Source organism: Heterodontus francisci, chromosome 1, assembly GCF_036365525.1.
Source record: "Heterodontus francisci isolate sHetFra1 chromosome 1, sHetFra1.hap1, whole genome shotgun sequence".
Taxonomy (NCBI): Eukaryota; Metazoa; Chordata; class Chondrichthyes; order Heterodontiformes; family Heterodontidae; genus Heterodontus; species Heterodontus francisci.
In genome coordinates, this window is record NC_090371.1 from 169,941,675 (window position 1) to 171,007,527 (window position 1,065,853).

The 1,065,853-nt window shown below is 42.8% G+C and overlaps 7 protein-coding genes across 27 annotated transcripts; 3 read left to right on the top strand and 4 right to left on the bottom strand.

Moving 5' to 3' along the window:
- Positions 1-4,464: 4,464 nt before the first annotated feature.
- On the top strand, positions 4,465-37,856 carry ccni (cyclin I). 2 transcript variants are annotated; one of them, XM_068038312.1, is made up of 7 exons: positions 4,465-4,505; positions 10,814-10,970; positions 22,349-22,483; positions 27,766-27,840; positions 28,735-28,875; positions 34,460-34,690; positions 36,152-37,856. In XM_068038312.1, exons 2-7 carry the CDS (start codon positions 10,857-10,859, stop codon positions 36,602-36,604), a joined length of 1,149 nt encoding a protein of 382 aa, XP_067894413.1. In that variant the 5' UTR covers positions 4,465-4,505; positions 10,814-10,856; the 3' UTR covers positions 36,605-37,856. The 2 variants fall into 2 exon arrangements, with proteins under 2 accessions (XP_067894413.1, XP_067894404.1); XM_068038303.1 differs by lacking the exon at positions 4,465-4,505 and adding an exon at positions 7,376-7,412.
- A 43,939-nt stretch (positions 37,857-81,795) lies between these two features.
- LOC137373455 (septin-11) lies at positions 81,796-175,446 on the bottom strand. 2 transcript variants are annotated; one of them, XM_068038291.1, is made up of 10 exons: positions 175,344-175,446; positions 140,757-140,871; positions 126,934-127,129; positions 126,289-126,475; positions 117,709-117,870; positions 113,247-113,343; positions 108,814-108,982; positions 107,863-107,995; positions 105,108-105,292; positions 81,796-87,223 (listed from the first exon to the last, which is right to left on the bottom strand). In XM_068038291.1, exons 3-10 carry the CDS (start codon positions 127,098-127,100, stop codon positions 87,208-87,210), a joined length of 1,116 nt encoding a protein of 371 aa, XP_067894392.1. In that variant the 5' UTR covers positions 127,101-127,129; positions 140,757-140,871; positions 175,344-175,446; the 3' UTR covers positions 81,796-87,207. The 2 variants fall into 2 exon arrangements, with proteins under 2 accessions (XP_067894392.1, XP_067894383.1); XM_068038282.1 differs by lacking the exon at positions 175,344-175,446 and adding an exon at positions 174,430-174,691.
- Positions 175,447-180,314: 4,868 nt separating this feature from the next.
- LOC137349009 (ankyrin repeat domain-containing protein SOWAHB-like) lies at positions 180,315-184,366 on the top strand. Its single transcript, XM_068014300.1, has one exon. The coding sequence runs from the start codon at positions 180,445-180,447 to the stop codon at positions 182,500-182,502; it is 2,058 nt and encodes a 685-aa protein (XP_067870401.1). The 5' UTR covers positions 180,315-180,444; the 3' UTR covers positions 182,503-184,366.
- Positions 184,367-235,365: 50,999 nt separating this feature from the next.
- On the bottom strand, positions 235,366-715,488 carry shroom3 (shroom family member 3). 12 transcript variants are annotated; one of them, XM_068038322.1, is made up of 11 exons: positions 714,828-715,488; positions 445,255-445,409; positions 271,472-271,603; positions 262,250-265,613; positions 256,670-256,773; positions 253,810-253,893; positions 251,129-251,977; positions 243,023-243,526; positions 240,617-240,773; positions 238,999-239,271; positions 235,366-237,467 (listed from the first exon to the last, which is right to left on the bottom strand). In XM_068038322.1, the coding sequence occupies exons 1-11, from the start codon at positions 714,975-714,977 to the stop codon at positions 237,153-237,155; spliced, it is 6,087 nt and encodes a 2,028-aa protein (XP_067894423.1). In that variant the 5' UTR covers positions 714,978-715,488; the 3' UTR covers positions 235,366-237,152. The 12 variants fall into 12 exon arrangements, with proteins under 12 accessions (XP_067894423.1, XP_067894450.1, XP_067894461.1 ...); XM_068038349.1 differs by lacking the exons at positions 445,255-445,409; positions 714,828-715,488 and adding exons at positions 324,368-324,552; positions 429,955-430,014 and having other exon boundaries at positions 235,367-237,467; XM_068038360.1 differs by lacking the exons at positions 445,255-445,409; positions 714,828-715,488 and adding exons at positions 324,368-324,552; positions 362,047-362,152 and having other exon boundaries at positions 235,367-237,467.
- Positions 715,489-752,545: 37,057 nt separating this feature from the next.
- LOC137373534 (coiled-coil domain-containing protein 158-like) lies at positions 752,546-964,358 on the top strand. Of its 8 annotated transcripts, none has more exons than XM_068038425.1 (25): positions 752,546-753,008; positions 800,118-800,213; positions 815,340-815,385; positions 831,858-832,021; positions 839,440-839,636; positions 843,647-843,756; positions 853,645-853,972; positions 862,701-862,777; positions 877,086-877,196; positions 880,265-880,379; positions 882,036-882,155; positions 887,035-887,232; positions 889,028-889,543; positions 906,731-906,920; positions 915,269-915,421; positions 916,427-916,539; positions 922,215-922,373; positions 925,110-925,202; positions 938,423-938,542; positions 944,462-944,622; positions 947,632-947,688; positions 948,636-948,700; positions 962,814-963,023; positions 963,792-963,893; positions 964,153-964,358. In XM_068038425.1, exons 1-25 carry the CDS (start codon positions 752,885-752,887, stop codon positions 964,227-964,229), a joined length of 3,702 nt encoding a protein of 1,233 aa, XP_067894526.1. In that variant the 5' UTR covers positions 752,546-752,884; the 3' UTR covers positions 964,230-964,358. The 8 variants fall into 8 exon arrangements, with proteins under 8 accessions (XP_067894526.1, XP_067894535.1, XP_067894556.1 ...); XM_068038434.1 differs by having other exon boundaries at positions 962,817-963,023; XM_068038455.1 differs by lacking the exon at positions 938,423-938,542.
- On the bottom strand, positions 964,065-976,666 carry stbd1 (starch binding domain 1). The gene is made up of 2 exons (XM_068038504.1): positions 976,364-976,666; positions 964,065-968,975 (listed from the first exon to the last, which is right to left on the bottom strand). Exons 1-2 carry the CDS (start codon positions 976,611-976,613, stop codon positions 968,032-968,034), a joined length of 1,194 nt encoding a protein of 397 aa, XP_067894605.1. The 5' UTR covers positions 976,614-976,666; the 3' UTR covers positions 964,065-968,031.
- A 32,902-nt stretch (positions 976,667-1,009,568) lies between these two features.
- zgc:158260 (uncharacterized protein LOC571389 homolog) lies at positions 1,009,569-1,044,333 on the bottom strand. The gene is given in 10 exon segments (XM_068038519.1): positions 1,009,569-1,009,960; positions 1,019,621-1,019,698; positions 1,030,272-1,030,430; positions 1,035,641-1,035,733; positions 1,035,736-1,035,828; positions 1,037,656-1,037,706; positions 1,037,709-1,037,817; positions 1,041,596-1,041,741; positions 1,042,843-1,043,221; positions 1,044,064-1,044,333. Coding segments are annotated over 10 exon segments (1,275 nt in total). The 5' UTR covers positions 1,044,150-1,044,333; the 3' UTR covers positions 1,009,569-1,009,879.
- Positions 1,044,334-1,065,853: the final 21,520 nt, after the last annotated feature.

The following is a 1,065,853-nucleotide window of genomic DNA, read 5'->3' on the forward strand; positions in this document are numbered from 1 at the left end:
GTCTTGGTTCTTCAGGATCCCTACCCTGCCAGAAGAAGGTGTAGTCTTGCTCTGTTAGAGATCCACTCGCAGGGAGGCGTGTCTCCTGAAGTGCTGCAATGTCTACATTGAGTCCACTGAGCTCGTTTAGATTAGATTAGATTAGAGATACAGCACTGAAACAGGCCCTTCGGCCCACCGAGTCTGTGCCGACCATCAACCACCCATTTACACTAATCCTACACTAATCCCATATTCCTACCAAACATCCCCACCTGTCCCTATATTTCCCTACCACCTACCTATATTAGTGACAATTTATAATGGCCAATTTACCTACCAACCTGCAAGTCTTTTGGCTTGTGGGAGGAAACCGGAGCACCCGGAGAAAACCCACGCAGACACAGGGAGAACTTGCAAACTCCACACAGGCAGTACCCAGAATCGAACCCAGGTCCCTGCAGCTGTGAGGCTGCAGTGCTAACCACTGCGCCACTGTGCCGCCCCATGTTAATGATGGCGGTCTTCCAACAGGCCAGGACACATAGTTCTGACGTTCCAGCTTGCTAAGCGAAGGGCTGGTACCTTCTTTCCTTTTTTCATGTTGTTTGGTGCGGTGTTGCAGTCCACTTTTCGGGCAATGACCCTGAGCTCCCAGCACCCATTGAAGCAGGTGGACTGTGGCGGGACAGAACCTTATTGACCGGGGGCTACCCGGTTTGAGACGGGCGGTAGCTGTCCAGTGAGGTGCGATGACCTCTCCCACCGACAAAGGCAACCCGTGGCGCCCAATCTCTACACCAATTGAGCTGGACTTATAACCCGTAACTGCTGCCTTCCATGTTTCAGTCGCTGTGAGGCGGCTATGGAGTGACCTCTCCGTGGCGCATGCCTGGGCGAATGTATGGAGGTTGAGAGTTGCCCAAGCGCCAAAACCCCCCTCTTGGCCTTTCTGGTGGGGTCCAAAGGAGTGCAGAGCACTCCTGGCTGCAGGAACTGCCGGAAACATGCCAAAGGTGACACATGACTGCCTACGGGGTTCCGCTCCGGATTTTCTTTTCGGGTTTACTCCCTTAGCCTTGGTCTCTCCCGAGACGCCCACAAGGCAGTGGGGTTGTTAGTGCCCCTACACGGGTAGGAGGATGCTGGTGGGAGGGGTGGAGGGAAGGGGTTGCGAGGGGGAGCTGGGAAGGGGTTGTGAGGGGGGTATGGGGGGGGGGGGGGTGGTGAGCTGAGTGTGTGGAGCTGGGAAGGAGGTGCAGATAATTCAGCTGGAGAGCCTTTAATTCTGTCCTTTTACCATTTTTTTCCCTAGTCTGGCCCTATTTCCTGGTATACTCTTGCGTTTGTATGCTCTGTCCATTCCTGTCACACTCTGGTTATTATTACCCATGTTGCTACCGTACTCTTGTCTTTTCTTGTTGACTTTCTAAATTTCCCTTCACGAGAACACTCCCCACCACCCCCCCCCCCCCCCAAACCCACTATTTAGTTTAAAGCCCTCTCTACAGCCCTAGTTATACGATTTACCAGGGTGCTGGCCCCAGTATGGTTCAAGTGAAGCCCATCCCAAAAGCACAGCTCTCTTTCCCCAGTACCAATGCCCCATGAATCAAAAGCCATTTCTCCCAATCTTTGAGCCATGTATTCAACTCTGATCTTATTTACCTTATGTCAATTTGCTCATAGCTCAGATAGTAATCCAGAGATTATTACCTTTGTGGTTCTTTTTAATTTAACCCCTAGCTGCTCATACTCCCTTAGAGGAACCTCTTTATTGGGTACTAATGACAAGTAGGCCTGTGTTGTTGACACCCATATGGACCACGATAAAGAACAAAGAAAATTACCGCACAGGAACAGGCCCTTCGGCCCTCCAAGCCTACGCCGATCCAGATCCTCTATCTAAACCTGTCGCCTATTTTATAAGGGTCTGTATCTCTTTACTTCCTGCCCATTCATGTATCTGTCTAGATGCATCTTAAAAGACGCTATCGTGCCCGCGTCTACCACCTCCACTGGCAACGCGTTCCAGGCACCCACCACCCTCTGCGTAAAGAACTTTCCACGCATATCCCCCCTAAACTTTTCCCCTTTCACTTTGAACTCGTGTCCCCTAGTAATTGAATCCCCCACTCTGGGAAAAAGCTTCTTGCTATCCAACCTGTCTATACCTGTCATGATTTTGTACACCTCAATCAGGTCCCCCCTCAACCTCCGTCTTTCTAATGAAAATAATCCTAATCTACTCAACCTGTCTGGACCCTTTCTCTCCCACGCCAAGATCCTGTTCAGCCTCGAGGAGATGTCCTTATCCCTGATACCAGGCAGGCAAGAAGGCCTTCGGGACTCGCTCTTGGCTGCAGAGAACAGTATATATCCTCCTAATTATACTGTTCGCTACTACTACCACATTCCTTTTTACCCCACCGGCTTGAATGCACCCCTGTACCATGGTGTTGTGGTCAGTTTGTTCATCTTCCCTGCAACCCCTGCTCTCATCCATGCAGCTGTAAGAACCTTGAACCATTTGGACACGTGCAAGGGCTGAAGCTCCTCCATTGCTCCCTTCTTGATCACCATACCTGCCTCACTTGTAGTCATGTTTTTCTGAGAGTCAGCTATTTACTTGAGCTTATAAAGAATCAAGATTGGAGTAAGAAATTAACATCTTATCCTGTATTGTATCTACCCAATTTATCTGTAGACGCCAAACAATTGGAGCAAAGGGTAATGAGGCTTGGGCACGTTGCCAGCATAAGGCAAGTTTTAATCCCTATCACTGTTAATAGTAATGGAGGAAGAAGGACAGAACCCATTCACATTTGCATGTAGCTGTGCATTTCAAAGCTTACTCATGCAGTTTGGTTGTTGGTTGCTCTGGTGTGGGGGTTCTACCCTGCCATTTAAACAGAGTAGATTCTACATCTACAGCATAGTAGCCTTGGGCATTGTATTGTGATGATGTGATATAAGGAGACAGGCGTGAAACAGGGCTGTGTTCTCGCACCCACACTTTTTTGGATTTTCTTCTCCCTACTGCTTTCACATGCGTTCATGTCCTCGGAAGAAGGAATTTTCCTCCACACAAGATCAGGGGGCAGGTTTTCCAACCTTGCCCGTCTAAGAGCGAAGTCCAAAGTACGGAAAGTCCTCATCAGGGAACTCCTTTTTGCTGACGATGCTGCTTTAACATCTCACACTGAGGAGTGCCTGCAGAGTCTCATCGACAGGTTTGCGGCTGCCTGCAATGAATTTGGACTAACCATCAGCCTCAAGAAAACGAACATCATGGGGCAGGACATCAGAAATGCTCCATCCATCAATATTGGTGACCACGCTCTGGAAGTGGTTCAAGAGTTCACCTACCTAGGCTCAACTATCACCAGTAACCTGTCTCTAGATGCAGAAATCAACAAGTGCATGGGAAAGGCTTCCACTGCTATGTCCAGACTGGCCAAGAGAGTGTGGGAAAATGGCGCACTGATACACTTGGACTTTTGTGCTCCGTATCAGGCCTGTGTCCTCAATACCTTGCTCTATGGCTCTACGTACGTCAGCCAAGAGCGACGTCTCAATTCATTCCATCTTCGCTGCCTCCGGAGAATACTTGGCATCAGGTGGCAGGACCGTATCTCCAACACAGAAGTCCTCGAGGTGGCCAACATCCCCAGCTTATACACACTACTGAGTCAGCGGCGCTTGAGATGGCTTGGCCATGTGAGCTGCATGGAAGATGGCAGGATCCCCAAAGACACATTGTACAGCGAGCTCGCCACTGGTATCAGGCCCATCGGCCGTCCATGTCTCCACTTTAAAGACGTCTGCAAACGCGACATGAAATCCTGTGACATTGATCACAAGTCGTGGGAGTCAGTTGCCAGCGTTCGCCAGAGCTGGCGGACAGCCATAAAGGTGGGGCTAAAGTGTGGCGAGTTGAAGAGACTTGGCAGGAAAAAAGACAGAGGCGCAAGGGAAGAGTCAACTGTGTAACAGCCCCGACAATCAAATTTTTCTGCAGCACCTGTGGAAGAGCCTGTCACTCTAGAATTGGCCTTTATAGCCACTCCAGGCGCTGCTCCACACACCACTGACCACCTCCAGGCGCTTACCCATTGTCTCTCGAGATAAGGAGGCCAAAGACAATGGGTGAAGAAGTTGATTTCCACCTGCTCTCCAGTATGTGTGTAATTTGCCTTGATGAAAGCAAAAATACTTTAAACAAATTGTGGCTATAAAACCATAATATTGCTGGCTTCCCAGTATGTCAACGCAACTGGAGGCTGAAGGCATTTTACCTTTTTGCCTCAGTACACTGAATTTTGGAACAAATCTGCATTAGCTGATATGGACTCAATATTCACTATTAGATAACCGCAGTCCACAAGTTAATGGCTGAAAAGTTCATTCTAAAATACTGATATTTAAAAAAATAAAACTTTGCCTTTAAACTTTGTATGTTTCAGTTCAAGGAACATGATTCGCATTGCATTTTTTATATTCCTTGCCAATTCAACAATAACTCAGTGAGTAAATGTTGTTAAAAGCTATCATCTCTATTGCCTTACCTTTGTACTTGTGCAGTGGTCAACATTTGAAAATACTTGTACCTGAGCTAAGTAGTATTTTAATCTCTGCTGAATTCCATATTTCAATATGGAATGCAATTTACAATTTGGTTTAGTCTGAACTTTTCTGGTTTAAAAAAAAATTTAGATTGAGTAAAATGTACTTTGGACGTACAGTGAAACCTAAATCACCAGACACTCCCAAAAAACAGACATCTGAGTGACCCAAATAACTTCCATGGCAAATATACAAGAAGCACTCTGAAACCATGGACATATGAAAATTATGAATCGCCTTCAGTGCACTAAGCCCTTTTACAAATCAACATACAGAGCACAGCCTGTTGCAGAGCTACTGTTTCTGGAACTTGCACTGATTCGGGACCACTGGCACTTGCCCTGCAGCTTGCATCTTTTCTGTCTCCAAATTCTCATGAGATCTATGTATGCCAGTCAGTGAAAAGCATTAGTGGCTTTTGCAGAATAGGAGCTCTTTATCCAGTATGCACAGTGTTACGAGGGTTTCCATTTTTTTCTCGTTAAAATTTGAGAAATTATATTTTTAAACTGAAAAGGGATTCCATAGATGCTGGAATCTTGAAGCTAAATTTTGTTATTTTTAAAAAGGAAGGCCACTAGAAGGTTTGGACTGAAGTTGAACTGTAAACAGTTCAACTGGAGGGCACATGTTTTCAAAGAGTCCAGCAGGGATTGTTTTTAATTTGGAGAGATATTTGCAAAGGAGCGACAGGCCAAGATTTAACAAAAAAAAAGGCAGTTGCTTCCTGATCTGCCAGGAGAAGACAGCTCATATCTTTCTCTTGAAAATAAACTATTTCCATTGTGGCAGATTCCTATTTCCTTCTGTATTTGAAGAAAGCCTGCACAATTAAAGAACTTGCATGTCAAATGTGTGGAACTGAAAGACTTGACTGAAGCCTTCTGTAGCTGCATCTCTTGGAAACCTACCCAAACTGATGAACAGCACCTGGAATGAACTGGTCTATGAAGATTCCATTGACAGCCGTTGTTGCCTTTGGGACACCTCACTGAAACAAAGGATATCTTTTAGTTTAGTTTGGAGATACAGCACTGAAACAGGCCCTTCGGCCCACCGAGTCTGTGCCGACCATCAACCACCCATTTATACTAATCCTACACTAATTCCATATTCCTACCACATTCCCACCTGTCCCTATATTTCCCTACCACCTACCTATACTAGGGGCAATTTATAATGGCCAATTAACCTATCAACCTGCAAGTCTTTGGCATGTGGGAGGAAACAGGAGCACCCGGAGGAAACCCACGCAGACACCAACTTAATAGAATTCTTTGAGGAAGTGACAAAGTTGATTGATGAGGGAAGGGCTGTAGATATCATATACATGGACTTCAGTAAGGCGTTTGATAAGGTTCCCCATGGTAGGCTGATGGAGAAAGTGAAGTCGCATGGGGTCCAGGGTGTACTAGCTAGATGGATAAGGAACTGGCTGGGCAACAGGAGACAGAGAGCAGTAGTGGAAGGGAGTTTCTCAAAATGGAGACGTGTGACCAGTGGTGTTCCACAGGGATCCGTGCTGGGACCACTGTTGTTTGTGATATACATAAATGATTTGGAAGAAAGTATAGGTGGTCTGATTAGCAAGTTTGCAGACGACACTAAGATTGGTGGAGTAGCAGATAGTGAAGGGGACTGTCAGAGAATACAGCAGAATATAGATAGATTGGAGAGTTGGGCAGAGAAATGGCAGATGGAGTTCAATCAGGGCAAATGCGAGGTGATGCATTTTGGAAGATCCAATTCAAGAGTAAACTATACAATAAATGGAAAAATCCTGGGGAAAATTGATGTACAGAGAGATTTGGGTGTTCAGGTTCATTGTTCATTGAAGGTGGCAACGCAGGTCAATAGAGTGGTCAAGAAGGCTTACGACATGCTTTCCTTCATCGGACGGGGTATTGACTACAAGAGTTGGCAGGTCATGTTACAGTTGTATAAGACTTTGGTTCTGCCACATTTGGAATACTGCGTGCAGTTCTGGTCGCCACATTACCAAAAGGATGTAGATGCTTTGGAGAGGGTGCAGAGGAGGTTCACCAGGATGTTGCCTGGTATGGAGGGTGCTAGCTATGAAGAGAGGTTGAGTAGATTAGGATTATTTTCATTAGAAAGACGGAGGTTGAGGGGGGACCTGATTGAGGTGTACAAAATCATGAGAGGTATAGACAGGGTGGATAGCAAGAAGCTTTTTCCCCAGAGTGGGGGATTCAATTACTAGGGGTCACGAGTTCAAAGTGAGAGGGGAAAAGTTTAGGGGGGATATGCGTGGAAAGTTCTTTACGCAGAGGGTGGTGGGTGCCTGGAATGCGTTGCCAGCGGAGGTGGTAGACGCGGGCACGATAGCGTCTTTTAAGATTTATCTAGACAGATACATGAATGGGCAGGAAGCAAAGAGATACAGACCCTTAGAAAATAGGCGACATGTTTAAATAGAGAATCTGGATCGGCGCAGGCTTGGAGGGCCGAAGGGCCTGTTCCTGTGCTGTAATTTTCTTTGTTCTTTGACGCAAACTCCACACATGCAGTACCCAGAATTGAACCCAGGTCGCTGGAGCTGTGAGGCTGCGGTGCTAACCACTGCGCCACTATTTCTTTATAACAGTTGTAAACAAAAAATCTTTTTTATCCCCCAGTTAACCGGATGTGTGTGAGCGCTGGGATAAATAAGGGGCTTTAATATTTCAAGTTGTGTGTATGTTATACTTCATTACTGATTAAAACTTGGTTTATAATCTGATAATTTTGCTTATTATAGAAACCTCGGTGTGCTTTATTCTGGGGAAAAGAATATGATTGTTTTGGTAAGTGGGAAAATTAAAATATATATGGTGACCAGTGGAGAAATGGGACTGAATTAACAGTGAACTGCCGCCTCGGTCGTAAAAACAGTGCCTGATAAACTGCTCCATTTCTGGGATTGAATGCCCCCCAGGGATAGAGCAGTTTCTCTGCCATGATGGATGCTGAGTAAAGAACTCTCCATTCTACTGAAATTTCTTTTTACAGTAGATGACCATTTTGAAAATGAGGACACCTGCAAAAAAAGGCAACTGATGCCAGTCCCGAAGGTGTATGCAATTTATCAGTTTCGCTATCTACTATAACTTCTCTTTGTGAAGAAAAATATAGAAAAACACTAATACAATGTTCTGCCCTAACCTCCTTTTACTCGAGATGGTGACGTTTCCTGGAATGTTTCCATGACTCTCTACGGTTCTCTGGTACCTTGCCTAAGTGGGCATTTTTCATGTGAACCTAGACTAGGTTTGGTGGCTTATTTGATGATGGAAGCCATTGCAAGTGAATTATTGATCATGTCTTCACTACATCTGCACCTGCATTTTCCAGTAGGGGTCACTGGATGGCAGTTAGGAATAGGAGCCCTACCTGTCTTTCCCTCCCACCACACTCTTGCTGAGTAGTGTTGAGGCCAGCTACCCTGGTGCATACTTAGATAATGCCTTTGCTTTTTATTGACATTTTTGACTTTTGTGAACTAAATGGCTCAGCAGTTTCTAATAAAATGATTCATAATTAAGGAATGTTATATTCTGAGATTACTAGATATTGTTACGACTGAGGCAGGAGGGAGTGCACTATTTATTCTAGTCCCACTTCTCCACAGGCCACAACATATTTGAATTTTCTCACTTACCGAAACAATCTATTTTCCGCAGATAAAAAAGCACACCAACCAGGTTTCTTTAATAAACAACAAAATGTATCATTTTATTATAAACCAAGTCTTAACCAATAATGAAGTAAAACATACACACAAAATTGAAATATTAAAGCCCCGTATTTGTCGTAGCCCTCAGACACATAGAGTTAACTGGGGTATGGTGGTGGGGAGGAAGATTTTTGTTTACAGCTTTTACAAAGAAATAGAAGGAATAATAAAAAAAACTTAGGCTGAAAAGAAGGTATGGAAGATGGCCTTTTGCTTTGGTTAGGTGCCCCAAATGCGTCTAGGCGACAGTCAATGGGATCTCCCGGAACAGTTCTTTCCTGACGATGTTGAAAAATCAGTTTGGGTAGGCTTTCCAAGAGATGCAGCAACAGGAGGTTTCAGTTGGGTCTTGCAGCAGAAACGTAGCAGTCAAGGTTTCTTCAAATATGGGAGGAAATACGAAACACGCTTGATGCAGGATTTCTTTTCAAGAGAAAAAGCTAAGTGAGCTGGATCATTTGTTGCAGGCAACCAACTGTCCTTTAACTGTTCAAATTGAAACCAAAACATGCCAGAAGTCAGCCTCTGGATTACCATAAATCTTGGCTTGTCACTTCTTCGTGAACATCTCTCCAAGTCAGAAACAACCCCTGCTGGGTTTTTATTTGAAAAAAGGTGCCTTCCAGTAACTGATTGCAGTTCAGACTCAGTCCAAACCTTCTGGTGACCTTCCTTTTAAACAAAAAAAACACCCAAAGTTTCAACATCTATGGAATCTTCAGTTTGAAAACACATTCTCACTTTAGCAAAAAAAATGGAAACGTTCGGAACAATATTAATTGAAATGTATCACGTGAGCACTAGAAAAGCCTAGTATAAAAAGTGATTTTCTACAAAGGCTGGGATCACGGGGTCATTGTATTTTGTTTCTCTACCCCATCACTTTATTAACTTGTTTATGATTGCTACTTTACACCTTGTTAACTTGGAGAAAAAAGCTATCCGAGACTTAAGTAGCAAAATGTTTTAACTTCCTGACTTAGAAGGTTGTAAGCTTGAATCTAGGAATATTGGATAGTTTTGTGAATCTTGTTATTGGTTTAATTGAATGAAGTCAGCGCAGTGGCTAGCCTCACAGCTCCAGCGACCCGGGTTCAGTTCTGAGTACTGCCTGTGCGGAGTTTGCAAGTTCTCCCTGTGACCGCATGGGTTTCCTCCGGGTGCTCCCGGTTTCCTCCCACATGCCAAAGACTTGTGCGTTAATAGGTAAATTGGCCATTGTAAAAATTGCCCCTAGGAGAATTGAGGGAAGGTGGGGATGTGAGAGGGAAAAAATGGGATTAATGTAGGATTAGTATAAATGGGTGGTTGATGGTCGGCACGGATTCGTTGGGCTGAAGGGCCTGTTTCGGTGCTGTATATCTCTATGCCTCTATTTAATTGCTGGTAGAAATTCACTAACTAAAGTTGTAACTATTTAGAAATGATTGAAAGGGCTGTCTTGATTGGCAGGTTTGCCCACTGAGTAGGGGAGTGACAGACTAAAGATTACAGGTTCAGTTCCTTATTTCTGTGGAGTTAGCGCATTGCCATCGGGATCATGCTAGAGGTGATGTGCTTGTCCTCATTATCCTTTTGGATCACAATGAGGTACAGGAACTATGGTGAATTTCCCCTCCCCCACTTTAATTCCTGCTGGGAATGGGTGAATATTGGATGGGGAACATATCAGGCTCAGGTATGGTGTTGCACCCCTCCTTCCCCCTCCTCTGCCAACAGTGATCAGATAGGCTCCAGTGCTCCCAGTAGAGGATAATGAGTGATTTGGGAAATGTTCTGCCTACCTGTAGGTCATGCTTCTGTGGCTTCAGACGAGAAGGAAGGGAAGATAATTAAAACCAGCAGAATGTCACTATAAATTATTATTGGGATAAATCTGTCTTGAAACTTTTTAAACTGCTTTACTGTGATGGTGGACCATCATAGAGTTTGTGTATCAGCTGTGGTTCAGTTGGTAACACTCGCCTTGGATTTAGCTGGTTCTGTGTTAGAGTCCCAGTTCAGGACTTGAGCACAATAGTCAAGGCTGCCACTCAGGTGCAGTACTGAGGAAGAGCTACGCTGTTGGAGGTGCCATCTTTCAGATGAGATCCTAAACCGAGTTCCCATCTGCTCTCCTGGGTGGATGTAAAAGATTCCATGGCACTATTTCGAAGAAGAGCAGAGGAGTTATCCCTAGTGTCCTGGCCAATATTTATCCCTCAAACAACATCGCAACAACATGTTATCTGGTCATTATCACATTGCTGTTTGTGGAAGCTTGCTGGGGGCACATTGGTTGCTGGGTTTCCTATCGTACAACAATGACTACAATTCAAAAATACCTCATGGGCTGTAAAGTGTTTTGGGAGTCCTGTGATTTTGAAAGGAGCTATATAAATGCAAGTTTTTTTTTGTTTAGTACAAATCAGTTCTATGCCAGTGCGCAAACTAAATTTTAATCTGGATTCAATTTTTGTTCTTAATTTGCAGGTAGCTGTATCCATTTGGGAGGTTGGTATATCCAAGGGGTATCATGAAGTTTTCAGGATCCTTGGAGAGCCAGAGGCTGTCCGTCCTTTTGGAGAAAGCAGTCTCTAGGGAAGAACAGATGTGGAAGGTGTATGTGCCAAAATACCTAACCAATTCGGTAACTATTTTATTGTATTACACAAATCTAATTGAGCAATGCAATGATAGACTATATGAAGCTCTTGGAAATGTATGCACTTTTCAAACAAAATTCATTGGTGCATTTTAATTGCTGGGATAAAGTGGGAATGAATGTGGATATGTTCTTCAAAGGGTGTGAACAGTTACACTGCTAGTACAAATCCTGCTTGATTATTAAAAAAAAGTTAGCTGGGTTCTCCATGTAAAACCATCTTCTAAAAATATCTTCTCAAATTCTGAAGGGGATCTGTTAACCTTAAAATAGAATGCAGGGTAGGTAGTATTTATAATTAAGGGTTCTAAAGCATATAATTTCCTCATGGTGTTGGTGCACCACAATACTATGTTAATTTATTTTCTTTCATGGGATGTTAGCATCACTGGCAAGGCCAGCATTTGCACATTCCTAATTGTCCTTGACAACATAGTGGCTTGCTTGGCCATTTCAGAGGGCAGTTAAGAGTTAACCACATTGCTGTGGATCTGGAGTCGCATGTAGGCCAGACCAGGTAATGACTGCAGATTTTCTTCCCTAAAAAGGACATTGGTGAACCAATGGAGGGAGGGGAGCTAGCTGATTGAGAGGTGTATACCAGTTTTTTTGTAAATGCTGTCAGTATTTTGGGGGAAAATATGTGGACGATGACTGCAACATCTGAACTGATGTTCAAAAAAAAAATCTACTCTGGGAATTTTTGAAGCATGTCAGACAATGATTGTGTATGTATCTTAAGTGTACTGAGGGAATGCTGCTGTGCATGGATCAAGCAAAATCTGTCTTCAGTGGCAAGCTGCAGTTCTTGGTTGTTTTCTAAAAGTTGTGCAGATGCTTTGTTTCATTATTAAGCATTAGTAAATTTCTCTGAAAAGTTGTACTGAACTTCACACTTTTGGGCTTCAGTCAATGGTAGAAATATTTCTACGTTGAATATTTAAAACATCTATGCATTTTCCATTCATATGCTAGATCTAGTGTATTAATCATGTCCTGTAAATCAGTGCTCAGAGTCTGAAATTAATTGGGCATGGCCAGTTGTGACCTGATAAACTGATCTAATTTATGGGAAAAATAAAATCATTCAACTGCACAGCTAACAAGGTCACTGAACTACAAGTACAACACTAGTTCAAAACATGACCTACTTAGATTGCAAGTTTTAGTTACCATCATATGTAATGCCAAGACCTTGGGTCCAAGATTATAGTTTTGTTTAAGCAATAACATTGATATGTTTGGGGAAAGACGGGTGGGCATGTGAACATACGAATTAGGAGCAGGAGTAGGCCACTCAGCTCCTCAAGCCTGCTCTGCCATTCATGATAATGGCTGATCTGATTTTAACCTCTACTCCACATTCCCACTTACCCCCAATAACCTTTCACCCCCTTGCTTATCAAGAATCTATCTACCTCTGCCTTTAAAAATATTTAAAGACTCTGCTTCCATTGCATTTTGAGGAAGAGAGTTCCAAAGACTCACGACTCTCAGAAAACATTTCTCCTCATCTGTCCTAAATGGGCGACCCCTTATTTTTAATAAGTGACCCCTAGTTCTAGATTCTCCCACAAGGGGAAACATCCTTTTTCACATCCACCCTGTCAAGATCCTGAAGGATCTTATGTTTCAATCAAGTCACCTCTTACTCTTCTAAACTCCAGCAGATACAAGCCTAGCCCAGTCCAACCTTTCCTCATTAGGCAACCTGCGCATTCCGGGTATTAGTCTAGTAAACCTTTTCTGAACTGCTTCAAATGTGTTTACATCCTTCCTTAAATAAATGAGACCAATACTGTACACAGTACTCCAAATGTGGTCTCACCGATGCCCTGTATAACTGAAGAAAACCTCCCCTACTTTTGTATTCCATTCCCCTCATAATAAATGATAACATTCTATTAGCTTCCTACTAACCTTTTGCAATTCATGTACTAGGACACCCAGATCCCTGTGCATCTTCGAGCTCCAGAATCTCTTCCCATTTAGATATGCTTTTATTTTTCTTGCTGAAATGGACAATTTCACATTTTCCCGTATTATAATCCATTTGCCAGATCTTTACCCACTCATTTAACCTATCTATCCCTTTATAGCCTCCTTGTGTCCTCTTCACAACTTATTTTCCTACCAATCTTTGTGTCATCAAATTTAGCAACCATACCTTCTGTGCCTTCATCCAAGTCATTTATATAAATTGTAAAAAGTTGAGGCCCTAGCACTGATCCCTGCGGCACAAGTTACTGCTTCAAAGAGCACCAGTAAATTGGTTAACATGATTTCCCTTCCACAAAACCATGTTGACTCTGCCTGATTACCTTGAATTTTTCTAAGTACCCTGCTATAACATCTTTAATAGCTTCTAACATTTTCCCCAAGACAGATGTTAAGCTAAACAAGAAATGCTGGAACCACTCAGCAGGTCTGGCAGCATCTGTGGAAAGAGAAGCAGAGTTGATGCTTCGGGTCAGTGACCCTTCTTCGGAACGGTTCCTCACTTTCTATAGGACCAGTGCTCAGTAAAAGTTTCTACAGATATTAAAAAATTAACAAACTGTTTCATATTTCTAGCTAGCTTTGTCTCGTACTCTAATTTTTCCCTTATTAATCTGTCATTTTTAAACAAAATATTCCGTCCAATCTTCTGGCCTGCCACACATCTTGGTGCAATTATATGCTTTTTAAGTTTGATACTGTTTATTTTTTTTTTAGTTAACCACGGATGGTGGGTCCTCCCTTGGTATTTTTCTCACTTGTTGAAATGTATCCATTCTGTGTATTCTGAAATATCCCCTTAAATGTCTGCCACTAAATTTCTATTGACCTATCCCTTTTGGATGGATTTTAAAGTGGATAAGTGTGAGGTTATCCATTTTGATCGGAAGAATAGAAAGGCAAATTATTATCTAAATGGAGAGAAACGTCAGAGTGCTTCGGTGCAGAGGGATCTGGGTGTCCTCGTGCATGAATCGCAGAAAACTAGTTTGCAGGTACAGCAGGTGATAAGGAAGGCAAATGGAATTTTGGCATTTATTGCTAAAGGAATAGAGTATAAAAGTAGGAAGTGTTGCTGCAACTGTATAAGGCATTAGCGAGACTGCACCTGGAGTATTGCGTACAGTTTTGGCCCCTTTACTTGAGAAAGGATGTAGTTGCATTGGAGGCAGTTCAGAGGAGGTTCACTAGATTGATTCCAGAGATGAGGGGCTTGTTTTATGATGAGAGATTGAGCAGTTTAGGCCTTTACTCTCTCGAGTTTAGAAGAATGAGAGGAGACCTAATTGAGGTATACAAGATCATTAAGGGGATTGACAACGTAGACATAGAGAGGATGCTTCCACTTGTGGGGCAATCTAGAGCAAGAGGTCTTAGTTTGAGGATAGCAGATTTAAAACAGAGATGAGGAGAAATTACTTCTCTCAAAGGGCCATGAATCTGTGGAATTCACTACCCAAGAGTGCAGTGGATGTCGGGACATTGAGTAAGTTTAAGGAGGAGATAGACAGTTTTTTAATTAGTAATGGGTTGAAGGGTTATGGAGAATGGGCAGGAAAGTGGAGTTGAAGCCAAGATGAGATCAGCCATGCTCTTATTGAATGGTGGAGCAGGCTCGAAGGGCTGAATTGCCTACTCTTGCTCCTAGTTCTTATGTTCTAACATACCATTTGCCTTCCTAATTGCTTATAAACTATGCTGGTAAATTTCAGACGTGCAGTCTCCTCTTCATCACCAAAACAACTGCTTTTCAAGATAAAAGTAAAATACTGCGGATGCTGGAAATCAAATAAAAACAAGAAATGCTGCAAATACTCAGCAGGTCTGGCAGCATCTGTGGAGAGAGAAGCAGAGTTAACGTTTCAGGTCAGTGACCCTTCAGGAGAAGGGTTCTGAAGAGTATCTATAGAGTATAGTCCGTGTAGACCAGCATAGTGTTCACAAAGAATAGCCGATGCCACGGGGTAATGACAAAACTGATTTCATCAAAGAGTTCAGATGATGTTTTTCGGCATGAATAGAGGGATTGAGATTGTTTGTTTGATGCCCAGGATTTGATTGCAACAACTAACATTTAAATAGAGCCATTAACAAAGAGAAACATCCCAAGGCACGACCAAAAGCATGGTGGTATTTGGGGGAAGTAATGACGGTGATTTTGGAAAGGAGGTAGTAACCAAGATGATACTATTTACAATGGGCCCATGAATGGAAGTTGGATGGTCAGCAGTTTAGTGGGAATTGGAGGAAGGGAGTAGGAGGTGAATAATAACGGATAAGACGAGCTTAGAGAGGGCATAAAGGGAAATAGAGAAGCAAGAGAAAGATGCAGGATCGGGGCTAAGACGGGGAACCCTGGAGGGATATTTGGCTTGGTGGGTAAGGGTATAGCGTGGAAGTAGCAGAGGCGCGTGAATGGATTTTTGTATTCATTAATGGGATGTAAGCGTCGCTGGCAAGGCCAGCATTTATTATCCATTCCTATTACCCATCTCCATACGTAAATGGAGGGTCTCGATCTTGCTGACAAAGGAACCTATGAGCTTCTCAAACATTAATGGAGGCGAGAGTGGAGGGGGCACAGGTGAGAGTTTTCAGAAGACTATCATTAGTGGATAGAAGAATCCTTGGGTCATCTTTGTTGTTCTGAATAATCCTGGAGCAGTGGGATGTTTTGGGAGAGGAGAGTGAGGCCCTACAATGCTTGATAATCCATTTAGATCTGGTGATGGCTATTTAACCAATATAAAATTACACCTTATATAATACCCATGTATATGTTAACTAAAAAATTAAAGTGGAGCTCATCATGTTTGATCTGATCTCACATTTGTCTTTTTTGCTTTGGTAGCAGACAGCAATAACCAGTGCACTTCTTGCAACTAAGACTCTGAAGGATAACAAATGATTGTTAATTAATCAACTACTAATCTAGTTAATTATAAAAGAAATAATGCAGTTATCTCAGAATAAGTACAATTAATGTATGGTTTGTTGTTTAGTAATTTACTTTCGGTATCAGTCATGATATCCTAAACGTCTAAATCACACGCTATTATGGACTCTTTACCGATATCAGAGCCTCTTTACAATGTGTAGCAATCACTGCATAATAGTGAAACTTAGAGACATTAGACTGGGTTTATGATGTCTTCAAAAAAATTAACTGAATTGTTATAACTTCTTGTTAGCTGCCTGTTATCCTAGTTCTAACATTGTTTATTAGTCTTAAGGGAAAAAAATCATGTTTGCATGAAGGAAAAGCACATTTTGAGGAAAAACTGAAAAAGGGAAGTACTTGAGTATTTAAAAATGAAAAATAAAAACTTATACTGCATAAGAAGAGAGTGCTGATTGGTTGGCAAATGAACTCTGGTAGAGGCGTTGCATGGTGCATTCCCCATGGCAACCCCTCTACCAGAGTTCACTTGCCAACCAACCAGCACACTCTTATGCAGTATAAGTTGTTGTTCTCCCTTAGATTGGTTATTCTTGCGATTGTCCTGGTGAGTGCAATACGAAAAGCTTCGACAACATGTCTCTATTTTCAGTTACTCAAACAGTATGAAGACATTGTTATTGTAGGTGGTTGTCCCTATCACAAGATAATACATGTCAACAACTCAATTTTGACTCTCACATTTTTACACTCAAATGGTTTCTCCAACCATCCCAGTATAAAAAGAAAATACGTATAATTATTGGTTCAGAGCAAACATGGTCTGGGAGCATCTAAAAAAGAAAATTCCATGTTAATCTCAAAATCAAAAGGCGGCATTTTTCTTTTTGCACTCATTTTACTCCAGGCAGACTCCAAATAAAAAGCAGACTAAAATATACCGAGGATTCCTTTTGGCCCTGGTCCATACATGCTCCTGTAAAATCAAAAGATGGCTAGAGTGTTTTGGGGCAGAAGTAGATAAAATGCTTAGCCTCCATGTTATATTAGACTCTCTTCCCCTGTTTGAAAGCTCCAAGAGATCAAGTTTGTATTTTTCTTCATGACCTGAGTGTGCAGAACTGTTTAAACCTTCCAGGTTTTTTCTGACCAAGTAAGAAAAGTATGTGAAATATTTTACATCTGTGGGGAGAGAGGGGATCGGTTTAATTCCCAAGTACAGGTGACTTGGGGGCAGCTGGAAAGGTAAACCTTTTAAAATCTCAACTGATCCCAACCCGCCCACTTCCGGTTTTAATGGAGGTGGATCGGAGGGCGGGTCACCAATCTGCTGTTAAGAGATGGGTCACTCACAAACTTTTGAAGAAGGTTGCATGCATTTTTATTTTTAACTTGAGGCTGGGATTCCCTGGCCTTGGTAATCCCAGCAAGTAAAAGGAGGTGAGAAAGGCCAGATCTATGAGCTAAATGCCTTTTATTGCACTGCTTGTGGATCAGGAAGGGCAGGAAATTTTGTTTCTTCCAGGCCCAACAAGCTTACCTCCGTGCAATAACAATTGCCCACCAACCAAAGTGATATCCAACTTAACTGACGTCTGCTCCCCAGCTACTTTTCTGTATGACAGACAACCAGCCTGTTAGTCTGGTTGACTGTTACAAGGAAAATGTGCAGAAAAAATTTAAGATGCCCTGCTGTTGATTTCCATAGCATATCTGGGAAACTAGGCTACAGCTATCCTCCTTCCTGTCAATCACGTGGCCAATCTTTGTGTCGTCTGCAAACTTCTTGATCATTCCCCTTACATTTACATTCATAACATTAATATATGCCACAAAAAGCAGGGGACCCATCCAGTCGCAAAAACACCCGTCAGCAATTACCCTTTGTTTCCTGCCACTGAGTCAATTTTGAATCTAACTTGCTACTGCATTCCCTTGGATCCAATGGGCTTTATTTTTAACCAGTCTGCCAGGTGGGACCTTGTCAAAAGCCATGCTAAAATCCACGTAGACCACGTCAACACTACCCTCCCAATCCTCCTCGTTACTTCCTCAACAAATTCAGTCAAGTTAGTCAGACATAACCTTCCCTTAATAAATCCATGTTGACTATCCTTGGTTAATCTGTGCCTTTCTAAGTGACAGTTTATCCCAGGGTTGTGCAATATATACAGCCCGCCGGCCAGGATCAGGCCCACCAAAGATTTCCAACCGGCCTGCAGATGCACTTGAGATGAAAAATTTTCCATTGTCGTCGTCTTTCAGACTGGCTTTCAAAAAAAAATCTGTCAGTTTCAGAGCTGACAGGTGCTGACGCGGGAACTGCGGTTTCCCAACTTGGGGCAGATTTGGGGGTTTTCAGCGGGATCTGACGGTTTAAAAAGCCACCGAACCCTGAATCTGCCCAAAGTTGGGAAACTGCTGCTCCCACCGTCAGCGACTGTCAGCTGTGAAACATACAGCATGATTTTGTTATTAAAAAAACTGACAAATCACAGGAGGGAGAGTGGGGGTGGGGAGCAAGAGAGGGAGAGTGGGGGTGGGGAGCAAGAGAGGGAGAGTGGGGGTGGGGAGCAAGAGAGAGAGAGTGGGGGTGGGGAGCAAGAGAGAGAGAGTGGGGGTGGGGAGCAAGAGAGAGAGAGTGGGGGTGGGGAGCAAGAGAGAGAGAGTGGGGGTGGGGAGCAAGAGAGAGAGAGTGGGGGTGGGGAGCAAGAGAGAGAGAGTGGGGGTGGGGAGCAAGAGAGAGAGAGTGGGGGTGGGGAGCAAGAGAGAGAGAGTGGGGGTGGGGAGCAAGAGAGAGAGAGTGGGGGTGGGGAGCAAGAGAGAGAGAGTGGGGGTGGGGAGCAAGAGAGAGAGAGTGGGGGTGGGGAGCAAGAGAGAGAGAGTGGGGGTGGGGAGCAAGAGAGAGAGAGTGGGGGTGGGGAGCAAGAGAGAGAGAGTGGGGGTGGGGAGCAAGAGAGAGAGAGAGTGGGGGTGGGGAGCAAGAGAGAGAGAGTGGGGGTGGGGAGCAAGAGAGAGAGAGTGGGGGTGGGGAGCGAGAGAGAGAGTGGGGGTGGGGAGCGAGAGAGAGAGTGGGGGTGGGGAGCGAGAGAGAGAGAGTGGGGGTGGGGAGCGAGAGAGAGAGAGTGGGGGTGGGGAGCGAGAGAGAGAGAGTGGGGGTGGGGAGCGAGAGAGAGAGAGTGGGGGTGGGGAGCGAGAGAGAGAGAGTGGGGGTGGGGAGCGAGAGAGAGAGAGTGGGGGTGGGGAGCGAGAGAGAGAGAGAGTGGGGGTGGGGAGCGAGAGAGAGAGAGTGGGGGTGGGGAGCGAGAGAGAGAGAGTGGGGGTGGGGAGCGAGAGAGAGAGAGTGGGGGTGGGGAGCGAGAGAGAGAGAGTGGGGGTGGGGAGCGAGAGAGAGAGAGTGGGGGTGGGGAGCGAGAGAGAGAGTGGGGGTGGGGAGCGAGAGAGAGAGAGTGGGGGTGGGGAGCGAGAGAGAGAGAGTGGGGGTGGGGAGCGAGAGAGAGAGAGTGGGGGTGGGGAGCGAGAGAGAGAGAGTGGGGGTGGGGAGCGAGAGAGAGAGAGTGGGGGTGGGGAGCGAGAGAGAGAGAGTGGGGGTGGGGAGCGAGAGAGAGAGAGTGGGGGTGGGGAGCAAGAGAGAGAGAGTGGGGGTGGGGAGCAAGAGAGAGAGAGTGGGGGTGGGGAGCAAGAGAGAGAGTGGGGGTGGGGAGCAAGAGAGAGAGAGTGGGGGTGGGGAGCAAGAGAGAGAGAGTGGGGGTGGGGAGCAAGAGAGAGAGAGTGGGGGTGGGGAGCAAGAGAGAGAGAGTGGGGGTGGGGAGCAAGAGAGAGAGAGTGGGGGTGGGGAGCAAGAGAGAGAGAGTGGGGGTGGGGAGCAAGAGAGAGAGAGTGGGGGTGGGGAGCAAGAGAGAGAGAGTGGGGGTGGGGAGCAAGAGAGAGAGAGTGGGGGTGGGGAGCAAGAGAGAGAGAGTGGGGGTGGGGAGCAAGAGAGAGAGAGTGGGGGTGGGGAGCAAGAGAGAGAGAGTGGGGGTGGGGAGCAAGAGAGAGAGAGTGGGGGTGGGGAGCAAGAGAGAGAGAGTGGGGTGGGGAGCAAGAGAGAGAGAGTGGGGTGGGGAGCAAGAGAGAGAGAGTGGGGTGGAGAGCAAGAGAGAGAGAGTGGGGTGGAGAGCAAGAGAGAGGGGGAGTGGGGGGGGAGGAGAGAGAGAGGGGGAGTGGGGGGGGAGGAGAGAGAGAGGGGGAGTGGGGGGGGAGGAGAGAGAGAGGGGGAGTGGGGGGGGAGAGGAGAGAGAGAGGGGGAGTGGGGGGGGGGAGGAGAGAGAGAGGGGGAGTGGGGGGGGGGAGGAGAGAGAGAGGGGGAGTGGGGGGGGGGAGGAGAGAGAGAGGGGGAGTGGGGGGGGGGAGGAGAGAGAGAGGGGGAGTGGGGGGGGGGGAGGAGAGAGAGAGGGGGAGTGGGGGGGGGGGAGGAGAGAGAGAGGGGGAGTGGGGGGGGGGGAGGAGAGAGAGAGGGGGAGTGGGGGGGGGGAGGAGAGAGAGAGGGGGAGTGGGGGGGGGGAGGAGAGAGAGAGGGGGAGTGGGGGGGGGGGAGGAGAGAGAGAGGGGGAGTGGGGGGGGGAGGAGAGAGAGAGGGGGAGTGGGGGGGGGGAGGAGAGAGAGAGGGGGAGTGGGGGGGGGGGAGGGTCAGAGTTAGAAGGGGGAATCCACAGAGAGTGGGTGTTGTGTGTGTGGAGAACCACAGAGTCAGGAATTGAAAAAGCAAATAAGAGAAGCAAGGAGAGAGTATGAGAAGAGACTGGCAGTTAATATAAAAGGGAATCACAAAGTATTATTGATGTAAAAATATTTAAAGGATGGTAAAAGGAGGAGTGGGGCTGATTAGGGACCAAAAAGGGGATTTGCACATGGAGGCAGAGGGCATAACTGAGGTATTAAATGAATACTTTGCAACTGTCTTTTCTCAGGAAGAAGATGCAGCCCAGGCAATTGTGAAAGAGATGGTAATTTAGACACTAGAAGGGTTTGAAATTGACGAGGAGGTATTGGATAGGCTATCTGTACTTGAAGTGGCTAAGGCACCAGGGTCGGATGAGATGGATCCAAGGATAGCGAGGGAAGTGAGAGTGGAAATTGCGGAGGCACTGACCATAATTTTTCAGTCTTCATTAGACTTGGGGTTGGTGCCAGAGGACTAGAGAATTGCAAATGTTACACCCTTGTTCAAAAAAGGGTGTAAAGATAAGCCCAGCAACTACAGGCCAGTCAGTTTAACTTCTCCAGTTTAACTGGTGAGGAAATTTCTAGAAAGCATAATTTGGGACAAAATTAATAGTCTCATGGACAAATGTGGATTAATTGAAGAAGACCAGCATGGATTTCTTAAGAGAAAGTTTAACTTGGAGTTTTTTTTTGAAGAGTTTACAGAGAAGGTTGATGAGAGCAGTGCAGTTGATGTGGTGTACATGGACTTCCAAAAGGCATTTGATACAGTGCCACAACAGACTTGTGAGCAAAGTTATAGCTCATGGAATAAACGGGATAGTAGCAACATGGATAAGGAATTGGTTGAGTGACAGGAAACAAAGGCTAGTGGTTAATGGATGTTTTTCGGGCTGGAGGAAAGTTTGTAGTGGAGCTCCCCAGAGGTCAGTGTTGAGACCCTTGCTTTTCCTGATGTATATTAATGACCTAGACCTTGGTGTACAGGGCGCAATTTCAAAGTTTGTGGATGATACAAAACTTGGAAGCATTATGAACTGTGAGGAGGATACTGCCTGAAGAGGTTGTAGAGGGAGGAACCCTCACAACATTTAAGAAGTATTTAGATGAGCACTTGAAACATCATAGCCTACAAGGCTATGGGCCAAGTACAGGGATATGGGATTAGACTAGTTGGGTGCTGAAGGGCCTGTTTCTGTGCTGTATAACTCTGACTCTATGATAGTGTAGAACTTCAGAAGGACATTGAGTGGTCAAGGAGTGGAAATCTCCATTTAGTGGAACAACAATGACCAATATAGATGAAGAAATTGACTTAGTGGTTCAACTGATTTCCTGAAATGCAAGTGCAGGCAGATAAAGCCTTTAAAAAGTATAGTAACAGGGTTTTAGAGTATAGAGTACAAGAGTTAAAGATTACATTTATCCAAAACCGAGTATAGCGTGTGCAGTTTCGGGTCCCCCATTACACAAAGCACATGAAAACCATAGGGAGTAGACAACATTGTTTCACCAGAATGGTGAGAGACTTGAGATACTGGAACTATTTCTGCTGGAGTTGAGGGGATTAAGAGGATGTTAAAATTATGAAGCTCTTTGATAAAGCTTTTAGGGAAAGACAATTTTTCTGTTTGGGCAGTCATTGACCAGGTCGATTTCAGATTACTGCTGAGACTGAGGGAGAAGGTTTGTGAGAAACTTTTTGTAAGCTAGTATCTGTATGGATATCCTCTTAACAACTGGTTTCTGTTTGCCTCTCGAGGATACAGATGTCTCTCCAGCACAGCGGGATGAGGTGATTCAATGGCTGGCTGATTTGAACAGCAAATTTCACTTTTATCCAGAAACACTTTCTCTTGCCGTCACTATTTTGGACAGGTTTTTAGCTCTGGTAAAGGTAAGGACCTTGTGTTGCATCACATTTAACCTGATTTTTTATCTGAACGAATGCTGTGTTCTGCTCTGCTCTTTGGCCATTTTCACTCTTTGTTTCTATAAGGAACACGGCCAAGTTTTTTCAGATATTCTTGTATTCAAATTTTCTTCATGTAACCTAAAAGGTTAGGAACCAAGAGCTGAAAGTGGGATTCAGCTGAATAGCTCTTTTGGCCAGCAGTGGCACAATGGGCCAAATGTCCGCCTCCTATGCCGTAAGTTTCTATGATTCTGTAATAGTTCTATGCTTCTCCCTCCAGCCTATCATGCTGCAATTGTATTGCAAGTCGTGGGGCGAAAAGCACATGTATCTGTATGTAGATCATATAGTTTAGATTTTGCTGGGATCAGTGGATGGAACAATGTGATTTTTGTAAAACACTCAGCTGGGGCTGATAGATGGACTCCTTTGAAATCCAAACACTCCACATTGCCACCTATACCCAAGACTGTTACTGCATGTATTTTTGTACTAGTTTCTACCTGGCTTACTGGTTTTGACTGAGAAACAGAAAGCGCACACAAATTATTAGGGGTGGATATTTGTATGTAAATGCAAATTAGGTTGTTTTTTGATACCATAAGACTGGTATTTGATTTGTCTGAATTTGCAAGTGAATCACACTTCCTTCTTGCACCATAAAAGTACATGTTTTCATGTGAATGATTCCTTTTGAATGAAAGGAACAAATTAGCCAATAATAAAACCCCATGGATGTATGTATATAAACATAGCAAAATTAAAACTAAAAATAATAGCATAACACTAAGTAAACAGACAGCAAAGGAGAAGATGACAAAAGGAAACATTAGGTTAGGAAAGAAGTCAAAACAATTGGAAAGGCAGTGGGAATCTACAAAATTTTATCAAGGAATATAAAACAATGAAATATTCTACAGACACAAATATAACACAAGAAAAAATTGAATAGGGACATGGCTACTAAGGGATGCATAAAATAAACTTGCAGGTAATGACAGTGGCATAGCAGAAATCTCAGTTATTTACTAGGGAAACGAACATTGTGGTAAAAAAGAGATCAAAAAGGGATGTAATTGATAACTAATCAAACTTGGCAAGGATAAAGCCCCTGGTTTGGACAGATTGCATCCGTGCATATCAAAGATGCTTTGGAAGAGATAGCAGAGGCTCTCTTCTTTGGCCTCCTTGTCTCGAGAGACAATGGGTAAGCGCCTGGAGGTGGTCAGTGGTTTGTGAAGCAGCGCCTGGAGTGGTTATAAAGGCCAATATTCGAGTGACCGACTCTTCCACAGGTGCTGCAGAAGAAATTGTTTGTCGGGGCTGTTACACAGTTGGCTCTCCCCTCGCGCTTCTGTCTTTTTTCCTGCCAACTGCTAAGTCTCTTCGACTCGCCACACTTTAGCCCCGCCTTTATGGCTGCCCGCCAGCTCTGGCGATCGCTGGCAACTGACTCCCACAACTTGTGATCAATGTCACAGGACTTCATGTCGCGTTTGCAGACGTCTTTAAAGCGGAGACATGGACGTCCGGTGGGTCTGATGCCAGTGGCGAGCTCGCTGTACAATGTGTCTTTGGGGATCCTGCCATCTTCCATGCGGCTCACATGACCAAGCCATCTCAAGCGCCGCTGACTCAGTAGTGTGTATAAGCTGGGGATGTTGGCCGCCTCAAGGACTTCTGTGTTGGAGATACAGTCCTGCCACCTGATGCCAAGGATTCTCCGGAGGCGGCGAAGATAGAATTAATTGAGACGTCGCTCTTGGCTGACGTACGTTGTCCAGGCCTCGCTGTCATAGAGCAAGGTACTGAGGACACAGGCCTGATACACTCGCACTTTTGTGTTCTGCTTCAGTGCGCCATTTTCCCACACTCTCTTGGCCAGTCTGGACATAGCAGTGGAAGCCTTTCCCATGCGCTTGTTGATTTCAGCATCGAGAGACAGGTTACTGGTGATAGTTGAGCCTAGGTAGGTGAACTCTTGAACCACTTCCAGAGCGTGGTCGCCGATATTGATGGATGGAGCATTTCTGACGTCCTGTCCCACGATGTTCATTTTCTTGAGGATGATGGTTAGGCCAAATTCATTGCAGGCAGCCGCAAACCTGTCGATGAGACTCTGCAGACACTCTTCAGTGTGAGATGTTAAAGCAGCATCGTCAGCAAAGAGGAGTTCCCTGATGAGGACTTTCCGTACTTTGGTCTTTGCTCTTAGACGGGCATGGTTGAACAACCTGCCCCCTGATCTTGTGTGGAGGAAAATTCCTTCTTCTGAAGACTTTGGTGGACATCCGATCTTTTCTAGTAGTCTGAAGAGACCACGTCTGCTGACGAGGTCAGATAGCAAGAAATGGAAGAGATAGCAGAGGTACTGACTATTAAATGTATATTTAAAAAATCACTAGGAAAAGGAACAGTGCCAGAACACTAATGTTATATCGAGATTTAAAAAGGGAGGTAGAACAAGTCTAGGGAACTATAGTTAGTTTAATATCAGTAGTAGGAAAAATAATTGATTCCTTACTGAAAGAAGCAATAGCAAAACATCTGGAAGCTAAAAATATATTCAAGAATAGTCAGTATGGATTTCAAAAGGGGAGGTCATGCTTGATCAACCTTATTGACTTTTTCAAAGAAGTATTGGGGTAATGCAGTAGTTATATATTTGGATTTTCAAAACACCTTCGATAAAGGTACTGCATAACAGACTCATGACTATGGTCAGAGTATGTGGAGCTGGGACAAGTCGTAGAATAGATAGCAAGCTGGCTACATAGAAAACAATAGGAGTTACAGATTGCCACTCAGTATGGCAAAAGGTGGGAAATGGTGTTCTGTAAGGATCGATACAGAGACTACTGCAGTTCACTGTTTACATAAATGATTTGGAGTTAGGAATCGGGAGTACAGTTTAAAAATTTGCAGACCAAACTACATATTGGGAAGACCACTGCAAACTCCATTCCCTAGCCATGAACTCAGTCTCTCTCCCTAGCAACTGTTTGAGGTTGAACCAAACTGTTTGCAACCTTGTATCATATTTGATCCCAAGACGAGCTTCCGACAACATATCCACGGCAACACTAAGACTTCCTCTTTCCACCTCAAACATCGCCTGCCTCAGCTCATCTATTGCTGAAACCCTTATCCATGCCTTTGTTACCTCTAAACTTGGCTGTTCTAGCTGCCATCCCATGTTGTACCCTCTGTTAACTTGAGGTCATCCAAAACTCTGTCCATGCCCTAATTTGCGCCAAGTCCTGTTCACACATCACCCCTGAGCTCGCTGGCCTATATTAGCTCCTGGTTAAGCCCTAAGCTCTGGAATTTTCTTCCTAAACCTTCCCACCTGTCTTTCCTCCTTTTAAGATGCTCCTTAAAACTTACCTATTTGACCAAGTTTTTGGTCATTTGCCCTAATATTTCCCTATGTGGCTTGGTGTCGTATTTTGTTTAATGCTCCTCTGAAGAGCCTTGGAGCATTCAAAATCACTATATAAAAACATGTTTTGTTTTTGTTGATAACATCAAATTGTGGGGTAGATAACACCAACGAAGAATGTGACAAAATACAAGACAACTTTAATATTCTTGAACGGGTGCTGTGACGCACACTTAGTTTCAGTCGCTGCACTTTACAAGAATTCAACCAGAAGAGTTATAAAAATGGACTTTTCTTTTAAAAGAAAGTGGACAATGTGCTTTTAAAAATGGCCGCCGAATGTCCAAAGACCTTGTTTTTGTATATTCAAACTGTCTGGCAAGGACAAAAGAATACATTCAAAGCTAAGAGGTGTCAAGTACACACATCCTGAACCCATCAAGAGATATTTTTGAATTGAATACATTCTTCTGAAGCAAAGAAGATGCAAAGTAGTCACATCCTGGTCACCACGGGGAGGAAAATTTCTGTCTCCCAACAGATGTGAGAGACTTTTAGCTTTAAAGGAGAGAGAGCGCAACCTAGGAACAGGCATCGCCAGAGTTTGTCCAGCTGAAAGCTGGGGGAAAATCCAGCAGGCCAAAAAGGTAGATACCCTGCTGTGAATTCTGCATTTCAATGTGTGCAGCAGAGAATTGGAAGTAAACTCGTCTTCAAACTGAACTTTCAACCATCAGAAAAATCTACAAATACCTAAGGCCTGCAACTAAAGAGAACTTGACTTAAGAGGGAATTCAACAGGTTTACCCTGAAACTTGCCTCTCTTCAAACCCTTACTACTTTTCTTCTCTGTCTTGTGTGTGTGCGCCTGCACGAATGCATGAATGAGTGCAGTTGCGACAATTTCAGGATAAGGCATACTCTCAATAAATAATCTTCTGTTTTAAACCGACAAAAAAAATCTGTTACTGTCTGTTTAATTGACAAATAAAACACAAAGGAGTTAAAAACCCTAATAAAAAAAACACTCGCTGTGGTCAGGTGGGAGTTGAACAGTGGGACCCACCACCCCTCGGTGCGTAATTGAAAAATTAATTTCAATGCAGACAAGTGTGATGTGTGTACATTTTACTTGGAAGAATGAGTCCACATACTTCTTGGATGATGTGTCTAAATGGGGTTGAAAAGCAAAGTGCAGATACATACATCACTAAAAGTAGCAATGCAAGTTAATTAGGCCATTTTTTTAAAAAAAAGCGAAGGGTTTCATTTCTAGAGGAAAAGAATTGTTAAACAGCTAAATTACGTTAAACTTACATCAAACCTTGCTTAGACCTCACTTGCAGTACTGTGCACAATTCTAGTCTCCATATTCTAAAAAGGATATAGAGGGATTGGAAGACGTCCAAAGATGAGTCTCGAGGACGATACCAGAACTGAGAGGTTATATTAGGAAAGACTAAACAGGCTGGTGCTGTTTAGAAAAGGCTGAGAGGTGACCTACTAGCGATCTTTAAAATTATTAAGGAGTTTGACGATATTAAATCATAAAACTTCAGTCATTGCCAGATATGTAATTTCTCACTGAGCCACCCCAGTTTTATTTCTAGTTATCCCTTGTCTCATTTGGCATTCTGGGTTTTCCCTTTAATGCACTAGTAAGCAGTTGAGTACATAATGAGATTCCTGACATAGCTCACATAAACACAATGTTTTGCATTTTGTATGTTCAAAGCCATGAAGAATAATTTGCAACTTTAAGCACAGTGAGAAAAATACACAACTGGCACACTATTTGATTCCTTGGCATTAAGCATTTGAAATATGTACTGCTTAATTTAATACTTCTGAAGAATTAACTTTATTTTTCCTGATTTTTAAGGCCCGTCCAAAGTATCTGCGATGTATAGCCATGAGTTGTTTCTTCCTGGCAGCTAAAACCAATGAAGAAGATGAGGTTGGTAGACTACCCAATTTTTTTTTGTAAATTGGCAAAATGTATTTAATTTCTTTTATTTTCCCCCTCCTATCATTCCCAACTGTTGGAAAGTGGTGTATACATTCGTGAACCCCTTGCTGTTTTTTCCATTTACTGTGGAGCTGGGATTGGGAATTTGCTATTTGCACTGCTGCATGCTACATCGTGCTATTTTGTGGCACAGCACATTGAAATGCCCAAAGCCCACTATGTTATGCATCTTACAACTTTTTAGAATGCTTCAAGTTCATTTTAAGATCAGTATTTAAAGATCGTAATATTGTAGTGCTTTGTTTTCACTTTACCTGTTGGAATACAAGTTAAACTTGTCGTCCCAGACAGATCACTCTACCCTGGTCTTTAGCTGATGCTATCAAGCCAGAGTGTCTTGAAGCTGTGGCTTCCAAATCTAACCCTGAAACTGCTCTGAGATCACTTTCTTTTCTGGAAGACACCCCAGCCTTCTACAACATCAAAGCTAGAGGTTATTGAGTGCTTGTGGTGTAACATTTGTTTCAGAATAATACTGTATGGAATGTTTGTTTTAGTTATGGTTATGTGAACTTGTGAAAATAAGTGTTAGACTGCAAGGTATTCAATAGCATTTATTCATATTTTTGAAACTTGTACCATTGTGACAGCTTACAAGTGTGGAAATGATCTTCATTAGGACTCTTTCAGAGATGCCTCAGATATGTATGTATGTATAAGACAATCCTACAAGCTCAATTAATCGAGCAGTAAAGTGGATTCCTACTGCTTCCAGAGAACTGGAAGATTCAAATCTTGTATCATTTTTGTTTTTCTGTTCATTCTGGTTCGATGTAATACCTGGCATTTATATAGTCACCCACTTGTATTTCTCCTCTACAGATCATTCCATCACTAAAGGACATGGTAAAGAACAGCAATTGTGGTTGTTCATCTGCAGATATTCTAAGAATGGAGAGGATTGTACTGGATAAACTGAACTGGGATCTGCACACAGCAACACCTTTGGATTTCCTTCATATTGTAAATATGTTTTCTTAAAATCACAGAATTGTTACAGCACAGAAGGAGGCTATTCAGCCCATCTTATCTGCCCCAGCTCGCCAAATGAGCAATTCACCTAGTGCCATTCCCCTGTCATTTTCCCTGTAACAGAAAATTTCCCAATACTTTCAGCAAAAGCATTTGAGTAAATTACTCCAAAGCTCCAAATAATTTTTCATGTAAATACTTTGTGCCTTTTAGGTCCAGTAATTTATCTGCAAAAACACTATTTCCTAGTGAGAAGATGGATAGGCAAACTTTTGTTGCTTATTTGTATCCATGGTTAATTAATTAAGAGACATACATAAAATAGGTGTAAATTGATTTAGTGTGCCTGTCTGTTGTCAGGGAAATGTACCCCCTCCATCAAACAGACTTTCAGCACTAAAAATGACTCCAGAACTTGGAAATTGATCTGGTGTGAAGCCATGGTGAACTGTGCATGGTGTAAAATTCTGTGGTGTGAGTTTGTCTTTATATGTCTACTGTGTGTATTTATTTTGAAATATATTTCTTGGAAAACTGCTGCATTGTCCATGGGAATTCAGTCAGTCGTGATCCAGATGGTCTTGTGGTGGTGCTGCAAAATAGTGTGTTATGTACTGCACATTGGCATGTTAGATTGTAGGTTTGTGCTCATGATTTGTTGTCTTTTCACCACCAAACTTCCTCCCTCCCTCCAAATATGGTATGTTCTAAAGTACAGCCTTCCAGATGCAGCTTTGATCAGTGCTAAAGTTACCACTGAGGCAATGCCACAATAACTGCATCTATTTGCATACACAGAAATGGTTGATACTGGATCATAAAGGACTAGCACAATGGTAAAATAAAAGCAAAATACTGCAGATGCTAGAAATCTGAAATAAAAACAAAGTGCTGGAAATACTCATCAGAACTGGCTACGGTTAGAAATGTAATAGGTTTTAAGCAAGTGAAAGGGAGCGGGGAGGGATAAACAAGAAAAGGGAAGGTCTGTGATAGAATTATAGAACCATTACAGCACAGAAAGCAGCCAGTTGACTCATTGTGTCTGTGCTGGCTCTCCTAAATAGCAATTCACGTTCTGCCACTTCACCTTCCCCGCACATCCCTCCCTTTCCAGATGTTTAGAAGATGTAGAAAATTAACGGCACAGAAGGAGGCCACTCTTCCCATGGTGTCTGCACTGACCAAAAAATGAGTCACCCATCTTAATCCAATTTTCCAGCACTTGGTCCATATCCCTGGAGGTTATGGGACTTCAGGTACCCGGACACCTTTTAAATGAGTTGAGGTTTTCTGCCTCTGCTACCCTTTCAGGCAGTGAGTTCCAGCCCCCTCCCACTGAGTGAAAAAAGTTTTCTTCATCTCACCTCTAATCTTTCTACCAATCACTTGAAATCTGTGCCCCCTACCACAGACCCCTCTGCTAAGGGAAATAGGTCCTTCCCATCCACTCTGTCCAGGCCCTCACAACCTTGTACATCTCAATCAAATCTCCCCTCAGCCTCCTCAATTCCAAGGAAAACAACCCCAGCCAACCCAATCTTTCATCATAGCTGCAATTTTCCAGTCCTGGCAACATTCTCATAAATCTCGTCTAGTGCTATTACACCCTTTCTGTAATGTGACCAGAACTGTACACAGTGCTCAAGTTGTGGCCTAGCTAGTGTTTTATATAGCTCCAGCATAACCTCCCTGCACTTATTCTATGCATAGGCTAATAAAGGAAAGGATTCCATATTCCTTCTTAACCACCTTATCGACCTGTCCTGCTACCTTCAGGGATCTGTGGACATGCACTCTAAGGTTCTTCACTTCCACTATACCTCTCCGTATCCTCCCAATTATTGTATATTCCTTTGCTTTGTTTGACCTCCCCAGATGCATTACATCACACTTCTGAGTTGAATTTCATTTGCCACTTTTCTGCCCACCTGAACAGTCCATTGATATCTTCGTGCAGTCTACAACTTCCCTCCTCACAATCAATCACGCAGCCAGTTTTTGTGTCATTTGCGAACTTCTTATACCCCATACGTTTAAGTCCAAATCATTAATATATACCACAAAAAGCAGGGGACCTAGTACTGAGCCCCTCCAAACGCCGACCTTCCAGTCGCAAAAACACCTGTCAGCCATTACCCTTTGTTTCCAGCCACTGAGCCAATTTTGTATCCAGCCTGCTACATTCCCCTAGATTCTTGTTTTTTTTTAACCAGCCTGCCATGTGGTTGTCAAAAGCCTTGCTAAAATCCATGTAGACCACATCAGGTGCACTACCCTCATCAATCCTCCTTGTTACTTACTCAAAAAATTCAATCAAGTTAGTCGGACTCTATTTTCCCTTAACAAATCCATGCAGACTGACCTTGATTACTCCTTACCTTTCTACGTGTTTATCCTGTTGCTCAGAATTGATTCCAGTAATTTTCCCACTGCTGAGGTTAGACTGACTGGTCTGTAATTATTCAGTCTATCCTTCACTCATTTTTTTAAACAAAGCTACAAAGTTAGCGGTCCTCTGGCACTACACCTGCATCCATTGAGGATTGGAAAATGTTGGGCAGACCTTCTGCTATTTCCTCCCTGGCTGCTTTTAACTGCCTGGAGTACATTTCATCCAGTCCTGGTGACTTATCTACTTTCAAGGGTGCTAATCCCTGTAATACTTCTTCCCTCCCTATGTTTCACATCCAATATTTCACACTCCTCTTTAACTACAATGTCTGCATTGTCCCCCTCTTTTGTGAAGACATACGCAAAGTATTTATTAAGAACCATACCTACATCTTCCACTTCTTCATATAGGTTAAGTTTTTTGGTCTTTTATGGGACCTACTCTTTCCTTAGTTATCCTCTTTTTCTTAATGTATTGATAAAACATAGAGTCAGAGTTTTACAGCACAGAAACAGGCCCTTCGGCCCAACGAGCCTATGCTGACCATCAAGCACCTGTCCTAACTAATTCCCATTTCCCCGCACTTGGCCCGTAGCCTTGTATGTTTTGGCGTTTCAAGTGCTCATCTAAATATTTCTGGAACATCTTTGGGTTGTTCTTGATTTTACTTGCCTCTTCATGCCCTCTCTTTGCTTTCTTAATTACCCTTTAGATTTCACCCCTCCACTTTCTATACACCTCTCAGCTTTCTGCAGTATTATTGAGTTCTCAGTGTCTGACATAAACTTTCTTTTTTTGCCTTATCTTACCCTGTATGCCCCTCGACATCCAGGAGGCTCTAGATTTGGCCACCCACCCTTTTTCTTTGTGGGAACATGTTTACTCTGAATCCCCCCCTTTTAATGGTTCCCACTGCTCTAACACTGATTTACTTTCAAGTAGCTGTTTCTAGTCCAGTTTTGCTAAATCACTCCTCAGCTTAGTAAAATTGCCGTACCCCAATTTAGAACTTTAACTCCTGTTCTATCTTTGTCCTTTTCCATAATTATGTTAAAACTAACTGAATTATGATGACTACCCCCAAAATGCTCTCCCACTGCCACCCCTTCCACCTGCCTAACTTAATTTCCTAAAATTAAATTCAGAGCCACGCCCTCTTGTTGTACCTGCTACGTACTGGCCAAAGAAAGATCTCCTGAATGCGCTTCAAGAATTCTGTTCCCCTCCATTCCTTTCACACTAAAACTATCCCAGTTAAAATTGGGGTAGTTTAAAATCCCCTACTACTTTCCTGTTTTTGCACTTCTCAGAGATTAGCCTACATATTTGCTCTTCAGTCTCCCTCTAACTGTTTGGGGGTCTATAGTAGTATTGACTCCCCTTTTTTGGTTCCTTAGCTCAATCCATACGGCCTCATTTGATGAATCTCCTAACATATCATCTCTCCTCACAGTTGTAATTGTTCATTCGACCAATATTGCCGCCTCCCTCCTTTTTTTTTAATCCCCCTCTGGAATCTCATCTGAAAACCCTGTAACCTGGAACGTTGAGCTGCCATTCCTCTTTAAGCCATCTTTTTATAGGGCGGAGGGTGGGAGAGATTAAATAACAAATATGAAATATGTCATGGAACAAAAGGCAAGGGGAATGGTAATAATCTTAGTACCAGACAAAGCATTAGTCCAGAGAGAGTGTTAATGGCAGAATAATGAGCAGCTCTGTCTGAAAGCAAAAACATGAAAAACAAGTTTTAAAAATGTTAAGAATTTAATTTTAATAAGTTTAAAAAAGAAATCAAAATGGGAATCATGCTGTGAAATTGTTGAACTCAATGTTGAGACCAGAAGGCCATAAAGTGCCAAGTCGGTAGATGAGATGCTAATCCTCGAGTTTGTGTTGAGCTTCACTGGAACACTGCAGCAGGCCGAGGCAGAAATGTGGGTGAGAGCAAGGTGGTAAATTAAAATGGCAAACAACCGAAAGCTCAGGGTCATGCTCGCAGACTGAGCGGAGGTGTTCCGCAAAGCAGTCACCCAATCTCGTTTAGTCTCCCCAACAGAGAGGAGACCACATTGTGAGCAACAAATACAGTATATTAAATTGAAAGAAGTACAATAAATCGCTGCTTCACTTGGAAGGAGCATTTGGGGCCTTGGATGGTGAGGAAAGAGGGCAGAGGTTACACCTTCTGCAATTGCATGGGAAGGGGACAAGGTATCGGGGGTGATGGAGGAGTGGACCAGGGTGTCGCAGAGGGAACGGTCCCTTCGGAATGCTGATGGGAGGGGAGAGGAAGATGTGTTTGGTGGCATCACTGGAGGTGGCGGAAATGGCAGAGGATGATAATTTGGATGTGGAGGCTGGTGGGGTAGAAATTAAGGACAAGGCGAACCCTATCATGGTCTGGGAGGGAGGGGAAGGGGTGAGAACAGAAGTGTGGGAAATGGATTGGACATGGTCGAGGGCCCTGTCAAACTCATTGGGGGCGGGGGCCAGGAATCCTTGGTTGAGGAAAAAGGAAGACATATCAGAAGCGCTGTTGTGGAAGGTTGCATCATCAGAACAGATGCGACGGAGTTGGAGAAACTGGGAGAATAGAATGGAGTCCTTACAGGAGGCAGGGTGTGAGGAAGTGTAGTTGAGGTAGCTGTAGGAGTCAGTGGGCTTATATATTAGTAGACAGCCTATCCCCAGAAGTTGAGGAAGGGAAGTGTCGGAGATGGACCATGGGAAGGTAAGAGAAGGGTGGAAATTGGAAGCAAATTGAAGTTTTCTAGTTTCAGATGAGAGCAGAAAATGACACTGATACAGTCATCAATGTACTGGAAAAAGATTTGGGGAAGGGAGCTTGAGTAGGACTGGAACGAGGATTAGTCGACATACCCCACATAAAGACAGGTATAACTAGGACCCATGCAGGTAATTGATCGATTCCACTCCACCCCCACTTCTATGCATTGAAATGGTTAGTTTCCTTTGCTCAAATCTGTGGTGTTGTGTGTGACTGGACGAAATGTCTGCTACTGCTAAGTCCTGCAATTAAAACTCCACTATGCTAATGCTGGTAGTGAGGATGTGTTTGCATCCTAGTTCCACAATGCGTTAAATACTAAGGTTTAAATGTTCTTATGTTGGTGTACAATGTAGGTACAACTCTTGACTCTTTTTATGTTTGTTTAGTTTCATGCGATGATGATGTCCAGCCGTCCCCAGTTACTCAGTAACCTGCCTAAGATGACCCCATCCCAACATATTGCACTCCTTATCAGGCAGCTACAGCAGTGTGTGGCCTTTCACCAGCTTCTACAGTTCAAGGGCTCTACACTTGCACTGGCTATCATCAGTCTCAAGCTGGAAACATCAATTCCTGATTGGCTTGCTCTCACTATTGACCTGCTGAAAAAGGCACAGGTATGACCTGATTGCATTTAATCTTGGTTAGATACCTGCAAAAATGGCCAGTTTAAAAATTGGCATGTATTATGTGTGCATATATGTAGCCTTGTTCTTTATAACAATATGTAAATGGACAATTGGAATAACCACTGATATTCTTGATGGGATTTATAAATTTGGCTCAGTAATTACTGCTTTTTATTTTTGCTGCACATGCCTTTAGCCAAGAACATGGCAGATGGAATACAATGGCAAAGTGTGAAGCTATACAGTTTGTTAGGAAAAATAAAAGAATTTTTTTGAATGTTCAGAGACTGGGAATTATTTGAATTCAAAGGGACCATGTAGATGAATCAGAGAAGGCTAACATGCAGATATAGTAAGCCATTAGGAAGGCAAATGGTATGTTAGCTTTTTGTTACAAAGGATGAGAGTATAAGAGTAAAAGGTTTGACTACAATTATATATACAGGGCATTGGTGAGGCCACACTTGGAGTGCTGTGTGCAGTTTTGGTTTCCTTACTTCCCTTTGAGGGAGTGCAGTGAAGGTTTACGAGACTGGTTCCTGGGGTGAGGGGATAATCCTATGAGGAATGATTGAGTAGAAGAGGCCTGTATTCCCTGGAGTTAAGAACGAGAGGTGATCTATTTGAAACAAACAAAATTTTAAGGGGCTTGACCGGGTAGATGCTGAGAAAATGTTATCCCTGGCTGGGGGAATCTAGTACATGGGGTCAGTGTCTCTGAGTAAGGGGTCTGGCATTTAGGACTGAGATGAGGAGAAATTTCTTCACTACCCTATAGACCTGTGGTTGTTCCTTCGTTAAGTATATGCAAGACTGAGGTTGATAGCTTTTTGGGTATGATGGGATTTGGGGATAGTGTGGGAAGGTGGAGTTGAGGTAGATTTTCAGCCATGATCTTACTGAATGGCAGAGCAGGCTTGAATGGCCAAATGGCCTACTTCAGCTCCCATTTCTCATTAATTCTTATCACTCCTGTGGAAAACAAGAATGGAAACATAATATTACTATTGACTGCAGCTGGTTCACATTTATATTTTAGCACAGCACAGAACATCTAATTGTTGCACAGCACAGTAAGACCAGTACAATTAAGATTGTGACTCACTGAACAGTTCCAGATAAAATCTAACTATGTTTGCTAAAACTAGATGTACTATATTAGAATGCTAAATGTTCTTGGGGATTAAGAGCTTTAAGGTGTGTTCACTGCTGTCTTAAATGCCAAATATCCAAACTGTTGTAACTGCCTGGAAATGGAACTCATTTTTGTGAGGAGGCAGAATACAATGTTTGAGTTTTCAATTATCCAAAACTATTGCAGATTGATTTCATGTGACAGGGCTCAATACATCAATTAATTATGGGTTCCCAGTGTTTGCACCTGGCTTTTGTTTTTACATTGAATCATATTCAAATATTTCGCAAAATAATACTGTATTCATTTTTCAGATCGATAGTTTACAGCTAATTCGCTGTCGAGAGCTTGTGGCTGGACACCTATCCACATTTCAGGCTTCCCTACCACCCAATGCGGTGTACGTCTACAACCCCTGCAAGCAAACAATGGTCCCATGTGGTAGGGGAGCACTTGCATTATATTCCTCCCCTACCACAGAGCCAGAGTTTGTTGTCAAGGACGCTACCAAGAGAATTGGCAGTACAGCAGCACCCTACCGACGCCTGCCTGCTTCCTATCGCTGCAAACAGGCCTCGGCAAAACGTAAAGTAGAGGAGATGGAAGTGGATGACTTCTATGATGGCATAAAGCGTTTGTACAATGAGGATGGCAGTCAAGAAGTTGTGGGGATGGATACTGTAACCTCTAGCTGTGGCACAAATCTACAGATTAAAGAGGGTAGTATCTCCCCATGTCCTCCGCTTCAGCCAGTTACAGTCATCTAACTGACCAAAGTGGCTAAAGTTTGAGGCTTAAGCTACTATTACAACGAAGAAGATGGTGTTTGAAGGGCATACCTTACCAGGCTGAAATGAAGTGAGCCAAACATTTTCATGCTGCTAATTTTAGTCTAACCATTTAAACAAGCACTCATAAAAAGTAAAAAAAAGAATATACTAAAAAAAATTAAAAGACCCAAAAACTGGAACAAAAAAAGTTGTAGCAGTTTTTAAACCGTTTTCTCTCGTGTTGTCAGTATAATTGCATCTTTTTCTAAATCTTAATCTGTTTTTGTGCCATCTGTTCTCTGTTCCAAGTCCACAATTCACTGAGACATTCAATTTTACAGCCTAGTGATTGCTTAATGTCCAATTTCAACCTGTAGTTCCCTTGTGCTTAAATTTGTTTTGTGCATGTTGTCCTACACACATTGACCTTTGCTGAAGAGGATTTTTGGAAAGGAGTGTTTCTGTAACTCTTCAGGATATGTGATGTTAAACAAAAAATGTCAAATAAGCACATTTTCTGGGGTGTCCAAGCTGCTCACAAATTGCCCCAAAAGCTGAAATTGCTAGGTGGTTTTGGTTATGAACAAGAAAAAAAAGATTTTTAACATGGCTGAAATGCTCTGTAAATTTGTTTTATAATGGAAACACCACTTTTGAGTTGTATTTCCTTTAATTTGCAAGATATGCTGTTCTTTGGGGTCTGAGGCAAACGTTGTTTAGTTTCTTTAAGAAGGATATGATTAGTTTTATGTGAATTCTAAGCATCGTTTTGTAAATTAATGCTAGAATCAGTTAACTGAAGTGGTGTACCACTGTTAAAAAGATGCCTATTTATTTGTCCTTTAATTGAGTTGTGCCATTTTTGGGAAACCATGAACTTGCCATAAATGTGCATCAGTTTATTTTACACACAAACCTGAGCTTTGAACTTTTATATGTGGGGGGTGGGGGGCTTCAGTTCACATCACAGTGGGTTTTATTACCAGGAATTCACACAAGATCAAAAATGATTCTAAATGGGTAATTATTTAAATTTAAACTTATTTTAGCTCCACTATGCATTAACTGATCCTGAATGTGAAAAAAATTAATCTTTTTTTTCCCCCTACCTGTTCCTTAAATCATCTAACTTGGTGAGCATAGTGCTCTCTCTACAGTCTGAAAAAGGTACTGCATTCTTTTGGGAAAAAAAGTGTGGTTGTACTGCTGAGGTGCTTCTGGCAGCAATAAAGTTGTCCTTGATTCAGAATTGTGTTTTTTGCTTGCTTTTTACATACAGAATGCAGTTTCTAAATTCTTATGTTTAAAGCTGTTACACAACTACATTTATACTAGCTGATTATTCAGAAATATACCAAGCTGTTAACCCATTCTATAGCAACTGTTAGAATTAGAACATTACAGCGCAGTACAGGCCCTCGATGTTGCGCCGACCTGTGAAACCATCTGACCTACACTATTCCATTTTCATCCATATGTCTATCCAATGACCACTTAAATGCCCTTAAAGTTGGCGAGTCTACTACTGTTGCAGGCAGGGCGTTCCACGCCCCTACTACTCTCTGAGTAAAGAAACTACCTCTGACATCTGTCCTATATCTATCACCCCTCAACTTAAAGCTATGTCCCCTCGTGTTTGCCATCACCATCCGAGGAAAAAGACTCTCACTATCCATCCTATCTAACCCTCTGGTTATCTTATATGTCTCTATTAAGTCACCTCTCCTCCTCCTTCTCTCCAACGAAAACAACCTCAAGTCCCTCAGCCTTTCCTCGTAAGACCTTCCCTCCATACCAGGCAACATCCTAGTAAATCTCCTCTGCACCCCTTTCCATAGCTTCCACATCCTTCCTATAATAACTGTGTTCTGGTATGTCTCCTTTTGGCCTACACTGATGCAGACATCATTCCCTACTCGTTCCAGAAGATAGAAAAACAAAGTGGACTGCAATATACCCCAATTAAACTCTAATCTTTTTAACTTGGTTAGATCATTTTTAAAATCTTGAAACATCAATATTGATCTACCTAGCCAGAGACCCCTGGAATTTGTTCCTGCAAAAATAAATGCTTAATTGATTTTGGGTAAACTCAGCCAAACCAGTGCCAGTCCATTAAGAATTTTTGTTAAAAATATTGGCAAGCTAAAATTCATGTATGTCATGTTTTGTTTGACCATGCTTTCCCTTATTCCTCCCCTGCCTATATGAATGATGCCACCATTTAAGTTGAACCTGAAATGAGCCTAAAAATTGTTGGTGACAAGACAGACAAATGTAACTCTTTTTAAAATGACGGCTTAATCTGTTAATTATTGGGTTAAACAATGACAGGAATATAAGAATGCAACAAACATTTAAACTGATGAACTAATTTATTGGATATAATGGAAATATATTTGTAGTTAACTGTCAATGTTTTCAAACCACAAGTTAATTTTGAAGATGCAGTAACCAATTGTTCGAGTTCATTTTGGAGGCTTTTTCCCCCCAATCTGAAAGGGGGAAAAATAACATTCTTTCTTGACTGCTCAAAGAAATTCAAGTGGGACCAGAGAGGTATGAGCTCCTGTATTCTTCTTGCAGCCAATGGGCAAAGTGAAGGTCAACTTGCAGAATTTTTGGAAGATGAATGGCCCTAAACACACTTTGTACTGATCATGATCAGTAAATCTGCTGTTTGAGTGCATTTCAGTAGTGGCATCACACTTATTCTCTCATGACATTGTGACACAAACATTGCTTTTGTGCAGATGAATTATGCAACCACCTTATAAAAGCAGATATGAAACTAAAGTTGGAAAAGTAATGCAATTAGTTGACTTAATCATGACGTTTGAAGATAGGATAAGATCACCTCAGCTCATGTATGTAAATATATGTGGAAGGAATGCATCAGTCTGAGGGCAACCATACACAATGGCACATTTAACGTAGCTTCATGTGCATGAGTTGAACTGTGCGCATGATGAAGAATGGAGGTTTTTTGCCTAGTTAGCATCATGCTAAACCTCCGCTGCTAAATTGCTATTGGCCATTGTAAATTGCCCCTAGTGTAGGTAGGTGGTAGGGAATATGGGATTAATGTAGGATTAGTATAAATGGGTGGCTGATGGTCGGCACAGACTTGATGGGCCGAAGGGCCTGTTTCAGTGTTGTATCTATGACTTTCAGGGTTAGAGTGATAAATGATCCATATGAAGGTGTGGGTATATCCATCTGTTTTCAACTTATTTCCATCTTTCACTTTTTTGCCATAAGATACAGGAACACTTGGACTGGTTGTGCATAATGGATGTGAAGTAAGGGATCTGGAGTCCATGGCTAGCCATTAAATGAGATGTTTATCAATCTAAGAGGAAGCATGTAGATCAAAGGTTAATCTGTTACTATTAGGTTGTGGTTGGTTTCCACCTGAAGTGTTGGTTTCAGTTCTGGAATCTTCACTCCAGAAAGGATGTAGTCTAGTTGGAAAAGATGCAGAGGAGCTCCAATGAGAATAAAAATGATAGCCTCACAGAACTGAGATTCTTATTGGATAGGAGACACCTGAAGCGCCTATTAATACCTCCATCTAAGGATCAAGGCAATTTGATACAATTTGGAACAATACAACATATCTTTCAAGTAGGACATAAAGCATTAAATCAGGGAGTGGTGATTGGCTTTTACAGTCGCTTATCTAGGAAAGGTGGTGAGGGTAAGTAACTTTGATTTCCTTATGGTCAAATACCTTGAGTAAAGACTTGCCTTTATATAGCACCTTTCACAACCACTGGACCTCTCAAAGCACTTTACAGCCAATGAAGTACTTTTAAAAGTGTTATCGCTGTTGTAATGCAGGCAATGCAGCAGTCAATTACACACAGCAAACTTCCACAAATAGCAATGTGATGATGACCAGAAAAATGTGTTTTTGTGATATTCATTGAGGGATAAATATTGGTCAGAACACTGGGGGGGAATAACTCCTCTGCTCCTTTTTGAAATAGTGCCATGTTATCTTTTACATCCACCAGAGCAGGCAGGTGGGACCTCAGTTTAACATTCTCATCCAACCGATAGAGAAACTCATTGCTTGCTTACACAGGACAGCAAGGTGTATGTGCCAAGATCTTTCTGGCCTGTGTCATGTATAGTGCCCATTGACTAGGATTGTTTTGTCTGATACCAGCTTCCAAGTTTTGCATTGATAGTGTAGCTTTCACAACCTCCCAAAGTCCTTTACAGCCATTGAAGTACAGTTACTGTTGTAATGCAGGAAACATAGCTGCCAATTTGTATACAGCTAAGTCTCACAAAAAGCAAACAAGATGGGCTGTTTGTGAAGTTAGTTGACTGATAGCTATTGACCAGGAACACGGTGGAGAACTTCCCTGTTCTTCACGACACCTGAAGGGCCGATTAATATCTCCATCTTAAGGATCAAGGCTATTTGCTGCAATTCAGAACAATGGAACGTGAGTATAAGATGAGTACTTTCAAGTAGGACATAAAGCATTAAACCAGGGCACACCAAGGTTCCTTTGACAGCACCTTTCCAAACCTAAGACCTCTACCACCTAGAAGGACACGGGCAGAAAATGCATGGGGAACACCACTACCTGCAAGTTCCCCTCCAAGCCACACATCATCCTGACATGGAGCTATATCGCTGTTCCTTCACTGTCGCTGGGTCAAAATCCTGGAACTCCTTGCCTAACAGCACTGTGAGTACCTACACCCCAAGGACTGCAGCTGTTCAAGAAGGCAGCTCACCGCCACCTTCTCAAGGGCATTTTGGGATGGGCAATGAATGCTGGCCGAGCCAACAATGTCTACAGCCCATGATGGAATAATAAAGTGCTATGGGATTTTTATGTCCATCTGAGCAAATGGAACCATTGGGATCCCACTGAGCCACAGCTGCCACCAGTAGCCACTGAAGGGCTTGTGTTACCAATACAGCAAGTTGAAGCCCTGCGTATGCCACTGCTTAGAATTGTAACAAATGATGGTCACTACTTTCCATGTCCGCATGGACTGACCAGTGAGGTGTATGACGGTGTAGAGCGAGAAACTAGTTATAGTTCTCCAGAATAAAAATGTTTGAGAAGACTGGTACTTCAACTACAATTTCCATTCCTAAGGCAAATTTCTAATAACTCTTCTACCCAAGTTTCTGGGATAACTGATATATACGTCTCCCACTGGAGCAGTGGTTGAGGGGGGCGGGGGGTGGGGAATAGACACATTGAACTGCACACTGAGGGCTGAAATTTGTGCGGCCAGAAGGAGCAGGAATGGAGACTTGGGAGGGGGGGTGCAAAAAATTGGACCTCATGTGCCATAACCTGCAGGGAAACAGACCAAATGCTGGAAAGTGGGATTAGGCTGGGTGGCTTGTATTTTGTCTGTCGCAGACACAATGGGCCAAGTGACCTCTTTCTGTATTGTAAACTTTCTATGATTCGTTTGGAAACCTGATGTTGGTTCTGGCTTTTGTCAACCACAGGAAAGGTCAGGCAGCACTGCTGCCCTGACAGCTGTTCTGCTATTTAAATTGCTGAACAGCTAGTTATAATACATTTGCATGGAAGTGATAGCGATTTTATTGGGGGGGTTAAATTTTGGCAACAGGGAACAGGGATCCTATGTCTTCTGCGCTGTGGCTGTTTAAAAGGTGGCTGCGGGAAGGCAGCCATGGGGAGCAGTGGATAAAGGAAAAGAGGAGGAAGCGGAGGTCATTATTGGCCTGTAGTGCTGGGCTCTGCCCAGTCAGGCTATATAGTATTGCAAGGGTCCAGTGGACATATCAGGCTCTCTGCCGAGTTCGGTTATATTTCACGTGCTGGGCTATCTATAAGGGTGGACACCGGGGTATGGGTGCATATTCTGAGGGTAGTAGCAAAGTGAAAGGCGCCAAGGCGAGTTCCTTCGGCAAGGCCAGTGCTCTGGAGGGCTACTGATCAACTGGCATGGGTCTCATGCACCCATCATTCTTGACCCCCCCCATGCAGCAGCTCAGACAGCGGTTGGGCCAGGATGGAGCTGGGCCCATGAAGCTCCAAGAGGAGAGCGGCAACAGCCAGCCACACCAAGAAGGGCCTACCCGTGCCAAAGTGTACCGACTCGCCTCAGCTTCCTCCAAATGGCCGAGCGGCAGTGTTAGGGCCAGGTGAGAAAGAGGTCCAGAGGTCCTTTCAGCCTTCACCTGGTCTTACTGTAACATGGTTACTTTAAACACACTGTTTTTAGCTCCCCCTTAGTGAATCCTGGATGTCCAGCCAACAAAATCAGAACTCAGTGATGCCATTGATTCTCTATAAAAACAAAGGTGACCGCGGTGACTGCAACAACTACCTTGGAATCTCCCTGCTCAGCATAGTGGGGCAAGTCTTCGCTTGAGTCGCTTTTAACAGGCTCCAGAAGCTGGCTGAGCGTGTCTACCCTGAGGCATAGTGTGGCTTTCGAGCAGAGAGATCCGCTATTGACACGCTGTTCTCCCTTCGCCAGCTACAGGAGAAATGCCGCGAACAACAGATGCCCCACTACGTTGCTTTCCTTGATCTCACCAAAGCCTTTAACCTAGTCAGCAGACGTGGTCTCTTCAGACTACTAGAAAAGATCGTATGTCCACCAAAGCTACTAAGTATCATCACCTCATTCCATGACAATATGAAAGGCAAAATTCAGCATAGCGGCGCCTCATCAGACCCCTTTCCTATCCTGAGCGGCGTGAAACAGGGCTGTGTTCTCGCACCTTCACTGTTTGGGATCTTCTCACTGCTGCTCTCACATGCGTTCAAGTCTTCAGAAGAAGGAATTTTCCTCCACACAAGATCAGGCGGCAGGTTGTTCAGCCTTGTCCGTCTAAGAGCGAAGACCAAAGTACGGAAAGTCCTCAATAGGGACCTCCTCTTTGCTGACAATGCTGCATTAACATATGACACTGAAGAGTGTCTGCAGAGACTCATCGACAGGATTGCGGCTGCCTGCAACGAATTTGGCCTAACCATCAGCCTCAAGAAAACAAACATCATGGGACAGGACGTCAGAAATGCTCCATCCATCAATATCGGCGACCACGCTCTGGAAGCGGTTCAAGAGTCCACCTACCTAGGCTCAACTATCACCAGTAACCTGTCTCTCGATGCAGAAATCAACAAGTGCATGGGAAAGCCTTCCACTGCTATGTCCAGGCTGGCCAAGAGAGTGTGGGAAAATGGCGCACTGACACAGAACACAAAAGTCCAAGTGTTTCAGGCCTGTGTCCTCAGTACCTAGCTCTATGACAGCAAGGCCTGGACAACGTATGTCAGCCAAGAGCGATGTCTCAATTCATTCCATCTTCGCTGCCTCCAGAGAATCCTTGGCATCAGGTGGCAGGACCATATCTCCAACATAGAAGTCCTCAAGGCGGCCAACATCCCCAGCATATACACCCTACTGAGCCAGCGGTGCTTGAGATGGCTTGGCCATGTGAGCCGCATGGAAGATGGCAGGATTCCCAAGGACACATTGTACAGCGAGCTCGTCACTGGTATCAGACCCACCGGCTGTCCATGTCTCCACTTTAAAGACATCTGCAAACGCGACATGAAGGCCTGTGACATTGATCACAAGTTGTGGGAGTCAGTTGCCAGTAATCGCCAGAGCTGGCGGGCAGCCATAAAGGTGGGGGTAAAGTGTTGCGAGTCGAAGAGACTTAGCAGTTGGCAGGAAAAAAGACAGAAGGGCAAGGGGAGAGCCAACTGTGTAACAGCCCCGACAACCAATTTTATCTGCAGCACCTGTGGAAAAGTCTGTCACTCTAGAATTGGCCTTTATAGCCACTCCAGGCGCTGCTCCACAAACCACTGACCACCTCCAAGCGCTTACCCATTGTCTCTCGAGACAAGGAGGCCAAAGAAGGTGGTGGTGAATCTGTTCACCACTTTTCAATTACAAGTCAAAGAAACCAGCACAAACAGGATTTCTTAAGTTTAAAGAAGAAAAGTTAAAATTTATTAAACTTAAACTCCAATTCAGTTAATGCCTACAGCTACATGATGCACCCACGCCTACGCGATACACACATGCAAAGAGACACAGAAAAGAGAAGAAAAAAAGTGGAAATGTTTGAGGCAATATCTGAAGAGTTTTGTTTATGGTTCTTCGAGCTCACTATAGAGTCCTTGATTGTAGGTAGACCTTGCTTTTCATTGAGGCCCAGTATTCTTCTTAAACCTTGCTCGCTGTAGGAGACTTTTCTCTCTTGGGATTCACGCGTCTTCAGCGGATTCAAAGGCTTGTGAGAAAGAGATAGGAGCAGACAGGAGAGATCTTCTCAATCCAGGAGCAAACAGACACTCTCTCAGAGTTCAAATTGTTAGTACAATTCAGAAAAACCCAAGTTGCCAAGCAGGTTAGTCATGTGACTAACTGGTCTGACCACGTCTTGGATTACAGCTGTCTCTAGAATGCTCCTCTTACACACAATACCTGGTGATCAGGGTCCATTGTGGGTTGAATGCATCAGGGAATGGTCCTTTGTCCTTCCAATCACCGTCTGGTAATATGCAAATGTCTTTTCCAACCACGGCAGATCTGTTTAACAAGTCCTTTCTTCACTCCAGTAACAGTTTAACATCAATTTTCATGACAAAATTCATTTGCCTCATTCTTGCCAGGTGGGGGCCTAGCATGACAGGCAGTGTCAACCAAGACTGAGGCTCTGCGGGAAGGCCATCACCAACTTATGCGCTATGCTGCAGGATGAGCTGTGACCCATGGGCTTCGGTGGATACCCAATGCCTGTGGCCCTGAAGATCACCACAGCACTGAACTTCTACACCTCTGGCCCTTTCCAAGGATCCACCGGGGACATGTGTGGGGTCTCACAGCAGCAGCCCGCTGCTACATCAAGGAGGTGGCCAATGGCCTGTTCAAGAGGGCAACGACTATGTGCGCTACTGGACCGATTTGGGCAGTCAGGCCGAGAAAGCCATCGGCTTCAGGGCCATCACTGGATTTCCCCAGGTGCAAAATATCATCGACTGCATGCATGTGACCATCAAGGCTCCGATGAACAACCGGTCACCTCCTTCAACAGGAGGGGCTTCCATTCAATCAATGTTTAATTGGTCTGTGGCCACTGAAAGTGTTTCCTGCAGGTGTATGCCTGCTTCCCAGGAAGCAGCCACAACGCTTACACACTTAAGCACTCCCAGGTGTCACAGCCTTTCAGGCAGCCTGCTCACCTCCAGGGATGGATTCTCGGGGACAAGTGCTACCATTGAATACATTGCTACTGACACCCGAGGGGAACCTTCAAACTGCAACAGAGGAGAGGTACAACACTTGACACAGCTCCACCCACCTGACTGACCATTCTGGTGCCTGGAGCGATCCGGTGGAGCCCTGCAGTATGTCCCAGTGAGGGTCTCGCATATTGTGGTAGTCTTCTGTGCTCTGCACAATCTAACACTAGAGAGGGGGGGATGCCTTGCATGAAGAGGACATGATTGATGGCCATTCCTCATCTGACGAGGATATAGTGGAGGCTAATGAGCAGGCACAACTGCATAACGATTCCTTTGCAGCAGAGACCAAGGCCATCGAGAGGCAAGGGAGGCAAGAGACAATTTCTCACATACCCGTTTCTTGCCACCATGATGGACTCTCGAAGTGAACTCAATAAAGGCTCACTTCACTGTATTCCACCTGCGGCCTCTTTTCTATCTCAATTCCATGCTTTGCGCCCAGATTCACCACACCCTCTGACACATCGGAGATGCTAACCAAATGTAGCCTGTGCTACACTAGCAGCCCATTGAGGGAGCAAGGTTGATGGCAGCATTTCCCAATTAAGGCCTGAAAGAATGAGCATTTGACAACAATGAATGTGAACTCTGACAAAAGTGCAGAGAACAATATAAAGAACGTAAGAAATAGGAGCAGGAGTAGGTCATTCAGCCCCTCAAGCCTGCCCCACCCTTCAATAAGACCATGGCTGATCTGTCCTAGGCCTCAATTCCTTTATCGGGCCTGCTCCACATAACCCACGACTCCCCGAGATTTCAAAAATCTATCCACCTCCTCCTTAAATACATTTAGTGACCTAGTCTCCACAATTCTGAGGTAGAGAATTCCAGAGATTCACCACCCTCAGAGAAGAAATTCCTTCGCATCTCAGTTTTAAATGTGTGACCCCTTATTCTGTAACTATGTCCCCTAGTTCAAGATTCCACCACCAGTGGAAACACATTCTTAACATCTACCTTGTCAAGCCCCCTTAGAATCTTATATGTTTCAATAAGATCACCTCTCATTCTTCTAAACTCCAAAGGGCAAATGTAATACACTCCTGAATCCCCAAGTACATCTAGGTGCTCTTCTTAATACGTTAACAAGTTCTTTTACGAGGTGTGACCCCTGCGCCAGCAACTGGGATGGAGGCAGGCTGCTGATCAGACTGCCCCTTTGTCTGGGATGACTTTGGTGGCCATCCTCTGGACTCCTGAGGCTTGGAAGGCCCCAACTGGCCGAGAAGTTGCGGCACAGTGGTCGCGTCTGCTGGAGCTGGGCTCACTGGCGGAGGGGCTGAGGAGCCGCTGTCCATTGTCAGAGTGCCCCAACGGATGCCCCCAGATGTAGAGTCCAGCCTCTCCTCCTCCTTTAATCCTCCCTGCTGACCAGAGAAGAATGAGGACCTGGAGAAGATTCCAGGTGCTTCGTCCTCTTGCCTTGCCACTGCTGAGTTGAGCTCATTGTCAGGGTGATGGTGTGCAAGTCTGCGTGCATTAGTGGAATCTGGCTCTTCATCAGGGTCGCCAGCCTCTCCATTGAGGAAGCCATGCGCCCACATGCCTGAGACATGGTAGCACTCATGGCATGGATGGACTCCTCCATCATTCGCTCATGGCTGCGCATTGCCTCGAGCAGCCCCACCAGATGTTGCCTTACCCCTCTCTGCAACTCCAGCCTGTGCAGTGCTGTCGACACCAGAGGCTTATCATCAGAGGTCTGGCCACCCACATTCCTCCGAATATCAGTGGCCTTGGCTGTCACAGCCTCAGTCAGCTGCTCAGGTGCACGTATCATGGTCTCACCAGCTTGTGACCCCGAATTTAAGCCCGATACCCACCGAGGTAAAAGTATGTGTGTTGGTGGAAGGTGCAGGAGAATGTAACGGTGCATCCTCTGATTGCTCCTCCTCCTCACAGGAGGACAGTTGTCCCACTGTCGCAGCGTCAGCACTAACTTCCTCCGGATGATGACCTGCATGACAGCACAAAAACGTGGGTTTTTTTTATTCATTCAAGGGATGTGGGTATCGCTGGCTAGGGTAGCATTTATTGCCCATCCCTAATTGTCCTTGAGAAAGTGGTTCTGGGATCGCTTCGCTCTGTCTATCGCATGCTGCTTACTCTGTTTCGTACGCAGGTAGTCCTGGCTTGATGGTAATGGTAGAGTGGGGTATTTACTGGGCCATGAGGTTACAGGTTGTGGTTGAGTACAACTCTGCTGCTGCTGGCCAACAGTGCCTCATGGATGCCCAGTTTTGCATTGCTAGATCTGTTCGAAATCTATCCCATTTAGCACGGTGGTAGTGCAACACAACACAATGGAGGGTATCCTCAATGTGAAGATGGGACTTCATCTCCACAAGAACTGTGCGGTGGTCACTCCTACCAATACTGTCATGGACAGATGCATCTGTGCCAGGAAGATTGGTGAGGGAGAGGTCAACTATGTTTTTCCCTCTTGTTGGTTCCCACACCGCTTTCCACAGAACCAGACTAGCAGCTATGTTCTTTAGACCAGCTCGGTCAGTAGTGAGGCTACCAAGCCACTCTTGGTGATGGACATTGAAGTCCCCCACCCAGAGTACATTCTGCACCCTTGCCACCCTCAGTGCTTCCTCCAAGTGGTGTTCAACATGGAGGAGTACTGACTCATCAGCTGAAGGAGAGAGAGGATGGTAGGTGGTAATCAGCAGGAGGTTTTCTTGCCCATGTTTGACCTGATGCCATGAAACTTCATGGGGTCCAGAGTCAATGTTAAAGACTCCCAGGCCAAGTCTCTCCCGACTGTATACCACTGTGTCACCACCTCTGCTGTGTCTGTCCTGCCAGTGGGACAGGACATACCCGAGGATGGTGATTGCGGTGTCTGGGACATTGTAAGACATGATTGGTTGGTATGACTGTCAGTAGTTGCTTGTCTAGTCTGTGGGACAGCTCTCCCAAATTTGGCACAAGCCCCCACATTAGTAAGGAGGACTTTGCATGGTCGACAAGGCTCAGTTTGCCGTTGCCGTTTCCAGTGCCTAGGTCGATGCTGGATGGTCAGTCTGGTTTCATTCCTTATTTACTTTGTAGCAGTTTGATACACGGGTGGGTTGCTAGGCCATTTCAGAGGACATTCAAGAGTCAACCACATTGCTGTGGGTCTGGACAGCAGAGGACATTAGTGAACCTGATGGGTTTTTACGACAATCAACAATGGTTTCATGACCATCAATAGACTAGCTTTTTTAATTTCAGATTTATTAACTGAATTCAATTTTCACCTTCTGCCATGGTGGGATTCAAACCTCTATCCCCAGGGCAATACCCTGGGTCTCTGGGTTAATAGTCCAGCGACAATACTACTATGCCACCATCTCCCCAAAGGTTGCGCAGATCCCCTCATGCCAAGCATGAGTGATGTGGATCTCCAGAAGTGTGGTGGAGAACACATACACACAATCCTCAGTCTCTTGTGCAGAGACTCCTGTCTCATCATTTGCTATTGAACGGCTGTCCTGGGCCCCGATGACCTCCTGTGCCTCCTCCCTAGCTGGCAATAGAGGCTGAAGATCTGGGATGCCTCTGCCAGTCCTCGAGGTCTCCCTCATGTAATGAGCCTGTTTGTCCTGCAAGTAGAAAGAGGGACAATAGTGAGATATTGGCAGAAGAGCAATAGGACATTTACACTGGTAGCAGCCCGTTGTCCCTGGATGCAGTCTCCTAAATAGCTCCTCCCCACGTCCATTCTCAGGACATAATGGGGCTGAGCTGTGAAAGGCAGCAGCCTATCACCAAGAAGCAGCCACGCATCTGCCAGGATGTGGTGATGTCGAAACCCCTTGCCAGTGCTTTTGTGGGAATACTTCTTGCCATGCCTTGGAAAGAGAACCTCCTGCCTTTCCCTTACAGCCTGGAGAATCTCCAGGGAGGCATTGCTAAACTGTGGGGCCACCTGGTGTCTTGCCTCTGACATAGTACCAGGTTGCTCCTGCTCCGTCCGAATGTGCTTGAGTAGGGGGTGGGGGTGAGGGTGTCCAGGTGTTGCAACAACACTTTCGTGGGGTCCACTAGCACTCCAGCTTCACAGTTTCACTAACTGGCAGCAATACATGCAGGGCTGGCAGCACTTTAAATATGGTAACTGCATTGGAGTTATCGGACTCCACAATCACTGCCTCTGAGCCAGCCCAGTTCGTGCAATTGGATGAGCCCCATGCTGCCATTCTGGTAAGTGGCTGCCTGCCACATGGTCACGGTCGGCCAGCCGTACGCATGACATACAGCAACAACACCTGGTTCCAGGTCCGCCGTCAAGACCCACAACGGAGTGACAAAATTCAGCTCCAAGGGAACATCCAGGCCAGTATTCCTCCCAAAACGAGTAACCGAGAGGAAGGCATTTATTCCATTCTCTTCGAACACCACCCACCCTCCCCACCTCACTCCTTGAAATTGAGCGAGGAAGATATCCTTGCAGCAATTTCAACAGATTTGAGGTAACTGGAGATTTATAGGTAAAATTATATAGCTAATCTCTGGCCGAAACAGTGAAGTTTCAGCAATAACCTCAGCCTGTTAACAGATGAAATGAAGCACATCACATACAAGAAGCATCTGTTTAAAAAGGGAATGAGCAAGATTATTCATCAATAAAACTAAAATTTTGCAGCTATATGCTGCTTAAATTAGTGCAAGAAACCTGTTTGGATGCCATCGCTGTTCCTTACTGGGCTATGGTGCATTTGTTTTTCTGAAAAATACAGCTTACCAAGTTTGATTTGACATTTTAAACTTTGCTTTTACTTTTTTTTTTTAATTCAAATTTCATAGCTTAACATAAAATCCAAATTAAAGGCAAAAAAAATGGTCAAACTTTAGCAAGTCACGAGCACAGCAAAAAAAAAAGTTTCATCATGATGAGACTTGCGACCATGAAATTAAGAACCCCTTTTGTATAAATGCTTTGAAATTTTATTTATGTATATGAATATACGAATTAGGAGCAGAAGTAGGCCATTCGGCCCCTCGAGCCTGCTCCACCATTCAATAAGATCATGGCTGATCTGTTTGTGTTTCGAATTCCATACTCCCATCTATTCCCGATAAACTTTGATTCCCTTGTCTAACAAGAATCTATCTACCTCCGCCTTAAAAATATTCAATGACCCCGTCTCCACCACCTTCTGAGGCAGAGAGTTCTAAAGTTGCACAACCCTGAGAGAAAAAATTTCTCCTCATCTCTGTATAAATCCGGGTTTGTTTGAATAAGAGGAGCTGCAAAGAAAAGTTGAAATAATTGAAGTACTATATTAATGCAAAAAGAGTTATTCATTTCAGACTTCACAATTCAACAGGTCAGTAGTAAGAGCTTGAGCAGAGTTGGTAAGCATTTACAAAAGTGACTGAAAAAAATGCCACCTTGACAGGATGTAGTTTATCAGTACAGCTGCTCAAAATTCATAAACAGACACGCTAGAATTTAGGTCATTCCCCAACTGCTAGGAATAGAAGGTCACAGACCTTCATCTCCCCCTTTTTTAAAAAATACTTTTGTCCCAAGTTCCACATTAATTCAGCTTCCCCAATTTAAGTGTAATGAAAATTTAGGTTTACAACTCTGATTTTTTTTTAAAATAGTTAATCCTAGCCCCTGTTCCACAGGCTATGGCTTTATAGAACACATGGGATGTTACACAGGTATTAAATGCTGCTTATTGATTTTCAAGCATATACCAAAGTCATTAACTTGCATTCTACTGCCCTCAGTTCACTAACCAATCCCTCCTCCCTTCTTAAACAGAATCCACTACACATTAAGTAGAGCTTTGGCAAACTGTGGCAGAATCAACATTTAATACTAGTAAAATACTATATACTTATCTTTTTTCAAATGGAGTGGGGGAGGGGAAAATACTTTTGAGCAAAATACTGTTGAATTCAGGAAGCTGCACCTAATGCGATTTATACACAAAACTCTTTCATGTTGTGCATATAAACCAATAAAATAAACCAATCCCTTCAATCCGGACATATCCATTTGCCATAATTACTTTAATCAGCAACATGGCCAATGAAGTCATTTACCTAATGTAAAAGCAAAGTACTGCAAATCTGAAATAAAAACAGAAAATGCTGAAAATAGCAGGTCAGGCAGCATCTGTGGATGAAAAGGTCATCGATCTGAAATATTAACTTTGTTTCTCTCTCCTCAGACGTTGCCTGAGATACAAGAGTGTTTCCAATATTTTTTTTTTTTAATTTCATTTTCTTAACTATTCCCTCCACGAGAGATTCACCACCAGACTCAAAAGATGGACACTAAATAGGAGGAACATTTGTGCATTGAACATGAAAATTGGGAGCTTTGACCCAAAATCAATACCAATATGTTCTGATGTCTTCAATGGCTTTGATACTTTGAGGAAGTTATACAGCATGAATATACGAACATACAAACATACGAATTAGGAGCAGGAGTAGGCAACTCGGCTCTTCGAGCCTGCTCTGCCATTCACTAAGTTCATGACTGAGCCTATCACTCCACATTTCCACCTACCTCCGATAACCTTCCACCCCTTTGCTTATCAAGAATCTATCTATCGCTGCCTTAAAAATATTCAAAGACACTGCCTTTCAAGGAAGAGAATTCCAAAGACTCACGGCCCTCAGATAAAATTTCTCCTCATCTCTGTCTTAAATGGGTGACCCCTTATTTTTAAACAGAGACCCCTAGTTCTAGATTCTCCCACAAGGGGAAACATCCTTTCCACATCCACCCTATCAAGACCCCTCAGGATCTTATATGTCTCAATCAAGTCACCTCTTATTCTTCTAAATTCCAGTGGATATAAGCCTAGTCTGTCCAATCTTTCCTCATAAGACAGCCCGCTCATTCCAGGTATTAGTCTCGTAAACCTTCTCTGTACTGCCTCCAATGCATTTACATCCTTGTCTTGTAATGGAGGCGAATTTTCACAAACCTCCGTTGGAAATAGCTATGGCAGACCTACTCATGAAAGGTAAGCAGCTGCATTGAGAGCTGGGTAAGTAGTTTAAGTGGGAGCTCATTCACTTTGCATAAAAACAGAAAATGCTAGAAATACTGAGCAGGTCAGGCACATCTGTGGCGGGAAAAACAGTTAAGATTTCAGCTCTGTGACCTTTCATCAAAACTGGGAAAAGTTAGAAATAGAATCATAGAAAGTTTAAGGCACAGAAAGAAGCCACTTGGCCCATCGTGTCTGTGCCGGCCAAAAAACGATCCATCTATTCTAATCCCACTTTCCAGCATTTGGTCCGCAGCCCTGCAGCTTACGGCACTTGATGTGCATTTCCAGATGCCTTTTGAATGAGTTGAGGTTTCTGCACAGTGGCGCAGCGGTTAGCACTGCAGCCTCACAGCTCGATTCTGGGTACTGCCTGTGTGGAGTTTGCAAGTTCTCCCTGTGTCTGCGTGGGTTTTCTCCGGGTGCTCCGGTTTCCTCCCACAAGCCAAAAGACTTGCAGGTTGGTAGGTAAATTGGCCATTATAAATTGTCACTAATATAGGTAGGTGGTAGGGAAATATAGGGACAGGTGGGGATGTTTGGTAGGAATATGGGATTAGTTTAGGATTAGTATAAATGGGTGGTTGATGGTCGGCACAGACTCGGTGGGCCGAAGGGCCTGTTTCAGTGCTGTGTCTCTAATCTAATCTACCCTTTCAGGCAGTGAGTTCCAAACCATCACCATCTTCTGGGTGAAAAAGTTTTTCCTCATCTCCCCTCTATTTTTTCTACCTATCATTTTAAATCTATGCCCCCTCGTCAGTGACCTCTCTGCTATGGTGAATAGGCCCTTCACCTCCACTCTACCCTGGCCCCTCAAAATACTGTACATTTCAATCAGATCTCCCCTCAGCCTTCTCTGCTCCAAGGAGAACAACCCCAGCCTATCCAATCTTTCCTCATAGCTGCATTTTTCCAGGCCTGGCCACATGCTCGTAAATCTCCTCTGTACCTTCTCTTGTGCAATTACATCCTTTCTGTAATGAGGTGACCAGAACTGCACACAGTACTCAAGTTGCGGCCTAACCAATGAGTTATATAGTTCCAGCATAACCTCCCTGCTCTTGTATTCTATACCTCGGCTAATAAAGGAAAAGGATTCCATATGCCTTCTTAACCACCTTATCGACCTGTCCTGCTACCTTCAGGGATCTGTGGACATACACTCCAAGGTCCCTCACTTCCTCTACACTTCAGTATTTTCCCATTAATCATTTATTCCTTTGCCTTGTTTGACCTCCCCAAATGCATCACCTAACACTTCTCCAGGTTGAACTCCATTTGCCACTTTTCTGCCCATCTGAACAGACCATCAATATCTTCCTGCAGCCTACAGCTATCCTCCTCGCTGTCTACCACACGGCCAATCTTTGCGTCATCCGCAAACTTCTTGATCATGCACTCTACATTTATTTCTCAATCTTTAATATACACCACAAAAAGCAGGGGACCCAGCACAACGCCACTGGAAACAGACCTCCAGTCGCTAAAACAGCCGTCAACAATTACCCTTTGTTTCCTGCCAATGCGCCAGTTTTGTATCCACTTTGCTGCATTTCCCTGGATCCCATGGGCCTTTTTTTTTTAACCAGTCTGCCATGTGGGACCTTTTCAAAAATGTAATAGGGTTTGAGCAAGTGAAAAGGAGGAGGGTGGGAAGAACAACAAAAGGGAAGGTCTGTGATAGAGCGAAGAACAGGAGAGATTAAATGACAAAAGGTTTCAAGTTGCAAGCCCAAAGGGAGTGGTAATGGGACAAGTAAAAAAACAAAAATTGTGTCTCGAGGTGGTGTGAATGTCAGGATAGCAGCCGTCCGAACAGCAAGTAAAGGAAACGAGAGAGAAATGAGGGGGAGAAAAAACAGACCAACAAAGAAACAACAAAATAAATGGGGGTAGAGGTTATGATCTAAAAATTTTAAAACTCAATGTTGAGTCCAGAAGGCTGTAAACTGCCCAGTCCGAAGATGCTCCTCAAGCTTGCATTGAGCTTCATTGGAACACTGCAGCAGGCCATGACAGAAATGTCAGGAGTGGGAGCAAGGTAAACAATGACAGGCAACTGGGAGCTCGGGGTCACACTTGCATACTGGATGGAGGTGTTCCACAAAGTGGTCACCCAGTCTGCATCTGGTCTCCCCAGTGTACATGAGACCACATTGTGAGCAGCGAATACAGTATACTAAATTGAAAGTAGTACAAGTTGTTATGAAAGTGATTCTTTTTGTTAAAAAATATTTTTAGAAGGAATTTATGGGTTAAGCTGAATAAATGTGGACCAGGTTTTTTTAAAAAAAGGAAGCCATCAAGGGCACTGAGGGAGCCAGATTGGCAACAGTGTTGCTGGTTGTCACATGGCTCAGGTTAGGCTTCAAACAGAAACCCTAGTAAAAGGCAGAAAAGTGACAAGCACTCCTTTGATTGGACGAGCCTAGTAGTAGCAGAGCACTAAAATAAAAGCAAAATACTGCGGATGCTAGAAATCTGAAATAAAAACAAGAAATGCTGGAACCACTCAGCAGGTTTGGCAGCATCTGTGGAAAGAGAAGCAGAGTTAAAGTTTTGGGTCAGTGACCCTTCTTCGGAAGCAGAGCACACCTGGGATGGGCCGGAAAAAACTCATCAAGCTTTCTGGTTGTCAGTCAGTGCGTGTGTGTTACCTTCTGGTAGGAGATCGAGTCAAGTCTGCAAAATTCCAAGGAAGAACAGGAGACTACAACCCAGCTCGCTTTCTCACAATTTCCTAAAAAAATTCTGTGAAGTCCACTTTGTCGATTCATCTTGGTTTTCTGTATTTCAAGAAAGGCTGCTAAATATAATTCTCAACACCGCTTGAACAGAACTGTCCTAAAAATCATGTCTGTGCGCGCTTGGATGTTGGACAATGTGCCAGTTTGGTGCAGCGTGTCTCATCTGCTATTTTATTTATTTATTTGAGATACAGCACTGAAACAGGCCCTTTGGCCCACCAAGTCTGTGCCGACCATCAACCACCCATTTATACTAATCCTACATTAATCCAATATTCCTACCACATCCCCTCAATTCCCCTACCTACACTAGGCCAATTTACCTATCAACCTGCAAGCCTTTGGCTGTGGGAGGAAACCGGAGCACCTGGCGGAAACCCACGCGGTCACAGGGAGAACTTGCAAACTCCGCACAGGCAGTACCCAGAATCGAACCCAGGTCGCTGGAGCTGTGAGGCTGCGGTGCTAACCACTGCGCCACCCTTCTGGGGTGGGCAAATGACCTGCCCAGGTGTGGGTTTTTTGTCTGTAATAGAGCTTTAATCTAAACATCCCTTTTTATATGTGTGTGTGCGTGTGTGCAGGGACTAAGGTAAAAAGGGACCTGAGAATCTGGTTAAGGTAAAAAGGGGACTTGTAAAAATTTAATTTTGGATCTTTAAAAATTTGATCAGTGTGATATTGTTTTTACTTCATTACTAGTTAAAACTTGTTTTGTAATAAACTGTTAATTTTGTTGTTCTGTAAAGAAACCTGGTTATTCAGGGGAGAAATAGTGTATCTGATTGACTGCTTCAGTAAGTGGGAAAATTTTAAAAATATGTTGTGAACTGTGGACTGAATTAACAGTGCACTCCTTCTGCTTTGATCGTAACAAAGTAAATTGCTGTTTCACTTGGAAGGAGTATTTGGGGCCTTGAAAGGCGAGAAGGGAGGAGGTAAAAGGGCAGGCTTGCATTTCCTGCACTTGCATGGAAATGTGCTGTAGGAAGGAGAAGGGGTTTTGGGAGTGACTGAGGAGTGGACCAGGGTGTCAGAAAGAACAGTCCCATTGGAATGCTGAAAGGAAGGGAGGGGAAGATATGTTTGGTGGCAGCATCATACTGGAGGTGGCGGAAATGGCAGAGGATGATCCATTGAATATGGAGGCTGGTGGGGTGGAATGTGAGGACAAGGGGAAATTGATTGTGGTTCTGGGAAGGAGGGGGAAGGGGTGAGAGCAGAAGTACGTGAAATAGAACAGGCACAGTAGAGGACCCCACCAACCATAGGGATGGGGGGAGGAGGGGGGGGGGGTTGGGGGCAGCGGTGGAATCCACGGTTGAGGAAAAAGGGAGACATATCGGAAGCACGAGTATGGAAGTTGCATCATTCAACAGATGTGATGGGGATAAAAAAACTGGGAGAATGAAAGAGAGACCTGACAGGAAGCAGGATGTCAGGAAGTGTAGTCAAGGTCACTGTGGGAGGCAGTGGGTTTATAATAAATATTGGTTGATAGCCTATCCCCAGAAATGGAGACAAAGTCAAGCAAGGAAAGGGAAGAGTTGGAGATGGACCACAAGGTGAGAGAAGGGTGGAAATTGGGAACAAAGTTTATGAAACTTTCCAGTTCAGGGCAAGAGCAAGAAACGGTACTAATACAGTCATCAATGTAGTGGAAAAACCTGAGGGAGGTGCCGGAGTAGGATTGGACTCATTCACTTGGTAATGAATTCCCTCCCATGAGGATTTTTTGCTGAATATTTACTTTATTGTAAACACAGGAGTTAGAAAATGAGAATACAATAAAATCTTCATTGCCTTCCATAGGATACACTTGATGGAACTTATTTTCCCATCAAATGGAACAATTTTAAAGCTGCTTTTGTAGTGGCAGATGTTTAGATCAGATTCTGGGAGGTAGGCATCCATGAGTCAACTCCTGGCATATGGTATGTTTGTCACTTGGTTAAGGAAACATATGCAACTGTATAAAAGTGGCTTAATATAGTGTTTTCCTATCTGTGGCCTGAACTCCAGGAGATAAGCGGCTCAGATTAATAAGCCCTGAAGTTCATGCATCACCTGGAAAAAAAAAGGCAAGGTGATACTTTGTTTACAATCCAAATGCTCACCAAAAGCAGTAAGAGTTTGTTAATACTGTTCCTCCATTTCATCCAGCAACCATTGAAGGTGTGACACAACCTTAATTTATATTGCACCTTTAACAAACTAAATACCCACTTCATAACATCCACGCTACACAAGTGCCAATGACCCTCTCCAACAAGAGAGAATCTAACCATCTCCCCTTGACATTCAATGGTATTACCATCGCTGAATCCCCCACTATCAACATCTTAGCGGCTACCATTGACCAGAAACTGAACTGGAGTAGCCATATAAATACTGTGGCTACAAGAGCAGGTCAGAGGCTAGGAATCCTGTGGCGAGTAACTCAGCTCCTGACTCCCCAAACCCTGTCCACCATCTACAAGGCACAAGTCAAGAGTGTGATGGAATATTCTCCACTTATCTGGATGGGTGCAGCTGCAACAACACGCAAGAAGCTTGACGCCATCCAGGACAAAGCAGACCACTTGATTGGCACCCCATCCACTAACACTCACTCACTCCATTACAGCGGCAGCAGTGTGTACCATCTACAAGATACACTGCAGCAACGCACCAAGGCTCCTTCGACAGCACCTTCCAAACCCGCGACTTCTACCACCTAGAAGGACAAGGGCAGCAAATGCATGGGAACACCACCACCTGCAAGTCCCCCTCCAAGCCACACACCATCCTAACTTGGAACTATATTGCCGTTCCTTCACTGTCGCTGGGTCAAAATCCTGGAACTCCCTTCCTAACAGCACTGTGGGTGTACCTATCCCAAATGGACTGCAGCGGATCAAGGAGGCAGCTCACCACCACCTTCTCAAGGACAATTTGGGATGGGCAATAAATGCTGGCCTGGCCAGCGACCTCCACATCCTATGAATGAATTTTTAAAAAAGGGGATACAATGTTGAGGTGTAGCAGAATTAAGGGAGGTAAATGAAGGAATGGCAGATAGATAGGCTTTGAAGAGGCTTCCAAATGTGGAAAGAGATACGGTAACACGTAGTTTTAGGAAGAGAATTGCAGAGTGTAGGGCCTAGATAATGCCAGGACTTGGCACTTGTTGTGTATTTAGAGTAAAACTAACATGAGGTCTTAACAGGGAGCAGGCACGTTGGAATTTTTATTTACACCTCCCAACAGAAAGGCAGTGTATAAAATATATTACAATATACCAAACTCCCTCCCCACTTAAAGTGTAAAATGGTACATGTACATAATTTCCCAGAATACAACCTGAAATTTATCAGGTTGAGTTGCATTCTTGTTACTGTAATCACAACTAAAACATATATAATCAATATTTCCAGAGTAATTTACATGAAAAACATTTTTTAAACCTTAACACCTGAATGTCTTTAAAATATCATTATTGACAAGAAGTAATGAAAAGAAAAGCTTATTTCTCTTCCTTGCTACATATTTGCAATTACTCTGGCTTCTTCCTCTTTCTGTCCGAATATCTTCTTCCATTTTCATTAGCTTGACTCTGCTCTCCCAACATCTGAGACTGTGTCAACCCTGGACTTTGACTACCAACTCCACTTAATAGTTGGGAATTTGATTGATTCGACTTAATCTTTGTTGTACCGGTGGATTCTGTGATACCAGCAAACTTTCAGGTTCTTTCCGACTTTCACTTGGAACTGTAGGAATTTGGACTATAGGAGGTTTCTCATGCTCTCCCTATGTCAGATTTCCTCTTTCAAGCAAATCATCGAAATTACACTGATGGAGTCTCTCACCAATCTTCACTAGATATGTGAATACACCTAATCTTTTTACAACAACTCCAAACACATACTTCTCCTCATCACCTCGGTGCTTTTTCACCATTACCTCTGACCTGCACTGAAATCTCTTGGTTTCATACCTCAAGAATCATGACTCATCTTTACTCTGTCTTGCTTTTTTCTTACTTTGCTATTGACGTCTGGCTTAAGCAAACTAAACTTATCCTAGCAGCATGTTTAGACACTAATTTATAAACAATCTATTGTATTCTGTAAGAGAACAGAAAATGGTCTAGCCTGTGTTGAAGAGAAACATGGAAATTACTGCCTAGCTTGTCACCTAGCAAATACTTCTGCAAAGACCTCATCACAATCTGTACACTTCTTTTTGCAGCTCCATTTGATGCTGGGTGATACAGAAGTATAAGAGTATGTTTCACTCCATTCTTACTTAGAAATATTTCAAACTCTTGTGACAAACTGTGGACCATTATCTGACACCAATACTTCCGGTAATCCATAAACTGCAAACCAACTTCTCAAAACTTCAATAGCTTTGACACTTGTGGTATTGGGCATAAACTCAACATTTATGCATTTGCTATAGCCATCAACCAAAATTTACCTTCCACTTCAAAGAAATTGACGTACTCGTTCTCACGGGTTTCCTGTGTTTGAACATGGAATAAAAAGGGCCTTTGGTTGGATCACTTCTCTGAGATACATTTCACGACTTTTCACCAACTCTTCAATATCTCTAATCTACTTTTGGATACCAAAAATAGCTTCTTGCTGCTGCTTTCATACAGACTACCCCTGTGTGCTCTTGATGAAGTTCCTCTAACAATTTCTCTCTAAACCTTGGCAGAATAATAGCTCAAACCCCATAGGAGACGGCCTTGATCTGCACTCAGTTCATTTCTACATGTAAAATCCTCCTGCAATTTCTCATCACACACTTTAGACCAGCCATTCATGACATAATTGAGTACTTTACTGAGCATCAGATCCTTGTGAGTTTCTTCAGAAATTTCTCTGGCAGACACTGGCATGTCATTTGTGTATGTAATTTATAGGTAACTCATGGGCTAAAAATGAATTGGTCTTCACTTCCTCAATGCCAGAAGTACTCTTACTGATCCCTAATGTAAACAACTCAGCCCAAGTGGGATTAGCATCCTTGAAAGTTGATAAATCACCAGTGCCAGATGAAATGTACCCAGGCTATTAAATGAAGTACGAGGGGAAATAGCAGAAGGTCTGACCATCATTTTCCAGTCCTCACTAGATACAGGTGTGGTGCCCGAGGATTGGAGGACTGCTAATGTTGCACCTCTGTTTAAAAATGGAGCGAGGGATAGTCCAAATAATTACAGGCCAGTCAGTCTAACCTCAGTAGTGGGCAAATTATTGGAATCAATTCTGAGAGACAGGATAAACTGTCACTTAGAAAGGCACAGGTTAATCAAGGATAGTCAGCATGGATTTGTTAAGGGAAGATCTTATCTGACCAACATGATCAAATTTTTTGAAAACGTAGTAAGGAAGATAGATGAAGGTAGTGCAGTTGATGCGGTCTACCAGGATTTTAAAAAGGCTTTTGACAAGGTCCCACATGGCAGACTGGTTCAAAAATTTAAAATCTCATGGGATCCAGGGAAATGCAGCAAGGTGGATACAAAATTAGCTCAGTGGCAGGAAACAAAGGGCAATTGTTGATGGCTGTTTTAGCGACTGGAGAGCTATTTTCAGTGGTGTTCCGCAGGGCTCAGTACTGGGTCCCCTGCTTTTTGTGGTATATATTAAAAATTTGGATGTAAATGTAGGGGGCATAATCAAGAAGTTTGCAGACGACACAAAGATTGGTCATATTGTAGATAGTGAGGAGGATAGCTGTAAGCTGCAGGAAGATATTGATGGTCTGGTCAGATGGGCAGAAACGTGGCAAATGGAATTCAACTCGGAGAAGTGTTAGGTGTTGCATTTGGGGAGGTCAAACAATGCAAAGGAATACACGATTAATAGAAACATAGAAAATAGAAGCAGGAATAGGCCATTGGGCCCTTCGAGCCTGCTCCACCATTCATGATGATCACGGCTGATCATCCAACTCAGTAACGTTCCCGCTTTCCCCCCATATCCTTTGATCCCTTTTGCCCAAGAACTATATCTAACTCCTTCTTGAAAACATACAATGTTTTGGCCTCAACTGCTTTCCGTGGTAGAGAATTCCACAGGCTCACCACTCTCTGGGTGAAAAAATTTCTCATCTCAGTCCTGAAAGGTTTACCCCGTATCCTTAGACTATGACCCCTGGTTCTGGACTCCCCCACCATTGGGAACATCCTTCCTGCATCTACCCTGTCAAGTCCTGTTAGAATTTTCTAGGTTTCTATGAGATCCCCCCTTACCTCTTCTGAACTCCAGCAAATATAATCCTAACCAACTCAATCTCTCCTCATACGTCAGTCCCGCCATCCCAGGAACCAGGCTGGTAAACCTTTGCTGCACTCCCGCTATAGCAAGAACATCCTTCCTCAGATAAGGAGACCAAAACTGCATACAATATTCCAGGTGTGGCCTCACCAAGGCCTTGTATAATTGCAGCAAGATATCCAGAACCTTGGTGAGGCCACACCTGGAATAGGAGAATACGGAGAGGTGTAGAGGAAGTGAGGGACCTTGGAGTGTATGTCCACAGATCCCTGAAGGTAGCAGGACATTTCGAAAAGGTGGTTAAGAATGCATATGGAATCCTTTCCTTTATTAGCCGAGGTATAACATATAAGAGCAGGGAGCTCATGCCGGAAATGTATAAATCAATGGTTAGGCCACAACGTGAGTTGTGTGTGTAGTTCTGGTCACCTCATTGCAGAAAGGATGTAATTGCACTAGAGTAGAGAGGAGATTTTTGAGGATGTTGCCAGGCCTGGAAAAATGCAGCTATGGAGGAAAGATTGGATAGGCTGGAGTTGTTCTCCTTGGAGCAGAGAAGGCTGAGGGGAGATGTGATTGAAATGTACAAAATTTTGAGGGGCCTGGATAGACTGGAGATGAAGGGTCTATTTACCTTAGCAGAGAGGTCAGTGACGAGGGGGCATAGACTTAAAGCGATTGGTGGAAAAATTAGAGGGGAGGTGAGAAAACAATTTTCACCCAGAGGGTGGTGGGAGTTTGGAACTCACTGCCGGAAAAGGGTAGTTGAGGCAGAAACCCTCAACTCATTCAAAAGGAGTCTGGATATGCACCTCAAGTGCCATAATCTGCAGGACTACGGATCAAATATTGGAAGGTGGAATTAGAATGGGTGGATCGTTTTTGGCCAGCACAGACAAGATGGGCCAAGTGGCCTCTTAGTGTGCCGTAAACGTTCTCAACATATTTCCTTAAACCAATTTCTTCCTATCATGGAAATTTTGTTCCCTCCTACTACTACCAATGGCAAGTAATAGGATGGATCATTGTATTCCACCTTAGCACTCACTTCACCTAATACTGGAATACAGTTATTGGAATAACTAGTCAGTTTTACATAGGGAATGTGACTTGGGGACTTCTGAGGTATTCAAGATCATGAGGGGTCTGGACAGAGTAGATTGGAAGAAACTGTTCCCACTCATGAAAGGATCATGAATGAGAGGGCACATATTTAAAGTAATTGGTAAAAGACGCAGAAATGAAATGAGGAAAATTTTTTTCATGCAGTGAGTGGTTAAGGTCTGGAATGCACTGCCTGAGAGTATGATGGAGGCAGGTTCAACTGAAGCATTCAAGAGGGAATTAGACTGCTGTATGAAAAGGGAGAATGTGCAGGGTAACGGAGAGAAGATGGGGGAGTGTCACTAGGTGAAATGCTCATTAGGAGAGCTGGTGCACAACTGGTGGGTTGAATAGCCTCCTTCTGCGCTGTAACAATTCGGTGATTCTTGTACTCCCCTTTCAAGACAACAGACACGTCTGCAGCAGTATCAATGACAAAGGCAAGTTGCAACTCCCCAATTTTTATTTTTATTGTGGGCGCTGGAAGTATATCTTCTGCCCTTTTTCTCTCAACTGCCATATGCTGTTTTTTTTTTTCTCTGGGTACAATTCTTGATCTTTCTGCTTGATATAATCAACTTCTGTTTCCATATCTACCATATGCACATTTGACGACTTCCAGTAGTCGGAACTGGCTTTAGGTCTACCACAACCACAACCTGGTGCATTGCTGCGACCTGGAGCTTTACCGTGACCTGGAGCATTATGGTTTCCTCTACTCCTGCATGTCTTCTGGATAGGACAGACTCTACCATAGGCATAGCACTTAAACTGGAAATGGGAGCCTTTGGATGGTTGGTGGCTACCCTGGCAACAAGAGCAACTAAATTTCTGACCCTGAGTTTGTGAACTTGGCTGCCCAGTTCCTGCTAAAATCCTGTGGACCTCCCCTGCCAGCTCAGGAAAAGAACTTCTTTGCAATCTGCAGCTATCTCCGCCTGCCATTTCCATGTCTATAGCCTCATTACAGGCCTCCTTCCATGTCAGTTTATTGCCTTTACACAAAAGCTTGGCCTAGATTTTACTGTTCTTTAGACCTCCAACAAATGTGTCTCTAAGGTTAGCTGCTAAGTTGGCACCATAACCACAGTGACGAGACAGTTTCGTTAATTCAAGAGTATAATCTGCAATAGATTCATTTGGCAACTGCTTCCTTCCACAAAATGTAACTGAGAGTGCAATTTCATTCTTAGTTGAGCCATACGGAGTCCAGAATCTCATTTATTTCAGAATAGTCTGAAGTACTGGGGGTCTCGTGGGCAACATAGGTCAACCATCACCTCAAATGCATCCAGCCCCATCATGGTGAGGAAAACATACCATATCCTCATCTAGCACATTATTAGCTTGCAGCCAAATGTGTAATCGTTGTTTGTAATTACACCAGTCCTCTGCGTTAAGGCTGAATTCCCCCAATGTCCCAAAGTACATCTTCAGTGCCATATTTTTAAAGTAATGTACTGAGTTGTAACTGAACACAAATTGAAGACACACCTGGAGCAATCTTTCAAATTGCCCAAACTTCCTTAAAATTGACTTTAGGAATTCCAAAAAGTGCCAGAATGCTCTTTTTTTAAAATTCATTCAGGGATGTGGGCATCGCTGGCTAGGCCAGCATTTATTGCCCATCCCTTTTTGCCCTTGGGGAGGTGGTGGTGAGCTGCCTTCTTGATCCGCTGCAGTCCAATTGGGGTAGGTAGACCCACAGTGCTGTTAGGAAGGGAGTTCCAGGATTTTGACACAGCGACAGTGAAGGAATGGCGGTATAGTTCCAAGTCAGGATGGTGTGTGACTTGGAGGGGAACTTGCACGTGGCGGTGTTCCCATGTATTTGCTGCCCTTGTCCTTCTAGTTGATCGAGGCCGCGGGTTTGGAAGGTGCTGTCTAAGGAGCCTTGGTGTATTGCTGCAGTGCATCTTGTACATGGTACACACTGCTGCCACTGTGCGTCGGTGGTGGAGGGAGTGAATGTTTGTAGATGGGATGCCAATCAAGCGGGCTGCTTTGTCCTGGATGGTGTCGAGCTTCCTGAGTGTTGTTGGAGCTGCACCCATTCAGGCAAGTGGAGAGTATTCCATCACACTCCTGACTTGTGCCTTGTAGATGGTGGACAGGCTTTGGGGAGTCAGTTGGTGAGTTACTCGCCTCAGGATTCCTAGCCTCTGACCTGCTCTTGTAGCCACGGTATTTATATGGCTACTCCAGTTCAGTTTCTGGTCAATGGTAGCCGCTAAGATGTTGATAGTGGGGGATTCAGCGACGGTAATGCCGTTGAATGTCAAGGGGAGATGGTTAGATTCTCTCGTTGGAGATGGTCATTGCCTGGCACGTGTGGCGTGAATGTTACTTGCCACTTATCAGCCCAAGCCTGGATATGATCCAGGTCTTGCTGCATTTCTACACGGACTGCTTCAGTATCTGAGGAGTCACGAATGGTGCTGAACATTGTGCAATCATCAGCGAACATCCCCACTTCTGACCTTATAATTGAAGGTAGGTCATTGATGAAGCAGCTGAAGATGGTTGGACCTAGGACACTACTCTGAGGAACTCCTGCAGTGATGTCCTGGAGCTCAGATGATTGACCTCCAACAACCACAACCATCTTCCTTTGCACTAGGTACGACTCCAGCCAGCAGAGGGTTTTCCCCCCGATTCCCATTGACCTCAGTTTTGCTAGGGCTCCTTGATGCCATACTCGGTCAAATACTGCCTTGATGCCAAGGGCAGTCAATTTCACCTCACCTCGAGTTCAACTCTTTTGTCCATGTTTGAACCAAGGCTGTAACGAGATCAGGAGTTGAGTGGCCCTGGCGGTAATTGGCCAGTTTGGACTTGTCCTGCTTTTTGTGTACAGGACATACCTGGGCAACTTTCCACATTGCAGGGTAGATGCCAGTGTTGTAGCTGTACTGGAACAGCTTGGCTAGGGGCGCATCCCCTACCCTACCCCTGTAATGTCTCAAATAAGAAAGAAAAAAAATCAATCCCATCCTTTCATCGTCCTGTTTCTGTTGTGTATTTACAGAGTAAAACTAATGAGGTCTTAACTGGGAGCAGCCATGTTGGAACTTTTATTTACACCTCCCAACAGAGAGGCAGTATACAAAAAGATATTACAATATACCACAGCACTGATGGTAAAAAGGGAGGGGGAAATTTAAAAAAAATTAAACCTCTTTAACAAAGCACACATCACAACCTCAGAATGTCTAAAAGCAGCTCACAGTTACTCGTGAAGTGTAGTCGTTCTTGATGTGCAGCAACCAATTTGTGCAGAATCAGGTCCTCAAACAGCTGATAAGTGAAGGATAAACGTCACTTCAGGAATACTGGCCAGGTGGGCAGCAGAATGTGAAGGTCAGGATCGGAACAGTAGAGGGCATCCTTGCACACAGGACAGGAAGAGATTACAGGGGTAGGATGGGACCAACACCATATAGGAATGTGCAGATGAGGTCAAGGATATCTAATTCAATGCATTAAGGAATCAAGAGCCAATGAAGATAGGCGAGGACAGGACACAGAAAGAAGGTTCCAGGATATGGATGCAGAAAGGATTTTTGCTTTTTATTTAGGAAAAAAAAATCATCTCAGGACAGCTCAACACTCATGACTAAAACACCAGGTTTCTAAAATCTCCAACCATCAATCTGTTCTGACAAAAGGTCACCGACCTGAAATATTAACTCTGTTCTCTCTCCACAGATGCTGCCTGACCTGCTGAGTTGTTCCAGCATTTTGTTTTTATTTCAGATTTCCAGTATCTGCTTTTGCTCCAACCTCCATAACTCTGTTTGACAGCAGTCTTTATAGACTTTGTTTTCAACACAAGGGGTGAGGAACCGCAGGGGTGGTGGCATGAAAGTATATTCCATTAAGATAGCAGGCCCTTCACTGGCTAACCTTTTGCCAAGTATGTTTTACATCGTAGATGCATTCAATAAATTTCCCCTCATTAAGGAACTACAACAATCAAGATGTATTGGTCATCAATGCATGAGTCATCTCAACCCTTACAATAATTTGCATTTAAATAGTACCCGTAAAGCCTCACAGGAGCGTTATCTACAAAATTTGACACTGAGCCCAATAAGGAGATATTGGGAAAGATGACCAAAAGCTTGGTCAAAGAGGTAAGTTTTAAGGAGCATCTTAAAGGAGGAAAGAGAGATGGAGATGTTTAGGGAGGGAATTCCAGAGCTTAGGGCTGAGGCAACTGAAGGCATGGCCACCAATGGTGCAGCAATTAAAATCTGGGACACACAAAAGGCCAGAATTGGAGGAGTGCAGTTATTTTGGAGGATTGTGGGGCTCGAAGAGGAATAGGGAGGGGCGAGGTGATGGAGGAATTTGAAAACAAATGTTATGACCAGGTGAGGAAGGTGTATTGGGGAAGCAGGGACTGGGTCCTTGGTTCCAACACTGTCTGCTAGTATGCAAAAAAGGTCTTTGTGGCGAGAGGCCTAGCAATTCCTTGTGATAGGCCCTCTTTTCTTCCCAGCAGCAACTTTAAGTTTTAATGTACATGTGGCGAAATAATGTGCGTCTCATTCTTGGCAGGTGGGGGCCTGCATGACACCTCCACACCCAGGGGGATGAAATGTGATTTGAAACAAAAGGGCACATTTCATAACAAGGTTTGAGAAAAATATAAGATATAGAAAGAAAAACCATGCATTTTTCACTCATTTCCATTCATTCGTCAATCTTAAAGCTTATTAAAATAGTCTTTTTTGGTTGCCAGTACTGCTTTAATTTCCCCCTTTTTTTGGCATCCCAGTAGCCATGTGGTTCTTTGGGGAAGCTTTTCTTCAGTTTGCCCTTTGCCATGACTGCCTAGGGTTTTTGTTCCTGTTGAGGTCATGTTTTTTTCTCAGGAGAGTTAACAGTGGGTGGGTCTATCCTAAACTCTGACTCATGCAAAGATTTTTGCCTTCAGGGGATGGGTGGTTCCCTTTTCCTCTGTGGAGGGAGGATTCTTTGTTAATCTCCCCTTTGTTCTCTGGGACGTTACTACCTGCAGGTATTTGTGCAGACTTAACTGCACTCTCCTGTGGCACTTCGACTGGGTGAGGCATTGCCCTCACAGTTTCTGTGCCCCCTAGAGATCTCTCTGTCTCTGCAGGTTCCTGTAAATGCTGTTAGCAACTCTGGTGGGGTGCTTCTAGAGTCTGCATTTACATAGAAGGATGCGGGGTCTAACTTTTCACATTTTTGGGGGTTGGTTGACGGTAGGGATTTTTCATCCAGGATTCCTCCCAGACTTCATTTAAGCTGCCCTCTGGGTCACTTTTCCCCCCTTCTCTTTCTAAACTTTTGCTAGCCGTGTGCCTGCCTGTCTCCTTTTGTTCTCGGCGGGGGCCCCTTACAGTTCACCAACCCTCTGCTGGAGCGTCCTCCTAACACCGGTACAGGACTTAGGGGTACAGGTTTCATTGTAGGTTGGGGTTTCCCCTCAACCTGGCACACGTAGCAACTTCTGCAGTACTCCACCACATCTTTTTGGAGTTTTGGCCAGTCAAACTGCTGTCTTATGCAGGCTTAGGTCTTTCGTATACCAGTATGTACAGCCACCGTAGTCTCGTGGGCCCTTTTTAATCACAGAATAATACAGTGCAGAAGAGGCACTTCGGCCCATCAAGTCTGCACCAATGCATTAAAACACCTGACCTGTCTACCTAATCCCATTTGCCAGCACTTGGCCCATAGCCTTGAATGTTATGACATGCCAAGTGCTCATCCAGGTACTTTTTAAAGGATGCAAGGCAACCCGCCTCTACCACCCTCCCAGGCAGTGCATTCCAGACCATCACCACCCTCTGGGTAATAAAGTTCTTCCTCAAATCCCCCTTAAACCTCCTGCCCCTCACTTTAAACTTGTATCCCCTCGTAACTGACCCTTCAACTAAGGGGAACAGCTGCTCTCTATCCACCCTGTCCATGCCCCTCATAATCTTGTACACCTCGATCAGGTCACCCTTCAGGTCTTCTCTGATCCAGCGAAAACAACCCAAGCCTATCCAACCTCTCTTCAAAGCTTAAATGTTCCATTCCAGGCAACATCCTGGTGAATCACCGCTGCACCCCCTCCAGTGCAATCACATCCTTCCTGTAATGTGGCGACCAGAATTGCACACAGTACTCCAGCTGTGGCCTTACCAAAGTTCAATACAACATCACCCCTATATTTTCTACTTCATACAATTTCATCCCTAACTTATCTCTCGGAATCACAGGTATTCCCAGTACTACTCCAATACTCATAGATCTCGCATTTAAACGCTCCTGACCTTTCCATACCTTAACAAGCTTTTTGAGTTGGCACCTGGTAATTTTATCATTTGTGTGACTAGCTAAGTACTCCAACTGGGTGTCATTTATCCAAACTGGCACCTGTCCAGCATCAGTTTGCCTCAAATTTGCTGGAGTGTGTTCGAAAATCCATGAACCATGTGTCATACAAACACTTTCATTATTTGAAATGACGTGGACCTCCTTTAATAGCATGAACATGGCCTTCCAGTACTCTGACCAGTCCTGTCACTGTGTTTGTCAAATCCTGCCTACTTTAGCTACACCACTCTGTTCCTTTTGTTCCTTTTTCAAAATCTCCTTTACTAGCTGAGAGTTCTAACCTCCTGGTCCACGCTTTCCAAATCTATAGTATTGACGATTGAAGTTCCCGCATTAAAGACTGTGGCTGCATCATTCACTAAACTACGTTTATGCCTCTTTCCCTTTATTATTCCCTCATCACTGAATTCTTGTCCCAGCAATTGTTGTAGTAATACCTTGTACAACTCTCGGGTTTCCTCAGGGCACCAGTCAGGTCGCTGAATATCTGAGATATTCAATACTACTGGTACCAACTCATGCTATATATTATTGTATACAAGTTTATTCGTTTTTATTATCACAAGTCCATTTTCTGGTCCTGCAGTTAAGGCAGGGCCTGGGAGATCACTCACCTGTGGCTGCTGGGTCGTAACCCTACTCGTTGGTAATTCGGATTTTGGGGTAACTGGTGGTTGGTGCTTCTTGTCCATTTAATCTCACAACCTGGAATAGGAACTCCTTTTTTTATTTTTCCCAACACAATAGAGCCAATAGCCCCTATCGTTGTGTGGTTTCACACATATTGATGGGTTTCTACAGTCTTGATCATCGCACTGCCATAGAGCGAAATCGGGGGTGGGGGGGACGCCTGGTGGGTCCCTTAAGGGCATTTGACACATACCCACTGTCCGATAGTAACGTTTACAAGAAAGACCCACTGCAATTCATCCGAGTCTGGGACTTCCATCTTCCTGTACATGTAATCCACATCCTGTCTGCCTAATCCCTTCCTCCACTGTAGGGGAACCGTCAACAAAAATTTTGATTGCTGGTTTCGTTGCTGGCTCCTTCCCTTGAACACCCCTCCAATTTAAGGGGCATGATGAGTAAGTTTGCAGATGACACCAAAATTGGTGGCATAGTGGACAGTGAAGAAGGTTGTCTCAGGTTACAACAGGATATAGATCAACTGGGAAAGTGGGCAAGGGAGTGGCAGATGGAATTTAACGCAGACAAGTGTGAAGTGATGCATTTTGGGAAGTTAAACCAGGGCAGGACATATACAGTGAATGGCAGGGCCCTGGGCAGTGTTGTTGAGCAGAGAGACTTTGGGGTGCAAGTACATAGTTCCCTGAAAGTGGCAACACAGGTAGACAGGGTGGTGAAGGCGGTGTCTGGCATGCTTGCCTTCATCGGCTGAGGCATTGAGTGCAAGAGTTGGGACGTCATGTTACAGTTGTACATAACGTTGGTTAGGCCGCATTTGGAGTACTGTGTGCAGTTCTGGTCGCCGCACTACAAGAAAGATGTGACTAAGCTAGAGAGGGTGCAGAAAAGATTCACAAGGGTGTTGCCTGGTTTGGAGGGCTCGAGTTATAAAGAGAGATCGGATAGGATGGGTCTGTTTTCCCTGGAGCGAAGGAGGCTGAGAGGGGACATGATAGAGGTATATAAAATTATGAGAGGCATAGATAGGGTAGACTAAAACTAGCGGGCATAGATTTAAGGTGAGAAGGAGGTGGTTTAAAGGGGATCAAATGGGTAAATTTTCACACAAAGAATAGTGGGTATCTGGAATGAGCTGCCAGAGGAGGAGGTGGAGGCAGGAACAGTAGCAACATTTAAGAACAAAAGAACAAAGAACAGTACAGCACAGGAACAGGCCATTCGGCCCTCCAAGCCTGCGCCGATCTTGATGCCTGCCGAAACTAACACCTTCTGCACTTCCAGGGCCCATATCCCTCTATTCCCTTCCTATTCATATATTTGTCAAGATGTCTCTTAAAAGTCGCTATCATATCTGCTTCCACCACCTCCCCTGGCAGCAAGTTCCAGGCACTCACCACCCTCTGTGTAAAAAACTTGCCTCGCACATCCCCTCTAAACTTTGCCCCTCGCACCTTAAACCTATGTCCCCTAGTAACTGACTCTTCCACCCTGGGAAAAAGCTTCTGACTATCCAATCTGTCCATACCGCTCATAACTTTGTAAACCTCTATCATGTCGCCCCTCCACCTCCGTCGTTCCAGTGAAAACAATCCGAGTTTTTCCAACCTCTCCTCATAGCTAATGCCCTCCAGACCAGGCAACATCCTGGTAAACCTCCTCTGTACCCTCTCTAAAGCCTCCACGTCCTTCTGGTAGTGTGGCGACCAGAATTGCACGCAATATTCTAAGTGTGGCCTAACTAAGGTTCTGTACAGCTGCAACATGACTTGCCAATTTTTATACTCTATGCCCCGACCAATGAAGGCAAGCATGCTGTATGGCTTTTTGACTACCTTATCCACCTGCATTGCCACTTTCAGTGACCTGTGGACCTGTACGCCCAGATCTCTCTGCCTGTCAATACTCCTAAGGGTTCTGCCATTTACTGTATACCTCCCACCTGCATTAGACCTTCCAAAATGCATTACCTCACATTTGTCCGGATTAAACTCCATCTGCCATTTCTCCGCCCAAATCTCCAACCGATCTATATCCTGCTGTATCCTCTGACAATCCTCATCACTATCCGCAACTCCACCAACCTTTGTGTCGTCCGCAAACTTACTAATCAGACCAGCTACATTTTCCTCCAAATCATTTATATATACTACAAACAGCAAAAGTCCCAGCACTGATCCCTGCGGAACACCACTAGTCACATCCCTCCATTCAGAAAAACACCCATCCACTGTTACCCTCTGTCTTCTGTGACTGAGCCAGTTCTGTATCCATCTTGCCAACTCACCTCTGATCCCGTGTGACTTCACCTTTTGCACCAGTCTGCCATGCGGGACCTTGTCAAAGGCTTTGCTAAAGTCCATATAGACAACATCCACCGCCCTTCCCTCATCAATCATCTTCGTCACTTCCTCAAAAAACTCAATCAAATTAGTAAGACATGACCTCCCCTTCACAAAACCATGCTGTCTCTCGCTAATAAGTTCGTTTGTTTCCAAATGGGAGTAAATCCTGTCCCGAAGAATCCTGTCTAATAGTTTCCCTACCACTGACGTAAGGCTCACCGGCCTATACTTTCCTGGATTATCCTTACCACCCTTCTTAAACAAAGGAACAACATTGGCTATTCTCCAGTCCTCTGGGACCTCACCTGTAGCCAATGAGGATGCAAAGATTTCTGTCAAGGCCCCAGCAATTTCTTCCCTTGCCTCCCTCAGTATTCTAGGGTAGATCCCATCAGGCCCTGGGGACTTATCTACCTTAATGCTTTGCAAGACACCCAACACCTCCTCCTTTTTGATAATGAGATGACTGAGACTATCTGCACTCCCTTCCCTTCTCCTTGGTGAATACTGATGCAAAGTACTCATTTAACACCTCGCCCATTTCCTCTGGCTCCACGCATAGATTCCCATCTCTGTCCTTGAGTGGGCCAACGCTTTCCCTGGTTACCCTCTTGCTCTTTATATATATATATATATAAAAAGCCTTGGGATTTTCCTTAATCCTGTTTGCGAATGACTTTTCATGACCCCTTTTAGCCCTCCTAACTCCTTGCTTAAGTTCCTTCCTACTGTCTTTATATTCCTCAAGTGCTTCATCTGGTCCTAGCCTTCCAGCCCTTACAAATGCTTCCTTTTTCTTTTTGACTAGGCTCACAATATCCCATGTTTTCCAAGCTTCCCGAAACTTGCCAAACTTGTTTTTCTTCCTCACAGGAACATGCTGGTCCTGGATTCTAATCAGCTGACGTTTGAAAGACTCCCACATGTCAGATGTTGATTTACCCTCAAACAGCCGCCCCCAATCTAAATTCTTCAGTTCCTGCCTAATATTGTTATAATTAGCCTTCCCCCAATTTAGCACCTTCACCCGAGGACTACTCTTATCCTTATCCACAAGTACCTTAAAACTTATGGATTATGGTCACTGCTCCCGAAATGCTCCCCCACGGAAACTTCGACCACCTGGCCGGGCTCATTCCCCAATACCAGGTCCAGAATGGCTCCATCCCTAGTTGGACTATCTACATACTGTTTCAAGAAGCCCTCCTGGATGATCCTTACAAATTCTGCCCCATCCAAGCCCCTAGCACTAAGTGAGTCCCAGTCAATATTGGGGAAGTTAAAATCACCCACCACGACAACCCTGTTACCTTTACATCTTTCCAAAATCTGTCTACATATCTGCTCCTCTACCTCCCGCTGGCTGGTGGGAGGCCTGTAGTAAACCCGTTAGGGTGCATCGTGACTGCATCCTTCCTATTCCTGAGCTCCACCCATATTGCCTCGCTGCATGACCCCTCTGAGGTGTCCTCCCGCAGTACAGCTGTGATATTCTCCTTAACCAGTAATGCAACTCCCCCACCCCTTTTACATCCCCCTCTATCCCGCCTGAAGCTTCTAAAGCCTGGAACATTTAGCTGCCAATCCTGCCCTTCCCTCAACCAAGTCTCTGTAATAGCAACAACATCATATTTCCAAGTACTAATCCAAGCTCGAAGTTCATCTGCCTTACCTGTTATACTTCTCGCATTGAAACAAATGCACTTCAGACCACCTGTCCCGCTGTGCTCAGCAACATCTCCCTGCCTGCTCTTCCTCTTAGTCCTACTGGCCTTATTTACTATGTCCTCCTCATTTACTTCACTAGCTGTCCTACTACTCTGGTTCCCACCCCCCTGCCACACTAGTTTAAACCCTCCCGAGTGACGCTAGCAAGCCTTGCAGCCAGGATATTAGTGCCCTTCCAGTTTAGATGCAACCCATCTTCTTGTACAGGTCTCATCTGTCCCTGAAGAGAGCCCAATGGTCCAGATATCTGAAACCCTCCCTTCTACACCAGCTGCTCAGCCACGTGTTTAGCTGCACTATCTTCCTATTTCTAGCCTCACTGGCACTTGGCACAGGGAGTAATCTGGACAGGTACTTGAATGAGCAAGGCATAGAGGGATGTGGAATTAATGCAGGCAGGTGGGATTAGCATAGATAGGCATTATGGTCGGCATGGACAAGGTGGGCCGAAGGGCCTGTTTCTGTGCTGTACGACTCTATGATTATATCTCCATGACCTCCCTGCTTTTGTAATCTATGCCTCGATTGATAAAGGCAAGTATCCCATATGCCTTTTTCACCACCCTATTAACCTGCCCTTCTGCCTTCAGAGATCTGTGGACAAACACGCCAAGGTCCCTCGGAACTTCTCAGTGTCAGGCCATTCATTGAATACTTCCGTGTCTCATTACTCCTTCCAAAGTGCATCACCTCACACTTTTCAGCATTAAATTCCATCTGCCGCTTTTCTGCCCATTTGACCATCCCGTCTATATCTTCCTGTAACCCAAGACACTCAACCTCACTGTTAACCACTCAGCCAACCTTTGTGTCATCCGCGAACTTACTGATCCTACCCCCCACATTGTCATTTATATAAACGACATAGATGACTAACAATAGAGGACCCAGCACAGATCCCTGTGGTACGCCACTGGACACTGGCTTCCAATCACAAACAGCTGTCTGTCATCACTCTCTGTCTTCTACAGCTAGGCCAATTTTGAATCCACCTTATCAAGTTACCCTGTATCCCATGTGCATTTGCTTTCTTGATGAGTCTCCCATGTGGCACCTTGTCAAAGGCTTTGCTGAAATCCATGTAAACTACATCAACTGCAATACCCTCATCGACACACCTGGTCACATGCTCAAAAAATTCAATCAAATTTGTTAGGCATGACATCCCTCTGACAAAGCCATGCTGACTATTCCTAATCAAATTTTGCCTCTCCAAGTGGAGATAGATTCTCTCCTTCAGAATTTTCTCCAATAGTTTCCCTACCACTGACGTGGGACTCACTGGTCTATAGTTCCCTGGCTTATCTCTACAACCTTTCTTAAATAGTGGGACCACATTAGCTGTTCTCCAGTCCTCTGGCACCTCCCCCGTGACCAGAGAGGAATTAAAAATTTGGGTTAGAGACCCTGCAATCTCCACCCTCGCCTCCCACAGCATCCTGGGACATAAATCGTCCAGACTTGGAGATTTGTCCACTTTTAAGCCTGCCAAAACCTCCAATACCTTGTCACTCCCTATGACAATTTGCTCAAAAACCTCACAGTCTCTCTCTCTCCGAGTTCCATATCTACATCCTCATTCCCTTGGGTGAAGACAGATGTGAATTATTCGTTCAACACCCTACCAATGTCCTCTGGCTCCACCCACAGATTTCCTCCTTGGTCCCTAATGGTTCCTACTCTTTCCCTGGTTATCCTCTTCCCATTGATATACTTATAGAATATCTTGGGATTTTCCCTACTTTTACCAGCTAGAGCTTTCTCATATCCCCTCTTTGCTCTCCTAATTGCTTTCTTAAGCTCCATCCTACACTTTCTGTACTCCACTAATGCTTCCATTGATTTGCTCTCCTTGTATTTGCTAAAAGCCTCTCTTTTCCTTCTCATCGTACCCTGAATGTTTCTGGTCATCCATGGTTCTCTGGGCTTGTTGCTCCTACCTATTACCCTACAGGGAACATGTTGGACCTATACTCTCCCCATTTCCTTTTTGAATGCCCCCCACTGCCCTTCTGTAGATTTCCCAACAAGTAACTCTTTCCAGTCTACCTTGGCCAGATCCTGCCTTATTTTACAAAAATTCGCTCTCCATAACAAGCTTAAATTGTACGATGTTGTGGTTGCTATCACCAAAATGCCCCCCCACCAACACATCAACCACCTGTCCGGTTCATTCCCCAGAATTAGGTCCAGCACTGCACCCTCCCTTGTTGGATCCTTTACATATTGAGCTAAAAAGTTCTCCTGTATACATTTTAAGAACTCCACTCCATCTAAGCCCTTAACACGATGACTATCACAATTAATGTTGGGCAAGTTGAAATCATCTAATATAATTACGCTGTTATTATTTTTACACACCTCTGCGAATTGCGCACATATTTGCTCCTCAATTTCCCGTTGACTATCTGGGGGTCTATAATAAACACCTAGCAATATGGCTGTCCCTTTTTTATTCCTAAACTCTACCCATAAAGCTTCATTTGATGCCCCCTCCAAGATATCATCTCTCCTTACTGCAGTAACTGACTCCTTAACTAATACTGCAATGCCCCCTCCTCTGTCTCGCCTGAAGATTCTATATCACGGGATATTAAGCTGCCAATCCTGCCCCTCCCACAACCATGTCTCCGTGATGGCTACTATATCCCAATTCCACATGTCAATCCTTGCCCTCAACTCATCCGTTTTACCTGTAATACTGCTGACATTAGAGGCCAGCCATCCTGGTCTTACTCCCTTTAAACTTACTTCCGCTGTATTCCCTCTAACTTGTTTGCTTTCCTGTGTTTAGCGGTGTCTCTATTCTGCTAGAAGTCTGCGTCCCCTCCTCCTGCCAAATTAGTTTAAACTCCTCCCAACAGCACTAGCAAACCCGCCAGCAAGGATGTTAGTCCCCGTCTGGTTCAGATGTAAATCGTTCAGCTTGTACAGGTCCCACCTTCTGCAGAAACCGTCCCAGTGGTCCAGGAATCTAAAACCCTCCCTCCTGCACCAACTCTTAAGCCACACATCCATCTGTGCTATTCTCCTATTTCTATACTCGCTAGCACGTGACACTGGGAGTAATCCAGAGATTACAACCCGAGAGGTCCTGCTTTTTAGTCTACTGCCTATCTCCCTGAATTCTTGATGCAAGACCTCATCCCTCTTTCTACCTATGTCATTGGTACCAACATGTACCATGACCTCTGCCTCATCACCTTCCCCCTTCAGGATGCCCTGCAGCCGTTCAGTGATATCCCAGACCCTGGCACCAGGGAGGCAACACACCATCCTGGAGTCACGTTGACGGCCACAGTAGCGCCCATCTGTTCCCCTGACTATAGAATCCCCTATTACTATTGCTCTTCCTCTCTTTCCCCCTTCCTGTGCAGACAGGCTGCTTGTGGTGCCAGAAGCTTCGCTCTGTCCGCACTCCCTGGAGGAACCAGCCTCATCAGCCTCCAAAATGGAATACCGATTTGCAAACAGGACCCCAGGGGACTCCTGAACTACCTGCCTGTTTCTCTTGGACTGCCTGGTGGTCACCCATTCCCTTCCTTCAAGTCCCTTCAGCTGCAGTGTGACCTCTCTAAAAGTGCTATCCACAATGCTCTCAGACTCGCAGATGCTCCACAGTGTTCCCAGCCACTGTTCCAGCTCTGAAACCTGAGCTTCCAGGAGCTGCAGCTGGACACACTTCGTGCACACATGCTGGTCCCGGGGACTGGAAATGTTCCCGGATTCCCACATGCAGCAAGAGGAGCAAACCACGACTTTAAGCTCTCCTGCCATGACTAAACCCTTTAAATTAAAAACTTTAGAAGACTATTATAATAAAAAAATAAATCAACTAAGACTTGCTAAAACAATGACTTACAATTCAATCCAGTTTGAAAAATACCCGCCAGGACTTACTCACCAGTCAGCTGTGCTCTTTGGAAACTCTTGGCTCCCTTCACGCTCTTTGAGGACAGGTAGGAAATGAAAGGAGCTCCTCGCTCCCACCTCACCGAACTCCCTCAGTCACAAAACTCCCACTTTAGCACTCTAATGCAGCCCCAAGTCGGCACTCCAGTACAAACGAAGTCAGCACTGTAAGATGGCCCACTTTTATACTGTCTGACTCTAGCCCCTGAAAACTGGTTTAAGCCAGTTATCTAATTAACAAGGTGCAGCTGCAAGCAGAGCCTGAGTGAACTCTGTTTAAAGCTGGTCTAAAACTCACCTTCTCCAACCCAAACAGTTATTGTTAAGTTAATTTGCTGAATAAAAGCCTAGACTTCAGATAAAACTAACCCTTACTTACCCTGTCACAAAACTCCTGCTTTAGCACTCTAACGCAGCCCCAAGTCAGCACTCCAGTGCAAATTATATTTCTCCCCGGTACCTCTGCGGCACCCCTAACTGGTGAATTACTGTCCACTCCTTGCTCTCAGGTCTGTGAGGAGAACTCCATTTCCTCATCAGTACCTCATTCTTTAAATAGTAGCAATCAGTGACTCCCTCTGCTTCACTTTCAGACTGGGCAACCTGTGCTAACTCTCAATACTGGGTTGGCTCGCTGAGCCTCATTAATTCCCTGGGTCTCCTAACGTCTCGGACAGGCAGACCTCATGGTCATCTACCTGCAGTGCCAATTCAGTCTCCTCTGGAGGAGCTGGTTTGATTATGGCCTCATTCAAATCATATTCAGGGACACTGCAGGGGACTGTCTCCTGCCACTACCCTATCTCTCTGACCTCCTGTAGTCTTTCTTGCACTACTGGGTGGGGAAGGGGGGTACCACCTTCACCCCCCCAGATCATTACCTAGGAGGGCAACCCCATCCACAGGCAAACTAGGGACAACTCCTACGGTCACCAGTCCTGAAACTAGGTTGCACTCCAAGTGCACCCGGTGTACAGGTATAGGCATACACTGCCCTCCAATACCATTCATCACCATTTTGGTGTTCACTGCACACTCTGGGGGAAAGGTCAGGCCTTTTCCCAGTAAAAGGGATCTAGTGACCCCTGTGTCCCGGAGAATCACTATGGGCTTGCTTACCCCACTCGAGGGGTATGGGGTTACTTTCCCTTCAGACACAAAATCCTGATAACCTTCAGCAATCCTATTAACTTTTCCTGTACTAGCAGTAGTAAGCTTTCTGGGTTGCACTCTTACTACAGTTAAAGCCACAGCTTGTTCTGCTGTGCTTTGCATCAGGGTCCCGTCTTCAATGAGCATGTGTGCCCTGATTAACCCTACCGGTTTCCCCTTTAGTTTCCAGCAGTCAGCTTTTAAATGACCTGCTTTATTACAATGGAAGCACACAAGTCTCCGGGTCTCACTCTTGCTCACAGCTATTTGGCTGAAGGAGGGCCCCGTGTCTCCTGCTTTCCTTTCTCTCCCAGGACTGCCTAGGCAGAAATCAACTTCCGACCCTTCGTCCTTTTTGGATTTGTGGTGGTGATCAGGAAAGTTTCTCCCCTGGGAAACTGACTTATAGATTAAAGCAAACTCATCAGCTAGAACAGCCGCTTGCCGGGCTCCCTGAACCCGCTGCTCCTCTTCATGGGACTTTATTGAGTGGGAGAGAGATTTTAAATTTCTTTAACAGAATTACTTCTCTGAGAGTCTCATAGCTGAGCTGTACTTTAACAGCCCTCAGCCACTGGTCAAAAGGCAGCTACTTACTTCTTTCAAACTCCAGATAAGTTTGATTAGCTTGCTTCTTGAGGGTTTTAAACTTTTGGCGGTAGGCTTCGGGTTCTAATTCATATGCCGAGGAAAGCATTTTCGATCAGTTCATAATTTGATGAACTCTCATCTGGCAACAAGGAATAAACTTCATGGGCTTTTCCAGTTAGTTTGTTTTGCAATAAGGGAGACCAAGTCTCAGCTGGCCATTTTAGCTGCCTTGCCATTTTCTCAAAAGATACAAAAAACACTTCCACATCTTCTTCATTGGATTTTGGAATTAATTGAGCAGGTTTTAGCAACTTTGGACCCAGCCCTGAATTCTGCTCTTACATATTGGACGTGCTTTCACTGGGGTTACTCTATCGCCCCCTAGGTAACTCAAGCCGCTTCAGCTCTCTCTCTTTGGATTCTTTCTGGAATATTCTTTCTCTTTCCCTCTCCTCCCTCTCTCTTTCTTTCTCTTCACGTTCCTTCTGGAAGGCTCTTTCTTTCTCCCTCTCCTGCCTTTCTGTCTCTCCCTTTCTCTTTGTTTCCCTGTCTTCTAATTCAAGTTTACTTTGTTCCAATTGTATCTTTGCTGGTAGTACCCTGTCTGGGTCTACTTCTAACACTGCTTCTGCTTCTTCAGATTCAAGGGAAAAATGGTTGGTCACTGGCCTTAGGAGTTCACACTTCCTTGCCTTGCCACATAGTGATCCCACACTGCTCAGCCATTTTTCTTAAATCCTCCATAGACAGTGCTTTTAACTTATCCCAAGTTAATTCACCCTGGCTTGGAGAGCTACTAGCTTCAGTTGCAGACATGTTAGTATTCAAGCACAACCACAAGAAAACCTGTATTAATCTTGCTCTTTTTTTTTGATTGGGAACAATCTGGCTTCCCACTTACAATGTCTCTTTTGCCTGTGCGTAAAATACCGGACGCTAGCACCCAAATTTCTGTTACAACCCGGTGAGAAAGGTGTATTGGGGAAGCAGGGACTGGGTCATTTATTCCAACACTGTCTGCTAGTATGCAAGAAAGGTCTTTCCGGCGAGGGGCCTGGCAATTCCTTGTGATAGGCCCTCTTTTTTTCGCTACTATTTAAAGACTGTGTGCCTCATTCTTGGCAGGTGGGGCCTGCATGACACAACGATGAGAATTTTAAAATTGAGGCTAAAAAAGAAATAGGTCCAGAGGGCTCTCACTTCAATCCATCACTAGAAAGATTCTTGTAAGACCCTCTACTTCTCGTCTTTCAGAGACATAACTCTGATGCATGTATGCAGAATGTAATAAATAAGGAAAAAATGCACATTAAAGGGTTCTTTAACATACCACATTTCTCAGTCTACTTTTAATAAACAACCAATTTTGTAGTAATTGTTTTGTGTATAGATTACAGGCCATCACCAAGTGTCTCTTTGCTGTTTTCAATACATATGAAATTTTTAGTTCCTCATGCATTACTTGCAAATGCCTCCAGATAAAGTCAGTCACCTGACAACACCCCTGGTACAGGGAATCGGCAATTACGGACTTACATTTTAAGACTCTTAAAAGGAGCAGTGTTCTCTTCTATATGGTTGGACAATTTGCACACAATAAGGATCCACATATGGTCATAAGGACAACTACTTTGCCTAGAAGTGACAGTAAACAGCATTTTTATCTAGTTTCCGTAATTAGTAAACTTTAGCTCCTGGAATACGGATATGAAGTAGAAAAGTGGCATACAGTAGCTGATCAAAATTCTCAGCGTCTGAATTAGCATCAGCCAGTCAAGAGGACTAGCGCTACATCACAAATAGGTGGAATCAATGTGTTATTTTCCTGTCAATGTGTAACCAGGGCAGGCGTCAAGATCCTGTATCATTGGTTTCAGTAGCACATGTGCACATGTTGTAAGGAGCGATTGCCCCCCAAAGATGAGGGACACAGAGCATTCTGATGTTGCAGATTTAGGGGGGAGGGGGGTTGTAGGGGCAATTGAGGAGGTTCAAAGACGTATCTATTCAGCTATTAATCACCACATAATTTATCCAGCTTTTATTTGAAGTTGAAATAAAATACATCAGAAATTGAACTCTTTAGTCAAACATTCAGTGCAGATGGGGGAAAAAGGCAAAAATACAAACATATACCCTAGAATCAATTTATCACGTTGATAATTAGGGTGAAATTGTGGTTTAAAAATCAGTTTATTTCCTTATAGAACTTCACTTTTCACAGTCTCCAAATCAATGGTTCAAATATATGGTTGGTTACAGGAAAGCATACTCTACTAGATCAACAACATTGCACATCTGAAAAGCCAGTATAATTGTAATGGGACAGTTTTCACCCAAAACCACCTCAGCATTGCAGCATTCTTGCATTTTTCATACACTTATATGGACCTCTACACCAGAATAAATGCTAGTTGTCAGTTCAACTGTTGGTAATTAGTTCACTTTAAATTTTCTTCTTTAAAATATTAATGCAGAAATGCTATTATTTACTGTGTTAAATCTGTAAAGATACGTAATTGCTCCATTGATGCCAAGTCCACAAATGGTGTATTTAGTAGACTGGAGTAAAATCCAGAGACTGTAAAGGTGATACCTTTTGCAAAAACCTACAAACAAGCTTTTCATTGGGTGCACATATTAGTAAAAGTGGTCTTGGTATGATATATTAAAACTTACAAACAAAGATAATAAAATTGTAAGTCGGTCTCTTATAAAAACCTTGGCCTTATTTAGTTACCCACCTTTCAGAAAACTGAGATAAGAATATCAAGCAACAACACTATGACACATTCAAGAGTCAATCAGCCTTTTCCACGCTAATCCAATTTTGTACAGGAGAGTCAGGAGTTATGATTGACTAAAAACACATGCTTTTCAACAGTTGTTTTAAACAGTTTGTTCATTTAGGTTTATTTGCATGTGTGCATTGGAGAAGGGAGAAAAGAAATAGTGCTAAACTAATAAAAATAGACTGAAACAATGTGCTAACAGTGAGAATCAGTGACTCCATGTGAAAGTATAAAATACTGACATATTTAACATGCTACAGTACAAGAAATGTGACCAAGGAAGAGCAGAGGCAGTGATGACCCAAGAAAGAATTCTTCTGCGTGGTGTGTGAATACACTGTAGCTCTTCTAAAGCTTTAGGAATCTCGTCCAGTGGAGAAGGGGACAGGCAGCAGGACAATTAGATAAAGAAGCTACAGAGGAAAGTTAAAGAAAGAATATCGATTAAACAGACAGAAGGTGGAGGGAGAACAAAAAAAAGGAACAGAAGCTAAGGAACGACCAAGTGTACTTCCAGACCCTGGGATGAAACTGGGAAAATAGTGCACAAGTGAAGTTATTGGAATAAGAAATTCAGCAGAATTGTCAACTCACCCTCCTCACGCTGAAGGTCCTTTATAGGTACAGTTCCTGTAGTGTTAGCTACCCTCAATTGTGGGTTTAGACAGTAAGTGCCAGCAGAATATTCATCTGCAGCAGGCATTACAGCAGAGCCCAACCCCATCTGCCAACTGTGCATGCGCACTTTCCAGCAGGAATCACTGGATAGTGATCATGAGCAGGATTATCTGGCTGATATTCCCCTCCCTGACCAACGAAGGATTACTGCAGAACCTCTACTGCTATCCCAACTGAGATCAGCAAATACAGCCTTCAGATTTATGCGGCTTAATTATGCACCAGACAATGGAGTTACCTACTGAACCACTGGGAGTTGACCTTTTTTTGTAAAAAAAAAACCAAACAAGTACAAAAGATTTTATTTCCCCAATAAATTCTTACAACTTTTAAGATCACAAATTGGACTCTGTATGAACATTTTTTCTCCCTGTAAAAGGGACTACCCCTCCCCAACCGCACAGGATACTGTATGAACACCAGTGAAAATGTTGAAAATCATAAATCTCCAACTCCCAGTTTCACAGTCAATAGAATTAGGAGCATGTGCAGGTTTACAGAAACAGTAAATTGACAAGGCAATAAACTTCTTTCAAGCTGCATACAACAAACAATGCACTAATTGAACAAGAAAGGGGAGAGCAGCTTACACTGACAAACAAGATTTCACAATAAAATATTCCAATTTAAAAAAATTATAAAATGCATGTGAACACTATGAATGTACTCAGGATGCAGGCTATTCAGATTCTGGCCCCCTATCATTGGGAGCTGAATACAGTATGTTAAGTGCCGTTGTGGTACAATTATCTTGTGTAATATTTTGGTGGAACAGAAAAACATTTAACACACACCACACACAGGTCATACAAAACAGCCATTTGAATAAAATGTATCAGTGCGGGCACCATTATATTTATATGTGCTCTAGAATATTCACGAGTGTGGATATAACCAATAGCTTAGTATTTTATAATACTACCAGAAAATTAACCATTATTACTTCATGACCACCTTACGGATCCTAACAGCAATAAACAATTAGCTAAAAGCACACAACTTTAAGCGTTTCTTTCGAGATGCAAATGTTTGAACTATATTGAAAGATTTACTAATTCTCCCCCCTCCCACCCCAATATAAATTCACAAATAGGAAGCAGGAAGCACAAAAGGGCATATAAATACATTGTGTTGTACATGTTGCTCACATCTTTAAGTAAGGACTTCATACAAGCAATATAAAAATGACTGGTCAAAGTACACATATGTATGTAATGGTGCATCTTGGAGAAATGGCAACAATCACTTTTAGCAACAAGGTCATTAAGAGGCTGCAATTCATACAAAATGCAAAGAAATCTATATGATCTGAAAAACATCTCGTGTTTACTGCATTAAAGTGGTGGAGCACAGGAAATGCAAAAATAAATGTGGCAACTCAGCGTGCAAACCATTTGGCAGAGCACAAAGCAACGTAGGATACGAATGTGTAAGAGGCAGCTGGTGGAACACTTCACAGTGGTGAAATCAGACAGCAGATTGGTCTAGGACTATTTCTGCCAGTGCTCTGAACCACTCTCTCATCAAAATAGGTCACAATAGAGGTCGGAGCACAGGCAACCAATCTTTTGGGCTATATATTCATTGCCAAGAATACAAAAAGTTCCAACTGCCATACTTACATGCATAGGTGAAAGTATAATCCAACTAGATTTGTGCGATATTAGTTATTCCGTGCAGAGCCAAGGATTACTGTGAAAAAAAGGTAGAAGACATACAAAACAAAATAAAACTGCTGCTAGGGTAGTCAGCTAAACATGGCCCAGGAAAGATGTACAGTTAAAAGCACTTTCTTTTGATTAACAGGTCCTCAACATTACCTATTAAGGACTAATGTTAAAACTTTGCTCACCATTAAGGCATCATTAGAAAAAATTGTACTTATTGAATCCCATTGCTCCTTTCTATAGTTTGTTGGAGGTGGTCAGAAAAAGATGATTGACTTTAATACAACTTGAGAATGATCTCTCAGTCACTTGGAGGGAGAAATCCTTCTGATATTCTTCCTCTCTCCATGCCCCCATAATCTACTCCATTATCGCATGCGATGCCGAGCTAAGAATTGGCACTGGGGTGGCCCTACCCAATTGAGGCAGACTGAAGGACACGTCGTTATTGAATATGAACTGAAGAGCTACTGGGTTAAACAAAAACAGTACTGCTGCTATTCAATAACATACTAACATTGTAAAGCTAGTCAGTATCGAAATTGAGATTCATAGAGAGAAAAATAAAACAGAGCTGAATTTTTCCACCACGGCAGAGGTCCCGCCACTGGGCCCAAAAGCGGGAGCTGACCCTGCACCAGCGGGTGGGAGGACCCTCAGGCAGTATTTTGCCGGCAGCAGCCAATTAACAGGTCATCGCCGGGACTGCTGTCCAATTGAGGACAGTGGGCCGCCTCCCAGAGCTGCTGGTCCAGATTGTAAGGAGCTGGGGAGAGGCAGGCAGGCAGGCCTCAGTAATCAGGGACATGAGGGATGGGGGCGCGGGGGCGTCATCTTCAAGCAACAGCGCCCAGGAACCCGCTGGGAGGTTGCCAGGGTTTATATGGCAGTCTCCCCACATGGTGGTGGGCCCTCCCGACTCCAGTAAAATGCAGGCTGGGGAGGGAACTGGCTCTTAATTAGGCACTTAGATGGCTCAATTGGCCGTGCTGCTGAGGTTCCCACTGCTGGTACTATGCCATGGCGGCGGGAAGACGTCAGGCTCCCCTCCAGACGCCTTCCCCTGCCATATCACCAAACCGGCGCCCCAGGGCTGGGAAAATTCAGCCCACACTAATATCTAATGCTCAGATGAGAATTCAACCCCAAGAGGAAAGATGAATTTCAAGATTACTGAATACCAGTTTAAATGCCAATCCCCAGTAAAGAAATCTTTCAAAATGAGTTGTTTTTCCGGATTTAAAATTCTTATGTACTAAAAGATGACAAGTTTCATTCAATAGGTTAGGTCCAATTTGTAGAGTGGCGAACTTTCACAAGTTTTAATGTGCAAAGTTTTCAAGCAACAGATGTGCGGTTAACTGCACTTGTGATTGAAACACAAATGCTAAAGGTTAAATGTAGGTTGGTGTTAAGACTGCTCGTGCACATGCCAAGATGGATACTGACATCTCTCCTTTCCCAAGCCATGTTTGGTTGGTAAGCAAAATTGAAGCCTGCTATTGAAAGGTTTGAAGCTGTGTAACTCTGCTGTCGTAACAATGATCCTGGTTTTAAAATAGATTGGTATATTCAAAATCAGGGAGAGGCACTACTAAGCCAGAATAGCCACAGAGGACCAAGAGACAACTACATTTTGGAAAGGCATCAAAAGGAGAATCTATCCACGGGTGAATGGCACTAAAGAAAGTGTTAAAAGGAACAGTTTTGACCTGTATAGTTAGCACATTTTAAAAGCAGGGACAGATATTACTTTAAATTCCACCTTATTAATGACAGAAACACATGTCATGGAACTAGGAAATATTAATGATCAGAAATGAACTCTTTCTGCTTCCTAAATAGGCTGCTTCTTATGGTGGCAATAGACAAAGGAAAGTACTATCTATAAACTGGGAAACTGGAAATCATCTCTTTCAGATTTGGCTTCTGCAAGACTTCTAAACGAAAAAAAGAGTTGGGGAGGCAGCTTTGATATGCATCACCTCCCCCCCCAGCTATACAGCTGATCACTCCCTTGTATGTAATAACTATCCTATTATGTTAGCTACAGCTTCTGTTTTCAAAACATTAGGCTTCACCCATTTCTCTCCACTGCCCCCTCAGATACCAGTTTGTTTCAGTTTGAAGTTGCACCCCTTCTCCATTTTATGGAATGCACTTGAAAGGATTTTCCTACATTAAAAGATAATTGTTAATGTTCTCTCAATGTTTTTTTTTAAAATGGGTGGACATTCTGATGGCAGACACGTTACAGCTAAGCAGATGGATAGGGTGACATCCTTGACTTGCCAGTATTGCTTATGTGAAGCTTGCACTGCAATTAAAAAGGGAAAAAAATAAAACACACAATTAGAAATCATACTTCATAAAGAAACTAATCTGTTGCATTCCAATACAGTTTCATAAGCAAAGATTAAAAAACAAAACATTTTAGAAACAGCTGCAAATAAGTAACTCATGCATTATAGCAAATTATATACAAATTTCAAAAAAACAAAGCACAGGCACTCGAGAGATAACTGGTAAATTACACACACAAGATATATTCATGGAAGAATGGAGTCATCAAATAGACAGCCACTCAAAATACCCTCCCCCAAAGTTATATATTGGACCAATTAAAATAGCATCGAGGTTTGGAAATTTAATTTAAAATATCATTATGTTCATGTAGTTTCAAGCTTGTGTTTTACAGGCCCACAATATTTTAAAAATGATTTCTTTATGCAATGAAATACATTGCAAGGTTTTTCCACACTTAAACCACTTCTTTATACAAGTCACAATTTCTCTATTCCCACTATCCCAATCTTTCCTGTGGAGAAATACTATTCCACAGCTTGACCTAACACTGGAAATTCAAAGTATTGGACTGTTTGATTAGGTTTGTATTCCAACTAATTATACACACTCCCTGGCAACTTCAGTTCCTAAAGAGTACAGTACACCACTGAAAAGCAAGTAGTGCATTCTGTGGTAAAAACAAGAAATGCTGGAAATAGTCAGCAGGTCTGGCAGAATCTGTGGAGAGAGAAGCAGAGTTAATGTTTCAGGTCAAAGACCCTTCATCAGAACAGAACAAGTTCTGAAGAAGAGTCACTGACCTGAAACATTAACTCTGCTTCTCTCTCCACAGATTCTGCCAGACCTGTTGACTATTTCCAGCATTTCTTGTTTTTATGTCAGATTTCCAGCATCCGCAGTATTTTGCTTTTATTTTATTCTGTGGTGTTAGCTGTTTGACCGCTATTTTTCTGAGCTGCCCAATTAAAATTTGAATGGTTATACAATTTGTATTATCCATCAAGAGAACCCTGTCCAGGGGGTGGCACAGTGGCGCAGTGTTAGCACCACAGCCTCACAGCTCCAGTGACCCGGGTTCGGTTCTGGGTACTGCCCATGCGGAGTTTGCAAGTTCTCCCTGTGACCGCGTGGGTTTCCGCCAAGTGCTCCTGTTTCCTCCCACAGCCAAAAACTTGCAGGTTGATAGGTAAATTGGCCATTGTAAATTGCCCCTAGTTAAGGTAGGTGGTAAGAGAATTGAGGGAAGGTGGGTATGTGGTAGGGAATATGGGATTAATGTAGGATTAGTATAAATGGGCAGTTAATGGTCAGCACAGCTTCGGTGGGCTGAAGGGCCTGTTTCAGTGCTGTATCTCTCTATGACTCTAGTGCCATGGAGTTGAACTCTTGAGTTTTTAATACTCAGTATAAAAATCCCTCAACTTCTTAGAGGAAAGCAAAGGGTTGAACTTAGAAAGCAAAACAAAGAAATTAAAAATTTGGTCCCAGAGTTGTGTGTGCCTTCGAGTGCACTCATGTCATAAATCAGGAGTGCATTACAATATAGATCAGCCATAAACTAATTGAACGGCAAAACAAGCTTTGGGGGAGCTGAATGACTTACTCTTGTTCGTTTGTTCCTAAGTCAGACACGGATGTTGCAAAATGCTTGAGAGCTATCCAGGTCCTGGTCTCCTCTAAGTTTCCAGGATCCATGTTTACAGATGAACCTCCAACCATCCCACACAAAACCACTCATCAACAAGAAAGCGTGGCCTGGAATTTCGCCTGGACTCTTGATGACGTTGAAATATTTTGAAGATTTTTCCAGGCCCTTTTGGAGGGGCCACTGGGCGCTTATTTTTCCCCTAATTTTTGCAAAGGATATTGGTAGATTTGCAAGCATCTTGCTACCCACCACTTGCCCATCCCTTGTTATGGTGGGTAGACAAGATGGTGCCCATTGGGCATAATTAACTTTGGTAGAATCAGTGGCAGAAGTTCCCAGCTGACACATTCCAGCACATATACGGAGATTTCAGCCTCGTGGAGTTTCAGTCCCTCTAATTTTAAAAAGGAGAAATTCAATAGGGTCTCAATGAGCCAATATAATTTATGGCTCATCATCTTCACAACTGATGCCTGTGTGGTGTGTGCCCAGAAATTAGTCAAATTCTTAACATTTAATAATTAAATGCTTAAGTGATTAACTCCTGATTATTGGAAAATTCTTCACAGAAGCAGCTGGTTATGCAGCTTTTGCTGCCTCTCTTGGACACTGGGGAACAATCACATGGGTGTCTGCTGCCCTACCGCTCTCAGTCAAGTGGCCATTCTTCCTAATATGAAAGTATGGAGAGTGTAGATTAACGACTGGAATAATCTTCACAGTCAAACCTGATTATGTCCTGATCAGACATCTGAATGTGGACTTTCAAACAGGGTTCACAAGACAGCAATCAGGAGTGGCAACCATCTGTCTCTTCAGAGGATGCCGAGGTCAATTGCAGTGCTTTCACTTAAGTCCAGATTAAATCAGTTCACTCAATATAGACTGGGTTTAAAATAGTCAGAATACTTTATTTCCAGCCTCATTTCAAAAATTTTTTCAATAATCCAGAAGTGCTTTTGGAACCCTTCGCAAGAGATGTCAGTCATAGAGTCTTGGAGTCATTTAAGGAACATCTTGGGAATAACTATCACAATGAAAAATGAAAATGAAGTTGGAATGGATAGTCTACAATTTGATTAAAGACTTAAAATTGCTCATTACTTTCCCCATTTTATCTGTGAGGCGTTAAAACATTACACGATGCAACTGGGAGACAGCAGATATCCTGAACAGTTTTTTTCCATCTGTATTCCCTGAAGAAGCTGTCGATATCCTCAGAAGTGAGGTTGATTTTTTTTTTAGGAATGAAGAACAAACAATAAAGAGAACAGTAGTTACTGATGAGGACGTGATGAGAACATTAAAAATAATGAACGAGGGCTGGGTCCCCAGGCTGGATGACCCTGCACACAAGGGTACTTAAAGAAATGACCAATGTTATTGGTCATGTTATGAAAGGGATCTTAAAGGATTCATTAGAATCTGAAGTTGGGGAGAAAGGAATACAACACATATTTTAAAAAGGGCAAAAGGGACTGTCCTGAAAATTACAGGCAAGTGAGCCTGATGTTTGTCGTGGGTAAAATGTTAGAGATTCTACTGAAGAAGGGTATTTTGTACACCAGAGGAGTATGAAGTCATTAGAGCAAGTCGGTGTGGTTTTACAAGAGTAAACACCATGTTCGACAAAACTGTTTGAATTCTCGAAGATATTAGAGCTTATAGATAAAGGGAACGCTATAGAAATTCTTTACCTGGACTTCAGCAAAAGACTTCTGATACAGTACCACATCGGAGCTTAAAACATAGGTGGAAAAGCATGGAATAGTTGAGCAGTTAATGAAGTGATTTGCAACCAGCTGCATCAAAAGGAAACCGAGTAATCATCAACAGTGCTGTGTTGGAGTGGTACCAAGTGAGTAATGTGGTCCCCCTAGGATCAGCTCTGAAACCCCTGCCATTCATGTTGTATATCAATGATCTGGAAGTGGGGATAGCGCCAATATTGTCATAATTTACCAATGGCACTAAGGTGGGGGGAAGTTTCAAACAATCAACAGCAGGTTGATCAGGCACAAAGGGGCCTAGATAGATTGGGCTGAGAAATAAGAAATGAAATTCAAATATCGACAAGAGAAAAGTGATGAGACTAGGGCAGAAGAATAAACATTGCACTATAAACTAATTGATAATAGTCTACAGGATGCAGCACTAGAAAAAGATTTGGTGGACAGATCACTGATGCTATTTATACAGCGTGTAGCAGTGGTAAATAGGATCTTGGTTTGTATAACACATGAAATAGAACACAAATCAAAGGATGAGTCTATATAATAAAATGATTCATCCTGATTCGGAGTATTGTGTGCAGTTCTGGTTTCCATACTATAGGAAGATCATAACATTGAAAAAGGGACTTAACTGATTATATTCACAATAGAGAAGACTGAGAAGGGATCTTCAGGTATACAAAATCCTTAAGGATATTGACAAGTTGAGCTCTGGAAAAACATCTTCCTATGCTCTTAAAAATGACATGGCCTGAAGCCCAGAAGAAAGAAGGTAAAAGTATTTCACACTGAGTGGTGAAGGTTTGCAATGGATTGCCCAGTGAGCCAATTGAGATGGAGATCAGTAATTTTAAAAAGGGAGGACGACAGACATTTCACAAAACAAAAAATTGAGGGATCAGCTCGTGAAACATGCATTCTGCTTTTCAATTCTGAGCTAGCCAGTTGTACCAACATCTTTTTCCCCTATATTTGAGTTCCTATGTTCTTATTAGTCTTATCAGTTTATGGTTAATTGATTCTAACCAGTAGCCAAACACTGATTCTATCCCTAATATGGCACAAAGTTAAATAAATGCTAGAAGCTCCATACGCACATTATAAAAGAGCATAAATGCACTTATTATAAGGCAAACACAAATGGAAACGTGCAACAGATCACATTTGACAAATCTGCTTCATCAATGCATAGTGTAAGCAATGCAATGATAACATAACTTTCAATCACTAATGCTAATAATACAGGCATGCAAATAGTAAAATGACTAAAGCAGCACAAACAATGGAGTAATTGTTAAGTACACACAACACAGAATAATATTGCGGTACGTCAAAGGAGGCAGCTGGAGAACCAACTGTAGATAGCCGCACCCCACAATCTTCATCTGGTAATTATCCCCAGTACACTGGTGATAGGAAACGTGATTTTTCCTGTCACAGACTTTTCCCTAATGTGAGCTCCATGTAAAAGGAATATATTACGTTGCCAAATCTATCAGAGCATATTTGTTCCTGAGAGTGGAAAGTACATGGATTATACTTTATGCCTTAAAGTCACTGGTTATAAACAAACATTCATAAAAGAAGCCATTATGCAGGGAACATGGAAATAATTCAAAACTATTCCTGATCTTCCCACCCCTACAAAATAATGCTTTCGAATATATTCCAGGCCACACACTTGATTCCAGTAGGACAGCAGTAACTCAACTTCAAAAATATGAAATTTTATTAAAGGCATCAGTAAGTAACAATTCCTCCTTCAATTTAATAATTATAGCTGATTGGACTAATGGTGTGTGGTTACTGGTATAATCCATATTCAGTAACTCTTCAATTAACTACTGTTGAGGAATGATCAATACATTTTGTTCTGTTTATGGTTAAGGTCATACGGGAATATTTTGCAATTTAAGAGAGAACTTTTGTTTCTATCACAAACTTTCTTTTTTTGCATAGAGTAGTTAAATAAGTTTCAATGCAGTACTCCACATTATGTCACAAGAGGAGAGGGGAGTGGAGAGGTTGAAGCCAAATCAGAATTGCTGAGTGATTTCCTTTCATTAGTCCTCAAAAAATAATCTGGCATAATGAGGGGTACAACCAAATTATTAGGGGCACCACAGTAATGGAAGAGAGAGAAAAAAAATTAGGAAACAAGGGATTTTCAAAGTAGAAAGACCCAGTAGCATTCACACTTTAAATGGTTAAAATCCCAAATATGCTCCCAGCTGTTTATTTCATTCGCTCTTATGGGAAATAGTTGTTTAAATGAATCATTACTAGTACATTAGCAACCAACAATTAACCAAGAAATTAAATTAAATGTAATTTTAAATATCAACTACACTAGCAAATGGTGTAGTTTTTAAAACTTCAGTTGTAGTTCAATCTTTGTTTGATTTCAAAATTTACAATGCCTTGCTCTCTAGAGCTGGATTAATGTCCTTTGCTACGACTTTACTAGTAATTACTGCAGTAAGGTACTGAATGGCCAGGTTGCTATGAAGGCTAATCAAATCTGATGAACAATATGGAACTTACCTATGCAAAAAACAAAAATTATTTCTGATATCTCCATAACATCCTAATTCACTTTTCCACCAGCCTGAATTTCAGCTATACTTTCCTCACACTTTCCTGTGTAACTGCAGAAAATATCTATTCACCTACTCCCAGATGACCCTCCAGGGTCCCTAAGACTCATTCCCTTTTAGTTCTTACAATCGAGTATAAAGTATTTGTAATGTTATTACATTAGAAAGACCAAATGTAGATTGGGTGACCACTTCGCCAAACATCTTTATTCTGTCTGTAGGGTAACCCCATATTGTGTGCCACTTTAATGCCTCCTCATTCCCACTCTGATATCTCCATCTTTGGTCTGCTAGAGTGTTCCAATGAAGCTCAAGGAACAATATTTCAATTTTCTTCTGGGCACTCTGCAGCTCTCTGGTATGAACACTGGCTTTAATAACTCAGATTTTAGCTATCCTCTCCTTGTCCTTCATAGTGGTGGGTAATTGTGATGTGGAGAGGGTCTATGGAGTCCAGGGGGAGGGGATGCCAGTTGACATTTGGGGTGGAAACCTTTTGTCAGAGCAAAGAACTGGAAAAGGACAAAGCCTGTGGCATGGACCCATTTTGACCCACTGTTTCACTTGCAATTTGTTTTCATTTTGCATCTGCTACATTTGCAGCTTAATTTTTTCCATTCTCTTTCTCTGTTCATTATTTTTTCATGTTCTTTTTGTGCAGACCTCATATCTCCCTTCTAGCCCTTGCATATTATTTTATCTTACTTACACTTATGGGATAGGATGACTGAGCACTTGAACAAACAGGAGCTGATGAGTGAGAAACAACACAGCTTTGTTAATGGTTAAGTCATGTCTGCCTAAAATAGTTGAATTTTTTTGTCACTAATGTGGATGTTATCTACGTAGATTTACAGAAAGCATTCGATAAGATCCCAAATCAAGAGACTATCAGAAAAAAGTGAGAGCACATGAAATTGGAGGCAGCCATTTAATGGGTTCAAAATTGGCTGGGAGGGAAGATAGAATGTGTGGGGACAAAAAGTAGTTAGTCCGATAGGGATGATGTGACATGTGGTGTTCCTCAGGAATCAGTACGAGGGCTTCAATCTTTCATCATTTTTATTAATGACCTGAATGAAGGAAGAGAGAGTTGTATATAAAAGTGTGCAGATAACATGAAGTTGGGAAGCACAGCAAGTAGTGCAGTTGAGAGCAGGAACTTACAAAGGGACATAGGCAGTTTAATTGAGTGGGTAAAACTGGCAAATAGAGCTGAATGTGAGGAAGTGTGATATCATTCACTTGGGATCCAAGATATATGGGAATATTTTCTAAATGGAAGGAAACTACAAATTGTGGAGGAGCAAAAGCATTTAGGTATTAATGTATGCAAATCACTAATGGACAGGTACAAAAAAAATCAGAAAGGCTAATGGAATAGCCGCCTGTATCTCGGGGGCAGGGGAGAAGACTGCTGGAATACAAAAGGAAAGAAAGTTATGGCTCAATCCTAGAGAGCGTTGGGAAGACCCCATATGGAGTATTGGGATCAGATCTGGGCACCACATCTCAGGAAAGATATATTGGCCTTGGAGGGAGATGCAGCATATATTCATCAGAATGTTATTGAAGCTGAAAGGGTTAAGTTGCGTGGACAGAATGCATAAACTAGGCTTGTATTCCCATTAGTACAGAAGACTGAGGAATGATCTAATCAAAAGCGCTTAAAATGATGGCCTGGATTTTGCAATGGCAATGACGGCAAAACGGTCATTAAAATTCCAGCCGATAAAAGGATTCAACAGGATAGATAAAGAAAAATTATTTCCTCTGTTGAGGAAATCCAGAACAAGGGGGCATAATTTTAAAATTAGAGCCAAGCCTTTTAGGGATGAAATTGGTATTTCTTTACACAAAGAGCAATGGAAATCTGGAACGCTCTTCCCCAAAGGCTGTGGATTTTGGGTCAACTGAAACTTTCATGACTAGATTCAAAGATTTTTTGATGGGCAAGGGATATGGAGCAAATGGAGTTAAGATAAAGATTAGCCATGATCTAATTGAATAACAGAACAGGCTCGAGAGTTTGACTGGCCTACTCCTGTTCCGATGAAATATTCCAGATTAGTATCACCCATTGGGAAAAACAACTCCAACACTGGAACAATCCAAATCTGGTTTCAGCAAAATATTCAACATATGCCAGTGGCAAAGTTCTGCCAATTCTCAGCTGAACTAAATGATGATATTTTGCTTCTGTCTTCATTAGAGAATACAAAAAACATTCCAGTAATAGCTATAAATCAGGAGGTGGAAGGAAGAGAGGAATTTGGTGAAATTACAATCATTGGGGAAGCAAACTAATGTAGCTGCAGACGGACAGGTCCCCGGGTCCTGATGGGCTTCATCCCAAGAGGTGGCTAATGAGGTAGTAGATGCGTTGCCGTTAATTTTTCAAATTCGCTAGATTCTGGAAAGTTTCCATCAGCTTGGAAAACAGCAAATCTAACCCCTCTATTCAAGAAAGGGGCGGGGGAAGCAGAAAACAGGTAACTATAGGCCAGTTAGCTTGCCATCGGTCGTGGGGAAGGCATCAGAATCGATCATTAAGGAGGCTATAGCTGGGCGCTTAGAAAAACTCAAGGTAATCGGGAATAGTCAGCATGGTTTTATGAAAAGGAGATCATGCTTAACCAATTTGTTGGAGTTCTCTGAAGGAGTAACATGCGCTGTGGATAAAGGGGAGCCCGTTGATGTACTGTATTTGGATTTCCAGAAGGCATTTGACAAGGTGCTACATAAAAGGTTATTTTGCAAAGTAGGAGCTCATGGGGTAGGGGGTAACATATTAGCATGGATAGAGGTTTGGCTGGCTGTCAGAAAACAGAGTATGCATAAATGGGTCCTTCTCTGATTGGCAGGGTGTGACGAGTGGAGTCCCACAGGGGTGTGTGCTGGGACCTCAACTTTTTACAATTTCTATCAATGACTTAGATGAGGGGAGCAATGGCATGGTAGCTAAATTTGCAGATGACACAAAGATAGGTAGGAAAGTATGTTGCAAAGAGGACATAAGGAGCTTGCAGACTTGATATAGATAGGTTGAGTGAGTGGGCAAAAATCTGGCAGATGTAGTATAATGTGGGAAAATGTGAAATTGTTCACTATGGCAGGAATAAAAAAGCACAGTACTACTTAAATGGAGAACGACTTTAGAATTCCGAGATGCAGGGGGATCTGGGTATTCTAGTGCATGAGTCACAAAAAGTTAGTATGCAGGTACAGCAAGCCATAAAGGCAGCTAATGGAATGCTATCCTTTATTGCCAGAGGATACTGAAAATAAAAGGAAGGATGTTATGCTTCAGTTATACAGGGCATCGGTGAGACCACATCTCGAACAGTGCGCGCAGTTTTGGTCTCCTTATTTAAAGGAACAATGGCGGAACAAGCTCAAGGGACCAAATAGCCTACTCCTGCTCCCATGTTCCTAATGTATAGGAGTCAGTGGTGATCTGAAGTACGAACAGCTCTAGCTGAGGGTGTTTCTTCCTCTCAAAAACCTTCTAATATTAGTTTAATCCATTTTCTTAATTTGTGAACTGGCTTTTGTAATTAGCAAGCAGCACTTTTCCTTCCAAATTGAAAAATAAGGCAGTTTCCCAAAGAATCCAACAAAAGATTCACCTTGAAGTCTGCAACTCAAAGGATGAGTAATTTGCCTCACAAAAATCACAGGTAGGTTTTTAAAATATATATTTCCATTCCCAAAGCTTCCCTGTTTTTTCAGATGGTTGAGCACTGGCCAAGCAGATTTCACTTGAAGCATAAATCTCCAACAACTTTTCAGGCTGATCATTAGCAGTTTTGCAACAAATTGGAAGGTATTTATCCCAAGTTTATCAGCATTCAGTTCAATAATAAACAAAATGCTGGAGGATGGAGCAAATATGGACCTTAAACTACTGGTTTGAAGGTTTTTATATTCTGAGGTGTAGCCAAACATCGTGCAAATGCTTAAGAATGCAGAAACAGTGGCTCAGTTTACTGGTATTCACTGTTGTGAAGGAAACATCAAATTTGATCCTGTGCTAATTTAATGTTTCTCAGACTGAAGTTGTAAACAATGCTGTTGATGGAATAACTAAGCTGCTCACACATCTTGAAGAAGTCCATGATTAAAAAAGGAAAAAAAAAATCTCCCTCCCCCCAATTTATTCTATTCCTCTTCGAAAGATGCTGCAGCACATCAGGTGATTCCACAGGTATTGACCAGTGGTAATATTACTGAACTTGTAATCCAGAGGCCCGGCCTATTGCTCTGAAGACACTGGTTCAAAATCCCACCACTGCAGCTGGGTAATTTAAATTCAATTAATTAAATAATCGAATTTTTAAAAAGCTGGTGTCTGTAATGATCATGAAACTTCCAGATTGTCGTAAAAACCCATCTGGTTCACTAATGTCCTCTAGTGAAGGAAATCTGCCGTTTTTACCCAGTCTGGCCTATGTGTGACTCCAGACCCACAGCAATGCGGTTGACTCTTAACTGCCTTCAGAAATGGCCAAGCAAGCCACTCAGTTGTATCAAAATCACTATAGAAAAGTCTAAGAATAAAACCGAATGGACCACCCGGCATTGACCTAGGCACTAGACACGACAAAGACACACTGCCCAGTCGACTCTGTAACGTCCTCCTCATTTACAGCTGGGGGCTTGTGCCAAAATTGGGAGAGCTGTCCCACAGACTAGTCAAGCAACAGCCTGACACAGTCATACTCTCAGAAGCAAACCTTACAGCCAACATCCCAGACTCCTCCATCAACATCCCTGGGTATGACAGACCCACCAGAGGTGGCAGCACAGGGGTACACAGTTGGGAGGGAGTGGCCCTGAAAGTCCTTAATGTTGGCTCCGGACCCCACCAAGTGTCACTGCATCAGGTCAATCATGGGCCAGGAAACCTCTTGCTGATTACCACCTACCGCCTTCCCTCAGCTGATGAATCAGTACTCCTCCATGTTGAACACCAGTTGGAAGAAGCAGAGGGTAGCAAGGGCGCAGGATGTAGTCTGGGTGGGGGACTTCAATATCCATCACCAAGAGTGGCTCAGTAGCACCACTAGTGAGCGAGCTGGCAGAGTCCTGAAGGACATATCGGCCAGACTGGTTCTCTCGCCACCTACCGCAGAACCAAACAAAGAGAAAAATCTACTTGACCTCGCCCTCACCAGTCTACCTGTGGTAGATGCATCTGTCCATGACAGTATTGGTAGGACTGAACACCACACTGTCCTTGAGGAGACAAAGTCCTGTCTTCACATTGAGGATACCCTCCATCGTCTTGTGTGGCACTATCACCATACTAAATGGGATAGATTCTGGACACATCTAGCAGCTCTAAACTGGATATCCATGAGGCACTGTGGGCCATCAGAGCAGCAGAATTGTACTCCACCACAATTTGTAACCTCAGAGCTCAGCATGTTCCTCAGGTCTACCATTAACAAGTTAAGGGACCAATCCTGGTTCAATGGGGAGTGTAGGAAGGCAAGCCAGGAGCAGCACCAAGCATACCTCAAAATGAAGTGCTAACCTGCTGAAGCTACAACAGAGGCCGACATTAATGCTGAATAGAAGAAGCAGCATGCTATAGACAGAGCTAAGCAATCCAACAACGGATCAGATCAAAATTCTGCAGTCCGGTCACATCCAGTCATGAATGATGGTGGACAATTAAACAACTAATGGGAGGAGGCTGCTCCACGAATATGACCATCCTAAATGATGGTGGAACCCAGCACGTCAGTACAAAAGGCAAGGGAAGAAATTGCTGGAGCCTTGACAGAAATCTTTGCATCTTCATTGGCTACAGGTGAGGTCCCAGAGGATTGGCAAATAGCCAATGTTGTTTCTTTGTTTAAGAAGGGTGGTAAGGATAATCCAGGAAATTATAGGCAGGCGAGCCTTACGTCAGTGGTAGGGAAATTATTAGAGAGGATTCTTCGGGACAGGATTTACTCCCATTTGGAAACAAACGAACTTATTAGCGAGAGACAGCATGGTTTTGTGAAGGGGAGGTCGTGTCATACTAATTTGATTGAGTTTTTTGAGGAAGTGACGAAGATGATTGATGATGGAAGGGCGGTGAATGTTGTCTATATGGACTTTAGTAAAGCCTCTGACAAGGTCCCGCATGGCAGACTAGTGCAAAAGGTGATGTCACACAGGATCAGAGGTGAGCTGGCAAGATGGATACAGAACTGGCTCAGTCACAGAAGACAGAGGGTAACAGTGGATGGGTGTTTTTCTGAATGGAGGGATGTGACTAGTGGTGTTACGCAGGGATCAGTGCTGGGACCTTTGCTGTTTGTAGTATATATAAATGATTTGGAGGAAAATGTAGCTGGTCTGATTAGTAAGTTTGCGGACGACACAAAGGTTGGTGGAGTTGCGGATAATGATGAGGATTGTCAGAGGATACAGCAGGATATAGATCGGTTGGAGACTTGGGCGGAGAAATGGCAGATGGAGTTTAATCCGGACAAATGTGAGGTAATGCATTTTGGAAGGTCTAATGCAGGTGGGAGGTATACAGTAAATGGCAGAACCCTTAGGAGTATTGACAGGCAGAGAGATCTGGGCGTACAGGTCCACAGGTCACTGAAAGTGGCATCGCAGGTGGATAAGGTAGTCAAGAAGGCATACGGCATGCTCACCTTCATCGGTCGGGGCATAGAGTATAAAAATTGGCAAGTCATGTTGCAGCTGTACAGAACCTTAGTTAGGCCACACTTAGAATATTGCGTGCAATTCTGGTCGCCACACTACCAGAAGGACGTGGAGGCTTTGGAGAGGGTACAGAGGAGGTTTACCAGGATGTTGCCTGGTCTGGAGGGCATTAGCTATGAGGAGAGGTTGGAAAAACTCGGATTGTTTTCACTGGAACGACGGAGGTGGAGGGGCGACATGATACAGGTTTACAAAGTTATGAGCGACATGGACAGAGTGGATAGTCAGAAGGTTTTTCCCAGGGTGGAAGAGTCAATTACTCGGGGACATAGGTTTAAGGTGCGAGGGGCAAGGTTTAGAGGGGATGTGCGAGGCAAGTTTTTTCACAGAGGGTGGTAAGTGCCTGGAACTTGCTGCCAGGGGAGGTGGTGGAAGCAGATACGATAGCGACATTTAAGAGACATCTTGACAAATATATGAATAGGAAGGGAATAGAGGGATATGGGCCCCGGAAGTGCAGAAGGTGTTAGTTTCGGCAGGCATCAAGATCGGCGCAAGCTTGGAGGGCCAAATGGCCTGTTCCTGTGCTGTACTGTTCTTTGTTCTTGTTCGAATACGGCTATAGTGATAAAGACCAAAACTAGCTGCACCCCTAGTCAAGCTGTTCCAATACAGCTACAACACTGGCATATACCCGACAATATGGAAAGTTGTCCTGGTATGTTCTGTCCACAAAAGGTAGGACAAATTCAATCTGGTCAATTAGAGTCCCATCAGTTTAGTCTCAATCATCAACAAAGTGATGGAAGGTGTCGTCGACGGTGCTGTCAAGTGGCACTTACTCACCAATAACCTGCTCACTGACCCTCAGCTTAAGTTTTGCCAGGACCACTCAGCTCCTGACCTCATTACAGCCTTGGTCCAAATGTAGACAAAAGAGCTGAACTCCAGAGGTGAGGTGAGAGTGACTGCCCTCGTCATCAAGGCAGCATTTGACTGAATATGGCATCAAGGAGCCCTAGCAAAACTGAAGTCAATGGGAATCAGGGGGAAAACTCTCCACTGGTTGGAGTCATACCTAGCACAAAGGAAGATGGTTGTGGTTGTTGGAGGTCAATCATCTCAGCTCCAGGACATCACTGCAGGAGTTCCTCAGGGTAGTGTCCTAGGCCCAACCATCTTCAGCTGCTTCATCAATGACCTTCCTTCAATCATAAGGTCAGAAGTGGGGATGTTCGCTGATGATTGCACAATGTTTAGCACCATTTGCAATTCCTCAGATACTGAACCAGCCATGTCCATATGCAGCAAGACCTGGACAATATCCTAGGTTGGGCCACTATAGGGCTGGTAAGTGGCAACATTCGTGCCATACAAGTGCCAGGCAATGACCATCTCCAACAAGAGAGAATCTGACCATCTCCCCTTGACATTCAATGACATTACCATTGCTGAATACCCCACTATCAACATCCTGGGTTAACACTGACCGGAAACTGAACTGGACCAGCCATATAAATACTGTAGCTACAAGAGCAGGTCAGAGGCTAGGAATTCTGAGGCGAGTGAGTAACTCACCTCCCATCTCCCCAAAACCTGTCCACCATCTACAAGGCACAAGTCAGAAGTGTGATGGAATACTCTCCACTTGCCTGGATAAGCATAGCTCGAACAACACTCAGGAAGCTCGACACCAACCAGGACAAAGCAGCCCACTTGAATGGCACCCCAACCCCTACCTTGAACATTCACTCCCCCTACCCTCCCCCACCCCCCCACCACCGATGCGCAGTGGCAGCAGTGTGTATGATACACAAGATGCACTGCAGCAACTCACCTTCCACCGCACCTTCCAAACCTGCGACCTCTACCACCTAGAAGGACAAGAGCTACAGACGCATGGGAACACCACCACCTTCAAGTTCCCCTCTAAGTCATTAACCATCCTGACTTGGAACTATATCACTAATTCTTCACCGTCGCCGGGTCAAAATTCTGGAACTCCCTTCCCAACAGCACTGTGGATGGACTGCAGTGGTCCAAGGTGGCAGCTCACCACCACCTTATCAAGGGAAATTAGAGATGGGTAATAAATGCTGGCCTTGCCAGCGATGCCCACATCCCATAAAAAAAATAAAAACACAGGAACACCATCACCTGCAAGTTTCCCTCCAAGCCACACACCATCCTGACTTGTAAATATATCATTCCTTCCCAGCAGCACTGTGAGTGCACCTACACCACATGGACTGCAGCAGTTCAAGAAGGCAGCTCATCACGACTTCTCAAGGTCAAGTAGGGATGGGCAATAAATGCTGCCTTGCCAGTGATGCTCACATTCCATGCAAGAAAAAAAATTACCCCATCCAAGTGGTTATTTCTCTGTGAGAGCCTAGGCCTCCAGTACCAAAAGGCTATTCAATAATAGAATGTCAAGCCTTATCTAGTCCTTCTGTGACATTTACACAAGCTCTCTGTACTATCCTGACGAGACTTGCTAACTTATGATAACATTAAAGGATTGACTGACTAAACTTCTTGGCTCTGTAAGACTGCACTTATTCAGTAAGCCATCAAGGAGCTTTTCATAAGTTTCTAATGAGAAATGTAACAAACCTGAGGAAGAATAGCCTAGTGGTACAGCACAGGTTTGTGTATGAACATAAAGTTCACAATTTAATTCCAATAGCAAGTCAGCCAAGGCCACTCCAGTATACATTCAATACACAGAGACTCTGGAACACTGGAGCAGTATTGTATACTGTCATGTAGAACCGATTCCCCATTCAAATTCTAAATGTTAGCCACAACACTTTGGGTGACACCAAGCAGTGGAAAGATGTGGGACAAGTCTTACCTGGCCATCAAAGTACGTCACCTAGTGGCTAGTACAGAGCAGTTATGGCCGTAGCCAAGATCATTCACTTAACAACTTTGCGCTGGTGAACAGATGGCCCATTTAGAGAAGGGGGAGAAAAAAAGCAGATAAAAGAGTAAATATGTTTTATAATAGAAAATAGTTGTTAAAATATACCAAGCCAAATAATGCTTGATGAATTAAAACCTGTAGAGGTTCAATTGTACTTGCAGGTCATTGTAAAAATCACCAATTTAGGAAATGAGCAAAAAGCATCTCAATGACTGCAGGGCTGCCCACTCCCTGTGCCCACCATTTACTCTATTGGTTTATGACTTCAATTAAATCGCTGTGATCATTTAAATTTTCATTTTCATAACAGTAAAATTTGTCTATTACTGAACACAACGGGCTATACCTTTACTTTGTGCAATATTGCAAAATAGGTGAAAGGAAGTTGACAGCCCATCTTAGAACAGAATTTGAAATCAATAAAAGTAAAAAAAAAAATCAGGCAAGATGTAGAACAGGTTGCCGACTTGTTATCACTGATCTACACTATCGCAAAGTCAAGATCTACCACAGTAGGTCATGTCACGAATACATGCTATGCTGAATGATTTTTTAATCCATTTTAAGAAAGCTGACCGCTAGCAGCTAAAATGGCTACCAAAATTTGCATCAAAATCCCCTACATCCCATTGCATCAAGGTGGAGTCAAATTGTCTGGCCAATCCCCTCCAGAACAATGACCTGGGAAATTTTGAGTGAATCACCTGGCCAGTCTCCATTAACAAGACATTAGAGGGAATCTCTTGGGACATTAAACTGGTGGAGACGAACCACTCAAAGGCAATTACTTAAACAATAGGACCCTGATTGAGAGAAGGGAATTCCTAGACATGAACTAATTGAGCTGCAAGAGGAAATACACATAGCCATCACCTGGCAGGCCCACCATCTGTGTGTTTTAAGCTGTTTTTTCTCTCTCTGCAGCAGACAGGCAACTAGACACTGATCAGAGAAGACCCAAGTGGGGGCCCTCTCTCCCTCTCCAGTCCACCTTGCATGTTTCAAACCCTGCTTGCTGGCCGTCACCACCTAAAGCCTATCACTAAGGCAGACAGAGACCCCGTGAAGGAACTCATCCGCATCACTGTTTCCAGGAGAACCACTGAATCTACTGTACACATCTACAAGCCGGAAGCCTCAGGACCACTGAGTTCAGCCGGAAGTCAACCGAGTAACCAAACTCCACAGACTGTATACCCCTATTTATTGCTCCGGACTCTAAGCCGACCCACCTATCCTTTCCTACTCTGTAACCTATTTGTGTGTGAACCTCGAGTATATGTGTGTGAGAAAGTTGGAGCATAGTTTATTTTACTTAGATCGGTTTAAGTACAATAAAGCTAACCTCTTTCTTTGTTGAACTCAAGAAAACCTGTCCAATAGGTTCTTTTAGGATCATAGCACATAAATAGTGAAATACTCACTAAATTGGCAAGCATGTTCACCTCAAAAAATAAACCCTGTTGCGGTCAAAAAGAGAGGGAAAAGATGGGAGCCCTTCAATCCCTCCTCACCTGATCATAACAGTGGGAACTCAAACATTTATACAACAAACCACTCTTTACTCCTAGTCAGCTTCTCATTTTTGACCTAAAAAGTATTTAAATAATTTTCCTATGATCTAATATTATTGCCAATTGCAGAAAGAATTTGATAAACTGGCAAAAATGATCACACAAAAAGAATGCAAGCTTTTTCTGAAAATGCCCATCAGCACTGAACAGAGGAACACTGTGGAAACCAACCCAAGAAACCATGGAATGCTACAAGACAAACCCTTTAAAATCTCCCACACTATTCACGCAAGGGCACACAAATTAATTCAAGACTAAATTCTACAAACTGCCCAAACTTAATTCTCAGTTATTAAGAGTTGCCTAAACCCCTTAGGTGCAAGGATGCAGAGATCCACAGTTCAATTCCTGCCGTCAGATCACTGACTCTCCAGTTCATGTTACGTTAAGATGCTTTACTTTTACCATTTAGAAACAGACCATTGACGCGGTTATGCAAGAATCAAGTTGAAGCAATCCATACGGGGTCATTTGTGGGTAATTGGGCCTGCTTCTCATCTTACAAGGTATAGTGAAACAACACAAAGCATTTCTCGGATAGCGTGCCTGTGTGTATAGGAGACCTACCTGCTAGCAAGTGTTAACACAAATACCTAATACAAAATCATTACTAATTTAACTTTGCTTTGCTCCCCTTCCTCTTGAACATTAAAATCAGATCAGGAGATCTCTGTAGTAGGATATAAATATATGGAAGAAAAAAAAACAGCATCATAAATACACTGAGAACTGACATACTTCTTCTTATCCTTGTCCTTCTTGGTTGTCTGGGAAGCTTGCTGAGCCTGTGACTGAAGCAGCTGAGTTGCTGCTTTCCTCTTGTTGAATGCATTCATTTCATCCTCTAGATCCTTCTTCTTATCCTCAAGCTTCTTCTTCTCATCTTGGTGAGTCTTCTTCAGATGATCAAACTTCTCATGAAGCTGTGAACACACATTATACCATGCAGTTCAAACACAGGTCTGCCTCACATGCACAATCAAGTGAATGAACATTCATGACAAGGAAATCAGCACGATGCATAAACACAAGAGTATAGTGTAAACTAGTAACCCAGAGGTTGTGAATTCAAATCTCACCATGGCAAGTTGTAAAACCGAAGTCGTCAATAAATCTGCTAATTTGTGGACTATCACAAGAAAAACTGCCACAAAAAACAGAAAATGAAGAAATACTCAGTCAGACCCGTTTTCTCCCTCTCGCTCCTGAAAGTGGCATTTCATACAAAAGTATGATCTCATATGTACCAGCATTCCTCACCCAAGCAGACATCCATTCTGTGTAAACTAGACAGCAAATGCCTACAATTATTTTATGACTTGGGCAAAGAGGCATCACATTTCAAGTATATTTTGTCCACACATGCATTTTCTAGCAGGAGTTACTGGATACGTCACAGAAACAGGAACTTAGTTACAGTAGCCCCACATCCCAGTTAAACTGAGGAACAGCACAGAGCATGTACTTTGCTGACCTTTGCACCAGTTGTTATAAAAACTTAACCAGAAACTGACCAGAAACCCAGCTGGGCCAGCCACATAAATACTGCAGCTACAACAGCTGGTCAGAGGCTGGGAATTCTGCAGCAAGTGACTCACTTCCCGACTCCCCAAAACCTGTCCACCGTCTAGAAGACACACTTCAGTGTGCGATGGAATACTCTCCACTTGCCGGGATGGGTGCAGCTCCAACACTCATGAAGCTTGACACCATCCAGGACAAAGCAACCCTCTTGATTGGCACCCCATCCACCACCTGAAACATTCACTCTCTCCACCACTGACAGTCTCTGCAGTGTGTACCGTATGAAAGATACACTGCAACAACTCACCAAGTCTCCTTCGACAGCACCTTCCAAATCCACTACCTCTACCACCTAGAAGTACAAGGGCAGCAGGCGCATGGGAACACCACCACCTGCAAGTTCCCCTCCAAGTCACACATCATCCTGATTTGGAACTATATCACCATTCCTTCACCGTCACTGGGTTAAAATCCTGGAACTCCCTTCCTAACAGTGTGGGTGTACCTACCCCACATGGACTGCAGTGGTTCAAGGAGGCAGCTCAGCACCACCTTCTCGAGGACAATTACGGAAAGGCAATAAATGCTCGTTTTTCCAGCAACACCACATCCCAAGAATGAATAAGAAATAAATGACCCACACTAAGCCAGATTTTTGCTTAAAATTATTAGAAGTACATTAATAAATTAGTTAAATTATCATTTTGTTGTTTGAGGAAATTGTTAAACATTATTCACCTGGATATCAAACTTCTACACAAACATCTTCCAAACTTTGGCAACACATTAAAAATGCTGAGTATGTCACAACTTTGCATCTCAAAATAAATTGAAAACTCCTATGCTAGGCTTTGTCCATGGAAATACTCATTTTAAAATAAGTTTTCAATGCTACATGTCATGTAACATTACCTGCTATAAGAGTTTATGGCAAAAACCTGTTTGAATCTAGGCTCTCAGCATCACTGTAAAACAGCCCAAATCTCTAGGATTCCACTGCATCACCCATCAGGCATGTATTGTAAAGGAGGAAAGAAAACATGAAAATTTTAATCTTTTAAAAAAATATTTTGTACTCAGGTTTTCTAGACCTCCTGCCCACTGGAGGCCTTTCCCCTTATTCTCCCACATTGGATCATTTGTCTTGCTATCTCCTGAAGCCTCTCCCCACCGTAAACTAACCTACACTTTGTCTTACTATACCTTTGGTTCACTGTGCCCCAGTAGCACCCAATGTCCCTCACCACTTTTCAGAAGCATTGTTGGCTGATGAATGGGCCATCATTCCTCTGACCTTTTCTGCACTGCCAATGGATGAGTGGTTGGGTGTGGCCCGCTCAGATTCTCCATTGTGACATTCAGCTGACATTACCACCCTACTTCCAGGCCAATCCTCTCCCTCTTGACAGCATGTCCCAGCCCAGAGTAAAACTGCAACCCCTTTTCAACTACCATGGCCGAAGTACACAGTGCCAAATCCTACTCCCTCCCCACAGGGCAACAGTTTGTCCTCAGGGATCAGTCCCCACAGAGAAATGTCCTTAGGTACACCTGCCCCACCCTACAACCCTATCGAGCAACATTTTGTTATTTGCCTTCTTCTCAGTTTCCCCCCTTCCTGTACTCTCTTCCCTCTTCCCAATCCACCCTCCTCTCTCATCCCACTTAGTCCTCTGACCGACTCCCGCTTTCCCTCACTCCATCGCCTCTCTTCCCTCAGCCTTCATCCAATTACTCCCCATCCTTTGACACTCAACACTTGATTATGACTCGTGTTTAACACTAAGATCAACTAGTGTCCAATAAAATTCATAGTCTTAAGAAAATATGCCCTCGCTTTTCTAGTTTACATCCATTAGTTATTCCTCTGTGCCTCCTCTTTAGACAAACTCCTGCAGATTGGAGGATGAACCAGAGGCATATGGAATACCCATCAATTGTGCGTTTTTCAGTCAAAGTACAGTTCTACCTCTTTCTCAGCCTCTTTCAGCTCAGACTCCTTCTCCTTCACCCTCATGACAAACATCTGTCTCATCTCTTCCTCCTTCTTCTGCAGCTCAGTCAAGAATTCATTTCTCTTTGCTTCATAGGTCTCCTGCAGACTATAAGGCAAAAAAAACACATGGGATGAAAACAGTCTCAATCGTATTTCTATGTAACATACTCCAAATGTCACATATGTTTTTCAACAAAAATGACAAGAGTTCTGCTTGGCTCTGTCCCATACTGGAGTTAAAACACAGCTTTTATCTATTATGAATATAAAAAGAGCCTGTGCAACAAAATGTAATAATCCATGCCACAACTTTTAAAATAAATTGAAGGACTGTACTCAAATTATTTAAAAAATTCAAATGGATGTTGAAATTATCTCCATCCAATTGAATATAATCCAGAATCTTTTTCTTATTGTAGCTATTTGCAAGACACAATAGGGCCTCACGAGCTTCCATACTTCCTGGTGTTCTGCCTGTTTCCCAAGCACCAAACCCACCTCAACATAAAATTGACCCCATTAAATTAAAATACGTACTTTATAACATTTTTTTCTTGTTTATTTTCAGATTTTTCTCCACTCTCCAGAATATATTGACATGCTGGGACATAGCAACAAAGACACCAACAGCTTGGCAATATTTCAAAGTTCCAGAATGTAAGCTTTAATAGGCTATTTGCAGAGGACACCACTGTTGAATGCGATCCACAAGTACTGGGAGCAAGTGTTACTGGATAGGATCAGAATCAAGAATCACTTGTCCCCTCCTCTCTTGCATGTCCCTAACATGGCACTGTCTGAATTCAGTGAATGCAGCGTAGTCCATAGAGTCAGTCTGGGACTTTCCTGGTCTACACAACTCAACATCGCACCAATATCTAATCAAAGCATCAAACCTCAACAACTTTAAACCTAGTTCTTTACCTGAATGGTTTGCTGTCTGGATCCGTGTCTTTAAATCCCATTTCCTCCAGCTTACACCGTCTGTACAGTTCATAATGACGTGCATGTGTCTGCTCCCTCAGATCCTCCATATTTACACGAATCAACATTTCGCGGAGCTTCACAAAGTCACAGTGGTTTTCATTTTCCACTATAGAATTGTTTATTTTTCCCCCAAAAGGGGCAAAAATGAGAGGAAAATAAGACAGTCAGCAACTGTATTCTTTAAACAAACTCTAAAGCATAGAATTTCAAGTTTCTTAATGCTTCCAATTCCCATTGGCATCTAGGATGCCATTTTTCCAATATATTTGATACATACTACAAAATAATCAAAATACAAAATAAAACTCTCTTCTCATTTAGTTTTTACCAAGTAAATTTAAAAAACTCCTGAGGTTTCACTGTTGCAATTTATCCTGAAAGGAATCAACAATTATTTGCAACCACCACGCACAGTTTTCAGACACAAATATTTTGAGGCCAGTTTATGGAGCTGAAAGGAGGGCAGGGTTGTTTTAGTACAACTACAAAACCACCAGAATCTAAAATTGATTATTTCAGATGTAAATCACCTCCTACATTGTAGAATTATTATACTAACTATTGTACTATAACCTGGTTCAGTACAAACCAGCTCAGTATTACAATCTGCTTCGCTATTATTCAGTTCAGTACTATAATCCATTTTGGTATAAACCAGTCGTTATGAACCCTGAATGAGACAAGCAAAGAGTGGTTTATATACCCTGTTTCACAGACCTTTGAGATGTACTGCTTATGCGAAACATATGTTAAATATAATTGTATTAGTCGTGTGCAGGGTGCACTATATTCTGTTTCAGACTATCTCATGAAATATCAAATCTATTGTTCTGTTGTAGGGGAAGGAGGATAGATATGCTTTGACCACTACTTTGCTTCATTCAAAAAGCTCTCGCAAAAACAAAATCAAGAATCTGATATCTTCATCAAAGGACAGAATTACTCGGCTACTTTATCATGTCCAAATATAAAAGTTTTACTGGAACGGTTTTGGCTCATGAAGAAAAGCTCTTTGCTTCTAGAATTCACTTTTTAAAATAATTTCTCTGGGATATGCCTGACATACTGTTGGGGAACCTGAAGGTTCAGCCTGGTGACATCTCTCCTTGGTGTAGTGAGGCACCATGTCTCAGCCTGCATTCAGCAACAGTGTGGGAAACTGACTGTGATCCCATTAACACAAAATGGTAGTGCTCCAACATGCTGCAACCAACTTCTTCTAATGTTTCTTTTAAAAAGGAATGTAATCATTTTTAAAAGCACAATACATCAACTAAGTCTGTTCAAGTGCTACACATGATTACTGATAGTAAAACAAAATTTAAGAGGTAGAGAATGCTTAGTTCACGGGGAGATGCTGTAGTGTTAATATCACGGAACTAGTAATCCAGAGGCCCAGGCTCATGCCCTGGCAACATGGGTTCAAATCCTACCATAGCAGATGATGAAATTCAAATTCAATTAATTAATTTCTAAAAAATCTGGAATTGAAAGTTACTCTCAGTAATGGTGCCATGAAATTATCGAAAAAACCCATCTGGTTCAAGAATGCCTTTTATGGAAGGAACTTTGCTATTCTTAAATAAAAGCAAAATACTGCAGATGCTGGAAATCTGAAATAAAAACAAGAAATGCTGGAAATACTCAGCAGCTCTGACAGCATCTGTGGAAAGAGAAGCAGAGTTAACATTTCAGGTCAGTGACCCTTCATCAGAGCTGGCAAAGGTTAGAAATGTAATAGGTTTTAAGCAAATAAAGCAGGGGTGGGACAAGAGATAACAAAAGGCAAGGTGTTGATAGGACAGGGTCACAGAGAATAACTGACCAGAAGGTCATGGAGCAAAGGCAAACGGTATGCTGATGGTGTGTTGAAAGACAAAGCGTTAGTGCAGAGAGGGTGTTAATAGACAGAAAAATGAACAGCCCTGGCCCAAAGCACAACCATGAAAACAAACAGTGGGTAGGCATATGGTAAGAAAAATGAATGACGAAACAAACTAAAATAAAAAGAAAAAGACAAAAGTGAAAAGAAAAAGAGGGGTCCAGTCATGCTCTGAAATTTTTGAACTCAATGTTTAGTCCGGCAGGTTGTAGCGTGCCAATCAGTAAATGAGATGTTGTTCCTCGAGCTTGCATTGATGTTCACTGGAACACTGCAGCAAGCCCTGGACAGATATGTGGGCATGAGAGCAGAGGGGGTGTGTTGAAATGGCAAGCAACCAGAAGCTCTGGGTCATGCTTTCGGACTGAGCGGAGGCGTTCCGCAAAGCGGTCACCCAATCTGCGTTTGGTCTCCCCAATGTAGAAGAGACCACATTGTGAGCAGCAAATGCTAAATTGAAAGAAGTACAAGTAAATCGCTGCTTTACCTGAAAGGAGTGTTTGGGGCCATGGATAGTGAGGAGAGGGGAGGTAAAAGTGCAGGTATTACACCTCCCGTGATTGCATGGGAAGGTGCCATGGGAAGGGGACGAGGTGTGGGGGGTAATGGAGGAGTGGACCAGAGTGTCACAGAGGGAACGATCCCTTCAGAATGCTGACAGGGGAGGGGAGGGGAAGATGCATTTGGTAGTAGCACCACACTGGAGGTGGCGGAAATGGCGGAGAATGATCCTTGGAATGTGGAGGCTCGTGGAGTGGAAAGTGAGAACAAGGGAAACCCTGTCGCAGTTCTGGAAGGGAAGGGAAGGGAGGGAGGGTAGAGGTGTGGGAAACGGGCCAAACACAGTGGAGGACCCTGTCAACCACAGTGGGGGGAATCCCTGTTTGAGAAAAAAGACATCAGAAGCACTGTTTTATTTTATTTATTTATTTTATTTAGAGATACAGCACTGAAACAGGCCCTTCGGCCCACCGAGTCTGTGCCGACCAACAACCACCCATTTATACTAACCCTACAGTAATCCCATATTCCCTATCACCTACCTACACTAGGGGCAATTTACAATGGCCAATTTACCTATCACCTGCAAGTCTTTGGCTGTGGGAGGAAACCGGAGCACCCAGGGAAAACCCACACAGACACACGGAGAACTTGCAAACTCCACACAGGCAGTACCCAGAATCGAACCTGGGTCCCTGGAGCTGTGAGGCTGCGGTGCTGGCATCATCAGAGCAGATGTGTCAGAAATGGAGAAACTGGGAGACTGGAATGGAGTCATTACAGGAGGCAGGGTGTGAAGAAGTGTAGTTGAGGTAGCAGTGGGAGTCGGTGGGCTTATAATGAATGTTAGTAGACAGCCTATCCCCCAAGATGGAGACACAGAAGTTGAGGAAGGGAAGGGAAGTGTCGGAGATGGACCATGTAATGGTGAGAGAAGGGTGGAAATTGGAAGCAAAGTTGATCACGTTTTCCAATTTGGGGTGGGAGCAGGAAAACGGCACCAATACATTCATCAATGGACTGGAAAAAGAGTTGGGGGAGGGGGCCTGAGTAGGACTGGAACAAAGACTCACCAACTTTAAGGGAATTTAAGTGGTCATTGGATAGACATATGGATGTAAATGGAATAGTGTAGGTCAGATGATCGGCGCAACATCGAGGGCCGAAGGGCCTGTACTGCGCTGTAATATTCTAATCTAATCTAATCTAAAGAATGTTCGACATATCCCACAAAAAGACAGGCATAACTGGGACCCATGTGAGTACCCATAGCAACCCTTTTTACTTGAACAAAGTGAGTGGAGTTGAAGGAGAAGTTGTTCAATGTGAGAGCAAGTTCAGCCAAGTGGACGAGGGTGGTGGTGGATGGGGACTGGTTGGGCCTCTGCTCAAGGAAGAAGCGGAGAGCCCTCAAACCATCCTGGTGGGGGATGGAAGTGTAGAGAGATTGACGCACATAGTGAAGAGGCGGCGGTTAGGTCCAGGAAACTGGAAATGGACAAAATGACGTAGGGCGTCAGAAGAGTCAAGGATGTAGGTGGGAAGAGAATGGACCAGGGGAGAAAAGATAGAGTCAGGATAGGAAGAAATATGTTATGTGGGGCAGGAACAGGGCGAGACAAATGAGTCTGCCAGGACAGTCCTATTCGTGGATTTTAAGGAGGCAGAAGCGGGCTGTCCGGGATTGCGGGACTATAAGGTCGGAAGCTGTTTGTACCTGGTCTGGCCTAAATATGACTCCAGACCCACAACAATGTGGTTGACTCTTAACTGCCCAGTGAAATGGCCTCGAAGCCACTCAGTTGTCAAGAGCCATGAGAAATGGACAACTAATGCTGGTCTTGTCAGCAATGCCCACATCCCATGAAAGAATTAAAACAATTACCACAAACAAATTTCCTTAGTAATTTCACAATTGTTCCTTCTGCCATCGAACACATGAAACGCGACAAGGGCAGATAAAAAAAAACTTGCTAGTCAAACATACCCTGTACAATTCCCCAGGGATACTGCCGAGCTTTTGCCATTTTATTCCCAATCTTTATTTCTTCAGTGCTGCCAACAACAGCAAATGGAAGATGGCCCTGCAGGGAAAGATAAAAGGAAATTAGTTCTTCCTGAAATCAGTCAGCAACAGAGTGAAAGGTAGCAATACACTCCACTGGAATCACAGAATTGTTACAGCGCAGAAGGAGACCATTCAGCCCATCATGTCCGCACTGGCTCTCTGAAAGAGCAACTCCCTCAGTTCCAATCTCCTGCCTTCTCCCCATAACTCTGCATATTCTTCCTTTTCATATAACTGTCTAATTCCCTTTTGAATACTTCAAATGAACCTGCTTCCACCACGTTCGCAGGCAGCGCATTCCAGACCTTAACCACTTGCTGCGTGAAAAAGTTTTCCTCGTGTCACTTTTGCTTCTCTTACCACATATTTTAAATCTGTGCCCTCTCGTTCTCGATCCTTTCACAAGTGGGAACAGTTTCTCTCTATCTACTCTGTCCTGACCCCTCATGATTTTGAACACCTGATTTTGATTTATAGGTACAGCACTGAAACAGGCCCTTCGGCCCACCGAGTCTGTGCCGACCATTAACCACCCATTTATACTAATCCTACACTAATCCCATATTCCTACCACATACTCACCTGTCCCTATATTCCCCTACCACCTACCTATACTAGGGGCAATTTATAATGGCCAATTTACCTATCAACCTGCAAGTCTTTTGGCTGTGGGAGGAAACCCACGCAGACACAGGGAGAACTTGCAAACTCCACACAAGCAGTACCCAGAATTGAACCCGGGTCGCTGGAGCTGTGAGGCTGCGGTGCTAACCACTGCGCCGCCCTATCAAATCACCTCTCCGCGTTCTCTTCTCCAAGCAAAACAGTCTTAACGTCTCCAATCTATCTTCATAACTGACATTCCTCATCCCTGGAATCATTCTCATGAATCTTTTCTGTACTCTCTCCAATGCCATCATGTCTTTCCTCAAATGTGGTGCCAAGAATTGGATGCAATACTCTAGCTGAGGCTGAAATAGTGTCTTATACAAATTCAACATAACTTCATTGCTCTTGTACTCCATGCTTCTACTAATAAAGCCCAGGATACTGTATGCTTTATTAACCATGCTCTCAACCTGTCCTACCACCTTCAATGACTTTCGCACATATACATCTAGGTCCCTCTGCTGCTGCACGACCTTTAGAATTGTACCCTTTATTCTATATTGTCTCTCCATGTTCTTCCTACCAAAATAAATCACCTCACATTTCTCTGCATTGAACTTCATCTGCCACCTATCTGCCCATTCCACCAACTTGTCTATGTCCTTTTGAAATTCTACACCATCCTCCTCACAGCTCACAATGCTTCCACGTTTCGTATCATCTGCAAACTTTGAAATTGTGCCCTGTATACCAAGGTCTAGGTCATTAATATACAACAGGAAAAGCAAGGGTCCCAACACTGACCCCTGGGGAACTCCACAACAAGCCTTCCTCCAGCACGAAAAACATCCATTAACCACTAAGATAAAAACAAGAAATGCTGGAAATACTCAGCAGGTCTGGCAGCATCTGTGGAGGGAGAAGCAAAGTTAATGTTTCAGATCTGATGAAGGGTCACTGACCTGAAAGGTTAACTCTGCTTTACCCTCCACAGATGCTGCCAGACCTGCTGAGTATTTCCAGCATTTCTTGTTTTTATTTCAGATTTCCAGCATCTGCAGTATTTTGCTTTTATCCATTAACCTCTATTCTTTGTTTCCTGTCACTCAGCCAATTTCATATCCATGTTGCTACTGTCCCTTTTATTCCTGAGCTACAGGTTTGCTCACAAGTCTGTTGTGTGGCACTGTATCAAAGCCTTTTGAAAGTCCATGTACATCACATCAACAGCATTGCCCTCATTAACCCTCTGTTACCTCCCCAAAAAACTCCAGACAGCTAGTTAAACATGATTTTCCCTAAAGAAGTCCATGCTGGCTTTCCTTAATTAACTCACATTTGAAGTTGTGACTATTGATTTTGTCCCTAATTATTTTCTCTAGATATTTTCCCACCACCGAAGTTAAACTGATTGGCCTGTAGTTGCTGGGCTTATCTTTCCACCCTTTTTTGAATAAGGGTGTAGTGTTTACAATTCTCCAGTCCTCTGGCACCACCCCGAGTCTAAGGAAGACTGAAAAATTATGGCCAGTACCTCTGATTTCCACCCTCACTTCCCTCAGTGTCCTTGGATGCATCTCTCCCGACCCTGGTGCTTTATCCACTTTAAGTATAGACAGCCTATCTAATACTTCATCAATTTTAAACCCCTCTAGTGTCTGACTTACCTCCTCTTTCAACATTACCAAGAAGATGCAACCCAGGCAAAGGCAGGTGCAAAGTATTCATTTAATACTTCAGCTATGCTCTCTGCCTCCATGTGTAAATCCCCTTTCTGGTCCCTAATCAGCCCCACTCCTCCTTTCACCACCCTTTTACTATTTATATGACTATAGAAAACTTTGGGATTTCCTTTAATGCTAGCTGCCAGTCTCTTTTCATGCTCTTTTTTTCTTCTCCCATTTGCTTTTTCACTTCCCCTCTAGACCTTCTATATTTAGCCTGGTTCTCAATAATATTTTCTACCTGGCGTCTGTCATAAGCACACTATTTCTTCTTTATCTTAATCTCCATTTCTTTTGTCATCCAGGGAGCTCTGGATTTGTTCGCCTTACTTTTCCCCTTCAAGGGAACACACCTTGACTGTATCCAAACTATCTCTTCTTTGAAGGTAGTCCATTGTTCAGCTAACAGTTTTCCTGCCAGCTTTTGACTCCAATTTATTCGCCCCAGCTCCATTCTTACCCCAATAAAGTTAGCCTTCCCCCAGTTAATTATTCTTACCCTGGATTGCTCTTTGTCCTTTTCCATAGTCAGCCTAAACCTTACGATACAATGATCACTATCCCCTAAATGCTCTCCTACTGATACTTGATCCACTTGGCCCACCTCATTCCCAAGAACCAGGTATAGCAGTGCCTCCTTTCTCATTGGACTAGAAACATACTGCTGTAGAAAATTTTCCTGAACACGCTCTAGGAACTCTTGCCCCTCACACCGCTATATCCCAGTCTATGTTTGGATAATTAAAGTCCCCCATTATAACTACCCTATAATTTTTGCACCTTTCTGTAATCTCCTTGCAAATTTGTTCCTCCATGTCCTTCCCACTAGCTGCTGGCCTACAGACAACACCAAGCAATGTAACCGCACCTTTTTTGTTCCTTAGCTCAAGCCAAATTGATTTTGTCCTTGGCCCATCTGGGACATCCTTTTCTCCAGCACTGCAATGCTCTCCTTAAATCAATACAGTCACACCTCCCCCTTTTATCCATTTCCTACCTTTCCTGAACACCTTGTATTCAGATGTATTTAACTCCCAGTCCTGCCCTCCTTTGAGCCAGGTCTCAGTTATAGCCACATCATATTTCCACATGGCAATCTGTGCCTGTACCTCATCAGTCTTATTAACCACACTCCTTGCATTCACATACATGCACATTAACCCTGATTCAGGCTTTATTACTTTCTCCCTCACTCTGACCCCACCTAATAATGTACTATTCACTACTCTGGTGCTATCGATCTCCAGTATTTTCTGCATCTTGGTATTCTTCTCTAATACTTGCTCCTGGTTCCCACACCCCAGACAAGTTACCAGTTTTGCTTCCCTCCAATCTGAGCTCCCTCTCAGGTTCCCATCCCCCTGACAATTTAGTTTAAACCCTCCCCAACGTCACTAGCAAATCTCCGTGAGGATATTTGACCCAGTCCTGCTAAGATGCAACCCGTCCATCTTGTACAGGACCCACCTGCCCCAGAACCAGTCCCAATGTCTCAGAAATCTAAAACGGAAATGTTTTCTTTGACATAGTGACTGTTTTCAAGTAGAACGAGTGGTTTTGGAAGTATACAATCCCAAAATAATTTAAAATCGACTAAAATGCCTAACTTTGAAATGAAAAATGCATCAGTTTTTGTAACCCAATGTTTCAAGGATATTTGCCAACTGTAAGCAGAAAATGTTTTCTTGTTTAACAGTAGATAGTAGAATCAAGTTATTAGTGCTTGCCCCAAGACAATCTGTCCTAGTAAACTACATCTTCCCACTTAGAAATGACAGTAGCAATATGGCATCACAAGCTTGAAACTGAACACCTTTATTCTAATGAGATTTCAAGAAGGTTTGGTTAAAAAAACAAAGTGCAGTGACATGACTCTCCAATGATGTACAAAATTATCAGAGGGGAAAGATTGTTGAGAAGTAATATCAAGGCAGCAACTTCTAGAAGTCATTCTGCTTCACAAATTAGATGCCAAGAAGTCAATGTAAAAGCAAAAAGTAATTTAAATGTTAAAAAGAAAATATATTCCATAAGTAATTACAACCTACATTCATTGTTGAATTGATCTCGGCAACAGTTTCATCATCTGTTGGGAACTGGTAAATCTGCACGCCGTTACTGACTAATTCACTCATAATTTTGATCTTGAATTTATGTAGTTCGCTCTTGGAGATTGTGTCTGCTTTGGCAATGATGGGGATTATATTCACCTGCAAAAATAAAAATATAATTGGTTCTTGTTTGCTTTGTTTGGCCAAATGCAACTTAGTGGCTACAAATTGAAGTTGAAGAACTAGATTAAAATCAAGTCACATTTTTGATTAGCTTTGACGACAGTAAACCGACCAGTGGCGTAGCTATGGATGGGTCACAAATCACCCACATACTCTCATACATGTTATTAGCACATTACAATGCTTGTATGTAGTTGTCTCGTGGATAGATAAATCAAGGTTTTTGATCTCAGGGACACAAGGGATATGGGGAGCAGATGGGAAAGTGGAGTTGTGGCAGATCAACTATGATTGTATTGAATGGCGGAGCAGGCTCAAGGGACCATATGGTCTACTCCTGCTCCTACCTCTCATGTTCTTAAGGTTACCGGCACCACTACCAACTCCCTCCCATTTCCGCAGTCTCATTGCCACTATGAAAAAGAGGATGTTCCATGCTTGTATGACAACTGCAAAGCCATATGGAATCATTATTTTAAATTAACCAGGTCGGAGATAAACACGATAGGCATAGAAATTAGTTGGTTATGATTGCCGAATTCCAGATTAAGCAGGTCAATGGTCATTTCATTTCATGGCAATTCATGAAAAGATATGATGTGAGAAGGAGAAAGAAAAATGTCAAACATTTCTGATAGATGCAAGATATTAGATCACAATGTACAAAAACAGAATAATGTACATCGTGTCTTTATTTGCAAAGTTTGTTAATTGAATACCCAGTGTTGCATTGTTTTAATTATCATGTAGCTATAAAGTATTAAGCAAGACATATACGGGAGTTCATTCTCAAGCACAGGCTGCAACACGGTTTCTGAAGAGAACTGTCTCCAAATACACAAAATGTCCAACTTATAAAAATGAGGAATTTCCCTATTAATAAGGCAACATCAGGTAATGGGCCTATATTCTCTGGAGTTTAGAAGAGCAAGGTGTGATTTAATTGAAACTTTTTTTTAAAATGAGGACATGCTAAGAGAATGTTTTACCTATCTGGAGAACCTAGAACTAGGGGTTGGCCATTTCGGACTGAGGAAAGGAGAAATGTCTTTATATAGAGGGTTGTAAACGTTTGGAATTCTCTCAGCAAACCGTTCCCCCCCCACCCCCACCACACCCCCCAAGGGCTGTGGTGTTCAGTTGATGACTACATTGAAGACCGAGGTCAATAGACTGTTGAACATTAAGAGAATCAAGAGATATGGGTATAGGGTGGGAAAGTGAAGTTGATGTACAAGTTCAGCCAAGACCGCATTGAATAGCAGAGCAAGCTCGAGGGGCCAAATGGCCTACTCCTGCTCCTATTTCTTACATTCTTATGTTTGAATACAAATAACAGTGAATTCAAAATATTGCACAAGTAGAAAAAATTCTCTATTTTCAATGGAACTGGTATTCATTTCTGAAATTAATTTTTCCTAATTTTTTCTTCCCTTTGCTTTCCAAAATGTTTCACTCCATCTTAATTACTTTTGCCAAATATTTGCAAAAATGGGAACTACCTATTTGGATTTCAGTCTTCTCAAATGCAATTAACTTCAGAGATGAACAACGTCACCTGTTTCGTAATGGGTGAGCAAAGTGCAGAAAATATTAAAGTGTGACTGGAAATAAAAGTGTTAGTATATATTTAATGGTAGATTAAAAATCCAGGTATGAAATGGGATCATTAACGGTGCATGTCTATCCGACCCCTTTGAATTACAGTGCTGTAGTACATGGACTGGAGGGGATTGAGGCATAATATATCTTGAATCCTGATGGAGAGAAGGTTTCAAAGCTGATTTGAATTTTGCAGAGGCAGAACCGAAGTGTCCATGTCACAGAGTTTACAACTGCATGTGGCTAGTGAAGGTTGTGAAGTTGCAGGCGGGCACCCTGCTGCGATATTACTGCCTAACTGCAGTGGGGAATCACCCAAATTTTTATTCCTATCTATGCCACTGAAACTGGCAAAAAAGAAAAGCAATCATTTACTACAGTGTGCAATTTGAAGTTACTGCAGTTCTCTCCAATGTGCTGCTTTCCAATAAAAGAAATAACTTACATTTATATGGCACCTTTGGTCTGAGCACAGTAATTGTTGTGCAGACAAATGCATCAACCAAAATCCCACAAACAGCAATGAAATGAACAACTAGTTAATCTCAAAGTTGTTCAAAACTTGACTGCCTACATCCTGTCCAATATTAAAATGCATTGCCCATCACTCAGTCAGAGATCTACACTGCGTCCCCGACCCCACATCTTCCCCCAATGTCTTGAACCCTTGTCTTTATTTTTGAATTCCTAGACAGCACTTTGCAACCTTGTCCAACCTTTACATCCTCCCTTTGTAACTTTGTCCTTCTGCACATCTGCTTCGTTGCCCCATTTACAGCAGATGGCTTGGCCACAATCTCTGGAATTGACCTCACCACCATCCTCCTTCTTCTCACTCCAACTTTAAAAGTTTGCTCAAGAAAAATATCTTGTTGACCAATCTTTCAATCAGCTATTCAAATGTGGCTCAGTGTCCACTCCTTTTTTTTCCTCTGTAAAACTCTTAAGATCATTTCCCATGTTATATACATTCAAGTTGAGGTTTTTATATCCTGCGAGCGACTTAAGTGGAAGTGCCTTGAGGGATTCAACTGTTTCATTTGCTATTAGTTTATAGTTGAAGCGGTTTCCTTAAAACAGCTGTCACTACGATGCATCAGTGAATAAACCAAAACTTAAAAGAGGAGGAAGGTCCTTTGTTTGATTCCTATTTGGTGTTGAGTTAGCTAACCTCAGCTGGGGCAGTAGCACCCACAATTCACCAGCATGCGTCTATTCATACTTGCTGAAACAGTGCACACACATGGACTACGGATGCCAGACGAGATCAAGATCGCACTCAGCTTTGATTGCAAAATCAAATAATCTTTTAATAGTCACTGCCTAGGCTCCTGAATAATTGCTCTTTGGGTGAAGTAATGGAGACATATTAGCACTTGTGCAACCATACTATGCCTCCTGAGAAAGAAAACGAGGAAGAACTGGAGCCAGAGCGTGAAATTGAAACATTTTATTGGGCACCTGGTGGGAACAATGAGGTATGAAAATACCTACAGCTTGCATGCCCGACGACATTGACGGAGGTAGTCTTTATTTCCACTGGTCAGACTAAGTTTGTAATTTAAAAAACAGGCCTTTATGCAAAATAGGAAATACACCAAAATTTTCAGAACCACAAAAGTCCAAAAACTAGAAGATCACCACAGACAGAAAAGGGCAGCTTTCAGGGCACAAACAAAATTCCAGTATAAATTTCATGTTGTAGTTAGGCAGGAAGGCCTACATTTTATCCAGAGTACAATGCAACCACTGGAATGTCTTCCTAGTGACTCAGTGGCGAAATAAAACTACTACTAAACAGCTACTGTTATACTAATGAGAATGGCATATTCAGTTTGACAGGATATCGAAAGAGTAAAATTTTGATTATTCCAAACGTGAATTCACCATGTTTATAGGTTCAAACAGGAGTCAAATTGCTGGATTTGCCACTTCTTCCCTCTTCCGCCACCCACCCACCACCACCCCCCCCCCTCACCCCCTTCACTGAATTAACTTGAATTTTCACCAAAAGCAAGATATTAAAGCCATTTGTGCTTTCATAAAGCAGTCTTTGTTTTCAAATGTACTTCCAAACCCACACAAACATTTCTCAGAAATTTGTACTTCTATTGTCAGGATTTCAGGGCAAGTCACAAACAGCTAGTGCCCAGATTTAGATACTTTGTTACTTCCAGTCAGCCCAAATTATGGGGAAACCTAGTTTGTGAGCTGCTCCAATTTGTGACATGCAGTGCATAAAGAGTAAATTGCAATCCAAAGCAGGCAGGATAATACATTCGAATCATAATTTGTTTCACACATTTAAAACAATACAAGTTTCCAAGGAAATAATCTTTCATTCTGGACAGATAGGTAAAAATTGCATGAAACAATATACTCATTCAAAACAAATTTTGCTATTTCCTTTTAAATAGCTGTAACAGAAAATACTAGTATCTACATCCTTTTCAACAACACTTGTAAGGAATGAAGAGGAAGGATGTCACAGGAAGTCAATCGAGAATGAGATTTGACACAGGAAATGAATCTCATCACATTGAGCTAGCTCCTTAAAAACTACCTTATTTGAATTTGCAGATCTAGAAAACAACTCTATTTAACAAGTGGAGACCCAAGGGCAGCCCCACCTTGTGATTAATCTTTGAGCACCAGGCTAGCTAGAAATTTAACTTTTTGATTTTTTTCCCCATTCGCAGAACGTTATGTGCAGTTTATTGCATGTTAAATTTCATTTTTCATCTTCATCACATCAGACCAAATAACTGCTGCTTCTGGAGACAGATGAAAGGAGAAAGAAGGAACAAGTAACACTTAAATAGCACTTTCAGCACAGTAAATGCACTTCAACAAATGAGTAAAGTAGGTAATTTAAGGTAATTGAAAAAGATTATACGGTGGCTTTTGAAAGCAGGGAGGGGTACAGGAGCATTAGAAAGAGCATTCCAACAACCAGAACCATGATGGGGCAAAGACTTAGCAAACAGTGGATTAGATTCAGAGCGAGCCTGAGGGGAAACAGTGTCAGAGACCAACAGGTAAAAGCAGCAGACTTGAAGGGAGTTCAGAACTCAGAGACAGCATGAGCATCAGGAAGAGGTGTAAAAGAAAATTAAAATGAAGTCAGCACAAAGGAAAGTGCTGATTGGCAAGTAGCTGGTGAAGATTTTTTAAGTCTTTAGTTTATTTCTGTTAGGTTTAGTTAGTCTAATAAATAGAGGCATGGTGGGGCACCTCAGTCCATGTGGGAACTTCAGGACACTTCTTGTGTCCTGGATAAACAGTGCAGGAGTGGTGCCAGAGGATTGCCAATGTTGTACCATTGTTTAAAAAAAGGGAAAAGGAGATAATCTGAGTAATTGTAGGCCAGTTAGCTTAACTTTGGTCAAATACGAACATACGAGTTAGCAGTAGGCTATTCGGCCCCTCATGCCTGCACCACCATTTAAGATCATGGCTGATCTGATTCCTTTCCTGACTCCCTTGCCAATCAAGAATATATCTAAACCAGCCTTAAAAATATTCAATGAGCCTGCCTCCACTGCTCTCTGTGGAGGAGAATTCCACAGACTAACGGCACTCAGAAAAAAAATTTCTCCTTACCTCCGTCTTAAATGGGAGACCCCTAATATTTAAACTATGTCCCCTAGTTCTAGTCTCTCCCATAAGGGGAAACATCCTCCGTCAAGTCCCCTCAGGATCTTACATGTTTCAATAAGATCACCTCGCATTCTTCTAAACTCCAGTGGATACAGGCCCAACCTTTCCTCATAAGATAATCCCTTCAGTCAAGTGAATCTTCTCTGAACTGCTTCTAAATGCAATTATATCCTTTCTTAAGTAAGCAGACCAAAACTGTATGCAGTACTCCAAATGTGGTCTCACAAACACCCTGTACAACTTTAGCAAAGCTTCCTTACTTTTATATTCCATTCCCCTTGCAATAAATGACAATTTATCTTCCTAATCACTTGCCGTACCAGCATACTAACATTTTGTGATTCATGTATAGGACACCCAGATCCCTCCATACTGCAGAGTTCTATGATCTCTCCCCATTTAAATAGTATACAGCTTTCCTATTCTACACTATTCCTATAGTGGACAAGTTCACATTTTCCCATATTATACCCCATCTGCCAAATTTTTGCCCACTCACTTAACCTATCTATATCCCTTTGCAGACTCTATGCCCTCTTCACAACTTACTCTCCTACGTATTTTTGGGTCATCAGCAAATGTAGCAAACATACATTCTGTCCCTTCATCCAAATCATTGATATAGATTGTGAATAGTTGAGGCCCCAGCACTGATCCCTGTAGCACTCTGCTAATTATAGCTTGCCAACCTGAAAATGCCCCATTTATCCCTACTCTCTGCTTCCGGTAAGCTAACCAATCCTCTATCCGTGCCAACATGTTACCCCCTACACAATGAGCTCTTATTTTGTGTAGTAAACTTTGATGTGGCACCTTATCAAATGCCTTTTAGATATCCAAGGTTGTGGGCAAATTAATGGAATCAATTTTGAGGGACAGTATAAACCTTCCTTTTGAAAGGCATACATTAATCCAGGAAGGACAGTATGGATTTGTTAAGGGAAGGTCATGTCTGACTAACTTGATGAATTTTCTTTTGAGGCGATAGGTAGGGTCGATAAGGGCAGTGCAGTGGATGTGGTCTACATGGATTTTAGCGAGGCTTTTGACAAGGTCCCGCATGACAGGTTGGTCAAAAAAGTAAAAGCTCTTGGGATCCAAGGGAGAGTGGCACTTGGATCCAAAACTGGCTTAGAGGCAGGAAGCAAAGAGTAATGGTTGCAACTGGTATTTTTGCAACTGGAAGGCTGTTTCCAGTGGGGTTCTGCAGTGCTCAGTACTTGGTCCCTTGCTTTTTGTAGTTTATATTAATGATTTAGATTTAAACGTAGGGTCATGATAAAGATGGCTGCAGATGATACAAAAATTGACAGTGAGAAGGAAAGCTTTAGTCTACAGGAGGATATAGATGGTCTGGTCAGTTGGGCAGAAAAGTGGAAAATGGAATTCAATCTGGAGAAGTGCGAGATAATGCATTTTGGGGGGGTGGGGGGGGGGGACAAGGTAAGGGAATACACAAAAAATGGGAGGATGAGGAGTAGTGTGGAGGAACAGAGGGACCGTGGAATGTACGTCCACAGATCCTTAAAGGTAGCAGGACATATCAATAAAGTTATTCAGGCCACATGTTTTCCTTTATTAGCTATGGCATAAAATATAACAGGGAGATTATGGTAGAACTGTATACAAAACTAGTTAAACAGACGGAGTACTGCATAGTTCTGGTCACCACATTACAGGAAAGATGTGATTGTACTGGAGAGGGTGCAGAGGAGATCTGTGAGGATGTTGCCAGGGTTGGAAAATTTTAGCTATGAGGAAAGACTGGATAGGCTGGGGTTGTTTTCCTTGGAACAGAGGAAGCTGAGGGAGTGACTTAATTGAGGTGTATAAAATTATAAAGGGCCTAGATAGAGTAAGTAGACCTTAAGTTTACCTTAACAGAGGGGTCAAAAACCATGGGGCATATATTTACAGTAATTGGTAGAAGGATTAGAGGGGAGATGAGGAAACATTTTTCACCCAAAAAAGTGGTAAGGACCTGGAACTCACTGCCTGAAAGAGTGGTAGAGGCAGAAACTCTCATCACATTTAAAATGCACTTGGATGTCTCCATGAAGAGCCATGTCCTGAAGGGCATGGACCAAGTGCAGAAAGGTGAGATTAGGCTGGGTAACTCTTCGTCAACTGACACAGACATGATGGGCAGCATGGCCTCCTTCTGAGGCAGAAATTTTCCACGAATATACAAACTTATATAACATCTTTAAATGTATTAAAATGTAGCACAGGAGCATTCTCAAACAATTTGACACAGTCACATAATTCCAGAGCTTTGGCGTAGGCAGCTGAAGGCACGGTTGCCAGTGGTGGACTAATTAAATTGGGAATTGCCAACAGACCAGAACTGGAGGAGTGCAGAGGCCTCAGAAGGCTGTAGGAGGTTACAGAGGAAGCGGCGAGGTCACAGAGGGATTTCAAAGCAAAGATGAGAATTTTAAAGTTGAGGCATTGTCGGACCAGATGATGATGTAGGTCAGCAAGCAGGTGCATGAGGGTGAACAGGATTTGGAAGGTAAGATACAGGCAGCAGAGTTTTGGATGAGCTCAGGTTTATGGAGAATAGAATATGGGAAGCCAGCCAGGAGAGCAGTGGAATAGTCAAGGTGAGGAGGTAACTAAGGCAATGGATGAGGGTTTCAACAGCAGATAAGCTGTTGATAACTATTGATAAGTATTTAACATCTGCATACTCTTTATTTATAGGCCAAAATGAACTGAAATGACACTATAGGTTATTAGACCTGCACTGTGAGGTAATTTACATTCCTTCCAATAAATTCAAACAACAGGAGCAAATGGACTCATATTATAATTTTACATTTAGTTATTTTTGTTTGAGGACTCAACCAAATGTATGAATTAAAATGAAGTAGACTACAAAAGGTCATAAGAGCACCCCTTTAGGAGTCAAGCATTTAAAACAAGTGCATTGATGCCCTGTTTCAACAGTATGAAAAACAACAGGAACAAACTAGGAATCAAAGTCACAGAGGTCATTTTAACAAGTGCCTTATAAAATGAAAACAGTAGTAATCAAAACAATCCTTCACACTTTCAAAAATTGATCAACATTTTGTCCAGAGATTTGACAATCCCCATGTAGTTAAGGGGGGAAAAATAGTCAATTACCTTGCTATCTAATTTTTTCATGGTAACAAGATCGAGGGATTTCAGTGAGTGTCCAGTGGGCGCAATGAAGTACAGACAGGCGTGAATTCTTGAGTCATGATAATTGTAGAAGGAACGTCTGATTTTCAATTCTTCCTGGAGGTAGGCTTCAAACTGTGCATCAATGTATTCAACGATAGGCTTATAGCTGGAATGCAAACAATTGGTATATTTAGCAATATAAGAAAACATTTCCCAATTAAAAATATAGAAGTTACCTGGAAACTGTATTAAATTCAAGATACAAACGGGAGGGGGCGGGGGGGGGGGGGAAAGAGAGGAAAGCAAGAACAGGGGAGAAAAAAAAGAGCAAGAGTAGGAGGAAAAGGAGAACAGAGGTTAAAAAATCCAGACAGAGTCCCACTACTGGCTTTATTCCAGATTGCTATCTAGTGACATTTGCTGTAAGTCTAGATATGTGGACATCTGAAAGGACAGGAGTGGACATCACTGTTCCCCAGGCTCAAACTACTTGCTGATACACACTATACAAGTTCACACATAAAGGTAAGGTACTGGAAGAGTGACAGCATCAATAGAAACATCAAACTATAGACACAGAATCTTTAATGCTACATTTTCAATAAAAATCATTTAAAAACTTACCTATCTTCCTTGTTTATCTGGTCTCCAAATCCTACTGTATCTACAATGGTCAACTTTAGCCGTACATTACTCTCTTGTAGTTCATAGCTGCTTGATTTTAACCGGACACCAGGTTCATTGTGGGTTGCTTGTGTATTTTCAAATTTAGTGTTGAATAAAGTGTCCATTAATGTTGATTTACCGATACCAGTTTCACCTAAAAGATTATATAAAAAAATGCCATATAATATGCAAAATTTCTCAGTTAATTCTTCTAGTTTTATTCTTGGTTCTATTATCTGTGAAATAAGATATAAAATGGATTTTTAAAAAACATTTTATACATTAAAGCTCAAGGCGACCGAGCCAGTTGCCAGTCTGCCTCGAGTCATAGCTGATGGTTTATTTAAAACAGAGATAACAGTGCCATAACAGTGGGAACAGAAATGCCTCAGATTAATGCTCGATTCAAGCACTGAATGTCTGTGTTCCAAACATCCTAGTCATTCTACAACATTCTTGAATCAAGCAGAAGGCAAATAAGTATGTAAGAATATAAGAAATAGGAGTAGGCCTTTCAGCTCTTCAAACCTGCTCCAATATTTAATAAGATCATGGCTGATCTTTTATCTCAACTCTACCTCCCCGCAATATTCCCATATCCCTATTTCCCTTAGTATCCAAAAAATTATCAATCTCGGTCTTGAATATATTCAACAACTGAGCATCCACAGCTCTTAAGTGCAGAATTCCAAAGACTCACACCCCTTTGAGTGAAGAAATTTCTCATCTCAGTCCTAAATACCCCTTATTCCAAGACTGTGACCACTGGTTCTAGACTTCCCAGCCAGAGGAAAAGATCCGCCGAGCATCTAATCTATCAAGCCCCTTAAGAATTCTGTATGTTTCAATGAGATCCCCTTTCATTCTTCTAAACTCTGAAGAATTTAAGCCCAGTCTACTAAATTTCTCCCTTCATTCCAAGAATCAGTCTAGTGATCCTTTGTTGCACTCCCAAGGTTATTAAAACCTTCCTCAGATAAGGAGACCAAAACGGTACACAGTACTCTAGGTGTAGGGCTGAATTTTATAAGCCTGCTGATTAAAAAAAGACGGTGGCCCACCCGCACGCCACCGTACCGATCACGTGGAAGGGGTGGGCTGTCCATCCCCGGCAATGGCGCAGCTGCCTGTGCGCAGGCGCTGACGCCATTTTTAAAGGGCTGTCAACACTACCATGAAATTTAAATAAAGGTAAATGGAGTTTTTAAAAAAAAAAACTTTTGCCCCTCTCCCACCCCAATAACAATTAAATTGATCATTTGCCCTTCCTCCACCGACCCCCCCCCCCCCCAACACCACGTAACTTTACCATATGACCTACCCCACCCACAACAAATTGCACAAACTCTGACCTCCAACCCTTCCCACCATCCCCTACACCTATGACACTAATTTGACTCAGTTCTCTCCCTCCCCCCACCCCGATAAACTTACCTCCCCCACCCCCACAAGCGTTCTGCCTTATTTTCCCGGACGGGGATCCGAAGGCACGGCAGTGCCGGCCGCAGGGGTGAAGATTGCGGCGGGACATCAAGATTCGATGTGAAATTAATTAATACAGGTATTTTAATTTAAATATTTAAACTGGGGTCCCATTGCCAAGCGGTGGGGGAGCTGCCGAGGCCTCGCCGCCGCTGGTAATAAATCAGGCCGGGCCCTACCGATGTCAAGGTCCATGGCGGGCCTCATCCGGGGCCATCTTCAGGCCCCAACCCGCTCCCCCCCCCCACCCCAGACGTTGAGGGCTCCTTAAAATCCAGCCGTAGTCTCACCAAAGCCCTGTACAAATGTAGTAAGACTTATTCACTTTTGTACTTCAATCCTTTTGTAATAGAGGTTAACATATTATTTGCTTTCCTAATTGCTTGTTGTACCTGCATATTAACTTACAGATTCATGTACAAGGACACCCAGATCCCTCTGAATGCCAACATTTCTCAGTCACTCACCATTTAAAAAATATTCTACTTTTCTATTTTTCCTTCCGAAGTGGATAATTTCACTTTCCCACATTATATTCCATCTGCAATGGTCTTGCCCACCCACTTAATTTGCCTTTATCCCTTTGCAGCCTCTGTGTCCTCCTCGCAGCCTACTTTCCCACTTTGTATCAGCAGCAAACTTGGATATATTGCACTATGATCCCCGTGGAGACTACCAACAAACCAAAAGAACCAAATCCACCAACTGACCCAGTTTAGGAAACCAAAAACCAAATGGACAAGACTTCACTTTATAAGTTTACTTTAACACTCAAACCAAAACCAACATAAATTAAACATGAACTAACCTTTATTATGGTTGATATAAATATATACATCTCTTAAAGGTTACACATTAATTAGCAGAAGCAAAGATAGTTCTTACTGATCTTCAGAATAGTCTTATCAGCAAGGTGCCGCTGTACAATACTACAGTACAACAAAATCAGCATATTCCTCAGATAGTTTTTCCATAGTTCTGTCCTCCAAGATGCAGATATAGAAGTAATGAGGTCCAGCCGATAGCAAGCGATGCAATCTTCCCTTTACAGTTTGGTTTTGTCACCTCTCGAACAATCTTGACCTTCCCACTACTGTCCTGATGGCATGGTTCCGCTGATAACTTTTCAGTCACCGAAGACAACTGCCGTTAAGTCATTCACTAATGGTCAGCCTTCAGTCCAGACTCTTCTGCCTGCAGTCAAACTGTTCAACTAGATGCTTTGTAGTCTGATTCTTTAGAAGCCCTCAGCCTGTCTGTTTAAAACAATTGGGCTGATTTTCCATCTAGTGCAGAGCCCTTCACAACCCTCAAAAGCCTCTTTTTTTTAAAAAAGTGCCTTTTTGCTGGCTCCCACCTTCTTCAAAAGCCTCCTGGTTAAAACTGAAACCTACACCGCCAGGCGCATGTCCTTGGTTAAAAAAAAAACTTAGTCACACGTCTGTTTGTTTGTCTAACCTTGCTTTAACACCCGCAAAAAAAAACCTTGAAATCTTTTAGTTCCTAATTTGGAATTGAAACCGTCTCAAAACAAAAAAACAAACACAAGCTGTCCTGCATCACAGCACTTGGTCCCCTCATCTTAAGTCATTGATATAGATTCTAACAGCTGTGGCCCAAGCACTGATCCTTGCAATCCCCTACTAACTTGAAAAATGACCTGTTTATTCCTACTGTTTTTCTGTCTGTTAATCAACCTTTAATCCACGGTAAAATATTACCTCCAACCCAATGAGCTCAAATTTTTTGTAATAACCTCATGTGGCATCTCATCAAATACTTCTTGAAAATACTAAGTCCTCATCCAAAAATAATTTTTCTTGTTTTTTTTTCACGGTTAAATGCATCGTGGTATATTACACACTTTTCATTTTTAACATGCATTAGTTTGGCTCCAAATATAATTGCAGAGTGTCCCTTTGACGACCATGGCAACTTCTGCATATGTTTTACTTTCTTTCCCTTTTGTAGAATTCAAAATGTCATTCTTCTACAGATCAGTCTTATTCAATACATTAGTCACGAGCCATTTGTGACTACTTGCATTCCTGATTAACAAAATTGAGCAGTAGACACCTCTTTTGAGCATGTGATCTCAATATTCATTTGCACAGCGCATGCCTATATACTTTATTAACCTTTTTTGTGCGTTTATCAGGAAAATAGTAACACGAAAAGCAGAGTGAGAGAGAGAATTTTTTTTGATCGTTGAGAGTTCCTTGGTTACTGAATGGTGGTAGATGTTAAGTAAATATACATGTGCAGTACCTATATTGTGAGAGTGTATGCAAGCTGTTTTCTATTAATATTAGTGAGGCAGCTAAAACAGTGTTGCCACAGCCACACCTGTGGCTAGTGTTATGGACAGGTGGTAAGGGGTGTGGGTAGTTCCCACGATTCACCTCCCAACTGACCACAATAGTGTTTTATTTAACATGATGAGTTAGCCCGATTGTTTTACTTGCCAAATAAACAGACAATGACAGGTTTTATTGCAGGTTTAAAACAGAAGATTAACTATTTATTGAACAATATTCATGCCCCAAAATATTCGCAACACCACTCACGGACGCATCTGCTCTCACTTGCATTTTGGTGGGAAGATAGACAGAAGCCAAAAGGGCAAGAGTTCAAGGTGTAGTAGGTGTTCACAGTTTACAGTAAACCTGTTGAATCTTCTAAGTAAGACCATCTCTTTTAAAGGTGCAGGTCTGGGTTGTTGGTAGTCTTGAACTTACAGCATCATTGAAATTTATAACACAGGTACTGTAAATTTCTGGCAGTTAAGATTTCAGACTGGAGGTGGTGGTCATTTTCAGTTCTCTGCTGCACCAAGTTGAAGTGTAGAATTAGCAGCAGTGCTTCTTCTAGTTTAGACTGGATCTTTCCATAGCCCCTGGCTGGACCCCTACTGTGAGGTTGCTGTGATCGCTCCTCTCTCTCCAGAGGGTTACCTTTTATTGATCAAAATCCATCAAATTAAGAGTACTATTCTGTTATGATGCGTCTACTTCACACCTTCTTTTGCCAAGAAAATCATTCAATTCAGGAATATCTTGATGTTTGCAGGATGGGCGTAGTCAACACCCCTTGGTCCAGAAAGTACCCTTTTGCCCTTTCAAGACCGTGAGACAGTTTGAATATACAGGCCAGGTCATCTGACCTTTGGCAGTCATCTTGCAGCATATTGTCAAAGTTCATATTTTAAAAGTAGGCATGTGATATGTCTTTACTGGGCATGACACTAGTCAGCAATTTCCACTGGACAACAATGTTGTAGATTGTTTAACTATTTCATCTCTTCTCTCACCATACACATTTCCACTTTGATATTTGTACTCATCTGACATCTATTTCTACTGTTGGCATCTGTCCAAGAATGGGATCAAATTCTGTGGAGCTGGCCTGGTTTCAGCCCCAGTCACCTGAATTTTCAGGCCATTTTTCCACAGTGGCTCCATTCAAATTAGTCAGCTGGGAGGCTCTGCATGTCATTATAGCAGTGAAATGCACTGTCAGGCTGCTGTGTGAAGACAGACTAGGAGCCTATCCATATGCAGATTTACAGGAATTACTATAGGCAACTCCAGTAGCTCCATTTTTGTTTAAATACTTAACAAACTAACACTGAAGTCATGTTACGTGATGCTAGTAAACTTCCTCTACTATATCCAATGGGATAAACTGTTTAAATAAATGGCTTAACCCTCTCATTAAAGTAATGGACAAAAACATTTCAGAAATATTAATAAAAAAATGTTAATTACAGCACAGCACAATATTAGTCTACAAACTATTCAAATATACTACCACAGCTTAATCTAGAGGCAAAAAAAAAGTTTTTGTGCTCACTGAAGTGAGAATTGGAGTTTTGGCAGAGACAACTTTTCCTTTTCAGGCACCCATCATCGAGCATTCCCAAGTTAGAGATTGCAAAACTAAACACAAAATAAAGGCCCGTTTTCTATTCCAATAACATGCCACACCCTCACACTGAAAAGATTGTCCCCAGCTATATCAGTATGACAATTTTATTTCTCACACCAGACTTCCTTACTTTCTCGGATCAAGACTGTAATTTGGTGCTAAGTTAGAGACAGTTATATCTGAGGGACCAGTAGGAACTGAATACAATATCTAAACTTTTTCACAAATGACCAATACAATTCACAGATAAAGGCGGCTTTCAACTGGACATGAATCCAAGTCCCACAGTCCAAAAGGCTAGTGTATTAACCAACTACAGTACCTGATCCCCATGTATTTTTTTTTTTAATTCTTTAATGGGATGTGGGCGTCACTGGCAAAGCCAGCATTTGCTGCTATCCACAACTGCCCTGGACAGCTGAGTGACTTTCTAGGCCATTTCAGAGGGCGGTTAAGAGTCAAGCATATTGCTGTAGGTCTGGAGCCACATGTAGGTTATACCAGGTGAGGATGGCAGATTTCCTTCCCTAAGTGTCATTGGGGAGGGAGAGACAGTGGTGTAGTAGTATTGACCTGAATTTTATCCCCCTCCCCCCAAGAGAGTGGGCTGGTGGCTGGGGAGGGCGTAAAATTGAGTGGAAGGCTCGGGGGGCCCTTCCCCACCCGCTCCTGCCACCAATGTACGTGGGGCAGCGGCAAGAAATGGCCCACTCACCCCAGGCCAACCAACGGCCCGCCACCATGGGGATTTTACCATTGGCAGGCGGGCGGCCTAGGCCCGAGAAAAGCAGCCTGTAAAAAGGCGGCGGCCTTCTGATGGCTGGGTGGGGGTGGTGTTCCTGATCAGGCACCCCCGATGTCCCAACCACCCCCAACACCCCCCCTAATCAACCCCCCTTGCCTCGCCGGGGCCCAACTGATCAACCCCAGCGAGGCCCCAAAAACATACCTCTTTTCTGTGCTCTTTGTCACCTTGAAGCTGGGTTGCAGTCCCAGCAGCGGCCACCGCCCCCCGTTTGCTGCTGGAACTAAGAGCTGCTGGCCCGCTGATTGGCCAGCAGCTCCATTAGGTGGAACTTCCTGTCTCAATGAGGTGGAAGTCCCGCCTCAGACCAATTAAGGGCCTGGGGACTGTAAAATCCGGTCTGGATCCCCAGGCCCGGAGGCGGGATCGCCCCTGACTTTTCGGTCAGTGGACAGCTTCCATCCGACAAGTGAAAAATTCCGTCCAATGTCATTGAACTAGTAATCCAGATGCCCAGGCTTATGCCTTGGGGTCACAGGTTCAAATCCCACCACAGCAGTTGATGGAATTTAAATTTTTTTTAAAAATCTCTGAATTGAAAGCTAGTCTCAGTTATGATGCCATGAAACTATCGATGTCATAAAACCCATGCAGTGCACTCATGTCCTTTATGGAAGGAAATCTGCAGTCCTTACCGGTTCTGGCCTACATGTGACTCCAGACCCACAGCAACGTGCTTGACTCTTGCCTGCCCTCTGAAATGGCCTAGCAAGCCACTCAGTTATCAAGGGTAATTAGAGATGGACAACAAATGCTGGCCTTGCCAGCGATGCCCACATCCCATGAAAGAATAAAAAAAAAAGAACCAGATGGGACTTTACAACAACTGATGATGATACTATGAAAACTATTACCGAGACAAGCTTTCAATTCCAGATTTTTATTAATTGAATTTTTAATTAATTAAATGCAAAGTCCACCCCACGTCCCCAGTACATTAGCCTGGGCCTCTGGATTACTAGTCCTGATGTTACCACTACGCCACCGTCTCAGTTTACAACAAATCTGTAGAAAAACAGATACATCAAGAAAATCAACTGTAATATGCCAAATATTAAATTAAGAGAAATGATTGAAAGTTCAGATGTATCTATCACTTGGTCGACTACCACAATTTCCAGCACCCAAATATTCTTAGTGCAAACAGGGCATTGCATAAGGCAACAGTATCAATGTAAATATTTTAACTCAAAACTCGAGTGCTTGCCTACCTTTTAAAATATTTTACAGTTTAAAAGGTTGCTTCACATTAATTGCTGTTGTAAGCCAGGTTGATTACATATAGACTAATTAGTCTAAAGTCAGTTACGGGCAAACTTTAGAAGCCATAATTCAAAATAAAATAAATAAGCATTTAGAAATGAGTGTGTTAATCAAGGACAGCCAGTGTGCATTGATTGAAGGCAAGTTGTGTTTAACAGAGAAAGTACTGGTGCCTTGAGTCTACGGTTCAATGTTTCCAGTAACTAAGAAACAAGCTCACTGTTCATCACAAGTGCCAGTGGCACCTTGAAACCATCACGGATTATGTGATTCAGTGTGTGGGTAATTGTTCTGATTCACTCTGGAGACAGAAGTGACTGACGGGTTCAGCTGGGCAAAAAAAAAAACAACTCAAACACAAGGAACCCAGGAGGTCGTCATTCGGCCCCTCGTAACTTTGAAAGAGCTATCCCGTTACCCCCATTCTTTCCTCATAGCACTGCAAATATTTCCTTTTCAACTATTTATCCAAACTAATTTGAAAGTATTACGGAATCTGCTTCCACCATCCTCTATGATTTGTTTAAGTAACTGAGTGGTTAGACAGAATACAGTAGATGTGGTGTATATGGATTTTCAGAAGGCATTCAAAAAGGTGCTTAAAGAGGCTTGTTAGAAAAATTCAGATGTATGGCACAAGAGAAAATATAGCAACAGAGTTAGAAAGATAAGGAAACAAAGATTAAGGTAAATGAGTGTTGCTTGGACAGGTTAGAAATGGTGCACTGCCAATGACTTCCACTTTCATTTTCAGTATGTTAGATAATTTGGACATGGGTATAAAATCTCAATCTCAAACTTTGCAGCTGTCAGAAAAGGAGGTGGTTTGATGAACAATGAGGATGGCAAAAGACTTCGGGACTGAGATGAATGAAATGGGCAGGCAAACATGGGATGCAATTTATCTGGTTAAATATAAGGCATGCGAGAGAAAAGAAAACAAGGAGTGGGAGGGACTTAAGGGAAAAATAGTGAAGGTGAACACTTAGGGGTACTGTACATAATTACTAGAAATTGTGCGCACATAAAGACGTAAAAAAGCCAAAATAATTTTGGGTTTTTACAAATAAGGGACTAGAGGACAAGAGTATAAAAAGCAATGATGATTTTATTCAAAATATTGGCTCAGCCACAGTAGAATATTGCATGCAATTTAGGATGCCACATTATAGAAGAGACATTAAAGCTGTAGAGAGTGTACAACATAGATTCACTAGGATGACAGCAGTGATCAAAAACTATAATTACGTGGAGTGACTTTAGAAACTGGGGCTATTATATTGAGTATGTTCAAAGCAGAGATTAACAGATTTCTAAATACTCATGACGAAGGGATATGGGGATAGTGTGGGAAAAAGGCATTGAAGTAGATGATCAACCATGATTGTACTGAATGGTGGAGCAGGTTCGATGGACTGAATGGCCTTACTGCTGCTCCAATGTTCCTATGTTGCCATTTCCAAAGTAGCCAAAAAGCTCAGAGCAAATTTAATGGAAATGTTTCAAATTGTGAAGGGCTTCGATAAATTAAATATGGAAGGAGTATTTCCTCTGGCTGGGAAGTCAGTAATGACGGGCCATCAATGTAAAATCATCAGCAAGAATGAGGTCAGAGATTAGGAGAAACTTCCTTACAGAGGATTGTTGGAGCATGAAATGCTTTGCCACAGGGAATGGTTGAGGCAGTGACCATTGTACCTTTATGAGAAAGTGGATAAATGGATGAAGCAGGGCAAGAGGCAAGATTATGGGGAGAGAGAAGTCAGTAGGATTGCTTTTGACTTGCTCCAGAAAACAGCTGGCACAGAAACAATTGGGAGGGGTGCAAAGAGAAACCATCTAATCTTTCTACAGGAAGGAGTTTAAATGAACTGAATGACCATCCTCATTTTCATCTACTTTGCGATCTTGCAGTAAAACTGACTATTGCCATAACATTTCACCATTTATTTTTATTTAAGAATGTGTTGTTTCCTTTCTATACAATATATTTCAGTCTCCTTTTATTAAATTGTCAAGCATTAAAAAGGGTGAAAATAAACTAACTTCACACAGCGCACTGAATTCAGAGCAATCTCAAGGACTGATGCATAAAGTCATCAAAAATATTGTTAGTCTTCTTATGAGATGCTGCAAGTTTCAATATGAATAGCATTGACAGGAGCCACCAAGCATTTTCCTCTTTATTGTTCTGTTCAATCTTGGAATTTATTTGCACCCCAGCCCAAGGAGAAATACACATTTCTGAATAAAATACAAGATGTCAAGCAATGTTGCCTCTAAGCTGTGCAGCCACCCAAAGCTTCCGTCGGCCACGCACAAGTCAACCTCTAAGTTACTGTGCGTGTGGGGCCGTGCAAAAAAATTTAAAGGGCCAGCACACTACCAAAAAAATTAGAGGGTACATTGATGCCTAGTGAATAATCGAGGTCAACCCATGCACCCTGGACTTCTTTGTGCTGCCAGACCTGCTCCCTGGCCTAAACACAAAGACCATTTTTCTCCCACAAAAGCAACATCTGAAGAAACCTCACAAGCACTACATCAGCACATTGCTGACAAAGTTACCACTGTGTTCATTCCAAGTTCACTGAGCTTGTGATCAAATTGTGGTACAAGACTTCAACGACTTCAACAAAGCTGTTTCCACAGATCACACACTAGACTCACTCCTATTTGTGCAATTTTGCAAAGCAATTCCTACATTCAATTTGTGAATCAACCGATCCAGTGTTCCATGTTCCAAGTGATTTCTAATGCTAAAAAAAATGGACAGAATACAGAATTCTTAATCAATGCATTGATGCAAACAAGACAAAAGTAAAATAGTGTGCATTTCATTTGGGCTTTTAACAGACCACATCCCACTTTGATGCATGTTTAAAAATAAAACAAATAAAGTCTTCTCAAATTTTATACTGGCACTCGATTTACTAGCATTAAGATTATTTTCTTAAACAGTTGATTCTATGGATGGAACAAAAATCCAAAGTCCAAGACAAATTTAAACTTAATTTACCTTGAGTTTTAAAGTGTTATATTCCTAACCATATGCAATTTATATAATTTTAACTGCAGGACATTTATAAGCATTATAAGATGATTACAAACAGTATTAAAAAAACCACCATTACAGTTTCAGAAGAATTGTGCTCTGCAGCTTCAAAGCCAATCTGAAATAAACATTTTTAAATACAAGGATAGTTGATAGCCTTACACCAAATTCTTCAATGTATAGTAGCAGGTTTTACTGTGCACACCAGGGTGGTGAACTGTAAGTTCAGATTTTATATTATTTTTAAGAAAAGCACAAACTAAGACTTATATTTTCTTTGAAAAAACATACATCATTCAGCATAAGTTATTTGGCAGATAGGAAACCATCTTCAGTCGTATATTAGCACAGACCCAATAGCCTTGTCAGATTATTTTACTGGCAGGAAAATATATACTCGTTTGTGTGTTTTTTAAGACAAGTGTAAATCATATACTAAAATTCGGAAGAATATAAACTACAGTTCTATGACAAAATGGAATGCATCACAAGGAATCCCAGCCTGAGAACACGTACTACAAAAACCCTCAAAAAAAGACTCAGATCGACAATATCCATTATGCATTTATCTTCAAAGCAGTGACTGTTCCAAAAATGCTAATTTTAAATGCACATGTTTAATTAAAAATATTTGCTAAAAAGGGTGATATAAATTCCTTGATCCAAATCTTAAATAAAGATCGAAGAACTGATCTTCATCGCAGCATAAGAATAAAACTTGGATCTTTTTTCATGTGCTTTGCTGTTTAACATCCACACAAATTAATCCTTGTTTAAATTGTGGCCAAAAATTTCCACCATGTACAAGTTACGTTCAAGATAAATGCAACAGGGCAGCCACCATTAATCTAAATGTACAGACTATGTTAACGTCTTGATGTGTTATAGAATGATTTATGAATACATCACCATCATTTCAGATGGGCCAGTTACTGTGTTTGGGGAAAGAGGATCATTTTGAAACAGAGGGAAGAATCAACCTGGTCTGCCCTAGAATATATACTGGTTACTGAGCAGCACTGGCAGATGCCAGCCAGCAGATTAGTTGAGCTATGAGATCATTTTTAACTGCTTTTTAAAATCAAGAAAGGAGTTTCATACTTGAATAGTTTTCTTTCATCTGCAGGATTATACTGAAGTTTGATATTTGCTTTAATATAAATGTGCATTGTACATGTGTTATGAATGCTGGACATTGTAGCATTATGTTTTAAAAACTGTGATTTTTAATGTAGTTTAAGATGGAGTCAGAAGTCAGGTGACCTCACATCAACTCTGCTTAAAGACAAGACAGGGATCTTGGTTACCAGGACAACAAAGAACCCAAATCAAAGACCTTTTTGAAAAGCAGAGACTACAGGTGTATAACACCTGAAAAGCAATGGGTTTCACCCTCCCAGAATTTCAGATTGTAAACAAGTTAGTGACTCTGAGAATGTATATGTGAATGGCAGTTCATAACACCTGAAAATAATGGAAAGCCCGAGAGGCTCTGCTGTAGCCAGACTTCTGGACTTTGCATATTGGAAAAGACAATTGGCTATTGACATTTGATTCCAGATAAATTCAACAGATTTTCAGAAAGCAGACAGGCTGTAAGTAAGACCAGCAGCCTCAGAAAGGAGGGAGAGGGAGTTCTCAGAAGATTATTACAGCGAAAGGCTGCAAAGACTTGAACCAGTTTTAAAAGTTGAGGTTTGCAGAGAAGTAAAAGACCATCAGGATCACCAGAGATTGCCTGATTCATGGATGTCTAGGTTGAAGGTGCTGGAAATGAGTGAAGAGGACATTGACAGAGAAAGGTCGGAGAGATCCAACTCATGCAACTGGGAGGAGTTTGGGACTTATAGCTGCAAAGATTTTGCCATCAAGGAGGACTGTGTAAGGTACAAGTGCGGTATGAGAATTTCAAGTGTTTTAATAAGTGTTTTAATAATTACCTTTCTCGTAATTTGGGGTATTTAGTTAAGGTGGACTTCTTTTAGTTTAGTTGTTATAATAAGTCTTCAAACAATGAAATCTTGTGTAAATCTTTAAATTGGTCTGGGGAGTTCATATCTCGTGTTTTAACGTTAATGGTCTCATTGAGGTCATAACAAATGCTAATTAGCAATTTTCACACACGTTTCAAAATGTTTCACACAGAGCCGAACAAGTCACATGGTTGGCTTCAGGCCAGCTTTCACTCTGCTGGACATTCATGATTAAGAATAAACTAAACTCAGTGGGAAGACTGTTTCTTGTAGGCCACCAGGGCCTTTGTGATGTTCAGCAAATCATGCATTACTAATGGACAGAAACAACAGTCCAACAATCAGCGCTCTTTCCAACAGGACATTAGTTATTAACAAAAATCAGATTTACCTACATATGGACTGGATAAAATTGCCTCTGGAACAGCATTAACATATAAACTTATATTCAATTTGTATTCACCAGTTATATGAACTCAATAAAAATCACAAAGTGTGGTATTCAAATATGTAAATTTTCATTTTTTAAAAAATTTTAATCTTTAAACAACCAATTAAATTACAATTAGATGGCACAAATTCTGTGCTGCACAATGAAATATATTAATTATAAAGATGTCGCGCCTACAGAATCCCTCTTCAGGAAGCTACCAAAATTATTTAAAAACTAATGTAGATTTAAATTCTCCATCAATTGATGATTTCCATCAGCAATCAGCCAATCAGAAATCAACAATTAGTTAACAGGTTTGCTACTTTAAAAAACTCACTGCAATTTAATGAGAAAAACAGAAGAAAGGAATATACATGGAATTGTCAAAAGAATGGGAGTCAGCAATATGTGCAGTAAACAGCCATTTATTCTGCTGTTATTTTACTGGGGGGGGGGGGGGAAAGAGGGGAGGGAGGTGCAAAAGATAAAATTGAAAATTAAGCATTTAAAAAAAGATATATTAACTATCCAGCTGTGGTTGGCAATTTGCTAAAATTTGGGAACTCCAGCTGACATTAAGTGAACAGATTGCTTCTTTATTCAGAGTGGCTCTTATGTAAAATAGGTCAATCCTGATGCAATTGCTTCACAGAAAAATTACAGTTGTTATTTGACTATTCCACGTACATTCATTCCTGCCCCCTAATCTTTGTATTGCAATAGTTTTTTATTCATTTTTTTTGTATTTTGCTCTCAATGTGGCCCATGTTTCCAAGGCTACATATAGTGTCCAATCCCGAGTTGTGCTAAATTGGCAGTGGGCTGCTTTCATATTTTACTCACCTACACAAAGAATATTAAAGCAAAACCCTTGGGTTGTTGATTTGTTGACCAGCTGATCTGGAAGGCTGTCAAATCCAACATGACCAGCAAGATTCAAGTTTCGTAGGTCTTCACTCTGCAACAGGGAGAGAAGAGTCACAAAATGTAGTTTCAGTAAAAAGCTGATGCTTATTGCCCACTGCTACGTCAAACTGTTTTGTTGAATGATAATTTTCTTTAATCCATTGAATGGAGATCTGAATTTATTTTCTTTTAAAAAGACATAATCAGCCTTTGACTTTCTGTCCACCGTTTGTGAGCGCTGCTCCTCGTTGAAAGCATGGTTTAGGACCTATTAAGTACTTACCCCCAACTGCCACCTCTGCTTTACCTCATCTTTCAACCTCATATTTCATTATCCAAGTGCACACTGCTAACATTTAACTGCACGTTCGCACTGCTAACATTTAACCGCACACTCGACTAGAGAATGTCCTGCACAGATTAGGTACAACGGTAATCCTGCCTTCCAAATTTGAGGGTTCAACATCCAACCTCTCTCCAACAAGGCTGACACTTCGGTATTGCACTGGAAAAGTCCTGAATTGTCAGAGCGCTATCCTTTGGATAAGATAACTTATGATTACCTAGGTTGCAACACTGTAGCTACATTGCAAAGGACTGTGAAGAGGGAGGCAAAATGGCTGCATTTCCCAGCAAGAACCAAGACCCAGGAAGTTTTAAAGGAACGCTTTGTTCTTTTCAGCAAGCAGAGAAATACTGCTAACTGCTATGTTTGAATCACTGAGTGACTGCCATATGACAAGCCCCTCCCCATCTGTGGCTTTAAGCTGTTTTTCTCTGCAGCAAAGGAGAAGCAACTGGACTCTGACATGACCAGACCCTAAGCGGGGGTACCTCTCTCTCTCTCCATTCCGGGCGAGGGCGCGAGTGCGGGCGAGTGGGCAGGTTGTTTATTACTTCATTAAATCGGTTTAGGTGCAATAAAATTACTTCTTTCTTTGTTAAACTCAAGAAAACCTGTCCAATTGGTTCTTGCTATGATCATAGCAAGTAATCAAACACTGACTGAATTGGCCAGTACATCCACTTTAAAGAAAGAATTAAACCTGTTATGGTCAAACAAGGAGGGAAAAGAGGGAACCCAATCAACCCCTCCTCACTTGACCGTAACACCACTTACAAAAGCCTTTCAGACTACTTCTCATCCTCAGGCCATCGCTTGTGTTTCATCTATGTGAGTGATGAGAGGTGTACCTAGCAATCCTTTCAGTGAGATCTTGAGGCACAATCTGATGCTGCACAGATCAATGTGGAAATCCAGCAAATGCACTGATTTACAAAACAGACAACATTTTTACCCGGTCCAAAATTAAATAAATATATCACAGGTATAGGATTGTGCTTTAATACATACATTAACCTCAATCCTTTCCTACAAACTATTGTATATTAAATTGCCAAGTGGGTAAGAAGATTCTATTTCAAAATGCATTGAAAATTCCCATGTCAGCTTCTATATGGGAAAAAAGCATTGCAAAGCTCTTAACATATACCTGCAACACCATTACACCTGTATGTGGTGCTTAAATGGCCATTTTCCAGCTTAGATATAGGAACCTGGGTGGACCATTCAGCCCCTGGAGTCTGTTAGGTCATGGCTGTTTGGTACCTCAATTCCATATACCCATCTTAACTCCATATCCCTCAATATCTAAAAAAAAAATCTGTCTCAGCCTTGAAAGCTCCAATTGTCCCAACATCCACAGACTGCTGGGGGACAGAATTCCAGATTTCTACTACATCTCCCCGTAACAGTAGCTAGAGAAGCACAAGTTCATTATATAAACTATTTTTGATGAATCCTTCTGAACTTGAACACATTGGCCACTAGATATCTCTACTGTAGATGCTCCTTCCTGCAGCACCTGCTCACAAGCTAAATAACATGCTGCCTCCTCATCCCCAACCTTGCAAAAGCAAGCGAGACATACCAACTAAGTTAAAGACCCTTCTCTCTCCCACATCCCCCACCACTGCAGCTCCCGAGCTTCTCATGCACAAGTGCTGTGTATGGAATTCACTCCTTGAAGCACAACCTTTAGTCTCCATTTTATGAATTCCCCCTTCTACTGAGGATTAGGGCCCAGCCACTTGGTCTAATCACCACCCACCCTCTCACTTTACTTGATCTGAATACAGCACCTGATTGCCCTTCCTGGCGTGCAACATCGCAAGAGATGACTCTAAATACTGAATTCATAGCATCCCTTGAAGCAGAATCAACTCCCAAAAATGGATACATGATCCCTGCAAGCATCACATAATCAATCCACCTTCTACTCTATTTTATCATGCAAAACACCTGTTTACAATGGAATAACTTTAAACAGCATAATTACATACTAACATTCTTGTTATGAATACCTTATACACTGAAAACAGTTAATTTATCAAGACCATCTAAAATACCAAAATGATCCAGGGCTGCAATGCTTGATTGTTATTCAGCATCACCTGTTGACAACAGTACGCATGTGGGTTCGGGGAGGGCAGGATCTACCTTGGCTGTGTTGCTTGCACACTTGGCTAACATGCCAACATTCATAATGCAGGCTGCATGAAGACTAGCCACTCAGACATGGTACCAGAAACAATTCAACAGGAGGGAAAGGGTTTTGGACGTTGGAATTTGGAAACTGCTTTCACGTTGATTTCAGTTGTAGAATGATTAAATTGTATAAAGACACATTTCTCCAAACTACTCATTTTCATATTTAATCTACAGAAAATCTTGATCCAAAATAACATATCTTGGAAAACCAGTTGCTTTTTGTATGACCCAGCTGTACTTCGCTTTGCTTAAAATTATATTCACAATTTATAAGGCACAATTGTTAAGCTTGGCCGACATGTTTATCACTCAGCAGTCTTTACAATGGAGCAGTTGCTCTTTTCCTCTTTGACCACGTAAAATATTCATAAATTTAATTCTTGATCCTTGGAACACTAGGAGGTTGTGATATTAATAACGTTATCCTTTTAGGAGACTTAACTAAACTATGTTTAGGCAGGGTTATTTAATCTTAAATTCTTTTAGCTATTGTGCTTTTATAAAGCCTGCCAATTGTTCTCAAGACAACATAACATCTCACTGTAAATGTTCTGAGATCAAGATAAAAAAAAGGGTAGCAGGGATAAACCAGGTAATTACAGGCCGGTGAGTCTAACATCAGTGGTAGGGAAACTATTGGAAAAAATTCTGAGGGACAGGATTAATCTCCACTTGGAGAGGCAGGGATTAATCAGGGATAGTCAGCATGGTTTTGTCAGGGGGAGATCATGTCTAACAAACTTGACTGAATTTTTCAAGGTGATGACTAGATGTGTAGATGAGGGTAAAGCAGTTGATGTAATCTACATGGACTTCAGTATGGCTTTTGATAAGGTACCACATGGGAGATTGGTTAAGTAGGTAAGAGCCCATGGGATCCAGGGCAATTTGGCAAATTGGATCCAAAACTGGCTTCGTGGCAGGAGGCAAGGGCGATGATCGAGGGTTGTTTTTGCAATTGGAAACCTTTGACCAGTGGTGTACCGCAGGGATCGGTGCTGGGACCCTTTCTGCTTGTAGTGTACATTAATGATTTAGACTTGAATATAGGAGGTATGATCAGTAAGTTTGTAGATGACACAAAAATTGGTGGTGTCGTAAATAGTGAGAAGGAAAACCTTAGATTACAAGATGATACAGATGGGCTGGTAAGATGGGCAGAGCAGTGGCAAATGGAATGTAATCCTGAGAAGTGAGATGAAGAATTTTGGGAGGACTAACAAGGCAAGGGAATACACAATGGATGGTAGGACCCTAGGAAGTACAGAGGGTCAGAGGGGCCTTGGTGTACTTGTCCATAGATCACTGAAGGCAGCAGCACATGTAGATAAGGTGGTTAGGAAGGCATATGGGATACTTGTATTCTATGCCTCGGCTAATAAAGGCAAGAGCAGGGAGATTATGATGGAGCTGTATAAAACACTAGTTAGGCCACAGCTGAAGTACTGTGTACAGTTCTGGTCGTCACACTATAGGATGTGATTGCACTGGAGAGGGTGCAGAGGAGATTCACCAGGATGTTGCCGGGGCGGGAGCATTTCAGCTATGAAGAGAGACTGGATAAGCTAGGGTTGCTTTCCTTAGAGTAGAGAAGGCTGAGGGGGGACCTGATTGAGGTATACAAAATTATGAGGGGCATTAATAGGATAGATAGGAAGAAACATTTCCCCTTAGTGGAGGTGTCAATAACCGGGGGGCATAGATTTAAGGTAAGGGGCAGGAGGTTTAGAGGGGATTTGAGGAAAAAAAATTTCACCCAGAGGGTGGTTGGAATCTGGAATACACTGCCTGAAAGGGTGGTAGAGGCAGGAACCCTCACAACATTTAAGTAGTATTTAGATGAGCACTTGAAGCGCCATAGCATACAAGGCCACAGGCCAAGTGCGAGAAAATGGGATTAGAATAGATAGGTGCTTGATGGCCGGCACGGACACGATGGGCCAAAGGGCCTGTTTCAGTGCTGTATAACTCTGACTCTATGACAAATAAAATGTTGCAAGTACACAGGTCTGTCATTATCTGAAACAAAAAATGGTAGACTAACAAATCAGGTAACACCCTTCTATCTCAGAACAGATGTTTTCACTGTGTTTATTAGCTATAAGTCAAATGTTTATGCAGGGAATAAAACACTTCCAGTGATGGGAGCTCGCAGAGGTGCATTCACTTACTCCCATGAAGACATGATGGGCGAAAACTGCTTTACATCGCCCCAGTTCAAGCAGTGCTACACAGACTTAGGTTGATTCCTAGAGAGCAGACAGCATGCGGGCCGCTATCCACACAGCGTTCCTCATTGACATCACTGCCAAACATGGCGCTGTCTGCCCGAGGATTTAACGCCGTCCGCGTAGTGCCACTTACTCAAACCAATTTTGCTCCTGCTATGTTGGGGGAGCAGGGGTGGGAGAAAGAAAATGGGAAAGTTCAAGGAGAAATCAGAGTCATATAACATACATAAGAGGCCACTTAGCCCATCGAGTCTGTCAGTTCTTTCAAAGAGCTAATCCCACTCCCTCAATCTTTTCCCATATCCTTGTAATTTTTTTCTTCCTTTAAGTAGTTATCCAGTTCCCACCACCCTATCAGGCAGTAAAAAAAAAAAACAATTTTTGGGTGCGTTTATATTGCATTAGTGGCACCGAGCTCTCAGAGCAGATCTCATACAACCAGCTGTAAGCTAAATATAAAGATGCCTGGACTCAATAATAACAGCAGGCAGGAAAACGTACTTCCTGACAACCTGCCTGGAGTAAGTTTTATGTTTGGCTCCCAATAGTTCAACAAGTTTATGTAAGTAGCTAAGCAACACAGAATAAGATGGACCTCGATTATTCCCTGATAATCCAGAGTTTGTGGATCTAAATGGGGTGATGGTAGAGGGACTACAATTAGCTTCAATTACTATAAGGAAATGAAGGAGAGAGGAGGAATCAGTCAATACTTCCGATTATTATCCAGCAATCCCTGTGGGGATGGGGGTGCAGATCTCATTATAGAACTGGACAAGCAAGCCAGAGATCACAAGTTTAAATCCCACTATTGAATGTGAATGCAATAAATATGGTAATTTGTGAGCAAACACCAGAAGAAGTGACCATGACAGTGCTGGATAATCATGCAAACTCAACTGAATTACTACCATACTTCAGTGAGGGTATCCTCCCATCCCTACCCAGTTTGCCTATACTGTGTGACTTACCTTTAGCTAGAGATGGGCAATAAATAATCTTAGCAGTGTCAGCAACATCCCAAGAACAATTTTTTTTTAAATGGCCAGTGCTCTAGACTGCTGTCTGATAAACCCTGTTAGGAAGACAGGGGAGAAAAAATAGCCAGTGCTCTTGCTACTAATTGCTATCTAGCTGAAAGTACAAGTGTCTGGGCATCAGGTGAGGTCATGACTGGAGTTGGTTACAATGCCCTCACACTATCGAGCAGTTTTGCTGATATTTCCTGCCTAGGCTCACATGTGAATAACAGTTAGTGAGGTACCGGGGGTTGTTTACACCTATGAAAGCATTCAGCAAGGCTTAAGAAACCCCAAGTCCTGGCCACCTGGCCCTTGAAGCTCAGGAAACATAATTCTATTTCTGCTTTTACTTGCTGGATTATGCTTTTTGAATGTCGTGGGCCTGGAAATTTGAAAAGGCCTGTTGCCTCAATTGCCCACAAGTTCTGTAGCAATAACACTTTGAAATATATGCAAATTAATAGGAGCATTTTAAATGTGACCCCTGGAGCTCCAAGTAGCGTACAAAGACAAAAATCTTGACCACCCTTCGTAATAGGCAGATGCCTGCCTCCTTACTCTTTGCAGGAGGTGCATGGCCTGGGAAAAAACAGAAAAACAGGAAGGGGAAAGTTAGATGATAACATGGCCTTAAAAAGGACTCAAAAGGATGCAAGTTAACCAGACACTTTTAAAAACTAAACGAGTACCACCAGATAACAGTTTCAAATCACCAGATGCCAACATAGCATTGTTTTGGTTGCAACTAAGGAACATCAGCAAAGTTAATGAAGAACAGATGTGCATACCGCAGTGATGTGCAAACCTCACTTTAACGATCCTGATGTAACAAACAAGCCTGGAAGAACTTGAGCACAGCCAAACTGAAAACTGCAGAATGGTTACATATGTTGCATATTTTACTGCCAAATTCTAAACCCTCAGAGGCTTCCAACAAAAAAAAAGCAGGATTTTTCCCAAGCGCCTTTCCAGTGCCTCTTGAAAAAAACTGAATTTGAGACATTCGATTTGTGCTGCGAGCAGTAAGAAACACAAACTAAAAACTTATTTAGGGCAGCACAGTGGTTAGCACCGCAGCCTCACAGCTTCACAGCTTCAGGAACCTGGGTTCAATTCTGGGTACTGCCTGTGCGGAGTTTGCAAGTTCTCCCTGTGACCGGGTGGGTTTTCTCCGGGTGCTCCGGTTTCCTCCCACTGCCAAAGACTTGCAGGTGATAGGTAAATTGGCCATTATAAATTGCCCCTAGTGTAGGTAGGTGGTAGGGAATATGGGATTACTGTAGGGTTAGTATAAATGGGTGGTTCTTGGTCAGCACAGACTCGGTGGGCTGAAGGGCCTATTTCAGTGCTGTATCTGTAAAATATAAAAAAAATCAAATTCGAAGAAACTACCAAATGCCTGGCAGGTTAACACCTGGCAGGTTAACATTGGGAATCCCCAGAATGTAATGGGGCAATTCTAAGAAGCAGCATTAATTAATCTAAAAAGCAAAAGAACATATTCTTGTTCAATGTAGAAATGGAAACAGGCGAATGTACGATCCATATTCAAAACGAGTGACTAAACAAGCAAAGGCAACTACAGACCCATTAGTCTTCTATTCCACGCAAAATAATGGAATCACTCATTAGAAGTAAACATGAGGATATCAGTACAATAATAACCAGAAAGAAAGAGAGGTAACATAAGGAAAAACCTTTTTATGCAGCGAGTGGTTAGGATCTAGAATGCACTGCCTGTGAGTATGGTGGAGGCAGGTTTAATCACGGCTTTCAAAAGGGAATTGGATAATTATCTGAAGAAAAAATATTTGCAGGGTTAACAGGGAAAGGCAGGGAAGTGGGATTAGCTGAGCTGCTCTAGCGGACAGCCACATGGACATTCTATGATAACCTAGTAATCAGCAATCAGTCTGAATTCAGAAGGGGAATCCCTTCCTGAACAATCTCCTCTATTTCTTTGAGAAAGTAACAACACAAGTAGACTTCAGAAAGTCCTATGACCAAGAAGGAAAACTAGCTGGCGCACATGGTCCATGAATGGTCCAGAAAGGGCCAAGGTTTAAGTTGAAAGATATCTAGGATTCTTCATAGATTTACACTGAACAAAGCAGATCTGGCAATGGATAGTTAGGCCAATTGTATACCAGTTAAGCTCAAGTTTGCACCCCTCAAATGGGAGAGAATAAAGTGTGCACTGTACAGGGAGACAAAAGTAAGGACATTTGTGACCTAGACTGTCCTGCCACTCATCTGAATTATGCAAGCTGTGTTCTGTCAGCAATGATAGAAGCCCAAGAAAAGTTTAAAAAGTGGAATGGGTTAGAGAAAATAATTAAAGAAAATTAGGCATTTTAAATACATGAGTACTTGGGAAATACTTGGTTGAGGAGCAGCTGGTGGGGAAAGGAAAATATTGCAATTACAGAAAACTTGTGCAGTTTTTGAACAGTTCAACATAAACTTCATAGAAAATCTTTTCTAATAACTCTTACATTTAAAATTCCAAAATGTCAATGTTTCAAATAAAAACCTGCAGAGAGCAATCGGCCTTCGTGTCCAGTCTCTAAATCATCTCAAACTCGCCACTTTGTTGTTTACAAGAATGGCAAGCTTTTAAAGACACAAATTCCAACACCAGCCCTTCAATTTGCACCTTTTGTGACAGTAAGAAACTGGTAGAATTTAGTCAGAGTAGAGGGAGTTAACATGGTCCTTCCCCACAATGTTTTTACAGCTGTGTTGGAGTTTGACCTAATATTTTCACTTCCCTATTCACATTCTGTCACGTCTGTTCAAGCGGACGCAAACAGCAATAAAAAGCATACTGCCTTTGTGAATACAGCTGTCAAAGCAATTTTTCCCAATAGTACATAGTTATACGTTAATTATGTAAATCATGTTGAAGTTTATGTAAATTCTTAAATAACTATGAGCAATATTTATGAAAAACATTTCCTTACAGACACTTAACAGTTTGTACAGCAGGTTTTGGTCCAGACTCAATTTTGTTACAGAGGCAACTGAGTGCTCTCCATAATCAAAGGACCACTCACAATCTCTACCTTCCTCTACATATAATATATGATTTGATTCAGGGGTCCAAAGTTTGCAGAAGAACATAAAAAAAAACTTTGGACCTTGCCTCAGTTAGCAACCAGAGAAGTTATGCTATAACTTCTGGTCGGAACGGAGTTAGCAAATCTGAGCTGCAACTTTGGTAAATATATATATTACAATTCATTAAGGCAGCCTATAAGGATAGGTGGCAGTGGGGGGAGGGCAAAGAGAAGGGGAATAAAATGGAAAAAACATTTTGCCAGTGTTGCCTCTAATTGCTATTCAGGTGAAAGTGTGCATGTCAGCAGAATTGCACTCAGCTTGCCAGCATCTAGGCTTCAACAAAGAATGAACAGTTTCACTGGTAAAGGTCACGTTTTGATAATGTTCCCAAGTAGCTATCATACAATTATTAGTCTTGAATATGAATGTCAGCCATCTGTTGTACCGCAATAAGCTCCACAGCAGAGCCAGATTCACTCCTCATCCAACATCCATACATAGCAATCAGGAGCCAGTGTCTGAGCCAGTTTTTCCATCCCTAAACCAAGGCACCGAAACCAACTGTAGCTCCCAACCACCACCCTACTCAAGATCAGCTAACTCAGTACAAATAGCCATCACAATTAACCTGGGTTGTATCTGATCCCTAATAACCAACGGGATTAGGTGTTCTTTTAAAGTAAGCACAGCTTACATAAACCCATGTGGGAAAACAGGACTTGGCTTTAACATCTTAAAACCAGATTTTAGTGCATAGGGAGGTATTTTACAACTGACAATAAGCCAGAGTTAAAATTACAGATACTCGGAAATTTGTGTAGCTTTAATAAAGTGAATGAATTAAGGTGTCTGGTTAGGAAATTAACAAATATCACCAAAGGCACCGACCGATCAGACAAGGCCCACGAATAAACAGGATTTCAGGCTTGATCCCTCGTCTATGGTGAGTTAGTTAATCTCTACAGGGTACAGGTACTCTCAAACTGTCAGGCTTGGGAGAAAAAGGAATAAAAATTAAGCAGGGTTCCCTTTATTGATCGCTATATAGTGATTTTTGCTGAAAACAGTGTGCAAATGGATGTTGGACAAAGAAATAATTTGGATTGGCCAAGATGTTTAAATGGTCAGCCTTCCTATCCACACTCATTGCTGACATTTAAACATGAACAATGACCACCTGGACAAAGTAAAAGAGGATGGAACCATATCTTAGCACCTTGAGAAAAAACGACAGGCAAAGAAAAAAAAAAATCTGAAAAATCAGTTGTAAAATTTAACAATTGTTAATAAACGAACAGACTTAAAAAGACAAGTATGATTTCTGCAGTTGGTGGGTGGGAAGAGGGGGAAATTATTATAAACAAAGATTTCCAGCAATTTAACAAAAACACTTTCACTCTCACTGCTCTTTCACAAAGAGGTGGGTGGGGGCGGGGGGAAAAAGACAGCAAACGTCCAGTTAAATAGTTTGTAATTAATGTAGATGTGTCCAAGCATTTTGTTTTGATGGACCACATGAGTATACACTAGAGAACTCAGGGGTCACCCAAAGAGGTTAAGTCTATACATTTTTTTCATCAAGAACCTCAAGCTGCCGATAGAATGTTCGAATTTAGGATTTATCCACCAATGAGGCAACAGCACAAAAACACAGCTCTTTCCAAGCTCACAATGTCAAACTGGAAACAAAAAGTGAATAAGACATAAAATACAAATAGAACACAGAGTTGCCTGGGCTTCAAATGTCAATTGCCAGGGGTGAAATGGATGATTGCAAATACAGTTAGAGCTAGTCCACAACATATCCAACACAAGGGTGTTAGTACCAGCTAACATTTTGTACTAAAACACAAAAAGTGCATTTTGGAGCCCGAGTACAATAACACTAGAAGGCAGGCACATACACCTGCTGATTGGGGTTTAGAACCTCAAATCTCAGGTGCTTGCGAACTAGTGTGTGGGTCTTTCTGGACTATTCAGGAAAATAGCTTTCTCTTTCACCGAACAACCCCTGTTCAGTACATACCTACCATCCAATGTGCACAAAATGGACACACACCTACTCCTGAAGTTTCAGGAACTGCAATATACAAAAAGGATGCCAAAATCCAGTTCCCAGACCCCACAGTGATGGCAGCAATCACATGGCATGATTACAGAGCATGGTAATGTGGGAGGCATAAGGGCTGCTTTGCCCTTTTGAACAAGCACATCGTGATTTAATTGATGTCACTGGAGCAAACCTGGATTAATCAAACCCAAAATGGCCCAATTTGATGTTGATCCCAAGAAGCGACAGAAGTACCTTTGTGGATGCTTCCCTTGGCTTTTTCTGAAGGTTTGCCATTGCAATTTAATCCAATATTTTCACAGCAAATCAGCCAGAGTTGTTCAGCTTTGTCTTCAGCAATAGAGGAAATTCAAGTAAAATGGATTTAAACTTACTAGATGTCTTCTGAAGGCATAGTGAAGAATTATAAGAATTATCTAAAGCCAACTTAATGCTTTGTGCACATCCCATTACAGAGTTCTCTGGAATGCTAGTCTTCTATACTATTTACATATTATGTAGGTCAAAGGAAGAACTAAACAACCAGGAATTTAAGCTTACACCATTTCAAATTCCCATAGTTTATTCACATGGCCAGCTGTTTCACAGGCTTCATCCAAGCAGGGAAAGAAAACACCAGCAAGGAAAGGTCGAGAGATCAATGGAAACCAGACAAAGGCAGACAAAATGTTACACTGAATATATACATGCAAATGATTATCAGCGATCTGTACTAATTTAGCTAGTAGGAAATAAACGGATCTCAATACAACAAATTGCATTTATACAGTGCCTTTATCATAAAACATCCCAAGGTGCTTCGAAGGAGCGATTATTAAATAAAATGCCACAGAGCCAAATAAAGAGATATTAGGACAGGTGACCAAACGTTCGGTCAAAGAAGTAGGTTTTAAGAAATGTCCTAAAGGAGATAGAGTGAGAGAGGCAGAGGTTTGAGAGAATTCCAGGGCCTCAGGCCTAGGCAGTTGAAAAACATGATCGCCAATAGCAGAGTGAATAAAATCAAGGATGCCCAAGATTCCAGAATTGGAGGACTACAGATATCCAGAGGGTTGTGGAACTGGAGGAAGTTAGAGATAGGGAGGGGAGAAGCCATGCAGGAATTTGAAAACAAGGATGAGAATTTTAAAAATCAAGGCAGTGCCAAAAGTAACTATATACCAAAATGTAGATACTTTTACATTAAAAAAAACTCTGCAAAAAGCACTGTTGGACTTTTATCCAATTAGACCTCAAGTGCTATATTTAAATAAGCTAGTTAAGAAAAAAAAAAACACTTTCTTCATGGGTCCAGGCCATGACTGCAGGCTGGACACCCAGGTGGGGCCCATATGCAAGTTTTGGCAACACTGCCAATGATGTGCTGAACTCATTGAAGGCTTTAGGTGTGGGAAAACCTGGCACTGGGAGTCTCTGCCACTCAGCCCTGCCTCTCTTACACCACTGGACTTGTAAGGGGCAAAGCCCTCCTACCCATCCCTTAAAAAGTCCTGTGGAATGACCAGCATAAAGCTTGGACTGGTCACACCTGGGTCCCAGACAAATATCTGGCCTTCTCCCACCTAAGTTACACCCACTGCATCAGAAGGGTGAAGATTTCTAGCCGTAGCTTTTCTCCCTGACAAGATTTTAAATAGTTTACCTTGATGGTCGAGAGTGAGAGCCCCTTCCCCCACCCTCCCTCCCTCGCACTGAAAATCTTAACTCCACCCCCTCCCCACTAGTATCACACCTACTTTCCCTATACTTGGAAGTGAAAGTGCAGAAGAGCCAGTCGCCACTCTGAAGATCGTGGCGGGCCCAGAAGATTCAAGGTAAGTTTATTTAAATCTATTAATTTTATTAATTTACATATTTAAATGCAGGTGTCGTCGTCCAGCAGTGGGAGGGTAGCCACAGAGCCTCACCGCCACCGGGAGGATCGAGCCGGGTCCTCCCAGCATCAGGCTCGATGGCGGGCCTCTGTTGGAACCAACTTCCAGCCCCCTCCCCCATCCCAACCCCGCCACAGAGTCTAACGTCAGAGGTCCAGTAAATTCCAAGCCATAAATACTGTAGCTACAACAGGCTGGGAATTCTGCAGCAAGTAACTCAGCTGACTCCCCAAAGCCTATCCACCATCTACAAGGCACAAATTAGGAGCATGATGGAATACTCCCCACTTGCCTGGATGAGTGCAGCTGAGTAATACGAGAGAAGCTCAACACCATCCAGGACAAAGCAGCCTGCGTGATGGGCACTCCATCCACCCCCTTCACCACTGGCACACAGTGGCAGCAGCGTGTGCCACATACTAGTTGCACTGCAGCAACTCGCCAAGGCTTCTTTGAAGCAGCTTACAAACCAGCGACCTCTACCACTTAGAAGGACATGGGCAGCAAACGCATAGGAACACCACCACCTGCAAGTTCCCCTCAAAGTCACATCCCATCCTGACTTGGAACTATATCACTGTTCCTTCACTGTCACTGGGTCAATATCCTGGAACTCCCTTCCTAACAGCACTGTGGGTGTACCTACATCCCAAGGACTACAGCGGTTCAAGAAGGCAGCTGATCACCACCTTCTCAAGGGCGATTAGGGATGGGCAATAAATGCCGGCCTAGCCAGCAATGCCCACATCCCATGAACGAATATAAACAAAATTCTGCAATATTTTGAAATAGCCTTGCATATGAGGGGTGAAGGATTTCATCTACATTGCTGCATAAGGACGAACACATGACGACATTTCTAGGACAAATCCAATCTCACAAATCACTCTTTGCTATAGGTTTTCTGTTCCATCAAATACAAATTTTTTTTTTTTTTTAATACAATAGTATACACAATACCAAACAAACACAATTCATTTCACTGGTGCGAATGCACCATCCTGTGCTGAGCTCTGATTGCACAGATCCTAAATGTTTAATTAGTTAAATAAATCAGTGGAAATCAATAAGAACTCTACTCACAAATTGCGAATGAATGATATTTTTAGCAGAATAATAGAAAGGACTCCAATTATAATATCCTTTTCTAAGCCAGTTGGGAATTCTTATGTCTACTCTTGCTCAGTCCCATCCCTGGTACCTTTTGTCATCATCCTCACAGCAAGACGTGCAAGAAAATCAAAAGGGAGAGGGGTGTAAATGTTTTCCAACTTATCCCTAAGGAAGACACACAGCCCCAAAGTTTCTATCACACAAAGCTGCAGATTTTTTTTTTTCAAAACTGACATTTAAAAGCTAAAGTTGATCAGAGATGACACCTCAGTATGCACTGTAAGCATTCATGAGCATAACTCAGACTCTGCTATTTTTAATAGCTAAACAAAAAAAAAGTATAAAAAGGTGTATGGGGGTGAGGGGGAAAATGATCGACACTGTATATTTTACACACCCACTGAAGTTGAATTTTCTGCCCTAAATTATTTTTTACATCTCTGCTGCGGACCTGTTATTGGGAGGATCTTAACAGTTCCGAAGAGCTGCTGACGCTGTGGTATTCACCCCCATTTACATTGTACAGATTTCAGGCCATCACAGCAACACTGAAATTTCCAAATGTGTGAACTCCACTATTACTGTAAAGTCACAATTGCTACCTTTAAGTTTGTGGCTTTGGCTTTCTCTAATGGTGATGAAATTTGGAGATGTCTGGTTTGTAGAGGACATCTAACACCACCATCTGTGTAGGCTTTTCTCTAATATTTTGGCAGGATAGACTCTATCATGGGTTTCTGGAAGCATTAGGACCATTTCATTTACACTGGTAGCATGTTTCTTTATTTAAAGAACTTCATCCTTTTGCTCTCCATTTGTACTGTCCCCCTCCTCTCTTTTGACAGAATCAGTCCCTTATTCAGTACAGTTCCACTAATACCAGTGGTAATTCTTCATATGCAAGCATCAATATCAAACTATTCCAGCATGGGAGCATCACAGCCAACCCCAATCTGTTTGTATGCAAACATCCACAAATGTACTTCCAGCAGGGACTCAATGGATAATGATCAGAAGAAGCCCTGCCAATTTTGATCACCCTAAGCTAGGGACAGCAGGTCTATTTGCAACATTGGCTGAAACAGGCTAACTCAATGGAAAGTGTGGATAACAAGCAAATTTCCTGGGTTGTATGAAAATAAGCTACCTACTCTTTCATGAGCTTTTTTTAAACAAATGCCATATGTAACATTGTTTACATCCCAGTTCTTCTATTTTGTCCCTTCACATTTCATCAAGCGTATCTACACTAAAACTTGTGGGCCATATACAGCGAGTGGGTTTTCCAATCTGGCCAAAAAGCTGAAGCAACTCAAATTTCTACTTGTGCTTATGCTACTTATTGGTTTGTCCTGGTTGAAAAATTGCAGACAGACGATATTCAAAGGGCAGGTCATAGCACTGTTGCCTCATCAGCGAATAGATCCTAAATCTACACACTGAGATCCATTGTCAACAACAGCTTAAGCTATATGCAAATTCAGGAGAACACTGATTTGTATTTGGCCCTGAATTTTTACAGGGATTGTTCCAATCTCCTACTGCAACTGCTATGGGAGATGGCAGAACTCTCAAAAAGTGTAAACAGCGCTTTACAGCCATTTACACTTTCTCAAAGGGTTTTGCCAATCTCGCACTGAAGTTATGACAGACAATCAGGATAACCCACTTGAAAATTCAGGACTCAATACTTTCACAAACCTCTATAGCACCCAAAAAAACCAGGGCGAACAACAACATTTATACACACTATACAAAAACAATTCTAACTCTGTTGCCTCTCACTGCTTTTCAATCTTCTCTTTTATATCCATCCTTACAGTTTTATTATCCCTTAGTAAAGATGCTTCACTTACTTCTGATTTATTTTTAGCCACTTGTGTAAACATTTTGTATGCAGGTTGTACAGATGCCAGCAAACACTAGATTTTTCTAGTCTTTGTCATATAATATTCAAGATACAATATTTAATTAAAATCTCAAATTGCGCTGTCCTCAGAGCCTGCTAAATTTAACCCATACCTTTGGTGGACAAATGGATTTAAATCCAAACAAAAATAGAACCACTAGCACTTTTTGCTGGGGCAGTTGGCAGGGGAAATCAGATGGGCTTAAATCTACCCATGCACTTGTTTAGCTAACTTGGATTAATATTAATTCAGTTTTGAAAAAGGCTTATATTCCTACAATAAAAACCATTAAAATAACGATGGAAATGACTAGTGTGCACCACTGTCACTATAGAAACCCAAACACAAATTCTACCCTTGATTTTTCCCATTTCTCAAGGCAGTGATTCACTGAGACACAGTTCCACAGGTGCCAGCAGCCCTCCAGTACTACTCTCAAATAGCCATTTTTCATTTCTTCACGTTTGAACCAGGAGCATGACCCTATTATCACCCAGAATAATGCCTTTTCAGCAAGGGTCACCAGAGAACCCAAGCTATTTTTTTTTCTCCTCTTCCTAGCCAAGAGGAACTGAGCTCAACTGTGACACCCTATCACCTCCCTCGTTAAAAAAAAATCGGCTAACTCAGCCCAAGGGAGTCATCAATCTTGTAGTGTAGATGACCTGTATTTCCATCTTTGCTTAAACTCATCAAACTAGAATGCTCAATCCTAAAATATTCAGCTAGCATAAGAATGAAGGTATGAAAAAAATTAGCGTTTTCATTCTGACAAATAAGGCAACAAAGGAAGCCTTACAACTCGTCTGACCAGATGACATAAGTGGCATAAGTGAGACGGGAAGACCTACAGTTGGTTTAGTACCTACAAGAAGCTACCAGTCAGCAAAATGTTTAATCTCCCAGTAATAAACTCTAGCTGATTGTCTGGGTGGAGTGGAGGAGAAGAATGTTAGCTATGAAGCACTTGTCCAACAGACTCCAGTCGTCACATTTCCACCCCACCCATCAACCCCAAATGTCAATCATTGTTGGAATACTTTATAAGTATCCGTCACCTACAGATTTGAACTTCTGTTTAAAATAAGGTAGTTGCACTGCAGGTTACTGGCGCAAGGCCAATAGATGAACTGCTCACAGAGTACACCTCCAGAAATCAGACTGGGAACTACAATTTTATGATGTATGCTCCTGGCGAGCACTGCTCCTCCTGAGGATTTTACTCTTCCAATGTTTTTCATTGTTACTATTGTTTTAAATGAATTCTAGATACAGAGTATGCGCCTTTCTTTCACAAATCCAGCGTAATGAGGCTTCAAAGAACCCACAAGGGCTGTGGAAACGGAAACAACCAATGACTTCAGACGGAAATTGGATGGCCAGCTGAAGGAAATAAACTCACAGGGTTACAGGGATTGAGTCGGGAAGTGGGACTGACTGGATAGCTGTGGAGAGCTGGCAATGATTCGATGGGCCAAGTGGCCTCTTTCTGTGCTGTATACAACTATGACCAAGAATAAAATGCAAAACAAAAGCTGCTTTAAAAAAATAGGAATATTTGCACAACTACTGTAAAAATAATGTAACAAGCATAAAGTTGACTAATGCTTAGTTCCAACATGCCAACTTTCTGTCAAAGTATTCATACTAGCAAGTGATTGCACCACAAACATTGAGGCACAAGACGAGGTTTGCAGTACCACAATAGGCCATTACGTACTGAAGATAACATGAAGATAAAACAAAGATGCTATCAGGGTGACCTCCTGGCCTGATCCAGTTCAGATAATAGACACACAATAATCCAGGGTACATTCTATAGACTTCCCCTTTGGCACCAGCTTCAAAAGGTAATAGGAATGTGCCATTCCTGGAATCAAACACTCTTTAGTTCAGAATTCCAAGCTGTTGTTACATGGGATGTTCGAGTAGTTGTCAGTCAGGATCTTAAAGGGACAACCTTGCTCTGCAATTACACTGACTTGCCTTACAAAAAAATACCTAGGATGCATTAAATTCACTTCTTATTGCTGATTTTAGCTGGAGGCAAATCTCTCAGAACTGTGGATCTGCTACAGATTGGACCAAACCACCATGATGGCGCTAGAAAAGCTGGAGACTGTCTGTTTATAGCATCAATGTACCAGTGACATTAAGAATTAAAATTTACTAGTTTGAGGTGAATTAATCTATTTCCATGAGATCACAGATTACTCCAAGTGTTGCCTTCGTTCAGTTGGTCACACTTTCACCGAAGTCAGAAGCGTCATTCTCCAATGCAGTCTGCAGATGACATTAAGCTAGGAGGCACAGTAGCTTGGGTGGATAGAAGCAGGAAGTTCTGAACAACAACTTGGATTTATAAAGCGCCATTATCACAAGGTGCTTCTCAGGAGGGCAACTAGATAAAAATTCACACTGAGCCAAAGGAGGAGACCTTAGGACAGGTGACCAAAAGCTCTTAAAGAAGCAAAGAAAGATGGAGAAGGGGAGAAGTTTAGGGAGGGAATTCCAAAGCTTGCGTCCCACGCAACTGAAGGCATGGCCACTGATGGTGCAGCAATTAAAACTGGAGATGCTCAAGAGGTCAGAACTGGAGAAGTGCAAAGATCAGATGGTTGTAGGGCTCAAGAAGGTTACAGAGATCGGGCCATAAAGAGATTTGAAAATAATGATTTTAAAATTGAGGCATTCAGGGACCAGCAGCCAATGAACCATGCATAGGACTGATGGGTGATTTGGATTTGGTGTAAGTTAGGATATAAGTAGCAGAGTTTTGGATGGGCTTAAAATTTATAAAAAGAGTGAAAGACTGGAGGCTGATCAGGAGAGCATATGATAGGAACAGGACTATGGCGCTCAGCTGTTCGAACCTGCTCAATGAGATTATGGCTGATCTATAACCCAAGTTCTTCCACCGCCTTGATTCCATATCCTTCAATACTCTTGGCTAGCAATAATCTAATCACTCTCAGATTTAAAATTAATTGAGCTAGCATCTACTGCTTTTTAATGGGAGAGTGTTCCACATTTTTACCACCCTTGTGTGAAGAAGTATTTCCTAACTGCTCTCCTGAATGGCGTGGCTTTGATTTTAAGGTTATGCACCCTTTCCTAGATCCCCCACTAGCAGAAAATGTTTCTATCTACCCTATTAGTCCCTCTTAAAATCCTAAAAACTTCAATCAAATCACCCCCTAAATTTCAATATTCTAGGAAATACAAGCCTAGTTTATGTAATGTCTCTTCAAAATGTAACCCTCGGAGCCCTGGTAACTGATTCTAGTGAATCTGCGCTGCACTCCTTCTGAAGCCAATATAACCTTTCTAGGTTGCAGTGCCCAGAACTGCACACAATACTCTAAATGTGATCTAACCAAAACTTTGTATAGCTTTTATGTTCTAGTTATAAAGGCTAACATTCCATTAATCTTTTATTATTTTCTGTGCCTGACTGCTACACTTTAGTGATCTATGTACATGGATCCTTACATCATTTGGACCTCCACTGTCTCCAGCTTTTTACCATTTAAAAAAATACTTGCATCTATCCTTTCTTGGTCCAAAATGAATGACCTCACACTTCTCGGTGCAGAAATTCATCTGCCACAATTTTGCCCGCTCACAATCTAGCAATGTCTCTTTAGAATTTAAGCTCCCATTTACATTACTCACTATTTCACCAATCTTTGCATCATCAGTAAACTTAGATATATGGCTCACTATTGTATTATCTAAGCCATTAAAAAATGAAGTGAATATTTAAGGGCACAGCACAGATCCTTGTGGGACAACACTAATCACTTCCTTCCAATTTCAGTACATACTATTACAACCGAGGCAGGAACAACGCACTGTCAAGTCAGTCCCATTGCTCCACAAGTCACAGCATATTAAAGTTTTCCTACCCAACTGGAAAACAGCCAAATTAAACACTATGAACCCCCAGAATAAAATACATCAAAACAGGAATCTTTAGACAACAACCAATTAACTGTTTATTAAAAAACTAAATCTTAAACACTATTAAGATAAACCTATGTCTAAAGATCTTATAACTCCTTATTTAACCTACGCCTCCCCATGCACACACACATTCAAAAACTAACAATGGTTAACCGCTTTTGAAAATTAAATAGCGTTTCTTAGGAATGAAATAAAGTAGCTGGGTTGCAAATCCTGGTAAGTTACAGTCCCAGTTGATGAGGTATCCCAGAGTAGAGAAACCAGATGCCACTCGAAGTCTTCAGGTAAATTCAATGAAACAGTTTTTAATAGATAGGCAAAGTATTTCAGCTGCAGCAGGCGTCACACAGTTCTTTCAATGAGAAGCACAGCTATCGGTTTACTTGGAATTTAAAATCGGCAGTCTTTTGGTAAAACTTTACTGAGAATTCCAGCAAACACAAATAGGCAATTGAGAGAGTTACTTCTATAGCAGTCTTTTTAGAGTTTCGAAGTAAAATGGAATTTACTACCTCTAATAATGCAAATTGTTCTTTTTCAGGGGGGGGGGGGTTTATTCCTCCTTAGGCAAACAGTCTGAGCTCAATATAGATTTTCTCTGCTGAGAAATAGACAGCTTCGATTGTCTCCAGTTCAAACTGATTTTAACAGTTAAAAAACATTACAGTACACCATGTGACCTTCTCTCTCTCCTGCTGTGGCCCAAGAACAGGTGCAGCTGGCACACTGTGCCCCCTTAGTTTTTAAAGGCATGCTTTTTTTAAAAAAAGAGAAAAAAAAGTTCCACGACAACACCCATGATCCCTAGTCTTTGACTTTTATACCACCTATCCAAATCAATAATTTTCCTTCAAATCAACCAATAGTTTCTTACGTGGAACCTTATCAAATGCCTCCGGAAGTCCATATAAACTACATCCATAGACATTCCCCTGTCTACTAGTTCAATTACTTCCTCAAAAAATTCAAATCAGGTTCGTTTGACATGACCTACCCATAAAAATCCAGCTTGGCTATCTCTAATCGGCTCACATTTCTAAGTCATCAGTTATCTCTCCTTAATTCTAGATTCCAATAACTTTCCCACAACAGATGTTAGATTAACAGGTCCATCATTTTCTGGTTTGGCTTATTTGTGATTTTCCAATCTTAAAAAGGGACAATTCCAGAATCGAGAAAGCTTTAAAATATTATGACTAATACCTGCAATTCCCTCATCTACTTCCTTAATCAGGTGCTGAGGATTTGTCAGTCTGTGGCACCATTATTTTTTCAAATATTGCTTTCTTGATTATTTTACCTTTAGTGAGTTCCAGACCTTGATACATTATTAGTTTCCCTGGAATGTCTGGTATATTATCCTCTACCTCTATCGTGAAGACTGACAAAAAGCAATTATTCAATAACTCTGCCATTTCCTTATTTCCATTTGCAATATTACCCACATCTGTTTTTAAAGGGCTCACATTACCTTTGACTATCATTTTCCTTTTAATATAAAAATAAAAACTGTGATATTTCCATAATGTTGACAGACAAGGAACTGTGGAGGAGCAAAGGAACTTAGGTACCCAAGTACACAGATCATTAAAAGCTAGTGCACAGGTACAAAAAGTAATCAAATGGACTAATGGAAAGTTGGCCTTTATCTCAAGGGAGTTGGAATTCAAAAGTGGGACAGCAATGCCTCAGTTATACAGAGCCATGGTCAAGCTCCATCTGGAGTACTGGATTTGGTTTTGGGCATCAAACCTCAGCAAAGTAGGGGCACAGTGCACATTCACCAGAATAATAGAGGATTAAAAGGTTAAAATGAGACCAGCTTGCATAAACCTGAAATGACCCACTCCTGTTCATAAACTAGATTATATACTCAAGTCTGTGCTTCACGCTTCAGTGCACTATTGAGTGCTACATTGTCAGAAGTACTGTCCTTCAGATGAAAGGAGATGTTGTCATGTTTGCCTACATAACCACAGCACATGTACTGAAAAAATAATTCATTGGTTGTAAAGCCCTTTGGGACCCCGAGGATGAAACGGTGCACTATTTAAATGCAAATTATTTCTTTCTAACTCTACTGAATTTGTGAAACAAATCTGAAAAACAGTCAACGTGTTTGCGTAAAGAAAAAGGCAGCACTGTTGGTACAAAATGTACTTCTGTGTTCTGACGGAAGACAGGAAAAGGCAACACATCACATAGCACAGAAATGTAGAAGAGACACAAAGAGCCAATTTAATCCTATGACTCGCCTACAAAGAATGGCTCAGTAAGTTTATCCAATGAGCAGCTGCGCTAAACAGACCAGGATTGACCTAGCTTCAATCCTGAGCCTGCGCAAAACTAACCAACATCGACTGAGATCAGCAGCCATCAGTTGAAAGGTAAATCAGCCAAGATTTTATCACAGTAGGCAAATCAGCCAGGGCTCCTGGCTTGATCATTATTCGACTGCTCAGAGCAGATAGTTCTCCTGGTGTCCTGATCAATATTTATCCATCAACCATCATTAAAAGAAATTATCTGGTCATTTGTCACATTACTGTTTTAAGGTCTTTAAGGTTTCCCTACATTACAGTTCAAAAGTATTCAATTGGCTGTGAAGCACTTTGGGATGTCCAGAGGGCATGAAAGGGGCTATATAAATGCAAGTACTTTCTTTCTTTCCATGGGGGTTATATAGATAGAGAGCAAGAGAAAGAGTGCAGCAGCAGGGGGCTAACAGCAGAGAACTGGACAATGAAACCAAATTAAATTTTTAAGAAATATTGTTTGCAATTAATTTCCAGTCCATCCACTGCTTTAATATTTAATTTCTCCTAAATGGGATTTTAAAGATAGCAAAGAATTGTAGTGAGGGAGTACGGTAAGCACCAAGAGTTATGATCCTAACAAGCACCCATGGGTTAAGCAGAAGTGTTACTGACAAAATATCACTACTAAAAGGTCAGACCTATTTCCTCTTCAATTTGTCTGTGGCAGGGTTCTTTACAGGAAATATTAGAGATGCATCAAAGCTCATCCAGAAAAGCAGTGATGTGAAACAGCATAGAGGGAGGGAATCATATTTGTTTTATAATGATTCAGACAGCAGCTACAAGACAAGAGTGCACAGTAATGGCCTATGTTAACAAACATGTACAATGTTCGGCTTGTGGTACTGAAAAATGAATAGACAATGCATTGGATAAATTCCCATATTTGAAAAAATGGCAACAGTGTGAAATGTCAAAGAGACACCGAGCACTGAATATATTCAAGGCTCAATTAGATTTTTGATCGACAAGGGAGTCAAAGGTTATGGGGTGCCGATAAGAAAGTAGAGTGGAGGCCACAATCTGATCAACCATGATCTTATCAAATGGCGGAGCAGGCCCGAGGGGCCGAATGGCCTACTCCTGCTCCTAGTTCTTGTGTTCATTCAAAGTGCAGCCAGAGAACAGAGGGATGTGTTGCAAACATCTTTGCAGACGTTTCTGTTGTAGGAATGTTATCTTGAGTTTGGATTCAGTTTGTATCTTTGAGCCACGATATTTACAACATGAAGAGGTATACAAACAAAACCAAATGGATTAAATGCGTACAGAGTCTGAAGATAACCATGACTATTACATCAAATATCCAGTACAAGACACTTCTCTCCAACCCCCCAGCCAAAAAAGTGAATGCTTTGCATTTACAAAAAGCTTCAGTTACTGGAATTGGCCATTTTTCCACCAACCTCAGCATAAGTGTAACCAACTCTTGTGAATTAATGAAGTCAAACTAGTGCTCAGAGTTGCAGCCAGCAGCAGCCTCAACTTTGGCAGCAAGATAAGATAAATTAACTGGCACGCTGCTTCTAGCATTGGAGAACTCTCTCAGGAAGTGGTTTTCCCCAAACCACCAGAGCCAATGCATAAAAAATGTTAACGTTTGCAGCCAGGAGCAAAAGCCATCACTAGGCATGTCCAGTGCTCAGTCTACCCACATGGGTCATTCAAGCAACTTTAGTGCTACTCCCCTGTACAAACTTTCCTCAAAGAGGGCAAGGTCTGAAGACAGAAAGAAAAATGTAATAACCAATTAGTGTTACGGAACGTCTTCGACTAAGTCTTTCTGTGAAACAACTCAGTTCGCTTGCAATTGATTCAACAGGAAGGATCTGGTGATATTGGATAACTGCCCGGACAAAATTTGTGCATATGCAGTTACTCTGAAGTCACGGGCATGGCTTTAAAACTACTATAGATGTGCAAATATTACATATGCAGTTAAACAGTCACACTTGTGACTTCAGGAAAGTCTGTCTAAACTGCCAAAGCCAGGCAAAGGCTGAAAGCACATGGATGGCCTGTGCACAGTCTGAGACTTCAGTTCACCAACAAGACCAAAAATTGGAAGATGCAACTGAACTGCTGTGAGCAACTGCTGTTTATATTTTCTGCTCTGGTACCAAGCAGTGAGAGTCACCAAACAAATCCCCCTCTCAAGGAAAGTGTTTGCACCTCCAGTAGCATTTGTATCACTGTTTACTTCACAGGGTCAACCACCCTCTTGTTGTCAGAGGCAAACCTGCCAAACAACTGAAACTGCAGCAGTCAAAACTATACACATTTACTGTTGCATATTATCATTGCAAGCCTGGACACGACAAAGGGATTTATAAGGGCGTAAACAGGGAAAATTCCATAGTATCGGGAATTAGAACCTCTATTTGAAGAGGTTTCTGAACAATATAAACTTGCTCTGCAAGATACAAAGGGGTAAGCTCAAGGGTTGTGTTGGGCTGTGGGAGACACACGTGGTGGCCACATCTTACATTGATGTGTGGGTAGGGGCCCACCTGTGTGGGGGTTGGGCCAAAGCTCATATCTGTGCATAGGTTGCAGGCCACATTTCAAAGTATGAGGCCAGACTGTGGATCTAGGAGGATGCTCTAAGTCACAGCTACAGCTCAGGCAAGGCGAGGCGAGGCGAGGCGAAGCTATGGGCTAGGAAGAGTGGCGGTTTACTGCTCTCTTTAAAAAAAAAGTTCCATGGTGTTCTCTTCTCTGTTCTCTCTCCTTTCTTGGTTACTTTTTGCCCGTTTGTTCTTCTTACTGTGTTTATTAGTTTAGCTCTTTCTCTCTTTTATACATTATTTCTTCTGGTCTCTATTAGCCTACCTCCTCTCTCCATTGCTCTTATGTTTCGGACATCAGAGCCACGGGGGTGAATGAGCAGGATAACATGGAACAAGCATGTGCTTCTGTGCTCTTCATGTTAGACCAATCTTTGTTCAACCATTTAAGAAAGCCAAAGTCATGGACAATATCATATAGTTCTGGGCTAGGGGTGGATGTAGTATTGTTATGCTAATTGTGCAACTGCTTATTTTAAGAGCGTTTTTTATTCGTTCAGGGGATATGGGCATCGTTGGCTATGCCAGCGTTTATTGCCCATCCTTAATTGCCCTTATTAGGCAAGGAACCAACATAGCAACGATATAACACAGCATTCTATTTTGATGAAACGTAATTTGCCATCCACAAAAATAACCAATCAGAAATGAGACTAGCGAGTTGCTTTGGAATCTGATTAGCTCCTGGTGACATGGTCTTGGCTTTCTTAAATGACTGAACATACACTAATTTCAAGTAGTTGACAGACTGACTTTCCAGGATGAGATGAGACAGAAGTGTGTGCTTTGATTGGTTGAAGGGACTAAACAACATTGTCATTGACACAAGACTGTTAAGACAATCAACTACTTCCTCCGTACATTATACATGAAAAATCTAACATCTGTGCACAGTTTCTATCACCTTTTTTGGTAATTTCCTATGTTCACATTTATAATGGTAATTGCCTATGCCTATAATGTAATTACATCCTCCCACTAGTAGGGGTGCTTCAGTCCCATCATGAGCAAGTGGGTGTAATTACTGCATAACAAATTAATGTAGGCAGTATCCATCATAAATCAGAATTTATAATGGAAAATGAAAATAAGTACAGAACACATTACTTTAAAATATATTTCACATATGCATCCTGATGCAATCACCACCTTCTAAACTTGCTTAACCAGAAGACTGTATTTGCTTTTGAGAAAGTAGCACCTGGCAGGGATAACCTTCTCAGCCAGTCATTGCCATGAGGGATCAGATGATGAGTTATAGGGAGCAATATAGATCAGGACAGGCTCCTTCAGCATAGGAAGGAGGAAGGAAAAACGATAATGGAAGTCTGGATCACTGGGCATTCGGCTGCTAGTAGGGTTTGGCAAGAGTGGAAATGCTAGGACAGTCCTTTAATATGCACTGATAGCTGCAGCTCGATCTCTTCCAGAGTTTTAGGTCTGCTCAAAATCCACTTCCTGCCTCAAGACCTACTTAAACTCCACAAATACGTCTCAGACGTATCCTCTTGAAGCTGTAGCTAAGGATTTTTTCCACATTTTTGCTGCTGCCAAACGGAAGTAAAATCGGAATGGCCAGGAATGCAAAACAGGTGGTATTTCTTCTGTTACCCATTATCAATTCTTAGATAGAACTGAATATTGGACATATTGTGTGATGATCAGCAAAAGTGATTCTGCCCATTTTGCATCATTGTCCAAGTTCAATTTCATTTCCAAAAAGTAATTAAAATCCAGAAAACAATCTGGGAATTGGAGTGTCATGTAATCTGTCAGGCCCTTCAGTGCACTCCATTAAAAGCAAGCCCAGTCACACGATCACAGAATTTTTCTGCAGCACAAAAATTCATTTATAGAACAGCTGCTCCTTGTGTAATCCAACATTGTTTTCATGCACACAAACCATTCCATGCTCCATTGTTGCACACACTTTCAGTCTTCAAGTTTGGTCATTACTCAATTTGGGCTTGGCCTTGGTAACATCCACCCCTCCCCACCATTCCTCTTCCACAATCAGATAGCTGCTTGGCACATCGTCTAAGCCCGCCCAAAGCACACAGCTTTGGAGATGCCTACCGTCATCCAAGAAAGAGTGAATTTCCTCAGGTGAGCAAATAAAATTGTGGGGGTAAGGAATAATAATTAAATGATTGACTACTTTAAGATGCAAAAGCAAACTAATCAAGTGCAAGAGTCAAGATCACAGAATCACAGAATAATACAGTGCAGAAGAGGCCCATCGGCCCATCAAGTCTGCACCGATGCATTAAAACACCTGACCTGTCTACCTAATCCCATTTGCCAGCACTTGGCCCATAGCCTTGAATGTTATGACATGCCAAGTGCTCATCCAGGTACTTTTTAAAGGATGTGAGGCAACCTGCCTCTACCACCCTCCCAGGCAGGGCATTCCAGACCGTCACCACCCTCTGGGTAAAAAAGTTCTTCCTCAAATGCCCCTTAAACCTCCCGCTCCTCACCTTAAACTTGTGACCCCTCGTAACTGACCCTTCAACTAGGGGGAACAGCTGCTCCCTATCCACCCTGTCCATGCCCCTCATAATCTTGCACACCTCAATCAGGTCACCCTTCAGTCTTCTCTGCTCCAGCGAAAACAACCCAAGCCTATTCAACCTCTCTTCATAGCTTAAATGCTCCATCCCAGGCAACATCCTGGTGGATCGCCTCTGCACCCCCTCCAATGCAATCACATCCTTCCTATAATGTGGCGACCAGAATTGCACACAGTACTCCAGCTGTGGCCTTACCAAAGTTCTATCCAACTCCAACATGACCTCCCTGCTTTTGTAATCTATGCCTCGATTGATAAAGGCAAGTGTCCCATATGCCTTTTTCACCACCCTATTAACCTGCCCTTCTGCCTTCAGAAATCTATGGACAAACACGCCAAGGTCCCTTTGTTCCTCAGAACTTCCCAGTGTCAGGCCATTCATTGAATACTTCCGTGTCACATTAGTCCTTCCAAAGTGCATCACCTCACACTTTTCAGCGTTAAATTCCATCTGCCACTTTTCTGCGCATTTGACCATCCCGTCTATATCTTCCTGTAACCTAAGACACTCCACCTCACTGTTAACCACTCGGCCAATCTTTGTGTCATCCGCAAACTTACTGATCCTACCCCCCCACATAGTCATCTATGGAACCCAGCACAGATCCCTGCGGTACGCCACTGGACACTGGCTTCCAGTCACTAAAACAGCCGTCTGTCATCACTCTCTGTCTCCTACAGCTAAGCCAATTTCGAATCCACCTTATCAAGTTACCTTGTATCCCATGAGCATTTGCTTTCTTGATAAGTCTCCCATGTGGGACCTTGTCAAAGGCTTTGCTGAAATCCATGTAAACTACATCAACTGCACTACCCTGATCTACACACCTGGTCACATGCTGACCAGATGGATTTCATTTACCGATCTTGTGAATACTGAAGTAAATGACCCACTGCTCAAACATCTAGTATCGTGATGAAGAACTGCAGTCACCAAATAGAAGCCAAAATTATGCACCCATTGCTACCCAAGATACTCAAGGCATATCACAGACTACATTACTCTTGTCTTATTACTAAATTGGCAAACATTTAATAAAGTAAACTCCCCTTATTCTAAAACTTCACTTTTGCAGCACAGCTGTAAAAAATATTTGTCCAACTCCATTCAGGCTCCATGTTTTACTACAATACTTGCAGTAACTGTAGTCAATGAACAAGTTGAAAAATGGAAATTTATTTCACTTGAAGTTTATACATTTCTGTGAATTAGGCTAGATTAGGTAGAGTAATACACATTCAGTTCCTGAAGCAAAAGACTTTATATTTCTCAGCAACTCTGTGGCTATTATCAATGGTGAAAATATTTTACAACTCATGACCACAATGTGTGCTTTGTTCTCCTAACTATGAATAGACTCATCATTCAGAGTTATCCTCTATTCTGCTCCATGGATGTTACAATCAGCTATTATATGCTTCCGTTACTGAGACACTACCTCTGACAGGATAGTGTAAAATGATGTATTACTAAATACTTTTTTCTGTTACCAAAACATAAGTAGTTATCATATAATCAAGCAACACCACCAAAAGCAATTTAACCGATGGGATCTTGCTGTTCAAAGTGACTGTGGTCTTCACATATGTAACAAGTGACTAAAATTCTAAATCAATTGTGTTCAACATGCTTTGGGAAGTCCCGAGCGCATGATAAGGTACAAGGAAGAATTTGGATTTATATATAGTAAACACAACAGAGTTAAAGCACTCCAGAGAAATGCTCTACAATAGCCTAGTCCTGGAGTAGATCTTCCTACAAATCTTTCTGCAACATTTCCATTATACATAATGGGCCTACAAAGCCAGAACTACCATTTATAATGTAAAGACAAAATACTTTGAAAAACTTATTACAGATACACGTGCGACCCACAGAACATACGAATTAGGAGGAGTAGTCCCCTCGAGCCTGCTCCACCATTCAACAAGATCATGATCTGATTGTAACTTTAACTCCACATTCCCACCTAACCCCAATAACCTTTCACCCCCTGGCTTATCAAGAATCTATCTACGTTTGCCTTAAAAATATTCAAAGACTCCACTTCCACTGCCTTTGAGGAAGAGAATTCCAAAGACTCTCAACCCTCAGAGAAAGAAATTCTCATCTGTCTTAAATGGGCAACCCCTTATTTTTAAACAATGAAACAGTGGCGCAGTGGTTAGCACCGCAGCCTCACAGCTCCAGCGACCCGGGTTCAATTCTGGGTACTGCCTGTGCGGAGTTTGCAAGTTCACCCTGTGAACCGCGTGGGTTTTCGCCGGGTGCTCTGGTTTCCTCCCACAGCCAAAGACTTGCAGGTTGATAGGTAGATTGGCCATTATAAATTGCCCCTAGTATAGGTAGGTGGTAGGGGAATACAGGGAAAGTGGGGATGTGGTAGGAATGTAGGATTAGTGTAAATGGGTGGTTGATGGTTGGCACAGACTCAGTGGGCCGAAGGGCCTGTTTCAGTGCTGTATCTCTAAAATAAATAAATCCTATTTCTAGGATTCTCCCACAAGAGGAAACATCCTTTCCACATCCACCCTGTCAAAACCCCTCAAGATCTTATGTTTCAATCAAGTCGCCTCTTATTCTTCTAAACTCCAGCAGATACAAGCCTAGCCTGTCCAATCTTTCCTCATAAGACAACCCGCCCATTCCAAGTACTAATCTAGTTAACCTTCTCTGAACTGCTTCCAACACATTTACAACCTTTCTTAAATAAGGAGACCAATACTGTGCACAGTACTCCACATGTGGTCTCACCAATGCCCTGTATAACTGAAGCATAATCTCCCTACTTTTGTATTCCATTACCCTCATAATAAATGATAACATTCTATTAGCTTTCCTAATTACATGCTGCACCTGTACACTAACCTTCTGTGATTCATGCACGAGGACACCCAGATCCCTCTGCATCGCAGAGCTCTGCAATCTCTCACCATTTAGATAATATGCTTCTTTTATATTCTCCCTGCCAAAATGGACAATTTCCCACTTTCCCACATTATATTCCATTCACCAGATCATTGCCCACTCACTTAACCTATTTAAATCCCTTTGTAGCCTCCTTATGTCCTCTTCACAACTTACTTTCCTACCTATCTTTGTGTCATCAACAAATTTATCAACCATACCTTAGGTCCCTTCATCCAAGTCATTTATATAATTTGTAAAAGTTGAAGCACCAGCACTGATCCCTGTGGCACACCACTCGTTACATCTTGCCAACCAGAAAATGACCCATTTATGCCTACTCTCTGTTTCCTGTTAGCTAGGCAATCTTCTATCCATGCCAATATGTTACCCCCTACACCAGGAACTTTTATCTTCTGCAATAACCTTTGATGTGGCACCTTATCAAATGCCTTCTGTAAATCTAAGTACAGTACATCCACTGGTTCTCAGTTATTCACAGCACATTACTTCTTCAAAGAAGTCCAATAAATTGATTAAACACGATTTCCTTTTCACAAAACCATGCTGACACTGCTCGTTCATGTTGAATAAGCAGTCAGAGCCATGGCCTTATTTTGAGAGTATTCCTTCTCACTGTCAATTCACCACCTCAAACTTCTCCCATCTTGCATCCCCTCAAACTTCTCATCACATGACTTTGCATAAGCTCAAAAGGCCAATCAACAATCAATCTCAAAAGCAATCAATTTCTTTAAAGCACAACACCAGGTTCTTCGACTCTCCACCAGCGTTAGACCATCCAAATCCACTTCTTGTGCATGCTTGACAGCATAATCAACTAATCCCTGTTCTTTGGCACTGTCCAGATCTCTTCCAAAACTGTCACATTTAAAAAACCCAGCCTTAAATTTTCCCAAACTCTATCTATTCTTCCCAACCTTAACACATTGCTGCGCCCACTCACACACACAGCTTTCCTATTTGAGTTCCTCTAAACTGGTTCCCAGCCCACTTGCAGCAATGAAACTGGTCAGATTAGACTAGTCAACACCCTGTGCAATTGTAATCATTATTCACTATCCATCCTCAGTTTCCTCAAATTCTGTATCACTTTTGGCACAGTTCATTCTTTAATTTTCCTCTATAGCATCACTCTCTCAAGGTTCTGGTCATCTGTCCCAATACAGTCACTGCATGACCTCAAATAGTTCTTCCTCCTATACCCACATTATCACCTCCAGCGATCCCAGAGTCCATCTTTGTCTGGACCTCTTCTTCCTTTACATACCATTCTTCAGTATCATCCACAAACTCAGGGACACCTTCCACATGTATCCTAATGAACATCATGGATTCAACGGCTTTCGCCACAGTTTCTGACCAAACATTGCATCCTGGATAAATCGAAACTTCCTTTGACTCAATCTTAACATATCCTGCCAATATCATTGTACTATCCCAAATCCCATTCCCCCTCACCCAAGCTAAATCTGATAATACATTGGGCGGCACAGTGGCGCAGTGGTTAGCACCGCTGCCTCACAGCTCCAGGGACCCGGGTTCAATTCTGGGTACTGCCTGTGCGGAGTTTGCAAGTTCTCCCTGTGTCTGCGTGGGTTTCCTCTGGGTGCTCCGGTTTCCTCCCACATGCCAAAGACTTGCAGGTTGGTAGGTTAATTGGCCATTATAAATTGCCCCTAGTACAGGTAGGTGGTAGGGAAATATATAGGGACCGGTGGGGATGTTATTGGAATATGGGATTCGTGTAGGATTAGTATAAATGGGTGGTTGATGGTCGGCACAGACTCGGTGGGCCGAAGGGCCTGTTTCAGTGCTGTATCTCTAAACTAAACTAAACTATTATCTTAGCATTATATCCAACCCTGAGCTGAGCTATATACCCCACAACTGGACCAACACCAACCACATTCTTCTATCACTGTAACATTCACCACTAACACACTACTTATCCCCTACTGCTGCTAAAATCCTATTTCATGCTCTCATCGTCGAGGATAAAACTTTCTGAATGATATTTTTCCCTGCCTCCCTCCACTTTCTTCATAAAGATCAACTAAAACAACAGTCAGTATCCTCTCTAGTACAAAGTCTCACAAGTAAAGCACCCTAGCTGTTCCAAGTTCTGCTGCTCCAACAAATAAACGTCAAGATTCTTTTACTTATTTTCAAATCAACAGCTACATTCTTTCTAAATGATGTACAACTCTACATCTCTGCCTACATCATCCATTTATCTAAGTTCAGGCTGTTGCTTGCTGTACTCCCTCCATTCATTTCAGGACCTACACTGTATCTCCCCCACCCCCACCCACACCCATCATTTCCTCTTTTTTCCTGCTGAAAAATGCAGAACTCTTGTTACCACTAATCTTTGAGTTTTTTTTATTCTGGATAAGTGCAAGCTGTTGTTACGAATTCATTTAAAGGCTGTAATTCAATCAAGATTTCCTGCTTATGTTCACTATTGGGCTTGTATCTTCCTGATGCCATCGTCAGAAGCGCTGCTATTATGGATTTAATTGTGTATATCCATAAGAAACATTGCATATTATCCAACTTTTGAGATCTCAAGCAAGCTCCACCCACCACTCCCGGCCTACCTCCTCCTCCCTTTGCTAAACTAACGATGTTGTCATCTGCCACATGGCAAATGGGAACAAAATTTAGACAGTTCAAGGCAAGATGCAAAGAACCCTATCTGTTTGCACCCCAAAATATGAAACTTGAAATGGATCAATTTGTGAAATAATATAATTATAATTTAACATTATAGTTTTACACCAGACTTAAGTTTGAATTATTAATCCTCCTGTCCATAATACAAATCGCACTTTCACAATTACGAAAAAAAAATTTTCAAATGAAAATATCGTGCTCAGTTGATGAGTCAGTGCAGGAGCACAGCTCTTCAACACAGGCCTCTGATTTCTCTCAGCTTCCTGCGTCTGTGGAAAGCCCATTCAGCCCTGAACTGACTACTAGCAGTAGGGGTGAGGCATCCATTCCATCCGGTTTAACAAAAGAGTGCAAAAGGATCCACTCTACCAACGTCACACATCTTTCACAGTTCAAATAAGAGAACATTAAATAATCCAACATGTATAGCGACGCCATTAACACTTGTTAACGGAAAAGGAGTGGACTGCCGGACACGTCTTACCCTCGCCTACTTACTTACCAATGAAGGGAAATGCCCGGCTCTCCTAACTGAAATACTCAAGATACTCATTTTCCAACTGAAACAACTGGCTAAACTGCCATAGCTTTTCTTAACCCTTCTGTTGTTAAGTTAACCCCTTCAGACAGGCAACTGTGCAGTTTAACGGTATTTCATTGACAGAAAAATAACAGTCCAATCGCATCCTACAGCCTCTGCATTCATACAGAAATGGTGCATTTTAAAAAAAACTATGCACTCACGGGCTTCCTTCCGACGAGGGCAGCCATCCTGGATTGCGATTGCTGTGGCTCAGTGTGTATATGTGGCCTCTGCTCTGCGAAGCTCCTTCCCCAGGAGTTGCAGCCTCTCCACTCGCTCAATATGGCAACCTGCAGACAGACAGGCTCCTTACTCACTCGCTCACTCACTCCCTCTCACACACACACACCGGCAGGGGTGCAGCATAACGCACCGCACAATCACAACTTGAAACACTGTATCCATCCCATGCAACAAGGTATCCAAGCTCAACAATTCAGCGCATTATGATGTAACAAATCCCACAGAATACGGACGCATGAAACGCGTGTGATCCTGCTAAATATAACATTGAAGAATTTGTCCCCCCCCCCCTCTCGATTACAATGACTTACTGTGGTCCGGGAGAGGAGGAGATAAACAGATACATTATATATGTACTTTCTGGAAGTTTATTGTAAGTGGATATTTCTGTACCGTAGGTCTTCAGATTAAACAAAAACGTTTTAAACAGCAGAACATTTAACACATCCCCGCAGTTGTGCTATTTAGACTCCATATTTTGAAATTCGTAACATTTTGATGTTCAATGACGAGCGTATGTAATCACTTAATGTAACATTACCGCAATTTGTTCATATCACTCGTAATTATTTAGCACATCATATTTGGTAACAAGAAAAGCAAAGCAAAACAAAACTGAGGATGGTAGAAATGCGAAACAAATGCTGAAACTAGCACTCAACAGGTGTCAGATAAGTTAACGTCTCAGATGTAGACCCTTCATACTGGGTAACATTTGCTGACAAATATACAACCTCTGAAATTGCGCATACTGGAGTCTACCGATGCTTTAGTCAGTCTATGCAGTGAGCTGATTGCGACAGATCGAGAAGGTCCCCCTCTGTGCAGTTACCTGATCCCAGGTGCTCCAGTCAATTCGGTGGCTCACAGGATTTTGGTTGCATCATCTACTATGCGGATCAAATTTTAATTCCACTGACATACAATTTTTGTTCAGATAAACCACTTGTATTAATGATGACTTCCTCATGTGGTGGGCACTTGGAGCGTGCGGTTTAGTTTAGTGGGTGATGCAGTATCACTTCATTGGTCCATTTGAAAAAGTCATGGGACAGTAGTTAGTCTCAGTATATAGAACCTAAATGTACAAATGTGTAAATACTACCAGAAATTATCTGGCTCAAATGAAATATGACAAGACTTTGTGCTGTAAAGAAATGTTTGTAAATATTTGATCAATAATAAATTTCAATTTTGAAAGAAAATGGGAAAGACAAATTCGGCAAGGATTGCTATTCCTGAATGTTGTTCTGCAAACCCCTGCTAGATGTACATGTGGCTGTCAAGTGAGAACATGGTCAGGCTTAGTTGTAATGCTCCCCCCCCCTCCCTCCCTGCTGTCAATTACCTCATTATGGATCATACATGAATAATGGCGACTTGGATGAGATATTAGAAGGTACACAGCGCCACATGAAAGTCAGAAATCAGCACCTTCAGGCCGAAAAGGGAGAACAGTGACAAAAAGCTATCAAAAACATACAAAAGTATTTTTGTATGGAAGTTCTACATATTTAAAATACTGTCCATAATAGAGACATATGGCTAAAGATAGTAATCCCAAGTGTCAGATTTGGTATCCCTCTTGTTTTTGTTGTAAAATCATGGATTCAAGACCTCGTGCAGAAACTTCACATTATCTAGTCAGACACCTACGTGCAGTACCGAGAAAGTGGTGCACCTTTAGAGTTACTGCCTTTCATTTGCGACATTAAACCAAGGCTCCAGTTGTTCTCCCAGTTGGATGTAAAAGATTCCATTTTACTTTTTGAAGAAGAGCAGGGAAGTTCTCCAGAAGCCCTGGCTGACATAAACTCTATAAAACAGTTGGCTGGTCAATTTTATTGCTGTTTGTGAGACCTGCCTGTGTATAAATTGGCAGCTATGTTTCCCAGTGCAACAATGACTGCACTTCCAAAATACTTAATTGGTTGTGAAGTGTTATGGGACATTCTGAGGTCATGCAAATTAAAGTTTCTTCGTTAATCTTAACTTATATCAAAAAGGCCATTTTTTAAAGAAACAAAAGTATATAATGTTTGACTTCATGCTTTATTACATTTAGACTGTTCCTGTGCCACTGCGAAGAAGTCCCAAATCTAGGGTGCTATCTGAGTTAATGTGTAATCTTTACAGACAAATCCTAGCACTATTCTACTGAACTGAGAGAGACTTCCCTCCCACCATAATGTTCAGGGCTATGACTTGTGCAGCAGTTGGTTTCAATTTTGCATTATTTTATGCAAGCTTATTTCATAATCTGTATGTTTTATGTGTGCAAGACAGAGAAAACATCACATCTAATAAAGATCATTTATTTATACTGAAGTGCCCAAATAACCTACATTTTGAAACTCACCTAAGAAGCTAGAAATATCAACAAGGAATTGAGCAAAAATGGGGAATGACATCACAATTAAAAGTTCTTTGAATGTTAGTGGAATTAAAACAGCCTTCCATGTTTAATCCAGTTTATGCATAGTAGATGTATTCTGCTGAAAATTGGTTTTATGATCTTACACTTTTTGAAGTTGTTTATTTTTAAAAGGATAATCTTAGTATTGACTTTGTTACAAAGATTTTGCTGCAATCCGAAATCATAGAGCCAAAATATTAATAAGTCAAAGATGTTTACCCAGTGTGCATCTATACAATAAGAAATGTTACATATTATGCATCTGTAGCATCACATTTCTCAAATCCATCACTCAATAAAGGCTTCACATATGCCAAGGGCAAAAAAATTGACTTGCTTAAATACGCATGCTCAGACTCTCAAAATATAGATTATGATGATGGAATCGCTCATTAAACTGAAGGAAAAGGTACTAAAACAAACAAATGGTTTAATTTGCCACCTCTCTAAAAGCCACCAATCAGGAACTAGCAAACACTATAAAATGAACCAATCAAATCACTCAAAAAGTGGTATATATTTTTAGTGGCTGTGTAATTTATTAACCACATGCACTACATATAGCTAAGAATTAAATTTATGTTATTAAAAACAATACATTGAAAATTACATATTTTTTTAAATCACTACATTTACCTTTAAATCCAATACAAGTTAGAATTTCCTGCATTAACTTTCCCATGCACAGGCTTGCCATTCTCTGCAGGGCCTCCATTCCAGAGCTAGCAGTTTCCACCTTTACCTTTGTATGTTACCTGCTATGTTACAGGTCAACCTGTTGTGCTTTATTTATGATAAAAACAAGAAACGCTGGAAATACTCAGCAGGTCTGGCAGCATCTGTGGAGACAGAAGCAGAGTTAACGTTTCAGGTCAGTGACCCTTCTTCAGAACTGGTTCAGCCAGTTCTGAAGAAAAGTCACTGACCTGAAACGTTAACTCTGCTTCTCTCTCCACAGATGCTGCCAGACCTGCTGAGTATTTCCAGCGTTTCTTGTTTTTATTTCAGATTTCCAGCATCCGCAGTATTTTGCTTTTATTTTAGTGCTTTATTTATAGTTGTTTGGTAATAAACATTTTTTCAGTGGAATGGAATCTCCTGAGTTTTAGAAACCTCCTGTCTCCTAGACTATAATAACAATTGTTTGCCTAAAAAGTTTCTGGTACAAGGCGGTGTAACCCATGAGATATTGGGCTGGTAACAAAAAAAAAATAGATCACCACCATTGCTCCACAAAATTATTCATCAGCACCTAGATGTCTTTAAGCAGCTGAGACATTGACTTGGACTCAATCTGCCTTTGCTCACTAAAGCAAATAATCTATTGAATTGGGCATCAGAATCAATTTAAAAACTAGAATTAGAATTGTAACTGACTCAAAACAAAATGATGACTGCAACTCAAATTAAAAATAATTCTTAAATAGCAAAGGTATGACTAAATAGTGATTTGGAATTACAATTTAAGCAATTGTGAAATACAATAATAAAAAAGGAATCTGCATTGCATAATGTAGTAAACAGTAAGGAATAGTCAAACGTCAAGAGGAAGTGGATAGACTGATCAAATGGGCAGACACATGACCAATGAAATTTAACAGAGAAGTGTTAAGTGATTCATTTCAACAGGAAAGCGGAGGAGAGGTGATATAAACTAAATGGTACAATTTTAAAGGGAGTGTACAAAAAGAGGAACCTGCAGATGTATGTATACAAGTCTTCAAAGGGAGCAGGACAAGTTGAAAAGGCTGTTAAAAATACAAATGGATCCTTGACTTTATAACTAGAGGCATAGAGTACAAAAGCAAAGAAGATATGGTAAACCTTTATAAAACACTGGTTATGCCCCAGCTGGAGTACTGTGGCCAATTCTGGGTACCACATTTTGGGAACAATATGAAGGCCTTAAAGAAGATGCAAAAGAGAATTTCTTGAATGGTACCAGGGATGAAAGACTTGTGCTATGTACAGAGTCTAGAGAAACTGAGGTGGTTCTCCTGAAAGCTGAGAAGTTTAAAGGGAGATTTGATAGAGCAGTTCAAAATTACAAAGGGTATTGATAAGGTATTTAAGGAGAAAGTGTTCCCAATGCCAGAAGGTCAGTAACCAGAGGAGATAGATTTAAGGTAATTTGCCAAAGAACCAGAGGCAACATGAGGAAACATTTTTTATGCAGTCAGTTCTTATGATCGCGAGTGCAGTGCTTGAAAGGATGATGGCAGTAGATTCAATAGTAACTTCCAAAAGGGAATTGGATAAATACTTGAAAGGGCAATATTTCCAGGGCTAGGGGAAGAAGCAGGGGAGTGGGACTAATTGGATGGATTTTTCAAAGAGCTGGCATGTGCATGATGGGCTAAATGGCCTCCTTCTTTGCTGTATGATTCTGAGTAAGGTAGTGGTTTTGTTACTGGACAGTAATTCTGAGGTAAAAACAGAAAATGCTGGAAATACTCAGCAGGGCAGGCAGCATCTGTGGAAAGAGAAACAAAGTTAATGGCCGGTATTTAACCCTAGGCGGAGGGGAGCCAGCCGCCAACTGAAAAGTCGGTGGCAAACACGCTTCCGCCTCACCTGGGGATCCGACCCGTATTTTGCGAATCGCCGAGCTTCAATTGTTCCGAGGTGGGACTTCCACCCGCTTGAGGTAGGAAGTCTGCCAAATGGAGCTGCTAGCCAATCAGCGGGCCGGCAGCTCCTAGACCCAGCAGCGCCACCAGGAGCAGTGGCCACTGCTGGGTCTACAGCCCAGCTGGAAGTCAAGATGGCAAAGGTTAGAAACGCTCACTATTCCGCTATTAAGTCTCTCTCGACTAATACTTTGTCTTTCACCACAAGTATTAACACACACTTTGCCTTTGTCCCAGGACAGCTTTGTTATTTAATCTCTCCTGCCCTATCAAACACTTCCCCTTTGTTTTCTCCCCAACTGCTCTCCCCTTCACTTGCTTTAAACCTAATTCTTTTCTAACCTTTGCCAGTTCTAATGAAATGTCACAGACCTGAAATGTTAACTTTGCTTCTTTTTCCACAGATGCTGCCAGGCCTGCTGAGTATTTCCAGCACTTTTTGTTTTTGTTTCAGATTTCCAGCATCTGCTGTATTTTGCTTTTAATTTACATCTTTTAAACTTACTCTTGCAGATTTGCTTACATATCGCCTGCGTTTTATATTCAGGCGAAGTGCAGGACAATATATTCCCTTTGATTAAATATGACTTTTTCGAGCCACCTGAAGTTTCACCTTGTACAGGTGGGGCTGCTCCTCGCGCCGCCTGTTTACAGTCTCCGGAATGTGGAACTCCTTTATTGATCGGTATCGGGATTGTCCAATAAAATCCATCACTGCGACGTCAATCACGGCTGTCAGCCAATCGTTGCGCTGCAGAGGCGGGCGCAGTGCGGGCGGCTGCAGGTAGCCAGGTAAGTAACTTGCCAAAGGCAAGTGGCGGCGGTGCCAGTCCAGGGATCCAGGCTCCGAGGGGAGAGGAAACTGCTTCGGCGACATTTTGCCAGCGATGGCCGCAACTTTCAGTCAGGAAGCCGTTTTGGATTTTCTGTTGCTGCACCGCGGAAAGGTGAGGAATGTGGATCTGACCGCTCACTTCAGCCGTTTCCTGAGGGACCCTGAGAGGCAGGTGCAGACCCGCGATCAGTTCAAGAAGTTCGTCAACTCGTTGGCTGTGGTGAAGAAAGAAGATGGGGTCAAATATATCTTTCTGAGGAAAAGGTATGTAGAATTGATTCCCGAAGAGGTTTCCACGTCAAGCGATGGAGTGTCCGGTCGTCCAAGCGGGGGAGTGAAGGCGAGACAAAGGGCAGATCAATGCAACCAGCCAGCGGCTGCGAGACAACTTGCACAGAGTCAGCTCCGGGCTGAGGCAAGGCATCAGGAAGCAGCAGGACTGAGCGTGAGCAGAAACCAGCATCGCCTCAGAGGTGGAGAGAAAGCTGCTCCTGAGGATTTCTCAAAACTTTCCGCAGACGTTGTGCATGGCCCAAGGGAGTCGTCGAAGGATTTGCCAATAATATCGCGAGGTGGAAACTGCCCCGATGAAGCCAATCGCTGCACCTTGTTGCCAGAAGGTTGTCATTCACAGCCTGACCTGGTTAATGAAGTTGCCAAAAGAGCCAATCGATCAGTTATTTATAAACCAACAAAGCAGAGATCTAGCAATCATCAAAACAAAAATAGAAGGCCTGTAGCTACAAGCTTTTGCACTAATGACACCGTGAGATTATTTAACGGCGATAGCAACAATTCCAGTCGGGCAGTTTTATCCCTTTCCAGAGCCTCACCCAACCTTTCTCACCTCGCCTCTCCTCGCTCTGCATTGAAGGGTAAAGGGGAGGGAATACCTGTCCATGAACCTCCTCTAGACTACATTGCTGAGATCATTTCTGATGAACCTGTCACTGAAAGCTTACTTGACCAAATTCCCCCAGAGAATTTTGTGGAGAACTCAAAAGAAGTTTTTCAGAATGTGCAGAGGCAGGCCATTACATCTTCTACTCACGAGAACAAAATGATCAAACACCGGAAGAGCCCTTCATCTCCAAAGAAACATGGAAGTAATGAAAAAGTACTGAAAATGTCACCAGGGTTAATAACTGGTAGTGATGCTGAAGTGCTTGTAAGTTCAGCAGTAAGCAAAGAAGAATGCATTCAAAAGAATCAGAGAAAGCCATCTGCTGAAAGTGGGCAGATAATGGATAATAAATGGCATTCTAAAGTGCAAAGTATATTGCCCAAAAGACACAAACCTTCTCTTAAAAAAATGAAGAGCAATCCATCTCCTCACAAAACATCAATAGTTCCAGTAAAGAGTAACAAGTCAACAACTCCAAAAACAGTTAATGGAGATGCACGTCTGTCCATAAATGATCGGTCACTAAGTTTAACCCAGACAGAGAGCCACACTGAGCGCAGAAAAAAGGATCAATTAGAAATTGGGGAGATATCTGAAAAATCTTCATTTGATCCCGAAGAGCATGAATGGAGAGTGAAAACAGCTAATGGCAAGTTTGAACAGGCTTTTATCTTATTCTGCAAAGACCCTAGCTTTGTTGTGAAAAAGGATTTTATTTCTGGCTATACAGTACTTCACTGGTTGGCAAAACATGGCAACCATCGTAAACTCTTTAAATTTATTAGTCATGCAAGTAAGTTTAAAGTTGAACTAAATGTGGATGTTAAATCTACATGTGGGTACACTCCTCTGCATATAGCTGCTATACATGGACAGTTGAAAATCATTGACTACTTAGTGAAGAAATATCGAGCAAATGTTAATTTAAGGGACCACAGTGGTAAGAAACCTTGGCAGTATCTGAACAGTGAAGCTCCTAAGGATGTGTGCCGGATGTTGGGTGCTCCTGAACATAAGCATGCAATGCATTCTCAGAGCAACAGCACATTTCCAGTGAAAGACATCAACAGGCAAGGATTGTCTCACACCATAAGCAGAAAAACATCATTCACTGCTCTTCTGAAATCCCCACAAATTCTGCAAAGATTTATGCACTCGAACTCTGATCACTTTCATACAATAATTGAGGATGATGAAGAAGACTGAAACGCAACCTAATATCTTTTATAATTCATATCAGAAATGAGAATCTAGCTCCTGGTTAGGTACTGTATTTAACGCACACCTATTCATTGTGTGAACATTCTTCAGCAAAGTAATTTATATATTTTTAATTGATACATTATAGTATAACAACTGGGTATGAATAGATTACTAAGCAGTATCTGAAATGGAGTTCAGAATATGCCATCACTCACTAATGAAGATTGAATGTTTTCTCAATGCCTGTGAACCTTGAAGTTGTATGTAAAGTACAGAAGTGTTATTCTGCTTTCATCTTATCTGGTAAAGTTCCCACAATTGTCAAACCATCTCTGCTGATGGTGTGCTTACTTCATGCTGGGGGACAGTTGCATAGGTGCTGCCCATTCTCTGGTAGCTCACCAAGTCCTTTTTCATTTGAAGCCCTTGGCAGTAAATGTCAACAATCTTATTGTAGAGGGCATCAAAGCTGCTCTCTTCTTTAAAAAAGTGTATTTTACAGCAACTGTCACTGATATTGATCAGGAGAAGGTATAGGGGCCGAATGTTCTTCTCCCTTAGCTCAAGATCTACTATTTTCACTTTTAGAATAAGCTCAATCAAACCAATTGTTATTTTATATGTAAGTTATTTCTATAGTTTTGAACACTGATACTGTGCAGTCTGTCCATATCTATCATGACCAGGACCACTGCAAATTGCCAAAATAGCCATGCTCTGTTTCCTGATTCTCTCCTATCTGATTCTGCTGTTATTTGGATATCATGCTGCAGGTGGAAATCCCAGATCATATGACATGTTCAGAGATCAGGAATTCCTACCTTCCCTGCTGAGCAAAATTCAATCTGCTAGAGCCGGGAGTGTTACAAAGGGACACACTGAGGAAATAAGCTGAGGAAGGAAGATGAGAAGGCCAGTGTAAACTGAGGAGGGAAAGGGAGAAGTCCTACAAACTGGGAAGGACGAAAGAACTAATAACCAATCACATTTAGGAATAGAGATTACTAGTACACATCCACAGTGGCCTGCAATTTTCTCCATAAAAAGTCAGGCAGTTTGTGTCACAATCTTCTGCTTGCTTCCAGTGTTTCAAGTCTTGATTACATTTAGAAGTTGATGCTGGTAGTTATGTATATGAAGTTCAACTAGGAACACCAGTACTGTGACTACATTTTTCAGGTGTATCTATGTACACCAGCACTGTGACTATACTCCTGAGTATATCTGTGTATACCAGCTGTGACTATACTCCTTGAGTATATCTGTGTATACCAGCTGTGACTATACTCCTTGAGTTTATCTGTGTATACCAGCTGTGACTATACTCCTTGAGTTTATCTGTGTATACCAGCACTATGGCTATAATCCTTGAGTATATCGGTGTACACTAGCAATGTGGCTATACAATCCTCAAGTATAGCTGTGCACACCAGCAATGTGGCTATAATCCTTGAATATGTCTGTGTACACCAGCACTGTGACTGCAATCCTCAAGTATATCAACACTGTGACTACGCTCCTCAGATATATGTAAAGGACCAATATCATAGAATGTTTTAGCAATCCTTCTCTGGTCAACTCGTAGTTCCAAAAACTGCAGACATGGTAATAAAGTTTTAAAATAAGATGTAGGTACTAGTGCATCTTGAGTGGCATTGAACACTGGTTATATAATTTGGATTCTTCCCTCTGTCATGCTACTCCTGTGAGGCAGCACAATGCCAAAGCAAGGCAGTATCTCAGTGTTTGTGACTCATTTTTAAGCAAGAGACTGGGGCCAAGATTTAGTTAGCAAACACAGAAGAATTTCAATAGGATGTGTTAATCTAATGCAGCAGGCCAGCAACAGAAAATCACTTAAAAGACAAATGGTGCCCCTTTCTTTTTTGAAAAAGAAATTCTTCAGAGGGGATAATTCTTTGGTAAATTTAAGTTTCTGCATACTGTTAAATATATTTAAATGAAATAAATTACCAACAAAAAATACATTATGGCTTCAAGTCCATTCATTTCCAAATAGGGAAGAGAATAGTTTATGAATTAGTAATTATGCAACAAATTAATTATTTCAACATTATATAACAATGCAAAATTTTTGACAGAATGGATGTAAAATTGGTTAAAAGCGAGGAAACAGAGAGTAGCGGTAAACTGTTGTTTATCAAATTAGAGCAAAGTATACAGTGGTGTCTCCCAGGAGACAGTATTCGGACCACTGCTCTTTTTGATATATATTAATGACCTGGAGTTGGGCATACATGGCATTATTTTAAAGTTTGTAAATGACACCAAACTCAGACATGTTGCAAACACGAGGAGGGTAGTAACAGACCTCAGGAGGACATTGATGAAACTGACAGATATAAGGCAGTTGCAAGTTCATGCAGAGAAGACAGAGAACATGACAGATGGAATATAATGTGGAAAAATGTGAAGTTATCCACTTTGGTAGGAAAAACAGAAATGCAGAGTATTTCTTAAATAGTGAGAGATTGGGAAGTGTTGTTGTCCAAAGGGACCTGGGTATTCTTGTTCATAAGTCACTGAAAGCTAACATTCAGGTGCAGCAAGCAATTAGGAAGGCAAATGGTATGTTGGACTTCATCCCAAGGAGTTTTGGGTACAGGAGTAAATAAGTCTTGCTGCAATTGTATAGAGTCTTGCTGAGATTGCACCTGGAGTATTGTGTACAGTTTTGGTCTCCTACCTAGAAAGGATACACTTGCCATAGAAGGAGCGCAACAAAGGTTCATCAGACTGATCCCTGGAATGGCGGGATTGTCCTATGAGGAGAGTTTGATGAGACTGCGCCTATATTCTCTAGCGTTTAGAGGAATGAGAGGTGATCTCATTAAAGCATATAAAATTCTTATAGGGCTCAACAGGGTAGATGCAGTAAAGATGTTTCCCCTGGCTGAGGAATCTAGAATCAGGAGAAAAAGTCTCAGAATAAGAGGTAGGCCATTTAGGATTAAGATAAGGAAGAACATCTTCACTCAGAGGGTGGTGAATCTTTGGAATTCTCCAGAGGTTTCTAGGTATTAAAGATATCAAGGGATATGGGGATAGTGCGGGAAAATGCATTGAGGTTGAAGATCAGCCATAATCTCGTTGAATGGTGGATCGGGCTCGAGGGCCGAACGGCCTACTCCTGCTCCTATTTCCTATGTTCCTCTGCTCCTAAGTGTAAAGTGATTAATTTTGGAAGGAAGAATGAGGTGGGACATTATAAGGTAATTGGTACAGATTTACAAGGAGCGCTGGAACAGAGAGATCTGGGGATTCATATACCCAAATCTTTGAAAGTTAGTTAGGTTGTTTAAAAAAAGCATATCGGATCCTTGGCTTTATAAATAGAGGCATAAAAGCAAGGAAATTGTGCTAAACCATTTTCAGTCACTGGGTAGGCCTCCGAGTGTATTGTGTTCAATTCTGGGTACCACACTTCAGCAAAGATATCAAGACCTTGGAGACCATACATAAAAATTTACCAGAATGATATAGAGGAATGCAGAGATTTCAGAGGGTTTCAGGGCTACAGTGAATTACAGAGATAGGGAGGGCGAGGCCATGGAGGGATTTGAAATCGAGGATCTGAATTTAAAAAGTGAGGCGTTCCCAGACTAGGAGCCAATGTATTCCAACAATGGTTGAACAGGACTAGGTGCGAGTTATGATACCAGCAGCAGTGTTTTGAAGGAGTTTAAGTTTATGGAGGGTGGAAAACGGGAGGCTGACCAGGTGAGTGTTGGAATAGTCAGGTCTTGAGGTAACAAAGGCATGGATGAAGGTTTTAACAGCAGATGAGCTGAGGTTGGTGCGGAGATGGGCGATACTCTGGAGGCGCAAGTGGATCATATCAATACAAGTTACAACATGGAAACAGGTTGTTGAGCCCAACCCCCACCCTAACCTGGTGTTCATCCCGCACATGAGTAGGAGTCCTAATTCTGTGTGCCCATTCTGTTCCCATGTTTTTTTATTTAGATGATTAACTGAATATAACCACACTGCTTCATATTGAAAGCAAAATTTATCAGATGTTAAAGTTACGTGGCCAGGCTTTGTTGAGGTGTCCATTTGAATAATTACATAAGTTTAAAATTTTAAGACCATCCAAAAATCATAAGTCATAAATCTATACTGAAATAGTTAGCTTTCCTTCATTTCATTAGTGTTTGTATTTTAAAACCTTTATAATTTCTTCTTAGTTTTCCTAATTTGAGCTTAGAAATAAAACTATAGAAAAGCTAACCTGGCATTGTTGGCACTGTCCTTTCACCTCTAAATAGGACAGCTTGGCCCCAAAAATCCATGGCACTATTCTGCTGATGTAAGTGTGGCAGACCAATTGCCACTGATCTGCACTCCTGACCTCATTGGAATACCTGGTGTTAGGGCAAGGTTGTTGAACCTGTGCCACCATGGACAAATCTTGGGCACCAGCTAGCAATGTTTGTTATTTTACTCCTATGCCAGCAAATGCCATTGGGTGCAACTAATTTTTAATTTATAGTCAAATGGATGACTTTAATGTGCCAATTCACACAGAAATTATGGATGTCACTTCAAACCCAAGGCCATTACTTCAATATTCCTTTACTTTTCTCTTGGCCTCTGGTGGGCCTTTAGAATCATAGAATGATACAATCATGGAATGATACAGCGCAACAGGAGGACATTCAGCCCATCGTGTCTATGCTGTCTCTTTGAAAGAGCCATTCAATTAGTTCCACTCCCCTGCCCTTTCACCAACCCCTGCAAATTTATCCAATTCCCTTTTGAGAGTTATTCTTTCAGATACAGTATTCCAGATCATAAAAGAGTGTTGCGCAAAAGAAACTACTACTCACCCCCATCTCTTTGCTGGATGTTTTCAAAAATCTGGCTTCCAAATTCCTGGACTTCTCTGGATACCAAGACTATGCTTCTGCACTGGACGACACTGGACTACAGCATAAGATTCAGCTTCTTTATCTCTGATCTGCTGCTCTGGTGCTTAAATTTTAAGGCCATCTCTAATCACTTCCTTGTATCATCCTCCACCCACATCCCCATTCGGCCTCCCAACCATTTCTTCTGTGTCCACCCCTGGAAAAGTTCTCCCAAATCACTTACAAGTACACTTTCAAAATTCCAACTGTCTAGACCTTCATTCACCCTAACATTTCTGCAGCTACTAATTTGCTCAAGCATACCCTCACCTCCACCTTTGATGTCTTGGTCACCTTTCAAAGCATTACTATCTCTCATCCTGAACATTTGCCCTGTACTGGCTTTAATCTTTTTTTAAATTCGTTCCTGGGATGTGGGCTTCGCTGGCTAGGCTAGCATTTATTGCCCATCCCTAATTGCCCTTGAGAAGGTGGTGGTGAGCTGCCCTCTTGAATCACTGCAGTCCATGTGGGGCAGGTATCCCTACAGTGCTGTTAGGAAGGGAATTCCAGGATTTTGACCCAGCGACAGTGAAGGAACGGCAATATAGTTCCAAGTCAGGATGGTGTGTGGCTTGGAGGGAAACTTGCAGGTGGTGGTCTTTCCATGTATCTGCTGCCCTTGTCCTTTTAGGTGGTAGAGATCGCGGGTTTGGAAGGTGCTGTCTAAGGAGCCTTGGTGCATTGCTGCAGTACATCTTGTAGATGGTACACACTTCTGCCACTGTGCGTCGGTGGTGGAGGGAGTGAATGTTAGTGGATGGGGTGCCAATCAAGCGGGCTGCTTTGTCCTGGATGATGTCAAGCTTCTTGAGTGTTGTTGCAGCTGCACTCATCCAGGCAAGTGGGAAGTATTCCATCACACTCCTGACTTGTGCCTTGTAGATGGTGGACAGGCTTCAGGGAGTCAGGAGGTGAGTTACTCACGGCAGGATTCCTAGCCTCTGACCTGTTCTGGTAGTCACGGTGTTTATATAGCTACTCCAGTTCAGTTTCTGGTCAATAGTAACCCCCAGGATGTTGATAGTGGGGGATTCAACAATCATAATGCCATTGAATGTTAAGGGGAGATGGTTAGATTCTCTCTTGTTGGAGATGGTCATTACCTGGCACTTGTGTGGCACGAATGTTACTTGTCACTTATCAGCCCAAGCCTGGATATTGTCCAGGTCTTGTTGCATTTCTACACAGACTGCTTCAGTATCTGAGGAGTCGTGAATGGTGCTGAACATTATGCAATCATCGGCAAGCATCCACACTTCTGACCTTATGATTGAAGGAAGGTCATTGATGAAGTAGCTGAAGATGGCTGGACCTAGGACACTACCCTGAGAAACACCTGCAGTGATGTCCTGGAGTTGAGATGATTGACCTCCAACAACCATAACCATCTTCCATTGCGTTAGGTAAGACTCCAACCAACAGAAAGTTTTCCCCCTGATTCCCATTGACTCTAATTTTGTTAGGGTTCCTTGATGCCGTACTCAGTCAAATGCTGCCTTGATGTCAAGGGCAATCACTCTCACCTCACCTTTTGAGTTAAGCTCTTTTGTCCATGTTTGAACCAAGGAGGTAATGAGGTCAGGAGCTGAGTGACCCTGGCAAAACCCAAACTGAGCGTCAGTGAGCAGGTTATTGCTATGCAAGTGCCGCTTGATGGCATTGTCGATGACACCTTCCATCGCTTTATTGATGATTGAGAGTAGACTGATGGGTTGGACTTGTCCCACTTTTTGTGTACAGGACATACCTGGGCAATTTTCCACATTGCTGAGTAGATGCCAGTGTTGTAGCTGTACTGGAACAGCTTGGCTAAGGGCACGGCAAGTTCTGGAGCAGGTCTTCTGTACTGTTGCTGGAATGTTGTCAGGGCATATAGCCTTTGCAGTATCCAGTGCCTTCACACAGAGTGAATCAAATTGGCTGAAGACTGGCATTGTGATGCTGAGTACTTCCGGTAGAGGCCGAGATGGATCATCAACTTGGCACTTCTGGCTGAATGCTTCAGTCTTCTCTTTTGCACTGATATGCTGGGCTCCCCATCATTGAGGATGGGGATATTTGTGGAGCCACCTCCTCCAGTTAGTTGTTTAATCGTCCACCACCATTCACAACTGGATGTGACAGGACTGCTGAGCTTAGATCTGATCTGCTTCCTGAAGTTCAAGGGATGTATACTTGAATGGATATGGAGGACATCTGGTTTAACCATTCACTGCCACATCTGGAGGACTGCTAATGTTGTACCATTGTTTAAAAAGGGAGAAAGGGATAGACCAAGAAATTACAGGCTGGCCATCCTAATCTTGATGGTGGACAAATTATTAGAAAAAAATTCTGAAGGACAGTATAAATCGTCACTTAGAAAGGCATGGAGTAATCACAGACAGTCAGCATGGATTTGTTAAGGGAAGGTCCTGTCTGACTAAATTGATTGAATTTTTTGAGGATGTAGCAAGGAGAGTCGATTAGGGTAGTGCATTTGGTGTACTCTACATGCATTTTAAGCAAAGCTTCTGACAAGGTCTCACATGGCAGACTGATCAGAAAAGTAAAAACCCATCAGATCCAGGGGAAAGTGGTGATTAGAATCCAAAATTTGCTCAGTGGCAGGAAGTAAAGGGTAATGGTCCATGCGTGTTTTTGTGACTGGAAGGATGTTTCCACCGGGGTTCTGCAGGGCTCAGTACTAGGTCCCTTGCTTTTCATGGTATATTTGAATGAGTTAGACTTAAATGTAGGGGATATGATTAAGAAGTCTGAAAATTGATCATGTGATTGATAGCGATAAAGAAAGCTGTAGGCTGCAGGAAGATATCAATGGACTGGTCAGGTGGGCGGAATAGTGGCAAAAGGAATTCAATCTGGAGAAGTGCGAAGTAATGCATTTGGGGAAGATAAACAAGGAAAGGGAATACATCATGAATGGTAGGATACTGAGAAGTGTAGAGGAACAGAGGGACCTTGGTATGCATGTCCACAGATCCTTGAAGTTAGCAGGACAGGTAGATAAGGTGGTTAAGAAGGCATATGGGATGCTGTCCTCCATTATTCGAGGCATAGAATGTAAAAGCAGGGAGATTATGCTAGAACTGTACAAAACACTAGTTATGCTGCAGCTAGAGTACAGCGTATAGTTCTAGTCATGAAGGATGTGATCACACTAGAGAGGGTGCTGAAGAGGTTTACAAGGATGTTGCCAGGACTGGAAAATTTTATCCATGAGGATAGATTGGATAGACTGGGATTTTCTTTGGAACAGAGGAGGCTGAGAGTAGATTTAGTTGAGCTGTATAAAATTATGAAGGGCCTAGATAGTGTGGATAGGAAGGACCTACTTCCATTAATTTGGAGGTCAATAATCAGGGAGCAAAGATTAAAAGTAATTGGTAGAAGGATTAGAGGGAAGTTAAGGAGAGTCTGGAACTCACTGTCTGAAAGGGTGGTAGAGGCAGAAACCCTCATCGCATTTAAAATATAGTTGGAAATGCACCTGAAGTGCCGTAACCTATAAAGCTACAGACCAAAAGTTAGAAGATGAGATTAGGTTACACAGCTGCTTTTCAGTCAGAACATGATGAGCCAAATGGCCTCCTTCTGTGCTGTAAATTTCTCTGATTCTGTGATCTGTTTATACCAAATAAAGCACTATCGGTCCTATTCTCATCTGGCAAAAATACTCATTATTCCAGGATCACCCTGGAATGCAAATATAACCTCAGGCTTCTTTGCTCTACTATAAACCATCTTCTTAAATCTCTGAGTCCTGTTTGCTCTGCCCTCACCTCCAACAACAAGTGTGAAGAGTTCATGGACTTCTTTGTCACTAGGATTGAGACCATCTGATTGGCTGCCTCTGCTGCTTCCCTCCCTTCTCCTAGCTCACCGGGCCAAATGTCCTCAGGTTCCCCTCTGCCCATGCCTGTACATGTATTTTTCTCTAGGTTCTCTCCCATCTGCCCTCATGCCCTCTCCAAGTTCATCTTGCTCTTGGGACTCCAAGACTCTATCGCCCCTATTCCCACGAAACTGCTGACCACTCAACTTACCTTCCTGGTTGCCATGTTAGCTGATATTATAAACAATTCTCTCTCCTCAGTCACTCTTCCCCTCTCTTTCAGATCTGCCGTCATTAATCTCTCCTCAAAACAAACTGTCCTTGCAAACTACCACCCCATCTCCAACCTCCCTTTCCTCTCCCAAGTCTTTGAACTTGCTATCACCTCCCAAATCCCTGATCCTCTTTTCCAGAACTCCTTGTTTGAATCCCCCCCAATCAGGTATCTGCCCCTATCACACCACCAAAACTGCTCTTGTCAAGGTCACAATTGACATCCTATGTGACTGTGACAAAGATAACCTATCCCTCCACATCCTTCTTGATCTGTCTGCAGCCTTTTACATAGTTGACCAAACAATCCTCCTCCAACACCTCTCCACAGTCGTCCCGCTGGATGGGACTGCACTTGCCTGGTTCCATTTTAAACTATCTAATCATAGTCAGAGTATTACCTGCAATTACCGGACGGACCACCCGGCATCAACCTAAGCACCAGAAAACTCCCTTCCTAACAGCACTGTGGGTGTACCTACCCCACATGGACTGCAGCGGATCAAGAAGGCAGCTCACCACCACCTTCTCAACGGCAATTAGGGATGGGCAATAAATGCTGGCCTGGCCAGCATCGCCAACATCCCATGAATGAATTTAAAAAAAACGAATTCTATTCCTTCTCTCACACCGTTACCTCTGGTATCCCCTGAGGATCTATCATTGGTTCCCTCCTATTTCTCATCTACATGTTGCCTCTCCTGCAGTGACATCATCTGAAAGCACAGTGTCAGTTTCCACTCATACACTGATGACACCCTGTTCTACCTTGATTCCTCCACTGTTACTAAATTATCAGAGTGCTTCTCCAACATCCAGTACTGGATGAGCAGAAATGTATTTCAACTAAATATTGGAAAAGCCAAAACCAATGTCTTTGGTCCCCACCAGAAACTGTTTCCTACCACTGACTCTATTCCTCTCCCTGGCAACTATCTGAGGCTGAACTAAACTATTCACAACCTTGGTGTCATATTTGACTCTAAGTTGAGCTTCCAACAACATATCCAATGCCATCACTAAGTCCTCCTGTTTCCACCTCTATAATATTGCCCAACTCCTAACTGGCTCAGCTTATCTACTGAAACCTCCACCATACCTTTGTTAGCTCTAGACTTGCCTACTCCAATGCAATCCTGGCTGGCCTCCCACATTCTACCCTCCATTAGCTTGTCATCCAAAACTCTGCTGTCCATGTCCTAATATGGGGAGGCGTAGTGGTACTGTCACTGAACTGGTAGCCCAGAGGCCCAGGCTAATGCTCCGGGGAACATGGGTTTGAATCCCACCATGGAAGATGGTGAAATCTGAATTAAATTAATAAATCTGGAATTAAAAAGCTAGTCTAACAGTGACCATGAAGCCATTGTTGATTGTTGAAAAAACCCATCTGGTTCGCTAATGTCCTTTAGGGAAGGAAATCTGCCGTCCTTACCTGGTCTGGCCTACATGTGATTCCAGATCCACAGCAATGTGGTTGACTCTTAAAATGCCCTCTGAAATGGCCACTCAGTTCAAGGGCAAGTAGGGATGGGCAATAAATGCTGGCCTAGCCAGCGACACCCACTTCCCATGAACAAATAATAAAAAAATAATTCAAACCAAGTCCCATTCACCCCTCTCCTCTGTGCTCACAGACCTCCATTAGCTCCAGGTTAAGCTACACCTCAATTTTAAAATGAGGGTGACGTTGGCACATATTCCAACTCCCCCCCCACACCCCCCTGCCACCATTCTAGAAATTTGTACACGTTATCCCTGCAGACCCGGTCCATTTTCAATTGTTTTCAAATTCCTCCATGGCTTCACCCCTCCCTAACTCTGTAATCTCTTCCAGCTCAATAACCCTCTGAGATATCTGCGCTCCTCCAATTCTGGCCTCTTGAGTATCCCCGATTTTAATCACTCCACCATTTTGTTTCAAAAAATATAATTTATTTATAAAATTTGTAAAAGAAAATTATATAACAGTTCAAATTTGACATTACATAAAGTGCAATACAGTTCAATTACATTCAGTACAATATGTGGCACTCTGAGGTGACTCACTACACCTACAATTACAGGTTATATTTACAATATACATGTCATGACAAGTATACAGCCCGACAGGTTTTACACGGGTTTCAGCCCTTTGGTGTACTATGGAGGGAGGGCCTTAGACTGTGACCTTTCCCCATTGAGCCCTGGTGGCGACTGTCCCCTGCTTTAGTGCATCCCTCAGCACGTAATCCTGGACCTTGAAATATGCCAATCTACAACACAGTCATGGACAGCTCCTTGCACATGAAGACTAGCAAGTTTCAGGCAAACTGACGAGCGACTTTCACCAAGTTGATGGTCCTCCAGCAGCAGTTGATGTTTGTCACGGTATACGTTCCTGTGAACAGCCCATACAGCTCAGAGTCCTGCTTTACAGAGCTGCTTGGAATGAACCTTGACAAAAACCACTGCATCTTTTTCCAGACCTTCTTTGCAAAGGCACATTCCAGAAGGAGGTGGACAACTATCTTGTCCCCGCTGCAGCTATCTCGAGGGCAGCGTGTGGTGGCGTTGAGACTCCGGGTATGGCGAAGGCTTGGTCTTGGTGCTTGTTTGAAAGTTCTGTCGATGAGGCAGTCTGCCAAATGCATCCATCCGACAGGATCCACCATCTTCTTTACCTGCAGGGCCTCGAGAATGTTATGTGCGGACGACTGTCTGATGGACTTGTGATCAAAGGTGTTTTTCTGCACAAACCTTTCCATGAGGAATAGGTGATATGGAGCATTCTGTGGCAACATGGCCAGAACCATCCTTCGCAACCCTGGGACATATGGAACCTCAGCTCATAGTGACACGGTGTTTGCATACCAAGGGTCTATGCACAGCTTGATGCAGCTGCACACAAAGGTGGCCATCAGGATGAGAGGGATGTTGGCACATTACCAGCTTCTCTGGTCTCTCCACACAAACTGAAGTTCCACATCATTGGAACCATTCTATAACTCTCCTCTGCATCATCTCTAAGGCTTTTACATCCTTACTAAAGTGTCATGCCCAAAATTGGACACAGTACTCCAGCTGGGACCTAACCAGTGTTTTATGAAAATTTAGCATAACTTTCTTGCTTTTGTACTCTATGCCTCTGTTTATAAAGCCAAGGATTCCGTATGTCTTTTTATCAGCCTTTTCAACTTATCCTGGCACTTTCAACAACTTTTATGTATACGCACCCTCAGGTCTCTCTGTTCCTGCACCCCCGCCCCTTTAAAATCGAAGCATTTATTTTATATTGCCTCTCTTCATTATTTCTACTAAGATTAATAAATTCATATTTCTCTGTGTTAAATTGCACCTGCTATGTGTCTGCTCATTTCACCAGTCTATGTCCTCCTGAAGTCTCATTCTGTCCTTCTCACTGTTTACTACATTTCTAAGTTTTGTGTCATCTGCAAACTTTGAAGTCATGCCCGATATACCCAAGTCCGAGTCATTAATATATATCAAAAAGAGCAGTCGTCCTAATACTGAGTCCTGGGGGACACCACTGTATAATTCCCCCCAATCTGAAAACAACTGTTCACCAACTTTTTGTTTTATATTTCAGCCAATTTTGCCATTGCCCCTTTAATCCCATGGGCTCCAATTTTGCTAACAATTCTAGTTTGTTATACTTTATCAAGTGTCTTTTGAAAGTCCATATACACATCAACCCTCTTCATTACTTCATCAAAGAACTCAATCAAGTTAGTCAAACACAATTTACCTATAAAAATCCATGCTGGATGACATTTATTAACTCATATTTTTCCAAGTGACAATTCATTTTGACTTGAATTATTGGGCTGAATTTTGCCACGAAAATCACTAATCCAACGTTGGGGTCATTTCTGGGTCGTGAATCTGCTCAAGGCAGCAGTGCGCCTCCCAGCTTAATTTTATGGGAGGCAACCAATTAGTAGGTTGTCTCCCTGTTCGACATCCGATTAGGGACAGCAGGTAGGTTCTGCAGGCAGGAGCTGCAGACAGCACAGCCCATTGCAAGGGAGGCTGGCAGTCCTCACTGTGTGACTAGTGGGAGGGCTGCTGGGGCCCAACGGCAGAGAAGCACTGGCGCCAACATCAGTATCAGGGGATCTGTCTCCAGGAATTCCACACTCAATAGGAATGCTGTGAAGTGGGAAGACAGCAGCCTTCCATTTTCTGCCAGAAACATTTAGATTTCCTTTAGCTGTAACACAGCCTCGACCTCCCGCCATGCAGCTGCCTCCTCTCACTTGCTGGCCTGCTGACACAAATTAAAGGGATGGGGATCCTGAGCATGCACCCATCTGGAAAATTCAGAAATTTACATGCAACATGGTACAGTTTGGCACACTGTTTACTGTTTATTGGCTTTTATTAACTGGGAACGATAACAAAAAAGGTAGGAGTTCCAAAATCGATTCAACCAACACTTTCTTATTTCATCCAGTAATACTACCCGGAACCAGATGGAATACAACCTCAATCCTTGTTTTTATAGGATCATTAGCAGCATCTCTCTCTGATACTCTCCCTCTTTAATGGCTTTTACATTCGTTTTAGTGGCTCACTCGTGCATGGGTGCTCCTGATGGCTGGCCTCAGTAAATCTGGCAGATAGGGACTTCTGTTGGCTGCATGAGATTAGGTGTCAGGAGTCCACACATTTGTCCTCCATTGAATCCAAAATAAAAAAAAGAAGCTTTTCTGTTAGTCTGATCTCACTCTTACCACCAGCCTGGTGCTCAAATTCTAGTTTTTTTCTAATTTTAATACAAACAAGTATAATGTACTGCTTTTTCCCAGGCAGATGAAAATTTTCAAACCATCCCGGTCTCCATTAGCATCCTTTTCTCCCTCTGTCATTCTCAGTCTGGTGGTAGTTGGAGATTCTATGATTAGTTTACAGGAAATGGAATGAACTTCGGACAGGCTTCCAGTTCCTGATCATAATCCAGCACACCCTGCTAGAAAGTATACTTGTGTGGAGCTCTGAAGAGAATATGATTTAGTTGGGTAAGATGTGCGGTGTTATTGATTTCTCAACACAAAAATACCAAACAATCTGAGACTGATTGGTAAGTTGAATGAAGGGTTCTTTATTACAAAATAACAGACTTACAGGAGAGCTCTGAAATACAGGTCCTTGCTGTTGACTAACACAACTCCAACTGCTATATCATGTGTTGGCTTGCATCACTTCCTATTATGATGTATGTTAGGGTATTTACATTTTCAACAATAAAAGCAATATCACAACATCCTCCTTTCTGGAAATGGAACTGGAAATGGCATAAGTTATAAGCTATGTACATAATGAAATATGATACTTGAGAACAATATTTACACATGTATTGACTCTAATGTTCATTAATCAAATGAGTCTGAAAGGTACAGGCAGTCTGCTGACTCGACCTGATCTTGTAACTGTGAAACTTTGCTGAGATTTGGAATTGCCAATTCTTTTCTTTTGAAATGTAGGTTTGGACTGACAATCATCTTGTTCTTGAGTGTTCTGTGTGTCATTTTTCTTTGTTCCATTCTTAGGACTTGAATTTGAATGTGTTCTCGATGCTGCAGGACTGTCAGGCATGATGTTGTTAGATAACTCTCTCAGACGGCATCTGTTGCTTCTCAATATCGCTCCATTCAGGGTGGTTACTTCAGGGCGGCACAGTGGCGCAGTGGTTAGCACCGTAGCCTCACAGCTCCAGCGACCCAGGTTCAATTCTGGGTACTGCCTGTGTGGAGTTTGCAAGTTCTCCCTGTGTCTGCCTGGGTTTCCTCCAGGTGCTCCAGTTTCCTCCCACAGCCAAAAGACTTGCAGGTTGATAGGTAAATTGGCCATTATAAATTGCCCCTAGTATAGGTAGGTGGTAGGAAAATATAGGGACAGGTGAGGATGTGGTAGGAATATGGAATTAGTGTAGGATTAGTATAAATGGGTGGTTAATGGTTAGCACAGACTTGATGGGCCGAAGGGCCTGTTTCAGTGCTGTATATCTAAATCTAAAATAAATGATCGTAGCTCTTTACAGAACTTTGACACTGCTGCAGGGAACCATGTCTTTTCTTGTGGATGGATCACTCTGACGTTTTGTCCAATCTGTAGAGGCGATAACTCCACACCTGCATGCTTGTCATGTGTAATTTTCATTTTTTCCTATCTCACCACCGGTTTGCCTTGGATTGACAATGATCTTATCAAGTGATGACTCGGAAGAGATGACTTGCCTTCCGAACATGATCTCTGCTGGGGATGGTAGTCCTGTATCTAGAGGTGTTGCTAGCAAGTGCAACATTGCTATCTGGAGATCTTGATTAGTTTCTCTGTATTTCAGAATTAATGACTTTACTGTCTGCACCACCCTTTCTGCTAGGCCATTTGACCTAGGGTAATGCGGGATGATATAACATGAATTACAGCCCACTTTTCACACATATCTTGAAATGGCTTCCCAGTGTACTGTGGACCGTTATCCAATACAATCTCCTCTGGGGAACCAAAGAGACAGAAAATAGCGCTCATCGTGTTTGCTATCGATGCACGTGACCTATCTCTCAATTAGCGCATGATCAGAAATTTGGAGAAGTAGTCGGTGATGAGTAGAAAGTCATCATCTTTGACGGTAAATAGATCAATGGCTATTCTTGACCATGGATGTGATGGAACATCATGAGGATGAAGCAACTTTCTGTGTTGGCTTGGTTGATACTCTTGGCTTGCGTCATGCAACCTCACTGCTCAGTCTATGTCATTGTTGATTCCTGGCCAATAAACTGTCTCACATGCAAGTCATCTGGACTTTTCAATGCCCATGTGACCTTGATGCAATTGTGTAAAGATACCTTGATGAAACATTTTTGGAATCAACACCTGTCTTGCTTTAAAAATAATGGCACTGGATATTCCTAACTCATCACGACATGGCCAAAAGGTTCCAAGATCTGCGGGAACCTCTTGCAGTGTGTCAGGCAATCCAGTGATAATAAGTTGCCATAATGCCTTTAGAACTGGATCTTTGGAATTTCTTCTTGGAGCTCTTCACGTTTCTTCTGTCCAAATCGCAACAGGTCAGTATTGTATACATCTTCCAGCTCTATATAAATTTCATGTACTCATCTAGCTGTATGTCTTTTCATTTCTTGGAGTTGGGTAATTTTCTCAGTGTGTCAGACATAACCATGAGGTTTCCAGATTTATGTTGAACCTCATAGTCAAACCCTTGTACCTTAATTAATAGCCTTTGTAGTTGAGGTGGCGCGCTGATGAATGGTTTTTGCCAAGTCATTGCCAACGGCTTGTGATCTGTCTCAACAACAAAGCGTTTACCAAAGGGGTATATATGAAATCTTGAAATACCAAATAGTAGTGCTAGTGTTTCCCATTCTATGCTCGAATAGTTTGCCTGAGTGGCTGACAAACCTTTGGCTCCAAATACAATTGGTCTACTGTCTTGTAATAGACATGCTCCAAGACCCTTTTGCGAAGCATCCATTTCAAGTTATGTTTCTTTTCTTGGTTTGTAATATTGCAAACATGCTCCTGTAGAAAGAGACTGTTTCAGCAAATCAATTTTGAACTGATGATCTACGTGCTACAAGAGTGGTGTATCTTGAGACATTCATGCAGTGATGATGCGTTCTCAGAAAAATTTGAGTTATACGATGCTAAAAAGTTGAATAATCCTAAACAACCCTGTAAATATTCCTTGTCTTGAGGAGTAGGCATTGATTGTATATCCTCAACCTTACTGGGATTAGGTCTTAACCCTGTATTAGAGTAGATTGAGCCAAAAAAGTTGATGTGGCTCACATTAACAGCAGATGTTTTGCTATTAAACACAAGACCTTCTCTTCTGGCTGTTTCCATTACAATGTGAAAATTTCTTTCATGCTCTTCTTTAGTACTTCCCATGACTGCTATCTCATCTGCTATGCAAACACATCCAGGAACATTTTCAGTGATGCAATCCATATGCTGTTGGAACAGGTCTTGACTTATTGACAGACCAAATGGTAAGGGTAAAAAACAATATCTTTCAAATGGTATTCTGAAAGTTGTTAGTTCCTGAGTATCCATGTTTTGTATCTAATTTCAAGAAAAACTCGGCTCGCGCAAAGCTTGAATTTAACTCTTCCAAAGTAGGAATTTTGTGAGGATAAATCCTTTGAGTGCTTGGTTTAACCTTCTCGGATCTAGACATACTTTGATGGTACCATATTTTTTGATCACAGTGGTTATAGAGCTGCACCAATCAGTGTGTTACTGAACACAACGAATAATCCTTTGCCATTCCATTGTGTCAAGCTCAGCTTTAACTTGGTCCTTGATGTGGACACTGCACTTCTGTGGTGGATCTATGGAGGGAACTACGTCGTCTTTCAAATGAAGAACAGCATGTCCTCTAAAACTGTCCATGGTATCAAATCTGTTCAGGTACTTTTGTTGTAAATCCTAAATGGACTCAATGGGGTCACATTTACCTTGGTCGTGCAACATGGCACATTACTGATCTCATGAATCATCATGATCCGGAGTTCATTGCATGCTGATAGTCCTGCTACTGCTGAACCATTGGTGTCAACAACATAGAAGACTTGTGGTGACCATGCAGAACTCCCATATCTGCACTCCAACGTCAGTGCTCCCACACAGCACCATTCTACGCAGTGAGTCTACCTCTTGTTGGCTGTAGCATAGATGCCCATTTAGCCAGGCATATATCCTTCAGTATCCGTAGTGGTAAAATGTTGGCACTTGCCCCAGTATCAACCTTTACTTGTGTTTGCCACTCTTAATCTGGTATATGATTTCGATTGTAGAGAAGATTTCCAGCTGCGTAACTGCATCCATTTGGTGCACAATTGTCGCCATGTGAAAGGCTTGCTTGTTTCCAGTGCCTTCTTTGCTGTCCAGGTCCTTGCTTACCTCATGGACATGCTCGTGTTTAAACTGGTATTTGGTGAACTCTTTTCTGGTTTTGCAACTAGGCGGTGTCTGTTTCTTATTGAGCTGTGGCTTCTGACTGTTGCTTCATTGCCAGACCTTCTGCACAGTCTTGCCCAGTGCCCCTTTAGACCATACACCTTCCAGGTATCCCTGAATGCAGGACAATTTCTTGGCTGGTGCATCAGACTGCACTTGCTGCACACCTTGCTCTGTCAAGATGTCTTGTCTACCTCGTCTATGTTTGTTGCTGCTCCATGCAGTTGTATGCACTGCCTGCTTGCAGCTATGGCTTCGTGCTTCATACCTCCCTTAAGGAAACTTTTAATGTCGTATCCTTTTTCTTTATCCAATAGGTCTTTTGGAATGCTTGTATTGGGGTTGATGCAATTATTAACTCCATTATCTGCTCGGACAATTCTGCATCTGAAAAATCATAGACTTTCCCTTTCTCCCGGCATCTGCTGACAAATTGATCAATGGTTTCTTTGGGCTGTTTTTTTGTATGACATCGGCTCCTGTCGATGGATCCTGAAATTAACTTTGACCTTTGGTTGGTCTTCTAGCGTTGTCCAAAGTTTTGATGGGTCCTTCTGGTCTGCTTCTGACAGTCCAGAAGTGTTGATACGACAGAGTCCTTCATTGCCAATTGCAATCTTGACCTTAATTGCTTGTTTGTCAAAGTTCTGTGACAGCAAGATCCAAAAAGCAGAACTCCATCTGCTGTTTGAAGAGTTGGAACTCTTGGAGGTGATCTTGAACCTTCTAGTTCATTGCTGGGTAATTTGTGGTTGTGGTGCCAAACTTCTTGTGTACAAGAATTCTCTGCTAGAGCTTTCCCCTTTAATTGCTTTATTCTTTTATAAAACTTTCCTTGAAGGAAAAAGCAGTGCAGGTCTGCTGTGCCTGCAGCATTGGACCTCTGCCACACCCTGAGCCCTGTGGCTGCAGTGTGCAGTTTCAGCCTGTGATCTAGGAGACTCCACCCACTAAGCTGTTTTGATGGGAAACCAATGACGCGTAATGGCAGTGATGTACTGTAACCCCGACTCTCTTTCTGCTTTGCAAGTCCAATTCTGCTTGATTACTGCCTTTCCTGCCGGCTACCATTCGAACAAACCACCTACATCATTTAGTCACACGTTCCCGGAATATGGATTTTTTTGACTCTGTGTCATGCCACTGCCACTTCCTCCAATGATCTACAAGCTTTTTGGCTTTCCACAGCAGAAAGCGTCCCCTGAGATATCGTGCTGGTGAGCGCTATCCCATGTCGAACACTGTTACTGGCACGTTGAGCACCTCTGCATCACTGCTACTGTGTTGTCCACTGCTGCCACTGTATTGTGTTATTGAGTTCTCAACACAAACATACCAAACAATCTGAGGCTGAATGGTAAGTTGAATGAAGCATTCTTAATTACAAAATAACAGCCTTACAGGAGAGCTCTAAGATACATGTGCTTACTGTTGACTAACTGCTTTATCACATGTTGGCTTACATCACTTCCTGTGATGACATATATTAAACGATTAACAGATTCAACACAATGTTAACTAATACTCAAACAGTTAAAGCAATATCACAACAAAATGAACTCCATGATAGAATAGACTGGCAACACTCACTGTGCAGGCTCACACAGGAAGAATACCCACTTGAGTAAGATATTTCAGACAGTCAACTGCCCATGGAACTATAACCTATCAGAAGTCACCACATTTGGAAGGGGAGAAAACCATTTAAAAAAGGGGGGAAATTGTGACTTTTAACTGCAAAAATAAATTCAGTTTTTCTTTTTTAAAGACGTATTTACATTCTACATATATTGGAGCAGTACCATGAGCTCATGAGAGATTGCCGATCATTTCTAATTAGTACTGTATCTGGGCCTCTTCATGGTATGGGTGTATAACAAATCAAACTAGTTTGAGCCTGCAGGAACCTGTTCCATTTACAATGTCATCATCATCAGCTGTTCTAAAGAGAAAAGATTGCCATCCTCTTGCTCTGGCCTGGATGCAAGTATACTTTCAAGATATGAAATGATTGTATTTTAAGATTCCGTACCAGTTAGTCCCTTCTTAACTCCGGAAATGAGGTCAATCTATTGTAAAAGGGCATTGTCGCCTGAATTGCACATCTTGCTTAGTTCCAAGGACCATCTGCTTGAAAGTTCACTACGGAGAGCTCCCACCAGCACATGTGCTGTACCTATTACAGCAAAAACTTTAACTTCAGCACCGAGAATGATTGGCCACAAAACAGCACTATTTGTAAGCTCCTCTTTTTATACTGTGTTGAAAGGCGGCTGCAATATTTTGTCCTTAGATTTTTAATTGGCTGTTTTTATACATGTTGATCAACAAAACACGTTCTAAAGAACTGATGTGTCTAGGCATGTATCTCAGTGATACGAAACAGAAACACGTAATAGGTGTGTACACCTACGGAGCCTAGAATCAAAGAAATTATGTTTCCCCCCACCTCCCCAAAAGAAAGGCGGATCACCTATTTCCGCTTATTGATCAAATATTTTGCGCAAGAGGGATTTGCATTTAAATATTTTTCGGATGTGCTTTTAGGAAAATCTATTGGGCAAAGGAGCCAGTCATATTTAATTTTAACAACTTTATGTTTCCTGCCTACACCATTACATTCATTGTAGGCATGTAATAACATTTATTAATAATGATCACTATGTTATGGTGTTTATTCTGTGGTAAATCAGTAAACACTATGCCAATGAAAATACCAAAATTAAAGGCAATAACGGATAACATAAACCCTCACCAATACTTGGGTCCACTTGATTTTCTTTTTTACATGGGATAATCTGCTGTTTCATTGCATTTGCTGAACTGTGAATCTCAGTACAATACTTATAATTATTTTGTCCTAAAATGTTGCAACCAATTACAGACATCAGGCAATGTTCCCTGTAAAATAATGTTGCTGTGCGAAGCCAGTTTTTTGCGATGCATGGTATCGTTAATATTTTTGTGCAGCTGAGCAGGCATGGTATTTAATATGAACAAGGCGGTACCTTCCAAGCTACTGCACAGTAATGCACGCATGCACACACGCAGTTTAGTGGGAACATTAGGGTCAGGGCATGTTTTATTTAAAGAAGAAACTGGACAGAACTGTCCCAATATCAGTTTTTATATTTTATTTGTCCACAGGATGTGGGCATCACTGGCAAGGCCAGCATTTATTGAGCAACCTTAATTATTAATCTGCTTTCTTGACTATAAGCTTGAGACCATATAAGGTGGCAGTTAAGAGTCAACTACATTGCCGTGAGATGGCAGATTTCCTTCTCTAAAGGGCAATTGAACCAGATGAGTTTTTACGACAATCCAGTAGTTCCTTTGTCTCCATTATGGATACTAGCCTTTTATTCCAGATTTATTTAATTAAGTGAATTTAAATTCCCAGCTGCTATGGTGGGATTTGAACTCACATCGCCAAATTATTTGTACAGGCCTACAGGATTACCAGCCCAGTGACATAACCACTATGCTTTCATACCCCAAATTATATCATATGACTTTTTATTTTATACTTCAGATGCTCATTTTGCAAACTTTAAGATTGTGGGGAAAACTTTGCAGTTTATCTCCTTGGTCTTGCAAGTGTTATTATCAAATGTTACATACTAATAGGGTAGTAACATCAATTTGTAAGTGATTAGCAATTTCTTTGCTTCTCTGGGCTCAACTGCATTCCTTAGCGACACTGGCACTCTATTCACTCCCTATCTGAGGGTCACTGCCACACCCATTCTCCCTACCTGAGCGTCACTGTCAGTCCCATTCACTCCCTACCTGAGGGTCACTCCCAGTCCCATTCACTCCCTACCTGAGGGTCACTGCCTTCCCATTCACTCCCTACCTGAGGGTCGCTCCCAGTCCCATTCACTCCCTACCTGAGGGTTACTGCCTTCCCATTCACTCCCTACCTGAGGGTCACTCCCAGTCCCATTCACTCCCTACCTGAGGGTTACTGCCACACCCATTCTCCCTACCTGAGCGTCACTGTCAGTCCCATTCACTCCCTATCTGAGGGTCAATCCTAGTCCCATTCACTCCCTATCTGAGGGTCACTGCCAGTCCCATTCACTCCCTACCTGAGGATCACTGCCAGTCCCATTCACTCCCTACCTGAGGGTCACTGCCTTCCCATTCACTCCCTACCTGAGGGTCACTGCCTTCCCATTCACTCCCTACCTGAGGGTCACTGCCACTCCCATTCGCTCCCTACCTGAGGATCACTGCCAGTCCCACTCACTCCCTACCTGAGGGTCACTGCCAGTCCTACTCACTCCCTACCTGAGGGTCACTGCCAGTCCCACTCACTCCTTACCTGAGGGTCACTGCCAGTCCCATTCACTCCCTATCTGAGGGTAACTGCCACTCCCACTCACTCCCTACCTGAGGGTCACTGCCTTCCCATTCACTCCCTACCTGAGGGTCACTGCCAGTCCCATTCACTCCCTACCTGAGGGTCACTGCCTTCCCATTCACTCCCTACCTGAGGGTCACTGCCACTCCCGTTTGCCCTTATTTGTACTAATAGGGGTTTATTTTCATCACATTGTATTATCAGAAATGCTTACAAAGAATGGCCAGCCCAGAAAACCCAGAAATGCCTAGAGCTACTATCAGTCGAAGGATTAATTACTGCTGGTAAAAGGACCCCCTTAATGGCTTTTTATAATTTAAGTGACCTGATCTGCTCATGTTCTAAGACTTTAGCAAAAAGACTGCAGTTAGGGTGTAATGGAACTAAGTAAGCAAAAAAATGATACAATATTAACCTGCATGATTAACTTATCAGTTCACTTTTTTCATTCCTTTGTTCATTGTTTGAATCTCAGAAACCTCCAGTAATTACTTCATTGTGCTTAAACCAAGTGAAGTATGGGATATATAATTTGAGGCTGAAATCAGTTTGAAGATATGGTAGCTAATTTTTATGTACTGTTGCAAAGCTCACCAGAATGGGTATGTTCTCCAAGGCTACCGAATTGCGTAATTATGCACAGTTCCAAGTGCACATGATGACAGATGTAGGAGACACTTTTTTGGTGGGAATAGAAAATTTTGTGCAGTCAAAATTTAAAGGGAGGTGAACAATTAAAGAGAAGTAGATTGTCATGCTAGATCCCCCCACCTGCCAAGAATGAGGCATATTAATTTCGCCATATGGACATTAAATTTCAAACTGCTGTTGAAGTGAAGAAAGGACTTGTTTAAAAAATCATCAGGCCCTTGGCTGGAAAAACAGCCAGTGCTTGGAAGGACAAAGGGGCTATCCCCTGCTCCAATTTAACCAACAATGGACTTTGAGCATGAGGTATTGTGTGTAAGAAGAGACATTCCAGTGTCGGCTAAGACCAGAGAATCCACAAACAGACGTGGTCAGACCAGTTAGTCACATGATTAACCCGCTTGGCAACCTGGGTTTTTCTGAATTGTACAAACAGTACGAACTCAGTGTCTGCTCCTGGACTGAAAAGACCTCTCCTGGCTGGCTTGCACAGCCTCTCCTGGCTGCTCCCATCTTTTTCTCATGGAACTCCAAGTCCACTGAAGACACATGAACCCCAAGAGAGAAAAGTCTCCTACAGCGAACAAGGTTTAAGAAGAATACTGGGCCCCAACAAAAAGCAAGATCTACCTACAGTCAAGGACTCTACAGTGAGCTCAAAGAACCGTAACAAAAACCCTCTTCAGAGATTGCCTCAAACTTTTCCACTTTTTTTCTTCTGCTCTGTTCTGTCTCCATCTGCATGTGTCTATCATGTATGCATGCTAGCATGGGTGTGTCATGTATCCTTAACGCCTAAGTTTAATAAATTTCAACCTTTCTTCTTCAAACCTAAGAAAACCTGTTTGTGTTGGTTTCTTTGCCTTGTAATTGGAAAGCAGTGAACAAGGATTCACCAAGGGGGAGCTGAAAACAGTGTTTAAAATAAACCCTATTACGGTAAGACCAGGTAAAGGTTGAGAGGGAACCCTAGACACCTTTCTCACCTGGTCGTAATTAGATGAATAGGAGATATATATTCTTAAACCTTTGGAAATGCTCAGAAGGCATTTCATCTAATTGCCAGCCTTTGCCAAGGGTGTAGGAACAGTGAACAAAGAAATGACTGGCAAAAGTGAAGGGGAGGGAAATCCAATGCACAGATGTAAGGCTGTAGGCAAGTGTGCTTGGAGCAGCCGATAATCTTATCATTTGTTTGATGGTTGTTGAAGTGGAGGTGGTGTTGCCTGAAGTGCTTGAAGAAGCATGGTCCTGTTTGGCTCTGCATAACATTATCCCCCATAAATTAACATGTCATCATAACTGAAAGGAAATTGAATGGGAACTGAGGGAAATAAACTTGCAGAGCTACGGGGATAAAACGAGGGAATGGGACTGACTGGATTGCTTGACAGAGCTGGCATGAACTTGATAGGCTGAATGGCCTCCTTCTATGTTGTAATGACACTATGGTCAGAATTTTACCAGCCCCTGGGTAGCGGGCTAAGAGGTGGAGGGGCCTGTATAATGCTGGGAGCTGCATTGGGAAGGCTCCCTGACACAGTCCTGTCGCTGGGCCATTTTCTCAGTGGTGGGAACGGCAGCAGCTCGGCTGCCTGCTGACAGAGGTGGGTGACCAAGGCAATTGATGGCCATTTTCCTGGGCCACCGGTAAGCACAGCGGCCCCTCACTGCATAGAGAGGCCTCCCAGTGGAGGCCTTGGGTTCTAGAGGCTCCATGGCCTGAGGAGGAGGCCTCAGATGACAATGGCTGCCCCCAGGGCCCTGACACCACCACTGGAGGGATTACCCCTCTGATCACCAGGGCCTGCCTGTCTGGTCCCAGCACAGCAAAATAATTTCTTGCCTCCCCTTCAAGGGCGGCTCAAAGTGAAGGCACCTTCTTATTCTCCCTGCAGCCTCAGCAGCGACCACCTCTCTCTGTGGCTGTGCCGAGGCTGCAGGGCTGCCGATCCTCTGATTGGGGTGGCAACATGGAGAGGAAGCCTGCATCCTTAATTGGCCACCAGGGTCCTGCTGCCTGCCCCCGCAGGCCGTCAGGACTTACCTCGTGCCAGGAAAATCCCAGCCTATAATTCAATGACTAGAAGTAGGTGGAGGCAGGCTTAAGGTTGAAGCTGACCATTACTGTCACTGGCTGTGTCAGCCTTAAGGTGCATGTTAGCAATAGGTATCTTTACAACAGATGCCATAGTTCTGCATCTAACTCTGTCATGTCAACTGGCTATACAACCATAGAGGGCATCACAGCCCAGCCTGATGCTGTCTTTATCCATTATCCGCATGCACATTTTATAGTAGTGATAGCACTCAGGAATAGGAACCCTGACTGATATTTCTCTTTCCAATCTGAGGGAAATAAGACCAATTGCAGGATCTCTACTGCCACCCTGGCTGAATATAGCCAAGTGAGGTTAGACCAGGGATCAAATCTGTGACCATTCAGGTCTTTAGGCTCAGCTACTCGCTGAATAAACTTGCTGAGCCATTGGGGAGCTCCAATGTAAAATTTTTGACATGCAATCATTCCTGTCTCTTGACAAACAGACAAGAGATTTCACAATGGAAGATTTGTGGTCACATTATCGAGTTGATGTTGTCTCTGGGGTATAATTCAAGTACATTCCCCACATACTTTAGGTCTGAAGTTTAAAACATTCATGGCTTCTTCTGGAACTTAATTTTGTCAATTTTATATGACTTTCAACTATTTCTTTCTGCAGCCTAAATTTACGTTTCTATTGTCAATATTCCCACTGGATGCTGTGATGGATTATATAACTTAGAATGGTCTCACAGTACAAGATGGATAGATGTACCTGCTGGTGTGTGCATTTCAATTTGTGGGTCCTTCAAAGAAAATATAAATAACTCATAAGGCAACTGCTGTTTAGATAAATTGGTAATTAATAGTTTTTTTGATTCAATGGGTGACATAGTCAGTAAATTTGAAGACTATATTTACTTTCATAGGAAAATTGACTGTATAAAGTGGTTTGAGGATGCTTTGCTAAAATTATTTCTTTGCAATATTCCAATCTCATTCTTTAGCACAATGTTTTACTTCTCACCTAATGTTCTCCCTCTGGAAGGTGGTGACTCTTGCTATTGTTGCTTTGGAATGATATGGTTCAGTATGATTGTGGAATCAGAAATATCTAAGACTTGGAGCCAGGTATCTAATTATAAAAGGGCTACAGCAAATGAAATAAGGGAACAACTAAAGCAAATAGATTGGGGGAGTTTGTTCAACAACACATCAGTAGAAAACAAGTAGAATACTGTTAAAGGTATATTGCTGAATGTAAAGGATAAATACATACTGAAAACCAAAAAGCTCAAACGAAATAAACATGACCCAAAATGGAATACTAAAAGTTATACAAAGAAGAGCAATGATCTCTACAAAGCCTGCTGACAAATACCCGAACATATGAAAATGCTAGATAGGAAAAGACAAACTGGTCCAACAAGCTTGCCCCTCTCAGTTGTAATACCTGAAGCTTCATGATGAAATACCCACTACCATCAGCAGATATGTCATCATGGGAAGGGCAAAAAAAAACAAGGCTAATTCGGAGGAAGCAAATCTAGAAAATTCCTCTCTGACCCCATTAGGCAGTCGAATGCTAGCACGAGACCACATTGACTATGTTTATATGAATTGGTATTTCACCTAAGTTTCCTAAGATGTGATCCCTGCCCCAGCCAGGAATTGGTTCAGCTCTCTTTTGAAGGTTACCAATGAGTCAGCACTCATGCATGAGCTGGCAAATGGTTCCACAGGTCTACCTTCCTCTGAGTAAAGAACCACCTGACAGCAAACCTAGCCATACCCTTGTGTAACTTATATACATAACCCTGGTCTACCCCAGTCTTTGATAACCTTTCAATATGAGCACAATATTGTCTTTTAATTATTTTATATAGCCTTTGACATGGTTGACCACACCATCCTCCTCCAACGCCTCTCCATTGTCGTCCAGCTAGTGGGACTGCTGTCACCTGGTTCCATTCTTATCTATCTAATCATAGACAGAGAATCACTTGCAATGGCTTTTCTTCTTCTCCCACTGTTACCTCAAGTGTGCCTCAAGGATCTATCCTTGGCCCCCTTCTATTTCTCATCTACATGTTGCCCCTCGGCGACATCATCCAAAAGCATAGCATTAGTTTTCACATGTTCGCTGAAGATACTCAGCTCTACCTCACCACCACTTCTCTCAACTCCTCTACTGTTGCTAAATTAGCAGACTGCTTATCCGACATCCAGTACTGGATAAGCAGAAATTTCCTCCAATTAAATAGTGGGAAGACTGAAATCATTGTTTTCAGTCCGCACTTCAAACTCTATTCCCTAGCTACTGACTCCATTCCTCTCCCTGGCAACAGTCTGAGATTAAGACAGTCTGTTTGCAACCTTGGTGTCACATTTGACCCTGAGATGCGCTTCCGATCTTATATTTGTGCCATCACTAAAACTGCCTATTTCCATAACTTGGCCTGACTTCGCCCCCTCTCAACTCATTTGCTGCTAAAACCCTCATTCATGCCTTTGTTACCTCTAGACTTCACTATTCCAATACACTCCTTGCTGGCATCTCACATTCTACTTTCTGTAAACTTGAAGTCATCCAAAATTCTGCTGCCCATGTCTTAACTCACAGCAAGTTTGTTCCCCTATTACCCTTGTGCTCGCTGATCTATATTGGCTCCCAGTCAAGCAACGTCTTGATTTTAAAATTCTCATTCTTGTCTTCAGTTCCCTCCATGGCCTCACCCCTCCCTATCTCTGTAATCTTCTAGAGTTCCACAACCCTCCAAGATATCTGCACTTCTGTAATTCTGGTCTCTTGTGCATCCCTGATTTTAATTGCTCCACCATTGGTGGCCGTGCCTTCAGTTGATTTGATTTAGATTTAGAGATACAGCACTGAAACAGGCCCTTCGGCCCACCGAGTCTGTGCCGACCATCAACCACCCATTTATACTAATCCTACAGTAATCCCATATTCCTACCACATCCCCACCTATCCCTATACTTCCCTATCAATAACCTATACTAGGGACAATTTATAATGGCCAATTTACCTATCAACCTGCAAGTCTTTGGCATGTGGGAGGAAACCGGAGCACCCGGAGGAAACCCACGCAGACACAGGGAGAACTTGCAAACTCCACACAGGCAGTACCCAGAATTGAACCTGGGTTGCTGGAGCTGTGAGGCTGCGGTGCTAACCACTGCGCCACTGTGCCGCCCTAAGCCCTAGAATACTCTTCCTAAATCTCTCGGCTCTCCATCTTGCTTTTCTCCTTTAAGACACTCCTTAAGACCTACCTCTTTGGCCATCTTTTGGTCATCTGACCTAATAACTCCTTTTGTGGCTCAGTGTCATACTTTGTTTTATAATGCTGCTGTGAAGTGCCTTGGGCGTTTTCTTATGTTAAAGACGCTATGTAAATATAAGTTGTTGTTGTAACAAATCATCCCAGAATCTATACATCTCAAGAATGAATAGACCCAACTCTTTAATTCTCTGAATAACGGATTTTTTAAAGCTGGGAATAACTCTTGTGGCCCTCCTCTGAACTTTCCCCGTAGCCTCTGTATTGTGTACCATATAAGGGGATCAAAACTGGAGGCAGTATTCTAAATGCAGTCTAACAAAGGTCTTGTACACAGACAAAATGGTTTGCTTTGTTATATATTGACTAGCCCTATTAGTACAACCTAATACTCTGTTAGTTTTGGCTATCGCTTATTGGCACTGGTCATGAACATTTAGAGAATTATGAACCAAAACATCAAGATCCTTTTCTCTCTCAACTTATTTCAGTTCTGTCTAAGCTTTGTAATGTGTTAGTATAATTGCTGTTGCTCTTACCCAAATGCATAACAATGCATTTGATTCAATACCATTAGCCAGAATTTTTTTTATTAGTTCATGGGATGTGGGCATTGCTGGCTATGCCAGCATTTATTGCCCATCCCTAATTGCCTTTGAGAAGGTGGTGGTGAGCTGCCTTCTTGAACCGCTGCAGTTCATGTGGGGTAGGTACACCCACAGTGCTGTTAGGAAGGGAGTTCCATGTTTTGACCCAGTGAAAGTGAAGGAACGGCGATATAGTTCCAAGTCAGGATGGTGTGTGGCTTGGAGGGGAACTTACAGTTGGTGGTGTTCCCATGCATCTGCTGCTCTTGTCCTTCTAGGTGGTAGCGGTCGTGAGTTTGGAAGGTGCTGTCTAAGGAGCCTTGGTGCATTGCTGCAGTGCATCTTGTAGATGGCACATGTGTGTTGGTGATGAAGGGAGTGAATGTTAGTTGATGGGGTGCCAATCAAGCAGGCTGCTTTGCCCTGGATGGTGTTGAGCTTCGCGAGTGTCAGCCCAAGCCTGAATATTGTCCATGTCTTGCTGCATTTCTACATGGACTGCTTCAGTATCTGAAGATGGTGCTGAACATTGTGCAATCATTAGCGAACATCTCCACTTCTGACCTTATGATTGAAGGAAGGTCATTGATGAAGCAGCTGAAGATGGTTGGGCCTAGGACACTACCCTGAGGAACTTCTGCAGTGATGTCCTGGAACTGAGATGATTGACCTCCAACAACCACAACCATCAAATTACCTGAATGCAATACATTACACAACAATACGTTGTGCAACCAACTAGGGACAGAGCTATTTTAAATCTACTATCTATTTTTAGATCTATTTTAGATTTAGATTTTAGTGTAATGAGGCAGGGTTAATTACTAATCTGATAGTAAAAGATCCTCTCAGAAAAAGTGATCTTAATACAATTGAATTTCATATTAAGATTGCGAGCAACATACTTGTGTCCAAAACAAGAATCTTAAACAAAGCCAATTACATAGGCATAAGGGGAGAGCTAGCTGTAGGTAAAATTGGGTATTTAGACTTTAGTTTAAATCGACCATTTTCACACTATATCCTCTGTAATAACTAACACGGTCAAGGAAGCCATTTTAATGCTAACATGTGACTAAAGGGCTGTTTTGAATCCTGTATTAACTATTGTATTAAGTAGTAACCCATTATGAAACAGATGATTGTAAAAGTAATGGACCTTGATTAAGTTATAATTACTGAATTAATAATCATGTTAGAAAGAGTGGGTTTTTCATTTAAAATTTGTTAAGTTTAAATTAATGCAAGTTTCTGAGTTTGTGAGATAGTACAGTGTCAGCTAAGTCTGTCTGAAGAATTATTTTCTGTATCTCCCTGTAATACAAATATCAGCAGAAAGGTATTGTGAATCCTGATAACATTCAATAACTTGGTTAACAAAATTGATTTCTGTACAAATTTTATGCTGTCTGTATCAGCATAAGGAGATAATTAATATGAATAGAGCTCTTCATAATTTTTTAATAATTATTGGCAGGTGTCTAATCACTTAAGTCCCAATTAGAATAGGGTAGCGAATGACATCACAGGGTCTGGTCCAATCATCAGGCAAACCATAAGGTGACCGAATGGCCAAAAAGGGTTAAAAGCCAGGGTCCACAATGCTTCATTGTGCAGAAACAACAGAAGACCTCAGAGGTAAAACCACAGACCAACTGTTAAAAAAGTTCTCCACCTGACGAGTGATCAAGACTGAAAAGAGAGGACATGTTACTCGGCAATCAATACTCAACATGGAAGCACATCTTCAAGAGCATTCCCAAGTTTGTTAAATATAATTCTACTTCCAATTGTTAAGTATTATTTTACTTTCAATAAACTCTCTGGCCTTACTAATCAAGTAACCTGTTGCCTTAATTGGTTAAGTTTTGTCTGGATGGATTAAAGGTCTACAATAAACCATCATGGCTAAGGTTGATTGAGTAAGTGGACTAGAAGATATGGTGGTAAATAAACAGTGAGAAATGTTTAAAAAAATGATTAAAAATGTCCAACAAAAATATGTTCCATTAAAAAAAACTCAGCAATAAAGATCCATCTGCTGCTTAAAGGGAAGTTAAGAATAGTATTCGATTAAAGGAAGAGCCTTATTATGTTGCAAAGAATAGTGGTAAGCCTGAGCATTGGGAGAGTTTTTGAAAGCTGCAAAGAGTGACCAAAAGGTTGATAAAAAGAGGAAACATAGAATATGAGAATAAACCAGCCCGGAATATAAAAACAGATAGTAAGAGCTTTTACAAGTATATGCAAGAAGGAGAATAGGTAAAGTAAATATTGGTTCATAAGAGGCAGAAACAGGAGCAATTATTATGGGGAATGAGGAAATGGCAGAGACTTTGAACAATTATTTTGTGGCTGTATTCATAGTAGAAGACACAATACCAAAAATAGAGGGTGACCAAAGGACTAATATGAGTGAGAAACTTAAAGTAATTAATGTAAGCAGAGAAAAAGTATTGGAGATTATAAGGGACTAAAAGCCAAGAAACCTCCAGGATCTGATGGCCTGCATCCTAGGGTTCTAAAAGAGGTAGCTGCAGAGATAGCAGATGCACTGGTCATGATTTTCCAAAGTTCCCTAGATTCTAGAACAGTCCCAATGGCTTGGAAGTTAGCAAGTGTACCACTGCTATTCAAGAAAGGAGGAAGAGAGAAAATAGGGAACTACAGGCCAGTTAGCCTGACATCAATCAATGGGGATACGCTGGAATCTATTATTAAGGAAGTCTTAACAATGCACTTAGAAAATCACAGTATGATCAGGCAAAGACAACATGGTTTTATGAAAGGGCAATCATGTTTGACAAATTTATTAGAGTTTATTACGGATGTAACTAGTAGGGTAGATAAAAGGGAGCCGGAAGATGTAATATGCTTGGATTTTCAAAAGGCATTCGATAAAGTGCCACACAAAAGGTTAATATGCAAGCTAAGGGCTCATGGTGTTGGGGATTATATATTAGCATGGATAGAGGATTGGATAATGGCCAGTAAACAGAGAGTAGGGATAAACGGGGCAGTTTCAAGTTGGCAGGCACTGACTAGTGGAGTGCCGCAAGGATCAGTGCTGGGGCCTCAGCTATTTGCAACTTATATTAATGACAGAGACAAAGAGGCCGAGAGTAATGTATCTAAGTTTGCTGACGATTCAAAGTAGGTGGAAATGTAAGCTGTGAGGAGGACACAAAGAGGCTGCAAAGAGATATAGACAGGTTAAGTGAGTGGGCAACAAGGTGGCAGATGGAATATATTGTGGGGAAGCATGAGGTTTATTCACTTTGTTAGTAAGAATAAAAAAGAATATGTTTTAAAAGGTTTAAAACTTCTAAATGTTGATGTTCCAAGGAACTTTGATGTACTTGTACAAGGAATGCAGAAAATTAGCATGCAGTTACAGCAAGCAATTAGGAAGGAAAATGGCATGTTGGCCTTTATTGCAAGGGGTCTGGAGTACAAGAATAAGGAAGTCTTGCTACAATTGTACAGGGTTTTGTGAGACCACACCTGGAATACTATGCACAGTTTTGGTCTCCATATCTGAAGGAAGGATACACTTGTCTTGGAGACGGTACAGTAAAAGTTCACTAGATTGGTTCCTGGGATGAAAGGGTTGTCCTATGATGAATGGCTGAGTAAATTGGGTCTGTACTTTCTGAAGCTTAGAAAAATGCATGGTAATCTCGCTAAAGCATACAAGATCCTGAATGGGCTTGGTAGAGAAGGTACTGAGAGGTTGCTTCCCCTGGCTGGGGAATCTAGAACACGGAGGCACAGTCTCAGGATAAGGAGTCGATTATTTAGGACTGAGATAAGCAGAAATTTCTTCACTCAGTTGTTTGTCTTTGGAATTCTTTATGCCAGAGGATTGTGAATATTCTATCGTTGAATATATTCGAGGCTGAGATAGACAGATTTAGATCTCTCAGGGAATCAGGCAGGAAAATGAAGTTGAGGCAGAAGATCAACTGTGATCGTATTGAATGGCAGAGCAGGCTCCAGGGACCATATCGTCTACTCCTGCTCCTATTTCTTATGTTCTTATGTTGACCATTCCCATGGGTTTCTCAATTTGACAAAATGTAAAGAACAGGCTGGAAACCAAACAAAATTGATAAAATATATTAATAGGAAAAAGAACAAAAAAAGAAAGACTTGCACTTATATAGCACCTTTCACGATCACCGGATGTCTCAAAGCGCTTTACAGCCAGTGAAGTACTTTTTGAAGTGCAGTCACTGTTGTAATGTGGGAAGCACAGCAGCTAATTTGAGCACAGCAAACTCCTACCAACAGCACTGTGATAATGACCAGATAATCTGTTTTTGTGATGTAAATTGAGGAATAAATATTGGCCAGGACACCAGGGATAACTCTCCTGCACTTCTTCAAAATAGTGCCATGGGATCTTTTACATTCACCTGAGTAGGCAGATATGCCCTTGGTTTAAGATCTCATCCGAAAGATGGTACCTCCGACCGTGCAGTGCTCCCTCAGTACTACACTGGAGTGTCAGCCTTGATTTTTGAAAAGGGAAGGCACTATGAGTTATGTAGTATTCCATAGCATTTACAAAACAGAAACAGGCATTTAGGATTATGCTGGTATTTATTCTCCACACAAGACTTTTCCCATCTTTCTTCATCTAACACCAGCAACATATCCTTCTATTCCTTTCTCCCTCATGTTTATCTAGCTTCTTCTTAAATACATCTGTGCTATTTTCTTCAACTATGTGAGTTCCACATTCTGACCACTCTCTGGATAAAGAGGTTTCTCTTGAATTCCCTACTGGATCTATTGGTTTGTTTATTTATGGTTATGGCCCCTGGTTCTAGTCTCCTGAATAAGTGGGAGCATCATTTCTATGTCTACCCTATCAAAACCTTTCATAAGCTTAAAGACTTTGATCATATCACCCCTCAGTCTTCTCTTTACTAGAGAAAAGAGCCCCAGCCTGTTCAATCTTTCCTGATAGTGATAACTTCTCTCACTTCTGGTATCATTTTACTAATTTCTTTATTTCATCATCTCCAATGCTTCTGAATCCTTTTTATAATATGGAGACCAGAACTTTCACAGTACTCCGAGTGTGGTCTAACAAAGGTCGAGAATATAACTTCTTTTCAATTCTCTAGTCATGAACCTCCGTGCTTTTTTATGGTCTTATTAACCTGTATCACTAGTTTTAATAATTTGTATATCTGCACCCCCAATCCCTTTGCTCCTCTACCCAATTTAGACACTTATTTTCCAAGGAGTATGTAGTCTCCTTATTCTTCCTGCCAAAATGCACCATAATAGATTATATTTTCCCTTTTGAGATCTGGGTTTGAACTTAACTTAGAAGGATGTGTTGAAAGTTCTCTCCATGTGAATTTTTAGTGTGCATGGGCCAATAGACATAACTTTAACTAACTTTAAACTAGCTTTAAACTGAATAGCTGTTCTTTATCAAAGGAGCCACAGGGATGCTTGGAATGGGAAATTGAAACATTGCACTTTTGTTGTAGGGAGTGTTCCTTTGTGGTTTTTGGTTTAAAGTGTGTTGCAAGTACAGAACACAGGAAGCTTTATTTTACTTGTGACCTGTGCTCTCTGACTTGGGAGTGATGGATGCTGATACAGGTTTCCAAAAGTGAAAAAAGGTGTTCCATTACCCAGCACTAAAATCCTTCAATTTGATGAATACCAAAAACCTCAATAATAGGTAGAAAGGTTATATCTTAGAGGTAAGTAAATTTTTCATCTAATTTCCATCGAAAATTGGATTATAGACCCAATTTATCTTAGTTAATTTTCTCGGCAGTATCTAGAACCAGACTTTTTTTTAAAAAGGCACCAACTAGACTTAATGCTAGTACACTCATGCATGAGCCTCGAGTTGGGGTTCAAGCCCCAGTGCAGGATTTGAGCATATAATCTAGATTGACAATCCAGTGCAGTACTGAGAGGGTGCAGCATTGTCCGAGTTGCCTACTTTTAAATGCCATGTTAAACCGTGTCTGCCTGTTTAGTTGAATGTAAAAATTCCCATGGCAGTACTGGAAGAAGTGCAGGGGAGTTCTCCTAGTGTCCTTGTTGATGTGTAAATGCCAGGAAGGGCCCGCCTGGGATCTCCAGCACTGAGTTTGCATGAAGTTCCTTAATCTCCATTTAAATGAGGGACATCCAACCATTGCATAACCTTTAGGGAGTCCATCTGCCCCAACAGGCCAGCTTCCCACCACCCAGAGAAAGGGCATGGGAAGCTGAGATAGAATTTGAAATCGCCAAGGATTAGAAATCGCCGAGGAAGGTGGAGGGAGGAAAGGAAGATGGACATCTTTGTGAGGAACTTGAGTGGGTCTTGGAATAGACAATGTGGATTTCAAAGGAAATGCAAGAGGGGCGGAATAAAATTAGATACTCAAAGCAGGAAAAGGTATCAGAGGTGTAAGGGAAAAGACCAAGGGCCACTACTACTACTATGGCAGTTTGGGTGAGGTAAATGATGGAGAGTATAGCCAGATAGGGAGGCTTCAATAAGGGGCAAGGTGTTAACCTCCTTGACCAGATTTTCCATCAAAGCCAGAATGTCAACACAAACATCAACAACAAAGTTGCAGATGGCAAGGGCCTTGTTTGCAAGTGAATGGACATACTGGAGGGAAATGTGGAGAGGGGCAATAATTGTTGATCTCCTGGCAGAGTCTGAGGATTCTGTAGGGTGACCATGATGAGCAGGAGACCGACAGGACTAGTCCCTAGTGGACTCACTGGGTTGGACGGTTGGTGAAAAGGGGAATGGGGCAGTTAAGTTTACTGCTCATAAGGAGGCTGTGTGAAGTGGCTCATTGGACCCTTTGCAGAATGCTGAGTGAGGTACAGAGGGTAGTTGTAGGCTTCTCCAAGGGGATTCAAACCTAGGAGGTTTGTGGGAGAGTAGAAAGGCAGAAGATTCGTGATTGGTTGGAGTAGGGATTGGGCGTGGGGAGGGGGTGGGGATGGCAAAGTACCTGAGAGGGGAGAGATAAAAGGTGACATGACATTGTAGAGATTAGAACTGACATGTCCTGATCATAGAAAGAGGATGTCGAGCAGACTATATGGGAGAGTCCAAAGTTAAAGTCTGAAGTGTTGTAGTGGGAAGATTGACTTGTGTGCAAGTTAGAGTGAGCTTGGAGCATCAATGGATAGGTTCAGAGACAGTGAACCAAAGGCTGTTGAAGGTGTCCAATGGAAAACAGAGGAGGATTTGAGAGTCGACCATGAGCCAACACAGGTTGATCCTGGGGTCTAGCAGAGGTGCTTGTGACCTTAAGTGTTAGCCGTGTGCCCCAGTGATTTCAGTATACTTGCAGAAGAGTAAGGAGCAGTGGGAATGAAACGCAACTAAAATGTCATTGTTGCAACTGCTGAAATAAACTGTTTCTATATGCGTTATAATTCAATGTATTCAAAGCAGCAGTGCATTCAATGCAAATACCAAAATTGACGGATTCCAATTTCCAGCAGTGAGGTATCCTTTTCTATCTGAATGACTCATCTTTCTTGGAAATTTACATTTCAGGTTGTGTTTAGTTTAGCTTTCTGCGATGTGAAAGAAGCACAGCATCACAAGATAGTTACACATGAGGAGAGCTATTTGGTCCATCTTAATCCATAAAATAATGTGAAAATCAACAAGCACTGTCACCTATATTTATGATAGGGTTCCCATCTTTCACCATGTTAACCTACTTCATCCCAGCCATGGGTTCTGATGAAAGGTTATTAACCTGAAACATTAACTGTGTTTCTCTCTCCACAGATGCTGCCTGACCTGCTGAATATTTCCAGCATTTTCTGTTTTTATTCCATTCCAGCCACCTTTGTTTAGGAGGGTACTGTGCTCTACTCACTGACACTTTGATGCACTATGTAAATGGCACTCCTTAACTGACTGCCACTCCCTAATAACTAAGCTTTTTGACCGGTTTTGTTTTCCTCCCTTTCCAATATAAGAGTGCGAAGATTTACCCTTGAGGGGAAACTGGGACTAGGATTGCTACTCCCTTAAAACATGGTAACTACTATCGCTGATTTACATTGTAATCTGCATTACTTTTACTGCAAACCTGTTGGTAACACCTTGGGGTTATGGTGTCATGGTAAAATTGAGCACAGGCCTGGGAAGATAGTGCTGGAAGAGACAAATAACAACATGTTTTCCTAATCAGTCTTAATTATTGGCAAAATCACCATATTAACCTGACTGTCGCCACTAAGTTCTGTGTTGTTGTTGAAGGAACGAGAAGCTGTCTCTGTGCATCTACTCGCTTGCGTCATAATGCAAAAAGTACAAAAATGGCTCTATGTGGTGCAGCAGACAAAAAGAGGAATAATTTGAAGGCAGATCACAAGCCTCATTAAAATCTGGGCAGACTGTACTCTTGATGCTGGCCTGCTTTTCTCTTCTTAGGTTGCCAGGTCCTGCTCTGCTTTGCCAGCTTCTTTTCATTTCCATTACACATTAGCCTTATGCCCCACTGCCTCAGTTATTCACACATTTTCTATGTCTCTTGAATGTTTTAAATTTATTTTATAATGCTTCTTTCTTCCTATCATTTCACGTTAAATTTTCTTCAGTTGTTTAACCATCTTGTTTTCCTTGTAAACACTTTGCAGGTCAGTCTATTCTTTTGTGTCTATGTTTTTGAGTTCCTCCTTTTCACTTTGTTCTGTTCCTTTTTAAGTGCCAGTCATCTATAATTTTTCCAGTTATGATAAAGTTCTACACACAGAAGGCATGGCCTCTCACACCGTACATCATTAGTTAGACTTTTTCCTGCACCCTTCAGCTCGAAAAACATTTTTGTGTGTAATTTATTTGAAGCCGAAACTGATAATTCCATTGCGACGGCAAGGGGACTTCTGGGACCTTAGTGAATGGTGGGAGCAATAATGTACCTCCATAACCAAAGAAATTAAGGATTGAGAAAGAAAGAGAGGAACAAGAGAGAAGGAGGGTGAATTTCTTTTTTTATTCATTCATGGGATGTGGGCATCACTGGCTTTGCCAGCATTTATTGCCCATCCCTAATTGCCCTTGAGAAGGTGGTGGTGAGCTGCCTTCTTGAACCGCTGCAGTCCATTTGGGGTAGGTAGGCCCACAGTGCTGCTAGGAAGGGAGTTCCGCTATTTTTACCCGGCGACAGTGAAGGAACGGCGATATAGTTCCAAGTCAGGAAGGTGTGTGACTTGGAGGGGAACTTGCAGGTGATGGTGTTCCCATGCATTTGCTGCCCTTGTCCTTCTAGTTGGTAGAGGTCGTGGGTTTGGAAGGTGCTGTCTAAGGAGCCTTGGTGCATTGCTGCAGTGCATCTTGTACATGGTACACACTGCTGCTACTGTGCATCAGTGGTGGAGGGAGTGAATGTTTGTAGATAGGGTGCCAATCAAGCAGGCTGCTTTGTCTGGATGCTGTCGAGCTTCTTGAGTGTTGTTGGAGCTGCACCCATCCAGGCAAGTGGAGAGTATTCCATCACACTCCTGACCTGTGCCTTGTAGATGGTGGACAGGCTTTGGGGAGTCAGTAACTTAGTTACTCGCCTCAGGATTCCTAGCCTCTGACCTGCTCTTGTAGCCATGGTAATTATATGGCTACTCCAGTTCAGTTTCTGGTCAATGGTAGCTTCAAGGATGTTGATAGTGGGGGATTCAGCGATGGTAATGCCGTTGAATGTCAAGAGGTGATGGTTAGATTGTCTCTTGTTGGGGATGGACATTGCCTGGCACTTGTGTGGCGCAAATGTTACTTGCCACTTATCAGCCCAAGCCTGGATATTGTCCAGGTCTTGCTGTATTTCTACACGGACTGCTTCAGTATCTGAGGAGTCACGAATGGTGCTGAACATTGTGCAATCATCAACGAACATCCCCACATCTGACCTTATGATTGAAGGAAGCTCATTGATGAAACAGCTGAAGATGGTTGGGCCTAGGACACTACCCTGAGGAACCCCTGCAGTAATGTCCTGGAGCTCAGATGATTGACCTCCAACAACCACGACCATCTTCCTTTGCGCTAGGTATGACTCCAGCCAGCGGAGGGTTTTCCCCCTGATTCCCATTGACCTCAGTTTTGCTAGGGCTTCTTCATGCCATACTCGGTCAAATGCTGCCTTGATATCAAGGGCAGTCACTCTCACCTCACGTCTTGAGTTCAGCTCTTTTGTCCATGTTTGAACCAAGGCTGTAATGAGGTCAGGAGCTGAGTGGCCCTGGCGGAACCCAAACTGAGCGTCACTGAGCAGGTTATTGCTAAGCAAGTGCCGCTTGATGGTACTGTTGATGACGCCTTCCATCACTTTACTGATGATTGAGAGTAGACTGATGGGGCGGTAATTGTCTGGGTTGGACTTGTCCTGCTTTTTGTGTACAGGACATACCTGGGCAATTTTCCACATTGCAGGGTAGATCCCAGTGTTGTAGCTGTACTAGAACAGCTTGGCTAGGGGTGCGGCAAGTTCTGGAGCACAGGTCTTCAGTACTATTGCCGGAATATTGTCAGGGCCCATAGCTTTTGCAGTATCCAGTGCCTTCAGTCATTTCTTTATATCACGCAGAGTGAATCGAATTGGCTGAAGTCTGGCATCTGTGATGCTGGGGATGTCAGGAGGAGGCCGAGATGGATCATGAACTCGGCACTTCTGGCTGAAGATTGTTGCAAATGCTTCAGCCTTATCTTTCGCACTGATGTGCTGGGCTCCCCCATCATTCAGGATGGGGACATATGTGGAGCCACCCCCTCCAGTTAGTTGTTTAATTGTCCACCACCATTCACGGCTGGATGCGGCAGGACTGCAGAGCTTAGATCTGATCCATTGGTTATGGGATCGCTTTGCTCTGTCTATCGCATGCTGCTTATGCAGTTTGGCACGCAGATAGTCCTGTGTTGTAGCTTCACCAGGTTGACACCTCATTTTGAGGTATGCCTGGTGCTGCTCCTGGCATGCCCTCCTGCACTCTTCATTGAACCAGGGTTGGTCTCCTGGCTTGATGGTAATGGTAGAGTGGAGGATATGCTGAGCCATGAGGTTACAGATTGCAGTTGAGTACAATTCTGCTGCTGCTGATGGCCCACAGCGCCTCATGGATGCCCAGTTTTGCATTGCTAGATCTGTTCGAAATTTATCCCATTCAGCACGGTGGTAGTGCCACACAACACGATAGAGGGTATCCTCAATGTGAAGACCGAACTTCGTCTCCACAAGGACGGTGCGGTGGTCACTCCTACCAATACGGTCATGGACAGATGCATCTGTGACAGGCAGATTGGTGAGGACGTGGTCAAGTATGTTTCACCTCCTGCCGCATACCCAGTCTAGCAGATATGTCCTTTAGGACTCGGCCAGCTCGGTCAGTAGTGGTGCTACCGAGCCAATCTTGGTGATGGACGTTGAAGTCCCCCACCCAGAGTACATTTTGTGCCCTAGCCACCCTCAGTGCTTCCTCCAAGCAGTGGTCAACATGGAGGAGTACTGAGTCATCAGCTGAGGGAGGGCGGTAGGTGGTAATCAGTAGGAGGTAATCAGTAGGAGGTTACCTTGCCCATGTTTGACCTGATGCCATGAAACTTCATGGGGTCCGGAGTCAATGTTGAGGACTCCCAGGGCAACTCCCTCCCTACTGTATACCACTGTGCCACCACCTCTGGTGGGTCTGTCCTGCCGGTGGGACAGGACATACCCGGGGATGGTGATGGCAGTGTCTGGGACATTGTCTGTAAGGTATGATTCCGTGAGTATGACTACGTCAAGCTGTTGCTTGACTAATCTGTGGGACAGCTGTCCCCAGCTGTTAGTAAGGAGGACTTTGCAGGGTCAACAGGGCTGGGTTTGCCATTGTCGTTTCCGCTGCCTAGGTCAATGCCGGGTGGTCCGTCCGTTTTCATTCCTTTTTATAGACTTTGTAGAAGTTAGATACAACTGAGTGGCTTGGGTCTGGAGTCACATGTAGGCCAGAGCAGGTAAGGACAGCAGATGTCCTTCCCTAAAGGACATTAGTGAACCAGATGGGTTTTTACAACAATCGACAATGGTTTCATGGCCATCATTAGACTAGCTTTTAATTCCAGATTTATTAATTAAATTCAAATTCCACCTTCTGCTGTGGTGGGATTCAAACTCATATCCCCAGAGAGATATCCTGGGTCTCTGGGTTACTAGTCCAGTGATAATACCACTACGCCACCGCCTACCCCAATTGCAATCAGTGAATTAGAGTCAAATCAGGTACATAAAGAGAGGGGAAAAAAGATTGGATAAAAGGAGAGAAAAAATGCAGAAAGGAGATACGAAATAAATGCTAAAATTTAAAAAATGTTTTAATCTCCAAGAATATTTTACTACTTGAAGGAATGAGATTCCAAAGTATTCCCTTTCTGGGCCAGATGGGCTGACTAGTATTGTATTAATAATTATTAGGTTACTAAAAGGCTCTTAATTACCAGCCCTGATTTTGTGTTGTGAGTTTATTGGGCAATTAATGTGCAAATCCAGCAAGTTCATAAAATGTGGAGAGATTAAGGGAGAGATGCTGTGTGTGCAAAGCAAAAGTGGAGTGAGATAAATCGACGAGCAAGTTCTGGGAGTTCAGGTTGGTGCAGTGATTAGCACTTAATATTTTCTGAGAAGTTTGAGCCTTGCCATGTCAGTTGGACAGAGATCTGTGCAGTTGATAACGGTCCTAATGTCATGCAGTGAATGCTGATTTTCAGTATTTCTTGAGGAGAGAGCTGGATCTTGTAACGTAAGATTATGTTAATGATGTGATGATATAATGACAAATAAATACATTCTTGAACTGGCCATGCTTCATGTCCATTTTCTCTGTTAGTGCCACCTGACTATATTACAGAAAATGGTAACAAGGATGAGATCAAAGTCTGTAAATATAGGCAACAAACAGCAGCAGGGACTGCAGTGAACAAGATCAGCCAGCTCCTGGAGACCTACCTGCTCGGATGGTGGAGATTGCGCCTAGTTTGTGCAAAGTCTGAGCCTCAAGCTGTCTTCTCAGTTGAATGGGATGCTGTGGAGTCCTCATGTGCATTGGATTCAAAGGGCTCAATTGAATAAGAGAACATTTTCAACCACCGACTATACTGGCTTTAGGTATCCCTGTTCCAGGCAGCCGCGGTAAAGTGTTTCCTGAGTTACTGTAAATTTGGAAACAGGACAAAATGGCTGCACCCATGGGATACACTGGAAGGCTAGGAACATATGAGAGGGCTCAAGAACCATTCAGTTTGTATATTGAAAGAATGGACATGTTTTTAGAGCTAACAACATTTTGGAACTTGTAGGTGAAAGTAAAGAGGTCAAGACTCAGAATAAGGCAATTCTGGAGTGCAAGAAAGTGATTTTACTAACAGAAATTGATCCAGAAGTATATAGCACACTAACAACCCTCTTGCTCCCAACAAGGCAAGAGATGTGCCGTTCAAAACAATCACCCAATCGGAGGAACATTTTAACCCTAAGTCACTAGAGATAGTGGAAAGCTACACATTTGGACCCAGAAATCAGAAAAGTAGGGAAACAGTTGATGAATACATTGTGGTACTGAAGAATTTATCACTACATTGCAACTTTGGCATATTCTTGGACCGTGCACTATGAGACAGATTTGTGCGTGGATTTGTGGACGAAGGAATCAAACTGAAATTACTGAACACACAAAATCTTACATTTGAGCTAGCGTGTAAGATTGCTCTTTCCATGGGGATGGCATCACACAATACTTGGGAATTTTTTTCTATGCCAGTGACTGGTACAACGTCTGTCCACTGTCAGAAGGCTTTCACCAAGCCTAAAGTGGAGACACCTAGTCAGAAGAGTGCTGCTGATAGCAGTTTCATGTCTTGTTATTGCAATCACATTGCATAAGCTTGTCAGTACAGAAATGCCAAATGCTTTAATTGCCAAAAGAAAGGCCATATTGCAACTGTTTGCCGAGCGAAGGCCAAAGTAGGAAAGAGAAATTATTCCAATGGTAATCGAAACCAGATGTTACAAGGGTGAAGTTCACAATCTTGAAGTGAATCCAGAGTGCCTAAGCGAAGAGGAGCTAGGGTTGTACAGCATTTATGCCACTAGCAATCAGTCAAATGACAGAAACTTTTGTACAAAGGCGTTGGTAAATCAACAGTACCTCAACATGCGAATTGATAGGGCTGCAGATTGGTCCATTTTGAGTGGAGTCACATGCGAGAGCAAATTCAGTGATTTACCTCAGAGCACAATTCAGTTGAAAACCTACTCTGGTGAGCTGTTCAAAACATGCGGACAAATGGAGTGCAATGTCCAATATATGGGCAAGTCCCTTAAGTTACCCATTGTTATAGTGAGATATGTCAACAAACCAATGTTAATGGACAAAGACTGGCTTTGCAAGCTAAAGTTAAAGTTAGTTGTAATTATATAATACAGACATTATGTTAAATGGGTGGTTGTTGGTCGGCACAGACTCGGTGGGCCGAAGGGCCTGTTTCAGTGCTGTATCTCTAAATAAAAAAAAAAAGTTGCTAACAGGTAAGAGATTTGCTTTGACATAAATTGGTTAGTCTGGAGTACAATCTTACAGCAGAAAAGTTTTTTGTTAATCATTATCTTGTCCGAATATATTACAGACCCCTTTCTGGAGCACAGATCACCTTGTACAAGAGTTATGTGACTTGGAACATAAATCAGCAACAATGTGATCTCCTGGACTAGCTTCAATTACTTATTGGAGTCAGAGAGGAATTTTCCAGATATCCCCCCAATTCATTTTTATCTGGTTTTTCGCTTCTCCCAGCAGATTTCATGGCTCATGGTGTGTGGAGATTGTCTTTATAGTGAGGCATAAGCCATCAGAAATATATGTGATAGGCTACATGTTCTTTCCCTATTCATCATTTTCATATGCTCTTATATTTGCTTGTTTGCTCAAAGTGAAATAGCTTGAGAAGTCTTAATCCAGTTTTCTGTGGATGTGAATCTGCAGAACCTGAAATTTGGCAGTCTTCCTCTTACAATAAATAAATGTTTTACTTTATAATGCAAATGATTTGGTTTATCTCAGTTCTTTTGATATACATTGTAATGGGCTGGATTGTAAGCAAGCTTAAACTACAGCAAACTAAATTGAATTTTCTTACAGAACTTGGTTAAAGTCATTAACACTTTTATCTTTAAGAAGGAAATGAAACTGGATGCGTTCCCTGAAACATTTCACAAAACCTAAGATATTTATCATTAAATATATTTAATGGTACTTAGTCTATAAATAGTAAACCTCAAATAAAGACTAAAAATAACACTCTCCAAAGGAAATGCCATCTCCATTTTATTTTTGTGATGTGGGCAACATTGACAAGCTAGTATTTATTGTCTATACTGAGCTGTCCTGAGGGCACATTGTTTGGAACTGGAGTCATGTGTACTTGGACTGGGTAGGGGTGGCAAGTCCCTTCTCTGAAGAACATTATTGTACCACAGCTTTCTTGTTCCCTCCTATTAATATTCATTTTAATGGTACTGCTGCAGTGAGATTTTAAAAAAGTGAAACTGCTAATGATCTGATGAAGTATTTTAAGTGAGATTGCTTATTAACATACTCAAGTACCCCAAGCAGAAAGTACATTACATTTTGCAAACCAAATTGAAAAGTTAAATGGGCTTTTGAAAAAGGACCACAAGATGGAGGTATTTTGCAAATCATAGAATTTTTAAACAACTGTAAAAGTTGGAAATCTGAAATAAAAACAGAAAATGCTGGAATTACACAATAATATAAAAAATGACTGGTTAAAATTTTGCATCTAGAAGATTTGTCAGAACTGGAAACTGGAAGATACAAATGCCCTTAAACGTGGCTGAATCAAACAACAGAAGGGAGTAGAGTTGTGGGGTGGGGGCTTGTGGTGAAGTGAAAGCAAGGGGTCACAAATTAATAATACAGAGCACTGTCAAGGAGTTAATGAGTTCAGTGAGTAGCCAGAAAACTGATTTTGAAAAGTTGGAGAGGGATGAGACTGGTGGTTGATATACAAGATCAGCAGTGAGTCAAGGTTTGAAAAGTGTGAAAATAGCTGAATAAAGATGAGCACAACATACACAAAAGCTGTCTCTAGATTGGCAATGTTTCATCATGGCTTTTTAATGGCATTGGGTTGGATTTTGCTGGAAGAATAGCGATGAGTGAGCCTCACTGGAAATCAGACAGCAACCGCACATGCTCAGTTAACTACAGAAATCGGGAAATTGTTTGAGATGCCCTGCTCCTCCCAAAGCTGCGCAATAATGGAACCTTGCTGTCTGACTCACCATGCAAATACCCTGAATGGTGTGAAGTTGCTGAACTTACCTCATAGATACGAAATAAATTAACAAAAAAAGTTGACTTGGCCATTCCAGTGGAGGTACCCCTTTAACTGTAATTACATTGTAATTACCTCCAAACAACTTCTCTGGGACTGAAAATTTACTTTTACAGGTGTGGAATCTCATTCTTTCAGCTTTTAATTATTGGAGATTTTTAAAAAATGTAAATTTTTTTTTTTAACTTTTTCTTTCTGTCCATTTTATCTCCCTCAATCCAATATTTCTTTTCTTCCCCTTTATTTTAGTTTTTGTACCTGATTTGACATTGAATTCTGTATTCTACATGACATGTCCTGGTTCAGACTCTGTGCTGCCCATTAATGATTCTTCAATCTGATTGGTTAAGGAGATACACTCTTGCTTTCCCTTTTCACATAGGTCCCAGATACTCCTGAGAGAGAGCAGCACAGTGGTGCAGCGGTTAGCACCGCAGCCTCACAGCTCCAGCGTCCCGGGTTCAATTCTGGGTACTGCCTGTGTGGAATTTGCACACTGGGTGCTCCGGTTGCCTCCCCCAGCCAAAAGACTTGCAGGTTGATAGGTAAATTGGCCATTATAAATTGCCCCTAGTATAGGTAGGTGGTAGGGAAATATAGGGATAGGTGGGGATGTGGTAGGAATATGGGATTAGTGTAGGATTAGTATAAATGGGTGGTTGATGGTTGACACTGACTCGGTGGGCCGAAGGGCCTGTTTCAGTGCTGTATTTCTAAATAAAAAATAAAATAAAGCACTGCACCTTTTCAATAGTTGGCTGACAGTAAGTTGCTGTTGGTTCAGAGCAACCTCCAGCCAAATGATATTACAACTTGAAATCTTTACATAGCTAATGACTTCTTTCATAAACATTTCTCATACATTTTTCTAACTATTGCTTTTATACCTTCATTTTTAAATTTACAGATTCAAAGTCTGCTTTAACTTCTGTGATGGTCAGCTGCATGAGAAATTGTAGGGTCAAACCACAAGCTCCCAAACCCTGATAGACACAGCTGCTTCAGTCAGTTCAGACACATTCAGTGCCCTGCTCCACCTTTCTCCAGATACTGAGCTGTTTCATCTTTCCCAGCCAGAGTAGGGAGTAGAGCTATCGAATAGAATAAAAAGATGGAAAGGAACCAAATAGGTTGGCATCACTCAAAGTTAACACGTCACCTGGCCCAGTTGGGATTCATCCAAGTTTGCTGATGGAATCTAGGGTGGAGATCGCCGAAGCTCCAACTACAATCTTCCATTTGTCCTTTGATCTGGAAGTAGTGCCAAAGGACAGGAACATTGCAAATGTTTCACCCCTGTTCAAAAAAGGGGAGAGAAATAAACCTGGTAACTATAGGCTAAGCAGTTTAACATCAGTGGTGGAAAAACTACTAGAGACCATTGTCAAGGACAAAAATTAATTCTCTCTTGGAGAAGCGGTTATGAAGCCAGCATGGAGTTGTTAAAGGCAAATTGCGACTGCCTAATCTGATCGAGGTCTTTGATGGAATAACACAAGAGTGTTGATGAAGGTAGTGCAGTAGATGTTGCACATATGGGCTTTCAAAAGGCATTTGATAAAGTACTAATTATTAGACTTATTCAGAATATAGATGCATATGGGATTAAAAGTTCAGTGGTAACATGGATACATATTTGGCAAAGGTATAGATGACATACAATCATGGTGAATGGATGTTTTTCCAATTGGAAAAAGTATGCTGTGCAGTCCCGCAGGGGTCGGTATTAGGACAATTGTTTTTCTTGTTACATGAGAAAAAAATGACCTGGAATTGGGTACAGGGAGCACAATTTCTAAGTTTTCAGATGATACAAAACTTGGAAACTTAATAAATAGTAAGGAGCATAGTAGTAGACTTCAGGAAGACCTAGACAGTCTTGTGTAATGGGGAGATATGTGGCAGATCCTTGGGAGGAATAACAGAGAGGCTGTATAATCTAAATTTAAAATAATTGGCAAAAGAACAAGAGGGGAAATGAAGAAAAAATTTGGGGGTGGTCAAAGGAAAATCAATCAACTTTCCTTCTACCAAGTGATCGCTTTTGAAAACTTAGGGTGGGATCTTGGCCCCTTTAAAAATAATGGAGGGGGCTCAGAACTTGCTGCCAGCGTACCCGTCTGGGCTATCTTCCCAGAGGCGGCTAAAAGAGGCCACCCTGCGTTCGCCATCCAATTGAGGGTGATGGGCAGGTTCCTGAGTCCTTGGAAGGATGGCAACACCACTGGCAGAGGTGGGCGCTGCTGCTGTAGGATGGGGACTGCGAGGGCATCTCCATCTTGAGGCACTCTCTGAAAAGGTTTGAATTTAAAAAAAAAATAAGCCTTGTGCACAGCTGCCAGGCCAATCAGTCAAAGGTAGACTTGGTGATGAGGCAGATAATTGCACCGTGAGGGGTGGTACTGAATCTTGTATTGGTGTTGCTGTGTTAAGTGATCTCAACTGATGGGGAAATTGGGGTATGTGGTTGCAAATAGTTTTGCCAGTCCTGATCACTGTCCTGTGAACCCTGATTGAAAGATGCGCGTGTGTGATAAAGGCCAGCTACCCGACCCAAACCCGATGGCACCAGACGTGTCGGGTTCGGGTTGCAATTCCAGGTCCGGCATTCGGGCTTGGGGCAGACACGTTCTATTACAGGTAAGTGGCTCCAATACTAATTTAATTTTTGGACTAGAAAGGTGGTTTTGTTACAGTTATTTTAAGCTTGTGAAGATCAGCAAGAAAGTGAAAAATGGAAGGTAAGTTAACTGATGGTCGGCTTGGGTCGGGCACGGGAACAAATGGGCCGGAGCGGGCTCAGGTCAGATGTGGTTCTGTCGGGCTCGGGCCAGGGTTTTTTTTGCAGACCCATGCAGGCCTTTAGTGTGTGAGTATCAGCCAAAGACAGGATGGGGTTGAGCTGTCTTGTCCACTGACTAACCAGTTTAACAAGCAACTATAGCTAATACGGAAACGAGGTTGAGGGATGTGCAGGACTGGCAGCTCAATGTTCCGGGATACCGATCTTTCCGGCGTGACAGAGGTGGAGGTAAGAGAGGAGGGGGAGTTGCACTATTGATTAGGGAGGACATCACAGCAGTACTTAGAGAGGATATCCCGGGGGGAATGTCCAGTGAGGCCATATGGGTAGAACTTAGAAATAAGAAAGAGGTGATCACTTTGATGGGATTATACTATAGGCCCCCCAATAGTCAGAGGGAAGTGGAGGAACATATATGTAGGGAGATCACAGATAGGTGTAGGAATTATAGGGTTGTAATAGTAGGTGATTTTAACTTCCCTAATATTGACTGGGACTGCCTTAGTGCTAAGGGATCAGATGGGGAAGAATTTGTTAAGTGTGTCCAGGATAGTTTTCTGAAGCAGTATGTGGATGGCCCTACTAGAGAAGGGGCTACACTCGACCTCCTCTTAGGAAATGAGGATGGGCAGGTGGTTGATGTGTCAGTGGGGGAGCACTTTGGGACCAGTGACCATAACTCTATTAGCTTCAAGAAAGTTATGCAAAAGGATAGGACTCGTCCTCAGGTTGAAGTTCTAATTTGGGGGAAGGCTAATTTCGATGGCATGAAACAGGAACTCTCAAAAGTTGAATGGGAGAGGCTGTTTACAGGTAAAGGAACGGCTGGCAAGTGGGAGGCTTTTAAAAGTGAGATAGGAAGAGTTCAGGGCCGGCATATTCCTGTTAGATGGAAGGGCAAGGCTGGCAAGTTTAGGGAACCTTGGTTGACGAGGGATATTGAGGGTCTGGTCAGGACAAAGAAGGAGGCATATGTCAGGTCTAGGTAGCTGGGATCGAGAGAGTCCCTCGAGGAGTATAGGGGATGTAGGACTACACTTAAGGAGGAAATTAGGAGGGCGAAAAGGGGCCATGAGATTTCCCTGGCAGATAAGATAAAGGAGAATCCTAAAAGGTTCTATAAGAATATTGAGAGTAAAAGGGTAGCTAGGGAGAGAGTAGGTTCCCCTTCAGGATCAGTGTGGCAATCTATGTGTGGAGCCATGGGAAATAGGCGAGGTCTTAAATGAATATTTCTCGTCCGTATTTACTGTGGAGAAGGTCATGGAAGCTAGTGAGTTCAAGGGAGGGAACAGCGATATCCTGGAGCATATCAACATTACAAAGGAGGAGATGTTGGAGGTTTTGAAGCGCATTAAGGTGGATAAATCCCCAGGGCCTGACCAGGTGTATCCGAGGATGCTATGGGAAGCAAGGAAGGAGATTGCTGGGGCCCTGGCAGAGATTTTTGTATCATCGTTGGCCACGGGTGAGGTACCGGAAGACTGGAGGATAGCTAATGTTGTGCCTTTATTTAAGAAGGGCAGCAGGGATAAACCAGGGAACTACAGGCCAGTGAGCCTTACATCAGTGGTGGGAAAGTTATTGGAAGGGATTCTGAGAGACAGGATTTATATGCATCTGGAAAAGCATGGTCTGATTAGGGATAGTCAGCATGGCTTTGTGCGTGGGAAATCATGTCTCACGAATTTGATTGAGTTTTTCGAGGAGGTGACCAAGAGGATTGACGAGGGCAGGGCGTTGGACGTTGTCTACATGGACTTTAGCAAGGCCTTTGACAAGGTCCCGCATGACTGGCTGGTCCAGAAGGTTCGAACACATGGGATCCAGGGTGAGTTAGCAAATTGGATACAAAATTAGCTTGGCGATAGGAGGCAGAGGGTGGTAATGGGGGGTTGTTTTTCAGATTGGAGGCCGGTGACCAGTGGCGTGCCACAGGGATCGGTGCTGGGCCCTCTGTTGTTTGTCATATATATTAATGACTTGGATGTGATGCAAGGGGCATGATTAGTAAGTTTGCAGATGACCCCAAAATTGGTGGTATAGTGGACAGTGAAGAAGGTTGTCTAAGGTTATAACAGGATATAGATCAACTGGGAAAGTGGGCAAGGGAGTGGCAAATGGAATTTAACGCAGACAAGAGTGAAGTGATGCATCTTGGGAAGTTAAAACAGGGCAGGACATATACAGTGAATGGCAGGGCCCTGGGGAGTGTTGTTGAGCAGAGACACCTTGGGGTGCAAGTACATAGTTCCCTGAAAGTGGCAACAATAGGTAGACAGAGTGGTGAAAAAGGCATATGACATGCTTGCCTTCATCGGCTGAGGCATTGAGTGCAAGAGTTGGGACGTCAGGTTACAGTTGTACATAACGTTGGTTATGCCGCATTTGGAGTACTGTGAGTAGTTCTGGTCGTCGCGCTACAGGAAAGATGTGATTAAGCTAGAGAGGGTGCAGAAAAGATTCACAAGGATGTTGCCTGGTTTGGAGGGCTTGAGTTATAAAGAGATATTGGATAGGCTGGGTCTGTTTTCCCTGGAACGAAGGAGGCTGAGAGGGGAAATGATAGAGGTATATAAAATTATGAGAGGCATAGATAGGGTCGATAGCCAGAGTCTGTTTCCCATGGTACGGGTGACTAAAACTAGAGGGCATAAATTTAAGGTGAGAGGGAGGAGGTTTAAAGGGGATCAAAGGGTAAATTTTTCACACAAAGTATAGTGGGTATCTGGAATGAGCTGCCTGAGGAGGTGGTGGAGGCAGGAATAGTAGCAACATTTAAGAGGCATCTGGACAGGTACTTGAATGAGCAAGGCATAGAGGGATATGGAATTAATGCAGGCAGGTGGGATTAGTATAGATAGGCATTATGGTCGGCATGGACGCGGTGGGCCGAAGGGCCTGTTTCTATGCTGTACGACTCTGACTCTAAAGAATGGCTGCTGGACGAGATGCTGAAAGGCTGCCAGGCCCAAAAAAACAGAGCCCAGCTGGAGGAAGGACAAAGAACTGGCCTAAGATACATGATTTATTTTTATTTAGTCGCCTTTTTATCGATTAGTTTTTCAGGAGGTGAACTTGATGATAAAAGAACCATAGTGCATTTTAATCCTGTGTTAAATAAAGACAAGCCAGTCTTGTGATGCTGGCTAGCTCGAATAATACAGCTATACAGGGCTAGCTAAGAATGATGGAGTCAAGCTGATTTTGCAGTCATAGGGAGGATACAGTTAATGTGCAGCATCCGTATGCCGGCACGATCCAACACCGGCTGTACACTGGCACATTCCATCACTGCCCGTACACTGGCACGATCCAACACCATCCGTACCCCGGCACGATCGAGCACCGGCACTATCAAGCACTGTCCGTACACTGGCACAATCCAGCACCGTCCGTAGACCGCCACCGTCTGTACACCGGCACGATCTGGCACTGTCTATACACTGGCACCATCCAGCATCGTCCGTACACTCTCACGATCCAGCACAATCTGTACACCGGCACGGTCCAGCACCGTCCGTACACCGGCACCATCCGTACACCAGCACTGTCCGTACACTGGCACGATCCAACACCATCTGTACACCGGCACGGTCCAGACCGGCACAGTCCAGCACCGTCCGTGCACTGGCACAGCCCAGCACTGACCGTGCACCGGCACAGTCCAGCACTGTCCGTACACTGGCACGATCCAGGACCAGCTGTACACTGGCATGATCCAGCACTGTCTGTACACTGGCACCATCCAGCACCGTCCGTACACCGGCACCGTCCAGCATTGTCCGTATCCTGGCACGATCCAGGACCAGCTGTACACTGGCATGATCCAGCACTGTCCGTACACCGGCACAGTCTAGCACTGTCTTCACCTTCTCTGCTCTAAGGGAGCAACCCCAGCTTCTCTAGTCTTTCCGCATAACTGAAGTTCCTCATCACTGGTACCTCTCCAGTTAATCTTCTCTGCACCTTCTCTAAGGCCTTGACATCCTTTCTAAAGACTGGTGGCCCAGAAATGAACACAATACTCCAGCTGAGGCCTAAATGGAGTTTTATAAAGTTTTAGCACAGCTTCCTTACTTTTGTATTCTATGCATCTGTTAATAAAGCAAATGATCCCATGTGCTTTAACAACTTTCTCAACTTGTTCTGCCTTCAAACATTTGTGCACGTACACCCCCAGCTCTCTGTTCTTGCAACTCCATTAAAATTGGATAATTTAGTTTCCATTGCCTCTCCTTGCTCTGAGTGAGATTCCCAATTTGGTGCCAATTAGGGCAATTTTTGAACTGTGGGATCAACTATGAACTATTTTGAGATTGCCTTTATTTATTTTAAATGACTTTCTGACAGACACCAGCAGAGATTTTCTATTTGATCTGAAATCAAGCTCAAGTCCCATGGTCTAATCAAGGTACCCCGCACCACCCCCACCCCCCCCTCCCCGCTTTTCCCCCTCACTCAAGTTTACATGAATTATTATGCATATTAATGGTAACTATTCAGAAAACAGGAGGTGGGACTCAGAGAACATTATTCTGAAAATTATGTCTTCCTGCTCATGAAAAAGGAACATTAAAAATGATAGCCTACTTCTGGACAGGCAAATCATGCTGGTAAATATCTTAAGCATGCTCTAACATGATGATGTTGCTATATTAAGACATGGGATATTCATACAGGAAACAAAACACACAACCAACTGCTGACACACATCATTTTTATTGTCTGCAGCAGTGAGTGGTTTACAAGCTTCAATGTCATGATTTCTGTCTGAAAACAGATCTCATCAAAACATTTGACTGTGAGAAGTACAGCAAACTCCTTTTTATTTATTTCACATACCGTACAACTAGCTGATTTGTGAGAAGCCGTGCAGTGTGTTTCACATCACTGTCTGGACAAAGACTCAGAATGGCTATGGGAAATGTATTGAATAAGTACAGCTGTGACCATAGCCAAGTTGTGATTGAACTCTGAAAAGTTATCACCCACTGAATTAAAAAAAAGTTGGTGTTACAATCAAGAATGAGCAATTATCCATACAGCAACGTATCGTCAGATGCAGCAACAAAGTATATAAAAAAAAAACTAAAACCCAGATCTGATACAGGCTGAGAAATGAACACTCAACACATCTTCTACACGAGTGTCTACTGTTCAGAAAGTTAGTATTATGTACAGTGGTTTAAAAACAGCCCAGTATACTGAGAAATCAGAAGATGAAAAAGGAATATTTTAAAAGGCAAGAATAAAAGCAAGCGTTAGAAAAGCTGTTATATCTAACTGAATCAATGCGTTCGCAAACCCACATAAATAGAGCTCCGTGGGTGGAGCTGTGCACATCTGCACTGTAAACTGCATTTCCAATACTACAATTATCACATTATGCACGCAGGGACAGGAACACCCTGAAAACAGGTGAGCTTCGATTATGTAATGTATTTTTTTTTAAATTTCCTTCATTCATGGAGAATACTTCTGTGACAAGCACATTCTACTTTTTCCACAGACTTCGGTCATCTATAGTTGTATTTTCAATGGAGTCCAACCACAGTATAAATATTGGGCTCACTGAAGGACTCTGCCTTTTCTGCAATAGTCACCCATGCTGAATAGTCTTCAGTGGTCATTCATATCTATCAGCTGTAAGAAGGGCGATTACCCACCAACTGGGGGTCATGTCTAACATGTAATTGCCAAACATTAGGACAAAAATGCATATATATATATATATATATATATATATATAAATTTAAGTTTATAAAAACTGATTTTGAAAAGTGAATTATTGACAGTTGAACTGTATTTCATGATGTGGAAATTGTTCATCACCCAAAGTTACTTTGAAAGAATCTGTCAATTGTCAACGTGTACCATTCTGAACTGTTTCTACAAACTGCAGTTTTCACTGTTCCAGGTGATCGTTCATTAAAAAAAAACCCTCAGAAGATTGCAATCACTTTTTGTGACTGTAGGTTGTTTTCTTTCCTCCAAAAGTTATTTTCTTACAAAATTAGATTTTTTCCCCTACGCAATAAAGTAGAACCATAAAAGGTTAGAGTATGTACAGAAACTTACACTTCAAAATTATAAATAGTAGTAATTCTCTGATGTTATTGGGAATGCTACAAAATGTTTTCTTTTTGTTTTTAAAATAAATTCTAAGCAGAGACTTTTTGTTGTGCTGTTTTTAAAAGGTATCTCAAACATCACTTTTGAAAAGATGCTGTCTCTCATGGGGATTTTCAAGTTTTGTGCTGTTGCAGACTTGCATGTAATAAGTTCCCACGAGGAGTGTCTTTTGCACAAACAATGCTAGCCATTGTTTCCTTAAAATATAGATTTCGATATCAATTTAAATACGATGTCTTCTTCATCCAGAATCCCTCCTCATTCTTGTTCGCTGAGTGATTTACTATTAAAACCTGATAAAAATCCTTACTTTTTCTTTTAAAGCGAAGAGGTAAATTTTGTTTACGAGAGGGCAGGCTCTGGGTGGCCGACAGGTGAGCGAGCCGTCCTTTGTGATACAAAGTCAGTAGGTAGGCTCTCCAACAAACACTTGAGCTGCTCCTCACCCAGCTTGATTTTGTCATCCAGTTCTCTTTGCTCCATCAGTAGTGCTGCCTTCATCTTCACAAAGTGCTGGTAGTCTTGGAATTGCTCCTCCGTCAAATAGTTCTCCAGGATATCCAGGACCACGCGTGCCCTGCGATCCAGGTTCTCCTTCAGTTCCTTTGCGTCCTCATGCTGACTGGTCAGAAGTCTACGCTTCTCATTCAGTAGATTCTGAAACATCAGATGCACAACTTTAGTATCAACTCCAAGCTACTTAGTCAGAATTTCTGAGGAGAAGGAATTAAAAAGCAATTGACCCTAACAAGTCCATCCTTTTTTTCCCCCTCCTGTCCAATTTTCTGCCCTCCCTTTTCCTTGCTGGGATGCAATGGCCTCCAGTAGCTGATCAATGTGGCCATTGTTCTGGTGCCAGTGACTGCGCGAGGCCATCACAGTCAACCCCAATATTATGTTCAACTGACAGCCACATATTTCCAATAGGATGGTGATATGGAACAGTAAGCTTGGTTACCTTTCTCCTCCCTAACCTAGGGACATTGAGACTAACTCTATTATACATACCATTGTCCAAACTAAGATCAGCTAACTCGGGAATCTAACTTGGGACTTTTCTGGTCTGTATGTCTCAGTTACTCTTCTCACCATATTCTTCAATCCTTTTTTCCCACAAAAACTGACCCTTAAACAGACTGATATTAACACTACTTTGGCTCATTTTTCAATTTAAGAGGGGACATCCCCTTTTTGGTTCATTCATCCAAGTGGTGCTTTCAAGACCAGTCCCACAATGGTCTGGTTCCTTGTTTCTCAAACACTTAATAGGGTTAAGCTACTACTTCATTCACATGTGTATGTGCATCAAGGGTTGCTAATTCCACACTGAACTGTTAGGTGGCATTTCCCAATAAACAGGAAAATTGACTGGTCCACCATTTCATCTCACCTTTTTTGCCAACTGCACAGAAGCATCAGTATTGGAAACTGCAGGTACAGTTACAGTGCTGGAGGTGACTGAAATGGTTCGCTTTGGGCTAGCAAATGTCATCCATGCATGGGAGTAAATTTGACATTTGTATATCCTGATGGCTTTATTTGAAAAACAAAATGAATTGCTGAATTTATTAATATACTGCATTGGATGTTACTGAACCTCACGGCTCAGGAAAGACCCAAGTTTGATCCCTAGGCTGTTCTCAGCTGGGCTGGTGATGGGGCAACCTACGGTCAGCTTCAGAAAGGGAAATGGGAGAAAATAAAGCTAGTCAGGGTTCCCACAGCATGTCAAATACTGGTGACCATGGTGAAACAGGCTGAAAACAGGATTGCATTTGATATGGTTACATTCCCCCCCATGCTTCAGTAGTCTACTTACACTTATGATTTAGGCTCACCCAGGAAGAAAGACTACATCAGTAATGCAGGGCTGCCAGTACCTTTGAAACTGTACTCCACTATGAGTTGAGAATCAAATGTGGTACCTTCCGGTCTGTGTGACCCAGTAATACATTACATACTGCATTTAACACCAGCCCATGAGGGAAGCATACCTACCCTTTTATCAAAGACTACCACAGTCATTTTATCAACTCCTCTGAGGCAGAAATATTCAATATCTTAATTCTCATACAATTTACAGCTTCTAAATCATAGGAACTAAAATTCTTTCTCTGTTGATTGCATATAGCGATAATCTTAATCTATCCAAAAGACAGCCAGAGTATAAAAACAACAGATTACGTACACGCTCCTCAGCATTTGCATTTTCATCGAGAGTCTTCAAGACATTTTCCACTCGAGCCAAACGACCGGAGAGGGAAAGCAGCAAGTTTACGACCTTATCCAAATCCCCAATGAACATCTTGTATTTTTCAAACTCGTTGGACTTGCACAGGCCTTTAATCATGATCTCTACTTCCTCGCCCAGAGCACTGTTCAGTTTAATGTCAGTTGCTAGGCTCCCCTTGGCTTCACGCAGGGTCCGAAGTTTGCATGTAATGCTTTCAATTAGCTCAGACTATAAAGGAAAGAAGAAAAACAGATTAATTTGTGAAAAAAGTCAGAAACCACAATCGATACTTTGGAAGCGATTTGTTAAATGTTCAAAAATATAACTAATTCTGAGCACTTTTACTCATTCACTACATATTTGGGTTTACTGTTGAGCAGAGCCACTCTGCACTGTAAATGACCCCTTTACATTACAGTGGCTGCAAAGTAAATGAGGTGGTGCCACTACTTGAAGAAGTACAGAGAAGACCCTGAACAGATGCTTTTCCCCTATTCCTTAGGCAGCAAACAATCAGCCACCATTTGTTTTGGCCAAGAGAAGACTTTATTGGAGAGTCAGTCTCTATAGGCTAGTGATACGAATCTTATTGTCACTGGCTTTGAAAATACTTTCTTCAGCTTTCAGGAAAATCAGACAGGTAGAAATCAAGCAGCAATTCACATCTTTTTAACAGCTGTTGGTCTGTTGCTGCTAGTGCTATGGAACACCCCCACCTCCCCAACCCCTGCAATGTAAAGTGGATCAGATTCCACAGCACTGGCAGCTCCAGTATGAATCACTTCTACTTGACATACTTCCATCATGTAAAGGGGCATCAGATGACACCAGATTACTTTCTGTGGCTGCACTGAAAACCATGCCAAAAGATCTGTAGTAATGAATGATCTTCAAAGAATGTGACAATTTGACTGTTGTCTGTGGAAAGCCCAGTCCTTCAGCCATTTCAAACCAATATCTCTGCACACACACACACACATATATCTTAATATGCAGCAAATTGATGAAAGTAGTCTAAATTCAACCAAAGAAAAATGATTTTCTTTCTAGTAACTCTTCTGCACTTTACAGGGTTAGAAGAAATTCCACAAGACACTTCAAAGGGGAAAAGTGATGGCTGCAACGTAAATGACTGATTTCCTCTTCTGCAAATTAGAAACTAGGGATAGCCAAATACAATAGTGGATATGCACACATTTTTACCCTTCATTTTCAGTCTTTATTCCTTATGTCAGAGCCAACATACTGAGTCTTGCAGGCTATCTGACTGCAGGGAACATTGCAGTGAGGCCGGATATTCTTTCCAGCAGGGATCACTGAACAACTATTACGAATGGGAAAATGGTGGCTTCTCCCCTCCCTAGCTCCGGGGCGCAGAGGTCAATTATAGTGTCCTACCCGCAGTTGTCCCTGTGATCAGCTAACTCAGCACAAACCAGGAATCAAACCCGATGTCCTCCTGGTCCCTATGGTTTAGTTTTACACTGGATTGGTACTTTTAGCAACTGAGCTATTGGAAGAAGTGAACAAGACAGGTATTGCTTTTAGTGATGAAGCTTTGAAATGGCAGTACTTTTTTCTCATTGATGTCTGGTTCTTCTTCCTCTTCATCTTCCGCAGAATTTCTCTGCATGTCCTTTATTTTATTCATCAGCTCAGCTTTGAGGGCAGACGTGCTATAGTAAGTGGGGCAATGAGCTGAAGCTGCTCCTGGCTCTCTCTCTTCTTTCCTAAATACAAAGAAGAAAACTTAAAGATTTAAGTCATTGTATATGAACATAAAAGTTTTCCAAAGAATAAGAAAGGTATCAGCATTAATTAGGAAGGATTAGAGGCATTCTATTCAACAAAATAAAAGATGAGTTATCTGAACATTTCCTCTCACAGATTGATTTTTTAAAGTCTTTCTTTAAAAACATTTCTCTCCTCCCCCACTCTCTGATGAAGGCCCTAGCTTGTGCCAAGGTATAGGTTTGTTGTCGCTGGTCAGCTTGACCTAGTACAAAGACCCAGCACAGGCTTGATGGTCCAAAAGGCCTCCTTCTGTGCTGTTTGCTTTTATGATTATATGAAGTAACCATTCTTTCTGGGGCTGAATGAAGACTGTAATCATCACCTGGTTATTTGACCTTGGGGGTATTCACGTCTGGACCTGATAGTGACTTCATTCATCCACACGAGTATTTTCCAGCAGGTATCATTGGACGATGATCAAGACTTACTTTTTCCTCTCTAACTCGGGGCATCAAGGCCAACTAAAGCAACTACAGCCATAGCTGTAGAACACAAACTGGCAATCAATCCGAGTATCAACCTGATCTGAATGGCTCAGCAGCTTGCTGGACAATTACTTTCTGACTTTACATTTCATAATTGACATTTTTATACATTCTTATATTTCTGGATAAAGAAAGTGATCATGTCGATGGCTCTGCAATATCTGTGATTCAAGAAATATTGGATGAAAAATCAGATTTTAGTTGTACATACATATTGTTATTGGGAGAGTAAGCTAGCTAGATTTTGCTTTAGTGATGAGGTTTTGAAAAGCCAGTACACTCCCCTCTTCAGCAGCTGGCTCTTCCTCATCACTTAGCAGTACTCATTTGCTATGAAACACTATCGAGTCCTGCTGGGTTATTTTTCCCATATGATTAATTGCCAGCCCAGATCCTCCACTTCTATTTTCCTAAACCTTCAGCAGATCATGGACAGCTAAGTTAAAACAAAGTAAATACAAACTAACAGCCAGGTGGAAATGTAGCAAAGTGTAAACTGTTTAAGAAGCGATTCTTAAAATTAGTATAATTTGCACTTCTGAAATCCTGCACTTGGCTCCATGTTGTTACAGATGCGGAATAATCCTAAACTGTGGTGCATTGCAGCCTCTTATCTCCAAGAATATACTATCCCCTCATACCTACATATTGTTAATTGACCTGACAACAAAACAAAGCCAGAGCTTTTATTTGCAACATGAACTCTAACTGAAGCAAGGAGGTAATGATCAAACCTCACAATAATCTAGTCAGACAGTCTGAGTCTCCAAGAAACACGAGAGACATATAACTACTTGGGGGCGGAACAGTGTAAAGAGACGAGACATGAGGCTAATCCTTGGTGTGGGGTTCTAAGTTATGAGAAACTTGGGGTTATTGTCCTGGGAAGGAGGTATCTGAGAGGGAACCTTATAGAGGTCTATACAATTGTTAAAGGTATAGAAGACCTGAACTTGGAATATTACTTTAAGTCAAACTGCAGAGGTAGAATAAGGGGTCACAGATTCCAATGAGAGATGGGTACTTTTAGGACAGATATCAGGAAATTGCTCAACGTGTGGTAGTAGTAGTGGAGACAAACACCTTGGAGTCGTTTAAGAAACAATTGGATGACATAATGGAGGTTGTCAGGATATCTCTGGGTGGATGATTCAAGATGGTTTCCCACATCCATAATTACCTTGTGAACCCACCATTCTCTTCAAAAATCAGAACAATTGCAGCACACACGCACGTGTGCGCACAAACACATATATAAATATTAGGTACGTGGGGCACACATTTCATGGACAACTTTCACAGCAGTCTTTCACCTACTGTCAAACTTACTGTACTGCCTGTTGTGTTTATATAAATTTTTACACAAATATACAGTTTTGAGAATAGTACACTATCCATATTCCCCTTAGCAAATAGTATCAGCTGCTTAACGTCAAGAATGTTGCACCACTGAGAAACAGGATATTTACGCTGTTATCATTGTCAGTGTGCAACAGCTATCTCTCTGCTCATTCCCTGGATGGCTGAGGTGGATGGAGTCTGCACTAATACTTTTTTGCTAGGACCAATGGGAGAATGAAAATGTACAAAATATCCTTTGTATATTGCTAAACAGCATCAACACAATCACATTGCCAACATTATTTAGTGGCTGTCCTACAGATGTAAGATCCCACCCTTTACAAAGCTTTAAAACTTACTTATCTTCCTCAGATACAGATCTGTTGACCATCATTTGTAACCTCGGCCTTCTGTGTTGTGCTTCCTGCCTCACCGTGCTGCTCCTGGGGAAAATGCCTTCCATTAGGTCCATGGTCGTCTTCATATTTGAGTCTGGATCTAAAATCTCTGCCAAAGACTTATCTTTGCCAATGATCTCCTTGGCAAGTTCTTCTGATCTGAGGTCCTCAGGAGACTTCTTATTCACTTCCAGGGGCACAGAAGACTGTTTGCAGTCTAGGTTTCCTTGGCTTGTGGCTGCACTTTGTGTTTGAACACATGATGTATCCCAGCTCTGGTTTCCACGGAGTGCAATTTGGGATGTGTGAACTTGTTCTGGGGTTGTAGGAGTACTCATTGCCACTCTTTCCAGTTCACAATTCGCTGCAGAAACATTGCAGCTGCAAGGCAGGTTTGTTTGGCCATTTTGTTCTGTGCTGGTCTTCGTTGGGAACTTCTCCTTTGCAGCATCATTGTCTGGAAACCTTTAGATGCAGAAAAAGTTGTGTTGAGAAACATAACAGCCCACTTTCAATCTAGATTATTACAACAGCTGGTAAACATTACTTCTGTGGGAAGTAAAATCAGTAAATCAGATTGGAGGCTAAAGAACAATGTGATCTCGGGTAAGTTTATCAGCAAGTAACTGATAAAGAAAAAATAAATTGCTACAGTATCTGTATTTACTATGCTTCACGTTTTGTTGTCATTTTAGAGGTCACTCTAGTTTTTGTGTCATGTTTCCAAGGCCTGACATTCTATAGATGCTGTGTTAGAAGATGTTACATTCAATTTTATACTGTACACTGAATGATGTGCACTAAAACTAATAATATATTAGAAATAAGATGGAAAACCATTTAAAAACTACATTTATATATCACATCTCAAATACCTCAAACCACTTTACAAATAATTATCTTGGAGTATGGTGACTGTTATTATGTAGGCAAATTAATTTTACGATGAATGAATACTGAAGAAGTTCCTTAGTGCAAGGTTTTGTAATAATACTCAACCCTAAATACCTTCTTGCCAATCTCAGGTTCTGTCAGACTGTTTGAAAGTAGTTTAACACCTTGTGTTTTTATCAAAATGATTTTTGCCTTAGTTCCTTTAAGCTGCCTGGACTGACAGTGTCAAACACCATGTTACCATCTTATTAGCCAGCAAGGAAACAGCAATGAGGAGAGATTATTTTCCCCCCTATACAGTGGTTTATTAACGTAAATCTTGGACATTGCTGCTGCATGGAGTGGTTCCTGGTGTGAAAATTTGCCACCATACAGGTTACTGAGATTTTTTTAAAAATAAATTTGGTTTTCCAACAAACTACACACACAAAAATTACCGGCAGCAACTGTAATCAATGTAATTACATCATGGCCATACATGATTGTGTATTCAAACCTGGGTTAAATGTTGTATATAATTATAGAGACAAGAGAATTTACATTACTTCCATCTTAACGGAAGTTATATCGAACCAAAACTTTTTTTGTTCTAGGATGTTATTTGACATGAAAAGAATAAAAACTATTCCTGTTGTGTTTGTTTATAATGTAAATAACATCATAGTGAACTTCAGTTAAATATAAAACTTCTGCATAACATTCAATACACACGATGCATGTATGCTGTGGCACAAAGGCTATCCCATTTGAAGATTTGCTGGTTTGCATTTACAAGGACAGCTGATTGAAGCATGTGTGTGATGTTCTCAATAAGTGAATGAAAATACATCATTTACAATAATGGAGAGGCCCTATAACCCATTAAACAAAACACTTCATAGAAAAAAAACATATATTTGGTATGACACACTTTGTATGGAATTTAATAGACAAAATAAACTGCATTTAGCAAGAGTATACAAAAGAAATTTTAATACATGTCAGAGTTTTTAATACGGGCTGCTTTTTGCAATTCCTTCCTTCTCAATCATTTATTCTGTACTTTACTAAACATTTTAGGCCTGAAAAGCGTGAAATGATTAAAGGTACACTTAGAAAAAATTAGTTCTGACTTCAAAGTAACAGAAAAACTACCCTGCCACTCATTTCTTCAAGGCGATATGCTCTACATTCTTATAAATTGCAGATTTTATTTATTGAGGGAGGACAAGATTCTCTTTTATGGTATCTACATTCATTTCTCCTCTTTTTTATGGACCTTCCAGTGCCAATCATCATAAAATTACATAGAATTTACAGCACAGAGACATATCATTTGGTCTAACTAATCTATGCTGGTGTTCATACTTCACATGGGCCTCCTCCTATTCTTCTTCATTTAACCCTATCATTGCCATTGCAGAGACTGGCACCTAACAACCGGCTCCCAGTCCTTCCCCAGTGCTGTACTGAAATTTCTGATGGCAGATGTATTTAAAAAAGGGGTTGTGATAAATGATGTCTCTGATTTTTAATCCTTCCAGATGCCTGCCTATTGTAGCACAGCTGAACTCCCAATTGAGTATGGAAAAGGGGTGTGTGTCCAAACTTGTGTTCCAGCAACTTGCCGAACAATGTGGAGCAATACTTCAAATGCTCCAATGAACTGCACTAATCACACTAATTACTTTCTTTCATTTTTTTTTCTTATCAGGTGTTCTCTGGATGAATTTGCTAAACCAACGCAGCTGAGGAAGCCCTTAATTCTATTTGAAACACAACCAATTGTAATCCCTATGTTGACCACCAAGCGGCGCTGAATCTCCACTCTGTCAGTGCAGATGTGTGTTTTTCTTTGATCGCCCTAGAGCAGCAGCAATGTCATTCATTCCATTTAGATTACGTGAGTCTACTTTAGCACTGTGGCACAGATTTGGAGGAGCAATTATTCTGGAGAATACTTCCATATTTGGGGTTTCAAACAGGATTGTATGTGTACGGTGCCATCAAAAGATGTATGACCTAATGCGGAGTTCAGCTCATTTGGATGAAAGAACTGAAATTATTTGTGAGGAGCAGAAACATCTTGAAATTCTGTATCTCAGATTCTGAACTCAAATTCTTGTTAGCTCCCAAGTGTTGGTTCTTGTTTTTCACCACCCAATTTGTTCTTTTCTCAAAGGTGCTGTCTCTTACTTGGGTATGGCTGCACAATACCTCACTGAAGTATCTTTCTTTCATGGGTGAGAGTCCAGACAGTGAATGGCAGCAGGCTATTTCTGGGAGGGTATTATAGCAGAGATGATCCTGCCCCTCACCATTTGGATAACAGTGATGAAGGACCATAACCTGTCTAAATGTTGGACTCTATATAATCTGTATAATTAGCTATAAATGTCTGATGTATACTCAGGATAACTGGGTAGAAATGCTAAATACATACTCAGTTTCATTAGGGATAAATTAATGATATATAAGTACAGGTAGTGCAACCAGGTAGAAGTGTTCCTGCTCCCTCCTTTCCACCAAACTCCTGAGCACCCAAGCTCTGTTAGTGGCCCTCTTGCTAGTTAACTGTAAATAACTCCCTGTCCTCAGATACTGTTGCATCCTCCCCAAATCTTTGAAAAGCATCACGATCTCCTCTATCCCTAAAAAATGCCCTCAAACCCTTGGTTGTGCCAACTACTGCCTTTCTCTCCACTTTCGTGAATGTGTTGTCACGTCCTAGGTCCAGACACATCTGTTCCTCACAGCTTCCTATTTCAATCCCTATGGTCAGGTTTTTGCCTCCCCTCAGCACTAAGACAGCCCCAGGCAAAGTGTTGAATGACCTTCTCTGTCTCTGTGGCCAGGGTGTATTATCTCACCCCATCCTCTAGACATGTTTTGATGTTGACCACACCATTCTCCTCCAATGCCTCACCGGGGTTGCCCTTGCTCAGCTCCACCTTTACCTATCCGTTCGTAACCAGCATGTCTCCAGCAATGGTTTCCCTTCCCACCCCGACACACACATCCTGGGAGCACTAAAAGATCCATCGAGTCCTTTCTCTTCATTTACATGGGAACATCTTCTACATGTGTGGGCCACTCAACACAGTATTGAGGGAATGCTGCAGTTTTGAAGGTGCTGTCTTTCTGGTGAAACATTAAACCAAGGCTCCAATTGCCTGTTCACGTAGATATAAAAGATCCCATGGCACTTTTCAAAGAAAAGCAGCAGAGTTCTGTTGGTGACCAGACCGATATTTACCCCTCAACCAACACCAACAAACAGATTAACTGGTTTTTTATTGAATTGCTGTTTGTGGGACTTTGCTGTATACAGATTGACTGCTGCATTTACCTACTGAACAACAATGACTGCATTTCAAAAGTCATTCATTTCTAGGAAGGACTATTGGACATCCTCAGAACGTGAAAGGGGCTACATTAATGCAAGTTATTTCCTTCTTTCTATATGCTGAGGACACCCGGCTCTATCTCTTCACTCCTGCTGTATTGGCAGACTTCTTGTCCAACACACTGCTTTGGCTGAGCTGTAATTTCCTCCAGCTAATCACTGGAAAGACTGAAGTTGTTTTCAGTTCCTACAGTATATTCTATTCCCTCACTTCCTTGACTCCAAGACCCTCAGCAGCCACAGTCTCAGACTGAAACAGACTGCCTGCAACTTCAGTGTCCCGTTTGACCTACGACGTGCTTCCAATCCCATATCTTCTCTAATACAAAGATTGCCTATGTACAAATCTATATCGTCATCTACAATGGCCCATACCTCAGCCCATTTGTTACAGAAACTCTCACTCAGATTTGGTCTGCTCATCTCCAGACCCGATTATTTCAACAAATTAAAAGCAAAATACTGCAGATGCTGGAAATCTGAAATAAAAACAAGAAATGCTGGAAACACTCAGCAGGTCTGGCAGCATCTGTGGGGGGAGAAGCAGAGTTAACGTTTCAGGTCAGTGACCTTTCATCAGAACACTGATGTTCTCCTGGTCAGCCCTCAATCCTCCAGTCTCTGCAAACTGCACTTTGTCCAAAGCTGTGCTGCCTCTACCCTGAACAGCCTCGGCCTTGGCTTAGTGCGAGCATTCTCACTGCTGACTCAAATTGATGTGGGTCCTCACTCCAGAGACTTGAGTATAAATCGAGGCTGACGTGCCTGTTCGGTATTAAGGGAATGCTGCACTGTCACAGGTGCTGTCTTTTGGATGAGATGTTAAACCGAGGCCATGTCCGCCCACTCGGGTAGGTGTAAAAGATCCCAGGGCACTAGTTTGAAGAGGCGCAGGGGAGTTATCCTGGCCAATATTTATCACTAAAACAGATGGCTTATTCACATTGCTGTGTGTGGGAGCTTGCTGTGCCCAAATTGGCTGCTGCATTTCCTACATTATGTCAGTGATTACACTTCAAAAGTACTTCATTCGCTGGACTGCTCTTTTGGATGTCCCCAGGTTGTGAAAGTTGCTATATAAATGCAAGGCAAGTTCTTTCTTTCTCTTCCTATCCCTAACCAAGTCCCACTTGTCCATCATCCCTGTCCCCACTGACCTACATTGGCTTCCATCCTCAAATGTTAATATTCTCATCCTTGTGTTTACATACTTTCATGGCCTTACCTCTCCATAGCTTACCGCTCCTCCAGCTGTACAGCCTTTCACCCCTCCACACCCCCAAAATCTCAATTCCTCTAACTCTGGCCTATTGTGCATCCCCTCTCCCTTCAACCACACCACTGATGGCTGTGTTTTCAGCCACCTAGATCCCAATCTCTGGAATTCCCTTCCTAATTGCTCTGTCTCTCCACTTCCCTCTCCTCTATTTGACCCTTCTTGAAACCGACCCACCTCTTTGATCATCCACCCTAATCTTCCTTTCTCTGGTTTGGTATCTATTTATTTTTACATCTCTGTGAAGCAACTTGGGATAGCAAAGGCTCTCTATATTGTGCCTGGGAGGGTGGTAGATGCAGGTTGCCTCACGTCCTTTATAAAGTACCTGGATGAGCACTTGGCACGTCATAACATTCAAGGCTATGGGCAAAGTGCTGGCAAATGGGATTAGGTAGACAGGTCAGGTGTCTTTAATGCATCGGTGCAGACTCGATGGGCCGAAGGGCCTCTTCTGCACTGTATTATTTTGTGATTCTGGGATATTGCATTCATCATCAATAATATAGAAGCACGGCAACTGAGTATAAATGCCTTACGTATATGTAGTTTAATTAGGTACAAATGGCTCATTCTAATCACAGTGTAATCAGGTATAAATCCCTGATGTCAAGAATCAGACTCTAACCTCACTCCACATTTGTTCTAGTTTCAGCAGAAGCTGAATTTGTACTGGAAGCCAGTTATACATAAGAATGAAATGATGTTTTGTGCATCCTGATATTATTGTGCAATTTTATCCGGGTGGAACACAAATCATTGCCTCTTGTGCCAGTCCTCGTCACATGTCCTTTCAAGAGTGAATCTTAGTGGCAATATTACATTTTCAGAACAAGACTGCAGACCATTTTGGAGACATTGTAAACCTGGGTATTAAATGCATGCTTCTTTTTTTTTAATCATCCAATTTTAAAGCAATTAAAATGTTAGCATTGAAGGGTGATTTGGAAGTTCAAATGACTGATCAGCTTAAACCAAAAGACTTTGTGCTGCTGGTCATTTAAGCTCAGATGCTTTCCCTGGTTGCAGGAGAGATCCACTGTCTAGACTGGCTTCTCCTCCCAGTTTGGAGGAGGATATAGTGACAGACAGCAATGGAGCAGCTAAACAGCTGAAAACTGGAGAGAGAAAACAGACCTCAGTACAACATAAGGCCTATTTATCAGTCCTTTTACAGCCAATTCCCAGAAAGCTTTGAACAACAGCCCTCCCTAGTTTAATTTCTACAATCAATAAATTCTTTACATTTGTAAATTCTGCATAATTCATTACATCAAACGTTTTTGGTTTTGTGGATATATTTATCTGATTAATTCTTTCTGTAGACATTCTTAAATGTGGCTTGTTTTAACTCATAATAAAGCAGCTATATAACTAACTGGCTACTGTCGTCCGTCCAAGCTACAAGTGCATTTGCTCAGCTCACTGTACTCGCCTACAATGCGGTTTTCTTCTTGTTGGCTACACAGACCTTTATCAACCATTGGATCAAGACCAGCAGCCAGGAATGACAGCTGCAATTTGCATCTTTCTCATAGGAATGCCGCACCATATCCAAGTCTCATCAAAGATAGCAAAGTGACCATGTTATACTCTTTCCAACCAACCAGCCAAAACAAAATATCAAAATTAAATATAAGTGTGTGTTAAGAGGATGCTTAATAGGGAAACAGTGAGCTGGATTTTCCTGGCCCCATGGAGGCGGGTGAGGGGTGGTACGTGGGGGTGGGGGGGGGGGGGGGTGATCCAGGAAAAGTAGGGACAAGGTGTGCCAAGATGGTCCCTGACGCATTCCAGTCTCTGGGAAATTTCCCAGGGGTGGACTGGGAACTGCATCAGCTGCCCATTCTGTGGAGGCAGGCAACCAATTAGTATAATTAAGGCCCCACCTATGGGCGATCTTGATCCAGTGCCAGTATTTTACTGGCACTGTAGCCAAATCCCTTGCCCCCCGCCCCCCCACTGCCATATGTGGAAGCCGCTGGCTCAATCAAGGTGGCAGCCCAGGGGGCCAACGGAGCAGGCAGTACTGTCTCCAAAAGACAGTGCCACGGGGATGAAAGGCCTGCGGAGTGGTTTTGCCTCCAACCTGATGGCCGTACCAGCTTCGGGCCTTTTACTCTATAACTTCAATGCAGGCAACTCCATATTGAGGCGCCCTCTCATCCACCTGCCTGCCTCAGCAGTGCGTATCTCTCTCGGTGGCACTGCTGCCTGACATCACTGCAACACTCTGATTGGGCAGCATCAGGCATCCCTTTAAGAATAGTGAGTACAGAAGTGGCCAATTATGAAGACGTCTTGCGCAAGGTTGCCCTGGAGGGTGTGCTTAGGACCCCATATGGGTCCGATGTCAGGGTTCCAATGCCCATCGGAAAATCCAGCCCAGAGTTTGATAAAAATACTTCAGACCCAGATCAGTTCTTTTTTTAAAAAAAAGCATTAATTTGCATAATGTGCACCCGTGAATCTTGTGCCTAGTGTATTGGGAGTTTTGCATATAATTAGTTACCTGGCCACAGCTTCCGCGTCACTCCTGTTAAATAATTCCTCCGCTCGCTGACCTTTAAAACTAATTGGAGATGGTGGTGGTGGAAACTCCTGGTCTCTCATCCTTGGAACAGCTCTGCAATCCGGTGGAGGTGGAGGTGGAGGTGAAAGTGGTGGTGGAGGTGGCTGGAACCTACTGCTAAGGGCCTGCTGATCCAGATCTTGGATAAACACGTCGTCCTCCTCTGGAAAAGATGACGACGACTGGAGGCGCAACAGAGAAGTGGTCAAGTGCACACCGGTCTGAGGCGAAGGAGGCCGAACGGGTGGCACCTCAGACTCCCAAGTGATGCTACTTGCTGTGATATGATTCTGCTCCCTTTCGTGTTGACTGAGATTTAACCCAGCCAAGTGGGGAAATGAGCTGTGTTTTGCTGAGTCATCATGAATGGAATTGACCCATTTGTGTTTAGGAGCTGGAGGCCTCTGTGGTGGTATTGCCTTCTTCGTCAATGCTGTTTCAGCACCAATTTCTTCTGGAAGGTAGTTTACAAATGACTCTGCCCCTACCATTGTAAATTTGCTGCCTTTACTTTCTTGAACACCTGGAGTGGATTTGCCATATTGTTCTGAAGCTGCCATTCCCAGCGCTGGGTTTTCGGAGGCACAGCGATAGTTGTGTTGGCCAATGCTGGTCAGCTGACCAACACTAGAAGTGCTTTTGGGCCTGTAGCCATCAAGTGGTTTGTGTTTCTCATTTCGAATGGACAATTTGTTTACTGCAAGGGGATTCAGCTCATTCTCATAACTGGCTGGAAGGTGTGCTCCTGTCGGCTTGTTTCGGCAGTCCTTTCCTTCATTGTTAAAAGACCTGTAAATGCAAAAGTAATTTAATTAATTATCACCGATTCTGCAAGACCAGATTTTATTTCAAGTAAAAACAGGAAATGCTGGAAATACTCAGCAGGTCTGGCAGCATCTGTGGAGAGAGAAACAGAGTTAACGTTTCAGGTCAATGACCTTTCATCTGAACTGGAAAAGATGCATGAGGTTTTAAGCGGGGAAAGGGGGAGGGGAAGTAGGAACAAAAGGGAAGTCTCTGATAAGGCAGAGAGATGAAAAGATTATTGCAGCTCATGTAAGTCATTTGTTTCTTTCAGCTCCAGCCCCACTTCCACTCCAATTTTCGCCTCTCCTTGACCTGTGCCAGGGTACAACTCCACAAGCTCTCACAGCCGTTTGGTACCTTGATCAAACAACATCCTTCTTGTGCGACACCAGACCATGAGTGCTGGCAGGGTATTCAATCATGATGGGCATCACAGCCAAACCCCTGATTCTGTATGCACCAGGATACCAATTAGAATGTCCCCACTATGGCTGAGTTTAGAATAGACTAGAGACCACAGCACCACAACAGGAGGAAGCATTTAGTCAATTATATCTGTGTTGGCTCTTTGCTAGAGGAATCACCTTGCTCTTTACCCAGAGCCCTTTACCTTCCTCGGCTTCAAATATTTACCTACTCTGCCCTTTCTGCTTTAATTATTCCTGTGGTAAAGCATTCCATGCTCCAACAATTTCTCCTAACTTCACTTCTCACTCTCTTAATGACAAGTTTTAAATTAATGTTTGAGTCACTGACTCCCCTCCAACCAGAGGAAACAGTCTTTCCCTGTTCACTGAACCAAACTTCTTCATAATTTTCAATCTCCTCTTAACCTCTGCTCCAATGGAAATAGTCCCAGTGTCTCACGTCTCTCCTCAACAGCAGTTTCTCATCCCTGAGAAATCTATGCTGTACTCTCTGTAACTTTAATGCCCTTTCTAAAATGAGGTGTCCAAAACATCAAATAGTACAGAATTATTGTGACCTCTTCCCTTCTTTTTTTTCTTGTACTCCAGTCGCCAATTTTAAAACTCTGAACAACATTGGCCCCTTTTAACGACTCTTATCTATTTGTACCTTCACTTTCAAAGTATTGTCTATTTACACCCCTAAGTCTCTATCTTCCTCCATACCCTTCAGGATCTTTCCTTTTTTTTATTCTCCCATTACTCATTTTGCTCCCAAAATGTCTAACTTCAATCCTATCTACATTGATCTGTATTAGCAATCTGCCCATTCCGGTCTGTCCTTGTGAGGCTTTCTTTTGTTTTTAAAAGACCACCCTCCTCAGTGGAAGGTCATCAACCTGAAACTTCAATTCTGTTTCTCTCCACACAAATGCTTCCAGACATGAATATTTCCAAAGTTTTCTGTTTTTATTAGCCCTGGCATTAATGTCTGGACTGCAATCAGTTAGCTAATTTCAGCCTGGCTGATACAAGAGATGTTACAATTGGTCTTTACAACTGGGCTAGAAAAGAGAAAATCAGCCTGAGCTCCCACATCTGTTTACTATCCAGTGACATTTGCTAGAAAAAGCACGTTTCAGGACAGGATCAAACTGGACTGTAACAGCCTGACACTACTTACTGCCCAGGCTTTGACATGAAAAAATAGCTACTTGGGTGAGGAACTGAATAACAACCGGTTTGCATGGAATGATACTCCAGTCAGGAGTCAATGGCTTCAGGAGAGAAGAGGGACAGAAGGAGAAAAAATTGGAATAAAAAGAAATGGAAAGTAAACACAACTCTGAATCTTTACAGGGCACAAAACTTAACAACTCTGCAAAGTCTGTTGTTAATTCTCCATACCAGTCTTGTGATGCTGCCCTCACTTGCTGCCGGTTGCAGTCAGAAAGCTGTGGTCTTGATCTTGAACCAGATGCCCATGGTACACTGCGAATCAAGAAACACATATTTTAGCATTGGATTCATTCAGTTTGCCCTGTTTACTCACCCCTTTGGAAAAGACCCCTGGAAAACTACATTGTGCAGGAAAAGTACCCAAAAGAGATACGTGGCACTATTTCGGCAGAACACATTCTTTAATCAAAAGTGACATCAAAGCGGAAGCGATGGAACAGACAGGAAGTGGGAGCGATGGAACAGACAGGAACCCTGCACCAAGCTCTAGGGTAAATGGAATGCATCCCCTGCAAAATGGATGGAAAAGAGCTTTGCAGTCTACGGAGCGGACTAAATCATTTTGGTCCCGCTTCATTAAAATTACTCATATTACCTGGCTGCTGGGAGCAAACCTTATAAGGAGGTAGTGGATCTGATTGTGACAGCAAGAGCCACAAGCTAAAACATTTTATAATTTTAAAAGAGCACTAGCTTTGTGTCGCAAGCCTCTTTCTCACTTTCTACAACCACGCTACACAATGTCCTCTGTATCTGAGTAGGCTGCCTGCCTTCATGTGCTGGCTCACAGGTGGGAAATGCTGTATGGACACGTTATCAGAGGAACGCTGGCACCTATGGAACCGGAGCTCGGCCTTCACAAGGGGAGAAGGTAAATTGAGGGGGAACAACACACGGTGTTACACTGATTCAATGCGGTGCAACATCTCGTTACAACTCCAGCAACATTTCTACATTTAATACACACAGTGCGATCTGTTGCCCAACTACCAACATCTAATTGGAAAAAGTCCAGAACGGCAGCAAAATGGTTTCTGAGCCATAATAAATTGTTTGCCACAATCTCAATTAAACTGGAAACTGGACTTAAAACAGCCACCAGATTAATCAGATTTGAGGTTATTTTCATATAAATGTTGCAAAACAATTCTTGCTCTCTCCCCCACCAACCCACATTAAAAAAAGTATTGAAACATTTTTTCATTAAGACAGCATCTTTCTGAAATTGTGCTCAAATTATAAATTCAGAGCAGCTTAAAATACATGACTAGCATGAGGAAGTGAAGCAGGATAGGCTGGTTTGATTTCTTTTCTGAAACACAGCACCAGCTTTACAATAGATACAACATACCCAGGAATGTGCATAGGAAAACATATCCAATAAGTGACTCTTGAACTAATTTGGCTCACATCATAAATGTATGCTTAACTAGTTTGTCAACTTAATTTGAATCTCTTCCATTATGCTTTGCTCTACTGAAAAACTCCTTTAAAGAATTTCCCCCCTCCATCTTTGTAGTACTCAAATATCTCTCAGAAGCAGCAAAGTGCAAGAAGGAATAGAACTGAGCATCAAAAGAACAGAATCAGAAATACAACATGCAAAGGATTGCCAAATTTTAATTGATTGGATTTAGTATTTCTCAGTGTACGTGAAGGCAACATAAGCAAAGCTCAGCAGCAGCAAGAAATGCTCAATACGAGTACTGTAGAGATGATACTGTAACCTCCTCCAGCCATACAACCCTCTGAGATCTCTGCACTCCTCCAATTCTGTCCTCTTGAGCATCCCCGATTTTAAGCCCTAAACTCTGGAATTCCTGCTCCAGATCTTTCAGCCTCTCTTCTTTCTCCTCCTTTAAGATGCTCCTTAAAACCTACCTCTTTCACCTGCCCTAATATTTCCTTATGTAACTCAGTGTCAAATTTTGCTTGGTAATCGCTCTTGTGAATCACCTTTGGGTGCTTTACCATGTTAAAGGTGCTATATAATTGCAAGTTGCTGTTCAAGATAGAGATCACAGGTATGAGCCTTACACTCACCATAAAGAATGATGCAAAATAGAAAGTGCTGATCTATTTTTGGAAGAATAGAATCAAGTAGCGCAATGAAGTTATTAAATTATTGAGAGCGCGCTTCACAATATTATTTTCTGGGTATATTTTTTCTGTTGATTGATGCTAACAATGAAGTTGATGTGAGGATATAGTGGGTAAACCTGCTTTATGCTCAGATTTGTTCACTAATACTAATGAATGAAAGAAAGCTTTCGCTTTCCAGATCTGCACATCATTAGGAAGGATTAGTATTTATGGATGGCAATGGCAGTGAGCATCAGTTTCCCAACACCAGGTTTGAGTGCTGCACCATTCGGCCCCCAATCTGAGCAGCATTGAGAAGAGAGGCACCAGGTGGAGGCTGAGGAATCTCCTCCTGTGGCCAGCTAGAGGGAACAATAGTGGCAGTGTGGAGCAGGCTGTCTATTCAGCTGCAAAGATAACAGGTTGGCGAAAAAAAAAGCATGTGTGTTTTTGGTGTGATAGAGAGTAATGCCAGAGCGAGAGTGAGAGTGAGCCACAGCGTGAAAGGGAGCACAAACAAACAGGCACAAGAGAGGGAGATAAAAAGAACAAAAAAAAAGAAAAATGAGCTTTAATTTGTGCCAAGTCAGTCACTGTGACCACTGTGAAGGTTTAATTTAGACATACTTGTAATTTTCACTGGTCAGTCTGAGCATAGTGCAGATGCTTTATATATTAGCACATGATTTGTTGCTCTAAACATAATATAACACAAGACAACTAGCCTGAAGACACACACAATCTGTTATGTTGTGTAATGCAATCATTTCTATGGGCAACAGACACTCAACTCCAGATGCATTTTGCAAAGTTGAATTGGAGAATTGACACCAGATACTAACTCTCTCCTGCACACAGTACTTCATTTTGGGCAAACTTAATTAGCAGCTGCTTAAGGAGTCACAGAACAAAATCCATTACAGCAATAAGCACAAATCTTACATACCCATAGGTGCTACCCAGACAGTCAGTGCCCATCAGCTTAGATGAAGAAGAAATCGGATCCTTTGCAGTGATGCCAAAAGGTCTGTTCATGGCACAGAGAACATCCTAGAAAGAAAAAAGGGTATTTACAATCGATCATATTAAACATAGCGTATAAAATATATTCAGAACAATGAGCTTACCAGATATCATTAAAGCCTGCAGGTAGGTCAGAAACACAGCTTTCATTTTTCTAAATCTTAACATAGAAACTAGGAGCAGGAGTAGGCCATTCAGCCCTTCGAGGCTGCTTCGCCATTTATTATGATGATGGCTGATCATCCAACTCAGTAACCTGTTCCTATTTTCGCCCCTGATCCTTTGATCCCTTTAAACCCAAGGGCTATATCTAACTTCTTTTTGAAAATGTACAATGCTTCGGCCTCAACTGCTTTCTGTGGTAGCGAATTCCACAGGCTCACCACTCTCTGGGTGAAGAAATTTCTCCTTATCTCAGTCGTGAAAGATTTACCCCGTATCCTTAGACTATGACCCGTGGTTCTGGACTCCCCCACCATCGGGAACATCCTTCCTGCATCTACACCGTCAAGTCCTGTTAGAATTTTATAGGTTTCTATGAGATCCCCCCTCACTGTTCTGAACTCCAGCGAATATAATCCTAACCAACTCAATCTCTCCTCATACGTCAGTCCCGCCATCCCAGGAATCAGTCTGGTAAACCTTCGCTGCACTCCCGCTATAGCAAGAACATCTTTCCTCAGATAAGGAGACCAAAACTGCACACAATATTCCAGGTGTGACCTCACCAAGGCCCTGTATAATTGCAGCAAGACATCCCTACTCCTGTACTCGAATCCTCTATGAAGGCCAACATACCATTTTCCTTTTTACCGCCTGTTGCACCTGCATGCTTACCTTCAGCGACTGGTGTACAAGAACACCCAGGTCTCGCTGCATATTCCCCTTTCCGTTTATAGCCATTCAGACAATAATCTGCCTTCCTGTTTTTGCTCCCAAAGTGGATAACCTCACATTTATCCACATTATACTGCATCTGCCATGCATTTGCCCACTCACTCAACTTGTCCAAATCACCCTGAAGCCTCTCTGCATCCTCCTCACAACTCACCCTCCCACCCAGTTTTGTGTCATCTGCAAATTTGGAGATATTACATTTAGTTCCCTCATCTAAATCATTAATGTATATTGTGAGTATCTGGGGTCCTGGCACCGATCCCTGCAGTACCCCACTTGTCACTGCCTGCCATTCGGAAAAAGACTCATTTATCTCTACTCTTTGTTTCCTGTCTGCCAACCAATTTTCTATCCATCGCAATACACTACCCCCAATCCCATGATTCCCTTCCCTCCTCTGAAGCCACAAACTCATGCAGTGAGTGTGAGGAAGGTATTTGACTGTGGGAGCCTTCACAGGCAAACCCAATCCTTCCTCAGCCAATTACCATACTGCTACACTTGTCAGCAGGAGCTACTGGATAGTGTCCAGCTGATGCATTCTGCCCCTAATCCAGGCACATCAATCACTGGATGTGACACCTTAACTGTTGCTCTGGCTGGGATCAATTAACTCATCAGAGACCAGGATCAATTAGCTCGGCACAGACTGGGAATTGAATCGGGAATTTTCCTGGAACCTAAATCTACCTGACAGTGCCTTTATCCACTGAGCTACTGTATAAGCTATTTGTTTATTTCTGATAAATATTTAAGTTAATTTTGATTATGCTGGCTTAATGAACATTAAAGGTGAGGGGCGATGTATTAATTTTACCCACTCACTAACCAAACACCCATTCGTATCCTGCATATATTACCCCCATGTCTGAAGAACAGTAGTCATTGACTTTCATATTCTTCCTAGTCCCAATAACTGAAGGCCTTCTTCATATCCAGATGCAATACCAACAACTGCAGTGTATGTAATGTGAGCAAACGGAATCTGTTGGAACGTCTCAGTGCGTCTGTCCTGGTTCCGCAATGGAGTGGATTTTTTATTTCATTGCTGGGCAGAAAAATGGCGTTAGACTAATCGGTTGCTCGGTATAGACCCCATCCGATTTTCCTTTCCACTGAAATCAATGGCCTAATCGACTAAAAAAAAAATTGATATTTGCAAATAAGTTCAATTCTGTGGTCACCTGCCATCCACACACAAGTGCTTTGCTGCTGGGATTACTGTATAGTGGTTAGGAGTGGCACTTGAGTCGATTCCACCCACTATCTAGCTCAGGGCCAGATGAGATCAGCTACTTCAGTACAGAGCAGTTGTCAGCAACTTTCAGGTCCATGTGGCTCAGCTCCCTATTGGGCAGTACACTGTCCAAAATGAGCCACTGAGAGAAGCTTTGCGGATATTACATCTCATGACGTGCTTTGACACATTTGAACCAATTGTTGGAGACTGATGCCCATTAGAAGGTCACATATTATAGTGTGTCTGGAGCAGTGGCATGAAATAATAACAAATTGCTTTTCCAACTGAGGCCCTGATTTCCTTTCACCACTTACTGAGGTTAAAAAGCTCCTGTACATGTTAAAGGGTAAAAGAAAAGATTTTTCTACAGCCTGCAATTATGACATAAATTAAAGAATAAGTTGGCTACTAAATGACAGAACACAGAGAAAATAATGAAACAATTTGTATTTCCTGACCATGGCAAACAGCAGCAGTTGATTTTACTTTGCCCTGTCTTTGTTCAAATAAAAATAAAGCCTCCACTGCATTATTGTTTTGATTTAATCTGATGATCCAGGTGGAGACAATATCAATGGTACACATGCTGAGAGATTATCAATTCATCACCGTCCAGTTCTGATTTTATGCTTATTTTATCTTATCGCTGGCTGTATTACATTATTTCTGTTGATGCAGGCTGTATACTATACCTCAGGAGTGAGGATGGCTACAGCACATTTTGGCAACTTTTGGAAAAGAACATTAAGGAATTCACCTCACACCATCTCAGCTTTCCACTGAAAGCTAACTGCAACTTTTTTTCAACACTTGAAAACCTCCCAGGTAGTTGTTCATATTGCCCAGGACCTTTATAAAATGTAGTTTAATATCTTTTCAGTACTGGAGTACTCCACCAGATCTATGCTAACATTAAATTTAAACAGCATTTGAACCCAAACGAGCACAGCTCTGTTGAAGCATGTGAACTAGTGACTATACTTCTGAGGCACTGTTGTGAGTGGCTACCAAACCGGTACCTCCAGTAGAATTGCGTCATGAGAACCACTGCAACATGATGACTGACACTAACGACTGATAAATTCCTGTGCTATTCATAGACACAGACAGATGAAACCTATAATGAGAGGATACAATTAATGGGCAGTGTAGGATTACAAAGAATTGCCTGACAGCTAACAGTCTGGTATTCTAACTGTAGCGATTTAGCTGGAGTCCTGGAAAATTCTCTTTTGATTATTTTAAAACTTGTCAGGCACAGAATAGTTCCCATGACCTGAAACAAAAATTGTTATTATTTTAAACCTTGCAGCAATCTTGGATAATGACTGGTGACCATACCCACATGCCCTGTTAAATTGCTCAGTAACAGATTCTGTATTAATCAATATTGATTTCTCATTCTTGGAGAACAATTTTGAAGTTTGCAGATGATACAAAACTTGGCAATGTAGTAAACAGTCAGCATGATAGTAATAGATTTCAGGAGAACATAGACAGACTGGTGAAATGGGCAGACACATGGCAGATGCAATTTAATGTAATGAAGCACTTAGGGAGAAACAACATGAAGAAGCAGTATAATCTAAATGGTACTATTTCGAGGGGGGGGGGGGGTGCATGAACAGAGGGTCCTGGGAATGCATATTCACAAATCCTTGAAGGTGGCAGGGAAAGTTGAGATAGTGGTTAAGAGTGCATATGGGATACTTGACTTTGTAAATAGGGGCACTGAATACAAAAATTGGGAAGTCATGCTAAACCTTTACAAATCTCTGGTAAGGCAACAGCTGGAGTATTGTGTAAAATTCTGGGCACCACACTTTGGGAAGGATGTCCAGGCCCAGCAGAGGGTATAAAGGGGGTTAACCTGTATGATATTAGGATGTAGGCATTGAGTTATATGGAGAGAAAGGAGAAGTTGGGATTGTTCACCTAGAGCAGAGAAGGTTACAGGTAGACCTAATAGAGGCATTCAAAACTATGAGGGGTTTCAACAGAGTAAGTAGGGAGAAACTCCATCCTTTGGTAATTGGGTCAGTAATCAGACATCATAAATTTTCATTAATTGGTAGAACTAGGGGGGAAATGAGGAGAAATGTCTTCACCCAAAGAGTTAAGATCTGGAATGCTCTACCTGAAAAAGTGTGCTGCAATCAGATTCCCTAGAATCCTTCAAAAGACAATTGGACATGTACACGAAGACGACTGATTTGCAGGGTTATGGGGAAAAAGCTGGGGTTTGCTGCTAAATTGGTCAGCTCTTTCAAAGAGCCAGCACAGCCATATCAGGCTGAATGGCCTCCTTCTGTGCTGTAAGATTCCATGATTCTGATTTCCTGAAAAACTCTATTTTCTATGCTATGCACATCCTGGGATTTATATTTTCCTCTCACCTTGCTGGATATTATTGAGTACATTGGAAAAGATGATGAATGCATATCAGAAAATATTTTACTGAGGTAAAGCCTTCAGTGCTGTTATTTAATTAATTTGCACCTTAGGTCTCAGTATTTTACTCCCCACTGTGAAGCCATCAGCCTACCGTTTAAATCCACCACAATGAATACTGATTTCTCAGCTATATGGCAGCTTGTGCTATAGATCTATTTATTCACTTCCTAGTTTTCTCCTCTCTTCTGAAGCTGCAGATTCATGCTGAGCTATGGTTTCTCAACAGCTGACAACCCTCAGGTTCCTCTCAATGTGTAATCTATGACAGTGAATATTGGTGGGTTCTTTGGCTGTGGAGGGCATCGCAGCTAAGCCAAACCAAAGCACTTCTTCACCCAATGCCCACAAATGCACATTTCCTGCAGGGTCACTTGATTATGGTCAGGCAAAGACGACACTGGCCAAATTTTACTTTCCCTAGCCCAGGAACGCTCAGGGCAATTAAGTTCCCCCAACTATCTCATCAACGGAAATAAAAATAGAAAATGCTGGAAATATTCAGATGATCAGGCAGCATCTGTGAAGAAAGAAACAGAGTTAATGTTTCAGGTCAATGACCTTTCATCATAGTTCTTATGAAAGGTCATCAACCTGAAATGTTTACTGTGTTTCCCTCTCCACAGATGCTGCCCGACCTGCTGAGTATTTCCAGCATTTTCTGTTTTTATTTCAGATTTCCAGCATTACCCAGTATTTTGCTTTCGTCTCTGAAAGCTGGCAGCTTCCTCATCTTTACAGCTCAGCACCACAGCAAGTACTGCATTTTCTACAGGGCTATTGAAAGAGCCAAAATTATGATTTCTATCTCTGGTTGGTTGAACTAATTGAATATGGGATACTGACATTGAAAGTGTTCGTCCCCATGGCCAATGTGACCCCTTTGACTCACTTGTCCGTAAACTTAGCACCCACCTCTGAGATCATTTCAGTTGATGGCGATGACCTTGAACGAACGTGAACAGCGACTGGATTTTCAGATCTTTCAAGCAGGTTGTCAGCGGATGCAAACTTCCCAGAATTCCTATCAGCCGAGTGCCTATCAAACGTCTGCTGTTGCTGATCGTAGTATTGATTTTGACGGGACTGGTTGTAAGCTCGGACTGAATTCTGAGGAGCTATTTTATTTAGTGTTAACTCTGAACCGTATGTGCGCTCCATGTTCGTTCTATACCGATTCAGTGAGGCTCCGCTACCAGCCTGATGTGCACTGCCATAGAAATCAAAGCTGCCAGTTAGTCCAGGAGGCAGCGTTGATGAAACACAAGCTGTTTCTGGCAATCTTTCAACAGGCTGGCGACAATAGATGGTCTGATCAAGCAGTGAGCTCAGACTTGAACAAGAGGAAAGGCTCTGATCATCAGATCTGCTTGGTTGCAGGTAAACACTCTGCGATCGTTCCTTAACAACTCCAGTTTCCTGCACGAAAGGCCTTTTGCCTGTTTTCCGGTGAATATAATCAGCAAGTGCGTTCTGCTGGATCTGTTTCAGTTCAGGCTTCGAAAGGTTCACCGTTGACAAGGTCCTTCCATCTCTTTCAAACAGCCTCCGTCTCTCGGCTACAGATCTCAGTTCAGTGGCTTCTGGGAAAGTAAAAGTTCGATCTTTTTTACGCTGAGCGGCAAATGGTATTTCGTTGTCCGAAACTCCCAGTTCATTTATTTTCTCGGGCTCGGAGTATGACCGCTTCTTCTGCTCTGCTGTCAAGCGCTTCCTGTTTCCTATACGTGCTACATGATGACTGCTTTGAAGTTCTTTGCTGCTGAAATCTGGGGTAGGATTCCTCACTTCTGTTGGTGTGACACAATGCCTTTCCTTTGGTATGTGTAAGAGCTTTGCCTGAGACACTGACCCAACGTGGGCTGAGGCGGGCCTGTCAAGAGCCTTTTGTTTGTTGATGTACGGTGAGGTTAAATCCAGATCCTTACGCCGGAAAGAAGTGGCCCTCAGAACCTTGCTCTGAGCATCTTTCAGACTGTTTCGGTAGGCGCGATTAAATGCATTATCTGGGGGAGACCCCGAAATATCATCTTCCCAAAGGGTATCCTTTTCACCTTTATCCATCAACTGAATAGAACTTTTGCTCTTGCTGAGCTGGGCTCCCTTGTTTGGATTGGGAAGCGAAGCACGATTGCTCCTTTGTGTAGATTTAGCAGGCAACTGTAGCTCTCCATCCTGACGTCTCAGTTCCTCTATTTTATTGCCCACATCTCTGCTCTCACATGTCAAATGATGCAGGATGGGAGTCTTGTCTGCAGTTATTAGGTTGACCATGGAAGCTGATGGCTGCTTTGCTGGTTGTCCTTCTGTGATACTGTACCTGTTCCTAATATCATCCGCACAGTTAAGTGAATTTCTTGCACTGGAAGACTGGCTTAACCTAACAGAGTCTGAACCAAAGTGGAATCCTCGGGTATTTGGAACTCTCTCGCTGTCATGTTCACGTTGTTCAATCTTGTTGACGGTCTCGAGCACAGAGGAACGTTTTGCTATTTCAGGTTTTACAAACTGACCACTCTGGGAACTTTGGGTGCTACTGGTACTGTACCTTGACCTGCTGAAATCAGATCGGTTATGCTGCTCTTGGCACAGGTTCTGCCCCTCGTACTTTGGCTGCACATATGGAGACTGAACTGTGCTGATTATGTCACTGTAGCGTTTAGGACACAACTGCCGTTCATAGTTACCCCAGCGGTCAGAGACCTGATCTTTGCAGTCCTGATCCCATTTTTGAGATAAGTGGCTGTCAGTGTAACTTTCCCACTGCTGTGACGATTTTGCATCCAAACTTTGTTGCCTGCGGTGGACCATTTTGGTTTCTTGGTGATTCTGCCATAAAGGAGAGCTTTGTTTATCTCGGTTCTCTTCCTGCATCCTAGATGGACGATTTTCCCGTTCAATTTTCTTTTGATAAGAGTCTTCATCAATGTGACCTTTTCCTTGCCAACTCTCAGCTCGCTGACTGGATGGGCCTTTCTCATTGCTTTTTCTTCTTTGCTGTGCTTGTGGATGTTCAATATTTTGACAACAATATTGTGCATCACTTGTGCTGGTGCCGGCACTGGCTGCAGAACTGTGACAAGACAGAGGTCCAACATCAGGAGCCACTGGAGCAGTGTCAGAAAAGCATTTTGAATCAGGGAAGACATGCACCTTGTACAGGCCACATTGTCCCTCTGGATGCTCTGGTGCCTTCTCATATTTGTTGCTAGAATTAAGGTGTGCAGCATTAGGTTGATAAAGAGCAGATCTATTGGCGTTGCTTTGGTTTTTGCTTTCCTCTACATTGCACGGAGTACATTTAGTCCTTTCAGTTGAATTTTGAGCACTGTGTGTATTTTCTCTACTTAGAGCAGGGTATAGTAACCCGTTATTGCTGTTTTGATGCAAACAGTTACTGTTGTTGATTGGTGCTTGAGCATACCGTGGTTCAGGCTGAGGTACTAGATAAATTCCAGTAGGTAGCATTGCTTGACCTGGTTGTGGTGCTTGAGTGTAACCGTGCTTAGGTTGAATAGCTGGGCTACTTTCAGGGCTCTTCTCCAACACTGGGTTGAGTTGTCCTTCAATAAATACAGGCTTCAGTGGATGGGTCTGCCCACAAGAACCCGTATTGATATGGTGAGGCCACGCTCCCTTTGGCTGAGGTCGAACAGGCTTGGCCTGTCCATCCAGACTTGACCAGGAGGTAGGTTTATCATGACTTCTAATTGCCATGAAACTGTCACTGCGGGTTGGAGGAAGAGGAGGTGCTTTACCATCTGCTTCAAAAGAGTTCCTACTCGGATTATTCCACACTGGTCCAATACTGTGTCTGTTGCCACTGTAGGGTTTGTAATAACTCCTGGAATCAGTTTGGGCTCGGCTATTAGAGCTTTTAACCGTTGAAGGGCAGCTAACCTCACGTTCCTCAGAAATTCCTCTGTGGGAGTCATAGACAGTTTTTACATACTTTATGTCAGCTTGTCTGATTCCTTCATGTAGACTATTCCTGGAAGGCATGTTTTCCATGGAATAGGAGCGTTCAGTGCGGAAGGTTGGAGCTGGGTATTCAGGAATGCTGGAACTTGTAGAGAAGGAGCTGTAGGCAGAGTCCCTTTTGCTATGATGGTGGGAAAGCTGATCTATGCTATTGGTGGACTTGGCAGAGGAGAGATTGCAGGAGTGGTAAGGAGGATTGGTATGGTCCAGGCTTTCCATGCTACCCCTTGAGCTGTACTGATCAGGACTCCTTCTTAGATACCCGTGATCATACCCAGAGAGGTCACTGGTAGAAGAACTGGTGAGGTAAAAAAAAGAAATATTTTATCAAAGGTAGGCACTGATAAACTGGTAAAATCAAAAAAAGAGCACTGTTTTAATGGCCAGAATCTATCCTGTTTTGTGCAGTAATTCAACAAATAAAAGCTTGAATTAAACAAAAAAAAAACAATGTTTACCATGTTGCCAAATGGAAGCTATAATATTTATGTACCTTAATTACATACATGAATATTATTGTGACTAGTTTGTGTCGGGGCTTTAAACACCAATATTAATGGTCAGTGCCATTAGAGAAAAATGTTGTTTATTTATGCACTCCTTCAAATCACCTTTTGTTATTGGCTAGCCCATGTGGCAGAAAGATTTTTGAGAGATTTCAGATTTCATTGATGTGGGGAGAGAGGCAGTGGGGTAGGGGAGGGCGGGGGGACACCACACCCACCAATACCCTCCTGGATGTCAATCCAGAATTTGGAGTCGGACTACAGCTTCCATTGGCTAAGACCATCTGGGACAGAGCTCAAACACTGCACCAACTGATTCAGAGGCAAGAATGCAACCTAGAGCATATTAAAAGTTTTGGTAATAATGCACACTTCCTATAAGCGCCATACAGAATTCCTGTCACACAAGGTATTAACACTGCTATTGTTATGAAAAGGCACTTCCTCCAACTCATGGTCGGCAAAAACCTTAGCGATCTGCTTGTCTTTAAAGATAAGTTAAAAAGAAATGAAGGATTATGAAAAATGAAAGAGATCGCTGTAATTCTTTAGAAACTAGCGACTGCTGTTACTAGAATTGCCAAGAAGACGGGTTAGCATACCAAAGAAACTGATGCAAGGTTACTAGGGCCTCTTTCAGAGTTGAAAGCACTTTATTATTAAGGATTTTGTGCTGAGAAACTAGAGTTTCCCACCAGCAGACATCATCTCAACAAGAGTAATGTGTTAAGACGATCAAAAAATGTACTCACATTTTATTCTTTGCTATTTACAGAGTTTTCTGTTTAAAGATTTTTTTAAAAGTCAGTGATAGGTGTCCTAATAGCCCGTGACAAATGGCTCCAACAATCAAATCACAGAGAGTGATGCTCATATCTGTTTTTTAAATTTACATGTCTGTATAATATCCCTTACACTGCACACATCCTTTCAACTTCTTCCCTTATAAATTCCTACATTCACATTTATAATGGACACTGCCAAAGCAAACATCAGGTCATAGTTACACCCTCCCACCAACAAAGGTGCTGTAGTGTCATCACGGCAACCGTATAATTACAATGTGAAAAATTTACATTGGCAGTTTATGGCCAGGCTTTATGGCCCAGGTGGGATTGACAGCGGGGAGGGCAGGGCACGGAAAAATGTGGCAGGTGGCGGAGGAGGCGGGGGGACGGAGGGCAAATGAGGCCCTTAATTAAAGGCCTCTTCGTGCTGTCATTGGGATCTTACTGCCGCATGGGGAGGATGCCTTTGCAGTCTTGCTGGGGGGGGGGGGGAAGATGCCTCCTTCATGGGCAATTTGTGGCCCACGGAGGATGTCCACCGGGAACCAATTCACCCCCCGGGACCCCCCTCTTCCTGGAACACAAGACCAAACCCCACCCCCGGGCCTTCTGGACTAGCCCTGGTGACCCCGGCCTCACCTATCTCTCCTCCAGGGTTCCAACAGTGGGCCTGGGTCTGAGGCCTCTGCAGTACCGGCAGTGGTCACCACTCCCAGTGGCACTGCTGATACTGCTGAGCTGCCGGCCCTGTAATTGGCTGGCAGCTTTGGAGGTAGGATCCCCGTCCCAATAAAGTCAGAGACAGGGTTCCTCCGCTTTTTCACCTGGTGCCGAGAGCCCCGCCCTCCTGATCAATTATTTCCACATTCCAACTCTCCTTCACCTATGACAATATCTCCTCTTGATTCCTCGTGCACAATGCTACAGGTCATATACAGAAAATCAGATGGCATCATCGATTCCCTTCATTCACCCTCTATCCAAATAATTAACTCAGCCCTCTGTATCTTATTCCAGGTTCAATTCTGCTTGCCCTCCCCCCATTCCATGCCAACTTGTGTGTTTCCTGTTCCCAATGAATTTAACTTAAAATCTGCCCATCTCCTCAGTCCACCTATCCCTGTAATCTTCTCCAGCTTTATAACCCGTCCTACACCATTCAATCTTCTGACCTTCGTGCTCCCCCCTCTCAGTAATGGCAGAGTCCTTTGCGCCTTAGCCCAACTCTCTGGAATTCACTCCTTAAATCTCTCTGTGCCACCAACCATTAAAAAAAAACTGCCCATCTTTTTGGTCATCTGTTCCTTTATTTATTTCATCTAATTTCCCACCTCAGTAAAGCACCTTGCGACATTTTCTGTGTTGTAATTCTGAAGGTATGTTGTTTCTTTGGTTACCATATCTGCAATGTCCTCCCCGCACTGCTTGAGAGACATAATAGCAACTTAAGTCTGGAATGGATTCAGCAGACACTGAACATGGTCCCATCTACACACTTCAGAAAAGGATGTAAATGACAGAGCAAATTACTCAGAATGAATGGCCTCCTGTTGTTCCAAGACAAAGTACAAAGATCTGCACAAATACTCCAAAGTTACAAAGTCTCCATACAGTGTGGAATAAAAAGCTCACTGTTTTTAATTCCACATTGAGTGCAGGGGCGAATGGATGCCAGACTTAGCACTGTGCAATTAGAAACCTAATGTTACTAAGGAATCACTTTTCTGTGTAGGTTGCATGTGCCCAGGCAACAGGAGACGTCACTGTGGTTACCCAACGTAATGTCAACTCAGCCTCCTTGGCTGTACAACAAAATGTCGCACTTTCACAGTCTGACATTGGAGCGGGACTGCACCTCAAGGTGAAGCAACAGAAAGTTGCTCTGATGAATTTCACTTTATTCAGTGATAAATACTGAGGACGTCTGCAAGGAATTGATGATTTTAGGAAAGTGCATGACAATCAGGTTTTAGGTTCAACAACAGTAACCATTTGCATTTATACAGCACCTTTAGCTTTTCCCTACCTTTGATCCATATCTCTTGATAGCCTTACCTAACAAAAAGCAATCTACCCTAGTGTTAAAAGCTTTAACTGACACAACCTCCACAGCCTTCTGGGGGAGAGAATTCCAGATTTCTACTGCATTCCTGAATGGCTGGCTTGAATTCTATTAAGTTCCCTGGTTTTTGATTCTCCAGGGGCATAGGGTAGATAGGAAGAAACTTTTTCCCTTAGCGGAGAGATCAATAACTAGGGTGCACAGAAGGAGCAGGAGGTTTAGAGGGGTTTTGAGGATAAGTTTTTTCACCCAGACGTTGGTTGGAATCTGGAACGCACTGTCTGAAGGGGTGGTAGAGGCAGGAATCCTCACAACATTTAAGAAGTATTTAGATGAGCACTTGAAACGCTATAGCATACAAGGCTTCGGGCCAAGTGTTGGAAAATGGGATTCGAATAGATAGGTGCTTGACAGCCGGCATGGACACAATGGGCGAAGGGCCTGTTTCTGTGCTGTATAACTCTATGACTCTAACCAGAGAAAATTGTTTCTCCATATCTACCCTCTCAGATCCTTTTAACATTTAAAATCTCAAATGATGAGACACAGTGCAGCACTGTAATAGTGGATAAGGCCAAGGGCATCAATGGCTGCAATCCACAGGGCCTCTAATATCCTCCCCCTGTCAAGGCAATGACTTACAGGGACAGCTTCACAGGCTGCAGCGGCCACCTGCTACCTCGCCCAAATGATCATTCTTTGAGTGTGAACACCAACAGTGAGCACTGGTAGTTATTGGCCCATGTGGGACAGTCCAACAAAACCCAACCCTATCCTCACTGAAAACTCACATATGTTTTCCAGAAAAGCCACTAGAGAGTGATCAGGAACAGATGCAGGGATGATTTTTGTCCTACCTAACTCAGTGACACTAAGGGCAAAAGCCTGCCATCACACTGGTTGTCAGCAGTAATACAGAAAGGTATTCTACACTTTTCAAAATGATTTAATTGTGTTCCAATAAAATATTAAATTGAAAGCCAACAAAGAATTTAAGAAAACAACTTGCCCATAAGTTTCACAAGAAAAGTAGGTTGCTTTTAATATAATTGCTTGCTCATGGTTTTCATTTTCAAGTGGTAATTTGCCCCTCAGAAAATGAAAGGAATCCCAAAGTCCTCCCTTTATTGCTTGGTCCTCCACCCACACAGAATCTGTAACCCACATAATGTTTCATTGTTTCCATTATTATGCAATTAGTTTGCACCTGTGATGCTATGAATTAAGCAAACTCACCAGCACAACAAGATGACATTATTAAACCACAGTGCAAAAAGGAATTTGGCAAGTACGCAAGTTCAAATATGTCAATGTAAGGCAACAATAGCCAACAGTCCATACTTTAGCAAACAATGTTTAGTATTTATCTAATCTTTTAAAAATGTGTACAGCCAAACCATAGGGAACATTTAGCCAAAACCTCATTTCAACACAGGGGCAGAGACATTAGTTTTCTGTGAGAAAATCAAACACAAATGCAATTCTCATGGCAGTGACACCTCACCAACCTAAAGGAAGGGGTCATCTACCATGTCCTCACTTAGGCCCCAAATAACATTTCTCAACTGTAAGTGCAAGATAGTAATGTCACCAGTCACTGTGCACTGCCTGGGACCAGATAAAGCAGAATAAAGGTTTGGTACTGTGTTGACAAGAAATCTCCCATTTCGATGTCATCTCCAAGACGTATTTCTGTCCATTCTAAAGTACTAATAACATAATTCAAATTCAATTCACCTGCAACGATCAAGAATACTTCAGCCATTTAAGATACAACTTTTGTCTCGGCAATGTACCAATTTAACAAAAAATAAATTAGACTTGCTATATGTACATCCTACAAGGGCCTAAAATACAAATATTTAGTTCTCCCTTTAAAATAAATCTACTTCATTCCCTATTATGTCTGCTGCAATATGTTAACCTTCCAGGTTAATGACGTGCAATAAGAACGCAATACCATTGGAGGCAGGAAATTAGGAGAGGTGGTGTGAAGATCAGAAGGGGACATACAACTGAAATACAAAATCGTTCCTCCAAAAAGTTAGGAGGAAGATGGTCACATCATTCTTAATATATTTTTAAATTTTACTTGCAAGAAAGAAATTAGATATCCATGTAGAAATTAGAGGCTTGGCAGACCAGTGTAACGGAATAAGGTCCACTGCAAAGATCCAACAGCAAAAGTAGGATTCTCTCTCCAGCCCAACCCCCAAACTTCCAGCTGTGCTGCCAACTGGCTTAACCCTAGCGATGTGAAGTCAACATTTATCCCAAGGCAACATATATGCCAATTAAAGTACATGTGCCTAATTTATAAGTAAGGAGTTTTAAATCTCTTTGATGATTATTAACAGTTATTTTTATGGCCAAGCCCGACAGTAAGCATATCTGGGGCGGGGAGAAGATGAAAGTGATGCATCTAAATAGAAAACATGTGTCTGTAGGATCCTCTTTTAACTGCTATATACATCATTTTACAGATTTTACAAGGACTATTTTAGGATTCTCTAAATCTTCAACTCGAAAATATTAATGAAAATTAACTGTGAATGTCTGTAAGTGGTTAAAGTAAAAGAAATAACAAGTATTTTTAGCCAATGCCATTGGATATTCCTCTGTTGGTGGAAGCAGAGGTTGTAAAAAGTCTGCTGTTAATTCTGTCATTCCATTACTACATGTGAAACAGGATTAAATCTGCTTTGAAGATAATTTGTTTTTGGTTTAAACTGGTTTCATAGTACAGAAGAAAACAGCAGATTCGTCCGTTGCTGCGACAATAAACAAGACGCCTACTAACCTAGAATGGTAGGTTTGGTGCCAAGGAGTGCTGATCGTGCCCTGAGATATTTGCATCATGCTTGGATCTGGTTGGTTTTCCACTAATTTTGTAGAATGCCAGGAGTGAGGTCGGGCTGTGGGTTCAGTCCGCCTGTGAACAGAGACAAAACAAAATGTAGCTTTAGTAACAGAATAAGTAACAAATAATAAATAAAAAGCAAGCCTGATCAACACAGTTTTACTTGTTTGTGTATTCTGTCTGGTGAATAATTTCCAGGTTCACTTTTTTTCTATATTTCTTGACAAAAAATAAAAGAGCTTTTCCTGTTTTCCTTATTTTTTGCGCTTCTGCAAAACAAGCACCGTTTTCAGTGCGAAGAGTCATTTAAAACAGGCTGTCGAGAAATACAGGAAATTAAGAGACTATAGCATTCCAAAATAATCATTCTTCAGATCGCCAAGCAGAATCAATGCTTTATGATAAACCCCGTCACTTCCTCACAGAGTTTATACTTGGATTAAGCCAAGTTTGAGTTAGAAGCCCATCTCCAGTTGTGTGCTTTTTAAAAGAAAGCCTGTTTGCTCCCGTAAAAATGGATGCTTCATTCTTCTAGGAATTTTATGATCTATTCCACTTCCTGTCACGGTCTACACTCACGACAAGCACAGGATAGAAAACTGAGAAAAGAAACAATTCAAATGCAAAATACCTTGCCTGATCCTGAAACTGGAAGGTGATTGAAACTGGACAACTAGACCTGGACAATATCCAGGCTTGGGCTGATAAGTGGCAAGTAACATTCATGCCACACAAGTGCCAGGCACTGACCATCTCAAACAAGAGAGAATCTAACCATTTCCCCTGATGTTCAATGGCATTACCATCATTGAATCCCCAACTATCAACATCCTGGGGGTTACCATTGACCAGAAACTGTACTGGACCAGCCACATAAATGCTGTGGTTACAACAGCAGGTCAGAAGCTGGGAATTCTGCGGTGAGCAACTCACCTCCTGTCTCCCCAATGCCTGTCCACCATCTACAAGGTACAAATCAGGAGTGTGACGGAATACTCTCCACTTGCGTGGATGGATGCAGCTCCAACAACACTCAAGAAGCTCGACACCATCCAGGACAAAGCAGCCCGCTTGACTGGCACCCAATCCACAAACATTCACCCCCTTCACCACCGACGCACAGTGGCAGCAGTGTGTACCATCTACAAGATCATCTACAAGTGGTTAGCACCGCAGCCTCACAGCTCCAGCAACCCGGGTTCTATTCTGGGTACTGCCTTCGAAAGCACCTTCCAAACCCACGACCTCTACCACCTAGAAGTATAAGATGCGTCGGGACACCACCACTGGCAAGTTCCCCTCCAAGCCACACACTATACGGACTTGGAACTATATTGCCATTCCTTCACCGTCGCTGGGTCAAAATTCTGGAACTCCCTTCCTAACAGCACTGTGGGCGTACCTACACCCCAAAGACTGCAGCAGTTCAAGAAGGCAGCTCACCACCACCTTCTCAAGGGCAATTAGGGATGGGCAATAAATGCTGGTGTAGCCAGCGATGTCCACATCCCACGAACGAATAAAAAAAAATTCTGTAAGACTTGCTGCTGCATTAAATATGGTGGAACTTCTCTCTTTGATAACTTCTAACCGTCAAAATAAGGACAACTCTGAAGACAGTGTTGCTAAAATAGACTGATCTATCAGCAGCAACCACTAGATCACAAGAGGTTCCGTCAACCAAGCAGAGTTGCTATCAGGCAGTCAAATGTGGAAACCAGTCTATAGTTCCCCAGGTGGTAGATTTTTAATCTCGGTTCTATTACCAGATGGTAATATGAACAAAGCAAAGGCCAATCAATTACAGGACAGATCCCAGTTAATATTAACTGCTCCTAGAAGCTACATCATATGCTTGCATGTTTTTCAATAATAATGCTGATTATGGTGAATACCACTTCTGATGCAATTATAAGCCAAAGGCACTGAAAACATCCTCAGGATGGTCGCTTGCTTGATCAATCATATCCAAGTGTACTTTGGGACTTGAAAGGATAGCTAATGGTTGGTAAATTAGACCAATAAGCATCACACCAGCAGCCAGGTTGGTTATTCTCCCCATAGATTTTCACTTTTGGAAGGAGAACAGTGCAGTATGGATCTAACCAATAAAAAAAAATGAAAAGCTAATACATAAATCATATTATTCAAATTAAAATAAATCAATTTGCAGATTTCCCTTGGAGTTTTTAATGAAAATGTAATTTGGAAGCGACAGCTTTTTGATTTTTCCTTCAAATTTATTAAAAGTGAAAAAAGAATGATTGAACTTTAAATTGCTTGAATAAATTGTAGGTTCAGTGGCTCGACAGGGAAAAGTATACTGAGCAATAATTTAAATTTATTGCTTGATAATTCAGATAGGCAGTTGTGATAAAGTGAAAATACTTTTGATCTACTACAGAAATGAAGTTTTAGGTAAGATGAAAGCCAGGAGCACCGAGTAAAGCCACAGACTGCTTTATTTAAAAGTTGCTAAATGTTTTAACTCTCTGACTGCTGGGCATCTCAAAAGAGAGGATCATGAAGATGTATTTTTTTTTTACAATGTTTGGTTGTTAAACTATGCAGGACAACAGTCAACAAGTATTTAGTATAAAAATCACTTCCTGAAAACTGGTTTCCTTTTTTTTCCCCCACTTCCCCCCCCCCACATTTCCTTCACTTTTTCTTTTCCAAGTCCTGATTCATTCTGAGCCAGGCTCCATTAGTGTCAACTGAACTCCAGAACCTCACCAAAGTGGCTATCTAAGACAGAGGGGTAGAAAACAGACAGTTTTGCTTCAGCCGCCTGTTACGGGGTCAATGGAACTGCATATCGGCGGGGCATATAACATGCTGCTGAAGTGATAACACCCGTCCTGCACTAATGCCCATGGTGGATTTCTTTCCGAGAGTGACAGGAGGTTATTTTTAGTCATGAGCACTGTAGCCACATCTGATCCTCTCTCCATTCAATAGACACAACTTTTGAGCAAGGGTCACTGGACAACAATCAGTACTAGGAGCCCTGGCTGATTTCTCTTCTCCCTAGTCCGGTACCCTGGGTGTGATCAACTAAAAACAAATCACTCTTCCAGAAGACTTAAAACATAGGTCTGATTTCTAAAGAGTGTGTTGCTGCAGTAATACAACTTGTGCTTCATTGCAAGTGCACCAAAGCACAATCCATCAACCTCAAAGAGTGCATCAGTTTAGAGGTTTGTTAAATGATTCTTAAAATAAAACTGTTTTCATACATTTTGCACCAAAGCAATAGCGCTGGACCACCAAGAATAAAAGATGGTAGGGGCCTTTAGAAATAGATTTATGCTTCATGCTTTTTGAAGTTTTGTTTTCCTCTTTGTGCACCACAAGCATAAAATACAATATTGGCACACAAAGGAATTACAGGAACCACACACATATTGAAGTTGTACTACTGAGGAGACCACAGATTATTGGGGCATACCTTTGCCACTTGCCTTTGAATTTGATGCAGTTTTGAATTGTTGGAAGCAGGTGCCTCCATTCGAACAAGTCATTGAAAACACCAAGCAAGATACAAATGATCGTAGCAGTGAAAAACCCCAGTTCTGGAGTAAATGCATAAAGCTCTGCTTGTGACTATTAAACTGCTTCCTCCACATATTTAAATAAGTTCTTTACATTTAGGTAGTTCATTCGACCACTTGGCAAACTTAGTTTAATACCTCACTGAAATGGTTTGTGTAGTGTTAAGCCCAAGCAGTCCGAGCTGCCTGCTCCATACAGTTTCTCAGTTTTCCAAAGTCAGGACCAGACTCGAGAGCTGTACTGTCACTGTTGCATTGTTATGAAATGGAAACCACTTCCCAGGAATGCAATAATGACATTGTAACTGGGCATTTAAATTTTCCTTACACATCTGTGATGCACCTTCTGCCTAAAAAGTGCTATACAAATGCAAGTTGACGTTGATATTTTAAAATATTGTAAAAGTTTTATAAACTTTGCCGGGAGTATTTCCTTAAATGACACTTTGTTTACCTTATTTTACAGAATCAATGACAGAAAACACATTTCTGAAATTCTCATTAATTTCAGAAAGATTCATTACACCGTGTCCAACCATTTCTCAAAACTGTGGAAGTCCTTACTTTTCTCTGTATAATATACAGGTTTCCAAAAGGCAATCTTGGTATCACTAAACCACTATTTCTTTATTTACATCCTGTTCCAAAAACATTTATTTCACACCTTTCATGTAAAAAATAGTCCCATGATACTTTATAAATGGGCACAAGAAATATGATTACCGAGCCAGGAAGGGAGAGGTTACAATTTGGTTTTGAAAAGTGAAGAGCGAGGTGAAGTAGTGAAGAGTTTTACAGAGGGAAGTCCAGAGAGTTCCCTCCTGCTCTTTTTGCTATTGGTCAAGCTCTATACTGTCCTTTGCACTTTATATCTTAATTAAAAATAAATAGATCTGGTAATTTTCAAATTCCTGTTATTTTTTGAGACACAAATGCTAACATAATTTGACTTTTCAGGCAGTCCATTTAGGTCACTAGCACAATATTATTAATAGAACTTTATTGGAGACACGGACAGACAGTAATTACATTAAAGAAGCTTTATAGCCAGATTAGAGAATTGTCTTTGCATGATAGGCTAAATTGTTAAAAACGAGATATGAACAGCCGGTTGGGAAAACACCCTTTAAAACTGGCATGCTGACTTATGGAGGATGAAGGCAGACAGTGACTGACATTATTTCTAATTGCAATTACTGAACTGTGTCAGTGCATGTACCATCGTTCACATAAATAGGGAAGGGTGCCTGAGGGCACTTTCCCATTTCATGACTTTATCCATCACAGTTTTTATTAATCATTACCACCAGGGAACGTAACCCAACATATTCAAAATGGATGAAATACAGTTATATTACAGCACATTAATTACAATTACAGTTCTTGTAGTGAGCACAATACTAAATTAACAGTACTCCTTTTAATCAAGGTGGGAACCTATTGGGTTAGATTATTATACAAAGAAACTGAGGAATGCTCCTGAAGGAATGTGTTTCATCAAATCACCTTTCCGCATACAGAGTTTTCTAGGAAATTAGTAAAAGCTGAACACCAGCTTAAAGAAAGCTGACAAAGACGCTAAACAACTGACATGTAAACTAAAGTTTGTGAGATGGGCTTTGCAAGTTAAACTGTGTATACCCAAAATTCCTTTACCTGTATTGGAGGGGGGAAAATGAAAGCCTAAAGGAAAAATCCAAATGTTGAAGGCATTAAATTGTTGGTGCATATCTGTGGGTGTCTGGAGATATCCTCCCTCATAAAATGTTTAATTTGCACATTAAAATGGTGCATTTTCATTCATTATAAACATACTAACCTTCACAATCAATAGATTAATCTACAAACAAAACAAAGTCATATTGGATTTTCAACAGACCAACCAGACAATTTTTACCAAATGTTATTTCGATAGTCACAATCCCACATTCAATCCCCAATGCTCCAGTACCCCATTTACTGCCAGTTCATTCTAACACTCTTCTTCCTCTCCTCCTCAATTCAAGTTGTTGGTGTACCTGTCCAGCTCATTCGCTGGGAGGTAATCTGACCAACTTCCTTCCCATCCCATTCATTTCACCCACCCTTAGATTCTGCTTATGGACCTTCTCCACATTTCCCTCTAGGATTGTCTATTCACTTGCAAACAAGGCCCTTGCCATTCACAATCTGGATCATACTGACCTTCTGTCTTTGACTGTAACTTGGCTTAAAGCTGGTAACACTCTGCCCGAGTGAAGCCTTCCCACTTGGATATACTTTTTACCACCTGCTCCACCCAAATCACTGTGGTGATAGTGTATCAACAAATCTCACCTTGGTCTCTGGCACCTTTTCTTCTTTGAAGAACCTCACCCTGTTCCATTCCTCTCACCTCCTTTAAATTCTCATCTTCTACCATTACCAAAGGTCTCCCTAAGATAGCCCGTGCAGATTGAAACCATGTGATCTTCCCAAGTGCATGTGGTTGTAGATTTGCAAGTTTTTTCTATGGTTAATCTGACATCATCTAAAACACTGACAAGCATGTGACTATGATAGCGCCAGGGACAGAGTTTAACTTGTCAGTTGCAGTACCAGTTGTGAGATGCCTTCATGTACTGTCCTAAGTGGGAAATTGGACAGCAGATGATGTGTTGTAACTGTACTTCCCTGATTGAATCAGTTTTACACAATCCTTACCAATTGGACAATGTGCAGCCCACACAATATGATTCTTCAAGATGCAAAAAAACAGGAATTACAGAATGTTTTCTAATAGAAAGTTAAGTACAGGCTGAAGATTTCGAGCGATATCTGATGAATAAACAAAAATAGCAGTACGCATAAACAGTCCCAAAAAGATATGTAGTTCATGCCACTTTCTGCCATCTAATTGCTTTTGGGATTCAACATGTCATAGCAGTGATAATCTGTCTGGGGAGCAGGGTGAAAAGATCACACAGAGATTAACTCTGAGTCTGGGTGTATTCAATTACAAACAGAATGTGACAAAGCAAAGGCAAGCCTAAACAAGGATTTTAAGAAAAGGAACAAAAAGGGCACATATATACTGTACGAAATGTCACTGCTCTGCCACTAAAGATAAAATATTTTTGGACAGATCAGTTTTCAAACTTTTTTAGAACCACATTTGATAATGTACTGGTTGAGAAGACACAGAGGATAATTTTGACTTTTTATTTCCATTTAATTTAAGAGAAAGAAAAATCAGGGGAGATGTAAAACCTTCTGCCAATTTGCTATCACCTGTTTTACACTATCGCACAATCAAAACACTGCCACTGTATTTGTTTCAGAAAAATTGACTGACCATGCATTTGCTTATTTAGTCGGTGGGTTTAGCAAAACTAAATTACATCATCAAAAGTTAACACGCACTATGAGTTAAAAGTTTCCAAAGGCTGCAATAACAACAAATCACTTGGGGATCAGTTTGCAAAACAAAACATCTTAACATTTGAGATTAGGTCATTGCTCCGAATTAGAAGAATGAGTCAGGGTTCACCAATGATAAAATAAATTGGTCATCATTATTTTTCAGTATCCTCTTGTAGATGGTTGGTGATACCTTTCTTTGCTTTGACAGAATCATCTTCAGATTTTCTTCCATGCCACAGTTCTACCGTGTGCAGAAGAGAGTTGGGAGGTTGCACCATTAAAAACAGATTATCTTCACTTGCTTTTATAACCATTAATGGTCATTAATTAGTCCACTTAGGAAGGGCAGCTCGCCAAAGCATTAAGCATTTAAAATTAATACTTCAGGTTTCATTAAACAACAGTTATTAGTAATGTTAAGTCGAAGAAGTCACCCACATTTAATTCCATGTTTTTTCCATTGAGATTCACATTGTCTCTACACCACATCTCAATTACATCTACTGTATGCAGCCTTTCAATCTCTTCCAACCTTCTAACCAACTGAATACTCCACATTTGCATAACATTCCACAAACATTTTAAAGGAGATCATTTGGCCAAGGTAAACTTAATACCAACACCCATGGTTGATACAATCTGCGCAGTAGATGCAAAATAGAAATATGTATTGCATCTGCAGATTTGTCAAACTACTTGACATCTTTAGTAAATATCATTTGTTGCATTCCTTTAGAAATTTGTTACCATCATTTGTTGAAAATGCTGCTTCCCCTGATTGGATAGCTTTAGTGACTACTGGTGATAAAATGTGCAGCGACGCTAACATTCGAGAGGGGAGGCCCCTGGCAACCATCGATGATCTTATAAAGCCTAGTCACATGGATATAGGGGCCACTCTTGATTAGTCGGGAATGACAACATGACATAAATAAAATGTTTGAAAAAATAGTCCTAATTAATGACCTGCTACAATAATTAATGGTCCAGAAAACAAATAGACTGCACAGTCCTAACAAGGAGAACAATAATAGACAAATACTGGCTCATTTTCTCTGATTAATGATCCACATTTCAGTCCATATGTTTGTGTTCAAGGTGATTCATGGCTTTGACCTTTATGTCCGACTAGCGTGAATTCCGTTTTTTTAAAATCTCACCTTTTGAGATAGACACTGACAATTAAATGACAGATGTGTAGTAACAGCTCACAAGATAAACTGGTGGTTTCTTAAATAGTTTAATTCAGGCTGCATATTTGGGAATTCAAACCAATGCAATGTACCTCCTGGAAGGGGTTTGGGTTTAATGCACTCAGTAGCTTCAGAGTTATATCATCAATTTTGCATTGAAAACCCATTTTGTATCAACACTAAAGTGACAATATAAATGCAATCTTAGCCAGTTTGATATTTGATCAGTTAATCCAATTGATCATTTTATATCATCTTTAGATTGCATGCAAGGCATTGTGGCTAGGATTTTACAAAGCTCCCGGCGTCAGGCTGCGTGGTGGGAGGGTGCTTGAAGATCGTTCTGGCAGCGGCCTGCCCTGGAACCGGACGCCAGGAGGATCTTCCCGGCGGCGGCAAGGCTCTGTGGAGGCACCCTCCCCCCCACTGCTGGGCGACAGGACCCAGATTAAAATAGTCAAATTAGCAGAATGCATCCATTTAAATAAAATTGACTTCAATCTTTCCGTCAGGCCACGATCTACTGAGCGGCAGCCGGCACTCCCGTGCCTTCATTTTCCCATCCAGGGAAAGCAGGCGCCACAGTGGTGGGGAAGGGGGGCAACTAAGCTTTTTAGTGCTGTGTAATATGGGGAGGGGGATGGGGTGAAATTTACATCATTAGTGTAGGGGATGCTGGGAAGAGGTGACCTGTGCACTTTGTTCAGTTTGGGGGAATGGGGGGTGGGGGGGGGGGGGGGAGGTCAAGTGTGGAAGATAAGTACTGGGGGGGGGGGGGGGGGGAGAGAGGGGGTAAAAGGGCAAATACTGAATTTTATTGTTATGGGGGTGGGAGCGGCAGATTTTTCATCAGTACAGTGGGGGGGGGGGGTATAACTTTAAAAATTTAAATTAGCCGGCAGGGCTTTAAAAATGGCGCCAGCGCCTGCGTACAGGCAGCTGTGCCATTGCCAGGGACGGACAGCCCGCCCTCCTCCTCGTGATTGGGGGGTGCAGCCTGACCTGCATATTATTGCGAGCCGTCGCGAGGAAGCTCTGCGGGCTGCCATTTTTGTCGCCCACATCCAGCCCTGCATGTACCTTTTTTTAAAAAAAACTTAATTTAGGGATTTTTAATGAATACAAATTTGAATTCATTCCTCATTATATACAAAATCAGACTCTGAATGTGTTTTTAAAAAACTATTTAATATTTTGTGTTGAGCTAAACTGACAGGGACTGCTGCATGTTGGGAGTGAGAATTGTAATCCAGGACAGCAGTCAGGGGTTGGAAGGAAAATAGAAAGAATGCAACCTTGGGTTGGACGTAGCTCCTGACGTCTAGTCACCCTCAATATACTACATGAGGTATCTTGACTACTGTCTTGTAGATGTAAAGATTTGAAGACCCACTGAATTCTCCAATGCAGTCAACATCCGTTTAACACAAATGCTTAGTGTACAAAATGGTGTTCAATTGGGAAAAAGTGTAATAGCAACAAAAATAAGGGCATAAGAAAAGGATGGAATCACAACACACATAAAATACATGATTTGTCTAAAGCCACACTGATGATACACAGTGAGGACGTTGAAGACACCAAGGTGACCGTTAAAGTTAGGCTTAACAAAGGTTTAGTCCAGTGTATTATACAGGGAAAGATAAAATTACTCCTGTCTCCTGGGACAAAGCTCCCCAGTCTAAAAATATTCCCCGATCAGGTAATGCAGGCAAATATTGATATTTGGTTAACACTGTTGTGGCACGAAATTGGGGAGTCCCTACAGAAAACTTTTTGTTTTAAAAACAGGGCACGAGGGCCATGCAAGAATTGCAGATAATCATCAAGTTCCTGAGTGTGGCTGCTCTATCAGGACAGGCACTGCCAGAGGCCATATAGTTCCTTACAAGATAGCCAAGCTGTTCAATGTAGCTGTGACACTGGCATCTAATCAACAAAGTGAAAAATGCCCATTTATGTTCTATTCACAGAAAACTGGAAAAATCTAGCACAGCCAATTAATTGCCCAATAATCAGCATAATTATGGAATACCAATGTTGTCAGAAAAAAACACCAACTCACAAATGACCTGCTCACCAGTGCTCTTTTTGGGTATCACAAGCATCACACACCTCCAGATCTCATCAGAGCCTACATTCAGTCATGGACACAAGGATGGATTGTAAGAGGAGAGGGGAGAGTAACTGCCCTCAACATCAAAGTAGCTTTCCATCAGTATGGCACCAAGAGGCACATTCGCACTATGTAACTGTCAGGCAATGATCATCTCTAACAAGAATATAAGCCCAAGAACATTTGCCCCTTGAACTTCAATGGCACCCTACTGCTGAGTCCCTCACCAGCAATGACTTGGGTCATCTGCATTGTCCTCCCATATGTTTATTTGTTTTACATCCTAAATTTAACATGGGTGTTGACATTAAGTCTATCTCTGCCAAAATATCTTCAAGATAGGAACACAGGAGCAGAAGTAGGCTATTCAGCCCATCAAGCCTGTTCTGCCATTCAATATGATCATGGCTGATCATCCACTTAAATGCTTTTTTCCCACACTATTCCCATATCCCCTTATGTCATTGGTATTTAGAAATCTGTCAATCTCTCCTTTAAACATACTCAATGACTGAGCTTCCACAGCCCTCTGGGGTCGAGAATTCCAAATATTCACAACCCTGAGTAAAGAAATGTCTCCTCATTTGGGTCCTAAGTGGCTTCCACCTTATTTTGAAATTGTGTTCACTGGTTCTAGATTCCCCAATCAGGGGAAAGATCTTGCCTGCAACGACCCTATCTATCCCATTAAGCATTTTGTAGGTTTCCATGAGCTCACCTCTCATTCTTCAAAATTCTGGAGAATACAGGCCCAGTTTCCCCAATCCCTCTTCATAGGACAGTCCCGCCATCCCCGGAACAAGTCTGGTGAACCTTCTTTGCACTCCCTCTATGGCAAAAATACCCTTCCTAAAGTATGGGGACCAAAACTGCACACAGTACTCCAGATGCGGTCTAACTAAGGTTCTATACAATTGAAGCAAGACTGCACTACTCCTGTACTCAAATCCTCTTGCGATAAAAGCTAACATACCATTAGTCTTCCTAATTGCTTGCTGCACCTGCATGTTAGCTTTCAGTGACTTATTGATGAGAACACCCAGGTCCCTTTGTACATCTAGACTTTCTAATATTTTACCATTTAAGAAATACTCTGCGCATCTATTCTTGCTACCAATGTGGAGAACCTCACATTTTTCCACATTACATTCCATCTGCCACATTCTTGCCCACTCACCAAGTCTGTCCAAATGATTATTGATTGACAAACCAGTCATTTGCACTCAATCCTCATCAGCTGGAAACTAGGAATTGTAAGCAAGGCTACCAATATAGAAAGAAAAGAAAGACCTGCATTTCTATAGCACTTTTCATGACCACCAGGTGTCCCAAAGTGCCTTAGAGCCAATGAAGTACTTCTGAAGTGTAGTCACTGTTGTAATGTGCGAACCATGGCAGCCAGTATGCACACAGCAAACTCCCACAAACAACGTGATAATTACCAGATCATCTGTTTTTGTGATGTTGACTGAGGGATAAATATTGGCCAGAACACCAGGGATAACTCCCCTGCTCTTCATCAAAATAGTACCATGGGATCTTTTACATCCACCCAACCAGGCAGATAGGACCTCAGTTTAACGTCTCATCCAAAAGACAGCACCTCTTGACTACTGTGCTTAATGATTGTGGAGTGGGACTTGAACCTAGAACCTTGTGACTCAGAGGTGAGAGTGCAACCCACTGAGCCACGGCTGAAGCCATCAGTATGTGATATACCCTACAAAGTATATCTCAATGACAAAACATGATCAGAGCAAATTACACAGCTTTACTCTGTATCTAAACTATGTGATAACTATCTTGGGACTGATTGGGGCACACAGTGGATACAGAAAACCAGGAAATACCCAAGTAAAAGAAAGAATAAATGTGAATTTACATAGCACCTTTCACATCCTCAGGACGCTCACCCCACCCACCCCCAAGCACTTCACAGCTAATTAATTATTTCTGAAATATAATCAATATTATGTAGGCAAACACGACAGCCAATTTGCATATGGCAAGGTTTGGTAAACTGAATTGAGATAAATGGCCAGGTAAATTGTTTTTGGTGGTGTAGGTCAAAGGATAAATGTTGACCAAGACATGAAAAAAAACTTTCTTCCTAATCTTTGAGTCGAGCCATAGGATTGTTTAGGTCCATCTGAGCTGGCAGAAATGGCCTCAGTTTAAAGTCTCACCTGAACGACATCACTACTGACAATATGCTGACTACTTACTAATGCACTGAAGTAGCAGCCTACATTTTGTGCTCAGGTCCTTAAACCTATGACGTCTGCCTCCGAGGGGAGAGTACAACAGTATCGGAGACTCCAACCGACAGAATTAATACTCACACTTCCTGAATGAATGAAAAAAATTGAAGTACAACTGCTCCACAGCAAAACTGGAAGCAATACAATAATTCAAAGATACAATATTGGTAGGACATGATAACTTCAGAGGCTATTGTCACTCCACATGCATGATGGCCTCAAAATAATAGATGTTGATAAATGAATTCTGAGAAGCTGCTTGGTGTTTGATTAAACCTGTAAACAAATACCACAGTTACTAAAGTAAGACCAATACTGATATCTACACTTGATATTCCTGGAAAGGGACATTTTCACCTCGTAGTTTCTAAATTCAGAATTATACAGTGAAACAATATTTCTTTGCCGATTTCAACAATATAGCATGGCCATCCTATCCTGGAACTTCTCTCGTCCCTTCTCACAACATCACTGTATTGATATCAAGATTTATCGCCTCCTCTCCTTCACCAACTTGTTTTTCTCAGGACTCCCAAAGGTAACACTCCACACTCCCTTGTTCTTTCTTTCCTTTTAAAATATATAGGCTTTTAAAACCAAAACTTGACATCACCTCGCTTAAGTGATGCCCTGCACTATTGACCCTCTTAGTAGTGCAGTACACCACACAACAAGCTATCATTAGAAACAGAATGACTGAGCATTTCAATAAGTATGAGTTAATCAAAGTGAATCAGCATGAATTTGTGAAGGGTAAGTCATGTCTGACTAATCTAGATGAATCTTTTGAGAAGATCACTATCATGGTGGATAGGGAAATGTCTATGGATGTTGCCTTATGGACTTGCAGAACATTCCACACAAGAGATTTTTAGCAAATTAGCAAAAATAAAAGTGCACGAAACTGGACATGTGACATGGGTCAGTAATTGATTACGAGGTAGGAGAGTGTGTAGGGGTAATGGATTAGTTCCCTGATTGGCAGGATGTGACAACTAGTGTTCCCCAAAGATCTGTACTGGCGCTTCAGCTTTTCACCATATATATTAGTGGTTTGAAGGAATAAAATTGTATATCAAGTTTTGCAGTTGACGCTAAGTAATTGACACACTAAGTTGTGTGGATTGGAGCAGGAAATTGCAAAGAGATATAGCCAGCCTATATGAATGGCCAAATCAATAGCAGACGGAGCTCAATGTGGGCAAGTGTGAGGGTTGGATCAGACCAAGTCAAATTGAAATATTTACTTAACGGTGAGAGACTAGGAGTCGTGGAAGAGCAAAGGGATTAGGATGTCCATATGTACAGATCATTAAAAGTTAGTAATCAAAAGGCTAATGGAATGGCCTTTACTTCAAAGGCTTAAGTTGCAAAGAACTTTGGACAGACCCCCATTATGTGTACTGCATTCACTACTGGGCACTGAGCCTCAGGAAGGACACATTGGCCGCAAAGAGGGTACTGGATAGTTTTACCAGGATGAGTCTCGTGTTTAAGAATTAAATTATGAGTACAGGTTGCATTACTTGGTTTGCATACCTTTTAGCAATTTAACATGATTAAAGAATGCAACAAGGTAGGTACAGTGTAACTATTTCCACTGGTGAGGGAATCCAGAACAAGGAGGTATAATCTTAAAATTGAGCTAGCCCATTTAGGAGTGAAATAACGAAACACTTTTTCACAGAAAGGCGGGTTGAAATCTGGAAATCTCTCTCCCAAAAGGCTGTGTGCATTCTGAGTCAACTGAAATTTTCAAGACTGAGATTGACCGATCTTTGTTAGGTAGGGATTATGGAGAAAAGGCGAGTAAATGAGTTAATGTTCAAATAAGCTAAAACCTAATTGGATGGCGGGATAGGCTTGAGAGGCAGAATGGCTTACACCTGTTCCTATGCTCCTATAGACAGAGCTTTCCAATCTGCCTGCTCAAACATTTTGAACTCCTCTGTGAAGTGACTTTTAACTTAGACAAGTCCAATCTGGCAGGTATAAAATAATATATGCACTAACTAATATAATTGCAAACAAGTCAAATTGAGAATGGATCACAAATGACTCTTAAGCAAGCCCCGCATATTACACCGCAACAGGTTGCAATGAACATACAGATATTGGAAGAAGCAACTTTATTTGTACAGGTATAGGCAAACATGTCAGGAGCAAAGAAGTGTCCTTCAAATTTTGCCAAAACAAAGAACTGCTAAGGACATTTATCATTAGATGTAGATTGATGGTATGATAATGGATTTATGAAGCTAGACAGGTTTGTAGCATAGCTTTCATAGTTCACATACCATAACCTCCAGCATCTGTTTCACCAGCTCTCCTTTGGCACCAAGCCCCAGCTCCAGCAGAATTGTTTTTTTGAAGCTTGCTTCAAATGTTAAAAAGAACTGTATTAAACTCAACCCATTGCATTTCAGATCTGCTCGTAGATCATCCTACAGACTACAATTAGCAAGAAAAAGAAGAGTACAACAGTGTTGGCCTCGCAGCAGCTTTACTTTGCCCTGGAAACATTTTGTTCAAATCAACACAATGATTCTATAAATAGCAGCTAGTCTTTCTTGAAGAAAACACAGGGAACAAACAGTTTCACAGATCCCAGGCCATGTTTAAAGAGTTCAGCCCTAAAAGTCTGCTGGGGGTTAGGGGGCGGAGGGTGCAGTTTTGCCAGTATAAATACTGGGAAGTGCCCACCACTGCAGTTTATGGCATTTGGCACTGAGTGGCCCCAGCAAGTAAAGCCACATTACACTGGTGGAAGTTGCCAGCTGAGATAAGGAGAGGGGAGAGCCTGTTAGCCAGAAGCAAATATATCATACTGCCAACCATTTCCCCACCATCCCTCCCCCCAACCCCATCAAATTTGTAAAATGGCTGTTTTTATGGTATTTGAAAAATTGCGACTCCTCCACTTCAGGAGTCCACACCTTAATCCCAGGTGGGCTTCACTTCCACTGGAGTCAGGGCAGCTGAAGATACACCAGGCTCTGGAGTCTTCAGCTGATACTACAAACATTGATGACCTTGTAGGGATGGGCGGAAGTTCTACTCCTATTAGACTATTACAGAATTCCCAATTCAAGGCCCAGCTTTGGCCAAATTCATAGCCATTCTGGCAGACTCCTTCCAGACTTATGGGTGGGAGTCCACTGCAATGTCTGCAGATTTTTGGGACCTTCCATAATTTGAAGAGCCGAAATGGCTTCGACTTCATGTTTTTGAAATAGAAACATTCTAAGTATAATTTAATGGAGTAGACTACATGAATTTCCCATAATTACACTGGTGATAGCCTCATCGGGAGGGGAGAGAGGAAAGAAGGAAGCCTTCAATTTTTTTTTAATCCTCTATCCGAGAATTCATTACCAGTGAAAATGTCAAAGGTTTTCTTGCTTAAACTCAAGCTAGGTGAATGGAGAAGAATATATCCCCTTGATTATGAAGAAACTTTAATTAGGTCATGGCACAATTTTGCACACTAGTATTCTTATTTTTTGTTACTTCACTTGAGTGCAATAGTCTGCTCCCCATCCTTGTAGCTCTCTATGCTGTACAAGACTCCAGAAACGGGGTTGGTGAGGGAGCGGGAAGAGGAGAGAAATAACTTTCTGTCAGGCCTCTATTAATGCTACCTCAAATCAGTCTTTTCGAGGTGTTTGGCAGGGTAGCACCAGTAGACACACACACTAATTTTCAGTCCTTGATCCAGTGAAAGGTGACTCTCTTCCACCTGTTTAGACCAACCAGGGAACTCACATTGCGAAGGAAATCACAAGTAAGAAACTCAAAAAACTGACTCTGTTAGTCACAAGACTGTTGTATTCTAGTTTAGTTGTAAGAAACTAGAACTGTGATTTAACAAAACATGTACAGCATATTATAGTAGATATCAGAAATCTCTGATAGAGTACTATTATCTACCTAAGAACTGATTTTGGAATGAGAAGGGGTGAATCTTGAAACAAAGTACAGAATTAACAAAAAATAAGCTTGGATATATTACTTGTGATATATTTTAAAGTTTCAGTTACATTTTTGTACAGATTTCTTTGGATATCCCTACATGTAGAAAAAAATGACTATTTCCCATACATTTATTTCACCCAATGAAGGCTGGAATACATGCTAAAAATTTGAATTAGATTCTGTACTTCAGATTTTGCATCTCCATTTTAAACCACCTACTTGAGGTCTACAGTAAATCTAGTCTCTTTTAACATCACATTCTGTAACTGGGTGCTGAATTTTCAATCATGTAACTCAACTTTCTGATCTCCCCACAACATTCAGTGTTTCTAAGAACTGTATGTTTCAGGAGAGCCAAAGTAGACAATAGAGACAAATAAACAAAAGGATACACATTATCAAACTTACAGCCTGCTTCCTTTCAGCTAAAGCCAGTTTACTTATTCCTTTGCACCAACCCACAAGCTCTTCCTTCACCTGTTTTTCTTCTAGTCACAGTCTAACTCTTCCCAGGCATGATGCTCTTCTCCAACGTGGATCAGAGGCAGTAAAAACTGGACTGGGAGAGGGAGAAGCTGTGAGCTCAGCCTTGCCCTTGTCTGGGCATGCGTCCCTGTCAAAACAAATAGGACGCAAAGATTTGCGGAGAAGCAGCATTCCACAGCATTGTTAAGGTTGAATATATTAGAAACAGAAAATTGCAAGAGTAAAAGATTCAAGTTCAAAGGTCAGGTATCAAAAATGCATTGTTGAACTGCCATTGCTTGATGAGCAGCAACTAGTCAAACAGGAGGCTGTGATCATGCATTCAGTAAGTGAAGAAATTAAGCAAAATGATTACACCACAGAAAAGAGAGCCAGGAACTATGACACTCCCTCACCATGTAAAGCGAGAGAGAATTTCAACAGAGCCGGCAATTAAAGAGCAATCTGGTGGAAATTATGTAGTACAGAATCTTGCGAGCACCAATGTATAGTATCACATAATACAGACTTGAATGTTTCCCCAAAACCCCTCCCCCACCCACTTCAGAGTTCCCTTTTCCTGCAGTCACTAGAAAGGCAATGGTGGCCTCTGCTCATTGGTGCTGGGGAGAAAGGTCAATAAGAGTCTTCTGCTGACTGCTTTCACACAGCTCAGGATGGACAACTAGAGAATGACCTTTCTTTCAAATCCCTGCACAGCCTTGATTCACCCCATTCCCATAATCTTCTCCAACACCTTCTCTGCCTGCAGCCCTTCCCTGTTCTTTACTCAAGATTACTGCTGGTTCCCCACTCCCTCTGCTCTGCCACTGGAGGCTGATCTTTGAATCACTGCACCCCTGGCCTCTGGAATTTTATTCTAAAAACATCCCACTGTGCTAACGCTTTCCCTGTCTTTAAATTCCTCCTGAAAACCTACCCCTACTTAAATTCCTTCATTTACTGCTTGATGTCCACCTCTCTCAGACATTCCTCTATGTGAAGATCACTATCTAAATACAAGTTGATATTACTGCTGGATCATACATCTCCCCTGGTCAAGAGCACCACTCACCCCAAACCTGACCACAGGGACAAAAAGGGAAAATAAGAACAATTTCAAAACAATCTGTTTGAAGATGAAGGCAATTATTTAGTAACCTTTGGTTTATTTTGTTAAATACTGAATTATTAATTATCTATTTAATTCTTGTTCAATTGGTCTAAATGCCTAAAGAAAACATGCATCAACTTTCAAACTATTTGAAGAGGACAGGATTTTACAGCAACAAAAATTATGAATGTACACCTTAGTAAACCTTCAAAAGGTCAGCTGGTCGAGCTCATGCCTTCAGTGGAACATCAAAGTGTGTACCAATATTGCAGAAGTCACATTCTCACTTATTGTAAATGCCTCTAAGATTGATACTGAGTTTTAAATAAGTTTTCACCAACATAGACAAAAGCATGAATAATTTGTTAGAAGAGAGCTACTGCAGCAACTTATGATTAGAAACCTTAAACACTTCACAGTGCATCTATTTTTAGTGTAAGCTTATTTATTGTTTGAACCAGCCTTCAAGAAACCAATCACCTAAAACAGTGATATTTCAAATAACTAAAATTCCAAAAGTGTTGAAGAATGTATGTGGGGGTTAATCTGTCCCCAGTTTACTAAGGAAATCAATATTATGTTGAAGTAGATCTAAAATCTATTCTAATACAAGTAGACAATCACATTACTTGTGTATGCGGGGAGGTGAAGATTTGTTCCATTCCCAGCACTAACTTAAAGTGAAACCCAGGGCATGATTTTGCCTGCGGGCTTTGGTACCCCGATGTCAGGGACAAATGGGGGTCAGAAGCCCACGCCGTGGGGGAAACAGTCACTCAGCAGTGATTTTTGACGAATTGGCCAATTAGTGGCCAGAGGGCGGGTTCGCCGTCCAATGGATGGCCGGCAGACTCACGAAGCTGGAGGACCAATAGGAGGCCTTCTAGCACTGGAGCAGCAACAGGCAGCCTTTTCAGGTAAGTGAGGGAGAGGGAGGCGCACCCTCTCCAACTTTTTAAAATGTTACATTTAAAAACCCTCAGCAGCTGGGCCACCAATTATATCTGCAAATATAATCAAAAATGCCTGTGCAAACTCAACAAGCTTAATTACATCCTGTCAATAGGATGCAGTGCAAGGCCATTTTAAACGATGCTGTGAACTGTTATTTTAAGGGGATGTATGTAATATGATCCCACTTTAAAGAATATATCCCATATATTATTGTACAATTAACATTTGGAAAATTTATGTAACGAAGTAGCAGCTGTTTTGAAATAGTTTTAATTTTTTTTGCTTTTTGACTAAAAACACCCTTTAGTGTCATTTGATTTTTGAATTGCATTCTCTTTAAAGATGAATGATTATTTTTTTTTTCCAATTAATTGATTTTTTTTCATGGTTCCCAATCTTCACTCTTCATGGCAGACTCTCCCTTTATTCTGATAAAAATCACAATGTAAGTGCATAAAGCAAATATTGCTTTATCTTTTAAAATTGCTTTTATCAGCTATAAAGCAAGCCCAGGTCCTAGAGCAGGCGTGGGAAAACTATAGCCAGCAGGAGCTTTTGATCTGGTCTGTAGCTGCAACAGGAGGTCCAACGACCACAGGTAGCAGTTTAAGGTAAACTAGCCGATGATCAGAAGCTGGAGGCAGGCGTTTCTTAACAAGTGTGACTGCCATGTGAGGAGTGTTTGCACGGGGAGGAGCATTGAGAGCAACACAATGTAATTAAACCCCCACAATAATGTTTGACAGTCCAGCTAGGTGTGGTTGACAAACTGTCATGCTGATGGATTCAAGTCTGTTGTTTGAACTTTAGGATGCAAAGGTAGACCGGCACAAGCGAAAGATAAGATTAAGGCTGGAGATGAAGGAGCTGTTGAGGTCATAGTACCAAAGATTATAGTATAATCTCTGTTCACCTCTAGCTCATGGAAAAAGCAGTTTTACTTTTGGGATGTAGAAGGGAATGGGGAATATCTACCTGGTTAGTTGCCTTGTGCTGCTCTACTAGACCTACTCATGATCAGCTTGATAGGAATTGGCAGAGGGCATGAGTTCTCCAATATCCATTATAATATGTTCTTCTGCAATTCTTGAATGGCTTCCAAGGTAACAGTATAAAGATGTACTTGATTCTGATCTGGCCTTTCAGTGGGTTTTGTGGTTAATTTAGCGCAGGGGTGGGCGTTTCTCAAGGAGTGCAGCTGCCATGTGAGGAGGGGAACTTACATACAGCAGCACTGAGAGCCGCACAGTGTAAGTAAACCCTTTGATTTCTGCTGACTTGGTGCAGTTTGGAGAAGACAGTGGCCCAAGGGAAGGACATTTGTTGATCTGGAGGTGATTAAGGGCTGGACTGGATGTGATGGTCAGCATTTTAAGGTAATTTAGTCTGATCACATTAGGAATTACTTGGGAAGGCAAGGATTTACAAACGTCTAATTTTTAGGCCTCATAGATCAAAGCCTGCCTCTGTTGGATATGTATAAATGGGCTTATTTGTAAGGTAATGTGATTATTAAAAAAACTTCAATTTGATGTGCAATCATTTTCTAAAATGTTGTACAAATCATGAATGTCAAAAAGTCTAATCGGAATGAAATTGATGCTTAAATTGACATTATTGGAGATCTATTTATAAATACTATAGTGTAGCAGTATGAAATATTTGCCAGTATCTCCAATACCGTATGTATGGATGTATTCTCCATCCATCAATATCGGCAACCACGCTCTGGAAGTGGTTCAAGAGTTCACCTACCTAGGCTCAACTATCACCAGTAACCTGTCTCTCAATGCAGAAATCAACAAGCGCGTGGGAAAGGCATCCACTATGTCCAGACTGGCCAAGAGGGTGTGGGAAAATGGCTCACTGACATGGAACACAAACGTCCGAGTGCTTCAAACCTGTGTCCTCAGTACCTTGCTCTAAGACAGTGAGGCCTGGACAACGGAAGTCCGCCAAAAGCGATATCACAACTAATTCCATTATAATGCCTCCGGAGAATCCTTGGCATCAGGTTGCAGAACCGTACCTTCAATGCTGAAGTCCTCGAGGCGGCCAACATCCCCAGCATATACACCTTACTGAGCCAGCGGACCTAGAGATGGCTTGGCCATGTGACCACAGGGAAGATGGCAGGATCCCCAAGGACACATTGTACAGCGAGCTTGTCACTGGTATCAGACCCACCGGCCGTCCATGTCTCCGCTTTAAAGACGTCTGCAAGCGCGACATGAAGTCCTGTGACATTGACTATAAGTCGTGGAAGTCAGTTGCCAGTGATCGCCAGAGCCGGCGGACAGCCATAAAGGCGGAGCTAAAGAGTGGTGACTCGAATAGACTTAGTTGTTGGCAGGAAAAAAGACAGAAGCACAAGGAGAGAGCCAACTGTGTAACAGCCCTGACAACCAATTTTATCTGCAGTGCCTGTGGAAGAGTCTGTCGCTCTAGAATTGGCCTTTATAGCCACTCCAGGCGCTGCTTCACAAACCACTGACCATCTCCAGGCGCTTACCCATTGTCTCTCAAGAAAAGGAGACCAAAAATAGATTTTCCAAAATTCAAGTAATTAAATATTCTTCAGTGAATAGCTTTTAAGTACCCATAGATTCCAATACTTGATTGGATCAGATCAAATGCTATTTTGACTGTGTTATGAAAGTGATTCTGTTTTATTAAAAATATTTTTTAAAGGAATTTATAGTTAAACTGAATAAATGTTGGACCAGTTTTTTTTTTTAAGTCATCAAAGGGACACGGAGGGAGCTGGATTGGCAACAATGTTACTGGTTGTCACATGACTCAAGTTAAAGATAGAACAGAAACCCTGGTAACAGGGTCACAGAAGTGACATGCGCCCCTTTGATTGGACAAGCCCAACAGCAGCAGAGCGCATCTGGGAGGGCAGAAAACTCTTAAGCTTTCTGGTTGCAGATCAATGTGTGTTTTACCTTCTGGAGGAAGAGACCAGTTTCTTGCTGAATGTTTAAAAAGTCAAGTCTGCTGAAGTGTCAAGGAAGGACGAAAAACCACAACCCAGCTTGCTTTCCAGAAATTCCATAAAAGACCCTGAAAAGTCCACTGTGTCAATTCATCTTGTTTCCTGTATTTGAAGAAAGCCTGCTAAAAGAAATTCCCTACGCCACCTGAACAGAACTGTTCTAAAGATTCCAGTGACCTGCCTAGTTATACTTGGAGGTTAGATTGTATGCTAGTTTTTGGAACAACATATCTCATCTGCTGTTTTTCTTCAAAAGCAAGTAACCAACCCAAGTGCTTTTTGTCTGTAACAGAGCTCTGATCTAAAAAATCCCTTTTTTATTTTTTCGGTTATCTGGTATACATATACGTGTACGTCAGTATGAGATGCTAAGGTAAATAAGGGGACTCTAAAATTTAATGTTGGGACTTTAAAAGTTTTAATCTGTGTGTTTATGTTTTACTTCATTATTATAGAACAAGTCTTAACTAGTAAATTATTAATTTTGTTGTTCATTAAAGAAACCTGGTTAGTGTGTTCTATTCTGGGAAACATAGTGTATCTGATTTACTGTAATAGTAAGTGAGAAAATTTTAAATATATGCAGATAGTATAGGCCCAATTTACCAAGCCTCTCATCACAGGAACTAATCTAGCGAACCTTTCCTGTACAATTGTAGCAAGACTTCCTTATTCTTGTACTCCAGACCTCTTGCAATAAAGGCTAACATGTCATTTGCCTTTGTCATGCAGACCCCCACCGGCCAAGAATAAGGTATATTAATTTTGTCATATGAACATTGATTTTAAACTGTTGCTAGAGTGAAGAAATTATTTGTTAAAGAGATAAACAGACATTTGGGCTGGAAGGACATTTGCACACTAAGAGACAGTGCTTATGGAGACAAAGAACTACTCCCTGGGCCAATGAACCCAGATGGATTTTGATCATCAGACATTGAAGGTGTAAGGAAGCGCATTCCAGGGACTGCTAAGATGATACAATCCACAAACGCAGGAGTGGTTAAGCCAGTTAGTCACATGACTGACCTGCAGGCCAACTTGGAGTTGAATTGTGCCATACAGAAAGGAACAGAAGGCAGTTTTGCAACTGAAGCTGGAACAAGGAAGCCTCTCTCCTGGTTGTCTCTCTCTTGCTTTCTCCCAAACCACTGGACCCATGGAAGACACGTAAACCTCAAGAGAGAAAAGACTGCTACATCGAAGCAAGTTGAAGCATGAACTGGGCCCCAACGAATTGCAGGACTTATCGGCAACCAAACACTCCACATTGAACTTAAAAGGGAGTAAATAACTAACAGCTATTGCCTCAAACTCTTCCCCTTTATTCTTTTCTACTTTTTCTGTCTCTATCTGCATGTGTGTTTATCGCGTATGCATGCTAGCATGGTCGCATCGCATATTAGTAGCTGTAAACCGGATTAGAGTTTAAGATTAATAAACTTCCACCTTTCTTGTTTAAATCTAAAAAAATCTGTCTGATTTCTTTGCCTTCAATTGAGGCAGTGAACAAGGATTCACTGAGGGGGAGCTAAAATCACAGTGTTTTAAAAATTAAACCCTGTTATGGTTAAACCAGGCAAAGGCTGAGAGGGAACCCCTAGACCCCTTCTCACCTGGTCTTAACACCTTCCTAATTGCTTCCTGTATCTGCATGCTAACTTTCTGTGCTCCTTGTACGGGTACACCCAAGCAAAGCCTCTGCCGCTGCCTCCGAAGTCAATGGCAGGACCGTCAAGCAAATGTTGGTGTTCTTCTTGAAGTCAGCTCCACAAGCATTCAGCAAAACTCCTGAAAAACCAACTTTGATGGACAGGGCACTGTGGAGTCTGGATGGTGGAAAACCGTTTCCCCCGCCTGGTCCTATTTTCTCAACTCTCAAATGGCCAGTGTTCCAGGACATACAAAGAAAATGCTTCAAAGACACTCGGAAGCTTCCTTTGACGCGCGGCAGCATTGACATTGATGGCTGGGAGGAACTTGCTACCAATCGTTCAAAATGGTGACAACTTGTCCATCAAGCTGCATCATGCTTCGAGTCTAAACACCTTAATGATGATGCAGAGCGGCAGCACAGAAGGAAAGAAAAGGAAGCAAATCCTGCACTCCAGATTGCACTACCTCGTTGGACATCCTGCCCCACGTGCCCAAAGATCTGTGGTTCGAGAATTGGCCTGCTCAGTCACCTGAAGACCCATGGCAGAAACTCACAAGCTTCAGTAGATGTCATCCTTGAATCAAGAGACATCCAATGACACCCAAGTCCCTCTGAACATCAACATTTAGAAGTTTCACACCTTTTAAAAAATATTCTGCTTTTTTATTCTTACGACCAAAGTGAATAACTTCACACTTCCCCACATTATAATCCATCTGCCACCCTGTTGCCCGCTCACTTAACCAGTCTATATCTCTTTGCAGCCTCTTTGTGACCTTCTGACAGCTTACATTCCCACCTAGCTTTACATCATCAGCATTACTCTGTTTCTTTGTCTAAGTCATTAATATAGATGGTAAAAAGCTGAGGCCCAAGCACGGATCCTTGCAGAACTCCACTAGTTATGGCCTACCAACTTGAAAATGCCTCATTTATCCCTACTGTCTGCTTCTTGTCCGTTAACTAATCCTCTATCCATGCTTTATCCATATTACCCACAACATGAGCCCTAACCTTGTGTATTAATCTTTTTGTGTGGTACCTTATTGAATACCTTTTGGAAATCTAAATATCCTACGTCTACTAGCTCCCCTTTATCTACCCTACTTGTTACATCCTTACAAAACTCTAAGAAACTTGTCCAACATGATTTCCCTTTCGTAAAACCATGTTGACTTTGTCGGATCACATTATGATTTTGAGCGCATTGTTAAGACTTCCTTAATAATAGATTCCTGCATTTTCCGATAACTGATGTCAGGCTAACTGGCCTGCAGTTCCCGCTTTCCCTCCTTTCTTGAATAGCGGTGCTACATTTGCTAACTTCCAATCCACAGTGACTGTTCTAGAATCTAGGGAATTTTGGAAAATCATAACCAGTAAATCCACTATCTCTGCAACTACCTCTTTTAGAACCCGAGGATGTAGGCAATCAGGTCCTGGGGTCTTGTCAGCCTTTAGTACATTAATTACTCCAAAACTTTTTCCCTGCTGATATTAATTACCTTAAGTTCCTCACTTTAATTAGTCCCTTGGCTACCCTCTTTTTCTGGTATGTAATTTGTGTCTTCTACAGTGAAGACTTATCCCTCATTGTTATCACACATATTGTTCCAGGAAACTGTCACAAAAGCATTCTACAAACTCATCTTCCACACTGCCCTGGCCAATTTGATTTGGCGCCAGATTTAAATTGACATTGGGAAAGGGGAAATCCACACCACACAGATCGTTATATCTTTGTAGATAGCTTTCTTCGGGGTTAGCTGTGAGTTGTTGCATTGCTGCTGATGGCAAAATCCGAGACAATATTTAATCCATATTTAGGGGATTATTACGGTGAACAGTTACTCCTCAAGACAAGTGAGAAGCAGCTTACGTGAAATAACAAAGTGTTGAGGTACATTCTTTAATCTCATAATAATCTTTATTTTTTATATGAGAAGTGCATTTACTCAATTTACGGCATTCATGAGGAAGAGTTTCCAAACTCCATATCTTCACCTTTCTGAGAGTTCCGGGCCCTTTCTGCTGGTAAAGAAGCTGCAGGCTCCATTAGCCCCCACTGGGTATTTATTCTGCAATACTCTGGAAAACCTTGGAGCAAGTAGTTTACACAAATAATTTAACAAGTGAGCTCATACAAGTCACAAACTTGGCAGCATACACTGGTTTGGTTCTCTATAATCCACTCCTCCAATTTGTTTATTTTATCTGTATTTATTACAGGGCTTTGAACTTTGTGGTTATAAAATTAAATTAATTTGGTTCAAAGTAATTAGTTGCTCTGGATCAAACAAAAGTTATTATAGAGAAGGAAAACAGGGATCCCACATAGGGTTAAGTGCTTGTAAAACAGTACTCATTTTATTAGGCCGCAAAAGGTTTGAGATCCACCCCGAGTGCATAATTTGGCTTTGCGCTCCAGCTGAATACCGAGAGAGTGCTGCATTGTGGGAGGTGCCATTTTTCACTTGAGACATTAAACTGAAGTCTCATCCGCAGGTTCAAATGGACATTAAAGATGCTGTTCCAGTATTCGTTGACCAGCAGCCAGTTCTCCTGACTTTCTAGTCAACATTCCTGCCTCGACCAACAGTACCAAGGAAACCCAGATTAACTGCTTATTCATCTTGTGATTTGTGTGGTGTTGCTGATGCAGATTGGGCTGCTGCATTTGCCAACAGTCACTCGGAGCAAGAAATAATTTAATGTTGAAATGCTTTGAGATGTTGACATGTTCAAGTGCCATATAAATTCAAATGCTATTTTCATTGTGGCCACAGGATAGGAGCTGAGTAGAATGATTGAGACAGAAGGACAGGGTAAAAAGTCAAGGGCAGATGGTGATATGGAGAGGAAGGGGGTCAGGAGGAAAGGAGAGTAGAGAAAGGAATTTATGGGTTATCATTAAGGGACGAGAAAGAGGTTGATAGCAAAAGCAATATAATGGAGAAAATACTGTAGTACTCAGGTGAGCTAGGGTGTCAAGTGGGAATATATCAAAATAGAGTGGGAAAGGAAGCAGGGATTGCTGAATACACAAGGATGAAGATGAGATACAAGGAGCAAGGTTGGTGTTCCAGGAGATGATGATGATAGACTGCACTATAATTGTAGGAGTTTCACACCAGGGTAGGCGATGGTGTAGTGGTATTGTCACTGGACTTGTAACCCAGGGTATTTCTCTGGGGACATGGGTTCGAATCCCACCACAGCAGAAGGTGGAATTTGAATTTAATTAATAAATCTGGAATTAAAAGCTAGTCTAATGATGGCCATGAAACCATTGTCGATTGTTGTAAAAACCCATCTGGTTCACTAATGTCCTTTAGGGAAGGAAATCTGCTGTCCTTACCTGGTCTGGCCTACATGTGACTCCAGACCCACAGCAATGTCTTACATGCCCTCTGAAATGGCCTAGCAAGCCACTCAGTTGTACCTAACCGCTACGAAGTCAATAAAAAGGAATGAAACCGGACGGACCACCCGACATTGACCTAGGCTAACATCTGGGGGCTTGTGCCAAAGTTGGGAGAGTTGTCCCACAGACTAGTCAAGCAACAGCCTGACATAGTCATACTCACGGAATCATACCTTACAGACAATGTCCCACACACTGCCATCACCATCCCCGGGTATGTCCTGTCCCAACGGCATGACAGACCCACCAGAGGTGGTGGCACAGTGGTATACAGTAGGGAGGGAGTTGCCCTGGGAGTCCTCAACATCGACTCCGGAGCCCATAAAGTCTCATGGCATCAGGTCAAACGTGGGCAAGGTAACCTCCTACTGATTACCACCTACCGCCCTCCCTCAGCTGATGACTCAGTACTCCTCCATGTTGAACACCACTTGGAGGAAGCACTGAGGGTGGCAAGGGCACAAAATGTACTCTGGGTGGGGGACTTCAATGTCCATCACCAAGAGTGGCTTGGCAGCACCACTACTGACCGAGTCCTAAAGGACATAGCTGCTAGACTGGGTCTGCGGCAGGTGGTGGGGCAACCAACACGAGGGAAAAACATACTTGACCTTGTCCTCACCAATCTGCCTGCCGCAGATGCTTCTGTCCATGACAGTATTGGTAGGAGTGACCACCGCACAGTCCTTGTGGAGACGAAGTCCTGCCTTCAAATTGAGGATACCGTCCATCGTGTTGTGTGGCACTATCACCGTGCTAAATGGGATAGATTTCAAACAGATCTAGCAATACAAAACTGGGCATCCATGAGGCGCTGTGGGCCATCAGCAGTAGCAGAATTGTACTCAACCACAATCTGTAACCTCATGGCCCGGCATATCCCCCACTCTACCATTACCATCAAGCCAGGAGACCAACCCTGGTTCAATGAAGAGTGCAGGAGGGCATGCCAGGAGCAGCACCAGGCATACCTCAAAATGAGGTGTCAACCTGGTGAAGCTACAACACAGGACTACTTGCATGCCAAACTGCGTAAGCAGCATGTGATAGAGCTAAGCGATCCCATAACCAACGGATCAGATCTAAGCTCTGCAGTCCTGCCACATCCAGCCGTGAATGGTGGTGGACAATTAAACAACTAACTAGAGCAGGTGGCTCCACAAATGTCCCCATCCTCAATGATGGGGGAGCCCAGCACACCAGTGCGAAAGATAAGGCTGAAGCATTTGCAACAATCTTCAGCCAGAAGTGCCGAGTTGATGATCCATCTCGACCTCCTCCTGAAGTCCCCAGCACCACAGATGCCAGACTTCAGCCAATTCAATTCACTCCGCGTGATATCAAGAAACGACTGAAGGCACTGGATGCTGCAAAAGCTATGGGCCCTGACAATATTCCGGCAATAGTACTGAAGACCTGTGCTCCAGAACTTGCCGCGCCCCTAGCCAAGCTGTTCCAGTACAGCTACAACACTGGCATCTGCCCGGCAATGTGGAAAATTGCCCAGGTATGTCCTGTACACAAAAAGCAGGACAAGTCCAACCCGGCCAATTACTGTCCCATCAGCCTAATCTCAATCATCAGTAAAGTGATGGAAGGTGTCATCAACAGTGCCATCAAGCGGCACTTGCTTCGCAATAACCTGCTCAGTGAAGCTCAGTTTGGGTTCCGCCAGGGCCACTCAGCTCCAGAACTCCTTACAGCCTTGGTTCAAACATGGACAAAAGAGCTGAACTCAAGAGGTGAGGTGAGAGTGACTGCCCTTGACATCAAGGCAGCATTTGACCGAGTCTGGCATGAAGAAGCCCTAGAAAAACTGAGGTCAATGGGAATCAGGGGGAAAACACTCCGCTGGCTGGCATCATATCTAGCTCAAAGGATGATGGTTGTGGTTGTTGGAGGTCAATCATCTGAGCTCCAGGACATCACTGCAGGAGTTGCTCAGGGTAGTGTCCAAGGCCCAACCATCTTCAGCTGCTTCATCAATGACCTTCCTTCAATCATAAGGTCAGAAGTGGGGATGTTCGCTGATGATTGCACAATGATCAGCACCATTCGTGACTCCTCAGATACTGAAGCAGTCTGTGTAGAAATGCAGCAAGACCTGGACAATATCCAGGCTTGGGCTGATAAGTGATTTGCGCCACACAAGTGCCAGGCAATGACCATCTCCAACATGAGAGAATCTAACCATCTCCCCTTGACATTCAACGGCATTACCATCTCTGAATCCCCCACTATCAACATCCTAGGGGCTACCATTAACCAGAAACTGAACTGGAGTAGCCATATAAATGCCACGGCTACAAGAGCAGGTCAGAGGCTAGGAATCCTGAGGCGAGTAACTCAGCTCCTGACTCCCCAAAGCCTGTCCACCATCTACAAGGCGCAAGTCAGGAGTGTGATGGAATACTCTCCACTTGCCTGGATGGGTGCAGCTCCAACAACACTCAAGAAGCTCGACACCATCCAGGACAAAGCAGCCCGCTTGATTGGCACCCCATCTACAAACTTTCACTCCCTCCACCACCGACACACAGTGGCAGCAGTGTGTACCATCTACAAGATGCACTGCAGCAATGCACCAAGGCTCCTTAGACAGCACCTTCCAAACCCACGACCTCTACCAACTAGAAGGACAAGGGCAGCAAATACATGGGAACACCACCATCTGCAAGTTCCCCTCCAAGTCACACACCATCCTGACCTGGAAGTATATCGCCGTTCCTTCACTGTTGCTGGGTCAAAATCCTGGAACTCCCTTCCTAACAGCACTGTGGGTGTACCTACCCCAAATGGACTGCAGCGGTTCAAGAAGGCAGCTCACCACCACCTTCTCAAGGGCAATTAGGGATGGGCAATAAATGCTGGCCTGGCCAGTGACGCCCACATCCCATGAATGAATAAAAAAAAATATTCAAAACAATCTATCAACAATGGAAACAACTGCCCAAATATATCCTGTCCACAAAAGACAGGGCAAATCTAATCCAGCCAATTACTGCCCCATTAGCCCACTCCCCAACATCAAGTGGTGGGAGGAGTCATGAACAGTGCTATCAAGCAGCAGTTACCAATAATCTGCTAACCGATGCTCAGTTTGGATTCTGCTAGAACAACTCTGCTCCAGACCTTATTACAGCCTTGGTTGAAACATGGGCACAAGAGCTGAATGAGAGTGACTGCCCTTGACATCAAGTAACAAATTCGTCTTCGTGATCAGCACCCTATCCACTGGCTTAAAAATCAAGGCAGCATTTGACAGAGTGTGGCACCAAGGAGGACAGAAATCAATGGGGATTGGGGGAAAATTCTCATGCCTGGTGTCACACCTGGCACAACAGAAGCTGGTTGAGGCCAGTCATCTCTTCCCCAAGTACATCGTTGCAGAGGTTACTCAGTGGTGATGGAAAGGCTTTAAGAAATGAGAAGGTGAGATACTCGCCGCAGAATACCCAAGGCTCTGACCTGCTCTTGTAGCCACAGCAATGATGTGGCTGATAGAGTTAATTTTCTGGTCGATGGTCACCCCCAGGATATTAATGATGGGGGATATGACAATGGTAATGTCAGCAAATATCAAGGAAAGGTAGTTAGACTATCACTTATTGGAGACAGTTGTTGCCTGGTGCTTGTGCAGTGTAAATTTTACTTGGCACTTATCAGCCCAAACCTGGATTTGTCCAGGTCATGCTGCATGTGGGCACAGACTGCTTTCAGTGTCTGAGGAATTGTGAATGGAACTGAACGCTGTGGAATCATCAACAAACATGCCCACTTCTGAGCTTATGATTGAGGGAAGGTCATTGATGAAGCAGCTGAAGATGGTTGGGTCTCGGACACTATCCTGAGGAACTCCTGCAGCGATGTGCTGGGCTGAGATGATTGTTGTCGTTGGAGGCCATCTTCCTTCCTCATATGAATCCAGCCAGTGGAGATTTCCCCACTCATCACACCCCTCCACCTATTGACTTCAATGTTACATGGACTTCCTAATGCCACTTTTGGTTGATTGCCACTTAGCTATTAAAGGCAGTCACTCTCACCTCACCTCTGGAATTCAGCTCTTTTGTCCATGTTTGGAACAAGGCTAGAATGTGGTCTGGAACCTCTCTTTAGATGCTACCTGACCTGCTGAGTGTTTCCAGTATTTTCTATTTTTGTTTCAAATTTGGAGAAACTGTAGTATTTTTACTTTTTGCAAAACATGTGCACACTTTGTTTCTGACAAATAAATTTGTTTCTCTATTTGACATACTCTACATTCCTTCCTTTGCCATAAAGACAATTGTTTGACATTAAACTCATCCTTTATGTGGCTAAGACTAAACTTCAAAAGTTTTACAAAACAAAAAATGAGGTGGCCTGAAAAAAATGTCTAACGTAACAGTCTGCCATCTACAATACAGTGAACCAACTGGACAATCACAGAATCTTGGAATTTGGGTTCATGGTTGCACTCTTCCATGTGCTGAAACTTTGATCGCAGGGAGGGATGGAGAGTTCTCACCACATCACTACCACACACTTCCCAACAACAAAGGAACATGTGCATTCTCTCTCAGTAACATCATGATAGATGAGCAGTAAGGAATTAAACTGTGTAGACTTGGAAAGTCCCCATTTAATCCCTGGTTGGTGTAGAGTCAGTTGATCTTCCTAAAGACAGCAGTCATGTGGCTAAATTGGCAGAGCTACAAACTGATCAGGGTTCTCACTCCATTTATCACTATTCAGTGACTATCTACCAGAAAATGTATGTTTATAGATATAGCATAAAATCTGCTCACCTGTGATACCCCTCATGCCTGAACAACAATATAATACTCATTATCCTGGCTGACATGAAAAATTGTTGCTTTGGCAAGGTACCAGAGGGGTAGTTGGCCCCTGTGGAACTGTACCCTAGCATGAGTCAAAGCCCTCAGGATAGCAGGGATAAAAATAGAAAAATGGAAAATAAATGTGCACTGTACAGGTGTTATGCCCAGTATTCAATAGATGCTGCCTACATGATATAAACAGTTATTGCCATGTTAGTTTTATACTAAGTTTGTAGGGAATCACCTCACACAGCCAGTGACAACCTGAATATAAACATGACTAGAACAGAAAAGGCTAACAGGAGATCAGTTAGAGATGTTGAATTTTGCAAGAGATTTTGATAAGGTAGATAGATAGAAAATATTTTCAGTGGTTGTTGAGTTAGTAACTAAAGGGCACAAATTTAAGATCATCAATAAAACAAAGGGAGAGGGTTGGAGACTTTTTTTTTAAATGCAAGGAGTTGTTAGCATGCCCCACGAGAAAAAAAAGTGAGAAACAATCCATAAAAACTTTTAAAATATAGATGGATAAATATTTAAAAAAGAAAAATTTAGATGTATATGGGAATGAGACCAAGTCAAGGGCTCTTTCAGAGAGCTGGCACAGGCATGATGGGCTGAATGGCCTCCTTTAGCACTATAAGATTCTGTGATCCACTAAGTGGTTCAGAAGGGTGGTGTAGTAGTTATGTAACTGCACTAACAATCCAGAGAATGCAAGTTCAAATCCCGTCAGTTTGAGAATTTGAAATCAATTTTTAAAATCTGGAAATAAAAAGCTATCAGTAAAAGTGGTGATGAAGCTGATGGATTGTCCTAAAACCCCAAATGGTTCACTTCTTTAGCAGAGGAAACCTGCTGCACTTACCTGGTCTGACCTAAATATGACAGCAGTCCAACATCAGTGTGCTTGACACTTGGCTCTGAAGTGGTCTAGTGACTCGGGTGTATCAAATTGTACCATCACATGCAAAAAGAGCAACTAGAGATAGGCAATAAATGCCAGCAACACAAACATTTTTTTTTAAAAAGAGTCCAACCGCCAGGAACACCTTGTTCTTTATTAGATGTTCCTGTACGGTAGAATATACAGCACAGAAACGGGCCATTCAGTCCCTAGTGGTTTGTGTTGGCATTTATGCTCTACACAAACCTCCTCCCACCTATCATCAACTCTATCAACATATTCTTCTATTCCTTTCTCCCTCATGTACTTAGCGAGCTTTCCCTTAAATGCATCTATGCTATTCGCCTTCAGCTACTTCTTCTGGTAGCGAGTTCCACATTCTTACCATTCTTTGAGTAAAGAAGTTTTTCCTGTTGGATTTATTAGTGACTACCTAAATTTATGAACTCTAGTTTTGATATGCTGTTCTCCCTTCGCCAGCTGCAGGAGAAATGCCGAGAACAACAGATGCCCCTCTATGTTGCTTTCATTGATCTCACCAAAGCCTTTGACCTTGTCAGCAGACGTGGTCTCTTCAGACTACTAGAAAAGCTTGGATGTCCACCAAAGCTACTAAGTATCATCACCTCATTCCATGATAATATGAAAGGCAAATTTCAGCATAGCGGCGCCTCATCAGACCCCTTTCCTATCCTGAGTGGCATGAAACAGGACTGTGTTCTTGCACCTACACTGTTTGGGATCTTCTTCTCCCTGCTGCTCTCACATGCATTCAAGTCTTCAGAAGAAGGAATTTTCCTCCACACAAGATAAGGTGGCAGGTTGTTCAACCTTGCTCGTCTAAGAGCGAAGACCAAAGTATGGAAAGTCCTCATCAGGGAACTCCTCTTTGCTGACGATGCTGCATTAACATCCCACACAGAAGAGTGTCTGCAGAGACTCATCGACAGGATTGCGGCTGCCTGCAACGAATTTGGCCTAACCATCAGCCTCAAGAAAATGAACATCATGGGACAGGACGTCAGAAATGCTCTATCCATCAATATCGGCGACTACACTCTGGAAGTGGTTCAAGAGTTCACCTACCTAGGATCAACTATCACCAGTAACCTGCCTCTCAATGCAGAAATCAACAAGCGCGTGGGAAAGGCTTCCACTGCTATGTCCAGACTGGCCAAGAGAGTGTGGGAAAATGGCGCACTGACACGGAACACAAAAGTCCGAGTGTATCAAGCCTGTGTCCTCAGTACCTTGCTCTACAGCAGCGAGGCCTGGACAACGTATGTCAGCCAAGAGCAATGTCTCAATTCATTCCATCTTCACTGCCTCCGGAGAATCCTTGGCATCAGGTGGCAGGACCATATCTGCAACACAGATGTCCTCGAGGCGGCCAACATCCCCAGCATATACAACCTACTGAGCCAGCGGCACCTGAGATGGCTTGGCCATGTGAGCTGCATTGAAGATGCCAGGATCCCTAAGGACACATTGCACAGCGAGCTCATCACTGGTATCAGACCCACCGGCCATCCATGTCTCTGCTTTAAAGATGTCTGCAAATGGGACATGAAGTCCTGTGACATTGATCACAAGTCGTGGGAGTCAGTTGCCAGTGATCGCCAGAGCTGGTGGACAGCCATAAAGGCGGGGCTAAAGTGTGGCGAGTCGAAGAGACTCAGCAGTTGGCAGGAAAAAAGACAGAAGCACAAGGAGAGAGCCAACTGTGTAACAGCCCCGACAACCAATTTTATCTGCAGCACCTGTGGAAGAGTCTGTCACTCTAGAATTGGCCTTTATAGCCACTCCAGGTGCTGCTTCGCAAACCACTGACCACCTCCAGGCGCTTACCCATTGTCTTTCGAGGTGGAGGTGGAGGTGCTGGAGGAGGAGGAGGAGGAGGAGGAGAAGTAGTTTTGATGTCCCCCACAAGTGGAAAATAATGGGCTGGGTTTTGTGCTGGAGGTGGGGCTCCTGGTGCCTAGCCAAAAAGGCGGGAGGAACCCTGCCTATGCCTCTTTATGCACCCGGTGCGATCCTCCAGTCTTTTTAAATCAAACATTCAGGAGCTGGGATCCCTTTAAAGATGGGGATCCCACCTCCAAGAGCTGCCAGCCAGAGGGCCGGCAACTCAGCAGTATCGGTAAAGTGGTTCCTGGTGGGGGCCCTCTGTGCTCTGTGGGCCACAAATTTCCCTTGAAGGAGGGAACCTCCTCGCCCTCCCCCCAAGCCCACAGGGAGGGTTACAAAGTGTTTCCCTTCCCCCCCCCACTCCGCTGGTAAGATCCCAGGGGCGGTGGGAAGAGGCCCTTAATTGGCTGTTAATCGGCCACCAGGGCCTCAATTGGCCTCTGGGTGGGAAGGTTGTTGTCGGCCTATCCCACCCCCAGGAAGATTGCTTGGCGATGTGGAGACGATTGGCCCTCTCATCCCTCAGCTGTTCCAGCATGTTCAACCATTCCTGCTAAGTATATCTGTCAGTTCTGGCATCACCCTTATGAATCTATTTTGCATCTTCTTCAGTGCTTGGCACACTGGCATTGGAGTTGATGTTACTGGAGAGACTCCTGCTTTGCTAACTGGTGGGACTAACATCGCACTAAGGCCACTATGAAAACTGCTCCATCTTAACCTCATCCCAACAGCACCCATGTGACCTGATTTTATGTCAAGATGATTAAAAGCCAATAGCCTTTATTGAACATCACATCAAACATGCAGACGGTTTAAAGGTTGCACAAAAGCTTTTATGCTGCAGAATACACACGGCAGCTTTTCAACATTTAAATCATTCCCCATGTTGTGTATACACGGCAGCCCTGTGGAGGTCGCATTGCATGCAGAGTTTTTACTCCCTACAGGAAAGCAACAGGAGATTCACATCAGGTGTTTATATATCCGTGTAACATGACCCTCCTGTTTCTCAGGTCAGTGCGTGCATAATCACAGTAACTAACCTCCAATGGTTTACATGCAAATATTTACTTGGTATCACTTGTAAACATAAAACAAACAGAAATTGGTAGCCACGGTGTAAACTGGTTTTTGTGAAGAGCAGGGTGGCACTTTGAGTTCGCACACTGCCCTTCACCTCTGGGACTGACACCTGATTTGAGTCCAGCACCAACTGATGGATGAGTTTTTTTTTGAGGGCTAGCTGCAAGGTCTGTCATGAAATTTATTCAGAGATTCTAAAATCTGTTTGTAGGGAGTTAAATTGGTCTTCGTGCGGCGCTATTTGTTACAAGTTTGGGGGAAATCTCACTCAGGGAGGCCAGCAGGATGGTTTGGAAAAGTCAAACAAAATTGGTCAGTAAAGGGTTTTGTGGGTGAGCAGTATTGTCAGGACAGGTTACTCTTCAGCTGCAGCGTGCGCTACGAACTGCTCTGGGAGTGCTCACACTGGGTGACAAGTGTGGAAGAAATGTTCCACTGCCCAGCTGTGACATTCTTCACCTTGGGCTGGATGAAATTGACTCTCCTCCCCAAAAGGAATTCTCTCTCAAGGCCACAGAACACTTTTGAAAATGTATCTTTCATTTAACAACTTGCATCGGTATATAGAGAGCCTTTAACATAATAAAACATCTCAAGGTGCTTCATGGGAGTGTTTCCAATCTAATGTGCACCTGGGGAGGAGAATTGACTTGGTCACTAAGTGAAGTAACACCATGAATACATTCAAAAAAAGAATGTCAATTCTGGCCAAAGCAGTGACAACTGCACTGTACTGGGCAATCATTACCAAAGGTTTAACAGATTGCTGGCACTCATTCAGTAGGCTCATATGGGAGTAATGGTGAACTAGGGTGACGTGCTAGCAGGTAACCAATACTACAGAATTGTACATATGCGTGAACAACTGTCATGTTTGGTGTCACTTGGTGACCAAAGCAAATTCTCCTCCCCATGTCCACACTGGATAGGAAAGACCTGGTAACGTTTTACTTTGTTAAAGGCGATATATAAATGCAAGTTGTCATTGAAAAAGTGCCTTCAGGAGAGATGAGATGAGGAAAAGCAACTGGGGGAAAAAATGTAATCATTTTCAGAGTAAAACCCAAACTGATTGTGCTATGTCTGAATTGTCTCTGTGAAGTCTGGCATTGATCTAGCATAGCCTATTGCCTCTGGGGGAAAAAGAAACACCTTGTTGTCACCTACCTGCAGAGACCCTCCTTACACTGTCACACTGATTAGACCAATTTCCTTCACAAAAGACTTTCACTAAATCTTTATTTTCACATCCAGCACTGAGTCATACAGACATATTGTAATATGCCTGAAGGGAGGTATGGATGAGAAATGAACAGAGTATAAAGCAGAGAATCACCATCAGCCTGGCCTCTTTCAGAAGGATGTGGTTCAAGTCCCATTACAGGATGGAGTTGACACCAGTGTAGTATATAAGAGTGCTACAATGTCAGAGGTGCCTTCTTTCAGATGAAACATTAAACCAGCCAGATGTAAAAAATCTCATGGTACTATTCAAGGAAGAATTACGAGAGTTTGCCTGGTGTCCGAGACAATATTCATCCATTAAGTAACACCATTAAATAGGATTATTTGGTTATTTATCTCATTGCTGATTTATGGGACCTTCCCGTGCACAGACTGGTTACTGCAATTCACCACATTACATGGGTGGCTATTTCAAAAGCTGTGAAGGGCTTTGGGATATGCAGAGGTTGTGAAAGACACTATATAAATAATCTCTCTCATGGTGGCTGGCTATTGAGAGTGGTGGGGGGAGAGCAGGAAAGGAGGAAGCCATTAATAATAACCAGGGACAAAAACAAGAAATGCTGGAATCACTCAGCAGGTCTGGCAGCATCTGTGGAAAGAGAAGCAAAGTTAACGTTTCGGGTCAGTGACCCTTCTTCGGAACTGACAAATATTAGAAAAGTCACAGATTATAAGCAAGTGAGGTGGGGGTGGGGAAAGAGATAACAAAGGAGAAGGTGCAGATTGGACCAGGCCACATAGCTGACCAAAAGGTCACGGAGCAAAGGCAAACAATATGTTAATAGTGTGTTGAAAGACAAAGCATTAGTACAGATTAGGTGTGAATACACTGAATATTGAACAGCAGCAAGTGCAAACCTGAAAAAAAACCTGAAAAAAACAGTGGGTAAGCAAACTGAACAAACTAAGATGAAATGAAATAAATGCAAAAAAAATAGTAAAAAAGAATGTAAAAAAAAAAAGGAAGAAAAAATAACTAAAAATGAAAGTAAAATGGGGGGCTGTCATGCTCTGAAATTATTGAACTCAATGTTCAGTCCGGCAGGCTGTAGTGTGCCTAATCGGTAGATGAGATGCTGTTCCTCGAGCTTGCGTTGATGTTCACTGGAACACTGCAGCAATCCCAGGACAGAGATGTGAGCATGAGAGCAGGGGGGAGTGTTGAAATGGCGAGCAACCGGAAGCTCAGGGTCCTGCTTGCGAACTGAGCGGAGATGTTCCGCAAAGCGGTCACCCAGTCTGCGCTTGGTCTCCCCAATGTAGAGGAGACCACACTGTGAGCAGCGAATACAGTATACTACATTGAAAGAAGTACAAGTAAATCGCTGCTTCACCTAAAAGGAGTGTTTGGGGCCTGGGATAGTGAGGAGAGGGGAGGTAAATGGGTAGGTATTGCACCTCCTGCGATTCCTACCCATTTACCTCCCCTCTCCTCACTATCCCAGGCCCCAAACACTCCTTTCAGGTGAAGCAGCGATTTACTTGTACTTCTTTCAATGTAGTATACTGTATTCGCTGCTCACAGTGTGGTCTCCTCTACATTGGGGAGACCAAGCGCAGACTGGGTGACCGCTTTGCGGAACATCTCCGCTCAGTCCGCAAGCAGGACCCTGAGCTTCCGGTTGCTCGCCATTTCAACACTCCCCCCTGCTCTCATGCTCACATCTCTGTCCTGGGATTGCTGCAGTGTTCCAGTGAACATCAACGCAAGCTCGAGGAACAGCATCTCATCTACCGATTAGGCACACTACAGCCTGCCGGACTGAACATTGAGTTCAATAATTTCAGAGCATGGCAGCCCCCCATTTTACTTTCATTTTTAGTTATTTTTTCTTCCTTTTTTTTACATTCTTTTTTACATTTTTTACTATCTTTTTTTGCATTTATTTCATTTCATCTTAGTTTGTTCAGTTTGCTTACCCACTGTTTTTTTCAGGTTTTTTTTCAGGTTTGCACTTGCTGCTGTTCAATATTCAGTGTATTCACACCTAATCTGTACTAATGCTTTGTCTTTCAACACACTATTAACATATTGTTTGCCTTTGCTCCGTGACCTTTTGGTCAGCTATGTGGCCTGGTCCAATCTGCACCTTCTCCTTTGTTATCTCTTTCCCCACCCCCACCTCACTTGCTTATAATCTGTGACTTTTCTAATATTTGTCAGTTCCGAAGAAGGGTCACTGACCCGAAACGTTAACTTTGCTTCTCTTTCCACAGATGCTGCCAGACCTGCTGAGTGATTCCAGCATTTCTTGTTTTTATTTCAGATTTCCAGCATCCGCAGTAATTTGCTTTTATAATAATAACAAGGGAACAGGCTCTTTTTTTCAATCATGTAGTGGCAAAGGCCAAGTGAATCCAAAGGGATAACTTACCAAGTAAATATAAAGCAACCAAAATGAAAACCCTGCACTGCTTTCCGGTGCCCAATCTTAGACAGAAATATGGGAGGACAAGTACCAGATTATCTGCTTAACCTGGCCTCTCCTAAACAGGGTGTGGCCTGAAGATGGGCAGGAATGTCGATAGATAAATATAGTATATTACACCCTCCTCTTCCTTCCTCTATCTGCATCAGACTATGGCTGCTTCAAGAAAGAAACAAACAAACCAGACTAGATACATTACAAAAGACAAAAAAATTACAAGCACAGATGAAATGCTGCCCTTCTACAAGAACCAAATCCTATTAGGGCAGCCATCAATATCCACATCAACTCTTAACAAGTCAGTTACAAGTGCCTGAATAAAGCTGGTCAGGAAAAGCAGGGCCAGGGTGTGCTGTGGGCAAGCTGATCTGGAAAAGATCTCAATGTATTAATCACTTGCCCTGTCCAGCAAATGCTGAAAGAGAATCCAAAGCACCTACATTAACTCTTAGGGTGCAGAAGCAGCTAAAACTCTACGTAGGTAGCACAATGAAAACTCCCATCAGTGTTAACTATTAATACAAAATCATAACAGTGCTTGTTTTTGCTCATGTCTCAAAGCACGTTCCAAACTGCTTTAGGTACATGTCACACACACTGAACTGTGAAGAAGCACAGCTTCAGACAATATGATCTGTTTTTGTCTCAGAAAGCACATGGAACTCTGGATAGGGGATACAAAATTACACTCAAATAAAAATCTTACTTACATTTTCAATCATACCTCTCCACCTGACAGTGCCTTACTGGATATCAAAAATAAACCACCCATCTCACGCTGATCAGCAACAAAGACAAAATTATTGCTTCTGCTGTAATGTCACTGAAACGCTGCTGCTGTTGCAATCATGACTACAGTTTTATGTTACATTAATAACCAAGGGGAAGGTTAAAGCTTTGAGAAAGACTGTTGGAAGTGCACCCATCTTGCCCTTGTTCTCATGCCACCTACACGTTTTGTAACCATGATGTTTTCACAACATGAATGACACATTATTGTTACGTGCTATAATCAAGGGGGAAAAGGTTATGCCAACTATCCACAGGGTGGTAATGCCCCTTTTTTCTCAAATTTCTGCCACCCAACAACTCTTGCTGTGACATAGCTCCGCGGTCACTGACAGCTCCAAAGTATGACCCTTTAAGCTTTACTCCTTATTTCAAGTGTTCAAAATAAAATCACAGATACCAGAGTTTTCGATTGTGTTACTGATGCAAACAGCAGTTTCCAAATAAAATATTTCATTATCAATTTAACTGATAGTATTACAGACAAAATGGAGACCGGGAATGGTGCAGACCACTCAGTACACCTTCCTCTCGACCTTCACAACAAAGTTATACATAAAAAAGAACATTTCATTTCCTCAAACTCCAGCATTCTCCATTTGCAGAAATACTGGCAGAGCTTGCACTTCATGGCTGAAGGCAGCAGTTAGCTAGAAACAGGTACAGTGCTGTAACTCAATCCTAGGATTTAGATGACATCATGAACCTTTGGGACTAAATACCTCCTTTATAGTAACAAACGGAAGCTGAATAAACATATGATTGAATTCCGTTTGCCGGCATAAACAACATGTTTCCAAAACAACTCCGTTTAAACAGAACCTGCCTTGTGCCCACCCAGTGCGATACTGAACAATACAGCAATGTCCCAGGTTCAATTTCGGGTTTGTGGTGATTTAGCTGATCTCAATAGAGTGGCAGAAGCAACACCACAACTGGCCTCAATGTCCTTCAACCAGGGAAAAGAAAATCATTCAGGATTCCTGCCTTCTATCCAAAGATCCATGTTGCAAAGTGTTTGTGTACAGACTCTAGGGTGAGGACAGGATAGAGTTTGCCTGGGATGTCAAACAGGTCAAATAAAAAGCTGACACTCGCTGTCAAGACTCATAGGGGTGAAGTAGGAGAGAGCAGCTGGCACCCACACTCCAGCATGAAGCAACAATTTCATGCGAAGAGGGAATAAGTGGGGGAGAAACTGGGGAACCATCAGCATCTCTTTTTTGAGTGATTTTGCAGAGGCTGATGAATAAAGAAGAAAGCTTGATCATTCTTCCTCATCACTGAAATCTATTATGGAAGCAAAGGAAAAGAACACGAGGCCCGATATGTATGGGGACCCTCTAGGGGTGGGGAGAAGGTGAAAAGGGCTGAGGGACCTGGCAAGGCTGGGAATGCGGAGGGCTGTTGAACTTACAGGCAGGACCTTATCAATTTTTTGGTTCTGTTTCCTGCCCGGCAGCTGGTCAAATTGACAGCCTGCCTGGCAGCCAGGAGGCCATAGACCTTTGGGGATGGTCCTCAACAACTGTGGGGGGTTTTGGTCATCGCGGTTTGCGGGGCTGGAGGCGATGGTTAATATCGATGGTGTCCAAATCTATGGCCAGTACTGCCAGTTCGCCTACTTCTGGTTCATCTCAGGACCTCATACTGCTTTCTCTGAAATTATCCAAAGTGGTTTCTGAGCCACTGCTCCTCTGTATTTTAGTGTGAAACTGGCCAAGTAGAAACTAGTGCAGCAAACTTGAATTCTTTTAAAACTTACTTTGCCCAATTTAGACTAAAATTTAGAGGACTTTGACATTGGTAACATAAACTGATATAAGCATATAATAGACTGAGGTGGGGGTTTTATTAAATGCTTCTATACAAACGCCAGCAACGTTAAGAACAAACTGATAGTATGACAATTGTACGCTACAACTAGAGTTACAGAAATGTAGCTGGGTTTTGATAATGATTCTCAATTCCACACACCTCGACCTAGATTGTTTTGAAAGGATAGAGAAGGTGGTTGGGGGTTGGGTCGTGATGGTCAGAGTGCCCATGTTAGGATAGGATTAAACGTAGGGGTGTGAGGGGATATTGCAAGAGGCTCTTACTGCAGTTTATCAGAATTGCTTCTAGGTCTACGTTCAGACCATCCTGAACTAAGAGAAGCAACTGGATCTGCAGCTGCATCATCAAATCACTAAGGTACAATGAAGGGAAGAGAACAAGTCTAGTGAGTAAGTATGGACCTCAAGGCCTTTTCTCATCCTGAATATGTGACATAGCTGGAATTGGAGACAGATTGTCTGATTATAGCCAGGTTTTTCTCCTTTCTTTTGGTGAAACTGCCCAGCCCTATCATAGAAACAGATCACAATAAGCAGTAGGGCGAAACTGTGAATACATTACGAAGGTAGTTTAAGAGCATGTTGGAGTCAGGATTTTTGGAACATCACAAATTCACCAAAGAGGAAAACTGATGCTTCAAATCTTTGCTTGATATTCTGAATTAGGATAGAGGTTCACAGAAGACTGGAACTATCACTGGAAAGAACATCATCAGGTACAGGAGGGACTGATAGCAGGGCCAGTAAAGTGGGATTGGGCCAGTACAACAAACTCAACAGGTGACTCCTCAGCTGTGAATCCCAGCCGAGGTAATGAAGACTCCAGCTCCTTAAGCTTTTAAGACTTTGCTATATGTCTGCACCCTCTTTACAGCATCCAAGATTAGTCTGATAATATCTACATTCTCAATATTCTGTGCAATTCAAAAACCCCATCATATTTTAACACAGGCAGAGGTTTTACTCATTTCCATATCCTGAAATTCAAACTCTGGAATGAGCTCCATGGTTGTCCATTTACTTTGTACTGTATTACATGTCAGTTTTAGTAACGATACCAAATGGTCATTTGATAGAAACAGCCTGAAGCACATGCATCTCCAAATCTTTCAAGTGCTTACATGACAGACCAGCACAACTAGTATAAAAGAGACTATTTAAAAAAATATATACACACACAATGTTTTTGATGATTAACATGTTGTCAGTTTCTAAACTTACTTTTCTATTGTAGATAAGCGAACAGATTTTAGACCCGAGGCTAGGTGATAATATTAGAAGAGATGCAGTCCAGATGTGTGTTCAGCAGACTGGGGTATAGCTTTATAAGAACTTCGGTGCTGGAGGCTTTCCATCTGAGTGACAGAAGCAGCTCTTCTGGTGGGTACCTCAAAGAATATCTGCAACAATAAATTACTCTCACCAACCTTTAAGTTAAGGCCCCAGAAGGCAGCACTAGGAGCCAGAGAAAGTGGACATCTTTCATTCGTAGGCCTTTCAGAAAGGGAAAAAAAACTTCTAACATTCACCTGAGAAAATTGCAGGGGGAAAAAAAGCAACCTCTTAATTAAATGAACAGCTACGGAGAATGTTAGACCTGCAACACGCGATTTCTCTTCAGCCGACTGACTAACAGCTCCCTCCTCCTGTGTCAGGTAATCATAAAGACAAACTTGTCTGATTGGCTGTGAATTCCCTGGCTGTATTTGCATTACAATTAACTTGAAGCTCTCTGAAGCTTGGAAACCACATTCAAGTATCCAGCAGTGAGGGACTGTATTCCTGAAATAAAGCACCATGGATACACTGTTTACTCAATAACTTATCTATCAAAATGCTTCTTGAGGTCCATTAGGACTCATTAGATTTTAAGGGCTGCAGTGAAGATGCTTATCAGACAAATGCCAACAAAGTTAATAATCTCAGCATACTGCAAAGGATAAAGACAATTAGACTGATTTTCGTCTGCCCTACTCCTGAAAAATGGGTGGAATGCAGAGGTATTTTGCTCCTGATGAGCACTAAATCCAAGCTTCCTCTATGGCCTTTCTGGTGCCAGTACCTGAACAAGGAGCAGCAATGTAAGTTTAATGCAAATCAATTACCAGAGATCTTCGCAACAGACTACCTCCAATAGCACCAGCTGCATTTCAAAGGAAACTGTACGCATAAGAACCAGGAATTACTAGAGCATGGTCTAGGCCATTCAGCCCCTCTAGCCTGTTTTGCCATTCAACTAAATCATGGCTGACCTGTATTTTAACTCCAGCTACCCGCCTTGGTTCTGTAACTCTTATTAGCCTTGCCGTACAAAAATCTATCAATCTTCCAGAATTACACTATCCTGTGTCTGAAGAAGTGCCTCCTGACATTAGCTCTAATTTTAAGTTGGGTCGATATCCAGTGGGGCAAACGCACCAGACCACTGGCTCAGTATTCCTGCCTCTGAGTCAGAAGGGTTGGGTTTGGGCCCCACTCCAGAGACCCCTGGGGAGCAGAGACTGGAACTCCAGCTCTGAATCCCAGTGGGGATACTGGTGCCTGATGAGTGCAGGTGGCCCAGCCCATCAGAAAGGATAGCTGAGGTTGATTAGTCCATGTCGCAGACTACCGAGAAGATACTCCAAAGATATCTAAAAAAGAGGAAGACAACCAGAAACCACCTCGGCAACTCTTCCCAATTAAGTGGTTTGAGAATCTCATGTGTGAAGCTTGAGATAAGGTCTGTCTGAGGGCAGAACACAATAGGTGGACAGAATGGTTCCAGAGATGATGTTTAGGCACCATAATTCTTAAAGCACAGAACAGCACGATGAGTTTTTATTTTTGACTTTCTGAATAATAAATGGTTGCGCTGCTTCGGGCAAGAAGCAGACTTCTTGTTCTGCTCAGGAGTACTCCCCAGTGTGCACCTGCTTCATTATAATGAGATCCCAGAGTAAGTTCAGGTGCTGAACTGGTGATATTTCTGGTGCACTCTGCAGTAACTGCTCCTAGATAACGCCTGGAAAGGAAAATGTTTCTATTGTTTTCAAGAAGGAGTTAGATATAGCTCTTGGGGCAAAAGGGATCAAAGGATATGGGAGGAAAGCAGGAACAGGTTACTGTGTTGGATGATCAGCCATGATCAGAATGAATTGCGGAGCAGGCTCAAAGGGCCAAATGGCCTACCCCTGCTCCTATTTTCTATGTTTCTATGAAAGGAAACAGCTTTCAGATCAGGTATTCCCAAAAGAAAAATGGGTTTGGATTGAAATGGCAGCAGAAATGAGGGACTGCCATGAATTTTAGCAGATGGAAGTAAAGAAAAGCACATCTATTTCCAGTGCCATTCTTAATTTAACTCAAATCTATCATATCTCAGATGGAAGCTGAGAGTCAGATTCACAAAGCCTCTGGCAGTGCTGCTTTGCAATGGACCACTGGGAGGTGCAAAAGAGCCATTCAAGTTGCCTCCCCTCTGAATTTCCCCCTCTGCCTTTGGGGAAGTATTCGAGATCTCAAAACCTTTCCAGACAGTAAATGTAAGATTGGGAACTCACTGCACTCAGAGTCATGGCATGCACCACTGATCCATCAAACTGGATCATATTGCTTTGTGCAATTTTCTCCCTTCTCTTACCCAGATGATGATACCAGGGATGAGAATCTATTGTTGTGAGAACAGACTTGAGATACTGAGGCCATTTCTAATGGAGCAGCAAAGGCCAAGGGGAGATTTAATATAGGGTTTAAAAATTTGACCAAAGCTTTATCAGCACTGAGATGTCAACCTGTGTGGGTTTAACAAGGTGAATAAAGAAAGTCACTTTTCTTCAGTTGGGAAGTCAGTGTCAAAGGCTCATCAATTTAAAAATGATTACTGAGAGTAACAAGAGAAGTATGGAGGTAGTTCTTTATGCAAAAAATTGCGAGAGCATGGAATGCTTTTCCATGGGAACAAACTGAGGTGGAGCCTATGCCTCTTTTGCAAGAGAAAGTGAATAAAGATTTTAAGCAGATGGTATGGGGAGAGAGCAGGGCTGTGGGCCAGCTTTGGATCACTCTAGCAAAGAGATAGATATGAAGGGTCAAATGGCATCCTTTCGTGCTGTAAATGTGCACGGTTCACGTTAGGGTAGAGATTCACAGGCTGTGGAGGCCGTACATAGCTTGCTCAAGTGGTCATTCTTTATGAATGAGCTCAGTGAATTTTGATATGTTATTTGACCATTGAGGGCTTCACATACATGCCTGACCCCCTATTCTCGCTCATCACATGTACACGCACCTTGCCCAGCAGAGGTTACAGCAGCGGGAACGCTAGCAAATTTTTTCTCCCTTTCTGCTCAGAGGCATTGCAGTCAGTGGCGGTGTCCCCACAGCTGGAGTCAGTTAAGGTAGCACTGAGTAGCAAATTAAACTGGGACTTTACTTGTCTCTGTGGCTCAATCCCACCTCACATGGTGCATCTACCATTGGGTGCATTAAGATATGACAACTCGAACTTAAATGTTTAATTGGGGAAGGAAGCGTTTCTGTCAATGTACACAGACAAAAGGTTTTTCACCACATAAAATATGAAGTTAGTTGAGTGACAGGTAACAAAAAGTAGTGATGAATGGTTGTTTTTCAGACTGAAGGTAAACAGTAGTGTTCACAAGGGTTGGTACTAGCACCGCTGCTTTTCTTGATGTATATTAACGACCTAAACTTGGATGTACAGGGTACAATTTCAACATCTGCAGATGATACAAAACTTGGAAGTGTTGTGAACTGTGAGTGGGATAATGATAAACTTCAAGAGGACACAGAAAGGCTGCTGGAATGGGCAGACAGAATGAAATTTAACGCAGAGAAGTGTGAAGTGATGCATTTAGGTAGGATGAACAAGAAAACACAATATAACCTCAAGGGTACAATTCTAAAGGGAGTGCAGAAGCAGAGGGACCCGGGGGTATATGTGCACAAATCATTAAAGGTGGCAGGACAGGTTGAGAAAGCGGCGAATAAAGCATATGGGATCCTGGACTTTATAAAAAGAGGCCTACAGTACAACAGCAAGCAAGTTATGATGAATCTGTATAAAACACTGGTTTGGCCCAACTTGAGTATTATGTCAAATTCTGGGTGCCACACTTTAGGAAGGATGTGATTGTTAAACTGCTAATTGTGTATCAATTGTTTGGGGTCTTACTTGAGCACTTATAAGCAGACATTTACTGAGACTAGTGAGGGGATGAGTGAGGAGCTACATGTTTGTAGTCCTTTTACTTTGTACAATAAATGTGAAACTGAGTAAAGACTGGCTGCTGCATTATCTTTCCAGAACAAGCTTTCTGGAGTTTAACTGTGATTGCTTTAGAGAGGGTCCAGAAACGGTTTATGAGAATGATTCCTGGGATAAGGGACTATGGTTATGTGGATAGATAGGAGAACAATCCCAGTTTCTCCATAAAGACAGGTTTTGTTAGAGGTGTTCAAAGTCATGGCATCAGGTGGCAGGACCGTATCTCCAACACAGAAGTCCTCGAGGCGGCCAACATCCCCAGCTTGTACACACTACTGAGTCAGCGGCGCTTGAGATGGCTTGGCCATGTGAGCCGCATGGAAGATGGCAGGATCCCCAAAGCCACATTGTACAGCGAGCTCGCCACTGGTATCAGACCCACCGGCCGTCCATGTCTCCGCTATAAAGACGTCTGCAAACGCGACATGAAATCCTGTGACACTGATCACAAGTCGTGGGAGTCAGTTGCCAGCGTTCGCCAGAGCTGGCGGGCAGCCATAAAGACGGGGCTAAAATGTGGCGAGTCGAAGAGACTAAGTAGTTGGCAGGAAAAAAGACAGAGGCACAAGGGGAGAGCCAACTGTGCAACAGCCCCGACAAACAAATTTCTCTGCAGCACATGTGGAAGAGCCTGTCACTCTAGAATTGGCCTTTATAGCCACTCCAGGCGCTGCTTCACAAACCACTGACCACCTCCAGGCGCGTATCCATTGTCTCTCGAGATAAGGAGGCCCAAAAGAAAGAAGAAAAAGAAGAAGAAGAAGGTTCAAAGTCATGAGGGGTCTAGACAGAAGATAGAGAGAAACTGTTCCCATTGGCAGAAGGGTAAGGGTTGAGAACCAGAAGACACTGATTTAAGGTGATTGACAAAAACAGGAATGGCAACATGAGGAAGAACTGTTTACATAGTGAGTGGTTAGGATCTGGAATGCACTGCTTGACAGTATGGTGGAGGAAGATTCACTCATGGCTTTCAAAAAGGAATTGGTTAATTATCTGAAGTGGAAAAACTTGCAGTGCTACAGGGAAAGGGCAGAGGAGTGGGACTAGCTGAGTTGCCTTTGTAGGGAGCTGGCATTGACACGAAGGGCTGAATGGCCTCCTTTTGTGCTATGATTCTATGAAACGATCAATGTAGTCAGAGCTTATCATATTGCAAAGGGCAACGCTGTTGATATGAAACTTTGCACAAGAATTAAATGTCACCACATATAAGAGAAAGTTGAGAAGACCAAAAATAAAAACAAGAAATGCTGGAACCATTCAGCAGGTCTGGCAGCATCTGTGGAAAGAGAAGCAGAGTTAACGTTTCGGGTCAGTAACGTTTCGGGTCAGTGACCCTTCTTCGGAACCCAGACCAAATCCAGTCCAGAAAATAAAATCCAAGGAATTTGTTAGAAATACCAGAAGAATTAAAATGCCATTACAAGAAAAGGTCGAGAGTCAGGTGACGAAAACTCTGCAAAAAAATACCCCTCAAAAATCCAAATGGCTGAGGAATCAATTTTGGGAATACAAACATCTATGATCTGCCAAATGAGAATGCCTTCTACTTTACAGGTATTTCCACAGATCCCTTGCAAGCTCACAGTTAAACCTCATGCAGCAATCTGTACCACGTTAATGAGTGACTATTTGACCCACACAATGAAAGAACTAAACAAAAGAAAAAGAGACATTCCATTGTAAAGGAACAATTGTCAATATGAGACCAAGACACGCATAGCTTTTTCATACAATGTATCTGAGAATTGGGCAGCTTAGAATGTGTTTCCAGCTTTTGCCACTTTTCTTTCCAAACCATTTTATTATTTCTTTACATTACTGCTCTAAGTGGTATTAGCTTTTACCAGTAACAAATTATTTATATACAGATGCATTCATTGGATTCATTACACATTTTCACAATACCTCTCCTTGCTCTTACTTTGATTTCATTGGCTCATTTTTGGTTTAGGCAAATCACACTGCATTTCGATGCTCAAGATGCATGTGGCCCATATCCGGAACTCAGCCCAAGTTAACTGGGTTGTAAAACTAAAAATAAAGAATTCTAACTGGCTTGGAAGACAGATTGTGAGTTGTGCTTCACAGAGGATAATGGTGAGCAAGGAGGGCAAGGGAGAAGACACACAATGTGTCACTTAATCATCTTCTAAAGAGACACTGAACACTAACCCAAAAATGGTTGTGCTGCCAACAGACAGGGCAGATACCTCCTTCCCCCACTCAGTGTTCTTGCAGTTGGATGTACAAAAGGCCCCTAAGGATGCACTTTATAAACACAGAGACATTTTCCAAACAAAAGTTCAAGGTAATGGTTTCTCTGAAATGCTTTTCGAGTAACTATTTCTTCAATGACTTTGGTCCTTTCCTTTACAGTTGTGCTGAAGCTGCATAACCTGAGTGTCTACAATCTTATTCATGCTATATGCAGGCACAATAGGGAACAAGATTCTCAATTATGCATAGAATGCTTCATAATTATTCCTTTTTTTAAACATACAGCATTTTCTGCTTTAGTCATTGACATAACAAGCGATTGCACTTCAAAAACATTAACGTGAAGACTTTTTGAGGTGTATGAGAGAGATGTGATAAGAAACTATACAATACATGTTTTTATTTCCTGAGAACATTTATTCCTGACACCATAACTAGAACTGATGTGGTTCAAGACAAAAGCCCACAATTGCCTTCTCAGGCCAATCTAGGACTGGGGCAATAAGATGTAGTCTTATCAATGTCACCCACATGCTGACAACAAATTTTTTAGAACATCTATTTCTGGGAGGGCAGCTAGATCAAATACCTCATGTCATGCTAGTACCAATGCTACTGTGTCGCACAATAATGGACCACTGGATTCAACTCATCCAACTTTCCCTCCCTGAGACTCCCCTATGCAAAATGGCTGAGATTTGAAAGTAATGAGGGTGTAGAGGGGAAATCAAACCAGCCATTCTATTTCTGTGCACCAGATACCTCAATAACATGTTTTTATTATTTTTACAGTTATTCTGTTCATATAGAACACTAAAAGACTGTCAATCTTATAAATTTGGTTTTCCTGTTATTTATATATACATGAAAATAAAATTCGTAAAATAAATGTGCAAAGTACAGAATAGTCAAAACTTTTTGCGGTTCTGAGCTATTTTTGTTCAACATCCTTCACAATCACAGGCACAAAGATGGGAAAAATCATAGATACCCACTGGGCTAGAAAGGGAGAGCCATAGGCAAACAGTTGGGCCTAAGTGCATTTGTTCCTGAATGAAATTTTGTAAGCATCTGCATTTCGCTCCTATATATTACCTATGTTAATACAAATCCACATTAATCATTCTGCATACTACAAAAAAACTGTAACGCAGTACAAGGCAAGTATTGCAGAAACATGGTGCACAGACAAGGTTATTCTGTATCTGTGGGTCCTGACCTGTATATGTGTTTGAGACAGGTAGCCTAGGAGGAGTGAGAATCGTATGCAATGATTTGATTTGATTTAGAGATACAGCACTGAAACAGGCCCTTCGGCCCACCGAGTCTGTGCCGACCATTAACCACCCATTTATACTAATCCTACACTAATCCCATATTCCTACCACATCCTCACCTGTTCCTATATTCCCCTACCATCTACCTATACTAGGGGCAATTTATAATGGCCAATTTACCTATCAACCTGCAAGTCTTTTGGTTGTGGGAGGAAACCGGAGCACCCGGAGGAAACCCACGCAGACACAGGGAGAACTTGCAAACTCCACACAGGCAGTACCCAGAATTGAACCCGGGTCGCTGGAGCTGTGAGGCTGCGGTGCTAACCACTGCGCCGCCCAATGAGTGCCGCAACGAGTAAAAGACAACTCAATAGAATAGGGAATCAGGGAATTTTAAATTAAATGGAGTAGTGGGTCTGGCTGTCACATTCTTTGCAGAAAAAAATAAAACCTACACTTTTTAAATAAAAAGAGAGGGTAAACATAACTGGTTCTCTCCTGCAATGCTGACTTTGAATGCTCAAGCGCTGTGCTTCCTTGGCCTCTTTCTTATTTACATGCTTATCCTCAGCGACATAATCGCCAGGTTTCAATATGTATGCACATGACAGCTCCACCTCTCCAGCACTCCGTCCACCCGAAGACTACATTGATAGTGTCAGACTGCCTTTCCAACATCAAGTGATGGATGTCAAAATTTCCTTTAATTGAACATCCTTTTCATGCCTGATTCATTGGCAGCCATGTTGTCATATACCTCATCCCGACTCACTGGAATTCCCTTCTCCAAAGGTTTCTCTGTTCACCTTTAGAAATCTTTTCTGAATAAGCCTTTGAATAAGCCACTCAACTCAGGCTCAGAATCCATTTATCTGTATTTTTTCTTTCTTTCTGTAACGAGGTTAACTGCAGGTTAATCACCTGTAACCAATCTGGAAAGTGTTTTGACCAACAATACTATTTCTGTATAGTTTTTGAAAAATACACGAGGAAGGTGTCAGCATCCCCTTTTACATTAAGCTTCTCAAAGAAAAAGGTGGTTTCTTTAAATAATCCAACTGTGTAACAGCCTCCTTTAAGAACTACAAGAATGGTCTGTGCTATGAAAATCATAATATATTCATGTGAATCCTGGCAATAACTTTAGAAATGGCCTTTCCACACCAGAAAGCAAATGTTTCGACTATGCATTTGCCTGATTGACTGAAGTCTGTTGTCTCACTCTTACCTGAAGTGTTATTCCTTTTACTACATCAAAAGTCACCGATAGAGAAAAAAATAAACATGGAAATGGTACTCTCAAGTAATGCTGATACAAAGAGAACAGGATTATTGCAGCTCTTAGCAAAAAGGAAGTGGGTCATGAATTTCAAGCAAATCCTTTTCTGGAAACTCGTTTCAGGATCTTAATCGTGTTTCAGATTGTAAATACTATTGATACTACCCTATGTTCTACTGGATTCATTAACATAGAAAATCAAGTAAAGTAACAACAACAATTATGGGGAGAAATGAAAATCAGGCAGGAAATATTTAAAATCTGTCATACAATTAAATACTTCCAAATGAATACAGACAAGTAGATTAAAGGCATTGGTGTTTCAAACATTAATGAACAAACTCATATAAAGCAATACACTAAATAAAACAGGACATTCTTATCAGGCTCTATGCTGATCAGAAAATCTAAAGACTTCAGAACAACAAAATAAATGCAGTCGTTAGGACACTGACCTTGAAAGTGTCTTCCAGAGGAATCAACATTCTTCACTCATTCGAATTACCATCCACTCTTCCCATCCTGCCCCCCAATCCCTCTATTCCTTTCTCCCTCAGGTGAGCAACCTGCCTCCCCTTACATGCATCAATGTTATTACCTGCTTTAACCACTCCACATGCTTAGCACTCTCTTTTATTTATGTTCTTTTGCTCTGGACTCACCCACAAGTAGAAGCAATTTCTCTACATGCATCCTATCAAATCGCTTCATAATTTTAAAGGCCTCCATCAGGTTTCTTATTTGAGAAAACAGCTCATTCTGCTCAATCTTTCCTGATAGTTGAACATTTTCTCAGTCAGCAATATGTTCATCAACTGTTTAAGACTGTACTGATATGCACTTTTTCCTGCATTTAATAAAAAGAAAAAAAAGAATTTAGCTAACGCAATGACCCGGTGGGTTAAAATACTGCTACTGAGCCATAAAGACCAAAAAGTCCATACTTAAATTCTAGTTTGTGTTTATTTAGTTGATCTCAATCATGGCAGTAGTTAGGGCATACTAACTGACCTCAATGACCTGGGGCAAGTTAGGGGAAAACAATCAACAAAGATTTTGATTACTTTTAGTGGCCCTTTCTTGCAAGTGCATAGTTGGACCTAAAGTGTGAACATGGAGCTCAACTGTGATGCTCTCCATCCACACATGAAGTATGACCACATGGGCTGCTGGAAACTGTGGAACTACAACCCAACGAGAGTCAGCACTTTCTTGAGAAGAGGGCAAGACATTGAAACAAGTTTCACAGAAGCCAAAACTTAGACTGTTTTTAAGTAGTTGTACCTAAACTGGCTCATTTCTACACATTCACTACATTGTATGTGCTTCTGGAGAAAATGCTTAGCAGCCTGCAATAATAAACTGAAGTCCATTACAGGACTTGCAACTCATTGTCACCTACAGGAACCAGAATAAAGGATTCTGTCAGAATTCAACAAGTAAAGATAAATTCAAGACATTTGAAAGTGTGGATTGCACAGCCACTTTCAGCAGAATATTGATGTTTCCAACCAGTGAACTTCTATTTCTCAGTAAGTAAATTCAAGTTAACTTTTAGCACATCTTCCTCTTGAGAATAAAATATTAATTTACTGGTAAAGTGAAGCTGTCTCACTTGATTCCACCATACTCTGGGTCTCCACCCTTCCCACATTCATTGCACAAAATTCCAGAACATTCTCTTGGCTGCTCAAAGAACAATCTAATGATTTGCTTACAAACATACGAACTAGGAGCAGGAATAGCCTATTCCGCCATTCCAAAAGATCATGGTTGATCTGTTTGTGAACACAACTCCACTTTCCTCCCTACCCCCGATACCCTTTGACAACCTCGTTTGTCAAGAATCTGTCTACCTCTGCCTTAAGAACATTCAACGACCCTGCCTCCACTGCTCTCCAGGGAAGAGAGTTCCAAAGACTCACGACCCTCAGAGAAAAAATTTCTCCTCATCTGTCTTAAATGGAAGACCCCTTATTTTTAAACTTGCCCCCTAGTTTTAGTACTTCCCACAAGGGGAAACATCTTTTCAACTTCCACCCTGTCAAGTCCCCTCAGGATCTTATATGTTTCAGTAAGATCACCTCTTATCCTTCAAAACTCCAATGAATACAGACCCAACCTGTCCAACCTTTCCTCATAAGATAACCCTCTCATCCCAGGAATCAGTAAAGTGAATCTTCTCTGAACTGCTTCCAATGTAATTATATCCGTTCTTAAGTAAGGAGACCAAAACTGTACACAATACTCTAGATGTGGTCTCACCAATGCCCTGTACAACTGTAGCAAAACATTTCTATTTTTATATTCCATTCCCCTTACAATAAACAACAACATTGCATTTGCCTTCTTAATCACTTGCTGTACCGGCATACTAACTTCGTGTTTCGTGTACTAGGACACTCAGATCCCTCTGCATCTCAGAGTTCTGCAATCTCGCTCCATTTAAATAATATGCTGCTTTTCTATTTTTCCAGCCAAAGTGGCAATTTCACATTTTCCCACATTATACTCCATCTGCCAAATCTTTGCCCACTCACTTAACCTATCTATATCCCTTTGCAGACTCCTCATATCCTCTTCACAAATTACTCTCCTACCTATCTTTATGTCATCAGCAAATTTAGCAACTATACATTCTGTCCACTTCATCCAAGTCATTGATATAAATTGTAAATAGTTGAGGCCCCAGCACTGATCCCTGTGGCACTCCACTAGTTACACCTTGCCAACCTGAAAATGACCCATCTATGCCTACTCTCTGTTTCTTGTTGGCTAACCAATCCTCTATCCATGCTAATATGTTACCTCACATACCATGGGCTCTTATTTTATTTAGTCACCTTTGATGTGGTGCCTTGTGGGAAGGCGAGCAATCAGAAGTCGTGGTTCATGTGGGAACCAGTGACATAAATAGGAGTAGGTTTGAGGTTCTAAGAAAGGACATCTGGAAAATATAGAATGGAGATCTTCTGGTCTAAATCCAATACTCATTCAACATCCCACAACTGGGCAGGCCATGAATAGAGTTCCGGTGACTTGTGCAAGTCTATCAAGGGCACAGGAAATGCTTGGATTCCATCACAAATAGCACTAACCGGAGAAAAACACAGCTTTCAATTTATAGCATTTTTCTGGTTAACAATATAATTTTACATTATGTTCTGTTCACGCCATTGTCTTGACCTGAGACATCTTTCTGATACAGAAATGAACAATATTTGTTATCTTACAGTGGTTCCTAGCCAAATTTTATCCCCAACAATGCACCACCCCTCCCCCACCCCCATTTGTGACTTCAAAAATTCTTGATAATTTGTTTGCTCTGAGCATTTTTGTCATCAACTGTTCCTGGGAAAATTCATGCACAATCAAAATAAATGTTTGAAACTTCCAACAATTATCAACCACACCCTGTGAAACTAAACAATACAGAGATGAAAATGAGATTTACTGGCATCGAAACCAGATGGATAATTTCAATGCAGATGTGAAAAGCAAACAGATAACTGACAAAACAATCTACCTCTGTGCCTTAAAGCAGAACTACAAAGGGTGGGTTTTAGACATAATGCTTAAAACTGCTTCAGCTATTGGAGCCCATGGAATAAATGGGACAAAAGCAGCATGGATATGAAATTGGCTGACTGACAGGAAACAGACTTTAGCTGTGAACGGTTGTTTCTCAGACTGGAGGAAGGCATGTTGTGGGATTCCGCAGAGGTTGGTGATGGGACCCTTGCTTTTCCTGATATATATTAATGACCCGGACTCGGGTGTACAGGCCACAATTTCAAAATCTGTGGATGACACAAAACTTGGAAGTACTGTGAACTGTGAGGAGGATTGTGATCAACTTCAAGAGGACATAGACAGGCTGGTGGAATGGGCGGACGAGTGGCAGATGAAATTTAATGCAGAGAAGTGTGAAGTGATTCATGTTGGTAGGAAGAACGAGGAGTGGCAATCACAAATCAAGGGTACCGTTCGAAATGGGGTGCAGGAGCCGAGGGACCTGGGGGTATATGTGCACAAATGATTGAAGGTGGCAGGACAGGTTGAAAAAGCTGTTCATAAAGCATATGGGATCCTGGCTTTTATAAGTAGGGGGATAGAGCACAAAAGCAAGGAAGTTATGATAAACCTGTGTAAAAGATTAGTATTGTGTGTGATTCAGGGCACCACACTTTGGTAAGGATGTGAAGGCATTAAGAGGGTGCAGAAAAGTTTCACAAGAATGGTTCCAGGGATGAGGAAGTTGATTTCCGTGGATAGATTGGAGAAGATGGAGCTGTGGGTTTTTGGAGTAGAGAAGATCAAGAGGAGATTTGATAGAGGTGTTGGAAATCACGAGGGGTGTGGACAGAGTAGATAGGGAGAAAGAGTTGCCGTTAGCGGAAGGACGGAGAAGCAGGGGCACCGATTTAAAGTGATTGGCAAAAGAAGCAACGGCGACATGAGGAAAAAGTTTTTTATGCAGCGAGTTGATAGCAAGCGGAATGCAATGCCTGAGAGTGTGCTGGAGGCAGATTGAATGGTGGCTTTGAAAAGAGAATTGGACAATTATCTGACGATGAAAATTTGCAGGGCTACGGGGAAAAGGCAGGGGAGTGGGACTAGGTGAGTTGCTCTTGCAGAGAGGCTGCACGGACACGATGGGCCAAATGGCCACCTCCTGTGCTGTAACCATTCTATGATTCTATTACATTGATATTGAAAGAAAGCAATAATATCATACTAACCTGCAGTTTAAACTACATGCATTTCATTTAGCAACGTTTATACAATATCTTGCATTTATATCACCTTTAATGTAGAAAAGCATCGCAAGGTACTTTACAGAGAAAACAGACAGGCACAAAGGGCCAGATTTTCAAACCCTGCTGAGTGCGGCAAAGTCTGCGAGCACAATTTGAATATTGCATTCCTGGAGGTCGGCACAGGGTCATGCCGCCTCAAAGTGCCGCCAGCAGCAAGGGAACGGGTTGGTACACACTTCTATTTAAGTGCCTGTTGAGCTCATTAACAAGCTTGTCAGTGAGCAATTTTTAAGGATTGGGAACGGGGAAGCCTCCATGGAGGGAAAATGACAGGGTTGTGAAGATGTGAACAGTGCGGAGGACCATAAGGGCTATGGGTAGGGCTGATTACAGTAATTCATAGGCAGCAAATAAAGTTTAGCTGCTCCAGATGAGTCTCAGTGTGGCTACTGCTGCAGCTGTCAAGAGTTTCATGTCACAGTGGAGTGTGGCAGGAAAACGGATAGGGAAGTGAGCCCGCTGGCATCACTGTAGCAGCTGGGATTGGCACGGGAAGGCCTGGTGAATGCACCAAACCCAGCTGAGGGAGCTGAGATGGGAACAGGCCACTGGACATTGGACAGAGCAGCCAGGATGAACTGCAGCAGATGCAACCTCCTGGACAGCAGGAGGTCCGAAGAGCACAGTGGGGGTGGGGTGGGGGAAGCATTCTGATGATCATACAGGCCCTCCGAGATCCCTGGCAATGGCTGCCGTTTGCCTTTAAAAATTCCATTCCATTCCTGCCTCCATAACGCTTCTGGTGCCTCGAATTGGGCGCTGGACTTGCTCCCAAGCCAATTACTTATTTAGCATTTATAAATAGCACCATGTTAGCATCGCAGCATTGGGACCTGGAAATGTTCCAGTCATCCAAACTGAAAATAAAAGTCTGGCCCAAAATGTTTGCAGAAGCGTTAGGAGAGATGATCAAAAGTGTGGATGAAGGGACATATTTGAGAGGGTTCTAAATGTGGGAAGGGAAGTCGAGAGATGGAGGAGTTTGGAGATGGAGGAGTTTGGGGATGGAGATCCAAAAATGAGTATTTAATGTTGCTGAACCGTTATGAGTCAACAAGGTCTTTAATAAGTCAGAGCAATTTTGTCCAGATCGTTAGCCAATAGCCAGCCACATGTGGCTAGTTGGGAAATCCAGATGTGGCTAACAGCATTTTTGATCAGTAAATAAAAAATGAATAATAGTCACTGCCCTTGAGGATGTGATCTCAATACTCAGATTCGCACAGTGAACTTTAACCTTTTTGTTCATTTGCCGCTAAAATAATAAGACTAAATGTAGAGTGTACAAGTGTTTTTTGATCATTGAGAGTTATTTACTTCCTTGGTTACTGAATGGTGGTAGATGTTAAGCAAATATATATGTGAAGCAAATTTATCTATACTGTCTTGAGTGTCTGTAAGGTATAGTCTACTAAATTTAGTGCATTTGGCTAAAACATAGCCAGCCACATCTGAGGTTAGTCACTGCTTTCTATTGGACAACACAAATCAAAGACTCACAGTCGTGTGCCACACTGGCTATTTCAGTAAGTCTGATTACAAGACAGAAATCCAAACCTGGTAACTGTCAAACAAAAATAAAGCTGGTAAATACAATGATGGTGATACAGCTATCCAGATCTGTAAAGTCTCAAGTTTGACCTAGTGTGTGTTGAGTTCACTTATTTTGAATGTTAGAATTGTCTGCAGTACACTGGGGTCAGGAGAGGAAACAAATCAGCTACAGTCAGTATTCCATGCTGGAAATGGGGGACAGGGTAATTACTGCTCTAAGATACCCTTAAGGAAAAGTGGAAAATTGAAGACAAAATAAATTCCAAATGGAAACAATCAAGCCACTTCATGTGGTTCAGAATTCAATCACGGTCAGAAAGGCTGCACAAAAGCAGTATAGGAAAAGATACAAGAAGTCAGACTGGTGTAGGGCAGTTTTTAGCTCCAATCTGTATTTGACCATGGCATCCATTTTGTGGGAGTTCCCTACACTTACTAATGTGGTCAGAATGGAAAGTGTTTTATTCCCCAGAACAGACATCCCTCATGTTGATAAGCACAAAAGAGCTAATTTAAAAACCCTGATTGGAACGCTACAGACTAATGAGAAAAATGGAGATTGACGTCAGCAGTGTAACTGTCCTATTTTGCGACAAGTAAACAAAAAAGCTGTGTTCTCAGTAATACTTGTTTTATTGCTTTTGCATTCAGCTTTTGCCAAGACGAGGCCAACGATCACTTTAAGTATTGTTGTAATTATGAGGCATTGCTGGCTTTAGAGAGTAGTTTACTCTTTCTATTGTGCTGCATTCAGCTGTTAAGTTAATAGTCTCTAGTTACAGACGTACCTACCCAATGCCTTTTGTCCAAAAATTCTTCTGCCACACAGTTCGAACTGGGGCAAAAGATTCCACTCCAAAACAAATGTCAACATTCTAAATGTTAATCACTCTTCAAAAGCATCGAAAATTTCAAAGCCCCTACCAACATCAGCAATTAAAAAAAATCCAAACTAGATTTACTCTAATTAATTCTACAAGTTTCCAAATACACTCATGCCCCCTTTGTACTAGAGGACTGTCTTTGATGGAAATATTCGAATCACTGCTGTAGTATAAACAACCTGATACTGAGCAAACTCTCCTTGAACAGTGGTTTGACTCCCTGCCTCCGGTCAAAAGCGCCAATGGTGATAAAGCTCAAAAGTTCCTGTGGACAGCTTTTCCCACTAGATCATTTTTATCTGGCCACAGAAACAGGCCAGGAATGTGCCTTTAACATTGCTGACTGTTACGGAACTTTCCTCAACATTGAGGAAGATCCTGGCCAGATACAGAAAGACACAACAGGATATAAATAGGGTCTTATAGCAGCAACAACAACAATCAATAAACTTAAAAGGGGTGCAAGGGACTGGTGCAGAAAACATCACTTTTATCTTGTGGAACTATCACTGGAAGGTTCTATAATTTGTTAAAGCTGCTTTTATACAACAGCCCAATCTTTGAAAAGCAAGATAACTCCACGGCTCTCCTACATTTACCTTCGGATGTGCAGCCAGTCTTCCTGTAACTGACCTGCTAGTTCAAGCATGGGCTGGCTATAACATTTTGGCACATGCACGGAGCAGTGGCATCATGACATTAAGTCATGACACGATCACTGAGCTCTGCTGCCACTGGGACAGGTACGAGTTTACTGGCCCCAGAAAGACTGCTGGGGAAAGTCTGGAAGACCCCTTAAAATGGGACATCGAGTTAAAAGAATACGGCAGGTTTATTTTAATGTGGTCCCTGTCTGTGTGAGACATGTGGGAGCTGGCAGTCAAACACTAATGTAAGAGCGGAGATTGAGTTTGCCTCTAACTAACTTTACCTCTTCAATCACACTTCACTTCATCAATACACTTTTTAAAATTCTTTCATGGGATGTGACCATCAATGGTAAAGACCAGCATTTGTTGCCCATCCATAACTGCCCTTGAGAAGGTTATGGTAGTGAGCTACCATCTTGAACCGTTGCAGTCCATGAGGTGGTGTGTGGGTACACCCACAGTGCTGTTAGGGAGGGAGTGCAACCTGACCCAGCGACAGTGAAGGATATAGTTCCAAGTCAGGATGGTGTGGGGCCTGGAGGGGAACTTGCAGGTGGTGGTGTTCACATGCGTCTGCTGCCCTTGTTCTTCTAGGTGGAAGAGGTCACAGTTTTGGAAGATGCTGTCAAAGGAGGTGTGGTGAGTTTCTGCAGTGTATTTGCATATGGTACACACTGTTGCCACTGTGCATCAGTGGTGGAGGGAATGAATGTTTAATGTGATGGTTGGGGTGCCGATCAAGCGAGCTGCTTTTTCCTGGAAGGTGTCAAGCTCGAGTATTGTTAGAGTTGCACTTATCCAGCTAAGAGAGTATTCCTTCACACTCCTTTACTTGTGACTTGTAGATGGTGGACAGGCTTTGTGGATTCAGGTGGTGAGTTGCTCCCCACAGAATTCCCAGCCTCTGACCTACTTTTGCAGCCACAGTATTTATATGCTGGTCCAGTTAAGTTCTACCCCCAGGATGTTGATGGTGGGGAATTCAGCTGAACGACAAGTAAAAATCGTTAGATTCTCTCTTGTTGAAGATAGTCATTGCTTGGCACGAATGTTACTTGCCACTTATCAGCCCAAGCCTGAATGTCTTGCTGCATGCGGGCACAAACCTGTTTTCGTATCTGAGCAGTCTCGAATGGTACTAAACACTGTGTAATCATGATAGAGGGAAATTCATTGAGGAAGCAGCTGAAGATGGTTGGGCCTTGGACGCTACCCTGTGGAACTCCTGCAGTGATATCCTGGGCTAAGATCATTGGCCTCCAACAACCACAACCATATTTCTTGGTATGACTCTAATCAGCCCCTGGCTCCCACTGACCTCAATTTTTCTAGGGCTCCTTGATGCCACATGGTAGAAGCTTTCATGCTGCTCAGTGCAATACTCCTGAGATACCTCCCAAGCATCAGCACTGTGCAGAGGAAGAGAACTGCATCATGGGGAAAAAGAAAAACTTGCATTCATATCGTGCCATTCATGACCAGTGGACATCTCAAAGCACTTTACAGCCAATGAAGTACTTTTGAAGTGAAGTGTCGTCACTGGTGTAATGTAGAAAACGCAGCAGCCCGAGAATCTGTTTTTGCGATGCTGATTGAGGGATAAATATTGGCCAGGACATCGGGGAAAATGGGATAACTCCCCTGCTCTTCTTCAAAATAGTGCTACAGGACCTTTTATGTCCACCTGAGAGGGCAGATGGGGCCTTGGTTTAATGTCTCATCTGAAAGACAGCACCTCTGACAGTGCAGCACTCCTTCAGTACCGCACTGGAGTGTCAGCCTTAGTGCGCAAGATCTTGAGTAGGACTTAAACCCACAACCTTCTGACTCAGAGGTGAAAGTGCTACCAACTGACAGGTTGGGTTTGTATCCATTGGAGTTTAGAAGAGTAAGAAGCAACTTGATTAAAACATAGAAGATACTGAGGGGACTTAACAAAAGATGGATGCTGAAAGGCTGTTTCCCCTTGTAGAGGAGACTAGAACTAGGTGACACAGTTTAAAAATAAGGGGTCGCCCATTTAAGACGGAGATGAGGAGAAATTTTTTCTCTCAGATGGTTGAGAGTCTTTGGAACTCTCTTCTCCACAGTGTGGTGGAGGCAGGGTCATTGAATATTTTTAAGGCCGAGGTAGATAAATTCTTGACTGACAAGGGAGTCAAAGCGTATCGGGGGGTAGGCAGGAAAATGGAGTTCAGGCCACCATCAGATCAGCCATGATCTTATTAAATGGCAGAGTAGGCACGAAGGGGCCGAATGGCCTACTCCTGCTCCTAATTTATATGTTCCAACCAAACTAATTACAGGGAGCTTTGGCCATAAGTTATCTGATATCTTATTGGAAAGTAAAGTTGATATAAACACAGAAGTAACTTCCATGGCCACCTCTTATTTATAATTAATGTATTGTTCTGAGTTTTTCAAAGACCATTCCACACATGTGCATACTTCAACTGGGACCTCAACCTCATGATCAGATATTAACATTTTTAAATTCTCATCCTTGATTTCAAATCCCTTCTCAGGCCTGACAACCCTCTATGATATCTGCACTCCTCCAATTCTAGCTCCTTGCACATCCCCAATTTTAATTGTTCCACCACTGGCATCCGTGCCTTCAGTTACCGAAGCCCTAAGCTCTGGAATTCCCCCCCTAAACCTCCCTGCCTTTCTTTCCTCCTTTAAGACAATTCTTAAAGCCTCCCTCTTATACCCTGCCTTAAAGACCTGCTCGGGTCTGCAAATGAAATCCGACCCGAGCCCGACAAATCCACATCCAACCCGAGCCCGACCCGGCCCGAGTCCTTTCATTTTTTCCTACGCCCGACCCGACCACCGGAATAAAGTTGGTTATATTAAAGAGGTTGTGATCTACCTTCGATGGAATTGCTCAGTGCAGACTAGTGCGGAGTGTTTCCTGCCTTGACGTGCTGGCTGTCACTGCGTCCGACCCTGCCCAACCTGACCCGAGCCCGAATGCCGGACCTGGAAGAGCGACCCGACCCGAACCCGACACACGTCATTGGGTCCAGGTCGGGTATCCATGCTCTACCCTGCTTTGGGTCATTGCCCTAATACCTCCTTATGTGACTTGATGTCAAATTTTGTTTGATAACACTTCTTTGAATCGCCTTGGAACATTTTGCCTTGCTAAAGGTGCTATATAAATGGAAGTCGTCGTTGTTGTGAAGTGAATTAAATGAATGTAGAACATTTCACCTGAACACAGCCTAGCACATTGCCATTCATAAAACAATGCCAGAAACCAGAAACACTCACCTGTTTTCAACTGTCATCCATCAACAGTGCATGTATTCCTGTTAAGTATATGATCGATTTTCTGCCATTGTCACCTACTTAACAGGAGGGTACTCTTAATGGGAGTATGTCCGAAGTATACTAGTACAAAATTATTGGAATTCATTTCATGTTATAGTTACAATAATATGAGTGTTTCTAGAATGCTTGTAGAGCTTGGAAAGTAATGGTTAGTCCAACCAGCCTTGAGGAATAAATGAAATATTAATGTATGATTGAATTGAAGAACAGGTTCAATTTATTAAGTGAGAATACAATAGCAAGATCAGAAACATTAGTATGCAGGTATAGCAAGTGATTAGGAAGGTAAATGGAATGTTGTTGCCTATTACAAGGGGAATGGAATATAAAAGTAAGCAAGTTTTGCTACAGTTGATGAGACCACATCTGGGGTACAGCGTTCAGTTTTGGTCTCCTTACTTAAGAAAGGACACAGTTCACAGAAGTTTCACTTGACTGATTCCTGGGTGAAGGGGTTATCCTTATGAGGAAAGGATGGACAGGTTGGGACTGCATCCATTGGAGTTTCGAAGAATGAGGTGTGATCTTATTGAAACATATAAGATGCTGAGTGGACTTGAAGGATGGATGCTGAAAGAATGTTTCCCCTTATGGGGAGACTAGAACTAGGGGACACAGTTCAAAAATAAAGGGTCTCCCATTTAAGACGGAGATGAAGAGAATTTTTTTCTCTGAGAGGGTTATTAGCCTGTGGAATTCTCTTCCCCAGAGAGCAGTGGAGGCAGGGTCATTGAATACTTTTAAGACTGAGTTAGATTCTTGATTAAGAAGGGAGTCTAAGGCTATACAGGTAGACAGGAAAGTAGAATTGAGGCCACAATCAGATCAGCCATGATCTTACCAAATGGCGGAGCAGGCTTGAGAGGTCGAATGGCCTATTCCTGCTCCTAATTTGTATGCATGTAGTTTTTACGTCTGATGTGGTCTGAACATAATCTTACACAAATGGGACCCAAAAAATATGGATTTCTTTTTACTGCCAGGATAGCAAAGAGTGCATGCAGCACATTTAAACACTATGGCAACTATATTTTAGGTTGGCATTCAATACTTGATGACATGCTCAAAATCTGCACTAAAATTTTGACTTAACATATGATTCACATTTCTTTTAAATTAAAAAGTACAAAAATACTTTATACGGTGGCAAAACACTGGGTCTACACCAGCCAAGAAATTTTTTTGTATGTCAATAAATTTCAAAACTGATTTCCAAAATAATGGAACAAATTCAGTAAATAGAACTTCAATGCATTCCATGAAAAGTTGGCTGAATTGATGCTAAACTTGTTCTTTTTATTTTGTGGAGGGTGGGTTGGATTGCATTGTCACAAATCATCATCTGTACCAGAGGTTTGCTCCTCTAATGAGTGGCTCACCTCATGACCAGTCAAAGCCTTTCCAACATCTACAAAGCTCAAGTCACGAGCGTGTAGGAATATCGACCACTTTCCTGATGGGAGCAGCTGCAATAAGACTCGAGAAGCTTGACAGCATCAGGATAGAGCAGTCTGATTGACTGGCACCCATGCCAGTAGGCCCTGTCACCTCCATCACAACTACATTGGAATATGTACCATTCCCTGTGTGCTGTGCAACTCACCAAGCCCACTTTGACAGAACTCCCTTCCCGGTGACCTCTACCACTAAAGAGCAGGAACATTGAGGATAACCACCTGCAAGTCATCTGAAAGTTCTGCCCAATGTTTTTGAAAAGTATAAAGACTACTTTTAATTCAAAGTTGCTTAATTCAAGTTATCTGACAATTCAATATTTAGCACTAAATTCCTACTTTGCTATGCTATTTACATAGCATAGTTCAGATTTTTGGATAATTCAAATTTTTTGAGGAAAATCTTTGAATCAATAGTCTACAATTGAAATATTTAAAACAGTGGTGAACATTGTACCTGCTAATGCTAATCAATAAAATTGGTTCCTATCTGAACTTTCACAAGTAAAACTTTAAGGGAACAACATGCATCTTGTAAAACATGGAGATTTCTTACACGTTTCCTTCAGGCTACAAAGAATTTTTTGTACCATTCTGCACAGTGTATTTCTAAGTTATTTATTCACGTGAATTGTCTATTTTACATGCAAATTTTTTTAAAAATGCCATTTCACAGGAAATCTGGAACAGCAACTTAAAATACAAAACGTATATCTCAACTTCATCAACAATGGAAAAGAGTAAAATGGTTTTACATTCCAGGAGTGAACCCTCTGTCAGTACTGTTCCAACAATGGTCAAAATAATCAAAACAACTGAAATTTCTAAAAAAAAATCATGTTAACATTTTGGTTAAACAATATTTGTAATCAACAGTTCTGACAGAGGCTCTGCTGAAATGTTAACGCTACTTTTTGCCTTTTCAGTTGAAGAACCTGGAGTATTTCTAGCATTTATATTTTTATTTATTTTGAAGATTCTCCAGTTAGCAACAAACCCAATCTTTTATAAAAGTTAAATGGCTAAACATGTGACTAGCAGAATAAGGGACAACAATGCCATGATTCAAATTACTATGCAACCACTGTCGTGAAAACAATCCTTATCTTCTTTGTTCACATAAAGTTAGAAAGATCATCACATTCATCTGCAATAAAAATTCCAAAAACTTGAGAAAATGACACAAAGGTTGAATGTTAAGGCTATAAATAACTTAGAGATCCAACATTACATCAGTTACCTTAACCTTTGACTTATGACATTACAACTCTCGGTCATGTTTGCAATTCTCTGGTTAATAGTTCACAGCTTTACTCCTCAAATGCAGAAAGCAAGTGCTGTTCATATATTTTAAAATTTGAAGTTTTCCTTGCCTGCAATATGTTGTTAACGTTCATTACTTCAGGACACTTCTGTCCAAGCACTTGGAACCTTTTCATGTGTTATAGCTCCAGGATCATAATCTGAAAAATGCTGAAAAATTCAAGGGGAAACCCTGCAAATCAGGAAGAATTTGTGGGTGTGTACAGAACTCTCGTGTTCCTAAAAGATAAAATGGACCAGTTGTCCATGATATCCACAAGACAGGCCAAGATATGCAGCATCAATCTAGCCAGGTTCAAGAACCACCTAGGTTTCACCCAGACTAATACTACAACAAAAGAGCTAACTTCAAAGAGAACCTCATTCAAACGCCCAATGACAAAGACAGGCCATTAAACAGCAGACAGATCAAATACCTCTTCCTGTCAATCAAGGGATTAACTGAAATGTTCAGGAATGTAATTAAGTACAAACTTGGATTCCAAACCAACCCAGCATCTTAATTTTACTATGGCTGATGAAGCTCCAAGATCAATAATCACAGCCACCTGAAAGAATTAAGCCACAACAAAGACTGCCTACATTTTTTGGGGCATTTTTGCAAAATACACACACATACTTCAATGTTACAATAGGTGTTCAGTAGGGTGATGTCAAATGGCAGAAAAACCTGCATCTTTCCATCTTCCTACAATCCTTAGTCCCTGAAATCCCAAACCACCATTGCCGATTTATTTCCTCTTTTCTTTCACTCATCAGGTCTTAGTGGTGGCCTGGACCATGGGCTTTGGCCTTTCATGGAGTCATAGAGTCATTTACAGCACAGAAGGAGGCCATTCAGCCCACTGAGTTTACGCCAGCTCTTCACGGAGCTCTGCAGCCAGTCACACTCCCCAGCTCAATCCCTGCAGCCCTGCAAGTCTATTTCTCTCAGGTGGCCATCCAACTTCCTCTTGAAGTCATTGATCGGCTCCACTTCCACCACCCTTGTGGGCAGCGAGTTCCAGGTCATTACCACCTGCTGCGTAAAAAAGTGCTTCCTCATATTCCCCCTGCATCTCTTGCCCAAAACTTACAATCAGTGTCCCCTAATCCTTGTACCATTAGTTAATGGGAACAGTTTTTCCTTGTCTAACTTATCTAAGCCTGTCATAATCTTGTACACTTCTATTAAATCTCCCTTATTGTCCTTTGTTCTAAGGAGAACAAAAACAGCTTTTCCAACCTAACCTTGAAACTAAAATCCTCCATCACTGGAACCATTCTGGTAAATCTCCTCTGCACTCTCTTAAGGGCCCTCACATTCTTCCTAAAGCATGGGGACCAGAACTGGACAAAACATTCCAGTTGGGGCCTAATCTGAGCTTTATAAATGTTCAGAATAACTTCCCTGCTTTATTACTCAATGGTTCTATTTATAAAACCCATGATCCCATATGCTTCACTAACCACACTCTCAATATGCTTATTTGCTTAAAACCTATTACATTTCTAACCTTTACCAGTTCTGATGAAGGGTCACAGACCTGAAACATTAACTCTGCTTCTCTCTCCACAGATGCTGTCAGACCTGCTGAGTATTTCCAGCATTTCTTGTTTTTACCTCAATATGTTCTGCCACCTTCAAAGATCGATGCACATACACCCCCAGGTCCCTCTGTTCCTGCATACTCTTTAGAACTATGCTATTAAGTATATATCGCCTGTCCCTATTCCTTCTGCCAAAATGCACCATCCTCACACTTGTCAGTATTAAATTCCATCTGCCACCTGTCTGCCCATTCTGCTAGCCTACCTAGGTCCAATTGCAGGTAGTTCATATCACCCTCACACTTTGCCTCACCTCCAAATTTGGTATCATCGGCAAATTTTGAGATTCTACTCTGTATTCCAAGATTCAAGTAATTTATATATAGCAAAAAAAGGCCGTTGGCACAGTACTGACCCTTGGGGAACACCACTGTCTACCATCCTCCAGACTGAAAAGCAACCATTTACTATGGCACACTGTTTTCTGTCCTTAAGCCAATTTTTTTTTATCCAATTAGCCACAGATCCTCCTATTCCATGAGTCTCAATTATGTTAACCAGCCTTTTATGTGGTATCTTATCAAATGCTTTCTTAAAATCCACAGAAACAACATCCACCGTATTCCCTTTATCAACCTTCTCTGCCACTTCACCAAAAAATTCAATTAGTCAAGCATGATCTGCCTTTTACAAATCCAGGCTGGCTATCCTTAATTAACTCGAACTCTCCAAGCGTCCATTGATATTTTCCCTGATTTTTGTTTCTAAATCCTGACCCACCAGTGCTGTTAAACTAACTGGCCTGTAGTTGCTAAGACTGTCCTTACACCATTTCTTCAATTAGAGTGTCACATTTGCCACTCTTCAATCCTCTGGCACCCCCTCCCCCCATATCAAGGGAAGATTGGAAGATTATGGCAAGCCCTTCTGTTATTTCCATGCCCACTTCCTTTAGCAAACTGGGATGCAAGCCATCCGGACCAGGTGACTTATCAATCCTCGGCATAGCCAAACGTTTTAGTACCTCCCCGCTCTCAATTTTTATCCTATCCATTGTCTCTGCTCTCTCTGCTTCTATTTCGTCAGCCTCCATTTCTTTAGTGAAAACTGATGCAAAGTCGTCTTCTTCTTCTTTGGCCTCCTTGTCTCGAGAGATAATGGGTAAGCGCCTGGAGGTGGTCAGTGGTTTGTGGAGCAGCGCCTGGAGTGGCTATAAAAGCCAATTCTAGAGTGACAGACTCTTCCACAGGTGTTGCAGAGGAAATTGTGTGTCGGGGCTGTTACACAGTTGGCTCTCCCCTTGCGCTTCTGTCTTTTTTCCTGCCAACTGCTAAGTCTCTTCGACTCACCACACTTTAGCCCAGCCTTTATGGCTGCCCGCCAGCTCTGGCGATCACTGGCAACTGACTCCCACGACTTGTGATCAATGTCACAGGACTTCATGTCGCATTTGCAGACGTCTTTAAAGCGGAGACATGGACGGCCGGTGGGTCTGATACCAGTGACGAGCTCGCTGTACAATGTGTCTTTGAGGATCCTGCCATCTTCCATGCGGCTCACATAGCCAAGCCATCTCAAGCGCCGCTGACTCAGTAGTGTGTATAAGCTGGGGATGTTGGCCACCTCGAGGACTTCTGTGTTGGAGATACGGTCCTGCCACCTGATGCCAAGGATTCTCCGGAGGCAGCAAAGATGGAATGAATTGAGACGTCGCTCTTGGCTGACATACGTTGTCCAGGCCTCGCTGCCATAGAGCAAAGTACTGAGGACACAGGCTTGATACACTCGGACTTTTGTGTTCCGTGTCAGTGCACCATTTTCCCACACTCTCTTGGCCAGTCTGGACATAGCAGTGGAAGCCTTTCCCATGCGCTTGTTGATTTCTGCATCGAGAGACAGGTTACTGGTGATAGTTGAGCCTATGTAGGTGAACTCTTGAACCACTTCCAGAGCGTGGTCGCCAATATTGATGGATGGGGCATTTCTGACATCCTGTCCCATGATGTTCGTTTTCTTGAGGCTGATCGTTAGGCCAAATTCATTGCAGGCAGCCGCAAACCTGTCGATGAGACTCTGCAGACACTCTTCAGTGTGAGATGTTAAAGCAGCATCGTCAGCAAAGACGAGTTCCCTGATGAGGACTTTCTGTACTTTGGTCTTCGCTCTTAGACGGGCAGGGTTGAACAACCTGCCTCCTGATCTTGTGTGGAGGAAAATTCCTTCTTCTGAAGACTTGAACGCATGTGAGAGCAGCAGGGAGAAGAAAATCCCAAACAGTGTGGATGCGAGAACACAGCCCTGTTTCACGCCACTCAGGATAGGAAAGGGGTCTGATGAGGTGCCGCTATGCTGAATTGTGCCTTTCATATTGTCATGGAATGAGGTGATGATACTTAGTAGCTTTGGTGGACATCCGATCTTTTCTAGTAGTCTGAAGAGACCACGTCTGCTGACGAGGTCAAAGGCTTTGGTGAGATCAATGAAAGCAATGTAGAGGGGCAACTGTTGTTCGCGGCATTTCTCCTGTATCTGACGAAGGGAGAACAGCATGTCAATGGTCGATCTCTCTGCACGAAAGCCACATTGTGCCTCAGGGTATACGCGCTCAGCCAGCTTCTGGAGCCTGTTTAAAGCAACTCAAGCAAAGACTTTCCCCACGATGCTGAGCAGGGAGATTCCACGGTAGTTGTTGCAGTCACCGCGGTCACCTTTGTTTTTATAGAGGGTGATGATATTGGCATCGCGCATGTCCTGTGGTACTGCTCCCTCATCCCAGCACAGGCAAAGCAGTTCATGTAGTGCTGAGAGTATAGCAGGCTTGGCACTCTTGATTATTTCAGGGGTAATGCCGTCCTTCCCAGGGGCTTTTCCGTTGGCTAGAGAATCAATGGCATCACTGAGTTCCAATTTTGTTGGCTGTACGTCCAGCTCATCCATGACTGGCAGAGGCTGGGCTGTATTGAGGGCGGTCTCAGTGACAACTTTCTCCCTGGAGTACAGTTCTAGGTAGTGCTCAACCCAGCGGTCCATTTGTTTGCGTTGGTCAGTGATTATGTCCCCTGATTTAGATTTGAGGGGGGCGACCTTCTTGATGGTTGGCCCAAAAGCTCTCTTCATGCCATCATACATTCCTCTGATGTTTCCGGTGTCTGAGGCCAGCTGAATATGACTGCATAGGTGTTGCCAGTAGTCATTTGCGCAGCGCCTGGCTGTTCTTTGTGCAGCGCTTCTGGCTGCTTTAAATGCTACGGATGTTAACTTGCTAGGGGCTTTCTTGTAGTTCAACAGTGCAATGCGCTTAGCGGCTATGACAGGTTCCAGCTCTCCAAAGGGAGATTGAAACCAGTCTGCATTCTGCTTCACACGTTTGCCATCGGTGGTCATTGCTCAGCCATAGATGGCGTCTCTGATGTGGGCCCACTTGGTCTCTGCATCCCCTGTAGGAGTGTTTTGAAGGGCTTTTTCAAGTGAATTTTGAAACTTATGCAACAGCTGTGGATAAGAAATTCTGCTAGTGTTGGTGCGTGGGCGGCCCTTCTGCTTGGAGTGATGCAGCTTCTTTGGTTTGAGTCTGACCTTGCTGCACACCAGGGAGTGGTCGGTGTCACAGTCCGCATTGTGGAAGCTGCGTGTGATTTGAATGCTGTTTAAAGAGACTCGCCTTGTGACGATGAGGTCCAGCTGGTGCCAATGACGTGATCTTGGATGCGTCCAAGAAACCTGGTGACAGGGTTTAGTATGAAAGAACGAGTTGGTGATGCAGAGATTGTGATAGGTACACAACTCAAGCAGTCTCTGTCCATTCTCATTCATCCTTCCAACGCCATAGCGCCCAAGGCAGGAGGGCCATGAGTCATGGTCAGCCCCAACCCTGGCATTAAAGTCCCCCAGCAGGAACAGACGTTCGGTATTGGGGATGCTACTAATGATATTATGGAGTTCCTCGTAGAACTGGTCTTTAGCTTCAGGTGGGGAGCAGAGTGTTGGAGCATAGATGCTGAGTAGGTGTACTGGACCAGAGGCGGTGAGCAGTCGGATGGACAGTATGTGTTCCGAGCCATTTGAAGGTGGCTCTATCATGCTGAGCAAGGAGTTTCTGATGGCGAAGCCCACTCCATGCTGTCTTGGTTCTTCAGGATCCCTACCCTGCCAGAAGAAGGTGTAGTCTTGCTCTGCTGGAGATCCACTTGCGGGGAGGCGTGTCTCCTGAAGTGCTGCAATGTCTACATTGAGTCTACTGAGCTCGTTGTTAATGATGGCGGTCTTCCGAGAATCGTCGATTTGTGTAAGGTCTTCCGACAGGCCAGGACACATAGTTCTGACCTTCCAGCTTGCAACACGAAGGGCTGGTACCTTCTTTCCTTTTTTCGTGTTGTTTGGTGCGGTGTTTCAGTCCACCTTTCGGGCAATGACCCTGAGCTCCAAGCACCCATTGAAGCAAGTGGACTGTGGCGGGACAGAACCTTACTGACCGGGGGCTGCCTGGTTTGAAGTGGGCGGTAGCTATCCAGTGAGATGCGATGACCTCTCCCACCGACAAAGGCAATCCGTGGCGCCTAATCTCTACGCCAATTGAGCTGGGCTTATAACCCGTAACTGCTGCCTTCCGTGTTGTTTTGGTCGCTGTGAGGTGACTATGGAGTGACCTCTCCATGGCGCATACCTGGGCGGATGTCTGGAGGTTGTGAGTTGCCCAAGCTTCAAAACCCCCCTCTAGGCCTTCCTGGTGGAGTCCAAAGGAGTGCAGACGACGTTTGGCACCGGTATGGCTGCAGGAACTGCCGGAAACATGCCAAAGGTGACACATGACCGCCTTCGGGGTTCCGCTCCGGATTTTGTGTTAGGGTTTACTCCCTTAGCATTGGTCTCTCCCGAGACGCCTACAAGGCAGTGGGGTTGTTAGGGCCCCTGCTCAGGGATAGGTGGATGCTGGTGGGAGGAGGAAAGGGGGTGCGGGGGGAAGGAGCTGCAGAGCAGGGGGAGGGAGTGTGAGGGGGAGGGATGCGGTGGGAAGGGGTGGAGGGAAGGGGGTGCAAGGGGGAGCTGGGAAGGGGAAGGGGGTGCGAGGGGAAGATGGTGCAAGGGGGAGCTGGGAAGGGGGGCAGGTAATAAAACATTTCATCAGCTCCCACCATCGCAACCGAGAAAGCTCACTGCGTCCTCCGGGAGGTGGGCGACAGCTTCGAGCGCCAGTACCAGCAGGAATTCACCGACATTGCGCTGCAGATGCGCTTCGAGCCAGACACTACCCGCGGGCGCTTTGAAGCTGTGGCCGAAGAGCTGTTCCGCGATGGAGTCAACTGGGGCCGGGTGGTGGCTTTTTGTGTGTTCGGGGGCACCTTTATTCCCAATAGGCCGTCCACATCGTGCAAACACATTCCTCATCCAGGCTTTTCTGATTGCCATGTTCTTTTTACACCTGAAAGCTTCATTGCACAGGCTAATCTGGTGGCCAGAACAATCGTACCAAGTATACACAGAACACCGAATGAAGCAATGCTTCGTTCTCCTCCTCTACCTCTTATATATGGCCTGGTTCTCACTTGATGAGTTCATCTGGCATGCATCATACACCCTCTTTTTTTGTTTCATCATTTCTATTGCCCTCATCAACCAAGGAGCCATGTTCTTGGTTCCCCTACCTTTCACCCTTGTTGGAATGTTTCTAGCCTGTACTCGAAGCATCTCTTCCTTAAAGTTAACCCATTGTTCTGATACAGCTCTTCCTGCCAGTCTTTGATTCCATTCTACCCTGACTGGATCCCTTCCCATCATGTTGAAATTTGCCCTCTTCCAATCTAAACGTTCTATCTTATCTTCTTCCTTGCTTTTCTGTATTATGAGTCTAAACCTTATGATATGATGATCACTCTTATCCAAGTGCTCGCCCACAGACAATTGGTTCGCTTGGCCCACCTCATTTCCCAGCACCAGATCCAGCAATGCCTCCTTTCTAGTTCGGCTGAGAACATACTGATCAAGCAAGTTCTCCTGAACACATTTCAGAAATTCCTCCTCCTTACACTTTACTCTAATTTGATCACAATCAATATTTGGGTAATTAAAGTCCCCCAATATTACCACTTTATAATTCTTGCACATCTGTGATTTCCCTGCACATTTGCTCCTCTTTCTCTCTCACTATTTGGAGGCCTATAGAATACCCCTAGTAACGTGATCATAGCCTTTTTTCTCCTCAACTCTAGCCAAATGGATTCTGTCTTTGCCTCTTCAAGGATATATTTCCTTTCCAGCACTGCAATATCTTCCCTACTCAGGACTGCTACCCCACCTTCCTTTTTTCCTTCTCTGTCTTTTCTGGATACTTTACATCCTAGTATATTAAGCACCCAGCCCTCGCCATTTTTAAGCCACGTTTCCGTTATTGCCACTACATCATATTACCATACGGCTATTTGTGCTTTTAGCTCACCAATCTTATTTGCAATACTTTGTGCACTTACACACATGCATTGAAATCCTGTCTTTGCAGTCCTCATAGTCCTTCTCAGTCCATTCCCATCTAATATGGAACTACTCCCTGCTCTGGTACTGTCCAACACTCTCACTCTGACCCCACCTAATACTTCGCTATTTCCTACTCTAGTGCTATCTGTCTCTTCCAATTCTCTGTGTACCTTGGTGTTCCTCTCTTGTATTATCTTCTGTTATGAATGTGCTTTCATTTAAAAAATTTTTTGGAGGACTTGTGTTAAAACTGAAAAGATTCCATGGATGTGTTTTTTTTTAACCATGTTCACTGAAAGGACACTTGAGATGCTGTTTGAAAATCACCTGTGATTTGGGCTCAGTAAACAACAGAACCCTTGGTGACTTGGGGAAAAATGGTTATGGAGAAGCCACATGTCAAGGTTTATGGAGGTCAACTCTCGGTTTGGACCAAAAAAGGGGCAACTGACTTCCTTCTATTTTCTTCCAACAAGAATTAGCAAGCATTTGGCCAACATAGTTTTTTCTTTGTCTTTTTTGTAACAGACCTCTGCAGAGAGAATTTCTGTATTTCTACAGGGTATGCGAGTGTAATTCGGGAATTTAAAAAGGGAACTTCCATATTTCAATCTGTGTGTTAATGCTTTGCTAATGGTTAAGTTCTGTTCTACAGTAAACTGATAATTCTGTTGTTTATTAATGAAACCTTGTTGGTGTACTTTATTCTGGGATTTAAAAAAAGTGTATATTATTGGCTGTACTGCAACCGGGTAAACATTTGGATATATGTTGCGACCTGTGGAGAAGTGCAACTAGAAACGACAGTGCACTCCTCCCGCCTGAGTCGTAACACTACTGGTTCCCACACCAAGTTAGTTTAAGCCCTCCCCAGTAGCACTAGCAAATCACCCTGCTAGCAAATTTGTCCCAGCTCTGTTCAGGTGCAAACCGCCCTGGTATATCAACCATAAAAATGTTTGGAGTTGTGATTACATCATAGAGTGGAAGGGCAAAATGCAAGTGGCAGATCTCTTTCCCACCAAACAGATTCAATCTTCTCTTTCTTTTTCCACCCTCCTAAAGTTCCACATTCCGCAGTCACCCAATAGGCCATTATTCACATCCAGCTACAGAGGACATCACTCTGTCCACATCCACAAGCACAATTCCAGTCGGGAAATCAGAAGCAGAGACCACGTTAACACCCTGCTGTCCTGGTGTAGGACAGCTCACTCAGACCAGGATTTAAATTTGCCCTGATTTGAAAGGCTCACACACAAAAAGGTTGCACCTTTGAGCCATCACAGTTAGGGTTTAAGATAGAGACTTGCTCTGCACTGCCTACTCATTCAAAATAAATCTGAATTTACACCAATATCTTATACTAATAAAGCCATGAGGAAGACTTCCTATGTGCTGCGTGTAGCAAGAATTATAAACATGTTTTTTATGTAGAGGAATTGTTTCCCCTGGGGAGGCAGTGGCGTAGTGGTAATGTCACTGGATCAGTAATCCAGATGCTGAGGCTCATGCTTAGGGGACCGGGTTCGAATCCCACCATGGCAGATGGTGAAACTTGAATTCAATTCAAAATCTGGCATTAAAAAGCTAGTCTAAAACCCATCTACAAGATGCACTGCAACAAGGCTCCTTAGACAGCACCTTCCAGATCTGCAACCTCTACCAGCTAGAAGGACAAGGGCAGCAAATGCATGGGAACACCAACACCTGCAAGTTCCCCTCCAAGTCACACACCATCCTGATTTGGAACTATATCGCCGCTCCTTCACTGTCGCTGGGTCAAAATCCTGGACCTCCCTTCCTAACAGCACTGTGGGTATACCTACCCCTCACATGGACTGCAGCAGTTTAAGAAGGCAGCTCACCACCACATTCTCAAGGGCAATTAGGGATGGGCAATAAATGCTGGTCTGGCCAGCGACGCCCACATCCCATGAATTAAAAAAAAGTTCCCTAATGTCCTTGAGGGAAGGAAACCTGCCGCCCTTACGTGGTCTGGCCTACATGTGACTCCAGACCCACAGCAATGTGATTAACTCTTAAGTGCCTTCAGTGGGCAATTAGGGATAGGCATTAATGCTGGCCTAGCCAGTGACACCTGTATCCCATGAACGAATAATAAAAAAAGTCCCATTCTCTCTTCCACTTACTCTTGCATCCAGCTCCACCACTTTCCCCTCATCATCACTGGCCACACAATCCACTCTGTTAACATTAATCTAAGGTTCAACACTGCTCCTCTTCAGCGAGAGAGGCAGGTAAAAATTCTCCATGGTCTATAGTACAACCAGAGTTTTAATGGGACTACATTGTTTTTCACTCACACAGGCATTCCAATGCTCCCAGTCTCTCACTGAAAAGCATGGAAAAGGGGGAGTAGTGTTGAAACTCCAGCAAGTGAGCAGCTGCAGCATGGGATGTAAAAGCTTTAGAAGATTCCTAGTTATGTTTGAAGGGTTGATAATTACTGAAGGGTTGCCTCTATGGTTACTACTGTCCTCTTACTTTCTCATGAATGAGAGTTAATCCTCAGGCTGCAAATGGTTTTCTTTTTCATTAACTTCAGATCATATTACTTTTGATACTAGAGTCTCACAGGAACTAAATGATACAACACAATGCAACAGAGAAATGTCTTTCCATCAGTTAAATCCAAGTCTGAATTCTACCTAGACACAAGACGATTCATACTTTTGCAACACTATTAATGGTCATAAGTGCAATAGTTTCTATAGTCTCCATTCTGCCCCACAGCAGAATGTGGTTCCGAATCTTGCTAATTCATTGAGGTCATTAGGGCAGAAAGTACAGCACCCAAAAGAAGTTACACTGGTGCACTAAGGAGTATACTTTTTACAATGAGTTGCAATTGCTCTGTATTGTTTAGTGGAATGTGAGATATTGCTAAAACACATTCTGCCTGACCTCAAATGTATGAAGCTTTCAGTGACTGCAAAAACTAAGCTATTCCAAAAACAATTCTTTCATTATAGAGCTCAATTGAGACACACACACACACATTGTAAAACATTTGGAATTGCAATTTCATGGAGTACTAAAGACTGCCATGCCTCCCAGTTTTGTTCCAAAATAATTGTGTTTACACAAGGAAAGCTCATAACCTGCAATGAAAGTTTGATAGAGGCCTCACCACCTTGCAGAGTGCCTATTCCTGGGTCAGCCATTGCCTTGCAGGCTGCAAACCACATAAATCACTACCTAAAAATATATTTTACTTTGACTTTATTTCAAACACTTCAGTTTTTTTTTGCATCCAATCACAGTTCCGTGAATGCTGACCAAATGCTGGGAAGTAGGATTAAGCTACTTTTTTTTCCAGCCGACGCAGATACGATGGGCCAAGTGGCCTCTTTCAACGCTATAAACTTTCTATGATTCTATGAATACAACAATGGAGATGTGATTAAAAACTTATCCTTGATGTGAATGATCACTGTGCCAATAATAAGAGACAGGTTTGCTCATTTCCCTCACAGAAACTGTCTATCAGGACATTCGGACACCAGCACAATACTATTAGACCCTGTTTATGTCAACCTAATAATCCTACTTACAACGTGCTGCATCTTTCCATCTACGAAAGATGATGGAAATGCAGCAAACAAGCCATTTCGGTGGGGTGCCTTCTCTTGGTGCACCTCTGCTGATGGCTGTGAAGGCCAATCCTTGAGAGGCAGATTCAGCCACAAGTACCACATGTGAAGCTACCAAGTGACACTGTGTGTTGTTAATTTTGACATTGGCACCTGTTGGCAAGCTGCTGTAACAACTGGTCGTCATGGTAGTGCACACCAGTCCATAAGATGTGTCACCATTTCCCTCTTCCACCAGCTAATGACTCCCAGATGTGATGGTCGACATTTAGGGCCTTCATGTCACACTTGCAAGCATACTTCAAGCTGTGCTTTGGGTGCCCCACTGGTCGGCTGGCCCCGGCCACCTCACCATACAGAAGGTCCTTGGGTATGTGACCGTCTTCCATCCTGCGGATGTGTCTGATCCACCAAAACCACCTCTGTTTGATTAACGCCAACACATTTGGGAGCTCTGCCTTTGAGACATTTGTGATTTTGTCCTGTCAGGATATAACCATAATGCACCGCAAACAATGAAGATGGAAATTATTGAGCATCTTTTCCTGGTAGCTGTAAGTTGCCCAGGTTTCACAGCCATACAGCAAGGTGCTGAGAACACAGGCCTTATAAACCATCAGCTTGGTCCTAAGGGTCAGCTTGGTGTTATCTCATGCGTGTTTCGGGAGTCAGCAAAAAGGTGGTAGCTGCTTTCTCTATGTGTGTATCGAGCTCTGCATCAAGGGACAGATTGTCTGTCACTGTTGACCCACGGTATCAGAATTTGCGAACCACTTCCAGTGAGGTGTTACTCAGTGTGATCGGGGCAGAGATGCAACACCGTGTCTCATGACCATAGTCCTACTTACAGTCAAGAGAATAACACAAAAAGCAGACTTTTGGTACAAAAGAATATTGTTGCAAAAGGTTTCTTTAAAAACCATTCAGTGTGGTAACATTTTGTAGCATTTCTAATCACACAGTCTATTTATTCTGTTGCTCTACTTGCAGTGTCAGATTTTTTGTAATTACCCCCTATGACCAACTTGAAAGGTTACCAGTGATATTCTATCCAACATCAGTCACTGGCAGTGATTTTAACACTATCTTAGATGTCTCAAAACCTTCCCAGCCTAGGGCAGTATTTCTGTAACAAAATAAAATCACCAGACTACTTATTTTCTTTTGTGCATGTGTGCATCTTCCAGATTATCCTGAAAATTATAACATTGTTTATCTTTTTTCCCTTCAATTTCCATTTCTCATCTCCTGTGCATGCTTCCTCATGCTGGGGTCTACTTCCATAGGTTCCAGAAAACACCAGTTTCCTTGCCCAAGTGGCAAGAGACAGTGAGTATCTACAAACTATTTGATTGCTGGGGCATCACAGCAGGGCCCAATTCTGATCTCACCTGACATTCCCATACATGGACTTTGCAGTAGGGGTTGTTAATCAGCAGTGGGAAGCTTAGGTGCTTTTGTTCCTGTCCCTCACCTGGGGATGTTATGACTAACTGTCTTATCCCGAATGCCACCATTGCTGTTCAGTTAATCCAGCAGAGACCAGGGAGCAGCCCTGGAATCTACCTGGTTGGAATGACTCAGCAGCACAATGGGTGATGCAATTACCCGTCAATCCACCAGAGGTACTGTTATCCTAACTACAGGATAAATGTTTGGATCGTGTTACAGGGTTGATCAGAATCCTAACCATTTATCTATATTAAAAATAAATTAAACTGAAGCCCACTATCTCAGATTTGATTGGTCCTTGATAAACACATCAGCCATCCAACCAGCTGTTGAGAAGTGAGTGGGAGTAGAGAACACACCCCACCCAGTCTGTGGTAGTGGGTGTGTTGTCACCAATGGTAGGCTGGCAAGCCAAGCAGCAAAGCGATACAGGATGCGTCCATGGCTTAAAACGGCACATCCATTATGACATCCATGATCAATCTCCCTGTCAATGTCAACAGGCGGGAAAGGCAGCAGAGTTCAGAAGCACAGCCACGTGATCACAGTGGGCAAGGGGGAGAGGGAACTATTCACAAGATAAAAGTGAGGGAAGATGCTTCAGAGTCCTTACCTTTTATGCATGAGTAATACAGTAGGGCATCACTAGTTGGTTTCTTCTTACATCAGATACAAGTTCCTGTAGCTTATCCATCAAGCTCACATTTCCCCAAACCATCACCAAAGCAGTCCACTTTTGCAGCTCACTTTACTACAATTGGCAAGTAGGTTTTTTACCAAATGACAATGCCAGACAAAGCTTGTGAAATATCCTGCAAACACGAGGAAAGGATTTAACTAAAGAAAAAACATACTTTCCTCTTGGACCACAATGGCATTTGGTATTCACAGAAAATATTTTTAGGACATGTTGGCAGGTAAAATTAAATCTGTCCTCAGTGACAACTTCTCTTAAGTCCAATTTGTGAAGCGGAGAGCTCCAATGCCTTACCCAGACAATATCCCTCCTTCCCTCCACCATTGCAACATTGGAAGAGAGTCCCTATCACAACAGGCCTTATCCCCATCTCGCTCGCAATTAACGTGAACTGTTAATTGTGTATCAATAGTTTGATTATATGCAGGTGAAAGGCGTTAACTGGGTCTTAGTTGAGCACTTATATGCAGACACACACTGAGACTGGTGGAGGGTTTTGAGTGAGGAGCTACATGTTTGTAATCCTTTTATTCTGCACCATAAATGTGAAACTGAGTAAATATAGGCTCCAGCATTATCCTTCCATAACCAGCTTTCTGGAGTTTAACAGAACTCATTCTAATTCAAATTACAGTTCCCTTTCTTTTTTACTCCTCATTTTCTCTGCATAAATCCAGTCTCCATTTCTGGTTTTATGTTCCTCTATCAGCCTGGGGAACGAAGAAAAAGAGAGATCTTTTGAACAACTCTTATACTTTGGCTTCCCAACTGATACAAAACACTTCTTTGCAATGTCAAAATTTCATTGCAGCCAGTTTTGAAAATACCACTTGAAAGATGCAATATGGTAAAAGCCAGTTTCTGCAATTCTGCCCCAACTACTGGTTTGAGACTAGTGCCCCATTTGGCTCCACGACACTCCCCAGCTAGTGAAAACTGGCATCTTCACTTACACACATGTACAAAGCTCCACTCCACTGCTGCCAAAATGCGGAGGACATATTGACGTTGAAGAGCCAATGAGACAGCTCATTCTCTGATAGCATTAATAAGTGAGAGATGAGGTCTGAAAGTTAATTCCACACCTGTGAAAGTTATGCGGCAGTCAATGTTAAAGCTAAGCAGTATCAAATCACCTCACAACACTTGCCTAAATTTACTTTGGGCACCTTCATATTCAGAGGTGCACTGAACACTTTATGTTGATGCAAATCTGATGTATCACGACAACACAAAAGATGAGATATTATAAGCAAATAGTTTTCATAAAAACTTTCATAATACCTCTTTTTTTAATTATTGCTTTTTTTCTTCATTCCTGCAGAAAGCACCATCATGCAACCTGTACCAATACTGCCAGCAATGCTGCTAGTAGCTGTCCTCCAGGATCACGAAGGATTGCCTAGGGATGACACTGCACTCTGATTGCCCCTAATTCCCCATCCACAGGAAGAATGGCTCGCCTTCCATTTGGTGTCACTCTTGTACGGTGGGACTGCGTGAAATAAAATCAAAATACACTTTGGTCCCCAATCCATGGAGACGAAACAAGGAAAAGCACAATGTCAAACTTTGTCCAAAAATGAACATTTCAACATTTTGCTGAGTTAGCTGATCTCAACGAGGGCAGAAATTTGCGTGTGACAACTGATCTCTGCCCTGGCTCAGGGAGGAGGAGAAACTGATAACCAAAATTTCCAATCTGAATTACTACACAAGGAAGCCAGTTCCAAAGGTCACATTCAGGAACATTGAGTAAGGACAGAACTGAGCTCTGATGCCAGCCAACACTCATGGTTAAGGCTTACACAGGAAGAACGGCTACTTAGGCAAGGAGACAGAAAGGCGTCTCAACCCCAGCAAAGAAACAAGACCTTCATGAAAGAAGAGAAGGAAAAAAGATAGACAAAATAATAAACATTGCACCAAAAAGTTAAATTAATTGGAATATTCTCAATGTTAAAAAAAAAACTTTCCACTGCTGCGTCACTGCTTTGTTAAGTGGTTCGAGGCAACAAATGTAAGAAATCTGATTTAGGTGTATGAGTTATGTCACCAAGGCCGGAATTTAACGCCCTCTCCGGGAGCTGGCTAGGAGGTGGGTGTAAAACCATGAGGGAAGCGGGGGCACCGTGCCCGTCGCCTACCTGCCCCCGCTATTTTACCAGCGGCAGGGGAGGCGGCAAATGGCCTGCCTGCCCTTAGGCCTGACCAATTAATAGCCACTTGAGGGCTTCGTTCCACCCCATTAGTATTTTACCAGTGGCAATGGGCACTTCAGCACCTGAGGAGGCTGCCCGGTAGTACCTGGAGGCCTCCTTGTGGGCTGGGGGGAGGCCCTACTAATCCGGCATCCTGTTTCCCACAGAGGGCCCCCCCCACCCCCAGCAGCATTGACCGCCCCCAGTAAAAACCCCTGCCCTATACTCCGACTGTCCCACCCTCCTTGTTGGGGCCTAGCAGATTGTCCCCAATGAGGCCTGACCCCACTTACATGTTCCCAAGCTAGCATCCATTGTGACTCCTCTCACTGGGTGCAGTCCCAGCAGTGACCACTGCTCCCGGTGGCACTGCTGGGACTGAACAGCTGCCCTCTGATTGACTGGCAGCTCTTGGAGATGGGACTTCCTGCCTCGGGGGCGGGGGGGGGGGGGGGGGGGTGGGGGGGGGGGCTGGCAGTCTAAACTGACGCCAATTAAGGGCCTGAGCTATGCAAAATAGCAATGTGGCTTTCAGGCCCAGCGGAGGCAGTCTCGCCCCTGATTTTCCAGCCAGTGGGCAGGGCCACCACCTCACCATTAAATTCTGGCCCAAATGTGCAGGGATATGTAGTAAAATGTTAAAAAAAAGTTCTGTCGATATTGCATCCAGAATTTGTATTTTTCTGCCATGAGTGATGTATTTCTGGTGTGGGCAACTGAATTTGGTGCATAAATCAGATACGCCAGAGTTACATCTGTTCTAAGATATCTAGTAAATTCTGGTGAAACTGGGTAGTGGCATTTTTGTTTCTACCCCAATCTGGTACTTGTATCCAATGACAGGATAATGAGGAGAAAAGCTGCTGTCCTAGTATAGCCACCATTTATATCAGAACTGGAAATGAGGGATAAATTACCTGAGTGACTTGTCCAACCAGGAACTGATTACGTTCACAAACTGAGAGTGTCCACAAGTTATAAGTTATCAGCTTTGACTGGAATGAATGGAAAAATATTCTCAACTGTGCTGCTCTTAAACGTATACTGGTGCTGCAGTGAGGTACTAACTGAGAGCTACCTGCTTGCGTACACCATCATATCACAAGCCTCTTGGGACTATGATGGCCCTGATCCTAATGATTCTGAGTACTGGGACATCCCTTCAGGAAGCTGCAGCACCACTGCAAGTTGCGGCCTCCTTGATCCGCACAGGATCACAAAGACAGATTCTAGGTAAGGAAATTGCAGATGCATTTTTCATAATTTTCCCAAGCATTCTAGAATCAGGAATGGTGCCTTTGGATTATATAATTGCAAATGTCACTTATTATTTAAGAAGGGAGGGAGGGAGAGACCAGTATTGGAGGTATTTGGCACATGGATTGGTAATTGGTTGGGAGATAAACAGCTGGGATAAAGAGTTAATTCCCTGAGTGGCGGGATGTGACATGTTGTCTTCCCCAAGGATCTGAACTGGGGCCCCAGCTCGTCACCATATATAATAATGATTTCCATTAAAGAATAGAGTTGCAAATCCATGTTTGCAGATTACACTAATTTAAGAAACATGGTAAGCATGTGGATAGGCGCAGGACATTACAGAGGGAAATAGACAAACTAAGTGAGTGGGCAAAACATAAATGGAATTCAATGTGAGGAAGTTTGAAGTCACAGACTTTGAACTGAAACAGACAAAGAGCAATATTTTATTAATGGAGGGAGACTAGGGGCTGTGGAAGAGTAAAGGGGCTTAGGTGTCTATGTACACAAATCACTGAAAGCTATTTCACAGGTAGAAAAAGTAATCAAAAATGGAATGTTGGTCTTCACCTGAAGGGGGTTGGAATTCAAAAGTGGGGAAATGACTGGGGGAGTTTTACCAGGCCCATGGAGGCAGGGGAGCGAGCAAAATCAGAAAAATGTGTCGTGCCAGTCCCCCAACATGTTCCCGCTTCCTCCCCCTTTTCCTGGAAGCAGCTACTGTGTGGTGACAGCAACCTGCCCGACAGTGGCGGGAATCCAATTAAGTTTGCGAAATGGCAATTAGCAGGAAATCTCCAAGGGCAATGCAATTTTGATAGCTTTGCACAGAGGAGCCCCACGCTGTGTCAGAACCTTGGCTATAGGTCGGAGTGACATGAGAAAAAGATGCAATCTGACCGTTTAATGGTGCAAATGGAAAGCCTGAGGGCATCCGCAGGTGGAGGTTTGCAATTGCAAGAGCAGCTCCTGGAGACTGCTCTCACAGACAGTGCTTGGGGTGCAGCGACGGCTGCCGGTTCCCTCAATTTTTTCTTGTAGCCATTTCACTCCGTCCTCCTTTGAGACTTTCCCCTCAGCAGCGCACTGACATTACAGCCACTGTGAAGGCTGCCGGCGTGCTGATTGGCTATCCCTCCTCCTCAAATTGCTCATCATCCCTAACTGGACAGCAAACCCGGAGGCAGCCTGATAATTGGTTGCCTTCCAGAAAATGATCTGGAAGGCACGCTGCTCTGCTGAATCGGTTACAGACCCGTAAATGGTCTCAAGGCCAAAATTATTCTATGTCTGAAAAATTCAGCCCAATGTGTCAGTTGTACAGAGCTTTGATCAGACCCCATTGACATTAGAGAGGATACAGCACAGATTCACATGAATATCAGGGCTTAAAGGGTTAAATAATGAGGACAGTTTGCACAAACTTGATTTGCATTTTCTTAAATTTGGAAGGTTGAAGGATAATCTAATCGAGGTCTTTAAAATGTCAAAGGGATTTTGATAGTGTAGATACAGAAAAACAATTTCCTTTGGTGGGGAAATCCAGAAGAGGGCATAATCTTAAAATTGGAGCAAGAGTTAAATCAGGAATCACTTTTTCATGCAGGGTAGCAGAAATCTGGGACTTGCTCCCCCAAAAAGCTGTGATTTTGGGCCAATTGAAATTTTCAAGATTACAATTAACAGATTTTTGTCAGGTCAGGAATCAAGGAATATGGAGCAATGGTGGGTAAACGGACTTAAGGTACACGTCAGCCATGGTCTAATGGAATAAGAAAAAGACTTGCATTTATATAGCGCCTTTCAGGAGCACAGGGTGTCCCAAAGTGCTTTACAGCCAATGAAGCACTTTTGAAGTGTAATCACTGTTGTCATGACAGAAACACATCAGCCAATTTGTGCACAGCAAGCTCCCACAAACAGCAATGTGATAATGATCAGATAATCAGTTTTTGTGATGTTGATTGAGGGATAAATACTGGCCAGGATACTGGGGTAACTCCCCTGCTCCTCTTCCAAATAGTGCCGTGAGATCTGTTACATTCACCTGAGAGGGCAGATGAGTCCTCAGTTTAACGTCTCATCCGAAAGATGGAATGATGGAACAGGCCGAGGATTCCCCTGTTCCAACAAAAGATCCCAGATTCGATGGCTGCTTGAGGTGCTGTAATTGGCATCTGCATCGCTGTGCTAAGTGGAGGGGCCGGGTGTGGGGTGGGGTAAGCAGGATGGGAAATCATCCAGAGTTCCATATTCAATTGCTACATTGCTACATGATGTTACTGCGTGAAGGCAGGAAGGCACATGGCCATGTTTGTGAGATGCAGTACAGCTATCAGCATCGATGGGACCATTCTAAAGGAAGAGTTGCATCTTCAGAGAAGGGACAAAATTTGAATTTTACCTTTATTTAAAAAAAAAACAATTCTCCCACTGAGGTGCAATTAAAGGTGTAATTGCTCACCTTAAGTAATCACACTTTTATTTACCACATTGATATTGTGTAAAGTTTCACATTGACCACATAGTTCATTCACAGTAGCAGTTCCTGTATTTAACTTCACCTACACCCTTAGGCAAGGATATTTAAACAAGAGTTCCTTGCAAACAGATGACAAGCTAATCTTGCCAACACAATTCCTAAACAGTTGGTTCCACTGTATGTCTCTTGGGACTTTATGACCATAACCATGTCAGAAACACAATGTTGTACATTTACAGTCAACACATTGAACACACCAAACAATTTCAATGTGGTCACTTTGATTTTTAGGCCTTTTTCTTGTAACTAAGCTGCGAGTAATATACCATGTTTTCAACTAAATTAAACAACCCATCAGATTAGCACACTGGCACAATAATGTGCCTCAACACATAATGAAGAGATGGTGGCTTTTAGACAACTTACAACAATCTTGTTGGGCCACCTGGCTGGGAAGAAGTGTAAGGAATAGATTGCAGTTAACCATTTTCACCTTGAGGAGGAAAGGAAGAAATAAAATCCACAATGACACAACTTGTACCAATCTCTACCGGCTGATTATACAGTCATACTGGCTGAGAGCTAGGATCAAGTTGGTGCTGCATCCTGTTACATAAGGGAGCCAACAAAAAGTGAAAGAAAATAATTTTTAAGTGGAGGAAGCAAGGAGAGACAAAACAAATGTTACTTCATTTTTTGAGAATCAATAGTCAACCGCTGATGGTACTGCAAATGCTAAGTCATTGAATCTGGCCACTCTTGTACCTGTCTCAGAAGTTTAACATGTCACTGTTTCTCTCTGTCTCTCATTTTCTTCCCCTTTTCACTCCCCTTAACTCCTTTTGCTTCTCTCACAGGTTCTTTCTTCATTGCTTTCGGATGGGAGCTAGTGCATAATATGTCGGGAAAAGGAATTGCAGTGGCTATAGAGTATTTGGGGCTGGCTTTGAACGAAAACGTAGACATCAACTGCTCTCCTTTTCCAACCCTTCCCCAATCACTCATGCTCCCCTTCACTCCCATTGTGTCACCTACCCTTTCACCTTCCCACTATCTCCTCCTGCTCATCGTTATCCCTCAACATTTCCCCTTCAAACTAACCACTCAAACTCTAGATACTCCTTCCTGTTCTGCTACTTACCTCACCCTTACTGCTCCACCCACCCCCTTCACAAGGGTGTGGCGAAAGACCAGAAGCCTCCCATACCCTCATCCTATTTCTCTCCTACTTTCTTTTCTGACCTGTTCTCTCTACAGATGATGCCTGACATGCCGAGTGTTTCCAGCCATGTTCAGTTATATGAGCAAAACAATGTTAATTCAGACTGATCAAGATGCCTGATGCAAAAGCAGATTTTTTTTAATATCAGGTATGATGGAAGCAAGATGCAGTATCAGATCTGATGGAAAGGAAGAGTGTGAAACTTTCCAGAATAAACTTCCAGTCTGAATTAACATTAACATAACTGATAACTTCTTAGAGCTCCTAAGGAGAAAGCTAATCTTTCTGGCTCACTTTTTCTCCTCTCTCCAACTCTAATCTTAATGAATTGGCAAATAACTCCAGATCACCACCTACTACATTTTGTTCAACTATTGCGACTTGACACCAAAGTTTTCCCCCCTTATCTGTTGGATCTTCTGATCACAGTCCTCATGACAAACCTGCATCACCCTCAAGAAAAGTGCCTGAAAATTTATTTCTGTGCTGTACCATCTCTTCAACCTTCAGTCCACCTTGCCTCTTTCTTGGAAATTGTTTTGCATTCACCCTATCTGTAAGAAAATAAATCCCTCACAGCATTCTGTCCATTATCCTATTGCCCTTACATCAATATTTTCTTAAAACTTTCAAAGTTCTGGCCTAATGCACGATTAACAGTATAGTTGTCAGTGTGGGCTCTCCAAAGGATTTCTTGTTGCTTATATTAAGTACTTTGGAACTCTGCTTTTTAAACATTGTTAGTTTATCTGTCATTACTTTAAATATCTTTTAAGCCTTTGATACATTGGCACTGTATACTATTTAACAAATTACCATCATATGGCCTCCCATATGGTATGAGGTGATGACTATTCAGTTACATCTCAAACTGCTCCATATATGCTGGATTTAATGGTTTTTGCCCATTGAGTCTAGAGCACCCCACCATTTGGTCCTTAGTCTTCCTTCATCTACTGAGATTCTTGGCCTCACTAAATCCTCTGGCATTAATGGTGCTTCCACATCTCCTTTGTAAAGCTATTTCCAAGATGCACAATTTCTATTTTTTGTGCCAAACACCAGTATCTCCTTCAAACACTTGACAATATAAATCCTAAATATGCCCAATACTTCTCTCACTTCTGCAGAGGCTCTCTAACTTGCACTCCTGGACAGGATACAAGACAAAGTTGTTTATCCAATAGGCAAGCCCATCTCACCTCAACCTCCAACCACTCTCTCTTCCTATCATAATTCTTGACTCATTTCAATACAGTCCCTTTTCTGAAGTTCGTGGATTGTTCCTTCTAAGCTCAAACGTGCCACCTCCATGATCTTTCTCGTCTGTACATCTCCACTGTACCAAAATTAAGGCCAGGAATTTCCTTGGAGCTGCTCCCTATTTACGTCCAAACTGGATTTCCATGGCATCTCTGGTAAACTTATAGCAACAGAGCTGTAGCAGCTCTGAATAAGTTCCTGGCCCAAAACTAATGCAGTCTGATAGCCTAAGCTCACTTCTTCCTTGAACTGTTTGACTCCTTAAAGTCTTTTAGTCTTTTCTTCCCTCATAATCTTCAGGCTTTTAAAATCCAGTTTGCATCTCATAATCACTATCTCTTGATTTGCCTGGTTTTACGCTGTTCAGCCACAGTGGTGTCATATAGGAGGGGCCTTGGTGTTCAAGTTAGTTTCACAACAATCATTAAAAAGATCATCTTTTCAGTATGTGAAGCCATAGAAAGAACTTTGTACAAACTGTCTGCACAAATCTCCTGATTCTAAAAATGCTTTTACTCCTTCACCAATCACCTCATTTCCAAATGGAAGACAAATCCCATGGTTGTGGGATAATTAGGAGAATAAAATGCCTTACTCGCAGAGATGCCTGTCAAAATGCTAAGCCTGCTGGTCCAGAAATTTTATTCTGTGGCTAGGGCAGATAGTGAGCAAACCACTTACCTACAGCTGAAATTTGGGCTAGAATTCAATTCAACTGACATTCCACCTGGTTGATGGGCAGCTATTTTCCAGGGGGGGGGAATGAGGCGTGGGTGACCTTTCATCCATCCATTCCCCCATCAACCCCCACCAAACGCAAGGATGCCTGTATGGGACAGTTGCCTGCCTGCCTACCCTGGGAATTATGTCCAATGTGCCCATAAAAAACCTCAAAAAAGTCTTGCCAAATGAGGCCTTTGGAAAAGTACCAAACCTTCAGCAGGCAAAGAAAGTCAAAGGGTTTAATTATCTTGAATAGTAGATTCATTGGGAGCTGAATAGAATTTTTTTTCTTTCATATTTGGCTCTTTGCAAGTCTTTCTTTCTACCCTTGGAGTAGTATGGTGCCACTCTGATTTGGGGGATAGTGCTACTGATGTGTACTTGCGGGTTCTCGGTTACTCCATGCAGATATGCCAGTCCCTGGGATTTAGATTTGGGTCTATATTGTAGCATATACTCTGCACACTTGCACCAACTAGAACTTCAACCCCGCTATCTTTAACAACTAACTGGAGCAAAAATGATATTGATTAGTGAAGATTGATCACAGCGAAAAGTACCATAGAGTTTGATTCCTTGGGAATTAACCTTTGCGTAACCCAGATGCAGCCAGTAAACCCTGCTGTTTTAACACACATATTAGATTTCACTCATTTACACAATCACTGTCGAGGGGCAAACATCCATAAAACATCAGGGAGAAAGGGCATGCTTGGATTCAGTCTGGATCTATCCAATTCAAATTTGATTACAAATTCTGCAGAAACAGTTATTTTGAGGGAGACACACACACAATCTCCATTTTACTTCTGATTTCGAACTGCAAAATCTAACGTGAAAGGTACAAAGGTCTGTTCAGGACACCGTAACCAGGCAGTCAGTGTGACAAAGCACACTTATCTGATTGACGATTCAAATACTTAAAACCAGCCAGTCACTCTCAGCAGCAATGACCGCAGACTTTGCACACTGTACCCAGGTGAGGCAACGACTAACTCCCTGACAACCGCTCACAATCATTTCAATTAATTAAACAGCATAGCCACATTTTGGGGAGGCAGGTTGAATCTAGATTTTAAATCAATTTAAAAAAAGACTATTGGAAAGTATCTGTCGCATCCCATACCTGTCTGCAGAAACAATACTTCATCTCTTTAGTACCTGAAACATTTGAAACATGTGGTTGTCTTATAAATGGTTAGATGATTCAGACTAGCCAGGCGTGCATAAGCTGCACACAGAGCAATGATACGAGAAACCAGGTCCGAAACCTGCCTTTTGTTCATGTTTGCAGCTGAGACCACTTAACGTTGTCCAAGCAATGTCAGTGAAAACACGTTACTGCCAATGTACTTTATCAAGGGTTAAATTTTAGTTCTAATTTTTAAAAAAAATTTCTTACCCACTCAGAAGGGCTTTTACAGTTGGACAATCTTTTCAATCCTTTCCTAATCCACTTGTTAATTTACATTTTTAGCAAGAGCATTCTACTGTTCAACATGGCTCTCTCTCACAGCCAAACAACTACTCCAGTACCTAATCACAAGTCCATCCTTCTCTAGACAGGAATGTGCCACATTGCAAAGGGGAGGTAAGGTGGGGGGGGGGGGTTCTGAAAATAAACTCTGCCAAGTGCTGTAAAAACCTTAAAGACGTCCACTGATTTTAATCCTACAGGATTCAGCAGGAGACGTTAGCCTCAGTAACTATTAAGTAGGAGATTGTCTGAAGATGGGGAGTAATTAAATAGTTGCCCCCCTTCCACCCCCCCCCCCCATTTTAATCATTGTCTAGATAACCAGCCCACTGTGGCACTCAGGGCATTCTAAAAATTAAGAGTTGTATGTAGCATTATGTTCAGCTCAAGTTGAAAATCGTGACTTGAAAAGCTGGTTCTGAGATAAAGCGTGTCCTGAGCTGGTCAGTTGGGACTGAAATCTACTAACATATTCTGGAGTTTCAAAATCACCGCCAGAAAGCACAGCATTTGCAGATTTAATACAGTGGTTACAAACACAATCAGAAAGAACTACATTTATGTAACACCTTATCACCTCTCTCAGAAATGTCTCAAAGTGCTTCACGTACAATTAATTACTTTGGAGACGAGTGATTGTTGTAAACCCAGTAACCATTTTCTACACAGTGAAATACCACAAACAGCAATAAAGTTATTCGGGAATTAAAAACAGAAAAAGCTGCATATACTCAGCAGTTCTGATGAAAAGTCACTGACCTGAAACTTTAACTCTGTTTTCTCTCTCCACAGATGCTGCCAGATCAGCTGAGTATTTCCAGCATTTTCTGTTTCTCGTTCAGATTTCCAGCATCTGCAGTATTTTGCTTTGGAAATAAGTAATCTGGTTTTGATTTTATCTGTTGCATGTATAGTGCAAAGCAGTTGTGAAACTTACAATGAACAATAAGGAAATAGCATTATAATTTTTATTTTTTAATTGAAGATAAAGTCTACATCAAAGACCAAACTCATCATGATGAAAATACCAAAGTCCCAGTGTACACTTTATTTTCCTCAATATCTCTACTGATAAAAGTGCTCTATATTGTGGTAATGAGCAGTACAGATTAGGAAGGCCTTAGGTTTAATTTCAGCTCTGCACCAAGTTTGGTGATCAGAGCTGGGGAGTGTCACAGGCACCATACTATTTGTCTTAGGGAGAAGGAAAAATGTTAAAAAGCAGCCAGGATTCCCACTTCTGATCATTATGTAATGACTCAAGTTGGAAAGAGCATGTTTAGAGATGTTTGATGAGGAAGACTCAGCTGTGATGTCTTAGTTGAATATCTGGCACAGTAGTGCTCATGATACAGCCTGGTTGCTGCTTAATAGTGGTCCCATGGCAGCTCCAGATCTCCACTCGAGGCCTGCCCTGCTGCGAAATGCTAAATATATTGCTTTTTTCTCTCCTTTCTACCAAAAGGAGGCATCCCCATAGATAATAAACTACAAAAATAGGATTATTTAACTGAATTATAAATAGTCCTATTAGGTTTTATTTTCTCTTCTTACGCCAATGTAACTGGACTTCAATTGAAAACGGTCAACAACGAGATGAGTAAAATCAGAGATTCACTGTATAAGGCCAGATGCCAATGCTCAGTGTGTAGCATTCCTGAGAGTGCCCCTCAAACAAGAGACTGTTTAGGATTGTGGTTCTTGCTAAAAAGTTAGTAACACTGCCTTAGACTTGCACGTGAGGACAACCACTCAAGTGAGACACTAGGAGCACTGAGATCAACTGTAGTCCTCCTGCTGTGCCCCTGGCTGAGAGGATCTTACTCAGCACAGATCAGTTTGTTTTTAATCAATAGCTGTTCTCAATCACTGGGGCCATATATACTGCTGACTGCTTAATTCAGGTACTGTTGTTATTCAGTTAAACTAGAAATATATTGCTTTGTAGATTAAAACACCAGTTACAATGTACTTAACAAGGAGGTGCTGAGAAGGCATGAATAGCTCATGGATTTGATTCCATTGTGGTTTATTGCTGCCAGTTAACAGTAACAATTATGTGCAAGTTCTGGTTGGCAGGTGTCAGAATTGGATTGTGATACAAAGAATACTAGATCAGCTTGAGACACTGAATATCCTTTACACTAAATAGAGCCAGTCACATTATACATAGGAAAATATTTAGCAAAATATCAAATGTTGACCATAAAAGTATATTAAAATCCAAGTGTGCCATTTTCAAATTGCCACTGTTCGAGACTCAAACACAATGCTCAATGTGCAAAATTTAAATGTTGCATATATATACTAAAATCAAACATTAAATATATCAAGGGATATGGGGATAGTGTGGGAAAATGGCATTGAGGTGGAAAATCAGCCATGATCTAGTTGAATGGCAGAGCAGGCTTGAGGAGCCAAATGACCTACTCCCGCTCCTATTTTCCTATGTTTCTATAAACTACAGCATGTCATCAATCACAATTTTTGATATTGTGAGACTGATTGCTATATTGAGTAGAAACATATTGATGTTCGGAGGTTGAATTTCTATGTGGGGGGTGGTTCCTGATCGCCTGCTGTAACTTCGGCAGAAGATCCACAGAAACAACGTAAATGCATTTTATGTCATTTCTACGGATGCCCACAGATATCTACCAAAGTTACTACGGACAATCGGGAACACCCACCTCACGCATAGCCCCCACCGCACCCCCCACCCCCCCGATCCCTGCACCAAGTAAATTCAACCTCTTGAATTTTTGTTGCACTCTTTAATAAGCATTATTGGCACTTTCAAAGAAGTTTGCCTCATCTTACAGGATACGGTTTGGTGCACACACACTGTGCAACATGAGAAAGAAGTCAATAAATAACTGTGAATGTGTTACAGAGGTGTAACACAGCTGAGAGATTCTGGTGATCTGATAAACCACAAGAACAGTTTATGTGCAGCGCCCTGAGACTGTGTCACACAACTACCTATTGTTCGAATACTAGTCAATCTTCTGTGGAATTGCAGTGGGGGAGTTAAAGCCAAGTTCAGTTTTCAGGTGAAGCAAGGTTAGATGCCAAGAATAATTGAACCGAGGTACCCAGATGTCATTCCATCTTCACTTTAAAGTCATAGATTCTGTCCTTTTTGTTATATTTCCATTCTATGTCTACCTCCCTCTTTGACCAAGATTTCGATCACCTGTTCTAATATGTGGTTTGGTGTCAAATTTTGTTTGATAACATTCCTATGAAGCACATTGGGATGTTTTGCCATGCTAAAGGTGCTATATTAATACAAATTGTTGTTTATAATTGAAACTATATCAGAATGTCACACTAATTTCAACTTCCTATCAACGATGACACTGAAGCACGTCCACCGAGAAGAGGGCATAATTGCAGCACCACAAGGTTACATCGACAGGAGAATATAAGAAATTAGAATGGAAAAAAGATACAGGAAGTGTACGTAGACAGATCGTTTTTAATATTTTTAAATTCAATTACTTTTTCTGCTTCAGGGTCCACCATTACTGCTATAGGTTTGATTTACAGCTGACTTGGAAGTTAACAGATGTGTACTATCATGTATTGCTGTCGTAACAGTGAACCTACTTTGTAGCAACACCCTTTGTCAAATTGCAGGCATTTTACTGGCGTATATATTGCATTATCTTGCACATATTGTAAGGAAAGTATACTTGGGCTCAACATTTCCACAGTAACTTAGCTAGAGTAACTAATAGTGGTGTTGTGCTTTCCACACATTAAACATTTTATGTGCTGCCATACAGAAAGTCAGCATAACAGAATGGGAACCTGATAAGACAATTCAAAATATTACAGCGGCCAAGGACGTGTAGCATTTTATGTTGCTAAAACCATTATCTTTCCCCATGTTCAGTGCTGTATCACATTCTATAACATGCATACACAGACGCAATTCATAACAATTTGAAGGCTGGATAAGACCCAGTCAAATAAATGACAATTGCTGGGAGTGATAATATCAGACGCTGCTCATTAAACTAATTATTATTTTGAAATCTGAGCCAGAATTTTGGATTTGCTAATTTAAAAATAAGGGATCACTGTGAGAATCAGAATCTTCGATTAAGTCAAGTCGTCATCATCGGCTGTATCTCAACTCGAGGATGACGTCTACTCAAGGTCACGAGTTTCTGCCATGGGTCTTCAGGTGATTGAACAGGCCGATTCTCGACCTGCAGATCTTTAGGCACACGGGGCCGGATGTCCCATGAGGTAGTGGGATCCAGAGTGCAGGATTTGCTTCCTTTTCTTTCCTTCTCTGCTGCCGCTCTGCATCATCATTAAGGTGTTTGGACTTAAAGCATGATGCAGCTTGATGGACAAGTTGTCGCCATTTTGAACGATTGGTAGCAAGTTCCTCCCAGTCATCAATATCAATGCTGACATGCTTTAAAGAGAGCTTCCGAGTGTCGTTGAAGCATTTTCTTTGTCCTCCCTGGAACGCTGGCCATTTGAGAGTTGAGAAAAACGGGAACTGGCAGGGGAGAGGGTTTTCATCCATCCGGACACAGTGTCCAGTCCATTGAAGTTGATTTTTCAGGAGTTTTGCCTGAATGCTTACGGAGTTGACCTCAGGAAGGACATGAGCGTTTGTTCAATGGTCCTCCCATTGAATCCAGAGCATCTGGTGGAGACTTTGCTGATGGAATTTCTCTAGCACTCTTTTGTGTTGCTGATACACAGTCCAGGTCTCACAGCAGCACAGGAATGTGGTGACAACAACTGCTCTGTGCACTAGAACTTATGTTGACTTGCGGAGGTCTTTGTTGTTAAACACTCGCTGTCGTAGTTTGTAGAAGGTTGAGCTGGCGCAGCTGATCTGGTGTTGGATCTCGTCAATGGTGGCCCTTTGACAGAGGTGGCTGCCAAGGTATGGAAAATGGTCAACATATTCCAATGTCTCTCCTTCAACATATATGGGAGGTGGAATATTTGGCTGACCAGGTGTGGGTTGATGTACGAGTTTTGTTTTGGCAACATTCAAGGACAGACTGAGTCTCTCGTATGCAGAATTGAAGAGATTGAGAGTGGCTTGCAAATCTGGTGCAGAGTGCGCAACGATAGAGCAGTCATCCGCAAACTGTAGATCATGTATGTCTATGGTGGTCAGTTTAGTTTTGGCACGGAGGTGACTTAAGTTAGAGAGTTTCCATCTAGGCAGTATTTAATACTCATTCCAGAGGACAGCTGATCTTTGATGAGGTGCATAACCACTGTCAGGTAGATTGTAAATAGTATGGGGGCTATCACACAGCCTTGCTTGACCCCGGTCTGGATTCTGAATGCATCTGTTTCAGACCATCCACTCAAGACAATTGCAGTCATATCATCATGGAGCAATTGCAGGATTGCGATGAAGTTTCTTGGTCATCCAAATCTTTGGTGCACAATCCACAGAGTCTCGTGATTAACTGAGTCAAATGCTTTGGTCAGGTCGTTGAATGTAATGAAGAGTTCCTAGTGTTGTTCTCGACATTTTTCTTGGATTTGTCTGACAACAAAAACCATGTCTGAGGTTTCTCTGGAAGGTGTAAAGCCACACTGTGCCTCTGGGTGGATTTCCTCAGCCACAGGAAGTAGGCGATTCAGGAGAATGCGTGTCAAGAAAATCCTGACACACATTAAGTCAAGTGCAACACAGGCAGATGGTGGACTTGAGGTTGACAGTACTGCTTCACCAAAATATAAAAAGGAAGACTTGTATTTACTTAGCACCATTCACAACCTCAGGATGTCCCAAATCACTTTACAACTAATGAAGTACTTTTGAAACACAGTCACGGTTGTAATGTAGGAGGTGTGGCAGCCAATTTGCACACAGCAAGATCCCACAAACAGCAATTAGATAAATCAGTGATGTTGATTGAGGGATAAGTATTTGCTAGGACTTAAAGGTTAACGCACTGATACAATGTGCTAAAATGAAATATATTTTGGCTCAACAATAAATTATAAAATCAACCCTACCCAGAAAAATGTAAACAGATTATTTAGCAATCGAATTCTCTGCATCATTTATTGTTACCATCTTCTACTGGATAAAGGTTCTACTGCTGACTCAATCACGTTAATGAAGATATTCACTGCGCTTCCCGCCAACTGGCAACATGTATAAAACCCACTGTGGGTCTAAATATGTAATTAGATACTGCAGACAAACCAGATTTAATCAGATATCCAAGGAGGCTTCATCAATTATGGCCTAATGTCTGGTAACAATAAACAATGTACAAAATTCTATTGCTAATAATCCCTCATTTTTTTGGGTGGAGTTGATTTTATAATTATTAGAGAACAAAACATATTTCATTTTACCACAGTGTTTTAACCTTTATAAAAACACTGACCTGAATTTAATATTTCCAACTACTATACAGTATTTTACCACTGATAATTACAAAATACCAAATAAGCATTAGTTCAATACCGTGCAGCCGGGTTTGTCATTTTTGAATGGACATGAGTTTCACTTTTCACTGTTAATTTACAGTGACAAAGTAACACACCTTTATCTACAATGAATACAAAATATGGAAAATATTGGTAAATGTTTTCATTGCTTGGTGAGAATCATAGTTCCATACAACACAGAGGTCATTAGGCCCATCATGTCTGCACCAGCTCTTCAAAAGAGCTATCCAATTAGTCCCACTCCCTTGCACTTTGCACATACTCCTGCAAATTTTTCCTTTTCAAGTATTTATCCAATTCCCTTTTGAAAGTTACTATTGAATTTTCTTCCACTACCCTTTTCAGGCAGTGCAATCCAGGTCATGGCAACTATTGGCTATTTCCTCCAAGAATCTTTTTGATTTTTTTCTAATATTCTGAAAAACATCTGATCAGTATTATTTTCCCATTTAATGGGATCCCATGAACTAAAGAATGCAGAGGTGAGATAACTATGAACAGAAATAAATATTAATACATTTTATAGGCTAGAAAAGGTCCTAATATAGCCATGCATGTCATGTGAAAATTAACTCCACGGTGAGGCTGATATCACATTCATTGTTAATATAACTTATAAATCACCAAAAATTGAAAACGAGAACATCAATGGCAGTTTTGGCGTCGATATCGTTAAATAAGGTTACAGAAGTGACACGGGAAGCTAATAAAGGAATAGAAGAAACAAGAAAGGAGAGAATAAATCAACAAAAGACTGAAGGCAGTGGGAATGGTGAACAGAATCTACTTCCAGGCTGCTAAGTTCTTTCTGTTAACAACGGAATGTGGAAGAGATGGAATGGACCTCATCACAGCCACAGGACGCCCAGGACAGCTCACAACCATTAAATTACTTTTGAAGTGCAGTCGCGGTTGTTATGTCGGCAAATGTAGCACCCAATTTGGGCACAACAAGGTTCCACAAACAAATAAATAAGATGAAAGACCAGGAAATCTGCTTTCTCCCACAGCTGAATAACCTGTCTCACTGTTGTTGTTTTTGTAGCTTCACACTTTCCATTGGAGAATAGAATCATGGAATTGTTACAGTATAGCAGGCGACCATTTGGCCTGTTGAACCCATGCTGGCTCTCTCCAAGAGCAATTTAGCTAGTCCCACTCCCCCACCCTTTCTCCTTAGCTCTATAAAATGTTCCCCCTCAGGTGATTATCCAATGCCCTTTTCAAAGCCCTGATTGAATCTGCCTCCAACACACTCTCAGGCAGTGCATTCCAGATCCTAACCACTTGCTGTGTAAAGAAGTTTCTCCTCACGTTGCTATTGATGCTTTTATCAATCACTTTAAAACGGTGACCTCTGATATGCAACCCTTCTGCCATTGGGAACAATATTACAAAGTAGAGGAAGGAGTCACAGGCCAAATAACAAATTTGATGGGCCACAATGTGAACGCTTCTTCCATGGCTGGAACCATTTTTGTACTAGCTAATAGTTCTATAGGGCAGGAGGGTTTCATGAGCTTCTACAATTTATATGATGAGGGGGGCAACCCACACACACTGGATGAGAGCATTCCACTGGATGTCACCACAGAATTCAGAACTGGAACTCCAGTCTCCACTCGACGGGAGTATCTGGAGTAGGGTTCAAACAAAACAGGTGGAAATGCTATCACTAAGGCAAAGGCTCTCTCCCATGTTTCTGGCGAAACTTGTTGATCCAACTCTACATCCTATTCTCTCTGAACTTTTATGATAGTGCTATAAAGGACACCCTCCTGTGCCATTAGCATCATTACCATACAATCTGAATGGGTTTAATCTCCAGCAGCTGCAACTTTCCAAAACATATGTACAGCTGAGAATAATAGGCCACAAGTTTTCACATAAAATTGAAAATTGTGACTGCAATGCAACTTTCAGGGATCTTTGAAAACTTAGGCTCAGTGCCCCAAGTAAGACCCTGCACTTGCAAATAATGTAAAAAAAAAAGTAAGCTATTTTATGTTGATAAGCACAATATTTCAGCTACCGTGTGTAATTGCTTGTCCAGTGTTTCTAAAAAAATTAGTTTTCTTGTCTTTTCAGGTTCCCTTATCCCATACACCAATCCTCAGCCAAGAAGGTACAGTAGACAATTTGCTCCCTTTCTTGACCTGGGAAGGTTTACCAGCCAATTTTCTTTTCCTATGCTCCCAGTTTGGGAAGTGCCTGGGCTCTGTTCATCATCGGCTAGACAATGTTACAGCCAGGACCGCACACACGCCACATGTTGGAAATGCAAGCTTCTTACTGCTCTGTGGTCTTTCACATGCTGTGCGTGATCTAACTACAATTACTATACCTCGCCTGCTGCAGTGGTTGCATCAGATGATCGCGACTTAGCTCCAAAGGCCCTTCCGACTCCAGCTCACTGAAAGCCGCCAGAAAGTTCAGCATTTCATCTCCCAGGAAACAATGAAACTCTCCAAGAATGAAACAGTGCAAGCAAAGTCAGTGCAGGGTGAGCCAGAGAGCAATACTATACAGTCCTCTACACACAAAGTCTCTGTGTCACAAAAACAGGCCAAGATTGGGCCTACTGTTGAGGAGGGCAGAGGGTGCAGGATTGGAAAGAACAGGAGACAAAGCTCAGTTTATCTGTTGGATTTAACACTGTAATTTTTTTTTTTAGGGACTTCACAATGTACACAAAGCCTTTGAATACTTAAGCACTTGCTTGAACCTAAAAGAAATTCAGTATTCGTACAAACAAGAACATTCAATCTTCTTTCCATCATAACAATACATATTAAAGAAGTCATCCTGTAAATGTTATAAAATTAAAACTTTTAACCACTTTATATACAACACCGTCACTATGGGGAACTGCTCAGGAAAAGGACTATAGGTTTTCTTTCAATTGAAATCCACTAAATGACCTGGCAAACTGCCTCAGTTCACTAAACATTTTCACCCAGCATGACACTCTAATCTTATAAATTTGTTCCGGCAGCTGCCTGACACAGAATATTTCAGGCAAATCTTTTTTTTGAGGAATTATTTACATTTTGCTATAATTAAGGTGACTGTGAAACATGGTAACTGCAAATTTGTTCTTGCTTTCTTCAAATGACTGGAAGTAAAGCAGCACACACCTCACCCGTAGTAAATACAACTCGAAATTAGGGCTGGCACCCAAAATTAATCTTGTTCATCAGTCAAGGTGCAGCTGTATTACTATTTCTGCAGTTTCTACTTCACAACTATGCATAGGTAACTGTGTGGCCTCAATATTAATCCCATCATGATAGGCAGGAGAGGGTCAGAGGGTTGAAATTGTTACAACACGAAACACATCCCCATCCTGCTATGTATATGGCCATTGTCGGTATTGCGCCACAGGTTTTGAGGCAGAACACTTCATTAACATATTTAAATCAGGCTCCAACCCTGCAATTGGGAGCCTAATTTAAATTAAAAAGTTGCCACCAGGTATTCCAGGGTTCAGAAAACAGCAGAGAAAGCGAATGTGCCTTTTACAGCACTCCTTGTGGGTTAGGAGGAGCAGTAGTCGTCCCACTGGCCTCACAAGAAAACCTTTGACCTCCCACTGCTGATGGGGGAGTCTCTCCACCCTCTGCCGTGAGAAGCAACTTCCCACGTTCCAGCCCCGATTTCTGCCTCCCTTCCTCCCGATTACCAGGTACTGTCCCTAAGGATCTTCGGCTACAGCTGACAAGTCTGCCAATTTGGCTGGCTGCCATGTGGGAAATGGCCTTGTTGGATTTTTCCTGCACTGTTGTGCTCCCCCGCACCCTCCCCACCTCCCCATAACCATCAGGGCCTATAACTCTGGAATCAGGGCCTGATCTACATGACTTGTTATTTAATACCAAGGGAAATTTACTCCTGTGCAATTTCAGATTGGGGTATTTTACAGGTTTGAACTATCACTGTCTATGTGCTCAAAATATTTAGAATTTACTGTCTGGGAGTAAAGCTCTGGCCACACGTATGAGCAGTCATGTGCATAGCTCTCTTCCCTGATCCTGGCAATTTAAGCAAGCTATGCCAGACTGGCATCTGTCCTGCAGCTACAGTGTAAACCCAACCATAAAGAAGTAAAAGAATTTTGTCAATTAGACAAATATTATTGACTGTTCTTTTCAGAATTGAAACTGTAGTGTAATATTTTTCGACACTAATTTTCTCTCCCCCAGCCCACCAACGCTTGTCTCTCTGAAAGGTAGTAGCTCTTCCTGGAGTGAGGGTCCATGGCTGCTGGCAGCTCTCCAATGCCTTGTAACATTCTTCAAATGTGAAGCTGTACACTGAAGGACAGCAGATTATCTGACCATGGAGATCATCACAGCTGAGCTTGATCCTGTCCTCTCCTGATGGCTATGTACATATTTGCCAATAGAAAAAAAATTAATAGCAGGAATCACAGGATGGCTATCACAAGCTGAAATCATGTATTTTATTTACCTTATCTACCTTGAGGAAACCGAGTCAAACAGCATTGCCCCAACTGCTGCTGTGGCTGAGATCTTTTAACTAAAGTTCGTTAACCTTCAATAAAAACAAAACACTGGAAATATTTCAGCAGGTCTGGCAACATCTGTGGAAAGAGAAACAGTTGAAATGTTTCAGGTCAGTGACCTTTCATCAGAACGGAAATGTTAACCCTGTTTCTCTCTTCACAGATGCTGCCAGACCTGCTGAGTATTTCCAGTATTTTCTGTTGTTATTTCAGATTTCCAGCATCTGTAGTATTTTGCTCTCATCTTTGGTTAACCTCCAACTTGTGCATCCCTAAAAAGCCATCAGGGAGCTCTAAGCTCTCATGTTCTCTAATTTCCGATGTAGCTGGTTGAGGGAAATGGACTTCAAGTACCCAGTCTCTTGGTCTATTTCTTTTATTTAAGTGCTGAGCCCACAAGTCAGCTGACAATGTGTTCGTAAAATTCATTTTCCATTATCAGATCATTCCTTTAAATATGCTGCTTAAAATTCTAAGGAAGGAATTATAGCCATCAGCTTTTCCCCTTTTCACGTAAGATCATGAACAATCCTATCTGCTATCCATGGGCTGAAGCAATATCTTGGGTTAGGGTGCTCAACTCTTACCATAATGATTAATGTTCCAAATTCCATATGTATAAGTGTTTAAATATTAATTTTATCTGATGCCTGTGAGTTGGTTCAGTGACTAGTGAGGATCTCAATAGGGTTGCAATATGGCTGAACAACTGATGTTACCATGCATTTTTTTGGGTGGAAGGCAAATAAATGGCTTTAATCACATCCACTGGCTTTCTCTTGTGGTCCAATCACCTACTGAAGATCGCCGTCAAATCACGCATGAAAAGGTGCTGAAAAAAACCCAGCCTCCCACACACCCACATCCCACAAGCAGTCAGGAGAAGACAGCAGGAACATTTCTAATAGATACTTCTTTTGATTGACCTCACAAATACATTTCCCAGCCAAGTTTGGTCTACTTGTGACATTTGTTAAATTTACCTCTGGGATATACAAAACTCAACTCTACTCAGGTTCCCAGGCAGGATTCCACCAGAAATATTAATGTGTTTTACTTCTTCAGACACTGACTATTGCATTGTGCATTCACAGGATGCTTTTAAAAGTTGTTTCTGCTCTTTCCTGCTTGTTGCATCTTCTGATGGTTTTCAGGTGCACAACAAAGGATAGGCCACAAATCAGCAATCTGGAGAAATATGGGTGAATTATGGATGAATGTGATCAGTTTGCAGGTCATCTGTTTATTATCCATCATGACTATTGAAATGACAGAGTGAATACATTGCTTTTGATTAGTGGGAAATTACTTGAAAATAATTAATGCCAGAAAACAAATGAAATCTTTTTCCTCAGCATTCGAATCCCCAATAGAATTTTCTCCCCTCTGCTATTGCAGGTCATAAATTAAATTGGCTTACAATTCCATGGGTATTGGAAGCATTTCATTTTTCTACATTCTTGTTGTACTGGGTTTGGGGGTGTATATTCTGCTCCAGATTAAAATTATTTGAGTTTGTGCTGCAACAACACCTGATCTCAGATGGTGGCATAAGTTCCCCATCTGCTTCAGTGCCAGGGCCAAAAATCTATTCATGCTGAGTCTGTACAACAAGCTGCTCACAGAGAGGGTTTGTAAACATGTTGTACATCAGAAAGCATTACTGTGGTTTTGACATAGTCTGATGTGGCTTGTTGTAGAATTCACAGTACTACTGCTGTAGGACAGGAGAACAAAAAAAAAATCAGGTGGTGAAAAAACAGCAGTCTTCACATGAAGGGGCCAGCTTGGCAAGTTTGGTGCTTTATAGGCAAATATTGCAAAGAAATATTGCATTAGAAAAAGTTCTTTCCTGCACTCAACAGACCACATAGAAATTATTTGATAATTCAGAATTAGAATCAGATCTGTGATCAACTCATGCCAACTTTGCAATGAAAGTAAGCAACAGAATTCATCCCTATAAGGCAAAATCTATTTGCACCTTTTGCATTTTCTAGAAATGGTAGCAGGTGTTATTTGCTGCCTCAAATAATAACATTGCGTTGATTAATTTTCCCACAGAATTAGGTTCTAACAACATATGTTTCAAGTCCATCATCCAAGGTGCATAAATAATGTCAGAAAACTGATGAATTAGGTGCAAGCCCAAGATTACATAAAAAAGCTCCTAATTGCTGAATGTTTAGTTGACAGAAAGATTATTGAACTAGTAATAATCCCACTTTTGTTGACCAGAAGCATTCTAGTCAATATTAATGGATTCATCTGTAAACAGGCAATAGCCAGCTCTAACAAGAGAGAATCTATCCATCTCCCCTTGACATTCAATAGCATTACGATTGCTGAATCCCCCACCATCAACATCCTGGGGGTTACCACTGACCAGAAACTGAACTGGAGTCTTCTTCTTTGGCCTCCTTGTCTCGGGAGACAATGGGTAAGAGCCTAGAGGTGGTCAGTGGTTTGTGGAGCATCGCCTGGAGTGGCTATAAAGGCCAATACTAGAGTGACAGACTCTTCCACAGGTGCTGCAGATAAAATTGGTTGTCAGGGCTGTTTCGCAGTTGGCTCTCCCCTTGCGCTTCTGTCTTTTTTCATGCCAACTGCTAAGTCTTTTCAACTCGTCACACTTTAGCCCCGCCTTTATGGCTGCCCGCCAGCTCTGGCGATCGCTGGCAACTGACTCCCCCGACTTGTGATCAATGTCACAGGACTTCATGTCGCGTTTGCAGACGTCTTTAAAGTGGAGACATGGACGGTTGGTGGGTCTGATACCAGTGGCAAGCTCGCTGTACAATATGTCCTTGGGGATCCTGCCATCTTCCATGCGGCTCACATGGCCAAGCCATCTCAAGCGCCGCTGACTCAGTAGTGTGTATAAGCTGGGGATGTTGGCCACCTCGAGGACTTCTGTGTTGGAGATACGGTCCTGCCCCCTGATGCCAAGGATTCTCCGGAGACAGTGAAGATGGAATGAATTGAGACGTCGCTCTTGGCTGACATACGTTGTCCAGGCCTCGCTGCCGTAGAGCAAGGTACTGAGGACACAGGCTTGATACACGCGGACTTTTGTGTTCTGTATCAGTGCGCCATTTTCCCACACTCTCTTGGCCAGTCTGGACATAGCAGTGGAAGCCTTTCCCATGCGCTTGTTGATTTCAGCATCGAGAGACAGGTTACTGGTGATAGTTGAGCGTGGGTAGGTGAACTCTTGAACCACTTCCAGAGCGTGGTTGCCGATATTGATGGATGGAGCATTTCTGACGTCCTGTCCCATGATGTTCGTTTTCTTGAGGCTGTTGGTTAGGCCAAATTCGTTGCAGGCAGCCGCAAACCTGTCGATGAGATTCTGCAGACACTCTTCTGTGTGAGATGTTAATGCAGCATTGTCAGCAGAGAGGAGTTCCCTGATGAGGACTTTCCGTACTTTGGTCTTTGCTCTTAGACGGGCAAGGTTGAACAACCTGCCATCTGATCTTGTGTGGAGGAAAATTCCTTCTTCTGAAGACTTGAACGCATGTGACAGCAGCAGGGAGAAGATGATCCCAAACAGTGTCGGTGCGAGAATACAGCCCTGTTTCACACCACTCAGGATAGGAAAGGGGTCTGATGAGGCGCCGCTATGCTGAATTGTGCCTTTCATATTGTCATGGAATGAGGTGATGATACTTAGTAGCTTTGGTGGACATCCGATCTTTTCTAGTAGTCTGAAGAGACCACGTCTGCTGATGAGGTCAAAGGCTTTGGTGAGATCAATGAAAGCAACGTAGAGGGGCATCTGTTGTTCGCGGCATTTCTCCTGTAGCTGACGAAGGGAGAACAGCATGTCAATGGTCGATCTCTCTGCTCGAAAGCCACACTGTGCCTCAGGGTAGACACACTCTGCCAGCTTCTGCAGCCTGTTTAAAGCGACTCGAGCGAAGACTTTCCCCACTATGCTGAGCAGGGAGATTCCACGGTAGTTGTTGCAGTCACCGCGGTCACCTTTGTTTTTATAGAGGGTGATGATATTGACATCACGCATGTCCTGTGGTACTGCTCCCTCATCCCAGCACAGGCAAAGCAGTTCATACAGTGCTGAGAGTATAGCAGGCTTAGCACTCTTAATTATTTCAGGGGTAATGCCGTCCTTCCCAGGGGCTTTTCCGCTGGCTAGAGAATCAATGGCATTACTGAGTTCCGATTTTGTTGGCTTTACGTCCAGCTCATCCATGACCGGCAGAGACTGGGCTGCATTGAGGGCGGTCTCAGTGACAACATTCTCCCTGGAGTACAGTTCTAGGTAGTGCTCAACCCAGTGGTTGAAACTGAACTAGAGTAGCCATATAAATACCGTGGCTACGAGAGCAGGTCAGAGGCTGGGAATCCTTCAGCGAGTAACACTTCCTGACTCCCCAATGCCTGTTCACCATCTACAAGGCACATGTCAGGAGTGTGATGGAATACTCTCCACTTGCCTGGATGGGTGCAGCTCCAACACTCAAGCAACTTGACACCATCCAGGACAAAGCAGCACGCTTGATTGTCACCCCATTCACCAACATTCACTCCCTTCACCACCGACGCACAGTGGCAGCAGTGTGTACCATCTACAAGATGCACGGTAGCTTAGACAGCACCGTCCAAACCCGCGATCTCTACCACCTAGAAGGACAAGGGCAGCAGTTGCATGGGAACACCACACCTGCAAGTTCCCCTCCAAGGCACGCACTACCTGACTGGGAACTACATCCTTCACTGTCGCTGGGTCAAAATCCTGGGACTCTCTTCCTCACAGCACTGTTGGTGTACCTATCCCACATGTACTGCAGCCGTTCAAGGCGGTGGCTCACCACCACCTTCTCAAGGGCAATTAGCGAAGGGCAATAAATGCTGGCCTAGCCAGCGATGCCCACACCCACTAACAAATAAAAAAAACACCAAAAAACGAGAACCACACAGTCCTTAGACTGAGATTTCTGTCAAAAGTATTACTAAACAATTCTCCAGTGTTTTATAACAACTTGATTCGTTAACTAACCACACAAACAATTTGATGGTAAAATTTTGACAGGAAAAAAAATTTACCACTTACCAATGTCCCCTTAAAAGGTCAATGTGATTAGTTGCATTGCTTACCCCTTGCTGGGATATTTCTGATTGAAGAAATTCAACCACACATGCCAAATGAAACACAAAGCAGGTGCATGCACACTTGATGATAACATTGTTCCCTTCTGCTCAGAATTTTAATATGTAAATGCCATAAAGAAAGCAAAACTCTTTTCACTTGATAAATCCCTGTGAAATTAGCTACAGATGACAGGATTTATCCACTGGGAAAAGGTTGTCAAATTTGACAAAGTTTACCATTAGCCAGCAACTACTGATCAAGACTTCAGCCATGTTGCAAGTGAAATAAATCTGCATATTTTTCAAGTTCGTCATAAAAATGCTTTGAAATGAATGTGGTGGGAGGTAGACTCAAACACAATGAAGAGAAATGCCATCTTAAACGAGCACTGACACCAAGAATTTTTACCTAGCAAGCCAGATACTCCTGCATATAAGCAGGGCTCAATTGTAGTGGGCTTGAGAATCGTTACAGTTGTGCAAAGGCAACATATTGTCACATTGGTGACCTCTATTTGAGTAGTTTGAGGATGGAGTCTTTATAACAAATATCTCCTTTCCAGGGAGCTTCTGGAGAATGCATCCATTTTGCTGATGGGTGGCACAGTGGCTAGCACCGCAGCCTCACAGCTCCAGCGACCCGGGTTCAGTTCCGGGTACTGCCTGTGCGGAGTTTGCAAGTTCTCCCTGTGACCGCATGGGTTTTCGCCGGGTGCTCCGGTTTCCTCCCACAACCAAAGACTTGCAGGTTGATGGGTAAATTGGCCATTGTAAATTGCCCCTAGTGTAAGTAGGTGGTAGGAGATTGGTGAGGATGTGGTAGGGAATATGGGATTAATGTAGGATTAGTATAAGTGGGTGGTTGTTGATCGGCACAGACACGGTGGGCCGAAGGGCCTGTTTCAGTGCTATATAAAGAAAAATTAAAAAAACACTGCTAAAGAACTATGAGGAAATATCGACCAATTCTGAACTAATGTTTCTGAGCAACTTGTTGTTGTGTGCCCAGCCACTGACCTGCTCTTTTAGGCATGCTGTTGATATGGCAAGGTCCACAAACAGCAATGAGTTAAATGACTATTTGATCTATTTTGGAGGTGTTGGTTGAGGGATTAATGTTGGCAAGGAGAAATGCCAGCTCCTCTTCAAATTGCACCATAGCATCATTTATGGCCACCTGAATAAACTTTTTTTTAATTTGTTTGGGGGATGTGGGTGTTGCAGGCTAGGCCAGCATTTGTTGCCCATCCCTAATTGCCCCAGAGAAGGAGCTGGTGAGCTGACTTCTTGAACCGCTACAGTCCTTGGGGCATAGGTACACCAACAGTGCTGTTGGGAAGGGAGTTTCAGGATCTTGACGCAACGACAGTGAAGGAACGGTGATATAGTTCCAAGTCAGGATGGTGGGGGGCTTGAAGGAGAATTTGCAGGTGGCGGTGTTCCCAGGCATCTGCTGCCCTTGTCGTGTTAGGTGGCAGAGGTCACGTGTTTGGCCGGCACAGTGGCGCAGTGGTTAGCACCGCAGCCTCACAGCTCCAGCAACCCGGGTTCAATTCTGGGTACAGCCTGTGCGGAGTTTGCAAGTTCTCCCTGTGACCGCGTGGGTTTCCGCCGGGTGCGCCGGTTTCCTCCCACAGCCAAAGACTTGCAGGTTGATAGGTAAATTGGCCATTGTAAATTGCCCCTAGTGTAGGTAGGTGGTAGGTGAATGTTGGGGATGTGGTAGGGAATATGGGATTCATGTAGGAGTAGTACAAATGGGTGGTTGTTGGTCGGCACAGACTCGGTGGGCCGAAGGGCCTGTTTCAGTGTTGTATCTCTAAATAAAAAAATAAAATAAAAAATATTTTAAAAATAAAAAAAAGGTGCTGTTTAAGGAGCCTTGGTGAGTTGCTGCAGTGCAGCTTGCAGATGGTACACACTGCTGCCACTGTGCGTGGATGGAGTGAATTTTGAAGGTGGTGGATGGGGTGCCAATCAAGCGGGCTGCTTTATCCTGGATGGTATCGAGCTTCTTGAGTGTTGTTGGAGCTGCACCCATCCAGGCAAGTGGAGAGTATTTCATCACACTCCTGACTTGTGCCTTGTAGATAATGGACAGGCATTTGGGAGACAGGAGGTGAGTTAATCGCCGCAGAATTTTTTTTAAATTCATTCATGGGATGTGAGTGTCACTGGCTATGCCAGCATTTATTGCCCATCTCTAATTGCCCTTGAGAAGGTGGTGGTGAGCTGTCTTCTTGAATCGCTGCAGTCCATGTGAGGTAGGTACACCCACAGTGCTGTTAGGAAGGGAGTTCCAGGATTTTGACCCAGCGACAGTGAAGGAACTGCGATATAGTTCCAGGTCAGGATGGTGCATGACTTGGATGGGAACTTGCAGGTGGTGATGTTCCCATGCAACTGCTGCTCTTGTCCTTCGAGGTGGTACAGGTCGCGGGTTTGGAAGGTGCTGTCTAAGGAGCCTAGAATTCCTAGCTCCTGACTTGCTCTTGTAGCCACAGCATTTATGTGGCTGGTTCAGTTCAGTTTCTGGTCAATGGTGACCCCAGGATGTAGATAGTGGGGGATTCAGCGATGGTAATGCCATTGAACTTCAATGGGAGATGGTTAGATTCTCTCTTGTTTGAGATGGTCATTGCCGGGCATTTGTGTGGCACGAATGTTACTTGCCACTTATCAGCCCAAGCCTGGATGTTGTACAGGTCTTTCTGCATATAGACATGGGCTGCTTCAGTATTTGAGGATTTGCGAATGGTGCTGAACATTGTCTAATCATCAGCGAACATCACCACTTCTGACTTTATGATGGAGGGAAGGTTATTGATGAAACAGTTGAAGATGGTTGGGCCTAAGACACTACCCTGAGGAACTCCTGCAGTGATGTCCTGGGATTGAGATGATTGACCTCCAACAACCACAACCATCTTCCTTTGTGCGAGGTATGACTCCAACCAGAGAAGAGTTTTCCCTCTGATTCCCATTGTCTCCAGTTTTGTTAGGGCTCCTTGATGCCATACTCTGTCAAATGCTGCCTTGATGTCAAGGGCAGGCATTCTCACCTCACCTCTAGAGTTCAGCTCTTTGGTCCATGTTTGGACCAGGGCTGTAATGAGGTCAGGAGCTGAGTGGCCCTGGCGGAACACAAACTGAACATCAGTGAGCAGGTTATTGCTGAGCAATTGCCGCTTGATAGCATTGTTGACAAACCCTTCCATTACTTTGCTGATGGTGGGGTTGGATTTGTCCTGCTCTTTGTGCACAGGACATATTTGGGCAAATTGCCAGTTATACTGTCTCATCCAAACATGGGTCTTCCAACAATGCAACATTCCATCAGTATTGGACAAAGGTTTCAGTCTGGATTATGTGCTTTTGTCCTAGAATAGTCATCAACCCATACTTTTTTGATTGAGAGACAAAAGTGCCTCCACTAAACCGAGCTTTTCAAGATACACACACATTTTATGGGACAGATCTTGTGCTAATCCGGAAGGTGGGTTTCGTTGGAGGGGGGCACCAGAGAATCGGAGCGGAACTGCCCGCCATGGAAGCTGATGCTGGGATTCCTGGTTCCGATCTTCCCGGGGGCGGGATCGGCTGCTGACGATTGGGGCCCTTAAGTAGCCTATTAACGGCCAATTAAGGGCTTCTTCCCACCGCCGCGCAGGAATCTCATGAGCAGTGGATGGGGCTTCCGCCACGCAGCGAGGACGCCTTGTAAAATGAGGTGCCCTCCTTGTGGGCTTGGGGGGAATGGCGTAGACCTCCTTCGTGGGCAATTTGTGACCAACGGAGGTCCTCTACTGGGAACAACTGTACCCCCCCCTCCCCCGGACCGAATGACCACCACCCACCTTCCGGACTGGCCCCCGGTGACCCTGCCTCACCTACGTGTGTTCCGGGGTTTCAGGACTGGGCCTGTGTCCGAGGACTCTGTAGTACTGGCAGTGGCCACTGCTCCCTTTAGCGCTGCTGATACTGCTGAGCTGCAGGCCCTCTGATTGGCTGGCAGCTCTTGGAGGCGGGATCCCAGTCCCTATGAAGTTTTTAAAGGGACTGGGATCCTGCCTCCTAAAACTTTGACCCCAAAAGACCGGAGAATTGCTTCGGGGGTCTGGAAAATGCAGAGGCGGGGTTCCTTCCACCCTTTCGGCCCAGCACCGGGAGCCCCACCTCCTGCACAAAATCCAGCCCTATATATGCGACGCACACACACTTACTTCAATTCTTATTGCTTTCTGCTGATGGCCACTCTCCTTCATTTAGAGATACAGCAGGATGAAATTATGGGCAGCATTTTCCCTCTGAGGCAGGAAACACAGGCTGGGACCGTTTTCAGGAAAACTCCAGTCAGCCTCCTTTGATTGGCCTCAATAAACTCTTAACAAGTCGTGTCAGTTGCCCACGGTGTGCAGGCGGTAGCCCTGCTGAACCCCATCCCACCTCTGCAAAAATGGCCCAGAGGCAGGATGGAACCGGGAAGCGTACACTGACCAGCGAGGCTAATTTTAGCTCCCGCCCACCTCCGTTCCTGGCCCTGGCAGGGGCTCAGAATCCTGCCCCATGATTCTGGATGCAAGCGTGAAAGGCGTGATTAATTACTTTTACCCTCATCCTTTCTAAACCATCCCCCCGACCCAAGAATAATGATGACAGTGGGCTAGTATGCAAAGTATAAACATGGTCAATGTTTTCTTGTAAAGTCAACCATTTGCTGGGTTTGTACATATACTGGATGTCAATATACCCACCACCTCCCCCATCTTTCCAAACAAACAGCATAGCTCTTTGATAGGATAACATTATTATTGGCAAAGAAAATTCTGGATAGGCAAGCGTTGCTTTCCTTACAGCAGAAAAGGCTGAGGGGGGGACCTGACAGAGGTATACAAAATTATGAGGGGCATAGAAAGGGTAAATAGGAAGAAACCTTTTCCCTTAGCAGAGGTGTCAATAACCAGGGGGCATAGATGTAAGGTAAGGGGCAGGAGATTTAGAGGGTGGTTGAAATCTGGAACATACTGCCTGAAGGGGTGGTAGAGGCAGGAACCCTCACAACATTTGAGAAGTATTTAGATGAGCACTGGAAATGCCATAGCATACAAGGCTACAGGCCAAGTGCTGGAAAATGGGATTAGAGTAGATAGGTGTTTGATGGCCGGCATGGACACGATGGGCCGAAGGGCCTGTTTCCGTGTTGTATAACTCTATGACTCTAAAATGGCACAAGTAAATCAAGTTTTATTGTACAAAACTATTTCCAGAGGCTTTTAACCAAAGCTTATATTACACAGAGGAAGGAGCAGAGAAGCTATCCTATTTCAGCCTTGGCACTCTTGCCTGAGTCAGAGGATTGTGGGTTCAAGCCCCACTCCAGAGACTGGAACACATAACCTAGGTTGACATTTCTGGGCATGGCTGAGTGAGTGCTGTACTAGTGAATGTGCCATGTTTCGGATGAGAGCTTATATCAAGGTGCTGTCTGCCCTCTCAGGTGGATGGGAAAGAGCCCATGGCACAAATGAAGAGCAGGGAAATTATTCTGGTTTCCTGGCCAACATTTATCCCCCAACCCACGTCACTGAAAAACAGATTATCTGGTCATATTGCTGCTTGTGGGAGCTTGCTATGCCCAAAATTGGCTGCCACTTTTCTGTACATTACACCAGTGACTACACTTGAGAAGTATTTCACTGGGGCAAAGCGCTTTGGAATGTCTTGAGGTCATGAACGGAGCCATATAAATCCAAATCCTTTCATAAAATCTTACAACACAGAAGAAGTCCATTTGGCCCATCATGTGTGTGCCAGCTCTTTGAAAGAAATGTCAAACTAGTCCCATTCCCCCATTTTTTCCCCCCAAAGCTATAAAAGTTTTTCTTTTCAAGCATATATCCAATTCACTTTTGAAAGTTACAATTGAATCTGCTTCCACCACACTCTCAGGCAGTGCTTTCCTTTCAGGCATTTCCTTTCCTTGGAATGTTATGTAAATCATAACTTGTTGGGGTTACTGAATAATTCATTTCATTGGGGCCCTTCTATTAGGCCATGAAATTAATTGTCTCACGTGCCAATCGCCATCCTGCCCAGAAGGTGCAGGCAATGAGCCTGCAACAAAATCTCAGCTTTGCCCAAAACCAATTCTGCCGCTAATTTAAGAGAGAAAAAGTCAATAGATCTAAGGCAAAGTGCAGTGCCTATTTCCTAGTTACAAAAAACAGAACACAGAAGCATTTATATCTAGTTACCTGAATACTTAACTTCATCCAACTAAACTGACCCAAATTTGGCAAGGTACACCACATTCATTTCCAACGACCAGTTTCAATTCAATTGAAAATGTATCATTTTAAGGAATTTACATTAACCTAGTAGTAATTTTTAAAAATAAAACATTAATACTCTATGGACCAAAGAACAATGCATTTTTCTATTGATAAAACCTTGACTTTGTTATATTTTGCATGAAGCACACAAATCCAAACACCTTATTTTTCTACTTCAAATGAAGTAACAATGACGTGGCTGGGCAGTCTTTGGCATTTCACTCTATTTGAAATAATTGGAGAAGAATTCCTTTTACCCCAGGAATTCATATTAGGTTGTGCATTGAAGCCTGCACATTATTTAGAAGTCAGTGCCCCCTTGCCATAGAGATTACTGGCAGCACATCAAAATTAATTATGAAAGAAGTTTTGAAGCTTAGAATTTGCCATTGAAGAATTACCAACTAAACTTTACAAGACAGGGTTATGCACAGAAATTGCACCAGTGACCAATCACAAAGGTATTTGACTGTAGCGAGCAACAATAAATCCAGCAAGAAACATTCAGCATCTCTTGAGCCGATTTTGCTTAATTTAGGGGTTTACACCAGTTACTGCAGATGATACTTGTTTATGGGGGTGCATGGGTAATGGTTTCTGAATGAAAGAAGAGACTGACAATTTTATTGTGGTCTTGTAGGAGTGAGGTGTCAAGCGCGAGGGCAAGCAATATATCATTTTTATTAGAGGTGCGAGTTCAAAATAGTCTCTTGAGGGAACGTTTATCTACTTCAAAGGGCAGTGATGACATTTACACTCATACAGCTCTGCCATTAACTCGTCTGTATGTTAATTATTGAGTGTACCATAACTGAACCAAAATTTACCAGTCAGTTTAATTTACGTCCAGCCACTTTCAAGGAGGAGCACTTGCTGCATATAAAATAAAGCAAAGTAAAGGCAATTTTACTCTTAGCACTCATCTAGTTTGACTCCCCATATTTTTGTGGACCTATGGTGAGGATAAGAGAGCTGGATTTAGCACTGTAAATGTAGTGGCCAATGTACAGATGCCATTGTCTCAAAACCGAACTACAGAGGCAGAATCACGCAGATCACCTCTCATCACCTTCTCCATTGAAATATTCAGGGTGTATAAGGGGCAGCTGATACAGCACCAAAGACAAATTTCTACTGGTAAAAAGATTATAGCATCTTAAAAATTACAAAACGTGTGCAAAAATGGACTGTCGAGCCAAAAGAATGGATGGCTTAAAACTCTATTGTCTTGTTTAGGTGCCTACATCTCCCAGATAAGACTGAGAATTCAGAATGGGGAGTTAAGACAATCACTTGAAGTTGGAATGGACTACTTATAACATGCTGCAAAATTTGCATGTTAATTGTAGTTGCAGAGCTGACTACATCTTTTTCCAAAGAGCAGACTTTTAAGCAACACACCTCTGTCCCCTCAACAGCTCAGACAATCAAGTGCACTGCTGAACCATACAGATCAGGCAAGTTCCACGTTCAATCCCTGACGTACAGTGAGTTAACTGATCTCAGCCAGGGTGGCAGTAAACATGTTCCTATTAGCCTGAGCCCCCTGGATAGGTGGAGAAATCAAGGTAAGTGGCTCAGGTGAAGACATGATCAGGATTAGCTGTAGTTAGTTCATAAACTGTTGCTGGCACATGAAGTATGGCTGCTACTGTTTTCAGTAACCACTGTTTCTAATATCTAAATTACGTCAGCTTCTCACTAGGCCACAGAAGACCACAAAAATGGCCCACGGGTCACTTGTTACCTGTAAACCTTGGCAATCTGGCTCACAAAGCCCATGCAACTCAGTCTTTGTGCGTATATTTCATGTTTAGTCAATTGCCTTGTTTGAACTTGTGGGCTGAGAGTTTCAGAAAACACTGTTCTAAGCAGCGTGACCTCATTGATGGACAAAATCTAAATCAGAAGACCAAAATCAGTTTGTATCAGCATTTTGAAATATATCCAAATGAATGCACATGGTGACCACTTAAAAGTTTAATTCGAAGAGCCCGCAATATGCACTGTGAAGTCCACTAGATATAAATCTTGGACACTATAATGTTTCACCATTCGTCCTCTTCAATAGATAGCTCGAAGGTTTCCAGTGACAACTCAGTCCTGTATGATCCTTTGAATAAAATGCTGAACTGAGTTCCTGCCTACTGAGTGGGCATGATATCTCCTGCCATCACTGAGAAAGGAACAGGGAGCTCTCCTCATGTATTGGTCATTCTTCTTCCCACAATCGACACCACCCTAAACAGACTGACTGTTGATTTATCGCATTGCTGTTTGTGGAATCCTACTGTGTTCAAAATGGCTGCCAAATTCCCTTTTGTGATAACAGCCCTGTATTTTAAAGTAATTAATTCTTTGTGAATTACATTTGAGATATTTCTGAGACCCCAAAGAAGGTGCTCTGTAAATTATTTTATTTCTTTAAATAGAGTATCATCGTTGTTTTGATGAGAAAGAAAGAAAAGTGCGAGAGGTTAGTGTCATTTGCATCCCTATAATATCATGCACAAGTGCCATGACAACACTATTGTAATGCTATAATGTTTGCATAGTATAAATGGATAGTCACTGAGTCATGTGCCTGCAAATAGAGAAAATACACCCTGACAGCAGCTTTCGATGGCAAGAATCCTTTTTTCCTTAAAAAAACAGCTAAATTACATTCTGTAAAGGCCTTGTACTGTCAGGCGGCTTGAAAATCAACACCTTTATTCAGAAAAATGTACAGATTTACTATTTACTAACATTTACTAATATTACTATTGGGTACCATTTACACAAAGATCTTTTTAAACTTGCTGGAAAGGTCCACAGTACCCGAATCTCAACTGAGCAAGTGTATTTCTATTTTTTTATTAATGTAATAAATACTTTGCTTTTCTCAAGTGAGAGTCAAACTGCCATTGCGTGCACTTTTCTAATCCTAACTTACAAAATGTAAGTGACACCTTTTTCCTGCACATTGTGAAACTCTCACCCCAGGCGGGTAACCGTGCGGACGACACAGTTCCCAGAAAGCTGATATGGGAATCATTTTGTGAGATGACAGTCTCAAAGAGCAAGGCTGGAAGATAACAGGCCCTGTGAAGAGCAAGACGTCTTCGCAGCTGCAAAATGCTCTGATCAGCTTACACTGATATTTTTCTTTTCAACGAGCTCTGAAAGATCAAACTGACAATTTAAATTAATGGTGACTACAACTGTGCCCAGAGCATGCAAATGTAATTTTACAGTCTTTTCAAGGACATTGTGAAGAAGAGCGGCTTCTACAAAGCAAAAGGATTCCCATCAACACAGTTTGCTGTTAAGTAACTGGGTGAGGTATTTTCCTCCCACATAAACTCATGAGGCTGAAAGAGACCTAGATTGTGCTAATCTCTAGTTCTAGTTCAATCTGTGAATTGCTACCTAATCCTTATTGGCTTCTGGCACCTCTTAGTATGTTTTCCTTGCTCCTCTACATGAAGGACACTCTGACCCTGGGCCTGACACTAGGAGGCACATGAAAACAACCACAAGTGATGGTCTGCCTAGCCCAGGCTTAGCCCTCTCTTCACTTTCAATGGTTTTATGACTGCCTGAAATGGGGAGGGAGCTATATAGCAGATTTTAACAAATTATTTTTTGTAATAGATGAGAAGATAGATTTTAATTAATGAAAACAGAGATACAATAGGAATGTATAATTACAGATTAATTTTGCAGTCTGTTCTGCCATCAAAACAGGTTAAGATACTTTACTTTTTGTTTTGTTTTATTTACTCCAGTAAATTCAGGAATGCTTGATTTACTGTGTGCAGAAAGAGTATTTAGTGGCTCCGCAGAGCAGTGCTCTTGGGGATCCTTTCTCCTGACACAAGGATTGTACTGAGGGCTAGCAGCTACTTGGATATGCAAATATTTATGTGAATATCACTTGCACTTTAAATCCTTTAATGATTCATTTGATATTAATATTCTAACTTAATGAAGCTCTAATATTAATACCATGTGAATCATTAAAATACATAGAAGCACATTTGAAACAATTCAAAGCATGCTCTTCACATGATCTTACCTTAATTTGCCCAGTTCAGTAAAATAAAAATGTTAGCATGCATTGCTACCGAGCAAACATCTTGTACAAAACCCTAGTGTACTTAGTAGGAATGATTAATGGGAGTATAGCACCACACAACTCCATCTATTCTAGTTATGTTAACCCTCTGCCTCCCCCAAGCCAAACCAATAAAAATAGGAAAAAATCCATGCATCTAGACAGTGCAATGCAATCAATAGCTTGACAGTAAAGCTACTTCTCTCCGTTAGCATGTCGGTTTCCAATTGGTGCAATGATCTACGTATCAATGCTCTCTTGGGTAGAATTACTTTCTGTAATACTGACATGCATTACAGTCCCTTTGTTTTTCCTATCCAGTTTGAAATTAAAGGTGAAATCTCAAATACAGCACATTGTGTAATGTTCACCCATTCACAAGGTGCCCATTTTGCTGCACTTTCGGAATAACCATCTCCACAATGGGCTACAATTTAATTCTTTAATTTGTAAATCCACACAAAAAAATAAGATTTTGCACCAATCTCTTGCTATGATATGCAAAATTGTACTCTTCTACTTAGTGAAAATGATCTTCATGCACTTGCCCTTGCTTAAGAGGCCTGCCATTATTCCCATTATCTTTCATTTTCCAATTGTGGTGGGTAACCTTAACTTTGTAAGGTCTTCCTTCCTTATAATTCAAATGAAAATGATTTTACTGACTTCAAGTCCACATTGATGAGTGTTTTCATAACCCATTTTTGCCATTTTTAAAGGATTTCATTTAGTATAAATGTGATTTCCAACGTTTGCACTTGTTTTAATTCATTTCCAGATAAATAAAGCTGCTACATTTTTTTTTAAACAAAGGTTAATTTGACAGAACACTGACACATAGCAGGACAAACTTCTTTCAGTCATGTGCTCAAAGAACTTCACTGGCAGACAAGCCACTGGAGTTTCTTTTGCATGCTTCATTGACTTCTCCCAGGGCTGTCCTTCAACTATTATGCTTTGCCTCAGCACCCTGCAATAGGAAAGCCGGGGATGGGTGGCAGTGGGGGGGGGGGGGGGGGGGGGGGTGATGGGAGGTGGAAGTATCCGGCAAGCTTCACCCCTGATTTCTATCCCGTGATCTCCTGCTGGGGGGACATATATGTGAGTGTGTGTGTTCATACGAATGTTTTAATAAAATTGCCTGATTTCAATTGTTCTCAAACTATTTCCTGCTGGCCCACCACAACAGACTCAGCCTCTCGCGTTCCTCTGATGCATGGCAAGTCTGCAGAAAAATAGTTCTTCTTCACTCGTTCCTCAACAATAACAGCAGCAAATTGCCTTTAATGTGGGAAGATGTCCCAAGGCACTTCAACAGGAGAATAATCAGACAAAAACTGTCAACGAACCAAAGAGGAAATATTGAGAGGGCGACTAATAGGTTGGTCAAAGAGGTGAGTTTTAAGGAGGGTATTAAAGAGAGGTGGAAAGGCTTAGGGATGGGTTTCCAGAACTTGGGACCAGGATGACTGAAGGCATGGCCTCCAATGGTGCAGTGAAGGGAATGAAGGATATATAAATGGCCAGAGTTGGAGAAACTCAAGAGTTCTCAGAGGGATGTAGGGCTAGAGGAGGTTAGAGAGAAAGGGAAAGGGTGTGACCATGGAGGGTTTTGAACATGCGGATGAGTAATTTAAATTTGAAATGCGGCTGGACTGGAAGCCCATATTGGTCAATGGACACTGGGGTGATGGGTAAGTGGAACTTGGTACAGGTCACGATATGGACAGCAAAGTTGATGGAGGGTGGAAGATGGGTTACCAGCCATGAAGGCACTGGAATAGTTGAGTCTGGATATAACAAAAGCATGGATGAGAGATTCAGAAGCAGATAGGTTGAGGCTGGGGCGGAGATGGACAATATTACGGAGGTGTGGCACAGTGGCGCAGTGGTTAGCACCGCAGCCTCACAGCTCCAGCGACCCGGGTTCAATTCCGGGTACTGCCTGTGTGGAGTTTGCAAGTTCTCCCCGTGTCTGCGTGGGATTCCTCCGGGTACTCCGGTTTCCTCCCACATGCCAAAGACTTGCAGGTTGATAGGTAGATTGGCCATTAGAAATTGCCCCTGGTATAGGTGGGTGGTAGGGAAAATACAGGGACAGGTGGGGATGTGGTAGGAATATGGGATTAGTGTAGGATTAGTATAAATGGGTGGTTGATGGTCGGCACAGACTCGGTGGGCCGAAGGGCCTGTTTCAGTGCTGTATCTCTAAACTAAACTAAACTAAAAAAAAAGGTGGAAGTCAGAGGTCTTTGTGCTCTCTCTTGCTCTCCCACATTTTCATCTCTCTCAATTTCACCACTCCCTTTTCTATCTCTCTACTTTTGTTGCTCCTTTCCCTCACTTCTCTTATATTACTCTCCTGTTACTGTTCAGGTTCCCTTTCTCTTACCTCATTGCCTCTTTTACAGATTTCTTTTGCTTCCGACAACATTGGAACTGCTGTAATGACGAGATGACAGTGAGAAGCATGAGGAAACTGAAGAAGCCAGACAAGTCTCTCAATTAGCCATGGCTAAAGTAAAAACTGACAAGTCCGACCAGAGTAAAAGTAGGCTAGGCCTTTCCTTGACCATCCGGGCAGTGGTTGCATCAGTGGATGATGGGATTGGGCTCTGCGGTGATTCCACCTCCTCCCAATGATAGAATAGTCTGGTAACACTTGCTGTGCAGGTACACACATGAAGAAGTGTTACTTGGAAAAGATATTGGAGGTTGTCTGTAGACCTCCCACAAGGAGTCAACAACTTTAGAAAAGAGCGGAAGAAAATTGAAGGTAAAAAGTACAGATGGGTTATGGAACTGCCAGGTTGACAGTATTGCCCAGCTCTGTGCTTGCCAATTATAATTACTTATTCCATCACACACTGCCTGACAAAAGGGAGATTTAAGTGGGACAAAACATCCCAAAGATTTAAAACTGTGCAACGTGCATAAAATACTGCACAAAATGTTAACTTCTGTAGCAATGAGGTAACTGGATATTACCAGATCATAATTCAGTCATACATGCATTAAACCATGCTAATTTAGGGTGCAACGTCAGCGCATGTGGTTTCTGTGTTTGGTCTTTACTTCAATTAGTTGGTTGGTAATACTTGATTCACAATGGGTGCCTGGTGACTGATGCTTCATTTAGAAAGTTTGCAGGGATATAACAACTATTAAACAGACTTGTTGCAACATGGATCAATCATCACTGAAAACAGATTTTACGCACTTTCATGGAAAATTCCAGCTGCCAGTCCTGAAGCCTGGATATCATCAAGGAGTCTTGTGCTGGTGTCCAGGGAAGATTTCACAGTGATAAGGTGCATCTATTGATGCCTTGGGTCGTGGTTACAAATAGACATAAGCAATTAAAACTTTGTATCTCTTTGTCATTGTGACCAATCTGTCAATACAAACTGAGGCAGTACATGGCTTGGAATAGAACATAGAATAGTTGGCAAAATTATTAAATATTTGCCAATATTTGGATTGCATTCTCTGAATTCCAAGTAGACGATTAGGTATTCAGAAATGCTGGACCACACTCCTTTTCTTTTGCTACCCAATTCGCACATGTGGATTAAAACATGACAACTGGAATTCTTTTTCTCCCCCATTCAGAGTCAATTCCACCTGCCATTCCTTTCCACAACACTTAAACTGCTGCACATTTATCTCTCCAAGGCAGACTGGAGCAACATTGTCCCTGTCTAAAATACACTCTGTTAGAAAATAAAATGATATTCTTCCCTTTATTTAGACAAATGCCTGATAATGGTTGCTATCATTGTATATGCATTCCTAAAATAAGTCAAAAAATTGTCTGGGTTGACCAATACTAGAGGAAATACCATAGTGTTTACATGAACTACTAATGTCACTTCTGACTGAATGGGGTCAACTAATGTCACTTTCAGCACGTCAAGTTCCAAAAGCATCTCAAATCAATAATTCTTTTGCACTGAAAGATATTTTGAGAAGGCCTTGAGTATGGTGGATAGGGGAATGCCTATGGATGTTGTCTATATGGACTTACAGAAGGTTTCACATGAGAGATTATTAGTAAATTAGCAAAAGTAAAAGTGCTTGGAAATGGTTGGGAGGTCGAAGACAGTGTGCAAGGATAAAGGGTTTGCTCTCTGATTGCTAGAATGTGTCAAGTGGTATTAGCTTGGAATCTGTACTGGCCCCTCAGCACTTCACCATATGTACTAACGATTTGGATGATGGAATTGAGAGTTGGATATCCAAGTTTGCAGTTGACACTAAGTTAGCAGGCACAGTATTGTGTGCGAATGGGAGCAGGAATTTACAAAGGTACATAGACTAGAATAAATGAGCAGGCAAAACTATGGCAAATGAAGATCAATCTGGGAAGTACAAAGTTATCCACTTAGGATCTGAAAAAGACAAAATTGGAATGTTTTAAACGGTCAGAGACTCGGAGAAGTGGAGAAGTAGGGGATTTATGTGCCCATACACATATATCACGAAAAGCTAATGAACATATAGAAAAAGGATTCAAAAGGGTGAATGAAATGTTGGTCTTTACCGCAAGAGGGTTGGAATTCAAAATAAAGCAGTGATATTTCAGTTGTATAGAGCCATGATCAGACTCCATGGTGTTCAGTTTTGAGCACCAAACCTCAGGAAAGATATACTGGAGGGGATACAGCACAAATTTACCAAAATGATACCAAGATTTGAAGGATTAAATTATGAGGATAGGTTGTAAAAAACATGGCAGTCTTCCCTTGAGTTCAGACAGTTGAGGAACCAATCAAAGTGTTTAAAATTAGAAAGGGATTAAATGGCAGAACAGACTCAAGGTCTAAAAGCACAAACTCACGCCTGGGTGCAGATCAATGGATGCCCCTTTTTTCTTTCCCTCCTTTCATGAAGATGTTGATCTCTCCGTTTTACAGGTGCTGATCTTCTATTTTCGTTGAATATTTTTCTCTCTCTCTCTCACACATGCACATGTAAACACACACACACAATTATTCAGCCAGAATCCTGGCTTATTTTTTCCTTTCTCTGGCCCATGGACTAACTCAGGTCCTGCTATTATGGAATCAGTGCCCGCCGCTGGAGCTGGAGTCTGGCGAGAGTTAGCAGGTTGAGGAAAGAGGAGAAAGGGCATGAGTTTGTGCTTCAGGGAAAGAAGATAAGGACGAGAAAGTTGGGTGAGGGAGTAATAACTGACCCCTGGATTCTGTGAGGGGAAAATTTGAGCTATTTATTTTTAAAGGTAGATCTTGGTTTGAAATAAATGTGGGACTCAAACCAGACTTTCTACTTGGAGTGTACCCTTTCTCATGCTGACTTATTTACAAGGTATCTTTCATTTTAAATGTGCTTAATGGTGCTTTTGGAAAGCTCCATAGGAACAGGACTAGGCCATTCTGCCCTGGAGTCTATTCTGCTATTCAATTAGATCATGACTGATTTAAATGGAGTACCTCAACTCCATTTACTCACCTTAGTTCCATATCTGTTGATACTCTTACCTTTTGTGGGATTGAATTCCAGATTTCTACTACCCTTTATGTGAAAATGGTCTTCCTGATTTAATTTCTATATGGGCTAGCTCTAATGTTAACATTATCTCCCTTTGTTCTGGATTCCACCACCAAATGAAATAGCCTCTCTGTATCTACCCTACTGAATCCCTTTCTAATTTTAAACACCTTGATTGGTTCACTCTTCAAGTTTCCGAGTTCAAGGGAATACATGCCATGTTTATGCAATAAAACAAAAATGGTTTCTGCCTCAGAGAGAAAACAGCAAAACTCATCAGTGGACGTTAATAATAAAACATCTGACTGCCATGGGATAACTGTGCTGCACTATTAAATTTCAGGCTTTAAACAGAGGCACTTCACTAATCAGAGGAGATTGATCAGAAATTACTCAAGTTAATTGACCATATTCTATATTTATGGGTGTTACTACTAACTAGGCACTTCTATTCGGCACAAATCTCTGCTGAATATTAAGGCTGTTAGATTAACATGACAGATTCGTGAGGTGTAACTGCAATAAAATCAAATCCTAGGATGCTACAGCACAGTAGCAAGGTATTTGGCCCATCACATGTGTCACGCGGTTTTCCTCCACAGGGATCACTTACTCTAATCCCATTATCCTGCTTGCTCCCTGTACTATTTTTTAAGTATGTATAATATTGTATTTATTTTGTATCTCATGTTTCATTTTTGCAGGCTTATAGAAGATGAAATGCAAATTTCCTATCTTCTTGTGGATATATTACTGTTCTTCATCTATTTAAACAAGAAAGAAAGACAAACTTGCATTTACATAGCGTTTTTCACAATTTCAGGATGTCCCAAAGTGCTTTACAGCTAATGAAGTACTTTTGAAGCGTAATCACTGTTGTAATGTAGGAATCACAGCAGCCAATCTGCACACAGCAAGCTCCCACAATTAGTAATGTGATAATGAATAGATAATCTGTTTCAGTCATGTTGGTTGAGAGCTAAACATTGGCCAGGGCAGAGTTGAAAACTCCCTGGTTTTGCATCGAAGCAGTGCCCCAGGATCTTTCATGTCCACCTGAGAAAGGGGGATGAGGCTTCAGTTTAATGTCTCACCTGAAAGGCAGCAGCCAGAATTTTGTGTTATATATTTTATGGTCTCACCCACTGGCAGGAAAAAAAAAAAATCGGTGGTGAGCCCACCTCCACTGGGCCTGGAAGCCATTTTACATGGCCAGGCCCTTAATTGGCTTTGGGTGGGACTTCCACCCCTTTGAGGCAGGAAGTCCTGCCTTCAAGAGTTGCCAGCCAATCAGCAGGCCAGCAGCTCTTCAGTCTCTGCAGCACCACCGGGAGCGGTGGCCACTTGCTCGAGAAGGGGAGGAAAGATGCTCCAATGGGGACGGCTTGTGTCACGGTAGGGGGCCCGGGGGGGGGGCGGGAAAGAGGACCCTCCATCGGGCACAGGAGGCTGCCAGGTTTTACTGGGCATCCTCCTGAGCTACTGAACTATCTTCCCGCTGCTGGTAATATTTCAGCGGCAGTAGGAGGAAGCCCTTAAGTGGCAATTAATTTGCCACACAAGGGCCTTAATTGGCCTGGGGCAGGTGGGCTATTTGCCACTGCCGCATGTGAAATTGCAGCGGGCAGGAAGGCAATGGGAACAACACCACCCCCCCTCCCCCACACATAATCTTACTCCCCGCCTCCAGCCCGCTCCTGCAGGGGGCGTCAAATTCCAGCCAGCATCTCTGTCAGTGCAGTTAGATACTGCACTGGAGTGTCAGTCTAGAGAAAAGAATAGTTTGTCAGGTAGTGCTCAGCAGATGGCAGAGCTATGGCGCACATGTGCATGCAGGTAGTTATATATTAATGAAAAATTTACGTTTACACCAACACAATCAACTCTTTACCGTTCAGTTTCCAGGATAACAATGGGCCCATTATTGCCTTTGATTAGTTTCATTATGCATGGCTCTTTTCCCTCAAAAATATAAGTACTTCAAAGGAATCTTTTAAGGCTAGCCGCTGGAGAGCTTTTTATTCTAATATCTATTCCCAAAAGCTGTCTTTGTGATAGATGTAAAAAAAAGCACAAACCCACTTTTATGGCAACTTCCACATTTTCAAAGGGTTATTTTTGTCTTACACAAGAAGTTACCAAAATGTAGTGAGAAATGATTATGAATCGTAATAATAGTTGAGGAACTATAAAGCTTGCTCTATGACAGATCTCACACAGTGGGTACAATGCCTGTAGACATGTGAATTTGCAGCAGTGCCCAACATAATTCATGGCACGGGACAATTTTCAGCCTATGTTATTTCAAGAACTGAGCTTGCTTCAACACTCCCAACTGAGCTTGCTTCAACACTCCCCACTGAGCTGATGTTGACTCTCACATAGGAACAAAGGAATTTGGCCCTTTGAGCCTGCTCCGCCATTCGATAAGATCATGCCTGATCTGGTTGTGGTCACAACTCCCCTTTCCTGTCTGCCTCCCATAACCCTCGACTCCCTTGTCTATCAAAAATATATCCAACTCAGCCTTGAATAAATTCAATGCCCCAGCCTCCACTTAGTTGATCTTTGACAGAACAGTGGTAGAGGTATCACAACTGGCCTGTGTTTTTGGGCTTGGGAGAAGAAAGAAGAATAAAAATTAGTCAGGGCTCTCAATTTTACTTGCTATTCATAGCACCTCAGGTGGCCATTCTGCCCATTGTACCTGTGCCAGCTCTTTAAAAGAGCGACTCCCACTTTCCTGCCCTTTCCACATAGCCCTGCAAGTAAGGTGCAGGTGTTGTGCTGAATAAGGACAAGATTGGGTTCTCCTGTGATGGTCAAATAGCCTGTGAAAGCTCACTGTCTTGTATCACACATGTAGAAAGGCAAGCTACCAGTGACCAGCATCCACACAACTCTGTGCACTCCAGGATGTGTTCAGGAGAGTTGTGGAGAATATTGGGGGGGGGGGGGGGGGGAGAATACAGGCAGTGTTGCTCTTGTTTACCTTTCAGAATATATTAAATTAAGCTTGCTCCCCTTTTAATGCATGACAGTGATGCTGAATGCTCTAATCATTTGCTGTCTATTCTAAGTACCTTTTCTCAAAATGAAATCATTCCAGAGAGGCTGTTGCCATGAAGCTCCATGGATCACAACAGATGGTAGTGAGCTTTGTTCAGGGGGATCTGCTCTGAAGCCCTCCACTCGAGCATGCCACTAGCATTCTTCACATGCCTCAGGTCGAAGTTTCATTGCTGTGAGTCTTGTTTCCAAGACAATCTACCCATATTGAGCTACACTTTGGCCTCTTATTAAGGCACGACACAATTCTCTGGATGGCACTTTATAGAAATTTCTTCCACAAGAATTTGAACTTTGCTGTCTCCACTCCCCCAGCCAAATGCAAAGCCTCACTGAGAATACAATACATAAAGCAGCATTTCAAACACCTATTTTTATAATTAGAACGTGCTAATTTATTTCATGAAAGTAGTGTTATGAAAGGATATTTCTTGACTGTAGAATGCAAAATTCAGAATCAGAACAGATTTTAACAAAGTACACGAAGGAATGTGTTTAGTGGTATTCTATTTTTGACCTGTGAGTTGGCATGGGTACAGATACACTGGGCCAGATTTTGCTAAAAAAACTAAGTGTGTAAATAACCTAGGCTGTTATGAATTTGTAATTTGGCCAGCAACTTCTTGTGAGGGAGAGATATCCTGTGAAACATAAATCACCACAAGTTACTGCTGATTTGCACCAGTCCATTGTTAGCTTTGTGAAAATGGCATCTCATGCTTAGGGGACAGTTTTATCCTGGTGGCAGGGACATCCGGAAAAAGTGATGGCGAGATCCCTGCATCGTCTCTTCTCTGGAAGACCCGCCGCATCTAGTGCCAGTCAGGCACTTAAGTGGACAGCGATGGGCCTTCCACAGGATCAAGGGCCCATTGCCAGAAGCACCACCCTTGGAGAGCTGCCAGCTAATCAGAAGCCGGCAGCAGCAGCAGTAGCTGAGTATTTCTAGCATTCATAAAGATATACAGCACTGAAACAGGCCCTTTGGCTGACCGAGTCTGTGCCAACCATCAACCACCCATTTATACTAGTCCTACATTAATCCCATATTCCCTACCACATCCCCTCCTATATTAATCCCATATTCCCTACCACCTACCTACACTAGGGGCAATTTACAATGGCCAATTTATCTATCGACCTGCAAGTCTTTGGCAGTGGGAGGAAACCAGAGCACCCGGCGGAAACCCACGCGGTCACAGGGAGAACTTGCAAACTCCGCACAGGCAGTACCCAGAACCGAACCCGGGTTGCTGGAGCTGTGATGCTAACCACTGCGCCACTGTGCCGCCCATTGTCTGTCTTTATTTCAGATTTTCAGCATCCAGCACAGGTACAATGGTTCGAGTGGCCTCCTTCTACACAATTCTGTGATTAAGTAGGAAAAAACTTGCAGCTTCATAACTATCACATGGGTTTCAAACTATACCTATAATGATGTATAAACAGGATTTTCTGTTGCTGTTGGTGTGGTAAGAATTGGTCTCCTAATTTCTGACTTTCTGGGTAAGGTAAACACCAAGCCCAGCTTAAAATGGTATGAAACATCAGTCACTGGGCTTCTCCAGGCTGTTTACATGTACCTGTTAACAGACTGCTCAAAGTGCCTTCAGCAGAGGTCGTAAGTGATTGCCTGCACTTTCCTTCCATCTGCAAATGATGAGTGAATGACAAGGGAAATAGAAGAAACCGACTTATAGTAAAAAACCCAACTGTGCTTTCAGAGAGCTCAAATAAATATCTTGCATGTTAGAATGCCCACAGAGAGCAATTTATATATGATGAAACAGGAAGGTACTTACTAGATAAAATAGTGGATTGATTTCAATTCAACAGACTAAATCTATTACTAAACAGGGAAGAGGTCAGCTCTGATCTTCACATCAAAAGATTGACCAGAATGAACTCTTAATCCTCCTGACAATTTGTTGCAGGAAACGAAAAAGCACCGTTGAGTACATACCTCAGGCATGGCACACGAGTCAGTGGTAAATGCAGAGAGATATACTTCTACCATCTCAGCCAGAACTGCAGGCTTTCCAGAATGATTAACCAACAAAGGAGTTGAAGAGCATGCTGTAAAACTATGTTTCAATACAAGAAAGGCTTCCCTAAAACAAGCAAGGCACAAGCGATCTCAACGAGGGTGCCTTGCAGCAAGGAAGTGTTGAACAGACAAACAGAAAGGTGGCTCAAATTACTTTCCTCCTACAAGCCAATCGCAACCAAATTAACCTGAAACTATGAAGTCACAGAGTGCTCTCAGACACTGATTGCCAGTTTCTGTGTGAAAGAAAATAACACCTGATAGCCAGGAAACTTAGCAAAATACTTACACATTGCCAAAAAAAAAATTAGAATAGTGGCTTCAGGCCGTTTAAGCAAAACATTTCCTCTAAATCACTGCTTTAGACTTATTAAATATATTAGTTTCTTTTTAAGCTTCCTTCCTCTGCTGTAAAACTCCTCCCCTCTTTCCTGCACATGAACATATTAGTAATACCTGTTCCTTTCTCTACTGGCATATCTTAGGGTGATGTGGTGGGAGTAATTCGGTGGTCACTGCAGATGCGAGCATAGTTCAGCAATTAATGCAGCCATTACAGAAAAAAGATTCTGAAACCTAAACCAGCAGTCGTAACTCATGACCAACAATCACTTCTCTGCTCAAATCATTTATTTTCAGTCATTGCTTTTCCTATTAAAAAAAACATATAACTACAAGCTATACTTCACGTATCATAAACTATACTTCAAATATTATGATCTGGAATACACTACTTGAATGGATGGTGGAAGCAGGGGAGTAGGGCTAATTGAATAACTCTTTCAAAGTGCCAGCACAAGCACAAAGGGCCAAATGGCCTGGTTGTGTGTGGTTTGATTCTATTCCAATTGCCACGTAGCAACTTCTATTGTTCAAGATCACTGGAAAGAGGAAAAGCATGGCATGTGACAAGATAAATTTTAACTATTTTGTTAAATAAAAAGTTTAGACAGATGAGGCTGTGGTGGTGGGTCACTACAATTCCCTGGCTAGCAAGGGTAAACAGCAGCTAGGGGTCCCTCTCCTGAATGCTATCCAGTGACCCCCGCCAGAAGTGCATCGTGTGGAGGTTGGGTGGGAGTAAGATTGGGCATGGCTACGATGCCCCTCAGAGTCAATGACGTGAACTGCAGATTCCCACAGATGATGCATGACTTGTTTGAGTTAGGGACAAGAGGAGGCCAGTGCCAGTGGAACTGCATGCCTGCTTCATCCACACTTCCAATAGAAGAGGGGCAAAAAATGAGACTTTTTTTCCCGCCCAGAGAAAATTAAACTTCATTAATCTACTAGGATAGTATACTTGCAGCACAGTTGTGAAAACTCCAGGGTTGGGTTTGGTTTTTAGGATAGCGAATCCAGAAGTCTATGCATAAGGCACCATTTTCCCATAGATCAGCCATGTGAAATCTTCATTCACCCCTGAGTGAATCTCTAGCCTCTGAGCTGTTGGGCCATAGGAACTTTGCACAGCTTCACAATGACTCTGTGGACACTGAGAAAATAAAACAGCTCACAACTGGATGGAAAAAATCATATTCCAAACAGTTAGGAAGTAAGTACAACTTAATTTGGGATCGCTACGACTTAAATCGTCCCAACAGAATCCAACCCTGCTGCTTTACTATGGAAACAGATGATAAGTGAGCTTCATGCATGAACTCTGCAGATGTAATTACTTTGACTAAAAGTTTCTGAAAAATAAATAACTGAGCTCTACTGAGGTATCATCCATTGTAATCACCTCCAAAGAAACTACTCCCTGAAGAGTGGGAAAGGCCCTTTTGCTCATACAGATAACATGAGAGTTAGGAACCAGTCTGCTCTCATATCAAGAAACTTTACATAAATATTCTTTTGAGAGACATTCTAGTCCCCTGCTACAAGTAAAACAAATATTTTTAAAATCCTACATACTGACATAGGCAAGGGGATTTTAAAACACATTCTCATTACTGGATGCACAAAAGGGCAGTAAAGCAATCCAACAGAACAACTTTTGCAAGCACATTCAAACGCTGGCTTTTTAAAAGTGGATGAAACATTATCTACTTACTGTCAATGTTAACTCTGTACAGAAACTGTATCCTATGCGTAAATAATGTAATATTCACATAAGTATTATAATAGGATCGCGCCAAAAGCATTTATTGCAAAAGACAGTCTTTAGGAATTTGAATGAACCTTATTAGCTGCCTTCAAAAGACAGTGTAAAATGTATTAGCATATGTATCATGGCATTCCCCAGGGTATAATATACTTGGTGAAAATTTTCAGAACAAAAAAAATTCTTTCAAATGAATCAAATGAAGGATTAAACCCTTAACTGCTACTTATATAACACCATCTCCAATCCACATATCAGTTGTGACTCAAGCATGATGATCACACATAAATTTGACATCACCACATTAATGGTGTGAAAAACACACAGAGAAAATGACATTCATACTCCTGAATGTCTGCTTGTAACTATGAAACGGAAAATAAAGATTGTAGACAAAGTTTTACAAAATGTATTTCAGTTGTCAGACTAACTTAATTCGGCTTTGGTACAGAATTAACATTATATTAGGAGAACCTTGTATTTGCTCAATTTCACTATTCAATAAGTTAAACATATTTATTGGGTAGTCAATTAATTGTGAACTACTATCCATTTTGGGTCACTTTTAATCACTGACAAGGTATCATCATACATGAAGTTAATTTTTCCTTCTATATTTTAAAACTGAAAGACATTTGGCACAGTCGGGTTACTGGATTGAGAGGAATCTTCTGCTGGACAGGCACATTCAAACACCACATCACAATGAGCACAAAAACATTTTCTTTTTTTCCTCCTCTTCCCACTAACACTTCCTTTAAAATGATTTGTAAACTCATCAGCAGATCTTATTGTCAGCAACAATCGGAGTACAATTACGTCAGGGCTGCCTGCAACAATCCATCTATTCATTGCTACCTGGTCCCTTTGAGAAAGCACCTCTGCTTTCATCAGGTGTTTCCTGCTGTTGAATGGAATTCCTGTGTCAAAACCTGCTTCCTGATCTGCGAGTGAAATTGAAGAACACCTTCTCCCCTCAGAGTCTGTCAGCTTTACTTCCATCAAAGGACACAGCTAGAATATTTCTAGAGATAAATAGCAGGTACAGAAGGATGCAGTAATTGCACAGGTTATTATATAGATTTTATCTTTCAGATGAATCTCAAAAGGAGGACCAGGTGTGAGCAGGGTCCTTGTGCTATAGATATAAAGTCCATTCATTGGCCACCTACTTTATAATACACCATCAAAAATGAGAAAATTATATAGCATATAAGCAAAATACTGTGGATGCTGGAAATCTGAAATAAAAACCGAAAATGCTGGAAATACTCAAATCAGGTCAAAAAATTATATTTTGCATTTAGATCTTCACTGAGCAACACATAACAGAAAATGCACAATTTTGCAGATTCTGAACAGTACGTGCAAAGAGTTTCTGGGTAAGTATGAAATACTGCCTATTTAAAAACATGCAATCACAATACAACTGGGCAGAGTCAACACAGACTTATGAAAGAGAAATCATGTTTGACAAATCTATTAGTTTTTTGAGGGTGTTAACTAATAGGGTGGATAAGGGGAAATCTGTGGATGTAGTATATTTGCATTTTCAGAAGACATTTGATAATAACATATTTATATGGAGCCTTTAGTGTAATAAAACATCCCAAGGTGCTTCACAGGAGCATCATAAAACAAAATATGACACCACACCACAGAAGGAGATAGTAGGTCAGATGACCAAAAGCTTGGTGAAAGAGGTAGGTTTTAAGGAGTGTCTTAAAGGAGGAAAGCAAGATAGAGAGGCAGAGAGAGGTAGGGAGGGTATTCCAGAGCTTAGGGCCTAGGCAACTGAAGGCACAGCCACCAATGATTGAATGATTAAAATTGGGGATGCTCAACAGGCCAGAATTAGAAGAGCACAGAAATCTTGGAGGGTTGTAGTGTTAGAAGAGATTACAGAGATAGGGAGGCCACATAAGGGGTTGCTACCCAAGATTAAAGCTCTTGGAATTGGGTTTACCATATTAGTATGGATTGAGCATTGGTTAGCGAGCAGTAAACTGAAACTAGGAATAAACAGGTCATTTTCAGGATGGCAGGGTGCAAATAGTGGGGTGCCGTAAGGATCAGTGCTTGAGCCTCAGCTATTTACAATTTATATCACTGACTTCGATGAGGGGACGGAGTGTAATGTATCTAAGTTTGTTGACAATACAAAGCTCAGTGGGAAAGTAAGCTGTGGGGTGGATGCAAAGAGACTACAAAAGGATATAGACTGGTTAAGTAACTGGGAAAGAAGATGGCAAATGGAATATAATGTGGGGAAGTGTGCAATTATCCACTTTGATAGGAAGAGTGGATAAAAATAATATTGTTTAAAGGGTGAGAGACTAGTAAATGTTGCTATGCACAGGGATTTGGTGGACCTTGTACACGAATCACAGAAAGTTAACACACAGGTACAGCAAGCAATGAGGAAGGTAAATAGTATGCGAGCCTTTATTGCAGAAGTGTTGGAGTATAAGAGTAAGAAGCCTTACTGAAATTATATAGGGCTTTGGTGAGAAAACACCTGGAGTATGGTGTACAGTTTTGGTCTCCTTACCTCCGGAAAGATATATCTGCCCCAGAGTGGGTACACAAGGGTTCACTAGATTGATTGCTGGGATGAGAGAGCTGTCCTATGAGGATAGATTGAGTAGAATGGGCCTACACTCTCTGGAGTTTAGAAGAAAGAGAGGCGATCTCATTGAAACATAAGATTCTGAGAGGATTTGACAGGGTAGATGCTGAAAGGCTGTTTCCCCTGGCTGGAGAGTCTACAACTAGGGGTCATAGTCTCAGCATAAAGGGTTGGCCATTTCAGACTGAGATGAGGAGAAATTTCTTCATTCAGTGAATGTGAATCTTTGGAACTCTCTATCCCAGAGGGCTGTGAATGCTCAGTCAATGAGTATATTCAAGGCTTAGATTGATAGATTTTTGGGAACGAAGGAAATCAAGTCAGAAAGCATAGAGCGAGAAATTGGAGCTAATGCAGAAGTTTAGCCATGATCATTGAATGGTGGAATAGGTTTGAGGGGCCATATGTCCTACTCGGGCTCCTAGTTCTGCTCTTATGTTCTGATGTAAATATGGATGGTCATTATGCTTGCTAGCGAAAATTATGAAGTAATTTGTTTGAGGAAGTTAAATATTTTGTTTGATTTGAAAAGTGGTTATTGTGATTATTGTGACCTTGATAATACACCATAAAGAAATGAGAAAATTGTATCTTGCTCAATCACAAAAGGCTATTTAAGGCCTTGAGATGTTGATAAAAGGAATTGATTAAATGTATTGAACACTAATTTATCAGCAATTGGTGAATCCAGTTATATTATAATTTGTTCTCTTCAGCAGGTAGCAATCTCACCTGAGTAAGAAATTTGTGGGTTCAAGTCCCACTCTAGGACTTGACCACATACGTGGACACATCAATGCAGTACTGAGGGGGTGCTGCACTGTCGGAGTTGCTGTCTTTCAGATGAGATGTTAAACTGAGGCCTTGTCTGTCCTCTCAGGTGGACATAAAAGAACCCATGCATTATTTTAAAAAGGAGTATGGGAGTTATACTCAATGTCCTGCCCAATATTTTTCTCTCAACCAACATTATAAAAAGACTTCATCTGGTCATTATCACATTGCTGTTTGTGGGAGCTTGCTGTGCACACACTGCCTGCCGCGTTTCCTACATTACAACAGCGATTGCACTTCAAAAGTACTTAGTTGGCTGAAAAGTGCTTTGGGACATCCTGAGATCGTGAAAGGCATTGCTTTACTTCAAGCCTTTTTTAGAAAATACATGCTTTAAAAAAAAAAATCCCATTAATAATTCCCAATGACCACTATGCACAGTACTTTTTAACCCTTCATTTTATCAAAGTGTCTCATTTCAATGCATTCACTTAAAAAAGCAGCAAGAATTTGGCTACATATCTTCACCTTCCCCATAAAGAACCCTGCCCTCTTGATCCTGGCAAGGATCTTTATCATTTCAGATCCCCATAGCTATGTAATGTTGCAACCACATATTCGCACTAACACTAAGACTGCCTATTTCCACCACTCTAACATTGCCCCGGTACATCCCTGCCTCAGCTCATCAGCTGCCAAAACCCTCATTCATGCCTTTGTTACCTCTAGACATAACTATTCCAGTGCACTCCTGGCTGGTCTCCCACATTCTGCACTCTGTAAACTTGAGGCCATTCGAAATTTTGCTGCCCATGTCCTAACTCGCACCAAGTCCAGTTCACCTGTCACCCCTAAGCTCGCTGACCTACATTGGCTCCCAGTCAAGCAACATCTTCATTTTAAAATTCTCATCTTTGTTTTCAAATCCCTCCATGGTTTCATCCCTCCCTATCTAATCTGCTTCAGCCCCATAACCCTTCACGATATCTGCACTCATCTAATCCTGGCCTTCCTGATTTTCATTGCTCCGCCATTCATAGAACATAGAACAGTACAGCACAGTACAGGCCCTTCGGCCCACGATGTTGTGCCGACCCTTTAATCTACTCTAAGATCAAACTACCTACATATCCTTCATTCTACTATCATCCATGTACCTATCCAAGAGTCGCTTAAATGTCCCTAATGTATCTGCTTCTACTACCACTGCTGGCAATGCATTCCATGCACCCATCACTCTCTGTGTAAAGAACCTACCTCTGACATCTCCCTGAAACCTTCCTCCAATCACCTTAAAATTATGCCCCCTGGTGATAGCCCTTTCCGCCCTGGGAAAAAGTCTCTGGCTATCCACTCTATCTATGCCTCTCATCATCTTGTCCACCTCTATCAAGTCACCTCTCATCCTTTTTCGCTCCAATGAGAAAAGCCCTCGCTCCCTCAACCTTTCTTCATAAGACATGCCCTCCAGTCCAGGCAGCATCCTGATAAATCTCCTCTGCACTCTCTCTAAAGCTTCCATATCCTTCTTATAATGAGGCGACCAGAACTGAACACAATATTTCAAGTGTGGTCTAACCAGGGCTTTATAGAGCTGCAGCATAACCTCGCGGCTCTTAAACTCAATCCCCCTGTTAATGAAAGCCAACACACCATACGCCTTCTTAACAACCCTATCAACTTGGGTGGCAACTTTGAGGGATCTATGGACGTGGACCCCAAGATCCCTCTGTTCCTCCACACTGCCAAGAATCCTGTCTTTAAGCCTGTATTCTGCATTCAAATTCTATCTTCCAAAATGAATCACTTCACACTTTTCCAGGTTGAACTCCATCTGCCACTTCTCAGCCCAGCTCTGCATCCTGTCAATGTCCCGTTGCAACCTACAACAGCCCTCCACACTATCCACAACTCCAGCAACCTTTGTGTCATCGGCAAACTTACTAACCCATCCTTCCACTTCCTCATCCAAGTCATTTATAAAAATCACAAAGAGCAGAGGTCCCAGAACAGATCCCTGCGGAACACCACTGGTCACCGAGCTCCAGGCTGAATACTTTCCATCTACTACCACCCTCTGTCTTCTATGAGCCAGCCAATTCTGTATCCAGACAGCCAAATTTCCCTGTATCCCATGCCTCCTTACTTTCTGAATGAGCCTACCATGGGGAACCTTATCAAACGCCTTGCTAAAATCTATATACACCACATCCACTGCTCTTCCTTCATCAATGTGTTTTGTCACATCCTCAAAGAATTCAATAAGGCTTGTGAGGCATGACCTGCCCCTCACAAAGCCATGCTGACTATCTCTAATCAAACTATGCTTTTCCAAATAATCATAAATCCTGTCTCTCAGAATCCTCTCCAATAATTTGCCCACCACCAATGTAAGACTGACTGGTCTGTAATTCCCAGGGTTATCCGTATTCCCTTTCTTGAGCAAGGAAACAACATTTGCCACCCTCCAATCATCCGGTACTACTCCAGTGGACGGTGAGGATGCAAAGATCATCGCCAAAGGCGCAGCAATCTCTTCCCTCGCTTCCCGTAATATCCTTGGGTATATCCCGTCGGGCCCCAGGGACTTATCTATCCTCATGTCTTTCAAAATTTCCAGCACATCCTTCTTAACATCAACCTGTTCGAGCATAACAGCCTGTTTCACGCTGTCCTCACAAACGACAAGGTTCCTCTCACTAGTGAATACTGAAGCAAAGTATTCATTAAGGACCTCCCCTACCTCCTCCGACTCCAGGCACAAGTTCCCTCCACTATCCCTGATCGGCCCTACCCTCACTCTGGCCATCCTCTTGTTCCTCACATAAGTGTAGAACGCCTTGGGATTTTCCTTAATCCTACCCGCCAAGACTTTTTCATGTCCCCTTCTAGCTCTAAGTCCATTCTTCAGTTCCTTCTTGGCTACCTTGTAACCCTCTAGAGCCCTGTCTGATCCTTGCATTGTCAACCTTAAGTAAGCTTCCTTCTTCCTCTTGACTAGCTGTTCCACATCTCTTGTCATCCAAGGTTCCTTCACCCTACCATCCCTTCCTTGCCTCATCGGGACAAACCTATCCAGCAGTCGCAACAAGTGCTCCCTAAACAACCTCCACATTTCTGTCGTGCATTTCCCTGAGAACATCTGTTCCCAATTTAAGCTCCCCAGTTCCTGCCTAATAGCATTGTAATTCCCCCTCCCCCAATTAAATATTTTCCCATCCCGTCTGCTCCTGTCCCTCTCCATGACTATAGTAAAGGTCAGAGAGTTGTGATCACTATCACCGAAATGCTCTCCCACCGAGAGATCTGCCACCTGGCCTGGTTCGCTGCCAAGCACCAAGTCCAACATAGTCTCCCCTCTAGTCGGCCTATCTACAGATTGAGTCAGGAAATCTTCCTGGACACACCTGACAAAATCTGCTCCATCCAAACTATTTGCACTAAGGAGGTTCCAATCAATATTAGGGAAGTTGAAGTCACCCATGACAACAACCCTGTTACTTCTGCACCTTTCCAAAATCTGCTTATGCCTTCAATTGCCTGGGCCCCAAGGTCTGGAATTCCTTCCCTACACCTCTCCACCCTTCTACCTCGCTTTCCTCCTTTAACGCACTCCTTAAAACCTATCTCTTTCACCAAGCTTTCGGTCATCTGACCTAATATCTCCTTTTGTGGCTCTGTCTCATTTTTGTTTCATATGGTTCCTATGAAGCACCTTGGGACAATTTATGTTAAAGGTGCGATATCAATTTAAGTATTTGTTATTGTATGCTGCAATGTTGAAACTCAGAGAAAACCGTCAAGCAGGAAGCAGAAAATTTAAGCCCTTCACCAGAGATATAGATAGATTGATGGATCGATTGTCTATCTGTTTATCAATCTGATAGAGAGAGAGAGACAGAGAGAGAATAAGTGCGCGCTAGAGAGAGACAGAAAAGAGCATGCACAGAAGGCACATCATCTTTTTGTGCACTTTCTACTGGTTGCCTCAGCAGAAACTTGGCACAGGTTGCGTGACCTGTCTGTACTGTTGGGTATGGTGCATGGTGACCCAGAACATGGAAAATGGGGAAAACATCTAAAATACCTTTTAAAATTAGCATGTTATTATATATAAGAAAACACACAAGTATGTGTATTAAGACTGTCATGACTGATAAATTGGAAGGACTTTATAGCTCAGAAACTTTGAACGGTATTTTATGCTCTCCCCATGGCAAGTTAGGAAGCAGTGAGGACATTTAATCGGGTAGAATGGTGGTGGGTGGGTACCCCGTCACCTTCCCACCTCCACTACAATTAAGTTTGTGGCGGGAAGGCTGGTGGACGGCCTTCCTGCCCCGCTGCCAATTGAGGCCCTTAAGGGTCTTTTTTAAAAAAAATCTTTCTTGGGATGTGGGAATCGTTGGCAAGGCCAGCATTAGTTGCCCATCCATTTGCCCTTGAGAAGGTGGTGGTGAGCTGCCTTCTTGAACTGCTGCGTCCATTTGGTGTAGGTACACCCACAGTGCTGTTAGGAAGGGAGTTCCAGGATTTTGATCCAATGACAATGAAGGAATGGCGATAAATTTCCAAGTCAGGATGGTGTGCGACTTGGAGGGGAACTTGCAGGTGGTGGTGTTCCCATGCAACTGCTGTCCTTGACCTTCTAGGTGGTAGAGGTCGCGGGTTTGGAAGGTGCTGTAGAAGGAGGCTTGGTGAGTTGCTGCAGTGCATCTTGTAGATGTAGACACTGCTGCTTCTATTCATCGGTGGTGGAGGGAGTGAATGTTTAAGGTGGTGGATGGGATGCCGATCAAGTGGGCTGCTTTGTCCTGGATGGTGTTGAGCTGCTCAAGTGTTGTTGGAGCTGCACTCATCCAGGCAAGTGGAGAGTATTCAATCACACACCTGACTTGTGCCTTGTAGATGGTGGGCAAGCTTTGGGGGAATCAGGAGGTGAGTTACTTGCCGCAGATATCCCAGCCTCTGACCTGCTCTTGTCGCCCCAGTATTTATGTGGCTGGTCCAATTCAGTTTCTGTCCAATAGTAACCCCTAGGATGTTGATGGTGGGGAATTCAGTGATGGTAATGTTGTTGAATGTCAAGGGGAGATGGTTAGATTCTCTCTTATTGGAGATGGTCATTGCCTGGCATTTGTGTGGCACGAATGTTACATGCCACTTATCAGTCCAAGCCTGAATGTTGGCTAGGTCTTACTACATATGGACACGGACAGTTTCAGTATCTGGGGAGTTGTGAATGGTACTAAACATAGTACAATCATCAGCGAACATCCCTACTTCTGACCTTATGATGGAGGGAAGGTCATTGATGAAGCAGCTGAAGATGGTTGGGCTAGGACACTACCTTGAGGAGCTCCTGCAGCAATGTCTTGGGGCTCAGATGGTTGGCCTCCAAAAACCACAGCCATCTTCCTTTGGGCTAGGTATGACTCCAACTAGTGGAGAGTTTTCCACCCAATTCCCATTGTCTCCAGTTTTGCTCGGGCTCCTTGATGCCACACTTGGTTAAATGCTGCCTTGATATCCAGGGCAATCACTCTCACCTCACTTCGAGTTCAGCTCTTTTGTCCATGTTTGGACCAAGGCTGTAATGAAGTCAGGAGCCAAGTGGCCCCTGAGGAACCCAATCTGAGCATGTGAGCAGTTTATTGCCATTTAAGTGGCGCTTGATAGCACTGTCGAGGACACCTTCCATTACTTTGCTGATGATCGAGAGTAGACTGAAGGGGAGGTAGTTGGCCAGACTGCATTAATGCCCAATTAAAGGCCTCTTCCCGCCACTGCTGGTATTAGCCCAGCAGCAGGCGGGCCTGTCGCCCTGCAGGGAGTATGACATGCAAACCCGTGCGGGGTTGCTTGTGGTTTCCCGGGTGAATGGAGGTAGGAGGCATCCCTCATTCAAAGGCACTAGGTGCCTGATTGAGGGATTCAGCATCGGCAAGTGGGGGCAACTGAGTGCCAACCCCTGCCCTTGCTGTCGACTCACCTACACCCCACGCTTTCGCGACGCCCACCCCACGAAACCCCTCCCACCATTACTTACCTCTGGCCTGGGTTGCTCCGTGATCCGGGGCCTCCAGTGGGTGTTCTTCCGGCAGTAGCCACCGTCTCCCTAGCAGCGCTGCCAAGCAAAAGAGCTGCCAGCCTTTGATTGGCCGGCAGTTCTCAGTGGGCGGGACTTCCTGCCTCGGGGAAGGCCTGCCGGTAACCTCTCAGGTGCCTGATTGGCTCGTCATATGGTGGACTTTCCCCAAAGGAAATAAAGCAGGTCTCTCACTGGCTCTCCAGCCAGCAGCCAAGACCCCTGTTGCCTCCGTAAAATTCCCCCCTCAAATCTAAATCAGGGGACACAATCACTGACCAACGCAAGCAAATGGACCGCTGGGTGGAACACTACCTAGAACTGTACTTCAGGGAAAATGTTGTCACTGAGACCGCCCTCAATGCAACCCAGTCTCCGCCAGTCATGGATGAGCTGGACGTACAGCCAACAAAATCGGAACTCAGTGATGCCATTGATCCTCTAGCCAGCAGAAAAGCCCCTGGGAAGGACGGCATTACCCCTGAAATCATCAAGAGTGCCAAGCCTGCTATACTTTCAGCTCTGCATGAACTGCTTTGCCTGTGCTGGGACGAGGCAGCAGTACCACAGGACATGCGCGATGCCAATATCATCACCCTCTATAAAAACAAAAGTGACCGCGGTGACTGCAACAACTACCGTGGAATCTCCCTGCTCAGCATAGTGAGGAAAATCTTCACTCGTGTCGCTTTAAACAGGCTCCAGAAGCTGGCTGAGCGTGTCTATCCTGAGGCACAGTGTGGCTTTCGAGCAAATAGATCCACCATTGACATGCTGTTCTCCCTTTGCCAGCTACAGGAGAAATGCCGTGAACAACAGATGCCCCTCTACGTTGCTTTCATTGATCTCACTAAAGCCTTTGACCTCGTCAGCAGATGTGGTCTCTTCAGAGTACTAGAAAAGATTGGATGTCCACCAAAGCTACTAAGTATCATCACCTCATTCCATGACAATATGAAAGGCACAATTCAGCATAGTGGCGCCTCATCAGACTCCTTTCCAAACCTGAGTAGTGTGAAACAGGGCTGTGTTCTTGCTCCTACACTTTTTGGGATTTTCTTCTCCCTGCTGCTCTCACATGTGTTCAAGTCCTCAGAAGAAGGAATTTTCCTCCACACAAAATCAGGGGGCAGGTTGTTCAACCTTGCCTGTTTAAGAGCGAAGACCAAAGTTCGGAAAGTCCTCATCAGGGAACTCCTCTTTGCTGACAATGCTGCATTAACGTCTCACACTGAAGGGTGTCTGCAGAGACTCATCGACAGGTTTGCGGCTGCCTGCAATGAATTTGGCCTAACCATCAGCCTCAAGAAAACGAACATCATGGGACAGGACGTCATAAATGACCCATCTATCAATATCGGCGACCACACTCTGGAAGTGGTTCAAGAGTTCACCTACCTAGGCTCCACTATCACCAGTAACCTGTCTCTAGATGCAGAATTAAACAAGTGCATGGGAAAGGCGTCCTCTGCTATGTCCAGACTGGCCAAGAGAGTGTGGGAAAATGGCGTACTGACACGGAACACAAGTCTTTCTCACAAGACTCTGAATCCACTGAAAACACATGAACCCCAAGAGAGAAAAGTCTCCTACAGTGAACAAGGTTTAAGCAGAATACTGGGCCCCAACGAAAAGCAAGATCTACCTACAATCAAGGACTCTACAGTGAGCTCAAAGAACCGGAACAACAACTCTTCAGCTATTGCCTCAAACCTTTCCACTTTATTTTTATTCTGCTCTTTTCTGTCTCTATTTGCGTGTGTGTATCGCGTGTGCATGCTAGCGTGGGATGAGTCGTGTATCCGTAGGCGTTAACCGAATTAGAGTTAAGTTTAATAAATTTCAACTTTTCTTCTGTAAATCTAAGAAAGCCTGTTTGTGCTGGTTTCTTTACCTTATAATTGGAAAGCGGTGAACAAGGATTCACCAAGGGGGAGCTAAAAACACGGTGTGTTTAAAATTAAACCCTGTTACAGTAAGACCAGGTGAAGGCTGAAAGGGAAACCTAGACACCTTTCTCACCTGGTCGTAACACTATTTATTAATAAACTAAATCTTAACATTGTTAAGATAAATTTATGTCTGAAGACTTTATAACTTCTATTTTAACCTAACCTCCATGCTTGGGAAAGGCTTCCACTGCTATGTCCAGACTGGCCAAGAGAGTGTGGGAAAATGGCGCACTGACACAGAACACAAAAGTCCAAGTGTATTAGGCCTGTGTCCTCAGTACCTTGCTCTACGGCAGCGAGGCCTGGACAACGTACGTCAGCCAAGAGCGACGTCGCAATTCATTCCATCTTCGCTGCCTCCGGAGAATCCTTGGCATCAGGTGGCAGGACCGTATCTCCAACACAGAAGTCCTCGAGGCGGCCAACATCCCCAGCATATACACACTACTGAGCCAGTGGCGCCTGAGATGGCTTGGACATGTGAGCCGCATGGAAGATGGCAGGATCCCCAAGGACACATTGTACAGCGAGCTCGTCACTGGTATCAGACCCACCGGAAGTCCTTGGCTCTGCTTTAAAGACGTCTGCAAACGCGACATGAAGTCCTGTGACATTGATCACAAATCGTGGGAGTCAGTTGCCAGTGATCGCCAGAGCTGGCGGGCAACCATAAAGGCGGGGCTAAAGCGTGGCGAGTCGCTTCACAGTTGGCAGGACAAAAGACAGAAGCGCAAAGAGAGAGCCAACTGTGTAACAGCCCCGACAACCAATTTTATCTGCAGCACCTGTGGAAGAGTCTGTCACTCTAGAATTGGTCTTTATAGCCACTCCAGGCGCTGCTGCACAAACCACTGACCACCTCTAAGCGCTTACCCATTGTCTCACGAGACAAGGAGGCCAAAGAAGAAGACGACTCTGAAATGTAGTGACAACAGGTCTGATATAATTTATTCCTATAATGTTATTATAAATAGATACACTTTGCCTAGAAATCTGGATTCAATGACATGCCCTATTGACATAGATATTTATATAAAAGGCAGAAACATCACTGTACGTATGTGGGGGCATGCAAGGCAGTAGCATTAGGTTTTCTTAAAGTACAGCAATATATAACATTACATTTTATCAGAATTGTTATTTACATAAAGCGGACAAGCTACTTTCTTCAGCGTCATGTCAGGTATTATGATAAATGATCGTCAGCCTAATTATTGAATTTGGTATGTACGTCCACCAAGAAAAATTAAATTCTCAAGTCACTAAACCTGACACGTAAAACAAACTTGACAGAGAGCCACCTTAAATTTCATCAGCGTAATTGTTTTGTACAAAAACCCTACAATAACGATATCATTTTAAATATCAAATTTCATGAGAAATCCTTGCACTTGCTAGTCATTAAGACACTGCCCAAACACTGACTGGACATAAACAGAACAGCCCCTTTCCACATGAGGATGAGATAAAGCAATGGGAATCTTGTGGAATTCATCCCAAACTTCTCAAGTATTGGAAGTAATGCTGAATAATAATGGATGTCATTTCATGGCAATAGTGGAAATGAGTCCCACCATTCTCCTGATGCTAAATGTTCTTCTGTCTCTGATACCTGTGACCTGTTTCATCATTAAATCCCCTGCCCTCCCATTCCCCTATCTCCACACACACAACTTTATCAGATCCCTGGAAACAGCTTCCTTATGTTAAAGATCAGAGAAAGGAAAGAAATTACAAATTTGGCAAGATCACATTTTTGATACGACCAATAGTTGGGAAATTATGTTAATCTGAAAGTTGCAGCACTCCCCAATACCTCTCGCCAATGAAGCATAGTTAAACAAAGGATCTACACCTAAAAGGTTAACCTATCTATTCAGAAGGTGAATGACTTGCTGTGTCTTTCCAGCATTCTCTATTTTTTCCCCCAGAAGTGTGCAAGTGGAGCACCAATCTAGTATCCTGCTGAATTTCCCTCTGTAATAATAGTCTGCAGCTGCTACCCTAAGAACAAGCAGAGGTTGCTTCAAATTATTTCTGCATAATTGTCAAAAAAGAAATCTATATTTTTTGCAAACTTTCTCCCCATTTCTTCTGGAGATGCTAGGTCCTGCTAGGGTATAGTTCCTTAAGTATCAGATCTCCTCCAGTACCTTGCTCAAGTGACCAGTCTTCATGTTACTGCAGCTAGATAGCGTCAAACAAGCTAATCAACCAGGGAGATACCACAGTTTAGCCCTCAGCCTTATATTCATCAAAAATCTACAGATAATACCTTCTATGTGGAGAGGTCACTTGATTGAGACCAGAAGCATTTGACCTGGCTAATTCTACCCATCCTTAGCCAAAGGGCACTGAGGCCAATTATGGCGCTTGTCACTAGAATGAGCTCACTGGATAGTTCATTGCCATATTGGACAGGAGTTATTTTAAATCTTTACAACGTGAGCTGCAGATGCTTCACATGCAATTGAAATGTAAATTTTCAAGATCACAAATGCATTAAAAATTGTCACAACTCTTCTAAAACCTTAAGGAAAATTACAGACATTGTATCAGATTGCTTGCATAATAAATGTCCAATCACGGTTCTTTTGCTGGAGCCAAAGAAAGTGTTTTATCGAGTCAAGTGGGTTTTACTGCTCTATACCATGCAGAAATGCAGCTTTCGGTTTCATGGGGTGGATAAGAACACTGCATGCTGCTCCTCTAGCTTTAATTGTTTTGAACAGTGCTGTTTCCTGGGTTGGGCAGGTGTACACAATAAGGATGCCCCATTTCCCTTTTGTAGTAGCAATGGAATCCCTAGCAATTGTTGTAAGGGCAGAAGTCATATAGGTACAGAACACAGTAGATGTTTATGGTGAAGATGACATATTGTTACTGTTACAGAACCCAAGGACTCTCTCCTCCACCTGATGACTAATATGGGATTATAGTTTGTTTTCAGATAGAAAGATTAATATTGTAAATCAGAGGTCCTTCTGTTAAACAGTGGATTCTGACCCTTAACTGTTTTTCTTGCAATTTTTTTGACCTTCTTTACAACTAGTGGGACAATGGGTAGAATGATCTTAGCCCTTGTTCAAGCCTCAGCATGGAAATGTCAGGCGTGTGTGTTTCGCCCCAATATTTCTTGTGTTGCAGTGTTACCCTGTTTGAATTTAGCTGTGGTAGCTTGGAACGGTTTAGTCTGAGCACCATCTCTTCACTGGTAGATTTAGGATTATCCACTCAGGAAGGATCAATGCTGAGGACAGATCTTCCTAAATTAGAAGATAACCGAGTAATAATAGTTGAGGGAAATCATTGGCCCATAAATTCATCCATCTACTAAGATGCTCTAGTTCCTTCCATTGCAGCAGTTTAAAAAAAAAAAATGCTTCCAAGGTTTTCGTCTGTGCTACAGTAGCTTAAAGTCTACTGCATATAACAATCATTTAAGTCTCAGCCTTGGTTCAGTGGTAGCACTTTCACCTCCGAGTTGGAAGAGGTTTAAACCTACTCCAGATACTCAAATACATAATCTTAAATGAATTATAAAAATAATTTTTTTTTAAAAAAACTCTCATTTCCTAAATGAATATATTCTGTTAGAAAACACCATTTGAAGCATTGAATTACTTTGGCAAACACTCAGTAAATAATGAGTGTGAAATTACTCTGTGTTCTGAATGCTGAAGAAAAACGCCTCCACTTTTAATCAAATCTGGCGTTTTTTGGGAACCATCCTAATGGGTGACAGAGACCACTTCCTCAAAGCACCAGTACACCGAAACCTTGGCTGAAATCCAGCTACGTCAAGCTGTCCAGTAACATCTACTTACTGTAATGTGGACAGACAGTTCCCTTTTGCCAATTCACCAGGATATTGACAACGTGATGCAAGCATTAGATTATCTTCAGGAATTTCTGCACTCAATTAAAATCACTAAATATTACATGCGACACAAATACTGCATTGTTATTTCTGACACAGAAATAAGGGAAGCTCTCTTAACCCTTGGTAACTAAAATATATTTTCAGCTTTCAACTGGAACTATGGTTTTGGTCATGTAGTTTCATTATATGGAATATGATTAATAAATAATGATCATACTGCAGGTTCTGGTGTCAGTATGAATGTAAGGGAAAAACAGAGGGAGAATCATGTATACTATGTATTGAACAGTAACAGAAAAACACTGGAAGATTGCTGACAACACATCTGTCATCATCGGGAAGATTTTAAGAGGTTTCAGAGAACCTGAAGATCATGAGGGAAACAGTGATATAAATGTATGAAATATAATCTAGGATCATTTTGTCATAAATATATTGATATTTCTCTGTTAAGATGTTTGAGAAATGCCACTGCTGTGTTCAAGCAGGTAAGTTATGATACCAGTTCTACCTTCAGCATTCAATATTGCCCAATTGTCTGTCCAAAAATGGGCATTCTATTTATAGTCACTTTCTTTTCATTATACATAGATGGAGTTTTTTCCCATCACAAGAACAAACCATAATACTTTCATCTTTCTTCTAAATGCTAGAAAGATGGGGTGGAATTTTCTCAGGCTGGTGGAGGCAGTTTGGCGGTGTGCAAGGCCGGAAAATTGCAGAAAATGTCGCCATGTCAGGATCCCTCCCCCTTCCAGCTTTCCCAGGGGCAGGTTGGGAATCCCCGTGGCTGAGGCGGAAAGCCAACTGAAGTACTTAAGGTGGGAATTAGGACCTATTTTGCATATGGATTCCCCCTTTCCCAACAGTGCAGAAGCTCCACGCTGTGTCTGCAACCTGGCAGGTGGGAGATGGTGAGAGCACAACAGGAAGAGCTTCTTCAATGAAACTGACAAGCTGGGAAGGCTTTGATCATTATAACTGAAGAGCTCCAACCATGGCCAGGAGAGAAGCTGCTGTTCAAAGCACTCCTTCTCTGAGAGTGCTTGACAGGTGATTGTCAACTGCTTGGAAGGCACTTCATCTGTCCAGCACTTCACTCACCTTCAGCTGCACTTCCCTGCTGCCAGCCTTCAAAGTGGCACAAGCGCAGCTTATGCAGCTCAACCATCTACCAGTGCTGAGGGTCCAATGCAGGTGGCTCACCACCACCAACTGCTCCAGCAGCAGCAAGAGGAGCACCAGCAGTTGCCTTCTCTTCAGTCACATGCTCTTCCACAGGACAGAGGGGATGGACTCAGAGATCCAGCTGGAATGAAGTGAGAACCCACCCCCCAACACAAGGTCTACAGGTAGATGGTCAGCTTTCTCGACATGACTGAGTACCAGTGCCTCAGGAGGCTTAGGCTGTCACGGCAGGTCACTGCAGACATCGGCAGCCTCCTAGAACAAGACCTCCTTCCCAGTGGAGCAGATGGGCACACATTGCCAGTGGCTGACAAGGTGCTGGTCACTGGAGGCCCATCCTCACTGTCTGTCCCACCCCACGTCTCTGCCTCTCACTAAGTTATGTGCTCTTTACTCCTGCAACGAAAGAAAGCAGAGGGGTGCAAGTGCTGGTAATGGTTTATGCAGAGAGGAGGGATGGACGCCTTTTGTGCAGGGTGACTGTGAGGTAGGGACACGAGAAGACAATAGGATGAAGGCAAGTGTGAGTGTTGCTGTTCAAATGGGGCTGTGAGGTGCCTGGAGAGACAGGAATGAGTGGAGTAGCAAGGTGTGTTGTTCTGAGGAGCAGTATGCAGGAAGATGCTGGGAAAGGCAGAGGGTGAGGCTTGACATCGGAAAGTGTTATATTACTCACCTTTCCTGCCCTTCTGGAGGTCCTGAATTCTCTTGGTACACGGTTTCCAGGTTGGAGGGACCCACACTTCTGCTACTGACTTCCTCAGGCACTTCCATCCACGTCTGCTTGCTTGGAGAAGCTGTCCTCTTCCTCCTGTCCTTCAGGGAGCTCAGTTCGCTGCAGTCCCTCAGATCCCACAGCAGGTCCTCCAGGTAAGAGTGAGACACACGTGGGTCAGCCTTCCTAGCACTCCTCCCCATTCCTGTGGGTGCAGCAGCCTGAAAAATCCAAGTGCTGCCGAGCTTTTCTGAAACATGACCTTTAAACAGAAATCCTTCCTCAGACAAAATGGCCACATCATCCCACCCACTCTCCCTAACTGGTCAGGGGCCTGGCTCTTAATTTGCTTTCTCTAGTAAAGTATTGTCAGAAGACCTTCTAATCGGGAGGTCAGGTTCGCGCCCATTACACCAGAGGCTAAGGCAGTAAGATTCCACCCATGGTATCTAATAAAGTATTTTATTTTTATTTACTATGAAAAGATTATTTACAAAAACATTTATTTGTGATCTTTTACTTTGGTTATTTTCCCTTTTCCCTGCCCTTGATTCTCCTTGTGCATCACTGTCCGCTGACATGATAGGCTGTAGACAAGTTACAGGCCTCTTTCGAAACTTGCTTGATATACCCTTGAGTTTAGAAGGTTGAGGGGTTGATTTAATTAAGATGTTTAAAATTATTTGGGGTTTAGTAAGAGTAGATACAGAGAAACTATATCCTCCGTGGGGGGAATCTGGAACAAGGGGCATCATCTTAAAATTAGAGATAGGGCATTTGGAAGTGAAATCAGGAAACACTTCTCCACACACAGAGCACTAGGAATCTGGAATTTTCTCCCCCAAATGATGCTGAATCAACTGAAATTTTCAAGACTGAGATTGATGGATATTTGATAGGTAAAGGTATCAATGATCTGGTGAGTAGGCAGGTAAATGGAGTTGGGGCACAGTTCAACTACAATCTAATCAAATGGCAGACAGGGTCAAAGGGCTAAATGGCCTACTCCTGTTCCTATGTACTTCATTGTTAGCATAGGTAACTGGCCTGCCAATTTTACCTCTCTTACTGTAAGGCGATAACACCTGCTTTCAGAAGCTCCTTGTTGTAGTACAGTTAAAATCAGGAATTTGACATGTGCGGGAGGTGTAAAGCTGTCACAGATCTCTGTATATCAGCAATTTGGAATTTCAGTTCAACAGAAAAATAAATCATGACTAAACACAAGATCTTCCTCGTGTGGAACTAATTAGTCTTCAACAGCTATATTTTGGCAGGGGGGCGGCGGGGAGGTTGCAGTGAAGTTACTGTTTTTTTGGCCACTTTTTAATCACAATTGCCCAAGTTTCAGACCTCCAAGGTGGTTAAATATGAGACCTGCCACCAAGTAGTGCAATAAAGAGAAGCCTTGGTGGAACTAGTCCTCTCATTTTTCATCCCTCCCTGTGAGGAATGTTTCAACTCTGCTTTTCAGCAGATGGGGTAAGTCATCATGTACAGACTTGAGGTTTAAGGCTGTCGCTACTACTTACTGCACACTGCTATTAGGATGTCCTTCCCAAATAATGTTCTGTTGAAGCCCCTGTTAAAAAAATTTAATATGGTAGGTGCCAAAAAATCCGCAAAATCTCTTTTTAAACCATATTAAGAACAGTAGCATGAATTAATATATACATACCAGGTTTCAACAACCGGACAGAATGCAATTTTAAGGCCTCACTGAGGGACATAGTGGCAGAAACTGTACACTGTAACTATTGGGTTGACCATTGTCAAGTAACAGAAAATTCTCAAGGTTGTGAAACCAATTTGCAGAATACTAACAGAATGAAATTCTTTCCATTTGTAAGTTTACTGAACAGAAAATTAGGCTCGAGTACATAACAGAATTTCCTGTTTTATGCTCATTTGGACATTTTTTTCCCTGTAAAATTATCAACAGGAGGAATTTCACCTTCTTAAACTCTTTATTGCTTTATGTCCTGGACACAAACATAGATAAATGAACATCTAGCCATTTAAAACAATAAAATATAGTATAGCAAGCTTATGCATTTTCTCATCTTGATCCATATGAAATTTGAGACGTTTAAGAGTTGTGTTCAAAAAACTCAAGTCTTTCTTGACCTTAGGTACCTCTTGCAAATAGTTTGAATGATGGAAATCACCAGGAACTGTTATAAATCAGGATAGTATATTATTTCAAAAATGTAGCAAAATGATCCAGCTGATAAAAATTACTTTGCTGACACAGTGTAAAGAATCAACCTTTCCTTGATATTCCTCAAAATTTTAAAAACAAATTGCTAATATACGATAATAATCTCCACAAATCCCTTAACATTCAGAGATACATTTTATAGCAGTCAACTTGCAATTGTCAGTCATCGACAAACAAGTTAATTAATGACAATGAGAACAATTTAGCAGTACTGGCTTTAACAGATACCTTTTCTGCTCAATTAACTCCAGTGCAAGCTGTACAGTCCACTTTATGAGTGTCTCTCATAGTGATCACTGTTAGTTTTGTTTGGGAAAACTGTTGATTAAGGGCAACTGTTGGGGCAGAAGCAATTCCAATGAATGCTGGTCTTTGTTACGCTGATGCAAGTTCCTTTCAAGATATGGCACAGTATAAGTTAGAAAATGTGAGGACTGAAACACATGGATGAAATCCATAAACAAGTGATGGAAAAAAAGTGACACTTTGCTGAATAGCAACTTATTCTAGCCATTTTGTTTCTCTACTCTTGACTTTGCATCATCTTCGGTTCGGAACAAATCAGGCAGAATGAAATGTGAACTTGAAGAAAGAATGGGCAGATTCCTTCATTAAATGTCCTTTGGTCCTTTAAGACATCTGCTACCAAGTGACCACTCCCAAATGAGCCCACTTCATTCCACCCTGTGCGAGATATGCCCATTTAAACAATTTGATGGCATTCCGAGCGAGTAGCACGACGCATTGAGAAAGCATAGGAGTCATATGCTGAATGTCAGGTGGCAGCTGTAATGGGTTACACTGCTTCCTATTCGTTGCTGACATTATTTTTCTGCACCTTAGTCAGTGGGGATTCAAATCTCCTTGCATGGTTTTGCTAGCAAAGGCCAAAATAAAACTGGAGAAACAGTCGAGGTGGCCTTATTTGAAGAAGAGGATCATCCAGCATCAAAAATGAATCAACCACCCCATTTTTGGGGTGGACAGACCGCCCCCACCAGGTGATTTGGGGCGAGGGGCGGGGGGGGGGGCTGCCCGCCCAGCTATTTAAATGAACCGCCACACGGAAGATTGTGGCGGCTCTGCGACATGCGGCCGGGACGCTGTTTTTTTCGCCCACAGAAGATTCAGCCCATTGAGTGGGGTGTCCCAGGGACTGATGCTGGCACCATTACAATTTCTAATTTGTATCAATGGCTTGGATTCAGAAATGCAATGCAAATTGTTGAAATTTCAGCATCGAGCTTTCAAACTAGAAGGGGTAATTAATTTGGAGGAGGCAAGTCAGAACTTACAAAACGAGTAAGAGAAAATATTTAAGTGGACAGAGAATTCCAGCAATATAAAATATTGCATACAGGGAAGAAACTTAGATGAAACACTCACTCTACTACCACTAATATTGATATAGCTAAATTAAATGCTAAGCAAGTTTTAAAAAATTCTTTCATGGAATTGGTGCATTGTTATACATCCCTAATTGCCCTCGAAAAGATGGTAGTGAGCTGTCTTCTTGAACCAGTGCAGTCCAACTGGTGCAGGTACACCCACAGTGCTGTCAGGGAGGGAGTTCCAGGATTTTAATCCAGCGACAGTGAAGAAACAGCAATATATTTCCAAATCAGGATCGTGTACGAATTGGAGGGGAACTTGCAGGTGGTGGTCTTCCCATGCGTCTGAAGTCCTTGTCCTTCCAGGTGGAAGAGGCCACGGGTTTGAAAGATGCTGTCGAAGGAGGTGTGGTAAGTTGCTGCAGTGCATCTGGTACATGGTGTACACTGCTTCCACTGTGCGTCCGTGGTGGAGGGAGTGAATGTTTAAGGTGGTGAATGGGGTGACAATCAAGCAGGCTGCTTTGTCCTGGATGGTGTTGAGCTTCCTGAGTGCTGTTGGAGCCGCACTCATCTAGGCAAGTGGAAAGTATCCAATCACACTCCTGACTTGTGCCTTGTAGATGGTGGACAAGCATTGGTGAGTAACCACAGTATTCCCAGCCTCTGAACCTGCTCTTGTAGCCACAGTATTTATGTGGCTGGTCCAGTTCAATTTCTGGTCAATGCTTACCCCCAGGATGTTGATAGCGGGGGATTTAGTGATGGTAATGCCATTGAATGTCAAGGGGAGATGGTTAGATTCTCTCTTATTGGAGACGGCCATTTCCTGGTACTTGTGTGACACGCATGTTACCTGCTACTTATCAGCCCAAGCCTGAATGTTATCCAGGTCTTGCTGCATATGGACATGGACTGCTTCAGTGTCTGAGGAGTTGTGAATGGTACTGAACAGCGTACAATCATCAGCGAACATACCCACTTCTGACGCTATGATAAAGGGAAGGTCATTGATGCAGCAGCTGAAGATGGTTGGGCCTAGGACACTACCCTGAGGAACCCCTGCAGTAATGTACTGAGGCTGAGATGATTGGCCTCCAACAGCCATCTTCCTTTGTGCTAAGTATGACTCCAACCAGTGGAGAGTTTTCCCTCAATTCCCATTGACTCCAGTTTTGCTAGGGCTCCTTGATGCCACACTCTGTCAAATGCTGCCTTGATATCAAGGACAGTCACTCTCACCTCAGCTCTGGAATTCAGCTCCATTGTCCATATTTGGACCAAGGCTGTAAAGAGGTCATGAGCCGAGTGACCCTGACAGAACCCCAAACTGAGCATTGGTGAGCAGGTTATTGCTGTTTAAGTGGCACTTGATCGCACTGTTGACAACACTGTCCCCATCACTTTGCTGATGACCGAGAGGAAGCTGATGGGGTGGTAATTGGCCGGATTGGATTTGTTCTGTTTTTAGATGCTGCTAGAGGCTATTTGATCCCGTTATAAACTCAACATGTCTTGTAAGTACTGACATTTGTCTAGTCTGATTCTGAATTTACAACTTTGAAGTATAAACATAGGCTCATTATATTCAATAGAATATATCACAAGGCACTAATTGCTACATGAAGTGTGTTGGAGAGCAGAATTGTAATTAAGTTCCTGAAATTCACAACTAAACCTTTCATTAACTGACAGAAATGATGCATTCTTTAATTTTCAGTTTGATTTTTCTGTTTTCAGGATTGAGTTAATTCAGTTTACCCAGACCTCTCATAGCCCAAGCTAACTTGGTGTAAGCAATGGAGTTCACCATTACCATACATCATCCATGTCCACAGGAACAAGAACACTGCAGATTGGTTTCTTTCCATTTTTATCTCCACATTGCGCATATCCATAATGGTAAATATTCAAATGAAAGTGAAATGCCACCTTCCTTTGGAAAAATAGGACCAAATAACCCCACTCCTCTCAATCAAATTACAAGCAATAGTAACTCTGCAAACACTTCTACCAGAAAAGGAAACTTTAATCCCATCAGTCTGGTATGGCTGTGAAATGCAGTCCCAGAGATGAATGAACACTATGCTAACCTACTGTACCAATCACTTCCCCTGTTGTCTTAATTCTTCTAATTAGTAATTCTTTCAAAGTGGCCATTTGATTGGAGGGAGGGAGGATTGGATACCAGTTTGTTACCTCCTTGCAATTTAACTGGAATGTAATGGTTTGAAACTATGATCGGTTTGTTATTCCACAATCTAATTATTTTGAAGATATGTGCCCCCACCTCCTCCAACCCCCAAAACTGTAGAGCTTTCCAGATGGCAAAGATGGTTGAGTGGAATTCTGTACAGTCAGAGCAGGCAATATAGATTTCCAGGTTTATACCCACTTGATTATTTCTCATTTTTTGAAAACTCTCAAAATATTATGCATGTACCTGTCAGGCAGGGAGGAAGTTGTCGAGCGAGGGAGCCATGGTTTACTAAAGAAGTTGAAGCGCTTGTCAAGAGGAAGAAGGCGGCTTATGTTAGGATGAGACGTGAAGGCTCAGTTAGGGCGCTTGAGAGTTACAAGCTAGCCAGGAAGGATCTAAAGGGGGAGCTAAGAAGAGCGAGGAGAGGACACGAGAAGTCATTGGCGGATAGGATCAAGTAAAACCCTAAGGCTTTCTATAGGTATATCAGGAATAAAAGAATGACTAGAGTTAGATTAGGGCCAATCAAGGATAGTAGTGGGAAGTTGTGTGTGGAATCAGAGGAGATAGGGGAAGCGTTAAATGAATATTTTTCGTCAGTATTTACAGTAGAGAAAGAAAATGTTGTCGAGGAGAATACTGAGATACAGACTACTAGGCTAGATGGGATTGAGGTTCACAAGGAGGAGGTGTTATCAATTTTGGAAAGTGTGAAAATAGATAAGTCCCCTGGGCCGGATGGGATTTATCCTAGGATTCTCTGGGAAGCCAGGGAGGAGATTGCAGAGCCTTTGACCTTGATCTTTATGTCGTCATTGTCGACAGGAATAGTGCCGGAAGACTGGAGGATAGCAAATGTTGTCCCCTTGTTCAAGAAGGGGAGTAGAGACAGCCCTGGTAATTATAGACCTGTGAGCCTTACTTTGGTTGTGGGTAAAATGTTGGAAAAGGTTATAAGAGATAGGATTTATAATCATCTTGAAAAGAATAAGTTCATTAGAGATAGTCAGCACGGTTTTGTGAAGGGTAGGTCGTGCCTCATAAACCTTATTGAGTTTTTTGAGAAGGTGACCAAACAGGTGGATGAGGGTAAAGCCGTGGATGTGGTGTATATGGATTTCAGTAAGGCGTTTGATAAGGTTCCCCACGGTAGGCTATTGCAGAAAATACGGAAGTATGGGATTGAAGGTGATTTAGTGCTTTGGATCAGAAATTGGCTAGCTGAAAGAAGACAGAGGGTGGTGGTTGATGGCACATGTTCATCCTGGAGTTTAGTTACTAGTGGTGTACCGCAAGGATCTGTTTTGGGGCCACTGCTGTTTGTCATTTTTATAAATGACCTGGATGAGGGTGTAGAAGGGTGGGTTAGTAAATTTGCGGATGACACGAAGGTCGGTGGAGTTGTGGATAGTGCCGAAGGATGTTGTAGGTTACAGAGGGACATAGATAGGCTGCAGAGCTGGGCTGAGAGATGGCAAATGGAGTTTAATGCGGAAAAGTGTGAGGTGATTCACTTTGGAAGGAGTAACAGGAATGCAGAGTACTGGGCTAATGGGAAGATTCTTGGTAGTGTAGATGAGCAGAGAGATCTTGGTGTCCAGGTACATAAATCCCTGAAAGTTGCCACCCAGGTTAATAGGGCTGTTAAGAAGGCATATGGTGTGTTAGCTTTTATTAGTAGGGGGATCGAGTTTCGGAGCCACGAGGTCATGCTGCAGCTGTACAAAACTCTGGTGCGGCCGCACCTGGAGTATTGCGTGCAGTTCTGGTCACCGCATTATAGGAAGGATGTGGAAGTTTTGGAAAGGGTGCAGAGGAGATTTACTAGGATGTTGCCTGGTATGGAGGGAAGGTCTTACGAGGAAAGGCTGAGGGACTTGAGGTTGTTTTCGTTGGAGAGAAGGAGGAGGAGAGGTGACTTAATAGAGACATATAAGATAATCAGAGGGTCAGATAGGGTGGATAGTGAGAGTCTTTTTCCTCGGATGGTGATGGCAAACACGAGGGGACATAGCTTTAAGTTGAGGGGTGATAGATATAGGACAGATGTCAGAGAGTAGTAGGGGCGTGGAACGCCCTGCCTGCAACAGTAGTAGACTCGCCAACTTTAAGGGCATTTAAGTGGTCATTGGATAGACATATGGATGAAAATGGAATAGTGTAGGTCAGATGGTTTCACAGGTCGGCGCAACATCAAGGGCCGAAGGGCCTGTACTGCGCTGTAATGTTCTATGTTCTATTATTTAATGCCATACACAAAGTATTAAACAATTACTGCCCAGATTACAACCAGATCATACTACAACAGTAAGAGAGCTGTCAGAAATGATGAAAATGGTATATGTGAGCATGAGCATAATAACTACTTCAAGTATTCACCAAACATAAGCAACATGTCTTTCCCAAACAGGGACAAGTGAAGTAAAATCAATAACTTCAAAATAATTAAGATGGAAATCCTAAGCAAACAAACAGCAGCCGAAAACAAACAAATCATTTGAGATAGATGATATTTTTCCAGAGTTGCTGGAGTAGACTGTATTGTAAGGCATCAACAACCATTATGAGGAAATCACAGGATATTGGGGAGGTATCAATGCATCACAAACAAGTCAATCTGGTGCCCATATTCAAAAAAGGGATGAATCAGATATGGTCAACTATAAACCTATTAGTCTCATTTTCATTCCACATAAAATTATAGAATTGATTACCAAGAGTAAACTTGAGGACTATCTGTATATCTATATTGCATATTTATGTGGATGGGCAATAAATGCTGGCCTAGCCAGTGACGCCTACATCCCAAGAATGAATAAAAAAAAAAATAATCTAGTAAATAGTAGCCAAGATCGATTTGTAAAGAAAGATTCTGCCTAATCAACCTTTTCAACTTCTTTCAGAAAGTAACATCCCAAGTCGATTGTGAAAAGCCCAAGGGCAAAGTGTACATACGCTTCCATAAAGTATGTGACAAACTCCCACATGACATGCTATTAATCAAACTCAAAGCTGTGAGGATTTACAGTAAACCATGGGAATGAATAAGAAAGTGGCTGAAGGACTGAAAACAAATAGGCTTTAGATGAATGATGTTAGGATGGGAGGGGGTTGGGTGGGGAAAGGGAGGGAAGTTCTGAGTTGGGTGCCCCAGGGTTCAGTGCTGGGAGCAGTACTGTTTCTCATTTATGTGGAAAACCGAGATTCAGAATCTCAAATTTGATACTTAACTGGGAGGTGCACCTACCTAGGCTCAACTATCATCAGTAACCTGTCTCTAGATGCAGAAATCAACAAGCGCATGGGTAAGGCTTCCACTGCTATGTGCAGACTGGCCAAGAGACTGTGGGAAAATGGCGCACTGACACGGAACACAAAAGTCCGAGTGTATCAGGCCTGTGTCCTCAGTACCTTGCTCTATAACAGCGAGGCCTGGACAACGTATGTCAGCCAAGAGCGACGTCTCAATTCATTCCATCTTCGCTGCCTCCAGAGAATACTTGGCATCAGGTGGCAGGACCGTATCTCCAACACAGAAGTCCTCGAGGCGGCCAACACCCCCAGCTTGTACACACTACTGAGTCAGCGGCGCCTGAGATGGCGTGGCCATGTGAGCCGCATGGAAGATGGCAGGATCCCCAAAGACACATTGTACAGCGAGCTCGCCACTGGTATCAGACCCACCGGCCGTACACGTCTCCGCTTTAAAGACGTCTGCAAACGCGACATGAAGTCCTGTGACATTGATCACAAGTCGTGGGAGTCAGTTGCCAGCGTTCGCCAGAGCTGGCGGGCAGCCATAAAGACAGGGCTAAAATGTGGCGAGTCGAAGAGACTTAGTAGTTGGCAGGAAAAAAGACAGAGGCGCAAGGGGAGAGCCAACTGTGCAACAGCCCCGACAAACAAATTTCTCTGCAGCACCTGTGGAAGAGCCTGTCACTCTAGAATTGGCCTTTATAGCCACTCCAGGCGTTGCTTCACAAACCACTGACCACCTCCAGGCGCGTATCCATTGTCTCTCGAGATAAGGAGGCCCAAAACAAAGTGGAATCAGATTAGCTCAAAATTACAAAGTGAGTTGCACAACACAAGGATGTGGGCAGATGAACGTCAAGTGAAGTTTATTCAGACAAGTGCAAGATACTGCAGCTAGGAAGGAAAATAAGTGACACACATACTTCATGAATGTCATGGAAACAGACAAGGATCAAGTTGAGAGATAACAGTCTCAGCAGACTTAATGGTCAACATTTCAAACTAATGCAGAGCAGCAATTAAAAAAAACAACAGAATGTTGAAATGTTTAGACAAAAGAATGGAATATCAATCAGAGGAAGTTATAATTAAACCACACAGTCCTCTGGTCAGACCACACCTTGAGCACTGCAAACAGTCCTAGTTGCTGGGACAAGAGGGAGATAATCACATGCTGGAGATCATTAAAGGTATGAAAAGGTAAATTAAGAATATTATTTCAATGTAAATTGCAAGATCAGAACAAAGGGGAACAGACTCCAGCTAGTAAAAGTCAAATTGAGGACTGATATCATGAAATTCCTTGCCACACAAAAAACTAATTAACACATGACACAGTCTCCTGGATAGATTAGTGGAGGCAAAAACCCTGGAATCATTTGATGCTGCAACAGTGTAACTTCAGGATACTAAGTCGCAGAATTAAAATTGCCTGAACAGCCTGCATCATTCGTAATTATCTTGTGACCTTGTGAAGCAATAGACCTCTATCATTCTTGTGTGCAATTTTGCTTTTCCCTTTATTAATACATACGTGGAACGGTTTCTTTGCAAGATTCCCAACTGTGGAAGAAACAATCAGATCACTCAGGAGCATGGAAATTATCATCTGAAATCCTATTCCCAATGGTTGCTATTTAATGTCTTTTTCCTCCACCCCCACACACTGAAGACAGCAGCTCAGATTGTGGGATGATTGCACAGACACCAACCCGCCAATGCCTTGCCCAAGTGGCTACTCTTCAACAACAGGAATTCAACAATAAGAGAACCAAATCGGTCAAGTGAAGAAATATTCTTGCACCTGGTGAATATTACAAATCTTCATGCAACCATGATGGATGAAATAAATAAAATAACAAATTCATTGACTCCATATAATGTTCTTGTAAGCCAGTCTACCACTGGCTTGTTCAACTGTTAAGTAACTGTACACTATGCCTTTGCAACTACCTGTGAAATAAAATAATTTGTCTAAAACTAGAAAAAGCTACTTAAAAGGACAGGTATTATCAGAGAACATGCTGCACTAATAACTACACTGAAGAACTCATTGATTACCAAAAAATAAATCTGCAAAACTCACTAATCTTTGCAAGTTGCATGACCGTCATTCAGTGGTGTATTTTTCAGTAAACCAAGTAGTTTTATCATATATATTCGATATCTGTACACACATGTTCCAGTGAACTCAAGATATATTTTATTTTAAATTCTTGCATTAAGTTGCAAGGCCTTGCGAATATCTAAAAGTCTTATCTTTATCCTGTTGTCTTTCAAATGATCAGGAAGTGCAAGTCACTTTTGTGATTGTTTTATTTTGAGGAGCTCACCTCTGATTCCTCCCGTTAATGTTGTGGTTATTGTCCATACTAACCAAATTCATTCCCCCGTTACGGCCTCCATTGTTTTACAATCCTTGCCTGAGAGGTTACTGGAGATTTTCCACATAGTAAATGATCCAACAATAAACTGAAATGTACTTTGACCATCATTAAAACATTCACATCCTGTTTGGCTCCTTTGTCGACTAGAACGATTATACTGCACACAAAACAGATGATAGGTCTTTACTGAATGGAACACACTTGGTCATGCTATCTGGGAAGGGGCTTAAACCTTTTCATATAGCACGGCAATTTCATGAGTTCAGCAATGAAGTCAGTTAAAAAAAAAAGCTCTTTTAAAAGAAAAATATTTGCTAGAGTGTGGGAAAGTGGTATACTGGCAGTCACTCCCCATTTCAATTCATTCAATTTAGTCAAAAGGTGTGTTCTAATATTAGTGTTCCTGTTATGGATGTTTACTACCTGCAAATCTATTTAAATGTAGTGGTAACTTGAGAGGTCACGTCACATCGTGAAGACACTCTCATCTCCACAAACTAGGATTTTGGTTTGCTTTATTTTAAGAATTAATGGCGTTCATATAATGTGCTCTGATTAGCTTTTGCACTTAATAACACATTACAATTTAATTCAAATTTGAGGATATTTAGGGGACAACATTATTACATTCTCTATACATTATCTAGGTCAGTGTGGTCAATCCATAAGCGATTGTATTTCTATGGAAACCTGATCCTGCTTACCTGCTTAATGATTACTTTACAACTTTCTCCTTTCCAATTTAATGGTTATCTATTAAAAGAAATTAAGCTGACCTGAAAGGACCATAGCCTAGTCTATTCACTGGTTACTCGGTTCTTTGTCATTTCAGATCCCTACCTTTTCATTCAGAGTGATAATGTAAATCAATACTCCAAATTGGACTGTCTGGCCTGGCAGGATTATTGCCCAACTGCATTTTAAATTGCTGGAGTTAACATTCTAGAAACAGTCTTTTATTAAATGTTAATTAAATCTGCTTCATGAAACTGGACACATATGTAAAAGAAACAAGCAAATAAAAATGTCAAAATAATGATAATAGTTTTGAAAAACAGTTCTGTGCAGTAAGACTAACCCAGCACTGAACTGGTCAATTTTTTTTGAAGTGATTCAAAAAATACAGCATATGTTATGTAACGGTGGAAATCAAATGTTGTCTGCAACTGTCTCAACAGGTGGCAGGGTCATTAGTTCTACAAGCAAGTGTCAGCCATGGCTCAGTTGGTAGCACTCTTGCCTCTGAGTCAAAAGGTTGTGGCTTCAAGTGCCACTTCAGAGACCTGAGCACAACAATCTAGGCTGACAGTACAGTACCTCAGTACTGAGGGAGTGCTGCACTGTTGGAGGTACCATCTTTCGAATGAGATGCTTAACATTGAAGTCCCGTTCTACTCTCTCAGTTAGACATAAAAGATCCCATACCCTATTTGAAAGAAGAACAAATGTGCTATCCATGTGTAGCTCAATATATATCCCTCAATCAACATCGCAAAAGCAAATTATCTGGTCATTATCACAATACCGTTTGTGGGAGCTCGCTGTGCGCAAATTGGCTGCCGCATGTTTGCCATGACTCCTGATTCGTAGAGATGGCTGATGGGTGGTGTACATTTAGTAGCATGAAAAGTTGGTGGTACAGTGGGTAGGTGTCCTGTGATGTACTTTGGCCGTCTATGTGAGGTCATTGAACTTCTTCCAGCACTGCAGCCAGAACCTCGAAGCCACATCCTGGAATTGGCCACCTGCTTCCACCCCCTTCTCAAGGTGCGCCTTGAAGGCCTCCTGCAGAAACATGGCATATCTCCTCCTTTTCACCATCATTAATGCCTCCAGTGCTGAATCCAAAACCTGGGAGCCCTCTCTCTTGCCTGTTCCATGTGCTGTGCATTACCTTTCAGCCAAGCCTTCCAGAGACAGTTGTAGCTGCTTCAGTTGCATGAGTGCAGCTCCCCGTTAAGAGGGGCAGGCTGCCTTTAAGAGATCTAGGCTAGCTGTGCATTGTGCTAGCCACGCATGCACCTGGGCCCTCTGCTAAGCATGCAGCCAGTCAGCATCTGTCTCCAAATCAAAACACAGCATTTCATGGCTTGAATCAACTTACTGTTAATATCATTTGTAAAGGCTTCTTTCAAAACTACTGTTTGAAATAAACATATTGTAGGTAATATTATTGAAAGTAATATATTTACTTTGGTTCGATCAGGTTGTGCCAATTTTCTCCCTTCTTATATTTCTGAATCAATGACAATTTTCTAACGTCAGTAAAAGCATCTTCTTGGGAGGCAGGGAGGGAGGAATTTAAAGAGAACAATGCATTCAGAACCACCATGTTCAATGCAGATAGCTGGAAGCAACATTAAAGCTTAGCGTAATTAGAGGTCAATTCATGCATCAAAAACCATTTCATAACATTGTGCACATTTTCAAAACCCCAAACTTTTTAAAACACAAATCCAGTAAAACCAACCACCTCTGTTATAAAGAACAGTAGCTACACGGCCACTGTGTCAAATAGTTTTACATTTGTATGCCTGTACAAGTGGCTTGGCGAGGTGCAATGAGAAGCTTTCCTTTTGTTCTTGCTGAGTCATATATTTTGCAAGCCTTCCCTCGAAGTAAAGTTCAAGCTGAGACAGAGGTGTGACTAAACTGTTTCAATCAAACCTTGAACTCAATCAACAGAAATTGTCAAACATCAAAACCTTTCAAGCAATACATTTAGAAGTATGAACTTTGGATGTAAATAATAACACTGGACACCAAAAGACTTTAATTAATAGTTTTTAGCACTTAGGTTTTCTGAAATATTTGCACAAAAATACCATATTTTGTAATGAAGACCCAATATGAAGCCATCAAGGTACCTGCTCACTAATTTTTAAAAGATTTTTTACGGAGCTGTGTAATAGCTTTTAACTGTAGGTGTTGAAGCATCTAGTACTTTAACAAAAAACAAAGAGCTGTGATGGTAGAAAAACTGTCTTATAGTATTCCAATTCAATCACCTTGCTCATTGCTTTTTGTTGACCTGAGGCTGGAACAAATAGCAGGCTACCTGGATTGGGCCTCTGTGGTGGTGTCCAGTTTTAAACTTTAATCTGCTGCATCAGTGACTCGGTGTTCTCAATGATTTGGTGGGGCTATTCATTACACCCAAATGACAAAGCTATTGATGTGATCTAAGGTTAGACAGCAAATTCAAAGTTGCACTGAGATTACCATTGTGTACGTTTCTTACCAAGTAGCTGAATGATGCTCAAATGCATAAATGACATGGACTTAGGAACTCAGGTAAGAATATGGAAATTGCTGAAAATGCTAAATTTTTGACGGGGGGTTGTGGGGGGGTGGGGAAGAGGGTTAGGTTATGGCAAATTGTGAAGGACTGCAGGGCACATTAATAGATGAGTAGGATGGGCAGTTTGGGAGCTGATGTAGTTCAATACAGAATGTGTGAATTCATATATTTTGGAAATTGGAATACAGACTGGAAATACACCTCAACTGGTACATTTTAAAGAGTAGAGGGATCTTGGTGTGCAGAGACACACATTATTCAAGGAGGCAGAACACGTTGAAACAGAAATGGAACAGAATCAGAGCAGAATGGAAACCAGCAGAAACAGGTAACAGTTAGCTCAGCATAGTGAAAAGTTGCTGGCAAGGGGAGCCGAAATTGAGGACACAAGAGCAGGCCAGGAACTAGAAGAGAGACAGTCCAACAGAGAATATGCTTTCAGTGGAAAACAGTAGCAATGGTGGAGGCCACTATAAGGTCCAGAAACCAGTGGAGAAATATACTTCCGTCTATGAGAAAGCCCAGGACCAACACAACAGCAAAGTAAAGCTGAAAAATAATTGAAGTCACAATAAAGACACCACGCAGCCCAGTCAATAACATCACATGGTCTCCACTCTAATACCTTAATGCATCAGGAAGTTAATGCATATATTTCCATCTGAACCTTCAATACACTAACAGGAATCTAATATGCCCATCCAGCAATGTTATACCTCTAGCCTCTGCTATATCTATGCAAGCAGATTGTCAGATATACTGAATTCCTCTACATTGAGAATAGAAATTTGAAACAGAATTTATTTTTAAAGAAAATGACCAGAGGTATACTCAACTAATGACAGCCTAAACTATTTTGACACATCAATCACTGAACATTTAAAATAATGTAATCATTTTAGTGGAACAAGTTTAACTATATTGTGGCAAATATCATGCTACTGCTGCTGGCTCCCAATATACATTTACAAATGTTACAAAGGCAATGGCACCACTAAAATAAACTTAAATAAAAGCAAAATACTGCTTTTGCTGGAAATCTGAAACAAAAACAAGAAATGCTGGAATCACTCAGCAGGTCTGGCAGCATCTGTGGAAAGAGAAGCAGAGTTAACGTTTCGGGTCAGTGACCCTTCTTCGGAACTGACAAATATTAGAAAAGTCACAGATTATAAACAAGTGAGGTGGGGGTGGGGCAAGAGATAACAAAGCAGAAGGTGCAGATTGGACCAATGCTTGTCAGATCTGCTAATGCCACCAGTAGGGAATCCAATATTTTACTGGGTCAACCAGATGGTGGCTTTAGCAAAAATAGTAAGTTTACTTTGATGTCATGATTCAATTTTTGTTTCCCGCCATGTCTTCATTTTGACCATGGGTTGCAACTTCCAACCATACTGCCTGAATGCAAATAGGTTTGCATCAGTATTTATAAATGGGAGGAAGAAGAGATGAAACATAAATGGCATACTATATAGTGCTTCTAAAAACAGATATATACAGTGCTACGAAGGAGGTGGGAACAATGCACTGTCAATTCAGTCTCATCACTCCATAGGTCTCAGCATATTATTAAAGTTTTCCACCTAACCAGAAAACAGCCAAATTAAAATAAAAGCAAAATACTGCGGATGCTGGAAATCTGAAATTAAAAACAAGAAATGCTGGAAATACTCAGCAGGTCTGGCAGCATCTGTGGAGAGAGAAGGAGAGTTAACATTTCAGGTCAGTGACCCTTCTTCAAAATTAGCAAATATTAGAAATGTAAAAGGTTATAAGCAAGTAAAGCAGGGGTGGGCCAAGAGATAACAAAGGAGAAGGTGTATATAGGATAAGGTCACAGAATAGCTGACCAGAAAGGTCGTGGAGCAAAGGCAAACAATATGTTAATGGCGTGTTGAAAGACAAAGCATTAGTATAGATAGGGTGTTAACAGACTGAAAATTGAACAGCCGCAAGTACAAACATGAAAAAAAGTGGGTAAACAAACTGAACAAACTAAGATGAAATAAAACAAACTAAACACAAAAATTTTTTTTTTTTAATGAAATGCTGTTCCTCGAGCTTGCGTTGATGTTCACAGGAATACTGCAGCAATCCTAGGAGAGAGATGTGAGCATGAGAGCAAGGGGGTGTGTTGAAATGGCAAGCAACCAGAAGCTCGGGGTCCTGCTTGCGGACTGAGTGGAGGTGTTCCGCAAAGCGGTCACCCAGTCTGCGTTTGGTTTCCCCAATGTAGAGACCACCACATTGTGAGCAGCGAATACAGTATACTAAATTGAAAGAAGTACAAGTAAATCGCTGCTTCACCTGAAAGGAGTGTTTGGGGCCTGGGATAGTGAGGAGAGAGGAGGTAAATGGGCAGGTATTACACCTCCTGCGATTGCAAGGGAAGGTGCCATGGGACGGGGACAAGGTGGTGGGGGTAATGGAGGAGTGGACCAGGGTGTCCCTTTGGAATGCTGACAGGGGAAGGCAGGGGAAGATGCGTTTGGTAGTGGCATCACGCTGGAGGTGGCAGAAATGGCGGAGGATGATCCTTTGGAAATAGAGGCTGATGGGGTGGAAAGTGAGGACAAGTGGAACCCTGTCGCGGTTGTGGGAGGGAGGGGAAGGGATGAGGGTAGAGGTGCGGGAAATGAGCCGCACACACAGTTGAGGGCCCTGTCAACCACAGTGGGCGGGGGAGGGGGGAGTCCTCGGTTGAGGAAAAAGGAAGACATACCGGAAGCGCTTTCATGGAAGTTAGCATCATTAGAGCAGATGCGCGGAGACAGAGAAACTGGGAGAATGGAATGGAGTCCTTACAGTAGGTAGGGTGTGAAGAAGTGTCGTCGAGGTAGCTGTGGGAGTCAGTGGGCTTATAATGGATATTAGTAGACAGCCTATCACCAGAGATGGAGATAGATTAGGGCGGCACAGTGGCGCAGTGGTTAGCATCGCAGCCTCACAGCTCCAGCGACCCGGATTCAATTCTGGGTACTGCCTGTGTGGAGTTTGCAAGTTCTCCCTGTGTCTGCGTGGGTTTCCTCCGGGTGCTCCGGTTTCCTCCCACATGCCAAAGACTTGCAGGTTGCTAGGTAAATTGGCCATTATAAATTGCCCCGAGGATAGGTAGGTGGTAGGGAAATATAGGGACAGGTGGGGATGTGGTAAGAATATGGAATTAGTGTAGGATTAGTATAAATGGGTGGTTGATGGTCGGCACAGACTCGGTGGGCCAAAGGGCCTGTTTCAGTGCTGTATCTCTAAACTAAACACTGTGGATTATTTAGCAAATGTTGTCGAATCGCAGAATCACATCTAATGTTGGACACTGTGATTTGAGTTTTACAAGCATGGGCTGGTTGGGTACAGCCCATACCTTGCCCATTGTGAACAGCAGAAAGGACATGTTGTTTGATATGATCCACCAGTCTTTGGGACGTACGGCCTATATACCTAGCATCACAATGGCATTGAAATTCATATATCACATTACTCATTTGTGTGATAGGCAGAACGTCTTTTTGGCTTGACAGCAGCATCCTGTTAGTGGTGAATCAAAGACATCCTTTGTGACAATGGCTATCCTGATCAGATCATTTCTCACTGTATATTGTGCAAACTTATGAACGGACCTAAGGCCGTCTTTTTTTGGCCCTGAAAAGTGCCCAGTCTACCTCAAATTACCCTGGAAGATCCCTAACATCTGAGCAACAGTTAAAGCTAGCTGTTACATGCTGCTACTATGCAGTAGCAACACGTGTGGTGTTTGCGACTAACAGAATGCTGCCGTCAAGCCAAAAAGATGTTCTGCCTATTTACTATGCAGAACTGTCTTCTCGTTGGCTTAAGTGTTTATTTCAAAGTTCTAATATACCCCATTTGAAACATTTATTTTTAAAAGTACTCTGTATAATAATTAACGATTTGAAAGATCAATTTATTTTGAAATAAACAAGTTGTTCCGACAACATTTAAAAAAAATTAGCCAATGTAAAAAGTTGTAAGAATGTGGGACTCACTACCACAAGGAGTAGTTGAGACAAATAGTATAGAGGCATTTAAAGGGAACCTAGGCAAATTCATGAGGGAGAAAGGATTAGAAGGATATGTTAAAAGGGTTAGATGAAGAGGGGTTGGAGGAGGCTTGTGTGGAGCATTAAAACCAGCATGTACCATTTTGGCAAAATGCCCTGTTTCTGTGCTGTACATTCTATGTAACATCCAACTGAAAATTCCAACTGCAGCAGACCCCTACCTGTAGTGTGAATGTACCACGAGTGTTGCTGAGAATTACACATGGTGATAACTGGAGAGGGCTGATTACTCACACTAAAAGTCATCATCTGCAGTTATCTCCCTCAGTGTCGACAGGTTGGTGAGGAAGTGCAGCACACACATTTTGCGAAAGCCCAACTCACAATTACTTACACTGAATGATATGTTTATTGATAATCAATAAAGTACAGCGAGCTGTCACTCTTTAGTTCCTGCTTCTCATTGGGAACAAGAACACAAATTCTTGGAACTCACAGAGCAAACTGGAGCTCACAGTCAAGATTTCTCCAGATGTAGGAAATGTTTGGCCAGGTACATGCTCAATGACAACGCACCATAATTGCTTGCACGTTATCTCTTCTGCATCATTTGCATACATGCATAGTGCTGCTCATGACCTCAGGATGTCCCAAAGTGCTTTACAGCTAATGAAGTACTTTTGAAGTGTAGTCACTGGTGTAATGCAGAAAATGCGGCAGCCAATTGGCACACAGCAACTTCCCACAAACATATGATAATAATCAGTTTTATTGGTGTTGGTTGAGATTTAAATATAAGCCAGGACACTGGGAAGGATTTCGCTGCTCCGGTTTCAAAATGTGCCATGGGATCTTTTACATCCACCTGAGAGGACAGATGAGGCCTTGATTTAGTGTCTCATCTGAAAGACAGCACTTCCGACAGTGCAGCACTACAGTATCAGTTCAGATTTTCTGCTCAAGTCCCTGAAGTGGGACTCAAACCATCAACCTTCTTACTCAGAGGTGAAAGAGCTAACAACTGAGCCATGGTTAATATTCATATCGTAGGTAGATTTAAATTGCAGACAATGGCAGGGAGATTTAAACTCCCAGAATAAGTGAACATTTGGGCCCAAATGAAGAAGCATAAAAAGTGTAATATGTTTGAAGTATCATTCAAATCCAATTTTAATTTTGTGATAAAAGCAAAATACTGTGGATGCTGGAAATCTGAAATAAAAACAGAAAGTTCTGGAAATACTTAGCAGGTCTGGCAGCACCTGTGGAGAGAGAAACAGACTTAACATTTTAGGTCTGTGACCTTTCATCACAATTTTGTGATATCGCAATGTTCAGAAAAGATAGAAAAGTAAAAAAGGGAGATGGGGTGGCAGTACTGATTAGAGAAGACTTTGTAGTGTTGGAAAGAGGGTATGTCCTTGAGGGGGGCAAAGGCAGAATTCATTTGGTTCGAGTTGAGAAGCAAAAAGGGTATGATCACTCTACTAAGGGCATTCTATAGGCCTCCAAATAGTGAGAGTGAGATAGAGTCATAGAGTCATACAGCATAGAGACAGGACCTTCGGCCCACCGCATCCATGCCGACCATAATGCCTATCTATACTAATCCCACCTGTCTGCATTAATTCCATATCCCTCTATGCCTTGCTCATTCAAGTACCTGTCCAGATGCCTCTTAAATGTTGCCACTGTTCCTGCCTCCACCACCTCCTCTGGCAGCTCGTTCCAGATACCCACTATTCTTTGTGAGAAAAATTTACCCCTTTGATCCCCTTTAAACCTCCTCCCTCTCACCTTAAATCTATGCCCTCTAGTTTTAGTCACCCCTACCATGGGAAACAGACTCTGGCTATCTACCCTATCTATGCCTCTCATAATTTTATATACCTCTATCATTTCCCCTCTCAGCCTCCTTCGCTCCAGGGAAAACAGACCCAGCCTTCCAATCTCTCTTTATAACTCAAGCCCTCCAAACCAGGCAACATCCTGGTGAATCTTTTCTGCATCCACTCTAGCTTAATCACATCTTTCCTGTAGTGCGGCGACCAGAACTGCACACAGTACTCCAAGTGCGGCCTAACTAACGTTATGTACAACCGTAACATGACGTCACAACTCTTGTACTCAATGCCTCGGCCGATGAAGGCATATCATACGCCTTCTTCACCACCCTGTCTACTTGTGTTGCCACATTCAGGGAACTATGCACTTGCACCCCAAGGTCTCTCTGCTCAACACTCCCCAGGGTCCTGCCATTCACTGTATATGTCCTGCCCTGGTTTAACTTCCCAAGATGCATCACTTCCCACTTATCTGCGTTAAGTTCCATTTGCCAATCCCTTGCCCACTTTCCCAGTTTATCTATATCCTGTTGTAACCTTAGACAACCTTCTTCACTGTCCACTATACCACCAATTTTGGGGTCATCTGCAAACTTACTAATCATGCCCCCTACATTCACATCCAAGTCATTAATATATATGACAAACAACAGAGGGCCCAGCACTGATCCCTGCGGCACTCTACTGGTCACCGGCCTCCAATCTGAAAAACAACCCTCCACTACCACCCTCTGTCTCCTATCATAAAGCCAATTTTGTATCCAATTTGCTAGCTCACCATGGATCCCATGTGTTCGAACTTTCTGGACCAGCCTACCATGCAGGACCTTGTCAAAGGCCTTGCTGAAGTCCATGTAGACAACGTCCATCGCCCTGCCCTCGTCAATCCGCTTGGTCACCTCATCGAAAAACTCAATCAAATTCGTGAGACATGATTTCCCATGCAGAAAGCCATGCTGACTATCCCTAAACAGACCTTGCCTTTCCAAATGCATCTAAATCCTGTCTCTCAGAATCCCTTCCAATAACTTTCCCACCACTGATGTAAGGCTCACCGGCCTATTGTTCCCTGGCTTATCCCTGATGCCCTTCTTAAATAAAGGCACAACATTAGCTATCCTCCAGTCTTCCGGTACCTCATCCGTGGCCAACGATGATACAAAAATCTCTGCCAGGGCCCCAGCAATCTCCTCCCTTGCTTCCCATAGCATACTAGGATACACCTGGTCAGGCCCTGGGTATTTATCCACCTTAATGCGCTTCAAAACCTCCAACACCTCCTCCTTTGTAATGTTGATATGCTCCAGGATATCGGTGTTCCCTCCCTTGAACTCACTAGCAAAACAGACGAGAAGTATTCATTTAAGATCTCGCCCATTTCCCAGGGCTCCACACATAGATTACCACACTGATCCTTAAGGGGACCTACTCTCTCCCGAGCTACCCTTTTACTCTTAATATACTGATAGAATCTTTTAGGATTCTCCTTTATCTTATCTGCCAGGGAAATCTCATGGCCCCTTTTCGCCCTCCTAATTTCCTTCTTAATTGTACTCCTACATCCCCTGTACTCCTCGAGGGACAGAGGAGCAAATCTGCAGGGAAATCACAGAGATGTGCAACAACTATAAAGTGGCGATATTGGGGGACTTTAGTTTCCCAAATATCGATTGGAATAATTTTAGAGTAAAGGGAAAAGAAAGGGAGGAATTTCTGGAATGTGTTCAGGAGAACTACCTTGAGCAGTATGTCCTCAGCCTAACTAGAAAGGAGGCATTGCTGGATCAGGTGTTGGGAGATGAGGTGGGCCAAGCGAACCAAGTAACTGCGGGGGAATACTTGGGTAAGAGTGATCATTGGATCACAAGGTTTACACTTATAATGCAGAAAATCAAGGAACAATATAAAGTAGAACGGCTATATTGGAAGAGGGCTAATTTCAAAGTGATGAGAAAGGAACTAGCAGGGATAAAATGGAACCAAAAACTGACAGGAAAAACTGTAATGTAACAATGGGTAATCTTTAGGGAAGGGATTCTTCAGGTACAGATTAGGTACATTCCAATAAGGTGAAAGGTAGGGGAACCAAAAGCAGGGCTCCTTGGATGACAAGGGAGATAGTGGTTATGATGAAACAAAGAAAGAGGGTGAATTCTTCAAGCAAGAGGGGAGGAAAATAAGACTGGCAAAGAGAGAATATGAGAATAAAATCAACTTAAAAGGGAACCCAAAAATCATCTATCGTCATGTAAATAGCAAGCGGGTAGTAAGAGGTGGAGCGGACCTATTAGGGACAAAGAGGAGAATATATGCTCAGAGGCACAGGGCAAGGCTAGAATACTTAATCAGTACTTTGTATTGGTGTTCACTAAGGAAGAAAAATCTGACAAAATATCAGCAGAAGCTGAGAGAGTAGAGGCAATGGATAGGGTAAAAATTGAGAGCGAGGAGGTACTGAAAGGCTGGCTATATTTAGGATAGTGAAGTCACCTGGTCTGGATGGCTTGCATCCCAAGTTGCTAAAGGAAGTGGGGGTGGAGATAGTAGAAGGACTTGCCCTAATCTTCCAATCTTCCCTAGATAGTAGGGAGGTGCCAGAGGATTGGAGTGGCAAATGTGACACCCTTCTTCAAGAAAGGGTGTAAGGACAGTCCTAGCAACTACAGGCCATCAGTGGTAGCTAAAGTTTTAGAGACAATAATCAGGGAAAAAAATCAACAGACACTTGGAGAGGTTTGAGTTAATTAAGGATAGTCAGCACGTATTAGTAAAAGGCAAATCATGCTTGACAAATCTAATTGAACTTTTTGATGACGTAACAGAGAAGGTTGATGAAGGGGATGTGATGGATGTTGTTTATATGGATTTTAAGAAAGCATTTGATAAAGGGCAGCATAAAAGTTTGGTTAACAAAATTGAGGCTCATGGAATAGGAGGGTCACTGTCCAATTGGTTAAAAAATTGCCTTAAGGACAGAAAACAGCAAGTCGTAGTTAATAGTTGTTTTTCAGACTGGATGATGGTGGACAGTGGTGTTCACCAAGAGCCAGTGCTAGGACCACTGCTTTTTTTGCTACATATAGATGGCTTGGATCTTGAAATGCAGAGCAGAATCTCAAAATTTGCCGATGATACCAAACTTGGAGGTGTGGTCAACAGTGAGGCTGATACGAATCACCAGCAACAGGACATAGATAGGCTAGCAGAATGGGAGACAAATGACAGATGGAATTTAATATAGACAAGTGTGAGGTGATGCATTTTGGCAGAAGGAATAGGAAGAGGCAATATATAATTAATGGTGCAGTTCCAAAGAGTGTGCAGGAACAGAAGGATCTGGGGATGCATGTGCATTAATCTTTGAAGGTGGCAGGACATTTTGAGAGAGTGGTTAGTAAAGCATAGGGGATCTTGGGCTTTATAAATAGAGGCATTGAGTACAGAAGCAGGGAAATTACACTGAACCTTTATAAAGCTCTGGTTAGGCCCCAACTGAGTACTGCATCCAGTTATGGACACCATACTTCAGGAAAGATGTGAGGGTCCTTGAGAGGGTGCAGAGGAGATTTACCAGAATGGTTCCAGGGATGGGGAATTTCAGTTACAAGATTAGGTTGGAACAGCTGGGGTTGTACTCCTTAGAGGAAAGGAGATTGAGGAGAGATTTGATAATGTACAAGATTATGACAGGCTTAGATAAATTAGGCAAGAAAAAACTGCTCCCATTAACTGATGGTACAAGGAATAGGGGACAAGGAATTTGGGCAGCGAGTCAAAATGACCTGGAACCTGCTGCCCACAAGTGTGATGGAAGCGGAGACAATCAATGACTTCAAAAGGAAATTGGATGGGCACCTGAAAGAAATAGACATGGGGATCGAGCGGGAGAGTGGGACTGACTGGATTGCTCCGTGGAGAGATAGCATGGATTCGATGAGTCAAACGGCCTCTTTCTAGCCATAAATGATTCTATGACTCTACGTGAGGATTATGGAAGTTTTCTCCATGATTCCCAGGCCCTATGCATAAAGATCAATATCTCTTAATCATCTACTGCTGAGCTCCTTCACTGACTAATCACCAGTCATTACGCACAGTCTAATCATCATAAGTAGCTGGGCTACATCTGCAGCTATATCCTGCTTCTAAACAGCTTGCAACAGGGCTACCAGAGCACATGCTAATATATATATATATATATATATAGATAGATATAGTATTTTTACAATGCAAGAGTTTGAGAAATGCTTTTACTACCAAAAAGCTCAAGAGTGTTTGTTATTTGAACTGCGAGTTTGCTTGTATATCAATCGAATGCCCTCGCCTATTTCTCATCTACATGCTGTCCCTCGCGACATCATCTGACACAATGCCAGATTCTACATGTATGCTGATGACTCCCAGTTCTTCCTCACCACCACCTTTCTCAACTATACCATTGCATCTGATTTGTCACACTGCTTGTCCAACATTCAGTACTGGATGAGCACAAAGTTCCTCCAACTAAATATTGGGCAGACCGAAGCTATTGGCTTTGGTCACTGTCACAAACTTCATTCACTAGCTACCAACTCCGTCCCTCACCCCGGCTACTGTCTGATGCTAAACCAGACTCTTCACAACCTTGGTATCCTTTTTGACTCCAAAATGAGCTTCCCCACATCTTCTCCATCACCAAGACTACCTACTTCCACCTCCTTAACCTTGCACGTCTCCACCTCAGCTCATCTGCTGTTGAAACCCTCAGTCATGCCTTACTTACCTCTAGACTTACCGATCTCAGTGCTCACCTGGCTGGCCTCTCGCCTTCCACCCCCCCCCACCCCCCCTCACCCCCCCCCACAAACTTGAGCTCATCCAAAACTCTGCTGCCCATATGCTAACACACACACCAAATCCTGGTAATGCATCATCCCTTTGCTCATTGACCTACACTGGCTCTCGGTCTGGCAATGCCACAATTTTAAAATTGTCATCCTTGTTTTCAAATCCTTCATTGTCTTCACCCCTTCCCAGCTTTGTAACCTCCTTCAGGCCTACAACCCTCCAAGATCTTTTTACTTCTCCAATTGCACCACCAACTGCCTGGGCTCTAATCTCCAGAATTCCTCCCCACACCTCTCAGCCTCTCTCCTCCCCTTTAAGCCATTCTTTAAAACTTACCCCTTTGACCAGCTTTTGGATACCTGTCCCAATATCTCCTTATGTGTCTAATGTTGCTTGATAATGCTCCTGTGAAGTGCCTTGGGACATTTTACGAAGATAAATGCGCTATACAGATGCAAGTTATTGCTGTACAGGCCTCATGCAGTAGGAGGTGGGCACCCTGTTCTGACACTTTCAACTTTAAACATCCTACAGTTTGCAGGATACTACCTGGATTTGAAAATGGCATCAGAGCACGGAAGTCCCACAGGAGTTGGAGACTGCTATCTGAAACTGTCAGTTCATCACCAAAATCCGAACATGCTACTCAAGTCCAGTTCCTGTCCTGCTGTTGCTTTTCCCTTGGCCTCATTCTACCACTGCTCTTTCACTTTCTCTCTAAGTCCGATTCATTACCAAGTTCTTTCTTTCAATAAATAGAATGAAAAATCTGATGCCAGAGATAAAGTTCCTTTCCAGCTATCCTATTCCTAAAACAGCAATTGTCCTTTGTCAATCTACAAGCAGAAATTTTCATTGCTGATTCAGGAATGTTGTGAGATTGTAAGTTGTACAGATGATTCAAAGAAGTAAATTGTATCTTACTTTTAAAAGAGTTTTTGAAATAAGGAAGCAGATGATATGCACTCAGATAGATTCGAACCATTTCAATCAGCAAGGATTTTTACTGGAATAGAAATAAAAATGCTGAAAACACTCAGCAAGTCAGGTAGCATCCATAAAGAAAGAAAAACTGTTGATATTCCAGGGTTTTGGTGATGGAGTAGTCTGAAACATCAACATTTTTCCTCTCTTTAGAGTTTATCCAGTATGTTTTTGTTTCAGATTTCAAGCATCCCTAGTATGTTTTTTACTTCAGTTGTTTTTACTGGATTCAGACAGCATCTTTAGATGACTAGACTGCATCTCCTACCTGCGAATGAGCAACTTCAGGGTCTTGTAGGAGCCTTTCACCAGTGTGATGGCCTCTTGTCTATAGCCGCTCAGCTCCACATCATTGATATTGACCACTTCATCCCCCACCTGCAGTTTGCTTGTTAGCAAGTCTGCTTTCCCTCCTTCCTCAATCTACAAAAGAAAAAAAAATAAACTATATTAGAGGAAAACATCTTAAGCTTAGGACCTTTCAATCATGGTTGAAGTTGACCTCCTGCAGGGCTTTAAGTTGCTCTGCTAATTAAACTGTGCCACCACACTTTTTAACCTTGACCCTCAGTAATGAGGGAAGCCATGATCCTGTAGTATTCCAGGCACCACCTGCACAGAATTAGTGATTCACTAAAAGCTGCTGAAAAAGAGGTTTGTTCTTTTTGCAATCATTGGCTTATACGAACACAGCCACTTTACCTTTGAATTTTCAGCACAATGTCCTTTCCAGCTTTTAAAGATGCGCACAACATGTCATGTTTAACAATGTGCAAAAATATTTCTGTGTAAATGCCTAATGTGCTGGAGAATTAGCTATAAAAAGCTGTACTGACCCATCTGCAATTTGATGAACAAATTCTCTCTTTTCTTTACGTTTTTAGCAAAAAATTATTGCTGACATCAATCCTTTGTGAAGGCAATGCCTATTTTTTCCAGGAATTTTAACTGTTTTTTTCTGAAATTATTAATACAATCAATGTGGTATCTTTTTTCTCATGATCAACTTGCAACTTTCTTATCTAGCCATTTAATTAAAACCCTTGCAAATAGTTGTCACCGTGTGTTCTGGGCTGATCAAGCATGGTCATCAGTAAACCGATTTAAGAGATTCAGATTTCAAAACTGATTCCAGAAGCTCAGAGATCAATGATCCTGTCTGGTTAATAGATGTCAAATGCACAAAAACAAAGTTTAAAAAAAAAGTTAATATTAATTCAGCAATTATTAATGGTACAGAAGAACACAAATTAAACCTGGATATACATATTGAGGATAGATGTTGCTAATTTCTCTTTGAAATGATGAACTAAAGATCTCAGAATTCAGATAAAAATACTAAATTGGGCATAAGTTTAACCATTAATGAATCATTTCCATACATGAGACAAGCTGTGTTGTTGAGGTACTCCTCAAAAATCAGAAAAAAGTCTGGTACCAGATTCCCTAAAAGCTCCTGTGGCCTTTGGCCCCTCTCCACAGACCAACCAATATCCCACTGTGGAAATCCAGACAATGATCTCCTAATCCTACGAAATGTACCCCTGCTATATAATGCTGAATAACAAAGGAATCCTTAAATCAGTGGGAGAAAAGGTCCCACTGAGAAATCTGAGACTGCATCATACACTGCCCCTTTCAAGAGGGCTGGATAACATTGGTCTTCCGAAGAATTAAGTAAACACAAAAGCTTCAAATCCTAGAAGATTTAAAGTTTCCTAAAAAGCCAGCTTCAATTGCCTAAAAATTGTATAACTTGCTAAAAACTCTTAAGTCAAATTAACTATGCTTACGGGGTCAGGAATGCTTTGGAGAGAAGGGCACAAAAGAAATTCCTTCTTCAATCCTCACAAAATAGTCGGAGGGACTTCAGAAATTAAAACAGAACTGTAACAGAGAACAATTAAATAAATGTCTAGCAATAATTACTGTAAGTACCTTACACCAGACTGATGCTATACTATTACTGATCTGACGAGCCATGACACAGCTCGTCTCAAATGAAGCCAAGCACTTTCATAGATCTGACATAAGCTGACCTGAAAACTTCAAAAATGAATATCATGCAGCAAAGGAATAATATTGCAAATTACTGCACGTCTGACCCTAACTGGAATCAAGGTACAGATGTACATCCAAGAACAGATAAGAAAAAATTTACAATTTCCAGCAGAGAAGGACAAAATAAAGGCATTTGACTGACCTCGAGGACCAGGGTTTAAATCCAGTCTAAAGAGATGAGATGGAAATCTCCTTTCTCTGCTGGTTGTCGTGGTTCTATGCAAAATGGTTGTGCAGTTTTAACCACTTCATACCCAGTATGGATCTTCAGCATAAAATTTGATGCTAGATTTACAATTTCACACAATTTGCTGGTGTGAGAAACAGAAATATTGCACTTGTGAGTCAACATTAAGAAATGTTCTTAAGGTAGAGTAAAGGGAGATTTTTTAAAAATTCTTCACTCAGCATCCCATTCAGTGCTGGAAGCTGACAGCGACTGTCCAAGTACAATTGGGCTCTGTTCCTGGTACTAACATAGCTCACTGTGATAAGCACAAAATTCATCAACAAGAATGATGGAATTCCAATTCACAGCATCATGTAAAACCCAACAGCGCTGATTAAAATAATGGGACATACAATACCACACAAAAAGATTCTTATAAGGATAACAAAGTTCAGTTTGTGGTAGCCAATTAGTCACTAAATGCAGTAAATACAGTAAATATCCATGCAATATGTGACCTTCCATTAAATTGTGCACAAGATGGACTCAATTTTGTCATCCCGTCACGGTTCCTGGTGACAGACCCAAAAGTGGCTCCCGTTGCCACATGTCACCTGTGTGACTGGCCGTGCGATCAAGTGGCAGGTGGCCACTTGCCATAATGGAGGCAGAGGGTCCGTCCAATTGCACGAAGTGAGCGAGCTTGGTGGCAGTGATTGCAGTGTTACATAACTCCAACGCAGTTGCTGGCACCATAACTAAAGTGCTGCCAGACGTGCTTGTATTGCTGCATTTCAGTGAGACTGTGAAGCGGGAGTGCTGCTGGATCCCACTAAAGTGCTGTTGCAATACCTGAACCCACCATCCTTGCTCAAGGACTAGCAACCATTCAGACAGAGCAGGAACAACCCGGCACCATGTCAGAGGCAAGACAACAGGTGGCCCCACAGTTTAGCAATGCCTCCCTGGAGATTCTCCAGGCTGTAAAGGAAAGGCAGGAGGTCCTCTTTCCAAGGGATAGCGTGAAGTAGTCCCCTCTCCTGACCAAGCAAGCCTGGATGAAAATTACTGAGGTCAGCAGCCATAGGGTCACCCCATGGAACTGGGTGCAGTACTCAAACAGAGTCAATGACCACCTTCGATTGGCCATGGTGAGTCCTCCATACCTCTCCTCTTTGGGGCTTGCATGTGGCAATGTGGGAGGGAGCATCACATGGGGAGTGACCACAAAAGCACTGGCAAGGGGGTGAGGCTTCACCACATTCTGGCAGATGTATGGCTGTTTCTTGGTGACAGGCTGTCTTCTTTCACAGCTCAGCCCCGTTATGCCCAGAGAGCAGACGTGGGGAGGAGCCATATAGGAGACCCTATCAGGGGATGAAGGGCTGCCACTAACGTAAGTGTCCTGTTTCTGTTCCTGAAAAGTCTTACTATGTCCCTCTTTCTACAGAGAGAAATAACAGAAGACCTCGAGGATTGGCTGAGGCATCCAGATCTTTGGTCTCTATCGTCGGCCGAGGAGGCGGCACTGGAGCTAGTGAGGGCCCAGGACGGCCGCAATAGTGGACGGTGAGACAGGAGTATCCGAACAAGAGAGTGAAGATTGTGTGCATGTGTCCTCCACCAGACTTCTGGAGATCCACATCAAGCATGGTTGGCATGAAGAGATCTGCACAACCTAACCCACAAATGTTTGTGTTCCCTCGGGCAGGTGGTTGTCCACAGGAGGTTAGTGTTGCCGCTGCGAGATGGGGTCGACCATCAACCTCTGAAGGGGAGGCGCAGTCAGAGGATGCGCCATTACATCATTCCCCTGCACCTTCCACCAGCACAGCTATGTTCACCTCAGTGGATGTGTGTTCAGGCTTAGATTCAGGATCACAAGCTGGTGAGAGCACTGTACACATGCCCGAGCAGCTGACAGAGGCTGTATCTGGTGAGGCCACTGACAGTCCGAGGACTGTGGGTGGCCAGACCCATGCTAATGACGAGCCTCTGATGTCGACAGCACAGGGCGTACAGGAGTTGCAGAGAGAGGTAAGACAACAGCTTGTGGTGCTACCAGAGGTAACGCACAGCCATGAGGGGACGATGGGGGAGTTTATCTATGCCAGTACAACACAGCAGTGGCCAAGCGAGAGAAAGGCGAGGCACCTGGAGCCTTGAAAGGGAGGAGGAGAGGCTGGACTGTACATCTGGGGGCGTACCTTGGGGCGCTCTGAATGTGGACAGCAGCACATCAGCCCCCCCCTCCCCCCTCCACCAGTGAGCCCAACTCCAGCAGCCGCAACAATTGTGCAGCAACCTCTCGGCCAGCCGGGGCCTTCCAGGCCTCAGGAGTCCAGAAGATGGCCGCAAAGTCATCTCAGGCAAAGGGGCGGCCTGATTAGATTTGGTGTTGTGTAATGAGGTGTGATTAATAAATGACCTCTTTGTTAAGGATCCTCTAGGGAAAAGTGATCATAGCATGCTAGAATTTCAAATTCAGTTTGAGGGCGAGCAGCTGGAATCCCACACGAGCATTCTGGAGTTAACCAAAGGTAATTATATCGGCATGAGGACAGATTTGGCCCTAGTGGACTGGGCAGGAAGACTACAAGGTAGGACATTTGACGAGCAGTGGCAGATGTTTAAGGAGATATTCAATTTATCCCAACTAAAATATATTCCAGAGAGGAAGAAAGATTCTAGGAGGGGGAAAAACATCCATGGCGAAGCAAGGAAGTTAAGGATAACATAAAGACAAAAACTAAGGCATACCATATTGCAAAGGCCAGTGGCAGGCTGGAATATTGGGAAACTTTTAAAGATCAACAAAGGGTTACGAAAAAAGTAATAGAAACAACAAAGGTAAATTATGAAAGAAAACTAGCGCAAAATATAAAAACGGATAGCAAAAGCTTCTATAAGTATATAAAAGGGAAGACAGTAGCTAAAGTGAATGTTGGTCCTTTGGAGGATGAATCTGGGGAGTTAATAGAAGGGAACATAGAAATGGCAGAGACACTAAATCAGTATTTTGCCTCAGTTTACACAGTGGAGGACACTAGTACCTCACCAATAGTAACAGGAAATGCAGAGGTTATAGAAAGGGAAGAACTTAGAACAATCATCACTAGGGAAAAAGTACTGAGAAAACTATTGGGGTTGAAGGCAGACAAGTCTCCAGATACCCTGATGGCCTACATTCTAGGGTCTTAAAGGAAGTGGTAGTGGAGATAGTGGATCCATTTGTTATAATATTCCAAAATTCCCTGGATACCGGAAAGGTTCCAGTGGATTGGAAAAAAGCTTAAGAGGTCGTAGTTTTAGGATAAGGGGTAGCAACTTTAAAACAGAGATGAGAAGAAATTACTTCTCTCAAAGGGTCATGAATCTGTGGAATTTACTACCCCAGAGTGCGGTGGATGCCGGGCCATTGAGTAAATTTAAGGAGGAGATGGACAGATTTTTAATTAGAAATGGGTTGAAGGGTTATGGAGAACGGGCAGGAAAGTGGAGTTGAGGCCGAGATGAGATCAGCCATGATCGTATTGAATGGCGGAGCAGGCTCGAGGGGCTGAACTGTCTACTCCTGCTCCTAGTTCTTATGTTCTTATGATTAGCAGCCTGCCTTCACCCCAACTGCTGGCGCAGGGGTCATACCTCATAAAAGTACTCGTAAACTTATAAAGAGCCCCTAGACGTACTTGGGATTCAGGGGTGTATTACATTTGCCCTTTATATTGTTCTCTGCACTTTTGTCATAGAGTTCACATTCATTGTTGTCAAATGCTCATTCTTTCAGGCCTGAATTGGGAAATGCTGCCATCAACCTTGTTCCCTCAATGGGCTGCCAGTGTAGCACAGGCTGCATTTGGTTATCATCTTAGATGTGCCAGAGGGTGTGGTGAATCTGGGCACACAGCACAGAACGGAAATAGAAAAGAGGCTGCAGGTGGAATACAGTGAGGCAAGGCTGTATTGAGTTCACTTCGACAGACAATCATGGTGGCAGGAAGCGGGTATGTACGAGATTGTCTCTTTCCTCCTTTGCATGCCTCTCAATGGTCTTGGTCTCTGCTGCAAAGGAATCATTATCCAGTTGTGCCTGCTCATTAGCCTGCACCATATCCTCCTCATCGGATGAGGACTGGCCATCAATCATGTCCTCTTCATGCAAGGCATCCCCCAGTCTGCAGTGCTAGATTGTGCAGAGCACAGCAGACTACCACAATATGCGAGACACTGCAGGGCTCCACTGGATTGCTCTAGGCACTGGAATCTCAGCTTCAGCAACCCAATGGCTGCTCGATGGTCACTTGGGTGGATCCATGGCAAGTGTTATATCTCACCTCTGCTGTATTGCGAGGGTTTCTCACTGGCGTCAGCAGCCATGTCTTCAATGGGTAGCCCTTGTCCCCAAGAATCTATCCCTGAAGGCGAATGGGGGGTCTGAAAAGCTGTGACACCTGGGACTGTCGAAGAATGTAGGTATTGTGGCTGCTTCCTGGGAAGTGGGCACACACCTGCAGGAAATGCCTTCCATGTTTACAGACCAGTTAAACATTGATTGAATGGAAGCCCCTCCTGTTGAAGGAGGTGGCAGGTTGTTTGTCGATGTCTTGATGGTCACATGCGTGCAGTTGATGACACCTTGCACCTGGGGAAATCCAGCAATGGCCCTGAACCCAATGGCTCTCTCGGCCCGATTGTCTAGGTCGGTCCAGTAGCGCAAATTCGCCATCCCTCTTGAACAGGGAATTGGTCACCTCCTTGATGCAGAGGTGAGCTGCTGCCTGGAGACACCACACATGTCCCCGGTGGATTGTTGGAAAGAGCCAGAGGTGTAGAAGTTCAGTGCCATGGTGATCTTCAGGGCCACGGACATTGGGTGTCCACCGAAGCCCATGGGTTACAGTTCATCCTACAGCATGGCGCATAAGTGGGTGACTACCTCCCTGGAGAGCCTCAGTCTTCGTTGACACTGCTGCTCGGACGTTTGAAGGAAGCTGAGGCGAGTCGGTATACTTCGGCGTGGGTAGGCCCTTCTTGGTGTGACTCGCTGCTGCCACTCTCCTCTTGCAGCTTCATGGGCGGGCCCAGCTACATCCTGGTCCTCCCTTCATCTGAGCTGCTGCTGCACAGCACAGGGGTCAAGAAAGACGGGGTGTACGAGACCCATGCCTATTGAACAGAAGCCCTCCAGAGCACTGTCATTGCAGAGAGGAACTTGTCTTGGTACCTTTCACTTTGCTGCTCCCCTCAGAATATGCACCTCTGTGCGCACCCGTGATATAGCCCATCTGGACAGAGAACCCAATACTATGCTCACTAGACCCTTGCACACAAGGTCACTGGTCCCAAAGTGCTCCCCCACTGACACATCAACCACCTGCCCATCCTCATTTCCTAAGAGGAGGTCGAGTGCAGCCCCTTCTCTAGTAGGACCATTCACATGCTGCTTCAGAAAACTAACTAGAAGGGCTCAACTGAAATGTGCCTGGATCAGATGATCCCTGATGTTGATGGCACCCTGACGAGACCCTCGAGTCCAGCGCCAGCCCTGACCACCTCCTTGTGCGGCTGGGCACCTCTGTGTTATGCATCTTCTTCCTCCTCCTCCTCCTTTTCCTCTTTTACATCCTGCTCCTCCTCTTCCTATGATGAGTTGTGTCTTTCAGGACTTCACCCTCTTCAAGGTCCACACCTCTCTGGAGGGCCATGTTATGGAGTGCACAGCAGACTACGACGGTGGACGAGACCCTTGGAGGAGTGTATTGCAGGGCACCACCTGTCTCGTGCATTGTGGTGGTCTGCTGTGCACTCCATAACATGGCCCTACAGAGAGATGTGGACCTTGAACAGACACCCGATGGCACCTGTATGCCAATGACTGAGTGCCCCTCTCAGTTGTTCTCCTTTTCATGGAGCCCACCTACTTTCTTGGGGTGACCATGACTGGCTCCCCACTGTGCTGCCACCTCCATGCACCTGATTTGCCACTTAGCCAGTGTGCAGCCCATTCGCTCTCACCAAAATCTCACACTGGCCCTCTATGAGCTCTCGATGAGCTCTTTATCCAGTTTAATTGGACTTATTTGTGAATCGGGCAGGTTCTTGGGGGCTGGCCACCCCTGCCCTGATGAAACTCACCAGTGGCGGGAACGCAATGGGAAACCAGGACACTGGCCGGCGCTGCTATTCTCAGCATCCGCCCAGCTCCGTTTCAACCCCCGACAGGACCTAAAAACCAGGTCCCATAACTCTGATTGACAAATCCAGATCATCATAACCTACTGTACAAAATGATCTCATTTTCCCTTTAAATCTTTTGCCAATTATTTGAAATCTATGACCTTTGGCGACTTGCCAGAGGAAACAGTTTATTCCTACCTGCTCTATCAAAACTCCTCTAGATGTAGAGGAGATGTTTCCATGTAGGAGGTGCCAGAACTAGGGACTATATTTATAATCATAATCTTTACAAAGAGTGTGGTTGGAATGTGGAACTTGTTACCACAAGCAGCAGACGAGGCAAATAGCATAGATACATTTAAGGGGAAGCTAGATAAGCACATGAGGGAGAAAAGAATAGGAGGATATGTTGATGGGGTTAGATGAAGAAGGGTGGGAGGAGGCTCCTGAAGAGTACTGACACCAGCCTGTTTGACTGAATGGCCTGTTTCAGTGCTGTACATACTTTGTAATTCTGATAAAATATATAAAATATTACAAACTCTACTTATCACAAATTACTCCAGCTTCACCATTGAAACCCTGCAATGTTTCATGTGTATTCAATTGTTTTCAGGAGAGTCAACAGCACAGTTTGGATTATCTTCAGTGTCAACCATTCTGGGCTATGGTACTAAGAACTTAAATTTATTATAGAATGCTAAATCATTTTATAGCTTCACCCACATCCCACCCGGTTATCACTCAGCTTATTGCTTCAATGAGACTCAGCTCTTGCACTCTAAATCCCCTCATGATGAATTTTTCAGCACAAAACCACTTCTCTTTGGTCCAATGCTCACTGACATAGTCAATGGCTCTCTTTCCTCCTTTTAAAACTATCATTTTCCCACCACTTGCCCTTGAATGCTACATCCATCCAACTACTGCCCATTCTCAAAATCTCCCATATCCATTCTCAGATCTTCAAATGGCTCAGCTCAAATGATCTTAAGTGTCAATGATAGCACTCCCATCTCAGAGTTAGAAGGTTGTGGGTTCAAACACTGTCTCCAGTGATATGAGCACATAGCCAATGCTGACACTTAGTGCTGCACTAGGGACACCGACCACTCCCTGGTGTGCAGCAAAGTTACACTCAAACCAAAGAAGCTACATCACTCCAAGCAGAAGGACCGCCCGCGCATCAACACGAACGGAATTTCTTCTCCATACATGTTACATAAGTTTCTAAATTCACTTGAAAAAGCCCTTCAAAACACTCCTACAGGGGATGTAGAGACCAAGTGGGCCCACATCAGAGGTGTCATCTATGACTGAGCAATGGCCACCTACGGCAAACGTGAGAAGCAGAATGCAGACTGGTTTCAATCTCACTTTGAAGAGCTGGAACCTGTCATAGCCGCTAAGCGCATTGCACTGTTGAACTACAAGAAAGCCCCCAGCGAGTTAACATCCGTAGCACTTAAAGCAGCCAGAAGCGCTGCACAAAGAACAGCCAGGCGCTGTGCAAATGACTACTGGCAACACCTATGCAGTCGTATTCAGCTGGCCTCCGACACCGGAAACATCAGAAGAATGTATGATGGCATTAAGAGAGCTTTTGGGCCATGATCAGGGGACACGATCACTGACCAAGGCAAGCAAATGGACCGCTGGGTGGAGTACTACCTAGAACTGTACTCCAGGGAAAATGTTGTCACTGAGACCACCCTCAATGCAGCCCAGTCTGTGCCAGACATGGATGAGCTGGACGAACAGCCAACAAAATTGGAATTCAGTGATGCCATTGATTCTCTAGCCAGTGGAAAAGCCCCTGGGAAGGACGGCATTACCCCTGAAATAGTCAAGAGTGCCAAGCCTGCTATACTTTCAGCAGTCCATGAACTGCTTTGCCTGTGCTGGGATGAGGGAGCAGTACCACAGGACATGCACGAAGCCAATATCATCACCCTCTATAAGAACAAGGGTGAACACGGTGACTGCAACAACTACTGTGGAATTTCCCTGCTCAGCATAGTGGGGGAAGTCTTCACTCGAATCATTTTAAACAGACTCCAGAAGCTGGCTGAGCATGTCTACCCTGAGGTACAGTGTGGCTTCTGAGCAGAGAGATCCACCATTGACATGCTGTTCTCCCTTCTCCAGCTACAGGAGAAATGCCAAGAACAACAGATGCCCCTCTATGTTGCTTTTAGTGATCTCACCGAAGCCTTTGACCTCGTCAGCAGACGTGGTCTCTTCAGACTACTAGCAAAGATCAGATGTCCACCAAAGCTACTAAGTATCATCACCACATTCCATAACAATATGAAAGGCACAATTCAGCATAGCGGTGGCTCATCAAACCCCTTTCCTATCCTGAGTAGTGTGAAACAGGGCTGTGTTCTCGCACCTACACTGTTTGGGATCTTCTTCTCCCTGCTGCTCTCACAAGTCTTAAGAAAGAATTTTCCTCCACACAAGATCAGATGGCAGGTTGTTCAACCTTGCCCATCTTAGAGCGAAGACCAAAGTACGGAAGGTCTTCATTAGGGAACTCCTCTTTGTTGACGATGCTGCATTAACATCCCACACAGAAAAGTCTGCAGAGACTCATCGACAGGATTGCGGCTGCCTGCAACGAATTTGGCCCAACCATCAGCCTCAAGAAAACGAACATCATGGGACAGGACGTCAGAAATGCACCATCCATCAATATTGGCGACCACGCTCTGGAAGTGGTTCAAGAGTTCACCTACCTAGGCTCAACTATCACCAGTAACCAGTCTCTCGATGCAGAAATTAACAAGCGCGTGGGAAAGGCTTCCACTGCTATGTCCAGACTGGCCAAGAGAGTGTGTGAAAATGGCGCACTGACACGGAACACAAAAGTCCGAGTGTATCAAGCCTGTGTCCTCAGTACCTTGCTCTACAGCAGCGAGGCCTGGACAATGTACGTCAGCCAACAGCGATGTCTCAATTCATTCCATCTTCGCTGCCTCCGGAGAATCCTTGGCATCAGGTGGCAGGACCGCATCTCCAACACAGAAGTCCTCGAGGCAGCCAACATCCTCAGCATATACACCCTACTGAGTCAGCGGTGCTTGAAATGGCTTGGTCATGTGAGCCGCATGGAAAATGGCAGGATCCCCAAGGACACATTGTACAGCGAGCTCGTCACTGGTATCAGACCCACCGGCCGTCCATGTCTCCGCTTTAAAGACATCTGCAAACACGACATGAAGTCCTGTGACATTGATCACAAGTCGTGGGAGTTAGTTGCCAGTGATCGCCAGAGCTGGTGGGCAGCCATAAAGGCGGGGCTAAAGAGTGGCGAGTCGAAGAGACTTAGCTGTTGGCAGGAAAAAGGACAGAAACGCAAGGAGAGAGCCAACTGTGTAACAGCCCCGACAACCAATTTTAACTGCAGCGCCTGTGGAAGAGTCTGTCACTCTAGAATTGGCCTTTTTAGCCACTCCAGGTGCTTCTTCACAAACCACTGACCACCTCTAGGCACTTACCCATTGTCTCTCGAGACAAGGAGGCCAAAGAAGAGGGAGTGCTGCACTGTCAGAGGTGCCATCTTTCAATGAGATGTTAAACTGAAGCCCCGTCTGCTCTCTCAGTTGGATGTAAAACATCTCACAATGCTATTCAAAGCAGAATAGGGGAATTCTTCTGGCCAATATTTATCAATCAACGAACCTCACTAAAACATATTATCTGGTCATCATCACATTTCTGTTTGATCCTAACTCTGTGCAAATTGGTGACTAAATTTCAAAAATACTTCATTGGTTGTGAATTGCTTTGGAATGTCCTGAGGTCGTGAGAACCGTTATAGAAATGAAGTTTATTTCTTTAACTTGTTCCTGATTACCATTTACGGATACTCCTAGAAGGGCCTGTGTATGAGCGTAAGGAAAGGATTGTGGTCAATTGAGATGCCCTTGAAGAATGATTGTTTGAACAAGGTAATGGAGAGCTGCCGACATTCATTGAACTATGAATAGTTTAAGTATGAGTCAGCCTTTTTAAGAAAGAAAGATAAGTGTTGGTGAAACAAATGCATGCATCGCACCATTCCAGTGATTGACAGCTGATCTTCACCAAACACTAACGGCTTGGAGAATGCACCACAGTGAAGTTCATCTTGATAGCATAAGAAATATTTAATATCGCACCAAGGCTACATTTACAAAATGATGTAGGTTTAATTACTTGGTAATAATTCCTGGATTATTCACCTGAAAAAAGAAACCCACTTAAAAGGCCAGTATCTGTGCTGTTCTGGATTCCTCTATAAATAGATAACAAGGTTTGCAGATGAATATCAGAATGATATTTGAAACAATACAAGGCCCTCCTGTATTTCAAAAGACTGGTCTTGTACGATATTTATCACTTGCCTAATAATTTCTCTGTTGGTCTTTATTACTTAGCATTTGGAGACAAAATGTCACAAGTTCAAAGAAAACTCAGATATGAAGAGATGGGTATGTGTGGGAATCATGCCAGCTCCATGTTGAGAGAGATTCTTGGGCTAAGGGTACTGGACCAAATCAGAATCCACTGTGCAAAATCACTGTTACATTGCACTGTGGATGGAAACCTCTGAGTCAGACTGTGCACTAGTGTGCCAACACTGTAGCCTCCAGTGGTCAGTTATAAGCTTCCGACCTACTAATCCCATGTATTTCCAATTTCAGCTGAATTATGAGAGAGGAAGGGAAAATGCAAGAATCAATCAACACATGGCATTCTTGTATCCAGTATGGAGCTATACTGTCAGGGGTATGGACACAGATTACTGACCTCTTTCTCATTTGTGGAAGTTGCTCAGCTCAGAGGAAGCAAAAAGAACAAAATAGGAAATGTCTCCAATAAGACCTGCTGAATCAAACACAAACACTAACCAGCTTCATCTCCAGATTGTCATATACTGATGAGGAATTTGGAGAGTGTGATTGCAGCCATGTTGTAAGAAGTTGAGCTGCATTTTAATTTCACTTTCCACTCTTTATAGAAGTAAGTTGCTGCTCATTCTCTGTGCGTTCCCTTAAACTTCAGTGAAAACAAGCTACCATAATACAAAACTTAACATAATAGCATACAGGAGACAATGTTGAGATATAAAACAAGGTTGATATGTATTAAACAGATACAACATGATGCCGCCACAATTGATATGGGTAATATTTTGAGTTTAAATAACCTCAACAAATACTCCACATACCGAACATGTTGATAATATCTGCATTATAATCGCTTGTTTTTGCTTAAGTTTAAGGACAAACCCAGAAGCAGAAAAATATCTGTTTCTACAAAGACCCGACTGGAAAGTGACATTAAAATGCTCCACAACTTCAGACAATTGCAACAACACTTTCAGAATTCTTCATCAATGCATCTCCATATAGAGATTCTTAATGAATTGCTCGTCTATCTCAGTGAATTGGCCCAATTCCTTGCAGGGAACAGACATGAAAAATCAAAGACCATTTTAAGTAGAAATATTTGGGAACTTTTTCCTCAGTAACATTTTCTTAATTGCGCAGGTACATTGCTTGTCCAACAATTCTAACTTCTTTTGTAGGATTACAACCAGAGTCCATTCTTCAGTATTTTCCACTTTATTCTACCCTTTCAGACCTCCTCCTTCACCATTTGGATACAATACACTTAACATGCAATCAAAATATCCAAAGACTAAAATACACATGCCAGCACCAACATGAGAAAAGAAGCTGCTTTAATCACTTGAACCCTTCAACATACCTTTTCTATCTTTTGATTAAAAAAAGATTTGTTCTCAGTCCTGTTTGACCTTGCTGGTGCTGCACAATATCTGCCCATCTATTCCAGTGTAATACACTTTGAAGTGGCTCTAATCCTGTGCTATTAGCATGGTGAGAGTTTTAAATGTCCTTTTATATTACTAACATATGATCATTTCCCTTATACCTGCACAATCTAATCACAGATATTCATCTGGGTGGTAACCATTGTCTGTTTTCAATTCTGGACCAAATGCACTTACTGATGTTATGAACATTTGCTCTCATATCACATCTTTCTTTTGTTGAGAAATGTTGCATTGGGTTGTTCGTCTATATACGGATTTCTTTGGGGAATGCCACAGAATCTTAACTACTTCTCTTGAGGACTAAGATGTAGTGGCTGGAAATTCCTTTGCAAGTCACTGATGCTCTCGCCTGCTTTTCCAGACAGAATTTCTGGTCAGATTTTACAAAGTATACAGAGAATAATGTATATCGAACATTCACTGTATATGGACATGGCCACAACTGGATACTCGTGGTTTCCTATAAGTTGTTAAAGCTGCAAGAATAACTGTTGAAATGGAATTCTAATTGCAGCCACTATATATTTGTATGGTTGGGGAAGCAGTTATAGCTCGATGTCGAGCTTAACAATCCATTCAACAGTTTCAGTTGATAGTGTGAATGGTTGTGATGCCACCAGGATTGGATCTCTCGGGGCAAGAGTTCAATATGCGGGCGATGGTTTGACTTGGAAAGCCAGAGTCACAATTTGAGCTGGTCCCCATGTTTCACTTGTGGAGCAAGTGGCCACATCTTCTATGGCCCGTCCTCAAGCAATTGAGGGTTGTCTAGATTGTCTGTGGGAGGTTGAAACCTGGGACTTCGCCACTCAGGTCAGTTACCAGGTTGTGGTTTGTGATGTCAGTAGTCAACCAAGAGGTGCGCCATCGAGAGGTGGGGCCGTCGTCGGTTTGTAGGGTGTGGAGTGTGTTCCAGTAGGGGCTACGAGATTTCAGGCAAGTGTGGGGGGGTTTTTTGAGGTCCTGTGTCAATGGGAGTTCTCCTTTTGCTGTCAGCCTCTGGAGTGTGCAATATCACTTTTTCCCAGAGCTAGATATGTATTGGACACAGTATATGTTCCACTACTACAGACAATCTAACAGATCAACGAGACATCTGAATATTATTTACATAATGACTAGACAGGGGAATAAAAAGTCCCATTTTTGTTCATCCAGCTCTATTTCAGTTAATTTTCTACCTTTGTGACAAAAATTATGTATTCTTGCCGAGCTTTAAGTTTGTGGTTGTCCCTTGAAAACTTAATTATTGTGCCAAGAGTTTAACAATGTATCAGAACCTGGATTTTCCCCCAGTCCTGCCCCGTACGGAGTTGCGTGGTTTGTAGAAGTTTCCTAGTAGTTTGACAGGCAGTCTAGCACACAGATTTTAACTCAGTTTGGAATTTACTAATAGTTCTCTTTTGAATTTGACGGGTCAGATATTCAAATTCTAGGATGTCCTGGTAACACCAAACAATTCTGCTTGAATAAGGGCAGCTGCAAACCTCATGTGAGCAGCTATTTGGAAAACCTCAAGAGACAGGTTCATATTCCTGGAGGTCAATCATTTACAAAAGATTCATTTACTTCTTAAAATTGGCATTTTTCTACTCAGCAAGTTAGATAAAAGACTGTTGACTATAACTTTGTACAACTATTATATTATTGAGAATATTTATTTGCTCATAGTTTGCTTAACGAATTTGTTTCATATTTTAAACCTTAAAATGAGGTCTGGTTCAAACCATTAATCTTTTCACCATGGTCTTTACCCCAGTACAGCCCTCATCCCCATTCCCTTAAGCCCAAAGGACACAGACTTAAACATATATGGCAGACAACTGGTTCAGCAATTCATCATCAGAGCTGGCTGAACCACATAAAGCACTATTGTGTCGTACTCTCCTCTGCCAAAGCTGTTCAGCATTCCAGATGATCCCAAAATGCAAAGATAACCCTGATTTCTTTTCTCTACTGCAAACCGTCTGCTTAAACCCCTCTCTCCTGCCTCCTTCATTTGCACCTCCTATAAGTGTGATGAGCTTATGGATTTCTTTGTCATTAAGATTGAGATCATCCAATCATCTGCCTCTGCCGCATTCCTCTATTCCCCGAGCCCACCAGGCTGAACGTCATCCAAGGTTCCATCCCTGCCCTAGCCTTGAACTCTGATCTCTCTCTAATTTCTCTCCTATCTCCCTTAATGCTCTCTCCAAGCTCATCTGGTCCATGAGATCTACTTCTGGCATCCTAGATGCTATTCCCACAAAACTGATCACCCAACTTCCCCTCCTGGTCCCCATGTTAGCTGAACTTGTCAACAGTTCTCTCTCGTCGGGTGGTGTCCCCCTGCTGTCATCACCCCCTCCTCAAAAAAACATTTGACTCATATGTCCTTGTAAACAACCACCCCATCTCCAACGTCCTTCTCCTCTTCAAAATCCTTGAGCTTACTGTCGCCTCCAAATCAATGCCCAACTTTACCAGAACTCGACTTTCGAATCCTTCAGTGGATGTGGTGTATTTGGATTTTCAGAAGGCTTTGCCCCTGCCAAAGTACAAAAATGACTTTTACAAAAGCCACCATTGACATTTTATGTGACTGTGACCATGGTAAACAATTCCTCCTAAGCCATTCAGCCCGTCGACCTGCTCTGCCATTCAATTAGAATTTGGCTGACCATCTACCTCAAAGCCACTTTCCCATGCTATCCCCATATTCCTTGATGTTGTTAGTATCCAGATATCTATCGATTTCTGTCTTGAACATGCTCAATGATTGAGCTTCCACAGCCCTCTGGGGTAGAGAATTCCAAAGGTTCACCAGCCTCTGAGTGAAGTAATTCCTCCTCATCTCAGTCTTAAACAGCCTACCCCTTATTCTGAGACTATGTCCTCTGGTTCCAGGCTCACCAACCAGGGGAAACATCCTATCTGCATGGACCCTGTAATGCCCTGTAAGAATTTTGTAAGTTTCAATGCGATCACCTCTCATTCTTCGAAACTCTAGAGAATACAGGCCCAGTTTCCTCAATCTCTCCTCATAAGACAATCCCACCATCCCAGGGATTAGACTGGTGAACCTCTGTTGCACTCCCTCCAAGGCAAGTATTTCCTTCCTGAGATAAGGAGACCAAAACTGTACACAATACTTCAGGTACGATCTCACCAAGGCTTTATACAATTGCAGCAAGACTTCTTTACTCCTATATTCAAAACCCTTTGTGACGAAGGCCAACATACTATTTACCTTCCTAATTGCTTGCTGTACCTGCATGCTAGCTTTTAGTGACTCATGAACAAGGACACCCAGGTCCCTTTGGAAAGCAACACTTCCCAAACTCTCACCATTTAAGAAATACTCTGTCTTTCTGTTTTTTCCTACCAAAGTGGATAACTTCACACTTATTCACATTACATTCCATCTGCCATGTTCTTGCCCATTCACTTAGCCTATCCAAGTCTCCTTGCATCTTCCTTACAACTTACATTCCCACCTAGTAAAGGCCTGCTACCCGACCCGAACCCGGCAAGTGTCGGGTTTGGGTCAGGTCGGGCCCCTTTTCTGGATCTGACTTTCGGGCTCGGGTTGGGTCGGGCCGGGCCGAGTCCAGGTCGGGCCGGGTGGGGCAGGGACGGACACACACGGTAAGTGCTCTGCTGGTAAGTATTGAAGTTAAAATTCTTACCTGAGCTGGGAGTTCAAGACGAAACTGAGTCTGCGCATTGAGCAAGTGATGTCACTACAACGTCATCACGCATGCACTGCAGCTTCCTGGAGGTTCCGAGTCCGAAGGTAAGCAAAGGGATGGTCGGGCTCGGTCAGACTCGGTCCGCTGTAGGTCGGGTTCTTTTTCCTGACCTGAGCAGGCCTTTAACACCTAGTGTTGTATCATCAGCAAATTTGTAAATATTACATTCGGTCCCCACATCATTTATATAGATTGTGAACAGCTGTGGCCCCAGGATTGATCCTTGTGGTACCCCACTCGTAACAGCCTGCCATCTTGAAAATGACCCATTTATTCCTACTCTCTGTTTTCTGGCTATGAACCAATTCTCAATCCATACCAATGTATTACTCCTAATCTCATGTGCTCTAATTTTGTTTACTAACATCCTGTGTGGGACCTTATCAAAAGCCTTCTGAAAATCCAAATACACCACATCCACTGGTTCTTTTTTATCTATGCTACAAGTAACATTCACAAAAACTCCAAAAACCTACTCAAATCTCAAGGTAAGAAAAGACACTCTTGAAGCTATGGGGAGTTGGAAGTCACTCAGAAGCATGATTTTAGATTTGAAATTTAAAAAGCTCAATTGTGAAGAGGTTAGAAAAGGGGCAAAATAAGTCTTCAAATCTGTTTCTCCCTCTCAGTACTTTATCTCTCATGTTACCTCCTGCCGACTGCACATCTGTTTTACTAATTGACTTCCTTCACAATCTTCTCTTTTCTCAGCTTCTTTTACTGAACCATCAGTGGAGCATGTTTTCATCTCAAACACACAGTGACCATGTTACATGACCCTAATGTCCAACACTGCAGAACTGGTGAGTCCTCCTCACAAAATACAAAGATATTTTATTATTCAAACATTAGAATACTTATATATAATTTATGCTTCACATAAATCAACTGCTGTCCTCAACATAGTGCCACACTAGTCCAGGCATGATAGGAGATTTGTAGAATTTGAAGTATCAGCATCAAATTCAGTGGCAGCACGCTTGCCTCTGAGTCAAAAGGTTGTGGCTTCAAGTCCCACTCCAGAGACTTGAGTGCATAATGCAGGACGAAGCTTCAGTGCAGCACAGAGGGAGTACCACATTGTTGGAGGTGCTGATTTCAGATGAGATTTTCAAACAAGGTCCTGGCAGCCTTTGCAAGTGGATGCAAAATATGCCACAGCACTGGATAATCCAGGAAATTATAGGCAGGTGAGCCTTACCTCAGTGGTAGGGAAACTATTAGAGAGGATTATTCGGGACAGGATTTACTCCCATTTGGAAACAAACAAACTTATTAGCGAGAGACATCATGGTTTTGTGAAGGGGAGGTCGTGTCTTACTAATTTGATTGAGTTTTTTGAGGAAGTGACAAAGATGATTGATGAGGTAAGGGCAGTGGATGTTATCTATATGGACTTCAGTAAAGCCTTTGACAAGGTCCCGCATGGCAGACTGGTACAAATGGTGAAGTCACACGGGATCAGAGGTGAGCTGGCAAGATGGATACAGAACTGGCTCGGTCATAGGAGACAGAGGGTATCAGTGGATGGGTGTTTTTCTGAATGGAGGGATGTGACTAGTGGTGTTCCGCAGGGATCAGTGCTGGGACCTTTGCTGTTTGTAGTATATATAAATGATTTGAAGGAAAATGTAGCTGGTCTGATTAGTAAGTTTGCGGACGACACAAAGGATGGTGGAGTTGCAGATAATGATGAGGATTGTCAGAGGATACAGCAGGATATAGATCGGTTGGAGACTTGGGCGGAGAAATGGCAGATGGAGTTTAATCCGGACAAATGTGAGGTAATGCATTTTGGAAGGTCTAATGCAGATGGGAGGTATACAGTAAATGGCAGAACCCTTAGGAGTATTGACAGGCAGAGAGATCTGGGCGTACAGGTCCACAGGTCACTGAATGTGGCAACGCAGGTGGATAAGGTAGTCAAGAAGGCATACGGCATGCTTGCCTTCATTGGTCGGGGCATAGAGTATAAAAATTGGCAAGTCATGTTGCAGCTGTACAGAACCTTAGTTAGGCCACACTTCGAATATTGCGTGCAATTCTGGTCGCCACACTACCAGAAGGACGTGGAGGCTTTGGAGAGGGTACAGAGGAGGTTTACCAGGATGTTGCCTGGTCTGGAGGGCATTAGCTATGAGGAGAGGCTGGATAAACTCGGATTGTTTTCACTGGAACGACGGAGGTGGAGGGGCGACATGATAGAGGTTTACAAAGTTATGAGCAGCATGGACAGAGTGGATAGTCAGAAGTTTTTTCCCAGGGTGGAAGAGTCAGTTACTAGGGGACATAGGTTTAAGGTGCGAGGGGCAAAGTTTAGAGGGAATGTGCGAGGCAAGTTTTTTTACACAGAGGGTGGTGAGTGCCTGGAACTTGCTGCCGGGGGAGGTGGTGGAAGCAGGTACGATAGCGACGTTTAAGAGACACCTTGACAAATACATGAATAGGAAGGGAATAGAGGGATATGGGCCCCGGAAGTGCAGAAGGTATTAGTTTAGGCAGGCATCAAGATCGGCGCAGGCTTGGAGGGCCGAATGGCCTGTTCCTGTGCTGTACTGTTCTTTGTTCTAGCATTATTTTAAGAGAAGGGGAATTCACCCCATGTTCTGGTCAATGTTAATCCCTCAAATAACACCAAACAGATGATCTGGTCAATTATTTCATTGTTTATGGGAGCTTGCAGTGTGCAAATTGATTGTTGTAATGGGTAAAGTGGCAAAGACTACATTTCAAAAACACTTCACTGGCTGTGAAGTGCTTTGATATGTTGTCAACAGCGCCACATAAATGCACCGAAAAAGACTGCGTGTCTCTGTAATCTCCTCCTGACCTACAACCCTCAGATATCGGCACTCCTCTAATTCTGGCCTCTTGAACATCCCCAATCTCTAATCCCTTCACCATTGGCAGGCATGTCTTCAGCTGGCAAGACCTGAAGCTTTGGAATTTCCTCCCCAAAACTTCTCTACCTCTCTTTCCTCCTTTAACACACTCCTTAAAACATACCTCTTTGACCAAGCTTTTGGCCATCTGCCCGAATATCTCCATAAGTGGCACAGTGTCAAATTCAGTTTGATAACACCATTGTGAAACGCTTTGGGACATTTTACTACTTGAATGGTGCTTTACAAATACAAGTTGTTGTTGGTGTTTCCTTCTTTACTCTGGAACTGACTTTGAATCACAGAATAATACAGTGCAGAAGAGGCCCTTCGGCCCATCGAGTCTGCACCGATGCATTAAAGACACCTGAACTGTCTACCTAATCCCATTTGCCAGCACTTGGCCCATAGCCTTGAATGTTATGACGTGCCAAGTGCTCATCCAGGTACCTTTTAAAGGATGTGAGGCAACCCACCTCTACCACGCTCCCAGGCAGTGCATTCCAGACCGTCACCACCCTCTGGGTAAAAATGTTCTTCCTCAAATCCCCCTTAAACCTCCTGCCCCTCACCTTAAACTTGTGTCCCCTCGTAACTGACCCTTCAACTAAGGGGAACAGCTGCTCCCTATCCACCCTGTCCATGCCCCTCATAATCTTGTACACCTCGATCAGGTCACCCTTCAGTCTTCTCTGCTCCAGCGAAAACAACCCAAGCCTATCCAACCTCTCTTCATAGCTTAAATGCTCCATCCCAGGCAACATCCTGGTGAATCGCCTCTGCACCCCCTCCAGTGCAATCATATCCTTTCTATAATGTGGCGACCAGAATTGCACACAGTACTCCAGCTGTGGCCTTACCAAAGTTCTATACAACTCCAACATGACCTCTCTGCTTTTGTAATCTATGCCTCGATTGATAAAGGCAAGTGTCCCATATGCCTTTTTCACCACCCTAATAACCTGCCCTTCTGCCTTCAGAGATCTACGGACAAACACGCCAAGGTCCCATTGTTCCTTGGAACTTCCCAGTGTCAGGCCATTCATTGAGTACTTCCGTGTCACATTACTCCCTCCAAAGTGTACCACCTCACACTTTTCAGGGTTAAATTCCATCTGCCACTTTTCTGCCCATTTGACCATCCCGTCTATATCTTCCTGTAACCTAAGACACTCAACCTCACTGTTAGCCACTCGGCCAATCTTTGCGTCATCCGCGAACTTACTGATCCTACCCCCCCACATAGTCATCTATGTCGTTTATATAAATGATAAACAATAGGGGACCCAGCACAGATCCCTGTGGTACGCCACTGGACACTGGCTTCCAGTCACTAAAACAGCTGTCTGTCATCACTCTGTCTCCTACAGCTACTCATTTATTATGTAGTCTGAGCCATTCATCGTTTAAAAATTGCATCACAGTAGAACGAGCTTGGTATTAAGATGCAACAATAAATGCTCGTTAAAGTACCATACTAACACTTCAACACACTGATCTCATATTTTACTATTCAAACAATTCAGAGGAATAGTGCCAGATATCAACATGTATATACACAGTGAAAAAGGCAGCAACAAAAGATTATTCCAATTCACTGCCATTTCCACTTGGATTATTCCCTCTGACCCAAAGCTCGTTCTCTCAGACTTGATCATTTTTTTCATGGCCCTGATTCTGTTTCCTTTAGTTATCATCTTGGATTATAATCTCTCTTCAACTGCCAGTTACCATTTAAAATAAAAATAGCAAGAAAGCAAGCCACATCAATAAATCCTCAAATCTACTTTCAGAATGGAATCTTTTACCTTAGCAGGACTGGCAAATATCAGTGTATGGAGTACTGTCTTGGTGTTGAATAAAAATGGACTGAAATCATTTTTCATTTTGTTCAGGGTAGCTACATTTTCTTTTAAGAATGAAGTACCTTATCGTTATCTCGGAGGTGAACTGAGTGTCTTTCATTTTAGGTAAATGTACTCCATTCTCCAGTTCCTGCAAACGGACTCACTTATTCAAAAATATGCATGGACCTAATTCAGAAATGTTTAAATATGAAAAGTGGAAAATATTTGATGTACGTAACATTTATTCCTGGCACAAGAAAATTAAAAGCTTGAAGCTGTCAAACCTTTTCTGACAATTACAGTACAGTTAATGATTTCATCTATCAACAAGTCAAAACACATGATTTTTTTTTTGTCTACTATGCGTCCTCTGAACTTCCTCAGGGTGTACAGTTACAATGAGTAATCACACATCTAGTTCTCCCATCTTGATTCTTCTACATTACTAAAGCAATACAAGTCAAGGTTCAGTTTACACTAATGGTAAGCTTGCTGAGTCCTCGTAAGGTTAAAATATCAGCCTCTTCTGTTAATTTACTTTCATCAGTTAAGATAAATAACTTGCACAAGTTGGTAAAGGTGTCTGAATACCTTGAACATACCAGTATGTTATTTATTTGAACTGACAGATCTTGCTGAACACCCACTCAATCAAATTGCAAGAGAGTCCTTTCTGGCACGAAAATGTTGGAAACCTTCTTGAAGATACAATCTATAATCTACCATTGCATAAATGATCATTTTTTGTGAAGCAGATCCATGGATCTCTGTTAGTAACACTGAATAAATTACTGTCCTACAGTTAATGAGTTTGAGATCAAATCGAGTATCAGAAAATTCTGAAATTATTTGAGTCTTAGAATCCAAGTTCAGTGTAAATTGCATACATTCTACATGAATGCAAAGAGCAACAGTCTTTGTTTTGTTCACCTGGATTATTTTAAAAAAAAGACAATGAGCTATCATATCATGTCGGTGTAATTATCTCATGCATATACCTGAAAACCTTGTTATATCCACATTCTGCTATCTGAGTGTGATTCCAGAATGAGCCAGTAATTTTCATTCCTTGTTGCAGTTTTTTTTATTGCAATTGTTAACATTACAATATAATTAAAAATAAAATCCTCCCTTTGGTGTAAAATATGTGAAAGAACAGTGCCCCTTCCCACAGCCTGCTTGACCAAATCTGCCACATGTGTTGTCACTTTTGCTTTAAGGAGCAATGAATATACAGAAAAGCCTGAGAGAAAGTCATTTCTTCTTGGTATTTGGACAAGATGTCTTTCACCTGAATAGCTTTGACCTGAAAGTAATCAGTCAAGTAACGTATTCTTTGCCTGTTACTACCAAATTCAGATTATTAAAACAAAATAACTGAAAAATTAATGCTTGGTTATATTCAACATCTTGCTACTGTGTATGGGATACAGTAATTGTAGCAAAACTGAAATTTAAAATTCAAAATCAATGTGCACTGCTACAAATTCAGGACCTGTCTTTGAAAAACAATTCTTGTGACACAGGGTGTGTAAATCTTACCAAAAACAAATCTGATGTTGCTCACCTATAAGAAAATGATCTGTCAATTAATCTTTGTGGTGAAACTTTAGATCCCCATTGTTCCTAATCTAACCCTTGAACTTTAAACAGGGTAATGTAAAGCCCACATCACTTGGTGAGAACAGCGACTCATCATTCACAACTGAATTCACCTTGTGATTTCCAAAAGTTTGGAATTCCAATCCTTCTCAAGCCTTTTGAGGATTTTGCTTTGGAAATTTGTTTTTGTAATAGGTGATAAAAAACGAACAGTTGTTTAGACATAGTTTTAAAGAATCAATTGCTCTGTCTGGTGAGGAACATCAGTCTGATATACCCGTCTCTTAGTTACAAAGATTCGGGTCCAGAAATTCATTCACCACATCCATTTTACAGGCCCAAGTGTCCTTAGCTGTAGACTCCAGAATGATATCAATGGTTTGGTTGCGTGGACGGAAAAGTGGCAAACGGAATTCAATCTGGAGAAGCGTGAGGTAATGTATTTGGGCAGGACAAACAAACCTAGGGAATACACAATAAATGGGAGGATATTGAGAAGGGTAGAAGAAGTGAGACACCTTGGAGTGCATGTCCACAGGTCCCTGAAGGTGGCAGGACAGGTAGACAGAGTGGTGAAGGCAGCATTTTTTTTTTAAATTCTTTCATGGGATGTGGGTGTCGCCTTGCCAGCATTTATTGCCCATCCCTAATTGCTCTTGGAATGATTTCCTTTATTGGCCGAATTATAGAATACAAAAACAGGGATGTAATGCTGGAACTGTATAAAACGCTGGTTCAGCCATGGCTGGAGTATTGTGTACAGTTCTGGTCACCACATTACAGAAAGGACATAGTTGCTCTGGAGAGAGTACAGAGGAGATTTACAAGAATGTTGCCAGGGCTCGAAAGTTGTAGCTATGAGGAAAGATTGGATCAGCGAGGGTTGTTTTCCTTAGAGTAGAGGAGGCTGAGGGGTGACATCATTGAGGTGTACAAAATTATGAGTGGCCTAGATAGAGTAGACAGGAAGGACCTGTTTTCCCTCGCGGAGAGGTCAATTACCAGGGGACACAGATTTAAGGTGATTGGTAGAAGGATTAAAGGGGACATGAAGAGAAACATTTTCACCCAGAAGGTGCTGGGTGTCTGGAATTCACTGCCCGGATTGGTGGTGGAGGCAGAAACCTTCAACTCTTTTAAAAGGTACATGCACCTGAAGTGCTGTAACCTGCAAGACTAAGGACCAGGTGCTGGAAGGTGAGATTAGATTGGGCAGATAGTTTTTTCAGCCAGACACGATGGGCAGAATGGCCTCCTTCTGTGCTGTAGTATTTCTATGATTCTATATGACTGGGGGTGCACACAGGCTCATTCCATGTTGGAAATGTAACACCTGCCCTGTTGGTGTCAAAAGTGTGTACTGAAGTATTTAAAACATTCATTAAAATATTTAAATAAGGGACCAATGTTTGTGAGGTTGATTTGCCCTCAGCAATTCAGACTTCCAACTGGCAGCAAGGACCCTTCAACAGCACTAGTTAAAGGGTTCACACTCCATAAAGGTTAGTTCCTGGTTTGTCCTTTTAGGCTGCTGGTTAACTGTGCTAGCAATGAGGGCACTTCATATGGCCATGGTGAGCAACCTTGAGTATTTCTGGACCTTGCGGGCACAGCTGCAGACTGTAGCATCTGTGTGGGCCGGGGCAATCTGGCCTTGCCGGCTGTGTGGCACTAACAAGGGCATTGGTGGAGAAGCTGGTGAAGGAGCAGACAAGCTACTATCCAGAGAGAGGACAAGGGGCACCTGTCACATGGAGCCAAGTCTACTCTCTTGGGATTGCACCTCAGAAGTTCTACATCTCTGCACACGTACAGAGTACAGGGTGATGTGATGCACTGGAAGCTGTCAACAGTGGTCCCAGAGTCAAGATGATAGACTTCCGAGCTGCCATGGTGGCAGTGTCAGCCAATGAAAGCTTTCAGAGCTGTCAGCAGAGGTTCCATCATGGCATGCACCTTTGGCACGAAGATGGAGCTGACCATAGACCATGTCCATGCTCTGCACCAATCCCTGATGCAAGTTGGCAAGCTAGCATTTCCTTCTTTGCTAGTCTGGACCCTCGAAGACTGTATCTGAGTCCTCAGCAGCAGAGCTCACGTGATCATACCCTCTGGCGAGCTGGTACCTGAGGTGCCCCAACCTTCTTCCCTAGTTCCTGCACACTTGTGTCTGATGATTAACCATGTGAAGACTCCTCCTCTCACCTACCCTCTACCTTATGCATGGAGCTAGTCTCTAAGCTAGTGTTTGTTACAGTCAAATCGAGTGACACTGCAGTCTGAGTGATGCTGGCCTCCTATTCCTGATGTAGCAGAAGGGTGTCCATCTTTCAGCACCTAAAACTAAAGACTAAGAGAAGGGAGTTTTAGGGAGTTTCTTATGTTCTTAAGAACAGAGAGAGAAGCGGGCAGTGAAATCAGCTGCAATTTGTTATGCAGAGTATGTAGGCGAGATGGAAGAAGGGGAAAAAAGATAATGAGTGAAGAAACCCTTTGTAATATCGCCTTCGCTGTTGCCACTCACCATGGGCTTGATTCTCCCCTGCCTGTGACAGCCAGCACATGTCCTTCTGCGGGGAGAGAATATGCTTCCTGCATGGCTGGGATCAACTTAATTTCTAGGCCACAGGTTATACTTTCCTTCACTAACAGAGATACCAAATAAAGTCATCAGGTACTCCTCCAACAGTACCAGGTCAGACAGGAGTTCAGATATGGATTTTCCTTTAAACTATAAAAGAGAAAAGGCTGCACATTTATTATGGTGGAGCAGCCCAAGTTCACATCTTCTGTTACCAGTGTGATGGAAATCCCACATGCCAAATGGAAAATATTAATTTTGTCGTACGGAACGTTGCCTGAGACTCTTACTGAAATTGTTACAAATAACTTTTTAAAAAACAGAACAGAGAAGCTAAAGATGGCCACGCACATGAAAAACCAGAGGCTGACTGGAAACAGAGGTGATTACCCAGTCTAGCCAGAACAATGGGGGTGCTCTCTGATTAAATTACCGAGAATGGCTTTGTCAATGTTGATTATCAAAAGCCATCGACACCCAGTGACTTTGAAAGAGCCAAACTCCCCCCTTCCAAGTATGTTTGAACAGCCTTGAATTTCAAAGATCCTTCCAGGAGGTGCTGTTTCAAACAAAGAGGTGATCACATGACATGACTGCCTGTGTAACTCTGAGCGTTTGTGAAGTGTGTCTCAGAAAGACAGTAACTGAACTCCAAGAAAGGACCTTTCTCTCCCTCCAGCAAAGTCCCAGGGAAGCCCCGGCAGCTACTAAGCCGCAAATCTACAGAAGTTTACAGTCAACAACAAAGAGGACACGGATAAGGTGCCTCTTCTGCCTTCCTGAACCAGAGAAACAAGCTTGAATTGGGCACATGGTCCAGCGAGGACTTCAGGACTTAAATTTCAACTAAAGACACGAAGACTCAGTATTTAAATTCCATTTATTAAGGACTTTACTTCAACCTCCCAACTCCGTTTTCCCTCTGTAATTTATTTGTATGTGTGTGTGTGCTTCTCGTGTGAAAGTGAGCGTGGATACATCACGTATTTTAGTAATTTTAGCCAGTTTAGAGTGCTAAGGTTAATAAACTTACATCTTTCTTGTTTAAACTCTAGAAAACCTGTCTGATTGGTTCATTTGCAATTATAATTAGATTAACAGAAATAAGTGCTCACTGAGTTGGTAAGTTAAATCACTGTGTTAAAAAGATAAACCCTGTTGCAGTCAAACCAGGGAAGGGGTGAAAGGGGAACCTGAGACTCCTTCCTCACCTGGTCGTAACACCAGCTATAAAATGCTGCCCAAAGTGTCACAGCAGCACATGCTAAACATCATGGTCTGGATATTCTTTTAGGCAGGCTATAATATGTTACTGCTATTTTTAATTACACTCAATTAAAATACACGCATTACTGCTTAGCCATTGGTGCCTAGGCCAGAAACACTTGTCAGTGATAAAGAGATAGTGGGGCTAATGAAAGGTCATCAACCTGAAAAGTTAATTCTGTTTTTCTCTGACCTACTGAGTACTTCCAGCAATTTTTGTTTTTATTTTAGATTTCCAGTATCCACGGTATTTTGCTCCTGTAGATAGCAGGGCTGTCCATGCAAGTGGTAAATGGATACCAGGTTACAATATGCAGATGTATTTAGTTGCAACTCCCTGCCCCATTTGCTCCTCATGCCATCTGAGCACAGGCTGGAGTTCTGTCAAATTATGAACAGAAGTGACATCATATCTGGGAGACACAATCAGCCATTCATGCTTCTGATGTGAACTAAAGGAGCACCATATCTTAAATATGGTGAGAAAGTGGAAAACTATGCGCAGTTTTCTGTCACGTAAATTTGCTTTTAAACACTCGTGTCTATTAGGTAATGGAAACAGGGATTGGCACTGCACCACACCCAAACACCTATGTCTAGAGGTGATTTATTCTGTACCCAGGAGAAAATAAGCTATTCCGCAAAAATAATTTGATGCTGCAGTAATAAGATTAACCTCTTGATGGCCTTATCTCCCACTGACTTTTTATTTAAGCCAAAGCAAGCATTTCCCCCCGGAATGCATGGATAGGGCTCCAAACTTTTATGTTTTCACATGAGGTTGCTGAGATGCAGAAATGGAAATGATATAATGTACTATACTGTAGGCAGAGGGCATTTTGAGGTGAGTGGATGTTTAAACAGCAGGGAATGAGGAAGATCAAGTTAAAAATAAACAATAGCAATAGCATGCGCAATGTTCCATGACCAGACAAAGGGAGTGTCTTAAGTACTAAAAGCAATCCAAGGAAAGGAAACAAAAATCCCATGGAAACAAAATGTGCAGTGACAGAATGTCTGAGGAATTAAAGCATTTAGGGGATTTCTAGTGAGATCAAAAAATATCATTAGAGGTTCAATTACCAATCTAATATATGGGAGGAGAGCAAAATGGAAAGATCGCAATCTGAAGGAAATAACTGATACTAATTCACTGTTTGTAAGATACATTCTCACTAATTTGATAACTGGCAACACTAAAGATATGAGTCAGGATCATGTAAATCCAATCAGACTAACTAAAATCTGCAGGACTCGACACTTGTCTTAAACCAATCCCATTTTAAGCCAATAAAAGGTTCCTTGATCTCGGTGAGATAACCAATGCCCAGCTACACCAGAGCTGGAGTGCATTAAGATACTTGACACTTGCTATCCTGAAACAGGGCTGAAATGATTTATAAAAATTACCTCAGGCACTCTACCCACCCCTCCCAAAAGAATCAACTCAATATATAAACCTTGAAGTTTTGATAATCTGTACATCAATCTAAGTAAGTTAACACACTCACCTCTGAGTCAGAAGGCCATAGATTCAAGTTCTATTCCAGAATTGATGCATATAGTCTAGACAAACAGATAAGTATTGATGGAGTGCTGTATTCTCGGAAGTACCATCTTTTAAATAAGGTGTTAAAATAAGGCACCATCTGCAACAACAAATGCTGGCCTCGCCACACATTCGATACACAGGGTTTCTTCGAATACAGGAGGAAAGAGGAGACTAACACACAGAATACGCAGGGTTTCTTTCAAAGAGAGAGAAACAGATGAGCTGGGTTTCCTTGGCAGGCAAAAACCAACTGTCTTTCAAGCAGTTTACACTCCAACTCACTGTCCAAAGTGAAACCAAAACAATGTCACAATAATCAAGCCTCCTGACTCTGATAAATCTTGACCTGTCACTTCTCTGTAAATATCTTCTCCAAGTCAAAACAAGCTCCCTGCTGGTATTTTATCTGAAAACAGGTGCCTTCCAGTAAGGGCTAATTTACAAGCCAAGCCCAGGAAATCTTCTGGTGACCTCTTTTAAAAAACAGAAAGTTCAGCATCTCTTCAAGCTTCCAGATAAATCAATGTCCATAATTCCACTATAAATTCTTATAAACATATTTTACAAAATATAGAAGCACTCCAGTAACACAAGATGGACATAAAAGATCCCATGGTACCCTGCTGGCTTTAAGGGATCAATGTAAAATGAGTTTTGACAGTGTCCATCTAGTTCCTGGTATAGCACAAAACTGCCTCGAACTATAATAAGCACTGTCACGTGGCAACTTAAATCTGGTTTCATCTCAATAAAATGTTAATCAGTCCACTTTCCAGAAGATTAGTGATTATGCCAAGGATTTCAGTGTTACACTCCTGAGTCACCCCATCATAGATAGATATTGGACATTGGAAACTTAAACCGAAAAAGGGTAAGCGAAAAATGTGTCACACAGGACACAGCAGTTGCTCAGCTTCATTCATTAAAATAAACAATTGATTCTCAAAGCCTTTGTTTCATATGAATCGCATTAATCCTTTGGGGATAAAAACTTCACAAATTATTTTTAAAATTGAGCAATGCTTCCTGACACACTGAGCAGGATTTTATCGCGGGCTTTGGGACCCCAATGTCAGAATCAAATGGAGGTCTTGAGCCCGCATTTGCCAGCAGCAGAACCAGCTCAGCAATTTTACCGGAGGCAGCCTGCTAATTGGCCGACTCTGGGCTCACCATCCAATTAAAGAAGGTGAGTGGGCTCCCGATGCTGCCGGTCCAATGGAAGGACCGGCAGTTCTGAAGCTTCAGCAGCCCTATGGGGAGAGCTGGGTGCTGCTGAAGCAGGTCGGGGATCGAGAGAGGAACTCAATGTGGAGGCGCCCTGGAGAGGTAAGTAAATAATTTAAAATCAGAGGGGGCAAGCAGGCAGCCCCCTCCAGATGGCCCACTGGGGCTGAAGCAACAGCCTTCCCTGCCCAGAGTCTCCTCTTTGGGGCATCCCGCCTCCAGCTCCAATGGCACCCCCACCCCCAGACAGCTGCAGGGAGGCCGCCTCCATAAAGCTGGCAGCCTCCGTAAGTGGCAGGGCCTGTTCAGCCGCCAGCATAATGCTGGTGAGGTGGGAAAATTTCCCTTAATATGGCCTTTGCTTGTTTAAATTGGTGCCCCCCACCCCGCATCCATTTGGTGGGCAGTTGATCTGCATCTGGTCCTGCTGCTGGGAAAATTCCCTGGTGGCTGGACTGCACCGTGGAGCCATGTCTGGACAGCTCCCCAGTATTTTCCCGCTCCCTACCCCCTGCCTCCCAGCCCACCACTCCAGGGCTAGGAAAATCCTTCCCACTGAGTTTATCCAGTCAGTTGCTGAACATTATAGACCAGGAAGATTAAGCTTCGGTAATCAATGTGGATTGAATTTAGCCAGTGTAGAATTTGGGATCAATACCTCTGTGTTGAGGAGGACATAGAGGAAAGAAAACAGCAAACATCATTCACCATCACTGTTCAGTGGCCCCTACTAGAAGAACACATGGAAATCAAGTAAAGATGACACTCAGCTCAGTTGTGATGCCAGCACGATGAAACAGATTGCAGACACTCAATATCTAATCTCACACATCAATAATGGCAGTTGAGTGAGACACCAGAGAGAAATCAGCATCCATGGCATCATATCCAGTTAGGAGTGAATATCTCCAGAAGAGATGGCAGGAAAGGAGAAATTTGTTGAGGGGAAAAAAAAAATGTGCGGGTTGACAAAGAGCTCCCCAAGATAATCCCACCTTCCAGTACTAGGTCCGTAGTCCTGAAGGTCAGCACAGAGTGTATTGCAAATAGAGTGTAAAAGTTGGGATTTTGGCACAAGTGGGATTTTGGTGCAGAGGGGTAAGGAAGTGCCGCTTTTTCCTCCAGTTACTTGTCGTAGCTGAAACATACAAGATTCTGAGGGGTCTTGAGAGGATGGATGTGGAAAGGATGTTTCCTCTTGTAGGAGAATCTAGAACGAGGGGTCACTATTTAAAAATAAGGGGTCGCCCATTTAAGACAGAAATGACGAAAGAAATTTTCTCTCAGAGGATCGTGAGTCCTTGGAACTCTCTTCCTCAAAAGGCGGTGGAAGCAGAATCTTTAAATATTGTTCAGGCAGAAGTAGATAGATTCTTAAGCAAGGGGATGAAAAGTTATCAGGTTAGGTGGGAATGGGGAGTTGAGGTTACAGTCAGATCAGCCATGATCTTATTGAATGGCGGAGCAGGCTCGAGTGGCCTACTCCTGCTCTTAATTCATATGTTCATGTTACAAATAAATATTTAATTTAATCTACCTATAACTTAACATAGATCAAGTAATTAGTTAAAAGACTAAAAACTATAAGTTACATTGGCTAAGTACATAGACTAATAAATTAGATAAATAAAACAAAGTTATATAGGGATGGTAGTGGAGGTGGTATGCCACAACTGCAGCATGTGGGAGTTTGTGGAGAGCATTGCAATCACAGACTACCATGTCCGCAGTAAGTGTTTGCATCTCAAGGAACTTCAGCTCAGTTGAGTTGGAGTCCGAGGTACGGACATTGCGGGTAATCAAGGAGAGGGAAGAGTTACCTGGTCACTTTGATCCAGGAGGCATTCACACCCTTAGATTCGGAAGTTGGTGGGCAGAGCCCTGATAACAAGGGATAAGGACAGTAGTGAGGAAGGATCTTGGCTTGGAAGAGTAGGAAGCTGAATCAGTAGGGGTGGAGATAAAAAATAATAAGGATCAGAAAATGCTGGTGGGAGTAGTTTATAGGCCCTCTAACAGTAGCTATACTGTTGGACAGACTATTACTCAAGTTTGTCACAAAGGCAATCATGGGGAAATTTATTCTTCATATGTTCTGGCCAAAGCAAATCTGCAAAAGTAGTTTGGGGGACAAGTTCATGGGATGCATTTGAGACAGTTTCTAAGATCTTACACTGTGGAACCAACCATTGAAGAGGCTATTTTAGATCTTGTTTTGTGAAATGACAAAGGGTTAATTAGTAATCTCATAATAAGGGATCCACTGGGAAAGAGTGATCATAATATTTCACACAGAGTTTGAGAATGACATACATAAGTCCAAAACTACAGTACTGAATTTAAATCAAGCCATTCATACAGGTATGAGGGACAAGTTGGCTAAGGTAGATTGGGAAAATAGATTAAAAGGAATGACAGTAGATAGTAAATAACATTCCACTGAGAAATTAAAATCTCATGGGAAAAGAAATCTATCTATGGCTAACTGAAGAGGTTAAGAATAGTATTTGATTAAATGAATAAATTTAATATTTCCAAGAAGAGTATTAAGCCTGAGGATTGGGAGAGTTTAAGATAATTGCAAAGGATGAGGAAAAAATTGATAAAGCGAGATATAACAGAATGCGAGTAAACTAGGCAGAAATATAAGAGATTGTAAAAAAGTCTCTAAGTACGCAAAAAGTAAGAGCGTAGTGAAAGTAAATGTGGGTTCCCTAGAGGCTGAGACAGGAGAAATTATAATGGGAAATAAGGAAATGGCAGAGATGTTAAATGTGTGTATGTCTTCACAGTAGAAGCCATGAGAAACATACCCGAAATAGTGGGGAACCAGAGTCTAATGAAAGCGAAGAACTTAAAAGTAATCAATATTTGTCAAGAAAAGTACTGGAGAAATTAATGGGACTGAAAACTCACAAATCTCCTGGATCTGATGGCTTACATCCTCGGGTTCAAAGAGAGGTGGCTGCAGAGACAGTGGATGCACTGGTTGTGATGTTGCAAAATTCTTTTGTATCTGCAGCAGTCCCAGTGGATTGGAAGGTAGCAAGTGTAACACTGCTATTCACGAAAGGAGGGAGAGAGAAAACAGGGAACTATAGGCCAGTTAGCCTGACATCAGTCGTCAGGAAAATGCTGGAATCCATTCTTAAAGAAGTGGTAACAGAGCACTTAGAAAATCACAATATAATTAGGCAGAGTCAACATGGTTTTCTGAAAGGGAAATCTTGTTTGGCCAATCATATTAGAGTATCTTGAGGATATAACTAGCATTCGATAAGGTGCCACACGAAAGGTTGTTATGCAAGATCAGGGTGCATGGGATTGGGGGTAATATACCAGCATGGATAGAAGATTAATTAAAAGGACAGAAAACAATAGGAATAAATGGGTCATTTTCAGGTTAGCAGACTAACTAGTGGGGTGTGGCAAGATACCCTTTATTAATTACTCAGATGAAGGGACCGAGCGTGGTCAAGGAGACATACGGAGAATCACCTGCAATGGCTTCTCTTCCTGCTCCCGCACAGTTACCTCTGGTGTCCCCCAAGGATCTATCCTTGGACCCCCTCCAATTTCTCAGCTACATGTAGCCCTTGGCGACATCATCCAAAAACATGTCAGTTTCCACATGTACGCCAACAACGCCGAGCTCTACCTCACCATTTCTCTCAACTCTTCCACTGTTCCTAAATGATCAGACTGCTTGTCTGATATTCAGTAATGCACAAGCAGAAATATTCTCCAATTAAATATTGAGAAGACCGAAGCCATTGTTTTCGGTCCCCACCAAAACTCTGCTAGCCACCAACTGCATCCCTCTCCCTGGCAACTGTCTGAGGTTGAACCAGACTGTTCACAACCTTGGTATTATATGTGACCCCAACATGAACTTCCAACCACATATCCACTTCATCACCAAGACCGCCTATTTCCACCTCCATAATATTGCTCAACTCCGCCCCTACCTTAGCTTACCTGCTGTTGAAACCCTCATCCATGTCTCTGTTATCTCTAGACTTGACTATTCCACTCCTTTCACTTTCTGCACTCCGTAAACTTATCATCCAAAACACTACTGCCAGTGTCTGAACTCACACCAAATTCTGTTCACCCATGATCCTTGTGTCCGCTGACCTACACTGCCAGTTAAGTAACACACGATTTTAAAATTCTCATCCTGGTTTTCAAATCCCTCCATGGTCTCACCCCTTCATATCTCTACAATCTCCTCCAGCACCACAACCCTCCAAGATATCTGTATGACTCCAATTCTAAGCTTTTGACCATCTGCCCTAATATCTCCTTATGTGGCTCAGTGTCATATTTTGTTTTATAATGCCCGTGATGTGCCTTGGGACATTTTATTATGCTAAAAGTGCTATATAAATACAAATTGTTGTTGTGATGTATCCAAGTCTGCTGACGATACAAAGCTAGGTGGGAAAGTAAGCTGTGAGGAAGACACAGAGTCTGGAAAGGGACAGAGACAGGTTAAGTGAGTGGACAATAATGTAGCAGATGAAGTATAATGTGGGGAAATGTGAGGTTATTCACTTTGGCAGGAAGAATAAAAAAAGATTTTTTTAAAAATGGTGAGAAACTATTAAATTTCAGAGTGTTCAGAGTGATTTGGGCATCCTTGTATAAGAAACACGAAGTTAACATGCAGGTACAACAAGCAATTAGGAAGGCAAATGGTGTGTTGGCCTTTATTGCACAGGGTTTAGTAAGGAAGTTTTGCTGCAATTGTACAGAGCTTTGTGAGACAACACCTGGAGCACTGTGTAGAGTTTTGGTCTCCGTACCTAAGGAAGGATATACTTTTGCCTTTGAGGCAGTGCAATGGAGGTTCACTAGATTGTTTCCTAGGATGACAAGGTTGTACTATAGAGACAGATTGAGTAGAATGGGCCTATATTCTCTGGAGTTTAGAAGAATGAGAGGTGATCTTATTGAAATGTATAAGATTCAGAGAGGAATTGATAAGAGAGCTGCTGAGAGGTTATTTCTGCTGGTTGGAGGATACCAAGAAACGGCTGATGTAGTTACGGGATAGAGCAAAGGCGATGGGCCCTGCCAATGTCCCAGCTATAGCAGTGAAGACTTATGCTCCAGAACTAGCCATGCCCGTTAGCCAAGCTGTTCTAGTACAGCTATAACACTGGCCTCTACGCGACAATGTGGAAAATTACTCAGGTATTTCCTGCCCACGAAGAGCAGGACAAATCCAATTAGCCAATTACTGCCACATCTCTCAAAACATCAGCAAAGTGATGGAAGGGGTCGTGAACAGTGCTATCAAGTGGCACTTACTCAGCAATAACCTGCTTATTGATTATTAGTTTGGGTTCCACTAGAGCCACTCGGCTCCTGACCTCATTACATCCTTGGTCCAAACATGGATGAAAAAGCTGAATTCCAGAGCTGAGGTGAGAGTGACTGCCCTTGACATCAAGGCAGCGTTTGACTGAGTGTGGCAAGGAGCCCTAGTAAAATTGAAGTCAATGGGAATCTGGGGGAAAACTCTATGCTGGTTGGAGTCATACCTAGCATAAAAGAAGATGGTTGTGGTTGCTGGAAGTCAATCATCTCAGTTTCAGGACACAGCTGCAGGAGTTCCTCAGGGTAGTGTACTAGGCCCAACCATCTTCAGCTGCTTCATCAATGACCTTCCTTTCAACACAAGGTCAGAAGTGGGGATGTTGCTGATGATTGCACAGTATTCAATACCATTCACAACTCCTCAGATACTGAAGCAGTCCACAACAGTCCTGGACAACATTCAGGCTTGGGCTGATAAGTGACAAGTAACATTCGCACCACACAAGTGCCAGGCAATGACAAGTGACAACCTAACCATCTCCCCTTGACCTTCAACATCACTACAATCACTGAATCTCCCACTATCAACACCCCGGGAGCTTACCATTAACCATAAACTGAACTGGACCTGCGACATAACTACTGTGGCTACAAGAGCAGGCCCGAGGCTGGGAATTCTGCAGCAAGTAACTCACCTCCTGACTCCTTAAAGGCTGTCCACCATCTACAAGGCACAAATCAGGCATGTGACGGAATACTCCTCAATTGCCTCCAACAACACTTAAGAAGCTCGACACCATCCTGGACAAAGCAACCCACTTGATCGGCACCTCATCCTCTACCGGTGCACAGTTTCAGCAGTGTGTACCGTCTACAAGACGCATTGCAGCAACTCGCCAAGGCTCCTTAGACAGCACCTTCCAAACCCGTGACCTCTACAATCTAGAAGGACAGGGCAGCAGGCACATGGGAACACCACCTGCAATTTCCTTTCCAACTCACACACCATCCTGACTTGGAACCATATTGCTGTTCTTTTACTGCTGTTGGGTCAAAATCCTGGAACTTCCTCACTAAAAGCACCGTGGATGTAGCTACAACACATGGACTGCAGTGGTTCAAGAAGGCACCTCACCACCACCTTCTCAAGGGCAATTAGGGAAGGGCAACAAGTCTTGCCAGTGATGCTCACATCCCATGAATAAATTTTTAAAAAGGGTCTAGAACTAAGAGGCACAGCCTCAGGGATAGGGGAAAAGCCATTTTGGACTGAGATGTGGAGATATTTCTTCACTTGAGGTTGTGAATCTTTGGAATTCTCTACCCCAAGAGCTGTGGATGCTTAGATGTTGAGTATATTCAAGGCTGAGATTGTGAGATTTTTGGTCTCTAAGGGAATCAAGGGACATGGGGATTGGACAGGAAAGTGCAGTTGAGGTTGAAGATCAGCCATGGTCTTACTAAGTGGCAGAGCAGGCTCAAGGGCCATATGGCCTTCTTCTGCTCCTATTTATGTTCTTATGACACATCCATAGGGCGTAGCAAAGTATTCAAGGTGCTCAGAGTATGCAAAGCATGCTGACTCAAATTACATACTCAATAAAAAGCTGCCCATCAAAAACACTCACCTCACCCCATTAAAGAAGAATTCCAATCCAAAAAAAGAAACCAATCTCATCCAGAATATATATTTTTTCTAAATCCTTCAAACAGCCTTATTGGTTCAACAACTATCATACTCCTAAATATAGCACTTATAAAATTCTAAAGCACACAAAAAAACAAACTCCAGATAAAAATACTGAAGCTCACCCATAAATTTCCCTGTATCATTTTCCAATGCCTTCAACAACTTGCCCCATGTACAGGCTTCCCTGCTCTCTGGCTTTAGCAGAGATCCCCCACCATGTGCTGCTGGACCACACGTTATTCTCCCTGTCTCTGTGGCTTCTGCCAGATTCCAAACCATCCATCCCCACCCTTTCCAAAGTGCAGCTAATCCTCAAACATCCATTAAGTTAGGCCAAAATACCAGGCTCCCCACTCCCTATTTGTCTCCTGCCACTTTCACGCATTCCATTCCACATGCCAAATTCAGGGCCCAGCCCTATCCCCGTTGCCAAACCTTTCTTGCCTTCCCTCTCAACCCACTTCCCTGTTTCTCTCTTCACCTGCACAGAAAAGAGGCAGAAAGCAAAGCATGCAAAGATGGAAAAGGTCAACAAGACGGGCAGAAATAAAAAAAAAGTGAGAATGATTTTAAAAAGCAGAAACTAATGAAATTATTTTCAAAACCCTGTGGTCTTTAAACAGAAATTGCACCTGCCAGTGAATTCTTTTAGTCCAGCAACAGGAGTTACTTGGAAGGCCCTTAAGCAAACAAAGTTAATTTAGCACTACAAGGAAGAATACCACATGACATCAAAGGTTGAGCTGTGAATGTTTTCGCAGATGTGGAATTTTCAAAACTTCAATATTTTAATTAGAAAACCGGAGAACTTGCTCCTTAGAAGGTCGGTCAGAGAACTGCTTCTTTAAAATGTCCCAAGGTAATTCACAGAGGCATTATCAAACAAAATTTGACGCAGAACAACACAAAGAGATATTAGGACAGGCAAACAAAAGCTGGGTAAAAGGGGCAGGTTTTTAAGAGCAGCTTAAATTGCTGAGTTTAAGGCTCAGGCAGCTGAAGGCATGGCTGCCAACAGTGAAGCAATGAACATTGGGAATACACGAGAGGCTAAAATTGGAGGAGTGCAGAGATCACGGAGGGTTGTAGGGCTGGAGCAGGTTACAGAGATATGGAGGGGCAAGGGCATAGAGGAATTTTCAAACAGGGATGAGAGTTTAAATTTAAGGTGTTGCCAGACTGGGAGCCAGTGTAGCTCAGCGAGCACATGGATGATAATTTTCCTTGTAGACTGTTGACAACCCCCAGGAAATATTACATTAACATTTCTGTTCCCAAAAAATTGAAAAGTTAGAATTTAGACTGCCTGTATGGTTGAAAACAAGTGCAGAAGCGAATGACGGAAAAAGCCTCTAGAAGACGACAGGAAGGGCTTTTTCCTCCAGCTGCATCATTTCAATCATTTGTTTGTTCGTTAAAAATAGAAAATTATATATTGTGTTTTTGCGAGGTAAACTTTGAACGAATGGGTCACATGATAGGCTTGTTCATGCAGTGAACCAACCAAAATGACAAGCCTACAGTGAGAACACAGATGGGAAAGTAGGTGCTCCTGGTCCTAGTCAGAAACTGTTCTTGCTCGAGTCCATATCTTCAGGACAGCCCATAATCTCAAGATGTAAGCTCTTCTTCCTCTTCATGTTAGCTGCTCAGCTGTCCCAAGCAGACCTACTCAAAGACACATACTGCACCAAAATTGCACTTGAGAAGATGCTGAACTGCCACTGCTTGGGTTAGATCCAAATTCAGGACCCACATACAACACTTTTATTTTTATTGTACCCCTGGTGATAAGCCTGCATCCATTTGCTGCCTGACTCAGTCATTTATTTCTTTGAATGCTTAAGGCCTCATTTATTTACTGCGCTAAATATAAAACCATTACATAAGATTGTACACATACATTAATGCTAATCTTTGTAGGATTCCTCAGTTCATAATCCTCTTCCCTAATTCCTCCATCCTGACTCATCACATTAAGACTCCAACTTCCACACAAACCCAGCAACTTGCTTTATCATTTTTAAAACTTGCAACATGTCCTCCCTCATGTGTTGTTCTTTTCAAATGTATAAGCATAATGATACATTAAGAATTTAGTAAGAAGCATATAACTGCATTCCTCTTTTGGTCAAAGCAATTCACTCTAAAAAATGTTAATGGCATATTTTAAATCAGATGGCAGGGCTACAGTTTATTATACTACATTATAATAAAGAATGCACTTTGTCCCCCTTCCTTTCCTGAAGGCACTGATCTGTGTTGGCTTACTGTTCTGAGTGCCAGCTGCCTCCTGTTCTTCACCTGCACAGTATCAGTCTGCAGTGGCAAATTACAGTTGAGCCTGATTCTGGCTTCACCGGCATATTTTCCACCATAGGCCACTGAACAACTGTCAGAAATGCATTCTGGCCTGTTCTTTTCTCCCTAGTCCAGTGCATTAAGATTGCCCTATTGCTGTCTCAGCTGAGATAAGCTAAATGAAGACCGCTAACAAAAGCCAAGTCTAGTATTTATCTGAGCTACTGAATTCTAGATACTCTGCTGGAAATCATCCATTCTTATATCAGTCTCGTATGGAATCCAAGTTCCTCCCTAAACCTTTCCCCCACCACATCCCCCTCCACACACACACAACCCTCAGTTTAAATTGTTCATATTCAATCAGTGTTGCTCCTGCAACTCATGATTCACAGTTACTTAAGAAAATAGCATTATTGTAGCACTAGTTTGCCTGACTTTATTTGAATTCTCTTTTCTGCATATGCTCACAAGCAAACAGTTAAGATCTACAGAGATTGTCAAATCTTATCAATAGTCAAGCACCAAGGGCCCAAAAAGGAGATTAATCTTTATTAAGATGCCTGTTAAAGGAAATGTCTCAGCTGGAGCAATCACGATGTAATAAACAAAACAAATAGTGTACTCCAACAGCAAAGATGAATACTACCTAATAGGGTTTAGAATATTCAAGTAGAAAAAGAGGGGTGTCAATTTTTATGCCAGACACTCTTGGAAGGTAAAGGAAGTAAGGTCTGTTAAAGAAAAAAGTTATCCCACGAAATACTCTGGCGATTACAAACACAACTTCCATTGTTACAAACTGCCATTTCAAAGGAAGGTCAGAATCTTTATTCATATTGTCACGCCAGCGTGCTATGTTGAATGAGACCTGAATTTGTTTTAAAAAGAAATTTAAAAGGAACAGATAAAAGGTGACTTTGCTAGCAGCTTAAGATGCCCACCTAATTTGCAACACTGTATCCTACATTCCAAGGGCTGTGAGGTGGAAATGTCTGCCTCATCCGAGCAAGAACCAAGACCTGGGAAATTTAAGGGAACTGCCTGTTCCCATTAGCAAGACTATTGCTTGAACAATGGGACCCTGGTTGGGAGAAAGAAATCCCCAGTCATGGGCTGTTTTAGTTGCAAGAAGAAATACACCACTAACTACCATGCTTGAATCACTGGGTGACTATCATGTGACAGGTTCCTCCCTCACTCCCTCCCCCAATTGTGTGTTTTAAGCCAGTGTTTCGCTGCAGCAGGCTGACAAGCATCTGGACTCTGACAAGTGCAGATCCAAGTGGGGGTCCCTCCATTCCAGCTTGCAAGTTTCAAATCCTGCCTGCTGACTGACCACCTCTGCATACTCCGGCTGCAACCAGAGACCCCTTGAAAGAAATCATCTGCACCACTGTCTCCAAGAGACCCACCGAATCAGCCATCTATCTCTTCAAACCAGAAGCCTCAGGATCACCAAATTCAACTAGAAGCCAGCCAAATCACCAAACTCCACAGACTGTAAACCCCCTTTTTTTCTATGGACTCTAATTCAACCAATCTACCCTTCCCCACTCTGTAACCTATTTAGGAACACAGGAGCAGGAGTAGGCCATTCAGCCCATCAAGTCTGCTCTGCCATTCAATACGATCATGGCTGATCATCCACTTCAATGCCTTTTTCCCCACACTATCCTCATATCCCCTTATGTCATTTGTATTTGGAAATCTGTCAATCTCTGAATTAAACATACTCAATGAGTGAGCTTCACAGAACCTCTGTGGTAGAGAATTCCAAAGATTTACAACCCTCTGAGTAAAGAAATTTCTCCTCATCTCTGTTCTAAATGGTTTCCGCCTTATTTTGAAATTGTGCACCCTGGTTCTAGACTCCCCAACCAGGAACCACCAATGGTGCCATGGACTTTGCTCTGGCTGCACTCCCCCGAGAAACCATCACTTTCACCAGTATCCAAAATGGAAAACCAATTAGCAAGCAAGATAAACTCAGGGGTCTTCTGCACTGCTTGCCTGGTCCTCTTAGACTGCCTGGTGGCCACCCATTCCCTCTATGTCTGCAAGCTCCTAACCTGCAGTGTGGCCACCTCCCTAAAGGTGCTATCCATGTAATCCTCTGCCTCGCGGATGTACAACAGTGACTCCAGCCGCCGCTCGCGTTCCGAAACAGTGAGCTCAAGTTCCTGCAGACGGTGACACTTCCCACAGATGTGTTCGTCTAGGACACGTGGTGTGTCCATGACTTCCCACATATCGCAGGACGTACATTCGACTTGGCCAAGCTTTCCTGTCATAACGTAACTTTAAAAATGTTTTATTACAATGAAAAGTACAACAACTTACCAGTTACTCAACAATCAACTTCTTCCCCTGTACCAAAGAGAGGGGCAGCTCCTGGAGGCTGAAAAATGGTAGAAGAAAGAAAGGAGCCCCTCCCTCATGTACCAAACTCCCACTCAAATTTAGTTTCTTCTTAATTTATAGTTCCCCTCCTTACCGAACTCCCTCAACTACCAAACTCCCTTCTTCTGTGCCCTCCAGCAGTACTCAATGCAGACGAGCAGCACTGAGAGTCCCTTCAATTTATACTCTGGAAACAATGCTGTCTCAGCTCTGCTAGAGCTCTGCTAAAGCTCAGAAACCAGTTTAAGTTAGCTACCTAATTAACTAGCTTCAGCTACTCTCACAGTGTTATGAGACCCCTGTTTAAAACTGCAAGAAACCTAACTTACCTCTTAACTGAAACAGGAATTTCAATTAATTGCTAGATGTAAACAGAAAAAAACTAGTCTTGAGAGACTAACCCTTAAAATTCACTCACTTACCAAACTCCCTCTTCACACACTTTGTGTGTATGTGAACCTCAAGTGTGTGTGTGTGTGTGTGTGTGTGTGTGTGTGTGTGTGTGTGTGTGAGTGAGTGAGACAGAGAGAGCGAGAGAAAGAAAGTTGGAACATAGTTTATTATTTTACTTAGATCGGTTTAAGTACAATAAAGCTAACCTCTTTCTTTGTTAAACACAAGAAAACCTGTCCAATTGATTATTTACGTGCTATGAGCATAAAAGTACCAAACACCCACTGAAGTGGCATGTACATCCACTTAAGAATTAAACCTGCAGTGATCAAACAAGGAGGGAAATGAGGGAAGCCCTTCGACCCCTTCGCACCTAACTGTAACAATATATTAAAAAGAGGTGAAACAGGAAACTTATGTTAACAGGGGATTTAAGCAACCAAATATAAACTGGGAATATCCATGCAGTTGTCAAGAGAAGTTGCTACGCCAAAGGAGGACTTTTTCAATTCATCGACTGGAAACCTACATGAAACTTTTATTGAAACAGAAAAGAGCTGGAATTCTGCAGTTAACTTTTTTTTTAAAAGGCTGGCAGCCAAGATGGCCATCACACTTTGCATCTGAACACCTTACACATTCCAAGGCCTCAAAGAGGAGACACACGTCTGATGAGTTTGTACCCAGGACAATGGCTTGCTCTATTGAAGAAACTGCAGGAGAGTGCGTTCATTAGCAGGTCATTCAAAGCCATTGTGGCACATTAACCTTGAAAGGGCCAACCCTTCCAGGTATAAATGTTAACATCCTGAGGCCTAAGGGACTGAAACTCCTAAACTTGAATCTCATTAGAATGGACCAGACAATACGCTAAGGCAGTCATGTGACTGTCTGTCCATCACTGTGAAAGCTGGGAGTTTTCCCTTGGACAAAGCAGTCAAGCCAGTGACTCATTCTGTGCAGAAGCCATTAGGGATGTGTGTGTGTGTGTGTCTCTCTCTCTCCAGAAAACCTTGTGCAAAGCCTAGCTGCTGGTACTGGATCCAAGACAAAGAAACCAGGGGAAGAAAGCCACCTAAAATTCTGCCTACAAGAAAAGCCTGAACCAGTAGGGCCAGGCACAAACTGCACATTTACCAGCCAGAGACTTCAGGAACACAACTTCAGCCGAAAGACAATGGAATCATCCAACCCCACAGACTGTATATTTATCTTTATTTGTTCTGGACTCTAATCCAACCACAAATCTACTCCTCATCACTCTGTAATCTATTTGCGTGTGTGTGTGATTCTCTTGAGTGTGTGCATGAATGTGTAGTGTAATTTTTATTTTAGATTGGGTTTAGATTAAGTATTGTTACGACCAGGTGAGAAAGGTGTGTAGGGGTCTTTTACTGTCTTCACCTGGTCTTATTGTAACAGAGTTTAATTTTAAACACACCATGTTTTGAGCTCCCTCTTTGTAAATCCTTGTTCACAGCTTTCCAATTATAAGGCAAAGACATGAGCACACCAAGTTTTCTTTAGGTTTAAAGAAGAAAAGTGAAATTTATGAAACCTTAAACTTAAACTCTAATACGGTTAATGCCAACAGATATATGACGCGCCAATGCTAGATGCACACGCGATACACACATGCAAATAGGGACAGAAAAGAGAAGAAAAATAAAACAGGGAGAGTTGAGGCAGTCTCTAAAAAGGGGGTTTCTTTTTACTATTTGTGTTTCCAGCTCGCAGTAGAGTCCTTGATTGTAGACAGTTCTTACTTTTTGTTGGGGCCCAGCATTCTTCTTAAACCCTGTTCAATGTAGACTTCTCTCTCTTGGGGTTCATATGTCTTCAATGGTTTCCGAAGCTGGTGAGAGCGAGATGAGAGTAGACAGGAGAGAGGTCTTCTCAGTCCAGGAGAAAAGTGCTTTCTGATTTCATATTCCTTGTTGGAAGTTCAAATTCAAAAAAAACACAGTCAGTCAGCCAGTCATGTGACTGAACTGGCCTGACCATGTCTGTTTGTGTATTTAGCCAGCTTAGTCGTCAACCTGGAATGCTTCAATGTTTGGAAATCAAAAGTCCATTGTGGATTAAATTGGAGCAGGGAATAGCTCCTTTGAAGTACGGTCTGTTGATATGCTAATGTATCTCTCAGCCAAAGTCTTCAATTGTTTTTTTAAAGCAAGTTCTTTCTTCACCTTTCTTCTTTGGCCTCCTTGTCTCGAGAGACAATGGGTAAGCACCTAGAGGTGGTCAGTGGTTTGTGGAGCAGCGCCTGGAGTGGCTATAAAGGCCAATTCTAGAGTAACAGACTCTTCCACAGGCGTTGCAGATAAAATTGGTTGTCGGGGCTGTTACACAGTTGGCTCTCTCCTTGCACTTCTGTCTTTTTTCCTGCCAACTGCTAAGTCTCTTTAGCCCCGCCTTTATGGCTGTCCACCAGTTCTGGAATCACTGGCAACTGACTCCCATGACTTGTGATCAATGTCACAGGACTTCATGTCGCGTTTGCAGACATCTTTAAAGTGGAGACATGGACGGCCGGTGCGTCTGAAACCAGTGACGAGCTCGCTGTACAATGCGTCCTTGGGGATACTGCCATTTTCACGCAGCTCACATGGCCAAGCCATTTCAAGCGCTGCTAGCTCAGTAGGGTGTATATGCTGGGGATGTTGGCCACCTCGAGGACTTCTGCATTGGAGATACAGTCCTGCCACCCGATGCCAAGTATTCTCCGGAGGCAGTGAAGATGGAATGAGTTGAGACGTTGCTCTTGGCTGACATACGTTGTCCAGGCCTCGCTGCCATGAAGCAAGGTACTGAGGACACAGGCTTGAAACACTCGGACTTTTGTGTTCCGTGTCAGTGCGCCTTTTCCCCACACCCTCCTGGCCAGTCTGGACATAGCAGTGGATGCCTTTCCCATGCGCTTGTTGATTTCTGCATCAAGAGACAGGTTACTGGTGATAGTTGAGACTAGGTAGGTGAACTCTTGAACCACTTCCAGAGCGTGGTTGCCAATATTGATGGATGGAGCATTTCTGACATCCTGCCCCATGATGTTCGTTTTCTTGATGGTTAGGCCAAATTCGTTACAGGCAGCCGCAATCCTGTCGATGAGTCTCTGCAGACACTCTTTAGTGTGAGATGTTAATGCAGCATCGTCAGCAAAGAGGAGTTCCCTGATGAGGACTTTCTGTACTTTGGTCTTCACTCTAAGGTGGGCAAGGTTGAAAAACCTGCCACCTGATCTTGTGTGGAGAAAAATTCCTTCTTCTGAAGACTTGAACGCATGTGACAGCAGCAGGGAGAAGAAGATCCCAAACAGTGTAGGTGCGAGAACACAGCCCTGTTTCACGCCACTCAGGATAGGAAAGGGGTCTGATGAGGCAATGCTTTGCTGAATTGAGCCTTTCATATTGTCATGGAATGAGGTGATGATACTTAGTAGCTTTAGTGGACATCCGATCTTTGCTAGTAGTCTGAAGAGACCACGTCTGTTAATGAGGTCAAAGGCAATGAAAGCAATGTAGAGGGGCATCTGTTGTTCGCGGCATTTCTCTTGTAGCTGGCGAAGGGAGAACTGCATGTCAATGGTGGATCTCTCTGCTCGAAAGCCACACTGTACCTCAGGGTAGACACGGTCAGCCAACTTCTGGAGCCTGTTTAAAGCAACTCGAGCGAAGACTTTCCCCACTATGCTGAGCAGGGAGATTCCACGGTAGTTGCTGCAGTCACCGCGGTCACCCTTGTTCTTATAGAGGGTGATGACATTGGCATCGTGCATGTCCTGTGGTATTGCTTCTTCATCCCGGCACAGGCAAAGCAGTTCTTGGAGTGCGGAGAGTATAGCTTCTTCACCAACAACAGTTTGAAATCAATAAAAGCAAAATACTGCAGATGCTGGAAATCTGAAACACAAACAAGAAATGCTGGAAATACTCAGCAGGTCTGGCAGCATCTGTGGAGAGAGAAGCAGAGTTAACGTTTCAGGTCAGTGACCCTTCATCAGAACTGGTAGATATTAGAAATGTAAAAGGTTTTAAGCAAGTAGATAGGACAAGATCACAGAGAATAATTGACCAGAAGGTCATGGAGCAAAGGCAAACGGTATGTTAACGGTGTCAAAATTCCGAAGGGATCGTTCCCTCCGCAACACACTGGTGCACTCCTCCATTACCCCCACCACCTCGTCCCCTTCCCACAGCACCTTCCCATGCAAACGCAAGAGGTGTAATGCCTGCCCATTTATCACCTCTCTCCTCATCATCCAAGGCCCCAAACACTCCTTTCAGGTGAAGCAGCAATTTACTTGTACTTCTTTCAACTTAGTATACTGTATTAACTGCTCACAATGTGGTCTCCTCTACATTGGGGAGACCAAACACAGATTGGGTGACCGCTTTGCAGAACACCTCCGCTCAGTCCAAAAGCATGACCCTGAGCTTCCAGTTGCTGGCCATTTCAACACCCCCCCCCCCCCCCCCCACCCCGCTCTCATGCTTACATCTCTATCCTGGGATTGCTGCAAGCTTGAGGAACAGCACCTCATTTACCGATTAGGCACGCTACAGCCTGCTGGACTGAACATTGAGTTCAATAATTTCAGAGCATGACGGGGCCCCCTTTTTATTTTTAGTTCTTTTTTCTTTGTGTTTATTTTATTTTAGTTTGTTTAGTTCGTTTCTACTGTGCCTACCCACTTTTGTTTCATGTTTGTGCTTGGGGCCAGGCTGCTTAGCTTTCTGTCCATTGACACCCTATCTGTACTAATGCTTTGCCTTTCATCACACCATTAACATACCGTTTGCCTTTGCTCCATGATCTTCCGGTCAGCTATTCTGTGACCTTGTCCTATCAACACCTTCTCTTTTGTTATCTCTTGCCCCACCCCTGCTTTACTTGCTTAAAACCTTTTACATTTCTAATATTTGCCAGTTCTGTAGAAGGGTCACTGACCCGAAACGCTAACTCTGCTTCTCTCTCCACAGATGTTGCCAGACCTGCTGAGAATTTCCAGCATTTCTTGTTTGTGCTTAAAATCAATGTTCAAGTGACAAAATAAATTTTCCTCATTCTTGGCAGAGGGCTTGTTTGACAGTATAATAAACTCACCTCTTTCTTGTTTAAACTCAAGAAAAGCTGTCCGATTGGTTCTTTTATGATCACAACAAAGGTAAAAGGGAAAACACTCACTGAAGTGATAAGCACACCCACAGTTTAAAAAGGAATAAACTCTGTTGCAGTCAAATAAGAAAGACAAGAGGGGAGCCTTGTGAGCCCTCCTCAGCTGAATGTAATGCAGCCTAGTGCCTGAATTAGTTAACATAAACGGTGATTGCTTCATGACTCACTGCATCAGGAAAGCCATGAGAGGCTGTTTTCAGTCCAATTTGTTAATGGTAAGTGGCCTAACAGCATACAGAAAATGGAAATCAAGGCAGCTTTGGATGATAGCAACCATAACATGATTAAGTTTGACACAATTTGGGATTCAATGCTACCTATGACCAATAACCAGATATACAAATTTATTACAAGCTACAAGAGAAACCCTGAAATAGAATAACCAAGGATGGAAAAGTTATCAAAATAGTGGGAAGGCTCGATTGGAAAGATTACAGAAAACGTCATAAGAATACCAGAAGAGTGGAAGGGGTAAAAAAAAAAAGAACTGGTGTAAAAGCTGTAGATACCTAACAGCAAGAAATGTTTCAGTACAATAACAGCAGGATAATTGTCAAACAATAGATTAAAATTGTACAGAATACCAATGTGGATGAAATGACGATAAAGTTGATAACGTTGTATTAAGATGTGCTGCAGACTCGTGTCTGCTGGACAACTGGTCAAAATTGCCTGAAATCATTTCCCAGAGAATCTTTAGTCAGACGACCACGTGACCCTTACATTCAGACAATCATAGAATCTTTATAGCTGTGAAATCCTTTTGGTCCATTAGGCTAGACTGAAATTCCAATGAAAAGGAAACTTTACAGGCACAGATTGGAAAAAGTAGAGAATGAGAGGATACCAGTCTCAAACGTTTATGTGAATTCACTGCAGAAGGATAAGGCACCAAAACTGGAAGAAAAATGAAAACTTCTTTGAATAATTTCTCTCACTATTTCTGTATTTTGTAAATAAATATCTAACTTTAGAATTTATCCATTAGGCACACTGATATTAAAATGCTCATGAAAATCATAACATAAAGATGTTGATATAATCAGTACTCTAAATAGGTTTACAAAATTTGAGACAGCAAATTTAGAAAATGACTTCAAGAAGGTATTTCCTTAAGATTCTTTATGTAGAATGGCAAAGTATCAAATGTACATTGCTATGAGCACAGCTCTTTTAAAGCTTCCACATGCTTGATATCGTTTTTCAAATACGAAGACCCATTCAGATAAGAATTGGAAACAGTAGTATTTCAGGAGTGTCCTCCAAGATTCCACATATGGACGGTGTATTATTCCATGAATTTTACGACTTCATTAAATGCATTTTGTACTGTTTTATGAGACACACAAAAAGCACAATAGTGATGCACAATGAGTACACATGCATGCAAATTTTACTTGCATTCTCTATTTAATGCAACATGTTGGAATATACCATGCAACAAGCACCTCCAAAACTATTTTATAAAGTTTATCATTTCAGACTTCAGCCCAAAGATGCCTTTTGCTTCTAACAAAAATTAAAATTAAATAAGCAAAAAAAACTAAGTCTAATTAATGCCAGGAAAGGCATTTCCTGCCATTAGGCCAACAGTCTAAAAGACATAGTAACTGTTTACTATTCAATGTACACCTATCTAACTTAGGTAATCATTTGATAGAGTGGTGTCAGTAATCATTTGATAGAGTGGTGTCAGTAATCATTTGATAGAGTGGTGCTAGTCATCCCCTTCCTTTGTGTGATGTGTGGATGAAGCAAAGGAGATTGAGATTAACATAGTCAAATGTGACATTTGTCATTGCGCCATGTTGCATGATATTTTTGTAATTAATGCCATTAATTGTCATAATAAAAGCACGTTTCTGGCTTTGCAAAAGAATATTTTTCTACGAGGTTTCTCCAAATAAAGAAGCATTGAGATGAATAAAGGTTGTAAAATGTTCAGCCAATATTAGGTTTATCAGTACTTGGGGTACATCTGAATACCAGCTGACAAAGCAAATTACAGTAGCCTTCCATAAAGGCAGCACTAGTGTAGGAGCAGACTTTGATCTCAATGAGAAATCATCCCCTTTGGCAAGCAGTTCCTAGTAATACTGGATTCTGGATCAGTGATGCATTCCTCACATTTCTGTTTCAGATTGCCTAATGAGAGGAAACCGCAAAAGAAAAATTATAATTAGCTTCGTAGCTGGTATCCAATTCAGCCTCTATATTGAGATGAGACCCAAGATCATTGCAACTGCCATCTGCAGCGAATATAGATTACCTGGACCCCGGAAACCAGGCATGTACAGTTCAAATGAGGTCAGTAATTACCCAACCAGAATAGTCCAAAGGCTATGATGGTCACAATATTGTTATTTTCCTGGAACACTCAGAGCTTAGGATAGTATTGAGAAAGAACAGTACCCATATACAAACTGCCTTACTCCATACCTTAAACCTGATGTTCTACATAGTGACACAAATTGTGAAATTTGTTCAGTTTTTTTTTTAAATACACAAAAAATACTAACAGCATTCTTTGAGACAAGGTGATTGGATTCTTTCCTTGGTATCAAAAGAGCTCAGTTGCCTTGCTCCAGGCAAAATGTTGACCAGCTCAGTAAAAGTGTTAACTGTAAATAAACGATCCTGGTGTTTTGCATCTGTTAATTGGATGTGATTTGTCAGTTGATCACTCAACTTAGAACCAACAACAACTTATATTTATATAGCATCTTTAAATGGGCAAATGGTATTCAATCCGGAGAAGTGTAAAGTAATGCATTTGGGGAGGGCAAATAAAGCAAGGGAATACACAATAAACAGGAGGATATTGAGAGGGGTAGAAGAAGTGAGAGACCTTGGAGTGCATGTCCACAGGTCCCTGAAGGTGGCAGGACAGGTAGATAGAGTGGTGAAGAAGGCATATGGAATGCTTTCCTTTATTGGCTGAGTTATAGAATTCAAAAGCAGGGATGTAATGCTGGAACTGTATAAAATGCTGGCTAGGCCACAGTTGGAGTATTGCGTACTGTTCTGGTCACGACATTACAGGAAGGACATAGTTGTTCTGGAGAGAGTACAGAGGAGATTTACAAGAATGTTGCCAGGGCTTGAAAGTTGCAGTTATGAGGAAAGATTGGATAGGCTAGGATTGTTTTCCTTAGAAGAGAGGAGGCTGAGGCGGTGACTTAATAGAGCTGTACAAAATTATGAGGGGCCTAGATAGAGTAGACAGGAAGGACCTGTTTCCCCTAGTGGAGAGGTCAGTTACCAGGGGGCATAGATTTACGGTGATTGGTAGAAGGATTAGTGGGGACATGAGGGAAAACCTCTTTACCCAGAGGGTGGTGGGTGTCTGGAATTCACTGCCAGTAACAGTGGTGAAGGCAGAAACCTTCAGTTCTTTTAAAAGGTACCTGGACATGCACCTGAAGTGCTGTAACCTGCAAGACTATGGACCAGGTGCTGGAAGGTGGAATTAGATTGGGTGGCTAGGTTTTTCGGCCGGCACGGCCACGATGGACTGAATGGCCTTCTTCTGTGCCATAATGTTTCTATGGTTCTATGGTTAATGTAATAAAATGTTCCAAGGCACTTCATGCGGGCTTTATAAAACAAAATATGACACCGGGCCACATAAGGAGATGTTAGGAAGCTATTCTAAATCTTCTTAAATCTGGAGTACTGTGTCTAATTCTGGGTACCACACTTAAGGAAAGATGTCATGGCCTTAGAGAGGATACAGAGCTGGTATACCAGGATGGTACTATGGATGAGGGGCTTCAGTTTGTGGAAAGATTGTAGAAGGTGGAATTGTTCTCCTTAGAGCAGAGAAGGTTAAGGGGGACCTATTAGAGATATTACAAAGTATTAACATCACAGAAACAGGCCATTCAGCTCAATAGGTCCATGTCAGCATGTAAGCTTCACACAAGCCTCTTCCCACCTTTCTTCATCTAATCCCACCAACATATCCTTCTATTCCTTTCTCCCTCATGTTTATCAAGCTTCCCGGGAAATGAATCTATTCTATTCACCTCAACTACTCCTTGTATTAACCAATTCCACGTTCTAACCACTCTCTGGGTAAAGATTACGATTTTATTTATGGCCCCTAGTTCTGGCCTTGCATGCAAGTGAAAACATCTTCTCTACGTCTTGGTGTTCAAAATTATAAAAGATTTGACAGGGCAAGTTGGGAGAAGCTGTTTCTTTTGCCAAGTAACCAGAGGTCATAGATTTAAAATAATTGGCAAAAACAACTAAAGGGAAATTGAAGAGAAATTATTTCATACAGTGGGTTATGATGATCTGGAGATGTGAAGCATTCCTGCCATTGCAATATTTTTTTCCCGATATAATTCTGCACATCTAATCCAAAGCCAGTAAATTTCTGGAGATCTTATTCTGAAACTTTTTTTTATTCATTCATGGACATGAGCATCGCTGGCAAGGTCAACATTTATTACCCATCTCGAATTTCCCTTGAGTAGGTGGTGGCGAGCTGCCTTCTTGAACTGCTGTAGTCGTTGCAGTATAGGTACACCCACAGCGCTGTAAGGGAGGGAGTTCCAGCAGTTTGACCCAGCAACAGTGAAAGAACAGTGATAAAGTTCCATGTCAGGAGGGTGCGTTCCCATGCATCTGCTGCCCTTGCTCTTCCAGGTAGTAGAGGCCGTGGGTTTGGAAGGTGCTATTGAAGGAGCCTGGGTGAGTTGCTGCAATGCATCTTGTAGATGGTACACACTGTTGCCACTGTCTGTCAGTCGTGGAGGGAGTGAATGTTTAAAGGAGTGGATAGGGTGCCAATCATGCAGGCTGTTTTGTCATGGATTTTGTCAAGTTTCTTGAGAGTTGTTGGAGCTGTACTCATCCAGGCAAGTGGGGATAATTCCATCACACTCCTGACTGTTATCTTGCAAATGGTGGACGGGCCTTGGGGGGAGGTGAGTTACTAACCACTGAAATCCCAACCTCTGACCTGCTTTTAAAGCCACAGTATTTATGTGGCTGTTCCAGTTAAGTGTCTGGTCAATGGTGACCCCAAGGATGTTTATGGTGGGGGATTCAACGATTGTAATGCTATTGAATGTCAAGGGAGATGGTTAGATTCTCTCTTGCTGGAGATGGTCATTGGCTGGCAAGTAACATTCATGCCACACATCAGCCCAAGCCTGAATGTTGTCCAGATTCTGCTGCATTCTCTAGGCAGATATCCACGGGTGAGAAAATTAAAAGCACTGGCAAAAATATCATACTCTCAGAGTCATAATAGAAAAATAGAAGGTTACAACACACAAGAAGGTAATTTGACCAGTCATGCCTGCATTGCCTCTATGCTAGAACTATACAAAACTATTTTCACCATCCTGCTCTCTCCCCAAAGCCTTGTTTCTTCTTCCACTTCAAGTGTATACCTACTCTTCCCTTAAAAGATGCAATGTTCTCTGTCATAATCACGCGTTGTATGCTTCAATAACATTTTTCACCCAATTGAGTCAATTAAGGATAACCAGCACAGCTTTGTAAAAGGCATATCATGCTAACACTCTACTCCCCACCTGAAGCTAAAGACCAGTTCTACGAGGAACTCCATAATATTATTAGTAGCATCCCCAATACCGAACATCTGTTCCTGCTGGGGGACTTTAATGCCAGGGTTGGGGCCGACCATGACTCATGGCCCTCCTGCCTTGGGCACTATGGCATTGGAAGGATGAATGAGAATGGACAGAGACTGCTTGAGTTGTGTACCTATCACAACCTGTGCATCACCAACTCGTTCTTTCATACTAAACCCTGTCACCAGGTTTCTTGGAGGCACCCAAGATCACGTCGTTGGCATCAGCTGGACTTCATCGTCACAAGGCGAGCCTCTTTAAACAGCGTTCAAATCATACACAGCTTCCACAGTGCGGACTGTGACACCGACCACTCCCTGGTGTGCAGCAAGGTTAGTCTCAAACCAAAGAAGCTGCATCACTCCAAGCAGAAGGGCCGCCCGCGCATCAACACTAACAGAATTTCTTATCCACAGCTGTTACATAAGTTTCTAAATTCACTTGAAAAAGCCCTTCAAAACACTCCCACAGGGGATTCAGAGACCAAGTGGGCCCACATCAGAGCCATCTATGACTCAGCAATGACCACCTATGGCAAACGTGTGAAGCAGAATGCAGACTGGTTTCAATCTCCCTTTGAAGAGCTGGAACCTGTCATAGCCGCTAAGCGCATTGCACTACTGAACTACAAGAAAGCCCCCAGCGAGTTAACATCCGTAGCACTTAAAGCAGCCAGAAGCTCTGCACAAAGAACAGCCAGGCGCTGCGTAAATGACTACTGGCAACACCTACGCAGTCATATTCAACTGGCCTCCGACACTGGAAACATCACAGGAATGTATGATGGCATTAAGAGAGCTTTTGGGCCAACCATCAAGAAGATCGCTCCCCCCCCCCACACTCAAGTCTAAATCAGGGGACACAATCACTGACCAACGCAAGCAAATGTACCACTGGGTGGAACACTACCTAGAACTGTACTCCAGGGAAAATGTTGTCACTGAGACTTCCCTCAATGCAGCCCAGTCTCTGCCAGTCATGGATGAGCTGGACGTACAGCCAACAAAATTGGAACTCAGTGATGCCATTCATTCTCTAGCCAACGGAAAAGCCCCTGGGAAGGACAGTATTATCCCTGAAATAATGAAGAGTGCCAAGCCTGCTATACTTTCAGCACTCTACAAACTGCTTTGCCTGTGCTGGGATGAGGGAGCAGTACCACAGGACATGCGTGATGCCAAAATCATCACCCTCTATAAGAACAAGGGTGACCGCGGTGACTGCAACAACTACCGTGGAATCTCCCTGCTCAGCATAGTGGGGAAAGTCTTTGCTCGAGTCGCTTTAAACAGGCTCCAGAAGCTGGCTGACCGTGTCTACCCTGAGGTACAGTGTGGCTTTCGAGCAGAGTGATCCACCATTGACATGCAGTTCTCCCTTCGCCAGTTACAGGAGAAATGCCGCGAACAACAGATGCCCCTCTACATTGCTTTCATTAATCTCACCAAAGCCTTTGACCTCATCAGCAGACGTGGTCTCTTCAGACTACTAGAAAAGATTGGATGTCCACCAAAGCTACTAAGTATCATCACCTCATCCCATGACAATATGAAAGGCACAATTCAGCATAGCGGCGCCTCATCAGACCCCTTCCCTATTCTGAGTGGCATGAAACAGGGCTGTGTTCTCGCACCTACACTGTTTGGGATCATCTTCTCCCTGCTGCTCTCCCATGCGTTCAAGTCTTCAGAAGAAGGAACTCTCCTCCACACAAGATCAGATGGCAGGTTTTTCAACCTTGCCCATCTTAGAGTGAAGACCAAAGTACGGAAAGTCCTCATCAGGGAACTCTTCTTTGCTGACGATGCTGCATGAACATCCCACACTAAAGAGTGTCTGCAGAGATTCAGACAGGATTGAGGCTGCCTGCAATGAATTTGGCCTAACCATCAGCCTCAAGAAAACGAACATCATGGGACAGGATGTCAGAAATGCCCCATCCATCAATATAGGCAACCACGCTCTGGAAGTGGTTCAAGAGTTCACCTACCTAGGCTCAACTATCACCAGTAACCTGTCTCTCGATGCAGAAATCAACAAGCACATGGGAAAGGCTTCCACTGCTATGTCCAGACTGACCAAGAGAGTGTGGGAAAATGGCGCACTGACACAGAACACAAAAGTCGGCGTGTATCAAGCCTGTGTCCTCAGTTCCTTGCTCTACGGCAGCGAGGCCTGGACAACATATGTCAGCCAAGAGTGACGTCTCAATTCATTCCATCTTCGCTGCCTCCGGAGAATCCTTGGCATCAGGTGGCAGGACCGTATCTCCAACACAGAAGTCCTCGAGGCGGCCAACATCCCCAGCACATACACCCTATTGAGCCAGCGGCGCTTGAGATGGCTTGGCCATGTGAGCCGCATGGAAGATGGCAGGATCCTCAAGGACACATTGTACAGCGAGCTCGTCACTGGTATCAGACCCACCAGCCGTCCACGTCTCCACTTTAAAGATGTCTGCAAACACGACATGAAGTTCTGTGACATTGATCACAAGTTGTAGGAGTCAGTTGCCAGTGACCGCCAGAACTGGCGGGCAGCCATAAAGGCAGGGCTAAAGTTTGGCGAGTCGAAGAGACTTAGCTGTTGGCAGGAAAAAAGACAGAAGCGCAAGGGGAGAGCCAACTGTGTAACAGCCCCGACAAACAAATTTTTCTGCAGCACCTGTGTAAGAGTCTGTCACTCTAGAATTGGCCTTTATAGCCCCTCCAGGCGCTGCTTCACAAACCACTGACCACCTCCAGGCGCTTACCCATTGTCTCTCGAGACAAGGAGGCCAAAGAAGATATCATGCTTAACCAATCTACCTGAATTTTTTTGATGAAGTAACAGAGAAGTTTGATGAAGAGAATGCGCTGGATCTAGTTTATATGGATTTTAAGAAAGCATTTGATGAGGTACCACACAAAAGACTGGTTAACAAAACTGAGGCTCACGGAATAGGAGGGTCAGTGTCCAATTGGATAAAAAAAAATTGGCTTAAGGAGAGAAAACGAGTTGTAGTAAATAGTTGTTTTTCAGTCTGGTGGATGGTCGACAGTGGTGTTCCCCAAGGGTCAGTGCTGGCACCACTGATTTTTTTGCTACATATAAATGACTTGGATCTTGGAATACAAAGCAGTACCTCAAAATATGCCGATGACACAGAACCTGCAGGTGTGGCAAACAGTGAGGATGATATGAACTGCCTGTAACAAGACATAGACAGGCTAGCGGAATGCGCAGACAGGTGGGAGATGGAATTTAATACTGACAAGTGTGAGGTGATGCATTTTGGCAGAAGGAATAGGGAGAAACAATATAGACATAATGGCACAGTTCTAAAGTGTGTACAGTAACAGAGGGCCCTGGGGGTGTATATGCATAGATCTTTGAAGGTGGCAAGACATATTGAGAGAGTGGTTAGTAAAGCATATGGGATCATGGGCTTCATAAATAGAGGCATTGAGTACAAAAGCGGGAAAGTTTTGCTGAACCTTTATGAAGCTCTGGTTAGGCCTGAACTGGAATATTGCATCCACCTCTGGTCCCCGCACTTTAGGGAAAGATGTGAGGGTCCTTGAGAGGGTGCAGAGATGATTTACCAGAATAATTCCTGGGATGGGGGATTTTAGTTACAAGGTTAGGTTGGAAAAACTGGGATTATTTGCTTTAGAACACAGGAGATTTAGGGGAGATTTCATAGACGTGTACAAGATTATGACAGGCTTAGATAAATTAGACAAGGAAAAACTGTTCCCATTAACTAATGGTACAAGGACAAGGGACACAGATTGAAATTTTTTAGGAAGAGATGCAGGGGGAATATGAGGAAGAACTTTTATTTTACGCAGCAGGTGGTAATGACCTGGAACTCGCTGCCCAAAAGGGTGGTGGAAGCAGAGACAATGACTTCAAGGGGAAATTGGATGGCGATTTGAAGGAAATAGACTTGTAGGGCTACAAGGATCGTGCTGGGGAGTGGGACTAACTGAGTAGCTCCGTGGAGAGCCAGCATAAACCCAATGGACTGAATGGCCTCTTTCTGTGCCATAAATGACACTATGATTCTACAGAAGCATCTCCAAATTTCTCTGATTTTCAATCATAATATTAAATTGATAAGCCCTCATCAGTGACTCTCCAACTAGAAGAACAAGTCTTTGCCTTTTCAGCCTTTATAATTTAACTGTCATCGGAACATTGGAGATTCTATGACTCTCCACGGAGTCTTTTCTGTTTCAGTGGGAATAGTTACAGTGTTTCAAGTTTCTCCTCATAATTATAGTTCCACATTCCTGTGAATTGACCCTGTATACTTTCATTCCTTTCTATAATAGGACACGCAAAACTGCACCCAATACTCTGTGTCCTAACCATTGCTTTACACAAATTAACATTACTGCTTTACACTTGTACTGAATGCTCTTCTTTATAAAACCCAAAATACTAATGCCCTTTATCAGCAATAGGAATTATTGCCTACTTGTCCCAGGAGGGATTTTTGGTTTAAACTATACGTTTCTAATTTGAACTTGCATTCCGGATTTTTAAGTGTTAACCTCAAAGGTCAAGCATCCTTTGTGTAACCTTGACAGAGGAAGGTTGGCTGGTGCCATCAAGTTAAAAAGGGGTTAGTATCGTAATGAGCGAGTCCGACTGAAACTGTTACCTTAATTATGTGGGTAATTCGTTAGCTCAATTCAGACATTTCCAGTCGAGATTCATGAGATAGAGTCACTTCCGGCACAAAACGAGACCATTCGAAGTCTATTTCTCTCAGGTGGTCATCCAACTTTCTCGAAGTCATTGATCATCATTGCTTCCACCACCTTTGTAGGCAGTGAGTTCCAGATCATTACCACCTGCTGCGTAAAAAAGTGCTTCCTCATATTCCCCCTGCATTTTTCCCCCAAAACTTTCAATCTGTATCCCCTAGTCAGAGTACTTTTTGTTAATGGGAACAGTTTTTCCTTGTCTAACTTATCTAAGCCTGTCATGATCTTATAAAATGGTGGGAGAAAATGTGTCCCTGCATTTACTGTTGTTGGTTAGGAATCCACTCTTGGGAGAGCAGTAGCTGAATGAAGTGCAACCTCACAGGCCAAAGCCCAGATAGAGAGGAGTCAGATGTCAAATTGCCAACTTTCTATCGAGAGGGGATATTTTGGATTCCATTCATTTCATATTTGACCACTGCTAGAATTATCCAAAACAATGTTTCATCATATTTTTTTTAATTTTCTTGGCTATGTCTCTTATTTCACTGCACTTGGCTTTTTTCCAGTCCAGCATCCTTATTTTTAAACTTGCATTATCCCTCCTGTACTTACATTGAACGTAACTCTGCTGTGATTGGTCATTTCCCAACTGTTCTCCTATTGTCACATCAGTTTTTGCCTCACTTCACTTCCCAGAACTAAATCAAGGGAAATACTGTGAATGCTGGAAATCTGAAATGAAAACAGAAAGTGCTGGAAATACTCAGCACGTCAGGCTGGATCTGAGAAACAGAGTTAACGTTTCAGATCGCTGATCTTTCATCAGAGCTGCTTACTTATTTTCTTCCTGGATTAGGAAAATACTGACCTGGGAAGCAGTCCTGGCTGTATCCTAAAAAGATTTTCCCACTGTGACGATATGCATTGCCTTTATTCCAGTTTATCTTGGAATAATTCAAATCAGCCAATATTACTCCCTTGCTGTTCATATTGTTGCCACCAACTGCTCAAGTCAAAGCCCCCAATCAAAATATACATTTTTGGTTGTGGTGAAAGAAACGCACTGTTAATTCAATCCTGTCCCTCCAAAGATTGCGTAACATATCATTTTTAAACTTTCCAAATTAAAGAAAGACCCAGCCAAATTGTACCATTTATTAACCCCCAAATGACGCTAACCAAACCAGGTGTCTTTAGATCAACAAATTAACTGTTTAATTAGAAAAACTAAATTCTTAAACACTACTAAGATATAAACAACATTTAAAATTGAAAAAAATTAGAGTCCTTGTAGATTTACGCTCCTGCCGGATGTGGAACAGTCCAAAGTTGCTTGAAGCCCTCGTAACCGTCCAATGGGGGACAAAAAGGTTCTTCAACAGTAGAACAGTCTGTAGTCTAATTTAGAACTCAAAATTGTTGCTCCTTCTCCAGTGATGAATTTCAACAAACAACTTGCAAACATTTTTTAATGAATCAATTTGGCTTTTGAATTTTTGAGGGATAAAGGTTGTCACAATCTAACTTCTCTTCCTTCAGTTTAAATTATCAGAGATCTCTATTTTGGCTTGACCTTTTAGAAATTTGAGAGAGAATAGTAAATAAACAGACTAAATTTGCTTCCTTTCAGTTTAAATGGTCTGAGAGCCCTCCTTTCAGGTGCTAACACACAGCTGTCTGTCTGTTGCTCAGGTAGAACAGTCTTTCTCAACTAAAAAGCCAGTTCAAAAGATAATTGCAACATTGTATATTCGGTCCTTGGTCTCTGAATGGCTGTTGCCAGGTTACCAGGATGCATTCTTTGAAGCTGGTTGGTTCCCTCTCTGTATGTTTGTATCCAATGGCAACCAAAATGCACTCTAACTCCTGAGACTTGCTGGTTCTTAAAGCAGTACGGCTCCTTTTCCAGCCTTAAAGGCACACCTCATCTTTTATTCATTTTTCATTTTATTCATTTAGAGATACAGCACTGAAACAGGCCCTTCGGCCCACCAAGTCTGTGCCGACCAACAACCACCCATTTATACTAACCCTACAGTAATCCCATATTCCCCATCACCTCCCTACACTAGGGGCAATTTACAACGGCCAATTTACCTGCAAGTCTTTTGGATGTGGGAGGAAACCGGAGCACCCGGCGAAAACCCACGCAGATACAGGGAGAACTTGCAAACTCCGCACAGGCAGTACCCAGAATCGAACCCGGGTCCCTGGAGCTATGAGGCTGCGGTGCTAACCAGTGCGCTGCCCATAAAAAAACTACAGGATCATAACAATATATCTATCCATATAAATATATATCTATCCATATAAATATATACATACTTATCGATATCTAGATATCTGAACTGTCTACGTCTCTACCTCTACATTATCTTCACTGTTTAGGGGCCTGTAATGCACAACAGCAAGTGTAAAACTTCCCTTCCTAGTCTTTAAACTCCATCCATATGGATTCTGTATTAATTATTGTTCCAAGGCAAAGATAAAAAGCATTTTCCAAGTATATTCCTTTGTCACTGCAGCAGGTACTTCATTGTAATTATATACTGACGTGATTAAAAGTGGTGGAGCGGTTCAACTCATGCACCAGATACCATTATGTCAAGATATTTGCAAAGGCCAAATCGAACTCACATTATGCCAGATTGATACAAAGTAACCATACGTGGGAATAGAATGGGACACCACCCCAATAAAACCAGGAATGCAAGAAAACATGTCAGGTTTTAAATTTTAATATTAAAATGACATATAACCTTGCGGGTGCTGGCAGTAATTGAATACTTTCTCACCACACCTATCATACTGACAAGATGGTTGCGCTTTTAATTAAAACATTGTCATTTTTATTCACAAACCACTGCACCATACATTTGCAGAGGCACTTGTTTTGCTCCTCTTTAAATTGTTATTGCCATTTTCTTTTAAAGTGACATTCACACCGAGCTTTGTCTACATAATAACATTCACTCTGCTGCAAAGCAATTCACTGCATGCAAGACTCTGAGGCGTTTCTGAATGATGTAATGAGGCAGGAGTCCAAAACACAGGTCTCTCTTTCACACCCCAACTTCAAAAATCCAAATTTGGAAGATGAATCAACATCAGTCCAGTTCAAGTGTAAAACACATTTTGAAAACCCAATTAGCATTCATCAAAAATGCATTTTTTGCTTCATTGTATATAGAGTTTTGAAACTTCTTGCATGTGAGGAATGATGTAGAAATTCAAATTTCTGTTTTTGCATTAGGGCCTGTTAAAGCTGTACTGTTTGCATTTGTCATTCATTCGAAATAATTCAAATTGGCTCTGGTGGTATTAAATATTGCACTGGTGTAAAGCTTGAAAGCTGCCCCCTGTAAGTTGGTTGCTTTTTTAATGTTGTTTTAGTGTACTGAAATCAGATGAAATTCTTCATTAACACAGCTCCGCACTATCCCTTTTTTGTACTATTTATAATATTGCAATTGATCTTTGGTGACAACTCGTTGACATGTGCTACCTTTTTTTTAAGCAGATGGTAATTTTCAACAGAATGATTTATTGCCCGCAATTTTTTTGAAAACAAATTTCAAGATGAATTAATAAAAAACCCTACTTTTTTTGCACATATATAAAATTTCTCCTCTAGTGATGTTGAATCAGCCTCCGACTCCATGTGCTAGGCACAAGAGATGATGTCAACTCACCATCATCTGCCCTTGGCACCACAGGATTCGTGACCTGACCCAAAGACACCTCAGAAAAAGAAAGCCCAGTGCATCTGCATCTGTTCATTTCCCTTCCCCACTCCCTGCTCCATCTTCTGTGGTGATCTTGGTCTTGAAACATGCAAAAAAAAGTACCTAGTATCAGCATCAAACATTCCAAGGGTGAGATACAATATGGGTTACATGGAGAGCAAATCTCCTTCTGCTCTGCTCCAACATACCATAAATATCAGATTAAAAAAAGAATTTAATGTGATACTTCCATTTCTCACTCACCATCTTTGCTGTCTTTAAGAGCAAAATCATCAGGTCAGTGGAAAATTACAGATTTTTGAATGTGCTGTGATTTTTCAGTCAGTAGGAGCTGGGGTAAAACTGCCCAAGCTCATCTCACACAGGACCCTATTAGAGGGCCAATAAGAGAGAGGGTAGAATCATAGAATGTTGCAGCACCGAAAGGGTCCATTTGGCCCATCAAATCTACACCAATGTTTTTCTCCACAAGTCGCCAAGGTTAATCCTACATCCCTTCACACCATGCCTGTTAATAATTCTCATTTTCAAAGTTAATGAAAACTTAAAATTTTTCAAGAATTTATGGACTTGGCTTCAAAAATGTTTTGTTTACATTCCAATAATCCTCTGTCTAAACAAACTTCCTAATCTCTACTGACTGCTTTTTGTGATTATCTTAAATTTGTGCCCTCTCAATGACAAGTGGAAAAAAAATCACTACTTCCGTTACCATAAGGCTTTCACAAAATTGAAGAGCTCTACCAGGTCATCCCGTAACCTTCTCAGTTCTAGTGAAAAAAATAACTGTAATGTCTAAAGTCTTTTCAGAACTGTAACCCCTTATTCATGGTAACATGCTCAGAAATCTATGCTGCACATATTTCATTGTGTTCCATCCCCTCAACCTGTGAGAATTTGACTCCAGGTTCCTTGGATAATGCAGGAACATTTTTATCCCACTCCACCACACAATCCACTTTGTTTTGTTGGTTTTGACGAACTCCTGGGTAAGACGTGCCAAAATAAATGGGGCAAAAAGTAGGGGAAAGGGAAATGCAGACACGCGGACCATCTGGCTCTGCAGCAGCATGATTGGCTGCACCACATACATCTGGTTAAAATGAACCTCCACTCAGTTAAGGAGGATTATCACACAGTGCTGCAGTTTTATTTTAAAAGAGAAGCAAATTAGAGCAACAGTAATTAAACAGTGAAACTTTCAAATTCTCTAGTGAAATTTATTTTCTTATTTTAATGTAATAGATAAAAAGAATTTTTGTCAAATAAATTGGCCATTGTAAATTGCCCCTCGTATAGGTAGGTGTTAGGGAAATATAGGGACAGGTGGGGATGTGGTAGGAATATGGGATTAGTGTAGGATTAGTATAAATGGGTGGTTGATGGTCGGCACAGACTCAGTGGGCCGAAGGGCCTGTTTCAGTGCTGTATTTCTAAATAAATAAATAAAAAGAAATAATTGAGGTTCAAGCATTACACTTTGATGGATTTAAAATTCTTCTCTTTTAATCACCACTTTTCAGTCAGTTTCATTGCCTGAAATGTTCAAACACAACGTCCCCTTATTTGGTTTCCTCCACAAACCAGGAAATTCATTTGCTGCTCAAATACTCCAAAGTTCAATGCCATTTTTGTCACGATCTAGAAAACAAGATTCCAGCCATTCCACAGTGCAGTCCATTACCAGGTAACATAATCAAAGAATAACACATGCTACATTACTTCAGTTCAGTGCATTGCATTCATTAATCAAAATGGCTATCAGCCAAACATCTTATTCTGTGTACTAACTGTCATCTTCAATGACAAAATACATAGCAACTTCCATTGCATACACAAGTGTACCGAGTAGATGGTACAGTTATCAGATATTAACATTTGCTTTTCATCTGAAGGATTAATAAAAAAATCAAATGTAAATCTTGGTGTTGCAATAGTATATTTATTCTGCTCTGCTATGACTACTTGTGAAGTGATTGGAGGTTGTCCAACAAAATTCAGTGAGCTGTTGACTGCAGAGCTGCTTTTGAACACTGCATGCTTTGCTTTTGCATGGCACGCAGATGTACAGTATTTGAATGACAATGTAACAAAGAGTCAAGATGTTTCAGGGCCCAAGTTGTTTTAGAGAATAGGTTTTTCATGCAGCTATTAATCATATAATTACAGACAAATGTCTAATTGTTAAGTTGAACCTGAGTTTAAATTAATGATTAGCAAGTTAAGTATCTTGGAATACACAAATACTCCCATCAACAATGCATCTTTATGGATAAAATTCCAAACAATTTTGGATGTATGAACAAAAGAACACAAGGCCATAGCCTGAGTTGAAGCAGCAAATTAACCGTGTGATTCTCTGAAGGTCACAGGTTCATACATGCCAACATGGTAAATAGCAAAAACTGACCAACAATTTCCCTCAAAAAAGCTGACAATACAAACAAAACCCTGAATATAGGCCCAGGCCCATGCCCATGGAGGATCATGGGCTTGTCATACTTCAAATAGTAGATCGACCCAACATTCTAACAGTGCTTCCTGGAATATTACAGTAAAAGTTGTGATTATGTGGTCTAATTTCTTACTGAGAAATTGCAGGTTGTTGTGAATATATATTGGTATATCTGTTGTTAAATCTGATTGCTAAATATTTTTAAACAATTTTTATGGTTGTTACAATGAGGTGGAAAAAATTATTTATATGACTGCACAGTGACAAGGAGGTATTGTTTATTGTTCTCTCTCCTTCCCCAAATAGTCGTCTTTCTCCTTGTTGCCAAGGTCAGTGAGACACTTCTCTTTCTGCCCCTCGCCCTCAATTCAAACTTGCACACTTCTATCCTCGCACCCTAGTTAGTGCTGTCACCCAGTTTACACTCCCTTACAGTGAATGCTGCTATGTCTTTTTTCTCACCCCCCCCTCCCCCTTTTATGGTTGCACTCTCCTTCACAGATTGAGTTAAGCTGCATACCTTCCCCTTCCCTTCACCCCTTCTCATTGGTGGTGAAGCCTTCAGCTGCATTAGCTTGACTTTATAAATCTTTACATAACTCTTCTCTTCTGTCTGTCTTTCAGACCCTTCTTAAAACCCATCTTTTCATAAGATCATAAGAACTAGGAGCAGGAGTAGGCCGTCCGGCCCCTCGAGCCTGGTCCGCCATTCAATAAGATCATGGCTAATCTTTTCGTGGACTCAGATCCACTTACCCGCGCTCCCACCGTATCCCTTAATTCCTTTATTGTTCAAAAAGATATCTACCTTAGCTTTAAAGACGTTTACTGAAGAAGCGTCAACTACTTCACTGGGCAAGGAATTCCATAGATTAACAACCCTCTGGGTGAAGAAGTTCCTTCTTAATTCAGTCCTAAATCTGCTCCCGCTAATCTTGAGGCTATGCCCTCTTGTCCTAGCTTCACCTGCCAGTGGAAACATCCTCTCTACTTGTATCTTATCTATTCCCTTCATGATTTTATATGTTTCTATAAGATCCCCCCTCATTCTTCTGAACTCCAATGAATATAATCCCAATCTACTCAGTCTCTCCTCATAAGCCAACCCCCTCAACTCCGGAATCAACCTAGTGAACCTCCTCTGCACCCTCTCCAGTGCCAGTATATCCTTTCTCAAGTAAGGAGACCAAAACTGCACACAGTACTCCAGGTGCGGCCTCACCAGTACCTTATACAGCTGCAACATAACCTCTCTGCTTTTAAACTCAATCCCTCTGGCAATGAAGGACAAAATTCCATTTGCCTTCCTAATTACCTGCTGTACCTGCAGACCAACCTTCTGCGATTCATGCACAAGGACACCTAGGTCCCTCTGCAAAGCAGCATGCTGCAACTTTTTACCATTCAAGTAATAATCCTTTTTACTGTTACTCCTACCGAAATGAATGACTTCACATTTATTAACATTGTATTCCATCTGCCAGACCTTTGCCCACTCACTCAATGTATCTATGTTCCTCTGCAAAGTTTCACAGTCATCTGCACACTTTGCTCTGCCACTCATCTTAGTGTCATCTGCAAACTTTGACACCCTACACGTGGTCCCCAACTCCAAATCATCAATATAAACTATCAGTCACAATTCTTACCTCTACCACCATGGTTTGGCATCCATTCCATCCAAACCCTGTAAAGTGCCTTGAGGCATTTTATCTATGTTACAAGTGCTATATAAATCCATTTTCTAATAAGGCTCCAATGTGAAATGAGTTAGGGCATAGGATGAAAGTCTTGTTTCTTTCTGTTAAGTTTAAGGGTGTTATGTAAAATGAGTTTGGGCTGGTTCAATTCAGTTCCTCCTCAGTGGAAGTCCACTGTGCAAAACTGATCTGAAATCAGCACTAAATTAGTAGTGCCCCATTTAGAGGCCATAAGGACACCTGATTATGGCATATTGAAGTATCACATTGTTGGGGTGGTAATAGTGTCACGATTGTCTGTTATTACTGTAGTCTACCATTCTTATTTTGAAGCTGCTGAATTGTGAACAGGAATCATTCAAAATACACCTGCGCTGTTCTATTAAAATTGCTTTATTTATACTACTGCATAATTCAAATTTTTTGAGTAATAAAATCATTTTGAATTTAGACTGTACACAATACTATTCAAACCAGTGCCACACCAACATCTTCATTACATCAAGACTAAAAGTTAGTTACATGCTTCTGGTTCAACCTGAACTTTAAGGCATCAGTATAAATGCTCACCATGTCGTTTTGCTTTAGCACAACAACCACAGCAAACTCTGGTTGATGCAAAAGCTTTTCTATTTAGCTCAATGCCACTTGTCTCCTGAAGTTTCTTGCACAAACATTTAATTTTTAAATAATGGAAAGAGCTGTTTTTCCTCTCAGATCTTTTTGATCAGTAGAAAACTGACAGCAATACAAGAATCTGGTAAATCTCACTCTGTCCATGAGATTGAGTATGGTTGCTGGAAGCTCTGGAGTCACTTCATCCATGGTGGGGAAGTTGCCGATATATACCTGGCGATATAGTTCCAAGTCAGGATGGTGTGTGTCTTGGAGGGGAACTTGCAGGTGGTGGTGTCCCCATGCATTTGCTACCCTTGTCCTTCTAGGTGGCAAAGGTCGCAGGTTTGTAAGGTACTGTCTAAGGAGCCTTGGTGCATTGCTGCAGTGCATCTTGTATGTGGTACACACTGCTGCCACTGTGTGTCAGTGGTGGAGGGAGCGACTGTGGATGGGGTGCCAATCTTGCAGGCTGCTTTGTCCTCGATGGTGTCTAGCTTCTTGAGTGTTGTTGGAGCTGCACCCATCCAGGCAAGTGGAGAGTATTCCATCACACTCCTAACTTGTGCCTTGTAGATGGTGGACAGGCTTTGGGGAGTCAGGAGGTGAGTTACTCACCACAGGATTCCTAGCCTCTGGCCTGCACTTGTCGCCACAGTATTTATATGGCTACTCCGGTTCAGTTTCTGGTCAATGGTAACCCCCAGGATGTTGATGGTGGGGGATTCAGTGATCGTAATGCCATTGAATGTCAAGGGGAGATGGTTAGATTCTCTCTTGTTGGAGATGGTCATTGCCTGGCACATGTGTGGCACAAATGTTAGTTGCCACTTATCAGCCCAAGCCTGGATATTGTCCAGGTCTTGCTGCATCTGGACACGGGCTGCTTCAGTATCTGAGGAGTTGCGAATGGTGCTGAACATTGTGCAATCATCAGCGAACATCCCCACCTGACCTTATGATGGAGGGAAGTTCATTGATGATGCAGCTGAAGATGATTAGGCCTAGGACACTACCCTGAGGAACTCCTACAGTGTTGTCCTGGAGCTGAGATGATTGACCTCCAACAACCACAACCATCTTCCTTTGTGCTAGGTACAACTCCAACCAGTGGAGAATTTCCCCCCGATTCCCATTGACTCCAATTTTGCTTGAGCTCCTTGTTGCCAAACTCGGTCAAATGCTGCCTTGATGTCAAGGGCAGCCACTCTCACCCCCATCTTGAGTTCAGCTCTTTTGTCCATGTTTAAACCAAGGCTGTAATGAGGTCAGAAGCTGAGTGGCCCTGGTGGAACAGGTCAGGAGTTGAATGGCCCTGGTGGAACCCAAACTGAGTGGCACTGAGCAGGTCATTGCTAAGCAAGTGCTGCTTGATAACACTGTCGACTACATCTTCCATCACTTTACTGATGATCAACAGTAGACTGATGGGCGGTAATTGGCCCCTTTGGACTTGTCCTGCTCTTTGTGTACCGGACATGCCTGGACAATGTTCCACATTGCTGGGTTGATGCCAGTGTTGTAGCTGTACTAGAACACCTTGGCTAGGGATGCGACAAGTTCTGGAGCACAGGTCTTCAGTACTATGGCCGGAACGTTATCAGGGCCCATCGGCTTTGAAGTGCCTTCAGTCATTTCTTGATATCACGTGGAGTGAATTTAATTGGCTGAAGACTGGCATCTGTGATGCTGGGGACTTCAGGAGGAGGCTGAGATGGATCATCTACTCGGCACTTCTGGCTGATTGTTGAGGGCAGCTTCAATCTGTATCGAACCCATAGCTGTGCCTGACTTAAGCATTTTCAGTATTAACAGCTGGTGTAAAAGTAGAAAAACACTGCATTCCTTAGCATTAATATCCCTTACACTAATGAGTAATATTCATACATTAAAAAATCAAAAAATAAATGAGTCTCTCATTCACACATTATATGAGACAAAATGAAAGGTAGTTTCTGTGCAATAAATTCTACTTTCTATGTGCCTACAGAGTGACGGGGAAAGTGAAAATATCAATCATGGTTTTTCCCATAGAAATGGATTTTCCACTTTTAAATTCAAGTCAATTATTGAGACACTGCTGTTGCCACCTCCCTCCACCCCTACCCGCATCCTTGAAAAAGAATTATCCACATCTAAGCCATAAAACAAATTAATAACAATGGATGTAACCCTTGAAAGACAGAGACATTTACGGCATAGAAGGAGGCCATTCAGTTCATCAAGTCCATGCCAGCTCTCCACAGAGCTATCCAGCCAGTCCCCCTCCCACGCTTGATCCCCGCAGCCCTGCAAGTTTACTTCCTTCAGGTAGCCATCCAATTTCCTTTTGAAGTCACTGATTCTTTCTGCTTACACCACCCTTGTGGGCAGCGAGTTCATTACCACCCACTGTGTAAAAATGTGCTTCCTCATATTTCCCCCGCATCTCTTGCCCAAAAACATCAATCCTCAGCATGACGAGTGGCACTCGCGCCTTCACCTTCCCATCCAGGGAAAGCTGGCATCACCAAGGTGGGAAAGGGGTAAACTCTGCATTATGGTGTACTGTTGGCAGGGCTGGCAGCCTTTTAAAAATGGCGCCAGCACCTGCTCATTCAACAAGTGACGCTATGAATGGTGTCGCCAAGAACATCCCCGCCACTCTCTCCCTCTGTTCGTGCACACTCTTTAGAATTATGCCATTAAGTATATACTGCCTTATATTTTTCACACATAAAATAGTGGGGATTTGGAATGAACTGCCAGAGGAGGTGATGGAGGTAGGAACAGTAACAACATTTAAGAGGCATCTGGACAGGTACTTGAATGAGAAAGGCATAGAGGGATATGGAATTAATGCAGGCAGGTGGGATTCGTATAGATAGGCATTATGGTCGGCATGGGCGTGGTGGGCCGAAGGGCCTGTTTCTATGCTGTAGGACTCTATGACTCTATAACACGGGGCTTAGTGAGAGGGAGGAACTGAAAGAAATCAGTATTAGTAGAGAAATGGTGTTGGGGAAATTGATGGGATTGAAGGCTGATTAATCCCCAGGACCTAAGGTATGCATCCCAGAGTACTTAAGGAAGTGGCCCTAGAAATAGTGGATGCATCGGTGGTCATCTTCCAAGATTCTATAGACTCTGGAACAGTTCCTACAGATCGGAGAGTAGCTAATGTTTAAAAAGGGAGGTAGAGAGAAAGCAGGGAATTATAGACCAGTCAGCCGGACGTTGGTAGTGGGGAAAGGTCTAGAGTCCATCATCAAAGATTTTATAGCAGAGCACTTGGAGAACAATGGTAGAATCAGGCAGAGTCAGCATGGATTTACGAAAGGGAAATCATGCTTGACAAATCTATTAGAATTCTTCGAGGCTGTAACTAGCAGAGTTGATGAGGGGGAGCCAGTGGATGTGGTTTATTTGGACTTTCGAAGGCTTTTGACAAAGTCCCACATAAGAGATTAGCATGTAAAATTAAAGCGCAGGGGACTGGGTGTAGGATATTGCGATGGATAGAAAATTGGTTGGCAAAAGAGGAGGGATAAATGGGTCTTTTCCCGAATGGCAGGCAGTGACTAGTGGGGTACCGCAGGGATCGGTGCTAGGACCCCAGCTATTCACAATATATATTAATGATTTAGATGAGGGAAGTAAATGTAATATCTCCAAATTTGCAGATGACACAAAACTAGGTGGGAGGGTGAGTTGTGAGGAGGATGCAGAGAGGCTTCAGGGTGATTTGGACAAGTTGAGTGAGTGGGCTAATGCATGGCAGATGCAGTATAATGTGGATCAATGTGAGGTTATTCACTTTGGTAGCAAAAACAGGAAGACAGATCATTATCTGAACGGCTATAAACTAAGAGAGGGGAATATGCAGCGAGGCCTGGGTGTTCACGTACACCAGTCGCTGAATGTAAGCATGCAGGCGCGACAGGCGGTAAAAAAGGCAAATGGTATGTTGGCCTTCATAGCGAGAGGATTCGAGTACAGGAGCAGGGATGTCTTGCTGCAATTATACAAGGCCTTGGTGAGGCCACACCTGGAATATTGTGTGCAGTTTTGGTTTCCTTATCTGAGGAAGGATGTTCTTGCTATAGAGGGAGTGCAGCGAAGGTTTACCAGACTGATTCCCAGGATGGTGGGACTGACATATGAGGAGAGATTGAGTCGATTAGGATTATATTTGCTGGAGTTCAGAAGAGAGTGGGGGGGGTGGGGGGGAATCTCATAGAAATCTATAAAATTCTAACAGGACTTGACAGGGTAGATGCAGGAAGGATGTTCCTGACGGTGGGGGAGTCCAGGACCAGGGATCATAGTCTAAGGATACGGGGTAAACCTTTCAGGACTGAGATAAGGAGAAATTTCTTCACCCAGAGAGTGGTGAGCCTGTGGAATTCACTACCACAGAAAGCAGTTGAGGCCAAAACATTGTATGTTTTCAAGAAGCAGTTAGATACAGAACTGGTGTAGGAGGGAGGGATTCAGATATGTGGATCATTGGGATACCTTCTGGGGAAGGTGGGACCTGTACAAGAAGGACGGGTTGCATCTGAACTGGAAGGGCACCAATATCCTGGGCGGGAGGTTTGCTAGAGCTCTTCGGGAGGGTTTAAACTAGTTTGGCAGGGGGATGGGAACCGGAGCCACGGATCAGTGGATGGGGTAGCTGTTGAACAGGCAGATACCGAGTGCAGAGAGTCTGTGAGGAAGGTTAGACAGTTGACAGGGCAAAGTTGCAGCCAGTATGATGGGTTGAAGTGTGTCTATTTTAACGCAAGAAGTGTCAGGAATAAGGGGGATGAACTTAGAGCATGGATCAGTACTTGGAGCTACGATGTTGTGGCCATTACGGAGATGTGGATATCACAGGGGCAGGAATGGATGTTGGATGTTCCGGGGTTTAGATGTTTCAAAAGGAATAGGGAGGGAGGTAAAAGAGGTGGGGGAGTGGCATTGCTAATCAGGGATTAACAGCTGCAGAAAGGGAGGTCGTCGAGGAGGGTTTGTCTACTGAGTCATTATGGGTGAAAGTCAGAAACAGGAAAGGAGCAGTCACTTTGTTGGGAGTTTTCTATAGACCCCCCAATAGCAACAGAGACATGGAGGAACAGATTGGGAGGCAGATTTTGGAAAGGTGCAGAAGTAACAGGGTTGTTGTCATGGGTGACTTCAACTTCCCTAATATTGATTGGAACCTCCTTAGTGCAAATAGTTTGGATGGAGCAGTTTTTGTCAGGTGTGTCCAGGAAGGTTTCCTGACTCAATATGTAGATAGGCCGACTAGAGGGGAGACTATGTTGGACTTGGTGCTTGGCAACGAACCAGGCCAGGTGGCAGATCTCTCGGTGCAGAGCATTTCGGTGATAGCGATCACAACTCCCTGACCTTTACTATAGTCATGGAGAGGGACAGGAGCAGACGGGATGGGAAAATATTTAATTGGGGGAGGGGGAATTACAATGCTATTAGGCAGGAACTGGGGAGCTTAAATTGGGAACAGATGTTCTCAGGGAAATGCACGACAGAAATGTGGAGGTTGTTTAGGGAGCACTTGCTGCGACTGCTGGATAGGTTTGTCCCGATGAGGCAGGGAAGGGATAGTAGGGTGAAGGAACCTTGGATGACAAGAGATGTGGAACAGCTAGTCAAGAGGAAGAAGGAAGCTTACTTAAGGTTGAGGAAACAAGGATCAGACAGGGCTCTAGAGGGTTACAAGGTAGCCAAGAAGGAACTGAAGAATGGACTTAGGAGAGCTAGAAGAGGACATGAAAAAGTCTTGGTGGGTAGGATTAAGGAAAATCCCAAGGCGTTCTACACTTATGTGAGGAACAAGAGGATGGCCAGAATGAGGGTAGGGCCAATCAGGGATAGTGGAGGGAACTTGTGCCTGGAGTCGGAGGAGGTAGGTGAGGCCCTAAATGAATACTTTGCTTCAGTATTCACTAGTGAGAGGGACCTGGTCGTTTGTGAGGACAGCGTGGAACAGGCTGGTATGCTTGAACAGGTTGAGGTTAAGAGGGAGGATGTGCTGGAAATTTTGAATGATATGAGGACAGATAAGTCCCCGGGGCCAGACGGGATATACCCAAGGATATTACGGGAAGCGAGGGAAGAGATTGCTGCGCCTTTGGCGATGATCTTTGCGTCTTCACTGTCCACTGGAGTAGTACCAGATGATTGGAGGGTGGCAAATGTTGTTTCCTTGTTCAATAAAGGGAATAGGGATAACCCTGTGAATTATAGACCAATCAGTCTTACGTCGGTAGTGGGCAAATTATTGGAGAGGATTCTGAGAGACAGGATTTATGATTATTTGGAAAAGCATGGTTTGATTAGAGACAGTCAGGATGGCTTTGTAAGGGGCAGGTCATGCCTCACAAGCCTTATTGAATTCTTTGAAGATGTGACAAAACACATTGATGAAGGAAGAGCAGTGGATGTGGTGTATATAGATTTTAGCAAGGCGTTTGATAAGGTTCCCCATGGTAGGCTCATTCAGAAAGTAAGGAGGCATGGGATCCAGGGAAATTTGGCTGTCTGGATACAGAATTGGCTGGCCCATAGAAGACAGAGGGTGGTAGTAGATGGACAGTATTCAGCCTGGAGCTCGGTGACCAGTGGTGTTCCGCAGAATCTGTTCTGGGACCTCTGCGCTTTGTGATTTTTATAAATGACTTGGATGAGGAAGTGGAAGGCTGGGTTAGCAAGTTTGCCAATGACACGAAGGTTGCTGGAGTTGTGGATAGTGTGGAAGGCTGTTGTAGGTTGCAACGGGACATTGACAGGATGCAGAGCTGGGCTGAGAAGGGGCAGATGAAGATCAACCTGGAAAAGTGTGAATTGATTCATTTTGGAAGGTCGAATTTGAATGCAGAATACAGGCTTAAAGACAGGATTCTTGGTAGTGTGGAGGAACAGAGGGATCTTGGGGTCCATGTCCATAGATCGCTCAAAGTTGCCACCCAAGTTGATAGGGTTGTTAAGAAGGCGTATGGTGTGTTGGCTTCCACTGTGTTAAGGAATACACTTTCTGAAAGGGTGACAGAATCAGATGCAATAGGAACTTTCAAAAGGCAATTGGACATTAACCAAAAGCACAATGTTAGTTTTCACATGTAAGCAAACGACACTTAGCTCTACCTCAACACCACCACCCTCATTGCTACATTATCAGACTGCTTATCCGACGTCCATTACTGGATGAGCAGAAATTTCCTCCAGTTAAATATAAATTAAACATTCTTTTGGGAAGATTGAAGCCATTCCGCTCCAAGCTCCATTCCCGAGCTGCAGACTCCATCTCTCTCCCTGGCAACAGTCTGAAATTAAGCCAGTCTGTTCACAAACTTGGTGTCACATTTAACCAAGAGATGAGCTTCCAACCACATACCCGCGCCACCACTAAGACAGCCTATCTCCACCTCCATAGCATCGTCTGACTTTGCCCTGGCTCAGCTGATCTGCTGCTGAAATCCTTATTCATGCCTTTGTTACCTCTAGTCCAATGTGGCTGGTCTTCCACATTCTACCCTCCGTAAACTTCAGGTCATTCAAAACTCTGCTGTCCGTGTCTTAACTCGCACCAAAATCTCGTTCCCCTATCACCCCTGTGCTCACTGACCTACAATGACTCCCAGTCAAGCAACGTCTTGATCTTAAAATTCTCATCCTTATTTTCAAATCCCTCCATGGCCTCACCTCTCCCTATCTCTGTAATCTCCTCCAGCCTCACAGTCCTCAGAGATGTCTGCGCCTATCCAATTCTAGCCTCGTGAGCATTTCTGATTTTAATCCCTCCACCATTGGTGACCACGCCTTCAATTGGCTAGGCCCCAAGCCCCGGATTACCCTCCCTACATCTCTCCATCTTGCTTTCTTCCTTTAAGACACTCCCTAAAACCTCCCTCTTTGACCAAGCTTTTGGTCATCTGACCGAATATCTCCTTGTGTGGCTTGGTGTCATATTTGCTTTTTAATGCTCCTGTGAAGCACCTTGGGATGTTTTATGTTAAGGGTGCTATATAAGTATAAATTGTTGTGATTATTACTAATTTCATGGGTTATGGGGAAAAATCTGGGATGTGGGACTAAATTACACAGGCATAATGGGTCAAATAGTGCCCTTCAGTGCTGCAAGGTTCTAGAAACCACTGGTTTGACTGCATATGGTATTAACCTCTGACCTAGGTGACTCATTCCCGGCTTTCTGATTGGCAGTAATGACTGGTAAACCAGTTGCAAACCTGATGCAGCATTCGAGATCCCCATCTCCTACAAAACATAAAAAACTCCTCAGTGCAACTATTTGAAATTAATTTAAATATTGGTCACATCTTGATATTATGAATTTAAAAAGAAAATAGAATGAAACAAACTCAAAGAAGAAATCCTGGAAATGCAAAGACGACCCTTTAAGGTCTGAAGAGGAAAAAAATATGGGTGACCATTTTGTGTGTAGACCATTCATCGAATGAAGGTCTGGATCCAGATTATTAACCTGCCTTTTCTCCTCAAAGATGCTGACAGACCTGCAGCATACTTCCAGAATTTTCTAATTTTATGTCAGATTATTACAAGTTCTTTTTCACCCTATTTATCTCTACTAAAACAAATATGTTTATTAAGACATTTTCCTGGGGCATTTTGAAACTGAATACAATTAATTTGATTACAGGTCAAGTTGCATACACTAAGTCTATGACCTGAAGCAGCTTTGACATCTGTTTCATTAAAAAACTTTGTTCTGTAATGATGTTTTGCGGGAATATTTGACAAGGCAAATGAAGAGAATTCAGATGACTATATATACCACATGGATGAAGTTCAATCAGATTGTAAGTGTTTCATGGACCTGGAGATCATTACAGCCTCATGATTCATTCCATATGCAGCAATTACAACTTTCATTGTAAAGTTCAATGGAAGTCTCAAATCCACGGTGGAGTGTGGTGCTAGAAAATGGTGCCGGTTACTTTACCACAGTAAGATAAAGAAGTTACTCGAAAAGACAAAACATATATGAAATTATGTTGCAGGATTGAAAGCAGCAATGACATAAAATTCTGCCTTCCAATATCATCACAGCAGGTATCTCACTACAACAGGCAGGAAATGAGTCAATGATTGCCAAAGGCACACATTGGAACATTTTATACCTTCAAATTTTCAATTACATTGCAATTAAATTCTTACCTGGCATTTGTGTAGCACAAATATGTCAGTAGTGCATGAATCATTATAATTATGTATTACATAAACTTATCTCCAAAATAAGGAGTCCGTTCTTTGTTTAAAAAGATGAACAGTCCTGTCAACAAAAAATACTTTGCTTCATGTAGCTTCCTATGCAGTACTGAATGTTAGTGAATATTTTTTTGGAGGGTTTGCTCAAGTTTCACAGAATGGTGTCATAGATTCCTTGGTGCCACCACACAGAGTTGCACAAAGGCAGTGTATGTTGATCAGCTTTAATTGTACCTTGTAACACTCAAGTTCTGACAAACATGAAGTTTTCTCTGAATTTTGGAAACTGATGTAGTAATTAAACAATTATTCAAACATCAGTGTAGGTTCTGAACACTTTTTCCCCAGGTAACAGTGATCCTAATCTCAGTCATACTAGGGGCAGAATCTTGTTGAGCTCCTGACATCGGACTCCATGGCAGGGCCGGAAGATCGCAGCTGCAGTGGCCCGCCACTTGGTATGGGGCCCAACTTTAAATATTTAAATAAATCTCATGAACACATTTGCCTACAATTCCCAGCAATCTTACTGGCTGTCCGGGACCTTCTATGTAATGGATGGCACTCGTGCGCCTTCAATTTCCCATCCAGGGAAAGCTGTGTCACTGAGGTGGGGAAAGGGGGACCTTAGGACTTTTAGTGTAGCTGGGGTGGGTGGGGTGGGGGGGGTGGGGAGAAACGGTGTCAACTCTGCATTTCTAGTGTGGGGCGGGGGTGGTGACCTCTGTATTTTGTGCAGTTGTTGTGGGGCGGGGGTGTGCAGGAAGAGGTCAAATGTTCAATGTAAGTGTTTAGGGGGGGGGGGGGGGAAACAGGGCAGCCATTTATTTTCATTGTATTGGGCGGGGGGGGTGGGGGGGTGGACCTGGGCCAGAAATGTATTTACAGGCAGGGGGGGGTATAGGGTGCCACTGTGCAGGTCTGACAGCCCTTTAAAAATGGCACCAGCGCCAGCGCAAAGGCTGCTTACGCCATTCACATGTCGCAGAGCCCGCTCCCGCCATGTGATCGGGGGGGGGGGGGGGGGGTCGCTGTGCACATTTAAATGAGCCGCCACGTGCTAAATTGTGGCGGCATGCGGCTCAAGCGTGCAGGCCACCATTTTTTTCGTCTGCCGCCACCCTCAGTTCCCTCAGAAGGGAAGAAATATAGAAAGAGTTACAGCACAGAAGGAGGCCATTCGACCAATTGCGTCTGTGCCAGGTGAAAAAGAGCTATCCAAACTAATCCCACTTTCCGGCCCTTAGTTCGTAGCCCTGTAGGTTACGGCACTTCAAGTGCATATCCAAGTGTTTTTAAATGCGATGAGTGTCTCTGCCTCTATCATCCTTTCAGGCAGAGAGTTCCAGACCTCCACCACACTCTGGATGAAAAATTACTCAACTCACCATCACTCCTTCTACCAATTACTTTAAAATTTATGGCCCTTGGTTTTTGACTTGGCTGCTAAGAGAAATAGGTCCTTCCCATCAACTCTACCTAGGTTTCTCATAATTTTGTACACCTCAATTAAATCTCTCCTCAGCCTCCTTTGTCCCAAAGAAAACAACCACAGCTTCTCCAATCTTTCCCCAAAGCTAAAATTCTCCATTCCTAGCAACATCCTTGTAAATCTCCTATGTACCCTCTCTGGTGTGATCACATCCTTCCAGTAATGCAGCAACCAGCACTCTAGCTGCAATCTAACTCGTGTTTTATACAGTTCCAGCAGAACCTCCCTGCCCTCATAATCTAGGTCTCAGCCAATAAAGTATAGTATCTTGTCTGCCTTCTGTCCTGCTACTGTCAGGGATCTGTGGACATGCACTCCAAAGTCTTGCGGCTCTTCAAAACTTCTAAGATTTGTATTCCAATATCTTTTTGGAGATGGAACTAAACTGCAGCATTTCTCAATTCAGTTTTTAAAAGGTACTTTCTCTCTTTCCTTTGGGTATTGTAAATTATATCCATTCCCTGGGTCCTGAAAGCAGTCACAAGATCTGCTCTGGAGATCTCTGCCAATATTACTACAGAGGTGGATACAACAAAATGAGTGTACAAACTAGTGTGGATTTGGTTAACTGATCAGATATTCATCTTCGACCCAAAACTAATTGGTCTCGATATTAACTCCCACCCCACTACCCTCCCATTGATGGGCAGGAGAGGATTGGAGGAGGGTTAAAAAGTGAAATGTGCGTTATGCAACCCCAACATGCCACATTCCTAGGGGTTGGAAAACCTGTCAGTGAAAGGGAGACGGCAGCTGCCAAGTCTCCAAGTTAAGTGCCTGTTTCAATCCTCCTTGTGGCCCAGAAAGAGGAGGAATGCTTCCGCCCAATCCCCTCCAGGAAGCCTTTGGCCTCCCCCAGCATTTCCATCCCCAGTCCTCTCACCTGTCCCCCAGCTGTTTGCTATGGACTGTCGCAAAGGGTCCCTGGTTGTGGCCTGTTGTCGTTGATTTTCTTTACCGTCCACTGACAGGCTGTTCATTTGACTGGCTGCCGGACAGGAGATGGTTTTACAAGATGCTAATGAGGTTATGCCTTTAAGATCAGGTCCTTTGGCCATTTTCAGTCTCACCCACACTCTCCTCCCTGCCAGCCTGTAAATATTTGGGCCATTGTTTCCCTTCCATATTGTACTCATCTGTCTCAATTACGAGTCATTCTATTTCTCCTGGCTCCCAGGTGCAGTGGAACCTGTCCATTTGTACAGTGAGATGGATTCTAGAGTACTGGTGGCAACATCTGTGCAAACTATTTATGTTGCTGCACCAGCTTTGCTGCTGTAATTAGTGGCAAAGGGATAATTTGCTTCGAGATGGTACTCTGTGCTACCACCAGTGACTTACTTAGCCTTCCAGTACACGAGATGTCTCAAATGAGATTGAGAGCTAGATAGTTAGGGAGTCACATGACTGAATCCATTTTTCAGCCTTCTTTGGCATCCTAACCTTCACCAATCTTTAAAAGTCATTAGTTATATGTTCAAATTACAGTCATGCGGAGAAGGCTTCTCTTACTTTTGAAAGGTGTTTCTTAGTATTGATTGTTTTTCTCATTTCATGTTATGTTTCTGTTACGATTAAGTGAGGAGGGGTCGAAGGGCTTCCCTCTTTTCCCTCTCCTTTTTTGACCACAACAGGTTTTATCCTTTCTTAAAGTGGATGTACTGGCCAATTCAGTAAGTGTTTGATTACTTACTTGCTATGATCATAACAAGAACCAATCGGACAGGTTTCTTTGAGTTAACGAAGTAAGAGTTAACTTTATTGCACCTAAGCCAAACTAATAAAAATAACAATGCGCCAACTTTCACTCACACACACACACTAGAGGTTTACTCACACACAAATAGATTACAGAGTGGGGAAAGGTAGATTGGTTGAGTTAGAGTCCACAGAAAAAAGGGGTATGCAGTCTGTGGGCTTTGGTGATTCGGCTGGCTTCTAGCTGAACTTAGTGGTCGCGAGGCTTTTAGTTTGAAGAGATAGATGACAGGTCCGGTGGCTTTCTTGGACATAGCGATGTAGATGATTTCCTCTAATGGGGTTTCTGGTTGTAGTCAGTGCATGCAAAGGTGGTCAGTCAATAGTCAGGATTTGAAAGTTTTCAAGTTGGAATGGAGAGAGAGAGAGAGAGAGAGAGAGAGAGAGAGAGAGACCGACCCCCACTTAGGGTCAGTCAGTCATTCAGTGATTCAAGACATAGCAGTTAGCAGTATTTCTTTCTTGCTAAGAAGAAAAAGAACAAGCAGTTCCCTTAAACTTCCTGGGTCTTGGTTCTTGCTGGGAAATGCAGCCATTTTGTCCCCCTCCTCATAAGCCTTGCAGTGTAGGATACAGTGTTGCAAATTAGGTGGCCATCCTAAGCTGCCAGCATGTCATCCTTTTAGCTCTTTTTTAAAAAAGTGTCTTTCAAAAAATATAAATTCAGATCTCCAGTCAATGGATTAAAGACAATTATCATTCAACAGAGCAAGTTGGCATGGCAGTTCCATATTTAGTTTTCATGAAATATGCTTAACTCCACTTGTGCAACACAACAACATAAATCCCCTCTTTTTGGCTTTTCAGGCTGTTGTGCTTTCAGTTGCCTCAGTGCCAAGTTCTAGAATACCCTCTCTAAACCTCTCTCCCATTTTAAGATCCTCCCGAAAACCTACCTCTTTGACCAAGTATAATATCTCCTTATGTGGCTCAGTCAAATTTCATCTGATAACACTTCTCTGAAGCGCTGTGGAACTTTTTAAAACACAGTAAAAGTGCTGTGTAAATGCTACTTGTTGTAGTCTTTCAAAGATTAATCTTTACCCTAGAAAATTATAGCAGAACCCCGAGTTAGTTCCCCTGGAAAATTACAGTAAGGTTGCTCTAAGATTGAGAACAATTAAAACAGTGAGTGACCGAGGTATACAGGAAAAGCCCAGGTTTGATCCCAAGTCTGTTTGGATCAACTGGGCAGTCAGGGCTAAAGTAGAGTGTTGAACCTGTTCTCAGCTCAGTGTTGTCCCTCGCTTCTGAGCGCTGTATCATGACTCATGCTAGAAGTGCATGTGCACACATCACAAGATGAAAAGATCAGGCGTTGCAGTCAAATAGCCTCCCAACACACTCATCCTGGAGGTACTGGGTGGGTGCCTGTGGAATCCTATACTGGCTGAGAGTTAATTTCTTTGTGAAAGGAGTAGGAAAACGGAAGGGAGAAAATTGGTGGGAAAAAAAGATGAAGGGGAGGAAAATAATGGTAAGGTTTGAAATTCTTTGGAGTAAAAAGGATGGAAGGACTGGCACTTCTTTGTACAACAGCCCGTCAGGTATGCAGCATATCACACATGCCTGCTGGGGAGGTCTTTCCCTCGTGTGCTGCTGCTGACCCCTGCATTTAGGTTAAGTTCAGACAAATTTATCAAATTTATGTACTCACATAAAGACCACTTCACAGTCAATCACAGCACTTACTTGTCAATTGTCTTCCAACACAAAACTAATAGATATAATCAACTGGTGAAAAGTCTTCAAATCTTTTCAACTATAGTCAGTTTAAATGTTGTAGTAAATAGTCATTTAGAGTTTTTTTTTGCTGTATATAGTATTGTGAGGAGGTCCCAGGAGTGCCACCTTCCACCATCTTAATCACACCAGCTGTGTCAATTATTACTCTGCTGCTATAATGCTGTGAAAATGATTAGGAAGTGAGTGAGAGCAGGGGCAGGGGGAATGATTGAAGAGGAAGTAGTTTGTTTCAATCATATCTCCTGCTACTCAACAAATGAAAAGCATTGATAGTCTCTTCAAAGGCTTTAACCCAGGTCATCCCAGATTTGATAGAGATAAGCAGTGGTAATAAAAAGGGAAATAGAAGAAACACAAACAAAAAGCTTTGTTTGAGCAGTGCGTAGTCATTTGAAAATTATTCAGGCAATTACACACACGTTAGTTCACTGAGAAGCAATCCATTATGGTTAATTTTATTCGTTGGAATTTGTTTTTCAAATTCTGTTCCTGTTAAAGACAAATAGTTTTTTTTCCTTACCCATATTCAGTGATCTCGCTCCAACTTCTGCAAGTATACAACGCATAGCAGTTTTGATTTCTGACTATATACATCATACTACATTCATTTTCTTTTTAAAAATGGTTTAAGATTAACCTGAGACTAAGTACAATGTTTTGGATCAATAAGAAAGGAAGTGTAAATAGCTGACAAGATTTCCATTGAAAAATCTTATTTCATCTTAGAGCATGATACAAAGTCCATCATATTTCCTTTATTATCCTGTTATCTCTACAATATCAGCTAGAGCAATATGCAACTTCTAGGCAGTTACTGGAATTCCTACTTACTTCAAATTGCTCAGGTTAAAATGCTGCTCTGTCATTTGTTGCTTAACAAACTGAAGTGTCTGTTATCGTCCTCATTTTCACTGGAGGTGATGAATCCACTCCTGAAGCTGGCTGATCTGTGTTATGGTTCCCAACTATTCTCTAGATGTTCAGCTAAATCTACTTCTGAGAACATTCCAGTTGGATGGTTTTCCCATATTTTACATGCAGGCACATGGCAAAAAAATGTTTGTTTAGACAATAAGGATTCTGATTGTCTGACAAACTTTTTTCCAGCCTTCAGTATGTTGTTGAAATGTAAATATTTCAGTCTATTTTTTGATGAGCTACAATGGACATGAGACTCTGAATCAATCGGACAGGGCTCGGATTCAGTCAGTTGGGTTGTCATGGTTCTCAAGTGTGAATTGTGGGAATGGCCTGCCGCACACGGCATGGGATCAAGGAGTAATGAGAAGGACGTGAACTGGCAGAGAAGCAGCTGCTGTGTGGAATGTGGACTCAGGCTGGTGTAGCTGATGCGCATCAGTGTTAACAAGGTAGTTCTTAGTGGATTACATTTTGGGCATTCTCAAGAAATGTGATAAACTTTTAGTTCATTTTTATTTTGAATATATAATTATCATCTTAGCATAACAAGCTAAGGCTTTGTTTATTGTGTTTTGTTGCCATATCATGGCGTTTTAACTTAACAGCATACACTGTAGGAATAGTGTGAAGGAAGGTGAGAGGAATTAATTCACTTAGAGAGACAACACATTATAGATGTTGGGCTGGAGCCTCCACATGCACGTCCAGGGTCGTGGGGGTGTGGGGTGGGGGGTGGGTGCAGGGAGACAGAGAGAGTCTAGAACTAATTGTACAGCCTGTGCACTGTACTTATTCTGAATAAGAGTTTCTTTTTAGAGGAAGCTTTCTGTTGGTCCAAAATTCTTATTGGCATCCATTTTTTTTTCTGAATAGCCTAAATGTACTTGTATAACAAGGTCTCTGAAATGTTCCTTGTTAATGCTGAACATACATGATATAAACTTTATGACACTGTCTCAAGGTTACCCTTCCCTGGAAAATGTTGTATAAATTTTCCACACCCTGATATTTTTCATAAAAATATCATACACACACAATCCAAATTTACTGGATGAGGCAACACAAATACATACACACTCCAAACAGTGCAAATGTAACAAACCCAGGTGATGGTTTTATTCCTCAAGTGATGAAAAGATCTGGTTCTTCCCCCTTAGTAGATGTAATATGGACAGAATATGGGCCTGGCAGTGCGCTAGCCCCCTTTGCTTAGCTTAGCTTATGCTTTGAAGTGGATGGTTTACCATCAAGTTAATGTGCACAGAAGTCCTCGAGGCGGCCAACATCCCCAGCTTATACACACTACCGAGTCAGCGGCGCTTGAGATGGCTTGGTCATGTGAGCCGCATGGAAGATGGCAGGATCCCCAAAGACACATTGTACAGCGAGCTCGCCACTGGTATCAGACCCACCGGCCGTCCATGTCTCCGCTTCAAAGACGTCTGCAAACGCGACATGAAGTCCTGTGACATTGATCACAAGTCGTGGGAGTCAGTTGCCAGCGTTCGCCAGAGCTGGCGGGCAGTCATAAAGGCGGGGCTAAAGTTTGGCGAGTTGAAGAGACTTAGCAGTTGGCAGGAAAAAAGACAAAAGCGCAAGGGGAGAGCCAACTGTGTAACAGCCCTGACAAACAAATTTTTCTGCAGCACCTGTGGAAGAGCCTGTCACTCTAGAATTGGCCTTTAATAGCCACTCCAGGCGCTGCTCCACAGACCACTGACCACCTCCAGGCGCTTACCCATTGTCTCTCGAGATAAGGAGGCCAAAGAAGATAAGATAATTTACAAAAATAACTACCAATGTGGGAGTAATATTTGAAGATATTTTTAAGAAAACACTTGTCATACTTAATCTATTTATAATCTATTTTCTTCCCTCGGGAGGTATCGGTGTACCATTCTACAATGGATTGTTGCCTGGGTAACTTGCTCTTTTCCCTCTGCTGGTGGGAATCCATTTGGCAGCTACTTGGTGCTTCCCTTTTGCACCACCTAAGATTGTGAACCATGGATGCAAATCTGCAACCTCCACAATGGCAAGATTAATATGGGTAAATCATTAGTGAACCTGCAGATCAAACACATATTTTGGGCACACTTTGCCATGGAAGTTTACATTAATAGAAGGAGTCCATTCGGCCCATGTGTCTGTGCTGGCTCTTTGCTGGATCAAAACTAAGTCCACTATCATATGATCTCCATCTTCCTCTGCTTGAAACATTTGCCCTTAAAAGATGTAATGGTCTCCCTCTCTAACTCAATCACTCCCTGTATCAAAGCATTCCATGCTCCAATACCCTTCTTCATAAAGAAATTTCTTTGAACCTCTCTCGTTAATATTTTCATGATGAAAAATCACTAGATTCCCCAACCAGAAGAAGTAATCTATCCCTAATTACTTCATCAAAAGCCTTCATAATTTGAAAAACGCAAAATAAGTCTCGTACTCTCTACTTCAGTCGAAATAGTCCATTATCTCCAGTCTTTCCTCATAACCAGTATCATCCTGGTGAATCTAAGTTGGACATGCTCAATATCTTTCATGTTATTCATATAATGAGTCACCCAAAACTATAAACAGTACTCTAGCTCTGGCCTAATTATTGCTTTGTACAAATCTGTCATGATCTCTTTGCTCTTATTGTCTTATGCTATTGGCTTTTAATATGACGTTATCTACCTGTACTCATAATTTCAGGGAATTATGTATTTGAACCCTAGGTCTCTCTGTTCATTCACATCCATAGGCTTCTTTTCACTGAGCAAAGGGCCAGCAGACGCAATGAGCTGTAAACTTCTTTGACTTGACACTTAATTTAAATATTATAGGTTATATTGGCATCATTTAATCAAGGTCCATAAATTGTTCCCAAAAAACATGCAGAGCTGGTGACTTTTAGTTCAAATGTCTAATGTATACATGTATCCATATCTATCCACTACAATTACATTTGTGTTTCTGTACTTCTCCCAAGTTACATTCATGCTCTGGTTGCCCAAACTTCCTGTTGCCACCCACTCTGCTATGGGTACCTCAGAATGGTGGGCACCGAAAAATACTACGATTCTATTTGTAGTCTTTGGATTTTAAATCAGTCTGACAGGATGCCACAGAATACAGTTCAACAATGTCACATGATGCCCCCTGCTGGCACATCAGAGATGCTGAACTGGACTGAGCCTTGATTGTGGATGCCTCAACTTTATTGCAAAAGTTGCATTCAAAAAAATCAGGTGATGGATGAATCCCACAAAATTGGAAGGCTTTGAAAATAAAATATTTACAGAGGGATTTCACACCTTAGTACAGTTCAGGTTTTGAATAACTTTGGGTCAATGAGGGAAGTTCCAATAATATTCAAGGTGCATTTGACCACCACGAACATTATTAGTGCTTCCCTCACTGATGCAATGTTACTCAAAACCCGAACTGTACTAAGGTCTGAAATCCCTCTATATAATATTTTATTTTTGACACCTTCAATTCCATGAAATTCATCCACTTTTTAAAACTTTTTTTGTACATGCAATTTTTATAGTCCCAATAAAGTCTAGGCATCTGCAGTTTTCTACAACATAATTTTTAACATTAAAATTAAAAAAGCTGCACTACAGCTTTCATTTCTGATGTCTCTCAATTGTTTAGAAGCACTAGTTACATATTGCCAGAACTTGAGGAAATTGGATAATGCTGGTCATGATATAGAATAAACTGATATTAATGTGCGTAAACACATCAGAGACTTCAATAATACTACAATGTCCATTCTTTGAGATGCCATCATCGTTGATGCAAAGAAATCACTTTAATTTCATCAGTAAAAATTAAATATTTGGCAGATAGGCATTTAAAGCATTGAAGAATATATTTGAACCTTTGTTTGTAATCACCCTCCTATTGTTAGAATCAGATGATTCCAGCACGACCCCTCACCTGCCAAACTGTGACCCTGCCTAGTCAATAATGAATTCACCTTTAGATATGTTCAATCGTTGTGCCTAAACCTTAAACATCATGTCCCACTTTGAGGGAGGCAAACTTAATTGAGCCAATGGTATTTTCCCTTCCTTCACTTTGGAATGCCAGGGGAGAGGGGCAGTGAGGTGTCTTCACCTGAAAGATAAAGATATTACAGAAACACTGCGCCGATTACCTGGACCATTCCACTTGGCAATAAACTGCCCCATATCTTGCTTACGGTTTGATGTTTTGCTCAGAATGAATGCTTGGTCATCCCATTTGATGCACAATTTCATAATATGTATTATATATGTGTGTGCGTGTGCGTGCGTGCGTGTCTATGTGTGCTTTGCCTCAAAACATATTGGGGGTAAAAATTAAAATAAAATGCTACAACAAACTCCAGCATTCTCCTATTAGAATTGCATCATTTCATGATAACCATGAGTCCACCATTCAAAAAGACCACATGAAACTCATCCTGATCCACAGAAAATAATTTTGAAAAACGTTATTTCCGATTTATAGCTGCTTGAACAGTTTCTGATGTGTACAGTGACGAAACCAACTGTGAAATGGATTAGTTCTTCAGAAGTGAACATGGGGCACAGACCAAACAGAAGCAAACATTTTTTGTATAAAATCAGTAAGAAAATAATAATTCAAAATGTCTAGGTCAGACTTTCCTAGATTTCCGTTATGATGTCCCTGCATTTTTCCCAGAATAATCAAACACAATAAGTACGGAAACAATTAAACTGCTATATTTTGGTAAATCGTAAAACAATACAATAGTAACACTTGATTGAGAACAGAGTAGCTCATTAGCTCACAAGTGGCATTCCCACAACGGGCCCCATGCATTGAAAGCTGTTTTGTTTGATGATGGCTGGTTATATCCTCATGGAGGATGTAGGTATCCTCCTGGTCTCCCTCTCACATCCTGTAATGGTCATTTTTAAATCACTATAGCCTGTCAATAAAACACCAGGATTGATCGCTAATCTCTGGGGATAATTTTTTGTAAAATACAGGAGTTCCCAAAGAAATGGGAAGTCAAACTGTATTACTCTAATACATACAGGGGATCCAACTTAAATGTAGGACATGATGAAATAAAGCCCCGATCCACTGCTTTACATGACAATATAATTTCCATTTGAATTATCTCAATCATGGGAATCAGTTTCTATTTGTAACAGATTTCAAAGTATTTATGCACTTATCTCTGCTCTGTTAAATTAGAAAATTATTAAAATAAACATTCTAAAGAGCAACAACAGCGTGCATTTATATTGCGCCTTTAACATTGGAAAATGTCCCAAGGCTCTTCACTGGAGCACAGTAAGACAAAAATTGCCACCGAGCCAGAGAAACAACTATTAGGACAGATGACTTGGCCAACAAGGTAAGTTTTAAGAAGGGTCTTAAAGGAAGAGAGGGAGGTGAAGAGGGGCAGGTGAAGAATTCTAGAGTTTAAGGCCCAGACAGTCAAAGACCACCAATGGTGAAGTGAAGAGGGGGATGCACAAGAGGCCAGAATTAGAGGAACACATATTCTGGGAGGGTTGTAGGGCTGAAGAAGATTACAGTGGTAAAAAGAGGGATAGGCCCTGGTGGGATTTGAACAGGAAGATGAGAATTTTTAAATTGCAGTGTTGGTGGACCAGCATTGGCATGATGAGTGAATGCGACTTGCTGCAGTGTAAAATATAGGCAGCAGAGTTTTAGATGAGCTCAAGTTTACAGAGGAAGGAAAATGGGATGCTAGCCAACAGAGCATTGGAATGGTCTAGTCTGGAGGTAAGAAAAGCACAGTCAAAAGTTTCAGCAGAAGATAAGCTGAGGCATAGGCTAACACAGCCAATGTTACAGAGGTGGAATTAGGCAGTCTTTGGGATGCTGTGCATAGATTATCAAAAGCTCAATTTAGGGTCAAATAGGACGCCGAGGTTGTGAACACACGGTTCAGCTCAAGACTGTGGTCAGCGATGGAGATTGTACTCTAATACGAGCATAAGAATTAGGAGCAGGAGTAGGCTGCTCAGCCCATCGAGTCTGCTCCGCCATTCAATAAGATCATGGCTGATCTGATTCTAACCTCAACGCCATATTCCCACCTACCCCCAATAACCTTTCATCCCCTTGCTTATCAAGAATCTATCTAACTCTGCCTTAAAAATATTCAAAAACTCTGCTTCCACTGTCTTTTGAGGAAGAGAGTTCCAAAGATTCACAACCCTCAGAGAAAAGATTTCTCCTCATCTCTGTCTTAACTGGGTGATCTCTTATTTTAAACAGTGACCCCTAGTTCTAGATTCACCCACAAGAGGAAACATCCTTTCCACATCCACCCTGTCAAAACCCCTCAGGATCTTATACGTTTCAATCATGTCGCCTCTTAATCTTCTAAACTCCAGTGTATACAAGCCTGGCCTGTCCAACCTTTCCTCATAAGACAACTGCCCATTCCAGGTATTAGTCTCTCTGAACTGCTTCCAATGCATTTACAACCTTCCTTAAATAATGAGACCAATACTGTACACAGTACTCCAGATGTGGTCTCACTAATGCCCTGTATAACTCCCAACTTTTGTGTTCAATTCCCCTCACAGTAAACGATAACATTCTATTAGCTTTACTAATTACTTGCTGTACCTGCATACTAACCTTTTGCGATTCATGCACTGGTCACCCAGATCCCTGTAATCTCACACTCTAGTGGTCTATAATATCTAAACGTCTTGACCTATCACTATGTTGCAACACATCATTAACTATGCATTCTAAATACTTACGATGAACAGCTTCAGTCAGAACAAATCATTTGTTTTGTTATACACCTCATGGTTGGAGCAGAATTTATGCGAATGAATGATGAGGGGCAATTTAAAATATACGAGTGTCACCACCAGATTTTAGAAATTAAACATTTGAATGATTAGCATCCACTTTACTAGTCAGTTTTTGCGGTCAGCTGTGAACAAACTGTGCCAGCCGTTCATAACACTTATACTTGCCCACAGATTTTCTACGGGCTTTTGCACTGAAGCTCACTGTGATTAGAAATCCATTTTGGTGCAGCATCCTGTACAGGGGATCTGGGTTGTGTGTGAACCGTTCAAGCAAATGTCTATCTCCTTAATCCACCAGAGTGAGGAATCCCTACTGAGGCAGGCAGAGCCTGAACAAGAGGTGTAAGTTCAGAATATTTAATTCAATGTCAAATCAGGTTCAGAAAGCAAAATAAAGGGAAAGAAAGATGAGGTTGAGAGAGAGAAGAAAGAAACAGAAGAAAGTTCAAAAAAAATTTTTTTTTTTAAATTTCCAACAATAATTAAAATCTGAAGGGATGATTGAATTTTCAGTGCCAATGAGGTTGTACAACAATAATTGAGACCTCTCATGCTATTAAAAATTTTCTTTCACTGGAATGGACAAGCCCTAAATTTTTTTGGCGAGTTTAATGGATATCTATCACATAAGTAATGCGAAGGTCGAGTTGTGGTAATGTCACTGGTCTAATAATCCAGAGGTCCAGACTAATGCTCTGGGACACGGGTTCAAATCCCACCAGAGCAGCTGGTGGAATTTAAATTCAATTAATAAATAAATTCAATAAAATGGCGCCATGAAACGATCGATTGTCATAAAAACCCATCTAGTTCACTAATGCCCTTGAGGGAAGGAAATCTGTCATCCCTACCTGGTCTGGCCTAGCACATGAATCCAGACCCACAGCAATGTGGTTGACTCTTAACTACCCTCAGAAATGGCTTAGCAAGCCACTCAGTTGTCAAGGGCAATTAGGATGGGCAACAAATGCTGGCCTTGCCAGTGACACCCATATCCCATGAAAGAATAAAAAAAATTCACACTCTTCCACGTGTTTCAATGCTGAGACTCTCGGCAAAATCCTGTAGTAGTGAAGCTTCTGGACGAGCAGGATAACTCGGACAACAACTTCCTGATTTGTGCATTTAGCTGTGCAGTCACTAGAAGATGCTGTTTAATTTACATGTAAACAAAAGGAGTATTGATAGCCTCACCATTATTTGTACTACAAAATCAGGGCCATTGCCTTTTTTTTGTCTTATGACTGAATTCTTTCCCTTTTGAATTTTATTGAACTGAACAAGGGACACAATTTCTTGAGTAAATGAATGGTAGATCACAGACTACATGGTCATTGCGCATACATTGAGAGTCTCAGGCATATTGAGAGAGCCAAGATTATCGGCTGGCAGAGGGATTAGGTTCATCAGAAAGAGGGAAGGTCAGGAAAGCTGTTTGGTTCTTGGGTGGCCTTTTTGCTTGAAATAGTGGGCATTAATAAATAGTGTTCCCTGTAAGCTGTGCATGCATGTCGCTGCGCAGCAACCCGGAAGGTTCCATGTAGCCCATTCACAAGCCCTTTAAAATGCCGCACAAAAAATTTAAAGGTACCGCACACTCAAAAGAGCAGGCCACACATGACGAAAAGAACTTAGAGAGAACATTGTCAATAAATCAGAAAAGCTGACTTAACAATCGTTACTTATACTATCTTGTACTTGAATTTCAGCATCACAATCATTTCTTGCATTGCAAAGATTTTATGTCTGCATGCACTTTCCATCTTCAAAATCTTACTTCTTCTGGTCATTATTTGTCACACTTTAGGGCCAATATTTTTCCATTATAAATTCCTATGCGCACATTTATAATAGAAGCTGTCTATATAAAAGTATAATACTGGATTAGTATCAACGCTGGTATAGATCTGCTGGTGCAGCCCTGCTCTTTGCTGTGCCTATTGCAGCAAAACTTATACAAAATGGTGGCTCATCAGAAAGAGGGGCCTTAATACTTAATATAAAAAGAGGTCTGTCTTTTCTGCTCCTAGTACCCTCATCATTAACTTGCGTTCCTTGATATTTCTGTCCTTCACAATTTGCCTGGATCAATTTTGTCAGTTCTTTTCACAGTTATCTTCACCTCAAAGTCTCCTCTTTTCCAAACCGCAAACAAACCCAACTTCCGTAACATTTTTCCACAATGTACACCAAAATCATCTTTATTGCTGACGACTTTAACCCTCAATGGTGGTTATACCATTCTTAGGAACAGGTGATAAGAACTGCACATGGTACTCCAGCTGAGGTCTGAGCAACACATTTTTCATCAAAATTCTTTAGATTGATCTCCAGGACAACTGAGTGCCTTATTTGCTTTCGTTAAAAATGCACTGTGCTGATAGTTTTTAGGCATTATTCATCACACTTCTTAAAATTAAAAAAACATACTTTGCATGCATGCATCATCACTTCTCCATCCCCTTCATCATCATCCACAGCCAGAAGTAGAAGTAACATGCGAATTACATTAATGCAAGGCATTTCCTCCGGCAGTCCATCTGGAATTCATTTATTTAAATTATATTTTTAATATTTACATGCAGAGCAAAGAATATCATGCTGACACACTAGCAAATCTGCAGTTAATCAGCACTTATTAAACCATGACAGACAGTTACCCCATATCCGAACTATCACCAAGAATACTTACTTTTACTTCCCCAACACTGCTCAATCCTATCCCAACCTCATCCATCCAATGAGGAGACCCTTAATCCATAGTTTTTTAAAAACTATTTTGACTTCTCCAACACCATCCTTGCCTGGTAACCAAGCTCCATCCTACATAAACCTCACGCCCAAAACTCAAGGAGGGTGATCTGATCAAGGTTTTTAAAAGTTAAAGGGATTTGATAAGGTAGATACAGAGAAGCTATTTCCCATGATGGGGAAAATCAAGAACAAGGGGAGACTTCCATAATCTGAATACAGACTTGGAAAATAACAATGCAAAGGGGAAAGAGGTAGAGAATTCCTGAAATATGTAAAGGAGAACTTTCTTGATCAGTATGTTTACAGTCCAACAAGGAAGGAAACAGTGCTGGATTTAGTTCTGGTTAATGAAGTGGATCATGTTTCTGTGGCGGAGCATTTGGTAAACAGCGAACACAATAGAGTAGTTATGGAAAAGAACAAGGAAAACAATCAAATGTGAAAATACCCAACTGGAAGAGAACAAGTTGAAAAGGGATCTGGCCCAGGTGAGATCAAAGATTGGCAGGTAAAAGAGAAACTGAGCAATGGGAGGTCTTCAATCAGAAGGTAGTTCAGATGGGAAGGTGTCTGGTCCGTACAAGGGAGAAAGGAAGGGCATCCAAAGCTAGAGGTCCCTGGATGACTAAAGATATAGAGATGAAAATGAAACAGAAAAAGGAGGCTGATGATAAATGTTGGGTTCATAATCTGTATAGGACCAAGCTGAATAAAAAAAAAAGTACTGAGAAAAGAGGGGCAAAGAAAGAGTACGAGAATAGATTAGCAGCTAACGAGAGGGAACTCAAATGTCTTTCATAAACATATAAATAGTAAAATGATAGTCAAAGAAAGGGTGGGGCCAATTAGTGAAGGAAAAGGAAATTTTCTTGTGGAGGCAGAGGGCATGGCTGAGCTACTAAATGAGTACTTTGCATTTATCTTTGCAAAAGAGGATGATGCTGCCAATGTCACAGTAAAGGAGGAGGTAGTACAGAAATTGGACAGGATAAAAATAAAGAGGAAACACTTAAAAGATTGGAAACACTCAAAATAGAAAAGATACCCAGTTGGGATGGGATGCAACCTAGGTTGCTGAGGCAAGTAAGGGTGGAAATTTCAGGGGTTCTGGCCAAAATCTTGCAATCCTTCTTAGATATGGAAGTGATGTCAGAAAACTGGAGGAAAGGAAAATTTACAAACCTGTTCAAAAAAGCGGAAAGGGATAAACTACAAGCCAGTCAGGCTAACATTGGTGGTGGGAAAACTTTAAGAGACATTAATCCAAGACAAAATTAGCTGGCATTTGGAAAAATATGGGTTAATAAATGAAAGTCAGCAGGGATTTGCTAAAGACAAACTGTGTTTGACGAACTCAGTTGAGTCCTTTGATGAAGTAGCTGAGAGGGTTAATAAGGGTAGTGTGGTTGATAAAGTACCACATAACAGATTTGTCAGCAAAATTAAAACCCATGGGATTAATTTGGATGTGTAGAGATGCACAAAAAGCAGGAAAAATCCAAACCAGCCAATTACTGCCCCATCAGTCTACTCTCGATCATCAGTAAAGTGATGGAAGTTGTTGTTGACATTGCTATCAAGCAGGACTTGCTTAGCAATAACCTGCTCAGTTTGGGTTCCGCCAGGGCCACTCAACTCCAGACCTCATTACAGCCTTGGTTCAAACATGGACAAAAGAGCTGAACTCAAGAGGTGAAGTGAAAGTGACTGCCCTTGACATCAAGGCAGCATTTCACCGAGTTTCACCGGATCTCTGAAGGCAGAAGGGCAGGTTAATAGGATGGTGAAAAAGGCATATGGGACACGTGCCTTTATCAATCAAAGCTTGGATTACAAAAGCAGGGAGTTGTACAGAACTTTGGTAAAGCCACAGCTGGAGTACTGAGTGCAATTCTGGTCGCCACATTATAGGAAGGATGTGATTGCACTGGAAGGGGTGCAGAGGCGATTCACCAGGATGTTGCCTGGGATGGAACATTTAAGATATGAAGGGAGGTTGGATAGGCTTGGGTTGTTTTCGCTGGAGCAGAGAAGACTGAGGGGTGACCTGATCGAGGTGTACAAGATTATGAGGGGCATGGACAGGGAACAGCTGTTCCCCTTAGTTGAAGGGTCAGTTACGAGGGGTCACAAGTTTAAGGTGAGGGGCGGGAGGTTTAAGGGGGATTTGAGGAAGAACTTTTTTACCCAGAGGGTGGTGATGGTCTGGAATGCTCTGCCTGGGAGGGTGGTAGAGGCAGGTTGCCTCACATCCTTTAAAAAGTACCTGGATGAGCACTTGGCACGTCATAACATTCAAGGCTATGGGCCAAGTGCTGGCAAATGGGATTAGGTAGACAGGTCAGGTGTCTTCAATGCATCGGTGCAGACTCGATGGGCCGAAGGGCCTCTTCTGCACTGTATTATTCTGTGATTCTGTACGGCATCAAGGAGCCCTAACAAAACTGGAGTCAATAGGAATCGGGTGGAAAACTCTCCGCTGATTGGATTCATACCCAGCGCAAAGGAAGATGGTTGTGGTTGTTGGAGGTCAATCATCTGAGCTCCTGGACATCACTGCAGTAGTTCCTCAGGGTAGTGCCCTAGGCCCAACCATCTTCAATTGCTTCATCAATGGACTTCCTTCAATCATAAGGTCAGAAGTGGGGATGTTCGCTGATGATTGCACGACATTCAGCACCATTTGTGACTCCACAGATACTGAAACAGTCCGTGTAGGAATGCAGCAAGACCTGGACAATATCCAGGCTTGGGCTGATAAGTAGCAAGTAGCATTTGCACCACACAAGTGCCAGGCAATGACTATCTAAAAGAGAGAATCTAACCATCTCTCCTTGACATTCAATAGCATTTCGATCGCTGAATCCCCCACTCTCAACATCCTGGGGGCTACCATTGACCAGAAACTGAACTGGAGTAGCCATATAAATACTGTGGTTACAAGAGCAGGTCAGAGGCAAGGAACCCTGTGGTGAGTAACTCACCTCCTGACTCCCCAAAGCCTGTCCACCATCTACAAGGCACAAGTCAGGAGTGTGATGGAATACTCTCCACTTGCCTGGACAGGTGCAGCTCCAACAACACTCAAGAAACTCGACACCATTCAGGACAAAGCAGCCCGCTTGATTGGCACCCCATCCATAGATATTCATCCTCCCCCCCACCACTGACGCACAGTGGCAGTAAGTGTGTACCATCTACAAGATGTACTGCAGAAATGCACCACGGCTCCTTAGACAGCACCTTCCAAACCTGTGACCTCTACCACCTAGAAGGACAAGGGCAGCAGATGTATGGGAACACCACTGCCTGCAAACGTCCCCTCCAAGCTACACACCATCTTGACTTGGACCTATATCGCCATTCCTTCACTGTCGCTGGGTCAAAATCCTGGAACTCCCTTCCTGACAGCACTGTGGATGTACCTACCCGACATGGACTGCAGCGGTTCAAGAAGGCAGCTCACCACCACCTTCTCAAGGGCAAGTAGGGATGGGCAATAAATGCTGGCTTAGCCAGTGACACCCACATCCCATGAACGAATAAAAGAAATACAAAGTTGACTAAGGGACAGAAAGCAGAGTACCGGTGAACAGTTTTCAGACTCAAGGGTTAAATACAGTGGCAGTGTTGGGACCACCGTGTTTTTTGATACATATATGAATGATCTGGACTTGGGTATACAGAGCATAATTTCAAATTTTGTAGATGACATAAAAGTCAGGAATGTAGTAAACAGTGAGGAGGTTTTAATGGACTTCAGCAGGGGACATAGACAAGGTGATTGGGCCGACAGATAGTAAATTAAACTTAATGCCGAGAAATCTGAAGTGATGCATTTTGGTAGGAAGAATGAGGAAAGGTAATACAATTGGCGAAATTTTAATAGGAGTGTGTTACGACCAGGTGAGAAAGGGGTCTAGGGGTTCCCTCTCAGCCTTTGCCTGGTTTAACCGTAACAGGGTTAAATTTTAAAAACACCGTGTTTTAGCTTCCACCCCCCCCCCCCCTCCCCTCCGCCTTCAGTGAATCCTTGTTCACTGCTTTCCAATTGTAAGGCAAAGAAATTAGACAGGTTTTCTCAGATTTAAAGAAGAAAGGTGGAAGTTTATTAACTTTAAACTCTAATTCAGTTAACAACTACAAGTACACGACGCAATAAACACACACGCGGTACAGACAGAAAAATTAGAAATAAAGGCGAAAAGTTTGAGGCAATAGCTGCGTTGTAATTACAGTCCCTTGAGTTCGATGTGGGGTCTTTGGTTGCCGGTAAGTCTTGCCATTCGTCGGGGCCCAGTGCCCGCTTTAACTTTTTTCGATGTAGGAGTCTTTTCTCTCTTGAGGTTTCAGTGACTTCATTGGGTCCGGAGGTTTGTGAGAAAGTGAGAGAGCACCAGCCAGGAGAGAGGCTCGCTTGTTCCAGGTTCAGTTGCAATCTGCAGTCTTGTCTTCAAACTGTCCTGTGAATAGTTCAAAAATCCTGGGCCAACCAGTTAGTCATGTGACCAGCTGGTTTAACCACTCCTGCATTTGTGGATTATCCATCTTAGCAGACACTGGAATGCAAGCTTCTTTACACCTTCAATGTCTGGTGATCAAAATCCATTTGGGGTAAAATTGGACCAGGGAGTAGTTGCTTTGTCTCTCCAAGCACTGTCTCTTAGTATGAAAACATCCTTCAGTCAAATGTCTGGATCTCTTTAAACAACTAATTTCTTCACTCCAGCAACAGTTTAAAATTAATGTTCATTTGATGAAATTAATATGCCTCATTCTTGGCAGGTAGGGGTCTTCATGACAGTGTGCACGGATGCTACTCTTTAAGGTGGCACGATAAGTTGACAAGCCCTCAAAAAGGCATTATAAAAAGAGGCATATAGCAGAAAAGCAAGGAAGATATGTTAACCCTTTAGAAAGCACTAGTAAGGGCCCAGCTGGAATGTTATGTCCAATTCTGGGCACCACACGTTAGGGAAGACATCAAGGTCTTAGAGAAGGAGAAGAGATTTACTCTAGTACCAGGGATGAAAGACTTCAATTATGTGGTAAGACTAGAAAAACTACGGTTGTTCTCCTTAGCACAGAGAAGGTCAAGTATAGATTCGATGGAAATGTTCAAAATCATGAAGAGTTTTGATAGAGGAATAAGCAGAAACTGTTTCCAGTGGTATTAGGGTTGATAACCAAAGGCCACTGATTTAAGGAAATGAGCAAAAAATCAGAGGCGACAAGAGGAAAAAAAAATTTCGCAGTGAGTTGTGTTGATCCGGAATGTGTAATATTCTGATAATTATTAAGGCTTAATACAGAATATGTAAGAGACTGACTGTTACTGGAACAGGAGTTTATTTACACGTCTTGCATCTACGGTTTCCGCTTACACTATGCACGAGGTTTCGTACAAGTTCTATTACATAATTTCCAGCAATGATGCTCACAGACTATTTACATATTCTGCCCAGTAACAACTCTATATTACATTATACTGCAGAATACACAACCTGAAAGGGTGGTAGAAGTAGATTCAATAATAACTTTTGTCACAAAAACGTGCTTTGCTGAATGATGATTTTTAAATTTCCTGCTGGAAACCTGAATATAAATTTTTTTAAAAAAAGAAACCTATAAAAGACGACTCTATACTAACAGTTAAAGATGGCCACCCTAATTTGCATCACTGTACTTCACATTCCAATGCATTGAGGTGGAGACAGATTGTCTGCACAGACCCATCAAGAACAATGACCTAGGGAATCTGAGTGAACTGCCTTTTTTGTTCCTATTAGCAAGGCATCAAGGCCATCACCTGAATATTAAGGTTTGAGTGTTTCACCACCAGTTTATCACTTGAACAATGGGACTCTAGTTATGAAAAGGGAATTCTTAGAAATGGACTAATTAAGTTGCAAGAGGGAATCCACACTAGTAACTACCATGCTTGAAACACTGGGCGATGATCATATGACAGGCCCACCATCTGTGTGCTTAACTGGTGTTTTCTCCATCAACCAGACAAGCAGCTAGACACAGACAAGAGAAGACCCAAGTGGGGTCCCTTCTTCCTCTCTCTGTCTCCAACCCACCTTGCAAACTTCAAACCCTGCCTGCTGACCGTGACCAACCAGGCATATCCCAGCTGCAGATAGAGACCCCTTGAAGGAAATCAGCCGCATTGCTGTTTCTTGGAGAACCACTGAATCAGCTGTCCACACCCTCAAACCAGAAGCCTCAGAACCACCATAGGAAAGTCGCGCGACCACTGAATTCAGCCTGAAGCCAGCTAAGTCACCAACCTCCACAGATTGTACAGCCATTTTATTCCTCTGGACTCTAATTCGACTAATCTATCCTTCCCACTCTGTAACCTGTGTGGGAGTGAGAGTGAGAGTGAGTGAGAGAGTGAGTGAGAGAGTGAGAGAGAGTGTGAGTGAGTGAGTGTGTGTGTGAGTGAGTGTGAGTGTATGAGAGAGTGTGTGAGTGAGTCTGAGTGAGAGTGAGTCTGAGTGAGAGTGAATGTGTGTGAGAGAGAGAGAGAGAAAGTTGGAGTATATTTTATTATATTACTTTGATCGGTTTAAGTACAATAAAGCCAACTTCTCCTGATCATAACACTTTCAAAAGAAAATTGGACAAATACTTGGGAGTGGAAAATTTTCAGGTCTATGAGGAAAGAGCAGGGGAATGGGACTAATTGGATCTTCTTCTTCTTTGGCCTCCTTGCCTTGAGAGACAATGGGTAAGTGCCTGGAGGTGGTCAGTGGTTTGTGAAGCAGAGCATGGAGTGGCTATAAAGGCCAATATTACAGTGACAGACTCTTCCACAGGTGCTGCAGATAAAATTGGTTGTCGGGGCTGTTACACAGTTGGCTCTCCCCTTGCGCTTCTGTCTTTTTTCCTGCCAACTGCTAAATCTCTTCGACTCGCCACTCTTTAGCCCCACCCTGATGGCTGTCCGCCAGCTCTGGCAATCACTGGCAACTGACTACCACGACTTGTGATCAATGTCACAGGACTTCATGTCGCGTTTGCAGATGTCTTTAAGGCGAAGACATGGACGGCTGGTGGGTCTGGAACCAGTGACGAGCTCGCCGTACAATGTGTCCTTGGGGATCCTGCCATCTTCCATGCGGCTCACATGGCCAAGCCATCTCAGGCGCCGCTGGCTCAATAGGGTGTATATGCTGGGGATGTTGGCCGCCTCGAGGACTTCTGTGTTGGAGATATGGTCCTGCCACCTGATGCCAAGGATTCTCCGGAGGCAGCGAAGATGGAATGAATTGAGATGTCGCTCTTGGCTGACATACGTTGTCCAGGCCTCGCTGCCGTAGAGCAAGGTACTGAGGACACAGGCCTGATACACTCGTACTTTTGTGTTCCGTGTCAGTGCGCCATTTTCCCACACTCTCCTGGCCAGACTGGACATAGCAGTGGAAGCCTTTACCATGTGCTTGTTGATTTCTGCATCGAGAGACAGGTTACTGGTGATAGTTGAGCATAGGTAGCTGAACTCTCGAACCACTTCCAGAGCGTGGTCGCCGATATTGATGGATGGAGCATTTCTGACATTCTGTTCCATGATGTTCGTTTCCTTGAGGCTGATGGTTAGGCCAAATTTGTTGCAGGCAGCCGCAATCCTGTCGATGAGTCTCTGCAGATACTCTTCAGTGTGAGATGTTAATGCAACATCGTCAGAAAAGAGGAGTTCCCTGATGAGGACCTTCCGTACTTTGGTCTTCGCTCTTAGACGGGCAAGGTTGAATAACCTGCCATCTGATCTTGTGTGGAGGAAAATACCTTCTTCTGAGGACTTGAACACATGAGAGCAGCAGGGAGAAGATGATCCCAAACAGTGTAGGTGCGAGAACACAGCCCTGTTTCACGCCATTCAGGATAGGAAAGGGGTCTGATGAGGTGCCGCTATGCTGAATTGTGCCTTTCATATTGTCATGGAATGAGGTGATGATACTTAGTAGCTTTGATGGACATCCAATCTTTGCTAGTAGTCTGAAGAGACCACGTCTGCTGACTAGGTCAAAGGCTTTGGTGAGATCAAGGAAAGCAACGTAGAGGGCCATCTTTTGTTCTCGGCATTTCTCCTGTAGCTGGCGAAGGGAGAACAGGATGTCAATGGTGGACCTCTCTGCTCGAAAGCCACACTGTGCCTCAGGGTAGACACGGTCAGCCAACTTCTGGAGCCTGTTTAAAATGACTCGAGCAAAGACTTTCCCCACTATGCTGAGCAGGGAGATTCCACGGTAGTTGTTGCAGTCACCGCAGTCACCCTTGTTCTTATAGAGGGTGATGATATTGGCATTGCGCATGTCCTGTGGTACTGCTCCCTTGTCCCAGCACAGGCAAAGCAGTTCATGGAGTGCTGAGAGTATAGCAGGCTTGGCACTCTTGATTATTTCAGGGGTAATGCCGTCCTTCCCAGGGGCTTTTCCACTGGCTAGAGAATCAATGGCATCACTGAGTTCTGATTTTGTTGGCTGTTCGTCCAGCTCATCCATGACTGACAGAGACTGGGCTACATTGAGGGCGGTCTCAGTGACAACATTTTCCCCAGAGTACAGTTCTCGGTCGTGCTCCACCCAGTGGTCCATTTGCTTGCGTTGGTCAGTGATCGTGTCCCCTGATTTAGACTTGAGATGGGCGATCTTCCTGATGGTCGTCTTTGTGTAGCGCTTCTGGCTACTTTAAGTGCTATAGATGTTAACTCGTTGGGGGTTTTCTTGTAGTTCTTGTATTTCTTGTAATTGGATAGTCCTTTCATAAAGCCAGCACAGGCATGAGGGGCAGAATGGCCTCCTTCTGTGCTATTTTATTCCTATTCTAAGGGGATATAATTTTAAAATTACAGCCAGGCCATTCAGGATCAAAGTCAGGAAGCACTTTTTCCACACAAAATGGTAGGAATCAGTAGCATTTTCCTCCCGAAAGACTGTGGGTGCTGGGACAATTGAAGTTTAAGATGGATAGATTTTTGTTAGGTCAGGGTATCAAGAACTCTGGAGCAAAGGCGAAAAAAATTAAGCTGACGTGGAGGTCAGCCATGATCTAACTGAATGGTGAGGAGGCTTGAATGGCCTACTCTGGTCCTTATGTTACTTTGCCCACATCACCCGAACAAAAGGAAAAGAGAAGACAAAGAGTGAAGCAGTAAGAGAAAAGGGAAGAGCAGAGTGGAAAGAGAAGAGAAAGAGACAGAAAGGGAAGAGGAGAGACAGAGAGAATAGCATCTTGAAAATATCAGACAGCTAAGAGAGTGACCGTATTCTCCAATTTAGCATGTGCAATATGAACAATCAATTAGTTATACATTATAAATCTTACATTTGCATTCACTGTCATTTTTTTCTCATTGCTAATTCCTATGTGTAGCATTGGCATAAGGTTCTAATTACAACTTGACAACTTTTCATCGGCATCTTCCATTATAAATTTGGACGTAGAACTCGAAAATAGAAGAATACAAATAAGGATATAATATATGACTTTAAAATACAAACTGAATTTGTTCAATTCTCATTCTATGTTGGCATCCTTCCATCTACGAAAGATGGATACGCAGCAAACAGTTCGTTTTGATGGGGTGTCTTCTCTTGGTGCATCTTTGTTGATGGCTGTGAAGGCCAATCCTCCACAAGTGCCGCATGTGAATCTGCCAAGTGACACTGTGAGTTGTTTTGGCGTTGGTGCATGTTGCCAAGCTGCTGTAGTCACCGGTCATTGTGGCAGTGCACAGCAATCCACAGGATGTGTTGCCATTTCCCTCTTTCGCCAGCTAGTGACTCCCAGGTGCTATTGTCAACATTTAGAGTCATCGTGCCACGCTTGCAGGCATCCTTGAAGCGGAGCTTTGAGCACGCCACTGATCGCCTGGTCCCAGCTACCTCACCATACAGAAGGTACTTATGTATGTGACTGTCTTTCATCCTGCGGATGTGCCCGATCCACCGAAGCTGCCTCTGTTTGATTACAGCCAACACACTTGGGAATTCTGCCTTTGAGAGGACTGTCACATTTGTGATTTTGTCCACAATTAGCCACCATCTTCTCACCGCACTTGGCCTGGAATTTCCTAGCCGTTGTTTCTGGTCCATTGCCATAACTTTATCGGAAGCATGCTGAACACACTATTACCTCTACCTTTCTGGCTGGTGGCAGAGTAGGAGCAGCTCCAAGGAAATACCAGATCTTTGTCTTGATCCCACCTCACCACCACCCCTACACCAGTGTGCAAAACCATGGGAGACTGACTTGTATATATTAAATGTCTTCCACGTGCATGCCTTTCCTGTCCCAAAAAAATCTATTTCTGGTCCAAAAATATCTATTTCCGGTTGTCAAACGTTTTGAGTCACACGTTTATGTTAAAAGTAGATGTAAACATTTATAAAGCAGTTTGCTATTTCCCTACTGTATCAATGATCCACCAGTGTTGAGCAATAGAAATCACTCACAAGCCATAGGCATGGCAATGGAAACACTGTTTTCATCGCATGAACTAATTTTAGTGAAAAAAATACCTTAGACACAATACAGGTAATTGTATTTCACGTGTATATTTACTTAACAACCATCTCACATCATTTAGTGTGAAACTTTTCAGTTTTTGCCCTTTCACTAAAGTTTGGAATTCTGCCATATATTTATAAGATGTAGCATATCTTGGTGCAGCTTCTAGTTCTGTCCAGCAGTTGCAAACGGTGCTTTGACTTTGTCACAGTAATTCTGAGAATGCTGAGATTTAATCATTTTATTGTAAAATATATAGTTTATTATTTAAAAACCTGATTTTTGACTTTACAAACTGCAGTTACCATGAGAGAAATTATGATTTATTTTCTCCCAAAAATGTTTTGAGTGATATGTTCTCATTGTCTTGATCTTTTTGCATTTGCCTTCTCCTTCAGGATTGGTCATCTTCATAGGTATTAGAAGTTTCTCATTTGTAGTTTGGAACTATTTATCTTACTTTTGATTCATATGGTACCTACCGCCCAATTTTTGATTTGCTCCTGTTTGAATTTGAGCCATTCGAGGCGATGATAAATTGTTAAAATAGGATTTTCCAATTATAAAATGTTAACAAAGTGTGACTGAAAAATTGAAACAGCAACTAAGATTAATGTGGACAGGAAGACATTTAATACATTATAGCTATCTTTGAGTCTCTATGAATACAATTCCCATGTACTTTATGAGCAATCCATGACTATTACATGGACCATTCAGATTTGAGACCTACATTTCACAATAAATGTAAATAAATGGTAGCCATTACAGTTCCATATCAAAATCTGAAACAATTCTAGCAACTCAAGATTTGTAATTGATAGTTTAAGTTAATTATAATTGAAAGTTCAGCAAAAAACAGCCAATGGTCAAGACTAGGTTATTAAGCAGCTCCATTTAATTGTTCTCATTAATGGATACTAGATTAGTAAGGAGTGGGAAATATCAGCAGCTGCAACCAAGTTAGTTCCACTGGGGTTTGAAAAATCTATTCAAAAACAACGTATGAGATCAATTATCACATTACATCCAGTAGAGATGGTGCAGATACCTAGCGTGGACATATTGAAGGATTAATGAAGACATTAATCCTTCATTACAGCCATACTGGAATGTCTAAAACAGTTTCTGAAGAATTACCAACATCTGAGTCCAACAACTCCACTAGACATTGCCAAGTGCCTGCTATAGAAACTTTGTGTTGTCGGATGTGTGTCTTGAGCAGAAGCATGAAATTCAATAAAGAACATTCCAACATCTATTCTAATCTTGAACTGAACCCAACACAAATACTTACCAAATATCACAATGAGTACAATAATGTTCTGAAGTCAACAATCACATTATCATGAATTCCTGACAGTTGCCATCCAACTATTTTGAAACAGATTGTTTTTCAAACAAGGTGTCCAGTTTTAAATTCCGTGCCTCATGATATGGAAGCATTAGTTATTCAGGTTTCTAATGAAACTTTATAAGCAGCAAAGCAAAATCCAAAAGGCAATGCATGACCCTGCCCCTGCTATGCTAATCTCCCACGCTTTGTCCAATTTTGGTGTTGGAAAAAGGTAGCAATTCTGGTTCCTTTATTTTACAAACCTGATGAAATGTCTCCTGCAGGACACACTCTTTCAACAGGAAAAAATAAACTGTTACTCATCATTGCCCCGAATGTACTGAGGAGTCATAGTTTTTTCCGGCTACAGCCAGTTAGCCAAAAATAGCCTGGCATAGTTTATGAGTTATGCAGTTAGCTATGTGAGCGCCCAAATACACTGCGATACAATCAAGAAGGTTGCTTTTGATTAGGTTCAGTAATTTCAGAGGAGGATGAAGATTGCTGTACAAGGTCATTACCGGGTTAATTCTGATAATGTAAGCTGTTTATGAGTAGGAGCTCTGAACGGTTAGCTTTTGCCATGCTCTATTTCATCGTTCAGCCTCTGGGACTAGCTTTCTTGGCTCGCACTGTAAACTTACTTTGAATGACTTGGGGCTGGGTTTCCAGAAGTGATTTTGATAAGATGTTGCCATCAAAATGTCTGGCTAGCTGTCTGTACCATTAAGCCTACATTTAGTGCAAACATGAACTTTAACAATTCTATACTATAACACATTAGTATCTTTACAGTGGAGATATCCCCAACATTAACTAAAGACCATATCACCTTTTTAAAAACTAAATGTAGTGTGCGCAATTGGCATTGCACAACATTGAATCAGATATTGAACTGCAAGCTATTTTCTACCCAGTATCTTGTGTCCAGTCCCTGAAGGCCACGTACTTCCTCCAACAAATGCATTAAGTGCTCCCAGGTCATCAACGTTGCTCTGAATCATCAGTTAAGAAGCTCACATGATCTACTTGCTTAGTACCTCCTCACAAAAGCATGACTGTTGTCAGACACTCAGTGACATGCAGGAAGTTAAAACTGCGCCTCCTTCCCTCCAGTGCCATGGCACCATGCATTGTAATGCCAACATGAGGAGGACAGAACATTATTATAGCAATTGTTCTTATGATAACTCGGATGACTTCAAAAGTTAACCAATTCATTACATTTCAAAGTGTTGACTACAGTAATCAAGGGAGTCCAATTTTCTCCATGTTCTGGAACAAAATCAAAGATACATTTCCATTCAACAAGAAGTTGTATTTGCATTGTGTCTGCAATGTAACACTATCCCAAAATGCAGAACAGAACAAACAGATGAATTAGAAGAGTTGACTCAGTACAGGATCAAAAGGTAGGATTTGACAAGAGTTTTGAAGAGGATAGAAGTGCCAAGGTTTAGGGAGGGTGACAGAGAGGGCAAACCTAGATGGTTGGAAACTTAACACCAAGTAAGAATTGCCAAGAAAGGGTTTGGAAACAATGTACAGAAAGCTAGAATCATAGAAGAGGAAGGGAAACAGAGGGAAATTCGAAATTCATGGATACTGCAGACACCTGGGTGAAGGTCAACCATCCTCTCAGCCACTGCAGATGTATGAATTCAAGAAATCTGGACAAAAAATTTGGAAGAAAAATGAACACTTTATCCTAAAAAGGTAATGATTCAACAAAATATTGCCATTACGATGAAAGTACATGTGGTTTCACAAAATCTTCAACAGATTTCTTTAAAAAACATAATCAATGTATATCAGTGGGTTGAGGTCTTAAAACCATCAGACAGATGTTTAATACTTCATTGGCTTAGTTACTGCAGAATGACTGAACTGTGGCCTTATCCCTTCTATGACACACTCATACATAATGCACCTCACAGCTATTACAGCGCAGCAACACTCCCATGCCCTCCCTACAGAATTCTGTTCCTGAATTTTCCTCCAGCAAACAATTAATCATCAACCAAAACGTATCCATGTGTATGTCCAATATGGTACTGTCAAACTAGGCAACCAAATCATGCCTATAAAACATGCAAGAGTTACTGGGGGTTATACATGTGAAGACTACTGTGAGGGTGGGGCTAAAATCAGTAAAATGTTAAATTCGGTTTTCTTCCTGCCATTTAATTAACTTCTTCTTCAGAAAGACTGCTGAGATGAATTTCACAATGCTTCTTTTGAGAAACCTCCAAAAGTTGTTTTTGGCCAGGAAATGCATAGTCTCAGTATCGTGCCTTAACCAGTTCCTTCAAGGACTATGGGCCCATCTTTCTTTATCAAGTTTATTGAAATAATGATAAGGAACATGTTAAACAGTAGAGCATTTTTGACATTTTCAAAGTTCTTTCAGTGATTTGCTTATTTTTGTGGTGGGTGGTGAAATTCCCCAATAGTACCCAAAGGGCTCGATCCAACTGGTTCCTGTTATGGTCCAGTGGAATAAAACAATGATACATTTACGGGGAAGTTAGATAAGCACATGAGGAAGAGAGGAATACAAGCATATGTTGATGGGGTTAGATGAAGAGGGGTATTAGAAGCTTCATGTGGAACATGAACACCAGCATGGACCCTTTTGGCCAAATAGCCTGTTTCTGTATGTATTTTGCAATTCTATATCTTCAACCTTCAGGAGTGAGGACAGCCACGATGTATACCTGTAGCCTCACAATGAAATTGCCACAATACAATAACGTACTTCAACCTGAATTGTGTCATTGTACTTGATCAAAGATTTAGGTTAGACCACTATATTTTTTCTTTTAATTATGTAATGTTTATTTCCCCTTTCTCAGCCTCAAATATTCACACATTTTTATTAAAATGAACTGGGATCTTTGTACAGAGTTCCTCAGTTTAATTGGACCATCAAGGAAAGTGATGGAGCACCCCTGGGTAGAATTGGGGGTGAAAGGGAAATGCAACCAACCTCCAGACACATATGATTCATTCACAGGCCCAATGATTTATGGACATTGCCTTTAATCCTCACAATTTATGCAGGGAATTTAAACATCTCGTTCCAATATGAATTGCAAGTATTAAAAAAAAACATCTCCACAATCATGGGACTTGCAAGCGAATTTCAAGTGTTGGCAAAGCTGACTAACCCTGTACTGTTCCTACACACTTACACGCAGCTGGTTCAACCAGAGGGTCAGCAGAAGTCCAGGAGGCAGCAGGTTGTCCACCTGCTTTCTCAGCTGGGGAATGATGTATGACAAGATAAAGGGACTACACCCTTTTCAAATTGTGCACGTCCTCATTCAGCCTGCTTTTAAATATAGATTTTCAGGTGCCATTTGTACAAGTGAAACAATAAACTAGAAAATTAATGACAAAAGGTAACAATTTTACTGGAGTGCACTCTGCTCTATATTTATCAATGTTAAACGGGTTCAAGGTTCAATCATTGGTCTGTGCTAATTTAGTTAATCTCCGTCAGGGTGATCATCTGAGTTGTACAAGTGGCATCAGCGCTCTTAGGCTAAAGGGAGTGAAAAGCAGCCAGGGTTTCTATTCCTGATCACTAACCAGTTACTCATGCTGAAAATTGTGCAACATGGATGTTGGATGAGGACAGGATTAAACACACTAATGATGCTCCCACAGGGCAACAGTCTGCTAACACTATCGCAGCTCAAAAAGGAAGAATAGTCACTTGGCGAAGTACCACGGAACTCTCTGCATTCATTAAATCCTATTCAGTGTCTTCAGGAGCAGAGAAACCCATCTTGAATTCCAGTGCATCTGAAATAAAACTTTAAATGATTCCTTAATCAGAGGGAATCCTATTACTCATTACCTTCAGTTATTTATAATCACAACTCCCTTCCTGTTTCTGCCTTTAGTGGTTAACCAATTCCGGTAACAATATATGGAGCTCAGCAATCACAAGTCACTTAACGAATCTCCATTATCCAAATATTAAAATTGATTTTTTAAATTGGTAGTATTCCCATGCTGTTAGATCAATCCTAGAATTAGTTCCCTCTAGCAGATTTAGTCTCCATTAAATTGAGAACCGCTTATGAGATCAAAATTGCATTTAATACGAACGCCAAATAAAATGTTTTCAACGTTTCTGCTTCTCTCTTTCCATTTCCCCATACCTACCCTCCAGGTTTTTAGATCTCTTTAAAAAAAAATCCTTCCAAATCCTCCTCTAAACCCTAATTCGCAAATGAGTTTAGCCAACAAACATATTAAGTGAATGCAGCAAGTGATTTTTTGCAGTGTAATTTATTTTGCTTTTTTCGCTTAAGATGATTGATGTATTTTGTCAAGTTTTTCTGAACCTCCTGTGACCGACAGGATGGACTGGAGATGTGCTCTGGACCTCTGCCAATGTAGGTCCACTAATGGCCACTAGGAGGCACAGAAGAGCAGCCAAATGACCGAACATTTAATTTTTACTTGCCTTCCTAAAGGAAAGCAGCCCATCTCTGATCAGTCAAAATTCAGATACCACTGTTTAGGAAATGCCAGGATGCATCCCATTTCAGATCATCATAAATTATACATTTTACCTTTCCATATGAATTTTGGTCAGACCAAGATTTAAAAATAGAGCAAAATACCACGGATGCTGGAACATTGACATGAGAACAGAAAGTGTCGAAAACTGAAGAAGGGTCGCAGACCTGAAACGTTAACTCTGCTTCTCTCTCCACAGATGCTGCCGGACCTGCTGAGTATTTCCAGCATTTTTTGTTCTCATTTCAAGATTTAAAAATGTTTTTGTCATTGCTCCCTCAGAAGGGGTTAGTCTGCCTTTGTATATGAAGAGAAATACACATCACAGGGGCAGACAGTTAAAAATACCCAGGGTGAATCCAGCATTTCTTGTTTTTGTTTCAGATTTCCAGCATCCGCAGTATTTTGCTTTTATTTTAGTTAAAAATACCCATTGGACTTAGCCGCTGATATCCTGCTCTCGAATTTTAACCCACCAGACATCGCCAGAGTTTGTCAACACATATAGGAAGGAAGAGAGATGGGAATTTAAGGCAGAAATTCAGGGAGCTAGGGTGGAAGCTTAGAGCGAGAACAAACAGAGTTGTTATCTCTGGGTTGTTGCCCGTGCCACGTGATAGCGAAGTGAGGAATAGGGAGAGAGAGGAGTTGAACACGTGGCTGCAGGGATGGTGTAGGAGGGAGGGTTTTGGTTTCCTGGATAATTGGGGCTCTTTCTGGGGTAGGTGGGACCTCTACAAACAGGATGGTCTTCACCTGAACCAGAGGGGTACCAATATCCTGGGGGGGAGATTTGCTAGTGCTCTTCGGGGGGGTTTAAACTAATTCAGCAGGGGAATGAGAACCTAAATTGTAGTTCCAGTGCACAGGATGTTGAGAGTAGTGAGGTCAGGGATAAGGTTACACGGACGCAAGAGGGCACTGGCAAGCAAGAACTTGGTTTAAAAAGTGTGTCTACTTCAACGCCAGGAGCATCCGGAATAAGGTGGGTGAGCTTGCAGCATGGGTTGGTACCTGGGATCTCGATGTAGTGGCCATTTCGGAGACATGGGTAGAGCAGGGGCAGGAATGGATGTTGCAGGTTCCGGGATTTAGATGTTTCAGTAAGAACAGAGAAGATGGTAAAAGAGGGGGGGGGTGTGGCATTGTTAATCAAGGAGAGTATTACAGCGGCAGAAAGGGCGTTTGAGGACTCGTCTACTGAGGTAGTATGGGCCGAGGTTAGAAACAGGAGAGGAGAGGTCACCCTGTTGGGAGTCTTCTATAGACCTCCGAATAGTTCCAGAGATGTAGAGGAAAGGATAGCGAAGATGATTCTCGAGAGGGGCGAGAGTAACAGGGTAGTTGTTATGGGGGACTTTAACTTTCCAAATATTGACTGGAAATACTATAGTTCGAGTACTTTAGATGGGTCAGTTTTTGTCCAGTGTGTGCAGGAGGGTTTTCTGACACAGTATGTAGACAGGCCAACCAGGGGCGATGCCACATTGGATTTGGTACTGGGTAATGAACCCGGCCAGGTGTTAGATTTAAATGTAGGGGAGGACTTTGGTGATAGTGATCACAATTCGGTTAGGTTTACCTTAGCGATGGGCAGGGACAGGTATATACCGCAGGGCAAGAATTATAGCTGGGGGAAAAGGAAATTATGATGCGGTTAGGCAAGATTTAGGATGCGTAGGATGGGGAAGGAAACTGCAGGGGATGGGCACAATCGAAATGTGGAGCTTATTCAAGGAGCAGCTAATGCGTGTCCTTGATAAGTATGTACCTGTCAGGCAGGGAGGAAGTTGTCGAGCAAGGGAGCCGTGGTTTACTCAAGAAGTTGAAGCGCTTGTCAAGAGGAAGAAGGCGGCTTATGTTAGGATGAGACGTGAAGGCTCAGTTAGGGCGCTTGAGAGTTACAAGCTAGCCAGGAAGGATCTAAAGGGAGAGCTAAGAAGAGCGAGGAGAGGACACAAGAAGTCATCGGCGGATAGGATCAGGGAAAACCCTAAGGCTTTCTATAGGTATATCAGGAATAAAAGAATGACTAGAGTTAGATTAGGGCCAATCAAGGATAGTAGTGGGAAGTTGTGTGTGGAATCAGAGGAGATAGGGGAAGCGTTAAATGTATATTTTTCGTCAGTATTTACAGTAGAGAAAGAAAATGTTGTCGAGGAGAATACTGAGATTCAGACTACTAGGCTAGATGGGATTGAGGTTCACAAGGAGGAGGTGTTAGCAATTTTGGAAAGTGTGAAAACAGATAAGTCCCCTGGGCCAGATGGGATTTATCCTAGGATTCTCTGGGAAGCCAGGGAGGAGATTGCAGAGCCTTTGTCCTTGATCTTTATGTCGTCATTGTCGACAGGAATAATGCCGGAAGACTGGAGGATAGCAAATGTTGTCCCCTTGTTCAAGAAGGGGAGTAGAGACAGCCCTGGTAATTATAGACCTGTGAGCCTTACTTCGGTTGTGGGTAAAATGTTGGAAAAGGTTATAAGAGACAGGATTTATAATCATCTTGAAAAGAATAAGTTCATTAGCGATAGTCAGCACGGTTTTGTGAAGGGTGCCTCACAAACCTTATTGGGTTTTTCGAGAAGGTGACCAAACAGGTGGATGAGGGTAAAGCCGTGGATGTGGTGTATATGGATTTCAGTAAGGCGTTTGATAAGGTTCCCCACGGTAGGCTATTGCAGATAATATGGAAGTATGGGGTTGAAGGTGATTTAGAGCTTTGGATCAGAAATTGGCTAGCTGAAAGAAGACAGAGGGTGGTGGTTGATGGCAAATGTTCATCCTGGAGTTTAGTTACTAGTGGTGTACCGCAAGGATCTGTTTTGGGGCCACTGCTGTTTGTCATTTTTATAAATGACCTGGAAGAGGGTGTAGAAGGGTGGGTTAGTAAATTTGCGGATGACACGAAGGTCGGTGGAGTTGTGGAGAGTGCCGAAGGATGTTGTAGGGTACAGAGGGACATAGATAGGCTGCAGAGCTGGGCTGAGAGATGGCAAATGGTGTTTAATGCGGAAAAGTGTGAGGTGATTCACTTTGGAAGGAGTAACAGGAATGCAGAGTACTGGGCTAATGGGAAGATTCTTGGTAGTGTAGATGAACAGAGAGATCTTGGCGTCCAGGTACATAAATCCCCGAAAGTTGCTACCCAGGTTAATAGGGCTGTTAAGAAGGCATATGGTATGTTAGCTTTTATTAGTAGGGGGATCGAGTTTCGGAACCACGAGGCAATGCTGCAGCTGTACAAAACTCTGGTGAGACCGCACCTGGAGTATTGCGTGCAGTTCTGGTCACCGCATTATAGGAAGGATGTGGAAGCTATGGAAAGGGTGCAGAGGAGATTTACTAGGATGTTGCCTGGTATGGAGGGAAGGTCTTACGAGGAAAGGCTGAGGGACTTGAGGTTGTTTTCGTTGGAGAGAAGGAGGAGGAGAGGTGACTTAATAGAGACATATAAGATAATCAGAGGGTTAGATAGGGTGGATAGTGAGAGTCTTTTTCCTCGGATGGTGATGGCAAACACGAGGGGACATAGCTTTAAGTTGAGGGGTGATAGATATAGGACAGATGTTAGAGGTAGTTTCTTTACTCAGAGAGTAGTAGGGGCGTGGAACGCCCTGCCTGCAACAGTAGTAGACTCGCCAACTTTAAGGGCATTTAAGTGGTCATTGGATAGACATATGGATGAAAATGGAATAGTGTAGGTCAGATGGTTTCACAGGTCGGCGCAACACCGAGGGCCGAAGGGCCTGTACTGCGCTGTAATGTTCTAATTCTAATGTTCTAATTCTAATTCTAATATGCAAGTGGTTCACAGGAACACAGGGATTAGGAGTAGGTGTAGGCCATTCAGCCCCTCGAGACTGCTCCACCACTCAACTAGATCATGGCTGATCCTCTACCTCAATGCCATTTTCCCTCACTATCCTTATATATCCCTTGATATCTAGAAATTTATCAATCTCTGTCTTGAATATACTCAATGAATGAGCCTCAAGAGCCCTCTGGGGTAGAGAATTCCAAAGATTCACCACTCTCGGTGTGGAGAGATTCCTCCTCATCTCAGTCCTAAATGGCCTACCTCTTATTCTGAGACCCCTGGTTCTAGACCTCCCCACCCCCCCCCGCCCCCCCCACAGCCAGGGGATAACATCCTTCCTGCATCCACCCTGTCAAGCCCTATAAGAATTTTGTATGCTTCAATAAGATCACCTCTCATTCGTCTAAATTCTACAGAATATTGGCCCAGTCTCCTCAATCTCTCCTGGTAGGATAATTCCAACATCCCAGGAATCAGTCTTATGAACCTTTGTTACTCCAGGTGCGGTCTCACCAAGGCTCTATACAATTGCAGCAAGACTTCTTTACTCCTGTACTCAAATCCTCTTGCAATAAAGGCCAACATACCATTTGCCTTCCTAATTGCTTGCTGCACCTGTATGTTAGCATTCAGTGACTTATGAACAAGGACACTCAAGTCCCTTTGGACATCAACACCTCCCAATCTCTCACCATTTAAGAAATACTCTGCATTTCTGTTTTTTTCTGCCAAAGTGGATAAATTCACACTTATTCACATTATATTCCATCTCATGTTCTTTCCCACTCGCTTAGCCTGTCTAAATCCCCTTGAAACCTCTTTGCATCCTTCTCACAAGTCACATTCCCATCTAGTTTTGTGTCTTCAGCGAACTTGGAAATATTACATTTGGTCCCCACATCCAAATCATTGATATAGATTGTGAAAAGCTGGAGCCCATGCACTGATCCTTATGGTACCCCACTAGTCACAGCCTGCCAACCTGAGAATGACCCGTTTATTCCTACTCTCTGTTTCCTGTCTGTTATCCAAGTCTCAATCCATACCAGTATATTACCCCCAATCCTATGTGCTCTAAGTTTGTTTACTCATCTCCTGCATGGGACCTTATCATAAGCCTTCCAAAAATACAAATACACCACATCCACTAGTTCCCCCTTATCTATTCTGCTAGTTACATCCTCAAAAATCTCCAACAGGTTTGTCAAACATGATTTCCCTTTCATAAATCCATGCCCACTCGGCCCAATCATATCATTATTTTCTAAGTGTCCAGTTAACACATCCTTTATAACAGATGCTAGCATTTTCCCCACTACTAATGGCAGGCTCATGGAAATGGTTCAAATATGATCAGGACCTGACTGTTATTATAAGCATGAGCCTGAGTGAGGAAGCAGTAGTGGCTTTCCCATGAGGGCAACCTAGCAGGTCAGCCCGAAGTCTTTAAACCTTCGTTTGAAACTTTTCTTTTGGGGGCCATGAGCAGCAGCCTCCCCTGCCCTAGGTTCCTCCCCTACCTGATCACGAAGACCTCCTGCAAACAACCTCCCGACAATGTACCTTCACGTAAGGGACAGTTTCTTCAGTTGCCAATGGCAGCCGTTACCAGCTGCTGCTTTCCTGACCAGGGAATGTTGACATGGTCCAGCAGTTAAAAACACCCAAGCTCATGTGATTGAGATCAGGACTGTTGACCTCTGCCTGTTCCAATTTAAAATCAGGAGGGCTCTTATTGTCCAGGTTGGGACTAAAGTAACCTTTGACTCATGGCCATTTAATAGTGTAACTTCTTTGATCTTTCTAATTACACTGTGGAAAGGTGCATGACTCGAACAACATTACATGGAAGTTAAGAAAACTTATTCTTCTTCCTAAGGTTGAGGAAAAAAAACATTAATTCCTCATTTTAATTCCCATATATTTTAGGGTGTTCGTCAGATTTTAAATTTCTGGATCGTAAACCACGTGAAAGTTGAAGAGAAAAGAACTTGAGCACGAAAAACTTGAGTAAATTCACAGAAAATCAGTTTTTATTTAGAACATCACTAAAACTGAAGAGAACAGGAAGGGTTTGAAAGAAGGTACAGTTAAGATAAACATCAACCCTCAATTACTTAGAAAGCTCACAGACATCACTTCAATAAAACTCAGTGGCGGTTTGAAAAAGCTCTGGAAAGTGTAGTTTGGAGTCATTTGAGTCACAGAACTCACTGAGTTGTCTTCTGTTTACTTCTGTTAGCTGTTAAACACTTTTTAATTGTTGTGCAAATTGAGGGTTTTGAATTTTGGAAATTGTATTGTTTCCTGGAATTTTTTTTAAAATATCTCTATTTGCAGAGTATTTTGCTCAAATGGCTGTAGAAAATAAGATATGCCAGGTTTTTGCATCGGCCAGCACAAACTTTCAACCTGTAAAAACCTCTCAGAATTGTTACAGCGCAGGAAGCCGCATTCCAGCCCATCGTGTCTGCACTGGCTCTCTGAACAAGCAATTCACTCATTATCTACTCTGTCCAGATCCTTCATGATTTTGAATATCTCCATCAAATCACCTCTCAGCCTTCTCTTCTCCAAGGAAAACAGAAGTTCTTCATTCCTGGAACCATTCTCGTGAATCTTTTCTGTACTCTCTCCAACACCCTCACATCTTTGCTAAAGTGCGGCGCCCAGAACTGGCTGCAATACTCCAGCTGAGGCCGAACTAGTGTCTTATATAAGTTCAACATAACTTCCTTGCTCTTGTATTCTATGCCCTTATTAATAAAGCCCAGGATACTGTATGCTTTATTAACCGCTCTCTCAACCTGTCCTGTCACTTTCAATGATTTATGCACATATACACTCAGGCCCTTCTGCTCCTGCACCCCCTTTAGAATTGTACCCTTTATTCTATATTGTCTCTCCATGTTCTTCCTACCAAAATGAATCACTTTGCAGTTCTCTGCATTGAACTTCATCTGCCACCCATCTGCCCATTCCACCAACTTGTCTATGTCCTTTTGCAGTTCTGCACTATCCTCCTCACAGTTCACAATGTTTCAAGTTTCGTATCATCTGCAAACTTTGAAATTGTGCCCTGTACACCAAGGTCTAGGCTATTAATGTATATCAGGAAAAGCAAGGGTCTCAACACTGATCCCTGCGGATCTCCACTACAAACCTTCCTTCAGCCCGAAAAACATCCATTAACCACTACTCTTTGTTTCCTGTCACTCGGTCAATTTTGTATCCATGTTGCTTTTATTCCATGAGCTATAACCTTGCTCACAAGTCTGTTGTGTGGCACTGTATCAAATGCCTTTTGAAAGTCCATGTACACCTCATCAACTGCATTGCCCTCATCAACCCTCTCCATTACTTCCTCAAAAAACTCCAGCAAGTTAGTCAAACCTGATTTTCCCTTAAGAAATCAATGCTGGCTTTCTTTAATTAAACTGCATTTGCCCAATTGACAATTAATTTTGTCCAGAATAATTCTTTCTAGAAATTTCCCCACCACCGAAGTTAAACTGACTGGCCTATAGTTCCTGGGCTTGTCTTCACACCCTTTTCTGAACAAGGGTGTAATGTTTGCAATTTTCCAGTCCTCTGGCACCACTCCCAGTCTGAGGAAGACTGAAATATTATGGCCAGTGCCTCTGCAATTTCCACCCTCACTTCCTTCAATATCCTTAGACGCATCACATCCATTCCCGGTCCTTTATCCACTTAAGTACAGACAGCCTATCTAATACATCTTCATTATCAATTTTAAACCTTTCTAGTGTCCGAATTACCTCCTCTTTCACCATTGCCTGGGTTGCATCTTTTTCCTTGGTAAAGACAGATGCATTCATTTAATACCTCAGCTATGCCCTCTGCCTTCATGCGTAAATCCCCTTTAGGGTCCCTAATCGGCCCCACTCCTCCTTTAACCACACTTTTACTATTTATATGTCTATAGAAAGCTTTGGGATTCCCTTTAATGTTAGCTGCCTGTCTCTTTTCATGCTCTCTGCTTCTCTTATTTGCTTTTTCACTTCCCCTCTGGACCTTCTATATTCAGCCTCTTTCTCAATAGTATTTTCTACCTGGCATTTGTCATAAGCAACTTTTTCTTCTTTATCTTAATCTCTACCTCTTTTGTCATCTAGGGAGCTCAGGATTCTCTTCTTTGAAGGTAGCCCATTGTTCAGCTACTGTTTTTCAAGTCAACCATTTGCCCCAGCTCCGTTCTTAATCCATTGAAGTTGGCTTTCCCCCAGTTAATTATTCTTACTCCGGATTGTTCTTTGACCTTTTCCATAGTCAGCCTAAACCTTATGATACAATGATCACCGACTGATACTTGATCCACTTGGCCCACCTCATTCCCAAGAATCAGGTCTAGCAGTGCCTCCTTTCTCATTGGACTAGAAACATACTGTTGTAGAAAATTTTCCTGAACACACTCTAGGAACTCTTGCCCCTCACTGCCCTTTACTCTACCACTATGTTTGGATAATTCAAGTCCCCCATTATAACTACCCTATAATTTTTGCACCTCTCTGTAATTTCCTTGCAAATTTGTTCCTAGTTATAGAGTCATAGAGTTATACAGCACAGAAACAGGCCCTTTGGCCCATCGTGTCTGTGCCGCCCATCAAGCATGTAACTATTCGAATCCCATTTTCCAGCACTTGGCCCACAGCCGTTTAGGCTATGAATTCCACCACATCCTTCCCACTAGTTGATGGCCGATAGACAACACCAAGCAATGTAACTACACCTTTTTTGTTCCTTAGCTCTAGCCAAATTGATTCTGGTTTGTTCTGAAAAAAATCTAACAGTACAAATATGGGTTTTACAAAACAAGTACAATTTATAAAGCATTCAAATGTATCTGTTTAATGAACTATTCAGCTGCCTCCTCCATTAAATTCAAATCCAACAGTCACTACTTAACCCCTTTTCTTTCTACTTCTGAAACTCTGATTTCATCACAGGAAATTCTCCTTGTTCTTCACATTCAAAATCACCAAAAGATCATTCCCCAAATTAATCATACACTTAATCAAGCCGATCTGGTACCTTTGATTGACAGGGTTGATAATGTTAAAGGATTTCTTGTTAATCCTATTTTGAACCAGCTTGGCTGTAAGCAGGGTAAGTACATCATATTCTTCAGTTCTCCAATTCACTGTACAGGCAGGGAGCTTAATGAGGAACTCAGTGACATTCATTTCTCATGCAGAGCTTTTCGTCATAAATACAGTTACAGGGCCTGGCAGTGTGATGCTTCTTTTCATTTAAGCAACAACTTGCATTTATAGAATACTTTAATGCAGAAAAACATCCCAAGGCACTGCACGGAGGAATATGGAGACATTATTGGGGTGACCAAGAGCTTGATCCAAGAAATGGATTTTAAGGAGGGTCTTTAGAGGAGAGGGAGATGGAGGGTTTTAGGGAGGGAATGCAGAACATGAGGTCGAGGAGGATGAAGACACAGTCACCAATGGTAAGGTGAAGTGAAGAAGTTACAGAGATAGGGAGGGGCAACACTGTGGAAGGATTTAAACACGTGAGAATTTAAATTTGAACAGTTGGGGGACTGGGTGCCATGGGAAGTCAGTGAGGACAGGGGTTGTGGACAAGAATAACAGGTTTTTGGATGAGCTGAAGTTTATGGAAGGTGGAGGAGGGTGGACTGACCAGGAGAGCACTGGAGCCATTAGATCTGGAGATGGCAAAGGCATGGCTGAGGCTTTCAGTAGCTGATGGGCTGAGGTATGGGTACATTTCCTGGGGCTGAGATAATTGGCCTCCAAAAACCACAACCTCCGTGCTAGGCATGACTCCAGCCAGTGGAGTCTTTTCACCCACCAATGCCAACTGACTTCAATTTTACTGAGGGTCCTTGATGCCACACTCAGTCAAATGCTGCCTTAATGTCACCTCACCTCTGGAGTTCAGCTCTTTTGTCCATGTTTGGACTAAGGCTGTAATGAGGTCTGGAGCTGAGTGGCCCTGGCAGAATCCAAACTGAGCAGGTCATTGCTGAGTGAGTGCCACTTGATAGCACAGTCAATGACAACTTCCATCACTTTTCTGATGATTGAGAGTAGACTGATGGGGTGGTAATTGGCCACATTGGATTTGTCCTGCTTTTTGTAGACAGGACATACCTGGGTAATTTTCCACTTTGTTGGGTAGATACCAGCATTGTAACTACTAGAACAGTTTGACTAGGGGTGCAGTTTATCCTGGGGAAAGCCTTCAGCCCCACAGCCAAGAGGTTGTCAGGGCCCATAACCTTTGCTTTATCCAGTGCACTCAACCGTTTCTAGATTCGCTCCACGTGATATCAAATCGGCATCTGTGCTGGGCTCCCCCATCATTCAGGATGGGGATGTTTGTGCAGCCTCCTCCTCCTGTTAGTTGTTTAATTGTCCAGTGCCATTCAAGTCTGGATGTGGCAATACTGCAGCGCTTTGCTCTGATCAATTGGCTATGGGATCACTTAGCTCTCTGTTTATCACATGCTGCTTCCCCTGTTTGGCATGTATGTAGTCCTGGGTTGTAGCTTCAGCAGGCTGGCACCACATTTTTAGGTGTGCCTGCTACTTCTCTCCTACACTCCTCATTGAATCAGGGTTGGTCCCCTGGCTTGATGGTAATGGTAGAGTGAGGGATATGCCAGCCCATGAGGTTAGATTGTGCTGGAATACAATTCTGCTGCTGCTGATGGGCCACCGCCTCATGAATGCCCGGCTTTGAGCTGCTAGATCTCTTCTGAACCTACACATGATGGAGGCTGTCCCCATTGTGAAGATGGGGCTTTGTCTCCACAAGGACTATGCATTGGTTACTCCTACCAATACTGTCATGGACAGATGCATCTGCGTGCGATAGGCAGGTTGGTGAGGACAAGGTCAAGTAGTTTTTCCCCTCATGTTGGTTCTCTCACCTCCTGCCGCATGCCCAGTCTGGAAGTTATGTCCTTCAGGACTCGGCCAGCTTGCTCAGTAGTGATGTAACCAAGCCACTCTTGGTGATGGCCATTGAATTCCTCCACCCAGAGTACATTCTGTGCCCTTGCTACCCTCAGTGCTTCTTTCAAGTGGATTCAATATGGAGGAGCACTGATTCATCAGCTGAGGGACAGCAGTTGGTGGTAATCAACCAAGAGACATCATGGTATCAGGAGCCAATGTTGAGGCCTCCCAGTGCCACTCCGCCTGACTGTATACTACGGTGCTGTCACTTTCAATGTGTGCCTGTCCTGCTGGTGGGACAGGATATACACAGGGATGGTGATCAAGGAGTCTGGGATGTTGTCTGAAAGGTATGATTCTGTGAGTATGACTGCTGCTTGACTAGTTTGTGGGACAGCTCTCCCAAATTTGGCACAAGTCCCCAAATGTTAGTGAGGAGGACTTTGCAGGGTCGACTGACCTGTCCAGTGCGCCGATGGCAGATGCTTCATCTGGATCTATTCTTAATAGACTTCACGGTAGTGGTTTGATACAACTGAATGGCTTGCTAGGCCATTTCAGAGGACGGTTAAGAGTCAACCACATTGTTGTGGGTCTGCAGTCACATGTAGGCCAGACCAGACAAGGATGGCAGATTTCCTTCCCTAAAGGACATTAGTGAACCAGATGGGTTTTTATGATGATCTGGTAGTTTCATTACTGATACTAGCTTTACATTTCTGATTTATTTAATAAATTGAATTTAAATTTCTCAGTTGCTGTGTTGGGTCAGCACAGAGACAGTGGAACGATCCATGGAGACCTAAAGCAGGATGTCATCGGCAGGCACATGGGACCTAGCCCCATGACTGCAAATAATGTCAGCAAAGGACAGCACATAAATGAGGAAGAGGAAGGAGGCAAGGATGGATGCCTGTAGACTCTGAAGATGGCAGTGTAGGGGGCAGAATAAAAAGCAACTGGATAATTAACATAAGAAATAGGAACAGGAGTAGACCATACAGCCCTGCGAACCTGCTCCATCATTCAATAAGATCATGGCTCATCTTCTACTTCTACTCCACTTTTCCGCCCTATACCTTGATTCTTTTAATGGAACCGAGCAAGGGCAGTTTCAGTGAACTGAATAACAAAGCAGAGGTGTTAGAGGAGATGGCATTGACTGTGTCAAAGGTTGCAGAGAAGTTAAGGAGAGAGAATGCACCACGTTTGCAGTCACAGAGAATATCAACTATGATTTGGTTAGGGTTGTTTCAGTCTGTGGGAGGGTGGAAACCTGGTTGAAGAGATTCAAATAGGAAGTTGTGGCTGAAAGGAGCATGGATCTGGAAGATGACAGGTTCAAGAACCTTGGAGAGGAAATGGAGTTTGTAAATGGAATGGTCATGGTTGATGGTGCGTTTGTTTTGTTTGGTGGGGGGGGAAAGGGGTGCGTGATAATATATAATAGATAATATGAGCTCAGAGATGGCATGGTCCGTGGGGGAGCAGGGAGAAAACTGAAGCGAGATTGGCGCTCAGGGATAGGGTACAGGTAGCCTGGGGCAGGATAAAGGGGGGAGCAGCAGAGGCAGTTGAACAGATAGTGTTAATCTCGAACAGTTCTGGAGCAGATGGTGTATACCTGATTATTTCCATGGCATACCCTAAGGCACAAGGATTCCCTGTTCCTCCCACAGCAATTCTCTCTCAAATTTTTGATGAATAAAATCAAGCTTTAGTCTACTTGAAACGTGGGCTTGTTTGTGGAAGCTGACTTTTGTGGTAAGCACAAAAAAGACGTTGTCCAGTACAAAGGTGTTCCAAAATAGTATTCACCTGAAACACCATTAAGTGGCTATTTCTATTAAAAAGGGAAATGTATTCGACAGAATTGTCACACCACGTTATAGGGGAAGATATTCTTACACTTAGCAGACTCTCTCACCCTTAAAGCATTACAGTGTATATTGTTTTATTTATTTATTTAGAGATACAGCACTGAAACAGGCCCTTCGGCCCACCGAGTCTGTGCCGACCAAGAACCACTCATTTATACTAACCCTACAGTAATCCCATATTCCCTACCACCTACCTACACTAGGGGCAATTTACAATGGCCAATTTACCTATCACCTGCAAGTCTTTGGCTGTGGGAGGAAACCGGAGCACCCGGCGAAAACCCACGCGGTCACAGGGAGAACTTGCAAACTCCGCACAGGCAGTACCCAGAATTGAACCCGGGTCCCTGGAGCTGTGAGGCTGCGGTGCTGTGCCGCCCAGCTGACCAATTACAGACAGTCTGAGGATAGAGCTCATTTATGGACTTCTGTTGTGTAACTTAAGTCCTGATCTAGTGAGATGACAGCAGTCCCCATTCATGATGTCATCGAATTTACTATCCTCACACCACGCTGAAAAGTTACACACAAAATATCTATTTCCAAGCTATTTTCGCTCGCAGGTTTTGGTTTCCACCCTATTTAACCAGACTTATGCTTCATTTAAAATAGGAGTCAAAATCTGAAATTTACCACCACTTATAACTTGTTGAATGGACCTTATGGTGTTTTAAGAATCAACAAAACATAATCTGTGTGATGCAATCAGTTGCCAGATGTCTGTAGTATGGGGAAAATTGTGTCAAGTTAGTCTAACTTTTTTTCACTATGAACTGCGAGCACAAGTCAGCTGCCGACTGAGTCATAAAAACTACCAGTTTTAACCTGTCCTTGAATGTTCGGGACTTGCCCAGGTGTTTGGAGGACACGAGCTGAAACTATGTTTTGTGCTCATTTTAAAAATAATTATTCAACAAAGTAATTTTCAGAAGCTCACAACACACAAACTGTGTTGTTGGAAAGCAGCACACAAGAAAAGGAAAAAAAAGATTAAAACTGGCTTGAAAATCGAAATTAAAATTGGAGTATGTTGAGTAACAGATTCTGTTGCTATGCAGAGATTGGAGCTCTTATTCACTGTCATCCCCAGCTGTGGCTCCGTTTGCTTATGTGATGAGTTCTTGATTTCTGCCAAGCCAACAGAGAAAGACGATAAGAGACTAAGGCATATGCAGAAGCGTTTAGGACAAAGGTTAGGGGAAAAAACATTTTTCAGCCCCCCCCTTCCCCCAACCATTACTTCCCATTGGCTGGTTTCAGAACAAGGCTCATGGCGATGGAAACAGATCAGCTATCTTCTACCACATCAGGTGAAAGGCACATAGTGGTATGGTAACTCTGGAAAGGGAGGTTAAATTTTTTTAAATTTTAAGTATTTTTGTATGCTTTTCCTTCTTTGTTTTCTACTCACACAAAGTGAACAAACCTACATGACATATTTCCACTGGTACCGAGCTTTAATCAGTGGTATTAGGAGGGATTAAATTCCAGACTCACTTAATCAGGAAATTCTTAACAACCATGTCCTTCCCATTGCTCAGTGGAATCAGCTGGTTGTGTTAAAGGCTGATGCTTGGGATAAAGGGGAAATCCTGCAAAATATAATTTTCTTCGACTTTCATGCAGATAAACACCTCAATACTGAGCAGTAGCATTCGTTGAAAATCTTTATGCTGACAGTCCTTCCTGCAGCCACTCATCAGGAATCTCAGTAAACATATCTCAAGTGTAAGGTCCTACATTAAGAAGCACAATCATCATCAAAAAGTGTTAGACAAATCTTTTTTTAAATTTAGGAGAGAATCAAAAAGCAGAGCATCATTTTTGTCACAAAAGTGACGGAATAATGTGCACTAAAATGATTACATCACCATTTGTTGCTTTCTTCCTATCTTCAATAAAACAACCTGAGGACACAGAGATTGAAAACGTAAAGGAAAAGATTAGGTAAATCAGGAAGTAGTGATTACTTGACACCCAGTTTAAGTATTAAAAAGCCTGAAGCTTGTAGGAACAAGGAAAGACTGAGGGAGTTTTGAAGTCCTAAAAATGAAAGAGTCAAACTGTAAAATTAGTCTACATTTCAACACAATGGGAACCCAGGGAGGAGAGAAAATGGGCAAGATTGTATATTTGCAATTTAGGAGGAACTGGAGAAAGAGTCCCAATGAGCATGGATTTCGATGCAATCGATAAAATAAAGACAAAATAAGCCTGTGAAAAAGGTTGAAGGCTGGAATTAAAGGAATTACCTATCAGATGTCAAGTTTTTACTTGTATTCTCTTCAGGAATATTAGGGACGTGGTAGAACAGCCTCCTCAGATATGAGAGTAATGTTGAAGTCTTGGATAGAGTTGGACTTTGTTGAGAATTAAGAGCTGCTGATGGGAAAAGAAGAGTTCGGCACAAAATAGGGAAGTGAGATGCATAGAGGCTGCATTAACAATGAATGACCGATGGAAGTTCCATTTGTGATCAAATGAGAGGCCTGCAACACCTAAACTTGTTTGTTATCCAACAGGGTAAAAAGTGTGCCATTAACAGCATCCACAGAGGGAGCTGTAACCAAAACTCGCTCACTCTTACAATCAAGGAGCCAAACTGGGTGGCATAAAATAATGAAAAACAGTTACCTTCAGTCTGGAGATGATCATATTCTTGTTTCAACTCCAGAGTCTATTCCAATGTGATGGATAACAATCCAGAGAGAACCAGTGGTTTCCTGCACCCCACAAGGTGCTGTGCAAGCTGATAGAATTGCTGCATTCAGTGTAACTTGCACTGTGCAATTAATTTCTTGTTTTTTTTCAAATCAGCACATCAGAAATATCCATTTATGATGATATCCTTATAACCCACAAGTGGCAGTGTTGTACTACAAGCATAAAAGATCCAACTTTACATTTGCTTACATAAAGGGAGACAGCAATTTTTTGGTCTTTGAAATAAAATGAGGGGTCTTGCAAACCTTTGGGAGTGTAGAGAGATAGTGTTATGCAATGATTTTATGAAGTAAATTGTCTACCTTTAACAAATACACAAAAGCCAGACGGCTTACATGGGACAGAAATGATCATACAAAGATTTTCAAGCAGCTGCAGTTCTTAAATACATTTATTATGCATTAAAATTACAGTCTTTCCAATATCTACAAGCACTTTAATTTTTCTCCTTAAATCGATCAAAAAATATCAGACCGGAAATAACAAAATAAAAATTATATGAAGCATATTCTACAAACAATGACAAGTGTATTGTATTAAAATGGAACAGTTCTTGGTTTGAAACAATTTATAATACTCAGTTACTTTAACTGCACATTCTTAGATGGTGAGTAGATGACAAAAACATTACTAAAAAGGTACGTCCTTCTACATTCATTCAACTAAAACATTTCTTTAAAAATACATATAGGCCAGTTATTTCAGACTAATGAAAGAAAAGCTTCCTATTATATTGTGCCTCATCACATCTCAAACATTTCAAAGTACTCACACACAATTACTTGGAATTTATTTATTTATTGAATTGCAGATGTGGGCCAATAGAAGACTCAGAATAATAGATACTGCGGGCTGAATTTTCCCAGCCTTCTGGAGACGGGCTGGCAATATGGCGGGAGAAAGCATTGGGAGGGAAGCCCAATGTCTTCCTCACGTCATAGCATATTGCCAACAGCGGGAACCTTAGCGGTGTGGCTGCCCACTGGGTAACCAATTGAGCCACTTAAAGGCTCCGTTAAGGGCCTCTTCCCACCAGCACCCGCTGCAGCTTGGGGAGATCGCCAGTTAAACCCTGGCGGCCTCCCAGCAGGTTTCGGGGGGTGGGGGTGGCCTCCTTGATGGGCTCGCCATGGCCCACAGAGCGGCACAGAGGGGGCTCCTGGCAACAATGGCCGCCCCCACGCCGAGCTTACTGCAGCTGAAATAACTGCATCCTGGCAATTGCCGGCTTCCTCAGAAACACTTACATGTCTTCAAGGACACCTTGGCATTGAGGCCATCTTGCATCTTGCGTTGCAGCCTCAGCAATGGCCACTGCTAGTGACTAAGGCTGGTAGTCTGGGGCCTGGGCAGTCGTCTTCAACTGGACACCGGCCCTGGGGGTAGCCTGTTGATTGGTCGCCTGTTGATTGGCTGCTGCTGGCAAAACACCACCCCACGCTGCCGCTGTCCAGCAAAGTGGGGTCAGCTCCCGCTTTCAGCCCTAGTGGCAGGACTTCTTCAGCGCTGACAAAATTCAGCCCTACAGTTTTAAAATCTCCTGCTATAATGTAAATGTAGGCATTAGATATTAACAAGCTGAACAGCCTACCCACCCACACAAAGATCTCACTGAAGTAGTAACCTTATAGCAAACTGGTTTTACAATGCTGAAATAAAAGTGGAGGTTTCCTATTACTCAGCAATTATCCACTATATCAATTACTTGGCTCATGATTTTATTCCATCTGCATAAAAGGCATATTAGTAGAAGTAACTGATTTGATAGATACTATTTTACAGGACACCAAAACATCTAAAGAATAACATAAGCACAATGATAAATGTTCAACTTGCAGAATATAACTGAGATAGTAGTGCTGGTTTTCCAACATGTCATTGCCCTATGCACAACCTGCACTTGCAATGTTCAGTCTTTGGACTTCTGTGCAAGTTTTCAGGACACAGATTCAGGTACAGAAATTCAACTCGCTACGTTTTGCAGAGTGTTCTTCAAAACACTTGAGATTATCAGAGCAGGGCTTGTCTGTTCATCTTCAATATTTAAGCCTGCTAACTGGCTCTCTGACATAACTGTAAAGTGAGTGTGGGGCAATATCCTCATTGGTGAATCTGAAGGTAGTTTCTGCAATTTAACTGAACTTAAATATTCAAAATATTTGTTGGACACAGAAAAATAAGGATTGTTTCAAAAATAAGCTGTTCTGGACATTATCATACTTAATCCAAACATCAACCTTTAAGTCTCAGAAAACTCTCTCAAACAAATCAATTCAGTGTGCTGCTAAATTGGCCGAATCATATTTGTGCTATAAGGTCATCATCACGACAGAGAATCAGCTGCTTTATTCCTGCATCCAATAACGTTTGTTATTGCATCAACACCGATCACCGTTTCTGAATTCCGATTTGACCAGTTTGTCTGTATCTTGCTCAGTTCAGGGCATGCTATTATATCATTGGCAGGTCCAGTCTGGGTAGCAGCTTTTCAAGTGGTTTGTTTCTTAGTGCCAGGAGGGGACAAAGACCTCTACTGGCCAAGTCCACATGTCACGCTTCACTACTATAGTTAAGTGGCGTGCCATTCAGTGGAACTACAGTTATAATGTACATTGTGATCAAAGTCATCTGATGCTGGCTGAACAGATAGCATGGGTCTTATAAATGAATTAAGTGTTAGCTACATCATGTCACTTCTCTGTAAATGGTATGTGCGGTAATGCTGCCAATTTACAATATACACACAGTGAACAATTTTAGTTAAGAAATGTGAGTCACTGAAGTGCATTTACTGCATTATTTCTAGCAGTTCAATTTTGTGGGAAATTTATTCTCCTTCGGATCTCACAAAGAGATCTCCCATCATCTGTGATAACCTGCCCAAGGTATATAAACCTTTACACTTGGGGACGGGCAATAAATGGCCAGCGACAGCCACATCCCACGAAACGAATCAAAAAGAACTTGTCCAGGACTTGTCCATTTACTTCACTTTTCACTTCCAGGGTTAGGTCTCTGCTCATCACCATTGTCTTGGTCGTCTTTACATTCAATCTTAATCCATATTCCACACTCCTTGCATTCACTTTGTTCACAATTTCCTGTAGCGCCTCTTCTAACTCTGCAATCAATGCATTGTCATCTGTGTATCTCAAGCTGTTAATGTTCAACCCACAAATATTGCAACCTAGTAGATGTTCTATATCTCTGAAGTTAGTGTCAGTGTACAGGCTGAACAGTTTTGGGGACATAATACATCTCTCATGCATTCCTCTTTTGATTGGCAAGCTGTCTATGACAAGCCGCTATCAAATCTCATCACCGCAGATTGCTTCCAAATAGATTCCGGATGATTCTATTATTGCTGTCAATTTCTAGTTTGTTTAGGCACTCCATTATTTTCTGATGGCAGACTCTATCAAATGCCTTCTCCTAATCTATAAAGCATACATACACAGATTTTTGTACTTCCAGATACCTTTCGATCACTACTCTTAAGTTAAAGATGCCCTCTCTTGTTCCTTTTTTTGGTCAGAATCCTGACTGACTGTCATCGACTTCTGCTTCTACAGATTGCTCATTTCTTTCCAAAATCATTATTAGTAGTGCACACCAGCGGGGATACCCTGAGACCTCACCTCAGCTGCTAGGTGAGGGCGAACAGCAACTTCACAAGCTGCTGTACAAGAGGCGTCACCCTTTTCAATTCCCCAAGCTTGGACCGGTGGCTGAGGCAGAAGAACTCACTATTCAGAGTCAATGGCTCAGAAGGCGCAACAGCAAAATGTGTGACATATCTTGGGCAGAGTCATGACGCTTAAGGACAAATGGCCAGTCACTTTGGAAGAGTCAAGGTACTCACCAAGTATTCACCCATAGTTAGTAATGGCATCTAGTTTAAACAGTAGTAGTGATATAGGCCGACTTGGGCCCCTGTGGAACAGGGAAGCAGACTTGCTAGGAAGTAGGAATAGCCAGGTGAATGACAAAGGCAGCCCAAACTTGGAAGAAAGGCTACCACCTGATGATGCTACGCTAAAACCCAGACAAGATCTCCTGAAAATCGCAACATGGAATGTGAGGACACTCTGGTAGAGTGGTAAAATAGACAATTGCATGATATAGATGTTAAGACTCAACATCGACATTTTAGGATTGGCAGAAATTAGATGATGGAATCTGGGAAAATAGACAAAGGAAAGCAGGTGATAGAGAACATGAGAATGGAGTTGGAATAATGATGAAAAAGAAGGTAGCAAGAACCATGCAGGGAAAGTGGCCAATATCAGAGAAATTGATTATGTCAAAATTTAAAAGGGGAACTAATGAACATTGTGTGTTTACAACTGCATGGGCCCAAGAAATGGAAGCATTTTATGAGGAGCTGCAAACAGCATTGAAGCATGTGGAGAGTGGAGACATCTTGATAGTCTACAAAAGTTGGTGGACAGAGGCATGGAAATGTGGTAGGAGCTTATGGACTAGGAACCAAGAACTGCAGAGGTGAATGCCTGATACAATTCTGTGAGGAAAACCAATTGATCATCTTGAATACACTCTTCAAACAACACCCAAGAAGACTGTACACCTGGAAGAGTCCAGGAGATGTACACAGAAATCAAATAGATTTTCTGATGATTAATGAAAAATACTAGAACAGCATCAAGAATGCCTTCACTTATCCAGGTGCAGACATCAATTCAGATCACTGCCTGCTTGTAAAGAAGAAGATCAGGCTGAAAAATCCCAAACAGGAATCCCATGAAAGATCGAGCCAACTTATACAGACAGAGAGGAAGATGTGATGAAGAAGTATGCTGCAGCGGTTACTAACAAGTATGAAGCTTTACTTCAGGACGGGACAATGCAATATCTTAGTGAGGAGGAAGCAACAGAAAGACATTGGAAAAGGCTGAAACAGAGCATGAAATATGCAGTAACTGAGACAGTCCCGAAGAAAGAAAGGAGGAAACATCAAGAGTGGATGACTGATGAAATTCTAGCTATGATGGAGAAAGAGAGACAGAATAATTTTTTTTTAAATGACAAACTAGAAAGGCAGATAAGAAAAGCATGTAGGGGGGCCAAGGAAAGGTGGTATGAAGACTGATGCAAGGAAATAAAAGAACTGGAGAAAAGGCACAATATGAAAGCATTGCATGAGAAAGTTAAAGCACCGACAGACAAAGAAAAATTAGCCACAAATAGTGACTGTATAAGGAGCAAGGAAGGTGAACTGCTTTTCGAAAAAGGGTAGAAAAACGATGGGTGGAGTACATTAGTGAGCTGTATGACGATGAAGACAGAAATGAATTGGTACCACCAGAGGGAAGAGAAGGACCAGAGATAATAGAGGCAGAAGTCAGTGCAGCAATCAGAAAGATGAAAGCAAAGAAAGTACCTGGAATCGATGAGATACCAACAGAATGCCTGAAAGCCCTGAATGATGTTAGCATTGGGAAACTGATAGACCTCTGCAACAAGATTTACAGAATAGAATTCATACCTGTGGATCTTATGCAGTCAGTGTGCATGAAGCTCCCAAAGAAACCAAAAGCCCTGGAATGGTCAGAGAACAGGACAATAAGCCTCATAAGCCATGTGATGAAAATGATTTTAAATAATCAGGGTAACTGGTATTTAAAGCTTAGTCCACACGCCCAACCTTTTTGTTCAGAAACCATTTTGATTTGGAAGTTGGGGTGGGAGTAAACTACCTAGCTAGATAGAGACATTTATTTTAAAAAGTCTATTTAATGCGCATATATACATACACACACAAAGAAAAAATCATCAGCTTGTAGCAGCATTATCAGTACGTGCACAGAAAATGTGTTCTGCGTGGGCTGAAAAAAATCTCAGCACTTTCAAAAGTCAGAACATTTTTTCTTCTCTTAAAATGATTTTCAGCAGTTCTGATCTATCAACATGCCACCCACTCTTGGCCATTTCAGTACAGAATAAAAGGCTGACTCATGCAACACTTGCATCTTACTGTGTTACCTGCTTGCGACATACCACCACCATATACTTCCATTTCAAAAAGAATTACATTTTTACCATTTGATTGCCCACTTATATTACCAGTTTGTGGATTTTGCTTTTTATGATTCACATCAACATAAAGCCAACACTATTACACAAGAGTGAAGTCACTGAACTGATGACACTTTGCACAAAACGCACACTATATCAAAAGGTATTCTCATTATTTTGGTTTCATATGGACAGCAATGGTAACATTTTAAAGCTGGATGTTTAACTCATAACAGCCTGATTCAACTTGTTAGCTCGTATGAAGCTAATTATCAAAAAATTTAAAATTTGCAAATGCTAAGTTTGAGTGTTGATATAGCTTTATGACTGCAGTTATCATGAATATAGAGTGGACTTTCTAAAAGCCAGAACAAATTAATTATACAATTAAACTGAAATGTCAGGCATCAAAATCCAAAACTAAATGGAAAGAATATATCATTGTTCTAAGCTACACTGGATTATTAATAAACAGTAACTCAGAACTGGCAAAACTCACTTCTCAAACAGATGTTAGCAGTTTGACCCCGTCAGTCACTTGAATCCCACTGTTCAGATGAGTTTGCACAATTTATGATTAGTTTACTAACTGCATCACCTCAGGATGGTGGTAGTTTTAGTGTTTAGCTTCAATTCGAAATATAACAAAACTGCTTATATACATGCAGCTACCCATTCACAACTGTCAAATTACACATGTTTTATCTGATAAACAATTTTAGACAGTACAATCCATTTGGAAAAACAAGAGAGAATCTAAATAGCAAACTCATTACTTGGCTTTTAGATTCAGGTTCTGTGTGGGGGCCAGAATATAATGCCCTCCCTACGAGTGAGCTAGGAGGCAGGGGGTGTAAAATCGTGTGGGAAGCAGGGGCCCCGTTGCTATTTTAACAGTGATGGGGTAGGTGGCAAATTAATGGCCACTTAAGGGCCTCTTCCTGCCGCCACTTATTTTAACAGCAGCAGACGGGCACTACAGCACCTGAGGCCGCTGCCTATTTGTAATACGTGGCACTGTCCTTGCAGGCTGGGGGGCTCCTGATTAGCCATCCTGTGCCTCATGGAGAGCCCCCACAGCAGTATGGGCTGCCCCCACTAAAATTCATTCTATCTTACCAAAGAACGTTGTCAGCCTTGATTCAGTAGTCGTACTGTCACTTGAGTCAGAGGTAGTGGGTTCAAGTCCCACTCTAGAGATCTGAGCACATGATCCAGGTTGACATTTCAATGCAGTTCTGAGGGCATGTTGCACTATCATAGATGCCAACTTTCAGGTAAGACATTAAACCGAGGCCCATCTGCACTCTCAGGTATAAAAGACCCCATGACGCTATTCAGGAAAGGGGAGGCGAGTCCTCCCAGTGTCCTAGCCACCAATTATCCTTCAATTAACATTTCTAAAACAGATATAAGAATAAAATACTGCAGATGCTGGAACTCAAAAGAGAACAGAAAGTGCCAGAAATACTCAGCAGGTCTGACAGCATCTGTGTAGAGGGAAACGGAGTTAACGTTTCAGGTCTGTGACCCTTCATCAGACCTGAAACGTCAACTCTGTTTTTCTCTACAGAGATGTTTCCAGACCTGCCGAGTATATCCGGCACTTTCTGTTCTCATTTATAAAACAGATTGTCTGGTCTCCGTTCCGAAGAGTCACCGACCCGAAACATTAACTCTGCTTCTCTTCCCACAGATGCTGCCAGACCTGCTGAGTGGTTCCAGCATTTCTTGTTTTTATGTCTGGTCATTAAACTCTGCTATGCACAAATTGGCTGCCATGTTTTTCTACATTACAAAAGTGACTACACTTAAAAAATACTTCATTTGGTGCGAAGTGTTTTGGAACATCCCGAGGTTGTGAAAGGCACTATATAAATGTAATTTCTTACCTTCCTTAACAGAACATGATCTTATCAGAGACAATTTTTTGTTTTAAATGGTCTCGTGCTGGGAGGCAACTGTGCTTTTAGTTCCTGGCACAACATATTCCAAAAGCACCATTTAAAAGATTCCATATTTAACCACTGCAAAAAGTTTCCTCTGAAAGTTTATATCTGGATCAGTATCAATTTAAATGATGTTTTCAGATGCAATTCTTTTATCAATCATTTTTCTGAACAATGTAAGTTTATAAGATCAGAGTAATCAGTAACGTGATGATGCCTCCCTATAACAGTTGACATCATTGTGTCTCCTCCTTGCTGGGGTACAGGGACCCTTAGTTAGCTGAAAAATGTCGTCAGTTTTTAATGTTGGCATAAATAGTGATCACTAGTGGGCTATGTTACCATGAGGCATCACAATCAAACTCTAACATCCACACACTTCTGATTACTGTCCAGCAAGCCCTGCTTGGAGTGGGGATCCTGGTTAACTTTCCTCTCCACCGCTCAGGAGTGCTGAAGTCAACTCCTGTACCTCCACTGCCAGCTCAGCTGATGTCACTGTTCTTGGTACAATTTGGAGAATGAACCACAGATTTCAATCCTGATCTTTGGAGCTCCTTCCCTCAACCACTTCTTCACTTCCGTTTTCAGTCACGACCCCTAATCTCTCCCTTCTTGGCTCGGCATCTTTTTTACTTATACCCATTTGTGAAATGCCTTGGAACATTTCTTCATTAAGAGCACTATATATAAGCAAGAGGTCTATTGTTGTAGTTGTGATAGCAGCAGTACCAGTAGTAGGATGGCTCTGGTACTCACTGTAACCCAGCTAAGATATCAAGGAGGTTCTTGATTTTTAAGGGGGAATATAGTTTAAACTTTATCAAATAAATCTACAACCTCTCATTTCAATTCAGGGCTTCCATTGATATGGGGGAAAAAAACCAAACAGGAATTTAATTAATAAAAAGATATCCATGGTACTGCATCCTTACTTTCAGTCGGTCATCTTGGGGTCAAGTGCATTGTTAAATATAACAGTGAGTCCACCACATTTGACAATAGCCACGTATTAGTGTTACATTAGACTACAGGGGTGCAGGAATGTGAACAGAAAGGTCTCACCCTTCAGGCAAAGATCCAGAAAACAAAAAGCTAAAACTACTTCTCATTTACTTGCCTCCTGGAACAAAATAAATCCGGTTAAAGAGTTGATTTGTTGTTGGCAACACGATTGTTTTAATTGCAATTTATATAATGAAAGAATTAAACAACAAAATTCAGCCTTTACACTGAAGAAAATTACAGTTTAAAAATGCATTGAAGAAATTGATGCATTTAAGGGGAAGCTATGTGGGAGAAAGGAGTAGATTATGCTAATTGGGTTAGATGGTGAGGGGTGGAAAAAGGCTCATTTGGAGCATAAATAGTGTCATGGACCAGTTGGGCCAAATTGTCTGTTTCTGTGCTGTATAATCTATGTAATTTACCAAATAATTTTATCTAGCACCAAACATATTCACTCCCATCCATTAAAACATAGGCCAACCGAATTCACTTGCATCTACGAACTTCACATGTTACTAGACTGATTTTTTTAATCCTCTCTTCAATGAATTGAGTACTGGCCATGTGGTATGCCTTTTATAGTTATGAGACGAGACACAGACAAGGCCGAGAGTGGAATCTCATCAGCAACATGACACCTTGCATACACAGGCTCTCAACCCTAATGGCCCTGTGGCTGATTGGATAATCCAGCTCTCTGGATGACCAGTTCCAGCTGTGAGACCATGAACTTGCTGAAACAAACACATACCAGCTACAGCAACTATTTTAATGAACTGACAGAGAGAAGAAAATAGAAAGGAACGAAATGCTGGAGTAAGGAATTCACTGCAAAAAAAAACTGCACACCTCAATGTATCACCGAAATGCTGTTTCAAGATTTGGAAGAACTGTTTTGCTGATGTATCTGTATGCTATGTTTAGGATCAATAAAACAAACCATTTAAACAATAAAGTTTTGTTTAAAATTCACCTCATACAATTTAAAAGGCAAGTCCATGGCTCAAAAGATGAATGCACCCAATGAATTTAAAGTTCAGCTTCATGCAGAATTGTAATTAGTGAGAAGTAACCAATATTTTTATGTGCAAATGCTAGAAGAGAAAAAGAAAATCTGTATCAGGACACTCTGATTTAACTCTACTTTCAACCTATTATAAGCTCAAGATGCAACAGAAACTGGCATCACAGCTCAGCAATGTGGTTCAGAGCAGGTGGTAAATAGTTTGAGCAGGTTATAAATATCAAGTTTGGAAAATATTCCAACAATTTGTCCATCACAAAATGTGATCATTTTCATAGAATTACTGTTGGAGAGAAGTACAATGACAAAAGGGACCTTCTTGTAGGAAACAGAATAATTCCTGCTGAAGGAGGAATTTTGAGAACTGAATTCTCTATAACACCTTGTCCGTTCCTTTTCCTTATGGACACTATATTCAGGTTATTTTTTGAGTTAAATGCTAGTTTCAAAACGTCACCATTCTTGCATTTATTTCAGAGAATTGTACTGCGCACATTAAATTATGCCTAATTTAAACTGAGCATTAAACTATGCATAATTACTACAGTATTATCTTTCCCATTAGCTGGTTTAGGGCAAGTGCTGATAACTTAGTGCATTGCTAAAAGTTAAAATTTGGAGGGTAATAAAATTGTACAACTACATAACAGATTCACGAGTTTTGAGGTGCCAAAGTTCTTCCCAATGTTCCGATATTCGAGTGACGAGAGTGAAATATTCATTCATTGAGAACAGAAGTGGGTAGAGAATTCCAAAGTTCACAATTACATGTACTAACGGTAATGGCTTTATCATCGATTTGCACTAGCAAATTTGCACTTGCATTTGCACTGCACTAGCCAGTTAGGCTGAATGGGCTGCTTCTGTGCTATACATTTTATGTAATTTATATAAAACTCCTCTTCATTTATAGCATTCAGCAATTATCTAGCATTCTTTTTAGTTGACCTTCCAAAACCCATAGTGCAGGACACCACCAGGATTGAAAACAGTATGAAGGAAGCTGAGCTAAGTCACAAAATAGTGCTGAGATAATGCCAAGCTCAGGATTTCAAAGGCTGTAGATTGTAGGAGGAAAGGAAGACTGAAGGAGGCAAGGCAATGTGGAGGAAAAATATGTTATTTCATGTATTGCAGTAAGGGTCATCTTAAAAATGACTTCCATTTTATTAAAGGCAGCTTGAGATACAAGATGGGTGAAGCAAATTCGGAAGCACTTTAAAGGCCTCCATACCACAAAATACTTGCCAACGACAGAACTATTTGACATAAACAAAAACAGTTAGAAACACAAAGAAAATGATGGTATGCTGCAACTCATTTCTGTTATCTTTGCTTATGAAATAAAAACATTTTCAAACTCATTTTCACTAATGGTCGTACAAGTGCGACGCCTTCCTGTTTACATGCCAAGCAAGCTCATCAGACTAATCACATTCCAGAGATTTCATGTAATGGCACGATTGCTGCATCCCACGATGTGTTCTTCGGCATAAGACGAAGTGCACACCTTACATAAAGAGAAGAAAACAGCACCGATTTCAGTATTCTGATACTGTACCACACTATTACCCTCCAATTACCCAGTATAATAAGTGCTTCACCGGCTAATGAGTCATTGGAAACTTGCCTTTGAGCAGTAAATGACTGCGGAATACAATCACAGAGGTCTACATTGTACAGAAGCACTGAAGTTAATGCGTCATTCTGTGCTATAGCAAATAAATGTTCCAAGGAAGACTTCTGGCAGGATTTAAATTTAGGGGATAATCAGTGTAACTGCAGGATCTAAAAGCAAAGTTAGAGAATCTGACACAAATATTTTTAAATATGGGAGGTAAGTGAAAGAAGTGAAGTCTCCAACCTAAGAAAGAAAAAAATACACATAGAATCTATAAAATTAACCACGTCTTTCCCTAAATTACATTAGTGAACTCGTTGGGTTTTTACAACAGTCCAGTAGTTGCAAGGTCACCATAATGGAAGCCAGCTTTTTATTTCAGATTTAATTAACTGAATTTAAATTACTCAGCTGCCATGGTGGGATTTGAACTCATGTCTCAGAATCAATAGTCTAGGCCTTTGGATCCACTGACATTACCATAATGCTACCATTTACTTTTGTTGAAGGAAAAGCTACCTCCACCACAGAAGGGATGCAGCTTAAAACAACTCAGCTAGTTTAGTTTTCATGTTGAAGGAGGTTCTCTTTTTCCATGGTGGATCTAGCAGCACTGAGCTGGATGCTCAGGGATTGGAAAACCAATCATTGTTCCTGTCTTCTCCCATGACAGCTATCCAGAACAGCTACATCTGGGGGCATAGCCAGCCTACGGTAACCGTCACCCAGTGCAGTATGCACAGTGTTGGTCCTTCCATGTTTTGTTACATGTGGTGGCATTGAGGATCTGTCGCCAGACCTCTCACTATTCTTCATCCAGGAAGCACAAGAGTGATTTGTACCTGGATTAATCTTCTGGGTAGAGTAATGCAAGCAAAATCTCTATTATTATTAAAAAGGCAGTTAGATAACATGATAGAGAAAATTGCCTCCCTTATTTGTGAAAACATAAATTGAGACACTGCAAATTGCCTATGCAGTCCAACACCACTCCTCAATGAAGCACACTAATATGGAAGAGGTCAGAGTCTCAGGTGTAACCAGCTAAACCATAAATGCATGAGAATGTTAGCTAACAAATGCACCAAACTAAACAGGGGTATTTGATTTGATGTGCAAGACCATAGGAATTAATTATCCAATACTTAAATAACCAACCCAAAATTAGAAAAGGAAATTAGAGGTGGGAGTGGGAGCAAGAGATTGGGGATTTCATTTAAATTACAATATTACTTACGCCTTGCAACCTCAGTGGAAGACACAGCCTATGTCAGAATAGTGATAAAACATTGCAGTTCTCTTTGCTGCGAAGAAAACCCATCTCTTACTTCTTGACTCAGCACAAACTTCATGGACACAACCTGAATGCCAGAGTTCACCCTCTTACATACTAAAGATACATGGCTAGGTTCTGAATGTTCAAAAGGATTATGGCTGAAGAATCATATGAGATGTCTGTGTTTAAAAGCACACATCCTTATGAAAAAAAAGTTTTGATGTATAGCATAAAATATGCCAAACAAATCACCATCAGGTATACGAGATATCAGACCTAAAAGGCTGCATGGTTCTTCTCCCTGCCCATGTATAATAAAAATCGATTTTTGTCTGTCTGGACTGTTTTCATTGGTCATTTGAAGGGGTGTGTCGGTTGGTGTGTTTATTTGGTGGACGGTGCCTGGCACACAGGGAACATGCGGAGGACTGGATCGTATGACGCATGTGCGGCTGCCAACAATTGGTGGTGGTGGCTGGGTGGGGGGCGGTTTGGAGGCGAACAAAAACAGCAGAAGGTAAGGAGAGACGAACAACAAAGTTGCCCGGGCTGGTCTGTGAGTCATGGAATGGGATTGATGGGAGGGATGGGGATGGGAAGAGCGGGATGGGTGACATGGGAAGGATGGAATGGAATGGCATGGTGGCATGGGATGGGTTGGCATGGGAGGGCTGGATGAGATGATGGAATTGATTAAGTGTGGCAAAATGGCAGGGACTATTATTTGATACAAGTTGTTACTTGAAAGCTATTCTTTTTGTGTGAACAATGAAGAGTCACTAGATTTGAATGAAAAAGTTTAGAAAAGCTGTCAGGTGAATTAAAGGAATGCAACAGCGTTGATTCTATAGACAAAAGGTGATAGTAACAGTCTACACCCTCCAGAGTTTCTACACAGTCTAACTCCAATGGGCATGCCACCGCACAAATTTAGATTCAAAGAAGGAGCAACTATAATGTTTCTATGAAACTTGAATCTGAAACAAGGACTTTGTCATGGAACAAGATTGGTAGTTGGGAAGCTATTTTCATCAATGATAGATGCTGAAATTCTAACAGGCAGAATACAAGGCAATACACTGATTATTCCTTGAATAATATTGAGCCCAAAAGATGTAACTCTGCCTTTTCAACTCAGGAGAAAAGAATTCCCAATTAGATTTTCATATTCCATGACTATAAACAAGTCACGAGGCCAGATTCTTGACAAAATTTGTATTTATACTCTTTGGCCTGTTTTTACACATGGACAGCTTTTTTTAGCTTTTTCCAAAATGGGAAGTTTTGATTCTGTTCGAGTCTTTGGTGAAAGATTAACTAGAAATCCTGTTATTAAAAAAGTACTGTTGCAATCAAGAAACTAATTTGACCACAAATGTTTTGCAGGTCTCTGTTCATACAAAAATTAGAGTTTGGCAAAACCTTTTCATGAGATCAATTTCTTATCAGCCAAGCTTCACTTTTACAGCTGGACCACAAGCACTGTTACCATTGTGATAATATTTCATGTCTATCCAATAAACTCAAGAAAATAGCTGGGTAAAGTCTTCTGCTCCATTCTTTGCCTGTACAACACTCTCCCATGCAATGCAATTGACTTTTTACGTATGGAATTATCTACCACTTCTTCTTCTTCTTTTGGCCTCCTTATCGCGAGAGACAATGGATACGCGCCTGGAGGTGGTCAGTGGTTTGTGAAGCAGCACCTGGAGTGGCTATAAAGGCCAATTCTAGAGTGACAGGCTCTTCCACAGGTGCTGCAGAGAAATTTGTTTGTCGGGGCTGTTGCACAGTTGGCTCTCCCCTTGCGCCTCTGTCTTACTACCACTTACTGAATTACAATTCCTGCAACTTGTGATCGGCTGTACAAGAGTTGATGACCTGTCACTTATCTGTTTTTGCAGGGGTTGGTAGCGTGTCCGGCACAACCTCTACAGGTGTTTCTATGCTTCCAGTAGCTACCAGGGTCAATTTAAATGAAACAGATATTCATGTTACAGATGTCTTCTACATGCTTTTGCTATTCAATCCAACATACAAAAACAAAACAACAGTAACAATGAGGTCCTGGATCTAAAGTGACCATTGCAAAAAAGTTATCAAAAAAATTGTGCAGCTCCGCTGATGGTGTGCAGGTAAGTCAAATAACCTATCACTGAGCTGCTGTGAGCTATGGGACAATCATCAGGTGATTGTGGGACAGGGATGGGTATTGGGGGATGGGGAGAGACAAAGAAATAGTGTTGCAACCATTGACAATATGACACTTAAGGCTACATCTGGTACCAGCAGCCTTTGCACGAGCAGCGCAACTCATCTGGAGACAAGGAAAGGCAGAAGCAAAAGACAAAATAGTAAGATGTACATTGATATTATTTATTGCAGTGGAAAGATTTGGAGATGTGCAGCTGTAAAAAAAAATAGTCTACCTACATGACCACTAATGCACATAGAACATTATAGGATTTAAGCTGTGCTGGAAAACATGCCAAAACCAATCAATTGGACAGGGAAAGAACGAACAAACTTGTTTTTGAGTATTGCTGAAAAAGGAGACATGCTGTCGAGGCTTTTCGTTTTGATTTCAACAGGACAGATGCAAGAAAACCAAATTTTATAGGGAGAACAAGGGTGCTGATTGTACAGCAAGTAGACTGATTCTCCATGGCAACGCCTCGACCAATGCACCAGGGAACTACTGTCCCCCATGCTTTTGTTTAATTTAAAAAAAAGGTACAAAGCCTGCACATCTTTCTTTTGCCGGTAGAGGACAGGTCCCTGCGTATGAATAGATGTAGCTCCTAGCAAGCATAAGTGAATCACATTGTGAGCCCGACTGATAATCTGAAATTGGTTGTTAGTGTAATTCTTAGCACAGTTGGGATTGTTCAGCAAATGCTGTCCAGTTCCGGAATCACAGCTAACGTTATACATTGTGTTCTGAGTTTTGCAAGTACGACGGGCTGGTTGACTAAGGTCAGTAATCTGCCTATTGCGAATAGCCGAAGGGACGTGTTGTTTGATACAATCCGCCAGTCATTGGGATGTACGGCCTACGTGCCTGGCATTGTACCGGCACTGGAATTCATATACCACATAACTCATTTGTGTACTAGGCAGAATGTTTTTTTGGCTTGATGGTAGTGTCCTGTTAGTGGAAAATACTATTCATGTTGCTACTGCATGGTAGCAATGTGAAACAGCTGGCTTCACCTGTTGCTCAAATTTTTGAGATACCTTACCTTTCCAGAGTAATTTGAGGTAGACTGGACACTTTTCAGGTCTGACAGTGACGGCCTTGGGCCCATTTGTGAGTATGTGTGGTACACAACGAGTAATTATTTTATCAGGGTAGCCATTATCCCGCAGGATAGCTTTGATTCACCCTATTTTGGCATCAAGTTTGCATGGTGAGCAAATGGCTCGAGACCTATTTACAAGATTGCCAATAAGGCCAATCTTAAAGCGCGTGGAACAGTAGGAATCCCAATGCGTATACTGACCAGTAAAGGTAAGCTTGTGATAGACAGTAGTAGAGAACCCATAAGCGAATTTCTCAACTAGCACATCGAGGAAAGGGAGGTCATTAGACTGCTCCATTTCAAAGGTGAATCTGAGCGCGGGACGGAAGTTGCATTTATATTGCACCTTCACATACTTAGGCCTCCCAAAGTGCTGCATATCCAAAGAATTACTTTGAAGTATAATCACAGCTATTATGTATGCACCAAGGCTCCTTCGACAGCACCTTCCAAACCCACAACCTCTACCACCTAGAAGGAAAAGGGCAGCAGTTGCATGGGAATACCATCATCTGCAAGTTACCCTCCAAGCCAAACACCATCCTGACTTGGAACTAAATTGCCGTTCCTTCACTGTCGCTGGGTCAAAATCCTGGAACTCCCTTCCTAAGAGCACTGTGGGTTTACCTACCCCACATGGACTGCAGTGATTCAAGGCTCACCACCACCTTCTCAAGGGCAATTAGGGATGAGCAATAAATGCTGGCCTAGCTAGCTATGCCCACATCCCACGAATGAATGAAAAAAAAACACTGCAGCTGATTTATACACAGCAAGATCCCACAAGTAGAAAATGAGATAAATGATCAGTTAACCAGTTTTGGTGGTGTTGGTTGAGGGATAAATGTTGGCCAAGAAGGGCTGTGGCACCCTTTACATCTACCGGAGACACAGATGGGGCCTCAGCTTAATTAAACCTTTCGAATGACGGTATCTAACAAAGTAACATGCTTTCAGCGGTGTACAGAAGTGTCAGGGTACATTATGTGCTTCACTCCTGCACTGGAACTTGCACCTAAGACCTCTGATTCAGACTACTACCAACTGAGCCAAACTGTCACTTCCCTGGTCAAAGATTGAACCTCATAACCAAAGCACCTGAATGGGTGTAAGCTGTTAGTTATATGAAGCCAATTATCAGCAAAAGTTATTGTCTTTAGTGGTGAAAATTGGCAGAGAGAGGGGAAGAAAAATACACTTTTATCAAAGCATACAAGGCATTAATAGACCTTTTGTGAAAATCATCACATATCAAAGCAACATAAACAGTTAGTTTGTTTTTTGAATACATAGTATCACTAGCATTATGATTGTCAACAAAACAGTGGTAACTGCTCAGAATGACAAATGGTAAACTGTGACCGTGAATTGTCACAATCAGTCCCACTGACTCAAAGAAGCCATAAAGAAAAACAGGATGCACACGAGCTAGAATCCGACTGGCTGAAAGAAGCTTCAGAAAATGACATAAGTCATGCATAAATAAATCATATAGAAAATGGAAAGCAATATGGAAGAAATGTGTCATCCACTTCATTTACTTTAGGTACTTCATTTTTATCGACTGTAAAATACCACAAGAACCAACAGTTACAATTTCTTAAGTACTTTTAAAACTAACTTTCTAAACAAAGGCTTATACTTCCAGTACTACACTAATTACGGTGGTGTACCGCAGGGATCGGTGCTGGGATCCTTGCTGTTTGTAGTGCACATTAATGATTTAGACGTGAATATAGGAGGTATGATCAGTAAGTTTGCAGATGACATAAATATTGGTGGTGTCGTAAATAGTGAGGATGATGCATTTTGGGACAATTAACAAAGCAAGGGAATATAGAATGGATGGTAGGACCCCAGGATGTACAGAGGGTCAGAGGGACCTTGGTGTACTTGTCCATAGATTATTGAAGGCAGCAGCACAGGTAAATAAGGTGGTTAGCAAGGGATACTTGCTTTTATTAGTCGAGGCATAGAATATTAGAGCAGGGAGGTTATGATGGAGTGGTAAAAACGCTAGTTAGGCCACAGCTGGAGTACTGTGTACAGTTCTGGTCACCACACTATAGGAAGGATGTAATTGCACTGGAGAGGGTGCAGAGGAGATTCACCAGGATGTTGCCTGGATTGGAGCATTTCAACTATGAAGAGAGACTGGATAGGCAAGGGTTGCTTTCCTTAGAGCAGAGAAGGCTGAAGGGGGACATGATTGAGGTAATCAAAATTATGAGGGGCATAGATAGGAAGAAATTTTTTCCCTTAGCGGAGGGGTCAATAACGAAGGGGGATAGATTTAAGGTAAGGGGCAGGAGGTTTAGTGGGGATTTGAGGACATTTTTTCACCCAGAGGATGGTTGGAATCTGGAACACACTGCCTGAAGAGGTGGTAGAGGCAGGAACCCTCACATATTTTTTTTTTTTTTTAAAGAATATTACAGCGCAGTACAGGCCCTTCGGCCCTCGATGTTGCGCCGATCATCTGACCTACACTATTCCATTTACATCCATATGTCTATCCAATGACCACTTAAATGCCCTTAAAGTTGGCGAGTCTACTACTGTTGCAGGCAGGGCGTTCCACGCCCCTACTACTCTCTGCGTAAAGAAACTACCTCTGACATCTGTCCTATATCTTTCACCCCTCAACTTAAAGCTATGTCCCCTCGTGTTTGCCATCCTCATCCGAGGAAAAAGACTCTCACTATCCACCCTATCTAACCCTCTGATTATCTTGTATGTCTCTATTAAGTCACCTCTCCTCCTCCTTCTCTCTAACGAAAACAACCCCAAGTCCCTCAGCCTTTCCTCGTAAGACCTTCCTTCCATACCAGGCAACATCCTAGTAAATCTCCTCTGCACCCTTTCCAAAGCTTCGACATCCTTCCTATAATGCGGTGACCAGAACTGCACGCAATACTCCAGGTGCGGCCTCACCAGAGTTTTGTACAGCTGCATCATGACCCCGTGGCTCTGAAACTCGATCCCCCTACTAATAAAGGCTAACACACCATATGCCTTCTTAACAGCCCTATTAACCTGGGTAGCAACTTTCAGGGATTTATGTACCTGGATACCAAGATCTCTCTGCTCATCTACACTACCAAGAATCTTCCCATTAGCCCAGTACTCTGCATTGCTGTTACTCCTTCCAAAGTGAATCACCTCACACTTCTCCGCATTAAACTCCATTTGCCATCTCTCAGCCCAGCTCTGCAGCCTATCTATGTCCCTCTGTACCCTACAACACCCTTCGACACTATCCACAACTCCACCGACCTTCGTGTCATCCGCAAATTTACTAACCCACCCTTCTACACCCTCATCCAGGTCATTTATAAAAATGACAAACAGCAGTGGCCCCAAAACAGAACCTTGCGGTACACCACTAGTAACTAAACTCCAGGATGAACATTTGCCATCAACCACCACCCTCTGTCTTCTTTCAGCTAGCCAATTTCTGATCCAAAGCTCTAAATCACCTTCAACCCCATACTTGCGTATTTTCTGCAATAGCCTACCGTGGGGAACCTTATCAAACGCCTTACTGAAATCCATATACACCACATCCACGGCTTTACCCTCATCCACCTGTTTGGTCACCTTCTCGAAAAACTCAATAAGGTTTGTGAGGCACGACCTACCTTTCACAAAACCGTGCTGACTATCGCAAATGAACTTATTCTTTTCAAGATGATTATAAATCCTGTCTCTTATAACCTTTTCCAACATTTTACCCACAACCGAAGTAAGGCTCACAGGTCTATAATTACCAGGGCTGTCTCTACTCCCCTTCTTGAACAAGGGGACAACATTTGCTATCCTCCAGTCCTCCGGCACTACTCCTGTCGACAATGACGACTTAAAGATCAACAACAACGGCTCTGCAATCTCCTCCCTGGCTTCCCAGAGAATCCTAGGATAAATCCCATCTGGCCCAGGGGACATATCTATTTTCACTCTTTCCAAAATTGCTAACACCTCCTCCTTGTGAATCTCAATCCCATCTAGCCTAGTAGGCTGTATCTCAGTAATCTCCTCGGCAACATTTTCTTTCTCTACTGTAAATACTGACGAAAAATATTCATTTAACGCTTCCCCTATCTCCTCTGATTCCGCACACAACTTCCCACTACTATCCTTGATTGGCCCTGTTCTAACTCTTATCATTCGTTTATTCCTGATATACCTATAGAAAGCCTTAGGGTTTTCTTTGATCCTATTTAAGAGGTATTTAGATGAACACTTGAAATGCCATAGCATACAAGGCTATCGGCCAAGTGATGGAAATGAGATTAGAATAGATAGGTGCTTGATGGCCGGCATGGACACGATGGGCAGAAGGGCCTGTTTCTGTGCTGTATCACTCTATGACTCCAACCAGAATTCTACAAATACAAATTGAGAATAGATAGGACCATTTTAGTCCAAGACCTCTTATCATTCACTTTACTGGATAAAACTGCCATGAATATCCTGAGGAAACTTCAATAGAAGCTAGCACTGTTGGTTCAGTCGGTCAGCCTTTCACCCCATGCTCAGCTGGGACAACCGAGGTGAACATCAAGACCACAATGAACCTCCACCAGTGTCACAGAACAGATCTGAGACAACTTAAAGACAGCATGAATTTGACTTTGGTGATACTGGGATGCCAGATACCACTGGTGAGTTGGCATTGAAGAGTGAGTACCTGACAGAGGTGGCATAAATTCTCAGGTTATGACTGAGCTCAAAGATCCTGGTACCGAAAGAGGCCTAGAAAGCCTCAGTCCTAGCTGATTCAGAGGTGAAACCTCCTGATGTATCCTTTGTTTGCCCCATAAAGATGAGTGACTGGGAGAAAGAGTTGAAGACTGCTTTGTGAGCAAGGCCTTGCTTTACTGGTATAAAAGCAAAATACTGTGGATGCTGGAAATCTGAAATAAAAAATAGAAATTCTGGAAATCCTCAGCAGGTCTGGCAGCATCTGTGGAGCGAGAAGCAGAGTTAATGTTTCAGGTCAGTGACCCTTCTTCAGAACCTGAAGAAGGGTCACTGACCTGAGACGTTAACTCAGCTTCTCTCTCCACAGATGCTGCCAGACCTGCTGAGTATTTCCAGCATTTCTTGTTTTTACTTGCTTTACTGGTGTTTAATATGTCTAAAAGGGTTTTGTGACAGGTGGTATCTTTTCTTCCTGTGAGCAGCTTTTGTAGGTGATTGCCAGGATCAGCTGTATTGAAGCTTATTCCAACCATTTCAGTCTGAGCTAAAATGTCACAGATGTCCTTGTGGTTCAATAAATAAAAGCACCAGATGAGTGACTAGAGACCAGGAAAGCCCCAAGTTTGGTGCCTGCTCTATACTACCAGCACAGCAGCAGTAGGGATGTTACAACTGGTTATTCTAGAAGGGACTTGGAAATCATCTTGAATGTTATCCAGTGCTGCTGGTTACATATAAACATGTTATACAATACACACACATCATGATCAGGCAGTCCTGGATCAGGCTAAGGCGTTCAAGTCAACAGCTGAATAATCTCATGACACGCAATAACTAGGGTCATACAGGAAGAACAGCTATTTCTTTAAGGTATCGAAGGACTGAAGTCAGAGCCTTTAGGAGAGCTTTGGATAATAATATTGAGGATGGTAGGGTGTTTGAAGGGTAGAATTACAATCATTTTACCCTTCCCTGGAGTCACTAATAGAATCAGAATGAGTCAAAGTTGTGATCAAGAATCAAGTTAGTGAAGAAACCAAGCAAAGCCATTGCTGCCAGAAAATAATGTCTGGTGCAACTAATTACATAGCATTTCATTACATAATACTTGGAGCACAGTAACAGGCCATATGGTCTAAGATGTTGTTTATGCTCCACTCAAGCCCCCTCCCACCCTCATCTAACCCATTGACATATCCTTTTATTCCTCTCTCACATGTCTGCTTATCTAACCTCCCCTTAAATGCATCAATGCATCTTCAGCCAGAAGTGCTGAGTTGATGATCCATCTTGGCCTCTTCCTGAAGTCCCCAGCATCACAGATGTCAGACTTCAGCCAATTAGATTCACTCTGCGTGAGATCAAGAAACGACTGAAGGCACTGGATACTGCAAAGGCTACAGGCCCTGACAATATTTTGGCAATAGTGCTGAAGACCTGTGCTCCATAACTGGCTGTGCTAGCCAAGCTGTTCCAGTACACTACAACAATGGCATCTAACCGGCAATGTGGAAAATTGCCCAGGTATGTCCTGTACACAAAAAGCAGGACAAATCCAACCCGGCCAATTACCACCCCATCAGTCTACTCTCAATCATCAGTAAAGTGATGGAAGGTGTCATCAACAGTGCTATCAAGCAGCACTTGCTTAGCAAAAATCTGCTCAGTTTGGGTTCCGCCAGGGACACTCAGTTCCTGACCTCATTACAGCCTTGGTACAAAAATTGACAGAAGAGTTGAACTCAAGAGGTGAGGTGAGAGTGACTGCCCTTGACATCATGGCAGCATTTGACCGAGTATGGCATCAAGGAGCCCTTGCAAAACTGAAGTGAATGGGAATCAGGGGGAAAACTCTCCACTAGTTGGAGTCACGCCTAACGCAAAGGAAGATAGTTGTGGTTGTTGGAGGTCAATCAGCTGAATCCCCCACTATCAACATCCTAGGGGCTACCATTGACCAGAAACTGAACTGGAGTAGCCATATAAATACCGTGGCTACAAGAGCAGGTCAGAGGTTAGGAATCCTGTGGTGAGTAACTCATCTCCTGACTCCCCAATGCCTGTCCACCATCTACAAGGCACAAGTCAGGAGTGTGATGGAATACTCTCCACTTGCCTGGATGGGTGCAGTTCCAACAACGCTCAAGAAGCTCAACACCATCCAGGACAAAGCAGCCCTCTTGATTGGCACTCCACCCACAAACGTTCACTCCCTCCTCCACCGACGCACAGTGGCAGCAGTGTGTACCATCTACAAGATGCACTGCAGCAACACACCAAGGCTCCTTAGACAGCAACTTCCAAACCCACGACCTCTACCAACTAGAAGGACAAGGGCAGCAAACGCACGGAAACACCACCACCTGCAAGTGCCCCTCGAAGTCACACACCATCCTGACTTGGAACTATCACAATTCCTTCGCTGTCCCTGGGTCAAAATCCCGGAACTCCCTTCTGTGGGTATACCTACCCCAAATGGACTGCAGCGGTTCAAGAAGGCAGCTCACCACCACCTTCTCAAGGGCAATTAGGGATGGGCAATAAATGCTGGCCTAGCCAGTGACACCCACATCCCATGAATTAATTTTAAAAAAAATTGCTTCAACTACTCCTTGTGGTAGCAAGTTCCACATTATAATCACTCTCTGGGTAAAGAGATTTCTCCTAAATTGCCTATTGGATTCATTAGTGACTACCTTATATTTATGGCCCTTACTCTGGCGTTCCCTGCAAGTCGAAACATTTTCTCTACGTCTACCCTATCAAACCCTTTCAAAGTCTTAAAGACCTAGTGTTCCAGCATCTACAGTATTTTGCTCTTATCTTGAAGACCTCTATCGGGTCACCCTAGAGAAAAGAGTTCCAGCCTGTTCAATCTTTCCTGATAGTTATAACCTCTCAGCTCCGGTATTCCAGTAAATCCTTATATGCACCTACTCTAGCAGCTCTACATTCTTTTTATAATATGGAGACCAGAACTTTTCACAGTTCTCCAACTGTGGTGACTTGTGTATCTGTTCCCCCAGATCCCTGTGCTCCTCCACCCCATTGAGACACATTTTCCAAAGAGTATATGACATCCTTATTCTTCGTACTAAAATGCGTAACCTCACATTTATCTATATTGATGTTTATTTGCCAACTACATGCCCATTCTGCAAGTTTATTAGTGTATTCCTACATTTTGTTGCAGTCCTACTCTGTATTAACACCACACACAAATTTGGTTTTGTCCGCAAAATCTGAAATTGTACATCCAATTCCCGAGCCCAATCATTTATATAAAACATGGAGAGGTCCCAGCACAGATACTTGTGGACCACCACTTCCCATCTTTTGATGCAAATGCTACATCTGGAGTTGGTTCAATAAGTGTGAAAACTGATTAAAAAGAAATGGAAACATAGCACAGTGCCACACCAGAGAATCATTCCTTTCTGCACCACTCAGTAGCTTTCAGTGTGGCTGAAACCAACAGAAAAGGAACTGAATTTCCTGTGGGAGGCAGTCTTACAGAATATGCAAAAGGAAATTTACCGATGCTGTTTTCAAATGGTCTTTGTATCTAATATTAAACTAAGAGCATCACGGGACAAATAGAGGTGCAAAAATGATTGCAATTTTCATTTCCAAATGAGATAAAAAGCACTGAGTCATCATTTGTGCGATCTTAATAGATGGTTTCAAATAAAAGCAATTGGTTTATACAAAAGTAAGTCACGCAGTCTGGATTTACAACATATCTTGCTCAGTAGCTTAGTTCTATGTCTTTACAAAATGCACATTAGAGCAAAAGCATTGCTTTGTAAATCACCACCCACGAATATACTTTACACATAACACATCACATGGTCTGGAGATCCAAAAAGCAACGGAAAAGGATACACAACTATTGAAATGTAAGCACAGTGTTGAAATTTTGGCAGGAGAATGTCCACATTGTTTTGGAAATACTGGGGAGAGGAGACCAGCAACATTTGCATACATACAATTGACATAATTATGAAGTTAAAAGGAAACCAAAAAGAGGCACTTAAACATTTGAAACATTTGGCAGTTTTCTCATTTTAAATCCTGTTAGTGATGAATATCCTATTTCACCACACTGACAGTTTTCTATTTTTGTACAGTCAACTCAAAGCTAAAAAAAAAGAGTATCTGATACTTATCAGGAGAGTCGCAGATTATATTAATTTGACCAGTGGATAAACAAAGCAGTCAATGGCCATCAAAATAAGCTTTCCAATGAAAAGTTAAACTCCAATGGGTTTTTTGTCTAAAGGTGGTCTGAATTAAATACCAGATCAGTTTTGCTGAAAGTCGGTTGTGTCTTTTAAAAATTTTGCTGTTCAATTTTCTTCCCCAGGCTTTAAAGCATTAATTCTTTTACTGTGATATGCTTCTACTGGCGGAAGTAATTGTGCCAGCAAATTATCTAACTGCAGAGGACATCTCAGCTGAGTCTGGCTGACTCTGTGCTCACCAGGTATCAACATACCCACACACTCCAGGAGGGTGCATTGTATCCCAATCAGGAAAGGGGGTCCTGGTCAATTTTTCCCTTCCTAATTCAAGGGCATCAATGCCAATTGTAAAGCCTCTAGTGCTGCCCTACCCTCAGCTAGGATCCATTAACTCAGCTCAGACCCAGAATTCATCCTGGGGCCTTTCCTTATCTATAGCTCTCAGAAATTAATTTTTATGCCTCTGAACCACTAGGGAATCTAGACTGTGCCCTTTAAGGACTCCTAGATTGGAGAAATGTCTAATCCTTCCTGATCTTGTGGTGAGTATATGTGCACGTTCCTTAGCAGTGAGATAATGTCCATGTGTCCATCTTTCAGTGTCAATATGTCCTGTTAGATTTTTGGAAGCCAACCACAATGTCATCCGTACATCTCCTGAGCATCTAGAAAAAGGACACACCTTTGTTTTTGAATGGAAGAAACATCCATTAACCAAAGCTGGATATTTGCCCAATACATTAACTCAAGGCCACACTGACCTGAAACATTAACTGCTTTTCTCTCTCCACAGATGCTGCCTGATCTGCTGAGTATTTTCAGCATTTTTTGCTTTTGTTTCACATTAACTCAATGACTGATCAAATACAGTACTATATTTCTCTTTAAATTAATTTACCAATTTTGTTTTTAAAAAGGGGAAAAAAAACTTAAGAGTGTGCCTCCTGCTATTTGCCTCAAGAACTACATTCAATCAATTCAAAGTTTACCGAGCTATCAGTATGGGTATCTTCCTTATTCCAAAATCTTGTGGCCTAACCCATCACATTGCAATGCACATTGGAGGAACAGCCTTAATGACTGCAAAAAGGACCTAAGAAATTCAAGGAGCATTTCCCTAACCATTGTTTTGTCTTTAATACATTTTAAAAGCCAACATTCAGAAATATTCATATAATTTTTAAAAATACACAAATGTTTCTTTGCTACTGATACCTATTGCTGAACTAGAATCTGTTAGAATTATTTCTATGTCCTTGAATTCAAATTGGGTGGTAATTTCAGTAAGAGATAAAAGGCGAGTATTACAGTGTGGGAAACTAGGTCTCACGGGACCAAAGGCATGTACAATATCTTATCCATTAACTCTGCATGGACCCACGCCAGTCAGATAAGTGACTTCCTAAATCAGGACTACACCCCATTTACAAAGTATAATTTCAAAGAAAAACAGAAAGACATCATGCCACTAACTCTAGACATTTCTTCCTTTCAGTTCATTCAACTAATGTTAGTTTTACATTATTCAGATTTAACAGAGTTCAGTTTTTAGCATTTCATACTGAAGCTCAGACTAGGTCATGTGGAAGTAAATCTCTACAACCATGTGATAAGAAGTGATGAAATATTTCTTACACAGCAGGAACTATAACACCTGATGAAAAGTTGGTGTAGAGAGTGGATAAGAGCCATTCAGCGGCCTTAACCACAGGAAAACTGAGGATTTACTCATTTGACCTAATTCGACAAGTCTGTTTCAATTTCAGAAAAAGTGTTACTGTTAATTAAACCATGTCCTGCTGAGCTCTCTGATGGCTCAGTGGATAATGACATTGTGTGGCGTGGTACTGATCCACACAGATCAGTAAGGTCCCAGGTTCAATCCTTCATCTGTATCGACTTAGATGATCTCAAATAGGGGTAGCAGAGGGAAAAACAATCAGCCAAGATTCTCCTTCCACCAAAGGAAATGCTCATGCTTAGCTAGTGATGCAGACAGGATTAGGCTCAGCTGTGATTCCCCATACACCCACCATGGTCAAATAAAACCTTGCTGTCCACATTCTGGGCCAGACAAGAAGAATGGTCATGAGGGCATTTGTGGAGTTTCAGCCCAGCTCAAGACACACTTTCATCAGGGGAGGGGAAAAATGACCTTGTGCAAGTTTATGCCTGGTGGTACTTAGCTCTTACTCTAAACCTGAGCAATGACTTGCAAAGTACAGAGTAGTACCCAGAATGTGGGATGGGGAGGGGTGGTGTGGGGTGGGTGGCAGAAGGAGAGAAGCTAGTTGTAATTTGCAGATCTAGTCTACAGGAGGGACTGCTGTAAAGACACAGAATCAGGAGAGTAAATGCCCCAAAAGCATAATTTGTTTTGCAGAATGCTTAACTTGCATCTTACTACTACTAGAATTCAGGGTAGGGATTCATTTTCATTACTACATGTGTTTCATGTTACAACAACTGATCATCTCAGAGCAAGAACCTCCATTTATTCTACATTCTTCTGAATGTGCAGAATAAAACAAATAAATTTAAATTGCACTTTCAACAATGACCTCCTGTATATTCTCTGCATTCCAGTATAAAACACTAAAGATTAGGAGTGAAATTAAGGTTATGAATTGTCAAAAAGGGAATTAAAACTGAGTTTTCTTAAACAGTGGGCAATCTGACATGATTCTATCTCAACTCACTTGGTGACAGGTAGATAAAGCATTGCAATGAATCATGTAGAGCCACTGCATTGTTAATCCATGGATTGACGCTCAATTCTATTACAGTACAGAAAGCTGTGCTATTCAAGAACTGCGTGTTTGCATTCCAAAGAATTTATAAATAATGTTTTTCAAAATAGGATATTACCTAGATTTTCAACTACCAACACAGTACAATACATTGTACAGTGCTTAAAAGGGCCCAAGCAAAGGGGTAGAACTGGATTTCTTTTTATTCTTCATTTGTGCCCACTCAGGCAGTGTTAACATTCTTGCATCATGTCCTGGAGACTGCTAGTTTATCAGATGAAACTGAAGTGCGTTTTCACATGACTGAATAAATATATAGAATATAAAAGGTCATCGACCTGAAACGTTAACTCTGTTTCTCTCTTCACAGATGCTGCCAGGCCAGCTGAGTATTTCCAGCACATTCTGTTTTTAATTTCAGATTTCCAGCAACCGCAGTATTTTGCTTTTATTGTGAATAAATATATAACTCAGTTAAAGAGGATAGCAATACTTTTTTTTTTTAACCATGCCCTTTTGTCATTTAATCTCTCCAGCCTCAACCTTATCTTTTGTTCTTTCCTTCCCTCCCTATGAACTTGCTTAAAATGTACTACATCTTTAACTTTTTCCAGTTCTGATCAAAGGTCTTCAACCTCAAATATTAACTCTCTTTCTCTCTTTACAGATGCTGCCTTACATGCTGAGTATTTCCAGCATTTTTCTTTTTGAATCCAGATTTCCAACATCTGTACATACACCTTTCCAATACATTTTTTGTTGGCATCGCATTTTTATTTCAAGGTGTTGGGAGGAAGTTCACACAGCGATGACAGTAATAATAATTCTAAATAAGCTGCGGCAGAGCACATTTTCAGTACATATGAAAAGGTGACAATCAGGCCTCGTCTATATTAGATGGTGCAACCGCTTTTACCACCTCACCCAGCCTAGCCCATTCCCCAAAATCTAGTAATGCTTACTCCTGGAAAGGCCAAATAAGAGTACCTTTAGCCAATATCTGAAACAAAAACTTTGAAAATATATCCACAACACCTGAAGACAATCAAGCAGGTTCCAAAATGTACAACTATCCACATGATCTCTCTGTATGTCCCAATTTATTTAGGTACATAGCAATGCAGGCACACAGCACAGTACCACACTTTGTTCCTCTCATCACCTTCTGCCTTTAATTTCCTTCACCTTTTGTCTTCACTTAATTATGGCCTCACTCCATCTGATCCTACTCCCCAGCTCACTTTTTTCATCCTCTTGCTGCTCCAGGCCACTTTTGCTACTTCTGATGAAAGGTCACAGACCTGAAACATTAACTCTGCTTCTCTCTTCACAGATGCTGCCAGACCTGCTGAGTACTTCCAGCACTTTTTTTTTCAGATTTCCAGCATCTGCAGTATTTTCCTTTTATTGCTTTTTACCATGTGCCATGTCCAAATCACTCCAGTTGCAGAATAGTTCTGATTACCAAGTACCACCTTGGCCTCATTTCTTATGTCCATATCCTTATTTATTTCATGCCACCCTTCCCACATTTCATTCCAAGTCCTGGTCACTTACTGCACTCAAGTTCCATGGCATCTTTTTCGCCAATATATCCTCTCTCACCAACAACAATTTGATTTATAATAATGCCTTTAATGCAGTAGAAGGACTCAAAGCTGTTCACTGGAACGGTATCAAACAGAATTTGATGCCGAACAAGGTGATTAGGGCCATTGAACAAATGCTTGGTCAAACAGGTAGGTTTTAAGGAATGTCTTAAGAGGAGAGGTAGAAAGGTTTAGCGAGGGAATTCCAGAGCTTAGGGCCGAGGCAGCTGAAGGTACAGCCGCCAATCGTAAAGCAATTAAAATTGGGTAAGCACATGAGGCCAGAATTGGAGAAGTAAAGATTATCTCCAGGGTTGTGGGACTAGAGAAGATTACAAAGATAGGGAGGAGCAATAACATGGAGGGATTTGAAATGAATAATGAGAAATTTGAAGTCAAGGTGTTGCTCAACTGGGAGTGAGCACAGGGGTGATGGATGAACAAGACCTGGTGGGAGTTAGGATAGGGACGGTAGAGTTTTGGTTGAGGTAAAGTTTTTGAGGGTGCAAGGTGGGAGGCTGGCCTGGAGAGCATTGGAATAGTCAAGTCTATAGGTAACAAAAGCATGGATGAGGGTTTCAGCAGATGAGCTGAGGCAGGGGCAGAGTCAGGCGATGTTACAGAGGTGGAAATAGACAGTCTTAGTGATAGGGCCAGATGTGTGGCCAGAAGCTCATCTCGGGGTTAAATATGACATCAACGTTGCAAACTGTCTGGTTTAGCCTCTGACAGGTGCCAGGGAGATGGAGAGGGAGGGAGTCAGTGTCTAGGAAACAGTTTGTGATGGGCACCAAAGGCAATCACTTTGGTCAACCTTACACTGAAGGATTATTCTTCCTCAGCGTCTGCAACCTGTCTTGCTCTTTCTCCTTTGATTTATTTGTCCCTGTAACCTTTCTGATCATACTCCAAATCCACTGCCTCACCCCTCTGAGATCTTGGTCACTGATATGACTGCCTCAAGACAACTTCCACATCTCCCTGCCTAAATTTAATTCCACCCTACCCTCATCCATTACCTCTGGCAAAGTTGACCTACCTGTTTGACCAAGCGTCCTCACCAATTCACTCCAACTCTCCTGTTCTGAGCCTCCGCACATTATGACACCACCTGCTGAACAATTTTTTTTTTTGACTATGATCCCACCAAGTCAGTCATAATCTCTCTTCTCGTTCCCCATAGTACAACTCCCACTTTTGCATGCCAAACGTTGAGGCTGGCAGACTTAAATGCACCTATATTTAGGGGTATGGTAGCATAGTAGTTATGGTGCTGGAGTGGTAACCCAGAGGCCCAGACTAATGACCTCAAGACATGGGTTCAGACCCCACTATGACAGCTACAGCTGGGCAATTTAAATTCAATTAATTAAATAAAATCTGGAATAAAAAGTTAGTATCAGTAATGGTGCCCATGAAACTACTGGATTGTTGTAAAAACCCAACTGGTTTACTAATATGTCCTTTAGAGAATGAAATCAGCAGTCCTTGTCCACGCTGGCCCACATGTGACTCCAGACCCACAGCAACGTAGTTGACTCTTAACTGCCCTTTGAAATTGCTTAGCAAACTACCCACTTGTATTTAAGGCAGCTCACCACCACCTTCTCAAGGACAATTAGGAATGAGCAATAAAATCTGGCTTTACCAGCAATGCCTCCATCCCATGAATGAATAGCAAATTTAAAAAAACACACACGGATCTGGTCATTCACCAGATTTGGCTGGGCCAATTTAAATATCTTGTACTTCCCTTTTCAAAGTGCCCCTTCTGTACGCTGCTCCCTATATATTTTGTACTTCCACTGTTTGTGTCCCTTGCCCAACTCCATGACTCTGCATTCTGCCATATCTCCTATTTCTGGCTTAAAAATCCAACCTGTCCAGGTTCTTTTGCAATTGGTTCACTTGTTAAGTACTAGTTTAACCCTCCCAATTTTGGACCATCAACAAACCTGCATCACCATTCATTCTTAAAATCATTCCTATACATCAAAAATAACAGTGGCCAAACATCCGATTCCCTGCTGCACCTGCTAGCCACCTCTTTCCACACTGATGCTGATTCCTTAACAACGATGCACTCCTGACTCTACCAGCTACCCATTTCAAAGGCTTCCCTCCTAACCAGCAACTTTCTACATTGTAATTTGCTATTGGTACTCTGTCAAAAGCTTCCTTTATTGTACTTATTGCAATAACCTTCAATTTTCTTTGTAAAACTACGAAAATATACAATTTAAGATATCAATATAACATCAGCCACTTTTACACTGGCGCTGTTTCAGTTCAGACTCCACAGAAAGTCAGTGAGATGGCCCCACTGGTCACAAGACAAATTCCGGCTTCTCCCCATCCTATGCATGGTCTCAGTTTTTTAATGCCTCTACAAGTCTCTCAGTTAAGGGCACCAAAGTTAATAGCAACACGAGAAGCCTGCTCAGGGAATCCAGAAATCTGAACTAAAACAGTGGTTAATACTGCTTTAAATTCCAGTGTATTCCACACCCTGGACCTGTGAAGTAGCAGTGGTGGAAAGAAGATTCCTTCGAATCTCAAATCCTGTTTGGGGCTCATTTTAGTCCTATACTGTTGTATTCTCGGCTCAAGTTAAATAAACTGCATGCAGCTAAATAACAGCATCCTTTTGGCATTTTAAAAATCTGGATCACATTCTCCAATAAAACAATTTCAAATACTGAGTCCCTCTTCATAAGTTAGCTCTGCAAATACTGGTATCATCTTATAGTTCATCTTTAAATCAACACCAGTGCACAAATGCCTTTTTGAAGACAGGATATTCCAATATACACAAAGTATCACAAATATGGCCTCACCAATATATGTAAGTTTAAATGATATATAATCAGTCACAAGGCATGAGGTGCTGCTTCAGCGTTTTTAAAGGAGGTTTGCACCAATCTCTCCTTTTGTAAATCTTGCTTTATGCTGTAAATTAAATACTTCAGCTTTAAGATGCCTTGAAGGGATAACATTTTACATGGAATAATGAGGTATTTGTTGATGTGAAGCTGTCTATTGTTGAGTAGCTCACACATTCTTTGTGCAGTCATGTGGATTACAATCTCAAATATTTTCAGGACATCACATCTGAACCTCATTAGCACACTCACGCACATATGGCTGCTCTCCCCGGCCACCTTGTAAAGCAAATGTATTTTTCAGCATGTGCGCCCTGCAACTGTGCCACAAGGGAAAAGAACTTGAACCAGCACAAGAGCAATTTTAGGATGTGGTTTTTGCTATTAACAAGAGATGGTATAAGCGACCCCACAATTAAAGTTTTTTTTTTTACATCAGCCCAATAGATAAAACAACATTGCATCCTTTGATAAAAATACTCCAGACCAGAATGTGCAACTTATTTTAGAGTATTGTTCTGAGATACTGAAATAAAAAACTCACAGTTCAAATGTATATTCATTTTTAAAATGCTACCTTTTTAAAAATATATAATAAAACAGTTTTTAAGAAAAAAAATAAGTGGTCTAAATACTAAACATTTACTTTTATGGATCAGTGAACAATTGCATTCTACATGAAAGGAATTATTGTATTTGACCGTATACCAGTATGTGTTTTTAGTTTTAAGACTGAACTTATTTTCTAATATCAACAGCAAAATGCAAATTCTTGCCCAGGTTCACTTTTTAAAATATGTTGGCTTACAGTACTTTCTTGTTGACTGCAATAGATTAACAACTTGTATTTTGAAAATCATTTCTCTCAAAAAGAAAGTCTTAAAATACCACTTGGGGAAGAGGGTGAACAGGTAATCTGGGGCTGTTTTACTTTTTCATAAATTGGACATTGGGTACCAAGACTAATGAGGATTTTAGTTTGTATAACATTTCATTCTGTGATACAGTTTGGTGTTGGGGTGGGTGGCTGGGGTGGGTGGCGTGGGCAAAGAAGGTTTTTTTTCTGAGCACCAAGTTTCAATAACTTTTTTTTGGAAGTCGCTACAAAAAGTTTTGTGGAAATTTCAACACAATACAAATGGCACTTTAAAAAAAACATAGCATTCCATACGTTGATGTCTCGAGAGTACGAGAGCAAGCTTGCGGGGAACATAAAATCTGACTGTAAAAGTTTCTATAGGTATGTGAAGAGATAAAGATTGGTGAAGACAAACTTAGGTCTCTTACAGTCAGAAACAGGGGCATTTATTATGGGGAATAAATAAATGGCTGACCAACTAAATGCATACTTCGGTTCTTCACAAAAGTGGACACAAATATATCAGAAATCCTGGGGAACACGGGGGGCTTAGTGAGAGAGAGGAACTGAAAGAAATCAGTATTAGTAGAGAAATGGTGTTGGGGAAATTGATGGGATTGAAGGCCGATAAATCCCAGGGCCTGATGGTCTGCATCCCAGAGTACTTAAGGAAGTGGCCCTAGAAATAATGGATGCATTGGTGGTCATCTTCCAAGATTCTATAGACTCTGGAACAGTTCCTACAGATTGGAGGGTAGCTAATGTAGCCCCACTATTTAAAAAGGGAGGTAGAGAGAAAGCAGGGAATTATAGATCAGTCAGCCTGACTTCGGTAGTGGGGAAAATTCTAGAGTCCATTATCAAAGATTTTAAAGCAGAGCACTTGGAGAATAGTGGTAGAATCAGGCAGAGTCAGCATGGATTTACAAAAGGGAAATCATGCTTGACAAATCTACTAGAATTCTTCGAGGCTGTAACTAGTAGAGTTGATGAGGGGGAGCCAGGGGATGTGGCTTATTTGGACTTTCAGAAAGCTTTCGACAAAGACCCACATAAGAGATTAGCATGTAAAATTAAAGCGCATGGGATTGGGGGTAGTGTATTGCGATGGATAGAAAATTGGTTGGCGGACAGGAAACAAAGAGTAAGGATAAATGGCTCTTTTTCCGAATGGCAGGCAGTGACTAGTGGGGTACCGCAGGGATCGTTGCTAGGACCCCAGCTATTCACAATATATATTAATGATTTAGATGAGGGAACTAAATGTAATATCTCCAAATTTGCAGATGACACAAACTGGGTGGGAGGGTGAGCTGCGAGGAGGATGCAGAGAGGTTTCAGGGTGATTTGGACAAGTTGAGTGGGCTAATGCATGGCAGATGCAGTATAATGTGGATAAATGTGAGGTTATCCACTTTGGTAGCAAAAACAGGAAGGCAGATTATCTGAATGGCTATAAACTGAGAGAGGGGAATATGCAGCGAGATCTGGGCGTTCTCGTACACCAGTCGCTGAAGGTAAGCATGCAGGTGCAACAGGCGGTAAAAAAAGGCAAATGGTATGTTGGCCTTCAGAGCAAGAGGATTCGAGTACAGGAGCAGGGATGTCTTCTGCAATTATACAAGGCCTTGGTGAGGCCACACCTGGAATATTGTGTGCAGTTTTGGTCTCCTTATCTGAGGAAGGATGTTCTTGCTATAGAGGGAGTGCAGCGAAGGTTTACCAGACTGATTCCTGGGATGGCAGGACTGACATATGAGGAGAGATCGAGTCGGTTAGGATTATATTCGCTGGAGTTCAGAAGAGTGAGGGGGGAATCGCATAGAAACCTATAAAATTCTAACAGGACTTGACAGGGTAGATGCAGGAAGGATGTTCCCGATGGTGGGGGGAGTCCAGAACCACGGGTCATAGTCTAAGGATATGGGGTAGACCTTTCAGGACTGAGCTGAGGAGAAATTTCTTCACCCAGAGAGTGGTGAACCTGTGAAATTCGCTACCACAGAAAGAAGTTGAGGCCAAAACATTGAATGTTTTCAAGAAGGAGTTAGATATAGCTCTTGGGTCCAAATGGATCAAAGGGTATGGGCGAAAGCGGGAACAGGCTACTGAGTTGGATGATCAGCCAAATGGCCTACTCCTGCTCCTATTTTCGATGTTTCTATGTTTCAAAGATCTTTTGAAGAGTGACTGATAGCACACAGAAGCGAAGGAATTGTAGTAGAGAGACAGAAAATGGAGACTTTTGAAGGCAAAGAGTGAGATAGCTAGGTGTAGTAGATTTTGAAGAGAATTTCAGAGGCCAAGAGCTTAACGCTGGAAGATTGCTTTAAATGAGAAGAGGTGGGGAACAAACAGTAACTCAAGTCAAAGAAATGGACATATAGCTGGGAAAGGTTATTGAAGTAATGGAGTGTCAGCTGTGGTTCAGTGGTAGCACTCTCTGTTCTAAGTCAGAAGGCTGTGGCTCAAGTCTCCAGAGACTTGAGCACATATTCCAAGTTGGCACTTCAGTGAGTAACTGCTGCACTGTTAAAGGTGCTGCCTTTAGAGATGTTAAATTGAGGCTCAGACTACCCCAATGTCCTGACCAAGATTTATCCTTCAAACAACATCACTAAAGAACACATTATCTGATTTATGGCAGACCTTGCTGTGTGCCAATTAGCTACTGAACTTCATATATCACAACTTACATTTATGTAGTGACTTTAACATAGTAAAATGTCCCAAGGCACTTCACAGCAGTACTATCAAACAAAATTTAATACTGAGCTACAGTAGCTCATATTAGGGCAAATGACCTAAAAAGCATGGTCAAAGAAGTATGTTTTAAGGAACATCTCCATGGAGGAGAAAGAGGTAGGGTGGCATAGAGGTTTGGAGAGCGAATTCCAGAGCTTAGGGCTGAAGCATGACCACCAACGATCAAGTGATCAAAATGGCAAGAGGCCACATTTGGAGGAGTGTAGAGATCTGACTTGCAGGGCTGGAGAAGGTTACAGAAATTGGGAGCAGCGAGGCCACTGAGGGATTTGAAAGTAAGGATGAGAATTTTAAAGTTGAGGCATTGCTATACCAGGAGCCAATATAAGTCAACGGGCACAGGGGTGAAGGGTGAATGGGACTTGCTGCGAGTTAAGAGAGTGGATGAGCTAAAGTTTAAGTAGGATGGAAGATGGGAAGCGGGCCAGGAGAGGATTGAATTGTCAAGTCTGGAGGTAGCAATGGCATGGATGAGGGCTTCAGGAGCAGATCAGCTTAGGCAGGGGCAGAATCAGGCCATGTTACGGGAGGTGCAAGTGGGTAGTCTTGGAAATCGACTGAATCTGTTGTTGGGAACTCATCCCAGATTCAGAAATAACACTAGGGTTTGAATGGTCTGGTTTAGCCTGAGACAGTTACCAGAGAGAGCGATGGGGTCAGTCTCCAGAGAATGTACTTTGTGTTAGGTTCAAAGACAATGGCTTTGATCTTCCCAATATTCAACTGGAGCAAATTTCTGCTACAACAGTTACTACACTTTAAAAATACTTCATTAGCTGCAAAGCACTTTGGGATCAGAGGTCATGAAAGGCGCTATATAATTGCAAAGCCTTCTTTCTAAAAGGATTGAATGTATGGCTTGAGACGATTACTCAAGTAATCTGGGCGTAGGAATGAGGGATTTAAAACTAAGATCATGATATTGAAATTGTTGCAAGAACACAGGAAGTGAGCAGAGCTTGGCAAGAACTGGGTTGGTGGATGTGCAGGAAAGCGCTTGTCTGCAGAGTTCGGCATTAGCCAAAGCTTGCAAAAGGTGTCGACAGTAGGCAGGCAGGCATTGATACTTGAAATTAAGAAGGTGTGATGAGGATTTCAACAGCTAGACTGCGGCAGGCAGCGGGGAGAGGAGAAACTTAAAGAAAGGACTGATAAGGGGCATCATTTTGGAGGCTGAACAAGACAGTCTTGTTGATGGAGCACGTGTGGCTGATAGTTTAGCTCTATAGCAGAGCACCAAGGTTTCGCACCACAAGATTCAGCCCAAGCGTCCAGCCAAAGAGGTTGATTCATAACCTCCTATATATAAAATATTACATAGGTTGGAGTGGGTTACAAGGCAGTGGCACACTGAAAAATTCTGAACTAATAATAAATCTTTTAGCCCATCATCTGAAACCCAATTGAATCATATAAATTGAACATGTTATAAAAGCCTAACCTATGGAAGGAAAATCCATATGTTTACTAACTTTGACGAATAAAATCAATTAAGTTGAAGAAATGCTTTGTCGTAGTGTATGATTTGCAGACCATTGCATCCTGAAGCAAAACACAACATAAGGGTTTTGAACCTGCATTTCAATAAGTTGCCTGATTTTGTCTAGGAGTTCTCTTCTAAACCATCAAAGCATAAATGGAGCAAAACAGTTTCGATTCCCCTCCCTCATGCACACGCAAAAAGATACACCCAACAGAGTCCAGCATTTCCCCATTGGGGCTGGAGAGGGGGTGAGATGAAATAGAGGACACATCATAATTTTAAAGGGAGGCTAGGAGCACCTTTTTCACCCACTATCTTGGCTGAAGTTGCTACCTGACTTGATTAGACCTCAGCAAAAGGGAGAAAAATTGGAATTTATCTATCCTCCAAACAGAAATCACTGAATAAAGTGCCTTTGAGTGACAAACTTGTCAATACATACTTATCCTAAAACCTTTTGTAATTTCTTTGTACAGTTCAAAATACTGACAGCTCAACTTTCTTGTAATGTACTCATTTGAACAAAATTATGCCTTCATCCTTCCCCCCAGTAAGACTAAAAGCTGTATATCAGAAAGAAACTGAATGACGAGCTTTTGAAGGGGCAAATCCAGACAAGGCATCTAGTCTTATTTGAAATGAATTTGGAGTTGTTTTAACCCAGTTTCCAAGTGATGCTCAAAATTTGGTAGTAAATAAACAAATAAATTATTAATCTTGTTCACAGTGATCCTGCTGTGAGAAATGGAAAAAAAATGACATTAAATGGTGCAATATTGAAGGTGGCAGGACAGGTTGAGAGAGCAGTTAATAAAGCATACAATATATTGGACTTTATTAATAGGGGCATAGAGTACAAGAGCAAGGAAGTTATGTTGACCTTGTACAAGACACCAGTTCCACCTCAGCTGGAATATTTTGCTTCAGGAAGGATGTGAAGGGATGAGAGAGTGTACAGAATGGTTCCAAGGATGAGGAACTTCAGTTATGAAGATAGATTCGGGAAGTAGGGACTGTTCCTTGGAGAAAAGAAGGCTGAGAGGAGATTTGATTGATGTTTTCAAAATCATGAGTCTGGGCAGAGTAGATAGAGAGAAACTGTTCTCACTCGTGAAAGGATTGAGAATGAGAGGGCACAGATTTAAAGTAATCGTTAAAAGAAGCAAAATCTACTTGAGGAAAAACTTTTTCATGCAGCGAGTGGTTAAGATCTGGAATGCACTGCCCGAGTGTGTGGTAGAGGCACGTTCAATTGAAATGGTCAACAGGGAATTTGACTGTTATATGAAAAGGAAAAATATGCAGAGTTATAGGGAGAAGGAGAGGGAAGTGGCACTAAGTGAAACGCTCATTAGGAGAGCCGGTGCAGACACGACGGGCCGAATGGCTTCCTTCTGTACTGTAACAATTTGGTGATTCTGTAACGGACAATTGAGCGAGAAATAAAACATTAAGTGCTCAGGACACCCCAAAGTGCGTAACAGCCTATGGAGGTAAACTTGGCAACCTACTTTACACACTTGCCAGCTTGCCAGTGTGAATCAGGGCATGGGCACACAGACGTCACCACGCAATGGCATCAGACGCAACGATGCCAGAGTGTTGCCTCACCCCTCAATAGCTGCAATCACCGCCTCAATTCCCCTCCCAATAGTATCCTGTTTCGGCTGCTCGCTTCCTGCCTCGCCACTCCCCCACACCCCTGCCGCTCACTTCTGGCCCTGTCGCTTCCCCCCACCCCCCCCTTGGCTATTCGACCACCCCCCCCCACACCGTGCCGCCCGGAGCAGTGCCAGGGAATGAGCCGACAGTGGAGCGAGCAGCCGAGGACTGAAGGGGCAACATGAGGAGCGAGCGGCCGAGGGTGGGGATGCAGCAAGGCGGGGAGCAAGTGGCTGAGTGGAGGCAGTGGTGTGCAAACGGTGAGCAGACGGGCACGGGAGGGAGCAGCTAAGAGAAGCGTGATCGGAAGAGAAGCGGGGTACTGTCGTGGGTGGGATGGAGGTGGCGAGTGGAGCCATTGAGGGGGCTTGGGTTTAATTAGTTTTTTGTGACAAATTGAGCAGGGCCATTTTTATTACTGACAGCTGCCTGAGACGTCGCAGACAGTGATATTTCAATGGATGAGGCTGCATTTGTGCATGTACCAGTACTGCACCACCTAGTGGTTGTGTTGTCAGCAAATGCAGCCATATTTAAAAAAAAACAGTGAAGTCAGGTCTGAAGGAATATAAATAGAATTAACAATACAATAAAAGTGAAATTATGTACAATTTTGAAATCAGCACTCTAATCATCAATCTGAACAAAGAACAGTACAGCACAGGAACAGGCCATTCGGCCCTCCAAGCCTGCGTCGATCTTGATGCCTGCCTAAACTAACACCTTCTACACTTCCGGGGCCCATATCCCTCTATTCCCTTCCTATTCATGTATTTGTCAAGATGTCTCTTAAACATCGCTATCGTATCTGCTTCCACCACCTCCCTGGCAGCAAGTTCCAGGCACTCACCACCCTCTGTGTAAAAAACTTGCCTCGCACATCCCCTCTAAACTTTGCCCCTCTCACCTTAAACCTATGTCCCCTAGTAACTGACTCTTCCACCCTGGGAAAAAGCTTCTGACTATGCACTCTGTCCATGCCGCTCATAACTTTGGAAACCTCTATCATGTCGCCTCTCCACCTCAGTCGTTCCAGTGAAAACAATCCAAGTTTTTCCAACCTCTCCTCATAGCTAATGCCCTCCAGACCAGGCAACATCCTGGTAAACCTCCTCTGTACCCTCTCCAAAGCCTCCAAGTCCTTCTGGTAGAGTGGCGACCAGAATTGCACGCAATATTTTAGGTGTGGCCTAACTAAGGTTCTGTACAGCTGCAACATCACTTGCCAATTTTTATACTCTATGCCCCGACCGATGAAAGCAGGCATGCCGTATGCCTTCTTGACTACCTTATCCACCTGCGTTGCCACATTCAGTGACCTGTGGACCTGTACGCCCAGATCTCTCTGCCTGTCAATACTCCTAAGGGTTCTGCCATTTACTGTATACCTCCCACCTGCATTAGACCTTCCAAAATGCATTACCTCACATTTGTCCGGATTAAACTCCATCTGCCATTTCTCTGCCCAAGTCTCCAACCAATCTATATCCTGCTGCATCCTCTGACAATCCTCATCATTATCCGCAATTCCACCAACCTTTGTGTCGTCCACAAACTTACTAATTAGACCAGCTATATTTTCCTCCAAATCATTTATATATACTACAAACAGCAAAGGTCCCAGCACTGATCCCTGCGGAACACCACTAGTCACATCCCTCCATTCAGAAAAATACCCATCCACTGTTACCCTCTGTCTTCTGTGACCGAGCCAGTTCTGTATCCATCTTGCCAGCTCACCTCTGATCCCGTGTGACTTCACATTTTGTACCAGTCTGCCATGCGGGACCTTGTCAAAGGCTTTACTAAAGTCCATCTAGATAACATCCATTGCCCTTCCTTCATCAATCACCTTCGTCGCTTCCTCAAAAAACTCAATCAAATTAGTAAGACACGACCTCCCTTTCACAAAACTATGCTGTCTCTCGCTAATAAGTTCGTTTGTTTCCAAATGGGAGTAAATCCTGTCCCGAATAATCCTCTCTAATAGTTTCCCTACCACTGATGTAAGGCTCACCGGCCTATAATTTCCTGGATTATCCTTGCCACCCTTCTTAAACAAAGGAACAACATTGGCTATTCTCCAGTCCTCTGGGACCTCACCTGTAGCCAATGAAGATGCAAAGATTTCTGTCAAGCCCCCAGCAATTTCTTCCCTTGCCTCCCTCAGTATTCTAGGGTAGATCCCATCAGGCCCTGGGGATTTATCTACCTTAATGCTTTGCAAGACACCCAACACCTCCTCCTTTTTGATAATGAGATGACAGACTATCTGCACTCCCTTCCCTAGGCTCATCATCCACCAAGTCCTTCTCTTTGGTGAATACTGATGCAAAGTACTCATTTAGTACCTCGCCCATTTCCTCTGGCTCCACACGATGATTCCCATCTCTGTCCTTGAGTGGGCTAACCCTTTCCCTGGTCACCCTCTTGCTCTTTATATATGTATAAAAAGCCTTGGGATTTTCCTTAATCCTGTTTGCCAATGACTTTTCATGACCCCTTTTAGCCCTCCTAACTCCTTGCTTAAGTTCCTTCCTACTGTCTTTATATTCCTCAAGGGCTTCGTCTGTTCCTAGCCTTCCAGCCCTTACGAATGCTTCCTTTTTGTTTTTGACTAGGCTCACAATATCCCGTGTTATCCAAGCTTCCCGAAACTTGCCAAACTTGTCTTTCTTCCTCACGGGAACATGCTGGTCCTGGATTCTAATCAGCTGACGTTTGAAAGACTCCCATATGTCAGATGTTGATTTACCCTCAAACAGCTGCCCCCAATCTAAATTCTTCAGTTCCTGCCTAATATTATAATTAGCCTTCCCCCAATTTTGCACCTTCACCCGAGGACTACTCTTATCCTTATTCACAAGTACCTTAAAACTTATGGAATTATGGTCACTGCTCCTGAAATGCTCCCCCACTGAAACTTCGACCACTTGGCCGGGCTCATTCCCCAATACCAGGTCCAGAATGGCCCCATCCCTAGTTGGACTATCTACATATTGTTTCAAGAAGCCCTCCTGGATGCTCCTCACAAATTCTGCCCCCTCCAAGCCCCTAGCACTCAGTGAGTCCCAGTCAATATAGGAGAAGTTAAAATCACCCACCACCACAACCCTGTTACCTTTACATCTTTCCAAAATCTGTCTACAGAAAGGTTAACTGTTTTTCTCTCCACAGATGCTGCCTGACCCACTGAGTATTCCCAGCGTTTTATGTTTTTATTTGAAATGTCGATGTTTAGTATTTTATGCAAAGTGTAGCATTTGCAGATATATTTCAAGGTTGCTGTAATCATTAATCACTTGCTAGTCTGTTAATACAGTCTGGTAACAACAATGGGACCAGATGCTTTTTTAAAATATAAACTGTGTTGGCTGAAAATTCAAAATTAATAGGGAGCTAAAGGTCAACAGTTCATAGAATGGCTTTCATGAAAAAAATAGTACGATTGTTAATCCTACACAAAGAATGCGTGGAATATTTCACGTGTTGTATCCAAGAAATAATAAAGCCATGGCTGATGAAAATATTTAAACAATTAATTCTTTTGTTTTCCTGTTCTGTTAGTTGACTGTTACAAGCAAACTGAAAATTCAGAATTCTATTAGACACACATGACAGAATTCGGTTTCCTGGAATTGACCATACAATTAACAATAACACTGCACAAGCTGCAATGAACAAACTCATAAAACTGAGGCTTTTAAGTATAAAGCCAATTTTAAGAATATTACACTATGTACCATATTGGGGGTATCCAAAATATGGCTTGTGGGCCAAATGTAGGTCACAGAAGGAATCCTTGGGCCTCTCCACGCCTTACACACAGTCACTTACATTGCCTGGGTCTGTTTCCCCAAGTCCCTGGCAGTGTCTTGTTGCCACACGATTTCCTGCTACCCCACATCAGCCATCACGTTACTCCCGCCAGGCTTAAAAGATTTTAATTAGGCCCGGAAGTTCAACTGGTTCAGGCATCTTGCTGGTGCAGCTGTGCATGCTTGTCGCTTACCCCTGCCCCCTCATTGCACTCTGGCATTAAGTTAAAATTGGATCTTGCGCGTGGCTTACAAGGCTCCACTGCATGCACTTAAGCAGCAAGAGAAAAAGTTGGGAAACTACTGTACTATTATAAAGGAATTTCTTCCACTTTAATTCATCATCAAATACTGGGTGGAAGCCATGCTGTATGTAGAGGCTGCAGTGCGCTGACAAGTAGATTTTTTTCCTTAAAATCAATCCTCTTATTTACAAAAGAAAGCAGAAGGTGAGTCACATCTCTTTCCAACAGCAAAATAAGAGTAATTATCATGTCATCATGCCTAAATATAGGATAATGAATACTTATACCTAGGACCATACAAGGATCTAATGCAAGTTAAGGGGCTCTGATGCTGTTTGACCAACCCTCCAGTCTTCAACCTGTTAATTTACATAACAGATATGTTTCCTGTTTCTCAGCATCAGGAGTTACAGAGCATGATTGTTACCATTATTGGGGCAGTTTCTATATTGAAGTGCTGCATGCTGTGATATCTACAAGATAGTTCAACCTCTTTCCTGACATTCTTGCAGCATCACCAGTGAATCATTTGGTGGACGATAAAAATCCTATAAACAGCATATTCACTGCGCTAATCACACCTCTAACCAGAACCACAGAAAAATTACAGCACTGAAGGAGGCCATTCAGCCCATCGTGTCCGTGCCAGCCGGAAAAAAACTAGCTGCCCAATCTAATCCTACCTTCCAGCACCTGATCCATAGCCTTGCCAGTTACAGCACTTCAGGTGCATGTCCAGGTACCTTTTAAAAGAAGTGAGGTTTTCTGCCTCCACCACCATTCCTGGTAGTGAATTCCAGACATCCACCACCCTCTGGGTGAAAATGTTGTTCCTCATGTCCCCTCTAATCCTTTTACCAATCACCTTAAATCTGTGGCCCCCCCCCCGTAATTGACATCTCCGCTAGAGGAAACAGGTCCTTCTTGTCTACTCTATCTAGGCCCCTAATAATTTTGTACATCTCTATTAAGTCACCCCATAGCCTCCTCTGTTCGAAGGAAGACAACCCTAGCCTATCCAATCTTTCTTCATAACTGCAACTTTCGAACCCTGGCAATATTTCTGTATATCTCCTCTGTACTCTCTCCAGAGCAATTACGTCCTTTCTGTAATGTGGTAACCAGAACTGTACGCAATATTCCAGCGGTGGCCTACCAGCATTTTATACAGTTCCAGCATTACATCCCTGCTTTTGAATTCTATACCTCAGCCAATAAAAGAAAGCATTCCATATGCCTTCTTCACCACTCTATCTACCTGTCCTGCCACCTTCAGGGACCTGTGGACATGCATTCCAAGGTCTCTCACTTCTTCTACCCCTCTCAATAACCTCCCGTTTATTGTGTATTCCCTCACTTTATTTGCCCTCCCCAAATGCATTACCTCACACTTTTCTGGATTGAATTCCATTTGCCACTTTTCCGCCCACTCAACCAAACCATTGATATCTTTCTGGAGTCTACGGCTATCCTCTTCACTATCAACTACACAGCCAATTTTTGCATCATAGCTAATTTCCCAATCATGCCTCCAAATCATTAATATATACAACAAAGAGCAAGAGACCCAACACTGAGCCCTGTGGAACGCCATTGGAAACAGCTTTCCATTCACAAAAACATCTGTCGACTACTACCCTTTGTTTACTGGCCTGAGCCAAGTCTGGATCCAGCCTGCCACATTCCTCTGCATCCCATAGGCTTTCATTTTACTGACCAGTCTGTCATATGAGACAGTGTCAAATTTTTTTAAAAATTCAATCATGGGATGTGGGTGTCGCTGGCTCGGCCAGCATTTATTGCCCATCCCTAATTGCCCTTGAGAAGATGGTGGTGAGCCACTTTCTTGATCCGCTGCAATCCATGTGAGGTAGGTACACCCACTGTGCTGTTAGGAAGGGAATTCCAGAATTTTGACCCAGAGACAGTGAAGGAACAGTGATATAGTTCCAAGTCAGGATGGCGCGTGACTTGGAGGGGAACTTGCAGGTGGTGGTGTTCCCATGCATTTGCTGCCCTTGTCCTTCTAATTGGTAGAGGTTGCAGGTTTGGAAGGTGCTGTTGAAGGAGCCTTGGTGGGTTGCTGCAGTGCATCTTGTAGATGGTACACAATGCTGCCACTGTGCATCGGTGGTGGAGGGAGTGAATGTTTGTGCATGGGGTGCCAATCAAGCAGGCTGCTTTGTCCTGGATGGTGTCGAACTTCTTGAGTGTTGTTGGAGATGCACCCATCTAGGCAAGTGGAGAGCATTCCATCACATTCCTCACTTGTGCCTTGTAGATGGTGGACAGGCTTTGGGGAGTCAGGGTGCAAGTTACGCACCGCAGGATTCCAAGCCTCTGACCTGCTCTTGTAGCCACAGTATTTATATGGCTACTCCAGTTCAGTTTCTTGTAAATGTTAACCCCTAGGATGTTGATAGTGGGGCATTCAGCAGTTGTAATGTCATTGAATGTCAAGGGGAGATAGTTAGGTTCTTTCATGTTGGAGATGGTCATTGCCTGGCACTTGTGTGGCACAAATGATACTTGCCACTTATCGGCCCAAGACTGGATATTATCCAGGTCTTACTGCATTTCTACATGGACTGCTTCAGTATCTGAGGAGTCGCGAATGGTGCTGAACATTGTGCAATCAGCGAACATCCCCACTTCTGACCTTATGATTGAAGGAAGGCCATTGATGAAGCAGCTGAAGATGGTTGGGCCTAGGACACTACCCTGAGGAATTCCTGCAGTGATGTCCTGGAGCTCAGCTGATTGATGTCCAACAGCCACAACCATCTTCCTTTGTGCGCAGTATGACTCCAACCAGCAGAGAGTATTTCCCCTGATTCCCATTGACTCCAGTTTTGCTAGGGCTCCTTGATGCCATACTCAGTCAAATGCTGCCTTGATGTCGAGGGAAATCACTCTCACCTCACGAGTTCAGCTCTTTTGTCCATGTTTGGACCAAGGCTGTAATGAGGTCAGGAGCTGAGTGGCCCTGGCGGAACCCAAACTGAGCGTCACTGAGCAGGTTATTGCTAAGCAAGTGCCGCTGATAGCACTGTCTATGACACCTTCCATCATTTTACTGATGATTGAGAGTAGACTGATGGGGTGGTAATTGGCCGGGTTGGACTTGTCCTGCTTTTTGACATACCTGGACAATTTTCCACATTGTCGGATAGATGTCAGTGTTGTAGCTGCACTGGAACAGCTTGGCTAGATTTGGAGCACAAGTCTTCAGTACTATTGCTGGAATATTGTCAGGGCCCAGAGCCTTTGCAGTATCCAGTGCCTTCAGTCATTTCTTGATATCATGTGGAGTGAATCGAATTGGCTGAAGTCTGGCATTCGTGATGCTGGGGACTTCAGGGGGAGGAAGAGATGGATCATCCACTTGGCACTTCTGGCTGAAGATTGTTGCAAATGCTTCAGCCATATCTTTCGCACTGATGTACTGGGCTCCCCCATCATTGAGGATGGGGATATTTGTGGAGCCACCTCCTCCAGTTAGTTGTCTAATTGTCCACCACCATTCACAGCTAGATGTGGCAGGACTGTAGAGCTTAGATCTGATCCATTGGTTATGGGATCACTTAGCTCTGTCTATCGCATGCTGCCTTCACAATTTGGCATGCAATAGTCCTAGCTTATAGCTTCACCAGGTTGACACCTCATTTTGAAATATGCCTGGTGCTGCACCTGGCATGCCCTCCTGCACTCTTCATTGAACCAGGGTTGGTCTCCTGGCTTGATGGTAATGGTAGAGTGGGGAATATGCCAGGCCATGAGGTTACAGATTGTGGTTGAATACAGTTCTGCTGCTGCTGATGGCCCACAGCGCCTCATGGATGCCCAGTTTTGCATTGCTAGATCTGTTCGAAATCTACCCCATTTAACACGGTGGTAGTGCCACACAACACAATGGATGATATCCTCAATGTGAAGGCGGGATTTTGTCGCCACAAGGCTGTGCAGTGGTCACTTCTACTAATACAGTCATTGACAGATGCATCTGCGGCAGGCAGATTGGCGAGGACGAGGTCAAGTATGTTTTCCCTTCTTGTTGGTTTCCTCACCGCCTGCCGCAGACCCAGTCTAGCAGCTATGTCCTTTAGGACTTGGCCAGTTCGGTCAGTGTAGGTGCTACCGAGCCACTTTTGGTGATAGACATTGAAGTCCCCCACCCAGAGTACATTCTGCGCCCTTGCCACCCTCAGTGCTTCCTCCAAGTGGTGATCAACACGGAGGAGTACTGACTCATCAGCTGAGGGAGGGCAGTAGGTGGTAATCAGCAGGAGGTTTCCTTGTCCATGTTTGACCTGATGCCATGAGACTTCATACGGTCCAGAGTCGATGTTGAGGATTCCAAAGGCAACAACCTCCTGACTGTATACTGCTGTGCTGCCACCTCTGTTGGGTCTGTCCTGCCAGTGGGACAGGACATACCTGGGGATGGTGATAGCAGTGTCTGGGACATTGTCTGTCAGGTATGATTCCGTGAGTATGACTATGTCAGGCTGTTGCTTGACTAGTCTGTGGGACAGCTCTCCCAACTTTGGCACAAGCCCCCAGATATTAGTAAGGAGGCCTTGGCAGGGTCGACAGGGCTGGGTTTGCCATTGTTGCTTCTGGTGCCTAGGTCGATGCCAGGTGTTCCTTCCAGTTTCATTTTGTTTTGTTGAATTCATAGCGGTTAGATACAACTGAGTGGCTTGCTAGGCCATTTCAGAAGGGATTTAAGAGTCAACCACATTGCTGTGCGTCTGGAGTCACATGTAGGCCAGACCAGGTAAGGATAGCAGATTTCCTTCCCTAAAGGACATTAGTGAACCAAATGCCTTACTAAGGTCCACGTAGACCACATCCACTGCACTGCCCTCATCAATCCTTCTTGTTACTTCCTCAAAAAAACTCAATTAAGTTAGTAAGACATGACCTGCCCTTAATAAATCCATGCTGACTACCCCCGATTAATTCGTGCCTTTCTCAGTGGCAGTTTATCCTGTCCCTCAGAATAGATTCTAACAATGTACCCACCACCGAGGTCAGACTGACCAGCCTATAGTTATTGGGCTTATCCCTCGCACCCTTTTTAAACAATAGTACAACATGCACAGACCTCCAATCGTCTGATTCCTCTCCTGTATCTAGTGAGGATTTGAAGATGATCCGCAGCGCATCAGATTAATGAAGACAAGTGTGGGTCCCTTACAGTCAGAAACGGGGGAATTTATAATAAGGAACAAAGAAATGGCAGACCAATTAAATACATACTTTGGTTCTGTCTTCACAAAGGAGAACACAAATTACCTCCCAGAAATGTTGGGGAACATATGGTCTAGTGAGAAAGAGGAACTGTATGAAATCAGTATTAGTAGGGAAATGGTGTTAGGGAAATTGTCGGGATTGAAGGTCGATAAATCCCCAGGGCCTGTTAATCTACATCCCAGAGTACTTAAGGAAGTGGCCCTAGAAATAGTAGATGCATTGCTGGTCATTTTTCGAAATTCTATAGACTCTGGAACAGTTCTAATGGATGGAGGGTAGCTAATGTCACCCCACTGTCTAAAAAAGGAGGTAGAGAGAAAACAGGGTATTGTAGACCGGTTAGCCTGACATTAGTGGGGAAAATGCTAGAGTCCATTATAAATGATGTAATAGCAGAGCACTTGGAAAACAATGACAAGATCGGACAAAGTCGGATTTACGAAAGGGAAATCATGCTCGACAAATCTACTGGAATTATTTGAGGATGTAACTAGTAGAATAGATAAGGGAGAACCAGTGGATGTGGTGCATTTGCACTTTCAGAAGGCTTTCGATAAGGTCCCACATAAGAGATTAGTGTACAAAATTCAAGCACATGGGATTGGGGATAAGGTGGATAGAGAACTGGTTGGCAGACAGGAAACAAAGAGTAGGAATAAACTGGTCTTTTTCCAAGTGGCAGGCAGTGACTAGTGGGGTACTGCACGGATCAGTGCTAGGACCCCAGCTATTCACAATATATATTAATGATATAGATGAGGGAATTAAATGTAAAATATCCAAGTTTGCAGATGACACAAAGCTGGGTGGGAGCACGAGCTGGGAGGAGGATGCAGAGAAGCTCCAGTGTGATTTGGACAGGTTGAGTGAGTGGGCAAATACATGGCTGATGCAATATAATGTGGATAAATGTGAGGTTATCCACTTCGGTGGCAAAAACAGTAAGGCAGATTGTTATCTGAATGGCGATAGATTGGGAAAGGGGGAGGTGCAGCGAGACCTGGGTGTCCTTGTGCACCAGTTGCTGAAAGCAAGCATGCAGGTGCAGCAGGCAGTTAAGGCGGCAAATGGTATGTTGGCCTTCATAGCGAGAGGATTCGAGTACAGCAGCAAAGATGTCTTTCTGCAATTATACAAGGCCTTGGTGAGATCACATCTGGAGTATTGTGTGCAGTTTTGGTCTCCTTATCTGAGGAAGGATGTGGGTCCCTGGAACTTTGCGTGAGAGAGAGGGAGAGACAGAGAGAGGGGTGCTTTCTTCTTGAAGTTCAATTGCAGTCTGTCTCAAAACTTTACTGCGAGCACAATTCAATCAATCCCCCAGGTGGGCCAGCAGGTTAGTCATGTGACTAGCTCCTTGTTTGAAACAGCCTCGCCTGCGAGGTTTATGGATTCTTCCAAGCTTACCAGACATCTCTGTTGTGGGGGAATGGTGGCTCTTACACATTCAATGACTTTCAATGTCTCTTGATCAACACTACTGACAAGACCCATCAGGCTAACTGAATCCGGGAGTACGTCCATTGTCTCTCTGGGCAACTGTCTCTCAGAATGCAAATGAGCAGCCATGTTTTTAGCCACTCAGTCCTGTGGTCTTTTAAAAAAAGTTATGTTCAAAGGCCAGTAACAGCTCAAATAGTGTTCCATATGACAAAATTAATATGTTTGCATTTGGCAGGTGTAGTTTCCGTCACACCTCCACATCCGGCTGAATGATATGCGACATTAGGGGGAGCATTTCATTATAAAATAGAAAGAAGAGAAAATACAGGAAAACAAACATGTATTTCTCATTTATTCATTCAGAAATCTTAATTTTTTTTTTTTACAGTCGGTCTTTCCTTTGTAGCGGTGCTGCTTTAAACTGCCCCTTTTATTGAGATGGGGCTGAGATAGTTATGTGTTGCTCAAGGGGTTGAATGTTTCTTCACTATCAACCTGAAATACGTTGGGAATTGGCATCCCAATAAACATATGATTTTTGAGGAAGTTTGCAGTTTACACATTTCCATTACTGTCTAGAGTGCCTTTGTTCATGTTGAGGTCTGCAGGGGGAAGGTTAGATTTAATTAGCCCTGGTTTGGAGTTCTGATCATGGGAGCTGGCAGTGGGTGGATCCACTCTGATCTCTTTTCACTTTAGGGGATGGTTCGTTTCCTTTTCTCCTGGCTGTGGGGGAGAATTCTTTGCTAATCTTCCCTTTGTCCTCTGGGATACTCCTGCTTGCAGGTATTTCTTCTGATTCTACTGCACTCCCCAGCGCCACTTCGACTGGGTGAGGCGTCACCCTCACAGTTTCTCTGCCCTCGAGGACTTACTTTGTCCTTGCAGGTTTCTGTAAATGTTGTTTGCAGCTCTGGTGGGGTGCTTTTGGTGTCTGTATTGACATAGGAGGATGTGGGATCTAATATTTTCAACATTTCGGGGTTGGCTGACCGGACAGTAGGAGTTTTCATGTGGGAATTCCCCCGGACTTCCTTTAACCTGTCTTCTTTGTCCCTTTTTCCCCCTTTCCTCTCTACCTTTTTGCCAGCCCTGTACCCGTCTGTCCCCTTTTGTTCTCGGCAGGAGTCCTTTACAATTCACCAGCCCTCTGCTGGAGGGTCCTCCAAACGCCGGTACGGGACTCGGGGTGCAGATTTTACTGCAGGCTGAGGCTTCCCCTCAACCTGGCACATGTGGCAACTCCTACAGTACTCCACCACATCTTTGTGGAGTTTTGGCCAGTCAAACTGCTGTTGCATGCGGGCTTTGGTTCTTCATATACCGACATGTACAGTCATTGTAATCTCATGGGCCATTCTTAATATTTCTCTCCGGTACCTCCGCAGCACCACTAACTGGTGAACTACTGTCCACTCTTTGTCCTCAGGTCTGTGAGGAGAACTCCACTTCCTCATCAGTACCTCATTTTTTTTTAGAATAGCAATCAGGGGCTCCCTCTGCTTCAATTTTAGTCTGGGCAGCTTGTGCTAACTCTCTCAGTACTGGGTTGGCTCGCTGAGCCTCAGCTCGGGAAGATCCATTTAATCAATTCCCTGGGTCCTCTACCTTTCCAAAGAAAGTCACAGACAGACAGATCTTATGGTCATCTGCCTGCAGTGCCAATTCAGTCTCCTCTGGAGGTGCTGGTTTGGCCATGGCCCGATTCATTACACAATCAGGGGAACTGCAGGGGGCCGTCTCCTGTCACTGCCCTGTCTCTCTGACCTCTTCCACTACTGGGGAAGCTACCACCTTCGCCCCGCTAGATCATGACCTCGGAGCAGGTCAACCCCATCCACAGAAACTAGGGACAATCCCTACAGTCACAGATCCCGAAACTAGGTTGCATACCAAATGCACCCGTCTTAAAGGTACGGGTGTACACTGCCCTCCAATACCATTCACCACCATTCTGAAGTTCACTGCACTCTCTGGAGGAAAGGTCAGGCCTTTTCCCAGTAAAGGAGATCTGGTGGCCCCTGTATCGCTGAGGATTACTTTGGGCTTGCTTGCCCCACTCGAGGGGTATGGAGTTACTCTCCTTTTAGACACAAAATCCTTCTAACCTTCAGGAATCCTATTAAATTTTTCTGCACCAGCAGCAGTACGTTTTCTGGGCCTTACTATTGCTGCCGTTAAAGCCACAGCTTGTTCAGCTGTGCTTTCCACCAGGGTCCCTTCTCCCGTCACTGAGCGGGTGTGCCCTGATTAACCCTACAGGCTTTCCCTGTAGTGTCCAGCAGTCAGCTCTTAGATGATCTGCCTCATTACAATGGAAGCACACAGGTCTCCGGGTCTCACTTCTACTTACTGCACCTTCCTTTTTGGCTGGAGCAGGGCCCTCTGTGTCTCTCCTACTTTTCTTTCTCTCCCAGGACTGCTTGGGCTCCAATCACCTTCCCACCCTTTGTCCTTTTTGGATTTGTGGGGGTGACTAGGAAAGGTTTTCCCCTGGGGAACTGACTTATAATGAGAGCAAACTCATCAGCCAGAACTGCGGCTTGCCTCGCTCTATGTACTTTTTGTTCCTTCACGTGGGTCTTCGATGGAGAGTGGGAGAGAGTTTTTAAATTCCTCTCACAAAATCACCTCTCTGAAGTTTTCATAGCTGAGCTGCACTTTAAGAGCCCTCAACCACTGGTCAAAAGCCAGCTGCTTACTTCTCTCAAACTCCAAGTAAGTTTGATTGGTTTGCATACCGAGGGTTCAAAACTTCCAGTACTAGCTCATATGCCCTGAGGATAGCATTTTTTGTCAGTTCATAATTTGATAAACTCTCATCTGGCAACAGGGAATAAACCTCATGGGCTTTTCCTGTTAACTTGCCTTGTAGCAGGAGAGTCCAACTCTCAAACGGCCATTTTAACCACCTGGCAAGCTTCTCAAAAAATACAAAAAAATGCTTCCATGTCTCCCTCAATGAAATTTGGAATCAATTGTGAAAATTTTAAAACTCCGTACACCACTCCACATGTATCTTCCATGCTTTCACTGGGGTTACTTTGTCACCCCCTAGGTAACGTCTTTTTGATATATATTAATGACCTGGATTTGGGTATAGATAACATCATTTCAAAGTTTGCAGATGACACAAAATGTAGTAATATAGTAAAACAGTGAGGACAATATTAACAGACTTCAGGAGGATATCGACAGACCTTTGTAATGGGCTGACACATGGCAGGTGAAATTTAATGCAGAGGTGTATGAAATGATTCATTTTGGTAGGAAGAATGAGGAGAGGCATTATAAATTGGGTGGCACAATTAATAGGAGCCATAGGAACATTGATACCTGCAGGTGTACATACACAAGTCTTTGAAGGTGGCGGACAAGTTGGGAAGGCTGTTTAAAAAGGCATGTAAGAAAGCAACAAAGTTATGCTAAATCTTTCCGCAGCCTCACAGCTCCAGCGACCCGGGTTCAATTCTGGGTACTGCCTGTGTGGAGTTTGCAAGTTCTCCCTGTGTCTGCGTGGGTTTTCTCCGGGTGCTCCAGTTTCCTCCCACAAGCCTGAAGACTTGCAGGTTGGTAGGTAAATTGGCCATTATAAAATGTCACTAGTATAGGTAGGTGGTAGGGAAATATAGGAACAGGTGGGGATGTTTGGTAGGAATATGGGATTAGTGTAGGATTAGTATAAATGGGTGGTTGATGGTCGGCACAGACTTGGTGGGCCGAAGGGCCTGTTTCAGTGCTGTATCTCTAATCTAATCTAAACTAAACTAAACTAAACTAACCCAAGCCGCCTCAACTCTCATTCCTCCCGTTCCTTCTGGAAATTTCTTTCTCTCTCTCCTCTCTCTCTCTTTTTCTTTCTCCTGTTCTCCCTTTATCTCTCTCTTTCCCTATCTTCTAATTCAAGTTTCCTCTGTTCTGGTTGTATCTTTGCTAGCAATACCCTGTGGGAGTCTATTTCTAAACCTGACTCTGATTCTTCAGATTCGAGGGAAAAATGGTTGGCACAAGTCTTGGGGGTTCCGATTTCCTAGCCTTGGCACGCAAAGCAATGCTCAGCCATATTTCTCAACACTTACACAGACAGTGCCTTTAACTTATCCCAAGTTACTTCACCCTGGCTTGGGTAGTTACTGGTTTCAGTCGCGGACATGTTAGTGTCCTAGCACACACAACAAGAGAATCTGTATTGAAATCTTTTCTCAATTTGATTTCCCACTTCCATTTTCACATTTGGCTGTGTGTCCAATCCCTGACTCTAGCCCCCAAATTTCTGTTATGACCTGGTGCGGAAGAGGTCGAGGACGCCCCTCTCGGCATTTTCCTGGCTTGGACGTAACAGGGTTTAACTTTTAAAATAGTGCTTTTAGCTTCCCCTCAGTGAGTCCTTGCTCACTGCTCTCTAATTGTAATTATAAAGAAATCAACCAGTTTATTAACCTTAAAACTCCAACTCAGTTAAAACTACTAAAAATATATGCGACGCTAACATGCATATGCAATAAACACACACGCAAATATCTACAGAGGAGGAGAAAGAATTAAAGGGGAAAGGTTTGAAGTAGTAGATGGAATTCAGTTACTGGTTTTGGATTGGATATAAAGTCTTTGATTGAAGTTAAGTCTTGCAGTTCTCATTGGTGCCCAGTGCACACTTTCAAACTTGTTTTGCTGGTACCTGAAGACTGCAGAGTCTTCTATCTTGAAGCTTACGTTACTTCCGTGGGTTCCTGGAACTTGGCGTGACAGAGAGAGAGGGCTGCTTTCTTCTTGAAGTTCAATTGCAGTCTGCCTCAAAACTTTACTGTGAGCACAATTCAATCAATCCCCCAGGATGGCCAGCAGGTTAGTCATGTGACAAGCTCCTTATTTGAAGCAGCCTCGCCTGCGAGGTTTATGGATTCCTCCAAGTCTACCACACATCTATGTTGTGGGGTTGGGGTTGGGGTTTGGGGGGGGGGGGGGCGGAGGGGCGGAGGAAGAGAGGGGAATGCTGGCTCTTACACATTCAGTGACTCTCAATGTCTCTTGATCATCACTATTGACAAGACCCATCTGGCTAACTGAATGCAGGAGTACTTCCATTGTCTCTCTGAGAAACTGTTTCTCAGAATGCAAATGAGCTGCCATGTTTTCAGCCGCTCAGTACTGTGGTCTTTTAAAAAAAGTTATGTTCAAAGTCCAGTAACAGCTCAAATAGTGTTCCATATGACGAAATTAATATGTTTCCATTTGGCAGGTGTGGTGTCTGTCACATGTATTTGAAAACAGTTACCCATTAATTCTGGTTTATCATATTACACAATCATTTGAAAATGTCAACTACAATCCCAATAAAGTGACCACTTCTGTCAATTGTGCATAATGTATTGAAATTCTCCAAGAAATTAATATGAGAACCCAATTAGCAATAATGGGGCTGATCACATGCTTCTAGCACAATACAGTCCTGCCTGGATCAGTGCTCCTTAGGCACTATATGTCCCAGTGGCACACTGAATTGATGTTGCATGATAATGTCAACTCAAATATTTTTGGGCTACTCGCTATGCATAAACACAACATCTTAGGAAAAGCACATAGTTCTGTGCTGCAGTATTGGATGGGAGCAGCACAAGGCTCGGGGCTGCAGTATTGGGTGCCAACAGTTGTTATGGGATCACTGGATGCCTTCAAAGCTGTACTATTTATTGTACTGCAAAATTGCTTGGGATACAACCCCCTTCAAGGATTGGCTTTTTGAGGCCAACCAAAGGCAGGTGCAGCAAGGAAGTGTGGCTTCATTAGAGAGGACTACCATGAAGAGTTGAGGAGGGGGAGGCAGGAAGAACATTTGAGAGTGCCCAAATGTCAGTGTGACACATATGTTTCCTACAGAAAGAACAAACTTGCATTTATAAAGTATCTTTCACACTCTCAGAAAGTTCTAAAGTGCTTCAAAGTAAATTAATTACTTTTGAAGTGTGGCCACTGTTGTTTTGCAGGTAATAACAGCAGTCATGCTGTGCATATTAAATGAGATGAAGAACCTTTTTATTGGTCTTGACGTGCAGGAAGTGTGTCCAACTGCAGCTCTTGTTAGACCGCATGACGGCTCTCGAGCTGCGGATGGACTCACTTTGGAGTATGCGCGATGCTGAGGAGGTCGTGGATAGCACGTTTAGTGAATTGGTCACACCGCAGATTAGGATTGCTGAGGGAGAAAGGGAATGGGTGACCAAAAGGCAGAGAAAGAGCAGGAAGGCAGCGCAGGAGTCCCCTGCGGTCATCTCCCTCCAAAACAAGTATACCGTTTTGGATACTGTTGAGGGAGATGGCTCACCAGGGGAAGGCAGCAGTAGCCAGGTCCATGGCACCATGGCTGGCTCTGCTGTTCAGAAGGGCGGGAAAAAGAGTGGAAGGGCTATAGTCGTAGGGGATTCGATTGTAAGGGGAGTAGATAGGCGGTTCTGTGGTCGAAAACGAGGCTCCCGAATGGTATGTTGCCTCCCAGGTGCACGGGTCAGGGATGTCTCAGATCGGCTGCAGAACATTCTGAAGGGGGAGGGTGAACAGCCAGTTGTCATTGTGCACATAGGCACCAATGATATAGGTAAAAAACAGGATGAGGTCCTACAAGCAGAGTTTAGGGAGTTAGGAGCCAAGTTAAAAAGCAGGACCTCAGAGGTAGTAATCTCAGGATTGCTACCAGTGCCACGTGATAGAATAGAAATGAAAGAATAGTCAGGATGAATGCGTGGCTTGAGAGATGGTGCAGGAAGGAGGGGTTCAGATTTTTGGGACATTGGGACTGGTTCTGGGGGAGGTGGGACTATTACAAATTGGACGGTCTACACCTGGGCCGGACTGGAACCAATGTCCTTGGGGGTGCTTTTGCTAACGCTGTTGGGGAGGGTTTAAACTAATGTGGCAGGGGGATGGAGAACCAATTGAGGTCAGTTGACAGTAAGGAGGTAGTAACAAAAGCCTGTAAGGAACGAGATAATGAAGTCAGTGTGACTAAGGGGAAGAGCAGGCAGGGAGCAGATGATGAATATAAAGGGACTGGTGGTCTGAGGTGCATTTGTTTTAATGCAAGAAGTGTAGTAGGTAAAGCAGATGAACTTAGGGCTTGGATTAGTACCTGGGAGTATGATGTTATTGCTATTACTGAGACTTGGTTGAGGGAAGGGCATGATTGGCAACTAAATATCCCAGGATATCGATGCTTCAGGCGGGATAGAGAGGGAGGTAAAAGGGGTGGAGGAGTTGCATTACTGGTCAAAGAGGATATCACAGCTGTGCTGAAGGAGGGCACTATGGAGGACTCGAGCAGTGAGGCAATATGGGCAGAACTCAGAAATAGGAAGGGTGCGGTAACAATGTTGGGGCTGTACTACAGGCCTCCCAACAGCGAGCGTGAGATAGAGGTACAAATATGTAAACAGATTATGGAAAGATGTAGGAGCAACAGGGTGGTGGTGATAGGAGATTTTAATTTTCCCAACATTGACTGGGATTCACTTAGTGTTAGAGGTCTAGATGGAGCAGAATTTGTAAGGAGCATCCAGGAGGGTTTTCTAGAGCAGTATGTAAATAGTCCAACTCGGGAAGGGGCCATACTGGACCTGGTGTTGGGGAATGAGCCCGGCCAGGTGGTTGAAGTTTCAGTAGGGGACTACTTTGGGAATAGTGATCACAATTCCGTAAGCTTTAAAATACTCATGGACAAAGACGAGAGTGGTCCTAAAGGAAGAGTGCTAAATTGGGGGAAGGCCAACTATACCAAAATTCGGCAGGAGCTGGGGAATGTTGATTGGGAGCAGCTGTTTGAAGGTAAATCCACATGTGATATGTGGGAGGCTTTTAAAGAGAGGTTGATTAGCGTGCAGGAGAGACATGTTCCTGTGAAAATGAGGGATAGAAATGGCAAGATTAGGGAACCATGGATGATAGGTGAAATTGTGAGACTAGCTAAGAGGAAAAAGGAAGCATACATAAGGTCTAGGCGGCTGAAGAAAGACGAAGCTTTGAAAGAATATCGGGAATGTAGGACCAATCTGAAACGAGGAATTAAGAGGTCTAAAAGGGGTCATGAAATATCTTTAGCAAACAGGGTTAAAGAAAATCCCAAAGTCTTTTATTCATATATAAGGAGAAAGAGGGTAACTAGAGAAAGGATTGGCCCACTAAAGGACAAAGGAGGAATGTTATGCTTGGACTCAGAGAAAATGGGTGAGATTCTAAACGAGTACTTTGCATCGGTATTCACCGAGGAGAGGGACATGACGGATGTTGAGGTTAAGAACAGATGTTTGATTACTCTAGGTCAAGTCGGCATAAGGAGGGAGGAAGTGTTGGGTATTCTAAAGGGCATTAAGGTGGACAAGTCCCCAGGTCCGGATGGGATCTATCCCAGGTTACTGTGGGAAGCGAGAGAGGAAATAGCTGGGGCCTTAACAGATATCTTTGCAGCATCCTTAAACACGGGTGAGGTCCCGGAGGACTGGAGAATTGCTAATGTTGTCCCCTTGTTTAAGAATGGTAGCAGGGATAATCCAGGTAATTGTAGACCGGTGAGCCTGACGTCAGTGGTAGGGAAGCTGCTGGAGAAGATACTGAGTATAGGATCTATTCCCATTTGGAAGAAAATGGGCTTATCAGTGATAGGCAACATGGTTTTGTGCAGGGAAGGTCATGTCTTACCAACTTAATAGAATTCTTTGAGGAAGTGACAAAGTTGATTGATGAGGGAAGGGCTGTCAATGTCATATACATGGACTTCAGTAAGGCGTTTGATAAGGTTCCCCATGGCAGGCTGATGGAGAAAGTGAAGGCGCTTGGGGTCCAAGGTGTACTAGCTAGATGGGTAAAGAACTGGCTGGGCAACAGGACACAGAGAGTAGCAGTAGAAGGGAGTTTCTCAAAATGGAGACGTGTGACCAGTGGCGTTCCACAGGGATCCGTGCTGGGACCACTGTTGTTTGTGATATACATTAATGATTTGGAGGAAAGTATAGGTGGACTGATTAGCAAGTTTGCAGACGACACTAAGATCGGTGGAGTAGCAGATAGTGAAGGGGACTGTCAGAGAATACAGCAGAATATAGATAGATTGGAGAGTTGGGCAGAGAAATGGCAGATGGAGTTCAATCAGGGCAAATGCGAGGTGATGCATTTTGGAAGATCCAATTCAAGAGTGAACTATACAGTAAATGGAAAAGTCCTGGGGAAAATTGATGTCCAGAGAGTTTGGGTGTTCAGGTCCACTGTTCCCTGAAGGTGGCAACGCAGGTAAATAGAGTGGTCAAGAAGGCATACGGCATGCTTTCCTTCATCGGACGGGGTATTGAGTACAAGAGTTGGCAGGTCATGTTACAGTTGTATAGGACTTTGGTTCGGCCACATTTGGAATACTGCGTACAGTTCTGGTCGCCACATTATCAAAAGGATGTGGATGCTTTGGAGAGGGTGCAGAGGAGGTTCACCAGGATGTTGCCTGGTATGGAGGGCGCTAGCTATGAAGAGAGGTTGAGTAGATTAGGATTATTTTCATTAGAAAGACGAAGGTTGAGGGGGGACCTGATTGAGGTGTACAAAATCATGAGGGGTATAGACAGGGTGGATAGCAAGAGGCTTTTTCCCCAGAGTGGGGGATTCAATTACTAGAGGACACGAGTTCAAAGTGAAAGGGGAAAAGTTTAGGGGGGATATGCGTGGAAAGTTCTTTACGCAGAGGGTGGTGGGTGCCTGGAACGCGTTGCCAGCGGAGGTGGTAGATGCGGGCACGATGGAGTCTTTTAAGATGTATCTAGACAGATACATGAATGGGCAGGAAGGAAAGAGATACAGAACCTTAGAAAATAGGCGACATGTTTAGAGAGAGGATCTGGATCGGCGCAGGCTTGGAGGGCCGAAGGGCCTGTTCCTGCGCTGTAATTATCTTTGTTCTTCTTTGTAAAGGATGAACGTTGGCCAGGATACTGGCAGAGTTGCAATTCTATGGCCACCTGAACAGGCAAATGGGACCTTGGTTTAACATCTCATCTGACAGATGGTACCTTTGACAACATTGAAATGTCAACATCAATCGCGTGTTGAAGTCCATAGTGGGTCTTGAATCCACAATCTTCTGACTCAGAGGCAAGGGTGCTACCAGTGAGTCAACCCGACAAGCACAGGAATGATACAAAAAGCACAAGATGAATTTACTCCTTGTTGGGTTGAAAGGTTGATTTGAGGTGAGACAGCAGAGTTTGGCAAAAGGGGAAGTGTAATTAAGTGGCATTGTGCATAAGGCTTTGTTCTGCAAAGATCCAGAAGGCAAACAATAAATAATAACATTACTACTCCATAAATGCTTCTGATTTTGGGCTGAACAGCTGGATAATTCTGCAGGATAGTTTTTTTTTTAAAAATCCATACTTTAATCAATTCAATGTCAACTAATGACCCATGAAAATGTTCACTTTATACTCTCTCAAATGTTTTTTTTTTAAATTACATTCCTCCACCCAACCAAATAAACCTGAGTAATTTGTACCACTGATTGTTATTTTCACAGAAAAACATTTAGTATAAAAATGTACAGCACCAACTTATAAAAAGTAGACAGATGGTTTATACTTTAAAAACTTTAGCTGATTCACAATTCTTGTCTGCTCTTCTTCAGAATGTACTTATTAAATGCTGAAGTATTACATAGTACACAGCTGTAAACTCAGATTTCCATCAGCACCACAGCTGTCCTGAATCAAAATCTACACATTTATATGCTTCATTTCCTTACCATGATGTCAGTTTGGAATGAAAATACCCCATCCCCCATCACACACACATGAACGCTAGTTTAGAGAGACGTTTAAACTATCTCGTGAGACAGTCTGAATGCACAATGGCAACACAATTAACCATCTAGACCTTCCAACTTGCTCTGATGTTGAGGATGACCTCCTCGTTACTTAATCACTTGCGTGTCTTAATCACTTACATCATTATTTAGATTGCTAGTAAATTTTGTATTGAATCAAATAACTGAAATGTTGGCAACAATCTAAAGCTGTCTCCAAACCTCGTCCCAGCTTGGTTACATAAAATGTCCCGCAGGTTTCAAGGTCTGGCCATGTATCACTATTCATTAGGCTGTAATGTAAAACTAAAGTAAAACTTAAAAAAAAAAACTTGAGGTTGATACAGCAGCAGAGATTGGGGTGAAATTCAACATTGGCGATCGCACAAAACAGGTGATAATCAATTGGCAGCCTGTTTTACAACCCACCCCATTTTCTTCTCCATTGAATTTAACTGGAAGTAGTTTAAAAAGGGCTTCCTATTGCCTACCGCCTGTCTCATGTTACTATCAAAGTCAAATTTCACCCCTATTGTGTCGAGTTCAGCAGATAACATGCAAGTTCAATTAAGTAGCAATTCAAAAGGGTGAATGAATGGTGGTTTCAGAACAGCCTGTTGAGAACAGCCTTTTGAGAAATCTAGCCTGATTCATAACAGCAACAGCCCCCTTTAAAAATGCCCCCATTGTTTAAAGTGCAACTTTTATCCAGAATAATTGTGGCTAGCCTCAGGATTGAGATGTAACAAGCCATTGGCAGCAGTAGTTACCAATTGTTGCTCGAACACAACTTCACTGCACAAAACTGCTCTAATGAACTTAAATGTCATTAGGCTCCAATAGCAAATGATTTTTTTTTTAAAAAAACATTCACAAATTGGTCTTAAAAGAACATTTTGAACTCCTCAATCACTTTTGTTAAAGGTGGACCATGCAATTCTCCTCTTCCATCATTACCTAGCTGTGGGATTCCCCGTGCCTAGTTTTACTCCTATTGGTGTACAGTCTGCACATCTCCAGCAATGGCTTCTCTTCCCATCCATCACTTTCAGAGACCCCAAAATATCTATTGTTGGTCTCTTCTTCATCACCTCTATGCTGTCCCCGAGTCATCACAGGCAAAGGAGTAATTTCCATATTTATGTTGACAACACCCAGCTCTACCTTGCAACCATTAACCTTGATTCTGCCACCACCTCTATGTTATTGGACTTTGTCTCAATTTTCTCCAACTTCATTTTACGAAAACTAAAACCATCATTCCCATATACTGCCATAAACTGTTCCCCTTGTTCATACACTAGCTAAACCAGATTATATGAATTCCTGGTGTTTTGTTCAATCCAGAACTGAGTTGCAAACACCATATCCTCGGGTGGGCTTGTTGTCAGAATACTTATTGTGAAGGTGAAAACATGGCCCATTTCCACCTTTCTTTCAGCTGCTGAAACCCTTGTCCATGCTTTTGTCACTGCTAAGTTCAATTACTCCAAAACAGTCCATACTGGCTTCCCAAAATATACAACGGTTGTATTCTGCCCTGCATTAAGTCCCATTAATAGGAACATAAGAGCAGGAGTAGGCCATTCAGCCCATCATGCATGCTCCGCCATTCAATATGATCATGCTGATCATCTACTTCAATGCCTTTTTCCCACGCTATCCTCATATCCCCTTATGTCATTTGTATTTAGAAATCTGTCAATCTCTGCTTTAAACATACTTAATGTCTTAGCTTCCACAGCCCTCTGGGGTAGAGAATTCCAAAGATTCACAAACCTCTGAGAAAATAAATTTATCCTCATCTCTGTCCTAAGTGGCTTCCCCATTATTTTGAAATTGTGTCCCCTGGTCCTAGACTCCCCAACCAGGGGAAACACCTTAGCTGCATCTACCCTGTCTATCCCTTTAAGTATTTTGCAGTTTTCAATGAGATCACCTCTTATTCTTCGAAACTCCATAGAATACCGGCCCAGTTTCCCCAATCTCTATTCATAGGACAGTCCCGTCATCCCGGGAACAAGTCTGGTGAACCTTCGTTGCACTCCTTCTAAGGTAATAATATCCTTCCTAAGGTAAGGGGACCAAAACTATACACAGTCCTCCAAGTGTGGTCTAATCAATGTTTTCTCCAATTAAAGCAAGGTTTCACTACTCCTGTACTCAAATCCTCTTGTGATAAAGGTTAACAGACCATTAGCCTTCCTAACTGCTTGCTGCACCTGCATGTTAGCTTTCAGTGACTTATTGACAAGGACACCCAGGTCCCTTTGTACATCTACACTTTCTAATCTCTTACCATTTAAGAAATACTCTGCACATCTGTTCCTCCTACCAAAGTGGATAACCTCGCATTTTTCCACATTATATTCCATCTGCCACGTTCTTTCCCACTCACTAAGTCTGTCAAAATCCCCTCGAAGCCACTTTGCATCTTCCTCACAACACACATTCCACCTAGTTCTGTGATCTGCGAACTTGGAATTATTACATTTGGTTCCCACATCCAATTTATTGATATATATTGTGAACAGCTGGGGCCCAGGCACTGATCTCTGTGCTACCCCATGAGTCACAGCCTGCCAACATGAGAATGACCCATTTATTCCTACTCTCTGCTTTCTGCCCGTTAACCAACCCATAATCCATGCCAGTATATTACCTCCTATCCCATGTGCTTCAATTTTGCTGACGAACCTCCTGCGGGGGAACTTTATCAAAAGCCTTCTGAAAATCCAAGTATACCACGTCCACTGATCCCCCTTTATCAATTCTATTAGAAACATCCTCAAAAAACTCCAGCAGGTTCGTCAAACATGTTTTCCCATTCATAAATCCATGTTGACTATGCCCAAACAGATCATTATTATCCAAGCGTCCATTTATCGCATCCTTTAGAATAGATTCTAGCATTTTGCCAACGACTGACGCAAGGCTAACAGCTCTGTAATTCCCTGTTTTCTCTCTCCCTCCTGTCTTAAATAGTGGGGTGACATTTGCGACCTTCCAATCTGCAGGAACCACTCCAGAATCTGAAGAACTTTTGGAAGATGATCACCAATGCATCCACTATCTCCATAGCTACCTCTTTCAACACTCTGGGATGTAGAATATCAGGTCCTGGGAACTTATCAACCTTCAGCCCCATTAATTTCTCCTATACAACCTTATTACAAATATTAATTTCCTTACAATTCCTCATTCCCCCTAATCCCTTGGATCTCTAATTCTGGGAGATTTTGTGTATCATCCTCAGTGAAGACAGACACAAAGTAATCATTTAGCTTCTCTGCTATTTCTCTATTCCCGATTATAAATTCTCCTGACTCTGCCTGTAATGGACCCACATTTGTCTTAACCAAACATTGCCTTATTACATACCTGTAGAAGCTTTTACAGTCCGTTTTTATATTTTTTGCTGGCTTACATTCAAATTCTATTCTCCCTTTCTTGATCAGTTTCTTCATCCTCTTTTTCTGCATTCTAAAATCCTCCCAATCCTCAGGTTTACTACTATTTCTGGCAACTTTATAGGCCTTTTCTTTTAATCTTATACAATCCTCAACTTTCTTTGTTATTCACAGTCGACTGCCTTTACCTTTGGGGTTTTTGTGCCTTGAAGGAATGGATAGTTGCTGTAAACTATGTAATATTTCTTTAAAGATTATCCATTGCCTATGTACTGTCATACCTTCTAATGTATTTTCCAAATCCACCTCAGCCAATTTGCCCCTCATACCTTCATAATTTCCTTTGTTCAAATTTAACACCAAGGCTTCAGATTGAACCACCTCACTTTCAAACATAATGTAAAATTCTTACATATTATGGTCACTCATCCCTAAATGTTCTTTTACAACAAAATTATTAATTAGCCCTTTCTCATTGCATAATACTAGATCTAAAATAGCCTGTTCTCTAGTTGGTTCCTCAGCATACTACTCTAGAAAACCATCCCTAATACACTTCAAAACAGTGCGAGAGGAGAGCAGTCCGAGAGCTTCAAAACAGCGCTAGAGGAGAGTGGTTGGAGAGCCTCAAAACAGCACGAGAGGAGAGCGGTTGGAGAGCTGGGGCTGAGTCTGTGTGCGCATCACATTCGGAGAAAAAAAAGTGGTGTCACAGGGAAACAGGCAAGTGATTGGTTGGTGAGTATTTTGTTATTTTTCTCATTTATCTTACAAAACTCAGGTAATTTATCAGTAATTGTAAGGTTTTATTAGTATTAGTAAAGTTTACTAGTGGTAATAAAGCTTATTAGTTTGTAATGGGTAGTGTTTGGAGTAGAACAAGGCCCCTAGCGTAATTAGCATTTTTTAATCAAAGGGTGTATCTAAGCAATCTAAAGGTAAGTCATGGCAAGAGAGCTCACTAGGGGTCAAGGATGTCACAGAGAGGCTGCTGGACATTATGAAGGGGGTGAACAGTCAGAGGTCGTGGTTCACATTGGTACCAATGACATAGGTAGAAAGAGGGATGAGGTCCTGCAACAAAATTTAAGGGAGCTAGGTAGCAGATTAAAAAACAGGACCTCAAAAGGTTGTAAGCTCTGGATTACTCCCGGTGCCATGTGCTGGCGAGTATAGGAATAGGAGGATAGAGCAGATGAATGTGTGTAGGAAGAGATGGTGCAGCAGGGAGGGCTTTAGTTTCCTGGATCACTGGGTCTGTTTCTGGTAAAGGTGGGACCTGTACAAGTTGGACGGGTTGCACCTGAACCAGAATGGGACCAACATCCTGGCTGAGAGGTTTGCTGGTGCGATTGGGGGAGGGGTTTAAACTAATTTGGCAGGGGGATGGGATGCAGAGTGGAGGTACAGTAAGGGGTGATGCACAGTCAAATATAGAAGAGAAACTGAGTCAGTCTGGAAGGCAGAGCAAATATAGACTTGTTAAGGCACAAGCAAACAATGCAAGGCTGGATTGTATCCATTTTAACACAAGGAGACTTACTCGTAAGGCAGATGAATTGAGGGCATTAATTAACACATGGGAGCATGACATTATTGCTATCACAGAGACATGGTTGAGGGAAGGGCAGGACTGGCAGCTCAATATTCCAGCGTATAAAATCTTCAGGCGCGACAGGGGAGGATGTAAAAGTGGAGGTGGCATTGCACTGTTGATCAAGTTGTCAATTACTGCAGTAAGGAGGGATGATATCTTAGAAGGTTCCTCAAATGAGGCCATGTGGATAGAACTTAAAAACAAAAAAGCCGATTTCAATATGATAAAACAGGATTTGGCCAAAGTGGATTGGGAGCAGCTACTTGTAGGAAAGTCTACATCAGACCAGTGGGAGTCATTCAAAGAGGAAATAGGGAGAGTTCAGGGCCAACATGTTCCCGTAAAGGTGAAGGGAAGGATCTACAAGTCCTGGGAACCCTGGATGTCAAGGGATATATAGAGGATTGGAGAAGGGAAAAAAAAGGAGGCTTATGGCAGATTCAAAGTGCTGATAACAGCAGAGGCACTAGAGGAGTATAGCAAGTGTAGGGGGGGGGGGCGGGGTGGGTGGGGTACTTAAAAAAGTAATTAGAAGAGCGAAGAGGGGACATGAGAAAACACTGGCGGGCAAGATAAAGGAGAATCCAAAGGTGTTTTATAAGTATATTAAGGGCAAGAGGATTACCAGGGAAAGAGTAGGGCCCAGGTGGGACCAAAGTGTCAATCGGAGTGCGGAGCCAGAGAACATAGGTGAGGTGTTAAATGATTACTTTTCATCTGTTTTCACTATGGAGAAGGGTGATGTAGGTGTAGAGATCAGGGAGGGGGATTGTGATATACTTGAACAAATTAGCATTGAAAGGGAGGAGGTATTAGCTGTTTTAGCGGGCTTAAAAGTAGATAAATCCCCAGGTCCAGATAAGAGGTATCCCAGACTGTTGTGAGGCAAGGGCTCAGACACAAATTTTCAAATCCTCTCTGGCCACAGGAGAGGTACAGTGAATGTGGTACCATTATTCAAGAAGGGTAGCAGGGATAAACCAGGTAATTACAGGCCAGTGAGTCTAACATCAGTTGTAGAGAAACTATTGGAAAAAATTCTGAGGGACAGGATTAATCTCCACTTGGAGAGGCAGGGATTAATCAGGGATACTCAGCATGGCTTTGTTAGGGGGAGATTGTGTCTAACAAACTTGATTGAATTTTTCGAGGTGACTAGATGTGTAGATGAGGGTAAAGCATTTGATGTAGTCTACATGGACTTCAGTAAGGTTTTTGATAAGGTCCAGCATGGGAGAGTGGTTAAGAAGGTAAGAGCCCATGGGATCCAGGGCAATTTGGCAAATTGGATCCAAAATTGGCTTTGTGGCAGGAGAGAGAGGGTGATGGTTGAGGGTTGTTTTTGCAAGTGGAAGCCTGTGAGCAATGGTGTACCGCAGGGATCGGTGCTGGGACCCTTGCTGTTTGTAGTGCACATTAATGATTTAGATGCGAATATAGGAGGGTTGAGCAGTAAGTTTGCAGATGACATGAAAATTGATGGTGTCGTAAATAGTCAGGAGGAAAGCCTTAGATTACAGGACAATATAGATGGGCTGGTAAGATGGACGGAGCAGTGACAAATGGAATTTAATCTTGAGAAGTGTGAGGTGATGCATTTTGGGAGGACTAACAAGGCAAGGGAATATACAATGGATGTTAGTACCCTAGGAAGTACAGAGCGACCTTGGTGTACTTGTCCATAGATCACTGAAGGCAGCAACACAGGTAGATAAGGTGGTTAGGAAGGCATATGGGATACTTGCCTTTATAAGCCGAGGCATAGAAAATAAGAGCAGGAAGGTTACGGTGGGTCTGTATAAAACGCTAGTTAGGGCACAGCTGGAGTACTGTGTACAGTTCTGGGCACCGCACTATAGGAAAGATGTGATTGCACCGGAGAGGGTGCAAAGGAGATTCACCAGGATGTTGCCGGGGCTGGAGTATTTCAGCTATGAAGAGAGACTGATAGGCTAGGGTTGTTTTCCTTGGAGCAGAGAAGGCTGAGGCGGGATGTGATTGAGGTATACAAAATTATGAGGGGCATTGATAGGATAGATAGGAAGAAACTTTTTCCCTTAGCAAAGGGATCAATAACCAGGGGGCATAGATTTAAGGTAAGGGGCAGGAGGTTTAGAGGGGATTTGAAGAACATTTTTTTCACCCAGTGGGTGGTTGGAATCTGGAACACACTACCTGAAGGGGTGGTAGAGGCAGGAACCCTCAACATTTAAGTATTTAGATGATCACTTGAAACACCATAGCATACAAGGCTCCGGGCCAAGTGCTGGAAAATGGGATTAGAATAGATAGGTGCTTGATGATCGGCACGGACACGATGGGCCAAAGGGCCTGTTTCTGTGCTGTACGACTCTATGACTCCAAAAACTCGTCCTCCACTAGAGATAAAATGGATAATTTCACATTTTCCCACATTATACTCCATTTGCTAGATCTTTGCCCACTCACTTAACCTATCTATAACCCTAGTAGCCTCCTTATGTCCTCTTCACAACTTATTTTCAGACCTATCTTTGTGTCATCAGCAAATTTAGCAACCATACCTTTGGTCCCTTCATCCAAGTCATTTATACAAATTGCTCATTAGGTTTACCCAGTCTATACGCAGTTTGAAGTGACCCATGATTACTGTATTACCCATGCCACATGTTTCTCTAATCTCCTGATTAATACCATGCCCCACACTACCACTACTGTTTGGTGGCCTATAAACAACTTTTACCAATGTTTGCTGCCCCTTGCTGTTTTGTTAATCTCCATCCAAGCAGATTACAATTTTGTTCTTCCGATCTGAGATTCCCCCTTACAAATGTACTGATCCTTTATTCCCCCTTATTATCAGCGCAACACCAACACCATTTCCTTTTTGCCTGTCCTTCCTAAATGTTGAATATCCACTCACTGCTCCACACTGGCTCCCTGTTTTTCATACAAAGATATGAACATATGAATTAGGAGCAGCAGTAGGCCACTCGGCCCCTTGAACCTGCTCCGCCATTCAATAAGATCATGGCTGATCTGATTGTAACCTCAACTCCACATTCCCACCTACCCCCGAAAACCTCTCATCATCTTGCTTATCAAGATTCTATCTAACTCTGCCTTAAAAATATTCAAAGACTCTGCTTCCACTGCCTTTTGAGGAAGAGAATTCCAAAGACTCACGACTCTGAGAAAAAATTTCTCCTCATCTCTGTCTTAAAGGGTGACCCCTTATTTTTAAACAGTGACCCCTAGTTCTAGATACTCCCACAAGGGGAAACATCCTTTACACATCCACTCTGTCAAGACCCCTCAGGATCTTGTATGTTTCAATCAAGTCGTCTCTTACTCTCCTAAACTCCAGCAGATACAAGCCTAGCCTGTCCAACCTTTCCTCATAAGACAACCCACCCATTCCAGGTTTAGTCTAGTTAATATTCTCTGAACTGCTTCCAATACATTTACATGCTTCTTTAAATAAGGCAACCAATACTGTACACAGTATACCAGATGTGGTCTCACCAATACCCTGTATAACTGAAGCATAACCTCCCTACTTTTGTATTCAATTCCCCTTGCACTAAACGATAACATCCCGTCAGCTTTCCTAATTACTTGCTGTACCTGCATATTAACCATTTGCGATTCATGCACTAGGACACCCAGATCCCTCTGTATCTCAAAGCTCTGCAATCTCTCACAATTTAGATAATACGCTTCTTTTTTATTCTTCCTGATAAAATGGATAATTTCACATTTTCCCACATTATACTCCATTTGTCAGATCTTTGCCCACTCACTTAACCTATCTATAACCCTAGTAGCCTCCTTATGTCCTCTTCACAACTTATTTTCCGACCTTTCTTTGTGTCATCAGCAAATTTAGCAACCATACCTTCGGTCCCTTCATCCAAGTCATTTATACAAATTGTAAAAAGCACTGATCCCTGTGGCACACCACTCATTACATCTTGCCAATCAGAAAATGACCCATTTATGCCTACTCTGTTTCCTGTTAGCTAGCCAATCCTCTATCCATGCCAATATGTTACCCTCACACCATAAGCTTTTATTTTTTGCAATAACCTTTGATGCGGCACCTCATGAAATGCCTTCTGGAAATCTAACTACAGTACATCCACCAGTTCCCCTTTGCCACAACACACATTACTTCGTCAAAGAACTCTAATACATTGGTTAAACACGATTTCCCTTTCACAAAACCATGTTGACTCTGCCTGATTACCTTGAATTTTTCTAAGTGCCCTATTTCTTTTCTTTTGGGCCTCCTTATCTCGAGAGACAATGGATACGCGCCTGGAGGTGGTCAGTGGTTTGTGAAGCAGCGCCTGGAGTGGCTATAAAGGCCAATTCTGGAGTGACAGGCTCTTCCACAGGTGCTGCAGAGAAATTTGTTTGTCGGGGCCGTTGCACAGTTGGCTCTCCCCTTGCGCCTCTGTCTTTTTTCCTGCCAACTACTAAGTCTCTTCGACTCGCCACAATTTAGCCCTGTCTTTATGGCTGCCCGCCCGCCCGCCCTACTATAATGTCTTGAATAATAGCTAGCATTTTCCCTAAGACAGATGTTAAGCTAACTGGCCTATAATTTCCTGCTTTCTGTCTCCCTCCCTTTTTGAATAAAGTAGTTACATTCGCTATTTTCCAATCTAATGGCACCTACTCCAAATCTAGGGAATTTTGGAAAATTAAAACCAACGCATCAACTATCTCACTAGTCACTTCTTGAGGACCTTAGGATGAAGTCCATCAGGACCAGTGGCCTGTCAGCCCGCAGCTCCAATTTGTTCAGTACCACTTCCCTGGTGATTGTAATTTTGAGTTCCTCCCTCCCTTCCATTTCCTGATTTCCAGCTATTTCTGGGAGGTTATTTGTATCCTCTATAGTGAAAACTGATGCAAAATACCTGTTCAATTCATCTGCCATCTCCTTATTTTCCCTTATTAGTTCCCCAGACTCACTTTCTATAGGACCAACACTCACTTATTTAAAAAAGAAAAGATTTAACAATCTAAATATATTTAACTCATCTTCAAATCCCTCCCTGGCATATACCACCCTATTTCTGCAACATCCTCCAGTCTCGTATTCTCCCACTTACCCGCAACCTTACTCCAGCTTTTTGTACATTGTCTTCCTCTTTTTACCACTGATACAACCTTCAGCTGCCTCACCGCCAATCTCTGGAGCATCTTTTCTAAATCTCTTCATCTCTGTACTTACCTCTCGTGAAAGATTCTCTCAAAACTCATCTGTTCAACCAAATGGTCACTCCTCCTCATTTCTCCCTTCACGGTTTGGCATCCATTTCTTGGTTTTCTATTTGTATTTGTGAAGTGACTTTTATGTTTACGGTACTGCAGAAGTACAAGTTGTTGTTCTTATAAATCTTTGAGCACATCAAACTGGAAGAGACAGTTAAATTAGCAAGCAAATAAAATTGGATGTCAGTGTAACCCACTGTTGTTGATAATAGAACTTCTCTTAAAAACCATTTGCAAGCTCACTTTTCACCATCCAAAACAACTTCCTGTCAACTGATATAAAATTCACAGTACACATAAGACTCTTAAATTTTGTAGATTTCAAATTTTGTTTATTATTGATCTAGTAGAAAACATGGAGTTCATTTATTAAAAACTAACACATGGACAGAGAGAAAAACTAACCAATACTTTAGAAGAAAAAACAATTCTTGGAATTAAATAATGACAGAAATTCCAACAGAATGAACTTCTGCAATACAAGTTAAGGCTACTTGATAATAAAACTGTAAATATGGAATTAGCCACACACCACGTTTGCCCACAATCCTCCACATCTCTATTGAAAGCAAGACTCTTTCCATATGTAACCTCTTCACTTCAGTCACATTAGAGCCTGGTACATGGTGCTGTTTCTCAGGGAGAAAAGCACTTAGTGCCATTCCCCTGTTCCCATACCCCAAGACAAATACAGAAGAAAAAGACTTGCATTTATATAGCAGCTTTCATGACCACAGGACATCCCAAAGTGCTTTACAGCCAATGAAGTGCTTTTTGTTTTGAAGTGTAGGCACTGTTATAATGTAGGAAATCTGTAGCCAATTTGCGCACAGCAAAACTCCCACAAACAGTAATGTGATAATAAGCAGATAATCTGTTTTTGTGAAGTTGATTGAGAGATAAACATTGGTCAGGACAGCGGGGATAACTCCTCTGCTCTTATTCAGAATAGTGCCATGGGATTATTTACGGCCAAGTGACAGAGCAGACAGGTCCTCAGTTTAATGTCTCATCTGAAAGATGGAACCTTAGACAGTGCAACGCGCCCTCAGTACTGCACTGGAGTGTCAGCCTGGAGTGGGACTTGAACTATAACCTTCGGATTCAGAGGCCAGAGTGCAAGCAATAAATTGAATAAAGTCATACTTGGGCTGTGAGGCTGACTGATTATTGTGATTACAGGAGTGTCCTGTCCACCATTCCTCTCTACCAATGTCAACCAAAAACATACTGGTCTGTCATCTCGGGGCAGTTTGTGGGACATGAGTTATCACAAATGGCTACCTAGTTTGCCTATGTAACAATCACTGCACTCTTAAAGTAAATTAATTGTGAATGGCACTTATTGAATTAATGACGTAAATTAACTAGGTGTTTTGGCATCAAAGGTAAAGTATTAACTCAAGTCTGTCAAGTCGCAGAACTATCCTGCACCATCAAGAGATTGGGGAGACATTTGTTTGCATAGCATCGCTAGACTTACCTTGCTTTCACAGGGACAGATAGTGTGGGCCACACAGCTAGAAGCAGCGCTACATGAATTAATTTCTCCCCCATAGCATCATGTGGGAGTCAGTTGCTTTGCAGGAAAAGAACATACAGGCAAGAGGGCCAAAAGTTACGAGTGCTTCCTTGAACATTGAAATCAAGGGTAGCACTGGCAAAGGCCTTGGTGATTGTCACTTCCTTGGCCTTTTGGTGTATGGTCTAGTGATAACCGAAGAGAAAAGAGAAGGAATAATTATTTTGCAAATTGTTAGGACAGCGTTATTGGTGTGAAGGATTAGTTTGCATTATTAGAGCTGTTACAGGGCACAATGTTGATGAAAGAGTATTTGATGAATGTTTGCATTGAATAATGACAAGATCCAGGAGCAACCATGTGGCATTTGCGACTTGACCCAAAAGTTGTTCTTCCCAGTGCAATTTGCTCTGGCTTTTAGAAAAAACAACTGCTAATCAAACATGTTTTTATGTTGACTGAGGTAGTTTCAGAGACCAAGGAAGTAATAGTTTATGCAAAAGACAGATAGCTGAGTTTAAATATAAAAGGCAGATTCAGTCTTTGCTGCAACCCTTCTTGTAAAATGTTGAATGTCTATTCTAAACAGTTATAATATTAATATTGCATGTCGACAGTATAGTGAGAAAGCTCTACTAAATTCAGCACTTTCCACTGGTGAACAGTCACACGTTGATAACTGTGGTCAGATATCCCCATAGAATACATATTATTCAGTTCAAAACGGAACTACAAAAATCAGTCAGCTACTTTCTTTCATCCATGCTGTTCATTTGTTTAAGTCCCTTTTGTTGTCCTTGCCACCTCAAAGCCACCATAAACATGTTTATTTTTAAAAATTCATTCATGGGATGTGGGTATTGCTGGCAATGCAGCATTTACTGTCCATCCCTAATTGCCCTCAAGATGGTGGTCAACCACCTTCGTGAACCGTTGCAGTCCATGTGGCATAGGTACATCCACAGAGCTGTTAGAGAGAGAGGTGCAGGATTTTGACCTAGCCATGATGAAGGAACAGCAATATAGTTCCACGTCAGGATGGTGTGTGACTTGGAGAGAATTTTGTAGGTGGTGGTGTTCCCATGCAACTGCTGCCCTTGTTCTTTAAGATGGTAGGAGGTCAGGGGGTTGGAAGGATCTGTCCAAGGAGCCTTGGCGAGTTGCTACAGAGCATCTTGTAGATGGTACACACTGATGCTACAGTGCACCGGTGATGGAGGAATTGAATGTTTAAGGTGGTAAATGGAGTGCCAATCAAGCAGGCTGCTTTGTCCTGGATGGTGTCGAGCTTCTTGAGTGTTGTTGGAGCTGCACCCATCCAGGCAAATGGAGAGTATTCCATCACATTCCTGTCTTGTGCCTTATAGATGGTGGACAGGCTTTAGGGAGTCAGGAGGTGAGTTAATTGTCACAGAATTCCCAGCCTCTGACCTACTCTTGTGGTCATAGTATTTATGTGGATGATCCAGTCCAGTTTCTGGTCAATGGTGACCCCCAGGATGTTGATGGTGGGGGATTCAGTAATGGTAATGCAATTGAAAGTCAAAGGGAGGTGGTTAGATTCTGTTTTGTTAGTCATTACCTGTCACTGTGTGGCACAAATGTTACTTGTCACTGATCAACCCAAACCTGAATATTGTCCAGGCCTTGCTACATGAGGACATGGACTGCTTCATTAACTAAGAATTGAGAATGGAACTGAACACTGTGCAATCAGCGAACATCCCCACTTCTGATCTTATGATGAACGCAAGGTCATTGATGAAGCAGCTTAAGATGGTCGGACCTAGGATATTATCCTGAGGAACTCCTGCATTGAAGTCCCTGGGGCTGAGATAATTGACCTTCAGCAACTACAACCATCTTCCTTAGCTGCTGACATTGTTTTTGTTTTTACCAACACTTACAATAGCCTATTAGCTTTCTTAAACACAGCATCATGACTGAGATTGCCAAATCAGCAGAGTCGGGTGGAACTGAACCTTTGTGTCTCCATTCTAAAGCACAACACACTGGTGTTCCATACTGATACATGACCCACCAACCAAGATTTAGTTGAACTAAATTCAACCTCTGAGTATCTACATGACAATGTTACAAATATCACAGATATAGGCTGTTCTCAATAACTCTAATGCGTTCGGTATATTGGCTCATCGCCATTATGAAGGTATATTTGAAGGTAATAAACCTCTACCATCAATCTGGCTAGCACATATACTAATTACACACAGCAGGAAGGGAAGTTCAAAGTGTCAGATTCTGCCAAATTGAAAACCACTGAATTAAAATTACCACTCTATAATGCTCAAGAGACTTCACCACAGAACGATGAGAAGCAGATGCTCCCACATAATCTCCAAAATACTAAGATTCAAAAATCATTCAGGGACATTTTGTGAGATACATAATGGAAAGCTAATGGAGAGAGGAAAAGAGATCAAAGCATGAATCAATCCAAGCTATTCTAATGCTGCATTAGCACAGGCTTGGGAATTGGTAGATACACTGGGGGGAGCCGGGGGTTGGGCAGCAGGTGGTGGAAGGAAGGGGCACTTAGTTCGAGCTGAATCCCTTTATATGATAATATTTGTATATATACTTAGGAGTGCAAACCATCTAAATTACATACTGTTCCAATACAAACATGTTTGTGCCAAAAATGGTAATCTAAATCCTACATCACAAGTCTTAAGTAATTACATTGGTATAAGTAATGCAGATGAAATGTAATGATCCATTTGCCTGCAAGAATTTTCTCAAAACATCAATCTTAAGATTTTCTACATAGTTGCTCAAGAAACTCACTGCATTGAAGCCAAATGCTATATTTGCTTAAGAAAGCTGATTTATTGGCCTGGATTTTGTGGTCAGTAGTGAAGCAATGGTGCTCACCACTGATCTTGAAGGAAGCTGCCCACAAAGAATTTGTGGCTTCTCCCGTTCCCGACAGCAGTTCAAATCTGGCACCAACTCAAGGAGATGTATTGGCGTGAAGCAGCAGTGATGCCAGTGAGCAAGTAAGCAGCCAATCAAATTGAAGTATTCACACACAGTAAACCAGGAAGTTAAAAACACTTAATATTCTTCACTTTTAAAATTTTCAGATAGCGAATAAATTATATTGGATTAAGATAGAAGTTATAGATAAACTTAAAAAAAATTAAAAATGTGGAATTTGTAGCAAGATTAGACATTCCACAAATATAAAACTAGCTTCTCTGGGCCAGGAAGGTGCTTAGCAATAATTATGAAGTTCCCATACCATTAAAAACCCAGTAACACCTCAACAAGGTGCAACTTTTTCCAAGGGTTTTTACAGCAAAGCTAACAGTGTAAGAGTGGAAGTTCTCATCTATTCATAAGATTTCCCATTGATTGCTCTCTAGGGGTGCCTCAACTTCATAACCTCTGGAGAAATAGAGAATCAGTGACAGCAAACTTCTAGATTTCTGCCTTATGCTGAACACATGTAGACTCCAGACGTTGCTGCCAGTTTCAGTGGAATAATGATGGCAAACACCAGTAAAATTCAATGCAAGCTCGGGGAACAGCACCTCATTTTACAGCCTTCTGGACTCAACATTGAGTTCAACAATTTCAACCATGACTGCCATTTTGATTTTTTTTAAACACCACACACCAGTCTTAAACCTGTTTTTCATGTTTTTTTCTTTCAGACAGAGTTGTTCATTATTCTGCCATTGACACTCTCTCTGGACAAATGCTTTGTTTTTTTACTACAACTATTACCACTCCCTTTGCCTTTTGTTCCATGATACATTTCATTTAATCTCTCCTGCCCCATCACAGACCTTCCCTTTCGTTCTTCTTCCACCTGTATCACCCCCACCCCCCCAGCCCCCCGCCACCCTTTCACTCGCTCAAAACCTATTACCTTTCTAACCTTGGCCAGTTCCGATGAAAGGTCATCGACCTGAAACGTTAGCTCCATTTCTCTCTCCAGACACTGCCAGACTTGCCGAGTATTTCCAGCCCTTTGTTTTTATGACAGACCTTTCCTTTTGTTTTACCCCAACTCTGTACTTGCTTAAAACTTGTTACACCTCTAACCTTTTCCAGTTCTGATGAAAGGCCATCAACCTGAAATTTTAACTCTGTTTCTCTCTCCACAGATGCTGCTTGAACTGAGTATTGCCAGCATCTTTTGTTTTAAATCTTCACAACAGTTATAACTTTGTGTTGTGGACATGATTTTGAATTCAACTGGTCTTATAAACCGCAAATGTAACGTTACTGAATTAAGGGAAGATAAAACTAGACAAAAATGTTTGTGACATACCATACCATGAAAACTTCAAAACACAAAGAAAATATAGAGATAAGCTATTGACTATGTAAGGGTTTCATTCCCATTTAGGCACGAAAAGTCACCAGTCCAACCAAGCTGTGTAAAAATAAATTGAAGTGGGGGGAATCCTGATCTTCTCAGAGAGCTCTTACTGCAGTTTTAGAATAAACAATCCATTCCACTGAAATATGAAGGATCAGATAACAGCTATGTGAATGGGATGCAACGTCCTGCTGTTACTGGGTTATGTGTAATAAGTCTGCATGTGTATACCTCAACAACCACCATGAAGGGTGGGTCCAGAGATAGTGCAGTCGGTCAAGGTGACTGTTACATTTGTAATCTTTTTACAGTGATTATATTGTCTGTCTAGAAATTAGATACTTTAATTAAGTCTGAAAAAGGTGTATTTTTCCATTTCAGTACTCAACCAGAACCAGCAGGCAAGTACTCAGTCAATTTAAACACAGCGTCTCAAAATAAGTTAATAATACTTTATATATTCTCTTACCCAAAGATAAGTTTTTTTTAAGAAAAAGATTTTATGTAAGAGATGATCTAATAAAACAGAAGAGTTGTAAAAAGTTTTTCACATTAAACACTGGAATTTGCCCTTCTAAGAATAAACCTTAAATCGACGAAAGTCTGGCATTCCATTTACATTTATGTTGTAAATTTATTTAACTGTAATTTATATTTCATTCACATAACTGCAAAAATCTCAGATGTTGGTTTTCAGATAGTCAATTCTCCTAAGGCTGATCTGATATTTTAATGGTGTTCTATGCAGATTGGATTTCTTATCTGAAATATTATCTATGTAGGCTAGTGAAACAGATACAGCATATTCATCTTCTGATTTTATTCCACTTTTCCCACAGTCATTAAATATCATTCTCCATGCTGCATGCGTTAATGCCAGTCAAGACTTCCTGAGTTAGACATGCCACTTAACAGAATTAAGCACCTTGGACCATATTAGCGACTTGTATAAAGCTCAATCCATGGGGACACTAAAGAGTCTAACATTTGTATCATTTCTAACTACTGCATAATAGAAGAGGAAATCACATCAACAACAAAAAGTGCAGGTTATCTCTATGAATAATTTTTCTAAATCTCAAATAAGTGTCAAAACTAATACACAGGCTTCAGGCCTGGCATACATAAGAAAGATGCAGAGCATATAGCTTGCGATGACTTGCTAGCCTCTTCTGCAACAGTTACAAACTTGAGTCTGCCATGGATACCACCTCAGCTTCAGGTGGGGTCAGCCACCCCATAAGTGGTAGTTGACCCAACTCCATCCCTCTCCCTGACAACTGTCGAAAGCTCAACCAGACAGTTCACAGTCCTGGTGGTGTATTTGACCCCGAGATGAGCTTCCAACCACACATATGGACCATCACCAAGACTTCCTACTTCTACCTCTGTAACATCGCCCGACTCTACCTCAGCCTCAGCTCATCTACTACTGAAACCCTCATCCATGCTTTTGTTAGTTCCAGACTTTGACTATTCCAACGCTCTACTGGCTAGCACCCCCCATCTTCCATCCTACATAAACCTGAGCTCATCCAAAACTCTGCTGCCTGCATCCTAACTTGCACCAAGTCCCATTCACTCATCACTCCTGTGCTCTCTGACTAACACTGGTTCCCATTCCGCCAATGCCTCAATTTTAAAATTCTCATCCTTGTTTTCAAGTCTCTCCATGGCCTTTCCCCTCCCTATTTCTGTAACCTCCTCCAGCCGTACAAGCCTCCGAGATCTCTGCACTCCTCCAATTCTGGCCTCCATTTTAATCGTTCCACCATTGGTGGCTGTACTTTCAGCTGCCTAGGCCCTAAACTTTGGAATTCCCTCCATAAACCTCTCTGCCTCAATCCACCTTTAAGATGCTCCGTAAACCATCTCTTTGATCAAGATTTTGGTCATCTGTCCTAATATCGCATCAGTTTCAGTGTCAAATTTTGTTTGATAATGGTCCTGTGAAACAATTTGGGACATTTTACTAGATGAAAAGTGCTATATAAATGCAAGTTGTTGTTGTTCACTCACCTAGCCCAGATTTCTTTAATTCTATGACAGCAAGTCAGGATGAGGGGGAGAGGGTGTAACATCAGAACCCTTGTGACCAGAACCAGATGATCTGTGTCTTTTATACAAGAATTTCTTCAACCTCTCCTTAGGCAGACAAACCTAACACTACTTGAGCTAATTTTATTGTAGAGTAAGGTGAAATGACAGAGCAATAGTTATGGTCAGAATCACTTCAATCAATATACCTTAGCTCTGTGTAACAGCATGGACATTATGTCCATGTTATGCTATTCCACTTCAGTGGCTCATTTTACTTAAACAGAATAAACTCTTTTGCATCCTGACTTGGAGCTGCTGCTATTAGTGCGAAAGCTAAACTGCTTTCTGCTTTATTTCTTAACTGTTGCAGTCAGAAAACAATTGTGACCTTTGACGCACAAGGGGTATGGGGTGTTCAATTATGGAGACAACTCATCAAATTGATTATTTATGGTCCACGCGGAAACAAATCAAGGCTGTTCATTTTGTCTATGCTTTTAAAACAAAATTTTAAAAGTAATTCTTCTAAATTTTTTGTGGAAAATGGTCAAAAAGAAATGTGACTGTAACCAAATGGCACACCTAAAGAGTTGAAATAAAACAGTAGCAAAACATACCACTGTTTACCACACAAACAAAAAATCAGTTGGGAAAAGAGGATTTTGTTTGGTCATTGGGACAGTGGAAGGTAGGTCTGGGGCAGCAGTGAGCTGTACCTACAGGCCAACTTACACCTGGGCATGGCTGGGACCAATATCCACATGAGAATGTTAATTCAAGCTCTGGGAAAGAGTTTAAACTAAATGGAATGGCAAGGGGAGAAATCAGTACAATAGAGTGGGCAGCTTAGAAGAAAAAGTAAGCTTTGAAGGGATAATTTTCTAAATTTGATTTCAAACACCTTAATTGGTCAGACAAGAAGTGGTGAAGCTTCCCACCAACAGCAGACGGTTGGAAGATAACCACTCAAGTGTACAGGTAATGAGGCAGAAATGTTGCAGAAGGTGAAGGCTAAAAAGAGCAATCAAGTAAAACAGAAGTCAGGATGTGTGAATACATAAGAGAGAAAAATGGCCAAACCATAGAATTCAAACCAAATGCACAAGAGGGAAAAAAGCCAAAGTGGAGAACTGCAGTCACTGATTAAAGTGGAAACTCATGACATTAACAGTAACTAAATGTAGCTGCAGCTAGGTCAGCTTTGGCAATTATGCCTGGATATAAAACATGCAGGAGGATAGGTACCATATTAATTTGTCTCTCAATACCATGTCCATTGCCCACATTAACCTGAAACGTGTTTGAAGGGTAAAAATTGCCACCAGCTAACGTAGGAAAATAGGAAAATACAGGACCAGAAAAGACTACTGCAACCCACCTGGTCAATCCCAGTGTCCTCGAAATATCATATCCCATTTGTTACGATCACCTGGTTCATGGCTTGTATTAATTTTCTAGAGCTAACTTTTAATTTAGGAATTGAATTTTTTTACTGCAAGACAAAGGAAAACACCTGGTTTGAGAAACTGCCAAACAAGCCTAGGGCAGTAACAAATTGAAGGTCATATTGGGAAGTGTAAAGACCCTACACAATGGGAACCCCACTTAAATTGTTTATGAAAATGGTTTGTGAGCAGCTACCTCAGTCAGGGGTTTAAATTATTCATATGATTTCCCAGAACAAAGAAGATTTGGAGTTGGAAATAATTAGTTTAAATTGGTATCTGGGACATCACATGTACCATGTTGAGATAGATGATGCAGGGGATATCTGTCAGTCAGTCAGATTTTGGACAAGCAGTTAGCTTTTGGAAAAGCACGTTGGCTTTTGGAAGCCAGTTGAACTCAGAAGCCAAAAGGCCATCAGGAACCAGGGGCGTTTCTGTTTTGCGACAGGGCCGTGCTCAAGCTGGGAAGTCCAGATTCAAGAGGTGATCTCATACTTCAGAAGACAGCAAAGAAACTAGGGAAATTGAAGTGAATTCCTAAGAGCTGTGGTACACTTTGGAATGGTCCCAGGAGAAGTGTGCAACTGCCAAGATCCTGTAATGCATAGGGAAAGTCTTGAGGTAGAAGTAACAGTTAAATCGGAGTGTTCTGTTGAGATTTAGAGTTTTGAAGTATACATCTTCATGTTCTGTTACTTTTTTTAAGCTTAAAAAAAGTGTTTCCAAATTGTCATGTTGTGTTAGTGTTTTGCTTTATTTAACTCCTGTATGGTAAAGTTTTTGTTTAAAATGTGAAATCTTGTGTAATTCTTTCAGAAAAACTGGGAATTCAACTTTCTCCTCTTTTAAAAGAGAACAGTCCCCAACGGGATCATAACACATATCTCTCATGCACAGCACTGACCTCAGCACCTGACACAACAAAAGCATATCACTAGATACTGCAAAGTCCTCCTTACTAATAGCTGGGGATTTGTGTGAAAATTGGGAGACTTGTCCCACGGACTTGTCAAGCAACAGCCTGACATAGTCATACTCACAGACATACTTACAGCCGATGTCACCATCCTTGGGTATGTTCTGTTCTACGGGTAGAATGGACCCAGAGGTGGTGGCACAATGGTATACAGATGGGAGGAAGTGGCCCTGGGAGTCTTTAACATTGACTCCAGAGCTCACGAAGTCGCATGACATCTGATCAAAGATGGGCAAGGAAACCTCCTGATGATTATACCTCCCTCAGTACTCCTCCATGTCGAACACCACTTGGAAGAGGCACTGAGGGTAGCAAGGGAACAGAATGTACTCTGGGTGGTGTTCCAATGTCCATCCCAAGAGTGGCTTGGTAGCACCACTACTGACCGAGCTAGCTGAGGCCTAAAGGGCACAGCTACCAGACTGGGCCTGCAGCAGTTGGTGAGTGACCCACGGCATAGTCCTTGTGAAGATGAAGTCCCATCTTCACACTGAGGACACCCACTACCACCGTGCTAAATGGGATCGATTCAGAACAGATCTAGCAGCTCAAAACTCGGCATCCATGAGGCACTGTGGACCATCAGCAACAATAGAATTCCACCACAATGTGTAAGTTCTTGGCCTGGCATATCCCTCACTCTACTGTTACCATCAAACCAGAGAACTAACCCTGGTGCAATAAGAAGTGTAAGAGTGCATGCCAGGAGCAGCACCAATGTGCCTGAAAATGAGGTGCCAACCAGTGGAAGCAGCATGATATAGACCAAGCTAAGCAATCCCACAGCCAAAGGATCAGATCAAAACTCTGCAGTACTGCCATATCCAGGCTTGAATGGCAATGACAACTAAACAGGGGAGGAGGAGGCTCCACAAACATTCCCATTCTCAATGATGGTGGAGCCCAGCACTGGAGAATAAAAGACAAGACTGAAGTATTTGTAACCATCTCCAGCCTGAAGTGCCGAGTGGATGATCCATCTTGGCCTCTTCCTGAGGTCCCCACCATCATAGATGTCAGTCTTCAGGCAATTCGATTTACTTCATGTTATATCAAGAAATGGATGAATGCACTGGATACAGCAAAGGCTATGGACCCTGACAACATCCCGGCTGTAGTATTGAGGACTTGTGCTCCAGAACTGGCCATGCCCCTAGTCAAGCTATTCCAGTATAACTACAACACTGGCACCTACCCGACAATGTGGAAAACTGCCAAGGTATGTCTGGTCGGTTTCGGTTCCACCAGAACTACTCAGCTCCTTACAGCCTTGGTCCAAATATGGACAAAAAAGCTGAATTCTTGAGGTGAGGTGGGAGTGATCATCCTGGTCATCAAGGCTGCATTTGACTGAATGGGGCATCAAGGAGCCCTACTAAAATTGAAGTCAATGGGAATCAGAGGGAAAACTCCCCACTATCTGGAGTCATACCTAGCACCTAGTTGTGGTTGTTGGAAGCTAATCATCTCAGCCCCAGGACATTGCTGCATGTGTTCCTCAGGATAGTGTCCTAGGCCCAAACATCTTCAGTTGCTTCATCAATAACCTTTTCTCCGTCATAAGATCAAAAATAGGGACGTGCACAGATGACTGCAGAATGTTCAGTTCCATTTGCAACTTCTCAGATAATGGAGCAGTCTGTGCTCACATGAAGCAAGACCTGGACAACACTCAGGCTTGGGCTGATAAGGGGCAAGTAACATCTGTGCCACACAAGTGCCAGGCAATAACCATCTCCAACAAGAGAGAGTCTAACCACCTCTCCTTGACATCCAATGAGATCACCATTGCCCAATCTCCCACCATCAACATCCTGGGATTACCATTGACGAGCCACATAAATACTGTGACTACAAGAGCAGATCAGAGGCTGGTTATTTTCCTGTAATTAACCCACCTCCAGACACCCTGAAGCCATTGCACTATTTACAAGGCACAAGTCAGGAGTGTGATGAAATACTCTTAACTTGCCCAGATGAGTGCAGCTCCAACAGCACTCAAGAAGCTCAACACCATCCAAGAGAAAACCTTAAACATTCGCTCCCTCCACCACTGGCACACTATAGCAGCAGTGTGTACCATCCACAAGATACACTGCAGCAAATCACCAAGGCGTTTTCTACAACAGGGTTATCCAAGCTTTTCATGGGGGGGGGCGTGGGGGCCACATTACAATTTTTGTCTTACAATCAGGAGCCAGTGAGGCAATTCCAGAAAGATAAGGGCATTAAAAATGTATCTTACCATTAATCAATACAACAAATGTGCATTTTTCTGACGAAGCTTTAAATGAGAAAACTAATTTATTGACTTACTTTCTCTTCACTATGTTGGACGCCGATTTAGTGAGATACATGGCATTATTTTTGTTGCATAAGTAGTTAATGTCTGCCCACACACCAGCTGTAGCAATGTGGAGTATTCCAGATAGACGTCCATCTCTTTCCCTCTCTTTGTCGCTCTCCCCTCCATCTCTGAGTCAGGCCCCATGTTGACCCCGTCTGTCATCACCCCAATGCATTGTTCCCTCCTCTCTCTGCACTCCCCCTTCTCTTTCACTCTCGCTGCACTCCCCCTTCTCCCTCCCGCTCTCTGCAACCCCCCCCTTCTCCCTCCCGCTCTCTGCAACCCCCCCCTTCTCCCTCCCGCTCTCTGCAACCCCCCCCTTCTCCCTCCCGCTCTCTGCAACCCCCCCCTTCTCCCTCCCGCTCTCTGCAACCCCCCCCTTCTCCCTCCCGCTCTCTGCAACCCCCCCCTTCTCCCTCCCGCTCTCTGCAACCCCCCCCTTCTCCCTCCCGCTCTCTGCAACCTCCCCCCTTCCCTCTCTCTCTCTGCAACCTCCCCCCTTCCCTCCCTCTCTCTGCAACCTCCCCCCTTCCCTCCCGCTCTCTGCAACCTCCCCCCTTCCCTCCCGCTCTCTGCAACCTCCCCCCTTCCCTCCCGCTCTCTGCAACCTCCCCCCTTCCCTCCCGCTCTCTGCAACCTCCCCCCTTCCCTCCCGCTCTCTGCAACCTCCCCCCTTCCCTCCCGCTCTCTGCAACCTCCCCCCTTCCCTCCCGCTCTCTGCAACCTCCCCCCTTCCCTCCCGCTCTCTGCAACCTCCCCCCTTCCCTCCCGCTCTCTGCAACCTCCCCCCTTCCCTCCCGCTCTCTGCAACCTCCCCCCTTCCCTCCCGCTCTCTGCAACCTCCCCCCTTCCCTCCCGCTCTCTGCAACCTCCCCCCTTCCCTCCCGCTCTCTGCAACCTCCCCCCTTCCCTCCCGCTCTCTGCAACCTCCCCCCTTCCCTCCCGCTCTCTGCAACCTCCCCCCCTTCCCTCCCGCTCTCTGCAACCTCCCCCCCTTCCCTCCCGCTCTCTGCAACCTCCCCCCCTTCCCTCCCGCTCTCTGCAACCTCCCCCCTTCCCTCCCGCTCTCTGCAACCTCCCCCCTTCCCTCCCGCTCTCTGCAACCTCCCCCCTTCCCTCCCGCTCTCTGCAACCTCCCCCCTTCCCTCCCGCTCTCTGCAACCTCCCCCCTTCCCTCCCGCTCTCTGCAACCTCCCCCCTTCCCTCCCGCTCTCTGCAACCTCCCCCCTTCCCTCCCGCTCTCTGCAACCTCCCCCCTTCCCTCCCGCTCTCTGCAACCTCCCCCCTTCCCTCCCGCTCTCTGCAACCTCCCCCCTTCCCTCCCGCTCTCTGCAACCTCCCCCCTTCCCTCCCGCTCTCTGCAACCTCCCCCCTTCCCTCCCGCTCTCTGCAACCTCCCCTTCTCTCTCTCTCTCTGCAACCTCCCCTTCTCTCTCTCTCTCTGCAACCTCCCCTTCTCTCTCTCTCTCTGCAACCTCCCCTTCTCTCTCTCTCTCTCTGCAACCTCCCCTTCTCTCTCTCTCTCTGCAACCTCCCCTTCTCTCTCTCTCTCTGCAACCTCCCCTTCTCTCTCTCTCTCTGCAACCTCCCCTTCTCTCTCTCTCTCTGCAACCTCCCCTTCTCTCTCTCTCTCTGCAACCTCCCCTTCTCTCTCTCTCTCTGCAACCTCCCCTTCTCTCTCTCTCTCGCTGCACTCCCCCTTCTCTCTCTCTCTGCAACACCCCTCCCTCCCCTCTCTCTCTGCAACACCTCTCCCTCCCCTCTCTGCAACACCCCTCCCCCCCCTCTCTCTCTGCAACACCCCTCCCCCCCCTCTCTCTCTGCAACACCCCTCCCCCCCCTCTCTCTCTGCAACACCCCTCCCCCCCCTCTCTCTCTGCAACACCCCTCCTTCCCCTCTCTCTGGCCATGGCTGACAGCAGAAAAATTGCACTTTCCCTTTCACAGCTGAATTGGAACTTATAAGCTCAGATCTTTATCTGAGGCTCATTAATACTGCTTTCCATATTCACAGCTGACAGGTGCTGGGAGTAGGATCGGCAGTTTCTCAGTATTTTCCAGCGGTTTAGTTTAGTTTAGAGATACAGCACTGAAACAGGCCCTTCTGCCCACCGAGTCTGTGCCGACTCTAATACTAATCCTACACTAATTCCATATTCCTACCACATCCCCACCTGTCCCTATATTTCCCTACCACCTACCTATACTAGGGGCAATTGCTGATTGCCAATTTACCTATCAACCTACAAGTCTTTGGCATGTGGGAGGAAACCGGAGCACCCGGAGGAAACCCACGCAGACACAGGGAGAACTTGCAAACTCCACACAGGCAGTACCCAGAATTGAACCCGGGTCGCTGGAGCTGTGAGGCTGCGGTGCTAACCACTGCGCCACAGTGCCGCCCTCAGAATTTTTTTTAAAAGCCTTCCGTAAACCCCCGAATGTATCCAAAGTTCGGAAGCCACTGTTCCCATTCCCAGCACCTGTCAGCTGTGAATATGGAATGGAGTGTTAATGAGCATTTGATAAAGATCTGAGCTTAGAAATTCCAATTCAACTGCGAAAGGGAAAGTGCAATTTTTTTAAAAAGTCAGTCTGGTTGGAAAGAAGAAGCCAATGAGAAATTTTTCATTTCTGAAATTAAGTCACGGACCCCTGGCGAGGATGAGGAACAGCTGGGTACAGTTTATATCTGCATGCTGGATGGAAATCTTTGGCGGTCCGGATCCTGGCCTACGAACCGTATGTTGGATAACCCTGTTCTGTAGCATCTTCCCAATCCTCGATCTCTACCATCTAGAAGAACAAAGTCACAAAACGCACAGGAACACCAGCACCTGCATGTTCCCCTTCATGTCACAGACCATCCTGACCTAGAAACATAACACCTTTCCATCATCATTACTGGTTCAAAAATCCTGGAACTTCCTTCCTACTTACACCACATGGACAGCAGCCATTCAAGGCTGCAGCTCACCACCAACTTCTCAAGGCAATTAGGATGAGCAGTAAATGATGGCCTTGCCAGCACTGCCCACATCCCGTGAATGAATTTTTAAGAAAGCCGGTGTCAAATTTTTCACCAGATCTTTTGTATTTGCTGATACGATCATTTCCCTTGGAAGTCAATTCCTTTATTCACCACCATCTACACAAAGTAGATAATTTCAAACAGTCTTTTCAGCCAACTCTCTGACAACTCTTGCTACTTCCCCACAGGACCACAATCCTACTTTGAGGTTTTATACCTGAAACATCAATTGTCGCGTCTTTTCTTGGCAGACGTTGCCTCACCAGCTGATTGTCGTCACCATTTTCCGGGTTTGTTTCAGATTTCCAGCATCTGCACTACTTTGCTTTTTGTTTTTTCAATCTCTCTGTTCCAAATTTGAGCCTATGCCCCCTAATAAAATCTTTGATAATATTGAACACACAGATTATCTTGTCTATACCCCTTGGGATCTTAACTCTTGAATAAGATCACCCCTAAACCTTCTCTTCTCCACTGTAAACATTGCCAGATTCTTCTTATATTCCCAGATTAGTTACCTTTGCTGCATCCACTCCAATGCCTAGATGTCTTTCTCATAATATAGTGACTAGAATCAAAGACATTACTTCAGATGGGGTTGGCCCAATGGTTTGTTGAAAGGCAATCACTTCTTGAGAGGATGGTTAGACTGTGAAGTTCTTTGCCACTAACAAAAATAACAGGCCACCTGTCCAAACTAAAATCAATAAAATATTTTCAAGTATCGCTTGTTACAAGACAGCTTGTCCCATGCAGCGCCCATGTTTCATATCAGTTTATACACTCATATCAGATATTTCCTTTTCAATAATGTGGTAATGTGTTCATTGAGCAATTGGTTTGATCGTAACCTTGTGAGGAGGCTGAAGGAGGACATTTACTGGCAGAAGCAGAATGTTAGTGTATATATAATGTTATTTTAAAACCTTAACAGAAACATTCTCTCTTCATTCATTCTAGGATTATAGGAGAGCTCTAAAAGAAGTTTAAGATAAGAACATTGTTTGGTAGGTTTGCTGAGTGAGGGGGAAGACAAACAAGTAGCTCCCAACCTCAGTCAATGCTTATGGCAATTTGAAATAGAAAGGAATAATTTAAAAAAATACTGCATGGCATAATTCCTGGTAATGTCACATATGAGAGAGATTGCCTAACTGTGGTTCCCCTCCTAAGTGGGTCCCTTTGTATCATTTATTGCTGTACAGAACCAGAGTGCACAAATTGACATTAGAAGGGAATAACACAAAGACCACTGCAAAAAAATTGAAACCTGAAATTTTCTGTTACTTCAAGTTCAGCTCCCGTACCACAAGATTATTTTCATTAACAGGTTCTCTCCATCTTCCACTGCAAAGCTTACAGTGACCATGGTTGAACTTAAGAGCTGTTCAGGCAGAATTGACTACACTTTTGCTGCAGAAATTCAAGACCTTTAGAATATTGTACAGATATTTTATGATAATTTTGACAGTTGAATCCTATGCTTTGAATGATGAAGCATAGCAAGACAAATATTAAATCAGGAGGCATAGCAGGAGAGGAGACGACAGAGAGAATGCAATGAGATATAGACAGGTTAAGTGAGTGGGCAATTAGATGGCAGATGGAGTGTAATGTAGGGAAGCATGAAGTTATTCATTTTGGTCATAAGAACAGAAAAGCATAATGTTTTTTAAAAGTGTAAACTGATAAGTGTTGATGTTCAAAGAGACTTGGGTGTGCTATGAGAGGGTTGTCCTATGATGAGAGGCTGAATAAATTGGGCCTATATCATCTGGATTTTAGAAGAATGAGAGGCTCTCTCATTGAAACATACAAGATTCCGAAGGGGTTGAATAGGGTAGCTACTGAGAGACTGTTTCCGCTGATTGAAGAATCTAAAACACGGGGGCACAGTCTCAGGATAAGGGGCCGATCATTTAGGACTGAGATGAGGAGAAATTACTTCACTCAAAGGGCTGTGAATCTTTGGAATTCTCTACCCCAGAGGATTGTGGATGCTCCATCATTGAATACATTTAAGGCTGGGTGTCAAGCAGACCCTTCACTTGCCAAGAATGAGGCATATTAATTTTGTCATATGAACATCGATTTAAAAGCTGTTGCTGAAATGAAGAAAGGACTTGTTTAAAAAAAAATCACCAGGCCCTTGGCTGGAAAGACATTTGCATATTAACAGACAGTGCTTGTGGAGACAAAGGCATTACTTCCCTTATCCAACTTAACCCACAATGGACTTTGAGCACCAGACGTTGAAGGTGAGGGAGCTCAAATTTCAGGGTGACTGCTGGGATGGCCGAATCCATAAACAGATATGGTCAGACCAGCTGGTCACACGACTAGCCTGCTTGGCAACCTGGGTTTTCTGAATTGCACAAAGAGTTTGAACTGAGACACTGCCGTATGCTCCTGGACTGAAGACCTCTCCTATCTGTCTGCTCCCATCTCTTTCTCACGGAACTCCAAATCCACTGAAGACACATGAACCCCAACAGAGAAGAATCTCCTACGGCGAGCAAGGTTTAAGAATAATACTGGGCCCCAACAAACAGCAAGATCTACCTACAATCAAGGACTCTACAGTGAGCTTGAAGAACCGTAACAAAAACCCTTTTCAGAGATTGCCTCAAACTTTTTCACTTGATTTTCTTCTGCTCTTATCTGTCTCTATCTGCATGTGTGAATCGCCTATGCATGCTAGCGTGGGCTGGTCGTGTATCTGTAGGCATTAATCGAATTAGAGTTTAAGTTTAATAAAGTCCAACCTTTTTTCTTTAAATCTAAGAAAACATGTTTGGCTAGTTTCTTTGCCTTATAATTGGATGTTTGTGAACAAGGATTCACTAAGGGGAACTAAAATAAACGGTGTGTTTAAAATTAAACCCTGTTACGATAAGACCAGGTGAAGGCTGAGAGGAACCCTTACGCCCTTTTCTCACCTGATCATAACACTGGGATAGACAGATTTTTAGTCTCTCAGGGAATCAAGGGATATGGTGAATAAGTAGGAAGGTGGAGTTGAAGCCTAACATCAGCCACCAAGGGCAGAGGAGGCTCGATGGGCCATATGGTCTACTCCTGCTCCTATTTCTTGTGTTCTTGAGAGAATGCATTAGTTCTTTAAAATTGTTATGGCCTGGAAGTCAGATGAAGAACGTTCCCCTTTTTTTGTCGAATAAGACGAATGATGAAATCAAACTGCGCAGCAGAACAGCTTTGAGATAGGGGGAGTCAGTGCTTCTGGAGAGAGAGGTCAAGTGTGTACATGTGGCAGCGAATAGCACTGAGTGCGGATCGGAGGATGCGGCAAAAGCAACAGTCCAAGGAATGTTGTATTTCTTGGAAATATCTGTAATCCTGGGTCGATTCAGAACATGAAGGATGAAACTTCAGTTCGAATCCACATGGAATAAGTCGGAGCTGGAGACAGTCACTGAGGAAGGAGATGTGGCTGTGAAAAGGAGTTTTGGTAGACACCTTATCAAACACCAGGAGCGAAATAGAAAGCAATGAAGGTGAACAAGGTAAAAGAGACAAACGGAAATCTCGTCGGAGAGAACAGCAGAACTTCTTCAAGGTTGGCGTTCCGGGAAGGGAAGTGGCAGTGAATCAAACACTAAAATAAAAGAAAAATACTGCAGATGCTGGAAATCTGAACTAAAAATAGAAAGTGCTGGAAATACTCAGCAGGTCAGACAGCATCTGTCGACAGAGAAACAGTTAAACAGAGAAGTGATGAAAGGTTTTCTGTTTTTATTTCAGATTTCCAGCATCTGCAGTATTTTGCTTTTATTAAAGAATGTTCCCTGATTGGTGAAAACACACCTTTTCCAGTTCTCCAGGCCTAGGCACTTGAAACATGTGAAGTAGCTTTGCACACAAGTACAAAGGGAAAAGCTGCCAGAGAACCTCATGGGCCATAGTTGAGCAGGTGGCTGGATCTTGGACATCGCTGTTGCAGATTGTTGTCGAAAATTCTTTTCTGGAAGACAAGGTGACTCCATATTATTTAATTTATAAAGTGATTCCTGACAATGCAGCCCAGCGCCGACATTATCAGAGCACTCCCAGCTTCGCACATGCGCAGAACAGACTCTTGTTATCAGCATGGTGCTGCGCATTTGCAGCCTACATCAGCACCCGGCTTGCAAGGACCGATACACGCACGCGCGCGAAAACATCACTTGTCGCCCCACTCGGCTGCTCACTCCCTGCATCTCTTGCAGCCTCGCCAATACCTCCCCGCTGCTCTTCGCTCGCGGCATGGGAGAAACAGGGAAGAGAGAGAAGAAAAGATAGGCAGGAGAGGGGAGGGGAGGCAGACTGCGAGCGGGGAGCGAGCGGCCGAGGGGGAAGTGGCAAGGCCACAGATTCTGTTGAATTGCACACACAATCCCGCACAAGCAGCTATCCCGGAGCTGCTTTCTTGGTCTGGTAGAGATTGGAGAGGTCCCAGTGTGTTTCACAGACTCAGTAATGACCCTAGAATTCCATTTCCAGCCAGATCAATTTAAAATTCTCATATTAAAACAAAATGTCCATTGGATATTGGTTTACAAAACGACGAGACGAAAAACTAAACTAGTTGTTTTATATTGGCACAGGTCTAAAAACCAAGCTCACTGATGTGCTGCTGGATAAAGTTGTGGTTTTGGCTCTGATTACAACACAGAAGCAGCTCTCTGCCAGTGTTCATGCTGAACACAAGCTCCCAGGATTTTGTGATAAATTCTAATGGAGGGAATAGGCTAGGAGGGGATTGAAAGCAAAGAAATAGTTGTTAGATAGACATCAATACGGGGCAAACACCCATGACAGAAACAAGGCAAATACTGTAATTATATATCTGCCGTATAAATTTTTGATTTTCTAATTTCTGTTTGCGCAAGTGTGCAATGGGGATTTCAATCAAGATGATTTGTTATATTACTCTAATAAAATATCTCAATGTAAAGACTGCATTCAGATTTTAGGAATATGTTTTCTGTAAGTGTGCCAAACATAGTTACATCTCTACTGTAAATGATTAAGTATTGGAATTTACAATTCAAAAATCCATACAACACTACTTTCAAAACCTTACTTCTTCTTCTTTGGCCTCCTTATCTCGAGAGACAATGGGTAAGCGCCTGGAGGTGGTCAGTGGTGTGTGGAGCAGCGCCTGGAGTGGCTATAAAGGCCAATTCTAGAGTGACAGGCTCTTCCACAGGTGCTGCAGAGAAATTGGTTTGTCGGGGCTGTTGCACAGTTGGCTCTCCCCTTGCGCCTCTGTCTTTTTTCCTGCCAACTACTAAGTCTCTTCGACTCGCCACATTTTAGCCCCGTCTTTATGGCTGCCCGCCAGCTCTGGCGAACGCTGGCAACTGACTCCCATGACTTGTGATCAATGTCACAGGATTTCATGTCGCGTTTGCAGACATCTTTAAAGCGGAGACATGGACGGCCGGTGGGTCTGATACCAGTGGCGAGCTCGCTGTACAATGTGTCTTTGGGGATCCTGCCATCTTCCATGTGGCTCACATGGCCAAGCCATCTCAAGCGCCGCTGACTCAGTAGTGTGTACAAGCTGGGGATGTTGGCCGCCTCAAGGACTTCTGTGTTGGAGATACGGTCCTGCCACCAGATGCCAAGTATTCTCCAGAGGCAGCGAAGATGGAATGAATTGTCTCGTCACTCTTGGCTGACATACGTTGTCCAGGCCTCGCTGCCATAGAGCAAGGTACTGAGGACACAGGCCTGATACACTCGAACTTTTGTGTTCCGTGTCAGTGCGCTATTTTCCCACACTCTCTTGGCCAGTCTGGACATAGCAGTGGAAGCCTTTCCCATGCGCTTGATGATTTCTGCATCTAGAGACAGGTTACTGGTGATAGTTGAGCCTAGGTAGGTGAACTCTTGAACCACTTCCAGAGCGTGGTCGCCAATATTGATGGATAGAGCATTTCTGACGTCCTGTCCCATGATGTTAGTTTTCTTGAGGCTGATGGTTAGGCCAAATTCATTGCAGGCAGCCGCAAACCTGTCGATGAGACTCTGCAGGCACGCTTCAGTGTGAGATGTTAAAGCAGCATCGTCAGCAAAGAGGAGTTCCCTGATGAGGACTTTCCGTACTTTGGAGTTCACTCTTAGACGGGCAAGGTTGAACAACCTGCCCCCCGATCTTGTGTGGAGGAAAATTCCTTCTTCAGAGGACTTGAACACATGTGAAAGCAGCAGGGAGAAGAAAATCCCAAAAGCCCTGTTTCACGCCACTCAGGATAGGAAAGGGCTCTGATGAGGAGCCACCATGTTGAATTGTGCCTTTCATATTGTCATGGAATGAGGTGATGATACTTAGTAGCTTTAGTGGGCATCCAATCTTTTCTAGTAGTCTGAAGAGACAACGTCTGCTGACGAGGTCAAAGGCTTTGGTGAGATCAATGAAAGCAACGTAGAGGGGCATCTGTTGTTCACGGCATTTCTCCTGTATCTGACGAAGGGAGAACAGCATGTCAACGGTCGATCTCTCTGCACGAAAGCCACACTGTGCCTCAGGGTAGACGCGCTCAGCCAGCTTCCGGAGCCTGTTCAGAGCGACGCGAGCAAAGACTTTCCCCACTATGCTGAGCAGGGAGATTCCACGGTGGTTGTTGCAGTCACCGCGGTCACCTTTGTTTTTATAGAGGGTGATGATATTGGCATCGCGCATGTCCTGGGGTACTGCTCCCTCGTCCCAGCACAGGCATAGCAGTTCATGTAGTGCTGAGAGTATAGCAGGCTTGGCACTCTTGATTATTTCAGGGGTAATGCTGTCCTTCCCAGGGGCTTTTCCGCTGGCTAGACAATCAATGGCATCACTGAGTTCCGATTTGGTTGGCTGTATGTCCAGCTGAATCATGACTGGTAACCTTACTTAAGGTCCATATATAATGAGAATAACCCCAACGCTCGCTTACATGACTGAATGGAATATTGCTGTTTGAAATTAAATTACTACCCATTTACAATGAAACTCACAGCGATCATTTTCATTGCTTAGCTCAAAGAAGAATGAAATGATCCAGGCAGGAAATAGAAACTACCATCACCTGCTGCAAAAGAAAAAATAAACTCTGCATTACAACCAACTCTTTCCACATCTCCTGAAGACCTTAATTTCCTCCCAGTGTATAGTTCTATGGGAGCTGTACAATTACCTCACCCATGGTTCAGCTGTGCCTTCAGTTATCCTTGTCAAGCTTTACAGTTTAAAAATCACATAAAAAGACCAGGTCTTTTGTAATCGCAAGTGCAAAAGAAAGGCTTTAACGTGGATCAGTCGGCAGGAAGATGCTTTACGTTTAGAGGCCCCATCTGCCTGTTCAGATAGATGTGAAAGATGGTATTATTCCAAGGAGAGCAGAGTCTCCAAGTGTTCTGGTTAACATTCCTTTCTCAAACACCACCAGCACCCAAAACAGATTAACTGATCACTCATCTCCTTTGCTGTTTCAGAAAATCTTGCAAATTGGCTGCTATGTCCGGCTATATAACAGGAGTGACGAAACTTTAAAAAAATCATTGGCAATGAAGCAGTTTGGGACATTTGGATGCAATATGAATACATGATTTTTTGCATACAAATAAAACCCACTAATCCTATATACAATGTTCTTAATCTATGCACAGATACTGAATGCCATCATTTGTAGAAGTGATCCCCCACCCCACCCCCGCTTTTGCATAATTCTCCAACTGATTACGTTGGTAAACCAAAGGCTCTGAGGCTTCTGACATTGACAGTACTGAGTTAGCAACCAGGAGGTGCACAAGTGGAACCTCCTTCACTCCTCCTTATGGGACAGATAATAAAAGAGAAAATTCATCCTTGGGGGAATTCTAGACATAAAGTTTAATCCATCCATTGCACAACACATTGGTACCATCATCTGGTCATTAGTTAAGCCCAGTCATCGCATTCCAAGACTATGCTCCACTGAATTCATCACTTCCTGCAGTATATGTTCCCCAAAGTGGATATTGGTACTCACCCATGTGAATCTCAGGAAAAAAAAAGAGAGAATACACAAAATTCCTCTTCCCCACTCTTATCTTTGCAGCAATTTTGAAGGAGACGCTGCCAGATATATTGAAATCTTCAAATCTTTTATAGCACAAGATATTCAGCCAAGAACACACTCTGGAGGGTGACCATATGCCTTTCATTTATGAAGTACTGGAAGGAGGAGATAAGCAAAATGCCTTTGTTTGGTAACTGAAAGGATCTTTATAGTAATTTTTTTTCAGAAAAACACACAAATAAAACAAGCAGTTTGTGCCCAGTGTCAGGCGATATGCACACCTCTACATACCTTTGGGTTTGACATGTTCTGGGGCAAATAGGCAACTGTTAAGGGATTTTTAAAAAATTACATAGAAATTACAACAGGTAAGGAAGTTGTTTGGCCCAGTGATTCTGTCTTGGTGTTTATCCTCGACCTGAGCACTCGCGCTTATCCCATATTAAATTCCAGACACCTTGTTCTAGAAGGATGATACTGGAGCCTGTTTCACAGCCTACTCAGTTTCACATTTACTGTACAGAGTAAAAGGATTACAAACAAGTAACTCCTCACTCAAAACCCTACACCAGTCTCAGTAAGAGTCTCCTGAAAAGTGCTCAAGACAGACCCCAATTAACACCCTCAACCTGCATATAATTAAACAATTGATACACAATTAACAGAATCCCTTCTTTCTTTTACAATAAAACATAGATTAACATGCTCAAACAACATTTCAAAATAAATTCCAGATTGGATACAAAGTATTACATTGCAAGACGCCCCTCCTTGAGCATCCCAAAACAATTTCTTTGTACTAGCATTTCTTTTTTTGAAACAATTGGAGGGCTGATGACTGGCATCTACCCATAAGTTCAGAGATTTCCTTTCTCTCCAGCATTTGTTTCAATCCAGCAAGGTCAATACGTTGTCTTTTCTCATTCACATTTTGTAGAGTGTACATTGTCACACAAAGAATGATTATCCACATAAGATTCAAAGAACAAAGAACAAAGAAAATTACAGCACAGGAACAAGCCCTTCGGCCCTCCAAGCCTGCGCCGATCCAGATCCACTATCTAAACATGACGCCTATTTTCTAAGGGTCTATATCTCTTTACTTCCTGCCCATTCATGTATCTGTCTAGATGCATCTTAAAAGACGCTATCGTGCCCGTGTCTACCACCTCCGCTGGCAACGCGTTCCATGCACCCACCACCCTCTGCGTAAAGAACTTTCCACGCATATCCCCCCTAAACTTTTCCCCTTTCACTTTGAACTCGTGACCCCTAGTAATTGAATCCCCCACTCTGGGAAAAAGCTTCTTGCTATCCAACCTGTCTATACCTCTCATGATTTTGTACACCTCAATCAGGTCCCCCCTCAACCTCCGTCTTTCTAATGAAAATAATCCTAATCTACTCAACCTCTCTTCATAGCTAGCGCCCTCCATACCAGGCAACATCCTGGTGAACCTCCTCTGCACCCTCTCCAAAGCATCCACATCCTTTTGGTAATGTGGCGACCAGAACTGCACGCAGTATTCCAAATGTGGCCGAACCAAAGTCTTATACAACTGTAACATGACCTGCCAACTCTTGTACTCAATACCCCGTCCGATGAAGGAAAGCATGCCGTATGCCTTCTTGACCACTCTATTGACCTGCGTTGCCACCTTCAGGGAACAATGGACCTGAACACCCAAATCTCTCTGTACATCAATTTTCCCCAGGACTTTTCCATTTACTGTATAGTTCACTCTTGAATTGGATCTTCCAAAATGCATCACCTCGCATTTGCCCTGATTGAACTCCATCTGCCATTTCTCTGCCCAACTCTCCAGTCTATCTATATTCTGCTGTATTCTCTGACAGTCCCCTTCACTATCTGCTACTCCACCAATCTTAGTGTCGTCTGCAAACTTGCTAATCAGACCACCTATACTTTCCTCCAAATCATTTATGTATATCACAAACAACAGTGGTCCCAGCACGGATCCCTGTGGAACACCACTGGTCACACGTCTCCATTTTGAGAAACTCCCTTCCACTACTGCTCTCTGTCTCCTGTTGCCCAGCCAGTTCCTTATCCATCTAGCTAGTACACCCTGGACCCCATGCGACTTCACTTTCTCCATCAGCCTACCATGGGGAACCTTATCAAATGCCTTACTGAAGTCCATGTATATGACATCTACAGCCCTTCCCTCATCAATCAACTTTGTCACTTTCTCAAAGAATTCTATTAAGTTGGTAAGACATGACCTTCCCTGCACAAAACCATGTTGCCTATCACTGATAAGCCCATTTTCTTCCAAATGGGAATAGATCCTATCCCTCAGTAACTTCTCCAGCAGCTTCCCTACCACTGACGTCAGGCTCACCGGTCTATAATTACCTGGATTACTCCTGCTAGCCTTCTTAAACAAGGGGACAACATTAGCAATTCTCCAGTCCTCCGGGACCTCACCCGTGTTTAAGGATGCTGCAAAGATATCTGTTAAGGCCCCAGCTATTTCCTCTCTCGCTTCCCACAGTAACCTGGGATAGATCCCATCCGGACCTGGGGACTTGTCCACCTTAATGCCTTTTAGAATACCCAACACTTCCTCCCTCCTTATGCCGACTTGACCTAGAGTAATCAAACATCTGTTCCTAACCTCAACATCCTTCATGTCCCTCTCCTCGGTGAATACCGATGCAAAGTACTCGTTTAGAATCTCACCCATTTTCTCTGACTCCACGCATAACTTTCCTCCTTTGTCCTTGAGTGGGCCAATCCTTTCTCTAGTTACCCTCTTTCTCCTTATATATGAATAAAAGACTTTGGGATTTTCCTTAACCCTGTTTGCTAACGATATTTCATGACCCCTTTTAGCCCTCTTAATTCCTCATTTCAGATTGGTCCTACATTCCCGATATTCTTTCAAAGCTTCGTCTTTCTTCAGCCACCTAGACCTTATGTATGCTTCCTTTTTCCTCTTAGCTAGTCTCACAATTTCACCTGTCATCCATGGTTCCCTAATCTTGCCATTTCTATCCCTCATTTTCACAGGAACATGTCTCTCCTGCACGCTAATCAACCTCTCTTTAAAAGCCTCCCACATATCACATGTGGATTTACCTTCAAACAGCTGCTCCCAATCTACATTCCCCAGCTCCTGCCGAATTTTGGTATAGTTGGCCTTCCCCCAATTTAGCACTCTTCCTTTCGGACCACTCTCGTCTTTGTCCATGAGTATTTTAAAGCTTACAAATTGTGATCGCTATTCCCAAAGTAGTCCCCTACTGAAACTTCAACCACCTGGCTGGGCTCATTCCCCAACACCAGGTCCAGTATGGCCCCTTCCCGAGTTGGACTATTTATATACTGCCCCAGAAAACCCTCCTGGATGCTCCTGACAAATTCTGCTCCATCTAGACCTCTAACACTAAGTGAATCCCAGTCAATGTTGGGAAAATTAAAATCTCCTATCACCACCACCCTGTTGCTCCTACATCTTTCCATAATCTGTTTACATATTTGTAACTCTATCTCACGCTCGCTGTTGGGAGGCCTGTAGTACAGCCCCAACATTGTTACCGCACCCTTCCTATTTCTGAGTTCTGCCCATATTGCCTCACTGCTCGAGTCCTCCACAGTGCCCTCCTTCAGCACAGCTGTGATATCCTCTTTGACCAGTAATGCAACTCCTCCACCCCTTTTACCTCCCTCTCTATCCCGCCTGAAGCATCGATATCCTGGGATATTTAGTTGCCAATCATGCCCTTCCCTCAACCAAGTCTCAGTAATAGCAATAACATCATACTCCCAGGTACTAATCCAAGCCCTAAGTTCATCTGCCTTACCTACTACACTTCTTGCATTAAAACAAATGCACCTCAGACCACCACTCCCTTTGCGTCCATCATCTGCTCCCTGCCTACTCTTCCCCTTAGTCACGCTGACTTCATTATCTAGTTCCTTACAGGCTTTCGTTACTGCCTCCATACTGTCCACTGACCTCCTCATTTGGTTCCCATCCCCCTGCCACATTAGTTTCAATGGGTATCTTATCTTCAGTATGTCCCTGGTTCAGAATTTCACCTAAAATATTTGACAAATAGAACCCCATTTCCACTGCCTCCACAAGATCCAATGTTTCTGCAGATAAAGTGCTTTGAACAACCATTTTTATTTTCTTAGCCTTCCAAGCTAAAGGACAACATTTCCCATTTTCACCCATCAGAAATATTATGAAACCAGCTGCACTCAAATACCCATCAGGAAGATTAACATGTGAAACATCAATAAAAATTACTAGCTTCACGTTCTTTGGGTCAACTTCGGATGGGAACTTCAGTACTCGTTTCTCCAGATTTGGTTTTTACATTTTTTTTTGCCCTTAAATCATTCTCAACTTTCAGGGTGTTTCATCATTGTGCTTAACTCCAGCACATTCAAACTCGCATCAGGTCCAGTCTAAGTGCAAAACCAGTTCAACTGCCCAATCAAGTTTTGCAATTGCTCAGTCTCTTCTTTGGATATATCATCACCTTTCTGTGTTGACCTAACAGCATTAACCAGGGTGGGAGTAACACTCCCTAAATAGGATTGTTAATTTAAAGTTATTCCAGACTTAGTCTGCTTAATATCTAAACCAATATATTTAAAGGCCCCACAAGCCTGACTCCCAATCTTAAATTATGCCCTAATCTTAACAGCATATTTCTCAAAATCTGCAGTACCACCCCAAAAGAAATCATCAACGTGCCTGAAAGTTTCCCTTTACGATACCAATAAAACATTGCAGGATCTGCTTTTAGTTGAACAATTTTCAACAAAACAGATCTCACCTAGAAATACCACATCCAGGAAGCATCATTAAGACCATAGACGCATTTGTTAAGTTTTCATAGTTTTCCTGCTGCATCTGATGCATCTTTAGGTGGCTTTGGAAACACTTCTCTCTGAAAAGTATCACCTTGCAGAAATGCAGCTTTTATGGATCTAGACTCCTATGAATATGCGGCCAAAAGAGCTAAAAATATTTTTAAGATTACTTTTTCAACTTTGGGAGAGTCCACTCTAACATTGGTGTCACCCAGTCACTCTTCAAAACTGCTTGCAACTAACCCCGCTGTAACCTTTTAAGTGCCATCGAGAAGGACTTTTTCAGTACAAATCCATCCATGTGACAAGGATGGCTGCCCCCTATCTGGTACCTCAGAAAAAATACCAAACTCTCTCCAACTCTCTAATTTCTTACGTTTGCTTCTTATTAGTTTATCCTCAAGTTTATTGGCAGCTACTAAAACTTCACGGTCATGAGAAGTTCTGCTTCTAGTTTTATTCCAAGATTGCTCTCTAGCCTTCATTTCATTGTGGAATCTGTTCAAACTACAGCCTCGATTAGCACTTGGATGTCTTTTGGAACTCCTGCTATAAGATCTCTCCCGCGCACTGTCAGAGGCTCTTTCTCCAGTACGGGATTGTTTCCTGATGCAAGAGTCACTTTCAGAACCACTATTAGAAACTTGCACTGTGCTTTCTTACCCTCTACTTTCACCCCATTCTGCCAGTCCATGGACCTTGCTTCTTGGACATCATCTTGAACATTTAACCAATATTTAAACTTGCCTGTAGATTTTCCTGCCAGTCCCACAATTGCTGCATCCCTCCATCTATTGGACCCCTGTGGAATATGTGTCATCCGAGTACCTACTCGGGGCAATTGTCCTTTGGATGCGATAGCTCTTTCCTGAGCATCATGATCGCTCATATTATCCAACTCTTGATCTACTGCATTCTGTTCCTCAGGACCTGCATCACAAAACGCATGGACATTTGAGGTACAAGGTGCCTCGTTTCCCTCTATCAGCTGCTCAGATTCTGAGATTTTGTAATCAATCCCAACTGATCATGAGAAATGAACCTTAAAAGTTTGATTTCCATGCTTGATAAATACTATTTTACCATCACAACCTATCACCTTATCAGGGCCCTTCCATTCCCTATGACCCTCTCTTTTATAATACACCAAATCTCCTGAATTAAATTCTGTCTCAGATGGCCTTACACGATGCCTCAGCGCTCTCCAAATTTTCTCAGAGGCCTCATCCTTGATGAAAGCTCATCTCCCTGTATGAAAATATTCAAATGTGCAGAGAAATGGAACTAATTGTAGTACCTTATAAAGGAGGAGGACTGTCGCGCAGTACAGAAGGCAATTTGGGAGTAAACACATAGACCATTGATTGGGACTATATCCCCCAACTATCTGAAGCACTTCTTTGCATGAACCATCCATGCCAGGGTGGTTGTGAACTTGCAGTTTGGTTGGTCAGCTAAGATTTGATGCAGCATTTCATCACTCACTGCGTGATTCCTTTCACAGAGCCCATTGCTGAAAGGATGTTCAGTATAATGTTCATGTTTTCACACGTCTCTAAACTTGTCATTAGCAAATTCCCCTTCATTATCAGTCAGAAACTAAGCTGGTGCCCCAAGTCCAGGCCCTATTCATTTCTCCATCATTTTGTCTGTAATCACACTTTTGTCCTTGCTATGTATTATTGTAGAAAGATTAAATCTAGTTGCTAGGTCTATAAAATGTAGAATGAAAATATTCTTGTCTTTGTCCCATACTTTTAAATCGATGGCAACTACCTCATTAAAGTCACATGCCAATGGAAGGCTGACAATAGGACGTGATGGCGACCTCTGATACTTTTTATTTACAGATTTCACACTTTTCACTAATCTCTTCTATTATCCTCATATATTCTTCATTAGAACCATAGAAGAGTAACGGCACAGAAAAAGGCCTTTCAGCTCATCGCGGCTGCGCCAGCTGAAAAAACTAGCCGCCCATTCTAATCCCACCTTCCAGCACCTGGTCTATAGCCTTGCAGGTTACAGCACTTTAGGTGCAGGTCCAGGTACCTTTTAATCTTTTACCTGCATCCTATAGCAGGGTTTATAATCTTTGACAAGGTAAGCAAATTGTCTGCGTAACTTTAAGACAATTTGATTTTTATCTCTCCGATTCTCATCATCTGATGGCATTAATATTTCTCTAACACTCTGATTAGAAACATTGGCCGGAATTTCACAGTGGGCGGGGCGATCTGTCCACCGGCCGAAAAGTCGGGGCGAGATTGCTTCTGCCAGGCCTGGGTGTCCAGACGGATTTTACGTCCCCCAGGCCCTTAATTAGTCGTGGGCAGGTGTTCCACCACATTGATGCAGGAAGTCCTGCCTAATGGAGCTGCCAGCCAATCAGTGGGCCGTCAGCACTTAGTCCTAGCAGCACCACTGGGAGCACTGGTCACTGCTGGGACTACACCCAGCTGCAGGAGCAAAATGACAGACGCCCCCAGAAAAAAGATACGTTTTTAGGGCCTTTCCAGGGACAGTCGAGCCCTGGCGAGGCAAGGAGGCTGCGGGGTCGGGGGTGTGTGTTGTGCGTTGGGGGCGGTTGGGGCTTCGGGGGCAGCCCACCATGGGACACAGGAAGCCCTATCAGGAGGAACCCCCCCCCCCACCCCCCAAAGCAGGTCACCTAGTTTTATCAGACAGGTTTTCTGAGGCCTCAGCCACCCGCCAACCAAATGTAAAATACCCCTGGTGGCAGGCGGAGACCCTTAAGTGGCACATAATTGGTCACTAAAGGGCCTTGATTAGCCTGGGGCAGGCGGACCATTTCTCGCCACCGCCGCACATAAATTGGCAGTGGAGGTGGGAGCAGGTTGGGAAGGGTCCCACCAGCCTCCCACTTCATTTTTGGTCCCCCCACCACCAGCCTGCACTTTTAGGGGGTGTAAAATTTCAGCCATCAGGTTTTCTTAAGGGAACAGAATAATGCCCCAACTTGGTGAACTGCAAATTCACTAACTTTCCAAAAACAATGCCTTATCATGCTCCATATCAAATTTCATCTGTGCCTTTTCCATTGAAGGTTTACTCAACAGTAAAAGGTATCTCACTGGAGACTACATCAGGACTGATAAAGTGGCTTACTCCAGCTATTTTACATGGGATTACTACTCTCTCGTGGGAGTCAGTTGCCAGCATTCGCCAGAGCTGGCGGGCAGCCATAAAGACAGGGCTAAATTGTGGCGAGTCGAAGAGACTTAGTAGTTGGCAGGAAAAAAGACAGAGGCGCAAGGGGAGAGCCAACTGTGCAACAGCCCCAACAAACAAATTTCTCTGCAGCACCTGTGGAAGAGCCTGTCACTCCAGAATTGGCCTTTATAGCCACTCCAGGCGCTGCTCCACAAACCACTGACCACCTCCAGGCGCGTATCCATTGTCTCTCGAGATAAGGAGGCCCAAAAGAACTACTCTCTTCAGTGTGTTGTCATCACCAAACCTAAAGCTGGTAGTACTTTTATACTCCTTAACCTTGCGTCGATCCCATTAACGAGTGATTACAATGTTATTGGGACTCACTCAGTTCCACATACTGTCGATGTGCAAGCACTATCGAATACAGTTGAATGAATATGGTAACACATGCATCACAGGAGTAAAACTCCTTGTGACTAATACAATTCATTCAGATTCATCAGTATCTTCCTCTTCTGCCTCAGAATTTTCTGCGTCATGTGTTATTTCGAGGACTCTGCCACTCTACTTTGGGCAGTTCATTACATAAATGATACTTTGAGGCAAACCTGAAGCAGTTATTAACTGTTTCTTGGGCATTCCTGGGATTCATTCATCTATGATTGCTGTTCCAATTCTGTCTTCTACCTGCTAAAGGTACTTTCATCCTCACTGCTCCTGTCTTTAACTTGTCCACTATACTTATGTCTGCATCCAGTATCTGGATTATTTCAAAATCCAGTAAACATCGAATCCTCCATTTTTTGTGTCACTGCAGAATTCCCTGTTTGTTCTACCAGGGCTGCAGGAAATGGCTATGTCCCCAGGAATTTCTTTAAGGCAGCAGACACCTAATCTAATAGGGAGTTTTTTTTTCTAAGAACCGAACCCCAGTTAGAACCAGGAGCCTGTCCATATGCGACACCCTAGCATAATCTAGCAATTAAATACTAGCACTGAATCAAATTGAATTTCCTCAACCTTCTATACAGTCTGTTAAAGTCCATGATATATTCCTCCATTGAATCTGTTTTCCGAAATCTATCAAAGTCTGATAGATCTTCATACAGAAGATCCAAATCTTCATCATTATCCAAATGACGTGCATCAGTTCACAAAATACTGTGATTTTACTTTTTATAGGAAGTGACAATATCAAGGCCATATCTTGTTTCCTCTTTGGTAGGGATGTAACCGGTGTCCACATATCCACTTCAATCTTCCACTCGTCATATGGTTCAGACTCAGAGAACATCGGACAGTAATTGTACCCTGGCAATTTACACTTGCTTTCTGCCATATTTTTCACAATAGCCAGTGAGATTTTAGTTATACGTAAAAAAAATTATCTTAGTTTCCAACCTTCAGCTTTAGGCAACCATCCTCTGCTACCATGTTAAATTCCAGAAAGCTTGTTGCGGAAGGATAATGCTGGAGCCTATCTTTACTGAGGTTCACATTTATTGTAGAGTAAAAAGGATCAACAAGTAGGTTCTCACTCAAAGCACTTCACCAGTCTCAGTAAGCCTTCTTATAAGTGCTCAAATAAGACCTCAATTAACACCCTCCACGTGCATATAATTAAACAATTGATACAAAATTAACATCCTATGTGTCAACCCTGTTCCCATATCCCTTTATTCCCCTTTCCTTCAACCATCTATCTCACCTAGTCTTCAATGTTGAAAGATCTCCATTTCAATCATTAACGCTATCTCTACCATACTCCTGTAATAAAGAGTCAGGGACCCAAACACAAACCAAACAAAACAGAGCTGGTCACATAAGGGACAGAGAGTTCTATAAACATATAGCAAGGCGCTATACAGGAGCATTATGAAACATTATAAAAGTATGACACCAATCCACGAAAGGAGATATTAGGTCAGACGATCAAAAGTTTGGTCAAAGAGTTAGGTTTTAAGGAGTGTCCTAAAAGAAAAAAGTGAGGTGGAGATGCAAAGAGGTGCAGGGAGGGTATTCCAGAGCTTGGGGCCAAGGCAACTGGAGGCGCGGCTACCAACTACTGAGTGATTAAAATTAGGGATGCATCAGAGGCCAGAATTAGAGCAGCACAGATAGCTTGGAGGGTTGTGGGGTTGGAGGAAATTACAGAAATAGGGAAGGGCGAGACCATGGAGGGATTTGAAAATGAGGATGAAAATGTTAAAATCAAGGCGTTGCTTGACCAGGATCCAATGTAGATCAGCGAGCATGGGATGATAGGGGACTTGATGCGAGTTAAGACATGGGCAGAGTTTTGGATGACCTCAAGTTTACGGAGAGCAGCATGTGGGAGAGCAGCCAGGAGTGTGTTGGAATAGTCAAGTCTAGAGGTAACAAAGGCATGAATGAGGGTTTCATCAGCAGATGAACTGAGACAGGGGTGAAGTTGGGCATTGTTACATGATGGAAGTAGGCGGTCTTAGTGACGGCACAAATATGAGGTCAGAAGTCCATCTTGGGGTCAAATGCGACACCAAGGTTGTGAACAGACCGGTTGCTAGGGAAAGGGATGGAGTCAGCAGCTAGGAAACGGAGTTCGGAGTGGGAACCAGAAACAATGGCTTCAGTCTTCCCAATATTTAATTGGAGGAAATTTCTGCTCATCCAGTACTGAACGTCAGATAAGCAGCCTGATAATTTAGCAACAGTGTAGTCATCAAGAGAGGTGGTGGCAAGGTAGAACTGAATGTCAGTATTTACATTGATGCAAGATGAGACTACTTGTTTTTGTGCGACTGTGAGGAAACCTAACCATGTCGTACAGAATAACTGCTGTACAAGAAAGACACAGATGTCAAACTAATACACTGCACTCTGTATTTTTAAGAACTGCTGTATCCTCTTTTCCAACATGCTGCGACTCTGAACGAGATCTCTGGCTCTAGCTTAAACAATCATCTCTAACTCAGCTCCAGCTCGACACTGCCTAGACTAGTCCATAAATGTCACATGACCAGAAAATTGGAGCCAAAAGACAATTAACTATACAAAAGGAATTCCTTCCACTGTGTGATGTACAAAAGGACCCAACTATAACATAGTTGGGAAGGCTTTATTGTGATACAAAATATCTGTGAATATATCGGAGAGAAATGTGAAGATAATTTCCCTTCCCCGCCCCCCACCCCATGTGAGCAAGTACCGTTAAATGAGTTACATGTGTGCGTTTGAGAGCACTAACACCAGAACTAGTTGGCACAAATGGCTGAATTGTTACATTCTGTATTTTACAGTGGTTTTGCAACATTTAAATGTGGGAATTTTGACAACATTTTACTTCAATTTGGTCAGGGATTTGGCCTTTGCTATATTTTGCTGATATGAACATTTATTTCAATGATCCACACTGTATAGAACATAGAACAGTACAGCACAGTACAGGCCCTTCGGCCCACGATGTTGTGCCGAACCTTTAACCTACTCTAAGATCAAACTAACTACCTACCCTTCATTCTACTATCATCCATGTACCTATCCAAGAGTCGCTTAAATGTCCCTAATGAATCTGCTTCTACTACCACCACTGGCAGCGCATTCCACGCACCCACCACTCTGTGTAAAGAACCTACCTCTGACATCTCCCCGAAACCTTCCTCCAATCACCTTAAAATTATGCCCCCTGGTGATGGCCCTTTCCACCCTGGGAAGAAGTCTCTGGCTATCCACTCTATCTATGCCTCTCATCATCTTGTACCCCTCTATCAAGTCACCTCTCATCCTTCTTTGCTCCAATGAGAAAAGCCCCAGCTCCCTCAATCTTTCTTCGTAGGACATGCCCTCCAGTCCAGGCAGCATCCTGGTAAATCTCCTCTGCACCCTCTCTAAAGCTTCCACATCCTTCCTATAATGAGGCGACCAGAACTGAACACAATATTCCAAGTGTGGTCGAACCAGGGCCTTATAGAGCTGCAGCATAACCTATAATTTGCCCACTACCGACGTAAGACTGACTGGTCTATAATTCCCAGGGTTATCCCTATTCCCTTTCTTGAACAAGGGAACAACATTTGCCACCCTCCAATCATCCGGTACTACTCCAGTGGACAGTGAAGACGCAAAGATCATCGCCAAAGGCGCGGCAATCTCTTCCCTCACTTCCCGTAATATCCTTGGATATATCCCGTCTGGCCCCGGGGACTTATCTGTCCTCATATCATTCAAAATTTCCAGCACATCCTCCCTCTTAACCTCAACCTGTTCAAGCATATCAGCCTGTTCCACGCTGTCCTCACAAACGACCAGGTCCCTCTCACTAGTGAATACTGAAGCAAAGTATTCATTTAGGGCCTCCCCTACCGCCTCCGACTCCAGGCACAAGTTCCCTCCACTATCCCTGATCGGCCCTACCCTCACTCTGGCCATCCTCTTGTTCCTCACATAAGTGTAGAACGCCTTGGGATTTTCCTTAATCCTATCCGCCAAGACTTTTTCATGTCCCCTTCTAGCTCTCCTAAATCCATTCTTCAGTTCCTTCCTGGCTACCTTGTAACCCTCTAGAGCCCTGTCTGATCCTTGCTTCCTCAACCTTAAGTAAGCTTCCTTCTTCCTCTTGACTAGCTGTTCCACATCTCGTCATCCAAGGTTCCTTCACCCTACCATCCCTTCCCTGCTTCATTGGGACAAACCTATCCAGCAGTCGCAGCAAGTGCTCCCTAAACAACCTCCACATTTCTGTTGTGCATTTCCCTGAGAACATCTGTTCCCAATTTATGCTCCCCAGTTCCTGCCTAATAGCATTGTAATTCCCCCTCCCCCAATTAAATATTTTCCCATCCCATCTGCTCCTGTCCCTCTCCATGACGATAGTAAAGGTCAGGGAGTTGTGATCACTATCACCGAAATGCTCTCCCACCGAGAGATCTGCCACCTGGCCTGGTTCGTTGCCAAGCACCAAGTCCAACATAGTCTCCCCTCTAGTCGGCCTATCTACATTATGAGTCAGGAAACCTTCCTGGACACACCTGACAAAAACTGCTCCATCCAAACTATTTGCACTAAGGAGGTTCCAATCAAACTACAGTTTATATACAAATTTATCAATTAAGCCACTGTCAGTATGCTCTAAGTTACACAAATACTTTATTTTGAACTGCAACGACATATTTACTGTAGAAGCAATTCTACAATGCTCTGAGGCACCTGTTGTTCTAACGTTCAGCCCTTTCCCATTGCAGGATAGATCTATAAGCAGCAGTGCCAACAAATACGTAACTGCATACATGCAATCCTTTAAGAGCCGTGGATCATCTTCAAATTCGGTGAGAATCTGTATCGAAAGTTAAGTGACTGGAGCATATGAGCAGGCAGTCACAGAATCACAGAATAATACAGTGCAAAAGAGGCCCTTCGGCCCATCAAGTCTGCACCGATGCATTAAAGACACCTGAACTGTCTACCTAATCCCATTTGCCAGCACTTAGCCCATAGCCTTGAATGTTATGATGTGCCAAGTGCTCATCCAGGTACTTTTTAAAGGATGTGAGGCAACCCGCCTCTGCCACCCTCCCAGGCAGAGCATTCCAGACCGTCACCGTCCTCTGAGTAAAAATGTTCTTCCTCAAACCCTCCTTCAACCTCCTGCCCCTCACTTTAAACTTGTGTCCCCTCGTAACTGACCCTTCAACTAAGGGGAACAGCTGCTCCCTATCCACCCTGTCCATGCCCCTCATAATCTTGTACACCTCGATCAGGTCATCCCTCAGTCTTCCCTGCTCCAGCGAAAACAACCCAGGGTATCCAACCTCTCTTCATAGCTTAAATGTTCCATCCCAGGCAACATCCTGGTGAATCGCCTCCGCACCCCCTCCAGTGCAATCACATCCTTCCTGTAATGTGGCAACCAGAATTGCACACAGTACTCCAGCTGTGGCCTTACCAAAGTTCTATACAACTCCAACATGACCTCCCTGTTTTTGTAATCTATGCCTCGATTGATAAAGGCAAGTGTCCCATATGCCTTTTTCACCACCCTATTAACATGCCCTTCTGCCTTCAGGGATCTGTGGACAAACACGCCAAGGTCCCTTTGTTCCTCGGAACTTCCCAGTGTCAGGCCATTCATTGAGTACTTCCGTGTCACATTACTCCCTCCAAAGTGCATCACCTCACACTTTTCAGGGTTAAATTCCATCTGCCACTTTTCTGCCCATTTGACCATCCCGTCTATATCTTCCTGTAACCCAAGACACTCAACCTCACCACTAGGCCAATCTTTGTGTCATCCACGAACTTACTGATCCTACCCCCCACATAGTCATCTATGTCGTTTATATAAATGACAAACAATAGGGGACCCAGCACAGATCCCTGCAGTACGCCACTGGACACTGGCTTCCAGTCACTAAAACAGCCGTCTGTCATCACTCTCTGTCTCCTACAAAGAACAGTACAGCACAGGAACAGGCCAATCGGCCCTCCAAGCCTGCGCCGATCTTGATGCTTGCCTAAACTAAAACCTTCTGCCCTTCTGGGGACCGTATCCCTCTATTCCCATCCTATTCATGTATTTGTCAAGATGCCTCTTAAACGTTGCTATCGTACCTCCTTCCACCACCTCCCCCGGCAACAAGTTCCAGGCACTCACCACCCTCTGTGTAAAGAACTTGCCTCGCACATCCCCTCTAAACTTTGCCCCTCACACCTTAAACCTATGTCCCCTAGTAACTGACTCTTCCACCCTGGGAAAAAGCTAAGCCAATTTTGAATCCACCTCATCAAGTTACCCTGTATCCCATGTGCATTTGCTTTCTTGATAAGTCTCCCATGTGGGACCTAATCAAAGGCTTTGCTGAAATCCATGTAAACTACATCAACTGCACTACCCTCATCTACACACCTGGTCACATGCTTAAAAAATTCAATCAAATTTGTTAGGCATGACCTCCCTCTGACAAAGCCATCCTGACCAAATTTTGCCTCTCCAAGTGGAGATAGATTCTCTCCTTCAGAATTTTCTCCAATAGTTTCCCTACCACTGACATGAGACTTACTGGTCTGTAGTTCCCTGGCTTATCTCTACAACCTTTCTTAAATAGTGGGACCACATTAGCTGTTCTCCAGTCCTCTGGCACCTCCCCTGTGGCCAGAGAGGAATTAAAAATTTGGGTCAGAGCCCCTGCAATCTCCACCTTCGCCTTCCACAGCATCCTGGGACATAAATCATCCAGACTTGGAGATTTGTCCACTTTTAAGCCTGCCAAAACCTCCAATACCTTGTCACTCCCTATGATAATTTGCTCAAGAACCTCACAGTCTCTCTCTGAGTTCCATATCAACATCCTCATTCTCTTGGGTGAAGACAGATGTGAAGTATTCGTTCAACACCCGACCACAGATTTCCCCCTTGGTCCCTAATGGGTCCTACTCTAGCCCTGGTTATCCTCTACCCATTGATATACTTATAGAATATCTTGGGATTTTCCCTACTTTTACCAGCCAGAGCTTTCTCATATCCCCTCTTTGCTCTCCTAATTGCTTTCTTAAGCTCCATCCTACACTTTCTGTACTCCGCTAATGCTTCCGTTGATTTTCTTTCCTCGTATTTGCTAAAAGCCTCTCTTTTCCTTCTCATCGTACCCTGAATGTTTCTGGTCATCCATGGTTCTCTGGGCTTGTTGCTCCTACCTACTACCCTAGAGGGAACATGTTGGGCCTGTACCCTCCCCATTTCCTTTTTGAATGCTCCCCACTGCTCTTCTGTATATTTCCCAACAAGTAACACTTTCCAGTCTACCTTGGCCAGATCCTGCCTTATTTTACTAAAATTAGCTCTCCCCCAATCCAAAACCTTTTTTTGCAACTTGTCTATTTCTTTCTCCATAACAAGCTTAAATTGTATCATGTTGTGGTCGCTATCACCAAAATGCTCCCCCACCAACACATCAACCATCTGTCCAGTTCATTCCCCAGAATTAGGGCCAGCACTGCACCCTCCCTTGTTGGATCCTCTACATATGGAGCTAAAACGTTCTCCTGTATACATTTTTCAGAACTCCACTCCATCTAAGCCCTTAACACGATGACTATCACAATTAATGTTGGGCAAGTTGAAATCATCTAATATAATTACGCTGTTATTATTTTTACACACCTCTGCGAATTGCGCACATATTTGCTCCTCAATTTCCCGTTGACTATCTGAGGGTCTATAATAAACACCTAGCAATGTGGCTGTCCCTTTTTTATTCCTAAACTCTACCCATAAAGCTTCATTTCATGCCCCCTCCAAGATATCATCTCTCCTTACTGCAGTAACTGACACCTTAACTAATATTGCAATGCCCCCTCCTCTTTTACCCCCTCCTCTGTCTCGCCTGAAGATTCTATCTCCCGGGATATTGAGCTGCCAATCCTGCTCCTCCCTCAACCATGTCTCCGTGATGGCAGTGTAAGCACCCTGCCCATTTCTGGCTGTTAATGGCCACTGCCAGCAGCCAAAAGCGACTGGGTGTGGCCTCACTTATGTTACAGGGATGCTCCCAAAATCATGCCTGCCATTAGCACCATGGGTGTAGTATTAAAAGGGCAGTAAAGAAGCTGGTTTTGTACTATTGTACTCTTACACCTCAAGTTAACCTGAATTTTGGTCATCAGAAATATGTTAACATTCAAGAATTGTGGTAATTCAAAAACTATCCTTTTTCAAAAATATCAACTTCAATTTATAAATAGGAATAACTAACTCCGATATGGACATAAACAGCATTTCATCATACCACTGTGTTCATTAACGTTTAACTGTCCCAGGTTCAGTGGCTACATTCCTTCCTCCGAGTCAGAAAGTTGTTAGTTCAAGCCCCACTCCAGAGAGGTGAGCACATAATCTAGGCTGATACTTCAGTGCAATATTGAGGGAGTCACTGGCAGAGATGCTGTCTTTCAAACGGGGATGCTAAACAGAGGTCCTATCTATTCTCTCAAGAGGGATGTGAAAGATCCTCTGGCACTATTCGAAGAGCAACAGGGAATTCTCCCTGTATTCTGGCCGATATTTGTTGTTCAAACAACAACAACACTAAAACAGATTATTTGGTCATTAATCTGCTTTTGGGATCTTAACGTGCACAAATTGGCTGCCAGCTTTCCCTAAATTACAACAGTGACTACACTTCGAAAGTGTTCCAATGAAGCTCAACAGAAGCTCAAGGAATAGCAGCTCATCTTTCGATTAGGCACTTCCAGACTCAAGACTGAGTTCAACAATTTCAGATCATAACCACCATTCCCTTTTTTGAAAAAAAGGGAGCAGCTGTTGGTAATGATTCTGCTACTGCCATTTACACCTCCTCTACACCCATCTTTTATTTCCTTTACTTTGACCCATTACCATCTCCTTTTGCCTTGCACCATCATTCTTTTTGTCATTTAATCTCTTCTGCCTTCCACCCAATCACAGACCTTTTCTTTTTTCTCTTTCTCCCTCTCTCTTACAACATCCCCCCCCACCCTTTTCCTGACTCTATACTTGTTTAAAACATGTTACATATCCAACTTTTTCTCGTTCTCATGGGTCACCAACCTGAAATGTTAACTTGGCTGGGATTTTATGCTGGCAACAGGGGTCTCGTCACCCGAAAAAAGCAACGCCAAGTACCTCGCATCGTCTCTTCTCCAGAAGGCCCGCCGAATCTAGCGCCAATTAGGCACTTAAGTGGACAGCAGCTTGCCTTCCACAGGATCAAGAACCCCATCGCCGGAAGTCCCACCCTTGGAGAGCTGCCATCCAGAGGCCAGCAGTTTTTTCACTAAGCAGCGCCACCGTGGAGGCAGTGGTTGCTGCCGGAGGACCACCAATGGAGGTCCAGGAGCGGGACTGGGCCCAGACCACAGGTAGGACAGGGCGCGAGGTATCTTGCACAGTGAGAGTCAAAGAGGAGGGGATGTAGGGGGGTCGGCTCTCAGTGGTCCGCCTCCTTCCCGCTACTGGGTCCCTCATTCAAGTACTAAGTGCCTTTTAACGAGGGAACCCTGACTGTGAAACACTTTGGGACATCTCAAGGTCATGAAAGATGCTATTCAAATGCATGTTCTTTCTTGCTTTCATTCATTTCGGAATTGGGGTGAAGGGCACTGACACCAGCTGACAATATAGCAATAGTACTGTTTGATGTCATAAGGTTGTAAAAGATATTATATAAATACATGCTCTTTCTATATCTAAGCCACTAAAATGGATGGTATTAAACTCCTGAAAAAAATACAGTTGGAATTTCTTATTTTGATTCCCTACAAAAGTATGAAACACTTTTTAAGCATTTGCGAGAGTTATCACATAGTACAATTTCAAACTATGGTACATACAGGTGAGTGGACCTGCAAGTGTCATCCAGTTAGACACATGCATTCATAACAACTTAAAACAAAAACTTTAACATGAGAAAAGGCCATTCAGCCTATTCCTTCTACAGACCTTGGCTGATTCTTAGTTCCTGCCATTCGGTTCTCCAACATGCATTTCACCTCACAGGATCCATGTTTAAACCGGTGATTAGAGTACACACTTAATGGAATGGATACTGTTTCCAAGGCAACTCTGCTTCATTTAAAATCAAACTGAATCTAGAATCTGTTATGTTATGTGGATTTAAAGGAATAGTATGTTTTTGCAAATGTAATAGTTCTGTTTCCTTAAGAGAATAATGTACTGTCATTCTTTGTGGGCAGGGGGTTGGAATTACGAATATATGAATTAGGAGCAGGAGTAGGCCACTCAGCCCCTCGTGCCTGCTCTGCCATTCAATAAGATCATGGCTGATCTGATTATAACCTCAACTCCACATTCCTGCCTACCCTGAATAACCTTAAACCCCCTTGCTTATCAAGAATCTATCTACCTCTGCCTTAAAAATACTCAAAGACTCTGCTTCCACCGCTTTTTGAGGAAGAGCGTTCCAAAGACACACGACCCTCAGAGAAAAAAATTCCTCATCTCGGTCTTAAATGGGTGACCCCTAGTTCTAGATTCTCCCACAAAGGGAAGCATCCTTTCCACATCCACCCTGTCAAGACCCCTCAGGATCTTATATGTCTCAATCAAGTTGCCTCTTAGTCTTCTGAACTCCAGCGGATACAAGCCTAGCCTGTCCAACCTTTCCTCATAAGACAACCCACCCATTCCAGTATTAGTCTGGTAAACGTTCTCTGAACTGCTTCCAACGCATCTACATGCTTCCTTAAATAAGGAGGATGGTCAGGGTGAAGTGTTCCTAAAATGTTGCAACAAAACCAGCCAATAGGAATCAACTTCCTCTCCCTTATTTTTTCCTACCTCTCTGTGGGGGGGAATGCGCCTGATTTTCACTCAGCAAATCCTCGAAAGATTAAAGGTACAAAATGCTGGGATTTCAGTGTGTTCCACTACTGTTTATAATTCCAAAGATCAGTGATAGTTGTGTCAATAGTGGGCTGGTAGACCACTAAACATGCAGCATCTATAACCAGAGCAGTAATGGCATTACCAAGTTAAAATATGCCAGATTCTTTCACTACAAATGACATTTTTAAGTTATTTACATGGTTAAGCACTAAGTGTCATTGCTATCCAGCAGATTGATCTATGTGTTTTCAGACTCAAAAATAGTGAGCATGTATTTAAAAAAAGACTCAGTCTAAAAAAGGAAACACCTGTTCCACCCACATCTTATTTAAAACAAAATATAAAAATAATAGCTGTCTGTGCTACTTTTATATGGCCTTGCTAGAGATTTATCTACACTGCAACTTGCTGGTACCCAACATATGACATAAAGATAGCTTCTCTGAGTACTTCCTATAAACTGTACAAAAGTGGGAAGCCAAAGGCAGTGGAGAAAGTGTTCCAATTAGGAATTGTATGAATGCATTGTAGAATACTCAATAGTGAAATGCAAATATTGATTCACTTTGCACTACCAAAGGCCAAGGTGCCGTATTGCTGGCTTCTTCAAGGAGATGTGAGTTATTCGTTCTCAGTTGCTCGAGGTGAGGATATCCTTACCCAAGAGGGGAAAATATCGACATTCTGTCTACCTCACTCTATGCCTGCCTGCCACCTGCTGGAGTAACTCTAAATGCAAGGTGACACTGTGGTGAAATTTATTCAAGTTTTTTTAATTTAAGCAAAAACACATGGAGCAAGCAATAATGAAAGGTAGGAAGAGATGTGATGTACTTGCCTTTTTTAAAAAAAAAAAAATCCTCAATCATTTAAGACTGTAATTATAACCCCCATCTAAAAATATAACTGCTTACTCTTTATCTATATTTAATACTGCGTGTTGCATAACTGTTTGTCATGCCTCTGTTAAGAAAACTCTGTGCTCAATTAGCCAAAGGAACTGCATCTTTTTTTTTAATAGAACAACATACACTTTTTGGCAAAGGCAAGGAGCTAATGGGAGGTAGAGAAGAGCTGCAACAGTCCAGAGAGAATACAGATGAAGAAAAAATTAAGGGGCATGCAAATGCTGCTGAAATGTGTTTTTTAAATTAAGCCAGAAAGTAGCTTAACATAAGGCTTTGGTTTTTAATACAAATATACTCACAAACCTCGCATCTGCGGTGAGACTAATCTGTAGAGTGCAGCTTGTGGCCATTGAGTCTAAACTGAAAGTAGGATGTTTTATTATATGTTTACAGAAATACATTAAGCCTCCTCCATGGTTTTCCACTCTTTTACCTTTTTAACCTTGATTCTACTACCATCAGTGCTTTTGACCCTAGTTCCAAGGTGAGAATGAAAGGAAAAAAAAACAAGAATTTGCATTGCTATAGTGCCTTTCATGCCCTCAAGATGCTCTAAAATGCTTCACAGCCAATGAAGTACTTTTGATGTAGAGTCACTATTGCAATGTCGGAAATGCAGTGCAAGGTCCCACAAAGGGTAATGAGCTGAATGACCTGATAAGCTAGAACATAAAATGAGGGAGAAACATTGGCCAAGAAATCAGGAAAACACTCCTGTTCTTCGAATAGAGCCATGGGATCTTTTACATTCACCTGAAAGGGCAGATGGTGCCTCGGTTTAACTTTCCAATGACATATTAGACAGTGCAGCACTTCCTCATTGAAGAGTCAGCTGTGATTATGTGCTTGAACCTAGAACTTTTAGACTCGGAGGTGAGACTACTACCACAGAATCAAGATTGAAATTATTAATTCATCTCAGATCAATAGTTGGTTCAGATTCTCTGCACTAAAATGCGGTGGGGGAAATGCTTCATTTTGACAAAGCTGGTGATCCCTTTTCTCATTCTCATTCATCACCCATTTGTCCTTCATAGAAAAGGGAAACATGGGAAGATTTACTGCACAGAGGAGGCTATTCAGTTTTCTTTATTTTACTACTCCTAAAACATTTACTCTTTTTCCAAACATAATCATACCTTTGCACAAGAACAGTGTTAACAGTGTTACATATATTACACACCTTTTCTACGTCTCCACCTTCTCCAATGAAAATAAGTTTGCTCTGCTGTTCTGTCCTCAAAACATAAAGCCCCAAATCACAAAACTCTGGGAAGATAGTTTGATGAAATGACTGGGAGTATCCCTTAAATTGTAAATGAATCACAGCTCAAACTGATCATTCTGTGTCAGGCTTTTTTTGTTGTTGTTTCTATTGCTTGGGAGCCAAAATAGAGCTGCTCTAGCACAGGAAAGCATGTTGTCAGCAAAGCATATGGAATAGTCAACTGGTAGCATTCATAATCAACTCACAAGACAGTCCAAAAAAAGTCCTGGGGAAAATTGATGTACAGAGAGATTTGGGTGTTCAGGTCCATTGTTCCCTGAAGGTGGCAACGCAGGTCAATAGAGTGGTCAAGAAGGCATACGGCATGCTTTCCTTCATCGGACGGGGTATTGAGTACAAGGGTTGGCAGGTCATGTTACAGTTGATATAGGACTTTGGTTCGGCCACATTTGGAATACTGCGTGCAGTTCTGGTCGCCACATTACCAAAAGGATGTGGATGCTTTGAAGAGGGTGCAGAGGAGGTTCACCAGGATGTTGCCTGGTATGGAGGGCGCTAGCTATGAAGAGAGGTTGAGTAGATTAGGATTATTTTCATTAGAAAGACGGAGGTTGAGGGGGGACCTGATTGAGGTGTACAAAATCATGAGAGGTATAGACAGGGTGGATAGCAAGAAGCTTTTTCCCCCAGAGTGGGGGATTCAATTACAAGGGGACACGAGTTCAAAGTGAAAGGGGAAAGGTTTAGGGGTGATATGCGTGGAAAGTTCTTTACGCAGAGGGTGGTGGGTGCATGGAACGCATTGCCAGCGGAGGTGGTAGACGCGGGCACGATAGCGTCTTCTAAGATGTATCTAGACAGATACATGAATGGGCAGGAAGTAAAGAGATACAGACCCTTAGAAAATAGGCGACAGGTTTAGATAGAGGATTTGGATCGGCGTAGGCTTGGAGGGCCGAAGGACCTGTTCCTGTGCTGTAATTTTCTTTGTTCTTTGTTGTCCAAAGTTGCTGACCTTACCTGTGATCAAACATTTTTTAATCCACCACTTAAACCTCTGGTCTGCACATTTACTACTGTTTTACATTTTTAAACAGTATTATAGAGATCAAACTGCACAGTGAACATGAGATAAACCACAAGTGATTATTAAAACAGTAACACACTCAGCATCATTTCTTCAATTTCTTACAGTATTTTTGAGGATTCCAATTTTACACCTGGAAAAATTCTCAGTTGAGAAGTTTCACTGTCTCATAGTGAAATAACTACAGCACCCAGTTTCTGAAAGACACAAAGGAGAGGGGTAGCAAAACTCATCTATTAGCCTTTTAACTGATAGTTTCAGGATTGTGAGTGCTTCAAATTTTCTTAACCTCTCGAGGCAGGTTCCTAAGCAAATAAGGCAACTGTAATACAAGCTTAGCTGAGCACAGAACTAATGCCTTCCTGCTTATCAACAGCCAGAGGATGACAGACATCCAACATTTGGCACATAAAAGTTGAATTTAAAAAAATTATTCCTGTGCACAAAGAATGATTAGCAAATAGTTTTTCGAGTTCAAATTTTTGTCTCCTCCCCCACCCATATTTAGATCATCCTACTGTTTTAAATATAGGAATTAGCTTATTTGCTACTTCCTTTAGAAGCTGATGTACAAAGTGATTATACACAATAAACCTTCTCAACGCATGCACACCAACTTTGTGCAGCACCCTAAATGTCTAGTACGACCTCTGTTTTTCTCCCCACAGATGCTGCCGGACCTGCTGAGTATTTCCAGCATTTACTATTTTTAATTCAGATTTCCAGCATCTGCAGTATTTTGCTTTTGTCTAGTAACAATGCTATATATTGCACACCAATCCGCTAGTTAATATACCAATGTATCATCAGAAAACTTGGATATATGGCTATCTATTGTATTATCTCAGTCACTAATAAATATCGCGAATACCTGATCTAATAGCACAGATCCTTGTGGGACACCACTTGTTACTTCCTTCCAATTTGAGTAGATACACATTATCCTGACTCTAAGTCTTCTACTGCCTAACAAATCTACTCACCAGGTCAATAATTTGCCTTCAATTTCACGAGCTTTAATTTTAGCTAGCAGTTGCGTATGTGGAATCTTATAGAACACTTTCTGGATGCCCATATAAACTACCTTTATAGACATTCCTCTGTCTACTAAATTAGTTTTCTTCAAAAAATTCAATTAATTTCATTAGACATGGCCTGTTTACAAATCCATGTTGTCTCTCTCTAATCAGCTCAAATTTCTCTAAGTGCTCACTCACTTTGTCCTTAATTCTAGATTCCAATAACTTCCCCACAACAGATGTCAGGCTAACAGGACTCTCTCATCTTTCCTAAATTCGTGACATTTGCAATTTTTTCAATCTTAAGGGACAATTCCTGAATCAAGACAGCTTTGGAAGATTGCAGTTAAAGCATCTGCAATTTTCTCACCTTCTTCCTTCAAAAGCCTGAGGTGGAAACTATCAGGTCCTGGAAATTTCAGTATTTGGAGCCATTTCCTTATTTTCATTTGCAATATTACCCCAATCTGTTTGAAAAGCCCACATCATCCTTGACTACCCTTACTCTTCCAATATAACTGTAAAAACTGTGTGTTAATCTTGATATCACGCACAACTTTATTTTTGTATTCCTTTTATCGCTATTACCATCTTTATTTTCATCCTTTGCTATTCTTTATAACACTCCCAGTCCCCAGATTTACACCATTATTTGCATTTTTATATGCCCTTTCCTAGAGTTTTATGTTATCTCTTACTTCTTTTGTCAGCCATAGCAATTTTATTTGGCAAATAGAGCTCTTTCCCCTTTGGAGTACATATTAGTTCCATATTAAGCTAAACTATTTTTGAACACTTCCCACTATTCATCTGTAGTATTACCCGATAACAGTCTTGACCAGTTTGCTGCCATCAGTCTCTGACTAATCCCATTAAAGTTAGCCTTATCAAAATCTAGAATCTTAGTAAAGGCATTAAGTTTCTCCTTTTCAAACCTAACATCAAATTTGATCACATTATGATCACTGTTAGTTAATAATATAATAAAGGAACATTTATCTCAGTCTTGCTCATGACTAAATCTAGCATGGTCTATCCCCTTGTTGATTCTAGAATACATTGTTCCAGAAAACTAAATTGAGTGTGTTCAAGAAATTCACTACTTTTCTGACTCAAGCTATTGTGTTCTTCCCAACCACATCAAAATCAAAGTCTCCCAATAAAACAATATTGCTTTTTCTACAAACCTCTCTAATCTCTGATTAAAACATTCTGGCACTTCATTGTTACTATCAGAAGGTCTGTAGACAATTTTCATGACAGTTTTACATCCTCTCTTGTTCTTGAAATCTATCAATGAATCTCTGCTGAATCAGTGTACAAAATGTAAATGATTATTCAAACAGTAAGACAATCTCTGCATCAATTCTTAAATGATAGTAGCATAGTCTCGCAAGTTTAAAATTTTACATCTGGCACAAATCAGAAATGTGCCAGCCCTTTGGAGACTCAAAATGGTGGATCTCTGTGAAAGCAAAAATTTCAAGAAAGTCTGATAAATGTAAAATATATTTCACATACTTGGTTTAGACAGATACTGGGATAGTACTTTGAACTGGGAAGTTCCCCTTTCCCTTTAAATATTACTTTGAAGCCAGCGTAAATGTACTTAAAGGTTTTTAAAATGCCATTGCAAGAACTTCCAAGGTATTGCTCACAAAGTTGTTGGTTACAGCTTTATATGCTATGTTATATACATTATCAGGATCAACAATTTAATAAAATTGCAATTTCACTTATTCAAAGCATTAGGGGAATGTTAGCTATATTTTGGAGTTCAATTATGTGACTACATCAATATTCTCATGGGAAACGCAAATGAATGGACTTCATTTTTATATATTTGTGTGTACTGAATTTTGTACCTATCTAACAAAATGTCCAGGACCCACAGTTTAATAGTAGGAAAGATGTTCCAGGTTATAAAAGATAGATTATCGAAAGAGGTACTGAGGAGTGGATAGATTATGTCATTTTGTAGTGTTTGCACACAATGAGGGACTTATAGAGTAAGAGAGGAATGAAAGAGTGGTGGGGTGTGGGAGTCCTCAGATCTACCATTAGTGAGGAACAGAATCCAGGAAAAGTGTTTTGGAAGTGTGGAACTGATGGGAAATAATGGCCCTGGTCTTAGATTGTAGGGAAAAGGTGAGAGCAGAGAGATACAGGAAATGGAACAGACAAGATCAGGGGCCCTGACAACCTTCCGTACCAGTGCTTCCAATATATCTTCCTTTGTTCCTCAGCCAAGGATTCATCACCTTCATCGTGATGTCACTACCTGCTCTTTTACCTCCTATCATCCAGGGCCTTGAACACTCCTAGGTAGAACAGTGATTTAACTTGCACTTCTTTCAATTTAGCATATTATGTTCACTGCTCATTAAACTGTCTCCTCTACACTGGGGACAGCAAACTTAGATTGGATCACCGCTTGTGGAACACCTCCATTCAGTCTGCAAGTGTGACCCCAAGCTTCCGGTTGCTCGTCACTTTAGTTGTCCACCCCACTCTCACTCTGACCTCTCTGTCATCAGTCTCCTATACTGTTCCAATGAAGCATCTCACATTTCGATTAGGCACTTCATAGCCTTCTGGACTCAGTGAGTTCAACAATTTCAGATTATAACATCTGCTTCCACTTTTTTCCAGATGGCAGCTATGATTCTGCTGTTTCCCACTTACACCTACTCTTGACCATCTTTAGTTCCTTTACTTGCCCCATTACCAACACATTTTGCTTTGTACCAACATCCCTTTGTCATTTAATCTCTCCTGCCCTCCACCCTATCACAGACCTTCCCTCTTGTTGCCCCCGCCTAGCCCTTTCCCTGCCTTTGTATTTGTTTAAAATCTTTTACATCTGTAATATTTTCCAGTTCTGACAAAAAGTCAATGACCTGAAATATTAACTGTCTTTCCCTCTACAGTTGCTGCCTCACCTGCTGAGTATTTGCAGCATTCTCTGTTTTATAGCTGGGAAATTTGTGTTACTTAAAATGTGTACTACATTGAGTCATAATGTAATTATCAACTGTGCGTCAGCAATTACAGTGTAAGCACAGTATGCAGTTTAGATAAAAGAGGCTTACTCATAACAACATAAGTACGTAACAAATTGGAGCAGGAATAGGCCATGTGGCCCCTCAAGCCTGCTCCACCTTTCAATATCATAGGTGAACATCTATATCTACTCCACTTTTCCTACCCTATTCCTCTACGCCTTGATTACCTTAACGCCCAAAAATCTACCAATCTCAGTCTTGAATATAATCAATTGAGCATCCACAACCCTCTGGGAGTCGAGAATTCCAAAGTTTCACAACCCTCGGAATGAAGAAATTTCTCATCTCAGTCCTAAATGGCCAAACTATGACCCCTAACTCTAGACTCTCCAGCCAAAGGAATCAGCCTCCCAGCATCTACCCCGACAAGCCCTGAGAATTTTATGTTTCTCATTCTTCTAAATTCCAGAGAATATAGGCTGATTTGATTCAATCTCTCCTCATAGGACAGCCCCCTCATCCCAGGAATCAATCTAGTGAATTTCCATTGCACTCCCTCCAATACAAGTATATCCTTTATTCAGCAAGGAGACCAAAACACTACACAGTACTCCACGTAAGGTCTCACCAAAGCCCTATATAATTGCAGCAATACTTCCTTACTCTTATATTTCAACTACCTTACAATAAAAGTTATCATACCACTTGCCTTACCCAGACTCAGACTTATCCCTACATGGAAATCCCAAAAGCTATGTTGCTGGCCATGACCAAAAATATTTTGAAGAGGGTGTGCTTTAAGGAACTGGAGTGGGAGGGAAATGGTTGGATGAATAGGCAGTGGTGCAAGGAGGGACAGACAATGCCAACCAGTTGGGAATTGGGTGGCATGGGTGGAGGTCAATTATTGTATGAAGGGGGGGGGGGCAGGATAGTTGACAGGGCTGAAGGCAGTGGAAAAACTGGGGAGGCAGGAGAGAGGGTAGAAGTCTATTTCGAGGTAGCGAAACAGAAAAGAGGTTTCAGGATGAAAAGCTGGATTTTTACAGGTAGGTGGTGGGGTGGAGAACTGTACCATATGCCTTGTGGACAAAGCTAGAGTGACTCGGTGAGAGACATATATAAGAAATAGGCAAGTTGGGGCATGACAAAACAGTGTTACAGACAAGACAGAGAAGTGCTAACAAACAGTAAGTTGGAAGCATTTTGGAGATGCACACTGTGCCCAAACTTTTCACTACATTACGAGCAAATCTCCAGTGGCTCTGCTTATGGGGAGTCGTAAGAATCTTATCCTTTAGGTCTTAGCTTCTAGGTCAGAGTTGTGAATGCAGTGATCGAGATTTTTACTGGTAGCATTGGGGCACTGTCAGAAAGACATGGATTTTTTGGGGCAGGGGGAGGAGGATGTAGGGAGCAGCAAAAAGCTGGGGTGATATTAGAAGGAAGGAGGGAGAGGGGGAAGCTGAACGAAGGCAGTAAAGTATTATTTAACCTTTCTGCTATTAATGTTCAGGGAAAAAGAGGTTACCCAGCACTGAGCTGGAAAGATTTGTGTTGTTTAAACCTCTAAGAGGGGTAATTATGTTATTAACTGCACCCAGTAGAGAAGACATTTTCACAAGGAACACAGGTCAAAGGCTGAGCCACAACACTGTAGTCCCAATTTAGATCTGTGCTCGCGGCAAAGCTTCATAAGCACTGCTTGCTGTTTAAAAGAAAAAAAAAAGGACTTGCATTTATATAGCGCCTTTCATGACCACAAGTCATCCCAAAGCACTTTACAACCAACGAAGTACTTTTGAAGTGTAGTAACTGTTGTAATGTAGGAAACACAGCAGCCAATTTGTGCACAGCAAGCTCCCACAAACAGTAACTTGATAATAACCAAATAATCTGTTTTTGTGATGTTGATTGATGGATAAATATTGGCCAAGATACTGTGGATAACTCCCCTGCTCTTCTTCCAAATAGTGGGATTTTTTTTACGTCCACCCGAGGGGGCAGACAGGGTTTCGGTTTAACATCTCATCTGAAAGATGGCACCTCTGACAGTGCAGCACTCCCTCAGTACTGCGCTGGAATGTTAGTATTGATTATTGTGCTCAAGTCCTGGAGTGGGACTTAAACCCACACAACCTTCTGACTTAGTGGCAAGGGTGCTACCAACTGAGCCACGGCTGACACTCTACAGATAATAGTTCAAGCATGGAAATTCTACCTCTGCAATTCAAAAGTTGTTTTCCCCAACAATGACCAATAACTTGCTTTAAGTTGTTTAAGTGCCTTCTATGCTTCTACTAAGATAGTAAAAGCATAAAAAAAGCACTGAAAGAACTTAAAGCAATTCCTCATCATGAATTGTGGCAGGAAAAAGGGAATGGGATTGGGAGGTTTGAAAGCCATTTCAGGAAATGGGGAGTCTGGAAGTTTGGTGGCTTTCAGCTTGCAACAGTGGGAGAGGCAGAAAGCAGCATGTGGAACAGACAGCTGCAGGCCCAATTTTTGTAGGCGTGGGGCCTTGGAGATAGTGCTGGGAGAACTCACTGAGAGGCAAGCTTCACATATGGCTTAGTTTTTACGTGTTACAGGAGGATACGATGGAATTAACATGGGAGAGAAATATTAGATGAAGTTAACTGACACCTGCATGAATGACACAGGAAGCACAGGCAATACATAAAACTAATATATTAAATTATTAAACCTTCTTTAGGCACAGAAAAAATGAACTATCAAATGGTATACTCGAGTGCAAAAGCTAAGTCCTTCTTCCTTCGATTGATATTTCTGACAGAAATAAGCTGAAAATTAACAACTCACGTTTCTTTCAAGTTACAACTAGCTATTATTTTGTAAGAAAGTCCCTTCCAGCAGGCTGGGATCACATCACATCCCTGCCCTCTTAGTGAAGCAGAGAAATGAATGACAGGGAAAGGCAAAAGAAGAATATCTCCTTCCATCATTAACTAATTGAATAAATAGACATGATTAAGTAGATCATATTTTTCAATTATGTTCTTTTCATGAAATGCAGCAAATACTGACTCTGCTAAAACACATCCACCCATTTGCTCCAGGCAAATAGCATGTACAATTCCTCAAACTGAGCTTGTTACCTTTTTAAGTAAATAACTTACTATAAAAGTAAACCTAAACTTAATATATACGAGAGGGTACAACAGTGACAAAAACGTATTTACAAATAAGGAATGCTGTTTTATGAGATGGTACAGCCAATTGGATGCCCCATTTATAAACGGTGCAACAACAATGCTTACTTTATATACAGGCATTCATGAATAAATGAACTAAACAATATAAAACAGATAATCTATTTCGGAATTATATTCAGTGTAATACATATGAACATAGGAATTAGGAGCAGGAGTAGGCCACACAGCCCCTTGAGGACAATTAGAGCTAGAGATGACCTAAACCTATATTCAACATACCAATCATTGGAACCTTGGAAATCATCTATCAAGGCGGGCAATTTTGGTTAGGGGTAAATAATATATAATACAAGTTCTATACATTTTCTGGAATTTTGCTCTATTTATTATGTGGGGCAGAGAGATGTTTTACAGAACTTTTCTTCTGAGGATAAAATGGGCTAGAGTCCATTGTGTTAAGAAGAAAAAACTTGGTCAATCAAATGGATGTGTTCCGTGTTTCCTTATATCATTGCATACCAGATTTCTATGTACACTACACTATAGAAAAGTACCATTGTAACTATTTTCTGTGTACATCTATAAAACATTTACGAAAGGCAATAAATCTCAATTCCTCAAGCCTGTAAATTGAATGTGCCCATAATGTATAAATACTGGAATGAATTTGCATAGTCCATACCAGCAGAAATCTTTTTATCCTGAGTACCACAGCACGATTAAACAATAGATGCACATATGGCATAATTGCCTAAACTCCAGACAAGAACCGCATTTGACTTTGTCACACTCAAGCTCATCCAACCAATCTAGCTAATTCCATGAAAAACTTTCCCTCATCCTTTGGTAAAGGGCATAAACAGAATTCCCTTCCTTCCTTTCAAATGCGTCTTTTTGCAGTTTAAGCTCTGGCGGTTGGCGTGGACAACAGCCTTTCAGATATTCATATTGCAGCTCACTCAAAAACAAACCCAGTGGGTAAAAGGAGATAAGATTGGAGGAAAATTAAAAACAAAAACATGTTGTGTTGCAACTATCATTTCAGTATTCCTAGATCAGAATCATGCTTTTCCTGTACACTCTGCAGCTTTTCTCTGTATTTTTCCTGCAGCTCCTTCATTTTCCTGTGTGTTTCCTGTATACACCCATAAATGAAAGCACACCAAGAAAGTCCGGAAACTTGGAAATTTCTTTGTTCTTTGCTTCACAGTAAAGAAATAAACGAAAGAAAGGCTAGGATATTATTTGAGCAGTACAAACAGCTCACAGAATAATATCAGTTTGCAAACACAAGTACACTATTTTGAAATCATTGGAAAAATAATTATAATGATTGAAACATAATAAAACTGAAGGAGAGAATTTGATTGCAGAAGAGGATAATATGATCCTGGACCAATGATCGGGGGTTCAGAAATAACTGTTTGGAAAATACAAAAGGGAAGCAGGAGGGGAAAAGGTTCCAACCAGCATTGAGTCCTGGAGAAATTATGACATTTCAAACAAAGCTGATCAGAAAAACAGATGAGGAACTACAGAAATGACAAGATATGTAGGGATTAATTAAGTCAGAGCAAAAAGGGCAAATTTGAATTGTTTAGAACTCCCCAGCTTACTTACAAGATGGGCGACACTGAAGGGCAATTTAGGAAAGCTGAATCAGCAATACGAATACCAACCATTGTCACAGATGAGGACAACAATGTTTTTGACTGATCCAAAAGAAATAACAACATTCTTTGTCTTGTACTGTCAAGACATTCGCTATAACGTTCAGAAAGGTTGCCTGATATTTGAAGAAATGGAAATAGTTTTAAAATGGCCAAATCTCCAACCCTGAAAATCAAGACCCAGGCCATTGGAAATTATTAAAATACAAATAGCTACTAAAAACATGAACAATGACAAGGCAACTGGTTTGCAGCATAAATGTAATAAGATTTTTTCATGTACTGGGTACCAAGCCACGTGGAAAGTATGGAAGAATAGTTGATTACTCCCTCAACATTTCTATATTTGCTTCGAAAAGGGAAAATGATAGTTTTCCTGTTGAATGTGGATGATTTACACCAAAGCTCCAGTGAAGAAACTAGAAGGGGTGATCCCTCATCTAATGTGCAGAAATCAATCCGATTACAGTGTGCACTGTTACAATAGCTAGTCACCAAGAGAGGGATGTCCTTTGGCACCAGTGCTACTTGTGTTGGCACTGAAATAATTGGCCTTTGGGAACCTGAGTGGGGGAAGGTGGGCTCTAGTATTTAAAAGGTTTCCAGAGCAGAGAGCACAAGCATTACATCATTTTATATTGCAATGGCATCTTTATGTTATCTCCGTCCAACATATTTATATCTATTCAAGATTATACAACAGGAAACCAGAAAAACACAAATAAATCAATCACAGCACAGAAGGACATTCAGCTTATCTCGCAAGTTTTGGTGCTCTTAACTTGGAGCCATCAACTGTGATCCCATCTTCCTTCACTTACCACATATCCCTTTATATTCTTTCTTGTCAAATACGTTTCCCTTTTAAATGATGTTGTAGTTGTGGTGAACGATTCCATCTTCTAGTAACTCCAAAAACATTTCATGTTACACCTCCAGTTCTGATGAAAGGTCATAGGTCTGAAACATTAACTCTGCTTCTCTCTCCACAGATGCTGCCAGACCTGCTAAGTATTTCCAGCATTTCTTGTTTTTATTTCATGTGGCACCTCATTGGTTCTCCTAGTGGAAATTCTATGTCTACGCCCCTTTGTTATCAATTTGCCAAATAATCCTTCACTACTTACTCTCAATCTTTGATCATTTTGTAAACCTCTTTTGGATCTCCTCCCCCTTTTAATTTTTCTGTTCCAGGGCTTTTTTTTTAACCTTTCTTCACAAATATAATCTGTCATGCCTGGGATCTGGAAATGCACTCAATTGTTTTTTTTTTAAAAAAAACAGGCATGTCAAAAGCATCCGCCTTGGCTCAGCAATCTCGCCTCTGAGTCAGAATCTTGAGAGTTCACGTCCCAATCCAAAGGCTCAAGCACAAAATCTATGCTGACACTTCAGTGCAGTACTGTGGGAGTCCTGAACTGTTAAAGGTGGCATCTCAGATGAGACATTAAACTGAAGTCCCATCTGCCCTCTCAGATAGGTGTAAAAGATCCTACAGTACATTTCAAAGAGCAGGGGAGTTCTCCCCTGTGTCACAGCCAAGATTTAATCCTTAACCAACGTGACTAAAATGTAGCTTATCTGACCATTATTACATTGTAGTTTGTGTGAGCTTTGTGTGTGCAAATTGCCTGTAACAGATTTTTGGACATCCCAAGTTCGTGAAAGGCACTATATAAAGTCCTTTCCGTATAATATGCCGTCCTCCAACATTTTAACAAAATTCCTGTTTCAAAAGATTTTTGGAAAATTATGGTTTGTGCCCTTCAGTGTACAGGGACACCTTCAGTGTACAGGGACACAGACCATCTAGGTCTAGTGAGTTTTCTACTTCTAGTCCCACTAACTTAAAAATAATTTTCTTTGGATTGTTTATTTCTGCTATGGCTTCTTCCACATCCTTTTCACATGTCCATACAGTCCCATTTTCACCACCGTCAGCAAACACGTAAGAAAAACACTCCGTCATTCCCACACTATCAGACCATTTTGCTGGCCCTACAGTTCCTTTAACTGCCCTCGCATTTCTGAAGTGCCTATAAAAGACCATGCGATTTCCCTTCACATCAACTGTCAGCCTTCTTCCACTTTCTCATTAGTAGTCCTAATCTTTTTGCTTCCCGTCTATACTTTTTACATTCCTTATTTTTCTTCTGTATTACGTCCCAGCATTTATTCTATGTCATTTTATTCTAATCTTTCTACTTATCTATGGAATATATTTAAATTGTACCTGATCTATCTTGTATTTAAATATCTCGCACTGATCTTTTAAAAAAATCATTATTTTTTTTCTAATCAATAACTTTGGGTGAGGTCCCCTTTCATGCTGCAGAAAATTTCCTGTCCATTATCTTTATTTTACAGTCCTCCTTTTCTTTATCTTTTTGTAATTAGATTAAGGTCATGATTTCTCAAGGATTCTACTACCTTCAGGTACGTTCCTGCTTTGTCACCCAGAACCAGAACTAGCAATTGTTCTGACCGAGATTGGAGGAATGCACTGTCTTTCTCTAGTCCCACTACTCCACTGGTCACAACGTATGTTTAAATGTTTTATATTTATCTATATTAGAGTCATAAAGTCATAGTCATAGAGAGATACAGCACCGAAACAGGCCCTTCGGCCCATCAAGTCCACGCCGACCATCAACCACCCATTTATACTAATCCTACATTAATCCTATTTTTCCCTCTCACATCCCCACCATCCCTCAATTCTCCTACCACCTACCTACGCGAGGGGCAACTTTTACAATGACCAAGTTACCTATCAACCCGCAAGTCTTTGGCATTAGTTTCAGAATTTAAAAAATCCGCCAACCAGCTTTCTTTAATAAACAACAAAATTGATTATAAAACAAGACTTATTCAATAAAGATGCAAAGCTTATTAACACACAGATTGAAATATGAAAGTATAAATATCTACCCTTCTAAATAACCTAACACATACACATACCAGTTAAAGGATAAAATAAGGAAAAATGAAAAAACTGGCTCTGCAGAGATCAAGTTATTGTCAATTCTTGAAGAAAAAGGATGATATGGAATATTCCAGATGGCCTTTTGTCTGGCATCCAGGTACATGTAGATGGCTGAGACTGGGATCTTTCTGAAGCAGTTCTGTTCAGGAAACGTTGAGGAGTAGTCTTGCAGGCTTTGCGGGAGAATTACTGCATCAGTGGTTTCATCTATCACACTGGATTCTCAAAAGATTTTCCAAAACAGGTGGAAAAGGATGAGTTGGGTGGTTTCTCTCTTAGCAGGCTATACACCAACAGAGTATTCAAACAGTTCAAGCCAAATCAAAAAGTCAAAACTCCTGACAATCATAAACCTAGACATGTAACTTCTCTGTAAACAATTCCAATAGCCAGCAAGGCTCCCTAAGTTTATTTTTAGCACTTCATTGTCTATTCCAGTAAGTGCTTTTTAAAAAAAAATCCGAAGTGTCCTTCCAGTAACCTTTAAAAAAAAAACAAAATTCAGGCATCTCCTTGGTCTTTCAAATGAACCAATTTTCACAATCTTTTAAATATGAGTCCTCAAAAAATATTTAAATTAAAATAACTAATATTAATCACCTTCATGATACAATGCATACGTTCTTCCTCTTTACCATTCAGGAAATAGAATTAATCAGGACTAATTCCTTAACCAGAACTAAGAACTCTGCATTTTAACCAAAAATATTTGTCTTACCCCAGTCTACTTTAGAATAATTAGCTACACCTGCAAACCTCTCAATTGCCTGTGAATTTGATTCTTGATTTGTTTCCCTCACTTTGTAAGGAAGAAAGAAAGAAAGGCTAAGCCACAGCTGACAACACTCCCATCAGATCATGACCAATAAGAACAATTTTTTCAATGGTGCACCTTGGAATGTTTTTCTACATTAAAGGCACTATATAAATGCAAGATTCTGTAATCATAGCCTTAGTTAATAATGACACTTTTTCTTTTTCTTCTCTCTATGTCGCCTGAAAATATTAGTCAACAATATTTAGCTCATAGTCTCACCCCAACTGACCTCCATCAAGGCTACAATATCATGTTCCTCCATTCTAATTAGTGCCTCTAGTGCTCTCAGTATTTCTAGTGCGATCTATATGTAATTCTCAGTACCTTTTTTATTATGTTTTTTCTTCTTTCCTATTTAACTTCTCTCCTAAACCAAATCTATCTTCCTTAAGATTACTAGTTAACACTGCTTCATTACACTTGTTTAAATAAACACCCCCCTCAGTTTAAGCTCTCTAAAAAGACGGTGATAATGGCTCAGTTTAGGCGAAACTATCCGACACAAAGTTTCTCCTAGACCAAGCTTCATCCCATTGCCCTAAAATAAAATCTGAAAGCCTCTCTACTACACACACATAAAAATTGGTGTCGAGTCTAATCTGTTTCCCCTTAACTGGTCTAACTCATGGGAGAGTGAGAGATCCTCAGGTTGCTACGCATGAGGTCCTGTTTTTTAATCCATCAAAATGCCCTTTCCAAGACCTCTAATTCTGTTCTTCCTTGTGCCAGTGGTTCTAACATGAACCACAACTTCAGGCTTTTGATCCCTTGTTTCAAGAATTTTCTCCATCTACTCCATTGCTTCTTTTAACTCTGGCACATATAGAAGTATAGAGGAACAGTGGCCTTTCTTGTCTCCATCATTTCTAGCCCCTAGGTAACTACTGGCTCCACAGTGATGAAAATAAAGTTATTAATTACAGTAACCACAGTTCCCCAACAGGCACAAAAAAAAAGTCAATCATACGCTGCATTCTTTGGTCAATGCTAATCTTAATCCATTTGTACATTAAAGATGATGCAGCTAGGTAGGAGCAGCTGCCAGTTTCTGTTCTGGTTTGAGAGATACTATCAAATGAAAGTTATGGAATGCCCAAACTACATCCTTGGGATTACAATGCTGGGGATAGAATATCTGAAATAATTAAGAGAAAATTCTTTAAATTATTTGGTGTTGAAAGTGAACTAGAATTAGCAGCTGCAAACTCAAGAGCATGGATCTGTTACAGCACTGCAAATATAAACCTTAGCTTTCAAACTGAAGCGCGTGGCAATATCATCAGTACTCCCAGTGAGGAAGGAGATGGGAATGCAGTTGGAGTAGAACCTAGTGGGATGCCTTGGAAGGTTTAGTTTAAGCTCAGGGTCATTGTCCTGAGAACATTAATACCACAATGAGAGAGACAGAGTACGCACAAGAACTGTGCAGTCACCTGATTTCTTCCCACATCCAAGGGTGTAATAACTACTATATCCATCTTGGAAGAAAAAGTCTAGGTAAGCGCTGCTGGGATTCATTAACAATTTGTGGAAATACTGTAAAGTACATATTTCACAGGTAAAGAATATTTTTGTTGATGGAGCCTTTTCTAATCTCTTGAAGTGCCATTTGGAAGGTTTATGCTTCCATCAATTTTGAAGTGCATGAAAAGATAAAGGAAAAGTAAGAGTTATGTGCAGCAATATTATTACTAAAGACTTTTTTTAAACAAATACCAAGACATTATATTTTAAAGGGGAAGTTGCTGCTTTATATAAAAAAGGAAGAGAGTAGTGAACAAACATTGGTCCCTGTTACAACCCGACGAGAAAGTTGCCTAGGGTTCCCTCTCAGCCTGCACCTGGTCTTACTGTAACAGGGTTTTATTTTAAACAGTTTTTTTTTTTTAGCTCCCCCCTTAGTGAATCCTTGTTCACTGCTTTCCAATTGTAAGGCAAAGAAACCAGCCAAACAGGTTTTCATAGGTTTAAAGAAGAAAGGTTGAACTTTATTAAACTTAAACTCTAATTCAGTTAACGCCTATGGATACATGACACATCCACACTAGCATGCATACGCGATACACACATGCAGGTAGAGACAGAAAAGAGAAGAAATAAAGTGGAAACAGTTTGAGGCAATATCTGAAGATGGTTTTGGTTACTGTTCTTCGAGCTCGTTGTAGAGTCCTTGATTGTAGGTAAACCTTGCTTTTTGTTGGGGCCCAGTATTCTTCTTAAACCTTGTTTGATTTTATAGACTTATCTCTCTTGAGGTTCACGTCTTCAGTGGATTTGGAGTTCCGTGAGAAAGAGATAGAAGCAGACAGGAGAGGCTGTGGCGAGCCAGCCAGGAGAGGCCTTTACAGTCCAGGAGCAAACAGTCTTTCCCAAAACTGTCTGTACAATTCAAAAAACTCAGGTTGCCCAGCAGGTTAGTCATGTGACTAGCTGGTTTGACCATGTTGGTTTGTGGATTCGGCTATCTTAGCAGTCATCCTGGAATGTGAGCTTCTTCATCTTCAATGTCTGGTGATCAAAGTCCATTGTGCTTTGAATGCGTCAGGGAATGGTCCTTTGTCTGCACAAGCACTGTCTGTTAGTATGTAAATGTTTTTTCCAGCCACGGCTGATCTGTTTAAACATTCATTTCCTCGCTCTAACAACAGTTTAAAATCAATATTCATATATGCCTCATTTTTGGCAGGTGGGGATTCTGCATGACAGTCGCTTAGAGGGGGGAATTAATAATGGGAAACAAGGAAGTGGCAGAGGCTTTTAACAAGTATTGTGTAACTGTCTTCACAGAAGGAGACTCAAAAAAATCTCAACAATAGTAGAAAATCAAGGGGCAAAAGGGAGGGAGGAACTGAAAACAATCACTATCACTAGGGAAAAAGTATTAGGAAAACTAATGAGACTAAAGGCAGATAAGTCCCCTGGGCCTGATGGCCAGCATCCTAGGGTCTTAAAAGAAGTGGTTGCAGAGATAATGGATGCATTGGCTGTAATCTTCTAAAATTCCCTGGATTCTGGAAATATCCCAGTGGATTGGAAAACTGCAAATATAACACCTCTATTTGAGAAAGGGGGGAGACAGAAAGCAGGAAACTATAGGCCAGTTAGCCTAACACTGGGAAAATGCTGGAATCCATGAGTAAGGAAGTAGTAGCAGGACATTTAGAAAATCATAATGCAATCAAGCAGAGTCAACATGGTTTTGTGAAAGAAAGAATCGTGTTTGCTAAACTTATTAGAGTTCGTTGAGGATATAGCAGGCAGGGTGGATAAAGGGGAACCAGTAGATGTAGTGTATTTATACTTCCAAAAGGCATTCGATAAGCTGCCACATTAAAGGTTACTGCACAACATAACAGCGCATGGTGTTGGGGGTAATATATTAGCATGAATACAGAATTGGCTAACTAACAAGAAAGAGTTGAGATAAATGGGGCATTTTCAGGATGGCAAACTGTAACTAGTACGGTGCCACAGGGATCAGTGCTGAGGTCTCAACTACTTACAATCTAAAATAATGACTTGGCTGAAGGGACCGATTGTATTGTAGTCACATTTGCTGACGATACAAAGGTAGGAAGGAAAGCAAGTTGTGAGGAGGTCACAAAGTGTCTGCAGACAGATATAGATAGGTTAAGTAAGTGAGCAAAAATTTGGGAGATGGAGTATAATGTGAGATAATATGAGGCTTTCCACTTTGGTGGGAAGAACAGAAAAGCAAATTATTTAAATGGAGGGACACTGCAGAACGCTGCGGTACAAAGGGATCTGGGTGTCCTTGTACATGAATCACAAAATATCAGCATGCAGGCACAGCAAGTAATTAGGAAGGCAAATAGTATGTTGGCCTTTATTGCAAAGGGGAATGGATTATAAAAGTAGGAAAGTCTTGCTACAACTGTACAGAGTGTTGGTGAGACCACACCTGGACTACTGGTCTCCTTATTTAAGGAAGGATATACTTGTATTGGAGGCAGTTCAGAGAAGGTTCACTAGGTTGATTGCTGGATTGAAGGGGTGGTCTTATGAGGAAAGATTGAGCAGGTTAGGCCTGTACTCAATGAAGTTTAGAAGAATAAGATGTTATCTTATTGAAACATACAAAATTCTGAGGGGACTTAACAGGTTTGTTGCTGAGAGGATGGTTCCCCTTTTGGGGGAAACTAGAACTAGGGGGCACAGTTTCAAAATGGGTCTCCCATTTAAGACAGAGATGTGGAGGAATTTCTTCTCTCAGAGGGTCATTAATCTTTTGGAATTCTCTACCCAGGGAGCTGTGGAGGCTGGGTCATTAAATATATTCAAGGTTGAGCTAGACAGAATTTTGATCTACAAGGGAGTAAAGGGTTATGGGGGACAGGTAGGAAAGTGGAGTTAAGGCCACAATCAGATCAGCCAGGATCTTACTGAATGGCGGAGCAGGCTTGAGGAGCCAAATAGCCTACTCCTGCTCCTATTTCTTATGTTCTTATGTTTTGTGCACATCTATACCTTTCTGTCCAAAGAGGGGTGTCGAAAATCTTCGGAGGAAGAGTGCAGGAGTAGATAACCATTTTGTGGAAGTTAAATAGGGCAACAACCCATTTGTATACATACCATAAAAGGATTTTGGAAACTAAAAGGGTGTATTTCCACAGGGGTTCTCCCACCCATCTGCTTTAACGTCAATGTAAAAGCTGGGAAAATCCCTAAAAAACAAATCACCCTTTTTTCTGGAGGTTCTGTGGCTCTTCCGCCAAAATTAGAGCGAATGAGAGACAGAGAAATGAAGAGAGACACATGGACATCTGAGCACCATATTCCAACTTAATACATTTTAAAGTCATTAAAAGGGCCAGTACAACACATGGCAAATAACAACTATTGGACATGTGGGACACTGGACGGGTCTTATTACACACATTTTGGACCAATCCAAAAGTTCAGCCTTTCAAGATCCAATGTATAGTGTCACAGAGAGGAATCGCTAACCAGATCTCTCTCTCTTCATGCAGTGTCATCGTTGTCCGAGGGTTGCTAATCATGGATAATGCCATGATATCACGAAGGGACGAGGCGGCAGGCCCCAAGAACTACCTCAGCCAGTACAGGGATTGAACCAGCGCTATCGGCATTATTCTGCACCACACTCTAGCCATCTAGCCAACTGATCTAACCAGCCCCCAACCAGATCTTAAAACTGTTAACATCTGCTACCTACAGGCATCATTGATGATTCCCTTCCTAACTCCCTTCCTAACAGCACTGTTGCTGTACCTACACCCCAAGGACTGCAGTGGTTCAAGAAGGCAGCTCACCACCACCACCTTCTCAAGGGCAACTAGGGATGGACATCAAATATTGGCCTAGCCAGCGACGCCCACATCTCACAAACGTATAAGAAAAAATGTTGCTCAAGTACTCATACAGACTAAGGCCCCAGATTCAATTCCCCCAGTTTATGAGTTAACTGGTCTCAGCGACAGCAACATTAGGGGTACCACAAATGACTTCAGCATCCCTGGACAAGGAAAAAGATGAAAAATAAAATCAACCAGCATTCCCATTCCAAACTCCTACTTGCAAGTATGCAAGGGTGCAAGTATGCAAGGGTGCACGTGCACGTGGACCTCAGCTGAGTGTAGGACTAGTTCAACTATTATGCTTGTCAAAATGAAAGGTTTTCGATATTTATATGGGGAAATTACCTATAGATGTGATATCAGTTTGCAACAATCATGACCAATTCTGATGTAACAAGTCTGCAAAATGCAAGAGTCCATAAGCAAGAAGTTGTGTTCTATTTCAACTCTTCAGTTATTTATACCTTATTTTTACCATTTCAAAAATAAGGGCATTTAAGAGGCCACCTCAATTATTTGAAAATGTATCCAGGGGAATTCTTTTAGTTTTATTTTGCAAAGTTGAGAAACCTACCACGGGGGATTGTCTGTAATTGGAGTAACAGATGTGAGCAATTTATCTTCATACTTTACATTCATACCCAAGTCTCTTAGAGCAAGTTAAATATGAATCTGGAACACAAATTATACACAGAATGTAGCCTGCACAAAAGAAACAAACCTTTGGAACAGTGCCAGTCATTAAGTACACCAGTTTTGTGGATAATGTTGCACTTATGTAACTTACAATCCAAAATAGAGTAGAATTGTGAGAAAGTTTTTTTTCAAAAAACAAAACAACTTTTTCTGTCAAATGCGGATATGAGATAACCTGTAAACCTCAAGTTTGTCCATTATAATTGAATGGTTTCATTTTAGTTTTCCACACTAAAAATGTTTTAAAAATTGTATATAAATTAAAACTTTGGGCATGTATAAGATTGATGTCACCAAATTCAATCATCCAAATGCAATACTGCACTGTTCACTTTGAGATTCCCCCCACATCTCTCTTTTTTAATGTTATGTTGAGTCTAATAACCCTAGCACTTTTGAAGTTTCAGCAAGCTAAACAATATAGTTGGGTTATTTGCAATTATCAAGTATGGGTACACACAATTAATCAGTTTTAATGTACTATGCACTCATGATTTTGGAACCCAGTGATACTATATCTGTATTCACAACTGCATTCATACCTGTAAGTTTTACACCAACATAAAAGATTGTTCAAAATTATTAAGTGTTTTGACAGAATAAATAAGAAACTGTTTCCAGGAGCAGAAGGTCAGTAACCAGTGGCTGGATTTTATGGGCCCCCTGAGGCAGGGTCGGAGGCGTGAGGGGGCCCACAGAATCACAATGGGTAGCGTGGTAGCAGAGGGCCTGTCGCTGCCCCAAACGATTTTGCTGGGAGCAGGATAGGCCAATGAAAGCCTTCTCGCCCAGAGGTCAATTGAGGCTACTTAGAGGCCTCTACCACCCGCCGCTGTGATCTAACCACCGGCAGGCGGTGCCACCGCCATGCAGGAAGGGTGTCTTGTAAAATGAGGTGCCCACCCTGCAGACATGTGGGGGGGGGTGCGGGGGGGTCCCTCCTCTGTGGCAATGTGTCCCATGGCGGACCCTCGCCGGCAAAACCTCCATCCCCATGGACACTCACTCCTCCTGGATAAGCCCAAACCCCCCATTCCCCCTCTCGCCAGGCCCAATCTGGAAGACCTTGGCAACCCCAAGTTATTGTCAATTCTTGAAGAAAAAGGATAAGATGGAATGTTCAGATGGCCCTTTTGGTCTGGAGTCTGGGTACTTGTAGACAGCTGTCACTGGGATCTTTCTGGAGCAGTTCTGTTCAGGAGACGTCAAGGAGTAGTCTTGCAGGCTTTTCAAATGAATTACTGCATCCGTGGTTTCAGCTATCACACTGGATTCTCAGAAGATTTTTCAAAACAGGTGACAAAGGAAGAGTTGGGTGGCTTCTCTCTTAGCAGGATACACACCAACTGAACTCCAAACAATATCCAAAAACAAAACTCCTGACAACCATAAATCCAGACTCTGACTTCTCGAAGTCCAAACAGATCCCAGTCCATAAGGTTCCAGCTATTTACTTAGCTTAAGACATGTGACTTCCAGTAAGTTTTTTTTAAACAAAGTCCCAAGTGCCCTTCTAGTGACCCTTTAAAGAAAAAACAAGTCCAGGCATCTTCTCAGGCATTTTCCACAGTCTTTTAAACACAAGTTCCCAAAAGAAATGTTAGTACCTTCATGACACAGGCACAATGGTCCAAGTTGCCTCCTTCTGTGCTGTACCATTCTATGATCTGATGATAATGTGTACTAATACTTCCAGTAGTGTAGGCCACCAATTAGTTTTTTTAGCCTATTACTGATTTTTTAAAAAATCCATCTGAAGGCTGGAAAAGATAAATCTTATGCTTTGCAACCCCATGCAATACAAGCTCTTTCAGTACCTTAATGTTACAATAGTGTACTTTGGTCCACCTTCAATATGAAGTTTGTTATGAGCAGACTGAATTTGGCTAAGGACAGACTGGTGGGACATGTGACTTTTCAAAGACCTCACAACTTGCAATAATTTCATTCAGACAAATTTCAATTGGGGCTGTCCTTTACACATTCTCTTGCCCTCTCCCTGCCATGACACTGCTGCCACTGTCATCCTTCTCAATACCTTCCTTAATTCTGCCTTAGATGACTTTGTCCCTTCTAAGTCACTGTCTCCCACACTGCAGTTCTCCTTAAACTACTCGCATCTCTACACCCTCGATCATCCACAGCCAAATCTTTGTATTATTTCAATATCATCCTAGAGTTTAAGGACAATATAGGATCCTACTTTCGACAATCAATCACTCTCTCTGACATCCAATCCAAGCCCCTTTATCCTCACCTCCACACCAAGGGCAAGCAGCTTAAAGAATTATTTTTCTCATGTGTTAAGACAGTCCATGCAGCTTTCATCTACAATTCATTCCCCCCACCCACCCTCCTGCTCTTCCCTCTCCAAATCCTGACTCTATATTGCACTGCAATTATTCTCTCTAAAGTACACCTCTTGCACCCTTAACACCCACCCCACCAAATGCTGAATATTCAACTACTTCCCTTGCTAAATGCCTGCCAACATCACTAATGGCTCCCTTTGCTTAGGCACCATTCTTTTTCTCTTCAAAAACATCAAGCATTCAAAAAAATCCTTAACCCCTCTCTCCTTTTCAGTTACCTTCCTTTTGTCTAACCTCCCTTGCTTCTGCAAATACTTGAATACATTATTATGAGCCCATATGCATCTCTCCCAAAAAATCCGCCCTTCAAATCCTTATAATCTAATCCTGCCTGCACAAAGTCGCTACTGACAATTCTCTTTTTATTTCATATTATCTGCAGAAACTAGCCCAGTTTTTGTATGTATGCTGATGCTACCCATCCTACTCTCTTTCCACCACCACCTCGTTGTTGCTGGATCTGCAGTCTGACCTCAAGTTGTGGATGGTCCAGATCAGTCTTCAACTGAACACTGGGGAAACCAAAGCAATGTTATTCTGCTCCTGATAAACTTCCCATATCCTTGCCCCAGCCGCAGTGCCCTCCCTTGCTGCTCCCCAAGTTGATGTGCCAACTCAGTGCGCCATTTGACCCAGAAAAGAGGTTCAAACCTTATCCATCACTAAAACCACATATTTCAGCTTTGCAACATGTCGTCACACCTATCTCCATCTTCACTGAAGCCACACTTTTGTTACTAAAGACTTGACATCTCAATACACCCTCTGAACTGACCTCCTAAGCTCTTGCCTACATGCTTGCCAATTTGTCCGAAACTGTGCAGCCCCATCCTGTCCTATGTTAAGTCCTGTTCACCCAAACACCCTTCATTTCTTACCTCATTAACTCCCAATGTGTCAAATTCAAAATTCTTGCCTTCAATTACAAATACCTCCATAGCCTCACTCACCCTACTTTTGCAACATGTCCTATTCATTGCTTCCAGGTTACAAAGTTTTGCTGTTTTTCCTATTGCCAGCAAACTGAAGGATTTTAGAACTACAGTTTCAAAATCCTTTGTACCAAGGGAGAACAAACCTCACTATAACATTCTACTCCAATATTGAGATTCAAGCTTGGACTCAATTGGCCTTGGAAGGAGTGCAGCCAAGATTCACCAGAATGTTACCAGGCCTCCAATGGTTACGAGGTACAACTACATAAACTAAGCTTGAATTCCCTGGAATATAGAAGGTTAAGGAGTGATTTGATTGATGCTTTTAGGATTGTAAAAGGGATTGTTGTGGTAAATACAGAGAAAATTTTCCACTGGTGGGGAGTCTAGGATGAGGAGGCATATCACTAAAAATCAGAGCCAGACCATTAAGGAAATTAGAAAACAGTTCTTCATGAAAAGGGTGGTAGAAGTTTGTAACTGACTCCCACAAAATGCAGTAAATGCTAGCTCATTTAATAATTTTAAATCAGAGATTGATGGATTTTCACTAGCCAAGAATATAAAAAGATATGGAGCCAAGGCATGTGGATGGAGTTAAGATACAGATAGGCCATGATCTCTCTGAATGGCAGAATAGACTCTGGGGGCTAAATAACCTACTCCTGTTCCTATGTTCTTCTAACCACAAATCCAGAACAGCATCTGTTCTGTACAAGGGTGAACCTTCCCATGGAACACTGGATAGTCTCAATCCAGTTCCTTGATAAGCGTATGATCAGAGGATAAAATGGACCACAAACTGGAATCAATACACAATTTCACTCAGACAGGTATTAAAGATAGTTGTTAGAATAAATAGAAATGTTACTGCGTTACAATATAGATATTCTTCTGAAGTTGAGACTGCTAAAGATAGTTGACATATGATGAGGATCTGTGGGTTTTAATTTATATACGGGCCAGATAACTCATAAGCGACTAAATGAAACTTAAAAAGAAAAAAAGATACTAATTGTGGAAATCTGGCGAAAAGTCCCACCCAGAATATCAGCCTGTCTCGTTGAAATACATATGCTTTGTACTCCAGTAATTTTGTTCTATTTTGCCAAAACAAAGTTAGCTAATGGTGTAATGTATAAAACTAGTGAGTTTAAGGACAGTTCCTTTGGTGAAATAAAATACTTAGCTGGTGATTGGGAATTTTTACTCCGAGCTTCCATTATAATAAAATCACATCTAAGTGAAATTTCAGTAATGCAAGAAATTACAGCTAGTAAAATGAAATGTTCTCTTCTCTCATTTTGATGAAGTCATGAGTGAGTTATCAGCAGTAATGTAACACCAGGAAGATACAATTCATAGCCACTTGATCTCCCTAATATAGTCAAGTTAAACATCAGATTAAATAATTTAGATGTACATATACATTTCAAATATGAACTTCATTAACACAGATTGCAAAAAGGTTCTTACGGCATTATGAGTAAATTCCCCTATCCAATGCTATCTGCTTCCTATTATGAAATTATTTCCATAAAACAGAGAGGATGTCAATGTATTTGATAATACTCTGCAGCTGTCATATTGCTCCACTTGACAATGTTTCATGCAAAGAGTGAAATAATGGCCAATTTGGAGTACTGACTACTCTGATCTTGATAAATTCAAAAACCCACCTAAAATGTTTATGACAAAAATAAAATTACAGTGCACAGCAGTAGCCATGATTCAGAGACCAAGCTATCTATCACACTATTCAATGTTTAATTCAGATTAACAATTGTGAGCAATTGCAGTGTTAAAAAAGCTATTTGATAAGAGAACACCTGGTAAACAAAATGATCCAATTACACAATCATTTACAAATCAGCATGAAAAATATAAAGATTAAATTATAGGGTCTACTGCTACATTGTACTTTATCCAACATCTCCCATCTGGAAGTTTTAATGCAATTACTACTTACCGGGAAAAACAAATGTTATTTTACTGTTTGTGCAATGCCAATATGAACTTTAAAAATGCGCACCGTTTGCCAAGCCAGCTACAATACAGCTATTAATACAAACCTGAACTACAAGACAAAGTCTCTTAATCTTACAAATTAAACGAATGGGTGAATGCACCACTGCCAATCCTGAAAACCAACTAATTATAGTTTTTTTTTAAATAAAAGGACTTTCTGTATAATATGCAGACTAGGATGTCTGGAACAGTTCTTTAAAAACGATGCCCCTTTTACAGTTTAAACAAACCAGGCTGACTAAGCTGCACATGTTTTTGGCATTCCTTTGCCAATCCTGGAACAAAGCCAAAGTTTCAGCTACATTCCACATGTTCACTTCCCAGCTTCTATGAGACTGCTTCTTAAACATGGACCATGATATCAGTTTGGATGGAAGCCTCTTGTTCTATTTCTTTTATCCTTTTAAGAAAAGTTTTTCACCAAGCAAATAAAAAATGAGCTCACTGGCATGGACAACTGACTTTAGACAATATCCAAAAGTTGTAAATTTGTACATTATTATGAAAAAGACTGCTTTAAGGTCACATTTCACAAGCTCACTAAAAGGAAGACAGACTCTTTTTGGCTCAGTATTGTTCATCACAGAGCTTTTCAGGTCTAATCCATGTATGCAAAATTCATCATGTCGCTCTGCACCAGGCTCTACATACAAATGCAATGTGTTGGTCCCTCTACACAGAATGAGCAAACATCAGTGTTCAAACACTGACTTCAAACAACAGAGTTTTAGAAATTAAATATGAAATAAAATACAATTCCCAAGTTCACTAATTTGTGGCTGTGCTACTAAACATTGTTTTAAAAAAATCTCAACACATAACTTAAGTGCTGTTCAAACAGATTCTAGAGTCAACTGGAAAGCACTTTGTTTACAGTTCTTGGAAAACAGAAGTGTTGTGCTGTAAAAAGATGCAAGCGCAGTAAATATTTCATAATACAGCTCAAAAGAATCAGCAACCAAGGTTGCAGCAGGGAGTCTTACAATCTGTAGGATAGCTGCATTTGTCTACTATACTAATTTCTGTTTCTCCTTCTCCCCCAACCCGTGCAGCAGTAACATTTCATATCTGTTTTGTTTCCCGCTAAACTAATATAAAAAACAATCATACCATCAGTCAAATAGCACCATACACCTTAAGATTTTACATGACTATCTTAGGTACCTTTTCACTGATCTGCTCAGGACATTGACTTTTTACTGAAATGTAACCAAATATTTATTCTATGATTTAAGTAAATCAACCAGTTTAATGAAGCAGTTAAACCCCAGTGTTCTGATGATGTCCATTAACTACTTAAACCTTATTTTCATGGTTTATATACCCATAAATGCTCAAATGATTCAGAGAAATGAGAGTAAGGAAGGGGAAAGAAGAAAAATTGAAATTTCCCGAGAATCACGAAGCAATTTAACAACTTCTTCTCATCCACTTGCTCCCTTTCCTGCCTCTCGAGGGCACTGACTCTTTGGTGAAATCATTCCCCAGCATCACTTGGTGCCCTCCAGTACCAAATGATCATTCTTCATTGCATGTCTTAACACAGAATGCGGCAGATTATCTGACTACAGTGGCAAATCATAATCCAACCTCATCTTGTTGTTACCAGATTTAACAGACATAAACTTTCAATAGTGATCACTAATTGCAATCAGAAGTGGGAATCTTTGGTTGATTTCCTCTGCCGAAGCTAGGAGCACTGAAGCCAATTGTAAGAACATAAGAAATAGGAGCAGGAGTAGATCATACTCCCCAAACCCCAAGTCTGCTCCACCACTCATTACAATCATAGCTGACCTTCTGCCTCAACACCACTTTCCCGCTCGTTCCCCATATCTCGATTCCCTGAGATCAAAAATATGTCCATTCCAGCCTTGAACATATTCAATGATGGAGCATCCACAACCCCCTGGGGTAGAGAATTCCAAAGATTCACAACCCTCCGAGTGAAGGAAATTCTCATCTCAGTCTTAAATAATCAACCCCTTATCCTGAGGCTGTGCCCCTGTGTTCGAGATTCCCCTGCCAGGGGAAACAACCACTCAGCATCTACCCTGTCAAGTACCTTCAGAATCTTGTATGTTTCAATGAGATCACCTTTCAATCTTCTAAATGCCAGAGAGCATAGACCCAACTTACTCAGCCTCTTATCAGACAACCCTCGCATCCCAGGAACCAATCTAGTAAATCGTCGTTGTACTGCCTCCAAAGCAAGTATATCCTGCTTTAGATATGGAGACAAAAACGACGCACAGTATTCCAGCGTAAGGCCTCCACAGCTAAACTGAGTACAGATTGGGAAATTAACTGGTGACTATTGTGGAGTTTTAAGTTCTAATAAGCAGGTGCTTATGTTGCTAGAAAGTCATCATGAGAGGATTTTAGTATAAAATGGTGCACATGTTAAAATAATACTTTTTAAAGTAGTGTGACTGAGTATAATAGTTTTTTTGCAATTCTACATTTTAAGTTACAACAATTCCCATGAATTTGAAAACCCTCAAATACAATACACCAATGCACAATTAACAGTTTTGAAACATACACTACTTTTCCCAGTATTCAAAGTTTTTTTGGTCAGAATAGTTACTTTATCAGCCACACTCTTTTTTGTTCTATCCTTTTTAGTTATTTTCTTCCGTTCTTTAGGTTCATCCCAGTTTATGCCATTCCGTAATTGAGCATCAAAGCACCCTTGAGTATACAGAAACAAAATGAAGTGTCTTGAAAGCCAAGGATACAAAGGTGGAAAACTGCTAACAAGGGGTCAGCAGGTTGCTCTGTCACACTAACTGCAATAGCAATATAGAAACAGAATCTGACAATTAAATTGTTAGTGCAACGTGAAAGCCTTGATTTCAGAGCTGCCAGTTTATAGTGCATTTGGCCATTCTTTTTTCCACTATTTTCCCCTTCTCAGCCTTTGAATTGAATCGTTCAGTTCTGTGACTGACATAAGCATGTGAGGTTTGATGCATCAAGGAGGTTACACTGTTAATCATTTACATCTGAGCATCAATAGGTGCTGTCATGGTAGGTCAGGAGGCAAGCCAGAGTTTTCCACTGCACCAACTGGAAAGAACTGTTACTTTATAATGGCTTTGATGGAAATGATTACCAATAAGGACTTTTATCAGAATTTATCCAGTGTTGGTGTGCATACATCTTCATGCACCAGGAATATTTCAGCCTAGCCAGTCTCCTAAAGCAAGCTACCACAATGCAATTAGCTCACAATGCCACACAGTTACAATAGAAGGGTGTAACGGTGGCATAACCTCCTTATGCACTGAGAGATTAGTCTTTGTTTTCTCATGAGTAGTCGTGCCAGAATCTATCTTTAAAAAACTACCACATCACTACAACGAAAAATGACAGATAGAAACACAGGTTCAACAAGTTGAACAAATTTCAATTTCATGAGGGATTGTTATTCATGAGTATCTGCAGTATTAACTCATAAAGCTTCTGTGCTCTATGCTCTCCTGAAGCTGCTAATTTGAATTGAGATAGAGTTCATGGGCCATCATCTATTACCCAAGTGGGTGTACTTTAGTTATTGCCTAAACAATGAGTATTAAGTGGCCTTACAGTCACGGTTTGGGAACAAGCAACTTTCCAGAAGTTGTCACTGGATAGCAATATCAGGATGCTTTCCCCACCTTCCAACTATTACAGAAACACAAAGGCCATTCGTACTTCTTCCAATAGGCATGTCCAGATCTCTTAAGCAGATTAAAAGTTGTTATAAAGTTGCTAACCCAATTCATACAAAAAGTCTTGGTGACATCACAATGTGGTTTGGCAGTGAAATCTTAGTTTTACTGCCACTCGTATGATATCTACGCACAGACACAAAATAAATACAAATAGCAACCAAGTCACCGTGTGTCACAAACAGGTTACTGCCTGACATACAATCTGCATAACATTCCAGAAAGCTCTTGCTACTGCTGTAAGGCATCCTCAACAGGTGAGTAATCTGTTTGCACTGCTCTGACCAAGGCTCTCTGGAGCTGGGCACAAGATCATCCAGGGATGAAGGACACCCTGATTCATTCTCCCTCCCAATCAGGAAGCACCTACCCTCCATGGTTCGGGCAAAAATCGAAACTTGTGCCACGGTGGAAATCATGACTGTGTCCCACACCTCCACTCACTTTGCCGATAGATTAATCTATTAGCCAGTTGAAGAAGGGACGTATCTACTAAGACAATCACGATTCTGTGTCCAACGATCTATGCAAATGGATCGGCAAAACGTTATCAAGTAATGGTGTTATTTAAATAACGGTGTTATTTCTGCAATTCATGATCTGCCCTGTAAACTGACCCAAGCAGAGGTTCAGAAGCCGCGATGTGCTGCTATGTGAGTACGTCCAAAGTGATGCAGCTCCAAGTGGCATCACACACACACTCACGGCATGTTTGCCATTAAAGGAGCGGGTTGTTGTGGAAACCGGATGCCTTGTACTCATTATTTCAGTACAGAAGTTCCATCTTCCTTTTCTTCCGAAGGAAAGACGCGCTCTAGCAAAGACAAACCTTCCTCCAGTCAATCCGGCTTGCTCTGCCTTCTCACCAAAAATATCAGGGTGAAAGGGAGCAGCAATGTAACACTCTCCGTCAAATTTTACACCGATTTTAAACTAAATCCAACACTGATAATCGATTTTTAAAAATCCTGTTTCCTCCATACAATTTAAAACACAAACCAAGGACTTAGGTGGAAGACCGTTGATTAACATCCTCCAAATGACTGGAACTACATAGCCGGTGGTTGCATAAAAGAAAACGGAATGCGCGGTTTCGCTGTGTGTGTGAGAGAGAATGTGAATGACCCTTACCTTCCAGATGATCAGCGGCTCCCCATGTTCAAGGCCACCTTTCAGTGTGAATCCCCAGGGAGCGCCTCCCTGGAGAAACACTTCCACAGTCACAGAGTTGCTTCTCCCTTTCTGTTTCTCGACTCTTGCTCTGTACACGCTCGGGTGCATCCTTCCCCCTTCTTTCTACACTCAGACAAAAACGCTCCGAAATGCAATACTTTTTTTTTTACAATGAAACCTGCCCAAAAGCAAAAACAAAATGCTGCTGTCCGCACGGCCGATCTGTTTCTCTGCAGGAGCAGCGTTTGGATTGGTACACTTCAGTCAACACCATCCCTTCAAGCAGTTTAACATTACCTCAATGGCAGACTCCAAGATGCTCACAGACATTTCCACAATTTTTTTCTCTCCCTCTTTCTGGGAAAAAATGCACTGACAACTCCTTTAAAATGCCAGGAGAGTTTCCAAGATATGTGACAAACTTGGAAAACCAGCAGCTGCAGCGGCTGGTCTGCAGAAACTTTTCACTCTTGATTGATTATCTTCTCTCCATTCGATTCACATTTACCATTACAATGGGGCATCTGGTGAAGAGAGAGAGAGGAAAGCGCTTTCCTGTCACTGCTCCCGACTCCTGACGCTCTCCGGCTTTTCTGTCAAAAGGGGGGCGGGGGGGGGGGGGTATTCCAGTCACCTGCGCCTTTTTTCTTCCGCACAACTTGCTTCCTTCCTTAACAAATATCACTGGTTATAACACGAACCAGGGAGTTGGGTAGGGGTGCAGCCTGCTGGAAGTTAGATTTGTAGAGCAGCAGGAGTTGGCACTGGGAGTACATGCTGGAGTCAGTGTCCCCGTCCAGGTGATGGGGGCAGCGCCTGTGCTCCCACTGAGCTGGAATTGCTAACAGCGCCCTCCCGCTTTGCTCTTCTCTCTCTCTCTCTCTCTCTCTCTCTGACTGACCGGCCGGCTCGCTGCAGCAGCTCCCCAGCTTCTTTCCCACCGTGTTCCCGGCGCTCGCTGATCCACACTGACCAGGAAGTTTAGAGGCACACCTCCGCATGCGCTCTGCTGCCTGCACCCAACCCGCTGGGCTTGTGCGCACGGCCTCAGGGGGGCGCTGGCACTCAAAACCATTTTCTCCAGGAGGACAAACAAGACTGAAGGTGCTAAATGAGCCTTCTGTGTCTCAGGAGGAAGGACTGACAGACAAACCTTCATCGATTAACAGTAGCAGTTTTACACAGTTCACCAAGGGGAGTTTATTGTGTCGCTTGAAGTATCTGCAGAATGTTAATACAACACCCTTTAATATTCTCTTTCAGTGTGGAATTGCACGTTACGTCTTACAGAGTGAGAGAAGTTAGGGTGTAGCCCCGCTTCCCAGTAATATTCCCTGCATCAGTCTCACAGCAAGACCAGGCAGAAGAGATATATGGAGAGATGTTGGGCAGCCAAAGGACGAGGGCTGAGCAAGCCATTCTGAATCGCAATTCTCAGCAAGGAGCTTCGCTTGCAGGTACTGCATCGCCCTCTACTGCAACTGGACCCTTGAGGGAAGTCATGGGGTAGAGTAGAGTTTGCGCTTTGGGCACAATCGGGAAACGATTTTGCATCCAAAACGTGCTTAAAATTGCCACGGTTAGGTGACACTTCAAATTTCCGCTAAAATTCGTTTTAATCGCAAATATAAAATTTTCAATCAACCAGCGCAATCCGGCAGCATGTAATTGTTTATTTTCATTAAGGGGTATTCCTTGAAGTATTTAAGGGTAGTTACCTGGTGCAGTTTTATTAATATGAAGATGGGTTTATCATTAAAAAATAAGCATTTTAATGAAGATACCCAATCTTCCCCTCTGAGTAAACTGATCTAAAATCACTAAGAATTATGTTAAAACTTATACTGAATCATTTAATATTTTAATTAGTGTGCACCAGTCATTTTCTCAGTACATTACATAGATTTTGGTACGAAACGGTGCCTAAAAAGGAGCTCAATTTGAAGAGCATTCCCGAGCCAAAGCAGTCGGCGGAATCTCGCAATTTGACCGGGGGCGGGACCTGATTCCAGCAAAAAATTGTGGAAAATACATACGTAAGCAGGTTTGGGCGTCACTCACGTTAAAATTCTCCAATTTTTAGTTCTGGTCCATATGATTCCGCCTGGATTGCACTGATATTACTAGTGGAAACAAGTGGGAAATCTATGCCCACGTGCTTTATGCTTTAGCCCATTATTGGACAGAAAAGTCGTGGACTGCATGCACGGAAAGTGGAAAGCATTTGGCTGCAAATGTTTCTAATGCAAGGAGAGCAGAGATAACACGTTGGCGGCGGGGGTGCTCCACAAACTGCCAGCTCAGAACAAAAGAACAGAATACATTATGAAAAGATAAACAGGATAAGTGAAAATAGGAAGCTTATATTAATGGGGCATTTCAATCAAGCAAATATAAATTGAAAATGCCCAAGAGATCTCGTGTCAGAATTGGTAAATATAATACATTTGCTTTATGACCCAGTGTGTCAGTGAAGTCACAGGAGGAAACTTAGCTTGACTTGATAATGACAACTGACTCTGACAGCGTGCAGTAAATGGAAATCTCTGAGTGATCAACATAATTTTAAGTTCAACATGATTTACAATTCAACGCTGCCAACACCCAGGCATATCATCCTAAAAAGACCAGCTATAAAGACTTGCAGTAAGGTATATGAACAATTTGGTTGGGAGCAATTAGGGGCGGCGCAGTGGTTAGCGGCGCAGCCTCACAGCTCCAGCGACCCGGCTTCAATTCTGGGTACTGCCTGTGTGGAGTTTGCAAGTTCTCCCTGTGTTAGTGTGGGTTTCCTCTGGGTGCTCCGGTTTCCTCCCACATGCCAAAGACTTGCTGGTTGATAGGTTAATCGGCCATTATAAATTGCCCCTAGTATAGGTAGGTGGTAGGGAATAATAAGGACAGGTGGGGATGTGGTAGGAATATGGAATTAGTGTAGCATTAGTATAAATGGGTGGTTGATGGTCGGCGCAGACTTGGTGGGCCGAAGGGCCTGTTTCAGTGCTGTATCTCTAAACTAAACTAAACTAAACTAATTATTTGCACACATCTCAGGAAGCACAAGTGAAACACCTTCAAAAGGGAACTGAAGAAAATGTAGGACAAATACAATAGTAAGTGTAGATTCAATATGTGACTCAAAAAGACAAGCAGAATTGAACTAAGAAGGAAAATTACCTTCACAAAAACTGTAGAAAATCAGTTTCCAAAAGCTTGCAGAATTAAGGAGCGGGAGCCATTAGAAAGAATAAAGAAAACTTCACGTATGTTAAAAGGTGATCGAAGCTGTGAAGAATAAACTGGAAATAAATATAGCTACAGATACTACACATACCAGCAAAACATTCTTCCTGTACCAAGACGTCAGTATCAATAGCCATTTTGGTCTTTGAATTAAACTAATTGATATTTACAATACAATTTATATGCTGCACCTAAATAGTCAAACATAATACTGCAAGGTTTTAAAATTTTGAAAATAGTATCTCTGTGGAATATGTGGGGAGGGCTGCTCTGTGCCGGGCAATGGCGTCAGGTGCCAGCACCATTTTTAAAGGACTTCAAGCCCTGACAGATTATTTCAAATTTTAAAGGAAACATCACCTTTCATTTCAATAAAAACAGTTAATTAAACATCAAAGCCCCTCCTCCACCCCCCAATGGTCTAACAAAATATTTATTTCCCCCTCCACCCCCCCCCCCCCCACCCCCCACCCACCCGGAAAACGATTTTTGCCAGTCCTGACCTTTCACCCCCAAACTTTGTAATCTTTGCCCTTCCCACCATTCCCTCAGTCAATTGAAACAGTTTTAACTGCTCCCTCCCACCATCCTGAGAACTTCACTCCTCCCCCCTCCCCACCAGTGTCACGCCTCTGATGTCCATATAGAGATCTGAAGGCGCAGGAATGCCAGCCGGGGGCCGGTATATTGGTGTGGGAAGGCCGTCGGGACCAGCTAAGTTTATTTGAATTTATTTGTATTGATTTCAATATGGAGATGAAGGCAGGAGGGCTGCACTGGAGGTAAGGCCTTCTTGGCGTCAGGGGTCATAGCGGGCCTCTCCTGGAAGAATTTTCTGGGCCCCCCCACCATAACCCCCGACACTGGAGGGCTCATAAAATTCAGCCCATAGAATCAGTTTCAGTGAAGCAAAGAAACTGCAAAAGGCAGCAAACATTGTTGGGAGTTGTTTATAGGCCACCAAACTGTAGTGGTAATGTTGGGCACAGTATAAATCAGGAAATTAGAGCTGCATGTAGCATGGGCAATACAGTAATAATGGGCAACTTCAATTTACATATAAACTGTGTAAAGCTAATTAGCACTAATGTGTTTTACGACCGAGGCGGGAGTAATGCACTGTCGATTCAGTCCCACTACTCCACAGGTCTCAGCATATTATTAATGTTTCCCACCTACCAGAAAATTAGTCAAATTAATCACTTTATTAATCCCCAGAATAAAATGCACCAAACCAGGTATCTTTAAACAATAACAAATTAACTAGTTATTAATAAACTAATATCAAACAATATTGAGATAAATCTATGTCTAAAAACACTTTATAACTTCTTATTTCTCCTAACCCTCATGCACACACACACACCTTCAAAAACCAACAGTTAACCAGTTTTAAAAATTATGTTTTAAATTAGAGCTGTTTCTTAGGAATAATAAAACAACTGGGTTGTAAGTCTTGGTGGGTTACATTCCTGGTTCAGTGAGATGTCCCAGAGATGAATAGTCAGATACCACTCAAAGTCTCCAGGTGAGTTTGATGAACAGTCTGTAATGGATAGGCATTGACGGCACTTTGGCTGCAGCAAGCATCACACAGATCTTTCAACAAGGAGTATAGCAACAGGTCTGTTTGGATTTTGAATTAGCAGTCTAACAGCAGAAACTTTACTGAATTTCCAGAACTCCCAGAAACACAAAAGGCAACAGAAAGTCACTTCTAAGGCAGAGACTTCTTAGAGCCGAGAATAAAAAGGAATTTGCAACCTCCAATAATACAAAGATTCCTTTCCAGGGTGCTTTTCCTCTTTAGGTGAAACACAGCCTATAGGCCAATGTAGATTTTCTCCTGAGAGAGGCAAATCCTTCCTTCCAGGAGAGTACGCTTCGCTGGTCTGCCAGATCAAATCGGTTCTAGCCAGTTCTTACACACAGTCAACCTAATACAATATGGCATGTGACTTCATCTCTCTTGCTGTTGCTTAGGAACAGCCTTGATAGGTAAATTGGCCATTATAAATTGCCCCTAGTATAGGTAGGTGGTAGGGAAATATAGGGACAGGTGGGGATGTGGTAGGAATATGGAATTAGTGTTGGATTAGTATAAATGGGTGGTTGATGGTCGGCACAGACTTGGTGGGCCGAAGGGCCTGTTTCAGTGCTGTATCTCTAAAACTAAAAAACTAAACTCACACACACTATTCCCAGAGAGAAAAAAACTGCCCTCAGTCTTAAAGGCAGACAGACGCACCCCCCCCCCCCCCCTTAGTTTTTAAACAGAGAAAAAAACACTTCCATAACAAGTGAAGGATGAATTCCTGGAGTTTGTTCGAGATGGGTTTCTGGAGCAGTATGTTGAAGAACCAACTAGGGATGGGGCTATTTTAGATTTAGTATTATGCAATGAGAAAGGGTAATTAATATCCTTGCTGTAAAGGAGCCATTAGGAAATAGTGACCACAATATGATATAATTCTACATTAAGTTTGAAAGAGATATAGTTCATTCTGAAACTACGATCTTAAATCTGAACAAAGGAAACTATGAAGGTATGAGGGGCAAATTGGCTATGGTGGATTGGGAAAATACATTAAAGAATTTGATGGTAGACAGGTATTTAAAGAAGTATTACATGCTTTACAACAAATATACATTCCTCTAAGACACAAACATCCAATAGGAAAGGTGAATCAACCATGGCTAACAAACTAAGTTAAAGATTGCATTAGGTCAAAGGAAGTGACTTATAAGGTCGCCAGAAAAAGTGGTAAGCCCGAGGGTTGGGAGCAATTTATAGTCCAACAAAGAGGACCAATAAACTGATAAAGAAAGGAAAAAGAGATTATGAATGCAAGCTAGCTAGAAACATACAGGCAGACTGTAAAAGCTTCTTTAGTTATATGAAAAGGAAATAATTAGCAAGGACAAATGTGGGTCCATTGCAGGCGGAGACAGGAGAGTTTGTGGCGGAGAATGAGGAAATGGCAGAGAGACTAAACAATTACTTTGTGTCTGTCTTCAAAGAGAAAGACACAGAAAATCTCCAAGAAATACTAGGGAATCAAGGGACTTGTAAAAATGAGGAACTGAAAGTAATTAGTATCAATTAAGAGGTAGTACTCGAAAAATTGATTGGATTGGAAGTTGATAAAACCCCTGGACCAGAAGAGCTACAAGAGGTGGCTATAGAGATAGTGGATGCACTGGTAATTATCTTTCAAAATTCTATAGATTCTGGAAGGGTTCCTGCAGACTGGAAAGTAGAAAATGTAACCCCACTATTTAAGAAGGGAGCAGGAGAGAAAACAGAGAACTACAGAACTGTTAGTTTGGCAACAGTAGTCTGGAAAATGTTAGAATCTGTTGTAAAGGATGAGATAACTGGACACTTGGAAAATAATATGATTGGGCAGTCAACATGGATTTGTGAAAGGGAAGTCATGTTTGACAGATCTATTGGAGTTTTTTGAGCATGTTACTTGTAGCATAGATAAAGGAGAACCAGTGGATATGGTGTATTTGGATTTTCAGAAGGCTTTTGATAAGATCCCACACAGGAGGTTCGTAAACAAAATTAGAGCACATTGGATTGAGGTTAATATACTGCAATGAATTGAAAATTGGTTAACAAACAGAAAGTAGAGAGTAGGAATAAATGGGTCTTTCTCAGGATGGCAGGCTGTTACCAGTGGGATACTGCAAGGATCAGTGCTTGGGCCACAGCTGTTCACAATCTATATAAATGATTTGGAAAAAGGGGACTAATTGTAATTTTCCAAATTTGCTAATGACACAAAACTTGGAGGGAATGTAAGTTGTGCGGAGGCTGCAAGGAGGCTTCAAGGGGATTTGGACAGGCTAAGTGAATGGGCAAGAACATGGCAGATGAAATATAATGTAAATAAGTGTGAAGTGATCTACTTTGGTAGAAAAACAGAAAGGCAGTGTTTTCTTAAAGGGTGAGAGGTTGAGAAGTGTTGATGTCCAAAGAGACCTGGGTATCCTCGTTCATGAGTCACTATAAAAGCTAGGATGCAGGTGCAGCAAGCAATTAAGAAGGCAACTGGTATGTTGGCTTTCATTACAAGGGGATTTGAGTACAAGAGTAATAGAAACATAGAAAATAGAAGCAGGAGTAGGCCATTTGGCCCTTCGAGCCTGCTCTGCCATTCATTATGATCATGGCTGATCATCCAACTCAGTAACCTGTTCCCGCTTTCCGCCCATATCCTTTGATCCCTTTCGCCCCAAGAGCTATATCTAACTCCTTCTTGAAAACATACAATGTTTTGGCCTCAACTGCTTTCTGTGGTAGCGAATTCCACAGGCTCACCACTCTCTGGGTGAAGTAATTTCTCCTCATCTCAGTCCTGAAAGGTTTACCCCATATCCTTAAGACTATGACCCCTGGTTCTGGACTCCTGGAGTAAAGAAGTATTGCTAAGTGTAGGCCAATAAAGGTAAACTTCTAATCATAGACAATCATAGTGGATGCAGGTCCACTTAAGGGAATGTCCAGTGACACTGAACACGAGAGAATGTCCAGTACAGACTTGAAATTTGTAAGATGCCTTCAAACTGCAGAATGGAGAAGTGGGAGGGGAAGGAGAAGAAGGGTCGGGGGAATGGGAAGAGGATTTTGTTGAGGTGAGTGGAAATGGCACATTGGAGAGGGAGGAAAGATGGGATGGAAAAGGAGAAATGGGTAAAGAGGGAGACAAGAGGAGGAAAGGTAGGAGGGAGCAAGAGGGGAAGGAGTAAGGGAGAAATGAGGGAGAGAAGGGTGAAATGGAAAGGGAGCCATGTTAGCATGTATAGAGTGCAGAGCAGGAATGATTCTATTATAGGGAGAGGGTGAGATAGGAGGTGTGATTTCTAGTTTTGTTTTTGTCAAATTCCCCTAGTCAAGCTGTTCCAGTACAACAACAATACTGGTATCTATCCAACAAAGTGGAAAAGTGCCCAGATATGTCCTATCCACAAAAAGCAGGACAAATCCAATGCGGCCAATTACCACCCTCTCAATCATCAGCAAAGTGATGGACAGTGTTGTTGACAGTGCCATCAAGCGGCACTTAAACAACAATAACCTGCTCATTAATGAATAGTTTGGGTTCCGCCAGGGCCACTCAGCTCCTGACCTCATTACAGCCTTGGTCCAAACATGGACAAAAGAGCTGAACTGAAGAGGTGAGATGAGAGCGACTGCCCTTGATATAAAGGCAGCATTTGACTGAGTGTGGCATCAAGGAGGCCTGGCCAAATTGAAGTCAATGGGAATCAGGGGGAAAACTCTCCACTGGTTGTAGTGATACCTAGCACAAAGGAAGATCATTGTGGTTATTGGAGACCAATCATCTCAGCCTCAGGACATCACTGTAGGGGTTCCTCAGGATGGTGTCCTCGGCCCAACCATCTTCAGCTGCTTCATCAATTACCTTCTGTCCATCATAAGGTCAGAAGTGGAGTTGTTCGCTGATGATTGCGCAATATTCAGCACCATTCGCAACTCCTCAGATACTGAAGCAGTCTGTGTCCAAATGCAGCAAAACCTGGACAACATTCAGGCTTGAGCTGATAAGTGGCAAGTAACATTCATGCTACACAAGTGTCAGGCAATGACCATCTCCAACAAGAGAGAATCTAACCATCTCCCCTTGGCCTTCAATGGCATTACCATCGCTGAATCCCCCACTATCAACATGCTGGGGGTTACCATTGACCAAAAACTGAACTGGAGCAGGCACATAAATACTGTGGCTATAAGAGCAGGTCAGAGGCTGTGAATTCTGCAATGAGTAACTCACCTCCTGACTCCCCAAAATCTGTCCACCATCTACAAAGCACAAGTCAGGAGTGTGATGGAATACTCTCCACTTGCCTGGATGGGTGCAGCTCCAAAAATACTCAAGAAGCTCCACACTATCCAGGACAAAGCAGCCTGCTTGATCGTCACCCCATCCACCCCCTTAAACATTCACTCCCTCCACCACCCCCCGATGCACAGTGACAGCAGTGTGTACCATTTGCAAGATGCACCACAGCAACTCACCACTCCTCCTTCAACAGCACCTTCCAAACCCACAATCGCTTCTGCCTAGATGGACAAGGACAGCAGATGCATGGGAACACCACCATCTGCAAGTTCCCCTCCAAGCCACACACCATCCTGATTTGGAAATACATCACTGTTCCTTCACTTTTGCTGGATCAAAATCCTGGAACTCCTTTCCTAACAGCACTGTGGGTGTACCTACACCAGATGGACTGCAGCGGTTCAAGGCGGCGCAGTGGTTAGCACCGCAGCCTCACAACTCCAGCGACCCGGGTTCAATTCTGGGTACTGCCTGTGTGGAGTTTGCAAGTACTCCCTGTGTCTGCGTGGGTTTTCTCCGGGTGCTCCGGTTTCCTCCCACAGCCAAAAGACTTGCAGGTTGATAGGTAAATTGGCCATTATAAATTGCGGCTAGTATAGGTAGGTGGTAGGGGAATATAGGGACAGGTGAGGATGTGGTAGGAATATGGGATTAGTGTAGGATTAGTATAAATGGGTGGTTAATGGTCGGCACAGACTCGGTGGGCTGAAGGGCCTTTTTCAGTGCTGTATCTCTAAATCTAAATCAAGGCAGCTCACCACCACTTTCTTAAGAGAAATTGGTGATGGGCAACAAATCCTGATCTTGCCAGCGACGCCCACATCCCATGAAACGAATAAAAAAATTCTGTAAGTGAGGCTGCGAGGGGGTCGAACAAAGGGGCAAGGGGACAACAGAGGGTGAAAGAAGTACAGGGCTGATTTCTAACTTTGTTTTTGTACAGTGCCACAGTCAATATTGAATATGAAACTTACATAAAATGATAGAATGATACAGCACAGAAGGAAGTCATTTAGCCCAGCGTGCCTTTTGAAAGAATTATCAAATTAGTTGCACTCCTCTGCTCTTTCAACATAGTCCAGACAATTTTCCCCCTTCAAGTATCCCTCAGCAATCTAGGATACATCCCATCTGCAGGGTTGCCAACCTGTTAAGTATCTGTTCTTTATCTGTTTTTATCCAATCCAATTTATTTACTATCTCCAGTTTTCACGTGTTTTATAAAATTTTATACATATGTATGTATTTTAACCTAGCTGTAAACAGTCAGTGAGACACGAACCTAAGCAGTCGATGTAGCTGCAAGGTCATGGATGGGGAGCAACCAGCTGTATAGGAACTGTGAGGTATAGATAGAGTCTAGTCAGCAAATGCACAATCACTGTCGTGGCTAGTAACTATGCAAGGAACCAAGCTAATGTACAGGAGTGGGACAGAACTTGTATCCAGGTCCACAAACTTGAAGGGCCAATAGTGAGGACCTGGCAGCCCTCCTGAGAGGAACAGCCTGCAACTTAGGTGTTCACACAAGGTATGTGGGACATTATAGGTGAATAAATACAAGTTTAAAAAAGAAACCTTGACTGGGACAGGGACTATCCCTGGAGATCTTAGAAAGAGCCTAGCAGCAGGGGAATGGCAGACAAAAAATACTGATTTTTCATTTTTACAAAGGAGAGGCAAGGCAAGAGGCCTAAAGTGTCTAAAAAGAAAAAAAATGCTAAAGATCTGTTAAGAAACCGATTAAATTTAAACTTAACTAAAGAAAAAAGCAAGATGACGGATAGAGGGTCTAAAGAATTTCAGAGAGGCAGTCCAGAAATAGACCAGACTGGGCACAAAGCCCTCAAGTATTCAGATTATGCAATGATAGAGTGATGAATTTACATAGAGAAAAGCCATTTTAAATTTGGACATAAGAATTTATAATGGTAAAGAGTTGAGATGAAAGGTGTGATAAAATCATGACCACAGGAAGTAAAGTGTTACCAACTGAAGTGCATATAATCATATGATTTTTAGTATATTAGATATATACATGTAAATGTGATGGAATATAGGTATAATAGGCTTAATTAGGTAGAATTTAGAAATAGTTAAAATATTATACCTTTTAGAATTAAAGATTGAATAAATGGTCAGGTTTTCAAGACTCACTGACATTCCCCTTTAAGAAGGTAGAGTTAAAAAATTTCAAGGTCCCTGTTATGAACCAGAAACAAGTTGGGAAATCTATTTGTGTCTCTGTTGTCAAGGGCTTGGAAGATAAACACACATATTGAAATATCCTGTGTGACATCAGTTAGAGGTAGCAATAAACTTAGTTGGTTTGTGAGGTTTTGATGCAGACAGGTCGGCTCCAGAGGGTGCTTTGGGGGTACCATGGTAAGGGTAATTATAGATAATAAAACAATAAATGGAATGGACTTACAGGAACAAGAGGTCAAGTAAGCACAATTATAAACATTTGGACCAGATAAATGCTCACAACATCAAGAGCAAGAGAATTCTAGGAAAACATTAAGGTAAAGATATGGATTTTAAAAGCAGGATAAACACACACAGAAAGGTAACATCTAAATGCTAAAAGTCAGATGACACTCCAGAAACAGTATAAACCATGAGAAGTTTTGAAGTAAAGATTAGAAATGTTGAATCCTCAACAATACTTCTCAACTATGGAGAATTTAAGGCAAAAAGTTTACTTTAAATTTTGATGGCTATTCTGGATATTCTGAGATATTTTGCTGTAACATTAGCCAGGTTAAACTTTTGGATTCGATGTTAGAAATAAGATTATGTGTTACATCATTTAGCAATATTTGATATTGTGATATACTTATCCACTTAGAAGTGTATTGCATGTTAAAAGTTGATAAATCCTCTCATGTAGCATTCTGTATACAACTACTAAGAACCCCCTTTTGGTCAGCTATGTGGCCTGGTCCAATCTGCACCTTCTCCTTTGTTATCTCTTGCCCAACCCCCACCTCACTTGTTTATAATCTGTGACTTTTCTAATATTTGTCAGTTCCGAAGAAGGGTCACTGACCTGAAACGTTAACTCTGCTTCTCTTTCCACAGATGCTGCCAGACCTGCTGAGTGAATCCAGCATTTCTTGTTTTTGTTTCAGATTTCCAGCATCCGCAGTATTTTGCTTTTATTTTAGGTACTGCCAGATTCTTTTGTTAAAGATCTTCTGGATGCAAGCAGTGCATGTGACATGCCAGAGATATCTTACTGCTTGAACACCTTACCCTATGTGATTTCTTACAGAGAAGCAGAAATAGAACATTTTACTGCGTTTGCCCTGAGTGACTTTGGAGGGGAGGTAATGCAAGTGATGTTCTTATTCATCTTAACATTGGAAGAGTGTGATGGTACTAAGGAAAACATAGCAGAATGGTTTTTCTTTGTATTGCCAAGTTAGCTTCTGATGGACTGTACAACTTTTATAAAGATAATCAAGTTCTGCATAACACTTTTATCCAGGTGACCTCAGACTTCCTTGATATTCAGCTCTATTCATTTTATTCCTGGTACGAGGGCGTTGGCTGGAATGTGACTGAAACTAGACTAAAACACATTTTAGTTTATCTCAACAGGACTTTATCAGTTTAAGATCAAGCGGCAGCTATGGAATCTTACTTCTTTACCTCATCATGTGGTTTCATCAATTGATCATTGATATTTGACATGTCGGGATACAGTCATCTCAGTAGATATTTTGCGGCCTCAGATCACTGAGACTTTGCATAGTTTTATTCTGAACTTTATGATAGCCATTATAAAATCATTTTTGGAAAATTTAGCTGATCCATGTAAGAACGTGGACTATGATTGTTGTCGATGTAGTCTTTTGTATTATTGCACTGTTTCACATAATAGGTTATAACATTTTATTGAATTTTATATTTTAGGCATTGTTTAGTTTAAACAACTTATTTTCGTTGTTCGCCTATATACGGGTCAAGAGGGGTGTGTGATGGAATATCAGTATAATAGGCTTAATTAGGTAGAATTTAGAAATAGTTAAAATATTATACCTTTTAGAATTAAAGACTGAATAAATGATCAGGTTTTCAAGACTCACTGACATTCCCCTTTAAGAAGGTAGAGTTAAAAAATTTCAAGGTCCCTTTTATGAACCAGAAACATGTTGGGAAATCCATTTGTGTCTCTGTTGTCAGGGGCTTGGAAGATAAACACACACATTGAAATATCCTGTGTGACATCAGTAATAGGTAGCAATAAACTTAATTGGTTTGTGGCGTTGTTGATGCAGACAGGCCTGCTCTGGAGGTTGCTTTGGGGTGCCATGGAAAGGGTAATTATAGATAATAAAACAATAAATGGTATGGACTTACAGGAACAAGAGGTCAAGTAAACACTATTATAAACATTTTGACCAGATAAATGCTCACAACTTTTAAGAGCAAGAGAATTCCAGTAAAACATTAAGTTAAAGATATGAGTCATAGAGTTATACAGCACAGAAAAAGGACCTTCGGCCCATCGTGTCTGTGCCGGCCATCAAGCACCTAACTATTCTAATCCTATTTTCCAGCACTTGGCCTGTAGCCTTGTATGCTATGGCGTTTCAAGTGCTCATCTAAATACTTCTTAAATGTTGTGAGGGTTCCTGCCTCTACTTCAGGCAGTGTGTTCCAGATTGCAACCACCTTCTGGGTGAAATTTTTTCCCCTCAAATCCCCTCTAAACCTCCTGCCCCTTACCTTAAATCTATGCCCCCTGGTTATTGACCCCTTCGCTAAGGGAAAAAGTTTCTTCCTATCTAGCCTATCAATGCCCCTCATAATTTTGTATACCTCAATCATGTCCCCCCTCAGCCTTCTCTGCTCTAAGGAAAACACCCCTGCCTTTTCAGTTTCTCTTCATAGCTGAAATGCTCCAGCCCAGGCAACATCCTGATGAATCTCCTCTGCACCTTCTCCAGTGCAATCACATCCTTCCTATAATGTGGTGCCCAGAACTGTACACAGTACTCCAGCTGTGGCCTAACTAGTGTTTTATACAGCTCCATCATAACCTCCCTGCTCTAATATTCTATGCCTCGGCTAATAAAGGCAAGTATCCTATATGCCTTCCTAACCACCTTATCTACCTGTGATGCTGCCTTCAGTGATCTATGGACAAGTACACCAAGATCCCTCTGACCCTCTGTATTTCCTCGGGTCCTACCATCCATTGTATATTCCCTTGCCTTGTTAGTCCTCCCAAAATGCATCACCTCACACTTCTCAGGATTAAATTCCATTTGCCACTGCTCCACCCATATTGATTTTAAAAGCAGGATAAACACACAGGAAGGTAACATCTAAATGCTAAAAGTCAGATCAGAACAGTATAAACATGAGAGGTTCTGAAGCAAAGAGTAGAAGTGTTGAATCCTCAACAATGCTTCTCAACTACGGGGAATTTAAGGTAAAAAGTTTACTTTAAATTTTGTTGGCTATTCTGGATATTCTAAGATATTTTGCTGTAACATTAGCAAGGTTAAACTTTTGGATTCAATGTTCGAAATAAGATTATGTGTTACATCTTTTAGTAATATTTGATATTGTGATATACTTATCCACTTAGAAGTGTATTGCATGTTAAATTCTTTAATACATCTATAAAAGTTAATAAATCCTCTCATGTAGCATTCTGTATACAACTACAAAGAACCCCCTCTCTATGTCTCTTTAACTGGAGAGATACGTATTGAAGAGAGTTCCCAGATCCTTATAATATCTGGAATATTTATGACTTAGCCATAATTTTTAAAAATAGGCAATCCAAAAGATGGTAATATTCTCTGTTGGTTTTCTTTCTTTGAGGGAAAGCTAGTGCAATTCTTTGGACCCAAATAAGTGTCTATGAGAATTTGTCTGGTTTGAAAGGAGATTCATAGGGATGTACTCTGATTTGGTTTAGTCCCTATAAGGGGTTAAAGTCATAAACCGTTCATAAATGATGGAATAAAACCCATCAGTAGAATCAATAATATTGTAACTTTAACACAAAGAAGGAATTTCTACTTATACATGAACTCAGAACATCCCAAAGTACATTACAGTTAATTAAATACTTTTTGGAAGTATAGTCACTGCTGTAATTGTAGGGAAATGTGGTGGACAATTTGGGTAAACCAAATACAGCAAGATCTCACTAACAGCATGTTACCTGGCAAGTTATTGCAAGATGCTCAACATGGGTTGACATAATGTAGTTAACCATGTTGTGTCAAGTACTGAAAAACAATTAGGGAATAAAAGTTAAGCAATAGGTAAGGGGACAAAGATGAATCCTGGTTATTCTTTTGAACTTGGACAATGGACTGGATATGGATGAAAGAAAATAAGCTGCCTTTAATATGCACTGTAATTCAGCTTCCTAACTTTGAGGAAGTTATGGTTCAAAAGGTTATTCCACTCTATACTGAAGAAAGCCCTCAAGAAAGAGGGACAAAAGCAAACTAAATCTCATGTGAAGAACACAGGCCAAGGTTGCAAGATTAGTGGTATGTAAAACAACTTGCATTTATGTATCACCTTTAAAATACTAATACCTCCCAAGGCATCTCACAGGAGTGTTAGCAAACAAAATTTGACACAAAGTCCCATAAGGAGACATTAGAACAGGTGGTCAAAGATGTAGGTTTTAAGGTGCATCTTAAAAGGGGAAAGAGAGGTAGTGAGGTAGAGAGATGTAGGGTGGGAATTCCAGAGCTTATGGCTCAGGCAACTGAAAGCACGACTGACAATGATGGAGCAATTAAAATTTGGGATGTGCAAGAGAATTGGATGAATGCAGAGAACTCAGAGGGTTGTAGGGCTAGAGGTGGTTACAGAGATAGATAGTGTAATGACTGAGGTGGGAGGAGTGCACTGTTAATTCAATCCCACTTCTCCACAGGTCATAACATATATTTAAATTTTCCCACTTACCGAAATAGTCAATCAGATACTCTACTTATCCCCAAAATAAAGCACACCAACCAGGTCTCTTTCATAAACAAGTAAATTATCCGTTTTTTATAAACCAAGTCTTAACCAATAATGAAGTAAAACATATACACAAATAGAAATATTAAAGCCCCTTATTTTATCCTGGCCCTCACACACACTCTCACATATACAACCGGTTAACTGGGAAAAAAGGGATTTTTGTTTACAGCTGTTACAAAGCAATAGAAGCAATAAAATAAAACACTTATGCTTAAAAGAAGGTATGGAAGCCCTTTGTTTTGACGAGCTGTCCCAAAGGCGAATAGATGGCTGCCACTAAGAATCTTCCTAGAACAGTTCTTTACAGGCAATGTTGATGAACAGACTGGATAGGCTTTTGGGAAATGCAACTATAGAAGGCTTCACATAGGTCTCACATCAGGTGTGCAGCAACAAAGGTTTTAATTCTCACACATTCGATGCAAAGTTTCTGCAAACATTCAGGATTTCTTCAAATTCAGGAGGCAACAGTATAACTTGATGCAGGATTTGCTTTTCAAGAGAGAAAGATGGGCTGGATCTTCTGTTCTGTTGACAGGTCAATAATCAAACTCCAACTGCTTGTTTTTAGCCAAAGCAGCTGGCTTTTTTAACAGTTCAAAATGAAACAAAAACCTTTCCAGATGCAGGTCCCATGACACCATAAATCCTGACTTTGTCAATAAGCAAATAGCACGAAAGGTCAAAACACAGCCCCCTGCTGTGTTTACTTGAAATTATGTGCCTTCCAGTAGAAACTTGTTTACTGGTCAACTTTCTGTTAACCTTACTTTAAAAAAACACACACAAAGTTTAGCTTCTTCAAGATTCCAGCATCCATGAAATCCCTTTCAGTTTTTAAAATATGCATTCTCAAGTTTTAACAAAAAATGGAACACATATAACAGTAGGTGCAAGGCCATGGAGGGATTTGAAAACAAGGATGTGAATTTTAAAATAAAGCTGTTGCTGGACTGGAAATCAACATTGGGTGGCACAGTGGTTAGCACTGCAGCCTTACAGCTCCAGGGACCCGGGTTCGATTCTGGGTACTGCCTGTGCGGAGTTTGCAAGTTCTCCCTGTGACCGCGTGAGTTTTTGCCGGGTGCTCCGGTTTCCTCCCACAGCCAAAAACTTGCAGATGATAGATAAATTGGCCATTGTAAATTGCCCCTAGTGTAGGTAGGTGATGGGGAATATGGGATTACTGTAGGGTTAGTATAAATGGGTGGTTGTTGGTTGGCACAGACTCGGTGAGCCGAAGGGCCTGTTTCAGTGCTGTATCTCTAAATAAAATAAAATAAATAAAACATTGGTCAGCAAGCTTAAGGGTGATTGGTGAACGGAACCTGATGCAAGTTAGGATACGGGCAGCAGAGATTTGGATGAATTCAAGTTTAAGAAGGATGAAAGGTAGGAAGCTGGACATGAGAGCATTGGAATAGTTGTATGTTTGCAGTATTCAATGACTGACAAAAACAAATTAGTCCAAAATTAAAAATGTATGGTCAGTAACAAAGAAAGGAGCCTTCTGTTTCAATAGAGTATTGACTGAAAGGAGTAACAATTGCGTGTAAAGAAGAAACACAAGATATTACAGGTCTGTACACAATCTGTACGATAGGCCTGAAAAGGAGCATCAGGGTGAAATCATGTTGAGGCAAAAGGTGTGAGAATTTTAGGAATAATATGAAATTATTTTATATACTGTATCCAATATTTTAATGGCTTAATAAAGTACATTTAGAGATACAGCACCGAAACAGGCCCTTCAGCCCACCAAGTCTGTGCCAACCATCAACCACCCATTTATACTAATCCTACACTAATCCCATATTCCTACAACATCCCCACCTGTCCCTATATTCCCCTACCACCTACCTATACTAAGGTAAATTGGCCATTGCAAATTACCCCATCAACTGCAAGTCTTTGGTGTTGGGAGGAAACCAGAGCACCCGGCGAAAACCCACACAGACACAGGGAGAACTTGCAAACTCCACACAGGCAGTACCCAGAATTGAACCCGGGTCGCTGGAGCTGTGAGGCTGCGGTGCTAACCACTGCGCCACCCTCCAGTTACAGTTTAAAAATCAATGTTCAGATGGCAAAATTAATGTGCCTCATTCTTAGCAGGTGGGGGCCTGCATGACAGGTGTTTTCTATCAGTTTCCCACTTTTAAATCTTAGTTATGTGGTCTCAAACGGGGTTTGCAGTACTTTGGGCGATGGTTGGAGAGACATCTTTTCTGTCCCAAGGTTTGCAAGATGAAAATTTTTGTTACTGCACTGTTCCTGGCTGTTGACAAATTTCACTGCCTATATAGGCCTTAACCCTTTAAGTGCTGCTTCCACAACACATGGACTTAATAGTTCAGGTTCTGGCATATTGATAATTCTTATCTCTAGGGTGACAGTTGGTAAGAAATTGTTTTTTTTTAGCTCCAGTGAGGCATCTGGGTTTTCCTTCTGCACTTTGTCCTTAGTGAGTTCTGAATCTGTTTTTCTGGGTTTGGTTAGCTTTGGATTTAGAACTTGACCCTTTGATTCTTCAGTGGGCACCTCCAGACTGACCTCACTTTTATTTTTCTTGTGGCTTTCACAAGTGTTGTTTTCCTTAGGGTATATTACCTTCCCTTTTCACTTTACTTCAGGGTTGTTTTTTTCCTAATCTGTCCCATGTCCTCTGTATTACGGCCATGTGGTGATGGGTGTGTTTGGTTCCCATTTTTCAACTCCCACCTAACCACAGTAAGTGCTTATTGTTATTAGTGTTTTAACCCTTTTGAGTTTTATTTGTCAAATAAACAGACAGCAACAGGGTTTCTCGGAGGTTTAAAACAGAAGATTAATTGTTTATTGAGCAATATGCCTTATCCCAAAATTGTTGCAACTGCACCCACTCACTTGCATACACACAAAGTAGAGACAGGTAGAGAGGAAATGGGGTAAGTGATTTGAAGTGAGGTAGGGTTTCAGGGTTCATAGTAAACCTGTTGAATTCTCTTGGAGGTCAAGTTCTCTTTAGTTGCAGGCCTGAAGTGTTTGTAGTTTTCTCTGTTAGTTGAAAGTTCAGTTTGAAGATAGGGAATCACTTCCAATTCTCTGCTGCACAGGTTGAAATGTAGAATTCACATCTCGCCTGTTGAGAGACAGAGATTTTCCTCCCTGTGGTGAACAACACTGGCTCAGGATGTGGCTCCTTCACACCTTCTTTGTTCCAGAAGAACCCATTCAATTCAAAAATGTCTCTTGCTGTGTTCAGGATGGGTGTAATTGACATCTGTTAGCTTTGAATGTATTCTTTTGTCCTTGCCAGACAGTTTGAATATACAAAGGCAAGGTCTTTGGACATTCAGCAATCATTTTTAAGCACATTATCCACTTTTTTAAAAAGTCAATTTTTCTAATTCTTCAGGTTGCGTGCTTGTAGTTTTAATCGCTATACTTCACATTAGTGTCACATCTGGGACACTACTACTTGCAGGTGGTTGTCTAGCTTCTGTTGCACTCCCCTGTGGCATTCCAACTAGGTGAGGCATCTCCTTTAGTCTTGGCTTGCCTGTTTGGGAACTTTCCTTGTCCCTATTTAAATCTTTTAAGAAGGTTTCTGCTAACCATATCTCTGGTGCACTCCTTTCAACCTCTGCTGCTTTTATCTCAGCACTTTTAAATTCCTCGGGCTGTATCTTGGCCTCTTTAAATGCTACTGGCTCTATCTTGGCCTCTTTAAATTCTACTGGATTTCCTTTAGCCTCTTTAATCTTTACTGGACCTATCACTCACTGTGGGATTTTTGGAACTTCCACAGCCCTCTGCAGCTGCACAGAATTTTGCTTGTTCCCCTCAGTTTCCCCAGTCTCCGTGGACTGCTCTGGACCCTCTGCATATAATGCTGTGCTTCCTGCCAAGTCATTGCCCAGCAATATGTCAACACCTTACATTGGTAAGCTAGGAATGACCCTGACCGTCACTACCCTGGTGACTGACTTATTGGGTAATTTTTAACTCAGGGAATCTTCAAGCATTTGCCAGTAAGCCCTTTTACCAATACCATAGTATTTATTCTGCTTTTGGTGGCATCTCTGTAACCTTTCTTACTGTTTCCTCTCTTCACCTCTGCAATTGCATTTCCTTCATTTTCAACTGAAACTCTCTTTCCCCTCTTTTTTTTTGAAGCAGAAACTCTCTCTCCTTTTTCTTTTGAAGTTGAAACTCTCTCTTCCTTTGCCTTCCAAAGCTGAAACTCTCTCTCTCTTCCTTTATCTTTTAATTGCATTTCCTCCCTTTTTGTTTGCCTCTTTTCCCTTTGCAACTGAATTCTAGCTAGGATCATCTTTTCAGACTCTGATTCCATGCTTTCTTCTTTGGGCTCAGGGCTACATTTAAAATGGTTAGCTAAATTCCTCACTATTTCAGGTTTCTTTGTTTATTGTTTGAAAGTGACTCCCACCTGGACAGCTTAGCTTTTTCAATCTTCAATACTGAATTTATTTAACTTACCATGGGATATGTCTCCCTGCTCTACAAACTCCATAGCATTAAATGTGGCTATGTCTTTTGTTTCTAGCACCGTCAAGAAAAAGAACAGAAGAATATAAGAAAACCTGTTTGTTCACTTTTCCACAATTTAGGAGGTTAATTTTCCTCCCGTTTCCAAATCTCCCATTTAATCTGATTGTTCAGATCCTGGACAAGACCCCAGTTTGTTATGGCCGGGGGGTGATGGTGTGGCTTGTTCTCACTGATTACCTGCCAACTGATCACAGCAAATGTTTTTGTCACTAGGGTTTTTACCCCTTGTGTTTTGTCAAGTAAACAGACAGTGACAGGTTTTCTTATAGGTTTGAAATAGAATATCAACGATTTATTGAACAATATTCATTCCCAAAATGGTCACAACCGCACACACACAAACTCACTCACTCACAAGAATAGATTGAGAGGAAAAGGGTAAGTGGCTTGAAGTGAGGTAGGTGTTTGGGGTTCACGGTAAATATGTTGAATCTTCTCAGTGGACAGTTTCTCTTTTAAAGTTGCAGAACAGGGTGTTTGTAGTTTTCTGGTGATTAAGACTTCAGACTGGAGGTGGTGATCACTTTCAGTTTTCTGCTGTACCAAGTTGAAGTGTAGAATTTGCAGCAGGGCTCCTTCTTCAGTTTCTGCTGGGCTATTTTTCACAGCCCTTGGCTGGACTACCTTTCTCTGATCTCTCTCTCTCTCCATAGGGATACCTTTTAAGGTAAAAATCTCTCACATTACCCTTTGTTAGGAGACGCATGACCCCCTCCCTGTTTTGACCATGCAATGGCCCAGGATGTGGTTACTTCACACTTTCTTTGTTTCAGAAGAACCCCATTCAATTCAGGAATGTCTCTTAATGGTTTCAGGATGGCTGTAATTGACACCTCCTAGCCCGGAATGTATTCTTTTGTCTTTAACAGACAGTGAGATATTTTAAATAGGCTGCGTTTGCTGACAACGCTACCACTAGGTGGCGCTGCAGTGGCACATGCGCAAATGCAGCATGTGCCACTAAAACGTCACAGTCTGCAACTTCAGGCAACTGCCAGGACTAAAGATGGCGCTGCTCAAATAATCACACGAAGGCAACCTAACCTAAACACAATGGCCGGAGGGAGCACACAATGGCCGGAGGTAGACAGCGAGCGAGTGAGCGAGCGGGCCGGAGCGGGCCAGGGAGGGAGCGAGTATGCAGGCAGGCGGGCGAGCCAGCGGTCGGTGGTGGTGGGGGGGGGGGGGCGGTGGTGCGCGAGCGAGCCGGGGGCGCTGAGCGAGCGGGCCGGGGGTCAGGAGCGGGCGGCGGGGGGAAGGAGGAGAGCGCACCCGCCACCAGCAAGGTCTTCGGCCACGCTCTACCCACACCCGCTCTCTACACGCTCCCCAGACCCCCTCTCCCCCCACCCCTGCTCTCTCCCCACTCCCCAGACCCCCCTCTACCCCCACCCCTGCTCTCTCCGGGCCGGATCCCCCACCATCTGCATGCGCCAACCCCATCTGCCCGCGTTGCGCGATGACATCACCTGCGCATGCGCCAACCAGTCCTGGCACTGTGGAACGCAGCGCATGCGCAGAGGGTAGGAACCAATCTGCACATGTGCACAGATTGGTGCAGTCGGATGACGTAAGCTGCTGGCTGCATTGTCAGTAATCACTTTGTTCTTAATATAAAGGCCAAGTCAGCCCAACCTTCGGCAGGCATTTCGCAGCACACTGTCCACTTATTAAAGGAAAAGTCAACTTTTTAGAACTCTTCAGTTTGGTTCTGTATTTTCATTGCTGCACTTCTTGTGAGCATGACACAATATAAAAAGCTTGGAGTGAAACATTTCAGCAGTTATATTTTGCACTAAAGTGGCACCACGGGTTGTTTACACAAGGGACATTGAACATGTTGCGATTGCTTCACTGCATATCTGCACCATTTATACTCAATTTGTGATGTAGTTCCTAAGGCTAACCTTAAAATAAATTCTTAACAGTAACTGTGGTAACTGACAAACTTTAACTTCCCACCAATTATTTTGCCAGTAGTCTTCTACTTTCATGTGGACTGCATTGAAAGTCATGTCAGAACGTACAATTTCCATTTCCGATAAAGGAAGTCCATTGATGTAACATCCATTGTTATTTTTGGTTGGCCTTTTTAAAAACAGAAATAGTATTGTTTTAAGGGCACATGAGCAACAAAAGTGATTTCAGAGACATCACAAAGTAGTGCATTGTTGTTAATGATATTGCTACTGTATTTTTAAAACCACTGCTTCAATGCAGTAACTATCATTACATAAAATAACTTCCCTCCAATGTACATCAAGTGTAAATGAATTGATAGTCAAATTCCCTACTTATTCCTCTCTACTTTATTGAACAACATTGTGATGCTGTAAATATGCTCAAACTTGAGAACCATAATTAATTTCTTTTCTATTCTGATAATCAACAGAAAACATATATGAAGTATAAATAATATTTTTTATGTGTTAAAAAGGATAAGATTTCCTCAAACCATCAGGACAATTGATTCTAGAATACCATGATTATTGATGCATCACATGTCTTGATGGTATAGTTTTTTTAAAAAAGTGTAAGTTACATTTATCTAGTTATTTCCACTGTCTACCATCCTCCAGTCTGTCCTTAAGCCAAAATAAACAATAAGAAATGCCACAGAAAAATATTGTTCAAACTGATTTTTAAAAGATTATGATAGATTTGTTTATACCCGAATAGAAATAAAATCTAAAAAAAGAGAAAAAAGGGAGAATGGGAAGAGACTATGGTGTGGGCAAGGGGTTGGGGTTGCTGGTGAAATTTCTCAAAAAAAGCATCATGCTATGTAATTAATGACCTGACATCTAATTTGCACCCTCAATATGTGCACACGTCAAATTCCTGTAGTTGTGTCAGCAAGTCTTTAATTAATTATGCTTATTATTTTCTGTAATTAATGACCTGCTGACATAACTACAGGAATTGGAAATGTGCGCATCCTGACATTGCAAATTTATCAAATTATTTATAATAAGCATCTCCCTTTTTTTCTCTCAAAGAATTTCACTCCTAAGTGTTGGCATGTTTTTTTTAGATAAATCTATCTCCCTTGGCATTGTACAGGGGGCGTCAAGTCTTTCACTGAAACAGAGTAAGAAGACAGGGCATAAGTGGACCAGTGCACAGAGATCTAATTCAGATGCCATTTTAAAGTCATATATTCTTTCATTAGTTTATATTATATATAATTAAACAGAAAACTGTACAGTAATTTGAGAAACAGAGAAGCTGGGAGATTCAAACCTGAGGTACTACAGCATCATCACTGGCAGAAGGGTGCAATTACAACATGACAAATTTACATAAGCAGTGTCCAGTATAAAAGTGGGTCTAAAAATGATAATGGGGTAATGAAAACTGAGTTATTTGAAGTGAGCTATAAATTATCTAAATCTATGTCATTGGTGTGAAAAATGAATTGTTGATCTAATATATATTTGTTCACTTTTGTTTTGTCTTATAAAGCAAGAGCTTCTGTTGCCATACAATCTTGACGGATTAGCAGAAGTTATCATTCGCCCCAAACATTCCATGAAACAAGACCCAATATTATAACTTAACAAAGAAAATTTCTCCTACCTATTTTAGCAAAATGATCTTCCATTTATATAGCATCTTCTACATTCTCAGAACATCCCAAAGCACTTCACAACTAATGAATTACTTTTGAAGTGTTGTTACTATAGTTAAGTTGGGAAATACTGCAACCATTTTCTGCACTACGAGGTCCAATCATCAGCAAGTGAGATGAGTGACAGTAAATCTGTTTTGGTTGATGAATAAATGTTGGCCAGGTGAAGCCCCTACTCTTCTTTGAATAATGTTATAGGATCTTTTGCAATCCCCTGAACAGGCAAAAGTGGCATTGTTTTAATGGCAAAAGCACCACAATGTCGAGATTTCCTGATCCTCCAGTGGTATATTTACACGAAAATTCAGGGGATAAATAATTAGAATATGCTACAGCGAGCAAAGCAGTGTAACAACGTGGACAATAGATACTGAAAAATTAATTTCAATTGTAGATTTCTGTGGGAATTTCAATGTTTAGATTGTAAAATTAAACACTGTGTGGAAGTGTAATGCCAGTTATGGTTAAAAATGATAACCTAATTAATCTATAATCCCAGTATATTGTTTTTTCAAAATAGAATTGATAAAAGTTGCATTGTATCTCTGTTAATTGTAACACAGAGCCAATCATTGTTAAATCATTAAGAAATTAATTAATTAATCATTTGGGAAGAATGTTGCGGTGTGCAGTTGGAGATTTCCCAGAATGACACCAGGGATGCGGGACATTGATTATATAGGGAGACTGCAGAAGTTGGGATTGTTCTCCTTAGTGCAGAGAAATTTAGTGAAGATTTAGAAAAAAAAGTTGCATTTATATAATGCTTTTCACAACCTCAGAATGTTCCAAACCCCTTTACAGTCAATGAAGTACCTCTAAGGTGTAGTGTTATGACAGAGGCTGGAGGAGTACGGTGCCTTTCTCTAGTTCCCCTTCTCCAAGGGTCATGACATATATTTAAATGTTTACCCAGTTACCAATACAGCTAATTATATACTTTATTTTTATTGCAGAATAAAATCCACCAAACAGGTTTCTTAATAAACAAAAAAAATTATTAATTTATTTGAATATTGCTGAAAATAGAGACATGCTGTCGAAGCTTTTGTTTTGCACTCATCAGGACAATCTGCAAGAATACCAATATAAGGGAAAACAACAACTTTATACTGTATGAGAAGAGAGTGCTGATTGGTTGGCAAGTGAACTCTGATTGGTAGAGGTATTGCCATGGAGAATGCACCAGTTTACGGTGACTGACAGTTAACTGCCAAGCTTTGAAATTTAAACCAGGCAGCTTGACTCTGATTGATCAAGGCATTGCCCTGAGGAATGAACCAGCGAATGGCTGTCACTTACTTTGTTTAGCTGAAACAGGCGCAATGTGTGTACATGTTCTTTCTTTCTGCAAAGAACAGGGCCCTGTGAATTAATATGTGTAACTTCCAGTATGCGCAAATGCGCCACACTGCGAGCCCCACTGACAATCTTAAATTGGTTGTCAGCGTAATTCTTAGCACACTGAGGATTATTTAGCAAATGTTATCCAATCGTGAAACTATAAAGTTTTTGTTTTCCCTTACATTGGTATTCTTGCGGATTTCCCTGATGAGTGCAGGACAAAAGTCTTCGACAACATATCTCTATTTTCAGCAATATTCAAGTTCTGTATTACCAAACGACTATTTATTAATCTATTATAAGACTTATTCAGTAAAGATGCAAAGTATTAACACACAGTTTGAAATATGGAAGTTCCTTTCTAACTTAGCCCAACACACAGGCACATACACACACATGCAGGTTAAAGAAAAAATAAACAGGTTTTCTCTGCAGAGATCTCTTTACAAAAAAAGACAAAAAAATACTTTGGCCAAATACTTGTTAATTCTTGAAGGTAAAGGATAAGATATGGAATGATATCAGTTGTCCCTTTATTCTTGCAACCCAAATACGCATAGACAGCTGTCATTGCCATCTTTTTGGGGCAGTTCTCTTCAGGCAACATGGAGAATTAGTCCAGCAGACTTTCCAGGAGAAATGCGGCATCAGGGGTTTCAGCGATAACACTGGATTCTCAGGGTTTCTCAAAAAGGTGGAAAAAGGATAAGCTGGAGGCTTCTTCTTAGCAGGATTACCCCCCACTGACTCAAAACAATTTCTAAAACGAAACCATCTCATGATCACCATAAATCTTGACATGTCACATCTCTGTAAACAACTCCCCTAGTCACCAAAACTCTTGCCGTTTATTTAACTTAAGGGATATGACATCCAGTAAGGGTTTGTTTTTCAACAGTTTCCCAAGTCCTTAAAGTGACCTCTTTTTAAAAAAAAAATCAAAGTCCAGTACCTATGGAATCACTTCAGTCTTCCAAATGAATCCATCTCCACAATCTTCAAAAAATATTTTTTAAAAATGGAAGCACTTTCATAATGGTAGTCACTTAGTGATGTCATAGAGTTATACAGCACAGAAACAGGCCCTTCGGCCAATCGTGTCTGTGCCGGCTATCAAGCACCTAACTATTCTAATCCCATTTTCCAGCACTTGGCCCGAAGCCTTGTATGCGTTTCAAGTGCTCATCTAAATACTTCTTAAATGTTGTGAGAGTTCCTGCCTCTACCACTTCTTCAGGCAGTGCGTTCCAGATTCCAACCATTCTCTGGGTGAAAAAATTTTCCTCAAATCCCATCTAAACCTCCTGCCCCTTACCTTAAATCTATGCCCCCTGGTTATAGACCCCTCCGCTAAAGGAAAAAAGTTTCTTCCTATCTAACCTATCATTGCCCCTCATAATGTTGTATACCTCAATCATGTCCCCCCTCAGCCTTCTCTGCTCTAAGGAAAACAACCCTAGCCTTTTCAGTCTCTTGTCATAGCTGAAATGCTCCAGCTAAGGCAACATCCTGGTGAATCTCCTCTGCACCCTCTCCAGTGCAATCACATCCTTTCTCTCGTGTGGTGCCCAGAACTGTACACAGTACCCCAGCTGTGGCCTAACTAGCGTTTTATACAGCTGTACCTGTGCTGCTGCCTTCAGTGATCTATGGACAAGTACACCAAGGTCCCCCTGACCCTCTGTAATTTCTAGGGTTCTACCACCCATTGTATATTCCCTTGCCTTGTTAGTCCTCCCAAAATGGATCACCTCACACTTCTCAGGATTAAATTCCATTTGCCACTGCTGTTCCCATCTTACCAGCCCATCTATGTCGTCCTGTAATTTAAGCCTTTCCTCCTCACTATTTACCACACCACCAATTTTCGTGTCATCTGCGAACTTACTGATCATACCTCCTATATTCACGTCTAAATCATTAAATGTACACTACAAACAGCAAGGGTCCCAGCACCAACCCCTGTGGTACACCACTGGTCACAGGCTTCCACTCGCAAAAACAACCCTCATTCATTACCCTCTCTCTCCTGCCACTAATCCAATTTTGGATCCAATTTGCCAAATTGCCCTGGATCCATGGGTTCTTACCTTCTTAACCAATCTCCCATGTAGGACCTTATCAAAAGCCATACTGAAGTCCATGTAGGCTACATCAACTGCTTTACCCTCATCTACACATCTAGTCACCGCCTCGAAAAATTCAATCAAGTTAGTTAGACACGACCTCCCCCTAACAAAGCCATGCTGACTATCCCTGATTAATCCCTGCCTCTCCAAGTGGAGATTAATCCTGTCCCTTAGAATTTTTTCCAATAGTTTCCCAACCACTGATGTTAGACTCACTGGCCTGTAATTACCTGGTTTATCCCTACTACCCTTCTTGAATAATGGTACCACATTCGCTGTCCTCCAATCCTCTGGTACCTCTCCTGTGACCAGAGAGGATTTGAAAATTTGTGTCAGCGACCCTGCTATCTCCTCCCTTGCCTCACAACAGTCTGGGATACATCTCATCCGGACCTGGGGATTTATCCACTTTTAATCCCACTAAAACAGCTAATACTTCCTCCCTTTCGATGCTAATATGTTCAAGTATATCACAATCCCCCTCCCTGATCTCTTCACCGACATCGTCCTTCTCCATAGTGAACACAGATGAAAAGTAATCATTTAAAACCTCACCTATGTCCTCCAGCTCCACACACGGATTGCCACTTAGGTCCCTAATGGGCCCTACTCGTTCCCTGGTTATCCTCTTGCCCTTAATATACTTATAAAACGCCTTAGGATTTTCCTTCATCTTGCCTGCCAGTGTTTTTTCATGTCCCCTCTTAGCTCTAATTACTTTTTTAAGTACTCCCCTACACTTTCTATACTCCTCTAGTGCCTCCGCTGTTTTCAGCGCTCTGAATCTGCCAAACGCCTCCTTTTTTTCCCTTCTCCAATCCTCTATATCTCTTGACATGCAGGGTTTCCTGGACTTGTTGGTCCTACCCTTCACCTTAACGGGTACATGTTGACTCTGAACTCTCCCTATTTCCTCTTTGAATGACTCCCACTGGTCTGATGTAGACTTTCCTACAAGTAGTTGCTCCCAGTCCACTTTGGCCAGATCCTGTCTTATCATATTGAAATCGGCCTTCCCCCAATTCAGTACCTTTATTTCCAGTCCATCTTTGTCCTTTTCCATAACTACCTTAAATCTTACAGAGTTATGGTCACTATCCCCAAAATGCTCCCCCACTGACACTTCTCCCACTTGTCCGGCTTCATTCCCAAGGATTAGGTCCAGTACTGCCCCTTCTCTTGTAGGACTTTCTATGTACTGGCTCAAAAAGCTCTCCTGTATGCATTTTAAGAATTCTGCCCCCTTTAAGCCTTTTGCACTAAGACTATCCCAGTTGATATTGGGGAAGTTGAAATCCCCCACTATTATTACCCTATTATTTTTACACCTCTCTGATATTTGCCTACATATCTGCTCCTCTATCACTCCCTGACTATTTGGAGGCCTGTAGTACACTCCCAGCCAAGTGATTGGCCCCATTTTGTTTTTAAGTTCTACCCATATGGCCTGATTTGAGGAACCTTCTAAGATATTATCCCTCCTTACTGCAGTAATTGACTCCTTGATCAATAGTGCAATGACACCTCCTCTTTTACCCCCTCCCCTGTCACGTCTGAAGATTCTATATCCTGGAATATTGAGCTGCCAGTCCTGCCCCTCCCTCAACCATGTCTCTGTGATAACAATAATATCATAATCCCATGCGCTAATCAATGCCCTCAATTAATCTGCCTTACTAGTAAGACTCCTTGCATTAAAATAGATGCAATCCAGCCTTGCATTTTTTATTTGTGCCTTAACAGGTCTATATTTGCTCTGCCTTCCAGATCGACTCAGTTTCTCTTGTATATTTGACTGTGCATCACCTCCTACTGTATCTCCACTCTGTATCCCATCCCCCTGCCACATTAGTTTAAACCCCGCCCCAACAGCATTAGCAAACCTCCCAGCAAGGATGTTGGTCCCGTTCCGGTTCAGGTGCAACCCATGCAACTTGTACAGGTCCCACCTTTGCCAGAGACAGACCCAGTGATCCAGGAAACTAAAGCCCTCCCTCCTGCACCATCTTCTCAGCCACGCATTCATCTGCTCTATCCTCCTATTCCAATACTCACTAGCACGTGGCACCAGGAGTAATCCAGAGATTACAACCTTTGAGGTCCTTCTTTTTAATCTGCTACCTAGCTCCCTAAATTTGTGTTGCAAGACCTCATCCCTCTTTCTACATATGTCGTTGGTACCAATGTGTACCACGACCGCTGACTGTTCACCCACCCCCTTCAGAATGTCCTGCAGCCGCTCCATGACATCCTTGACCCTAGCACCATGCCATCCTGGAGTCACGTTTGTGGCCACAGAAACGCCTATCTGTACCCCTTATGATAGAATCCCCTATCACTATAGCTCTTCCACTCCTTTTCCTCCCCTCCTGTGCAGCTGAGCCACCTGTGGTGCCACAGACTTGGCTCTTGCTGCATTCCCCTGAGAAGCTATCTCCCCCAACAGTATCCAAAGTGGAAAATCTGTCAGATAGGGAGATGGAAACAGGGGACTCCTGAAACACTTGCCTGGTTCTTCTACTCTGCCTGGCGGTCATCCATTCCCTTTCTGCCTGAGCAGTCTTTACCTGTGGTGTGACCACCTCCCTGTATGTACTATCCACAATGATGTCAGCCTCGCGGATGCTCCACAGTGTCTCCAGCCACTGCTCCAGATCCCAAATGTGGATTTCGAGTAGCTGCAGCTGGAGAAAACCCCTGCACACGTGTTCGCCCTGGACACTGGAAATGTCCCTGACTTCCCACATTGCACAAGAGGAGCACTCCACGTTGCCGAGCTGCCCTGCCATGACTTACCCTTAATTTATCCCCTTAAATTACCCAAAAATTAGATTATTTACACTAGGGACCTTGATTCCCTAAAAAAAACTAACTCCTATATTAAAAAAACTGTAGACCTTTCCCTTTAATTTTAGTTACTTACCCAGCTATTTAGAGTTATTCCCTAACAGCAGTCAATCACCAACCAATCACCTTGCAGCTTAACTGTGACATCACTGCTCACTTTTTCTTCAAACTCCGGCGCACGTGGACTGCTCTCCGCTGCTCTCCCGGAAGTTAAGTGACAGGGTCTCGATCCTCGAGCTCAATTTATCGGCGTTTTCTCCAACGTTTCTCTCCTCTCCCAGAATTTAAGTGACTGGGCCTCGATCCTCAGGCTCAATTTATCGGCTCCGCTCTCAGCATTTTCCCCACAGGTCCACTCCTCTCCGCTGCTCTCCTGGAAGGTAAGGCAATGCGGTAGCCAATTTGCACACAGCAAGCTCCCAGAAACAACAATGTGATAACGACTAGATAATCTGTTTTTGTGATGTTGACTGAGGGATAAATATTGGCCAGGATACTGAGGATAACTTGCCTGCTCTTCATCAAAATAGTGCCATGGGATCTTGTATGTCCACCTTGGAAAGCAGACAGGGCCTCAGTTTAACGTCGCATCCAAAGGACAGCCCCTCCGACAGTACAGCGCTCCCTCAGTACTACACTGGAACGTCGGCCTAGATTCTAGTGCTTATGCTTTTGGAGTGGGACTCAAAGGCACGAGTACTCTCCATTGAGACAAGGCTGACAACTTGTGCTCAAAATTATGAAGGGTTTTTGATAGAGTAGATAGGGAAAAACAGTTTCCAGTAGCAGGAGGGTTGGTAACCAGAGGGCAGTACTGGATAAGTGGAAATTTCCTCCAATTAAATATTGGAAAGACTGAAGCTATTGTCTTTGGTCCTTGTTACAAATGCCATTCTCTAGTCACCGATTCCATCTCCCTCCCTAGCAACTGTATGAGGCTGAGTGAAACTATTCACAACCTTGCTATCATATCTGATTTCGAGATGTGCTTCTGACCATGCATCCATGCCATCACTAAGACTGCCTTTTTCAACCTCCATAACATCACCCAATTCCACTCCTGCCTCGCTCATCTGCTGTTGAAACCCTGATCAGTGCCTTTTTTACCTCTAGACTTGACTATTCCAATGCACTCCTACCTGGTCTTCCAAATTCTACCCTCCGTAAACGTGAAGTCTCCTAAACTCTGCTTCCCGTGTCTTTACTCGCAACAAATCGTGTTCACCCTCCACCCCTGTGCTTGCTGACCTACATTGGCTGCTGGTTAAGCAATGCTTCGATTTTAAAGTTCTCATCCTTGTTTTCAAATCCCTCCATGGCCTCGCCCCTCCCTCCGGGACAGCGGCGGACCTGAAAGGAACAGGGCAGAAAACCTATAAATAAAGAGCGGGGCTGAGGCTTTTCACCTACCTGACATCCAGGGTGGCAGCAGGCCCTCTGACTGTTCCTGAGCGCGTTCTGTTTGGATTTAGTTAAAAAAACAAGAATAGTGACAACACTGAAATTCTGGGCGTTGATTGGTCTGTGGGCGGCACCTGTTATTGCCTGGGGATAACTGATTGATCGGAGTTAAAAAAAGGTTCCTTTAAAATTAAAGCCCTAGGATAGATAGCTACCAGTAAATTTTTTATATTTACTGGCTATTCTAGTGCTGTTTGCATGGAGTGAGACGAAGAGTGAGAGTAAGTTAATTGTGGGTATTTTCATTGGCTGGGGGCGGTGGAAGGTGCTCTTTGCTCTTTTTCTTTCTCAGCCTCAAAGGTACGGGGATAAAAGTTGATTGTAAATAGCTGGTAAGTTATTACACTAGCAAATATTTGTTTCTCATTGTAAAAGTGAGTAATGGTGGGGCAGCTTGGCCAAGCAGAATGTACCTCCTGTGCAATGTGGGAAGTCGTGGAAGTACCATGGGACCTTGGTGAACATGTCTACAGAAAGCGTCTCCGGTTGCAGAAGCTTGAGCTTCGGGTTTCGGAGCTCGAGCATCGGCTGGAGTCACTGTGGCGCATCTGCGAGGTGGAGGACTACGTGGATGGCACGTTTCAGGAGGTAGTCAAGCCAGTGCCTAGGCAAGCACAGTCCGGGGGGGGGGGGGGGGTGACCTGGTGGATGCCGGACAGACAAAGAAGTCAGGGCAGGTAATTCAGGAGTCCCCAAAGGTCATCCCACTTTCTAACCGGTATTCTGTTCTGAGTACCGATGAGGGAGAGGGAGAATGCACCGAGAGACATGACCGGAATGTCATGGCTGACTGAGCTGTGCGGGGATGGAGAAAAAGGGACAAGAGGGCAATAGTGGTAGGGGATTCTATAGTTAGAGGAACAGATAGGCATTTCTGTGGTCGCAGACGTGATTCCAGGATGGTATGTTGCCTCCCTGGTGCAAGGGTCTTGGATATCACTGAGCGGCTACAAAGTATTCTGGAGGGTGAGGGTGCACAGCCGGAGGTCGTGGTCCACGGTGGTACCAATGACATAGGTAGAAAGAGGGATGAGGTCCTGCAAAAAGAATTTAGGGAGCTAGGCAGCAGATTAAAAAGTAGGTCCGCAAAGGTTGTAATCTCTGGGTTTCTTCCAGTGCCACGGGCTAGTAAGTATATGAATAGGAGGTTAGAGCAGATGAATGCATGGTTGGGGAGATGGTGCAGGAGGGAGGGCTTTAGATTCTTGGATCACTGGGCCTGTTTCTGGCAAAGGTGGGATCTGTATAAAATGGACAGGTTGCACCTGAACCAGAACGGGACCAGCATCCTTGCTGGGAGGTTTGCTAGTGTTGTTGTGGGGGGGTTTAAACTAATTTGGCAGGGGAATAGGATACAGAGTGGAAGCACAGTAGGGGGTGATGTACAATCAAATATAAATGTGAAGCTAAGTCAGTTCGGAGGTCAGAGTAAATGTAGATCTGTTAAGGCTCAGGCAAATAATGCAAGGAGTCTTACTAGTAAGGCAGATGAATTGAGGGCGTTGATTAATACATGGGAATATGAAATTATTGCTATCATTGAGACATGGTTGAGGGAAGGGCAGGACTGGCAGCTTAATATCCCAGGGTATAGAATCTTCAGACGTGATAGGGGAGGGGATAAAAGAGGAGGTGCATTGCACTGTTGATTAAAGAGACAATTACTGCAGTCAGGAGGGATGATATCTTAGTAGCTTCCTCTAATGAGGTCATATGGGTAGAACTTAAAAACAAAAAGGGGGCTATTACTTGGCTGGGAGTGTACTATAGGCCTCCAAACAGTCAGGCAGTGGTAGAGGAGCAGATATGTAGGCAAATCTCAGAGAGGTGCAATAATAATAGGGTAATAATAGTAGGAGATTTCAACTTCCCCTATGTTAGAGGGGATAGCATTAGCGCAAAAAGCTTATAGGGGGCGGAATTCTTCAAGTGCATTCAGGAGAGCTTTTTCAGCCAGCACGTAGAGAGTCCTACAAGAGGAGGAGCGGTACTGGACTTAATCCTAAGAATTAAGCCGGACAAGTGGTAGAAGTGTCAGTGGGGGACCATTTCGGGGATAGTGACCATAACTCTAAGATTTAAGGTTGTTATGGAAAAGGACATAGAGGATCCGGAAATAAGAGTACTGAATTGGGGAAGGCAGATTTCAATATGATAAAACAGGATCTGGCCAAAGTGAACTGGGAGCACCTTCTTATAGGAAAGTCTACATCAGACCAGTAGGAGTCATTTATAAGGGAAATTGTGAGGGTTCAGGTGCAGCATGTTCCTGTAAAGGTGAAGAGTAGGACCAACAGGTCAAGGAAACCCTGGATGTCAAGGGATATAGAGGATTGAATAAGAAAAAAAAAAGGAGGCGTATGGCAGATTCAGAGTGCTGAAAACAGCAGAGGCTTAGAGGAGCATAGAAAGTGCAGGGAGTACTTAAGACATTCAAGAAATATTTAGATGAGCACTTGAAACGCCATAACATACTAGGCTACGGGCCAAGTGCGGGGAAATAGGATTAGTTAGGACGGGCGCTTGATGGTCGGTGCAGGCGCGTTGGGCAAAAGGGCCTGTTTCTGTGCTGTAAAACTGTATGACTCTATCTCTGTAATCTCCTCCAGTGTCACAAGCCTCTGCGATATCTACACTCCTCTATTTCTGGCCTCCTAAGCACTCCCAATTTTAATTGCTCCACAATTGGTGGCTGTGCCTTCAGCTGCCAGGGCCTTGGCATTCCCTTCCTAATCTTCTCGTCCTCTCTACCTCGCTTTCCTCCTTTAAGACACTCCTCAAAACCTAGCTCTTTGACCAAGCTTTTAGTCACCTGCCCTAATATCTCATGTGGTTTGGTGTCAAATTTTGCTTTATAATGTGCTTGTGAAGCACCTTAGGATGTTTTATTACATTAAAGCTGCTATACAAATACAAATTGTTGTTACTAAAATAAAAGCAAAATACTGCAGATGCTGGAAATCTGAGATAAAAACAGGAAATGCTGGAAATACTCAGCAGGTCTGGCAGCATCTGCGGAGAGAGAAGCAGAGTTAATGTTTCAGGTCAGTGACCCTTCTTCAGAACTGGCAAATATTAGAAATGTGAAAGGTTTAAAGCAAGTAAAGCAGGGGTGGGGCAAGAGATAACAAGGGAGGTGTAGATAGGACAAGGTCACAGAGAGTAACCGACAGTGTTGAAGCAGTGATTTACTTGTACTTCTTTCAATGTAGTATACTGTATTCGCTGCTCATAATGTGGTCTCCTCTACATTAGGGAGACCAAACGCAGACTGGGTGACCGCTCTGCGGAACACCTCCAATCAGTCCGCAAGCAGGACCCCGAGCTTCTGGTTGCTTGCCATTTCAACACTCCCCCCTGCTCTCATGCTCACATCTCTGTCCTGGGATTGCTGCAGTGTTCCAGTGAACATCAACACAAGCTCGAGGAACAGCATCTCATTTACCGATTAGGCACACTACAGCCTGCTGGACTGAACATTGAGTTCAATAATTTCAGAGCATGACGAGCCTCCCATTTTTCTTTTATTTTTAGTTATTTTTTCTTTTTTTTTTGTGTTTATTTTATTTTATCTTAGTTTGTTCAGTTTGCCTACTCACTGTTTTTTTCATGTTTGTACTTGCGGCTGTTCAGTTTTCAGTCCGTTAACACCCTATCTGTACTACTGCTTTGTCTTTCAACACACCATTAACATATTGTTTTCCTTTGCTCCATGACCTTCTGGTCAGTTATTCTCTGGGACCTTGTCCTATCTACACCTTCTCCTTTGTTATCTCTTGCCCCACCCCTGCTTTACTTGCTTAAAACCTTTCACATTTCTAATATTTGCCAGTTCTGAAGAAGGGTCACTGACCTGAAACATTAACTCTGCTTCTCTCTCCACAGATGCTGCCAGACCTGCTGAGTATTTCCAACATTTCTTGTTTTTATTACAAATTGTTGTTATTGGTTATACTGATTTAAGACTATTGGCAAAAGAACCAGAACAGAGATGAGGAGAGTTTTTTATGCAGCAAGTTGTTTTGCTCTGGAATGGACTGCCTGAATGGGTGGCGGCAGTAGATTAAATAGTAACTTTCAAAAAGGAATTGGATACATTTTTCAAAAGGAAAAATCTGGAGCACAATGGAAAAGAGCACAGGAGTGGGACTAATTGGATAGCTCTTTCAAAGAGTCAGCACAGGCATGATAGGCTGCATAGCCTCCTCCTCTGCCGTACAATTCCTTGCGTCCATTAAAATACAGAAGTATCTAATTCTTAGATTGTTGCCTCTAGCCAATATTTATTTATATTGAACAGAAAAATATTGCAAGATAATAAACATGGACAATATTGCCACAAGAACAAACAGTTTTTCCGTAACTCACACTGTATCATGAGGCTATGGCTGGGCCCTGTGCATTTTATGAAGAGTGCTGTATTTACCCATGACTGACATCGGAAATGATTTCAGAAGTACTGCAGTAAATAGTCACCCCAGGGTCAATTACATAGTGTTTAAAGGATTACCCTGCTTTTTTAGATTATAGTATTTAGCAGTGTGAGAAATAAGTACAAGTAACATTCACATTTGTATTATATTAACCCTTCAAAAATGTGGTCTCTGCTTTGATCTGATTCCTCTATACTCACCCCACAAGTGCCAATCTGCAATGCTCTAAGTGGCAGTGGCATTCACAGGGGCTTAAATCAGCAAACTAGATCTCACCATTGATTTCAATGGGGATGGAGTTATGACAATTAGATGTTGCACCAGGGAAAAATTTGCTGGCCTGTGCCCCATTAGTTGTACTCTTTCCCTCAACATTCAGCTCAAAACATTTTTGCACAGCAAATTGCCGGGCGTGTGAGTTGATAATGGGGTATCTGGCACCTTAGTGAACAACAGGGCCAACAGTCCTTAACGAATGAGTTTAAGGATGTTTAAAGAATCAGATGAATAACAAAGAAAGAATTAGAATATTACAGCGCAGTACAGGCCCTTCGGCCCTCGATGTTGCGCCGACCTGTGAAACAATCTGACCCACACTATTCCATTTCCATCAATGACCACTTAAATGCCCTTAAAGTTGGCGAGTCTACTACTGCCGCAAAACACTATAAATTTGAGTCAAATCAAGCACAGAAAGAGAAAGAGCGTAAGAAAGATTAGAGTGAGAGAAAAAAATAGAAAAAAGCTATTTTAAAAAACGTATTGTTAAAAACCTCAAGGAACAATTTACTCCCTGCAGGAATGAGACTTCACATTTCAATCGTTCCATTTTTGGGCCGAAGAGGTAAACTAATAGTCCTCCTACTTTAATGACTTTCCTACCTAAAACATTGTTGCTTTTTGATGCTCAATTGCGGGCAACAACACGGTAGTGCTCTGTGGATCAAACTACAGCCTTTCCTGTGAACAAGTCCTAGACTGGGGATGACAAGGGTCTCCCGTTTGAAGGAGCTAGCGCACAATGGCTCGGGAATCCTCATTGGAATAATCCTGTGTGCCCTCACAAGGCTAGTCCTTTATGACCTCACAGAGCCACTCGGGATTGGAACGGCGTTTGCTAAGATACGGAGTGCTGGAATCCGGCGAACGTTCTGCCGCTTCTTTTCCCGCGCGTACTCGGTTCCCGGGGACCGAGCGGCGGCCGCACTTTGGAACAACATGCCGCGGGGGCCGGTTACTGATCGGAGAAAGCTGAGGAAAAGGCTTCCGCAGTAACCAGAGCGACAGGTGGCATTCAACCGAACCGCTCCGAGACCTCTGTGCGTGGCTGGCAGGAAGCAAATAGTCAACAGTTATATTTTTAAAATCTTATTTGGAATATATTTTTTTACTTTAAAAAATATCGCATTTTAATATTTATTTAATGTAAATGTTTATTTTTAAGTAACCAAACGTTAAACGTCACTCGGGTTTTAAAGCATTAAAAATGTCCAACGTTTTTGAAACTGAAGCCAAGCAGAACCCAGCGAAGTGTGGCAGCTTTGCGAAAGGTGGATTACTGACCAGCCGATCGCACCTCGATGCTTCAGGACTTTCCCGATCTTTAGAGAGTGAGTGCCTTGGTGAACTACTTGTGGTAAATTCTCTTTGACATGTTTTAATTCATGTGGGGTAATGCAAACACAGTTGAGCTGTGGATGTGTAATCCAAGAAGACGGCGCTGAGCTGGTATTGTTGATGTGAATGGGTGTCTGATTAAAGCTGAATATTACCAAGGTCGGAGGGAGGAGAGAAGCACTTTTCATCTCAAGCTAGGCCGCAGTTCGACAAGCGTGGTTTTAATGAAAAAGTGATGCTACACCCTCTACCTCAAGAAATAGCCGAAGGTGCTGAAGGAGTGAGGCTTGAGTCTCCCAGAGGTTTAAGTTTCCACTGAGTGCACGTTAACTCCAGCTTTTGTTTCTCACCACCTCCACCCAAAAATGGAAACAATGTTATTGCTAATGTCTAGGGTAATAATAAGTAGACTTAGCAAAACAAGTCATTTGGTTCATCAACTATTCACCAACAGTACCAGGCTAGGGTTGTTTTCCTTAGAACAGAGAAGGCTGAGGGGGGACATGATTGAGGTATACAAAATTATGAGGGGCATTGATAGTTTAGATAGGAAGAAACTTTTTCTCTTAGCAGAGGGGTCAATAACCAGGGGGCATAGATTTAAGGTAAGGAGCAGGAGGTTTAGAGGGGATTTGAGGAAAAAAAGTTTCACCCAGAGGGTGGTTGGAATCTGGAACACACTGCCTGAAGAGGTGGTAGAGACAGGAACCCTCACAACATTTAAGAAGTATTTCGATGAGCACTTGAAACGCCATAGCATACAAAGCTACGGGCCAAGTGCTGGAAAATGGGATTAGAATAGTTAGGTGCTTGATGGCCAGCACAGACACGATGGGCCGAAGGCCTGTTTTTGTACTGTATAACGCTATGATTCTAAAAGATCTTAGCTTGGAAAATCAAGAAGTAGAATCAGTTTGGGTGGAGCTAAGAAACAGCAAGGAACAGAAAACTTTGGTGGGATTTGTTTATAAGCTCCCTAACAGTAGTTGTAGCAACAGCCCCGACAAACAAATTTCTCTGCAGCACCTGTGGAAGAGCCTGTCACTCTAGAATTGGCCTTTATAGCCACTCCAGGCGCTGCTTCACAAACCACTGACCACCTCCAGGCGCATATCCATTGTCTCTCGAGATAAGGAGGCCAAAGAAGAGTGTCAGGCAGCATATAATTCAGGAAATTAGAGGTGCATGTAACAAGGGTAATGCAGTAATCATGGGGGATTTTAATTTTTATATAGACAGAGCAAGCCAAATAGGCAGTAATAGTGTGGAGGATGAGTTCATAGAATGCATTCAAGAAAATGTTCTAAATCAGTAAGTTGAGGAACCAACTAGTGAGTCATCCATCTGCTTTCATTTCTTATTTACTTTTTAGCAGTTAGATACAACTGAGTGAGTGGTTTATTAGGTCATTTCAGAGGACAGATCAAGCAAGGATAGCAGATTTCCTTCTTTAAAGGATATTATTGAACTAGATGGGTTTTTGCAACAATCATTTCATGGCCATTATTAGCCTAGCTTTTTAGATTTCATTTTATTTTAAACTAGTTAATTTCAAATTCCACTTTCTGCCATGGTGGGATTTGAGCCTATGTCCCCAGAGAAATACTCTGCGTTACTAATTCAGTGAAAATATCACAATGCCACCACCTCCCCTGGATTGATTACGAAGAGAAAATAGAATGAGAGTAAATTAGCAAGAGCTATAAAAACTTCTATTGGTGTGTAAAAAGGAAAAGATGAGCTAAAGTAAACGTGTGTTTCTTAGAGCCAGAGACTGGAAAAAGTACAACGGGGAATAAGAAAATGGCAGAGACATTAAACAAACAGAAGACAAAAATAATCTAGAAATAGTAAAGAACCTAGGGTCTAGTGATTGGGAACTTGAAGAAATTAGTATTTCTTAGAAATTAGGGGAGGTGGTGGTGTAGTGGTAACCCAGAGACCCAGGGTATTGCTATGGGGACATGGATTCGAATCCCACCATGGCAGAAGGTGGAATTTGAATTCAATTAATAAATCTGGAATTAAAAGCTAGTCTAATGATGGCCATGAAGCCATTGTTGATTGTCGTAAAAACCCATCAAGTTCACTAATGTCCTTTAGGGAAGGAAATCTGCTGTCCTTACCTGGTCTGGCCTACATGTGACTCCAGACCCACAGCAATGTGGTTGACTCTTAAATGCCCACTGAAATGGCCTAGCAAGCCACTCACTTATATCTACCAGCTACAAAGTCAATAAAGAATGAAACTGGACGGACCGCCAGGCACCGGAAACAACAACGGCAAACCCAGCCCTGTCAACTCTGCAAAGTCCTCCTTACTGGCATCAGGGCCACTCAGCTCCTGACCTCATTACAGCCTTGATTCAAACAAATAGCTGAACTCCAGAGCTGAAATGAAAGTGACTTTCCTTGACGTCAAGGCAGCATTTGATAGAGTATGGCATCAAGGAGCCCTAACAAAACTGGAGTCAATGGGAATCAGGGGGAAAACTCTCCGCTGGTTGGAATCGTACCTAGCACAAAGGAAGATGGTTGTGGTTGTTGGAAGTCAATCATCTCAGTTGCAGGACATCACTGCAGGAGTTCCTCAGGGTAGTGTCCTAAGCCCAACCATCTTCAGCTGCTTCATCAATGACCTTCCTTCAATCATAAGGTCAGAAGTTCGCTGATGACTGCACAATGTTCAGCACCATTCGTGACTCCTCAGATACTGAAGCAGTCCGTGTAGAAATGCAGCAAGACCTGGACAATATCCAGGCTTGGGCTGGTAAGTGGCAAGTAACATTCATGCCAGGCAATGACAATCTCCAACAAGAGAGAATCTAACCATCTCCCCTTGACATTCAATAGCATTACGATTGCTGAATCCCCTACTAAAAACATCCTGGGGGTTACTATTGACCAGAAACTTAACTGGAGTAGCCATATAAATACCATGGCTACAAGAGCAGGTCAGAGGCTAGGAATCCTGAGATAACTAACATCCTGACTCCCCAAAGCCTGTCCACCATCTACAAAGCACAAGTCAGGAGTGCGATGGAATGCTCTTCACTTGCCTGGATGGTTGCAGCTCCAACAACAATCAAGAAGCTCAACACCATCCAGGACAAAGCAGCCCGCTTGATTGGCACCCCATCCTCAAATATTCACTTCCTCCACCTCCAACGCACAGTGGCAGCAGTGTGTACCATATACAAGATGCACTGCAGCAATGCACCAAGGCTGCTTAGACAGCACCTTCCAAACCCACGACCTCTACCACGTAGAAGGATAAGGGCAGCAGATGCATGGGAACACCGTCACTTGCAAGTTCCCCTCCAAGCCACACACCATCCTGACTTAGAACTATATCGCTGTTCCTTCACTGTCGCTGGGTCAAAATCCTGGAACTCCCTTCCTAACGCATTGTTTGTGTACATACCCCACATGGGCTGCAGCAGTTCAAGAAGGCTCACCACTACCTTCTCAAGGGCAATTAGGGATGGGTAATAATGCTAGCCTGTGATGCCCACAGTGACGCCCACATCCCCATAAACAAATTTAAAAAAATAAAGAGTACTGGAGAAATTAATGGGACAGAAAACTGACAAATTCCCTGGTCCTGATGACCTATATCATAGAATTTTAAGAAGTGGCTGCAAAGATAGTGGAGGCAATGACTTTCCAGATTTCCCTAGATTCTGGAACAGTCCCCATGGATTGGAAGGTAACACATATAATCCTGCTATTCAAAAAAGGAGAGAGAGAGAAACCAGGGAACTATAGGCCAGTTAGTTGGTCATCAGTCTTTGGGGGGATGCTGGAATCTATTATTTGGGAGTTCTGACAGGGCACTTAGAAAATCATAATATGATTGGGCACAGTCAGGACGGACTTATAAATGGGAAATGGTGCTTGACAAATTTGTTTGAGTTTTTTGAGGATGTACCTAGTAGGATGGAGGAACCAGTAGTGTATTGAATTTTCAAAATGGTTTGATAATGTGCCACAAAAGCAGTTATGACACAAAATTATGAATCATTGGATTGGGGATAGCATTATTAGAATTGATTGAGGATTGGTCACCAGACAGGAAACAGAGTAGGAATACAGGTCATTTTTCGAGTTGGCAGGCTGTAACTAGTCGGGTACCACAAGGATCAGCGCTCATGTCCCAGCTATTTAGAATCTGTATCGATGAATTAGATGAGGCAACAAGTGTAATGTATCCAAAGTTAGCTGTGAAGGGAAGTGGTGAAGAGGACACAGAATGAGATATAGACAGGTTAAGTCAGGCAAGAACATTGCAGATGGAATATAATTTGGGGAAGTGTGAAGTTATCCATTTTGGTAGGAAAAATAGAAAAGCAGAATATTTTTTAAATGGTAAGAGTCTTATTAAACGTTGGTATTCAAAGGGACCTCAGCAATCTCCCTTTAACCTCTGCTTAAAGGAGAACAATCCCAGCTTCTCCCATCTTTATAAATGTCTGAAGTCCCTCATACCTGGTATCATCCTGGTAATCTCAGCAAGTTAACAGGCAAGTGCAGCAAGCATTTAGGAAAGCAAATGGTATGTTAGCCATTATTACGAAAGGAATAGGGTCCAAGAGTAAAGAAGTATTACTGCCATTATAATAGGACATTGGTGAGACCAACTCGGGAGTGCTGTGTACAGTTTTGGTCTCTTTACTGAAGGAAGGATATACTTACCTTAGAGGAAGGGCAATCACTGGACTGATTCCTGAGATGAGGGGATTGTCCTCTGAGGAGGGATTGAGTAACTAGGCCTTTTTCCCTTAGATTTTGGACGAATGAAAGACGATCTCATTGAAACATATAAAATTCTTAAGGGGCTTGACAGGGTAGATGCTGGGAGGATGCTTCCCTTGACTGCGGAGTCTCAAACTAGGGGTCACATTTTCAGAATAAGGGATCAGACATTAGTACTGAGATGATGAGAAATTTCTTCACTCACAGGGTTGTGATACTTCAGGATTTTCTATCCGAGAGAGCTGTGGATACACACTCCTTGAGTACATTCAAGACAGAAATCGATAGATTTTTGGATCTTAAGGGAATCAAGAAATATAGGGATAATGCAAGAAGGTGGAGTTGAGGTAGAAGATCAGCCATGATCTTATTGAATGGCAGAGCAGGCTCAAAGAGCTGAATGGCCTATTCCTGTTCCTATTTCTTATGTTCTTATAAGTACAATTTTGAAATTTACAGATGATACAAAACTTGGCAATGTAGTAAATAGTGAACAGAATTGTACCAGATTTCAGCAGGATGTAGACAGGCTGGTGAAATGGGCATACACACGGCAGATGCAATTTAATGCTGATAAGTGTGAAATGATCCACTTTAGGAAAATAACATGGATATGCAGTATGTTCTAATATAATTCTGATTGGGTGCAAATGCAGAGAGACCTGGGAGTGCATATTCACAAATCTTTGAAGGTTGCAGGGCAAGTTGATGTGGCAGTTAAGAAAGTGTATGGGTACTTGCCTTTATAAATAGCAGCAGTGAATAAAAAAACAAGGATGCCATGTTAAACTTTTACAAATCTCTGGTTAGGTCTCAGCTGGAGTATTGTGCACAATTCTGGGCACCAAACTTTAGGAAGGATGTGAAGGCTTTATAGAAGGTACAGCAGAGGTTTACCAGGGCTGTACCAGGGATGAGGGACTTCAGTCATGTAGAAAGATGGGAGAAGCTGGGATTGTTCTCCTTGAAGCAGAGGTTAAAGGGAGATTTAATGGAGGTGTTCAAAATTATGAGGAGTTTTCGTGGACATGTGGGGAGAAACTGTTTTTTCTGACAAGTGCATTAATAACCAGAGATAGGGTATATAAAATAATTTAGAGGGGAAATGAGAAGTATTTTTCCTCCACAGGAATGTTAAGATTTGAAGTGCACTACCTGAAAGCATGGTGGGATCAGACACCATGAGGAATTTCAAAAGGTAACTGGACATGAAGAGGAGTAATGTGCAGGGTTATGGAGAGAAAGCCAGGGTGTGGGACTAATTTGGACAGATGTTTCAAAGAGGGGGCACAGCTGTGATGAGCCGAATGGCCTCCTTCTGTGCTGTAGGATTTTATGGATGCTAAATATCCCAAGGCATATTATGTGAAGAATAGGTCAATATTATTGCCTCAACTGCTACCATCATAAAACAATTCAATTGATGATGCATCCTATGGATGGTTGTGGGATGTTGCTGGTGCTCTGTTTGCCTAGAAAACATTAGTCATGATGTTTCGTAAATAACTTGTGTGAAGCATGTGGTGTGGTATAAATGAAAATATTACTACTAACCTGGTGTGGACCCTACCCAACTCATTTAGACTGAATTTATAATCTACTCAGTGCAAGGTTATGGTGTGTGATACCGTATTCAGGAGGTAGTCTCACGTCACTTGGCTTCAGATTGGGACCTGACCTCAGTTAACCCAGCTACTTCTGAATCACTATATCCCAAAAACACTTCACGTCACTGCTACATAGAAGTGAAACTACAGCGCTAATCTCTTGATGAATGGCTCTGCAGAGTTTTTCCTGTCTACCAAATGTGAATCAGGAACTCCAGAATATTTATCTAATCTGGTATCCTATGTTTTTAATCTCTGATAAATGCCTTCCTTACAAGATATTTTCAAGATCTTAGCAGCTGAAGAGTTATCACTCCCCGCAAGAGCAATTCACCTAGTCCCACTTCCCTTGCCTTTTCCCCATAGGCCTGAAATTTTTTTCTCTGCAGATAATTATCCAATTCCCTTTTGAAAGCCACGATTGAATCTGCCTCTAACACACTCTCAGGCAGTGCATTCCAGATCCTAACCACACACTGTGTAAAAACATTTATCCTCCTGTCACTATTGCTTCTTTTGCCAATCACCTTAAATCTGTGTCCTCTGGTGCTCGATCCTTCGGCCATAGTTTCTCCCTATCCACTCTCTCCAGACCCCCTTATGATTTTGAACACCTTTATAAAATCTCGCCTTAATCAAGGAGAACAGTCCCAGCTTTTCCAATCTATCCACGGAACTGAAGTTCCTCATCCCTGGAACCATTGTCATAAATCGTTTCTGCACCCTCTCAAAGCTTTCGCATGCTGACTAAAATGTGGTGCCCAGAACTGGACACAGTACTCCAGTTGAAGCTGAACCAGTGTTTTATAAAGATTCATCATAACCTCCTTGCTTTTGTACTCGAGGCCTCTATTTATAAAGTTCAGGATCCCAAATGCCTTTTTAACCACTTTCTCAACCTGCCCTGCCACCTTCAACGATTTGTGCACATATACCACCAGGTCTCTTTGTTTCTGCACCACCTTTAGAATTGTACCCTTTATATTGTCTATCCTCATTCTTCCTACCAACAATGTATCACTTTTAACTTCTCTGCATTAAATTGCATCTGGCATCTGTCCACCCATTCCACCAGCCTCTCTATATCCTCTTACATAGGAAAAGAGGAACATAGGAACAGGAGAAGGTTATTCAGCCCATTGAGCCTGCTCCGCCTTTTTCCCACACCATCCCCATATCCCTTTATGTCATTGGTATTTAGAAATCTGTCAATCTGTGCTTTAAACATACTCAATGACTGAGCTTTCACAGCCCTCTGGAATAGAGAACTCCAAAGATTCACTACCCTCTGAGTAAAGAAATTTCACCTCATCTCAGTCCTAAGTGGCTTCCCGCTTATTTTGAAATTGTGTCCCCTGGTTCTAGACTCCCTAACCAGGGGAAACATCTTACCTGCATCTACCCTGTCTATCCTTTTAAGTATTTTGTAGATTTCAATGAGATCACCTCACATTCTTTGAAACTCTAGAGAATACAGGTCCAGTTTCCTCAATGTCCCTTCATAGGACAGTCCTGCCATCCCGGGAACAAGTTTGGTGAACTTTCATTGCACTCCCTCTATGGCAAAAATATCCTTCCTACGGTAAGGGGATCAAAACTGCACACAGTACTCCAGTTGCGATCTAACTAAGGTTTTATACAATTGAAGCAAGACTTCACTACTCCTGTACTCAGATCTTCTTTTGATAAAGGCTAACATACCATTAGCCTTCCTAATTGCTTGCTGTACCTTCATGGTAGCTTCCAGGTCCCTTTGTACATCTACACTTTCTAATCTCTTACCATTTAAGAAATACTCTGCACATCTGTTCTCCTCCCAAAGTGGATAACCTCACATTTTTACACATTATATTCCATCTTCCACGTTCTTGCCCACTCACTAAGTCTGTCAAAATCCCCTTGAAGCCACTTTGCATCTTCCTCACAACACACATTCCCACCTAGTTTTGTGTCATCCGCGAACCTGGAAATATTACATTTGTTCCCCACTTCCAAATCATTGATATATATTGTGAACAGCTGGGGCCCAAATACTGATCCTTGTGGTATCCCACTAGTCACAGCCTGCCAATGCGAGAATGACCCATTTATTCCTACCCTCTGTTTTTTGCCTTTAATCAATCCTTAATTCATGCCAGTACATTTCCTCCTATCCCATGTGCTTTAATTTTGCTAACTAACCTCCTGTGAGGGACTTTATCAAAAGCCTTCTGAAATTCCAAGTAGATTACTTCCACCGACCCCTTTATCAATTCTGTTAGTTACATCCTCCAAAAACTCCTACAGGTTCGTCAAACATGATTTCCAATTCATAAATCCATGTTGACTATGTCCAATCAGATCGTTATTATCCAAATGTCCATTTATCACATCCTTTAGAATAGATTCTAGCATTTTTCATACTACTGACGTAAGGCTAACAGGTCTGTAATTCCCTGTTTTCTCTCTCCCTCCCTTCTTAAATAGTGGAGTGACATTTGCTGCCTTCCAATCAGCAGGAACCGTTCCAGAATCTATAGAATTTTGGAAGATGATCACCAATGCATCCACTATCTCCATAGCTATCTCTTTCAACACTCTGGGACGTAGAATATCAAGTCCTGGGGTCTTATCAACTTTCAGCCCCATTAATTTAATACTAATTTCCTTCAGTTCCTCATTCTCCCTAATCTCTTGGATCTCTAATTCTGGGAGGTTTCTTGTGTCTTCCTCAGTGAAGACAGACACAAAGTAATTATTTAGCTTCTCTGCCATTCCTCTATTCCCCATTATGAATTATCCTGACTGTGCCTGTAATGGACCCATATTTGTCTTAGCCAAACATATGAACACATGAATTAGGAGCAGGAGTAGGCCACTCGGCCCCTCAAGCCTGCTCTGCCATTCAGTAAGTTCATGGCTGAATTGATTACTCCACATTCCCACCTAACCCAGATAACCTTTCACCATCTTGCTTATCAAAAATCTATCTACCTCTGCCTTAAAAACATTCCTAGACTTTGCTTCCACTGCCTTTTGAGGCAGTGAGTTCCAAAGACTCACGACCCTGAGAGAAAACATTTCTGCTCATCTCTGTCTTAAGTGGGCGACCCCTTATTTTTTAAACAGTGACCCCTAGTTCTAGATTCTCCCACAAGGGGAAACATCCTTTTCACATCCTCCCTGTCAAGACCCCTCCGGATCTTATGTGTTTCAATCAAGACGCTTCTTGCTCTTCTAAATTCCAGTGGATACAAGCCTAGCCTGTCCAGTCGTTCCTCATAAGACAGCCCGCCCATTCCAAGTATCAGTCTAGTAAACCTTCTCTGAATTGCTTCCAACGCATTTACATCCTTCCTTAAATAAGGAGACCAGTACTGTACACAGTACTCCAGATGTGTTCTCACCAATGCCCTGTATAGCTGAAGCATAACCTCCCTACTTTTGCATTCAATTCCCTTTGCGATAAACGATAACATTCTATTAGCTGATAATCTTTCACCCTCTATTAGCTTTCCTAATTACATGCTGTACCTGCATACTAACCTTTTGCGATTCATGTACTAGCACACCCAGATCCCTCTGCATCTCAGAGCTCTGCAATCTCTCACCATTTAGATAATATGCTTTTTTATTCTTCCTGCCAAAATGGACAATTTCACAAATTTCCACATTATACTCCATTTGCCAGGTCTTTGCCCACTCACTTATCTGTATCCCTTTGTAGCCTTCTTATGTCCTCCTCACAACTCACTTTCCTACCTATCTTTGTGTCATCAGCAAATTTAGCAAGCATACCTTTGGTCCCTTCATCTAAGTCGTTCCCGTTTTACATACCTATAGAAGCTTTTACAGTCCATTTTTATGAAGTCCATCACTATCCTCCTTACGGTTCACTATGATTCCAACTTTTGAGTCATCTGTAAATTTTGAAATTGTGCCCTGCACACCCAAGTCTGAGACACCATGGAGATGGTGATATAGCGATAATGTCACAGGTCTAGAAATCCACCGGCCCAGGCTAATGCCCTGGGTGAATGGTTTCAAATTCCACCATGGCAGCTGATGGAATTTAAATTCAATTAATCATCGATTATCATAGAAACCCATCTGGTTCACTAATATCCTTTCGGGAAGGAATTCTGCTGTTCTTACCTGGTCTGACTTACATGTGACTCCAGACCCACAGCAATGTGGTTGACTCTTAACTCCCCTCTGAAATCGCCTAGCAGGCTACTCAGATGTACCAAACCGCTACAGAAAAGTCAAGAAGTTACAAACCCAGACGGACCAACTGGCATTGATTTAGGCACAGGAAACGACAAGGCACACCCAGTCCTGTTGACCCTGCAAAGTCCCCCTTACTAACATCTGGGGGCTTGTGCCAAAATTGGGAGAATTGTCGGACAGACTAGTCAAGCAACTGCCTGACATAGTCATACTCACAGAATCATGTGTTACAGCTAATGTCCTAGGCTTCTCCATCACCATTCCTGGGTACGTCCTGTCCCACCAGCATGACAGACCAACCAGAGGTGTTGGCACTGTCATGTACAGTTGTGAGGGAGTGGCCCTGGGAGTCCTCAACATTGACTGCTGACCCCATGAAGTCTCATGGCATCAGGTCAAATATGAGCAAGGAAAGCTCCTACTGATTACCACCTATTGCCTTCCCTCAGCTGATGAATCAGTGTTCCTCCCTATTGAAACCAGTTGGAGGAAGCACTGAGGGTGGCAAGGACACAGAACGTACGCTGGGTGGGGGCTTCAATCTCAATCACCAAGAGTGGCTTGGAAGCACCAGCACTGATTGAGCTGGCCGAGTCCTGAAGGACATATCTGCCAGACTGCTCCTACGGCAGGTGGTGAGAGAACCAGCAAGATGGGAAAATCTACTTGACCTCGTCCTCACCAATCTACCTGTCGCAATGCATCTGTCCATCACAGTATAGGTAGGAGTGACCACCGCACAGTCCTTGTGAAGACAGGTCCCATCTTCACACTGTGCATACCCTCCGTCGTGTTACGTGGCACGATCACCATGCTAAATTGGATAGAATCAGAACAGATCTAGCAACTCAAAACTGGGCATCCATGAGACGCTGTTGGTCATCAGCAGCAGCAGAATTATATTCAACCACAATTTGTAACCTCATGAGCCAGCATATCCCTCACTTTACTATTACTAACACGCTAAGGGATCAACGCTACTTCGATGAAGAGTGCAGGGGGGCATGCGAGGAGCAGCACCAGGCATACCTAAAAAGGCTGCATTTGCTGACAATGCAACCACGCGGTGGCGCAGTACTTGCACTTGCGCAAATGCAGGCTCTTCAACTGGAATGTCAGTGTCTGCGATGTTCAGGCAGCTGCCAGGATTAAAGATGGTGCTGCTCAGTTTATCACAGGAAATGCTTATGGCTAGATCGTTCCAACAAACTAACCTTATATTAAGTTGGATAGAAGCCCAGTAATATGCTACTATGTAGTTATAGGATACTAACTGTAATCCTCAGATTCATTTAATATTCCAGTAATCCTATTAAATACAAAGGAATTTTATGATTGAATTTCCATTGGAAGATAGTGAATTGGCATTCCGATCGATGGAAAAGAAAATTGGGCAGAGTATCAAATGTGCTGCCAATTCGTTATCGTGATTTGATTATATGACTGACCCAGACCGATTTCACCCGAACACAGCTACTAGCTCCTGCCCGATTGGCCACTCTCCCCCTTCGGCAACTCGCTTCCCCCCCCTCAGCTGCTCACTCCAGACCTCGTTGCTCCCCCCACCCCCCCCCTGCCACTTCCCTGGCCGATTGTTCCCTGCTCACGCCACCCCGCTCTTCGTCCGTTCGCTCCCTGCCCCAGCCACTAGCTCTAGGCCGCGCCGCTTCTCTCCTCTTGGCCACATGCTCCCAGGTTTGATCAGTCACGAGGCACCGCCCGAAGGAGCAATATGAGCCGCAAGGGGTGACAGGGCGACATAGGAGTGAGTGGCCGAGAGGAGGAAAGTGGCGAGGCCTAGAGCTAGTGGGGGAAGGGGGGAAGCAGGGACCGCGCGGCTGGTGCGAAGCAAGGAACAATCGGCCAGGGGAGTGGTGGGGAGGGGAGGAAGCGTCGAAGCCTGGAGCGAGTTGCCCGGGGGAGGAGCTCCAGCCTCAAAGTCTCCCATTCAGCCGCTTCCTCCAGTTGAGCTTTACCGCGTATGCGCGAAGATGGACCTGGCGCGGATACATGACGAAGTTCCCGCTGCACGATGACGTCATCCCGTGCATGCGCCGCTAAGTCCTGGCCAGATGTAGCTGCGCATGTGCGCAGCTTGGTGCACTCTGATGACGTCAGCAGGCCGGTGCATTGTCAGGAATCACTTTAACCTAAAAATGAGGTGTCAACCTGGTGAAGCTACAACACAGGACTACTTGTGTGCCAAACAGTGGAAGCAATATATGATAGACAAAGCTAAGTGATCCCACAACCAACAGATCAGATCTAAGCACTGCAGTCTTGTCACATCCAGTCGTGAATGGTGTTGGATAATTAAACAACTAACAAGAGGAGGAGGCCCCACAAATATCCCCTATATCGCTGCTCCTTCACTGTCGCTGGATTAAAATCCTGGAACTCCCTACCTAACAGCACGTGGGTGTACCTACACCAGATGGACTGCAGCCGTTCAAGATGGCAGCTCACCACCACCTTCTCAAGGGCAATTAGGGATGGGCTAAAATGCTGGCCTTGCAGCGATGCCCACATCCCATGAAAGAATTTTTAAAAGTCAAAAAATTAAGTGGTCCTAGTACCCCACTTTATACCTTCCTCCAGCCTGAGAAAACAACTGTTCACCACTACTTCCTGTCATTCAGCCAACTTTGTATCCATGCTGTCACTGTCCCCTTCATTCCATGGGCTTCAACATTTCCTGGCAGGCCTATAATGTGGCACTTTATATCTAGTATCCTCCTTCTCCTTCCCAAATCTGGCACCAGTCCAGTCATATCCACTGTGTCCCAAGCCTCCAACCTTTTCTTTACCTGCAAGCTCCCCCTTAATATCATCATGTACAAACAGCTTAATCACCTCTTTCCAGCTCTTCAGTACCATGAGTGCTGCAGTCCTCTTTAACTGCCTGCTGGGTATCACATCCAAGAAGAGTCAGAAGTTTCTCTAGTTCAGTATTACGCTTTCTGTCCCCATTTACTTTAGTTTTATGAGGGCTCCTTGATGTCACATTCGGTCAAATTCTGCCTTGATGTCAAAGGCAGTCATTCTCACCTCACCCTTGGAATTCAGTTCTTGTGTCCATATTTGAACCAAATCTGTAATGAGGTTTGGAGCTGAGTGGTCCTGGCAGACTCCAAACTGAACATCAGTGATCAGGATATTGGTCAGTAAGTGCCACTTGATGGCACTGTTTACTAGTTCTTTTATTACGATTGAGTAGGCTGATAGAGCAGACTATAATGGGAGCTGAATGCATTATAGAGGAGCAGAGGCATTCACTATCTGAAGAGAGGGGAGAGATAGTACTACTCAGGAGAACCCCAATGTGCTTGGCCAGAATATTACTGAGGCATGTGGAGATGTAGATAATCCCTGCACGACATCAGCTCAGGGAGCGCCATCGAGGGGAGTCTGGAGATGTGAACAGATTGGATCTGGTCCTATCCTACAAGCTGCATGAGATCAAAGCATGTAGGCTTATAGTGAAGTGTAACTGGAAGCAGTGGCCTTGTTCAGTTGCATCAATTTGATTGTGGAGTTCATACCAAACCAATGGCAATGGTTCCAGTAAACAATGGTATTCCAGACATATTGTAAAGAACTATTAAAAGTAATCCACAAAATTCCATTCACTGTGCGTCAAGAGGCACTGTGTGTGAAGCATTGTTTATGACTACATTTTTATTGCTTAATTATTTTAAAGTTTAAAAGGCACAATATTATAGAATGCGCAATTAATGCCAGAGAATGAGTAGGACGAGGGGATTGAGGAAAAGCAAGGTTGCATTCTGGAACATTTTAAATATGTAAAAAGCCTTTTAAAAAGGGTGGGTACAAACATAATGGGGGCATTGTTGGTCATGAGTAGCTTAGTGAATAGATACAGTATGGACAGTGTATTGGATATCGGATACAGTCATACTAACTCCAGTAAAAGGTGTATTTGGCAAAACCCAGTTATTCATGTTTTCACACATTGATTTTCCCTAAAAAATTCTATCCAATTGGGCTACAAACCTTACATTTCAGATAATCAGGTAGCTGTGGAAGCAGTGCTACATTAAGCAGCTATGCACTACTCCTGATGGAGATTTATTGAGGCACAGAACCAAATGTTACACACGTGCTGAGTTTTTTTTATTTTTTCATGGGATGTGGGTGTTGCCGGCCAGACTAGCATTTATTGCCCATCCCTAATTGCCCTTGGTGGTGCTGAGCTGCCTTCTTGAACCACTGCAGTCCACGTGGTGTAGGTACACCCACAGTGTTGTTAGGAAAGGAGTTCCAGAATTTTGACCCAGCAACGGTGAAGGAACAGTGATACAGTTCCAAGTCAGGATGGTGTGTGGCTTGGAGGGGAACTTGCAGGTGGTGATGTTCCCATGCATTTGTTTCCATTGTCCTTCTAGCTGGTAGAGGTCACAGGTTTGGAAGGTGCTGTGGAACGAGCCTTGATAAATTGCTGCAGTGCATTTTGTAGGTGGTACACACTGCTGCCACTGGGTGGTGGAGGAAGTGAATGTTGAAGGTGGTGGATGGGGTGCCAATCAAGTGGGCTGCTTTGTCCTGGATAGTGTCAAGCTCCTTGAGTGTTGTTGGAGCTGCACTCATCCAGGCAAGTGGAGAGTATTCCATCACACTCCTGACCTATGCCTTGTAGATGGTGGACAGGCTTTGGGGAGTCAGGAGGTGAGTTACTGGCCACAGAATTTCCAGCCTCTGACCTCCTCTTGGAGCCACAGTATTTATATGGCTGGTGCAGTTCAGTTTCTGGTCAATGGTAACCCCCAGGATGTTGATAGTGGGGGATTCAGTGATGGTAAGGCCCATGAATAGAAACATAGAAAACAGGAGCAGGAGTAGGCCATTCGAGCCTGCTCTGCCATTCATTATCATCATGGCTGTTCTGTGGGAACGAGAGAGACTCTCGGTTGGTGTGTTGCCTCCCAGGTGCCAGGGTACGTGATGTCTCTGATCGTGTTTTTGGGATCCTTAAGGGGGAGGGGGAGCACCCCCAAGTCGTGGTCCACATAGGCACCAACGACATAGGTAGAAAGAGAGATGGGGATTTAAGGCAGAAATTCAGGGAGCTAGGGTGGAAGCTTAGAGCGAGAACAACCAGAGTTGTTATCTCTGGGTTGTTGCCCGTGCCACGTGCTAGCGAAGAGAGGAATAGGGAGAGAGAGGAGTTGAACACGTGGCTGCAGGGATGGTGTAGGAGGGAGGGTTTTGGTTTCCTGGATAATTGGGGCTCTTTCTGGGGTAGGTGGGACCTCTACAAACAGGATGGTCTTCACCTGAACCAGAGGGGTACCAATATCCTGGGGGGGAGATTTGTTAGTGCTCTTCGGGGGGGTTTAAACTAAATCAGCAGGGGAATGGGAACCTAAATTGTAGTTCCAGTGTACAGGCTGTTGAGAGTAGTGAGGTAGGGGATAAGGTTACAGGGACGCAAGAGGGCACTGGCAAGCAAGAACTTGGTTTAAAGTGTGTCTACTTCAACGCCAGGAGCATCCGGAATAAGGTGGGTGAGCTTGCAGCATGGGTTGGTACCTGGGATCCTGATGTTGTGGCCATTTCAGAAACATGGGTAGAGCAGGGGCAGGAATGGATGTTGCAGGTTCCGGGATTTAGATGTTTCAGTAAGAACAGAGAAGAGGGTAAAAGAGGGGGGGGTGTGGCATTGTTAATCAAGGAAAGTATTACAGCGGCAGAAAGGACGTTTGAGGACTCGTCTACTGAGGTAGTATGGGCCGAGGTTAGAAACAGGAGAGGAGAGGTCACCCTGTTGGGAGTTTTCTATAGACCTCCGAATAGTTCCAGAGATGTAGAGGAAAGGATAGCGAAGATGATTCTCGACAGGAGCGAGAGTAACAGGGTAGTGGTTATGGGGGACTTTAACTTTCCAAATATTGACTGGAAATACTATAGTTCGAGTACTTTAGATGGGTCTGTTTTTGTCCAGTGTGTGCAGGAGGGTTTTCTGACACAGTATGTGGACAGGCCAACCAGGGGCGATGCCACATTGGATTTGGTACTGGGTAATGAACCCGGCCAGGTGTTCGATTTAGATGTAGGTGAGCACTTTGGCGATAGTGATCACAATTCGGTTAGGTTTACCTTAGCGATGGGCAGGGACAGGTATATACCGCAGGGCAAGAATTATAGCTGGGGGAAAGGAAATTATGACGCGATTAGGCAAGATTTAGGATGTGTAGGATGGGGAAGGAAACTGCAGGGGATGGGCACAAACGAAATGTGGAGCTTATTCAAGGAGCAGCTAATGCGTGTCCTTGATAAGTATGTACCTGTCAGGCAGGGAGGAAGTTGTCGAGCGAGGGAGCCGTGGTTTACTCAAGAAGTTGAAGCGCTTGTCAAGAGGAAGAGGGCGGCTTATGTTAGGATGAGACGTGAAGGCTCAGTTAGGGCGCTTGAGAGTTACAAGCTAGCCAGGAAGGATCTAAAGGGAGGGCTAAGAAGAGCAAGGAGAGGACATGAGAAGTCATTGGCGGATAGGATCAAAGAAAATCCTAAGGCTTTCTATAGGTATATCAGGAATAAAAGAATGACTAGAGTTAGATTAGGGCCAATCAAGGATAGTAGTGGGAAGTTGTGTGTGGAATCAGAGGAGATAGGGGAAGCGTTAAATGAATATTTTTCGTCAGTATTTACAGTAGAGAAAGAAAATGTTGTCGAGGAGATTACTGAGATACAGCCTACTAGGCTAGATGGGATTGAGATTCACAAGGAGGAGGTGTTAGCAATTTTGGAAAGAGTGAAAATAGATAAATCCCCTGGGCCAGATGGGATTTATCCTAGGATTCTCTGGGAAGCCAGGGAGGAGATTGCAGAGCCGTTGTTGTTGATCTTTATGTCGTCATTGTCGACAGGAGTAGTGCCGGAAGACTGGAGGATAGCAAATGTTGTCCCCTTGTTCGAGAAGGGGAGTAGAGACAGCCCTGGTAATTATAGACCTGTGAGCCTTACTTCGGTTGTGGGTAAAATGTTGGAAAAGGTTATAAGAGATAGGATTTATAATCATCTTGAAAAGAATAAGTTCATTTGCGATAGTCAGCACGGTTTTGTGAAAGGTAGGTCGTGCCTCACAAACCTTATTGAGTTTTTCGAGAAGGTGACCAAACAGGTGGATGAGGGTAAAGCCGTGGATGTGGTGTATATGGATTTCAGTAAGGCGTTTGATAAGGTTCCCCACGGTAGGCTATTGCAGAAAATACGGAAGTATGGGGTTGAAGGTGATTTAGAGCTTTGGATCAGAAATTGGCTAGCTGAAAGAAGACAGAGGGTGGTGGTTGATGGCAAATGTTCATCCTGGAGTTTAGTTACTAGTGGTGTACCGCAAGGTTCTGTTTTGGGGCCACTGCTGTTTGTCATTTTTATAAATGACCTGGATGAGGGTGTAGAAGGGTGGGTTAGTAAATTTGCGGATGACACGAAGGTCGGTGGAGTTGTGGATAGTGTCGAAGGGTGTTGTAGGGTACAGAGGGACATAGATAGGCTGCAGAGCTGGGCTGAGCGATGGCAAATGGAGTTTAATGCAGAGAAGTGTGAGGTGATTCACTTTGGAAGGAGTAACAGCAATGCAGAGTATTGGGCTAATGGGAAGATTCTTGGTAGTGCAGATGAGCAGAGAGATCTTGGTGTCCAGGTACATAAATCCCTGAAGGTTGCTACCCAGGTTAATAGGGCTGTTAAGAAGGCATATGGTGTGTTAGCTTTTATTAGTAGGGGGATCGAGTTTCGGAGCCACGAGGTCATGATGCAGCTGTACAAAACTCTGGTGAGGCCGCACCTTGAGTATTGCGTGCAGTTCTGGTCACCGCATTATAGGAAGGATGTGGAAGCTTTGGAAAGGGTGCAGAGGAGATTTACTAGGATGTTGCCTGGTATGGAGGGAAGGTCTTACGAGGAAAGGCTGAGGGACTTGAGGTTGTTTTCGTTAGAGAGAAGGAGGAGGAGAGGTGACTTAATAGAGACATACAAGATAATCAGAGGGTTAGATAGGGTGGATAGTGAGAGTCTTTTTCCTCGGATGATGATGGCAAACACGAGGGGACATAGCTTTAAGTTGAGGGGTGAAAGATATAGGACAGATGTCAGAGGTAGTTTCTTTACGCAGAGAGTAGTAGGGGCGTGGAATGCCCTGCCTGCAACAGTAGTAGACTCACCAACTTTAAGGGCATTTAAGTGGTCATTGGATAGACATATGGATGAAAATGGAATAGTGTAGGTCAGATGGTCGGCGCAACATCGAGGGCCGAAGGGCCTGTACTGCGCTGTAATGTTCTAATTCTAATTCTAATTCTAATGGCTGATCATCCAACTCAGTCGCCTGTTCCCGCTTTATAGAAACATAGAAAATAGGAATGTCAAGGGGAGATGATTGGATTCTCTCTTGTTGGAGATTGGCTTTGCCTGGCACTTGTGTGGCGCAAATGTAACTTGCTACTTATCAGCCCAAGCCTGAATGTTGTCAAGGTCTTGCTGTATTTGGACACAGACTGTTTCAGTATCTGAGGAGTTGCAAATGTCAGAGTCAGAGTTATACAGCACAGAAACAGGCCCTTCGGCCCATCGTGTCTGTGCTGGCCATCAAGCCCCTAACCTAATCCCGTTTTACAGCACGTGGCCCCTCTAAACCTCCTGCCCCTTACCTTAAATCTATGCCCCTGGTTATTGACCCCTCTGCTAAGGGAAAAAGTTTCTTCCTATCTAACCTATCAATGCCCCTCATAATTTTGTATACCTCAATCATGTCCCTCCTCAACCTTCTCTGCTCTAAGGAAAACAACCCTAGCCTTTTCAGTTTCTCTTCATAACTGAAATAATCCAGCCCAGGCAACATCCTGGTAAATCTCCTCTGCACCCTCTCCAGTGCAATCACATCCTTCCTCTCGTGTGGTGCCCAGAACTGTACACAGTACTCCAGCTGTGGCCTAACTAGCATTTTATACAGCTCCATCATAACCTCCCTGCTCTTATATTCTATGCCTCAGCTAATAAAGGCAAGTATCCCATATGCCTTCCTAACCACCTTATCTACCTGTGCTGCATGGTACCGACATTGTGCAATCATCAGCAAACATCCCCACTTCTGATCTTATGGTGGAGGGAAGGTCATTGATGAAGCAGCTGAAGATGGATGGCCCTAGGACACTAACCTGAGGAACTCCTGCAGTGATGTCCTGTAGCTGAGATGATTGACCTCCAGCAGCCACAACCATCTTCCGTTGTACTAGGTGTGACTCTAACCAGCGGAGAGTTTTCCCCCTGATTCCCATTGACTCCAGTTATGCTGGGGCTCCTTGATGCCACACTTGGTCAAATGCTGCCTTGATGTCAAGGGCAGTCACTCTCACCTCATTACTTGAGCTCAGCTCTTTTGTCCATGTTTGGACCAAGGCTGGAATGAGGTCAGGAGCTGAGAGGCCCTGGTGGAACCAAACTGAGCGTCAGTGAGCAGATTATTGCTGAGTACGTGCCACTTGATAGCACTGTTGATGATACCTTCCATCACTTTGTTGATGATAGTAGACTGATAGGGCGGTAATTGGCCGGATTGAATTTATCCTGCTCCTAGCATGCCCTCCTGCACTCGTCATTGAACCAGGGTTGATCCCCCAGCTTAATGGTAATGGCAGAGTATGGGATATGCTGGGCTATGAGGCTATAGATTGTGGTTGAAAAAATTTTGCTGCTGCTGATGGGCCATAGCACCTCAAGGATGCCCAGTTTTCAGTTGCTCAATCTGTTCGAAATCTATCCCATTTAGTGGTGGTAGTGCCTTGCAACACTATAGAGGGTATCCTCAATGTGAAGACGGGACTGTGCGGTGGTGGTCACTCTTACCAATATTGTCATGGACAGATGCATCATCGACAGGCAGATTGGTGAGGACGAGCTCAAGTTTGCTTTTCCCTCATGTTCGTTCCCTCGCCACCTGCCGCAGTCCCAGTCTAGCAGCTGTGTCCTTTTGGCCCTCAGACAGCTCAGTCAGTAATGATGCTACTGAGCCACTTTTGGTGATGAACATTAAAGTCCCCCGCCCAGAGTACATTCTGTGCCCTTGCTGCCCTTAGTGTTTCTTCCAAGTCGTGTTCAACCTGGAGGAGTACTGATTCATCAGCTGATGGAGGGTGGTTGGTGCTAATCAGCAGGAAGTTTCCGTGCCCACGTTTGACCTGATGCCATGAGACTTCATGGGGTCCGGAGTCAATGTTGAGGACTCCCAGGAAACTCCCTCCTGACTGAATGCCATTGTGCAGTCACCTCTGGTGGGTCTGTCCTGTCGGTGGTTATGACTATGTCAGGCTGTTGCTTGACTGGTCTGTGGGACAGCTCTCAATTATGGCACAAGCCCCCAGATGTTAGTAAGGAGGACTGTGCAGGGTCGTCAGGCCTAGGTTTGCCGTTGTTGTTTCCAGTGCCGAGGTCAGTGCCAGGTGGTCTGTCTGGTTTCATTCCTTTTAGACTTTTCTGTAGTGGTGATGGCAACTGAGTGGCTTGCTAGGCCATTTTGGAGGGCATTTAAGAGTCAACCACATTGCTGTGGGTCTGGAGTCACGTGTAGGCCAGAGCAGGTAAGGACGGCAGTTTTCCTTCTCTAAAGGATATTAGCAAACCAGATGAGTTTTTACGACAATCGTCAATGGTTTCATGATCACTATTACTGAGAGTAGCTTTTTAATTCCAGATTTATTGATTGAATCTAAATTCCATCAGCTTCCATGGTGGGATTTGAACCCGTGTCCCTAAAGAATTAGTCTGGGCCTCTGGATTTCTAATCTATTGACATTACCACTATGCCACCACCTCCTGTGAGGAATGAAAAGTTAAATATACCCTGTACATAAAGGCTGCTGGGGCCCATGTCAGTCATTGTTTGCAAGCTGAATATACAGACTGTTGTTCATCAAAGTGGCTCATCAGGGAAGTCAGAAATTTGGTGGAGTGTGTCTCAGATTGAGGGATGAATTGACTTCATCAGTACAATGCACTGAGGAAAATCTGGAGCATGTGAAAAGTTGCCAGAAATTCTGCGAAGATCATAACCTAAACTCCTGTAACTATCAAATGAACTAAAGTGTTGGTTCTAAACTCAGTCCGCAAGCAGGACCCTGAGCTTCCGGTTGCTTGCCATTTCAACACTTCCCCCTGCTCTCATGCTCGCATCTCTGTCCTGGGATTGCTGCAGTGTTCCAGTGAACATCAATGCAAGCTCGAGGAACAGCATCTCATCTACCGATTAGGCACACTACAGCCTGCCGGACTGAACATTGAGTTCAATAATTTCAGAGCATGAGAGCCCCCCATTTTACTTTTATTTTTAGTTATTATTTCTTCTTTTTTTAAAATTCTTTTTTACATTTTTTACAATCTTTTTTTTTGCATGTATTTCATTTCATCTTCGTTTGTTCAGTTTGCTTACCCACTGGTTTTTTCATGTTTGCACTTGCTGCTGTTCAATATTCAGTGCATTAAAACCTAATCTGTACTAATGCTTTGTCTTTCAACACACCATTAACATATTGTTTGCCTTTGCTCCATGACCTTTTGGTCAGCTATGTGGCCTCGTCCAATCTACACCTTCTCCTTTGTTATCTCTTACCCCACCACCACCTCACTTGCTTATAACCTGTGACTTTTCTAATATTTGTCAGTTCCGAAGAAGGGTCACTGACCCGAAACGTTAACTCTGCTTCTCTTTTCACAGATGCTGCCAGACCTGCTGAGCGGTTCCAGCATTTCTTGTTTTTATTTGTGTTGGTTCTAATGTTGGTAAAGCAACATAAGCAATATGCCCGCTGGAAGGTTCTTTTTTAAGGCGGACGACAAATACAATTTTGAGTTATATAGTTGAGGTCCTGTTTTGGTGACATATACATAAGATTTGCCATGTTAAAAAGTTAAAAATATATGTAGATTATGAAGAGAATGTTCTTTGTGTGTGTGTTGTCTGCCCACGAGATGGAGTTATATAACTAGTATACTGTATTAGTTGAGAGTAAAGAAAGTTCCTGGATGGGAACATTGATTTAGCTCAATAACTATCGCCTGAACAGAAACAGTAGGATTTAAAAGACTTTTAAAAAAACTTAGCCTTTGTTTTGGTTATGTGTGATAGTTTTTATGCAAAACTTCTGGATTCTGCCATAGATTCTCTTGTCAACATGCTAACCTATAATTGTTTTTCAAACGACTTTACACTTTTAATTGACTTCATCTGTTTGTTTTGTTTTATCTGTGTTCAAATTAAAATTCAGCAAATGGAAAAGTTATCTTGTCTCTCAAATACACATTTTAGTCTGCATTTTTGCATTTTACATATAAATAGCTGCTCGAATAATCGTAATTTCAATTTTAAAAAATGATCTCTTGAGATGTGGGCTTCACTGGCAAGTCTGGCATTTATTGCCTATCCCCAGTTGCCCCGAGGTGGTGATGGTGAGCTGTCTCATTGAACCTCTGCAGTCTGTGTGGTCGTCTTTGATACACCTGAGTGGTTTGCTCAGCAACTTCCGTAGGCAGTTAGGAATTATCCTAATTACAAAGTAATTACTGGAAATATTCAGCAGGCAGCATCCGTGGAGAGATCAACAGTGTTAACGGCCTGAATTCTTGTTCGGGTTCAGGAACCCAACGCCCAGAACATTTCTGGGTCCTAACCCTGTGCTGTGTCAGCTTTGCTGATGTGATGCTATTTTTAAATGCAAACGTCCAAATTGGCGACGGGTGAGTGTGGTAACATGTTGTGGTGCCGTGACCGGCATAGAGGCAGGACTAGCGAAATGAGGCCCCTTTGAATAGGGGAACAGCAGCCATGGCTGGGCTTGCCGTTCGCTGAAGAGATGGATCCACAAGGACTGAAAGGGCCAATGCTGTCATAGGCAGGCACCCATGGGTGGCTCCACGCTTCTCTGATGCCTCCCTTGAGGTATTAAGTTGGGGATGGGTGACATATTTTATTCCTGGCATCTAAGAAAAGGGACCCTCCAAAAAAAACAAAGAGGTCCTGAATGAAGGTGGCGACGGAGGTCAGCAGCCGAGCAGTGACCCAAAGGACGTGGGTGCAGTGTTGAAAGAGATTCAATGACCTGATATGCTCTGTAAAGGTGAGTGGCAAGTGGAACCTGGGTGACAGGTCATCACCTCTGTATACACCAGCGTGCCGAGGAGCTCAACTTGCAGAATGTCCATAATTCTCCCTAACATTGTCATATCAAGTGTCCAGTTGCGTAACTGAGACAGCAGCCACCCTTGCACATGAGGTGCTATTCAGAAGGGGGCCTCACTGAGGGGCGCAGCAGTTCATGTGAATGTCATGCTGGAAGAGCTGAGGGAGGGCAGCCTACTCATAAATCATTCTCTCCTCGTTCTGCAGGAAAAGCGAGGTCACAACTGATGGGAAGTGGCTAGAATGGGTGTTGGTGTGGCTGACCCCCACAATCTTACCCCGATGGAGGAGGCAAGCTTTGGAAATTGCCAGGGTGCAATGTGTCAGTTTGTGGGCAATGATGAGACAGGAGGCCATGAACAGCAGGGTCAGTTGTTAGTTCTGTCCTGAGGTAAAGAGCATGGAGAAGACTCCTGCCCACTGTATGCTGTGGCTCTTCAACCGCTGTCATCGAAGGGGTTATCTAAGCTGGGACACTTGCTGAATGGGTCAAGTTCTTGTGTTTCCCACAGGGCCAATTACAGAGGGGAAGAGAGTGCACAAGCACAATTGTCACCGCCCTCCTCGGCAGGGGGAGACTTAATGGAGCCAGCACCATCACATCATTCCTCTGCACCTTCCAACAGCGCAGACTCACTCACCTCGGTTGGGTCCCAAAGTAGCTTAGAATGGGGAGCACTGGGTGAACCTCACATCATGTGTGAGCAGGAGGAGGAGAGTGAAGCAGAGTCAGCTGTGGGCAGTCCACCTCGGAGGACAGAGGACAGACACAGCGATGCTCCACTGGCGAAAGTGCTGGGCCACAGGTGGCACAAATAAGGAGGGTCTTCCTCGAGAACTAGTGCCAGATAAGTTCCTGTTTGTCAGAGATCCCTAAGGCCTTGAGGAGCTGTGGGCAGGCAATGGAGGAGCCCATGCAATGCATGGGCTCGTCATGACTCAGGATTTCGATTGCATGAGCTCCTCTACTGAGAGATAGAACTATAGAGAAATTATGGCACAGAAGGAGGCCATTCAGCCCGTCATGAGCGTGTGGCCAAAAAAACTAGCCGCCCAATCTAATCCCACTTTCCAGCACCTGGTCCATATCCTTGCCGGTTACAGCACTTCAGGTACAATTCCAGGTACCTTTTAAAAGAATTGAAGGTTTCTGCCTCCCGCACCGTTCCTGGCAGTGAATTCCAAACACCCACCACCCTCTGGGTGAAAAAGTTTTTCCTCATGTCACCTCTAATCCTTCCAATCACCTTAAATCTGTGCCCCCTGATAATTGACATCTCTGCTAGGGGAAACAGATCCTTCCTGTCTACCCTATCTCGGCCCCTCATAATTTTGTACACCTCTATTAAGTCACCCCTGAGCCTTCTCTGTTCTAAGGAAAACAACTCTAGCTGATCCAATCTTTTCTCATAGCTGCAACTTTTGAACTCTGTCAACATTCTTGTAAATCTCCTCTGTATTCTTTCCAGAGCAATTATGTCCTTTCTGTAATGTCGTGACCAGAACTGTATGCAGTACTCCAGCTGTGGCCAAACCAGCATTTTATACAGTTCCAGCCTTACATCCCTGCTTTTGAATTCTATACCTCGGCCGGTAAAGGAAAGCATTCCATATGCCTTCTTCACCACTCTACCTACCTGTCCTGCCACCTTCAGGGACCTGTGGACATGCACACCACTTCTACCCCTCTCAATATCCTCCCGTTTATTGTGTATTCCCTCGCTTTATTTGCCTTCCCCAAATGCATTACCTCACACTTTTCCGGATTGAATTCCATTTGCCACTTTTCCACCCACTCAACCAAACCATTGATATCTTTCTGGAGTCTACAGCTATCCTCTTCACTATCAATTACATGACCAATTTTTGTGTCATCAACAAATTTCACAATCCTGCCTCCCACATTTAAGTCCAAATCATTAATATATGCCACAAACAGCAAGGGACCCAACACTGAGCCCTGTTGAATGCCACTGGAAACAGCTTTCAATTCACAAAAACATTTGTCGACTGCTACCCTTTGTTTCCTGTCCCTGAGCCAATTCTGGATCCAACCTGCCACATTCCCCTGTATCCCATGGGCTTTCATTTTACTGACCAGTCTGCCATGTGGGACCTTGTCAAATGCCTTACTAAAATCCATGTAGACCACATCCACTGCACTTCCCTCATCAATTCCTCAAAAAACTCAATTAAGTTAGTATGACATGACCTTCCCTTAACAAATCCATGCTGACTATCCCTGATTAATCCGTGTCTTTCTAAGTGACAGTTTATCCAGTCCCTCAGAATTGATTCTAACAATTTACCCACCACCGAGGTCAGACTGATCAGCCTATAATTATTTGGCCTATCCCTCGCACCCTTTTTAAACAATGGTACAATGTTTGCAGACCTCCAATCGTCTAGTACCTCTCCTGTATCTAGTGAGGATTTGAAGATGATCCTCAGTGCATCCGCTATTTCCTCCCTGGCTTCCTTTAACAACCTGGGATGCAATCCATCTGGCTCTTACGATTTATTCACTTTAAAGGATGTCAGACCCTCTGGTACTTCCTTTCTCATTATGCTTATTATATCTAATATTTCACACTACTCCTCTTTAACTACAATGTCTACATCAACTGTCTCCTTTGTGAAGACAGAGACAAAAAATCCATTAAGAACCCTGCCCACATCTGCATCCACGCATAAGTTCCCTTGTACATCTCTGATAGGCCCTACCCTTTCCTTAGTTATCCTCTTGCTGTTAATATACCGATAAAACGTCTTTGAGTTTTCCTTGATTTTACCTGCCAATAACCTTTTCATGTCCTCTCTTTTGCTTTTCTGATTTCCTTTTTTTACTTCTCCCCTGCATTTTCTATACTCCTCTAGGCTTTCTAAAGTATTAAAATCTTTGTGATCGTCAAAAGCTTTCTTTTTCTGCTTTAACATACCCTGTAAGCTTCTAGATAACCAGGGGACTCTAGATTTGGCACTACCACCCTTTGTCTTTGTGGGGACATGCCTACACTGTGCCTGTAGAATCTCGCTTTTGAAGGCCTCCCACTGGTTTGCCACTGATTTTCCTTCAAGTAGCTGTATTCAGTCCACTTTCGCCAGGTCACCTCTCAGCTTCTTAAAATTTGCCTTTCCCCAATTTAGATCTTTTACTCCTGTTTTATCTTTGTGCTTTTCCATGATTATGCCAAAACCTACTGTATTATGGTCACTATCTCCAAAATGGTCACCCGCAGTTACTTCCTCCACTTGCCCAGCTTCATTACTGAAGAATAAATCTAGAATTGGGCCCCCTCTCATTGGGCATGTTATGTGCTGGCTAAAAAAGTTTTCTTGAATGCAGTTCAAGAATGTTGTCCTCCCTGTGCCTTTCACTGTTTGTATCCCAGTTGACATTGGGGTAGTTGAAATCCCCAACTATTATTGTCCTATAGTTTTTGCACTGATAAGTTTGCCCACATATTTGTTCTTCTACCTCCCTCTCACTATTTGGGGTCTATAGTACACTCCTGGTCGTGTGGCTGCCCCTTTTTTATTTCTGAGCTCCACCCATATGGCCTCATTTGATGATTCATTTAGCATATCACCCCTCCTCAAAGCTATTATTGATTCCTTAATAAATAACGCTACACCCCCTCCTTTTTTATCTCCCTCTCTATCCCACCTGAAAACTCTATATCCAGGAATGTTGAGTTGCCATTCTTGCCTCTCCTTAAGCCACGTTTCTGTGATAGCAACAATATCATGTTGCCATGTGTCTATCTGTGCCCTCAGCTAATCGGCTTTATTTACCATAGTCCTTGCATTTAAATAAATACCCTTTAACACTGCCAAATTTCTGTGCTGCACACTTTTTAACCTTTGCTTCTTCTGGCTTTCAGAGTCACTTGCTAATTTTCTGCCTCCTATTCCCTGCCCTGTAATTGTCCTATCTAACACTGTGCTCAGGTTCCCATCCTCCTGCCAAGCTAGTTTAAACCATCCCCAACAGCATTTGCAAACCTTCCTGCAAGGATATTTGTCCCAGTCCTGTTCAAGTGCAGACCATCCAGCTTGTACAGGTCCCACCTTCCCCAGAACTGGTCCCAATGCCCCAGAAATCTGAAGCCCTCCCTCCTGCACCATCTCTCCAGCCATACCTTCATCTGGTGTATTTTCCTATTTCTATACTCACTAGCACGTGGCCTTGGGAGTAATCCAGAGATTACTACTTTTGAGGTCCTACTTGCTAATCTTGATCCTAACTCCCTAAACTCAGCCTGCAGGACCTCATCCCTCTTTCTTTCTATATCGTTGGCACCAATGTGGACCACAACCTCTGGCTGTGCACCTTTGCCCTCCAGAAAGCCCTGTAGCTGCTCGGTGATATCCATGTCCCTTGTACCAGGGAGGCAACATACCATCCTGGAATCACGTCTGCGACCACAGAAACGCCCATCTGTTCCCCAACTATAGAATCCCCTATCACTATTGCTCTCTTGTCCTTTCTCCTCCCTCCCTGCACAACTGAGCCACCCCTGGTGCTCTGGTTATGACTCTCGTTGCACTCTCCAGAGGAACCCTCTCTTCCATCGGTACTCAGAACTTAATACCGGTTAGAAAGTGGGATGTTCTCTGGGGACTTCTGCACCACCTGCCTTGACCTTCTTGCCTGTCTGGCAGCCACCCAGTCCCTCTCTGCTTGTGCTCTCTTAAGCTCCGGGGTGACTACCCCCTGAAATGTGCTATCCACTTAGTTCTCTGCCTCGTGGATGCGCCACAGTGACTCCAGCCGCTGCTCGAGTTCTGAAACCCGGAGCTCAAGCTTTTGCAGCCAGTGACACTTGCTGCAGATGTGTTTGTCAAGGACACAAGGTGCGTCCACGACTTCCCATATGCCGCAGGAGGCACATTCCGCTTGGCCGAGCTGCCCTGCCGTTTTACAAACTTTACTTTACAAACTAACTATTGCTAATGTAATAAGTGGAATAACTTACCAGTTACTTGCCAATCAGCTTCTTCCCCTGTACCATGGAGGTTGACAAGGCAGTAAAGAAAAGAAAGACTGCAAAGAGCACCTCTTTCCTCTTGTCAGTAAAATCCTTCACACACAATTCACAGCCTCATTCTGTCCAAACAGCTCTATTTTAAGTAGTAATTATTAATAAATTACACTAATTAAAACAAAACCTTTGTAGTACTAACCTTATCACTTACAAGGTAGCTATTTGAGGATTTAAAAAAAGAACTCTTTTCCCTGACTTTTTTAAAGCTATTTACAGGTAATAACAACTGTTACTTACCAACCAATCAGCTTACAGATTTCCCATGATGTCACTGTTAGTTTTTTTCCTCTTTTGAAACCCAGCGCGTGCTGACACAGCTGGAGAGCCGGCTGACTGCCACTGCTCTGCTCTAAGGTAGGTGAGGGCCTCGAGCTCCGCTCTTTACTTCCACAGGTCCCACTCTGGGCCTTCTTCCTCCCAGGTCCGCCACCGACTGCTGCTGCTCTGCTCTAAGCGGGCAACCTCTTGGAGAGCCAAATGCAGCATCACTGAGTGGATGCATGAGCAGCGTGTTGATATGCGCAGAAAGAGTGACAATCTCTGGCATTGACCATTCGGTACCACTGATAGTACTGAGATACCCGCTAGGCAGTCAAAGCGGCAGATGAAGGGGCCGCCCCTCAGGGGGCATCAACCTTCGGCCCCCGCCCCCTCCGACTCAGGAACTATCTCTGCTGCAAGGTCCTGTGACAGAGGCAGCTCTGCAATGACGCAGGTTCGGCAGCCTATGGAGGAGTCCCCACAGGCACCTCCAAGACGAGGACAGAAGCCATAGGCATCTCAGCCAAAGGCAGAGAATAGGGAGTCGACTGCCTTCACCTCATCCTGTTCCACAGTGGGGGCACCCCATAGAAGTAGTAGGGAAAGAAAAACTCCACGCCGTTGATTTAACTTAATGGGCCACCTTAATGGCCACACTTGTCTGCTCTTTTGTTTTCATTTCAATATCAATTGTTTTTGTGTTCAAACTGATCTGTGTGTTATTGATGCTTCATGTCAAAAGCGGGTTGGAGTTTCGGTGGGTGAGTGGGAGAGGCCGGGGTGGTGGGGGGGAGGTGGCCTGGGTTTGCTGTATTTCCATGCTCTGTGACTTGGAGAATGTTGGCAGTGGAAACCTCATTCTCCATGGTTATAGTTGCCAATGGGACTCCTCATATATGGATCATTGCGGAATGGTTGCTCTCTATGCTGGAAGGTGATTTTGGGGTCACCTGCCAAAAGGGTTCAGAGAAACAGATGAAATATTGCTGAATCAGCATGGCCTTCATGGCCATGCCAGCCTGCTGTTCATCCTGAGGTCTGGGACGGCATCGGCAGGCATCCTCCAATTCCTGGGCACTGGCCATCTCTGAAGTGATCCTTTCCTCCTCTTCCTCTTCTTCCTACTCCAGTCCTCCTCTGAGATGGAGTGGCATTCCATGTCTTCCTCTTCATCCAGATCCAGGCCTCTTTGCATTGTCATGTTGTGTAGGGCGCAGCAGATTATCACAATACGAGACACTCTGTCTGGCTTGTACTGGAGGGCACCACCGGTGAAGGCTATGGATCGCATCTTCAAGCAATGGCCTGTTCAATGCAGGTCTGTGCTGGTTGGTGGCTCTGGTTGTAGTGCCTCTCTGCATCTGTGTCTGGGTAGCGGATGGGCATCAGGAGCCATCTCTTTAAGGGATAACCCCTATCTCCCAGCAGCCACCCACAGAGTCTGGATGTGAGCCTGAAGAGATGTGGCACCTAGGACTCTCAGGATAAAGGAGTCATGACAGCTGCCCAGCAACTGGATGCACACCTGTACAATTCGTTTCCTCTGGTCACAGACCAGCTGGACATTCACTAAATGGTAGGCTTTTCTGTTTAGGAATCTGGCTGGCTGGTCTGTTGGTGCCTTGATGGCTAGGTGTGTGCAATCTATGACCCCCTCGACCTGAGGGAATCCATCGATGGCGGCAAAGCCCTCTGTGTCTGCGCCGGTCCATCTGTGTCAAAATGGATGTAGACCCCCACCCTCCGGAATATGGCATCCGTAACCTGCCTGATAGTGTGATGAACTGCTGACTGTGAGATGCCACCTAGGCCCACAGCTGATCAGTGGCATAAAAATTCAACACCACGGTAACCTTGGTGGCAGGTAAGGGACTGTCATGGGGTCCATGAGGCCTCAGGTCATTGTAAATCAGAGGATAAATGTCCGAGACCATCTGCCTGAACAGCTGCAGCCTCCTACAGCACTGGCGCTGTGCCATTTGTAGGTAGACGACTCTTGGGCAGTACACCTGATGTCTTGGATAGTGCCTTCTTCCCCTTGCAGCCCCTCTGTGTGCTCCTCTGGCCTCCTCCTGTCAAAGAGATTGCATCTGCTGGAGCTCATCCTGGCTGTTGTGTCCAATGTCAGAGTAGACTGCTCCATCTCAACTCCCTCAGCTGGTACTCATTTGTTCACCAGGCCTTCTCCTGCCAACCCCAGCAGCCCAAGGGATGGCAGTGGCTTCACGTCCCTCTCCAGATTCCTACCATTCACAAATGCAAGTCTTTCAGCTCCAACGATAGCTAGTCTGTGCCACTGTTTGAGCAGCTGAACTTTATTCTGCACATCCACAATATGTTAAACAGCCCTTGTAATAGCCCTTACAGCAACCCCTCTCCCCCCCCCCCCGCAGTGTTCTCGACTTCTGCACCCTGCCGTGTTCCAGATATTGCATTTTTTCTGTGCCCTTCCATTGAATATCACAAACTGCTCCTGACAAGGCTTTCAATGAACTCCTCAACGAGGCGTGCGCGTTTCCCATTCCCCCCCCCTCCCAACATCCCTTTTCAAATCGCCTCGGTTTCTGGAGATGGCAGGACTCAGTGCCACCCTCCCGGGTTGTGATTTTCAAATTGTGCACGCACCCAGTCCCACTCTCACCAGCATTTGAAAATCCAGCCCAATGTTTCAGATCAATCACCTTCCATCAGACTGGAAAAGGTTAGAGATGTAACAGATTTTAGGCAAGTACAGAGGCGGGGAAGGGGAAAGGGAAGGTCTGTGATAGGGTAGAAGGCAGAGAGATTAAAAGACAAATGAGATAATAGTGCAAACCAAAAGGACACGTTTAAGGAGACATTGGAACAGTGTAGGAGGCTGAGCTCAGGAAGGTCAGTGTGGGAGTAGAGCAAAGAATTAAAATAACAGGCGACCTGAAGCTCGGGAACATGCTTGCAGAATGAATGGAGGTGTTCCACAAAGCGGTCACCAATCTGCATTTGGTCTCCCTGATGCAGAGGAGACCACATGAACAGTGAATATAGTATATTAAATTGAAAGAAGGATGTGAAGCTCAATGCAATCGAGGAACAACACTCCATTTTTCAATAAGGTGCTTTGCATCTTTGCAGACTCAACATTACATTCAACAATTTCAGATCATAATTTCTGTCCCCAATTTTTTGGATGGCAGCTGTTGATAATTTTGCTATTTCCAATTTACACCTCCTCTGGACTCATTGTTTGTTTCTTCCTTGTCCCATTACTATCTCCTTTTGCCTTGAACCATCAACCTTTTTGTCTCTCCTGTCTTCCGTCCTATCACTGACCTTCCCTTTTGTTCTTTTTCCCTCTTCCTCCAACTTTCCCTACCTCTGTTCTCGCTTGAAACCTGTTACATCTCTAACTTTTTCCAGTTCTGAAGAAAGGCCATTGACCTGAAATGTTAACTCTATTTCTCTCTCCACAGACTCTGCCTGACCTGTTGAGTAATTCCAACATTTTCTGCTTCTAGCATAGCAATGATAACTGCTGTAACCAAACAGATGCTGTAATATTGTGAATGCTTTTTCCATTCCCTTTTGTTATGGCTTGTACTCCATGCACCAATCCTTGCTGAACAAGTGGTAGTGATATTTTTATCCAAACCATTGATCGAGTTATTCTTGAACCAGCAATGAGGTGTACACGTGCACCAAAGTGTAGTTCACATTCTGATTTATTTTTATACTTTTCACATTGGGCGGGGGTATGGGGACTCTTCAATTTGATGCTTCTATTTTATGGCGTAGCAGAAATCACTTCCTTGATGCATGGGGAACTGAAACCCAAACCCACATTCTCCCACTATGCCACAGTTCATTGCAGATGTGGCAAACGAAAGTGACATTTGGAGGCTTAGAACAGAGTTGAAGGTAGGAAATGAGTTTTTTTTATTCATTCATGGGATGTGGGCATCGCTGGCTAAACCAGCATTTATTGCCCATCCCTAATTGCCCTTGAGAAGGTGGTGGTGAGCCGCCTTCGTGAACTGCTGCAGGCCATGTGGGGTAGGTATTCCCACAGTGCTGTTAGGAAGGGAGTTCCAAGATCTTGACCCAGCGACACTGAAGGAACGGCGATACAGATCCAAGTCAGGATGGCGTGTGGCTTGGAGAGGAACTTGCAGGTGGTGGTGTTCCCATGCATCTGCTGCCCTTGACCATCTAGGTGGTAGAGGTAGCAGGTTTGGAAGATGCTAAGGAGCCTTGGTGCGTTGCTGCAGTACATCTTGTAGATGGCACGCACTGCCACCACTGTGCGTCAGTGGTGGAGAGAGAGAATGTTTGTAGATGGGGTGCCAATCAAGCGGGCTGCCTTTTTCTGGATGGTGTCGAGCTTTTTGAGTGTTGTTGGAGTTGCAGCCATCCAGGCAAGTGGAGAGTATTCCATCACACTCCTTGTAGATGATGAACAGGCTTTGGGGAGTCAGGAGGTGAGTTACTTGCCACAGGATTCCCAGCCTCTGACCTGCTCTTGTAGACAGTATTTATATGGCTACTCCAATTAAGTTTCTGGTCAATGAAAACCCCCAGGATGTTGATAGTGGGGGATTCAGTGATGGTAATGCCATTGAATGTCATGGGGAGATGGTTAGATTTTCTCTTGTTGGAAATGGTCATTGCCTGGCACATGTGTGGCATGAATGTTCCTTGCCACTTATCAGCCCAAGCCTGGATATTGTCCAGGTCTTGCTGCATTTCTACACGGACTGCTTCAGTATCTGAGACGTCATGAATGGTGCTGAACGTGGTGCAAACATCAGCAAACATCCCCACTTCTGACCTTATTGAGGGAAGGTCATTGATGAAGCTGCTGAAGATGGTTGGGCCTAGGACCTTACCCTGAAGAACTCTGCAGTGATGTCCTGAAGTTGAGATGATTGCCCTCCAACAACCACAACCATCTTCCTTTGCACTAGGTAAGACTCCAACCAGCAGAGAGTTTTCCCCCTGATTCCCATTGACTTCAGTTTTGCTAGGGCTCCTTGATGCCATAGTCAGTCAAATGCTGCCTTGATATCAAGGGCACTCACTCTCACCTCACCTCTTGAGTTCAGCTTTTTTGTTCATGTTTGAACCAAGGCTGTAATGAGGTCAGGAGCTGAGTGACCCTGGCGGAACCCAAACTGAGTATCACCGAGCAGCTTATTGCTAAGCAAGTGCTGCTTAATAGCACTGTCGACGACATCTTCCATCACTTTACTAATGATCGAGAGTAGACTGATGGGGCGGTAATTGGCCAGGTTGGACTTGTCCTGCTTTTTGTGTCCAGGACGTACCTGGGCAATTTTCCACTTTGTCGCATAGATGCCACTGTTGTAGCTGTACTGGAACAGTTTGGCAAGTGGCGCAGCAGGTTCTGCAGCACAGGTCTTCAGTACTATTGCCAGAATGTTGTCAGGTCCCATAGCCCTTGCAGTATCAAGTGCCTTCAGTTGTTTCTTGATATCACGCAGAGTGACTCGAATTGGCTGAAGACTGGCATCTGTGATGCTGGGGACTTCAGGAGGAGGCTGAGAGGGATCATCCATTCGGCACTTCTGGCTGAAGATGTTTGCAAATGCTTCAGCCTTGTCTTTTGCACAGATGTACTGGGTTCCCCCATCATTGAGGTTGGGGATATTTGTGGAGCCTCCTCCTCCAGTTAGTTGCTTAATTGTCCACCACCATTCACAACTGGATGTGGCAGGACTGCAGAGCTTAGATCTGCTCCCTTGGTTATGGGATCACTTAGCTCTGTCTATCGCATGCTGCTTAAGCTGTTTGGTTCGCACTTAGTCCTAGGTTGTAGCTTCACCAGGTTTGAGGTATGCCTGGTGCTGCTCCTGGCATGTCCTCCTGCACTCTTCATTGAACCAGGATTGGTCCTCCGGCTTCATGGTAATGGTAGAGTGGGGGATATGCTGGGCCATGAGGTTACAGATTATGGTTGAGTACAATTCTGTTGCTGCTGATGGCTCACAGCGCCTCATGGATGCCCAGTTTTGCATTGCTAGATCAGTTCGAAATGTATCCCATTTAGCATGGTGGTAACATTGAGGGTATCCTGAATCCAAAGATGGGACTTTGTCTCCACAAGGACTGTGTGGTGTTCACTCATAGAACATAGAACAGTACAGCACAGTACAGGCCCTTTGGCCCATGATGTTGTATCGAACCTTTAACCTACTCTAAGATCAAACTAACTACCCTTCATTCTACTATCATCCATGTACCTATCCAAGAGTCGCTTAAATGTCCCTAATGTATCTGCTTCTACCACCACCGCTGGCAGTGCATTCCACGCACCCACCACTCTCTGTGTAAAGAACCTACCTCTGACATCTCCCCGAAACCTTCCTCCAATCACCTTAAAATTATGCCCCCTGGTGATAGCCCTTTCCACCCTGGGAAGAAGTCTCTGGCTATCCACTCTATCTATGCCTCTCATCATCTTGTACCCCTCTATCAAGTCACCTCTCATCCGTCTTTTCTCCAATGCGAAAAGCCCTAGCTCCCTCAATCTTTCTTCGTAAGACATGCCCTCCAGTCCAGGCAGCATCCTGGTAAATCTCCTCTGCACCCTCTCTAAAGCTTCCACATCCTTCCTGTAATGAGGCGACCAGAACTGAGCACAATATTCCAAGTGTGGTCGAACCAGGGCCTTATAGAGCTGCAGCATAACCTCGCGGCTCTTAAACTCAATCCCCCTGTTAATGAAAGCCAACACACCATATGCCTTCTTAACAACCCTATCAACTTGGGTGGCAACTTTGAGCGATCTATGGACATGGACCCCAAGATCCCTCTGTTCCTCCACACAACCAAGAATCCTGTCTTTAAGCCTGTATTCTGCATTCAAATTTGACCTTCCAAAATGAATCACTTCACACTTTTCCAGGTTGAACTCCATCTGCCACTTCTCAGCCCAGCTCTGCATCCTGTCAATGTCCCGTTGCAACCTACAACAGCCTTCCACACTATCCACAACTCCAGCAACCTTCGTGTCATCGGCAAACTTGCTAACCCAGCCTTCCACTTCCTCATCCAAGTCATTTATAAAAATCACAAAGAGCAGAGGTCCCAGAACAGATCCCTGCGGAACACCACTGGTCACCGAGCTCCATGCTGAATACTTTCCATCTATTACCACCCTCTGTCCTCTATGGGCCAGCCAATTTTGTATCCAGACAGCCAACTTCCCCTGTATCCCATACCTCCTCACTTTCTGAATGAGCCTACCATGGGGAACCTTATCAAACGCCTTGCTAAAATCCATATACACCACATCCACTGCTCTTCCTTCATCAATGTGTTTACCAATACTCCTACCAATGCTGAAAAGCACAGATGCATCTGCGGCAGGCAGATTGGTGAGGACGAGGTCATGTATATTTTTCCTTCTTGTTGGTTTCCTCACCACTTGCCTCAGACCCAGTCTAACAGCTATGTCCTTTAGGACTCAGCCAACTTGGTCAGTAGTGTTGCTACCGAGCCACTCTTGGTGATGGACATTGAAGTCCCCCACCCAGAGTACATTCTGTGCCCTTTCCACCCTCAGTGCTTCCTCCAAGTGTCACATATATACCTAAGGAAGGACAAATTTAAGATAAATGGATTATCAGAATAATTTATTATGATTTCCATAAATGTGTGCTAAATCATAAATTCCCAAGTACAAAATAATTTTCTTGCTATATGTTGCTGTGAATCACAAACTGATTATTCTTTATTAACTATGTCATAATACCCCATCACAACACAGTCACTGCAGCATCTCAAGCTTTTTCTACTGTTGTCCAGCTCTGACGGTAAGAATATGTCTCTTCAATTTTTAGTTTTGTTTCTATATATGTAATGTAAAAAACAGAAGATTTCAGCTCTGCTTTTACTAATTAATGATATTTGAAGCTCTTGCTATTAAGTTATACCCCTGCTGCTCCCTCTCCATACACACATGGGTCTGGATATATTCACTTAAATTTAAAATGTAGTTTAATTAGTGCAATCTTAACTATTGAAGTCAATTGAGAAAATGTTACTGCACCTTATTTGATATAAAGTGAAGTCATTCTGGGAGAGAACTATAAACATTGTTTTGAAATTTGGCTTTTTTTCTTAAAGTTTGTTATAATTACCTTCTTAATGTATTGGGGTATTAGTACATGGCAGTACAAAATGAAGTTTCTCTTTACTTTTGGTGAAGCAGGTAGTCGCTTGTAGAATTATTTATAATTTTTAAATGGTTTTGTAGTCTACATAATGCAATGGATTATATGTGGTCCATGGAAGAAATTGGCTTCATTGGAAGGATGTCCTTTTTCTGTTGTATGTTTGCTTATGATGCAATTTTGATTCTGACCCTGCTCCATTAAATTCATAATTTCAGGTGCGGTAGTGGATAGGGCAAATCCCACCACACCACTCTTAAGTTGTTTCCTATACTAAGTTCCTGTTTCCCAATGCCACATTCAAAATCCTTGACCTGTTCTGTAAATCCTTCTATTTCTTTCTCCCACTCTACCTTTGCAATCTGCTCAAGCACTGTAGCCTATCCTAAGTGTTCTTTCTCTAACTGACCTGAGTGTCCTGTACTACCTTTGTCCCACCATTATTGGCAGAGCTTCTAACTGCTTCTGCCCTGCCCTTTGAAGCTTCCTCCCTAAATATGTCTCTTTTTCTCTATCTTTCTTTCATTTCTTTTTTTCTCTGTCATTCTCTTTTTTAAAAAACCCTCCTCAAGACCCAACTCTTAACAATCTCTGCTTTTTCTCCTTGACATAAAGCACTTTCTTCCAGTTCCATAATATCACCCGCTTCCACTCAATCTCTTCTTTATGCCATTGAAGCCCTGGTCCCTCAAGGCTTGACTTCTCCAATGTCCTTCTAGCCAGCCTCCCAACATCAATCTCCCATAAGTTGGAACTGCTCTAAAACACCACATTTCATTTCATCATCTGCAGTAAGCCCCTGTTGCTATCACCCAAGTCCCATCCAAAATCAGTGACTCTCAATACCACAGCAGTTGATTTGACACCGACCCACCTTTGTGATCTTCTTATGTGTTGTACTCCTGCATGCACCCTTTAATCTTCAAACATTGGACTTCTTGGCGTCTCTATCATCAGCAGTTGCTTATTCAGCTTCTGTGTTCCTGTTCTTTAGAATTCTGTTCCCATTTCTTTCCCTGCTTTTGAAAGCTTCCTCAAAACTCTCCTCTTTAACTGTACTTTCAGTTCCCTGTCCTAGTTTCTCTGTTTCACTTCCCATTTCCTCCTTCTTTGTGTTCACTATATACCTTTTCCTTCATTATTGTAAAATACTGAGTTGTCTTCTGCTCTTGACTGCTGTATAAATGCAAGTTAGAATGGCTGTCATTGTAGTTGTTGTGGTAATAGAAGTAGGAAATTAATACTTGGCACATTTCAGTCTAAAATTGGATTTATCTTCACTTTCAGTACTTCAAGGGTATAATGCCCTTTACCGTGCTGTTATCTGCAGGAAGTGTCACCAGCTGTACAAGCTTGAGCTCCGGGTTTCAAAACTCAAGCGGGGGCTGGAGTCATTGTTGTGCATCTGTGAGGCAGAGGACTACGTGGATAGCACATTTAGGGAGGTGGTCACACCGCAAGTTAGGAGCATGCAGGCAGATAAGGAATGGGTGACAGCCAGGCAGTCTAAGAGAACCAGGCAGGTAGTGCAGCAGTCCCCTGATACGATCTCACTCGCTGATCGGTTTTCCATTTTGGATACTGGTGAGGGCGATGGTTCCTCAGAGGAGTGCAGTCAGAACCAAGTTTGTGGCACCACCGGTGGCTCAGCTGCACAGGAGGGGAGGAAGAAGAGTGGAACAGCAGTAATGATAGAGGATTCGTTAGTTAGGGGAACAGACAGGTGTTTCTGCGGCAGTAAACATGACTCCAGGATGGTGTGTTGCCTCCCTGGTGCCAGGATCAAGGATGTCACGGAGCGGCTGCAGGACATTCTTCTGGGGGAGGGTGAACAGCCAGAGGTCGTGGTCCACATTGGTATCAACAACATAGGTAAGAAGGGGAATGAGGTCCTGAAGGCAGATTTTAGGGAACTAGGAAAGAGATTAAAAAGCAGGACCTCAAAAGCAGTAATCTCAGGATTACTCCCAGTCCCACATGCAAGTGAACATAGGAATGGGAGATTTGAGTGATTGAACATGTGGCTGGAGACCTGGTGTAGGAGGGAGGGCATCAGATTTCTGAGGCATTGGACTGGTTCTGGGGCGGGTGGGACCTTTACAAGATGGACGGGTTGCATCTTAGCAGGACTGGGACAAATATCCTCACAGGGAGATTTGCTAGCGCTGTTGGGGAGGGTTTTATCTAAGTTGTCAGGGGGATGGGAACCTGAGAGGGAGCTCAGATTGGAGGGATTTAAAACTGGTAACTTATCAGGGGTGTGGAAACCTGGAACATGTATCAGAGAAGGCTACCAAGGAGCACAGAATACTGGTGGAGATAGATAGCATGAGAGTAGGGAATAGTAAGTTATTATGTGAGGTCAGAGTAAGGGAGAAAGTATTAAAGTCTGAATCAGGCTTAATGTGCATGTATATGAATGCACGGAGTGTGGTTAATAAGATTGGTGAGGTACAGACGCATGTGGAAATACGATGATGTGGCTATAACAGAGACCTGGCTCAAAGAAGGGAAGGACTGGGTGTTACATATTCTTGGATACAAGGTGTTCAGGAAAGATAGGAAAGGGAAAAAAGGGGGTGGGGTGGCGGTATTGATTAAGAAGAGCATTGTAGTGCTGGAGAAAAAGGATGTCCCAGAGGGATCGAGAACTGAATCAATTTGGCTGGAGCTTAGAAACAACAAAGGTGCAGTTACATTGCTTGGTGTTGTCTACAGCCCACCAGCCAGTGGGAAGGACGTGGAGGAACAAATTTGCAAGAAAATTACAGAGGTGCAAAAATTATAGGGTAGTTATAATGGGGGACTTGAATTATCCAAACATAGACTGGGATAATAGTAAAGGACAGTGAGGGGCAAGAGTTCCAAGAGTGTTGAGGAAAATTTTCTATAACAGTATGTTGCTAGTCCAGTGAGAAAGGAGGCAGTGCTAGACCTGGTTCTTGGAAATGAGTTGGGCCAAGTGGATCAAGTATCTGTCGGAGAGCATTTGGGTGATCGTGATCATTGTATCATAAGGTTTAGGTTGACTATGGAAAAGGACAAAGAGAAATCCAGGGTAAGAATAATTAACTGGGGGAAGGCCAACTTCAATGGGATAAGAATGGAGCTGGGACGAATAAATTGGAATCAAAAGCTGGCAGGAAAACCGGTAGATGAACAATGGGCTACCTTCAAAGAAGAGATAGTTCGGGCACAGTCAAGGTGTGTTCCCTTGAAGGGGAAAAGTAAGGCATACAAATCCAGAGCTCCCTGCATGACAAAAGTGGTAGAGATTAAGATAAAGAAGAAAAAGTGTGCTTATGACAGATGCCAGGTAGAAAATACTATTGAGAACCAGGCTGAATATAGAAGGTCCAGAGGGGAAGTGAAAAAGCAAATAAGAGAAGCAAAAAAAGAGCATGAAAAGAGATGGGCAGCTAGCATTAAGGGAAATCCCAAAGTTTTCTATAGGCATATAAATAATAAAAAGGTGGTAAAAGGAGGAGTGGGGCCGCTTAGGGGCCAGAAAGGGGATTTACACATGGAGACAGAGGGCACAGCTGAGGTATTAAATGAATACATTGCATCTGTCTTTACCAAGGAAGAAGATGCAACCCAGGCAATGTTGAAAGAGGAGGTAAGTCAGTCACTAGAGGAGTTTAAAATTGATAGAGGATGTATTCGATAGGCTGTCTGCACTTAAGTGGAGAAAGCACCAGGACCAGATGAGATGCATCCAAGGATACTGAGGGAAGTGAGGGTGGAAATCGCAGAGGCACTGGCCATTATTTTTCAGTCTTCCTTAGACTCTGGGATGGTGCCAGGGGACTGGACAATTGCAAACATTACACGTGTTCAAAAAAGATAAAGCCCACCAACTACAGGCCAGTCATTTTAACTTTGGTAGTAGGAAAATGTCCAGAAGAAAATAATTCGGGACAAAATCAATAGCCACATGGACAAATGCGAGTTAATTAAGGAAAGTCAGCATGGATTTCTTAAGGGAAAATCATATTTAACTGACTTGCTGGAGTTTTTTGACGTGGTAACAGAGAGGGTTGATGAGGACAATGCTGTTGATGTGGTGTACATGGACTTTCAAAAGGCATTTGATACAGTGCCACACAACAAACTTGTGAGGAAACTTGTAGCTCATGGAATAAAAGGGACGGTAGCAACATGGATACAGAATTGGCTGAATGACAGAAAACAAGGAGTAGTGGTTAATGGATGTTTTTCGGGCTGGAGGAAGGTTTGTAGTGGAATTCCCCAGGGATCAGTTGAGACCCTTGCTTTTCCTAATATATATTAATGACCTAGACCTTGGTGTACAGGGCACATTTTCAAAGTTTGCAGATGTTACGAAACTTGGAAGCATTATGAACTGTGAGGAGGATACTGTAGAACTTCAAAAGGACATAGACAAGTTGGTGGAATGGGCAGACAGGTGGCAGGTGAAGTTCAGTGCAAGGAAATGTGAAGTGATTCATTTTGGCAGGAAGAATACGGAGAGACAATATCGAATAAAGGGTACAATTCTAAAGGGTATACAGGAGCAGAGGAACCTAGGTGTATATGTGCATAAGTCATTGAAGATGCCAGGACAGGTTGAGAGAGCAGTTATTAAAGCATACAGTATCCTGGGCTTTATTAATAGGGGCATTGAGTACAAGAGCAAGGAAGTTATGTTGAACTTGTATAAGACATTAGTTCAGCCTCAGCTGGAGTATTGCGTCCAGTTCTGAGCGCCACACTTTAGGAAAGACGTGAGGGCAATAGAGAGAGTACAGAAAAGATTCACGAGAATGGTTCCAGGGATGAGGAATTTCAGTTATGCAGATAGATTGGAGAAGTTAGGACTGTTTTCCTTGGAGCGGAGAAGGCTGAGAGGTGATTCGATAGAGGTGTTCAAAATCAAGAGGGGCCTGGACAGAGTAGATAGAGAGAAACTGTTCCCACTTGTGAAAGGATTGAGAACGAGAGGGCACAGATTTAAAGTATTTGGTAAGAGAAGTCAAAGTGACATGAGCAAAAACTTTTTCACGCAGTGAGTGGTTAAGGTCTGGAATGCGCTGCCTGAGAACATGGTGGAGGCAGGTTCAATTGAAACATTCAAAAGATAATTAGACAGTTATATGAAAAGGAAGAATGTGCAAGGTTATGGGGAGAAGGTAGGGGAATGGAACTGAGGGAATTGCTCTTTTGGAGAGCCAGTTTGGACATGATGGGCCAAATGGCCTCCTTCTGTATTGTAAAGATTCTGTGATTCTGTGTTATTTTTAGTTTATAATGCATTGAAATTTCAGAGTGCAAATCTCTGTTATGGCGCCTAAATCAGAAAATGGATTACTATGCTGTACCCATGATCGGCTGAACTGATTTCTGGTAAAACAGTGGATAACTCTTAACTGATTTGGTGGTGGAGCGAAATCATCTTTCAGATTTCTACTGGCATAGGACTTGATATCATCAAAATGTTCTTCTTCTTCTTTGGCCTCCTCGTCTCGAGAGACAATGGGTAAGCGCCTGGAGGTGGTCAGTGGTTTGTGGAGCAGCGCCTGGAGTGGCTATAAAGGCCAATTCTAGAGTGACAGACTCTTCCACAGATGCTGCAGAAAAAATTTGTTGTCGGGGCTGTTACACGGTTGGCTCTCCCCTTGCGCTTCTGTCTTTTTTCCTGCCAACTGCTAAGTCTCTTCGACAGTGGCGCAGTGGTTAGCACCGCAGCCTCACAGCTCCAGCGACCCGGGTTCAAATCTGGGTACTGCCTGTGTGGAGTTTGCAAGTTCTCCCTGTGTCTGCGTGGGTTTCCTCCGGGTGCTCCGGTTTCCTCCCACATGCCAAAGACTTGCAGGTTGATAGGTAATTGGCCATTATAAATTGCTCCTAGTATAGGTAGGTGGTAGGGAAATATAGGGACAGGTGGGGATGTGGTAGGAATGTGGAATTAGTGTAGGATTAGTATAAATGGGTGGTTGATGGTCGGCACAGACTCGGTGGGCCGAAGGGCCTGTTTCAGTGCTGTATCTCTAAACTAAACTAAACTCGCCACACTTTAGCCCCGCCTTTATGGCTGCCCGCCAGCTCTGGCGATCGCTGGCAACTGACTCCCACGACTTGTGACCAATGTCACAGGACTTCATGTCGCGTTTGTAGACGTCTTTAAAGCAGAAATATGGACGACCGGTGGGTCTGATACCAGTGGCGAGCTCGCTGTACAATGTGTCCTTGGGGATCCTGCCATCTTCCATGCAGCTCACATGGCCAAGCCATCTCAAGCGCCGCTGACTCAGTAGTGTGTATAAGCTGGGGATGTTGGCCGCCTCGAGGACTTCTGTGTTGGAGATGCGGTCCTGCCACATGATGCCAAGGATTCTCCGGAGGCAGCGAAGATGGAATGAATTGAGACGTCGCTCTTGGATGACATACGTTGTCCAGTTTCTCCTCTATAATATCATCTCCTCTATAATATGTAACCTCATGACCTGGCATATCCCTCACTCTACCATTACCATCAAGCCAAGGGATCAACCTTGGTTCATTAAAGAGTGCAGGAAAGCATGCCCGGAGCAGCACCAGACATACCTAAAAATGTGGTGTCAACCTGGTGAAGCTACAACACAGGACTACTTGCATGCCAAACAGCAGAAGCAGTGTGCAATAGACAGAGCTAAGTGATCCCACAACCAACGGATGAGATCAAAGCTCTGCAGTCCTGCCACATCCAATCGTGAATGCTGGTGAACAATTAAACAACTAAATGGAAGAGGAGGCTCCACAAATATCCTCATCCCCAACAATGGAGGAGCCCCGCACATTGGTGCAAAAGAAAAGATTGATGCATTTGCGACCATCTTCAACCAGAGGTGCCGAGTGAATGATTCTTTTTGGCCTCCTCCTGAAGTTCCCAGCATCACAGATGCCTGTCTTCAACCAATTTGATTCACTTGACATGATATCAAGAAACGGCTGAAGGCACTGGATACTGCAAAGGCTATGGGTCCTGACATCCCAGCTATAGTACTGAAGACTTGTGCGCTAGTACTAGCTGCACCCCTAGCCAAGCTGTTCCAGTACAGCTACAATACTGGCATCTACCCAACGATGTAGAAAATTGCCCAGGTATGTTCTGTCCACAAAAAGCAGGACAAATCCAATCCGGCCAACTACCGCCCCATCAGTCCACGTTCGATCATCAGCAAAGTAATGGAAGGTGTCGACAGTGCTGTCAAGCCACTTAAACAGCAACAACCTGCTCACTAATGCTCAGTTTGGCTCCTAACCTCATTACAGCCTTTGTCCAAACATGGATAAAGGAGCTGAACTCAAGAGATGAGGTGAGAGTGATTACCCTTTATATCAAGGCAGCATTTGACAGAGTGTGGCATCAAGGAGCCCGAGCCAAATTGATCTCATTGGGAATCAGGGGAAAACTCTCCACTGGTTGGAGTCATACCTAGCACAAAGCAAGATGGTTGAGGTTGTTGGAGGCCAATCATCTCAGCCCCAAGACATTGGTGCAGGAGTTCCTCAGGATAGTGTCCGAGGCCCAACCATCTTCAGCTGCTTCAACAATGACCTTCCCTCCATCATAAGGTCAGAAGTAGGGACGTTCGCTGATGATTGTAGGATGTGCAGTTCCATTCGCAAGTCCTCAGATACGGAAGCAGTTCATGTCCATTTGTAGCAAGACCTGGACAACATTCAGGGCTGGGCTGGTTACATTAGAGCAACACAAGTGCCAAGCAATGATGACCTCCACCAAGAGAGAATCTAACCACCTCCCCTTGATATTCAACGGTATTACCATCACTGAATCCCCCACTATCAACATCCTGGTGGACACCATTGACCAGAAACTGAACTGGAGTAGCCACATAAATACTGTGGCTACAAGAGCAGGTCAGAGGCTGGGAATTCTGTGGCGAGTAACTCACTCCTGACTCCCCAAAGCCTGTCCACTATCTACAAGGCACAAGTCAGGAGTTTGATGGAATACTCTCCACTTGCCTGAATGAGTGCAACTCCAACAGCACTGAAGAAGCTCGACACCATCCAGGACAAAGCAGCCCACTTGATTAGCACCACATCCACCACTTTAAACATTCATTCCCTCCACCACTGACGCACTGTGGCAGCAGTATGTACCGTATACAAGATGTACTGCAGAACCAACCACGCCTTTCCAAACCTGCGACATCCACCACCTAGAAGGACAAGGTCAGCAGAGGCATGGGAACACCACCACCTGTAAGTTCCCCTCCAAGCCACACACTATCCTAACTTAGAAGTAATTTGCTGTTTCTTCACTGTCACTGGGTCATAATCCTGGAACTCCCTTCCTAACAGCACTGTGGGTGTACCTGCACCACATGGACTGCAATGGTTCAGGAAGGCTGCTCACCACCGCTATCTCAAGGGCAATTAGGATGGGCAACAATTGCTGGCCTTGCCAGCGATGTCCATATCCCATGAAAGGAATTTTAAAAAACAATTCTTGTGCTGTTGTAGTATTCAATTTCTATCAGTGCAGGTGGCTGCAGTCAACTGTTGTCAATTGACAAGCAGTCTCTTGTGGCAAAATTCAAAGATGAGCATTGTAAACTATATTATTTATTTCTGTTGTTACGACCAGGTGCGAAAGGTGTCTAGGGGTCGGTTACTGTCTTCAACTGGTCTTATTGTAACAGGGTTTAATTTTAAACACATTGTGTTTTGAGCTGCCCTTTTTGTGAATCTTTGTTCAGTTTTCCAATTATAAGATAAAGAAACCAATTCACACAGGCTTTCTGAAGTTTAAAGAAGAAAGATGAATTTTTATTAAAACTTAAACTTAAACTCTAATGCGGTTCACGCCTACGGATATACGACACGCCCATGCTAGCATGCATACGCGATACACACATGGAAATAGGGACAGAAAAGAGCAGAAGCAAAAATAAATAGAACAGTTTGAGGCAATATCTTGTTACTGTTTCTTGAACTCCCTGTAGTCCTTGATTGAAGATATGGTCTTGCGTTTCGTTGGGGCCCAGTATTCGTCTTAAACCTTGTTCACGTAGGAGACCGTTCTCTCTTTGAGTTTACGTGTCTTCACAAGATTCAGTTCTGTGGGAAAGAGATGGAGGCAGGCACACAGGGTTCTGCTTCAGTTCCAGGAACACACGGCGTTCTGATTTTCAAAATCTGCTTTTCTAGTTTAAAACTCCCCTAGTTGGCTAGCAGGTGGTCACGTGACCGACTGGTTTGACCAGGTCTCTTCTGTGTATTGAGGGGTAGGGACTGGTTCCCTTTGTTTCCATATTGTCGGTTACTACGCAAATGTCTTTCTAGTCAAGGGCTTGCAATTTTTAAGTTTTTAATGTTCAATTGGCGAAATAATGTGTGTCTCAGTCTTGGCAGGTGGGAGGACATGCCTGACACTATACTTTCTCATTTGTCTGTTAGATCAGATTGAACATTTTCTGAATAGCCTGTGAAACTTTAGGGCAAGTCATTATTCAGCTTCACCCTTAACTTGTGTTTTTGCAAAGTACTAATATCCATTTACTATGACTATTGACTAACATAATACAGAATGGTTTACAAGACCTATTGCAGTACAGCTGATGTCAACTGTTAGTTAAATCACATGCTGGAAAGGAGCATTTTTACTGCTGTGCTGCTATTGAAATGTTTCAATTATGTTTCACAATTGTGAAGTTTTTTTTGGAATAAGTGAATTAGTGTAGTTTGGTGGTGCGAGAGTAGGATAAAAGCTGGTGATTGAGCTGGGTAAAAAGAAGAGCAACAGCATTCAGATAGACTGAAGGACAAAAAGAGGAGAGTACAACCGTAAATTCAGTTCTATACTGTGATTATTATGTTATTTGATTACTAGGGGCTCGTGGACGTTTATCACCTGCTGACTATCGGTCTTGTCAGTCAAGTCTGCATGCCTCAGAAGCTGGAAAAGAAAAAGTTTCATTGTGTAAATGTAAGTGTTTGGCTTATTGATATTCTTCAGATATTTTAATTCCTGATTGAGCACTTTAATGCAACACTAATTGAATCTTTGCAGTGGAGAGAAGTCTAATATAGAATGTGGAGGAAAGGGATCATGAGGCATGGTGGTGAAATTCTAACCTGCAACTGAAAATTTATATAAACATACAATATGCTCTGTCATTTTATAATAAAATTTCTTTTTGCATGGAAGGATTATTAAGCCTTTGCCATCTACCATGAAAATTTAACTTCAGAGTGCTTCTGATGTATTTTGTGGAACAGTACTGCTTGTGGATGTATGTGTAGCCTGTGCAGCATCAGTGTGTAAGGGTACATTACTGGATGGGGAGGGGGCAAACTAAATTCAAATTCAATTAATTAAATTAATGGTGACCATGAACCTACTGATTTGTTGTAAAAACCTACCTGGTTCACTAATGTTCTTTAGCGAAGGAAATCTGTCATCCGTACCCGGTCTGGCCTAGCTATTGCTCCAGACCCACGGCAATGTGGTTGTCTTAACTGCCTTCTGAAATGGCCCAGCAAGCCACTCAATTGTATTAAACTTCTGCAGCAAAGTTTAATAAAAATAAAACTGGACAGACCTGCTGACATTGACCTAGGCAGCAGACACAACAAAGGCACACCTACCCCATTTGAGCCTGCAAAGTGCTTCTCGCTAACATCTGGGGACTTGTCCCAAAACTGGGACAGCTGCCTCATTGACTAATCAAGCTTCAGCCTGACATAGTCATACTCACAGAATTATAACTTTCAGCCAATGTCCCAGACTCCTCCATCACCATCACTGGGTAAATCCTGTCCCACTGGCAGGACAGACCCACCTGTGATGGCAGTGTTACACAGATGGGAGGGAATAGCACTCGGCATCCTCAACATTGACTCCAGAGCCCATTCAGTCCCATGGCATCAGGTCAAACATATACAAGGAAACCACCTGCTGATTACCACCTACCACCTTCCCTCAACTAATGAATCACTGATCCTCCATGTTCAACACCACTTGGAAGAAGCACTGAGGATAGTAAGAGCACAGAAGGGGAGGGGGACTTCAAATTCCATCATCAAGAGTGGCTTGGAAGCATCACTAGTGACATTAGTGGCTGAAGGATGTGGCTGCTAGACTGGGCCTGTGGCAGGTGATGCCCCCTCCAAGATATCATCTCTCCTTACTGCAGTAACTGACTCCTTAACTAATATTGCAATGCCCCCTCCTCTTTTACCCCCTCCTCTGTCTCGCCTGAAGATTCTATATCTATATCCCGGGATATATCCCTCCCTCAACCATGTCTCTGTGATGGCTACTATTTCACAATTCCACGTGTCAATCATTACCCTTAACTCATCCGTTTTACCTGCAATACTCCTGGCATTAAAGTAGAGGCCTTCCATCCTGGTCTTACTCCCTTGAAACTTACTTCCGCTGTATTCTCTCTGACTTGTTCGCTTTCCTGTGTTTAGCTGTGTCCCTATTTTGCTAGGAGTCTGCATCCCCTCTCCCTGCCAAATTAGTTTAAACTCCTCCCAACAGCACTAGCAAACACGCCAGCAAGGATGTTAGTCCCCCTCTGGTTCATATGTAGACCGTCCCGCTTGTACAGGTCCCACCTTCCCCAGAAACTGTCCTAGTGGTCCAGGACTCTAAAACCCTCCCTCCTGCACCAACTCTTAAGCCACGCATTCATCTGTGCTATTCTCCTATTTCTATACTCGCTAGCACGTGGCACTGGGTGTAATCCAGAGATTACAACCCGAGAGGTCCTGCTTTTTAGTCTACTGCCTAACTCCCTGAATTCTTGATGCAAGACCTCATCCCTCTCTCTGCCTATGTCATTGGTACCAACATGTACCATGACCTCTGCCTCATCACCCTCCCCCTTCAGGATGCCCTGCAGCTGTTCAGTGACATCCTGGACCCTGGCACCAGGGAGGCAACACACCATCCTGGAGTCACGTTGACGGCCACAGTAGCGCCCATCTGTTCCCCTGACTATAGAATCCCCTATTACTATTGCTCTTCCTCTCTTTCCCCCTTCCTGTGCAGACAGGCTGCTTGCGGTGCCAGAAGCTTGGCTCTGTCCGCACTCCCTGGAGGAACCAGCCTCATCAGCCTCCAAAATGGAATACTGATTTGCAAGGAGGACCCCAGGGGACTCCTGAACTACCTGCCTGATTCTCTTGGACTCCCTGGTGGTCACCCATTCCCTTCCTTCCTCAAGTCCCTTCAGCTGCGGTGTGACCGCCTCTCTATATGTGCTATCCACAATGCTCTCAGACTCGCGTATGCTCCACAGTGTTTCCACAATGCTCTCAGACTCGCGTATGCTCCACAGTGTTTCCAGCCGCCGTTCCAGCTCTGAAACCCGAGCTTCCAGGAGCTGCAGCTGGACACACTTCCTGCACACATGCTGGTCCCGGGGACTGGAAATGTTCCCGGATTCCCACATGCAGCAAGAGGAGCAAACCACGGCTTCAAGCTCTCCTGCCATGACTAAACCCTTTAAATTTAAAACTTTAGAAGATTATAATTTTAAAAAAACAACTAAGTCTTGCTAAAACAATGACTTACAATTCAATCCAGTTTGAAAAATTCCCACCAGGACTTACTCACCAGTCAGCTGTGCTCTTTGGAAACTCTCGGCTCCCCTCACTCTGAGGACAGGTAGGAAATAAAAGGAGCTTCTCACTCCCTCCTCACCGAACTTCCTCAGTCACCAAACTTCCACTTTAACACTCTACTGCAACCCAAGTCAGCACTCCAGTACAAACAAGGAGGAGGAGGCTCCTTGAGCATCCTAGCCTCAACAATGACAGAGCCCAGCACGTGAGTACAAAAGACAAGGCTGAAGCATTTGCAACTATGTTCAGCCAGCGGTGCCAAGTAGATCCATCTTGGCCTCCTCCTGAGGTCCCCAGCATCACAGATGCCAGTTTTCAGCCAATTAGGCTCATTCCATGGGATATCAAGAAATTGCTGAGTGAACTGAGTACAACAAAAGCTCTGGGCCCCAACAGTATTCAAGCTGTAGCACTGAAGACTTGTGCTCCAGTACTAGCCGCACCCCTAGCTAAGCTATTCCAGTACAGCTACAAAGGCATTTATCTGACAAAATGGAAAATTACCCAGGTAGGGTCTGTCCATAAAGAGCAGGACAAATCCAATCCAGGCAATTACTGCCCCATCGTCAGCAAAGTGATAGAAGGTATCAACGACAGGGTGATCAGGTGGCACTTATTCAGTAATAACCCGATTACTGATGCTCAGTTTGGAATCTGTCAGGACCACTCGGCCTCAGACCTCATTAGAGCCTTGGTCCAAACACGAACAAAGAAGCTGAATTCCAGAGGTGAGGTGAGAGTAACTGCCCTTGACATCAAGGCAGCGTTTTGAATCTGGGCTGAATTTTATGCTTCCCCATGAGAGGGGTTCAAAGGCGGGGGGGGCCCATAGAATTGCGACAGGAGGCAGGGGGTGGGTGGGCAGAGGGCCTGTCACACCACGATTTTGTTGGGGCTGCGAAAGGTCGATGTTGGATAAACTCGGATTGTTTTCACTGGAATGACTGAGGTGGAGGGGCGACATGATAGAGGTTTACAAAGTTATAAGCGGCATGGACAGAGTGGATAGTCAGAAGCTTTTTCCCAGGGTGGATGAGGCAGTTACTAGGGGACATAGGTTTAAGGTGAGAGGGGCAAAGTTTAGAGGGGATGTGCGAGGCAAGTTCTTTACACAGAGGGTGGTGAGTGCCTGGAACTTGTTGCCGGGGGAGGTGGTGGAAGCAGGTACCATAGAGACGTTTTAGAGGCATCTTGACAAATACATGAATAGGATGGGAATAGAGGGATACAGACCCCGGAAGTGCAGAAGGTTTTAGTTTAGGCAGGCATCAAGATCGGCGCAGGCTTGGAGGGCCGAATGGCCTGTTCCTGTGCTGTACTGTTCTTTGACGGCCTTCCTGCCCAGAGGCCAATCGAGGCCCTTTATTGGGCTAATAACGACCACTTAAGGGGCTCTTCCTACCGCCGCCTGGAGCCTCCACCTCACATGGAGGTTGCCCAGTAAAATGAGGCAGCCTCCCTGCAGGCCTGCGAGGTGGGGGGTGGGGGGGGCTCCTCTCTGGGAAATCTGTGGCCCTTGGAGGACCCACCCTTCCCCCTGGCTGGGAAACACTCCACCTACCTGAACCACCGTCCCTCTGCACTAAATGCTGTTTCCCCCTGCCCTGCCCCCTCCCCCCCTTCCCCCCCCCACCACCCCCCACACCTCGCCAGGGCCTGCCAGGCTCCAGCGTTGGGCCTGGGTCCAAGGCCTTTTGCAGTACTGTCAATGGTCACCGCTTCTGGTGGGGCTGTCAATAGTGCTGAGCTACTGGCCCCGCGATTGGCTGGCAGCTCTTGGAGGCGGGAACCTTATCTTTATAGAGACGGGGATCCCAGCACTGGTCTGTTAATTGGCAACTCCAGGGTGGGGGGGTGCAGTAGTTGGCCGAGGTGGGATTCCCCTCGCCATTTCATCCTGGCGCTGGGAGCTCTGCCATGCGCACAAGAGTGGCATCAAGGAGCCCAAGTAAAATTTGTAATCAATGGACATCGGGGGGAAAAAAACTCCACTGGCTGGAGTCATACCTACCACAAAGGAAGATGGATGTAGTTTCTGGAGGCCAATTATCTCAGGCCCAGGAAATGTACCCATACCTCAGCTCCTTGATGCTGAAAGCCTCAGCCATGTCTTTGCCATCTCCAGATCTAGCTCTTCCAGTGCTCTCTTGGTCAGTCTGCCATCCTCCACCCTCCATAAAATTCAGCTTATCCAAAAACCTGTTATTCTTGTCATCAATGGCACTATCAAGCAGCACTTACTCACCAAAACTCTGCTCACTGATGCTCAGTTTGGGTTCTGCCAACACCACTCGGCTCCAGATCTCAGTACAGCCTTGGTTTAAACATGTACAAGAAAGCTTAAGTCCAGAGGTGAGATGAAAGTGACTGCTCTTGATATCAAGGGAACACCTGACTCAGTGTGGCATCAAGGAGCCCTAGTACAATTGAAGGAACATTGGAGCAGGAGTAGGCTATTCAGCCCATCGAGCCTGCTCTGCCATTCAATAGGTTCATCTCTGTTCGTCCACTTCAATGCCTTTTTACCCACACTATCCCCACATCCCTCTATGTCATTGGTATTTAGAAATCTGTCTATCTCTGCTTCAAACATACTCAATGCCTGAGCTTCCACAGCCCTCTGGGGTAGAGAATTCCAAAGAATCACACCCCTCTAAGTAAACAAATTTCTCCTCATCTCTGTCCTGATTGGCTTCCCCCTTATTTTGAAATTGTGTCTCCTGGTTCTCGATTCCCCAACCAGGAGAAACATCTTATCTGCATCTACCCTGTCTATCCCTTTAAGTATTTTGTTAGTTTCAATGAGATCACCTCTCATTCTGTGAAACACTAGAGAATACAGGTCCAGTTTCCCAAATCTCCCTTCATAGGACAGTCCCGCCATCCTGGCAACAAGTCGGGTGAACCTTCATTGCAATCCCTCCATGGCAGTAATATCCTCCCTAACTTAAGGACCAAAACTGCACATAGTACTCCAGGTGAGGTCTAACCAAGATTCTATACAATTGGAGAAATACTTCACTACTCCTGTACTCAAATCTTCTTTTGATAAAGACTAACATACCATTAGCCTTCCTAATTGCTTGTTGTACCTGCATGTTAACTTTCAGTGACATATTGACGAGAACACCCAGGTCCCTTTGGACATCTACACTTACTAATCTCTTAACATTTAAGAAATACTCTGCGCATCTGTTCCTTCTATCAAAGTGGATAACTTCACATTTTTCCACATTATATTCCATCTGCCATGTCTTGCCCACTCACAAGTCTGTCCAAATCCCCTTGAAGCCGCTTTGCATCTTCCTCACAACACACATTCCCACCTAACTTTGTGTCATCCGTGAACTTGAAAATATTACATTTGATCCTCACATCCAAATCATTGATACTGATCCTTGCGGTACCCAATTAGTCACAGCTTGCCAGCGCGAGAATGACCTGTTTATTCCTACTCTCTGTTATCTGCCTGTTAACCAATCCTTAATCCATGCCTGTATATTACCTCCTTATATTATGTGCTTTAATTTTGCTAACCAACCTCCTGAGGGGGACTTAATCAAAAGCCTTCTGAAAATCCAAGGATATTACATCCACTGACTCCCCTTTATCAATTCTGTTAGTAACATTGTGATGGAACTCACACCTGCCAAATGGAAACATATTAATGTTGTCATATGGGAAACTACTTGAAACTTTTTTACATGACATTGCAAAGAACTTGTTTAAGAAAACAGAACTGAACAGCTGAAAACATGGTTGCACATTTGTATTCTGAAAAGACCAGGCCTAGCCAAGACACAGTTGAATAGAGAGATAATGGGCGTGCTCACTTAGTGAGATGGGTTTTGTCAATCGCGATGATAAAAAGACACTGACAATTTTTGACTTTGTAAGAGACAAAATTCCACCCCCCCGACTGAGTATGTCTAGGAGGCTCTGAAATCCAACCACCCTCCAAAAAGTGGCTGTTTCAAAAAGAAATGGTCACATGACCTACCTGCTGGTAAGACTGGGGCTTTTTGAATTTTGCCTCACAGAAAGGAGCAGACTGCAATTTGAACACCAAGGAGACGATCTCTTTCTCTCTGTCTCTCCAGCAAAGTCCCAGCGAACCCATGATGGCAGCGTAAACTTCAAGACTACAGACAAAATACCTTTCGGCCTTTGGTACCAGAGAAGCAAGTCTGAAATTGTGCACTGGGCCCCAGCGAGAACTCCCAAGACATTCACTTCAATCAAGGACGCTACCACAAGGACACTAATAACTGTATCTGTATTCCATTTATTACAAACTCTACTTCAACACCTACTAATTCTTTCTCCCTCCTGTATCTAGTTGTGTGTGTATGCCTGTCGTATGCATGCGAGCATGGTTGCTTCGCGTATTTTAGTAATTTTAACCGTTTTAAAGTGATGAGGCTAATAAACGTACACCTTTCTTGTTTAAACCTAAGAAAACCCATCTGATTGGTTCATTTGCAATTGTAATGAGAGTGCAGTGAGCAAGGGCTCACTGAGGTGGTAAGCTAAAATCACTGTTTCAAAGTTCAACCCTGTTACGGCCAACCACAGAAAGGGCGGGAGGGGAGCCTGAGACCCCTTCCTCACCTGATTGTAACAACATCCTCAAAAACTCAAACTGGTTCATCAAACATGATTTCCCATTCATAAATCCATGTTGACTATGCCCAATCTGATTGTTATTGTCCAAGTGTTCATTTATCACATCCTTTAGAATAGATTCTAGCATTTTCCCTATTACTGATGTAAGACTAACAGGTCTGTAGTTCCCTGTTTTCTCTCTCCTTCCCTTCTTAAATAGTTGGGTGACATTTCCTACCTTCCAATTGGCAGGAACCATTCCAGAATCTATAGAATTTTGGAAGGTGATCATCAAAGCATCCAGTATCTCCAAAGCTACTTCTTTCAACAGTCTGGAATGTAGGGTATCAGGTCCCGGGGACTTATCAACCTTCAGGCCCATTAAGTTCTCCAGTACCACCTTCTGACTAATACTAATTTCCTTCAATTCCTTATTCTCCCTAGTCCCTTGGATGTCTAATTCTGCGGGATTTCTTGTAACTTCCTCAGTGAAGACAGACACAAAGTAATCATTTAGCTTTTCTGCCATTTCTCTATTCCCCATTATAAATTCTCCTGACTCTGCCTGTAATGGACCCACATTTGTCTTAGCCAACTGTTTCCTTTTTACATACCTATAGAAGGTTTTACAGTCTATTTTTATGTTTTTTTGCTAATTTACGTTCATATTTTATTCTCCTTTTCTTTATTAGTTTCTTGTTCCTCCTTTGCTGTATTCTAAAATCCTCCCAATCCTCAGGTTTACTACTATTTCTGGCAACTTTCTAGGCCTTTTCTTTTAATCTTACACAGTCCTTAACTTCCTTTGTTAGCCACGGTTGACTGACTTTTCTTTTTGAGTTCTTATGCCTTGAAGGAATGTATAGTTGCTGTAAACTATGTAATAATTATTTAAAGACTATCCATTGCCTATAGCCTGTCATACCGTTTAATGTATTTTCCCAATCCACCTCAGCCAATTTGCCCTTCATATTTCATAATTTCCTTTGTTCAAATTTAACACCCTGGCTTCAGATTGAACTAACTCACTTTCAAACATAATTTAAAATTCTATTATATTATGGTCACTCATCCATAAATGTTCTTTTACAACAAGATTATTAATTCGCCCTTTTTCATTATAAAATACTAGATCTAAAATAGCCTTTTCTCCAGTCAGTTCCTCAACATACTGCTCCAGAAAACCATCCCAGACACACACCAGAAACGTCTTCTCCCCAGCATTAGTGCTCATAAGGTTTACCCAATCTCTATGCAGATTGAAGTCACCCATGGTTACTGTACTATCCATGCTACATCTCTAATCTCCTGATTAATACCATGCCACATACTACCACTACTGTTAGGTGGCCTATAAACAACTCCTACCAATGTTTGCTGCCCCTTGCTGTTTCTTAGCTCCATCCTTACTAATGTACTGATCCCATCCCTTATCAGCGCAACGCCACCTCCTTTTCCTTTTTGCCTGTCCTTCCTCATTCCACTTGCTACTTTCTTCCTGTTATCAGCTTTGTTTCCTTCCAATTGGAGCTACCCTTCAGGTTCCCATCCCCCTGACAAGCTAGTTTAAACCCTCCCCAACAGTACTAGCAAATCTCCCTGCGAGGAGATTATTCCTGGTCCTGTTGAGGTGTAACCTGTCCATCTTGTACAGTTCCCACCGACCTCATAACTGGTCCCAATGCCTCAGAAATCTGATGCCCTCCCTCCTACACCAATTCTCCAGCCACGTGTACAATCGATCAGTCCTCCTATTCCTATGCTCACTAGCATGTAGCACTGGGAGTAATCCTGAGATTACAGCTCTCGAGGTCCTGCTTTTTACTTTCCTTTCTACTTCCCTAAAATCTGCTTTCAAGACCTCATCCCTCTTCCTACCTGTATCATTGGTACCAATGTGGACTCACAATATTTAAGAAGTATTTAGATGAGCACTTAAAACGCCATAGCATACAAGGCTTACGGGCCAAGTGCTGGAACATGGGATTAGAATTGATAGATGCTTGATGGCCGGCATGGACACGATGGGCTGAAGGGCCTTTTTCTGTACTTTATAACTCTATGACATGACCTCTGGCTGTTCACCATCCCCCAGAAAGATGTCCTGCAGCCGCTCTGTGACATCCTGGACCCTGCCAGCGACGCCCACATCCCGTGTAAGAATTTTTAAAAGCCATGTTCTTTGTTCTGTGTCTTGATTCAAGAGTACCTTTGGCAATGGCACACAAAGTTTTCTTTAAAATAAGCCATTCCTCTTCAACACCATTCTGTAGTGAGGGATGTGAAGATCCTGTTAAACCCAACTCAGAGTAAGTTTGAAATGCAAAATGGAGTTTGATGTCGTCCAGTTTAATGAGGTTTATCTTCTTCCTACTTTTTTAGTTGCAGCTTTCTTTGTCATTCTAATCCTCAAAACTAAGGAACAGGAAATTCCTAAAGAGCAATCCAGATCTTCCCAAAAATTTGCAGAAATGTTTTATTTACTTGCTCGAATCTTCCAAATAACTTTCATAACTACGATATCAGCAGGATCAGTTATTCACAGTTCATTATAGCCTTTAAAGAACCTTAATATTCAAAGTAAAGCCTCAACAATAGTCTCCCTTGTGCTTTCCCACATCTAGAATACTGTAATCAAAACAGGAAATGCTGGAACCACTCAGCAGGTCTGGCAGCATCTGTGGAAAGAGAAGCAGAGTTAACGTTTCGGGTCAGTGACCCTTCTTCGGAACTGACAAATATTAAAAATGTCACAGGCTATAAGCAAGTGAGGTGGGGGTGGGGCAAGAGAAAGCAAAGGAGAAGGTGTAGATTGGACCAGGCCACATAGCTGACCAAAAAGTCATGGAGCAAAGGCAAACAATATGTTAATGGTGTGTTGAAAGACAAAGCATTAGTGCAGAATAGGTGTTAACGGACTGAATATTGAACAGCAGCAAGTGCAAACATGAAAAAAACCAGTGGGTAAGCAAACTGAACAAACTAAGATGAAATGAAATAAATGCAAAAAAAGGTTGTAAAAAATGTACAAAAGAAAAAAAGAAGAAAAAAGAAAAAACAACTAAAAATGAAAGTAAAATGGGGGGCTGTCATGCTCTGAAATTATTGAACTCAATGTTCAGTCCGGCAGGTTGTAGTGTGCCTAATTGGTAGATGAGATGCTGTTCCTCGAGCTTGCATTGATGTTCACTGGAACACTGCAGCAATCCCAGGACAGAGATGGGAGCATGAGAGCAGGGGGGGGTGTTGAAATGGCAAGCAGCCGGAAGCTCAGGGTCCTGCTTGCGGACCGAGCAGAGGTGTTCCGCAAAACGGTCATCCAATCTGCTCTTGGTCTCCCCGATGTAGAGGAGACCACATTGTGAGCAGCGAATACAGTATACTACATTGAAAGAAGTACAAGTAAATCGCTGCTTTACCTGAAAGGAGTGTTTGGGGCCTGGGATAGTGAGGAGAGAGGAGGTAAATGGGCAGGTATTACACCTCCTGCGATTGCAGGGGAAGGTGCCATAGGATGGGGACGAGGTGGTGAGGATAATAGAGGAGTGGACCAGGGTGTCACGGAGGGAACGATCCCTTCGGAATGCTGACAGGGGAAGGGAGGGGAAGATGCGTTTGGTAGTGGCATCACGCTGGAGGTGGCGGAAATGGCGGAGGATGATCCTTTGGATATGGAGGCTGATGGGGTGGACAGTGAGAACAAGGGGAACCCTGTCACGGTTCTGGGAGGGAGGGGAAGGGTTGAGGGCAGAGGTGCGGGAAATGGGCCGGGCATGGTTGAGGGCCCTGTCAACAACAGTGGGGGGGTTGAGGAAAAAGGAGGTCATACCAGAAGCACTGTCATGGAAGGTAGCATCATCAGAGCAGATGCGTCAAAGATGGAGAAACTGGGAGAATGGAATGGAGTCCTTACAGGAGGTAGGGTGTAAAGAAGTGTAGTCGAGGTAGCTGTGGGAGTCGGTGGGCTTATAATGGATATTAGTAGACAACCTATCCCCAGAGATGGAGACAGAGAAGTCGAGGAAGGGAAGGGAAGTGTCAGAGATGGACCATGTAAAGGTGAGAGAAGAGTGGAAATTAGAAGCAAAGTTGATAATGTTTTCCAGTTCGGGGCGGGAGCAGGAAACGGCACCGATACAGTCATCAATGTACTGGAGAAAGAGTTGGGGGAGGGGGTCTGAGTAGGACTGGAACAAAGAATGCTCGACATATCCCACAAAAAGACAGGCATAACTAGGACCCATGCGGGTACCCATAGCAACACCTTTTACTTGAAGGAAGTGCGTGGAATTGAAGGAGAAGTTGTTCAATGTGAGAACAAGTTCAGCCAGGCGGAGGAGGGTGGTGGTGGATGGGGACTGGTTGGGCCTCTGTTCCAGGAAGAAGCGGAGAGCCCTCAAACCATCCTGGTGGGGGATGGAGTTGTAGAGCGATTGGATGTCCATAGTGAAGAGGAGGCGGTTGGGACCAGGAAACTGGAAATTGTCAAAATGACGTAGGGCGTCAGAAGAGTCACGGATGTAGGTGGGAAGAGACTGGACCAGCGGAGAAAAGATAGTCGAGAGGAAGAAATAAGTTCAGTGGGGCAGGAGCAGGCTGACACAATGGGTCTGCTGGGACAATCCCGTTTGTGGATTTTGGGAAAGAGTTAGAAGTGGGCTGTCCGGGGTTGCGGGACTATGAGGTTGGAAGCTGTAGGGGGAAGATCTCCAGAGGAGATGAGGTCAGTGACAGTCCTTTGGATGGTGGCTTGATGTTCGGTGGTGGGGTCATGGTCCAGAGGGAAGTAGGAAGAAGTGTCTGTGAGTTGGCGTTGAGCTTCTGCAAGGTAGAGGTTGGTACGCCATACAACAACAGCACCACCCTTGTCTGCAGGTTTGATGACCATGTCGGGGTTAGACCTGAGAGAATGGAGTGCCTCAAGTTCAGAGGGGGACAGGTTAGAGTGAGTGAGGGGGGCAGAGAAATTGAGATGACCAATGTCTCGCCGACAGTTTTCAATGAAGAGATCAAGAGCGGGTAAGAGGCCAGGGGGAGGGGTCCAGGTAGAGGGAGAATGCTGGAGGCGGGCGAATGGGTCTGCTGGTCGGGAGGAGGACTCCTGGTCAAAGAAGTGAGCCCGGAGGCGACGGAAGAAGAGCTCAACGTCATGCCAAGCATGAAATTCATTGAGGTGGGGACGTAAGGGGATAAAACTGAGACCTTTGCTGAGTATAGAACGTTCAGCATCAGAGAGGGGGAGGTCAGAGGGTATAGTGAATACACGGCAAGGGGTCAGATCAGAAGGGGTGGGGTAAGAGGGAAGTGAAGCTGGAAGCAAGAATACTGTACTGCTCCTAATGCTGCTACCTTTAGAGTGATGGTATTTTCTACAGGTAGGAAAAGAACCATGCAGAAGGAGATCAAGGCTATGCCTATCAGTCAACAGGGTGGGAAGCTATAGTCTCAGTTGGATGGTACAGAGGAAAATTCTAATGTGCATTTTTAGGCCCCAGTTTCAACCTTCATGCCTTATTTTCTTTTCCCTGCCTTGATGTTTCTGAGGTTGGGCAGTTCTCGTGAGGAAAATCCAGGTCTTACAAAGTCACTGGTCCCTTCATAATATGTTGGGTGGTAGTGAAATAATGTGGTAATTGCATTGTTCTGAGCTTTAAACCGTGTGAACAATACATCATGAATGTCAGTACCTGTTATGACTGAGGCGGGAGGAGTGCATTGTCTTTCTATAGTTCCACTTCTCCATAGGTCACAACATATATTTAAACCAAGTGATTCCTGACAACGCAGCGGCTCGCTGACGTCATCAGAATGCTCCAAACTGCGCACATGTGCAAACGGTCTCCTGCGCTCTGAGATGCTGTGCATGCACAGTCTATGTCTTGCCTTTCCAGGACTAACTGGCGCACGCACAGGAAAGCGCTAAATGGCTCATGCGCGGAAAACGCTCTCCCCCCTTGGCCACTCATTCCAGGCCATAATATAAAAGCAAAATACTGCAGATGCTGGAAATCTGAAATAAAAACAAGAAATGCTGGAAATACTCAGCAGGTCTGGCAGCATCAATTCACTCCAGGCCGCTCATTCTCTGCTCCCCCATCCCGCTCTCCAGCCGCTCGCTCTTCCCCCCCCCCACCCCCCAGCCCCCTCTTCCTACCCACCTCCCGCTCTCCCCCCACCCCCCACTTTCTGGCCACTTGCTCCCCCTACCCCACCCTATTCTCTGGCTGCTCCCCCTCCTTGGTTCTCCTATTCCCCCTGCCCCCCCGCTCTCCAGCTGCTCGCTTCCCCCTCCCGATCCCTCCAGATGCTCTCCCCCACCCCCACCCCCATCCCTCCAGATGCTATCTCTAGACCGTGGGCTGCTTCCCTCCTCTCGGCCATTCGCTCCGCCTGAAGAAGCAAAGTGGGCTGTGAGTGGTGACGGGGTGATATAGAAGCGAGTGGCTGAGAGGAGGGAAGCGGCGCAGTCTGGAGCTAGCATCTGGAGGGATGGGGGCAGGGGGAAGTGAGTGGCCGGAGAGCGGGATGGGGTGTGGGGGAAGCGGGGAGTGAGGGAGTGAGCGGCTGGAGAGCGGGTTGCAGGGGGAGGGGGGGCGGGGGTGTGAGTGGCCGGAGAGCGGGATGGGTGGGGGGGGGAGGGGGGAGTGAGCGGCCGGAGACTGGGATGGCACTGAAATCTCACAGAATTAAGGAGGATGTGCAGCACTGTCAAAGGTGCTGTCCTTCTGATGAGACTTTAAACAGTGAAATGTTCTCCATGTATTAAACATGTCCATTGTGTGCTGCCTTGGGTTGAAGTTGCTTTCCTGTGATAAATTAAGCAGCACCATCTTTAATCCTGGAAGCTGCCTGAATGTCGCAGGCAGTGATGTTTAAGTGGTTGAGGCTGCATTTGTGCATGTGATGGAAGAGCGCCACCTAGTGGTTGCATTGTCAGCAAACGCAGTCATATTTAAATGTTTTACCCAGTTACCGATACGGCCAATTATATATTTTATTTTAGCTTCAGAATAAAATCCACCAACCACATTTCTTTATTAATCAAAAAGTTATTAATTTATTATAAAACAAGGCTTCTTCAATAAAGATGCAAAGCTTATTTACACAAGGTTTGAAATATGGAAGTTCAGTTTTAAATTAAGTCAACACACAGACACATGCACACACAATCACCGGTTAAAGAAAAAATAAAGAAGTTTTCTCTGCAGAGATCCCTTTACAAAAAAGACAAAAAAATACTATGGCCAAATATTTGTCAACTATTGAAGGAAAAAAGGATATGTGATATCCCAGCTGGTCCTATATTCTGGCATCCAGATATGCGTAGACAGTTGTCAATGGGATCTTTTTGGAGCAGTTCTTTTCATGCGACGTTGAGCAGTAGTCTGGCAGGCTTTCCAGGGGAATCACTGCATCAGGGGTTTCAGCTATCACATGGGATTCTCAGGGTTTCTCTGGAAAAAGGATGAGCTGGTGGCTTCTCTCTTAGCAGGTTTACCCCCAACTGACTCAAAATAATATCCAAAACGAAACCAACCCTTGACCACCATAAATTTTGACATGGCACTTCTCTGTAAATAACTTCCCCAGTCACCAAGGCTCCGGCTGTTTACTTAGCTTAAAACATGTGACTTTCAGTAAATGTTTGTTTTTAAACCAAGTCCCAAGTTCTTCCAGTGACCTTTAACAAAAACAAAGTCCAGCATCTGTGGACTTCCTGTAAATTTCTGTTAAGCTGTGTTGTTCTGGTTCATGTTCACTCAGAGATACAAGGAAACACCGATATTTTCAAATTCTTGGTTAGATTAATTGCAGTTATGATTTTCATGATCTTAACCACAATTTTGTGAATAATGGTTTTCTTTTTCAGATATTTCTGATAACAGAAGACCGAGCAAAAACTTAGAGGAATTGAGGTTAGTTTCAGGTTTAGTCACTAAATGCATATAAGGCTGGTCTCTCTGCTCATGTAATATTGAACTGAATGTGCTGCAAATGGTGCATTACTTGTTCTCATCCAAAAATGGAAAACTTAGGAGAAATTCACCTCATACATTTAACAACCCCACCATAAATATCGAAGAATGAAAGATTATTCTGTGATCCAGGGCACGCACCATAGAGTGGCACTTGCAGTGAGTACAGCTTAGAAATTTATGGGTGGGCAGCCTGTGATTTTCTATCCATCTAAATTAATGGACAGAAATCGCAGGTGGTATTTCACAATATCCCAAGATATTTACCAGGAATACTGAATCAAGGAGTTACCCCTCTAGCCTTTACATTTGCTTTTAGATCCCAAGGGAGGGATTTTCTCATACATAGGACACAATTTTCAAAGTTACAGCATATTGTTTCAGTTTTCCAAATCCCTGGCCTCTGGTTGGAGGGGGATGGGGGGGGGGTGGATTTGGAAGATCATTATCATGAAGTATAATTTGTCGTTTAGATGAAAGATTTGGAAGAGACTAAAACAATTCTGAAATTGTTTAAAAAATGGACATGGTTGATCATTACTGTCTTTAACTTAGAGGCCATTCTGTTCCATTTCACCTTTTATCATGAAGTTGGAGTGCAAGAGATTATATTGTGGCATTTTTCATCAGTCATTGCTTTATCTATTAATGCTAATCTGCGAACATTTATTGCAACTTTTTAAAAAATGGTATTTCATTTCAGTCTCTGAGAAATTATCGCACTGAGATGTATTTATCGATTAATAGTCATTCTTTTCTCAGATGCATATTAAATACTAAAAGTTGCTGAATTGTTCTTGGTGGCATTATTTTTACAGCGAAACCTGTTCATTCGTTCAGCAGCATAATGACCATTTTCTTACTTTTAGATCATAATTTTTCTGGCAATATAATTCACTGTTTTTTCCCACTCTCTCCTCAACTAAACTACTGCAACAAGCTTAATCATGGACCTTAATTGAGCACTTGGTTCTTTTGAAAAGCTGTAAGTGTAAGGAAACTTGATGTGTCATGCCAATGCATTAATACTTCAGCAGATTTTACCAAAACTAACTCTCCTCTGATTTAGTTGTTTTTAAAACAGATGTGCTGTGAGGTTTCTGAATATGAACATCAGTTTAATTAACAAAGAACCACTGATTCTAGTCAGACCAGACTAGTGGCCTGAAGACTAGAGTATGTATAAATAACAGCATGCATTTATGTTGTAAAATAAAAGCAAAATACTGCGGATGCTGGAAATCTGAAATAAAAACGGAAAGTGCAGGAAATACTCAGCATGTCTGGCAGCATCTGTGGAGAGAGAAGCAGAGTTAATGTTTCAAGTCTGTGACCCTTCATCAGAACTCAAGATTGGTAGCGGGCTCTTAAAATCCAGCTCGAGGCCAGAGATCTCAGATCGCAGAGAACCCGGAGAATTGTTGGGCTGGAGGAGGCTACAGAGATAGGGAAGGGTGAGGTGTTACGGCCGAGATGGGAGGAGTGCACTGTTAATTCAGTCCCGTTATTTATCCTAACCCCTCTCACACACACATACATACACACCGGTTAACCAGAAAAAAATTAAAGGGATTTTTGTTTACAGCTATTACAAAGAAATAGAAGGAATAAAAAAAAAACACTTAAGCTGAAAAGAAGGTATAGAAAGATGTCCTTTGTTTTGATTTGCCGTCCCAACTGCATCTAGGCGGCCATCAATGGGATCTTCCTAGAATAGTTCTTTCCAAGCGATGTTGATCAGTTAAGCTTTCCAATAGATGCAGCTACAGAGGCTCCAATTAGGTCTTACAGCAGGAATGCAGCAACAAAGGTTTCAGTTCCCACACATTTGATATGCAAGGTTCCTTTAAACATGCAGGGTTTCTTCAAATACAGTAGGAACTAAGAATCTGACACACTGGAAATACAGGATTTCTTTTCAAGACAGCGAGAGAACGGAGCTGTTCTTTCTTCTGACAGGAAAAATCAACCAACTGGCTTTTTCAACAGTTCAAATTGAACCCAAAATTTTTCAGAAGTCAAGTCTCCTGATGTATATAGATCTTGGCCTCTCACTCTTTTGTCAACATCTTCCCAAGCCAAAAACAACCTCTGCTGGGTTATTTGAAAACAGGCACTTTCCAGTAACTGTTCACAGTTCAAACTCAGTCCAAACCTTCATGTGGCTTTTTTTTTAAACAACATCCCAAGTTCCAGCATTTGTGGAATTCTTTTCAGTTTAAATCACAAATTCCCAAAATTTAACGAGAAAATGGAAACACTGGTAACACCTCCGCCCTTGAAGAAATGAAATGCCATTTTTAAATGCGTTTCATTACAATGTATAAAAACCGCAGAAGTTGAAAACATTTTAAAACACATTTTCACACTCATCCCCATTCACTCTTTACCTGCAGTTAATACAGTTTTGCTTTGCACCATCTTTTCACTCATATAACTCCCAACAAAGTTAGATTCATGACAAAGCATCTGCAATCACATTATTTTACCAGCAATGTGGACAATCTTTAAGTAATAGGGCTGTAATAGTAAACTCCATCGGAATATTCTGGCATTCTAGGTTTTAAATTTTTCCACAAAGGTTAGGAGATTATGATCAGTATGGATCAGTGTGTCTATAGTCGTGGCGGACTATGCTTAAAAGCCAGTAATAGACCTAAGGTTTCCTTTTTCATTGTGGAATATCTTTTTTGGTGTCGATTTAGTTTTTTTGAAAAATATCCCACTGGCCTTTCTATGCCCGAGTCATCATCTTGTAACAGGACTGCACCGTCCCCCAGGTCACTAGCATCAATTGCTACCTTGAAGGGCTTTGTGAACTTTGGAGCATTCAACACTGGTTCATTCGTCAAGATGGCCTTCAGCTTCTCAAAAGATGATTAGAACTCCCTGACCACACTAGCTTGGTTTTCTTTTTCTGTAGCAAAACTGTTAGTTGAGCAGCTATGTTGTTGAAATTTGGTACAACTTTCAGTAGAAACCACAGATCCCCATAAACCTCATGATTTCTCGCTTAGGAGTAGGGAACTGCACCAATCCTCGTACTTTCACTGTTCTTGGCAACACTTGTCCTTGCACTACTATATGCCCAAGGTAGGTCACACTTGCTTTTGCAAATTCACTTTTGGCAAGGCTAACTACTAAATCAGTTGATTGTAGTTTTTTAAACAGAGCTTTTAGTTGTTTCAAGTGGTCCTTCCTTCCAGTTGTCATTGTATAGCAGCACATCATCAAGGTAAACTACACAGTTAGGAACACTGGCTACCACTTGGTTCATTAATCTCTGAAAAGTTGCTGGGGCAGTTTTAAGCCCAAATGGCATCACTTGGCACTGGAAAAGACCGGTCTGGTGTGACAAAAGCTGATATTTCTTTAGATTGGGTGTTAAAGCAACTTGCCAGTATCCCTTTAACATATCTATTTTTGTAATAAACATGGCACTGCACACTCTTGTCAATACAGTCTTCCAAGCGAGAGTTTGGGTAGGAGTCTGTCTTTGTTACTGCATTAACTTTTCTGTAGTCTGTGCAACGTCTAGTTGAACCATCAGGTTTAGGCACTAATACTATTGGTGATCTCCAGCTGCTTTGACTGCATTCTATTAGGTGGCTTTCCAGCATGTATTGGATTTCTGCTTTTGCATGGGCTTGTGTCTCTGGACTTAAACGGTAAGGATGCTGTTTTATAGGACCGGATTCCCCTATAATCACATTATGTGTAGCTAAAGTTGTACATCCTGGATTATCCCTACAGACCCTTTTAATTGCTGTTAGTAGTCTTGTTAGGTCTTCTTCTTGTTCTGCATATGAAAGCAGAGTGTCCAATCTCCCTAGCAATTCAGTATTAGCTAATCGGATAGTAGGACGCTGAATTTTATCAGCATACCGCGCTCCGCGGCAGCAGCCTTCTGGCACAGAAGTGCCGCCGCACAGCCCCTGTGATAATACGCATGGGGGCTGATTTAAATGGAGGGGGTGGAGCATCCGCCCTCAATGATGTAGAGGGGCGGCTGCCGCATCCCCAGCAATAGTGTCCGGTGCCAACGCACTGGTGTGAGCGCCATTATTAAAACCCTTTAGTGACATTTAAATTTTTAAATGTCCCGGTCTCCGGGAAATAAAAGTAAAATTTTAATAAAACTTTAAATCTCGTCTCCCACCTCCCAATGGATAATCTATATTTAAATTGCCGTCTCTTCCCAGAAAAAACTTTTATTTATATCTCGAACTTTCCCCAGTGAAATTTATTCCATTTGACCCTCAACCCCTTCCCACAATCCCTGCAACCAATAGGGGTAGTTTTCCCTTCTCCCCCCACCGCTCCCCCCACCCCCCCCCCACCGTCCTGCCCTGATAATTTTATTCCTGCCCCCGCCCCACCAGTGTCTCACCTTGGAACTCCAACAGAGTTTCGAAGGCGTATGAGTGCCGGCCGGTTGGCTGTAAAATCGGCGTGGGACATCTGACGATGTCAGGTAAGTTCATTAGCATGTTAATGTGGTGAATTTTAATGAAGGCCCCACCACCAGGCGGTGAGGTGGCCGCACCGAGGCCTCGCCGCCACCGAAGAAATGCGGCGGGGACTTCTCAACTTCAGGGGTCGTGGCAGCCCTCTCCCAGCAGAGTTTTATGGGCTCCCCTGCCACGACCCCTGGTATCAAGGGGCTGGTAAAATTCAGCCCATTTTTTTTTTTTTTATTTCCAAAATATACTTTATTCATAAAAATCTGTAAAAATTACATTGCCAAACAGTTTCCAAACAGCACCAAAAAATACAAACATTGCAAGGGAGATCAGTTTCCTTCAATACTGTCATGAGTTTCTTCCCAAACCCTTCCGTTTCACAATTGTCATGTCAATTACAGTTTTACATTTACAGCAATTGAGAATATTAACGATACAGTTCGAGGGGTTTCCATTGGATCCAGCCCCTCAGTCCAGCTTGGTGGGGGAACCTTACACTGTGGTCTTTCCCCATTGAGCCTTTGCTGCGGCTGCCCCAAGCTTTAGTGCGTCCCTCAGCACGTAGTCCTGGACCTTGGAATGTGCCAGTCTGCAACATTCGGTGGTGGACAACTCTGCGCTGGAAGACCAGCAAGTTTCGGGCAGACCAAAGGGCGTCTTTCACCGAATTGATAGTCCTCCAGCAGCAGTTGATGTTTGTCTCGGTGTGCGTCCCTGGGAACAGCCCGTAGAGCACAGACTCCTGTGTTACAGAGCTGCTTGGGATGAACCTTGACAAAAACCACTGCATCTCTTTCCACACCTGCTTTGCAAAGGCACATTCCAGGAGGAGGTGGGCGGCCGTCTCTTCCCCACCACAGCCAACGCGGGGGCACTGTGCGGAGGGGGCGAGACTTCGGGTGTGCATGAAGGATCTGACGGGGAGGGCCCTTCTCACCACCAGCCAAGCTACGTCTTGGTGCTTGTTTGAAAGTTCTGGTGATGAGGCATTCCGCCAAATGACTTTGACGGTCTGCTCGGGGAACCATCCGACAGGATCCACCGTTTCCTTTTCCCGTAGGGCCTTGAGGACATTCCGTGCAGACCACTGCCTGATGGACCGGTGGTCAAAGGTGTTTTCCCGCAGAAACTGCTCCACGAAGGATAGGTGGTACGGCACGTCCCAACTGCATGGAGCGTTCCGCGGCAATGTGACCAGGCCCATCCTTCGCAACACCGGGGACAGATAGAACCTCAGCACGTAGTGACACTTGGAGTTTGCGTACTGGGGGTCTACACACAGCTTGATGCAGCCGCACACGAAGGTGGTCATCAGGATGAGGGCCGCGTTGGGTACATTTTTCCCGCCCTTGTCCAGAGATTTGAACATCGTGTCCCTCCGGACCCGGTCCATTTTAGATCCCCAGACGAAGCGGAAAATGGCTCGGGTGACTGCCACGGCGCAGGAGTGGGGTATGGGCCAGACCTGCGCCACGTAGAGCAACAATGTGAGCGCCTTGCACAGTTCAGTTTGAGAATTGTCTAGGCCTCCTTCTGCCTCATCCTCACTATTTCTTTCATTCTTCACTGTCCCTGCTACCTAACATACTTGTGCTTGCTTAGCCTCTTCCTGGCGATAGTATTGTTTTAGCATATTGATATGACACAGCCGATTCTTTTTTCGGCGATCTGGGTTGTTCATCAAATAATTTACCTTACCAATTCTCTTGGCAACTTTATATGGACCACTGAACCGTGCTTTTAATGGTTCACCCTGTAAAGGAAGTAATACTAGCACCTCATCTCCTGGTTGAAATGTTTGGGTCTTAGCATGCTTGTCTGCCCATTTCTTCATAGTTGTTTGGGAAGCTTTAAGGTGTTCCTGAGCCACTTTGCAAGCTATTGTGAGCCGTTCCCGGATCACGGATACATAATCCAGTACAGAAGATTCATCCCTCTGTTCTAAAACCCTTTCTTTAATTATTTTTAGAGGACCTCTTATCTCAAGTCCATAAACTAATTCAAAAGGACTAAAACTGGTCGACTCATTTGGTGAATCCCTAGTGGCAAACAAGAGAAAGTCTTTATCCCAATCATGGGGATATCATAACAGTATGCCCTGATCATTGTTTTGAGGGCCTGATGGTACCTTTCTAAAGCTCCCTGTGTCTGTTGGTGGTATGCTGAAAACTTTAACTGTGTTATATCCAAATTACCCATAACTTCCTGAAAAGTTTTAGACATAATATTGGAACCTTGATCCGACTGCATCTTAATCAGTAATCCATATCCAGTGATGAACTGAGTTAACCTCTCTACCACTACCTTAGCAGAAATTGTTCTCAAGGGTGTGGCCTCTGGGAATGAGTAGTCATATCCATGTTAGTGAGTATATACTGGTGTCCCGCTTTTGTTTTCGGTAAAGGTCCTCCACAGTCTACCAAAACCCAAATAAATATTTCCCAATAACTGGTATAGGAATTAGAGGTGCCAGTTTAATGGCAGGTTGTGGTTTCCCCACAATCTGGCACGTATGGCATGTTTTACAAAACTGCACCACATACTTGGAAAGATCTGGCCAGTAAAAGTGTTGACGTATACATGATTTGGTCTTCTGGATCCCCGCTATAGGAATTACATGCACTAACCTTAATAGTTCCCAGCGATACTTTGGCGGTACCATACCTGATAAACACCCATCCTTTCTTCATCTGCAGGTCTGTGAGGAGGTCTTCACTTGCTTATCAGAATCCCATCTTTAATATATTAGCCTTCTGGAACTCCTTTTGCCTCAGCTTTTGTTGGAGCTGATTGTGCCACGTTATTTAACTCTGGATCAGCTTGCTGAGCCGTGGTCAGAGAAGACTTATTAAGCATTTCCTTTTGATTATCCAAATCCCCAAAGAAAGTTTCAGATATTTGGCTATTTTTCTGTGGTACCAATTTTATTTCTGACAATGGAACTTGTTTAGCCAGTGCTTGGGTTACTACACAAGAAGGAAACATTCCTGGAACGGTTTCCTGTAGCTGTTTTGTCTCTTTAACTTCACTCGGTTTCTCTGTGACTACTGGAGAAGCTGCTACTTTCGCTCCGGCCAAACATTCCACAGGAGTAGGTCAACTCTGTCTACTGGCAAACTATGGACTACATTTACCGTTCCAGACATTAGGTCACACTCCAGGTGCACCTGGTACAAAGGTATAGGTATATACTCCCTGCCAATACCATTCACTAAACCTTTAGCATTCAATGCGCTCTCTGGAGGAAATGTTATGCCTTTCCCCAGCAAAAGAGTTTGGGTGACTCCTGTATCCCCAAGTATAACTATAGGTTTGCTTGCCTTACTTGAGGGATAAAGAGTTACTTTTCCTTTTGACAAGAATTCCCTATTACTCTCAGGTATCTTATTCACAACCTCTGCACTCACATTGTTTTTTTGTATTGGGATTTACAGCTGCAGTCAGAGCTACAGCCTGATCTGCCGTGCTCTCGGTCAGGGCCCCTTTCTCTTCATTGGCTTGTGTACCCCAGTAAGTCCCATGGGTTTACCTCGCAACTTGCAGTATTCTGCATGAAGATGTCCCACCTTGTGAAAGTGATAACAGTTAGGCTTGCGGACCTCACTTCCATCCTCAGCCTCTTTCTTTCTGGCCTGAGGAGGAGATCCGAGGGCGTTCCCAGCTGTCCCTTCTTGTCCCCAGCTACTTGCCTTCCTTTCACCCTCCCACCTTTTATCCTTCTCCGGTTTTTGCAGGTGACGGAAAAAGGGTTTGGGCTTATAAACAAGCTCATAATCATCAGTAACTTATGCTGCCTGTCTGGCTGTTGAAACTTCTGCTTCTCTGCATGGGTTCCTACTATTGGAGGGAGTGAATTTTTAAATTCAACCAGGAGAATTAGTTCCCCTAAGGTTCTCATACATAGCTTTCATCTTTAGTGCCCGTATCCAACAATCAAAATTAATTTGCTTTACCCTCTCAAATTCTAAAACGTCTGCCCAGACAACATCCGGAGGTTCCGAAATTTCTGTCAGTAAGCTTCAGGGACTAACTCATATGCAGTGAGAATAGCCTTTTTTGTCATCTCATAATCTGCAGAAGCCTCCTCAGAAAGCATGGCATAATTTCATGAGTCCTGCCCATCAACCTGCTTTGCATAAGCAGTGTCCAGCTTTCCTTTGGCCATTTCATTAGTTTGGCAATGTGACCAGGCCCATCCTTCGCAACACCGGGGACAGATAGAACCTCAGCACGTAGTGACACTTGGAGTTTGCGTACTGGAGGTCTACACACAGCTTGATGCAGCCGCACACGAAGATGGTCATCAGGATGAGGGCGACGTTGGGTACGTATTTCCTGCCCTTATCCAGAGATTTGAACATCATGTCCCTCCGGAACCGGTCAATTTTACATCCCCAGATGAAGTGGAAAATCGCTCGGGTGACCGTCACAGCGCAGGAGTGGGGTATGGGCCAGACCTGCGTCACGTACAGCAACAACGTGAGCGCCTCGCACCTGACGACCAGGTTCTTGCCCACAATGGAGAGAGATCGCTGCCCCCACATGCTCAACTTGTGTTGTACCTTGGCTACTCGCTCCTCCCAGGTTTTGGTGCACGTCCCGGCCCTTCCGAACCATATCCCCAGCACCTTCAGGTAGTCTGACCTGACGATGAAGGGGACAAAGGATCGGTCAGCCCAGTTCCCAAAGAACATGGCCCCGCTCTTGCCGTGGTTAACTTTGGCTCCCGAAGCCAGTTCGAACTGGTCGCAGATGCTCATCAGTCTGCGCGTAGACAGCGGATCCGAGCAGAAGACGGCGAAGTCATCCATGTACAGGGAGGTTTTAACCTGAGTGCCTCCACTGCCTGGGATTGTCACCCCTCTTATGCTCGCATCCTTCCTAATAGACTCAGCAAAGGGTTCAATACAGCAAACAAACAAGACCAGGGAGAGAGGACAGCCCAGTCTGACTCCAGATTGGATCGGGAAACTTTCCGATTCCCACCCATTGATTGAGACTGCGCTACTGATGTTTGTGTAGAGCAGTTTGATCCAATTGCATATTCCCTCCCCAAACCCCATTTTGGAAAGCACATCCATCATGTAGCTGCACGATATCCTGTCAAAAGCCTTCTCCTGGTCCAGGCTGATGAGGCAGGTCTCCACCCTCCTGTCACGCACATAGGCGATCGTATCCCTGAGTAGTGCAAGACTATCAGAGATCTTCCTGCCGGGTACAGTACAGGTCTGATCAGGGTGGATCACTGACTCCAGAGCAGACTTGACTCGACTGGCTATGACTTTGGACAGAATCTTGTAGTCAACATTAAGCAGTGAGATGGGCCGCCAATTTCTGATTTCCGCCCTCTCCCCCTTCCGCTTGTAGATGAGGGTGCTGATGCCTTTCCTCATGGATTCTGACATGCTGCCGGCCAGGAGCATACTCTCGTATTCTTCCAGCAGGTCCGGGCTGACCCAGTCCCACAGGGCCGAGTACAACTAAACCGGTAAGTCGTCGCTTCCGGGAGTTTTACTCGTCTCGAAGGACTCGACAGCCTTTGTCAGCTCGTCCAGAGTTAGCGGCTTGTCCAGTCTCTCCCTCGTGCTGTCATCTAAGACCTCTGTGATAGATGACAGGAAGGCTCTGCTGTCTGTGGGCTTCGCGTCATACAGCCCAGCATGAAAGGATTTGCTGATTGATAGTATGTCGGACTGCGAAGACGTCACCGAGCCATCCTCTTCCTTCAGGCTGCTGATAACAGAGCTCTCTGTGTGTACCTTTTGGAAGAAGTAACGCGAGCACGTCTCATCCTGCTCGATGGAGCGGACTCTGGACCGGAAGATGATCTTGGATGCCTCCGTGGCAAAGAGTGAGGCCTGTTGGCTCTTCACCTCTTGGAGGTCCTCCTTGACCTCGACCCCCATCAATTGCAACCGGAGCAGATTTTGCATGCTTTTCTGGAGTCGGGACATTTCCCTCTGTCTCTCTCTCACCCTCTGAACACCTTTGTGGATAAAGAACCCTTTCCTTTTTCAATTATTATTACCCCACTTACAATTGAACATCATCAGCGTTGTGTTAATACCGACAAGTGTCCCCAATTATATTTTATGGTTGAGGCGGGAGGAGTGCACTGTTAATTCAGTCTGACTTCTCCACAGGTCACAACATATATTTAAGTTTTCCCACTTACTGATACACTTACATATACACTATTTTATCCCAGAATAAAACACACCAACCAGGTTTCTTTAATAAACAACAAAATTATCAAATTATCATACACCAAGTCATAACCAATAATGAAGTAAAACATACACACAAGTTGAAAAATTAAAGCCCCTTATTTATCCTAGCCCCTCACATGCACACACACACATACATACACACCAGTTAACCGGAAATAAAACAAAAGGTATTTTTGTTTACAGCTCTTACAAAGAAATAGAAGGAATTAAAAAAACACTTAGGCTGAAAAGAAGGTATGCAAAGATGTCCTTTGTTTTGGTTAGGCGTCCCAAATGCGCGTCGACGGCTATCAATGGGACCTTCCTAGAACAGTTCTTTCCAGGTGATGTTGATGATCAGTTAAGCTTTCCAAGAGATGCAGCTACAGAGGCTCCAAATAGGTCTTGCAGCAGGAATGCAGCAACAAAGGTTTCAGTTCCCACACATTCCTTTAAACATGCAGGGTTTCTTCAAATACAGGAAGAAATAAGAATCTGACACACTGGAAATGTAGGATTGCTTTTCAAAAGAGCGAGAGCTGTTCTTCTGGCAGGCAAAATCAATCAACTGGCTTTTTCAACAGTTCAAATTGAACCCAAAACCTTCCAGAAGTCAAGTTTCCTGATGTCTATAAATATTGGCCTGTCACTCCTTTGTCAACATCTTCCCAGGTCAAAAACAACCCCTGCTGGGTTATTTGAAAACAGGTGCCTTTCAGTAACTGTTTACAGTTCAAACTCAGTCCAAACCTTCTGGTGACCTTTTTAAAAAAAAAACAGCCAAAGTTCCAGCATCTAAGGAACCCTTTTCAGTTTGTAAACACAAATTCTCAAAATTTAATGAAAAAATGGAAACATTCATAACAGAGGCCATGAAGTAATTTTAACACAAGCACGAGTTTTAAATTGGAATTGTTGGAAGACCAGGAGCCAATGCAGATCAGTGAGCACAGGATTAATGGGTGAACAGAATTTGGTGCAAGTTGGGTTGTGGACAGCAGATTTTATGCAGGATGGGAGGACAGCCAGGAAAGCATTTGAGTATTTGAATCTGGAGGTGACAAAAGCATGGATGAGGGTTCTGGCAGCTGATGGACTGAGGTAGGAGTGGTGATGAGTGAGTGATGTTAAGAGGTGGAATAAAAACAGAAAGTGCTAGAAATACTCAGCAGGTCTAGAAGCATCTGTGGAGAATGGAACCGAATTAACATTTCAGATCGATGACCTTTCATCAAAACTGGCAAAGATTAGAAATGTAATAGGTTTCGAGCAAGTGAAGCAGTTACGATGAAGGACAAAATGAAACTGCGGAGCAGGACATCTTTGAGATAGGGTGAGTCGGTGCTGCTGGAGAGAGGTCGGGTGTGTACATATGGCAGCGCATGGCACGGAATGTGAATCTCAGGAGAGAACATGTCTCGGAGATACTTGTCATCCTGGGTGGATTTGAAACATGAAGGATGGAACGTCAGTTGGAATCCACATGGAATAAGTCAGAGCTGTAGACAGTCTCTGAGGAAAGAGATGTGGCTGTGAAAATGAGTTTTGAACACCAGGAGGGAAATGGAAAGCAAGGTAAAAGAGACAAATGGAAATCCTGTCAGAGAGAAGAACAGAACTACAAGGTGGGCATTCCTGCAGTGAATTAAACACTAAAATAAAAGCAAAATACTGCGGATATTGAAAATCTAATTTCCAGCATCCGCAGTATTTGCTTTAATGTTAGAGGTGGAACTGGGTAGTCTTTCTGTTGTAGAGGACATGAGGTTGGAAGTTCTGTTTGGGGTTAAGTCGGATGCTGAGGTTGTGAACTTCAACTTAAGACTGTGGCTGGGGCCATTGAGGGAACTGGTCATGAAGGGATGGAGTTTTGGCTCGGGCCAAAGATAATGGGTTCGGTATGGTTTTCAGTGTTTAACTGAAGGAAATTGCGGCTCTTATAGAGTTGGATGTCACACAAGGGGTTGGATTTTGTTGAGCTCCTGGCATCGACTCCATGGCGGGTCGGTGGGTGCGGGTGGTAACAGAAGCGGCCCAGCACAGAGTCCAATGCTGGGATTGCCGGGCCCGATCCTCTCGGCAGCGGGGAAGCTCCGTGGCAGTACATCTGCCAAAATCACCTATTTAAATACATTTACATAGAAGCCGGAGTGATCTTACGGATATTTCCAGATCTTCCAACGTGTGGCGCTCCCGCGCCTTCACTTTCCTGTCCAGGGAAAGCTGGTGACACCGAGGTGGGGAAGGGGGGAGCTCTGCATTTGTAGTGAAGTGGGGGGTGGGAGGAATGGGTCAACTCTGCATTGTCAGTTTAGGGAGCAGGGAGGAACGGTTGAACTCTGCACTGAGGTCAGTTGGGGGGGGGGTGGGGTGAAAGGGGTCATCTCTGCACTTAGTGCATTTGGGATAGAGAAGGGGTAATCCGGCTTTTCTGGCATAGTTGGTGGGGTGGGGGGGTGGTGTCAAGCTATATTTTTTGTTGCAGTTATCGGGGGAAGGGGTCAACTCTGCACTTTGTGCATTTGGGATGGAATAGGGGTATCAGGGCTTTTCTGGTGTAGTTGGGGGGGGTTAAACTATATTTTTTGTTGCAGTTGGTGGGGTGGGGTCAACTTTCATCTCTCAACACAGGCCTTGCAGCCCTTTAAAAATGGCGTCAGCGCCTTTGTAGAAACAGGCATGCCGTTGACGGCACCGCCGAGGCCGCCCCCATCACATGATACGCAGGCGGGAAAATAAAATCCAGCCCAAAGCGTCTGCCAAATTCTTTATACCCTGTTATTCTTGAAATTAACACACAAAATGCTGGAAATATTCAGCAGGTCTGGCAACATCGCTCAATCATCAGTAAAGTGATGGAAGGTGTCATCAACAGTGCCATCAAGCGGCACTTGCTTAGCAATAACCTGCTCAGTGAAGCTCAGTTTGAGTTCCGCCATGGCATCTCAGCTCCTGACCTCATTACAGCCTTGGTTCAAACATGGACAAAAGAGCTGAACTCAAGAGGTGAGGTGAGAGTGACTGCCCTTGATATCAAGGCAGCATTTGACCGAGTATGGCATGAAGGAGCCCGAGCAAAACTGAGGTCAATGGGAATCAGGGGGAAACCCTCCACTGGCTGGAGTCATACCTAGCGCAAAGGAAGATGGTTGTGGTTGTTGGAGGTCAATCATCTGAGCTCCAGGACATCACTGCAGGAGTTCCTCAGGGTAGTGTCCTGGGCCCAACCATCTTCAGTTGCTTCATCAATGACCTTCCTTCAATCATAAGGTCAGAAGTGGGGATGTTCGCTGATGATTGCACAGTGTTCAGCACCATTCGTGACTCCTCAGATACTGAAGCAGTCCGTGTAGAAATGCAGCAAGACCTGGACAATATCCAGGCTTTGGCTGCTAAGTGGCAAGTAACATTTGCGCCACACAAGTGCCAGGCAATGACCATCTCCAACAAGAGAGAATCTAACCACCTCCCCTTGACATTCAACAGCATTACCATCGCTGAATCCCCCACTATCAACATCCTAGGGGTTACCATTGACCAGAAACTGAACTAGAGTAGTCATATAAATACCGTGGCTACAAGAGCAGGTCAGAGGCTAGGAATCCTGCGGCGAGTAACTCACCTCCTGACTCCCCAAAGCCTATCCACCATCTACAAGGCACAAGTCAGGAGTGTGATGGAATACTCTCCACTTGCCTGGATGGGTGCAGCTCCAAAAACACTCAAGAAGCTCGACACCATCCAGGACAAAGCAGCCCGCTTGATTGGCACCCCATCTACAAACATTCACTCCCTCCACTACCGACGCACAGTGGCAGCAGCGTGTACCATCTACAAGATGCACTGCAGCAATTCACCAAGGCTCCTTAGACAGCACCTTCCAAACCCGCGACCTGTACCAACTAGAAGGACAAGGACAGCAAATACATGGGAACACCACCACCTGCAAGTTCCCCTCCAAGTCACACACCATCCTGACTTGGAACTATATCGCCGTTCCTTCACTGTCGCTGGGTCAAAATCCTGGAACTCCCTTCCTAACAGCACTGTGGGTATACCTACCCCAAATGGACTGCAGCAGTTCAAGAATGTAGCTCACCACCACCTTCTCAAGGGCAATTAGGGATGGGCAATAAATGCTGGCCTGGCCAGCGTCACCCACATCCCATGAATGAATAAAAAAAAGCATCAGTGGAGAGAGAAGCAGAATTAACGTTTAAGTCTATGTGACCTTCCATCAGAACTTATTCTTGAAAGTTGTGTTTAATTTTGCATTTTATTACTTTTATTCGTTTAACAATTTATTTTTTTATTTCGGATCAAAGCAGCAGTGCTGTAAACGCTTAAACTTAAGAAATAATGGGCCAGATTTTGCTGGAACGGTGCACTTAAGTTAGATTTGGTGTAGCAAGTTTAGGTTTTAAGAAGTTTTGCTCAGAAAGTTTTTGGAAGTATGAGCTGATAGTGGTGCAGCAAGGAGAACAGGGACAAACAGTGCATTTAATTTATCAATGAGATTAAAGGATTTGAGAAATAGAGAGAGGAAGGACTGAGAATCAGGATGAATTTGAATGAGTGAATTCAATGTTAAATCAGGCACAGAAAGAGAAATAAAGGGAGGGAAAGAAAGATTGGATTAAGAGAGAGAGGAAAAGAGACAGAAAGGAAAGATAAGAATTTTCTTAAATTTAAAATTTGACATTTTAAAAATCTTCCACAATCTGAAGGAATGAGACACCACACTTATAATTGTTTACGTTCTGGGCAAGAAAGGTTGATTGGCAGTCATCAACAATTATGTTGTTAAAAGGGTACTTACACTGATAATTACTGGACATAACTTTCTGTGGCGACTTTAATGGACAATTATTGTGCAAATGCAGCAACTTTATGAAACTCACTGGAAGGTTAAGCATGAGATGCTTTTTCACAAAGCTGTTGGCAAAGCCGTGCAAATTGACCAGCAATTTGTGGGGATTCTTCTTTTATTCTTTCATGGGATATGGGCATCGCTGGCAAGGCCAGCATTTGTTGCCCATCCCTAATTGTCCTTGACAACTGAGTGGCTTGCTTGGGCAGTTAAGAGTCAACCACATTGCTGTGTGTCTGGAGTCACATGTAGGCCAGACCAGGTCAGGATGGCAGATTTTCTTCCCTAAAGCACATTAGTGAATCAGATGGGCTTTTACGGCAATTAATGATGGTTTCTTGGCACACCATTACTGAGACTAGCTTTCAATTTCAGATTGTTTTTATTAATTCTTCCTCGCTACAAGTTGTTAGCTGATTTGCATTTTAATAACAGCATGCATTGTTGAAACACTGTTGTTTTTTCAGCAAAATCTGGCCCAATAAAACATTGTTTATGATCCTTGTGACCATTTCTGAACCTATGAACAAGATCTCAAAAATAATATTCTCTTTGTTCGTAAAATAAGGGAAAATTATTCTGGATGAATATTACAAAGTACTGTATTTTTCACTTCTGCATGGTCATTTTATGGTATGTGTAGAAATTAGAATCTAGCAAAGATCTGATTATTGATACTTGGCAATAGGGGCAAGAATAATCTTTAGTATGACTGATTTATCCATAATGAGTGCAGCAATTGCAATTTACAGTTTGCTGATTTTTTTGTGATTGTTAAGGTGATGGATGTTACTGTTGGCTAATAGAACATTTTCTAGCATCAAGAACAAATTATATTTTATAATAATTATATGTGCACCCTGTCTACAGGAAAGAACTAGAAAGACGGACAAGAGAAACAAAGATACTTCAGGAAGAGGTAGAGCTTGCGACCAAATTAACGATGGACAAATTCAATTGGAATTTTAATGAGGGTAGAAGTTGTAGTCTTGATGAGTTCTCAACTAGTCTTAACGACAATTCAAAATCAGACCGTAAGTATAGGCCCATGTAATATTCTGTGGAGTGGATGTCTGAATGCATAATAAAATTTTCATAAAATCTACACATATGTATCAATGTGGTGCAATGACCCCACCAGTTCCTGATTGCTAAGATGGCTCTTAGGGGATAAGAACCATCTTAGATGACATAAAAAGTCCATTGATTGCAATCTTGATAATGTATTGTATAACTTTTCCTTCCATACACTACAGTGAAAAATAAAGGTTTATGCCACAATCTCTGCTTTGGTACTGTTGGGATGTGATGTCCCAGCATTTGTTACAATCTTCAAATGTTGCTAAACCAAAACCTCGAGTTTATTCAATATTTGTGTTGCTGCTATTTTCTCCAATCACCCATCTCTAGTGAAGGGCACCTTTTAGTGGCTGAGCCTCAACGGACTGATTTTGTTTCTCAAATTCTTTCTATAGTCATAGGAACATAGGAAATAGGAGCAGGAATAGGCCATTTGGCCCTTCGAGCCTGTTCCGCCATTCAACTAGATCATGACTGATCTACCTCAATGCCATTTTCCTGCACTATCCCCATATCCCTTGATATCTTTAATATCTAGAAATCTATCGATCTCTGTCTTGAACATGCTCAACGACTCAGGTTCCACAGCCCTCTGGGGTAGAGAATTCCAAAGATTCACCATCCACTGAGTGAAGAAATTCCTCCTCATTTCAGTCTTAAATGGCCGACCTTTTATTCTGAGACTGTGTCCCCTGGTTCTAGACCCTCCCCAGCCAGGGGAAACATCCTGCATCTACATTGTCAAGCCTTATAAGAATTTTGTATGCCTCAATGAGATCACCTCTCATTCTGTAAACTCTAGAGAATATAGGCCCAGTGTCCTCAATCTCTCCTCATAGGACAATCCTGCCATTCCAGGGATCCGTCTGATGAACCTTTGTTGCACACTCTCTATGGGAAGTATATACTTCCTTAGGTCTGGAGATGAAAACTGTACACAGTACTCCAGGTGAGGTCTCACCAAGGCTCTATACAATTGCAGCAAGACTTCTTTACTCCTGTACTCAAATCCTCTTGCAATAAAGGCCAACATACCATTTGTCTTCCTAATTGCTTGCTGCACCTGCACCTGCACCTGCTTTCAATGACTTATGAACAAGGAGATTCAGGTCCATTTGGACATCAACACCTCCCAAGCTCACACCATTTAAGAAATACTCTGCATTTGTGTTTTTCCTACCAAACTGGATAATTTTACATTTTTCAACATTATATTCCATCTGCCATGCTCTTGCCCACTTGCTTAGCCTGTCCAAATCCCTTTGAAGCCTCTTTGCATCCTCCTCACAGCTCACATTCCCATCTAGTTCTGTGTCATCAACAAACTTGGAAATATTCCATTTGGTCCCCACATCCAAATCATTGATATAGATTGTGAATAGCTGGGGCCCAAGCACTGATTCCTGCGCTACACCACTAGTCACAGCCTGCCAACCTGAGAAGGACCCGTTTATTCCTACTTTCTGTTTTCTGTCTGTGTACCAATTTGCAATCCATGCCAGTATATTACCCCCAATCCCATGTGCCCTAATTTTGCTTACAACCTTCAGTATGGGACCTTATTGAAAGCCTACCAAAAATCGAAATACACCATAACATTCAATATAATTTTAGTTCTAAATGCACTGTTTGCCAAAACTCGTTCCTGGTAGCTTTGCTCACGCATTATACTGCAAAACCAAAACATTCTTGTATTGACCTAACCAATGTTATGTAACTAACTTATTCAAGTCTTTGCAAGGAGGACGTAAGGCACTTTTATGCCTGATGATCATAGTGCATTATACATTTTCTCTTTTGCTCACCCTGCTTGGAAACTCATCATTATGCTTAAGAGTTTCTGTTTTCTCAATATGTGATTACATGTTTTACTTTGTCTTTTATACAGCTAAGGGAAGGACAAAGACAGCAGAATTTAGAGAGTACCATTATCTAGTGGCCTTCACCTCTAAGTCACACATCATCCTGTCTTGAACATACGTCATCATTCCTTCATTGTCACTGGGTTAAAATCCTGAAATTCCTTACCTTATGCCATTGTGGGAGGGCCATTACCAAGCGGACTGCAGTGGTTCCAGAAGAAACCTCACGATGGGCTGAAGGGCCTGTTTCTCTGCTGTATAACTCTATGACTATGACCACCCACTTTTCAGGGGAGCTAGAGATGGGCAATGAATTTTGCAGTACAAATGCTACCACATCCTGTGAACAAATATTTTTTAAAAAGGACAAAGACAGAGAGCTAGTGTATGTAAGTGAGGATGAACAGGACTTGATGCATGACCAGGTGTGGGTGGTAGAGTTTTGGACAAATTGGAGTTTGTGAAGGGTGGGTTCAGAGGGGCATTAGAGAAACTAAGCATTGTAGTAATAAATGTATGAAGAAGGTTGAAGTGAAGTATGGTGAAGTGAAATGAAGTATGGGTGGATATGGGAAATTTTGCAAATGTGGAAATAAGTGGTCTTGATGATGTTATGATCCTTTTTAAAAAAATCTGCGGTGTGCCTTTAAGGCTGTAAAAGGATCGGTACTGCTTTAAGAACAAGCAAGCCTCAGAAATTTCCAAGAAGATGATTTTTGGTTGCCGTTGGATACAACCATACGTGGAGGGAACCAACCAGCTTCAAAGAATGCATCCTGGTTAGCCGGCAACAGCCATTCAAAGAACAAGGACAAAATATACAATGTTGCAATTACATTTTTTAAACTGGCTTTTGAGACACAGTTAACAGACACAGACAGCTGGACCAGCATGAACCTAACAGAGTTCTCTGATAATTTAAACTGAAGGAAAGTGAATTTTAGACTGATCACTTTTTCACTCCTCAAAATTCTAAAGCCAGATTGATTCGTTGAAGTGTTTGCGAGTTGTTGATTGGCTGAGGTCATCGCTGGACGAAAGAGGAGTTGACATTTCGGATGTTGGACAGTTTTTTATCCCCATCGGACGGCTGTGAGGACTTCGAGCAACCTTGGACTGTTCGACATTGGAAGATTCCTCTTCTGCAGGAGCGTAAATCTGCAAGGACACTACTTTTTCCTACTTTAAATATTGTTTATATCTTAGTAGTGTTTAAGAATTTAGTTTTTCTAATAAACAGTTAATTTGTTGATCTAAAGACACCTGGTTTGGTTCGCCTCATTCAGGGGTTAATAGATGGTACAATTTGGCTGGGTCTTTAATTTGGAAAGTTTAAAGTGATATGTTAGATGATCTGTGGAGGGACAGGACAACCAAACAGTGTGTTTCTCCCACCACAATCAGAATCATATATTTTGATTGGGGGGGGGGGGTTCGCTTTGTCTTGAGTGGTTGGTCGTAACAATGATGAATAGGATATGGCATTTCAAGCAGAGTTCTGCAGCAAGCAGGATGTCAAGGTTTGTGCAAGCTGAACCGGACTGCACACATCAGCCAGGGAGAGGATGAAAGCAGGGACTCAAAATTATGGCCTCCATCTTCCTGTTTCTCAGTTGGAGGAACTATTGGTTCAATCAGGACTTCGAGACAAATAGACAGTCTGATGGCATAGAAGTGATTGTGGAGTTGAGGGAATTGGTAGAGAGAGGTAGAGTGGTGTGCTGTCAACATATATGTGCAAGCTGACCTCAATCATAGCATATGATATTGATGGACAGCATATAGATGAGGAAGAGGTATGAGTGAAAAATAAATTCTTCAAGAACACTAATGACTGCAAAGGGACAAGAAGAGAATCCATTGCTGGAGATGTGATAGTTGCTTTCAGACAAGTAGGAGCAGAACTAAGCAATGGCATAAACCTTAAAAACAGGTAGTAATTAGAGAAGATAGTCAATTTAATTTAAAGTAATGTTTGAGATTTGCCTTTCCCCTCATCTAAGGAAGGATATACTTGACAGAGAGGGAATGCAACAGAGGTTCACCAGACTAATTGGTGGGATGGAGAGATTGAGGAAACTGAGCCTGTACTCTCTAGAGTTTCGAAGAATGAGAGGTGATTTCATTGAAACGTACAAAATTCTTACAGGGCATGACAGGGTGGATGTAGATAGGATGTTTCCCCTGGCTGGTGAGTCTAGAATCAGGGGATATAGTCTCAGAATAAGGAGTAGGCCATTTGAGACTGAGATGAGGAGGAATTTCTTCACTCAGTGGGTGGTGAATCTTTGGAATTCTCTACCTCAAAGGGCTGTGGAAGCTCAATCATTGAGCATATTCAAGACAGAAATCAATGGATATCTGGATACTAATGACATCAAAGGATATGGGGATAGCGCGGAAAAGTGGCCACAATCTAATTGAATGGCGGAACAGGTTTGACTGGTTGAATGGCCTACTTCTCCTCCTGTATTCCTATGTTCCTGTACATTCACCTTTCAGAAGTCTCCTTCCCAGGTTGAAAAGCTCATGGTTTCCCCAGTATTTCCTCATAATGCAGAACTTTAACATTAGGGATCAGTTTTTTTGTGCTTCCTCCAGAACTGAAACATCTCCCTTGTTTTTCAGCAACCAGAACCAGACACTGAAGTCAAGGTACGGTCTGGTCAGAGCATTGTATAGTCTGATGACAACTTCTTCTGACTAATATTCTACACTTTTAGCTATGCTGCCAATGATTTGAGTCAAGTAAGCTCATGGGAGTATTATATTCACATCTGGAATAAGCGGCATAGATTCAAGCAGTGTTCCTCAGTTCTAACCACCACCACACCCCCCCCACCCCACCCCCTCTATCCCCAGAAGACTTGTTTTTGCAGTTCCTCTTCCTTTGTACTCATTGATGGCAACCTTATCATGGTTTTGAGCAACTTGCCACATGAACTGTTGGGTAATGTAGAGAATGCAAAAGGAGATGCAAGGGCTGTGCTGAAGCATATCTTGCTTTTGGTACCACCCTGCCAATTTATGATGGTAGCCATAGTCTTGGAATTAAAATAGACAAACTGTTCCTTGGTTTTGCTCTTGGAAAAAAGTATCTTCATACATCTTGATCCCAAGAGGATGATGCTATTTGTCCAACTGGTGAAAAAGCCCTGAACCAGCACAGATCTCAAGTATGCAATCACTAATGAGGCTTGTGGAGAAATCGAAAATTCACTTCATAGGAAATAAACATCAGAACTAATGTCAGCATATTTCATATGCCTATATTTGGTTCAAAATTGATATACGATGTTTTCTTTTGTAGGTGTCTGCAACTTTTTCTCACTTTCTGTTTTTCCCTGCCCTCTGACTCTTCTGTGTTCGGCATTTCTTCCACAATCTCTCTATATAGTTGTCCTCATACTTGGGCATTTTCATTGTATGTGTCTTATACATATTGTTACATAATGAGTTATTTCACATTTTTCAGTTCCCCTTTCAGACCATGATGCTGGAGCAGAAGAAATAGGAACAGGAGTAGGCTATTTGGCCCTTTGAGTCTGCTCCCCCATTCAGGAAGATTGTGGCTGATCTTCTACCTCAACTCCAGCTTCCCACACCATCCCTATATCTCTTGATTCCCTTTGTATTTAAAATCTATTAATCTTTGTCTTGAATATACTCAATGACTAAGCATCCACAACCCTTTGGGGTAGGGAATTCCAAAGTATCACAGTCCTTTGAGTGAAGAAATTTCTCATCATCTCAGTCCAAAATGGCAGATCCCTTATCCTGAGACTGTGACCGCAGCCAGGGCATCCTCCCAGCATCTACCCTATCAAACCCCTTAAGAATTTTATATTCTTTAATGAGATTGCCTCTCATTCTTCTAAACTCTATGTAAATAGGTCTGGTCTACTCAATCCCTCCTCATAGGGCAATCCCCCTCATCTTAGGAATCAGTCTGGTGAACCTTTGTTGCACTCCCTCTAAGGTAAGTATATCCTTCCTTGGTTCAGGAGACCAAAACTATGTACAGTGCTCCAGGCGTAGTCTCACCAAGGCCCTTTATAATGGTAGTAAGACTTCTTTACTCGTGCACCCCATTCCTTTTGTAATAAAGGTTAACATACCATTCACTTTCCTAATTGCTTGCTGCACCTGCATGTTAACTTTCTGTGATTTTTGTAAAAGGACACCCAGGTCACTCTGAACGCCAACATTTAATAGACTCTCCATTTAAAAATTATTGTGCTTTTTTATTTTTCCTACCAAAGTGGATAATTTCACATTTTGCCATATTAGATTCCACCTGTCATGTTTTTGTCTGACTTAACCTGTCTATATCCCACTCGGTGTCCTCCTCACCGCTTATTTTCCCACCTAACTTTGTATCATCAGTGAACTTGGATACATTACACTTGTCGCCTCATCAAAGTCTTTGATACAGATTGTAAATAGCTGGGGTCTGAGCACTGATCCTTGTGGTACCCCACGAGTTACAGCCTGCAAATCCAAAAATGACCCATTTATTCCTACTCTTTGTTTTTTTTTAAGAATTAGAACATTACAGCGCAGTACAGGCCCTTCGGCCCTCAATGTTGCGCCGACCTGTTTTCTGTCCACCACCCAATTCTCAATCCATGTTAATATATTACCCTAATCCAAAGATCCTTAATTTTGTTTAATAACCTCTTGTGAAGCACCTTATTGAATGCATTTTGAAAATCCAAATTCACTGGTTTCCCTCTTATCTACTATGCTGTTTTATTTGTGCACCGTTGCTTCACTTTGTCTTATTTCTGTTAACTGGCGTCTTGACATTGTAAGATGGGGAACTTCTTAAATTTTTTTGGTGGGCCATTTTGTCTTTGTTGTACACTATTTTTTCTTTGGTGCATGTTGGGAGGAGGAGAGGGAACTGGTGGCAAGAAGAAATAGTGTGCTGTGAAGCAGGGTGCAGTTGTAAATGTAAAACAAAAATAATGGAATTGGAGTCAGAGGTGAAAAAGAATTTCAGTGAGACTGGAGACTTCAGGCCTGGGCCATAGGGTGGGGCAGGGTTCTGGAAGTAGGAACAATTGATGAGAAGGACGGTTGACTGTTGGTTGAGCAGGAATAGATGGAAGAAAGGCAAAAATTAAGATTTTGTGGAATAGGAAAAATCCAAAATGGCCTGCTTTCCATGTTTTTGTGGAATTGAACATTGGAACCTGTGTGTGGCAGTTATATGAGCAGATAATTGGTGGTTAACATGGAGTAATGAGGAGTGATTTTGATTTTCCACATACATTGTTCATATATCTTTACCTTCTCACAGGCACGAGTCTTTCAATAGTATGGACAGATGAAACAGGAACGTGGAGTTGACACTTCCCTGACACCACTTTACTGCCAATGATTCTTCATGTAAACCAAGCACAAGATTGTGCATCACTGTTGTAATCAATTTTAAAGTATTCCACACTTCGACAATATGACCTTTCTATTATTTTCGTTCAAGTGTTTTTAAATTGTTGTTTCAGGTTCTTTTACAGCAAACTTTCCAAATGTGAGATCTCCTTTTCGTAGCTCATTACTTCAGGCTTCTATCTCCAAAACCCCTCGCAACAAATCTCCACAAACTACTAAATATGACCTGGATTTGGTTGTAACCAGAAAGAACATCCCATCCACTGGAACACCATTTGTGATGAAGTCAATGGATGACTGTGCAAATGAGGTAAACAATTTGTATAAGTGAGCAAGTGAAGTAAAATTATTTACCAAAAGCAAATTCTTTAAAATCACATCTTCCATCCCCTACCTGCAATTCATCTTTCCATTTCATGGTTGCAAATATGGGTAGACAATGCTCCAAAGCCAGCCCTACTCTTGAGCTGGCCACAAGAAGGCATCTTGTATAACTATACCTAGAAGTTTGAAAAAAAACTTTTGCATCTTCTTTTCTTGTCAAGATTGTGAACTCTCACCTGTGAGGAAATTGTAGACCTGAAACCTGCACCTTCCTCCTTCTGTAATATTCAGATATTTTTGCAATCTTTATTTGTAATTGCATGCTGAACCATTGGCTGCGGTAATCCAACTAAGCAGAAAAGTGCATTGCGTAGTTCAGTACTGCAGCATACTAATCTTCATTATTACGGCAGTGTCCTGGAATTGCCTGTCCAGTGCTATTGTGAGAGCAACATCAGCACAAGGACTGCAGTGGGTCGAGGAGAATGCTGATCATGATCTCAGGAACCACAAACTATGAATGGGCAATAAAATGTAGCCTTGCCAGCATCGCTCATATCCCCCAAAAATATTTGTATTCATTCATGGGATGTGCCATCCCTAATTGTCCTTGAAAAGGTGGTGGTGGTAAACCGCCTTCTTGAACTGTTGCAGTCTGTGTGGTGAACTGCTTTCATGAACTATTGCAGTCTGTGTGGTGAAGGTACTCCCACAGTGCAATTAAGTAGTGAGTTCCAGGATTTTGACTCTGCGACAATGAAGGTATGGTGATACATTTCCAAGTCAGAATGATGTGTAATTTGGAAAGGAACTTGGAGGTGCTAGTATTCCCATGCATCTACTGCTCCTGTCCTTCTAGGTAGTAGAGGTCATGGGTTTGGAAGGTGCTGTTGAAGAAGCCTTAGCAAGTTACTGCAGTGCAGTTTGTAGATGGTATGCTCCGTCACCACGGTGTACCTTTGTAGTGGAGGGAGTGAATGTTTAAGGTGGTGGATGGTATGCTGATCAAGCAGGCCACTTTGTCCTTGATGGTGTCAAGCTTCTTGAGTTTTGTTGGATCTGCAGTCATCCAGGCAAGTGGGGAGTATTCCAGCACACTCCTGACTTGTCTCTTGTAGATGGTGAAAGGGCTTTAGGGGAGTCAGGAGGGGGGTTACTGGCCATAGAATACCCAGCCTCTGACCTGCTTTTGTAGCACAGTATTTATGTGGCTGGTCCAGTTAAGTTTCTGGTCAATGGTGACTCCAGGATGTTGATTGTGGGGGGCTTCAGCGATGGTAATGCCGTTGAATATCAAGGGAAGATGGTTAGATGCTCTCTTGTTGGAGATGGTCGTTGCCTGGTGTTACAACCACGTGGTGTGACATGGGTAATTCCCACTGTTCAACTCCCCACCTGACTGCAGCAAGTGTATTTGTATTAAGAGTTTAGCCCTTTGTGTTTTATTTTTCAAATATACAGACATTGATAGGTTTTCTTGTAGGGTTTTTAAAAAAACTGAAAGTCAATTGTTTATTGATCAATATGCCTTAGCCCAAAATTGACACGACCACATCCACTCACGCATTCGCTCGCACACACACAGAGGAATAAACAGATAGAGAAGGAAAAGAGGTAGGTAGGTTTTAACGGAGGGAGAAGGGTTACAATAAATCTGTTGAATTCTCTTAAGACTCCAGTTATAGAGGGTTGCAGGCCTGCGATGATTGTAGATTTCTGTCTTGATTGCTGTTGAAGATGGTGGGTCACTTCTAGCTCTCTCTGCTGTATGATGTAAATATCGGATTTTTTTCAGCAGGGCATGGGCATGGGCTTTCTGGAATGCCAGCAGTTACAAGTAGCTTCACCTTCTGGGTCAGTTTCTCTCTCTTTCTGGCTGTCTTTTTTTAAAGCTAAAATTGTCACTTCTCACCTCTTGTTAGGAGACATTTTGGTTTCTTCCCCATGGTGATCGCACAATAGCCCAGGGCATGCCTACTTCACACCTCCTTTGTTTTAGAAGAAGACATTCAATTTTGGAATATTTCTATGATACGTGTGAGATGGGATGCATTATCACCTTTTGGTTTTGAAGATTTATCCTTTGTCTTTGTCAGAACTATTTTAATATACAAAAGGTTAATCCCCTTCTCGTCGGTGGCTATTTTGGACTATCGTTCACTTTATTTTAAAATAAAGGTTCATTTTTTAATGACATCAAAGACTTGAACAGAATCAAAACTTCTCACTTTGGAAAAAGCTACATAAAACTGTGTATGTGTAAAACAGACCAAGGAATATAAATACACATTTTGCCAAGAGTCTGACCTTGTGACCTGTTTATAGTCATAGAATATGAAAGTCCAATTGGGAACTGTTTACTCCCGAGTTGAAAAGGCAGGGTTACCTCTTTTGGGCTCAATATTATTCAAGGAATAAACACTGTATTGCCTCGAAATCTGCCTTCATAATTCCCGTACCTATCATTGAAGAATATAGCATGCTAACTACCAATCTTGTTTCATGACAAAGTCATTGTTTAGAATTCAAGTTTCGTAGAAGCGTTATAACTATTCGTTCCTTAAGTTTAAGTTTGTGTGGTGGGCATGCCCATTGGAGTTAGACTGTGTAGAAACTCTGGAGGGTATAGACTGTAATTATCATCTTTGTCTATAAAATCAACAATGATGTATTCTTTTAATTCACCTGACAGCTTTTCTAAAACGTCTTAATTCTTAGTACATAAAATAGTTTTCGAATAATAAGTTGTATCAAATAATTATTCCTACCATTTTGCCACACTTAACCAATTCCACCCTCTCTTCCAGCCCTTCCCTGCCCTCATTCCTGCCATCCCCATTCCTCTCTTGCATTCCTATCCCTCCCATCAATCCCATCCTATCCCTCACAAAAACAATCTGTTCACCCAGAATAACTTTGTTGTTGGGCTCCCCTTACCTTCCGTTGTTTTGTTTTTCTCCACCAACACTTCCCCACCCAGCTGCCACCACCACCATCCCCTGTTGGCAGCCACATGTGTGTCACATGCTCCAGTTCTTCATGCACCCCATGTGTGCCAGGCACTGCCCACCAAATAAACCCACAAACAGACTTGCCCCATAAACTGACCAATCAAAACAGGCCGGACAGACAAAAACTGAGTCTTATTGTTATATATGTGTGCATGTGGGGTGAGGATAGGATTGAGCTTGGCTGTGACACCCACCATCCCCATGGTTGAATGGCCTTCTACCACTCACCTGTCTCATAAATGAAGAATAGCTACTTGGTGAGGTACCAGAGGCCTACCTTTACCTGTATAACTGTCCATGCCTTTAAAAAAGTGGAGGAGGAAACTAATGCATCACAGAAGGGGAAAAATACTATAACTTGTTGAACTTAACAACTGTAGTATTCACCTTCTTTGATAGTTACTACATATTAAGATATTATTTTGAGTCAACATGCTGGTTCATGTGGCCTTTTTAGACAAAAATTTGAGCAATCACATTGAAAATGTATTGAGATTGCAGGTATAAAAATAACACTTTATTCTGGCATGTATATTTATTACAGAATTCACATTGTGAAAGGTAGCACACCAAGCATGGACAAATGAAATGTATCTTTAACATTTACGAATATGGAAAGGAACAATGATCCTTTGACCATTGATAGGTCTTATCTGGTCACATATGAAGACTGCTTGAAACTCTGTCTTGTGCTATGAAAATCATTCTCATATTTCTGTAAATTTAACGTTTATCCAATATGCCCCAATTTGAAATTTAGTGCATTACAAATCAGCAGAGGTTCTAAAATGGGCAGATCCCCGGTTAGAATTTAAAGGAGTTCTGATCCACTGCATTTTGTTAGCTCAAAATAATTTTAAATTCCTTCACAGATTTTTTCCATAGATCATTAATGAAAGTAATGCTGTTTAATTATGATAGACTATGAAAAATATGAAATAATTTTGCAAGGCTACATCGTATCCATTTTCTTCCCTCTTTTCAGAGCGTTCAATGCCATGAACAGCCAAAGTTTAATATTAGACAGTCTGTGATAGATTTGCAGAGTAAATTACAGGAATTGCAAACAGAAAGAGATAGCCTAATGGATCTCAGGTAAGTGCTGACCTGAATTACTGTTGGGCTTATTTACATTCTCTGACTTTTCTCCATCCTTGGCTTTACACCCATCTCCCTAATCAAAATAATAACGGCAGAAGGTACTGGAAAGGCTGGCTGTGCTTAGAGTGAATAAGTTGCCTGGTCTGGATGGCTTGCATCCAAGGTCGCTAAAGGAAGTTGGGGTGAAGATAGCAGAAGGGCCGACCATAAACCTCCAGATTTCTGTAGATAGTGGGGAGATGCCAGAGAATTGGAGAGTGGCAAATATGACACTCTTATTAAAGAAAAGGTATTCCTAATTCCTAGACATTCCTAGTAACTGCAGGCAAGTTAGTTTAACATCAATGGTGGGTAAGATATTAGAAACAATAATCAGGGGAAAAAACATCAACTGGCGGTTGGAGAGGTTTTGAGCTAATTAGGAGAGCCAGCGTGGATTTGTGAAAGCCAGATCGTGCTTGGCTAATCTAATTGAATTTTTTGATGAAGTAACAGAGAAGGTTGTTGAAGGGAATGCAGTGGATGATGTCTATTTAGATTTTCTGAAAGCGTTTGAAAAATACCACATAAAAGGCTCGTCAACAAAATTGAGGCTCATGGAATAGGAGGGTCAGTTCAGCTTAGATTTTTTTTAAATGGCTTAATGGCAGAAAACAGTGAGTCGTGCTAAGTGGTTATTTTTCAGACTGGGGAACAGTAGACAGTTGTGATCCCCAAGGGTCCTTGCGAGGAACTGCTTTTTTATATATATATGACTGGACATGGATATGAGAATAGCGAGTAAAATTTCAAAATTTTGATACCAATGATGATACCAAGCTTGGAGGAGTGGCAAAGAGTGAGGATGATACAAATTGACTGCAACAGGACATAGATAGGCTAGCAGAATGGAAAGACAAGTGGCAAATGGAATTTAATCCAAGAAGTGCGAGGTGATGCATTTTGGCAGAAGGGATGGGGAGTGGCTATATAGACTTAATGGCGCAGTTCTAAATAGTGTGCAGGGACAGAGGGACCTGGGGCTGCATGTGCATAAATCTTTAACGGTGGCAGGACATATTGAGAGAGTGGTCAGCAAAGCATATGGGATCTTGGGCTTCATAAATAGAGGTATTGAGTACAAAAACAGGGAAGTTATGCTGATCCTTTATAAAGCTGTAGCTAGCTAGGCCATCCAGTTTTGGTCACCACACTTTAGGAAAGATGTGAGGGTCCTTGAGAGGGTCCAGGGCAGACTTTTTAAAAAATTTATTCATGGGATGTGGGAGCTGCTGGCTAGGCCAGCATTTATTTCCCATCCCTAATTGCCCTTGAGAAGGCGGTGGTCTTGAACTGCCACAGTCCTTGGGGTGTAGATACGCCAACAATGCTGTTATCCAAGGGGGTTGCAGGATTTTGACCCAGTGACTGAAGGAACTGTGATATAGTTCCAAGTCAGGATGGTGTGTGACTTGGAAGTGGTGTTGTTCCCATGCATTTGCTGACCTTGTTTTTCTAAGTGGTACAGGTCGTGGGTTTGGAAGATGCTGTCGAAGGAGCCTTGGTGAGTTGCTGCAGTGCATCTTGTAGATGGTACACACTGCTGCCACTGTGTGTCAGTGGTGAAGGGAGTGACTGTTGAATGTGGTGGATGGGCTGCCAATCAAGTGGGCTGCTTTGTCCTGAATAGTGTCGAGCTTCTTGAGTGTTGTTGGGGCTGCAACCATCCAAACAAGTAGAGAGTATTCCATCACACTCCTGACTTGTGCCTTGTAGATGGTGGACAGGCATTGGGGGGACAGGAAATGAGTTACTCGCCACAGAATTTCCAGCCTCTGACATGCTCTTGTAGCCACAGTATTTATGTGGCTGGTACAGTTCCGTTTCTGGTCAATGGTAACTCCCAAGATGTTGACATTGGGGAATTCAGCGATTGTAATGCCATTGAACATCAAGGGAAAATGGTTAGATTCTCTCTTGTTTGGGATGGTCATTGCCTGGTACTTGTGTGGCGCGAAAATTACTTGGGTGGCGCAGTGGTTATCACTGCAGCCTCACAGCTCCAGCGACCCTGGTTCGGTTCTGGGTATTGCCTGTGCGGAGTTTGCAAGTTCTCCCTGTGACCGCGTGGGTTTCTGCCGGGTGCTCCGGTTTCCTCCCACAGCCAAAGATTTGTAGGTTGATAGGTAAATTGGTCATTGTAAATTTCTCCTAGTTTAGGTAGGTGGTAGGAGAATTGTGGGGATGTGATAGGGAATATGGGATTAATGTAGGATTAGTATAAATGGTCGGCACAGACTTGGTGGGCCGAAGGGCATGTTTCAGTGCTATGACTCTCTATGACACTTATCAGCCCAAGCCTGAATGTTGCCCAAGTCTTGCTGCATCTGGACAGGGGCTGCTTCGGTATCTGAGGAGTCAGAAATGGTGCTGAACATTGTGCAATTATCAGCGAACATCCCCACTTCTGACCTTATGATGGAAAGAAGGCCATTGATGAAGCAGCTGAAGATGGTTGGGCTGAGGACACTACCCTGAGGAACTCCTCAGGATGTCCTGGGACTGAGCTGATTGATCTCCAACAACCACAACCATCTTCCTTTGTGCGAGGTATGACTCCGACCAGTGAAGAGTTTTTCCCCGCTTTGCTAGGGCTCCTTGATGCCATACTTGTTCAAATTCTGCCTTGATTCAAGGGTAGTCACTCTCAACTCACCTTTGGAATTCAGCTCTGTTGTCCATGTTTGGACCAAGGCTGTAATGAGGTCAGAAGCTGAGTGGCCCCGGTGGAACTCAAACTGAGCGTCAGTGAGCAGGTTATTGCTGAGCAAGTGCTGCTTGATAGCGCTATTGACGACCCCTTCCATCACTTTGCTGATGATCAAGAGTAAACTGATGGGTGGTTTTTTGTGTACAGGGCATACCTGGGCAATTTTCCGCATTGTCAGGTAGATGCCAGTGTTGTAGCTGTACTGGAACAGCTTGGCTAGGGCCACGGCAAGTTCTGGAGCACAAGGCTTGAGTACTATTGCTGGAATCTTGTCAGGGCCCATAGCCTTTGCAGTATCCCGTGCTTTCAGTCGTTTCTTGATATCACGTAGAGTGAATCGAATTGGCTGAAGACTGGCATCTGTGATGCTGAGGACCTCAGGAGGGGCCGAGAGGAATCATCCACCTGACTGAAGATGGTTGCAAATGCTTCAGCTTTGTCTTTCGCGTTGATATCCTGGGCTCACTCATCATTGAGGATGGGGATATTTGCGGAGCCTCCTCCTCCTGTTTGTTGTTTAATTGTCCACCATCACTCACGACTGTATGTGGTAGGATTGCAGAGTTTAGATCTGATCCGTTGATTGTGGGATCACTTAGCCCTGTCTATTGTATGCTGCTTCTGCTGTTTGGCATGCATGTATTACTGTGTTGTAGCTTCACCAGGCTGACACCTCATTTTTAGACACAAAAACAAGAAATGCTGGAATCACTCAGCAGGTCTGGCAGCATCTGTGGAAAGAGAAGCAGAGTTAACGTTTCGGGTCAGTGACCCTTCTTCGGGTCACTGACCCGAAACGTTAACTCTGCTTCTCTTTCCACAGATGCTGCCAGACCTGCTGAGTGATTCCAGCATTTCTTGTTTTTGTTTCAGATTTCCAGCATCCGCAGTATTTTGCTTTTACCTCATTTTTAGATATGCCTGGTGCTGCTCCTGGTATGCCCTCCTGCACCCCTCATTGAACTAGGGTTGGTCCCCAGCTTGATGGTAATGGTACAGTGGGGGATATGTCGGGCCATGAAGTTACTGAATGGTATCAGGCATGAGCGATTTTAGCTACAAGGTTAGGTTGGAGAAGCTGGTGTTGTTCTTCTTGGAACAAAGGAGATTGCAGGGAAATTTGATAAGAGGTGTACAAGATTATGACAAGTTTGGATAGGGTAGACAAAGAAAAACTGTTCCCATTAGCTGATGGTGCAAGCACTGGGGGACATCTATTTAAGGTTTTGGGCAAGAGATGGAGGGGGAATGTGAGGAAGAATGTTTTTATCTAGCGAGTGGTAATGAGCTGGAACTTGCTGCCTCTGAGGGTGGTGAAAGCAGAAACAATCAATGATTTCAAAAGGAGGTTGGATGGACACTTGGTGGAAATAAACTTTCAGGGCTATGTGGATCAAGCAGGGGAATGAGACTGATTGGATTGCTCTGTGGAGAGCTGGCATGGACTTGATGGGCCAAATTGCCTCCTCCTGTGCCATAAATGACTCTATTTCAGTGTGCAGGTCAATGCATTATCAACTATGTGAAATGTTTTGACTATTGCAGTTATTACCAGAAAAGCGAAACTAACCCAAAGTGGCATCCAAATTTTTCAAAGAAGAACAGTAGTTCTCCTTGTGTCAAGAACCAAAAGCAAAAAAAACTAGTCATTCATTCATTGGCTATTTTTAGGGACTTGACATGTATGAGTTGGTTGTCAGGCCTCCCTGCATAATAAGCAACAAGTAAAGGAAAAGTAATAGATTAGATTAGAGATACAGCACTGAAACAGGCCCTTCGGCCCACCGAGTCTGTGCCGAACATCAACCACCCATTTATACTAATCCTACACTAATCCCCTATTCCTACCAAACATCCCCACCTGTCCCTATATTTCCCTACCACCTACCTATACTAGTGACAATTTATAATGGCCAATTTACCTATCAACCTGCAAGTCTTTTGGCTTGTGGGAGGAAACCGGAGCACCCGGAGAAAACCCACGCAGACACAGGGAGAACTTGCAAACTCCACACAGGCAGTACCCGGAATCGAACCCGGGTCCCTGGAGCTGTGAGGCTGCAGTGCTAACCACTGCGCCACTGTGCCGCCCTTAATTAGTTGTAAATACACTTTGAAACATTCTGAAGATGTGGAAAGTTAATTATTTTTTCCTTAGCGAGTACCCAGCAGCACAGTATTGGATTTGCTTAGTATTTTAACTGCTCTGAAATAAAATACTAAGGCCAGAATTTTTATGTCCCCCCAACGAGCAGGCTGGTGGCGAGGTGGCTGAAAAATTGAGTGGGAGGCGGGGGGGTGTCATTCCTGACGCCTTCCCTCTTCTGCTGCAGTTTTACGCAGGGCAGTGGCGGCGAGAAACAGCCCGCCCACCCCAGGTCAATCAAGGCCCTTAAGTGGCCAATTAACTGCCCTTGAGGGCCTCCTCCCACCGCTGCAGGTATTTTACCCACAGCGGGTGAGTGGCAAAGGCCTCAAGAACACCGCCAGGTAAAGCCAGGCAGTCTTCTTGCGGGCTGGGGGGTGGGGCCCTTTTGATCAGGCAGCCTGTGCCCCATCGAGGGCTGCCCCCCAAAGCTCCAACCGCCCCCAACGCACAACACTCCACCACCCTCAACCAAACCCCCCTCCCTTGCCTCAAGGAGGTGGAAGTCCCGCCCAAGGCCAATTAAAGGCCTGGGGAGTGAAAAATCTCGGCTTGGCTCCCAGGCTCGGCGGAGGCGGGCTTGGTCCCGGCTTTTTGGCTGTTGGGCAGGGCCTCCCACCCAATGTTAAATTCCGGCCTAAGAGTACATAATCTTATCAGCGCTTGCCAAGAATCTTGAAACATAGGGCTGATTTTCAAACAAAGTGATGCCTGACAATGCAGCGGCCTGCTGATGTCATCAGAGTGCGCCACACTGCGCACATGCGCAGCTACGTCTTGCCAGGACTAAGTGCCGCATGCGCGGGATGACATCATCACGCAAAGCCAATGTCATCGCGTATCCGTGCCTGGTTCATCTTCGCGCATGCGTGCTAAAGCGTCATCTGATATCCAGCCCCCACACTCGGGTGGAGGAAGCGGCTGAATGGGAGACTTTGAGGCTGGAGCTCTCACCCCTCGGCAACTCGCTCCAGGCCTCGACGCTTCCTCCCCTCAGCCGCTTGCTCTAGACCTCACTGCACCCTCTCACTCCCTTAACCGATTGTTCCCCGCTCCTTGCCACCCCGTTGTCAGGCCGTTTGCTTCCCCCACCACCCCCATCCCCTCCAGACATTAGCTCTAGTCCGCACCGCTTCTCTTCTCTCAGCCACTCGCTCCTACGTCGCCCTGTCACACCTTGCTTCTTTGAGCGGCACGTGGTGACTGATCAAACATGGGAGCTAGTGGCTGAGAGGAGGGAAGCAGTATGGCCTCGAGCTAGCGGCTGGGGGGGTGGAGGGGTGGTGCAGTGGGGAGCAAGGGGCCGGACAGCGGGGTGGCAAGGAGCGGGGAACAATCGGGGGGGTGGGGGGGAGTGGGTGGGGGGAGCCGCGAGGTCTGGAGTGAGCGGCTGAGGGGGGGAAGCGAGTTGCCAAGGGGGGAGAGCGGCCCGTGGGGCAGGAGCTAGCAGCTGCGTTCGGGTAAAATCAGTCCTGGTCAGTTTTATAAATGAATCACAATAACGAATTGGCAGCACATTTTATAATCTGCCCGAATTGCGTTTCCATCGATCGGAATGCCAATTCACTATCTTCTAATGGAAATTCAATTATAAAATTTCTTTTGTATTTAATAGGATTACTGGAATATTAAATAGATCTGAGGATTACAGTTAGTATCCTATAACTACATAGTAGCATATTACTGGGCTTCCATCCAACTTAATGTAAGGTTAGTTTTCTGGAACAATCCAGCCATAAGCATTTCCTGTGATAAATTGAGCAGCGCCATCTTTAATCCTGGCAGCTGCCTGAACATCGCAGACACTGACGTTCCAGTTGAAGAGCCTGCATTTGCACAAGTGCAAGTACGGCGCCACCTAGTGGTTGCATTATCAGCAAACTCAGCCATTTTCAGAACGAGGTCAGCAACCTGCACCCGCATGATTTCCGGGTCCCGACTCCACACCTCAGCTGCGCCATTCTCGTGATGCAATCTTCAAATACTAATACCCTAATTTGGCAGAAGGCAAACTTGGTGCCCAGTTAGTGGCACCGAGCGCCTCCAGGAGGAGGAAGCTACCTGCCTGGCACCAGGGGCAAAGTCAGGCAGCAGCCATAATGTGGCCTGCCACTGCCTCGCCGAGGAGAGCAGGGAACTACTCAGAGGGCCAGCAGAATGAACACGTGAGGCAGTGGGTCCATAATAAGAAACAAATGTCCTGGGCCCAGCACAAGGTCCCTGTGAGCTGAAAAAAGTTCATCGTCAAGAAACAAAGTTAGTCCGCTGTGAGCCCGACAGCTGTGCGTTATGGTGCATTAGACTGGTTGGGCTCACTGCATTCCTCTTTGAAGATTGCGGTGCGGACCCCCCGTCCCCCTTAACGAACTCCTGAAGGAGCTTAATGGCCCCTCTGTTGGAGGCGGCCATCTTCCCTGTTCTTTCACATTTAAAATTGTGGACTGTCCTGGAGGCGACCCTTTTGGACCGTGATTTTTAAATCATATCCGCACCATAGTCTTTTCATAGTCTAAACATAAACAAAATTCAGTCCATAGTCTCTAATGAAGGTTCTTGGCTCTGGTGGGCTCTCCCCTGCCACAGAATTGAAACAGGTAGGCAAACTGGGAACTGGAATTATAGGGCAAACGCACAGTTGTAATGGTTGAGGGGTGAGGGGTGTTAATAAGTACCTCTGGTGGCCTGTCATGGTTAACCATTGTCTCCTAAAGCATGCTTAGGGAATCAGGGATAAAAGACATTTTCTGAAATTGGACACAGGCCTTCTTTTGTCCTTCTGCTTGCCCATAATAGTTTAGTAGATAGGGTTGAGCATTGTTGTACTTTTCTCACCCTTTCTTGTAAGTTTATATGAATTCTGGGCACATGATTTGGTTTCACACACCCTAAGGAGTAATGAATGGAAACACTGAAACTGACTATCTCAACCTACAGCATACTGAGGGACGCCCAGCTTAACATTTTCTACCATATGTACTTCAGTGCATACAAACTTTATAAATTCCTCCCAACCCTGTTGCATTGCCAGCACTGTGTCAAAAAGGCATGCTCCCACATACATTATGGTATTGGCCCTGCCTGAGCCTCTGGCCTTTTTGGGTGCAGTTTCTAGATCCTGTCAGAACTAGCCTCGCTATATCCAGAAGTGACCAATTTCCAGCAGTGCAAGAAACACTGATACTCATAGATTTGCCTAGCTGTTGCTTTAGGTAGCAAGAAAAAACATCCCTCAGTTGCGATGCAATCTGACACCACTCACAGCAAACCTGTGGAAAAAAAACCTGTGAGACAAGAAGCAGTACAATTGATGGACTGCTTAAAGACGGAACTAGGAAGCTATCAAGAAGTATGGGCCCCACTAACTCCCCCTATAGCTGAAGGACCTGTAAGCTGCCTTTTGGCAGAACACCACCCAAATCGTGCCCCTTTTCTCCCACAGATACCAGGACTGCCCAGCACAGAGGCCAACATGATTGTTAGCTGTATAACCTGAGCTCCCCAGGTGAGGAAGAAATCTGACCCTGTCAATTAGCAACCCCACACAAATGTGTAGCGTTGTATTGCTGTGTAGAACCATAAATTATATACTCTGTATTCTATTAATGACCTGAAAACAGGTGTATACTTGTACCGTTCAATAATAAAACAAAATAATTTGAAAATATATTTGGGGTTTCGGATAACAATAACCATATTTAAGGCTTTGTTGTAATTTTTGACATCATCTGAACTTAGAGATTGTTGCTTCAAAATACAGTATTTTCCATATAATACAACAATCGTGTGATTAAATGTGAACAATCTGAGCAGATTGTAGCTTCACGTTCCCAACCATTTGCAGCTGGCCATATTTTTTTAGGTGCCTTGTGGTGATAGAATGAATAAGCTCACTATCATGTCTGGCACTCTGATCTGGAGGGAGACAGAACTAGTTGAATTCAAGGGAACGTAAAGCAACCTTTAGCTTAAGTAAATAGTTATTTTCTTAGAAGAACTCTGTCCAATTTTCACTCATTTCTCTTGAAGGCAGTGACCCTCTGTTAGAGTGCACTTTCACCTGCCTTAGCTGCCCCTCTGGTATATTGTGCAATCAGCGTAATAGGAGGATATTTAATTGTGAGTGACAACACAGAAAAGCATATGCAGTCTTCCCCTGAAGTTTACACATGTATACAGTGGACGCCATCAGGTGTGGGAGATCTGGATGATTTTTTTTACCCTGTCCCCCATTTTATCTACTGAGGACAGTCGTACAACACTAAAGCAAGGTAGCTGTAAATCAATTAATTTGGTAGAGACCAGGGACTGCAACTGGAGGATTCCTTGTGTGTATGTGTGGCTTAGCAGCACACCAGGTTGTGTATTTTATCCAGGAAGAGAAACCTTGTTTCAAAAACATTTGTAGTCTGTCTTTTCTCCATTTTCTCCTGCTTCTTGTCTCGCAGGTTCTTTTTCCACAGGTTTGCTGTGGGTGGTGTCAGATTGCATCGCAACTGAGGGATGCTTTTTCTTGCTACCTAAAGCAACAGCTAGGCAAATCTATGAGTATCAGTGTTTCTTGCACTGCTGGAAATTGGCCACTTCTGGATATAGCGAGGCTAGTTCTGACAGGATCTAGAAACTCTTGACCCCATCTCCCTAGAGTCTCTATGCATTAACATGCTATTGCAAAGCTGAAATCCTGCTGATGCCGCGGATGATGCTGCAATATAAAAGACCACCAGATTTTGTGCAATGGTGGCGCTGTGCAAGTGTGTCGGCTATTATTTTCTGTCGTTTATCATTCATCTGTATTATTCCTACTTGCATTTTCTACTTTAATTCAAAAATTGTATTTGATTGTCCTGGATTAATTTAAATATGTTTAACCGCGAGCTGTGAAAACCTCAAAATCCTTTTCAATATACTGTAGAAAGTAACAGGCTAAGACTTAATGGAACCTTGCAATAGTGAGTGCTGAAATCAGTGGATACATGTTATATTTCAGATTGAAAGAGCGTCATGACCAAGGAGAATTGATAGGCAAACTACAAAACACAGTGCAAGACCTTGAAACAGTTAATCGTATGCAAGATGACACTGTCCGAGATGCCAATACTCACATTGAGCAACTGAGGAAAAAGGTACAAGTCTACGATACTGTGCTAAATGAAATCCGTCAAGCACTGATGCATTATGAGGAGCGCACTGGCAAGAAAATATATGAACATGAAGCTCTCCACAGCCTTCATGTCCAGAGCATGGGTGCAGCAGTGGATAAAATCCTGAAGGTCACGGATGCTGACATTTCCTACCTCAAAGGAAGACTTGGTCCAGTAAGTAATTATCAGTTTCATTTGCAGGATTTTCCCGGCTCTGGAGTGGGGGGGGTTGCCAGGAAAATAGCGGGAGCTCCATCGGGATGGCTCACCGACTCAGTCCTGCCACTGGGGAAGTTTCCCAGCAGTGGGGCTGGATCCGAAGTGCCTGCCTGCTGAACAGAGGTGGGCAGCCAATTTAAATATTTAAGGGTCATATGAGGGGGCGATTCTTTGGGCCCCCAGCATTTTGCCGGTGTCAGAGCAACCCCCCGCTGTGTGAGGAGGCCACCAGCTTCCTGGAGGTGGCCGCCCTGCAGCTGTCCAGGGTGCTACTGGAACTGGAGGCTCCCTGCCCCAAAGAGGGGGCTACGGGCAGGGAAGGCTACCCCTGCCCCCGATGGGCCATCCGGAGGGGCCTGCCTGCTTGGCCCCTTTGATTTTAAATTTTTCACACCTCTGCAAAGGCGCCCTCTCGATCTCCTACCTGCCTCAGAACTGCTCAGCTCTCCCAGTGGGATTGCCAAGACTTCAGAGCTGCTGGCCCTCTAATTGGGCCAGCAGCATCAGGAGCCCGCCCACTGTCCTTAATTGGATGGTGAGCCTGGAGGCAGCCAAATAAGAGACTGCCTCCAGTAAAATTGCTGAGCCGGTCCCGCAGTCAGCAAGTGCAGTCTCATTTGGTCCCGACATTGGGGTCCCAAAGCCCGTGGGAAAATCCTGCCTGTTGTTTTCCAAAGATTTCTGATGGAACTAGGATACTTCTAGGATACTGTTTACTCAAACACATACTCACCTGCACCTTTGATGTCTTCACCCCCAGCAAAACCTCTCCCATCTCTGTAATTTTCCCAGTATATCTCCAGTCTTTGATCCCTCAAGTCCAAGGAGTGTAGACTTGAGCTCATCTAGTGCACCACTGGTTTAGCCATCCATTACCAGATCTGACTGGAACACATCAAGCCCTATTGGGTCTCGCTTTCCTCTGACAAAACCACCCACTACACCAGGATTATCCAGGGGAGCAAAGATTACTCTGCTTTTGCTTCTCTTCACCAACCCTTTTCCCCTTCACCCTCACCTTCAACAACTAGTACGAAGAGCTCATGGAGGCCATCTGTTCAGCTGCTTCTGCTGCCTTCTTCCCCTTTGCTCTGAATGCATACCTTGGGTTTCTCTCTAATCTCCGTCTTGTTTCTCTCTAATCTCTCATCATGCCCTCCATGAGCACCTCTTGTCAATGAGACTCACCTCCTGCTCCCTTGACTCCAGTCCTTCTGAAGTGCTGATCGCCCAATATCGATGCTAGCTAATAGTGTAAATGATCCTCTCTCCTTTTGCACAGACCCCTCCCCTTCAAAATTGCTGTCATCCCCACTCCTCAAAAAACCCACTCTTTACCTGTCTGTCCTTCAAAGCAACTGCCCAAGCTTCAACAGGATGGAGGCTCATTGGCCTGAAACATTAACCTTGTTTCTCTCTCCACAGATTTTGCCAGACCTGCAGAGTATTTCCAGCACTTTCTATTTTTATGCCCCAGCTTCAATCTCCCTTTTTCCTCCAGTCCTTATTACTTTCCATATCTGTGCCTGACTTCCCTACAATTTCTTATTTGTATCTCTCCAGTCTAGTTTCTATTATTTCTCTAGTTTCTAGCCTGTCAGGATACTGAAACAACCCTCTTCAAAGTCAGAAATGACACCCTCTGTTACTGTGATCACAGTGCATTATTCCTTCTCATTCTTCTCCATGTCTCTGCAGCCAATCACACCACTGGCCACACCATCCTCTTTCAAAGCTTCTCCTCCATTATCCAACTCAGTGCAACTATGATAACTTTGTTCCACTCTTACCATTCCAATTATAGCCAGAGCATCTCCAGCAATGGATTTTTTTCCTGCCATGCAGCATTATCTCTAGACTCCTCCAAGGATTTATCCTTGGCCCACTCACCTTCCTCATAAATGCTACCTCTTAGTGATGATATCCACAGACATGAGAGCAGCCTCCACATATACACTGACAACACATATCTGTAACTCTCCAACACCTCTTCCAACTGCTTCATTATTTTTGTGATGTCCGTTTGCTTGTCTGACATGCAGTCTTAAATAAAAACATAAGATATATGAGCATGAGTAGGCCATACAACCCCTTGAGCCTGCTTTGCTATTCAATAAGATCATGGTTGATCTTCTACCTAAACTCCACTTTCCCGCACGATCCCCATATTCCTTGATTCCTTAGTGTCCAAAAATCTATTGATCTCAGTCTTGAATATACTCAATGACTGAGTATCCATAGCTCTCTGGGGTAGAGAATTCCAAAGATTCACAACCGTATGAGTGAAGAACTTTCTCCTCATATTCAGTTCTGAATGGCCGACCCCTTATTCTGAGACTATGACTCCGTGTTCTTCATACTCCAGCGGGGGGAAACAGTCTCTCAGCATCTGCCCTGTCAAGCCCTCTCAGAATTTTATACGTTTCAATGAGATCACTCCTCATTGTTCTAAACGCCAGAGAATATAGGCTCATTCTAATCAGCCTCTCCTCATAGGGCAGCCCTCTCATCCCAGGAATCAATCCAGTGAACTGCAACTTTCCCAGGTTGAACATTGTTAAGGCTTAAGCCAGCATCTTCAGCCCCTGCCATTAACTCTTTATGCTTGCCACCAAGTCCATTCCCCTTCCCAGCCACTCTCGGGCTGAACAAGACTATTTGTAATCTTGGCATCCAATTCGATCCGCTACTTGCGCCTCCAGAACATCACTTGCCTCCACCCCACCACAGCCCATCTGTTTGTACATGTTTATCACCTCCAGACTTGACTGACCAGCCTCCGTAGCCCATTCAATACTCTCTATATCCCATTCCATGCCTCAGCTCCTCAGCCCCATTGTCATTGACCTATGTTGGCTCCCGGTACCCTCACATCTTTTTTGGTCTTTCCTCCTAGTATCTCCTCTTTGTTTGATGTTCATATTTTCCTTGTGCCTATGTGAAGTGCCTTGGGATTTTCTAGACTTAATATAAATGCAAGTTATTGCAACTATTCCACATGTTACCTGGAAGCAGTCCAAGTGAAGCATGAAATAACAAACTAATACTAAGTTTGCAGTCAGAACTATTATTATCAGAAGGATCATGTAAGTACCAAACAAGGAGGTCATCTCTGTATTAGTGGATTGGAAATGTAATTTCACATCTGATCACTTTCCTCGGAAAGGGTGTATTTTTTTATATCATTTTCCAAGTTTGAAGTAATAGTCATCTTTTGATTTAATTACTTTATCACCATTTTTGTTGCTTTACCCATGTAATAGAACTAGAATTGAGTATTAGCCTTGATTCTGACATGGGAAAAGTTGCTTTTTGTATTTTTTTTTATAATGGCCTGGTATTTTGCATGCAATTTCTGGCATAGTGTTTACTGGGTATAAATTGGGTTTGGGAATCCTAGCTGACTTTTCATTACCCCTGCCTAAGTACACTGAGACAGATGTCTGTGATAAATATAGTTCCCCCACAGCAGATTCAGCTGACATTATTTACTTCAGCACATTCCATATATCATGTTTGTGACACTCCTGGTCTGTGCAACACATTGCCACATAACTATCATATTAATATCTTGTCTGTGTACAATTTGAAGTTATACAACCTTATTTTAACAAGAGTTGATGTGCATGCACTTGTGTCTGCCCCTGCATTTCTGTTTGCTGTTTTTCAATTGCTCACTGCCAACCATATGATTATTAATGTATCTTTGGCAGGGAACAGTCAAATGCTAATAGTTAGGAATTGATCAGATGCTGACTGGGACTTTCCTTATTTTGTACCATTGTTATTTTAACAGTGGTTGACAAGTAAGTATTGTCAGACTTCAGGCTTCAGCCAACTATCCTTCCTAACTTTCAATCTGGATTTTGGCCTGTCTCACTCTTCTTTTCCTGGCATTGGTCCACTTCCCACTGCAGTTGGCATCTGTATTTTCCTCGCTGGTCTTGAATTTTCCTCTTCCACCATGTTACAGTGCTATTTGAGGTTGCAGCTTCAGATCCACTGCGCAGGTGACTGGAAATTTTCATCCTTGTTTTTAAACCTCTCCACCCCTCCCTTTCTCTGCAATCTCCTCCAGCACAGACTCCTCTGAGATCTCTGTCCTCCTCCAGTTCTGGCCTCTTATGCAGATCTGATTTTCAAAACTGTGTACCCAGCTACCTAGGTCCCAAGCTCTGGAATTCCATTCCCAAATCTCTCCGCCTGTCTACTTCTCCCTCCTCCTCTAAGGCGCTCCTTAAAAGCTACTTCTTTCACCAAGACAATGGCCCAGATTTCGCAGTTAGCAACAAAGTGACAGCACTCGGCACTGACCTTGAAGAAAGCTGCCCACAGAGATCTTATGGCCTGTGTTGTGGATTTCCCCTTTCCCAACGTTAGTTTGAAGCTGGCGTCAAGTCAAGGGGCTCTCCAGGCATTCAGCAACAGTGATGTCATCAAGCAGGGTAAGCAGCCAGTCACATTATCAGTATTATCTGAGACAGCAAACCAGGAAGTAAAATCCACTGATTATCCTTCAGTTCTAGTTAAATTTTACAGGGAGTGAAATAAATGACTGGGACATACATATGGGATTAAGGTAGAAGTTGAATATTATAAAGAAACTTTTTTCAAAAAAATGTGGAATTTTTTATCATTTCACAAATATAAAATTAGCTTTTCAGGGCCAGAAAGATTTGTCATCAACAATTATGAACTGAGTGTGCCTTTAAAAATCTTTTTACACCCCATTCAATACTTTTTCAAGGGATTTTACAATGAGACTAAAAGTGTAAAAGGGAAAGTTTTGTCAGTGCAGTAATTTCTAATTGATTGCAGTCTGGGGGGTACTTCAGTGCAGCCTACAGGAAATGTAGGATCACTGACAGCAATTTCCAGATTTCCACGTGTAACTGCACATGTACAAACTCCAGACGTTGCTGTCATTTTCAGAGGAGAAATGATGGTGAATGTTGACAGTTTCGCTGTCATTACTATCGCAAAATCCGGGCCTTTATCACCTGTCCTAATGTCTCCTTATGTGGCTTGATGCTAAATTTTGTTTGATAAGGTTCCTGTGAAGTATCTTGAGATATTTCATTATGTTAAAAGCACTATATAAATGCAAGTTGTTCTCTTAAAGCTTAGTGACAACAACAACTTGCTTTTATATAGCACCTGTAACATAGTGAAACATCCCAAGGCACTTCACTGGCATGCTATAAAGCATAATATGATACAGAGCCACATAAGGTTGCTGTATTATCAGACTACTTGTTGGACATCAAGTGTTGGATGAGCAGAAATTTCCTCCAATCAAATACTGGGAAGACCGGAGTCATTGTCTTTGGTCTCCGCTGCAAACACCGGTTCCTAGCTACTGATTCCATCCCTCTCGCTGGCAACAGCCTGAGACGAAACCAGTCTGTCTGCAACCTTGGTGTCACATTTGACCCCGAGATGAGCTTCTAACCCCATATTTGTGCCATCACCTGTCCTCATATCTCCTTATGTGGCTTGATACTAAATTTTATTTGACAAGGCTCCTGTGAAGTGCTTTGAAGACATTTCATTACTTTAAAAGCACTATATAAATGCAAGTTGTTCTCTTAAAGCTTAGTGACAAAAAAGGGCAGACACTGAAAAGCTTGGTCAAAGAGGAACCTTTTAAGGAGCATCTTAAAGGAGGATAGAGAGGTAGAAAGATAGAGAAGTTTAGAGAGGGAATTCCACAGCTTAGGGCCTAGGGAGCTGAAAGCACAGCCACCAATGGTGGAGCAATTAAATTCAGGGATGCCCAAGATGCCAGAATTAAATGAGCGCAGATATCTGGAGAAGATTACAGAAACAGAGACGGGCAAGGCCATGGAGAGATTTGAAAACAGGGATGAGAATTTTAAAATTGAGGCATTGCTTCACTGGGGGTAAATGTAGGTTAGCGAGCACAGGGGTGACTGGTGAATGGACTATGTGCAAGTAAGGATACGGGCAGCAGAGTTTTGGATGACCTCACGTTTATGGAGGGTAGAATATGGGAAGCCAGCCAGGAGTGCGTTGGAATAATCAAATTTAGAGGTAACAAAGGCATGAATGAGGGTTTCTGCAGCAGATGAGATGAGACAGGATAAAGTCTGGCAATGTTACGGAGGCTGAAATAGGCGGTCTTAGTGATGGCACAAATATGGCATTAGAAGCTCATCTCAGGGTCAAATATGACACCAAGGTTGGGAACAGACTGGTTTCGTCTCAGACTGTTGCCAGCAAGAGGGATGGAATCGGTAGCTCGGGACCGGTGTTGGTACAGGGACCAAAGACAATGACTTCGGTCTTCCCAGTATTTGATTGGAGGAAGTTTCTGCTCATCCAGTACTTGATATCCGACAAGCAATCTGATACTACAGCAACAGTGGAGGAGTTGGGAGATGTGATCATGAGGTAGAGCTAGGTGTCATCAGTGTGTATGTGAAAACTGACACTATGGGCAGAACTTCGTGATGCCTTTGGAGGTGGTCACAGAGGCAAGGGGGCAAACAAAAGGGAAGGGGGTGCCGTTCCCGACGTTGCCTGGGCCCCCTGCCATTTTGTCTGAGACGGGGAAGGCCAAGGACAGCCTTCCCACCTCAGGCCAATTGAAGCCCTTAAGTGGCCAATTAATAGCCACTTAAGGGCCTCTTCTCACCTCCACTTCAATTTTGTGAAACGTGAAGGGGCCTGCCGCCATGGAGAGACACTGCCAGGTCTCCTGCCTGGCAGCCTCCTAGCAGGGTCGGAGTGGGGGTCTCTCCTATGGGAGCAATCCAGGGCTCCTGGAGGGCCACCCTGGTGCACACGCCCCTCGCCCCTTGCCCGTGGGAAGACACCCCCGCCCAGCCTTACTAACAGCCCCCACACCCTCCCCTGCCTGACTGACCCTGTTGACCCCGATCCCACTTACCTCTCTAGGGGCCTCCTTCATTCCTCGGTACTGCAGGCCTCCTGCATCACTGGCAGTGGCCACTCTTCCCAGTGGCACTGCTGGTACTGCAGAGCTGCTTGGCTTCCGATTGGCTGGCAGCTCTGGAGGCTGGAGCTCATCTCTTAAAGAGATGGCGTCCCGATGGCAGGCACTTAATTGTCCACCCGCTTTAAATAGCAATGGGGGGAATCTGACGGAGGGCCCAGATGCGTTCTCCCCCTACCTTTCCGCCCGCTGCCAGGAATAAAATTCATCCCTGTGTTTTTGGATGATGTCGCAGAGGGACAGTGTGTTGATGAGAAATAGGATGGGGCCAAGGATAGAGCCTTGGGAGATACCAGAGGGAGCTAGTGATACTCTGGGTACGATTAGATAGGTTTGAATGGAACCAGGCGAGTGCTGTCCCATCCAGCTGAATAACAGTGGAGAGGTGTTGGAGGAGGATGGTATAGTCAACCATGACGAAGGCTGCAGACAGGTCGAGAAGGACGAGGAGGGGTCGTTTATCTTTGTCGCAGTCACGTAGGACGCCATTTCTGACTTTGACAAGAGCCATTTCAGTACTGTGGCAGGCGCCGAAACCTTATTGAAGGGATTCAAACATGGAGTTCAGGGGAAGGTGGGCACGGATTTGGGAGGCGACAACACATAAAATACATGGAACTGGGTGGAGGGGGCGAAACTGAGGTAGAATAACATTGCTGCCTGCAACTGCCCCACACAGTTTACATGGTGAATGTAAATTTTTGAAGTTTCTGGTTTTAAAATGTATGTATATTTTCCCTTTTTAGGTTCGCCCTGTGCCACACATCATTCCTTGCTGAGAAAGTGTTCTACTCCCAAGCTTTATGCATCTTGCTAGAGAACACAATGTTACCTCTGGTGACCTTTTTTTAACATTGGCTTTCCTCCTCTTGCATCCTGAGTTTTAAATCCAAACACTGGAATGGAAGTCTCCTCTGTTTTCTGGTTATAAGGACCCCAAGTGAAATGAGTTTAAATAGTTCAATCTAAAGTGAGCCCACACCACAAACCTTACCAGTGTTTGTTAGTAATTGGCAAGTTCACTCAGAGGCCAAGAATGGCTGGTGAGGGGAGTGAAAAAGTGTCACACTGTTTAGGTAGGTAGTGGGCATTGTTGTGATGAATTTTGCATCTGGTTGGGCTGTGCATGAACTGAGAATTGGCAATGCTGACTGTAGAGAGTGACCTCTTCCCTAGCATCTATTCGTGCACCTTGATAAGTGCATTAGGTTTTTTAAAGTGTGTAACAAATATTATAAATTGAATAAGACAATGGAGGTGAAAGAGAGAGGCAGACTTCTAGATGGAGGGGAAGCAGAGAGAAAGAGATATTTATTTAAAAAACGAGAGAAAAAGTAGACAGTCTAAGTAGAGACAGAAGTGAGAAAGTGTAAGATCCAGAGAGAGGGATTGGAAGATAAACAAAAACAGGTAAGGAGATGAAAAGAATTATGGAGTGATAGAGAAACAAGGACAGTTCCAGAAGGAAGTGACTATTTTTATATTTTGTCAATGGGTGGAGCTACAGAAGATCTAGATTTTATTTTGAAATTAGTTACAGGAATATTCCAGCTTTCTGCAAAAAAGAAATTGCCATATATTATTGCTATATTACTACACATTATTATTTATGAGGAACAGTTCAGTATTGTTTTGTCATTGTCAGTTTGCTAGTTGAATTAGATATTTAAAAATAACATCTTGAACCATGTTGTTTGGGTTTAGATTGAAGAACAGCTGGAAAACCTGAAAACTGAATCGCAAAACAAAACTGAAGCTTTGCTTAAGCAACAAGAAGACCGGTAATTCTCTTTAATGGACTCCTATAAGTTAAATTGTAGTTATTGTTATCTTGGATTGCTGGGTGGAGGGAACGAAACTGAGGTAGAACAACATTGCTGCTTGAAACTTCCCCATACAGTTTACATGGTGAATGTAAATTTTTGAAATTTCTGGTTTTAAAATGTATGTATATTTTCCTTTTTTAGGTTCAACCTGTGCCCCACATCATTCCTTGCTGAGAAAATGTTCTACTCCCAAGCTTTATGCATCTTGCTATAGAACTCAATGTTACCTCTGGTGACCTTTTTTAAACCCCCTCTTCCTTTCTTTGGGGGATGGTCTAACCTTGGTTCAACATATCCCATGTACCACGTGTGGGAAATTTCAGGTGCAAACATACACTGTACATTGGAATATTGAAATGCTGTGCCATTATAATCTTAGCAATTGTTAAAAATTCCAGCTTGCTTTATTATTAGTTCATTATTATGATCAGTGCTTCAAAAACACAGATATTAATTGTAAAGGAATGTAATGCCTTAAATTCAGTATCCAACTTTAATTTCATTACCATTTAATACATTTCTTTCCTGACAATTTTCTTTCTTCTGATCGTGGAAGTGTTGACTACGCGCTCTGGTAATGGGCTTCCTCCAGTCTGTTTCCTAAGTAGCTATTCCTCATGTATGGTCCTAGACACTGAATGTCAGTAGGCTATTCAGATATACCAGTGAGGGCATTGCTGTCAAGTCTAATCCTATCCTCACCGGACATCCCGAGTGGTACACTTCCAGCAGGAGTTGCTGCACAACAATCAGGAGTGGAAAGTTTGGCTGGTTTCTCCCTCTGTTACCAGAGTACTGAGGGTAAATGCCCTGACTGAGATCAGTTAACACAGCACAGATTGGAAGTTGAGTCTGGGTCTGTATGGTGTAACTACTGAATGCTGTTACAACCCGGTGAGAAAGGTGTTTAGGGGTCCCTCTCAGCCTTCACCTGCACTTATCATAACAGGGTTTAATTTTAAACATACTGTGTTTTTAGCTGCCCCTTGGTAAATCCTTGTTCACCACTTTCCAATTATAAGGCAAAGAAACCAGCATAAACAGGCTTTCTTAGGTTTAAAGAAAAGTTGAAATTTATTAAATTTAAACTCTAATTCAGTTAACGCCTACGGATACATGACGCGCCCACGCTAGCATGCATAAGCGATACACACATGTAAATAGAGACAGAAAAGAGCAGAAGAAAAATAAAGTGGAAGAGTATGAGGCAATATCTGAAAAGTTGTTGTTACGGTTCTTCGAGCTCACTATAGTCCTTGATTGCAGGTAAATATTGCTTTTTGTTGGACCCCAGTATTCTTCTTAGACCTTGTTCGCTGTAGGAGACTTTTCTCTCTTGGGATTCATGTGTCTTCAGTGCATTCAGAGGCTTGTGAGAAAGAGATGGGGAGCAGACAGGAGAGAGATCTTCTCATTCCAGGAGCAAACGGACACTCTCAGTTCAAACTGTTTGTACAATTCAGAAAACCCCAAGTTGCCAAGCAGGTTAGTCATGTGAATAACTGGTCTGACCACGTCTTGGCTCTGTGGATTGTATCATCTTGGCAGGGCCTGGAATGCTCCTCTTACACACAATACCTGGTGATCAAGGTTGAATATGTCAGGAAATGGTCCTTTGTCCTTCCAATCACCGTCTGTTAATGTGCAAATGCCTTTTCCAGCCACGGCTGATCTGTTTATCAAGTCCTTCTTTCACTCCAGTAACAGTTTAAAATCAATGTTCATGAGAAAATTAATGTGCCTCATTCTTGGCAGGTAGGTGGCCTAGCATGACCATGCTTACATAAGCTGAGCTATCGGGAAAGCCATGTTAGCTATTTTTATTACTTTGGTAGCTAGAGGCTCATAATAATGCATTAAACAGACTTTAAAAAATAAGGAGACAGTCTCTAGCATCTCACCTTACTCTCCATTGTAACCTTTCATCTGTGGTTCTGTGGTTTCTCTATCAAAACTAGTTGAGTCAGTGCTGCTCTGAACTCTCTTGTTCCTCTTAAGTTTCAAATACACCAAATTATAAACAAAATACTGCAGATGCTGGAAATCTGAAATAAAAACAGAAAATGTTGGAAATATTCAGTAGGCCAGGTATCATCTGTGTCGAGAGAAACAGAGTTAACCTGTTGGTGACCTTTCATCAGAACTGAGTATTTCCAGCATTTTCTGTTTTTACACCAAATTATATGTTCTTTTACCTCCCTACATCCTCAGTGTTTTGAAATAAGATTTGTTGCACCAACTCCTATTCAAACTTATTGTTTCCCAGGAACCTCTGACTTGTGGAACTCCTCACCCATTCTCGGTCTTTCCTTCCTCTTCCAATTTTCTGAATTATAAAATCCCAGTTTAGTGTAACCAAATTACTGCTTCCTAATTTACCTCCTCTTTCATTTAACCAATGCAATCTGTACACTATGGACTTTTACCAGAATGATTTCTCATCTATAAATCAAATAGCAATGATTGCCAAGATCTTAAACTAGATTATTAACAGGAAAAGACAGGCTAGATAAAGATAAACTATTTCCACTGGTTGGAGATTCTAAAACTAGGGAGCATAGTCTAAAAATTAGGAGCAAACCATTCAGGAGCGATGTTAGGAAGCATCTCTTCACGCAAAGGGTGGTAGAGGTTTGGAACTCCCACAAACAGCAGTTGAAGCTAGAACAGTTGTTAATTTTAAATCTGAGATAGATAGATTTTTGTTAAGCAAAGATATTAAGGGATATGGGCCAAAGGCAGGTATATGGAGTTAGACCGCGGATATGCCATGATCTCATTGAATGGCGGGACAGGCTCAAGGGGCTGAATGGTCTACTCCTGTTCCTATCTTCCTATGTTCCTATGATTACTGAAGGCTGCTTTCAATTCCAATACAAATTCCAAATTGGCTGTTAAAAGTTTAATAAACCTAGTGGGGTGCTGCAAGGATCAGTTCTCAGGCCTCAGCTATTTACAATCAATATTAATGACTTGGATAAATGGACTAAGATTAATGTATCCAAGTTTGCTGACCATACAAAGCTAGGTAGGACAGTAATATAAAAGCAAAATACTGCGGATGCTGGAAATCTGAAATAAAAACAAGAAATGCTGGAATCACTCAGCAGGTCTGGCAGCATCTGTGGAAAGAGAAGCAGAGTTAACGTTTCGGGTCAGTGACCCTTCTTCGGAACTGACAAATATTAGAAAACTCACAGATTATAAGCAAGTGAGGTGGGGGTGGGGCAAGAGATAACAAAGGAGAAGGTGTAGATTGGACCAGGCCACATAGCTGACCAAAAGGTCACGGAGCAAAGGCAAACAATATGTTAATGGTGTGTTGAAAGACAAAGCATTAGTACAGATTAGGTGTTAATGCACTGAATATTGAACAGCAGCAAGTGCAAACCTGAAAAAAACAGTGGGTAAGCAAACTGAACAAACTAAGATGAAATGAAATAAATGCAAAAAAAATTGTAAAAAAGAATGTAAAAAAAAAAGAAAAAATAACTAAAAATGAAAGTAAAATGGGGGCCTGTTATGCTCTGAAATTATTGAACTCAATGTTCAGTCCAGAAGGCTGTAGTGTGCCTAATCGGTAGATGAGATGCTGTTCCTCGAGCTTGCGTTGATGTTCACTGGAACACTGCAGCAATCCCAGGACAGAGATGTGAGCATGAGAGCAGGGGGGAGTGTTGAAATGGCAAGCAACCGGAAGCTCAGGGTCCTACTTGCGGACTGAGCGGAGATGTTCCGCAAAGCGGTCACCCAGTCTGCGCTTGGTCTCCCCAATGTAGAGGAGAATGGACCTATACTCTCAAAAGTTTAGAAGAATGAGAGGTGATTTCATTGAAACATAAAGGGCGTGATATTCAATAACCCCTATTTTCGGGTATGGGGCCACAGGTCATGGCATGCCCTCGCCCATTGGAAACAGGATGGTAAGGCAGAAAATTAGTTTACCCACCTCATTTTCATTACTGTGGCATGGAAGGTGCGGCTTCCGTGTAGCCCTGGTGTTCATTTCAGTGCAGGAACCTCTACATACTTTAAGGGGCCGAGTAATGTTCGGTAGAAAGCACATGTTCCAGGCAGCCTCCTCTAAAGGCACAGTCTCTATAAAAGGGAGCCTGCAGCAATGTACTGCATGCTGTTGGATAGTTGTTTTTCACAGCTCACGGAGAAGCCATGTTATAGCAAGAGGAGAGGCCTCCCAGATTCAGCTACGCCAACTTATACACGTTATTCCGACAGATTGAAGCCAGGAAATGAAGCCATGTTACTGGTGGGTGGGAGGCAAGAAGCCCTGCAGTCTGACTCTGAGAAGAGAATGGGAGCAGGCGGCAAAGGTTGTCAATGTCCAGAACATGACACTGCCAAGCTGGCAGGTAAAGTTTAATGACCTCACCTGAGTGGCCACGATGAGTGAAATGCATCAGCACACCGCCCCTCCTACCCACTACAACACACACCTCTCGCACTGCTCAATGCATTGCACTCCCAACACTCACCCAGTACCATACGCTGATATTCAGGACTCACCTCTAACATCCTGACCCTGCACATCACCCACACACACCTTTGAAGCATAGCAGCCGCACACACCACTCACTGCTTCCACATACTTCCAGCTATGCAGTTGTGGCAGACATCACCCAAACACAATAACTCACAGTCAATGACATTCTATCATCCCTCTTGCAGGAGAAGACGTCACACCCATAGGAACGAAAGCCAGAGAACTGGAGGAAGATCAGGGTGTATGCATCCCTCAGCACCCTGGAGGAAATGGCCCTTCAAATCATGGGCAGCAGTGCCACAGAACCAGTGGCATCCGGTGCGGAGGAGGCCATTCTGGATGGTAGTAAGTTGCTGTTGTATCTACTTCATCCTGAAAGGTGCCATGAAATGGAAATTGCAGATGAAGTGACCGTGAACCTCCTGATTTCCTCCCCTTGGCAGGCAGACAAGATAGTCTGCAGTCACTGTCAAGGAGCATGGAAGAGTCTAGATCCGATGTGGCACAGGGCATCATGGAGAGCTTGAAGACCATGCTTTGAAACAGAAACCTATGGAAGTGTGGGCACCTTCCTGGCAGCACTGCCAAACCAATCCATGATGGAGTTTCTGCTGGCCTGTGTCTGAGCTTCGAATGCAACACTGGCAATGTCCCGCTGGTGTTATCACTGCTGGAGTGGAAGCTCAGAGGTCATGAGATCGTTGGCATGCAGGCTCAGGCTACTGCCATCCAAACACAAGACAGCTGTCATCGTGGATGTCAGTGCTCGACAGGGCATGCAGGTTCTCACAGCAGACTGACAAACTTTTGTTTGATATCCATTCAAGGTATGTGGGCATGCTGGCAAAGTCAGCATTTATTATCTGTACCTAATTGCCCTTGAGAAAGTGGTGATGAGCTGCCATCTTCAACTGCTGCAATCCAAGTGGTGTAGTTACACTCACAGTGCTGTAGGGAGGGAGTTCCAGGATTTTGACCCAGCGACAATGAAGGAACGATGATATGGTTCCAAATCATGATGATATGTGACTTGGAGGGAAACCTGCAGGTGGTGGTGTTCCCATGCCAGCTACCCTTGTCCTTCTAGATGGTAGAGGATGCGGGTTTGGAAGGTGCTGTCAAAGAAACCTTGAAGAGTTACTGCAGTGCACCTTAGAGATGGGCAATAAATGCTGCTCTTGCCAGCAATGCCCACATCCCGTCAAAGAATTAAAAAAAGCCTGTGTCAGCATCACTTGGTTTATTTCTTGGCGAATTTTAAATATATTGTATGGACTCTTTGTGGATATTCCAGCAGTGTTTAATTCTTCCTTATTTATTGAATCTCTATATACAAATGAACAGTTATCGAATTGGGGAAATTACAGGGCACTGTTTCTTTAAGAATCTGTGTTCTTGCAGTAACGTGTGCCATGTGAATGTGCCAGCTACACTTTATGCAAGATCTACTGAATTCACACCTTGTTTCCAGTTTTTGTTGTCTTTGGCACCAGCCCTATTAGTCCACACCAGAGAGAAAACTGTCTTCAAACTTGCTGTCTGCTTGGTTATTTCTTACAGTTTCACTAATTTCAGCAAGTACATTTAAATAAATTCTTGTAAGTGTTTTTGTCTAGTTTAGTATGTGATATTGATTCTCTATTCCAGAGAACGATGTTTAGATTCTTAAGTCAAAGGTGTGTGTCATTAAATGTGACATCTATTGACCATTGTGACTACATCAAAGTTGCTGATAGCATTTGACATCAACACTAGCCAATAATGACACCCACAAATGTTGCCTACATTGCTTTTGTACATCGCACAGTACTAAGCTTATTTCAAGACTTCTAGTGAACTTGCAAGGAAAGGCTGAAATAGTGGAAAATGAACCTAGAAGAAAGAATGGTATTGGGGATCCTGTGCACTTGGCCCACCTCCCCTACCTCAGACAAAACCTTCTGTGCTGGAGTAGCCCGAAGCAAGCCCAACAAAATGCAACAAAGCCAACTTTAATCTCAGGAGTACAGTCATCAGTGGTTGTCGGATGAGGATCCCTTCCTGAAAGCCTTTTTCAAAGGCAACTTCCCACCTTGTCGGTCTATGGTTATGGCCCTGATTTATGAGAAGGAATGATGGGAATGGAGAGGAAGGATATTGCTTTTAATAATGAGTTGTTCAACATACCTCCATATCAACAGCCCCTGACTGATGCTTACTTGTCTTATTTACCTTGATACCTGACCCAGCTGAGAAAATGGGTACTTACTGCCTTTTGGATATACCCAAGGGTTTGATGAATTATTAGGATAAATGATACTTTAGATAGCCATTGGGTTTAGGCAAATACAAATCAAATATTCGAGTAGTTGAGAAATATTATGCTCACAGTATAATCATACTTGATTTTGCTCTGCTTACATTATGAATTCTGCCAATGGCAGGGGACTAGATATCATGCACTAGAGGGTAATTTAGAGATTTCCCTTTCACCTTCTCCATGCTGAATTCCACCAACACAGTGTAGGAGGCTTTATCGCCATATTCCTCAGCAATAATTTAAAAAATGAGTACGAGTAGATCTTTTGTACCTGCTGATGACCAACTTTGATATCCCAAGTTCGGCAATCCAAGACTCCTGGGCAGTCTGCCTTGCTCACACAGCCAATATAATGAGGTTCTACTCATGCACAAAATATTTAATCCTATTCCCAGTAGCAGATCTTACAGTATTGAGGGAAGCAGTGACAGGGGCGGCACAGTGGCGCAGTGGTTAGCGCCGCAGCCTCACAGCTCCAGGGACCCGGGTTCAATTCTGGGTACTGTCTGTGTGGAGTTTGCAAGTTCTCCCTGTGTCTGCGTGGGTTTCCTCCGGGTGCTCCGGTTTCCTCCCACTGCCAAAAGACTTGCAGGTGATAGGTAAATTGGCTGTTACAAATTGCCCCTAGTGTAGATAGGTGGTAGGGCATATGGGATTACTATAGGGTTAGTATAAATGGGTGGTTGTTGGTCGGCACAGACTCGGTGGGCCGAAGGGCCTGTTTCAGTGCTGTATCTCTAAAAAAAAACAAAGTCACTAATGGGGTATGGCAGTGTGAGTACCAGCTGACAAAATCCACCTTGTTTGGTTAGTGCTGGTGTCCTTATCTGGTGAGCTTGAACCTCCTAAGTATTGAGGACTTCTTTGTTTTGTTTAGATTAAAGATAAATGTTGAGTCGCACAATTGAGCTGTCCCTGGGATTACATTTCGTGAAACCGTTCAGTATCTCCAACTTCTCATAAAAGAAATTCTCCTGTCAAGAGAGTCTGGAAGATTCATCTGACTTTTATTGGGGCGTCCTGAAATTTGTAAGCATACCTGCCCATGGAGCAAGATACCCTGAGCTGCATCACCCACCACCACCACCAATGAGGTCATCAATTGTGGATTGTTGCAGTAGCTTAGCAGTCTGTGCAATAGCAACATAGCAAACCAGCTATCTCTGACAATGGCATGAGGTTAGTTAACATCATCATTAATTTGAGCCAGTTGGTAAATAAATTTAACTCATTTTGAGAGTGACATGGGCACATATAGTTTTAGCATAGGAACCCCAATTTTTAAATGATTTCTTTTTTTCCATATCCTTTTGAAGAAACCCTCAGAGTTCGGGGGCTAGATTTCTTGGGACAGTCAACCTGTTACCATGGAAGTTTTGACTTCAGAGGTAAAGAAAGATTGGTTGTTTTTCAGACTGTAGTGAAGTGTGCATTTGTATCACACAGGGGTTGTTGTTGGGACCACTGTTCTTTTTGATATATATTAATGACCTGGATTTGGGTATAGATAACATCATTTCAAAGTTTGCAGATGACACAAAATGTAGTAATATAGTAAACAGTGAGGACGATATTAACAGACTTCAGGAGGATATCGACAGACCTTTGTAATGGGCTGACACATGGCAGGTGAAATTTAATGCAGAGGTGTATGAAATGATTCATTTTGGTAGGAAGAATGAGGAGAGGCATTATAAATTGGGTGGCACAATTAATAGGAGCCATAGGAACATTGATACCTGCAGGTGTACATACACAAGTCTTTGAAGGTGGCGGACAAGTTGGGAAGGCTGTTTAAAAAGGCATGTAAGAAAGCAACAAAGTTATGCTAAATCTTTCCGCAGCCTCACAGCTCCAGCGACCCGGGTTCAATTCTGGGTACTGCCTGTGTGGAGTTTGCAAGTTCTCCCTGTGTCTGCGTGGGTTTTCTCCGGGTGCTCCAGTTTCCTCCCACAAGCCTGAAGACTTGCAGGTTGGTAGGTAAATTGGCCATTATAAATTGCCCCTAGTATAGGTAGGTGGTAGGGAAATATATAGGGACAGGTGGGGATGTGGTAGGAATATGGGATTAGTGTAGGATTAGTATAAATGGGTGGTTAATGGTCGGCACAGACTCGGTGGGCCAAAGGGCCTGTTTCAGTGCTGTATCTCTAAACTAAACTAAACACTGGTTAGGTCTCCAGATGGAGTACTGTGACCAATTAGGAAGGATGTAAGTGCCTTAGAGAGGGTGGAGAGGAGATTAATTAGAATGGTACCAGGTATGAAATACTTCAGTTATGTGGAGGGACTAAATAAACTCCTTAGAGGAGAAAAGATTAGGAAATTTGATAGAGGTGTTCAAAATCATGAAGAGTTTTGATAGAATAAATAAGGAGAAACTGTTTCCTGTGGCAGAAGGGTTGGTACCCACAGATTTAAGGTAATTAGCAAAAGAACCAGGGATGATTTGACGAAAAATTATTTTGCACAAGTTGTTACATTATGCCTGAAAGGCTATTGGAAGCAGATTCAAAAATAACTTTCAACAAGGAATTGGATAAATACTTGAAGAGGAAATATTTGCGGGACTATGGGGAAAGAACAAGGGTGTGGGACTAATTAAATAGCTCTTTCAAAGAGCCAGCACAGGCATTATGGGCCAAATGGCCACCTCCTATGCTGTATCATTCTATGATTCAATGAATGTTCATCTGTCTTAAACAAAAGAGATGTCTTCTTTGGGCCTGGAAAATTGCAGGATTTATTCTCATTTGTTGTCGCCAAAATGACTAGCGTTCTCTGAAATGCATTTGATGTACGATCTTAGATAATTTTATCCTCAAGGAGAAGTTCAAAATAGTGATGCTATCTCAGATTATTTAGGGAATAGACTCCTGGCATCTATCAACCTTAAAGATCCATACTTGATAATCAAGATAAGTATGCTTCATCGAAAGTGCAGCACCTAAGGCTCAAAGCAAATATCAATATAATATTCTCCCATTCAGTCTGATGCCAGTATTTCCAAAGTGCTTGTGTTTCATATCTGTAGCTGCTTAGAAACTTGAGTCATCTCCACTCCTTTTCAAAACTCTCAAAGACTATATTCATGGAGAAACTGGAGTTCTTTCTTAATGAAGAAAACTATAACCTAGAATCAGCAATGGGTCTGCCCTTCATACCTGCTTCATTCCAGGCAGATCTGCTCAAAGTCTCCATCTAATTTTTGTAAACCATGAACTAGAAAGCAGGATTCAAATGTAAAACTGCTGGTAGGCCCCAGTAACAGGCAACTTCGTTGTGTCAGATACAAAAGGATTCACAAGAGAATTGACGCTAAACCTTCTCTTGCGGTGTGCCCCAAAGCATCCACAGTTGCTCCCAGAAGTATAAATAAGCAAGTAGGCAACAGCCACTTTAATATCGTGATCTTGGGGGAGGGAGGGGAAGAAGTGTGAGAAAAGAAGCATGTTGTCACTGCAGGTGCAACTGTCCACTTGCTGTGGTGATTGACAATTTCCTTATTGACTGGGAACCACCTCCTTAAAATGCTTGCACCCAAGGTTTATGAATACAAAAGCTGCCACTTTAAACAAATGCAGTTTCAAGTTATATGTTTAATCTTTTTTTATCCAGGGGGATTAATAGGTACTGGTGAATCTCTAGTCTGACAGTGATACCAATGTATGATATTGAATTAATCCCAGTGAGACTTTCTCTTGCTCACTGTGCTTTAAGCAGTGACCAGAAACTAATCACCCACTGTTTTCCAATCTGCTGGATCTGAGTGCTAGTTTATCCATAACCTACCTTAAAGGCAGGAGCTGCTCTTACAAATGGAGTGCTAGATACTCACAGCTCCCCTTGGAATGGCCATTTGTTTAATGCGACTCTTGGGAAGGACATTTCATTGAGGCAATGTTTCTTTTCTCGTGTAGCAATTATTCAGCATTCAAAAAAGCTCCATTCTAAAATCCTAAAATGTCAAATTACTTTAAATTCTTTGACTCGTTGGCATCGAATATCTTTGCTACCTTGGTTTCTTTTGGAATTTTTCCTCTTCAGATCCATCAGGTGATTTGTTGGAGTTTCATGTTTTATGTTTCCAGGTTTACATGAAGCAGGTGAAAACTCATAAACTTTCCATTTGTTCCACTACAGTTACCTGCAGCACAAGCCTTGCTTTTTGCAAGCTCATATCTGATCTACTTTAACTCTTGCTTTTATGTGACTTTGGTACTTCAAGTATTTTTCATATGATGCACAGGTCAGTCAGCTTTGTGCTTTGGTGATTTGCCCACACTATTGAGGCAGTTAAATAGAGCATTCCTATCACTACACCTGAAATTTGAACCTTAAATTTTATTTGAATTGTATATGAAATTTTACCAGCCATCACATCTCTTTTCTCTGAATGGAAAGTAGCATTTTGTTTAGGTCTGTAAAGTTCTGTGTTTTGCATGGAACAAACAAGCATATATATATGAAACTTAGCAGTTGGTGGAACCCATAATAGAGCAATATTTGGCTGGATGGGTGATAGAATACATCTTTGTTCGTGAGCTAACAATGCACAGTTAGGAGTCATTCTAATCGAGCCACGGTGATATCATGGACCAACATATAAATAGTTTAACTTGGTGAGCTCAAGTCAGCTACATGGAGTAGTTTTCAAGTATTATTGTCTTGATTTGGCTGCTCAAAGTAAGTACTATGATATATCTACTTGAGGCTTGCCTCAAAAATAAGTCCTGGAGATTCCCATCTCCATTTTGCTCTACTACTTTGGCTTAAATCATTTCAATCTGAAGAATAAATGAACAAGGAGGAATGATTAAGTTATTAACTTTAATATGCTTTCCATCAATACAGGTCAGCCTCCACATCCAGAGGTTCTGTACAGTCATCCCTTAGTGCTTTTCTGATTTAGTCTATTTAGTGTTCTTAATCTTGTGTGTATTTAATTTCATCATCAACTGTTCTATGAACTCAGTTTCTCTTCTGTTGATTGAATTTTAAAAAACCTTAAAATTCAGCAGGGATGGGAGGATCACAAACCAATACGACTTCTGGGTTTCAGGGGGTTCCCCTCTCCCTTTCACAGTATATGCTGATTCATTCCTTTTTATGTAGAGGTTGAACTGCATTTAAAGAAAACCACATCAAAGGTAGGAAGTCGAAAATTTGTATGTTCCAATATACGGAATAAAATGTTATGGTGCAGCATTAATGTGCTAATGTCAAGTTATATTTAGCATCATTCCACTGTTAATTTAAACTAGTAAGGAGGATGATACAATATTGAACACAAGTGTGTGTGCACTTCAGTACTTTCTTGGGATATGTTACCGTAAGAGGACCAAGTCCCTGGTATCCACCACTACTGCTGTAAATGCAAGCTGCAGGGATACCCAACACAGAAGTCCAACACCAACTCTCCCTCCAGTTTCCTCCTCTCCTATAGGGACGCAGCTGTCTTTGCTCAGGAATTGCTCCACAACATCTTAGCTGAGATTAAACATTTATTGGAGTGGATCCCACTAGTATGCATAAAGCACTGTATAGAACTTTCCAGAAATCCAGCAATTAAAAAGACTTGTGATTTTGATTTTTCTGTTACATTTTCATAGAATGATGCATCACAGAAGGGGCCGCTCATCCCAGTGTGCCTGTGCCAGCTCTTTTGTGGAGCTATCCAGTTAGTCCCACCCTGCTCTTTCCCCATAGACCTGTAAACTTTTCCCTTCAAGTGTTTATCCAGTTCCCTTTGAAAGTTACTTTTGAAACTGTTTCTGCCACCCTTTCAGGCAATGCTTTCTAGATCTCAACAGCTTGCTGTGTAAATAGATGTTTTCTCATGTCACCTCTGTTTCTTTGGTCAATCATTTGTCATTGGAAACTGTTCATCCTTATTTATGTATCAAAACCATTCATGATTTTGAACACCTCTATCAAATTTCCTCTTAACCTTATCTGTTCTGAGAAGAACAACTCCAGCTTCTCCAGTCTCTCCACATAACTGAAGTTCCTCATTCCTGGTATCATTCTAGCAAAACCCTCCTGCACCTTCTCTAAGGCTTTGACATCCTTCCTAAAGTTGGGGCCTAACTAGTGTTTTATAAAGGTTTAGCATAACTTCATATAATAATAATGTACTTCATTGCAGTGCTGAAAGAGTGTTACATTGTCAGAAGTGGGGTCCTTTGGATGAGATGATAAATTGAGGCCCCACTGGCTTCAAAGAAGAGTGGGGAGATTTCCCAATGTCCCGGATAACATTCCTCTTTCAACATCACCAGATTAATTTATCAATCTCTTGGTTTTTGCTACATTTTCAGTCTTTGAGTTTCAAAGAAGTTTATTGAATATCGCACATTGGGGTGTTTCTGAGGTGTGTTAAGGCGCTAGGTAAATGGAATGTTTTTGCTTCATTTTAGTGTTTGGTTCAATATCTTCAAGCCATTTTTCTGATGTCATGAGCACTTGGCAAATACAGGAGTATTAAAAATGTTGAAAATTCCATCTCAAAATACATTGCAAACTTCTATGTTAGGGCTTTGTTAACAGAAAGTCCCATTTTAAAAATGTCAAAATTTAACTGCAGTGTGCTTGTTACACTTGTCGGTGGTCTTGTGGTTGGTTTTAACAATGTTAGAACTCCTGGCATGTTCTGTTCACTGAAGCATCCCTTACTGATAGAGTATTTGCCCTGAGAGTCTTAAGTTTAAGTCACAGAGCCTCAGTATCAGGATCAGAGATAAGTATCTGCCTGAGGTTGTGATAATTGAATGCAATAATCAAGGAAATGATCACAGTACTATCTGATAAAACTAACCCAACATCCCCTCCACCAATTCATAGTAAAAATTATAGCCTGGGTGAGTAGAAGCAAAGGAGGGATGAGGATTGGCTCCTGAACACTGGTGGATCGGGCAATTGTCTGTTTGACTGCCATGTGAGAGGAGAAATGGTAAGATAATTAAGTGTGAAAGCCTACCCTTCCCTGACACTGAGAACAAAATCCAGGCTTTGGCTTGCAACGTTTCACCCAAACCCCTCCATTCATAATGCTAGACTAACTTTACTAATCCTTTTTCTCACTGTCTCCTCTTCCTAGCGTTAAATCCAGGTTTGAGCTGACTAATTAATAGCCAGCCAATATTTCTCTCCCCCAACATAATTAAGAAGTAAAGCTTAGCCCCACCCCCCCCCTCCCCCACTCCCTCCACTGACAGGAAAATCCACGTCTGCTGGCGAGATGTCATGTGAGATCAACTTGTATTTTAAACAATAAATAGATATTTTTAAAATTGTTTATAATTCTTAATTAGTATTTTTTTTAAAAAGGGAAACAATGTTGAAATCAACTCATAAAGAATCTTTGGGTAGTAATCTCCAACTATATGTTTTGGATGTATCTTTTAAAGCAAAAAGGTATCATGTGCTGAATCATAAGATAACCACTAATCATTCTTTCATAGAATAGAGCAGCTGAATCATGAACATAAACAAGAATTGTCAGCACTAACCGGAAAAGTAAACCGTTCTCGCAGCTTTGCCACAAGTTTCCAGAACCAAGTGGAGGCTATACAGTAAGTATAGATATTAACCAAAAAGACACAGGAAGGGCTACAGAAAAATCAATTAGTACATTGCATCTTCCTAATTAGTTTGTAGAATCCATTGCTTTATTATTTAGGTGATTCTTTGAAGAGTTGAAAAACCATACAACAAGACCTTTTGCGCTTGTTACTTGGATATATTATCAGGAGTTAAACTTTGGATATATATATGTTAATAAGGATATGCAATTTAGTGGACTAGCTTTTCATGAAAGGTATCAAATGAGTTGAAGCTTGCTGTTACAGAGCCCTAATACAAAAGCAAAATACTGCAGATGCTGGAAATCTGAAATAAAAACATAAAATTCTGGAAATATTCAGCAGGTCAGGTAGCATCCATGGAGGGAGAAACATACTTAATGTTTCAGGATGATGAACTTTCATCAGAACTGGGAAAAGTTAGAAATGTGATAGGTTTTAAGTAAGCGAAAGGTGGGGGGAGGGTTGGACAAAGAACGAAAGGGAAAGTCTATGAGAGGGTGGAAGACAGGAGAGATTAAATGGCAAAAGGGTTGATGGTGCAACGCCAAAGGGAGAGATAGTGGAACACGTTTTGTTTCTTTTTTCTTTGCAGGTTTTGATTTTACTGTTGCTTTGCTCTTTCTTTGCTTTCAGTTGGCAGCTGTTCATCATTCTGCCAGTCACACCTTCTCTAGACACAGCTTTTGTTTCTTTACTTGTCCCATTACCACTCCCTTTGGCCTTGCACCTTTTATCATTTAATTTCTCCTGTCTTCCACCCTATCACAGACCTTCCTTTTTGTTCTTTCCTCCCTCCCCCTTTCACTGCCTTTGCACTTGTTTCAAACCTATTACTTCTGTAACATTTTCCAGCTCTGATGAAAGGTCAGCAACCTGAAATATTGGCCGGAATTTTACCCACCAGCTGAAAAGTCGGGGGTGAGCCTGCCTCCGCCGGGCCTGGAAGCTAAGCAGTGATTTCGCATAGCCCAGGCCCTTAATTGGCCCCATGTAGGACTTCCACCCCTCTGAGGCAGGAAGTCGCACCACCAGGAACTGCCAGCCAATCAGATTGAAAATGCTAAAGTCCATTATTAAGGAAGAAATAGCAGGACATTTAGAAAAGATTAATGCAATCAAACAGAGTCAATATGGTTTTGTGAAAGGGAAATCATGTTTGACAAATTTGCTGGAGTTCTTTGAGGATATAACAAGCAGAGTTGATAAAGGGGAACCGGTAGATGTTGTGTATTTGGATTTCCAGAAGGCATTCGATAAAGGTGCCACATAAAGGATTATTACACAAGATAGGAGCTCACAGTATTGGGGGTGATGTATTAGCAAGGATTGAGGATTGGTTAACTCACAGAAGACAGAGTGTCGGGATTAATGGATCTTTTTCAGGTTGGAAAGACGTAACTAGTGGAGTGCCACAAGGTTCAGCATTAGAGCCTCAATTATTTACTATCTATATTGATGACTTGGAGGAGGGGGCAGAGTGATATATATCCAAATTTGCTGACAATACAAAAATAGGTGGGAGGGCATGTTGTGATGAGGACATAAGGAATCTGCAAAGGGATAGAGATAGGTTGAGTGAGTGGGCAAAAACGTGGCAGATGGAGTTTGATGTAGGAAGTGTGAGGTCATGCACTTTGGTAGGAAGAATCAAAAGGCAGACTATTATTTAAATGGAGAAAGACTTCAAAAAAGTGCAGCACATAGGGATTTGGGTGTTCTAGTGCACGAAACACAATATGTTAGCATGCAGGTGCAGCAAGTAATTAAGAAGGCAAATGGAATTTTGGCCTTTATCGCTAGGGGGTTGGAGTTTAAAAATAGGGAAGTCTTGTTACAACTGTACAGGGTGTTGGTAAGGGCGCATCTGGAGTACTGTGTACAGTTTTGGTCCCCGTATTTAAGAAAGGATATACTGGCATTGGAGGCAGTTTAAAAGAGATGCATTAGGCTGATTCCTGGGATCAAGAACGGCTAAACAGGTTAGGCCTTTATTCATTCGAGTTTAGAAGAATGAGGGGTGATCTTATTGTAACGTACAAGATTCTGAGGGGGCATGACAGGGTTGATGTTGAGAAGATGTTTCCACTAGTGGGGGAATCTTGAACTAGGGGACATAGTTACAGAATAAGGGAACACTCATTTAAAACTGAGTCGTGAAGGAATTTCTTTTCTGAGGGTAGTGAATGTCTGGAATTCTGTACCCTAGAGAGTTGTGGAAGCGAGATCACTGAAAGTATTTAAAGAGGAGGTAGCTAGATTTTTGAAATATTAGGGAGTTGAGGGCTGTGAGGAGCTGGCACGAAAGCGAAGTTGAGGTCTGGGGCAGATCAGCCATGATCTTATTGACTGGCGGGGCAGGCTTGAGGGGCCAAATGGCCGACTCCTGCTCCTATTTCTTATGTTCCATCTCGTGTATAGTGAAGTCCTTGATTTTACTTGGGATATCTTTGTTTGGAGAGGGCATGTCGCTCATACCTTCCCAGGTCATGATTCAGAATATTTACTATTTTATGCTCATCCTCAGTTACAAGCTCATTTGCACCTTTTATAGTTTTACTCTCTTTTTCGGCACATTTACTGTTTTGGTACTTTTACTGTTATTAGCCTCAGCTGCTGTGTCTTTTTCCAGTTTTCTCTTTGTTCCACTGATCGCTATTACAACATGTTTCTGCTTTTTCTTATATTCATCCAAGTGAACGGTTCCCCCTTCTCCCTGTGGGATTTATGCATCCTATTTTTCCTGTTTATAGCTGCTCAAGTTTGTTTGTTAATCCATTTAGGATCACATTTGCTGAGTTGGACTTTGTTGGTTTTGGGAATGTTTTTAATTGTTGTATTTGGTGATGACATTCCACAAACAAGGAGGAACCTAGTGCAGGAACCAAATATTTTAGGGGTATAAAACACATAAATATTAAATTCTCCTATTCTGTTTGTTTCGTTGGAGTTGCTGTTTGAGGCTTAATCATCATGATTGTAGAAGATATGTTTAAATCATCAGCAATTTTACTGCTATTATGTATTTTTTTTTAAATCTGTATTTTTCCTGCATCCAGAGAGCAGGCAAGGAATCAGAGCACAATGTATTCACGACAGCTTACAGAACTGGAGTCCACAGTCTGCCATCTGCGAACTGAATTACGGGAAGCAAAAAGGATGTACGAGGACAAGGTCTGTTGTACACCTATTTGTACAATAATTTCTTTTAATTGCTTCAGACTGAAAAATATACATGTATTTTGTTACGACCGAGGTGGGAGGTCACATCATATATTTAAATATTTACCCAGTTAGCGATATGGTCAATCATATACTCTACTCTTTATCCCAGAATAAAATTCACCAATCAGTTTTCTTTAATAAACAACAAAATTATCAGTTTATTATAAAACAAGACTTATCCAATAAAGAAGCAAAGCATTAACACACAGATTGAAATATGAAAGTTCCCTTTTTAAATACCCAACACATACAGACCCTTAGAAAATAGGCGACAGGTTTAGATAGAGGATTTGGATCGGCGTAGGCTTGGAGGGCCGAAGGGCCTGTTCCTGTGCTGTAATTTTCTTTGTTCTTTTCTTTGTATACACACTCACATATACACTGGTTAAAGAAAAATAAAGACATTTTCTCTGCAGAGCTCCTTTACAAAAAAAGACAAAAAAGAATACTTTGGCCAAATACTTGTGAATTCTTGAAGAAAACTGATGAGATATGTTGTGTTCCCAAAATGGCATACAATCTGGCATCCGAGTACACGTAGATAGGTCACTGGGATAATTTCTGGAGCAGTTCTTTTCAGGCGGCGTCCAGGATTAATCCAGAGGGCCTTCCAGGAGCGTCTCAGGAGAAATGCGGCATTAGGGGTTTTAGCTCTCAAACACTGGATCTTTGCAGGGTTTCTTCAAAGAGGTAGAGAAAGAGGAGCTGACACACAGGATTTCTCAGAGTCCCTTGGAGAGGTGCAGGAAAGATGAGCTGGGAGTATCTTTTGAGCAGGCTACAAAACCAACTGCTTTCAAACACAGTCCACACCCCAACTGCACCAAAACAATATCTCAAGCAAAACCAACTCCTGACCCCCATAAATCGAGGCATGTCACTTTTCTGTAAATATCTCCCCAAGTCACCAAGGTTTCTGTTGTTTATTGAGCTTAAGGCATGTGATATCCAGTAAAGGTTTGTTATCAAACAAGACCTCTCAGTAACCCTTGTAAAAAAAAAACATTCATGGAGTCTTTTCAGTTTTCCCAAATAAACCAATATCCATTAATTCTAAAATACGAATCCTCAAAAAATAGTTTAAAAAGAAGCACTTCCATAACAATTTACACACAAAAAGGATTAGGAGTTATTTGTTTGACATCAGATGCACTCCCTTTCCCTGCCTTGTTATTAAAAATAGGAGAAACAAGCCGTGCAAAAGAGAAATGTAAGTTAGTTAAACAATTCATGTCATTTTTTTGTTCATGTAGTGATATCTGAAAAAGGCACACGTCCTTCCTAACCAAATAAACTGAGAAAAGATTAGTGTAGCTGCCTAGGTAATTCACAAATCCCCTGTAACAATACTAATTTTCAGAGTTTATCACATAATGCATTATTATAGTGCATATATTATATAGTCTATCATAATACCAACTGTACAACAGTTGCCAATGAAACGAATTAAAATGATGATTTTAGTTTTGGCACGTCAACATGACATTTTATTGACTACACAACAGGGAGATCAGAGTACATGAGTACAACGCATTACTGCTATATTTCAGGCAATTTGTTTAAACTGATGTATAGTTTCATTGTCCTTTTGTGCTGTTTCATCAGATAGAGAACTTGGAAAAGCAAGTAGAAAGATCTCATTGTGAGATTTGTCATTGCAAGAAAGAAAGAGATGAATTCAGGCAACAGGTAGAAACCACGAATGGTCGAATCCAACTGTTAATGGTAAGTTTAGCAGCTGCTTAATTTTTAAACTGAAATCATTTACATTTAATAGATTGAGGAAAGATATGTTTCGTATTTAATAACAATTGTTACATACTTTTAACTGGCTTCACAGACTTTCAGATACACACTTCATCAGCTCAAATTCTAAGTTAAAATAGGAATTGCTGTCATCACACAGAGGGAAGTGATCCAGGGACACTGCCCATAAGAAGTTCACATCATGCTTGAGACAGAAGACTTTGCTGCCACTGTGTTATAATGCCTTGTTTGGGCCATGCCCTTACTCTTTTCTCTCAACAGTAGCACTGTTCTATTTTAAACCAGAAAAAATACTTTTGCCATATTATTTTTAATTCTAATTTAGACCAAAACTTTTTTCTACAGTTTCTGTAATGAACATTTTCTGGTTAAATTCCTCTTGGAAAATTTCATGATGTTATGAGAGGGGAAAGTACCAGTGCCACCTTGAGTGGTATTGAAATGTAACGCGTATCTCTGTTGGGTAGGTACAACCTTATGTATGCATAACACTTATCTTTGCAGTCAAGTGAGAAGTCTGCTTGAAATTCATTTTACCACCATTTCATTAACTCATCTAAAGCTGGCTAGCTAACAGATTGCAACTCGGTTCCATTACCTAAATGCTGTCTGTAGTCATAGCCATCTCGAAACAGCAAACCATGCTTGCATAATTGATTGGTATGGGCACCATTCACCAAGACATTTCACAAAAATATTATCAAACAACATTTGACACTGAGCTTCATAAAGAGATATTAGGACAAGTGACCAAAGAGGTAGGTTTTAAGGACAGTGTTAAAGGAGAGAGAGGTAGAGATGGAGAAGTGTGGGGAGGGAATTCCAGAGTTTAGGGCCTAGACAGCTGAAAGCACGGCTGCTAATGGCGGGGTGATGGAAATTGGAGATGTGCAAGAGGCCAAAATTAAAGGAGTACAGAGATCTCAGAGGGTTTAAGGCTGGAGGAGCCACAGGAAAGGGAAGGGGCAAGGCCTTGAAGTGACTTGAAAACAAGGCTGAGAATTTTAAATTCCCGGCATTGCCTGACTGGGAACCAATCTAGGCCAGCCAGCAGAAGGGTGATGGTTGAATGGGATGGTGCTAGTGAGGATACTGACAGCAGAGCTTTGGGTAAGGTAAGTTTATGGAAGATTACATTACATTATGAGAGAACTTTTTTGTGCAGCAAGTGGTAATGACCTGGAACTCGCTTCCTATAAGAGTGGTGGAAGAGGAAACGATAAATGATTTCAAAAGGAAATCATTTGGGAATAAACTTGCAGAGCTATGGGATAGAAAAGGGAAATGGGACTGATTGGATTGTTTTACAAAGAGCCAGCATGGACTCAATGGGACGAATGGCCTCCTACTGTGCCATAATGACTTGATAGCTCGATGACATGGGATATACGGCATAGAAACAGGCCATTCGGCCTAATCAGTCCATGTCGGCATTTATGTTCCACTTGAGCCTCTTCCCATCTTTTCTCATCTAAATCTATCATCGTAACACTCCATTCCCTTCCCCCTCATATACCTATCTAGCTTTCCCTTAAATTCATCCATACTATTTGCTTCAACCACTCCCCAGGCTGGATTATGTGTTGGAGGCGGGATTCCTGGCGCTGGGCGAAAAGGCGGGCAGTTGTGTAGTCCAGGGGGAGGGGCTGGGGGAACCCGAGGGGGTAAACTGGTTCCAGGCGGAGGTCCTTTGTGGGCCACAGATTGCCCATGAAGGTGGAACCCCCCCCCCACCCCAAAACCCACAGGGACGGTGCTTCGATTTACAAGGTGACCTCCCCGTGTGGTGGAGGCCCCCTCCCCCCACCACCTGCCACTGGTAAGATCCCAGCGCCGGCGGGAAGTGGCCCTTAATAGACCACTTAAGGGCCTCAATTGGCATCTGGGCGGGTAGGCCATCGTCGGCCCCCGGGAAGATCACTTGGTGATGGGAAGGCGAAAGGCCCGGCGGCCCCCCCCCAACCCCACCCCCCATCATGATTCTCCGTGCCCCCCCCCCCCACCTCCGATCCCACCTCAGGGGGGCACACAAAATCGCAGCGAGTTCCACATTCTCACCACTCTTTGAGTAAAGAAGTTTCTTCTGAATCCCCTATTGGATTTTTTGGTGACTATCTTATATTGGATGGGAAACCCAGCAAGAGAGCATTGTGTCATGCTAGGCCCTGCACCTGCCAAGAATGAGGCACATCAATTTTGTCATGAACATTGATTTTTAACTGTTGTTGGAGCGAGAAAATGACTTGTTAAGCAGATCAGCCGTGGCTGGAAAAAAACATTTACATACTAACAGACATCGAAGGTGAGGAAGCGCATTCCAGGGCCTGCTAAGGAGGATACAATCCACAAATACCAGGACTGGTTAGACCAGCTGGTCACATGACTACCTGGCTGTTCCAGGGTTTCGTTTGAATTGGCCACAGAGACTTTGAAGAGATAAAATCTGTTTGCTGCTGAACTGAGAAGATTTCTCCTGTCTGCTCCCATCTCTTTCTCACAAGCCTCTGAATCCACTGAAGACATATGAACCCCAAGAGAGAAAAGTATCCTACAGCGAACAAGGTTTAAGAAGAATACTGGGCCCCAACGAAAAGCAAGATCTACCTACAATCAAGGATTCTGCAGTGAGCTCAAAGGACCGTAACAACAACTGTTCAGATATTGCCTCAAACTTTTCCACTTCATTTTTCTTCTGCTCTTTTCTGTCTCTATTTGCATCTGTGTATCGCTCATGCATGCTAGCCTGGGCGCGTCGTGTATCCGTAGGCGTCAACTAAATTAGAGATAACATTTAATAAATTTCAACTTTTCTTCTTTAAACCTAAGAAAGCCTGTTTGTGCTGGTTTCTTTGCCTTATAATTGGAAAGCGATGAACAAGGATTCGCCAAAGGGGAGCTAAAAACAGTGTGTTTAACATTAAACCCTGTTACAGTAAGACCAGGTGAAGGCTCAGAGTGACCCCTGGACACCTTTCTCATTAGGTTGTAACAATTGTAATAGTTAAATATGGAAGTAACAAAGGTGCAGATGAAGGTTTCGACAGCTGATGGGCTGAGGCAGAGAGAAATTAGTTATATGTAGCCCACATGGATTTTAGAAAGGAAGTCTGTATTGGAGAAAGTTCATAGGATTCTTTTGAGGTAGCAGATATGATGGCTGAGGGAAATGTAGTGGATGTAGTGCACAAGGACTTTAACAAGGAACAACACAGCAGTCTTTGGAGAAGTTCAAGAGATATACAATTAGAGGGTAGCAAATTTGATTTAAAACTATTTGGGGAGAAATAGAGATTCGGAATTTGAGAGGGAGTTTCTCAGTGGTTGACATAGATTGTGGTGCCTCACAGTTCTGTTCTCATTCTGCTTCTATTCGCTGTGTACATCAATGATTTGGATGTAGGTGTTCAAATTTGCAGACAAGATTAAAATAGGAGGCATAGGAAATAATTCTGAGGACCCAAGGGAAGCTTTTCTTTTATTCATTCATAGGATGTGGGCGTCGCTGGCTAGACCAGCATTAATTGCCCTTGAGAAGGTGGTGGTGAGGTGCCTTCTTGAACCGCTGCAGTCCATGTGAGGTAGGAACACACATAGTGCTGTTTGGAAGGGAGTTCCAGGATTTTGACCCAGTGACAGTGAAGGAATGGCGTTGATATAGTTCCAAGTCAGGATGGTGTGTGACCTGGAGGGGAACTTGCAGGTGGTGGTGTCCCCATGCATTTGCTGCAAAGGGATGTTGATAAAGTGTTGCAATGGGCAAAAGAAAGTGCCAGTTGGAATTCAGTGTCAGTAAATTGCAAGCTGGTGCACTTTAATTCAAAACATAAAATTAAAATAATTGTACTTTTGGAAGAAAGCTAGATGATGTGGAAGAGCAAGAAAGTTTAGGTGTTTAGCTTCATAATAGATTAAAAGTACTACCTCAAGTTGATAAGGCAGTGAAAAAACTAATACAATATTGGTATAGAATGTAAAAGTTTAGATGGAATTGTGTATATAAAATCTTGAGAAGACCACTGTTAGAGTACTGTGTACAGTTTTGGGCTTCACACTAAAGGAAGGCAATAGAGAGGATATAGCATAAATTCACTAAGATGTTGCCTGGTGTGAAGAACTATAAATACAGAAAAAGACTTGGATACATTAGGGCAGTTTTTATTAAAACTAAGACTAGTGGATGGTTTGTTAGAGGTGTTTAAAATAATGAAGGAATGAGACAGAGTAGATAGAAACAGACTATTGCCAGTGACTCAGGGATCTAGAACAGCAGCAGTGGATAAAGGAGAAGGGATGTTACCCGAGGCCCACCCTGGATCCCATGCATTGTTCCCCCACAAAATCCAAAAAAAGGAATTCTTTACTGCTTCCCTGGTCTGTGACCCCTCCCCCTCTTTGTGCAGTGGGGCCCACTTGCCGCCTTCTTGCAGCCATTGCATCCCATCTCACTGGGCATATCAGCCTCCACAAAAGTGAGAGCTGTCTGACTTTTGCTCCCAAGACAGTCTGCTCTTTTTTCTGTTTGATGGCTTTTTGATACTGCAAAGCCCATCCTGTGGCTCCAGTTTAACTTTTATTGGAGAAGGAGGAAGTGGTCTGGCAGGCAAAGCCTGACCTCTTAGTCAGGTTGAGGGATGAGGAGGGAAGAAAGAAAGGTGTTGCATCTGTGCATCAGCGACATGTTTATGTAGCCTTTCCAACTGCAATTTCTTGCATATTCAGCACAGCGTGCCCTTATCTCCTCCCTTCCCCAAACTCCAAAACACTATCTAAATCATTTGTTTTGGGTAAGCAGATGTGTTTCTCAATTTCTAGTCAATTTTATATGTTTGACTTACAGGCTGACTATTGTAAGATTGAAGAGGACCTCAAAGTGGCAAAAGAACAAAACCAGAAGCTGTGGGAACATGACACAAGTAATAGTATCTCTGTTGAAAGCTTGGAGCAAGAATTGGAATGCAAAAATCAGGAAATTCAGCGGCTGAATAGTGTGATAAACTCTCTGAAGGAGCAGTACCAGCATCAGTTGCAATGTCAGGTTAGCTAGTGAAATGGTTCTCAAACTTCTTTGATTGAGGAACCCCTTTTCAAATGGATTAGTAATCATGGACCTCCACTCCATCTAAATTATAATCCAATTAAATACTCACAATAAATAAAAACAAGAAATGCTGGAACCACTCAGCAGGTCGGCAGCATCTGTGAAAAGAGAAGCAGAGTTAACGTTTTGGGTCAGTGACCCTTCATCGGAACTCACAATACCTGGGCGAACCTGTATTTTGATGCACTTTCTTTGAGTTTAATTTTTTTTTAAAGCTCCCCTTTTTTGAACAAGGCTGAACTCACCTGAGACCAGCCTTGGTAACTGCAGTTCACCTGGTGAACTTGCTGTTGCTTTCAGCGTCCTTCATGTGCATTCCCCTCTGAGGTGATATATCCAGCCTACTCTGCCTTCAGCACTCCTCTGCTTCCCTTGTCCTTTTAGGTGGTGAAAGGTTTGGAAGGTGTTGTTGAAGAGCCCTTAGCAAGCTGCTCTGCATCTTATAGATAGTACACACTGCAGCCACGGTGTGTCAGTGGTGATGGGAGTGAATGTTTAAAGGTGATGGATAGGGTGCCAGTAAAGTGGGCTGCTTTGTCCTGGATGGTGTCGAGCTTCTTGAGTGTTGTTGGAGCGGCACTCATCCAGGCAAGTGGAGAATATTCCATCATGCCCTTGACTTGTACCTGGTAGATGGTGGGTAGGCTTTGGGGAGTCAGGAGGTGAGTTACTTGTCACAAAATTCCAAGCTTCTGACCTGCTCTTGTAGCCACAGTATTTATGTGGCTGGTCCAGTTAAAATTCTGGTCAACATGACCTCCTGGATGTTGATGGTAGGGGATTCAGCAATGATAATGTCAAGGTTAAATGTCAAGGGAAGATGGATAGATTCTGTCTTGTGTGGCGTGAATGTGTTGCTTGCCAGTTATCAACCCAAGCTTGAATGCTGTCCAGGTTTTACTGCATAAGGGCTTGGACTGCTTCATTATCTGATGAGTTGTAAATGGAACTGAACACTGTGCAATCATCAGTGAACATCCCCATTTCTGACTTTATGATAGAGGAAAAACAATTGCAGAAGCAGCTAAAGATGGTTGGGTCTAGGACACTGGAGCATCTGTCATGTGTTTTAGGTGAATTTCACATAACAAAACCAATCTATGGCAGAAGACCAAGTCAAGAGGTTGAATTTGGAGCACTCACTCACATAATCTCTTGCCTGGAAGTGTTATTTTTTGCTTTAAGTAAGTGGTCCTCTACTATACATGCCCTTGGTTCAAATTCTGTTATGGGGCCTTTAAGTGCATCTTTGTTCCTTCTAAATGTGGAAGATTATAAAGTTTTTCTCTATTATTTCCAAGGGGTTTTGATGAAAGACATAAAAGATTGGAAAGTATTTCCTCAAATCATAAGGCATTCTTCAAGTGTAGGGTTGGCGATCTAAATCTCAAAGCAGAAACATCGCAGGGAGTAGAAATCCGAAGGACTAATTTTGTGAATGCAGTTCGGGACTGATTTTTGAACAGCATCCCCAGTGGCCAGAGAGAAACATCAGTCTCTACCATGCCAGGATAGTTTATCTCCAGCTTTGCCACTTATGTTGGCAAATACTGAGAATGTTTGGGTAATGAATAGAAGCATTTGCTTCAAAATTTACCAGGGCTTTTTTGATGCATTGAAAAATTTGGAAAAAGACCATGGTCCATACTGTAAGGTTGAAATGAATAGGATTCTTTTAGAATAAAAATTCTTTTAAATAGTCTTAACATGTTTTTTCCATGTTCAACCGAAGGTATCGGCAGAGCAGCAAAGGCATGAAGACCAAGAAAAAGTCAAGACCTTAATGAATCAATATGAGAACTGTAGGGAGCAGCTTTGTAAAATTGGAGAGGAGCTTAATAAGAAGAAACAGCAACTGGACCAAAATGAAACAACCATCTGTCAGCTGCGAGAATCAATTAAAGAAAAAGAAAAAAGTTTGGAAAATGAAGCCATAGAGAAAAGTAAATTGCAACTTGAAATTGAAGATAAGTGCCAAAAAATCCATAGGATGAAAATAGCAGAAGAGACCATTTGTGATCAGTTTGAAGAAGCTGTTACACACTTAAAGAAAATGCAGAGTGATAATGATTCACTGAAAATGGAGCTTAATGAAAAAAGCACGATACTTACCACTCTACGACAAGAAATGGAAAACATTTCTGAAATGACATCACAACAGAGTTGTGCTCAAGAGGCACTGCACCTTGAAAGAAAACAACTTCAGAAGGAAGTGGATTGCCAAAAGCAGAAGATACAAGAGTTAAAGGTCAGTGGTTAGCACCGCAGCCTCACAGCTCCAGCGACCCGGGTTCAATTCTGGGTACTGCCTGTGTGGAGTTTGCAAGTTCTCTCTGTGTCTGCGTGGGTTTCCTCCGGGTGCTCCGGTTTCCTCCCACATGCCAAAAACTTGCTGGTTGAAATGTTAATTGGCCATTATAAATTGCCCCTAGTATAGGTAGGAAGTAGGGAAATATAGGGACAGGTGGGGATGTGGTAGGAATATGGAATTAGTGTAGGATTAGTAAAAATGGGTGGTTGATGGTCGGCACAGACACAGTGGGCCGAAGGGCCTGTTTCAGTGCCGTATCTCTAAACTAAACTAAACATTAGAAAGAATGTACAGCCAGAAACAGGCCATTCGGGTCAACCTGTTTATGCTCCACAGGAGCCTCCTCCCAACCCTCTTCATCTAACCTTATCAGCATAACCTGCAATTCCTTTCTCCCTCATCTGTATAACTAGCTTCCCCTTAAATGCATCTATGCTATTCCTGTCAACTATTTCATGTGTTAACGAGTTCCATATTCTAACCACTCTCTGTGTAAAGAAGTTGCTCCTGACTTTCCTATTAGATTTATTAGTGACTGTCTTTTATATTTATGTCCCCTAGTTTTGGACTCCCCATCAGTGGAAATATTTTCTCTATGTCTATCCTATTAAACACTTTCAAAATCAAGACCTCTATCCGGTCACCCCTCAGTCTTCTCTTTTCTAGATAAAAGAACCCCAACCTGCTAAATCTTTCCTGATAGATATAACCTTCTTGTAAATTTTTTTTGCACCTTCTCCAGTGCCTTTATATCCTTTTTATAGTATAGAGTAGAGTATAGTATGGAGGCTTGATTTTCAATCCAGGATCAAGAACCCGAGTAATTTCTGTGTCCCACCCCACATCTGCGTCGCTCATGTGATGCAATCTTCAAATGTAGATACCCTGATTGGGCCGGTGGCGAGCACAGTGTCCAATTAGTGGCACCGAATTCTGCCAGGAGGCAGGAGCTGCCTATTGAGCACAATCGACAAAGGCAGACGGCAACCATGACGGGGCCTGCCTTGCAGAAGAGAGGAAGCAAGACCTTGGAGGGCCAGCAGCCTCACTGCGCAGAAAAGTAACCAAATGGCCAACTATAAGGTACTTTGCCCAATCTCACACTAAAGCCCCTAATAGCAAAGAAATTCCTCATAAAAAAATTACTTAATTGCTCCCCACAATGAACCCGACAGCTGTGCACTAACGTGTACCAGACTGTTCGGGTTTGGCGACTTGCGAATTGAAAATAGCTTTCTAGTCCTCTCCAGCCCGTTACAAACCACTCAAGGAGCTTAACAGGCTATTAGTTGGAGGTGAGTGGGTTCCTGGCTCCAACCCCGTCCCTGCCAGCCCCACCACATCCCCAGCCCTCGCTTTGAAAATACTGGTGTGTCCCAGAGGCGTTGGGACACTGACATGACATCCGGGAGCACAGATTTCAAAGTGCACCGACACTCCTGTTTCGCTGTCACGGGCAACTGAAAATAATGGCCCACAACAGTGCACAAAACGCCAAGTGCGGTCTAACCAAAGTTCGATATATGTATAACATAACTTCTCTGCTTTTCAATTCTATCCGCCTAGAAATGAACCCCTGTGCTTTTTGTTTTTTTAATGGTCTTATTAACCTGTGTGGCTACTGTTAGCAATTTATATAACTGCATCGCCTGATCCTTTTAATCCTCTACCCTATTTAGACACTTGAAGTGAATGAAAAATAAAACTAAATCCTTCTGTTGCTTTTTTTTGTGTGTGCAGGATCAGATTTATAAATACTGTTAAGTTTGTGTATCCAAGAATACATCAACATTGTATTTAGTGCATTCCTTCTTGTTTTACTGATCCTGTGATGGCATAAAGTAGCTGGTGTATACAGTAATTTTATAATATGGTTATAGGTTGGAGAGGATACATTTAATAATTTCACTGGCTTCAGAACCTACCATTGTTAGATACAAACACCTATAAAATATTTTGGCGAAAAACTAAGACAGTGAATTAAATTTTAAAACTACACACTATTTAACTGAATGATGTTTGAAGAGGGGGGTGAGGATTTTTTAAAAATTCATTCTTGGGATGTGGGCATTGCTGGCTAGGCCAGCATTTATTGCTCATCCCTAGTTGCCCTTGAGAAGGTGGTGGTGAGCTGCCTTCTTGAACCGCTGCAGTCCATGTGGGATGGGTACACCAACAGTGCCATTAGGAAGGGAGTTCAAGGATTTTGACCCAGCGAAAGCGAAGGAACGGCGATGTAGTTCCAAGTCAGGATGGTGTGTGGCTTGGAGGGGAACTTGCAGGTGCTGGTGTTCCCATGCATCTGCTGCCCTTGTCCTTCTAGTTGGTAGAGGTTGCAGGTTTGGAAGGTGCTGTCTAAGGAGCCTTGGTGCATTGCTGCAGTGCATCTTGTAGATGGTACACACTGTTGCCACTGTGCATCGGTGGTGGAGGGAGTGAATGTTTGTGGATGGGGTGCCAATCAAGTGGGCTGCTTTGTCCTGGATGGTTTCGAGCTTCTTGAGTGTTGTTGGAGCTGCACCCATCCAGGCAAGTGGACAGTATTGCATCACACTCCTGACTTGTGCTTTGTAGATGGTGGACAGGTTTGGGGAATTAGCAGGTGTGTTACTCACCGCAGGATTCCTAGCCTCTGACCTGCTGTTGTAGTCACAGTATTTATATGGCTACTCCAGTTCAGTTTCTGGTCAATGGCAACCCCCAGGATGTTGATAGTGGGAAATTCAGTGATCGTAATACCATTGAATGTCAAGGGGAGATGGTTAGATTCTTTCATGTTGGAGATGGTCATTGCCTGGCACTTGTATGACACGAATGTTCCTTGCCACTTATCAGCCCAAGCCTGGATATTGCCCAGGTCTTGCTGTATTCCTACATGGACTACTTCAGTATCTGAGGAGTCACGAATGGTGCTGAACATTGTGCAATCATCAGCGAACTTCCCCACTTCTGACTTTATGATTGAAGGAAGGTCATTGATGAAGCAGCTGAAGATGGTTGGGCCGAGGACACTACCCTGAGGAACTCCTGCAGTGATGTCCTGGAGCTCAGATGATTGACCTCCAAAAACCACAACCATCTTCCTTTGCACTAGGTATGACTCCAACCAGTGGAGAGTTTTCCCCCTGATTTGCATTCACTCCAGCTTTGCGCGGGCTCCTTGATGCCATATTTGGTCAAATACTGTCTTGATGTCAAGGGCAGTCACTCTCACCTCACTTCTTGAAGTCAGCTCTTTTGTCCCTGTTTGAACCAAGGCTGTAATGAGGTCAGGAGCTGAGTGCCCCTGGCAGAACCCAAACTGAGTATCATTGAGCAGGTTATTGCCCAGCAAGTGCCGCTTGATAGCACTGTCAACGACATCTTCCATCACTTTACTGATGATTGATGGTAGACCTATGGGGCAGTAACTGGCCGGGTTGGAATTGTGCTGCTTTATGTGTACAGGACTTAACTGGGCAATTTTCCACATTGCCGGATAGATGCCAGTGTTGTAGCTGTACTGGAACAGTTTGGCTAGGGGCGTGCATGTTCTGGAGTACAGGTCTTCAATACTATTGCCAGAATGTTGTCAGGGCCCATAGCCTTTGCAGTATCCAGTGCCTTCAGTCGTTTCTTGATGTCACGCAAAGTGAATCGAATTGGCTGAAGACTGACATCTGTGATGCTGGGGATTTCAGGAGGATACCGAGATGGATCATCCACTCGGCACTTCTGGCTGAAGATTGCTGCAGATACTTCAGCCTTGTGCTGGGCTCCCCATCATTGAAGATGGGGATATTTGTGGAGCCACCTCCACCAGTTAGTTGTTTAATTGTCCACCACCATTCATGACTGGATATGCAGGACTGCATAATTTTGATCTGATCCGTTGGTTATGGGATCGCTTAGCTCTGTCTTTCGCATGCTGCTTGTGATGTTTGGCACGCAAGTAATCTTGGGTTGTAGCTTCACCAGGTTGACACCTCATTTTGAGATATGCCTGGTGCTGCTCTTGACATGTCCTCCTGCACTCTTCATTGAAGACAGAAAAAAGAAGACCAAATTTTAGACCACCAAATAGTGGGAAGGAGATAGAGGAACACACTTGCAGGCAAATTGCACAAAGATGCAACTATAGTAATGATGGAGGACTTCAATTATCCTAATATAGACTGGGAAAGTAACAGTGTAAAGGGTAAAGGGGGGGAAGAATTCCTGAAATGTATGTAAGCGTACAAGAGAATTTTCTTGATCAGTTTTTTTCCAGCCCAACAAGGATGGAAGTAATGCTGGATCTAGTTCTGGTGAATAAAGTGGGGCATGTTTCAGTGGGAGAGCATTTGGGAAATAGCAATCATATATTGTCCTTGCAGGGCAATTTGCTCATGCTGTTCAGGAGGGTTTAAACTAACTTGGTAGGAATGTGGGAACCAGGAGGTAAATTTTGATAGGAAAACCCAAGTGCACAGAGAATTGGGAGAGACAGATAGTACTAGGGTAGAAAATAGTAAGGCATTAGGTGGGGTAATTGTAAGAGGGAATGTAATAAGGTCTAATTCAGCTTTACTGCGCATGTATGTGAATGTGCGGAGTGTGATAAATAAGGTTGAGAGAACTGCAGGTGCAGATAGCCATGTGGAAATATGATGTTGTGGCGATAACGGAGACCTGGCTCAAAGAAGGGTAGAATTGGGTACTAAATATTCCTGAATACAAGGTGTTCAGAAAAGATAGGGAAAGAAGGAAAGGAGGAGTGGTAGCTGTATTGATTGGGGAGAATATTACAGTGCTGGAGAGAAAAGATGTCAAGGACAGAATCTATTTGGTTGGAGCTTAGAAACAATTAAGCTACCATTACATTGCTGGGTGTATTCTATAGGCCACCAACTAGTGGGAAGGATATAAAGGAACAAATGTGCAAGGAAATTACAGAGAGGTGCAAGAATTATAGAATAGTTATAATGGAGGACTTTAATTATCCTAATGTAAACTGGGATAGTAATAGTGTAAAAGCCAGCGAGGAGCAAGTATTTCTCGAGTGTGTTCAGGAGAATTTTCCAATCCACAAGGAAGGAGGCATCACTGGATCTGGTTCTGGGGAATGATGTGGGTCAAGTGAATCAAGTGACAGAAGGGGAACAGTTCGGGGACAGTGACCATAGCATCATAAGGTATAGGTTAGCTGTGGAAAAAGACAAAGAGCAATCCAGAGTAATGATAATTAATTGGGGGAGGGCCAACTTCAATGGAATGAGAATGGATCTGGCCCAAGCAAATTGGAATCAAAGATTGAGAAGCAAAGCTGTAACTGAACAATGGGCTGTTTTTCAAGAGGAGATAGCTCGGGTACAGTTAAGGTACATTCCCACAAGGGGGAAAGATAGAACAAACAGATTCAGTGCTCCCTGGATGACAAAAGAGATAGAAAGGAAGGTGAAGCAGGAAAAGGGTGCATATAACAGATGGATAATACAAGTGAGAACCTGGTTGAATATAGAAGGTTCAAAGGGGAAGTGAAAAAACAAAAGACTCAAAGAGGGAGTATGAGAAGAGACTTGTGGCTAACATAAAAGGGATTCTAAAAGCCTTCTATAGGCACATAAATAGTAAAAAGGTGGTAAAAGGAGGAGTGGGGCCGATTAGAAACCTCAAAGGTGATTTACGCATGGAGGCAGAGGGCATGGCTGAGGTACTAAATGTGTACTTTGCATCTGTCTTTACCAAGGAAGAAGATGCTGCCAAAGTTATAGTGAAAGAGGAGGTTGTTGAGACACTGGATGGGCTAAAAATTGATAAAGAGGAAGTATTAAATAGGCTGGCTGTACTTAAATTTGGTAAGTCATCAGGACCGGATGAGATGCATCCAAGGATACTGAGGGAAGTAAGGGTGGAAATTGTGGAGGCAGTCGCCATAATCTTCCAAACCTCCTTTAGATACAGGTGTGATGCCAGAGGACTGTAGAATTGCAAATGTTACATCCTTGTTCAAAAAAGGGTGTAAGGACAAGACCAGCAACTACAGGCCAGTCAGTTTAACCTCGGTAGTGGAAAAGTTTTTAGAAATGATAATTTGGGACAAATTTAATAACTTAAGCAAGTTATTAAACTTGGACAAATGTGGATTAATTAAGGAAAGCCAGCACAGATTTGTTCAGGGCAAATAGTTTTAACTAACTAGTTTTTTTATGAGGTAACAAAGAGGACTGATGAGGGTAATGCATTTGATGAGGTGTTTGTGGATTTCCAAAAGGCATTTGATAAAGTGCCACATAACAGGCTTGTCAGCAAAGTTAAAGCCCATGGAATTTAAGGAACAGTTGCAGCATGGATACGAAATTGGCTGAGTGACAGGAAACAAAGTAGATGTGAACGTTTGTTTTTCGGACTGGAGGAAGGTATATAGTGGGTTTCCCCAAAGGTCAGTGTTGGGACCCCTGCTTTTCTTGATATATATTAATGATCTAGACTTGGGTGTACAAGGCACAATTTCAAAATTTGTGGATGAAAATAAACTTGGAAGTACTGTGAACTATGAGGAGGATAGTGATAAACTTCAAGTGGGTATTGACAGGCTGATGGAATGGGCAGACAAGTCGCAGATTAAATTTAATGCAGAAAAGTGTGAAGTGATTCATTTTGGTACGAAGAACAAAGAGAGACAATATAAAATAAAGGGTACAATTCTAAAGTGTGTGCTAGAGCTGGAGGTATATGTGCATAAATCACTGAAGGTTGCAGCGCAGGTTGAGAAAGCAGTTAATAAAGCAAATGGGATCCTGGGCTTTATAAATGGGGACATAGAGTACAAAAACAGGGAAGTTATGATGAATCTGTATAAAACACTGGTCCAACTTCAACTGGAGTATTGGCCGGGATTTTATGTGACCCCTCCCCCGATGAGGTGGAGCACAGAATATTGCGACAGATAGTTTTGGCGGGGGGGGGCGGGGTGTGGGGGGCAGAGGGCCTGTCGCCAAGCGATCATCCTCAGGTGGAATAGGCCAACGACAGTCTTCCTGCCCAGAGGCCAATTGAGGCCCTTAAGTGGCCAATTAAGGGCCTCTTCCTGCCACCACTGGGATCTTGCCAGCGGCAGGGGTGGAGGGGGCCTCTGCCACCAGGGAGGAGGACGCCTTGTAACACGGGCACCCTCCCTGCTGGCTTGGGGGTTGGTCCCTCCTCCATAGGCAATCTCTGGCCCACGGAGGACCCCCACTGGGAACCAGTTTACCCCTCGGTCCCCCCACTGCCTCTGGACTACACAACCATTCCCACAACCCCTCTCTCCGGAGCATTCCGAACTTGCCCTGGCAACCCCACCTCACCTACCTCAGGTCCGGGATTCCAGCGCTGGGCCTGGGTCTGAGGCCTCTGCAGTACCGGCAGTAGCCACCGCTCCCAGTGGCGCTGCCGATATTGCTGAGCTGCCAGCCCTCTGATTAGCTGGCAGCTCATGGAGGCGGGATCCCTGTCTTTAAAGGGACAGGGATCCCGGATCCTGAAACTTAGATTTAAACAGACCGGCGGATCGCTTGCAGGGTGTCTACATGAGCCCATCACTTCATCTGACCCTCCTCCATTCCCAGCCACACTGATTCTAAGCCGACAAGAAACCCATCTCTATATCAATTAAGGGCTTACCCTTTTGAAAATCTGAACCTGAATCCATTTCCCAATGGAGGCAGGTTTCTGACCCAAAACCGGATCCAGCTTCTGTTTCCCGCCTCCATGATGAAAATCCCACCCAATGTTTCAGTTCAGTGACCTTTCATTAGAACTGGAAAATGTTACAGATGTATCAGTTTTTAAGCAAGTACAGAGGCAGTGAAAGAGGAAGGGAGGAAAGAACAAAAGGAAAGGACGATAAGTTTTAATAAGATGCTGGGGGTTTTCTATGAAAGGGGCGACGAGGTTGAATGAAGTGCTGGGGGGGTGACATGCGCATAATGAGACAGGCGACAAGTTTGAACAAAGTGCTAGGGGTAATGCATTATAGATGAGACGATAAGTTTTAATAAGATGCTGGGGGTTTTCTATGAAAGGGACGACAAGGTTGAATGAAGTGCTGGGGGTTTATAAACGTAACTGTAAACGAGAGGAGGTGCTAAGTTTGTATGGAGTTGCTGGGGGGAATAACATATGAAGCAGACCGACGACAAGTTTGAATCGAGTTGCAGGCAGGAACATAAATGAGACGACAAGTTTGAACAAAGTTGCTGGGGCTGTTTGTTTATATGATGAGACAGACCACACAAGAATTAGCAGGAGTATGCCATTCGGCCCTTCGAGTTCTAGATTCTCCAACAAAGGGAAACATTCCTTTCCACATCCACCCTTCAGAATCCTGTATGTTTCAATCAAGTCGCCTCTTACGAACCGCCTGCTCGGGTCTGCAGATGAGACCCAACCCGCCCCGAGACAAAGAACAGCACGGGAACGGGCCATTCGGCCCTCCAAGCCTGCGCCTTCCTTTTTCTCCCCCCGCACCCGACCATCAGTTCACCTACCCTCCGTTATTCACTCGTGCAGGTAAGGAACGAAGTGTAAAAAAAAAATTACCCGCACGCTAACCTGTTGCGATTCGTGCACTCGGACCACCCAGATCCCTCTGCGTCTCAGAGCTCTGCAATCTCTCACCATTTTGATAACGTGCTGCTTTTTTAATTCTTCCTGCCAAAGTGGACAATTTCCCACTTTCCCCTATTATACTCCAGGTCTTTGCCCACTCGCTTAACCTGTCTATATCCCTTTGTAGCCCCCTTATGTGCTCTTCGCAAGTTACTTTCCTACCTACCTTTCTGTCGTCGGCAAATTTAGCAACCATACCTTCGGTCCCTTCATCCAAGTCATTTATATAAATTGTAAAAAAGTTGAGGCCCCAGCACAGATCCCTGGGGCAAGTTCTGCCTGTGTCTGCGTGGGTTTTCTCCGGCTGCTCCGGTTTCCTCCCACAAGCCAAAAAAGACTTGCAGGTTGGTAGGTAAATTGGCCATTATAAATTGCCCCTAGTATAGGTAGGTGGTAGGGAAATATAGGGACAGGTGGGGATGTGGTAGGAATATGGAATTAGTGTAGGATGAGTATAAATGGGTGGTTGATGGTCGGCACAGACTCGGTGGGCTGAAGGGCCTGTTTCAGTGCTGTATCTCTAAACTAAACTTATTAAATCCTGCCAACTGTAAAATGACCCATTCATGCCTGCTCTCTGTTTCTTGTTTGCTAACCAATCTTCTATCCATGCCAATAAAGTGAAAGGGGAAAAGTTTAGGGGGGATATGCGTGGAAAGTTCTTTACGCAGAGGGTGGTGGGTGCCTGAAACGCGTTGCCAGCGGAGGTGGTAGATGCGGGCACGATGGCGTCTTTTAAGATGTATCTAGACAGATACATGAATGGGCAGGAAGAAAAGAGATACAGACCCTTAGAAAATAGGCGACATGTTTAGATAGAGGATCTGGATCGGCGCAGGCTTGGAGGGCCGAAGGGCCTGTTCCTGTGCTGTAATTTTCTTTGTTCTTTGTCTGTGATGGGGTGGAAGGCAGGGGTGATTTAAATCGACAAAAGGGTGAAGGGACAAGGCAAAAGGGAATGGGACAAGTAAAGAAACAAAAGATGTGGCTAGAGGACCTTTAAATGGCAACAGCACCTGTCTGTAAATATGGGAGCTGTGGTTACAATTTGAAATTGTTGAACTCTATCTCGATCTTAAAGTATCTAATTGTAATACAAGATGTTGTTCCTGAAGCATATTTGACTAACTTGATTGAGTTCTTTGATGAAGTAGTGGAGAGGATGGGCAAGGGTAGTGCAGTTGATATTGTGTATATGGACTTTTAAAAGGTATTTGATAAAGTATGACAAAATAAATTTGGACAGAAAACAGTGAATGGCTGGCTGTTTTTTGGAATGGAGGGATGTCAAAGCCATGGAGAGGGTGTTAAGGAGGTTTATTAGAATGGAATCTGGGATGAAAGACTTAAGTTACATGGAGACAGAGAAACTGGGGTTGTTCTTCCTAGAACAGAGAAGGTTAACGGGAGATTTGATAGAGGTGTTCAAAATCATGAAGGATTTTGATAAGAGTAAATATGGAGAAACTGTTTCCAGTAGCAGAAGGGTTGATAACTAGAGGGGACAAGATTAAAGGTAAATAGCAAAAAAAGGCAACAGAAGGGAAAAAAATGTATGCGATGTGTGATGATTTGGAACGCATTGCCTAAATTGGTGATGGAAGCAGATTCAATAATAATGTTCAAAAGGAATTGGATAAATACTTGACGGGGAAAAATTTGCAGGACTATGGGGAAAGACCAGGGGTATGGGACTAATTGGGCAGTTTTTTCAAAGAGCCAGCACAAACATGATGGGCCAAATGGCTACCTTCTGCGCTGTGTGATTCTAAGTACACAAATTAAAATGAACGTTGAAAGCTAGAGAATGATAAAATGTTATTTTTTTAAGCTGATAGTTTCTTAAAACTATCCAACAGTTCGCTGCAGCTTTTTGTGTCATGCTAATGATTTACTTTTTGCTGAAAGAGGAGCATTTATGCATCTGAACAGCTTTGGCACCTTAGAAGATACTTAGTATCTATTGCTGTGACTCAGGTGGGCCTTCCTTTCAAAAAGGTGGTCTAGAATTTTATATATATAGTTTTAGATTGTTACAGGAAATCTGAACAAGAATTTACATTTAAATAGAATTCTCACCACCTAGAGAGTGGCATGCCACAAATGAAAGTGAGGTCAATTTTTTTTTCTCAGGGTGCGAGATTGAGTGAGTGCCTGTTCCCATATTGGGGCTTTCCAGCAAGGTTGAGATGGAAGAATTGGCATGGTTGGCGCACTTTGCTGAGCACACCTTTGTTAGTAGTAATCATAGAGTAGCACTGCTGAGAAGAGTACTGCACAATCCAGAAAATCCAACTTAACCTGGCTGAACAAGACTACGTGGTAGTCAAATACAAATCACTTTTTATAAACAATGTTTGGGGTCAAAAATAAATGAGTTGGTGATTGGGGAATTGAGTATTATGGAGGGATTAGTCAGCATTTAAGAGGACGGTAGTATGTATGGAGGGCATCGGGTAGTTGAAACAGGTGAAAAATAGGAAGTGGTCATTTGAGAGCTTTAGCATTCTGGATGGTGGTGAGTCGGCATTTGAGGGAGGGTGGATAGTTGGGAGAAATGAACAGTTATAAGGTGGGCAGTGAATACTTGGATAGTTAGTGGACTGTGAAAGAGTGGCTGGGAGCATTGTAGAAATGGCGAGAGGTAAAAGTTGCAGTGTAAAATAATTGAGTGCAGCAAAATGGGCTTGACAGAAATTGAATGGAGAGTGATGGAATTAGCTAGAAATAAATGGGGGAAAGTGACAAAACAGGCAAGAGGATGGAAATTAAAAAATGGAGAGAGATAGATGGAACTGGAAACAAATAAATGGAAATGAGGAAAGAAGATGATCGTGCAGTTGGGTGGTTTGTAGCGTGTGAAAAGAAATAAACAGTAAGAAAATATATTAAACTTGCTGTTGTAATTGGGATATACAGAGAGAAGGTGGGTGAAAACTGAACTGAGCAACCAAGGGAGGAGCAGAGAGAAAGCCAATACAGCAAGAGGTGGATTTGAAGGTGACAAGGAGTTTTGAAAGAATATTTTCATCCCTTGGAGAAATGTAGCTGGGTGGTGTGGGTGACAGGAAGTAAATACTGGGAAACAGGGCAATATAGAAGGGAGGGTATCTTCAAATGTTGAAGGAATGGAGACAAGTGTGGGCAATGGTTAGAGACAGCCATACAGTGGTGTAGAGTCTGGAATGAGGCTAAGGTAATATAACAACAAGCAGGCAGCAAAAAACATGGAAGAACAAGACGGTAGGGGACTGAGAATAGTATATAAAATAATAAAGGTATTAGGAAACAGAGAAACATAGGAAATTTATGGTATAGAAGGAGGCCATTTGGCCCATTGTATCTGTACCGACTGAAAAAGAGCGATCCAGTCTAACCCCACTTTCCAGCATTTGGTCTGTAGTCCTTTACAGCACTTCAAGTGCACATCCAAGTAATTTTTAAATGGGATGAAGGTTTCTGCCTCCGCCACCGTTCAGACTGAGTTCCAAACCCCCACCACCCTCTGGGTGAAAAAATTACTCCTCAACTCTCCTCTAATCCTGCTGCCAATTACTGTGAATCTTTGCCCCCTAGTTTTTGATCTCTCTGCTAAGGGAAAAAGGTCCTTCCTATCCACACTATTTAGGCCCCTCATAATTTTATTCACCTCAACTAAATCTATCTTGAGTTTCCTCTATTCCAAAAAAAACCGGCTTAGCCAATCAATCTATGCTCATAGCTAAACTTTTCCAGTCCTGGCAAAATCCTCGTAAATTTCCTCTGTATGCTCTCTAGCGCAATCACATCCTTCCTGTAATGTGGGGACCAAAACTGTACACAGTACTCTAGTTGTGGCCCAAGTGGTGTCTTATACAGTTCTAGCATAACCTCCCTGCCCTTATATTCTATGCCTCAGCTAATAAAGGAAAGTATCCTGTACGCCTTCCCAACCACCTTATCTACCTGTCCTGCTACCTTCAGGGATCTGTGGACATGCACTCCAAGGTCCCTCTGTTCCTCTATACTTCTCGATATCTGACCATTTATGACGTATTCCCTTGTCTTGTTTGCCCTCCCCAAATGCATTACCTCACACTTCTCTGGATTAAACTCCATTTGCCACTTTTCTGCCCACCTGCCCAGTCCATTGATATCATCCTGCAATCTACAGCTTTCTTAGTTTTAGTTTTAGTTTTAGAGATACAGCACTGAAACAGGCCCTTCGGCCCACCGAGTCTGTGCTGACCATCAACCACCCATTTATACTAATCTTACACTAATCCCATATTCCTACCACATCCCCACCTATCCCTATATTTCCCTACCACCTACCTATACTAGGGGCAATTTATAATGGCCAATTTACTTATCAACCTGCAAGTCTTTTGGCTTGTGGGAGGAAACCGGAGCACCCGGTGGAAACCCACGCAGACACAGGGAGAACTTGCAAACTCCACACAGGCAGTACCCAGAATTGAACCCGGGTCGCTGGAGCTGTGAGGCTGCGGTGCTAACCACTGCGCCACTGTGCCGCCCATCTTCTTCTTCATTATCAACCACATGGCCAACTTTTGTACCATCTGCAAACTTCTTAATCATACCCCCTACATTTAAGTCGAATTCATTGATATATATCACGAAAAGGATGTGACCTAGGACTGAGCACTGCGGAACCCCACTGCAGACATCCTTCCAGTCACAAAAACACCCACCCACCATTACCTTTTGCTTCCTGTCACTGAACCAATTTTGGATCCAACTTGCCACTTTCCCTTGGATCCTATGGGCATTTACTTTTCTGACCAGTTTGCCATTTGGGACCTTGTCTAAAGCTTTGCTAAAGATCCATCTAGACAACATGACACATGCTACCCTCATCGACCCTCCTTATTACCTCCTCAAAATATTCAATAAAGTTAGTCAGACATGACCCTCCTTTAGAAAATCCATGCTGACTACCTTTGATTAATCTGTGCCTTTCCAAATGACAATTTATAATGTTGCTCAATTTTTCCCAGTAATTTGCCTAATACCAAGGTTAGGCTGACGGAGCCTGTAATTACTTAGTCAAATCCTTCCTCCCTTTTTAAACAGCTGTATGTTAGCGGTCCTCTGGCATGACACCTATAGCCAGAGAGGATTGGAAAATGATGGTCAGAGCCTCCACTGTTACCTCCCTTGCTTCTCTTAACAGCCAGGGATACACTTCATCTGGGCCTGGCGGTTTATCTATTTTCAAAGATTCTAAACCCCTTAATATTTCCTCCCTCACTATGTTTATGCCATCCAATATTTAACACTGCTGCTCTTTTGAGAAGACAGAGACAAAATATTCGTTAAGAACCATGCCTACGTCTTCGGCCTCCACAGAGAGGTTACCTTTTAGGTCTCTAATTGGCCCTACTCTTTCCTTTGTTATATTCTTGCTCTTTATGTATTTACAAAATACCTTTGGGTTTTCCTTGATTTTACTTGCCAATATTTTTTCATGCCCAGTTTGCTTTCCTAATTTCCTTTTTAATTTCAACCCTGCATTTTCTATACCCTTGTAGGCATTTTGCAGTACAGAGCTCTCGGTATCTGACATAAGCTTCCTTTTTTTCCTTATCCTATCTGTCTGCTGTTTGACATCTGGTGGTGCGCTGGGGGCGGGGTGGGGGGGTGGATGGTGGTGATGAGGGGAGTGGGGAAGCAGGGCAAGGAGTCTAGATTTGGAATTTCCACCCTCTTTCATTGTGGGAACATATTTGTTCTGAACCCTCTCTATCTTCAGCTTGAATGCCCCCATTGCTCTAACACTAATTTACCTTCAAGTAGCTGTTTCCGGTCCACTTTTGCTAAAACACATTTTAGCTTTGTAAAATTGGCCTTTTGCCAAATTGGGAGCTTTTACTGCTGGTTTATCTTTTTCCTTTTTCAGAACTATGCTAACTGAATTATGATCACAACCACCAAAATGTTCTCCCACTGATGCCCCTTCCACCTGCCCAGTTTCATTCCCTGAACAGTCCAGAACTGCTCGTTCTGTCATTGGGCTTGCTGCACACTGGCTAAAAATGTTCTCTTGGATATATTTAAAAAATTTTGCACCCTCTTTCCCATTTGCACGGATTTTATCACTGTTAATATTAGGGTAGCTGAAATGCCCTACTATTACTGCCCTAATGTTTCTGCACTTCTCAGCAATTTGCATACATATTTGTTCTTCTATCTCCCTCTGACTGTTTGGGTTTCTACAGTATACAAACAGACAGTGTGATTACCACTTTTTTTATTCCTCAGTTGAACCCATATGGCCTCATTTAATGACCCTTCAAGCAAATCATCCCTCCTCACAGCTGTGATTGTTTCTTTAACTAATATTGCAAACCCCCTTCCTTTTTTATCCCCCTCTTTGTCCCATCTGAAAACCCTTTAACCAGAAATATTGAGCTTGTCATGGCTGCCCATCTTTAAACCATGTTTCAGTAATAGCTATGGTATCAGTCTGTGGGTCCAGCTCATCTGCTGTATTCACTAGAATCCTTGCATTGAAGTATATGTTTGTTGTCTGTTTTCTAGCCTTTGTTTCCTCTGCCTTCCCTACGCACACTAATTTTCTGCTTTCCATTTCCAGCTTTGCCTCTTTTCCTTCTGAATCTACACTCAGGTTCCTATCCCCGTCAAGCTTGTTTAACCCCCACCCCAACAGCTCTAGCAAACCTCCCTGCCATGATATTGGTCCCAACCTTGTTGAGGTACAACTCAACCAGCTTGTACAAGACCCACCTCCCCTAGAACCGATCCCAATGCTCCAGGAGTCATAAACCCTCCTTCCTGTAACAACGCTCCAGTCATGCATTCATCTGCACTATTCTCCTATATCTGTACCCACTGGGAGTAATCCAGTGATTGCTAGCTTTGAGATCCTGCCTTTTAATTTATTTCCTAGCTCCCTAAAATCTGACTGCAGGACGTCATCCCTCTTCCTGCCTATGTCATTGATACTGATATGGACCACGATACCACCTCTGACTGTTCACCCGCTCCTCTCTGCAGCCACTCAGTGACATCCTTGACCATGACACCAGGGAGGCAGCATACCGTCTTGAAGTTGCATCTGTGATCACAGAAACGCCTGTACGTTCCCTTAACCATTGAATCCCCTCTCACTATTGCTTTCCTGCAGTTTCTCCTCCCCGTCTATATAGTTGAGCCACCCATGGTGATGTGCCCTTGGCTCTGGCTGTATTCCCCAAAGAAACCATCACCTTTACAGATACTGGATAGAGAGCAAATGCACTTGTGGGATTTCTGCACTACCTGCCTGGTCTCCCTTGTCTGCCTGGTGGTCACCCATTCTCTCTGCCTGCACACTCTTAAGCTATGGGGTGACCACGTCCAGAAACGTGCTATTCAGTTATTTCTCAGCCTCACGGATGCACTGCAATGATGCCAGTGCTGCTGAAGCTCCAAACTCCTCCAGCTGATGACTCTTCCTGCACACATGGTTGTCCAGGACACAAGGAGTGTCCTGTAGTTTCCAGTGGCACAGGATGTGCATTCAATGGAACTGAGGTGCCCTGACATCCCTCTATTTATTAGAATACTAACTAAATTTCTCAGTTTAACCCACGACACATTCATTACTGATTCAGCTTCCTGCTCACAGTAATTAGCACCTATTAGGACAATCACTTGCAACTGATTGACAGTTAACTGCCACTGACAGGTAGTCTCTGTTAAATGTTGGCTACACTGCGGTTTCCTTTAGAGTTTTTAAAGTTCTAAGTTAAATTGAGTGGCGCAGTGGCTAGCACCACAGCTCCAGTGACCCGGGTTCAGTTCTGGGTACTGCCTGTGCAGAGTTTGCAAGTTCTCCCTGTGACTGCGTGGGTTTCCTCCGGGTGCTCCGGTTTCCTCCCACATGCCAAAGACTTGCGGGTTGATAGGTAAATTGGCCATTGTAAAAAGAAAATTGCCCCTAGTGTAGGTAGGTGGTAGGAGAATTGGGGATGTGAGAGGGAAAATGGGATTAATGTAGGATTGGTATAAATGGGTGGTCGATGGTCGGTGTGGACTCGTTGGGCCGAAGGGCCTGTTTCGGTGCTGTATCTCTCAATGATTCAAAAAGTTAAACTGAATGGTTAGACTCTACACACCTACCATGACTTACCAGATTCCTACTTGCACCAAATTTCCAACTTTTGCACTCTTGTTGCCAAAGCACTGTGTTCTGAGACAACCCTGTGCTGACCACTGCAATTGTAAAATATCAGTGAAATATACCTATTATTGTTTTGATAGCTTGCATCTGAACAACTGGGTGGAAGAAATCTGCATTTGAGCCAGCTGTAGGAACTTTGCATTGCTTAGCATAAATTTGCTCATAAACAAGATTGACTAAAGTAGTGAATTACTGGAAGTATGACCTATATGCTGAAGTACCATTTTTGCAAGAGTGGACTATAGGTGGAGGTATGTTCATGTACACTTGTACAGGTTTGATGATGATTGTCATCTTGCATTAATCCAATTTGTTGTTTCTATTAGACTGAATTAGAACACAAAGATGCACAAATGCAAGAGCTACAGGGACATCTTTCTGAGCTGGAAAAGGAGAAAATTAGGCTGGTAAATTCTGCAACTGAACAAATGTCTGAATTGAGAGACTTGTTGCAGGAAAAGGAAGTTCTTGCAACTGAATTAAATCTCATCCAGAACCAAATGGGTGATCTGAAAGGTATGAGGACAGCCTGCCAACAAGGCAAATTCAAGGCTTTTGGATCTTGATTAGGCTTCTCATGTTTTCCTGGTAATGTCATAAATTAAACTCTTCCTTCCCCACCTCCCCTCCAAAGTAAATAATACTCTATGTTCATATAAATATGAGTTTGATATCTTTGTGACTGCAAGGCAATTGAAGATATCTGAGGTCCCATTAATATCTAATTGAAAGGTATTTCTCTTAGTGACTTATTTGAAGTCGTTAATCAGTGATGGAAATGGAATATAATTTTGAGTAATTGTATATTGTGTTAACTGTTGGGTATTTGTTAAAGTAAGGTATGGCCATGCTGGAGAATTGGTAGCCTGGATTTTAATCATATTAAAGTAATAGAACCATCTCCTTAAATATCTCCACATATTGTAGCAAGTAAGATAAATGTTTTAAAAGGTAAATTGGGAGCAATGACTGGTGTTCTCCAAATGTTGCTGGATATGAGAATTGATTTGAGCATCCAGGGCAAACATAGTTGCAGGAAGTGTATTCTACTGCAATCACTGAAGCTTAAAGTTATTAAGCCTGAGGAACAGCAGGAGTTATCCTTCCCCAAATGGGAGGAAAAAGGTTTCTGGAATGTGTTTTTCAAGAAATAGTTACCCTACAGTTAGAGTGATCGAGGATGAGGATTGGAAGTGGGTGATCATGCAATTTTGTGGAAAGAGGCCCTATCTTGACAAGTAAGTTTTCAATAATGAACACGTGTTCCAAGAATGATGACTTGGAGAAGGGCAGCTGTGAGCTGCGTAGAATCAGTGCTTTCCCAAGGAGGGAGAGTTGAATGCAGGAATGTGCCTGCAGTGAGAGATTCAGCAGTGAGGACAGTAAACAATCATTTCCGTAACAGTAATTGTGAGTTCTGAATGCTGTGTTGTTTCCCAAATGTCAGGGTAAAGGACATTAGAAAGCAAGTGTAGAAGGTGGTGAATCAGCTGGAAACCCTGGTTCATATCAACACAAACAGTATCGGCAAGAATAGGATTCAGGATTGGCAAAAAATACATGTTCCGAGAGTTAGGAAATAAGAAGCAGAATGTCACAGGTAATTTCAGGATTACTACCAGTGCTACATGATAGCCAGATTAGAGAGAGAAATGCATGGCAACAGACTTGATGCATGAGGTAAAACTTCACATTCCTGGGGTACTGGAGTGAGATGGGTCGACAGGACAGCCTACACCTGAACAGCGCCAAGACTAGCATTCTTGCAAAGAGATTAGTTAGAGCTGTGGGTGAGAGTTAGAACTAACATAATGTGCGGAAGGGGGGTGTAAGAGAGAAAAGGTGAGAGAGGAGAATCAGCATCTTGAAAAGGAAAGTGAGTACTTGGTGTCTAGATAATGAGGTAAAAATATTGACAGATTTTAAGCAGTCAAGATAGCAAGAAAAAAATCAAGATGGCAAGAAAAAGAAAAATTGCAAATCCAAAGGAATCCAATCTAAAATGTATGGATATCTACAACCAGAGTACAAGAAACAAAATTAGGGAACAAGATTTAAAATGGAAAATCATAACATATGTAATAACTGTTATCATGTCAGATGAGGCCCCGCTATGCTGAATCGTGCCTTTCATATTGTCATGGAATGAAGTGATGATACTTAGTAGCTTTGGTGGACATCCGATCTTTGCTAGTAGTCTGAAGAGACCACGTCTGCTGACGAGGTCAAAGGCTTTGATGAGATCTATGAAAGCAATGTAGAGGGGCATCTGTTGTTCACGGCATTTCTCCTGTAGCTGGCAAAGGAAGAACAGCATGTCAATGGTGGATCTCTGCTTGAAAGCCACACTGTGCCTCAGGGTAGACACGCTCAGCCAGCTTCTGGAGCCTGTTTAAAATGACTCTTGTTCTCATAGAGGGTGATGATATTAGCATCGCGCATGTCCTGTGGTACTGCTCCCTCATCCCACATCCCTCATCAATATGAAAGGCACAATTCAGCAGAGCAGCGCCTCATCAGACCCCTTTCCTATCCTGAGTGGCTTGAAACAGGGCTGTGTTCTCTCACCCACACTGTTTGGGATCTTCTTCTCACTGCTGCTCTCACATGCGTTCAGGTCTTCAGAAGAAGGAATTTTCCTCCACACAAGATCAGATGGCAGGTTGTTCAACCTTGCCCGTCTAAGAGTGAAGACCAAAGTACGGAAGGTCCTCATGAGGGAACTCCTCTTTGCTGACGATGCTGCATTAACATCCCACACACAGAAGAGTGTCTGCAGAGACTCATCGACAGGATTGCGGCTGCCTGCAACGAATTTGGCCTAACCGTCAGCCTCAAGAAAACGAACATCATGGGACAGGACATCAGAAATGCTCCATCCATCAATATCGGCGACCACACCCTGGAAGTGGTTCAAGAGTTCAGCTACTTAGGCTCAACTATCACCAGTAACCTCTCAATGCAGAAATCAACAAGCGCATGGGAAAGGCGTCCACTGCTATGTCCAGATTGGCCAAGAGAGTGTGGGAAAATGGCACACTGACACGGAACACAAAAGCCCGAGTGTATCAAGCCTGTGTCCTCAGTACCTTGCTCTACGGCAGCGAAGCCTGGACAAAGTATGTCAGCCAAGAGCGACGTCTCACTTTGCTGCCTCCGGAGAATCCTTGGCATCAGGTGGCAGGACCGTATCTCCAATGCAGAAGTCCTTGAGGCAGCCAATATCACCAGCATATACACCCTACTGAGCCAGTGGCGCTTGAGATGGCTTGACCATGTGTGCTGCATGGAAGATGGAAGGATCCCCAAGGACACATTGTACAGCGAGCTTGTCACTGGTATCAGACCCACCGGCCGTCCATGTCTCCGCTTTAAAGATGTCTGCAAACGCGACATGAAGTCCTGTGACAATGATCACAAGTCGTGGGACTCAGTTGCCAGTGATCGCCAGAGCTGGCGGGCAGCCATAAAGGCGGGGCTAAAGTGTGGCGAGTCGAAGAGACTTAGCTGTTGGCAGGAAAAAAGACAGAAGCGCAAGGGGAGAGCCAACTGTGTAACAGCCCCGACAACCAATTTTATCTGCAGCACCTGTGGAAGAGTCTGTCACTCTAGAATTGGCCTTTATAGCCACTCCAGGCGCTGCTTCACAAACCACTGACCACCTCCAGGTGCTTACCCATTGTCTCTTGAGACAAGGAGGCCAAAGAGAGTTATCATGTCACCATTTTCCATTTTAATCATCATTTGGATTACAGCTCAGTCAGGATCAATAATTGAATATTCCGAATATAAAGCTTTCAAGAGGGATAAGGAAAGAAGCAAGGGAGGCAGGGTAACTGTATTAATTACAGCTAATATCTGTGCACTGGATTATGAAAAACTTTAAATAGACAAACCAAATCCTTTTAGATTGAGTTGAGGAATAGCAAGGCATTAGATATTATAAATTGCTGAACAGTGGAAAGGAAATTAAGGAGGAAGTTCTTAGACGAATTAGAGAAATATTGGGCTGGATTTTGTGCTGGAGGCGGGCTCCTGGCACCGGGCCGAAAAGTGTGTGGGGTGGAGGGGGGGGCGGGAATCCCCACCTCAGTCTTTTGCCCCTCCCCACCGGAGCAATCCTCCAGTCATTTTGTGTTAAATTTTTAGGAGGCGGGAAGGCGGGATCCCCATCCCTTTAAAGACTTTAAAGAGACAAGGATCCCGCCTCCAAGAGCTGCCGGCCAATCACAGCAGAATCAGCGGTGCCACCGAGAGCGGTGGCCACTGCTGGTGCTGCAGAGATCTTGGACCCAGACCCAGCACTGGAACCCCGGAGAAGAGGTAGGTGAGGTGGGGTCGCCGAGGCCAGTTCGGAAGGCCCTGGCGAGGGGTGTGTGATATTGCAGTCCGGGTGGGGGGATTCCCGGTGGGGGTCCTCTGTGGGCCACAAATTGCCCCCCAAGCCCGCAGGGAGGGAGCCTCATTTTACAAGGTAAGATCCCAGCGGCGGTGGGAAGAGGCCATTAATTGGCCCTAAAAGGCCATTAGGGACCTCAATTTGCCTCTGGGCAGGAAGGCCGTTGTCAGCCTATCCCACCCCTGGGAAGATGGCTGGGCAACGGGGAGGAGATGGGGCCTCCACTCTGCTGCCCACCTCACCGCCACCTGTCGTAATTCTCTGTGCACCCCCGCCTCCGATCCCGCCTTGTGGCGGGGGCCTGTAAAATCCTGGCCATTTATTCATGATAGAGTAATAATTGTAGGAGGTTTTTATTATCCAAAAGAAAGGCTTAGAATAGGGAAAATGTTTGTGGCTAGAAAGGAGAACCTTGTTTGTTGTGCATGCAGGACTATTTTCTTATCCAATACATTGCTGCACTGCTTGTGTTACTTGACTTGGACCTGTTTTTGGCTAATGAAGCAGAACAAGTCAGCAACCTAAAAATAGGGAAGCATTTGGCAAACAGTGACTGCAATATAGTTAGGGCCAATGCAAGAACAGAAAAGGACTGGACAAAAGCGAAATATAATGAGATAATAAGAAACCTTTTCCAGATTAGATGGAAGGGAAATTTGCAGACAATGATCAGGAGTGGGAAACATTAAAACAGGAGCTAGAAAAGGTACAAATCAAGTATATTCCAGTAAAAGAAATGGATCAAAGATGGGGGCAGTGGTGGGGGGTGGTTCCATGGATGAATAGGGAGATTGGAGCAAATTTGAAACTAAGAAAAACTATTTACTCTCATGAGACAATTAATAAAAAATGCCAATGCATAGGAAACATAGGAAATCTATAAAATGGAGATTATAAAGGCTGAGGAGTATGAAAGAAAATTTCCCAAAAAATAAGACCATATGAATTAGGAGTAGAAGTAGGCCATTCAGCCTGTCGAGCCTGCTCTGCCATTTAATAAGATCATGGCTGATCTGATTCTGTCTCGAATTCCACACTCCCATCTACCCCAGATAATCTTTGATTCCATTGCCTAACAATATTAAAAATATTCAATGACCCCACATGGACCACCTTCTGAGGCAGAGAATTCCAAAGTCGCACAACCCTCTCAAAGAAAAAATTTCACCTTGTCTCAGTCTTAAAAGGACAACGCCTAATTTTAAAACAGTGCCCCCCTAGTTCTGGACTCATCCACAAGAGGAAACATCCCCTCCACATTCAGCCTGTCAAGACTGTTCAGGATCTTATATACGTTAATCAAGTCTCCCCTCACTCTTCTAAACTCCAGTGAAAACGAGCCCAGTCTGTCCAACCTTTCCTCATAAGACAACCTGCTCAGTCCAGGTATCAATCCAGTAAACCTCCTCTGAACCGCCTCCAACGCATTCACAATCTTCTTTAAATAAGGAAACTAAAACTACACACAGTATTCGAGATGTGGTCTCACTGATGCCCTGTATAACTGAAGCACAACATCCTTACTTTTATTTTCAATTCCTCTCGTAATAAAGGTTAGCATTCCATTAGCCTTCTTTATGACTTGCTGTACCTGCATACTAACTTTTTGTGTCTCATGCACTAGAACACCTAGATCCCTCTGCACCTTGGAATTCTGCAGTCGTTCTCTGTTTCAGTAACATTCTGCTTTTTTATTCTTCCTGCCAAAGTGAACAACTTCACATTTTCCCACATTATACTCCATCTGCCAGATTTTTGCCCACTCACTCAACCTATCTATGTCGGTCTTCAACCTCCTTATGATCTCTTCACAACATAATTTCCTACCTATCTTTGTGTCATCTGCAAATTTAGCTACCGTGCCATCACTCCCCTCGTCTAAGTCATTGATATAGATTGTAAAAAGTTGAGACCCCAGCACAGAACCCTGCGGGACTCCACTCATCACATCCTGCCAATCAGAAAATGACCCATTTATACATACTCTCTGTTTTCTGCCAGCCAGCCAATCTTCTATCCATGCTAATATGTTACCCACTACACCATGAACTCCTACTTTGCGCAATAACCTTTTATGTGACATCTTGTCAAATGCCTTCTGGAAATCCAAGTACAGTATGTCAATGGGCTCCCCTTTAGCCACAGCGCATGTTACTCCTACAAATTGGTTAAACATGATTTCCCTTTCACAAAACCATGCTGACTATTCCCAATTACCTTGAGTTTTTCTAAGTGCCCAGCTATAGCCTCCTTAATGATCGATTCTAAGGCCTTCCCCACGACAGATGTCAAGCTAACTGGCCTATAGTTACCTGTTTTCTGCCTCCCCCACCCCCCCCCCCCCCACTTTAAATAGAGGGGTTATATTTACTACTTTCCAGTCTGATGGAACCTTTCCAGAATCTAGCAAATTTTGAAAAATTAACACCAACACATCTACTACCTCATTAGCCACCTCTTTTAAGACCCTAGGATGAAGCCCATCTGTACCCGAGGCCTGCAGCTACATTAGTTTGCTCAGTACTGCTTCCCTGGTGATTGTAATTTCACCAAGTTCCTCTCTTCCTTCCACCTCCTGATTTATAGCTATTACTGGAATGTTTTTAGTATCCTCTATAGTGAAGACAGAAGCAAAATATTTGTTCATTTCATCTGCCATTTCCTTATTATCTACTATTAACTCCCCATTCTCACTTTCTAGAGGACCAACACTCACTGTACTTACTCTTTTCCTTTTTAAATACCTGTAGAAACTCTTGCTATCCGTTTTTACATTTCTAGCTAGCTTCTTCTCATACTCTAATTTCTTTCTCCTGATTAACCTTTCAGTCATTCTCTGCCGTTCTTGATATTCTGATCAATCATCTGACCTGCCACTCATCTTTGCACAATTATGTGCTTTTTCCTTAAGTTTGATGTTTTCCTTAACTTCTTTAGTTAACCACGGATGGTGGGTCCTTCCTTTAGATTTTTTCTTTATAGTAGAAATATACTTATTCTGAGTTTTCTGAAATATCTTAAATATCTGCCATTGCTTCTCTATTGATCTATCTCCTAGCCTCGTAACCAGTTCACCTCAGCTAGCTCAGCTTTCATGTCCACATAGTTGCCCTTATTTAAATTTAAAATACTAGTCTTAGACCCACTCCTCTCTCTTTCAATATCATTGTGGTTGCTGCTACCTAGGTTGCCTTTACTCTGGTCATTAATTAAACCTGTCAAATGGAGAAAGAAAGGTTTTCTATTGTCATATTCATAATAACAGTTAGGATTAGAGCCACTAAGAGATGAAGTCGGCAAACTTGTGAAGAGTATGAATTAACTACATTGCCTCAGTTTTCAAGGAAAAATTGGATATTGAAATTGAACAGCCATCAGAGGAAGATACAGAACAGCGAGTGGAGATTATTATTTAATGGAAAATGGTATTAAAAGGTTTACTCAAACTTAAGATAGACAAATTACTGGCACCCAATGCTTTATACCCAAGGATCCTGAAGTAAACTGAAGAAGAAATAGCAAGGCCTCTTACAATTTTCCATAATTCTGTGGTGGAGAAAATTCAGCTAGAGGGCTGGAGGGAGATAAATATGACAACTGTCTTCCCACATGCTAGGAAATTATAGCCCTGTTAGTTTTGCTTCAGTTGGTTGGTAAATGACTGGAGCCTGTAATACCAAATGAAATTCCAAAGCACTTGAAAATATATTGGGACAGGAAATACAGCTTAAAGGAGCAGAGGAATCTTGATGAGCAGATAAGCAGATCATTGAAAATGGCAGTGCCACAAAATAAGGCTTTAAAAAGGGCAAATAGATTACAAAACTAAGGAGTTAATGTTTAACTTGCACAAGACCTTAGGACCTTAGGTGACTGTTGAGACTCAGGTTGGAGTATTTTATGCCTTTCTAGGCACACCATTAAAGGAATAACAAAAACAATGGGAACAGTAGAGCACAGATGAGATATTTGAGAAGTTGGGACTTTACACTCTGGATGTGGTTATGGCATAACCTAAGGAAGGTGTTTGAAATTATGAAGAGTTATGATAGGATAAATAGTGATTAATTGCATCCACTGGTCAGTGAGATGGTAACAAAGGGGTAACTTAAATAATCAAAAAATTACAGGGGAAGTTAGAAAAAATGCCTTTAAATGGAGAATAGTTAGAATGTGGAATTCATTGATAATGCAGAATCCACAGATTCCTTTAAAAGAGAGTCAGATAGCTTATATAAGAGAACTATTAAAAATGTGTGGAGCCAGGGCCTTAGGTGCTTCGATGGAGAAGAATACAATATGGACTTGATGGGCTGAATGGTTTGTTATTGTGTTGAGATGCTTTGATTCTGTGCTTTGTTGTATAAATGTGAAATACATCTAATTAGGTTTGCTGAATACTTCAAGTTCAGATGTTATCTATTTGTCTGAGTTTATGATTTAGCTCTTTATTGGTTGGTCATAGAGGAGTATAATAATTTGCAGAGGAGCTACGCTTGCAAAACTGAAGAATATGAATGGGCTACAAACAAACTTAAAGCTCAGCTGAAATCAACCCAAAATGATCTCGATCAAACCAGAGAGGCAATGAAAGTACTCGAAGGAGCCGATACTCATGGTACTCCATATTTACTAGACTATCGTATATACAAGCTACTTGGTTGTCCTTTTTTTCCTGCAAATTATACTTATTTGTATAGTGGATGCACAGTGGTGCATTTTTAAAAATTATATGAGCAAAATATTTGGGCCTTCGATAACTGTTGAACAACATATTTATTCAAATAATGTTCCTTCAGCCATGCACAGTTAACCAAACAAGCAAAATTATTATAACATCCAGAAAATGCTGAACTTTTTAATGGTTTTGCCTTCCAGTGAAACCAAGCAAAGTTGTAGTAACTGGATGAGACCGATTGATCCTCTGACCACACTCCAGCATGTTCCCTTTGTGTTCAATACACTTGCAATATCCTACAATACAGGGGTGTAATAACAATCCTTTTATGTCTTACTGAGAAGGAAAAACTCAGTGGGAATTGTGAATTACATAAAATGCTGGAATTCATGATGGTCAGTTTGCATCGAGAACATTTCAAATGAAGAGCCACAATCCTATCTTTCCTTTTCAAACATTGGCTGACTTACTCGCCATTTCTAGTATTTTCTGGTTTTATTTCAAATTTCTAAACTTGCAATTTCTGGCCCTGAATCTATATGGAGAGAGCGAGGGGTTTTTCTTATCTCCTGCCATAACTTTGGTGGGAGATTGCTGTCACCTTTGGAGAAATGGCTGGAAAGGGTCATTTACATAATTTCTCAAAAAGCTCCAACAATCTTACATTGAAGATATGGCAAGAAATTGGGATAACTCCTTTAAAAATTCAAGGCTGTATATCTTTAGAAAGCATTGAACTCAGATATGCTTTGAACAATGTGAAGAAAAACAATCTACTGAACACCAATGAAAATTTTTTGGTGCTCTTCTAGTCATCAGTCATGGAATGGCCCATTTTTGTCTGTTTGCTATAAGGATTTGCCACTGCATTGCCATACCCTTTCTGCCTTGTTATCAATGTAATGCGCTAATTTAATTTGAAAAGTTCAATTGTGTGCCCTACAGCAATGAAAGTTGCAGTGGGAATGCAAAAGCAGATCACAGCCAAGCGGGGACAGATAGATGCACTACAGAGCAAGATACAGTTCCTGGAAGAATCTTTGGAGAACTGTGAGAGGGTATGCAGTAATTCATTAATCTTAGAATCTTATTCAGAATCTTGATCAAAAACAAAGTTGTTGTTCTTCACTTGGTCACCCTCTACTTAATAATGATGCCTCATCATCTAATGGGGGATGTTGGGGGCAGGGATACACTGCAGGATACATTTTCCTTTCATACCTTTGCACCATGTGGAGTCGTCTAATGAGGTACTGTTTCCTAACCTCTCTGTACATAAGACCTTGTTCTGAGCTGCACTTTAGTTTTTCTACTATTAATGATGTATTACTTGATTGTTTTTTCCCTGTGCACACAGAACAAGAGTCTGCTGTATCTTTTCAAATTAGTGTTGTATGTTGTATAGTTATTATAATCTTCTGTAGAAGTTTAGTAAAAAGTTTTTTCCAAATTTTATATGTCTGCGGCAATGTTTGATGGTCTGTAGTCACCAATACTTCCATTCCTAGCTTGTTTTTTTATTGTTTGAATCCGCTCCAATGTCAAGCATGTAATATATGGTGGAATCATCTTCAGTTCCAGTTGATGTCAAATTCTGAATTTCAAACTTGTATTGAATGTCATCTGTCCTTTGGGATAACTGACACCCATGTTTCTCTGCTGATCTGTCAGGATTTACAAAAGTGCAAAGCCTTCTCCAAGCTTCAGGCTACATAGATCTCCACAATAATCATCTCAATACATCCAGCACTGTTGTCTCATTGTATGGCTGAGGCTGGTCAAGAAATGTAATCCCTCATCGTCTATTGGGGTGGGGGTGGGGGGGGGGGGGAAACACCTTACTTGATAGTTAGTACCTTTCCCAACTTTCAGAGAAGTTACTTACAGATGGGGTGGGATGGGTGGTAGGAAGCAGAGACACAAATCTGCCTGTGAAACTGCATTTTGGGAAAAAGCCTGGAGCAGGGCTTGAGTTTGTGGGCTTGCTAGAGCTGACACTGATAACTAAAGGAATTCAACAAGCTAGCAAGCAAGAAATCCCAATTTGCATTTGGACCTAAAGTTCAGAGAATTTTTTTTTGTGATTGACATGCTTTGCTATTTGTAAGCTTCATCCTGTTCTTCACTCCAGTACATGTTTGAAAAATTACTGGGGATGAAGGCCCCAGGTGATACTATTTCCAGAAGCTGTGAAAGCAACTACAATTTGTTTTTTGCACAATACATCAGTACAAGATAAAGTACAAACAATTTTATCTTTTCCTTGGACAAATATAAAACAGGAATAAAGGTTCTAAATTGGGGGAAGGCAAATTTTATGAAACTGAGAAGTGACTGGCAAAAGTGGACTGGATACAGCTACTTGAAGGAAAATCAGTAGCAAACCAGTGGGAGGCATTCAAAAGGGAGATACTACAGGCACAGTGTAGGCATGTCCCCACAAAGATAAAGGGTGGTACTGCCAAATCTAAAGCCCCCTGGTTATCTAGAAGATTACAGAGTAAGTTAAAGCAGAAAAAGAAAGCTTATGACGATCACAAAAATCTTAATACTTTAGAAAGCCTACCGGAGTATAGAAAGTGCAGGGGTGAAATAAAAACGGAAATTAGAAAAGCAAAGTGGACATGAAAAATTATTGGCAGGTAAAATCAAGGAAAACCCAAAGATGTTTTAACAGTACATTAAGAGCAAGAGGATAACTAAGGAAAGAGTAGGGCCTATCAGAGTTTACAAGGGAACTTATGCGTGGATGCAGAAGATGGGCAGGGTTCTTAATGAGTTTTTTGTCTCTGTCTTCACAAAGGAGAGGATTGATGCAGACATTGTAGTTAAAGAGGAGCAATGTGAAATATTAGATACGATAAGCATAATGAGAGAGGAAATACTAGAGGGTCTGACATCCTTGAAAGTGGATAAATCTCCAGGGCCAGATGGATTGCATCCCAGGTTGTTAAAGGAAGCCAGGGAGGAAATAGCGGATGCTCTGAGGATCATCTTCAAGTCCTTACTAGATACATGCGAGGTACTAGACGATTGGAAGTCTGCGAATGTTGTATCATTGTTTAAAAAGGGTGCGATAGGCCAAATAATTATAGGCTGGTCAGTCTGACCTCGGTGGTGGGTAACTTGTTAGAATCAATTCTGAGGGGCAGGATAAACTGCCACTTGGAAAGGCATGGATTAATCAGGGATAGTCAGCATGGATTTGTTAGGGGACGATCATGTCTTATGAACTTAATTGAGTTTTTTGAGGAAGTAACAAGGAGGATTGATGAGGGTAGTGCAGTGGATGTGGTCTACATGGATTTTAGTAAGGCATTTGACAAGGTCCCGCATGGCAGACTGGTCAGTAAAATGAAAGCCCATGGGATAAAGGGGAATTTGGCAGGTTGGATCCAGAAATGGCTTCAGGACAGGAAACAAAGGGTAGTAGTCGACGGATGTTTTTGTGAATTGAAAGCTGTTTCCAGTGGCGTTCCACAGAGCTCAGTGTTGGGTCCCTTGCTGTTTGTGGTATATATTAATGATTTGGACTTAAATGTTGGATGCACGATTGGGAAATTTGCTGATGACACAAATATTGGCCGTGTAGTTGATAGTGAAGAGGATAGCCGTAGATTCCAGAATGATATCAATGGTTTGGTTGAGTGGTTGGAAAAGTGGCAAATGGAATTCATTCTGGAGAAGTGTGAGGTAATGCATTTGGGGAGTACAAACAAAGCGAGGGAATACACAATAAACGGGAGGATATTAAGAGGGGTAGAAGAAGTGAGACACCTTAGGGTGCATGTCCACAGGTCCCTGAAGGTGGCAGGACAGGTAGGTAGAGTGGCGATGAAAGCATATGGAATGCTGTCCTTTATTGGCCAAGGTATAGAATACAAAAGCAGCTGGAACTGTATAAAACGTGGTTAGGCCACAGCTGGAGTATTGCATACAGTTCTGGTCACCACATTACACATTACAGAAAGGACATAATTGCTCTGGAGTGAGTACAGAGGTAATTTACAAGAATGTTGCCAGGGCTTGAAAGCTGCAGCTATGAGGAAAGATTGGATTGGCTAGGGTTGTTTTCCTTAGAACAGAGGAGGCTGAGGGGTGACTTAATTGAGGTGTACAAAATTATGAGGGGCCGAGATAGAGTAGACAGGAAGGACCTGTTTCCCCGAGGGGAGAGGTCAATTACTAGGGGGCACAGATTTAAGGTGATTGGTAGAAGGATTAGAGAGGACATGAGGAAAAACTTTTCCACCCAGAGGGTGATGGGTGTCTGGAATTCGCTGCCAGGAATGATGGTTGAAGCAGAAACCTTCAATTTTTTAAAAAGGTACCTGGACATGCACCTGAAGTGCTATAACCTGCAAGGCTATGGACCAGGTGCTGGAAGGTGGGATTAGATTGGGCAGCCAGTTTTTTTGGCCAGCATGGACACGATGGGCTGAATGGCCTCCTTCTGTGCCGTAATTTTTCTGTGGTTCATTCTCCCCTCCATCCTACTCCCCCTCTCGGGTTCATTCTTTACCTTCTCAGCGCCACTAGCCACTCACATAGCTTGCAGACAACTAATTATTCCTGCTTTTCACCTTTGTATGAAGTAGCAATTGTGCTTTTCTTTACATTTCCCCACAGCTCATCTCAAGAGAAGCATTTGGAAGTTGTACACTGTCAGCTTCCCAGGGCTGATGTCACTGGCGTTTTATTTTTGGGTTGTGTAAGCATGCTTGCTGTGGACTAAATAAGATGACTGTATGATGTAAACTCACCGCATCCTTTAATTGTTATCTAATGGAGATTATTGGTGAAATGATTCACTCCTCCCCCTCAGACTTTTACAGCTGCATACCATGGTGAGAGTTTTAAGTTTTCCAGCCAACTGCTTTTGGCAGAAGGTCAAACTTGGTTAAATTTAGCTGATTTCCAAAGCAGCCTTAGAAGGAGTGGTTCTGATTCAACCACACTGAGGTTGTTATACTTTTCAAGCACTAAATTGAAGATATGCTTTCTGTTTTAATTGCACTTTAATATTTACTATTCTATACTGCAGGTTCATTAGTTACATTCTATAATGAAAATGTTCAGCATCTGGATGGTCTAATGTTAGACTGAGTATTATGAGAGAACGTAACTGTAACTAGAATGATTATACAGTGCACAACGAGAAACCTGGCAAACCATTACCACTTTAAGTACTGAAAGAACATCTCAGCTCTTAGAATATGTGAAACAATTATCATTTGTAGAAACATCCACAAAATGCATTCATTATTCCATTCATATTTTCTGGAGCAAGAAAATATCTATATGTTTCTAATTGTTTTTCATAAATCCCAGGTCCCTGATTTTATTAATATTGTCCCATTTCATATTTTGAATAAATTAAAAATGCACTGCAATTTATGTATTGCTAGTGTGTGAAATTGCTTAGATTTTCCAATTGGAAAAAAGAGGCAAAAACTTTATGCCAGATCTCTACCTAAATAGCTTCATCTTCAATTTAGTGACAGGTTTTTTTGAGTCCCAGGAAACACCTGCCAGGTAGCCAAATGAAATATGGAAATGAGGTGTTAATGATACCATTTATATTCATGCTGGTACAGCCTTGATTCATCCATCTGCCCATATAAAATGTAATATTCCGGATTGCTAGGGAATGTCCTTTGTGAGCAGCCTGAGATGAAGATTGGTTGAATTTTTAAAAGGCTGTTCCTGTGCTTTTAAAAAAAAATTTCTCCGCTTTTCATTATAGGAGATCATAAGTCTTTGTGCCAATTGTTGTAGGACTGCAATCTTTACCAATGCCTACAATAACAAAATGGGATTCTTTATGAAGGAAGAGAGGACCAAAGGAGGGATGCCTGGCAGGTCAAGCTGAACCAGAGATGTTCTGTGCCCTGCTGTATTTGTGTTTTCTCTTTTGTGATGGGTAGCCCTCTCCTACAGCAAGTTTAGGTCTAAGCTAAAGTATTGTGGAGAATTCTGGGAACTACACTTTAGGAAGGATGCCAAGGCCTTTGAGAAGGTGCAGAGGAGAATTACTAGAATTATACTATATATGAGGGACTAGTTATGCAGAAAGACTAGAAAAACTGGAATTGTTTTCCTTGGTACAGAGAGGTTAAGGGAAGATTTAATAGAGGTGTTCAAAATTATGAAGGATTTTGATGGAATAAGTAAGAAGAAGCTGTCTTCTCCTTGAGCAGCTTGCTTGGGAGTCCTGCAGCACTCTAATTTGCCCTATTTCAGCAAAACAAATTTGCACAATGCCGATAAATTGCTCCTCTTGCAGAAATTGCAAACCACCAAAGAACCTCGGTTAATTCCAAATAGGAAAACCACAGTCCTGCCCATTTAAACTACTGAAGGTGTTTAAATGCTCCATATTTCCCATGCATCAGTGGGTAAATGCCCCAAATCGCAAACATATTTAATGCCAGGAGCTCATCCACATTGCTGGTGAGGATAATCCTGGAACTATATGAGTAAGTCATTGCACTGGAGTTTAGATGGTGCCCTTTCTACACATATCAATGTATCTCATGTATATTTTTTTCTTTTGGCTATTCTCGTTTAAGAAATCTTAGTGCTATCTTTGAACAATCGAGCTAGAATTTAGAGAGGAGTATTAGCATGTCTTTGATTAAGTTTCCCCTCTCTTCTTCCCCCCCCCACCAAACCCCCTCAAATAAATAAACATTAACAAGTTTAGTTGTTTAATCTATTTTACATTTTGTAGGAGAAATGCTACCTAAAAGAAGAGAAGGTTCGCCTAAGCAAGGAACTTGCCTGCATAATATCAGAAAGAAACAAAATTGCTGGAGAGCTTGAGACCCTGAAGTCTCAAGAAAAAAGTTTGAAGGAAAAACTGATTAGATTGGAGTCAGCACTAGAGAAGGTAGCTGTACAAATTTTAATTTTTCGGGGTACTTGGATTCATCAGCATAGATAATGTCAGTGCTGGAGACTGTGAATCTTCTTTTAAATTAATGTTGCCAGCTAGTTTCTGTATCCACTTTGAGTTGAGGCTACCCAAATACACACAGGCCAGAGGTACAGTCAAGACTGGGCTGGATTTGAACCCAGGTTATGGAGGAGAAAGGTCAGTGTGCTAACCCACTGCACCACTCATTTTCTACTCCAGTGACAACTGTACAAAAATAGAAATTATAAAAGTTTTCACTGAAGACTGTCTATCAATTTTCATATGCCACATACCACAAGTAAGGTGTAAATTTTGCAACTTGGGGTAGGGAAGGGGAAATAAGAGAAATGCCTGTCCCTTCAAGATACCTTCCACAGATCTTACTTTGACATTATCAAGAAGACCCCACTTGGTTACCATTGTTTTGCCAAAGGTGTCCTCAATGGTTGTGTGATGTTCTTTCCAAAGATTCCTGTGTTACAAGCTTTTTGCTTTTAATAAAAGAGCTTCATTAACCATTGGTGCTTTGGAAATATTGCTTTTTCTTTATGGACAGTGCTTCAAAGAGTTAGATGGTGTTTTAATATATTTTTTTAAATCTTTTGTTTATTCTGTGTCAAGTAGCTTCTGGGCAGGTGGAAATTTATACAATGAAACCTGTAAATTAGGGACACTTAAGGGGCTTGCATCAGGTGTCCTTTATTTGCAGATATCCTTATTTTCAAAATGGTCATTGTGTGAACAGTAAACCAGATGAGACAAATGTTCTGGGATTGGCTGTAGCTCCTACAGCATTCCTTCTTTTCGCCCTCACCTGGCATAGTACCAAATTCTGGAGCCCTGTCAGCAAGATGTGATTTCAGTTCATTTTATGTTTGTTGTATTTCCCAATTCATTGCCATCCCAAGGTCCTTCTCCATCATGGGAGAATGTCTTGGTCCTGTGATCTGCTACATTGGCAGTCTGCACAGGGCAAGGTGGCTGCTGTAGGGTCAGAGTGCCTGGAAGATCCCAGCCAAACGGGGGGAAGGGGATTAATGCAGGGCAGCATAGTGGCGCAGTGGTTAGCACAGCAGTCTCACAGCTCCAGCGACCCGGGTTCAATTCTGGGTACTGCCTGTGTGGAGTTTGCAAGTTCTCCCTGTGTCTGTGTGGGTTTCCTCCGGGTGCTCCAGTTTCCTCCCACAGCCAAAAGACTTGCAGGTTGATAGGTAAATTGGCCATTATAAATTGCCCCTAGTTATACGTAGCTGGTAGGGGAATATAGGGACAGGTGAGGATGTGGTAGGAATATGGGATTAGTGTAGGATTAGTATAAATGGGTGGTTAATGGTCGGCACAGACTCGGTGGGCCGAAGGGCCTGTTTCAGTGCTGTATCTCTAAATCTAAAAATCTAAACCTCTCCCTCCGTGTGCTGCAGCTGCTAATGTCTGAAGTGCTGGAGGCTGGGTAGGGGGCTAGTAGCAGCTCATAAGTACCTGACATACTCGTGCAGTAGGCTTGCCAATTCTAGTTGAAGGCATTTCTGGAAGTTTAATCACCAACTGGGTCAAGTCACCTCTACAAATGTTATGGGATTTACCTTATAAAGGTTGGGTCCCCTGTAGTTGAGTATTTTCATTTGTGGTTTCGCACCCATCTGTTGTGTTAGTAGTTTCAAGGACCCCCGGTCTCTTCCCCTGCTGCTCGCCAGAGCCCCCCAGTCTCCATCTCTTCCAAACCACATTCTCCAATCTGCATCTCTCTCCTAAGCCCCAATTTCACAGCTTCCCTAACTCGAGCATCCCAGGAGTGCAGGCCACCCCTACCCATGCCCTCCACAATTTCAGGGCCCCCCGATTCACAACTTCTCTTTTCCTCCCACCAAAACCAGTTCCTTGCTTTTGTGTCATGGAGACGTCTTTACCTGGCATCTATAGCATCAGAGAAACCCCTGTATCCCTGTGATGGAGCCATGCAAGCATTCAATCCCAGAGGTAGAGCTATTTCTCTGTCACTATGCATAATGGGTAGGTATCCCCATTACACAGCAATATAGCACTTACATGCATATCCAGTGTTTAAGTTATAAAAGAACTTGGTGCGTTGAAGGCAATCAGAAGTTTATAATTTGCGAGTGTCCATGGTTTCACGGTTCAGGTTGTATCACAGTGTAACCTTATTCAATACGGAGTTTATTACAATGTAAGCTATTTGGGACTGTTGGTAAATATTTATTTTTTTGCAGATGTCTCTTTTCTCAGAGTGTCCATTTGTACAGGTTTCACTGTACATTACAAAACCAGAGTTCTACTTATTTTGCTGGATGGGCAAGGTTATGAACCAACAGCATTAAAATAACCCTTCCCAAATTTCCAGATTCACAGAATTCAAGCAAACAAATGAGCAAATAAAACAGATAAACTCAAAAAGGACAGTGTTAAAAAGCATCAAGGGCTGGATTGTTAAAGCATCTATATCACATGACCCTGGGGCTGCAGGTTGGATACCTTTCCTACAAAACATAGAAAAGAAATGATACATAGTGTTCAAGTTGAAAATTATAGAATCACAAATTGTAGATATATTTACTATTTGAACCACGTAGAAGCCCAGTCAATAACTGGAAATAAATTTTGGGATATATTAATGCTTTGAATAAAAACTGCCAAGAGAGCAGCTAAACTTGGCTGATAAATTTGACTTGTTGTGCCTTCTATGTAAAACAGGCCTGCCTTAGGTTTTCTGATTGTCAATCAGTTATTCAGCGTCAGGAGCAGGACTTCATGCGCTTAAAGCTACAGCATGCCTTGGAAGTAAAGGTATGAATTGTTTACTTGTTATCATATTTAATCTTTTGTAGATGCTTTGCTGTTTTATGAATTCTTTTAAATCTTACTTTCAGTTTATTGTAAACGATAGTTGATGTGTTAGGCCCAGATAACTAAACAATTTTGGGTGATTTTGCATCTGCCATAAGTACTCTAGTACTTTGGGACTTTTACCCATATGACCTGGAAGGGATTTGTTTTAATTGATAGGCTAGTAATACTGAGGTTGTACTGAGCTTACAAAGTGATGGCTTCCAGTTAATCAATTTTTTTGACTTAGGCTGGAATTTTACACCCCCCCCCCCCCCCCACAGGAACTGGCTGGAGGCGGGAGGGGGGCATAAAATTGAGTGGGAGGCGGAGGGTGCCGTTCCTGTCACCTTCCTGCTCCTGCTACAATTTTATGAGGGGCGACGGTGACAAACAGCCCCCTGCCCCAGGCCAATTAAGGCCCTTCAGTGGCCAATTAATTGCCACTGAAGGGCCTCCTCCCAGTAGCGGGCAGGTGGTTCAGTGCCTCAGGAGGTCACACTGGAAAACCTAGCGGACTCCTTGCAGGCTGTGGGGGGGAAGGCGCCATACTGATCGGGCACCCTGTGCCCCACAGAGGGCCCCCCCATAGCACAAGCCCCTCCCACTACAGTACACCCACCCCTCCCACCCTTGCCTTGCCGGGCCAATTGTCCCTGGAGAGGCCTCATGCCCTTATCTCTATTCCGGGGCCTCCTCCATTGCGCCTCTTCATGCTGAGTGCAGTCCCTGCAGTGGCCACCACTCCCAGTGGCGCTGCAGGGACTCAGAGCTGATGGCCCGCTGATTGGCTGGTAGTGCTTGGAGGCGGGGCTTCCTGCCTCAGAGGGATGGAAGTCCCGCCCAAGGCCAATTAAGGACCTGGGCCTCATTAAATCATAGTGTGGCATCCAGGCCCGGTTAAGGCGGGCTCACCCCCAACTTTTTGGTCAGTGGGCGGGGCCTCCCCCACCACATAAAATTCCAGCCTTAATGTTTACAATGATTGAGAATTTTAATTTGAATGCCTGCCAGATGGCGAACCATCATATAGTGTTTAGTTTTGCATGTTGAGACATTGATGCTTGTTAGGGTCTGGTCCTAGTTGTTTCATATCATTTCCATTCTTTACGCCTACCAGGGGACTCGGCAGAACCAGTCATACAGGGTGCACTCCAGATTAGCTGTAGTGACTAAAGTAGTGGACCAGGGAATGTCTATGGGTGTTATTTATGTGGACTTTTGGAAGGCATTTGATAAAATCCCTGTTGAGAGACTGTTATCTAAAGTTGAAGCTCATGGAATTGAAGTTAAAATATTGACCTGGTTTGGAAATTAGCTGAGCAGAAGGAGACAGAGAGTAGGGATAATGGGTAGGTATTCTAATTGGCAGGATGTGACTAGTGATGTCCAGCAAGGATCTTTGTTTGTGGCCTCAACTATTTACTGTATTAATTAATGACTTAGATAATGAGATAAAAAGCCACATATCCAAACTTCCTAATGACACAAAGATAGGTGGTATTGTAAGCAGTGTAGATGGAAGTGTAGAGTTACAAAGGGATATTGGTAGATTAAGTGAATGGGCAAAAATGTGGCAAATGGATTTCAATGTAGGCAAATGTGAGCTCACCCATTTTGCACCTAAAAAGATAGAACAGGATACATTTTACATGGTGAAAAGCTAGAAACAGTGGAGATCCAAGAAGACTTGGGGGTCCAGGTACACAGATCATTAAAATATCATGAACAGGTACAGAAAATAATTTTTAAAACGCCTAATGGAATGCTGGCCTTTATATCTAGAGGAATAGAATACAGTGGGGTAGAAGTCATGCTTCAGCTATACAAAGCCTTGCTAAGACCAGACCTGGAGTACTGTGAGCAGTTCTGGGCACCACACCTTAGGAAAGATATATTGGCCTTGGAGGGATTGCAGCATAGGATTACTAGAATGATACCTGCACTCCAAGGGTTAAGCTATGAGGAGATATTAAACAAACTAGGTTTGTATTCCCTGGAATTTAGAAGGTGAAGGGGTGATTTGATTGAAGTTTTCAAGATATTAAGGGAAACAGTTAGTGTAGATTGGGAGAAGGTTTTTCCACTGGCTGGGGAGTCTAGGACTGGGGGCAGTCTAAAAATTAGAATCAGACCTTTCAAGAGTGAAATTAGGAAACACTTCTTCATGCAAAGGGTGGCAGAAGTTTGGAATTCTCTCGCGAACAGCAGTTGATGCTAGATCAATTGTTAAGTTTATAACTGAGATTGCAAGATTTTTGTTAGCCAAAGGGAGTAAGGCATATGAAGCAAAGGCAGGTACATGGAGTTAGGTCGCCGATTAACCACGATCTCATTGAATAGTGGAACAGGCTCTAGGGGCTAAATAGTCTACTCAGTTCCTATATGAAGAAAACTGGCTGGGGAGAACTGGGACACCCATAAACAAGTGAAGAAAGTGGGCAAAAGACCAATATCTAAGTTGGGAGGCCATAAGTAACCAGGAACTCTATTTTTTCTTGTTGTCTGAAATAATTCATATTTTTTAAATCTCTTTTTTCACTTTTTTCTTGCTTTCTTTTTCTCTCATCCTTTTCCATTTTTTCTCTTTTTTCCCCTACTCTTTTTCACACTCTTTCTCACTTTTTCTCTCCCCCAGCGCCCCCTCCCCACCCCGTGAAAACTGAATTCTGTTCATTCATATATCTGGTTCTGGTCACCATACCTTAGGAAGGATGTGAGGGTCCTTGAGAGGGTGCAGAGGAGATTTACCAGAATGGTTCCAGGGATGGAGGATTTTAGCTACAAGGTTAGATTGGAAAAGCTGGGGTTGTTCTTACTAGAGCAAGGGAGTTTGAGGGGAGATTTAATAGAGGTGTAAAAGATTATGACAGGCTTACATAAGTTAGACAAGGAAAAACTGTTCCCATTAACTGATGGTAAAGGACTAGGGGACACAAGTTAAACATTTTGGGCAAGAGATGCAGGGGGAATGTGAGGAAGAACTTTTTTATACAGCAAGTGGTAATGACCTGGATCTCGCTGCCCTCGAGGGTGGTGGAAGTTGAGACGATCAATGATTTCAAAAGGAAATTGGACGGCCACTTGAAGGAAATAAACTTGCAGGATTACAGGGATCAAGTGGGGGAATGGGACTGACTGGATTGCTCTGCAGATAGCCAGCATGGACTTGATGGGTTGAATAGCTCCTTCTATGATTTAAATGACTCTACAGGCTGAATTTTGTTTCCTCGCCACCGTGAGTGGCAGCGGGCGAAAAGATGGTGGCCAGCACACACGAGCCAGTGCCGTCACCTGGTGGCGGTCTTAAGCCCGGCGGCTCGTTTCAATATGCTGGGCAGCCGCCCCCCCCCCCCCCCCAATCACCTGGTGGGGGTGGCCTCAGCGACGCCGTGAATGGCGTCAGCTGTCTCTGTGCAAGCACCAGCACTATATTTAAAGGGCTGCCAGCCCTGCTCAGAAAATGCAGAATTTCCCCCATATCCCCGCCACTACACTGAAAACAAATGTCTGACCCATCTCCCACCCCCACCCCCCCACTACACTAAAATTGCAGAGTTGACTTCTTCTCCCCACCACTGCAGCCTGTCGCACTGAAGATCTGGATCCGACGGTAAGATCGCGGGACATTGGATTTAAATGTATGCATAAAGTTAATTTCAATATTTAAAGTCGGGTCCCATCACCAAGCGGTGGGGGGGCCACCTCGGAGCCTCACCGCTGCCGGGAAGATCGGGCCCAGCTATCCCAGCGTTGGGCTCCATGGTGTGGCTAATTGCAGTTACAGCAGTGTCTAATTGCATTTTTGGTTAGTAAATGAATAATAGTGCATACTTGCATGCCAAACTTGAAACATTTTATGTATATATTGGTAAAATGTTAATCTGCTAAAATGATGTGTAACACAAATTTTAAAAAAGCCAGACTTCAACACCGTGGAATCACCAGAAACATTATATGAAGAAAGGAGGAGTCATCATGTTCAGCTCAACCAATTAGAATAACCACTCCAGGCTGGTAGAATGAAACAAACCCAACAATAAGGAGCAGCTCTAATGGGGCATTGCAAAGGGCAAGCAGCATTCAACCCCATTCTGGATGGAGAGCAGGGGCAGGTCTGGCATGTCTGATCGAGTCAACATTCTCAGCAGTCACTCTGATGAAAAAGTCAAAGTATCACTTACAACTGCTGGACAAAAGCCTAGAATGTGCAGTAAAAAATGTTGTGCCTGATATATTCATGTCAGAATTTCAAACTTTGGTGAAAGAGAAAGTTGGCAAAGTTTCATGTTGAAACGTGATACGTTTTTAGAGTAATTATACACATGAAGTACATATTACATGTAAGGCATTTTCTACTGAAGCACACATGACTAAAATGCTGTCACCATTGCCACACTTACAGCTAGTTAGCAAATTCTATTGGACAACATTGATAGATACCATGTAGAATAACCCTGTTGGTTGGTTTATAATCATGACTTTCCTCAATGCTTTTCCAGTCTGCCTTGCGTAATGATAGGAGACTGCATGTGCAGTATTATAGTATCCAGTTCACCCAACAAAGGGTCTATGTTATCATCCCCTGGTTTTCACTATTACTTAATTAGATATTGGGTATTCTGTTCATAGGTGAAGTCTGCGTGCGAGAGTGATGGTTGACATTGCACCAGACAATGTAAGATTATAAGGTCTACAGGAGGGATAGGGAATCTAGTAGAGGGAGAGGAGTAGTATTATTAGTAATTAAGGATGAAATTACTTCTGATGAGAGATGACATAACGAGAGGTAAGCAGGCAGCAGAGACTTTATGGGTAGAATTAAGAAATAGAAAAGGAATTAAGACTGTACTTGGATTTGTGTATAGGCCACCTGGTAGCAGCTGTGAAGTGGCAGAACATATTAATGCAGAGATTAGATGAGCATGTAGTAAAAGCAGTGTGGTTTAATGGAGGAAGTAGATGCCCTAACTATGATCTTTCAAAGTTCTCTCAATTCAGGAACTGTTTATTTAGATAAGAAAATTGAGCATGTCACTCTGCTATTTAAGACAGGTGAGGGAAACAAGGGAATTATAGATCAGTTAGCCTAATATCTGTTGACAGGAAATTACTGGAGTAATTAAGGATAAGTGACTAAACACCTTAGAAAATTTTGAGGTAGGCTAGCATGGATTTGTAAAGAGTAGGTCATGTCTGATGAACCTGATTGAACTTTTTTTGAAGCAGTGACTAAAGTAGGGAACAGAGGAATGTCTATGGATGTTATTTATATGGACTTCCAGAAGGCATTTGATAAAGTCCCTCATAAAGAGACTCTTACCTAAAGTTTAAGCTCATGGAATTAAGAGCAAATTATTGACCTGGTTTGGAGATTGGCTGAGCAGCAGGAAGCAAAGAGTAGGGATAATGGGCAGATACTCCAGTTGTCAAGATGTGACCAGTGGTGTCCCACAATGATCTGTGCTGGGGCCTCAGCTATTCATTGCATTTATTAACAGCTTGAATAATAGGATGGAGAACCATATATACAAGTTTACCGATGACACAAAGATAAGCAGCATTGTAAGCAGTGTCGTGGAAGCATATAATTGCAAAAAGATATTAATACATAAAGTGAATGGGAAAAACTGTGGCAAATAGATTTCAATAGAGGGCAAGTGTGAGGTTATTCGATTTGGATCTAAAAAAGACCAATCAGAGTGCTTTATAAATGGTGAAAAGCTAGGAGCAGTGAAAGTCCAATGAGATTTGGGGGTCCAGGTACAGAGATCATTTCAATTTATTTTTTTATTCTTTCATGGGATGTGGGCGTCACTGGCAAGGCCAGCATTTGTTGCCCATCTCGAACTTCCCTTGACCTGAGTGGTTTGCTAGGCCATTTCAGAGGGCAATTAAGAGTCAGCCACATTGCTGTGGGTCTGGAGTCACATGTAGGCCAGACCAGGTAAGGATGGCAGATTTCCTTTCCTAAAGGACATTAGTGAACCAGATGGGTTTTTACAACAATTGATAGTTTCATGGCACCATTACTGAGACTAGCTTTCAACTACAGATTTTAATGAATTGAATTTAAATTCCACCCGCTGCTAAGGCGGGATTTGAACCTGTATCCCCAGGACATTAGCCTAGGTCTCTGAATTACTAGTCCATTGACATTACCACTACGCCACTGTCTCCCCCTAAATATCATAAACAGATACAGAAAATAATCAAAAAGGCTAATGGAATGATTGCTTTCATATCTAGAGGGCTAGAATACAAAGGAACATAGGAGATAGGAGCAGGAATAGGCCATTTGGCCAGTCAAGCCTGCACCGCCATTCAACAGATCATGGCTGATCATCTCTCTACATAATTTTTTCCCACTGTCCCCATATCCCTTGATGTCATTAGTATCCAGAAATCTATCAATTTCTGTCTTGAACATGCTCAATGATTGAGCTTCCACAGCCATCTGGGGTAGAGAATTCCACAGAGTCACCACCCTCTGAGTAAAGAAATTCTTCCTCATCTCAGTCTTAAATGGTCTGTTTCTTATTCTGAGACTGTGTCCCCTGGTTCTAGACTCACCAGCCAGAGGAAACATCCTATCTACATCCACCCTGTTATGTCCTGTAAGAATTTTGTAAGTTTCAATGAGATCACCTCTCATTCTTTGAAACTCTAGAGAATACAGGTCCAGTTTTTGCAATCTCTCCTCATAAGACAATCCCACCATCCCAGGGATTAGTCTGGTGAACCTCCATTGCACTCCCTCTATGGCAAGTATATGCTTCCTTATATAATTATATTAATGATATAGATGAGGGAATTAAATGTAAAATATCCAAGTTTGCAGACGACCCAAAGCTGGGTGGGCGTGTGAGCTGTGAGAAGGATGCAGAGAAGCTCCAGTGTGATTTGGACAGGTTGAGTGAGTAGGCAAATACATGGCAGATCCAGTATAATGTGGATAAATGTGAGGTTATCCACTTTGGTGGCAAAAACAGAAAGGCAGATTGTTATCTAAACGGCGATAGATTGGGAAAGGGGGAGATGCAGCGAGACCTGGGTGTCCTTGTGCACCAATCGCTGAAAGTAAGCATGCAGGTGCAGCAGGCAGTTAAGAAGGAAAATGGTATGTTGGCCTTCATAGTGAGAGGATTCAAGTACAGGAGCAAGGATGTCTTGCTGCAATTATACAAGGCCTTGGTGAGACCACATCTGGAGTATTGTGTGAAGTTTTGGTCTCCTTATCTGAGGAAGGATGTTCTTGCTATGGAGGGAATGCAGTGAAGGTTCACCAGACTGATTCCTGGGATGGCAGGACTGATGTATGAAGAGAGATTGGGTCGATTAGGTTTGTATTCGCTAGAGCTTAGAAGAATGAGAGGTGATCTCATAGAAACCTACAAAATTCTAACAGGACTAGACAGACTAGTTGCAGGAAGGATGTTCCCGATGGCGGGGGAGTCCAGGACCAGGGGTCACAGTCTAAGGATAAGGGGTAAGCCATTTAGGACTGAGATGAGGAGGGATTTCTTCACCCAGAGAGTAGTGAACCTGTGGAATTCTCCACCACAGAAAGCGGTTGAGGCCAAATCATTAAATATATTCAAGAAAGAGTTAGATATAGTTCTTAGCCTAAAGGGATACAGGGAGAAAGCGGGAATAGGGTACTGAGTTTGGATGATCAACCATGAACGTATTGAATCGCGGTGCAGGCTTGAAGGGCCGAATGGCCTACTCCTGCTCCTATTTTTCTATGTTTCTATAAGGACACCAAAACTGTACACAGTACTCCAGGTGCAGTATCACCAAGGCATTTATAAAATTGCATCAAGACATTTTTACTGCTGCACTCAAATCCCCTTGCAATGAAGGCCAACATACCCTTTACCTTCCTAATTGCTTGCTGCACCTGCGTACTAGCTTTTATTAACTCATGAACAAGAGCATCCAGGTCCCTTTTGACGTCAATACTTCCCAACCTCTCTCCATTTAAGAAATACTCTGCCTTTCTGTTTTTTTACCAAAGTGGATCACTTCACATTTATTCACATTATATTCCATCTGCCATGTTCTTGACCATTCACTTAGCCTGTCCAAAGTCCCTTTGAAGCCTCCTTGCATTCTCCTCACAACTTACATTCCCATCTAGTTTTGTGTCATTAGCAAATTTGGAAATGTTACATTTGGTCCCCATATCCAAATCATTTATATTATTGTGAACAGCTGTGGCCCAAGCACTGATCCTTGCCATACCCCACTAGTAACAGCCTACCATCCTGAGAATGACCCGTTAATTCCTACTCTCTCTTTTCTGTCTGTTAACCAATTCTCAATCCATACTAGTGTATTACCCCCAATCCAATGTGCTCTAATTTTGTTTACTAACCTCTTGTGTGAGACCTTATCAAAAGCCTTCTGAAAATCCAAATACACCACATCCACATACACCTCTCCTTTATCTATGCTACAGATAACACCCTCAAAAATCTCCAACAGGTTGTCAAACATGATTTCCCTTTCATAAATCCATGTTGACTCTGCCCAATCATATCATTATTTTCCAAGTGTCCAGTTATCTCACCCTTTATAATAACTTCTCACATTTTCTCTACTACTGACGTCAAACTAACAGATCTGTAATTCTCTGTTTTCTCTCCTGCTCCCTTCTTAAATAGTGGGGTTACATTTGCTACTTTCCAGTCTGCAGGAACCCTTCCAGAATCTATAGAATTTTGAAAGATAACTACCAGTGCATCCACTATCTCTATAGCCACCTCCTTCAATACTCTGGGCTGTAGCTCATCTGTTCTAGGGGATTTATCAACTTTCAATCGAGTTAATTTTTCGAGTACTACCTCTTTATTGATACTAATTACTTTCAGTTCCTCATTTTTACAAGTCCCTTGGTTCCCTTGTATTTCTGGGATATTTTCTGTTTCTTCCTCCGTGAAGACAGACACAAAGGGCTGAATTGCACCGGCCCCTCGATGCCATGGATCGCGGTGCAGGGGCCTGTAAAATTCTGTGAGGAGAGGCCTGCCTCAACCCGCGACGTAGAGAAGGGCCTGCTGCATATTACCGGTGGTGGGGTCCTCGGTGCAACCCCTGCCGCCTGGCGGCACGCACTTCATTTCCATATGCAAATTAACATAAATTAGATGTAAACGTACTTATCTGCAGGCGTCAGCCGTCCTACACCAATTTTACAGCCGCCATTCCTACTCTGCCACTTTTGGAACTCCTCAGACTTCCAAGGCGAGAATCTGGTGGAGAGGGGAAGGAATAAAATTTTCAGGGCGGGAGGGGTGGAGGAGTGGGGAAATCAATTTTTATTGGACGTGGGGGTGGTTGGTGGGAAGGGGTTATAGGCCAAATGTTAGAAGTTTGGGGGGTAAAGTTTGGATAGGGAAAAAGGCACATTTTGGGCATGGAAACGACCGTGGGGGTTGGGGAAGGGCCATCCACATCTTTCTTATTTTTTAATAATTGCACCTTTAAAAATTAAAAGTAATTCTAAGGGCTTAAAGCCCTTTAAAAATGGCGCCGGTGCCTGAGCGGTGGCGCCGAACACCATTGCCAGGGACACGGAGGCGACCCCATCTACTTCATCGGGGCAGCCGCTCCGCCCCCTCCAGTTACATGAGCCCCCGCGCGTAATATCGCTGGGGCTCCTCGGCGGCACTTCCGTGTTGGAAGGCTGCCGAGTTGAAAGCGTGCCACCCCGGAGCGTGGCGCACTGATAAAATTCAGGCCAAAGTAATTGTTTAGTCTCTCTGCCATTTCCCCACTCTCCACCACAAATTCTGCTGTCTCTGCCTCTCATGGGTAAAAGCTATGCTTTAGCTATACAAAGCCCTGGTTAGACCGCACCAGGAGATAGTACTGTGTTCAGTCTGAGCACCACACCTTAGGAAAAATATATTAGCCTTTGAGGGAGCACAGCATAGATTTACTAGACTCCAATGGTTAAATTACACAAACTACAATTGTATTCCTGGGAAACTAAGACTGAGGGGTGATTTGATCAAAGTTTTCAAGATATTAAGGGGAACTGATAGAGTAGATTGGAAGAAACTTTTCTGCTGATTGGGGAATCTAGAACTAGGGGCCCTTGCCTAAATATTACAGTCAGACCTTTCAGCAGTGAAGTTAAGAAACATTTCTACATGTAAAGGGTGGTAGAAGTTTGGAACTTACTTCTGCAAGCGGCAGTTGATGCTGGGTCAGTTCTTAATTTTAAATCTGAGATTGATAGATTTTCGTTCACCAAAGGTGTTGAGATATGGGGCAAAGGTGGGTATGTGGAGTTAGGTCACATGTTAATCATGATCTCACTAAATGCCAGAACAGGCCTGAGGGGCTAAATGACCTACTCCTGTTCCTATGTGCCTAATATCAACTGTAGACTGGTACGAAATACTCCATGATCTCCATGGCAGATGGAGTTTAATCTGGACAAAGGTGAGGTAATGCATTTGGAAGATCTAATGCAGGTGGGAAGTATACAGTAAATGGCAGAACCCTTAGGAGTATTGACAGGCAGAGAGATCTGGGCGTACAGGTCCACAGGTCACTGAAAGTGACAACGCAGGTGGATAAGGTAGTCAAGAAGGCATATGGAATGCTTGCCTTCATAGGTCGGGGCATAGAATATAAAAATTGGCAAGTCATGCTGCAGCTGTACAGAACTTTAGTTAGGCCACACTTAGAATATTGCATGCAATTCTGGTCGCCACACTACCAGAAGGACGTGAAGGCTTTGGAGAGGGTACAGAAGAGGTTTACCAGGATGTTGCCTGGTCTGGAGGGCATTAGCTATGAGGAGAGGTTGGATAAACTCGGATTGTTTTCACTGGAACGACGGAGGTGGAGGGGCGACATGACAGAGGTTTACAAAGTTATGAGTGGCATGGACAGAGTGGATAGCCAGAAGTTTTTTCCCAGGGTGGAAGAGTCAGTTACTAGGGGACATAGGTTTAAAGTGCGAGGGGCAAAGTTTAGAGGGGATGTGCGAGGCAAGTTCTTCAAACAGAGGGTGGTGAATGCCTGGAACTTGCTGCCGGGGGAGGTGGTGGAAGCAGGTACGATAGCGACGTTTAAGAGGCATCTTGACAAATACATGAATAGGATGGGAATGGAGGGATACGGTCCCTGGAAGTGCAGAAGGTTTTAGTTTAGACAGGCATCAAGATCGGCGCAGGCTTGGAGGGCTGAATGGCCTGTTCCTGTGCTGTACTGTTCTTTGTTCTTCTAAAAGTTACTGTTTCATACAGATGATCTATGATCGACTAAAAGCCTGGTTACCCCCACTCATAAGGAAGAGTTTTCCTCTAATTGGTATTTGTAGTAAGATCAGAAAAGTGTTTTTAATGAACATTTTTGACTGCACTAAACTTAGCAAGCTGAGGAAATCATGCCACATATTGCTACCTTGGCCACATATTATCAGAAAATCATTTTTTTCATTGTTATTAATCAGATTCATTCTAAATTTACAATTACAAGTGAGGATCTATGCAAGGTCACATCAGGATATAACATGCTTGCTAATGCTGCAGATGGAGTTGTGAGGGAATAGTCTTCCATCAAAAGCAATGAATGCTATGTTGATGAACAACTTTTGAAAAGGTTAAGAATGGGATTGAAAGCTATGGGGATAAAAATAGACATAGACTGCATGCTACATTATCATTCCAATCCTGCTGAGGCCATGAAATATCTTTGAGATACACTGGGTAAAGGTGGAAAAAATAAATTATAATGTCAGATTGATATGTTGTAGTTTTGCTTATTTGCCATATAAGAGCCAGGGAGATATTTCAAAGTTTTAATGTTTTCGTGGAAGTTTTACTTCTGATTATTGACCTCCCTCAGGTGACTTATTTAACTGGGAAAATTCCATGGCAATTTAAATAATAGGTGGACTATTGGAAGATTTGGAAGGTGGAGTTATCTTTCATTATGATTGTTAAAGTAATTTAACCTTGTTTAATTAAGAAGGGAAAGCTTTGTTGTAATTTGCCAGAAGTATGAGCAGAAGTCTTTGAATGAGAATGCTTAAACTACTCAAGTCCAGTTCACAGAGGAATCCAGCAGTTTGGGACAGTTAAAATTGTACAGTATATGTATATTCAAAGTGCTTGAAATTAGAAAAGGACTGCTGGCAAGCCAGCAAGAGTCAGTTTGTGGAAGGGAGCTGGAACTGTGATGTAATGGTTAAACTGCTACCCGATTGGAGGATATTTCCATGTCATCCAAGACGTAGCCTTAAACAGGAAGAGCATGACTGTTATCTGTTATTTTGTACATGAACTGTGAAGGACTAACAGGATTAAAGCATATGCTGTAATCCTTCAAACTGAATATTAGCGAAATGATGTAACAAATTAAACTTAGCTGAGGCTGTGTTACTAATTCTGAACTGAACTAAATTGAACATTTAATGCTGTGTTTTAATTCCACAACAACATTTTACTATTCTGCTGATTTAAGTTGGCAATTGACTTAATCTTAACTACACAAAATTAAGGTGGTACATCAGACCGTTTTGTTTTATTCGTTCATGGGATGTAGGCAAGGTCAGCATTTATTGTCCATTCCTAATTGCCTTTGAGAAGCTGGTGGTGAGTCACCTTCTTGAACTGCTGCAGTCCCTGTGGTGTAGGTACACTCACAGTGCTTTTAGGATGAGCCAAGAGTGAAATATATTTAATCAACCGTATGCTTGGTTGCAACTGATCAAGCTGTGTCTGGATCCTTTTATTTGTATTAGTTTATTTAGGACAACTGGAGCCGGGAAACTGGATACAAATATAAATCCTCATGTATTATTCCTACAATAGTGACACATTGAACTTGGCTGTGCCACTGGAAGAGATACTGAGCAAAGGCAAGTAACATTGTCACGTGGAAAATTGGAAGGCAAATCAACAGAGATTGTTTTATACATCTTTCAGTGTTCAGTTGCAGCATTCCAATGGGAGAATGTATCCATTCTGTTACCTTCTTTTTTAATCCAATATCCTATTACTTGTTTTCATCTTTGTATAAAAACACCAAGTATTGTCAAAATCAACCAGATGCTGATGTTTTTTTGCAATATATTACTAAATATATATTTACTTTTTTTAAAAAGTATATACTGCTAACCTTCTATTATAATTTTGTATAATATCTTTGTTTTAAAGGAGCTCCAAGGTCCAGGTTTTAGTACTACTTGTGGTCAGTATTCAAATGCTCGAGTCTATTCCCCTCCAGTTTGTGTTAATCCATCATCTTCCCGGCCATCATCAGGATACCTCTCTTCTGTAAGCGTTCATCTTTCATAATCCATGTAATAAATGCACTTTTATTTTCCAGGACCTTAATTTTGCTACAGATAACTTCTTTTATCCCTTATGAGGGTACCTAGAGCCCAAGCTAGACTGGTGCTGTGGAAGTAGCAATTTAAAAACTTGTGTATCCATGGGTGCAGATTTCCCCACAGCAGTGCTTTCATCTTCCTCTTTTCTTTACATGGTGGCAGCAGGGACTCTGGTGATGGGACAGGCTGTCAGCTCTGCCGTCTTCTCCTATTTTATTCCTGTCCTGCCATACAAATGCGCTGCCTGAAAGGCTTGGTGAAACCTCTTTTTGCATTGTTAATCAACTGAGAAAAGAGAATGGGCCACAAGCCTGGGAAAGAGCTGATGTTCGGTGATGCGGTTTAGCCTTCGAGGAATCCAAACCAAATTGAAAAGTAAACAAAGCGATGGATTTCTTACATGAATAAATAATGTGAGAATTAATCTGAGTTGTCGTAAACATTCATCATCAACACCTGAAGTGCACTTTGCAGTTGCGATTTTCCTCCCGGAACCGTGTCTATCTAAGGGTCGCTGACTGCAAACCATTACTATTCAGACGAGGAACTTAGAGCCGACCTACCTGGTTGCTTCTCTGAAATGTGAATACTTGAACAACCAGCTTTTATTTAAGCTAAAATGCTTTGTTATTATAAAGGACACCAACAAAATCAATTAATAACTGTCCAAAACCTAGTTGGCCCATTTTAGCCAAACAAATTTGCACGTTGACTTGATCAAAAAATTATCCTCTGTCAAGTGAGAATGCCATGGAATAAAAGCAGAAAATACTGGAAATACTCAGCAAGTCTGGCAGCATCCCCAGAGAGAGAAACAGAATTCACATTTCAGGTCAATGACCTTTCGTCAGAACTGGAAGAAGTTAGAGACGCAACAAGTTTTAAGCAAGTACAGAGGCGGGGGAGGGGGGGTTAGTGGGAAGAAACAAAACAGAAGGTCTGTGATAAAGTGGAAAGCAGGAGAGATTAAATGAGGAAAGGGAAAATGGTGCAAAAGGAGATGGTAATGGGACAAGTAAAGAAACAAAAGAAGGGTCTAGTGGAGGTCTAAATGGGAATAGCAGAATCATCACTAACAGCTGTTGTACAAAGAAATGGGGGCAGATTTTATGATCTGAAATTGTTGAATAATGCTACCCCACCTCCTTTCCCTTTTTGCCTGATCTTCCTAAATATTGAATACCCCTGGATGTTCAGTTCCCATCCTTGGTCACCCTGCAGCCATGACTCTGTAATCGCAACTATATCATAACCGTTTATATCTGTTTGCGCTGTTAATTCATCTACCTTATTGCGAATGCTCCACGCAATAAGACACAATGCCTTTAAACTTGTCGTTTTAACATCGTTAGTCATCTTAGCTTTATTTTGCATTATGTCCCCATTTGTTTCTCGCCCTTGTTTTCTCTGCCTTCCACTTTTGCTTCTTACCTTTCTGTCTTTCATTTCTATCCTTGTTTCCCCCTCCTCTGTCTCCCTGCTCAGATTCCCATCCCCTGCCATTCTAGTTTAAACCCTCCATGACAGCACTAGCAAGCCCCGTCAGTATAGCCCTGCCACTCTTCTTCATCCCCACCTGTGCAGCAGAGCCACCCATGGTGCCATGAACTTGGCTCTTGCTGCTTTCCCCTGAGCCATCTCCCCCAACAGTATCCAAAGCGTTAGAGAGGGGGATGGCCACAGGGGACTCCTGTGCTGCCTGCCTTCCTCTGCTGTGCCTGGTGGTCACTCATTCCCTTTCTGCCTTTGCAGCATTTGCCTGCGGTGTGATCACCTCACTATTCGTGCTATCCACTACGATCTCAGCATCGTGGATGTTCCACAGTGAATCTGCTTTTGGTTTCCCCTCTGTAGAGGATACTGCAACATGAGCTATGAATACAATAAACTAAATTAATATGCCTCTTTGGTCTGAAATTGATGTTTAGTAGACTGTATCCAGTAACCTGCAAGTAGCAAGTCAGAAAAAGAATTACAGGTTTCTAAACAGCTGAAGACTAAAAGCCTCTGGTTTCTATATTGTTCGTACAACCTCAGTGGGAAGGTAGGGTTCCTTACTGCTCCATGTAATGAACTAACCAGACATATAAAAGCAGACGTACAAGAAAATTAGCTCACCACTGTATATTTGATCTTGTTTCTGTCGATCGGCTCAACCCTTAAACATCTGTTTTAAACACTTCCGCACTTGAGTAGCATCATACAGCAATAAGCTTTTATTTTGGCCATTGACTGCACTGCTTATGATCCACCGATATGGTTTGTTCTAATCGGTTGTCCAGCAAATTTTGGCGTAAATGCACCACTGGAGGATCAAGCTGGGACGCACAACAGCCTAACTGATGGAGTCTGTCCCCAATATAATCATTGCAGCAAATTCTGTACCAATATATGAAGAAGTGTAACTTGTTCAGACATCAGTTAGCGTGTTCGTTAAGGTTTAACTTTTTCAGTAGTCTGAAGGGCAAGATATTGATAGTGCTATTGCTTACTTTAAGAAGAATGAGAAGGAAATAAGTCCTAACCGATTTCAATTTCAGGTGTATCTAGTGGAGTTCTTCCTCAGCTATTTACAAACTGTATCAATGACTTAGATGAGGGACCGAGTGTGATATAACCAAGTTTGTTGATGATACAAAGTTAGGTGGATAAGAAAACTGAGGTGGACACAAACAGGCTGTAAGGGAATATGGGCAGGTTAAGTGTTTGGACAAGAAGGTGGCAGATGTAATATACTGTGGGGAAATGTAACAAAATTCCACTGACAGGAAGAATGGAAAAGCAGAATATTTTTTCAAAGGTGAGAAACTGATAAATGTTTGTGTTCTGAGGGATCTGGAGGTCCTTGCATACAAATCACAAAGTTAACACGCAGGTACAACAAGCAGTTAGGAAAGCAAATGGCATGTTAGCCTTTTTTGCAAAGGAGTTGGAGTATAAGAAGAAGGAAAATTGCTGCAATTATATAAGGCTTTGGTGAGAAAACACCTGAAGTAATGTGTAACATTTTGATCTCCTTTCCTAAGGAAGGATATACTTGCCTTAGAGGGGATGCAGAGAAGGTTTACTAGATTGATTCCTGAGATGAGAGGGTTGACCTAAGAGGAGAGATTGAGTAGAATGGGCCTATATTCCCTGGAGTTTATAAGAATGAGGTGTGATCTTATTGAAATGTATAACATTTTTAGAGGACTTCACAGGGTAGATACTGAGAGGCTATTCCCCCTGGCTGCGGAGTCTAGAACAGGCGGCAGTCTCAGGGTTCAGGAGCTGGCCATTTAGGACTGAGATGTGAAAAGATTTCTTCACTCGGAGGGTTGTGAATCTTTGGAATTCTTTGCCATAGAAGGCTGTGGACACTCAGTTCATGGGTATATTCAAGACTGATCCAATCCTCTCTGGCTATAACATTGTACCATTGTTTAAAAAGGGAGAAAGGAATACACTGAGTAATTACAGGCCAGTCGGCCTAACCTCGGTGGAGGGAAAATTATTGGGAAAAATTCTGAAAGACTGTATAAATCGTCTTTTATAAAGGCATAAATTAATCCAGGACAATCTGCATGGATTTTGTAAGGGAAGGTCGTGTCTGACTAACTCGATTGAAGTTTTTGAGGAGGTAACTCACGGTCGATGAAGGTAGCACATTTGATGTAGTCTATGTGGATTTTAGCAAGTCTTTTGATAAGGTCCCAAATGGCAGACGGGTCAGAAAATTAAAAGCTCATGGGATCCAAGGGAAATTGGCAAGTTGGATCCAAAAGTGGCAAGAAGCAAAGGTATTGTCAACAGGTTTTTTTGTGACAGGAAGGCTGTTTCCACTAGAGTTCTGCAGGGCTCAGCACTGAGTCCCTTGCGTTTCATGGTCTATATCAATGATTTCCACTTAAATGTAGGGGGCATGATTAAGAAGTTTGCAGGTGATGCAATAATTAGTCATGTAGCTGATAATGAAGAAGAAAGCTGTAGACTGCAAGAGGATATCAATGGACTCATCAGGTGAACAGAAAAGTGACAAATGGAATTCAGTCTGGAGAAGTGTGAGGTAATACATTTGGGGAGGGTAAACAAGACAAGGGAATACATAATGAATGGTGTACGATACTGAGAAGTATAAAGTAACAGAGGGACCTTGGTATGCATGTCCACAGATTCCTGAAGGTAGCAGGATAGGTGGTCAAGAAGGCATACGGATACGTTCCTTTATTTGCCAAGGTGTAGAATATAGAAGCAGGGAGGTTATGCTCGAACTGTATAAAACATTAGTTAACCATGGCTAGTGTATTGTGTACGGTTCAGATTGTTGCATTCTGGGAGAATGTGATTGCACTAGGGAGGGTACAGAGGAGATTTACAAGGATGTTGCCAAGACTGGAAAATTTTAGCTATGAGCATAGATTGATTGAATAGTCTGTCATTGTTTTCTTTGGAACAGAGGAGGCTGAGGGTAGATTTACTTGAGGTGTATAAAATTACGAGAGGCCTAGAGTGCATAGGAAGGACCTATTTCCCTTAGAAGAGAGGTCAATAAGCAGTGGGCATAAACTTAAAGTAATTGGCAGAAGGTTTAGAGGGGAGTTGAGAGTTTTTTTCACCCAGAGGGTGGTGGTGGTCTGGAACTCATTGCCAGCAGGGGTGTTGGAAGCAGGAACAAAACCTTCATCTCATTTAACAAATTCTTGGATGTGCACTTGAAGTGCCATAACCTGCAGGGTTATGGACTAAAAGCTGAAAGTGGGATTAGGCTTGATAGCTCTTTTTCAGCCGGCACAGGTACAATGGACCAAACAGCCTTCTTCTGTGCTGTACATTTTCTTTGTTTCTACTGAAATTGATAGACTTTTGGCACTAAGGGAATTGTGATAGGGCGGGAAAGTGGAGTTGATGTAGAAGTTCAGGACATGATAATATTGAATGGTGAATCAAGCTCGATGGGCTGTATGATCTATTCCTGTTCCTATTTATTATGTTCTTATTATGTAGCTTGTGTTTGCAGTATTGCTGGTTTCCAATCTACTGCTGGAGCTACAAAGATGTTGTATCCATACCTAGGCAAAGCTGCCAATAGCCCATGCAGAATGGACAAATTACTGCTGTCTAATTGAATGTCAGGCACGGAAAAACATGGGGATATCGCTATCTCTCCCTGTATTGCAATGATCGATTTATTTGAGGGCATAGAATTAGAAGATAAAATTGCATCTTAAGATAAATCTCTTAAGAGTAGTTTCCATCTTCTTGATAACAATATTCAAACAGTAACAAATTTTTTATTCTCCTACATCACTTTGCCCAAAAATGGTTAACGTTTTATGTTGAGAATTGTAAACCTCCAGGAAGCAGGCATCAATGTCATTTGCAATAGGTCGATGCCAGATCATGGAGTAAGTGCTGCTTTGAGGCAAAAGATCTTGAGGTGTTATGTATACCTTTTTGTTGAAATTTTGTTAGAGATTCATGGAAATTGTGTCACTAAAGTACAATGCAAAATTTTGAATTAAGGTTTTGAGACAGTTAAATCCAAGTACATCAGTAGCGAGCTTTTCAAAAAGCTTGCAATTCTGGACATTTTGCCTTCACCACTTGGCTGGTAAACTGATGGAGTGGATTGCTTGTCCATTATGGAACTTGCTCGACTTTGATTTCCATTGCAATCAATGGAAATTAAAATCGGATGGTTCCTATAATGAGCCGACGATCCATCCCGCCTGTTTACTGCCCAAATGGTGAAGATGAAAGTCTCTTCCCCAGCTCCAAAAGTCTAAAGCAAATTCAATTTGCAAATTAATGTTCACTTTAGCCTTTTCATTAACCCCACAGAAATATCTCAGTTGTAACTTTTTTTTCTATGTATAAACTTCAGGCAGTATCCAGGACCAGTGATCTTCAAGAGGACTTGAATCCTGAGCTAAGTAATATTCTAATGGACCTTAAGAGTACAGTCTGTGAGGGGTGCAACAGATCAGGCAACATAAATTACACTGAGTGTGAAGGAGAACGAACATCAAAGAATATGCATGCTGTGTAAGATTCAGACAGTTGCTATGTTTTACTGTTTGGTCATGATGGAGCAGCAGTAGACTGTTAAATTAGTTTAAATTTACCAGAATTACAATTTCACAGGTGCTTGGATGCGCGTGTTTGATATTTACTTTTCTGGACAGTGAATAATTATTCAAGCATGCAGTCCAGCATTTCTTTTGCCATTACTGCCATCTCTTATGACAGTAGTTCATATAATTTATGGGAAGAGGCATTCTCATTGGAGGTGAGCATTCTCATTCAGAATGAATATATGCATAAATTCACATCTTGGATTTGGAGGGTCCAAGGTACAGATCATCCAAATCTAACTGAATTTTGTGAGCCTGATTGCCAAATAAGGAAGGGCCTTCCTCAGGGTGCCATGAGACACACCTGCATATTTTTTCTGCTAGCCCTCAGTTGAAGTAGGAAAATACAGTCATTCAGTATTAATTAGTAGACTAATCCTATAAATCTTTTTTAAAAATGTTATTCTGTTGCCTCTTTATAAAGGGTACCTAATACCTTTAAACATGTTCATCAATATCGCAGCTTAGTATGCTTAAATCAATCTTATTAAAAAATTTAATGAGAACATTTTAACCCATATTTTATACCTACATTTAAATTACCAAGTTTTTTTTCCAAGGTATTATTTTTTTTTCAAAATTTCACTAGGTGTCATAGTATTAAAACAGGATATATAACATCGTTAAACCATTTATCTAAAGTTAGGTCAAGTAGCAATTCTTGCTTACTTCTTCCTTTGTGGATGCTGAGTTGTGAGTTTCATAGTTCGGATTTCTGTACTTTATAAAAAATGGTCAAGTTCTGCTAAAGTTATTCAAACCCTACTTCCAATAGTTGCTGAAATTGAGTCAGCAAAATTATATCCCTCATATGATGTATTCCACATGTCATGTGTATTGTAGCTCATCCAGAGCCTCAAGATCCTCCCTTTCCATGCCCCTTATTATTTGTTTTGGCCTCACTGTTGACATAAGTTTAACTGTGATCTTTTTCACAACATAAGTATGGTGCTACATTTTCATTCTATTGGCCCACAACTGTCCTATTCCTGGAATGTTTCTAAGTTTTCTCATGTCTTAGTCAGGCCATGTACAGGTATCAAATTTTGTATTAAACACAGGAAACCCTTCAATACTGTACTCACAGCAAGAATTCCCAAATAATTCTTAGTGTAAACTCAGGGTATATTTTCTGCTTTGGAGCAACTGGCGATCTGGTTGCAAATTGCACTCAAAATTGGGCTAGTTTTCTGAATTTAATTTTTTAGTTCAAGCTTCCACACAAAATAATTTACATATCACCAAATGTAAAATCTTATGAACATAAAAGTGCTATCAGGCAGCATTTAAGAACATCATTTTTTATGCATTAAAAAATATTCCTTGATAGGGTTAAGAGTGGTAACCTGGTACAGTTTTATTACCACAGCTAAAAATGGCTTTATCACAAAAAAAGTGTTTTAATCAGAGTGTCTGGTTGATCATCTATGAGTAACCCAATTTTAAATAACTAAAAATGACTTTAAACAGCTATACAGAACCATCTACTAGTTTCGTGTACAGTAATCAGTTTTTTTAGTAAATTTCTAAAAATATTCAAAAGTTTTTTTGGTGTTTATTAGTGCCCTTGTGGTGAGAAAAGGAAAGCAACTTAATTTTAAGAGCTTCCTCGAAGGCCCACAAACAGTCGCAATTAGTGATTAGTTTGATCTGGTGTCATGTCCAGTTTTGTGGGTGGGGCCAGCTTCCCACACAAAGTGTTTTGAATTCGTACAAGAAATTATGGAAACTTGATTTGCACTGGATGTTATTTATGCTTGAAATTCCCTGACCATTTGCACTGATTTTGGGCAACAGCACTGGAAGCTAGTGGAACTTTTACCCCATTGTTTTCATTCTAATTTGCAGATTTTTAAAGTTTATTTTGCCTTTTTTATCTTTTGTCACTGTGTACAATTTGTCTGATCAGTTTTATCAAGTCCCTTCAAAATTTTGAAAACTTCTATTCGGCTAACTATAAATCTCTTTTCCAACAAGGACATGCTGAATCTCTCCTCTTAACTTTGTTTCATGAGATCGGGTTGAGTATCCTGGTGTCTTTACGCTGCTCTCCCTCACTCTTGAGCAAAAATATTCTTCTTAAGTTACTCCAAATCTAGTCTAATCAGTAACAGTATCACTTCTTTTGAATTGCATTCTTCGTCTCAATTAATGCAACCCATTACTTTGTTTACCATTTTCATTATAGCCATAAAGTAGATCGATGATTTCAATTAACTCCCCAATCTTTTTCAGATCAGTATACTGCACCACTATTCCATTCAATACAGACTGCCTATTTTAGTCCTTCTTCCTGTATTAATTGTTTTGAACTTGTTTCTTCCTAGTTTACCTCATCCTTTAGTTTCTTTTACGCTTTGGTGTCCTACCACTTTGGTTTCTTTATACAGTAAATTTACCAATTACGTTTTCCCAATGGTAGTTTGGATGAAAGCAGCGTAGATTGGGGAATCAATGCTGGTGGTGTAGCCCTATTTCTGAAAGCTGTCATTTTAAACACAGTAGCCACTGCTGCTCTCCCCATCCTAGCATGCATTGAATTTACTCTCATAAAAATAAACCACCATGTCTAACTGTATTTGCATGCTATTGACCCAATTCACTGGAAGCACGAAATCCTTCTGCCTCTAGTTGCATTGCACGTCATTCTTAGCTTTCCCCACCACTTTCAGTATCTTATGTAAATATGGAAATCTTTCATAAAAGAACAGTGATACAGTGGCACTCCAGGAAATAAATCTGTATTGCATACTTTAAGTGTTCGATCCATTGTGGTAACGATCAATTCCATACTTGCTTCAGTGAAAACAATATACAAAGACTGTTCAAGCCAAAAGTAATCTTAATGTTGGTAGTTATGAAATTAGAATGTTATGAATCTTGCTGCATTAAGTTTATCCCATTTTGTTCTCATTTTTAGGGATGACTTGAATGCAGACATCTGTATGGAAAGAGGAACGCAAGACACCTGCTTCAGGTTTGAGAATTTTACAGTTTGGTTTAATATGTTTATTATCAGATGCATGTTCCTTTCAGCTCAATATTTTTTGCTGTTGATGTGCACATGGAAAAATTAAAAATAACTGTCATTGTTTTCTGCTCCAAGTAGTATTGATAAAATTAAATGCAAATCAAACTTGCCAAATTCTACACTTTATGAAATGTACTTGAAAAACAACTTTTTTAAATTAGCTGAGTGAATTTTGAATGATTTAATACAGCCCTGGGATTCACTCACGTTCTAAAACTGGCTTGTTTGTAAAGCGGTTAGCTGTGTGTGGGGGATTTAAGACTTGTCTTAAACAGCAGATTCAATAAATGTGTATATACGGGTAAATTTGCTCTCATTTATGCTCTCTTTTTTAAAGGAACTCCTTTACCACCCCCTCAACCATTGTAAGGCTCTTAAAGTATATTGGGTCACATTATAGAAACTAATTGCTGGCATGATATCGCTCCTGTGTTAACTGACAACTGTAAAGGAAGCATATGCTCATTTCTCTTTCTTTTCATTCCCTGTTTAACATGCTAATAATTTTCATTGCTGGACTATGGTTCCACAGCCAAAAGCCACCTCCAATATCTCACCTATGTCCAAGTCTAGATAGTGAGTGTAAACACACTCGGATCATGGAAGGCATCACAAAGTCTCCTCACCTGACATCCACAAATACATATGCTTTCTATCAGGGGGTCTCTGGATTGCTGTTTCTACTACTATTTTGTAGATTTAAACTTAAAAACAACATTTTCATTTCTAATATTGCAACTTTGAAATCCAAAAAATATATGTACTTGAATGTACTGTTTAAAGTTCAAGGATAGGCTTGCATGCTTGCTGTAGTTAACCTTTATGCTGTTGTTACTAAATCTGTGCATGCTGCTAGCAAATTGGAATTTTATTTGCACCTCTCTTCCCTGCAGGGATCCAATAATGTGTACTCAGGATGTAGAAGAACCCTTCAATATTGACAAATTTACTTGCACTGGTGAGTTTAACATTAATAACACAGTCGGGGGTTGGTTGGAGTCTATTCCATGGTGATTTCATCAGCGATATGGTGTTCTGTTGTTAAAAAACTTGAAATTTGTATGTGGAATCTGTACTACCTGCATTTCTACAGAAAATTTGTGTAAGGAATTTTACTATTAGTGTACCTATATATATTTTACTGATGTGTCGAGAAAAAAAAAATCTTCAGTCTACAATTCTTTCATAATCATTAAATGATGTTTTTTGTGTGTATGTCCAACAGGGGCAAGGTGTTAGTGCTGGGGAACTAGACACTTTGCGCTTCAGCAATCGGAGTCAGTATCTAGCACTCCACCATACCCAGTATAGAGTGATAAACTGCAGCATAAAGTTCCCTCCACTCTACCTCAACCATGCATTTCAGCCCAACTTCAGAAGAGCACATCCCAGTGCACCATCTGATGCTTTTGCATTTCTCCAGCACCCGTGACTTTTTTTTAAAAACCGATTGATCTTAACAAATAGTGCTAATTCTGAGCTAGTTTTGTGATGCAAGCCTATTCTCAGTTGAAACTGGACTGAGACTCGATCAACTTAGAACCCCTTTACAGAGACAGACAGAAGACTGTCATGCAATCAGTTCAGCTGGATGTAAGCCAGGTCCCAGAGCTGACAGGGTAGTGTTTAATCCATTGTAATACCTAACGCTCATACCTGCGCAATACTTTAAAGTTAACAACGTTCCCTGCTGATTCTCCAAGGAGTAAAACATACTGTTTAATGGGAACCATACAGTACCCATTTTCTGACTTGGTTGTACTGGTGGGAGTCTTGGCAACATATATTGGAAATTCTGATGAGCTACACGTGATTTTTCGATCATTAATTTAAATGGTGAGAAATTTTGGTGCCCAAATTTCCAATATGTACTCACAATGGATGTGGTTCCCTGCCAGTTATACGCACTTGGAAAATTATCCTTTTTGTCTAATGCTGAAAATTTTTCACATAGCATTGAAGTTGCTTTGAATTTCATAAAAATGTGCAGAAACCTTATTTCCCTCTTTCCTTATTTAAAACAACTAAATTACAATGGAGTACCAAAACTGTGGGCTAGAATTTGGTCTGCTCTGGGTTTTGGGTGCAGGGTTCATGATTTGTGACCTGTCTGTATCCATTGAAATTGATGTATGCTGAACACAATTTTCGTCTACCCAACTCATTTGACTAATAGTGTCGGGTTGGGCAGCTCCGGCGCTTCTCTGAGGCTCCTTTGGACTCCCAGCAGCATTGTTTGGTGTTCATATTCTCCTCTTAAAGGCTCTCAGCCTAATAAAGGGAGCTACACACCTGAAAATCGTTTTGCAGCATTGGAAGGATGTCGCAGCAGGCAAGGGAGAAGGCCACCTGGATTAGTGATGCTGCACTGGATGCTCTGGTCACTGAGGTGGGCTCCAGGCAGGAGGCAGTGTTTCCTCAGGTGGGAAAGAAGCCCTCAAAATTCAGCCTGAAGAGGGAATGGGAGCAGGTTGTCTGGGAGCCAAATGCCTGGAGTCTGGTGCCACGGACATGGCAGCTATGGAGGAAAAAAATACAATATCCTCACATGGGTGATCGAGGTGAGTGAATGCATCTTCACAGTACATATACCCACTACCAACAACCTCTCACTCTTCTCAATGCACCACACCCCATCATTCACACAGCAGCACTCCTTGGCACGAGGACTCATGTCTAACATTCATATACTCCACCTCACCCACACACATCTACCAATGCTGCCAGCATCACATCCACCTCTCACTGCCTCCACACACCTTCAGCTATGGCAGGAATACCACCAGAACACAGTACCACACAATCACTGACACTCTACCCTCTCTCTTGCAGGAGAAGGTGGCCCATTACCAGGGGGAGGTAGAAAATCTGAGGGTGGGGGCTTCACTGCTCCATCCCCTGAACCCCCAGAGAAGATGCCGCTGCGTATCACGGGGCCAGAACAAACATAGACCTTGGTATCCGGCACAGCAGAGGCTTTCGAGGATGACAGTAAGTGACAGCCTTATGCCCCTTTGCAACTCTCTCCTCACCCTCATCCTAAGATGTGGCATCAAATGGAAGCTGTAGGAGGTGTGACTCAGGCACTCCTGCTTTCCTCCCCACCCCCATTCCTCACTCTAAACTCTCCCCTTCTGCTTGTATGCTTCAAATACAGAAGAGGTGCTGCCTGGACAGCCTCAGCAGAGGCAGGAGAAAAAGCAAGTTCTACCCCACAAAAGTGATGAGGATGAACCATCGCTTGACCTTACTTGTGCAGCCACCAGCTCAGATACTGGCGCCCCTTGAAATTTAGAAGCTACTAGAGAGTCTGGATCTGCACATGATGGGGGGAACTTTATGGAGGCGACGGGAGTCTTTGCTGCCGACTAGAGAGCCGGCGAGAGATCCAAGCTACCTCCTTTGGGGATGGCCCATCATATTACATACCAAACAGGCACTTGAGAGTTCACCAGCAGGCCTTTCCCAGGATCAGGACCCTGGGATGGGAAGTCCCACTCACTGAGAGCTGCCAGCCAATCAGTGCGCCACTGGGGAAGTGGTGGCTGCTACTGGAATGGCACCCACCAGAGGCTGAGAATTGCAGAGTGGCCCAGGCCAGAGGTAAGTGATGGCGGGGGAGGGACGTGTGGGGCATCGGCAGCGAGAAGAAGTGCTTAATTGGGCATTAATTGCCCACTTAAAGACTTTAATTGGTGGTTGGACGGGGAGGTGGTCCACGGGTCTTTCCACAATGGATTTAATCAGAGTGGAAGCGGGAAGGTAGAGGAGTCCCCACCCTCCACCATCTGGCCCAATTAAATGCCCTCCTCACCTCCAAACCTGTCGCAGGGGCGGGGGGGGGGGCAGCATAAAATACCAGCCAGTGAGTCACTGGGCACGAGTGGGCTACAGCAAGAGCAGGAGGAAAGGATAGCTCATGTGCCAGCTCTTCAGAGGGTGACGTGTGCACAAGTTCTATTTCAGGGGACTCCAATGTGGACTTTGATAGGATGACCCAAGTAGAATGCTAATGACAAAGCACACCAAGATACTCCGTGCATCGGCGGGTCTGTCAGTCAGACAGCCTCCTGTATTGTCTAGTAGCATGACAGAGTCCAGCTCCAACATGGCAAAGGTCATCACACAGAGCTTGGAGCCTATACTTTCCCTCGTGAAAGTGGTGGCCAACTACATGACTGTCCTGCCGGACCGACCCATGATGGAGCTTCCACTGCAGCACAGGTGTAATCCTCCTAATGTCTTAGTGCTGCAGTAAATGCTTAGGCAAAGGTCATGAGATCCATGGTTGCTGCCCTGCAGGCTTAGCCTGCTGCCATGCTCTCACAGCAATCTGTGCTCCAGCAGATGATGAGGATTGCTGAGGCTCTGCCCCAGAGGAGTGGCAGTCAAACCGTGGAGGAGGAATCCTCTGTCTTCTCTCAGGATGACAACATTCATGTTCCCACCACTGCCACTCCACCAATACCCGTGCTGTTGCCTCTTAGCCAGCCCAGACTACTGCTGCCCGTGCCAAGATGGTGCAGTTTGAAGCCAGATTGTCGAGGCCAAGAGCTGTTTGAGATTGTCCTGCCAGGCCATCTACAGTCTCCACGATGAAAGTCAGCAGCCCTCCTGCAGCCACTGGGATAGCACTGCATAGGAGCACTAGGCCAGATAAGGACACCCACAAAACAGGTACTAAGAGGGTGAATAGTTCATTGTTGTTTGTATAATTAGATGTGTTCTTGGATAAAGATGTTTTCAAAGATTTTTGTTGGTGGCTTTTATTGTTGAATGTTGGCAGAGGGGACTTTGAGGTGGGGCATCTGAAATAGATGTGATGGTGGAGAATGAGGGTCCATGTTGGGATGGGGAAGTTTGTTTCAAGTGAAGCAGAACCTCACAATCCTTGTTGTGTCCGATTGCGCAGGGTCTATGTTGCCTCCTCCCAGCCTCCCCTTCCTCCTCCTCCTTCCAAGGTGACCTCCAGATGGCAGGAGGTAATGGCTACGTCTTCATAATGGCCAGGTTGTAGAGGATGCAGTACACCACCACAAACTGGGAGACCCTCTCTGGTGCATACTGCAAAGATCTCACCATGCAGTCTAGGCAGTGGAAACATTGTTTCAGAAGGCCGACTGCCTATTCCACGATGTTCGACTGGCTCCATGGCTTTCATTATATGTCCTCTCTGCTTGCAAGGTGGGATGGCAAAAGGGGGTTATAAGCCACAATGCAGAGGGGGCAGACCTACATGAGCAGCCAGCCTTTGGGCCTTCTCAGAGGCTGGAAGCCCATGGGTAGGGCATACACTTGCAGGATGATTGCATCATGGCTGCTGCTAGCAGGCAATTACCAAGATGAACTTTGTGGTCTGGTGACACACCAACCCCATGTTTATGGAGTGGTAGCGCTTGTGGTTTCTGTATCTCTCCTGGTCAACATGGGGGTCCGCAGAAACACGTGCAATCGATGGCATTCTGTATCATCGGGAACCCGCTCTCCTGGCGAAGCCCTTTCATCCTGCTCTTGCCTCCTGAGGAGATCTTTGCAGTATGCACCAGAGAGGGTCTCTGGTTTGTGGGTGTCCTTACCTGGCCTAGTGCTCCTATGGTTTGTGTCTATGGCCTCTGTCACCTTCCAGATGCTGCGAGATATTCACAATGTCTCCAGCTCATTCCTGGAAGGATCCAGAGGCGTAAAAGGTGAGGACGATAGTGACCTTCACGGCCACTAGGTGGCCATCCTCGCCCTGCTGTGAGGCTTCAGGTTGAGCTGAAGGAGGTGGCACAGCTCCATGATGATGACCTCTTTGGTAAATCTGAGCCACTTCAGGCATTGCTTCTGGCTCATATGAATCTAGATGTGTTGTTCCCAGAATACTCATGGTGGATAGGGCCTTTGATGGAGAGCCCTCCCTCTCCTCACAGAGCTTCCCCTCTCTGTCACCTCCATTCCATCTGCTGGCCATATTACAGACCAAGAGGTAGTGCAACAACTGCTCCCATACCTGCATCCAATACTCCTCTCTCCGGTCACCACCTGCCAAAAAAACACCTCCAACAACACTCCACAGTGCTTCCACCAACTCTGTTTAAGCCAAAGTAATTGAAAAACACCTCACCTGCAAATTGTTGAGTGGCCCTTTAAATAGCCCTAGTTGAGGACTCATCTTGCATTTCTGCACTTGTTTTTTTGAGTATGTAGACAGGATCTGCATGGTTCAAGTTTGCAATCCTGGCATCATATCAGTCAGTTAGACTGCATGGCTTCAGGATAGCATCCATTCACAGCTTTCTGGCACATGCAGGTACAACCCCCGCATGCGCCCTTCTTCTACACAATATGCCACCCAGGAGGTAGCTGGTGCACGGCGCACACTCAGTAAGCGGTGAAAGGCCACTGTAGCGCCACTATAATGGGTGCTATGTGACCCAAATCTGCACTCCATGCATTTTTCCCATTGAATACCACTGTGACAAAGTAGCTCAAAAAGAACCTAGAGCTTTCAGCAGTAATTTTCCTTTCTCATTGGATATATGGAGCAAAAAATGCATAAAAAACTAAACTAAGCATGACCACTTATTCCATCTTGCCCTCCTGAATTTTCATGCAGTGACCACTCTTTTCCTTACCTGCCCCCACACCTGCATGCCACAGACAAAAAGCAGTCCTGTAAGAAACCAACCACCCCTTGAAAACCATCCCCTCCCACCCATTGGTACCTGTCAATCCATGCCTTTCCATTCACCATCAATCATGTGACTTGCCACCTTCCAACCAACTCCTCAGAGACTAAAGCAGTCCATGCCCGCATGCAGCAAAACCTGGACAACATTCAGTTCTTGGCTGATAAGTGGCAAGTAACATTAGTGCCACACAAGTGCCAGGCAATGACCATCTCCAAAAAGAGAGAATCTAATTACCTCCCCTTGACTTTCAACAGCAATTGGACCAGCCATATAAATACTATGGCTACATTTCCCCCATTTACAAGGCACAAGACAGGAGTATGATGGAATACTCCTCCCTTGGCTGGATGAGTGAAGCTCCAGCAACATTCAAGAAGCTCAACACCATCCAGGACAAAGTAGCCCGCTTGATTGACACCCCATCCTTCAACATTCACTCCTTCCACCATTGGTGCACAGTTGCATCTACAAGATGCATGGCAGCAACTCACCAAGGCTCCTTTGACAGCACCTTCCAAACCCGTGAGCTCGGCCACCGAGAAGAACAAAGGCGGTAGAGGCATGGGAACAGAACTCACCTGCAAGTTTCCCTTCAAACCACACACCATCCTAACTTGGGAATGTATCACCATTCCTTGACTGTTGCTGGGTCAAAATCCTAGAACTCCCTCTCTCTGATGTGCCTGCACCACATGGACTATAGAAACTCAAGAGAGTGGCTCACCACCACTTTCTCAAAGGCAATTAGGGATGGGCAGTAAATGCTGGCTCTACCAGCAATGCCCATATCCCATGAACGAGTTATAAAAATGGGCAAGATAGTAAAGTGGTGCAAAATAATTTTTATGTGGTTCTACCAAACAATGGAAACTTCACAACATGATATTTTCTCGTACATCCATGTGCATACCCTTGTGCAACTACAAAGCTTTCCCTTTTCCTACTGCTCCCATGTGGTGTAACACCTGTGGCTTCAGCAGAGGTAATAGACAGGCTGTGCAGATCCCTGCTCTGATGGTGAAGATGCTTTTGGATGACAACCTCTGGGTTTTGGAGCCCATGAGGGCCTTGCCAAAGACTGCTCCACCTGCACCTGTGCACGGGCAGACTTGGCCATCTGTACATGAGGTAACCGGTGAGGTACTGACTGGAGTAGGGGGAGAGGCAGTCAGTGAAAAGTGGAAGGACTTTATGTGGAGTTCCCATTTGCATTTCATGCCAATCAGCCTAACCTCGAAGAAACTGGAAAAAATCCTGAGGGTCAATATAAATCATCATTTAGGTATGGATTATGTAAGGGCAGTCAGTGTGGGTTTGTTAAGTGTCAGCCATATCTGACTAACCTGATTAAGTTTTTTGGGGGTGGTAACAAGCAGGGTCAATAAGGGTAGCACTTTTGATGTAGGCTGCGTGGATTTTAGCAACGTTTTTGACAAGGTCTAACATGGCAGACGAGTCAGCAAAATAAAAGCCCATGGGTTCCAAGGGAAAGTGGCAAATTGGATACAAAATTGGCTCAGGCACAGAAAACAAAGGCTAATGTTCAGGTATTTCTGTGACTGAAGGCTGCTTCCAGTGGGGTACCACAGTGGTCAGAACTAGGTCCCTTACTTTGTCATTTATATCATTGATTTAGATTTTTTAGTTATTCATGGGATATAGGCGTTGCTGGCAATGCCAGTATTTAATTGCCCATTCCCCTAATTGCCCATGAGAATGTGATGGCGAGCAGCCTTCTTGAACTGCTACACTCCTTGTGGTGTAGGTACTTGCACACTCCTGTTTGGTTAGGAGTTCCAGGACTTTGACCCAGTCATGATGAGGAGCAGTGATACATTTCCAAGTCAGGATGGTGCATGACTTAGAGGGGAACTTGCAGGTAGTGGTGTCCCCATGCCCTTGACCTTCTAGGCGGTAGAGGTCACAGGTTTGGAGGGTTCTGTAAAAGAAGCCTTGACGAGTTACTGCACTGCATCTTATAGACAGTGCACACTTTAGCCAGGGTGTGCCTGTGATGAAGGGAGTGAATGTTTAAGGTGGTGGATGGGGTGCCATTAAAGCAGACCACTTTGTCCTGGATAGTGTCAAACCTCTTGGAGTGTTGCTGGAGCTTCACTCATAGAGGCAAGTGGGGAATATTTCATCACAACCCTGTCTTGTGCCTTGTACAGGGTTGAAAGGCTTTAGGGAGTCAGGATGCCAGCAACGCCCACACACATCCCATGAAAGAATTTAAAGAAGTGAGTTACATGCCACAGAATACCCAGCCTCTGACCTGCTCTTGTACCAACAGTATTTATGTGACCCTTCTTGTTAAGTTTCTGGTCAATGTTGACAACACCCCAGGATGTCGATGATGGGGGAATTCAATGATGGTAATCCTGTTGAAAGTCAAGGGGGAAGTGATTAGACTGTCTCTTGTTGATGATCATTACCTAGCACTTGTGTGGTGAAAATATTACTTACACGTTGTCCAGGTCTTGCAGCATGCGGGCATAGACTGCTTCATTATCGACGGAGTTGCAAATGAAGTTGAACACTGTGTAATCATCTCCAAATATCCACACTTCTGACCTTATAATGGTCATCAGTGAAGCAGCTGAAGATGGTTGGGGCTAAGACACAGTCCTGAGGAACACCTGCAGTGATGTCCTGAGGCTGAGATGATTGGCCTCTGACAACCACAACCATCTTCCTTTGTGCTAGCTTTAACTCCACCCAGTGGAGAGGTTTCCCCCTGATTCCCATTGACTTTAATTTTACTTGGGCTCCTTGATGCCATACTCAGTCAAATGCTGCCTTGTATCAAGGGCAGTCACTCTCACCTCACCTCTGGAATTCAACTCTTTTGACCATATTTGAACCAAGGGTGAATGAAGTCTGGAGCTGAAATAAAAACAAGAAATGCTGGAAATACTCAGCAGGTCTGGCAGCATCTGTGGAGAGAGAAGCAGAGTTAAAGCTTCAGGCCAGTGACCCTTCTTCAGAAGTCTGGAGCTGAGTGGTCCTGGCAGAACCTAAATTGGGTATCGGTGAGCTGGTTATTGGTGAGTATGCGTCGTTTGATAGCACTATCGATGACAATCTCCATCACTTTGCTGATGATTAAGAGTAGACTGATTGGGCAGTAATTGGGCAGATTGGATTTATTCTGCTTTTTGTGGACAGGGCAATATTTCACATTGTCGGGTGGATGCTAACTTTGTAGCTGTACTGGAACAGCTTGGCTAGGGGTGTGACTAGCTCTGGAACTTAAGCCTTGAGCATTGCAGCTAGGATGTTATTCAGGCCCATAACCTTTGTTGTATCCAATCTACACAGCTGTTTCTTGAGATCATGTGGTGTGAATCTAATTGGCTAAAGTCTGATGGCTGTGTTGCTGGGGATCTCAGGAGGAGGCAGAGATAGATCATCCACTCAGCACTTCTAGCTGAAGATGGTTGCAAGCACTTCAGCCTTGTCTTTTGCATTCAAGTGCTCAGCTCTGCCATCGTTGAGGATGGGAATGTTCATGGAGCCTGCTTCTCTTATAAGTTGTTTAATTGTCCACCACCATTAATGACTGGATGTGACTGGACTGCAGAGCTTTGATCTGATCTGTTGGTTTTGGAATTGCTTAGCGCTGTCTGTAGCATGCTGCTTCCACTGTTTAGTGTGCGTATAATCCTGTGTTGTAGCTTCACTCGGTTGGTACCTCATTTAGGTATGCCAGGTGCCGCTTTTGCGATCCTGTCCTGCACTCATCATTGAACCAGGGTTGGTCCCATGATCATGGTAACAGTAGAGTGAGGTATATGCCAGGCCATGAGGTTACAGATTGCGGCAGAATTCTGATGCTGATGGCCCACAGCGCCTCATAGATGCCCAATTTTGAGCTGCTAGATCTGTTCTATATTTATCCCATTTAGCACACTGTTGGTACCATATGCTACATTGGAGGGTGTCCTCACTGTGAAGACTTTATTTAAATGAGGACTGTGTGGTGGTCACTACCACCAATGCGGTCATGGACAGATGCATCTGTGACAGGGAGATTAGCGAGTACAAGGTCAAGTAGGTTTTTCCCCTCGAGTTGGTTCTCTGACTTCCTGCCACAGGCTCTGTCTGGCAGCCATGGCCTTCAGGACTTAGCCAGCTTGGGCAGTAGTGGTGCTATCGAGCCACTCTTACTGGTGGATATTGAAGTTCCCCAGCCAGGGTATATTCTGTGCTCTTGCTGCCCTCAGTGCTTCTTCCAATTGGTGTTCAACATAGAGTTGCTGATTTGGGGGGAGGGGGCAAGAGAGAGGAGGCAAGTGGTAATCAACAGAAGGCTTCTTTGCCCATTTGCCAGGAGATTTAATGGGGTCTGATCAATGTTGAGGACTCCCAGGATCACTCCTTCCTGCCTGTATACCACTGCGCCGTCACCTTTGGTAGGCTTGTCCTACCGCTGGGACAGGATATACCCAGGGCTGGTGACAGAGGAGTTTGAGATGTTGATTGTGATTATGACTGTGCCAGTCTGTTGCTTCACTGCACTCTAGGACAACCCTCTCAATTTTGGTACAGGTCCCCAGGAGGGCTTTGTTGGAGTGACTGGGCAGTTTGTGCCTGTATCCCATCGAGTCTGGCCAGTTTCATTACTCAGACTTTTTTGTAGCAGTTTGATACAAGTGAGTGGCTTGTTCAGCCATTGCAGAGGGTACTGAACAGTTAGCCACATTGCTGGGGATCTGGAGTCACATACAAGCCTGGCCAGGACAGCAGACTCGCTAAATGGCATTAGTGAGCGAGGTGACTTTTTCCAATAAGCCAGTAGTTTTATGATCATCACTGATACTAGCTTTTTTTCAGATTTACATAATTAACTGAATTTAAATTCCCTAGCTGCTATGCTGGGATTTGAATTCATGTCTCAGGATCAGTAGCCCATGTCTATGGATTACTAGTCCAATAACAACTGTTCTGCAATGTTACCCTATTTCAATAGGCATAAGTGTGATCAATTTTTAAACCCTATTTAGTAATTATGTGAAAACCCTCTTTACATTAGATGGTGAAAGCTGGGGATATTTTATTGAGCTCCTTATGGATGTTGAAAGGCAGTATTCTAGTGCTGAAAATGTAGGATAGTGCATTACCATGTTAATTAGTAAAAGGGATGAATTGGTTAATTTTGTCAATTGAGTTCAATTATTTCATCTGAAATAAACCTATTGCATGAGTCAGTTTCCTTGACAATATCAAAGTACTGTGAAACAGCTGTACTGCTTCGAAAAACCAGAAAACCAGGACGTTGAATCAAATGTACATTAGCAAAAGGGCAATCAGCACACAACCTGGTGAAATTGACAGCCATACAGAATTAATCTTCCTATTGCAGGAAATCCTAGACCAGTGTGCTTTTGCTGGAGTTGCTTTTTAAAAAAAAAATTCAGGCTTTAATGTGCCCAAAATATGCAGAAAGTCTTTCAATATGACAATGTCTTCCATAGCCCCTACCAATTTGTTATTTTACACAAGACAAAAGCAGCTCTGGCTTCTGATACCAAACCCAGGCACCTTTAAGACAGACTTTACCTGGTAGGAGTAAAACAGTTCAATTCAGATCCTATTTGTGCCTAAAAGTAGTACGAGTGCTATTTGGCTCAAGCAATGATCATCTGTTTTACATATATTAGGGCATTTAAAATACTTTCCCCTCTATCCCCACTGGAGTAATGGCAGAAGCAGGTATTATAAACCAGTAGTGTGTAGTGTGCACCCTCTCTTTCAAATTTACACAGGCCAGTTCTAATTAAGCTAATTATAATAAACTGTTGCATTGAGCTTTACATAAGTATCTAATATTTTGTCAATCATGAGTAGAATCATGAAAGCTAGAATAATGACTTCATATATTCAAACTAAATGAAGTGTAAGAGCAAAGTTCAGAGATGCTATTAAGCACAAAATTAAAATGTCCCCTGCACCCCAAAAGTTGTATTAACAGCATTTATTGCCCAGCTTTTTCCAAATTGAAAGTAGTTTAAACACTCCAGCAATATTTTTTCCAAATTCTTCCCTCATTTCCAGCTTTCATCATAATGATGATCACTTGTATTGTAGTAAAAGAAGAAGCATGAAACAAAAATTTGACACCAAGCCACATAAGGACATATTAGGGCTAGTGACCAAAAACATTTTCAGGTTAGTTTTAAAAGGACTGCCTTAAAAATAAACGGCGGTGATTTCAGCACTCAAGACCTTGGCAGCTGAATGCACAGCTTCCAATGGTGGCACAATTAAAATTGAGGATGCTGAAGAGGGCAGAGGAGCACAGATATCAGGGCTGTAGGGCTGGAGATTAGAGGTAGGGAAGAGTGAGGCTATGGAGGGATTTAACAACAAGGATGAGAATGTTAAAACTGAGGCATTGTAGGTCAATGAGTGCAGAATTGATGGATGAATGGGCCAGTGCGAGTTAGGATGGGAGTAGCCAAGTTTGATGGTCAAGTTTATGGAGGGCAGAAATGCATTGGAATAGTCAAGTCTAGACGTAACAAAAGACAGAAGAGTTTCAGCAGCAGACAGGCTGAACCAGAGCAGAGTCGGGCAACATTATGGGAGGTGGAAATAGGTGATCTTAAGTGATAGTTTACTTCATCTGTCACAGGATGTGGTTGGCAGCTCATCTTGGAGTTTGTGATGGAAACTGAAGACGATGGCGTCAGTCTTTCCGCTGTTTAGTTGGAAATGTCCACTCAGTCAGTACTGGATGTTTGACAAGCAAGCAGTGACAATTTAGAGACAGCGAAAAAGAGTTGATTAGGTAGAGCTTGGTGTCATCAGTGTACACATGGAAACTGATGCTGTGTTTTCAGATCATATCGCTGAGGCTCAGCATGTAGATTAGAAATTGGAGGGGGCCAAGGAAGATCCTTTGGTGACACCAGTTAACAATGCAGGAGTGGGGAGAGAGTCATTGCAGCTGATTCTCTGGATATGATTAGATAGATAAGAATGGAACCAGATAAAGGGCTGTCCCACTGCTGAAAGTGGAGGGTGGTGTAGCCGTCTGTATCAAAGGCTGCAGCCAGCTCAAGATGATTAAAGGAGGGATAGTTACTTCCATCCCTCACAGAATGTTACTTGTGATTTTTGTAAGAGCCATTTTGTACTGTGGTTGGGGAGGGAACCCGATTTTTGTTTTTGCAGGGGGCGCGTAAGAGAAGGAGAAGAATCCAAAACATGGTCAGATAGTTGGAAGGTGACAACACACAAGGTTTAATTTTTTTATTCAATTCCTTTCTCCCCCACCCCACAAAAAAATATAGTGGGTTTCTCCACAAATCTTACTTGTTTGTAGGTAGTAAAAGATTGCACTGAAAATTTGAGCTGATCTTTTATCAGGTGAATCCCACACCTCACCCTTCAGGGGACTTACGATATTCAGTCAGCTGACTTAAATTGAATACGAAAAATTCATATTGAAAAAAAGATGTTAGACAACCAAGTTACCAACAGGAAATCAGTAGGAAGCAAGATTTCCCATGACAAGAGCAATTATTTTTGCAATGTAACACTCTAAGCACACTGGGACATTTTGCCATGTAAAAGGCACAATATAAATGAAAGATGTTGCAAGCACAAACATTTGCTTATACCTAGCTACTGCAATATTTCAAACGAAGTGTAACTTCATGCAAGCGTGTTGATCAACTAAAAAGGAAGTAGGACTGAACCCATGACTTGGGTTAAATGAGATTTTAAAGAAGTGCACAAGTGAATAACTTATGTTGGTTAGTCAAGTCATAGAGAGATCAGGGGTTGCATTGTCGAAGCGCACGGAGGGCAAACTTGGGGGCAGGCCGAACTGAAGACGGCGTCTCTGGATCTCGTCATCTCCGGAATGCATTACAGTTTTCAAGGAGGGGGATGGGGAGCCGGAAACTTGCTCACCTCTGAACAGGCAGTTAATTGAAGAGCAGGAAGAGCGAACGGTTCGGTGCACATAAGTGATTAGCTGTCGGGAGCAATGTGGTTGGACATTTAAAAATTGACAAACAAAAAATCAAAGAAAGCGTGACAAACAATAACGCTTCACTTTCCTGTTCACTGTTTGGCCACTTGTTTACACTTGCTGACCCTCTGATCTGCTGCCTGCCTTTTAATATTTAATCTGGGACTGCTTCCCATCTCCATACCCACCCCCAGTCCAACTAGATCATTTACATTTGAAGCTAGCATCATGTCAGCTATGCTGACAGGGCGCAGGAGCCAGAAATTCTGGGTGTCAGGGTCCCAACCTCAATGAAAATCCAGCCCCAGTTCTTTGATCTGATTGCAGCAAATTGTTAACTATCTTAGGTGCATTAACTATATACTTTAATTACCCAATTTGCTAAACTTTAAAAATTGTATTTCTCCCTGCAGCAGACCACTCATTACAGGTAGGTGGTCCATGTTACATGTCCTCCCCCAAGCAGCAGTGTCTATCAGAGAGATCTCCAGTATCTTCCTTGCTAACTGGCTCACTATCGGAGTACAGGAGAGACACCGCAGTCCTCGATGATTTGTGCACTTCAAGGACCGGCTACATGTCAGCACCGTATTCAGAAAATGAACTTCACTTCCAACATAACGGTATGAGCAGTTGTGTACCCTTGAGAAAAAGGCAGCCTCCGAAACTTATGCTAAAAAGTTCTCCCCCTTTGTAACCCTGATAAGGTGTTTGCCTGATTTCTTTCTGAAGGGTTAACTTTAAACATAAGCAGGCTAACATCTGCAGTCAAACAAAAAGGGGGCAAGAGAATCAAACATTGGTTATATCGTCAACACGAATTGCTGGCTCAAAAACACATTAGTATAGATTGCAAGATTTTTAAACTTTTAATCCGGGCTAAAAACATGCTAAGAATGGGGGTCTTTAGCAAACAAATCTCATGGTTGCTGAACCAGAGTATATCCAAACAAATGACAGTAGAAAATATCTTCCTTAAAATAGCAGATTCAAGTTGCGATTAAAATGGAAGAGTACAAAAATAAGTTTGCAAATTAATTTTAACTTTCTTCGAAACATAGCTTGTCAGTATTTAAAATATGAGCAATAGTAATAAGGATTTTTCAATAACCACACCTGGTAGATTTGATTATTCAATAAAAAGCATTTTACTCCTTAGTAGAATATGAAGCACTTTCAGCTGAGAAATGCCTCTATCTGTAGTGGGGAACTCACATCAGACTTGCATTTATATAGCACCTTTCATAATCACAGGATGTCCAAACTCTCTCTACAGCCAATGAAGCATTTTTGAAGTGTAGTCACTGTTATACTTGGCAACCAATTTGCACAAACTATCAGATCTAAATTTCAGATTATAAAATGTGCTCATTGTCTGTCTATCCCTTCAGATGCTGACCAGATGGATGTTGCAGGGCAGGCCTGCAAGAAACTGCAGAACAAACTCGATGGTCTGCAGAACCTGGTGGAAGATCTTCAGCTGAAGAATCATGGTATCGTAATACTTACAATTTGTTCACATTTCAAATGATTGGAGATTTATTATTTTTTTCACCCCCTCTTAAGGAAAGCAATTTTAAAAAGTAGCTAGAAATAAATTTTTACGATATTGACAGTGGAACCTGGAGTTGTTTTGGTACATCCTTCCACTATACAAGCAGCTGTTTCTATGTGACCAGTTTATTTTTCAATCAAGTTAATACAATTTAATGCTTCAGAACCATTACAGAATCTAAAACATTTGATTTACAGAAATGTCCTCCATGATCAGAAACCAAGAGAAGAGGATAAAGAGAGTAAAAGACAGAGAGAAAATGCTAAAGAAGTGAAGTCCATGTTTCTGCATTTTATTCTTTACGATGTATGGCTTTTGACTCACTGCAGTACACAAATAAAATCTGCTGCTATTTTAATACTTTGCAAAACCTGCTTTTGACTCAGTACACAAATAAAAATCTGCTGCTACTTAATACTTTGCAAAACCTATTTTATTCAGTCTACCCATATGCAATTACTAGTTAAATTAGATAAGAGATCACATATATAACAGGACAATGGCTACCACAGATTCAAGAGTAACTAAAATACTATGGTGTTTTGCATGAATTGGCTTGTTTAAGTACCTCTGTATGCTAAACTGATCACATTTATTTTTATTTTATTTATTTTTATTTAGAGATACAGCACTGAAACAGGCCCTTCGACCCACCGAGTCTGTGCCGACCATCAACCACCCATTTATACTAATCCTACACTAATCCCATATTCCCACCACATCCCCACCTGTCCCTCTATTCCCTTACCACCTACCTATACTAGGGGCAATTTATAATGGCCAATTTACCTATCAACCTGCAAGTCTTTGGCATGTGGGAGGAAACCGGAGCACCTGGAGGAAACCCACACAGATACAGGGAGAACTTGCAAACTCCACACAGGCAGTACCCAGAATTGAACCCAGGTCGCTGGAGCTGTGAGGCTGCAGTGCTAACCACTGTGCCGAATAAGCAAAAACAAGACACTGAATACGGAGCTCAAGTCACACACTAGTGGACCAAGAGTGGGGCGCGCCAAGGCAGACAAGCAAGGAACACCTGCTTGAACTTGCTGGAATTGCTCCTGTCTTCCATACACCATAACAGCTAATTATATATGCACTGTTTTGTGACCATTCGATTCAAACAAGAAAATGAAGCCAACAAAAAATTAACCCGAGTTTAATCAGTAAATCAACATTATAGATTTGGTTTACACTAGTCAAAAAAAACAGGGAAAACCAGTTTAAACAAAGCTGGAGCTGTAGTGTAATTAGTGCCTTTTTCTGTACATGGTAATTATGCACAAGTGTAATTACCAACAGTAGTTAATTATCTAGTGTGGCACAAACCTGTGCTATAGTCTTGGTCATGAACAAATCATTACTTCCCCAGTGGAAGATTACTTTGTGTCATCTATACTACTATTCTCCCAGTTTTGTGTTTTTTTTTTTAAAAAGCTATCTGGGTGTATAGATATGACCATGCTTCCATTTTCTATTAGCCAGAACATTGAGATATATTGGGCTTGCATTTTAAATGGTCTAAAGAAAAAAAAAGGCGCTTTGTTGAGTCAGTTAATACTAGCGTGCTTTAATTATTTTGGCCAGAGCAAATTCATTTCACACATCAAGGTAGTAAATCTTAGAAGCAAAAAAAAAAGTACCTTACAGATTCAGTTCAGATTATGCTGCACAAAATTAAAACAAATGTCTTAAGACCATGTGAAAGTTGAGTATAGATTGAACATCTAAACCAGAAAGCACAATTATACCAGTGAAAAAAAAATTATGCCTGGGAAGAGTATACTGGCTTCCCAAGATTTTTTTTTTTTTTTTAAAAAGCTGAGCAGAAACTTGTAATTTCTAGTTTGGGTTCTGCAACAATTATTCCATTCTGTCTGAATAGCACAGGACTCCAGCATCAATAGATTAAAAAAGTGCCCAAATGAAGCAAGGGTTATTGGTTGGAAAAGAAAACCAGCTTCCTACTAGTCTTTCCTTCCTTTGCTAATAGGAGAAAAGAACTTAGTCTGTGCATGAGGTTGGCTGGGGGATGGCAGCAGTGGAGAAGGAAAGGTATTTATGTTGACACCTTCAGTATATTATTCTAGAGGTTACAGGACATGCTCAGAAGCAGCATATGTATTTGCTTTGTGTCTCCTAAACATTGTGTGCAACTTCTTGCATTCCAAGACTCAGTACGAGCTAATTATACTACTCTCAAGTCCCAATGTTTGTGGACTCATGTTGTACCACTGCATGTTATTAATTCACTTGCTTCAATTGTGATGCATTTGAAATGCATCATTGGCAACATAACATGCTTTTGGTCATTGAGAATATCCAGGCCTGTTGAAAATGAGAGTTTTCAGGATTTGCAATAGTTAAATTATACAAATCAGGTCTGATGGTGCCCAGAACATTTCTCTAAAGGTGAAAGTGCAAAATTGGAAACTGGGAAATTTTATTGTTGTGAATTTAAAAAGGGAGCTAATTCTCTGTAGTAAAACTTCCAAATCTTACACATTTGCCACTGTGAGTGTCACTATACAAAGTTTCAGTCCTCCAGTCAGATCAAAATTTAGCAGGTGGTTAGTGTCAATGAATTAAACCGACTGATTTTCAACAGGAAATTTAAATTTACATCACTTTTCACAAAAAAAAACTTTAGCTGGTCAGAAAGGAAGCATATGTTTTCCCACCACGAACTATGGCTATTTCTCTCCCCCACCCCCCAGTGTTTTCTAGCTAGAAATTAGTTAATTTTGTATACACAATTCAGGAAATTTTATCTCCTAAATGAGTTTAAAGAATTTGACTTCTGCTAAAACGAGGAATCAAACATTTGTTTCAGGACCGTCAGCATCAAGCATCTGTCAAGTGCAAAAGTAAATCTGCTCCCTTTTCAGTACCTGATTTATCTGAACTCCAACCAACCCCAAATGAGTGTGGTAAATTGGACAATTTTATTTTTGAGCACTAGCATCAGAGCTGACATTATTCAAAATATTTTCATGTAAGACTTCAGAAAAAAAATCAGTTGAAGGTAGATTGGACTACAGGTTCCATATTGTGGAGTATTAGATACCATTTTGTTCCTTTTGATATTTAGTTTAGAAGCATTTTGACATGCTATTCACCTTTTGAATACAATCATTGCACTACAGGAAGTAGCACCAGTATACCACAAAAAGATTTTACAATTCAGTAGCATATTGTAGATTTAAGTGATCATAGTGGATTCACAATTTGCAAAGTAAGTCTCAAGTTTCAGTAAATTCATTTTAACATTTATATTTAAACCTTGCCCCTCTCAAACAGTATTCTTTCAATGAGGAAGATGCAAAACATCCAAACCTGCTCAGAATACGAATGCCTGTATTCTAATTACAATATACACAGATTCCAAGGCTGCGCCTCCACTGTATTTCTATAGAGGCATGACATTTGATTTTTGGATTGCACTTCAGTAGCTATACATATTTTCCATTAACATTTTAGTTTGGGGGGGGGGGGGGGCAGTCAATACACTTCAATATCATGCAAAAGCTCAGTACCCTTTCACCTAAAAGTAAATTTAAATCCTAACTAGTTTTAATAAATTATTTCCCACAAATGCAGATAATAGAAATAGAACAGTTGAGTGATCCAATTTGCATGCAGTAATTCTTGGTATATTACTCATTAAAAATTTACTAATAAATCTGTAAATATTTTATGCTTATTTATCTACTTTGCTGATTACCATGATAATCTTCCTCTTCCCGAGAAGAGGAAATGACTGTTAAGGTTCTTGTGTAAAAGTACATCTCAGCAGCATTAAACTGTTACCTAGACAAGACAACCAACCTTTAGCAAACTGAAAATCCTGGCAGCCCATATAATCTGAAATCGAAGCAGAAAAATAGAAAGACAGAAGAAACCGTTGACAGATGTTAAACAACTAAAATTACAACATTGGAAAGTGAGGAGTTACATAAATCGCTGGAATTCAGTTCCCCTTTGAAAGCAGCGAACTCAAAACTCCCCATCCTGTAGTCCTGAGCAGTGCATTCCATTTTGGATATTACATTGCTCCAACTTCTGCTTGTGGCTCAATGGTAACCCCAGCACTGATATATTTCAAAATCTTCATGACCAGTCTCCAGTACCCTATTGAGGCATTCCTCCCACCGACGGATCTTTCCATCTTCCACCATCACATATTTCCACTCAATCCTGGAATTCATTGGGAGCAGAATGGAATTGGACCAGAATCCATCCTTGTTTGGTTTCAATGGTACATAGTTCTCCCATTGCCCCAGGCACTCGTGGTTTCCAATCACTGCAAGGATCTGAGAGTTTGAGCAAGTAATATAGTGAACATTAAAACTCACAAAGACATTGTTGAGGGGCAAAGGGGACACAGCAGCAACTTTCCTGGCAATATTTTCAGGCTCTGAACTTACATTTGTTCTCTCCGAATCAGCAATAACCTGCTCTTGAAAGATTTTTCTATCTCCTCTTTCCATTTCAGTTTGAATGCATTTTAACTCATTAGGCATGTCAGCATTACTTTCACAGATGTTAGTATCAGTCATTTTACAATTACTTAGACAACCTGTTCCTTTGAATTTCTGATCAACTGCTGAAACTAGATCAAAGGCTTCATCTTTATGGTTGGATTGTTCATGCACCTTTTCAATATTGACAGATGACTCTGTTTCAGAAACATACACCTCTTCATAATTACACTCTTCAGTAATGCTTGCATTATGGACAATGGCTTGCCCAATATTGGTCGATCGAGTCACCAACAGAGTTTGTATCTGGTTATTCTCACAAATATTCTGTGTCTGTCTGGAATCAGGTAGATCTTGCTTATTTGACAGTACAGGACCAAAATCGGTCTGTGTCGGATTCTTGACCATTGCAACTGAAATATCTTCAGCCATCGAAGGAGCAGCTTTTTGTTCAACTGGAGACTGCTGCAAACTAACTCTCAACTCTGTTCTCTTGATTTCTGGTACATCGTCCTTTTCAGCACCTGGAATTTTATCTGTAGAGAGAGACAAAGACAGGTTTTCCCTTAATATTTTGGCCAAAAGAGTTACTGGCAAACACATGGAAACATTCGAACAATTTAACACTACCACAATAGCAATTCGTTGAGGTTCCTAATCAAGAATAAATGTACATGAACTAAACTCCTGGAATGAAATGTCACTATTTAAATACTTGCATGGCTTCAGTATCAATTAAAAATTAGACAGTTTTACAGAAGTTGATGAAAAGAAGTGTGGAGGTTTAGTTCATTACATCCAAGATTATTTGTATGAAAATGCACTCATATACAATATCTAAAGTCCGGTTTTGATTTAGGCAATTCATTCCTGCGAGTTTGCTGGCACAATAAGCAAATCATTTGGAATGGAAAGAGAGGAAATGCAATTCTGATCTGTAGATTAGCCTTCCATTCAGGGGGTTTTGTCTTTAAGATGGTGTTAGCAAGTCAATGATTTCAGTTGGAAGCTACAAGTCAGCATATATTCGTAATTTGAAACCTCCATGTGCATGAATGGCTTGCAACAGTATTGGGAAAACAGAGATCATCCTGACCTGAAACAAAATGTGATCTGTGGGCTGAAACTCAGTACATTAGTAGTTTAGGCACTACAGGTGCTGTCTGGCAGAGGCCTGCATGTCGGGTTCGGGTTGGGCCCTTCTCCCGGGCTCAGGTCGGGCCGGACACACAGGGCAAGTGCTCTGCTGGTAAGAATTCTTATTAAAAAAAAAACAAACTTACTTGAGCTGGGAATCCGGGACGAAAAACGGAGTCTGCGCAGTAAGCGACTGACTTCACTATGACGGCAGGTTCGGTGCAGGAAGGTAAATCGAAGGGATGGTCAGGTCGGGCGCAGGTTCGCTGTAGTTCGGGTCAGGTTCTTTTTCCCAACCTAAAGCAGACCTCGACTATCTGGTATCCAAAAGTGCATCTGCAGCACGCACATGTGCACTGTTTTAGCGCAAGTCACACTGGACGCTATATTGGTGAATGAACAACCACTGGAGGTCTGAAGATCATGGCATCAAATTAGTGCACAATTTGATGCCAGTGGTGCCATTTTGGAGCTTAACATTCCAGCTAACACCTGCTTAACCTAGCTGAACACTTCAGCAGCAGAAGGAACCCCCACTTTAAAGTGAATCTACTATTTGCAGGTTGGCTGCTAGTTAATGTCTTCTGGCTGTTAACGCTGCTACAAGTGTTTGGTGCTGTCTATAGTTTTATTTTAAAGTTGCCAAGGTCTACACCAACTGTTGGAGCTGGTGCTCAAGGAGAGATTTTTTTTTTTTTTAATTCATTCATGGGACGTGGGCGTCGCTAGCCAAGCCAACATTTATTGCCCATCCCTAATTGCCCTCAAAAAGGTGGTGGTGAGCTGCCTTCTTGAACTGCTGCAGTCCATGTGGGGTAGGTACACCCAGAATGCTGTTAGGAAGGGAGTTCCAGGATTTTGACCCAGCGACAGTGAAGGAACAGCAATATAGTTCCAAGTCTGGATGGTGTGCGACTTGGAGGGGAACTTGCAGGTGACGATGCTCCCATGGTCTTTCTATTTGGTAGAGGTCGCGGGTTTGGAAGGTGCTGTCCAAGGAACCTTGGTGCGTTACTGCAGTGCATCTTGTAGATGGTACACACTGCTGCCATTGTGCGTCAGTGGTGGAGGGAGTGAATGTTTATAGATGGGGTGCGAATGAAGCAGGCTGCTTTGTCCAGGATGGTGTCGAGCTTCTTGAGCGTTGTTGGAACTGCACCCATCCAGGCAAGTGGAGAGTATTCCATCACACACCTGACTTGTGCCTTGTAGATGGTGGACAGGGTTTGGGAAGTCAGGTGGTGAGTTACTCACCACAGGATTCCTAGCTTCTGACCTGCTCTTGTAGCCACAGTATTTATATGGCTACTCCAGTTCAGTTTCTGGTCAATGGGAGCTCCTAGGACGTTGATAGTGGGGGATTCAGTGATGGTAATGCCAATTAGAGATGGTTAGATTCTCTCTTGTTGGAGATGGTCATTGCCTGGCACTTGTGTGATGCGAAGTTACTTGCCACTTATCAGCCCAAGCCTGGATATTGTCCAGGTCTTGCTGCATTTCTACACGGACTGCTTCAGTATGAGGAGTCACGAATGGTGCTGAACATTGTGCAATCAGCAGCGAACATCCCCACTTCTGACCTTATGATTGAAGGAAAGTCATTGATGAAGCAGCTGAAGATGGTTGGGCCTAGGACACTACCCTGAGGAACTCCTGCAGTGATGTCCTGGAGCAGAGATGATTGACCTCCAACAAACACAACCACCTTCCTTCGCGCTAGGTATGACTCCAGCCAGCAGAGGGTTTTCCCCACGATTCCCATTGACCTCAGTTTTGCTAGGGCTCCTTGATGCCATACTCTGTCAAATGCTGCTTTGACGTCAAGGGCAGTCACTCTCCCCTCACCTCTTGGTTCAAACATGGACAAAAGAGCTGAACTCAAGGCTGTAATGAGATCAGGAGCTGAGTGGCCCTGGTGGAACCCAAACTGAGCATCACTGAGCAGGTTATTGCTAGGCAAGTGCCGTTTGATGGCACTGTTGATGACACCTTCCATCACTTTACTGATGATTGAGAGTATGCTGATGGGGCTGTAATTGGCCGGGTTGGACTTGTCCTGCTTTTTGAGTACAGGACATACCTGGGCAATTTTCCACATTGCAGGGTAGATGCCAGTGTTGTAGCTGTACTGGAACAGCTTGGATCAGGGCGTGGCAAGTTCTGGAGCACAAGTCTTCTGTACTATTGCTGGAATATTGTCAGGGCCCATTGTCTTTGCAGTCTCCAGTGCCTTCAGTCAGTTCTTGATATCACAGAGGTTTCCTTGTCCATGTTTGACCTAATGCCATGAGACTTCATGGGGTCTGGAGTCAACGTTGAGAACTCCCAGGGCAACTCCCTCCCTACTGTATACCATTGTGCCACCATCTCTGCTGGGTCTGTCCTGTCAGTGGGGCAGGACATACCCAGGGATGGTGATGGCAGTGTCTGGGACATAGTCATACGTATGGAATCATACCTGACAGACAGTCAGGCTGTTGCTTGACTAGTCTGTGGGACAGCTTTCCCAACTTTGATACAAGCCCCCAGATATTAGTAAGGAGGACTTTGCAGGGTAGACAGGGCTGGGTTGGCCATTGTAGTTTCCTGTGCCTAGGTTGATGCCAGGTGGTCTGTCCAGTTTCATTTTTTTTTTTTCTATTGACTTCGTAGCAGTTAGATACAACTGAGTGGCTTGCTAGGCCATTTCAGAGGGCATATAAGAGTCAACCACATTGCTGTGGGTCTGGAGTCACATGTAGGCTAGACCAGGCAGGGACAGCAGATTTCCTTCCCTAAAGGACATTAGGTGCATTAGATGACATTCCCCTTGGAGTACAGCATGACTTGGAGAATGAGTAGAGACCAGGCAGAGCAGGATATGCTGTAAGAGGGAAGAGGCAGCAGTGGCAGCAATATCCACCTAGTGAGTTCAGGCAGCAATTCTCCTAACAAGCTCTGAGGAACAATGAGAGAGAGTTGTTCATGCTTCAGTAAATATGTCCTCACCAAAATCTGCCACTTGCTGTTCCACAACTACAAACTGTGGAGCAAGGCAAGGACTGCGTGGCCAGTGGCTATGAAAGTGACCATGAATTTTTATGCATCTGGCTCCTTTCAGGGTTGAGCTGGAGATATTTGCAATATCTTGCAGTTTGCCATCTACTGTTGCAGAGGGGTCACTGACATGACTCAATAAGAACCAACTACATATCGTTCTCGTCAGAATGAAGCAGGCAGAGGAAGCACGTGGCTGCCTGAGGATTGCAGGCTTTCCCATGGTGTCATTGCCTGCACATGCCACCTGTACCCGATACTGCAACCAAAAGGGATTCCACTCCCTCAATGTCCACCTGGTGTATGATTATAGGCAGAGAATTATGCAGGTCAATGCCTCGTATCCTGGCAGTCATAATGCCTTCAGTCTACAGCAGTAAACTGTGCCAGCTCCTATGCACAATAAAAGCAATGCTGCTATATGAAATGCTAAAGCGCATACCACGGACGTGCTGAAATGCTTTCACTGCCTGGACAACTCTGGAGGAGCCCTGCAGTATTCGTCAGAGTGTGTGTCAAGATGCATTGTGGTCTGCTGCATAACCTTACTATCATAAGGCAACGACCCTTACCACCAGCTATATGGTGAGCAGCTGAAAAAGAGCAGGAGAAGGAAAGAGGAGGCAGCTTAGTCCCTTCTGGCCAGGTAGTCCATTCAAAAAAACTCATCCAAGTTAATACACCAATAACCATAACCCCATTCACCTATAGCCCCACTCCTTACTTTCCCTCTCTGTGACCATCATGGCATCCGTTTGGCCACAATGCAAAAATAAAAGCCACCACAATATAAACATTCCAAGCCCCCAAATTTAGAAATCAAGTCATGCATATTGCATACAGAAGTCAACTAATGCTTGTGGATTCCCATGTCGCTATTTTCTGTGTGCTTTTGACAGTTCTCATACTCCTACACAGTGCTGCAGCATGGCTGCTGACTTACAGTGGAAGAGGCCACAGATGACTTGGACAATTACCATTAGCAGCTCTGGGCCTAGAAGGGACAGCTTCAGATTTCACCCTCTTTGCATGGGTTACAGTAGTCTGGACTGTGGCAAACATCAAGGACACTGGCGGAATGCAGTGGTGGGAGGACGAATGCTGAGAGAAAACAGGTTTGTGTTCCATAGATCCACTGCCATTCCTCCAGGGCAGCACCTCAGCAATCCTAGTAATCTACTGGAGCTTGCATGACCTCAGTCTGAGCTATCACTGCAGCACTTAGACTTCTGGTGAAAGCAGAGACATTGGCCAGACACTGAATCATGGTTGGGTCCACAGTGTGCTGATGGAGTTGACTAGTCCTTCCATGTTCGAAAGGATAGGCTCCAAGCTCTCTGCAAAGCACTGTGCCAAATTGGTACTGGATTTCTCCATGCTCCTGACTGCAGTCTTTCTGGCTGGCCTGCCAATGCACCAAATATTTTGTTGGTTTATACCCATTATCCTTCTGTAGGCCACCCCACTGAACTGCTCACTTGAGTCCTCCACAACAGAACTCATGTGCAACTTCACCCCCACAGTGAGTTGGCATCTGCAATATCCTTGCTTCTCCCCTGGCTTCAGGCCACTCAAGCCCAGTGTCTCACCACATGCTGATCTCATCCTCTAAATTGTCACTATGAGTTGCTAACTCAATAAAGTGCTGCTGTCATTAGTTTTTCCACTGCCTGAATATCTGAAAAGGAGAAAGACACACAAGGGTAAGGCTGTGGTGCAACAGGACAGGATAGAGTGTAAGTTTGTAAATAACTGTGTGGGATGAGAGAAGAGGATCAGGTGTGAGGATAGAGTCATCTTCACTGGTTTCAGTCCCATTGCTGACCATAGCCTCAATAATAATTCATGGCGATCAGGACAAGGACACATGTTGGTCCCCTTCCAGTTAGCCCCTGTTTGTGGATCTTGTCCTGCAAGGGACAGGGAAGTGCATTAGTAAGTGTCATGCAATCTGTTTGGCTGATGTGGCCATCATGGTTGACTAGCTAGCAGTATGTGCAAGCTGAAATGTGGGCATGAGACTTGCAGCAGTGCTAAGTATGCAAGGATGCAGTAGAACACATGAATGTCAGGTATGAGTCCGGACTGATAGAAAGTGTTAGTAGATGATAGGGATGTGGTGATCTGAGCAGTCAGTGTCAGAGAAATACAGCACTGAAACAGGCCCTTCGGCCCGAGTCTGTGCCAACCAACAACCACCCATTTATACCAATCTGAAATTAATCCCATAATCCCTACCATTCTCCTACCACCTACCTAGACTAGGGGCAATTTACAATGGCCAATTTACCTATCAACCTGCAAGTCTTTGGCTGTAGGAGGAAACCGCAGCACCCAGTGGAAACCCACACGGTCACAGGGAGAACTTGAAAACTCCGCACAGGCAGTACCCAGAACCGAACCCGGTTCACTGGAGCTCTGAGGCTGCGGTGCTAACTACTGCGCCACTGTGCCGCCCAGCGTCTGAGGTTAGGTAGGATAACAGCATTTGAAGATGCTTTCACTGACCTTGACCGTTCATGTGACATCTAGGAACTTCTTGCAGCCCCTCAGGGCCAGACACCTGGCATTGACAGGAGTGCCTTCAGCACGCGTCTGGAGGACCTCCTGCTGATACAAGTCATGGCTCCTACTTTCCACTTCCTCCACAAAGACTTCCAGTGTAGTGTCTCTCATGTTGTGCCATCAACAGAAAATCCACTCCCTGCATAACTGCCAGTAACTGCTCCAGCCACAGCAATCTTTTGAAGAGGTGCGGGCTAGCTTTAACTGGTGCTAACCGTTAACTATACTGGCCGCCTGCTCAGGCGTCCAGCCAAGCAGCAGTGCAGTTAGCACTGACTGGACGCTGAAAATAACTTAGAGACAGCAGGCAACACTAAGTTGGCATGTTGCCGCCAACAGGTGCAGGTTAATACCACACTGCCTAGTTTCAGGAGCTAATTGAGCGGCACTCACTGGTCAGAAAGGTGCAGGATTCGCCTGCTGTTCTGGCGCAGTGCGGTCCGGGATGCGGCGGCGGGCACCGCCTCAAAACAGGAATATCCCAATCCCCTCAGTCAACCTGGGATTGAGCAGGTAGTGAACTACTCGCATTTATGAGCTTATCTGACACTTGTTCAATTCGCTATATAAAGATAAACAAATATCCATGAAGAGAACCGGATCCCACATTCTTCCCCTGACCCCCACTTACACACACTTGACGTTCAAAACAAAAAGTTACCGTCAAATCCTCTCAGGTGTCGACTATTCAGATTATTTTTTTTTTAATACAAGCTTCGAAAAATGTCACCTTGTTAAAGTAACTGGGATGAAGTCATCGATAAACACAAATCACAGTATTTCTGAAATCCCTCGCCTGTTTATCCCAGTTGGATAAATTCACCTGATTTCATTTTAGAACATTGAATGCAGGCAAGAGTCGCAGTTTATAAACAAAACAGAGCAATACGCCCACCGCCAAGGTGTGTGTGTATAAAGAGGAACAGATTGAGTGTTGAAATCATAATTCCCAGTTGTTGGGGAACCTCCAGCAACAAGGAGGAGGAGAGCCGACCCCCATCCCGAGTCCGCTCCCGGGGCTGGGCTGACAGCAGCAGGAGAGGGGGGGAGGAGGCTGGCGAGCCGGGAACCTCTGCTTATGAAGCAGCTTAGCCAATATCAACAGGTCAGCTCACAGAATGAGTGCAGCTGAGAAAGCTGCTGCCTTCCTGTCCTGTGCAATATAAACAGCCAGGTTAATCTTTACCAGCACTGTCCTCCGGCCGCCTGCCCTCTGTATCCTCAGGGCTGCTGTTCCCACGGCCGCCGTCAATATCCTCCGGGGAAGCGCCCTGGAGCCCAGCTCCCTCCCCGCTCTCCGGCCGCTCCTGCTCGCTGCCTCTGTTAAACCACAGCCAGGTGCCGAGAGCCACGGCCAGCGCCACCGGCAACACCGCCCACACACTGCTGAGCATCGCCACCATTAGCTGCAGCAAACCCGCCAGCTCTGCCGCCATCGCCGTTTATCCAGACAAATCTCCCGGGATCACCCCGCACTCTGATCCTTTTCAGCTGCTGCTCTGGACCAATCACCGGCCCCACCTCCCGGCTCCGCCTCCAGCCACGCCTCCCGCCCCGGCCCCGCCTTCCGCCCCGGTCCCGCCCTATCCCCTTCCTCCAACCCCGGCCCCGCCTCCAGCCCCTCCTCCCGGCTCCGCCTCCAGCCACGCCTCCCGCCCCGGTCCCGCCCTATCCCCTTCCTCCAACCCCGGCCCCGCCTCCAGCCCCTCCTCCCGGCTCCGCCTCCAGCCGCGCCTCCCGCCCCGGCCCCGCCTCCCGGCTCCGCCTCCAGTCACGCCTTCCGCCCCGGTCCCGCCTCCCGGCTCCGTCTCCAGCCTCGGCCCCGCCTCCAACCCCCAGCCTCGGTCCCGCCTCCCGGCCTGAAGCCAGTCTCCGTGCCACTGTGCAGAAACCCAATGGCAGGGTGTACGAGCTTTTCAATTCAGCCTTCCCTGTTCCTCCAGGACTACATACCCATTCAAGCTATCTTAGCTCATCCCTCTGACAGCCTTATGAATTAATCAAAAGACCAAAACAAGTGCTGGTCACTCTGCACCAGGAAGTTCTTCATGCCATCTATCCGAAATTAGTCTTTCATCCCTTCTAACCCATTCCTTCCTTGTTCTAATACTCTTAATACCTTAAGGTAACATTTCAGGTTTGCTGAAAATTAAATTTAATAAATCTGGTAACTTGTACACTAGTAAATAGCAGTATCAGAAGGTGCTAATGGTGCCTCTTTATTACACAGCATCCCAAGCTCCTCGTATATTTTCATGTAGTTGGGTTATTACTCTACACTTTTCATGTTTTGGATATTTTGTTTCTCTAACTGCCTCACCAGCTGACAAATTCTGATTTTTTTTTTCTCCCAAAATAAGGGGGAAGGTGAGATGAAAAGAACCTCTCGTTAGAGACAGGGCTCCGAGGGGATTACTAATCCACCTTCTGGAGGAATGATGTGTGAGGCCCTTATTTTTGGAGGAGAGAGCAGTAGAGTGCATGGAGCTGTTTTCTCTTTCTCTCCCACCCCACCTTAATTGGAAGCAGCCCTCCAGTACCTTGCCCAGAGATATTCTTCAGCTGCCTACATACTGAGCATTGGTAAGCTATTTAAGGGCGGCGCAGTGGTTAGCACCGCAGCCCCACAGCTCCAGCGACCCGGGTTCAATTCTGGGTACTGCCTGTGTGGAGTTTGCAAGTTCTCCCTGTGTCTGCGTGGGTTTCCTCCGGGTGCTCCGGTTTCCTCCCACATGCCAAAGACTTGCAGGTTGGTAGGTAAATTGGCCATTGTAAATTGCCCCTAGTATAGGTAGGTGGTAGGGAAATATAGGGACAGGTGGGGATGTGTTAGGAATATGGAATTAGTGTAGGATTAGTATAAATGGGTGGTTGATGGTCGGCACAGACTCGGTGGGCCGAAGGGCCTGTTTCAGTGCTGTATAACTAAACTAAATACCACAAGAAATTGCCATGAACGCTGCCAGATTGTTGTCAAATTTCTATTGGTTATCATATCTTTTATGGAAGAGACCTTGCTTCTTGTTCTGGCTGACACATGATTCTGGTCCTCACTAAGTGGTTGTTGAGGGCATTCAAAGACCTCTGAAGTACCCCAACAAAACACGCACTTGTACAAACACTCCAAAGCACAATAATATGAAATGGAACGGACAGACCACTCAGAAATGACCTATTCATTATCACAGAACAAGAGTCAGGCAATCTAAGCCTAGCTGATCCTGCTAAATCCCCCTCACTACTATACAGAGACATGCCCAAGTTGGGAAAGATATCCCATATCTCATATAATAATCTGATGCATTCATGTTCACAAGTCATATCTATAACCCAAACATCCCAAACTTTTCTATTACCATCCCCGGATATAACTTATCCCCTACCCAGCACATTAGACCCACAATGGTACACAGTCAGGTGGGAGAAAACAAAAACACAGTATTAATGCTAGGTGGGAAATGTCATACTTTCTAACCTGTGCACTATTTCCCTAGTCAACTCACTCCAATGCAGCTATGACACTGGGATTTACCCAAAAATGTGGAAAATTGCTCAGGAATGTCTGTCTTCTTTGGCCTCCTCGTCTCGAGAGACAATGGGTAAGCGCCTGGAGGTGGTCAGTGGTTTGTGGAGCAGCACCTGGAGTGGTTATAAAGGCCAATTCTAGAGTGACAGGCTCTTCCACAGGTGCTGCAGAAAAATTTGTTTGGCGGGGCTGTTTCACAGTTGGCTCTCCCCTTGCACTTCTGTCTTTTTTCCTGCCAACTGCTAAGTCTCTTTGACCCGCCACACTTTAGCCCCACCTTTATGGCTCAGGAATGTGCTATCCACAGAAACTGAGAAATCTAACCTGATCAATGATCTCCCTAAGAGCCTTCTCAATCAGCAACAAAGTGATGGAAGGAGTAATCAATAATGCCACCAAGTGGCATCTACTCATTCATAACTTTTCAATTGACACATAAGACATAACAGTATAGTTAAAGAAGGGGTGAGACTATTTAAAGACAAAATGTGCTGCCAATTTCTTGAGAGTGAGGCAATGACAGATGTTAGTAAGGATTTAGCCTCACTGTATATAGAGGAAGCAGAACAGTGGGAGCACCTGAGGAGAATGTAAAAGAGCTACTTACTACTAGAGATAAATATTCCAAAGGAAACTTTTAAAAAAGGGACTAAAAGTAGAAAAGTCAACAGGGAGTGACGGTTTTCAGCCCAGAATACTGAATGTGTTTGGGTAAGAGATAGCTAAAACATTTGGAAATGGAAATTGTGCCAAAGTATTGGAGGGTGACAAATCATACACCCTTGTTCAGGAAAGGGGTAAAGGATAAGCCAAGATTTCATAGGCCAGCTAGCCTTACTGTGTGTGGTAATTTTCCAGCACTTATAATATGGGATGAAATTATTGGTCACTTAAAAAGCAGGGGCTAATCAGCATGTATTTGCAAAATATTGTGCGTGATTAACTTGATCGATTTCCTCAAAAAATTCAATGTATAGTTAAAGGGACTGCACTTAATATTGTACAGTTCAATTTCTGTAAGACAATTGATAAGATGCCAAATAAGTGCACATGGTGTTAAAGAGAGTGAATCCACATCAATAGAGATGACTGTGGACAGAGGATAAATTGGCATTTTACAGATTGTTGGGATGTGCCCAGGAAGCTGTGCTGGGACCATTTATTTTCACATATAAATGACATGGATATAGTCACAAGTAATGTATAGGGGTACCAAATTAGAGGACATGGTGAACTGCAAAGAAGAATGCAGGAGGACATAGAAAGGTAAACCAAGTGGGCAGGTAGGTAGCAGATGCAGTTCAATGCAGAGAAAATTGAAGTAGGGCATTTTGAGAGAAGGAAGTAACAAAAAATTAACTTAAATAGTAAGATTCTCAACAGAGCCTCAAATGCACAGATCTTGAACAGTGAGATTGCAGACAATAAAGATTATAAAAAGATAAATTGGATTTGGGATTTTATATGTAGAGGCATTTTGTAAAGATAAGGAAATTACATTGGTTAGGCCATTGTTTCAGTATTGCTTGGACTCCTGGTCCCTTATAGGCAGGATGTTATAGCCATGGAAAAAATACATAAAATTAGTGATACCAGGAATGAGAATTTATATTTATGAAAAAAGCTTGAAAATTGGGGCTTTTTCACTGGAACAAAGAAAATAAAAGTGGCAGTTACCAATTTCAGTTCTGGATATTCTCTCAGGTTTAAGGTCACTGATTGCTGCTCCTATAGGTATCCCTCGTGAACTTCATGATATCTTTACTAATACCTAGCTAAATGATAGCATGACCTGGGATGGTAACAGTAAGATTCTTTGTTGTGTATCCTAAATACTATGTTCTCGCATGTGACCACTTTTTTCCCTATCTTTTTGAAGGTGGCCTTTAATGGCAGAAGGCCAATTGTGAATTAACATTGATTTATTTTACCTGTAATACATGACTGGATAGAATATAGTTTTAACAGTGAAATTTACCTATTTCCCATTGGTTTCATTAACATAGAAAAATAAATTATGCAAACTTTTCCCTTTTGATATAGGCCAGCCTCACTTTACAAGATAGCATTACGAGACTGTCTGGCACTAACTTAGAAAGGAAGAAATCTCTGCCTCACCCTCTGTCTGCCTGTTCCAACCTCAAGCCTGCCCTTTACAGAGAGAAATGGATAGAGTTGACCACTGGCCTCTCCATCAGCTCTGTGTGTTGAGGATTGATTTGTCAAGCTATCAACGCTACCACCATGCGTGAGGAATCTCACCCCTTGGTATAGGAGCCATTCCAACTACATTGCCTGTTTAGCTAGGTTTCCTGCTGTGCACAATGAATGAAACATTCCAACCTTATAGGTGCAAATTTCTCTCAAATTTTCGAACTTCTTCCTTCAGTCATTGTCTCAAGTTAATACAGTAATGAGAGTTTGCATAGTTCTGTAAACTATTTCATTTGATAGTAATTAACATTCTGGAAAACTTGTGTGTTTCTGGGAGTTAACCCTATGTGAACCAAATTTAACTTCATAGTACTTCAATTTATATTTCATGATATAAATTAACCACAAAATCTCTTCTAGGCCAGATAGGCTAAAATCTTGAAATGTGATGGGGGGATATAAGGTTTGAGAAGTTGTGAAATATTGTTTCATCAGATTATTGAATCGGTCACAAGGAGACATACACCATGATGTTCCTCAGGGTTTCTCCTGCTCCATTGCCGTCATTTTGGCAGAAGCTCTATTTGGCTGAAGTTTTGGAGACTGTGCAGCAGAAGCCCTGAGGAAGTTTAGACAAATGAATGCACAAACAAAAGATTAATTCAGCAAGAAAGATGAACGCAGAATTACTTGAACTTTTACTGGCTAGAACGGGGAGGCTCCAATCACGGTCTGGCCTCATACTAAGTACTAGAGGTGGGCATCACTGTCATTGAATTATACTATGCATAAGCAGCATGGAGCAGGAGGTGATGGGTAGAAGGAGAAAATTGGGAAGAAAATTAGATGAAGAAAAACATTTTTTTTTAAATTGTTAGTATAAGTAACCTTGCTCTTCCAGGCTATCCTTGGGTTCTATTTTGTTTCTTGCTCACAATGAAACTTAATGCAGTGATAACTTGAAAGGCACACCCCTGACCCTATTATATATAAGTACTCAGTGCTTCTATGCCCGCTCAAGTCTTTTCTCTGAATTTCCATTGGTGATACTATTGAGGTGAACTCACAGTAAAAGTTCTCTGAGCAGAATATTATCAATGGTGTTTCAAAAAAACTTTGCTCTATAACATGTGGGGCAAACATGTGATAACATCATCAAATAAAAAGTGCTTATTTTTCTTCCTTTTTACGTAGCGATGCTGCAGAATAATATTTGGCTATTTTGAGAGAATGTGCTGCCTACATTGTTTCACCTGTTTGTGGAAATAAAACTATGAAAGTGGTAACACAGCAGGAAGACTTTTATGTCCATTGATGAATTTTATAAATCTTATGAACATATGCGAGGGACGACACTGGATTAGAAGTGTTATTGATGTACATTTCTTCCTGACAGTTGCAAACAAATATAGCAGTGGCAATATGTAAGTACACCCAAGTCAATGTTAATACATATTGGTACAAACACATTGCAGCTCACACATCTATGGCGCACTTCCAAATAAAATACAGTTTTTGTGCTGAAGTACTTTTAGTTATGTTAGTCCTGGTACTAAAAATAATTATAACATTCTGCTCAATGACTCCTACTTGTCTCCAACCATTTCTATGGAATGGTAATAATTAGTTTACAACAAGACTCAAAATTTCCAGCTTCAGGTAGTTATGGTGACTTTAATCCTTCAATTCCCAGGCCTCAGGTGTGTATCAATTCTTTAGGGAAATTTCAGTGGGTTTCTATTTATAGTTCTCAGCCCTAGAACATGCAAATAAAATAGTTAAATGTTTTCAATTATAAAAATGATTTATACAGGACACTTTTGTTGCACAAAGCATGCAATTTGTGATTTTTTTAATAAAGGTTTATTGAGTATAGGATTGTGGGACATTCATGCTTTAAGTGGTGTCACAGCATTTACTCCTTAACAAAGTTCATGTAGCACCGTGACATGGAAGACATTTTTACGTGGGCAGAAATTGCAGCACTTGTAACTACTTCCAAAGATTTGATAACTACTGCTTGCTCTTTTCATTCAATTAAATGTCCACTTCTGAAATCCTGACCTTGAAACACTGTAACTTTCTGTTGGCACAAAACTGGCACGCGTCAAAGTGAGGCCAGGCTCCGCTCTTGACCCTGGTATTTGTATTCTTTTACAATTTGGCACATTAAAGCAACATGGTATAAGTAATAAAAATAGTACAAAAGGTCACCATAATTTAAGATTATTCATTTTAGAAGAAGTAAACACCCCTAGCAACCAGACTGCTTATTTTATCAACAATCTGTCAGACTATGGTCTTATCTTAAAAACGACGTATTGACAGGTTTCATTGTCTTTGTGTTCAGAAACTTCATATTTGTCGGAGTTAAATTGACATTAAATGACTTTAAACCTTACCTAAGAATAAAGTTTTCTCAAATTCCTGAGGTCAGTCCACTTTTTGCTGGATTTCTAAATCTGCAACATTTTGAATTTTTAGGCCTTATTTTCTCTGTGACACATTCATGAACTTCTATAACTCTTTATCAGATCAAAACATCTCTTTGCACCTGAGACCTGTCTTTGTTACTTCCATGCCTTCCTTTCCCCAGAGAACCTATCATTTCATCCCTTCATCAGAGACGATTTGTCTTCTCCTGGCACATTAATCAAACCTGAACACTTGAAGTTCTCTTTGAAAAAGAGTGCAGAAGGTATAAACCATGATCAGATATGTCTTTATAATAGCTACTGCATTTGAATAGTAATTCATTTTGTGAATAAGAGAAAATAAGGCCTAAAATTTCAAAAACATTGCAGATTTAGAAATCTAGCAAAAGATAGATTGACCTCAGGAATTTGGGAAAACTTTATTCTTAGGTAAGGTTAAAAGTCATCTCTTGTCAATTTAACTGGAACAAGTAAGAAGTTTCTGAACACAAAGACAATGAAAGCCAAAAGCATTAGAAATAAGATGTCTAAACCACAGGATAGTGATGCTATCTGGAACTACGATATACTGTAGTAGTAATATCAGAAAAATGACCAATACCAGAGGATGGGTATAAACATGTTCAGGAAAGATTGAGTAGACAAAAAAGGTGATTGTTTGGAGCTAAATGGAGAGTTACTCAAGGTAAAAGAATTTGATCCCGGTGGAGATAGAAAGTCAAACAATATATTACTATAGTTAGATGTTTAGTTTAGAGATACAGCACTGAAACAGGCCCTTCGGCCCACCAAGTCTGTGCCGACCATCAGCCACCCATTTATACTAATCCTACAGTAATCCCATATTCCTACCAAACATCCCCACCTGTCCCTATATTTCCCTACCACCTACCTATACTAGTGATAATTTATAATGGCCAATTTACCTACCAACCTGCAAGTCTTTTGGCTTGTGGGAGGAAACCGGAGCACCCGGAGAAAACCCACGCAGACACAGGGAGAACTTGCAAACTCCACACAGGCAGTACCCAGAATTGAACCCGGTTCGCTGGAGCTGTGAGGCTGCGGTGCTAACCACTGCGCCTCTCTAAGATGTCTTTAATGAAAAAAGAACAAAATCAACGTGAGAGGAATCTAAAGACCTCAAAAATCAAAATAAAATGGAAAGCAATTTGCTCTATGAGGAGATAAAAGTGATACATTCAAACAATAAACTTTTTTAATGAGACGCTTCAATTAACCAAACATAAATTGGGAATGTTAAAGTGGATTGGAATCTGTGTTGATAAACATCAATGCAAGACTGCTTCATAACTCAATGCACCAGGGAACCCTGAGAGGCAGTGCATATCTTGACTCAGTAATGGTAAACAATTCAGATAAAATACAGAAAATGGAATTCATGGCACCCTTGGGGGAAAGGGACCACAGAATATTCAAGTTCATCACAAGCTGCAAGTCAGAAAGACTAAGAACCAGGAAGAGGTAAATAATTTTAAGAAGTTTAACTTCAAAGAAATGAGAGAACAAATTCAGCAAATTAATGGGGCTGTGGAGGGGATTCTTCAACAATACTTCGATAGAGGACAAGTGGGACACCTTTAGCAGCATAATGCTGAGCATTCAGGAGAAATACATAACTAGAATCAGCAAATTCAGACTAAACAATAATAACCCTAAATGTCTTAACAAATAAACTTAAGCAAAATAAGGAAAAGAAGAATAACCACAAGTCCTACATGGAGAATGGGAAGCAGTTCACTGGGATGAATGTAGGAAAACTAAGAATCATGTTAAAAGGGGGAGCAATGTAGCAAAGACTGTTCTGCATAGTTTCAGATGTAAACTGTAATAGTAAGAGATGTTTTCACAAATGTAACACTAACAGGCTAGTCAGAGAAGAGGTGAGAACCATAAAAGATTGTGATAAGGCTGAAACCAAGGGTGAGATCAGCATCATTAATATACTTGGAGACACATCAACAGGGAGTTTTCTGCTCGCTTGCTGTAACTTCAAAAGAACAGCCATGGAAACGCTGGAAAATAAACAATATAAATATTGTTTTTCTGGTGTACCCATCATTCTTCCACTAAAGGTACAGCAGATAAGCGGGTAAAGTCCCGTGGTAACTCAACCCCTAAATATTCCTTTCTTCCAAGTATTCATTAGGGAACATATGAGCAACATGTCTTACTTAAATATAGATAATTCAAGTTGATGGAAGTCCCAGAAAAGCCAAAAGGGCTCTAAATAAAAAATCATTGGGTTGGACAGTATTTATCTCAGGGTACTAAGCAAACAAAAGAGAAGATTTTGGGGGCATTGGCAGTCATTACAAGAGAGATGATGATTACTTGGGAGATTCCAGTAGATTGGAAAGGGGTTAACATGTGTAAGAATTTTCTCGCATCCTGGGCAAAGGGCTGGGAGGCTGGTGGGACAGTAAATTGGCAGTGGAATGCATCGCTATGGAAGCCTAATGTGTTTACACCGCTGATGAATTTTGCTGGAAGCAGCCAAGCTGCCAGGTGGAAACTGTGCTTCTTGGTGGTGGGCAAGCAATTTTGAGCCTGTTATGGAGCCAATTACCAGGTATTTTCCAGAGGAGTTGAAATTTAACCAGGGGAACGCATGAAGAACAGAGCTTCAGACCCTTGCTCAACAGCAGGTCAGTGTTGGCTGGAGTTGGCAGCCATTGCAAGCAATAGTGTTTCAGTGCAGAAAGGATGAGAGTGGACAAATTGTGGCAGTAGCAAGCTGAAGGCTGGACAAATTTGGTGAGCACATCGGAGGCTTACAGATTGCATGTTCTCTCAGAGGGGCAACTTATGTATGTGGAGTAAGTGGAATGAGAAGCCTTGAGATGTGAGTGCTGTGTTGAGAATTCCAGTGAGGAGAAGCATGAGAGTGAGAGGTACAGCCTCCAGAAGTGGGGCTGCAACATCCAAAGGGACCAGGAGAATCATGAGGGTGGAAGGGTGCGCAGACAGGGAGAGTGCAGAGGGGCGTGCGAGCTTAATGTTATGATCTCCACTCACCTTTCCTGACCGCATCAGGTCATTGATTCTTTTTCAGCACTGCAACCATGTCCATGGGACCATCCCCCAGCTGCTAACCCCCTCGGCAATCTTCAGCCTTGCCTTCATGGTCTGCCTTGCTGGCCTCCTCCTGCTGCCACAAACAGTTCTTGCTGCTTGGAGGAGCACCTCCAGGGAGGCATCATTGAACCTGGGCACCACCCTTCCTCTAGATACTGCCATTGCACTGCTGCCACACTTGTCAGGCCTCCCCTTCACTCTCCTCTGCTTGTGCTGCCTTACCACAGACTGCCGCCTCCCCTTTAAATATGGTGCCTGCTTGTTTCCCCACCCACCCTGTGTTATTGGCCTGCTCTCAAAGCTGCCAGCTGTTAATTGGACAGTCCCGATAAAATTACATTTCCTTATCCACCGCCTGTCCGAGCAACCACACCACCCGCTTTGCTTCCCGACGTTGGGACTTCCTCACTGGCGGCAAAATTCTGTTCATGGTTTCCATTTTCAAATGGGGTGCTAAAAAAGCCTGGCAACTCTAGGTGCATTCATCTTACTTCAGTATTCGGTAAACTAATAAAATCGATTATCAGGAGTAAAGTTGAGAAGTACCTGTGTGAAGATAACATACTAAACAGTAACCAACATGGATTTAGATGGGCAAGATCCTACTTGATCAATCTCCTTGACATTATTGAGGATATGACATCCCAAATAAACTCTGCAAAGCCCTGTGACTGAAGGGTAGGAAACAATGAGGGAATTTATTTTGGAGTGGAGTAAGAACAGAGTGGGATGCCCCAGGGAACAGTGTTGGGAATCCTATCATTTCTCATTTCCATTAACAACTTGGATTCAGGCTACTAACCACCATATTCAGACCAAAGAGGAACTCCATGGCATACTGTATTCACAGCTCATGATGCAGTCTCCCCTGCATTAGGGAGATCAAATGCAAATTGGGTGACCACATTTCAGTCTGCAAGTGTGAGTCCGAGCTTCCAGTCACCTGTCATTTTAATTCTCCGAACCACTTTCTCTCTGTCCTTGGCCTGCTACAGTGTTCTAGTAAAATACAACGTAAGCTCGAGGAACAGCACCTCCTCTTCTGGTTAGGCACTTTACAGCCTTCTGGACTCAATATTGAGAGCAACAATTTCAGATCATAACCTCTGCTCTCATTTTTTAGTGGCAGCTGTTGGTAATGATTTCTCTATTTCCCATTTGCACCTCCTCTCAACTCATCTTTTGTTTATTTATTTGTCCTATTATCATTTCCTTTTGCCTTGCACCATCATTCCTTTTGTCATTTAATCTCTCCTACCTTCCACCCTATCACAGACCTTCCCTTTTGTTCTTTCCTCCACCTTCCCATTTCCCTCCTTAAAATCCTCCTTAAAATCTGTTACATCTCAAACTTTTCCCATTTCTAACGAAAGATCACTGACCTGAAACATAAGCTGTTTTTCTCTCCACAGATGTTGCCTGACCTGCTGAGTATTTCCAGCACTGTCTGTTTTTATTTTAGATTTCCAGCATGTGCAGTATTTTGCTTTTGTTTTCTTCTTCTTCTTCTTTAGCCTCCTCGTCTCAAGAGACAATGGGTAAGCGCCTGGAGGTGGTCAGTGGTTTGTGGAGCAGCGCCTGGAGTGGCTATAAAGGCCAATATTAGAGTGACAGACTCTTCCACAGGTGCTGCAGAAAAAATTGGTTGTCGGGGCTGTTACACAGTTGGCTCTCCCCTTGCACTTCTGTCTTTTTTCCTGCCAACTGCTAAGTCTCTTCGACTCGCCACACTTTAGCCCCGCCTTTATGGCTGCCCGCCAGCTCTGGCGATCGCTGGCAACTGACTCCCATGACTTGTGATCAATGTCACAGGATTTCATGTCGCGTTTGCAGACGTCTTTAAAGTGGAGACATGGATGGCCGGTGGGTCTGATACCAGTGGCGAGCTCGCAGTACAATGTGTCCTTGGGGATCCTGCCATCTTCCATGCGACTCACATGGCCAAGCCATCTCAAGTGCCGCTGACTCAGTAGTGTGTATAAGCTGGGGATGTTGGCCGCCTCGAGGACTTCTGTGTTGGAGATACGGTCCTGCCACTTGGTGCCAAGGATTCTCCGGAGGCAGCGAAGATCGAATGAATTGAGACGTCGCTCTTGGCTGACATACGTTGTCCAGGCCTCGCTGCCATAGAGCAAAGTACTGAGGACACAGGCCTGATACACTCGGACTTTTGTGTTCCGTGTCAGTGCGCCATTTTCACACACTCTCTTGGCCAGTCTGGACATAGCAGTGGAAGCCTTTCCCATGCGCTTGTTGATTTCTGCATCTAGAGACAGATTACTGGTGATAGTTGAGCCTAGGTAGGTGAACTCTTGAACCACTTCCAGAGCGTGGTCGCCAATATTGATGGATGGAGCATTTCTGACTTTCTGTCCCATGATGTTCGTTTTCTTGAGGCTAATGGTTAGGCCAAAATCGTTGCAGGCAGCCGCAAACCTGTCGATGAGACTCTGCAGACACTCTTCAGTGTGAGATGTTAAAGCAGCATCGTTAGCAAAGAGGAGTTCCCTGATGAGGAGTTTCAGTACTTTGGTCTTTGCTCTTAGACGGACAAGGTTGAACAACCTGCCCCCTGATCTTGTGTGGAGGAAAATTTCTTCTTCTGAAGACTTGAATGCATGTGAGAGCAGCAGGGAGAAGAAAATCCCAAACTGTGTAGGTGCGAGAACACAGCCCTGTTTCACGCCACTCAGGATAGGAAAGGGCTCTGATGAGGAGCCACCATGTTGAATTGTGCCTTTCATATTGTCATGGAATGAGGTGATGATACTTAATAGCTTTGGTGGACATCCGATCTTTTCTAGTAGTCTGAAGAGACCACGTCTGCTGACGAGGTCAAAGGCTTTGGTGAGATCAATGAAAGCAATGTGGAGGGGCGTCTGATGTTCACGGCATTTCTCCTGTATCTGACGAAGGGAGAACAGCATGTCAACGGTCGATCTCTCTGCACGAAAGCCACACTGTGCCTCAGGGTAGACGCGCTCGGCCAGCTTCTGGAGCCTGTTTAAAGCGACTCGAGCAAAGACTTTCCCCACTATGCTGAGCAGGGAGATTCCACGGTAGTTGTTGCAGTCACCGCAGTCACCTTTGATTTTATAGAGGGTGATGATATTGGCATCGCGCATGTCCTGTGGTATTGCTCCCTCGTCCCAGCACAGGCATAGCAGTTCATGGAGTGCTGAGAGTATAGCAGGCTTGGCACTCTTGATTATTTCAGGGGTAATGCCGTCCTTTTATTTATAGACAAATATGTAAGTGAGTGAAACAATAACAGATGACATTTTTATATCCAATCCCTGTGGAGCAGCAAATAATAGAAGAAAACGGTGTATAACTAAAGCTAGAGGAAGTCATGCTCAAAATGTACAGCACTCGAGTGAGACCATACCCTGAGTATAGTGTCCAATTCTGTATCGAAAGACACAAAGGAAACATTCAGGCATTGGAGTCAGTGCAGAGTGGAGCCATGAGACAAGATTCCTGCAGTTAGAAGATTGAATTATGAGAAAAGACTTGAAAACATTGTTTTGTCAGTATTGAAAGGAAGTGACTGAGATCTTATAAAGTTACAGAAGAAAATAAATGGCATAGAAAAGTTAGATCCAATACACTACTTCGAACTAACCATGACAATTGGAGAAGTAGGAAAAAGGCACAAACTAGAAAAAGGCAATCTTAACACTGGTGTTAAGAAACTCTTTTTCATATTAAAAAAGTGAAGAATGCATGGAATGGAATGTTGGGCAGGTTCATGCAAGCACAAACCCTGGAATCATATAAAAACAGTTGGATGTGTAATGGGGGAACTGTCAGGTCTTTCTAGATCAATGTGTTAAGGTGGGTTGAATGCTGTCCCTTGTGTGTATCAACCTTGTAACTAATCAAACCTGATGATTTGCTAGCAACAAACCAAAGACAAAGCAATGCCCTCAGTCTGACCATCAGATAACATTTCATTATCTGATTCATGTAAAATCTATCAACAGTTTAAACAGCTTGACTAATAATTACACTTTTCGAGAAACTGTACCTTCTACAAGCTTTATTCCTTTCGTTCTTTTGTTTGCTAATATTAAGGATTAACTGGATGCACCAAACTGTTCCAAGGAATTATTTACCACCGACCTTGTTATGCTGCCCAATGCCCAAACCCCATAATGTTCTATCCAAGAAAACAGCCTTATTGGCAGACCTTATAGTTTATTTACAAGAAATGAAGCATGAAAAATGTACAATTTCTCTCATGTGTTAAAAAGGGAGAGGATTTTCTACAATTACAGTTATGAAACTCTTGCCCCAGTCTTGGCATTCAAGACTTAATAGGAATTTTAATCAGGCCCATGAGGCAGAAACATAACCTTTGGACCTGTTTGCAGCCGGGGAAGCTGCCAGCAGGTCGCGAACCTGAAAGATAGTGAAGTAGGCTTTGCTGTGGACTTTTAACTCAGCCACGGTATTAGCATCCCACTTCTGGACTCCCCGGCCAATCAAAGTGGGTGGGTGTAGCCACCATCTACACCTGACTGTTCAAGCCTCACTATTTAAAGAGACCCCGACAGGGGTCAGAATGGATTCATCCTGTATTGCCAGGACAGAGACAGCAACTGTACTAATGGAATCTCAATGTGGGAAGGCTGCCCGACCCCCTATTCTCAGAGCTTCCCTGTGGGCTGTAATGACCCATGGAGAAATATTATTTCCAGCAGATGGGAGAAAGAGGGCAGCCTCTGATAGCAAGCAGGTCTGGCTGGAAGTTTGCAGAGGAGGTAAGCGGCAGGAGTGTGGTCCTGTGATCACAGATACAGTGCCAAAAGAACATAAGAAATTGGAGCTGGAGAAGACCATACAGCCCCCCGAGCCTGTTCCACCACCATTCAATACAATCATGGCTGATCTTCTACCTTAACTCCACTTTCATGCATGCTCACCATATCCCTTGATCCTCGAGAGATCAAAAATCTATCAATCTCAGTTTTGAATATACTTAATGATGGAGCATCTACAACCCTGTAGGGTAGAAAATTCCAAAGATTCACAGTCCTCTGAGTGATGAAATTTCTCCTCATCTCAGTCCTAAATGATCCACCCCTTATCCTGAAACTGGATCCCCATATTCTAGATTCCTCAGCTAGGAAAACAACCACTCAGTGTCTACCCTGTTAAGTCCCTTCAGAACCTTGTATGTTTCAGCGAGATCATCTCTCATTCTTCTAAACTCCAGAAAGTATAGATTCAATTTACTCAGCCTCTCATCATAAGAAACCCTCTCATACCAGGAACCAATCTAGTGAATCATCACCGTATTTCCTTCAAGACAAGTATGTCCTTTGTCATGCCAACTTGTTTTGTTGAATGATAATTTTCTTTAATCCACTGACTGGAGATCTGAATTTATATTTTTTGAAGAAATTTAACAGAACAGATGAAGGTTGACTTTGCTGGCAGCTTAGGTTGGCCACCTAATTTGCAACATTGTATCCTACACTGCAAGGCCTGTGAGGTGGAGATGAAATGGCTGCTCATCCCAGTAAGAACCAAGACCCAGGAAGTTTAAGGGAACTGCCTGTTCTTTTTAGCAAAAAGAGAAATACTGCTACCATGTTTGAATCACTGGGTGACTGTCATGCCACAAGCTCCTCCCCATCTGTGGTTTTAAGCTGGCATTTCTCTGCAGCAGCAAGGAGAAGCAACTGGACTCTGACACTTGCAGACCAAAGTGGGGGTCCCTCTCTCTCTCTCCATTTCAGCTTTCAAACTTCGAACTCTGCCTGTTGATGACACCTCTGCATACTCAGGCTACAATAAGAAACCCCGTTGGAGGAAATCATCTGCATTGCTGTCTCCAAGAGACCCACCGAACCAATCATCTACCTCTTCAAACTAAAAGTCTCAGGACCACCAAATTCAGCTAGAAGCCAGCTGAATCACCAAACCCCACAGACTGTATACCCCTTTACTTAATGGACTCTAACTCAACCAATCTACCTTTCTCCACTCTGTAAACTATTTGTGTGTGTGTAAACCTCTGTTGTGTGTGTGTCTGTGTGAGTGAGTGAGTGAGTGAGTGAGTGAGTGAGTGAGTGAGTGAGTGAGAGAGAGAGAGAGAGAGAGAGAGAGAGAGAGAGAAAGTTGGCATGTAGTTTATTATTTTCATTACTTCAGTTTAGGTACAATAAAGTTAATCTCTTTTTTTGTTAAACTCAAGTAAACCTGTCCGATTGGTTCTTGTTATGATCATAGCAAGTAAGTAATCAAACACCTATTGAATTGGCCCGTACATCCAGTTTAAGAAAGAAATAAACCTGTTGTGGTCAAACAAGGAGAGGGAAAAGAGGGAAGCCCTTCGACCACCCCCCCCCACCCCACCCCCGCCCACCCCACTTGACCGTAACACCTTCCTAAGATACAGAGATCAACACTATGCACAGTACTTCAGGTATGGTCTCACCAAAGCTCGAGACATTTGTAGCAATACTTCCTTATTTTTGTACTCAAAGCCCTTTGCAATAAAGGCCAACATGCCCATTGCCTTCCTAAATGCTTTCTTTACCTGCATGCTAACTTGTTGTGTTCCTTGTACAAGTACACCCAAGTCCCTCTGAACATGAACATTTAACAGTTTCAAGCCTTTTAAAAATATTTTGCTTTTCTATTCTTACTGCCAAAATGAATAACTTCACACTTCCCACATTATACTCCATCTGCCACCTTGTTGCTCACTCACTTAACCTATTGTTATGACCAGGTGAGAAAGGGGTCTAGGGGTTCCCTTGCAGCCTTTTCCTGGTTTGACTGTAATTTTTAAAACACTGTGTTTTAGCTTCCCCTCAGTGAATCACTGTTCACTGCTCTCTAATTGCAGTGGCAAAGAAATCAACCAGACAGGTTTTCTTAGATTTAAACAATAAAAGTGTAAGTTTATTAACCTTAAAACTCTAATTCAGTTAAAACTACAAAAAAATGCGATGCGACCACACAAGCATGCATATGCAGTAAACACACATGCAGATAGAGACGGAAGAGGATAAAGAATAAAGGGGAAAAGTTTGAGACAATAACTGGAGTTCATTTACTGTCTTTTGAGTTCAATGTAGAGTCTTTGATTGCAGTTAAATCTTGCCGTTTTGTTGGGGCCCAGTGCACACTTTCAAACTTGTTTCGATGTAGGAGTCTTCTCTCTTGAGGTTTAAGTGGCTTCAGTGGATCTGGAAATTCATGAGAGAGAGAGAGAGAGAGAGAACCAGGGAGAGACCTTCCTTCTCTTTTGTCTTCAAATTGCAGTCTGACTCAAACTGTTCTGTGAACACAATTCAAAACCAAACCTGAGCCAGCAGGTTAGTCATGTGAACAGATTTTTTTTTTACAATCTCTCCTGTGTTTTTGTGGATTATCCATCTTAGCAGACACCCTCAGTGGGGTTGGGGATGGGGAAGGAATGGAATGCGGGCTATTTACACATTCAATGTCTGATGATCAAAATCTATTTGGATTAATTGGATCAGGGAGCAGTTTCATTGTCTTCTCCAGGCAACTGTCTCTCAGAATGCAAATGTTTCCAGCCACTGTTGTGATCTCTTTAAACAAGTCATCTTTTCAGTCCAGCAACAGTTCAAAATTAATGTTTCATATGACAAAATTAATATGCCTCATTCTTGACAGGTGGGGTTTTCATGACACTATCTATATTTCTTTGCAGCCTCTCTGTGTCCTCCTCACAGCTTACATTCCCACCTAACTTTGTATCATCAGCAAACTTAGATACGTTACTCTCAGTCTCTTTGTCTAAGTCATTAATATAGATTGTAAATAGCTGAGGCCCCAGCTCTGATCCTTGTGGCTGCCAACTTGAAAAGAGATTCAATGACTTCGTCAGAGCACGAAAGATGAGTGACATGTGTTACGATCCACATTGGAATCACCAAACAAAAGAATAGCGTTCACCAAATGACCACAATGGAAAATCAACAAATAAGATATAACCTTATTTTTAGTATTTTAATTTTATGGTCAAATCAAAGTCCATATGAATTATATGTTATGCAGTGGATGTAACAAAGTTAGACCTTGCTTTCTTTCAAGGCACCAGCTAGTGGTCCGTGGTGAATGTTCTGTTGGAATTATGTTGACTGTGAGCTCACAAGTAGGCTAAGTCCAAAGAAAAGGGAAGGAGATGAAACTCTGACCAAAACTCCAAAGGCAAAATATATTGAATGCTGCCACGACTATTCACAAGCAAATCTCTAAAATGACGCTCGGCTCTCATCTAAACAGGTTTCCCAATCCAGTACCATTAACAGCTGCAGATGAATGCTGATGGCCACACAAAAGTTAGGCATCCCAAAACAAACTGACGGCTTTACTAACAGACAAAAATTCTGATAAATATGGCTTTCCTTCAAATATAACTGATGGAAAGGACAAACTCCATTAAAACCTCCGAGTACTATCAAGATAGTAACCACTGACCACCTCCAGGCGCGTATCCATTGTCTCTCGAGATAAGGAGGCCCAAAAGAAAGAAAGAAAGCATCAATTGTTCCGAATATAACCATTTTCATCTATTCGATACAAGGCATCAGGAGTAAGGTAGAAAGACCTTTACTTTCAACCAGAACACATCTCTTCTAATCTCTGTTATACCTATTGAACCCGAATCCCCTGTGTGTACAGTCACGTATGTATTGACTACATAACTTTGTAGCATACTAACAATATGGGCTTTCATCACACATGCTTCATTCAAGTGCCAACTCACACTCTAACTTCCCCAAGCATCCTCCTGCACAGCACTCTTCAGAACAACACGTCTTGCAGCTCCATCCATTCCTCTCTCAGTTGAGGCACATCCTCACATCCCTACCTGAATAGCCAACGCTCACTCACACACTTATCTTATTGCCATCTCACATCTATCCCTCAATCACCCTCCACAAATGTTGTGCTTCTATCGCCTCAAAACATTCCATTTCTCACATTCATAACTCGCTGCTTCCTTTCCTTACAGCAGAAAGTGCAGAACTCCAGGGAGAGGCAGAGAACTGGGGATGACCCTCTAGTAATCACCACCCTTCCCACTACGGAGAAGGAGTACATGGAGATCAGCAGAGTGGTAGAGTGCATGGTCATTGGAGATGGAGAAATGTGGTTCTCCCAGATACCTGGTGATAGAATTAGATATCACACGGTCACATGACACACAACACTCACTTACGTTGAGTTGATGTCAGCAGCCACTGAAATATGATCATCTGTGCAATGATGACATTGAACCCTTTCCTCAGGTCAGCTCTAATTCATATCCTTGAATCATCACACAGTAAATGGTGCAGGAGGAGGAATCCTCAGAGGAGATTGCATACTTTAAGGAAGCATCATCACATGACTCATGTGCACCCTTCACCAGCTCAGATACTGAAAGCTCGGTAGGGTCTCTAAGGCAAGCAGCTACATTATCACATGGTGAGCCACACATCACAAGTGAGCAGGAGAAGGTGTTGGAGAAAGGGCCAGCAGTGAAGAGTCCCCTGGAGGCACAGGACACCCAAGCTCTGCTCAGCTGGAAGCAGATGTTGAGCCTCGGGAGTCATTGATGAAGAGAACTATTCTGGAGCAGCAGCAGAAAATGTGTGAGATTCTGTCAGCATTTCCAGAGGCACTGAATACTGCTGAAGAGAGATTGAAGGAGTCCGTCTCTAGCATGAGTCCATGATGTCTCAGCACTTTATGCTGATGTCCACCTCCATGGAAACAGTGGCCACCTGCATGGAGAACAAGATGCAGCAGGCAACCGAGTGCATACTGGCCCTCAACAATGGCCTGCACACTCAGTCTGCCACTTTAAATAGGGCGGAGGAAGGCCTTACCTTGGCCAGTCAGCACCTCATGGAAGTACTCTTCAAAATGTTCTCCAGCTCTTGGCTAGCAGGGAAGTGCAGGTGGACCGAGAGGGAAGATGCAGGAAGTGGAGACTCAGCTCAAAACGCTCCCAATCCTCCTCCAGCTTTTCCTGTTGCTCCCCATCTGCACCTGTGCAGGGTCACATTTGGTCGTCAGGACAGGAGTCAGCATGTGTGACTCAGCCAGGGTCCCTTTGGCTGGACCTTCATGGGCTGCAAAACCCAGAGGACATCGGCCACGAGCATCTCAGCTGGCAGAGCAGGGATCTGAGCAGCCTGCCTCTAGCCCTACAGAAACAATAGGGATAGTGCCATGTACAAGTAATAGGAAAAGGAAGAAAAAGACTTAGTAGTTTCACAAGGGAAATCACTTCGGTGTTTAAAAATCTTTTTGTGTATCAATTTTATTTTCAATGTTTATACACCATAAACTTTATTTAAAGTCTCCATTGTCCCATTGTTGCCTATCGCCAGCCTAGTTCCATTAGCTTCGAGGAAAATGGTATTGTCAGAGCAGAATTTGAGCAGTGGGTGTCAGTGAGATGAAAGGATTATTGACTGTGAGAATGCTTTGTGTTGGAGGAGGAGGGGGCCACCCAGTTGGTTCAGCATTGGTGTGCCATATGGCTGCATATTCTCAGGTTAGCTGAATATATATAATTCCAATACAGCCAACTCTGGCAGGCTAGGTGAGCAGCTGCAGGGACCCTGGCCACATTATGCTTCTCCTCCTCCCCCAGCAATTCCTGTTGCTCCTCCTTTTCCTCAGATGAAGATGCAGAGTGGTCCTTGCCTTCCACTTTGCTGTGTGATGTTGTGTGTGACACAACAGTCCACTACCATCCTGGAGACTTTGCTGGTGCATACTGACGGGTGTCCCCATATCTGTCCAGGCATCTGACTTGTATCTTCAGCAACCCAATTGCTTACTTGATGGCCACTCTTGTGCTCATGTGGCTTCGGTTGTACCTTTCCTGTGCATCAGAATTCATCTGTTCTTCTAAGAATAGTGCCATGCGATTGTTTACATCCACCTGAGAGGGCAGATGAGGCCTCAGTTTAATTTCCAGAAAGCAGCATCTGACATTGCAACATTCGCTTAGTACTGCACTGGAGTAGCAGCCGAAATGATTAGGTTAAATCTTGCTGGAGCAGAACATCTCATGGCATGTCCTTTTAGTTAGACTTTTTTGAGTTCCCTTCAGCTCAAAGTTTTTGAATGCCGTAACTTGCCAGAAGTGCAAGTTGACAATGGTGTAGCAAAGACAACAGGGACCTCAGTGATCAGTGGGACCAGCAGTGTATCTCCATTAGCAATGTGATTTAACGACTGAAACTTAGAGGAACGACAGAGAAGGAGTTTGAATTAGAGTCAAATCAGATAGAGATAAGGAAATAAAGAGAGGAAAAGAAAGATTGGATTAGAAAGGAAAAAGAAAAGATAGAAAGGAAAAGTTTAAAAAATTTTAAATCTGAAATTTTTTGAATCTCCAGGAACTATTTATCACAGGAAGGATTGAGCTGCCATTGTTTAAATTGTTCAATTTCTGGGCCAGAGTGGTTGATTGGCACTTCATTAACAATTATCATATTGTGAAAAACAACTTTTTTTAGCGAGTTTAATGGACAAGTTCTGAACAATAATGAGGAGGCGGAGAGCGAGATGCCATGTGTGGAGCAAACATCTGAGTGGTGCAAATCAACCAGTAAATTCTGGAGATTCACAACTCGCGGTTTATCACTTAATCATTGGACTTGATGGCCAATTTTCACATGGACAACAGCATGCATTGTTCACATTGTTAGGGAGGAGTGCACTGTTTATTCTAATTCTATTTCTCCAAGGGTCACAAAATATATTTTATTTTTTTCCCTACTTACCGATATGGTCAATCATAGACTCTATTTTTATCCCAGACTAAAACACACCAGCCAGGTTTCTTTTTTTATTATTCGTTCATGGGATGTGGGCGTCGCTGGCGAGGCCAGCATTTATTGCCCATCCCTAATTACCCTTGAGAAGGTGGTGGTGAACTGCCTTCTTGAACCGCTGCAGTTCATGTGGGGTAGGTATACCCATAGTGTTGTTAGGAAGGGAGTTCCAGGATTTTGACCCAGTAACAGTGACGGAACGGCGATATAGTTCCAAGTCAGGATGGTGTGTGACTTGGAGGGGAACTTGTAGGTGGTGGTGTTCCTATGCATCTGCTGCCCTTGTCCTTCTAGGTGGTAGAGGTCACAGGTTTGGAAGGTGCTGTCTAAGGAGCCTTGGGGCGATGCTGCAGTGCATCTTGTAGATGGTACACACTGCTGCCATTGTGTGTCGGTGCTGGAGGGAGTGAATGTTTGTAGATGGGGTGCCAATCAAGCAGGCTGCTTTGTCCTGGATGGTGTCGAGCTTCTTGAGTGTTGTTGGAGCTGCACCCATCCAGGCAAGTGGAAAGTATTCCATCACAATCCTGACTTGTGTCTTGTAGATGGTGGACAGGCTTTGGGGAGTTGAAGGTGAGTTACTTGCCGCAGGATTCCTAGCCTCTGACCTATTTTCGTAGCCACAGTATTTATATGGCTACTCCAGTTCAGTTTCTGGTCAATGATAACCCCCAGAATGTTGATAGTGGGGGATTCAGCGATCGTAATGCCATTGAATGTCAAGGGGAGATGGTTAGATTCTCTCTTGTTGGAGATGGTCATGGCCTGGTACTTGTGTAGCACGAATGTTACTTGCCACTTATCAGCCAAACCTGGATAATGTCTAGGTCTTGCTGCATTTCTACACAGACGACTTCAGTATCTGAGGAGTCATGAATGGTACTGAACATTGTGCAATCATCAGCGAACATCCCCACTTCTGACGTTATGATTGATGGAAGGTCATTGAAGAAGCAGCTGAAGATGGTTGGGCCTAGGACACTACTCTGAGGAACTCCTGTAGTGATGTCCTGGAGCTGAGATGATTGACCTCCAACAACCACAACCATCTTCCTCTATGGTAGGTATGACTCCAACCAGCAGAAAGTTTTCCCTCAATTCCCATTGACTCCAGTTTTGTTAGGGCTCCTTAATGCCATATTCTGTCAAATGCTACCTTGATGTCAAGGGCAGTCACTCTCACCTCACTTCTGGAGTTCAGCTCTTTTGACCATGTTTCCAAGGAGAGGGGAGAAGAAAACTTCCAAGGAGAGAATTCCCAAGGAAGGAGGGAAGACCACAACCCAGTTCAGCTTTCCAGCATCTCTCTAAAAGATCCTGAGAAGTCCACTGTGTCAACTCATCTCATCTCCTGTCTTTGAAGAAAAGCCTGCTAAATTAATTCTTAATGCCACCTGAACAAAACTGTTCTAAAAGATCCCAGTGACCCATCTATGTGTACTCAGAGGCCAGACTGTATGCCAGTTTTGAACACAACAAGTCTCATCTGCTAAAACAAAAGCAAGTTGACAGCCAGTTCTAATGAAAGGTCACAGACCTGAAACGTCAACTCTGTTTCTCTCTCTACAGATGCTGCCTGACCTACTAAGTATTTCCAGCACTTTCTGTTTTTATATCTCATGTGCTGTTTCTTCAAGAATGAGTAAGTATTCAGCCCAAGTACTTTTTGTCGGTAATAGAGCTCTAAAAACAAAAATCCCTTTATTTTTCCAGTTAACCAGTGTATGTGTGAGTGTGAGGGGCTAAGGTAAAAAGGGAATTTTAATATTTCAATTTTTGTGTTTATGCTTTACTTGATTACTGGTTAAGACTTGTTTTATTATAAACTGATAATTTTGCTGTTTATTAAGTCTACTCTCAATCATCAGAGAAGTGATGGAAGGTGTCATCGACAGTGCTATCAAGCGGCACTTGCTTAGCAATAACCTGCTCAGTGATGCTCAGTTTGGATTCCGCCAGGGCCACTCAGCTCCTGACCTCACTACAGCCTTGGTTCTCTTCCTTTTCATATGGTTCAACCCTCACTCAAAACAATTCAAAAGTGAAACCGACAACAGGAGGTCAACCTTCTGACCTCCATCAATCTTGACCTGTCATTTCTTTGTAATCAACATCTCCAGGTGTCCAATGTTTTCTGTTGTTTATTGATCTGGAAGTCAGGTGGTTTCCCAGAAAGGCTTGTTTTTCTCACAAGACCTCTCAGTGCCCCTAGTAAAAAACATTTCCAGGGACTGTTTTTCAAAGAGAAGTGGCTTTTACTCCCTTTGACAACCCCAAAGTTTAACATTTCTTCAATCTTTCAAAAATGAATCCTCAAAAAATATATTTGACAAAACAGAGGCACTTCCGTAACAACATAACATTATTTTTACTGCAAGATCCAGCCCATTAATTTTCTGAAATGTGGCTTGAACTCTAACTTTCTGACTTGAAGGCAAGAGTGCTGCCACTGAATCAAGATTAAGATCTAAAAGTAAAGTTTTTATTTGTCTGATATGGAGTTTACACTCTTATTGTAGACACATATCTGACTTAAGAAGGTGCAGAGGACTTAGGCACACATTGGCAAGCACCAGGCTTAAAGATTTCTAATTTGTGCAGAAGTGCTTTTGGAGTTGGATCACATGAAACTGTGCAGCTAACTACTACAGTGCATTGGTAAGGTTCCTACTTCTTGTTCAGCTCGGACCACCCTACCCGTTAGGACTTTGGTTAGTTGAATGGGAAGAGTCCCAGATAACCCTATAGCTTCATTTCCCATCAATGAACTAGGCTGGATGGTTAATTATCACCAAGGTACAGGTTCAGGATCAGATCACTGTGTTTCACAAGGAGGATTGATCCAATTGCAATTCCCATCATTAGGTGTGTCTTCTTGGAGCTAACATGACCACAAAGAGAGCTCATTTATTGTGGAGAACAGGACACACTTTAATTGTTTTAACTGCAGTTTGTGGAGTCTGATTGAAAACAGCTGATCAGGGAAGTAATCAAAATAATGGACTCTGCTTCATTTCTGTCACTGCTTTGGTGATACTTTGAAATGTTTTTTTTTGCTGTTTATTAAACTCACTAACACAAGGTCTATATTGTAGTGAAATACTAACTTTTCAACTTGATTCTGCACCTGTGGAAAGCAAAAACAGCCATTCTACATTTTTACTATTCAATAACCCATTTTTGGAAGTGTGGGAATCCTTTGATCAGCATCAAACACAGAGTAATATTTCATTGCATCCCTTTTACATAAATGTATTTATTCATTAACACCATCAAACATGAAAAATATAGCCCTAAATCTCTTCAGGTAATAATGGCAGGGATTTTATCCTGGTGACAGGGTTCTTGACATCCGGAAAAAGCAACGGTGAGAACCCCACGTTGTCTCTTCTGTGGGAGGCCTGCCGAATCTAATGCCAATTAGGCACATAAGTGGACGGTGGAGGGCCTTCCATGGGATCAAAAACCCTGGCAATAGAAGTCCTGCTCTCAGAGAGCTACTGGCCAATCAGAGGCAGCGCCACTGCAGAGGTGGTGTCTGCTGTCAGTGGAGCACCCACCCGAGGCCCAGGAGCAGTGCTGGACCCAGGCGACAGGTAGGGGTTCATGGGGGGGGGGGTGTCATTAGCAAGGGCAGGGGGTGGCTCTCAGCGGGCTCCCCACCCTTTCCAATGCTGAGTCCCTCATTCAGGCACTAAGTGCCTTTTAACGAGGACCTATTCCCCCCACCCTCGGAGCCGGGAAGCAGTCCACACGGTTTTTTGTGCTGTGCTTCCCGTGCGGCGACAGAGCCGCCCACAGCTCAGTTCGTTATGGCAGCAGCAGGATGAGGTCCTTAATTGGACATTAATTGCCCAGTTAAGGGCCTCAGTTGGCAGTGGGGCAGGAAGGACATTCACAGGCCCCAACTAACTTTGGCAGACGCAGGAAGGTGATGGGGTCCCTCCCTGCCCCCCGCTATCATCCCACCCAATTTTATGCTCTCCCCATCTCCAAACACGCCACAAGGGAGAGCATAAAATTCCCCCCAACATGTCATCTTTGACAAGAACTGATTTTCAGATCTTCGTTTCTCTGGTAATTATTTTACAAACAACCTAATTAAACAAATAAAGTCGAATGCCAGTATAATGGTGTGTTTATTGAATGTGGATCAGTGAGACATTTAAACAGAGGTGACTGTTCTTCAAAGAACTTAAGATGAGTTAAGATGAGTTAAGAACTTAAGATGTGGCCTGGTCCAATCTGCACCTTCTCCTTTGTTATCTCTTGCCCAACCCCCACCTCACTTGTTTATAATCTGTGACTTTTCTAATATTTGTCAGTTCCGAAGAAGGGTCACTGACCCGAAACGTTAACTCTGCTTCTCTTTCCACAGATGCTGCCAGACCTGCTGAGTGAATCCAGCATTTCTTGTTTTTGTTTCAGATTTCCAGCATCCGCAGTATTTTGCTTTTAATTAAGATGAGTTAATGTTGGTTTCAGTAACTCCTTTCCTGCAATTAAATCTAAAGAAAGATCATTTATGATCCTACACAAGGCAAACTATATAGTATACAAACTACACCGATTTAATGCTTCTATTAACAAGTACTGGAGAGGCTGTGGGATAAGGAGAGCCTAATTACCTCTCTTTTGGGTCAGTCATATCAAATATAAAAAAAAGCACACAAACAATTGTTGGGACACTCTCATTCACTTCTACTCAGCAGCATGTGGGACCAAATTCAAACTAAGCTTCTGTGTTGACCAACTCCACCTTGTGGCAAACAGGACCATATTCATATAAAACCCATTTACATTAACAGTATGAAACAATAGTTTCTGGAAGATAGTACACAGGCTCACGCTATAAGGGAGTAAACCCCTGAACAGTCATACAATAATTCAATTCTGCTGAACTCTGTCCACTGGCTGCCAAATCCAATATTTTAAACAAACTAAATTTTACATTTTCAACTAAAATACAAATTAGGACAAATTGTGGTGCTAATATACATGGAGGTAGCCAGCACAGAAGATAGGGAATGACATTGGGCAAGAGCTTGCTGGAGCAGGGCATCTCACAGTGTGGCCCGTTAGTTAGACTTTTCCTGCACCCTTCAACTTTGCACTGTAACTTGCTGGAAGTGCAAGCTGATAACGGTGTGCTGAGACCAACAGAGCATCTGGGACATCAATGAATAGTAGCACCAACAGTATATCTGTTTAACCATTGACAGTTAAGGATTGAGAAAGAAACAGAGGGACAACAGAGAAGAAGGGTGTATTAGAGTCCATTCAGGTAAAGGAAGAGAAATAAATAGAGGGAAAGTAAGACTGGATTAAGAGAGAGTAAAAGAGACAGAAAGGAAAAGTAAAAAAAGATAACATTTGACATTTTAAAGAGCCCTAACAACAATTTACTACATGCTTGAATGAGATTGACCAGTTTAAACTGTTCCCTTTCTGGGCCAGAGAGGTTGATTGGCATTGCATTAACAATTACCACATCATTGAAAAAGGTACTTTTGGTTTTAATTACCAGCTCTAGCTTTCTGCAACAAGTATGATGGACAATTAACGTGCAAATGCAGCATGTTCTTAAACATAACGGGGAGACTAAAGTGAAATGCTATTTGCATATGGCAACTGCAGAGGACATAAATCAACCAGAAAGATCTGGAGATTCACAACGCAGGGTGTAACTCTTAATCCCCTGAACTTGCTGACTGATTACACCTTAACAGTGGGATGCATCTTTAACACATAGTTATCTTTACTGTAAAATCCAGCCTAACTACAAATTTACTGGGATTATGATGGTCTACATTGAAATGGCTATGACATCTCTAAGCACTATGGCCTGGAAATTCCTTGGAGTTGCTCCCAGTTCGCCTGTATTACTCCACCAGAAGGGCAACAGAATCCCATTTACAAGTGTAAATGTAGTTCTGCTGCATTTCTAACGAAGTAACACTGGCAGAGTGGGAGCAGCTCTGAGGAATTTCCCAGTCTGTCAGCAGAAAAATTATAGATAAGTCCCCAATATTCAACAAGGGAGACTGAGTAACCTGAAGCAAGCAGAAAATTCTGAAAATACAGAACATGTCTCGATAAAGAGTAAAGATGTGTTTAGGGTAAAAACTTTGTCAGAATCGAAACATAGCGCTACAGTCTTCCTTGCACATGCTGGGGTTGGATATTGGAAAATTGTATGCCCCAGTCTATGATTTTCTATTCAAGTGGCATGTGCTGCAATCTTGAAATGGAAAATCTCTCCTTACGGTCCATCTGACCAAATGTCTCTACCTCGAATATTAATCTTTCCTTTTGCTTTACAGATGCTGGCAGACCTGTTGTGCATTTGTACCATTTTCTGTGATCCTCCATTCCAAATTATCAGCATTTGTAGCTTTTTCTTGTTGCCAAAATAGCCTTAAATTTTGAAATGTAAATGTAATTTGATTCTCTATGTTCAGCGACTTGTCATTTTGTATATTAAGCTTGCAGTTATCAAAATCTGGTTAATTAAATATATCTTTACTTGTGTCCTGTGGAATTCTTTCTATTTCCCTCACACACTAATTATGTGACAGTTTGAATGTTTATATTCATAGAAAGTTACAGTACAGGAAATCATTCTGCCCACTGTGCCAGTGCTATTTCTGTAAAAAAAAAATCATTTGCTTGGTCTTAATCCTCTGCACTCTCCCTGTATGTTTTTATTTCAAATAGTTATCAATTCCCTTTTGAAAATGGTTTCACTTCCACCATTATTTCTGGTGGGGCATTCTATGTCCTAACAACCTTCTGTAAAAAGAACATTTTCCTAATTTAGTTTATTTTGGAAAGGATTTAAAATTTATACCCTCTAGTTATTGATTCCTCCATCTGTAGAATAGGTTTTCCCTATTTACCCTTTCAAACACCTATATAATTTTGAACACCGATCAGCTCTCTTTTTTATTATAATAAAAGAAGCTGTAGTTTTTCTATTCTTTCCTCAAAATTAAAGGATCTTGTTCCTTGAATTATCCTAGTGAACCTCAGTGGCCTTGACATCCTTCCTAAAGTATGCGACTCCAAACTGAGCACAGTATCCTAACTGCAGCCTAACCAATAATTTGAATAGGCTGCATTAGACGTATTCATAGTGTGACAGAAACCACACCAGCCAAATGGAAACATATTAATTTCATCATACGGAACACTGCTTGCACTTTTTACTGGATATTGAACATAACTAGTTTAAAAGAACCACAGAGATGAAGTGCTAAAACATGGCTGCACATTTGCATTCTGAGAGACAGTTGAATAGAGAGACAATGGAAGTGCTCATTGATTCAATTAACAAGATTGGTCTGGGCAACATTGATGATCCACATCTTGTCTGTATAAGAGCCAGCACTCCACCCCCCACCGAGTGTTTCTCGTAAGCTTTGAACAATCTTCCCCAGAAGATGCTGTTTCAAACAGAGCTGGTCACATGCCTTACCTGCTGGCCAGAGTGGAGACTGTTTGAATTGTGCCTCACAGAAAGATTAAGGGCAGACTGCAATTTGAAGACAAAAGGGAAGGAAGCTATCTCCCTGTCTCTCACTCTCTCTCTCAAGCAAAGTCCCAGGGACCCACGGAAGCAGCTTAAGCCTCAAGACAGAGGACCTCTTCAGCCTTCTGGTACCAGAGAAACAAGTTTGAAAAAGTGCACTGGGCCCCAGCGAGAACTGCAAGACTTCAACTCCAGTCAAGGACTTCACAGCAAAACTAAAACCAGTAACTCAATTCCATTTACTACTCCAACACCACCCCCCCCCCCCCCCCCACTTCATTCTTTCTCCTCCCTCTATATCTATTTGTGTGTGTGTTTCTCTCAAATGCATGCTGGCATGGTTTTGTCACATATTTTTGTAATTTTAACTGAGTTAGAGTGATAAGGTCTTTCTTGTTTAAACCTCAGAAAGCCGGTCTGATTGGTTCATTTACAATTACAATTAGAGAGCAGTGAGAAAGGACTCACTGACGAATTAAGCTAAAACAGTGTGTTTTAAAAGTTAAACCCTGTTACAGCCAAACCAGGAAAGGGGTAAGAGGGGAGCCTGAGACCCCTTCCTCACCCGATCATAACAATAGAATATACATGAAAAACAACTAAACAAAAAAGTTCTGTTCCAGTCACCTAGAAAACTCAATTTCAATTAATTGATCAGGTAGACAGTATAAGTATGATGTTAAGTAAGTATATGGTGATCTTCATTATCTGCCACAATTGCCCTGATGGACAATGAAAATTGGTACATGATTTAAGCTCCCAAAATCTTGGTCTTACACCTACGTTGCAGCAACACAGTTTTGAATTGAAATCTTTCAGAGTGTTACGACCAGGTGAGAAAGGTGTCTGAGGGTTCCTCTCAGCCTTCACCTGGTCTTACTGTAAAAGGGATTCATTTTTAAACACAGTTTTGAGCTCCTCCTTGGTGAATCCTTGTTCACCGCTTTCCAATTATAAGGTAAAGAAATGAGCACAAACAGGCTTTCTTAAGTTTAAAGAAGAAAGGTGAAATTTATTAAACTTAAACTCTAATTCGGTTAATGCCTACGGACACACGACGTGCCCACGCTAGCATGCATACGTGATACACACGTGCAGATAGGGACAGAAAAGAGCAGAAGAAAAAAATAAGTGGAAAGGTTTGAGGCAATATCTGAAGAGTTGTTACAGTTCTTCGAGCTCACTGTAGAGTCCTTGCTTGTAGATAAATCTTGCTTTTTGTTGGGGCCCAGTATTCTTCTTAAACCTTGTTCACTGTCGAAGACTTTTCTCTCTTGGGGTCCATGTGTCTTCAATGGTGAGAAAGAGTCGGGAGCAGACAGGAGGAGAGGAGGTCTGCTTCAGTCCAGGAGACAAGAGCTTTCTATCTTCAAACACAGTTTCTCCAATTTAAAACTCTCAGTTCAAAACTCTGTAACAACCAATTAGTCATGCGACTAAACTGGTCTGACCACATCTGTTCTGTATTTTGGGAGCAGGGACTGGTCCTTTGTTCCAAGCAGCGTCTGCTCTTATGCAAGAAATATCCTTCCGGCCAGGCCTGGCAGTTCCTTGCATCAGGCCTTCTCTTCTTCCCAGCAACAAATTGAAGTTTAACGTCCATGTGGCGAAATTAATGTGCCTCATTCTTGGCAGGTGGGGGCCTGCATGACAATAGCATGTCAGAATCCATGAGAAAAGGCATCATCCCTCTCATCTACAAGTGGAAGGGGGAGAGGGCGGATATCAGACATTGGCGGCCCATCTCACTGCTTAATGTAGACTACAAAATTCTGTCCAAAGTCATCGCCAGTCAGTTCAAATCTGTTCTGGAGTTGGTGATTCACCCTGACCAGACCTGTACTGTACCTGGCAGGAAGGCCTCCGATTGTATCCCTGAGTAGCGCGAGGCTATCGCCTATGTGCAGGACAGGGGGGTGGATACCTGTCTCATAAGCTGGAACAGGAGAAGGCTTTTTACAGGATATCACACACCTACATGATGGATATGCTTTCCAAAATGGGGTTTTGGGAGGGAATCTGCAATTGGATCAAACTGCTCTACACAGACATCAGTAGCGCAGTCTCAATCAACGGGTGGGAATCAAAGTTTCCCGATCCAATCTGGAGTCCATTATGAAGGATATGGGCTTAAGAGGAGTGACAATCCCAGGCAGAGGAGGCACTCAGGTCAAAGCCTCCCTGTACATGGATGACGTCCCCATCTTCTGCTCGGATCCGCAGTCCATTCACAAACTGATGAGAATCTGCAACCAGTTCGAACTGGCCTTGGGAGCCAAAGTAAGTCGCGGCAAGAGTGAGGCCGTCAGGTCAGACTACCTGAAGGTGCTGGGGATATGGTTTGGAGGGGCCGGGGCGTGCACAAAAAACTGGAAGGAGCATACAGCTATGGTAAAACATAAACTGAGTATGACAGAGCAGCATTCTCTCTCCATTGTGGGTAAGAACCGGTTATCAGGTGTGAGTTGCTCACTTTGATACTGTACGTTGCGCAGGCCTGGCCCATACCCCAGCCCTGCGCCTTGGTGGTTACCCGAGCCATCTTCCACTTTATCTGGAGATCAAAAATGGTCCGTGTCCGGAGGGACACTATTGTTCAAACCTCTAAAGGTGGGGGGAAAAAGTGCCCAATGTCACCCTCATCCTGATGGCCACCTTTGTGTGTGGCTAAAGTGTCACTATGAGCTGAGGTTCTATCTGTCCCCGGTGTTGCAAAGGATGGGTCTGGCTATGCTGCCGTGGAATGCTCTGTTCAGTAGGACCGTGCCGCACCACCTAATCTTCACGGAACATTTTGTGCAGATTAACACCTTTGACCACCAATCCATCAGGCTGTGGTCTGCGTGGAGTATCCTCAAGGCCCCACAGGAAAAGGAGATGGTACATTCTGTGGGATGGTTCCCCAAGCAGACTGTCAAACTCATTTGGTGGAATGCCTCATCACCAGAACTTTCAAACAGGCACCAAGACGTAGCTTGGTTGGTGGTGAGAAGGGCTCTCCACGTTCGATCTTTCCTGCATGCCCGGAATCCCACCGCCTCCGCATGCTGCCCTTGAGGGTGGCTCTGGTGGGGAAGAGACTGTTGGCCACCTCCTTCTGGAATGTGTCTTTGCAAAGCAGGTGTGGATAGAGATGTAGTGGTTTTTGTTGAGCTTCATCCCGAGCAGCTCTATAACACAGGAGTCTGTGCTCTACGGGCTGTTCCAGGGACACACACCAAGATAAACATCATCTGTTGCTGGAGGACTATCAATTTGGTGAAAGAGGCTCTTTGGTCTGTCCGAAACTTGCTGGTGTTCCAGTGCAAAAAGTTATCCATGACCGAGTGTTGCAGACTATCACATTCCAAGGTCCAGGACTATGTCCTGAGGGGTGCACTAAAGCTTGCGGCAGTCACCACAAAGGCTCAATGGGGAAAGGCCACTGTGTAAGGCCCTCCCATGGTAGTATACCGAGGGACTGGAACCTGTGTAAAACCCCTCGGGCTGTATGCACCAAAATGTACATTGCATGTAAAATGGAATGGGAACAGTGGTGAGGCAACTCATGTTTCTCTATTGAAAGAAAATCTGATCGCTATTGTACTTTATGAAATGTGAAATTTGAACTGTTGTGTAATGTATTTTGCAATTTATGAATAAAGTATATTTTTGGAAAAAATCTTTCATAGGCTGTGAGGTTGATTTATGTCAGACAATAAGAGATTGGCAGTAATAACAGCCATCTAGGACAACATTTTGTCTTGTGAAAGTTCTGGCAGATAATAGAGGCTCCACTTGTTTTTAGTTTTGTCATAAAAAGTGATAATTTTGCCCTTTTAATAGATGATCGTGTTCCTGAAAATATATACTACATGCAATTAGAAACTCAGCAAGCACAGCTTAGGCAACATATCTGACAACTTGCACATTTATTGGATTCAATTATGTGCATTGTTACAGTATTTAACAATTCCTGTGGACAATTATTTTTACACTATCATATATAATTGTGAAAATTGTTGCTCAAGTATAAACAAAGCAAAGTAGATGCAAATATTTTTAAGAGGAATCATAATCACATATAAACAATTAAGATTACATGTCAATTATTAATGGATCCTGTGTGTACTGAAGAAGAAAGTTTGCACTACTTAGTTCCCTGTTCCAATCGGCTCTTGTGATTATCCATTTGATTTTCTTCAACTGTTGCAAATAGTTTCACCAGGAACTGAAATATTTAAAACCATAACAAGTGGTTAAGATGTACAAATTACCACAATTAAACCAAATCACTTACACAACATTTATTTTTTCAAATCTGACAATCTCCCTAGTTTCATTTGGTCTTAATTTCAAGGCTATCACTCATAAGTATCCTTTCTCTTCTTGAGATGGCATTCAGATAGTTATTATATCAAATGTCCTCTTTACAATGACACCAACTCTTCCAAATGTCACCCATTGGAAGCGATGGTCGCTCATTTTTATTTTAAAAAAGTTACCTATGTTGCTGTTGGATCACTCTTCTCCTGTTGCAAATGTTTAAATGAGTTTGTAAGCTATAGTCATAAATGTCAGTTCTATCTTTTCTCAAACGTTTACAGCTCTGTTAGAGGCTCAGATGACAAGGTGTGCCATTATAGCAGTGCGATTGAGCAGAGTGTCTTAGTTTTTTTCCCATGTGGAGCGAACAGATGCTTAGTTCACACATTTGATAGTTGGCCACACATATAGAAATGGCAGTTCTTAAAGCAATCCCATATAACAGTGCTGTATAACAATAACATAATACATATATAAAATATCTGTAGTATTACATGTTGCACATATGCCACACACTTCTGTCTGTGTTAACTTTACTTCCTGTACCATGATGTTTGAGCCACACTTTTATGTAAATCTTTACAATGGAAAACCCTAGGATGAATTTTACTGACCACCCCAATGTTGGGGGGTTGTGGCGGGTAAACTGGCTCCGGGAGAGGCCCGCCACTGGCCTGGACGCTGGGAAGGCCCTGCCCCATATTGCTGGCAGCGGTGAGGCCTTGTCGTGCACCCCCCCCTCCCCTTGTCAGATTGACAAGGTAAGTATTTTGGAGGGGGGAGTGGGGGTGGGGGGGTGGGGAGGAGAAGGAAAGAGAGCAAGGAATGAAATGTAAGGTTATTGTGGAGGTGGAAGCGGGGCTGGGAATATTTAATTAGTTTTAATAAATTAAGGCAATGTCTCTTTGAAAATTTAAATTAAATGCAAGGGCTGGAAACCCTTTAAAAATAGCAGCTGCACAGTGGCACCGGACACCATTGCTGGAGCACCCGGCCCCTCCAAGTCATCTTTATTCATATATTTTATTAAAATAAGCAGGCCTGGGTTATTAAAAAAACTTTCTAGAATCATGAAGCACATTTTGGCCTGTGCCTCCCATCCCATTTGTCTCATCTCATTTGGCCTCCAACCCCAGTCTCCTGGTTTTGTTCACCCTCCCTTCCTTGCTCATCTTCCATTTCTGCCTCTGGGGAGCTAGCCAGGAGAGAGGCTCTCTTCTTCCAAGTTCAGTTGCAATCTGACCCAAACTGTGCTGTGAGCAGTACAAACAAAATCTGGGCAGCAGATTAGTCATATGACTAGTTGTTTTAACAAACTCCTGCGTTTGTGGATTCTCCATCTTAGCAGACATCCTGGAATGCTGGCTTTCTTACACATTCAATATCTGGTGATCAAAATCCATTTGGGTTAACTGGATCAGGGAGCCATTCTATTGTCTCCTGGTCACTGCCTCTTAGTATGCAAAATGTTTTCCAGCCACTGTTGATCTCTTTAAACAAGTTATCTCTTCACTCCAGCAACAGTTTAAAATCAATGTTCATAAGACAAAATATGCCTCATTTGTGGCAGGTGGGGCCTTCATGACACCATGAGCCAAAAAAGCTAAAAAGATTTTCAAGATTACTTTTCCAGCAGTAGGAGAGACCACTTTATCAGTATCACCGAGTCGCTCTTCAAAACCCCTTGGAACTAGCTTCGCTTTAGCCTTAATAGTTCCATTGGGAATGACTTTTTCAGTACAAATCCATCTATATCACAAGGCTGGCTGTCCCCTATCTGGAACCTCAGAATAGACTCCAAACTCTTTAATTCCTTATGTTTTGCTTCTCATTAGTTTATCCTCAAGTTTATTGGCAGCCACTAAAACCTCACAGTCTTGAGGACTTCTGCTTCTAGTTTTATGCCGAGACTGCTCTCTAGCCTTCATTTCCTTGTGGAATCTGCTCAAACAACAGTCTGATGTCTTTTGGAACTGGTAGAAGATCTCCCTCGCACACTATCGGTGGCTCTTTCTCCAGTACGGGATCGTTTCCTGATGCAAGAGCCATTATTAGAACTTGCCCTGCATTTTCTTACCCTCCACTCTTTAAGCCCAATCTACTAGTCCATGGCTGTGGCTTCTTGACCATCATCTTGAGCATTTAACCAATATTTAAACTTGCCTGTAGATTTTCCTGCACGTCCCACAATTTGTTGCATCCTCCATCTATTAGACCCCTGTGGAATATATGCTAACCGAGCACTTACTCGAGGCAATTGTCCTTTGGATGAGATGGCTCGAGTATCATGATTGCTCATGTTACTATCTAAATCTTGGTCTACCGCATTCTGTTCCTCAGGACTTTCATCACAAAACACACAAGTATTTGAGGTGCATCATTTCCCTCTATCAACTGCTGAGATTCTGAAATTTAGTAATCAACCCCGATCAATTGTGAGGAACCTTAACAGTTTGATTTCCATGCTTAAAAACTGTCTTACCATCATGACCGATTATTTACCAGGACCCTTCCATTCCCTATGACCCTCTCTTTTATAATACACCAAATCTCCTGAACTAAATTCCACCTCAGATGGCCTTATACGATGCCACAGAGCTCTGCAAATATTCTCAGAGACCTCAGCCTTGATGAAAGCCCATCTCCCTGCAAAGCATTTAAATGTGTAGTAAAATGGAACTAGTTGCAGTGCCTTCTAGAGCAGGAGAACTGTTGCAGTGTTGAAGGCAATTTGGGATTATATCTTCCAACCATCTGAAGTGAATTCTTCGCATGAACCGCCCATGCCAGGGCAGTTGTCAACTTGCAGTTTGGCTGGTCAGCTAAGATTTTATGCAGCATTTCATCAACCACAGCGTGATTTCTTTCAGAGCCCATTGCCGAAAGGACTTTCAGCTGCAGTATTCATAACCATAATATTCATGTTTTCACACATATCCCTGAACTCGTCATTGGCAAATTCCCCTCCATCAGTCAGAAACTTAGGTTTCCCAAGCCCAGTCCCTATTGTTACGACTGACTGCGCCAGTCAAAGCCCCCAATCAAAATATACGATTCTGATTGTGGTGGGACGAACGCACTATTAATTCAATCCCGTCGCTCCACAGATTGGCTAACATATCATTTTAACTTTCCAAATGAAAGAAAAACCCAGCCAGATTGTACCATTATTAACCCCCGAATGAGGCTAACCAAACCAGGCGTCTTTAAATCAACAAATTAACTCTAATTAGAAGAACTAAATTCTTAAACACTCTGAAGATATGAACAACATTTAAAATAGAAAAATTAGAGGCCTTGCAAATTTACAGTCCAATGTTGCTTGAAGTCCTCACAGAATGCTGCTTTCCTTCTCCAGCAAATTTCGACAATTAATGACTTGGAAACACTTTCAACAGAATCAATCTGACTTTAGAGTTTTTGAGGGATAAAAGTCTAACTTCCCTCCCTTCAGTTTAAATTATCAGAGATCTGTTTTTCACTTGATGTTTTAGAATTTTGAGATATAATAATTAAACAGACTAAATTCCTATTCCTTCAGTTTAAATGGTTGAGAGCTCTTTTTCAGGTGTGCTAAACATCACAGTTGTGTTCTGTTAGAACAAACTATCAACTAAAGACCAGTTTAAAACTGAATTGCAACAAATGTATTGCATCAGACTCACTCCCAGTGGCTAGATCTATGGTAATGAGAATGTACCCTTTGAATCGCAGTCTCCAAATGGCTGTTTCTAAGGCAATGAAAATGCATCTTCCTATAACTCCTGAGGCTTGCTGGTTCAAAGCAATACTGATCCCTTGCAAACCTTAAAGGCAAACCACATTCCAAAAAAAAAAACCTATAGGTCCATGACACTATCCATTTCTCCATAATTTTGCCTATAATCAGCCTTTTGTCCTTGCTATTATTGTAGAAAGACTAAATCTAGTTGCTAGGTCTATAAAATGTAGAATGAAAATATTCTTGTCTTTGTTCCATACCTTTAAATCCATGGCAACTACCTTGTTCAAGTCATGTGCCAATGGAAGGCTGACAATAGGATGGGATGGAGTCCTCCAATTTACAAGTTACACACTTTTCACTAATCTCTTGTATTACCCTTGTATACTCTTCAATCACACCTGCATCCTTTAGTAGTGTTTTTTAATCTGACAAGAAGGGTGAGCAAATTATCTATGTAACTTTAAGACAATTTGCTTTTTAATCTGATTCTTAACACCTGATGCCATTAATACTTCTCGAACAATCTGACTAGAAACATCAGGTTTTGTTAAGGGTATACAATAATGCCTTGACTGGGTAAACTGCAAATTCACTAACTTTCCAAAAATAGTTGCCCTATCATGCTCCATATCAAGTTTCATTTGTGCCTTTTTCATTGAAGGTTTACTCAACGGTAAAGGTATCTCACTAGAGACTACATATAAAGTGACTTACTCCAGCTATTTTACATGGAATTACTACTCTCTTCAGTGATTTCAATGTATTGTCATTACCAAACGTAAAGCTGGTAGTACGTTTATACTCCTTAACCTTGTATTGATCCTCATTACTAAGTGAATCCAGATAACATTATAACCAATCAGTTCCACATTCTGTCGATGTGCAAGCACTATCCAATACAGCACAGTTGAACGGATCTGCAACTAACACATTCATCATCGGACTAAAACTCTTTGTGACTAGTACAATTCGTTCATATTCATCAGCATTCACCTCTTCTGCCTCAGAATTTTCTGTGTCGTGTGTTAGTTCAAGGACTCTGCCTCTCAGCTTAGGGCAGTTCATTGCATCATGATACTTTGAGTCACATCTGAAGCACCAATTAACTGTTCCTTTGACATTCCTTGGATTTATTTACCTATGATTGCTGTTCCAGTTCTGCCTTCCACTGTATTAGTCAGACCTGTTAAAGGTGCTTTCATCCTCATTCCTTCTATCTTTATGTCTGCTTTATGTATCTGGGCCATTTCAAAATCTAACTTGAAATATTGAGTCCTTCATTCTCTGTGTCACCACAGAATGCCTTGTTTGTTCTACCAAGGCTGTAGGAATGATTGCTTCCCCAGGAATTTCTTTAAGGCAGCAGACATTTGATCCAACAGCCACTTGATCCAAGAATCGAACCCCAGTTAAAACTAGGAGCCTGTCCATATACAACACCCTAGCACAATCTAGCAATTTAAATGCTAGCACTGAACCAGGGATCTCCAAATTGAATTTCCTGATTCTTCTATACAGTCAGTTGAAGTCCATGATATATTCCTCCATTGAATAACCATCTGTTTTCTGAAATCTATTAAAGTCTGACTATGCCTCATACACATTCATTAGGTCATCTTTCTTGTAAATTTTATCTAAGAATTCTAACAGAAGATCCAATCCTTCATTTGTATCCAACTGACAAGCATCCAGGTCACGTTACTTCTGATTTTACTTCTGGTAGGAAGTGACAACGCCAAGGCCATACCTTGTTTCCTCTTTGGTAGAGATGTAACCTATGTCCACATATCCACTTCATTCTTCCACTGATCATATGGTTCAGATCCAAAACATTGGAGAGCAATCAAACCCTGACAATTTACACTTGCTTTCTACCATATTTTCCACAATAGCCAATGAGGTTTTAGTTTTCAATGTAAAAATAAAAAATTCCTAGTTTCCAACCTTCAGCTTTAGGCAACATCCTTTGCTACCATGCTAAACTGCAGAAAGTTTGTTCTGGAAGGATAATGCTGGAGCCTATCTTTACTCAGTTTCATATTTATTGTGAAGAATAAAAGGACTACAAACATATAGCTCCTCAGTCAAACCCCTCACCAGTCTCAGTAAGTGTCTGCTTATAAGTGCTCAAGTAAGACCCCAATTAACACCCTCCACCTGCATATAATCAAACAATTGATACACAATTAACAGATTAACAAGTGTCACAATTGCTTCCTGTCACGCTTTAACCATCACACTTCAGATGTCACAATCAATTATTTCTCCTGACTCACTGCTACAAGAGATCTGTTTGCATAAATTAAAAGTTGAGAACACCCATTAAACTTCAGATGTCTCATTCCAGTGCCACAAATATTTAAAGAAATGAGAAAAAAAAGACACTCATTTCACACGGAGGTCAAGTAGAGGTTTTTGTTGAAGAAAATTTGCAGATTCATGTGGAGCTGTAAATTTACAAGTACCTGACAATCTGCAAACTTCCCTTACCAGCATGTTATTAAGTTGTGATTGACCTCTGGCATATTTATTTACAGCAATTCAAATTTGCATCCTTAATGGGTGAGGCCAACTTAAGGAAGGTTCACGTTAACAATCGGGTTATTATAATATAAATGCACATTACTTTCTACAGTATTCCTTTATTTAATTTACAGAGTCCGTAGTTATGCAGAAACACACTACAATACAAAACATTTGATTCTGTCTTTGTACAAGATCTTGGTTAGGCCTCATTGAGGAGCGAACCTCCAGCTCTCGCCCAGCCTGTCAAAGCCGTGGAACTGGGGGCAACCTCCCCTGATCCCACAAACTCTGACCAGCTCAGTGGCAGAATTTGGGCTGGGCAAATCTCGGCATTTATTTATTCGATCATGAGATGTGGGCATCGCTGGCTCGGCCAGCATTTATTGCCCATCCCTAATTTCCCTTGAGAAGGTGGTGATGAGCTGCCTTCTTGAACCGCTGCAGTCCTTGGGGTGTAGGTACACCTGCAGTGCTGTTAGGAAGTGAGTTCCGGGATTTTGACCGAGTGACAGTGATGGAACGGCGATATAGTTCCAAGTCAGGATGGTGTGTGGCTTGGAGGGGAACTTGCAGGTGGTGATGTTCCCACTTGCACTGAGAAACACTAATTTTCAGTTCCGAGCACAACATTCACAAGCAGCAAAGCTGCACATGCTTGATGTCCAGTTATCTTCTGCAGTTAAATGAGGAAGACAGTGAATTCAGTCTAATTTTACTTGTTTTTATTTTGGTAATTTAGTGTGTAATACACAAGACCTGAAAATGGAACTGAGAATGTGTGAGATCTCAACATGTTTGAAGTACCACAAAAGTGCTGGATACCTCAAATCTGGAAGTAAATGGGTTGTGTGGATCTTCATATTTTGAAAGATCTCAGTTACTTTATTCCGGCACATTCTCTTTCAACTCTAGAAAATGTACTAGAAAATGTCATTGTCCTTGCTTTCCTCCAACAACAAGTTTTTCTTTCAGTTTTCCCTCCCTACTGCTCAGAGACCATCTTCCCATCTACCCTCCCGTACATCTGTGCTTTGCTGGTCAGTTGCCATGGTGATGTTTCAGTTAAGATGCATGCTTCCCTGCCCCCACCCCAAGCTTTCTAACAATTCACTTTAGTCACTAATTGCCTCTCCCTTGGTTATGGTAAATTCATTTTTAATATCATGATAGTCAATTCTTCATTTGAACTATTTTTATTTTCTGTGAATGGTATTCAATTCACAGTCCAGTTATGCTTTTCCTTTTTCATCTTAATCACTAAGCACAGATAAGACTTATAATTGGTGGGGGTGGTGGAAAAATTAATGAAACAAGAGGAAGGATTGTACTGGTTGGAATGACATTTTCAAGCACAGAGAAGTCTATAGGTCAAGGGGCAATTATTCAATTAAATGCCATCAGACACTTTGGGCTGAATTTTCCTGCATGCATAGGGAACCCGCCATCAGACCATTTCCCAAGCTCGTGCTTCTCAGCAACACACCCGTTGGCTTAAGTTTACGTGAGGCGGCCAATTAGTAAGCCGCCTCTGCGTTCACTGTCCAATTAGGGACAGTGGGCGACACATGGGTGTGGGAGGGCTGGACAAAGGGAGGGCTGGCCGGCAGCCCCACTGGGAAAGGTGAACATTGCTCAGGCAGAGGGAGAGTGAGGGGCCACGTCAAGATGGAGGCGCTCACCTAATGGTCCAAATGACATGCAAAAGCTAAGGGCCAGACCTGTAAGGTGCATCAGTTTGGAGGGAAACTCCTCCAAATGAATGCATTTGCCTGCCAATGTGCTGCATATAATTGTTCTGCTCCTTTATGTAAGCATTGCAAAGTGATATGATGGCAATCCAACCTCCCGCCATAGAACTGTCTCCGATGTGTTACCAGGCTCCTGACACAGCGGGGGCTGTGCGAGATCAGCAACTTGCCTCTATTTCTGGAAATCGCTGGTAATTGGGGCTTTAACGATTTTAATTGTCTGCCCCTCGATTCCACTCACAACCCACCCCTGAGAAATTCGCCCGAAGGTGAGACCACATTGGAGCACCATCTGGACAAGGTTTTCCCCTATTTTCCTGCCCCCCTCCCCCACCACAACCTCCAAACCTCTCTCTAAGGGGCCAGGAAAATTCCCCTCATTGTGTCGCCCCTCCTGTTTTAAAAAATTAAATTGTCTTTTAGTGCTTAACGATACATGTCCAAACATTTCAAGTCTGAGTACTCTGAAGTTTAATATCGTGATATAGTGCAGTTATAAATTTTGGAAATGCATCTGAATCCAGTTATACCAAAATAAATTGGTATTGGTCCCAAAGGGAACAAATGTAGTTTTGGGAATATTTGTCAGGAGCCCTGAAAAGCAAAGAAAACTGTTCCACCGCAAAACTAACACGAAGAGTTAGCCAAGTAGTGCAGTGTGCTTAAGCATCATTTACTCATCTCTAGAACTTGGGTTTGATTCCACCTCAGACTGAGGAAATAAAAGTCTTTTCATAAGCTATTTTAGCTAATAGAGAGGCATTATCTACCCAGTTCCTAGCAAATATTCTACATCATTTAGTGTCAATGATACTAATTTGGCAATATTGATGACCAAGACTACAATGCACTGGTGCAGTAGAAGTTCGTCTTCTGTGGTTTTTGCTGATATCTGTCAGGGTTTACTCTTCCTGGGAGTACACATTGCTAACAATAGGTGCCAAAATTGGAAAACGCTTACATTTCCCCAACATTGATGTCCTTCACCTGCATTAGCAACATAATTCACCAAAGCATAATATAGAAATTGCATCATGTCCCCTTGGCCCCTTGCAGTGTGCACAATGCAAGAGTGCACAATAACATTTAAGTGGAGTTCATTAATTGACATTATTTATATAGCACCTTTCGTGACCACTGGATGATTCAAAGTGCTTTAAGCCCATTAAGTACTTTTGAACTGTAGTTATTGTTGCAATATAGGGAATGCAGCAGTTAATGACAATAACATCAAACTAACATTTAACATTAAGCAGTTTAAAAGCAAGTAATTGTCAGACCATCACTGGAAATCTGTTTTTAGGAATGCCTGTGCATTCAAACAAGAAAATGAAAACTGTCACATTTAGTCACTCTGAAATCTGTAGCAGGCTTGGAAAGGGCGTCGGACGAGCAAATAGTGATTAAAGCCCATTGTGTATAGGTGCATTATACAGGACTGTGATTTTACATTAACCAGCTTTTACACTGGCCTGATTTCACGTATCAGCAAATATTTTTGAGCTTACAACTTCGCTCCACCTGTGTAATCTGTTGTGTATTTTTACTTGATTAGATTTCTCTTTACCTCTGGTTCCCTGTGTCCTTTAGCCTCAATGAAATTCTTGAAAGATATTGTTGCATGAAGCCTTCTTATTTCTTCATCCTTCAAAGAAAGCAGTAAGTTGCAAAGGAGACAAATCAGATTACTGATCACCACACTCTGAATTTTCCCATTTGCTTCTCCCTTCCGCCAGTCCTTGTGTCTAACCTCAAGTATTCCCATTGTCCAACTTGGTCAAGATGTCTGAACAGTTCAGCTCTATGGAGTACTGCTCGTATCAGGTGGCTCAAGAAAGTATGTCCCAGCAACTGCTCCCTTTCTACCACAAAGTAAAAAAAAAACTTGTATTTATATAGCACCTTTCGTGACCACTGGATGATTCAAAGTGCTTTAAGCCCATTAAGTACTTTTGAACTGTAGTTATTGTTGCAATATAGGGAATGCAGCAGCCAATTTGTGCACAAAAAGCTCCCACAGACAGCAATGAGATAATTATCGGATAAGCTGCTTTTTTATGATGAGGGATAAATATTGGCCAAGACACCAAGAATAACTCCCCTGCTCTTCTTCAAAATAGTGCCATGGAACTTTTACACACAACTGAGAGGGCAGGCAAGACCTCAGTTTAACATCTCAGCCGAAAGACGACACCTTGGCAGTGCAGCGCTCCCTCAGTACTGCACTGGAATGTCAGCCTTGAACACACAACCATCTGACTCAGAGGCAAGAGTGCTACCAACTTATTTAGAGATACAGCACTGAAACAGACCCTTTGGCCCACCGAGTCTGTGCCAACCATCAACCACCCATTTATACTAATCCTACACTAATCCCATATTCCTACCACATCCCCACCTGTCCCTATATTCCCCTACCACCTACCTATACTAGGGGCAATTTACAATGGAAAATTCACCTATCACCTGCAAGTCTTTGGCTGTGGGAGGAAACCGGAGTACCCGGCGAAAACCCACGCGGTCACAGGGAGAACTTGCAAATTCCGCACAGGCAGTACCCAGAATTGAACCCAGGTCCCTGGAGCTGTGAGGCTGCGGTGCTAACCAATGCTGACACGAGCCAAACAGCACTCAGGACACGTGACCTCATTTACCACAGGAATGAATAACACTTCTGATAATATGCAAATTTATTTGCACCTTGTCCCCTCTTCCATATGCAAAATACTACCTGCATACCATACCAATACAAACTAAACTATTGGCTGTTGATTTTTTAAACCTAGACTTAAAATAGATCTGTAGCAGTGAAATGTTCAAAGTTTGTGTTTCTCTTTCAATCCCCTCTTTCATGGCAATCACTAATAAAGTATTGTTTAATATTGCTCATTTGTAGTAATCAAATAAAACTTGAAGAACATCTTTTAAATATGAACAGATTCTGACAATAGCCTGTAGGTCCAAGCAGTATCAATAATGTTTGAAGCTAATGAAAATACCTTGAACAAATGAATGTAACCAGTTAGATCATTGCATTTGGTTTCCAAAAAAAAAACCCAACTATCTTATGATTAATATGACTCCTGAATTTGAGTAAAGTCTACAATTAATTTCAGAATATTACTATAGTGCTTGCTGTTCATCCTCATGTAGGTTTCTGCTATTATTGATTTCTGCCTGATGGATTCCTCCTTCAATTGGAATGGCTGGGGGAAGGGGTGGACTGTGAACCTGTGCACAGCTGCCATCAATGCCATTCTGATCAGTGACAGCAGCTGCACTGCTGTAATTTGAACTTGACAGGCGAGAGTTTCTCTTCCTTTGCTGAGATGAAGATCTCTATTGTTGTGCAGTGCTCCCTCCAGTGGCCAAGCCCAGAATTGGCAGATTTCTCATCTTGCTTCCCAAGCAGTCTAATTGAAAGGGCAAATTTTACTTCGTGCACTGGTACTAAATTGAAAATAGTGTATTGGCAATCTGTTTTACATCTGTCCTGTAAAGGAAATGAAAATTGGAAGAGATGTAAGCATGCGAACATACGAATTAGGAGCAGAAATAGGCCATTCGGCCCCTCGTGCCTGCTCTGCCATTCAATAAGATCATGGCTGATCTGTTTGTGTCTTGAATTCCACACTTCCATCTACCCCCGATAACCTTTGATTCCCCTGTCTAACAAGAATCTATCTGCCTCCGCCTTAAAAATATTCAATGACCCCGCCTCCACCATCAAGGCAGAAAAATTTCTCCTCATGCCTGTCATAAAAGGGCAACCCCTAATTTTAAAACAGTGCCCCCTAGTTCTGGACTCACCAACAAGAGGAAACATCCTTTCCACATCCACCTTGTCAAGACTGTTCAGGATCTTATATACTTCAATCAAGTCTCCCCTCACTCTTCTAAACTCCAGTGAAAACAAGCCCAGTCTGTCCAATCTTTCCTCATAAGACAACCCGCTCTTTCCAGGTATCAATCTAGTAAACCTTCTCTGAACCACCTCCAATGCATTTACATCCTTCCTTAAATAAGGAGACCAAAACTGCACACAGTATTCGAGATGTGGTCTCACCGATGCCCTGTATAACTGAAGCATAACATCCTTACTTTTATTTTCAATTTTTCTCGTAATAAAGGATAGCATTCCATTAGCCTTCTTTATTACTTGCTGTACCTGCATACTAACTTTTTGTGTCTCATGCACTGGAACACCTAGATCCCTCTGCACCTTGGAATTCTGCAGTCGTTCTGTTTCAGTAACATTCTGCTTTTTTATTTTTCCTGCCAAAGTGAACAACTTCACATTTTCCCATATTATACTACATCTGCCAGATTTTTGCCCACTCACTCAACCTATCTATATCGGTCTGCAAAATCCTTATGTCCTCTTCACAACAAACTTTCCTACCTATCTTTGTGTCGTCTGCAAATTTAGCAACCGTGCCATTGCTCCCCTCATCCAAGTCATTGATATAAATTGTAAAAAGTTGAGGCCCCAGCACAGACCCCTGTGGGACTCCACTCGTCACATCCTGCCAATCAGAAAAGGACCCATTTATATATACTCTGTTTTCTGCCAGCCAGACAATCTTCTATCCATGCTAATATGTTACCCCCTACACCATGAGCTCCTACGTTGCACAATAACCTTTTATGTGGCACCTTGTCAGGTGCCTTCTGGAAATCCAAGTACAGTATATTAATGGGCTCCCCTTTATCCACAGTGCGTGTTTCTCCAATAAATTGGTTAAACATGATTTCCCTTTCACAAAACCATGCTGACTATTCCCGATTACCTTGAGTTTTTCTAAGTACCCAGCTATAGCCTCCTTAATGATCGATTCTAACGCCTTCCCCACGACAGACGTTACCTGTTTTCTGCCTCCCCACCCCCCCCACCTTCTTGATTAGAGGGGTTATATTTGCTATTTTCCAGTCAGATGGAACCTTTCCAGAACCTAGTGAATTTTGAAAAGTTAACACCAATGCATCTACTGCCTCATTAGCCACCTCTTTTAAGATCCTAGGATGAGGCCCATCAGGACCCGGGGGGCTTGTCGGCCTGCAGCTTCATCAGTTTGCTCATTACCACTTCCCTGGTGATTATAATTTCACCAAGTTCCTCTCCTCTTTCCACCTCCTGATTTATAGCTATTACTGAAATGTTTTTGCATCCTCTATAGTGAAGACAGAAGCAAAATATTTCATCCGCCATTTCCTTATTATCTACTATTAACTCTCCATTCTCACTCTCTAGAGGACCAACATTCACTGTACTTATTCTTTTCCTTTTTAAATACCTGAAGAAATTCTTGCTATGTATTTTTACATTTTTAGCTACCTTCCTCTCGTACTCTAATTTCTTTCTCCTGATTAACCTTTTAGTCATTCTCTGCTGTTCTTTATATTCTGACCAATCGTCTGACCTGCTTCTCATCTTTGCGCAATTATATGCTTTCTCCTTAAATTTGATGCTTTCCTTAAATTTTTTCGTTAATCACGGATGGTGGGTCCTCCCCTTCGAATTTTTCTTCATAGTAGGAATATACTTATTCTGAGTATTCTGAAATATCCCTTTAAATGTCTGCCACTGCTTCTCTATTGATCTAACTCCTTGCCTAGTAACCCAGTTCACTTCAGCTAGCTCAGCTTTCATGCCCACATAGTTGCCCTTATTTAAGTTTACAATACTAGTCTTAGACCCACTCTTCTCTCTTTCAAACTGGATGTAAAATTTAATCATATTGTGGTCGCTGCTACCTAGAGGTGCCTTTACTCTGAGGTCATTAATTAATCCTGTCACATTACACAATACCAAGTCTAATATAAACTGCTCTCTGGTTGGTTCCAGAATGTGCTGCTCTAAGAAACTATCTCAAAAGCATTCTATGAACTCCTCATCCAGGCTACTATTGCTTTGCCAATCTGACACAAAGATAAGTAGGAAAGTAATTTGTGAATAGGACATAAGGAGCTACAAAGTGATATAGATCAGTTAACTGAGTGGGCAAAGACCTGGCAAATGGAGTATAATGTGGGAAAATGTGAAATTGTCCACTTTGGCAGGAAAAATAAAAAAGCATATTATCTAAATGGTGAGAGACTGCAGAGCTCTGAGATGCAGAGGGATCTGGGTGTCCTAGTGCATGAATCGCAAAAGGTTAGTATGCAGTTACAGCACGTAATTAGGAAAGCTAATAGAATGTTATTGTTTATCATGAGGGGAATTGAATACAAAAGTAGGGAGATTATGCTTCAGCTGTATAAGGGCATTGGTGAGACCACATCTGGAGTACTGTGTACAGTATTGGTCTCCTTATTTAAGGAAGAATGTAAATGCATTGGAGGCAGTTCACAGAAGGTTTACTAGACTAATACCTAGAATGGGCAGGCTGTCTTACGAGGAAAGACTGGATAGGCTAGGCTTGTATCTGCTGGAATTTAGAAGAGTAAGAGGCAACTTGATTGAAACATATAAGATCCTGAGGGGTCTTGACAGGGCGGACGTAGAAAGAATGTTTCCCCTTGAGAGAGAATCTAGAGCTAGGGGTCACTGTTTAAAAATAAAGGGTCGCCCATTTAAAACAGAGATGAGGAGAAATTTTTTTCCCTCAGAGGGTCGTGAGTCTTTGGAATTCTCTTCCTCAGAAGGCGGTGGAAGCAGAGTCTTTGAATATTTTTAAGGCAGAGACAGTTAGATTCTTGATAAGCAAGGGGGTGAAAGGTTATCGGAGTGGTGGAAATGTGGAATAATCAGTTATCGAATAGCGGAGCAGGTTCGAGGTGCCGAGTGGCCTACTCCTGCTCCTAATTCTTATGTTCGTTTGATTTTTCCAGTTTATATGTAGATTAAATTCACCCATGATTATTGCCGTTCCTTTGTCACAAGCACCCAATATTTCTTCATCTATACTTCGTCTTACATTGTGATTATTGTTAGGGGGCCTGTAGACCACTCCCACTAGTGACTTCTTTCCCCTACTGTTCTTCATCTTCACCCAAACCGATTCTACATCCTGATCTCCTGAACCAAGGTCATCTCTAACTATTGCACCAATACCATCCTTGATTAACAGTGCTACCCCTCCACCTTTATCTAGCTTCCTATTCTTCTTGAATGCCATATACTCCTCAATATTCAGGACCCAATCCTTGTCATCCTGCAGCCATGTCTCCGTAATGGCTATCAGATCATATTTATTTATTTCAATGTGCACTATCAGTTCATCTACTTTGCTATGAATGCTACGTGCAAGCAGATACAGAACCTTTAGTTTTGTCTTTTTGTTATCTTTGTAACATTTAGTTTTGACTGTCGGTGTGGTCTTGCTGTCCCTTCCTGCCATTCCCTGACCTTCATTTCTGAAGTGGGACCAGAAGGGTAACATTTATAGAATTAGTATTAGGATGTATTAATTAGTTTAGAAGAATTACTGTAGTTGTGAGGGGCCCATTGAATGATGGGATGCTTGCTGGAACTGTACAACTCTATTTAATTGCCTCCACATCTGTGTAAACATGCTGTCTTTTTTTTTAGAACATTACAGCGCAGTACAGGCCCTTCGGCCCTCGATGTTGCGCCGACCTGTGAAACCATCTGACCTACACTATTCCATTTTCATCCATATGTCTATCCAATGACCACTTAAATGCCCTTAAAGTTGGCGAATCTACTACTGCTGCAGGCAGGGCGTTCCACGCCCTTACTACTCTCTGAGTAAAGAAACTACCTCTCACATCTGTCCTATATCTATCACCCCTCAACTTGAAGCTATGTCCCCTCGTGTTTGCCATCACCATCCGAGGAAAAAGATGCTCACTATCCACCCTATCTAACCCTCTGATTATCTTATATGTCTCTATTAAGTCACCTCTCCTCCTCCTTCTCTCCAACGAAAACAACCTCAAGTCCCTCAGCCTTTCCTCGTAAGACCTTCCCTCCATACCAGGCAACATCCTAGTAAATCTCCTCTGCACCCTTTCCATAGCTTCCACATCCTTCCTATAATGCGGTGACCAGAACTGCACGCAATACTCCAGGTGTGGTCTCACCAGAGTTTTGTACAGCTGCAGCATGACCTCGTGGCTCCGAAACTCGACCCCCCTACTAATAAAAGCTAACACACCATATGCCTTCTTAACAGCCCTATTAACCTGGTTAGCAACCTTCAGGGATTTATGCACCTGGACACCAAGATCTCTCTGTTCATCTACACTACCAAGAATCTTCCCATTAGCCCAGTACTCTGCATTCCTGTTACTCCTTCCAAAGTGAATCACCTCACACTTTTCTGCATTAAACTCCATTTGCCATCTCTCAGCCCAGCTCTGCAGCCTATCTATGTCCCTCTGTACCCTACAACATCCTTCGGCACTATCCACAACTCCACCGACCTTAGTGTCATCTGCAAATTTACTAACCCACCCTTCTACACCCTCTTCCAGGTCATTTATAAAAATGACAAACAGCAGTGGCCCCAAAACAGATCCTTGCAGTACACCACTAGTAACTAAACTCCAGGATGAACATTTGCCATCAACCACCACCCTCTGTCTTCTTTCAGCTAGCCAATTTCTGATCCAAAGCTCTAAATCACCTTCAACCCCATACTTCCGTATTTTCTTGCTTCACTAATCAAAGAGATAGGGGGAAAGGCTGGAGATGATACAAGCAGTAAACTATGGAAGCTGGCAGCTTCAAGGTTTGGGAGGAGATAGCAGGAAAATGTTTGTGGGGCAATACACTACAATCCAGGTTGTTGATCAAGCTGCAGACCTGGAATGTGTCGGGGTCGTGTGAACAAATGAGTAGTGGTTCTTGTATTCTACAAATGTGTGCTACAGACAGTGTTTCACTGAGAAGCTCTTTGGGTGAACCAGAGGACTTCTCCCTTGCATATGCTTGATAAAATAAAGTCCTTATTTGCTTTAATCCCGTGGACTCAAGGGTGGTTATATTTCCTCCACAACAATTTCCCGTATTACTATTCTGCTCTACTGCCTTGACTCTACCCCTTGATTTGCTACATCTACCCAAGCTTGATCCTTTTCCTCCCTTGTTTAGTTTGAAGCCCTCTCTACTTCCCTAGTTGTACGATTTGCTGAACACTGCACCCAGCACAGTTCAGGTGCAGACCATCCTAACGGTACAGACCCCACTTATCCCAGTACTGGTGCCAATGCCGCAAGAATCGAAACCCACTTCCGCCACACTAGCCTTTGAGCCATCTATTCATTTCAGTAATCTTATGTGCCCTCTGCCAATTGACACGTGGCTCAGGTAATAATCCAGAGATTATTACCCTTGAGGTTCTGCTCTTCAATTTGGTGCCTAGCTCCTCATACAGTCTAAGCAGAACCTCTTTCCTAGTCCTACCTACATCGTTGGTAGGACCACGGACCACGGTACACAGACCACGACAACTGGATCCTCCCCCTCCCACTCCAAGTTCCTGTCCGGCCCTGAGCAGATGTCCCGGACCCTGGCACCAGGTAGGCAACACAGCCTTCTGGACTCACGCTCTCGGCTGCACAGAACAGTGCCAATCCCCCTCACTATACCATACCCTACTACCACTACACTCCTTTTTGCTCCCCCCACTTGACTGGCTTCCTGTACCATGGTGTCATGGCCAGTCTGCTCATCCACCCTGCAGACCTCACTTTTGTCCACACAGGTTGAGAGCACCTCAAATCTGTTTGACAAGTCTGAGGCTCCTCCACCGCTGTCTGCTCAGTCCCATTACCTGTTTCACTCATGGTCACATCCTCCTGTCCCTCACTGCTGACCAAAACAGATGACCCTGTTCTAAGAGGTGTGACCATCTTCCGGAACAAAGTGTCCAGGTATTCCCCCCCCTCCTTTACGTTGCGCAGCATTTGCACTTCGGCTTCCAGATCAATAATCCTGATCCAGAATTCCCACAGCTGCTTAAACTTTCTGTAGATGTGTTTGTCCTGGATCTCCTTGGCATCCAGGAGCTCCCACATACCACAGCTGCAACATAACACCTGTCCTGCCTTTGTTACTTATGTTATTAGTTAATTTACTTTAATTACTTTCTTAATTAACTTAGAATAAGTCCTACATATAGTAGAATTTATTATGCTTATTAAATGCTAGTACAACCTTCAACTGAACTAAAATGGCTACTGATTTGCTAATACTTATTTTACAAAGTCCTCATCAGAGAACTCCTCTTTGCTGACGATGCTGCTTTAACATCTCACACTGAAGAGTGCCTGCAGAGTCTCATCGACAGGTTTGCGGCTGCCTGCAATGAATTTGGCCTAACCATCAGCCTCAAGAAAACGAACATCATGGGGCAGGATGTCAGAAATGCTCCATCCATCAATATTGGCGACCACGCTCTGGAAGTGGTTCAAGAGTTCACCTACCTAGGCTCAACTATCACCAGTAACCTGTCTCTAGATGCAGAAATCAACAAGCGCATGGGTAAGGCTTCCACTGCTATGTCCAGACTGGCCAAGAGAGTGTGGGAAAATGGCGCACTGACACGGAACACAAAAGTCCGAGTGTATCAGGCCTGTGTCCTCAGTACCTTGCTCTATGGCAGCGAGGCCTGGACAACGTATGCCAGCCAAGAGCGACGTCTCAATTCATTCCATCTTCGCTGCCTTCGGAGAATACTTGGCATCAGGTGGCAGGACTATATCTCCAACACAGAAGTCCTTGAAGCGGCCAACACCCCCAGCTTATACACACTACTGAGTCAGCGGCGCTTGAGATGGCTTGGCCATGTGAGCCGCATGGAAGATGGCAGGATCCCCAAAGACACATTGTACAGCGAGCTCGCCACTGGTATCAGACCCACCGGCCATCCATGTCTCCGCTATAAAGACGTCTGCAAACGCGACATGAAATCGTGTGACATTGATCACAAGTCGTGGGAGTCAGTTGCTAGCATTCACCAGAGCTGGCGGGCAGCCATAAAGACAGGGCTAAATTGTGGCGAGTCGAAGAGACTTAGTAGTTGGCAGGAAAAAAGACAGAGGCGCAAGGGGAGAGCCAACTGTGCAACAGCCCCGACAAACAAATTTCTCTGCAGCACCTGTGGAAGAGCCTGTCACTCCAGAATTGGCCTTTATAGCCACTCCAGGCGCTGCTTCACAAACCACTGACCGCCTCCAGGCGCGTATCCATTGTCTCTCGAGATAAGGAGGCCCAAAAGAAGAATTGCACAAAATCAAAATTACTCCCTTTGAGTTCAAACGTGTTTTAAGACTGGAATTTGTGTAAATACTTACAGGATTTCAGTGTTCCACCAATAAAGCTATTGAGCCACTATCAACCATTACTGCTTGACTCAAACAGTTGACTTTTCTTCTGATCCAGAAACATTAACAGAAACTCAGTTTGCCGACATAGCAACTGCAACTGTACTCTTAAAACAAAATCTTACAGTATATGAAGGCTTCTAAAAACATGATAAGCTACTAAATAAATGCAAATCTCACTTAATGTAATTTCAATCGTTTCCAACGCCATGACTAGTCACTGTCATGTATGGTTCCTGTGTCTGACCACTATTGAGTGATCCCTGTGCAAAAGTGTGAAAAAGGATATCCTCCACAGTCAATTAGCTTCCTGACATTCCCTATCTAAGCCATACATGAACGGTGGCCCCTTGAGTGAGGCACCAGAGGGTGGTCTGTATTCATTAAGCTGTTACCCTACATGAGTCACCAACTTCTAGAGAGGAGGGAGAAAACTGGAAATAAAAGTAAGTAATTAACTACACAAATTTGAAAGCCTAAGACAGACAAAATATACTTTGTGCATGTGTTCATTTGTTCATTCACAATGCAATCACATGCTATGGAGTTAAGACAATAATAGGCTATTCCTAGAAAATGATAAGAAAACCAGACACATTTAAAAGCAATTAGGTTTCATATAATAGCAACCACAACAACCAGCAGAATTTATGATGTGACATTATCAGAGTTTCCCTTTTATTTTTGTTCCCTATTCCAAAACTCTGTATAAGGAAGTTTCTACTGGAAGACTATGCTATTTAAATTTGTGAAAAGCAGGATTACTAAGCCGATGCCACCAATTTGGATACAGGCTACCTATTTACATTAGAAATTTTTGACTTCAATCACATGGTCTTTTTTATTGAACAGAAAAAATCTATTAGAATAAAATGGTTTTGCAAAATAGTTATTCATTTGCAAAAATAACTAAGGTAATTTACTACCTTCGCACCAGCTCCTTCAGGTAAATATGATTCGTCTTCCTTGGGCACAAAATTGGGATCTACCAGAGGTTCATCAGCTCTTCTTTTTATCCAAGTCTTTGGGTCCAGATACCAGGTTCCATATATATATTTAAACCCATTTGGGTGGGTGGATTCCTCCTAAAATATGAACACAAGTCAAACCGAAATAAATTTTTGTCCCATGATTTTATATGAAGACATGCAAGCTACCTATATAATGCAAATTACTTTCTACAGTATTACCTTATGTAAGTTACAGAGTTAACAGTTGTGCAGAAACATACTATAAAACAAAACATACCATTTTGTCTATGTACAAGATCTTAGCTCGGCCTCATTTAGAAGACTGTGTCCAGTTTTGGTCTCCTCATACTGTGGGGGATATTGTAGCTTTGGTAAAAATACAGAGAAGGGCCAAGAGATTTATTCCCAGTTTAAAACACCTTAGCTACTGGGATAGGTTTAAAGTGCAAGTTTTGTATACTGTTACGACCAGGTGAGAAAGGTGTCTAGGGGTCCCTCTCAGTCTTCACCTGGTCTTACTGTAACAGGGTTTAATTTTTAAAATACCGTGTTTTTAGCTCCCCCTTGGTGAATCCTTGTTCACCGCTTTCCAATTATAAGGCATAGAAACCAGCACAAACAGGTTTTCTTAGGTTTAAAGAAGAAAAGTTGAAATTTATTAAACTTGAACTTAAACTCTAATTCGGTTGACGCCTACGTATACATGACGCACCCATGCTAGCATGCATGAGCGATACACACATGTAAATAGAGACAGAAAAGAGCAGTTGAAAAATAAAGTGGAAAAGTATGAGGCAATATCTGAAGAGGTTTTGTTACGGTTCTTCGAGCTCACTGTAGGTATATCTTGCTTTTCATTGGGGCCCAGTATTCTTCTTAAACCTTGTTCGCTCTAGGAGACTTTTCTCTCTTGGGGTTCATGTGTCTTCAGTGGATCCAGAGGCTTGTGAGAAAGAGATGGGAGCAGACAGTAGAGATCTTCTTAGTCCAGCACCAAACAGTTTTTCTGAGTTCAAACTCTCTGTGGCCAGTTCAAAAGAAAACTCTAGAACAGCCAGTTAGTCATGTGACCAGCTGGTCTAACCAGTCCTGGCCCTTGTGGATTGTATGCTCCTTAGCAGGCCCTGGAATGCGCTGCCTCACCTTCAATGTCTGTATGTAAATGTTTTTTTCCAGCCACGGCTGATCTGTTTAACAAGTCATTTCCTCGCTCCAACAATGGTTAAAAATCAATGTTCATATGACCAAACCAATGTGCCTCATTCTTGCCAGGTTGGGGCCTGCATGACAATACTTTAGAGAAGTGTAGACTCAGGGGCGATTTGATTAAGTTCTATAAATGAATGGACTACACTGTGTTTCTGTGGACAAATTATTTTAACTGGATAGGTCTGGGAGGACCGGGGTCAGGCTTACACATTATGTATGGGCAGAACTAGGTTGGATGTTAGGGGATTCTTCTTTTCCCAGTAAGTAGCAGAGCTGTGGAACATTTTGTCAGCTTGTATAGTGAATGCTGAATCATTGCATATTTTTAAAAGAGAGTTGGATGGGTTTCTAGCTGTGGTGGAGATCACCCCATACAAGAGGCAAGTATCCTATAATATAAATCAAGGTCAATGTGATATTCTGGATCAAATTTGAACACCTAAAAGGGTCAGGAAAGAATTGTCCAGATATTTTCCCACTAATTGGCCTGGGTTTTTATTTGGTTTTTCACATCTCCCAGGAGCTTACATGGCACTGGGTGGGTAGGGAGTGTCTGTATTGTGATACACAAGGACTTACAACAATGCAGGATAGGCTAGACTGACCAACTGTTTCTTTTCTGCCTGCCATTTTCATATGTTCTTATATTCTGTTCCATTTCTCTTTCAACAAATGTCCCATTTATATTTCTTTGCAGAATAAGTCTGTTAGGAGCAATGTCTGCCTTGCAAAGGTTCAGTTTTGGGACCCCTACATTTTAGTAGACAGTGATAGCATATACTACCTTTTTCATCTGGTGACGTCTGAAAAGAACAAAGTATTTTCTGCAGGGCTCTCCACCCAACTATTAACCATTCTCTTCAAATACTGATTGAGTCATTGCGTAAATTCCAGCATTTGTTGGTTTAACTGCAAAGGTTTGAGTTTAACTAGCCTGCAATTTTTCCATCATTCATTTTTAGAGACATTCCTTAAATGAATGGGTCTAAGTGCTAACTAGCAGCATGGATGGAGGAAGGGGGAGGGAAGGAAGAGAACTACCCAGCACGGGAATGGCTGCCATGCAAAGGTTCAAAGCAACTATAACCTTCATAGCTGCAGACAGAAATGAATCTTAAGTCTGAAAGCAGGAGTATGTATAGTTTTCTTACGGCTTCTTCAAAAATAAGTCTTTATGTGCAGTTGTTCTTGAACATGGAAAATGTGAAAGTTACAACAGCCAGTTGAACCCAACAAGACTGTGTCAACATTTACCCTCTACACAAGAAAATAATTGTAATCACATTTACCCATCCATCTTCAAAAACACTGACCTTTGAAGTGCATTCCACAGCCTCACAATGCTCTGTGTAAAGAGGTTTCTTCTGCTCTCTGATTTAAATCTGTTGCATTCAATCGTATCTAACCCCTCAACTACTGGGAACAGTCTGCTTCCATGTATCCTGTCCCATCCTTTCATGTTCCAACACAACAGTCTGGTCTGGAGCATCTAAAATTCAATCTCCTTTAATCTTCCTCTTCTAGTATATCAAATAGCAGTGCAGGCAACTGGCTCCTCAGAAGTGGCACAGCACTCACCTGCAAGAAATTGCCATCCTGAGCCGGAGATCATGGGACTCACACCAAATGCAGAGGAGTTGATATCATTTCACAAACGGCGAAACATTCTACCAGCAAAGTGTGCAGAATACTTATCTGGTATTGTGTTTTCTTAGATTGAGCAACTCTGAACTGGCTCTTCGGTTTGTCCAAAGTTGCATCTTCCATCAAAATGAATGGAAATGGTTCAGAATGCACATGGCTGCTTCCCATCAATGACTTTATGTGGAAGTCAAAAGGCTGGTCTCCATGACAGGTGACAGAAATTTTGATTGAAATAAAATAGGCTATTTTTCCAGATAGATCTAGGGTGATTAAACAAACATCTGGAATTTTTGCCGGGTTCTCCCAATCGCCTGCCATAACTTAGGTCAAAGATCAGTGGAATCCATAGAGAAACCGCCAAAGTAGTGGGATATCAGGAGAAACCCCGGCAAATTTTTCTCCTAAAGTATTCTCCTTGGATTTTATTCTAAAGGCCTGCTCAAGGTATAAAATTGAAACCCAACCTGGGCCCAACCCGACCACAGCCAATCCAAACCCACCTGGAGTATTGCGTGCAGTTCTGGTCACCGCATTATAGGAAGGATGTCGAAGCTTTGGAAAGGGTGCAGAGGAGATTTACTAGGATGTTGCCTGGTATGGAAGGAAGGTCTTACGAGGAAAGGCTGAGGGACTTGGGGTTGTTTTCGTTAGAGAGAAGGAGGAGGAGAGGTGACTTAATAGAGACATATAAGATAATCAGAGGGTTGGACAGGGTGGATAGTGAGAGTCTTTTTCCTCGGATGAGGATGGCAAACACGAGGGGACATAGCTTTAAGTTGAGGGGTGAAAGATATAGGACAGATGTCAGAGGTAGTTTCTTTACGCAGAGAGTAGTAGGGGCGTGGAACGCCCTGCCTGCAACAGTAGTAGACTCGCCAACTTTAAGGGCATTTAAGTGGTCATTGGATAGACATATGGATGTAAATGGAATAGTGTAGGTCAGATGATCGGCGCAACATCGAGGGCCGAAGGGCCTGTACTGCGCTGTAATATTCTAATTCTAATTCTAAAAACCCGACCCGGGCCTGAGTCCTTTAATTTCTTTTTGCACCTGACATGACCCGAATATCACAATAAATTTAATGATATCAAACAGGTTATTGTGCTCTACCTTGTCCAAATGGTAATATTTGTGATCCGGTTCATCCGTTCTGGCAGCAGGCTATTCCTGCAGATGGAGTTGTGGGTAATCATGGGTGAGCCTGATCCTGTGAGTTCCCGGAGGCAGCACTCTGACCCGACCCAAACCCAAATGCTGGACTTGGAATATAGACCCAACCCGAACCCTACACATGCAGTCGGGTCTAGTCAGGTTCGGGTCGGGTAGCCAGACTTTATTTTATTCCCCTTTAAACAGTTGTGAAGGAAATCACACCTGCCAAATGGAAACATATTAATTTTGTCATATGGAACACTGCTTGAGAACATCTTTTACTGGACATTACAAATAACTTTTTAAAAAGCAGAACTGAACAGTTAAAAAAATGGCCAAGCACATTTGCATTTTGAGAAGACAAAGGCTGGCTGAGAGACAGAAGTAAAGTACCAGTCTAGCTGGAACAATGGAGGTGCTCCCTGATTCAATTAACAAGATTGGTTTTGTCAATAGGGGTAATCAAAAGACATTGACACCCCTTTGATTTTGTAAGAGCCAAAATTCACCCCCCACCGAGTATGTCTGAAAGACTTTGAAATTCCAACACCCCTCCAGGAACAGTTGTTTCAAACAAAGAGATGGTCACATGACCTACCTGCTGGGTAAGGCTGAATTTTTGAATTGTGCCTCAGAGTGAACAAGAGACTGCAATTTTGAACTCCACGAGGAAGACATCTCTCTCTCTATTTCCCTCTCCAGTAAAGTCCGAGGGAAACCACGGTGGCAGCGTTTAAACCTCAAGACTGCAGAACTTTACAGATGACCACCAAGAAGACAAAAATAGAACCTATCTTCGGCTTTGGGAAACAGAGAAGCAAGCCTGAAATTGTGCGCCTGGCCCCAGTGAGGACCCCAAGACTCTAACTTCAATTAAGGACATTACAACCCAGTATCTGAATTCCATTTATTACCAACTCTACTTCAACCTCCCAATTCTTTCTTCCCCCTCTGTATCTATTTGTGTGTGTGTGCCTCTTAAATGCACGCAAGCGTGGATGTGCTGCATAGTTTAGTAATTTTAACCAGTTTACAGTGATAAGGTTAATAAACTTACATCTTTCTTGTTTAAACCCAAGAAAGCCTGTCTGATTGGTTCATATGCAATTATAATTAGAGTGCAGTAAGCAAGTGCTCACTGAGATGGTAAGCACTGTCTTTGAAAAGATAAACCCTGTTAAGGCCAAACCAGAGAAGGGGCAAGAGAGGAGCCTGAGACCCCTTCCTGACCTGGTCATAACACAGTAAATTAGTGAAAGAGGTTCTCAGCATTTTTCAAGAAATGCATTTATGGTAAATTGTAAGTAAGTCTGCTTACCGAGTCAATGGTTTTGCGGAGCTTAACTGAAGGCAACGGTGGAGGGGTTCCCACTGTCATCCTTAACTCTGGAGGAATGTTTGTCAGCTCCATTACTTGAATAGGAATAGCAAGGGCAGAATGGGTCTCATAATCACTGGCAAAAGGCTCAGGATCGTAGATTCTTCTATATTGTTGTTCTCTCCACCCTTTATAGCAAAAGTAATTCATAAAATAAACAATGTAATAATTATTGCATATAGTCTGATAACTAAACTAACTACAAAGTACGTAGAGCCAAAAACAATACTCTTTTGGGATTGGTTGAGGGGAAAGAATCCTCCTGATGACTGAGTAAATAAATGCACAGCCTGGTGTGGTAAAGTGCCCCACAGACCAGTACAGTCCTATGTTCAAACCCTTCTCTTTGTTGGGTTAAATGAGCACAGAATGGACTGCTTTGAAGGTGCTATATAAATTCCCCAAGGCCATCCAGTTTAAACAGCTGTTTTTAAGAAATCTTTCAGAGGTGGTAGTTGAGTGGTTGTTCTCCGCTAGTAGGGATACACCTCCCTCCACCTGCCATATCCTCAAAGCAATATGGTTGTGATCAACAGCTCAGCAGTGAGGAAAATCAAACCTGCATCCCTTGTTGCTCCAACCCTTTATCCCATTGCACCATCCACACATACTGAATTTTGTTAATTTTCTATAACATTGCTTTTTAATAAGACATTGAGAAAGTTGATTAATGATAACAGTAAACCACAAAAACTGCAAAAAAGACATTCTGAAGTTTAAAGTTTGAGTTTTACTGCGAGGCATGTTGGATGATCACCATGAAAAATGTCATTTCATTTTGGACCAAATCAAGTGAGAAATCAAGAGAGTGCCATAACTTTGGTTTAGTTCAGTGGAAACCCCATTCACACATGTGGAAACCGGGTTACCCCCAATGTTACAATGCCAGAGTGGAAGAAGCCCAGAGGAAATTCACTCTCCAAGTATTCTATTACTGTACTCATTCTGCTAAAGATTCCATTTGTTTCATTTCTATCTCTTACTAAATTTTAACTAGCAGTTTACAGCCTGAATCATATGAACTCACAGTATGTTATTTTCCACTGATTTCAGAGAGGTCAGTGTTATGTGGTTAGCGATATGGGGTAATGAGGTTATATTGTCTACCACGAACACAACAATTGAAGAGGATTTATTATTTGCCCTAGGGATGCTATTGACTTTCAGTTCATAGGCAGCAGGCCCATAATTTTCCTAAGTGCACTCATGGAATGCAAGATATCTTGTCATGTGAGGAGAATAAAGCTTGAAAATGCTGCAGACAAGTCTTCAGAGATTTCAGAGACTTAGGCCAGTATTTTATGGACCCCCACCGAGGGGTTGGAGGCGAGGAGAGGCACAGAGTACCGCAACTGGTGGCAGGCCCGTTGCCAAGGGATCTTCCTGGGGTGGGATAGGCTGACAATGGCCTTCCCGCCCAGAGGCCAATTGAGGCCCTTAAGTGGCTTATTAAGGGCCAATGAAGGGCCTCTTCCTATTGCCGCTGGGATCTGACCAGTGGTGGGGGGTGGTGGTGGGTGGTGGTTTCCACCACGCGGGGAGGTCGCCTTGTAACACGAGGCGCACTCCCTGCAAGCTTGAGTAGGGGGGGGGGGGGGGGGGGGGGGGTTGCACTCTGTAGTCCACAGAGGACTCCTGCCAGGAACCACTTTACTCCCCAGGACCCCCTCCGTCTGGACTCTACGACCGCCCTGCCATGCCCCTCATTGGGGCCTTCTGGACTGGCCCCAGCGACCCCGCCTCACTTACATGTTGTCTGGAGTTCTGGCACTAGGACTGGATCCAAGGCCTCTGCGGTACCAGCAGTGGCCACTGCTCCCGGTGGCGCTGCAGATACGGCTGAGCTGCAGGCCCTGTGATTGGCCGGCAAAAAATAACAGCTTCATCAAAAATACCCTTTTAAACTCCATTGCAACACATTAATTATCTTATTCGTTTATATTTATTATACATACCAGAGAAGCAACCCAGTCACAAAATTCCTTTGTTATTTGTTTTATTTCTTCATCTTGTGGTCAGGTTTCGCGTCCCATTTTAGTTCAGTGCTCTGGTCTTCGTTCTCTGTCCCTCTTAATAGAATCCACTTATATGGGTTTCTATGCTTCGACTCTTCACTACTGTACAACCCAAGCACCAATAATTATTGAAACTGCTTGTTTTGACAAAAGTAGAGCAGCATTTTAAGGCTGAATGACTTAGTATCTGCAATAAAATGCTTTAAACGCATGATTCATACTGAGTTTTAGCTTTGCAAAAAGTTGTCAGATTTTACATGAATACCTGTTGAATCCACCATTGTTTTCGAACACTTTAACAACCTGAATTTTGAGCTCACTGGTAACTAAATTGTTTTGTGGGCTTACAGCCTAAATTTTCCATGTCAAACAACAGGGATGCATGAGATCCCTGACCCCTGCTCTGATCCCTTCCTTCTTCCCAGTGTAGTGTTATATCTGCCCTAATTACTTAGCCTAACGCACAGAGACCTACGCAGAAAACTGAAGTTAAAAAAAGCAGGTTATAAAAGTAACTTTAAGTGAAAGCATGATGAATGCACATAAACAGGTTTTTTAAAATCCCCCATAGTTTCTTCCTAAATTGGTTTTGTGCCTTTTCCGGGAGATTGCATGAGTAGGGGTGGGGGTGAATAATGATTTTGTGCAGTAGGTACACCACGCCAGGATAGGATAGGCTTTGTGAAACAGCTGGTCTTTACCTGGCCTTTTGTTTCATCTGTTCATCAAAACAATTAGGCCCAAAATTCCTGGGGCCCTACTTTGCTGCCAGAAGTGTGACAGAACAGGGCCCTAAGGTGCTGGCCTGCTGTGATCCTGACTCTGCTCCAAATTCTAGAGTTGAAGCCATTTTAATATGGAGGCACGTGCATCTGCACCAATTCCAGCACAACTGAGGTGTCTGTGTCAGCAGGTGCCAAGAGGTCACCTTGGTGTTACATTACAGGACCAGGCATTCTAGCCAAGATTCCTCAAAATATAAACACATTGAAGAAAATTGCAAGTGCAACTCTACAATCAATCGCCTTTAAGAAACTAACATTTAATGAGTTTGTAGACCCTACTTTCACCAGGATCTGGTCCTGGCACACCAATACATCTGCATCTTGCAATGCAAATGTAGTGTAGCGTTGAGGATATTTGAGACAGAATTGGCAGGACCTTTGGCTGATAGTGCCAGCTCAACCTCTTCTGGGGTGAATGGGGAATTTTGGGGAATAAGGAAATGGCAGAGAAACTAAACAAATACTTCATGTCTCTCTTCACGGAGGAAAATACTAAAAACCACCCAGAAATAATGGAAAATCAAGCGACTGGTATAAATGAAGAACTGCAAGATATAAATATTAGTAAAAAAAAGTGCTAAAGACATTAGTGGGGCTTAAAGTAGTTAAATCCCCTGGACCTGATGATCTACATCCCAGAGTGTTGAAAGAGGTGACTGTAGAGATAGTAGATGCATTGACAAAATTCTACAGACTCTGGAATGGTTCCTACAGATTGGAAGGTAGCAAATGTAACCCCACTATTTAAGAAAGGAGGGAGAGTGAAAATGAGGAACTACAGAACTCTTAGTCTAACATCAGTTGTAGGGAAAATGCTAGAATCTATATTAAAGGGTGTGATAACATGACCCTTAGAAAATAATGGTTGGATTGGGCAGAGGAATTTCTTCACTCAGAGGGCTGGATTTTAAGAGCTGGGCGAGCTCAAAAAATGGCGGCCCGCGGGTGAGCGTCCGTGATCTCCCACACGTCGGCTCATTTAAACAGCTGGGGCAGCCCGCTACCCCCAATTACCTGGAGGGGGTGGGCTGTCTGTCCCCGGCAATGGTGTCAGCTGCCTATACGCAGGCGCCATTTTTAAAGGGCAGCCAGCCCTGCCAGTCAATTTGAATTTTTAAAGCAGTATCCCCCAAAATTTATCTAATAAATTTCTAAGTCCCTTTCCCATCCCCCAATAACAATGACCTTAACTATTTGCCTTTCCCCCCAAGACACTTACCTTTTATATCTGACCTTACCCCCCCAAATTGCACAAAGTTTAAAGTTCACCCCTACCCACCATCCCCGACACCCATAACATTTATTTGACCCGGTCCTCCCTCTGCACTGAAAATCTTAACTCCTCCCCCCTCCCCACCAGCGTCACGCTGGCTTTCCCTGGAGGGGAATTGAAGGTGCGGGAGTGCTGGCCACGCCAAATATCGCAGCAGGCCCGGAAGAGTTCAGGTAAGTCTATTTAAATTTATTCAGGTCCTGTCGTCCAGGGGTAGGGGGTCCACCACGGAGCCTTGCCGCCGCCGGGAGGATCAGGCCGGGCCCTCCTGGCGTCAGCCTCCATGGTGAGCCGCTGCCATTCCCATATTCCAGTACCCCCCCCCCCCCCCCCCCCCCCCCCCCCCCAAACGCCATGGAGCCCGACGTCGTGGGCTTGGTAAAATCCAGCCCAGAGGATGATGAATCTTTGGAATTCACTGCCCCAGAGGACTGTGACGGCTCAGTCATTGAGTATGTTCAAGACAGAAATCGACAGATTTCTACATATTAAAAACATCAAGGGCTGCGGGGATAGTGCAGGAAAATGGTGTTGAAGTAGAAGATCAACCATGATATCACTGAATGGCGGAGTGGGCCGGAAGGGCTGAATGGCCTACTCCTGCTGCTATTTCTTATGTTCTTATGGAATCCACACAGAGAATGTTGGGGCAGACACATGAAGCACTGCCCCCCAGTTCCAGCTGAAATTGCCAATGTGAGAAAAAAAGGGCAGACACCTGACAGAAACCGGTTCCGCCCCACATTCTGGTCCACCCACCCCAATTTCACTGCTGCTGCCCTCTCCCAGGCCCAGGAGTTCAGTGCCATAGCATTTTAAACTTTAGTTTTCTTTAATCAGTATCACGCAGTGCCCAATAGGAGCAGGCAAAAACTACTGTAACAGGATCCAAGAAGATCATGTCACAGGATTGTTCCAGCACAGAAGGAGGCTATTTGGCCCGTTGTAGCTGTGCTGGCTCTCTGAAAGAGCAATTTACCTAGTGCCGCTCCTCGGCCTTCTCCCTGTAGCCCTGCACATTCTTCCTTTTCAGATAACAATCCAATTCCCTCTTGTATGCCTCGATTGAACCTGCCTCCACCACACTCTCAGGTAGTGCATTCTAGATCCTAACCACTCGCTGCATGAAAACATTTTTCCTCATTTCACTATTGCTTCTTTTGCCAATTCCCTTAAATCTGTGCCCTCTTGTTCTCCATTTCTCCACCAATGGGAACAATTTTTCCCTATTTACCCTATCCAGACCCCTCATGATTTTGAACATCATGGGAAGATATTTACAGGAAAATGGAAAGACAGTGATCATTATTTCCACATACTGTTGCAATCTTCATGGCAAACAGATATAAAGACAGAACGATTACATTTCTGTAAGAATTCTCCCATGCATCTGCCAGGATTTTGGTGGAGGATCCATACCATTTCTCTGGGATTTCTGCAAATCTTTCACTAAAATTATGGCAGACAATTGGGAGAATCCCAAAATTCCCAAATCATAACCATACCGCGACAGGGAAGAAAAAATAATTTCTGTAGCCTTCCTGGTAACCACTTTAGCGTGCTGAGAGTGGTCTGGAGACAGGCTCAAACACAAAGAGGTACATGGCAACTGGAAATTGGAGGGAGGAGGAGGCAGATGCTTCATTAAGACAAAAAAGATGTTCGGAATGCAAGGTGGGTCAGTTAACATCTGTAAACAGAAAGGACAGGTTATTTTGGGGTATGCTGAGTAAGCTGAGCACTTTTTGTTTTTACTTCAGAGTTCCATGATTTGCTGTTTTTAAAATTTGTACTTCATAAAAAACACAGTAGAGGTACTTACTCTTCTGAACATTTTATGTTGCGCACTTTCTCCTGCATTTTTGGTTTTGTAACCTGCTGCTTCACTTCAGCAGGTGCCTCTGTACAAATCTCCTCTCCCATCAAGAGCATCTCAGGGTCCAGGATACCTACAATTTCCTCAAAGATCTGGGTTGAAAATATTTTTGTTATTCTTCTGGTGAAAAGTACATGTCAAGAAAAATTCTTGTGGCTATTCATAGCTAACAAGAAGATTGGCTCGGGTGGTAGCACTGTCTTTGGATCAGAAAGTTGTAGGTTCAAACTTATTCCAGGATTTGTGTTTAGTGTAGGGTGGCACTCCAGTGCAGAACCAAGCAAGTACTGCATTGGCAGTGATGCCATCTTTTGGGTGAAGCACTAAATTGAAGCCCTGACTATCTGTGTCAGTAGCTCTGAGGTAACAGTTTAAACATACAATAATGTGGCTTTCTCGTACACATGTAGAATTTATCTGCAGGAGCTAGAGACTGCCAATAGCCAATTAGTCTGATAAAAGTCTAAATTTGGGATTGAAGCAGAGCCACAAAAAGAGGGGCAGACATTGTAGAGATACTTCTTGCAGAGACTTCTAACATTAAATTAATTTTATGAGTAAGTTTAGTAATTTTATCACAAATGATCTAATCTTTCATGTAATTATGTTATAGATGTTACATACTAAGGAAGGTCAGAAATCTAAGATGACAGCTGGAAGCATTTCTTTTTTGAAATTAAGCAATATTATTGTTTTATATGACAGCATTTAAATTGGCTGCTTTCCTTTTTTTACCCATATTGCAGTGAATACGTTAAATTCCTTAATTAATCCAATCAGAAAAATGTGACTTTTTTTCTGCATCAGACAAATTTGTGATATGCTCTGCACAAGTTTTTTTATCTTCATGGGGCGATTTGAATGCTGTTCATCCAGCCAAAACCACACTGGTAGACAGTTAAAATTACCTTTGGGAATTACCCACCAAGATGCTGCTTTCTTCCCACAGGGTCCAATATTAACCTGCTCAGAATTGACACAGTCCTACAGTAAATATGCAGATTGAACTCTGATGGTATCATTGGAGCCTGCCTGCTATTTTAACCAGAGATGTAAGGTGGAAAGACATTGTGATTTCCCCACCAGGCCAACCTAGCAGGAAGAGGAGGTGGGGCCATTAGAGGCCCCAAAAGGTAAGTCAGTTAAAAATTAAAATCAGACAATGCCAGCTTTTTGTCCAAGTTATTTCCTACCTCTGGAGGCATTCCTTCTTCCAGGTGTGGATAAAGAGCTAATGGATGCTGACTCAAGCCATATTCAATCTCTTCCATCTGCTCTCTCTTAGTCTGTTGTAAAGGTAAAGACTTGGAAAAACATATCTGTGATTTAGTGAGCCTTTTTGACACACTCTGAGCAGGTTTGAAAGTTTCTGCCACATTCTTGAGAAAAGGACTAAGACCAGCACCTTTCTCACTCTGTATTATGGCTAAATCCTCTTGTGACTGAGGTGGATACCCATCACGAAAATCATCCAGCCCACTTTTCAAGAAGCGCCATCGATGTCCATTCAAAGCATCAGACAGCAAGGTTTGATTCCTTTTTAGGTACTTCGTCTTTAACCTCTCCTTGTACCTACAATTTGAAGTAAGTTTTCAGTTTTATTCATTACCTGGCGCTGTGCCTCACCGTATCTTGTCTCTTCCTCAAAACCACAGCACTGGATTTACAAAGCACATTATTTTTATATGGTCAGCTCCACAATCATAACTATGTCCCCTCTAGTAGCAACTGCATTCTGTCATTCACAGATTTCTTCTACAACAGAAGTGGAAGGGATGAATATGTGCCTGGACTCTGCTTTTCCTCTTATGTGCAGGTGCACTCAGTGGGGATAGAGAAGACAGAAAATTGCAGTTGGAATTGGTTGTAGATTGTTCTTGAATCCTTGTGCAGTAAGACTGGACAAGGGAGGTGGTGTTTCATGGGCAGTCATGGAAAAACGTGTAAAATGGGAAGGAATGCAGGAATAAAAGGTACAAGATGATGCTATCAGATGATGCACTGCAGAAGTTAGATGAAGTGTATCTCATGTGCTTTCGTGGTAGTCACTGAAATTCTTCCAGATCTGCAGCCATATCCTTTGCACTATACTGGATTCATTCATACTAACTACAACCCCACCGCCCCCCCCCCCCCCCAAATATCTTCCCCCAACAATGCAACACCCCTTTTCTGAAAATAAGTATACTCCTTGCAAAGAGGAATACAACCGAAGCAGATAACAGGGCACGCTGAATGTGCTTCAAGACTATGACTGTTGCAGCAGCACTTAACCTTCCGCCTCCAAATAAGCTGGAACTTAATCATATTATGATAATTATTACCAACCTGAAATAAAGAAGCTGGCCGCTTCTGGATCAGGCTGTCTCAACAATAACATGGTACGGAAAACTAGCTAGGAAGAACTCACTTACCACGGCTGAAGAAGTGGCTCCCTGTCGGGCCGTATTTTACTTGACTCAGATTTCGGAACGAGAAGTGTGTCGTACTTGTGGGCCATCCCCGCCGTTTGTGCTGCTTTCCCAAATGACACAGTTAGCTACTGACAGAATGCAAAAACAATGTTAAGACATGAAGGTGGCGGCCTGGCCTAGTCAAAGTTCCCTCCTGTCCTGCAGCCTTACTCAGGCCCCGCGCGCACCACAACATGGCAACTCCTGTAAACAATGCGGTTGCTAGGAGACCCAATGTAACAGCCAACTCCGGATGGCCAGTTCTATTCTCAGTGAGCGAGAGGAAGCAAATGTAGGGAGAGTGCCAAGTATCACATATAATCGGAGAACACAGCAGCAGGCCATTCGGCTCTTTCAAAGAACTGTTCAGTTCGCCGCACTCCGCTGCTCTTTCCCCGCATGACCCTGCATTTTTTTTTTCCTTTGCAACTATATTTTCGATCAAGATGCACTGCAGCAAAGCACCAAGGCTCCTTCGACAGCACCTTCCATACCTCTACCACCTATAAGGACAAGGGCAGCAGACTCATGGGAACACCACAACCGATAAATTCCCCTCCAAGCCACACACCATCCTGACTTGGAACTGTTTTGCAGTTCCTTCACTGTCACTGGGTCAAAATCCTGGAACTCCCTTCCTAACAGCACTGTGGTGTACCTACATTCCAAAGACTGCAGTGGTTCAAGAAGGCAGCTCACCACCTTCTCAAGGACATTTGAGGATGAGCAATAAATGCTGTGGTAGCCAGTGATACCCACAACCCACGAATGAATTTTAAAAAAATCAAAACCCGCTCTTAATTTTGAACACCTCTATTAAATCTCCCCTGACCCTTAGGACCAAGCTGAATGTTTATAAGGTCTGTGTTCTTGGAACCTTGCTGTATGGTTTGAAACATGGGTAACTTACAGCTCCCAGGAAAAGAAACTCAATAATTTCCATCTTTGCTGTCTGAGCAGCTTAATGGACAAAATCACAAATGCAGCAGTCCTCTCAAAGGCAGAGCTCCCAAGTGTGTTGGCACTAATCAAACAGAGATGGCTTTGGTGGATCGGACACGCCCGCAGGACCTTCTGTATGGTGAGGTAGCTGGGGCCAGATGACCAATGGGGCACCCAAAGCTCCATTTCAAAGATGCTTGCAAGTGTGACGTGAAGGCCCTAAATGTTGACTATCGAACCTGGGAGTCACTCGCTGGCGAAAGAGGGAAATAATGACACATCCTGTGGACTGGTGTGCACTACCACGACAACCAATTGTTACAGCAGCTTGGTAACATGCGCCAACATCAAAAACAACAACTCACAGATCACTTGGCAGCTTCACGTGTGGCATTTATTGCAGAATCTGCCTCTCAAGGATTGGCCTTCACAGCCATCAGCAAAGGTGCACCAAGAGAAGACACACCACCTAAATGGATGGTTGGCTACATGTCCATCATCTTTCATAGATGGAAGGATGGCAAACAATCTCTGCTCTAAGAAGATCAAGCCCAGTTTATCTAGTTTCTCCACTTAACTGAAGTCTTTCATTCTTGGGTTCATTCTAGTAAATCTCTTCTGCACCCTCCCCATGACATCATTCCTAAAGTACAGTGCCCAGAATTTTTTTTTTAATTCGTTCCTGGGATGTGAGCATCACTGGCTAGGCCAGCACTTATTGCCCATCCCTAATTGCCCTTGAGAAGGTGGTGGTGAGCTGCCTTTTTGAACCGCTGCAGTCCATGTGGCATAGGTACATTGGTTAGGAAGGGAGTTCCAGGATTTTGACCCAGCAACAGTGAAGGAACGGTGATATAATTCCAAGTCAGGATGGTGTGTGGCTTGGAGGGGAACTTGCAGGTGGCGGTGTTCCCATGCATTTGCTGCCCTTGTCCTTCTAGTTGGTAGAGGTCGCAGGTTTGGAAGATGCTGTCTAAGGAGCCTTGGTGCGTTGCTGCAGTGCATCTTGTAGATGGTACACACTGCTGCCACTGTGCGTCGGTGGTGGACAGAGTGAGTGTTTGTGTATGGGGTGCCAATCAAGCTGGTTGCTTTGTTCTGGATGGTGACGAGCTTCGTGAGTGTTGTTGGAGCTGCACCCATCCCGGCAAGTGGAGAGTATTCCATCATGCTGCTGACTTGTGTCTTGTAGATGGTGGACAGGCTTTGGGGAGTCAGGAGGTGAGTTACTTGCCGCAGGATTCCTGGCCTCTGACCTGCTCTTGTAGCCATGGTATTTATATGGCTAGTCCAGTTCAGTTTCTGGTCAATGGTAACCCCCAGAATGTTGATAGCGGGGAATTCAGCGATCGTAGTGCCATTGAATGTCAAGGGGAGATGGTTAGATTCTCTCTTGTTGGAGGTGGCCATATGTGTGACGCGAATGTTACTTGCCCACTTATCAGCCCAAGCCTGGATATTATCCAAGTCTTGCTGCATTTCTACACAGACTGCTTCAGTATCTGAGGAGTTGCGAATGGTGCTGAACATTGTGCAATCATCAGCGAACATCCCCACTTCTCTCCTTATGATTGAAGGAAGGTCATTGATGAAGCAGCTGAAGATGGTTGGGCCTAGGACACTACCCTGAAGAACTCCTGCATAGATGTCCTGGAGCTGAGATGATTGACCTCCAACAGCTACAACCATCTTTCTCTGTGCTAGGTATGACTCCAACCAGCAGAAAGTTTTCCCTCGATTCCCATTGACTCACAGTGGCTGTACCTATGGTAATGAGAATGCACCCTTTGACTCGCAGTCTCCAAATGGCTGTTTCTAAGGCAACGAAAATGTACCTTCCTATAACTCCTGAGGCTTGCAAATGGTGCTGAACATTATGCAATCATTCCAATAATTCCACACAATACTCCAGTGTTTTATAATGATTTAGCATAACTCCCTTGCCTTTGTGTTGTATGTCTCTATTTACAAAGTCAAGGATCCCTTATGCTTTTTTAACAACATTCTCAACTTGTCCTGCCACCTTCAAAGATTTTCGTATACGAACCTCAGGTCTCTCTGTTCCTGCTCCCTCTTTCTTCCTTCCAAAACGCATCACTGAAATTTACTGTCATGTGTCTGCCCATTTTACCAATTTGTCCATTCCCTCCTGACGTCTGCTATTATCCACTTCACTGTTAACTACATTTCCAAGTTTTGTGTCATCTGCAAACTTTGAAATTATGCCTCCTTTACCTAAATCTAGTTCATTAGTATTTATCGTTATGACCGACCACTCCAGTCAAAGCCCCCAATCAAAATATACGATTCTGATTGTGGTGGGAGAAACGCACTGTTAATTCAATCCCGTTGATCCACAGATCGCTGAACATATCATTTCAACTTTCCAAATTAAAGTAAGACCCAGACAAATTGTACCATCTATTAACCCCCAAATGAGGCTAACCAAACCAGGTGTCTTTAAATCAATAAATTAACTCTTTAATTAGAAGAACTAAATTCTTAAACACTATAAAGATATAAACAACATCTAAAATAGAAAAAATTTAGAGTCCTTGCAAATTTACAGTCCAATGTTGCTTGAAGTCCTCACAGTCGTGCAATATGGGAAAAAGGTTCTTCCATAGCAGTAGGTGATGCTTTCCTTCTCCAGCAAATTTCAACAATTAATGACTTGCAAACATTTTCAATAGAATCAATCTGACTTTAGAGTTTTTGAGGGATAAAAGATTGTCACAGTCTAACTTCCCTTTCTTCAATTTAAATTACCAGAGATCTCTGTTTTTTGCTTGACCTTTTTAGAATTTTGAGAGATAATAATTAAACAGACTAAAATCCTATTCCTTCAGTTTAAATGGTTGAGAGCTTTTTTCCAGGTGCTGCCACCACAGCTGTCTGTGTGTCCTCTGTGTCTGTGTACTATTAGAACAAATGTCTTCAACTAAAAGCCAGTTCAAAATTGAATTGTAACAAACGTATCGCTTAATACTCACTCCCAGTGGCTGTATCTATGGTAACGAGAATGCATCCTTTGAATCGCAGTCTCCAAATAGCTGTTTCTAAGGCAACAAAAATGCACCTTCCTATAACTCCTGAGGATTGCTGGTTCTTAAAGCAATACTGATCCTTTGCAAGTCTTAAAGGCAAACTGCATATTCATGGAAAAAAAACTACAAGACCATGACAGTATCAAAAAGAGTTGCAGTCCTAATTCCAACCCCTAGGGGACACCATTGTACAGCCATCCAGTCTGATAAACAATCATTCACTAATCTCTGTTTTATGACTCTTAGCCAATTCTGTATCCATACAGCCATTGTCCCTTTAATCCCATGAATTTTAATTTTGCTAACAAACCTATTACATTGCACTTTATCCAATGACTTTTTAAGATCTATATACCGAACATCAACCGCACTACCTTCATCACTCCTCTCAGACTGGAGAAAGGCAGGAACTGGTGTTGAACAAGGATTAGTGTTGGTATCACTGTTGTTCACCATTTACATAAATGATTTGGACTCAGGAATTAAAGTACAATTTCAAAATTTGTGGATGACATCAAATTGGGGGATAATACAGTTAATACAGAAGAGGACCATGGCAAAATACAGGAAGACATCAATAAATTTGTAGAATGGGAGAGTAATTGGCAAATTAACTTCAATATAGATAAGTGTGAGGTGGTACCTTTTGCTTGGAAGAATAAGGAAGCCACATAAAACAGAGGGGTATCACATGCCAAGAATGAGGCATATTAATTTTGTCATATGAACATTAATTTTAAACTGTTGCTGGAGTGAAGAAATGACTTGTTAAAGAGATCACCAGACATTTGAGCTGGAAGGACATTTGCATACTAAGAGACGCTGCTTATGGAGACAAAGGACTATTCCCTAATCCAATTAAACCAAATGGATTTTGATCACCAGACATTGAAGGTGTAAGGAAGCGTATTCCAGGGACTGCTAAGATAATACAATCTACAAACCTCACAGGAGAGACTGTTCCAAATAAGGAACTAGTCACATGACTAACCTGCTGGGCAACCTGGGTCTTTTTGAATTGTGCCACACAGAAAGGAACAGAAGGCCGTTTGCAACTGAAGCTGGAACAAGCAACCTTCTTTCCTGACTGTCTCTCTCTCGCTTTCTCCCAAGCCACCGGACCCATGGAAGACACATAAACCTCAAGAGAGAAAAGACTCCGACATCAAAACAAGTTGATGCGTGAACTGGGCCCCAACAAACAGCAAGACTGACCAGCAACCGAAGACTCCACATTGATCTCAAAGGACAGTAAATAACTAACAGATATTGCCTCAAACTTTTCCCCTTTATTCTTTTCTACTTTTTCTGTCTCTATCTGCGTGTGTGTTTATTGTGTATGCATGCCAGCGTGGTCACGTCGCATATTCATAGTCATTATGTGGATTAGAGTTTAAGATTAATAAACTTCCACCTTTCTTGTTTAAATCTAAGGAAACCTGTTTGATCTCTTTCCCTTACAATTGCAGCAGTGAACAAGAATTCACTAAGGGGGAGCTAAAAAAACACAGTGTTTCTAAAATTAAATCCTGTTACGGTTAAACCAGACAAAGGCTGAGAGGGAACCCCTCGACCCCTTCTCACTTGGTCATAACAGATAGAATTGAAAAGCAGAGAAGTTTTGTTAAACTTGTATCTCTTTCTCTTTTGGGCCTCCTTATCTCGAGAGACAATGGATACGCGCCTGGAGGTGGTCAGTGGTTTGTGAAGCAGCGCCTGGAGTGGCTATAAAGGCCAATTCTGGAGTAACAGGCTCTTCCACAGGTGCTGCAGAGAAATTTGTTTGTTGGGGCTGTTGCACAGTTGGCTCTCCCCTTGCGCCTCTGTCTTTTTTCCTGCCAACTACTAAGTCTCTTCGACTCGCCACAATTTAGCCCTGTAAACTTGTATAGAACCTTGGTTAAACCACACTTGGAGTACTGTGAACAGTTCTTGTCTCCATATTGCAAAAGGATTATAGAGACACTGGAAAAGGTACAAAAAGATGTACTATGATAACAGAAATGAGAGGTTATATCAATCAGGAAAGATTAAACAGGCTGGGGTGCTTTGCTCTCGAAAAGATAAGACTGAAGGATGACCTTAAAATCATGAAAGGGTTTCACAGGGTAGATATTGAAAAGATGTTTCAACTTGCAGTGGAAACCAGAAAAAATAAGGGGCCATAACTAAAAGATAGTCACTAATAAATCCAGAGACTGGTTGGAATGAGGAACACACTACCACAAGTTGTTAAAGTGACTACCATAGCTGCATTTAAGGGGAGGCTTTACAAACACATGAGGGAGAAAAGAATAGAAGGACATAGAAACATAAAAGGATTTACGGCACTGAATGGGTTAATGTTGATGGGCTTAGATGAAGAAGGGCGGGAGGAGCTTCTTATAGAGTATAAACAGCCTATTGGGCTGAATAGCCTGTTTCTGTGCGGTAAATACAATGCAATACTATGTGAGTTTTTCTGACCTCATTTACCTTTTGGAAATCTGTGTTGTCTTTTATTAATGGAGGTGTTTCCAAGTGACATTTTTGCCCTGTCCTGTATTATGGTGTCTAGAAGTTTTCCCACCACCGACGTTAGGCTGACTGGCTTGTAGTTACCTGGTTTATCTCCTTCCCCTTTATTCAACAGGGATTTTACATTTGTAACCTTCCAGTCCTTTGGCACCACTCTGATATCCAAGGAGGATTGAAAGATTGTGGCTCTGCTATTTCAACCCTTACTCCCTTCAGGATCCTAGGGGGCATCCCATTTAGACGATATACATGGTTACTATCCCAGTCTATAATTAGAAAAATTGAAGTCCCCCATTATCACTACTCTGTAGTTCTTGCATCTTTCTGTAATTTGTGTGCAAATCTGCTCCTCTATCTCCTTCCCTGTATTTGCTGGTCTATAGTATACGCCCAGTAGCACAACAGCTCCTCTACTGCTTCTTAACTCTAACCAAATAGATTCTACCTTTGAACTATCAAGCACATTATCCCTTTCCAGGGCTGGAACAGTATCTTGGATCAATACTGTCACTACCCCCCTCTGTTCTTTCCTTCCTTATTTTTCCTGAATACATTGTAGTCAGGAATGTTATGTTTCCACTCCTGCTCTTGTTTGAGCTAGTTCTGTAGCAAATTGTGGCTGCAGCTCACCATGCTTATTTGTCACACTCCGTGCATTTACCCAAACCTGCCTTAGTCCGCTTTGCTTTTCTCCACTTTCTAGAATACTTTTTATTCTAATGCTGTTTGTCTCTCCCAATCCTCCATGCAAATTGTTTCTCATATTCTGATACTTCATCCTGGTTCCCCTCCTGCTGACAAATTAGTTTCAACTGTTGCCAAAAGACTAGTTATCCTCTCTCTGAGGAAATTATCCCAGCCATGTACAGGTACAACACATCCATGTTGCAGGTCTCTGCTACCCCAGAACCTCTCCCAGTTTCCAGGAATTGAAAGCCCTCCCTCCTGCTCAATTTCACCAGCCGTGCATTAACCAGGTGTATTTGGCTGCTCCTATAAATGCGGCCTGATCTCCTGGGTATTTCTAGAGTTTTCTATTTACAGCTAGTTAATTGGTTTTTGGTTGAGTAAACAACATTGGCCATAATCTAGAGAGAACTTCATTCTCCTCTTTGAACGGTGCCATGCAATCTTATGTCTAACCTCATCTGAAAGACAAAGCTCTGACACCGCAGCACTGCTTCAGTACTCAATGGAAGTGTTCTAGTGTGGATCTTGACACCACAACTTTATAACCCAGAAATAAGAGTACTACATCTGAGTCAACCTGACATTTATGGGATAAGGATTTCAAGTAGTGGGATGAGGTAAGGGTAGAACCAGGTAATGTTGCAGAGGTAGAATTAAGGGACATTTTCAGAATCAAGCCTTGTTTAAGGCTCCAGATTTAACTTTGGATAGGAGTCATGCTGGTGGGGTGGGTGGCAATCATCCATAACATCACTGGTGTGATGCCCAAGCCAATGTAACTCCTGCACCTCATTAACATTTGAAAATGGAGCTGCCCTCCTGACTGTCTGCAGAATCGAGCAGCCTGCTATATGACACACACAATTTCCGATGTGTTTCCCAACTGTATTTAAAGTGGGGATGCGCTGATTAGAGCACGGTTGCATCCCTTGTTTATATTTTCTAGTGAACAACTGTGGAAAAATGGTTCCCTCTATACCCTCAACAGCTGACCACCCAACGTCCTCTCCTGTTCGCCATGTTAGCCGACAGTGTTAATGGTTCTCTCTCTACAGGTGTTGTCCCTCTGTCATTTAAATCTGCTGTCATCACCCAGCTCCTCAAAAAACCAATCCCTGACTCCATCACAAACAAAAACAAGAAATGCTGGATTCACTCAGCAGGTCTGGCAGCATCTGTAGAAAGAGAAGCAGAGTTAACGTTTCGGGTCAGTGACCCTTCTTCGGAACCCTGACTCCATCATCCTTGCAAACTACCATCCCATCTCCAACCTCCCTTGTCATGTTGTCGCTTCCCAAAAACGTGCCCACCTTTCCTGGCACTCCATGTTTGAATCTGTCCAATCAGGTTTCCACCCTGTCACAGTATCGAAACAGCTCTTAACAAAGTCACATGCGACATCCTATATGACTGTGACAAAGGTAAACTATCACTCCTCATCCTCTCAACCTGTCTGCAGCCTTCAACACAGCTGACCACACCATCCTCCTCGAACACGTCTCCACTGTCATCCATCTGGGACTGCTATCGACTGGTTCCATTCTTATCTATGTAATCATAACCACAGTATCACTTGCAATGGCTTCTCTTCCTGCTTCCCACCGTTACCTCTTGTGTCCCCCAAGGATCTATCCTTGGTCCCCTCCTATTTCACATCAACATGCTGCCCCTCAGTGACATCATCTGAAGCACAGCATTAGTTTTCACATGTATGCTGAGGACACCAGATCTACTTCACAATCACCACTCTCAACTCTTCCACTGTTACTATATTATCAGCCTGCTTAACTGACATCCAATAATGGATGAGCAGAAATTTCCTCCAATTAAATATTGGGAAAACTGAAGCCATTGTTTTCAGTGCCCCATTCCAAACTCAGATCCCTAGCTAACAACTCCATCCCTTTCCCTGGCAGCAATCTGCGACTAAACCAGTCCATTCACAACCTTGGTGCCATATTTGACCCAGAGATGAGCTTCCGATCACTAAGATCGCCTATTTCCACCTCCTTAACATGGGCCAACTTGGCCCATCTCTCAGCTCAGGTGTCACTGAAACCCTCATTCATGCCTTTATTACCTCCATACTTGTTACCTCCATTCTTGGCTGGCCTCCCACATTCTACACTCCATAGGGTCATCCAAAAAATCTGCTGCTCATGTCTTAACTTGCACCAAGTCCCACTCACCTAACACTCCTGAATTTGCTGACTGACATTGGCTCGCAGTCAAACAATATCTTGATGTTAAAATTCTCATCCTTGTTTTCAAATCCCTCCATGGCCTTGCCCCTCCCTATCTCTGTAATCTCCTCCAGTCCTACAGCCCTCCACGATATCTGTGCTCATCTAATTCTGGGCTCTTGATCATCCCTGATTTTAATTGCTTCACGATTGATGTCTATGCCTTCAGTAGCCTAGATCCTAAGCTCTGGAATTTCCTCCCTACACCTCTCTGCTTCTCTACCTCGCTTTCCTCCTTTAATACACTCCTTAAAATCTACCACTTTGACAAAGCTTTTGGTCACTTGACCTAATATCTCCTTATGTGGCTCAATGTGAATATGAATATGTGATATGAATTTTGCTTTATAATGCTCCTGTGAAGCGCCTTGGGTCGTTTTATGACATTAAAGGCACTATATAAATTAAAAATGTTGTTGGCTGAAGAAATGAGTTGAAGGGCTGACACCTGCTTTCCTGATGCTCCCTAAGGTCCTGGTATAGGAAGTGAGAGCCAGGAGGGAAGCACTATTACGTAGCACTGACAGGACTATCCTCAAAGCCACTGTCAGGCAGGGGCACAGTGCCAATAGCATCATCCTAAGATGTAGAAGGAGGTTTAATGACTTCACATGAGCAGCTAGGATGACGTACAACTCTTCATTTTTCACTTTTCTTGCCAGCAACTCATCTCACCCCCTGCCCCAGCAATCTCAGATATGACCTCTTCCCCATAACATCCTTCAACACATGACCACATAGACATCTCTCTTGCATGGCCTCGGGTTTGCAGGGGGGTAGAGAGTGGGGGCCGGCCAAGAGTGCATTGGAATGGTTGGGTCTGGTGTTGGCGGGGCCGTGTTTGGTGGTTTCAGTGGCAAATGAGCTAGGCCAGTGATGGAGAGGGGCGATAATACAGAGGTAAAGGCATCGATTTAGGCTGTCTAGTGATCGATCAGGGGAATAGATGTGAGCAGCTTTATCAAATAAATGTTTAATGGAATAAGTGACTGACGGGGACCCTTGTACATTCCCATTGCCAGTTTGAGCAGTACAAAAGCAGGGCTTGAAATTTCTCTGCGTCAAACATGCCCACCAGTACATTTGCATCAGATCCCTAAAGCAGCATTTTAGCCTTTTAACATGCAGCTGAACAAGGAGACGGAATCTCGATCTTGAGTGAAGAACACCGCTGACAGTGCAGCACTACCTAGCTGCTGTACCGAGCGTCAGCCCCGATTACATGCGCCAGTCCTACAGCAGATCTCTGACACGTGAAGAGAGTGCTACCCTCCGAGCCAAGCTGACACAACATCGTTTTAAATTGCTTAAAGAGCCTCTGTCGCCATTGGAGTTTACCTGGTGTCCTGGGCTACCAATCCTTCCTCATCACCAAATCCAGTACATACAAGTTATTTGAATCCGAAGAAGGGTCACTGACCCGAAACGTTAACTCTGCTTCTCTTTCCACAGATGCTGCCAGACCTGCTGAGTGAATCCAGCATTTCTTGTTTTTGTTTCAAGTTATTTGACTATTGCTTTTTGTTGGGTCTTGCTGTTTGCAAAACATCTTCCCTGTATGTCAAGTGGGGACAGTGGCATAGTGGTAATGCCATTGAACTAGTAATCCAAAGGCCCTGGCTAATACCCTGGGGACATGGGTTCAAATCCTGCCACGGCTGCTAGCGGAATTTAAATTCAATTAAGAGATACAAGTAATTAATTCAAAAATCTGGAATTGAAATCAGTAATGGTGCTATGAAATTATCATCGATTGTTGTAAAAACCCATCTGGTTCACTAATGTCCTTCAGGAAAGGAAATCTGCTGTCCTTACTTGATCTTGCCTACATGTGACTCCAGACCAACAACATTGTGCTTGACTCTTAACTGATCTCTGAAATGGCCCAGTAAGACACTCAGTTGTCGAGGGCAGTTAGGGATGGGCAACAAATGCTGGCCTTGCCAGCGATGCCCACATCCCATGAAAGAATAAAAAAAATTCCAAACATACTCACCTCTTCCTTTCTTCTCTTTGCACCATGCACTGGCATCATTCTGTTCTCACACACAACCATTTCCTCACTTCACAGTACACAAATTTCCTTTTAATTTTATCATCTCCCTATCATCATTCTATTTTGCTTCTTCTACAACTCTCCACCCATCCACTATATGCACAAGCCCTACGCATCTTGTTACAACCAGATGAGAAAGAGCTCTAGGGTTTCCTTTCAGCCTTCACCTGCTCTTACTGTAACAGGGTTTTAATTTTTAAACACACTGTGTTTTGAGTTCCCCTTGGTGAATCCTTCTTCGCCGCTTTCCAATTATAAGGCAAAGAAATGAGCACAAACAGGCTTTCTCAGGTTTAAAGAAGAAAAGTGAAATTTAGTAAAACTTAAACTTAAACTCTAATTCGGTTAATGCCTATGCATACACGTCGCGCTCCACGCTAGCATGCATACGCGATACGCACATGCGAATAGAGACAGAAAAGAGCAGAAGAAAAATAGAGTAAAAAGGTTTGAGGCAAACTCTGAAGGGGGTTTGTAACTGGGTTTGAGCTTCGAGCTCACTGTAGAGTCCTTGATTGTAGGTAATCTTGTTTTTCGTTTAGGCCCAGTATTCTTCTTGAACCTTGTTCACTGTTAGAGATTTTTCTCTCTTGGGGTTCATGTGTCTTCAGTGGGTCGTCAGTTCCATGAGAAAGAGATAGGAGCAGGCAGAAGAGAGGTCTTCTCAGCCCAGGAGCAAACAGCTTTCTGAGTTCAAATTCCCTGTGGCAAGTTAAAAAAAAAACCTGCAACAGTCAGTTAGTCATGTGACTAAACTGGTCTGACCACGTCTGTTTGTGTAGTTGGCCATCTTAGCAGTCAACCTGGAATACTAGCTCCTCCACCTTCAACATCAGGTAATCAAAAGTCCATTGTGGATTGAATGTATCAGGGAATGGTCTTTTGTCCCTTTTAAGCACTGTCTGTAAATATGCAAATGTCTTTCCGGTCAAGGGTCTGGTGCTGCTTTCTTTTAAAAAGCAAGTTCTTTCTTTACTCCAGTAACAGTTTAAAAATTAATGTGCCTCATTCTTGGTGGATGGGGTCCTGCATGACAATCTCTACTTACCTTCAACCGACTCTGTCTGCAGGAAAAAATGTACAGCGAGAGGACAAGATGGGTGGAGGAGTCCCTGATATCATTGCTGTTACACAAACAAAGCAAGAAGCCCTGGACCCAGCCTAGACAGGGTCATGAGAATCACGCCAGGATAGCCTGCTGGTGTACCCAAGCAGAGTGCCAGTAGATTACTGGTATTGCTTCTTTCAGGTGCAGCAACCATGCCAACTTCAACTTATATTCTTAAGACTGGCAGCTGCTAATGTCCAGCTTCTCTCTCCCATCCTCTCTTCTTTCTTTTCTCCTTCTAGGGACTTCTCAACCCTAGGAGACATCTGTCGAAGAACAAAACTTGGAGGAGAACATTCCTTCTGAGAATGCACCGTCGGGTGCTCCACCCTTCCCAAGTACCAGTTCAAACATTAGCACTTCCCATGGGATGGATAGTGAGCTGGAGGAGTCTGCACATGGTAAAATACCAAGACCCAGTGGACAGCAGCAAGGACTGGTGGCATGGACAGCCCAGGAGAGTACTCGCTGGAGGGCCCTGACTAGCTTCTCAGGACAAAACTACAAGAAGCTGAGTTACGAGCTGATTCCTGATATCTCTGGCTGCAAGGTGCTGAAGACGAGAAAGATGAGGAATGTGAGGGCCCAGCCATGAGCTGAAAACTGCTGGCCTCACACAAACAGCTGGATGAGGGATGAGGAGTCATATCAAGGAGTCTCACAATGATAGCCGTGATAAGAGGACTCCTCTTCCAGCCTCTGTGATGTTATCTTGCATGGCATCACCACTCTGCAGTCCACCCTGGACAGTGTGGTCACCTGCAGGTAAACAGCAAACAGGCTCTCACAGCAGCAGTCCGTGCAAGCACACTTTGCAGCTTTGGTGAAAGCTCAAAATAGCTGCCACGCAGACGTCGGGATCCACAGTTGAGAGATTGGTCCATTGAATGGATAAGACCTTTGAAGAGCTCAGTTATCTGCTGCAATCCACCCTTCCACAGATCAGTGGAAATGGGAGTGGCTGTGGTGCAATGGGAGTAGGACGTGTTGCTTCTTTCAGGATGTCAACAAATCTGCTCAACCAATACCTGCCACACTGCCAACACGTCAGCTGGGCCAGACTGCCTCGACAGTGACAGAGCTGTAGCACGACCTGCAGCTGGACCTGCAAAAGCTCGAGCACCCAGACGTCATCGGCCACGAGCATCTCAAGGATACCAGCCATACATCAGCTCTGCTCAGACCACGAAGTGAGCACCACATAGGAGTTAGGAAACATTCTCTAAAGAAAACACTATGGATGCATTACCTGGGTGATAAATAAATGGAAGGTATTTATTATTTTTGATATTAAATGAATCAATTTATTCACATTCAGCACCTTGGCCTTCAGTGTCGCTTCAGAGTAGTTTCTGAGTTTGCATTATCAGAATGCCATACTCATGGAGGTATCTGAATGGTTCAAATGTTCAATGCAGGATGAAGGCAGTGGTGAAGAATCTGACAAGGATTATTATGCAGAGGGCCTCTGTCTTAAGTTCTCAGGCAGGGGTATATGAATCTCAACCCAGTCACTGCCTTATGACCTAACTCCTCACATCTGTTACTGAAAAGTGCTGATGTGGCCCTCTTCCCTCTGCTGCTTCCTCCTTCTCCCAGGTCTTCCTCATTTGATGATGACTGCTGTTGAGGCTCCCCTCCCTCCTCCAAAGGCAGGCCTCTCTTCAATGCAATGTTGAGCAATATACAACAGACCACATTGATGAGTGACACTCGATCTGGGGAAAGCGACCCGTCCCCCCCCGCCCCCATCCTCAAGCAGCCCAGACACCTGAAGCTATTGCTTGAGCTTTCCTACTGTGTGTTCTGTAATGATCCTGATTGTGTCCTGGCTTCCATTATGTCTCTGCCACTTAGGCTGAGTAAGGCTGCACAGGGGGTTCATCAGCCTTGTCCCCCAGCAACTATCCTGTCATGTTCCCCACAGGGTCAAACAGCAGGGTAGAGTGAGAATAAAAGCAGAGTGGTAGCTCCCGGGATACCTTAGAATCATAGAATCATATAAAGTTTAAGGCACAGCAAGAGGCTACTTGGCCCATCATGTTTGTGCCAGCCGAAAAACGATCCACCTATTCTAATCCCACCTTCCAGCATTTGGTCCATAGCCCTGCAGATTACTGCATATCCAGACATCTTTTGAATGAGTTGAGGGTTTCTGCTTTAACCACCCTTTCAGGCAGTGAGTTCCAGACCCCCACCACCCTCTGGGTGAAAAAGTTTTTCCTCATCTCCCCTCTAATTTTTCTACCAATCACTTTAAATCTATACCCCTTTGTCACTGACGTCTCTGTTAAGGTGAATAGACCCTTCAACTCCACTCTATCCAGGCTCCTCAAAATGTTGTACATTTCACTCAGATCTCCCCTCAGCCTTCTCTGTTCCAAGGAGAAGAATCCCAGCCTGTCCAATCTTTCCTCACAGCTGTATTTTTCCAGGCCTGGCAACATCCTCGTAAATCCCCTCTGTTCCCTCTCTAGTGCAATTACATCCTTTCTGTAATGAGGTGACCAGATCTGCACACTCAAGTACTCAAGTTGTGGCCTAACCAATGAGGTATACAGTTCCAGCATAATCTCCCTGCTCTTGTATTCTGTACCTCGGCTAATAAAGGAAAAGATTCCGTATGCCTTTTAACCACCTTATCGACCTGTCCTGCTACCTTCAGGGATCTGTTAACATTCACTCCAAGGTCCCGCACTTCCTCTACACTTCTCAGTATTTTCCCATTAATCGTGTATTCCTTTGCCTTGCTTGACTCCCCAAATGCATCACCGCACACTTCTCCAGGTTGAACTCCATTTGCCACCTTTCTGCTCCATCTGACCAGACCATCAATATCTTCCTGAAGCCTACAGCTGTCCTCCTCACTATCTACCATACGGCCAATCTTTGTGTCATCTAAAAACTTCTTGATTATGCCCCCTGCATTTACATCCAAATTGTTAATATATACCACAAAAAGCAGGGGACCCAGTACTGAGCCCTGCAGAATGCCAATGGAAACAACCCTCCAGTCGCTAAAACACCTGTCAACAATTACCCTTTGTTTCCTGTCACTTTTGTATCCACCTTGCTGCATTTCCCTGGATCCCATGGGATTTTATTTTTTTAACCAGTCTGCCATGTGGGACCTTGTCAAAAGCCTTGCTACAATCCATGTAGACCACATCAACTGCAGTATCCTCAGCTATCTTCCTTGTTACCTCTTCAAAAACTTCAATCAAATTGGTCAAACAAGATCTTTTCTTGACAAATCCATGCTGACTATCCTTGATTAACCTGTGCCTTTCTAAGTGACAGTTTATCCTGTCTCTCAGAATAGATTCCAATAATTTGCCCACTACTGAGGTTAGATTGACTGGCCTGTAATTATACGGTCTATCCTTGACTCCCTTTTTAAACAGAGGTACAATGTTAACAGTTCTCCAATCCTCCGGCACTACACCTGTATTCAGTGAGGACTGGAAAATGTTGGTCGGACCCTCTGCTATTTCCTCTCTTGCTTCTTTTAACAGCCTAGGGTACATTTCATCTGGCCCTGGTGATTTATCAACTTTCAAGGATGCTAATCCCATTAATACTTCCTCTCTCCCTATGTTTATTACATCCAATACTTCACACTCTTCCTCCTTAACTACAATATCTGCATCATTCCCCCTCTTTTGTGAAGAGGGACACAAAGTATTCATTAAGAACCATACCAATATCTTTCGCCCCTGCACATAGGTTACCTTTTTGGTCTTTTATGGGCCCTACTCTCTCCTTAGTTATCCTCTTACTCTTAATCTATTGATAAAACATCTTTGGGTTTACCTGGATTTTGCTTGTCAATATTCTTTCATGCCCTCTCTTTGCTTTCCTAATTTCCTTTTTGATTTCACCCCTCCACTTTCTATACTCCTCTCAGCTAACTGTAGTATTGAGTTCTCGATGTCGGACGTAAGCTTTCCTTTTCTGCCTTATCTTACCCTGTAGGCTCCTTCACATCCATGGGGCTCTAGATTTGGCCATCTCACCCTTTTTCTTTGTGGGAACATGTTTACTCTGAACCCCATGAATCTCCCCTTTGAATGCCTCTCACTGCTCTAACACTGATTTATCTTCAAGTAGCTGCTTCCAGTCCACTTTTGCTAAATCACTCCTCAGTTTAGTAAAATTGGCCTTGCCCCAATTGAGAACTCTAACTCCTGTTCTATCTCTGTCATTTTTCATAATTATGTTAAAACTGACTGAATTATGATCACTACCACCAAAATGCTCTCCCACTGCCACCCCTTCCACCTGTCCATCTTCTTTTCCTAACACTAAGTCTAAAACTGCACCTTCTCTTGATGCACTTGCTACATACTGGGCAAAAAGTTCTCCTGAATGCACCTCAAGAATTCTGTTCCCTCAATTCCTTTCACACTAAAACTATCCCAGTTAATATTGGGGTAGTTAAAATCCCCGACCATTACTACCCTATTGTTCTTGCACTTCTCAGAGATTTGCCTGTATATCTGCTTTTCTGTCTCCCTCTGACTGTTGGAGGTCCGTGATTGCCACTTTTTTGTTCCTTAGCTCAATCCATATGGCCTCATTTGATAAACCTTCCAACATAAATGGGCGGCACAGTGGCGCAGTGGTTAGCACCGCAGCCTCACAGCTCCAGCAACCCGGGTTCAATTCTGGGTACTGCCTGTGTGGAGTTTGCAAGTTCTCCCTGTGTCTGCGTGGGTTTCCTCCGGGTGCCAAAGACTTGCAGGTTGATAGGTAAATTGGCCATTATAAATTGCCCCTAGTATAGGTAGGTGGTAGGGAAATATAGGGACAAGTGGGGATGTGGTATATGGAATTAGTATAGGGTTAGTATAAATGGGTGGTTGATGGGCGGCACAGACTCGGTGGGCTGAAGGGCCTGTTTCAGTGCTGTATCTCTAAACTAAAACTAAATATCATCCCTCCTCACAGCTGTCATTGTTTCCTTGACCAAAATTGCCACTCCCCTTCCTTTCTTATCCCCCTCCCTATTACGCTTGAAAGCCCTGTAATCAGGAACATTGAGCTGTCATTCCTGTCCCTCCCTAAGCCATGTTTCTGTAATAGCTATGATATCACACTGCCATGTGTCTATCTGTGCTCTCAGCTCATCTGCTTTATTTGGAAAACTCCTTGCATTGAAATAGATACCGTTGAGCACTGCCTGCACAACCTGCATGATGTTTCTGTGATCAGCACTAGCTGTACATTGAGTTTTTACAAATGTGGCAGGCTTGTGTTCTGGTGCCCTGATGACCATGGGCTGAATTTTACGAGCACACTGCTGCTTTGAAGATGGCGGTCCGCCCGTGCAAATTGCCCGTCGCTGAGTCCCCTCTATATTAAGCGTGGAGGCTCATTATTGTCACAGCAATATGCCACCCCCCCCCCCCCAATATTACGTGGGGGGAGGCGGGACATCTGGCACCATGATGGACGTTGGCTCAGCTGTGTAGCAGGTGCTGGGGTCCTATTTAAAGTGCCCCAGTGCCTGCTTCCTGACAGTTGCCAAATAAATACTTACCTCACTACTGAAGAGTAGGGATGCTGGCAATCTGGCAGCAAAGCAGAAAGTGCAGGAGAAACTCATCAGGTCTGGCAGCATCTGTGGAGAGAGAAGCAGAATTAACTTTCAGGTTTGTGAAGCTGCCAGACCTGCTGAGTTTCCCCAGCACTTTCTGCTTTGCTGCCACATACTTACTCTGCTGTGTCCCAGTATCCTGTGCAGTTGAGATCCTCTTCTTCCATTCAAGTGTAACATTCCTTCTTGTAGGCTTGCTGCAGCTGGGTGAATAATCTTAATTTTGCACATACCAGAATATGAGACTGAATTGTATCATAAAAGGCAAATACACTAGCAGAAATAACAGCATAATTTAAGAATATCTACGTGCTATGGGCTTTTAATTACCTGAATGTGAAAAGCCGCAGACTAATATGCATTTGGAATCTTTATTCAAGTCACTGCTAACTGTTATGTGAAAAGATATGGAACTGGAATTAAAAATGCTTCTTAAAGAACCAGGAAAATATGCTTATATTCCAGCTGCATTGCAAATCAGAAATATTACATCAATAACTATGATCAGCTGCTGCAGAAGCAAAATGTACGTGAACATGTGTCGATCTGCCATTGATGAAAAACCAGGACAGCAGCATAGATTTCCTCACTAGTCCTGCATTAGTTTTCAAACATGTGCAAGAAAAACCTTGCAGCCTGAAGTTAGAGCAGTTACACTGTGGAATCACCTTTGCATTTAAAGGACCAGAACAACAACCAAAGATGGCAGAGGGGTGCTCTAGGGTGGCCCCATGGTTCAGCGATGGCTCCCTGCTCACTCTCCTTCAGGCTGTGCGGGCAATGCAGGGGGTCCTTTTCCCCAGCAATGGTAAGAAGAGGCCCTCCCACCTGACCAAGGCAGCCTGACTGGTGGTGACAGAGGAGGTAAGTAGCCGTGGGGCCATCTGGCGTCAAAAGGTCCAATACCAGAAGAGGATGAACGATCATTCCCCCAGCCAGCTGGGCCCTCCAGGCCTTGTGCGCACAGAGAACGACCGTCAAAGTCCTTCCTCCAGTCAGGTTGCTAGTGCAGAAGTGGCACTGTGAAGGAGCATCCACAAGCGTTTCCAAAAAACACCGTGACACAAATGGGTCTGCACGGGTGACGCAACACTGTAAAAAGTTCAATCTCTAAATCTTCACTATCATGTGTGTTGCTTTTACTGTGTGAATGAAGTGTGCTAGCAGGTGCCGATCGTGTCTCCTCCGATTACATCATGGCCTTTCAGAACTGCCAATGTATGAAATAACATCATTGCAATGCCAGTATCGCTCATGTGCGTCTCCACGGATGCAGTAACATGGACAATGGCTCAGTCTGCTGCTGCCAGTAATGGTGGAGACAAAGAGGTTGCAGATGCGGACAACTGCACAACAGGTGAACAAGGGTGCTATGTGGCTTGCAGCGCCCATGGTGGTTCCTATGGCGTGAAGAACCTTTCACCAAGAAGGCATTGACGCGCATCTCTTGCTCACTGCTCGCCCTGCATGCGGCACCTGGATGCTCTCTGTCCTCGCGTGCGCCTTTCCTGCTGTAAGTCCTCAGCATCCGAGGAGGAGTCCTGTTGACATCTCTCCCCATCCTGCAAATCCTCCCCCATATACAGTGCTTAGTTGTGCAGAGCACAGCATACTGCAACTATACGAGCTTCCCTTTCCAACTCGTACTGCAGGGCTCCACCTGATCTATCAAGGCAGCAGAAGCGCATATTCAGCATGCAGATCACCTGCTCAATGGTGGCTCTTGTAGCTCCGTGGCTGGCGTTGTATCTCTTTTCTGCAACAGTGGTGGGGTGTCTTACTGGTGTCAGGAACCATGTCTGCAAGAGGTAGCCCTTGTATCCAAGAAGCCACCCCTCCATCTGAGCCAGTTAAATGTCCAGCAGTGCCAGCTGGGACTGGCGCAGGATGAAGGCGTCATGGCAGCTGCCTGGAAAGCGGGCACAGATTTGCATGAAGCAGTTATGGTGATCACATACCAGCCGTACGTTGAGTGAGCGGAGGCCCTTACGGTTTACTTATGCAGCTGGGCGCCCAGCGGGAGCCTTGATGGCCACATGGGTGCAGTCTATGACCCCTAGCATCTGTAGGAATTCCGCAATGGATCTGAAAGTGACGGCCCTCTGGGCCTGGCTCCCGGGATCCGCCGTGAAGCGGACATGGTCACCAGCCCTCTGGTACAGGGCAGTGGTGACCTCCCTGATGCAGCAGTGCACTGCTGACTGAGTGACTGGTCTCCGGTGGGCCCCTAAAATGATGCAGAGGCATAAAAGTTAGGAGCCACTGTCACTATGAGGGCCACAGGTATAGAATGTCGACCGAAGCCTATCGGCTGCAGGTTATCTTTGAGCAGGGCACGGAGATGTGGCACCGCCTCTCTTGACATCCGCAGTCGCCTCTGACACTGGCACTCAGACATCTGCAGGTATGTCATGCGGGACCTGTAGATGTGCAGTGATCTGTAGTGGTGAGCTCTCCTTGGGGGCTGCTGTTGCTCACAACCGGGGTCCTCTATGTGGGCTGCACTGGCCTGCTGGTTTTGCCTGTGCCGCATATGGATCCTCACGAGAGATGGATCAGACAATATAAGTTGAACCATACCTAGCTCCACATGACAAATATAATCATATCCCTCACTTCTTCAGAGGCTTCTAACAGGGCAGGCATTGTTGTTGACTGGTACATCAGGTGCTTTCATGCATCAACTATGTGGCGTGGCATGGTATTGCTCATCTTAGCTCACACTAAGAGTGGCACATCAAGATTCTACCAGCTGCACTGATTGCCCCACCAGCCAGGTAACCTTTACACACCTACCGTTTCTGGCACCCTCCCCGGTCACAGTGTGACTGGAGTGCCATTGCTCCCTCACTCACACAAACATACAAAGCAGAGCGGCCTCCCTTTACGGAGGGAGGTCACGCAGTACCTCCCTTCATGCCTGCAGAGCTGTGCCCCCAGTAATCACATCCCCCCTCCTACCTTCCTTCAGTATGCAGAGTTGAGACCCCGGTTTACCGAGACTTACCTGCACTGTCTCCGATAGCTCCCTCTTCTGCTATCCTGCCAGTTTCTCTCATTTGTGAATGGGATGGCATGTGACAGCTGCCTGTTCAGCGAAAAATACGGAACTGAGGAGTGACGAGCAGCGGGATGCATAATCAGGCAAGGTAAGTAGCACTTAGCATATTTAAATTGGGATGCCGCCACCAGGCAGCGGGGTCTGCACCGAGGTCCTACTGCTGCCGCTAAAATGGGGTGGGACATACCCGGCATCGGGGGTCATGGCAGTCCTCTCCTGCTAGAATATTCCAGGCCCCGCCCCCCCCACCCCCACCACGAGACCTGACATCGGAGACCTGGTAAAATTCAGCCCCATATGTGTATCACAGTCAATCATGCCCTGCATGTAAGGGAAACCAGCCACTGCTCCAAAGCCATGAACTTTTTTCTGTTGAATGCTGAGATCAATGGAGAAGGTGATGTACTGCTTAATCCTGGCAAAGAGGGCACTGATCACCTACCTAATGCAGCTATGGACTGCAGACTGGCAGATGTGGTTAATGCCCC

Excerpts from the sequence above, each read along its gene's own strand:
- stbd1 (XM_068038504.1), bottom strand. The coding sequence starts at position 976,613 with ATGGCGGCAGAGCTGGCGGGTTTGCTGCAGCTAATGGTGGCGATGCTC. Across the intron at positions 968,976-976,363 it reads GCGGCCGGAGGACAGTGCTG|ATAAAATTCCAGGTGCTGAA; the intron begins GTAAAGATTAAC and ends CTCTCTCTACAG.
- LOC137373534 (XM_068038425.1), top strand. The coding sequence starts at position 752,885 with ATGTCCAACGTTTTTGAAACTGAAGCCAAGCAGAACCCAGCGAAGTGT. Across the intron at positions 843,757-853,644 it reads GATAGCCTAATGGATCTCAG|ATTGAAAGAGCGTCATGACC; the intron begins GTAAGTGCTGAC and ends GTTATATTTCAG. Across the intron at positions 944,623-947,631 it reads TCAAAGAATATGCATGCTGT|GGATGACTTGAATGCAGACA; the intron begins GTAAGATTCAGA and ends TCTCATTTTTAG.
- LOC137349009 (XM_068014300.1), top strand. The coding sequence starts at position 180,445 with ATGGCCGCAACTTTCAGTCAGGAAGCCGTTTTGGATTTTCTGTTGCTG.
- ccni (XM_068038312.1), top strand. The coding sequence starts at position 10,857 with ATGAAGTTTTCAGGATCCTTGGAGAGCCAGAGGCTGTCCGTCCTTTTG. Across the intron at positions 10,971-22,348 it reads CAAAATACCTAACCAATTCG|GATACAGATGTCTCTCCAGC; the intron begins GTAACTATTTTA and ends TTGCCTCTCGAG. Across the intron at positions 28,876-34,459 it reads CTTTGGATTTCCTTCATATT|TTTCATGCGATGATGATGTC; the intron begins GTAAATATGTTT and ends ATGTTTGTTTAG.
- shroom3 (XM_068038322.1), bottom strand. The coding sequence starts at position 714,977 with ATGCACCCGAGCGTGTACAGAGCAAGAGTCGAGAAACAGAAAGGGAGA. Across the intron at positions 265,614-271,471 it reads CACCAAACCTACCATTCTAG|TTCTTCTACCAGTGACCTCT; the intron begins GTTAGTAGGCGT and ends TTACCTCACCAG. Across the intron at positions 239,272-240,616 it reads CAGACATCAATGAGAAAAAA|TCTGAGCTAATTGAAAGCAT; the intron begins GTACTGCCATTT and ends TTTCCTTTATAG.
- LOC137373455 (XM_068038282.1), bottom strand. The coding sequence starts at position 174,456 with ATGGCTGCCCTCGTCGGAAGGAAGCCC. Across the intron at positions 140,872-174,429 it reads CCCTCGTCGGAAGGAAGCCC|AGTGAAGACCTACGAAACTT; the intron begins GTGAGTGCATAG and ends TCCCTGTTGCAG. Across the intron at positions 108,983-113,246 it reads TCCCTGGGGAATTGTACAGG|TGGAAAATGAAAACCACTGT; the intron begins GTATGTTTGACT and ends ACAATTCTATAG.